The 816,382-nt window shown below is 42.8% G+C and overlaps 12 protein-coding genes and 1 long non-coding RNA gene across 26 annotated transcripts in view; 6 read left to right on the forward strand and 7 right to left on the reverse strand.

The window, feature by feature from the left end:
* Window positions 1–6,459: 6,459 nt before the first annotated feature.
* Window positions 6,460–73,447, forward strand: LOC144596956 (alpha-actinin-2-like). The gene is made up of 21 exons (XM_078405853.1): window positions 6,460–6,669; window positions 32,079–32,193; window positions 33,798–33,917; window positions 35,719–35,805; window positions 36,839–36,926; window positions 39,808–39,886; window positions 43,096–43,177; window positions 46,390–46,475; window positions 48,515–48,607; window positions 49,634–49,864; window positions 51,461–51,608; window positions 55,225–55,375; window positions 59,317–59,425; window positions 60,360–60,500; window positions 61,362–61,544; window positions 64,178–64,312; window positions 65,754–65,933; window positions 67,283–67,429; window positions 69,644–69,709; window positions 70,778–70,936; window positions 72,468–73,447. Exons 1-21 carry the CDS (start codon window positions 6,460–6,462, stop codon window positions 72,624–72,626), a joined length of 2,769 nt encoding a protein of 922 aa, XP_078261979.1. The 3' UTR covers window positions 72,627–73,447.
* A 5,762-nt stretch (window positions 73,448–79,209) lies between these two features.
* On the forward strand, window positions 79,210–161,372 carry mtr (5-methyltetrahydrofolate-homocysteine methyltransferase). 3 transcript variants are annotated; one of them, XR_013547633.1, is made up of 34 exons: window positions 79,210–79,371; window positions 82,122–82,333; window positions 85,376–85,465; window positions 86,984–87,053; window positions 92,935–93,027; window positions 95,656–95,762; window positions 98,126–98,185; window positions 98,285–98,379; window positions 100,541–100,641; window positions 101,900–101,961; window positions 103,274–103,341; window positions 104,988–105,070; window positions 108,174–108,286; window positions 110,411–110,551; window positions 111,658–111,843; window positions 113,038–113,217; window positions 115,149–115,265; window positions 116,595–116,735; window positions 121,684–121,773; window positions 121,861–122,013; window positions 123,185–123,292; window positions 124,137–124,237; window positions 125,663–125,730; window positions 126,652–126,772; window positions 136,972–137,053; window positions 137,894–137,992; window positions 138,757–138,832; window positions 140,113–140,268; window positions 141,024–141,220; window positions 141,633–141,833; window positions 145,872–146,064; window positions 146,529–146,641; window positions 149,830–150,035; window positions 150,133–154,566. XR_013547633.1 is itself a non-coding variant. In XM_078405082.1 (34 exons), exons 1-33 carry the CDS (start codon window positions 79,344–79,346, stop codon window positions 149,917–149,919), a joined length of 3,795 nt encoding a protein of 1,264 aa, XP_078261208.1. In that variant the 5' UTR covers window positions 79,210–79,343; the 3' UTR covers window positions 149,920–149,932; window positions 160,275–161,372. The 3 variants fall into 3 exon arrangements, 2 of the variants coding, with proteins under 2 accessions (XP_078261208.1, XP_078261207.1); XM_078405082.1 differs by lacking the exon at window positions 150,133–154,566 and adding an exon at window positions 160,275–161,372 and having other exon boundaries at window positions 149,830–149,932; XM_078405081.1 differs by having other exon boundaries at window positions 149,830–154,566.
* adpgk2 (ADP-dependent glucokinase 2) lies at window positions 150,751–176,402 on the reverse strand. The gene is made up of 6 exons (XM_078405087.1): window positions 175,880–176,402; window positions 164,104–164,263; window positions 163,163–163,353; window positions 161,336–161,432; window positions 159,882–160,018; window positions 150,751–156,619 (listed from the first exon to the last, which is right to left on the reverse strand). Exons 1-6 carry the CDS (start codon window positions 176,052–176,054, stop codon window positions 155,952–155,954), a joined length of 1,428 nt encoding a protein of 475 aa, XP_078261213.1. The 5' UTR covers window positions 176,055–176,402; the 3' UTR covers window positions 150,751–155,951.
* mocs3 (molybdenum cofactor synthesis 3) lies at window positions 176,271–297,707 on the forward strand. 5 transcript variants are annotated; one of them, XM_078405090.1, is made up of 13 exons: window positions 176,271–176,345; window positions 200,405–200,498; window positions 269,389–269,481; window positions 271,559–271,679; window positions 272,435–272,508; window positions 272,589–272,707; window positions 275,774–275,882; window positions 276,721–276,783; window positions 281,855–282,018; window positions 284,097–284,144; window positions 285,583–285,679; window positions 290,112–290,222; window positions 295,985–297,707. In XM_078405090.1, the coding sequence occupies exons 2-13, from the start codon at window positions 200,471–200,473 to the stop codon at window positions 296,140–296,142; spliced, it is 1,185 nt and encodes a 394-aa protein (XP_078261216.1). In that variant the 5' UTR covers window positions 176,271–176,345; window positions 200,405–200,470; the 3' UTR covers window positions 296,143–297,707. The 5 variants fall into 5 exon arrangements, with proteins under 5 accessions (XP_078261216.1, XP_078261214.1, XP_078261215.1 ...); XM_078405088.1 differs by lacking the exons at window positions 176,271–176,345; window positions 200,405–200,498 and adding exons at window positions 257,141–257,237; window positions 264,903–265,038; XM_078405089.1 differs by lacking the exons at window positions 176,271–176,345; window positions 200,405–200,498 and adding exons at window positions 262,982–263,238; window positions 264,903–265,038.
* On the reverse strand, window positions 186,948–207,961 carry LOC144596589 (glutaminyl-peptide cyclotransferase-like). The gene is made up of 7 exons (XM_078405093.1): window positions 207,845–207,961; window positions 204,164–204,310; window positions 201,946–202,227; window positions 198,447–198,620; window positions 196,047–196,146; window positions 193,790–193,906; window positions 186,948–187,093 (listed from the first exon to the last, which is right to left on the reverse strand). Exons 1-7 carry the CDS (start codon window positions 207,959–207,961, stop codon window positions 186,948–186,950), a joined length of 1,083 nt encoding a protein of 360 aa, XP_078261219.1.
* Window positions 226,096–251,291, reverse strand: qpct (glutaminyl-peptide cyclotransferase). Its single transcript, XM_078405080.1, has 7 exons — window positions 251,038–251,291; window positions 245,114–245,260; window positions 242,252–242,533; window positions 239,760–239,933; window positions 236,681–236,780; window positions 234,315–234,431; window positions 226,096–232,968 (listed from the first exon to the last, which is right to left on the reverse strand). The coding sequence occupies exons 1-7, from the start codon at window positions 251,176–251,178 to the stop codon at window positions 232,823–232,825; spliced, it is 1,107 nt and encodes a 368-aa protein (XP_078261206.1). The 5' UTR covers window positions 251,179–251,291; the 3' UTR covers window positions 226,096–232,822.
* On the reverse strand, window positions 290,382–304,575 carry LOC144596590 (uncharacterized). The gene is made up of 3 exons (XR_013547634.1): window positions 304,336–304,575; window positions 303,871–303,928; window positions 290,382–290,711 (listed from the first exon to the last, which is right to left on the reverse strand). It is a non-coding gene; the product is annotated as an uncharacterized LOC144596590 (long non-coding RNA).
* prkd3 (protein kinase D3) lies at window positions 304,336–559,508 on the forward strand. Of its 3 annotated transcripts, none has more exons than XM_078405083.1 (20): window positions 304,336–304,792; window positions 309,150–309,726; window positions 417,569–417,707; window positions 461,009–461,140; window positions 473,855–474,006; window positions 479,295–479,363; window positions 480,923–481,112; window positions 483,195–483,272; window positions 488,167–488,350; window positions 489,867–489,990; window positions 502,085–502,162; window positions 524,761–525,037; window positions 540,429–540,481; window positions 541,056–541,128; window positions 543,709–543,815; window positions 547,495–547,656; window positions 551,476–551,574; window positions 551,958–552,225; window positions 554,046–554,131; window positions 555,281–559,508. In XM_078405083.1, exons 2-20 carry the CDS (start codon window positions 309,430–309,432, stop codon window positions 555,452–555,454), a joined length of 2,742 nt encoding a protein of 913 aa, XP_078261209.1. In that variant the 5' UTR covers window positions 304,336–304,792; window positions 309,150–309,429; the 3' UTR covers window positions 555,455–559,508. The 3 variants fall into 3 exon arrangements, with proteins under 3 accessions (XP_078261209.1, XP_078261211.1, XP_078261210.1); XM_078405085.1 differs by having other exon boundaries at window positions 540,432–540,481; XM_078405084.1 differs by lacking the exon at window positions 304,336–304,792 and adding an exon at window positions 308,898–308,991.
* A 1,384-nt stretch (window positions 559,509–560,892) lies between these two features.
* Window positions 560,893–581,753, reverse strand: ndufaf7 (NADH:ubiquinone oxidoreductase complex assembly factor 7). Of its 4 annotated transcripts, XM_078405098.1 has the most exons (11): window positions 581,655–581,673; window positions 581,061–581,126; window positions 579,587–579,762; window positions 579,317–579,397; window positions 576,795–576,905; window positions 574,712–574,925; window positions 574,021–574,079; window positions 572,823–572,936; window positions 570,754–570,897; window positions 566,695–566,868; window positions 560,893–565,410 (listed from the first exon to the last, which is right to left on the reverse strand). In XM_078405098.1, exons 3-11 carry the CDS (start codon window positions 579,731–579,733, stop codon window positions 565,204–565,206), a joined length of 1,251 nt encoding a protein of 416 aa, XP_078261224.1. In that variant the 5' UTR covers window positions 579,734–579,762; window positions 581,061–581,126; window positions 581,655–581,673; the 3' UTR covers window positions 560,893–565,203. The 4 variants fall into 4 exon arrangements, with proteins under 4 accessions (XP_078261224.1, XP_078261226.1, XP_078261225.1 ...); XM_078405100.1 differs by lacking the exon at window positions 581,061–581,126 and having other exon boundaries at window positions 581,655–581,753; XM_078405099.1 differs by lacking the exon at window positions 581,655–581,673 and having other exon boundaries at window positions 581,061–581,431.
* On the forward strand, window positions 581,098–605,014 carry cebpz (CCAAT enhancer binding protein zeta). Its single transcript, XM_078405095.1, has 16 exons — window positions 581,098–581,429; window positions 583,133–584,643; window positions 585,668–585,899; window positions 588,435–588,639; window positions 589,698–589,786; window positions 590,850–590,903; window positions 592,221–592,323; window positions 593,247–593,315; window positions 595,888–595,954; window positions 597,422–597,516; window positions 597,853–597,910; window positions 599,764–599,948; window positions 600,427–600,516; window positions 601,039–601,097; window positions 603,017–603,098; window positions 604,709–605,014. Exons 1-16 carry the CDS (start codon window positions 581,277–581,279, stop codon window positions 604,849–604,851), a joined length of 3,195 nt encoding a protein of 1,064 aa, XP_078261221.1. The 5' UTR covers window positions 581,098–581,276; the 3' UTR covers window positions 604,852–605,014.
* LOC144596594 (protein CEBPZOS-like) lies at window positions 604,332–608,903 on the reverse strand. Of its 3 annotated transcripts, none has more exons than XM_078405102.1 (5): window positions 608,616–608,903; window positions 607,703–607,843; window positions 605,956–606,000; window positions 604,895–604,984; window positions 604,332–604,809 (listed from the first exon to the last, which is right to left on the reverse strand). In XM_078405102.1, exons 2-4 carry the CDS (start codon window positions 607,818–607,820, stop codon window positions 604,899–604,901), a joined length of 249 nt encoding a protein of 82 aa, XP_078261228.1. In that variant the 5' UTR covers window positions 607,821–607,843; window positions 608,616–608,903; the 3' UTR covers window positions 604,332–604,809; window positions 604,895–604,898. The 3 variants fall into 3 exon arrangements, with proteins under 3 accessions (XP_078261228.1, XP_078261227.1, XP_078261229.1); XM_078405101.1 differs by lacking the exon at window positions 608,616–608,903 and adding an exon at window positions 608,434–608,601; XM_078405103.1 differs by lacking the exon at window positions 608,616–608,903 and adding an exon at window positions 608,309–608,429.
* slc30a6 (solute carrier family 30 member 6) lies at window positions 608,587–726,029 on the forward strand. The gene is made up of 15 exons (XM_078405096.1): window positions 608,587–609,130; window positions 614,211–614,248; window positions 629,818–629,904; window positions 631,764–631,848; window positions 670,707–670,749; window positions 673,329–673,394; window positions 681,577–681,657; window positions 683,033–683,068; window positions 683,745–683,839; window positions 686,657–686,705; window positions 691,033–691,152; window positions 694,450–694,552; window positions 696,658–696,705; window positions 698,868–698,936; window positions 724,202–726,029. Exons 1-15 carry the CDS (start codon window positions 608,956–608,958, stop codon window positions 724,709–724,711), a joined length of 1,605 nt encoding a protein of 534 aa, XP_078261222.1. The 5' UTR covers window positions 608,587–608,955; the 3' UTR covers window positions 724,712–726,029.
* Window positions 726,030–815,990: 89,961 nt separating this feature from the next.
* Window positions 815,991–816,382, reverse strand: part of LOC144596957 (forkhead box protein G1-like) — a 1,692-nt gene continuing 1,300 nt past the window's right edge. The window contains exon 1 of the mRNA XM_078405855.1: window positions 815,991–816,382. This exon is cut by the window's right edge and continues 1,300 nt beyond it. The gene's annotated coding sequence lies outside the window, so the exon portion shown is untranslated.

Raw genomic sequence — 816,382 nt, forward strand, 5'->3', positions numbered from 1 at the left:
CATCCAGATGGACCCTGATAAGGTCAGTGCGGTGGCCAATTGGTCCACCCCCACTAACAGAAAGAAGGTGCAACAGTTTCTCGGATTTGCAAACTTTTACAGACGTTTTATTAGAGACTTCAGTGCTGTTGCTGCTCCTCTGCACTCTCTCACGTCTTCCAAGACCCAGTTCCAGTGGAATCCTCAGGCCGAAGCCGCCTTCCAGCGCCTCAAAACATTGTTCACCAACGCTCCTGTTCTGACCATCCCAGATCCCCAGACAGTTCATTGTGGAGGTGGATGCCTCCAACGAGGGGATTGGGACGGTACTTTCCCAGAGAGCGGAGAAGGACAACCGGATTCATCCCTGCGCTTACCTGTCACGTAAGTTGACCCCAGCAGAAAAGAATTACGATGTCGGAAACAAAGAACTGCTGGCGGTCAGAGCCGCATTGGGGGAGTGGAGGCACTGGCTGGAGGGGGCCGAGCAGCTTTTTCTGGTATGGACAGATCACAAGAACCTGGAATACATCCGTAAAGCCAAGAGACTCAACTCGCGTCAGGCCAGATGGACTCTGTTTTTTAGTAGGTTCAACTTTTCTCTGTCTTACAGGCCCGGTTCCCAGAACACAAAACCAGACGCCCTGTCCCGACTTTATGACCCTGAACCTGATACCAGAGAACCCGAACCCATCCTGCCACTTAACCGTGTGGTAGGAGCGGTGTCTTGGCAGATCGAAACAGATGTGAAGCAGGCTAATGATGAGACTCCAGCACCGAGTGGCTGTCCTACTAACCGTTTGTTTGTTCCTGTGACATTGCGCCCCCAGGTAATCCACTGGGCTCACACGTCCCTGCTCACATGCCATCCAGGTGCCAAGAGAACTGTTTTTGTGGTTAAACAGCGTTTTTGGTGGCCTTCACTTGAGAAGGATGTAGCTGAATATGTGGCCGCCTGCCCTGTCTGTGCAAGGAGCAAGCCCTCCAGACAAGCCCAAGCGGGCCTGCTGCACCCACTTTCAGTCTCTCAGAGGCCCTGGTCCCACATCTCTATTGACTTTGTTACTGGGTTGCCGGCCTCCAAAGTTAACACAACTGTCCTGACGGTGGTAGACCGATTTTCAAAGATGGTACATTTTATCGCTGTGGCCAAGCTCCCCTCTGCCAAAGAGACGGCAGAGGTGATGATGTCTCACGTTTTCCGTATCCATGGTTTCCCTACAGACATTGTCTCGGACCGAGGCCCTCAGTTTGTGTCCAAGTTTTGGAGTGAGTTTTGTTACCTCATAGGTGCCACCGTCAGCCTGTCTTCTGGTTACCATCCGCAATCCAATGGCCAGACTGAGCGGATGAACCAGGAGCTCGAGACCTGCTTGCGCTGTCTGGTCGCGCAGAACCAGACCACCTGGAGCGACCATCTCATCTGGGTCGAGTACGCACGCAACACGCTTCCTACGGCTGCCACGGGACTCACACCCTTCCAGTGTGCCTACGGCTATCAGCCCCCCTTGTTCTCGGCTTATGAGGGTGAGGTGACGGTGCCTTCTGCCCACGCCATGATCCGACGCTGTCGCCGAATCTGGGACGGAGCTCGGAGGGTTCTACTCCGGGGTCAGTCCCGGATGAAAGCGGCAGCCGACCGCCACCGCAGATCCGCTCCGCATTATCGCCCAGGCCAGAAGGTATGGCTGTCTACAAAGGACTTGCCACTTCACGTCCACGCCAGAAAGCTGGCTCCAAGGTTCGTGGGTCCATTTCCCATTTCGAAAGTCATTAACCCTGTTTCGGTCCGTCTACAACTCCCCAGGTCATTAAGGGTTCACCCTACATTCCACGTCAGCAAAATAAAACCGGTCAAGGAAAGTGCACTCGTGCCCACCTCCAAGCCCCCTCCACCCCCCCGGCTCGTCGACGGTGGTCCGGTCTACACAGTTAAGGCACTTCTTGCAGTCCACAAGAGAGGTCGCGGTCGCCAGTTTCTGGTCGACTGGGAAGGCGACGGTCCTGAGGAGAGGTGCTGGATTCCTGCCAGCTTCATTTTGGACAAGACTTTGATCAAGGACTTTGACAAGACTCATCCTGACCAGCCTGGACCGTCAGGAGTCGGTCCTAAAGGGGGGGGTACTGTAATGTCCCGTCATATCTGTTAGTCTTGTGTCATGTTCTGTGTTTAGATTCCCATGTCACGTCATGTCCACGTCTTGTCCTTAGTGCGGTTCGTCAAGTTAAAATCACTCGTGTCAAGTCTCGTGCTCACTTCCTGTTTTAAGGTGAAACTTACCTCTTATCTCATTTCAGGTCCCTTGACTTCCTGCCATTGTAATTGTCAGCCCCGCCTTGATTGTTTCCACCTGTGTGCCCTTACCTCATGTGTATATATAGTCCACGCCTCCCTTTGTCCTGTGCCAGTTCGTCTTGTGCTCTCGGTCATTGATTCTCGACTTACCCGCATTGGTTCCAAGTTCTTGTCAAGCGTAGTATAGTTAGTGAGTATCCTAGTAAGTATTTTTGTAATCAATGTTTTTGTAGCTAAGTAAGTTTAGGGTTTTGGTTTGTATCGCAGTGTTCTTTAATTTGGAAATTAAAGAACGCCTTTTTTTTTCTCCAAATTGACTTGTGTGTGAGTCGTGCGTTTGAGTCCAGTTCCTGTGTGCCTCAGAACCTAACAGTAACTACAGTACTAGTGCATAAAAAACCCTTAGTTCTTAGCTTAAGTAAATATTGTCCAAAGAAGTTGATAGATAAGGTTTCTGTGCAGTATTTAAGAGCCTAATGGGTTGTTGGAAAGAAGCTATTCTTGAACCTGGTGGTCAGTTTTCCACCTCCTATACCTTATTAGTCATACAGCGTGGAAACAGGCCCTTCAGCCCAATATACCCATGCTGACCAACAGATCCCATCTACATTAGTCCCACCTGCCTGCGTTTGACCCATATCCCATTCCTATCCATGTACCTGCCCAAATGTTTTCTATACATTGCGATAAGTGCTTGCCTCAACTATCTCCTCCAGCAGCTCGTTCCATACACCTATCATCCTTTGTGTAAAAAAGGTTGCCCCTCAGGTTCCTATTAAATCATCCATCCCCCCCCCCCCCCGCCTCACTTAAACCTATGTCCTCTGGTTCTTCCCGATGGTGTGAGTGAAATGAGAATGTGGTCAGGGTGATGTGGATCTCTGATGCAATTAGTTAGGGAGTCCCAGGATTTGGACACGGCCCCACCAAATGATCGGTGACAGATATTTCCAAATCAGGATGGTGTGGGTCTTGAAGGGGATGTGGAAGTGTTCTCATGCACCTGTTGCCCTTGTCCCTCCTGCCAGTAGAGGTCATGGTGTTGTGTGATGCCATCAGTGTCCTCTGGTGGTGGAGGGAATGAATGTTTGAATTAAAGAGTGTGGAAACAGGCCCTTCAGCCCAACAATTAATGGGGCTTAAGGTGGATAAATCCCTGGGCCTGATGGATTACATCCTAGGGTCTTGAGAGAAATAGCAGTGGGGATCGTGGATGCATTGCTGATAATTTTCCAAAGCTCCCTGGAGTCAGGAAGGGTCCCGGTGGATTGGAAAATGGCTAATGTAACACCTATATTTAAAAAGGGAAGTAGACAGAAGGCTGGTAATTATAGACCGGTTAGTCTAACATCTGTGGTGGGTAAAATGTTGGAGACCATTATTAAAGAAATACTGACAGGGTATTTGGATAAACATAACTTAATTGGACAGAGTCAGCATGGTTTTACGAAGGGGAAGTCATGTTTGACTAACTTGCTTGAATTCTTTGAGGAAGTAACATCTCGGGTGGATAAAGGGGAACCGGTGGATGTGGTATACTTGGACTTCCAAAAGGCTTTTGATAAGGTGCCACATAAAAGACTATTACTTAAGATAAAAAATCATGGGATTGGGGGTAATATATTAGCATGGGTAGAAGATTGGCTTTCAAACAGGAAGCAGAGAGTTGGAATAAATGGATCATACTCGGGATGGCAATCGGTGACTAGTGGGGTTCCGCAGGGGTCGGTGCTGGGACCCCAGCTGTTTACAATTTATATAAATGACTTAGAGGAGGGGACCAAGTGTAATATATCCAAGTTCGCAGATGACACAAAAATGGGAGGTAAAGCAGGGAGTGAGGAGGATAGAAAAAGCCTGCAAAAGGATATAGATAAGCTAGGAGAGTGGGCAGCGACTTGGCAGATGAAATTTAATACTGATAAATGTGAAGTTATGCATTTTGGGAAAAAAATCATAAAGTTATTTTCTAAATGGGGAGGAGCTGCGTGGTAATACAACACAAAGGGACCTGGGGGTACTAGTACAGGAATCACAAAAAGTTAGTATGCAGGTGCAGCAAGTGATTAGGAAGGCCAATGGAGTCTTAGCCTTTATTGCCAGGGGGATAGAGTATAAAAGTAGGGAGGTGTTGCTGTAGCTGTATACAGTATTGGTAAGACCGCATTTGGAATACTGTGTGCAGTTTTGGTGTCAATATTTAAGAAAGGATGTACTTGCTCTGGAGGCAGTGCAGAGAAGGTTTACACGGTTAATTCCAGGGATGAGGGGGTTGACATATGAGGAAAGGTTAAGTAGGTTGGGACTTTTCTCATTGGAGTTCAGAAGAATGAGAGGCGATCTTATTGAAACGTATAAGTTCGTGAGGGGCCTTGATCGGGTGGATGCGCTAAAGATGTTTCCGATGATCGGGGAGACCAGAACTAGGGGGCATAGTCTTAGAATAAGAGGGGGCTCTTTTAAAACTGAAATGAGGACAAACTTCTTCACTCAGAGGGCGGTTAGTCTGTGGAATTCGCTGCCTCAGAGAGCTATGGATGCAGCAACGTTAAATAAATTTAAAACAAATAGATTGTTTTTTAATAGACAAGGGAATTAGGGGTTACGGGGAGCGGGCAGGGAAGTGGACAAGAGCTATGGTTAGTATAGTAAGACCTGAGTAATCTCCTGGACAAGTTTTGATCGCCTAGCTTGGGGTCGGAGAGGAATTTCCCAGATTTTTTTCCCAAATTGGCCTGGGTTTTTATCTGGTTTTTCGCCTCTCCCAGGAGATCACACGGTTCTTTTGGGTGGGAAGAAGGGCGATAGTGGGAAGGGGGTTTGGGTAGGATCAGCCATGATCGTATTGAATGGCGGAGCGGGCTCGAGGGGCCGGTTGGCCTACTCCTGCTCCTATTTTCTTGTGTTCTTGTGAAACAGGCCCTTCAGCCCAACTTGCCCACATCATGTCCCAGCTACACTAGTCCCATCTGCCTGCGTTTGGTCCATATCCCTCCACACCTGTCCTATCCGTACCTGTCTAACTGCTTCTTAAACGTTGGGATAGTCCCAACCTCAACTACCTCCTCTGGCAGCTTGTTCCATACACCCATCACCTATAGGTGGAGACCTATTAGGATTATTTTTTTAGGCAGTGTTGTTTCCTTACAAGTGTTTCTCAATCTCATTAAATCTCACCACACTTTATTCCTGCAAATATTTACTCCTATTCTCAACGCTTGTAATAAAAATGCAATGCTGGGTGTAACAGCAGTACCAATAGATAGGTATATGTATTGAAAGGAACTGCAGATGCTGGTTCACACCGAAGATAGACACAAAATGCTGGAGTAACTCAGCGGGTCAGGCAGCATTGGAGATAAAGAGATGCTGCCTGACATGCTTTGTTACTATAGCACTTTGTATCTACCTTCCACATATTGGAATTAACTTTTTAGTCAGTGTTGTTTCAACACCCATCAGCACTCATTAAATCTCGCCACACTTTATTCCTGCAAATATTCCCACCGTTTTGTAATACAAATTAAATGCTGGGCGTAACAGCAGTACCAATGGACGCTACAGCACCTCTACAGTAAGGCAACCCTATGAGATAACTCTATGGGGAGATGCAAATTAACCAAACTCTTGCCACAAGTCCAAATTTGTTTCATGAGATCACAAGAGCAGAATTGGGCCATTCGGCCCATCGAGTCTACTACGCCATTCAATCACGGGTGATCTATATTTCCCCTCTCATCCTATCGAGTCCCTGTAACTTTTAACATATTTGCCTTTCCATCTGCCGGGACAGCTCGGTTTGTATCGCTGCCCTCCCGTGTCCTCTGTGCACTCGATGCAGTAGTGGTCCCCGGGAGCGCGCGTGTCCTTCCCACTTGGCGCCAAGAGCGCGCCCCCCCCCCACCCCCCACCCCCCACACACACGTGCACGCGCTCCGGGGGTGGGGTCGCGCGATGAGGTGGAGTCTGCCCATCCACCCGCCCCGGGTAAGGCGAGTCCAAATAGCAACAGTGTCAACAGCAGCTTGCAACAGTAGCAATAACAGCACAGGGCTACAGCTAGTAACAGTGCAGGGCTGCACCTTACAACAGTAACAATAACAGCGCAGGGTTTAACCGAGCGGGGTTACAGATACCCAGAGGGGTTTTATTATTTGTGCAAGCTGTAAGGAGGTGAAGCCATCATGTTGACCCAGGTAGAAAACCGCAGGGTGACCCAGGTGGAAAACCGCAGGGTGACCCAGGTAGAAAGCCACTCCACGACGCAGATGGAAGAAAGCTTGCAATACAATCACCACAACTACGAGTACGAGCTGCAGGAATACATGCTGCAAGAGGACGATTGGGACAGGGACCTGCTCCTGGACCCTGCCTGGGAACAGCAGCAGAGAAAGGTTGGTCAGCTTTTGTTTGCTTGCAACTCTTGTTACTTGAGGGTAAATGTTACCCGCAGTCTTGCTTCACGTCCCGCTGCAAAAAGACTTGACATCCAGACTGATTGTATCGTGTAGCGCTGAGGGCATTTAGCTCTGTCCAACCTTTGGAATGGATGGAAATAAAAACCGTTGTTCTTTTTTTTTGTGAAGAAGAACAAACGACATATTGTGATGACCAGTTCGATCTCCACCACAAACAGATTATCTGGTCATCATTAGAACGCTGTTAGGGTGAGTTTGTTAGGCTTTTATTGTTTATGATAGTATACACTTCAAAGTAACATTAGTTATATTGTTGCTTTGATAGGGCGTTGTTTTATGTGGTCTTCTATTAAGACATTTACGTAAATACAAATAGAACGCAAACCCAATAAAAATTAATTTTAATAGTCTGCACAAAACAGTTGTACAAAAATGTAAAGTAACCTTCTGGTAAAATATCAATATTATTATCAATAAGAGGGGATCTTATTGAAACATATAAGATTATTAAGGGATTAGACACGATGGAGGCAGGAAACATGTCCCCGATGTTGGGGGAGTCCAGAACCAGGGGCCACAGTTTAAGAATAAGGGGTAGGCCATTTAGAACGGAGATGAGGAAAAACTTTTTCAGTCAGAGAGTTGTAAATCTGTGGAATTCTCTGCCTCAGAAGGCAGTGGAGGCCAATTCTCTGAATACATTCAAGAGTGAGCTAGATAGAGCTCTTAAGGATAGCGGAGTCAGGGGGTATGGGGAGAAGGCAGGAACGGGGTACTGATTGAGAATGATCAGCCATGATCACATTGAATGGCGGCGCTGGCTCGAAGGGCCGAATGGCCTACTCCTGCACCTATTGTCTAATATCTATTAATATATGTATTGTGCAGCACAGTGGTGTAGCTTGTTGAGCCACTGCCAACCAGCGCCAAAGACTCTGATCGATCCTGACCTTGGGTGCTGTCTGTATGGAGTTTGCATGTTCTCCATGACCACATGGGTTTCCTTCGGGTACTTTTGTTTCCTCCCACATTCTAAAGCCGTGCTGATTTGTAGGTTAATTGGCCTTTGTAAAATTGTTCCTAATGTGTAGGGAGTGGATGAGAAACTGGGATAACATGTAACTAGTGTGAACAGGTGATGGATGATCGGCATGGACTCGCTGCGCCGAAGAGTCTGTTTCCATGCTGTTTCAATCAATCAATGTAAAGATCAATATTTGATTGATGTTAGACACAAAAAGCTGGAGTAACTCAGCAGGACAGGCAGCATCTCTCGAGAGAAGGAATGGGTAACGTTTCTCGAGACCCTTCTTGACCTGAAACGTCACCCATTCCTTCTCTCCAAAGATGCTGCCTGTCCTGCTGAGTTACTCCAGCCTTTTGTATCTATCTTTGGTTTAAACCAGCACCTGCAGTTCCTTTCTACACATTTGATTGATGTCGGTCTTGCTCCTCGTTTCTGCCAGGCGTGAGATATGCTGAGAGTTATAACAGCTGATGATGTCTTCTGCCGGAATAGTTGTGGCACCTAATAATAACCAGAGTCTCTACTGTATTATCTCCCCTAATCCATTGTATTAAACCAGAATTACATGCAGCAGTTGCTCCCTAACATGGAGTAACAGAGTCACACATTGTGGAAATGGGCCCTTCCACCCAGCTTGCCCACACTGACCAACATGCCCCATCTACACTAGTCCCACCTGCCTGCTTTTGGCCCATATCCCCCTAAATCTATCGTATCCGTGTATCTGTCCAAATGTTTCTTAAATGTACCAATAGTATCTGCCTCAACCATCTCCTCCAGCAGTTCGTTCCATACACCCACCATTGTGTTTTTTAAAAAAAGTTACCCCTCGGGTTCTTATTGAATCTTTCCTCCCCGCACTTTAAACCCATGTCCTGCGGTTCTCGACCTCTCCTACTCAGGCCAAAAGAGTCTGTGCGCTTACCAGATCTATTCCTCATGAATTTTTAAATCACTCAAAAATAACACCATCATATTTGCTAACCTTTGGAAAGTATTGAATTTAATCCCTACACCCTCCCCTACCGACCCTCCTACTACCCCTCCACTCCACCGCCCCAATCTTCAAATTTCTAAATTCCTCCCTGGCTGGATTTCAATCCACGAGAGAACCGATAAAGGACAGAACAGAGTATTTTCTTGATGGTGAAATAATGCAAGCAATGCAGGTTGAAAGTGCCGTGTGGCATTGGGGAGGTTAAGAGAGGACTAGGTGATCTGTGGTGCACTGGCTCAGTCAGAGCCAGCGGCAAGGGATGTACTCCTGAAGCTTGAATATTTGTAGTACAGTATTACCTGCAGTTCTAGTTGTCCCATTACAGAAAGGTTGCAGAGACTTTGGAGAAGGTGAACAAGAATATTGCCTGGATTAGAGTATATTAGCTATAAGGCGAGGTTGGACAAATTTAAATTGTTTTCTCTGGATTGCCGATGGGCGATGGGAGACCTGACAGCAGTGAATAAAATTGAGGCATAGAGAGGGTAGACAGTCAGAATCTTTTTTCCAGGTGGAAATGTCAAAGACTAGAGGGTACAGCTTTAAAATGAGAGGGGCAAGGTTTAAATGAGATGTATGGAGCACATTTATTTTACACAGAGGGTGGTGAGTGCCTAAAACACACTAGCAGGGGCCAGTGGTGGAGGCAGATAAGATTGTAACATTTAAGAGGCTTTTAGATAGGCACAGATATGTGCAGGAAATGGAGGGGTATGGATCATGTTCAGGCAGATGAGATTAGTTTACCTTGGCATCATGTTCAGCACAGGCATTGTGGGCCAAAATGACTATTCCTGTGCAGTACTTTTCTAGGTTCTAGGTTTTATTTGAAAGGGGTGGATTAGAAGGAAAAGTGGTAGACTTGATTTAGATTAACTACCTGTGTAATATATCTGGGAATGTTTGGTTTAGACAGGTGGATAGACCCAATACACATGACACCTGTACTAATCAAGAATCTGTCAATCTGCACCTTAAAAATACCCAATGACATTGCCTCCACAGCCATCCGTGGCAATGAATTCCACAGATTCACCACCCTTTGACTAAAGAAATTCCTCCTCATCTCCTTTCTAAAGGTACATGCTTTTATTCTGAGGCTGTGACCTCTGGTCCTAGACTCTCCCACTAGTTCAGTTCACCAGTTCTGTTCAGAGATACGGCATGAAAACAGGCCCTTCGGCCCACCGTGTCCATGCCGACCATTAATCACCCATTCACACTAGTTCAATGTTATCCTACTTTTACAATTTACAAAAAGCCAATTAACATACAAAACTGCACATCTTTGATAGACACAAAATGCTGGAGCAACCCAGCAGGTCTAGCAACATCCCCGAAGAAACAGAACAGGCAACATTTTGGGTCAGAACCCTTCTAGTGGAAACATCCTCTTCGCATCCATTCTATCCAGGCCTTTCACTGTTCGGTAAGTTTCAATGAAGTCCCCCCTCATCCTTTTAAACTCCAGCTCCAAGTTATCACTGGAAGTACAATATGTCTGGAATGGAACATTATGTTCTTTTGTCTCCTTTTAAATAAACTGGTGGAACATTTGAGCAGCATCTTTGAAAGGAAAGTACTTTGTCATTTGTCACATTGTTCAGCACCATATCGTAATGTACGGGCATTATAGTGCACCTCTGAAAATCATTTTCATTGAAGTTGCTGAAATCAGATTTCAAAAGTACAATAAATGAATGAATGGTGCTTTATTATCACATGTGACACGTCGCGGTCAAATTCTTTGTTTTGCATACCATACACAAAGTATGCAAAGAGTTGCCATGTAGGGTGCTGACAAAGTTACCATGCAGTCCCCAATGGTCTCTCTTTATTTATGGCACTCCCCTCCCCCATGCCAGGTCCCTCTTTGTTCTCTCAGCAGCGCATCCTCTACAAAATAGAACTGTAAGCATAATCTTTACCTCGGCCTCCAAACTGGTTCTCTTCACTCTGCACTATCTTTTTGTTTTCATCCTTCCCTGATGACCCAAAGTGCAAAAGGCAAAATATGCCTCTAATTATGTGGGTACAGAATCTCTTCAGGGCATAAATGTGTGCTTAGCTCTCAGTCTGAGATGGAGAGTCGTGTTGAAAACTCACATACACCCAATATCTGCTCCCCATTGAACTTCACGCCTGGATTCTGGTGTAAAGCATTAGATAGAGCGGTGGTAGAGTCGGTGCCAGAGACTCTGGTTCGATCCTGATTCAGGGTGCTGTCTGTACGGAATTTCTACGTTCTCCCTGTGACTGCGTGGGTTTTCTCCGGGTGCTCCGGCTTCCTCCCACGCTCCACAGATGTACAGGTTTGTAGGTTAATTGGCTTTGGTAAAATTGTAAATTTTCCCTAGTGTGTCGAATAGTTCTAGTGCATGGGGTGATAGCTTGTTGGCGCGGACTCGGTGAGCTGCTCGGTCTGTTTCCACGCTGTATCTATAAAGTCTAAAGTTGTGTTAAAATCATGCACAGCAATGTCTGTGCTTCATGTCTGGATTCTGGTGAAAAGTCTTCCATGGGCAATGTAACGCAGAGCAAGACCACTTTGCATACGGCAGCTCTTTGAAATATATGTGTAAGAGGGAACTGCAGATGCTGGTTTAAAATGAAGATAGGCACAAAAAGCTGGGGTAACTCAGCGGGACAGGCAGCATCTCTAGAGAGAAGGAATGGGTGATATTTCGAGTCTGAAGAAGGGTCTCGACCCAAAACATCACCCATTCCTTCTCTCAAGAGAGGCTGCCTGTCCTGCTGAGTTACTCCAGCTTTTTGTGTCTATCTTTGAAATATATATAGAAATCCTCCCTGTGACCACGTGGGTTGCTCCGTGTGTTCCAGTTTCCTCCTACACTCCAAAGATGTACAGGTTTGTAGGTTAATTAGCTTCAGTAAGTTGTAAGAAAAATTGTCCCGAGTGTGTGTGTGTAGCTTAGTGTTTGAGGGTGATCGCTGATAAACACTGTGGGCTGAATGGCCTCTTTCTGCACTGTATCTCTAAAGTTATCCAAACAAACCCTTCATTGTTAGTCTTGATTTGTTGCTGCCTGGCTGTGCCCTGCACTTATTAAAACTAACAGATTGCAAATGGTGAAGAGATTCACATCGTAGTGGGACGAAAAGCCAGCTGTAATGATAATTATAGAGTCCCTTTAGTTTGGAAACCATGCACAGGGACCTGAAATGAAAGGATTTGCAAAGTACCATAAATTACTGATGCAGTCATAGGTGCATGCCCATCTCAAGTTCCTGTCGGGCTCAGCGCTGCTCAATAGAGCTAGATGACCTTGCTGCAGTTGTTGTTTGAACACTGATTGGAGAGGAACATGGGAACTAATGAGCCATTAGCAATGAATAACAGGCATTTGCAAAGTATATTGTTTATAATAACATTAAATGGAAGAAGCTTGCAACATTAGAGGAAACTGGGGCACTCGGAGGAAACCCACATGGTCACAGGGAGAACATGCAAGCTCCACAAGGACAGCACACAAGATCAGGATTAAACCCGGGTCTCTGGCATTATGAGGTAGCAGATCTACCAGCTGCATCACTAGATTTCACTGAAGTGTGCACCTTTAACCCCATGAGATATCAAAAGTGTTACCACCATGCAATGTGTAGGAAGGAACTGCAGATGCTGATTTAAACCAAAGATAGACACAAAATGCTGGAGTAACTCAGCATGTTAGGCAGCACCTCTGGATAAAAAGGTTTGGCGACGCTTCGGGTCAGAACCCTTCTTCAGACTCATTGAGTTTTTGTTTATTATCTATTATCTATGGGTTTTGTGTTTACCGGCCTGTTATGCTGTTATGCTCGCCCATTTCGCCCACCAAATGAGGATCTGAAATACCACACTCTGGCCATAAAACTACAAGTTTAGTTTTATTGTTATCAAGTGTACAGAGGCATAGTGAAAAGCTTTTTTGTTGTGTGTATCCAGTCAGCTGAAAGACTTTACATGATTACAATCAAGCCGTTCACAGTGTACAGATAAGGATAAAGGTTATAACATTTAGTGCATGATAAAGTCTGATTAAAGATGGTGTGAAGGTCTCCAATGAGGTAGATGGGAGGACCATTCTCGAGTTGGTGAGAGGACGGTTCAGTTAACTGATAGCTAAGCTGGGAAGAATCTGGAGGTATGTGTTTTCACACTTCTGTCCCTATTGCCAGATGCGAGAGAGGAGAAGAGGGAGTGACCGGGATGAGACTGCACTCTGGTTACTCCCTCTTCTCCCCTCTCCCATCAGGCAAAAGGTACAGAAGTGTGAATACGCACACCTGCAGATTTGGGGACTGTTTCTTCCCAACTGTTATCTGAATCATCCTACCACAACCAGAGCACAGATCACAAAGATCTCTCCAGAGATCTGAACTACTATCTACCTCTTTGATGACCCTCAGACTATCCTTGAATGGACTTGCTGCTTTACCTTGCACTAAACGTTATCCCCTTATCACTGTAAATGGATTGATTGTAATCATGTATTGTTTTTCTGCTGACTGGTTAGCACGCAACAAAATGCTTTTCACTGTACCTTAGTACATGTGACAATAAACTAAACGGAACTGAACTGATCCTTGATTGTGCTGGTGGCCTTGCCAAGACAGCGTGAAATGTAGATGGAGTCAATGGAAGGGAAGTTGGGTTGTGTGATGGTCTGAGCTGCATCCACAACTCTCTGCAATTTCTTGCAGTCTTGGAGGGAGCTGTTCCCAAACCATGCTGTGACGCACCCAGATAAAATAGTTTGTACGGCGCATCAGTAGAAGTTGGTGTGAGTTGTTGGGGACATGCCGAATGGTCTTTCTTTTTTTTGCAGCAGTTTTGTGGGTTACATGGGTCACCAGCCACTTGACTTTGAGCTTTCCCAGTTTGTGTTCACATTTAGCACCACACCCCAGCAAGCACTGAACAGTTAGGTGGCCTATGAGATTTCTTTCAGTATCTAATATGTGGGTAAGTTGTGTGTGGAGAAATGGATCCTTACTGTCCCTTTAAAAAAAAAAAAAAAAAAAAAAAAAAAGTCTGCTTTATACTCCCAAGTCCAGCTGATGTATTTCATCACAGCTGTAGGTTTTGTACGTATCCTGAGCATCCAAAATAGGAACTGATTGTATTTCCCGGGAATGCAGGGATGAAATATTGCAAAAATGCGATCTGCCAGCCGGGGTTTTAGAACTTGTTGCCTGAAAGCTTTGTAAGTATCACAAGCTAAAATACTGATCGTAGATGTCACCACCTGCAAGACTGTAAACTGGATGCTTGCATTCTATAACCACTGTGTTACTTCATGACTGGGTGAAAGAATGTTCTGCTGGTTTTCCTCGAAGTGTAACTGAGCATTGTTTGGCGGAGTGCCTTTTGACTCCATACATATCCTTGACATTTTAATAATCAGAATTGGTTGATAATTTTAGGAACAATGGTCATGCCTTATTTTAAAAAGGTTAGTGTTGACTATGTAGACTCTGCAGACGCTGGGTTTCCAAAAAAAAGGACGACGTGCCGGAATAATTCAGTGGGTCAGGCAGCGTCTCTGCAGAACATCGATAGGTGACGTTTCAGATCGGGACACTTCTTCAAACGGATTGTGGTGGAAGGGTGGGGGGGAGGGGGTAGAGAAAGCTGGAAGAGAGGAGGGGCTGGACAAAGCCCAGTGAGTGATAGGTGGAAATAGGTGAGAGGGAGGTTTTTGATAGGCAGATAGTTGGACAAAGGCTAGAGGTGAAAAGACAAAAGGTGTGCGATAAAGATAGAAGAGGTATGAATTGAGAAACCAGAGGAAGGAATATGGGTGAAAGCAGAGGGGGAAGGAGAGAAATGGGTATGAATCCAGGTCGGGCACAGAAGAGAGGAAGGAGGGTTCCGATCTGAAGCCCCACCTGTCTATGTTCTTCAGAGATGCTGCCTAACCTGCTGAGTTACTTCAGCACTTTGATAGAGGCCTATCTAAAGAGTGTGCATGGATCAATTCACTTTAGTAAAGTGCAAACAGTTCCATTTTCAGGGACAAGAGGTTGAAACAAAGAACTGCAGAAGCTGGTTAATACACAAAAGGACACAAATGCCGGAGTAACTCAGCGGGTCAGGTAGCATCTCTGGACAAGTGGCGTTTCAGGTCGAGACCGTTCTTCAGACTGATTGCACGGGTGGAAAGAAGAAAGTTGGAAAAGTGTAGCGAGACAAATTGTGGCAGGTAGTGGTGAACGCAGGCAAGGGAGGGTTTATGATAGGTAAAGGGTTGGAACGAAGGCCAGAGATAAGAGCAGATGGTGTGAAATAGGTTTGAAGAGTTGCGGATTGAAGCAGGAAAGTAGCAGTGGGGGGGGGGGTTGGTTGAGGGGAGAAATAGGTGGAGGTTCAGGTGGGGCACAGGGGAACAGGTGAGGGAAGGGGGGGGTAAGAAAGGGAGTTGCGAGGGAGAAGAGGAGGTAATTTTAATTTCAAGACGCATCTAGACAGGTAATTGAAAGAGCAGGGCAAAGAGGAATATGGAGTTCATGCAGTTACGTGGATGAGTATAGATAGGCATGATGGTTGGCATAGCCATGAGCCAAGGGTCTATTTTGACACTATCTGATTCTGAGAACCTTTTCATTCAGGGTGCACCTCTGAGAACATTGGTTTAATGGTTGTACATGGCAAATGGTGCCGGGTTATCATGTTAGGGTTTAATTTACCCTAGTGTAGATGGGGCATTGTGGTCAGCATGGGCAGGTTGGACTGAAGGGCCGGTTTCTGTGCTGTATGATTCTATGGTTATAGAACAATAGCATAGAGTCATACAGCACAGAAACAGGCCCTTCGGCCCAACTTGCCCATGCTGACCAAGATGCCCCATCTACACTTGTCCCACCTGCCTGCATTTGGCCCATATCCCTCTAAACCTATCCTATCCATGTACCTAAACAAATGTCTGATAAATATAGCTATCTTTTACATGCACTAAAATGAATGATTGGATGCAGATTGCAACAGGCCTTTACCAGCAAAGTCAAATGAGTAACAGCAAATGAACACTTAATCTTATACCATTTCATACATCTGTGCGAAATCAACCGGGATTATGAAATTGTGTTATGAAAAATAGCTTTCTCTTCTCACTTTGATTATACCAGTTGTGAAATACGTGGTTGTTTTAGCTTTGCAGTTAATTGCACGAGTACATTTCTTTATCTCACCTGCCCTTGACGAATCCATGTGTTCTCCAGGTACTTTCCAATAGGGCCTGTTAATTTTTTTTCTCCATTAGGGGTCTTGGAGATGGAGCGTGAAGGGGGAGCATTGGTGATGATATTGAGAATCACAAGTTGCTGCATCAGAAACCCTGCATAAATGGTTTAAAAAATAGAGGATTAAACCTCCTGCTCTATCTGTTGCCTTTGGATATACAAATCAGATTGGAAACAGAGTCATACATCATGGAAACAGGCCCGGTGGACGAATTTGCCAACACCGACCAACATGTCCCAACTGCACTAGTCCCACCTGCCTGCGTTTGGCCCATATCCCTCTAAGCCTATCCTGTCCATGTGCTTGTCTAAATATGTCTTAAACGTTGCGATCATACCTGCCTCAACTACCTCCTCCAGCAGCTCGTTCTATATACCCACTGCTCTTAGTGTAAAAATGAAAGTTACCCCTCGGGCTCCTGTTAAATCTTCCCCCCCCCCCCCCCCTCACCTTAAACATGTCCTCTGCTTCTCGATTCCCAGCACTCTAGGCAAGAGACTTTGTGTGTTTGTGTCTACCCGATCTATTTCTCTCATGATTTTGTACACTTCTATAAGGTCACTCCTCGTCCTCCTGTGCTCGAAGGAATAGAATCCTAGCCTGCTCGTCCACTTCCTATAGCTCAGGCCCTCAAGTCCTGGCAGGATATTGTTGATTCTGAGGGCAGTGGAAAAGGAGATTGTTAGGATGGGAAATTGCAAATCTTAATCTATTAACAAAGAAGTATGGTGCATGGTTAAGTTAGGATTGCATGTGATTTTTGTTTGTGGTAGTGGAATTTCCTACATGTATGTATGTAGTGGATGTATGCCCACATCCTTTGCATTTCCAAGCAACATGGTGTCCTGGCTTGAAAGGTACTATTAATGAAGCCATGCTACCTGAGAATATGTATCCAATGCTCCAGCCTATATTTGCTTGTCAGGTCCTAGTCCACCACTGATATTCCAGTAAGTGGTGGTCCGGCATCTCCTTTAATCTGGACAAAATTACTCGAGCGCACTTGAAATCTCCACCCCAGATATTTCCCCGCCCCCCCACCCCCAAATCTGGCACTGAGGCGGCCAATCTCAACCTCATCTGGAGTTCCACGGCTGATCGGCGGGTTGAATATGCCCCCCTGAGGCCAGGGTTCTGGAACTCCAGCTGGGCCAGTGCCTGCAGATTTGTTCTCGTAACCAACCTCCGAGGCTGACTTTGCAAGTCCGTATCTTGGTCCCCCGGTGGCCTTGGCGCACTGGTCCCATACCGTTGGACTCCTCTCGGAGGCTGTGACCTCTGGTCCGGCAAAACAGATCATCCAGAAAGGCTCTGGAACCAAGGGTGCCGGAAAATCGATGGTGGACTTGTATTGGTGTAGAGTAAAGTAATGAAGTCTTTAATTTTGGATCATTGAGGCTCGTGACCATCAAACCTGAGGAGTACAATGAGATTTTTCTAATTTTAGTTTAATTTAGGAATGCAGCGCGGAAACAGGCTATTCGGCCCACCGAGTCCAAGCTGACCAGCGATTCCCCGCACAATAATACTGTCACCCTGATCACTCTGTGGTGGGCCTGCCTCGACTGAGGGTGTCTTGTGATAAAAGGCCGAAACACCCAGTGACGTTGAGGTACACAACTGAAGATGTGTCTGAATGGTAGCAACATCACCTAGTGGTCACCCCCAAGAACAACACCAGTCAATTGTAGTGCAAACCTTAGGGATTGTAACATCTAGTCCTACTAATCAATCACACACACACCAGGGGCAATTTACAATTTTACCAAAGCCAATTCACCGACAAACCTGTACGTCTTTGGAGTGTGGGAGGAAACCAGAGAACCAGGTGAAAACCCACATGGTCACAGGACAACATATAAACTCCCTAAAGACAACACCTGTGGTCAGGATGGAACCAGGGTCTCTGGCATTGTAAGGCAGCAACTCTACCACTGCGCCACCATGCCACCCTGATCCTCGCGTATACTTCTGATAATAAATGGAATAAAACAAATTAGGAGATGTGCACTTCCAGGGAATGCGCATGTAAGCAGCAAGGTTTTGGAGGTTTGCAGTTGTTGCACATAGCAGTTGCCCTTAGGATACTGAAGATAGATCACAATGCTGATTGCCGATGGAGGGTCACGCTTGAGTATGCGTATTGGTAATTGTTGCATCAAGTTGACATTGTTAATATGATCTGCATAAACTTCATCTGGTAAGAGGCAGGACTGTCTGTTTCAAAGCCCAAATTCAAGTTGGCTGTAGCTTGCACATTGGCACTGTGGTTGGAATGTGCTGCCCTACTTTGTTAAATTGGTCTTCCCCCTGTTCTTGCACAATTGGGAAGCTCAATGGGTATCCCACATTTCTGGTATACTTCAACAAATCAATCAACAGATTTCATTTCATACGGCTTGGTTTTGGTTTGGTATAGGTTTAGTGATACTGCATGAATACTGGTCCATCAACCCACCAAGTAAGCACCAACCAGCAGTCTATCCTACACACTCGGGACAATTTACAGAAGCTAATTAATCTACAAACCTGCAGGTCTTTGGGATGTCCGAGGTTACCGGAGTACCCGGAGAAAACCAACACGGTCTCAGGTAGAATGTACAAACTCCTGACCGACAACACCAGTAGTCAGGATCGAACCCAGGTCTCTGGCATTGTAAGGCAGCAACTCTACCGCTGCGCCACTCTGCCACCCCAAAACCTCCGCCATACTTCTTGGATACAAATTGGTGACTAGTACCGTGGTGCCACAGTGTTTATTTACTTTGGTGTTCATAGCACTGCATATCTTTCTCATTTCCCCTGGTTCTTTCGGTTATTCTGAACAACTTTGTCTCTTGGCATCTTAGTTTAGGTTAGGTATACGGCGAGGAAACGGGCCCATTGGCTCTCTGAGTCTGCGCTCACCAACGATCACCCTGTACACTAACACTATCCTACACAATAGGGACAATTTACAATCTTTACTGAAGCCAATAAACCTATAAACCTGTACGTCTTTGGAGTGTGGGAGGAAACTGGAGCACCTGGAGAAAACGGTTACGGGGAGAAAGTACAAACTCCGTACAGACAGCACCCGTAGTCAGGATTGAACCCGTGCTTCCCTCCAGAGGTATCTTTAGAGGTAAATCTATCCAAGTGCAGGATGACACTTTTAACCAGACCTTTCTACACTTACCCAACATGTAGATTATCAGGTGCTGCTTAAATCACACATTTAATTGTACTAAATACGTCTGTGGCAGGATTGAACTGAGGATGATTACAGTAAGCAACTAAATGGGCAGCTTGCAAAGCAATGAGAAACATGATGCCAGCTGTCAGTATCTTGAGTTGGAGTCACAACTGTTTGCTCTGGTGTTCTCATTCTCTGAAAAATGTGTTCTCCTTTGTAACAGTGAAGGTGAAACCCAAGGACTTTCCAGTATGCCCATTCCTGAGCCTCGTTAATGTTGCATGTCACCAACTTTGTACTCTTCTCATTCATGGGATTGCTGAGCAGTCTATTCACCGTCCTACATTTATTTATCTGTTCATGTCCTTTGTCTTCTCTTTATAATATTTTATGATGCCAAGAGTTAACATTTGTTGATGAGTCTGGAAATGTAGCAAGCTTACAACATTAAGGCTTATTCTGTGGCCTGGTGTTCCAATGTAAAATTAAATGATTAATTTCAATAAACATTTTAAAGCTAATGAATCATAAAACAGAAATGAACATGAAGCCTTCATCTCATTTTAGTTTAGTTTATTATTATTGTAATGTGAAAAGCTTTTGTTTGCATGCTATCCAGTCAAAGAAAATACTAAACACGATTACAATCAAATCGTCCACATTGCACATAAAAATGGATAAAGGGTAATACATTTTGTGCAAAGATTTTACATTGAAGTCCATTAAAGTTGAATTATAGATAGTTCAAAGGACTCCAATGAAGTAGATGGGTGGTCAGGGTCACACGCTAGCTAATGAGAGGACGGTTCAGCTGCCTGGTAACAGCTGTGAAGAAGCTGTCCCTGAATCTGGAGGTATGTGTAGGAAGGAACTGCAAATGCTGGTTGAAACAGAATCTGGAGGTATGTGTTTTCAAACTTCTGTCCCTCTTGCCTGATGGGAGAGGGGAGAAGATGGAGTGACCGGTATGAGACTGGCCCTTGATTATGCGTTTTGAGGCAGCGTGAAGTGTAGATGGAGTCGATGGATGGTTTGTGTGATGGTCTGGGCTGTGTCGAGTTACCACACCATTCTGCTTTCAAAAAATGATTATATTGTCCCATCCCGTTCATTCTTTCTTCTCATTGCTCCCGCCCGGCAGAAGGCACAGAAGGTTGATGGTCTGAGCTACGTCCGCAACTCTACAACTTCCTGTGACCTTGGATGGATCTGTTCTTGGATGGTCCTGTTCCTGATATGATATTATAGAACTGTCATGGTCCTAGTCTGATCCTCAGTCCCACTCTGCATTCTAAATCCTTACTGTAAGAAGATGGGAGACAAAGAGCAGGTAGCTAATTGACAAGGCAAACATGAATGCAATGGGTTGAGTTCAATCTCCCTACTCCTGGGATATTAGGGTCAGAGTCATACAGCATGGAGCCAGGCCCTTCATTCCAACTTGCTCACACTGACCAACATTCCCCATCTACACACATCCCACCTGCCTGCACTTGGCTCATAACTCTCTAAACCTATCTATCTATGTACTTGTCCAATTGCCTCTTAACCATTGTGATAGTACCTGCTTCAACTACCTCCTCTAAGCTCGTTTCATACACCCTCTACCTTTTGTGTAAAAAAAAATCTGTAAAGAGTGTCTTGAATGTTTAATTTTCATACGCACCGACAATGGATCCATAGATTTTTTTACTTGCAGCAGCGTAACAGGTGAGGGAGGGTGATTGGTAGAAAGTCCAGTGGTCCTTTATTGTCATGTGTTCCTAAATGTAATGAAATCTTTGCATATCGTTAGTTCAATGACATACCTGCTATACATTAGGCATAATCATACTAAGTATAAGAGTGTAAGAGAGTAGACTATATGGAGACCATATACAAGAGTCGCCACATTTTGGAATCCATTGTACTCTTCAAAAGAAGGGTGGAGATAGTAACAAAAGCTAGAGGTGAAAGGAAGGCAAAAGGGTGTCAGATAAGAAAGAGGAGGAGTGAAATGTGAAGCCCTAAGGACATATAGGTGAGGTAAAAGGGAGATGGGGGAAGGAGGGTGCAGAACTGAAGATGGGAAAGGAACAGGGTAACAATGATTGCCTATACAAATAAGTGTGGGGGAAAGTGGTTTTAATCCCCCGAGCCCATCTCCCACCTCTTTGCCACCCATCTACCAATCACCTCCCCCTCACCTGCATCTACCTATTGCTTGCCGAGCTTTGCCCCACCCCTATCTCACTTTGCCGGCTCCTCGCCTTCCACCTCTCCCCCCCCCCCCCGGTCCCTGTACCCCTACTTCTCTCTTCCCTCCCCCAACTCTACAGTTGAACTTTGTTTTTTTGCTAAAGCTTTTAGCAGTCTCTGGTGTCGCCACAGTGGAAGATAAATGTTTGTGTGGACTGATGATGATGAATGAATGGCTTGCTTCTGTTTCTGTGTTGCATGTCATAAGGTCATAAGTGACAGGAGCAGAATTAGGCCATTCGGCCCGTGAAGTCCACTCCGCCATTCAATCGTGGCTGATCTAAAGTGATCATAAAAGTGCAAGAAGAGAACATCTTGTTTTTCATTTAAATCACTTTTTTTCTCCTTGCTTCAAGCTAATGCTTAAGGATGCATTGTCCGTAAAGTTTAACATTAGCTCTTTTGAAGTGTTAAAAGAAGAGAAAGATCATAAATTATAGGTGCTGAATTAAGCCATTCGGCCCATCAATTCTACTCTGCCATTCAATCATGGCTGATCTATCTTGCCCTCTCAACCCCATTCTCCTGCCTTCTCCACAGAACCCCTGACACCCGTACTACCCAAGCATGTTGTAATCTTTTATAAAAGGTTAACTCATCACCACCATCATCACATCAAGGACAACTGGAATTTGCCATAACAGTATAACAGTATAACAGAACTTTATTGTCATTCGGTATAAATACCGAACGAAATTTCAGCAGTCACCTCGACTTACGATGGGGTTACGTTCCGATAAACCCATCTTAAATTGAAAATATCGTAAGTCGAAAATGCATTTAATACACCTGATCACATGGTTGGAAACGAGCTGCGGCTCGCTGCCGTTGCCCAGCTTTTCCACCATCGCAAAGTCAAAATATCTTGTCGAAGCATCGTAAGTCGAGGAGCATCTGTATTGCTTGCCTCATGTGATTAGGATAGATGTATGGCTGCATATTGCATTTTAATAGCAGTATTAGATTGTACGAGGGATATGTCAACAGAGTTTAAGGATTCATCCAATAAAAATAACAAGGCTGTTCCTTTAATTTTCTTTAGATTTTAGAGATACATCGAGTCCGTGCTGACCAGCGATCAACACTAAAACTATCCTTCACTCTCGGGATAATTTTACACTTACTAAAGCCAATTAACCTACAAACCTGCCATCTTTGGAGTATGGGTGGAAACTGGAGCACCAGGAGAAACCCACAGAGTGAACTTGCATTCTCCACATAGATAGCACCCATAGTCAGGCTCGAACACGGGTCTCTGATGCTGTAAGGCAGCAAAGCTACCACTGTGCCACTGTGTCAAACTTTAAGTTTATTAATGGTAGAAAATTCAATGGTACTTTATTGTCATGTGTACCTAAGTGTTGTGATATTTTTGTATATAGTTCAGTGACATGGATTTAAGGTGAAGGGGAAAAGAGTTAATAGGATTCTGAGAGGTAACCTTTTCACACAAAGGATGGTGTGTGTATGGAAGAAGCTGTGGCTATCCCGATGTTTAAGAAGCAGTTAGACAGGTACATGGATAGGACAGGTTTGGAGGAATATGGACCAAACGCAGGCAAGTGGGACTAGTGTAGCTGGGAGATGTTAGCCAGTGTGGGCAAGTTGGGCTGAAGGGCCTGTTTCCACACTGTATCAGTGTGTCACTATGACATCACATTTAATTACAGCCTTTGTAGATTGATGAAAAATAGCATTTTTGCTTAAATCAATTTTAGATTTTTCTTATCTTTGTTCAAGTGAAAAGCTTTCTTTCTCAGCCACTGAATAATTTCTCATATATCCAAAAGCAAGGCAACCCGAGTAATTCTTTTTTTGGGGGTTAATTATGTTAATATTTATGTTAATATTATACCTTGGTCGTGTTTTTTTTAGATTGTTTTTTTAAATTAAAAGGCCACATGTTTAAACGGATTAATCAATTGTGCTTTGTGAAAATGTATATACCTTAATCTTAAAATACATCAACATTTAAACCTTTGGCATTAAATGTCTGTCCTCTCCTTATTGACTTGTAACTAACTCAAATTTCTTAGAAATATCATTTATTCTGCAAGCTTCTTGTTCTGCTTTCAAACGATATTTATGGAGTGAAGTTGACTAATTCCACATCTTGCCTGTGTTGTCTGCATGTGCCCAAGAGTGGATGATTTTGGAAATATTTTATTGGAGATGTGGCGTCAAAACAGGCCCACCAGTCCTCACCGATTAGCGATCATCATGTACACTAACACTATCTTATCTGGATTGAACCTGGGTCGCTGGTGCTGTAAGGCAATGACTACCACTGCACCACAGTGCAGCACTTTGTTGTTTTTGTTTTGTCTGATAGTGAGAAGAGTTGGGCTCTCAACACTGATTCCTTCTGGATGTCACCATTTACATGCATCCAGACCATCAAACATCCAGGAACCATTTTTCTCTGTTGTTTCTATTGACTACTTCATGTGGCAATGTTGCATCAGTTCAATTGGGTATTGCACTATAGTAAAGTAGGACTCCATTGTATTTACTGGTTTTCATCTTCTATTACTGTGGTACATTTCTCATTACTTAAAAGACCCAATACCAAAGTCTGAAGAAGGGTCAGAAAGATCACCCATGCTTTTTCTCCAGAGATGCTGCCTGACCTGCTGAGTTACTCCAGGTAATCTTTCATTTCACTGCACATTTATGTGTATGTGACAAATAAATTGACTATTGACTCTTTGGATCTATCACCAAATACAACATATCTCTTTATTGAGAACTTTAGACTTTGCAGACTTTAGAGATACCACGCGGAAACAGGTCCAGCCCACCGAGTCTGCGCCGACCAGCGATCACCCCATACACTAACATTATCCTACACACTAGGGGCAATTTACAATTTTACTGAAGCCGATTAACTTGCAAACCCGTACATCTCTCGAGTGTGGAAGGAAACCAGAGCACCCACTCGGTCACAGGGAGAACGTATAAGCTCCTTGCAACCAGCACCCGTAGTCAGGTTTGGACTCGGGACTCTGTTGCTGTTAGGCAGCAACTCTACTGCTGCGCTAATTGCTGCTGCAAAGAGTGGCACAGTGACACAGCTGTAGAGTTGCTGCCTCACGTCGCCAGAGACCCAGGTTTGTTTCTCAATACGGATGATGTTTATACGTTCTACTTGTGACCGTGTGCGTTTCATCCGGGTGCTCCGGTTTCCTCCCACATTCCTACGACGTGCAGGTTTGTAGGTTAATTTGCTTCTGTTAATTGTCCCTAGTCTGTAGGATAGAAACAGTGTATGGATAATCACTGGTCAACGCAAACTCGGTCTCCACATATTTCCGCACTATGTCTAAAACTAAAAGTAAGAATTTCATTATTCCATTTTGGTACGTGTACTATTATAGACTCTTGACATTAAGAGATCAGTATCAGTTCAATTGTGACAGGGGAAGATTTTTTTTAATCAAAAACATTTAAAAAAATGTAATTAATTCATAGATAAATTTAGCATGGCAGCCAAGACCCACCGTTTTGGTAATGTGTAATCATAAATGGGAATTTGGAAGCTTTGCCATTGACGTGGGCATTGTGATATTTCAGTCACTAAAACACTTCAGAGAACAGACATTGCTGAACGTTTGAAGTTTGTCAGGCAGAATTCTGACAGTTGACCAATGTTGATGTGAGTTGGGATCAAGTTGCCACCAGTTGTCAGAGCTTGCATTTGACATTTGTCAAACTCGCTGTGTCCTATCGTACAATAATCTGTTTCCATTATAGTACATTGTAATTTAAAAGTAGGGACAGAGTGCTTTATAATGAGATGCCTTGTAACATAATAGATGATGTATGGGACATTTTGAACAAAGCAGTGTAAAATGAGTTAATAAAAAGGAACTGCAGATGCTGGTTTATGCCAAACATAGGCACAAAGTGCTGGAGTAACTCAGCAGGTCAGGCAGCATTTCTGGAGAAAATGGATTGTTGACGTTCTGCACTACTGTTGTCTCACTGAGAGCTTCCCTTCAGATATTGGCTTGGTCATGTAAGCAAGGTTTCCATGAAGTACCTGAAGGAATCAAATATTTTAACAATAGTTTCTTGTGCACTGAAGTTGGCTGTTTTTATAAAATAATAGTTTCTTTTAATTTACCTGAAATTAAAATCCACATCTATCATTGGCAAGATGTGAGCTTGAGTCTCTGAATCCAAAAGCCCAGATATCTGGCTACTGGACTTATTAACCACTATATTTTTTAGTTCATTCCATCCAATTGAATGAAATAAAGGAAAAACGTGGAGTCTTCTGACCTTGAACATGGAGTTTGGATAACCTCCCGTACACAGCAGTTAGCAGCAGGCTGAAATGTCACGGAGATCAGCATCCCGAAATGATCCAGAAGCCAGGAATCTGAGACTGTCCATGACCTTAATTCCACTGGCAGAGTAATCCAGCCTGTGTTAGGGGTCACACATTCCAACAAACACTGTCTTGATGTGGCCAGCCCGTCTATGTTTGTGAACGCTGGGTGGATAAAATCTTGGGTGCTGAGCACTTGTGTGTCATCTCCCACTTGATCTCCACAATTGTCTGTGCTGCCCCTGACACATGGAGTCATGGAATTGGGCCCATTGGCCCAACATTTCCATGTGCTGACCAGGATGCCCCATCTACACTAGTCCCACCTGCCCGAGTTTGGGACAAGTCATGGAATCAGTAATGGAATTCAGCCTTTCGACCCAACTTGCTCATGTTGACCAAGATGCCCTGTCTACACTAGTCTCACCTTCCCTCTAAACCTTTTCTATCTATGCACCTATCCCAATGTCTTTTAAATGTTGTTATGGTACCTGCCTCAATCACCTCCTCAGGCTGCTCATTCCAGATACCCACCGCCCTGTGTGGAAAAAGTTTCCCCTCGGGTTCCTATTAAATCTTTCCCCTCTCACCTTGAACCAATGCCCACTGGTTTTTGATACCCCTACTTTGGGTAAAAGACTCTGCGTTCACCTTATCTATTCCCTTCATGATTTTGTACTCCTCTATAAGATCACCCCTCATCCTCCTGCGCTCCATGGAATAAAGTCCTAGCCTATCCAACATCTCCCTGTAGCTCAAGCTCTCGAGTTCAGGCACAATCCTCATAAATCTTATCTGCGCTCTTTCTAGCCTAACAACATTCGTCCTCTAGCAGCGTGACCAAACCTGAACGCAATATTCCAAATGCGGCCTCACCAATGTTGGATGAGTTTGGGGTCCCCACATTGACCGCATCAGCTATCTCAGAACCCACACATTTGTAATGGAGGAGCCATTCTTCATCATGTGACCCTACCAAAGAAGATAATGTCTATTTGCATCAATTCTCAACCAGTCTATTTCTTCAATTATCCCTTCAATAGTTTTTTTCACATTCTACCATCAATCTTTTCATCATTTAATCACTCCTCCAACCTATCACTGGTTGTGCATATTAAAGGTGATGGATGGGCTGTTAATTGAGCAGCCCAGACCATCACACTAACCAACCTCCCATTGACTCCATCTACACTCTATGCTGCCTCGGCTAAACCACCATTATAATCAACGACAGAGAAACATAGAAAATAGGTACAGGAGTAGGCCATTCGGCCCTTCGAGCCAGCACCACCATTCAATATGATCATGATCATGGCTGATCATCCAAAATCGACACCCCATTCCTGATTTTTTCCCCATATCCCTTGATTCCTTTAGCCCTAAGAGCTTCTCCCTCTTCCATCAGGCAAGAGGCACAGAAGTGTGAAAACACACACCTCGAGATTCGGAGGTATTTATTCACAAAGTGCTGGGGTAACTCAGCAGGTCAGGCAGCATCTCAGGAGAGAAGGAATGGGTGATGTTTCGGGTCGAGACCCTTCTTCAGACTGATGTCAAGGGGGGCGGGACAAAAGAAGGATATAGGTGGAGACAGGAAGACAGTGGGAGATCTGGGAAGGGGGAGGGGAAGAGAGGGACAGAGGAACTATCTAAAGTTGGAGAAGTCAATGTTCATACCACTGGGCTGCAAGCTGCCCAGGCGAAATATGAGGTGCTGTTCCTCCAATTTCCGGTGGGCCTCGCTATGGCACTGGAGGAGGCCCATGACAGAAAGGTCAGACTGGGAATGGGAGGGGGAGTTGAAGTGCTCAGCCACCGGGCGATCAAGTTGGTTAAGGCGGACTGAGCGAAGGTGTTGGGTGAAGCGATCGCCGAGCCTGCGTTTGGTTTCGCCGATGTAAAGAAGTTGACATCTAGAGCAGCGGATGCAATCGATGAGGTTGGAGGAGGTGCAGGTGAACCTCTGTCTCACCTGGAAAGACTGAGCACTTCAACTCCCTTTCTGTACAAAATTACTTTATTGGGCCCTTTGGCCCAACATGCCCACCCCGACCAACATGTCCCAGCTACACAAGTCCCAACTGCCTGTGTTTGACCCATATCCCTCTAAACCTATCTTATCCATGTATCTGTCTAAATCCATCCTCTTTGATCAAAATCTGCAAGGTATGAAGGGCAAGGCATAGTAAGAACCTGAGGGGTTGCTTTTCATTCAGAGTTTGGTGGAGATATGGAATGAGCTGCCAGAGGAGGTAGTTGAAGCATGTACTATAACTGTATTTAAAATACACTTGGACAGGTACATGAATAGGATATTAGAGCAATATGGGCAAAGGCAGGCAAATGGAACTAGTTTAGAAGGGGCATCTTGGTTGGCATGGACAAGTTGGGCCGAAGGTCCTGTTTCCGTGCTGTATGACTCAAAGACGTTTATAATAAAATATAGAATCTAGTTTAGTTTAGTTTAGAGATACAGCACGGAAACTGGCCATTTGGCCCACCAACGATCCCCTTACACTAGCACTAACCTACCTACACACTCGGGACAATTTACAATTGTTATCAAAGGCAAATAACGTACAAACCTGTACGTCTTTGGAGTGTGGGAGGAAACCGGAACTCCCAGAGAAAACCCACGCAGTCATGGGGAGGATGTACAACCCCTGAAAGGACAGCACCCATAGTCAGGATCGAACCTGGCGCTGGAAGGCAGTAACTCTACCACAGTGCCGCCCCACCGACAGGTTTTCTTCCAGCTCAGTTAACTGGTGAAATGCACAGGTTTCCACTGGACATACCAATAATGGGGAGGAGAACGATACCATTTTATCCAAAATTGGTGTTTGTTAAATGTTAAGGTTCGGAGTAGTTGAAACATTGAGGAGTGTGGACAGAGAAGTAAAACTTGATGAGGACGGCTTATATTTAAAACTGGTGAAATGAAACAAACTTTTTAGGAAGCATAACTGCTTTTGAAGATTGTTTTGCTGATGAGTAATTTTTAGTTTGCATCCTGTTTTGAATTAACTTTTCAAGTTTCTGCGCAAAAATCATTCCAGTTCCCAATCGTCCGAGCCCAAAATATTGAACTACCCACAGCACGTTGTAATCACAAAGTCATTCTGGGTCATTCCAATCTCTCCTTTATAAGTTGGTGTCAAGCATAATTAGCATTGATTGTCATACAGTGTGGAAGCAGGCCTTTTGGCCCACGCCGACCAGCATGCCACTTTAACACTAGTCCCATTTGTCCGTGTTTGTCCCATATCCCTCAAACCCATCCTATTCATGCACCTGTACAAATGTTTTTAAGTGTTGTGATAGTACCTGCCTCAACTACCTCCCCTGGCAGTTTGTTCCATATACCCACCACCTTTGTGCAACAAAAGAAAATGCCCCTCCGGTTCCAATAAAATCTTTTTCCCTCACCTTAAACCTATTTCCTCTGGTTCTTAATTCCCCCATTCTGGGTAAAGGGCTCTGTGCATTTACTCTATCTATTCCTCTCATGATCTTGAACACCACTATCTGCTGGCTGGCACATTCATAAAATTCACTTTTCACATGAAAACAAGCTCTATAGATTTCAACTTTGATCTCTTGGGTTTCTAGTCATCATACAACTATAATTCCTGTTTGGACCTTAAACCTGAACATCGATGTCAGTAGCTGCCGCAGATGGCCATGAGCCACCGTTCTATGTCAAGCACTTTCCTAGATTATACAACTCCAGTAACATTCAGATGATGTTAACTAGATGTAATATTGCTCATAATTTTCACTTTATTAATGTTCTTGAAATCATAAAATAATTATGACCACCTTCCTTTTGTGAAGAACTATCCCAATGAGAAAGCTAATCTCATGAAATTTAAAGGGATGCAAATGTTTGAAGAAAAGTGGCAGAATAGAGACCGCTAGAAAGGCTGGAAAGACATTTCAACTTGTTCGAAACTGTTGGAGAAAAAAAAAAGAGGAATTAAGTCACACGAGGAAAAAGAAAAATGATATAAAATTACAGACTTGTGTAGGTTTGAAGCAGAGTCTGCAAATAGCTGATAACTTGCCCTGCAGTCAGCAGTTTTCAAAAGCACGTGAATCGAGATGATGTTCTTTGATGCAGGGTAAGGTTCAAACCAAACTCAAGAACCGTGGAGTGGGGGGGGTTTGCAGCGGTAAAGATGCTGCCTGACAGCATCAGAGACCCTCGTTTGATCCTGACTGTGGGTGCTCTCTGTACGTTCATCCTGTGACCGCATGGTCTTTCTCCTACATGGTGACCGCATGGTGCTCCACCTTTCTCCTAAATTCCAAACACAAGCTGGTTTGTAGGTTCATTGGGTTCTGTAAATCGTCCTAGTGTGTCGGATAGAACAAATGTACAGGCGATCATAGGTTGGCGTGGACTCAGTGGGCCGACGGGCCTGTTTCTGTGTTGTATCTCTAAACTAAACAGAGTAGAAAAATAACTTGCATGAGGCTTTACGGAAGTCAATTAACCTACAAACCTGCATGCCTTTGGAGTGTGGGAGAAAGCATCAGCACCCGGGGGAAACACATGCAGTCACGGGGAGACTCCGTACAGACAGCACCCATTGTCACCCATGTTCTTTCTTTCAAACTCCCTTCCTCAGGATTTCATTGATCTGTATTTACTGGTATCGGTTTCAATGCTGTCCTCACATTCCTGATAGAACTTTCCTGATTGTTTTCTGTTTTGCTGTTTCTTTCTTCTCACTTTCCACAAGCCTTTTTATTCCTTGTTTCTTGCTTTTATTTCAAAATTCCTTGTTCCTATCTTTTTATTTTCTCATGATTTTAAACAATTGGAAACAGCTATTCTAATATCTCTAAATTATAAATTTTGGTCAAAGTGCCTTAAAGGATCAAAGCTATGTTATAATTATTTGAGTATTAAACCTATGTCGTTTTGTCAAAGTTGCCTGATTTTGAAGTAATGATACAGGGCTTTTAACCTGTTTAAAAGCATAATTGAAGTATAAAAGATTAAGATTGAAAAGTTTTTTAGTTGCGTACTGTCTAGTCAGCGGAAAGACTATACATGATTACGATCAAGCCATCCACAGTGTACAGATGCAGGATAATGGGAATAACGTTTAGTGCAAGATTTGGAAATAAAATGTAGAAACAAGGAACTGCGGATGCTGATTTACACAAAAGGACACAGTGTTGGATTAATTCAGCCGGTCAGGAAACATCTCTGAAATCTCAGCATCTTATTTTTTAGAAATAAAATGTTTTGTTGCTCTTGAGTTCTCTGACCCACATGATATAATTTCTATTGTTCAGTCCTGTCCCTGTTGAAGCTGGATCTTTTGACAGCAGATCATCCTTTGCTATCAAATGTCAAGCTCATTTAATCATGCTTGATACTTCCCTGGCAGAAACTGACTGCCGTACATCCACTTGTGTCTCTGAGGTATTGGCTGTGGGCTGCACTCTGTAACTGGATCTGCTGCTGTATTAGCCACAGGCCCCCATTTTGAATGTTGAGGAGTGAGAGAGAGAGAGAGAGAGAGTGTTCTTGGCAATGCTGCTTCGCCAGTCTAGGCGTCTGAATGGATTACTGCCCCAAATAGAAACTAGTCATGTTGCTTGTGCTGGGATATGCTCCAACACAGCAGATATTTTACAATTGGCGCTGCGCTGTTATACCCTCTCCTGCCCTTCATGTGAACTCTTCAGGTCAAGCTTCACTGCTGCATTCCATGATGATGCTCAAAGGAACTACACGAGAACCCAACCTTCCCCCACTCTCTCTCTCTCCCCCCCCCCTTTCTTTCACCCCCCACCCCTCCCTTTCTAGTGCTGCCACTAAAGATGTTTGAATCACTGCAGGTATTGGGCCATTCTTAGTCACGTGTGTGACCAAAAATGTGAAAAATTGTGGAATACATCTCTTCTAATTCTGAAAGCATTACAGGTATATTGTTTTGTACTGTAATATGACTTGTATATGTCGAAGTTTATCAAGTGAAATTTTTGTATGTTTTGTTGACAATGTTTGTTTAGGGTCAGAGGTCAAATATGACTGGTCACGTGTGTGATCATTTTGGTCACACATGTGACCAAGAATGACCCTATTTAGAGTAAAGCAGGACTATGGATCGACACAATTTTGAGCTGGTGTGGGTTATTGCAATTATTATATTCTAATTTCATGGACAATACATCACTATGTTTTCTAACTTATTCTCCTGTTCCTTTCCATTAAAACATTTGACACTGTCGATAAAACCAAACGCTTGAAATAAACCAAACGCTTGAAATTTGTTTTTGGAAGTTCAATCCCAAGAACAAGTTACAGGAACAAAACGGCCTTTGTGTAATAAGAATGTGTTTTTGTTTCAGACCTTCACTGCTTGGTGCAATTCACACTTGCGAAAAGCTGGCACTCAGATCGAAAATATTGAGGACGATTTCAGAAATGGCCTTAAACTTATGTTGCTATTGGAAGTTATTTCAGGTAAGTTAAGTCACGGTTTCATCAGTTTAGTTTAGAGATACAGTGTGGAAACAGGTCCTTCGGCCCACTGAGTCCGCGCCGACCAGTAATCCCCGTATACTAACACTATCCTCCTCACTGGGGATAATGCCACCACAGTTAACCTCAGGGATTTGACGTGATTTTAAAAGTGAACACCTTGGTCTCCTCAACACGACACCCCATCTCCCTGGTGTAATTCTGCACAACTTTCTTCAGGAATGAGAAAGATCTCCTCCTTGGTTTCAAGTAAGTTTCTTGATCTCAGCAGAGTTGTCATTGTCCTGATTAAGGCACTGGTCAGACTGCATTTGGAGTATTGTGAGCAGTTTTGGGCTATATCTGAGGAAGGATGTGCTGGTGTTGGAGATATACGAGGAGGTATACAAGAATAATACCAAGAATGATTGGGTTAACGTATGGTGAGCGTTTGACAGCATTGGGCCTGGACTCACTGGCGTTAAGACGGATGAAGGGGGACTTCATTGAAACTTATCGAATAGTGAAAGGCCTGGAAAGAGTGAATGTGGAAAGGATGTGTCCACTGTTGCAAGAGTCTAGGACCAGAGACCGTAGCCTCAGAATAAAAGGACGTACCTTGAGAAAGGAGATTAAGAGGAATTTCTTTGTCAAAGGGTGATGAATTTCACATGAAATTCATTGCCACAGGTGGCTGTGGAGGCCATTATTTTTAAGACGGAGATTGACAAATTCTTGATTCGTAAGGGTGTCAGGAGTTATGGGGAGAAGGTAGGAGAATGGGGTTGAGAGGGAAAGATAGATTAGCTATGATGAATAGCGAAGTAGATGATGATGATGATACTTTATTGTCACTTGTTCCTAGGAACAGTTAAATTATTTGTTTGTGCATACAAAGTACACAAAACAGTTGCCATAAAGGCGCTGACAAAGTTACCAAGAGCACTCATCCCTTTTTCGTCCCTCCCCTCCGACAGTCCCCCTTTGTTCTTGGCGACTCGGCCCGACGCCGACCTTAGCCGATGGGCCGAATAGCCTATTTCTGCTCCTATAATTTATGGACTTATTTCCCTGTGGTTGGGTGGGAAGTAATTGGCTGAACCAGTTATTTGGAAATGTTCACTCTTCTGTGTATTTTTAAAAAAAAAGATAAAACGAAGCAATGAAATCTGAGAGATCTGATTCTTGAACAGAGGGGAAGAAGTCTTTTGAAGCGTGTGTTGAGGGTGAAGTGACGTTGTGCATTCAAGATTTCTTTGAGATGGACTGGGTCATTGCAATCAGAACTGAGATCGTTCAATGTATGGAAATAAAGAATTGCAGATATTGGTTAACACAAAAGGACGTTTCGGGTCGGGACCCTTCTTCAGACTTCAGACTTTTCAATCCTTCGTCTCACACTTTCTGTCATGACCCGCTGAGTTATCCCAACATTTTGTGTAAATCTGCATTTGCAGTTCCTTCCTATACTTTTCATTTCTGGCCTTCAGGTTTAATTTAGTTTAGAGACAGTGTGGAAACAGGCCGAGGCCATAAGCAGTAGAAACGGAGGGGTTCGTAAGACATGATAAATCATTTTTATTAAACCTATTTCTTTATTTCTACAGGTGAACGACTCTCAAGGCCAGATCAGGGCAAGATGCGATTCCATAAAATTGCAAATGTTAACAAAGCTTTGGAATACATATCCAGCAAAGGAGTAAAACTTGTGTCAATTGGTGCTGAAGGTAATTGGAAATACTTAGCTGTTTTACGAGAACCCCCGGCGACTGGGTGGCCAATAACAGTACTATGAGAGACTGCTCAAAAACTATTTCACCAAATTATCAGCCTATATTCATATCTCCAATAGAAAATAAACTGACTTACTACCGGCATGTTTCAGGCTTCTTCATACGTCTGCCATTTTTTTCTTTAGTTTAGTTTAGAGATACAGCACGGAAACAAGCCCTTCGGCCCACCAAGTCCACACCGACCAATGATCACCTGTACACTACTTCAACGTTATCCAGTTTTGCATCCTACTCACTCGGGGCAATTTACAGAAGCCAATTAACCTACAATCCTGTATGTCGTTGGAATGTGGGAGGAAACTGGAGCACCCGGAGAAAACCCACAAACTCACAGGGAGAACGTGTAAATTTCCCTCAGATAGCACCCGTAGTCAGGATCGAACCCTGATCTCTGGCACTGTATGGCAGCAATTGTACAGCTGCGCCTCTGTGCCGCCCTGTCCCAGATCTAATTTATTGGCTCAATCAAGATAGGAGTTAGCCAATTCCCTACAACTTTCAGGTAGTTTAATCCCGTAGATTTTGCCAATAGGCTCTGAATATCTGAGGCTGGTAATTTGGAATCTGAAGAAGGGTCCTGACCCGAAACGTCACCTATCTATGTTCTCCAGAGATGCTGAGTTACTCCAGCAACTTGTGTCCTTGTCAGAATAGCATGTTTTTATCTTGTATTTGCATCTGGTAGGCTGGGTTATTTCCTAATAGTCAGAACTCACAAGATTCATGCGTTACGATTGTAGGAGCCGTTTATGTTAGCTACTGATGGCATATTATATTATTTTGTCTAGATATATCTTGCCGTATTATTTTGGACACTTGGGGGCGGTCATTAGATGTACAGGGTGGTGCATATATATATATGGGCATATGGGGCAGGAAGTGGCAGGCACAGGGAGGGAGAGCATACAGTTCTCATCAGACCTGGGACCAGACATGGGACCAGAGCAGCCAGCTACTATCTGTATGCGGAATAAGGAAAGCCTGGTATGTTCATCTCCTTGTATTTCAATAAACAGCCAATTAGAATGGAAATAACGACTGGAAGATCTGTTCTATTAGGTCTGCTAACTGACCTGCTGAATCTTTCCAACGTTTTCTGTTTTTATCACATTTTGTTTAGTATGGAACACACATGGAAACAAGCCCATCGGGTCGGTGCCGACCATCAATCACCCATTCACACCAGTTCTACGTTATCCCAACTTCTCATCCACTCCCTGCATGCTGGGGTCAATTTACAGAGGCCAATTCACCTACAAATGTGCACATCTATGGGATGCGGGAGACGTACTGTAGATTTCTTCTTTCAAGAGAGAGTTAGGGCAAAGGGAATCAAGGGATATGGGGAAAAAGCAGGAACGGGGTACTGATTTTGGATGATCAGCCATGATCATATTGAATGGCGGTGCTGGTTCGAAGGGCCAAATGGCCTACTCCTGCACCTTTTTTTCTATGTTTCTATGAAACCGGACACCTGAGGATACCCATGCAGTTATAGGGCGAACGTGAAAACTCAGCACAGACATCAGTTGAGGTCAGGATTGAACCTGGGTCTTTGGCACTGTAAGGCAGTGGCTCTACCAGCTGCACCACCATGGTCATCCTTCCAAGATCAAATCAATTATTAAAGCTTAACTTCGACATGATGCTTTGGTGCTGAATGGCATGAATCTATATGAAGATTGCACATTGCATGGATAGTCTGGTCAATTATTACTTTTTTTTCCTATTACAGAAATAGTAGATGGGAATGCGAAGATGACTCTTGGAATGATTTGGACTATCATCCTCCGTTTTGCTATTCAAGATATTTCTATAGAGGGTGAGACAATGGAGCCTCAGCGTTCAATTCAATGCACTGCATTTAATAAAGCCTTAGATTTACTCGAAGAGCCTATAAAATTGAAGCATCAGCAGATAAAGAAAATAAATTATCTCGGGTATTGAGCCCTAAAATATAACAATAATGGTGATTGTACTTCAGCTGCATTCATTGTTACTCTGTTGCTTGGAATTCCTCGAGTACTGGTATTATTGCTACTGTCTGGGTCTCTGAACAATACTTTTAACTCTCTGAAGAACGGCTCTGACCTGAAACATCACCTATTCCTTTTCTCCAGAGATGCTGCTTGACCCACTGAGTAACCAACATTTTGTATCTATCTTCAGTATAAACCAGCAGGTGCAGTTCCTTCCTACACACTTCAAACCCTCCTGATCCCTTCATTTTGAGAGGATTTTAATGGCAGGCTGAGAGCTTGACCAATGACTGATCTATTGGGAGGAAGTTTTAGTTATTATTGTCACATGTACTGAGGTACAATGCAAAGCTGTACACAAATACAATCAAGCTGTCCACAGTGCGCAGATGAAGGATAAAGCGTACACCATTTAGTGCAAGATAAAATCTGATTGAAGATAGTTTATAGGTCTCCATGAAGGTAGATTTACACTCTACATTATTGCTAGAAATACTGTACAATTAATGAAGGATTTTTAAAAAATCAATGCAGCTGGTATTTGGTAGCATAGACTGTGCAGATTTTGAAAAGGCAATTAGAAACCAGTGTCTCAATGTCCAACATGTCCCATCTACTCTCCTCCCACCTGCCCATATTTGGCCCATCTTCCTCTAAACCTATCCTGTACCTGTCTAAATGTTTCTTAAACAGTGTGAAAGTACCTGCAATCATCCTGGGTATCATTCTCGTAAACCTCCTCTGGACCCTCACCAACGCCAGCACATTCTTCCTCGAATATGGGCCCCAAAAGTGCTCATAAATGAATGTTTGATTGGACTTGTCCTGGTGTCACCTTGCTTTTTAAAAACTTGAAGTACGGATCTTTCTCCACAGAAACATCTGCTAAGGAGGGCCTACTGCTTTGGTGCCAGAGAAAAACTGCTCCGTACAGGAACGTAAATGTACAGAATTTCCATACAAGGCAAGTCGAGAGGCCAATCACAAGAGAAATGCATGTTGTCATTGGTGTTTTAGAACCACACAATTTGCTTTAACTTTAGAGATACAGCGTAGATTCAGGCCCTTCAGCCCATCAAGTCCGCGCCGACCAACAAACACCCCAGTATGGGACCCCCTCCACTTTTACCCCCCAGTATGGGACCCCCTCCACTTTTACCCCCCCCGTATGCACCGAACGGTCGGTCCTCAGCAGAGGCCTTACCTTTGTTCCCCTCCGCCCCCACATCAACGAGTTCCGCGTCCGCCATGACGTGGAGCTCTTCTTCCGCCGCCTCCGCCTCCGAGCCTTTTACCATGGCAAGGAGCCCCGACCCCCCAGTGATGACCCCTTCTCCCGTCTCCAACGGACCCCCTCCACTTTTACCCCCCAGTATGGCCTACTACCCTCACTAGAACTTTTTATCGCAAACTGCCGGCGTGACATCGGCCGCCTCAAATTTTCCACTCCCCTGACTAACTCCAACCTCTCCCCTCCTGAACGTGCAGCCCTCCACTCACTCCGCAACAACCCGGACTTAATAATTAAACCCGCTGACAAGGGAGGGGCTGTGGTAGTCTGGCGTGCTGACCTCTACCGCACCGAGGCCAGACGACAACTATCAGACACCTCTTCCTACCTATCCCTGGACCACGACCCCACCGATAAACACCAGACCTTCATCAGCAGCACCATCACCGACCTCACCAACTCCGGCGATCTACCCCTCAGTGCCTCCAATCTCATAGTTCCCCAGCCCCGCACGGCCCGATTCTACCTCCTACCCAAAATCCACAAACACAACTGTCCCGGCAGACCCATTGTCTCTGCCTGCTCATGCCCCACCGAACTTATCTCTACCTACCTCGACTCCATCCTATCCCCCCTGGTTAAATCCCTCCCCACCTATGTCCAAGACACCTCACACGCTCTCCATCTCCTGGATAACTTCCGGTTCCCAGGCCCCCACTCCCTCATTTTCACCATGGATGTCCAGTCACTCTACACTTCCATCCCCCACAAGGATGGTCTCGAAGCCCTCCGTTTCTTCCTCGACCGTAGAACCAGCCAATCCCCATCGACCAACACTCTCCTCCGCCTAGCAGAGCTGGTTCTTACCCTCAACAACTTCTCCTTTGACTCCTCCCACTTCCTCCAAACCAGAGGCGTAGCTATGGGCACTCGCATGGGCCCTAGCTACGCCTGCCTCTTTGTCGGGTACGTCGAACAATCCCTGTTCCAGACGTACACTGGCCCCATCCCCGAACTCTACCTCCGCTACATCGACGACTGCATTGGTGCTACCTCTTGCACCCATGCAGAACTCACTGACTTCATACACTTCACCTCCAATTTCCATCCTGCCCTTAAATATACCTGGACTATCTCTGACATCTCCCTCCCGTTTCTGGACCTCACCATTTCCATCACAGGAGAAAAACTAGTGACGGACATTTTCTACAAGCCCACCGACTCGCACAGCTATCTGGACTACACTTCTTCCCACCCGGTCCCCTGCAAAAAGTCTATCCCCTACTCCCAATTCCTCCGTCTACGCCGCATCTGCGCCCGGGATGAGGTGTTTCAGACTAGGGCTTCCGAGATGTCCTCGTTTTTCAGAAAACGGGGCTTCCCCTCCTCCATTATAGATGAGGCTCTCACTAGGGTCTCTTCTACATCCCGCAGCTCCGCTCTTGCTCCCCCTCCCCCCACTCGCAACAAGGACAGGATCCCCCTCGTTCTCACCTTCCACCCCACCAGCCAGCGGATCCAACATATCATCCACCAACATTTCCGTCACCTACAACAGGACCCCACCACTGGCCATATCTTCCCATCCCCTCCCCTCTCTGCGTTCCGCAGAGACCGTTCCCTCCGCAACTCCCTGGTCCACTCGTCCCTTCCTACCCAAACCACCCTAACCCCGGGCACTTTCCCTTGCAACCGCACGAGATGCAACACCTGTCCCTTCACCTCCCCCCTCAACTCCATCAAAGGACCCAAACAGTCTTTCCAGGTGAGACAGAGGTTCACCTGCACCTCCTCCAACCTCATCTATTGCATCCGCTGCTCTAGATGTCAACTTATTTATATCGGCGAAACCAAGCGCAGGCTCGGCGATCGCTTCGCTGAACACCTGCGCTCGGTCCGCATTAACGCAACTGATCTCCCGGTGGCCCAGCACTTTAACTCCCCCTCCCATTCCCAGTCTGACCTCTCTGTCATGGGCCTCCTCCAGTGCCATAGTGAGGCCCGCCGGAAATTGGAGGAGCAGCACCTCATATTTCGCCTGGGCAGTTTGCGGCCCGGTGGTATGAACGTCGACTTCTCCAACTTCAGATAGCTCCTCTGTCCCTCCCTTCCCCTCCTCCTTCCCAGATCTCCCTCTATCTTCCTGTCTCCACCTATATCCTTCCTTTGTCCCACCCCCGACATCAGTCTGAAGAAGGGTCTCGACCCGAAACGTCACCCATTCCTTCTCTCCCGAGATGCTGCCTGACCTGCTGAGTTACTCCAGCATTTTGTGAATAAATCCCTGTACAGTAGATCTATCCTGCAGATTAAGGACAATTTACAGAAGCAAATCAACCTGCACAAACCTGCACATCTGCGTGGGTTTCTTCCGGATGCTCCGGTTTCCTTCCGCATCGCAAAGACGTGCAGGTTTGTAGGATAATTGGTCCTCTGGAATTTGTGTTGGGGATTGGATGAGGAAGTGGGATAACACGGAACCGATGTGAACGGAGTTATGGATGGTCAGCGTGGACTCGGAGGGCCAATGGGCCATCATCCAGGCTGTATCTCAAAACTAAAACATGATGCTGTCATTTATGTTTCCAATTCTTGTTTACTCTTGTTTGTAAAGCTGGAAAGATGGCCTTGCTCTCTGTGCTCTCATCCACCGACATCGACCTGATCTTATTGACTACTCCAAGCTCCAAAAGGTCATCTGTCTGATTGACCGCATGTTGATGTGTGGTGATGTGCTGCATGCTTTTCATGCATGTCCCAATGTAGGAGATGGCTTGCGTTAACCAAGTTGAGAGCTTGGAATACTAAGAGGGAATGTCATATAGTCAGTAAAAGGACTCAAGGGACTAGAGGTTGAGCAGGCTTGGGCTTTATTCCTTGGAATGCAGGAGGATGAGGGGTGATCTTATAGAGGTGTAAAAAATCATGAGATTAATAAATCGGGTAAATGCACAGAGTAGGGGAATTGAGAACCAGAGAACATAGATGTAGGGTGAAGGTGGGGAAGATGTAAAGGGAACGTGAGGGGTAACTTTTTTACACAAAGGATGGTGGGTGTATGGAACAGGCTGCCGGAACAGGTAGCTGAGGCAGGTACTATCGCAATGTTTAAGAAACATCTAGACAGGCACATGGATAGGATAGGTTTAGTGGGAAATGGACCAAAAGCAGACGGGTGGGACTAGTGTAGGTGGAGCATGTGCTGAACATAGGCAAGTTGTGCTGAGGGGCATGTTTCCAAGCTGTATGACTCAATGAATCAGTGCATTGTTAATGTCACTGCTTGCACTTTTGAGCAAGTAACTAAACTGACAGATATTTGTTCTTGTTTCATATTCCTTGTTACAATGTCTATGTTTGTTTTGGAAATGTCTATGTCATGTTCCATGATTATTTTCCTTCTCTTTCAAGTTAGCTTGAATTTATTGTCATCTGCACAAAGTACAGCGAGGTTTCGGGGACAATGAAAATCTTGCTTGCAGCACCATCACAAGCATACAGACATAACACGCAAAACATGTTATAAATTAATTATACAAAGCTTTGTTGTAACGTGCTTCCACTGAGAATCACACAAGGTGCTGGAGTATCTCAGCGGGTCAGGCAGCATCTACGGAGGGAAATGGACAACTGATGTTGTGGGTTGGGGCCCTTCTTTGAGCCTGATGAAGGGTCCAACAAACGTCGCCTGCCCAACTCCCCCACAGATGCTGCCTGACCCTCTGAGTTCCTGTCTATTCCCTCCACAGATGATGCCTGATCTGCTGAGTTACTCCAGCACTTTATGTTTTGCTCCAAATTCCAGCATTGACAGTCCCTGTACCTCCGGAGAGAATCTATTGCGTTTGGCTCAGAGTAATGTTTCTGCAGAGATAAGACAATGTTTCAAGTTTACCAGGATGAACAGGGACAAACTGTACTGAAGTTAAAATTATAATAGCAGGAGGCCTCGGCAATGAAAATAGCCCAGCGCACAAACGTGAGATGGGATCTACAGCAAATTGGCCTCCCGTATAGTCACAGTGTGAAAACAGGCCCTTCACCCCAACTTGTCCACACTGGCCAACATGTCCCATCTACACCAGTCCCATTTCACTGCACATCGTGTATGTGTATGTGACAAATAAATTTGACTTGACCTACCTGTGTTTGACCCAGATCCCTCTAAACCTGTCCTGTCCATGTACCTGTCTAAATGTTTCTTAAGTGTTGTGATTGTACCTGCCTCAACTACCTCCTCTGCCAGCTCATTCCATACACCCACCATTGTGTGAAAAATTTACCCCTCGAGTTCCAATTAAATCTTTCCCCCCCTCACCTTAAATCTGTTCCCTGGTTCTCGGTTCCCCTATGGCCAATAGTGTCTACCCGATATCATAATTTTGTATATTATAACTCGCTATAGTTACTTTTTCCATAGGGTTTTCAGAAATAAATGTGTTTTTACTACCAATTAATTTATTTTGTTACTGGAAGCCAAAAATACTACAGTCTACATTTTAAATTGTTTTTAATAGAGTATGGTTGCACAAATGTCAATAGAAATGATTGATTCTCAATTTCCAAAGTATCTCTTAAATGGCCTCCTGCAGTGAAACTGGCAGCCTGGGTTTTTAAGTAACTATGGTATCTTAATTTAGTTTAGAGATACAGCATGGACACAGGCCTTTCGGCCCATCGAGTCCACGTCATCCATCAATCACCCATTCACACTAGCTCTATGTTATCCCACTTACTCATCCACTCCCTACACACCCGAAGCAATTTAGAGAGGCCAATCACCCTGCAAACCCCCATGTCTTTGGGATGTGGGAGGAGACTGGAACACGCAGTGGTTGGATAAACTGTCGACACCAGAATTAAGAAAAAAACAAGTTTCTGTCCAGCTGCTTAAATTGTCTGTTTTCTCATACAATCTTGTTAATTGTTTATCTGAAATGTTGTCATTTATGGTATCAAGTGTTACTTTGCTGTCATTTTTATTGTCTCACTGCATGCTTGCTCCTCTATACCGTTGCCCCATTGTGTTTGGGTTATGCCTTTATGCATGTAGCTGGAAGAATAGGTAAGCACTTTAATGTCTCATTCATGAAGACTAATCTCATTAGATGTGACAAGCTGTGTGAGGTACTTAACATGTTTCTGCCTTAAACTTATTGCAAAGTGTGCTTTAATGTTATTGATGTTGCAAAGCAATTTAGCAAAAATCTGGGTTGATACTGATTTTGTGCAGTAATACAAATTGTGTGACTGCCGAATCGGTGGCCGAGTTCACATCTCTTGCATAAGATCCATTTGCTCCAATCCCTACATATCCATGTGCCTATCGAAATGCCTCTAAAACATCACAGATAGACATAAAGTGCTGGCGTAACTCAGCGGGTCAGGCAGCATCCACAAGGATGGGTGGTGTTTCGGGTCTAGAACCTTTTTCAGACTGCCGGACTTCCCAGAACGTCATCTATCCATTTTCTCCAGAGATGCTGCCTGACCTGCTGAGTTACTCCAGCATTTTGTGTCTATCTTTGGTATATACCAGCATCAGCAGTTCCTTTCTATACACTCTTAAACAGCTGCATCGTTTCTGAGGATGCCAAGTACCCATTAATATCACATGTAATAATGATCCATTGATATCCATTGAAACTGCTTTAGCTACAGATCTACCCATAAGCCAAATTTTCATTTATCACGTATGTAGTGTTTAAATGATAGGAACATCTTTGTTCCCTGTGATGTAATTAACTATCAACCTAATGGCATCATACTTGGGTTAAGCTAAATCGTTTAGTTTCTGCTACTAAAAAAACAGGTAGTATATACTGTAGTGGGAGACGAATGCATTGCAATTTTCTGTCAGTGTTTGTTAGCACTGAATAACAATACTCTTTCCTATATATAGGATGATGCACTTTACAACTTGAACCTTGCTTTTGAGATTGCAGAAAAAGAACTGGATATTCCTAAAATGCTGGATCCTGAAGGTAAAGAGTTTTCTCGAGTTGCAATTCTGACTTTCCTATTGTGACCATTAATCAGAGCTCACATATCAACCCTTTGGAGTAGAAATTGGGAAGCTGAGAAATTGTTTAGCAGTGAGCAGAGCAGATGTCAAGCCTGACCTCCTCTGGATTCTTCAACAGATATTTAAGCCACAATGTCAGTCAACAGAAAGTGCTACTTTAAACGCTTGCCAGTGAGTTGAGGAATGCATTGTCTACAGCATTTGCAACCAACCATGGGGCCACATATTTTCCGCTTTCACCTATGTCGTTTCCTTCCTTCCTAAACACCGCTATCCCATTTAACTTTAAAAACCTCGGGTGGCGCTGCTGGTTGAGCTGCTACCTCACAGCGCCAGAGACCTGAGTCTGATCCTGACTTTGGGTCACTTATCTACCTGCACATAACCCATATTCCTCCATTCCCCACATATCCATATGTCTCTCCAAAAGTCTTTTAAATGCCACTAATGTGTCTGCTTCAACCACGTTCCAGGCACTCGCCATCCTCTGTGTATTAAAAAATAAACTTGCCCCACACATCCCCTTTGAACTTTGCCACTCTCAACTTAAACCTATGCCCTCTAGTATTTGATTTTTCCATCCTGGGAAAAAGTTATGGTTGTCTACCCTATCTATGCTTCTCATAAGTTTATATACTTCTATCAGATCTCCTTGTTACCTTTGGCATTCCAGAGAAAACAATACAAGTCTGTCTCAACTCTGCCTGTATCTAATACCCCCTAATCCAGGCGTCATTCTGGTAAAGTCGAGGAGTATCGGTATTCCTTTTCTCCAGAGATGCTGTCTGACCTGTTCTTTTTCTCCATAGATGCTGCCTGACCTGCTGAATTACTCCATATTTTTGTGTCTGTCATTCTGGTAAACCTCCTCTGCACCCTTTCCAAAGCCTCCATGCCCTTGCTGTAATGGGCCACCTGAACTGCACACAATACTTTCAGGGAATGGCAACACAATGACCTGCTGAGTTACTCCAGCACTTTGTGTCTTTTTTTTTGTAAACCAGCATTATGTCGTACCCTTCAACATCCTCCTCCTTCAGTGGGAAAATGCAGGTCAGAGAGCGGAGTGAGGATTCGCACTGATGTGAATCTTAGAGTCACAGTGTGGAAACAGCCCGTTCGGCCCAACTTGCCCACACCAACCAACATGTCCCATCTGCACTAGTCCCACCTGCCAGTATTTGGTTCAAATCCCTCTAAACCTATCCTATCCATGTTTCTGTTCAAATGTTTCTGAAACGTTGCGTTAGTATCTGCCTCAACTACCTGCTCTGGCAGTTTGTTCCATGCACCCACCACCCTTTGTGTAAAAAGGTTACCCCTTAGGTAACTTTACCCAGAGTAGGGGAAACTCCCAATATCGTTCAGTAGGTACTTTAACGAATGATGGTACCTAATTTATCTGAGCCCTTCTTGTCCAAAATATCAATCTAACTTGACATTTAGTAAAGTTACAATTTTCTTTCTGTACAGATTTTGTAAATACAGCAAGACTTGACGAAAGAGCTGTTATGACTTATGTTTCCTGTTACTACCATGCGTTTGCGGGTGCAAGGAAGGTGAGGTCAAAAGCTGTGGAACATCCAGACATTTAACCTTCAACTTTCTGATTTCTAGCTTTCACATCTCCCATTGTTTTCTCAGCTGGATTTCGGTTTTTTTTCCTTCACTTTTTTGTTCCCTCTTCCAGTAATTTTAGATTTCAGTTTCTGGTATGTTCTTTCTTGCCATTTGATCTGCTTTTAGTTTTCAGCCTACTTCAGCGTTAATTTCTTCACCTGCAAGTAATTCTCGAATTCCCTGTGACCATTAGAGGCCTCTTAATTCACATCAAGAGTAATGGAAGGATTAGAACCCTGATGGAAGGATTACAACCCTATCCCTAATGCAAAGTGCTGGTGTAACTTGGCATGCCAGGCAGCGTCTTTGGAGGACCAGGATAATATTATTAAGGGATTGGACACGCTAGAGGCAGGAAACATGTTCCCGATGTTGGGGGAGTCCCGAACCAGGGGCCACAGTTTAAGAATAAAGGGTAGGCCATTCAGAACGGAGATGAGGAAAAACTTTTTCACTCAAGAGTGTTGTGAAGCTGTGGAACTCTCTGCCTCAGAAGGCAGTGGAGGCCAAAACCCTGGATGCTTTCAAGAGAGAGTTAGATAGAGCTCTTAATGATAGCGGAGTCAAGGGATAGGGGGAGAAGGCAGGAACGGGTTACTGATTGTGGATGATCAGCCATGATCACGGTGAATGGTAGTGCTGGCTCTAAGGGCTGAATGGCCTACTCCTGCACCTATTGTCTAGGATAGGTGGCGATTTTGATCAGTAGAAACAAGGAACTGCAGATGCTGGCTTACAAAAAAGACACAAAGTACTGAAGTAACTCTGAGTCAGAGAGCTTCCCTGGAGAACATGGATAGTGATGTTTGTGTCAGGACCCTACTTCAAGTCAGAAGAAGGATCCCAACCCGGAACATCACCTATCCATGTTCTCCAAAGTTGCTGCCTGGCCCACTGAGTTATTCCAGCACTCTTAAGTTTTGTTTTGGATGAAGAGCCTTCCTCTAGTCCTCCAGAGATGAAGGACCTGAAAATGTGGAGTCTTGAAGAAGGTCACAACCCAAAAAGTCACTCATCATTTTTCTCCAGAGATGCTGTCTGACCCGCTGAGTTAATCCAACACATTATCTCTATCTTTGGTATATACCAGCATCTGCAGTTCCTTCCTACACCTCATAAAATGCTACCTGACTTGCTGTTACTCCAGCACTTTGTGCTCTACACAATGTTCCAGCATCTGCAGTCCCTTGTCTCTACCAAAAGGATTATCTAGTAAATGAGAGCATGACAATGCACACCAGTTAACCCATGAACGTCTCACTGCATTGGTTCTGTGGAACTTTCAGAATGAAAGACAGCCATTGTACAAGAGAGATTTTCTTTTAAGAGGACTCTAAATTTTATTATTTTTGTCGTTAATTTTTAAAATGGGAGTATTAAGATGTGTGGGTAAGTAAATGCCATTTATTAAACTTAGAAAATGGAGCAAGCTATGGCCCTGATGTATTTTATTTACAAAAGGACTACCGAGTTGCACCTTGATTATCCCATCCTTGTTCTCCTGCTATTCCTTCCCTTATCTGTCACTTTATTATTTATCATCTTCATCAGATATTGTGAACACACCTAAACCTGATCAGAGGGCTCTTATGACATATGTTTCCTGTTTCTATCATGCTTTTGCTGGAGCAGAACAGGTATTTTGCAGTGTTGCCTTTGATTTTCTTTTCTTCTGAAATGTACTTTATTTTTGTTATTTGTGCATGTTGTGCTTTGCATTGATTCTCCAGCTCCAATTAATTATTCACGCTCACTCATCATCACTAACATGACAGATAGTGCAGCCACACTTAAATTTGAAGTTATCAGTACAACATTTATTGCATTGCCGCAATGTAAGGAAACCAAATTGGTCTGCATCTTTGTCTTCCAAGGAAAGATTTTTGAAATAACACAATTTAAAACTGAATCTGAAGAAGGGTCGTGACCCAAAATGTCACTCATCCTTTTTCTCCAGAGATGCTGCCTGACCCGCTAAGCTACTCCAGCACTTTGTGTATATCTTCGATATAAACCAGCATCTGCAGTTCCTTCCTACACATACAAGGAAATAATTCACTTCAACAGCAAACACTTCATTATTAAGGGCGTCAAACATTATGGAAGGCAGGAGAATGGGGTTGAGAGGGAAAGATAGATCAGTCATAATTGCATGGCGGAGTAGACTTGATGGGCCAAATGGCCTAAATCTGCTCCTAGAATTTGTGAACTTCAGAGGCACAAACTCAGCAGGTCAGGCAGCATCTCTGAAACATTCCCATGCCGTGGAACCATGTTTCGATAAGAACAGACACTTCTGGGAAAAGAGAGAAGAAATGGGAAGAATATAAGATTGGAGGGAAATGCAAAGTGTTGGAGGATCTCAGCAGGCGAGGCAGCACCTATGGGGGGGAATGGACAGGTAACTATTCGGGTTGGGTCGTTCTTCAGATTGATTGTAGTGGGGGGGGGGTGTGAGGGGACAAAGCCAGGCAAGTGATAGGGGGATGCAGGTAATGGGGGTTTGATTGGAAGATGGGTGGAGTAAGTGACAAAGGCCAGAGATGAAAATTAGACAATAGGATATGAGAAAAGGCCAGAAGAGGAGGAGTGAAATGTAAAACCAGCATCTGCAGTTTCTTCGTGTCTCCATTAGACATAAGGAATTTGTCTTGTTTCAAGAGAAAGATTGCTTTATGACTTTAGAATTTAGAGAAACAGGCCTATCGGCCCAACAAGTCCCCAAAAATCAGATATCACCCCGTACACCAACGTACACACACTACGGACAATTTCACAACTTACTAAAGCCAATAAATCTACAAACCTGTATGTCTTTGTAGTGTGGGTGGAAACTGGAGCATCCTGAGAAAACCCACACCGTCACAGGGTGAATGTACATGCTCCATATAGAGTACCCAGGATCAAACCAGGGTCTCTGGTGCTGTAAAGCAGCAACTCTACCATTGCGCCACTGTGCCGCTTAATTATGTCTCGAACCTTTGTGCCAGATTTTCCAATTGCATCTTCGTTAATCTAGACTTCATACAGTGCAATCTCATAACTGTGCAGTTGGTTTTCTGCCTTGATAATTGTAGTTCATGCTTCAAATTGCCTTCAAGTAATGTTACAGGATTTCAAGGAAATAAATGAGTTAGTCTCCTGTGATGTTGAACATGAGGAGTCCAGAATTACTGCAGTTTCTGCACAAAGCTGAAAGAATGTTGGAATGACCTCTCTTCTCTCCGATTGTTGCTTTACACAGAAAACGACAGAATCATTGAATCAAGAAATGGTCAGCAGAGAAATGGTCCTTTTTAGTTCACTTTGCCCATGCTGAATGTGATACCCATCTTTGCAAATCTCCTTTACCTTTTATTTAGAATTGCCAATCTTTTCTACTTTGATTAAATTTTGTGTGCTTTTAAACTATTTCTCATGTTTTAACAGCATGCCTTACATACTGTAGCATCCGGTCTTGGAAACTTTGGAATAAAGCAATTTTTGAATGATCAATAAATGGCGGGGGTTTGCTTCATGCTTGAACGTTAGTTGAAAATTTCATGTTTCCAAGTGTGAACATCTTAGCTAAATCTAATACTTTGCACTTTTCTGAGCTGAACTCTTCCGTTTCCTGTATGAAGTAGTTGTTTATGCACCTGTTTTGGTCTAAAATATGGTTTATCTTTCATCGCAGGCTGAGATGGCAGCCAACAGGATATGTAAGATACTGGGCGTTAATCAGGAGAATGAAACATCAATGGCAGATTATGAGAAGCTGGCCAGTGAGGTAAACTCTCAGTTATTCCAATTACATTTTAAGCTTCAAAAGGACACCGTGTTGGAGTAACTCAGTGGCTCAGGCAGCATCACTGGAGATCATACATACTGTAGGTGATGTTTTGGGTTGGAATCCTTTTTAAGACAAAGGACAGTCTCGACCTAAAACATCAACTATCCATGTTCTCCAGAGATTGCTGCCTGACCTGCTGAGTTGCTCCAGCAAGTTACATACCATAATTTCATTCAGCGGTCACTCAGTGAAACAACAAACTCAGTCCTTTGTTCCCGATATGATCAGATGCCTCGGTTACAACAGGTTTCGTCTGCTATAACATGACTTGGTTAAGAAGAGGTCCATAATAATGAGGGTAGACTGTATTAATACCAGAGGCTGATGTCTCAAGACATCAGGTTAGAAATTTGACTTGCAATCACTAGTCATAAGCAGGTGATTATAATATACACCGGTCATTACAAACTGCTCCAAATAATTTATTTCAATAACCAAGATTAGGAGGGGATTGCAATGGTATAATGCCCATATTACATTAATGACCAAAGGTATCATGCCAGCAAAACATGAATGACCAATGGTGTCATGCCATATAACATTTTGTAGGTGTCAATGGTTATGGGGAGAAGGCAGAAGAATGGGGTTGAGAAGGAACTAGTGATAGAGTCTAGGAACAGAGGCCACAGTCTCAGAATAAAAGGACGTACCATTAGGAATTAGATGAGGTGGAATTCCTTTAGTCAGGAGGTGATGAATCTGTGGAATTCAAGTAAATTAATATTTTTAAGGTGGGGATTGATAGATTCTTGATCAGTACAGGTGTCAGGGGTTATGGGGAGAAGCCAGGAGAATGGGGTTGAGAGGGAAAGATAGATCAGCCATGATTGAATGGAGGAGTAGACACGATCGGCCGAATGGCCTAATTCTGCTCCAAAACCTATGAGTTACTCCAGCACTTTGCCTCAATCTTAATTCTCCCCGACCTTGGGTAAAAGTGAGTTGAATTCCTGTGCCCGGCAGCTCCTGCAGTGGATTCAGAGGACCATCCCTTGGCTGGAGAATCGGACCTCGGAGAAGACCATGCAGGCCATGCAGCAGAAGTTGGAGGACTTCCGAGACTATCGGCGCCTGCACAAGCCGCCCAAGATCCAAGAGAAATGCCAACTGGAAATCAACTTCAACACGTTGCAGACCAAGCTGAGGATCAGCAACAGACCAGCCTACATGCCATCTGAGGGCAAGATGGTCTCTGTAAGCCATTTAAAAAGCCTTGGATAGGAGATTAGATGTTGAATGGCTTCCCGGGTGTCCATAAGCTAGTTTGCATGATTTTTCATTAAAGTTGATAACAGCATAGTCACAGGTTCATTGTTTGGTGAATATTTTGTGGCCAAAACCATTTACTGTGCACAGAGGCAAAATCATGGTCTTGCTAATCCTAGCCTTGCCCCATCACTGCTGATTGTTGGACAGTTCAGTTTAATTTATTATTGTCATGTGCACGAAGGTACAGAGAAAAGTGTTTTTGTTACGTGCCATCCAGTCAGCGCAAAGGCAATACATGATTACAATCAAGCCGTCCACAGTATACAGACACAGGATAATGGGAATGGTTTAATGCATGGTAAAGTCAGTTAAATGATAGTCTGAGGATCTCCAGAGGTTAGGACCGCTCTCTAGTTGTTGATAGGATGGTTCAAATGCCTAATAACAGGAAAAAACTGTCCCTGAATCTGGAGGTACTTCTGTACCTCTTGCCTGATGGGAGAGCGGACAAGAGGGAGTGACCATCCAGTCTCTGCCAAGCCCTTTTAGAAAGATCTCATCAATATCATACCCATGTTCTTGTTGAAATACCGGATGATGAAATTATTGAGGGTGTACGACATTCCATCCACCTACAGTAACAGCGACTTGTTTGATAGAACCTTTCTCAGAGTTAAAATCATAAATGGAAAATATGAGTGTTCACATATGAAGAAATAAATGGAAGGTTGGAATAAAAGGGGATGAAGGTGTGTTACATTACTTTGCTTTGCAGTACCAAGCAGAGTGTAGCTGCCTTCTGATGTTGAGAAATTGATCTTTTCATTTGGGTTTGCGGGAAGTTCAAATCCTGGATTTCTTCTCGTATTGTTGTGATCAATTCAGAGTTGTCTTCGCAGATCCTTGGGGATGGGATTTACTTGTGATCACAGGTGGATATTCAAGAAATGGCACTGGAACATTGAACATGTAGCAGTGCAGTAGTGCGATAGACCCTTCGGCCCGCTATGTTTGTGCCGAACATGATGCCAAGTTAAATAAATCTTCTCTGCCTGCATGTGATCCATATTCTGCATATGCACATTCCTATCTAAAGGTCTTTAAATACCACTAATTAATGTCTTCCCCACCAATCCTGGCAGCAAGCTCCTGGCACCCACTATCCTCAAAGTAAAAAACGTGCCATGCACATGTCCTTTAAACTTTCCCCTCTCGCCTTCTTAGAGTCTAATATTAGAACATTTCAGATCTTGAGTACCAAACAGGAAGCTTTATAGGGTACTTAACAACTAGATTCCTCTGATGCATACTGAGAGCCTGCCTATAGCACTCTCTTTGTGCATACTATATAATATATAATAAATGAATAAATAAAATCTACAACTTGCCCTGCTCATCTCCTTTAACTTTTGCCCCTCTTACGTTAAAGGTATGTCCTTTAGTATTTGACATTTCCACCTCTCAGGTTAAAATTATATTCTCGAGTATTTCACAATTCTATTCTGGGAGAAAAAAGGTTATGACTATCTATACCCTGATCAAAGATGTAGAAAACAATTCACCTCCCCCTCTTCCATCCAGGACATTGCAAGTGCTTGGCAGCGCCTTGAACAGGTAGAGAAGGGTTATGAGGAATGGCTTCTGAGTGAGATAAGACGGCTGGAACGCATGGAACATCTGGCTGAGAAGTTCAGACAGAAAGCCACGACTCAGGAAATATGGTCACATGGTAAGGAAACACCTGCTAAATTTGCGTGACCAAATACTGTCTGATTGTCTACATGTGCTTGTGTATAACAGGGCGGCACAGTGTTGCAGCAGGTAGAGCATCTGCCTCACAGTGGCAGAGACCCAGGTTCATATGTTCTAGAAGCAGAATTACACCATTCGGCCCATCACGCCTACTCTGCCATTCAATCATAGCTGATCTATCATTCCCCCTCAACCCAATTCTCCTGACTTCTCCCTATAACCCCTGACATCCAAACTAACCTTGATCCTGACCTCGGGTGCTGTCTGTGTGGAGTTTGCACTTTCTCCCTTTGACCACATGGGTTTCCTCCAGGTGCTCCGATTTTCTCACACATCCCAAAGACATGTGAGTTTGTAGGTTAGTTGGCCTCTGTAAAGTGCCCCTAGCGTGTGGGGAATGGATGCGAAAGTGGGATAAGATGGAACTAGTGTGACGTTGAATCAATGGTCAACGTGGACTGTGGGCCGAAGGGCCTGTTCGCATGCTATATCGCTAAATTAAACTAAGCAATAACAAGTGAGATAAGACGACTGGAACGCCTGGAATATCTGGCTGAGAAGTTCAGACTGAAAGAAACGACTCAGGAAATATGGTCACATGGTAAGGAAACACCTGCTAAATTTGCGTGACCAAATACTGTCTGATTGTCTATATATTAACCTAAGTAATAACAATATATCATTATTGCCAAGTTCCTAAAGATACAAAACTTAATTGATTGAAAGACATGGCATTATTTCACTCCCTGCACACGAGGATGCTGCAAGGCAGCAGCACTACCAGCTGCATCACACTCTCGCCCTGACCATATTATCCCTAAATACAATCTTAGTTTGTTGGATTGCATTTTTGTGTTCATCGTAGAGTAATATTGTTATTATTGCTCTGGTTATTTTTATACAACTACTAATTGTATTGTCGTTATTTTGTGAGATTTTGAATGGTCAGTCTCTTCTCATTATAAAGATAGACACAAAATGCTGGAGTAAGTCAGCGGGTCAGGCAGCATCTCTGGAGAAAATGGATAGGTGATGTCCTGACCTGAAACATCACCTATACATATTTCCGGATATACTGCCTGACCTGCTGAATTATTTAGCATTTTGTGTCTATGTTTGGTATAAGTCAGCACCTGCAGTTCCTTTTTATTACGGGTCGACCCATTTTTATTTTTGTTCTGGTTATTGTTTTAGACTTGAGAGAAACAGCATGGAAACAGGTCCTTCAGCCTACCCAGTCCACTCTGAGCAGTGATCATCCCATACAATCGCACTATCCTACACAGTAGGGACAATTTACAATTTTGCAGAAGCCAATTATCCTACAAATCGGTACATCTTTGGAGTGTGGAAGGAAACTGGAGCACCCGGAGAAAACCCACGCGGACACAAGGGGAATGTATAAATTCTGTTACAGACAGCACCCGTAGTCAGGATCGAACCCATGTCTGGCGTTGTAAGGCAGCAACTCTGCTGCTGTACCACTGTGCCGCCCCTTGTTGTATTGGGGGCTTATTTTGTCTAACCAAGAAGGTGCCCTGGAGGATGTTGGGGGAGTCCAGAACCAGGGGCCACAGTTTAAGAATAAGGGGTAGGCCATTTAGAACAGAGATGAGGAAAAACTTTTTCAGTCAGAGAGTTGTGAATCTGGAATTCTCTGCCTCAGAGGGCAGTGGAGGCCAATTCTCTGAATACATTCAAGAGAGAGCTAGATAGAGCTCTTGAGGATAGCGGAGTCAGGGGGTATGGGGAGAAAGCAGGAACGGGGTACTGATTAAGAATGATCAGCCATGATCACATTGAATGGTGGTGCTGGCTCGAGGGGCCGAATGGCCTACTCCTGCACCTATTGTCTAGGACACGTGGAGATTGCATATTGCGTTACCTGCTGCTCTGATTGCCTGTGATTAAAACAAAGAACCCGACTGTAAGCCTGGCATTACTTACCCACAGCCCAGAATAACTGGAGTAAATCGTACCAAACACATAGGGTTACACCGAACATAGATGTGACTTAGAATATAGGTCTGTCCTAAATGTGAGGCCACATTGCGGGTATTCTGTTCAGTTTTTGTCGCCCTGTTATAATGGTGCCAAAACTGGTGACTCTGTATACTGTCTCAGTGTACTACTGTGATACACTTGTACTGTATCTGGGGTACCTAAGATGTGTAAGTGCTTATGTATAGTGAAACTAGTACTGAACTATACGCAAAAATGAATTTCACTGCACTTCACTACATGCGACAAATAAAGTACCATTGTTAAGCTGGAAAGGGTGCAGAGAAGATAGCAAGGACTAGCGAGGATATTGCAAGGACTCGAGGGCCTGAGCTATAGGGAGAGGTTGGGCAGGCGAGGACTTTATTCCTTGGAGCGCAGGAGGATGAGGGGTGAACTTATAGAGGTGTATAAGATCATGAGATGAATAGATAGGGTAAATGCACAATCGTTTACCCAGTATAGGGGAATCAAGAACCAGAAGACATTGGTTTAAGGTGAGGAGGGAAAGATTTAAAAGGAACCTGAGGGGCAACTTTTTTGCACAAAGAATGGTAGATAAATGGAACGAGATGCCGTAAGAGGTAGAGGCAAGTACTATCACAATGCTTAAACATTCTGACAGATTCATGGATAGGACAGGTTAGTGGGATATGGGCCAACGCAGGCAGGCGGGAGTGTGATGGGGTTTTAGAGATACAGTGCAGCAACACACCCTTCGGCCCACCAAGTCTGCACTGACCAGTGATCATCCTGTACACAAGCACTAATCCTACACACTAGGGACAATTTCCAATTTTTACCGAAGTCAATTAATCTACAAACCTGCATGTCTTTGGAGTGTGGGAGTGAAATGGAGCACCCGGTGAAAACCTGCACGGTCATTGGGAGAACGTCCAAACTCCGTACAGACAGCACCCGTAATCAGGATCAAACCCGGGTCTCTGGCGCTGTAAGACAGAAACTCTATCGCTGCGCCACTGTGCTGCCCACAGTGTTGGTCAGCGTGGGCAAGTGGACCAAAGAGCCTGTTTCCACGCTGTATGACTATGACTCTCTTTGACTCTATGACTCAGACCATATTCAGACAATGAATCCCTGAGATCATAGAGTACATTGTTCTCCATTCCCCATCTCGCCCTCTACTCTGTTAATTCCATTGTCTGGAATCCCCAAGTATATCCTTGCACCCTGATTTTCGCTTGCAAGTTCAAAGTAATTGGGGCACAAAGTTCATATTTTATATTTCATATTTCAGATACAGCGCGGAAACAGGCCTTTTCGGCCCACCAAGTCCGCACCGCCCAGCGATCCCCGCACACTAACACTATCTTACACACACTAGGGACAATTTTTACATTTACCCAGTCAATTAACCTACATACCTGTACGTCTTTGGAGTGTGGGAGGAAACCGAAGATCTCGGAGAAAACCCACGCAGGTCACGGGGAGAACGTACAAACTCCGTACAGATGGCGCCCGTAGTCAGGATCGAACCTGAGTCTCCGGCGCTGCATTCGCTATAAGGCAGCAACTCTACCGCTGCGCCACCGTGCCGCCCGGTGGTTAATGTGGACTCTTGTTTTCCACAGGGAAAGATCAAACCTTGGTGCAAAAAGACTACGAATCTGTCACTTTGACCGAAGTGCGGGCTTTGCTGAAAAAGCACGAGGCATTTGAGAGTGATCTGGCAGCACATCAGGACCGCGTGGAGCAAATTGCTGCCATCGCACAGGAGCTGAAGTAAGTTCCATTTGCAGCCTGACAACAAGAAGACACACCATGGGCGTCACAGTGGCGCAGCGGTAAAATTTCTGCCTTACAGTACTTGCAGCGCCAGAGACCCTGGTTCAATCCTGAACACTCTGTATGGAGTTTGTACGTTCTCCCTGTGACTGCGTGGGTTTTCTCCGAGATCTTTGGTTTCCTCCCACACTCCAAAGATGTACAGGTTTGTAGGTTAATTGGCTTGGTATAAGTGTAAATTGTCCATAGTAGGATAGTGCGAGGGTCGGTGCAGACTCGGTGGACCGAAGAGCCTGTTTCCATGCTGCATCTCTAAACTAAACGCTGTTGGAGGAATTCAGCAGGTCTTTGGACTTTAGAGATAGAGCGAAAACAGGCCATTCTGTCTACCAAGTCTGCGCTGAAGAGCGATCCCCCCCCCGTACACTAGCACTATCGTACACTGTAGAGACAATATGTAATTTTACTGAGGCCATTTAACCTACAAACTTGAACATCTTTGGAGTGTAGGAAGAAATCAGAGCACCCGGAGAAAAGCCACATGGTCACAGGAAGAATGTACAAACTCCATACAGACACCACCCATGGTTAGGATGGAACGTGGGTCTCTGGCGTTGTCAGGCAGCAACTCTCCCGCTGCGTCACTGTGCCACCTGGGTTAGTCAGCATCTGTGGACAATATGCATAGGTGGCATTTCGGGTCATTTCGAGCTCCACTATTCCAGCTTTCTTTCTCCCAACCCTTGCTATTAGAAGGGTCCCAACATGAAACGCTATCTATCCACGTTCTCCAGTGATACTCTGATCCTCTGAGTTACACCAGAATTTTGTGCTTAATAATTGGTATAAACCTGCAGTTCCTATATAAATATCTGCAGTTCCTTCCAAAACTGTTAATATTTAAGGTAATTATTTTCACATTATTTTCACAGGAACAGTAAAAAACTTTGTTTTGCATGCTTTCCAACCTGATCAGAAAATACTCTGCATAAACATGATCAAATCAAATTGGAGTCCAACAGGTAGAACAAAGGGGAAGGTATGGAGTGCAGAATATAGTTCTCAACATTGTAGCACTACAGTTCCCTCGACAGTCAAATGTCTGCACTGGGGGAGAGGCAAATTGGACAGCACCTCCGCTAATGGAAGGATAATTGAGAAGACTGGTGTCACCTAGATTAAATGGTTCTATTTTTTGTCTAGGTGTACTCAGCAAAACGTGTTTCTTATAAATCAAAACAAGTGATTTTAAAAATAGTTTGATGCAAGTGCTGAATTTTACGTTTGAGAAGGATGAGTCTCACCCAAACCCAAAGTGCACTTCTCGCCTTGTTTAACAGGAAATAAGGCTCAACTGTTCGGCAATGGCCAAAGAAATGGCGTGATCTGAAAGTGCTGCATCAACACTGACTGGTTGGTGGCATAAACCACGTTACATATCAGGCAAAATGCAAAGTGCTGGAGGAACTCGATAGTACAGGCAGCATCTCAGTTGTTGAATTTCACTCATGGTTCTGATTTCAACCAATTGGTTCTAACCAATTTCTGCAACAGATGATCAAATAACTGTATATCAGCCACCAGTATTGATTTAAAGTGGAATAGCTATAAAACGTGATGAAATCTCCTGGTAATTAGACGGCAGATGACCAACACTAGCTATCTGTTGGAATCGGGATCAAAATAAAAGGACTAAAGTATTTTTGTATGTACAGGGAACTGCAGATGCTGGAATTCTTGCGAATAACACAATGTGCTCAAGTAACTCAATGGGTCAAACAGTACAATGGGTCAACATAGATAAGCAATGTTTTGGGTCGGGTCGGAATCCCTTTCAGAATGGCAGGCAGTGACTAGTGGGGTACCGCAAGGCTCGGTGCTGGGACCGCAGCTATTTACAATATACATTAATGACTTGGATGAAGGGATTAAAAGTACCATTAGCAAATTTGCAGATGATACAAAGCTGGGTGGTAGTGTGAACTGTGAGGAAGATGCTATGAGGTTGCAGGGTGACTTGGACAGGTTGTGTGAGTGGGCAGATGCATGGCAGATGCAGTTTAATGTGGATAAGTGTGAGGAAATCCACTTTGGTGGTAAGAATAGGAAGGCAGATTATTATCTGAATGGTGTCAAGTTAGGAAAAGGGGATGTACAACGAGATCTGGGTGTCCTAGTGCATCAGTCACTGAAAGGAAGCATGCAGGTACAGCAGGCAGTGAAGAAAGCCAATGGAATGTTGGCCTTCATAACAAGAGGTGTTGAGTATAGGAGCAAAGAGGTCCTTCTGCAGTTGTACAGGGCCCTAGGGAGACAGCACCTGGAGTACTGTGTGCAGTTTTGGTCTCCAAATTTGAGGAAGGATATTTTTGCTATTGAGGGCGTGCAGCGTAGGTTTACTAGGTTAATTCCCGGAATGGCGGGACTGTCATATGTTGAAAGACTGGAGCGACTAGGCTTGTATACACTGGAATTTAGAAGAATGAGAAGGGATCATATCGAAACATATAAGATTATTAAGGGGTTGGACACGTTAGAGGCAGGAAACATGTTCCCAATGTTGGGGGAGTCCAGAACCAGGGGCCACAGTTTAGGAATAAGGGGTAGGCCATTTAGAACGGAGATGAGGAAAAACTTTTTCAGTCAGAGAGTTGTAAATCTGTGGAATTCTCTGCCTCAGAAGGCAGTGGAGGCCAGTTCGCTGAATGCATTCAAGAGAGAGCTAGATAGAGCACGTAAGGATAGCGGAGTCAGGGGTATGGGGAGAAGGCAGGAATGGGGTACTGATTGAGAATGATCAGCCATGATCACATTGAATGGTAATGCTGGCTCGAGGGGCCGAATGGCCTACTCCTGCACCTATTGTATATTGTCTATTGTCTCTTCAGCCTGAAGAAGGGTCCCATTTTGAAACATCGCCCATCCATGTTCTTCAGAGATGCTGCCTGAACGGTTGAGTTACTCCAGCACTTTGTGTTCTACCAAACTAATTTTGTTTCTTAAACGTTACAAAATTAATCCCCTTAGAGTCATATAGCGTGGAAACAGGCCCTTCAGCCAAACTTGCCCACACCAACCCAACATGCCCCATCTACACTCATCCCACCTGCCTGTGTTTGCCCATATCCCTCTAAACCTATCCTATACATGTAGCTGTCTAAATATTTCTTAAACGTGCAAAAGTAGCTGCCTCTACTGCCTCCTGTGGCAGCTTATTCCATGCAACCACCACCCTTTGTGTAAAAAAAAAGTTACCCTTCAGGTTCCTATTAAATCGTCCCCCCTTCACTTTAAATCTATGTCTTCATAAATTATCTTATGGAAATATATATATGTTGTTCAGATATATTTCTGGGCTTATTTAATTACCTGGTGTCAATTTTATCACATTTCAATGCATTTGAATGGCGTTTATATCAAGCTCTTTTTGAAAAGATTATTTTAAGACTGAAAAATTGGTTCTCTTTTGTAGTAATTTGAGTCATGTTGCTCTAAATTACTATTTGTGGTATTTTCAGAGCAGAGGATTAGATACACAATAGGCTGTAATTTAAAACAAAAAGAATGCTTTTATTTTAATCGGGTTAGTTGCAGTATTGATAGACTGCCCTCAACAGTTATTTGAACACTCAAAATAGCACGCCATATCTCTGGACTATTTCAGAGATGACAATATTCATTAAAACTTGCATCTCTCTAAAAGTAGCTCTCTTTGCAAGGTGTTCTGAAATCTGCCTTGCTTCTGAACTTGCCACAGTTAGTGGACCAGAGTTAGGGACGGCACATTGGCGCAGCGGTAGAGTTGCTGCCTTACAGCACTAGAGACCCGAGTGTAAGAATAATAGACTACAGTTGTTGTCATTTTCTGCAGTATTTTGCATTTGTACATTGAGAGCCACTTGCTGTTTTACAATTTTCTAATCATTTTTGTTTTAAAGTGAGTTGGACTATTACGATGCTGCTGGAATAAATGAACGATGCCAGAAGATCTGTGATAAATGGGATAGTTTTGGAACTCTGACTCAGAAACGTAGGGAAGCTTTAGAGGTAAGATGTATTTGAATGTTAACTAGTTGTATAACAATGTAGTTTAACTAGCATCTCTGAACTTAAAAATACATATTTACTGGTGGGACCAGTATTTGTACGTGATGCACATTTTTAGTTTTGTTTTAGATTTAGAGATACGGCGCGGAAACAAGCCCTTTGGTCCACCAAGTCCGTGCCGACCACCCTGTGCCGATCACCCCGTACACTAGCACGATCGTATGCAAGGTGTGCACTCGGTCAGCTGAAGGGCATGCTGTATCTTTTTCAATCAAGAGAACAAAATTACATTTTACGTAAATCCACGAGATGGCTTAAAGCACCAATTAATTGGATACTCTCAAATTGTGTTGCCCATGGCACCTCTTCCCTCTGTCATGCACCTACCAGAACTGAAATGCCAGGGGGGTTTGCTTTTCTGAAGAGTTCTTAAACAGAGCAACCAGCTCTCCAGGTGCAACCACAACAGCTTTTTTAGCTCCATGATTAAGGAATGCTAAATTTCACAATCCTTCCATGGGGGGTACAGTGACACAGCAGTAGAGTGGCTGCCTTATGGCACCAGAGACCTGGGTTTGATCCTGACCTTGGGTGCTGTTTGAATGGAGTTTGTACATTCTCCCTATGACTGGGGTTTTTTCTGGGTGTCCCGGTTTCCCCCCACATTCCAAACACATACAGGTTTGTAGGTTGACACAAAAAGCTGGAGTACCTCAGCGGGACAGGCAGCAGAGAAGGAATGGGTGACGTTTCAGGTCGAGACCCTTCTTCAGAGGTTAATTGACCTATGTAAAGTGTCCCTAATGTCTTGGATAAAACTAAAGTACGGGTGATCGATGGTCGGCGCAGACTCGGTGGGCCGAAGAGCATGTTTCCACGCTGTATCACCAAACTAAACAGTGAAGTAAATGTTCCTGGTCTATCCAATTTATAGAGAACCGAAAAGTTACTGGAAACAATCGATCAGCTCTTCCTAGAGTTTGCCAAGAGGGCTTCTCCCTTTATCAACTGGGTGGAAGGAGCAATGGAAGATCTACAGGACATGTTTATTGTTCACAGCATTGAAGAGATCGAGGTACTGTATGTTTATTTAAAACAGTGGATGACAATGATTGCCGGCTTCAATTAAAATTCACTTTGATGAAATTTCAGTGTCAGGTGCGTGGAACATCCTGCCGTGAAAGGTGAAGCAGATACAATAGTCATTTTAAAGTTATCTAGAGAGGTAGATAAAGTTATCATGTGAACAGACAGGTATGCGGGGATAAAGACTATGTGCAGGAAGATTGGCATCATGGTTGGCACAGATATGTGGGCTGAAGGGCCTGTTCCTGTGCTGTGATCTGTGCTGATTCATTCAATTTGTACTCTGTGTAGTGCCATATGACTCACTAGATAAATAGATAAATATAGATAGATAGATAGATAGATAGATAGATAGATAGATAGATAGATAGATAGATAGATAGATAGATAAAATATAGCTTAGCATGCATGTGGCTACAAATAGTCTTTGCATTGGTATTAAACTATCTCATTGTGCTCTGGATTATTGGATTTTTTAAAAATCAATTAAAAAAAAAAAAAGTTTTTCTTAAAAATAATAATTGGGTGAAATGTGGTTGCTGCTTCCATGGGTTCCAGGGGGGTTATTTACACCCCAACATAAACCAGAGACAGGCATGAGGCTGATGTTGATTAGGAAGGGCATCAAGCGCTGCTGGGAGAAGGCAGAAGGATGGGGTTGCGAGAGAAAAATAGATTACCCATGATCGAATGGCAGAGAAGACTTGATGGGCCAAACAGCCGAATTCTGTTCCAATGTCTTATGATTTATGATGTTTGAAAGCTGCAATTGCTATAAATCAGTGCCACCAATATTTGGTCATGATTTTAAAATGATGCTTTGATTTTTCACATTTCTCCCAATGTTTAGAATCTTGTGGCAGCTCACGAACAATTTAAGGCCACCCTTCCTGAAGCAGACAGTGAGAGACAAGCCATTCTGGGAATCCTCAATGAAGTGCAGAAGATCATGCAGACCTATGGCATCTTGACATCGATGGCAAATCCTTACACCACCATAACCTGTGAGGAAATTAATGCCAAATGGGGAAGGGTAAGACCAGGAAAAGTGCTCTCTAAATAAAGCAGTCTATTTTCAGAACATACAGTACGTTTAAGGCGAGAAGCGAAAGATCAAATACAATCATGTATAAAATCATGAGGAATAGATCAGGTAGATGCACAGAATCTCTTGCCCAGAGTAGGGGAATCAAGGACCAGAGGACATAGGCTCAAGGTGAAGGGGAAAAGATTTAATAGGAATCTGAAGGGTAACTTTTTCACACAAAGGGTGGCGGGTGTATGGAACAAGCTGCCAGAGGAGGTAGTTGAGGCTGGGACTATCCCAACCTTTAAGAAACAGTTAGACAAGCCCGTGGATAGGACAAGTTTGGAGGGATTTGGACCAAGCGCAGGCAGGTGGGACTAGTGTAGCTGGGACATGTTGGCTGGTGTGGGCAAGTTGGGCCAAAGGGTCTGTTTCCATGCTGTATCACTCTGATTCTTATGACTCTATAAATAAGAACCTGAGAGGCAACATTTCTCACACACAGGGTGATGGGTATTTGGAACTAGCTGCCAGAGGAGGTAGTTAAGGCACGGACCATAACAACATTTAAATACATTTGGACAGGTACATGGTTCGGGAAGTTTTAAAGGTATGCGGGCCAAACGCGGACAGATGGGACTTGTGTAGATGGGTCATTTTGGTGGGCATGGGCAAGTTGGGCCAATGGGCCCATTTCCATGCTGTATGATTCTATGACTAAAAATGATTTTAAAAAAGAACAAAATGCAGGAAAATGAACAAAATTGTTGAATTCAGAAAAGAGAACCAAAATGATAAAATATTGAAAGCATGGGTTATTTGTTTGCCAGTACTGATTTCTTCAGCACTGATTTACTTCTCTCTTGAGGCTGAAGAATCTGCTCTGTATTTTTATCACCTGTTAGTTTTATTTCTGGTGTATGGCTTTTGCATTCTGAAGGTAGGCGATATTATTTTTAAAATGCACGTAAGTGAGGCAAAAATAAATTTGTCTCCTTTGGGAGAAGCTTTAAGGTGAAAGGGGCACAGTTTAAAGGAGAGGGGTGAGGCTCTATCCCAATACAAGTTACTTTAGGCCAATTCTGCATCTGATTGGGTCAGGATTTTCCAGGCACTGAAAGAATTGCAGTGGTCCAGCACTCATTATTGATTATCAATATTAATGGGTGGCAGGTAGAGTTGAGTTTAGTTCAGAGATACAGCATGGAAACAGGCCCTTCAGTCCATCGAGTCCATGCTGTACACTAGTTCTGTTATCCCACTTTCACATCCTACACATGAGGGGCAATTTACAGAAGCCAATTAACCTATAAACCTGCACGTCTTTGGGATGTGGGAAGAAACCGGAGCACCCGGGAAAAAACACGCCGTCACAGGGAGAATGTGCAAACTCCGTACAGACAGCACCTGTAGCGAGGATCGAACCTGGGTTTCTGGCGCTGTAAGGCAGCAATTATATCGCTGCACCACTGAGCTGTTACCTTACAGGGCCAGAGAGCTGGATTAAAACCTAACTTCAGGTGCTGTCTGTGTGGAGTTTGCACGTTCTCCCTGTGACTGTACGGGTTTCCTCAGGGTGCTGTTTTTCTCCCACATCCCAAAGATGTCCAGGTTTGTAGGTTAATTGGCCTCTGTAAACCGTCCCTCGTGTGCAGGGAGTGGATGTGAAAGTGGGATAACAATGTGATTCAATGGATATTTATTGTCACATATGCAATTAAACATTACATAGTGAAATTCATTTTGCATATAATACCGTCGCCGCCATGTGGATTGCCATTTCATCGAGTTCAAAGTCTGGATTCCCGTGTGTTTGTTCTATCGGAGCGGTTCCCAATCCCCTCCGTCGCCCACGGCTGGCTCGGCCCGCGAACAGTCGACCCTCTCTCTCTCTCTTCTCCTCGCCAGCATCTTGTGCCTCCAGCAGCTACCTAAAGGAGCTGGCATTCTCCCGGTTCACCCCCCTTTGCACTCCATGCCCGATGATTCCAGTGACTTCATCCCAGTATTCAACGTCTGACGAGCTTTCGGGTGGTTCCATGTGAATGGATGATCAATGATCAGCGTGGAATCAGTGGGCCAAAGGGCCAGTTTCCATGCAGTATCATTCATTCAGCTCAATCAAGTTCGGCAGTAGCACCACTTTCCATTCATAAAGACCTTTTAATCTAACAATCAGACCAGCACCCTCTGTATAAACTGTTTGATTTATTTTGGATTTTGATATTGAAATTGCACATGCAATAGGTATTCTGATTTTTCTTCCATGGTCATCTTTAAAAAGTTTGTATTTGAAAATCCAAGCAAATGTGGTTAAAAAAACATTAATGCTTAGGTTAAAGAATAAACATAAAATGCTGCAGTAACTCAGCGGGTCACGCAGCATCTCATGACAACATGGGTAGGTGATGTTTCTGGTTGAGACCCTTCTTCAGACTGATGTCCTTCAGCAGCGATGAAAAGATAGAGGGTGCACGACAAAAGGTTAGAGTCTGAAATCTGAAGTTGGGGTGCGACCTGAAACATCACCTATCCATGTTCTCCAGAGATACTGCCTGACACGCTGAGTTACTGCAGCATTTTGTGTCTTTTCCTTGCTATTAATGGTTGGGTTCATTGGCCCATGTTTTAAATGACAGATAAAGCAGCTGGTTCCTCAGAGAAACTCGTCCCTGCAGGAGGAGGTTGTGCGGCAACATTCCAACGAGCGTCTCCGTCGGCAGTTTGCCAGCCAGGCTAACGTAGTTGGACCTTGGATCCAGCACAAGATGGAGGTAAGTCACCAACCTGCCTTATGACCCAACCCAGAATTATCAAATTGCATTCTTGGTCTATATGCCAGGTGGCACAGTAGCACACCTGGTAGAGCTGAGAGGTTTTATCAGATTTTTAGTTTAGAGATCCTCTGGATGCCCTGGTTTCCCCTCGTCCCAAAGATGTGTGATTCATGGCTTAATTGGCTTCTGTAAAATCACCCTTTAGCGTGTAAATGAGCGGTAGAATCTGGGTGAAATTAATGACAATATGGAGAAAATAAAGTTGGGTTAGATTAGTGTAGGAATAGTGCAAATTGGTTGGTGATCGTCACAGTGGACTCAGTGAGCTAAATGGCCTGTTTCCATTCTGTACATTTGGACTTTAGAGATACAGTGCAGAAACAGGCCCTTCAGCCCACCAAATCCACGCCGACCAGCAATCATCCCATACGCTAGCTCTATCCTATACTCTAGGAATAGTTTACAGAGGCAAATTAACCTGCAAGCCTGTACATCTTTGAAATGTAGGAGATAACAAGAGCACCCGGAGAAAACCGACGCAGTCACAGGAAGAACATACAAACTCTGTACAGATAGTACCCGTGGTCAGGATTGAATCCAGGTGTCTGACACTCCAAGGCAGCAACTCTACTGCTGCTCCACTGTGCTGCCCACAACAGTCTGGATGGAGTTTGCCTAATTCTCCTTGTAACCCCGTGGGTTTCTCCGGGTGCTCCGGTTTCCTGCCACATCTCAAACACGTGTGAGTTTGTAGGTTAATTGGCCTCTGTAAATTGCTGTGTGTGTGAATGTGAAAGTGGGGTAATGTATAATTAGTGTGAACGGTGATCGATGGTCAGCATGGACAGTGGGCTGCAGGGCCTGTTTCCATGCTGTATCTTTAAATCAACTCCATTGTCAGCAGTAGCACAAATTTGCATTCATAAATCCCTTTAAATGTATCCCAATAAGACTATGTCTAACCAGAGAATTAGCTGCCCAAAGGATTAATCAAAAGCCTAATCTTGAAAAGGTCAATAAGTAATTGAAGACCAGGGTGGGAATCAGGACCAGGAAGATACAGAGCGCAGACATTGGTCTCAGCACTGTAGAGCATCTGTTCCATAGACAAAGTCGAATATCCACAGTCGGGTCGAGGTGAATTGGACAGTACCCTAGCTTACCCTGTGTTTCTGCTGACTGGTTAGCACGCAACAAAAGCTTTTCACTGTACCTCGGTACATGTGACAATAAACTAAACTAAACTTATGGAGGGACCATTCAGAAGCCTGATAACGGAGAACAGGTAGTATCTGTTCCCGAGTCTGGTGGTGTGCGTTTTTAAGCTTCAAAACCTTCTGCCGGATGGGAGCAGGGAGGAGGAGAAATGGCCAGGGTGGGGCAATATAATTATTTTTGAAAGTGGAATGGTGTTGTAACTGAATTAATTTAACAACAGGCTATTGCTCAAAGTTCTATTGAGATGAGTGGAACCCTGGAAGATCAAATGAACCAACTGAAACAGTGTGAGGAAGTCATCATTAACTACAAACCTAATGTGGATAAACTTGAAGGAGAACATCAACTTATTCAAGAGGCCCTCGTCTTTGACAACAAGCACACCGGCTACACTATGGAGGTACTGGATGCATGGAGTTTGAGACATATGGCACAGAAGATAATAATGTTATTGTTAGATCTTCCCACCCATTTAATTGAAAATATAAACAATCGTTTATCTTCACTCTTGTTATATTATGCGAGGAAGCCAACTTATTTTATGTTATAATGTGAAACAGGCCCTTTGGCCCAACTTGCCCATGCCGACCAACATGCCCCATCTACACTCGTACCACCGGCCCGCACTTGGCCAATATCCCTCTAAACCTATCCTATCCATGTACTTGTCCAAATCTTAAATATTGTGACAGTACCTACCTCATCTACCACCTCCGGCAGCTCGCTCCATATACCCACTATCCTTTGTGTAAAAAATAAACTGTACCCCTCAAGTACCTATTAAATCTTTCCCTCCTCACCTCAAATGTTGTGGACAAAATATGTATTAACATGAATATTTTTGGACCTGAGGAAGAAGGATTTATGAATAATGTGACACCTTACAGGAGATTTGTAATCCTGCAAAAGTGTAGAATTACAGAATATACAACACAATAAAAAGCCATGCTGCCCATCTAGTCCATTTTAGTATACATTGCTCTGATCAGACCTCTTCCCATCGCACTTCATCTAACCATAAGTTTAACCCATTGTTCAATTTCCCCTCACTGGCTTATCTAGTTTGAGAGGTTGCGTACGCTAGGACATTATTCCTTGCCTGTGGGGTGATCTTATAGAGGTGTGTAAAATCATGACAGGAATAGATAGGATAAATGCACAGAATCTATTACCAAGAGTGGGGGAATCAAGAACCAGAGGATATAGGTTTCAGGTTGGATGGGAAAGATTTAATAGGAACCTGAAGGGCAACTTTTTCACTCGGAGGGTGGTGGATATGTGGAACGAGCTGCCAGAGGAGGCAGGTACGTTAACAGCATTTAAAAGATACTTAGACAGGTACATGATAGGAAAGGTTTAGAAGTAGATGACCCAAACATGGGCAAATGGGACTAGCTTACATGGGGCATCTTGGTTGGCATGGACAAGTTGGGTTGAAGGGCCTGTTTCCATGCTGTATGACTGTAAATACATACAGTATCTATACTATTTATATAATTACCTTTGGTATCAACTTCCTTTTTATAATTTTTTCTCTGCTTTCTACATGTATCAGCAACAACAAAGATGCTGCTGGCCTGTGTGTGCAACCACATTTTCAGCAGCCTTTTTTTCCCCCGTCCGATTGAATCTTTGCTCAGTCAGAAAGTGAAATGCTCTAAAGCAGAAAGATTTGACTCTAGCCGTTTGCATCTTGGTATGATGCTGAGCTGAATTTTTCAGAGCCATCTTTGTTACTAACTTTGACAGCACATCCGAGTCGGCTGGGAAATGCTCCTCACTACAATCGCCAGGACTATCAATGAAATTGAGACGCAGATTCTAACCAGAGATGCTAAAGGAATCACCCAGCAACAAATGAATGAATTCCGGTCTTCATTCAGCCACTTTGACAGGGTACACTGCTCCTTTCATTGTGTGTGATGCTTTTCCGATGAGCATGTTTAAAATATTTATAGCAATTTGCACTTTATGGTGGCTTTTTTTCTCACACATATCCTCCCCGCCCATAAATAATCGCATCTCCAGTCTCCCAGAATGACCATAGAGATGGGTTTAACATGGCATGCTGCAATTAATGAATAATGAAAGACCTATATAGAATGGAGGTAGAGAGGTTAAGGTGGTTCTTATTGCATTTCATGATAGGTTCTTGATTAGGAAGGCACCAAAGGTTATGGGGAGAAGGCAGGAGAATGGAGTTGAGAGGGAAAGATAAATCAGCCGCGATTGAATGGTGGAGTAGACTTAATGGGCTGAATAGCTTCATTGAGTTTAGGTTATTGTCACGTACCGAGGTACAGTGAAAAGCTCCAGTGTCTTGTGATCTGATGGTAGTAGTGGGAGAGTCTAGGACCAGAGGGCACACCCTCAAAATAAAAGGACATGCCTTTAGAATGGAGATGTGGAGACATTTCTTTAGCCAGAGGGTGGTAAATCTGTGGAATTTATAGCAGAGATTGATCGGTTCTTGATCAGTAAGGACGTCAGAGGTTACCGTGAGAAGGCAGGGGAATGGGGCTGAGAAGGAAAAATAGGTCAGCCAGAATTGAGTGGCCAGCATACTTGATGTGCTGAATCGCCTAATTCTGCTCCTATGTCTTAGAGTCTTTCGGTCTTTGCAAAACTAGGATGGTTTTTGCAAGCAAAGGAGTTCAGAGCGTGCATCATCAACCTTGGACATGTTGGAAATTATAATTGGGAGAGCCACAGTGGAACTTCTCCCAGCTGTTTATTTATTTAATTATGTCCACATTGAAGATATTCTAAGCTGATTTGACTTCCAATTTTGCTTGATTTGGATGAAACTCAATTTGTGCCAAAGGATGACGGCGCAGTGGCAGAGTTGCTGCCTTACAGCCCCAGAGATCCGAGTTTGATCCTGACTACGGGTACTGTCTGTACGGAGTTTGTACGTTCTCCCTGTGACCATGTGGGCTTTCTCTGGATGCTCCAATTTCCTCCCACACTCCAAGGACGTAAAGGCTTGTAGGTTAATTGACTTTGGTAAATTGTAAATTGTCCCCAGTGTGTAGGATAGTGCTAGTGTATAGGTCATCGCTGGTCAGTGTGGACTCGGTGAGCAAAAGGAAAATCAAAAAGGATGCGGAGAAAATTATACCAAATATTACTTCCGAGAGATGCAATGGGATGAATGGCTTCTTCCTTTTGAAATTTGGTGGCCACCATGTGTCCAATGGGCTGGGTAATGTGCTGTGAGGTCTGCTCCACTATTTGCATTCAAATCGGGTGCTCCAGTTTCTTCCATGGGCCCACAGCACCCAAAGAAAACCCACGCGGTCAAAGGGAGAACGTGCAAACTCCACACAGACAGCAAGCACCGACAGACAGTATGTTAATTTCATTTTGTGAAATACAGCACATTTTAACTTGGGTACATCAATTCAAACAGCATTTGGGGGGTGGGACAGATAGAATAAAAATTAGTTCATGTGCAACTGCAAGATGTACTATTCATGACATGACATTTTTGGTGAAAGTGACCATTTAATAAATAGTGTTGTTGTTCTAATAAACATTAACTAAGTGAGTTGCAGTTCTGATCCTGTGCATTGCATGCTTATAATTGGCAGTAAACACCATATTTACATTGCATGCTGCAACCGTGTGGGAAACTATGATAATTCTCGCAAGCTGAGACCAAAGCTATCCAGAGCCTGCCTCATCAGCCTTGGACATGTTGGAAATGATAAACAGGTACTAACTGGACTATGTTTTATTATCTTTATCTATACAGGTAAAACTCTGATACATTTTCTTTTATTTTGTCCTTTTTTTACATTTGCAATGTGTCCTAATTGTCCCTTTTCTTTGGTTTGCACCCATGTTGTCCTCTATGTTTCATGTTTGTCCCATGATCGTCTATATCCCGTTTGTCTGATTTATCTTTGTGTTAGTTGCTCTCTTCCACTTTACAACAATGATACAACTTCTGGCCCTAATTGAATCCTTTGGACTTTAAATGAATCATTTGGCTCTTGGTGCCCATCTTCATTGCCGATGCTTCTCTGGATCTGTGGGCTTTGAACTAACCATCTCCTTGTTGGAAACCCCTCGCCTCTTACTTTTACTTGCTGATCTACTCAACAGAAGAAGAATGGAGCGATGGATCCTGATGATCTTAGAGCTTGTCTCATCTCCATGGGCTTTGATCTGGTACGATAGATGCATGTTTACTATATCTGAGGTTAGAAATAAGTGTTGGGATCACCATGAATTTTGAAATCATGTATAGTCTTTCCGCTAACGGGAAAGCACACAACAGAAAGCTTTTAATTGTACCTCAGTATATGTGACAATAAACTAAGCTAACTAACGTCTTCTGAATGTTTATCAAAAGATCTGATATATTCAATAGTATCCAACTGGCCTTGGCCCACAATTAAAAAACAAACAAATAATATTTACGCAGTAAATAGTAGGGAGCTGGAGTATTTAGAGATAGGGAGGCATCGTGGAGCAGCTGTAAAGTTGTAGCATGTAGAATAGAGTTTGTGTAAGGGTGATGGCTGTTTGGAAGGATGAATGAATGAATGAAAGTTTATTGGCCAAGTATGCATATACAAGGAATGTGCCTTGGTGCTCCGCTCACAAATGACAACACAAACATACAGTTAACAATTAAGAATAAAGCATAACCACATCAAAACAATAAGGACACAACATTACGGTCTAAATATGTGGGCGAAAATAAACCAGAGCAAAAAAGAGACTACAGACTTTGGTTATTGAGTAGAACTATCACTCGTGGAAAAAAAGCTGTTTTTATGTCTGGCTGTGGCTGCTTTGACAGTCCGGAGTCGTCTTCCAGAGGGAAATAAGGGGGAAATAATTGAAACTTACCGAATGGTGAAAGCCCTGGGGAGAGTGGATGTGGAAAGGATGATTCCACTAGTGGGAGAGTCTAGGATCAGAGGCCTTAGTCTCAGAATAAAAGGATATAACTGTAGAAAGATTGGGAGGAATTTGTTTAGTCAGAGGGTGGGGAATCTGTAGAATTCATTGCCATAGAAGGCTGTGGAGGCCAAGTTAATGGATATTTCTTTAAGGCAAAGATTGACAGATTCTTGATTAGTAAGAGTGTCAGGAGTTATGGGGAGATGGCAGGAGAATCGGTTGAGAGGGAAAGATAGATCAGCCATGATTGAATGGCAGAATAGACTTGATGGGTTGAATGGCCTAATTCTGTTCCTATAACTAATGAACTAATGATTCTTTTGGCAGGGTGAGGCTGAGTTTGCACGGATCATGAATTTAATTGATCCAAATAATACCGGCAAAGTGACCTTCCAGTCCTTCATCTCTTTCATGACCCGAGAGACTGCTGACACAGACACAGCCGACCAGGTTGTGGCTTCCTTCAGGATTCTGGCAGGAGATAAGGTAAGTTCTGGTTTAAAAAGGAAACGTAGAATAGTGCATCACAGGAACAATGTTCATGTTATATCTTTGTCAGTGCCAAACATGTGGTGACACTTGTGTACTCCCTAAGTGAGGTCTGCTGTATGATTTTACTGTACCTAGATATATGTGACAATAAAGTATCATTAAATCATTGAACATGATACCAAATTAAATGTCTCCTCTGCATATACGTGTTTCGTATCCCTCTACTTACTTCATATCTATATGCATAGCTAAAACCCTCTTCAATACCATCATACTTGCTTCCACCACCACCTCTGGCAATGCGTTCAGACACCCACCACTGTTTAAAAAATACCTTGCCCCACACATCTCTTTAAACTTTGTCCCTCTCATCTTAAAGCTTTGCCTGCTAGTCTTTGACATTTCCACCCTGGGGAAAAGGTTCTGACTATCTACTCTATCTAACCCTCTCACGATTCTATATACTTCTAACAGGTCTCCCCTCAACCTCCATTAAGAATTGTAAAAGTTTTCTTTCTCCATGTTAAAACTGATGTTCCTATAAAGTAAAAAAAATACCTGCAGCTTCTGAAAATCTAAACTAAAAACAGAAACTGCTGAAAACCTTCAGCAGGTCAGTCAGCATCTACAGAAAACCATAACACCTATAATCTTACCTGTTTCTCTTTCTGTAGATTTGGTTTAATTTAGTTTAGAGATCTCGCATGGAAACAGGCCCTTCGGCCCACCGAGTCCGTGCCGACCAGTGATCTCCCGTACGCAGATGCTGCTTGACCTCAGAATTTACATTTTGATGTCCTGTGATGGGATGGCATGGTAGCGTAGTGGTAGAGTTGCTGCCTTACAGCACCAGAGACCCGAGTTTGATCTTGATTATGGGTGTTGTTTGTCCGCTCTCCCTGTGATTTGCGTGGGTTTTCTCTGGGTGTTCCGGTTTCCTCCCACACTCCAAAGAAGTATAAGTTTGTAGGCTAATTGGCTAGGTAAAATTGTAAATTATTCCTAGTGTGTAGGATAGTGGTAGTGTGCGGGCATCGCTGTTCAGCGCAGACACGGTGAACTGAAGGGGCTGTTTCCACACTCTGTCTCTAAACTAAAATAAACCATTAAGTTTGTTGATGTAATTAATAGTTCTGATATCTGATAGGATAGCGGAGTCAGGGGTATGGGGAGAAGGCAGGAACGGGGTACTGATTGAGAATGATCAGCCATGATCACATTGAATGGCGGTGCTGGCTCGAAGGGTCGAATGGCCTCCTCCTGCACCTATTGTCTATTGTCTGATCACGTAAGTTAAATCTCCAGCCTGCACTCTGGTGCCTTATTGCCCTCCTTTGCATCTCTGCTCCCATCTAAAATAGAAAAAAAATTGCCTTTTTCCAAATGAAGTTTCCCACTTTTCAACTACAGTATGTAGAAAAGTGGTTATTTTTAGAAAACAAGAGCAATTCAACTAAGAAATGTAGAAGGCTTTAATCTTAAACTTTTAAACTGAACTGAAAAAATTGCACTTTTTTTTAAACAGCCTTACATTCTGCCTGAGGAATTGAGCCGTGAATTGCCACCCAAACAGGCTGAATACTGCATCTCCAGCATGCCACCCTACAGAGGGACACCTAGTGTGCCAGGAGCCTTGGACTATGCCTCGTTTGCAACTGCGCTATACGGTGAAAGCGATCTGTAATAAAGAATTCTGACACAGCCTTTTCTTTCCTTCCTTCGCCTGAATATTTTAGTGTGAAAGTGTAGATTAGTGAATAACCTTGAATGCAATACTAGAAGTGAATGACTAAAATTGATGTTATGCTAAGCAAAATGAGAAAGTATGTCAGCCTGGAATGAGGTATTAATATTATGTAGGGGAAATCCATTGGTATTTAATGGTACTGTGTGACTACAAAAGCTGATGCATAAATAATTTGACTTTAAAATGTGGACATTTATTCTTCCTGGTATTAAAACTGACTCGTAGATGACTTGCTTGATAGAAATGCTCACCAAACATATAGGAATATTCAAACAAAAAAAGACCCAAAATGCTGCCGTAACTCAACGGGTCATGCAGCATCACTGGAGAACATGGGGAGGTGGCGTTTCTGATTGGGACCCTTCTTCAAACCCAAAACATCACCTATCCATGTTCTCCAGAGATGCTGCCTGACCTGCTGAGTTCTCCAGCACTTTGTCTCTTTTTCAGTAAACCAGCAACTGCAATACCTTGTACCCACATGTAGGAAATTACCACTAATACTTTTAAAAAACAGTTCATATTCCTCCAACACTATGTCCATGGAAAAGCTCAATGGTTCATCACATAAATGCATTTTGTGCCAGCAATGAAGAGACACAATTATAGACCAGCTGTGAGTGCATTTTTCTTTTTGGCAGCTGCTTGCCCAATCACCTCAGTCCTTTGAAAATCAAAGTAAACTGCAGATGCTGAAAATCTGAAATAAAAACAGAAAATAGCAAATACACTCAGCAAGTCAGGAAGTATCTGTGGAATGAGAAGCGCAGCTAATCTGAAGCATTTACCCTGTTCCTCTTTTCGCACCTGCTAAGAGTTTCTGGGGCAAAACACACAGTGCTGAAGGAACTCAGCGGGTCAGGCAGCACTAATGGAAGGGATGGGTACACAATGTTTTGGATCAGGACCCTTCTTCATACTCTAGCATTTCTGTGTTTCGAACATTTTCCTTATTGCCTCAGTGCTATACATTGGTGAATCTATCTGGTTCTTGCTTGAAGTTGCCAAGAATAGTTAGCTCCACAAGATTGGCACCTATCTCCCTGCCCATTGTGCAAATTAAATTCATCAGTTATACAGTAGGAGCAAAATTAGGCCATTCGGCCAATCAAGTCTACTCCGCCATTCAATCATGGTTGATCTGTCTTTCCCTCTCAACCCCATTCTCCTGCCTTCACCCGATATCCCTTACACCCTTAGTAATCAAGAATCTGTCAATGTCCACCTTAAAAATATCTACTGACTCCACAGGTGTCTGGCATTGGATCTGTTCCCCATACCCTCTAGGGATTCTTACCCCTTTTCTTTTGTCATATTTCTGTTTGTCAAATGCATTGACATAAAACCCACAATAAAAGATTATCAACCTGAAATATTTCGCTCTCCTGAAATGTTTAATATATTCAGTGTTTTGTGTCCTATTTCAAATTTACAGCATCTGGTTATTGACTTTAACTCTTAATATATCGAGAACGTCTGTAACTTAAATTGCTGCATTTTGACCGGGATAGAATTTGACATTGTATGAAATGAGATTTGCAATCCAGTTAAACATTTTCATTGGAATGAAAATGAGATCTGAACTCCTGACTAGGCATTATCTGTAACACATTGTACACAAAGATCTGTCATTAATTCTTCAATCATGTTCCCAGTCTGTGTGACTTTTAATATTAAATTTTGCTTTATAGCCTCAATAAAAGCCTGTTTTCTATAAACTGATACATTGCAAATCCAGGCTTTTTGTTGTTCCCTACAGTTTGTGGGAGGAAAAACTGGAAAAAAACTCCCTCGTCTATAGCAGGAACAAAATTTTTCAGGAAAGAAGTAGTATGTTTTCAGTTTTGGTCACCCTGTTATAGGAAATATGTTGTTAAGCTGAGATGGGTGCAGAGAAAATTTACGAGGATGTTGCCAGGACTTGAGTCCTGAGCTACAGGGATAGGTTGTGCAGGCTAGGATTTTATTCCTTGGAGTGAGGAGTGATCTTACAGTGGTGTATAAAATTATGATAGGAATAGAGAGGGTAAATGCACAGTCTTTTACCCAGAGTAGGGGTATCAAGAACCAGAGGACATGAGATTAAGGTGAGGGGGGGATCGATTTAATAGGAACCTGAGGGGCAACTTATTTTTACACAAAGGATGGTATGTACATGGAACAAGCTATCTGCAGATGAAGTTGGGGCAGGTATTATCACATTGTTTAAAAACATTTCGACAGGTGGGACTAGTGTAGATGGGCCATGTTGGTGGGCTTTGGCAATTGGGGTGAAGGGCCTGTTTCCACGCTGTATGACACTATAAGTAGTAAAATGCTGTCCCCAGTCCCTTTTTTCCCCCATATAAAGTTTTTTTGTAAAATAAAACGGTGCATTTTTATCGATACTAATGTTTGAAACTTTATTAAAATGAGTACTTGCTGGTTGACTCTGTAGCCTCATTGCATAAGTCCATTTACTGTCAGGTTATCACTTCATTTATACAGAAGCTGATACCTTACTGCACACACTGGAAAGCTATTTAATTTAGTGTAGAGATGTAGCATGGAAACAGGTTCTTCGGCCCATTGAGTCCATACTGACCATCAATCACCCGTTCACGCTGGTTCTAGTTTATCCCTTTGTTTCATCCACCCCTACACTCAAATGGCAATTTATGGAGGCCAATTACCGAACAAACCTGCACATCTTTAGTGTAAGCTTAAACAGCATTACATATTATTTAATATTATTAACTGGTGAACATGCAACATGGGAGAGAGAAAACAGGAAATTATAGACCAGTTAGTGTGACATCAGTGGTGGGGAAGATGCTGGAGTCAATTATAAAAGAAGAAATTGCAGAGTATTTGGATAGCAGTAATAGGATCGTTCTGAGTCAGCATGGATTTACGAAGGGGAAATCATGCTTGACTAATCTTCTGGAATTTTTTGAGGATGTAACTAGGAAAATGGACTGGGGAGAGCCAGTGGATGTAGTGTACCTGGACTTTCAGAAAGCCTTCAAGATGGTCCCACATAGGAGATTAGTGGGCAAAATTAGAGCACATGGTATTGGGGGTAGGGTACTGACATGGATAGGAAATTGGTTGGCAGACAGGAAACAAAGAGTAGGGATAAATGGGTCCCTTTCAGAATGGCAGGCAGTGACTAGTGGGGTACAGCAAGGCTCGGTGCTGGGACCGCAGCTATTTACAATATACACTAATGACTTGGATGACGGGATTAAAAGTAACATTAGCAAATTTGCAGATGACGCAAGGTTGGGTGGCAGTGTGAACTGTGAGGAAGATTCTATGAGGTTGCAGGGTGACTTGGACAGGTTGTGTGCGTGGGTAGATGCAGTTTAATGGGGATAAATGTGAGGTTATCCACTTTGGTGGTAAGAACAGGAAGGTAGATTATTATCTGAATGGTGTCGTTAGGAAAAGGGGAAGTACAACGAGATCTGGGTGTCCTTGTTCATCAGTTACTGAAAGGAAGCATGCACGTACAACGGGCAGTGAAGAAAGCCAATGGAATGTTGGCTTTCATAACAAGAGGAGTTGAGTATAGGAGCAAAGAGGTCCTCCTGCAGTTGTACAGGGTCCTAGTGAGACTACATCTGGAGTATTGTGTGCAGTTTTGGTCTCCAAACTTGAGGAAGGACATTCTTGCTATTGAGGGAGTGCAGCGTAGGTTCACGAGGTTAATTCCCGGAATGGTGGGACTGTCGTTCGTTGAAAGACTGGAGCGACTGGGCTTGTATTCTCTGGAATTTAGAAGGTTGAGAGGGGATCTTATTGAAACATATAAGATTATTAAGGAATTAGACACGCTAGAGGCAGGAAACACGTTCCCGATGTTGAGGGAATCCTGAACAAAGGGCCACAGTTTAAGAATAAGGGGTAGGCCATTTAGAACGTAGACGAGGAAAAACTTTTTCACTCAGAGTTGCAAAGCCGTGGAATTCTCTGCCTCAGAAGGCAGTGGAGGCCAATTCTCTGGATGCTTTCAAGAGAGAGTTAGATAGAGCTCTTAATGATAGCGGAGTCAAGGGATATGGGGAGAAGGCAGGAACGGGGTACTGATTGTGCATGATCAGCCATGATTACGGTGAATGAAGGTGCTGGCTCGAAGGGCCGAATGGCCTACTCCTGCACCTATGGGTCTATTTAAAAAGCTTTCCCCAGTGCCTCGGTAATTGTAACAATAAACAAAACTAAAACTAAACCACATGAGTTTCGTCCTGGTGCTCCGGTTTCCTCCCACATCCCAAAGATGTGCGGGGGTTTGTAGGTTAATTGGCCCCTGTAAATTATCCCTAGTGTGTAGGGAGTGGATGAGACTGTGGGATAACATCGAGCAAGTGTGAACATATGATTGACAGTCAGCATAGACTCCTTTGGCAAAAGGGCCAATTTCCACACTATCTCTAAATAAAATTTTAAAATATATTGATTTACACTTGCGAAAACAATAGTTTGCACTTCTGAAGAAAATAGGTAATGTTTCAGATTGAAACAGTCTGAAGAAGGGTCCCGACCCAAAATGTCACCTATCCATTTTCACCAGTGACGCTGCCTGACCCGCTGAGTACCTCCAACATTTTGTGTCTCCCTATGGTATAAACCAGCATCTGCAGTTCCTTTTATTATGTTAAAAAAGACTGTACATTTGACTGCTGTATTATTTATTAATTATATAATCGAGGCAATTAAATATAAACACCTTGAATTTCCATGTATCTGTTCAAGTCCCAGGGCCTCCACTTCAAAAAGGGGATGAAGAAAGAAGAAATAAATGGATAGACAGAATCTTTTCCCCAGGATAGAAAAATCAAATATTGAGGACAAATCTTTAAAGTGAGAGGGGCAAGTTTTTGTTTTATACAGAGGGTGGTGCATTGCCCGGAATGTACTGTGGGGGGTGGTAGTTGAAGCAGTTACATCAGTGGCATTTAGAAGACTTTGGGATAGGCATAGAAACAGAGAGATATGGGTTATGTGCAGATAGATATGTGATGGTCTTGGCATCATGTTCAACACCGTCATTGTGGGCCAAAGGGCCTGTTCTTATGCTGTGTTGCTCTATGTACTATGTTGGTTTCGAATCAAACTTCAGAGGGTATCAGCGTTTTTATTTGAGTGTGTCACTAACATTGACATCTGCCTGTTTTTATCTATATTGTAAATGTCTGCATGTGATCAACTTGTCTGATGTTGTGAATGAACAACCTTCATTTATTTCATTAACATTTTTAATTTCCACTTTCATATCATTATCCTGCAATCAATGCTCTGATGTATATTGAAGAACTCAGCGGATCAGACAGCATCTCTGGAGAAAAGGAATATGTGACGTTTCGGGTCGAGACCCTTCTTCAGACTGAGTCAGGGGAAAGGGAAACGAGAGATGTAGAACAAATGAATGAAAGTTCTGCAAAAAAGTAATGATGATAAAGGAAACACCATCCAAGGACCCAGTCTTTCCAGGTCACTTGCACCTCCTCCAACCTCATCTACTGTATCCGCTATTCCAGGTGTCAACCTCTCTACATCGGCGAGACAAAGCGCAGGCTCGGCGATCGTTTCGCTCAACACCTCTGCTCAGTCCGTCTTAACCTACCTGATCTCCCGGTTACTAAGCACTTCAACTCCCCTTCCCAATCTGACCTTTCTGCCCTGGGCCTCCTCCATTGTCAGAGTGAGCCCCAGTGCAAATTGGAGGAACAGCACCTCATATTTTGCTTGGGTATTTCCCCCCCAGTGGTATGAACATTGACTTCTCTAACTTCAAGTCGTCCTTGCTTTCCTTCTCTCTCCATCCCTTCCCCTTTCCCAGTCTCCCACCAGTCCTGCTGTCTCCGACTACATTCTACCTCTGTCCCCACTCCCCTGACATCAGTCTGAAGAAGGGTCTTGACCCAAAACGTCACCCATTCCTTCGCTCCAGAGATGCTGCCTGTCCCGCTGAGTTACTCCAGCATTTTGTGTCTACCTTCGATTTAAACCAGCATCTGCAGTTCTTTCCCACACAGGCCATTGTTAGCTGTGTGTTAAGTGAGAACGAGTTACAGACAATGAGAATCAACAAGGCCACTTTGAAGCTGGTCCGACTGAGGGGGGTGGGGGGTGTTGGAGAGAGGGGGATGCAAAGGTTACTTGAAGTTAGAGGTTGTAAGCTGCCTAAGTGAAATATGAGATGCAACATTCCCCCTCTGTGATTCCTCCTGCTCTCCGACTACTCCAGCTTTTTCTGTCTATCTTCGGTTTAAAATCAGCATCTGCAGTTCCTGCCAACACATCTCTCTGACCTGTGTTATTGTGGGTTGTTGCCGGCCGGCGGGGCGGCGTCTGCGCACCTGGGATTGTTGCCGGCGGCCGGATGAAGCGAATACGCACTTGGGGTTGTTACCGGCGGCCGGATGTGGCGCCTGGGGGTTGTTGCCGGCGGCCGGGTGCAGCGCCTGCGCACTGGGGAAGGCCCGGCCATGCGGCGGTTGTTGCTGGCGGATCTGCGCATGCGCACTGGGGAGGCCCGGCCATGGGGCGGTTGCGAGCGTCCGGCTGTCGGCGAGAAACTTCACCGTGTCGCTGATCGTGCGAGCGGGCAGAGCCCGGGCTCTGAGCCGGCCGTGGCTGCGAGCTGCGAGGCTGGCAAACGAGGGACGCATGGTGCCGGCGTTCATCACGGGAGGCGGTGAGTGGAGATGGGATCGGGGGGCGGGGAGAGGGGTAGGAGAAGGGGGAGAGGGAGAGAGGTAGGAGTAGAGGGAAAGAGGGAGGAGATGGGGAGGAGAGTGAGAGAGGTAGGAGTAGGGAGAGAGAGGTAGGAATAGGGGGAGAGGGAAAGAGGTAGGAGATGGGGAGAGGGGTAGGAGTAGGGGGAGAGGGAGAAAGGTAGGAGTAGGGGGAGAGGGGTAGGAGTAGGGGGAGAGGGGTAGGAGTAGGGGGAGAGGGGTAGGAGTAGGGGGAGAGGGAGAGAGGTAGGAGTAGGGGGAGAGGTGGGAGTAGGGGGAGAGAGGTGGGAGTAGGGGGAGAGAGGTGGGAGTAGGGGGAGAGAGGTGGGAGTAGGGGGAGAGAGGGAGGCAGTAAGGGAGAGGCAGAGGAGTAGGGGGAGAGGGAGAGAGGTGGGAGTAGGGGGAGAGAGGTAGGAGTAAGGGGAGAGGAGTAGGGGGAGAGGGAGAGAAGTCAAGTCAAGTCAATTTTATTTGTATAGCACATTTAAAAACAACCCACGTTGACCAAAGTGCTGTACATCTGATTAGGAGAAAAAAAAAAGAAACATACAGTGGGAGAGAGGTGGGAGTAGGGGGAGAGAGGTAGGGGAGAGGGAGTGGGAGAGAGGTAGGAGGGGAGAGGTAGGAGGGGAGAGGGAGAGAGGTAGTAGGAGGAGAGGGAGAGAGGTGGGAGTAGGGGGAGAGAGGTAGGAGATGGGGTAGGAGTAGGGGGAGAGGGAGAGAAGGAAAGAGAGAGAAGGAAAGAAGGAGAGGATAGGGGTAGAGAAAGAGGTAGCGAGGGAGGGGGAGCAGGTGGAGGGGAGGGAACGGGAGGGGGTAAAGGGGTGGTTGCAGGACCAAGGGGTGCAGTAGTGCAGACCAAGAGAAGGGCTGCAGGTGAGGGTTCCTCTGGACAACAAAGTTTAGGTTTACTCCTCCACACTCACCACATTCAAAACATCGCTGAAGTCTCACCTGTTCAGTACTGCCTTCAACCACTGAAGGTCACCTCACCTTCTGTCTCCTTTCTCTGTTCGTTTATTTATTTACTTATTTATCTATTTATTAATTTCCCTATGTTCTCTAAATCTCTGTAAAGCATCTTTGAGTATATGAAAAGCGCTATATAAATAAAATACATTATTATTATTATTATTATTATTACTATTGTCACATGCACTGAAACACTGAAGTACAGTGGACAACTTTGTTTTGCACACTATACAATCAGATCAGATAATACTATCTATACATTAATACAATACAAACTCAAATGTAATAAATAGGTAGAGCAAAGGGGAAGATACAGAATGCAGATTATAGTTCTCAGCACTGGAGCCACGAGGTTGTGGATTCAATACAGAAGGGATGTGACAGAAAGCAAGGGAGAGCAATGGAGCAAAGAGTCAGATCTCTGACCAGCTAGTTGTTGCTTTCTGCTGCAATCCGGAGGATATTTTCTCATTTGACACCTGCAATTAGGGATGCAACGCTTCAGGAGTGTTGTTATTCAGAACACCTGTTTGCTCTTTCAAGTCGATGGGGAAGATATATTTTGATAAAAGACAGCTGAAGGACTGCCCCGACCTGAATCGTTGTCTGTCCATTTGCTCCACTGATGTTGCCTGACCTGCTGAGTTCCTACAGCACTATGTGTTTTGATTTGATCATGTCAGTTTCGGGTCCTTGCTATTTGTAAATTGATTGTTTTGTTATGTAACATGGCAAGCAACCATAGTTTGTGCTGCCTGTCAAACCTTGACATGGCCTGAGGCCATTAATATTACACAAACAATATTAGAACAAAATATTGTGCACATTTATTGCCTTTGGAAAATCTGTGCTCCAATCTATCTTAATGTGGGCGTTTTATCACCAATTCTAATATGATGATAGTTTCATTAAAAATCAGTTGGAGTGTAATAGTGAGAATGAGTTGTTGAAGTGTAGAATTTAATTTCTGATAAAATCCAAATAATTATTTGTTTTTTTGTTAAGTCATGTAAAAATTCTTAGTGCTGGTTAATGTTTGAACAGGCCCAGCACTGATTTTGCAGCACCCTTTGTTCCAGAGTCTTTCTGGATTATCCATTCTGCCGGGCCAACAGGGATCATGGCCTCTGAGAGGGGCCCAATGGTACCGTAACGGTCCACCTAGACCGTCGAGGGACTGAGATACTGGACTGCAAAGTCATCCTCTGAAATCGGCTATTTTAATGGATCTGCGTTCCAGAGTCCCGGCCGCAGGGGGCAAATTCCATCTGCCATTTGGCCGTGGAAGTTGGCTATGAGAACGGATCTGCTGCCTCTGGCCTGGTCAGAGTTGCAGAACTCCAGCCACATAGGGTAAATACAACCTGCCCATCGATGCGGTAGTCTGAATGAGGTAGAGATTAGCTGATTTACCTGGCCATATTTTTATAGAGTTTAATTAATGTACAAATCCGCAAGTCTTTGGGATGTGGGAGGAAACCGAAACACCCAGTAGAAAGCCATACAGTCACAAGGAGAATGGGCAAACTCCATACAAACAGCACCCAGGTCAGGATCAAACCTGGGCTCTAGAGCTGTGTACCAGCTGCGCAACTGTGCCGCCCAATGTTTGAGTAGCCTTTCCACTGCATCTCAGTATATGTGACAATAATAAACCAAGACGAAGACCTGGAATTAGTTTTTTTTTCATTGTGCATTCTAACTGGCTCGATTTTAAAATAAGCTATCTTAATTCCAGAAATAAGGAATCGTCCTCAAGATGAACTTAAAAGAATTCTGCAAAAGCGCATCATGGTGTTGGATGGAGGGATGGGCACCATGATTCAGCAATATAAACTTGGCGAAGATGAATATCGTGGTGACGAATTCAAAGATCATCCAAAACTTTTAAAGGGGAACAATGATCTTCTCAGCATAACACAATCTGACATTATCTGCAAAATTCATAAGGTAAGGCATAACCTTTCGCCTTGGGGTCAAAGCTACAGGAATAGTAATTATAGAAATAAGGAACTGCAGATGCTGGTTTACCAAAAAAAAAGAAGTGACGGAGTCCCTGTCCCTATATCTCCTTCCTCGACTCTGTCCAGGGACCCCGACAGTCCTTTCAGGTTAGGCAGAGGTTCTCTTAGGTTAGGCAGTTATTCCTCTGCTCCAGCTAGCCTCTCCTGCGGAGTTCCACAAGGCTCCATCCTAGGCCCCATTCTCTTCTCTTTATACATGCTCCCCCTTGGCCAAATCATTCAAAGGCACGGCATTTCTTTCCACTGCTATGCCGATGACACTCAGCTTTACCTCCCCCTGAAACCCAACAACCAGTCAAATTTAAACAGCCTCTTACACTGCCTTGAGGACATAAAATGTTGGATGGCACAGAACTTCCTCCAATTAAATGAGAGCAAGTCTGAGGTCATCCTATTCGCCCCCCCCCCCCCCCCCCCCCCCGACTCCATCAAATTGATAACAGGCAGTCTTGGAAGTCTATCCTGCCTAGTCAAACCGCATGTCAAAAACCTCGGCATGATATTTGACTCTGCATTAAAATTTGATAAGCAAGTCAACGCTGTGGTAAAAGCCAGCTTCTTCCAACTTCGAACCATAGCTAAAATCAAACCTTTCCTCCAATTCGACGACACAGAAAAAATCATTCACGCTTTCATTTCCTCCCGCCTAGACTACTGCAACTCCCTATACACTGGGATCAGCCAATCTTCCCTGTCCCGCCTGCAACTGGTCCAAAACGCCGCAGCGAGACTCCTGACGGGTACTCGTAAAAGGGACCACATCACCCCGATTCTGGCCTCTCTCCACTGGCTCCCTGTACGGTACAGAATCAACTTCAAGCTCCTCCTATTCACGTATAAAGCCCTAAATGGACACTCCCCCCCCTACATCAAAAATCTTCTAACCCCCCCTCTCTAACTACAGGTCCCTCAGGTCGGCCGACTTGGGGCTACTCACTATCCCGCGGTCTAGGCTTAAGCTCAGGGGTGACTGCGCTTTTGCGGTTGCAGCTCCTAGACTGTGGAACAGCATCCCTCTCCCCATCAGAACTGCCCCCTCCATCGACTCCTTTAAGTCCAGGCTCAAAACCTATCTCTACTCCCTAGCCTTTGAGGCTCATTGAGGAGGCGCTGTGAACTGTTTGCGTGCTACTGTATGTTTCATTTTTTTTCCATTGGAACCTAATCAGATGTACAGCACTTTGGTCAACGTGGGTTGTTTTTAAATGTGCTATACAAATAAAATTGACTTGACTTGACTTGACTCTTGCACCTCCTCCAACCTCATCTGTATCCGTTGTTCAAGATGTGGACTCTTGTACATCGGCGAGACTAAACATAAACTGGGCGATCGTTTTGCTGAATAAAAGCCTAGCACCTGAGACAGTAGGTTCTGATTTTTGCAGCTCATCTGATCTGCAGAGAGACGGGAGGGCTAGATGTTTTGTCTTGGAAATGTGAAGTCGAGTGAAAACACGGGGTCAGTACCACTGAGACTGGGGCCACAAAAGCTGGAGGATGTGGGGGAGGGATCACTAATTTTGGTGATTTTTTTCCACACTTAGAAATCAACAATCTTTCCTTCTGTCTTTGTCTTCCATGCAATATTCTTCTTCTCCATTTGCTTGATTTTTTCTTACTTCTCCATCACTATTTTCTCTACTAATACTCTAATTGGGGTGATGGTGGCGGCAGATACAAAAGTGGCAATCAAGAGGCTTTTAGATAGGCACGTGAATGTGTAGGGAATAGAGGGATATGGATCACGAGCAGGCAGAGAAAATCAACATCATGCTCGGCACGGACATTGATTGTGGGCCTATGGGCCTGTTCCAAAAGTTCTGGGGGATAAGTTGAACTAGCTTGGTTAGGCAACTTGCAGCATGGACGGGCTGAGCCGACGAACCTGTTTCTGTGCTATACAGCTCTGACTCTAGTCCCTGATCCAACACCCTCTTTGGAATGTAGACTGATTGTAAGATAGCAAGGACAAAATGATGGCACAGTGGTAGAGTTGCTGCCTTACAGCGCCAAAGTCCTGGGCTCGATCCTGACTACGGGTGCTGTCTGAAAAGAGTTTGTACGTTCTCCCCGTGACCTGCATGGGTTTTCTCCGGGACCTCCAGTTTCCTCCCACACTCCAAAGGCGTGCAGGTTTGGCTTGGTTAAATTGTAAATTGTTCCCAGTGTGGAGGTTAGTGTGTGGGGATCGCTGATCGGCGCTGCCTCAGTGGGCCAAAGGGCCTGTTTCCATGCTGGGTCTCTAAACTAAAATAAACTTAAAAAACTGAGCCACGGGAGTGAGGGGAAGATTCACTATTGAGACCTGATGGCCTGAAGAGACTTGGAGTGATGAAGCAGGCAGAGCTCTGGGTTTGTCATTTTGAAATGGGAACAGACAGGGAAATCAGGTTTAAAACATTCTTGCATACTCAAAAAAAATGTATTATGTGCAAAATACATAAAATGTACTGCATCAACTGAGCAAGGCATTTGCAGCAATATCTCGCCAACGTTTAACTCCAGCAATCTGCAGGAGTGTGAGAGGGAAACGGGTGAATATATACTAAATGCAAATTATTCTCCAAGCAAACCATTCTGAAGTAAATTTCACACTCCTCACACTTGGGTCACTATCCTTGAATTCCTGCGCAAAGGTGCTTTGTACCAGAAGGATTAAAGCAATTCAAGAATGCAGGTCACTGTCATCTTCTCAGGAGGTTGGGTACTATTCAAGTTAACTATGCATTGTGGTGGTATGATGAAGATAAATGAAAGATTTATACCCGACTAATTACACGAAGAAAACATGGTTCCCATTCACTCTTTGTCCAGTTTATCCTCTTGAAACCCCTATCAGAGTTATCCTCCACTCTCCCCGAAGCAAAGCCAAAATAGAAATAGTAATTTCATAAAAGTTGATTTAAAATGTTTAACACCATCATTTATTTTATTTCCTTTTCTCAGCAAAGCGTGTTTTTTATTTTAGGAATATTTGCTGGCTGGAGCGGATATAGTGGAGACAAACACCTTCAGTAGTACAACAGTTGCACAAGCTGACTATGGATTACAACATTTGGTGAGAAATCTTCCTGATAACTGAAATTAGATGCCATGGACAAAAAAAGTGCAAGAAGAGAACATCTTGTTTTTCATTTAAATCACTTTTTTCCTCCTTGCTTCAAGCTATTGCTTGAGGGTGCATTGTCCATATGGTTTAGCATTAGCTCTTTTGGAGTGGTAAAAGAAGAGAAAGTTCATAAATTATAGGTGCTGAATTAATTCTACTCTGCCATTCAATCATGGCTGATCTATCTTGCCCTCTCAACCCCATTCCTGCCTTCTCCACATAACTCCCGACACGCATACTAATTAAGAATCTATCAATCTCTGCCTAACAATCTCAGCCTCCACAGCCTTCTGTGGCAATGAATTCCACAGATTCACAGAAAGGGTTGGATTCTTAACCCTTTTTTAATACTGTGGCGGTCTCAGAATGGGCCTGAATGATTTAGAGGGATATGGACCAAACAAGGGTAAATGGGACTAGTTTAGGTGGTGCATCTTGGTCGACAAGAAGAGTTGACCTGAAGGGCCTGTTTCCATGCTGTATGATTCTGACTCCAGTAGTGTAGCATTTTTCACAGCTAAGATTGTTATTTATAAGTTTAGTGCTATTTGTATAAAATAGCTACAACATATGTCTTGCATGTGACCAATCAAGGAAGCTATTTTCCAGAAGCATGTGAGGATCAGCTCTCAGTTAGAAACTCTCATTAAGAGTATCATAATTATCGTACTTATTTTTTTCTCTGGGAGTTGAACACATGCCCTTTGTGTCTCGCCAGGCACATTTTCCTGCTCTGTATTTCATAACTCTGACAGTTATCTATGTTTTCACTCTATTTGCTCCCATTCACTCATTAACCAGATAACTGTGATCAGTCAAGAAGTCCCGACCGAAATGTCACTGAATGACAAATTGTGGAGTAACTCAGCGGGTCGGGCAGCATCTCTGGAGAACATGGATAGGTGACGTTTCGGGTCGGGACCCTTCTTCACTCTGAAGAGTGGAGGGAGGTGGAGAGAGAGAAAGCAGAAAGAAAGGTGGGGGCAGGACAAAGCCTGACAAGTGATAGCTGGATGAGGGGAGGGGGTTCTGATGTATAAATGGTTGGGCAAAGGTGCCCAATTCTCTTCCAGCTTCCAGCTCTCTTGCAGCTTCCAGCTTTCTTCCCCCCCTATCTCCCCCCCCCCCCCCCCCCCCACCACTACAATCAGTCTGAAGAAAAGTCCTGACCTGAAATGTGACCTAACCATGTTCTCCAGAGATGCTGCATAACCCGTTTAGTTACTCCAGCGCTTTGTGTCTTTCCATGAATAAAAGCTTTTATCTGGCATTGATTAGTTTATGGGATCTAAGAGCATATTATATTCTCCCGCATCACAGTCCCCAAGGCCTTACTTAAACAAATCAATTGGTTATTAAATGTTTTGAGATGTGATAAAAGATGTGTATTAAATGCCCTTTCATCTTGCTGTGATAATGAGTTCTAGGTATTTCATGTTGAACATATGTTGATCTTCTCCATTCCAGGCATATCGACTAAACAGAATCTCAGCAGAGCTGGCCAGACAGGTGGCTGATGATGTGGGAGCACAAACAGGTCATCCTTATATCTTTGTGGTCAAATAGACGTATAAATGTAGGCCAAGGAATCAGAAAGAGAATGCAGAAACACCTTTATCCAAGTAGTGAGGTGAAATTTGTAAGCATAGTGTGTAGTTAAAATAAATAGCGCAGATTTGCTTAAGCAGTACTGAGGAGGTATATGAGGGAGAGGGTATACTAATGGAATGGAATAAAGAAGAATGGGTTATGATGAAATATATTTGCTGTTTTGATTGTTTACGCCAAATTTCTTTTGTGCATGTTCGGTAAAATTCGGTTGGTTCTTAGCCTGGTGAATTTTAATGCATGTAGATAAATAATATGGTCTATTACCTAATGCTTCTATTAGGTTAAACCAAATCAGACTCGCAAAATATTGCTGGCCGTAGAAATGTAGAGAAACATTGCAAGTAACTTTCCCTTGAATATATGTATGATCGTCAATCAGCTTTTCAATTCTAACTCTATTAATGTCTTTTAGGGTAAGTTTGGTATATTAGAAGGTCATTAATTGTGCAGATGATCTGATGAATGAACATGGACACAAATAGGAACAGAGGAAGGTTATCCGGCGACTTACACTTGCCCTGCCATTTAATAATGTCACGGCAAATCTACCCAGGTCTTAACTCTTAGACTGTGTCAGATCCTCAGAGTGCCCAGTTCCCCGAACTTTCAAAAACATATCTGCCTTTACTGTAAATCTGGAATGATCCAGCCTCCACAGCTCCCTGAGGTAGAGGATTCCAGAGATTCACTACCCTCTGCCAGAAGTCCTCAAGAAATTAAATATTTTGTAGGAAGCACCAGGTGAAAATATCTTCAGCATCCCAGTCAGCGGTACCACTTCAACTCCAGACTGTCTGGACTATCTTGTTTCCGATTGTGGCATCAAGAATGTGGGTTAAATGGACCGATAAAAAGGAAGAGAATTTTAACACAGATGAAAAAATTGGAAGTGGATATAGCTTTCTTACAAGAAACACATCTAACGGAAAAAGAACATCAAAAGTTAAAGAGAGATTGGGTAGGAAGTTTGGTAGCATCTTCTTTTAATTCAAAAGCAAGAGGGGTTGCGATCCTATTTAAGAAAACGCTACCAATTAAGATACAAAATATTGTAAGTGACCCAGTAGGTAGATTTATAATCGTACATTGTCAAATTTTCTCAGAATTGTGGACTTTAATGAATATATATGCACCAAATACAGATGATGAGAAGTTTGTGCAGGATACTTTTCTAAATCTAGCGGAAGCACATGAAAATATATTGATAGGGGGAGATTTCAATTTTTGTTTAGATCCAGTAATGGATAGATCATCAAGGACAACGACAAGGACAAGAGCAGCGAAGACAACCTTGAATTTAATGGAAAGTTTAAATTTAATAGATGTTTGGAGGAAAAGCCATCCCAAGGAAAGAGATTACTCTTTTTATTCCAATAGACATGATACATATTCTAGAATAGATCTATTTTTGATTTCAGCTCAATTAAGCGGTAGAATAATACAAATAGATTACAAGGCTAGATTGTTATCGGATCACTCACCATTATTAATGAAAATTACGATGCCAGATAAAGAGCAATCAGTGTATAGATGGAGACTCAACTCTTTACTATTGAAAAGGCAAGACTTTTGTGATTTTATTCGAGGACAAATTGAATTATATTTGGAGACTAATTTAAATTCAGTGGATGATAAATTTATTGTTTGGGATGCAATGAAGGCTTATTTGAGAGGCCAAATTATAAGCTACTCATCTAAGATAAAGAAAGACTATAGGAAGGAATCTGAAAGATTAGAAAAAGAAATCACTGTATTAGAAAAAGAAATCACTATTAGAAAAAGACTTACAGAAAACTTCTTCAGATACAAAAAAAACACAACTTGCAAATAAAAAATTTCAATACAATACATTACACACTCACAGAACTGAAAAACTAATATTACGAACTAACCAAAGATATTATGAATTAGGAGAAAGAGCCCACAAGGTATTGGCATGGCAACTGAAAGAAGAACAAATATCAAGAACAATAAATTCAATTAGAACAGATCAGAACATTATTACTTATAAACCTAGAGAAATCAATGAGGTATTTAAGCAATTCTACACTAATCTCTACCATTCTGAATCTGAAAAGGATGAAATTAAGATAAATAATTTTTTATCCAAGATACGATTACCAACAATCTAATGAGGAGCAGATGGGACTAAATGCCTCCTTTACTTTGAGAGAGGTGGAGGAAGTACTATATTCTTTACCAAGTAATAAATCTCCAGGGGAAGATGGTTTTCCGCCTGAGTTCTATAAAAAATTTAAAGAGTTGTTGTTACCACTATTTATGGAAGTGATACATCAAGCGGAGAAAACATCTACATTACCAGACTCCTTCTCATTGGCAATTATAATTGTAATTTAAAAAAAAGGGAAAGACCCTTTAAATGCATCTTCTTATAGACCAATATCATTGTTGAATGTAGATTATAAAATAGTTGCTAAACTTTTAGCAAGGAGAATGGCAGAATATTTACCGAAGCTGGTTAAAGAGGACCAAACTGGATTTGTCAAAAAAAGGAAAATATCTGATAATGTAGCAAGATTTATAAATATTTTACATTTAGCACAGAAAAGAAAGGAATTGAGCGTAGCTGTTGCTTTAGATGCTGAAAAGGCGTTTGACAGGTTAGAATGGGATTTTTTATTTAAAGTATTAGAGAAGTACCGATTAGGAAACAGTTTTATTAACTGGGTAAAAGCTCTTTATAAACAACATAAAGCCAAAGTGGTGACAAATGGCCAATCTTCTCAATCATTTAATTTGGAAAGATCTAGTAGACAGGGATGTCCCTTGTCACCAGCTTTATTTGTATTGGCCATTGAACCTCTGGCAGAGCTAATAAGATCAGATTTAGATATTAAAGGATTTAAAGTTAACCAGGAAGATCACAAGATTACTTTATTTGCAGATGATGTCTTAATTTGTCTTACTAGACCATTGGAATCCTTAAGAAAACTATATTCTAGACTGGAAGAATATGGGAAAGTATCAGGATATAAAATTAATAAAGATAAAACTGAAATAATGCCTCTTGTTGAAGGCAATTATGATCAATGTAAAAGAGAAAGTCAGTTTAAATGGCAAAAAGAAGGCATTAAGTTTTTAGGAGTTAAAGTAGATAATAAGTTAAATAATTTGTATAAATTAAATTATAAACCACTAATAAAAAAAATAGATGAGGACCTGAAGAAATGGATGAATCTTCCAATTACATTGATAGGGAGAGTTAACTATTAAGATGAATATTTTTCCGAGGATACAGTATTTATTTTCAACACTGCCTATACCTTTGCCAAATAAATTTTTCCAAGAATTGAACAAAATTGTGAGGAATTTTCTTTGGAAAGGTAAAATGCCAAGAGTGTCTTTGGAAAAATTAACATGGAAATTTGAATTAGGTGGATTGCAATTACCAAATTTTAAAAATTACTACCTGGCAGCGCAAATGAGTTTTATTTCATCCTTTTATCAAGAGGGTGGAAAAACAGCATGGGTTAAAATTGAAATGGATAAAATAAAAGAGTCTTGTCCAGAAGAATTTATATATAAATGGGAAGCGAAGATATTAGTTAAGGATAAAGAGTCACCCTTGCTAAAACATTTAATTAATACATTGTTGAAAACAGTTAAAGTTAAGGATAAAATATTTTTTTTTAACAGCTAAAACTCCATTAGTAAAAAATGGATTATTGCCGTTTGCTTGGAATAATCAAATACTACAACTCTGGGAACAGAAGGGTATTAAAAATATAGGAGATTGCTATGAAGGGAATATCTTTTTGACATTTTCTCAATTGAGAAATAAATATCAAATTCCAGGGAATAGTATTTTTTTCTATTATCAATTACAATCTTTTTTAAGGGAAAAGTTAGGAAATTCAATGTCTCTATTTCAGATTAAAGGAATCGAATCCTTGATTCAGGGTAAGGGAATTAAAAAAATTATATCATCAATGTATAAACTACTACAGATAGCTAGTCCAAAGATAGGAATTAATAAAGCAAGACAAAGATGGGAAACAGATCTTAATATTATTATTGATGAACCAAGTTGGGAAAGACTGTGTCTAGATATTATGAAAAATACTATTAATGTGAGGTATAACTTAGTGCAGTATAATTTTTTGCAGCAACTATATTTAACCCCGGAAAAATTAAATAAATTTAAACTAAATTCAACTGAAAGGTGTTTTAGATGCAACCAAGACGTGGGCACTTTTATACACTCTACTTGGGCATGTCAGAAGGTAACTCCTTTTTGGCAAGACCTAAAAAAGTTTTTAGAGCAATTGATGAATAAGATTATACCAATGGATCCAAGGTTGTTTTTGCTAGGAGATACAAAAGGAATAACACCAAAGCTAAGTCTCGATAAACATCAGGAAAGATTTCTCAAAATATCATTAGCAGGAGCCAAAAAATGTGTTGCGGTTACATGGAAAGAACAAAATGAAATAAGATTCGAAAGATGGCATGCAGAAATGCGGATTTGTATCCCATTAGAAAAAGCAACGTATAATCTGAGAAATGGATACGACTTCTTTTTGAAGGTGTGGAACCCATTCATGGCAAATTTAGGATTAAGAATAGGAAGTACTTAAACTCAGGATTGCCTTGTTACCTAGCAAGAATTTAAAAAGAAATTACTCGGAAGTGACCCCTCCTTCTTTCTTCTGCTTTTTCTTTTTCTTTCTTTTTAACTGATGGGTGGGGGGGCGGGGGGGGTGGGGGGAGGGGACAAAATACAGAACAATACGTGTATAATCGAAGTTATAGGTTAGTGACTATTGTTTACTATTGTTTACTATGAAATGTATAATGTATAACGTATGGGTTCTGTTAAAACTTAAATAAAATATTTTTAAAAAAATAAAATTTAAAAAAAAGAATGTCCAGCAGATGTGGAGCATTTGTTCTTCACTTTCAGCGAAGGCAAAACGGCTTGGCAGGTAGCAGAAAAGCAAAATCAGGAGTGGGATAGAGTGTATGAAAGGTGTAGCACCACGCAGATCCACACAGCCTTTGTGATTGGTACGATTTAATGCAATGAATCAGTCGTGTATACCATCTACCAAATGCACTACATTTGTTCGCTAAACCTGTCCCACAGCACCAACCAAACCCGCGACGTCTATCCAACTACAAAGATTACACAAGGAACGCAGTAACTGCACCGCAAGTCAAGTCAAGTTTATTTGTCACATACACATACACGATGTGCAGTGAAATGAAAGTGGCAATGCCTGCGGATTGTGCACAAAAAAGAATTTCAGTTACAGCATATAAATAAAGTTAATAAGTTACCATAGTGTAGACGAAAATGTAGTCTCTGGAGTTATAAAAGTTGACAGTCCTGATGGCCTGTGGGAAGAAACTCCGTCTCATCCTCTCAATTTTCACAGCGTGACAGCGGAGGCGTTTGCCTGACCGTAGCATCTGGAACAGTCTGTTACTGGGGTGGCAGGATCCTCTCCAAGTCAGGTAGCATCGTGATATATATCACTGTTCCTTCATTGCCATTTATCTATCTTTGGTATCTTGATAACACGGGCTGCAGTGCTTACCCCGACCGTCCTGTTGATAGTTATTGAAGAGCCACCACTTTTGCGAGACATTCCAAGAGACACCCACAGTCTAAAGGTAATCTCACTAAATCATAGATCAGGTTTGAGAGACCAACTTGTCTACCTGCGCTTTAATCTAAATTTGGCTTAAAAGGGTAAATGTAATTAAGATTCATCTAATACAGTTTATCATCTACAGGGCTTCCAATATGGCTTGGCTTTCATCTGCAATGTTGCTTGTTACAGGTATCAAAAGATTTGTGGCGGGGGCTATAGGACCAACCAACAAAACGTTGTCAATATCCCCATCAGTGGAGAGACCAGACTACAGAAATATAAGTATGAAAGTCATTTCCATTGTAATAAAGCGGTTAAAAACGAGAAATTATTAGGTGATGGCGCGGGCTGGGTCAGTCATTCGCATTAATGTTTTTTTGTTTTTTTTTGCATTGTCTTTTTAAGGTCTTGCAGAAATGTTATGTAATTTATGTTTTTGTGCGTCTGAGTCTCTGCTTGTGATGCTGCTGCAAGCAAGATTTTCATTGTACCCGTACCTTGCCGTACTTGTGCAGATGACAATAAACTCGACTTGTCTTCAAGACAGAGTTTAAGAACTCTCGGAGAAAATTGCTGTTTGTTGGTTTAAATTAAAGGTAGACACAAATTGGTGGAGTAACTCAGCAGGTCAGGCAGCATCTCAGGAGAGAAGGAATGGGTGACATTTCGGGTTGACCCTTCTTCAGACTGATGTCAGGGGAGGGGGCGGGACAAAGATAGGATGTAGATGGAGACAGGAAAACTAGTAGGAGAACTGGGAAGGGGGATGGGATAGAGAGGGGAAGCAGGGACTACCTGGTGGGAGAAGTCAATGTTCAAACAGCTGGGGTGTAGGAACCGGAGCTGGAAACCACGTGGTAAAAGATGGAGGCGCAGGCAAGTCCGAACCCCAGGCGAATGGGGTTGAGAGGGAAAAATAGATCAGCCATGATTGAATGGCGGAGCAGACTCGATGGACCGAATGGCCTAATTCTACTCCTATTTTGTGCAATTCATGCGCTTAAAGCACTTTTGGCATGGGTGCACAGCATTGACCCAGCCTGATTCTGTGTTATTGTCCGACCAAGTACACCCCAGCGGTTTGAATGTTGACTTCTCCCACTTCAGGTAGTCCCTGCTTTCCCTCTCTATCCCCTCCCCCTTCCCAGTTCTCCTACTAGTCTTCCTGTCTCCATCTACATCCTATCTTTGTCCCGCCCCCTCACCTGACATCAGTCTTTAAAAACTCTAGTTTGTGTTACAAGAGTAGTTGATCCAGTTATCAAACTTTATTCTGGTATAGTCTTATTTTCATAAATATAGCATAGATAGGAAGACAGTGTAGTGAACATGTTAGTAAATGACACTAAGGAATAGCAAATGGAATTTAATTCTGACAAGTGTGAAGTGTTGCGCTTTGAAATGTCAAACCAAGGCAGGACTTGCATCGTAAATGGTAGACCCTTGGAGAGCGTTACAGAACATGGAGATCTGGGAGTACAGGTGCCTGGTTCCCTGAAAGTGGTGGCCAGGTGGACAAGATAGTGAAGATGATGTTTGACACACTTGCCTTCATTGGGAAGGGTATTGATTGGAAAATCTGGGGCATCATGATGCAGCTGTATTAGTCAATAAGATCAGATTTGGAATACTATGTGTCGTCCCAGTCGCCCAGTTATAGGAAGGATGTCATTAAGATTGAAAAGGTGCAGAAGACATGAGGATGTCACCTGGACTTGCAGGCTTGAGTTTTAGGGAGAAGTTCAATAGGCTAGGACTTTTTTTCTTGGAAACGTGGGAGGCTGAGGGGTGACGTTACTAAGGTGTACAAGGTCATGAGGGCATGGCTAAAATGAGCGCTCAGTCTTTTTCCCCAAGGTAGAAACTTCTAAAATTAGACAGCAGTCATATATTGAGAGGGGAGAGATTCAAGAGTGACCTTGGGGGTAACATTTTCACTCGGAGGGTATTTCACATCTGTAACGAACTGCCAGAGGAAGCTATGGATGTGGATATAATCAAGATTTTAAAAGGACATTTGGGCAGATATATGGATAGGAAGGATTCAGAGGGATATGGACCAAATGCAGGCAAATGGAACTTGCCAAGAAATTGTCAAATTGGTCAGCATGGACAAGGTAGGCTGAAGGATCTGTTTCCGTGCTGTATAGCTCTATGACTCCATAAACCGTAAGAAGCTATTATTGGCCTGTGAATAGCAGTGCTGTTTTGTTGGGAGGGCGGAGGCAGACTACAGCACAGAACTCAAAAGAGGGATGTAATGCAAGCATCAAAGATAACTAATTTACAGAAAGTTTGAATTTTTGTGAAAATTGGACAGATGTTTGGCCAGAACTACATTAAGCATTTGGCTTTTGAACTTGGTTGGACAATAGCACTGAATTAGGCATAACATGGGAGTAGAATTAGGCCATTCGGTCCATTGAGTCTGCTCCGCCATTCAATCAGTCCTGTTAGCCCAACACGTCCAGGCCATTCAAGATGCCCCATCTAAGCAAGCCCCATTTGCCCGCTTGTGGCCCATATCCCTCTGAACCTTTCCTATCTATAGACCTATCCAGGTGTCTTTTTAAATGTTATTATTGTATGTGCCTCAAATACCTCCTCTGGCAACTCATTCCACGCACCCACCACCCTTATACCAGTGCATCTAAAGAAAGCCCAACGCGGTCACAGGAAGAACATACAAACTCCATACAGACGGCATCTGTGGTCAGGATCAAACCTGGTCTCTAGTGCTGGAAGGCAGCAACTCCACCACTGCGCCGCCCTTTTAGCTCAAGTCTTTTAAAGAAAGACTAGCAGAAAAACTGAACTGCACGCAGTGTTTTCTTTGGAAGAGCCTAGTTCTGATATTTTTATCCAATGCCTGTCCTTTGAAGTCTCACTATTAATAAATCTATTTTGCAGCATTTGATGAGTTAGTTGAGGCGTATGAGGAACAGGCCAGAGGCTTGCTTGATGGTGGTGTTGACATCCTCCTAGTGGAGACCATTTTTGATACAGCAAATGCAAAGGTAAGAGATGCACCAAGTCCCAGCCAACGCTGAAAGTAATCCTGAAAGTATTTATTAACCTTATCTTCCTTTTCTAAATCCTGTTGCACTTTCAGTCCTCCCAGAAAGTTGTAACCTCAAAAGCCCAGGCTTGCACTTGCACAGGAGCTGTTTTTCTTCCGGGACTGCTTTGTTTGTGGATGTTAATACCATGAGTTTGAATAATTCTAGGGTGTAGCTGCTGATCACTGTGGCTGAATTCACTGGATCACTGAATCCGACCATTCAGCGGTGCTGCTTCTTCCTGCATACATGGTAGCAACTGGAAAGCGCACCCCCAGAGGTGAGGACTGCACAGAGGAAGCGGAATGAATGACTCCGGGATTGCTTGGAGTCAGTAGACTGGGCAATGTTCAAGGACTCGGCAATGAACCTGAATGAATACGCCACAGTCGTTACAGACTTCATAAGGAAATGTGAGGAGGACTGTGTCCCTACAAAAACCATCCGAGGATTTGGATGAACCAGGAGATCTGCATTCTTCTGAGGACCAGATCCTGGGCATTCAGTTCTGGCGACGCAGAAGTATACAAGAAGTCCAGATACAACCTTGACAAAGCCATCAAAAAGGTCAAAAGGGACTCGCTCTAAGTTGGAGGATGAGGTGGATGTTTGGCAACTGTGGCATGGCTTGAATGCCATCACCTCCTACAAGGCAAAATCAGGAGGCAGCTCAAGCGACAGTGAAGCATCACTCCCTGATGAGCTCAATGCGTTCTATGCACGCTTTAATGGGGGGAACATTGATGTGCCTTCCCGAGCCCCAATATGCCCTGATGGTAGTACAGTTACAGTTACAGAGGCCAACGTCACAAGCTACTTCAGGGGGGGTAAACCCTCAGAAAGTGCCTGAACCTGATGGTACACCCGGTCGAGTTCTCAAAACCTGTGCAGACCAACTGGCTGGGGTTTTTGCGGACATTTTCAACCTCTCATTACTGAGGTCTGAGGTTCCCACCTGTTTTAAGAAGGCATCAATAATACCGGTAGAATAAGGTGACATGCCTCAACAACTATCAACCAGTGGCACTAACGTCCGTGGTGATAAAGTGCTTTGAGAGGTTGGTTATGGTGCATATCAACTCCTACCTCAACAAGAACCTCGACCCACTACATTTCGTTCACCGCCACCCAGGTCAACAGAGGATGCAATCTCACTGGCTCTCCACACTGCACTGGACCACTTGGACAATAAAACACATATGTCAGGCTGTTGTTTATAGACTACAGCTCGGCATTCAATGCCATCAGCCCCTCCAAGCTGGTTACCAAGTTCATGGAACTGGGTCTCTGCGCATCCCTCTGCAATTGGATCTTCGACTTCCTCATCCACAGACCACAGTCTGTTCGATTTGGCAGAAATACTTCTTCCTCAATAAGAATCAGTATAGGAGCACCTCAAGATCAAACGATGGACCAAATGGTGCCAGCACAGCAACCTGGCTCTCAATGTCAGTAAGACCAATGAACTGATTGTGGACTTTAGAAGAAGATGCAAACACAGGCAGAAGATTGTTATCATCAGTATGTTCTCGTCAGCAAGCCACAGGGATTTGTAGAAACAAGGAACTGCAGATGCTGGATAATACGCATAAGGATATAAAGTGCTGGAGTAACTCAGCAGATTAGGCAGCACTTCCTGAGAACATGAATAGGTGATGTTTTAGGTTGAGAACCTTCCTATGATTGAATGAGAGTAGACGATATGCCAAATGGCCTAATTCTGCTCCTATCTATCTATATACTAAAACTCTTGTTTGTTTGTTCCTGAACTACAGCCAAAACGATACACAATAAATCTAAATCTATTAGCGCGACAATTTTAGGCCCACCTAACACCGTCATCCCTTTGTTGCTAATGGAAGAAGTTTCATTGAAATCGGTGTTATATTTTTAAAGTTATTCACATTTTAAAGTTTAAATCTATCTCCGAGGGAGGGGGGGAGAGGAGGGAGGATGAGGGGGGTGGAGTGGGGAAAGGGAGGAAAGGGAGGGGAGGGGGAGGGAGTTGAGGGGAGAGAAAGAGAGGGTGCTGCACCAATGCAGGAGAGGTTTGGGCCCAATGGGTCCACTTGGTCTAGTAACTTACAAACTTCAGTCTGAAGTAGTGTCCTGACCTGAAACATCACATATCCATATTCTCCAGAGATGCTGCCTGATCTGCTGATTTACTCCAGCACTTTGTGTCCCACAGGCATTTAGTGTGGGAATATATTATGCAATTTTTCATTCCAATTTTGGGAAATTGTTACATCCTTGGAAAGCTATGTCAACATCTACTGATTTAAGATGATTGTTTTGCTAATGTTATGTTCTCTGCCCAGGCTGCCCTGTTTGCCATACAACAGTTGTTCCTTGAGGAATATGAGCCCAGGCATATTTTTGTAAGTATAAGGTACTTATGTGTTTTGTTTTTTGTTGTTTTCTGTTCATCCCCCAGTGATCTTGTTTTGGCTGAATAGTGTGTTGTTGATTTGCTACAGATTTCTGGAACAATTGTTGATAAGAGTGGCCGCACTCTCTCTGGTCAGACAGCAGAGGCATTTGTCATCAGTGTATCCCACGTAGAGCCGCTTGGGTAAGATAACTGAATGTCAGCAAAGAAAGAAACTTGCATCTAACGGTACCTTTTGTGACTGCACTACTCTTATGTTACATTTTATCACCACCTTGAGGGCAGTCCTGACCTACCATCTACTGCTTTGGAGACCTTCAGACTATCATTAATCTGACTTTATCTTGCACTATATGTCATTCCCTTTATCGTGTATCGGTACACTGTGGACGGGCTTGTTTGCAATCATGTACAGTCTTTTCGCTAACTGGGTAGCACGCGGCAAAAAGCTTTTCACTGTACCTCAGTACATGTGACAATAATAATCTAAATTTAACCTTCTCATAGATCAGGCAGAATCTGTGCTGAAATAAATAATTGTTCAAGTAACTGAGATTCAGTGGAAAGTTTAAAAATCTGACCAGCAGCAGCAGTCCTCTGTAGAGACGCAGTTGGGTGAAACGTGTTCTTGACTATATTTGGTACTAGAGCTCTATTTTAATAGTTTGTGCTCGCCTTTCAAATACTTCGCATATAACATAATCCAAGGCACCTGTCCTGTCACACAATATGAAATGTGTAACAACCGTACAACTTGTGCTACCTGATTTGAATCCAACAGACGCATTTTGTAAATAATACTCATGAACATTATAATTTAATTTTGGATCACTTTTACAGAGTAGTAGGAATCTCTGTGTCAACACCCATTGACTTTTATGCTACAGTAATACAAATGAGACCAGTGGTCAAGTTTAAGCTAAACAATAAGGTTGAAAATAGTAAATTTAACATAATCGTTAAAATGCTGCAACATGGATTTAACTTGTAATTGGGCACAAAATTATCCCACCAAAGTTACATCTATCTTTGCACCATTTTAATGATTGTTAAATTCACTATTTTCAACCGTGTTGTTTGGGTTAACTTTGACAAGTGGTTTTGTCATCAATAAGCCTCTTTTTGTAAACTATCTGGAAGGGTTGAAGGAATGTTACGAAGGTTTGGCTGGAAAGTATTGCCTGAATATGTATCAGTCGATATCCAGCTGTTGAACTCTTCCTTATTTGATGTCTTTTAAAATCTGCAACAGTTAGTACTTTCTGTATTTATGGCCAAGTAGTGTTCCTTCTCATCAATTGTCATCAGCATAAATATCAACAATTTACAACTGACTTCCCATTATTTATGCTCAATCAAAACAATTTTCATTGATTTCCTTTTCCTAGCCCAACCTCCTTTCAGTGAGATAGAATTCAGCATTTGTAGTTAGTTAATTAATTTCCTTAACTTTCCCATCCATTTAAACAGCTTTCTCGATTTGTTTTCTGGTTGGTGATGAGCAATTATTAACAGATTTGAATTTTAGACCTTCCACAAAAATAATGATTTATTATTCTCTGCATTGTCCATAGCAGGCAGCTGTAACTTTGAAATTGTCCAATTATGTGCATGTTGTAGCTATTTGTGAAGCTAAATGACGCATTGATTTGCATCCTGCATCCTGCACGCCTGCTATTTCTAGCTTCTCGAGCAGATGATAATCACATTGTGCCGTCTGAAGAAGTTAACCCTTACTTCTGCCAGTTATAGTGCTGCAGATGAGATGGTTTCATTGGTATTTAGCGTCAAAATAAATGTTCCTGACTCAGGAACAGTTTCTTCCTATTGTTATACTATTGAACAGCCCTCCCATAAATTAACGTTTTTATACCGTCTTCCAACCTACCTCATTGCGAACATTGGACTTTTTCTCTGAAACTGTAACACTACAATGCTGTAAACTACATTGTGCAGTCTGATATTTGTCTTTTTGCACTGCCTGTTGTACTTGTGCGTGACTTGATTGTGCTCATGTATAGTATGACCTGATTTAATGGGATAGGACGCAAACAAAAGCTTTTCAATGTACCTTGGTACACATGATAATAATAAAGAAATACCAATACCCAATTCTTCCAGAATCTTGCCCCACTTTAAAGACGTAGCCCTGATTAATACCATCGATCATCACATTCTTTTTATCTGCAGTCATGTTGATGTTCCAGACTAGCATGCAGAAATGAGATTTATTTATGAATTCCCTTGAGAAAAAGGCAGAGTAAAAATGCAGGGATTGAAGGTTGTATTTTCTGAAGAAATTATAAATGATTTACCTTATGTAAAAGAAGTATTTTCCTCCCAGCATAGGATTAAATTGTGCCTTGGGAGCTGTGGAAATGAGACCATTCATAGAAGCAATTGGAAAATGCACACCCGCCTATGTGTTATGTTACCCTAATGCAGGTTCGTATGGCTTTTAATACAGTCTGAGAAATCAGTATCAAAGAGGCAGGATAACAATTAGCAAATGTTGTAGTGATGTCAGCATAAATACGTATTGTATGTAGCCTCACGCCCTCAATGTTGTGGGGTGCTTTCATTCTGAATCATTAGCTCAAATAGTTTTTCAGTGTTGGGAAATATTCTATCAAAAAAACCCTACCTGTATCCACCTGCTTCATTCATCTGAAGAAGGGTCTCGGCCTGAAACGTCACCTATTCCTTTTCTCTAGAGATGCTGCCTGACCCGCTGAGTTACTCCAGACTTTTGTGTCTGTCTATGTTTTAAACCCACATCTGCAATTCCTCCTTACACATTTTGTCCTGCTTCCAGCTTTCTCCGCCGCCCATCCTCTTTCTCCTTCCCTTTCTAACTATAATCAGTCTGAAGAAGGTTCAGACCCGAAACGTCACCTAACTATTTTCTCCAGTTGCTGCCTGACCCACTGAATTACTCCAGTGCATTGTGTCTTTTAAAAAAAAACAGCATTCACATTTCCTCGTGTCTTTGACAAGTCCCTGTTCGCCATTGGGACTTGAGGTTGATTGGGTCAGTTGGAGAAATGTATGGAAAAATAGAAATCATGCATGTATGTTCTTAAGGCAATCTTGCAACCAATGGATTTCTTTTAAGCTGGGTTTTTTTAGACTGGTATATGTGCCAACCAATATGTGAGAAATTGGGTCCCACGAAGAGAAAATGAATGGTCACAAAGTGCTCAAGTAACTCAGCAGGTCAGGCAACATCTCTGGAGAACATGGATAGGTGACGTTTTGGGTCGGGACCCTTCTTCAGACGGATGTAGGGTCTCTACCTGAAACATCATCTATCCATGTTCTCCAGAAATGCTGCCTGACCTGCCATTACTCTAACACTTTGTGTAGTATTGTGTATTAACCAGTATCTGCAGCTCTTTGTTTGGAAATTAATGGAACTAAGAACAGGAGGAGGTGACTTGGGTCCTCAAGTATGCTGTGCCATTTAATAAGATTGTGGCTTATGTGATTGTAATGTCAGCATCATATTATAGTCTACCCATGGTAATCTACACCCCCTTTTTATCGTACCTGTTTATCTCTGCCTTAAATAATAATCAAACATCTGCTCTCCTAATTGGAGTAGTCATGCAAATGGAGACTATTGGGAAAAATGATGGCTTTTTTCAAAAGCTCAACTGAAAAATTTAGAGTCTATTGTATCTCCATTTTTGTTTAACTCCAGGACTTCCTAATTCATTTGGAGGCTATGACGAAACACCCGGAATCACGTCAAAACACCTGAAGGTATTGCACATCATCTGAAATCTAACCGCTTGTATTCGCATGTGGAAGTCTCTCCCATCATATTTCCTTCTCAGTCTTTGTTCTCCTGCACAGATGTAGCACACGCCTGTCGCAATGTAGATAATTAAAGACATCACTGGTGTTTGAATTGAAACTTGCCTGTTTTCTTGCCAAGTGCTTGCTGAAGAATGATGATGAGAACAAAACATAATCTTTCAATTTTCTTTAGGTATGCAGGCATAGGCTGGAAGGCGGTTGCTGTAGTACTCTCTTCATAAGTTCTAGAGCATAATTAGGCCATTCGGCCCATCAAGTGTACTTGTCCATTCAATCATGACTGATCTTTCCCTCTCAACCCCATTCTCCTGCCTTCCACGACCCCTGACACACTTACTAATCAAGAATCAGTCAATCTCCGCCTTAAGATTATCCATTGACGGCCTCCACAGCCATCCGTGGGAATGAATTCCACAGATTCACTACCCTCTGACCAAAGAAATTCCTCCTCATCTTTCTTTCTCTAAAACTTGTACATCTGAATTAAATCTCCCAATAGTATCCTTTGCTCAAAAGTGAACTCTGATTCTCCAGTCCTACCAACATCATTGTAAACCGCTTCTGCACTCTCTTGTGCTACCATATCTTTTCTGCAGTGTATTTCTGAGTCGTATTTTTTACGCATTTCCAGCATGACCTGCCTGTTCCTGCTTGCTGTGCTTCAGCTAATAAAGGCAGATATCGCAGAAGCCTTCATACACTCCTTAGTTACAGCCCTTTTGAAAGCCCATCTTAGTCCAAGATCTTTCTGATGCTCTATGCTACTACAATAATACACACCATCTATTGTGTATTCTCTGCCTTGTTTGCCCTACCCAAATGCATTACTTCCTCATTGTATGGATTAGAATGTGGGAAAAATCAGGAATAGATCCTTTTGTTCTTTATGCAAGCTCCCATCATTCATCAGGATCAAAGCTGGTTTCCAACATCAGTGTCATTTTCCTGTTCTACACGCATATTCCTTGATTCCCTTAATATCTATAAATAAGTTGATCTCTGGAACAAACTCAGTGATCGAGCCTCCACACCACTCTGGAATTCCCCCAGAAGTTTACCAACTTGTCACTCTCTGGGAATTTATTTTTTTTCTCTCAGTTCTAAATGGCCTGCCCCTTATTCTAAAACAAGGAGCCCTGGTTCAAGACTCGTCAGCCAGAAGAAAAATCCTCCGTGTGTCCAGTTTGAAGTTTTATTTTGAATATAGAATGTGAAATTGGAGGACGAATCTGATTCTTTTGATCGTCTGTTTCAGGAATTTGCCATGGATGGGCTAGTGAACATCGTTGGAGGTTGCTGTGGAACTACTCCAGCTCATATACGGTATTTAAAAAAATTTTGCAAACAGTTTGAAAACTTGCTGAAATTCATGTTCATGTCATAGGAGCAGCAGTAAGCCATTCGGCCCAACGAGTCTACTCCGCCATTCATTCATGGCTGATCTATCTTTCCCTCTCAACCCTGTTCTTCTGCCTTCTCCCCATAACCCTTGACACCCGTACCAAGTATTTGTCAATCAAATTAAAAGAGACAGGTTACTCCTCACGAAATATGTCAAAATTGATGAAAGTCAGTTTTCTTTCTCACTGGTATATCCACAGAAAGATTTTCAGAGTGTGACGTCCTTTTTGCAAGGCATCGTTTTGTGATGCCTGTCATTAGATTAAAAATATGGGACTGGTTCGGCCGCTTTTGGAATACTGCGTGCAGTTCTAGTCACCCCGTTACAGGAAGATGTGGAGGCTTTGGAAAGTGCGCAGAGGAGGTTTACCATAATGGATTAAAGGATATTAGCTACAGGAAGAGGTTGGACATTCTTGGATTGTTCTCTCTGGAATGCTCGGAGGTTGAGCGAAAACCTGATGGAAGTATATAAAATTATGAGAGGCTTACATAGGATAGACAGTCAAAACCTTTTCCCCAGGATGTAAAAATTAAATACTAGAGGACAAAGAATTAAGGTGAGGGGAGCAAAGTTTAAAGGAGATGTGAGAAGCAACTTTTTTACACAGAGGGTGGTGAGTACCTGGAATATGCTGCAGGGGTGGTGATTGAGGCAGATGCGATTGTGGCATTTAAGAAACATTTGGAGAGGCGCACATATATGCAGGGAATGGAGAGATATGGATTATGTGCAGGGAGATAAGAATTGATCTTGGCATCATGTTTGGTGTAGTCATTGTGGGCCAAAAGGCCCTTTCATGTGCTGTACTGTTCCATGTTCCAAATTGCAGAAATAATTAATAATGTAATATTAACAGATACTCAGTAGGTCAGGCAGCATTTCCGTCTGATTCTCTGCAAAGAGAACTAGGTTGTTTCTCTTTAAATTAGTTAGGCTTCCCTTAATTTTACATTTTTCAATTAAATCTGCCTAATCTCCATTCCAAAGAAAATAGTCATCATATTGATAATTTTTTATTGAAACATATAAAATGTTCATCCTGTTTCATTCTCGCATGTAATGTGAATGACTCCAGCATTTTCAGATTTTTAATTCAGATTTGCAAATTCTTTTTTTTTTGCTTTTGGATAGTAAGGAGGACTTACCTCAGTATTTTGTAAGGGGATTAAAATGGTGACCGCATCATTTAAGCAATAGAAGATGATTTGAAGCCTTTTGCAGTAGTAAGACAATAATTAGCTGATAAACCAGCCAAACGAGAGACATTATATAACACAAAGTTCTGGAGAAACTCAGGCTGCATTTCAGGAGCCAATCTGAAACGTTACCTCTCCATTCTCTCCATTCCTCTCCTGCTGAGTGCCTCCAACACTTTGTGTCTTGCTCAAGATTCCAGCATCTGCAGTTCATTGAATCTTCGAAGCGTTACAATTTCTGGTAGAAAGTTTGTGTAAACCATAAACACAAACTTCTTAGTGTTCCAGCTGGTTATATCTGTGCTGTATTAGGTTTGCAATTTGAAATATCCTGATTACTTAATGGTTCCACTTTGTTGTATTTTTAGGGCAATAGCAGAAGCAGTCCAGAAATGTAGGCCAAGGATTCCTCCTCATCCTCGTGTTTTTGAAGACTTCTTGCTGCTCTCCGGTAAGTAGATTAATACATGAAATCTGCCGATAACTCCAATTTGTGTTGCTCTTGGATAGAGCATAGAATGTAGAACTCTACAGGACAAGAACAGGCCCTTCAGCTCACAGTGCCTGCACCGAACATGATGTCAAGACCAACTCCTATCTTCCTGCATAAAATCCTTCCCCCCCCCCCCATTCCCTGCATATTTATATGCCTATCCAAAAGACTCTTAAATATCACTATTGTATCTGCCTGAAGTACCACCCCTGGCTGCACAGTTCAGGCACTCACTACCCACTGTGGAAAAATAAAACTTGCCCTGTATATCTTTTTTAAACTTGGTCCCTTTCACCTTAAAGCTGTGCCCTCTAGATTTCATTTTACATCCTGGGGAAAAAGGTTCTCACAGTCTATCCTATCTGTGCCTCTCATAATTTTATATCACTATCAGATCCTCCTGCAGTCTCTTACAGGTTAAGGATGGACGGATACATCCTAGAATCAACTCTTCCCCATTGCTCCACAATTAGACCAATTCAAATACCTCAAAACAATTGACTAAAAATAATTGAAATGTTTTTAAAAAACAGAGCCGCTGCCTCACAGCGCCAGAGACATGATTTCAATCCTGACCTTGGGTAGACAATAGACAATAGGTGCAGGAGTAGGCCATTCAGCCCTTCGAGCCAGCACCGCCATTCAATGCGATCATGGCTGATCACTCTCAATCAGTACCCCGTTCCTGCCTTCTCCCCATACCCCCTCACTCCGCTATCCTTAAGAGCTCTATCCAGCTCTCTCTTGAAAGCATCCAACGAATTGGCCTCCACTGCCTTCTGAGGCAGAGAATTCCACACCTTCACCACTCTCTGACTGAAAAAGTTCTTCCTCATCTCCGTTCTAAATGGCCTACCCCTTATTCTTAAACTGTGGCCCCTTGTTCTGGACTCCCCCAACATTGGGAACATGTTTCCTGCCTCTAATTATCTTATATGTTTCAATAAGATCCCCCCTCATCCTTCTAAATTCCAGTGTATACAAGCCTAATTGCTCCAGCCTTTCAACTGGGTGTCTGGAGTTTGCACGTTCTCTCTTGGGTTTCCTGTGGGTACTGTAGTTTTCCTCTACATCCCAAAGTTGTGTAATTGATAGGTTAATTGGCTTCTGTAAATTGCCCATAGCGTGTAAATGAGTGGTAGAATCTGGAGAAAATTGATGACAATGTGGAGAAAATAAAGTTGGATTAGATTAGTGTGGGAATAGTGCAAATTGGTGGTTGTCGGTCACAGTCGACTCAGTGAGCCAAACGGCCTGTTTACCTTTAGACTTTGGAGACACGGTGCAGAAAGAGCCCCTTTGGCCCACCGAGTCCATGCTGACTAGCGGTCACCCCATACACTAGCACTATCCTATATACTAGGGACAATATACAATTTACCGAAACCAATTAGTCTATAAACCTGAACATCCTTGGAGTGTGAGAGGCAACGGGAGCACCCAGAGAAAACCCACGCAGTCACAGGGAGAACATTCAAACTCCGCGCAGACACCACCCACAGTCAGGATCAAACCTAGGTCTCTAGCACTGTAAGGCGGCACTGTCCCACTGTACCACCCCAAAATTACCTGTCTAAATATAATTGAAGTTCAAATTTTTGGGATCAGGCCTGCCTTCACATATATCAGGGGAATTTACCTATCAATTTAGGAAATATTAAAATAATGTTCCTGCAGATTGGCTGTTGAAAAACCTATGATTTTTAATAATAATTCATTGGTTCTTCCAAGCTAACCTTCTGAATCCTTCCACTGAGCAAATAACTCTGCTCTCTCTGCCATGCTTTTCCCAGTGCAAATCCTTTTCAAATTTTCCAATTTTCTTCTGGAACTCTGCTGTCAGATGTGTTCCCTCATCCTTGAATCTTGTGTCTAACCGAGCCACTGCCTTGGTCTCTTGACTCTAAAAGTTTCTCAGATGTATTGAAACTTTCAAATGCTCTTTTGAGTTCTTTCTCCTGCCCCTGCCTCCATCTGTTTGATTTGTTCCTATCCATTGAGTGAAGTCTATGTCTATGTTCTCCCACTTTCGCATCCACTCTCTACACACTAGGGGCAATTTACAGAAGCCAATTAACCTACAAACCCACATGCCTTTGGTATGTGGGAGGAAACCGGAGCACCCGGAGGAAACCTACGCGGTCACAGTGAGAATATGCAAATTCCCACGGTCAGGATTGAGCGTCTCTGGGGCTATGAGGCAGCAGTTCCTAGCTGTCCCATTGTGCCGTCTTTGATAAACAGTTTTCTTGCCTTATCTCTCTGAGTTGTGGAACTTCTTAAATTATTTTTTCAGGATCAACTGGCAAGGCTGATACATTTGATTGCTTTTGAGATGTATGATTCTGAGTTGCTAAGTTGCCAAGTTGAATAAACCACATATTGCAAATATTGTAATTTGAGTTTTTAATGCTATTGTTTGAGGAAAATGGGGAAAGTCTGGTTTATTCAGGTGCCTCATGCAATTTTTTTACACCTACTGCTGAGGTGCATGTCACTGTTAAAGTTTAGGATACTACGTTGAAATGTGCACGCAGGATTTTGTGGTGAAATCATAAAGATGCTATGTCCATAATCTATGAATGGCATCAACTGCATCATTCTTACATTAATTGCACACATTCTACATTTACAGTAGATACGCCTTTATAGTACAGAAGCTTGAAAGTGTGCCCCACCAGACTCTGAAACAACTTCTCTGTTTGAGAAGGCTTTTGAATGGTCCTAGCTAGGGTACTGTCCAATTCACCTTTAGCCCATTGAGGATATTGGACTTTGTCGAAAGAACTGATGTGCTACAATGCTGAGAACTTTATTCTTCACTATGTATCTTCCCCTTTATCTATTGCTTGCTCTATCTATTGTACTTGAGTTTGAACTGATTGTATCTATGTATGGTGTATTTGATCTGTTTAGAGAGCATGCACAACAAAGCTTTTCACTGTACCTCGGTTACATGTGACAATAATAAATCTAAACCATTCTATCTTGATCAATATTTGCTTTACATTATGCTGCACAGCAAGTAGCTGTTGTATTTATATTTTGTTGTTTTGTTTAGGTCTTGAACCTTTCAGAATTGGCTCATACACCAACTTTGTCAACATTGGAGAGCGTTGTAACGTGGCAGGATCCCGAATGTTTGCTAGACTTATCATGGCAGGTAATTATGAGGTAAAGTGTCGTTCTATTTTCAAATGTCATTTTTTTGTAAATCCATAAATGCCTCAAAAACTGAGAAAAGTTCTGTACTTGGAATTTGACACCTTTGTGGCAAGAGGAAGGAAATTTGTGCACAAATCCCACTTTAAGGGGTCATATTATTGATAAATACCAGTTTATTAAAATGATATCGTGGTACATACATCGTTGGAGAGGTATATTGAGGAAGGGATATGTTGCCCTTCTTTAATCTGTCCAGTAATTGTGATAAAGGTACTCTCGTGATGCTGTTATCAGAGTTTTAGCATTGTAATCCATTAATGGAGGAGATACGGTGATAATTTTCCAAGTTAGCATAGCGTGTATGAGAGTGTGATTTGTAGGTGGTACTTCCTTGTAAGTTTTATGTTCCTGCCCTTCTAGCCACAAAGGTCATACGTTTTGCAAGTCCATTGCTCCTTGAAAATGGCAACACAAATTGATCGGGTTGTAAAGAAAGCATATGGCATGCTTGTCTTTGGATAGCGTGTTGAGTACAAGGACTGTAAACGCATGTTGATGCTGTACAAGACTTTGGTTCGGAGCATTGCATGCTGTTCTGTTCATTACAGAAAGGATGTGGAGACTTTGGACTGCGGAGAAGAGAATGTTGTGGTTTAGAGAGTACTGGCTACTGGAAAAGGTTGCACAAACTTGGATTGTTTTCCATGGAGAGTTGGAGGCTGAGGGGCAACCTGATAAAAGTATATAAATTACGAGAGATATGAGCAGGCAGGGTATAAATGTCAAGTGCATGTGGGCACATGTTTAAGGTGATAGAGGAAAGGTTTAAAGGAGATTTGAGGCATAAACAGTTGAGTCCGTCTTTTTACCAGGGTATAAATGTCATCTACCAGAGGACACAGCTTTAAGATGAGAAGGATAAAGTTTAAAGGAGATTTAGCGGGAAGTTTTTTTTTACAGAGTGGTGGATGCCTCGGACGTGCTGCGAGGAGAAGTGGTGGAAGCGGATACAATGGTGATGTTTAAGAGATGTTTAGACAGATGCACAAACAAGCAGGGAATTGAAACATGTAGACCACTTGCGGGCAGATATGCAGTTTAAATTGTCTTCATGGTTGGCATCGACATCATGGGCTGAAAGGCTTGTTCCTGTGCTGGTTTAGGAACTGGAGTCCAAGAAGATTTGGCAAGTTCTCCAGTAAATGTTTTTCGATATAGGAGGAAGAGATGTTGTTGCATTCAGAGATGTCGGAGTAAAGGTGCTGACAAAACCTTGTGCTCTGAACATGCTCCTAACATGCTTGATATTGTGACAAGCCGATGTGAAATTGTGATTCTATCAGAAGATGATGGGTTTCATCACCATATTGGTCTGCATCTTTGTTTTTCAAGGAAAGATTTTTGAAAGAACACAATTTAAAACTGAAGATAAACACAAAGTGCTGGAGTAACTCAGCGGGTCAGGCAGCATCTCTGTAGAAAAAGGATGAGTATCCTTTTGGGTCAGACCCCTTCTTCAGTTTAAAGAAGCGCCCGACCCGAAATGTCACCCGTTCTTTTTCTCCAGAGATGCTGCCTGACCCGCTGAGTTACTCCAGCACTTTATGTCTATCTTCGGGTATAAACCAGCATCTGCAGTTCCTTCCTACACAATTTAAAACTGGTACCCGGAAGAATAGTTGCCCTTTACGACAGAGCTAAGTCATCAGCACCTCAGAGTTGGTTGACTGTAAGCTGTGAATTATGTTACTTTCTGACTTTGTGGGCAGCATGGTGGCGCAGCTGTAGAGTTGCTGCCTTACAGCGCTTGCGATGCCAGAGACCCGGGTTCGATCCCGTTTATGGGTGTTGTCTGTACGGAGTTTGTATGTTCGTCCTGTGACCGCATGAGTGTCCTTCGAGATCTTCTGTTTCTTCACACACTCCCAAGACGCACAAGTGTGTTAATTGGCTTGGCTTGGTATAAATGTAAAATTGTCCCTTTAGTGTGTACGATGGTGTTAATGTGTGGGGATCGCTGGTCGGTGCAGACTCAGTGGGCCGAAAGGCCTGTTTGCGCGCTGTATCTCTAAACTAAACTAAACTGAGTGATGTTGAAAGGCCTATTATTCTATTATTTCAATCTGACTGTAGGAAGCCTTGAATATAGCCAAGATCCAAGTCAATAAGGGAGCTCAAATCCTGGATATCAACATGGATGATGGAATGTTAGATGGCGAGAGTGCGATGACCAGATTTTGTAACCTTGTATCAACGGAACCAGATATTGCTAAGGTCAGTACAATAATTGTCTAAAAGCAATGTGCTTATGATAGCGGAAGCAATATCAGAGTGACAGCTGGTTAATCAAGTCTTGCAGAGCAGTTTGCCCACCAAGTCTGTGCTGACCACGACGTCTAACTAAACTTACTCTACGTGACTGCACAGGGTCTGTATCTCTCTATTCTCTACCTGTTCATATGTCTGTTTAACTGCCTCTTCAACATTGCTGTCTTAAAAAGACACACAGTGCTGGAATAACTCAGCGAGTCAGGCAGCATCCCTGGTGGACATGGATACGTGACGTTTCAGGTCGGGACCCTTCTGAGTCTCCTTCATTTCTGCTTCTACTACCTCCCCTGGCATCTACCACGCTGTGGAAAAATACTTGTTTCGAACAACTCCTTTAAATTTTTCATCTCGCATCTGAACCTGTGCCATCTAGCATGACATTTCCATCCTGGGAAAATACTACCCTAACTATGTAATTATATTTCTCTTGTATCCCCTCAGCTTCTGATGCTTGCGAGATAATAATCCTTATCACTATCTTGGTGAACAAAACATGAAGTGCTGGAGTAACTTAGGGGGTCAAGTAGCACTTGTGGAAACGAGGGTCCTGACCTAAAACATTGCTTATCCATTCCTACTGCAGAGGCTGCCTGACCCGCTGAGTTCCTCCAGCACTTTGTGTCTTTTTTTAAGCCACTGTTTGTACTTTTGCTTAAGATTCCAACATCTATAATTCCCTCCGTCTCCAATATCTTGTTGGAACTTCTCCTGCGCCCTCTGCAAAGGCTCCATAAACGTCCTATAGTGTGGCGACGAGAACTGCACATAATACTCCAAATATCTCGTATTAGTACACTTTGGAGACCTCGGACTATTTTTTATCGTACTTTACTGGACTTTATCTTGCACTAAACGGTATTCCCTTTATCCTGTATCTGCACACTGTTGACGGCTTGATTGCAGTCACGTACAGTCTTTCCACTGATTGGGTAGCACGCAAGAAAAACGCTTCTCACTGTTCCTCAGTTCACGTGACACTAAACTAAACTGATCAATGACATTGGTGATCATCTTTGAACCGCAAGCACTTGTTTGTTTTTCTCTTTAAGGTCCCAGTTTGCATAGATTCTTCAAAGTTCAGTGTGATTGAAGCAGGTTTGAGGTGTTGCCAGGGCAAATGCCTTGTTAATAGTATCAGTTTGAAGGAAGGAGAGGAAGACTTTCTGAAGAAAGCACGTATAATTAAACAGTTTGGAGCTGCTGTTGTGATAATGGCATTTGATGAGAAAGGACAGGTAAGTGAGTTGGATAAAACAAAGAACTGGTTATTGTTTTCTTGCTGCATTGTCCAACAACCTTTGCATAGAACTTAATGTTATAGAGTCTGTCAAACAGCACTGAAATATGCCTTTTGTCCCAACACATCCATGACACCCATCTTTTTAGATTAGTTTAGAGATGCAGCGCGGAAACAGGCCCTTCAGCCCACCGAGTCCGCACCGACCAGCAATCCCCGCACATTAACACTATCCTACACACTAGGCGCAATTTACATGTATACCAAGCCAATTAACCTACAAACCTGTACATCTTTGGAGTGTGGGAGGAAACCAAAGATCTCGGTGAAAATCCACGTAGGTCATGGGGAGAATGTACAAACTCCATACAGACAAGCACCCCTAGTCAGGATCGAACCCGGGTCTCTGGCGCTGTAAGGCAATAGCTGTACTGCTACGCCACTGTGCCACCCGTAGCTGGTCTCATTTGCTCACTTTTGACCCTAGTTGGACACAAAGTGCTGGAGTAACTTGTCAGGTCAGGCAGCATCTCTGGACACATGGATAGGTGATGTTTTGGAAACCTTCTTTTGTTGGTTTGTTGTAAGAGTGAGGTTTTGCCACTAGATGTCATCTGGTTATTGAGTATCTCCCAGAAACTGATCCACTGAAACTTTTCATGTGTGAATTGCCATCAAAGCAACTTTGCCTATGTCAGGTCTCATTAGTGTTTATTTTTAGGTCAATCAGCAAATTGACCCGGGCATTTCTCAGTGCAATTCACTTCACACTTTTGACATTTGCCTGACATAAGACATGATTTCTTGATCGGGTTAATCAATCCCATATGCTGCTTCCAGACACACGAGCTTTACATCCTTCCTCCTCGCCCCCATTATCCTAATTCTCCGCAACATCCTCTTAAACTGCGGCTACAATGGAGATGCCTTAGGATCTCGTTTTTCCAAGCAACCAGCACTGCAACCACTCAATGTCTGCAAGTTCTGTGGGCTATTGGGTTGGCAAATGCACAGATAAAAATGGTTGCATGACCATTATTTATTTTAGCTGCATCTTTCATGAATTTCTCAATTCATTTCTTTCTGCAAGCCTCCTGAATGAAGGCTGGAGTTGAGCATTCAGAAGTTGTGTGTGTTTAAGGAACTATTGGAATGTGCTCGCAAATTCTGAACCTTCTGTTATCTTGTTCAGGCGACCGATATTGAATCCAAAGTGGCAGTGTGCACTAGAGCGTATCACTTGCTTGTGAACAAAGTCAAATTTAACCCCAGTGATATCATATTTGATCCAAATATACTCACTATTGGAACTGGAATGGAGGAGCACAATCTCTATGCTGTAAATTTCATGAAAGCTACTTCAATTATGAAGGTAAGTCCATGCATGAAAGCGTAGATCCACCTCAAATCACCATGAGGAACTGAATAGGGCATAAGGAGATGATTGATTACTTCATCTATGGAAACAAGGAATTGCAGATGCTGGTTTACCAAAGAAAGAGACAAAATGCTGGAGTAACTCAACGGGTCATCCAGCATCCCCGGAGAGCATGGATAGGTGATGTTTCAGGTCGGAACACTTCAGACGACTGATTGTAGGGGTGGGGGGGGGGGAAGAAAGCTAGAAGAGTGGAGGGGCAGGACAGAGCATGGCAGGTGACAGGTGAACACAGGTGAGGGTGGGTTTTGGTGGGCAAATGGTTGGACAAATGTCACAGATGTAAAGACAGAGGGCATGATAAGGGTAGAAGAGGTGCGAATTGTGAAGCCAGAGAAAGGAATGTAGCTGGAAGTTAGATGGTAGAAGGGATGAAATGGGTGCAAGTCCAGGTGGGGCACAAAGAGAGGGGGGAGAGAAGGGGAGAGGGGGTTATAATTAGTTACCTAAAATTGGAGAATTCAATGCGAGTCTTTCGGGCTAGCCATAGGTGAACACAGGTGAGGGGGGATTTTGTTAGGCAGATGGGTGGAGAAAGGACAGGGAGGAACACACAAGATGTGAGACAAAGGATTAGAGAGTTTCGAATTGTGTAGCGAAAAGGATTTACATAATTTTCCTTTCATCTGGTGGGGCTAGAAATCATATTTCCAGGAAAGTATGTATAAAACAAAACAATTAAAATGGAAGCACCTACTCTGCACAATGCAGCCTGACACATTTTGAAATAAATTGATATAGATATAATTGAAAAACAGAGTTTTTCAGAATATAGGAGCAAAATGTGTTGATTTTTTAAAATCCTGCTATTTCATATCATGGATTGATTACAAATGAGATTTTACCAAACCACTTGCCACTGCAACTGCAGCAGCGTTACAATACAGATGCACAATATGCTAGACCTTTAGCATAATACTAACTATTTTTAACTGAAACTTCACTGACTGGCCTGGACTTACACACAAATCAGATGAAGGTTGTGTTGGTCTGCATACATTGAGACTATGGGAGAAATTGTGAAGCCTTCAGCTCAAGCATGCAACACCGGTACTGTGCAACACCGGTACCGTGCAACACCGGTACCGTGCAACACCGGTACCGTGCTCCTGGAATTAAGATATTACTTGACGTTTAGGGTGCTCTTCAATTGAATGCTGGTAAATATTTAAATGATAAGAACATTAAAAATCATTAAAAGAACCCTTTTTATTATTTCTTTCTTGAACCCAAATGAGTCCTAGCAAATAGTATTATTTGGAATAATATGTCTTACATGGAGCTGTAAAAATTCAAGTTGGTGCCAGAGGTTTACAATTTCAATAGTATTATACAGATGACTGTGGAGGCCAAGTCAATGTATATTTTTTAAGGCGGAGACTTAGATTCTTGATTAATACGGGTGTCAGGAGTTATGGGGAGAAGGCAGGGGAATGGGTTTGTGAGGGAAAGATAGATCGGTCTTGACTGAATGGCGGAGTAGACTGGATGGGCCGAATGGCCTAATTCTGCTCCTCTAACTTATGAACATTTGCTTTACTTTGACTTTGTCTTTTTCCAGTGTGCAAGTAGTTATTTGTATTTTAGGTTTAATTCTATTTTTTATCTTCCCTTTAAGGAGATGAATGAGCTGTATATATATTCCATTTATTTCCAGTCTTTGAGGCACTTGCAACTACCCATCCTTGATGCTACATTATCCATTCTGTCTTGTCTAAATCTTGTATTTCTCAGTCTATACGTTCATTGTGAGTCGATATGAATTAAAAGTGCTCACAGTATATCATTCTTTCTCTTATAATAAATGCAATCACTTTCTCTTGTATTTTATCTTGATTTGCTCATCGTTTTTTATTTTCATAAAGGGAGCATTGCCTGGAGCCAGAGTAAGTGGAGGTCTTTCAAATCTGTCCTTCGCATTTCGTGGAATGGAGGCAATCCGAGAGGCCATGCACAGCGTATTCCTTTACCATGCAATAAAGGTACAAAGCTAATATTCATGAATACTCTTTCAACGACATCATTTTGGGAGAGAATGGGGTCACCAGAATGTTGCCAGGATTAAAGGAATTTCATTATGGGGAGAGATTGAAAAGGCTAGGGACATAAGAAACTGCAGATGCTGATTTACAGAACAAGGCACAATGTTTCAATGATACTTTATTGTCACATGTACAGTGAAATTATTTGTTTTTGCATACATAAAGTGTTGGAGTAACTCAGCAGGTCAGGCAGGTTCTTTGGAGAACATGGATAGGTGACGTTTTGGGTCAGGTCCCTTCTTCAGACTCGATCAGGTCGTATCCAAAAGGGCACCTATCCGGGTTCACCAGACCTGCACTTGTGTCTTGAATAGGCTGTGTTTGTTTTCACTGGAGCAAAGGAGGCTGAGGGTTGACCAGATGGAGGTGTATCAAATTATAAAAGGCATAGACAGGGTTGATGTACTCTTTTTTCATGTTGTTGGCATTTCAAACACAGAAGGGCAGTTTAAGGTAAAATTAGTCTAGATTCAAGAATGTTTAATTGTCATATGCGCTGAGAACGGAACAATGAAATTTGTGCTGCAGCTTTGCTGTCCAATTATATTTTAAATGTTGTTATTATACCTGCCTCTTCCTCTTCTGGCAGCACCTTCCATGTATACCCTCATGCATCTATACCCTCATGTTTTTATACATTGTCACCCTTCAGCCTCCTATGCCCTAGGGAAAAAATACCGAAGCTATCCTTGCCTCCCTTATAACTCAAACCCCCACAGACCCTGTAACATCCTCGTGAATCCACTTTGCACCCTTTCCAATTTAATGACATCAGTGTAACCAAAGATCAATACACAGTACTTTAGAATGTGGCCTTGCCAATTATCTTGCACAGCAGCAATTTGACATCCCAACTCCTGTACTCAATACCTGACCAATGAAGACAAGCCTCCCAAACACCTTGCAGAAACAAGGAACTGCAGATGCTGGTTTACACAAAAGGGCACAAAGTACTGAAGTAACTCAACACTTCAAGCAACATCTCTGGAGAACATTTATAGGTGACATTTCTGGACGGAACCCTGAAAATTGATTGGAATGAAGGGTCCTGACCCGAAACATCATCTATTCTCGTTCTCCAGAGGTGCTGCTTGACTCGTGGAGTTACTCTAGTACTTTGTATCTTTTTCTGCCAAACACCACTGTCATCACCCTGTCTGCCCGTGACGATATAACAAATGGCTGGTACTCGGTGTACTTGTTGACGTATTTTTATCGCAAATCTTTCACTCATCTACCGCAACATTTTTGTAATATGTCTTTCTTTAGGCAGGGATGGATATGGGAATTGTGAATGCAGGAAACCTCCCTGTTTATGATGATATTGACAAAGAACTTCTGGAGATGTGTGAGAATTTGATCTGGAACAAAGACCCTGAAGCTACTGAGAAATTGCTGCATTATGCACAGGTAAGGACATGTACGGGTAGCTTTGGAATAAAAACCACTGAGTGATGCTGACAAAATCTAAGTGTGCTTTTTCCTAGTTTTATTATGCATATGGACATACAAGGAATGGAGAGATATGGATTATGTGCAAGTAGATAAGAGTTGGTCTTGGCATCATGTTTGGAACAGACATTATGGGCGGAAGGGCCTGTTCTTGTGCTGTATGTTTCAAATCGCAAGTTAATGGTATACTTTTTGAAATTGCATACTTCCCCATAATAAAACTTGTATGCACGTAATCTTTTTTTTAAAATCATTTTGTAGTTTCGGAGGTGTAATCAAACAAACACTGAGAGAAATGGGAGCAGAAGAATGGTTAAAAGCTTGGTTTACAGAAATGTTTTTCTTTTACAGGGGCAGCTCAGTAGGAGTCCCCTGCGGTCATCTCCCTCCTAAACAGATATGCCATTTTGGATACTGTTGGGGGAGATGGCTCATCAGGGGAAGGCAGCAGCAGCCAAGTTCATGGCACCGTGGGTGGCTCTGCGGCAAAAGAGGGGAGGAAAAAGAGTGGAAGGGCTATAGTGATAGGGGATTCAATTGTAAGGGGAATAGATAGGCGTTTCTGCAGCCGCAAACGAGACTCCAGGATGGTATGTTGCCTCCCTGGTGCAAGGGTCAGGGATATCTCTGAGCGGCTGCAGGACATTCTGAAGGGGGAGGGTGAGCAGCCAGTTGTCGTGGTGCACGTTGGCACCAACGATTTAGGTAAAAAACGGGATGAGGTCCTACAAGGTGAATTTAGAGAGCTAGGAGATAAACTAAAAAGTAGGACCTCAAAGGTAATAATCTCTGGATTACTACCAGTGCCACGTGCTAGTCAGAGTAGGAATAGGAGGATGTTTCAGATGAATACGTGGCTTGAAAAATGGTGCAAGGGGGAGGGATTCAAATTTTTAGGACATTGGAACCAGTTCTGGGAGAGGTGGGACCAGTACAAACAGGACGGTCTGCACCTGAGCTGGAATGGAACCAATGTCCTAGGGGCAGTGTTTGCTAATGCTGTCGGGGAGGATTTAAATTAATGTGGCAGGGGGATGGGAGCAGGAGCAGAGAGACAGAGGGGTGTAAAATGAGGGTAGAAGCAACAGGTAGCAAGGTGAAAAGTAAAAGTGGTAGGCAAACAAATCCAGGGCAAAAATCAAAAAGGGACACTTTTCAACATAATCGTACAAGGGGTAAGAGAGTTGTAAAAACAAGCCTGAAGGCTTTGTGTCTCAATGCAAGGAGTATACGTAATAAGGTGGATGAATTAAATGTGGAGATAGTTATTAATGATTATGATATAGTTGGGATTACGGAGACATGGCTCCAGGGTGACCAAGGCTGGGAGCTCAACATCCAGGGATATTCTATATTCAGGCGGGATAGACAGAAAGGAAAAGGAGGTGGGGTAGCGTTACTGGTTAGAGAGGAGATTAAAGCAGTGGAAAGGAAGGACATTAGCTTGGAGGAAGTGGAATCGATATGGGTAGAGCTACGAAACACTAAGGGGCAGAAAACGCTAGTGGGAGTTGTGTACAGGCCACCTAACAGCAGTAGTGAGGTTGGGGATGGCATCAAGCAGGAAATTAGAAATGCATGCATTAAAGGTGCAGCAGTTATAATGGGTGACTTCAATCTACATATAGATTGGGTGAACCAAACTGGCAGGGGTGCTGAGGAAGAGGATTTCTTGGAATGTTTGAGAGATGGTTTTCTAAACCAACATGTCGAGGAACCAACGAGAGAACAGGCCATTCTAGACTGGGTATTGAGTAATGAGGAAGGGTTAGTTAGCAGTCTTGTTGTGCGAGGCCCCTTGGGCAAGAGTGATCATAATATGGTAGAGTTCTTCATTAGGATGGAGAGTGACAAAGTCGATACAGAAACAAGTGTTCTGAACTTAAAGAAAGGTAACTTTGAGGGTATGAGGCGTGAATTGTCCAAGATAGACTGGCGATTGATGCTGAAAGGGTTGACGGTGGACATGCAATGGAAGGCATTTAAAGGTCGCATGGATGAACTACAACAAGTGTTCATCCCAGTTTGGCAAAAGAACAAACCAGGAAAGGTAGTGCATCCGTGGCTAACAAGGGAAATCAAGGATAGTATTAAAACAAAAGATGAAGCATACAGATTAGCCAGAAAAAGTAGCATACCAGAGGACTGGGAGAAATTCAGAGTCCAGCAGAGGAGGACAAAGGGCTTAATTAGGAAAGGGAAAATAGATTATGAGGGAAAACTGGCAAGGAACATAAAAACAGACTGCAAAAGCTTTTATAGATATGTTAAGAGAAAAAGATTAGTTAAGGCAAATGTAGGTCCCTTGCAGTCGGAAACAGGTGAATTGATCATTGGGAACAAGGAGATGGCAGACCAATTGAACAAATACTTTGGTTCTGTCTTCACTAAGGAAGACATAAACCGTCTGCCGGAAATAGCGGGGGACCGGTGGTCTAATGAGATGGAGGAACTTAGGGAAATCCAGGTTAGTCGGGAAGTGGTGTTAGGTAAATTAAATGGATTAAAGGCAGATAAATCCCCAGGGCCAAATAGGCTGCATCCCAGAGTGCTTAAGGAAGTAGCCTCAGAAATAGTGGATGCATTAGTGATAATTTTTCAAAACTCTTTAGATTCTGGAGTAGTTCCTGAGGACTGGAGGGTAGCTAATGTAACCCCACTTTTTAAAAAGGGAGGGAGAGAGAAAACAGGGAATTATAGACCAGTTAGCCTAACATCAGTAGTGGGGAAAATGCTAGAGTCAGTTATTAAAGATGTGATAGCATCACATTTGGAAAGTGGTGAAATCATCGGACAAAGTCAGCATGGATTTACCAAAGGCAAATCATGTCTGACGAATCTTATAGAATTTTTCGAGGATGTAACTAGTAGAGTGGATAAGGGAGAACCAGTTGATGTGTTATATCTGGACTTTCAGAAGGCCTTCGACAAGGTCCCACATAGGAGATTGGTGTACAAACTTAAAGCACACGGTATTGAGGGTTCAGTTTTGAGGTGGATAGAAAATTGGTTGGCGGACAGGAAGCAAAGAGTAGGAATAAACGGGTCCTTTTCGGAATGGCAGGCAGTGACTAGTGGGGTACCACAAGGCTCAGTGCTGGGACCCCAGTTATTTACAGTGTATATTAATGATTTGGACGAGGGAATTGAATGCAACATTTCTAAGTTTGCGGATGACACGAAGCTGGGTGGCAGTGTTAGCTGCGAGGAGGATGCTAGGAGGCTGCAGAGTGACTTGGATAGATTAGGCGAGTGGGCAAATGCATGGCAGATGCAATATAATGTGGATAAATGTGAGGTTATCCACTTTGGCGGCAAGAGCAGGAAAGCAGAGTATTACCTGAATGGTGACCGATTGGGAGAAGGGGAGATGCAACGTGACCTGGGTGTCATGGTGCACCAGTCATTGAAAGCAAGCATGCAGGTGCAGCAGGCAGTGAAGAAAGCGAATGGTATGTTGGCATTCATAGCAAGAGGATTTGAGTTTAGGAGCAGGGAGGTTCTGCTGCAGTTGTACAGGGCCTTCGTGAGACCGCACCTGGAGTATTGTGTGCAGTTTTGGTCTCCTAACCTGAGGAAAGACGTTCTTGCCTTAGAGGGAGTACAGAGAAGGTTCACCAGATTAATCCCTGGGATGGCGGGACTTGCATATGAGGAAAGACTGGATAGACTGGGCTTGTACTCGCTAGAATTTAGAAGACTGAGGGGGGATCTTATAGAAACATATAAAATTCTTAAGGGGTTGGAGAGGCTAGATGCGGGAAGATTGTTCCCGATGTTGGGGGAGTCCAGAACCAGGGGTCACAGCTTAAGGATAAGGGGGAAGTCTTTTAGGACCGAGATGAGAAAACATTTCTTCACACAGAGAGTGGTGAGTCTGTGGAATTCTCTGCCACAGAAGGTAGTTGAGGCCAGTTCATTGGCTATATTTAAGAGGGAGTTAGATGTGGCCCTTTTTGCTAAAGGGATCAGGGGGTATGGAGAGAAGGCAGGTACAGGCTACTGAGCTGGATGATCAGCCATGATCATATTGAATGGCGGTGCAGGCTCGAAGGGCCGAATGGCCTACTCCTGCACCTATTTTCTATGTTTCTATGTAGGGGGTGAAACTTAGGAAGGGAATTCAAATTTGTTGCTTTGGCAGCTGAATGTGTGGCTGATGTTTATGGAGAACAGGAATAAGGATGTCATAGAGTCAGTTGTACAGCGTCGAAACGGGCCCTTTACCCAACTTGCCCACGCTGACCAACATGCCCCATCTACACTAGTCCCACCTGCCTGCATTTAGCCCATATCCCTCAAAAACCTATCCTATCCATATAGCTGCCTAAATGTTTCATAAATTTTGTACGAGACAATGTTTACAGGAATGCTGGTTTCTGCGGGGGATGATAGAGGTAGCGGAGTTACAGTGACAGGGGAAGACAATGCCATGAACACATTTTAATGTGAGGATTAGAAATTCAAATTCAAAGCTGTGATTGGGGAGGTTGAGTTCCCAGTAGCTTCATTTGCTATGTCTCCGTTCAGTCTCAATTAAAGAGCCACTCTGCAATGTAGCAGAAATGTGTGAATTGGGCATTAGAGTTCAGAACTTCCATTAGAGAAATGGATGGGTTCCAGTCTTCCATTGTAGGAAGCATAAAAAAAACCTACGCATACAAACACACTGAAAATACTTTTATTCGTAATTAATCTGGCACCACTGGAACAAATTTGTTTTCTCGTGCTAATCAAGGGACTTACAAGTTTCCCAAATGAAAATCTAATCAAGGTAATTTTCCGCCGACTGACTTAGTGAAAATTATATCATAGTTTCTGCGTGTGGTGCATTTAATTTTGCCCATTACAGTGTAACAAACTAAAGCATATCCAACAAAAGAACATGGTTCTTTAATTCTTGTAGAATCATGCCAAAGGTGGAAAAGTAGTGGTAACTACTGACGAATGGAGGAATGGAACTGTTGAGGAACGTCTCAAATATGCCCTCATTAAGGTAAAGGCTCGAGTGCATCCATCTTCCTCACTGTCCTTTTTGCTTATGTTTGCTGCAAGAGTTAAAAAATCTGTCATCACCCTGTAGGGTATAGACAAATATGTCATAGAAGATACAGCAGAAGCAAAAGCCGATCTGCAAAGTTACCCCAGGCCCTTGCATGTAGTCGAAGGACCTCTGATGAATGGGATGAAAGCTGTGGGGGAATTGTTCGGAGCAGGAAAGATGTTTCTTCCACAGGTAAGTCTGGGATCCATTTTGTTGCTCTATTAAAAGGCAAAATGTATTTGCCAATGCAGATGACAAAGTATTTTGATCATTTTGGGGTACAGGCACACCCCGACTCACGTAAGGGTTATGATCTGTGAACCCTCACATAAGTCCAAATTTAAGTAACTTGGAATCATCACCCCCATCCCCTGCCCGAAATAACACTAATTCTGAAGAAGGGTCTCGACCCAAAACGTTGCCCGTCCATGTTCTCCAGAGATGCTGCCTGGTGCACTGAGGTACTCCAGCACTTTGTATCCATCATTGAGAGTATTAACTTTCTCAGTGGCGTCCTGCTGCATCCGGGGCACTTTCTGCAGCGCATGGACTTCTGGGTAAGCACGCTGCCATTGCCAGCTTGAGATCAGTCTCACCTTTGGAACACTTTCTGCAGCACCTGGTCTTCTGGGTAAGCACTGCCGACATTATCGGTTTGTTTTCGATGTAAACTTGATCGTATAGTGTTGTGGAAATTACAAACTGCCTTGATTGCACTCAGGACTGAGTATAGAATTGTGTACGTAAGTGCGAGTTTACTTAAGTGACGGGGAATATCCATAGAAACATAGAAAATAGGTGCAGGAGGAGAATTCCACAAATTCACAATTCTCTGGGTGAAAAAGTTTTTTCTCACCTCAGTTTTAAATGGCCTCCCCTTCATTCTAAGACTGTGGCCCCTGGTTCTGGACTCGCCCAACATTGGGAACATTTTTCCTGCATCTAGCTTGTCCAGTCCTTTTATAATTTTATATGTTTCTATAAGATCCCCTCTCATCCTTCTAAACTCCAGTGAATACAAGCCTAATCTTTTCAATCTTTCCTCATATGACAGTCCCGCCATCCCAGGGATCAATCTCGTGAACCTACGCAGCACTGCCTCAATTACATGGATTGTCCTTCCTCAAATGAGGAAACCAAAACTGTACACAGTATTCCAGATGTGGTCATACCAGGGCCCTATACAACTGCAGAAGAACCTCTTTACTCCTATACTGAAATCCTCTTGTTATGGCCAACATTCCATTCGCTTTCTTCATTTATTTATCTATCCGTATTTAGTTAATTTTTAAATATTAAACCCCAAATCTGCACTGTTTTGTTTCTCAATGTCTTGTAAATAGAATTTACTTTGTGCCATCAGGTCATTAAATCTGCTCGCGTAATGAAGAAAGCTGTGAAATATCTGACCCCTTTCATGGAGAAAGAGAGAGAGGAAATGCTGATGCAGCCAGGCCAATTCAAAGAAATTGTAAGTCCTTGTTTCTCTAACTGGAGTCAGAACACTTTTTTCTTTCGTTTATACCCTTTTGGGATCTAGGTGTTACTGGCTAAGCCAGTAAGTTTTGTTCATTTAAAATTGCACACAGAAGATGGTGTAATTTAATTATTTTAAAAGGTCTCCAGGGTAGGGCAATGAAAAACAAAAGCACATCTGTTTTAAGGTGAGAGGGGCAAGATTTCATAAAAATCTGAGGGGCAACGTTTGCACTCAGAGGCTGGTGAGCATATGGAATGAACTGCCAGAGGACGTAGTTGAGGTGGATACTACAACGGCATTTAAAATACACTTGGACAGATACATGACGAGGAAAGGATTCGAGGGATATGGGTAAAACTCGGGCAAGTGGGAGTAGCTGAGATGGGGCATCTTGGTCGTAATGGATTAGTTGAGCTAAAGGGTCTGTTACGTGCGGTATGACTATTGACTACAAAATATGATTTTGACTATTTGAGTTCAGCTACCTTTTTATAACAGACATCAGAATGGTAACACATTCTCAGATCTGCAGCACAGGTGGCATTTCAGGTCAGGAGCCTTCTTTAGACTGATGAAGTGTCAGAAGGAGGGTCCTGACCCGAATCCCTGCATTTTGTGTTTTGCTGAAGATTCCAGCATGTACGGCTCCTCGAGTCTTCATGTTGCTCCAATCCTCACAACTTGTGTCCTGTGTGAAGAGTTTGGATTAACGTGTTTGCCTTCTGTCTTTCTTTGAATTAAGATTGCATATATAATTTATAGTAAAAACTAAGGCAATCTTATCCTAGTAATTCATTTCAAATGCAATTAATCAAAGGGTTTTGTTCTTTTGCAGAACCCATACCAAGGGACCATTGTGTTAGCCACTGTCAAGGGTGATGTTCATGACATTGGCAAGAATATTGTTAGGGTGGTGCTGGGCTGCAATAATTTCCGGTAAACTTATATGTTATCTTGCTTCCTCACATTTTTTTGTTTGTTCTCGTTATGGCTACTTGAAAGTCAAAGAAAAATTGTGTTGGAAGTACATCATCTCAACTTCAGGACATTGCTATCGGAATGTACTAGTAAAGGAATGTATAAATCATGCAAACCGACCTCCCTTCCATTGACTCTATCTACACATCACGCTGCCTCGGCAATGCCACCAGCATAATCAAGGACAGGTCTCGCACCCGACACTCCCTCTTTTACCCTCTCTCATCAGGCAAGCGGTACAGAAGTGTGAAAACTCGTATCTCCAGATTCAGGGACAGTTTCTTCCCAGCTGTTATCTGGCAAGTGAACTAGGGAACGGTCCTGACCTACAATCTACCTCATTGGAGACCTTTGAACTATCTTTAATTGGACAATAGACAATAGGTGCAGGAGTAGGCCATTCGGCCCTTCGAGCCAGCACCGCCATTCAATGTGATCATGGCTGATCATTCTCAATCAGTACCCCGTTCCTGCTTTCTCCCCATACCCCCTGACTCTGCTATCCTTAAGAGCTCTATCTAGCTCTCTCTTGAATGTATTCAGAGAATTGGCCTCCACTGCCCTCTGAGGCAGAGAATTCCACAGATTCACAACTCTCTGACTAAAAACGTTTTTCCTCATCTCTGTTCTAAATGGCCTACCCCTTATTCTTAAACTGTGGCCCCTGGTTCTGGACTCCCCCAACATTGGGAACATGTTTCCTGCCTCCAACATGTCCAACCCCTTAATAATCTTATACGTTTCGATAAGATCCCCTCTCATCCTTCTAAATTCCAGTGTATACAAACCTAGTCGCTCCAGTCTTTCAACATATGACAGTCCCGCCATTCCGGGAATTAACCTAGTAAACCTACGCTGCACGCCCTCAATTGCATTAAATGTTGCACCTATATCTGCGCACAGTGGACGGCTTGATTGTATTCATGTATAGTCATCTTTGACTGGATAGCATGCAAAGAAAAGCTTTTCACTGTTCCTCAGTACACATGACAATAATAAACTAGATGGAACTAAAACTAAACATCATTCCCTAAAGTTGAGCACAGATTCTATGGCTCACTGTCAAGAGTCAAGAGCATTTAATTGTCTTATGTACCAACAACAGAAAAATAAAATTCTAACGTGCAGCAACGTAAAAGACATGTAAACACAATGCACATAGATAATACATTAAACAAAAAAAAGAATGAATAACTCCAATACTCATGCAAAACAACCCAAAGTACTGAGTGCAATCAAATACAGCTCACAGTTCATAGCTGAGGTTAGTGTTGTGCAGTGTTCGTGAGATTGTTGATTGTTGGGCAGAAGCTATTCTTAAACTGGTAGTCACTGAATCAGTTATGAATTCATTTAAAATATATATTTTTACTTTAATTTCAGAGTAATTGACCTGGGAGTTATGACTCCATGTGATAAAATACTCCAAGCTGCTATCGAGAATAAAGCAGGTAAATATATTAGCATGTAGACATACTAGATTGCAGATGCTGGAAACCTAGGGCAAAAGACAAACTGCTAGTGGAATTCAGCAAGTCGAGCAACATCGGTGGAGGGAAAGGAATTGTCAACGTTTTGCATCAAAACCTTTCATTGGAACCCCTGCATACAATAGCATCCTGTATCTTGGAGATATTGCTCCAACACTAATACATAAATAGATTTTTTTTTTAAAGAATTCTTTGCGCTGCCCATTTTCCTGTGTTTCCCCCTCCACTCTGAGCACAGGGTACATTGGGCAAGAAAGATAGGAACAAGATTATAAGTTTTACAAGAACATTCAACAGCTAGTTCTTTGGAGGTGTGCAAGAGTAAATTGGCATCTTAACATTTTTAAACGTAAACATCAATTTTATCACTTTTCCATTTCCGTGACCTCACTCAGTCAAAGTAGCTTGAGAACTATTTTTCAGTCATTTCCTGGTCTTCACCTGTCTTTCCACAACTCTGGTTAAGCTTGTGTGATCAAATCACAGCTTTGATCCCAGAACTTGATTTTGCAATTTGCCAAAACAGCTTGATTTAGTTTAGAGATACAGCGCTGAAACAGGCCCTTTGGCCCACCGAGACCACACTGACCAGTGATTCCCGTACACTAGCACTATCCGATACACGAGGGACAATTTACCAGTTTTACCAAGGCCAATTAACCTACAAACCTGTACGTCTTTGGGGTGTGGGAGGAAACCAGAGCCCCCAGAGAAAACGCATGCGGTCACGGAGAGAACATACAAACTCCCTGCAAACAGCTCCCGTTGTCAGGATCGAACCTGGTTCTCTGGCCCTGCAAGGCAGCAAATGAACCGCGGTGCCACCAGTGGTTTAGTTGTTAAAGCAGATTCGTGAATGTGTCCTATACTTTCTTTTGGCAGATATTATTGGGCTGTCTGGTCTTATCACGCCATCTTTGGATGAAATGATACATGTTGCCAAAGAAATGGAACGGATAGGTTTGAAAATGCCTTTACTGATCGGTGGAGCCACAACCTCGAAGTAAGTAACTAGGCAGAAGGACACAAAGTGCTGGAGTAACTCAGTGGGTCAGGCAGCATGACAGGAGAACATGGGTAATTGATGTGTAAGAAAGAACTAGCAGATGCTGGTTTAAATCGAAGGTAGACACAAAGTGCTGGAGTAACTCAGCAGGACAGGCAGCATCTCTGGAGAGAAACGATGAGTTACGTTGTGAATCGAGACCCTTAATCAGACAGGCAGAACAGTAACTAGTAATAGTAACTAGGCAGAACAGTGGTTCATCATTTACCCCTTTAAAGTTATCACAATATAAACTGAACAGCAATAAAATATTGAACTGTTCAGGTACAAAAATCTTTGTGCAAGCAATAGACAGAAATGATCAGATTTCCTTATCAACCAGCATCTTATCTCCTGATTTGAATTTGGCTTCCTAGCTATTTTGTCTGGTTGCAATTTTATCCCTTGCTGAGAATCTTGAAGTCTGCGATTCATGAACATCACCAGTTGCTGGGTGTCTTCTCTGGTGATGCTCTGCCAGGCCTGTATTGCAGCCATCTATAGCTTATGCTTGTTTTGGGGGCTAGTCCCCTTCAGTTTTCGCTTCAGCATATAAAAGGCATGCTCAATTGGGTTCAGATCGGGTGATTGACTTGGCCACTCGAGAATTTACCATTTTTTAGCTTTGAAAAACTCATTTGTTGCTTTTTTGAAAAACTCATTTGTTGCTTTAGCAGTATGTTTGGGATCATTGTCTTGCTGTACAATGAACTGCCGGCCAATGAGTTTTGAGGCATTTGTTTGAACTTGAGCAGATAGGATGTGTCGATGCACTTCAGAATTCATTCTGCTACTACCATCAGCAGTTGTATCATCAATGAAGATAAGTGAGCCAGTAACTTCAGCAGCCATGCATGCCCAGGCCATAACACCCCCACCTTCGTGTTTCACAGATGAGGTGGTTTGCTTTGGATCTTGGGCAGTTCCTTCTCTCCTCCATACTTTTCTCTTGCCATCACTCTGATATAAGTTATCATCTTCTCATTTGTCCACAAGACCTTTTTCCAGAACTGTGGTTGCACTTTTAAGTTCTTCTTGGCAAACTGTAACCTGGCCATCCTATTTTTGCGGCTAACCAGTGGTTTGCATTCTTGCAGTGTAGCCTCTGTATTTCTATTCATGAAGTCTTCTGTGGACAGTGGTCATTGACAAATCCACGCCTGACCCCTGAAGAGTGTTTCTGATCTGACGGACAGGTGTTTGGGGATTTTTCTTTATTATAGAATTCTTCTGTCATCAGTTGTGGAGATTTTCCTTGGCCTGCCAGTCCCTATGTGAATAGTAAGCTCACCAGTGCTCTCTTTCTTCTTAATGATGTTCCAAACAGTTGATTTTGGTAAGCCTAAGGTTTGGCTGATGTCTCTAACAGTTTTATTCTTGTTTCTCAGTCTCATAATGGCTTCTTTGACTTTCATTGGCACAACTTTGGTCCTCATGTTGATAAACATCAATAAAAGCTTCCAAAGGTGATGGAAAGACTCAGTGCTGAGAGCTCTCTTATACCTGCAATTAGGAGGCAATTAAACACACCTGAGCAATTCCAAACACCTGTGAAGCCATGTGTCCCAAACATTATGGTGCCCTGAAATGGGGGGGACTATGTATAAACACAGCTGTAATTTCTACATGGTGAAACTAAAATGTATAAAAATACCCTTTAATAAAATCTGACAATGTGCACTTTAACCATGTGATTTTTTTCTATTACAAATCTCAAATTGTGGTGTACAGAGCCAAATAAATAAATGATGGCCTTTGTCTCAAACATTATGGAGGGCACAGTATATTGCTCAGCAATAATGGGAGGAAAACAGCTTTGAATGAGGACAGTACATCTTGAATCCAGTGATATCTTGCAAAAACTAGAACTGCTGATAAAAGCTTTTGTAAATTGAGATAATTAACCTTTATTCTGTTATTTAGTATTTCATAAAATGTTCCTTAACAGATAGTGACTACGTATTTGAAACATTTTCTGATCCATTAATATGAAGTTGTTGCTTGCGTTGCATTTATGCTCATTTACAAAGTCATTTTTCATTTATTTGACAGATTTAGGTTAATTTTTATGGCAGCATATTAACTTGATTGCCGCATTTGATTTAAGGTCAGCTCGTCGTTTGTAGCCTATTGCTTTTTCTTGAGGAGAACTTGCAGCCTTCCCAAAAATTACACTGGTATTTATTTTTAAATAATGCTTGATTATCTAACAGTGAACTCAGAACTAATAATATTATAATTCAAGAAATAAAGCTGCTTTCAACTTTTACATATAGTAGACAAAAAACCCAATTCATTCTAGTTGCCCTTTTCACACACATCTTTGAGAGAGAGATAAACTGCAAGCATTTGACAGATTGGTTAATGAACTTGCATTCCTCAGAAGAGCAAAGAATAATTGTACTTGCAAGGAACCTGTAGGCAGGTCTTCATAATTGTATCAGCATGACTCGGTCAAAGTCCATAAAGAATAGGTGTGTCGTACTTTTGTATGAGCTAGTTAAATTCAAGAGTGGTCTACAATGCCAATCCGTCAGCTTTCATGAGATGATACCTTTCAATGTGCCTCTGTAATGTCACTGCTTATTTTCACAAATGAGAAACACAGTAATCAGTTATGGCTATCTTTCATCGGCTACCATCAACAACTTGTAGAAGCTGCAGATGCTGGTTTACACCAAAGATAGACACAAAGTGCTACAGTGACTCAGCGGGTCAGGCAGCATCTCTAAAGAAAAGGATGGGTGACATTTTGAATCAGGACCCTTCTTCAGTCATCTGTTTCCATTACTCTGTTACTCCAGCACTTTGTGTCTATCTTTACCATCAGCAACTTGCTCTGTTCATACCAGTTGTTCATCAATAGTCTCATTACCATCTGACTGGACCTTGCTATATTTTATCCAACAGGTCGTTGAACAAAACACCTATTTACATAATGCAAATTGAATATAACACAACTGATGAATTAGCGATCTATATTTGTATTAATGGGCTGAATTAGTTACACGGCAATTTAAATCGGGAACCACTTAAAAATTACTTTAAAACAATCTTGGTGACTTCCGGTGGCGCTATGGAGGCTTGAGTCCAGCGCCAACTAGCTCCGTGCCGAGGGAAAAAAAAATGGGAGAAAATCGGGTTTTACCTGCAGTGATCGCAATCTGAACGGCTGCCTGCGGGATGTCATCAGGCGCACGACTTTAAGGTATGGCGTTACAACGCACCCCCCCCCCGTGGGACACAAAAAAGAGCCGGTAAAAAAACGCAGATGGAAGAGGAAGGCCCTTCAGAGGCCTCGGCCTCAATTACAACGAAGGCCCAGGAAGACCCTCTGAAGAAAATGAAACCGAAAAAGTCCGAAATGGAGGATCTTAAAACTTTTCTTGCTGCCGAAATGGAAACCTTTGGTGAGAAATTTAAAGATGAATTTGACTCTTTTAGGTTGGGTTTTAAAGCAGAAATGATTTCTACCGTTCAGCACATGCTGGAAATCTGGAAGAGGTCGAGGGAGGAAGAGGTCAAAGCTCAAATGGAAGTACTGGAAGCCAGGCTTGTTTCGGTGGAAACGAAGGTTAAAACGGAGGTGGACCCCGTTCATTATGAACTTGATCAACATCGAACAGCGATAACCGAACTGGAGAAATGGGCGACGACAAGTGAGGAAACTGTAAGTCGACTCCTTACTGAAAACCAACGCCTCTCAGATATGGTGACTAAATTAAATGATAAATGTACCGATTTGGAGGGGCGTCAAAGACGTAAGAATTTAAGAATTGTAGGGGTGAAAGAAGGAAGTGAGAAAGAAATGGGTACTCGGGATTTTGTGGCAGACCTTTTACAAAAAGCCTTAAAATTGGATTACAAACCTTCACTCGGTCGAGCTCATAGAGCGCAGCGAAAACGTACACAGGATGATGCCCATCCAAGACAAATTATCGTAAAGGTGCAACTGGATCATGAATTTGATGATATAATGAAGAAAATGGTTCGAGGCGGACAGCTCCTTTTTGAAGGTGCAAGATTCAGTATCTACCGAGATTATTCGGCAGAAGTCTACAAGAAAAGAGGGCAGTTCATTGAGACAAAGAGAATTTTGAAGAAGGTACCTGATTTGAGATACAGTTTGCTTTATCCCGCAAGACTAAGAGTCTCCTACAAGTCCAAGGAGCTTTTTTTTACAGACCACGAAAAAGCACTGGAATATGCTAAAGATGTCGGTAACATGATCATAGACTGAAGAATTTACATTACTCCTTAGGAGTCCCGCCAGATCTAAAAGGACCGTTAAAGTTCTTTTAAGAGCTTTGAGGATATCCGGAAACCGAAATGGATGGAGGACATTGGATAAAACCGTGATCTTTTTTGTTTTCTCTGTTTACTAATCATTGTTATTATCTGGATACTCATATCTAACGATATATGTAACAACCAATACTTATTAAATATCTATATTACCACTAAAAACTATTAACAAAATTATTAACATTAACATTAATCATAAAAATTTAATACTGTATATGATTGATAACAATGATTAATAATTAACAGTCTTCGATTAACATAGAAATGTATTACACAATTATATTATATAGGAAGATATGCAAGAGGTAAATTAGCCTAAGTCAAAATAAAGTTTGACGGTTTTTCTCTTTAATTTTTAATTTAAAATTAAATTTATGATAGATTTAGCGGAAAAAATTAATATGATATGTAGAGAATAAACGTAGTGAATTTTTGCTGTTCTAAAATTTTTCTGCAAGGATACGTGCTTAAGTATGCATACATATGGGGATGTATATATATATATATGTGGATATCGGGTGTGTGTATGTATGGGTAGGTAAATAAGTTTGTTACTCCCAAAGAAGATATATGAATGTTAGAAATAACCCTTTATTTCCTTTGCGCACGGAGCTGGAATTTTTTTTTTTACAAAGGCTACGGAAGTCTTTAGAATTCTAGCCACGTTAGTGTGGCTATCACTAACTACACTAATTGTAGAGGTAGTTTCTTTTCTTTCACCCTATATTAATCAACTCTATCACTTTTCTCTTTTTAAATATTTTTATAACTTAATGTTTGAATGGAAAAATAAGACAAATACAAGGAGATGTGCTCGGAAGAGCGATGTATATGATTTTAAATTCATCTATTCGAGGTTCGGGAGCAGGGTCAGGTTCTGTGTGTTGTACCTTCTGCTCGGTTATAGACCACCTTAGAAACAATATGCAAGATATTAATATGACAAGAGGGGGTCAGGGAATAACATTTTGTAGTTGGAATGTCAAGGGAATCAATGAACCAATTAAGAGAGGCAAAGTTTTGGCACATCTAAATTTAATCAAAACTGATATAATATTTCTTCAAGAAACACACCTTAAGAAGGAATCTCAATATAGACTTAAAGCTAAGTGGATTGCTGAATCATATCATTCCTCCTTTTCCCACAAGTCCAGAGGAGTTGCAATACTAATTCGTAAAGGAATACCTTTTAAGAACTCCTCAACAATAGTGGATATTGATGGTAGATATATTATATTAGTTGGAGAGTTAAATGGAGAAAAAGTGATTCTTCTTAATGTTTACGGGCCTAATTTCGATAACCCTATGTTCTTTAATAAAACATTTAATAAAATTCCTGAATTTACACAATATAAATTAATAATTGGAGGAGACTTCAATTGTACATTAGATTCATACTTAGATAGATCATCAATGCAAAAAAAAGTAAAATCTCAATCAAGTGTATTTCTAAATTCATTTATTAATACCACTAATATTAAGGATGTCTGGAGAATAGAAAACCCAATTGGACGGGAATATTCATTTTACTCACCAGTACACAAAACATACTCAAGAATAGATTATTTTTTAGTTGACTCTACGTTTATTCCATTTATTTATAATTCTAAATATCATAACATTATAATTTCAGATCATGCACCTGTAACATTCATGATTAAATTAAATGGAATGTCCGAGAAACAAGCATATTGGAGATTTAACCCACAAATTGTGAACGAAAAGTCATGCCAGGAATATATTATTAAACAGATTCAAATATTTTTTGAGGTAAATGACAACCCTGACACACCTATTTCTCTTATGTGGGAAACGTTTAAAGCGTATGTTCGAGGTACATTAATTTCTGCTCAAGCTTTTTATAATAAAGAGAACAGGATTAGGCAACAAACATTGGAAAGTGAAATCAAACAACTAGATATAGAAAATGCGAGAATGCCATCTACTCTAAAATATAATAAAATTGCGGTATTGAAATATAAATTAAATAAAATGTATTCAGAACAAGTAATAAAACTCTATCAAAAAACAAAACAATTACATTTTGAATTTGGAGACAAACCACAAAAACTATTAGCACGTCAGTTACGAAAAATGGAAGGGGAAAAAATAATTCATAAAATTAGAACAGAGACAGGAGAATTATTAAAAATGCCCAAGGACATAAATGATAGATTTCTCCAATATTATCAGAGCCTTTATTCAACTAAAACCGTAGCACAATCAGAAGGAATAGCAGACTTTTTAAAAAAATGTAATTTAAAAGGTTTAGATTCAAACGATAGAGAAGTATTAGAAAGGGAGATTACGACAAAGGATATTGAGGAGTCTATTGGTTCTTTAAAAAATGGTAAAGCAGTAGGACCAGATGGTTTAGGCTCCGAATTTTATAAAAAATTTTATGATTTGCTTAGCCCACGTTTACATAGACTGTATGAGTATATATATACTCAACAGAAACTTCCAGACACTCTAAATGAATCTATAATAACACTTATTCCTAAAGCTGATAAAGATCCGGAAGACCCGGGATCATACAGAGCAATTGCACTTTTAAATACAGATCAAAAAATTTTAACTAAAATACTAGCGTATAGATTAAGTACAGTGATGAATAAATTAATACACCCTGACCAAACAGGCTTCATTCAGAAACGATACTCATACTATAATCTAAGAAGATTATTTAATATTATATATTCCAAGAGAATTATTAATGAAGATCTAGCAATAATCTCACTTGATGCTGAAAAAGCATTTGATCAGGTTGAATGGTCTTATTTATTTTCGGTGATGGAAAATATGCAGCTAGGGGAGAAATTCTGTACATGGATAAAACTGTTATATACAAACCCCACGGCCAGAATATTTACAAACCAAAGGTTGTCATCGAAATTTAGCCTATCTAGAGGTTGTAGACAAGGATGCCCGTTATCCCCATTATTATTTGCGCTTGCTATTGAGCCACTGGCAGAAAGAGTTAGGGGGCATCCGGAAATACATGGATATAACACAAAGGACACAGTGAATAAAATTTCTCTATACGCAGATGACGTATTAATTTACATTACAAAACCAGAAATTAGTATTCCAAACTTATTAAAGCTAATAACCCAATTTGGTTCACTTTCAGGATACAGAATAAATTGGAATAAAAGCGAAATTATGCCAATAAGGGAACATAATAAACAGATAATACAACAATTTCCATTTAAAATAGTAAATGAAAAATTTAAATATCTAGGTATCTATGTAACTAAGATATATACATCATTATTTAAAGCAAATTTCCCCCCATTACTGAACAAACTACATAAGAATATTCAATATTGGAAAACACTCCCTATCTCAATGGTTGGCAAAATTAATGCCATAAAAATGATTTTTTTACCGCAAATATTATACCTTTTTCAGACAATTCCGATATATCTGACAAAAAACTTTTTTTTTAAATTGGACTCTATTGTTAATGATTTTATCTGGGATTATAAGAATCATAGGATAAACAAAAGACACTTGTGTAAATCAAAAATAAATGGAGGCCTGGCTTTACCCAATTTTTTGTTTTATTTCTGGGCAGTTAATATTAAAAATATGAATTTCTGGTTGGAAGAAATAGATCATCAACCAGACTGGTTAAAAATGGAAAAGGAAGATTGTTTACCTTTTGATATTGGTCCGATATTATTTGCTACGTCTAAATTAAACAAAAAAATTTATAGGGAAAACCCTATAATATTTAGTGCTATACGAATTTGGAAACAATTAAAAAAGACATTAAAATTAGATAATTTATCACTTTTTCTTCCAATTGTGAATAATCCTTAGTTCAAGCCTTCATGGGTAGACGGGGGTTTTACACAATGGAAGGATTATGGAATTAAAAATATGGGACAACTTTATAAGGAAGGCACCTTTCTGACATTTCAGGAGTTGCAACAGACTTATGGTCTTCGTGGAAATGATTATTTCAGATATCTTCAACTTAGAGATTATGTAAAATCGAACTCCCAAAATTTTCGAATTAGAAATTCAGAAATTCTTGATGAATGTTGGAACAAACATCCTAATACAGAAAAATTAATATCTTATATATATAATATCTTATTAGACAGTGACATTCCCTCCACGGACTTATACAGACAAAAATGGGAAAAAGAATTAAACCAAGTAATAACGAAAGATACTTGGGAAGAAAGTTTGCAACATATACATCAGTGTTCACTAAACGCCAGACATTCTCTAATACAATTTAAAGTAATACATAGGTTACACTATTCAAAAACAAAACTACATAAAATTTTCCAACATATCTCACCTAAATGTGATAAATGTCAACATTTAGAAGCTACATTATTTCATATGTTTGCAAACTGTATAAAAATTAAAAAATTCTGGGTAAATATTTTTAGCATAATATCTAAAGTAACCAGCACACAATTGGACCCAGATCCAAAATTAATTATACTCGGAATATTAGAATTAAATCAAACATTTAGAACAACACAAAGAAACTTTATTGATTATAGTTTAATAACAGGAAAAAAATTAATTCTAAAATTTTGGAAAGGCACTACGGCCCCCACAATCAAAATGTGGATTATAGAAATGACGGAGACCTTAAACGTGGAAAGAATCAGATTTTCCCTGTTGGACAAACAGGAATTATTCATTGGAACATGGTCTCCTTTTATTGATTACTTAAAGGGTCAGAATAGTTCAGCACAGGAACCTGACTAGCACTCGGACTAAAGAATGGATGAAATGCTATACTTTGAAATGTACGAATATATCTCGAATGAAGTTTTTGTTATTTTAATAAATTTTTCCATTCTTCTTTAACTAACTTTTTCCTTATCTTTTTTTTTTTTAATTTGTTTTTGTTTTTATTTTTCTTCTCTCTCTTTTCTTTCTTTACTTCATCTATTTCTTTAGTTCTATCTAGTTTCAAAAAAAAAAAAAGGGGCAAAAGGTATTGGAGACAATATAATAATAATTGACAATATTATCAATTTAAAAATGTATGACTGTAAAGATGTAAACAGGTTATGTACCTATCTCCAATAAAAATTTATCTTAAAAAAAAAAAAAAAAAAACAATCTTGGTGTTCCCATGTATCCTCCACACAGTAATCAGACACCATTATACCTATCAGGTCATCTCTTGGCCTTGTTCACCCCAGGTAAACAAATCCAGCTAATTCAATCTCTCCCTGTAACTAAAGCTCTAATCCAGGTAATATCTTGGTGAATTTCCTCTGCACTCTCTCCAGCATAATGCCTACTGTATAGTGTAGTGACCTGAACTGCACACAGTATCCCCAAGTGCAGCCAAACTAGTACTTTGTAAAATCATAACATGATGTCCCAACTTTTACATTCTATGTACTGACATCCCAATGCTCGTATGCCATATGCCTCGTTCACTTTCCTATGTCCCTGCATTGCCACTTTTAGGGAACTATGGACATGAACCAAGGTCCCTCTATCCATTGATATGCCTTGATGTCCTACCCCTTCTTGACTTTCCTAGATGCATGGCCCAGCATTTATTGAGATGAAATCCCATCTGCCAAGGATCTGCCCAGCTTTCCACCTGATGTGTATGCTACAGTAGCCCTGGGAAACCTTCCCTGCTCTCCACAATGTCACTAGCCGTCATGTTATCAACCATGTGCGCAATCACCCAATTAAGGGGTTAAACATTTATACAGAATCTTCCTGATCTGTACAACAAAGGTTCTCGCTTCCTTATCCAAACGAATAACTGTTTTTCCCGACTATCGTGGTTGTACTTGGTCTTAATCTAATCGACATTTATTTATATGTAAATCACCTTTCGTGTTTTTCAGAACGCACACAGCTGTCAAAATTGCACCAAGATATAATGCACCAGCAATCCATGTTCTAGATGCTTCTAAAAGTGTTGTTGTGGTAAGTCATATCAGATTGTACCTGCGTGCTTTTTGTACCTGATTATTTTGAGGACGTTTTATTCTTTTTGGGTTCTATTGTACATTGCTTATTTCACTTTGTATTGTATTCCTTGCCTTTTCGTAATATGGAGCTACTCTTGCAACCATTTCAACTAATTACCAGTTTTTGTACAAATTCACAAACTTATCTAACCAAAGATGTTATACATTCTCATGACAGATGCACTTATATCTAGATCTTGTCTATTACGTACAACTGACAATCACATCCACCATCATTAAAGTAGTAAACAGACCAATTTTAATCACTCAGATTCTCACAGAAATGTCAGTATGTTAATGTGCTACTTATTACAGTCTCTTTCTGCCACATAACAAGCAAACATCATTGATGGCCTTAAAACGAACTGATCTGACTCAGGCAATATCGTGCTCTGGCCCTGACTATTTTGAAACAGCAACTGTTTGTTAAGGGTATTGGGAATTCTAGATTTCTTAAATTTCAAAAATACAATTTATTCAGAGTAAAAAGTAAATACAAAAAAAACTGCAAAAAAAATCTTCATACATTTTGGAAATTCATGAGCCTGAGCCAACCCTGATGCCCATGAGAAAGTAGAAATTGGTCATCTTGAATCAATGGAGTCCCCTTGATCATGGTTTTCTTAAACTCATTGTTACAGAAACAAGCCTGTTTCTTCTCTGAATGTACGTGGCAGGAATATTTTGAATATTACCTACTCTGTGTGTAATTTAAATGTCTAGTTGTGTAACGTTTGAGTGTGTTTCAATGTGTCTTAGCTTGTGGTTTGTCATTATTCTTATTTTTTAATTTTAGTGCTCTCAACTTTTAGATGATGACCTGAAAGATGACTACTTTGCGGAAATAACTGAAGAATATGAAGAGATTCAACAGAATTACTATAAGTATTTAATGGTCATTATTTTGATTATTTTATTGAATCAATGTGCTCATTAGAGAGTTGAGGGGATGTAGCTCCTGTATCTCTCCTGTCCCTCCTGTAGGACGGAAATAAACTATTTACTGAGAATAAAAAGTGCTAAGAATTTACTAGAATGCTGCCTACATTAGAGGGTTTTGGCTACAGGGAGAGGTTGGATAGATTTTGGGGCGACAAGATTTCGCATTGATAGCTGTTGCCTTACAGCGCCAGAGACTGGTTCAATCCTGACTATGTGCACGGTTTATACAGAGTTTGTACGTTCTCCCCACGTCGATTTCCCCCCAGGTGCCCTGGTTTCCTCCCATATTCCAAGGACGTGCAGGTTTGTAGGTTAATTGGCTTTGGTAAAATGAGTAAATTCTCCCTTGTATGTAGTGTGTGCTAGTGTACGGGGTGATCACTGGTCGGCGCAGCCTCGGTGGGCCGAAGTGCCTGTTTCCGCTCTATATCTCTAAACTAAACTAAACTTAGTGATAGCAGATACGATTAGTGTAGGTGGGTTAGTAATGGGCAGCAAGGACGAAGTGGGCTGCAAGGCCTGTTTCTGTGCTGTATGATTGGAAGAAAATTTCTTTTGAGCTCAAAATAACTGAGGACGAGCAAATAGATTTTTCTCATTCCGTTACTGTATTCTTTTAAGTGATGATTCTGCTCCAAAGGGTGCAATTGGATGCGTGTAGTTAGTGTGGCAGATGGCTTGTCTGTTTATTGATTGGGAAATCTTTACCATTTGCAGGACAGAAAATACTTAACTTTAGAGCAAGCCAGGAGTCAAGGATTTCACATCGACTGGCTCTCCTTTCCGAAACCAGGTCAGTATCAGATTTGGGCATAATGTCCCACAGGACATTCCTGTGGAAACTGAGAACTTTATGTCAATACATCACCTAATCCTCATTCTACTTTATAAATCTTGCTTCCTGCCTTCACACACCCATCTCATGGCCAAAGTTTAGTTTAGTTAACTATTATTGTCATGAGTACCGAGGTACAATGAAAAGGTTTTTGTTGCTTTTCTATTCAGTCAACGTAAAGACTTAACATGATTATAATCAAGCCATCCCCAGTATACAAATACAGTATAAAAGGGTATAATGTTTATTGCAAGATAAAGTCCAGTAAAGTCCAATTAATGATTGTCCATGGGGTTTCCAATGACATGGCTGGGAGTTTGGGACTGCTCTCGTGGTGAGAGGTTGGTTCAATTGCTTGATAACAGCTGGGAGGAAACTGTCCCTGAATCTGGAGGAGTGTGTTTTCAAACTTCTGTACCTCTTGCCTGATGGAAGAGGGGAGAAGAGGGAGGGGAATTTGAAAATGTCTGGATATTTTCTCTCTCTTCACTCCCTTTGCTGCCCATCTGGGAGCTCTTCTCCATGCTGGAGGAACAGCAGGTCAGGCAGCATTGGTGGAGGGAATTAACAAGCAGCGTTTCTGGTCTGAACCCTTCTCCAGTCTGAAATAAGATCCAGACCTTAATCGCCGCCTGTCCAGTCTCTCCACAAAATGCTGCCTGACCCGTTGAGTTCCTCCAGCGCTCAAGATTCCAGCATCTGCAGTTCCTTGTTTCTCCAAGATACGAAGGTGTACATTCTTACTATGGTTACATGCAGATAATAAATCTTTGGCAGCTTTCGATAAATGTGTTTGATGGTGTCAGTTACAGTGACGTGAATGTTCATTAAGAGACTGATTGAGAGTAGATGTTAAAAGATGGAAATAAAATAATGATTGCACTTTAGGGCGGCACGGTGGCACAGCAGTAGAGTTGCTGCCTGACAGTGCCAGAGACCCGGGTTTGATTCTGACTATGGGTGCTGTCTGTACAGAGTTTATACATTCTCCCTGTAACTGCATTAGCTTTCTCCAGGTGCTCCTGTTTCCTCCCATATTCCAAAGACGTGTGGGTTTGTAGGTTATTTGGCTTCTGTAAATTGTGCTAGTGTGTAGGATGGAACTGGTGTATGGGTGATCACTGGTCGGCGTGGACTTGGTGGGATGAAGGGCCTGTTTCCGCGCTGTATCTCTAAACTAAATTAAACTTGAAGCTGTTTCCCCTCAAAGTAATTGTAATCATGTTGTTCTTTTGTAGTGAAGCCGATGTTTATTGGCACCCGGACCTTTAATGATTACAACCTGTGGAGAGTGATGAGCTTTATTGACTGGAAACCTTTCTTTGACGTTTGGCAGCTAAAAGGAAGGTACCCAAATCGAGGATTTCCCAAAATCTTCAAGGACAAAACAGTTGGTTAGTTCTAATTAATTAAGGCTCATTGTTAAAGTCACTCTCTTCATTTATTTCTTAATCATTTGTTGTCTCTTGAGTGATGGCCATTTGTTAGCCATTCCAATTGGTGTGAATAATATAGGAACGAAGAACTGCAGATGCTGGCTTACAAAAAAAAGACACAAATTGCCTGGAGTAACTCAGCTGGTCAGGAAGTATCCCTGGAGAACATGGATCTGTGATATATCGGGTCTGAACACTTCTTCAAACTAATTGTGGGGGAGGGGGGAAAGTTGGGAACGAGGAGAGGCAGGACAAAGCCTGGAAGTCTGAAGAAGAATCCCAAAACGTCGCCTATTCTTTTCCTCCAGAGGTACTGCCTGACCCGTTGTTTTACTCCAGCACTTGTGCCTTCCTTAGGTAATACATTGAGACATGTGAGGAGGGTTTTTTGTGAGGAGGGTAGTTGGATATAGGCTAGGTGATGTGAGACACTTCTTCAGATGGGTCTTGACCCGAAACGTCACCTATCCATGTTCTCCAGGGGTGCTGCCAAACCCGCTGAGTTGCTCCAGGACTTTGTCCCTTTTTGTTGGTGTGAATAATATGAAGGGTGACCTTCGCTGTGATGTTTGTTTTCATTTTGTTGAATTCATTGGCCATAACAAGCACTCAAGATTAGACCAGAGGCTGCCATACACAGGCAAGGATATGTCTGACTCATACCCTCCCTCAAAAAGCAGTACCCTCATGGAATATAACCTGTCAACCTGTAGGTGAAGAAGCCAAGAAGGTTTTTCAAGATGCGCAGAATCTGATGAAAAAACTGATTGAAGAGAAGAAATTGAAGGCCAGAGGAATTATAGGGTTCTGGCCAGCTCAGAGTGTTGGGGATGACGTAGACTTGTATGCAGAGGATAATTTCCCTCACACTGGTGAACCAGTGGCAAAGTTTCATGGTTTACGGCAACAGGTATGACTTTTTTCTTTAAGATTGAGAACAGCTCCTTTAGTTCCTCAATTAGTAAAACATTTCCTACTCTGGTAGTAAGAACAGACTGGGCAAATTTAAATACAATTCTTCATTTGTTCCCTATTAGCCAAATGCAGCTGTGGGTCTTAACTGGGAAAGGGACCAGGTGATGGGGAGTCTAAGGCAGTGTGATGTAAGGCAGCAACTCTGCCACTGTGCCGCCCACAAATCACATTGCTGCGAGTCATTTTGCAATTACAGTGGATGGACACAGAATTTTCAATGTACTGTTAAACTATAGCGTAAATTCTTATTTTGTCTCGTCGACAGTTCTCACCCAGGTGGAGTAATGTAATTCTAATAATTTTTGTTTGCCAATAAACACAGATGTCTTATCTTCCATCTTTTCCAGGCCGAGAAGGACTCCTTCAGTGCAGAAAAATACTGCTGCATTTCCGACTTCATTGCACCCAGGGACTCGGGGGTGCCGGATTACATCGGCATGTTTGCCGTGGCCTGCTTTGGTGCTGAGCAGCTGAGCAAACAGTACGAAACGGAGGGTGATGACTACAGTAGCATCATGGTGAAAGCACTGGCGGACAGACTGGCTGAGGTGAGCCTCAAAATTGAGTAACTATAATATTAACTCATCGTGACCATTCACTTAAGAACCTTAATGAACTTAATGAATCAGATTTTCAAATGGTATCTGATAGTTGGTACAGGTAATTCTATTGTAACGCATGTTTCAATACTGCAAATTGGATATAATGGTTGAATTAGGGAACACTATTTGCATTACGCAGGCCAAATTAATTACCTCGCGTTAAAGCGGAGATTTATAGGTTCTTGATGAGGAAGGGCATCAAAGGCTACGGAGTGAAGGCAGGAGAATGGGTTTGAGGGGGAAAAATAGATCAGCCATGATTGAATGCGGGGGAGATTCTTTACTTTTGAGATATTTTAGAGATACAGCACGGAAACAGGCCCTTTGGCCCACCGAGTCTGCACCGACCCACGATAGTACACTAGCACTTTTCTACACATTAGGGACAATTTACAATTTTGCCAAAGCCAGTTAACCTACAACCCTGTATGTCTTTGGAGAAAACCGGAGCATCCATAGAAAACCCACGCGGTTTTAGGGAGAATGTGCAACTCTATACAGACAGCACCCGTAGTGAGGATCGAACCCAGGCAGCAAGCCATTACAAAAAATTAAATCCCTTCTGGAGCCTTAAAACCCGAGTATGTCCCAAATCATAATATGTCCTTCATCTTAATAAGTCCTATTCATAATCATGAATGGGCATTAATATTAACTGCAAACATAAATCCAAGGGCACAGAAAATAATCTGGTGACATGGAAGACCTGCGTAGTTTGGTGTCTATTAAAGTTAGCAGCAATGTATTTATTGTGCCATGTTGTTGAACCAAAACTTCCTCCAGAAGTTTAGTTTATTGTCACGTGTACTGAGGTACAGTGACAAGCTTTTTGTTCCGTGATATCCAGTCAGCAGAACGACTATACACGATTAAAATCGAGCTGTCCAATGTACAGATAGATGCAGGATAAATGAATGTTAATTGTACTTACATTGGTGAAACATTCTGTCATATGTCTAGTGGAATCAAGGGATATGGGGAGAAGGCAGGCACAGGTTACTGATTGTAGATGATCAGCCATGATCACAATGAATGGCGGTGCTGGCTCGAAAGGCCAAATGGCCTCCTCCTGCACCTATTTTCTATGATGAAAGAATGGAGCGACTGGGCTTGTCTTCACTGGAATTTAGAAAGATGAGAGAGGATCTTATAGAAACATATAAAACTATTAAGGGATTGGACAGGCTAGAAGCAGGAAACATGTTCCCGATGTTGGGGGAGTCCAGAACCAGGGGCCACAGTTTAAGAATAAGGGGTAGACCATTGAGAACTGAGACGAGGAACAACTTTTTCACACAGAGTTGTGAATTTATGGAATTCTCTGCCACAGAAGGCAGTGGCGGCTGATTCACTGGATGCATTCAAAAGAGAGTTAGATAGAGCAATTAAGGCTAGCGTAATCAAGGGATATGGAGAGAAGGGCAGTGATTGTGGATGATCAGCCATGATCACATTGAATGGCAGTGCTGGCTCATAGAAACAGAAAATAGGTGCATGAGGAGGCCATTTGGCCCTTCGAGCGTGCACCGTCATTCATTGTGATCATAGCTGATCATCCACAATCAGTAACCCCGTGCCTATCTTCTCCCCATATCCCTTGATTCCACTAGCCCCTAGAGCTCTATCTAACCCTCTTTTAAATTCATCCAGTGAATTGGTCTCCACTGCCTTCTGTGGCAGAGATTTCCACAAATTCACAACTCTGGGTGAAAAAGTTTTTTCTCACCTCAGTTGTAAATGGCCTCCCCTTTATTCTTAGACTGTGGCCCCTGGTTCTGGACTCCCCCAACATTGGAAACATTTTTTCCTGCATCTAGCTTGTTCAGTCCTTTTATAATTTTATATGTTTCTATTCTATAAGAGATCCTGTCATCCTTCTAAATTCCAGTGAATACAAGCCCAGTCTTTTCCAATCTTTCCTCATTTGGCAGTCCCGCCATCCTCGTGAACCTACGCTGCACTGCCTCAATAGCATGGATGTCCTTCCTCAAATTGCACAAACTGCACACAATACTCCAGATGTGATCTCACCAGGCCCCTATACAACTGCAGAAGGACCTCCTTACTCCTACACTCAAATCCTCTCGTTATGAAGGCCAACATGCCATGAGCTTTCTTAGAAGCTTGAAGGGCCGAATGGCCTACTCCTGCACTTATTGTCTATGTATCTATGTATTAGTGTTAGTAGTGGCTCATATGTTTCAGAGCAAATCACTAATTACCAGGATTGCTGTTGCTTCAAATGTCCTGTTAGTTTTTTCTTTCATTTTATAATTTTGATTTGAAAGTATTTGATGATGAACAACTGAGCCTTTTTTTGCATTTTGTCTCTTGAAAGAAGTTCAAAAGTGGACATGAGTTATGCTTGCAGAGCTTTACAAATTAATGTTGTGAACCAATCAACAAATACTTGAGAGTGGAGTTTAATTCTAATGGTTTGGGCTGGATTCAGGGCATGATGGGGCAGTATGCTGAATGACTGCACTGTTTTATCTGCATCCTGACTGTTTCTCTGCATAATTACAGGTTAACTATTAGGATGCAGGCAGATTTTTGTTTTGCAAATTTACCTGTACCGCATCTGTTTTTCCTAGCAGGGTAGGTCAAGCAGAGACTTTCTTACCTCTTTACTAAGAACTGTAAAATTAAGGTGAAGCCAACTTCCTTGTTTTTTTTATCTTGGAGGTTTAATTTAATGTAAAGATACAGCGTAGAAACAGGCCCTTTGGCCCACCAAGTCCTCGCCGACCAGATATCCCCGCATACTAACACTATTCTACACACACTAGGGACATTTTACAATTTAACCAAACCTGTACTTTGGAGTGTGGGAGAAAACCAGAGCTTCTCAGAGAAAACACACGCAGGTCACGAGGAGAACGTACAAACTCCGTACAGACAAGCACCAGTAGTCAGGATCAAACCCGGGTCTCTGGCGTTGTAAGGCAGCAACTCTACCACTGTGCCACCTGACCAGGTTATGAAGTAGCATTCCCAACATTGCAAAAAATCTCTCACTTATTTCACCCCTCCCTATAATTCCTTCCTCTGGCTTCATAATTCCCAACTCTTCAATTCTTTCCCCTCACCCTTCTGTTTTACTCTCTAGCCTTTTGTCCAACCACCTCACCTGTCTAAATTCACCCTCGCTTGTGTTCACCTATTACCTGACATGCTTTGTGCTTCCTCTCTCTCCCAGCTTTCTTTCCTCCACCCCACCTCTACAACCAGTCTAAAGAAGGGCCCCGACCCAAAACGTCACCTATCTATGTTCCCCACAGATACTGCCTGACCCATTGAGTTACTGTAGCATTTTGTCTCTTTTTTTGTAAACCAGCATCTGGTGTTCCTTGTTTCTACATCGAAACAACAGCTTTGGTCATTGTAATAACTAAAATTACTGGGCCTGTGAATGTAGGTGCCAGTAATAGGAGCACCATTACTAGAGAACACCATTAAATGGGGAGAAAAGTGTTGGTAGTATCTTCCTGAAGTCAGATTTGCCTTGCCACGGTGTGTTGAACATTGAACTTCAGCTTCTCCTCATCCTACCACTGGATAGGAAAGGTTTGGAGGAAGACACTGCAGATGCTGGAATCCCACAGCAGGTCAGGCAGCATCTTTGAATAACATGGATAGATGATGTTTCTTCTGGCAATTCATACCTCTTGTCTCCTTTTCATTTCTGGGCTTTGTCCACCCATTTGCAAATCAACCCCCCTCTCCTGTATCCATCTATCACTCACAAGGCTTTATCCCATCCCCATCTTTCTTCTAGCTTTTACCCCCCTCTACATTCAATCAATCTGAACAAGGACCCCGACCCAAAACATCACCTATTCATGTTCTCCAGAGATGCTGCCTGACCTGCTGAGTTACTCTAGCACTTTGGTTTTTTTTAACTCGAGGTTTATAGGAATACGGTTTATAGGGATATGGGCCAGTTGCAAAATAATTCAGAAACGTTCTTTTCTTAATTCAAAGGCCTTTGCTGAAGAAATGCATGAAAGAGTCCGTAAGGAATTTTGGGGCTATTCCCCTGAAGAAAACCTGACTGTTACCGATCTGCACAGAATAAAATATGTGGGAATCCGCCCAGCTCCAGGGTACCCAACCCAGCCGGATCACACTGAAAAGATAACAATGTGGAAACTAGCTAAAGTCGAGGAGAGCACAGGTAAGACCCTTCCATCGACAAGGTGGACCCTTACATCGGTTTAAGAATTGTTGCGTGCAAGAGCAACTGGAAGCAGTAAGAGAGGAGAGGCAGGATAAAGAGTGGCAGGTGGACACAAGTGAGGTGTTTTTTTATGGTTGGAACAAAGCCAGAAGATATAAAGCAGATGGATTGAAGAGATGCGAATTGTGAAGCCAGAGAATGAAATGTGGGAAGGGGGAGGGAAGAAATGGATGCTAGTCCAGAGGAGGGGGCGAGGAGTAAGGGGAGGGGTCGGGGGGGTTGTTAGCTGGTATCTATAATTGGAGAATTCAATGTTCATACCTTAACTAAATTTTTATCAAGTGAATTATCTAAAAAGGTCTGCATGTTATTTTAATGTTCTATCCAGTTGAAGATTTACTTTTTCTGGATTTTCTCCTTCTGGACACAAGTGAAAGGATTTCTCCTTATTTTCTGCCTAGGAATTGCAATGACAGAATCCTTGGCCATGACTCCGGCAGCTGCAGTCTCAGGGCTTTACTTTTCCAGTCCAGAATCTATGTACTTTGCAGTTGGAAAAGTTACTAAGGAACAGGTAGGTTTCAATTTTGTACAGTAGTGTGTTCCAGAAAATGTTCAATCTATTATTACATCCATGGGAAATGGGGAACATAGTTGAAATGTAGGAATCTTTCTCATTTGATTAGACTTTATCTTGTACTAAATGTTATTCACATTATTCCCTTTATCATGTACAACATGGATAGCTCGATTGCAATCATGTATTGTATTACCGCTGACTGGTTAGCTCGCAACAAAAGCTTTTCACTGTACCTTGACAATAAACTAAACTAATTGTTACAATATAAGAGGTTGATTATTTCAAATAGAGGTGCTTAGAAAAGTGCAGAGGGTGCAGAATCTCTGGAATTCTATACCCTAGGGCAGCGGTCTCCAAACTGTGGCCCGCCACGAGATTTTATCCAGCCTGCAGCAAGCACGTTCCGTGCTGCGGGTTCTGTGGCAGCGTGGAAACCTTTTTTTTAGCGGCCTATATGAATGGTTGTTTATTGTCACATGTGCACTGCACAGTGAATTGTTTTTAGCGCAGATCATAAGTCACCACCATATTTTGGCACCGTTTACAAAAGGCCAAAGTCTGGTCTGCGCGTGGATGTACTGGAGCGGCTCCCTGATCCAGATGAGCCCCAGGCTGCTGCAGGGCCTCCTGCGTCGCCCTCGACTGGCTCGGCCCATCGATCGACGTCCCTCTCCTCGCCCGACCAACCGCTTCTGTGTCCCGGGGGAAACTCCTTCTGCAGCCGACCTTGCAGGCGCTGGAGGAGTTACCCCTCTCCTACTGGCCCACTCATCGTGTCCATCGTCGCCAGCGGCTCCCTCCTCCCCGGTTCTCCGGTCTACAGGGCCGATCTCGGCAGTTTCCAAACTTACGCGTTAGGTAGGCTATCAAGTTGAGGGCTTGTATGCAGCTGCTGACTTAATAATTTTAAATTTTAATGATTTCTTACAGAGTGCCCATCTGTGAGTCGCTGCGATGGTGACACACATGTGGTCACCGCCATTATATATATTTCTATACTGTCTGCATGCCCACTGTATTTTTTTCTGTTTTATAAATAATTGTGTACCTACGGTATATATATATTCCAATATTTCAAGCTCTTTTTAAAAATTGAATATTATTTATTTGTTGCCATATAAACCTCATTAAATTTATAAAACTGACATTTCTTTACTTTTTTCTACGGCCTGGAAAAATGTGGCCCTCATGCTGAAGTTTGGAGGCCCCTGCCCTAGGGTGTGGAGAAGAGATCATGCGATGGATTTAAAAGGGAGTTGGATAATTTTTTTAAATATCCGGCTTGAGGAATTGAGGGCTGTGGGGACACAGGATCAGAAGAAGATTAGAGACCAGCATAGATTAGGCGTTATATAGAATGGCAATGCAGACTTGGTGGCAGTTTCCTGTTACTTTTCATGTATGTTAATGACAGAAAAAGAAATATAAGCTAAATAAATCTGTTCCTCTTTGGGAAAATTTCCCCAAGATTATTTCCAATTGAACTTAAGTTTGATTCTGACGTGTTAAAGTGCTAAGATACTGCTTCTGTTTCCTTGCCATGTGCTTATTGTGTTTAGTTTATTGTCACGTGTACCGAGGTACAATGAAAAGCTTTTGTTGCGGAAAGACTACTACTCATGATTACAATCAAGCCATCCACGGTGCACAAATTCATGATAAAGGGAATAATGTTTAGTGCAAATTGAAGTCTAGTAAAGATAGTCTCCAGCGGATCTCCAGTTAGGAGCTCAGGACTGCTCTTTAGTTGTTGATAGGATGGTTCAGTTGCCTGTAACAGCTGGGAAGAAACTATCCCTGAATCTGGAGGTATGTATTTTCACACTTCTGTACCTCTTGCCTGATGGGAGAGGGGAGAAGAGTGAGTGTTTGGGGTGAGATTGGTCCTTGATTATGCTGCTGGCCTTGTCGAGGCAGCCTGATGTCTAAATGGAGCCAATGGAAGGGCAGTTGGTTTCGATGTTTTTTTTATTGTCACGTGTACTAGGCACAGTGAAAAACAGTTTTTGAATACAGCTCAGCAAGACTTTCCCCGTACATAAGCACAGTCACCCAATTAGTACAATATGCACAGAACAGTCCACCAAGTCCATATGTAAGAGGAGTCATTTTGCAAAGGGCTTTTGCAATCGTTGCCTCCATTCCGGTCGTCCCGCGATTCAGTGTCCCTCTCCACACCTGGCCCTCTTCAGCCCTCGTTCCCTAGAGGGCTCCTCCCACAGCTGACGCAGGACTCAAGGTCGCGGAAGGTAAGACCCCCCTGGTTCTTCTTACTGGGCCTTTTGCCCAGTGTCCCTCACCGTCTCCTTCTACCTCCTCTCCAATTCCCAATCCACAGGGTGAGTAGGGGCTGGGCTCGACGGCCTTCCCTCTCCAGAAGAGCCGAGCCTGCAGTTGGGATACACCTGCACCTCAATGGGCCGAGCTCCACGCTGCTGCAGGGCCTCCAGCAGCCCTCTCCACCGTCAAAGACATGCACTGCTTCCCTCGCCGTTGCACTTACCAGCCCTCTGTCCAATTTCCTCCTCTCCGGTGCACAGGATGAGCAGAGGCCGGACTTGGCAGCAACCTCTTCAGGTTTGGTTGCATTAAGATTTCAGTGTTTTAAAATGGTGAAATAAATAGCTGTGGATTTTCGGGTTTGCAATTTATTGATGGTACTGTGGCTGAATGGTGCAGCAATAGAACAAAATTTGGATACATTCCGAGAAAGGGAAAGAACCAAATGAGTCATCTTTCAAGCTGCTAAGTATAAGACCAGGCAGTCCAAGCCACTCCCTGTTATTTTGGGTTTGATCACTGATGGGAGGGGAAGATAATAAACTGTACAGAATGAGAATTCTTGTACATATTTGGAGAGGTGGTTCAGTTTATGAATATAAAAATGATGGAACTCAAAACCTTGCAAACCAAAGAGAGGTTTGAGCATAAGAATCCCACGTGGTAAGTTTATCATGGCCTACAAAAGTCCATTTTTGGTTCGGTTTAGTAGTCATTTGTCCTGTGGTGAAATAACACTTGCCGGCTCTGGTAGATACAAACGCAGCCTGTCCAACCTATTGCAGATATTAATTAGTCTAGTAAGCATTCAGTTTGTACATTTTGTATTATCCTCTTGGATATCCACTTGTTTTGATGTTCTGTTTTAAATTTTGATATTCATATGTGATGTTGATTTACAGGTTGAAGATTACGCAGTCAGAAAGCAGATGAGAATAGAAGATGTAGAGAAATGGCTTGGACCCATTTTGGGATATGATACTGATTCTTGACACTTCAATTATGGTTTGTCTTAATTGAGCACAATTTGCTACGTTAGTCTTAAACATTGAGTCTTCCTGCATTTCTTGACCACGGTGCTGATAATGTTACAGAAATTCTGGTTCAGGTACTTCTGAACTCAATAGAATTTATGAAACTTCAATGTATTTAAGGATGGAATTAAACAATATAAGAATCTGCTGTTTTTCTCCCCTTTTCTTTAGACGTTTATTCCACATTGTTAAATTTCCTGTTGGGAATATTATGGCCAATCTTCCCTTGACAAAAGTTAAAACCACTCGGCCAATATCACTAGGTGTATATTTTTTCTTTTTGATGGGTAATCTCCTAGGTCCACTTCCAATAACCTAAGACAAGTAAGTGCTGGTGCGTATTCTTTTAACAGATCTAATTTTTTAAAAAGGTGGTTATATAAATATCTTGTTATGGCACTCTAGATTCATAGTCAGCATTAATTCTGGACTGCTTACGTTTCTTATTGCTTTCGATTTTCACTGATCGTATACACTACTGTAGGACTTCATTACTTGGAGTTTAAAATCATACGGGAATTGATAGGATGAATGCAGTCTTTTGCCCACCAAGCTGAGAGGAGAGGAAGAGTTTCAAGATAATACAACCACTAGAGTTCCAACTTTGAAAATAGCTGATGAACAATGTGCAAAATCTATATGGTTAGAATACGTTTTGTTCCATTACAGGAAAGGATTATTTTTGCTATTGATCCGACCTATACATTTCAGAATCATGTAAAACCTCCAGCATAGTAGCATTGTTTATAATAGCAAAGTTTTAATAGTTTAAACTAGTCCTACCATTAAAAGTCTCAACACCCCCTGCCCATCACAACACCAGTCAAATTGATGCATCATTTCTGGACAAGAAGTCAAACATTAAGTATTAAACATCACTTTATTGGAAATAAAATCCAGTACAATAAAAGAACATTTCACCTGAAGTGAGAAAAGGAAAGCAAAACATAAGCACAGAATAATTCTGATAGTTCGTAATTCACAATCTTTATTATCATGCCAACAAAAACAAATTCACATTTTTAAAACAAAATAGCTAATTATTCCAAAGAATGTCACCACTGGGCCTTTATCAACCACAAAAAAAAAAGCACACTCCTTCTGGCTCTGGCATTCCTATTCTATAGATCACATCTTAGAAATGCAAACTTACAAAGGCTCACTGAGTGGTTTCAACTAAGTTCCAAACTCAATTGTCCTTTATTTTAAAAGTGATTACATTTGAATCAGCACAATGTTCTCCAAACCAGATCAGTTATCAAGCTTATGTACACGAATTTAAAAAATGTTGATAAATTTTAAACATTAATTGCTGGCTGTTGATAAACTGGAATTCTTTTATAGTACAAAAAGACAAACTAGCAGAATACAATATACAGTCCCCTCAGAGAAATAAAATATGATTTTCATTCTAGCTATTAAAAGAAAAAGCAAAATATTGCAGATACTAGCAATATGAAAACAGAAACCATTTAGGATGGAAAGCATCAGTGGAGAAGTTTAGGATGAGGGGGGACCTCATTAAAACTTGCAGAATAATGAAATGTCTGGATGGAGTGAATGCGGAAAGGATATTTTCACTAGTGGCCATAGCCTCAGAATAAAAGAATAAGGAGAGATGAGAAATTTCTTTAGTCAGAGGGTGGTGAATCTATGGAATTCATTGCCACGGATGGCTGTGGAGACCGTCAATGGATATTTTTAAGGCTGAGATTGCCATATTCTTAGTAGGAGTGTCAGCGGTTATGGGGAGAAGACAGGAAACTGGGGTTGAGATGGAAGGATAGATCAGCCATGATTAAATGGCGGAGTAGACTTGATATGCCGAATGGCCTAACTCTGCCCCTAGTACATGGAGTGACAAAGTTAGTATTTAAGGTCAATGATCTTACATCAGAATTAGGAAAGGCAAGAAAACAAGACTATTTTAAGTTGCAGAGAAGGGAAAGGGGTCTGTAGGGTGAAGAATAAAAGATAATATTGTAAATAGTGAGATGAAAAAAAATGGAAGGCTTATTAATGGGAAATTATTGTTTAAGATGTAAAAAAGACATGAATAGGACAGGAGAAAATAAACTACTGGAACTGAAATATATATGACAGTTGCTGGAAATACCCAGCAAGGCAGTGGAGATAGGAAGGTGAGTGAATTACGGGTTGATGAGCCAGAGACAACCTGGAAAAGCTGATTATCTGAAATTTTTTGATGGAAAATGAAATCCTATTCTGTGAACTATTTATATTTTGTATGAACTGTATTGGTCTATTTTCAATGTGATAAACAGTAGAATGGCTCATTGTTACTCAATTACTGCAGAATGTAGCAATGAATTAAGTGATAAGATGACCAGAAATAAACAGTTCAGAATAATTTCAGTACTTAAATCAGTAGAAAAAATCCAATTCATAAAATTATTTATCTAAACATTCACATCCACAAGGATAAGTTTTCATTAAAGGCAAAATACATTTTAAACCCAGCAGTTTCTTGGTACTGTATATACTTCAGCAATTGGCTCTCTCATATTCACTGTAGTTAGTGAAAATAGAACCCCTGGAAGATATGTTTGAATTTAAAAAACAGATAAAACACCTGAGCTTTTGTAATTAGCTTGAAGCAGTTTGGTCTTCCGAATTTTTCCAATACATACCCTGTAGAAGAGGATATGAGCCAAAAGCCTCTTCATTGCCTAGTGGCTTAATGAAACCCAAGTCCAGAGTTAATTATACTAATCAAAATTACTTTGCATATGCTTAAGTGACAAGCAGAGTGAGAGGATGGAAATTGTCAAATTACGACATTTGATCACACAAATAAATATTCACAAGGAGAGCCCATTTAGAAGCAAGAGACGGTTGATTACTGGAATAAAGTTTAAAAATATATAAACAGCTGTTGGGACACAGTGGCCCAGGCAGCATCTGTAGAGGGAAAACAGACAGATGACATTTCGGGTTGGGACCCTTCATCAGACTCTTACCAAAAAACTTTTATTTATTTAGCACTTTGAATGCAGTAAAAGATCACATGGTTGTTAACTTACTCAATAGTTCTTAAATGTACTAAGTCCATTGGTACAATGAAATTAAAGTTTCAGTGACATATCGATGCAACCTCAGACTATATTTCTAAACCTGCACAACAAGATATTGGCTGTATGCCATTTTCACAATATGCCATAACACAATTCAGTTTCGCTCATTCTTAAGTCAATCTTTTTTTTCCCATTGTTATTGGTACTGTTAATCTTAGCAAATCTCGGAACAGGGAAGTGTTATGCAGCATAGTTTAATACATAATCTGTAATTATCTGTGCCATAATTATATTATCTGTACCTCTACACCATTGAGGACTTATTCTAAATCTATCACCATCAGTCTTAAATTTTATTAACGTAATATTTACCTCACTTTTGTGGTGGGTGGTGTAATGGAATGGAAAAAAACATACCAATTTCACTTGATTTGAATTCTCCCCATCAGAGAAAGGTTTATTACTATATGAGGAATGAAATTAAATCTTTACTTGCATCACAATTTGGATTGAGAGTTTGAGTATTTTCTTGTTTCATCTCATCAAAACTACTCTGAAATGCAATCATCGTTGCCAGAAAAAAAGCACACTGCTCCCTTTAATTTTCTAACAACTGAAAGTTTTTTTAGGTCACAGCTGAAATTGCATTAAACTTAAAGATCTATTCTATATAGAAATGTGTCTGATGGAATAATAATCCATATAAATAAAACGAAAGATTTTTAATCAACCAGAGATTACAATTACACACAATAATTCTGGCTTATTTTATACTCATTTAACATTGCGTAATAAAGCATGAAATTGTAAGGGCATTTGACAGTATTGATGTGTAGCACACTAAGTTTTCATGAATTCATTAGACTTCCTGCAATCCCAGTGAATAAGGATGTAAAACAACCCTCAGCCCTCGGAAGATTAAATCATTTATAGTTTGTGCTTTGCATATGTGGGGAATCAAAGTGGTCATTACTTTCACCGTGACGGCAGCAAATAAAATCTACACCATTAAACAATGTGGGCCCTTGTGGCTATTTTAGAAAAAAATAATATGTACTCACTTGTTTAAAAACTATTATATTTAAATGTGCATATTTACTAATGAGTTTGTTTTCCATCTTATTAAATAATTGAATGATAAATAGGGTAGGAAGAAGTAACCAATTATTTCATTCCTGACTGGTGTTTGCACCATTCCCCCAAAGCACTGCACACCTATCACTTTATTTTAAATATTTTACCATTTATTTTACCATTTTAACTTTTCCTAATTTTCCACCCAAACCCCTCAATTACTTGTTGGACTAAATTTTTACGCCATTGAAATACAAGTTTCATTAATGCTGCATCTGATGGATTAGCCGATTAATCATTTACCTACTTTCTTCATGTTAATTCGATTCATAAATCAATATTTATAAGTCCTCTTCTGTCAAAGCTAAACCTAAAAATGTCTCTCAACCACAAAGTAAACGGAAAACTAAAGTTCTTTGTATTTTGCTATTGATCCTTTTCTCTACAAATATTTATGTTCTTGGATTAAGAGTTTGAATTTGCTCCTAGATTGTGATGTCAATACCATGTCAAATACTGATTTTTGGACTAATGTAGATACATTTACATGTAATTCAGTACAATTTCCTGTTATTTTGAAGATGTGATATAAGGAATAAGAATATATATATATATTCAAGTTACTTTTCCTGTAATGAGGAAACAACACATCCTTTGGATATTAAAAATACAAAATAGCCCGCAAATTTTTTTTTTCCCCTGGAATTTACACAGAATCTCAGCACGGGAAATGAATTCCCTATTAGAAGGCTTTGTTTAAATCCAATACACTCTCTCATTTTAACTTTTGCCTTTAAAAACATCGGGTTCTGTATGGCTCAGATGAGTGGCAAAATTCAACACGAGGCAAGATACCAAATGATTAACCAGAAAAATACAACCCGTAATCCTTTCTTGTATGAATTAGCTGATCTCCAGCTGGAATAAGGGACAATGATCAGTGTTCCCAGTAGAAATATGGTGATCCATTAGGAACGGGCAGTGTGGAGATAATGCTTCAGTTAGAGCAACATCAGATATATTTTGGGAGCATGCAGTTAGGCAGACCAATGACACCATTTTGGTGAGGTTGCAAACTGGTGCCATTTTCCATAAAAACTGAATTCAGCATGAAATTGCTACAGAAAATAAAAGGAATGAGCTAGGTGAATGATCTGGGTCAAAAGATGAGAGCACCTGGAAGGAACATTTAAACCTTGCCTACTCTTCTCATTGTAGTAAACCATAGCAAGAGCTTGTGACAGATGCATCACTGGGGACCTGCAAAAGGTGCAAGATATAAGTAGAATGTACAAATTTCCTGATAGACGGTTTAAAAGCAAAAAGCAGCACAGGACCATTTTGCACCAGAAAAATTCATAACTTGCAAAATTGACAGCAATGGAGATTTTAAAAATAATACCTGGAGGCGGATTTGTTGCATTATACCAGTCAGCGTAATATTGTGCAGTGCTGGTTGGAGATCAGCATATCCCCCCCTTCCAAAGAAAAAGGTTGAGGTTGACAAAGAGTAAATACTATTACTTAATTACTCAGCCATGACTATTCAAAAAATAAATTGAGGGAGAAAAAAAATCAGAGATTTTGCTCCCAACTATTCAGGAACTGAGACTGAGCGATTTATACAAAAAGTGCCTAAAATTAGTATTTAATTATTTAAGTATTCTTAAACAATTCTCAGAACCCTGATTCATGATTACATGATGCTCATGTAACAATAGGCAGATCATCTAATGAGATTTATTTTTAAGGATGACGGGGTGTATGTAGAAGGGAAGGTGGTTGGTGGAAAGATACAAGCAGTTCTTCGTGAATCATACTCATTGAGGAAGACAGCAATGGTTAAATGCATGCGAGTTCTCTTCAAATCCTGAGAGATCACTAGATCTGAAGAACCAAGCTGGCTGCAGAAATATTGTCACCACCACCGACGGTCTGGTACACCTCAGTACATACCAGCACTGGAGCAACACAGATCTCATAATCATGCTCTTCCCAGCACGAAACAGGTCGGTTTTCTTTGAGTGGAATTTTCTTACTTCCTTGCTCACGACTTACAGAAAAAGAATCATCCATGATCAACTTCGCTTTGCTGGGGTCAATATTTGGTGAGCCGCAAACGTGTCGGTTTGCAGTTAATGAAGCTTTGGCAGTTGCTGACATGGTGTTCCTCCAAAAGGACCCTTTGGCAATAATGATTGCTTGGAAAGCAAGAGTATGAACATGCAGCCGTGTGAGCTTGTGTTGTGCGCCCATTATCTCCTGAGAATTTAAGATGCGATAAACTTCCCGCATTTGATCGAGTATACTTGCCACTCTTGGATACGAATCGGACAGGACAGTGACGTTGGCCCCCTTTAACATGCTGAGCAGATTGGGTAACTCCTGTTCATTCATCCCAAGAGAGTCTACGTTAGTGATGATATATGTGAAAAGATTGTTCAGAAGCATGTCATCTACAAAGGAGGCCATTTCAAAATGGATTCTAGTGGTGCTGTCAACTGATAACATGAGATCCCGGAGCAATTTTAGCCGCTCTTCAAGTTGACCTGTTACCAAAATAATTTTGATAGTTAGCCACAATAGTAAATTATCAGGGAAGTAAATCATGCGATTAGAACTGAAGCAACTGTTTTCAGTTTTTGCAACAAATTTAGTAAGGGTACCCGTTAGATCTTTACCACTCTAAATTAGAATTGTAAGCATCCCTCCAAAACAGAAAAAAAGGCAAGAAAATGATAAAAACAAATTGTACAAAAACTGCATTACACAAGAATTAATTAACTTCCAATTCTTGCTTTGACCAACTCAATGAACCTTTTAATGTTCTATTATTTTGTTTATTTACAACACCAGCACATTTTATGAGAAATGTGACCAAAAACTGAACTCGTCATTATTCATATATAGACCAGTACAGACAACAAAAATATTCAACCTGGGAACAGCTTTGAAATTGATACATTTCATTTATAAGATTGTTTAAATAGACTCCCAAACTATTCAAGAGTTGGGAAAAGAGTAGCTCAGTCACCATTGGAAAACAACTCACCAACAAATATTAACCCCCAAGAAAATATATATTTTTTTTAATTCCCCCCAAACAGAATTAAACCTCAATAGCCTAACTGGCTGTTTGCTCCCAGTTGAACCACTTTCATCCTGTGCCGCACGCCTTTGGGACATGGGAGGAAGCCAGAGCACCTGGAGGAAAGTCACACGGTCACAGGAAGAATGTGCAAACTCTACACAGACAGCACCCAAGGTCAGGGTCGAACCCACGTTCAAACTGGAGCTGTGTAGATGCAGCTCTTCCAGTTACCATTTCCTAAATTACTGTGATTTAACTTTAAAAAATCTTCAGTTAATATTTGATTCAAATTTTAATACTTTCATACTTCTGAAGATGCTTGATAATTTTGATAATCACTCTTTGGTTATGTCTTCAGTCAAAACCTCTCAAGGATGTTCTGGGTATGGCCTCTGCACCACACTGCCTGAAGGTTAGTCACCACAGAGAGGTCACACCAATCCAAGAGTACAGAGGGCCAGGAGGATTTCCCCTCTGCATCCAGCCCAGTAAGTGGATCTCACAATCCATCACCAGGAATTAAATCAGGTTCAGGCCGGGCAAAAGAGATCGGAAAGTCCACAAACGTTGATGGTGGTGAGGAATGTGAGAAAGGGTGTCACAGCCCACAGCAGAATATAGATGAGATGCAAAGTTTGTTCGAGCAATGGGAGATGGAATGTAATCTGGACAAGTGTGAGGCGACTCATTTTGCAAACCGTCAGATTAGGGCAGGATACATGCAGTAAATGGTAGATGCAAAAGAATGTTGATGAACAAAGAGACCTTTATGTTCCCTGAAAGTTGCAACACAGATGTATGATATGCCTGCATTCATAGGTCAAGGCAGAGGATATAAATTAGCATCTTTACAAAACCCTGAGTAGACTGCACTTGGGAGTCGTGTTTGTCAGAAGGATGTGGTTGCAATGGAGGAAGTGCAAAGATGATTTGCCAGGATGTAACCTGGAATGGAGGACTTGAGTTATGGGATAGGTTGGATTTGATTTCGCTGGAATAAAGGAGGTTGAAAGATAACCAGATGGGGGAGATATAAAATTACGAGGCATATTTTCTCTTTCAATCTCAAATCACTCAGAAGCAAAAGTAATGTGACACTAATCAGCAATGAAAGTCAAGAAGGGTTTGAAAGCAACATCTTGAGAGATATTTATCAAAAGTGACTTGCAAAAGAGGAGGGTATCATAAAGTATTTCAGAACAAAACTAAAACATCCCAGAGGTTTTGGTCAAAGGTAGAACAGGGGTGAAAATGACAGTGACACTATGCAGCTAAGAAAGTAAACAGCAAGAATTTAGGGAAGCAGTTTAAGATTTTAGTATGGTCTTTGAAGAAGGAACCCAATCCAAACGTCACCTATTCATGTTTTCCAGGGATGCTGCCATACTCATTATGTTACTCCAGCGCTTTGTGTCATTAAGATTTTAAAATTTGCTTTGGGAGAAGCAGAGCCAGTTAAAGGTAGGGAGGGCAACAGTGAGGGGAGCAGTATGACCATCAAATAATGAATGCAAACGGTCATGGTTTGCTTATGCCTAATTCAAGTACATGCCATGTCTCAGAGGACCAATCTCATCAGTCCCATTACATTTTGTGTCTATCTTTGGTGTAAACCAACATCTGTACTTCCTTCCTATACATTAAGGGCTAGGTTATTGTCCCAACACCATGATACTAGATTCTCAATCTCTGTTATACTTTGTCTCATCATGTTTAGATCTGGCCTACAATAGTGGTATCGTCTGTGGATTTAAAGATCGAGTTGGCATTGTATTTGGCCTCACAGTCATGGATGCATAGTGAGTAGCGCAAGGGACTAAGCATATGAGCTTAAGAAGCACTGAGGGTCGGGCTGGAGGAAATGTTACGAACCAATTCCAACCAATCTTCAATAGGGCCGATGTTAGAGCTATTGGGTGGTGGTCATTGAGACAGCTTAATGGAACATGAGCCCATTTAAATTTCTAATGCCAGAATAATGTATTCCTGAAACTGAATGAGACCAACGAAATCACACTGGTGGTCAAATGGCACAAACGCAAAAACTTAAGAGGTAAAATACTGCAACATATTGTTTGGTATAGCAAGGTAGCATGCATCTAATTCCAATGTTTGTGCTAGCTGTCCTCAGCCCAAAAGAGATTAGTCTTGAATTTGTCATCACCCTACGCTAACAGGGTCAATTTCAAGGGTCTACATACATCGAATCATGAAACTGTCCATTGGTGCTTAAAATGAGTACAGAACAGGAACAGGCCTTTCAGCCCACAAATATCTGTGCCGAACGATGTCAATTTAAATTAATCTCCTCTCCATGCGCGTGATCCATATCCCTCCATTCTCTGCACATTCATCTACTTGAACATCCCAGCAAGTATTAGAGATATGAGCACAAAATACAGTGGGATCTAGATTAGAATCATACGTAGAATGATTGAAGGAATCTTTGATTGAGAAAGTCTTGAAAGAATAAATATTAAAGGAATTTGATAATATGTCTGTAAAGGGAATTATGAATAATGGGGAAAATATTTTAATACTTTGTTTCACAGTGAAATCAACATTTGAATATTAAACATAAAATACAGCAGTAACATAAATATTGAGGTAAGAATCATGACAAACTATATTTTCAGATATGTACCCTGACAAGCTCCATAAACAATTAGCAAAAAAAATATTAAAGCAGCAACAATTAAAGAAATGTATTTTGCACTCACCTGGTCTAAATGGAAAATGATCCATCATTTGAAGTCCACCAACTACCAGAAGGGATGGATTGAACTGTTTAAATTGAGTCTGAAAGTCCTCCAGTGACTCTAAAACTGGATTGGATATGTCGCTATGGACAATGAACCTACAATTTAAAGATTGGCATTTTAGCAGTTAAAGCTGCCAACTTGTCACATTAGATAAAATTAGCATACCTAGAACCCATGAGAGGAAAATTTACAACTACTGCAACATGCACACGCAACCGCACATAAAAATCACCTTACGCGAGAGTAATAATTTCTTGGTCCACATGCAAATTCAAACATGCTTCACATTAAAACACTAAGTTCATCTGAACTTGGGCATCGATGACTAATTTTCTTTACTCATTTTTCCAGAACGTGGTTGCCATTGGAAAGGTAGTGGTGAGCCACCTTCAACTGCTGCAGTTGCCCGAGAAGGTGCACTGAGAAAGGGAGTGTGTTGACAGAGATGGAAGAATGAAATAATGAATCACAGAATGAATTGTCTCTTCAGAATGCTGGGAGAGGAGGTGGGGAGGGGGAGACATTGAAATAGCAGATATTAGAGAGCATGATCTACTGAATAAGGAGCCTAAGATTATTCCAGTAATTATAATCCTAGTTTCTCCAGTCTTTATAGCTTTAGTTTTAGAGATATAGCATGGAATCAGGCACTTTGGCACATCATGTCCAACCATTGATCACCAACTCACACTAATTCTATATTATCACAAACTCACACATCTTTAGGACATGCAGGGAAACCGGAGCACAGAGAGGAAACAAATGAGGTCGCAGGGAGAACATGCAAATTCCACACAAAAGCACCCGTGGTCAAGATCAAACCCGGGTCTCTGTAATGCTCCAATCCAGACAACAACTTGGTGAATCTCTTTTGCATCCTCTCCAGTGCATCCTTGGGCTCCAAGATCTCAGTTCCTCAGTACTTCCTAGGATCTGCCCCTTTATTATGTATATTATACCCTCATTAGTCCTTCTAAAATGCACTACCTCACTTTCTTCAAAATAAAATTTCAGCTGTTAGATTGCTGCCCAGTTTACAAACTCATCAATAGCATTCTCTGGCCGAAGACAACCTTGTTCACAATCAGACTGAAGAATTTGTGACTGGCAATAAATAGTGATCTTGCAAGAGTCACCTAGATCCCAAAAGTAAAAAGAGTATTCCTCAGAAGAAGTATCAGAATATTGCAAAATCAGAAGGGAAAATATTGGGACTTAATGAAAACTACGACTTTCTGATGTAAATGTCTTTGCAGATATTTTCAGACACATTCTCTTTTACTTTGCAAGCATTGGTGTGTAAACAAAATATGGATTACTGGTATTTGCTCTATACAACAATATTTTATAACAGCTATGTGTTCATTTAGTCATTTGTCCTGCATCAATTGACTGTTGATTGTACCACATACCTGTTTGCTCTTCTTGACACTAGTTGTCCCCATTTGGAGCCAGATGAATATTCCAGGATAAGATGAATGTCAGTTTCATCCACTGGCTTGCTTGTCACTAGAAGGGATTAAAAAACTCATTTAAAGTGTGGCATGATCAAGCCATTCAAAACAAAATATATGGAACACCATTATAGGACTAGCACCAGTTGTACCCCAGATTTTCCAGTTTCATCCATTATCAGTAGCTGAACTATACGCTATTGCTTACAAGAATAGATGCGAGTGTTGATCAAAGGAATGGCAAGGTTTTCTGGTCTCAAGTTTCTAGTCTTTGCAAGATCAATTTGATAAACAGCAAAACTTGGAAAAAAAAGACACAAAGTGCATAAACTCGCAGGTCAGGCAGCATCCCTAGAGAATGGACAAGCGATGTTTCAGGTCAGGACTGAGAAGGGTCCCGACCCAAAACATCACCTACCCATGTTCTCCAGGGATGATGCCTGACCTGCTGTCACTCCAGCACTTTGTATCTCTTTTTGTAAACCAGCATCTGCAGTTCCTCATTTCCATAGCAAAACACAGGAATTACTTATTCGTACCACAGGCTTGAAGTGTCTGCACAACTAAATTAACCCTCAGCATCAGATGTCTAATGGACTGTATAATGTATGAGTTGGGAGGAATTATGAGAAAAATGGAGTAAAAAGCACAAGACTACCAACTACTAATGAGCACCTTAAATTTAAACATCACGGTCACAATCCTGGAAGAAGTCACCAAAGAACAGTTCTTCATCAACAGACTGATGCAGGAAAGCTAAGAAAAAGATAAAGCCAAAGTCTTATCCTGTTAAAAAATTAGCATGAGATATGTTTAAAAAGTCCCACCCCCCACCTCCTCCCAAACTAGGTTAGATGACAAGATGAAATAGCAGTTTTGGTTACATTAAAACCAAGCACTGGCCTTTCTGTTATTATCCAAATTGTAATATTTCTACAAATAAAACAATGCCAAGCAGCACAGAATGTCAGTGGAAGATGTGTGATTTAAATTGAACCTATTCCAAGACCAAGTCATTTAGATGATCCATTTTAAGGATTCACAACTTGTTGCAACTCTTATGTTTGTTGTTTTGGTAGAACTTTTTGAATTTACATAGAACATAGAATAGTATAGCACAGCACAAGACAGGCTCTTTGGCCCACAATGTTTGTACCAAACATGATGCCAAGTTAAACTAATCTCCTCTGTTTGCATGTGATCCATACCCCTCCATTCCCTGCACAGCTATTTCTACACACTCGATGGTTATACCTCAAATAAAAGGAAGGCTTTGATCAGTGATATAAGCTCTCAATACCAGCCTGTCTTTTCTTCCAAAATGAAGTACTTCAACAACAATCTCAGCTGTTGATCCACACTGTACTCAAGTGTTTTCGCTCGTCATTGATATTCTCTGGATCTGTCATCGATCCATTTAACTTCAAATTCCAATCCACATGCACAAGCTGTTTCTCCAAAATTCCTTCAACCTTATAAGCCCTCTCTAAACTGTTCCTGAAACTCCTGATGACAAAAAATGTTAGCGACACGGTCCTATCGTTCGGAACGTATCAAAGTCTCTCCATCTATTGCGATCTTAAAAAATTTCAATTCAAATTTTCTATTATTCATCTCATTTCTCAATTCCAAGGTCACAACTTTTTTTTCTTGAATGCAAACTAGACGCAGGTTGGGACTCGCTGATAAGTGAAGGTGTTCTATAGGTTCAAGTTGTTGATGTAAAAATTGTTTTTCCTACATCACGGAAATGAACAACCCAAATACGTGTTTATTGGCACAAACCGGTTACGTGCTCTTCAAGGACTTCAATGAGGTCAGGTGTTAGACGGCTCCCCATGAGCACTTCACATCCTTCCTTTGCGAGACGATTTGCCATGACTGGTGCATTTCCACCTAACGACCATCGTACTCGAGGAAGACCTTGAGTGGCTTTCACCAGTTTACGAAACAGTGTCTCATTGGAAATAAAGCGCCTGAAAATAACACCAGGAATCTATCAATAACAATTACTGTGAATACGATTACAGCATTTTAAAACGAACTAGGAAGCTACAACTTGCCCCAAAGTATTGGTGCTAACTCATAAATATACTCCCCAACCTATTCCCAGATCTTAAAAAGGTTATCTCTTTAAAAATATTATCCACCTCCTGCTTTATAAGGCAATTCTTCCTCTTATCCTGTTTCTGGCAAGGTAAATCATGTTCAATCAAGGTAAGTGCTCTGCCCAATTGTTCTCTGTTATTTACAATTTGTCTCCTTTATTCAGCAACTAATCAACTAAATTTTGTTTTCTTCATTTTAAAAATTCCTAATTTTTAAGAGGACACGAAGGGCAGAAGTTGCTCAGCGGGTCAGGCAACATCGAGTCCATGCAAACCATTCATCATCCGTTCACACAAGTTCGATGTTATCCCACTTTCTCATCTATTTCCAATTCATTAGGGGCAATCTACAGAGGCCAATTAACCTACAAACCCTTCACATCTTTGGGATGTGGGAGGAAACCAGAGCACCCAGAGGAAACCCATGTGGCCACAGGGAGAACATGCAAAGTTTACACAGGCAGCACCCGAGGACAGGATCAAACCCGGGTCACTGGCGATACTGTGTTGCTCTATTCTCCAATCCACTGATGTTTTCACCATCACCAAGATATATATTTGTTACAACAACCAAGTACACATTTAATTTAGTAAGTCTCATTCATGTCATTTCCTTACTCTGATGCAGCTCCTGGAGGAAAGAAGTATGCAAAGCTTTCTGCCAATTGTTCCTCTGATGTGATGTAATTATGGTGCACAGGATTCCTGCTTGGCTTGATGCCCGCTTTGTTAAGGAGAGCAATTCCATCTGCAACAATGTCAAGACAGCCTCCAAAACCTACATCAAGACCATAGGAAAAAATGAGATGATTAGTAAAATTTAGCAAATGCAGCAGCTAATTTGTGCATGTTTAGGTCACATGTTGTGCTACAGGCAAGTAAGAATTTTATTGTTCCATTTCAGGACATATGGCAATAAAACACTCTTGACTATTAAATAATATTCCTCAGGTAGATAGACACAAAGTGCTGGAGTAACTCAGCAGGTCAGGCAGAATATCTGGAGAAAAAGGGTTTGAAGAAGGGTCCTGACCAAAAAGGTTACCCATCCTTTTTCTCCAGAGATGTTGCCTGACCCGCTGAGCTACTCCAACACTTTGTGTCTATCTTTGTTATGAACCAGCATCCTTTCCACACAATATTCCTCAGGTACTCAGGGAAATCCCAAACTCTACTGTGAAACAGTTATTTGAGACACAAGTTTGAGGGACAAGAGAATCTCAGTTTAGTATCTCATCTGAAAGACATCACAACCTTTAGTGCAGCTCTATTATTTATTCATGACAAACTGCAGAGGTGTGTCACCTCAGGATTTTTGTTGTAAAGTGATATTTGAATCAACCAACTTTTGGCTCAAAAGCAAACCATCCAAGGTATGTAGTTATTTGCCTTAATTTTGATATACTGCTGGTCGTGCAAGGTTTAATGCAAGAATCGCAACAGGTACAAAGATCTGGCATCATTCCCATGGCTGAGTTCAAAGACATTGGCCTGAGGGAACAGTGAAACACTCAACAAAGCTAAGATCCTGGAGTAGACATGACAGAAATAGTAAGCCAAGACCAGAGGCCTAAAAGGACTAAAGAAACTGGAAAACTTCAACAATTAAAGGAACAGAAGCAGAAAACCAATCAGAATAGCATTATGGCCTGTAAAAGATAATGGCTGGAACTGCAATCGGGAAAGGGTACTTTCTTTTCTGAACCACCTTCGGCAGTCTTGCTTGGTGAAAGACAGCTTTCATCCACCTCAGTTTTGAGAGTTCCAAGGTGAGGCGAATGTGGGACCCACAGACTATACCACAGGTGGGCAGCAGTGCTTGTCAGGGTAAGTGGGTGAGTAGTTTTGCAGGTGGCACCGGGAGGAGGGGGGTTGGTTCCTTTACTGCCACTTATACAGAGCTTCGATTCACAAGGTTATTATTGGTATCACGATTGCTCCTTGGAGCTGTTATGGGCCAAGAGCAAGTTAGTATTTCACACTCCAACTCCCCAACTAAGGAGAATTTGAGAATATCCTTGAATCAATTTCATATCCACTAGGTGAATTCTTGGAAGAGTGATGGAGCTTGGAACAGTGTGAAATAGTGTATAGCCTGGAGCAATCAGGCTAAGCAACTTGCCCATCAGAGACAACTGAATGTAAATGGGGCCTCGCGTGAAAGATATCCTCACCTCTAATATAGCAAGCTTCAGCAGCAGCCGAGGAGACTAAGGAGCCATTAACGCAAGGCCATGCCAGTTTCAGCAATGAGATACACTGCTGAGAGGAGCAGCAAAGGAGACTGAAAAATCAGCCATTAAATTCTGGCATTGACTGCCACTAGTAGTGCATAAAAGAAAGGCAGGAACCCGTGGATCAGCCATCGTTGGAAGAGATAGACACAAAGTGCTGGAGTAACTCTGGATAAAATGGATAGTTGACGTTTCCGCTTGGGACCCCTCTCCAGACTCGTGACCCAAAACGTCACCAATCCATTTTCTCCAGAGTTGCTTCCTGGCCTGCTGAGGTACTTCAGCATTTTATGTCTAACTATGGTGTAAACCAACATCTGCAGTTCCCTTTGATTCCATCTTACATGGGAGAAGCTGTGTTTGAGGTGCAAGTACTGTGTTTTGAGGTAAATGCTGATGTTTTTGTTCAAGAGGCTGCCGCGAAGAGGCTTAGTGGAAGTGAAAAGTAAGATATGGCAAGATCTCCTTTTTCACCACTTCCTCTTTAGCTTTAGTGCAGTGACATTGGCAGACATCGGGGAGGAGCCAGCGCTGCCGTCGCAGCTGCGGCTTGCCTGCAGTCCGTCTGTCTTTTGTGTTTTTTGTTGTTTTTGTCTGAATTGTAGTTTAATATGATGTAGTGTTGTATGTTATGTTTTGGGGGGGGGGGGGGGGGTGTGGGAGGGAACGGGAACTGTAACATTCTCTCTCCAGAACGGAGACGTGACCCTTGTTCTGTGTCGTGTCTCCGTTCCCGTTGCGGCCTACCACCGGCCATTCACCTGGGAACACCTGGGGCTCTGGTTCGCAGAGCCCGCGGCGCGGACTCACCACCTGTGGCGCTGGCTGCCTGCGGATGTTGCGGGCGCGGCTGCGACTCGTCTCCGGAGGCTCCGGCGCGGGCCGCGTGGACGTCGGAAGCCCGCAGACCCCTGGATGGGGGCCGACATCGGGAGCTCCGGCAGCGGCAGAGGCAGCGTGTTCGCCCGCCCCGAATCGCGGGGCTTGGGTCGGCCCGCCACGGACCTTTCACCGTCCGGCGCGGCCTGAAATAGGCCGTTGACCTTTCACCGCCCAGCGGGGGCTTCAATATCGGGAGCCCCGACCGCCCCGACGTGGCAAATCCAACAGCCTGACCGCGGGAGAAGACGGCAGGGGAAGAGAAAAAGACATTCTGGCCTTCCATCACAGTGAGGAGGGACTGGAGGAGACTCACTGTGATGGATGTTTCTTTTTGTTTGGTGTTAGTTGTGATTGTATGTGTTATTGCATTTTTATTGATTAATCTTATTGGTCTTATTGTTCAACTGCGGGTAATGTTTCATTTTACTACACATTTATGTGTATGTAACAAATAAACGACTATTGACTATTGACTATTGAGTAAGGGGAGTGCTCTGCTACTACTGCAGGATGTGGGAGATCAGGGAAACTTCCAGTATCCCTGAGAACTACACCTATGGGAACTGTGCTCAGCTGGAGCTCCTGACAGACCACATGAAGGCACTGGACCTCAATAACGTGATACAGAAATGGCTTCATGGTTGAAAACAGTGATGCCAGAAGGCTGTTTTTTTCCCCCGAACTGGAAGCTTGTGAAAGAGTATTGTGAGAACAGTGAGCATTTTCAGGTAGTTATGAATAAGGATCAGTCTGGAACTTTGGGGAAGGTTCTAAATCGGGGTTTGTGCAGATTACAGCATTAGGCTGGAGCTAAGGAGAGTAAGGGAAACAATTCTAATTTTAAATTCAGATTTCCAATCTTGTTTAATTTAATTGATATACACCTAACTATGCAATTAAATGTGCCATTTTTCAGACCACACATTTCTATTAAAATTACTGAACTATTAATATGCCAAAAAGCCTTCCTCATTTACAAGTTTCATCATTAACATTATCAAACAAAAGGGAACTTCAGTGGAGAAGCCAAATGGCCTTTATGTGCAGGAATAGTGCTTTGTTAATCACTACCAGAGCAAAACAATGATTTCAGTCTATAAATAGCTCTAATTGTCAGATGAAAGAAAATATTTGTGTTGTTAAATATATGCTATTATATTGATTAAAGATTGTAGATAGATCATATATTTGCAGCCTTAAATTCAGTGTTTCTCTTACAAATTTACTAAAGTTTTTTGTTGCATTATTTTTTTATTCAACACTTCAGTTTTCTTTCTGGATTTTACGTCCATGCATTTTGTTCTTGCAGCCATATGATATTTTAGAAGCTATCTTTCCAAAATTATCATCCTGCACATTACTTCCTCTCAAGGCTGTGTTTTGCTGTTAATGGCTGCTTCCCTTTCCATGGCTATTTAATAATTTTATGTATTCAAGTACAAGAATAAATATAGGTGTCTCAGCCTTTTAAAAAAAGGATTTTTTTTATCAGTGACTGAATGTTAACAGTCATTTTCCATGATAAATGTCAACGGTATGTTCATCGATAACAAAAATAAATATCATCCTGATCACAAGGGCAAACAGTCAGTGTATGAACACCCAGAGAGTTGGGAATTTGTTGAATTCTCTTCCACAGGAGGCAGGAGAGACCAATTCACCGGATGAATTTAAAAGAGAGGTAGATAGAGCTCTAGGGGCTAGCGGAATCAAGGGATATGGGGAGAAGGCAGACGCGGGTTATTGATTGTGGATGATCAGCCATGATCACAATGAATGGTGGTGCTGGCTCTAAGGGCCAAATGGCCTCCTACTGCACCTATTTTCTATGTTTCTATGCTCAACACAGGAAAGGGACACGAGAACCATCCAAAATTTACCTCAGGAAAATCATATGAACTGAATCACATCAAAGCTCAGTTAACCAGCAGGGAGATCTGAAGGATGCAAATAAGTGCAGGAGTATTCTGGGGCCCATATCTTGGAATGTCAATTATGTTGAAACAGTCAACACCATTGCCATCACACAACAAAACTAATCGTAACTTTGGGATTTTCATGCAAGGTGAAAGCTGCCACTGAGAAAGCAAATAATCTGCTCGCTGCAAAGTTAATTTTTAAAGAAATCCTATATTTTATACATAAATGAAGAATTACCACTAGTTTAAAATAAATAAGACATAAAATGCTGGAGTAACTCAGCGGGTCAGGCAGCATCTCTAGAGAACATGGATAGGCGACGTTTCGGGTTGGAACCCTTTTTCAGCCTGATTGCAGTGGGATGGGAAAGAAACCTGGGAGAATAGAGGGGCAGGACAGAGCATGGCTGATAATAAGCAACATTGGTCTTTTCCACTTTTTTTAATACAGTGCTGAATGAGCTACAACAAAAATGTAAGGAATTGACAAGTATATATATTTTTTGTAATTACTTTATCATCAAATTATCACATTTTCTTCCTGGTCTTAATTAGCAATCCGTAACTATAAAGAGCTTGCCACTGAGATCATCAATATAAATGGCCTTTATTCATCATTATAAAAGACAAAAGTCCAGCTCATTTTGGTCAATGTCTTGCATTAAATGTTATTAACTTGTGGTTAGAATTATTCTCCCAATAAATAAATAACTCTAGATGAGTTATAAAATGTATCAAAAACATCCAAGACCCAAGTTTGTAAAGGGCCTGTCCCACTTAGGCGATTTTTTAGGCGACTGCCGGCGACTGTCAAAGTCGTAGCAGATCGCCGAAATGTTCTTTTTCCCTACGACAATGACCAGGACAATGCCGAGTCAGGTCGATACGTTTCTTTTTTTGTGAAACTAGTACCTGGCTAAGAGATTACACCGTCTTCGGAAACATCCCGAAATTCCCACGCTTATCAATGCTTCTTCAGTGTCCTAATTTTCGCTGAAATCACTGACAAGTCTGTAATTACTTGAGAGTTTTGAAATATAACAAATTGCCCAGGTTACTTGAAAACCAAGCTTCACGGTAACAAGGCATAAACTGGATTGACTTCCAGTTTACTAATAGCAGTATTAAGACTTTAATTTTAAACATATTTAAATGGATTTTAGTGCGGAGTGTGGGCATTCTGAAAATGTACGGGAGATGCATATCTGGTTTCTGGGTGAATATCTGGGTTGGGAGCCTACTTTAAAAGTAATCGCTGATGGCCATAAACATCGCAAAATTCCCACGCTTACCTGACCGTCAAACTGTCGCCTCCAATCTACTGTCAAATGTCCTGACGGTAAATAAATTGGTTAAACACAAGTATTTTATGGTATCTTCAAATGACTTTACTTAATTTAATATTACATGCTTCTAAATGCATCTGCAACAACCTAGCAAACCTGGGGACAGCATGCGACAGCGCCCGCAATAAGCAACGATACCCGGCGACAAGCCAGCTGTAGCCGAGCAATTTCTATCCGGAGAATTTCTCAGGGACGTGCCGAGATCCACTACGATTCTTTGAAGACTCCTCACGATCATGCCCGCGACACTCCGGCGAACTGTCGGCGACAACCTAGTCGCCGGCAGTCGCCTTAAAATCGCCTAAGTGGGACAGGCCCTTAAGCTTCACCTTCAACATTCAGTTTACAGCAATACTGGACCCAATATAAACACCTTCAATGTTAATATAGTTGAATGTGGCAGCCCAGGTATCCAATGTTCAACAGAAATTTAATAAACAAGATGCAGATTAATGATCCAAATTAGCCAAAATAATATTTAGGGATCAATCTCAAGAACAACCTATTTAAAACCAGTAATTTAAACAAATTATATTGTCAATCAGCACTTTTTAAAGTAGGTCCAGCAGGCTTCTCAATCTGTTACCATAGCATGTGGAACTGTAAATGAGATAAAACACATTAAAAAATTTGCAATTGCATTTGTAATAAGGCACAGACTATTTTCTAAATGGGGAGAGAATTCAGAAATTGGAGGTGCAAAGGGACTTGGGAGTGCTGGTGCAGGATTCCCAAAAAGTTAATTTGCAAGTCAAATCTGTAGTGAGGAAGGCAAATGCAATTCTAGCATTTATTACAAGAGGACTAGAATATAGAAACAGGGATGTAATCCTGAGGCTATATAATTTACAGTCACACCGCATTTGGAGTATTGTGAGCAATTTTGGGCCCCATATCTGAGGAAGATGGCCTAGATTGGAGAGGATCCAGAGGAGGCTTATGAGAAAGATCCCAGGAATGATTGGGTTAACATATGATAAGTGTTTGATGGCACTGGGCCAGTACTCACTGCAGTTTAGAAGGCTGGGGGAACTTATTGAAACTTACCGAAGAGTGAAAGGCCTGGTTAGAGCAAATGTGGAGAGGATGGTTCCACTATTGGGAGAGTCTAGGACCAGAGGCCACAGCCTCAGAATAAAAGGTCGTGCCTTTAGAAAGATAAGGAATTTCTTTCGTCAGAGGGTGCGGAATCTGTGGAATTTATTGCCACATGTGGCTGTGGAGGGCAAGTCAATGGATATTTTTAAGGCGGAGATTAACAGATTCTTGATTAGTAAAGGTGTCATGGTTTATCGGGAGAAGGCAGGAGAATGGGGTTGAGAGGGAAAGATAGATCAGCCATGATTGAATGGCGGAGTAGACTTGATGGGTCAAATGACCTAATTCTGCTCCTAGAACTTATGAACTTTTACATGATATTATAGTCTCCCAAGCTTGCCTGACCAGCGCCAAGGGCACAAGGATCTTTTCTTCTCTATTTTCGCTGCTGCTTTATTTATCTAGATTGTTCATTATTTTCCTTATCATTAAAAAACATATGTGCAGAGCTTGCACTTTATCCATGTACAAAGTACATTTTTTTTTATTACAAAGCTATTCTCTGATTTACTTTGACACTGGGTGTATGTTTACATAACTTATTAACCATGATTATCAAAGTGCATAAAACTGACAAGCTTGCACAGTGCATTCAGTTGAAATAAAGTGTCTGTAGTCCTGGTCCCCAGCAAGAAATTACGCCATTCAATTAATGATAAAAGTAGACAGATCAACCAACAATATTAAAAAGAGAAAGAATTCAATATGATTAAATACAAAAAGGCATGGTGATGAGGATATACATGCATGAAAATATAGCAGAGGGTAAAAGGCAGTGCAAGTTGGAATCTAACAATTTTAAATAGACTAGACCACTAGAGTCCCTTGCCCCAATACCAAAACAACCCCCATGCTTCCAAACTCTGGCTCTAATATCCTGAAAAACTTTCCTTCAAACGTCTGTCATTCCCCCCTCAATTTCTGGATCTACATCCACTCTTACAGCTTTCTGATGTTAGGCTGGAGACCTAAGTTCATGCACTGAAGTATTTTCTACCCAGACCGAAAGAACTCGTATGTATGTTTATACAAAAAATGCTATTCCTCGGCAATATGACTTGCCAATTTTTATACAACAATGCGCAAAATGATGAAGACAATAATGCCATACACTTTGTTTACCACCATTTTTACATGTGACTGTCAACGAGTTATGGACTTGAAATAGTTAACTGAGAGGAGGCAGAGTATTAGGATCGATCCAGCTCTACACTCATCACTGGAACATTTAGATAGCAAGGACATTTATGTTAGACTCCTATTTTTTGACAGAAGGGTCCTGAATCGAAACATCACCTATTCAATTTCTCCAGAGATGCTCCCTGACCCGCTGAGTTACTCCAGCATTTTGTGTCTATCTTTCCTATTCAACACCATAATCCCGAGAAGCCCAACAAGAAACTACAAAAGCATGTACCAGATGTATCAGCATGATAGCAGGTTCAAGAACATCTGCTTCCATGTTGGTATCAAACTCGTGACTGAGCCTCTCAGATACAAAGGAGGAGTTCCTGATCTCACAATTTACCACATTGCAGCCCTTTTTTTAAAATCTTGAATTTTTCTGTAGCGGTAACACTTTATTTTGCAGTTTCTTTTTTCTCTTACACTCCCTTAATGTACTTTTGTAAGGTATGATTTGCCTGGAAAGCAGAAATGTTTCAGACAGTATCTTGGTAGGTGTGACAACAGTTTGTGCATTTCCTGCATATCCTCGTGCCTAAGCAATAGCCTCTTAAAGGAAACTATTGTATCTGCCTCTACCATCACCACTGGCAGCGCATTTCACCCACCCACCACCCGTGTAAAAAAAAAACCTGCCCTGTACATATCCTTTATATTTTGCGCCTCACACCTTAAAGTTATGCCTTCTAGTCTTTTACATTTCTGTCCCGGAAAAAAAAGTTCTGATCATCTATCCGATCTATGCCTCTCATAACTTTATATACTTCTATCAGTTTCCCGCTCAATCCAGAGAAACAATCCAAATTTGTCCAACCTTTATTGCTAAAACCTCTAATCCAGACAGCATTCTGGTAAACCTCTTCTGCAACCTCTCCAAAACTGTCACATCTTTCCTTGAATGGGTGACTAGAACTGCACATAATACTTCAAATGTGGCCTAAACAAATTCCTATAAAACACCAACATGACTTCCTGACTCTTATATTTAATGTCCTTACCAAGGAAGGCAAACATACCATACACCTTCTTTACCACTATCTGCTTGAGTTGCCACTTTCAGGGAGCTAGGAACATGGACCACAAAATCCCTTTGTATATCAATGCTGTTGGGTCGAATCTTTAACTGTACACTTTCTCCTCCCAATGACCACCTGAAGTACAACACCTCACACTTGCTCAGATTAAGGTTTATCCGCCATTTCGCCACCCATTTCTGTTGCTGATATACTTTGACAGCCTTTCTCACTAACTGCAACTCCAACAATTTAAGTTGTCTGCAAACACTGGTTATCAGCCTCCAGCAAAATTAACACTCTTCTACCACAACCCTGTTTTTGTTTTGAGTAAGCCAGTTCTGAATCCAAATGACCAAATCATGATGAATCCCATCTTAATCTTCCAGATAAGCCTATTATGAAGGACTTTCTCAAATGCCTTATTAAAACTTATGTAGGCAACACCCATTGCCCTATAATCACCTTTAACACCTCCTCAAAAAACTCAATAACCTTTGTAAGATATGACTGCCGCAGGCGCCATGCTGACCATTATCCCTTATTCTCTTCCAAATGCACAATCCTCTCTAATAGCATCCCTACCACTTACGTGAAGCTCATCACCCTATAATTTACTGGATTATCTTTACTTCCCTTCTTAAACTAAGCAACTGCATCGGCTGTTCTCCAATCCACTGGGACGTTGCCAGTGGCTAGAGAAAATCCAAATATCTTCATTAAAGTCACTGCAGTCAATGATCTTGCCTCTCTCAATAACCAAGCAAGATCAAAGAACAGTATCTCTTCCGATAGAATCTATTCATACCTTTTGAATTCAGATTTCAACAATACAAATAATTATTGTTGCCATTTATATTTCTTGGTCCACATTAGGTTTCCTTAATTTCCCTTTTAGTTAATCCTTCCCTCGCCCCTTTCCCTTAATATCACAGTCCTCACTTTATCTCCAATTTCTTAACCATGGAGCCAAAACATTAACTGTTCTTAACTTAATAACATGATCACAGCACAAGAACAGGTTCTTCGTCCCACGATGCCTGTGCTGAATATGATGCCAAGATCAACTTTATCTGCCCGCAGATAATCCATATCACTCCATACCTTGCATATTCAAATGCACCAAGTCTCTTAAATGCCACTTATCATATCTGCATCAACCACTACTCCTGGCAGCGCATTTCAGGCACTCGTTATCTCCATGTAAAAAGTCTTCTTTAATCCTTGCCCCTCTCACCTTAAAACCATGCCCTCTGGTATTTGATTTTTTTCATCCTGGGGAAAAGCCTCTGACCTCTATTTATGCTTCTCATAATTTTATATATTTCTATCAGGTCTCCCCGCAACCTCCCATGTTCCAGAAAAAACAATCTAAGTCTGCCCAACTGCTCCCTGGAGCTATTATCCTCTACGATAGGTGCTGCCCATATTAATATTTTAGATGTGTAGTAAGGAACTGCAGATAGTCATAGATAGTCACAAAATGCTGGAGTAACTCAGCAGGACAGGAAGCATCTCTGGAGAGAAGGAATGGGTGACATTTCTGATCGAGACCCTAATATTTTAGGTGTCACTTTGCAGCTCCAAGCACATGCGTTTTTTTCTTTTTAAAAATCCTATTTTCATTCAGGGTCCTTAGTTTAGCAATATTGTCTGTAAAAACTCTCCAATTCTTCCTTACTATTGCCAAATATTCAAGCAATTCTGTCTCATTGCACAACAGAAGATAGAAAAATGGGCTAATAACAATCAATAATGTTTCCCCTTACTCTCAGTCTGAAGAAGTGTCTTGACCCGAAATGTAACCCATTCCTTCTCTCCAAAGATGCAGCCTGGCCCGCTGAGTTACTCCAGCATTTTGTGTCTATCTTCGGTTTAAACCAGCATCGGTAGTTCCTTCCTACACATGTTTTATTTATTGAACGTTTTGTCTGTTTATTATATTATCTACTGAGTACTGTGTATATACAGTCCTGGGGCTGTTGCTGCAAGTAAGAATTTCATTGTACATATGATAATTAAACACTTGAAATACTGTAAGAATACAAGTCTCAACTAAATCATTTACGACCTAAATAAAACTCTTGACATGCCTTTGCAACTTATTTTTAAAATATTTTTTCAGCTCTCTCGACATACTCGGTATTTCCAGCATTATTTTTTACAACTGAGAGTAGGTGAACGCTTACAGACGACAGTACCTTAAAGAACTCATATATCTTGTAGAAACAAAGCGCTGGGGTAATTCAACGGGTCAGGAAGCATCTCTGGAGAAAATAAATAAGTGACGTTTCGGGTCGGGAGTCTGAAGAAAGAAAGATCCCAGCGGAAACTTTTTCACCAGAGATGTTGCCTGAGCCGCTGAGTTACTCCAACTTTTTGTGTCCATCTTCCCTTTAAACCAGATCTGCAGAGATCTTCCAACACATTTTGTCTTGGAGAAGTTAATTGTTGATACGATATAATTAGGGTGATAGAAAAAAACAACTGTAGATGCTGGAATCCTGAGCAAAACACAATGTGCTGAACACAGCGCGTCAGGCAGCATCTGTGGGGCGAAATGGGCAGACGACGTTTCGGGTCCACAAGCTGTCCATTCTTCCACAGATGCCTCCTGGCCCGCTGCGTTGCTCCATCCCTGCAACACTTGGTGCTTTGCGCACAGAGAAGAGGGCACTTCATCGAACAGTCGACCGATCGCACCTCCGTTTCCTCACCTACTGCCACTCGAGGCCGCCGGTTCAGGTCCACTTTGCTTTCGGCTTTCAGCAGCGACGACAGCACCGTCTCCAGCCGCGAGTCCAGCTCGCGGTCTACCTGCTGCCGGTACCAATAAGCCATGAAAACGGCGCAGAACGAGATGGCCAGCCCGCACTTCATTCCGTGGCCCATGGCGGAGGCTGAAGCTGAAGCTGAGGGGAGCGGTGGCGGCGGCCGCGCAGCAACGGGCAGGTGCACGGACCGGCCCGCAACGGCCGTCCGGCTGGTCACCGGGGCAACAGAACCACCGGGCTGACGGCAGGCGCAGCCTTCACTGGGGGGAGGGGGGAGGGGGGGGCGTTACCACAGCAACGCGCGGACCACGCCGACCCCGGCTCCCAGCTGACAGGATGCACAGGTTGACGAGGAAAGAAAGTCGTCTAACATGGTCATGGAGTCGGCATGATCATCCTGATCGGCCGAGTAAGTAGAAAGTAGGCTTGGCTTGGCTTTGGTTTGCTTTGCCCCTCCCCCTTGATGCCGCCACCTTCAAGTGTGGAATAAGAGCGAGGCAGACAGTTGATGCCGCGATTGACGTCTCGGGGGCGGGAAGTGGCGGTTGGTGGTGGGATTGACGTCCCCGCTGACCAATAGCGAGGGAGGCGGGACTTCCAGTTGCACCAATGGGTGGGTCGCGCTGCAGAAGGGGCGGGACGTGGGCGTTACCATCGCGTGCGTGAATGATCGGCAGCGCGGAAAGCCAATCGGTTGGCCCGCGGAGAGGGGGGGGGACGGGCGGGGGCGGGGAGGAGCTGGATACCCACGTTGTGCAATCTGACGTGTGGCTTCAACGTGGCGACTGGTGGGGGTTTGTTTTGGATCACTGGTTAATACAATACAATATACCAGCAATGTACCAGCATCTGCAGTTATTTTCTTATTCTTACAATACAATATATCTTTATTGTCATTGTACAGGGGTACAACGAGATTGGGAATGCGCCTCCCATACGATGCAATAATTTAATTAGCTAGTCAGTATTAATTTAAACAACCCAATGAAACAAATTGTAACAGTTTTAAAACAGAATAAAGTGCAAGTAGATCTGTGCCGGATCACTGTGCGATGTGACCATCCGGCTCAACAGGACCGGTTCATAGCAGCTATGGCCCTGGGGATGAAGCTGTTCCTGAGTCTGGAGGTGCGGGCATAGAAGGCCTTGTATCGTCTGCCCGATGGAAAGAGTTCAAACAGACTGTTGCAGGGGTGTGAAGAGTCTTTGTGGATGCTGGTGGCTTTTCTGAGGCATTGTGTGTTGTAGATGCCCTCCAAGGCTGGTAGCTGTGTTCCGATGGTCCTCTGAGCTCTATGGACTACCCGCTGAAGAGCTTTCCTCTCTGCCTCCGTGCAGCTGAGGTACCACACAGGGATGCCATGTGTTAGGATGCTCTCTATGGTGCAGCGGTAGAATGTTGTCAGCAGCTGTTGGGGTAGACCAGACTTTTTCAGTGTTCTTAGGTAGAACAGTCATTGCTGTGCCTTCTTGACCAGCGCAGCAGTGTTATTGGACCATGTTAGGTCCTCCGAAACGTGAGTGCCCAGAAACTTGAAGCTGGACACTCTCTCCACACTGTCCCCGTTGATAAAGATCGGGGCGTATTCCCCGTTATGTGACCTACGGAAGTTGATGATCAGCTCCTTGGTCTTGGTGGTATTTAGGAACAGGTTGTTATCGGAGCACCAGTCCGCCAGGTTCTGCACCTCCGCTCTGTATTTTGTTTCATCACCGTTGGTGATCAGCCCGATCACCGTTGTGTCATCTGCAAACTTGACAATGGTGTTGGTGTCGAATGCAGGAACACAGTCGTGTGTGAAGAGGGAGTAGAGCATGGGGCTCAGAACACAGCCCTGTGGTGTGCCGGTACACAGGGTGATAGTGGAGGACAGGTGCGGGTCCATTCTCACTGCCTGCGGTCGCTCCAGCAGGAGTCCAGGATCCAGTCGCATAATGACGAGTTGAGGCCTAGCTGGTGGAGTTTGGTGATGAGCTTGGTGGGGATGACCGTGTTGAAGGCAGAGCTATAGTCAATGAATAGCATCCTCACGTACGTGCCCTGTCTCTCCAGGTGAGTCAGGACAGTGTGAAGAGCCAGAGAGATGGTGTCCTCTGTGGATCTATTTGCCCTGTATGCAAATTGATGTGGGTCCAGTGAGTCAGGGATGCTGGATTTGATGTGTGAGAGGACCAGCCTTTCAAAGCACTTCATGACTATCGGAGTTAGAGCAACCGGACGGTAGTCGTTCAGGTTGGTGATCTTTGCTTTTTTTTCGGCACCGGCACTATGGTAGCCAACTTCAGGCACTTGGGGACCGTAGCCAGAGATAGTGACAGGTTAAAGATCCTGGTGAATACCTCAGCCAACTGTTCAGCACAGTCCTTAAGTACCCTTCCTTGAACTCCATCCGGGCCTGCAGCCTTGCGTGGGTTGACCCTTTGCAGAGCACGTTGTACTTCCTGTGTGCTTAGTTGCAAGACCAGTCCCTCCGCCACGGCTAGGGTTTTTCCACTCAAGGTGTTGTTTCCAGTTTCGAAGCGGGCAAAAAAGGTGTTTAGCTCGTTGGTTAGTGTCATATCGCTGTGGGGGCAGGCAGGGCTGCTCTTGTAGCCAGTGATGTCCCTGACACCCAGCCACATGCTTCTGGTGTCCGTGGTGTTGAAGTGGCCTTCCACCCGTTGCCTGTGGGTGTCTTTGGCCCTTTTAATACCTCTGTTCAGGTTTGTTCTGGCAACACTGTATGCTGAAGTGTCGCCAGATTTAAAGGCATTGTTGCGTGCCCTCAGCAGGTTCTGTACCTCCTTATTCATCCAGGGTTTCCGGTTTGGGAACATCTTTATTTCCTTGTCCTCCGTGACATTCTCTACACAGCAGTTGATGTAGGAGAGCACAGTGGATGTGTATTCCTCCAAGTCTACCTCTGAACCGCAGGTCGCCTGCTGTGCAAACAGGTCCCAGTCGGTGCGTGGACAGCGACTGGTTATGCTGATGTGCATGTGGTGACTCTGGCGGAGTTACATTCTATCCCCAGATAACCAGGTGTCCGTAAACGTGGCGACTCTTTATGTGCTCCTTTGGTGAAGTTAACTACACTGCAGTCGTTGCAATTTATTTTATATATGATTATGCTTGTGTAGAGTGTGATTTTACTGAAAGGCAAATAATTTAACTGCAACTAGCTTAGTGTAACAATAAACACATGAACATGTGTTGAAGCATTGAACCATTTTATAGGAATCCATAAATGCACACGAGCCATTCGATTTGCTCACCATATCTCCACAATATTGAAACAAATGATATCAAAAGCATGCAAGAGTGATGAGAACTAACAATTACTCGAAGGTGGAGAGAGAGAACTAGTTCTGTTGTGCTGGTTTACACTGAAGATAGACAAAATGTTGGAGTAATTCAGCTGGTCAGGCAGCATCTCTGGAGGATGTTATCAGGGCTGAAAATTGGAGCTGTGAGGAAAGGTTGGGGGTTTTCTTGAAGCAGAAAAGCCAAGGGTAGAGTCAATCAAAGTGCATTTAATAAGAGCATCTGCTTAAAAAACACAGAGGTAGAAAAACCAGGTAGCAAAGATTTAAACGAAAAAAATAAGATGGAACTCACTGCCTAAACTTGTAAGAAATCCTCATCACAAAATTTGCTCAATTAGCCACGACCTGCCAGGTTTTGGAATGTAGGAGTCGGCTTTCTTGACAGGGGCTGAATGGATCGGAACCAAACTTGGTTGCGCAAGTGGTGTCTAAGCATATACCTCCTTCAATGTTTTGTATGACTGTTTTAAAAATATATGGTTCATTTGGCAGTGGACTTGAAATGACATCCTCAGCTACAGATTTCACATGATTAATGAAAGGGCTACATTCCAGAAAAATGCCCACATAATTTTTTTTTAAATGTTCTCCATTAATTTCAATGTATGAACAGTGGGGAGCATTCCTATTAAGGCGCATTCCTATTAAAAAGGCATCACACCAAGTATCCAAAGTAATAAGATGTTATTTTATCAAAAATGAAATCAAAATAAGGTAATAAAAACACACATATTGATCTTAATCTACTCTTTCAAGTATTGACCATGCAAAACATACAAAATCTCTTTCTCTCTAACCCTCTGTCACCCCCACCTCCATCCCCAGCTAATCTCTCTCTCTCTCCTCTCTCTCCTCTCTCTTCTCTCTCTCTCTCTCTCTCTCTCTTCTCTCTTTCTCTCTCTCTCTCTCTTCTCTCTCTCTCTCTCTCTCTCCTCTCTCTCTCTCTCTCTCTCTCTCTCTCTCTCTCTCCTCTCTCTCTCTCTCTCTCTCTCTCTCTCTCTCATCATCTCTCCCTCTCCCTTCCTCCCCCCCCCCCCCCCTCTCTCTACTCTCTCTCTCTCTCTCTTCTCTCTCTCTCTCTCTCTCTCTCTCCTCTCTCTCTCTCTCTCTCCTCTCTCTCCCCTCTCTCTCTCCCCCCCCTCTCTCCTCCCTCCCTCTCCCCCCCCCCCCTCTCTACCCCTCTCTCTTCCTCTCCTCTCGTAGATTTTCAAGGGAAATTCACTGCATAATGAAGAGAAAGGTACTTGGTGCTTTATAAATAGTGACTGACCATTTCCTCCATAAATGCTGCCCTTGGCCTGCTGAGTTCCAGCAGATCTCCTTTTTTTGGTATAATTTGAAAGATCCTCCCTTCCACCACTTTGAAGATTTAATATTTTCATTTTGATAATTGGTAGCCAGAGGACCTCAAATTATTTGCGATCAATTTTGAGTAGGAAGGTTTCCCTGCTCTCCAAGGCTGTACTTCGCCTTCAACTAACATTGTTTAAACACGTGTCTTCCATTTTGTAGGGATGTACTAGCGATTTCCATGTCGTATCCAATATTCCCCTGCAAATCTGTTTGTGGCTTTGGCATTTCTTCACAATGAAGTCTTAATGTAGCTGTTAGTGGTTTCTTGTAGGAATATCATCACAAGTACTTTTCTCTTCAATTATGCAGTGAATTTCCCTTGAAAATCTACACTATGTTGGACCTTGCCTTAACAATTATATCACTATTGATTTCAACCAAAGGGAAAGACTGTAAAGTATTTGCTCATTTCGGATGTAAAATTGTTTGAATATTTAACTCCCTTTGTATTTTTAAACATTTTATTTTTGTCATTTAAAACAAAATTATAGTTTTGATTCTTTTTAATAGTTTTTAAAGATCTGAAATATTCAGTCTCTTTGATGACTTTAACAGGTGGGGAGGTGGCTGTTTTTCAGCTGTTTTGTTGGTTGAACTTAGTCTGACTGTGACCCGTATAGCCATACACACACATAATCCCATCATGTCATTGACCAGCCTGCTAAGGCCTCTTCACAATGGATGAACCCAGCTTGTCTCTACAAGTTCTTGACAGGGAAAGTTCAGATTAATCTGTGCTTGTTTTGGAACTCAGTGGCAGGCAAGAACGACTTACTTTTTTGATGTAAAACGCATGCCATAATAACTGATTGATGCAATGCCTCCCTCTCAAATTGGCCCATGCAGCTCCATGAATTTCATCATTTAATTAGTGTAAATTTTGTGAAGTCATGCCACAGAAAGTAAGCAGTTTACTTGGATCAGTTTTATTTGTGTCACACTCCTTTCACAGATAGTTCACTTCCCTGTGGACTGATGAAGGGTCCCAGTCCAAAATGTCACCTATCCATTTTCTCCAGAGATGCTGCCTGACCCTTCAACGTTGTTTTTTTGTAAACCAGCATCTGCAGTTCTTTGTGCTACTACTTGTTCACTTCCCAGTCAGTTTTAAAAGTTTCTTAAAAAGTAAAGTTCTTACAGCTTTTCATGAGAAGCTGGATGGAAATTTCGATCAATTTTCAGCCATTATTCATCAGTAGTTAAAAACATTTTTGGTTCATTGTTGATTACAGAATGTTTTCCACTGAAGGTTTAACATTTTTTTTTTGTCTTTGTGCTTTAAAAAAACAAACTCTGTCTATATTTATCTTTGAACAGTGCCCCAATTCTAGCAATATTTCTCCCATTTATGAGCATTACAGGAAGATTTGCGAACACAAGAGACTGTAGTTACTGGAATCTGGAGCAACAAACAATCTGCTGGAGCAACTCACTGGGTCAGGCAGTAGCTGTGGAGGGAAATGGAAGTTGATTGATTGATTGAAAGATAATGAAAAAAAGAATAGTAAAAGGCTTGGATAGAATGAATGTGGAGAGGATGTTCCCACTAGTGGGAGAGTCTAGGACTGGAGGTCATAGCCTCAGATTTAAAGGACGTTCTTTTAGGAAGGAATTTCTTTAGTCAGAGGATGGTGAATCTGTAGAATTCTGCCAAAGGCAAAGACAATGGATATATTTAAGGCAGAGATAGATAGATTATTGTTTAGTATGGGTGTCAGAAGTTATGGGGAGAAGGCAGGAGAATGGGGTTATGAGGGAGAGATTGATCAGCCATGATTGAATGGTGGAGTAAACTTGATGGGCCGAATGGTCTAGTTCTACTCCTATCACGTGATCTTACGATAAAGTATGGGAGCAGTCCCTTTGGCCCAATAAGTTCTTGCCGACCATCGATCACTTGTTCACACTAGTTCTATGTAATCCCACTTTCTCATCCATCTCTGACACACTGGGGCAATTTCAGAGGCCAATTAACCTATCAACCCGCACAAATTTGGGATGTGGGAGGAAACCAAAGCACCCGATGGAAACCCTCGCTGTCACTGGGAGAACATGTATATTCCACACTGAGGCCAATTAACCTACTAACCTGCACGTATTTGGGATGTGAAGGGAATCGAAGCACCCGGAGGAAACCCTTGTGGTCACAGGGAGAACGTGCAAATTTCACACAGAGTACCCAAGGTCAGGATCAGGGCACCAATTCCATGAGTTGAGCAGTTCATCAGTACAGTACTGAACTAGTGTTTAAATTTTTGGCACAGGAAAAAATAACTTCAGTTTAAGTACCTCAGAAATGTCTCTGCTGTTATCAGTTCCTTGGTTATTTGGTTTGGCTTATTTCCCATCCCCACTTTACTCCCTTCAGTTCATACCATACTGGTTGAATCTTTTCCTGCTCTGCTTCAGGTTACTGGGTGTTTTTTTTGCTGAGCTCTTGCTTGGCATATCTTTGAATAGATGTTGATAGTGATAAATGATATTTCAATGCCTTTGCTGCACTCCAGGGATATCCAATCATGTCCAACCAACCAGAATAAATGTTAGATTTAAGTGAAACCAGAGGTCAAATTGCCAAGGAACATCTCTTAAGCCTAATGTTTGCTTGTCTTCACCATGTAGCTTAGATTGGATCCACATCTAAATATAAATCTAATGAGGAGAATATCTGTCTCTACCCACTTTCAGGCTGTCAAGACCCCCATTCACCTCTTGGTGAAGAAAATTCTCCATAACCTCTCTCTAATCACTTTACCTATTGATAGCTGCTAAAATCATTTTTTTTGTATTTTACAATATTTATTGGCATTTACTGATATTTTATTTCATACTTATTAAATCCCTTCAGACGATACAGTTTTTACTGTAAGTGAATGAGAGCCTACAGGAATAATTTTTCATTTTCTGGTGAAATTCTGGATTGCATTTGTTGTCATGGTAACTGCTATGTCTCTTCATTCTCCAGTGATTTTTGTTTCAGAAGCTGTCATTATTAAATGCATTAGCTATAATTAAGAGAAACTCTAAAGCACAAACCACAGCCAAGTGCAAATTATAAAACAATATCTTTTCAGCAGAAGGGAGAAAAATATATATCTAGTTCTCCATTTGAAGAAAAGAATGGTGTGGCGTTTTATTCTGTAATACATTCATTGTTGGGAAGCTACATCTTTCCTTTGCTTTATCTTTGCCAGATTGGAGTTTTTTTTTAATCAAAGTGAACCACAAAGCCAGCAATCTTTTCCTAAAGGCACTTTTTAATCCAAAGACTGGGAGATGCATGAGAATATTAAACTTGTTCCCTGATTTTCCTTTAAATATATCAGATTTTGTACAAAATTGAGATTATGAACCTTCAAAATCAGTACATCCTAAAATCATTTTGAGTCAAACATGTTTAAATGTCATATGCACCGGGAACAGAACAATGAAATTCTCGCTTGCTGCAGCTTTACAGACACATTAACACAATAGACAATAGACAATAGACAATAGACAATAGGTGCAGGAGTAGGCCATTCAGCCCTTCGAGCCAGCACCGCCATTCAATGCGATCATGGCTGATCACTCTCAATCAGTACCCCGTTCCTGCCTTCTCCCCATACCCCCTCACTCCACTATCCTTAAGAGCTCTATCCAGCTCTCTCTTGAAAGCATCCAACGAACCGGCCTCCACTGCCTTCTGAGGCAGAGAATTCCACACCTTCACCACTCTCTGACTGGAAAAGTTCTTCCTCATCTCCGTTCTAAATGGCCTACCCCTTATTCTTAATAGCACAACAAATATATAATTACCAATAAATTAACAGTTGCCAGGACTCGAGAGCCTGAGCTAATGGGGAAGGTTGGGCAAACAAACTAGGACTTTATTCCTTGGAGCTCAGGAGGAAGAGGGGTGTTCGTATAGATCATGAAAGGAATAGATAAGGCAAATGCACTGTATCTTTTACCCAGAGTAGGGTAATCAAGAACCAGAAGATATAGGTTTAAGATGAGCAGGGAAAGATTAACTGGAACCTGAGGGGAAACTTTATCACAGATGGTGGTGGGTATATGGAACGAGCAGCCAGAGGAGGTAGTTGAGGCAGGTCCTATATTAAGATTTAAAAGATATTTGGATAGGTACATGGATAGGAAAGCGTGAGAGGAAAATGGGCAAACGCAGGCAGGTGGGTCTAGTATAGATGGGGCATCTTGGTTAGCATGGGCAAGTTAGACCGCAGTGCCTGTTTCAATGCTGTATGACTCTGACTCTTGAAGAAATACCGCCCCATGCACACATTTCAGTCGGACATGTCTAGGGTTAGCTTGGGCACTTTGGGCAGAGAAGGTGAATAATCCAAAGGTGATCCTGGCTGAGTCACTGCTTTTGGATCCTACTCCTCTTTCAATCGCTGCCTTCTATTGAGAAAGCATAGCCAGAGAGAAAAACACAATTGGAGTGTTTTGAAATACATGATCCAGCATGTGATTTGTGGTTGTGTTATTTGTTACATATTAAACAAAACAAATAAGAAAAACTGACAGGACTGCTCAAAACAAGAAAAAAACCGAGTCAGATCTTTGAGTTAGTTTTATTAATCGACAGAATATAAGGTTTCCCTCAGCAACAGAAGTGAAACTTAGTTTTAATTCACATATAGTACAGAATCAATGTTATCAGCAAAATAAAGTTGGTTTAATAAGTTACAAAACCGATTTTAAATACAAACAATATTCCTGCCACTCTCAAGTTCACTTGGGGTTACCTTTCTTTGTTTTGTTCTGATATCTCCTATTCAGACTATCTCTCTGGACTGCAACAATGGAATGACGATGCCATTTATTGAAAGGGAATAACATTTTTTTAAGTTGAATTCTTAAAACTATTGAATTCAATAGGTGGCTCAAAGTAATACAAAGTTTCAAAGAAATCAAGATTTGAAATAATACTCAGAATTTGGGTACACTTCGCACTTTCTGAATAGATTTTAAATGTTTACAATTAAAATTATGCAACAGTGGCATAATTAACATCTTATCATATGTGCAGCCAGAGCAAATCTCCTTCTGAACATGTTTCAAAGTGATACCAGTGGCCATAATTTTAAATGGTGAACCAGCAAGGTACCCATGAGTTCCAAATTAAGTGGCACACCCAGACTATGTATGAATGCGAAGACACTGCTATTCTCAATAAAGGGATTTATGGATTTTAATATTTGTTCTTAGGGTCTCCCTTCGAGGCCTATGAGAAAGGTCCGAGTTAGTAAGTAGGGTCAGGGTTAAAATTACTATCACTTCTAAATAAAAGCTACTTTGTTGACATCAACTTTAAATAATTTGCAGGTTAGGAAAAGCTATGTATTAAATATTTGTACATTTCTTACTTTCCAATCTGAGAGAACGTCCATTTGTAGTTAGTTCCACAGTTTCTTGGTCATTTTCATAAACTGGTCCCAGTTCTTCTTGTTAGAGAATCTAAGGGTCCTCTCACAAATGCCATTTCTGGATGATTTAATAAACTATGGACATTTTGCAGTTGCTGTAAGCTGGGAGTTAACTGTCACAGAGGTGTCGGAGTTGCAAAGCTTCAATGTGGATCTTCTTGTGGCAACACTTCTGTTGACAGGTATTTTGAGGCCAGGTTAATCCAAGCACTTCTTGGTGGAAGCTCTGCAATGGCACCCTTCATTATCATCAGCAACTCAAAAGAGTTTATTTCTCGGTTTAAAATACAAAGATAATCCAAAACTTTTAATTCTGAAGTTTTTTTTATAAACTACCATGTAGTTTGGCTTTTCATGTATTTATGCCATGTAGTTATCTTTGTAGCTGTGCTTTTCTTAACCTATGTAGGATCATCTTTTCCACATTTAGAACTTCAAACAACAAACATTGAACTGATGATCTAGTCACATCTTAAAACACTTACACCCATTTTACAATTACACTAGTACATGTTACCAAAATGGTTAAATATAAACAATGATAACAAAAAGATATATTTTCAAGGCATTTAACTTCTACATTTCACCAACAAATATTTTAAACTATACTAAAACAAAGTCACCAAAAAAACTGATACAGTGTGTGCCTTGTGTTCCAAGAATGCATAGCTTGAAGCTTTCATTAGTTAGCATCAATTGATATCCATTTTTACCACAAATAGTCAAGATGAATCTTTTGTTGGTTAGCAACATTGAGTATTGGATCAATGAATTAAATGTGAACTAGTATTAATAGAGAGCAAGTTTTGTTACTTTGTAAATCCTACCTTCATTAAGGCTACTGGGACTACTGCTGCCAACTTCTACTTTGTTTGAAGTACTTAATAATCATAATTACTATTTTTTGTTGTGCTAGGAGCAAATTACAGTCTGAGATACTCATAAACAAATATCTGCAGTATTTTGTTAAGGTTATCAACGGTGATTGAATCTAGATTGATTTCATTATCCTCCAAGCTGTGCCACACTTGAGGAAAGGGGGTAGGGATGATATGCAGAATGGGAACACCTATAAAACAAAAACAGTGATGGTTTGCATTGATTTTTTTTTTTCCGTATAACATATGATCATGAAATGTATGAACTTTAACAAACTACTCAAAGACATTCATTCTTCAGATACTTTTTTGATCTTGCCATGAAACTCTAATCATTCACTGCTGTTGTCACTACGGAATCGACTGTCTCAATCTTTCCTTTTCTGACTTGCATTATTAATCACCATTTCATTCTCCCCCTTACATTTTCAGTGAAATCCTGTACTACTAAGCAGTTGATTCGCTTAGCAAGAAGGAACACATAGACTTTCTGTTTTAATTTTTATCTAATAACGATAACAATATGGTAGTGTACATTTTTTTTTAGAACTGTACATCATGAAACCAACTAGGGAACAAGCTGTCTTAGACTTTTTTTTGTGCAATGGGACAAGATTAATCAGTAATCTTGTGGTTAATATTCCATGCAAAAGAGATTACATACAGTAGAATTGTCTGTACAATTAGAGAGAAATACGGATCAGTTAGAAACTAAAATTTTGAAGTTGAATAAAGCTAATTTCTTGCTTTTAGGAAGAGAATTGAATACAAATGTTGGAACATGATATTAAAGGAATTGGCAGTAGACCAACTATGGCAAGCACTTCAAGAATTCAAGATTCTCAGCAAATGTACATTTCCTCAAGATCTATGCCTTTAAGAGAAAAGAGCATAGTCTGTGTTAACAAAAGAGTCTAATCATCATCTATATACTAAAACTCTCATTTGTTTGTTCCTGAACTACAGCCAAAATGGTACACGATAGCGTGACAATTTTAGGCCCACTTTACTTATTGTCATCCCTTTGGTGTTAATGGAAGAAGTTTCATTGAAATCAGTGTTATATATTTAAAGTTATTCACATTTTAAAGTTTAAATCTATCTCCTAGGGAGGGAGGGAGGGAGGGGGGAGGAGGATAAGGGGGAGTTGAGGGGGAGGGGAAGGGGGAAGGGGAGGAAGGAGGGAGAGGGGTGGAGGAGGGGGGATGGAGGGGGGTGGGGAGAGGGAGGAGGGAGGAGGGGGGGAAGGGGAGGGGTGGAGGAGGGAGGGGAGGGGGGTGAAGGGAGGGAGGGGGAGGAGGGAGGGAGAGGGGTGGATGAGGGAGAGAGAGGGGTGGCGGAGGGAGGGGGTGGGGAGAGGGGGGAGGAGGGAGGTGGAAGGGGAGGGGGGAGGGGGAGGGTAGGGGCGGAGGAGGGAGGGGGAGGGAAGGGGAGGGGAGGGGGAGTGGGGGAGGGGAGGGGGAGTGGGGGAGGGGAGGGTGCTGCATCACTTTTCCATTGAATGAATCCTCTATCTGAGACAGACGGTTTGAAAGAAGGGTTATTTGCAATGGGTAGGAAGAAAGATAAATTACTCCATTTTAAAGTGAGTTTTAATTGTTTCCAAATACGGATAACACTATGTATAATCGGGTTTCCTCCATATGTTTTTTTATTCAAAGTTATTGGGGCGAATAAGGTCGCACCAATGTCAAATGGTAAGCAATCCTCCTTCTCCAACTTTAACCAATCTGGTTGCCGATCAATGTCGTCCAGCCAGAAGGTTATATTTTTAATATTAACTGCCCAGTAATAAAATAGGAAGTTTGGTAAAGCGAATCCTCCATTAATTTTAGGCTTGCATAAATGTATTTTATTTATTCTATGGGTCTTATAATCCCAAATAAAATTAGTAATAATTGAATCAATTTTTTTGAAAAATCTTTTTTGGAAGGTGTATCGGGATTGCTTGAAATAAGTATAGTAGCTGTGGGAGGAAGATCATCTTTATAGCATTAATTCGACCAGCTAGTGAAATGGGGAGTGTTTTCCAAAATTAGATTTTTTTTAGATTTAGAGATACAGAGAAAATTTAGAGAAAATTGGATATTTCTATGTAATTTAGTAACTAAAGAAGGGAAATTTGATTTAAATAAAGAAGTATATTTCCTAGTCACGTAGATTCCAAGGTATTTGAACTTTTCATAGGCAATTTTAAAAGGGAATTGTTGAAGTATAGCCGGATTTTGTTCCGTAATTGGCATAATTTCGCTTTTGTACCAATTAATTCTATCTCCGGAGAATGAGCCAAATTGAGTTATGAGATTTAGTAAATTCGGAATGCTAATTTCAGGGTTTGTGATGTATAATAGTACATCATTCGCATATAAGGAAATTTTGTTAATTGTATGTTTAGTGTTATAGCCGTGAATGTCTGGGTGTGATCTGATACTCTCGGCGAGTGGTTCTATAACGAGGGCAAATAAAAGCGGAGATAGTGGACATCCTTGTCTACAACCTCTGGATAAGTGAAATTTTGGTGACAACATTTGGTTTGTCAGTATTCTAGCTGTTGGAGTTTTATATAAAAGTTTCACCCATGAGCAAAAGTTTTCACCGAGTTGGAATTTTTCCATCACGGAGAAAAGATAGGGCCATTCCACTTGATCAAATGCTTTTTCAGCGTCTAGCGAAATGATTGCTAAGTCTTCGTTTAATATTCTATTTGAGTATATTATATTGAACAAGCGCCTTAGGTTATAGAAAGAATATCGTTTGGATATAAAGCCTGATTGGTCAGGGTGTATTAATTTATCAATAACTAAACTTAATCTATGGGCTAAAACTTTAGCTAATATCTTCTGATCAGTATTTAAAAGAGCTATGGCTCTATACGAACCAGGGTCTTCAGAATCCTTATATTTTTTAGGGATAAGTATTATTGTTGATTCAGTCAAAGTTTGTGGTAATATCTGTTGTTTAAAGGCGTACAGTTTGTAAGCGTGGGGAGATCAAGTCACTAAATTTTTTATAAAATTCATTATTTAAGCCATCAGGACCAGGGGTCTTCCCATTTTTCAAGGACTTAATGACCTCTTCAATGTCATTCGTAGTTATTTCTGCGCCCAGTAAATTTCTCTCATTGTCATTTAAACCAGAGAGGTTACATTTCTGCAGAAAGTTTTGCATATTCGCAGGGCTATCTATTATGTTTGATGAGTATAATGTCTGATAAAATTGCAAAAATCTCTCGTTAATGTTCTTGGGTAATTTAAGCAAGTCTCCGTTGTCTGATCTGATTTTATGAATTGTGGATTCGTCTTCTAATTTACGGAGTTGTCGAGCTAGCAATTTCTGTGGCTTATCTCCAAATTCAAAATATATTTGTTTAGTATGCTGAAAAAGCCTTAAGATTTGAGCTGAAAGTATATGATTTAACCTATATTTAACAGCAGCAATTTCATTATGTATTAAAATAGAAGGAGCGATCGCGTTTGTTGTGTCTAGCTGTTTTATCTGTCTTTCTAGCTCATGTTGTTCAGCTCGGTTCTTCTTGTTTTGGGAAGCCTGAAAGGCAATAATACATCCTCTCACAAACGCTTTGAATGTTTCCCAGAGCAGGGAGGCAGATGTTTCAGGGAGATCATTTGTCTGAAAAAAGGTTTTAATCTGCAAGTTGAGATAGTCGTAACATGCTGTTTCGTTTAAGATTTGTGGGTTGAATCTCCAATTAGTCTGTTTCTCCGTTACTCCTTGTAGTTTTACCCTAAATGTTAGAGGGGAATGATCGGATATAATAATGTTATGATATTTTGAATTATACGTATAAGGAATGAGTTTGGAGTCCACTAAGAAGTAGTCAATTCTTGAATATGTTTTGTGCACTGGTGAATAAAAAGAATACTCACGGCCTGAGGGGTTTTCAATTCTCCAAACGTCTTTTATATTTGCACTGTTTATATATGAATTTAATAATTCACATGACTTGGATTTTATTTTCCTTTGAGTTGACGATCTATCCAAATAAGGATCTAATGTACAATTTAAATCTCCTCCAATTATCAAATTGTATTGTCCAAATTCTGGAATAGTATTAAATATTTTCTTAAAAAATAGCGGGTTGTCAAAGTCTGGTGCATAGATATTCACCAATATCAGTTTTGTAGAATACAGTTCACCCACTAATATGACATATCTACCTTCGGTATCAACAATAGAAGAGGTATAAGAAAATAACTGCAGATGCTGGTACAAATCGATTTATTCACAAAATGCTGGAGTAACTCAGCAGGTCAGGCAGCATCTCGGGAGAGAAGGAATGGGTGACGTTTCGGGTCGAGACCCTTCTTCAGACTGATGTCAGGGGGGCGGGACAAAGGAAGGATATAGGTGGAGACAGGAAGATAGAGGGAGATCTGGGAAGGAGGAGGGGAAGGGAGGGACAGATGAGCTATCTGAAGTTGGAGAAGTCGACGTTCATACCACCGGGCTGCAAACTGTGTTTGAATTGTATACCCTTACGGATTAAAATGGCTACCCCTCTTGATTTAATGGAGAATGATGAATGAAATAATTTGTCAATCCATTTGCCTTTCAGTCTATTATGTGTAATGTTTTTGAGATGGGTTTCCTGAAGAAACATTATATCAGCATTAATTGATTTTAGATGTGAAAGTACTTTACCTCTTTTGATTGGTTCATTAATGCCCTTGACATTCCAGCTACAAAATGTAATACCTTTACCCCCAGATTTCGTAGTAGTATCTTGCATCTTAAAGATTAAATGGTCTATGATAAAGTAAACGGTTTGTCACATGAACCATAGCATTCTTCTTGAGTGGAGGTTGACTTCCGGTGGCGCTATGCTCTGATAAAGCCACGTGTCAATTAGCTCCGAAGAAAATCCGATCTTAAAGGGGAAAGAACGGGACGGGTCCACTGAAATTTGCCGATAACTTTCAACGAAGGGTGAGTGAAGTCATCAGACCGTGACTCCTACCGTTTATATGTCGATAAGTCGCACTCCCCCGTTAAAAACTGCTGCAAAATGAGCTGGCAAGGCCAGGCTGCCAGAAGAAGAATCAGGTCAGATGGAAGCATCAGCCTCAGCCTCAATTCCAGTGCCGACCCAAGAAGAAATTCCCAAACAGCCCCGAAAGCCACAGCCTAAAAAAATTGGATTGGAGGAATTTCGAACCATAGTTGGTGAGGAGCTTTCAAGTATGAAGGATGATTTTCAGGAAATGAAAGATGAATTAATATCGTTGAAAGGATTGAAGGGAGAAATATCAACTATCATCAGTGAGAAGTTATCATCAGTGAAAAAAGGAATATGTGATAGTATGAACGAACATATGGTGGAAGTAAACTCTAAACTACAAAAGCTGGATTCCGACTTTACCAGTAAGTTGGAGCATATTACTACTACGGTACATCAACATGACGGGCTATACGCGAGTTGGAAGTTCTAGCTGAGACAAGCGCTGAAACAACAAAAAGGGTATTAACGGAGACTCAACGCCTATCTGATCTACTACCGAAAGTAACCGAAAAATGCATTGACTTAGAGGGTCGCTCTAAACGTCAGAACCTAAGGATTGTTGGCGTTAAAGAAGGCCAAGAGAAAGATAAAAACCTCTGTGATTTCACTGCTGAACTCCTACGGGATGTTTTGAAACTGGACACAAAACCTTTGCTGGATCGAGCCCACAGAGCACTGAGAGCTCGGCCAGCTGCTGACGCTCCCCCAAGGCATATGATATTAAAGGTACACTACTCTCACGTCTTAGAAGATATTTTGTCGAGAATCGCTACCAACAGAAACTTATCATTCCAAGGCGACAATATCTGTATTTTTAGAGATTATCCTGCTGAGGTGGTAAAGAAAAGAGCACTTTTTAACGAGACAAGATCAATTTTGAGGAAGATCCCATCGCTCAGATTCGGAATGTTGTACCCGGCCAAATTGCGAGTCACCTACAAGCAGACAGAAACCTTTTATACTGATCACAATAAAGCATTCGAATTCGCCCGAGAGATTGAAAACTCGCTGAAGGGATGAATACCACTCCACGGCTGTAATTACTGGCAGAGAACTGATTGGGCTATAAGGCATTATAATTTAAAGTTCCAAGACCAGTGAACAAGCTATATGACTATTAATCTTTACTAACTACTATTAATAAAAAAATATTATTAATCACTACCAATAAGAAGTTCAAGTAACACTTGACTCATGTAAATCTTACTTTTAACATTTAACTAATACACCCTAGGGGGGAAAACTGGCCTATTTTGGATTAAATTCCTTTGGGCCTGTCCTGTTTATTTCCCCTTGCTTCTAAAAATATATATTTTTTAAACCGGAGCTAGTATTAATTTTGTCACAAGCTACGGAAGACCTTGAATTTTTTGCCAATTGACTAATTGTAGTTGTAGTTTTAGATGTTTCTTTTCTTTTCCTGCACTCTTTTAACTCTCTACGTTCTTATCTTACTTCTAATTTTTTTCACTATGTTATTATTGTATTTATATCATTTTGGGAGATACTTTCGGGTGATACTCTGAATACCACAAAAGACCATCGAAGTATATATTCTGAACAGAGTTCTGTCTCTTCAGGCCAGCTTTGCACAGCCACAGGCAGGTGAATGAAAAAGGTATGAAACAAATATGAAGTATCATTGAATCCCACAGCCAGCAAGAGGCCATTTACCCGACTTACCTGAGCCAGTTCTTCAAAAACATTATCCAATTGGTCTTATTCAGTTGCCAATAAATTGGGGTACAATGTACATAATCTAGGAGGTCACACTGAGTATAAATGGATTAACAGTTTTACCACACATTACAGAGGAAATGTTTCCTCCTCCCAGTTTCTTCCCCCCTTGTCCTAATCCACAACGTACCTCTTTGTGAAAATGGATCGTGATCATCATTAATGTACGCAGATGGCATTTTTGTCCAGAAATACTTCACCTCGTCGGGATGTTCTTTCAGTATCCCCAGACGATGCAGCTTTTGCTCTGTTAGACAAAGTTAATTAAGTTGGTATGTTGCAATTTAGAGGTATCTTAGTTTCCTTGCAGTATCAGTACATAATTACTTTGTGGTTACAACATTGAAAAATTCACATCATTAAGATTTTCTAGGGGCAAAAGTAATCTACATGAGTGACATTAAAATCAAATGTATTCTAAATCTCACATTAACGATTGGGAGTGAGCTATCCACTGGTTGATAAATTCATGCTCCTGATTAATGATCTCTTGCGATCTAGTATCATCTTCTCTCCAGTTCTCCCATTTTTTTTAGTTACTCCATCAGAACATAGAAAAATACAGCGCAGAACCTTCAGCCCACAATGTGTGTGCCGAGCATAGTCAAGATCAACTAATTTTATTCTAAAAAAAATTGATTTAATTCTTACATTTTCATTAACAACTGAAATTGTGTTTAGGTTATTTAAAGAACAGACGCGATTTTTCCATGTCATAGTGGGAACCCAACGAGGAATGGGCCAAATGGGTCCACTTGGCCTAGTATATTACTAAAACTCTCATCTTGTTTGTGGATAGATTTATTCTCGAAATACAGCTAAAACGGTACATGATAGAGCAACAATTTTAGGCCCACCTTACTCACCATTCCCCCGCGGTCTCAATAAATCAGTTTTGTTACTTTTTAAAAACAATTAACTTCATAAACTTTAATAAATGTGCTCTCCCCCTTTCCTCCCATGGTGCAGCGCGGCGGCAGTGGGTCAAGCAAGATGACCGTCTCCACTGAGCTGCCGCTGCAGGAGAGGCTTCCACCCAACGGGTTCACGGCTCGCTCTGGCCAATGTGATGAACGTCCGGGGCCGACGCGAGTGGCTCCCTCTCCCCTTCCCTGTCCTCCCTTGCCTGCCCATGGCCCCGGGGGACACTCACCAGCCGGCAACGGGTCCACAGATCGTCAGTTGGGGAGGGTTGCTGGGCCCGCAGGAGAGGTTTGCACCCAACGGGGTTGCCACGCCCACAGGAGTGGTCGCAGGAGAGATTTGGACCCAACAGGTCCACGCCCGTCCAGTCTCCTTTAAACTTTGCCCCTCTCATGTTAAAATAATGCCCACTAGTCATTGACCCATGCACCCTGGGAAAAGGGTTCTGACATTTCATGACTAGAATAATATCGACATTATTTTTACTCTTCGTAACACCACAGGCCAGTCTGAAATTTTGCTGCTTTTCATTACAGTAATGAAAAGTTAATTAAGAGCATAATGGAGAAAGGAAAACCTGCTCAGATTCATTTTTCAACTTTCATGTTTTTTCCATTAAGAACATATTTCAGTTTGCTAAATATTTCCCATTCCTATGTCAATTCCTCCTTCCCTTAGTTCTATTTCCGAAACGCTAAGAATGATAAACCTGCCTATGAACAACACAATTCCCCATTTTTTCATCATTCCTTGACAACACTTACAAAAATTAGAAAGGGCTTTTGGTTTACCTATTATGATCTGAATCAGCTAGTGTAGAATCTATGCAAATATGAAGGGTAGACAGTCAGAACCTTTTTTTCTCAGGATGGAAATATCAAATATTAGAGGGCATATTGAGAGGGGCAATGTTTAATGGAGATGTACAGGTCAAGTTTTTAAAAAATAGAGAGTACCTGATATGCACTGCCAGGGATGGTAGTGGAGGCAGATACGATAGTGGCATTTAAGATACTTTTGTTTAGGCACATGGATATACAGGGAGTGGAGGGATCTGGGTTATATGTAGGTAGATAAGAGTTGGTCTTGGCATCATGTTTGGCACAGACATTGTGAGATGAAGGACCTGTTCCCGTGGAATTTGGTTCTATGTTGTATTTCCCAGTATATTATATTTATGTTAGTAACAAGAGGCTAGCTCAAGTCAAGTCAAATTTTCAAGTCAAATTTATTTGTCACATACACATACACGAAAGAACAGGTCCATCCATTCAAGGACAAAGGAGGGGATTTATGTGTGGAGCCAAATGAGATCATGAGTGTTTTGTAAAGTCTGCTCCAACCATATTGTTCCAATTTCTCTGAGGGAAAGGTTGCTGAAACCTCCCCATGTTATTAATATAATAGTAACATATTAAAGCCACCAATGTATTGATAACTAATATTTTATGAACTTTAATTACCTATTTGTTGCAGTTTTTTATGCCACCGTACTGTATTTGGAAAATAACTTGGGAATCTTGGATTTGCCGCACCAATTAAGTCCAACAAGATGAATAGGTCCTAATGGTAATACAAAGAATTGTTAAATTAGTTTAGTTTACTTTACTTTAGTTTTGAAATACAGCATGAAACCATACCCACAGGCCAGAGTGGCCACACCAACCATTGATCGCCCATTCACACGAGTTCAATGTTTTCCCAGTTTTGCATACACTCCCTACACACTGGGGGCAATTTACAGAAGCCAATTAACCTACAACCCTGTATATCTTTGTGTATGAAATTGGGAGGTAACCAGAGCACACAGAGGAAACCGATTTGGTTACAGGGAGAACATGCGAACTCCACACAGGCAGCATCTCTGGAGAACATAAATAGGCGATGTTTCGGGTCGGGACCTTTCTTCAGACAGATTGTGGTTCCTGGAATTTGAACAAACTCTTCATGGAGCACCGTAAATTCCTTTTAGATAAGATAACCTTAGGATAACCTTTAATTCTAAGTGTGACCAATCCAAAAATCAAATCACGTCATAATGGGAATTAGACATTTGCACCATTGCCAAACCGCAATTTGATCAAGCGTCAGCACAAAAGTCAACACAATTTTAAAAGTGAAACCTGATAAAGTCTGTACAAGGTCAAAATAATCAGGTTTCTTAAACTCAATGACTCATGCACTAGAATGCACAGACAATTATTTTTCCACCTTACTGCCTTTCCTTTCAGTTTGTACAATCGTTAAGTATTTGTATTGCCAGTTTGTGTAATACCACAGTTATCCAGGTTAAATATTCAGCATTTTTTATTCTGAACATTCCTTACAATAAGATCTGCCTGAAGCTAATGACTATGGTCCAGAATACTAATACTGATCTAACATACAGCAGTATCATCTGCAAATTTGTCACGCAAGTCAGGCAACCAAATAGTAAAAGCAGCATCAAATGTAGTTTAATCTCACAGCTATATACTAAAACTCTCGTTTGTTTGTTTATTTGTTCCTGAACTACAGCCAAAACGGTACACGATAGTGCAACAATTTTAGGCCCACCTTACTCACCATCGTCCCATTGGTGCTAATGGAAAAAGTTTCATTGAAATCAGTGTTATATTTTTTAAGTTATTCACATTTTAAAGACAACGGGAGAGAGGGGGAGGGAGGGGGGAAGAGGGAAGATAAGGGGGGTTGACGGAGATGGAGGGGAAGGGAGGGGGGAGGGGAGGGGAAGAGGGGGAGGGAAGGGAGGGGAGGGGGAGGGGGGAAGAGAGGGTGCTGCACCTATGCAGGAGAGGTTTGGCCCCAACGGGTCCACTTGGTCTAGTTGCTATTAAACAGTCACTGCTACTTCATGTTATTGTTAATACAAACATTCTAATCTTACACCAGCATAAATAAAACATCAATCTCACACTAATAGTAATATGAGAAATCCAATGCCGTGCTATTGTTAATTGATTAATTAATCAACTCCAAACATATCTCGCCATTAATCAAACACTCCAAAACGACCTAAATATTAAATTGATATTCTAATCTGGTCTGGTTATAACTAGACCTCTGAACTCACAGCCAATAAGTAGATAGTTTGATCTTACAGTCAGGCTTGCTGACCTCACAGTGGCATGGGTTGCACACATTGACATCATGTGTGTAAAAGTATGTTATGCCGTCTCTGTCTAGACACTTAAAAGAACTTTACAATAATGAATTATTTTGGAAGTGTTCATCACAGTTGAAACAAAAGAAGCAACGGTCATTTTGTGCACAGCTATCGCCAACGACAATAGATAGTAACCAAATTTAGTGATGGTATAAATATTGATCAATATTATCTGGTTGGTTCCTTGTTTTTTAAACAAGAATAATGCTATAGAATTTTGTTTATCAAAGAAAACAGATGGTCTCAGTTCAACATTTCATTGAATTGATAGGATTAATAGGCTTCCTCAATAAACCAGCAGAGTAATACAGCCAGTCTCTGTCCACCACCACCTCTCTTCCAGCTTTCTCCCTCTACAACAATCAATCCAAAGAAGGATCCCAACCCAAAACCTCACCTGTCCAAATGTTCTCCAGAGATGCTGCCTGAACCGCTGAGTTACTTCAGCACTTTGTATCTATTTTTAGAGTAACTTTTTAGTTTTCTGCAATCAGTTTCTGGATACACTGATACATGCAGTCCAACTTCACATAGATAATATGCATTGAAAATAGATTTACTTGTTGTTTAAGAACTCCTCTGTCATCAATGATTGTTAGCATTGATCTTTTGGAACTTTCTATTGAAATATCTTTTGGCTATTGTGTTGACAATTGCTTCTCACACTCTCCCTGCCTCAAATATGGATCATACTTACAATTGCATGCAGTTGATTAGTTTTTGTTGAACCAGGTGGGTGTGCAATCCTCTCCATCTTATTTGCCAAATGTCGAAAACCATAAAGTGAGTCATTCTCAGACCAATATTCCAGTGCCTCTTGTCCATCAAAAAAAATGAGCTGCAAGGTTAGGTCTGGTCTTCCTGGAGTATTCTAATCAAGCAGAATAATTGAAATATAAGTACTGTATAGAACTACCACTGAATGACCAAATTCTGACGTAGTCTAGTAGCCAAAGTCATTATGTAACTGCATAGGATGAGTTTCTGATAACCAGTGCTTCTGCAGAAACAAGGAACTGTAGATGCTGGTTTACAGAAAAAGATACAGTGCTGAAGTAATTCAGCCGAACAGGCAGTATTTCTGGAGAACATGGATAGGTGACGTTTTGGATCATAACCCTTCTTCAGATTGATTGTAGGGGGGTGGAGGTAGGAAGCTGGAAGAGAGAAGGGCCAGGTGAAAGCATGGCAGGGGATAGGTTGATACAGGTGATGGAGGGAGGGGGTGGATTGGTAGGAATATCGTTGGACAGAGGCCAGAGTTAAAATGATAAAAGAAATGAGACAAAAGGATTGAAGAGTTGTGAATCGTGAAGCTAGAGGAAGAAATGTAGGTGGAAGAGGAGGGGGAGAGGAGAAACAGAAGTAATTGAAACAGTACTTCTGAAATAGAAACAGTGATTCTCCCAGATGTAGATAGTGAGACATTGAACACTGCTAATAATGTAAATAATTTATTTGCACATTTGTCAATAAATATCTCCCTGAAAATTAATCAGTACATCATTGTGGTCTTAAATTGGTTTCCTGGATTTGAGTTTATCAGATATTTGTTAATGCTTGGATAGTACCTTTAAAAGATTAATAATTGGTTAAAATAATCACGTAGACTTCTGCAACAACTTGTTTTCAAGAGAGTACTAAATTTGGCTCTTAGGGATAAGGGAATCAAGGGATACGGGGAAAAAAACAGAACCGGGTACTGATTTTGGATGATCAGCCAGAACCATATTGAATGCTCGAAGGGCCTTCTGGCCTACTCCTGCACCTATTTTCTGTTTCTATGTATGTTACTGTAATTATTATCAGAATTGGTATTGACTGTTGGTGCTGGTATTATTTTGTGTGCTCTGATTAAAAGTAAATATTCTTTAAATGTTTAGGTAAAACATATTAATATTTAAGAATGTTGCGACAAGGACAACCACTTTTTAGAAAGCTTACAAGCATTAGGATTTTTATTTATTTGTTGACCATTTTGGGATATGGTTTGGGCTTGCAAGACACTAATTATTGTCTATCTCTAATTCCCCTTCAGGAGGTGGTGGTAAGCCATTGCCTAGAACAGTGGCAGTCCTTCTAGTGAAGATAATGCTACTTTGCTGTTGGAGAGGAATTCCAATGGATAAGGTTCTAAGACAGGGCAAAGGATAAAATTCTAAGTCAGAACACGAACACTTCATAACTTGGAGAGGAATCTGCAGGTGGTGGTGTTCACATATTCCTGCTTTCTCCTTGCAGGAAGGAACTGCAGAAAGTAACTGGAGGTTTATACCATAGATAGACACAAAATGCTGGAGTAACTCAGCGGGTCAGGCAGCATCTCTGGAGGAAAGGAATAAGTGACATTTCAGATCAGAATCCTTCTTCAGACTGGTGTCTGAAGTACCTCTACACCTCACATCTCCATAATGAAGAAGGGTTCTGACCCGAAAAATCACCTAGTTCTTTTCTCCAGAAGTGCAGCCTGACCTGCTGAGTTACTCCAGTATTTTGTGTCCATCTTCCTGCTTTCTTTGTCCTTCTTGAGGATAGAAATTGTGAGTTTGAGAGCAGCTGTCAACATTTTTGGGGGACTAAAATGGCATATAATACAATCGCTGTGTGCCTGTGGTGAGATGAATATGTGATGGATGGTGTCAAATTTCTTGACAGTTGTCGAAGACCACTTATCCGGGCAACAGGAGAAAATCCATCATGCTCCTGACTTGTGCCGTGTAGATGTGGAAAATATATGGAGTGTCAGGAGGTGAGTCACTTGTTGCTGGCTGCCATGCCTCTGAACTGCTGTTGTGGTTATAGTATGTATGTGGCTGGAGAACATGGATAGATGTTGTTTTGGGCTGGGAACCTTCGACAATTCTCTAAATAAGGGTCTCGACCTGAAATGTCACTTATCCACGTTCTCCAGAGGTGCTGTTTGACCCGCTGAGTTACTCCAGCACTTTATGGCCTCTTGTGTATGAACCAGCATTTGCAGTTCCTTGTTTCCACAGGCATAGTTTAGTTTCATCTAGTTCAGTTTATTATTGTCACGTGTACCAAGTTACAGTGAAAAACCTTTATGTTTTAAAGACTATAGACTAATAGACTATACATGATTAGATTCAAACCGTCCACAGTACACAGATATTGGATAGAAGGTATAACAATTAGTGCAAGAGTGCAATAATGTCCAATTAAAGATAGTTTAAAGGTCTCCAATTAGGTAGATGGGAGGTCAGGACCGCTCTTTAGCTGGTGAGAAGACAGTTCAGTTGCCTGATAACAACTGGGAAGCAACTGCAAAAAAAGAACTGCAGATGCTGGTTTATATCAAAGATAGACACAAAGTATTGGAGTAACTCAGCAGGTCTGGCAGCAGCTCTGAAGAAAGGTCCAGACCAGAGACGTCGCTAGTCCTTTTTCTGCAGAGACCTGCTGAGTTACTCCAACAATTTGTATCTATCTTTGGGAAGAAACTGTTCCAGAATCTGGAGGTATGCATTTTCAAACTTCTGTACCTCTTGTCCGATGGGAGAGGGGAGAAGAGGGAGTGTCCAGGGTGAGACTAATCCTTGAGAAAATCCCGCGGCCTATTTCAGGCCGCGGGCCTTTCACCGTCTGGCGCGGCCTGAAATAGGCTGCGGGATTTTCTCCACCCGGCGGGGGCTTCAATGTTGGGAGCCCCGACCGCCCCGACGTGGTAACTTCAACAGCCTGACCGCGGGAGAAGACGGCAGGGGAAGAGAAAAATACATTCTGGCCTTCCATCACAGTGAGGAGGGACTGGAGGAGACTCACTGTGATGGATGTTTCTTTTGTTTGGTGTTAGTTTGTGATTGTATGTGTTATTGCATTTTTATTGATTATTCTTATTGGTCTTATTGTTGAACTGCGAGTAATGTTTCATTTCACTACACATTTATGTGTATGTGACAAATAAATGACTATTGACTATTGATTATGCTGGTGGCTTTGCCGAGGCAGTGTGAAGTGTAGATGGAGTCAATGGGAGGTTAGTTTGTGTGACGGTCTGGGCTACGTCCACAACTCACTACTATTTCTTGAGTTGTGAATGTAGCCCACTGTGTGGCTGGAACCAGTTCTTGAACAAAGATGTGGCTGGTTCAGTTGTTCCTGGGACACAGAATTGCATGTGATATTTAAACAAGTTAATTATCTGGTCCTTTGATTTAGCATCTCTTAAGTCATACCTTCATCTTAAATAGCAAATAGTCCAATGCACGAGCCAGTTCCAGCAACATAGAACAGGGCACGCCAGAGTCTGTGGCACCAATGTAGACTCTGTTATACCACCACTTGTTGAAGTATTTTGAATCGTGGTGACAGGCCAGCACCAACCTTCGCTTGGCTGTAGTATTGAGGGTACTGATAATATTTGAAAATGTAATCGTTCCATAGGGTATTGATTCTTGGAAAGTATCCTCTACAGTTGTCCAGCCAGCTTGGAGTTCATCTAAACAATCTTTGATGTGCTGTGGAGAGAAAATTATTTAATAAAACTTAATTAGTGCTAGATCCAAAAAAAATAGATGAGTCAGGAGGATCCTAAGTTAGCCTTACAGCTACTGAAACTGGTATGAGATTTGCCAGATTACGCAAAGCATTTCAATTAATTCATGTCACCCTTTCCTTTCAGTTCATTTCTTTAATAACCCTTCTATTTTGTTTTTCAAATTACAAACACTGCTGAGGCTGGAAATTGAAATAAAAATAGAAAATGCAAGAAAACAGGTTGAAAGCCTGCAGTCAGAATAATGTTTCAGGTCAATGATTTTTCACCAAAAGTATGGTTATAATTCATCAATCAGTGACATTAACTCATTCACACAAAAGGTGACCAGTATCAGGAACATGTTGTCAGAGGAGGTCGTTGAGGCAGATACGATAACAGCATTTAAAAGAGATTTGGACAAGTACAAGGATAGAAAAGCTTGTGAGGGATATGGGCCTAATGCAGGCAACTGGGACTAACTTAGATGGGGCATTTACACGTTGGACAAGATGGACGCCGTTTGTGACTATGAATCTATTTTTCATGTTCTCACCAAGTCCTCCCGCTATAATTGAGTAAATTACATTAAAGGGATTTATACTTTGGTTACGATGAGTAGATGTTTTGAAATATTCAGTGTTCAAGGGGAACAATTATTTTTAAATTTAGAACATTGCACAGAATAGCAGAGTATTTTCTCTGGGTGCTCTGGTTGCCTCCCACACTCCAAAGATGTATAGTTTTGTAGGTTACTTGGCTTCGGTAAAATTGTAAAATTGTCACTTGTGTGTAGGATAGTGCTAATACACGGGGTGAACTCTGGTCCATGCAAACTCTGTGGACAGAAAGGCCTGTTTCTGCTCTGTATCTCAAGTCTAAAGTCTAAAATCCAGGAACTGTGCCTTCGGCACATGATGTCTGTATCTATTTAAACTGCACATCCGCCTCCACGTGGTCTTCATCTCTCAATTTCCTTCCTGTTCATGTATCTATCTTAGTACTTCTTAAACCTTGCTATCATATCTGTTTCCGCAGCACGTTCCAGGCACCTAGCACTTTATGTAAATGGTCACATAAATCTCCTTCTCTCAATTTTGAGCCAGTGAGTGCGCACATGCCCAAGTAGAAAAGGTTCGAGGGAGGAGAGAGAGGAGGCATAAGGAACTAATAAATGCTGGAAGCTTGAGCAAAACACAAAGTTCTGGATGAACATGGATAGGAAAGGTTTAGAGTGACACAGGTCAAACAAAGGCAGCTGGGATTAGTATAAATGGGGCATCTTGGTCGACATGTTGCTCCGAAGGGCCTGTTTCGATGCTGTATGACTATGCCCATTATTTTTTTAATTACACCCTGGGAAATGGACTCTTGACTATCTGATTCTGACATCTACCATCTTGATTAAATCTTTGACTTGCTGTATGCATCAAAGGAATCTAATTGTAAAGTATAGTTTAAACTTTCCTTGAGTTTGGCACTCAATTTGGAAACGTTCTGATGTTATATATAGCTGCAATTACTCTTGGCAATCTACATGAGCCTAAAAAGCATAGCTTTATTAAAATGCATTGTAATCTTTCACATCGGTATTTCAAAATATGAGGGCTTTCAATTTTTTCTGTTTCTATTTAGTTTGAATATTTTATAAATGACTGCAATCATATTTGTATGTTTTGATCTTTATTCTTTATGCATAACATTGAAGTTTGCGTCTCGCTTGCCTTTTGTCCTTTACAAATTTCACTGTACTAGCGTATTGAATTTTCTTAACATTTTAACTGTCTTGGTTGGCTCACTCTTCCATCTTCCCAATTACGCAAGATTAATTCACAAGGAACTACATATCTGCCCTCACCTCATATCTTTAAGCATGTTATTTAATTTCAACAGCAAAATTCATTGTGTTTTACACTCACCTGACGCACGACAGTAATTCCAGCAGACCCTGGATATCTCTCCCTAAGCATTGGTCTCAGATATTGTTGCCACATCAAAGAAACATTAGTCAGTGCAGCAATGTTTTTGATAGCAGAGGCTTTCATGTCCTTGGCCTGATGGTGCAGCTGATGATTTGAAGTCACACCAAAAAATATAAAGATATGTTTAAAAAATCTACTATTAAAACAGTACGACATATCCATTCTTTTAGTTCATTTATAATAGGATTTATTTTTATGTTCATTAATGATATCCCAAAACCCTGTACCAATCGCAAGAGACATAACAAATTCTCCAATACTTGACAGAGCGTGCGGAATGAAGATAATTGCCTTTGGAGATGTATAGGCATCACAGGCTAACTGTGAGCAAATGCAAGCAATCTTCCTAAAGACTTCAAATAGCCATTGCTTTCCCTCTCTGTCCATCCCCTACCCCTTCCCAGTTCTACCACCAGTCTCACTGTCTCCGACTACATTCTATCTCTGTCCCGCCCACTCCCTTGACATCAGTCTGAAGAAGGGTCTCGACCCGAAACGTCACCCATTCCTTCCCTCCAGAGATGCTGCCCGTCCCGCTGAGTTACTCCAGCATTTTGTGTCTACCTTCCTTAAGGCTACCTTGCATAGTGCTGCTGCCTCACGTTGCCAGCGACCCTTCTCTTCAATATCAACCTTAACTACTGTCAGTGCGGAGTTTACACTTTTAGTTTAGTTTAGTTTAGTTTAGAGATACAGTGCGGAAACTAGCCCTTCGGCCCACCGAGTCCGCACTGACTAGCGATCCTCGTACACTAGCACTATCCTACACACACGTGACATTTTTTACAGAAGTCAAATTAACCTTCAAACCAGCACATTTTTGGAGTGTGGGAAGAAACTGGAACACCCAGGCAAAACCCATGCTGTCACGGGTACAACATGCAAACTCCATACAGACAGCACCTGTAGTCAGGATCGAACCCGGGTGTCTGGCACTGTAAGGCAACAATTCTCCCGCTGTGCCACCGTGCCGCCCTATTTGTGTTCTCTTTTTCTAAATTCTGACAAAAAAAATTTTGACCTGAAACATTAATTGTTTCTTGTTCCATAGAAGCTGCCTGACTTATTAAGCTTTTCCAACATTTTCTGTTTTTTATCAAAGATTCCAAATTCAATTGAGTTTTTTTCCGAATGCAATTCACTTCTACATATTGAATTGGTTGTCAATAGAAAACATGACATGCTACTTGGGCAAACATTCAAAATGGCAAATGAGGCCCATGAGTGCCTTGAAGTAGGTCATGAGGGGAGGGGCGCAGGGGGGTGGCAGAGATATGTCTGAGACCAATTCAAGTTCTCCCATTATGTAATGTGAATTTTGCTGGTGATTCTCTTTGTTAGTTAAAGGACCTGATCCCATCTGGACTATCTCCAGGAAATCTGAAGCCACAATGAATATTTCTCAGAAGTAAATGCTATAGTAACTCAGCGGGTCAGGCAGCATCCCTGGAGAACAGGGATGTGGTGTTTCAGGTCTGGACACTTCTGCAGATGATTGTGATAGGGTGGGGGGAGAATGCTGGGAGAGAGGAGGGGCCGGACAAAGTCTGGCGAGAGATAGTTGGATACAGGTGAGGGAGGATGTTGATAGATAAATGGTTGGACAAATGTCAGAAAGAAAAGACAGAAGCCATGTGATAAGGCCAGAGGAGGTTGGAATTGTGAAGCCGGAGGAAGGAATGTAACTGGAAGGGGGGGGGCGGAATAGGTGCGAGTCCAGATGGGACACAAAGAGTGGAGGAGAAAAAGGAGTGGGGGAAGAGTTAGTTACCTAAAATTGGAGAATTCAATGTGAATCTTTCTCAGGGTTGGGTTTTTTTTCTCAGTTTTTCCAAAATGATTGCAGTCCTGCTGCCTACTCCCAGCCCTCCCTCCTTGTTGATGTATACTGGCACTTTGATATCTCCGAATCAGGCAGATGACAGAGGGAGGGAAGCAGATGGTTGACAGTGGAGGAGTCAGTAGATGGTGGGAGGGTGGCAAAGGCTACATCAGGAATGTTTTTCATTCCTGGATAAATCTGACTTCCTAAACTTTTTATGATAGTAATCATTTAGGGAAATGCTGGGAATCATTCAGGTTCTTGAATCAAGCTTTGTATTTGGTGTGTAGGTATGGGCTGAGCCTTTGTCTCTCACAGTGGCTTAGCGGTAGAGTTGCTGCCTTACAGCGCCAGAGACCCGGGTTCGATTCTGACCTTGAGTGCTATCTGTATGGAGTTTGTACGTTCTCCCTGTCCCACGTGGGTTTTCTTTAGGTGTTTCAGTTTCCTCCCACATTCCAAAGACGTGCAGGTTTGTAGGTTAATTGGCTTCTGTAAAATGTCCCTCGTATGTCGGATAGAACTAGTGTTTGGGTGATTGCTGGTCGGCACAGGGTTGGTGGGACAAAGGGCCTATTTCCACACCGTGCCTCTAAAAAACGAAATTACAAATTGTCCTACTGTTTCTTTTGTATATTGACAGGGCTGTTCAAGTTAATCTTCTAGTGATTATTGATACCCAAAACCTTGATAAATATCAACTGTGGTACTAGAAAGAGAATGGGAGAGGATTAGGTTTGCTGCAGTTCAAGGTGATCATTACCTATCATTTCAGAGGTGTGAAATGTCCCTGTAATATCTTAGCCCAATCCCTTTGCCCCCTTGTTGCACTACCGTTTGTCTGAATCAATACATGTTCAGCATTCCGTGACTGTATTGTGCTCTGCAGAAAGTTTAATAATAGCAAAACTTCTATTCTCTCCGAACTCAACCTGTTACCTGACTTCTTGACCTGCTTTGTTCAGATGGCCAGAAGTTTGCTTCTTCTTCTTCTTCTTTCGTGTCCATCATCCATGTTTCAAATGTTGACATCACTGTCATCGTCCGTCCTGAAAAGGACGCCAGCTTCCGGCGACAATCAGCGGGAGCTATCATCCGGTACAATAGACGATGGTGGTAGCAGAATTAGCTCAAGACACTTCCAGTTTCCAGCCCTGCGATGTGGACGCTACTGCTATGGGGCCCAGAAGTTTGCTGCTACACCCACATTTACTTTCACATTGGGATTTTGCATGAATTTACTTCTGCTTGTATTGACAGACAATCAAAAGGAAAATAAGCCATGTTGAATACTGTAAACCTTCATCCAGCTGATAGAGCTGCTGCCTCAAAGTGCCAGAGACCTGGATTCGATCCCGACCTCGGTTACTATCTGTATGGGTTTTTCACATTCTCCCTGAGACTCAGTGGGTTTCCTTTGGGTGCTCTAGTTTCTTCCCATATACCAAAGACCTGCGGGTTTGTAGGTTAATTGGCATTGGAAATTACCCCGAGTGTATAGGGAGTGGAAGCGAAAGTGGGATGTGTAAAGGGGTGATCGATAGTCGGCATGAACTCGATGGGCCGAAGGACCTGTTTCCATGCTGTATCTTTCAGTAAATCAACCATCTCGGCATAGAAAGGTTCAGTTGAAGGGCCTGCTTCCATGCTGTATGATTCTATTTCCTAACCACTGCATTAGTAATACTGTGATTCATGACCTTCTAATGGCAACACCATTCGAAAGCCAAAGAGATATGCTCTACTTTAAAATCTCTACCAATGTAGTTGTTTCATAGTGAAATCTTTGTCCCTACCTTTTCTTCAGTCCAGGATGCCTTGTATTCTTCCTGTTTAAGAGTTTGACCAGATATCATTGTCAATTGTAACAAACCCACAAGAAAAAAATAAATCAAGTTCTTTCGACAAGCCATCTCCAGCTGTACAGCAACCAAACGACGTTTGTTTGCTCTTTGCTTCCGTTCTCACAAACAAAATTGCTAACTTCCAATTCTAGTCAGAACTCACAGAGCTTTTAAAAAACTTTTTTTTTAGTTACGTCATCCAAGGTTGCCTTTAATTGACAAATAAGGAGTTAGGCGTTAACTGTACCAAGATAAGGACCTGTTTCCTAGCTGTCATAGTCTGTAACTCTTAACCTCTGAGTTCAAAATTGTGAGTTGAAATCTTACCGGAGTTGATAGTACTGAATGAGTGCTGCATTGGTCAAGGGTGGGTCCTGCAGATGAGATGATAAGCTGTGAGAACGTACAAACTCCACACGGATAGCACCCGTAGTCAGGATTGAACCCTGGTATCTGACGCAGTAAGGCAGCAGCTCTACCGCTGTGACAATGCTGCCTGACCTGGACAATACTTAGCCCCCTCGTAGCATTACAGAAACACAGCAATATACTGAAGAAACTCAGTGCATCTGTAAGGAGTGGAGCGGAGGGGTTGGGATTGGGGAGGGGGGGAGGGTATTGGTCGAAAGGAATAGCCCATGTCTCCCACACAAGCCATTGGGACAATGCGAAGTCACCTGGATAATGCGTAGCTCTCAATCAGTATTAGTGAAACAACAAACAATGTACTGAAGGTACATGGGCAGCACGGTTGCACATCAGTAGAGTTGCTGCCTTACAGCATCAGAGGCCTGAATTTAATCCTAACTACGGCTGCTGCCTGTATGGAGTTTGTACATTCTCCCTGTTACCACACGGGCTTTCCCCGGGTGCTCCGATTTCCTCCCAGGTACAGGTTTAGAGGTGAATTGGCTTTGTTAAAAAATTGTAAATTGTCCCTCGTGTATGGGATAGAGCTAGTGTATGGGGTTGTTGGTGGGCCGAAGGGCCTGTTTCTATGCTGTATCTCAAAAACTAAAAGTAAAAACTAAAAACTCAGTGCATCTGTATAGGGTGGTGCGGTTTAGTTTTGTTTAATTTAGCGCCGTCCAACAATCACCCGTACACTAGTTCTATCCTACACCCTAAGGACAATTTACAGAAGCTAATTAACCGCCAAACCCACACGTCTTTGGAAAGTGGGAGGAAACCGGAGCAGCCAGAGAAAACCCACGCAGTCCCAGGGAGAACGTACAAACTTCACACAGACAGCATCCGTAGTCAGGATTGAAGCTGGGTATCTGGCACTGTAAGGCAGCAGCTCTACTGCTGCGACAATGTTGAGTGACCTGGACAATATTTAGCCCTCTATTAGCATTACAGGAACACAGCAATATACTGAAGAAACAGTGCATCTGTGGGGAGTGGATCGGTTGGGATTGGGATTGGGGCGGGGGGGGGAAATGGTCGAAAGGAATAGTCAGGAGTAGTTGGCCTTTTGGATCAAAATCCTCCATCAGCTCCCTTACTGAAACTCAATATCTGATCATTTATCTGTGTCTGTGGGAAGCATTACAAAAATATTACATCGGGTGCAAAGCACGTAGAACATTCTGAGGTCGGAAAAGTTTGCACATCTCTTCCTTCCTTCCTTGAAATTTAATAAAGCCAAATTAAGCTCAAAGCAATCTTAGAGATTTAAATCCATGCTGGCGTAAAAAAATCAGTCAAATTAAACTTTTAAAGGTTTTCTGTTCCTCAGGACATTACAGCAAAACTGGATAATGGGCATTAACGTTTACTGTTTCCATGTGGGAAGCTAGAGAATAAATTGCAGGCACCCTGGCTGAGATACAGTACATGAATCATCATTAAACACGGGTGAGGTACCAGAGGACTGGAGGGTGGCTAATATTGTGCCTCTAGTTCAGAAGGGCTGCAAGGAATAGCCAAGGAATTCTGGACAGTGAGCCTATCATCTGTGGTAGGCGTTTCTGAAGAGTATTCTGAGGGATAAGATATATCAATTTGGATAGACATAGGGCTGATTATTCTGCCAGAGGGGATTTTTGAGGCAGTTTGATAGCATAGGCAGTCAGAACCTTTTTCCTAAGATCAAAATATCAAATACTATCGGAGATGTGCCAAGCAACATTTTTACACAGAAGGTGGTGAGTGCTTGGAATGCACTGCAGGGGGTGGAGGCAGATATGATAGTAGCATTTAAGAGACTTGTGGACAAGCATATGGATATGCAGAGAATGGTGGGATATGGATGTTGTTGAGGCAGATAAGAATTGGTCCTGGCATTATGTTCGGCACAGGCATTGTGGGCCGAAGAGCCTGTATGTGTGCCATACTGTTTTATGTTCCCCCTTACAAGACTCTTAAAATCCTGCAAACAAAAAATCTTCTGCTAGATTAATGTTGACAGAATTTCAAAGCCTTGCTCTTTTGCATAAAATTTTCAATCCGTACAAGGCATTGAAAATTGCTCTCATCTAATTCATGCAAAATAATGCTTCAGAGAAGACTAGTCTGACATTTTAATATGCCGTTAGGCTATTTTATAAAGCAATTCAGTGCAGACCCATTCCTTTGGTAGTGTAATTATTCCAACAAAAAAAACATTTTCCTGAAGCATCAGATTTAACTCCATCTTTCATTATCGTACTTTTTTCATCCCTGTTGTGCACCTCAAAACCCTTTCATAAATGTTGAAAGTACTGGGAAATTATACTTTTGTTGCACACAGATTCAGCAGGAAAAAAAGAGACATTGTTGTTTGTCAAAATATCAAAAATTGAAGGGAAATTTCTGCTGTGAAGGAACGATTGACACTCTGCCTGTGTTTGCCACAGTGTAACAACGTGAAATGCATCACTGAACTTTTGCAGCCAACGTCATTTTTCCAAACAAACTAACTAAGCAAATTGTTTCCTTTTTACATTATTGCTCCTTGAAGGAATGCTTCTCTACTTCCACCAAAGAATGGAAGGAGACAAGAAGTCTGAAAAAGGTTCTCGACTCGAAACATCACCCATTCCTTCTCTCCACAGATGCTATCTGTCCCGCTGAGTTACTCCAGCATTTTGTGTCTACCTTCGATTTAAACCAGCATCTGCAGTTCTTCCTTACACAAAGAATGGAGGGATATGGATCATGTGCAGGATGCAGGAAAATGCAGGAAAAATGTTCCCAATGTTGGGGAGTCCAGAACCAAGGGCCACAGTCAATGTCAATCATGTCTCAATGTTAAGCACATTGCTTTCTGATACATTTTGGATGATTGCTAAAGAATACCAAGAACAAGCAGAAGCCCCCGTCATAATACTGTAGATAATATTCAGAACCTGACATAACTGTGCAAATGGTTGACAAATTATGTAAATTGTTGCAAAGATAATTGCATAAGCTGAGGTGTAATTTCACATCTTCAGTTACGATGTTGCATATTACATTGTGAATGTGCGTGCACCTTTCAACATGATATGTTACTATTTATTTGTGAAATCTGTAAAAGTGGAAATAAACATTTAAAATAATATCATTTTCACATCCTTATGATATAAAACCCTTCACAAAGGCCTTTTGCTGAGCATTATCATGGTAATTATGTCAACAATGTTTCATCAAATTTTCTACAGTAAATCCAGACAAACCTTTCTTTGCCTGAAATATTATTGATGGTATTCTTCCTCTGGTGGCAATGGATCAGCACAATGAGGGCTGCTCATTCACCTCTAAGCCATATTCGTACTCTCCCCTCATGCATTTTGGCACAGGAATAGGCCCTTTGGCCCTCAATGTTCCTTCCGAGCATGTTAACCTGATCTCATCTGCCTGTATATGATCCATATCCCTATTCCCTGCATTTCTACGTGCTTATCTACAATCCACTTCAACGCCACTATTGTATCTGCTTCCATCATCACGCTTGGCAATGGGTCTAGGTTCCCACCACTCTCTGTGTAAAATCTCCACTGCATATCTCCATTAAACTCTCCCCCTCTCAACTTATATCAATGCCCTGTTGTGTTGGACATTTCCATCCTGGGAAAGAGGTTCTGACTGTCTTCCCTATCTCTACCTCTCATAATGTTATGCACTTTCTATCAAGCCTCCCCTCAACCTCCGACGTTCCAGAGAAAACAATCCAATTCTATCCAACCTCTCGCTCTAGTTGCAACCCTCTAACCCAGGCCGTATTCTGGTGAGAGTCTCCACAGCTTTCTGTGATAATGAGTTCCGCAGGTTCTCCACTCTCTTCAGAGAAGAAATTTCTCCAGCTCTTAATATTACATTTCTTACTTTGTAACTGCTCTAGACATATTGTTTTGTTTGCTCTGGAGCATCGGAGACTGTGGGGAGACTTGATAGAAGTATTTATGAGAGGTGTAGATAGGGTAAAAAGTCAGAACCTGTCTCCCAGGGTGGAAATGTCAAAGACTAGAGGGCATAACTTTAAGGTGAGAGGAGCAAAATTTAAAGATGTGTTTGGTAACTTTTTACACAAGGTGGTGGGTGCATGGAACGCGCTCCCAGTGTCATGGTGGAGGCAGATACAGTAGTGGCGTTTAATAGGGTTTTAGATAGGGACATTTATATACGAGGAATGCAGCGATATGGGACACGTGCAGGCAGAGGAGATTACTTTATCGTGGCATCATATTCAGCATGGACATTGTGGACCAATGAGCCTCTTCCTGTGCTGTGCTGTTCTATGTAGATATTGCAACTAAGAAAGACATCCTCTCCATATCCAGTAGTATTAGAATTCCGTAAAATTCAACTAGTTTCTCTCTCATTGTTCTCAGCGTTAATGATGCAAACCTAGTCAATCTTATCTCTCCTCATACCGTACGCCCATCGTCCTAATAATCAATTTGATTCATTGCCTCTTTTGCAAGTATGTTTTTTCTCTGCTCAGGAGATCAAAACTGTACGGAATGCTCCAAATGTTTTTTCAGCAAAATCTCATGTAAAATTATAGCAAGATCTACTTGATTCTGTATTCAAATCCACTTGCTATGAAAGCCAACATAACATTGTTTTCTTAGATGCTTGCTGCATAATTGCCAATAATAACAGTACATAATTGACTGATTGAAAGGCACAGCATGGAAACAGGACCTTCGGCCCACCGAGTCCACCGAGTCCACGGCAACCATTCACCCATTCACACTAGGTCCATGTTATCCCACTTTCATATCTACTACCTACACACTAGGGGTAATTACAGAGGCCAATTAAACCTACACACCTGCAGGTTGTTGGGATGTGGGAGGAAACAGGAGCACTCGGAGGAAACCCGCGTAGTCACAGGGAGCAGGTACAAACTCCATACAGACTGCACCTGAGGTCAGTATCAAACCCAGGACTCTGCTGCTGTGAGGCAGTGGATCTAACAGCAGCACCACTGTGCTGCCCTTATATCTTTCATCAATTTACCGTTGATTGAAAATGGACTAATGGAACATTAATTAGTCAGAGTCAAATGGCACAGAAACAGGCCCTTCAGCCCAACTCGTCCTTGTTGACCAAGATACCCCATCCAAGTGAATTCCATTTGCCTGCATTTGGTCTGTATCAAATTGGATTGATTGATTTTGTTCCTGCTTTTGGTAAGCAGATATATTTGGTCATTTCTAAATTGCCAGGCATCTGACTTTATTGTGGCTCCACTGAAATAGCTTAGCTGCATCAAGTTTGAGAGAACAATCCTTTAGTTCTACAGCCATGAGTTATCAAGATCTCTCGCCCTTGTGATTGCCAATGCTAGTAGCTGTTTCTTGATAGCACAGGAAATATTTGGTTGACATTGTTTTGTGATGGTTGGGAACTCAGGACGTTGCCAACATAAATCAAAGATAATTGCAACTTGCAAATTTTTGCACCTGTGGAAGTCCAATCAAAAATCTTCCTATCTTCATTATGGTCAACAATGCATTGGAGAGGAGGCATGAAATGGGTGAAGAAATAGAGGAGTGCAGAGGATTAAGTGATCTGAGTTTTCACCTGGCTACAGGATGCAAGGGCCTTTGCACAAGACAGTGTATTTATGCAGTGTGGAGAGCATTATCACAAACACTGAGATCTGTTCCAGTCCAGAGCAGATGAGGCTGCAGAATTGTTCTTTCAGTAGACTTCTATTACCTCATTGGATGTGAGTTTGGTTGTAATCTGGAGATCGGGGTTTCATACTGGTGCAGCGGTAGAGTTGCTGCCTTACAGCGCCAGAGACCCGGGTTCGATCCTTACTAAGGGTGCTGTCTACAGAGTTTGTACCTTGTCCCCGTGACCGTGGGTTTTCTCCAGGTGTTCCGGTTTCCTCCCACACTCCAAAGACACACAGGTTTGTAGGTTAGTTGGTTTTGCTAAAAATTGTACATTGTCTCTAGTGCGTAGGATAGTGTTAGTGTACGGGGATTGCTGGTAGGTGCAGACTCGGTGGGCTGAAGGGCCTGTTTCCACTCAGTATCTCTAAAACAAAAACGAAGTATGCTAGAAAATATGGTTGATGGGGAGGTCTTCAGGTAGGACTGGCCATCAGGGCATGTGACATTTAGACTTTGGACTTTAGATATACAGTGCGGAAACAGACCATTCGGCCCACCGAGTCCGCGTCGACCAGTGATCACCACGTACACACTAGGGACAATTTACAATTTTTACCAAAGCCAATTATCCTACAAACCTGTATGTCTTTGCAGTGTGGGAGGAAACCGAAGCACCTGGTGAAAACCCACGCGGTCATGGGGAGAACGAGCAGACTCCATACAGACATTTATGCACCCACAACCAGGATTGAACACGGGTCTCTGGCACTGTAAGGTAGCAACTCTACCGCTGCGCCATTGTGCCGACCTCTCAGCCTCCTCCCTTGCATCCTTCTGGCCAATGTATATTTGCTGGAGACCAAGACAGAAGATCAAGACTGTTGCATGAGGGACATGAGGGTCTCTTGTGTACTCTGTTTCATAGAGATATTGCTCATCCCCAAATCTCCAGACACAACAGTGCAGCCTGAGGGTTTTCCGTCCACCACATGGATTGGATGGTGACATCAGGTAAAGGAAGAGGTGAGCACATCTGGTTCATGATGAACTCATGGTGTTGGAGATAGCAGCCTTCTTCCCTGACCAAGAACATCTGGCGATCAAGTGCCCATTGTTCTATCTGCCGAGAGTTCTCTGCCATCATCCTGACTGGAGTCCATATCCCACCTTAAGTAGATGTCAAGCTAACACTGAAGAATTGAAAACAGCGATCGCCAGGCACAAAATGATGTACCCCAAAATCTTCCTCATCATGACTAGGGATGTCAAACAGAGTTAAAGAATGGTCCTGACCCGAAACATCACCTATCCATGTTGGCCAGAGATGCTGTCCAACCTGCCACGTTACTCCAGCACTTTGTGTCTTTTTTGTTGTAAACCAGCATCTGCAGTTCCTTGTGTCTCTGGCTTGAATAAGTATCTGCCTAATTACCATCCACACAACACCATGAACACCTGAGCACCCAACACACTCACCACTGCTATACCACCATCAGGGATGCCTGTTGTTCCACCCCTTGGCTGCACCTGACCACCTGGCTGTGCTTCTGCTTCCTGCCGTCCGACAGAGACTGTGACGAGGATAATGAAGAGATGATCAGTGTCGGCAGAGGAGTGTTGTTACAGGACTGCTTCGATTTGGTGGATCAGGCCATTAGTTTAGGTTAGTTTAGTGTCGAGGTACAGCATGAAACAGGCCCTTAGTCCACCGGGTGCACGCCAATCATCAATCACACTAGTTCTGTATTATTCACACTAGTTCTGTATTATCGCACTTTCGCATCCACTCCCTAAAAACCAGAGGCCAATTAACCGACAAACCCCTATGTCTTTAGGATGTGGGAGGAAACCGGAGCACCTGGAGGAAACCCACACGGTCACAGGGAAAATGTGCAAACTGCACACAGTCAGCACTCGAGATCAAGATGGAACCCAGGTCTCTGACGTCTATGCCACAGTGCCGCCATGTTCAAGGATCCATCAGTGAACCGGAATAAATATGTCACAAACAAATGTGTGGACGTGTTTGTGCGCCTACAACAATATTCTGAATATTCCCCAACCTGAAGCCCTGGATGAAGCAGGAGATTAGTCATCTGCTGAAGATAAGATTTATGGCATTTAGAACTGGCAATCTAGAGTCACACAGGTTAAAGTACAACTTCCTGAAGATATTATGAATGTGAAGAGACAAATGCAGATTAAGAATGGGTGGCACAGTGGCACGGCTGTAGAGTTGCTGCTTTACAGCGCTAGAGGCCCGGGTTCAATCCTGATTTTGGGTGCAGTCTACACAGAGTTAGCCGTTCTCCCCGTGACCGCGTGGGTTTTCTCCAGGTGCTCCGGTTCCCCCAAATCCTGAAGACATGCTGGTTTGTAGGTCATTTGGCCTCTGTAGCACGTGGGATAGAACTAGTGTGATGGGTTATTGCTGGTTGGCATGGACTCCGTGGGCCGAAGAGCCTGTTTCCATGTTGTATCTCTAAACTAAATTAAACTAAACTGTAAAGTTAACTGCAAAGTTAAATGCCAGTTAAAGGCACCAGCTTAAAAGTTAATGCCATTTTATATTTTTCTCTGTGACATTGAACACAATAGCTTTGCAACCAACCTAGTGACAATTTAAGGGCATATCATGATCTCTGCTGTCCTCTGGCTCCATTTATGCTTTTTGAAATAAAGTTGGTTTTCCACTTTGTTGAAGTAAAAACAGAAGCATCCATCCATGAGTATATAATATGGCGAGTCTGGAGGCTTGTTCTTCGTTAAAGAAGTTTATTGCGGCAGCAATATTCAATTACAAAGTATAACAAACGAGATTGCAGACAACCATTAACTCAAACTGTCCGCTTCGAAGTTCTCTTCCCACTGACTAGTTTTGGGCGCCAAAACCACCACCTGACCTTGCTGGCCAATCCGAGGTTTCGACTCTCAGGACCAATCCCTATGGTCGCTACATGTACCCCCCAGAACCCGAGGTACGGAATCTAGCATGGAGCCGGATTTCGCGACCAGATCGAGTAAGGAGAGGGGCTGCAGGAACCACAGGAGCAGGGAGTCCGGGATCAGGTGGAATTGCAGGAGGACGGCCCCGCCGAGGCGGTTGGCCGACCAGGACAGGGCAGTCCTGATCCAAGTGTGCAGGTTTGAGCCTGGACACAGAGACGAGCTCACTCCTGCCCCCAACATCCAAGGTGAAGGTGACCGTCCCTTTACGAAACACGCGGAACGGTCCTTCATAGACCCTCTGGAACGGGGAACGATGGGCATCTCTACGCAGAAACACAAATTCACAGACCTTCAAGGCAGGCGGTTCATGCACCATGGGACACCCGTGACGTGAAGTAGGAACCGGAGCCAGGGAACCCACTCGCGCCCGGAGGGATGCTAAAACCGACGGAACCGAGGGCTGCTGACCAGAGGACTCCAGAAGGAAATCCCCGGGCACTCTGAGGGCCGCCTTCAGTTGCCTGTGAAACCGCTCCATGAGCCCATTAGCCTGTGGGTGGTACGCCGTGGTCTGCTGCAACCGGGAACCGTACAGCTCCGCTAGCGTAGCCCAAAGGGCAGAGGTGAACTGGGACCCCCGGTCGGTGGTAATGACGGATGGAACACCGAAACGGGCCACCCAATGGAGGGCCAGAGCCCGGGCACAAGAGGCGGCGGAGGTGTCAGACAACGGGAAGGCCTCCGGCCAACGGGTAAATCGGTCAACCACCGTGAGTAGGTGAGTGTAGCCCCTGGAGGAAGGTAAAGGCCCAACTAAATCAACGTGAATATGGAAAAAACGGACCGCAGGGACCGCAAACTCCTGCACCGGAGGTTGGACATGTCGGTGAACTTTAGCGGTCTGGCAGGGAACACAGGATCGGGCCCAAGCGGCTACTTGCTTCCGCAGGCCATGCCACACAAACCGAGCGGCTACTAAGGCAGAGGTGGAGCGAATGGACGGGTGCGCCAGCCCATGAATGGCCTCAAACACCCGGCGCTGGAGGGCGGCCGGCACCACCGGCCTAGGGCGGGGAAGGGAAACATCACACCAGACTTTTGTGCCCTTCGGCCCGCAAGCCACTTGGGCCAGCTTCAACCCCGAAGTGGTGGACTGGTATACTGAGGCAGTGTCTGCCAGGCGCTGTGCCTCCGCAAGCTCCTGGAAATCTACCTCGCATTCCACTACTGAAATTGGGGAAATGGCTGGCCTGGACAGGGCATCAGCAAGGGCATTACGCTTACCCGCGATGTGACGGACGTCGGTGGTAAACTCGGAGATGGCAGTCAGGTGCCGCTACTGGCGGGCCGACCATGGGTCGGCCACTTTCGAAAAAGCAAAAGTCAATGGCTTGTGGTCAGTAAAGGCCACAAATGGGCGGCCTTCCAGAAAATACCTAAAGTGGCGGACAGCTAAATAGAGAGCCAGAAGCTCTCGGTCAAAGGCGCTATATTTCAGCTCAGCCGGAATAAGCTGTCGGCTGAAAAACGCCAAAGGCTGCCAACTGCCATCTACATGCTGTTCCAAAACCCCTCCCACCGCCACGTCCGACGCATCGACCGTCAGGGCCGTGGGGGCGGAGGCGCTTGGGTGGACGAGCATGGTGGCGTCTGCCAGAGCCACTTTAGCTGCCTCAAAGGCCGTCTCAGCGGCCGCAGACCACTCCAACTCGGCAGGTTTGCCTGCGAGACACTGGAAGAGCGGACGCATGATCCGTGCCGCTGCCGGCACGAACCTGTGATAAAAATTCACCATCCCCACGAACTCCTGCAACCCCTTTACTGTGGTGGGATGCGGGAAGGCACGAACAGCCTCCAATTTTTCGGGCAAAGGAGTGGCGCCGGCTGAGGTGATCTGGTGTCCTAAGAAATCAATAGAGGGGAGGCCAAATTGCCACTTGGAGGGGTGGATGATGAGCCCGTGGTCTTGAAGCCGCTGGAACACGATCCGCAAATGGACCAGGTGTTCCTGCTCCGAGCGACTGGCGACCAGGATATCATCTAAATAAATGAAAACAAAAGACAATCCCCGACCAACATGGTCCATAAGCCGCTGGAAAGCCTGTGCCGCGTTATTCAAACCGAAAGGCATACGCAACCATTCGAACAACCCGAACGGAGTGATCATGGCAGTCTTTGGTATGTCTTCCGGATGCACAGGAATCTGGTGGTAGCCCCGCACCAAATCAATTTTGGAGAATACCGTGGTACCTTCCAGCCTAGACGAGAAGTCCTGGATGTGCGGTATGGGGTAGCGGTCTGCCATGGTGACGGCGTTAAGGCGCCGGTAATCTCCACATGGTCTCCACCCCCCAGATGCTTTGGAGAGGCCCACGAGCTGTCGGAACGACGGACAATGCCCATTTGTTCCATCTTCTGAAATTCTTCACGCGCTACCATCAGTTTGTCCGGCGGCAACCTCCGGGCCCGAGTGAAAACGGGGGGCCCCTCGGTGGGAATGTAATGGACAACGCCGTGCTTTGCAGAAGGGGCGTCGAAACGCTGAACGAGCAGCTCCGGAAACTCAGCCAGGACCGCAGCATACGGGTCGGAGGCCGCGACAACGGCCTGAACAGTTGGGCTGGGCGGGGAGGCAGGTGGTGGAGCAGCGGGCTCATCGCTGCTAGCGGAGGATCGAAGGCCTTTACTTCGGACATCGGCTACTAGCGAAAAGGCCCAGAGGAAATCTGCGCCCAGGATCGCCTGACCGACTTCCGCGACGATAAACGAACATTCGTACGTGCGGGTGCCTAAGGACAGAGATATTGTCCGCGTACCATACGTGCGGATGGGGCTACCGTTGACCGCGATGAGGGTAGGTCAATAGACAATAGACAATAGACAATAGACAATAGGTGCAGGAGTAGGCCATTCAGCCCTTCGAGCCAGCACCGCCATTCAATGCGATCATGGCTGATCACTCTCAATCAGTACCCCGTTCCTGCCTTCTCCCCATACCCCCTCACTCCGCTATCCTTAAGAGCTCTATCCAGCTCTCTCTTGAAAGCATCCAACGAACTGGCCTCCACTGCCTTCTGAGGCAGAGAATTCCACACCTTCACCACTCTCTGACTGAAAAAGTTCTTCCTCATCTCCGTTCTAAATGGCCTACCCCTTATTCTTAAACTGTGGCCCCTTGTTCTGGACTCCCCCAACATTGGGAACATGTTTCCTGCCTCTAATGTGTCCAATCCCCTAATTATCTTATATGTTTCAATAAGATCCCCCCTCATCCTTCTAAATTCCAGTGTATACAAGCCCAATCGCTCCAGCCTTTCAACATACGACAGTCCCGCCATTCCGGGAATTAACCTAGTGAACCTACGCTGCACGCCCTCCATAGCAAGAATATCCTTCCTCAAATTTGGAGACCAAAACTGCACACAGTACTCCAGGTGCAGTCTCACCAGGGCCCGGTACAACTGTAGAAGGACCTCTTTGCTCCTATACTCAACTCCTCTTGTTATGAAGGCCAACATTCCATTGGCTGAAGGGCTTCGAGATCGGTCGGCGGTACGATGCTGACTATGGCTCCCGTGTCGATCAAGAACTCTGTGTCCGTGAATCGATCTCTGACGTAGAGGCGTCGGTTCTGGCCAATCGCAACTGCCTCTATGTACGATCGGCCGAGGCATTTCCCGAGAAGGTGCAAGGTGAGCGGCAGTTGCGGGCTTCTCCACCCCATCGCAGATGATAATAACACCAGCCGCGGTTGTGCGGATCTTTTTGGCGGGGTTTCGGAGAAATGGCGGGAGTCGCGGCGCCATCTTGGTGCCGCTGCGGGCTGCCCAATGGTGCCGTGACCCTGTTGATCGAACTGTGTTTTTTCGATTTCGACGCCATGAGCGCATCGGCTTTCTCCGCGTATGCCATGGGGTCCTTAAAAGAACAATCCGTGAGCATAAGCCTAACATCTTCTGGAAGTTGCTCTCGGAATGCTCTCGAACATGAGGCAATCCTTGTGCTCACCTGCCAGCGCCAACATTTCGGCCATGAGGGCGGACGGCAGCCGATCTCCGAGATCCGGTAGGTGCATACGCCTCTCAGCTCGATCATGCCTACTGAATCCGAAGGTTCGAAGCATGAGTACCTTCAGCGCCTCGTACTTGCCCTCTGCCGGAGGGGAAGTGATGAACTGCATCACCCGCGCGGACGTCTCCGGCGGTAGGGCGCTGACCAGGTAATAATACTTTGTCTCGTCCACCGAGATGTTTCTCAGGTGGAACTGCGCTTCAGCATGGGCAAACCAAAGGTGTGGCTGATGTGCCCAAACCGGAGGAAGATGAACGCTGACCGCGTTTAGCTTCGGTACGCCGGGCGTTCGAACCGAAGAAGGGGCGTCTTGTCCCTCCATGGTAGATGATCGGCTAGATCACGTCAAGGTCACCAATATGGCGAGTCTGGAGGCTTGTTCTTTGTTAAAGAAGTTTATTGCGGCAGCAATATTCAATTACAAAGTATAACAAACGAGATTGCAGACAACCATTAACTCAAACTGTTCGCTTCGAAGTTCTCTTCCCACTGACTGGTTTTGGGCGCCAAAACCGCCACCTGACCTTGCTGGCCAATCCGAGGGTTCGACTCTCAGGACCAATCCCTATGGTCGCTACAATAAATTACTTATTTCTTAAATCTCTTTCATGAGAGACAGAGCTGTTGAACAAACCTTTTGATAGCAGCACGGTGGTGCCGCTGGTAGAGCTGCCTTATAGCGCCAGAGACCCGGGTTCAATCCTGACTATGGGTGCTGTCTGAACAGAGTTTGTACACTCTCCCTGTGACCTTGTGAGTTTTCCTTGGCTATTCTGGTTTCCTCCCACATTCCAAAGGTTAATTGGCTTCGGTAAAAATTGTAAATTGTCCCTCGTGTGTAGGATAGTGCTAGTGTATGGGGATCGCTGGTCGGCAAGGACTCGGTGGGCCAAAGGGCCTGTTTAAACTAAGCCAGAGTATTTTATAATGGTGGGTGCTTTTGCAGGATTTAAGCCCACATCCTTCGTTTTCACAGCAATATTGTTGGTGTAAAATAATTATATTTAGGCTTATTCATCATCACATGAACACAGGTACAGTAAAAAGCTTTGTTTCACATGCTATCCAAACAAATCATATAATACTACACATAAATACAATAAAGCCAAACTCATACAAGAGGTAGAGCAAAGGAAAAGAAAAAGAGTGCAGAATATACTTCTCATCATTGTAGCGCAACAGTTCCATAGACAAAGTCCAATGTACGCAATGGGGTAGAGTTGAATTGGACAGTACCCTAGCTTGTGGAAGGACCATTCAGAAGCTTGATAACAGGGGGGAAAGAAACTGTTCCTGAGTCTGGTGGTGTGCGCTTTCAAACCTCTGTATCCACTGCCCGACAGGAGTGGAGAGAAGAAGGAATGACAAGGGTGGGATGACTGATTATGTTAGCTGCTTTTCTGAGGAAACGTGAATGTAGATGGTGTTAATAGACGGTTGGTTGGTCTGTATGATGGACTAGGCTGCATAATAATGTACCGAATGGCTTAAATAATACACCAAATGTTACAATACTGATAGGAATCATCATCTTCTTTAGTCTATTACCCTGGTGGAAACTGGCATTGAAGGTTGCTAGAGCCTTTCTAAATAAAGTCTTACTTGGGATTAGTGGTTAGTATTTCTATCATTCTCTTTCCTGTGACCGCCTGGCTGCTTCAGAATCCACCACATCTCCCATTGCAAGCTATCGCTCCTTTCCTGGGCTCAGTCAATATCTGTGGCACTGCAGTGTTCCTGCACACACAATCAAGCTAGCAGTTAGTCATAGAAAGCCAGTTAAAGTATATTGATCATAACATTTGCAGAAAGTTGAAGGGTCTGTGCATTGCAGTGATTAACCCTAACTAACCCTAATGGGCAGTACATGGGCGGTACAGTGGCGCAGCTGGTAGAACTACTGCCTCACTGCACCAGAGACCCTGCTTCAATTCTGAGCATGGTGCTGTCTCTGTGGAACTTGCTGTTCTTGCTGTGACTGTGTGGATTTCCTCCTGGTTTCTTTGCACATCCCAAAGACTCGCAGATTTGTTGGGTAATTGGCCTCTGTAAATGGCCCCCTAATGTGTAAAGGGAGGATGAGAAAGTGCGATAACGCAGAACTAGTGTGGACAGGTGATTGATAGTCAATGTAGACTCGGTGGGCCAAAGGGCCTGTTTCCATGCTATATCTCTAAACGAAACTAAACTAATTGTTTTGCACAAACTTTCTGCCTTCATGCCCAAGGTCCTTCTTCCTTAGTTCTGTTGAATTAAACTTCAGCTTCCCAGTCTACCACTGGTGCCAAATCTGTTAATCAGTGCATATTTTGTTGCATTTCGACAACAAACAACTGAGTCCTGTTTAGGTTTATGTTTAGGTTTTTTAAATTATTGTCAGGTGAAAAGCTTTGTTTTGCACGCTGTCCAAAGGGATCAGTTATACCACATATATACAATCAATGCACTATTATTGGGGGTTTTTTTGTGTACGTATGTGTGAGTGTATATATATATATATATATATACATACATATTATATAGATATATTGTAGTAAACCAAGAGTTGTAAATCAAACAAGTTTTATTAATAAAACAGTGGTTGAACACACGCGCGCTTAGTTAGGAGAACAGTTAGGTGCTAGTTGCTGTTGAGAGGAGCACCACACGTCTGTTCACTCGAGGGTTCGAGCTAAGCTTCTCATCTCCAACTGTCAACTGTCATCTCCAACTGTCAACTGTTATCTCCCTGTCATGTGATCATTCCATTTCTGGTGAGGAAGGTGCGATCAGTAAGTGGTTTGACCCCTAGGTGGCACCATAATATAACCTGCTGAGTTACTCCAGCATTTTGTGAATAAATAATATATATATGATCTACATATGTTCTATATATATATGTGTGTATATATAATCTATATATATGTGTGTATTTGTATGTATATACTGTATACACACACTGAGCTTTTTTATCTCTTGTTATATTGTTTACATTGTGCGATGTTTACATATTCTGTCGTGCTGCTGCAAGTAAGAATCTCATGTTCTATCTGGGACATATGACAATAAAACACTCTTGACTCATGACTCAATTCAAACTCAAGAACAATAGATAGAGCAATGGATAAGATACAGAGTGCAGAATATAGTTATCAGAATCGTAGTGCATTGTAGCACTTGTTAACAAAACCCACGGCAATGCGTCCATCCACTCCGGGCCCGTGAGCTGCGCCTTCAGCGCAGCCTTGAGATGACAGTGGAACCGCTCCACCAGGCCATTAGCTTGCGGATGATAGGCCGTGGTGTGATGGAGCTGAACCCCCACAGGCGGGCCATTGCCGACCACAGTTCTGAGATGAACTGAAAAAGCAATGGGCTGACCTGCTGTACCATGGTACGATCTAACACTGAAAGATTTGACATAACAGATACCTGACCAGAATCAAACCCAACAGGATTTGTGAGGCTCCGTTGACCTTGGGTTCACTGGCTGTATTGAGGGCTCCCAAGTTAGGAGGAATGTAGACAGAGACAGAGTTCAGTTACACAAGTATTAGTCATAGAGTTATAAATTGTGGAAACAGGCCCTTCGGCCCAACTTGCCCACAACGACCAACATGTTCCATCTGCACTGGTCCCACTTGACTTATTGATTCCCGTACTCTGGAACAAAGATTCTGTGCATTCATCCGATCTATTTCTCTCGTGATTTTGTACACCTCTATAAGATCACCCTTCATCTTCCTGCGCCCAAAGGAAGAGTCCCAGCCTGCTCAACCTCTCCCTAAGGCTCAGGACCTCGAGTCCTGGCAGCATCCTTGTAAATCTTCTCTGCAACCTTTCCAGCTGGACAACATCTTTCCTGTAACATGGTACCCAAAACTGAATCCAATACTCTAAATATAGCCTCATCAACGTCTTATATAAATACAACATTGTCTCCCAACTTCTATACTCAATATCTGTAGGAAGGAACTGCAGATGCTGATTTATACCGAAGATAGACATAATATGCTAGAGTAACTCAGCGGGACAGGCAGCATCTCTGGATAGAAGGAATGGGTGACGTTTAGGGTTGACATGTTTCAACCACAGGAGATGCAACACCTGTCCCTATACCTCCTCCCTCGACTCTGACCAAGGATCCCAACAGTCCTTTCAAGTGAGCCAAAGGTTCACTTGCACCTCCTCCAACATAATGTACTGTATCCGCTGTTCCAAGTGTGGACTCCTTTATGTCAGCGAGACCAAATGCAGGCTGGGTGATCGTTTCGCAGAACATCTCCGCTCAGTCCACCTAAACTTACATGATCTCCCAATTGTTAAACACTTTAACTCCCCCTCCCATTTCCATACTGACCTTTCTGTCCTGGCCTCCTCCACTGTCAGAGTGAGGCCCAATGCAAATTGGAGGAACAGCACCTCATATTTTGCTTGGGCAGCTTACAACCCAGCAGTGTGAATATTGACCTCTAACTTCAAGTAACCATTGCTTTCCCTCTCCATCTATCCCTCCCCCATGCTGGATCTCCGACCAGTCTGACTGTCTTCCTGATTAAATTTTATCTTTGTATGCTTCATTGTCTCTGTTTTCCCTAGCTAACAATGATCTATTCTACATTTTCCTTGACCTTCGTTCCTTTTGATGTCTCATTTTCACACCTTACTCTTCCATATCTCTGTCTCCCTTTCCCCTGACTCTCAGTCTGAAGAAGGGTCTCGATCCGAAATGTCACCCATTCCTTCTATCCAGAGATGCTGCCAGTCCTGCTGAGTTATTCCTGCATTTTGTGTCTAACTACGATTTAAACGAGCATCTGCAATTCCTTCCTACACATCTCAAATATTAATACGGGCAGCACCTGAGATGTGGTGATACCTATAGTAGAGGATAATAGCTACAGGGAGCAGTTGGACAGACTTAGATTGTTCTCTCTGGAACACGTGAGGTTGCGGAGAGACCTATACTCAATACTCTGGCTGAGGAAGGCCAATGTGCCGAAAGCCTTTTTGACCACTCTATCTACCTGTGACACCATTTTCAATTCAGGTGACAAAAAACAAGCAGAAAAAAATTACCAATATGAAATGTTCTTTTTGCAACAATCAAGCCTTTATTTGGAAAGCAAGCATATCACAAATAAATAAAAATACAGAATGCTTTTGTAAACTTACTGAAGTATGATAATGTACATGAATTAATTAGATAGATAACGTACAAAGTACATTCTATTGCATGGAAAGAAAAAACAATATTTGTTGCGATATTGCTGCAAGTAAGAATCCAATTGTTCCGTTGTTAGTACATATGACAATTAAACACTCTTGGCCTCGTTTTTTTTCCTAAAACATTTTAATGGCCTGACTTTGATTCTTGTAATTCCTTTGTTGAAGGGCATAAAGAAATATTAATAGAAAGTGATCTTGCACTATTGATACCATAGAGCACAATTCCAAGCCAAAACCCCTCTACGATTGAATAATTTGAGCCTATATTGGTGACAAATGCTGAAATAGGCTGTTTCCTTTTTACGTTCATTACTAATTCTCTTATCTTGATAACCATGTATTTGATACCTTCCCCCCATTAGTTCCTCAAAGTTAGATTTCTCAATTTTCCTTCCTAAAAGCCCTTTTTGTGTAGTTACGGAACAAGAAGATGGAAATATGAAATGCTAAAATTAAATAAAAAATAAAATAAGAAGATAAAACAAAGGTTGAGAAACAAGGAACTGCTTTACAAAGACAAAACACAAAGTTCTGGAGTAACTCAGTGGATCAGGCAGCATCTCTGGGTGACAGGGATAGGTGACACTTCAGGTCGGACCCTTCTTCAGACTGAGGAATGGTTCCTATCCGTTGCCTAACCCGCTAAGTTACTCCAATATAAAATAAAGGTTAATTGTTTCTATCAGTTCCCTTCAGTATAAGCAATTATTCAATAAACAGACAGTATAAGCAATTATTCAATAAACAGGTGAGAGGGACAAATAATTGATAAAGGATGATGCAGAGCTGGATACTCTCAAAAGAAGTGAACAGAAAGAAATGATCAGTTAGATCCTGACTATGTTCTCAAAGTGATAAAATCTACCCACATGGACCCTGGAACATTGTACATACTGTATGAAATGTTTAGAGATGAAATTAAGGCAAGCTCTGGAGGTGACCCCCAGACACACCAGGAACACGGTGTTCAATTCTGATTACTGTATAATAGAAAGGATATGTAAACTTTGGAGAAATTTAAAAAACAGTCATTGTAAATAATTAGCGTCAAAGAACCATACAGCACAGAAACAGGCCTCTCTGCCGAACTCGCCCATGCCAACCAAGATGCCCCATCTATGTTAGTTCCATTTTGTCAAGTCTGACTTTGTGTCAACATACAGGCAATATTTTCTACATTTTCCTCCACATTGGGTCATAGTCACAGTCATAGAGTTTGGAAACAGGTCATTCGGCCCAACTCGCTCATGCCGACCAGGATACCCCATGTAAGCTAATCCCATTTACCTGTATTTGGCCGATATTCCTCTGAACTTTTTCTATCCATGTACCTGTCCAAGTGTTTTTTAAATGTTGTTATAGCACCTGGCTCAACTACCTCCTCTGGCAGTCTGTTCTGTACACCCACCACCCTCTGAGTGAAAAGGATTCCCCTCATGTTATTATTAAATCTTTCTCCTCTCTTCTTAAACATATGTCTGGTTCTTGATTCCCCATCCTGGGTAAAACACTGTGCATTCACCCAATCAATTATCCTCATGAATTTGTATACCCCTATTACATCACTCCTCAGCCTCCTGCCTCCAAGGAATTAAGTTATAGCTTGCCTAACCTCTCTCTATATTTCAGGCCCTCTCTCTGTACCTCAAGCCCTCAAGTCCTGGCAACATCCTCATAGAGCTTCTCTGCACTCTTTCCAGCATGATGACATCCTTCCTATAGCAGGGTAACCAAAACTGATTATCCAAATGCCGCCTCACTGAGTCTTGTACTACAATAACATATTGTCCCAACCGCTGCACTCAATACCCTGACCGATGAAGGCCAATGTACCAAAAGCCTTATTTTCTATCTACCTGCGCTGCCCTACCTTAGATAATCTTCTTAGTTTAAAATATGCAATTTCTGAAAGATTAAAAAGCTTGCATTTATCCATTCTGAGTGTGGTAATATTATAGTTAAATTACTGCAAAGATTATTTGGTTTTGCAAGTTCAAGTTCTAACATAGCAACTGGGGCAGTTACATTCAATTACTTAAAATGTTATCCCTTGAACGTAGCAGTAAATATGCTATTTGGGCCTGTCAATGCTTTCAACACCCACACTATGTGATTAGCAAGCTCGATGGTATGTTGTTCTTTCATTACGAGAGGATCTGAGTACAGGAGTAAAAATGTCTTACCGCAAATATATAGGGAATTGGTGAGGCCACACCTAGTGTGCTATGTGCTGTTTTTGTCTCTGTACTTAACATGGGATATACTTCCCATAGTGTCATACAGCAAAGATTCCAGGGATGATGGGTCTGTATACGAGGAGAGAATGAGTAGACTTGGCCTGTAATCTGTAGAGTATAAAATAGTGTGAGATCTTCTTAAAACCAACATTTTTTTAAAAGTCTCAGCTGGCTAGATGTGGATGATGTTAAATCTGACCCCAGCCAGCCATTCGAGGGTGAGAGAAGGAGACTTTTTGTAATGCAGGGAATGGTGAATTTTCCATCCAGATGGCATTGGAGATTCAGTCACCAAGCTCGTTCAAGGCAGAAATTAGTAGAATTCAGGACATTAAAGGGAGAGAGGGATAATGCAGGCAAATGGTTTTAAGGTAGAAGATCAGCCATTCTCTGATGAATGGTGAAGCAGGCTGAATGGCCTTCTCCTGCTCCTATTCCTTATGCTCTTAGGAAAGAAACAATCTCAGATAAAGACTAGTTTTTTCACAAAAGAAGATGAATGTGTAGGCAGGAGGGAAAAGGAAAGGAAAATCTATTAGGTGAATGAGAAGTCGTGGGAGTGAGACATTTGAAGATATTAGCATTTTGAAACAATAAAGTATAGGGTACTGATTATTTTCAGTATTATTCTTTACTACTACATTCCACTAAAAATCCTGTGGAGCCCACCTCTCCAAACATACTTTCCTGCTACCTCATGTGACTGCTCAGTCTTCTGCAGTATTGCATTTATTAAGTACCTTCATTACAAATGCTTAAACGTAGATAAAGTTGTATGCAAGAAACTTGTTTCACCAACTATCACATTTAAAGTAGGTTAACAATGACAAGTGGTATCCTTCTGCCCATGTTTAGAATCGAGATTGTGCATTACAAAGCAACCTATTCAAACTTATTCAAACATCAAGTTGCAAATAACTCATTAAGGAGTATATATTCAGTAAAAAGCACATTTTTATTCAAGTCAAGAGCATTTAATTGAGATTTGTATTGAAACTTGCAGCAGCACGTACAAATTTCAATTGTTTGAATACTGAACATTATCTAAAGATTACAAACAATCATAAAATAAAATAAATTAATTAATAATTGTGATCCATTGAAATATACAAGTTTACAGGTTAAACATTGGGCAAAACATTATTTTAGCCAATGCTTTCCTCATAGACAATAGATGCCGGTACGCATATTGTTCCTTGCTGTTGGTGATTATGACAGATCATAATTATATCAGCTGCTGTGTAATGGCCTGACAGCTTCATTTAATTAATACATTTTATTTTGTAATCTTTTGTAATATTAACATTTCTAAAAATTTGAAATCTAGTTTTTAATGTTTTACAGGTATCATCACTAAAAAAAGCACTGATTTTAGCCATGAGCAATATCCATCTGCAAAATACAAAGCACTAAATCATCACAATTTCTTTGCCAGCACTTTACAGATCTACAAACCGTACTACCTCGAATGACCAGAGCAGCAAGCATTTAGGAACACCATCACCTTCCCATTTCCCCACTTGTAAACATATTGCTTTCTTGTCCCTGGGTTTAGATACTGCAATTCCATTCTCAAAGACACTGTGGGAGTGCTCTCACCACACAAACGGCAGCAGTTTGAGCTGATGGCTCATCATCCGCTCCTCAAAGGCATATACTAATGGGTAATAAATGTTGGCTTTGCCGGTGGCTCCAACGTAACACAAATTAATTTAACAACTTGAACAATTTACCAATAAGGAGGTTTGGCTCAGCCTAATTTTTTTAATGCAAAAAATTGAAACAAATAGTGTTTCCACCATGGAACCATAAATACAGATTCTTTAAAACAGAGCCCTTCTGTGATTAAAAAAACCTCACACTAGATCCATTGTGTGTATCTACTGCTAGCTGTGCATTATATCCCTCTTCTTAAATTCAGTTTAGAATCTGTTACTATATAAACATTTGGCATAAGCAACCAAGCATTAAATTCTACACCACGTTCAGTGTAAAGTAACACTACATCCTTTTTGATGCGATTAGATTGTTAAAGAAGAGTATGAACATCAGCAAATAGTTTCACCCCTTTAGGTGACAAACCTGTCAAGGAAGGAGAGCTCCCTACTGAAATGGATATTGTTAGAAAAGTGCTGACTATGCTACTCTATCGTTAGAAACTCAATACATATTTTTAATTATATATCTTCGGCTTGCAAAGGTAGAATCTTTCTATAGTTTTGGGTAGTTCATCTTTGATTATGGACGAAATGGATGTCAAAGTGTTAACTGGCGGTGATACTCAACTCTGCATATTTGGTTCTGTTGAATATAACCAAATGTTTTGAAACAGAAAACAAAATTGTCCCCCACAAAGTATTTTTAAATTGATTTCACACCAAATACTATAGCACTTCAATACCAGTCCTTGTTCCAGATACATAACACAAAACACAAAATAGACGATTCTCTTGTATTGAGAGACACCTTTTACCCACATAAAATGTGTATCATAATTCTACGGCCAAATGCAACCCACATACAAAATTCTCCAAAAAAGGTTTCAAATGTTTACTGAAACACAGATACTTAAAAAACTAATACCAATATGCATTGTCTACCAAAAATGCACAGCATAAAATATTAATTGGTTAGTAACAATTAATATGAATTCATTGAACATATCAAGTACAAACACATATTAATTGGATGAGTAATTTTGTATTATCGTTATAATGGCTTCCGAATTACTTTAAGGCAACGGGGAATGGCTACTGTTTGAATGGGTTGAAATCTGTTTCATTGGAAGTACTTACAGTGCCCTCCATAATGTTTGGGACAAAGACCCATCATTTATTTACTTGCCTCTGTACTCCACAATTTGAGATTTGTAATAGAAAATCACATGTGGTTAAAGTGCACAATGTCAGATTTTAATAAAGGCCACTTTTTATACATTTTGGTTTCACCATGTAGAAATTACAGCTGTGTTTATACATAGTCCCCCCATTTCAGGGACCATAATGTTTGGACACATGGCTTCACATGGCTTTGTAATTGCTCAGGTGTGTTTAATTGCCTCCTAAATGCAGGTGTAAGAGAGCTCTCAGCATCTAGTCTTTCCTCCAGTCTTTCCATCGCCTTTGGAAACTTTTATTGCTGTTTATCAACATGTGGACCAAAGATGTGCCAATGAAAGTCAAAAAAGCCATAATGAGACTGAGAACCAATAGAACTGCTAGAGACATCAACCAAACCTTAGGCTTACCAAAGTCAACAGTTTGGAACATCATTAAGAGGAAAGCACTGGTGAGCTTACTAATTGCAAAGGGACTGGCAGGTCAAGGAAGATCTCCACAGCTGATGACAGAGGAATTCTATAATAAAGAAAAATCCCCAAACACCTGTCCGACAGATCAGAAACACTCTTCAGGAGTCAGGTATGGATTTGTCAATGACCACTGTTCGTAGAAGACTTCATGAACAGAAATACAGAAGCTACACTGCAAGATGCAAACCACTGGTTAGCTGCCAAAATAGGATGGCCAGATTACAGTTTGCCAAGAAGAACTTAAAAGTACAACCACAGTCAGAGTGATGGCAAGAGCAAAGTATAGAGGAGAGAAGGAACTGCCCAAGATCTAAAGCATACCACCTCATGTGTGAAACACAGTGGTGGGGGTGTTATGGCCTGGGCATGTATTGGCTGCTGAAGGTACTGGCTCACTTATCTTCATTGATGATACAACTGCTGATGGTAGTAGCATAATGAATTCTGAAGAGTATAGACACATCCTATCTGCTCAAGTGCAAACAAATGCCTTAAAACTCATTGGCCGGCGGTTCATTCGACAGCAAGACAATGATCCCAAACATACTGCTAGTCAACAAAGGAGTTTTTCAAACCTAATAAATTGTCAATTCTTGAGTGGCCAAGTCAATCACCCGATCTGACCCAATTGAGCATGCCTTTTATATGCTGAAGAGAAAACTGAAGGGGACTAGCCCCCAAAACAAACATGCTAAAGATGCCTGCAATACAGGCCTGGCAGAGCATCACCAGAGAAGACACCCAGCAACTGGTGATGTCCATGAATCACAGACATCAGCAGTCATTGCATGCAAAGGATATGCAACAAAATACTAAACATGACTACTTTCATTTACATGACATTGCTGTGTCCCAAACATTATGATGCCCTGAAATGGGGGACTATGTATAAACACTGCTGTAATTTCTACATAGTGAAACCAAAATGTATAAAAATGGCCTTTATTACAATCTGACATTGTGCACTTTAACCACATGTGATTTTTTTCCATTACAAATCTCAAATTGTGGAGTACAGAGGCAAATAAATAAATGATGGGTCTTTGTCCTAAACATTATGGAGGGCACTGTAACTCTGTCATGACCATTATTACTCTATGTGAACCCGAGAACTAACTTACAATCTCAGATATTCCAAAACAAACAGTTGCAGTATTTTATTGAGGTTTTCAATTGTTGTTGGGTCGAGGTTGATCTCATTGTCCTCCATGCTGTGCCAAACTTGAGGAAAAGGTGTTGGTATGATATGCAGAATAGGAACACCTGTGAAAAACAAAAAAAAGCAGCATTATTTTTAAATGTTTAATTTCTATCAATATCACATTTTAGAGTTGGCTAGAATTTGGTAACAAGGTAATGATGGAGTCAAAGAGTCAGCATGGAAACAGACCCTTCGGCCCAACTTGCCCATGACAACCAAGATGCCCAATCTACGCTAGTTCCACCTGCCTGCGTTTGGCCCATATCCCGCTAAACCTTCCCTATCCATGAATCTGTCCAATTGTCTTTTAAATGTTGTTTTAGTACCTGCCTCAACTACCTTGTCTGGTAGTTCATTCCATATACCCATCACTCACTGTGTGAAAAAGGTGCCCCTCGGGTTCCTGGTAACGATGTGTAACACAGGAACAGGTCCTTAAGCCACAATGTCTGTGCCAAACATGATGCCAAGACCAACTCTTATCTGCCTGCACATAATCCATGTCCCCCCCATTTCCTGCATATCCTTGTGCTTATCCAAAACTCCCTTAAATGCCAATCTCGTATCTGTCCTTGGCAGCACGTTCCAGTCACTCACCTCCCTGTGTAAAAGACTTGCCTCGCACATCTCCTTTAAACTTAGCCCTTCTCACCTCAAAGTACATCCTCTCATATTCAATATTTCCATCCTGGGAAAGAGGTTCTGACTCTTATCCAGGCCTTGAATAATCTTATATATTTCTACCAGGTCTCCCCTCAACCTCCGGCGATCAAGAGAAAACAATCAATCTGTCCAACCTCTTTCCATAGTTTAAACCCCCTTATTCCAGGCATCAGTTTGGTTATAAGCTCTTTGAAAAAGCTTTTAAATTAGACACATTGTATAGCTCTATATTGAGGTGCAAATAAAATAAGTTTAGTTTAGTTTATTGTCGCGTGCACAAAGATACAGTGAAAAGCTTTTTGGTGCATGCTAACCAGACAGCGGAAAGATATACGTAATTACAATCGAGCATTTAACTGTGTACAGATACATGACAAATGGAATAACGTTTAGCATTAAATAAAGTCCAGAAAAGTCTGATTAAAGATAGTCTGAGGGTCTCCAATGAGGTAGATGGTAGGTCAGGGCCACTCTCTAGTTGTTGATAGGATGGTTCAGTTGCCTGATAACAGCTGGGAAGAAACTGTCCCTGAATCTGGAGACATGTATTTTCATACTTCTGTATCTCTTGAGAGAAGAGGGAGTGAGACTAGCCCTTGATTATGCTGGTAGACTCACGGAGGCAGTGTAGATGGAGTCAATGGAAGTGAGGTTACTTTGTGTGATGGACATAAGTAGGTAAATCACACAAAATATAAACACGTTAATTGTCTTGTTGCATTCATGGTTGTTTGCTCCAACATACCTCTTTGCAGAAATGGTATATGATCGTCGTCGATGTGCCCGGCACGCATTTTGGTCCAGAAATATTTCACTTCGGTCGGATGGTCGCTCAGTACACCCAGACGATGCAGGCGCCGTTCTATCGGACAACATCAAAGATGTTAGTTGTTTATAATTTTTATAGATAACTCAGTAACTCGGTATGCTTCATCAAACATTAATGTATTACAATATTGGCCTATCATAACCTAGATAGAGTGGATCTGGACCGGTTGTTTCCACTAGTGGGAGAGTCTAGGACCAGGGGGCACAGTCACAGAATAAAAGGACATACCTTCAAAAAAGGGGAGGAGGAATTTCTTTTGCCAGAGGATGGTGAATCTGAGGGATTCCTTGTCACATACGGCTGTGGAGGTTAAGTCATTTGGTATTTTTAAAGCTGAGATTGATGGGTGTTAACTAATAAGGGTGTCAAAGGTTTCGTGGAGAAGGCAGGAGAATGTGTTTGAAAGGGAAATATAGATCACCCATGATTGAATGGTGGAGCAGCCTTAATGGACCCAATGGCCTAATTCTGCTCCCATGTCGTATAACATTGAAATATTAACACTATTATGGTTTTCTAGAATCTGGAATAATCTCCATAAATTACAGCAAAATCACATTTATGGAAATATTTAGGTCTGCTTGATGTTTTGTTGGTTATTTTTAGAGAGCCAGAAAATCCTGAATAATGAAATATTATTTTCAACTATGCCTTGATGTCTGTATTGTTGCATAAATTAAGTTTTCAATTTATTCATTGTTGTCTATTTATTTATTTTCTTTCTACAAGGATCATAGGAAATCCTCCCTGATTTATCTTCAAAGACTAAAGGGCATTAGCTTTAAAGCAAAAGGGCAAAGTTTAAAGGAGATGTGCAGGGTAGGTTTTTTTTACACAGAGTGTGGTGGGTATCTGGAACGCGCTGCCAGGAATGGTGGTGGAGGCAGATACAATAGTGGTATTTAAGAGGCTTTTTGATAGGCACATGGATATGCAGGGAATGGAGGGATGTGGATCACATGCAGGAAAGGAGATTAGTTTATCTGGGCATCATGTTTAGAATATACATTGTGGGCTGAAGGGCCTGTTCCTATGGTGTACTTCTTTATGTTCTAAATTATGATGCAAGTGTCCCTTGTGGTATTACTGCCAAGTTTATTGACTTATTACAAGTATTTAACTTTATCTTTCTAAATGTGGAAATCCCCATTGGCCTTGAGGACATACTTGAGTATTGAGGAAATACTTGAGGACATTTAGTTAGGCACCAGAAAGTAGAATCATAGATCAACATTTAACTAATGGAAGAAAATTTCGCTCAAAATAAAACTATGCAGCTGGCAAAGTTTTCCACCATAAGTCTTCAACGCCACTGAAACTAACCTGACCATTCCTCACCTGCAAAATAAAAAACCCTTACATCTTATCCTCTAATCTTTCTATAGTTTGTAAGGGGTCTATATCATTTCATCTTTTGAGAAAAGGCTCTGAATAACAATTCCTAAAAATGTAAGATTCTGAAGATCTACATTTTTAATGGTTCTGTATGAAAACTTAGCACAGCAGGATGACAGCAACACTTAAATATTGTAAGTCATGACCTTTAGCCATCTTCCTAGTTTCAATATTTTGCGCTGGTTTTGTTTGTTTCTGACAGCTCATTGCATAGCATGGACTGCAGTAGATTCATAAATTTAATATAGTTTTGTTTAGTTTAGAGATACAGCATGGAAACATGCTCTTTGACCCACCAAGTCCACACCGACCATCGATCACCTGTTTACAGTAGTTCTATGTTAGCCCACTTTCTCATCCACACACTACACACTAGGGGCAATTTACAGAGGCTAATTACCCTCCAAACCCACATGTCTTTGGTATGTGGGAGGGCATCGGAGCACCTGGAGGAAACCCACGTGGTCACAGAGATATCATTCAAACTTCAGAGTCTGAAGAGGTGTCCCAACCCAAAATGTCACCTATCCATGTTTTCCAGAGATGCTTCCTGACCTACCCTAAATTACTCCAGTACGTTGCGTCTTTTTTTTAAACCAGCATCTGCAGTTTCTTGTTTCTCCTTCTTACTGACAGTCTAGGATTTTTTTTTACTCTTTAAAAGCTGACATTTATTATGGCATTTAAAAATTCTTCCTTAATTCTGAGTTTTCCAGTTTCACAGTTGAGGGAGAAAATACAAGACAATGGCTCCTGTGCATCAGCAAATAGAGGGTAAATACAATTGAGAAAAGCAGAGATGGGAAAAATACAACAAAATATCTAAAATTGTTCTGGCACCAACGACATCATTATCTACAGGATCAATACTTGGTAGTTCGAGTTACCTATTAGCTGTAGTCTTTTATGCCAGCGAGCCGTATTTGGAAAATAACTTGGAAATCTCGGATTTGGTGCACCAAGGAGATCCAATAAAATGAATAAATCCTAAAAGGAATGTAAGCAATTCATCAAATGAGAAAATGAGGACATCCCAATTCCCAGTGACTACCCGATAGACCTTGTAAAATCAATAATGGAGTCCCACCTGGCTATAAATTTCATGACTGAAACGTTCGTTGCTTAGTGTCAGTAACACCTGAAGCATATGAAGCTGCATTTCATGGATTCCTGCACAAAGGTTTGGACTGGAATTCCAGTGGAACAAGTTGGGGCATGCAGTCTTTAAGAAGAGATATTCAAGTGGGGTGCTACCTGTTTACTCAGGTAGAGATAGTTTGTAGAAAACCAAGGAAGTAGTCATAGAACATGGAACAGTACAGCACAGGAGTGGGCCTTTCATCCCACAATGTTTGCGCCGCACATGATACCAAGTTAAACTGATCTCATCTGGCGGTACATATTACATTTCCCTTTAATCCCTGCACTTCCATATGCCTATCTAAACGCCTCTTAAACGCCAAAAAAACCCCATCTAATATTACCTGGCATTAACTGGAGACTTGAGAAACTCTAGCCTTGCTAAGCCATGTTTCACAATGCAATTGGCCAGGAATATAGATCTCAATTTGGCATGAACAGAACACTGTTAACCAGGTACTTCGCAGTATCATTAGTAAATACAATCCAGTTTCACATTTCTAGTTACTTCCTCATGGGATGTAGATGCCACTAGCAATGTCACCAATTTTTGTTTAGCTCCATTTGTCCCTGAACTGAGTCTGGGTCAAATAGAGGCTTGACCAGCTCGGTTTGATTGATTTCCATCACCAAATAGCACAACACAAGAAAATAGGAGCAGGAGTAGGGAAGATCAGGCTGTTTGAACCTGTCCCGTCATTCAATATGAGCTTGATTGATCTTTGCTGGGCTCAACCCCTAATGTGTGCCATTTCTCCAGATCTCTTTCCATTCCACTAATTATTTCTCCACCTCTCCTTCAAACACTTCTACTGATTCAGCATACATCGCTTGCCGAGGCAGAGAATTCATTCTCTTCTGCAAGAAAAAAATTACTACCTACCTCAATATTAAATGACCAGCCCATCATTGAATGCAAGATACAGTATAGATACAGGCCCCTTGGCCCACCGAGTCCACGCCGATCATTAATCACCCGTCCACACTAGTTCTATGTTATTCCACTTTCTCATCAACTCCCTACACACCAGGGGCAATTTACAGTGGCCAATTAACCTACAAACCTGCACGTCTTTGGAATGTGGGAGGCACCAGAATACCTGGAGGAAACCCATGCAGGTCACAGGGAGAATGTGCAAATTCAACACAGACGTTATCCGAGGTCAGGATGGAACACGGGTCTCTGCTCGCTGTGAGGCAACAGCTCTACCAGCTGCACCACTCTGCTCCCTTATCTTACTGGGAACTCTCTCATTAATGAAAACATTGCAAATTATCCTCTGTAGGTCATCAATGACGCAATTGGTTTTTAACAACAATCCGGCAGTTTTATAGTTTGTGTAATTACGAAGAATCATAGTCATTGAGTCATAGAGTCATACAGCAAGGAAGCAGGCCCTTCAGCCCAACTTGCCATGCCAACCAATGTGGCTCATCTGAACTAGTCCCATCTGCCCAAGTTTGGCCCATATCCCTCTAAACCTTTCCTAACCATGTACTTATCCAAGTGAATTTTAAATGTTGAAGTAATACCTGACTCAACTACCTTCTCTGGCAGCTCCTTCCATATACCCACCACCCTCTGAGTGAAAAAGTTGCCCCTCAATTTCCTATTTCCCTTCTCACCTTAAACTCATGTCGTCTGTACTTGATTCTCCTACCCTGGGTAAAAGACTCTGTGTGCATTTACCTGATCAATTGTCTTCATGATTTTATACACTTGGACAAGTACCTGGATAGAAAAGGTTTACATAGAAACATAGAAAATAGGTGCAGGAGGAGGCCATTTGGCCCTTCGAGACAGCACCGCCATTCATTGTGATCATGGCTGATCGACTCCAATCAGTAACCTGTGCCTGCCTTCTCTCCATATCCCTTAATTCAACTGGCCCCTAGAGCTCTATCTAACTCTTTTTTAAATTCATCCAGTGAATTGGCCTCCACTGCCTTCTGTAGGAGAGAATTCCACAAATTCACAACTCTCTGGGTGAAAAAGTTTATTCTCACCTCAGTTTTAAATGGCTTCCCCTTTATTCTTAGACTGTCCCCTGGTTCTGGACTCCCCCAACATTGGGAACATTTTTCCTGCATTGAGCTTGTCTAGTCCTTTTATGATTCTATACTTCTCTACAAGATCCCCTCTCATCCATCTAAACTCCTGTGAATACATGCCTAGTCTTTCCAATCTTTCCTCATATGACAGTCCCTCCATCCCAGGGATTAACCTCGTGAACCTACGCTGCACTGCCTCAATAGCAAGGATGTCCTTCCTCAAATTAGGTGACCAAAACTGCACATAATACTCCAGATGTAGTCTCACCAAGGCCCTATACAACTGCAGGACTTCTTTGTTGCTGTGCTCAAATCCTCTCATTATGAAGGTCAACATGCCATTAGCTTTCTTCACTGCCTGCTGTACCTGCACGCTTACTTTCAGTGACTGGTGTACAAGGACACCAAGGTCTTGTTGCACTTCCCCTTTACCTAATCTGACACCATTCAGATAATAATCTGCCTCCTTATTTTTACCGCCAAAGTGGATAACCTCACATTTATCTACATTATACTGCATCTGCCCACTCACTCAACCTGCCCAAGTCACCCTGAAACCTCCTAACACCCTCTTCGCAGTTCACACTGCCACCCAGCTTTGTGTCATCCACAAACTTGCTAGTGTTACTTCTAGGGGGATATGGACCAAAAGCGGGCTAGTGGGACTAGCTTAGATGGGGCATCTTGGGTGGCATGGGTGAGGTGGGCCAAAGGGCCTGTTTCTGTGCTGTTTGGCTCCATGACTCTATTACTTGCAGATCAGGCAGTACCTACAATTGCATGGAGCTGGTTGGTGTCAGTTGAGCCCGGTGGATGGGCAATCCTCTCCATCTGTTGTGCCAAATGTCGAGAACCGTACAGGGAATCATTCTCTGACCAATACTGGAATGCTTCTTCTCCATCAAAGAAAATCATTTGCAGCGTAAGATCTGGCCTGTCGACAATACTCTACATGGAAGAAAAATAATTTAAATGTAAGTACATCTGCACTGAAAATGAAACATATAGTAAGTGATATCATGGTATGATACTTCTGTGGAGACATTTTCAAGCATTAAAACTCAATTAAATTTTGGAACACAGAAACCACAACTTAGAACTTAGGCAAACTAACACCAATCCGGACTTTTTGACCTGAAACATCAAATGCCCATTTCCCAACACAGATGCTGCCCGGCCTGTTGAGTTCCTTCCTTCAGCAGATTGTTTTTTTTCCACTTTTCTCTACCTCCGCACTCCAAATAGTAAAGGTATTATTTATTCACTGCTGTTGAAATCAGAGTTCTTGATTATAACCCACTGACAACAAAGAGACTTTGTGAGATTTATTAACGTAATTGAAAAGTCTTCCTTATTCTGGGTTTTCCAGTAACTTAGTTGAAGCAGAAATTGCATAATGTTGAAGCAGAGAATAGCTTCTGAGAGACAGCAATTGGATGAAAAGACGATATGCCCAAATCAGGTTGATACTTTACTTGGAGATGTCCTTGGAGATAATAGTCCTGACATGTTTGGCTAGCTACAACACTACTCCCCAGGTAGTAGAGATACAACACTACTCCCCATGTTTGTCTAGATACCAGAGATATTCGGCTTTAGATATGGTCCAGAGGCAGTCTTGGTGACGTGGCAGAGCACCTTTTGCACACAATGCAGCCACAGTTTCCTACAGGAAGTGCTAGCTGACATTGGACATCAAGTATTGTTATGGCGGAACTAAAAAGACACAAAGTGCTGAAGTAACACAGCAGGTCAGGCAGCAGGGTAGATGCACAGAGTAGAGGAATCAAGCACCGAAGGACGTAGGTTGAAGGTGAGAGGGTGAAGATTTAATAGGAACCTGACGGGCAACCTTTTCACACAGAGGGTGGTGTGTATATGGTATGAGCTGCGAGAGGAGGTAGTTGAGGCAAGTACTTTAATAACATTTTAAAAACATTTGAACAGGGAAAAGAATACAAAAGGTTCAGACTAATTGTGGGAGGGGGTGGTGGGGGTAGAGAAATCTGGAAGAGAGGAATGGCTGGATAAGCCTGGCGAGCGATAGGTGGATATAGGTGCGAGGGGGGAGACATTTTGATTGGTAGATGGTTGGTCAAAGGCCAGAGATGAAAGGCAAAATAAGGTAAGGATAGAAGAGCCGTGAATTGTGAAGCCAGAGGAAGGAATGTAGGTGGAAGGGGAGGGAGGAGGGAGGAGGGAGGAGGGAGGAGGGAGAAGGGAGAAGGGAGAAGGGAGAGAAATGGTTATGACTCATTGGGTATTTTTAAAGCAGAGATTGACAAATGCTTGATTAGTAATGGTGTCAAAAGTTATGGGGAGAAGGCAGGAGAATGGAGTTGAGAGGAAAAGATAGATCAGCCATGATTGAATGGCAGAGTAGACTCGATAGGCCGAATGGCCTAATTCTGTTCCTATGACTTATGAACTTAAGTCTAGGTGGGGCACAGGGAAGGAGGAGGTGGGGAAGGAAGGAAGGGTTGTTTGTAGGTTAGTTACATAAAATTGGACATTTTAATGTTATGGCTGAATCATCAGGCCAGTATTCCACCCTACTTCTAACTTGCACCTTGTGGATGATGATTACACAACGTTGAGTCAGGAGGTATAACATCACTTGTGGAATACCCATCTTCTAATCTACCAATTATTACTCTCAATTACTTTAGAAGCTGTTACAATTGAGTTTCTGAGCAACAATGGTGATCATGCAAAACCATTGAAAGTCAAGAGGAAGGAGTCTACCTCTGTTGGAGACTTTCATTGCGTGATGTGGCAGGAATGACATGTGCTGGATATCGTCCAAAGCCTAGAGATATCCAGGTATTGCTACGTGCATGTTGTAATGCAAATGTTAATGTCTTTCACAAGGCCCCAGAATTTCAACGGGATTAGTAATCAATTAGTGGTGATGGTTGGTGAATTATTGTTGTTCATGATAACCCAAGAATTTTCCCGCATGTTACCTTGTAAATTCTTTCTGGTAATCTTGAGCAGGCAGTCAGAGCCAGTGTTTGTCATCTGAACTGTCCGCTACCATTACACCTCCAAAATGGCAGTGTACATTATTTGCCTAAGAATGGGGGAGAGTAGGGGGTTCTCGATTCCCCTACTCTGGGCAACAGACTCTGTGTGTTTACCTGATCTATTCCTATTGTAATTTCTACAAGCTTTAATGAAAGCATGAGATACTAAAGTTTTGAATTTTATGCTAAAATGTCCCGTTAATTATTTACACCGGTGGTCTGTGATGCACTCAGGTGTACCTTCATCTGAAGTAGCAGATAGTCTAGAGCACGAGCCAGTTCCAAAATCATAGCGCATGGCACAGCGGAATCAGTGGCACCCACGTAGACTCTGCTGTACCACCATTCATTGTAGTATTTTGAATCGTAATGGCAAGCTAGCACCAGCCTCCGTTTGGCTGAGGGGTTCAGTGTAGCGATGATGTTGGAAAACGTGACGGTTCCATAGGGTATTGCCTCCTGGAACGTATCCTCTTCAATGACCCAGCCGGCCTGCAGATCACTTAACTGACTTATGATGTGCTGTTGAGAAAAAATACAATTTGAGAAAGTTAATCTGTTACCAGCATCTGCAGTTCTTTGTGTCTCCAATTGACAGTTCTGGTGTTGAGATAGAAACTGGTTTCAGCAACGTCACTGAAGTCTCTGTGTTTGTAATGTTAACTGAACGAGTATCTACAGAAATAATGCAGCACTGTAAGACTGGCTAGGCTGCATTTGGAGTTTTTGTGCAGTTCTAGTCGCCCGATCACAGGAAGGATGTGGTGGCTTTGGAGAGTGCAGAGGAGATTTACCAGAATGTTGCCTGGATTAGAAGGTTTCAGCTATTAGGAGAGGTTGGATATACTTGGATAGTTTTCTCTGGAATGCCGGAGGTTGAGAGAAGACTTGATGGAAGTATATAAAATTATGAAAGGTTTTTATATATTTCCATCAAGTACCTTATATCAAGATAAGGTAGACAGTCAGAATCTTTTTCCCTGGGTGGAAATGTCCAGAGGGACATACTAGAGGGCACAGCTATAAGTTGAGAGGGGAAAGATTAATTGAGATGTGTGGGGCAAGTTTATTATGTAGAGTGGTGGGGGCCTGGAACGCATTTCCGGGGTGGTGGTGGAGGCAGGCACGATAGTGGCGTTTAAGAGGCTTATAGATAGGCACATGGAAGTGCAAGGAATAGAGGGATTTGGATCATGTACAGAAAGATGAGATCAGTTTATCTTGGCATCATGTTCAGCACAAACATTGTGGGCCGAATGACCCGTTCCTGTGCTGTACTGTTCTATGTTCTCTTTAACCAAAGAGGATTCAAAAAAACTATTTGGTTGAGTTATAGGATTTATAATGTTTAATCTTGTGAGATTGAGCTCTAAATAACAATCTCTAAAAAATGTATGATTCTAAAGATCTACATTTTAAACGCTTCTCATATAAAAACGTAGCACAACAAGATGACAAAGACAATTAAATATTGTAAGTCATGACCTTTAGTTTCGATATTTTGCAGCTGGTTTTGTTTGTTTTCTACAGAGATCATTCCATATCATGGATTGCTGTAGATTTATAAATTCAATTTAGTTTACTTTCATTTAGTTTAGTTTAGAGATAGAGCATTGAAGCAGACCCTTCACTCCACCGAGTCCATACTGATGAACCATCACCCATTCACACTAGTTCTACGTTATCCCACTTTCTCATCCACTCCCTGCACACTAGGGGCAATTTAGAGAGGGCAATTAACCTACAAACCTACACATCTTTAGGAAGTCGGAGTATCCGGAGGAAACCCACGCGGTCACAGAGAGAATGGGCAAACTCTACACAGACACCCAATGTCAGGATTGACCTCGAGTCTCTGGCGTTGTGAGACAGCAGCTTTACCAGCTGTGACACTGTGCTGCCCTAACCAGTTGGTTAACAGGTATTTTATTCTTGAATTTCCATTGACTTCTTAAATAGAGCTACTCAGTAAAATTCTGGTCGTGATTGTGCAGGGCAAATTAAGTGATTAAGTGAAATTGAAATGGACGATAGCAGGCTGCTTTCAAACTTCAGTTACGAGTCTTTTTAATCTAAGACACATTCTAAGAGAACAAATATCTGAGCTGATAACCAGTGGAGTGCACTGTTTCAGGTGTTGCCTTGTGATGATAAACTAGAGGCTAAGTCACAGAAATTACTATGTTCACTTTTGAGAGGGCATATGTAGCCTGTATTTTATCTCAAACAGTAAGCCACAGCTGGCAAACTGGGAACATTACATCAGATGTTGTTCTGCAGGTTCACTAGAAAAGAGAGTTCAACTGGACAAAAATTAATGTCTATCGTCTATTCATGGTCCTGAAATTGCTACAAGCAGTGTGAAGAAGGGTCCAGACCCAAAACGTCAACAATCCATATTCTCCAGAGGTGCTGCCTGATCCTTTGAGTTACTCCAGCACCCTGTGTCTTTCCTGGAATCAAAATGCCATCCCAAAAAAATAACCTGGAAGGATCATTATTATTTGTGCCGTAGTGGCAATAATTTTACCCAACTATTTTGGTTAAAAATTTTAACAGCACTTTTGAGGACCAGAGGACATAAGTTCAAGGTGAGGGGGAAAAGATTTAAAGGAATCCGAGAGGTAACTTTTTCACACAAAGGGTGGTGGGTGTATGGAACAAGCTGCCAGAGGAGGTAGTTGAGGCTGGGGCTATCCCATCGTTTAAGAAACAGTTAGACAGGTACATGGATAGGACAGGTTTGATATGGATCAAGCGCAGGCAAATGGAACTAGTGTAACTGGGACAGGTTGGCCGGTGTGGGCAAGTTGGGCCAAAGGGCCTGTTTCCGCACTGTATCACTATGACTCTATAAACACAAGGAACTGCAGATGCTGGTTTACCAAAAAAGACACTTAGTGCTGGAGTAACTCAGCCGGTCAGGCAGCATCTCTGGAGAATATGGACACACGACGTTTAAGGTCCGAACCTTCTTCAGATAAGTAGATGTTTTCTCATTTGTCAAATAACATTCAGAGAAATAATTCACTGCTTTCCTCACATTAACCTGAAGAACATGAAACACGATTGACCATTGTTTTATAGAATTCCTTTACCCACCTGGCGTACTGCGACATTCCCGATAGATCCTGGATACCTCTCACGGAGTATTGGTCTCAGATAATTATACCACATCTGGGAAATGTTAGTCAGCGCTGTCATATTACGGACGTCATTGGCGGTCAGGTATTTGGGTTTATGGAATAGCTGGAGATATAAAACCATTTACAATTTGAGAAAACTTCAAATCTACACACCAAATCTGGAGCACCCAGAGAACACTCACACAATCACAGGGAGAATGTACAAACTCCATACGGACAGCACCCGTCATCAGGATCGAACCCAGGTCTGTGGTGCTGCAAGGCAGCAACTCTATTACGGTGCCAGGGTGCCGCCCAGATGTGGGAGATGTTGGAGGAAACCAGAGCACTCGGAGGAAACCCACCGTCATGGGAGAATGTGCAAATTTCACACCCGTCATCAGGATTGAACCCAGGTCTCTGGTGTTGTGAGGCAGCAACTCTACCAGCTCGCCACTGTGCCGCGGATATAAGAAGGCTGTTTTATTTCTCAGTGAGGCAGTACTTGCCGCTTCCAGCGAGCTGCCCATATCCACCTTTAACCTACCTGTTAAGCATGCACCCCCAGTTTTGTAGATCTATTAACAACTTGCAGCCGGAAATGGTCTGGTCCAATTCCACAGCAAGATTTTGAGTCATAGAGTCATGCAGCATGGAAACAGGCCTTTCGGCCCATCTCACGCATGCCAACCAAGACACCCCATCTAAGCTAGTCCCATTTTTGGCCCATATCTCTCTAAACCTTTCCTGTCCATATACTTGTCTAAGGTAGACACAAAATGCTGAAGTAACTCAGCGGGTCAGACAGCATCTCGGGAGAGAAGGAATGGTGGCATTTTGGGTCGAGACCCTTCTTCAGACTGATTCATGCACTTGTCTAAGTCTCTTTTAAATTGTGTTATTGCACCTGCCTCAACAACTTCCTCTGGCAGCTCATTCCATATAACCACCTTCCTCTGTGAAAAAATTGACCTTAAGTTCCTTCTCGCCTTAAATCTATTCGCTCTACTTATTGATTCCCCTACTCTGGGAAAAAGATTCTGTGCATTCACCTTGTCTATTCCCTTAATGATTTTATATGCTTCCATAAGATCGCCCCCACAGCCTCCTGAGCTCCAAGGAATAAAGTTCTAAACTGCCCAACCACTCCCTGGACCTCAAGACCTTGAATCCCTTCAGTATCGCCATAAATCCTCTCTGCATTCTTTCCAGTTCAATTACAGGTATCCTGAAGCAGAGTGACCAAAACTGAACACAATACACCAAATGAAATCTCACTAACATTTTATACAAAATGAACACGACGTTCCAACTTCTATACTAATTTCCTTGAGCAGCCTACCATGTAGAACATTCTCAAAGACCGTGCTGAAGTCCATAAAGACTACGCCCACGGCCCTGCCCTCATCAACCTTCTTGGTTACTTCTTCATAAAATCAAATCAAATTCATGACGTGCGATCTCTCTCACTCAAAACCATGCTGTGACATCCTGGTTCAGGAACAGCTTCTTCCCAACAACCATCGGGCTATTGAACACTGCAGACTCCAACAAAACTTTGAACTAAGAACTGTCATTGTTGCACTGGGGACTTCTGGATTTGTTTTGTTTTGCACTATATTGGCGTTTTAAATTTATTTTGCTTATTTTTTGTTTGTCTATTATGCTATCCATTGAGTACTGTGTTCACAAACCTAAAAGGACACAAAGTCCTGGAGTAACTCAATGGGTCAGGCAACATTTCTGGAGAACATGAATAGGTTATATTTCGGGTCGAGACCCTTCTTCAGGCCCAACCCGAAACACCATGTTCTCCAGGGATGCTACCTGACCCTCTGAATTACTCTGACACTTTGTGCCCTTTTGTGTATTAAGCAGCATCTGCAATTTTTTTAATTTTTTTTAAATTTACAAACCTGTTATGCATTGCAAGTAAGAATTTAATTGTTCTGTTTGACAATTAAACACTCTTGACTGACTACCCCTAATCAATCCCTATCCTTCCAAATGCATATATATCGTATCACATTCTTGCTATTGAGGGCGTGCAGCGTAGGTTTACTAGGTTAATTCCAGGAATGGCGGGACTGTCATATGTTGAAAGACTAGAGCGACTAGGCTTGTATGCACTGGAATTTAGAAGGATGAGAGGGGATCTTATCAAAATGTATAAGATTATTAAGGGGTTGGACACGTTAGAGGCAGGAAACATTGTTCAGTTTGACAATTAAACACTCTTGACTGACTACCCCTAATCAATCCCTATCCTTCCAAATGCATATGTATCGTATCACATTCTTGCTATTGAGGGCGTGCAGCGTAAGTTTACTAGGTTAATTCCAGGAATGGCGGGACTGTCATATGTTGAAAGACTAGAGCGACTAGGCTTGTATGCACTGGAATTTAGAAGGATGAGAGGGGATCTTATCAAAATGTATAAGATTATTAAGGGGTTGGACACGTTAGAGGCAGGAAACATGTTCCCAATGTTGGGGGAGTCCAGAACAAGGGGCCATGGTTTAAGAATAAGGGGTAGGTCATTTAGAACTGAGATGAGGAAAAACTTTTTCAGTCAGAGAGTTGTGAATCTGTGGAATTCTCTGCCTCAGAAGGCAGTGGATGCCAATTCTCTGAATGCATTCAAGAGAGAGCTAGATAGAGCTCTTAAGGATAGCGGAGTCAGGGGGTCTGGGGAGAAGGCAGGAACGGGACACTGATTGAGAATGATCAGCCATGATCACATTGAATGGTGGTGCTGGCTCGAAGGGCCGAATGGCCTCCTCCTGCACCTATTGTCTATTGTCTATTATCCCTCAGAATCCTCTCCGGTAACTTTCCTATCACAGGCATTGGGCTTCCTGGACTTTAGCCCTTCTGCTCCATTCACATGAATGACCCACTGTTCCTGCACAAAGTCTAACCAGGTGAAGGTTCATCTGGCAGGTTTCCCAGTGTAATTGCCTGGCTATTGCCACACGGACACAGGCTGTGGCAGTGCAGTGTGAAAGCAGCAGCAAATGGCCAACGTTGGAGACTTTTGCACAGTTATCCTAAGCATGAAGGCTGTTACATGCAGAAATGCTTTCAGCTCTCTGTACACATTTAGTAATAGTGGCATACCATGTTAATTCAAGTATATGGTAGATACATTCATGGAATCATAGAGTCATACAGCATGGAAACAGGCCCTTCGGCCCAACGTTCCTGCTGACCAACCAAGCAGCCCCATCTAAGCTAGTTCCATTAGCCCTTGTTCAGCCTATATCTCTCTAAACCTTTGGTATGCATGTACCTGTCCTAATGTCTTTTAAATGTTGCAACAAGGAATTGCAGAAGTTGCTTTACAAAAAAGGGACATAAAGTGCTGGAGTAACTCAGCGGGGCAGGCAGCCTCTCTGGAGAAAATAGATAAGTGACGTTTCGGATCGAATCTGAATAAGGCTCCCAACCCGAAATGTCACCTATCCATGTTCTTCAGAGATGCTGCCTGACCCATTGAGTTACTCCAGCATATTCAGTATAAACCAGCATCTGCAGTGCCTTCTTACACAATACTCCATGTATGGCCTCACCATCATATCATAGTAAAGTTTGGATTTTTAAAAATGTTATCCGCATAGCTTTAAAGAGAGATTAAAATGAAGAAATCCCGGATTCATGTCCAAGGGTAAAATTATCTTTGAAAGATGTCACATAATTGCAGCACTGTTTTTGTTACTTGACTTCCTCTATTTGTTGTGAATTTTACAAAAACATTGGAAACATTTGTAAAGTACTGCTGTTTCTCTGGAAGAGAGTAGGTTGAAGAGATGCAATGATGGGCTATTTTGGACGAATGAACTCGGGGAACAATTCAATTCTTACTTGCAGCAGCAGCACCACAGGTTTGTAAACACAGTACTCAATAAATAATGTAATAAAACAAAGAAAAAGATATTCAACAAATAAAAAAATCCTCTGTAGTGCAAAAGCAAAACAAAGCCCAAAGTCAAGAAAACAGAGTGTGTACTTGAAGTACTGCGATTTGCAGGCTACGTGTTTGTTCCTTTGCCATGATTTGTAATTGTAAACACATGATTGTAAGCATCCCTAGTTAGTTGAACCACCAAGGATCCTGGCAGCTCTGACAGCTATTAATTGAACAATTTTGAAAACTTTTTCAACTTGCCCACACTGACCAACATGTCTACACTAGTCCCAGCTGCCTGCTTTTGGCCTATATCCCTCTAAACCTATCCTATCCATGTATCTGTCTAAATGTTTCTTAAACGTTGCCAGAGCATCTACCTCTGACAGCTCGTTCCATACACCCACCGCCCATTGTGTAAAAAAGTTATTCCTCAGGTTCCTATTAAACCTTTCCTCACTCACCTTAAACCTATGTCCTCTGGTTCTTGATTCCCCTACTCTAGGCAAGAAACACTTTGCATTTACCCAAACTATTCCTCTCACGATTTTGTACATTTCTTTCAGATCACCCCACATTCTCAACTGCTCCCTGTAGCTCAGGCCCTTGAGTCCTGGCAACATCTTCTCTGCACCCTTTCCTGCTTGACAGTAAAATTATGTTATTTAGTTCTCCTTTTTTAACAGATTAAGACCAGTAAATCAGGTTTAGAGCTGAACCTGCTTATAAAACCTTGTGTAACCATGGACAGAAGAGGCTAGGATAAGTTGGAATATTTGGGACTTCTTTGCAGACCAGAAACATAGAAAGGGTGAAAATAATCTATAATCAAGAACTAGAATCATAGAGTCATACACCAAAGGAACAGGCCCTTCAGCCCAACCATGCCAACCAAGATGCCCCACCTACGCTAGTCCACATTTTACCTATTTATCTCTCTAAATCTTTCCTATCCATAATACTACAACATTACGTTGACTAGAGTGCATAGATTTAAGGTGAAACAGAAAAGATTTAATAGGAAACTGAGGGGCAACTTTTTTGCACAGAGGATGGTACATATATGGAGCGAGGTGCTAGAGAAAGTGGTTGAGGCAGATACAATAACAACATTTAAATGACATTTGAGCAACTGCATGGATAGGAAAGGTTTGGAGGGATATGGGTCAAACACTGGCAAATGGAACTAACATAAATGTGGCAGGATTTAGAGGGATATGTACCAGGCATAGGCAAATGGAACTTGCTTAAATGTGGCATCTTGGTCAGCATGGACGAGTTGTGCAGAAGGGCCTTTTTCTATGCTGGGTGACTCGATTACTCTAATCAGGAATGCAGCTCCAGCTGACCCAAGAAAGCTTGTTCCAGGACTCTATCCCTCCTACATAGTCTCTCACCACTTGCCATGTTGGAAGGGTAGAAACAAGGAACTACAGATGCTGGTTTACAAAGAAGGACACAACATGCTGGACTACCTCAGTGGGTCAGACAGCTTTTCTGGAGAACATGGACTGCTGATGTTTTGGGTCGGGACCCTTCTTCAGACTGATTGTTTTAGATGGGAGAAAGCTGGAAGGGAGGTGGAACAAAGCCTGGCGGACAAAGATTCTACACAGAATGCATTCTCTATAGTGTGGCAATGAGACCCAAGAGTTAAAATTTCCAGACCTTCATACCAACGCTAGCCATGAACATCCCAACTTAAAATAGTTCTGTATCTGTTTCAGCATTTTATTATTTCAGCATTTTATTATAGATTTATGGCAGAAACACAATGGATTGTAAACTGACTGTATTCTAAATCTTCATAATACTCCTCCCAAAATACAGGGAGTGATTTTATTTTCAGTGATACTATATCTGGTAACCTTTTAACAACAACGCTCTGGGGAAGGAGAAGCTGAAAACCTCTCTTTTCTCCATTTTAAAACATAAAACATAAGCCCTGTCACACATTTGATTCACAGTGAAATCTCAGTCAGTAAAAAACCTACCTTTTCTTCTGTCCACGGTGCTCTGTATTCTCCTTGTTCGGGGGTTTGGCAAAAGACTGCTGGCAAAAAAACTAAAACCGTAAATACAAGAAAAATCTTGCTCTTTTGGTTAGCCATCTCTCGCTGTTGTAACAAGCACATTTACGACTTTTGCTTGCTTGCTTGTTTGCTCTCTCTCTCTCTCTCTCTCGCTCTCTCCCTCTCCTCAGATTAGTGAGCAATCTTATGAGTCTAATCAGAACCTACAGGGTACTTAAAGGTTTGATTTTTCACTTACGTCATTCCAGACTCTATTTGATTGGCAAATGAGGAATGAGACTATCTATACCAAGATCTGCTGTGATCATTGGTTCAGCTTCCGTGCAGGCTTTTTAAAAAATGTATCCAATCCTAACTAAGCAAAAAAGAGCTCTTGGACATTTTAAAACTGCTTCAGTCACTCCTCAGTTAACTCTCGTACAATCAATATGTTTCCCCTGAACTTAAATGGCATTAAAGGAAGGCTTTATAATGGGCAATAATAAACACTACAGGTTTGGTATCTCGAAGATCACTGAAAATTTATGAAAGGGCTTTTGGTGTTTCAGAGCTAAAACAAATAGGGCCGTTGTAAGAACATACAGCATCTAGTCCAGATGCAGATGGAACAGCAACACATACAGGTATATCACATATATTGCTAACTGTGGGGTAATAAGTGATCTTTGTGCCTTTTTAAGGAGTACCCTTGTCCTCTTATATTTAAAAAAAACCCTTATCATGCTGTTTACAACCGCATGGCGATAGTCATAGACATACAGCATGGAAACAGGCCTTTCAGCCCAACCAGTCCATGCTGACCAAGATGCCCATCTTTAGGCTTTAAACTTTACTTTAGAGACACAGTGTGGAAACGAACCCTTCGGCCCACTGAGTCCGTTCCAACCAGCGATCACCCCGTACACTAGCACTATCCTGCACACTAGTGACAATTTACAGAAGCCACTTAACTTCCAGACCTGCACGTCTTTGGAATGTGAGAGGAAACCGGACCACCTGGAGAAAACCCATGCGGTCACAGGGAGAACATACAAATGCCGTACAGACAGCATCCATAGTCAGGATTGAACCTGGGATTCTGGTGCTGTCAGGCAAGCAACTCTACTGCTGCACCACCGTGTCACCCCAACATTAGTCCCATTTCTTAAACTTATGCCATCGAGTTCCTGTGCATTCGCCCTGTCTAAGCACCTCCTGATTTTATGCACCTCCATAACAGGGTAACTGTCCCATCAAGTATGACTCAGTAGATCATGGAAGGATTGACCGCTGAGCCTGATTCTGTAGTCTCCTGCTGCCCACTGTACGCTTCATGAGGACCACTGTTGATGTTAATGTTCCCTTCTTAGCACCAGCACTGCACCAGTTAAAACCACAAAGTGCCGGAGGAACTCAGCAGGTCAGGCAGAATTCTTGGAATGAATGGACTGATGACGTTTCATGTGCGGACCCTTTTTCAGCCACAAAATTTTTGGAGAAACTCAGCAGGTCAGGCAGCATCATTGGAGGGAATGGACAGGCGATGTTTCGTGTTGGGACAATTCTTGATGGGATGGACCCTTCTTCCGATTCCAGTCTGAAGAATTGTCCCAACATTCCAAAGACGTACAGGTTTGGAAGTTAAGTGGCTTCTGTAACATTGTTCAGGCCTCCACATATGTTGCCTGACCTATTGAGTTCCTCCAGCACTTTGTGTTTTGCTCAAGATTCCAACATCTGCAGTTTCTTTTGTTATCATTGTATCAGATTATTGTGTTTAGATTTCACATATACTTGAGAGATATTCATTCTAATACTTTGCTATCTAGATCCCCCAACATGTAGTATCTTATCTGGACAGGTACATTGATGGAAAAGGTTTGGAGGGATGAAAGGACGAACATGAGAGAGAGGAATTTCTGTAGTCAGAGGGTGGTGAGGAAAAGAGATGAGGAATTTCTGTAGTCAGAGGGTGGTGACTTTGTGGAATTCATTGCCAGAGAATGGCAGTGGAGGCCAAGTCATGGGGCATTTTCGCACTCAGCCCACTGAACCACGACAACCGACCAGCGATCACCCTGTACACTAGCACTATCCGACGCACTGGGGACAATTTGCAATTTTACTGAAGCCAATTAACCTACAAACCTGTACATCTTTGGAGTCAGAATTCCAGTCAGAATGATGGAACCGTAGTTGATTGTGCTTCCCAAGATAGGAATAGTTGAAGTATCAGAGTTAAGTGGGAGGGAACGACAAGTGCAGAGGGCAATCACCACCTGAGAATAAGAGCTAATCTCATTCTTTGAAGATCTATAGCTTTACTGTTGTCGTGGTCTCCACAAAAAGGATTCTGCCCACAGCTAGCCGCCTCATGCAGCCACAGAATATATTTAGCACCTCTGCTGTGGCCAAACCTCTCCAAACTTCTTTACAGAAACCAATAGAAACATGGTGCTTGAGTGTGGTGCCTCTTCGTGTGGTCTTCCAACATAAGATTCTACTATCATCCAATACAATCGCCCTACTCTTTTAAATCTCTTTTAAAAGCCTGTAACCCTATATTCATGGATCTTATGCATTCCATATACCCACCGTCATCTCAGGTATATGGAACCAGCTGCCAGAGGAGGTAGTCAAGGTGGCCACTATAAGTATTTAAAAAACACTTGGACAGTTACATGGATAGAAAAGATTTAGAGGGATATGGAACAAACGCGGGTAAATGAGACGAGTTTGGATAGAGCGTTTTGGTCGGCATGGACGATTTGGGCCAAAGGGCATGATTTAATGCTGTATGACTATGATTCTAATGCTGAGAACTATATTCTGTACTCTGTATCTTTCTCTTTGCTCTACCTATTAAACTTCAGTTTGACTTGATTGTATGGTATTATCTGATCTGTTTGGATAGCATTCAAAACAAAGCTTTTTAATGTACCTCAACAGATGACAATAATAAACTTAAACCTCCTGAACATGTTCCAGAATACTTTAAATAAATCCCTCATTAGTTTGATAATTTGTGGATAGATGTTGAAATAGTTTTAATTTTAATAAAGTATTTTTAGGAAGAACTTATTGTTAATGTACTTTGTACTTATTTGCTCGCACACAACGTAACTTGAAGTGCATCATCAACTGAATTGTGTGCAATGTTTTCAGGGACAAAATTATTCTTTATATTCATTCTGCGCAAGGCTGACATTTTAATCCCAGCCACATTCAGAAGGGAAAGGTGAGTCTTTGTAACTTTAAGTGCCTTCCTGAGCTGCTTCAGAGCTTATCGCATTAGGTAGAACTGGAATTACAAAGTAGGTCATGAGGGTAAGTTTTCTTCCCGAAAAGGCATCATTGGATAATTTTGACTCATAAAGAGTCACACAGCACATAAACAGGCACTTTGGCCTAACAAGTCGCATTTGCCTGCATTTGTGCCCTAAACCTTTCCTATCAATGCACCTGTCCAAGTGTCTTTTAAGTGCAGTATATACCTGCCTCAACTATCACCTTGGTCAGCTTGTTCCATGTACTCGCCATCCTCTCAATGAAAACGTTGCCCCCTCATCTTCCTATTAATTCTTTCATCTCTCACCTCAAACCTATGTCCTCTGGTTCTTGATTCCTCTACTCTGATGAAAAGACTGCATTCACCCTATCTATTTCCTATAATTTTATACACCTGAAGATGACCTCTCAGCCAAGAATAACGTTCCAAGGAATAACGTTCCAGCCTGCCCAACCTTTCCCTTTAGTTCAGGCCCTCAGGTCCTGGCAACATCCTTGTAAATTTTCTCTGCAGTCCTTCCAGTTTAATGACATCCTTTCTCTAGCAGGGTGACCAAAACTGAACACAATACTCCAAATGCAGCCTCACCACATCTTGCACAACTGTAACATATAGGAATTTATGAAAGTTTCTCCTTTCAAAGCCACTGTCCCTTTAAAAAATGCTGCTCTGCCCCCACACATTACTGATCATTACAAGATTCTGCCTCAGCTGTTTACTTTTCTAGTTTTACAGATGTTGTGTGATTGAAACCATGTGTGCATTCCAAAGACATTAATACTGAACAAAGCATTTCATATTCAGGGCACAGTAATCATCCAGTTCTGAAGCATCACAAAAGGCTGACAGTTATGGTTTGTCCGAGGGTAAGTTATATGAGTTTGTGTTGTGATGGGTTGCTATGGGCATATTGGGAGTTCATACGAGCAGCTGAGAGGACTTTGCAGATCGCCATCGTAATTTATGGCTCTGATGGAATTGCTGTGGCACTGGTTTTAGAGTCCGTCATGTTGCATGGAAATAGATCTTTTGGCCCTACTTGCCCATGCCAACCAAGATGCCCCATCTGCACCAGTTCCACCTGCCCATATTCCTCTTAACCTTTCCTATCCATAGTTGAATCAGTTATTTCACCAAGCAGTAAACTACTGCACTTGGAATTCCCAAATAGTCTCCGATCCAAGTATTGATCTTCCTCGATACAAACAGGGAGCATAGCCAGCTTAGTGATCCATTGCTCCTGGTGAAGATGATGGAGCTGAGGAGCTGAGTAACATCAGGATTCATATGGAATAAAATGTAGAACAGTACAGCACCGGATCTAACCCTTTCTCCCACGATGATATTATCAAGAGTCAGCAAGTAGAGGGAGGTGAGTGAGGGAGGTGTGGGGTTGAGGAGCTCAGTAATTGCTAGACAAATTCAGGGTGACACATTTGGACAGCTGGTAGAGCTGCTGCCTTAGAACCCCAGACCCGGGTTCGATCCTGACCTCGGGTGCTGACTATGTGGAATTTATACGTTCTCCCAGTGACCAAGTGGGTCTTCTCTGGGTGCTCCAGTTTCCCTCCTACATCCCAAAGATGTGCAAGTTTGAAGGCTAATTGGCCTCAAATTGCCCCAAGTGTGGAGGAAGTGGATGAGAAAGTGGGATAACGTAGAACTAGTGTAAATGGGTGATCAATGGTCAGCATGGACCCTGTGGGCCAAAGTGTCTGTTCCCATTCTGTATCTCTAAACTAAGCTAAACTGATCAAGTTCTAGTTCATAATAAATCTGTGAATGTTTTCAATTATGTCAGAGTTTTATGGATGGTTACTATTTGATAGTTTTAGGAACTTTCTGTAATGACTTAAAAAAACAAATAATTCTGGTTAAAACAGATAACGTTCAGCACCTGTCGAAACTGGGAGAATGCTCGTCATATGTTCTGCACTGCTTACATTACAAAGATAAATGCAAAAGTGGAACACTAACTGCTTAGTTTCAAAGTACCCTTTGTGCCTGATGACTCTGGAAACAAACCAGAGCTTCCTGTGCTGACCCTGAAAGATCCAAATGTAGACAATTTAAAATCTATCAAACACTAGATTCTGTTACTGTTAAATTCTTTCATAAGATGAATGTAAATGTATGTTTTATGTGATGTGCTGCTGTTACCCTTTGAAACGTACAAGAAAGTACTTCAATTTAAAATGTTTTAGTGATGTCCAAGCCACAGCCAAAAGATTATTTCTGAGGTTGTTAAATAAATAATAAATTATTATGCAGACAAATTATACAGGGTGCGCAGAGTTATATACATACACAAGAAACTGTAGCTGCTGGAATTTTGAGCTAAAAAACAAAATGCTAGACGAACTCAGCGGGTCTGTGGAAGAAATGGGAAGATGATGCTTTGGGTTGGGATTCCTCATCAGACATGAGATTGAATTGAATATTGAATTGAATAAATTTTATTAGACAAATATTTACACATACAAGAAATTTGCCTTGGTGCTTTGCTCCCAAGCAACAACACGATATACAGTAGACAATTAAAAAGAAAACATTGTAATTTAAACATTTGAAGAATTAAATAAAATACCAGAGCAAAATGAGCCTACAGACTTTTGGCCGTTGAGTAGAGAGATACTGCTCATGGAAAAAAGCTGTTTTTATGTCTGGCTGTGACGGCTTTGACAGTCTGGAGTCGCCTTCCAGAGGGAAGTGCTTTAGAGTTTGTGGCCAGGGTGAGAGGGTCTTACCCGATCTCTTCTTGGCCCTTGCAGTGTACAGTTCGTCGATGGGGGAAAGGATGCAGCCAACAACTTTCTCAGCTGATCGAACAATGCGCTATAGCCTCCGGATGTCATGCTTGGTGGCTGAGCCAAACCAGACCATGATGGAGAAGGTGAGGACAGACTCTATGATGGCAGTATAAAACTGGACCATCATTGCTTGTGGCAGATTGTGTTTCCTCAGCTGCCGCAGGAAGTACATCCTCTGTTGAGCCTTTTTGACTGTGGAGTCGATGTGGTGGCCTCCCATTTAAGGTCCCTGGAGATGATGGTTCCAAGGAACTTAAGTGACTCCACAGATGTGACTGTGGTGTTGTTGATGGTGAGTAGGGGGAGGGGAGGGGGAGCTCTCCTAAAGTCTACAATCAATTCCACTGTCTTAAGAGCATTGAGCTTCAGGTTGTTGCGATGGCACCAAGACGCCAGTTGTGTCACTTCCTGTCTGTAGGCAGATTCCTCCCCATCCTGGATCAGTCCAATCAGGGTTGTGTTGTCTGCAAACTTGAGAAGCTTGAAAGAGAAGTCTGCGGAGGTGCAGTCGTTGGGGTAGAGAGTAAAGGAGAGGGGAGAGTACACAGCCTTGCGGTGCTCCTATGCTGACGGTCTGCGGGTCCGAGATGTGCTCTCCCAGCCTCACATGCCTCTTTCTGTCTGTCAGGAAGTTGGTGATACACTGACAGAGGGGTTCAGGCACAGTCAACTGGGAGAGTTTGGAGTGTAGTAACTCTGGCACAATGGTGTTGAATGCAGAGCTAAAATCCACAAACAAAATCCTTGCATAGGTCCCCTGGCAGTCTAGGTGCTGGAGGATGAAGTGCAGGCCTAGGTTGACTGCATCATCCACTGATCTATTGGCCCGTTATACAAACTGCAGGGGGTCCAGCAGGGAGATTGTGATATTTTTCAGGTGGGCCAGCACAAGTCTTCATGATTACAGAGATCAGTGCGACAGGCCTGTACTCATTGAGACCAGTAATCCTTGGCTTTTTTGTGTCCAGAGAGAATGTGCAAATGTATAGCAGGATTGTCAGTGAACTGTATGTAGAACAAAGAATTTCACTGTACTTAGGTACATGTGACAATAAAGAACCATTAAACCATAGCTCCCGAGGTCAGGATCAAACCCAAGTCACAGTCTTCTTAGTCTCCCTTGAGAATGCATATCCATTCAATGGTACTTTATTGTCACATGTACCTAGGTACAGTAAAATTCTTATTTTTCATACAGTTCAGTAAAAAATTATACAAAGGTATAATCATACTTAACTACAAGAGTGTAAGATGGCAGATTACACTGAGGCAGTACCCTTCAAATTCAGAGTTGTTAAAAATGCTAGAGCATTAACTTGGCCATAAAGGCCTGTTATCCTGTTGCGCTAACCCATATTCCAGGAAGCAGTCAATCTCAAAAGACCTCACAGAAATAAACAAAAACTTGTGGCACCTTCACGCCCATGTTGGTTTTGCTTACTGCCTGTCACCGCTGGCGACTTGCCAGCAGCCTCACGAGAAGGTCCAGCCACAAGAGCTCAATCTCAACTCCAAGGTCAAATGAACTAATTGGCCTTATCTGCACACAGGTTATGATTGGGGAGAATGTAGGTAAAAGTGGCTTCTGGAATAAACGAGACACAAGGTGTCTGGCTCGGCTAAATGTCGTTTGTTCTTTGCTTTCTGTGGGATTCAGTCGATCCTACAAAGTTAGGGGTAAATAGGAGACACAGCCAAGCCATGAACATGGCAATCCTCATCCCCACACTTATTCTTATCTACCCAGCCTGTCTCCTCCCCACCACTCATATACAACTGGGCACATCTTTCATTCCACTCCCCCTTGCCCTATCACCCAGTACCTTTCCCCTTTTCCATCTGCTCATCACCCACCTCTCCCTACTCTGGATCATCCAACTCCCCCCTACCCATCTACCTACTATTCCTCCAACTGGTTCTACATTTCGCTCTCTACCTTCCTTTCTCATCAGATTTCACCATTTGCACCCCTTTGTCTTCTCCACTTATCATCTCTAGCCTTGATTACTGTCATCACTTTTTTCTCTCTCCCACATGACATATCTGCCAATCAGTCCCTCCTTAAGTGGATCCATCTATCACTTGCTTAGAAGGAACTGCAGTTCTGGTTTAAAACGAAGATAGACACAAAATGCTGGAATAACTCAGTGAGGCCCAGCATAAATTGGAGGAACAACACCTCATATTTCGCTTGGGTGGCTTACACCCCAGCGGTATGAATATTGACTTCTCTAACTTCAAATAACCCTTGCCCTCCATCCCTCCCCCTTCTCAGTTCTCCGACCAGTCTGACTGTCCTCGATTCCATTTTATCTCTGTTTGCTTTGTTGTTACCTTCTCCTAGGTAAGGTAACACCTACCTAGGAGAGGTATGATCTATGATCTATTCTACATTTGATCTATTCAATGATCTATTCTACATTTGATGATCTATTCTACATTGATCAATGATCTATTCTACATTTTCCTTGATTATCCCCTTGGCCTCATTTTCACACCTTCCCCTTCCTTATCTCTGTGGCTTCCTCTCCCCTGACTCAGTCTGAAGAAGGGTCTCAACCTGAAACATCACCTATTCCTTGTATCCGGAGATGCTGCTTGTTCCGCTGAGTTACTCCAGCATTTTGTGTCTATCCATCTGTCACTTGCCACCTCTTGGCTTCCATCTTATCCCCTCACTTTTTTTTATCATCAGTTTGGAGAAGGGTAGACAAAGTCCTGACCCGAAACTTCATCTATCCATTTCTCTCCAAAAACGGCATTCTCATGCCAAAATATCTAGCATCACTAGGGTTGCCAACTGTCCCGTATTAGCCAGGACATCCCGTTTTTTGGGCTATATTGGTTTGTCCCGTACGGGACCGCCCTTGTCCTGTATTTGACTGCTACCAGCAGTTTTCAGGGTTGGACCGCCAGGCACTTGTGGATTTTCATTCTCCAGGTTAGTTTCCCCCCCTCCCTCCCTCTCTCTCTCCTCTGCCTCTGGAATTTCCACGTTTTAATTATTAAATCTCTTTGGTGTCTCTCAACCAAAGATACTAGAGGAGCAAGATAGACCACTCGACTCTGAAACCCGTAGTAAGGCATGGGTAAATTTCAGCGCCATTTTAGTTGGCAAATTCTGTGTGCTAGACTCGGCAGTGTTCATAACTCTCTGCAATTTCTTCGTATATAAAATGGTTGCAAACAATTATTTTTGTTCAACTTCTTGGATAAGTTGATAGTTGATATTTATAACTATTTCTTGAAGAGTTGCAGCTTCAAAATCTTTAAACTTTGGATGTTACTGATTGAATATTTGCACTAGAGATCCACTCTGTCTGTATCTGGCCAATTGATCATATTTAATGAACTGTTCTTCTTTGCTTTCTCTGTTAATTTTAATTTCACCTCCGTGAGCTGTATCTCTTTGTTTTATTTTACAAAGTCATGGAAGCAGAGATTAGGCATTTGCAAACAATAGAACTCTACTGTATCCACAATATAATTGAAAAGACATTTAACTTAACACTTAGAACCAAGAAAATTTGAATTGGTTAAAAACCCTTGATAGCTACTAAAATGACCAATGCTGCCTGACGTGGTACAGAAGCATGAATCCAATTCAAATAGACACAGTGTTGGAGTAAATCACCATGTCAGGCAGCATCTCTGGAGAAAAAGGATGGGTGATGTTTCAGGTTGGGATCCTTCTTCAGACAAGGGGGGGAAGGGGAAATGCTGGTATAAATTAAGACCTGATCTTTTCATTGGTTAGCTGATATGCGAAACAGTGCAATCCTGTATATCTCGCACACAAAATGATGTAAATCTAACCATGAATGACAGAAGTAAAAAGTGTTATCCTTGTTTATGAAGTTCATTTTTGAATGATGTAAAATTGAAGGTGGTTGGTGCAATATACTGCTAACCCACAAATGTGTCGTTATGAGATATTCACATTTGAAACATCCATAAATCACAAAAAAAACAAAAAGGTGCCGATGTTATTTGACCAACTTATCGGTTGAATTTAAATATGAAATTTTTACAGGTTGTAGGGTAGTGGGTAAGAATCGTTAATGCACGTAACTCATTTTTCACAAAAGTGAGGGTTAGCACTATATTGCACCGACCCCCTCAATTATATGTTTAATTCAAAACTAAACTATGTTAGCAATGTACATTATTCATATCTAAAGCTAGCACTTCTGTATCAGTGTAGGTATGTATGCATTACATTTTATTACACCAATATAGAATGAAAAGAATGAAAACATATCTTGACATGTGTTCATAGTTATTTTATTCACAATATTAGGATTTCTGGAAATAGGTTTGATGTCACTGATTGCGAATGTGAATGGGTAGGCCCTAATGAAATGTATGTGAGAGAACAGTGATCATGATAGGGAGAACCATGTGCTGAGAAGTGTGTGCATGACATATATATATATATATATATATTATATATCAGTCATGCACACACTTCTCAGCACATGGTTCTCAGCACATGGCATATATAGAGATAGATAGATAGATAGAGAGATTGAAAGAAAAAGGTTGCAAAACAAATAATTAGAGGAAATCACAAGAAACTAGATATATAGATATATGTGTGTGTGTGTGTGTGTGTGTATATATATATATATATATATATATGCATATACATAAACTATAAAGGTCAAATCGCCTTTATGGTTTATGTACATCATGTGAAAAATAAGATGAAGAGAGAAATAGAGCATTGCTTTAAATCAAAGTTGCTTCTGATCCATGAGGAGCTTTGAGATCTATTTATCTCTATCTTCCCTCTCACACACAAACACACAAACACACATTCATATATATATATATATATATATATAATGTTAAATTTGTGCAGTGTGTGTTGAGCAATACAAGGGAAACTGCAAAAAAGAGGGGGCTGGGGAGGAAGGATGGGAGGGAAATGGGCAGAAACAGTAAGAAATAATAAAATCAGAGAAATTGTGCAGGGGAAAACATTTAAAAATAAAAATAACAAAAAAATGTGAGTTGTAGATGAGATATTTTCTGCATTTTAATGGTATCATCACACATACTGTTTCCCCACAACACTGATTACACTGCGAGAGGCATATCGAACCTGCGGGTTTTGCCTACTAAAATGGCGGACGTACCGCTCCTTTGCGTACTACACTTCAGTATAGGCTATTTGGACGGTGGCCCATCTTGCTCCGCTCTATTATCTTTGGTTGGCAACCCGAAACCTCGCACTGCAGGGATTCTGAATGGCAAATGGAGTAGAACAGATGCCCTCATCATACAATGTTCACTTTTAAATTTAAATTCCAAAAGAAGCAAATTTAAAAAAAATCATGTAATAGTATATTTCATCTAAATTTATCATCTGAATTTTATGCAGCATTTTTCAGGGGATTACTTTTTAAATCTTGGACATTAGGACAAACTGAGAAATTACAAATGTAACTGATGTCCTCTTACTTAGATGAGGAGTTTCGAAGAATTGCTTTCAATACTTTAAAGATTGAAATTTAAGTTCGGTTGCAGTGCTATAATGTTGAAAATTAACGTGCAATGTTCGTAAAGATAAAATAAAATTCTGCTACTTCAGAAAATCGATAATGTGGTTAGGTCCTTTATAGCCCAACGCCGGCTGAGAGCAGCCGTATTAGAAAGGAGCGAAGGCGCCGCGGCGGACACGTTGGTGAAGGGCGGCCATTGCGGTAAAGGAACCGCGGACCGCCACATTGGTAAAGGAACCGCAGGCTACGGAGCGGCCATCGTGGTAAATAAGTGAGAGGGCGGCGGCCCTCCATCTTTGTAAAGGAGCCCTGCCGGCCATCTTGGCAGATGATGGGATAGAGCAACAGGAGCGTGGTTGCTGTGTGCCGACTGCTGGCGGAACCCGCTGCCCGTCGCTTTGCCCTGTTTCCGTGTATCTCAGGCCTTCAGCCGGAGTTGGCAGTGAGTCAAGGCAGCTGCCGATCGGCGCAGAAGCCGCCTATCATGGAGGCGGAGATGGCGAGGCTGAGGGATGAATTGGCCAAGAAGGAGCAGGAGGTGGAGAGGCTGAAGGCAGCGGCCGCCCGTCTGCATCAGGTAGTCGGGAGTGGAGCAGCCTCCCCCTCCCTCTCATGGGCTTTCACCCACCCCACACCTTCCCCTCTCTGCTACACTTCATTCACCCCCCTCTCTTGCCAGCCCAACCATCCAGAGAAGATGCCTGTCGCGCTGAGTTACTCCAATATTTTGTGTCAACCTTCGGTTTTGAACCAGCATCTACAATTCCTTCCCACACAATCATCCCCTTGACTGCCCACTGCCCCTCCTTGCCCACCCCATCCCAACACATCCCTCTTGCCCATCCCACGACCTCCCTCTTGCCCCCCAGCTGCCTCCCCAATCCACACTCCAATTCCCATCCTCCATTCAGTCCTCACCCCCTTCCCCTCTCCTGACGTCCATTCCCATCCTCCCCAGCCCACCAATCTGCCCCTTTGCCTCCACGCCCCTCTGACCTCACTCCCCAATCCCCCACCCTCTCTTTTCACTTTTTCTATGTCTCATTGCATCATCCTTGAAGATAGTCATACAGCCCAACTTGCCCATGCTGACAAAGATGCCTCATCTATTCTAGTCCCACCTATCTGCGTTTGGCCCTGTCCTCGTCGCCCGTGATGAGGCCGACGATGGCAGAGTCGTCAGAGAACTTCTGTAGATAGGAGTCTGCGGAGCTGTGCCTGAAGTCCGCAGTGTACAGGGTGAACAAGAATGGCGCTAGCACTGTTCCCTGCGGAACCCCAGTGCTGCAGACCACCCTGTCCGAGACCAGGTCCTTTGTCCTCACGTACTGTGGTCGGTTGGTGAGGTAGTCCAGAATCTAGGATGTGAGGTGATCCACTCCTGTGCGCTCCAGCTTGCCCCCCAGAAGCCCCGGCTGGATGGTGTTGAATGCACTGGAGAAATCAAAGAACATGATTCTCACAGTGCTATGCCTGCACATAATCCATATCTCTCCATTCCCTGCATATCCATGTGCCTTTTCAAACGCCTTTTAAATGCCAGTATTATATCTGTCTCCACCACCGCCCATGGCAGTGAATTTCAGGAATCCACCACCACCTGTGTAAAAATATACCTTGCCCTGCACATCTCCTTTAAACGCAGCCCCTCTCACCTTAAAGCTATGGTCTCTTGTATTTGATATTTCCATTCTGGGGAAAATAGATTCTAACTATCAGGGTGCACAGTGGTGTAAGTTGCTGTCTTACAGTGCCAGAAACCCAGGTTCGATTACAGGCACTGTCTACGAAGTTTGTACATTCTCCCTGTGACCGTGAGGCTTTTCTCTGGGTGCTCCAGTTTCCTCCCACATTTCAAGACGGACAGGTTTGTAGGTTAATTGGCTTCGGTAAAATTGTAAATTGTCCCTAGTGTGTGGGATAGTGTTCGCATGTGGGGTAATTGCTGGTTGGCACGGACTCAGTCAAAGGGTCTATTTCTGCTCTGTATCTCTAAAGTCTGTCTACCTATCTATAACCTATACCCTATCTATAAATCTCAATTTATATACATCTATCAGGCCTCCCTTCAACCCCAGGCTTTCTAGAGTCTACAGTCAAAGATCACACTGGCTCTTTTTGATCATTTGAATTAGGGTGTTATAAACCCACTATGGAATTTTAAAGACAAATGTGCAAATGAAACCTTTCAGTTTGATAAATGTTCAATCTCAACAGTTTGATAAATGTTTTTTCTTTCAGAATTCTCATTCTGGAAGTGTGTTTACATTAGTTAAGCAAGTTACAGAGATCCCCATTCTGGAAGAAAAGTCTCTCTCAAACGAAGAGATCATGAGATACAGCAGACAGCTTATCATTCCAGAAATTGGAGTCAAAGGTATTGACAGAAAAATATAGAGTTAGTGTAAATTGTATTCACATAGCACATCAGGATTATAATAGTGTGACAGTCAAAGAATTGAGCCAGCAATTGCAGAGACCAGAGGTTCACATTCCACAATGACAGGTTGTAAAACAAAATTCAGTAAATCACGGTTGGGAAGTGAGATTGATATTTGGTTTTGGGAAGATTGGAGGCTGGATCAGGGCGGCACAATGGTGTAGCAGTAGAGTTGCTGCTTTACAGCGCCAGAGACCCCGATTCGATCCTGACCATGGGTGCTGTCTGTGTGGAGTTTACGTTCCCCCTGTGATCATGTGGGTTTTCTCAGTGCTCCGGTTTACTCCCACTCTCCAAAGATGTGCAGGTTCATAGATTAATTGGCTTCGGTAAAAATTGTAAGATTGTTCCTAGTATGTAGGATAGAGCTAGGGTATGGCGTTGTCTCGGTGGGCCGAAGGACTTGTTTCCACGCTGTTTCTCTAAAGTCTAAAGGATCCTTATCCTACAAAACTGGAACAGTACATTGGTATTCTTTTGTGCATTGTTGCCAATTGTTAACTATATATGTTACGTCAAATTTGTTCCCTTAGACTTGGAACAATTGTTTTGTTTTCTCAATTGACAGAGTTGTTTTTAATTGATAATTTTTCTTTTACTGAAAATATGTTTCACTTAATTTTAACAGTGTAGCAAGTCTCGGTGAGGATAGAATTCTATCAAATCTGTCGGGTTCTAATTCTTTAGCATGCTTTCATGCATGCTTAAATAACTTTACAGAAAGTGCTTGTGAGGGAAGACTCCTTGTTTATGTCTTAGCCAGGGAATGTTATACAGCAAAGAGGGCAAATGTAACGTTGCTGCTTCTGTTTGCTGTTTATTTTTATGGTGAATCCTAAAGGTTGAAAATTTTCGAATGTGGATGCAATGACTGATATCTTTCTTCCGGACTGACTATTTTGCCATGTCTGGTGCTGCAGAGGTCAGACTATTGGCCAAATTATGTAGAAATCAGGAAATACAGATGCTGGTTTACACAGAAGGACACAAAGTGCTGGAGTAACTCAGCAGGCCAGACAGCATCTCTGGAGAACGTGGATAGGTGACATTTTGGGTCGGGACCTTTCGAGCCTGGAGACTGATTATCTGAAGAAGGGTCCCTACCCAAAATGTCACCTATCCACGTTCTCCAGAGATGTTGCCTGACCTGCTGAGTTGCTCCAGCACGTTGTGTCCTATTGGCCAAATTATGTAACTATTAGGTAACATATGTTAGAGTAGCACAACAGTTAAGGGCCAAGACCAGTGTGGAGATTTGAGGGTAGGACATACACAATGAATGGAAGGGCCCAAGGGAGGATTGAGAGCCAGATGGACCTTGGTGTACAGCTCCTTAGATCCCTAAAGGTAACAGCACAGTTCCATGAGTTGGTGAAGAGACATTTTCGATTCTTGCCTTCATTGGCCAGGTTGTCGAGCATAAGGGCATGGAGGTCTGAGTGAAATTTCATTAAAAACCTCGTGTGCATTTCTGGCACAAGGACATAAAGTGCTGGAGTAATTCAGCGGGTCAGGCAGCATCTCTGGAGAACATGGACAGGTGATGTTTCGAGTTAGGACCCTTCAGACTGAGGCCCTCAATCCTCCCCTGGGCCTTTCCTTTCATAGATACATAGACAATAGGTGCAGGAGTAGGCCCTTCGAGCCAGCACCGCCATTCAATGTGATCATGGCTGATCATCCACAATCAGTACACTATTCCTGCCTTCTCCCCATATCCCTTGATTCTCCTAGCCCTAAGAGCTCTATCTAACTCTCTTTTGAATGCATCCAGTGAATGGGCCTCTACTGCCTTCTGTGGCAGAGAATTCTGCAAATTCACAACTCTGTGGGTGAAAATGTTTTTCCTCATCTCAGTTCTAAATGGCCTACCCCTTATTCTTAAAATGCGCCCCCTCCTTCTGGACTCCTCCAATATCGGGAACCTGCATCTAGCATGTCCAATCCCTTAACAATTTTATATGTTTCTATAAGATCGCCTATTATCCTTCTAAATTCCAGTGAATACAAGCCCAGTCGCTCCATTCTTTCATCATAGTCTATGTCCTACCCTCAAATGTCTAGAGCACTAGTGTAGCCCTAAACTATTGTGCCACTCTAACGTATGTTGCTTAATAGACACACAACATGGCCAAAACAAGACAGTACTGATTGTACTGGAGCCGACATGAAGGAGATTTGCAGTATGCTGCCTGGGACGGTTTAATGTACGAGGAGACATGAGAATGCATAGGCTGGGTTTGCTTTCCTAGGAATAGAAAAGCACAACAGTGGAATTGAAATTATGATGCTGCAGATTGGGTGGAGACAAAGAAGCTTTTCCCCATAAAGGAGATATCAAAAACCAGAGGCGGCGCAGAGGTAGAGTTGCTGCCTTACAGTGCCAGAGACCCGGGTTCGATCCTGACTATGGGTGCTGTCTGTGCGGAGTTTGTACATTCTCTCTGTGACTGCGTGGGTTTTCTCCAGGTGCTCTAGTTTCCTCCCACTCTCCTATGATGTATAGGTGTTTAGGCTAATTGGCTTTGGTAAAAATTGTAAATTATCCCTAGCCCATAAGATAGTATAAGTGTATGAGGATTACATTGGTCGGTTCTGACCTGCTGAGTTACTCCAGCACTTTTTCAGTCAGAGAGTGGTGAAGGTGTGGAATTCTCTGCCTCAGAAGGCAGTGCAGGCCAGTTCGTTGGATGCTTTCAAGAGAGAGCTGGATAGAGCTCTTAACGATTGCAGAGTGAGGGGGTATGGGGAGAAGGCAGGAACGGGGTAACGATTGAGAGTGATCAGCCATGATCGCATTGAATGGCGGTGCTGGCTCGAAGGGCTGAATGGCCTACTCCTGCACCTATTGTCTATAGCACTCTGTGTCTTTCTCTTCATATTACGTCGTTGGAAAACAAAACAATAACATTTAATTTGTTTGTAGTGCATAATAACTAAATTGTCTATTTGAAAGGTTAAAGGCACGAGCTGTAGGGAGAGGCTAGGAAGCCAGGACTTTATACCTTGGAGTGTAGGAGGCTGGGATGATCTTTTAGAGGTATATAAAACCATGGGGGCAATATATAGGGTAAATGCAGTCTTTTACCCAAAGAAGGGGAATCGGCCTACAGCCACGTACCATCAATAAAAAGCATTGCGTGGGCTTAACAAGAAAGTATATGTGGCAACCTAGTGCAAAGAAAATGTGTTCTCAACGGCTCCACCAAGTGGCCAATCGTTGTATTCGGGCTAAAAGCAGTCTTAGAAAAGTATATAGTGTAACTGTATCCTCACTAAGATTGGAGATGCTGTGTGACATTGTGCATTACACCTTGGGGAAGCCACTTGTATTGGAGATGACTAACGTACTACATAGCTTAGGAATGAGACTTAAGAGTCATACTCATACAGCACAGAAACAGCCCTTTGGCTTAACTCTTCCGTGGCACCCAAATGCCCCATCTAAGCTAGTTTAATTTGCCTAAGTTTGGCCCATATCCTTCTAAACCGTTACTGTCCATGTACCTGTCCAAATGTCTTCCAAATGTTACTCAACTACCTCCTCTGGCAGCTTGTTCCATATACCCACCACCTGCTGAGGGAAAAGATTTCCCCTCGGGTTCCTATTAAATCTTTCCCCTCAAACCTATGATTCTTGATTCCCCTTCTTTGGGTAAAAGACTGCATTTACCCTATATATTGCCCCCATGGTTTTATATACCTCTAAAAGATCATCCCAGCCTCCTACACTCCAAGGTATAAAGTCCTGGCTTCCTAGCCTCTCCCTACAGCTCGTGCCTTTAACCCTTGAAATAGACAATTTAGTTATTATGTAATTTTATATAGACATTGGAACACAACAGAAGGCTATTGGGGTAACCAGCCCCTGGTGTTATTATTTTATCACACATTTGACCTCTACTTAAATTTTTGGTCCAATTGCTATTCTAGTCATCAGTATTAATGGCAAAAATGCTTCAGATTGAAGACTGGTTTCGACCTGAAACGCCACCTATTCCTTTTCTTCAGAGATGCTGCCAGGCGCGCTGAGTTACTCCAACATTTTCTGTCTATCTTTGGTGTAAACTAGCAACTGCAGTTCCTTCCTACACAGTGTTGATGGCATATCACTTGCACAGGTTCCTAGATAAAAAAGCATTTCACTGTACCTTGGTACACGTGATACTAAACATTACGACAGGAAACTTAGTTCGTTGTTCTGCACAGATGTATTGACTCCATATTCTGTGATGTATAATTTTACGTAAATTAATATTTAGAAAGTTTTTATTGTTATGTTAACAGGTCAACGAAACCTGTCCCAGAAAGCTGTTCTGATAGTGGGATGTGGGGGGCTGGGCTGCCCTGCTGCACAGTACTTAGCAGCTGCAGGCATTGGTAAGAGTTTAATTTTACATTTTTGTTTCCTTCAATCTCATTTTCTTTTTCTCCAAAAGACTTTGTGAAGCAGGAAGTTGACCCAACGCTCCACTTCATTTTATAAAACGGGCTTCGGACAAGTTATGTTTGTGTGTGCTCTTACAAATTCATAAGATATTGGAGCAGAATTAGGCCATTCGGCCCATCAAGTCTACTCTGCCATTCAATCATGGCTGATCTATCATTCCCTCTCAACCCCATTCTCCTGCCTTCTCCCCATAACCCCTGACACCCTTGCTGATGAAGAATCAGTCGATCTGCGCCTTAAAAATATCCATTGACTTGGCCTCCACAGCCATCTGTGGCAATGAATTCCACAGATCCACCACTTTCTGACTAAAGAAATTCCTCCTCCTCTTCTTTCTAAAGGTACTTCCTTTTATTCTGAGGCTATGACCTCTGGTCCTGGATTCTCCCACTAGTGGAAACATTCTCTCCACATTCACTCTATCCAGACCTTTCTCTATTCGATAAGTTTCAATGAGGTCATCCCTCATCCTTCTTGATCAGAACCTCAGCTTTTTAACTGCATGCGCTAATGAGTTGGCTATTGCATATCCAAGTTTGGAGCTAACAATCTAGTTTGGTTTAGAGATACAGCAAGGAAACAAGAATCACAGTCCAATGGCATGAATATTGAATTCCACAATTTTCCTTTCCTCATCTACACAGCCTGTCTCACACCTGTATCCACCTTTCTTTCGACTTTCCCTGCCTCCCCTCACCCAGTTCCTTTCCCCTCCTACATCGATTCATCATCTACCCCTCCCTACTCTGGGCCCCCCATTTTTCTCCCCTCCCCCCCCCCCCCCCTTTCTCTTCTATCCACCATCTCTCCAGCTAATTCTACGTTTCACTCCCTACTTTCCATTATTCTGCTTTCTCATCCACTCTGCACACTAGAGGCAATTAATGTGATGAGCATCTTCTGGAATATAGTTCTTTAGATTGCAGGAATGATTATACAGTATCTGCTCCATAGAGAAATGATTTACATTCATGATTTTTCAAAATTGCTAAATTTTATGGTGGAACTTATTAAAAATTGGCAACGTTCTATAAAAGCCAGTGTAAAGCTGATTCTTGCTTTGTGTGTATTGGATCTATTGAAAATAAAGTTGGGGGGGGGGGGTTGTCTTTGCACTATTATTTTATTTTTAAATACTTGCTGGACTTTTTGTTTCAGTTCTTTATTATTGTGTTTACATATCTGCTGTGCTGCTGCAAGTAAGAATTTATTTGCTCCATTTTGGAACGTATGACAATAAAACACTTATGACTTGACATAATTAAAGAAATCTAAAATCAACGCTGACAATAGACAATAGACAATAGGTGCAGGAGTAGGCCATTCAGCCCTTCGAGCCAGCACCGGCGATCATGGCTGATCACTCTCAATCAGTACCCTGTTCCTGCCTTCTCCCCATACCCCCTCACTCCGCTATCCTTAAGAGCTCTATCCAGCTCTCTCTTGAAAGCATCCAACGAACTGGCCTCCACTGCCTTCTGAGGCAGAGAATTCCACACCTTCACCACTCTCTGACTGAAAAAGTTCTTCCTCATCTCCGTTCTAAATGGCCTACCCCTTATTCTTAAACTGTGGCCCCTTGTTCTGGACTCCCCCAACATTGGGAACATGTTTCCTGCCTCTAATGTGTCCAATCCCCTAATTATCTTATATGTTTCAATAAGATCCCCCCTCATCCTTCTAAATTCCAGTGTATACAAGCCTAATTGTTTCAGCCTTTCAACATACGACAGTCCCGCCATTCCGGGAATTAACCTAGTGAACCTACGCTGCACGCCCTCAATAGCAAGAATATCCTTCCTCAAATTTGGAGACCAAAACTGCACACAGTACTCCACGTGCGGTCTCACCAGGGCCCGGTACAACTGTAGAAGGACCTCTTTGCTCCTATACTCAACTCCTCTTGTTATGAAGGCCAACATTCCATTGGCTTTCTTCACTGCCTGCTGTACCTGCCAAAGCCAAAGATCGATGGGAATACATTGTAATATTTGTATGTCAATTTAGGGCGATTGGGACTTCTTGATTATGATGATGTGGAGCTCAGTAACCTACAGAGACAGGTTCTCCATGCAGAGGATAAGGTGGGAATGTCCAAAGCATTGTCTGCGGCAATTGCGATAAATCGGTACGTAAAGTTGTTTAATTCTCTGTTTGCGAGTTCAAATGGAAGAGATTTTCCTTGGGTCCAACATGATCTCGTTTAGGCATCTCACTGCGCTGTAGCATTCCGTGATTCCTGCTGTCGGTAGTGTTGTCCTGAAGTAAATAGTATAAGCTTGAATGCCAATCTTAATAGATGTCAATATTAGAATACTGTGTTACCAAAGGAACAAAACCTCATTGCAAGAGTTCTTTATTATGAACTCTGGTTAATGTAATTAATGCCTTGATTTTACTACTTTAAAAACATTTCAGAACTTAAACATTTATGTGGACTATTTTAACTTTGTCCACCTCTATCATTAGTTTAGCTTAGAGATACAGTGCGGAAACAGGTCCTTTGGCCCACTGAGTCCACGCTGACCAGCAATCCCCACACATTAACACTATCCTACACGCACTAGGAACAATTTACAATTTTACCAAGCCAATTAGCCTACAAACCTGCACGTCTTTGGAGTGTGGGAGGCAACCAGAGCTCTCGGAAAAAACCCATGCAGGTCAAGGGGAGAACATACAGGGGAAACTCCGTTCAGACAGCCCCTTTTGTCAGGATTGAACCTGGGTCTCTGGCGCTGTAAGGCAGCTGCTCTACCACTGCGCCACCGTGCAGCCCCATTATTGTACATCTGCAAAACTGACAATTTAATATTTGTCAAATCAATGATGTTTTTAAAAAAAACTACCATGTTTAAACTTGGAATTCTTTCTGGTCTGCAGATTAAATTCAAATGTTGAATGTCTGCCATACCACTTTCAATTGAACTTCAAGAATGCAATGCAGCTTATTCAGCAATATCCTTTTTGGTTTTTTTGTGATGTAATTGTTAAATTAAAATTTGATCATCTACGTTTTTCTTAACTAATCTCTTCAAATATGACATTGTAGTAGATTGTTCTGACAATGTTCCCACGCGGTATCTTGTCAACGATGCCTGTGTTCTGAATGGAAAGCCACTTGTATCAGCCAGCGCTCTCAGAATGGAGGGACAGGTAAATAAATAATAATCAGCTCAATGCTGGTTTACAAAAGAAGGCACAGTGTGCTGGAGTAGCTCTGCAGGTCAGGCAGCATCTCAGGAGAACATGGATGGGCGATGTTTCATGTTGGGACCCTTCTTTAGACTCATCTGTGCTGTAGGAATAGCTGTTTCATCTGTTGATTTAACTAAGCCTTTTATATTGGTTTCTTATAATAAAATTGAGTTGGTTTTAGTTTGACCCATAGAATATACATCACAGAAGAGTATAGCACAGGAACAGGTCTTGTCTGAAGAAAGGTCCCAACCCAAAACGTCACTTATCCGCGTTCTCCTTAGATGCCGCCTGATCCGCTGAGCTACTCCAGCACTGTTTGTCTTATCATCAATGTATTATTGTTCCCACCTTTACCACTTTGTGGCTCGTATTATCAGTGTGGGGAAAAAAGCATGTACAGTTACATGGAGTGAGTGAATAGATAACGTTGATAGTTTACATTCAAATAATATTCCTCATGTTAAAATAGGAACAGGTAGTTCATATTTAAACATGTGAGAGAACACAATTCAAGGTGAAATGAAATAGCGGGTTTGTGCAGCTCTGGCTTCGTCTGATGAATTATCCAGGAAGACTGATTTTAGTCTTGTTAGAGGTGGGTAGGACACTTTTAACTGTGTTTTAATATATTAAAAGTCAACCAGAATTTTAGAGAATTCATCTGTAACAACCAGTTGCAATGAGAATAGTATGTTCATTAGCTCCTAAGTTCTAGGAGTGGAATTAGACCATTCAGCCGATCAAGTTTACTCTGCCATTCAATCATGGCTGATCTATCTTTCCCCCTCAACTCCATTCTCCCGCCTTCTCCCCATAACCCCTGCCACATATATGTGTAGTGCAGTCCAATCTTTCCCGAAAAATATAATGAATATCAAGATTTCACAACTACTTGAAAGATATAATGTCTCCATGATTTTGTTTAAATCTTTTGAACCTAATACAAAGCTGTTTGGACGATACAGTTACTCTACCAATTGATAACTTTGGCAGGGCTAAGGGAAGGGGGTTGGGGTTGGGTTCGGGGGGGGACGGGGACTGTGACTGCTTCTGCCTTGTTCTGTTCTAAATTTTGCTTCAGGACTTCCAGGATATGCAATGCACTCAGTATGAAGTTCCACATTTCAATAAATCCTAAATTCCAATTTATTGTCACATGTACCGAGGTATAGTGAAAAGCTTTACTGTGGCGTGCTAATCAGTCACCGGAGACTATACATGATTACATTCGGCAGATACATGATAAAGGGAATAACGTTTAGTGCAAGGTAAATTCCGATCAAAGATAGGTCGAGGGTCTCCAATGAGGTAGATAGCTCGTGATTGCTCTCTAGTTGTTGATAGGATGGTTCAGTTGCCTGATAACGTAACTGAACTTGTTAACTACAGGACAGCAGTTCTTCAGTGATTTTGCAAAGATGTCAAACTTAAAGGGTCCATTATTCAGTTACTTGTTTGTTAATAGCTGCAGGATAAGCACTTTAAAAGAGAAGCCAAGATCCCATTAAAAGCAAAACCGGGCAGAAGATTAAAGTGGGAAACTAGTTCAGAATGTCATCTTGAAAGAAGCAGGGGGAAAAATTATGTGGAAATACTGTCCATTGCTTGGGCTATGGGTGTGGCCAGACATTGGTGGATAGCAGTAAAAGGATTGGTTCGAGTCAGCAAGGATTTATGATGGGGAAATCCTGCTTGACTAATCTTCTGGAATTTTTTTGAGGATCTGACAAGTAAAATGGATGAAGGAGAGCCAGTGGATGTAGTGTATCTGGACTTTCAGGAAGCCTTTGATAAGGTCCCACACTGGAGATTAGTGGGCAAAATTAAAGCACATGGTATTGGGGGTAGGGTATTGACATGGATAGAGAATTGGTCGGCAGACAGGAAACGAGGAGTAGGAGTATCCCTGTCAGAATGGCAGGCAGTGGCGAGTGGAGTGCTGCAATGGCTCGGTGCTGGGGCAGCAACTATTTACAATATATAATGATTTTGATGATGGAATTAAACACTAGCAAATTTGCAGATGACACAAAGCTGGGTGGCAGTATGAACTACGAAGAGGGTGCTAGGAGGTTGCAGGGTGACTTGGACAGGTTGAGTGAGTGGGCAGATGCATGGCAGATGCAGTATAATGTAGATAAATGTGAGGTTATCCACTTTGGGGGCAAGAACAAGGAGGCAGATTATTATCTCAATGGGGTCAGATTAGGAAAAAGGGAAGTGCAACGAGACCTGGGTGTCCTTGAACACCAGTCACTGAAAGTAAACATGCAGGTACAGCAGGCAGTGAAGAAAGCTAATGTATGTTGGCCTTCATAACGAGAGGGTTTGAGTATAGGAGTAAAGAGGTCCTTCTGCAGTTATACAGGGCCCTGGTAAGACCACATCTGGAGTATCGTGTGCTGTTTTAGTCTCCTAATTTGAGGAAGGACATCCTTGCTATTGAGGCAGTGCAGCGTATGTTCACGAGGTTAATCCCCGAGATGGCGGGACTGTCATATGAGGGAAAAATTGGAAAGACTGGGCTTGTATTCACTGGAATTTAGAAGGATGAGAGGGGATCTTATAGAAACGTATAAAATTGTAAAAGGACTGGACAAGCTAGATGCAGGAAAAATGTTCCTAATGTTGTAGGAGTCCAGAACCAGGGGCCACCATCTAAGAATAAAGGGGAGGCCATTTAAAACTGAGATGAGAAAAAAAAAACCCCAGAGAGTTGTGAATTTGTGGAATTCTCTGCCACAGAAGGCAGTTGAGGCCAATTCACTGGATGAATTTAAAAGAGAGTTAGATAGAGCTCTAGGGGCTAGGGGAATCAAGGGATATGGGGAGAAGGCAGGCACGGGGTTACTGATTGTGGATGATCAGCCATGATCACAATGAATGGCGGTGCTGGCTTGAAGGACCAAATGGCCTCATGCACCTGTTTTCTATGTTTCTATGGAGAGTGGGATTAAAAATACTCATGACTTTTTTTAATGAAAATGTCTTACAGTATTCTTTCTTTGGTTAACCTCTCAGCTCACTGTATATAATTACAATGGGGGCCCCTGTTACCGATGTCTGTATCCAAAACCACCACCACCAGAGACTGTAACCAACTGTTCAGATGGAGGAGTTTTGGGTGTAGGTGAGTCGTCTATTCACGGTTGATTTTGATTTGAACTACATAAATACAGATTTATGCATTCAACATGAATTCAATACGCTAGTGCTTAGCTAAATTCATAGTATCATCCATGATCTTTTTTCGGACTGCGTGCAAATGAAAAATCCTGCAAACAAATAGGAAATCTGAAAATAAAACCTCTTTAACCCCTCAAATTTTAAGAGCAAGTCCCAGGAGGTGCACTTACGAACATCTTAACTACGTTGGCGGCGAGGTGCAATGGAAGCCTCGGTCCGTATAACCAAAATCCGTTACATAGAAGTCTGTTATTGCGAGGGTTCTCTGTATTATTCATGGGTTGGAGAAGAGTTAGAGCAATAATTCCAAGAAGAGTCACTTGAAAGTCGGAACAAGTATCAGTCTTAATTTTTATAATCTTCGGGTGAAAAATAAATCATTGATTGTGTATGTGGTCTCCCAGGGGTCTTTCAAAATTTAACTATCATAAATCAAGGTCCAACAAAAATAATCTTCAAAATATCAAAGTTATTAGAAAATTGATCAAATGGTTGCAAGATAGAATCACATTTGCCTTTCTTATTGACAAGCTAAGATTTTGAAACAAGATGCCTCCATTATAATCAAATCTTTTTGTAATGGTTCGGTCACACCAGAGAATTATCGCATAGCCTTGCAATAATTGTTTTTCTTTCAAGTATTTTTTTTTTTTGAAGAACTACTTGGCCATGCCACAAAGCAACAGTTTTGCATTGCAGCATTAATGTTGCTAAATTCTGATCCATGTGAGTCTTTCTCTTCTAAGATTAATTAAATGACAGTATATTTTTCTTTGCTGCAGTGCCTGGAATTCTGGGCTGTATACAGGCCCTGGAGGTTCTGAAGATTGCATCAGGAATAGGACGTATCTTTTCATTTTGTTACACGCCTGTTGATTTTATTATTGTGAAACTTTAGCCAAATGGCAACTGTTCCGTTATAAGTACAGCATATGAAACGTTTCAATATTCTTGTGCTTTAGGCGACACCAGTAAATGACAGCAGCCAGTAAACTGAAAATGCTGGTTGTAGTCTTCATGGATTGCAACTGAATTTTCTTTTTTTTGGATTGTATGCTTATTTAACAGCAAGAGGATAAACTATGTCACCATAGGGCAGTTATCAGATTTTGGTTCTGGTTAACGTTTTGAACACTAACACACTGAGAAGGAAGAATTAACCATTTACTTTCATTCCTATTTTTTTTTACCCCCCCCCCCCCATTCTTTTCCCAAATAAAAATCTATCAAAAATTGGTCTTGGGCAGCTGTTCCAAAACAGTCTTTAGATTTGTGATAAAAGCAAAGCATTACAGATAGTTGAATTGGAAATAGAAAGAAAATTACAAATACTCTGTGAGATCAGGTGTGTTTTGGTGGAGATGAGAACATAATAATGATCTTTTAGTTGTGACACTCCACAGGTCATAGGAGCAGAATTAGCCATTTTGCCCATCGACTCTGCTCAGCCATTCAATCATGGCTGATCTATTTTTCCCCAACCGCATTCACCTACCTTCTCCTCGTAACCTTTGACACCCTTACTAAGCAAGGGCCTATCAATCTCCCCATTAAACATACCCAATGACCTGGCCTCTATCACCATCTGTGGCTGTGAATTCCACAGATTCATCACCCTCTGGCTAAATACATTTCTCCTCATCTCCATTCTAATGTCTGCACTCAATTGACCACAAGGGATATTTCAGCCATGTAAGAATTTTCTTTTTACAGCAACCTTTTTTTAAATTTTTTTTTTTTTTTTAATCAAAAAATACTTTATTCAAGTAATAAATATCATTTACAAAACATCTTTTTTAAACAAACCCATCCTACATTTCCGGAGGTTACACATTCAATACAGGCATTTACTTAGACATTTACTTACATTTACATACATTTACCCAGTATCCCTTATTTGGAGGGGCGTCTCTCTCCACCACACCCTGCCCCCCCCCCCCCCCCCCCCCATGTCCAGCAGCGGAAGGACCCTAGACTGTGGTCCTCCCCCACAGGGCCTTGGCGTTGGCTGCACCGAGCTTCAGAGCGTCCCTCAGCACGTACTCCTGCAGTCTGCAGTGGGCCAGTCGGCAACATTCCTTGACGGACAGCTCGCTCTGCTGGGAGGTCAACAAGGATCGGGCAGACCAAAGAGCGTCTTTCACCGAGTTGATGACCTTCCAGCAGCACTCGATGTCAGTCTCGGAATGCGTCCCTGGGAACAGTCCGTAGAGCACAGAGTCCTCTGTGACGGAGCTGCTCGGAATGAATCGTGACAGGGACCCCTGCAGACCTCTCCAGACTCTCCTGGCAAATCCACACTCTTTGAAGAGGTGGGCCACCGTCTCCTCTCCGTAGCAGCCGTCCCAAGGGCAGCGTGCGCTGGTAGTGAGGTTCCGGCGGTGCAGGAAAGATCTGACTGAGAGGGCTCCCCTCACCGCCAGCCAAGCCAGGTCTTGGTGCTTGTTGGTGAGTTCTGGCGATGAGGCATTTTGCCAGACAAGCTGGGCTGTCTGTTCTGGGAACCACGCCACAGGATCCATGGAGTCATTCCCCTGCAGTGCCTGCAGGACGTTCCGTGCTGACCACTGCCCGATGGACTTGTGGTCAAAGGTGTTGGTCCGGAAGAACCTGTCCACAAACGACAGATGGTTCGGCAATGTCCAGCTGACTGGCACATTGCGTGGCATCTGCGCCAGGCCCATCCTTCGCAACACCGGGGACAGGTAGAACCTCAGCAGGTAGTGGCATTTGGTGCCCACGTGCCTTGGCTCTATGCTCCGCCTGATGCAGCCACACACGAAGGTGGCCATCAGAATGAGGGCGACGTTGGGCACGCCTTTACCCCCGTTGTCTGCCGACTTGTGCATTGTGGCTCGTCGCACCCGGTCCATCGCCGACCCCCAGATGAAGCGGAAGACGGCCCCTTGGCGTGGGAGGAGGGACGGGCCACACTTGCGCCAAGTACAGCAGCCCCGAGAGCACCTCACACCTGATGACCAGGTTTTTCCCCGTGATGGAGAGGGAGCGCTGCTTCCACAGCTCCAGCTTCTTCCCCACCCTGGCTATCCGCTCCAGCCAATTTTTGTCACATGCCTCAGCCTTCCTGAACCAGATCCCCAGCACCTTCAGGAAGTCAGGCTTGATGGTGAAGGGGATGGAAGATCGGTCGGGCCAGTTGCCAAAGAGCATGGCCACGCTCTTCCTGCGGTTTACCCTGGCCCCCGTGGCCAACTCAAACTGGTCGCAGACGCTGATCAGTCTGCGGACCGACCCTGGATCCGAGCAGAAGACGGCGACATCGTCCATGTACAGGGAGGCCTTGACCTGAGTGCTCCCACTGCCTGGCAATGTCACTCCTCTTATGCTCGCATCCTTCCTGATGGATTCGGCAAAGGGTTCAATGCAACAGACGAACAAGACAAGGGAAAGAGGGCAACCCTGCCTGACTCCAGACCTGACGGGGAAGCTGTCTGATTCCCACCCATTAATTTGGACTGCACTACAGATATCGGAGTAGAGCAGTTGTATCCACTTCCTGATTCCCTCCCCAAAGCCCATTTTGGAGAGCACGTCCCTCATGTACGTGTGCGATATCCTGTCGAAGGCCTTCTCCTGGTCCAAGCTGACCAGTCAGGCATCCACCCGTCTGTCCTGCACGTAGGCAATGGTATCTCTCAGCAGCACCAGGCTGTCTGAGATTTTCCTGCCAGGTACAGCACAGGTTTGGTCCGGGTGGATCACCTGTCCCAGAGCAGACTTGACCCGGTTGGCGATGGCCTTAGACAGGATCTTGTAGTCTACATTCAACAATGTGATGGGTCTCCAATTCCTTAAGTCATTCATCTCCCCCTTCTGCTTGTAGAGCAGGGTGATGTTGCCCTTCCTCATAGAGTCTGACATGCTGCCGGCTAGAAGTATATCGTTGTACACTTCCAGCAGGTCCGGGCCCACCCAGTCCCACAGAGCCGAGTACAACTCTGCCGGTAAGCCATCGCCTCCGGGAGTTTTACTCGAGTCAAAGGAACGGATGGAGCCAGTCAGCTCCTCCAGGGTCAGTGGTTTGTCCAGACTCTCCCGCTTGCTGTCGTCCAAGACTTCCGTGATGGAGGACAGGAAGTTCTGGGAGGCGGTGCTGTCTGTGGTCTTTACATCATACAGATCCTTATAAAAGGATCTGCAGATCTTGAGCATGTCTGACTGCGAGGATGTTACCGAGCCGTCCTCCCTAAGGCTTTTGATCACAGAGCTCCCCCTGTGAACCTTATGGAAGAAGTAACGTGAGCACGTCTCATCCTGCTCAACATGGCGGACCCTGGACCGGAAGATGATCTTGGAGGATTCAGAGGTAAAGAGCCGAGCTTGCCGACCTTTTCGTGGTAGTTCTTTGTTTCTCCTGAAGGCACTGATTTTGCTGCTATACAGACTGAGTTATCTTCAACTACCTCTCCAATTACCTGTGGTGTGGAGGCTTAATGCAAATTGTCCGCCATTTGCATATCATCTACCAAAGTTTGCTAAATAAATTAAGATAAAATGAAGTAAGGTATGAAGGCTAATAAATATTGTGAATTGCAAATTGTCCTCTATTTGCATATCATCTTTTAAAGTTCTCTAAATAAATTGGGCCAAGATAAAATGAGGTAAGGTATAAAGGCTAATAAATATCATGAATTCTGCCCCTGATATTTGAACCATTATCTCTAAGCGATTTGAGGTTTCCCAGTACGTTCAAGTGGTAAGTACAGAGTCTGGGATTTCCTTAGATTGCAGAAAGTCTTTGGCCAAACACACTTTGAAACCTTTCACTTCCACCCATTGAGGTCTATTTAAGTATATTTCTCAATTGTATTTCACTACTTCTCTTTGTATTTCTCTACTTTTATTTCTCCCTAAGCACAGTCATTTTCTGGCTAAGAGGTTGGGGTGCCAAAGTCTATTTTCTGCAGCTTTTCATTTACAGCAACTGCATAGTAACTGTTCTGCAGAGGTATTGTTTGGATCTACTTAAGATTAAAGATGTTACTGCTAAGGAAGAGAACGCCTTCAGAATCGGTAGGTTGTAGGTTAAGAATAGATTATCTGGAGTTAAGGGCAGTACAGTGGCGCAGCTGTTAGACCTGCTGCCTCACAGCACCAGACACCCAGGTTTGATCTGGACCTTGGGTGCTGTCTGTGTGGAGTCTGCATGTTCTCCCTGTGACCATATACATTTCACCTGGGTGCTCCAGTTTCTTTCCACATTCCTAAGACGTGCAGTTTTGCAGGTTAATTGGCCTCTGTAAATTGCCTCTAGTGTGTAAGGAGTGAATGAGAAAGTGGGATAACATAGAACTGGTGTGAATGGGCAATCGATGGTCAGCATAGACTGTGGGCTGAAGTGTCTGCTTCAATTCTGTACCTCTAATACCTGGGCCTAGTGTGAACAGGTGACGGATGGTTGGCATGGACTGGGTGGGCTGAGGGGCCTGTTTCCATGCTGTACCAGTAAATGGAGTGAAGATGTTATCATACAATCTTGTACCATTCTCTCTGGCAACTACCCCAGAACTGTGTCAGCTGGATGGTCTATTGATGTCAAGTTATGCTAAGTTTTTTGACATGGATGTGCATTCACTAAAAATGCACTCTGATGAGATGGCTCAGCCAAACCAAATCCAGAGTGAAAGGAAATGTTCTAATTCAGTAACTAGTTCCCTATACACTATGACAGAATCCTGTTTGAGAACAAAAGATCCACTCACAGATAAGACCATCCCATAAGTGTATGTGTGCATGTGGCGAAATCGCAAAACTTTCTTGTATAAAAACCTGAGAGATGCATTTGATCAGTTGCTAGCTGCAGGCACAGCTGGAGTCTTTCATGAGCAATGTTAACCCACTTCCTGTGACAGAAATACACTTTCCTGCTATGGTTCTTAACGCATATCTCTTCAGCATCTTACAGCCAACAGATGTTGCTATTTGACGCTGTGGAAGCTCGATTTCGCACCATTAAGCTTCGCCAAAAGCAGCCGACGTGTGCAGTGTGCAGCGAGAATCCGACAGTAAAGGATTTGATCGACTATGAGAGATTCTGTGACTCAGCAGCAACAGATCAGGTCAAGGGCAGGGTCATGTTGGATCATCGTAAACGTTAAGAGGAACCCGGCTAGGAAATGGTGTTAAAGAGAAAGAAAAACTTGACTGAAGAAGCTAGATACAAAAAGCTGGAGTAACTCAATAGACAATAGACAATAGGTGCAGGAGTAGGCCATTCAGCCCTTCGAGCCAGCACCGCCATTCAATGCGATCATGGCTGATCACTCTCAATCAGTACCCCGTTCCTGCCTTCTCCCCATACCCCCTCACTCCGCTATCCTTAAGAGCTCTATCCAGCTCTCTCTTGAAAGCATCCAACGAACTGGCCTCCACTGCCTTCTGAGGCAGAGAATTCCACACCTTCACCACTTTCTGACTGAAAAAGTTCTTCCTCATCTCCGTTCTAAATGGCCTACCCCTTATTCTTAAACTGTGGCCCCTTGTTCTGGACTCCCCCAACATTGGGAACATGTTTCCTGCCTCTAATGTGTCCAATCCCCTAATTATCTTATATGTTTCAATAAGATCCAACTCAGCGGGTCAGGCAGCGTCTGGAGAAAAGGAATAGGTGAAGTTTCAGGTTAAGACCCTTCTGACTGAAGAAGGGCTGTTTGTTGGCATTGTTCTTTATTTCACTATAGGTCTTCCCGAACTGGGCTTGGCCGCATTGACATAGAAGAGATTCTACTGCATCGAGTGAATACGGTGTAGCAAATTAGATTAAATAAACGCAGCACAGTGGTCAAGCTGGTAGATATGCCACATAGCGCCGGAGACCCAGGTTCGATCCTGATCTCCGGTTCTGTCTGTGTGTGGAGTTTGTACGTTCTCCCTGTAACCACCTGGGTTTTCTCTGGGAGCTCTAGTTTCCTCCCACATTCCAAAGACTTGAGGGTTTGTAGGTTAATTGGCCTCTGTAAATTGTCCCTAGTGTGTCGAGAGTGGATGAACAAGTGGGATAACATAGAACTAGCATGAACGGGAGGTCGATGGTCGGTGTGGACTCGATCGGCCAAAGGGCTTGTTCCCATGTTGTATCGCTAAACTAAACTAAGCCTATTTATATTTGTTATCTTCATCCAACCCCAAGTGGCCACAATCCAGAGTATGGTTGACATAAATATTAAATAATTGGATGAATAAATTGCAATATTTGTTGTGGAGACCCTGAGTTTGAATCTTAACTACGGGTCAATTGACCTCTGTAAATTGCCTCAAGTGTGTAAGGAGTGGATGAGAAAGTGGGATAACATAGTAATATGAATGGGTGATTGGTGGTTGGTGTGAATTTGATGGGTCAAAGGACCTGTTTCCATGCTGTATCTAAAAAAAAGTAGTTTGCACTTTTAGAGAATAATTTGGGGCTCTTGGCATGGGTAGCATGGAAGCAAAAGGCAGGGATTCAATTTTCTGCAGTTCCATGTCAAGCCAACTTGGTAGTGGTTGTGGTGATTGGGAAGCAGACCTGGGAGGTTACAAACACTAAAATGCTAAAAACATAAGGCAATGATAGGGTGACATCCATCTGAAGCCACGAGAAATTGGGTGAATGTGGAGGTTGGTGCAATGGAAGTTCCCAGGTTGGTTCTGAGACAGCTGACAGGAGGCTTGGCTGAGGGCTCTTCCAATTACAGGGGAAGGGATTGGGCAGAAGAGAGAGAGGATGATTTTATCTGAAGCACTGATATAACATAAGGTGCTATTGTCACAACGGATATGATAGAGATAGTGGTCCACTTTAGGGACCTTTTTCTAAAGCTCTGGGATATGTACATTGGGTCCTATGCTTTATGGAGAGTCTTTCTGTTGGAGATGATGCACAACCAGAAAGGTTCTGACCCGAAACATCATCTGTCCATTTGCTCCACAGATATTGCCTGACTCATTAATTCCTCCAGCAGTTTGTATTAAGTTTAATTTTAGTTGGTTCTTATAATATGGTTCTAATGATGCAAGGTGATTCGTGATTAAGTTGCATACCCTTTTAGGAAGCTGAGATTAATGGTGATCATTTCATAGTGGACATTTAAGATATCCATTTACTGTTTATTATTCTGACATCTGACCCTTTTCCATTGTTTCTGCATTCTGATTTTAGTGCCGAACCCTTAATTTGTTAACTGGAGAGCAAAGAATAACGGTACAAGTAAGCTGCTTTCTCTTTATTTTCATACCGAGGATACATGTTTTGTGTGTGTTCACCAGTTAAAGTTCGGTAGCTCTATTAATATAACACATTTTATGTGCCTGAAAGTTGAATGCATTTACACTGATGAGCCAAAACATTATGCCCACTGACAGGTGGTGAATAACATTGATTATCTTGTTACATGGCACCTGTCAAAGGGTGGGATATATTAGGCAGCAAGTGAACAGTCAGTTCTTGAAGTTGGTGTTGGATGCAGGAGAAATGAGTAGGAATAAAGACCTGAGTGACTTTGACAAGGGCCAAGTTGTTATGGCCAGACGACTGGGTCAGAGCATTTCTGAAACTGCAAGGCTTGTGGGGTGCTCCTGGCCAGCAGTGGTGAGTACCTACCGACAGTGGTCCGAGGAGGGACAAACCACAAACCGGCGACAGGATGTTGGGCGCCCAAGGCTCATCGATGCGCAAGGGCAATGAAGGCTATCCCTTCTAGTCTGAACCGACAGAAGGTCTACTGTGGCACATGTCACAGAAAAGTTTAATGGTGGTCATGGGAGGAATGTGTCACAATACACAGTGCATCGCACCCTGCTGTGTATGGGGCTGCGTAGCCGCAGACCAGTCAGAGTGCCCATGATGACCCCTGTCCACCGTCGAAAGCGCCTACATTGGGCACGCAGGTGTCGGAACTGGACCTTGGAGCAGTGGAAGAAGGTCGCCTGGTCCGATGAGCCCCGTTTTCTTTCAGATCATGTGGATGGCCGTGTACGTGGGCGCCGTTTACCTGGGGAAGTGATGGCACCAGGATGCACTGTGGGAAGACGACAAGCCGGTGGAGGGAGTGTGATGCTCTGGGCAATTTCTGCTGGGAAACCCTGAGTTCGGCCATTCATGTGGACGTCAATTTGACACGGGTCACCTACCTAAACATCATTGCAGACAAGGTACACCCCTTCATGGCAGTGGCCTCTTTCAGCAGGATAATGCGCCCTGCCACACTGCACACATGGTTTGAGGAACATGTTGAAGTGTTCACGGTGTTGCCCTGCCCTCCAAATTCTCCAGATCTCAATCCGATTGGGCATCTGAGGGATGTGCTGGATCGACAAGTCCGATCCACGGTGGCTCCACCTCGCAACTTACAGGACTTGCAGGATCTTCTCCTAATGTTTTGGTGCCAGATACCACAAGACACCATTAGGGGTCTTGTAGAGTCCATGCCTCGGTGGGTCGGTGCTGTTTTGGCGGCACATGGCGGACCAACAACATATTAGGCAGGTGGTCATAATGTTTTGGCTCATCAGTGTATATTGTTGCACAGAGTATTTTTTTTATTTTGCAGCTTATTTTTAATATTCATAAATCTAAATTATTTGAAGATTCTTAACTTGCTCAGAAATGCTAACACTATTATAATTTTTCTTCTCCATAATTTTAGGAATATAAATGTCTTTTAGATGAAGATATTCCTCATGTCTTGGTGGATGTTCGACCACCGGTGGAGGTTGACATTTGCCACCTACCTAACTCTATTTGTATCCTTCAATTTTAAAAAAAGCTTATTTTTACAGTGAATGGTGGGAGAGTGAGCATGATTTGTAAACATCTACAGTTCCACAGCGTTCATGTGTAAAAGGAACTGCAGATACTGGTTTATACTGAAGATACACACAAGGTGCTGGAGTAACTCAGCAGATCAGGCGGCATGTCTGTAGAAAACGGATGGGTAACGTTTCAAGTTGGGACCCTTCTTCAGACAGACTGAAGACTGAGTCAGGTGGCACGGTGGCGCAGCGGTAGAATTGCTGCCTTACAGCCCCCGAACCGGGTTCAATCCTGACTATGAGTGCTGTCTGCAGAGTTTGCACATTCTCCCCGTGACCAGTGTGGGTTTTCTCCGGGAGCTCCGGTTTCCTCTTGCACTCCAATGACATTCAGGTTTGTAGCCTGGTTGATTTGAAAAAAGTGTAAATTGTTCCAAGTGTGTCGGATAGTGTTACTGGGCAGGGATTGCTGGTTGGCACGGACAGTGGGCAAAGGGCCTGTTTCTGTGCTGTATATCTAAACTAAACTAAAGATACTGCCTGACTTGCTGAGTTATTCCAGAACTTTGTGTCTACCTTCCACAAAATCTATATACTAAAACTCTTGTTTGTTTGTTTGTTCCTGAACTACAGTGACAATTTTAGGCCCACTTTACTCACCGTTGTCCCTTTGGTGCTAATGGAACAAGTTTAATTGAAATCGGTGTTATATTTTTTGTTATTCACATTTTAAAGTTTAAATCTATCTCCTAGGGAGGGGGGAGGGAGGATAAGGGGGGTTGAGGGGGACGGAGTTGGGGGGGAGGGGAAGGAAAGGGGGGAGGGAAGAGGGGGAGGAGGAGACCCAACAGGTCAACTTGGTCTAGTTCATTCTATATTGTAGGAGGCAATCTATATCAGGCAAGTGGTGGTGAGGAAGGAGCTGGGTGCATGTTAGGTAATTGGCCAGGAGGTGAGTGAATATAGAAGGGATGAAGGACATGATATTGAAGGGTAGGGTCTAGATTGGTGAAAATGTGTGGTAGGGATGTCTGAAAGTCAAAAGCTGAGTAAAGGATTTGTCTTCGTGAGGTTTCAATTCCGTGCTTTGATTGATTGATTAATTAATTGACAGGTACAGCATGTAAACAGTCCCTTCAGACCACCGAGTTAACGCTGATCATCGATCACCCGTGCACACTAGTGTTTTACATTACCCCGGGTTCACTGCCACTCCCTACACACTAGAGGCAATTTATGAAGGTCAATGAACTGACAAACCTGCATGTGTTTGGAATATGGGTGGAAACTGGAGCACCCAGATGGGACCCACACATTCACAGGGTGAATGTGCAAACTCCTCACAACTCCACCTTAAGTCAGGATCAAACTGGAATTCTGGTGCTGTGAGGCAGTGATTCTACCAACTGTGTCGCTACACATGCATCAAAGACCTAATTATATTGGGTCACTTGCAGGATAGTCGGATATAACTTTCTTTGTAATGCAAACCAGCAGATGTCTTGTCAAAATTCAAGAGTGATTTGAAAAGATATGGAAATATTTCTTATCATGTTTCACTTCATGGTGAGTACATTTTTAATTTGCAAGTTGTGAAGTCAACATTATTGCAAATCTAATTTATTTGCCAGAGTCTTCTCTCGCACATATTTCTCCTCTTCCCCCATCGACCTCCACCTACATTCTTTCCTCTGGCTTCACAATTTTCAACTCTTGAATCCTTTTGTCTCATGCCTTCAATTTTTAAATCTCTGGCCTTTGTCTAACCATCAGCACAGCAAAAACCTCTCTCGCCTGTGTTCACCTATTATCTGCCATGCATTGTCCTGCCCTGCCCCTCTTCCATCTTTCTCTCTCTTCCCTTCCCCTCTTTTCTCCCCCCCCCCGCAATCAGTCTGAAGAAGAGTCCCAACCCGAAACATCACCTATCCATGTTCTCCAGGGATGCTACCTGACCCGCTGTTACTCCAGCACTTTGTGCCTTTTATTCTCTTTACCTGTCAATAGCTATCTTGTTTCTGTTCAAATTAAATATTTCCATGGGAAAGGAAAACTGGGGGGGGGGAGCAGGGAGCACACAGCCATCCAATTTGGGCTTCATTGCAACATTACCCTTTCAAAACTTTATTCAGTAACAGCACTTTTTGACATTTCTCAGACTGATGATTAAATAAAACATCTTTTCGACTGGTTTAAATTTCTGTTTTCTATTATATTCTGATCGGTTTCTCTTTGTGCAATTTATCATTTCTTCCATTAATCCAATTCCTGACAATTCTATATATTGCAAGTCAGCCCAATTTTGCAAAGTTTACTAAGTCGGGATTCTAAATGTTAGGTAATGTTATATTTTTCCATTCATGATGATTTATAGGGACAGCAATGCTGGTCTGAGAAAGAGAACCATTGCAAGAATTCAATGATTGATACCAGGGCACATCCCTTTCTGAGGTAATTTGTCGCCCCGATTGGTCCTGGTCTTTTCTGACCTCCAGCTTTTCACCCCCCTACATTAATTCTGAAGAAGGGTCCCGATGCAAAATGTCACCTATCCTTTTCCTCTGGAGATGCTGCCTGACCTGCTGAGTTACTTCAGCACTTTGTATCTATCTTTAGTATAAACCAGCATCTGCAGTTCTTTATTTCTACATTTTGGCTTATTTGCATTAGTATCGGGGTTTTGTACTTATTTGATTGTATAGGTTAATGCATTTCAAAATTAGAAATAGTAATGTTGAGCAATATTTGCATTAACAATATTTTCTTGTGTGATATCTGATATATCGAAATATTTTCAGATCTCTCAGTGATTCTTCAGCTAGTTGTTAAGTTTTCTAATTTACCAGAACTGAACATCTTGAACCTGTCATGCATTCTAATATGAGACAAAGTATTTACATGATGATTTTGAAACAGTAATTTAATTCTTGACTTCAAGTGATGTCAAACAAATATCAACTTTCAGAACTAATGTTTCGGGTCGAAGACCTTTTGTCTGAACAGAAACAACTTTTGTTATGACAAAGAGTCTTCGATCTGAAACATTAAAACTGTTTCTCTTCTCACAGATGCAGCTTTGTATGCTGGATATTTCCAACATTTTTTATTTTTACTTTACATTTCCACCACCTACAGGTTTGATTTTCAAAATATGTCCCAGCATTTGTGTTTTATTCCTCTCGTGATGAAACTTAGGATTCCATTTGCTTTAATAAGCATTCTGTCAACTTACTCCAGCACTTTCAAGTATTTATTTACATCATCTTTTAGGTCCAGGAACAAGCCCACCCTGAAATGTCACCTATCCATGGTCTCCAGAGATGCTGCCTGACCCGCTGAGTTAATCTAGCACTTTGTCTCTTTTTATCATTTTGTTCCTTCCGTTTAGAATGGTACCATTTGGACAATATTATCTCGTTCTGTCATAGTGGCTCATTTTGCTCTTTATTATTCTTCATCTTCTAGTCGTTTGCCCGTTCCACCAGCCTATCTACATAGCCTTGCAGACTATTACTGTCCTCTTCAGTTTGCCACACAAGCTTACAAGCTTCGTGGACATCAGCAGATGTGGACATTTTACCTTGCAAAATCCTTTCTAGGTCACTAGTATACATTAATGAGTCAAGAGTATTTACATGTCATATGTCCCGACACAGAACAATGACACTTGCTTGTGGCATAACAGCCCCGTAAACACAATGCTCACAGATAACAAATAAAAGAAATTCAATGAATCAATAACCCTGATACTAATGCAAGAAAGCCTGAAGTCCTTAGTGCAATCAAGACAGTCCGTAGATCATAGCTTAGTTAGCATTTTGTGGTGTTCAAGAGCCTGAGGGTTGTTGGGAAGAAGCGTTCTAGGCTCCTGAACCTGGGTGTTAAAGAAAACAGTGGTCCCAGCATTGATCTCTGAGGGTTCCACTGTTATACTTCTCTGCAAAATTAACCATTTGCCACTACTGTCTTTAAACCAGTTTTGTATCCATTTTATTTCCAACTATTTAATCCCTTGTGTCCCGAACTCATTAGTGCAGGTTCTGGATTATTGGTGCAGTAAATTAACAACTACACCTCCCAGCCAGCCATCAACTATTCTATACATTAACCAACAGCTATGTTGTAATTATTTTGAATTAATATTCCATAATCTTGTTTTTCAAATGAAAGGTCTTCAATATTCAAAAGGATAGAAAGTTCTGGAGTACTCAGCAGGTCAGGCAGCAGCTCTAGAGAACATGGGTTGAGATCCTTCTTCAAACATTAGATCTCCTTCACTGTGAAGGTCTTGACCCAAAATGTCGCCTATCCATGCTGCCTGACTCGCTGTTACTCCAGTACTTTGTGCCCTTTTGTGTATTTACCAGCATCTGCAGCTCTTTGTTTTTAAGTCTTCAGTATTGTTTCCTAAGCACAATGTTAGATATTCCACTGAGTGAGTTGGAGGAAAAGACTGTTGAATACATGAAGCATTTACAGAATAACATCAATGAGAGGCGATGTAAAGCAGGCAGTGATAAGGTCACCTTTCCAGGTACATTTTGTTTTAATTATGTGGCTCATGTGTGTAGGTTGTTGATGGGATAATTCCTCAATTCGTAAAAAAAAAAGGCAGTGAATCAGCATTTAGCACTGCTGTCTCCCAGCTCCAGAGATACAGGTTCAATAATTTAAATTTTTTTGTGCATGAAGTCAGTGAAATCATTTATGTGTTTCCATACAAATGACTATCAAGAGTTTAATAGTGCTTTTATTGTCACAAGTGCAAAGTGCTGACACAGTGAAATTCTTTATCTTACAAACTGTGCAGTAATTGCCATACCCACGATCCCTAATTAGCAAGTGTACAGAAATAGTTTACTGCGTCTGCATGCTTTGGCGCCATTTTGAACTCCATGCTCTAGTTCTTATGAGCAGTGCCTGTTCCAGGCAAGTCCCAGGCTGTTGCGGGCCTCCAGCCATCTCCTTCCTTGGACACCATGCCCTCTCCTCGCCCGTCGCCTTTGTTCCCCAGTGTCGCCTCCTGCAGTCGACCATGAGGGTGCGGTAGGCATTAAACAAAAAGCAAATACGGTGAGTATGAAACTACCAAATCACTCTTGGCTGTTAGAAATTGGCCATTCTCACCGATGAGCCAAAACATAATGACCACTGACAGGTGAAGTGAATAACATTGATTATCTTGTTACAGTGGCACCTGTCAAGGGGTGGGATTTATTTGGCAGCAAGTGAACAGTCAGTTCTTGAAGTTAATGCATTGGATGCAGGAGAAATGAGCAGGAGTAAAGACCTGAGCAACTTTGACAAGGCCCAAATTGTTATGGCCAGACGATTGGGTCAGAGCACCTCTGAAACAGCAAGGCTTGTGGGGTGCTCCCGGTCAGCAGTGGTACCTACCGACAGTGGTCCGAGGAGGGACAAACCACAAACCGGCGACAGGGTGGGCGCCCAAGGCTCATCGATGCGCGAGGGCAATGAAGACATATTAGGCAGGTGGTCATAATGTTTTGGCTCATCGGTGTATGTCTGAATCCAGTCTCCTTGCAATGGAATTGACTCCCTGAAATGTCCTTCCATGCCCTCGTTCACAGCAAATTAAAGACAGCTGATAAATGCGGGTCTTGCCAGGAATAAGTAAAACCAATCATACGTCTTCCCCTTTGCCCAGTATCCCTCTGCTTGCTGTCAATTGTTCCCACACAAGCAATCCTGCAGTTTAAAAAAAATCTCATCCTGGGTTTGAAATTGGGTACCCCTGTAACCTCCTGAACTCATCTGTATTTTATTCCTCTTACTTTGTGTTTTTACTTATCCTAAATTTCCAGTATTGTTGACCAACACATTTTATGTTTGTGTGTAAACTTTGACATTCTATCTCAAAGTCACTCCTTGTTGCATTTGTTCTTTAAAAACTACCTCTCTGACTGAGCTTTTGCCCATATTGTCCTTGCACCTCTATGACCTAACAGAAAATGTTGGCTCATGTTGCTTCACTAAAGTGTTTGAGGGAGTTAAATGCACAATCAAAATGCAATCTGTTTCCAAATACAGTGCATTCAGAAAGTATTCAGACCCTTTCACCTTTTCCACATTTTGTTACGTTACAGCCGTATTTTAAAATGGATTAAATTCATTTTTTTATTATCAATCAACACACAATACCCAATAATAAAAAAGCGAAAACAGGTGTTTAGAAATGTTTGCAAAGTAATTTAAAAATAAACCTCATATCACATTTACGTATGTATTCAGTCCCTTTACCCAGTACTTTGTTGAGGCACCTTTGGCAGCGATTACAGCCTCAAGTCTTCTTGGGTATGACACTACAAGCTTGGCACACCTGTATTTGGGTAATTTCTCCCATTCTTCTCTGCAGATCCTCAAGCTCTGTCAGGTTGGATGGGGAGCGTTGATGCACAGCTATTTTCAGGTCCTTCCAGAGATGTTCGATCGGGTTCAAGTCCGGGCTCTGGCTGGGCCACTCAAGGACATTCACAGATTTGTCACAAAGCCATTCCTGTGTTATCTTGGCTGTGTGCTATGGGTCATTGTCCTGTTGGAAGGTGAACCTCTGACCCAGTCTGAGTTCCAGAACGCTCTGGAGCAGGTTTTCTTCAAGGATCTCTCTGTACTTTGCTCCGTTCATCTTTGCCTCGATCCTGACTAGTCTCCCAGTTCCTGCCAGTGAAAAACATCCCCACAGCATGATGCTGCCACCACCATGCTTCACTGTAGGTATGGTATTGGCCAGGTGATGAGTGGTGCCTGGTTTCCTCTAGACGTGATGCTTGGCATTCAGGCCAAAGAGTTCAATCTTGGTTTCATCAGACCAGAGAATCTTGTTTCTCATGGTCTGAGAATCCTTTAGGTGCCTTTTGGCAAACTCCAAGTGGGCTGTCATGTGCCTTTTACTGAGGAGTGGATTCTGTCTGGCCACTCTACCATAAAGGCCTGATTGGTGGAGTGCTGCAGATATAGTTGTCCTTCTGGAAGGTTCTCCCATCTTCACACTCTGGAGCTCTGTCAGAGTGACCATCAGGTTCTTGGTCACCTCCCTGACCAAGGCCCTTCTCCCCCGATTGCTCAGTTTGGCCGGGCGGCCAGCTCGATGAAGAGTCCTGGTGGTTCCAAAGTTCTTCCATTTAAGAATGACGAAAGGCCACTGTGCTCTTCGGGACCTGCAATGCTGCAGAAATTGTTTTATACCCTTCCCCAGATCTGTGTCTCGACACAATCCTGTCTCGGAGGTCTACGGACAATTCCTTCGTCTTCATGGCTTGGTTTTTGCTCTGACACGCACTGTCATCTGTGGGACCTTATATAGACAGGTGTGTGCCTTTCCAAATCATGTCCAATCAATTTAATTTACCACTGGTGGACTCCAATCAAGTTGTAGAAACATCTCCAGGATAATCAATGGAAAAATGACGAACCTAAGCCCAATTTTGAGTGTCAGAGGAAAGGGTCTGAATACTTATGGAAATGTGATATTTCAGTTATTTTTAATTACTTTGCAAAAAATTCTAAACACCTGTTTTCACTTCTTCATTCTGGGCTATAGTGTGTAGATTGATGATAAAAAAAAAAGAATTTAATCCATTTTAAAATAAGGCTGTAATGTAACAAAATGTGGAAAAAGTGAAGGGGTCTAAATACTTTCTGAATGCACTGTATGTACCGTGCCCCATCACCAGCTCAAACTCATTTACACAACATGGTGAGATATGGTACATATCTGGAAATAGATTGTATTTTGATTGTGTATTTAACACTTTGAGACATTTCAATGAAGTGATATCAGACAAATATTTCTGGGCTTTGTCACCAGGGGGAGCTGTTGATTTATTTTTGTATATGGAATTTCAGCCTACCAGGATCATCATCATAAAAATAAAACAAGATGATTTAATAAATACATCAATAATATAGATATTTTTAGAAAACTGTTGAAACTTGTTGATCCAAAAGATTAGCTGGTTCCTTGCAAATTCTGTGGTATTTGTAACAGAGTTCCTAGTTAGCCCTGTCAGTAACCTAGTGCTTTGTTTCAAATTATGCATCCTAAATCTTAACTAATCAATCATCATGGTGCTCAATGATCATATCATTGTCACACTAATATCTGTGACCTGTAATTGTTGCACCTTTGTACTTATGACTCTGCTTATATAACATAGTAACATAGAAACAGAAAAACAGCAGGAGGAGACCAGTTGGCCCTTCGAGCCAGCACCACCATTCATTGTGATCATGGCTGATCGTCCACAATCAATAACCCGTGCCTGACTTCTCCCCATATCCCTTGATTCCACTAGCCGCTAAAGCTCTATCTAACTCTCCTAAATCCATCCAGTGATTTGGCTTCCACTGCCCTCTGTGGCAGAGAATTCCACAAATTCATAACTTTCTGGGTGAAAACATTCCTTCTCACCTCAGTTTTAAATGGCCTCCCCTTTATTCTAAGACTGTGGCCCCTGGTTCTGGACTCTCCCAACATTGGGAACATTTTTCCTGCATCTAGCTTGTCCAGTCCTTTTATAATTTTATGTTTCTATAAGATCCCTTCTCATCCTTCTAAACTCCAGTGAATACAAGCCTAGTCTTTTCAATCCTTCCTCGTATGACAGTCCCGCCATCCCAGGGATCAATCTCGTAAACCTACGCTGCACTGCCTCAATTACAAGGATGTCCTTCCTCAAATTAGGAGACCAAAACTGTACACAATACTCCTGATGTGGTCTTGCCAGGGCCCTATACAACTGCAGAAGAACCTCTTTACTCCTATACTGAAATCTCTCGTTATGAAGGCCAACGTTAGCTTTCTTTACTGCCTGCTGTACTTGCACGCCAACTATCAGTGACTGGTGTACAAGGACACCTAGGTCTCGCTGAACCTCCCCCTTACCTAACCTAACACCATTGAGATAATAATCTGCCTCCTTGTTTTTGCCACCAAAGTGGATCTCACATTTATCTATATTATACTGCATCTGCCACGCATCTGTCCACTCACTCAACCTGTCCAGGTCACCCTGCAACCTCCTAACATCCTCTTCACAGTTCACAGTGCCACCCAGCTTTGTGTCATCCGCAAACTTGCTAGTGTTGCTTCTAATTCCCTCTTCCAAATCATTAATATATATGGTAAACAGTTGAGGCCCCAACACCGAGCCTTGCGGCAATCCACTCGCCACTGCCTGCCATTCTGAAAAGGACCCGTTTACTCCTACTCTTTGCTTCCTGTCTGCCAACCAATTTTCTATCCATGACAACACCCTACCCCCAATACCATGTGCTCTAATTTTACACCAATCTCCTGTGTGGGACCTTATCAAAGGCTTTCTGAAAGTCTAGATACACTACATCCACTGGCTCCCCTTCATCCATTTTACTTGTCACATCCTAGAAAATTTCCAGACGATTAGTCAAGCATGATTTCCCTTTCATAAATCCATGCTAACTTGGACTTATCCTTTTGCTGCTATCAAAATGCACCGTTATTACCTCTTTAATAATTGACTCCAACATCTTTCCCACCACCGAAGTCAGGCTAACCGGTCTGTAATTCCCCGTTTTCTCTCTCGCTCCTTTCTTGAAAAGTGGGATAACATTAGCTATCCTCCAATCCACAGGAACTGATCCTGAATCTATTGAACATTGGAAAATGTTCACCAATGCGTCCACTATTTCTAGAGCCACCTCCCTGAGGACCCTGGGACACAGACTGTCAGGCCCAGGGGATTCATCATCCTTCAGTCCCATTACTCTACCCAATACTATTTCTCGCCTAATGCAAATTTCTTTCAGTTCCTCTACCCCCCCTAGATCCTCTGTCCTCTAGTACATCTGGGAGATTGTTTGTGTCTTCCTTTGTGAAGACAGATCCGAAGTACCTGTTCAAGTCTTCTGCCATTTCCTTGTTACCCATAATAATTTCACCCGTATATATGATTTTACTGAATTGTTTAGTTTAGAGATGCAGCATGGAAACAGGCTCTTCAGCCCAAGTGCACGCTGACCATCGATCATCCATTCACGCTAGTTCTATGTTATCCCACTTAATCATCCACTCCCTACACACTAGGGGCAATTTACAGAAGCCAATTATCCTACAAACCCACACGCCTTTTGGCACCTGGAGGAAACCCACACGGTTACAGGATGCGCAAACTCTACGTATGCAAAACAAAGAATTTTGACTGTATCTCGGTACATGTGACAATATGTCACCATTAAACACAGATACAATAGGTGGAAAAACTTTTTTTTAATTCTTCTTTTTTTTTCCACTTCCAGTATATGTTATCTGTAAACAAGGCAATGATTCACAGAAGGCAGTCAAGATCCTGCAGGAGATGCTAAACAACGAACTCTGCTCATTATCAGTGAAGGATATTCGGGGTGGATTAATGACCTGGGCTCGTATGATTGACCCAACCTTCCCACAGTACTGATTGCATGTAAACCAATTTTCAAAAGTAGATCCTGAAGTTATCTTTGAATGTAATGCAAATTATTTGTATGTGTGGAATAGTATGTCTAAAGTAGGGTCTCGACCCGAAACGTCACCCATTCCTTCTCTCCTGAGATGCTGCCTGACCTGCTGAGTTACTCCAGCATTTTGTGAAATAAATACCTTCGATTTGTACCAGCATCTGCAGTTATTTTCTTACACTACCTGTGGAATAGTATGTTGGAATTACTCTGTAATTGGAAAGAAAACTTAAAACAGTGTTTAAGTACAAACGCTAACAATTAAGACCAGGTTATGAGATTGCAAAGTTCTGTTACATATATTTGAACTGCTTAATAAGAGAACAATCAATTGGTAACTAAATACCACTACATGGAAATTCTGGTTATTGTGATGATTCATTTTATTAAGTGTCCTTTGTTACAGATACTCTGCTACTAAATTAATGATAGTGGTATATTGTGTAAACTCAAAGGTTCACCGCTAAGTGGAAATTGATATGGTATCACAGACAAATGACCCATGCAAAAATTCTGGCAATACAAAGTTGTTATATACTTAATAATACATTTGTAGAAACAGGGAACTGCAGATGCAGGTTTACAAAAAAAGACACAGTGCTGGAGTAACTCAGCGAGTTTAGTTTATTTAGTTTAGAGATACAGCATGGAAACAGGCCCTTAGGCCCACTGAGTCTGCACCGACCAGCCATCACCAACACACTAGTTCAATGTTATTCCACTTTCACATCCACTCCGACACACTCGGGGGAATTTACAGAAGCCAATTAACCTACAAACCTGTACGTCTTTGGAATGTTGGAGTTACTGCAACACTCTTTTTTTTAAGGATGCATTTGTATCATTGTGCAATCATGAGTTGATTATGGTGTATGGCAGTTCTTCTGATTCAGAGATAGTTAATGTAACAATATTTTTTTGATTTTTAGCAATTGGTCATTTTATTGGCTATGTATATCTGTATAATGTAAATACTGTATTTTAGTAACCTATTAAATCAAAGTAATTGTTTTATTAATGCAGGCAATAACACAATATTCATTTAGTATTTTGCCTCCTATGATACTCCTACGATCCAATCACCCAGTTCCACAAGATGATCATTTTTTTAATTTGCTCACTTTCTGCCTTACTAAATGGTCATATCTTTATATCACACTTCCATGTTATGACATGAGGTGAATCATTTGTAAAACCTGAAAGTTGAAATATTGTACAATATTAAATATTACACAATATTAAATCTCCTGCCAGTTGAAATATTATACAATTTAAAATAATCACTTTTTAATGCTGTCTGTGAACCTCATTACTGTTGCATGTGATTGACGCCAGGTTAATAACATTTGGAGATAAATTGTAGAATCATTTGTCGTATGATTAGTGGTTGCCGGCTGAGCAGTCTGTTGCAACATGACTGTCAGACTTCTGCAATACCTATTGACCTGTCTACGCACCCATCTTGTGTACCTCCAGATGATGCAGATGTTTGAAGTAAATTTTCCATTTATTTTATCTGTATAAAGTGTACTTCGTCTTTTGTAACTCCGATAGTCATAGAGTGATACAATGTGGAAACAGGCCCTTCAGCCCAACTTGCTCACACCGGCCAACATGTCCCAGCTACACTAGTCCTATCTGCCCGCATTTGGTCCATATCCCTCCAAACCTGTCCTATCCACTTATCTGTCTAACTTTTTTTTAACTTTGGGATAGTCCCAGCCTCTCAACCACCTCCTCTGGCAGCTTGTTCCATACATCCACCATCCTTTTTGTGAAAAAGTTACCCCTCAGATTCCTATTCAATCTTTTCACCTGAAACCTATATCCTCTGGTACTCGATTCACCTACTCTGGGCAAGAGACTCTGTGTATTTACTCGATCTATTCCTCTCAAGATCTTTGATTAGTCCTATTGGGAATTAAAAAATATATACTGTAGACTTCTATCTATATAAGATAAAATCAGTCCTTCCATTAACTGTCTAGCTTTCATCAACTTTCTAAAAGAAATAAATAGTCTACTTTAAAATAATTTTAATTGAACAGGGTCAGGCAAGTTAAGACACTGCTTGAAAACGCTTGAAGCCATTCTGAAACATGCAGTAAACAATCTACAGCAAGGACACAAAATGCTGGAGTAACTCAGCGGGTCAGGCAGCATCTCTGGAGAACATGGATAGGTGATAGACAATAGGTGCAGGAGGAGGCCATTTGAGCCAGCACCGCCATTCAATGTGATCATGGCTGATCATTCTCAATCAGTACCCCGTTCCTGCCTTCTCCCCATACCCCCTGACTCCGCTATCCTTAAGAGCTCTATCTAGCTCTCTCTTGAATGCATTCAGAGAATTGGCCTCCACTCCCTTCTGAGGCAGAGAATTCCACAGATTCACAACTCTGACTGAAAAGGTTTTTCTTCATCGCAGTTCTAAATGGCCTACCCCTTATTCTTAAACTGTGGCCCCTTGTTCTGGACTCCCCCAACATTGGGAACATGTTTCCTGCCTCTAACGTGTCCAACCCCTTAATAATCTTATACGTTTCGATAAGATCTCCTCTCATCCTTCTAAATTCCAGTGTATACAAGCCTAGTCGCTTTCAACATATGACAGTCCTGCCATTCCAGGAATTAACCTAGTAAACCTACGCTGCACGCCCTCAATAGCAAGAATATCCTTCCTCAAATTTGGAGACCAAAACTGCACACAGTACTCCAGGTGCGGTCTCACTAGGGCCCTGTACAACTGCAGAAGGACCTCTGCTCCTATACTCAACTCCTCTTGTTATGAAGGCCAACATTCCATTGGCTTTCTTCACTGCCTGCTGTACCTGCATGCTTCCTTTCAGTGACTGGTGCACTAGGACACCCAGATCTCGTTGTACGTCCCCTTTTCCTAACTTGACACCATTCAGATAATATTCTGCCTTCCTATTCTTACCACCAAAGTGGATAACCTCACACTTATCCACATTAAACTGCATCTGCCATGCATCCGCCCACTCACACAACCTGTCCAAGTCACCCTGCAACCTCATAGCATCTTCCTCACTGTTCACACTACCACCCAGCTTTGTATCATCTGCAAATTTGCTAATGGTACTTTTAATCCCTTCATCCAAGTCAGAACCATTCTTCAGTTTGAAACCACCTATCCATGTTCTCCAGAGATGCTGCCTCACTTGCTGTGTTACTCCAGCACTTTGTGTCCTTTTTGTAAACCAGCATCTGCAGTTCTTTGTTTCTACAACCTGTTTAGCAAGGTTGCAGATACGACAAACTTCATGAAAAATAGCTGTTTTAATTGTGGGGTAAATTAAACAAAGACACGTCTCCCTGCTCTTTAAAATGCATTAAGTTGTTGATCTTCAAGTCAAAAGGTATAATGAATCGTTCATTGGAATGTACCTCTTCAGTATAAAACTCATACATGAAACAAATTCAATGAAAACATAGTTCCAATATTTTCTAATTCTGGACAATTTTTCTATTGCACCTGCATCTCTCCTTCCGCATGTCTTGTCCTTTTGTATTGCAGAACAGACCCGGAGATCCAGAGTCTGTTGACATACATTTTCAAAGTTGAAGGGTTTGAACAGACACAGCCAATTTAATTGTGCACAGTTAACGTGATTTTATGGAGGTGAAATTAGAGTTTGATAAGCCTATTGGAGTTTTTTGTTTAAACTAGTGGGGTAGATAAAGGGAACCAGTGGATGTGGTATAGCTGCACTTAATAAGATATCAGGTAAAGATGACATGCAAAACTGATTTGGTAGAAACAAGGAACTGCAATTGCTGATTTACACAAAAAGACACAAAATGTTGGAGTAACTCAGTAGGTCGGGCAGCATCTCTAGAGAGCATAGATAGGTGACATTTCAGGTCGGGACCCTTCAAACAAAACAAAAAAAGACAGAATGCTTGAATAACTCAGTGGGCAAGACAGCATCTATGGAGAACATAGAATGGTATTGTTTTGGGTTGGGACTCTTCTTCAGACTTGGGTGGTTGAAGGTAACATTGGAGGATTGGTTTATCGATTTGTTTAGAGATAATCAGGTCATTTTCAGGTTTGCAAATGTGGAACATCATTAATGATGTTCCACATGGATCAATATTGGTTCCTCAGCTGTTCATGTTTTTATATTAATGGTGTAATGTATCCAGGTTTGTTGTTACTACAACGCTAGTTTAATAAGTAAGGTATGAAGATGCAAAGGGATTTGAAAAGAAAACCTGGGCAAGAACATAGGAGAGTACATTATGTGAAGATGTGTGGTTGGGTAGGACTGCACATTTGGTAGGAGAGAAAAACAAATGAATATATTTGTGTACAAAAGGATCTCGATGTGTTGATTCATGAGATACTGAATGTAACAATGTAGACACTGCAATGAATTAGACAAACAAATAGTATACTTCCAGGGGGTTGGAATGCAAAAGTCATTCAGGGTTTTGATGGAAATGTGTGACCATATGGTTCCTATCCCAAAAGTAAGATATATTTGCTTTGGTGTGGGTATGGCACAGATTGATTTCTTGGCTGAGGTGGTTGTCTTATTGAATGAACTGGGTTTACATTGAGATTAAGAATGAGAGATGATTTTACAATAAGATGAGAGGGAATGACAGTGTTTCCTCTAGCTGGATAGCAGTACACAATATAATTCAGGAATAAAACTTGGCCATTTAGGACTGATGTGTGGAGAATTTTCTCTGAAGAAGGATATAATTCCTAGCAATTCTCTACTTTGAAGGCTATCGATGCTCTGTCATTAAGGCAAAAATGAATATATATTGGGAAACTGCAAATATGGAGATCAATATGTTTTTAAAAACTACTGACCTCTGGGGGACCTCGCCACATAATTTGCTCCAATAAGAAAAACCTGGATTCACCACAGCTCTCTGCTTTCTACCAAATTATTACCATCTCTTCAACAAAGGGAACATGGTGGATGCACTTGGATGTTGGAAGGCATTTGATAGGTGCAAAATCATAGGTTTTCAATGTGGAAAAATATTAGCTCATGGTGAAAGAGGTGACAATTGCTGTAGACAGAGGATTGACTAGATACCAGCCGGCAGATAGCTGGCATAAAAATGTCAATTCTTGGTTGGCAAGGTCCAATGAGTAGTGTGTGTCAGGGGTCAGTGCAAGGACCTCAACTATAGTAAAAGACGATGGATAGGAAAGGTTTAACGGGATATAGGCCAAACATGGGCAGGTGGGATTAGTTTAAATGGGACATCTTGGTCGGCCTGGGCTAGTTGGACTGAAGGGCCTGTGAGTTATTGTCACATGTACAAGGTACAGTGAAAAGCTTTTGTTGCGTGCTAACCAGTCATCGGAGAGACAATAGATGATTACAATCGAGCGACCAACAGTGTACAGATACATGATAAAGGAAATAACATGAATATAGCATGTTTCCATGTTGGATGACTATGACTTGGATAAAGGCACAGAAGATATAGCGGTTGACCTTTCTGATGACACAAAGATATATTAGAAATTAAATTGGGAAGAGGGCACAAGGAGTCCACAGGGAGATATAGATAGGTTAAGTAGGTGGGCAAAGATCAAGCAAATGGAGTAAATTATGGGAAAATTTAATATTAAGCATTTGTCTGGAAAAGTAAGAAAATGTCCAAAAGGTGTGTCAAATGTAGATGCAGGAAGATCTGATATCTTAGTACATGATAAGCCGAGACAGCAAGTACTTCCAAAGCCACCAGAATGTTTTGATTTATTTTGATGGGAATTGAATACAAATATAGGAAGATTATGTTTCAAGTTTATAGGGCATTAGGGAGACATCAGCTGAAGGCAGGATGTCAATGTGTTGGAAGCAGTTCAAAGAAGGTTTACAACTGATACCCAGAATAGACAGCTTGTTCTATGGAGAATCGTTGAACAGGCTGGGCTTGTAACTCTTTGTGTTTAGGAGAGTGATTTGATTGAAATAAGGTCCTGAGGGGTCTAGACAAGGTGGATGTGGAGAGGATGCTGCCTTTTTAGGGTGTATCTAGAATTTATAAAAAGGTGAGGGGAAATTATTTTCTCTTGAAGATCAAGAATTTTAGAACTTCATTAAATATTGACAAAAGTGGAGTCTGAATAATTTAAGTGGATTAGACCAGAAGATATAGGAGCAGAATTAAACCATTCGGCCCATCGAGTCTTCTCCGCTATTCGATCACGGCTGATCGATTTTTCCCTCACAACCCCGTTCCCCTACCTTCTCCCTGTAACCTTTGACACCCTTACTAATCAAGAACCTTAAAGATATAAGGTTTATTAAAGGTTGACCTGCTGAGTTACTCCAGCATTTTGTGAATAAATCGATTTGTACCAGCATCTGCAGTTATTTTCTTATACTATAAGGTTTATTAAAGTGGATTGATGTACCTATTAAATGTGGATTGAAGGTTACTGACACAGGCAGTAATGCAGAGTTGAGAGAAGAGTCAGATAGGATGTGATCTTATGGAACAGTGCACAGGTTGTAGAGATGAATGGTGGACTATTGCTATAAATCATGTTATGCATGCATATGCACACATTTTGTGATTCAGTGTTTTGAGTAAAGTGGAACAGAGTTGCTCATCAAATGCTTATTGTTTTCAAACAAATTACACCAAAGAGCAACAGATCACATTAGATGTGACAGCACAATAATAAAAATACTAACGTTTGGGGTGGCACAGTGGTGCAGTGGTAGTCGCTGCTTTACAGCAGGAGACCCGGGTTCAATCCTATGGGTGCTGTCTGTATGGGGTTCGTATGTTCTCACTGTGACTGTGTGGGCTTTCTATCGGTGTTCTGGTTTCCTCCCACACTCCAAAGATGTTCAGGTTTATTGGCTTCAGTAAAATTGTAAATTGGCCCTAGTTCATAGGATAGTGCTAATGTACGGGGTGATCACTGCTTGGCACAGACCCGATGGGTCAAAGGGCCTGTTTCTGTGCTGTATCTCGAAAGTCTAATAGTTCAGAGAATAGTTTATGTGCTTTTATCATGAACACTATCTTCCTTTGTTGATAGTTGAATGACCCTAGCATTTTATTTTTGTTTGCTTCAATGCCACTGTGAGTGGCAAAAGTGTTTCTTATGGCTCTGGTCTTGTTAAGATGGTTTGTATGTTTTAATGTCAATCCATGTGGTTCGACATTTCATAAAAGCAGAATTTGCTGGAAAATAATGGACAATGCAGGCAGGTTCTGTGGTGAAAAAGATAAGGATTTTCAGGGAATGACGGGATATTGGTCGGGCGCAGGCAGAAGAGAATAGTTTAACTTTGCATCATGTTCGGCATGGACATTGTGGGCTGCAGGGGCCTGTTCCTGTGCTCAAAAAGTATCACTGTTAATTAGATTACTAGATGAGGTGAAAGATGAAATGGAACCGCTTGACAGAACAGTTTTGATATAGCACTGCTAAAGAGAGAGTTAAATTGCAGTCAGAAAATCTCGGAAATATCTGTTATAGTGGGTGGACCAAAATGGGATGGGTGGAATTTCACATGAAATCCATGTGGAATAAGGCAGGGCTTGTGAAATTAAGTTTTAACGGAAAATTATTCAAAGATAAGCAAATCTTTTTGGAGGAGTGAGTAAAGTAAGATAGAGCAGAATAGCATTCCGAAACGTCACCAATTCCTTTTTCGAAGATGCTGTCTCACCTGCTGAGTTACTCCAGCTTTTTGTGTCTATTCACATTAGAAATACTCTGCAGGTCCTCTGTAGAGAGAAATCGTATTAACATTTCAGATATTTCCAACTCTCATCAACTTTTTTTTTTACAAGCATAATATCCAGAAATCAGAGCAGAACATGTTAGAAATATTTTGCAGGACCTCTGTAGGGGGAAATAATGTTAACATTCCAGATCTTTCTGAACGATTTTACAGTATGAAAATGCAGAAACGTCTCATATGAAAGTTGTTGGTATTCCACATGGATTTCATGTGAAATTCCACCCTTCCCATTTTTGGGTCCACCCACAATAACAGATATTTCCATGATTTTGTTTTTGCCTGCTCTTTGCCTCCCTCTTGCTGCATTCCCATGGCGACCCCGCCCCGGTCAGTGATGGACAGCTCGGAGCGGGCCGGAGATGATTGCGGTTGCCATTGAAACAGCCTCACCGTTGGGCTGGGATCCTTCACCCTTCACCTCCTGCCGTCGCCGTTTTCTCCTGCAATTTCCAACGCGGACGGGGCACAGTGGAGTCGGAGCGATGCTAGGCCGGGAGGCCGACCCCGCGCGGGGGTCGCGGGTCCGTCTGCCGCTGAACCGCTAGAGGCCGCGCCTCCGCTTTCCGTCCAACTCCACCGTGGCGGATCTCCGGCTGCGCCCGCCTGCCTGACCGGAAGCAAAGGCTGCCGGGAGGTGTAGTTCTCTCTCCGCCACTTCCTGCTGTGTGGGATCAGCGGTTTTCCCTCCCCCCCCCGGACTACGAATCCCCGCATGCAATGCGAGACCCGACCCCCCCGCCCCCGGGTCTCCAGCAGTCCTGTGGTCACGCAGTTGCAGATGAATTGAACCAGAATTTTAGAGTGCACAAAGTGGTGGGAGGAAAAACTAATGCAACTCGCGTAAAAAGTGAGTATTTGGCAATTAGAAACTAATTGCAACTAATAACATGGATGGGATAAAGTTTTGAAGCTGGGGAAAACTAATTCAGAATGAAGCATTAGTGCTCATTGCCTTGCAGAGGGACAATGTTCTTGTGTAAGAACAATTGATTCAGTTACCCCCTCTGTAGGTAACACAAACGTTGCCTCTGTTCTCTTGTCTTTTTGTTTGCGTAAATAGCACATTCATGAAAGCAACACAAGCTAACGTCAGTACAATTACGTTTATTTCTCACAGAATCAATGCAACTCGGTAATTTTAACTAATAGTGGATGATCTGCGATAACCTTTCTGTCCGCTGTGTCGTTGAATTATAAAAGGTGCAACGTGTGAAATGTTCACCAAACATCATTCGCCAGCTGGACGTTGAGAGGGCGAGATTAATTTAAAATACCATTATTTTCCTTATTGTTTTTCTCGTGTAACTGTTATGGAGGAGTTCACTTTATCCCTTAATTGGAACAAGATAAGTAGAACTTAGATTATATTTTGACTTGTAGAAACAAATAACTGCAGATGCAGGTTTGTATCAAAGATAGACACAAGAAGTCTGAAGAAGAGTCCCGGCACGGAACTTCATCTATCCTTTTCCTCCAGAAATGCTGTCTGACCCGCTGAGATACTCCTGCACTTTGTGCCCATCTCTGTTTTAACTTGTTGCTGTTTTGTTATGTTGCAAGAGTGACCCATCTAGGGATTTCCAGCGGAATAACGGAGTGTCCCATTGGTGAATGGCTGAAAGTGGGCGTCTCTGGATACATTTCGCCCTTAAAAAAACTTTAGGGTGTTTCTCTCGCAGGATTGAAATATTGGTGTTGTGGAATTTTATGGGGCATTCTTCGCCAACTTTTAAAACAATTCGCGCCCATTTGTTTATGACACCAAATAAGCAAATGAGTCATCCACTTACAAATACAACACAGAAAATCCAGCGTGCAACAATGATAACATGTTTTCAAATACACAGGACGAGATGTTAAAATCCAAAGTGCTACCTCTTAACACGCTCCCGGTGGTGATGGAAGACTTAAGCACTCACCTACGCTCCTCCTCCGATGTTGAGAAAGACTGGGCAGACACGTCAGGGTCTCGACCCGAAACGTCACCCATTCCTTCTCTCCTGAGATGCTGCCTGACCTGCTGAGTTACTCCAGCATTTTGTGAATAAATACCTTTGATTTGTACCAGCATCTGCAGTTATTTTCTTACACGTCATTGGGGTTATCAAGTGGGCTCCTTCTTTCATTAACGTTTCGCTGACTGGGCCCACAACGTCTCCAGTTGGCTCAGCGGTGCGTTCTGGCGCCCCAGTACCAGGTTACCATGAATAACACGACTCCTCAATGTTGCAGGCTAGAAATTAAAATATTTAAATCTATATAAATCTTACATCAGAAAAAAAATTGTTCTGGTCTTAGTTATGCCAGAGGTTCTATCCTAAATATCCACATTCATGTAAACTTACCATTTACCTTTTTAGATGTGGTTGATTGCTTCTTGATTATTGAGATCATTATCTGGACAGCTAACTAAATTATGAAAACAAAGAAATGAAAATCCATTAAGATTCCCTGCACCACAACAACTCAACATGAATATACATGCTGATTTATTGACAATAGTTTTTCCAAACTGCAATATAACCATTAAAAATTGGTGGGGTGATTAGTGGAGAATAATTGGAATACCATGACGAGCATTTTAATTTATTTTTGAGATTATTGTAGTTATTTTAAGGCCTAATACAGTGATTAATAACATTGTATGCAAAAAGAGAAATTTGGAGGGGTTTCAGATTAGTGACTGCATCACTGCCCCCCACCTTTATTTCCCTCTGGACGTTAATGTAATTTTATAATGTAGGCAGAAACTGCAGATGCTGGTTTATACTGAAAATAAACACCAAATGCTGGAGTAACACAGTGGGTCAGGCTGCATCTCTGGAGAAAACAAATAGGTGACTTTTCAGGTCAGAACCCTTCTTCAGACTGAAAAAAAAATGTTCTGGTCTTTGTAGACCAGATGTACTTAGTAGACCAAATAAAAAGTAATTTTATTTCCTTGTTTCAGGTTTCCATAATCTGAAACAATTATTTCCTATCAATATTAGCCTGGCACACACTTTCTGGTCAATATATTATCTTTATTGCAAGTATTACGACCATGTAATTAGTTTAGGACATGGTTCGTATTTCTGCAATGTGGTAAACTTATTGAAATGAACAAGCTACATTGTACTGTAGGAAAATAACTGCAGATGCTGGTACAAATCGAAGGTATTTATTCACAAAATGCTGGAGTAACTCAGCAGGTAAGCTACATTGTACTTATCATCCCAATTTAAATGTGTGGTTTGTAGAGGATACAGGGGATTATTGCACAAAACAATGTATTTTTAGTAATCAGAACACAGTTACACCAAAGCACAAAGTGCTGGAAGGACTCAGTGAATCAAGCAGCATATTTGAAGGGTAGAAACAAGGAACTGCAGAAGCTGATTTTACAAAAGAAGGCACAAAGTGCTGGATAAACTCAGCGGATCAGGCAGCAGCTCTGTTCTCCAGAGATGCTGTCTGATCCACTGAGTTACTTCAGCACTTTTGTGCCTTCATCGCCGAAGGGAAATGGACAGACAACATTTTGGGTTGAATCTGTCCCACTTCTCTTCACAGATGCTGCCTGGCCTGCTGAGTTTCTCCATCTTGAGAGGCATCTTGTGTTTTACTCAAGATTCCAGCATCTGCAGTTTCTTGTATCTACAGTTAAACCGCATCAGACCCTGATGTTGTTATAACAACAAAATTGGAGCACTTTAACATTTAATTTCTGTTTCCATGGAATCGTGTAAAGTCTATATCAGGTTTAAAAAATGGGCCCCTGACCAAATTATGCCGATACCAATAATAATCGTTTAATTTGAACTAATCTGATATCCTTGCCCAAATTCCATACTTTCCAAGTAATGACATTACTCTCTCCCAGCTTTCTCCAACAACCCCCTCACCCGCCCGCCCTCTACATTGCCCATCAGTCTGAAGAAGGGGCCCGACCCAAAACAGCACCTATCCTTCTGTTTTGCTCAAGATTCCCCACAGATGCTGCCTCACGCACTGTTACTCCAGAACTTCGTGACACTCATGTACGGCCTTAACGCTTGCCCGTCACTGAGCAATACATTGCTGGGCACTATCCAGTTTATGAACTTTAAAAAGCAGAATGTATTTATGGGATTAGAATCATCTTTAAGGGCAGTTTCAAGTGAGCAAAGGCAGGCGCCCATGTGTACCTTTGGATGCAAATTTTCATTTCCCTTATCTATTAGTATCGCATATCAAACCAGCGATTAGCAAACCTGTTCGATCTGAACAGACACTGCATGTGATAAAGTCCAGTGGATTGTGCAACTATGTGTAGGAAGGAACTGCAGATGCTGGTTTACACCAAAGATAAACACAGAATACTGGAGTAACTCAGTGGGAGAGGCAGCATCTCTGGAGAGAAGGAATGGGTGACGTCCGACTGAGTTGCTGCAGCATTTTGTGTGTATTTTCGGATTGTGTAGCTAACTGTGTCCTCGACCAGTCTCCCGCCACCCCACGGCAGTTTGTCATGGTCAGGATTGCAATTGCAGAAGATGATGCCAGCGGGTCAGGCATCATCTTCTGAAAGAGAGTCCCGACCCGAAACGTCGCCTATTCCTTTCCCTCCACGAATGCTGCCTGATCCGCTGAGTTTCCCCAGCACTTTGTGACTTTTGTTTGTAAACCAGCATCTGCAGTTCCTTGTGTTTGTAACGGAGACCCCTGCGGTTTGCTAAATACTGATTTATTTCACGACTGGTGTCATCAGATCCCAGCTCTGAATATTTTGGCGATAAATGTTTCCGGGCAAACTCTCAGAGAAAAGAGAGAGAGAGAGGAAAAGACAGAGAGCGGTCGGAAACGCACCAATCATGTAAATGGGATGACGGATATTAAGAGATCACCATGTGTTCTCTTCTGGCCAGTTCACGGGGAAATGGGATTACAGGCCGGTCACAATAAGAGGGCAGACCCGCACCGTTTTGTGGGGATCCCCCTCAGTGTGTTGAGTTGAAAGCTTGGACTTCTGCACACTTCACAGGGACATCTACCCCTTGCCTTGGCAACATCACAACCCTTCCTTGGGTGAATATAAGCGCCCTAAAATATATAAATATATATATATATGCGTATGTATATTTGCGCCTTCTCGCTTTCTCTGCTTGATGCACGTTGCAGGAAACGTATTTTTAAAAAATCATCTATTGAACGAGTTGCCCCTTTCTCTTTTCTCTCTCTTGCAGAGTATTTCCGGTGACGGACTGGGCGGATTGAAAGTACTGGGAGAGAAGAGGGAGGGGAGGGGGTGAAACCATGAGAGATGTGGCTCCCGCTGTACAAACTTGAGGGCGAATACCAGGCCGCCACCGTGTAAACCCACCCTGGTGGACCTGCTCCAGTAACCCCGGCTGGGGAAGGGGGAGCCGAGAGCGGACTGCTCGCACTGCTGCATTGTTTCTGGGGGCTGTTTTCTTCTCCGCAAACGCTGGAAGTTTCTTGAGTGGAAAACCCGCCGCCAGCCAGATGTCAAGCAACAGCAACTCGTCTCCTCCCGTGTCCCAGAGATTGCTGCCGACTACTCTGCCACTGCCTGCCTCTTCGCCCACCCCGTCGCTCTCCCCGCCGGCCACCTCTGTGCTGTCGGGCCGGCTTTCCAATGGGAGCCTCAACGCCCCGAGTCCCACCAATTCCCGGGGATCCTTCAACGGAGTCTCCTTCCTTCTGCAGATCGGCCTCACTCGCGAACCGGTGACCATCGAAGCACAAGACATCTCCCTCTCTGCAGTCAAGGACCTCGTCTGCTCTATAGTGGACCAAAAGGTACAATCTTCTCCATTAAAGGTGTAATGTCGATAATTTAACTGGTAAAAACTTTTTCCCCTTTGGTGGGGGAGTAGGGGAAAGGCAGCCCTGCATCAACGTTAGAAGGAAACAGCCGTCAGAAGTTGTTGCCAAAGTTCTGAACTCTGAAACACACTTGTGTTGAGATGTGCCGCCTCGCCTCGCAACATCTAACGGTTCTTTTTGCACAGTTTAAGCAGGATCTGTCAAGGCGTGATGCAATCTTTTTAAGTACTGTAGTTCCGTGATCAATCTCACAAAGTAGTAATTTCTCTGCCCCCTCCCTCCACCCCTCTACCCCCCCCCCCCAAATAAACAGTTTACAACTACACAAGATTAATAGCATCGGTACATTCAGCTATGGATGATGAAACCGTGCACCCTTTAAACAGGCAGAAGGATAATTGGTTTCAGTCAGAACAAGTCTTTGTCCAATTTTGATACAATTTCTATTTCAGAGTTTAGCAAATTTACTAAACTGATACAAGTGACTAATTACTTTGTGGAACATTTGTAATGATGGTGAAATATTTATATTTTGACGAATTGCTTAGGCATTACAATATAATTTAGCACTGAAAGATTGGAACTGCTGTACGTTTCTTAGTAGCTAACTGTGAAAGTTGGCAAGTACACAACAATCTTGTACACTCTTAACTTTTTCTCTCTGGCTGGTTCAACTGCTTCAAGCATGCATAAAATGCTTGTTATTATGTAATTGATTTAACTTGTTACTGAATCAGTGTTCTGCACAAAGATGCCATTGTGCTACATGGACAAAACTGTAGCACAAGCTTGCAATATGCTATTTTCAATCTTTTACTTGAATATTTTTAAAATCGGGGAATTAATTTTGGATGATACTCATGTAGACTTCTGGATCATTCCCATCATGTTTTCAAGTAAATGCATTTGTGTTAATGCCATCTAATTAACATTGCATTACATTTTAGTCAGATTTGTACATTGCACTCTCTTCAGCTCTGAGTTACCAAAATATTTCAGCAACATCTTTATGTATGAAAGAGTCTGAGCTCTTGAAAAATTGAGTTAACAATTTAACTTGCATTGAGTCTGCACTCTGTATCTTCCCCTTTAGTGTCTTATTGTACTTGAGTCCAAACTGATTGTATCTGTGATCAATGTGATCTATTTGGAGAGCATGCAAAACAAAGCTTTTCACTGTACCTCGGTGTGACAATAATAAACCTAAAAAATCACAAGAGGCACGTTTTGGGATTTAAATTTTTTTTAATAATACTTATGATTTAAAGACTTACATTGAGAAAATCTTGAGAGGAATAGATTGGGTAGACGCACAGAGTCTCTTGCCCAGTGTAGGGGAATCGAGAACCAGAGGACTAGTGGGGTACCGCAAGGCTCGGTGCTGGGACCGCAGCTATTTACAATATACATTAATGACTTGGATGAAGGGATTAAAAGTACCATTAGCAAATTTGCAGATGATACAAAGCTGGGTGGCAGTGTGAACTGAGGAAGATGCTATGAGGTTGCAGGGTGACTTGGACAGGTTGTGTGAGTGGGCGGATGCATGGCAGATGCAGTTTAATGTGGATAAGTGTGAGGTTATCCACTTTGGTGGTAAGAATAAGAAGGCAGATTATTATCTGAATAGGAGATAAGGGGATAAGGTGTCAAGTTAGGAAAAGGGGACGTACAACGAGATCTGGGTGTCATAGTGAATCAGTCACTGAAAGGAAGCATGCAGGTACAGCAGGCAGTGAAGAAAGCCAATGGAATGTTGGCCTTCATAACAAGAGGAGTTGAGTATAGGAGCAAAGAGGTCCTTTTGCAGTTGTACAGGGCCCTAGTGAGGCCGCACCTGGAGTACTGTGTACAGTTTTGGACTCCAAATTTGAGGAAGGATTTCTTGCTATTGAGGGCGTGCAGCGTAGGTTTACTGGGTTAATTCTCGGAATGGCAGGACTGTCATATGTTGAAAGACTGGAGCGACTAGGCTTGTATACACTGGAATTTAGAAGGATGAGAGGGGATCTTATCGAAACATATAAGATTATTAAGGAGTTGGACACGTTAGAGGCAGGAAACATGTTCCCAATGTTGGGGGAGTCCAGAACCAAGGGCCACAGTTTAAAAATAAGGGGTAGGCCATTTAGAACGGAGATAAGGAAAAACTTTTTCAGTCAGAGAGTTGTAAATCTGTGGAATTCTCTGCCTCAGAAGGCAGTAGAGGCCAATTCTCTGAATGCATTCAAGAGAGAGCTAGATAGAGCTCTTAAGGATAGCGGAGTCAAGGGGTATGGGGAGAAGGCAGGAACGGGGTACTGATTGAGAATGATCACATTGAATGGTGGTGCTGGCTCGAAGGGCCGAATGGCCTCCTCCTGCACCTATTGTCTATTGATATAGGTTTAAAGAGAGGGAGGAAAGATTTAGTAGAAACCTAAGGGCTAAGTTTTTAATACAGTGGATGGTGGGTGTATGGAGTGAGCTGCCGGAGGAGATAGTTGAGGCAGGTACCATTGCAACTGGTATATGGAAAGGATAGGTTTAGAGGATTATGAATTACTCCAGGATTTTGTGTTTATCTTTGGAAAACTAACCAGATGAGGTGTAGTTCTATAATTTTATAATCCACCCTGCTTAATCTACATATAAATAAATGGAATGTAATTTAGGGTGAGTTGCAGAATCTATCTTCCTCCCAATCCCACCTCTTAGGTTTGGTATAATTACCAATTATTCATTCTGTTTCAATAAGTGCTTGGTAGCATTATAAGGGGCAGGGTGGCAGATTGGCACAGCTGGTACAGCAGCTGCCTATCTTTAGAGACCCAGGCTTGACCCTGACCTTGGGTGTTGTCGATGTGGTGTTTGCATGTTCTCCCTGTGACTGCGTGGGTTTCTTCCGGATGCTCACATTTCCTCCCACATCCCAAAGACGTGTGGGTTTGTAGGCTAATGAGTTTCTATTAAAAAAATTGCTCCAAGGGTGTAGGGAGTGGAAAAACGGGATAACAGAACTAGATTGAATGAGTGATTGAAAGTCAGCATGCTGCCGTGCTGTACCTTTCAATCAATCCATCCTCATCATGTTCCTTTTCAATTTTGTATTTGATCTGTAAGTAGCTATTTTATATTTATCTTGTTCTGGCAATAATGTCTCCACAAACACCCAATTGAATCTCTTCTTAATTTAGTAACGCCTTCATTACATTTTCTCTTTTGCAGGAAAGAGTCCTAGCTCCTGAAACCAGTTGTAGACACAAGGAACTGTTGGTTTATAAAAAAAAATAGACACAAAGTGCTGGAATAACTCAGTTGGTCAGGCAGCATCTACGTTGAACATGGATAGGTGACGTTTCGGGTTGGGACTTTTCCTCAGATTGATGGGTCCTGACCCGAAACGTCACCTATCCATATTCTCCAGAGAAACCGCCTGACCTGTTGAGTTACATAAGCACCTTGTGTATTATTTTGTAAACCCCAGCATCTTGTGTCTTTTTTCCATTAAACTGGTAACAGGCTTTCAATTCTGGTAACATTCTCAAGTCGTTTCTTCATTCACTCTAGTACTTCAATCTTTTTGCTTTTGTATGAAGAGTGAAATTTGAAAAGTAATTTAAGATGGTCCCTGACCAGCTGAGTTACTCCAACACTTTGTGACTTTTCTGTAAACCAGCACCTGCATCCCCTTGTATCTAGTAATTTAATTTAGTCTATCTAAAGTTATGTACAAATTTAAAATTATGTCCTTGGTTTTATAATCATCTAGACTTTTTTCAATAAAACTCTGGAGGTTTGGTTGCACTTCTTGTGTCTTTTTGTTTTGTGTTGTTGATGTAGCATCATTTGCTGCAGTTTTGATGATGTAATGGTGAATTAACGTGGTTAGAAAATTACAGTTAGTGCTAATCTACACTCTCGTTTTACTGTCTTATCATTGTGAAGAAAGAAAACCTACTCTTTTGCCCACATGGACGGGAAGGATAATATTTCTGCCAGATCAGAATCATTCCTTTCCACTTGGCCTTTTTAGCTTTACTCTGTATTTCACGTACAGTTTTCTTGAAATTAGAATTTGTTTTCTTATCAGAAATTGCAAAAAGGCGGTGTTGGGTATATGGAACGAGCTGTCAGTGGAGGTAGATGAGGCATGTACTGCAACAATCTGTAAAAGACATTTGGACAGGTACATAGTACATAAATGATCAGAGCAGAATTAGGCCATTTGGCCCAACGAGTGATCTATCTTTCCCTCTCAACCCCATTTTCCTGCCTTTTCCCTGCAACCTTTGACATCCTTACTAATCAAGAACCTGTCAATCTCCGCTTTAAAAAAACCTTCACAGCCAGCAGTCATCAGACAGCATCTGATGAAGGGTCCCGACCCAAAATGTCACCTATCCATGATCTCCAGAGATGCTGCCTGACTTGCTGAGTTACTCCAACACTTTGTGGTCTTTTGTGAATGGACAAGGGTGATTGGGCATGGTGGAGCAAGAAGCAGTTGGCAGTCAGTGATAGAATGTGTGGGGCTGACCACAATTATAATTGAAGGTAGGCAGATGTAGGTTTGAATATGAGTGCTGGATGTTGTCAGGACTCGAGGGCCTGAGCTATAGGGAGAGGCTAGGACTCTATTCCTTGGAGCGCATGAGGATGAAGGATGATCTTATAGAGGTGTACAAAATCAATAGAGGAATAGATTGGGTAAACGCGCAGTCTCTCTCCTAGAGTAGGGAAATCTAAAATCAGAGGACATAGGTTTAAAGTGAGGTTGAAAAGATTTAATAGAAACATGAGGGGTCACTTTTTTAGACACTAGATGGTGGGTGTATGGAATGAGCTGCTGGAGGAAGTAGTTGAGGCAGGTACTATCGCAATATTTAAGAAACATTTGGACAGGTACATGGATAGGACGGGATTAGAGGGATATGGGCCAAACACACAGGTGCAGATGGGACATGCTGGTCGGTGTGGGCAAGTTGGGCTGAAGGGCCTATTTCCATGCTCTATGACTCTATGCTGAATTCAAGTTGATGCCGGAGTTAGGCGACTCTTTGCATGCTGGTCCCAGAAAGGGATCTGCTATCATACATTACAATCACCCCGTGGTTTGGGAATCGGAGTGGGGATGGAAGGAGATGACGACCGCAGATGCTGGACAAAAGGCGAAATGAGAAGAACCGGGGGGGTCTTGCCTTCCTCGCCCTCGAGGTCGGCTGTTGGAGGCGTACCCTGGGAATGAGGGCTAAAGAGGGCCAGGGGTGGCGAGGGACATCGGATTGCAGGATGACAAAAATGGTGCCTCGTGCATACGGACTCAGTGGGCTGTTCCGTACTGACAGAGCAATGGTACTTGTGTACAGGGATTGTCTTGCTGAGCTGTTTGCAAAAAAATGTATTTCACTGTACCTAGTACACGTGGCATAAAGAAACCATCGCCATACTTGTGCACATGATAATAAACTCAACTCGACTTGGTAACTGCAAAAACAAGGAACTGCAGATGCCAGTTTACTAAGAAATAAACATGAAGTGCTGGAGTAACTCAGTGGGTCTGGCAGCATCTCTGGAGGATGTGGGTAGGTGAGGTTTTGGGTCAGGACCCTTCTTCAATCTGAAGACCAATCCATGTCCTCCAGAGCTGCTGTTTGACCTGCTGAGTTACTCCAGCACTTTGGTTTATTTTACTTGATAACTTGTGCAGCTGTTAATGTTGCTTGCTCACTGTTCGAGGGATCCAGGTTCAATCCTGGTCTTGAGTGTTGCTGGCATATTGTTTCTCTCTGTGACTATGTGGGATTCCTCTGAGTGGAATCGGAGCAAGTCAGTACAAGGGGACAGTCGTTAGAAGAAGTAAGATTGACTTTTACAGCACCTTTCAGAACGTCTGCTTATAAAGCATTTTGGAACATTGATGTACATCCGAATTATTATTACTGTTGTAATACAGGAATTTTTGGAATTCTATCCCCAAAAAGTTCCTTTTGATCTTGGTTTCACTCCAATTTCCCTTCGGGGATGTGAATAAAGTTTTATCGTATCGTATCGCTTGTGAAAGTTTGAGGTCAATATGTTTTGTTGGGTAAGGACAGCAATGGATATGGATCAGTGGTGAGTTAATGAAGTTGATTTGTAGATCATTGATAATGTTGGAACAGGCTGCAGACCACGAATGGGTGACACCTGTCTCTCACTTCCACCAAAGCCAGTCACAGAGTGTGTTTTTATCAGCAGTGGTGCCTCGGTCTTTTAAACCCTCAAGTGAGGTCATGTAAATCACAACGGTTTCCTTTGATATGTTCATTCATCTGAACTCCAGCATGATAAAATGTTATTTATCAATTCATTCATTCATTACTTGCACTGATTTCAATTTTAAGACTCTTCTGCCTCTCCCTGTCTCTCCGTCTCCCCCTCTCTAATATATTGGCAAGTTGCGAACATCAATGGAGTAGTTCAGAGCTAGAAATAATGGAATTGCAGATGCTGGTTTACAAAAAAAAATAGACGCAGAGTGCTGGAGTAACTCAGCGAGTCAGGCAGCATCTTTGGAAAACATGGAAAAATAACGTTTCGAATTGTGTTAGTCCATCACTTTGTTCCTGTTATTGCTCTTTTTGACTACCTGTGCTGCATAATGCTAACTTTTGATGAGGTCGGTGCAAAAGATGAGCATTCTGCACATTGCAATTGGGACTCTTTCCCCTGATTGTGTGAATAAAGGAAACCTATGCTTCTTACGACCCAATGTTGTAAATTTCCTCGGTGAGGGACGAATAAAGGAATATATTATTATGTACAAAGCACCTGAGGTGGAGTGCAGTTGGGATAAACAGTTGAGTGTTCTATTGCTAATGGAGGGTTTATCATGATTCCACATGTTTGGAATCGCTTCAGATGATGGATAATATAATTCATTGAAGGCATCTTTCAGTTACGCTGCCAAATGATTCAACAGATTTTTATTGTGGTTAGTGTTATTTACAACAGGGCGGTAAGTGGGAAGTGCATACAACTTTAAGTGTAGCAATCAGCTGCATGGTGTAAACAAAACCAAGCACAAGAAGTTGCATTTAACCAAAGTAATCTTAGAATTGAAAAATCCTTACAAGCATTAAGTAGTTGCAAAGTAGCACTCTGTTGTAGTGTTTGTGTCAATTCAACTCAAACTCCCAGAAATAAGGAACTGCAGATCAGATGCTGGTTTACAAAAAAAAGACACAAAGTACAGGAGTAATTCAATGATGTACAAAAACAGCTGGAGTAACTCAGCGGGACAGGCAGCATCTCTGGAGAGAAGGAATGGGTAAAGTTTCAGGTTGAGACTCTTCTTCAGACTGAAAGTCAGGGAAAAGGGAAACGAGAGATATAGATGGTGATGTAGAGAGATATTGAACAAATGAATGAAAGGTATGCAAAAAAGTAACGATAATAAAGGAAACGGGCGATTGTTAGCTGTTTGCTCAGTGAGAATGAGAAGCTGGTGCGATGGATGGAGAGAGAGGGAATGCAGGGGTTACTTGAAGTTAGAGAAATCAATATTCATACCACTGGGTTGTAAGCCAGTCAGGCAGTATCTCTGGAAAACATGGATAGGTGTTGTTTCATGTTGGGACCCTTCTTCAGACTCAAACTCCTAATGCGAGACTATTTCAGGTGCCTAACAAGCACACCTTTTTTTCCCCCCTCTTCTCTGTGCCTCATCTGGATGCACATAAATTTCTCCCGCAATCTTTCCACTCCTTCCCATTCCCCCATCCCCCCACTCCCTTCCACCTACATTTTGGTCAATTGGCCTCTGAAAATTGCCCCTGGTGTGCAGGGAGTGGATGGAAAAGTGGGATAACAGAACTAGTGTGAATGGGTAATTGATGGTCAGTGTGGACTCTGCGGACTGAAGGGCTAGTTTCGATACTGTAACTCTAAACCAAACTATTTATTTTCTCTGGCTTCATATTTCGTGCTTTTCTTATATCACAGCTTTTTATCTTTTCTTTTCATCTCTGTCCACCCAGCTGCAAATCACCCCCCCCCCCCCCACCTGTATCCACCTATTAGTTGCCAGGTATTGTTCCATACCCATCTTTTCCAACTATCTTCCCCCACCACCCCCCCCCGTACCCACTAAAAGCGTTCTGAAGAAAGGGCCTGACTCCCGAAACCTCGTCTAAACAGCACTTTGTGTCTTGTTGTGATGAGGCAGGAACTTGCCAAGGGACAATGCTGCTTACACTCCACTGTGAAATCATCCATAAATTCCAGCAAGGGAGGTAAATTTCACATTAGATCCCTTTATGATCACAAGTGTAACTGGGGTGCAGCAACACTTAGGTGGTTTCTCAAACGCAACGTGGAAAATAAATTAAAAAATTACACCCGTAGTGGTAAAATGTAATTTTAAAAACATTCTAAAAAAAGACACAAAGTACTGGAGTAACTCAGTGGGTCAGGCAATATCCCTGGAGGACATGGATAGGTGATGTTTTGGGTCAGGACCCTTCTACAGACTGATTAAGAATGCCTGATTACCGTGGGTGTAATCAACCTGCATGAAGCTAAAACACAGACAAAAAAAACAGTCTGAAGAAGGGTCTCGACCCGAAACGTCACCCATTCCTTCTCTCCTGAAATGCTGCCTGACCTGCTGAGTTACTCCAGCATTTTGTGAATAAATACCTTCGATTTGTACCAGCATCTGCAGTTATTTTCTTACACAAAAAAATTGTGTAGTAAACTTAAGGCCCTGTCCCAGTTCGGCGATTTTTTAGGGGACTACAGGCGACTAGGCTGTCGCTGCACGGTCGCTGGGGTGTCGCGGGCATGGTCGTGAGTAGTCTCCAAGGAGTCACCAGGCTGTCGCCTGGTGAAGTAGGTTGTTGCCAGGTTGTCGCCGGTGCTGACTTCGGCGAATTCCAAGTGTGGACTTGATCTGATCATCCATCAGTGTAATGTGTCCATAAATGATGTTAGGTTTTGTATGTTTTTGCACTTGTATTCTGTTTAAAGTTTGAATTTTGAAGTTTATTGAAGTTTATTACAATATTTATGTATGCACTGTTGTATGTTCTTATCAACCTTTAAAACATTTTTGTTTGTATATCAATAAAGGAAATTCTTGACATTTTGACGGAAAATTGATGTATTATGAAATTGTATTTCAGAGTAGTTTCTCACGGCATCACTTTCAAATAGTCATGATGCAGAATGATTGGAAACCCTACCGTACACCCCCTTTTATAGGGAAAGTGGGTGAAACGTGAATTGTCTTCAGTTGTCTTTAGTCTTCAGGGTCATAGCTTGTCGTAGCTTGTCGCTGGTGGATGTTGGTTGACTTCGGTTGTCGTAGCTTGTCGCCTCTGTGGTGGTAGGTGTTGTCGCAGGTGCGGTCGTAGGTGGACGTTCTAATTGCGACGATTGGGTCGCCGGTTTTCGGTAACTTGCCGTAGCTTGACGTCGACTAGGTGGTAGGTTGTTGTAACTTGTCATAGACATTGTTGTAGGGGGGGGTCCAGTCGCCAGTTTTTCGGCGACCTGCTATGACTATGACAGTCGCCGGTAGTCGCCTTAACAAACGCCTAACTGAGACAGGGCCTTTAGTGTCTGAAGAAAGGTCTCGACCTGAAACGTCACCTATTTGTTTTCTCCAGCGATGCTGCCTGCATATTGTGTCCGTCTTCGACAATAGACTTGTGTTTTAGTTGTGACAACGTGGAAATGTTCTGAATTAACAGCATTTCAGATCAATTTTTAAAGCCAAAACTCCCATCTATCCCCTACAAAAAAGTTTGACAACTACTTATAAAAGCAGACACAAGGAACTGCAAAAGTTGATTTATAAAAAAAAGACACAAAGTGCTGGAGTAACTCAGCAGTTCAGTCAGCATTTCTGGAGGACATGATGGATGACATTTTGTGTCGGGACCTTTCTTCAGAGTGATCAGGAGGGTCCTAAATTGAAACATTGCCTATCCATGTCCTCCAGAAATGCCGCCTGACCAACTGTTAATCCAGTACTGTACCATTTTCTGTACACCAGCATTTGCAATCCCTTGTGTCTATTATTTTAAAAAAATGTTGAGAGAGATGAAAGTTTAAAGGAGATGTGCGGGGTAAGTTTTACACATAGTGATGGGTGCCTGGAACACGATGCCAGGGGTGGTGGTGGAGGCAAATATGATAGTGGTATTAAGAGGCATTTGGATAGGCACATGGATATGTAGTGAATGGTGGAATGCGAATCATGTGCAGGCAGAGGATATTAGTTTAACTTGGAATCATGTTCAGCACAGACATTCTGGGCCAAAGGATGTACTGCTCTATGTTTTATGAAATCTTAATTCTCTGCTCAGTTTTTAAAATACCTACAATATTACTCTGGTGAGGGATGGTTGAGAAATTACTGGAGGCAGTTCATCTCCCCAAACTTTTCTTTAATTACCAGCTTAGAAGTAATCCTCCTTTAAGTTACTCTGAACTTGGTGGTTCAGTGAATTGACTCTTGGCAAAATCCCCAAGCATGAAGTCAGACAGTAAGTCACATAATCCCCAAGCATGAAGTAAGCATGACAGTAAGTCACATAATCCCCAAGCATGAAGTCAGACAGTAAGTCACATAATTCTGTAATGATGTGTCACAGAAAGATGCCACTTGGCTCATTTTACCTCTGCAGTCTCTGGAAAAAATCTGCCCAAGTAGACCCAGCCCCTTGTTCTATGTCTGCTACCCTACAAATACATGCACTTCAAGTTTTATTATGTCTTTTTCTTTTTGAAAGTTTTCATCGAGTCTGCGTCCAATACTCTTTCGGATAGAAGATAGAACAAATAGCACATGAATCGACCCTTCAGCTCACATTGTCAGTCCCAAACATAATGTGAAGTTAAACTAATTTAAATCAGTACTTTAGTTTGGAGATACAGCGAGGAAACATGCACTTCAGCCCACTGAGTCCGCACCGACCATCGCTCACCCATACACAACTTCTATCCTACACGCTAAGGACAATTTACAGAAGCCAATTAACCTACAAACCTGTACCTCTTTGGAGTATGGAAGGAAACTGGAGCACCCAGAGAACACGCACACTGTCACAGGGAAAACGTATAACGTCCATATAGACAGTACCCGAGATTAGGATCAAACCCAGGCCTTCAGCAACCCTACCACTGTGCCATTCTGCTGCCCTGGCTATTCTAGTACTCTAGATCACATTCAGGTACAATAACATAATTTAAAAGACACTTGGACGGGTACATGGATTTAAAAGGTTTAGAGGGTATAGACCAAATGCAGGCAAATGGGACCAGCAGAGATTCGGCATTTTGGTCGGCATAGACGAGTTTGTGCTATTTCCATGCTGTATAACTCTATGACTCTAGTTCTTGTTGGAAAAGCCTTTTCAGGTTTACAAAAGATGCTGGTTTCCAAACTCATCGGGTCAGGCAGCATCTCTGGATAACATAGATAGGTGGATAGAAGAAGAGACATTTAATGGGAAAATCAACCTGAGCATACATATGGGCGGCACAGTGGCACGATGGTAGAATTGCTGCCTGAAAGCACCAGAGACCCGGGTGTGATCCTGACTATGTGCTGTCTGTACGGAGTTTGTACATTCTCCCTGTGACTGTGTGGGTTTTCTCTGAGTGCTCCGGTTTCCTCCCACTTTCCAGAGATGGTAGGTTTGTAGGTTAATTGGCTTCTGTAACTTGTCCCTGGTGTGTAGGATAGAACTTGTATATGGGTGATGGCTTGTTGGCCTGTTTCCACCATGTATCGCTAAATTAAACAGGCACTGAAATTGTATAGGATTCCTTCTCATCTTTACATCTTCTCATAATTTAGAGATACAATGTGGAAACGGGCCCTTCGGCCCACCGACAAACTACATCACGGAGATGAGAAGGAATCCTATACAATTTCAGTGTGTGTTTTGGCCAGCCTTTTTCACTTACAAGTTAAGGGCAGGGAATGATTTCTTCTTTGATTAATGTTATTTGTAAAAAAAATTCTAATTGCTACGTATTGGTAAGTCAAGTTGCCACCACTTTCATTTGAATAATTATTTGTGATTATGAACTCTCCGTGAAAAATGTTAGCAGTTATTTGTTTAAGCTAAAAAATTCTAATTGCAATACGCTGTAAGTCAAGTTTTCACCACTTTTATTATTTGAATAATCATTTGTAATTAAGCACCCACCATGAAAGATGCACAACTTCTCGGATGTACTGTACATTGTGTTCTTTTTCCTGTTTTTGTTAAATATTTGACATATAAGTGATGTTTCAGTTGCTGGTGATGTTGAAGAATAGTAACATTTTTCATGTAGAGCACAGGAACAGGCCCTTCGGCCCACAATGTTTGTGCCGAACATAATGCCAAGTTAAACCGATCTCACTTGCGTGCAAATGATCCATACCCTCTATTCCTTGCACTTCCATGTGCCTGTCTGAAAGCCTCTTAAAAGCCACCATCATATCTGAAGTGTCTTGCTTTTAAGGCTGTTCTAAAGAAGTATTTCTCCATGGCCCGTTCAACAGCCCAATTGTTTGACAATGCTGGGTCATAGTCTGAATATGTGCTTTTGACTGCGCCTGTTGGCTTGAGCTTTACCTTGCACTAAACGTTATTCCCCTTATCCTGTATCTGTAAACTGTGGATGGCTTGATTGTAATCATGTATAGTCTTTCTGCTGACTGGTTAGCATGCAACAAGCTTTTCACTGTACCTCGGTATGTGTGACAATAAACTAAACGAGCAAAACTAATTTGCAAAGGACCTGTTAAGTTGATATATATTTACTCCATTAGGATGGTGGATTTTGAACTCTGATTAAAAATGTGTGAATAATATTTCAGCAATTAGCAATAATACGTATTTTGTTTATCTCAGTGAACACTATCACATTAAATTTGACACACATCCACATAAAGAACAAAGCTCAGTGATCAATAAATAGGTCTGAAAGTAAGCAAGAGACATGAACAAAGAGTGTAGGAAGGAACTGCAGAGCTGCAGAAGATAGACACAAAGTGCTGGAGTAACCCAACGGGTCAGGCCTCTTAAATGCCACTTCTCCGGAGGTGCTGCCTGACGCAGTGAATTGCTCCAGCACTTACTGTCTATCTTCAACATGAACAAAGAAGTGCTGGTGATGAAGTTTAGTATTTTTATTGTCTTAGCGTGCCTGGTGTCATTGAAAAGGGGAAGAAAAATTCCAGATGCAGGAAAGTGACGTCTTGGTGCTGCAACGGTAGAGTTGCTGCCATACAGCACTAGAGACCGGGTTTTGATCCTGACTCCAGGTGCTGTTTGTACATGGTTTGTACAGGCTGGTAGGTTAATTGGCTTCTGTAATTTTAAAAAGTTAAATTGTCCCTGGTGTGTTGCATAGTGATTGCTGGTGATCGCTGGTTGGTGCAGATTCGGTTGGCTGAAGGGCCTGCTTCCACACTGTAGCTGTAAAGTGTAAAGTTTAAATCTGAAATTTAAAAAGAAAATGCAGGGAACCATAGCGATGCAGACACCATTTAAATAAGAGAGGGGGGGGGGGGGTTTGGATGATGTTTTGGATTGGGATCCTTCATGAAACATCCTCTGTTATTTCCCTCATGGATGCTGCCTGTTTTACTGTATTCTTCCAGCAGTTTTTTCGCTCAGGATTCCAACATCTGCAGTTTCTTGTGTCTCCAAGAGAGTTATTGCGGTAATGTTTCAGTCAATAACCTATTTATCAGACTAAGGAAAATCTGAAATTAAAGGGTGAAGGGTGGAGAAAACAAAAGGAATGTTTGTAAAAGGTACCGTATAGGAAACAGTCCCTTAGGCCCACCGTCCATGCTGACCATCAATCACCCTTTCACATAAGTTTCCCACTTTACACATGTTATCCCACTTTCGTATCCACTCCCTGTACATTAGAGGCAAAATAGAGGACAATTAACCTGCAAATCCGCATGTCTTTAGGATGTGGGAGGAAACCAGGGCACCTAGAGTAAACCCACGTGGTCAATGGGAGAACGTGCAAACACCACAGGCAGCACCTGAAGTCGGGATCGAACCAGGTCCCTAGTGCTGTGAGGCAGCAGCTCTATCAGCTGCACCACTGTGCTGCCATCTCCTTTCAAAATGCAGGTTTGTGGGTTAACTGGCCTCTTTAAATTTCCTCTAGTGTGTTGGGGGTAGATGTGAAAGTGTCTAACATAGAACCAACGTGAATAGGTGATCAATGGTCAGTGGGTCAAAGGGCTTGTTGCCATGCTGTAACTTTATATAAAATAAATCTTTTTTAGTCCAGAAATATTGGCTAAATAGAATTTGTTGTGACCCTGAGCTGAATGATCTGTGCTGTGATTCTACAAGAGCATTTATTAATTTCAGTAAAGATAAAGTTTCTGATGTGTCAAAGCTTAAACATGTCCAACCCTTGCTTTCCCTCTCTCTCCACCCCTCTGGTATCCCAGTTATCTGACCAGTCTGACTGTGCTGATTAAATGTTATCTTTGTATGTTTTGTCACCTTCCCCTGGCTAACAACATATTCTCTATTTTCCTTGATCTCCGTCCCCTTTGAGCTCTCGTTTTCACACCTTACCTTTCCATATTTCTGTGTCACCCTCTCCCCTGACTCTTAGTCTGAAGAAGGGTCTTGACCCAAAATGCCACCCATCATTCCAGAGATGCTGCCTGTCCCGCTGAGTTACTCCAACATTTTGTGTCTAACACTTTCCTAATGTTGCTTTACAAAGGCTGGTAAATCAGCAGCACATTACCTGCATTATTCGAAAATGTTTACTTTGCTTTTATTTGCTCTGAAGTGAGTTGACAGAGAGTCATTGAAAGCTTTCAGAATGATCGGTGGAATATTGCAGCACTGAATTTCGTGGAGTGCTGGTGTATTTACATAAATGGAAGTATTTTTCTCTTGTGGCTTGTCAGGTAGATATTTTGTTAACAAGCAGAGTCTTATATAAAACTGTTTCCATTGTGTTTTATCAAAACTGACCAGCGATCACCCCGTACACTAGCACTATCCTACACACAAGGGACAATTTACAATTTTACTGACCAAGTAACCTATAAACCTGTATGTCTATAGAGTGTGGGAGGAAACTGGAGCACCTGGAGAAAACCCACGTGGTCACAGGGAGAACATACAAACTCGGTACCGTCAGCACCGGTAGTCAGGATCAAACCCGGATCTCTCACGCTATAAAGCAGCAACTCAACCGCTGTGCGACAGTGCCACCCTGTATCTACAATGTAGCAATGGAAGTATATGGCGGATATATGAGAGGATTGGATAAGGTGAATGCACAGAATCTTTACCCAGAGAAGGGGAATCAATAACAAGAACATATGTTTAAGATGAGAGGGGCAAGATTTAATACGAACCTGGGGGGGCAACTTTTTCACTTGGAGGGTGGTGGGTATATGGAACGAGCTGCCAGAGGAGGTAGTTGAGGCAGGTACTGTTGTAGTATTCAAAAGACATTTGGACAAGTACATGGACAGGAAAGGTTTAGAGGGATATGGGCAAACGCAGGGAATAGGACTAGCTTAGATAGGACATCCTGTTGGCAGGGACGAGTTGGATCGAATGGCCTGTTTCTGTGCTGTATGGCTCTATGACCATGAAGTTTTTATGCAAGTTTGGATCTCTCCTCTCACACACCAACAGATCAGCAAGGTCAGCTTCTCGTGGTTGTGCCTGATTACCTCGTTTGGGAAGTGAAATCAGTTTATTGTTTCCATATTGTCAGAAGCAGGGAGCCCTGTGGTCATATGAATGCAGAGATAATCCCCTGACCAGCAAATGCTGAAGTCACTCCAAGTCCTCCCGCTGCAGCATTTAGCTTTAAAAAATAAGGCCAAGATCATTAAATTGGTTTGTGGGGTTGCTGCAAAAATATCAATTAGTCAGTTGAGCATCAGTGACCAACAATCAATTGAAACTATTGACTTGGATTTGTTTTTGTTGCTGCTGGAATATCAATTAGGTTAAAAGTTTCTTTCTCCTTGCCTCTTACACAACCTCACCCTCTTTTGTCGCGATCCCATTGGTCCTCTTCCAGTCAAAGATTGATCTCTTTGCCCGATCGCACAGGAATTTGGGAAAGATTTTGCAATTAAGAGCATCGCCTCGGCAAAATTGGCACGATATCCGGAGAGTTTTGGGCAGGTCTTTGATGCAACTCCAGGCAATTCTGTTTAGATTCTGCACCTGTTTCTTTTCCCTAAAATGGATCGGGAACTGAAGGGATCTGGAAAGGTGAAGCCATGTTGCTGTGAATCACAGTTTTGTTGATGGACTGTAAACACCAGCAGTAAGGCTCTGGTAATAGCTGCTACATTTCTCTATGTGACAGCACTCAATTCACACAGTGGGATGGTTTTAGCTTAGTTGTCGCTTCATTTGGAGATATAATATGGAAACAGGCCCTTCGGTCCACCAAGTCCACACCGACTATCGATCATCCTTTCACACTAGTTCTATGTTATCTCACTTTCGCACCCACTCCCGGCACACGAGGGGCAATTTGCAGAGGCCAATTAACCTAAACCCGGGATAGACACAAAATGCTGGCGTAACTCAGCAGGTCAGGCTGCATCTCAGCCCAGCACGTCTTTGGTATGTGGGAGGAAACCAGAGCACCCGGAGGAAACCCACGCGGTCACAGGGAGAACGTGCAAACTCCACACAGACAGTAACTGAGGTCAGGATCGAACTTGGGTCTCTGGTGCTGTGTGGCAGCAGCTCTACCAGCTGCGTCATCACTGTACCGCTGGTGATCTCGGTCATGTAGGCTCCGGGCTGAGTAGCCTATTCCTGCTCCAGTTCTTTGCAGAATAAGATGCTCTTTGACCCATTCTTTAATGAGCACCAAAGAGAATTCTCTTGGCCCTCCATATCCTCTTCATGTAGATTCCTGTTGGGTCATAGTTTGTTGACAGTGAGTTCTATCATCCACTTTGCTGCTTCTACTTTCTCTCAGTTGACTGAGTTGCTTCAAAGCTGCATTCTTTACAGTGCCATCAAGGGGATGCTTGACTAATGTGGCCCGAGGCTCTAGGATTTTCTCCTGAACTTTTCTCCTCTCAGTCTCTCCTCCCTAAAGACAATGCTAATATCGACCTATTACAGATGGGGATATCATGCCTTTAGGGCAGTGCACTGGTGCAACGGCAGAGTTGCTGCCTTACAGGGCCAGAGAGCTGGGTTTGATCCTGACCACGGGTATTGTCTGTGCAGAGTTTGTATGTTCTCCCTGTGACCACGTGGGTTTTCTCCAGGTGCTCCTGTTTCCTCCCACATTCCAAGGGCTTGCAGATTTGTAGGTTAATGGGCTTTGGTAGAGATTGGAAATTGTCCTTAGTGTGTAGGATAGTGTAAGTGTACAGGGTGATCACTGGTCGGTGCGGATTCGGTGAGCTGAAGGGCTCGTTTCAATGCTGTATCTCTAAAGTAAAGCCTAAATCGCACGCTGCTGTCATCATGTCATGTGAAGTCATGGAGCGATACATATCGAGACAGGTCCACCAGTCCAGCTTGTCTATGCCAACCGAGATGCCCCATCTAAGTTAGTTTAGCTTAGCCATTTAGCCCATAACCCTCCAAACCTTTTCTGGACATGTACCTACCATGTCCACGTTCCTTTTAATTGTTCTTGTAACTGCCTCAATTGCCTCCACTGGCAACTCGTTGCCTATACCCACCACCCTTTGCGTGAAGTGACTTTTTATTGTTCTCTGTATGATTCTAATAATTGAGGTTTTGATTACTGCTCAAGATTTAAAAAAGAATAGACATGCTGTGATTACCAATGTGTTAGAAATTCCCTGCACAAAATCCAAGACTTTGGCTCTCCTATTTGCAAAGTAGATAGCCTTGAAAATGTTCTTTTACTAATAACTGTTTAGCACTCGTGTTTATTTTCCACAGTTTCTTGTGAAGGCATTTTGACGAGGCCTCTGTTAACTTTTATAATTTTGATGGAAGCTACCTATTGGTTTTTTTGCTTTCATTTGCTTGAACATGGTGCAAACCTTGTATTTCAATTGCCTTTCCATCACCCTTTCCTATGTAGAATCTGCTCGCAATGCCTGCTCCATGGCTACGGAATGCAGCGCACAATCCGTGTCTGCTTTAAAAAGACTGGAGAATTTCCATGCCTTTAGCTACTGTTTCCTGTGATGTGTCACAATGTGAGTGGCAATTTATTTGACACATACTTGTTCCTTTTGCCTGACTAACAGATGAAATGTATTTGGATCAAACTAAAATGCAAACTATTGGGAAGGCATGTAGTTCAAAAGTCCATCACGCACGAGTGGAAGTAATATTCGTAGATCGGAGTCCTCTGGATAAACTGATCCATATGTGGATCAATATTGGTTAAACATTTGTTGTTCCTCTGTTTTGAAGACCACACAAGTAGGTGTGAATCACATCCACGCTCCAGTGGAGGAGACATGAAGCACAACCAAGGGGGTGGTCTGAAGCAACTTCTGGACACACAGCTTCCAAATCCAGCTTCAACATGAAATCACTTGGGTTTGAGCTTGCAAAAACACATTGCGTGAATAATTGTGACAGAAATGCAGTGTGTTTCTTGATTAGTTGCTGCTATATATAATTGCGATCTCCACGTGAATACCTGACTACTGTGCCAGTATTGCCTCACAGGTGTGATTATTTGTCATGGCTGCAGATTTTATCTCTTACATCGATCCTCTCCAACCGTCCCTCGTGCGGCAACATAATCAAAGACTTGTCCCACTCCGATCATTCCTCCTCCTCCTCCTCCTTGCTCCCGTCTGGCAGAATGTACAGAAGCTTGGAAGCGTGCACTACCGGACTTAGCATCTGAGCGGTACATCCATAAGCCAGGGTACTGTTTGACCCACCTCTACCCCATTGCAGACATTGGACTTTGTCTATGAAACTGATATGCTACAATGCTGAAAACTATGCGTGTTTGGTTTTGCATTTTTGGAATAATATGATTGTTCAATTAATATAAAATCCTAATTTACATGCTGTATTTTTGAAATAATGTGTTCAAATTTCCGTAGTCACGTATATGTTTAATTTATACGTGCTGCTTTCCAGGCTTAAAACACAAAGTGCAGGGTGCCGCAGCGGTGGAATTGCTGCCTCACAGCGCCAGAGACCCGGGTTTGATTCTGACTACAGGTGCTGTCTGTACGGAGTTTGTACTTTCTCCCCGTGAGCACTTGGGTTTTGGTTTCTTTCCACACTCCAAAGACGTACAGGTTTGTAGGTTAATTGGCTTTGGTAAAGATTGTAAATTATCCCTAGTGTGTAGAATAGTGTTAGTCTACGGGATGATCGCTAGTCGGCACGGACTTGGTGGGCCGAAGGGCCTGTTTCTGCGCTGTATCGTACAGGTATGTAGGTTAATTGGCTGGGTAAATGTAAAAATTGTCCCTAGTGGGTGTAGGATAGTGTTAATGTACGGGGATCACTGGGCGGCACGGACATGGAGGGCCGAAAAGGCCTGTTTCCGGCTGTATATATATGATATGATATGATGATATGATAAATCACCTGTATTCTGCACTCTCCACCGATTGTATTTGAGTTTGAGTTGATTGTATTTATGTATGGTGTATCTGATCTGTATAGATAGCATGCAAGACAATGCTTTTCCCTGTATCTCAGCACATGTGACAATAATAAATCCAAATCTTTGTGGTTGGAAGCAGCTTGTTTTTCTGAAGGACAGCTTGTTCTTCACTGATTTACCACATAGACACATGGCCCATCCTCATGGAGCCTGAGGGAGTTGCAAAGTAGCGAATAGTTGCGACTGTCTTAAGTGTAGAATGAATTGAGGTGAACGCGGTTGCGAACAGTTGCACATGTTGTTAGACATGATTCCTCGCCTCCGAGCATATCCCCTCCCCATGCCCTATCCTTGCCATGTGGAGGACAACCCATCAACATCTGCACTGCCTTCTCACACCAGATGGAAAGCAGCGACTCCTTGTTCCCCTTTGTGGTTGATCCTTGGCTGGCAACATCAGCCTTTAGTCCTCATGTCCAGAATTTCTGATGAGGGAAAGTTCTTGCAACCCCCCCACCATCGGTAACACAGGCTGGCTGTTTTTCATCAATATAGTATCCAATTTTTTTGTTGATATTCACCTAAGTGTGAGGTTGGTCAGACATCTCGAGCAGAAACAAAACTTCCAATGGAGCCCTATTACAAAATTGTTCCACAGTGCCAGCCTAAATCTCAGGAAGGAGTCATGACCGATAAATATTTTTGAATTGGTGGAGAATGTTACCATTACACTGTCGTAATGGGTCTGAAGAAGGGTCTCTACCAGAAGCGTCGCCCATTCCTTCTCTCCGGAGATGCTGCCTGTTCCGCTGAGTTACTCCAGCATTTTGTGTCTATATTACATTATGGTAACTGGTTGATTGGTTGGAATTATACAAGATCATAAGTAGATTGGAAAAGATCGGAATTTGTTGTGAAATGACAGCAAATGTTGGTCTTAGAATAGCGGGCTGCAATGCTTTGGATTTCTCATCTACTGCCATTAACTTTATTCTGGAAATCAGCCATGTGATGTCATCAAGCAGGGTCAACAACAAATCTCATTGTGTCCATCATGAAAATTCTTCAATGTACTAGAGTAACTCAGTGAGTCAGGCAGCATCCCTGGAGAACATGGAAAGGTGATGTTTCGGGTTGAGACCCTTCTTTAGACTGGTGGTAGAGCCAGAGAATAGTAGGAATCACGGAGGGGGAGCAGTGAGAGAGAACGTCTCAAAGAACTCCCTTTGGAGAGAGGAGGAGATGTTCTTCAAAGTTGGCATACCCTGAAGAGACTTCGCAGTGGAGCAGTCAAAATGTAATAACAAGGAACTGCAAAGATAGACACAAGAGTAACTCAGTGATTCAGGCAGCATCTCTGGAGAACATGGATAGGTGACGTTTTTGGGTCATAACACTTCTTCAGAGTTCTCACCTTCAACAATCCAGATGATAGCAAACAGATTATATTACTCCTTTTTAAGAAAGAAAATAAAGAATGTGATCAAGACACAGGATTAGGAGAGAAACTGAACTGAAATTGTTCTCAAATGTTTTCATTTTTCAAAAGCTGTGTCAAATTGTATCATTAAAACTGTACAGCACAAGAACAGGTCCTTTAGCCTACAAAATGTGTTGCAAGGAACTGCAGATACTGGTCAAAATGTGTAGAAGAAGGGTCGACACAAAACATCACCCATTCCTTTTCTCCAGAGATGCTGCCTGAACCGCTGAGCTACTCCAGCATTTTGTGTCTATCCTTTGGCCCACAATGTCCATGCCAGTCATGATGCCAAGTTGATGCCAGCTAATCTGTACTGTCTGCATGTGATCCATATCCCTCCATTTCCTGCATATCCATGCACCTAACCAAAGGCCTCTTAAGTGCCACTATCATATCTCCCCATCAGAACTGCCCCCTCCATCGACTCCTTTAAGTCCAGGCTCAAAACCTATTTCTACTCCCTAGCGTTTGAGGCTCATTGAGGAGGCGCTGTGAACTGTTTGCGTGCTACTGTATGTTTCTTTTTTTTTTCCTTCCATTGGAACCTAATCAGATGTACAGCACTTTGGTCAACGTGGGTTGTTTTTAAATGTGCTATACAAATAAAATTGACTTGACTTGACTTGACTTGATATCTGCCTCCACCACCACCCCTGGCTGTGTGTTCCAGGCACCCTTCTGTGTAGTTAAAAACAATTACCCAGCTCATAGGGGTGGTGCTATAGTGCAGTAGAGTTGCTGTCTTACAGTGCCAGAGACCCTGGTTCAATCCTGTCCATGAGTGCTGTCTGTACGAAGTTTGTACGTTCTCCCTGTGAACACGTGGGTTTTCTCTGGGTGCTCCGGTTACCTCCCCACACTCCAAAGATGTACAGGTTTGTAGGTTAATTGTCCTGTAAATTGTAAATTCACCTTAGTGTGTAGGATAGTGCTAGTGCACAGGGTGATCGCTGGTCGGCGCGGATCTGGTGGGCTGATGGGCCTGTTTCCACGCTGTTTCTTTAAAGTAAAGTCTAAATCTCCTTTAAATATTGCTCCTCTCACATTAAAGCTATGCAGCCAGTGATATTGTTCATCAGTAAATAGGACACAGCATTGTTCAAAGACATAGTTATACTCGCTTGTGAATTAACCTTTCCCCAAGTGTTCCAGTCAGAACAGCGAGGATAGAACTGAAGGTCTCAGTAATTCAGCAATGTCATAAAGATTTCCATCCACAAAAGTTTCAACAGTACAAGGCACGACAAGTAATTTCGAGACTTCTACACTCAAATACATTTGTAAATCCAAAGTTGCTGTTTGTTTGGCAGTGTAAAAGTAGTAAATGCTTTTCGTTTCTTTGCAAAAGTAAATACGAGGGCAATCTAAATTAAAAAAAATTCTAACTTTATTCTTGGTGTTCTCACTGAGATACTGAGGAAAAGGTTAATTCTCAATCGCATATAATTAAGTCTTCAAATGGTATCGTGTCAAATTTACTTCTGAACAATATGCTGAACAGTTACTGCTGAACAAAGAACAGTGGTGCAGCTGGTAGAGTGGCTGCCTTACAGCGCCAGAGACCCGAGTTCAATCCTACTCGGATGCTGTCTGTGTAGAGTTTACACGTTTTCTCTCTGTGAATGGGTGGGTTTCCTCCAGCTGCTCTGAGTTCCTCCCATGTCCCAAAGATGTGTGGGTTTTCAGGCCTCTGATTGCCCCCGAAATTGCCCCTGGTGTGTTGGGAGTGGATGAGAAAGTGGGATAACATGGAATTAGTGTGAACAGGTGATCGATGGTTGGCATGGACTTGGTGGGCTGAAGGGCCTGTTTCCATTTAGAAACAAGGAACTGCAGATGCTGGTTAACAAGCAAAAGGACATAAAGTGCTGGAGTAACTCAGCGGGTCAGGCAGCATCTCTGGAGAACATGGATAGGTGATGTGTTAGGTCAGGACCTTTCTTCCTGGTCTAAATAAATACATGAAAGTCCTAGAGTAAGTTACAGAGTGGTTCTTTGAAGACCCGTCTTCAAATGGATAAGTGATGTTTCCATGCTGTATCTCTAAACGAAACTGAATATCTCTGGCCTGGAAAATGAGGTGAGGGGTTAAAATACCAAAGCTCATAAATATTATCTGGTGCAGAACAAAATGTAAGCACACGCCAGAAGATGATGTTGACTGTTGTAGCAACAGGCTTTGGGCCCATTGCGTGTTTCCAAAAATGAACACTGTCAACATCTGTTTGCCTAATATTTAATCTTCCAGATCAGAAAAGATGCTATTTCCATCAGCTCAATATGAATGCTCGAGAACTTTAAAATCCGACTGCAAATATAGGAGTCAAATAGAACTCAAGAGTTACTCCAGCATTTTGTGTTTTGCTACACTGGTTAGCACACAACTAAAGCTTTTCACTGTACCTCAGTGCACGTGACAATAAAATAAAATAAAATAAACTGATCAATGTGTGGTTTTGCACTGATGTTGAATTCCCCTGCTCCCATTTTTGAGTTAAAAAGGATTGCTTTATTGAATTTTAAATGATTCCTCAAATTATACAAAGGGCAAATTGTTCAGTGAGGAGTCATAATGTTAGCTGCAAACTCAAATTATATCAACCATTATCTACTGATCTAATTCATAGTCTGAAGTCTCACAGAGGAAACGTCTCCAAGAGGAACATTGAGGAGATGCATCACAAACTGCATAGTTAGTAAAATTAAATGAATTCTGACAGAGAGACAGTGTTTAAACTGATGATTTAAGCATACCACCGATATCAACACCAAAGTATTCAATTCTTGTGTGCAAATGGGCCTTGCAGCATAATTTTCATGAAAAATGCTTTTTTTTCCTTGATGTACTCTTGAGGGCTTTTACTAAAGTTTTGAACCATTCCACGAGTAAATAGTTATGCTATGTGAAGTTTTCACTCCCAAACACACTTCCTGTATGACGTTAATTTTTAGTGATGACTGTCAAAGTTTCTCTGAGAGTCATAGAGTTATACAGCACTGAAACAGGCTCTTCAGCCCACATGACGACCAAGATGCTCCATCTAGGCTAATCCCATTTGACTCATGTTGGCCCATATCCCTCTAACCCATTCCTATTCATGTACCGATTTCTAATTCTAATCAATTCGGCAATTTACTCAACTATGAATTGAATGTTATGACTGCCTGTATTGAGAATATAACATTGTGGGTTTTTTTCCCCGGCTCAAAATGTGCATAAATCTATTGGCTCCACATTAACACGATTTAATGGGCTAATCCTATTATATAGCTCAAAATCCCAGGTCAAGTGGCAAAGGACTGATATTGGAAGTCTTAGCCGATAAAGTATTTTTCTTGGATAGATACAAAATGCTGGACTAAGTCCCACTTAGGCGATTTTAAGGTGACTGCCGGCGACTAGGCTGTCGCCGACAGTTCGCCGGGGTGTCGCGGGCATGATCGTGAGGAATCTTCCAAAGATCGTAGTGGATCTCAGCGCGTCGCTGAGAAATCAAACGGTTTGAAATTTCTCGGCAACAGCTGGCTTGTCGCCAGGTATCGGAGCTTATTGCGGTCACTGTCGCAAGTTGTCCCCAGGTTTGATAGGTTCTCTTAAGATGCATTTAGAAGCACATAATATTAAAATAAGTAAAGTCATTTCAAAATACCGTAAAATGCTTGTGTTTAACGAATTTATTTACCGTCAGGACATTTGACAGGTAGATTGGAGGCGACAGTTTGACGGTCAGGTAAGTGTGGGAATTTTCGCGATGTTTTTGGCCTCAGCCATTACAGTTCAAGTGGGCTCCAAATCCAGATATTCAACCCAGAAACCAGATATGCATCTCCCTTACATTTTCAAAGAATGCCCACACACTTTTCACAAAAATTCACTGAACCACTTAAATTTTTTTTTTAATACAGCTATTAGTAAACTGGAAGTAAATCCGGTTTACTCCTTGTTACAGTGAAGCTTGGTTTTTAAGTAACCCATACAAGGTGTTATAGTTCAAAACTCAAGTACTTACCGACTTGTCAGTGATTTCAGCGAAAATGTTATAGGTGATAGAAAATGTATTTGTGGGCTGCATATAAAAGTGAAATTTGCCTAAAATTGCCATTGGAGTAAATTTTAGAAACACGGATTTGCAAAAAAAAAGGCACTAAGTGCTGGAATAATTCGGCAGGTCAGCCAACATCACTGGAAAACATGAATAGCTCTGAAGAAGAGTCCCAACCCGAAACATACTGGACGAAAGGTTATTTAGGTTATTCCCTTTATCATGTATCTGTACACTATGGATTGTAATCATGTATTCCTCTGACTGGTTAGCATGCACCAAAAGCTTTTCACTGTACCTCTGTGCACGTGACAATAAACTAAACTAAAAACTCAAACTATGCTCGCCAGAGATGTTTGAGTTGCGCTAAGTTACTCCAGCACTTTGTGATGGAGTAAATGTTATCAGAGGGCTAGGGATGTGCTAGCTTGCCGTCTCCAAGTATGTCATGTGCAATGTGTGTGGTGCCAGCTCTGCGTGCAAATTTATGCTTTTATAATTTAATTTCCTCCTCTATAAAGAGCTATGCATCCCTTGATTAAAAGTACCCAAATAATGTGCGTACCTTAACATAATTTTCATTAAGACGTGAAAAATATTTATAATTAATATCACGAGAATTATGTTATTTTCTGTACAATTGAATGTGTTTTTTAATTCCAAAATGATGGCAGCAAGTTTAACAAGTCTGTCCATGGTGCGGACTGTGCCTTGCAAATATACTTTGCAAAATCTGATGGATCTGCATTAATCTTTGGATAATCTTTTGGCATTTAAGAGACTTTTGGATAGGCCCATGGCTATTCAGGGACTAGAGCGATATGGATTACGCGCAGGTGGATAAGAGTTGGTCTTGCCATCATAACTGGCATGTACATTGTGGGTCAAAGTGTCTGGTCCTGTGCTGTACTGTTCTGTGTAAACACAATGAACTGCAGATGCTGGCTTACATAAAAAGATACAAAGCACTGGAGTAACTCAGCAGGTCAGACAGCATCCCTGGAGAACATGGATGGGTGACGTTCTGGGTCAGGACCCTCCTTCAGACCATACTGTTCTATGTTCCAGTAACATGGTAGCAACATTTCTGTACTTGACAGCTTGCTTTTGCATTTGTTTTTAGCTGCTTTTTTAGTTTGTTTGTTCAAGAGATTTTTGTTTTGGGTAATGTCTTTCACATCCTCTGTAAATCCCAAAGGTTCTCACAGACAGGTAATTATTGTTAAGATGCACTTAAGATTTCTCATTGGCAACTACAGTGCCCTCCATAATGTTTGGGACAAAGACCCATCATTTATTTATTTGCCTCTGTACTTCACAATTTGAGATTTGTAATAGAAAAAAAATCACATGTGGTTAAAGTGCACATTGTCAGATTTTAATAAAGGCCATTTTTATACATTTTGGTTTCACCATGTAGAAATTACAGCAGTGTTTATACATAGTCCCCCCATTTCAGGGCACCATGATGTTTGGGACACAGCAATGTCATGTAAATGAAAGTAGTCATGTTTTGTATTTTGTTGCTTATCCTTTGCATGCAATGACTGCTTGAAGTCTGCGATTCATGGACATCACCAGTTGCTGGGTGTCTTCTCTGGTGATGTTCTGCCAGGCCTGTATTACAATCATCTTTAGCCTATGCTTGTTTTGGGGGCTAGTACCCCTCAGTTTTCATAAAAGGCATGCTCAGTTGAGTTCAGATCAGGTGATTGATTTGGCCACTCCAGAATTGATCATTTTCTAGCTTTGAAAAACTCCTTTGTTGCTTTAGCAGTATGTTGGGATCGTTGTCTTGCTCTAGAATGAACCGTCAGCTAATGAGTTTTGAGGCATTTGTTTGAACTTGAGCAGATAGGATGTGTCCATACACTTCAGAATTCATTTTGCTACTACCATCACCAGTTGTCTCATCAATGAAGATAAGTGAGCCAGTACCTTCAGCAGCCATACATGCCCAGGCCATAACACCCCCACCACCGTGTTTCACAGATGAGGTGGTATGCTTGGACAGTTCCTTCTCTCCTCCGTACTTTGTTCTTGCCATCACACTGATATAAGTTCATCTTCGTCTCATCTGTCCTCCAGACTTTTTTTCCCAGAACTGTGGTTGCTCTTTTGTCTCATGTCTGCAATGAATATCGACTGACAATCAGCATTAAGAAGACTGTTGTCATTAGTCAGGGCATTCCACTCCCCCCTCAAACAGCCTAAACACCACTTTACTGGAATCCGTCAAAAAATTCTCCTACGGGCTCCATGATGACTGATAGCCTCTCTTTGGATGAGGAAATCAACCCGCGCATAGGAAAGGCAGCAACCACCTTTGGGAGACTAACCAAACGGGCATGGAAGAACAGGAAACTCACAACCAAAACCAAGGTCACTGTCTACAAAGCCTGAAGACCTCCACAGCTGATGACAGAAGAATTCTCTTTATAATAAAGAAACATCCCCAAACACCTGTCCGACAGATCAGAAACACTCTTCAGGAGTAAGGTGTGGATTTGTCAATAACCACTGTCCGCAGAAGACTGCATGGACAGAAATACAGACTATACTGCAAGATACAAACCACTGGTTCGCTGCAAAAATAGGATGGCCAGGTTATAGTTTGCCAAGAAGTACTTAAAAGAGCAACCCGATCTATCTCTGGCATCCGTCCATCTGTGGGAGATGATGGTGCGGCTTGGCGTTGTCCTGTTTGGAGTGGGGGATTTTTCATCTGTGGTTACATTTCCTTGTGACGCTGACTCGGCCTATCCGTGACAGGCAGATCCTTTCACAGTTTCCACGGGTGAGGTCGCCTCTGGTCGTTGTTCTGGAGAGTCCGTGGCTGCTATCTTTGACCGTATGGCGGCGTTGGCTCCTGTGATCCATCCACGTGTTGTCGTAATGTTTCATGCCCGCCTGGAGATCCTTCCTCCACCTGCCACTCTTTCTTCTTAATGATATTCCAAACAGTTGATTGGAAACTACACATGGCCTCTCTGAACAAGGCATCCTTCCATTGTTTAGTTTAGTGTAGCCATACATTGTGCAAACAGGCCCTTCGGCCCACCGAGACTATGCCAACCAATGATTAGTTCTATCTAGTTCTATCCCACGATACACTAGTTCTATCCCACGAGGATCATTTTACAGAAGCAAAATAACCTACAAACCTGCACATCTTTGGATTGTGGGAGGAAACCGGAGCACCCATGCAGTTATAAGGAGAACGTACAAAGGCCACACAGACAACACCCGTTGTCAGGATCGAACCCGGATCTCTGGCGCTGTAAGGCAGCAACTCTACCGCTGCACCACTGTGCCACTGTTTGCAGGGGGATTCCCAAGATCCAGCCCCTCAGTGTCAAATGGTGAAGAAAGCATGTAGCTGAAACCACTCTGCACCAAATCTAAATTATTATGTGAATAAACCATTTAAAGGAAGTTCATTGCACAATGACTATTTATAATTAGTCACTATCTCTGTTCCTTCCTAGGTCCTGTTGTAATTTCAACATCTTCAGTTTTCCCTGGTATAGGTCATGGATAGGACTGGTTTGGGGAGATATGGGTCAATTGCAGGCAGGTGGGACAAATATAATGGGACATGTTGATCGGCATGGGCAAGGGGCAGAAGGGCCTGTTTCCACACTGTATGACACTGTGACTCTGTGATCTAAATACTCTTAGCTGACAAGATGGATTTGAAACAAGTTAAAGCAGTCACTTTAATCAATGAGAATCAATTGGATGTTAAAGTCACCAGTGAACTGAGTACAGTACTTCCTATACAGCACCTTTGATGAATGATTATAGTGGAACTTGAATGCAGAGTTTTACTGCGGCAACTTGTTAGACCTCCTGCCCTTTGGTGGTAAGAGCCTCAACATTTGAATGGTTTCCTTTACAAGATTAATGTTGATATCAAATGCCCATGGGTTTGCAATAATACTGCATTTCTAGAGTGTAAATATTGGTGTGAATGCAGTGCATGTGATAATATATATCATGACAGCGTTGGAAATTGTGCACAGTATAGAGTAACTATTTAAAATTAGTTAACTTAGATTTAATCCAATTAATAAATTACTTTAAATGTCTGCTCCACTTCAGTAAACTGCAGATAAATACTCCAATAAACCAACTTACGTGACGTGTCTATAATCGAAAGTCATCCAAAAGTTTGATAGACACCAAAAAACAACTTGGAAAGGCAGAACATATTTTTGTTCCTGGTTGCAGTGTTTTCATCTGAGATAGAGGGAGCGTTAATAGTCAGTCTGAAGAAGTGTCCTGAATGAAAATGTTGCCCGTCCATGCTGCCTGACCTGCTGAGTTAGTTTAGTTTAAAGATACAGCGTGGAAACAGGCCCATCTGCCCACTGAATCCATGCCGACCAGCAGTCCCCGTACACTAACACTATCCTATCTGAAGTTAGGTAGAATGCAATTAATATAAAAGGTACAGAGGGCACCAAGTTTCTGAATTGATTAAGGAGATCTATTTTTCTGACGGTATGCAGCAACCGTGGAAAAAAAAGGGGAAATGAGGGGCAATTTAAGATTTTGTTTAAGGAAGAAGCTGGACAAGTGAAAAGTATTGTCATTGCGAGATTTGCTGCAGTGATCATAATTCAGTGAATGCCCAGTGCAAAAAAGGTTGATTGATTGAATTGATTAAAAGGTACAGCATGGAAACAGGCCCTTTGGCCCACTTGAGCCCTCGCCAACTATCAGTCACCTGGTCACAATAGTTCTATGTTATCCCACTTTTGCAACCTCTCCCTAAAAAACTAGGGGCAGCTTACTAAGTCCAACAAACCCGCACATCTTTTATATGTGGGAGGAAACCAGGGCACCTGGAGAAAACCCACGTGGTCACAGGGAGAATGTGCAAACTCAAAGCTGACAGCACGCTAGGTCAGAATCAAACCCCGGGTCTCTGGCACTGTGAGGCAGTAGTTCTGCCAGCTGAGCCACTGTGCTGCCCAATCTTCGCGGCATAGTCATACAGCACGGAAACAGGATCTTTAGCCAAACTTGCCCATGCCAACCAAGATGGATCTACACCATCCACACTAGCCCCACCTGCCTGCATTTGGCCCATATCCCTCTAAACATTTCCTATCGTGTACCTGTGCAAATGTCTTTTAAGGAATGTCCTTAATCAATCCAGAAACATGGTGCCATCTATACCTTTCATACCAATTGGACGTGATAAATGCGGGTAGGATTCTTAATGAATACGTTGCTGTTGTCTTTACAAATGAGCATGATCAGGAATTGTCATTTAGTGGGAATGAGTGGGAAATATTGGAATATATAGTGTAAAGTGATTTAACATTTGTGAAAATGACTAAATCACCAGCCCAGATTTAAAGACACAAGGGAGGAAATTGCAGAGGCTCTGAATATAATTTTTCAATTCTATTTGGCTACAGAAATGGTGCCAGTGCAAGGAGACTGTTAACCATGTCCTGTTGTTTAAACAGGAAGAGGTAAACTAAGTAGATAGATGCCAGTTTAACTTGACTGGTGAGATTATTGAGATCAAAATTGATGGAAGGTACTAACTTTTCTTTAAAGGGACACAGTGATACATGTGGAAACAGGCCCATCGGCCCAACTTGCCCACACCAGCCAACATGTCCCAGCTATGCTAGTTCCACCTGCCCACGTTTGGCCCATATCCCTCCAAACCTGTCCTGTCCATGTACCTGTCCAACTCTTTCTTAAACATTGGGATAGTCCATGCCTCAACTACCTCCTCTGGCAGCTTATACCCCCACCACCCTTTGTGTGATCAATCAAAGACTGTCAGCGTGGATGCGTTAAGGGAAGGGTGAAAGGGCAATTGAATTTCCTTAAAGAGATAACAATGTTTAGCACAGACAGTGTGGGCTGAAGGGCCTGTTCCTGTGCCGTTCTGTTCTATGCTCTATGTTCAATACAAAGAGGGTTGATGTGGGCAATGCATATGATGTGGTGTTTGTGGATTTTAGTGAAGCTTTTGCAAGGTTTTGACCTGCGTCGTGCATTTTCTATGATTCTAGAAATGAAAACTTGGGACAAAAGTTTACTTAGCAAAATGGTGTGTAGATGTTGAAAAGTTGTTTGTCTTTTAGAAAAGGCCTAAAGCCTTTAGAAAGGAGATGAGGAGGAATTTCTTTAGTGAGGGAGTGGTGAATCTGTGAAATTCATTGCCACAGAGAGTTGTGGAGGCCAAGTCACTGGGCATTTTTATGGTGGAGATTGACAGATTCTTGATTAGTAATGGTGTCAAATGTTATGGGGAGAAAGCGGGAGAATGGGGTTGAGAGGGAAAGATAGATCAGCCATGATTGAATGACGGAGTGGACTCGATGGGCCGAATTGTCCACTACTTCTCTCCTATGACTTATGAACTTTCAGCATTCATGGAGAGACCAGGCATGTTGGCATTGAATGGGTGTGGCCTATTCATTCTGTTTTGATTAGGGTTGAAGATTTTTTGTGGTGATCAGGTAGTCGGAGCAGAACAGAGCCCTGGGACTCTCTGAACAGGATGTATAGAACAATAATACATTGGGTTAGCATGAGTCAGCTGAAATCACTTCACTTGGTTGAAGCAGGAAGTAATACTCATCAGATATTTTTATAACCTGAGATCAGGTTTGCGCTGTTGGGCCGCTTTGCCTCTGTTAAATTTAACCTGCTGCATAGTAACTATTTAGAAAACATTTGACAAGGAAAATCCAGAGGCATAGGGCGTTGAAGCTTAAACCGTGAATTTAATTGACTTCTCAAATTATACGGTAGAGAACAACCGAGATGAACAAAAATCAAATGAAATATTTAACAGGAGGGAATGGAAATGAAATCAAATCTTAATGCCCTCAGCCTTCTGGGAAAATGGATATCAAAGTAACACTGAAGAAAATTGGAAATAATTTACAAGCGATTACCTATATAATGCACCGTTTACTCACTGTTCTATCAAATGCTCTGCTGACATTTCCTTCCTCGTTGATATTCTTTTTTGTTTCATCGCTCGCCATTTGTCATCTTCGCCCACCTTTTTCCACCCCCACCCCGCAAAAAAAAAACATCACTTCTCCCACACCGCCCAGCTCTTGACATTAAGTGCTTGTGCGTCGTCAATGGAGCTTAGCTTTGTCCATGGAAGAAGAGAGCAGATCTTTAACCCTCTCAAGCTTGTTACACCGATGAATTAGTTCATGGCTGATCTCTAGCCTCATGGCATCTCTCCACCTTGGTTGTGCAGTTCTGCCTAACAACAATACATCTATCTCCAACATTGAACCTTTTAATTGGCACTTGCCTACTGGTCCCCTTCACCCCAACTCTTACCACCACCACTCTCACACTGATCCCTGTTTCCTCCCTCCTCACCAAATAATAATTGCCCATCTAAAGGTCGCTCCCCCCCCCCCCCCCCCTCCCGTTACCAGCTTGTAGTCAATTATTTAATCAGAGATGGTTGAGTGCGTCAAATTCCTAAGAGTAAATACCACCAGCAACTTGTCCAGGTCCACCCATATTGAAGCAACGGTCAAGAAAGCACACCAATGCATCTACTTCCTCAGAGGGCTTAGGAAGTTCGGCATGTCCCCAACAATTCTTACCAACTTCTACACATGAGCCATAGAAAGCATTATATCGGGATGTATCACGACATGGTTTGGAAATAGCTCCATCCAAGACCAGAAGAAATTGCAGAGAATTGTGGACGCAGCCCAGACCATCACACAAACCAATCTCCCTTCCATTGACTCCATTTACACGTCACGTTGCCTCAGCAAGGCCACCAGCATGATTAAGGATGAGCCGCACCCCAACCACTCCCTCTTCTCCCCTATCCCATCAGGCAAGAGGTACAGAAGTGTGAAAACACACACCTCCAGATTCAGGGACAGTTTCTTCTCAGCTGTTGTTAGGCAACTGAACCATTCTATCAACAACTAGAGTGCAGTTCTGAGCTAATATTTACCTCATTGGAGACCCTCACTATCTTTGATCGGACTTTATTGGACTTTATCTTGTACTTATCATTATTATTCACATTATTCCTTTCATCATGTGGCTGTACTCTGTGGGTGGCACGATTGTAACCATGTATTTCCGTTGATTGGTTAGCACGCAACAAAAGCTTTTTACACATGACAATAAACTAAACTAAAAAAACTAAACATTGAGGGTAAGAATTCCAAATCTCCACCATCCTTTTCCCACCACCTCTGGAAAGCCTGGCTCTAATTTTAAGATGAGGTTTCTAGCTTTCCAACTTGTCATTTCCTTGGATTATCTTAAGCACAATCACAGCATTAATGAAAATGTGTACCTTGTGTAATGAAACTCCTTCCCAAATCTTCAATGTTTGGTTGTTTCCGACAGGCCATTTTCGTGCTCAATCTCTCACAACCCAACCATATCCCTTTTGCAGACTCCTCTGTGCCCTCCACACAGATTGCAAACCCACCTGTCTGTGTAAAACTCAAATATTAGCTGTAGTACACACAATGTCTTTGTCCAAGCCAATTGCAAATAATTGAGACCCCGGCACTAATCCCTGTGACTCCCCCCACTAGATAATGATTGTCCATCTAAATGAACCCTGTCCCCCCTTGTCCTTTTACCAGCTTTAGGTTTTGTTATTTAGTAAATTTCCTGTCCATGCTGGTATATTACCCAGACCTGTGTGTTCCTATCCTTTTATGTGGCACTTTAACAAATTTCTTCTAGAAATCAAAATGCATCGTATCGCCATGCCACCCAGCTTAACTTAACAGTTGGTTGATGGCAATGTAAAACACATTGGATCTGTTGGACATTGGGTGGTGGGTATGTGGAATGAGCTGCCAGAGGAGGTAGTTGAGGCAAATACAATAACAACATTTAAAAGACATTTGGACAGGTGCATGGACATGAAACGTTTAGAGGGATATCGGTCGAATGCAGGCAGGTGTTGCGTAGATGGGGCAGCTTGTTTCCATGCTGTATGACTCTGACCTGTTCAGAGCTGTCTAGGTGATAGGGTTGTCTAATTGTGTTGATCATTTGTCAAACTTGTAATCCTTCATTAAAGCTTCCCTGTGATTTCATGGTTATGAAAGGGGTGTGTTGTTATTGAAATTCTTTATTTATGGTTTATCAATATCTTTTTTTCCACAAGCTTTCTGGTGACTGTGGAGCTTTTTGAAAAATCACAAAGATTACAGATTTTCTCTTGTAGTACATAAATGGCTTTGAGTTGGCTCTTTGCCGTGTGTGGCAGAGTAGGCATCTTGATGTCAAATAAAAAACAAATGTGATGTGCCAGATGTGAGGGCCTGGAATGCACTGCCAGGGGTGGTGGTGGTGGCAGATATGAAAGTGGCATTTAACACGCTTTCAGATAGGCGCATGGAAATGCAAGGAATGGAGGGATGTGGATCATGTACAGGCAAATGAGATCAGTTTAACTTAGCAGCATATTCTGCACCAACATTGTGCGCCAAAATAAAAATACAAAGTGCTGAAGCAACTCAGTGGGTTAGGCAGCATCTCTGGAGAACGTGGACAGGTAACATTTTGGGTCAGGACACTTGTGAAGGGCCCAAATGCCTTTAGAAGACATTTGAGCCTTTCGAGGTCAGCTGCAGTGACCAGTATATTTGTGAACTGAGTAAACTGCCTCACTGTTATTAAAGCCAGGTCTCTGTAACCTTGGTAATTGTACAGGTCCACCACCGATTTTCTGACATTCTTGGTTCCAGTGCCTTTCTGTCTTATCTGTTTTGTCAGACCAACAGAGGTCACGGCCTCCGAGGGGAGTGGACCGATATCGGAACGGTCCTTCTAGACAGCTTCGGGACCGTGATACCGTTCTGCAAAGTTGGTCTCGGAAGTTGGCTATGGGAATGGATCTGCTGGCTCCAACCGGACCGGAATTACAGATCCGGGGCCGCAGGGGGTGAACTCGACCCGGCGATCGACGTGGAAGTGCCGATGAGGTCTAGATCGGCCGCCTCACCCGGCCGAGGCACCACATTTCCGGGGGGACTTCCGGGGGGGATTTCAAGTGCGCTCTCAGGATTTTGTCTGGATTAAAGGAGGTGCCGGACCACCAGTTGCCAGAAAATCAGTGGTGGACTTGTATTGGTTTCTTTAATGTAACATGTACTGAGAAATGGTGAAAAATCTTGTAGTGTGCTATCCAGGCAAATCATACCATACGTAAGATTCTGTCATTGACCCTCATCTACCTCAAGGAAGATAATGTTCAGGTTAAGAACCGGTGGTTTAATAGGCACTTGCATAGAACATAGAACAGTGCAGTGTGTAGGAAGGAACTACAGATGCTGGTTTACATTGAGGATAGACCCAAACAGCTGGAGTAACTCAGCGGGTCACGCAGCATCTCTGGAGAAAAGGAATAGGTAACGTTTCAGGTCGAAACCCTTCTTGAGTCCGAAGAAGAGTTTTGATCTGAAATGTGACCCATTCCTTTTCTCCAGAGATGCTGCATGACCCGTTGAGTCACTCCAGCATTTTGTGTCTATCTTTGGTCTCGCAGTACAGCACAGGAACAGACCCTCTTTTCGGCCCACATTATCCATGCCGAACATGGTGCCAAATTAGGACACAAAAGTGCTGAAGTAACTCAACGAGTCAGGCAGCATCCCCAGATAGCAAGGATAGGTGATGTTTCGGGCAGAAGAAGGGTTCCGTCCTGAAACGGTCAGTTATCCGTGTTCTCCAGAGATACTGCCTGACTTGCTGAGTTACTCCAGCACTTGGTGTCCTTTTTTGTAAACCAGCATCTCCACATGGTGACAAGCTAAACTAATTTCCTCTGCCTGCATGTGATTCATATCCCTGCATATCTATGTGCCGATCTAAAATGGCACCTTCGTCTCTCCCTCCACCACCAGCCCTGGCGGTACGTTCTAGGCACCCACCACCCTCTGTGGAGAAAAAAACCCTCACCCTGCACGTCTCCGGTAAACTCTGGGCCACTTACCTTAAAGCTTTGTCCTCCAGTCTTAGATATTTACACCCTGGAGGAAAAAGGTTTGGTCTGTCCACCCTTTCTTAATAATTCATTCCTCTATCAGGTCTCCCAGGAGGAAGGGGGAGAGGGTGGGGGAGGGAGAAGAACAAAGGGGGACCTGGCGTTGGGGGACTGCCATGAGGGAGGGGGAAGAACAATGGAGGACCCGGATCAGGGGAGAGGGAAGGGGGGGGAGATGGCGGGGGGGGGGTTACTTCGTAACTTTGTCAGTGCTGTATGTGGCGACTATTTGCATACCTTGGGTATGCAAGCAAAGAATTTCACTGTGCCTCGTCACATGTGACAATGAAGTATTCCATTCCATTCAGCGTCCAACATTCAAGAGAAAGCAGACACAAAGTGCTGGAGTAACTCAGGAGGTCAGACAGCATCTTTGGGAAGATAACGAGATTTGTGGTGGAGCAGTAAAATGGAGAAACAAGGAACCTATAGATGCTTGTTTATAATTTCATACCCGAGTCCACTTTGACCAGAGATTACCCCATATACTAGCACCATCCTACACAATAGGGACAATTTGCAATTTTACCTAAGCTAATTAACCTACCAACCTGTACGTATTTGGAGTGTGGGAGGAAACCAGAGACCTAGAGAAAACCTACACGGTCACAGGAAGAACGTACAAACTCCATATATACAGCACCAGTCGTCAGGATTAAACCTGGGTTTCTGACACTGTAAGGCAACAACTCTACCGCTGCGCCACCGTGATGAGCAGTATTTTGAGTACTTAGCTGATAAAACATCTTGGAGTTGTACATATGTGCAAGACAGATGGAATTAATTTTTTTTGCATATTGAATTTTGTTGACACCTGGACAGCAGAAACAAGCGAAAGGTATTTGTTTGGATAATTCTGGCAGCACAGCGGTGTAGCTGGTAGAGCTGCTACTCCACAGTGCCAGCGACCAGAGATCAGATATTCCATACATAGGAAAAAATCAATTCACACTCAATCCAGTATGTAGAACAAAGAGTAAGATACAGAGTGTAGAATATAGTTCTCAGCATTGTAACATATCAGTTCCATAGACTGTCCAATATCTTCAATAGGGTAGAGGTGAATTGGATAATACTCTAGATTATGGAAGGACCGTTTAGAAGCTTGATAATAGAGGGGGAAAAAGCTCCTGAGTCTGGTGGTGTGTGCTTCCAAGCTTCTGTACCTTCTGCTGGACGGGAGCATGGAGTAGAAGGCGGGGACCAAGTCTTTGATTATGTCGGCTAACGTATTATCTTTTTATATTTTGTGGCCTACCATGAGGGACACCTGTCCAGTAAATTAGATTTAATTGTACTACAAGGGTTCGGGTGTTGCAGAGATCTTCACTAGATGGAGTACTGCATTGCTTGGCAGCTGTTTATTCCAGCCAAAGTCAGAACTGGATTAACAACCATTTACAATTGTTTGGCACCATGGAAAGGCTTTTAGGGTTGTTTTGGATATGTTTATTGACTGCTCCAATTTTCCTCTTTTTCTTGCTTCCCATACATTGTGGGGGTGATGAGATAACAGAGCCAAAGATCACACTGGAGCCCTTGGCTATTTGGAATTTCGCACTGCGGGTAGGTTACATTTAAATTGACTCGGCATGGAAACAGAGCCTTTGGCCCAACTTGCCCAGGCGAACCAACATGCCCCATCTACACTATTATCACCTGCCTGTGTTGGCCCATATTCCTCTAAACCTATCCTATCCATGTACCTGTCTAAATGTTTCTTAAACGTTATGATAGTACCTGCCTCCACTACCTCCACTACCTCCTTTGGCAGCTCGTTCCATACATCCTCCACCTTTCAAAAAAAAGTTACCCCTCGGGTTCCTATTTAATCTTTCCTCCCACACCTTAAAAACCTATGACCTCTGGTTCTTGTTTTCCCCTTCCCTGGGCAAAAGACTGTGCATACTCGGGAGCACATAGATAACTTATTGATCTTATAGAGGTGTATAAAATCATGAGAGGGATAGATCGGGTAGATGCACAGAGTAGGTGATTCGAAGATCAGAGGGCATAAGTTTAAGGTGAAGGGGAAAAGATTTAATAGGAATCTGAGGGATAGTTTTTTCACTCAAAGGGTGGTGGGTGCATGCAACAAGCTTGCTGCCAGAGGAGGTTGTTGAGGCAGGGACTATCCCAACATTTAAGAAACAGCTAGACAGGTACATGAAGAAGGCTCTCGACCCAAATCGTCACCCATTCCTTCTCTCCAGAGATGCGCCTGTCCCGCTGAGTTACTCCAGCTTTTGGTGTCTCATGGATAGGACAGGTTTGGAGGGATATAGACCAAATGCGGGCCAGTGGGACAAGTGTAGATGGGACCTGTTGGCTGGTGTGGGCAAGTTGGACCGAAGGGCCTATTTCCACACTGTATCACTCTATGACTGTAAGCATTTAGAACCATTGAGCTTCCATTTCTATTTTTCAACCATTCTTTTTTTTCTAGCCTCAAACTAGCATGCAGTGCCACAATGGCATGTGGACTGTCTAAAAATGAGATTTTAACATGACTGTAGTCCAAGTGTGTGGGGGAAGGGGGTTGAAGGCAGCAAGTTCTGGATAAAGAAACGATTGTGCTTGCGGCGACTCATAATCAGTAATATTTCGAGCATAATGTCTACCTGGCCTTCAGACAGAAGGGAGTGAACATGTCCTTGCCTTCCGTGGGAATAGTAAATTCCTTTGGTAAAATCTGATTAAACCTTAATATTCACAGTGAATTCAATTACACTTGTACTTTTTTTTATGAAAGGCCTTTTGTTTCGATCATTTATTTTTCAAAGATGTCTTTGAGTGTGAGAGGAACTCCTGATGTATTTGAATTAGACGTTGGGAGGCATTTTTCTGCATGTAAGTAATGGTAGAGCCGCTGCCTCACAGTGCCAGAGATCCGAGTTTGATACAGACTTCGGCTCAATGGTTCAATGCTGCTTTATTTGTCACATATGCAATGGCTGCTGTCTGTGTGGATTTTGCACGTTCTCCCTGTGACTTCATGGGTTTCCTCCGGGTGCTCCGGTTTCCTCCCACATCGCAAAGACGTGCTTGTAGGTTAATTGGCCTCTGTAAATTGCTCTTAGTGTGTATGGAGTGGAATAATATAGAACTATTGTGCCATAGTCATACAGTGTGGAAACAAGCCCTTCACGCCAACTTGCCCACACTGACCAACATGTCCCATCTACCCTAGTTCCACCCTCCTGTTTGGCCCATATCCCTCTAAACCTGGCCTATCCATGCATCTGTCTAATTGCTTCTTAAATGTTGCAATAGTCTCTGTTGTCACTACCTCCACTGGCAGCTCGTTTCCTACACCCACCACCCTTTGTGTGCAAACGTTACCCCTCAAACTCCTATAAAATATTTTCCCCTTCACCTTAAACCTATGTCCTCTGGTTCTCGATTTCCCCCTTTCTGGGCAAGCGGCTCTGTGTGTCTATATGATCTATTCCACTCATGATTTTATAGACCTTGTGAACGGGTGATCGATGGTCGGCTTGGACTTGGTGGGCAAAGAGCCTGTTTCCATGCTGTATCTTTAAACTACTCTGTAAAGGAATAAAACTTTTGCCATTGAAAAAAATACATTTGGTACTTAAAGAAAAATTGTTGGAAACGTTACAGCGACTTTTTGAGTTTTGTGCCAGTGTTGCTGCTGCTGCTTGGAGCAAGAGAGGATGCAAGTAATGGTTAAAGATGTACACCCACACAGGGGGAGTGCGATCAATTGATCTTATTGATCTTTGTGAAGCTATGTAAGAATTTGTTTTTGCAAGTGGGAACTAGCTTGGTATATATTTAAAAATGAGCTGAATTGGCAAGGTGAAGGGGAAATAAAACGTCAGATCTTCTCTGCTAACGTAAGCCTTCACGGTCACGTCAAGATCCCTGCACTTGCAACAACTGGGGTTTGAAAACGGCCCCAAACTGCCGATTGTACACTGTCTCAGTGTACTACTGCTATCCACGTACTGTATCTAAGATGTATCTAAGTGCTTATAGTAATAGTTGCACTGAACTAAATACAAAAATTAATTTTGCTGTACCTCGGTACATGTGACAAATAAAGTACTGTAGAATCATTGATATCTTTGATTATTTTGTGGCCCTCCATGAGGTACATATGTTCAGTAAATGAGATTTAATTGTGGTGCAGAAATTAGAGAGTTGCCGAAAACTTCATTTCATACTTTAGTTTTACTAACTAATGATTCAAATAGTTCAACGTGCTAAAAGTTAAAGTTAACACAAGGTATTGATGTGAATTCCCTTGTTTTTAAATTTATTTTTATCATCTCCCCACTGAACCAATTATAGAAGAAAAGCTAAGTGTGAAAATGGTGTTATCACTGATAATCATTTACCCTTATGTTTGCCAATTGTAGTTTTCTAATTTCTAAATTGGACCAAACTGGATATACATCTTGCATAATATGTCTCCCACTGTCTTTTAAACATGAATTCTTACAGTGACATTAAAGTGGGCTGTTTGGTTAAATGTCCACGGTTAGATTCAATGTCATGCTTGTGATTTGTCGCGAGCTGTTGTTTAGACTTTAGAGATACAGCATGGAAAGAGGCCCTTTGGCCCACCAAGTCCGCGCCGACCAGTGATCACAATGTACACTAGCATTAACCTGCACACTTGGGACAATTTACACTTTGCAGAAGACAATTATCCTACAAATCTGTGTGTCTATGGGAGGAAACCGGAGCACCCGGAGAAAACCCACATGGTCACAGGGATTCAGGGACAGTTTCTTCCCAGCTGTTATCAGGCAACTGAACCATCAGGAGAGCAGTCCTGGGCTACCTCATTGGAGACCCTCAGACTATCTTTGATCAGACTTTACTGGACTTTATCTTGCACTAAACATTATTCCATGTATAATGTATTTCCGCTGACTGGTTAAAGCTTTTCACTGTATCTCGGTACATATGACAATAGTTTAAACTAAACGTACAAACTCCGTACAGGTAGCACTGTAGACAGGATCAAACCCGGGTCCCTGGCCCTGTAAGGCAGCAACTCTACCACTGTGCCACAGTTTCCTCCTGTTACAGATAATATTTACGATGTACACATCCTCAAACATTTAATTTTTTATGTTTAACAAGAAAGCTGGAGTGTTGTTTTGTAGAAAGGAAACTAACCGTTGGTTCTGACAGCTGTTGCTTGTGAAGATGTGTTCATGCGATCCTTTTAATGTGGTCCAATGCCATACAGTGAGGATGCGTACTCTGTCACAACAAGTGGTGTCGGCTACAAAATAGCAAGCACCCTCCTTCATAAAACACACCTGTGCCTCTCGTTTTGCTCCATCTTAATTAGGATGAGACATTGTGAGAAGGCTGGATTCTGTGAAACAATTTGTACACATGAAAGTCTTGTCAGATTTTGTATTCAATGGGAACTGGGACTATTCTTTTGTTGGTTCTACCTTATTTGAGTTCAGAGCTCAGCACAATTTTTAAAAGTTGAATCTCGAGTCAATTGTTGATTTTGAAAAGAAGCTTTATGAACATAGGACATAAAACAGTACAGAAGATAGACACAAAGTGCTGCAGTAACTCAGCAGGTCAGGCAGCATCTCTGGGGACATGGATGGGTGACGTTTTGGGTTGTCACCCATCCTTTCTCTCCAGAGATGCTGCCTGACCTGCTGAGTTACTCCAGCACTTTGTGTCTATCTTTGATATAAGCCAGTATCTGCAGTTCTTTGTTCCTATAACACAGTACAGCAGAGGAACAGGCCATTTGGCCCGCAATGTCTGTGATGAACATGATGCCAAGATCAATTCTTATCTGTCTGCACATAACCCATATCCCTCCATTCCCTGCTTATCCTGATGCCTATCCAAAGGTCTGTATGCCACAACCACCACTCCTGACAGCACTTTCCAGGCACCCACCACTCTCTGTGTGTAAAAAACTTGCATCGTGCATCTCCTTTCAACTCTGCCCCTCCCTCTCACCTTAAAGTTATGCCCTCTGAGGAGACGGAGAGCTTGTTATTTAAAAGGTCAAGATTTTTAAATTTTGGTACAATGAATCCTGTTGCTGCAGAGAAATTCTGTTCATTCAATTGAGATGTTATACTCGAACAACTTCTGTTATTGATGGATATATGATACCATTCATAAAAGAGATACTGTGCATCATACGTAACTGCCACACCATGCACTTAGCAGGCCAGAAACGTTGAAAAATTCCGCAACCTGGCTCCAAGAAGGATGTCATTAAATTGGAAAGGGTGCAAAAAAGGATTTACAAGGATTTTACTGGGGACTGGAAAGATGGAGTACTAAAGACAGACTGGATAGGCTCTCTGTGGATTAGTGCACTGCAATAAGGTATAAAATCTCTTGTTTCCCCTTGAATACTACTGTTGGTGTATATAGTAAAACTTGGTGATAAAATGGCACTACATAGAAACTAGTCGCTGGAAGAAAATGTAGCAAGGGCTTTGGTTCTTGTGACTTCTTCATCATTCAATTAGATCATGGTTGATCATTTTACCTCAACACTTGGACCTTCACTGCCCCCTTATGAAGAGAATTCCAAAGATTCACCTCTATTTGGTTCCATATAAACTGCTCCTTGATTTGAGACTCTGATCCCCAGAAACTCCAACCAGAGGAACATCATGTAGACATAATAAACTGCAGATGTTGGAATCTTGAGCAAAACGCAAAGTGCTGGAGGAACTCAGCAGGTCAGGCAGCATCAGTGGAGGAAAATGGACAGGAGAAGTTTCAGGTCAGCACCCATCTTTAGACAAGAAAGCTCAGTCTAACGAAGGGTTCTGACCCAAAATGGCATCTGTCCATTCCCTCCACAGTGGACACACTCTCCCACTACTGGAAACATCCTCTCCATATTCAACATAAATGGACATAAAAAAGCAAAAAGGGACGAGGGCAAATATAAATACATGAAAAATAAACAAAGGCTAACGTACTGTTGGTTGAAAGTTAGTAAAGCACAAGAGGTCAGAATTGAAAGATCACAGAAATCAGAGGTGGAGGTGATGGCAGAGATAGAAGCAGCAACCATGGAAGGGTTTGAAAATTACACGTTTCTCTTTCTGTAAATCTGCGTTATTTAAATAAACAATATATAACTATTGAGCAAATGGTGAAAGACTGATCCCTCTTATCTTTCAAAAATGAGATTATAGTCATCCAACAATGTGCCAATGGAATATTTGATTAATATTTAATATTCATTTGGTTAATTGATTTGAAGCTTTGCAGTTTTGACAGCGGCTTAATGCAAGGTGAAATCAGGTCATTGTTGATGTTAATGTGGTGGGGTATTGTCCTAGATTTTACTATTGGACTCACGTGAAAGCTACCATTGAAACAACACCTAACATGCAGGCTGCCTTGTGCTCTTTAAACAATGCAGTTCAGCTTGACGGAGTAAGTAGCATGTACAGTAAATAGAGAAGCATGCTTACTGTGCGCTTTGGCTCAAAAAGTAGCCTACAGAAAGACCCTTCCCACCCCCGTCATTCTTCACTCTCCCCGCTCTCATCGGGCAGAGGGGCAGCACAATGGTAGAATTGCTGCCTTACAGCATCAGAGACCCAGTTCAATGGTTCAATGGTCCTTTATTGTCACGTGTACCAAGGTACAGTGAAATTTGATTTGCCATCAGTCATACAAAAAAAGCAACAAGATACATAACTACATAAAGATTAAACAGTTCGATCCTGACTATGGGTACTGTCTGTGTGGAGTTTGTATGTTCTCTCTGTGACCGTATGGATTTGCTCCGGTTTCCTCTATCATTCCAGACATATGGGTTTGTAGGTTAATTGGCTTCTGTAAATTGTCCCTAGTGTGTAGGATAGAACTACTGTGAATGGGTAATTGCTGGTCGGAATGGACTCAGTGGGCCGAAGGGCCTGTTTCCATGGTGCATCTCTAAACTAAATTACAGTTACACAATTGGCTGTCCTTTAATGTATCCTACCACAAATATTCATTTGCAACCTTATATGCATCACCCTGCACTAATTTATTGCATGGATTTAGGACCACTTCAGAACTGGAATACAGCTGCACATATAGGGATTTTGAATAATCCTGTTGGCAGCAGGTGTTTGATCATTATAATCCCCATTAATGATGCCTGAACAGCTTTACAAACCCAGGGGAATGCATTGATCCGATTTGATTAATACCTGTGAGTGCTTGTTGGTAGAAGTGGTTGAGCATTTTCAGTTCAAAGGTGCACAATTGAGTTCTGAAATCTGATGATCCTGGGTGTTTAGTGCTGAGGTAGAAGTTCTACCAGCTACACCACTGCAGTTTGTGAAGAAATGAAGCAGCAAACAGTCGTGCAGATTTGAATGAGAGTTGCACTGCTTCTGTCATGAAGTGGGCAGCTAAATCTAAAGATTCCATACGGTCGATCATGACTTGAAATTGTTTGACCATTTAGTTTGATTGTGAGCATATCTGTTTTTCAGATGCACTTCTTTGCCTGAACTTTCTGCCTTAATACATTTAAGAAAAGATGTTATGTACTCAAAAGACATCTTCAAGTGACTTAGCAGTCAGTCTTTTGGGGAAAGATTCCTGTTAGAATTGTTATGTTACACAAAAGGCCACTTGGCTCTCGAGTGGGGAGGAAGTAGTTGAGGCAGGTGCAATATCAAGGAAAGACACAAATTGCTGGAGTAACTCAGGCAGCATTCCTGGAGAACATGGATAGGTGACATTTTGTGTCTTTCCTTTGAAAACAAGCATCTGCATTTCCTTGTTTCTACATGTACAATAACAACATTTAAAAGACATTTGGACAGATACATGGATAGAGACGGTTAAGAGGGATATGGACCAGACATGTGCATGTGGAACTAGCTTGGATGGGGTATCTTGGTTGGCATGGATGAGTTGGACCTGTTTCTGCGCTGTATGACTCAAAGTGCATGCTAGCCTACTGTAGATTATTTCAGTTCCATTTCTAAGAGTAAAACCCTGGTAAACCCCTTTTGAAAGCCCTGATAGGCTCTTCTTCCACTATATGCAATCATTGATTTCCCGATTGTCACTTTTTATTTAAAACTAGTCTTTCCTCTTGTACCCTTCATCTTCAATCCATCGTTGAATCTTTGTTCACTGTCGTGTGAGCAACCTGCAAATGGAAGGAGCAGCCGAGGAAACGTTAATGTGAAATACTGTACTAAATCATTAATAATCATAGATGGAAACCTCACGTAAGTGAGTGACAAAGCGCTTCCCGATTCTTTCTCATTTTTAACTTTTCTTCCCTTCTTTTGTATTCCACTACAGAGGAAATGGCTTCTGTTTTTATTTTGTTAAATCCCTTGGCGTGCATCAATGAAGAGGATAAAAGCTAACTTTGATTTGTGAGAGCATACTAAAGTATCTACCAAAATGTAATACAAAGGGAAAGCAGTCAGGCCTTTCACCTGTGTGACCCATTGATGTAAATCTGGCTTTCCCTTTGCATGTGAGTAAAACAATCAAAAAACGAATCAAATTGGCAGTAAGGATTCAGCATTCACACGTTTCAATAAGTGCTACTAAGCAATTGTTTTGGAACTGCTGTGAAAATAGCAGCGCAGAACATTGCAAATATTAACACGTGGATTAACAGCTGTTTTTGATCCATGGTAAGTAGAGGGAGCTCACTGCATAGGAAGCGGTGAAGTAATCTCATGCGTATTTAAGGGGAAGGTAAGCATACAAGAAAGAAAGGACTAGGAGACACAAGAAACTCGAGGCAGCACAGTGGCATAGCGGTAGAGTTGCTGTCTTACAGAGCAAGAGACCCGGGTTCGAGTTTAGGTATCTCTGGGAGAACGGATAGGGAACATTGACGAAGGGTCCCTCAGGAAACGTCACCTGTCCATGTTCTCCCCAGATGCTGGCTGACCCGTTGAGTTATCCAGCACTTTGTCTCTCTCCCTCAAGATTCCAGCATCTGCTGTTCCCTGTATCTTCTGTTCCCATTCATGATGGTTTTGTTCCAGACCATTGAACATTGATCTAATTTGAAAAGGGAGGGCTTAATGATAATTTTTAATCTGGTTTCCAGGTTGGAGAAATCCTCATCAGCATTAAAATATTAGACCTTTAATGAAATGGATGACAGATTTAAGCCTGATAATGCAATGGGTTGAAATCATGGCTAATAATTTCATAAAGTGCATTAATCTCATTCAGTCCATCACTTCCCCTTATCGCTGTTCATTCATTTGATAAATGTCTCTTGATCCATACGCCAGTGTTCTTTTCAAAATAAATATTTCAGCCTCTGGTATTAGGCAGAGGAGGTCGTTGAGGCAGATACTTTAACAACATTTAGAAAGCATCTGGATAGGTACATGGATAAGAAAGGTCTAGAAGGGTATGGACCAAATGGGGGCAGATTGTGGTATCTTGGTCAGCATGGGCGAATTGGGCCAAAGGGCCCGTTTCCGTGCTGTATGACTATAGCGTCCAATCTTCATGGGTTTATCATTTGGAAAGGTGGGTTGATACTTCCGAAAGTGGGTGCTACGTCTTTAGCTGTGTTCTAGGACTGGACAAGCTAGATGCAGGAAAAATGTTCCCAATGTTGGGCGAGTCCAGAACCAGGGGCCACAGTCTTAGAATAAAGGGGAGGCCATTTAAAACAGAGGTGTTTCTATTGTTTGATCGTTTTTCACATGGGTTTCATATAATAATAATTATAAATCTCGTTTAAGTTGAGTTAACCAGTGTAATGCTGTTCAGGAGAGGGAATGCATATCTGTAATGTCACTTAGAGATTGTTTAAATAACACCTGCAGGCGCTGGAACCGTACTCAGAACACAAAGTGCTGGAGGAACTCGGCGGGTTAGGCAGCATTCCGAGGAGGGAATAGTGAGGACAGCACTTTGAATCACTGAGGAACCCTTTCTCAGACAGGAGGTCTTGGAGCAGGAAGCGACTGCTACATGGCAATCTTGGGATATGATTTCTAAAATTGACTCGTTCATTAATATAGATGAACAAGACAGCTTTTTAAAACATTCATTTAAATGCAGCTTTGCATTATAGAAAATCACAATGCGGTCGGTTTTCCAGGCATGCAACCTTGCAATTATGCCAATAATGAAACTGGATGTGAGAAATGATTGGCACCGATTTCTTGTTCCAATAAGCGATTGATACAATAGATATGATAGTGGTGGTGAAGTGTCTTTTAAATTTAGCCTTTGCACTGTTTCCTCCCCTTTACCCTATTATTGTACTTGAGTTTGACTTGATTCTATTTATGTGTGGAATATCTGGTCTGTTTGAATTGCATGCAAAACAAAACTTTTCACTATTCCTCAGTGCACGTGACAATAATGAACCTAAACTTAAATATGGATCACATGCAGGCAGATGAGATTATTTAAAGATGATAGACACAAATTGATGAAGTAGCTCAGTGGGTTAGGTAGCATCTCTGGAGAAAAGGAATAGTTGACATTTCAGATGAGAATCCTTCTTCAGATTATTTTAACTTGGCATCATGTTCAGCACAGACATTGTGGGCCGAAGGGCCCGTTCCTGTGCTGTGCTGTTCTACTTTCTAAATGAGGCCCAATTACAGCTGCCACATCTGTGAAATAGTCCGTCATGATCCACCAGAACTAGCTTCATACTTCCTTTGTAAGTGTTATCATGTGTGTCTCATCGCAGATAAACCATCAAAAGGTTGAAATGCTATAAATTATGATGGAAAACGACATTTTCAAATATACACTGAGCTTTTCAACATGTGAGAGAGTTTTCAATTGTTATTGAATTTAGCTCCAAATTGGCAGCACTTAAGTAACTTTGAATGTTACACTCGCAAACAATTAGGCACCATGTCTCTCTTAGTGTAAGGTATGTGCAGAATATTTCTTTGGAAGGAAGCCCACCTCTTGTCAATTATACCCTGTTCCTCACCAATACACTGTCAGAAAATGCCCGGTCACTGAAAACCAGTATCAAGTGAAAACCCTGAGGAGCCGAGGCAATGGAAGCTCAGAAAAAAACTGTTGTTTAATGGCATTGGGTATTGATTTATTGTTATCAAATATTGTTATCAAAGATTGAAAAGACTAGGCTTGTATTCACTGGAGTTTAGAAGGATGAGAGGGGATCTTAAAGAGACATATAAAATTATAAAAGGACTGGACAAGCTAGATGCAGGAAAAATGTTCCCAATGTTGGGGGAGTCCAGAACCAGGATCCACGGTCTTAGAATAAAGGGGAGGCCATTTAAAACTGAGCTGAGAAGGAACTTTTTCACCCAGAGAATTGTGAATTTGTGGAATTCTCCGCCACAGAGGGTAGTGGAGGCCAAATCACTGGATGAATTTAAGAGAGAGTTAGATAGCTAGATGGGCTAATGGATTCAGGGGATATGGGGAGAAGGCAGGCACGGGTGGATGATCAGCCATGATCACAATGAATGGTGGTGCTGGCTCAAAGGGACGAATGGCCTCCTCCTGCACCTATTTTCTATGTTTCTATACTGAGATATACATCCAGATACACAGACAGTCTTGTCCCAGCTGTTATCAAGCAACTGACCATCCTACCAACGACTAGAGATCAGTCTTGAGCTACTATACACCTCATTGAAGACCCTTGGACTATCTTTAATCTGTCTTTCCTAGACTTTATCTTGCACTAAACGTTATTCCCTTTATCATGTATCTGTCTGTGCACAGTACACTCCATTGTAATCATGTATAGTCTTTCTGCTGACTGGTTAGCACTCAAAAAAGCTTTTCACTGTACCTCTATACGCATGGCTATGAACTAAACTAAACTTAAAAAACGTTTTGAGAGCTATCTGGGCAAATCATACCATGTATTAGTACATTAGTAGTGCAAAAGAGAAAATAGGGTACAATAGCTTACAGCGACAGAGAAAGTGCAGATTTTTTTAAAGTGCAATAGCCACAACAAGGTAGATTGGAAAAACGGGAATTCAGCCTTAGTCTATGAGAAGTCTGTTCAGGATAACAGTGGGGAAGAAGCTATTCTTGAATCTGATGGTGTGTGCTTTCACGCTATTGAATCGTCTGCCCGATAGGCGATGGGATTGGACAGATTTACCTGTTTGTGATTCGTCCTTGATTATGTTGGATGCTTTCCCAAGCAGAGTGAAGTACAGATGGAGTTGGTGGGGGGGGGGGGGGGGGAGAGGTTGGATATCCTAACTGAGTTTGCAAAGCATCAGCTGGTGGGCACTCACCATGTTTGAACATAGAACAAACAGTAACAGGAACAGGCCCTTCGGTCCACAATGTCTGTGCTGAAGTAATGCCCAGTTAAACTAATCTCCTCTGCCATTGGGTGCGCCATATCCTTCCATCCCCTGCATTACCATGTGCCCATCTCTTAAATGCACCTATCGTATCTGCCTCCACCCCCATCCAGTCAGCGCGTTCTAAGCACCCACCACTCTGTAATTAAAAACTTGCCCACAATGACTGCGATGCACATGATGCCAAGACCAATCTGATCTGCCAAAGAAAGACGAAAAAATGCTGGAGTAACTCAGCAGGTCAGGCAGCATCCCTGGAGAACATGGATAGGTGACATTTTGGGTCAGAACCCTTCTTCACACCCGACCCAGAATCGCTTATCTAGGTTCTCCAGGGATGCTGCCTCACCTGCATAGTTACTCCAGCATTTTGTTTTTTTTCTTTGGCATAAGACAGCATTTGCAGTTCCTTGATATTACACTATCATCAGCCTGCATGTGACCCATCTCCCTCCATTCCCAGCATATGCATGTGCCTATCCAAAAGCCTCTTGTGCCACTATTGCATCCGCATATAGTGCGCTTATTTTACAGCTGATGTCGGCACCTTTGGGGAATACCGACCATCTCTGTGTGGGGTTTTCTTTTTGTCGGAGTCTTAAAGATTTTTCTGGCTTGGTGCCCGTTCTTGTGATCAAATTCAAAACCTTGCAGCCACTCCAATGACAAATGCAAACCAGATGAGTGACAAAGTGGTGTTGTAGTGGCTCCACAGATGTATCAGGTTGATTTGCTTGTCTAATCTTGAAATAAAATGTGCTGCACATGTGAAGGACTGTACACTGCACGGATCTAATGTGGAACAATAAATACAATGACCAAGTCAGTCTATGGCTTTATGGTTAATGTATGCATATTTACGTTGCTCTTCACTGAACTTCCGTAAGAAAGTTGGCCTTGTTCAGCTGAATGCACACAGTATATTTAAGTGTTCACCACATCAACAACTTGTCTTCCACCTAAACAGGAAATTTAAAAAAAGCTGAGTTTTTGTTGTTTTGAATTCCGTCACATTGGAAGTAGTAGAGACAAGACTAACTGTAACATCACTGACAGATTGGATATCGTAATGTAAATAACTCAACATTTTCCCTCGTAGATAGCGGCCCAATTGTGATCCAAAACATTGGATTGACTTTAAAACTTGAGTTAATAATGTCTGAAGAAGAGTCTCGACCTGAAACATCACCTATTTCTTTTCTCCAGAGATGCTGCCTGACCCGCTGAGTTGCTCCAACTTTTTGTGTATCATCGGTTTAAACCAGCATCTGCAGTTCCTTCCGACACAGTTGACAGTGTCAATTTGTTTAGTTTAGAGATACAACATGAAACAGGCTCGTCAGCCCACCAAGAAAAAAGTGGGGAATTGATGAGCATGTGAGAGAGATTTAGAGTCATAGTTGTGCAGCACAAGGCTGGTCCTTTTAGTTTAGAATTACAGCATGGAAACTGGCCCTTCAGCGCACAAGTCCACCAAGACCACCCATTTACATTAGATTTATGTTACCCCACTTTCTCACCCATTCTCAACACACCAGGGGCACTTTTTACAGACTTTTAAAGAAGGGCCCTGACCTAAAACATCATCTATCCATGTTCTCCAGTGCTACTGCCTCGCCTGCTGAGTTACTCCAGCACTTTGTGTCCATTTACTACATAATGTGAAATCTTTCAGAAGGGGTTTCTGCTTTAAGAATTTGTGTCCATTTTTTCATGTATTTCTTTTTGGTTGAAGTAAAGGTTAACTGCCTGTGCTTATGGAAGAGTGAAGCATTTAACTTTGTAGTTGATGGTTCGTGTAATAAAAGGGCACAGTGCTGGAGTAACTCAGCGGGTAAAATAGCAACTTGTCCCTGTTGTGTAGGGAGTGTAGGGAGAAAGTGTCATTAGTCTATTGTCACGTGTTCCCTGGCACAGTGAAAAGCTTTTGTTGCGTGCTAACCTATTAGCGGAATGACTATACATGATTGCAATCAAACCGTACAGATACATGATAAAGGAAATATTGTGAATAACATTTAGTGCAGGATAAATCCAGTAAACTCCGATCAAAGATAGTCGGAGGGTCTCCAATGAGCTTGATAGTAGTTCAGGACTGCTCTCTAGTTGTTGGTAGGATGATTCAGTTGCCTGATAACAGCTGGGAAGAAACAGCCCCTCAATCTGAAGGTGTGCGCTTTCACACTTCTATACCTTTTGCCTAATGGGAGAGAGGAGAAGATGGTGTGACCGGGGTGAAACTCGTCCTTAATTATGCTGGTGGCCTTGCCGAGACAGCATGAAGTGTAAATGGAGTCAGTGGAAGGGAGGTTGGTTTGTGTGATGGTCTGTGCTGCGTCCACAATTCTCTGCAATCTCTTGCGGTCTTGGATGGAGCTTTTCCCAAACCGTGCTGTGATGCATCCCGATACGATGCTTTCTATGCAGCATCTATAGAAGTTGGCGAGAGTTGTTGGGGATGTACCGAAGTTCCTAAGCCTTCTAAGGAAGTGGGATAACGTGGAACTAGTGTGAATGGGTGATCGACGGTCAGTGTGGACATGGTGGGCCGAAGAGCCAGCTTCCATGCTGCCTTTAAGCTAAACGAATACTGATACAGTAACTGTCTTTAAAAGCTGTTACTTTCAATGCTCAAATGATGAAATCTACTCCCTTCTGAGGCACAAATTCTGATCTCGACCTAAGCACAAGCAGTCTCACCACCAAAAGATGTCTTGTGGTGTTTGCTCAGGGCTTCAGCTAAGTAATAAACACACAAATATATCGCTGTAGGGAATCAAATTGGAGCTCATCCTTTAACTAAATTGTTTCTGCAGACAGTTTGCCAAAGAGGACATTGTTTCTTGGAGTCTTTTCCCTGAGTTATGTACAGTTCAATTGTAGAGGGATTCTGGGATACATGTTATATTTTTGCGGTTTTTTTTACACGTATTAGAAAATAATTTTTAAATGTGTACATATGTTTTACTTTGGGATGTGCTGCCAATTAAAAGCAAAACATCTGTCCATTCCCTGCATGTCCATGTATGTGCCTATCTAAAAGCCTCTTCAATGCTACTATCACATCTGCTTCTACCACCATCCCTGGCAGTAAGTTCCAGGCACCCACCAACTGTAAAAACAAATCGCCCTGTGCATCCTCTTTAACTTTTACCTATCTGACCTTAAAGCTATACCCGTTTGTCTTTGGCATTCCCCCACCGGAGAAAAAAAAAGTTTTGACTGTCTACCCTATCAAAACCTCTCATAATTTTTTATGCTTTCCTTTCTAAGAAGTATTTTTTTCTCTGAGAGTCTGGGAAGGGTCCCAACCTGAAATGTCACCCATTCTTTTTCTCCAGAGTTTGGAGAAGGGTCCCGACCCAAAACATCACATCCTTTTTTTTCCAGAGATTTTTTTTTTAAAGAGATACAGCGCGGAAACAGGCCCTTCGGCCCACCGAGTCCGTGCCGCCCAGCGCATTAACACTATCCTACACACACTAGGGACAATTTTTTTAAACATTTACCCAGTCAATTAACCTACAAACCTGTAAGTCTTTGGAGTGTGGGAGGAAGCCGAAGATCTCAGAGAAAACCCACGCAGGTCACGGGGAGAATGTACAAACTCCGTACAGACGGCGCCCGTAGTCAGGATCGAACCTGAGTCTCCAGCGCTGCATTCGCTGTAAGGCAGCAACTCTACCGCTGCGCCACCTGACCCGTTGAGTTACTCCAGCACTTTGCGTCTATTTTCCTCCTTTCACTTCTGATTCATTGGCTGACCTTTTGCTCACCTGTTCTAATACCTTGTGACTAAAAGTGGAGAATGGATAATCATTCCTGTGAAATGTTCAAGGGGGTTTTACTTCACTGAAGGTGCAATGCAAGTGCATGTTGGTGGTTGTTGGGAGCTTGAAATGGTTGGCAGCGGTGAAATGGTTGTTGTGTCGTGGCACAGCACATGATTTCCCTGGTGTTATCTGAGAACTTAGATTAAACAGGCAATTGTTACTCATTCAAAACACTTATTGTTAAAGAATTGAATAATATTGTTTAGTTTAGTTTTGAGATACAACATGGAAATAGGTCCTTCAGCCCATCAATCAGCCATTGACACTCGTTCTACGATTTCCCATGTTCCCATCCACTCCCTGCACATTTGGGACAATTTACAGAGGCTAATTCACCTACAAGCCCACATGTCTTTAGGAAGTGGGAGACAACTAGAGCACCCGGAGGAAACCCAATGGGTCACAGGGAGAACATGCAAACTCCACACAGACAGCATCTGAGGTCAGGATCGAACAGAAGCGACTCTACCAGCTGTGCCACCATGCCTCATGTTAAGATGTTATGAAATTTCATGAGAAGATAAATGCAACATTGTGAAGTGCTGTGGGGGAATGGGGTGAGTTAAGGAGAAATGCAAATGTATGGTCAAAGGTATGACCGCTTGTATGGTCTGGCTCTGCCTCATCCTCACGTAAATTATATGCAGCTGCACCACACTGATGTGGTTGGCAGTAGAATGATCAATTTAGCATTGAAAAGTCACTTGGACAGTCCATGGACAGGAAAGGTTTAGCGGGGCAGGCAAATGAGACTTGCTTAGATGGTGCATCTTGGTCGGCAAGGGTGAGTTGGACGGACAGGCCTGCTTCCATCCCGTAGGGCTCTGTGACTCTATTAGTGAATTATATCAGGTGATCCCTATCCTCCCACTTCCCCATCCAATCCAGACCTCACAGGTGTTGTTCAATCAGCAGAGTTCCTCCAGCAGTTTGCTTTTTGACTACTAATCCATCTTCACCATTTACCATTTTCACCAGTTTACCATCTTTACCTGTCTGAAGGAGGTTCATAACCCAAAACTTCACCTATCCATTTTCTCCCGAGATGCTGCCTGACACGCTGAGTTACTCCAGCACTTTGTGTCTATTTTTACCAGTTATGTGTTAGATCAAACATTGGAATTGATGAAATCAATTTTATGGTGAAATACCAATTGTAAAAATATGAAGCAACTGAATAATGAAAGGCCTGGATAGAGTGAATGAGGAGAGGATGTTTCCACTCGTGGGAGAGTGTGGAACCACAGGGCAGAGGCTCAGAATAAAAGGACGTACCTTTAGAAAGGAGATGAGGAGGAATTTCTTTAGCCAGAGGATGGTGAATCTGTGGAATTCTTTGGCAGTAGAGGCCAAGTCATTTAGTATCTTTAAAGCGGAGTCTGATAGGTTTTGATTAGTAAGGGCGTCAATGATTATGAGAAGAATGGGGTTGAGAGGGAAAAATAGACCAGCTGTGATCGAATGGGCTGAATGGGCTTGATGGGCTGAATGACCTAATTCTGCTCCTATGTCTTATGGTCTTGTAAAGATCCCAACTTAAGTAAGGATAGAATGAAAAAAATAAAGAGGTCAGCACAATTTTGCCACAAGGCTAAAATCAATGGGAATATTGTTTCTTTCCCAAATCTCGGCACTGAAATGTGAACAAAATAAGCATTAATGGACACACGTGAACTATTGGAGATACTGCTTTCATAAAAATATGAATATTGATCAGTAAGGGTGTCAAAGGTTACGGGGAGAATGCATGAGAATGGGGTTAAAGGGAAAAATAGATCAGTCATGATCGTATGATGGAGAGACTTGATGGGCTGTATGGCCTAATTCTGTTCCAACGTCTTATGGTCTAAACTTGCATATGTGTGATAATATATTGATCATGATGTACTTCACTGCACAGGATTAGGAACTGCTGGGTTAGTCAATTATTCATAAACTAACAAAGCATTGGGAAATTGGAAACGGGCAGTGTTTTGGAAAATTGCTTTAAAATATTGGCTGGGGAATTGGTGCCACATTAGGTTAAATGATTCATAAAAATTGCACATTTGGCAGGTGCTGCTCAAGGATTGTGTTCTTTTCACCAATTAGACATGTACGTTTATGTTCTGACTTTAAGTTACTGGTAGAAATATATGAGGAGCTATTTCCAAGACTGCAGCTTCAAACAGAGCACAGGAGGGGGTGGATTGCAGGAGATTAACGAGTCTCTAACACATCCCATGCAGTTTACATGTTTAATTGTTCATGGCTAAAATCCATATATCATTATTTAAGTTGTTAAAGCAATATTCCAGTCCATTGGCATGACTGAAATTGGAATTTCTCTTGGAGAATTGTGGGAATTAATATGCAATTTAACATAACATAACAACACTTTATTGTCATTCGGCACAACACCGAACGAAATTTCAGCAGTCACAAGACACAGCAAAAAAGAAAAGAACACAGGACACCCGACCCCAACACAAACATCCATCACAGTGACTCCAAACACCCCCTCACTGTGATGGAGGCAACAAAACTTCCCCTCTCTTCCCCCCGCACCCACGGACAGGCAGCTCGACCCCTACCGAGCAACCGACACGCACAGCCCCCGCAAGAGGATGGAAGGCCCCGCGGCCGAGCCGCCCCGGGCACCGAAACGTCCCGCGGCCGCACCGGGCGATGTTAAGTCCAGCGGCCGAGCCGCACCGGGCACCGAAACGTCCCGCGGCCGAGCCGCACCGGGCACCGAAACGTTCCGCGGCCGAGCCGCACCGGGCGATGTTAAGTCCAGCGGCCGAGCCGCACCGGGCACCGAAACGTCCCGCGGCCGAGCCGCACCGGGCACCGTAACGTCCCGCGGCCGAGCCGCGCTGGCGATGTTAAGTCCAGCGGCCAAGCCGCGCCGGGCACTGAAACGTCCCGCGGCCGCACCGGGCGATGTTAAGTCCAGCGGCCGAGCCGCACCGGGCACTGAAACGTCCCGCGGCCGCGCCGGCGATGTTAAGTCCCGCAGCCGAGCCGCGCCGGGCGATGGAAGGCCCCGGGGAAGAGACCTAATAAAAGAAAGGTTTCCCCCCGCCCCACCCCCACACCCCCACACCCCACACCCCCACCACACATACACAGCCAAAAACAGAAACAAAAACCATCCCAACACCGACACAAACAAGAAAAAAAGAAAAAAAGACAACAGACTGCCAGAGAGCCGCAGCCGTTAGGCGCCATGTGCATTTTTGTAAAAAGCATTAGGTGTTCATTGAAGTGTTGATGTTTATTATTCACTTCAATTTAGGTGTATTGGCTGCTGTGCTTCAGTTCAGTTTAGTTTATAGATACAGCATGGAAATAGGCCCTTTGGCCCACCGGGTCCACACCATCGATCACCTGTCAACACTCGTTCTAGAAACAAAGAACTGCAGATGCTGGTTTATACCAAAGATAGACACAAAGTGCTGGAGTAACTTAGCGGGTCAGGCAGCCTCTGGAGAAAAAGGATGGGTGACATTTTGGATTGGGACGTTTCTTCAGACTCTTCAGTCAAAAGATGGGTCCCAACCCAAAACGTCACAGATCCGAAACATAACACTATTTCTATATGTCTCACTTAAGGGTAAATTTTACAGGCCAATAAAACTACGAACCTGCAGGTCTTTGGGATGTGGGAGGAAACTAGAGCACCCGGAGGAAACCCACACGGTTACAGGGAGAATGTGCAAACTCCACACAGGCAGAGTCCACCGGGAGGCACCGCAATGGTTGCCTTGCCAACAGTCTGTCTCGTCCTTTTCCTTCTTTGTTGTTTTTTAGTATGTGTTAAATGTATGTTTTAGTGTTCTTTCGCTTTGTTTTATGTGGGGAGGAGGTGTTGGGGGGAGCTTTTTTTAATCACTTTCCTCGACGGAGATGCGATCTTTTTCCGTATCGTATCTCCATCCGCACTGCGGCCTAATATCAAGGAGCTGGCGGCCTCTTGCTGGAGATCGACTTTGGGAGCGCGGGAGCCTGCAGGACTTAACATCATGGAGCTGGCGGTCTCTGTCGGGGATCGACCTTGAAGGTCCAACCGCAGGATCCTGCGGACTTTAACATTGTGGATTAGGGATCGACTTTGGGAGCTCCAAGCCGCAGGAGCTCCGACCGCCCCGATCACGGGAGCTTCGACCGCCCAGATGTGAGGGCTTCGATCGCCGGCTGTGGGAGCTTCGATCGCCTCGACTGCAGATGGGTCGACTGCCCCGACCGCAGGAGAATAAAGAGTGAAGAAGATTTGACTTTGTTGCCTTCCGTGACAGTGAGGAATGTGGAATCCGCTATGGTGAATGTTAACTTTTATGTAGTTGTGTGTCTTGTTGCTTTTTCTAGTAGGACTGTATGGTAAACCTTAATTGGCACACGTGACAATAAAATACCTTTGAACCTTTGAACCAAGGTCAGGATCGAATCCAGGTCTCTGGCGTGATGAAGCAGCGGTTCTATCAGATGCGCTACCGTGCCAGTCTCACCTTGGATTCGGAGGATAATGTGTTCAAGTTTCACTTTAGAAAGTTGAACTAAACTAAGTTGAACACAAAGACTAGACTGCCACTCAGGATAGCGTTGAGGCCATGCTGACTGTCAGTAGTCTTTTGAATGAGATGTCAAATGAGGCCTCAAGGCCCCAAGAATAAGCTTTCTGGCTCTACAAGTCATTGTGATTACTACTTCAGTTAGGAGGTATTAGCTACAAGGGGAGGTTGCATGGAATGGAGGGATGTGGATTGTTCCCCAAGCCTTGATGCTTCTTAGTTTAGAGATACTGCATGGAAATAGGCACTTCGGCCCACCGAGTCCATGCCAACCATTATTCACCTGTTTACATTAGTTCTATGCTGTGCTACTTTCTCAGCCACTCCCTACACACTAGGGGCAAATTACAGCGGCCAATTAATCTACTAATCCCTACGTCTTTGCGATGTGGGAGGAAACCGGAGCACCCGGTGGAATAGGAACAGGTCTTTCAGCCCATAATAACTGTGTCACACGTGATGCCAAATTAAACTAATCTAATCTGCCGGACGTTAGACGGCTTGTGGCCCAAAACGTCGCTTATCTATGTTCTCCAGAGATGCTGCCTGACCCGCTGAGTTACTCCAGCACATTGTGTGTCTTTCTTCAGATTGACTGGTCCTAATTAAAGCAGCTTTTGCAAGCTGTAACTGGAACATGATGGCTCCATAACAAACTGTTTTCGGATTGAAAACAAATAAATTTCAATGTTTTGTAGGTGGATACTAAACATTAATAAATGGCAGTAAATTTATATTTTTTTAATTGAGAATTTGTACCCTCCTGTCATACATTATTATTCGCATTTAAATGAAACTGAGCTCTGAACTTCTATAAATGAAGAACTGGTATCTCTGCCAAAGTCAACATGTGAAGTCTTTAATGATTTTCTTTCTATTCCTTCATATTGAAGACAATAAAAGGATGAAATGATTTGGCGGAAGCATAAAAGCTGGGATCAAAGGAAGCTTAAGCTCCTCATCTCGAATATATTTTTGTTGTCATTCCAGTAAAGACGGCAATGTCTGAAGTCTGATGTTTCCATTTATCCTCTGTGCCAAATGTTAACTGGTTTCAAATGCAGAATGCAAGATCCGTTGTAGTAAATGGCTCTTCCCAGTAACTTCATATCTGATGGAGGTGAGGCTGATGTGAACTTCCCTGATGTGTAGTACAGTTAAAGGGTGGCACAGGGGTGCAGCAGTAGAAGTACAGCACTGGAGACCCGGGTTCGATCCTGACTACAGGTGCTGTCTGGGCGGAGTTTGTACGTTCTCCCTGTGACTGTGTGGGTTTTCTTCGGATGCTTCAGTTGCCTCCCATGCCCCAAAGATGTGCAGGCTTGTAGTTATTTGGCTTCGGTAAAAAAATCGTAGATTGTCCCTAGTGTGTAGTATAGTGTTAGTGTATGAGTGGGCTTGGTGGACTGAAGGGCCTGTTTCCGCACAGTATCTCTGAAATCTAAAGTGATGGGTTTTTGAGCAGCGGGAATATTTGAGAGAGTTTTCTGTCTGCCTCAAACTTGGATTGTTTTCTCTAGAGTGTCAGAGGCTGAGGGGAGACCTGATTGAAGTGGAGGCACTCCACAACTTACTTAAGGGTTCACAGAACGTGAACCCTTACACAAGTCATATTTTACATGTCAGAATCACTGTCCCCATCCGCTGCCCGAAATAACTCACTGAGTCTGAAGATGGGTCTCAACCTGGAACGCTGCCTGTCCAAATCCTCCAGAGATGCTGCCTAGCCCGCTGAGTTACTCCAGCACTTTGTGCCCATCACTGAGAGTATTAATTGTCTCAGCAGCGTCCGGCTGCATCCGCGGCACTTTCTGCAGCGTGTGGCCTTCTGGGTAAGCGCTGCCGCCATTGCTGGTTTGTTTCTGATGTGAACTTAACCGATCGTACGGTGGTGCTGTGGAAATTACAAACTATCTTAATTACACTGGGGACAGAGTACAGAATTGTTTATGCAAGTGGGAGTTTACTTCAGTCGCATATTGCGTAAGTTGGGACTGTCGGTATATAAAGTTATGAGAGACACGGTGGCACAACGGTAGAGTTGTTGCCTTACAGCATCCCAGGGTACTTAAAGAGGTGGCTCTAGAAATCGTGGATGCATTGGTGATTATTTTCCAATGTTCTATAGCGCAGCGGTAGAGTTGCTGCTTTACAGCGAATGCAGCGCCGGAGACTCAGGTTCGATCCTGACTATGGGTGCTGCACTGTAAGGAGTTTGTACGTTCTCCCCGTGACCTGCGTGGGTTTTCTCCGAGATCTTCGGTTTCCTCCCACACTCCAAAGACGTACAGGTATGTAGGTTAATTGACTGGGTAAATGTAAAAATTGTCCCTAGTGGGTGTAGGATAGTGTTAATGTGCGGGGATCGCTGGGCGGCACGGACTTGGTGGGCCGAAAAGGCCTGTTTCCGGCTGTATATATATGATATGATATGATATGATATGACAGTATCAGTTCCTGTGGATTGAAGGGTAGCTAATGTTATCCCACTTTTTAAGAAAGGAGGGAGAGAGAAAACGGGAAATTATAGACCAGTTAGTCTGACATCGGTGGTGGGAAAGATGCTGGAGTCAATTATAAAAGACAAAATTGCGGAGCATTTGGATAGCAGTAACAGGGTCGTTCCGAGTCAGCGTGGATTTACGAAGGGGAAATCATGCTTGACTAATCTTCTGGAATTTTTTGAGGATGTAACTAGGAAAATTGACAGGGGAGAGCTGGTGGATGTGGTGTACCTTGACTTTCAGAAAGCCTTCGACAAGGTCCCACATAGTAGATTAGTGTGCAAAATTAGAGCACATGGTATTGGGGGTAGGGTACTGACATGATAGAAAATTGGTTGGCAGACAGAAAGCAAAGAGTGGGGATAAATGGGTCCCTTTCAGAATGGCAGGCAGTGACTAGTGGGGTATCGCAAGGCTCGGTGCTGGGACCGCAGCTATTTACAATATACATTAATGACTTGAATGAAGGGATTAAAAGTAACATTAGCAAATTTGCAGTTGACTCAAAGCTGGGTGGTAGTGTGAACTGTGAGGAAGATGCTCTGAGGTTGCAGGGGGACTTGGACAGGTTGTGTGAGTGGGCGGATGCATGACAGATGCAGTTTAATGTGGATAAATGTGAGGTTATCCACTTTGGTGGTAAGAACAGGAAGGCAGATTATTATCTGAATGGTGTCAAGTTAGGAAAAGGGGAAGTACAACGAGATCTGGGTGTTCTAGTGCATCAGTCACTGAAAGGAAGCATGCAGGTACAGCAGACAGTGAAGAAAGCCAATGGAATGTTGGCCTTCACAACAAGGGGAGTTGAGTATAGGAGCAAAGAGTTCCTTCTGCAGTTGTACAGGGCTCTAGTGAGACCACACCTGGAGTATTGTGTGCAGTTTTGGTCTCCAAACTTGAGGAAGGACATTCTTGCTATTGAACGAGTGCAGTGTAGGTTCATGAGGTTAATTCCCGGAATGGCGGGACTGTCGTACGTTGAAAGACTGGAGCGACTGGGTTTGTATACTCTGGAATTTAGAAGGATGAGAGGGGATCTTATTGAAACATAAGATCATTAAGGGATTGGACACACTAGAGGCAGGAAACATGTTCCCGATGTTGGGGGAGTCCCGAACCAGGGGCCACAGTTTAAGAATAAAGGGTAGGCCATTTAGAACAGAGATGAGGAAGAACTTTTTCACTCAGAGAGTTGTGAAGCTGTGGAATTCTCTGCCTCATAAGGCAGTGGAGGCCAATTCTCTGGATGCTTTCAAGAGAGAGCTCTTAATGATAGCGGAGTCAGGGGATATGGGGAGAAGGCAGGAACGGGGTACTGATTGTGCATGATCAACCATGACTGGCGGTGCTGGCTCGAAGGGCCGAATGGCCTACTCCTGCACCTATTGTCTATTGTATGTACACATACAAGGAAGGTGCCTTGGTGCTCCATTCGCAAGTAACAACACGAACATACAGTAAACAATTAAGAATAAAGCAAAAAACATTAAAACATTAAGGATAAAACATTATAGTTTAAACATGTGAATGAAATAAACCAGAGCAAAAAGAGGCTGCAGACTTTTGGTTATTGAGTAGATCCACTACTCGTGGGAGAAAAGCTGTTTTGATGTCTGGCTGTGGTGGTCCTGATCCGAAACATCACCTCCAGGGATGCTGCCAGACCCGCTGAGTTAGTCCAGCACTTTGTGCCTGTACTGTTCTATGTTATGTCTATCTTGGCCTCTTGTCTGTCTCTTGATCATGCTCTCTATTGACTCTGGCACTCTCATGCATTTCCCACCCTCTTTCTTGTCCTAATTCTTATCCCTCTCTTATCCCTTTCACACATCTATGTACATAGATGTACAGATGTATTGTATAGATGTACTATGTATACTGAGGATTGCAGAGAATGGTGGACGCAGCCCAGTCCATCACACAAACCAACCTCCCTTCCATCAACTCCTTTTACATCTCCTGCTGCCCCGGCAAGGCCACCAGCTCGGCCACAAGGCTGAGTCACACCCCAGTCACTCCCTCTTCTCCCCTCTTCCATCAAACAAGAGGTGTTGAACTGTGAAAACGCACACTTTCAGATTTAGGAACTGTTTCTTCCCAGCTGTTATCTGGCAACTGAACTTTCCTATCAACAACTACAGAGCAGTCCTGAGCGACCGTCTACCTCATTGGAAACCCTTGGATTTTACTGGACTTTATCTTGCACTAACCGTTACTTTCTTTATCATGTATCTACACTGTGGATGGCTCAATTGTAATCATATATTGTCTTTCCGCTGACTGGTTAGCTTGCAACAAAAGCTTTTCACTGCACCTTGGTACACGTGACAATAAACTAAACTAACCTACATACACACACATTCAGGCGAAAAGATGTATCTATGTGTCTCATGGAGAGCTCGATTCTTTCTTGTTCATATATCTACAGCAAAAAGGAAGACCCTGTGGGCCGCGGCCTGCAGGGGGGAAGCTTGGAAGGTGTTGAGCTCGGCTATGAAGACTGGAGAGCCAAGGAGGAGGGTGACGATGGACGAGAGGAGTGGGCTGGTAGGAGAGGGACTGGTGATATTGCCTCCAGTGCCCTCAAGCTGGGCTTCAGGAGGCACCCCCGGAACACATAAGGTAGTCTAGTGAGGAGAGGTCCCTCTCTTACCAGCCCACTCCAGGTTCGTGGGCTGAGCTGGTCGGGGGTCAGGGAGGAGGCCCCAGTAAGCCTGGGGCCAACCTGGATTGGGAGCCGCTCCAATACATCAAGTGTGTGAACCGGACTTTGGACTTGTAAATGTCACCAAAATATGACAACTCGTGCATGTGTGGTCTATGCAAAAATAATTTCACTGTGCAGTCTTCTTCTTCTTCTGTCGTATGTCTTTTAGTCACTGTGTCACTGTGCAGTGCACACATGACAATAAAGCACCATTGTGCCTCATTTTTATATGCTCTCTCCATCTGGCATTTTCTCTCACGCCACATCACGATCGCCTCCCTCCCCTCCCCCCATTACAGAATTCTGAACAGTCTTCTTGGATTCATTCATAGAAATATAGAAAATAGGTGCAGGAGGAGGCTATTCGGCCCTTCGAGCCAGTACCACCATTCATTTTGATCATGGCTGATCATCCACAATCAATAACCCGTGCCTGCCTTCTCCCCATATCCCTTGATTCCACTAGGCCCTAGAGCTCTATCTAACTCTCTCTTAAATCCATCCAGTGATAAGGCCTCCACTGCCCTCTGTGGCTGAGAATTCCACAAATTCACAACTCTCTGGGTGAAAAAGTTCCTTCTCACCTCAGTTTTAAATGGCCTCCCCATTAGTCGAAGACTGTGGCCCCTGGTTGTGGACTCGCCCAACATTGGGAACATTTTTCCTGCATCTAGCTTGTCCAGTCCTTTTATAATTTTATATGTTTCTATAAGATCCCCTCTCATCCTTCTAAACTCCAGTGAATAAAAGCCTAGTCTTTTCAATCTTTCCTCACATGATAGTCCCGCCATCCCGGGGATCAATCTCATTTTCTCTCCTTCTTGATCTTGCCTGTTTTTATTTTCTGGGTCAATTGGGGACACAAAGAATGCAGCAAGTCATATGTTGTTCTGAAAACAGCAAAGTTACCCTGTTTGCAAATCTTGCTCGTAATACTCTTAACATATTCAGTGTCCAATTCGTCAATATCAGATGCTGTTAGATGCCAGTTCAACATGACTTCTGGCATCCACATCAGAGATGCAGTCAAGCTGGCTGATCACTGCAGTACTTATGAAATTTTCTCATCAGCAAAGCAGGAAGTTAAAAACACAAGTGCTGTATTTTTGACAAATGTTTTACACGATGAGAAATAAACACTGTGGCATGCATAAGGTCAAAAGTAGTTAAAACAGCAAAACCAAACAAAACATATTTCAAAAATAACAGATTTTAAACATTTGGGTAAATGACAAACTACATACTGAAGTTGTGTCTATAGCAAGAGAATGTGTAGGAAGGAATGACAGATGCTGGTTTATACCGACGATAGACACAAATGCTGGAGCAACTCAGTGGGACAGGCAGCATCTCTGGAGAGAAGGAATGGGTGACTTTTCGGGTCAAGACCCTTCTTCGTGTCTTAGACCCTTCTGAGTTGCTCCAGCATTTTATATCTATCTTCTGAAGCAAGAGAGATTGTAAAGCAATAAAAACGGTTTATTATTCTGTTCATGGAAAGTTTTGGACGCCAGCAAGAAAGGAGAAACTTATTGGGTGTTGCATAATAATACACAATGACATTGATAGGGTAGACAGTCAGAACCTTTTCCCCAGGATGGAAATATCAATGACTAGAGGGCAAGTGTCTGTACGTACATGCAAGTCACTGATTTCTGAAAATCAATCTTAAAAAGGTTGCAATCCAGTGCTGTCTGTTGAGAAGCACTGTTGGCAATTTCTGAACTTCCTTACTCTTGGACTGCCTGTTAGTGAATCTATGAATTATCTGTGAACAGCTCTATTGTTTGGGAGGTGTAAGTACCCTGATATATAAAGACTGTTTCTAAGAGTAAATCTTGATAGTAATGGGATTTCTTCAGTTTGTATTTAATGGTTTTTAAAACCCAACACGTACCCGATCAAGTGGTTCTAAACCTGTACGTTCAGCAGTCAGTGCTGTCAATGTTGAAAACAGCAGTTACTGTAGGGAATTCCTGAGTTACGTATTTTAGCTCAAGGCGTTGTTTAGCTGCACATAGGTGAATGTCATTCACTTGAGCCTTGACCACAAGCAAGCTGACAGTTATTTTGATCAACAGGGAGAGGGGAAATGTGCCCAAAGCCAATTCTATCCTCACCCCACAGAAAAGCACAAAATGCTGGAGTAACTCAGCAGGTCAGGCAGCATCCCTAAAGAACTTGGATAGGTGACGTTTTGGATTGGGACCCTTCTTCAGAAAAGTCTTGTTTCTACCCTATCCTCCACAAGTGAAGCTTGAGGGAGAACAATCAGAAACAATTGTCAGCTCTAAGATGCAAGCTCTTGATCAATCCTGTCTTCAGATACAATTTTGACCCACTAGGGGATTGTTCTACTTTATTTAATGTCACATCCATGCATACTATGCAAACTAATTAGACAATACAGCAGCCATGCCCAATCCAAGTTCAAATACTACATTAAAAAGGATATGCAGACACAAGGGAGTGCAGATGTAGGTTTACAAAAAAGAGATAAAGTGCTGGAGTAACTCAGCGGGTTAGTTAGCATCACTGGACACAGTGAGGCATCTTTTTGGTTGAGACTCTTCTTCAGACTAATTGTGGTGGGGGAGAAAAGCTGGAAAAGAGGTGGAATCAGGACAAATTGTTGTGAGAAGCGGTGGATTTGAAGAAAGGTCCCAACCTGAAACATCACCTATCCATTTCTTGAGATGCTGTTTGACCTGCTAAGGTACTCCAGCACTTTGTGTTCTCTTTAACTTCAGAATCTTTCTCAAAGGGCCACTGGTCCTTGTGCATTCTACAGCATTTCTTGGGAAAAGTCAAAGATTAAATCTGCCATTCAAGCAGGATTTATCAAGTGTTGTGCTGAGAGCTCTTGAGAGATTTTGAGATCTTAATCCATTTTACTTAGGATTTATCCAGATTATCCTCGGATCAAATCAATCAAATTTAGTGAAGTTAATAGGTCTTAACTGTTACAGTAGGTGCACTGTAACGTTGAGGTTTTCAGTAAAAATAGTTTGCCATCTAAAATAAGTAACAAATGAAAATTGATATAAAGATGTCATTTTGCAGAATATGGAACTGATACCATAATAAACCTTTTGGGTTGACATTTCGGGTGGCACAGTGGCGCAGTGGTGGAGTTGCTGCCTTACAGCACCAGAGACCTGGGTTCGATCCTGACTACAGGTGCTGTACGGAGTTTGTACGTTCTCCCCGTGACCACGTGGGTTTTCTTCGGGTGCTTCAGTTTCCTCCCACATACCACGGACAAACAGGTTATTAGGTTAATTGGCTTTGATAAATTGTAAATTGTCCCTTGTGTGTAGGAAAGTGTTAATGTATGGGGTGGTCAGTGCAGACTGGATGGACCAAAGGGCCTGTTTGGTAAAGTCATCTAAAATTGGTAAAGTCATCTAAAATTGGTAAAGTCATCTAAAATTTCACTGGGGAAATTCTGTCTAAAGTATGCTGGTTAGGTTATGCTTCAAATTTCTGCTAAAATTAGTGTTGTCATAAACATAACCTAAACCATTCATATCTTATTTCTTAATCACTTACTGATCTTCCAAACAAAGTTGTTCTGACCAAAGGACCTGTTTGGTAAAGTAATCTAAAATTGGGGAAATTTCACTGGGGAAATTCTGTCTAAAGTATGCTGGTTAGGTTATGCTTCAAATTTCTGCTAAAATTAGTGTTGTCATAAACATAACCTAAACCATTCATATCTTATTTCTTAATCACTTACTGATCTTCCAAACAAAGTTGTTCTGACCCTCGAAGATAGACACCAAATTTTGGAGTAACTCAGCAGGACCTGATCCTCATTGATTATGAATAACCTTTTGCACACAATTTCCATCACATGACTAGGCCAGAATCTTACACCCAGAAAAAGAAATTGAACAAAATTTTACCTGCCGTCTTTTTTTTGTTGTTCGGAATGAATTTGGGAACGAACTGCCTGCAGGTAAGGTGAGAGGAGTAAGGTTTAATAGGAACCTGAGGGACATTTTGTTTTACTCAGGATGGTGTGCAAATCTAATGAGCTGCCAGAGGAAGTAGTTGAGGCAGGGACTGTAACAACATCAGGTCTCTCCTGAACCCTTTCAGTGAGAATGGGCAGACAGTTTTTCCGTTTGGGACTCTTCAGACTGGTGGAGGGTCCTGACCTGAAACGTCGCCTATCCATTCCCTCCACAGATGGTACCTGACCTGCTGAGTACCTCCAGCACTTAAGTTAAGCAAATAACGTTGAGCTCTTAAACTGGTATGGGCAGCATTGTGCGTCTTTCTGAGCATGGTTTTTCTTGATCTTTCTGTTGAATCATTTTTTACCAACTTCAGTGCATAGTCTTGGGATTTATACGCTTAATTTGTATCTGGAAAGAATGATGCTTTGGGACAACCCTGTTAAAGCAAAAACTGTGCTTGTATCTGTGATTTACTTCTTCATTCGTCACCATGGTAGCAGCTCCCAATTTTGTAATACTGTATATGCTTTGTAATTATTTGAGCAATGAAATTCCATTTAATAATTGGCACAGATTGTCCCTAGTGAAAGAAAAGGATAAAATGTAATTACCATACCATACCATACCATACCATACCATACACATATAGCCGGAAACAGGCCTTTTCGGCCCACCAAGTCCGTGCCGCCCAGCGATCCCCGTACATTAACACTATCCTACACACACTAGGGACAATTTTTACATTTACCCAGCCAATTAACCTACATACCTGTACGTCTTTGGAGTGTGGGAGGAAACCGAAGATCTTGGAGAAAACCCACGCAGGTAATGTAATGGACATGTAATGGACACATTTGGACGCGCTCGAGATCAAAAACCTGGAAATCCAAATGCACAGTAGTGTAGCAGCCTTACAACGCCAGGCACCCAGGTTCCATCCTGAGTACGGGTGCTGTTTATATGGAGTTTACATGTTCTCCCTGTGACCGCGTGGGTTTCCTCTGGGTGCTTTGATGTCCTCCCACACTCCAAAGACATACATGTTTGTAGGTTAATTGGCTTCTATAAATTGTCCCTAGTGTGTGGGATGGAACTAGTGGATCGGGTGATCATTGGTCAGTGTGGACTCGGACTGCTGAAAGGCCTGTTTCCACACTGTTTCTCTGAACTAAACTAGACTAAACTAAAAAGCATTGCAAGCATCCAGAATTGGAAGGGGACTCTTGTCCAGAAGGTAGAAAAATGTTAAATTTCATCCCCACCTCAATCCATGTGCAGTAAAGATAATCAAGGCCATGGATTCCAGCCTGACCCTAAGCAGTGCACTAAACTACACTAAACTGAATTCTGAACCTCCTCCTCCATATTTCTGTTCATTAAACACAACCTTCAGTGTGATTTAATGTAGTTATGGGCGAACACATAAAGCAGGAGGGAAGAGGAGGTTCAGAATTGGATTAAGCCCAATGTTATTATCCTGGAAAGTGGTTTGGTGAAACGGGTCTTAAATCTGAGGGTGGCACAGCGGTCCAATAGTAGAGTTGCTGCCCCACAATGCTAAAGAGCTAGGTTCGATCTTGACCACGGGTGCTGTCTGTGTGAAGTTTGCACGTTCTCTCTGCGACAGCGTGGGTTCTCTCTGGGTGCTCCGGTTTCCTCCTATATCCCACAATGTCTGTGCCAAACATGATGCCAAGACCAACTCTTATCTGCCCACACGTAATCCATATCCGTCAATACCCTGCATATCCATGTCCTTGTCCAATAGTCTCTTAAATGCCACTATTGTATCTGCCTCCACTACCACCCATGGCAGCTCATTCCAGGCACTCACCACACTGCGTTTTAAAAAAAAACTTGTCCTGCGCATCTCCTTTAAACTTTGCACCCCTCACCTTAAAGATGTGCCCTCCACTATCACGGAGAGAAAGTGATGAAAACTCCTCTGATCACGTCATAAATTTACTCAAGGAGTTGCCATCTCCGTGAGAACGTTTTGCTCCTGCAGATTTGATTGTTCAGTTTGCAACAGCTTCCTTCCTCTGGCGAAAAGCAGCGAGCTGGTGGTAATTCAGCCGAGGCAGAGCAGTGTGCTGTGTCCAGCACTGTGTGTGTGAGCATTTTTCTTAAATCTTGTAGTGTACCATTTTTACGAGGCCAAGGAACCAGTCCAGAGTAGCTTGCTAATGGCTACCCTAGCTGTCAGTGTGCTGCTATTTCAGATGTTGGCTGAAGATAATTGCCGCTGATCTTTTGAAACAAGAGATGAAGTTGAAGTATTTTTTATAGAGCTTACATAAGTGTTGAAATACGTTTAACTCATTGAGCACTGACAATTATTTGTCAGCATTTATACTTTTCTGCAAATTTCCAGGTTATTTTGTTTCATTGAAGATTCTAGTTGAGTTTAAAATGAGGAGTTTTATTGGGTTTTTTAGGATATAAATGTAGCATGTTGTCCAAGGCGAATGGTTATCAATGATTGTGAAGGCTTGAAAGCACATACCACCAGATTCAGGAATAGCTTCTTCTCCAATGTTATCAGACTCTTGAATGGACCTCTCACATGCTATGGATGAATATACGATCTTCCCATGTACATCATTACAGCCCTTGTTTTAAAAAAAATCTGCACTTTCTCTGTAACTGTAGCACTATATTCTGCATGCTGTTTATTTGGATAGAAATAAACAAAGACATAGCTTTAAGGTGAGAGGGGCAGAGTTTAAAGGAGATGTGTGGAGTGATTTTCTTTTTACATGGACGGTGCTTGCAACACTCAGCCAGGGGTGGTGATGCAAGCAGATATCATAGTGGCATTTTCGAGACTTGGATAGGCATATGGATAAGCAGGGAATGGAGGGTTATGTATTGTGTTCAGCACACACATTGTGGGCCGAAGGGCCTGTTCTTGTGCTGTACTGTTGTTGTATGGTCTCTTTTGCACTATCTGATGCACTTGTGTATGGAATGATCTGCCTGGATAACAAAGCAAAACAAAGTTTGTCACTGTATCTCATTCCATCTGACAATAAACCAGTTACCAATACCAAGCTTCCTTCATCTGGCACCAAGTTCTGTGAAATGTATTCGGATCCTTTCTTGTATTTCATTTGCAGTATAAACCTTCTGTTTATGGAATTCTGGACTGTCTGACTATTTCAAGGATTGGCAAGTGGGATGTTTAGCTCGTTGAAGGTCTATGAACATTTAAAGGGTCTTTTTGTGCAATTCCATGTGGCTCCCATTAAACAGTCTGCAATGTCAAGAGTGTTTAATCGTCATATGTCCTGACACTGGACCAATGAAATTTTTATTTGCAGCAACATAATATGCCTGTAAACATGGTATACATAGATAATACACATTAAAGAAAATCAATCAATTAATAACTCCAATACTAGTGCAAAAAAACCTGAACACCTCAGTGCAACCAAAGACAATGAATAGTTCAGAGTTGATGTGTACTGTGCAGTGTTGATGATTGTTGGGAAGAAGCTACTCTTGAACCTGGTGGTCACAGTTTCAGACTCCTCTACATTCAACTCAATGATACTTTATTGTCACATGTACCTAGGTACAGTGAAATGCTTTGTTTGGCATACAACCTGGTAAAATCGTACAGCAGACCTCACCTAGGCAGCACACAGCAGTCACCACGTTTCTAGCGCCAACAAAGTTACAAGGCCTGTTGCACATGGCACCTGGTGGCCCGCCTGCCGAGCCCCTCTTCATTCTCGGCAGCCCCTTGCCGGGTGGTTTATTTCCGATGGTGGGAGCAAAGTGAGAGCGTGGCCACGATGGTGTGGGTCTTTAATGATACTAGCTTCCCTTTTGAAGCAGAGTCTCGTGTAGATATTATAGGTGAAAGTGGTGCTTCAACAAAGATAAATTGTGATAACCAAAGCAAAGGACATCTTACAAACTGAACAACTAGCTTAAGAAAATAACTGCAGATGCTGGTACAAATCGATTTATTCACAAAATGCTGGAGTAAATCAGCAGGTCAGGCAGCATCTCGGGAGAGAAGGAATGGGTGACGTTTCGGGTCGAGACCCTTCTTCAGACTGATGTCAGGGGGGCGGGACAAAGGAAGGATATAGGTGGAGACAGGAAGATAGAGGGAGATCTGGGAAGGAGGAGGGGAAGGGAGGGACAGAGGAACTATCTAAAGTTGGAGAAGTCGATGTTCATACCACTGGGCTGCAAACTGCCCAGGCGAAATATGAGGTGCTGTTCCTCCAATTTCCAGTGGGCCTCACTATGGCACTGGAGGAGGCCCATGACAGAAAGGTCAGACTGGGAATGGGAGGGGGAGTTGAAGTGCTCGGCCACCGGGAGATCAGTTTGGTTAATGCAGACCGAGCGCAGGTGTTCAGCGAAGCGATCGCCGAGCCTGCGCTTGGTTTCGCCGATGTAAATAATCAGATGTGGCTGTGGTAGCGAGTCTGGGTCAAGATGTGGTTGTAGATGTGGCTGAACAACTAGCTTAGGATATTGCTTGACCCCAGCAATCTAAAACTGACAAACCACCTCCTGGATGGTAAAATTAGTAATACTTTTAATTGATCATTATTGCTGCAGTTTGTATTGGTATTGGTTTATTATGGTCACATGTACTGAGATGCAGTGAAAAACTTTGCATGCAAGCCAATTAAATCAGATCATACTATACATGAGGCACAATCTGAAAAAAGGTCTCAACTCGAAACGTCCCCTATCCATGTTCTCTAGGGATGCTGCCTGCCCCACTGAGTGACTCCAGCACTTTGTGTCCATCCTACATGTGAGTACAATCAAGCCATATGCGTACAAGAGGAAGTGCAAAGAGCAAAAAACAAGTGTAGATTATAGCTAACAGCTTAAAGGGCAAACAGTGATTGGAAAATTGTCGTAATGCTTTGAATAGATGGTTTTGTATTAACATGACTAATCTCTAATTTTTCCTGGAAAAAAAAAGTGCATTAAAATGTGTTCTTTCACTCTATTACTTTGTGAAGTGTACTATCAGGATGGGGTTAGATGTCATTTTCTGGAGAGATTTAAGAAAGATGTATTTATGATTCAGTTTTACCCTCAACGTGCTTATATGGTTCAATGTTAATCTTATAAAGTTGGCACAGTAGCCAGCGCCAGAGACCCGGGTTCGATCCGCATCTTGGAGCTGACTGTGTGGAGTTTACATGTTCTCCCTATGACTGCGTGGGTTTCCCCTGGGTGCTCGGTTTCCTCCCACATCCCAAAGACGTTTGGGTTTGTGGGTTAGTTAGCCTCTGTAAAATTGACCCTAATGTGTACGGTGTAGATGCAAAAGTGGGATAACGTAGAACTAGTGGGAACGTGTGATTGATGGTTGGTGTGGACTCTGTGGGCTGACAGGCCTGTTTCTGTGCTGTATCTCTAAACTATGTGTGTCATCAGAATGAGTTGAGACAGCATTTTCTGGAGAGGTTTGAAGAAGATGATCTATTTGTGATTCAGCTTTCCTTTCAATCTTACTAAACTCAACAGATCAGGCAATATCTCTGGACAACATGTACAGGTGACGTTGCCCATCCATGTTCTCCAGAGATGCTGCCTGACACATTGAGTTAATTGTCATATGTATCGATAACAGAACAATTAAATACTTGCAGCAGCTTAATACGCCTGTAAACACAGTGCTCATAGATAACACAGTGAATAAGAAAAAATATATTAAAAAATTATATTCTAGCCCTTTGTATCTTTTTTTTGTAAACCAGCATCTGCAATTCCTTCTGTCTCCATCTTTCCAGTACAGGTCCACCTCCAATATTCCAGCACCCTTGGTTTATCCATTTTGCCGGACTAAGAGGTCAAGGCCTCTGAGAGGAGTCTAATGGTACTAGAACTAGAACTGAGATACCGGCCCACAAAGTCAGCCTCAGAAGTCGGCAATGGGAACGGATCTGACAGCTCTGGCCGGGCAAGAGTTCCAGATTCCCGGCCGCAGGGGGCTGATACGACCCACCGATCGGCTGCGGAAGTACCGATGAGGTCTAGATTGGCCACCTCACCTGGCCTAGGCGCCACATTCCGTGGGGGCGGGGGGTTACGTGTGCTTTCATGATTTTGTCTGGATTAAAGGAAGTGCCAAATCACCAGTTGCCAGAAAATCGGCGGTGGACCTGTGTTCCATTATTTATGACAGACCCGATTACAGTGGAATAACAATGCAAGCTGCTGGCAAGATGTATTAATGATGGGCCACTATTCTACAATCATTTTTTCTGCAGTGTGCATCTGTTCTTCCTGCACCCTCATGCTTCCTCTTCTGAACCACTAAAACCCATTAGATTCTTCACCTCTGTGCTGGCACGTGACTCAAATGGTGATGGCAATTAGTGTTGTGGTGTAACATTTGCCCACGACAGCTTGGCTTGTTGATTTTGAGGTTGCGGTGCATCTGAATAAGTTACACAAGTGCATAAATATTTAAAAACAACAGGAGAGACAAGGGACTGCAGATGCTGGAATTCTGAGCAAAACAAAGTACTGGAGGAATTCGGCAGATCAGGCAGCATCTGTGCAGAGAAATGGATAGACTGTTTCGGATTGGAACCCTTCTTCAGACTAATGGAGAAGCTGGGGGTCTGAAAAAGAGAGATGGGGGAGTGGGAAAAGCATGGCAAGTGATGGGTGGATGTAGGGGAGGAGGGTGATAGGCAGATGGGTGGAGTAAGTGACAAAGCCTAGAGTTGAAACAGAGCCACCAGGGTATGAGAAGGAAAGAAGAGAGGCAGCAAAATGTAAAGTCAGGGGTGCGATATAAGTGGAAGGGAACAAGGGGAGGAAGGGGAAAGAGAGGGGATGAAGGGAAATGTGGGGCTCAGGGGTGGCAGAGGAAGGGAAAGGATCATGTTTCTGTGCTTTAGAATCAGTCATGCAGCACGGAAACAGCCTTCAGCCTAACTTGTCCTTGCCGGCCAAGATGCCCCACCTATGCTAGTCCAATTTCTCTGTATTTGGCCCAAATCCCTCTAAACCTTTTCGATCCATAAACTTAGCATTTCAGTGTTTATATAACGTCAAGCAGGCTGAAGCCCTTTTTGGCCGATAATATCCGATTATTTAGTAATGTAACACAGCAGCCAATTTTACAAACTCCTGTAGTCATGTGATAGTGAATAGATCACCTGGCTTAGGGATGTTAATTGAAGGATAAATATTGTTCAGGCCATCCAGGGAGAAATTATTTCCATCTTTAAACTGATTCAGTAGGGCCTGTTCCACTAACCAGAGCTTGCAGTTTATGTCCCACCCAAAAGTCGTCATTCCCCTCACTACCCTCATGGTGTAGGCTTTTAGTTTAGAGAAACAGGCTCTTTGGCCGATCAAGTCCACACTGACCATCGATCACCCGTTCACGCCAGTTCTATGTCATCCCCACTTTTGCATCCACCCCCTACACATTAGGGGCAATTTGGGCCAATTAACCTACAAACCGGCACATCTTTGGGATGTGGAACAAAACCGGAGCACCCAGTGGAATCCCAGATGATTGCAGGGAGAAGTTACAAACTCTGCACAGATGGCACCCGAGGTCAGGATCGAACCCGGGTCTCTGGAACCGTGAGCACCACTGTTCTGCCCTGCAGTTGTGCATTAGTCAGAAAAGTGACATGTAATTGGGAAATGCTTGGTTGATGTTTGTCCCATTCTCTAGAAGCCATTAAACTCTTTGAGCAATCTGGTTGTATGTACCAAAGTAAATAGACCTTGGCCAACCCCATATTTAGGCTTTAATTTATCCTTAATGTAACTAAAATATGATTAAAGGCAGCTCCCCAGAAGATGCATTCCTGGGAATATTGTACTTTTCACCGGTGAAAGTATTCACTGGCAATCATTGTCAGGCCTGGTTTTGAGGTTGTGGTGCATCTATAATATAGAACATAGAACAGTACAGCACAGGAAGAGTCTGTGCCGAACATGATGCCAAGACCAACTCTTACCTGCTTGCACATGGTCCATATCCCTCCATTCCCTGCATATCTATATGCCTTTTTAAAGCTGCTGCCTTACAGCACAAAAGATCCAAGTTCGATCCTGACCTTGGGTGCTGTCTGTGTGGTGTTTGTATGTTCTTAGGTTTGTTTCTCTGGGTGCTCTGGTGTCCTCCCACACTTCAAAGACATACAGGTCTGTAAGTTATTGGCTTTGGTAAAATTGAAAAAAAATTGTTACATGTGTGAAGGATCATGTTAGTGTACTGGGTGATCACCGGTCATGTGATAGGAGTAGAATTAGGCCATTCGGCCCATCAAGTCTACTCCGTCATTCAATCATGGCTGATCTATCTCTCTCGCTCCTAACCCCATTCTGCTTCTCCCCATTACCTCTGACACCTGTACTAATCAACAATCTATCTATCTCTGCCTTAAAATATCCACTGACTTGGCTTCCACAGCCTTCTGTGGCAAAGAATTCCACAGATTCACCTCCCTCTGAGTAAAGAAATTTCTCCTCATCTCCTTTCTAAAAGAACATCCTTTAATTCTGGGGCTATGACTTCTAGTCCTAGACTCTCCCACTTGTGAAAACATCCGCTCCATGACAAGTCCAGCGCGGGCTTGGTGGACCAAAGGGCCTGTTTCCGCGCTGTATCTCTGAAGTCTAGAAGTCTAAGTCTAAAGTTTAAAGACAAGGGTTCATGGCACTGAATGTGTCGGATGCATATTCATACAAATCTGGAATCGTGGGGCATTAAACTTGTCATTGTGCTGTCACTCCAGGACATTGTGACAATCACTAGCATTAATACAAGTGCTAAACTGCCAATAACACACTTCTTCATTTTCGATGGTCTATGGGTTCATTTTATTACTCTATGGTTTGATAGTCACCGCAAAGATCCTCTCATGCTTGTTATAAGTCGCCACAGTTTATTATTAGTCATTTTGGAAGGATGATTATGTTTCTGAGGTCACTTTTAGCCGACTGGTTTACTTTCTTTCAAGCTTTCAGTAGATTGGATTCAAAATTGCCTTGGCTGTAGAGGATGTTGGTGGAAGATTGTTATTCTGATTGGAAATCTGAGACCAAGTTGGGCGGCACGGTGGCGCAGCAGTAGAGTTGCTGCCTTACAGCGCTAAAGACGCGTGTTCGATTCTGACTACGGGTGCTGTCTGTACGGAGCTTGCAAATTCTCCCCGCGACCTCGTAGGCTTTCCCTGGGTGCTCCGGTTACCTCCCATGTTCCAAAGACGTAAAAGTTTGTAGGTTAATTGGCTTAGGTAAAGATTGTAAATTGTCCCTATTGTGTAGGATAGTGCTAGTGTACTGGGATCACTGGTCATCGCAGACTCGGTGGGCTGAAGGGCCTGTTTCCAAGCTGTGTATCTATCTACTCCAGTGGTGTTCTGCAGGGAAATGTAGAAACAAGAAACTGCAGATGCTGGTTTACCAAGGAAAGACTGTTCTTTGTGTACCCAGGGTGGAGAGATCTGCAGTTCTGCAGGGATCAGTGCTACGACCTAGAGACATAAGGCACATGAACAGCTTGCCTGTGCCGACCAAGATACCCATCTACACCCATCCGACCTGCCCATGTTTGACCCATTTCCCTCAAAACCTTTCCTATCAATGTACCTGTCTACATTAAACAAAAAAAAATTGTTATAGTAACTGCCTCGACTACCTCCTCTGGCAGCTATTTCATATACCCACCACCCTCTGTGTGAAAAAGTTGTGCCTCAGGTGTAATTGGGCTGATTAGTAAGTTTGCAGATGACACAAAAATTAGCAGATTTGCAGATAATGAGTAAGGTCAAAGTTAAAGCATCTGATTGATATTTAATTCATTGGGAGGCACTGCGGTGCAGCGGTAGAGTTGGTGCCTGAGTGCCAGAGCCCGCGTTCGATCCTGACTGCGGGTGCCGGCTGTACAGAGTTTGTACGTTCTCCCTGTGACTGCATGGATTGTCTCTGGATGCTTCGGTTCCCCCCCCCCCCCCCCCCCCCCCCCCCCCACCCTCCTGGATTATGTAAAAATTGTACATTGTTGCTCGTGTATAGGATAATGGCAGTGCATGGATGATCGCTGGTCGGCGCGGACTCAGTGGGTCGACATTTGCACGCCGTATCTCTAAAGTCTACATGGGGTGCTTTATGATTACATAGATGAACATGCATGGTAAAAATTTAGATTTTTAGCCACACGGATTAAGAATATATTTCACCATACTTTTAGCCGAACTTTATCGTTAATTGAAGGTCAGAATAAAAGGTAAATGAGCTTGAAGCAACTAAAAGGATCTTGGGTTTGGTTCCATTGTGTGCCCTGCTGTTGCGAAAAGTAATTTAATAACTTCAAGTATCTGTCTAAATAATGTATGCACTTTATAAGACTTAATTGGATGGTGAGGTTGTTATATGGGAAGGATTTCTCTCATTACTTTGTCCATAAATATGTTAAAAATAAACCTGTCCATTGACATTACACTTAGCAATAATTCCTGCTCCTTGGATGGCCAGTGTAGAATTTAAGGAAAAAACACCAAGTGCTGGAGTGACCCAGTGGGTCAGGCAGCGTCTCTGAAGGGAATGGACAGGCGGCATTTCGGGTCGGGACTATTCTAGTAGGAGGGGGGAGAAAGCTGGAGAAAAAGTGATGGGGGCAGGTCAAAGTCCGGCAAGAGATCGGTGGATACGGTGGGGGGAATCATTTGCAGATGGGTGGACAAAGACTAGAAATGAAAAGGAGACCAAAGGGCAGTTGAGGAGAAAAGAGGAGTGAAATATAAAGACAGGGGGAGGGATATAGGTGCACGGGTACGGTGGTGGGGGGCGGAGTGGGGGGCAGGGAAAGGTTGTCCAGAATAATGCAATTGGGATAGTGGGTGAAATTGGTGTGTGTGCTTCAGAATGGTTGGGGGGGGGGGGGGGGGGGGGGGGGGGGGGGAGGGAGGGAGGGGCTCTGAAAAGAGAGGGAGGGCTAGGAAGGATGTTTTGTAAAATTAGAGAATTTATTATTCATACCGCTGGGTATTAAGCTACCCAAGTGGAACATGAGGTGCTGTTCCTCCAGTAATTTAATAATTTTGCCACTTAAAAACTAAATGGTTTTGACTTATCTGGTTTGGGTCTTATATATGACTTGTGCATTCTCTGGTATTTAATACAAGATGATCTCACTGATATCCATTGCAGAGTTTATGTACAAATTTAGTTTAGAGATACAGTGTGCAAACAGGCTCTACCGCCCAACAATTCCCTGCCAACCATCGATCGCCTGTACACTAGTTCTGTGTTTCCCCATTTTCGCATCCTGCACACTAGGGGAAATTTACAGAGGCCAATTAATCTACAAACTTACATGTGGGAGGAAACTGCAACACCTGGAGGAAGTCCACGCCGTCACAGGGAGAACATGCAAACTCCGTACAGACAACACATAGTCAGGATCGATCCCGGGTCTCTGGCGCTGTAAGGCAGCGACTCTACCGATGTGCCACCGTGCTGCCCTACTCCAGTCTCAAGGGAAAACAATGGGGAATAAATTGTGCTGCAGGATTATGGTGCTGCTTAAAACTGATTATGGAAGTGGATTCCAGGATAGGAATCTGGAGTGAATTTATCTTTGAACCGTTCCATTATTTCAGTGCATCGTGCATGTTTTATGAAAGAAATGTGTTGATGGCAACTCTTTTATGAAGTTACTTACTTTATACTTGTCTTTTAAATTCATTTTGTCTTATCTCATTTGTTTCAAGTTTTAGTGAGGAGCTAATGTGTTGTGGGTGAAAACATAAACTCCCTGGAAGTTGGCCAGTGCGACATGTTCAGCTTGTTCTGAGTCACTCTTCCTTGCAGGGAACCTCCCCCTGCCAGTCCTACTTTCAGAACAGAAACCTTTTGTTATTGTGAAAGTGAGGCCAAACACAGACTGCTGGAGAAACTCAATGGGTCAGGCAGCATTCATGGGGGGAAATGGACAGACAGTGATTCGGGTCGGGATCCTTCTTCAGACCATCATTTCCTCCACAGACGCTGCCTGACCTGTTGTGTTCCTCCAGCACGTTGTGTTTTACTCCAGATTCCAACATCTGCAATTCTCAGAGATTTGTGATTTGGGGAGAGGTAGTTGTCTTGGGGATGCACGTCTTTGGGATGTGGGCAGGAACCAGAACGCCCAGAGGAAACCCATAGAAAGATAAGGTGAAAAATATTCTCCTCGGGATTAAAGGTCTTCAGAACTCTCTTCCTCAAAGGGCAATTGAATCAGAGCTCTTTGCCTTCAAAAAAATATTAAAACGACATAGATTCTTGAAAATCAAGAATCACTACATTATGTGGCCAGGATTACTGTCAGAGCAGTAAAATGAAGGAGCAGACTTGACTGCTCTATTCCTATTCCTAATTCATATTTTCACATTTGCTCAGGGGAATATCTGGAGAAACTGTCCAAAAATTACAACCTAGAAACACTTAGAGCATAGAACAGGACAGCACAGGAACAGGCCCTTCGGCCCACAATGTCTGTGCCAAACAAAATGCCAAGATAAACTAATCTCACTTGCCTGCACGAGATCCATATCCTTCCGTTCTCTGCACTTGCACTAACTTCACTCCCAACAAGCCAGACTCTTATTTTTGGACAATGCATAGGGTGGTGTACATTTGGAAACTCTCTTGCTGTCGGGTGTTGACTTTGTCTGAAATTATCCTTTTTTTTCTTTGTGGACCAGAGGTGAGAGGGGATATGGAGGAAAGGTGGGAGTTAAAGAATTGGGTCACTGTTCAGCCATTATCTCATAGCTGGGGGTGGGGACGGCCTATTTCTTCTCTTCTCGTATTCCAAAACAGAGCCATTACTTAGGTTACCATACTGAGGATGTGAGGTAGCTATCAGAAACATGATGATTAATGAAGGCTTGTTCCATGAAGAATACATCGAAAACTCCTGCCAATATGGATACCGTTTGATGCCAAATGCTGAATTTATTTTGGCAAAAAAGACACAGCCACCACCTGCAATTCTCTGAGCCAAGGGGACTCATACTGTTCATTGTTGTACCTTAAATTTGCCATCTGGTTAGACCGTTTAAGAACACGAATGGTATGCGTTTTTAAATGTAGTTTAGTTTAGAGATACAGCGTGGAAACAGGCCCTTCGGCGCTCTGAGTCCACGCCGACCATCAATTATCCTGTATACTAGCACTATCCTACACACTAGGGACAATTTACAGAAGCCAATGAACCTACAAACCCACCCGTCTTTGGAATGTGGGAGGAGTGGAGCACCCGGAGGAAGTCCACGTGGTCATGTACAAACTCTGTACAGACAGCACCCGCAGTCTGGATCGAAACCCGGGTCTCTGGCGCTGTAAGGCAGCAATTCTACCGCTGTGCCACTGTGCCGCCCTAAAAGGAAAAGAAAACGATTTTGCATGCTGGATCATTTTAAATCTTTCCAGAAGAGTGCAGTCATTCAAGGCAAGAGATATTAAACTGAAATGGAAGTGGGGGGACGGACTGAATTCAGCTTTTTTTTCCTCTCTCCAATCGATTGTGATGAATGGCGGTAGAAGGGGACTGAGATCCTTCAGAGGCGATGTATACTTAGCTCTTTGTGGGTATGTATTGCCACAGCAGATGCACTTGGGAGGCTCAACCTCAATAGACTAACTTGTACCTGCAAGTGATTACAATACAGCAGTCTGCTCCAGAGATTCAAAGTGATGCCATAAATATTGCAGTAGAGGGGAAACCCAGACCAGTTTAGATGAAAATCAAGGTCAAACCCAGTGCCGTAAATCCTCAGTATCTGGTTCTTGTTTGCGATTGCACCGGTTCAGTTTTGTATTATGGATGGGCTCGGCTGGTTTTCAAAGGTTCTGTTGTTGCCAGATATATCCACGATGCCTTTCATGTGAGGATTTGTGGTCGTTTTGTCGCTTTGTTTAAGATTGATCCCAAAATATTCTTGCAGTCTATTTACACAATTCATCAATTTTCTTAAACAAAGCAACATCCGTGTATTGTTCAAAAATTGATGTTCTTCTTGAATAATGACTAAACCTTTTGGGGGTGAGACAGTTCATGACACTGCAAATATTGTTTCAGCGTAACTTAACTGAATTCAGCTTAGCTGGGTATATGTGGGGCGCGTTTTTTTTACACATAGGGTGGTGAGTCCCTAGAATACACTGCCTGGGGTGGTTGTGGAAGGGTTTAATTTGAGTGTAGTTTATTGTCACGTGTACCAAGGTACAGTGAACAGTTTTTGTCGCGTGCATACCAGTCAGTGGAAAGACAATACATGGTTACAATCGAACCATCCACTGTGTGCAGATACATGATTAAAGTAATAATGTGAATAACGTTTAGTGCAAGATAAAGTCCAGTGAAGTCTGATCAAAGATAGTCTGAAGGGTCTCCAATGAGGTAGATAGAAGTTCAGGACCACTCTGTAGTTGTTGGTAGGATGATTCAATTGCCTGATAACAGCTGGGAAGAAACTGGGAATCTAGAGATGTGCGCTTTCACACTACTAAACCTCTTGCCTGCTGAGAGGGGGGGAAGTGAGACTTTTAGTTAGGCACTTGGATATGTAGGGAATGGAGGGATATGTCAACTCTGCAGACAGGCAAGAGTTGGTCTTGGCATCACGTTCGGCACAGACATTTGGGCCAAAGAGGCTGTTCTTGTGCTGTACTATTCTATCATCTAACTGGTTCCATTTAGCTGAGTGGCCGTGAAGAGTTGAGAACCAAGGAACTGCAGAGGCTGGAATCTTGAGCAAAATTACAAAGTGCTGCAGGAACTCTGTGGGTCAGACGACATCTGTGGTCTGGAGGGAATGGCTGGGTGCCATTTTGGGTCGGGACCTTTCTTCAGAATGTGTTTTGCTGTGAGCAGTTTGCTGATGCCTGGATATTTTTTTGACACTTAAATAAAATGTGTTTCAAGACATGAGTTTGAGTTTAGTTGAGTTCAGTTTATTGTCACATATACCGAGCTACAATGAAAAGCTTTTGTTGCGGGATAACTAGTCAGTGGAAAGACAATACAATAACTTCTGATGTTCTTTTAAACTATGCCATTGAATTGCTTTCAACCATCCACCCTGGAAAAATATTTTCAAATTAAGAAGAGGGTCGATTGTCAACTTCTGCCATTGCTTTCAAACATTAATCCAGAGATTCAAACTTTTTTTTCAAATATGTTTTGCAGTTGAAGCATAAAATCAATTGCAAAATGCATCTGCTGTTGCTCTGCGACATGAAAGCAAATTGCTCTGCATGTGATGACTCTTTGCTTGAAGGTTGCTGGTATATCATAGAACTAAGATTTAGGTTCAGTTTCGGTTTATTAAGGTCACATGTACCAAGGTACACTGAAAAGCTTTGTTTTGCATGCTATTCAAACAGACCAGATGTGCCATAGAAAGATGCAATCAAGTCAGTAACTCTTGCAACCAGCTATCCATGTCCTCCAGAGTTGCTGCCTGACCCACTGAGTTACTCCGAGCACATTGTATTTTTCGCGTGATTCCAACACCTGCAGTTCCTTGTGTCTACTGAATATTTTGAAGCCTGGTGAGAGGGCAGCATGGTGGCGCAGCGGTAGAATTGCTGCCTTAGAGACCCAGGTTTGATACTGACTACGGGTGCTGTCTGTATGGAGTTTGTACCACATGTGTTTTCCTCTGACTCTCCTAAGACATGCAGATTTGTAGGTTAATTGGCTTCTGTAAATTGTAAATTGTCCCTTGTGTATAGGATAGTATAAGTGTATGGAGTGATCGCTGGTGGTCGTGGACTAGGTGGGCCGAAAGGACCGGTTCCAAACTGTATCTCTAAAGTAACGTCTAAAGAAATCCAGCTAGACTGTCCGTTACCTTGACAGCTGATACGGAATACAACAAAGCCAGTAGTGTGGATGAAGAGCCCAACTTGAGAAGGACCTTGACTGCCACCATTTATTTTGGAAACCCCCGGTTAATGCTGGTGTAATGGCAGTGGGAAAGCAGGAGAACCCAGGCTGATGCTTGGAGACAAGTCAGGAGACAGAGTGCACTCCAACCTTCATCCGGATGAACATGTCGCTACAATGCAAATGAAATACTTCAGGCATAACCACAACATAACCATAACTTCAGGAAATGCGCTGGAGTACACTCCCCAATCAGCATCAACGGTGCCAAATTTGGAAATGGTTTAGAGCCTCGATTTCCTTGGCATTAATATTACCAATGATCTGTCGTGGGGAAACCACATTGTCAGCCAAGAAGGCACCACTAATGCCTGAAGAGACTAAGGAAATTTGGCATGTCTCCACTGATTCTTGCAAACTTCTATAGATGCACCATAGCAAGCATTCTGTCGGGATGCATCACAGCTTGATTTTTGAACAACTCTGCCCAAGACCGCAAGAAATTGCAGAGTTGTACATGTCCATCACACAGATGAGGCTTCCCACCATTGACTCCATCTACACTTCACACTGCCTCTGAAAGCAGCCAACATAATCAAAGACGTCTCTCCCCGGTCATTCCATCTTCTCGCTACTCCCATCCGGCAGAAGCTTGAAAGTGCGTACCACGAGACTCGGAAATTGCTTCTTCGCTCCTGTTTCTAGGCTTCTGAATAGTCCTTCCATAACCTAGGGTAATGTCCAATTCACCGCTACCCCTTTGTGGGCGTTGGCCTTTGTCTCTAAGAACTAATACGTGATAATGCTGAGAATTAAATTCTGTGCTCCGTGGCTACCTACCATACTTGAGTTTAACTCGATTGTAATTATGTAAAATATTATTTAATTCTTGCCTTTTCTCACCCCCCATTTCCTCCCCCCCCCCCCCCCCCCCACCTTCCATTTCCAGTCTGAGGAAAGGTTCTGAGCCAAACCATCACCTATTCTTTTTCTCCAGAGCTGCTGCCTGATGTGTTGAGCTACGCCGGCATAACCAGTATCCTACACATATTATCTGTTTTTGGATGGCATGGAAAACAAAGCTTTTCACGTACTTTGGTACTTGTGACAATAATAAACCTAAACATAGAGTCCATGAATGTGTAGCCGGGTAGCCAAGTGTTGAATTTATGTACAATGTTGGCTGGAGTTTCTTCTGTAGTTTGTAACACCTTTTACTCTTTACTGGCTGAAAGAAAGCCATTTGAAGAAGCAGTGAAAAATTACATCTGGAGTGAGAGCTTATATTTATGTAGAAATTCTTGTAAAATTGGGGTTATTTTTAATAGGATTTGACGGTAAAAGAAAGACAAACTGGTTTTTGAAAGATTTTCATTGGGGAAATGGTGAACAATTTTTTTCCATGATTCAGTGTAGCGATGATGAGGATAATCCGGAGTTACGAGGCAAAGTTGTATAAAAGTCACTTGAGAACCATGTGGCACACCTGGAAGAATTGTTGCCTCAGAGAGCCGGGTTCAATCCTGACCTTGGGCACTCCCTGTGACTGCGTGGGTTTCCTCCTGGTGCTACGGTTTCCTTCCACATCCAAAAGACTTGCCTCTGTAAAATTGCCCATAGTACGTAGGGAGTGGATGATTAAATGGGACAACCTAGAACTAGTGTGAACCGGCGATTGACGGTCGACGTGCATTCGGTGGGCCAAATGGCCTGTTTTGATGCTGTACCTCTACACTAAATTAAAGGGCAGAGATGAAAAGGAGACAAAAGGGTGCCAGATAAGGAGAGAGTAGTGAAATGCAAAGCCAGAGGGAGGGATGTAGATGGATGGGCATGGGGAGCGAGGAAGATGGGTCTTTCACACCACTTCGATGTGGAATTAGTAACCATAGTAGTGACTAAGACTTTGTCAGCCACCAGCTCAATAACTAGGGCAAGTTAGAGATGAACTATGAATGAAAGATTGTGTGAGTGCGTGAATAAGTGTGTTAAGGCAGTTTGAAAATGTCTGCTGTTATTTTACAGGCTGCACTTTACTTCAGTTCACTTTCCTCCATCACAGTTAAATACTGACAGCAAAGCAAAAGTCAGTGTCGTGACCTTCCTGTGACCTTTGGAACTCCGCCCAAAAGAAGCCCGCCCTTTGTTAAATACGATTTCCTTTGCCGTCACAAGCTTTTGTGCAGCATTCGTAATTGGAAACCAAGTCACCTGATTTAGTATGCTTTAAAAAAAAATCCTTCAGACTCCGCGCGCTATGTAATGATCAAAAAATATCCTGTCGTAAGGGGGAGGAGCAGGGAGAGAACTGATTTAATGGGTAACTTCCGACCTGCACTTAGCACCCCACATCCATCACACCAACACACTTCTAATTCACTGAATGGCTCACACTGCAAGGCCATGAGTTCTTCAACACATGACCTTACTTTAGTTTAATTTAGTTTATTGTCACTTGTCCTGAGGTACAGTGAAAAGCTTTTGTTGTGTGCTAGCCAGTCAGCGGAAAGACAATTCATGATTATATTCGAGCCATCCACAGTGCACATGATGAAGGGAATAAAGTTGAGTCCAAGGTAAGGTCCGATCAAAGATAGTCTGAGGGTCTCCAATGAGGTAGATAGTAGCTCAGGGCTGCTCTCTTGTTGGTAGGACAGTTCAGTTGCCTGATAACAACTGGGAAGAAACTGTTTCCTGAATTTGGGGGTGTACGTTTTCACACTTCTGTACCTCTTGCCTGATGGCAGAGGGGAGAAGAGGGAGTGGCTTAGTCTAATTTTAAAGCACAATTTTCTTGGCAGCTTTTGTTTTAGTGCTTTTGTTTTAGATATGGCCATTAAGCCAGGTGAGATTGATTCTTGATAAACTGAGTTGCAAGGGATTTGCGACAGATTGGGCTTAGGAACGACTTCTACTTGTCCACTTCAGAGGTTTAAGGTGAGGGGGATAAGATTTAATAGGAATCTGATGGGTAAGTGGGTGTATGGAACGAGCTGCCAGAGAAGGTAGTTGAGGCAACATTGAAGAAACATGTAGACAGGCACATGGATAGGATAGGTTTAGAGGGATATGGGCCAAATGCAGGCAGGTGGGACCAATGTAGATGGGACATGTTGGTCGGTGTGGGCAAGCTGGTGTCAAATTTAGTTCCTCTTAGTATTTTGGGGTTTTCTAGCGAACTTTTAACAAATAAAGTACTGCGTGTCATCTATTGTAACATAAAACATAAAAGATTTTGGGCCGCATGGTGACACAACGGTAGAATTGCTGTCTTAGAGCGACAGAGACCCGCGTTCGATCCTGACCTTGGGTGCTGTTTGTCTGGAGTTTGTACATTCCCCTATGACCAAGTGGGTTTTCTCTGGGTGCTCCGGTTTCCTCCCACATTCGAAAGACATGTAGGTTTGTTGTTTTCTGTGAATTGCCTCTCGTGTGTAGGATGTGAAACTGGGATGACATAGGAATAATGTACTGGTGATTGTTGGTTGACGCGGTCTCGGTGGGCTCTAGGGCCTGTTTCCATGCTGTTTCTCAAAACTAAATACATGGCAAAATCCATGTGCAAATCCTTATGTGCAAATGCTATTTAGTTCAAAGTATTACCATTTTACCTCTCTTCAAATTACTGCTTCTATTCAGGATGATGTACTTAAAAGTGTTACTATGCCATTTGGTGAAAAGTTAAATAGAGGATAGAACATAGAACAGTACCACATAGGAACAAGCCCTTCAGCCCACTATGTCTTTACTGAATTTGGTGCCGTTAAACTAACCTCTGCCTGCCTGCCTGCGCCTATCTAAAAGCCCCAAATGCCACTATTGTATCTGCCACCACCACTACTCGTGACAATGTGTTCCAGGCACCCCCACCCCCTGTGTGAATAAACCTGCACTACACATCTCCTTTAAACCTTTCCCATCTCACCTGAAACCTATTGCCTTCTAGTGTTTGACATTTCCACCCTGGAGTAAAAGGCTCTACCAGAGCCATGTCTCTCACAATTTTACATATTTCTGTCAGATGTCCCCTCGACCTCCGATGTCCCAGAGAATACAATCCAAGTTTGTCCAGCCTCCCTGGCAGCACTGTGTTCAGTTTTGGTCACCCTGCCATAGGAAGGATGTCGTTAAGCTGGAAAGAATGCAGAAAAGATTTACAAGGATCTTGCCAGCACTTGAAGGCCTGAGTTATAAGGACAGGTTGGACAGGCCAGGACTTTATTCCTTGGAGAGCAGGAGGCTGAGGTGTGATTTGATAGAGGTGTACAAAATCATGAGGGGGATAGATAGGGCAAATACTGAGTCTTGTATCTGGAGTTGGGGAATCAAGAGCCAGAAGACGTACGTTTGTGAGAGAGGAACGTTTTAATAGGAACCGTAGGTTCCAGTAGGTTTCAGGAACAAGCTGCCAGTGGCAGGCACTGGTCAGGATCGAACCCGGATCTCTAACAGCTGCCCCATCATAAGTGAACAGGGGGAAAAGAGAAAGATAAAAGGTAAACGGGGGACTTGAAGATGGGAGATGGGAGATTCATGGAACTTTCTAGAAAATCCAGCCATCTGCTTAAACAAAATGGCTTTTTAATTGTTCTGCCTTTGCAGGATTCATTCACATAAGTTCTCACACTCTAAGAACACAAGCTCACACACAAATAACCTTGCACAATTCCACAAGAATTTCAGGAAGTGCATTTTCAGATAGGCTGACTTTAGGTATAAATCACATTTACATGTGAGCAATTTTATGAAAACGTTGGAGTATTTACTGGTCCTTCAAATACCCAGGTATTAAGATTCATCCTGCCTCCATACCCTTCTCTTGCTAGACTATGTCCTGTCCCACTCTTCCAGCTTCTCCCCCACCCCCTACAGCAATCAGTCCGAAGAAGGGTCCCGACCTGAAACGCCACCTATCCATGTTATGCAGAGATGCTGCCTGACCTGCTGAGTTACTCCAGCACTTTGTGTCTTTTTGTGTAAACCAGCATCTGCGGTTCTACATATTTACTGTTCTAACAAATTATGGCACTACAATTAAGACAATTTTAGACCTTGTGCGATATAAAATTGGGTGGATCGACGCGTTGAAGTTGTGCTGTGAAATTGGGTGGGGAAATGTGTAGATGTTGTGGTAGAATTCTTTAATGGTCTATTTATAATGTAGGTGTGTAGCAAGAGTAGTTATTTGCAAGCTGGTGGATATAAGACTGTTGTAGAACTGGCTGAATCTTGAGTCACCAAATCTGTTCCTGTTTCCTGCAGCCCACAGTCTATAAAGATTTGGGGCATAACATTCTTCTGTCCAAGATCTAAACTCGTAGCCAATTTTCAAGCTCTGAAGAAAAAAAGCACAATTCTGCATTCTTGTGCTGTAGCCACTGCCAGCTGTTTCATATTAGTATTTGATAAAGGCACTACTCTTGAATTGTTGTGAATGCTTTCTCTGTATTAATTAATGGGGAGGGGAACGTTTTTTAGTAAGCCCAAACTTAGTTTGCAAGACTGACGACTAAAAGAATGTATTAACAATAGAAAGAAAGAAATGCAGACGCTGGTTTATTCCAAAGATAGACACAAAGTGCTGGATTATCTCAGCAGATCAGGCAGCATATCTGGAGACGTTTCAGGTTGGGACCAAAATTCCAGCACCTGCAGTTTTTAATACAGGTCCACCACCGATTTTCTAGAAACTGGTGGTCAGGCGCCCTTTAATCTGGACAAAATTATGAGAGCACACGTGAAAGCCACCCGGGAAGTCCCCCTGAAAATGTGGCACTTAGTCTGGATGAGGTGGCTGATCTCGACCTCATCGGGACTTCCACGGCCGATCAGTGGATGGTATTTGCCCTCTCTGGCCGGGGCTCTGGAACACTGGCCCGGCCCGGCCGGTGCCAGCAGATCCGATCCCATAGCCAACTTCCGAGGCCGACTTTGTGGGCGGGTATCTCGGCACCACCAAGACCATGACCTCGGTTGGTCTGGCACAAGGACAATAGGGCAAGGCTCTGGAACCAAAGGTGCTGAAAATCGGTGGTGGACCTGTATTTATTAATAAAGATTGGTTGTTACTTTACGAGCCATTCTTCAACCCAGAGTGGCCGAGAATATTATTACCACTAAATATAGCATGTCACAGCATCTGTTGACAACATATGGGAGTTTCTAACCAGAGAAAAAGTGACAGAGAGCCTGACCCAAAACGTCACCCATCCTTTTTCTCTAGAGATGCTGCCTGACCCGATGAGTTACTCCAGCACTTTGTGTCTAAGAAAATGTATTCACTGGGAAAAATGTGTGCTGGAAATGGGCCTGGTTTGGAAAAAAGCCGTTTTTCCGTGCACATTTCTGTGTGTTTTGCATCCTACAAGTGATTCATCTCCCAGCATAATTTTTATTCTCCTCATCACATTTTCTCTGGTTAGAAATTCTCGAATGTTCTCCACAGATGATACGGCACGAAATATTTATCGGTAATAATATTCTTGGCTTCGCTGGTTTAAAGTATGGCCTGTAAAGTAACAAACAAATTTTACCAACAAATGATAAAAACTGCACGGACTGGAATTTTGGTAAAACATCTGATAATTCTGGAACCATTCAGTTAGGCGGGAAGCATCTATGGAAAGAGATGCAGTTATCGTTTCCGGTACGAGTGTCTAGAGTGTTTTATTGTCATATGTCCCAAAATGGATCAATTACATTTTAACTTGTAGCAATACAACGGGCATGTAAACATAATTCTCAACAGATATAAAAAGCAACAAAAAGAAGTTCAATTAAAAAAACCACAATATAGTGCAAAAATAAAACCCAAAGTTCCTAGTGCAATCAAAGCAGTTTGTTTAGTTGGGAGTTTGTACTGTTCAATAGTCTGATGGTTGTAGGGAAGAAGCTGTACCTGAACCTTGAATAACAGGTCCAGTTTTCAGGCTCCTATACCTTCTTCCCCAGGGCAGGAGTAAAATGAAAACATGGGCAGGGTAGTGTAGGTCTCCAATGATCATGCTGTCATTTTGAGGCAGCGTATCCTGTCAGTCCCTTGGATGGTGGGGAGGTCAGTACCCGTAATGGCAGTGTTCACTTTTTGTAGCTTTGTTCCTGGGCGATCGAGCTGCCGAGTCAAGAGGGTTTTCATCAGCGTACTGAATCTCCACAATCTCTCAGGAAGCAGAGAGATTGACAGACTTTCTTTATGATTGAATCAATGTGCTGGGTCCAGGATAGATCTTCGGAGATGTGCATACCCAGGTACTTGAAGTTCCAGACTTGAAGACCATTAGACTTGCCATCCAAACTCCACACTCAAAAAGAAAGAGTCCATCAACTATTCCTTCAGGCCACAGGAGGAGGCAGACTGGTCTACTCCCCCAGGTCCTCCTGCTAATTTAATTCAGCATTGCTTCCCCCGACCCCCATCTCTCCCTCAGCTTTGTATAAACAAACAGATTTCGTATACCTTTGAATTATTGAGAAAAGATTATACAAAATATTAGTTAACATCTTGCCAACCTGGAAATACTCTGTGAACTGACTGACACAAGAAAAAGAGAGGTTAGTGGAAATACAGGCCAATAGGCACAAGCACAGATAAATATCTTGGTTAGCATGGATGTTGGGCCGAAGGGCCTGTTTCCATTCTGTATAACTCCGTGACGATATGTCTCAATAGATGGGGCCAGTAACTGTGAAGGGAGTCATTAGAATCATACAGCATGGAAACTGGCCCCTCGGCCCAACATGCCCCGTCTACACTAGTCCCACCTGCCTGCATTTAGCCCATATCCCTCTAAACCTATCCTATCCATGTACCTGTCTAAATGTTTCTTAAACATTGCAATAGTACCTGCAACAAAAAGAAATAAAAAATACATTTCCAGTCAATGATCTTTAACCAGAACTGTCTGGGAACCTTAAGAACATGCGTGTTCATACCATGCTTGTTGTGATGCAGGTTGGTACAAGTTTAAAATAGCGTTATGGAATTGTACAGCACAAAAACAACCTCTTTGACCCACACACCAAACCAATCTTTTTGCCCTGCCACACTAATCCCATTTGCCCACAATAAATCCATATTGTTCAATGCCTGTGTAAATGTGAAAGTCTCTTTAAAGTAGTGATTGTATCTGACTCCCACATCCTCTGGCAGCATGTTTGCAGATATCAATCTTTTGTTTTTTTTATTTTAAAAATTCTCACTAAATCCCCTTCAAAACCGAAACCTCTCCCTTAAATATATTCCCATTTGTATTTGATTTGCCTAACATCGGGAAAATATTCTGATTCTGTACCCTGTCTCTGCCTTTTATAATTTTATAAACCTCGATCGAGTAACTTGTATTATTGGAAATTTCTAACTGGACATCAGCAGGAAAAAAACAAGTGAGAGATTTGGATTGCATCAGTAAATTAAAAATGTGTGCCTTATGAATTTATCTACACCTGACGTCTCAGGTCATTCTTGTCTCGTGTACCGAAGTACAGAGAAAAGGTTTGTTTTGCGTGCTGTGCAATCAGGTCATATAATACTATGCATACATACAATCAAGTCGAACTCCAGTACAATAGATAGAGCAAAGGGGAAGATACAGAGTGCAGAATATAGTTCTCTGCATTTGCAGCGCACCGGTTCGACAAAGTCCAATGTCCACAGTGGGATAGTGGTGAATCGGACAGCACCCTAGTATATGGGAGGACCGTTCAGAAATGTGATAACTGAGGGGAAGAAGCTGTTGCCTGAGTCTGGTGATGCGCACTTCCAAGCTTCTGTATCTTCAGCTGGATGGGAGCAGGGAATAAGAGGGATGACCGGGCTTTTGTACCTTCCGTGAGTTTATCAATCTCATTGCCTTTGCGCAGGAATAAGTGAACTACCTTCTCTAAGTAAATATAAACAATGCTGGAAGAACTCAGTGGGTCAGGCAGTATCTGCGGAAGGAATGGACAGACTGTGTTTCGGGTCGGGACCTTTCTTAAGGACCAAAGTGACAAATGGTGCTGATTGTCGGTGTACATTTCAATGCACAGCACAATCTGATTTTTAAGAAAGGATTATTCACAGCACAAAACCTGCTCCAGTGATTCGATATCCATCCCACATCCCTGATGTAAGCAGCTGTGAGGCAGCGTAATCTTCCATCAAAGGATTTTCGGATTCTTTTAAAATGTAATTCTTCAGGAAATTAATTGGAACCCTAGTTACCTCCTGGTTTCTTTTAATGCCTTTTGTCTTTTTTCCATAGATAACACAAATGAGAATATCTATTCCACAGGTGTCAATCATTATCATAGAGTCTTCAAAACTGCAACGCAGATAACATACAAGTTTAATGTTGTTTTAATTAAATACACAAACATTTTCTTTCATTCTCATCTGGTCCTGGTCTCCCTGTACCAAAGGGCATCATTGTTGAAAGAACACACATTTTAAATCTTAGCTCAGTGTATCTTTTGAAGAAATTATCTTTTTAGCAATTTGTCAAATGTTTTTGAAAAACGAGAACAGAAATTGCTGGAAGTCCTTGTCAAACAGGCTGCGTTTGATAGCCGAGTCCTGGTAACCAGGGTAAACCCACAGATAGAGACATTTGTCTAATTCAAATCAACAGCTGACAAGATGTTGAAATCCAGTGGCTTCAACTCTCAATTCTCCTCAAGAATGGTGCTTTAGATCAATTCTATATGTGGTCTGCCTTGGAGTTATACAGCACAGAAACAGACCCATCGGTCCATACTGAGCAAGATGTTACATTTGCCTGTGTTTGCCCCACATCCCTCTAAACCTGTCCTATCCACATGCCTGTCCAAGAATCTTTTAAATCTTGCTATAGTACCTGCCTCAACTTCCTCCTCCGACATCTCATTCCATATGCCCACCACCCTCTGAGTGGAAAAAATTGCCCCTCGGGTTCCGATTAACTCTTGCCCCTCTCACCTTAAACCCATGTCCTCTTGTTCTTGATTCCCCTACCCTGGGGAAAAGAATCTGTGCTTTCACAAGACTATTCTTGGTTCCCCACCACAATCATCCCCAATACAGACTGAAGTCAGACTGAAGTTAAAAGTAACAAGCAATTGCTATTATTCCTGCATACACCAGTTAAATAGAATTTAGTGCAAATCACATATTTAGATTCTCTTTGCAGATTGTAAAATTGTTGTAGAAATATTTCTACAAATATTTACAAATATTTGGTTATTTGCTGGTTTACAAAACTAGATACAAAGTGCTGGAGTAACTCAGCGGGTCAGGCAGCATCTCTGGAGAACATGGATAGGTGACATTTTGGATCTGTTTGGCTGGCATACAAAATAAAGGTTTTCACTACCTTGGTACACATAGAAACATAGAAAATAGGTGTAGGAGCAGGCCATTCAGCCCTTCGAGCCAGCACCGCCATTCAATATGATCATGGCTGATCATCCAAAATCAGTACCCCAATCCAGCTTTTTCCCATATCTCTTGATTCCTTTAGCCCTAAGAGCTAAATCTAACTCTCTCTTGAACCAGTGAATTGGCCTCCCCTGCCTTGTGTGGCAGAGAATTCCACAGATTCACAACTCTCTTATTCTTAAACGGTGACCCCTGGTTCTGGACTCCCCCAACATCGGGACCATTTTTCCTGCATCTACCCTGTCCAATCCTCTAAGAGATTTACATGTTTCCATAAGATCCCCTGTCATCCTAAATTCCAGTGAATACAAGTACAGTCGACCTATTCTTTCATCATACGTCAGTCCTGCCATCCCAGGAATTAACCTGGTAAACCTATGCTTCACTCCCTCAATAGCAATAATGTCCTTCCTCAAATTAGGAGACCAAAATTGCACACAATACTCCAGGTGTGGTCTCGCCAGGGTCCTGTACAACTGCAGTAGGACCTCCTTGCTCCTAAACTCAAATCCTCTCGCAATTGCTTTCTTCATTGCCTGCTGTACCTGCATGCTTATTTTCAGTGACTGATGGACACCCAGGTTTCATTGCACCTCCCCTTCTCCTAATCTGACACCATTCAGATAATAAACTGCCTTCCCGTTCTTGCCACCAAAGTGGATAACCTCACATTTATCCACATTATACTGCATCTGCCATGCTTCTGCCCACTCGCCCAACCTATCCAAGTCACCCTGCAGCCTCGTAGCATTCTCCTCACTGCTCACACTGCCACCCAGCTTTGTGTTATCCGCAAACTTAGAGATGTTACATTTAATTCCCTCGTATAAATTGGTAATATAAATTGTAAACAACTGGGGTCCCAGCACCGAGTCTTGCAGCACCCCACTAGTCACTGCCTGCCATTTGGAAAAGGACCCATTAACTCCTACTCTTTGCTTCCTGTCTGCCAACCAGTTCTCTATCCATGTCAATACCCCCCAATACCATATGTTCTAATTTTGCACACTAATCTCTTGTGTGGGACCTTGTCAAAGGCTTTTTGAAAGTCCAGATACACCACATCCACTGGCTCTCCCTTATCCATTCTACTTGTTACATCCTCAAAAAATTCCAAAAGATTAGTCAAGCATAAGTCAAGCACACGTGATTATAATATACGTAAACCTAGCCTGTTATGGTTGAACTTTCAAGCCAGTGGAGGTTCCTCCGTATCATTGTTGGTGGAAGGTCTAATTACCGTGCAATTCATTTACTTTGGTGAGTTCTATTATAAACATAGAAGCTTTACTAAAAGTGCGAGGAAGAGGACTGAAAAAGGAGAAAGTTTAGTGCCTGAAGTACTGTGTATGTCCAGATCTATTAATTCTCCCCACATCTCCACAATAGCTGTACACTGTGGACGGCTTCATTGTAATCATGTACAGTCCTTCCGCTGACTGCATAGCATGAAACAAAAAGCTTTTCGCTGTACCTCATTACATGTGACAGTAAATTAAACTAAACTAAACTGTATCAGAGGACAATGTTTGATTTTGAAGTGCAAATACCACAGGAGATTCATTAATCATAAGTGCAGCTCTGGAATATGTTTAACAGGGTGAAAGATTCTTCTGAAGTCTTTATTTATTCCTGTCTGGTTTACCAGGGATCACTGAGCTGCATTAGGAACTAAATTAGCCTGTCCCTTTATTCATTTGGAGAAATACAAAACTTGATGATCAAAATGATTATTACACTAAAATAGCCCTAAAATGCTGGTGAGGGGAAAGGGAAAATCAGGATTTATTTGCCATGCCAAATGGTGCAAAATGTGATCATGTTTACGCTATTGCACCCTTGCCAATTTTTAGAAAACAGTTTGAAGAAAAATAGTGCGTTTCCACATTGCTGGCCAGATTATCACTTGTAACATGTAGACTGTGGAAGCAATGCGTCTCTCAACTGAACTAACTTTAGTTTAGAGATACAGCATGGAAACAGCCACTTCGGCCCACCAAGTCCACGCCGACCATCAATCATCTGCTCACACTAGTTCTATGTTATCTTGCTTTCTCAACCACTCCTTAGGCCCCAAGGGCGGCACTGTGGTGCTGCAGTAGAATTGCTGCCTTATAGTGCCAGAAACTCGATCTGTATGGTGTTTGTATGTTCTCCATGTGACCGCGTGGGCTTTCTCCGGGTGCTCTGCTTTTCTACCGACATTCCATAAACATGTAGGCTTGTAGGTTAATTGGCTTTGGTAAGTTGTCCCGAGTGTGTAGGATAGAAATAGTCGATGTGGACTTGTTGGGTCGAAGAGCTTCTTTCCATGCAGTATCTCTAAACTAAACTACACTCTAAGGGCATTTTACAGTGGCCAATTAACTTACAAACCCGCATGTCTTAGGGATGTGGGAAGAAACCAGAGCACCCGGAAGGAACTTATGTGGTCTCCACACAGGCAACACTCGAGGTCAGGATTGAACCCGTGTCTCTGGTGCTGTGAGGTCACTCATTCCTTCTCTCCCGAGATGCTGCCTGACCTGCTGAGTTACTCCAGCATTTTGTGAATAAATACCTTCGATTTGTACCAGCATCTGCAGTTATTTTCTTATGATAAATAGGTGAAGGTTCAGTCTTTTAGCCAGAGTATGGGAATCAAGAACCAAAGGACACAGGTTTGAGGTGAGAGGGGGAAGATTTAATAGGAACCTGAGAGGCAACCTTTTCACTCAAAATGGAACAAGCTTCCAGAGAAGGTAGTTGACGCAGGTACAATAATATTGAAAAGACATTTGGAACTCTATTTGAAACTAATTTGGACATGCAAACACAAACAATGGAAGGTAGACACAAAATGCTGGAGTAACTCAGTGGGTCAGGCAGCATCTCGGGAGAGAAGGAATGGGTAACATTTCGGGTCGAGACCCTTCTTCAGATTTAAACCAGGTTCGATTTAAACCAGCATCTGCAGGGTTTTTTTCCTAAGCACAAACAATCACTTGACGTCCTCTGGCTGGCAATAGTGTAATGTAAACACATCGCCGATTTGTGGCTCTGATGCTTCAGACAAAAGTGGGAAACATGAACATGTGGTTATGGCTGATCAGTCTGAAGAAGGGTCCTGACCCGAAACATCACCTGTCCATGTTGTCCAGAGATGCTGCCTGACCTGCTGAGTTACTCCAGCACTTTGTGTCCCTTTATTGTAAACCAGCATCTGCAGTTCCTTGTTTCTAACTTTAAAACAATTTCAAATGTTAGCTAGGAAAGGGGCCTATACTTTCGTAAGAGCAATAATTATAGTAACTTTAAGACTGGTACTAAGTCCAGAAAAAATCCACTCCCTATGGTATGCTGCTTGTTTGTATTATCTCAGTTCACAGTAGAGAGCATTGAATTAATCAATAACATTTTAGTAATAAAACCACTTAAATAATGATACAAAGTTATTATTTTGACTTCCAATTTATTTGCTACTCTCCAACATGGAAAATGGGACTGCAGGCTTTGCAAAAAAAAAGTTTAACTGCATATTTTTATGAATGCATATTCTTTGTAGCACTGGAGGATGAAGAATGATGAAGAAGTGTACAAAATCATGAGAGGAATAAATCTGATAGACGCATAGAGTCTCTTACCCAGAGTAGGGGAATCGAGAACTAGATGACAAAGCTTTAAGGTGGGGTGGGTGGGGGGGGGGGGGGGAGATTTAATCGGAACCATAGCGGTAACTTTTTCACACAAAGGGTGGTTTGTGTATTAAATGCGCTGCCTGAGGAGGTAGTTGAGGGAGATACTATCGCTGCGTTTAAGAAACATTTAGGTGGGTACATGGATAGGATAGGTTTAGAAGGATATGGGCTAAAAGCAGGCAGGTGAGACAATACAATACAATACAATACAATATATCTTTATTGTCATTGTACCCAGGGGTACAACGAGATTGGGAATGCGCCTCCCATACGATGCACTAATTTAGGTAATTTAGACAGCAGCAACCCAACGAAACGAACAGTTGTAACAGTTTTGGACAGGGTAAAGTGCAAGTTGATCTATGCGTTGTGGCCATCCGGCTCAGCAGGACCGGTTCATAGCAGCTATGGCCCTGGGGATGAAGCTGTTCCTGAGTCTGGAGGTGCGGGCATAGAAGGCCTTGTATCGTCTGCCCGATGGAAGGAGTTCGAACAGACTGTTGCAGGGGTGTGAAGAGTCTTTGTGGATGCTGGTGGCTTTTCTGAGGCATCGTGTGTTGTAGATGCCCTCCAAGTCTGGTAGCTGTGTTCCGATGGCCCTCTGAGCTCTATGGACTACCCGCTGTAGAGCTTTCCTTTCTGCCTCCGTGCAGCTGAGGTACCACACAGGGATTCCATGCGTTAGGATGCTCTCTATGGTGCAGCGGTAGAAGGTCTTCAGCAGCTGTTGGGGTAGACCAGACTTTTTCAGTGTTCTTAAGTAGAACAGTCTTTGTTGTGCCTTCTTGACCAGCGCAGCAGTGTTATTGGACCATGTTAGGTCCTCCGAAATGTGAGTGCCCAGAAACTTGAAGCTGGACACTCTCTCCACACTGACCCCATTGATAGAGATCGGGGCATATTCCCCGTTATGTGACCTACGGAAGTTGATGATCAGCTCCTTGGTCTTGGTGGTATTTAGGGACAGGTTGTTATCCGAGCACCAGTCCGCCAGGTTCTGCACCTCCGCTCTATAGTTTGTTTCATCCCCGTTGGTGATCAGCCCGATCACCGTTGTGTCATCTGCAAACTTGACAATGGTGTTGGTGTCGAATGCAGGAACACAGTCGTGTGTGAAGAGGGAGTAGAGCATGGGGCTCAGAACACAGCCCTGTGGTGTGCCGGTACTCAGGGTGATAGTGGAGGACAGGTGCGGGCCCATTCTCACTGCCTGCGGTCGTTCCAGCAGGAAGTCCAGGATCCAGTCACATAATGACGAGCTAAGGCCTAGCTGGTGGAGTTTGGTGATGAGCTTGGTGGGGATGACCGTGTTGAAGGCGGAGCTATAGTCTATGAATAGCATCCTCACGTACGTGCCCTGTCTCTCTAGGTGAGTCAGGACAGTGTGAAGAGCCAGAGAGATGGCGTCCTCTGTAGATCTATTTGCCCTGTATGCAAATTGATGTGGGTCCAGTGAGTCAGGGATGCTGGATTTGATGTGTGAGAGGACTAGCCTCTCAAAGCACTTCATGACAATCGGCGTTAGGGCAACCGGGCGGTAGTCGTTCAGGTTGGAGATCTTTGCTTTTTTCGGCACCGGAACTATGATAGCCGACTTCAGGCACTTGGGGACCATAGCCAGAGATAATGACTAGTGTAGATGGGACATGTTGGCCAGTGTGGGCAAGGTGGGCTGATGGGCCTGTGCACGCTGTAAGACTCTATGAATGCAGCATCTACAACAGTTCTCATCTATCTATAAATGCTTATTTTGTTAAAATTTCAGTGCCATGATTTGGGAAAGAAACAATATTCCCATTGATTTTTTAGCCTTGCAGCAAAATTTTGCAGACCTTGTTTTTATATTTTTAATTCTGTCCTTACTTAATCTGGGAATTTTATGACCATAAAACATAGGAGCAGAATTATCCATTCAGCCCATCGAGTCCACTCTGCCATTCGATCATGGCTAAATAAATTCCTCCTCATCTCCATTCTAAAAGTACATCTGTTTATTCCAAGGCTGTGCCTAGACTCTCCACATCCACTCTATTAAGGCCTTTCATTATTCTGTAGGTTTCAATGAGATCACCACTCGTCCTAAACTCCAGCGAGTACAGGCCCAAAGCCATCAAACGTTCCTCATACGTTAACCTGATCATCCCTGGGATCGCTCTTGGAAAACCTCCTCTGGACCCTCTCCTAAACCATCACATCCTTCCTCTGATAAGGGGCCCAAAACTGCTTACAATATTGCAAAAGTGAAGACTCTGGTGCAAAATGTATACTGTGGTTCTCAAAAGTGAGCAATGAGGATAGAATGTATTTTGATATTTGTTTGACAAGGCATAAACTACCCTGCAATGCTGAATGGCTTGTGTTGGTGAATGAAAATGACATTTTGTTTGAAGGCCTAGTTCATAATCGGCTCTTTCTGAAAATTGATTTGAAGGTTACATTTAGGAGATGTTTTTCATCTCTCCCTTTCATCCGTGACTCTTTATTTTTGGTTCTGTTGCCATCTATTATCATCATCAGTTAGTAGCGTCAAGGATCCACACCACCCTGGCCAGGTACTCGTGTCCCTGCTACCATCGGGAAGAAGGTGCAGGAGCCTGAGAACCGTGACCACTGGGTTCAAGAACAGCTTCTTCCCAACAACCATCAGACTCTTGAATCACTCTGCACAACCATAACTACAACTATGATAGATTTTATATAAGAACGCACTGCACAGTTCGGCTTGCACTATTGTGATCTTGCAATAACCGAGACATGAGTCTGTAGAAGGGACAGAAAATGAAATGTTACCTATCCATGTTCTCCAGAGATGCTGCCTGACCCGCTGAGCTACGCCAGCCCATTGTGTCCTCCTTTGTAAACCAACATCTACAGTTCCTTGTTTCTACATTCTTTATTTATTATTGTTTGCACAAAATGTATTTGTTGTGTTGAATTAATGCGCCAGTAAAACTGCAGCGTAAGAATCTCATTGTTCTGGTCCTAGCAGTATAACAAGTATAACACTCTTAACTCTTGATAATCCATTGGTCATTGTTTAGCCCTCTCTATTGCCATGACTTTTGTGTGCTCCTCCATTTGCAGTCATGAGGAGTGATCTGGACGCTTGGGGTGGAGTGACTGTTGCACAATAATTGTCGCAATCTTGGCAAACCAGGCCTTGCTCCACTGCTAGCAAATCAAAGATAATGGACTGCAAGGACTTGGTGCAAGTGGGAAAGCCGAGACTCTCAATATCTGTCGAGATAAGGAACTGCAGATGTTGGTTTACAAAAAAGAAACAAGGTGCTGGAGTAACTCAGCGGGTCAGGCAGCATCCCTGGAGGTGACATTTCGGGTCAGGCCCTTCTTCTGATAGGTGACGTTTTGGGGAAGGGTCCCAATCTGAAACGTCATCTGTCCATATTCTCCAGAGATGCTGCCTGACCCCCTCAGTTACTTCAGCACTTTGTCTGTTTCCCCAAACTCTATAATGGCAGCATTATATAAAAATCCCGTCACTTTGTGTCATTGAGTTATGGGAACAATGAGCAACGAGGATAGAATGTACTTTGAGCTGTTCAAGATAAACAGTGATAAGGATCCTCACATCCTTCTCCAGATCCTCTTTGGGAATCCACACTCTGTCAAGAGGTGGGTCCTCAAGAATGGTAGCATAAGATTGCTCACAACCAATTTTGGATCCACATTGAGTGAAACTTTTTCCCACTTGTGACAGTCAGTGTGGTCTGGCTGAAGGATATCCCAAACAATGGAATAACAATCATCGAACTTCCCCTCTCACTTCAGTGACAAATATTTTGCTTTGCTTGCGCACATTCCAAAAATGATAATTCTCTTGCATTAGACCAAGGTGATTATGTTTTGGAATTAGTTGAGTTTAGTTTAGAGATACAGCGTGGAAATGGGCCCTTCAGCCCACCGAGTCCACTCCAACTATTAATCCCATTCACACTTGTTCCATGTAATCTTACTTTCTCCCTGCACACCAGAGGCAATTTAGAGTGGCCAATTAACCCACAAACCTGCACGTCTTTGGGACGTGGGAGGAAACTCATGTGGTCTCAAGAGCACATGTGCACTCCACACATACAGCACCCAAGGTCAGAATCGAACCTGGGTCTCTGGCGTATGAGGCAGCAGCTCTACCAGTTGTGCCACCATGCTGTCCTTAATGTGATTTATATGTGAAAACAAATCTTGCTAAATAAAGGCCTGGCAAAAAGAATGCACATTCACTTGCCACAGGAAATGATTGCAGCTTTAAGCTTCATACGGTCTGGTACATTTAGATGGATTTCTATTCATGGAATGGAAACAGGCCCTTCGGCCCAACTTGCCCATGCCTGCCAAGATGTGCTTTCTCACTGGATGCACCACTTCAAGTGTCAAAAGTGTTTAATTGTCATGCTGGCTGCCCTTGCTCCTTTCCCTGATGTGGAATGTGAATATCTGAATTGTTCTTGCTCTCTAAACAGCTGTTGCCCGAGAGAATCAAGAGCTCAGCTGAGGCATGTTTCCGGCAGGAAAAAAAGTCCCCTAAGAGGAAGGAGCTTTGCTGAATTGAAAAATATGACCTGTGTGTTGATAAAAACTTAGGACTTGAAGCAAAGTCAAGCAAATACATATTTCACTCTGCATTCATGACAGCTTAGGATGGGAGAGCAGGAACAGGCTATTTTTAATTTCATTTTCTAAAACAAATTTTATTCAGAATAAAATATATATACAAAACAAAAACTGAGCAAAAACTCTCCAGACATTCTCAGCGTCTATACATGTCCTACTCAGTAATGTTTGCACCTATCTTTACACAAATACCTTGTCACCCTTGTGGCTCCCTGGCCAGTAGAAGGAGTGCACGGGCGGACCTGATTTGGAAAATGGTGCCAAAACATGGCGGCACCTGCATGTGTAATTATGCAAAAAGAATTTCACTGTGCAGTTACACCATTGAACCATTTTGGGTTGCGACCTTTCTTCAGAGTCTGTCTGCACAAAATTCCAGCATCTGTCGTTCCTTGTGTCTTCTTTATCTATATACTAAAACTCTCATTTGTTTGTTTGTTTGTTCCTGAACTACAGCCAAAACGGTACACGATAGCATGACAACTTTAGGCCCACCTTACTCACCGTCGTCCCTTTGGTGCTAATGGAAGAAGTTTCATTGAAATCAGTGTCATATTTTCAAAGTTACTCACATTTTAAAGTTTAAATCTATCTCCGAGGAAGGGAGGGGGTGGGAGGAGGGAGGATAAGGATGGTTGATGGGGTGGGAGCAGGGGGGAGGATGGGGGGGGGGGGGTAAGGAGAGGGTGCTGCACCAATGCAGGAGAGGTTTGGGTCTAATGGGTCCACTCGGTCTAGTATATACTTATTTGTTTGCAGGGTTTTGACTTTACTAGCAACATTGTTGCTTCGTGTTCATTCCTAATTGCTCTGAACCAAAGAGGTTGGTCAGAGTCAACCAAGCGTACAACTAGCCATGCAACTAGCCATGTCAGACTTCTCACCCTCGAGGGCATTGGTGGACCAGCTGAGAGCTTGTGACAATTTTCCAGCATCACAGCTGCCATTTACTGAGACTAGCTTTTGATTCCAAATGTATTTAATTAACTGAATTCTCTCTCGCAGTAGGACCCAAGCTTGTCTCTCTTGATCAATAGTCCCGGCCTCTGGCTGTTAGTCCAGTCGTTTAACTGTTATGCTTTCCCGCATTATTAATGTTTGTTCATGACCTGGTCGACAGCTTTTTATTTATGAGCTGGCAAGAAAGAGATAATTCACTTAATTAACCGCTTACATGGATACGGATGAGATGTTGGAAGGAGAAATGCTCAAATAATTTTAATAGGTTGATGGAAGAGTGCCCTGTGAGCCAGATATAATTTATCAGTAACTCCCAATGATCACCCCCAGAGGATTCTATGTTCAAGAGACAACGTAACGGAATGAAGGATTCCCCCAATGCTAGTTTAGTTTTTACTTTTAGAGATACAGAGCGAAAACAGGGTCTTCGGTCCACCGAGTCCGTGCTGACCAGTGATCCTCGTACACTAGCACCATCCTACACACGAGGAACAATTTTACTATTTTTACTGAAGCCAATTAAACCTACAAACCTATATGTCTTTGGAATGTGTGTGGAAACTGGAGCACCTGGAGAAAACCCAAGCGGTCTCGAGGAAAACGTACAAACTCCGTACAGACAGCACCCCTAGTCAGAATCGAACCTGGGTCTCTGGCATTGTAAAGCAGCAACTCTCCCACTGCACCACCGTGTCACCTCTGGGATTCAAGCCTTTCTTTGATCGATTTTTCGACCATGCCCTTGATGAAGTTTGGGGCTAAACGGCTCTGGTGAAATCCACACCGGGCACGGGTGAACAAGTTGCTGGTGAGTTAGTAATGTGACACCAGTGTTGACTACAGCCTCCCATCACTTTGCTAATGAGAGTGGACCGATTGAGTGGTCACATGCCAGGTTTGATTTGTACATCCTGTTCTCAAAAGGCAGAACATATCTGGCTAATTTCCCACATGCAAATATTGTTTTAAAGTCTAAAGGCACTACTAGTTCTGCAGGAGAGATCTTCAGCACTACATCCTTTGATACCTCCAGTGTTCACTCACCTCTTGATATCGCACTAATTGGCTGGTATGGTGTGAATCTCAGTAGTTTAGAGATACAGCGTGGATCAGGCCCCTCGATCCCACCAAGTCCACGCTGACCATCGATCTCCCGTTCACACAAGTTCTGTGTTATCGTACCTTGTCATTCACTCCCTGTACATGAGGGGAAATTTACAGAGGCCAATTAACCTACAAACCCGCAAGTCTTTGTGATGTGGGCGGAAACCCACACAGTCACAGGGAGAATGTGCAAACTCCACACAGGCAGCACCCGAGGACAGGATTGAACCCGGGTGTCTGGCACTGTGAGGTAGCAGCGCTACCAGCTGAGCCACTGTGGGCTACCCTGTGCTGCACTGAGGAAGCCAAGAGAGAGGATTCGTCAATATTCAGATTGAAGAAGGGTCCGGACCTGCTGAGTTACTCCAGCACTTTGTGCCTTTACTGTAGAGTTCACTGAAATCCACGGAACAGCAATATACATGTGGTTTGGGATTTATCGGCAATGTTGTTTTTAATGATGAGTTATCGAACTCATATATTGCACTACTTTTTGAGGTACAATAGTCTTTCCAACAAAGGTGTGCTTCCTGATCGCTGTGAAGTCATATTCTGCATCGTCAGGGCTTGCCCATGGCATCTGGGATTGTTTTGGTTTTTGTAGGGGTAGTGCAATGAAATAAAGTAAGTTCTTTGTTGCTTATTCAGTTCTGTGTGATGTTTCAAGAACAACTGTAAGCATATGGAACCCATATGGATTCCTGAGGTAGACACAAGGTAAATGCACAGTCTTTTACCCAGAGTAGGGGAATCGAGAACCATAGGTTTAAGGTGAGAGGTGTAAGATTTAATAGGAACCTGAGGGGTAACCTTTTCACAAAAATGGTGATGGGTGTATGGAACAAGCTGTCAGAGGAGGTAGTTGAGGCAGGTACTATCACAACATTTAAAAAACATTTAGACTGTTACATGCATGGGGTAGGTTTAGAGGGATATGGGCCAAACGCAGGCAGGTGGGAGTAATGTAGATGGGACATGTTGGTCGGCATGAGCAAGTTTGGCTGCGGGGCCTGTTTTCACGATGTATGACGATGACTCCGACTGCTGATGTGGTTTACAAAAAAAGACACCAAGTGCTGCAGCTGGAATATTGCTGTGGTAAAGTATTTTAACATAACTAAAGAGCAAAACATGAACAAAAGCAAGACTGATGTTGCCAAGCCCTGTTATTCAGCCACAATGAAATTGAACAAATTGAACTGTTCAGGGATTCTACCAAATCAAAACAGTGGCCCCATATTTTTCTGCTGTCCGGTTAGATGTTTTATTACAGTCATAGAATTAATAGAAATGTGCAGCACAGATATCTGTGCTTATCCATGCTGACTGTGATCTCTATCTCTGTGAAGCCCGCATTAAGCTTGTTTCCTTCCATAACCTTCCTGTCCAAGTAGCTGTCCAAATGCCTTTTAAATATTTGAATACTATCTGCCTCCACTACTTCCTCTGGCAGGTCGTTCAAGATGAACACCACCCAGTGTGTGGAAAACGTACTCCTCAGTAATAGTCATACAGCACAGAAACGGGCCTGAAATGTCACCTTAGCCATATTCTCCAGAGATACTACCTAACCTGCTGAGTTACCCCAGCACTTTGTGCCATTATCTTCAAAGTGCCCTTAGTTTGAGATTTCGCAGTAGAGCAGTAAAATGGAGTCTATAGAAGGGTCCCGACTTGAAATGTCACATATCCATTCTCTCCGCAGAAGCTGCCTGACCCATGGATGTGAAGACGATGTTTCCACTCGTGGGAGAGTCTAGAACCAGAGGCCACGGCCTCAGAATAGAAGGACATACCTTTTGAGGAGATGAGAAGGAACTTCTTTAGTCAGAAGGTGGTGAATCTGTGAAGTTCATTGCCACGGATGGCTGCGGAGGCCAAGTCAATGGATATTCTTTGGGCAGTGATTGGCAGATTCTTGATTAGTACGGGTGTCAGAGGTTATGGGGAGTGGGCAGGAGAATGGGAGTCAGAGGGAAAGATAAATCAGCCATGACAGAATGGCGGAGTAGACTTGATGGGCCAAATGGCCTAATTCTGCTCCTATAATTTATGAATTCCTGACCCGCTGAGTTACTCTAGCACCTTGCATCTGAATTTATAAGGCGCTCCATGAAAACCATCAGTTGTGAACTTGGATGTGGCACGGAAAATATTGCTGCAGCGCTCAAAGGGTTAAGGTCTCAAATTTTTCCACACACAATGTAAACACCAGGGTTGAAGGAGCAGCAGGTTTATAGCATGCCACGTAGAGGAGCTTGGCCGGCGTTGAAACTGAATTCCATGCAGTTGCCATTAGTTTAATTTTACAAACCTCCTCAGCAACAGCCTTTCGGCAGATGAATGATTAATTTGGTGCAGTGGTGAAACTAATTTGAATGTGAAATTAAAAAATGATTGTAATTGCTCCTGGCTTCATCAGACATGGAAGTGCAATGGGCGAAATTGGAAAATATTGAAAAGGACACAAAGTGCTGGAGTAACTCAGCGGTCAGTGGGTCAGGTAGCCCCTCTAGAGAACACAGATAGGTGATGTTTCGGGTCGGGACCCTTCTTTAGAGGGAGGTCAGTGGGGGTGGTGAAAACACAAGGGCTGGTGTCAGAAGGGTGGAGCAAGGCTCGGGGGAGGTACTGTGGTGGGGGGAGGGGTGGGGTATGTGAGGGGGTTAATGGAAGGTTGAGGGTTAGGTAACAGTTGGAATAGGGGAAAGGCAGCAGGTCGCAGTGTTACTCAGGTTCCCTGTTGGAAGGGAGGACACTGTAGGAAAATATTGAAGTTTGTATCAGGAAAATTAAAGGCTGTGTTGAGAGTTGAGGAATAGTTCAGAGCCTTGGAAAGCAGAATTTATTCTTTAATTAATATTAAACATTATGCAAGTAGCAAAATGAGAAAAAATGTTGTTACCAAGAGGTCCATTGGTTTCTTGGCCTTTTCGGCCCATTCTTGGTATTCCTCAGCCTTTTGCTGTGTGTCTAACATTGCCTCTTAGCATGATATCAGTTCATAAGGCATAGGTGCAGAATTAGGCTATTCCTCCCATTGAGTCTGCTTTGCCATTCGATCATGGCTGAGCTATATTTCACTCTCAACCCCATTCTCCTCCTTAGTTTCGTTTAGTTTAATGTTGTTTAGTTTAGAGATGCAGCGTGGAAACAGTCCCTTTGGCTCTCCGAGTCTGTGCCGGCCAACTATCACCCGTGCACTAGTTCTACGTTATCCCAATTCCGCATCCTACACACTAGGAGCAATTTATTGAAGCCAAATTAACCTATAAACCTGCATGTATTTGGAATGTGGGAGGAAACCGAAGCACCCGGTGAAATCTCACATGGTCTCAGAGAGAACGTGCAAACTTTGTACAAACAGCACCCATGGTCAGGATCGAACCCAGGTCTCTGGCGCTTTAAGACCTGACCATGAGTTACTTCAGCACTTTGTGTCCTTTCTCCTAATTAAAATTTCATTTGACACTAGTTTCTCTTGAAGTAGCTTGTAATATTTATTGTGAAGATGGAATATTCAGGAAACAGATACAGAATATTAGTTGAACAGGGAGGAACCTGGAGCTATGGCCAGCACCAGCTATGGGATCTGTTTGTATTCAGAGCTGTTTCATATTTCATGTTCTTATACTCCTTTAGTCTCATACACGCACTTCTATGTTATAGTTAGATACTATTTTAAAAACAAGTTGCTGGAGTTAAATAGAGGGTTAGAAGCTGAGAACCAGCAACTTTTTTATTTGTTCATTATCATGAGGTGCAAAATTAGACACAGATTGCATGTTCTGCGATTGCTTAGATCTGGATTATAATTTGTGGAAAATGCATAAATGATATTTAGTACTAGTAAGCCTAGTATTTGACTTATTATACTTCTAATGGCGTTTTGTTAATACGTTCATGTTAATAGACATGTATCCGTGTGTATATATATGTACTGATATTGACGTAATTAAAAAAAAAATTGAAGTTAATAAGTTATCAAAAGGCCATTGGAGCAATAAAAATTAAGTTATGTCCGGTTTCTTATGGAGAAAATACTTGCATTTTAAGCATTGAGTCATAGTGAGGGCAAGCTGTTTAAATTTGCAGAATTGGTAATTTTCTAATTTGTTTTTCTTTTAGTTCCCAGAATGTGGCTTTTTCGGAATGTATGACAAGATCTTACTCTTTCGCCATGACCTGAACTCTGAGAACATCTTACAGAGGCTGATGTCAGTGGAAGACATTCACGAAGGGGACTTGATTGAGGTTGTTCTCTCTGGTAGGTGCTCTCACTTATTATTCACCCATTATTAATGGACTTAGGCCACGAATTGCCATTTTCTTGCACTTGCACAGTATTTGGTTACTGTGCATGATAAAACTATCCTTGTCCCAAGATATTCCACAGTAGCACAGCTGCTAGAGCTACTGCCTCACAGCGCCAGAGGCCCAGGTTTGATCCCACTATGGGTACTGTCTGTGTCGGGTTTGCATGTTCTTCCTGTGACCGTGCGGGTTTCCTCCGGGTCCACCCACATTCCAAAGACATGCAGGTTTGTAGGCTACATAGCCTCTGTAAAATGCCCCTAGTGTGTAGGATGCAAGAGTGGGATAACATAAAACTAGTGAATGGGTGATCGATGGTCGATATGGACTCTGTGGGCCGAAGGACCTATTTCCATACCGTATCTCTAAACTAAACTAAATTAAACAATATACACTTGACCACTGGGAATAATTCCCAACAAGTCTCTACCTCGCTGTTAGTCAGACCAGTCGCACGCTTGTCTGCAAGGCTTCCTCGTGTTTATCCCCTTGCAGAATGTTGAATATTATGGATGGCAGGAAAATAACTGAATTCAGCAAAAACAACTCTCCCATACTAAACTTTTGCTTGTCCTCATGTTTCATCTGGCCTCCTGTCCCCTGGGACATGCACAGAAACAATAATGATATTAATGATCTGTGTAATGATAATATTGGCTTTAACATGGGAGTTATTCCATATTGGATGCAGAGGGGATTTGGACTCTTGTAACATTTCATTACAATGATAAATGAGAGAACACTTGCATAGTTTAGTGCTTAGAGCGACTTCATTTCTGTTGCAGGCACAGAATCTACACTGGGCTAATTTCAAAATGTGTTTCAATTAAAAAGAATTACTGTTAATAAATTATACAATCAAACCCAATTTTGACTGAAGTATGGCTCAAACACATAAACTAGATGTTATAGACCATAGAAAATAGACATTACTCACTGTTCAGAAATAAAAGGAGTCAAGGGCCTGAGCTATGAGGAGAGGTTGAGCAGGCTAGGTCTAATACTTGGAGCGCAGGATGATGAGGGGTGATCCAATAGAGGTGTATAAGATTATGAGAGGAATAGATAAGGTAAATGCACAGTCTTTTACCCGGTGTAGGGATATCAAGAACCAGAAGACATAGGTTCAAGGTGAGAAAGGAATGATTTAATGGGAAGCTGAGAGGCAACGTCTTTACACAAAGGGTGGTGGGTATATGGAACGAGCTGCCAAAGGAGGTAGTTGAGGCAGGTACTATCACAATGTTTAAGAAATATTTAGACAGGTACATATTTAGGATAGATTTAGAGGGATATGGGCAAAACACAGGTCGATGGAACTAGTGTAGCTGGGACATATTGGTCGGCATGGGCAAGTTGGGCTGAAGGACCTGTATCCACGTTGTATGACTCTGACTGTAAAATATTGGATTTTAAAAGTCAGGCAATTTTATTCTCAATCGAACAGGAGGAATGTAGAGCAAAAAACAAACAGCTGGTGGAACTCGGTGGGACAGACAGCGTCTGTGGAACAGACAGCTGGTGGAACTCGGTGGGACAGACAGCGTCTGTGGAGGGAATGGACAAATGACGTTGTGGGTCAGAACCCTTCTTCGGAAAACGACATCCTCCAAATAGGCTCTGAATTTTTAGACTTGGGGACAATATTTTTTGGTTTTACACTATTGTTGTCTATTTATTTGTCTTATTTTATATATACTGATTTTTTTGTTTTGTTTATTGTGGTGTTTACACAGTACTATGTTTGCATATCTGTTGTGCTGCTGCAAGTAAGAATTTCATTGTTCCGTTTTGGGACAAATGACAAATAAACACCCTTTATCCCGCCCCCTCCCCTGACATCAGTCTGAAGAATGGTCTCGACCCGAAACATCACCCATTCCTTCTCTCCTGAGATGCTGCCTGACTCGCTGAGTTACTCCAGCATTTTGTGATACCCTCGATTTGTACCAGCATCTGCAGTTATTTTCCTATAAAACACCCTTAACTCTTGGTAACTGGCAGAAAGAGGTGAGGGGAAGGGTTTGGGGCAAGAGCTGGCAAATAAGCGTGCAGGTACAGCAGGCAGTGAAGAAAGCTAATGGCATGTTGGCCTTCATAACGAGAAGCTTTAAGTATTGGAGCAAAGAGGTCCTTCTGCAGTTGTGTAGGGCCCTGGTGAGACCATATCTGGTGTCGTTTTGGTCTCCTAATTTGAGGAAGGACATCCTTACTATTGAGGCAGTGCAGTGTAGGTTCACGAGATTGATCCCTAGGATGGCGCGACTGTCATATGAGGAAAGATTGGAAAGACTGGGCTTGTATTCACTGGAATTTAGAAGGACGAGAGGGGATCTTAAAGTGACATATAAAATTATAAAAGGACTGGACAAGCTAGGTGCAGGAAAAATGTTTCCAATGTTGGGGGAAGTCCAGAACCAGGGGCCACAGTCTAAGAATAAAGGGGAGGCCATTTAAAACTGAGATGAGAAGAAACCTTTTTCACCCAGAAAGCTGTGGAGGCCAATTTACTGGATGAATTTAAAAGAGATTTAGATAGAGCTCTAGGGGCTAGTGGAATCAAGGGATATGGGGAGAAGGCAGGCACTGATTGTAGATGATCAGCCATGATCACAATGAATGGCGGTGCTGGCTCAAAGGGCCAAATGGCCTCCTCCTGCACCTATTTTCTATGTTTCTGTAATAGGTGATTCAGGTGCGAGGGATTGAGGCTGTTGGGTCAGGTAGGGGGAGACAAGAATGGAGATAGTGACCAAGAATCGAGGTGAGTAGAGACGGCAAAACGGTACAAATCGTGGAATCTGGGAAGAAAGGAAAGTAGGGAGTGAAATGTGGATCCTGAGAGAGGGATGGTGGGTATATGGAGGAGGTGGAAGAAGGGAAAGAAACTGGGTGACAGTAGCCAGGAATGACTTGAAAGAAAGGTGAATGTGGAGAGGTGGAGGGAGAAGCTGGGTAGATTTAGTGTTAGGTTTATTACTTTTACTATTGTCATGTACAGTGAAAAGCTTTGTTGTGCAGGCTATTCAATCAAACTAGATAAAGGACCACCAATGATTTTACGGCAACTGGTGGTCCCGCACCTTCTTTAATCCGGACAAAACTACGGGAGAGCACTTAAAATCCCTCCCGAAGACCCCTGGAAATGTGGCCCGGTTCAGCCTTCTCAGACAAAATTGTAATAATAACTGCTTAGCATTTGGAAACAAGGGCAGCCCAGTGGCGCAGCAGTAGAATTGATGCCTCCCAGCGCCAGAGATCTGGGTTTGATCCCGAATACAGGTGCTATCTGTATGGTGTTTGCACGTTCTCCTTGTGACTGCGTGGACTTTCTCCAGGTGCCCCAGTTTCCTCCAACACTCCAAAGACGTGCAGGTTTGTAGGTTTAATTGGTTTCTGTAAATTGACCCTCGTGTGTAGGATAGTGCTAGTGTTTGGGGTGGGCGCTGGTCACTGCGGATTCGGTGGGCAGAACAGCCTGTTTCCATGCTGTATCTATAGAGTCCAAAGTAAACTCATTCAGTTTATGAGCAGTATGTGCAGACTCAGAGGTTTAAGGGAGTGGAGGGAGTCACTTTGCTGAAAACCATGGGCTGATGTTTAACACAGCTCCATTGTGTAAGTGATTTCTGTAGTAATGCGTCTGCCTGTTCAAACTGTTGGGCCTTTATGTCCTGTTCTCTGTGAGTGAGCTGAGCACATAATTCACTGCTGCAGGAGACTTGATACTGCAAGCAATTCGCCACTTGTTTGAACACCCTTCTTCTCGAACTGTAGTGGTGCAGAACACCACTTAAAAATAAATAAAAATAAATGATTGAACAGGCAATGCTTCTCTTGTCCTACAGTTAATTATGCTGCCTCTTTACTGTGGGTACCAGTTTGGTCAATACTTGTACTGTTAGTGTATAAACAGCTACCTTGTTAAGTCTATTTAATAATCACTTGTTTCACTGCTGTTAAGAGAAAAATTAAAACAAATACGGGAGGCATTTTGCACATCATATAAAAACCTACAATGAAATAGTACCCTTCGGCACAACCTGTCCATGCTGACCAAGACCTCCCGTCTAAGCTAGTCCCATTTGCCGGCATTTGCCTCTAATCCTTGTAAACCTTTTCTTTCTGTGTACCTGTCCAAATGTCTTTTAAATACTGCTATAGTACCTACCTCAACTACATCCTCTGGCAGCTCATTCCATGTATCCACCGTTTTCTGAGTGAAAAAGTTGCCCCTCAGGTTTGTATTAAATCTTGCCTCTCTCAACTTGAAGATATGTCCTCTTGTTTTTGATTCTTCTGCCCTGCGTAAAATATTCTGTCCATTCACTCTATTTTTCTTCATGATTTTATATACCTCCTGTGATCCAAGAAATAAAGTCCTTGCCTGCCCAACCTCTCCCTATAGTTCAGCCCCTCAAGTCCTGGCAACGTCCTCATAAATCTTCTCTGGACTCCTTCCAGTTTAATGACATCCTTCCTACAGTAGAGAGACCAACCTGATCTCATTACTCCAAGTGTGGCCTCACCGACCTCTTGTACAACTGTAACATAACATCCCAACATCTATACTCCATATCCTGATTGAAGAAGGCAATGTCGCGAAAGCCTTTTTGACCACCCTTTCGAACTGTGACATCACTTTCAGGGAAATGAATGCATAATTGATCTATTTTCAGTGGTCATGAAGTCATGGAAAGAATCAGCACGAAAACAGGCCCTTCAGCCCTGCTGAGTCTGCACAGACCATCCACATCTTTACACTAATCCCATTTTATTCTCCTAACATTCTTGTTAACTTCCTCCAGATTCTATGACTCGCTTACACTAGGGGCAATTTATAAGGACCAATTAACCTACCTACTTGTCCGTTTTGGGATGAGATAGGAAACCAGACATGTCACATGTCACAGGAAGAACGTACAAACTCCACACCGACAGCACCGGATGTCAGGATTGAATGTGGAATGTATATATTGGTCACAAATGTTCTGAGAGATCTTTATACGTTGGAATCTTTATATAGAAGCCCAGGCCAGCAGTTTACCTTCAGGGTAAATCCCCACAATTTCTAGGGTCAAATTTGGTCCTTCAGTTTTTAGCATCCCCCACTCAGGTGCTCATCCATTTCTCCCACTATCCCATCCCTCTTCCCCTCCCTCCACCCCTGATCCCCTTTCACCTATATTCTTCCCTCTGACTTTACATTTCGCTTCTCTTCTCTCCCTACCCAACGCCCCTTTGTCTCCTTTTCAGCTCTAGCCTTTGTCACTTACTCCATCCATCTACCAATTAATCTTCCCCTCCTCATCACCTGCAATAGACCTACTACTTGTCGGGGTTTCTCCCACCCCCACCTCCCCCACTGCAATTAGTCCGAAGAAGGTCCAGACCCGAAATGTCGCCAATCCATTTCTCTCCACAGATGCTGCCTGACCTGCGTAGTTATTCCAGCACAGTGTTTTGCTCAAGATCCCAGTATCTGCAGTTGCTTGTGCCTTCAGTTTTTGGGCGTTTGGGCATCTTTGCCTGCCACTTTCTCCTTGTAGCCATATTGCAGCTGGCAGTGTAATAAGAATTCCTTGTGATGGTCTTAAACTTCTGAATGATTTTGGTGCAAATCTAAGGCAGCTTCGATATTTTGACTCGATGCAATCATTGAAACATTTGGGACTGCACGCCTTCCTCTTTTACCTCTCAGCCCTGCAATTTTTTTTATCCTTTCGAAATATTCACCCAATCCTTGTGAAATTAGTTTAAATTCCTCAGTGAAACTGTCTTTTTCTAAAACATGTTTGGCCTTTTAAGGTAAACTATGTTGAAGTTGTTGGAAAGATAAATCCAAAAGTGAAATTGAACTGGACAAGGCCAAAACTTTCCACCGAATTGCATTTTTTAATGGTCCTTCGGCACAATGTTTCAGCAAAATCTGGCAAATAACCGGGGAACACAGATCATCTGTACTATCCTCTGGCTCCTGGCTCCCCATGTTGTAGGCAGGACTCCCAAATTCCTTGCTGTGATGTTCTTTCAAGAGAAGGCGTTGAGATGTTATGTATCCAGAGTGTCATAGAGTTATACAGCACAGAAACGGGCCCCCTGGCCCAACTTGCCCAGGCTGACCAAGAAACCCCATCTGCATTTGGCCCATATCCCTCTAAACCTTTCCTCTCCGTGTGCCTGTCCAAATGTCTTTTAAATAGTTGTTATAGTACCTGTCGCAACTACCTCCTCTGACAGCTCGTTCTATCTACCTACCTCCTTCTGTATGAAAACGTTGTCCCACAGGTTCCTATTTAATGTTTCTGGAATGTTCCCAGAAAGCCTAAGGGATATATGGTAGCCATTTGCTTATTGTAATTTAGACCATGCAGTAAATGGCCACAGAATAGGCTGAGGGGAGGCCTGATGGAGGTGTACAAATTTATGAGGGGCATAGATAGGATAGGCAATCCCCTTAGGCAGATATGTCTAAAACCTGAAGGCATAACTTTAGGATAAAGGGTTAGAGAGGATCTGAAGACAGAACCTTTTCTGCCTGAGGATGGTTGGAACCTGGAACAGTGCCGAAGTGGGTTATAGTGACAGGTAGTCTGACAACATTGAGGAAGTATCTTGATTGAGCACTTAAATCATCAATGCATTGAAGCTCATGGACTAAGTGCTGGGAAACGGGATGAATGTAGTAAGTATATGATGGCGGACATAGAAGTGGAAGAGGGGACCTCATTGAAACTTACCGACTAGTGAAAGGCCTGGATAGAGTGGATGTGGAGAAGATATTTCCACTAATGGGGGAGTCTAAAACCAGAGGGCACAACCTCAAAATAAAAGGATGTACTTTTCGAAAGGAGATGAGGTGGAATTTCTTTCGTCAAAGGGTGGTGAATGTGTGGAATCCATTGCTGCAGGCGGCTCTGGAAGCCAAGCCATTGGGTAATTTAAAGGTGGAGTTTGACAGATGCTTGATTAGTAAGGGCGTCAAGGGTTATGGGGAGATGGCAGGAGAATAGATTTGAGAGGGAAAGATAGGTCAGCTATGATTGAATGGCATAGTAGACTCGATGGTCCGAATGGCCTACTTCTGCTATGAACCAATGAATCAAATGCTTAGACAGTTAAAAATTGCACAAAATCTTTTAAAGTGAGAATTTGACCACTGTCCAGCTAGTATTTGTATTGGCTGTTCCTTTTTTGTGTACAATGCTTTACATAAGTCTGAGTTAAAGTTAATATCCCATTATATCCCCTTTGGAATAGCTTATTTAGCTTGTCCTGTGCTTTTTCAGGCTGCCTCTTTCAGTTCCACTTCCATTCCTGTCAGTTCTTGATTTCATCTGTAATTTTGACAAATGCGTTGAGTTTCTGAATCAGCATTATTTAACTCTTTAGAGTTTAAACTTTAGAGATAAAGTGCATAAACCGGACCATCAAGTCCGCGCTGGCCAGCGATCCCCGTACACTAACACTATCCTACACACTAAGGACAATTTACAATTTTACCGAAGCCAAGTAACCTACAAACCTGCACGTCTTTGGAATGTGAAAGGAAGCCGGAGCACCCGGAGGAAAGCCATGGTCCAAGGTAGAACGGACAAACTCTGAGCCGACAACACCCGTACTGAGGATCGAACCCGGGTCTCCGGCGCTGCAAGGCTGCAACTCTACCACTGCGCCCCTAAACTTGACATCATCCTGATATTGCGTCTACTACTTCATTTGTTGCTTCTTTTGTTCTGTTCACCCATAAACCATCACGGCTTTAATTTCTAAACTTGCATCTGGAAGATCATTCAGTGCCTTTTGGAAGTGTCTGCGTTTCTCTCTTAAGTGCTAGTTGGCGGGATTAGTAGCACAACCAGCTTGCATTTCCCTCCCAGATGTATTGCACTATTTTGCTGACTGCAACAAGGTTTTCTTGTTAGCGCCTACCCTTCAATATTCCCTCTACAGTTTCAATTGGATGATATATTCCATGAGGGGCTTTTATTCTGCTTTTCCCAAGGGACTGTTAGAGTCAATGCAGAAGGTTCCTCTTGTTTCCCGACAAACATTCTTCCCTTCATCAAAGTTATCAAATGCAGCTTACCAGGTCAAAGTTCATTTGCTGTTGGCGGGATGTGTGTAAATCAGCTGCTGTGGTTTCTTACCCAGAAACCGTGCCCACGCGCAAGACGGCAGATGTTTAACTCTTTGGGGCATCAGGAAATGGTAAGGGGGAGATAAACTTCTCTGCTTTATTCCCTCAAGACGATTGAAGACCACCCTGGATCTCCAGGGAGTTCAGCCCTTTAATTGGCCTTCACTAACTTGGGTAGAACATGAAATGTCACCTATCCATATTCTCCAGGGGTGCTGTCTGACCTGCTGAGTTACTGCCAGGACTTTGTGTCCTTTTCGTACAGGTGACCCGAAACGTCACCTATTACTTTTCTCCAGAGATGTTGTCTGACCTGCTGAGTTAATCCAGATTTTTTGTGTCTACCTTCTGAAGAATTAAAGTGTTGTGTTAAGTCAAAAAGGCTTTACAGCACATTGGCCATCATCAGTCAGAGTATTGAGCATAGACGTTGGGAGGTCATGTTGCAGTTATCTAAGATGTTGCTGAGGCCACATTTAGAGTATTGTGTTCAGTTCTGGGCACCATATTAAGCTGGAAACGGTGCAGAGAAGATTTGCGAGGATGTTGCCAGGACCCGAGGGCCTGAGCTTTAGGGAGAGGTTGAGCAGGCTAAGACTCTATTCCTTGGAGCGCAGGAGGATGAGGGATGATCTTATAGAGGTGTACAAAATCATGAGAGGAATAGATCTGGTAAACGCACAAAGTCTCCTGCTCAAAGTAGGGGAATCGAGAACCAGAGGACATAAGTTTAAGGTGATGGGGGAAAGATTTAATTGGAACCTGAGGAGTATCTTTTTTACACAAAGGGTGGTGGGTGCCGGAGGAAGTAGTTGAGGCAGAAAGTATCGCAATGTTTACGAAACATTTAGACAGGTACATGGTCAGGATAGGTTTAGAGGGATATGGGCCACAAACAGGCAGGTAGGACTAGTTTAGATGGGACGTGTTGGTCGGTGAGGGCAAGTTGGGCTGAAGGGCCTGTTTCCACACTGTACGATAATGACTCCTTGTTATTATCAAACATGGAGAAAGCTTGTTGATGGTAAATGTTGGGAGTTGGTATTTTGTGCTCTGTGAATCAGCACTTATTAAGTACAGGCCATCCTTGGGTGATGAGCGGCCAACTTATGGGCACACCCACATAAAACCGAGCTCCCATAATATTATTAAATTCAAAATCGTGTTTACCTGCACATGATCCATATCCATGTGCCTTTCTGAAAGGCTCTTATACATCACTATCTTATACATCACCACCACTATGTTCCAGGCACCCGCCACACTGTGTGAGTAGAATTTCCCCGCACATTTCCTTTAAACTTTGCCCCTCACACCTTAATGCTATGCCCTCTGGTCTTTGACATTTCTTCTCTTGGAAAAAGAGTTTGGCTGTCTACCCTATCTATGCCAGTCATAATTTTAGATACTTCTATCGGGTCCACCCTCAGTCTCCGTCATTCCAGAGAAAACAATCCAAATTTGTCCAACCTCTCCCTGTAGCTAATATCTATAATCCAGGCATCACTTTGGTAAACCTGCTCTGCACCCTTTTGCTGCATTGTGTTATAAAAATCAAGAGAAAAATAGAGGGGTCCGAAAAATAATTTAGCGAGGTTGCTCTCAAAAGCAAAAACTGTATTGAAACAACTAATCTCGCAGGATGTTAAAGCATCAATTGGCTTAGATTGAAATGATTGATGCAGTTTGATAACAGACCCTTCGGCCCACCTATTGATTATCTGTTCACACTAGTTCTACGTTATCCCACTTTCTCATCCACTCCCTACACACTAGGAGTAATTTACAGAGGGCCAATTAACCTATAAACACGCACGTCTTTGGTATGTGGGAGGAAACCTAAGCACCCATTGGATAGCAACGCGGTCATTGGGAGAATGTGCAAACTCCACACATACAGTACCCGGGTTCAGGATCGAACCCGGGTCTCCGGCGCTGTGAAGCAGCAGCTCTACCAGCTGTTACAAGAGGTAATATTGAGATAATTGAAAGCAGGTGTTACCTGGCCTGCTTTGAGCATTCTATCCTTAACTTAAATCGGCATTAGGGCGGCAAAGTGGAGTAGCGGTAGATTTTCTGCCTTACAGTATTAGAGACCCGGGTTTGATTCTGACTATGGGTGCTATCTGTACAGTGTTTGTATGTTCTCCTTGTCCACGTGTGGGTTTTCTCCGGATGCTCTGGTTTCCTCCCACACTCTGAAGACCTACAGACGTAGATTAATTGGCTAAGGTAAAATTGTAACTTGTCCCAAATGTGCAGGATAGAGCTTGTGTATGGGGTGACCGCTGGTCGGCATGGATTCGGTGGGCCAAAAGGCCTGTTTGTGTCTCTAAAGTCGAAAAATATCTTGGATTGTTTGCGTAGTGGGTCATGAGAGCTGCCAGGAGTATTGGATTGTGTGTGGTGGAACTGGCATGGGATTGGTATATGAAAGAGTCAACAAGGAGCAAATAAAACCCGACCAAAGACCTGGATGCCAATCTCTTTTTGTCGTTCTTTATATTTTTGTTGTTGTTCCTTCGTTGCTTCCACATTGGTGTTGCTGTGAGGAGAGATTTTATGCTGCTTGTCGGTGGTCTTCCAGTCATGGGGGGCAAAATCTTTTGTTCAGACTAATACAACTAGTGTGAATGTAAGTTACAGCAGCAATGTTAATTATAAACAGATCTCTCAGTGTTTCTTCGTTTCCAAGAAACATTCAAACATCTGCTTATTATTAACATATTATCCATAAGTGTCATACAGTTCAACATGAATAAGTATACTGAAAATTCACTTGGGTATTAACAGAACATGGATAATGTTCTGGGTTCTTGGCTTATCAAGGGGTTTCTTCCACGTCTTTTCCCCTGCTGTTTGTCAGGATGAAAGATCATATATATTCTTGTGGTGATTTCGGAACCTTGTTGTAGTGTCACATGGAGGTGAGGATCTGAGTTACAAGTGTAAACCCACTGGAGATTGTCTCAGAGTCATAGAGTCACACAGCACCGAAACTGGCCCTTCGGTCCAACTTGCCCATGCTGACCAAGATAATCCCACCTGCCTACGTTTAGTCCAAAACCTTTCCTGTCCATGCCTTTTGAATGGTCATGTTCATGTCATAGGAGCAGAATGAGGCCATTCAGCCCATCGAGTCTACTTCACCATTCAATCATGACTGATCTATCTTTCCCTCTCAACCCCATTCTCCTGCCTTCTTCCCATAACCCTTGACACACTTACTAATCAAGAACCTGTCAATCTCTGCTTTAAAAATACACAGCCGTCCATATATACTGTAATAATGGTGTTATAGCATCCACCTCCACTGTAACTTTCTTTTTTTTTCCTAATCAGATGTGCAGCACTTTGGTCAACGTGGGTTGTTTTTAAATGTGCTATACAAATAAAATTGACTTGACTTGACTTGACCTCAAATACCTCCTCAGCCAGCTCGATCCATATACCCACCACCGTCTGTGTGAAAAAGGTCTGCAGGTTCCTTATTAAACCTTTCTCATGTTAAACCTATGTCCCCTGGTTCTTGATTCCTCTACTCTGGGTAAAAGACTCTGCACATTCACCCTATCCACCCCCCTCATGTCCTGGCACCAGGATCCTGAACGATCCTTCTGCTCAACTTGCGCACGCCAACCAAGATGTCCAATCTACATTAGTCCCACCTGTTCCAGAGTATTCATCATAAACAGGTTTCCTCCAGTCTCTTTAGACTTTAGAGATGCAATGTGGAAAATGGCCCTTTGGCTCGCTGAGTCCTCGTCGACCAGCGATCACCACGATACTGGGGACAATTTACAATTTCACCAAAGCTAATTAACCTACAAACCTGCACTTCTTTTGATGTGTGGGAGGAAACCGGAGCACCCAGAGAAAACCCATGCGGTCAGAGGGAGAACATGCAAACTCCGTACAGATAGCACCCGTAGTCAAGATCAAACCCAGGTCTCTGGCTCTGTAAGACAGCAACTCTATTGCTGCGCCACTGTCTCTCCTCTGCCAAAGATGCGTAATTCTTTTCCCTATGAGAGCATATTTAATTGTTATTTGGGGTCTTTTATGCTGGTTATTAAATTTTGGATAATCCATATCTGCAGTTCCTTGTGTCTCTTTTAGATGAATAAGATGGAGGAGAGAAGTGTCTTTGAGAACAGAAGAAGACACAAAGTGCAGGAGGAGCTCAGCGGGTCAGGCAACATCTCAGGAGAACATGGATAGGTGATGTTTCTGGTGGGAACCCTTCTTTAGATTGATTGTTGGGGGGGGGGGGCATGTGGGGAGCAGAAAGCTAGAAGAGAGGAGGGGCAGGACAAAGCCGGCAGGTAATAGGTCAGCACAGATGAGGAGGGCTATTTGATAGGCAGATGGTTGGAAATGAAAAGCAAAGGTGTGAAACAAAAGGATTGAAGAGTTGCCAATTGTGAAACTAGAGAAAGAAATGTCGTGGACGGGGAGAAATAAGTATGAGTCCAGTTGGGGCAAAGGGGAGAAGGGGTGGAGGAAGAAGTGGGAAGGGGTATAATATGGGAAAGGAGGGGGAGGGTTATGTAGTTACCTAAAATTGGAGAATTAAACGATCATACCGTTGGGTTGCAAGCTACCCAAGCGGTTTCGAAGGTGTTTCGCCTCTAGTTTGCGAATGGCCTCATTCTGGCAATGGAGGAGGCCCAGGACAGAAAGGTCAGTGGGAATGGGAAGGGAAGTTACATTGGTTAGCAACTGAGAAATCCTGTAGGCCTTGGCAGACCGAGTGTAAGTGTTCGGCCAAAACGGTCGCTGAACCTATGCTTGGTCTTGCCGGTAGGTATGTGAATGGGAAGAGCAGTTAAAATGGATGGCAACAGAGAGATCCTGCTGGTCTTGACAGCAAGACCAAGTGTAGACTTGGTGACCGTTTCACCCATCTTGTTTCTTGATTACTGGCTTGGTTGAAGAGTGCGGTTTGAAAGGTTGTATTTGAGGCAGGAAGGATAGGGAAGCAATGAGGCTTAGGCTTGGTGATGTTAGTGGTCTGGACAGCTGCGACCAATTGTCCATGGAGGAGTGATTAAAATGGGCAGGAGGCCAGAGTTGGTGGGTGTGTAGTGCAGCAGATTACCAGGATGAAGAAGGGTCAAGAATTTAGAAGTGAGTTGTGGAAAACAAGTTGAAAGCAAGAAATGAGAAACTGCAGGCACTGTAATCTTGAGCAAGAAACAAAGTGCTAGAGGAACTTGGAGGGTCAGGCAGCGTTGGTGGAGGGAATGGATAGATTACATTTTCGGTTAGGACCCGTCTTCAGATCAATGAATTCTGTGTGGGGAAAGATGGGCGGGATAGTGAGAGTAATAACAATACAAAAGTAAATCAAAACATTCTTAGCACAACAATTTTTTTTTGTCATTGCCAAATCTTTGTGTTTGGCTGCATTAGTTGTATGGCTTGGCTCTGTTCTGCAGAGCAAGGACGCCCGTTGGCTGAGCAGAAAAGTAAGTGCTAATTACAGTTGAACAGGCAGTTTAAAAAGAGCGCCAAAAGGAAGCTAGTAGTCAATTTGAAAAGTCCGGGAGCAGAACAAGGACACCCGTTGGCTGAGCAGAAAAGTGAGTGCTAATTACAGTTGAACAGGCAGTTTAAAAAGAGCGCCAAAAGGAAGCTAGTAGTCAATTTGAAAAGTCCGGGAGCAGAACAAGGACGCCCGTTGGCTGAGCAGAAAAGTGAGTGCTAATTACAGTTGAACAGGCAGTTTAAAAAGAGCGCCAAAAGGAAGCTAGTAGTCAATTTGAAAAGTCCGGGAGCAGAACAAGGACGCCCGTTGGCTGAGCAGAAAAGTAAGTGCTAATTACAGTTGAACAGGCAGTTTAAAAAGAGCGCCAAAAGGAAGCTAGTAGTCAATTTGAAAAGTCCGGGAGCAGAGCAAGGAGGCTGAGGTGAGGAGGATACAATTGTTTTAAGCCAGAGCTGGTTATAGGCACAAGGTGATGGCGGAAAAGTTGGTGCAGTGTGTTTCCTGCAGGATGTGGGAAGACAGGGACGTCGCTGGAGCTTCTGGGAGCTACACCTGCAAGAACTGTGTCCAGGTGCAGCTCCTGAAGGGACGTGTGGTGGAGTTGGAGAGGCAGTTGGATGACCTCAGGGCCATCCGGGAATGCGAGAGTTTCCTCGACAGGACCTATTGTGAGGCTGTCACGCCAAGGGTCCAGGTCGAGCGAAGGTGGGAGACTGTTTCAGGGGGGAGTGGACGTGGACGTGGACTACAGGAGACCCCAGTGGCTGTGCCTATTGCAAATAGGTATACCCTCTTGGGAACTGTCGGGGCAGAAGACGTTTCCAGTCCGAGTGGCGGACCTGTTGGCAAGGATACTCGACAGGGGAGACCGAAGTCTGGAAGAGCCGTAGTGGTCGGTGACTCCATAGTCCGAGGGACGGACAGAAGATTCTGTGGCAGCAGGAGGGACTTGAGGATGGTCTGTTGCCTCCCTGGTGCCAGGGTTCAACACATCACGGACCGGCTTCAGAAAATCCTAGTGAGGGAAGGCGATCAACCTGAAGTCGTTGTGCACGTGGGCACGAATGACGTCGGGCGGAAGAGGAAGGAGGTGCTACAGCGGGAGTTTAGAGAGTTGGGAAAAACACTGAGAAGTAGGACGTCGAAGGTGGTTATCTCTGGACTGCTACCGGTACCTCGTGCTGGTGAGGCCAGGAACAGAGAGATAGAGGGTATGAATTTATGGCTGAGGGGCTGGTGCAGAGAGCAGGGATTTTGATTTCTGGACCACTGGGATCTCTTCTGGGCTAGGGGTGACTTGTACAAAAGGGACGGGTTGCATCTTAACAGCAGGGGGACAAACATTCTGGCAGGCAGGTTTGCTAGTGTGACACCTGTGGCTTTAAACTAAGTAGTGGGGGGGAGGGGTTAACAAATTGTGAATATGAAGATGAGGTAAAAGGGAATACAGGAGATATTGCAAAAGACTCTCGGAAGAATGGGAACAGAAGTTCTAGAGGGGAAAAGAAATTAAGGGCAGGGCCAATTGTGAACGATGTGAGAGGGGAGGTAAATACAGAAGTTAAAGTGTTGTACTTAAATGCGCGTAGTATAAAAAATAAAGTGGATGAGCTTGAGGCTCAGTTAGTCATGGGCAAGTATGATGTTGTAGGGATCACTGAGACATGGCTACAAGAGGACCAGGGCTGGGAACTGAATATTCAGGGGTACACAACGTATAGAAAAGACAGACAGGTGGGCAGAGGGGGTGGGGTTGCTCTGATGGTAAGGAATGATATTCATTCCGTTGCAAGGGGTGACATAGAATCAGGAGATGTTGAATCAGTATGGATAGAAATGAGAAATTGTAAGGGTAAAAAGACCCTAATGGGAGTTATCTATAGGCCCCCAAACAGTAGCCTCGACATAGGGTGCAAGTTTAATCAGGAGATAAAATTGGCGTGTCAAAAATGTAATGCTACGGTGGTTATGGGAGATTTCAACATGCAGGTAGACTGGGAAAATCAGGTTGGAAATGGACCCCAGGAAAGAGAGTTTGTAGAGTGCCTTCGAGATGGATTCTTAGAACAGCTTGTACTGGAGCCTACCAGGGAGAAGGCAATTCTGGATTTAGTGTTGTGTAATGATCCTGATCTGATAAGGGGACTAGAGGTAAAAGAGCCATTAGGAGGCAGTGATCACAACATGATAAGTTTTACTCTGCAAATGGAAAGGCAGAAGGGAAAATCGGAAGTGTCGGTATTACAGTATAGCAAAGGGGATTACAGAGGCATGAGGCGGGAGCTGGCCAAAATTGACTGGAAGGAGGCCCTAGCAGGGAAGACGGTAGAACAGCAATGGCAGGTATTCCTGGGAATAATGCAGAGGTTGCAGGATCAATTTATTCCAAAGAGGTGGAAAGACTCTAAGGGGAGTAAGAGACACCTGTGGCTGACAAGGGAAGTCAGGGACAGCATAAAAATTAAGGAGAGGAAGTATAACATAGCAAAGAAGAGTGGGAAGACAGAGGATTGGGACTCTTTTAAAGAGCAACAAAAGTTAACTAAAAAGGCAATACGGGGAGAAAAGATGAGGTACGAGGGTAAACTAGCCAATAATATAAAGAAGGATAGCAAAAGTTTTTTTAGGTACGTGAAGAGGAAAAAAATAGTCAAGGCAAATGTGGGTCCCTTGAAGACAGAAGCAGGGGAATTTATTATGGGGAACAAAGAAATGGCAGACGAGTTAAACCGTTACTTTGGATCTGTCTTCACTGAGGAAGATACACACAATCTCCCAAATGTTCTAGGGGCCGGAGAACCTAGGGTGATGGAGGAACTGAAGGAAATCCACATTAGGCAGGAAATGGTTTTGGGTAGACTGATGGGACTGAAGGCTGATAAATCCCCAGGGCCTGATGGTCTGCATCCCAGAGTACTTAAGGAGGTGGCTCTAGAAATAGTGGAAGCATTGGAGATCATTTTTCAATGTTCTATAGATTCAGGATCAGTTCCTGTGGATTGGAGGATAGCAAATGTTATCCCACTTTTTAAGAAAGGAGGGAGAGAGAAAACGGGTAATTATAGACCAGTTAGTCTGACATCAATGGTGGGGAAGATGCTGGAGTCAATTATAAAAGACGAAATTGCTGAGCATTTGGATAGCAGTAACGGGATCATTCCGAGTCAGCATGGATTTACGAAGGGGAAATCATGCTTGACAAATCTACTGGAATTTTTTGAGGATGTAACTAGGAAAATTGACAAGGGAGAGTCAGTGGATGTGGTGTACCTCGACTTTCAGAAAGCCTTCGACAAGGTCCCACATAGGAGATTAGTGGGCAAAATTAGGGCACATGGTATTGGGGGTAGGGTACTGACATGGATAGAAAATTGGTTGACAGACAGAAAGCAAAGAGTGGGGATAAATGGGTCCCTTTCGGAATGGCAGGCAGTGACCAGTGGGGTACCGCAAGGTTCGGTGCTGGGACCCCAGCTATTTACGATATACATTAATGACTTAGACGAAGGGATTAAAAGTACCATTAGCAAATTTGCAGATGATACTAAGTTGGGGGGTAGTGTGAATTGTGAGGAAGATGCAATAAGGCTGCAGGGTGACTTGGACAGGTTGTGTGAGTGGGCGGATACATGGCAGATGCAGTTTAATGTAGATAAGTGTGAGGTTATTCACTTTGGAAGTAAGAATAGAAAGGCAGATTATTATCTGAATGGTGTCAAGTTAGGAGGAGGGGGAGTTCAACGAGATCTGGGTGTCCTAGTGCATCAGTCAATGAAAGGAAGCATGCAGGTACAGCAGGCAGTGAAGAAAGCCAATGGAATGTTGGCCTTCGTAACAAGAGGAGTTGAGTATAGGAGCAAAGAGGTCCTTCTACAGTTGTACTGGGCCCTGGTGAGACCGCACCTGGAGTACTGTGTGCAGTTTTGGTCTCCAAATTTGAGGAAGGATATTCTTGCTATGGAGGGCGTGCAGCGTAGGTTCACTAGGTTAATTACCGGAATGGCGGGACTGTCGTATGTTGAAAGGCTGGAGCGATTGGGCTTGTATACATTGGAATTTAGAAGGATGAGGGGGGATCTTATTGAAACATATAAGATAATTAGGGGATTGGACACATTAGAGGCAGATAACATGTTCCCAATGTTGGGGGAGTCCAGAACAAGGGGCCACAGTTTAAGAATAAGGGGTAGGCCATTTAGAACGGAGATGAGGAAGAACTTTTTCAGTCAGAGGGTGGTGAAGGTGTGGAATTCTCTGCCTCAGAAGGCAGTGGAGGCCAGTTCGTTGGATGCTTTCAAGAGAGAGCTGGATAGAGCTCTTAAGGATATGGGAGTGAGGGGGTATGGGGAGAAGGCAGGAACGGAGTACTGATTGAGAGTGGTCAGCCATGATCGCATTGAATGGCGGTGCTGGCTCGAAGGGCTGAATGGCCTACTCCTGCACCTATTGTCTATTGTCTATTGTCTATTGTGTGCCACACCTGCAGGTGATGTGCAGTTACTGCACAGCAGAGCGAAGTTTGGCATTCTTTGCAGAATTGTCTGGCAGGCGTGGTCTTAGACTACAGTTCTGCACGCTGGTTGCGTTATAATGTTACATCACATGATAAGCTCACAATCTTACATCCATTCCCTCAGCAATGAAATAATCTTGACTTGGTCTGAGTCCCTTCCTCTCCTTGTCGATACTGTACCAAAATGGTACCCACATCCCAAAGACATGCCGGTTTGTAGGTTAACGGGCCCCTGTAAATTGCCCCTATTGTTTTGGGAGTGAATGAGAAAATGGGATAACATAGAACTAGTGAAACATAGAAAACATAGAAAATAGGGCCATTCGGCCCTTTGAGCCAGCACCGCCATTCATTGCGATCATGGCTGATCATTCACAATCAGTAACCTGTGCCCAACTTCTCCCCATATCCCTTGATTCCACTAGCCCCCAGAGCTCTATCTAACTCTCTCTTAAATTCATCCAGTGATTTGGCCTCCACTGCCCCCTGTGGCAGAATTCCACAAATTCACAACTCTCTGGGTGAAAAAGTTCCTTCTCACCTCAGTTTTAAATGGCCTCCCCTTTATTCTAAGACTGTGGCCCCTGGTTCTGGACTCCCCCAACATTGGGAACATTTTTCCTGCATCTAGCTTGTCCAGTCCTTTTATAATTTTATATGTCTCTATAAGATCCCCTCTCATCCTTTTAAACTCCAGTGAATACAAGCCTAGTCTTTTCAATCTTTCCTCATATGACAGTCCCGCCATCCCAGGGATCAATCTCGTGAACCTACGCTGCGCTGCCTCAATTACAAGGAATTCCTTCCTCAAATTAGGAGACTAAAACTGTACACAATACTCCAGATGTCTTACCAGGTCCCCAGTGTGAACGGATGATCTTAGGTCGGCATGAACTTGGTAGGCCAAGACACCTGTTTCTCTAAACAAGCATAAATGGTACTTTATTTATCACATGTTGAAGTACAGTGAAATTCATTGTTGTACACAGTTTGGTACAAGTATCACTATATATAAGCACTTACTTACATCTTAGACAAGCATTTAGGATACAATTCAAGTGTATATCAGTAGTACATTGAAACAGTATACAGAGTTGCCAGTTTTGGCGCCATTTTAAGTTGAGATTTATGTAACTACTCGATTCTCAAGAATCTAAACAATGAACCTTAGCAGTAGAAATAAAAAAGTGTGGGTGCTTGTTTACAAAGAATGACACAAAGTGCTGGAGCAACTCAGCAGGTCAGGTAGCATTTCTGGAGAACAATTAGGTGACATTTCAGATCGGGACACTTCTTCAGACTGTGTGGTTCCATGACTTGCTTCCTGTAGGTGTGAATCTAAACAATGAACCAGCTCCAGCAGCTTCCTGTTACTAGCTCTCAGTGAATCTGATGTCCACGAGGAAAATATCCTCTTCAAAGAACAACACTGGCTGACAGCCTTGGGCAAAGAGCTTGTAATCCCATCCCACCCATGTGGTTGAAATGTAGCAGTCACACTGGAACAGATTGCAAACTCTACCAAACTAATGGGAGCCATCATCCCTCAATGCGGCATCTCATGACTGACTGCAAACATGGTCATCTGTAATCTGGTAAAGAAGTTGTGCAGTGAAGTCCTAGACCTTGGTGAGGCCAAATTTGGAGTATTGTGTTCAGTTTTGGGCATCTTGTTAGAGGAAAGATGTTGTCAAGCTGGAAAGGGTGTGGAGACGATTTTCGAGGATGTTGCCAGGACTCGAGGGCCTGAGCTATAGGAAGAGGTTGGCAGTCTTGGACTCAATTCCTTGGAACGTAAGAGGATGTAGGGTGATCTTATAGAGGTGTACAAAATCATGAGAGGAATTGATCGGGTAAACACACAGAGTCTCTTGCCCGGAGTAGGGGAATTGAGAACCAGAGGACATAGGTTTAAAGTAAGGGGGAAAAGCTTTAATAGGAACCTGAGGAGTAACTCTTTTACACTCAGGGTGATGGGTGTATGTAACGAGCTGCCGGAGGAGGTAGTTGAAGCAGGTACTATCGCAACATTTAAACAGGTACGTGGATAGGATAGGTTTGGAGGGATATGGGCCAAATGCTGGCAGGTGGGACTACTTTAGATGGGACATGTTGTTCGGTGTGGGCAAGTTGGGCCGAAGGGTCTGTTTCCATGCTGTATGACTCTATGACCTTAACCTTCCAAGCAATACCTTAGGATCACAAACTCAGCTGTTCCTCACATCTTCCCTAGCCCATACACTTACCTCTTCACATTCCCATATGGACCCTTCTGTCCTGAACCTCCTCCATCACAAGACTTGAGGCCACACACAAACTGGAGGAACAGCACCTCATATTTGGGTAGCTTACAATCCAGCAGTACGAACATTAATTTCTCCAATTTTAGGTAAACCCTCTTCCTCTCCCTCTCTCCCTCCTTTGCCCCCCCTTTTTTTTCCACCTCCCTCCCTCTCCCCTGTGCCCCATCTGGACTCAGAACTATTTCTTCTCTGCGCCTCCTCTTCCATCTACATTCTTTTCACTAGCTTCACAATTTTCAACTCTTCAACCCTTTTGTCTCATTCTGACTTTGTAACTCAGGATTTTGTCCAACCATCTGCCTATCAAAGACCCCCTTTACCTGTATCAACCTATGGCCTGCCATGCTTTGTCATGCCCCTCCCCTCTTCCAGCATTCCTTCCCCCAACCCCTCCATAATCAGTCTGAAGATGGGTCCCGACTCCAAACGTCACCTATCTGTGTTCTCCAGAGATGCTGCCTTAACCGCTGAGTTACTCCAGCACTTTGTAAACCAGCATCTGCAGTTCCTTGTATCCAGATCAGCTTGAGACTGAGCATCCAGGTTTAGGTTTAGGTTTATTATTGTCACAAGTACCGAGGTACAGTGAAAAGCTTTGTTTTGCATGTTATCCAATCAGATCAGATAATGCTATACATAAGTACAATCTACTCAAACTCAAGTACAGTGGCGCAGGTGGTAGAGCTGCTGCCTCACAGCGCCAGAGACCCGGGTTCAATTCTGACCTCGGGTACTGGCTGCGTAGAATTTGTAAGTTCTCCCTGTGACTGCGTGGGTTTTCCTCCAGGTGTTCCGTGTTTCTTCACATGTCCCAAAGACGTACAGGTTTGTAGGCAAATTGGCTGCTGTAAATTGCCCCTAGTTTGTGGATAGTGGATGCGAAAGTGGGATGACAGAGAACTAGTTTGAACAGGTGATCGTTGATTGCCATTGCTCGGTGGGATTAAGGGCCCGTTTCCATGCTGTATCTCGAAGTACAATAGATGGAGCAAAAAGGAAGATACAGAGTGCAGAATATAGTTCTCAGCATTATTGTGCATCAGTTCCATCAACAAAGTCCACTGTCCTTAATGGGGGTAGTCGTGAATCAGACAGTACCTTCGTACCCAAGTCAGACCATCAATTGTATCCCTACCCTGCAAAGACCATTTTGAGTGGCATCATGAGGGTTGTCGCAACCTTACCTGACGCCATTGGATGGAGTGCTAACCTTGCCGTTAAACTGGCAGCTTCACTGAACATCAAAGGTTACGGGGAGAAGGCAGGAGAATGTATTTGAGAGGGAAAAATAGATCAGCCTTGATCGAATGGCGAAGTAGAATTGATGAGCCAAATAGCCTAAATCTGCTCCGATGTCAGTCTAATGGAGTGTATAGGACCAGAGGGCACAACTTCAGAGTAGGTCACACCTTTAGAATGGAGATAAGGAGGGATTTCTTTAGCCAGAGTGTGGTGAATTTGCAGAGATCATTGCCACAGATGGTTGTGGAGGCCAAGTCATTGAGTATTTCCAAAGCGGAGATTGATAGGTTCTTGATTAGTAAGAGCCTCAAAGATTACGGGGAGAAGGCACGAGAATGGGGTTGAGAGGGAAAAATAGATCAGCCATGATCTAGTGCGGAGCAAATTCGATGGGGTGAATGACCTAATTCTGTTCCTATGTCTTATGTTTAGTTTAGTCTTTAGTTTAGAGATACAGCGCGGAAGCAGGTCCTTCGGCCCACCAAGTCCGCGCCGACCAACGATCCATGAAGCCGATTTAGAGTATTGTATTCAGTTCTGGGCACCATGTTATAGGAAAGATGTTGCCAAGCTGGAAAAGATACAGAAAAGATTTACAAGGATGTTGCCAGGGCTAGAGGGTGTGAGCTATAGGCAGAGGTTGAGTATGCTGGGACTCTGTTTCTTCGAGTGCAGGAGGATGAGGAGTGATCTTATAGAGGTGTATAAAATCATGAGAGGAATATATTGGGTGGATGCATATTGTCTTTTGCCCAGAGTAGGTGAATCGAGAACCAGAGGACAAAGGTTTAAGGTGAAGGGGAAAATATTTAACATAAATCTGAGGGATAACTTTTTTACACAAAGGGTGTAGGTGTATGGAACAAGCTGCCAGATGAGGTAGTTGAGGCAGAGACCATACCAACGTTTAAGAAACTGTTAGACAGGTACATGGATAAGAAAGGTTTGGAGGGATATGGACCAAACGCGGGCAGATGGGGCTAGTGTAGCTGGGACATGTTGAACGGTGTGGGCAAGTTGGGCCAAAGGGCCTGTTTCCACACTGTATCACTCTATAACTCTAAAAGGACACAAACATAGAAACATAGACATAGAAAGTAGGTGCCATTCGGCCCTTCGAGCCAGCACCGCCATTCATTGTGATCATGGCTGATCATCCACAATCAGCAACCTGTGCCCAACTTCTCCCCATATCCCCTGATTCCACTAGCCCCCAGAGCTCTATCTAACTCTCTTAAATTCATCCAGTGATTTGGCCTCCACTGCCCTCTGTGGCAAAGTGATGGAGTAACTCAGCAGGTCAGGGAGCATCTCTGCAGAACAGGGGTAGGTGACGTTTCGGGTCAAGACCCTTGTCTAGACTAACATATTTATGTAAAAATTGTTATAATACACACATTTCCCTTCAGTCTTTTACTCAGCATGAACTTTGTGCTGGCAAGATTTGGGACATATATTTCAGAAGACAGGGAAATAATAATCATGTTATTTTCTGCATGTTTTGCTTGCACATGTTTCCAAATGATTTTTTTAACGAAACAATGAATAAAATATATTGAGTTTTCCATGCCAAAATGTATTTCCTCTCAAAAGAATGAACTTCTGCCTTTGTCATTTGGTATTCAATTGAAGGATCTTGACCAGCCACTATATTTTAAAATTGATACAAAATGAATGTCTTAAACAAGAGTCAAAATCTGCTGTAAATATGAACCATCTCGAAAACCTGACAAACATATAATTTCCCATTCAAAACATCTGGCTGTATTTACTGGATCTCAGTGGGAACTAAAAAAAAGTATTGTTGGGTGAATATTATTTTGTGCTCACATTTAAAATTATTTCACGATTCTTTCCAAAAAAAAACGGTTTTGAAGAGAACATAGTTTGGAAAATGTTAATAAAATGTTTATTAACATGTGCCTCACAGCTTCAGACATGGGTGTCCATCCGGACCTGTGTGGAATTTGCACGTTCTCTCTGTGACTGCTTAGATTGCCTCTGGGCGCTCTGGTTTCCACCCACATCCCAAAGACATGCTGGATTGTAGGATGATTGGCCTCTGTAAATTGCCCCAAATATTTCGGGAGTGGACGATAAAGTGGGATAATATAGAACTAGTATGAATGAGTGATTGATGGCCGACATGGACTTGGTGGGCCGAAGGGCCTGTTTTCATGCTGCATCTCAAAACTAATGTCTGATTTCCTGTACTGCAGAATGTACTAGATTTTTGTTTGTTCGGTGAACTGCGTTTTCATAAAGATGGTGGTAGGAAAATGGAATGAGCTGCCAGAGGGGATAGTTGAGGCAGGTACTACAATGTTTAAAATACATTTGGACAGATACATGCATGGGAAAGGTTCAGAGAGAGATGGGCCAAAGCCAGGCAGATGGGACAAGTGCAGATTAGGCATGCTGGTCACCTTGGGGTTGTTGGGTCGAAGGGCCTGTTCCACACTGTATGACTGACTCCAGGTCTGCTCTAGGTCTCGAGGTCTTTAACTGAATTCATTCTACAGTTGCAGTATTACAATTTTTTTCTGCCTACCTGACAGAATATTTTGTGCATATAGTTTCATTGATATCTTGCCAGTAGAATCCATATCTTGATAATTTTTTGGGCCCAAGATACTTTTGCTTAGAGCCTCCCTTAGCACTGGGAGGCCCTTTGATCTATTGTGTCTCTTTTTGAATTTTGAAAAAGCTTTTATGCTTTCAATCAGAACCACTAATTTCAAAGAGTCAGCCGAGTTATTTTACTCTCTGTACAAGTATTTATCCAATTCCCTTTTGAAAGCAACAATCATATCTGTTTCCAATAGCCGTTCAGGAAATCCATCCAAGATCACGGATAGAGTGGATGTGGAGAGGATGTTTCCACTAGTGGGAGAGTCCAGGACCAGAGGGCACAGCCTCAGAATAAAAAGATATATAACTTCAGAAAGCAGATGAGGAGGAATTTCTTTAGTCAGTAGGTGGTGAATCTGTGTAATTCATTGCCACAGATGGCCATGGACGCCTTCTTTGTGTATTTTTATGGCGGAGATTGACAGGTTCTTGATTAGTAAGGGTGTCAAAGGTTATGGGGAGGAGGCAGAAGAATGGGATTGAGAGGGAAAGATAGATCAGCCATGATTGAAGATGGAGTAGACTTGATGGGCTGAATGGCTGAATTCTGCTCCAATGACATGGTCTTATGAACTATTCATAGTAACTGACACATGGTTTTTGGATAGGACGATGATGAAACTGGATTTTTGATTCAAAAGCAGTGAACGGGAATGTAAAAGTATTGGATTGAGCAGGGCAGGTGTTGGTAATGTTTTTCATATTACATGCTCCGATAGTTGGCTGAGATGCACTGTGGTTTATTACGGTGATATATCATGTGCCGAACCGTGCACTGGTACTCCAACAGAAATGCATTGTTCACTATCTTCTTGCTCAAACGTTTCCTGTATCAGACCACAGCTCTGGGCTTTTTTAACCCACTTCCGTAGGCTGCAGCTGATTCTGTATCTTTTCTGTAAAGTTTATTTGACTAAGGAAGCCGTGCAAATATGTAAATAATCAGTTGTGTCCAGTAAGAGTTTTAAAGTGTGTTTTTCCCCAAATAGGTGTTTGCGGATGACCTAATATTTGTATTTACTTACTCTACTTAAAACTTCTATTTGACGTACCTTCGTGAAAGTGCAGATTTTTTTTCAAATGCCTTCCTACCTCATCTCATGCTCAACAAACAGCTTATTTCTTAGGGTCATAGAGTCATACAGCACAGAAATGGGCCCATGCTGACCAAGACCTATCAACAACTAGTTTTACCTGCTGGCATTTGGCCCAAATCCCTCTGAAGCTTTCCTGTCCATCACCTGTCTTTTAAATGTTGTTATAGTACATGCCTCAACTACTTCGTCCTGCAGCTCATTCCATATACTCACCACCCTCTGTGTGAAAATTGTGGCCTCACCAACGGCTTGTACAAGTGTAACATCAACTTGTGTGTATTTGTAGATGTAAAGCCCACTGGAGTAGCATGCAATGAATGTTGTGGTAATCAGGTGAGTATCCTTCATCAGTTACACTTGGGATTCAGGTACAGTAACTGACCAAAAGTCTCTGAATCTCTAAATTATACTCCAACACATCAGTAACAACAGAACTATGATGATGTGGTAGTCATTTTCTTGCATTGAATTTATACAAAAGACTTCAAATATTCAAAGAAAAGTATTCGATTGACATATGTACTGACAACGTAACAATGAAATTCGTACTTGCAGCAGCTTAACAGGCTTGTAAACATAATACTCATAATAGATAATGGAAAAAAAAATTATTAACCCCAATACAGGCCCATCACCGAATTAACTGGCAAATGGTGGATCCCCCCCCCCGCCTCACCCACCCTTTAATCTGGAAAAATACCATCCCAGAAGTCCCCTCAAAATTGTGGTGCCTAGGCCGGGCTCATCGTGGCTTTCGTACCAATTGGCGGGTCGAATTTGCACCTTGTGACCAAGGCTCTGGAACTCTGGCCCGGCCGGAGCTAGCAGAGCTGTTCCATTACCAATTTCCACTGCCAATCGGCTGGTTGAATTTGCCACCTGAGGCCGGGGCTCTGGAATTCCAGCCCGGTTGGAGCCAGCAGATTCATTCCCATAGCCGACTTCCGCTGTCAACGTTGCCACTATCTTGGCCCCCTCAAGACTGTAACCTCTGTTGGTCCGGCCAAACGGCTAGTCCAGAAAGGTTCTGGAACCAAGGGTGGACCTGTACTGAAGACTTTAGTGCAACCGAAACTGTTTATATGTAGAAACAAGAAACTGCAAATGCTGGTGATGGAGTAATGCAGCGGGTCATGCAGTGCCTCGTAGAGGGTGTTCCGACCCGAACCGTCGCCTGACAATGTTCCCCAGGGATGTTGCCTGACCCACTGCGTTACTCCAGCACTCTTTTCAAGATAGCTCGTTGTTTAGTAAAGGGCCTGTCCCACAGGAGGTATTTTAGGTGATTGCCGGCGACAGTCATAGTCCTAGCAGGTCGCCGAAAAACCAGCGACTTGATTCCCCCCCCCCTACGACAATGTCTACGACAAGCTACAACAACCTACCACATAGTCGACGTCAAGCTACAGCAAGTTACTGACAACCGGCGATCCAATCGTCGCGACTAGGATGTCCACCTACGACCGCACCTACGACAACCACTGATGATACCTACGACAACCTAGAATGGGGAAGAAGAAGCCCAAGGAAGAGGTCTGTGTGGTTGAAGCCCTTGTCCCTGAAGAGACCTGGGTTGGGCCATTATGAGAACCTGATGACTGAGCTCCAGCAAGAAGATGAGGCTGCCTTCATAAACCTCACTAGGCTCCCCCCTGAGCTGTTTCACGAGCTGAAGACACGGGTGGGCCCTCTCCTGGAGAAAAAGACCTTCATGAGGAAGCCACTGGAACCAGTCCTGCGCCTGGCCATCACCCTCCGCTACCTGGCATCAGGAGGTTCCTACAAGAGCCTCTCCCACAGCTTTCTTGTGGCCCATAACACCATCAGCAAGGTAGTCCGAGAGACCTGTGAGGCCATCATCGATGCTTATGAAGATGAAGTCATGGACTGCCCGAGTCACCAGATGAGTGGAAGAGAGTGGTGCAGGGCTTTGATACCAGATGGAACTTCCAGAACACATGTGGGGCAGTGAACGGCAAGCATGTGGCCATCAGGTGTCCACCCAAAGGAGGTTCGATGTACTTCAACTACAAGTTCCATTCCATCTTACTCATGGCTGTGGTGGATGCAAACTACAACTTCCTCTTTGTGGATGTGGGCACACCTGGCAGTGTCGCTGATGGTGGGATCTGGAGAGAGACCTCCCTTGGGGAAACACTGGAAGAAGGAAGAGCAGGCTTTCCTGATCCAGAACCTCTGCCAGGAGAAGACAACCCTGACATCCCATACACACTGGTTGGTGATGACACCTTCCCACTGAGGTCATGGATGATGAAGCCATACCCTCACAGGCAGATGTCAAGTAAGCAGAGGATCTTCAACTACAGGCTGTACAGGGCTAGGAGGATCGTGGAAAACGCCTTCGGCATCCTGGCCAGCAGATTCAGATGCTTGCTGACTACGATGGAGCAGGAGCCCAAGAATGTGGAGACCATTGTCTACGCAGCATGTGTCCTCCACAACCTGATCCGTACCATAGGTGCAGCAGCAGCGGCCATGGTGGAGGGTGACTGAGTGGACAACCAGACAGGCAACATCACACCAGGCTCATGGAGAACTGGAGGACAGGCTGCACCGATGGTGGGACTGGAGATATTGCCAGGAAACACCAACAAGAGAGCCAAGAACCAGAGACACCATCTCTGCACTTACTACAACGCCGAACTAGGCAGTGTACCGTGGCAGAACGACATGATCTGAAGACCAGCAGCAAACAGCCCACACCACAAACAGAAGTCCACCGCTCCAGGAAGAGAGCCCACAACAGACCACAAGAAAAGCCCCTTTTCAGCACCACCCACATCCTCCTAAAAGAGTTTGCTTTTCAATGCACTGCGATGCTTGTGTTTGTGTTTATTGATCAAAATACATGGAATTAAAGTATCTGAAAGTGATGCCATGAGAAGGGATTAAAAGTAACATTAGCAAATTTGCGGATGACACAAAGCTGGGTGGCAATGTGAATAGTGAGGAGGATGCTATGAGGATGCAGGGTGATTTGGACAGGTTGTATGAGTGGAGGATGCATGGCAGATGCAGTTTAATGTAGATAAATGTGAGGTTATCCACTTTGGTGTTAAGAACAGGAAGGCAGATTATTATCTGAATGGTGTCAAGCTAGGAAATGGGGAAGTACAAAGAGGCGTGGGTGTCTTTGTACATCAGTCACTGAAAGTAAGCATGCAGTTACAGCAGGCAGTGAAGAAAGCTAATGGCATGTTGTCCTTCTTAATGTGAGGAGTTGAGTATAGGAGCAAAGAGGTCCTGCAGTTGTATAGGGTCCTGATGAGACCGCACCTGGAGTACTGTGTGCAGTTTTGGTCTCCAAATTTGAGGAAAGACATTCTTGCTATTGAGGGCGTGCAGCGTAGGTTCATGAGGTTAATTCCCGGAATGGCGGGACTGTCGTATGTTGAAAGACTGGAGCGACTAGGCTTGTATATGCAGGAATTTAGAAGGATGAGAGGGGATCTTATTGAAACATATAAGGTTATTAAGGGATTGGACATGTTAGAGGCAGGAAACATGTTCCCAATGTTGGGGGAGTCCAGAACCGGGGGCCACAGTTTACGAATAAGGGTAGGCCATTTAGAACGGAGATGAGGAAAAACTTTTTCAGTCAGAGAGTTGTAAATCTGTGGAATTCTCTGCCTCAGAAGGCAGTGGAGGTCAATTCTCTGGATGCTTTCGGGAAAGAACTAGATAGAGCTCTTAAAGATAGCAGAGTCAGGGGGTATGGGGAGAAGGCAGGAATGGGGTACTGATTGTGAATGATCAGCCATGATCACATTGAGTGGCGGTGCTGGCTCGAAGGGCCGAATGACCTACTCCTGCACTTATTGTCTATTGTCTATTATTGTCTATTGTCTATTGAATTCACCGAAGTCAGCACCGGTGACAACCTACGTGACCTGGTGACTACCTACGTCAGGAAATATCAACCAACATTCATTGGCATCAAACCCACTGTTGCCGAAAATTTTTCAACATTCTGAAAATCCAGCGGCGACTCTTTGGGTGACTGAGGAGACTACTCACAACCATACAGGCGACCATGTGGCAACAGTCTAGTCGCATGTAGTCGCCTAAAACATCGCCCAAGTGGGAGAGGGGTTTTGGTGTTTTGTAGTGTTCAAGAGCCTGATGCTTGTTGGGAAATAATGGTTCTAGAAACTGGAGGTCATAGTTCAAGAACAGCTTCTTCCCAGTGGTAGGTCTGCAATAAGAGCGTAGTAAGGGTGGTGTGCCTCTTTAATGATGCTGGCTGCCTTTTTGAGGCAGTGATGCTTATGGATCCCTTTCCCAGGTGGGGAGATCAGTACCCATGATGGACCAGGCATTAACGTTAGGGCATTGTCCATCAATTTTTTGAATCTCCTTCGTTACCTGTTCTTGCCAAACCAGGCTGTACTGTACGCCTGTCAAAGTTCAAGACATACTGAATCTCTTCAATCGTCAAAGGAAGTGGAGGCGTTAATGGGCTTTCTTTACGATTGGAACAGTGTGTTGGGCCTGGGACAAATCTTGAGAAATGCACGCCCAGGAACTTGAACACAAACTCAACATAAAGAATAGTGTCAAGGGCTTTGATAAGGGCAAAACTAAAAGCATAAAGATGGGTTTCAAACACTTAAAGGTATAATTTTACATTGAGAATAGATTGGCAGAAGTGCTTAAATATCTTGGCTAAGATTTTGGAGGCAGGTGTTCGTGGCATTCTAAGTGGCTGAAATGGAAAATATACAGTGAAAATAAATATAGATCAGTTTTCTTTCCAAGGTAATGATGTTAAAATTAGAAAACCTAACAGATCCAAATGGTACATGTCCCAGAATGTTGACAGAGGTTGAGGAGGTGATTGTGAAGGCAAGCTATAATTTTCAATGTGAATCTTTGGAACGTGGGACTGTGCCAATGTATTAGAGGCTGCCAAATACTGAAACCCCGTTCAAGAAAGGAGGCAGAGCAGAGGCTGGAAAACAGGCCAATAATATGAAGGAAACTATCATATTAAATTCAAACATCAGATTGAAATTGTTTTGTTTTGTTTAGTTTAGAGATACAGCACAGAATCAGGCCTTTCGGCCCACCGTTTCTGGGCTGACCAGCGATCCCTGTATACTATCCTACACACTAGGGACAATATATAATCATTACCAAAGCCAATAAACCTACAAATCCGCATGTCTTTGGAGTGTGGGAGGAAACGGGAGCACCAGGGAAAACCCACGCGGTTACAGGAAGAAGGTACAAACTCCATGCAGTCAGGATTAAACTTAGGTCTCTGGGAGTTGCTGCAAGGCTGCAACTCTCTCACTGTGCCACCATGCCGCCCGCCCCTGTCGAAAACGTGAAATTGTAGAGGAACATATTACATGGAACATAGAACAGTATAGCACAGGAACAGATCCTTCGGCCCACAATGTCCGTGCCGAACATGATGCCATGACCAACTCTTATCTAGAAAGAAGGAACTGCATATGCTGGTTTACCAAAAAAGATACATAGTGCTGGAGTACCTTAGTGGGCCAGGCGGCATGGCTGGTGAACATGGATAGATGACATTTCGGGTCAGGACCCTTCTTCAGACTGACCCCCCCTCTGACAACTCCTATTTGCCTGCACATGATCCATGTCCTTCCATTCCCTACATATCCATATGCCTTTCCAAAAGCCCCTTAAATGCCTCCACCATCACCCCTGACAGTGTGTTCCAAGCACCCCACATCTCCTTTAATCTTTGCCTCTCATTAAAGCTATGCCCTTAAGTCTTTGATATTTCCTTCTTGGGGGAAAAAAATGTTCTGACTGTCTACCCTATCTATGAAATTGGTGAACAAATTATGAATTTAAAAATATATACGTAGGAGTTAATTTAGTAAATTTAAGAATCAATTGTATTGAGTTTCACGTATTTAAACAAAAATCAAACATCACCCATCAAGAAACTCTACACACATTATCCATAAGACTTCAGACCATTTAATAGAGAAAAACCTAGAGAACAGAAATTGAGCAGTTATGAATGAATATTTCTTGGATTAATGAGTGTAGGAGACAATGTTCCAGGGGGATTGGGCTGGGATTTGTTTTGTGTTAGTATTTGAAAATTGAAGAATAATGGTGAATTTTCCCTTTGAAGAACAAATTAGATGATGTGCATCACCAGGAGAATGTTTGCAGAAAGAGAGCAGATATCGTCTGTATACAGTTTATACAAATAAGGGCGGCACAGTAGTGCAGCTGGCAGAGCTGCTGCCACACAGTGCCTGAGACACAGGTTCGATCCTGACTACAGGTGCAGTCTGTACAGAGTTTGCACATTCTCCGTGTGACTGCGTGGGTGTTCTCTGGATGCTCCGGTCTCTTCCTGCATTCCAAAGACATGCTTCTTAATTGGCTTCTGTAAATTCCCCCTCATGTGTAGGGAGTGGATGTGAAAATGAGATAACTTGGAACTAGTGTATGGGTGATAGGAGGTTGACATGGACTCGGTGGGCTGAAGGACATGTTTCCACGCTGCATCTAAACTAAATAGTGAAAGGATGTCACTCCCTTGCAGGCAGAGGACATTCGTTTAACTTGGACAAGTGTAGAAGCAGGGAACTGCAGATGCGAGTTTACAAAAAAGAAGGTGGCGTAACTCAGCGGGTCAGGCAGCATCTCTGGAGATCATGGTTAGGCGACGTTTCAGATCGGGACCCTTCTTCAAACTGAAGAAGGGTGCCAACATGAAGCATCAACTATCCATGTTCTCCAGAGATGCTGCCTGACCTGCTGAGTTACTCCAGCTCTTTGTATCTTTCTTAATTTAACTTGGAATCATGTTCGGCATGGACTTTGGGGGCAAAAGGACTTGTTCCGGTGTGGTGCTGTTCAATGCTCTGTTTTCAATGTCTTATATTTATAATTCTGAATAGCAGGGGAGTCTCTTCTGACCTTCAGATTGATCATATTTTATGTTAAGTCTTATGACATAGGTCTCACAGGCAAAGACTAGCATTTTTCATGTTACCGAGTTTCTTTGAGATAGTGATTTCAAACTTTAGACTTTAGAGCTACAGCGCGGAAATAGGCCTTTCGGCCCACTGAGTCCGAAGCCAATTTTACCAAAGCCAATTAACCTACGAACCTGTGCATCTTTGGTGTGTGGGAAGAAACCGGACGACCGAGAAAAAATCCACACGGTCACAGGGAGAACATACACCCTCCGTACAGACAGCACCCAGGATCGAACCTGGGTCTCGGCACTGTGAGGCAGCAACTCTACTGCTGCACCATTGTGCTGCCGCCCTGTGATGTTGGGAAGCCGTCTTGTAAAACTACAGTCGGTGTGGTGAAGGTGCCCTCACAGTGGTTAGTTGGGGAATTCCATGACTTTATCCACTGATGAAGGACTGGCAATAAATATCCAAGTCGGCATGTTCTGTGACTGTGACTGTGGCTGATCTAGAGGTCTTGAGGATCGCTGACTTGCTGCCGGTATTTCATGCGACTTTGTACTGTGATCAGGCAAGCAGGCTCTACCACAACCATAGTTATAGGGCACGAAAACAGGCTCTACGGCCCAACTCGCCCCTACCGATCAATATGTCCCATCTGCACTAGTCCCACCTGCCCATGTTTGGCCCATATCACTCTAAACCTCTCCGTAGCCGAGTCTGGTTGTTGTCAGTTGATGTGTGGCTGGCTTAATTGACTATTGATCAGGGAACGAGAGCCGGATACAGTTTTCCCTCGTTTTCCCAATGGGGATGAATTCAACTCTCGCATCTGATATTGACTCACACCCATAACCAATAGTCAAACATGCCATATCCCCAGTGAGTTTGGCTCAGCTTTTTGATGGTTTTAAGCTGTTGATAAAAGCCTCCTGCATGAAGATCATATATCGAGAAATTAGTGTTTTATTAGTCTGCATATGTCTGTAGAGAGGGATTATAAATGAGAATGTAATTTGGCGATCCTATGAGAAGGTAGAGGTGGAACTAACTGTGGGAAAAGTTTATAGTGTAAAGGCTAAGCAGAAGGAATTTGCTGTTTATCCTTTGTGTGTCAGGCCTGTTCACCAATGAATTAATTTTAAATGATCTTGAGATGCCACTAAGAGAGAAGGTGCGGGATGTATCCAAAAAGTGGTTCATACATCTATTCTTAAACACAAAGTGCTGGAGGAACTCAACAGGCCAGGCAGCTTCTGTGGAGGAATTGGACAGGCGGTGTTTTGGGTCAGGACTGTTGAAAGGTCCCCCTCACCTGTATCTGGCCTATCACGTGGTCAGGCAGCATCCTTGGAGAACATGAATAGGAGACATTTTGAACCGGGACACTTACATAGAAACATAGAAACATAGAAAATAGGTGCAGGAGTAGGCCGTTCGGCCCTTCGAGCCTGCACCGTGATTCAATATGATCATGGCTGATGATCCAGCTCAGTAACCTGTACCTGCCTTCTCTCCATACCCCCTGATCCCTTTAGCCACAAAGGCCACATCTAACTCCCTCTTAAATATAGCCAATGAACTGGCCTCAACTACCTTCTGTGGCAGAGAATTCCACAGACTCACCACTCTCTGTGTGAAGAAATGTTTTCTCATCTCAGTCCTAAAAGACTTCCCCCTTATCCTTAAGCTGTGACCCCTGGTTCTGGGCTCCCCAAACATCGGGAACAATCTTCCCGCATCTAGCCTCTCCAACCCCTTAAGAATTTTATATGTTTCTATAAGATCCCTCCTCAGTCTTCTAAATTCCAGCGAGTACAAGCCTAGTCTATCCAGTCTTTCTTCATATGAAAGTCCCGCCATCCCAGGGATCAATCTGGTGAACCTTCTCCAAGGATGCTGCCTGACTTGCTGAGTTACTCCAACTCTCTGTCTCTTTGTTTTGTAAAGCACCATCTGCAGTTGTTTGTTTCTCCATCCATGACTTGCTAGGCTTTCTCCCCCCCTACTAGATCAAACTGAAGAAAGGTCCCGACCCAAAACATCGCCTGTCCATACTTCCATGGATGCTGCCTAGCCCACTGAGTTCTTCCAGCACTTTGTGTTTTGCTCAAGATTCTAGCATCTGCAGTTCCTTTTGTCTCTAATTCATACTTCTGGTGTTGAGATAGAAACTGGCTTCAGCAAAGTCACTGAAGTCTCTGTGTTTGTGATGTCACCCTCCTGACTTGTGTGTTATAAATACTGAAAAGGCCAGAAGGTGACTCACTTGTGGGCACAGTGTAAAGCCTTTTCTCAATCACCATATTTTCATCGACACGCTTAGTTAACTATCTCCGTGAAACATTTATATAAACTAGTCTCTAGTCTCTAATGAGACGGAATCTTTTCGTAGCAAAGCCAGGCTGACTATCTTTAATTAATCCATGCCTCCCTAAGTGCAGATTAATCCTGCCCCGCAGAACCTTTTCCAAATATTTCACGCCCACTGATACTGGACTCAGTACCTGGTAATTACCTGGTCTATCCCCGTTGTACCTCTTGAATAAAGGTAGCATATTTCCCCATGATACCTCATGCAAGGGACGGAGGGATGTGGAACATGCACATGCGCATGCAGTGGAGATCAATCAGTTCAATTCGGCACAGACATTGTGGGTTGAAGGGCCGGTTCCTTGAACTTTACTGGACTTTATCGTGCACTAAACATTATTGACTTTATTCCCTTTATCATGTATCCGTACACTGTGGATGGCTTGATTGAATGAATGGAAACGCGTGGCCCGGCGGGAATACATGATTGTAATCACGTATTGAATTATCTTTCCACTAACTCGTTAGCATGCAGCAAAAGCTTTTCACTGTACCTTGGTGCTCGTGAAATTAAACAAAACTCAAACTCAACTCAATTCAACTTCTGTGCTGTACCTTCTTTGTGCTATGTTATCTGTCTCCTCTTCTGTGGCCAGAGAAGATTGGAACATTTCTGCCAGAGTTCCAGCATTCCCTTTCGAAGCAGACCATAAGACATTGGAACAGAATTAGTCCATTCGGCCCTTCAACTCTGCCCTGCCATTCGATCATGGCTGATCTATCTTTCTCTCTCAACCGCATTCTCCTGCCTTCTCCCCGTGACCTTTGACGTCCTTACTAATCAAAAAACTATCAATCTCCGCTTTAAAAATATGCAATGGCGTAGCCGTCTGTGGCAATGAATTCCGCAGATTCACCATCCTCTGGCTAAAAAAATTCCTCATCTCCATTCTGTGATGTTTGGTGGACTGTGTGGGGTGGGAGGACCCGTTGATCCTCCCGTGCAGCAGGTGGCACTGCACACAAAGGGAGATGTTTTGTACATAGTTATCTTGGCTGTACACAGTGTGGAGTGTGCAGTCAGATTGTGTGGTTGCAGCCATTTTAGTTGTCTTGCTGCCAGCATTGAGTTACTGTAATAAAGACTTCTGTTGTACCTTGAAGACTCGCAAGTTTCATACCGGCATAGAACAAGAACATGAAACATTCTAAAGGTATACCTTTTACTCTGAGGCTGTGCCCTCTGGTCCTAGATTCTCCCACTACTGGAAACATTCTCTCCATACCTAGACAGGCCCTACAGTTATATCCATCTTCAATCCCACTGGGACACATAATACTTCCTCTTTGATAGAACAAAAGCACCCTTTATTCTGAAAATGTGACCAATCTTTCAAAGCTCAAGGGAGAAAAATAAACTCTTATGTTTAAAATACACTATGTATGTGCTCATAGATACCACTATAAACATACACCTAATACATAAACACTGCATGATATGTGCAAACTTCCACATCAGTGCAGTTGGAGTTTTGTATTGTAAGTCGCCTTGAATTTTGGGATGAATAGATGTGCGAACTCCATTTGGATGCTTCGGTTAGGGCTTGAGCATGTGATATCAATGACTAGAAAAGACACAAAGTGCTGAAGTGACTTGATGGATCAGACAGCATCTCTGGAGAACATGGATACGTGACATTTTGGGTCACGACCCTTGTTCAGACTGAAGAAAAAGAAAAGGAGTTACTACCGTTCTCCCTGTGACCATGTGGGTTTCTCCAGGTGCTCCGGTTTCCTCGCACATTCCAAAGAAGTACAGGTTTGTCAGTTAATTGGTTTCGGTAAATTGTCCCTAGTGTGTAGGATAGAACTAGTGTACAGGTGACACAATACAATATCTTTATTGTCATTGTACAAGTGCAACATAATTAAAGGGCCTGTCCCACCTAGGCGATTTTAAGGCGACTGCCGGCGACTAGGCAGTTGCCGACAGTTCGCCGGGTGTCGCGGGCATGATCGTGAGGAGTCTTCCAAGAATCGTAGTGGATCTCAGCGCATTGCTGAGAAATCATCCGGAGTGAAATTTCTCGGCGACAGCTGGCTTGTCGCCAGGTATCGTTGCTTATTGCGGGCGCTGTCGCATGCTGTCCCCAGGTTTGCTACGTTCTCTTAGATGCATTTAGAAGCCCATAATATTCAAATAAGTAAAGTCATTTAAAATACCATAAAATGCTTGTGTTTAACCAATTTATTTACCGTCAGGACATTTGACAGGTAGATTGGAGGCAACAGTTTGACGGTCAGGTAAGCGCGGGAATTTCGCGATGTTTATGGCATTAGCCATTACATTTAAAGTAGGCTCCCAACCCAGATATGCAACCCAGAAACCAGATATGCATCTCCCGTACATTTTCAAAGAATGCCCACACACTTTTCACAAAAATCCACTTAACCACTTAATTTTTTTTTTTTTTAATCCAGCTATTAGTAAACTGGAAATAAATCCAGTTTATGCCTTGTGACAGTGATGCTTGGTTTTTAAATAACCCATACAAGATGTTATAGTTCAAGACTCTTAAGTGCTTACCGACTTGTCAGTGATATCAGTGAAAATTAGGACGCCGGAGAAGCATTGACAGCGTGGGAATTTTGCGATGTTTCCGAAGACGCTGTAATCTCGACCTAACTCGGCATTGTCGTGGTCATTGTCATCGGGTAAAAGAAAATTTTGGCGATCTGCTACGACTTTGACAGTCGCTGGCAGTCACCTTAAAATCGCCTAAAGTGGGACAGGCCCTTAAGAATGCCACTTCCATATCGATGCTATAAAATAAAATAAATAAAACACGGCGAAAACAAAAACAACAACGGGAGGGGGAAAAAAAGGAAACAAGATAAAGTGCAAAAACGGTTCATGCGGGGTCAGTTGTGCCAGATGACCCTGGGGGCAGAAACAGATCACGGGGGGCTCTCAGCAGGTCTGATTCACAGCTATAGCTCGAGGAATAAAGCTGTTTCTTAGTCTGGAGGTGCGGGTGTAGAAGGCCCTGCAATGTCTGCCAGATGGAAGTAGTTCAAACAGACGGTGGCATGGGTGTGTGGAGTCCTTGTAGATGCTGGTGGCTTTCCTGAGGCAGCGTGCATTGTAGATGTCCTCCGGGGCTGGCAGCTGTATCCCAATGATCCTCTGCGCTCCGCAGACGACCCGCTGAAGAGCTCTCCTATCCGCTGCCGTGCAGCTGAGATACCACACAGAGTTAGTATGTCAGTATGCTCTCTGTGGTGCAGCGGTAGAAGGTCATCAGTAACTGTTGGGGCAGACCAACCTTTTTCAGGGTTCTCAGGAAAAACAGCCGTTGCTGTGCTTTCTTGACCAGCGCAGCGGTGTTAGTGGACCATATGAGGTCCTCTGAAATATGTGTGTCCAGAAACCTGAAGCTGGACACTCTCATCACTCTGTCCCCGTTGATGAAGACTGGAGCGTATTCCGCATTCTGTGACCTTCTAAAGTTGATAATTAGCTCCTTGGTCTTAGTTGTGTTTAGGAACAGGTTGTTCTCTGAGCACCAGCTCGCCAGGTTCTGCACCTCCGCTCCGTAGGCTGATTCATCGCCGTTGGAAATCAGCCCGATCACCATCGTGTCATCCGCAAATTTGATGATGGTGTTGGTGGCGAATGCAGGAACACAGTCGTGTGTGAAGAGGGAGTAGAGGATGGGGCTCAATACACAACCCTGTGGTGTGTCAGTACTCAGGGTGGTAGTGGAGGACAGGTGGAGGCCCATTTTCACTGCTTGAAGGCGCTCTGTCAGGAAATTCAGGATCCAGTTGCATAGTGACGAGCTGAGGCCTAGCTGGTGGAGTTTGGAGGTGAGCTTGGTGGGGATGACAGTGTTGAAGACAGAGCTATAGTCTATAAATAGCATCCTCACATAGGTGCCCTGTCTCTCCAGGTGAGTCAGGATGGTATGAAGAGCCAGAGAGATGGCGTCCTCTGTGGATCTATTTGCTCTTTAAGCGAACTGATGTGGGTCTAGTGAGGCAGGCATGATGGCTTTGGTGTGGGAGAGGACCAACCTTTCAAATCACTTCATTACTATTGGTGTGGGGGCAACCGGGCGGTAGTCGTTCAGATTGCTGATGTTTGCTTTTTTCGGCACCGGCACTATGGTGGCTGACTTCAGGCACTTCGGGACCGTTGCCAGAGATAGAGACAGATTGAAGATCCTTGTAAATACCTCAGCAAGCTGGTCAGCACAGTCCTTAAGTACCCATCCTGGGACTCTGTCCGGGCCTGCAGCCTTGCGTGGATTGATCCTCTGCAGCGCGTGCTGTACATCATGTGTGCTCAGCGTGAGAACCTGTTCATCCTCTGAGGCCGGAATTTTTCCACTCATGGTGTTGTTGCCAGTTTCAAAGAGAGCAAAGAAGGTGTTGAGCTCGTTGGCCAGTGTGACATCACCTGTGGGGGCAGGCAGGGTTGCTCTTGTAATCAGTGATATCCCTGATGCCTTGCCACATGTTTCTGGTGTCAGTGCTGTTGAAGTGGTCTTCCACACGTTGCCTGTGGAGGTCTTTGACCCTTTTATATGCCTTTTTTCAGGTTTGACCTGGCAACACTGTATGCTGAAGTGTCCCCGGATTTAAAGGCCTTATTGCGTGCTCTTAAAAGATTTTGTACCTCTTTGTTCATCCACGGTTTCCAGTTAGGAAACATCTTTATTTTCTTGTCCTCTGTGACATTCTCCACACAGCTGTTGATGTAGGAGAGCATAGTGGATGTGTACTCCTCCAAGTCTACCTCTGCGCCATGGGTCGCCTGTTGTGCAAACAGGTCCCAGTTCAAAGCAGTCCTGGAGTTGCGTGGCTTCCTCAGGCCATATTTTGACTGTATTACAGGTTTGGTCTTGTGGATGAGAGGTGTGTATGCTGGCATCAGGAACAGTGAAAGGTGGTCAGATTGTCCCAGGGATGGGCAGGGGAGAGCTTTGTATGGGTCCTTGACGTTTGTATATACTTTATCCAGCGTGTTTGAGCCCCTGATAGGGCACTGCACATGCTGGTGGAATTTGTGGAGCACAGCTCGTAGGTCGGCCTGGTTAAAGTCCCCTGCAACAATGAAGGCGCCATTGGGGTGAGCATCCTGCTGTTTACTGATGGCCGAGTGCAGCTGTGCTAGCGCTAGATTAGCATTCGCTTGTTGGCTTGTTAGTCGGCATGGACTTGGGGGGGGAATTACCTGTTTCCTCCCTGTATCTTTAAAGCTAAAACTATAGAAGGGTCCCCGACCTGAAACTTCACCTATCAGTCTAATGAAGGATTCCAATCTGAAACGTTGCGTATCCATGTTGCCCTGAAATGTCGCCTGATCTGCTGAGTTACTCCAGCACCTTGTGTCCTTTTTTGTAAAGACACCTGGCGGAAGGGTCACTGAGAACAAAGAGGGACCCTACAAAAAGTATGCCTGGCAAGCCACGACCTGACCCACCAGCAGGCCCAGCTCACCCACCACAGACTGAGTACTTGCCTGCTGTGGACAGAGGGCCTGGCCAGTAGGCCCGGCTCACCCGCTGTACACCGAAGACCAGCGTCGTGGACGGGAAGCCTGCCCAGAGGGCCGGCCCACACGTCCAGAGCAGAAGGAATCGGACGGAGGGCCAGAAAGCAGACCAGCAGTTGGAGGGAGTGCACTGCCTCGATGGTGGAGTGGGCCGCTGGAGGCCCTGAAACTGCCCGGGCCTGGCTGGACCGGGTGCCTTTCCAGGAGGCCATGTGCGTGAACCAGATGCGGCCTACAGCGGTGGAGCAGCGACGGAGGTCACCACTGCTTTGCTTGGCCAGGGCGAACCTGCAACATCGCCAGGACTACAGGCCTTCATGGTCAGGTCAAGAACCCTGCACTTACAAACGGGGACTTGAAAATGGTGCCAAAACTGGTGACTCTGTATACTGTCTCAGTGTACAACTGCTATACACTTGTACTGTATCTGAGACGCTTATCTAAGATGTATCTAAGTGCTTAAGTGTAGTGATACTTGTACTGAACTGTATACAAAAATGAATTTCACATTTGACAAGTACGGTGCCATTGCACCAACATAACCATCGTACTTTGAAGTGGGAGTTTCAGTGAGACGCACACTCACCACATTACAGCTGATCTGTAAGTTGCATTTCATAGAAACATAGAAAAATAGAAACATAGAAAATAGTTGCAGGATGAGGCCATTTGGCCCTTCGAGCCAGCAACGCCATTCATTGTGATCATGGCTGATCATCCACAATCAGTAACCTGTGCCTGCCTTTTCCCCATATCCCTTGATTCTACTTGCCCCTAGAGCTCTATCTAACTCTCTTTTAAATTCATCCAGTGAATTGGCCTCCACTGCCTTCTGTGGCAGAGAATTCCACAAATTCACAACTCTCTGGGTGAAAAGGTTTCTTCTCACCTCAGTTTTAAATGGCCTCCCCTTTATTCTTAGACTGTGGCCCCTGGTTCTGGACACCCCCAACATTGGGACCATTTTTCCTGCATCTAGCTTGTCCAGTCCTTTTATAATTTTATATGTTTCATTAAGATCCCCTCTCATCCTTCTAAACAATACAAGCCCAGTCTTTCCAATCTTTCCACGTTCAACAGTCCCTCCATCCCAGGGATTAACTTCGTGAACCTACGCTGCACTGCCTCAATAGCAAGAATGTCCTTCCTCAAATTAGGAGACCAAAACTGCACACAGTGTACATCTGAGCTCCATAGTCATTGCCAGATTCCCTCCTCTCCTTGAGCTGCAGATTAAGGAAAAACAATCAGTTGTCTGCTTTGCGGCATAATTAATTTAATTAGTAGTCTCCTGTGCCCTCATTCAAGGTTGTATTCAAATGGAACACAGTGTTCTGTTTATGTTATTTGTACCGATGCCACTGATTTGCTTTTAAACGGGGCCTTGAAGTCGTTTCTGGAATAGTGAATCTGTCATCGGGCCAGGGGTAAGGGCTGGATTATTTGAGATTGGCAGGTGTGAGGCAAGGGTTTGAAACAGGAGAAGGGTGTCGCTGAGTCCAGGAGTAACGGAATAAAAATCGTTGGATTGATCACTCTACCCACAGAAGGGGTTGGTTTCATGTGAAGTCCTTCTCTTTTTTTTTAGAGACACAGCATGAAAACAAGCCCTTGGGCCCACCCCAACACAAATCAGTTAGTTTATGTCTTGTCTTGCTTTCTATCTTGTTCCTCGGTGGTTGGTGAAGCATACTGCAGTTGAGAAACGTCAATTGATAATGATATCCTTCACTCTTGCATCTATTTGAAAAGATCTTTAGTATGAAGGTAATTGTTCACTTCATGGCTCCCACCACATTGAATGGGTGGCACAATGGTGTAGCAGTTAATACTGCTGCCACAATGATCCTGACCTTGAGGACTGTGTGGGTCTCCCTGTGGCCATGTTGGTTTTATCCCGATGCTCTGGTTTCCTCCCGTGTCCCATTGATGTACTGTTAAGTTCACTGGTTATCAAAGACTTGTCCCACCTTAGTCTCCTCCTTCGCCCTGCTCCCGTCAGGTAGAAGATAGAGAAGCTTGAAAGTGCGCACCACGAGACACGTGAACAACTTTCGTTATCAGGCTTTTGAATGTTCATAAGTTCTTGGAGCACAATTAGGCCAAATCTCCTTTAAACCTCTCTCACCTTCAAGCTATATCCTCGTCTTTTACGTTTTCACCCTGAGAAATGGTTTTAGAAGTTCTAGCAGCAGAATTAGGCCAATCGGCTCATCAAGTCTACCCTGCCATTCAAACATGGACGATCTATCTTTCCCTTTCAACTCTATTCTCCTGCCTTCTCCCCTTAGTCTCCGCCTTAAAAATATCCATTGACGGCCTACACAGCCGTCTGTGTTACTGAATTCCACAGATTCACCACTCTCTGAGTAAAGAAAGTCCACCTCTTCTTACTAAAGGTACGTCCTTTTATTCTGAGATTATGGCCTCTAGTCTTAGCTTCTCCTTTGCTCTGTCTATTGTACTTGAGTTTGACTTGACCGTATTTATGTATAATATTATTTGATGTTTGTAAAGCTTTATTTTGCAATGTTATTCAATGTACTTCAGTACATGGGACAATACTAAATCTAACCCTAAACCCACTATGAAATTGCTCTTAATAATAGGTGGATGACCAGAGGATTTGGGGAATTGATAGGCATATGAGAGAGAACAGGTTACAGGAAAATATCACAAAATGCTGGTGTAACTTAACAGATCAGGCAGCATCTTTGGAGAAAAGCAGTAGGTGACATTTCGGGACTGAAACCTTCTTCAGACAAGAAAATAAGTTGGGGAAGTGGAATTGATGGGATAGATTCAATGGGCTGAATAGTCTCCTATGTCATAGGTAAATGAGAACATTTAGAAGTGACCTGATATGATGTGGGGAATAGACGATTACAAACAGGTACGAGACCAGATGTTATTAATTTATTGTAACAAAACTACCTCTCTCTCGAGTGCAAATGAAATTAAAATGGATTTTTGTCTTAAAGGGCATTTTCCACGAGGATTAATTTTCTTTTACTTTTTACCAGCACTAGCTACCGTTGAAGATTTCCAGATCCGACCACATACTCTTTATGTACACTCCTACAAAGCTCCAACGTTCTGTGACTACTGCGGAGAAATGTTATGGGGATTAGTGCGCCAAGGATTAAAGTGCGAAGGTGAGTTGCTATTTGTAAACTACTTTTTGAAAAGTTCATGTTCCCAAGTTATAGGAGCAGAATTAGGCTATTTGGCCTATTTAGTCTACGGCATTCAATCATGGCAAATCTATCTTTCTCTCTCAACCCCATTCCCCATAACCCCTGACAGCCTTGCTAATCAAGAATCTGTCAAACTCCACCTTAAAAATATCCATTGACTTGGCCTCCACAGCCTTCTGTGGCAATGAGTTCCACAGATTCACCATCCTCTGACTAAAGAAATTCCTCATCTTGTTTCTAACGATACATCCTTTTACTCTGAGACCTCTGGTCCGAGACTCTCCCCCTAGTGGAAACATCCTCTCCTCATCCACGCTATCCAGGCATTTCACTATTGCTAGGTTTCACTGAGGTCCCCCCTCAACCGTCAACTCAGCAAGTGCAGGCCCAGTGTCATCAAATGCTCATCATATGTTAACCCACTCATTCCTGGGATTATTTTCGTAAACCTCCTCTAGACCCTCTCCAGGCCCGCACCCTCTCCACGCCTATCTTTAGATATGGGGCCCAAAACTGCTCACAATACTCCAAATGTGGTCTGACCAGTGCCTTATAGAGCCTCAGTGCACGTAAGTTTGTAATATTCCTCCTTGTACATGCAAAGATCTAAATTTGACCTGCGATCGAAAAGATGAGAGCATCTACCCAACGATAAAGGGATTGTCCATTGAGAAAGGTTTGTTCACATTCTCCATTCGTTTTTCCTGAGGTGATAGAGAGTCATGCTAATAGCGTCTTACAGCGTGTAACCAGGCTCTTTGACACAACTTACCCATGCCGACCAACATGCCCCATGTACACCTGCCCACGCTTGGCCCATAACCCTCTAAGCCCATCCTTTCCCTTTATACAAATGTCTTACAAAAAAAATCTTAAAAATTCAAATAAATACTCTGATTCTCTGATCCTTGTGTCCATAAGGAATTACCAAGAATTGATTAAGAACTTGGTGTAAGGATTTAAAAAAATCAGAAGATCCACAGGTTGTAGTATGGTGAGCAGACAAAGAGCTTTCAGAACATAGAACAATACAGCACAAGAACAGGCTCTTCAGCCCACAAAGTCTAATTATAATGCCAAGATAAATGAGTCTCCTCTGCCTCCACATGATCCATATCCCTCCATTCTCTGCATATCTATGTGCCTATTTTAAAAGTCTCTTCAATGCTGCTATCAAATCTGCCTCCACCACCATCGCTGGCAGCATGTTCCAGGCACTCACCACTCTCAATGTAAAACAAAATGTGGATTTCCTATGGGCACTCCAATTTCCTCCCACATTCCACAGGTTTGTTGGTTAATTGGCCTCTGTAAATTTCCCCTAGTGTGCATGGAGTGTTTGCGAAAGTGGCATAACAGAACTAGTGTGAACGGGTGATTGATGGTCGGCGTGGACTCGGTGGGTGGAAGGACCTGTTTCCATGCTATATCTCTCAAGTAAACTAAACTACGCTAGAGGTGATTGGGGAGCCTGGATTTACTTTGTTGCTCTACTTCTTTATACCAGTGACAAACCTAAGGCTCGAATGCTTCCAAAAAGATCTATGCTACACAGAACTACAGTTGACCTCCCAAAGTGCAATACCTCACACTCGCTCGGATTAAACTCCATCTGCCATTTCTCCACCCATTTCCATCGTTGATCTATAATCCCGCTGAACAAACAAACAAGTTTTTAAATGGTAGTCGAGCTCCCTTCACCAAATCTGTCTTCAGGGCTGACTGAGTAATGCAAATATTGTGGTCAAGAATCATTATGTGCGTTGTAGGGGTGTGTGGAGTGCTCCAACCATGGAACCACACAGCAGCAGTGCTGTTGAACTGCAGCTGATATCCCCTTGTTGTGCCCCGATATCTACATTTCAATCAGCTCTTCCTTCCCCCCCGCCCCCGGCCCCCATTTCCCACTCCATTTTGGGAGTGTCTGCCCTGGTGATTAAAGATATTTGTCACATTTCTCCTTGGCTCAGTTGGTAGAGTGGTCTGAGATTTTCTTTAAAAGAATTGCTCCTCTCAAGTGCGTATAAAAAACCTTGCAGCTCAAAGTTATCGTTGTGTTCAGACCAACGTTTGATGCCCCCCAACACAACTAGGCACAGTGGCGGAGATGGCACAGTGGTGCAGCAGTAAAGTCGCTGCCTCACAGTGCCAGAGTCCAGGGTTCCTGTACGGAGTTTCTATGTTCTCCCTATGACCACGTGGGTTTTCACCGGCTGCTCTGGTTTCCTCCCACAATCCAAAGACATATAGGTACAGTTCCTTCCTACGCAGGTTTGTAGATTAATTGGCTTCGGTAAAAATTGTTAATTGTCGCTAGTGTATAGGATAGTGCTAGTGTACAGGGTGAACGCTGGTCGGCGTGGCCTCATCGGGCTGAAGGTCCTGTTTCCATGCTGTATCTTTAAAGTCCAAAAACTAAACTTGCTTTGCATTTGGTCATCTGTCCTGTTTATAAGATTTTGCATGTAGATTAACTGGTTAATGTCCCAACTTATTCGCACATTGCACAATGTTGGATTACCCCATACCCATTCACAGTGGTTACCACTGTGAATGGGTAGAGGGCAATCTAACATTGTGCAAAATGTGAAATTATTCTAAAGTAATCTAAAAATAAGGGTGAGTATATATGACCTGCTAATTATTGAGGAAATGCACGTCAAGAAACAAGGTGCTAAATGATGAGTGGACAGAAGCGACTGCAGATGCTGGTTTACAAAAACAAAAAGACAAGATAGAAAGCAAGATAAGACACAAAGCGCTGGAGTACCTCAGCGGGACAGGCAGCATCTCTGGAGAACATGGATAGGTGACGTTTCAGGTCAGGGCCTTTCTTCAGTCTGACCTGCGAAGATACTCCAGCACTTTGTATCTTTTAGGATAAAGCAGCATCTGCAATTTCCTCGTGTCAGCATCGCTGGAGGACAACGTTTCGACTCTGGGCCCTTCTTCAGTGATTATAGTAGGGGGGAGAAAGCCGCGGCTTACCTGCAGTCCGTTTGTCTTTGTGTTTTGTTGGGTTTTTTTTGTCTTAATTGTAGTTGTGATGTGGTGTTTTTGTGTTTGTGTACTATGTGTGTATGTGGGGGGGAGGGGGGAACTGTAACATTGTAAATAGGTGTCCCTTCCGAACGGAGACCCGACCTTTGTTTTCTGGGCCGTGTCTCCGTTCCTGCTGCGGCCTACCATCTGCCAAACTCCTGGAGCTGGCGGCCTCCAGGGCTCTGGTTCGCAGAGCCCGCGGATCGGACTGACCACCACCGGAGCCGGCCGTCCTCGGAGGCTGCTGGAGGAGCTGCGACTCGCCTTAGGCTCGGGCCGCGTGGATGCCGACATCGGGAGCTCCGGCAGCGGCAGCGTGTTCGCCCGCCCCGGATTGCGGGGCTTGGGTCGGCCCGCCGCGGATATTTCACCGTCCGGCGCGGCCTGAAATAGGCCACGGAATTTTCTCTGCTCGGCGGGGGCTTCAATGTCGGGAGCCCCGACCGCCCCGACTTGCAGCGGGGCTTGGGTCGGCCCGTTGCAGACATTTCACCGTCCGGCGCAGCCTGGAACATGGCAACGACAACAGCCTGACCGCAGGAGAAGACGGCAGGGGAAGAGAAAAGACATTCTGGCCTTCCATCACAGTGAGGAGGGGACTGGAGGAGACTCACTGTGATGGATGTTTCTTTTTGGGGGGTTTAGTGTTGGTTGGGGTTGTGTAATTTGCTTATTTTATTGCTCTTATTGTTGGACTGTGGGTGACGAAATTTCGTCCAAAAAACCTGTTTTTTGGATGACAAATAAAGATATCTTGAATCTTGAATCTTGAGAGGGACAATGCAGGCAAGGGATAGGTAGATACAGGTGAGGGGGGCTCCTACGCAAACCCTTTCTTTAAAATAAATGAGAATTCTTGCTGAACAGATTTAAAATATGAGTCTCAAGTTAATCAAACAGGCTCAAGCCTTTTGATGGCCCTGGGCCTGTACTCACTGGAGTTTGGAAGGATGAAGGAGAGCCTCATTGAAACTTACCAAATAATGAAAGGTCAGGATAGAGTGGATGTGGGAAGGATGTTTCCACTAGGAGGAGAGTCTTAGACCAGAGGGCATAGCCTCAGAATAGAAGGATGTACCTTTAGAATGGAGGTGAGGAGGACATTTTTTTTAGCCAGAGGGTGGTGAGTCTGTGGAATTCATTGCCACGGGCAGCTGTGGAGACTGTCTTCAGGTATTTTGAAAGTGGAGATTGATTAGTAAGGGTGTCAAAGGTTACGAGGCAGGTGATTGGGTTGAGAGGGAAAGATTGATCAGCCATGATTGAATGGCAATGTAGATGCGATGAGCCCAATGTCCTAATTTTGCTCTTAAGCCTTATAAACTTATCAGAATTTTCTGAAGGCATTATTTCTCTCTTGTGCGATCACCACTGTATTTGTTTTTATTGGCTGATTGTCCAAACTACAGGGAGCGAAATATTAAACGACTCTTCACTGTCAAGGTAGGAAAGGTTCACCAGTAAAGATATCAGGCAGTCGAGTGCTCATCGGATCCATAGTCTGATTAGCCAGAAATCCTTCCACTGATGCACTGAATCTGTGGTACAGGGAAAATAATCATGATGATGACATTGCATAATTTGCCGTGACACATGTGCCTAACCAGAACACTAGACTAAGTTAAACAGCTTCCTAACAAACGGAGTATATTGCAAGCGGCACAACGGAGTATCTTGGGGCGGCACAGTGATGCAGCGGTAGCGTCCCTGCTCCCTAACAACGCCAACGACCTGGGTGTGATCCTGACTACGGGTGCTGTCTGTACAGAATTTGTATGTTCTCCCTGTGACGGTGTACGTTTTCTCCTCGTGCTCCGGTTTCCTCCCACACTCCAAAGACAAACAGGTTTGAAGGTTAATTGGCTTCTGTATATTGTAAATTGTCCCTAGTGTGTAGGATAGAGCTAGTGTACAGAGTGATCACTGGTAAGCATGGGCACGGTGGGCCGAAGGGCCTGTTTCCATGCTGTATCTCTAAAGTCTAAAGTAAAGTCTAAAGACTTGGCAAATGAAAACAGAGCAGAACAGCACAGGAACAGGTCCTTTGGCCCACAATGTCTGTGCCGAACATGTTGCCAAGACCAAACCAATGAGAGGGGTAGATAGGGTAGACAGTCAGAACCTTTTCCCCAGGATGGAAAAATCGAATGCTGCAGGACAAGTCTTTAAGGTGAGAGGAGCAATGTTTAAAAGAGATGTGCAGGGCAGATTTTCTTACTCACTGAGTGGTGAGTGCCTGGAAAGCGCTGCTGGGGATGGTGATTGAGGTAGATACGATAGTGGCATTGAAGAGTCTCTTTGATAGGCATATGGATATGCAGAGAATGAAGGGATATGGATTTTGTGCTGTTCTGTGTTCTAACTCTCATCTGTCTGCACACACAATAGTCAGCATGCAGGTGTTTTGAAATCACTTTTTAATGGTCTGGGGTCATTTTAACCTGTTCAATGCCAAGATTCTTTTTCACTTGCATACTCTGACCCGAGTATACTCAGGGGTGGCACTGAACAAGTTAATGGCCTGTGGAATCCAAGTGTTGTTCTAGCCCAGATTTAGGCGATTAGGCTCTCGTCTCTGACATTAAGAGTTCTTATTCGAAAAGAATTTGGTCCAGCCACAGCCCAATGAACATCCATCACTCTCCACAACTGAGACGACTCCAACAGCCTCCTTCAGAGGGAATATAAGGACGAGCTGGCATGGACATGTAAAACTTTGCATTGCTGTTCCAGGCATGCATGGCATCCAAGAAATAGGACTAAGCTTGGCAAGCATTTCACAATAGTGAACAATCCTTTAAAAAAAAATGAGAGCTAAAGGGCGACACAGTGGATCAGTGGTAGAGTTGCTGCCTTGCAGCACATGATCCTGACCACGGGTGCTTTCTGTACAGAGTTTGCACGTTCTCCCTCAGACTGTGTGGGTTTTCTCCAGGTGCACTGGTTTCCTTCCACACTCCAAAGACGTACAGGTTTTTACGTTTATTGGCTTCGGTAAGTTGTAAAAATTATCCCTAGAGCATAGGATAGTGCTAGTGTACGGGATGATCGCTGGTCAGCGTGGACTCGGTGGGCCGAAGGGCCTGTTTCCACGCTGCATCTCTAAAGTCTAAGGTTTAAAAGGTCTACGCTTGGCCATAGCCATAAAACTCCATAGTGGCTTTGTCACAACTGATTTCCCTACTCTGGATAACATAATAGATTAATGTTATTTAATATTTATATTCAAAAAAGAACTAAAACAATACCCAAGTTAGATATGTCTCGCAATCAAGCAGCTGCACTATCCCTTAAGAGAAGGCACTTGAAATGGTGATTTCAGATCTTTATTTAGAAATCCTGTTGTCTTTTCTCAACGATGTAATTTATTTATTCATGAAAGTAGTCATTTGGAATCTGTTTTTTTCCCCACTGTAACTGAGGTGACCTTATTTCTGTCTGTTTGAATAGTAGTTATACATTTTGCAGCCACCAAAATGGTTTCAGTAGAGACACGAGAAGATCCTGTCTGTCCATTTCCCTCCACAGATGTTGCCTGACTCCCTGGATTCCTCCAGCACTTTGCGTTTTGTTGAAAATGTTTCACTCGAGCACTCGAGAATCAAATAAAATCAATGCAACTTGTAACTTGAGGCAAAGAAGATTTGCTGTAGACAATTGTGGTTATTGAAGTGGATGAAACATCCCCCAGCGTTACATTTAAATGTCGTTTAGTTAAGAGATACTGCAAGGAAACAGACCCTTAGGCCCACTGTGTCAATGCTGACAATTGATCACCTGTTCACACTAGTTCTGTTATCCCAGCGAGAAAATGTCCTATGTGAGAAAAATGAACTCGTGATCTCCGGTTCTTGAGACCCATACTTTGGGTAAAAGACAATGTATACCCTTCACGATTTTATATATCTCGATAAGATTGCTCCTCAGCGATCCAAAGAATAAAGTACTAGTCTGCCCAACCTCTCCCTATAGCCGAGTCCTTGCAATATCCTCATACAATGTGAAAATAAGCTCTGCCCACCAAGCCGGCCATCGACCACCGACCACCCGTTCCACTAGTTCTATGTTATCCCACTTTCTCATTCACTCCCTACATAGTAGGGGAAATTTACTGAGGCCAGTTAACCTACAAACCCGCAAAATCTTCAGGATTTGGGAGGAAAACGGAGCACCCAGAAGAAATTCACGTGGTATTAGGGAGAGAATGCAAACTCCACACAGACAGCACCCGAGGTCAGGTTCCAACCCAGGTCTGTGGCGCGGTGAGAGAGCAGCTTTTGCAGCTGCATCTGTTTCGGTCTCTTGGCTTTGAAAGCATGGGATCCATTTCCATTATTAATTTGCACAGTGAAATCTGAAATGCACTCAGTAATAAAAAAATATGCCCATCCAAACAAAGAATTCATATTAGCTTTTAAAATTATAATGAATGGGCTAAAATACCTAACTTAAATCATTGATTGGAGTGACAATTTTATGAATAAATTGAATGCAATTCTTCCTTTCAAATTCTTGCTGGGCAGATGGTTGGTTAGAGTTTGTATGAGAACACAAGCTTTCTATTCTGTCTCCAGGCAACAGAAACAAAGCACTAATCATGGAAATCAGTCACTCTATCTCTATCTACCCCTGTATCTTAGCAATTAAAATATAGTGTACTGGTGGTAGCTTTGTATGATTGACCCAGTCATAATCATATAAGAACGTAATTTCAATTTGATCCTTCATTCTTATAGACACTCGTGAGTACGGATTGTGTTCAGTTCTGGGCACCATGTTACAGGAAAGATGTTGTCAAGTTGGAAAGGGTACTGAGAAGATGTTGCCAGGATTCGAAGGTCTAGGATATAGGGAGAGGTTAAGAGGTGTACAAAATCATGAGAGGAATAGATCGAGTAAACGCAGAGTCTCTTGCCCAGAGTAGAGGAATCAAGAACCAGTGGACATAGGTTTAAGGTGAAGGGTAACTTTGTCACACAAAGGGTGTATGGAAGGAGCTGCCAGAGGAGGTAGTTGAGGCAGGGACTATCACAACATTTAAGAAACAATTAGATAGGTACATAAATAGGCAGGTTTAAAGGAAAATAGGCCAAACACAGGCAGGTGATACTAATGTAGATGGGACAAGTTGGTCGGTGTAGGCAAGTTAGGCTGTAGGCAAGTTAGGCCACATTGGTCTCTTCGGCCACAAGCGACACTGCTCTAGCTGGGGTTTGGAGCAAGCAGCCAGCAACTAAGATGCATCACCTATGGTCAGCCATGACCGAGGGGGGCCTAAGAAGATGCTCTCTCTCCAAAGCCTCCACATCCTTCCTGTAATGGGGCACCAGAACTGCACGCAGTACTCGAAATGTGACCGAACCAAACCAGCTATAAAGCTGTATCATGACTTCCTGACTCTTATACTCAAATTTATGACCAAAAATCACATTGATTTCTGCACAGCCACCAAATCAGTAAACCCCAGAGTGGGTGAAGAAGTTGTCTTGTTACCATGACAGTGGATTGCTATTTGCATTATATTCAAACAAATTTTGCACCGAAGGAGAGGCTGGCAGCATCTGCTTTTATGCCAGGCATAGAAACAAAAAAATATTAACTGTTCAGCCAAAACAAATGGATTCTTGCAACTTGACTCGCCATGTACAACAGCGAAAGGTAATTGGCAGTAAGTTGCATTGCTTTAAACACCTCATAATGTCAAGATGCAGCCTCCCACAAATCCTTTCAGGTGACAGGTTGATGTTCCATGGTCTGCAGGATTATCTGTTCAACTCGCTGTGTCCCTCTGTCCTTCCATCTCCCCTCTGCCTCTCTCTGTCTCTCCCACCCTCCCTCCCTCTTCATCTGCTCTCTCTGTCTCTGTCTCTTTCTCTCTGTCTCTTTCTCTCTGTCTCTTTCCCTCTGTCTTTCTCTCTGTCTCTCTCTCTGTCTCTCTGTGTCTCTCTCTGTCTGTCCCTCTGTCTGTCCCTCTGTCTGTCCCTCTGTCTGTCCCTCTGTCTGCCTCTCTCTCTCTCTCTCTCTCTCTCTCTCTCTCTCTCTCTCTCTCTCTCTCTCTCTCTCTCTCTCTCTCTCTCTCTCTCTCTCTCTCTCTCTCTCTCTCTCTCTCTCTCTCTCTCTCTCTCTGTCTTTCTCTCTCTGTCTCTCTGTCTTTCTTGCTCTGTCTCTCTCTGTCTATCTGTCTCTCTGTCTCTCTCGCTCTCTGTCTGTCTGTCTGTCTCTCTCTCTCTGTCTGTCTGTCTGTCTCTCTCTCTCTCTCTCTCTCTCTCTCTCTCTCTCTCTCTCTCTCTCTCTCTCTCTCTCTCTCTCTCTCTCTCTCTCTCTCTCTGTCTGTCTGTCTGTCTGTCTGTCTGTCTCTCTCTCTCTCTCTCTCCCCCTCCCTCCCTCTCTGTTTCTCTGTCTCTCTCCCTCTCCCTGCTAACTTGTGCCTATTTAAAGTCAAATATATTGGCACATTTGTTATTGTTCGAGGGAATGACAAAGAGAATTAGCATATAAAAAGCATTTTCTTTCCACTGTCAACGCATGCGAGCATTTCATCAGCAATGCTTCTAACAATCAAAAGGGGAAATACCTTAGGAGTTATGTTTTTCAATGCAGCCACTTTTGCATTTTTTAACCCAACATGCTGTGATCTTGTGCCAAACTTGTTGTTAGGTGCCCTCCAGTGGCCAAAGGCTGTGGGAAGAAGCAATGCACATACTGGCGTTCAGTCGTGTTTTCAATCTGAAGAAAAGCTCTTGCATTTTACTTTGGTGCAAATATAATTGAGTTTCTGTGGTGTTGTTCACCCAGTCCGTTTCATTTGGCTTCTGCTGCCGCACATTTGAGGTTTAGAGCCACTTAAGATGGCACAGTGGCGCAGCGGTAGAGCTACTGCCTTACAGCGCCAGAAACCCAGGTTTGATCCTGACTATGGATGCTGTCTGAACGAAGTTTGTACATTTTCCCTGAGACCGCAAAGGTTTTCTCCGTGTGTTCCGGTTTCTTCCCACACTCCAAAGACGTGTGGGTTTATATGTTAATTAGCTTCAGTAAAATAGTAAATTGTCCCTAGTGTGTAGAATAATGTTAGTGTACGGGGCTATCACTGGTCGGCACTGACTCGGTGGGCCGAAGGGCCTGTTTCCACACTGTACCTCCAATGTCTAAAGGTTGCAGCTATATAGAATTAGCTCTGTGAGGTGCAATGTTGCTTAAAAATTACAAACAAACGTCAAATCAAAGTCATTGGCACTGGCCCAGCTTCTGCAATGTAGGTGCCAGCCTGGTGCTGCCCATTTCTTAGTTCACAGAAGTTTTCACCTCTTTGTGATCTATAGATTGTGCCACGTGTATGCAGGAACAGTTACTGGATCGAATTGCATACAACGCAGGGAGAAGTTATTCATGTGGATCAGTGTTTAGTTTCAGTGGCCAAGCTATTGATGCTGAGCTGTTAACCCTGGAAATATATGAAATCTTCAGTTTTATGCTTATATCTATATCAAATCACCCATCTACAAGAAATCGCCAATCTACAAGAAATCGCCATGCTTACATTTATAATAAATGCTGTTAATGCAAACTTGTCACAATATTACCCTTCTCTTAGTGCCAGGAGAGTTTCCCTGGCTCCAAAGTTGATGGAAGGGTGTAATTATAATATGAAAAGTAATCTGCATCCATGGTTAATTTTCTTAAACTAAACGCTGATAGAATTAGTTGATTTAAAACACTCTGGTACAATCTGAATCTTTGCAAAAACATAGGGAAAAGAGTGAGTGATATTAAAAGTCAAATTAAGTGACATCCAGATCATTATTTTGTTATCTAAGGAGCTGCTCTTGGTTCATCTTGCACAAAGCCAAGAAGCTGACTATTTTGTTAGTAATTGATGGATTGAAAGATACTGCACGGAAACAGGCCCTTCGGCCCACCGAGTCCACGATGACCATCGAACACTCGTTCACACAAGTTCTATGTTATTCCACTTTTGCATCCACTCCCTACCCTCTGTAATTCACCTACAAACCCACACGCATTAGGGGAAGTGAGAAGAAACCGGAGCACTGGTCACAGGGACAATGTGCAAACTCCACCCATGGTCAGGATCAAACCCGGATCCCTGGTGCTGTGAGGCAGCAGCTGAGCCACTGTGCCACCCTTTTGGTTGTACAATTTTGAAATCAATATATTAACTTCCATTTCCCCCCCCTAACTTTAAGGATGTGATGGTAGTATGGATGGGATTTGCTGGTTTGAATGGTATTGTGCCAGTTTACAAGATTCAAAAGGGGGCAATGAGGTAGATTGGAAGAAGGGACTGCTTGCGAGAGTCTGTTCACAGGCTGATAACGGCAGGATGAAGCTGTTACTGAATCTGGTGGCCTCCTTCCATGCCATAAAGAAATGTTATTTATTATTAAAAAGCAAAAAGCTGAACAGTTTAAAAATAAAAGAAAATGCTAGAAATATTCCGAGTCAGGCAGCATCGGTATAGAGGGAGGGTAGCAATATTTCAGGGCATCGTCCCATACAGATTCTGTTATTGATGTTCTCTCTCCATTCTTACCATCCTGATAAAACACTCTGACTTCTGCTCAAGTGCATTACAGCAGCAAGTTGTGGATGCAAAGAACTGTACAAAAAAAAACAAAGTTCTGGAGTAACTCAGCAGGTCAGGCAACATCTCTGAAGAATATGGATAGAACATGGTTAGATGAAGTTTTGGGTCAGGACTGAGTTTGAAGAAAAGTTGAGTCTCAAGAAGGTTCCCGTCCCGAAACATCACCTCTCCATGTTCTCCAGAGATACTGCCTGACCCGCTTTAGTTACTCTTTTTATAACCACAGCAATATTATGTACAATATATAAGGCATCAATTAAAGAATGGGCCAAGATAAAATCTGGTTCTGGGGAGTTCTGAGCATTCATTGTTTTCTGTGCCATTCTAAGTGCGACATAATTGAGCAAAAAAGCAAACTGCTGGAGGAACTCAGCGGGTCAGGCAGGTGAAACGGACAGACAATGTTTCGGTTTGGGACCCTCCTAGAATAGAGCTTCTGACTGTGGACTGTGAGGTGCAGTTGGCACACTGCGTGGTGGGTAGCAATGATTACAGTGAAGTTAGCCCTAAAGGATCACTGCTCATCTGTTGGGTTGATCCTGACAGCTCACTGTTAATACATTCTATGCAATGGTTGAAGATTTTCCAAACAATCTGTTGAACCATCTGTGCACCTTTAAAATACATCTGAGTTTGGAGAGCAATTGGCTCCGATTCAAAAACCAGGTGAGACTGCTTCCAAGATGATTGCAGATCCAATGCTTTTATTGTGCTTCCAATCAAACTGGGAAACAGATCAAAAGACCTAGGAACAGAACTAGGTCATTTGGCACATCGGATTTGCTCTGCCAATCAGTCACGGCTGATCGATGTTTCCCTCTCAACCCCATTCTCCTGTCTTCTCCCAGTAACTTTTTACATCCTTACCAATTAAGGGTGCTTACCACTGCTTTGAAAATATCCAATGACAGCCTCCACCACCATCCGTGGCAATTAATTCCACAGATTCACAGAAAATCCATGAATTTCGTCATGGATGAAGTAACCAGTTTTCTTTTGTTCCCCATTGTAATCCTGAACAGGTTGTGGTCTGAATTATCACAAACGATGTGCCTTCAAAATTCCAAACAACTGCAGCGGTGTGAGAAAAAGACGTCTGTCCAACGTTTCCCTGCCTGGCCTCTCACTCCCAAGACCCGCACTATTAGACTACTCAGGAACAGTCTCGGAGGAGGTGAGTAAGATCGAGTGGTGCAGAGAATGGGTGATCAACATCTTCAAATGTGGAAGTGAAATATGTGAGACAAGAATTGCTTGGAGACACAAGAAACAATGCTCTTATAGAGGTTACTAAATCATACATTTAGAGGTACAGCGTGGAAACGGGCCCTTTGGCTTTGGTATACGCCGACCAACAATCACCCTTTCACACTAGTTTCATGTTATCCCAGTTTTGCATCCACTCCCCCACACACAAAACTGCATGTCTTTTGAATGTGGGATGAAACCGGAGCACCCGGAGGAAACCCATGTGATCACAGGGAGAACGTGCAAACTCAGTACAGACAACACCCGTGGACAGGGTTGAGCCAGAACAATAAAGCAACAACTCTACTGCTTTGCCACTGTGACTGTATCACTAAACTAAACTAATATCTTCTCGTTCACAATTGCAGCATAATTGCCATCAATCAGTCTAGCACTACCTCTAAATATTTCTTCCTACTCAGGAGACAAATACTTGCATTACGCAGGTTTGAAAGCAATATAAAGACTGGCCCCATTGATCAATTAAACATGCATCTTCCTCAGACTTTATGCAATCTATCCCTCTGGAGATTCTGCCCTGATTCCTTCAAAATACGAGGAAAATTTTACTTGTGATATTTCATTGCCTAATTAGACTGACTGCCCATTCCAAATTTACTTGTAGTGAAGGCAACGTCTTTATAGCAGTTGATATGATCCTACTTTAACTTCTGCTGGGTGCACTGGTTGAGCTGCTGCCTCACAGCGCCAGAGGCCCAGGTTTGATCCTGACCCCAGGTGCTGTCTGTTTGGAGTTTGCACATTCTCCCAGTCACCATGTGGGTTTCCTCCAGGTGCTCCGGTTTCCTCCCACATCCCCAAAACATGCGGGTTTGTAGATTAATTGACCTCTGTAAATTTCCCCCAGTGTGTAGGGAGTCAATGTGAAAGTGGGATAACATAGAACCAGTGTGAACGGTGGTCAGCTTGGAATCGGTGGGCTGAAGAGCCTGTTTCTATGCGGTATCTTTCAATCAATTCAATCAGTCTGGTGCACTGTGAACATTGTGTGCCATGGATTGTTTTCACTGGAATGCCGGAGGTTGAGAGGAGTCCTGATGGAAGTATATAAAATGATGAGAGGCATAGATAGGGTAGACAGAGCTTTTTCCCAAGATGAAAATACTTTAAGGTGAGAGGGGCAAAGTTTAGAGGAGATGTGTAGGGCATGTTTTTACACAGAGGGTAACAAGGGCCTGGAACATAATGCCGAGGGTGGAGGAGGCAGATACGATAGTGGCGTTTAAGATGTTTGGGATAGGCACATGGAGGGATATAGATGATGTGCAGGTTGATAAGAGTTGGTCTTGGCATTATGTTCAGCACAGATATTGTGGGCTAAGGGGCCTGTTCCTGTGTTGTACTGTTCGATGTTCTATATACTGTTCTCCATGCTCATGTCTTATTTAATCTGCTTCGCCAATCTTTACCCTTTGGTCACAGTTCAGCTTGATTCATTTAATTATATCTGCATTATGCAAAACTTGCAGTATTTCAAATGCATATATTGAATTTTATATGTCCTTTTTTCATAAAAATATATAGTTTGGATTTCTTAGTCTATTAGAGCCCTTGATCTTAAAACCGTGTTTTATGACTCATTGAAATTATATCGAATTAGTTTATCATTTTTAAATCTGTTCAAGGACTGCGTGTCGCTAAACTTGATGCAATAATTCCAGGAAAAAAAACCCTCTGAAGATTAGTGCAGCTTGCTTGAACCTGTAATCAAATAAACTTGAGAGATTTTGCAGTACTGGGTTAGTTTTCCTGACAAAAATTAATGTTGAAGATTGGTTTCCTGAACTAAAATATCATTATCATGATCTAACTCTTTAATTTATGCATTTTCTAGGAAGAAATGTTTACCATCTGATCTTTTTATTATGGAGATTGGAATGTTTACCAAGATCAGCATCATTTTTAGCTCATTCCAAATTCCCATATCATTGTGGTTGGATTGGATCCAGAAATCTGTTTTAAGATGCAACTGGAGATGATGAGCTTCTCAATCTTCATTGCAGTTTGAGTTTTCTAAGCATTTCATGGACTGATCATATGGATAAAAGTCAGCAAGTGAACTTAATGATGTATAGAAGTTGGGCGGTCATGTTGCAATTATAATAAGATGTTGATGAGGCCATATTTAGAGTATTGCATTCTGTTCTGGGCACCATGTTCTAGGAAAGATTTTGTCAAGCTCGAAAGGGTGCAGAGAAGATTTACGAGGATGTTGCCAGGACTTGAGGACCTGAACTATAGGGAGAGCTTGCGCAGGCAATGATTATTTTCATTGGAGCGCAGGAAGATGAAGAGTAATCTTATAGAGATGTACAAAATCATGAGAGGAATAGATCGGGCTTTTTGCCCAGAGTAGAGGAATCGAGAACCAGAGGGCATCGGTTTAAGGTGAGCAGGGAAAGATTTAATAGAAACCTGAGGGGTAACTTTTTCAATCAAAGGGTGGTGGGTGCATGGAACAAGCTGCCAGAGGAAGTCGTTGAGACAGGTACTAGCACAACGTTTAAGAAACAATTGGACAATTACATGGATAGGACAGGTTTAGAGGGATATATGCCAAACATAGGCAGGTGGGACTAGATAGGACATGTTGGTCACTGTGGGCATTTTGGGCCGAAGGGCCTGTTTCCACACTGACTCTATGAGGAAGTATTGAAAATCACCTTATTGTCAAGTGGGAGGTTGAAGTTGTACACTTGTGGATATCGTCTTTCTAAAAATAAAAGGTAGGTTGGAAGGTGAAATCAATGCAAGTTATTCAAGTTACCATGTGGTTGACTTTATTCTTGGTGGTTTTGATTCATAGATTCATACAGCATGGGAAAGGGTCCTTCAGCCCAACTTGCCCATGCCGACCAAGACATCCCATCCACACTAAAATCTCTTATGCACCCTCTCCAAAGCCTCCACATCCGTTCTATAAATGAACAAACCGAGCTCATTGATGTTTGAAAAATAAAGGATTAGGCAGCTTTTTTGTTAATGTGAGCTGGGACACTTAAGATGCCTTACAAAGAGCGCAGCAATGTTGATCTATATTCAGTGATGGAATGGAGAGAAAGGAGGTGTCATACTGAATGGAGGTTTTTGGTGTATGTGATAGAACTGCTTCTGATGTTCAAGAGTGTCAGGGTTTTGAGTATAGAAGTTGGGATGTTATGTTACAATTGTGCAAGATGTTGGCGAGGCTGCATTTGGAATTTTGTGTTCAGTTTTGTGTTGTTGCTGGAAAAAGTACAGCGAAGATTTATGAAGATGTTGCCAGGACTTGTGGACCTAAGATATAGGGAGGCAGGCTGGAACTATATTCTTTGGAGCATAGAAGAATGAGGGATGATCTTATGGAGTTGTATAAGGCCATGAAGGAAATAGATTGGGTGAATGCACAGGGTTTTTTACCCTAAACCAGAGGATATAGGTTTTAGGTGAGAGGGGAAAAATTTAATAGGAACCTGAGGGCCAACTTTTTCACACAGTGAGTGGTTATATGGAGCGAACTGCCAGAGAAGGTAGTTGAGGCAGGTACAATAACAACATTTAAAAGACATTTGGACAAGGATAATAGATAGGAAAAGACTCCTCAATGATTTTGGAAGCTTGTTGTGAGGGGGTGGAGTCTGATACCAATGCCGCTTGAAGGGAGAAATCATTCAGATTTAGATGCATCAAAGCAGCCACGTTCCCGAGATCGTCAGAGATGGACCAGCGGACGATGCTTTGAAAAGTTGCAAGTGCGGTGAGATGGGGGACTGTGCTTGAAGTATAGGGGTGGCCATCAAAATCAAATGATAATGAAAGGCAACAAAATCATCTCGTCTCTACGGTGGAGACAAGATGATTGGAAGTGGCTTTACCAACTGGAATTCCCTGTGAAAGCAAAGGAAACTCACAACTGTTTCAAATTTGTTCATTTCCATTTTGACTTTAGACTTTGCTCCTTTCACCTAAAAGCTCTGCCTCTTGTCTTTGACATTTTCACCCTGTGGAAAAGGGTTCTGGCTGTCCACCAGGGTTATTATTTCATTCAATCAACTCTCGTGGAATCCCAGTGATATGACAGGCAAACATTATGTCCATGGAGATTTATCTCCTGATTGAAAACTTGTGCTTTTGAGGAGATCGATCTTGGTGATCCCTCCCCATGTGGTGACGTGGACTTGCTGCCTTGATTTGCTTTGCGGCTAGTCCTTGGTTATACTTCTTTTTAGCGGAGACAGTGAGAGAGAGAGGGAGGGAGAGACAGAGGGAGATAGAGAGAAGGGGTAAAGAAAGGAAAAGGAAACTCTTGAGTAGATTTGTGAATGGAATCATGAGGAACTGCAAAAGCTGTAATCTTGAACAAAACACAACGTGCTGAAGGAACTCAGCGGATCAGGAAGCAGCTGTAGGGAGAATGAATATGCAATGTTTCGGGTTGGAACTTTTCTTCAGACCAATTGAAGTAGGGGGTAGAAACTGAAAAAGAGAAGCAGGATGGGACAAAGCCCGGCAAGTGGAAAACACAAGGTGCTGGAGTAACAGCGAGCCAGGCAGCATCTGTGGAAATAGACAGATGGTGTTTTGTGTCGGGACCACCCATCAACAGAGTCATCAGCCTTTCCCTCCACAGGGGGCACGGTGGCACAGCGGTAGAGTGCCTGTCTTACAGCACCAGAGACCCGGGTTCGATCCTGACCATGGGTGCTGTCATTACGGAGTGTGTATGTTCTCCACTTGACCTGCGTGGGTTTTCTCTGGATGCTCCAGTTTTCTCCCACACTCCAAAGACATACTGGTTTGTAGTTTAATTGACTTGATAAAATTGTAAATTGTCCCAAGTGTGTAGGATAGTGCTAGTGTGCGGGGATTGCTGGCCGGCGTGGATTCGGTGGGCCGAAGGGCCTGTTTCCATGCTGTATCACTAAACTGAATTAAACTAAATAAACTAAGATGCTGCCTGACCCACTGAGTTCCTCCGACACTTTGTGTTTTGTTCAAGATTACAGCACCTGCAGTTCCTTGTGTCTCCAAGTGATAGGTGGACACAGGTGAGGTGGAGTTTGATTGGAAGATGGGCGGACAAAGTAAGTGACCAAATCTGGAGGTAAAAGGCAGGCAAAAGAGTGTTGGATAAGGAGAGGAGAGGAGGAGTGGAATGTAAAGCTGGATTTGTGAATTAAGTTTATTTCTTAATTTCTTTTTCTTCTGATTTAGGTCTCTTCATCCTCACTGGGACTCCATTCCGGGAGCCAGCCAAAGAGTGATGAAGTACGCTTAATCAAGGTAAGTGCGTTGGAGTGATTAGTTTAGTTTGGAGAAACAACATGGAAACAGTCTCTTTGGCCAATAGCATTCACATTGACCCTCCATCACCCTTTCACACTAGTTCTACGTTATCCCACTTTTGTATCCAGGAGGGAACAACCTGAAATAGGGTCCCAACCCCAAATGTCACCTGTCCATTCTCTTCCCAGATGCTGCCTGTCCTACTGAGTTCCACCAACACTTTATGTTTTGCTCAGAGATTCCAGCATCTGCAGTTCCTTGTGTCTCTCTTGTAATCAATGGCCCGGCCTAAAAAGGAAAACATACCTAATGCCTTATCACACTTCCTATCCACCTGCCTCTTTCAGGAAGCTATGTTCTGGCTGTGGACTCGGTATCGCAAATTTAGATTATCCACTTAATAGTACAAGTCTACCACTGATTTATCATCAACTGGTGGTCTGCGTCCCCCCATCCCCTTTTAAATCCCTCCCCCCTCCCAGACGTTCCCCGGAAAATGTGGCACCAGGCCGAATGAGGCGGCTGATCTTGACCTCATTGGGGCTTCCACACCGATCGACAGGTCGAATTTGCCGAATGCGGTGGGGGTCTCTGGAACTCTGTCCCAGCTGGAGCCGGCAGATCCGTTCCCACAACCGACTTCCACGGCCCAATTTGCGGGTCGGTATCTCTGCCCCCCAAAGTCGTGACCTCTGTTGGTCCGGCAATACGGATAATACGGCAAGGCTCTGGAACCGGAAAATTTGTGGTGGGCTTGAATCGAAAAAGAAAATAGTTAGCTTTCACAGCTCTGGTGTTCCAAGATAGCTAATTAATCTAGAGGTACAAGGAAGTGCAGATGCTGGTTTACAAAATAAGATACAAAGTGCTAGAGTAACTTAGTGGTTCAGGCAGCATCTCAGGAGAACATGGATAGGTTAGGTTTCAGGACCTTCTTCAGACTAAGTATGTGTGGGGGTGGGGAAGAAAGCTGGAAGAGGGGCGGGGCAAGACAAAGCCTGGCAAGAGATAGGTGGAACCAAAGATAGACACAAAATGTTGGAGTAACTCAGCGGGTCAGGCAGCATCTCTGGAGAAAAGGAATGGGTGATGTTTCAGGTTGGAGCCCTTCTTCAGACTGGCAGCATCTGCTCTTCCTTCCTACACAAATGACAGGTGGATACAGGTGAGGAGGGTTTTAGATAGCCAGATCAGTAGTCAAAGGTCAGAGATGCAAAGACAAAAGGGATGATAAAATAAGTGAAAATCGTGAAACCTGAGTAAGGAATATAGCAGGATAGGGGAGAGGGAAATGGGAACAAAAGGTGCCAGTCCAGGTGGGACACAGGGAAGAGGGAATAAAAAGATGAGACGGGACTGAAGAAGGGTCCTGACCCAAAATGTCACCTATTCAACTTCTCTATGGATACTGCCTGACTTGCTGAGTTACCTCAGCACTTTGTGTCTCTTTTTAGCTAATTAACCTCTTCTGCTTGGAGTTTAAAATGCATTGCGCTTCCTGGAAATGACTGCTGGGCGTCAGAGTGTGAAGCTGTTGCTTGTGATTGGCATTGCAGCGTTGCCACCAGGAGACCAGCAAGAGAATCCCATCATGGAGTGGGCGCCCAATATGGATGGAGAAGATGGTGCTGGGAAGGGTAAAAGTACCGCACACCTTTGTCATACACTCCTACACACGCCCCACCGTTTGTCAGTATTGCAAGCGGCTACTGAAAGGCCTATTTCGACAAGGAATGCAATGTAGAGGTAAGGGCCATCATTACTTGTATAAGCAACATCACTTCTGGCTAACCTTTTTTCGTGCCAAGTAATTCAGTGCAATATTTAATCATTATGCATTCAGTCTTAGTCATAGAGTCATACAGCGTGGAAACAGCCCCATCGGCCCAACTTGCCCACACCGACCAACATGTCCAATCTATCCTAGTCCCACCTGCCTGCGTTTTACCCATATCCCTCTAAACCTATCCTATACATGTACCTGTCTAAATGTTTCTTAAATATTACGTTAGTATCTGCCTCAAATACCCGATCTACCCTCTCATGCACAGTGTGCTTCATGTTAATTCTGAACTTTTTTACCCAAGTATTTTACCCTGTAAAATATAGAAGTAAAGTAACCACGTGAAAGTATGGAAAATGCAAAATTGACCATTTTTGGACAATAATACAGCATTTGCTCTGACCAATAGACTCTGAAATTGGGATTTGTCTGGTCTGGTGAATTATTTGGAAAAGATTATGCACGTACAAAAAATAGGGATTCCTCGGGATATTATTGATTATTGCTAGGGGAACTGAGTACAAAATGTGGTGAGTTTATATTCCATTTGTAATGTGCATAAGTCAGACCCCATTAATGGATCCAGTCTGAATGAAGGTCATGTCAAAAGGCCTGCATCATTGCATCAATGTTTTTTTAATCAATTAGTCGCTCTGCAAAGCTGCACTTTGACTCAATAAACAGAATACGGAACTAATCTTCAGGATGAATGGGAAACCATTTAACCAAGGCAATACATTTCAGAACTAAGGTCACTCCAACTTTAACAGTGAGCTGCAGAATACAGATGACCTTGTGTTTGCACATGCTCTCTGAGGCCAATTTCCTTGCAAAGGGAACTCCAATACTAACTGTTTGCGGTGAAACCCTGGTAACCGTGAACCACTTCCCAAACCTCTGAAGAAACCTTAAGGCGGCACAATGGCATAGCTGGTAGAGCTGAAGCCTCACAATGCCGGAGGCCCGAGTTAGACCCTGACCTTGAATGCTGCCTGTGTGGAGTTTGTACATTCTCCCTGTGACCGCGCGGGTTTCCTCCGAGTGCTCCGGTTTCCTCCCACAACCCAAAGATGTGCAGGTTTGTAGATTAATTGGTCCTCTGTAAATTGACCCTGCTGTGCAGGGAGTGCATAGAACTAGTGTATGAACAGGTGGTCAGTGGCCTTGGTGTGCCAAAGTGCCTGATTCCATGCTGTATCTCAGAACTAAAGATACATCTCATCGTGGTAGATGTCAATGATGGCATTGCCTTGTTAATTTGAGTAGTAGGGTGTTTGAAGATCAGCACCTCAGACTGGCATTAAATGAAGAGCTCTCTGTCCCATAAACCTAAACCTGGACTACCTATAGTAGGCCTTCTAAAGCTCTTGAAAGATCCACCTACCTTTAGACTTTAGAGATACAGCATGGAATCAGGCCCTTCAGCCCACCGAGTCCATGTCGGCCAGTGATTACCCTGCATACTAGCACTTTCCTACACACTAGGGACAATTTACAATTATACAGAAGCCAATTAATCTACAAACCTGGACGTCTTTGGAATGTGGGAGGAAACCAGAGCACCCAGAAAAACCCGCATGGTCACTGGGAGAACCTGCAAACTCTATGCAGACAGCACTCGTAGTCACGATCGAACCCGGGTCTCTGTACACATGACAATAATAAACCTAAACTGTAAACGTTATTTGAGGAACGCTGTAAATGTGTTGAAAACAATTCAGCGATTGTGTTAAAAGGAAAAGTTGGACATGCTAGACTCATATTCACACAAGTTTATATAAGCAGTATTATGATTGAAACATAATATCCTGATGGGAGGCAGAGTCTTCAAATGTTTTTGAAGTAGATAGATTCTTGCAAAGCAAGGAAATTAAAGTTGACCAGTGGAAGGTGAAAATGTGAAGTTAAGGTCACAATCAGATCAACCATGATCCTATTGAATGGCAGAGACTCAAGGAGTCAAGTGGTCTACTCCCGCTTCTAATTGTATATGTTGGTACGGCTGAAGTACTTCTGCAATTTGAAACTTTCACTTGACTTTACAGATTGCAAGTTTAATTGCCACAAGCGATGTGCATCCAAAGTACCCAGGGACTGTCTTGGTGAAGTTGTTTTTAATGGAGGTAAGAAGTGCTCAAAAATCAATCATGAGTTATTCTGTGTAGGTATTCAATGTAACAATAATAGCCAACTGTGCAGGAATTACTCAGCAGAGCAGCCTGGATCTGTGGAGAGCTCTCCACCTTACCGAGCTAATAAAGGGTCTACCAGGGCACCTCCTGTCTGAAGAAGGGTCTCAACACGAAACGTCAAATTTGAGTGGCAGTGTGAACTGTGAAGAGGATGCTATGAAGATGCAGGATTTAGATTTTAGATTTAGAGATACAGCGCAGAAACAGGCCCTTCGGCCCACCGGGTCCGCGCCGCCCAGCGATCCCCGCATATTAACACTATGCAACACTCACTAGGAACAATTTTTACATTTGCCCAGCCAATTAACCTACAAACCTGTACGTCTTTGGAGTGTGGGAGGAAACCGAAGATCTCGGAGAAAACCCACGCAGGTCACGGGGAGAACGTACAAACTCCGTACAGTACAGCACCCGTACTCAGGATCGAACCTGAGTCTCCGGCGCTGCATTCGCTGTAAGGCAGCAACTCTACTGCTGCGCCACCGTGCCGCATGGATGACTTGGATAGGTTGGGTGAGTGGGCGGATGCATAGCAGATGCAGTATAATGTGGATAAATGTGAGGTTATCCACTTTGGTGGCAAGAACGGGAAAGCAGATTATTATCTGAATGGTGTCAGGTTTGGAAAAGGGAAAGTACAACGAGACCTGGGTGTCCTTGTACATCAGTCACTGAAAGGAAGCATGCAGGTACAGCAGGCAGTGAAGAAAGCCAATGGAATGTTGGCCTTCATAACGCGAGGAGTTGAGTATAGGAACAAAGAGGTCCTTTTGCAGTTGTACAGGGCCCTGATGAGACCCTACCTGGAGTATTGTGTGCAATTTGGGTCTCCTAATTTGAAGAAGGACAATCTTGCTATTGAGAGAGTGCAGCATAGATTCACGAGGTTAATTCCCGGGATGGCGAGACTGTCACATGATGAAAGAATGGAGCGACTGGGCTTCACTGGAATTTAGAAGGATGAGAGGGGATCTTATAGAAACATGTAAAATTATTAAGGGATTGGACGCGCTAGATGGAGGAAACGTGGTCCCAATGTTGGGGGAGTCCAGAACCAAGGGCCACAGTTTAAGAATAAGGGGTAGGCTATTAAGAACTGAGATAAGGAAAACCTTTTTCACACAGTGTTGTGAATTTGTGGAATTCTCTGCCACAGAAGGCAGTGGAGGCCGATTCACTGGATGCATTCAAAAGAGAGTTAGATAGAGCTCTTCGGGTTGCAGAATCAAGGGATCTGGGGAAAAGGCAGGAACGGGTACTGATTGTGGATGTTCAGCCATGATCACATTGAATGGCGGTGCTGGCTCGAAGGGCTGAATGGCCTACTCCTGCACCTATTATCTATGTCACCCATTCCTTCTCTCCAGAGAACCTGCCAGTCCCGCTGAGTTAATCCAGAATTTTGTGTCTACCTGCATCCCTTGTGTAAGGCAGTTGTGACCAGCCTGATGTGATCCTGGTCTTTTCTGACCTCCAGCTCTTCAGCCCCCACCCAACCCACTGCCTACCTTCAGCCTGAAGAAAAGTCCTGATGCAAAACATCATCCATCCTTTTTCTCCAGCGATGCTGCCTGACCCGCTGAGTTACTCCAAGATGGAGTATCTGTAGAGAGTTAACAGATTTGATGATTTTTAGAGAAACTGCATGAAGGCTGGCCCTTTGGCCCACTGAGTCCATGCTGACCATGGATTACCCGTTCACACAAGTTCTATGTTATTCCACTTTCAAACTCCCTACACACTAGGAGCAATTTACAGAGGCCAATTAACCTACAAACCCGCACTTGTTTATGATGTAGGAAGAAACTCACGAGTACCCAGAGGAAACCCACTAAGTTACAGAGAGAACATTACATTTTAGAGATACAGCGCGGGAAATAGGCCCTTCGGCCCATCGGGTCCGCGCCGACCTGAGATCAACCTGTACACTACCACTATCCAACACATGAGGGACAATTTACAGTGGCCAATTAACCTACAAACCCGCACCTCTTTGGGATGTGTGAGGAAACCCGAGCAGCCAGAGAAAACCCACGCAGTCAACATATTGCCCTTCTGTTCTCATCTTCAGCTCGTCCAGAGACCCAGCTTGCACGACCGCTTGCCCACTCCACATCTATTCTTCTCAAATTAAGGGGACAAATAGTAACAATACATTTCTCAAATTAGGAGTAGGTCAGTAGTAGCAACAAAGCCAAAAACCACATTCAAAGCAAAACCAGAGGGGTTATTTTGCACTTAATTGGAACTTTACTGCATTTAAAATTACTGTGCAAGACATGCTTAATACAGAAATATTTGGCAGGAAGTATAAAAGTTATGATGCAGCTGCCTCACAGTGCCAGAAACCCGGATTTGATCCTGACTACGGATGCAGTCTATATGGAGTTTACATGTTCTCCCTGGACCGCGTGGGTTTTCTCCAGGTGTTTCAGTTTCCTCCCACACTCCAAAGATGTGCAGGTTTGTAGGTTAATTGTCTTCTGTAAATTGTCCCTAGTGTGTAGGCTAGTGCTAATGTACAGGGTGATCGCTAGTCAGCACGGACTCGGTCAGCCGAAGGACCTGTTTCCACGCTGTATCTCTAAAGTTTAAAGTTCACCCTGTGGCCACGTAGGTTTCCTCTGGGTGCTCCGGTTTCCTTCTACATCCCAAATAAGTGCAGGTTTGTAAGTTAATTGGCCTCTGTAAATGGGGAAAGTGGTTTTCACTTAGTATCTAATCTAAAATAAACTAAACTAAACTATACTTGATCCTAAGAATGTGTAAGAAGGAACTGCAGATGCTGGTTTAAACCGAAGATAGACACAAAAAGCTGGAGTAACTCAGCGGGACAGGCAGCATCTCTGGAGAGGAGGAATGGGTGACGTTTCAGGTTGAGACCCTTTTTCAGACTTCTTCCTAAGAATAATAAACTGCAAGAACAACTATCTGTAAAGGTAGACTAGTTGGGTTAGAATGAAGATAAGAAGGAATGTCTTTAGTCAGAGGGGGGTGAATTTGTGGAATTCATTGTCACAGACGGCTGTCGAGGACAAGACATTGGATATTATTATAGTGGAGATTGATAGGTTTGTGATTAGTAAGGGTGTCAAATATTATGGAGAGAAGGCAGCAGTAGTGAGGCAGAGAAGGAAAAATAGATCAGCCATGATTGAATGGTGGAGCAGACTTGATGGACAGAATGGCCTAATTCTGCTGCTCTGTTTTATGGTCTGAAGGGTTGGTTCCCTTGGGAAAGCAAAGACTGAGAGACAGTCTAATCAATGTTTTTAAACCATGGAGGAGTTTGATTATGATTGACACAATTTGTGTGGAGGTCAAAAACAAAGCAACAAAACACCTTGAAAATGGTCTTAAAAATTACAGTAATGAATTCTGGAGAAGTACCTTTCCTCAAAAATTGGCTTGGATGTGGAGCTTACGGAGTGATTAAGGTGATACCATGAATGTAATCAAGGGAAAGCAGGGTACATAAATGAAGGAGCAAGGACTGAAGGAGATATAGTTAGACACAAAGAGCCGCAGATGCAGGTTACAAAGCAAAAACACAAAGTGCTGGAGTGGGTGGGTCAGGCAACATCTCTGGAGAACATGGATAGGCGATGGCTCGGATTGGGACCCTTCTTCAGACTCGGGGGGGGGGGGGGGGGGGAGGGCAGTGAGAGTGGGTCTTACAGAACTTTGCAAGGGTGGGACAAGGCCTGAAAAATGATAGGTGGATACAGGTGAGGTGGGTTTTTATTGGCAGCTGGGTGGACAAAAGCCAGAGATGAAAAGAAGACAAAGGGGAGTAAGATACAGAGAAGAGGTGTAAATAGTGAAGCCAGAGGAATGGATTCAAATGATTAATTTATAGCATGAGATGAAGTAAGATTGGAGGAGTCTTGAGTGTTGCATAAATCCAACATAGAACAATGTAAAATAGACACAAAGTGCTGGAGTACCTCATCGGTTCAGGCAGCATTACTGGAGAACATGGATAGGTGACGTTTCGGTTCGGGACCCTTCTTCATCTGCACCTGCAGTTCCTTGTGTCTTCGTGAAACCATGAAATCCCGAGATAAACACTGAAAATGCTGTAAATACTCAGTAGGTCGGGCAGTATCAGTGAAGAAAAAAACAAGTGTCTCATGTTGATAACCTCTGTTCATGAATTCACTGAATTAAATTGTTATGCCTTTGGGAGAATTCAAATGAATCGGGCAAGTTAACTGTTCTGTCCGATATCCCAACTCAGGACCTAAGTGGTGACATTTGAAGCATTGCTTGCAGTATTTGGAGTATTGCGTGCAGTTCCGGTCACCCCATTACAGGAAAGATGTGGAGGTTTTGGAGAGGGTGCAGAGGAGGTTTACCAGAATGCTGCCTGGATTAGAGGGTATTAGCTACAGGGAGAGATCGGATAAACTTAGATTGTTTTCTTTGGAACATCAGAGATTGTGGGGACACTTGATAGAAGTATATAAAATTATGAGAGGCGTAGGTAGGATAGACCGTCAGAACCTCTTACCCAGGGTGGAATTATCTAACACTAGAGGGCGTAGCTTGAAGGTGTGAAGGGGAAAATATAATGGAGATGTGCGGGGCAAGTTGTTTACACTGAGGGTAGTGGGGGCCTGGAACATATTGTCAGGGTTGAGGGTGGGATGGTGGAGGCAGAGACGATGGTGGTGTTTAAGAGGCTTTTAGTTAGGCACTTGGAAGTGCAGGGAATAGAGGGATATGGATCACTTACAGGCAGATGAGTTCAGTTCAGCTAGGCACCGTGTCTGGCCCGTTCGAGCTGCTGTGTTCTACGTATTGATTTGATTATTGTTCGCAGAACCAGCCAGTCCAGGACCTGATTCGGATCTGCCCATGGAGGTGGATAGCAGTGACATGAACAGTGAAGGCAGCAGGTTGTTGGACGACACAGAGGAGCCTTCAACGTCAGAAGAAAAGTTGTATTTCATGGACTCCTCAGATCTGGATGGAGAAAAAGATGAAGAGCCAGTCCGAACAATCAGGTAGTCTTTCCATAACCTGCTTTGATAACCATCTATGTGAGAGAGATATCTGACCCATATGGCGATGGTCAGCATTTGTTTTTAACATGATTCTTCCTGTGCTTTTGCTGTGCATTTGGATCATAGGATCGGATATTTCCATTATATTAGACCATAAGACATAGAAGATTTAGGCATTTCATTCAGCCCATCGAATCTACTCAGCCATTCAATCATGGTTGATGTATTTTTCCCTCTAAACCCCATTCTCTTGCCTTCTCTCTTTTGACGCCCTTACACATCAAGAACCTATCAATCTCCGCTGTTTACAGTGTAATCTCCATGAGGCTCGAACAGTTCAACGATTTACACAGTCTGAAGAAGGGTCCCGACCCGAAAGGTCACTTCTCCATATTCACCAGAGATGCCGCTTGGCCCACTGAATAACTGAGTTACTCAAGCACTTTGTGTCTTTCTTCATATGAACATATTGAATTATCCAATGTTAGTTAAATAACTTGCAAACAACCCATCAGACCATGAGACATCGCAGCAGAATTAGACCATTCAGCCAATCGAGTCTGCTCCACCGTTTGATCATGACCAATCTATCTTTCCCTCTCAACCCCATTCTCGAGCCTTCTCCCCGTAACCTTTCACGCCCTTACTAATCAAGAAACTACCAACCTCCGCTTTAAAAATACACAATGATGACCTCCACAGAAGTCTGTGGCACTGAATCCCATAGATTTTCCTCCCTGGCTAAATCAACTCCTCACCCCAATTCTAAAGGTAGGTCCTTTTATTCTGAGGCCGTGCACTCTGGTTCTAGAATATCCCACCAGCGGAATCATCCTTTCCATGTCCACTCTATCCAAAGCCTGGCAAGTGATCTGTGCACTGAAGATAAACACAAAATGCTGGAGTCACTCAGCTGGACAGGCAGCATCTCTGGAGAGAAGGAAACAGTGACGTTTCGGGTCGAGACTCTTCTTCCGACTGAGAGTCAGGGTAGAGGGAGACAAGAGATATGGAAGGGTAAGGTGTGAAAACGACAGATCGGAACAGATGGTAATGAAGGAAATGCTTATTGTTGTCTGAGGGGAAGGTGACAACAAAGGGCCTGATTTCCATGCTGTGTGACGCTATGACTTTAACCTTTACTTCTGGAGACCCCAAATTTAAATTACCTATTAATCTAAATCAGCATGCTGTTCATGACTTTAAAGATTAAACTCTTTCTCGAGTTATAATCCTGATCATTGCTGACTTTTATGAAGTTGAAATGAAATACTTTATTACAAGCTCATTGCTGGTTATTTCTTTTCCATTGTGTTTGATGGCTAACCAAAGCAGTTCTTATTTATAAATACTATCTTTAGGTGCTCTTCTGTTTTGTTACTGTATTTGGTCAAAATGATGTGCATTCGGCAACTTTGGAAAGCAAAAAATACATTTTGATAGGCTTGTATTCGCAATTCACAATGTGGAGTCTGTATAGTTTTTTTGTTCAGTAACTTAGAACATTTTGTTCTAGTCCTTCAACAAGCAACAATATTCCTCTCATGAGAGTTGTACAGTCTATTAAGCACACGAAAAGGAAGAGCAGCACGATGATGAGGGAAGGTTGGATGGTCCACTACTCCAGCAAAGACAATCTAGTAAGTATATTTATTTTTAACTGATTTGTGGTTCCAGAACCAATTTGTAATTGAATCCTGACATAAGGAACTGTAGACGTTGGAATCTTGCTTGGAACACAAAGTGCTGGAGTAACTCAGTGAGTCAGGCGGCATCTCTGGAGGACATGGATAGGCAACGTTTTGGGTCGAGACTCTTCTTCAGATTCAACAAGGCTGAGGAAAGGTCGCAACCCAAGACGTCATCTATCCATGTCCTCTGGAGATGCTGCCTGCCCGCTGAGTTACTCCAGCACTCTGTGTGCTAATTGAAATGTGATATCTCTGGGGATCAGCTTCTTAACTGTAATAGCAAACAAATATTTCTTGAGACCTTTTTCTTGAGATCCAAAGTGTATTATGTGCTTTGGTTTGTCAAGAGCAAAAATGTTGGAAAAAATGCAATGAACTGCATGTTGCAAGTAAAAATACTGTTTGTTCATTAAAGTAATGGAACTCTAGTTGGCAAAAGAATCCTCATAAAAACTACATGAAACTTAGTATGGAAAAGTTTATTTTGGCATCATGTTTGGCACAGACATTGTGGGCCGTAGGGCCTGTTCCATTGCTGTACTGTTCTATGTTCTAAAAGAGATGTGTTTTAGTTGGTCTGTTTTCTGTTAGTCTTTCACTTCTGTTTTCCAAATTGTAGAGTGAATACTACCTATCTTGCAACAAATTTCAGATTAGTTTACTTTAGTTTATTGTCATGTGGTACAGTGAAAAGCTTTTGTTGCGTGCTATCCAGTCAGCAGAAAGTCTATACATGATAACAGTTGAGCCATCCACAGTGTACAAATATACGATAAAGGGAGTAACGTTTAGTGCAAGGTAAAGTCTGATTAAAGATAGACCGAGGGCCTCCAATGAGGTAGATAGTAGCTCAGGACCACTCTCTAGTTGTTGATAATATGGCTCAGTTGCCTGATAACAGCTGGGAAGAAACTGTCCCTGAATCTGGGGGGTATGCATTTTCATTCTTCTGTACCTCTTGCCTGATGTGGAAGGGTGAAGAGAGAGTAACTGGGGTGAGACTAGTCCTTGATTATGTTGGTGTCCTTGCCGAGGCAGCGTGAAGTGTAAATGGAGACAATGGAAAGGAGGATGGTTTGAGCTATGGTCTGGACTACAACTCACATGATAAGGGGAATAACGTTTAATGCAAGATAAAGTCCAGTGACGTCCAATTAATAATAATAATAATATAATAATATTCATAATAATAATATTCATTTATTGTCATTGCAACGAGTACAACGAAATTAAAAAACAGCCAATCCTGACGGTGCGTACAAACATATATGCAATAAATGCAAAAACAAATAAATACATAAATACAATTAAATTAAGTACAAGATTTTTTAACGGTGTTGCCTAGTGCACAGGTAGTGTTCAGTTCTCGTATGGCCCTGGGGTAAAAACTGTTCTTAAGTCTGTTTGTTCGGGATTTGATTGACCTGAAACGTCGACCAGAGGGCAGATGAACAAACAGACGGTGGCCGGGGTGGGATGGATCTTTTATTATTTTGCCTGCTCTACTGAGGCAGCGCAGGCTGAACAGGTGCTCCAGGGAGGGCAGTGAGCAGCCGATGATTTTCTGGGCCGTCGTGATGACCCTCTGAAGGGCCTTCCTGTCCTTTTCTGAGCAGCTGGCATACCATGTGGTTATACAGTATGCCAGCACACTCTCGATGGAGCAGCGATAGAAGGACAACATGAGCTTCTCCTGCAGGTTGGTTTTCCTGAGGATCCTCAGGAAGTGGAGTCTCTGCTGTGCCTTCTTTACTGTGGTGATGGTGTTGGTAGACCAGGTGAGATCCTCTGCGATGTGCGTACCCAGGAACCTGAAAGCTGGTACCCTTTCCACGCAGACCCCATTGATGTAGAGTGGGTCGTAATCTCCACTGGTTTTTCTAAAGTCAATTATAAGTTCCTTTGTTTTGGAGGAGTTCAGGACCAGATTGTTCACTGAACACCATGCTGCCAGCCTTTGGATTTCATCCCTATAGGCTGTCTCATCTCCTTCTGAGATAAGTCCAACCACAGTCGTGTCATCCGCGAACTTGATGATGGTGTTGGTGGGATGGGTGGGGGCGCAGTCGTGAGTGTAGAGGGAGTAAAGGATGGGGCTCAACACACAGCCCTGTGGTGAGCCGGTGCTCAGTGTAATGGTGGAGGAGAGGTGAGGGCCTATTTTGACTGTCTGGGGGCGGTTGGTCAGGAAGTCCTTGATCCATTTGCAGATGGTTTGGGAAAATCCAAGGTCGGAAAGTTTGGTGACCAGTCTGCTCGGGATGACCGTGTTAAAGGCAGAGCTGAAGTCGAGAAAGAGCATCCTCACATAGCTCCCCTGGTGTTCAAGGTGGGTCAGTGCAGTGTGAAGAGCAGTGTCGATGGCATCCCCTGTAGACCTATTTGCTCTGTAGGCAAACTGGTATGGGTCGAAGGTGGGTGGGAGGCTGGCTTTGATGTGCTGCAGGACCAGTCTCTCGAAGCACTTTGTGATGACCGGTGTGAGTGCTACCGGACGGTAGTCGTTAAGACCGCTGATGACAGGCTTTTTCGGCAGTGGGATGATTATGGCGGACTTCAGGCAGGGAGGGATGGTGGATTTTAAAAGGGACAGGTTGAAGATTTTTGTGAAGACCTCAGATAATTGGTCTGCACATCCCCTCAGCACTCTGCCCGTCACACCATCGGGGCCTGCAGCTTTCCTGGGATTCACTGCTCTGAGCACTCGCTTAACGTCATACTCCTGCACAGTGAAGGTGTTGCTCTCAGGTGCTGGAGAGGGTGTAATGTCTGCCACTGTAGCTTTCACCTCGAAACGAGCAAAGAAACAGTTAAGTTCCTCAGCCAACGAGGCGTCGCCGTCGGCAGTCGTGCGGTTGCTGGTCTTGTAATTGGTGATGTGCTGGATGCCTTGCCATACCCGCCGTGGGTCATTGTTGGAAAAGTGGTCCTCAATCTTCCTCTTGTAGGACGCTTTGGCATCCTTGATGCCTCTCTTCAGGTTGGTTCTAGCAGCACTGTATAGAGCTCTGTCACTAGACCTGAAGGCGGTGTTACGGTCCTTGAGGAGAGACCTGACATCCTTTGTCATCCAGGGTTTTTGATTGGGGTACAACCGGATGCGTTTGTCGACGGTGACATTGTCAACGCAGTTTTTGATGTAGCAAAGTACAGTTGATGTGTACTCCTCCAAGTCCTGATCCTCAAAAATATCCCAGTTGGTCCTTTCGAAGCAATCCTGCAGCTGCGAGGAAGCTCCTTCAGGCCATGTCTTCACAGTCTTTATGGTGACTGGAGCTTTCCTCCTGAGTGGGGTGTATGCTGGGGTTAGGAATATGGACAGGTGATCTGACTGCCCCAGGTGTGGTAGTGGTGCTGACCTGAACCCCTTCTTAATATTTGAGTAAACCTTGTCTAGTGTGTTTTTCCCCCTGGTAGCACATCTTATGTGTTGTTCAAGTTTCGGGAGAACTGACTTTAGGTCTGCATGGTTGAAGTCCCCGGCTATGATGTGGGCTGCTTCTGGATATGTGCTCTGTTGTGAGTTTATTGCACCTAGCAGGTAGCCTAAAGCTGTGCTAGCGTTAGCATTCGGTGGGATGTAGACTGCTGTTACTATAACCCCTGTAAATTCGCGAGGAAGGTAAAAAGGCCTGCATTTAACTGTTAGGGACTCCAGATCAGGAGAACAGTGGCTATCTATGGTTTGGATATTAGTGCACCAGCTGTTGTGCACATAAATGCATAACCCCCCCCCCTTGCTCTTACCGGAGTCGATGTTTCTGTCCCAACGAAACGCTGTGCGCCCGGCTAGCTCAATGGCTCCGTCTGGGATAAGTGGATGAAGCCATGTCTCTGTTACTAAGAGAATGCAACAGTCCTCCACGAGTTTGTTTGCTGCTATCTGTAGTTTAAGTTCGTCCATTTTGTTGATGATGGATCTGGCGTTGGTGAGGAACATGCTGGGTAGCGGTGGTTTGTGTGGCTGTCTCTTTAGCTTGGCAAGTATACCGGACCGGCATCCTCGCTTTTGCTTCCTGTTTCTCCTCCGTCTGCGACGCCTGTTCGCGCCGACAACTATCCACGGAGCGCCCGGTGTCCTGGCAATCTCTTCCGGTATATTTCGCGGGTGTGGAAATTCGCGCACAAGGTCCCGATTGCACTGGAATCCGATGATCAGAAGGTCCTTTCGGTTGTAGGTAGGATTTGCCTGATTTTCCTGGTTTGAATGACTAAATTTGACTAACAGACATAACACAGATAACACACATAAAACGCACCGAAAGGGAGAGCTGTGAGCCGCTGCGTCCGTGCGCGCCGCCATCTTGCCGCCGCCATAGTGCAAGGGTCTCCAATGAGTTAGATGGTATCATTGATGGTATAAAGTATTATTGGTAATCAGGACCATTCTCTAGTTGTTGATCTGATGGTACAATTGGGGCAATCAGAATCCCATTCCTGACTTCGGAAAGAAAAATCTATTTCTTTTAGTAATATTAGAGAATGGCAAGATAGAAGAATTGGAGAAGAGATCATGCTACTACAGGAGGTTAGGAATTAAAGTCTCTTGCTGGGGCAAATTAGATAAATACTTTAATTTTTGGTGAGAGATAGTGAAATGCTCACTTGGTTTTGAAGAGAATGTATTGAATTCCATTCTCCACCACAAGTATCTCCAATAAATATAAAATAAGACTTCTCGTATAAGAAAATAACTGCAGATGCTGGTACAAATCGATTTATTCACAAAATGCTGGAGTAACTCAGCAGGTCAGGCAGCATCTCGGGAGAGAAGGAATGGGTGACGTTTCGGGTCGAGACCCTTCTTCAGACTGATGTCGGGGGTGGGACAAAGGAAGGATATAGGTGGAGACAGGAAGATAGAGGGAGATCTGGGAAGGAGGAGGGGAAGGGAGGGACAGAGGAGCTATCTGAAGTTGCTTCTCTGTTCTTTGCATGTTGTCTATCTGTCATATATTCGTGTTCAGGAAAAAAAAAGTCATTTAACAAAAACTAAAAGAATTCCAAATCTCCCTCTAGGATTTCCAGCAATTCTGTTATTGTTGAAGACTTGACTTATCAAATCTTTGCTTTGAACACTCACTGCTCCAATGGACAAATCAAAACTAGTGGCTCAGAAATTTCTAGCGAACATTTTATAAACTAGAACAGAACAGGAGGATACATAGAGTGCTGGAATAACTCAGCGGGTCAGACAGCATCTCTGGAGAAAATGGATAGGTGACGTTTCAGGTCAGGACCCTTCTTTAGACTAACAAAGTGTTGGGGCAACTCAACTGATCAGGAAATACCGTGGGAGGAAATGTAGGAATGGACAGGAGACATTTTAGGTCGGGAACCTTCTTCGGTTTGAACAAGAATTTCATCCCGAAACCTCACCTGGCATCAGTTTGAAGAAAGGTCACGACCCAAACCGTTGCCTGTCCATTCCCGCCACTGATGCTGCCTGACCTACTGAGTTCCTTTAGCACTTTGTGTTTTGCTCAAGATTCCAACATCTGCAGTTCCTTGTCTATTCATTTTATAAACTTGCATTATTTTGTACTGTCTACTTATTTTAATACACTATTAAAGAGGATGGCATAATGGTCTATGAATGCATCAAGTATTTAACTATGAGAATAACCAATGTCATTTGTCCAGCATGATTCATTTTACATTAGGCTTTCGACTTACTGTGTGGAAACAGGCCTTTCGTCCCACCCCATCCTTGCCGACTAGCGATCACCCCGTACACTAGCACTCCTACACACCAGGGACAATTTACAATTTACAGAAGCCAATTAACCTACAAACCTGTATATCTTTGGAATGTGGGAGGAAACTGGAACACCTGGAGAAAATCCACGGGGTCACAGGGAGAACGTATAAACTCCGTGCAGACAGTACCCATAGTCAGGATCAAACCAGGCTCTCTGGTGCTGAACGGCAGCATCTCTACCACTGTGCCGCCCATTGATAACACTTCTGAACTGTGGGACTGATGGGTTAATGAACACAGCTGGTAGAGCTGCTGCTTCACACTGCCAGAGACAGACCCCGGTTCCATCCTGACCTTGGGTCCTTGGTCCATGGTATTTGCATGTTCTCCCTGTGACCGCGTGGTTTCCTCCCACATCCCAAAGATGTGCAGGTTTGTAGGTTAATTGGCCTCTGTAAATTGCCCCTGGTTTGTAGGGAGCGGATGCAAAAGTGGGAAAGGGCCTAGTGTGGACAGGTGACTCAGTGGTACCTTTCAGTCAACAATCAATTAATCAATCAAACAGTCCTCCAAGGAGTGGAAATTCCTAACTTTGATGATTCTGTTGGAGTAGAATGAGTAATTAACACATTTTATTATTTGAGTGTATTTTTCGTCCCAATATTAGCGAAGAAAATTTTAAGATTTTTATTATTGCCATTGAGGTACAGAAAGGTTTCTCATGTGTCTGATCTGTAACTATGTCCTCCAGACTTTTATTTTCCATGGCTTAACTCTGACATCCTTCACCTTGATAAAATATTTCATCTGAAAAAAATAGCAAATTTGAAATGAGTTTCACTTTGGTCACTTGATCAATGTGCAGTGTTAACTTTTTCACCTCTTTTATTCGATGCATTTTCTTTTCAGGATGAAGAAAGTATGTGCGTCCTGAACTTATGCAAAACCCCATCTCTTATAATTTGTGGAAGCCTTTCCAGTCTTTCTCAAAGGCATTAACTGTGATATTCAAATAAACCCCTTACACTTCTCATAGTCGGCACAGTGATGCAGAGACCTGGGTTTCATGGAGTTTGTCAAGGAGTTTGTAGTTTTCCCTGTGACCGTGTGGGTTTTCCCCAGGTGCTCCGGTTTCCTCCCACACTCCAAAGACGTACAGGTTTGTAGATTAATTGGCTTCGGTAAAAATTGTAAATTGTCCCTGGTGTGTAGGATAGTGTGGTTTGCGTGGACTCGGTGGGCCGAAGGGCGTGTTTCTGCGCTGTATCTCTAAACTGAACTGAACTAAACTTATAATTTGTAGAGGGCTTTTCAGTCTTCCTGAAAGACATTAACTGCGTTATTTAAATAGACACCTTACATTTGTCACAGGCACAGAGTCATACAGCATGGATGCAGGCCCTTCTGCCCAACTCGTTCATACTGACCAAGGTGCTTGCCGGGGCTAGATTCATTTCCCTGTGGTTGGCCCAGATCCCTCTAAATCTAGAATATCTATGTACCTATCCAAGTGTCTTTCAAATGTCATAATTGTACCTGCCTCTATCACTTCCTCTGGCAGCTTGTTCCACACACACGCCTTCTCTGTGTGAAAATATCCCTTTCAGGATCCGTTTAAATCTTACCTTAAACCTCGCTTTAGATCTCCCTACCCTGGCAAAAAGACTAACCATTCACCATCTTTGTCCCTCATGATTTTACATATGTCTGTAAGGTTACCCTCAGCCTCCTTTGCTCCAGGGAAGATGCTCCCAGCCTAACCAGTCTCTCCTTATAACTTAAGCATTCCTCTCCTGGCAACATCCGTCCCAATCTTTTCTGCACGCTGTCTAGCTTACTCACATCTTTCTTTTAATTTGCTGACCAGAACTGTACACAATCCTCTAAGTGTGCCATCATTTTGCAGTTCTAACGAGCCCCAACAGATGAAGGCAGGCACACCAAATGCCCTCGTCACCACCATGTCTAACTGCCATAAATATCGACTACACTCACTAAAAGATAAAAAGCCATGGCCAGCAGCACTGACAAATCCCACAAGGAGTTTTGTATGGGATGGTCAGTACAGGAGTCAGGGGTATCGAGAGAAGGCAGGAGAATGGGGTTGGGAGGGAAAGACAGATCAGCCATCATTAAATGGCAGAGTAGACCTGATGGCCGAATGACCTAATTCTCCTCCTATAACCTATGATATGTAATTGATAGAGAAGAAAAATATCAGCCAAAAAAGAAAGACATATTTTCACTGTTTTCTTTGTTCATTTGTGTCACCGTAGAAAGGAAAGGCAGTGGTATTCTGTACTAAATTTTACACACTTAAACCCATGTAATTTGGGTAACAGCATCTCTGATTTCCTGTTTACCTTTTTGATTGCAAACATAAATAAAAGAATAGACCATGGAATATGGAACATAGAACAGCATAAGAACAGGCCCTTTGGCCTACAATGTCCGTGCCGAACAAGAGGCCAAGAACAACTCTTATCTACCTGTGCATAATCCATATCCATCCATTGCCTGCATATCCACGTGCTTATCCAAATCTTGTTCATTTCCCCATCTGTAACCCCCAATCCTTCCCTTCCCATGTTACCTGGAGTCATCATACTCCCCTACCTGATCGAATCTGCCCACCATCACCTCCTTTATCTGGTTCCACCCATCACCCACCAGCCTTGGTGTCAACGCTCCCTCCTTCCCCACCATAGAGTCATACAACGTGGAACCAGGCCCTTCAGCCCTACTTGCCCATGTTGATCAACATGCCCCATCCACACTAATCCCACCTGTCAGCGTTTGGCCCATATCCCTCTAAAACCGTCCTATCCATGTACTTGTCTAAATGTTTCTTAAACCGTGAGAGTACCTGCCTCAACTACCTCCTCTGGCAGCTCGATCCATACACTCACCACTCTTTGTGTAATAAAAAAGGTTGCCCCTCAGGTTCCTGTTAAATCCCCCCCCAACCAACCAGGCACTATTTATCCATGACATCATTCCTCTGCGATCTTCCCGTCCCACAGATCACCTGACAGCCTCTATCTCACCCCTCCCTCCCTCCCTCCCACTCTCACTATACACTGGCCATCCTTCCTCTACATTCAGTCCTTATGCAAGGTATTGACTTAAAACTCCACCATCTATTTGCTTCCACAGATGCTGCTCAACCCGTTGACCACTTCCAGCAGTTTGATTTTTTTTAAAACAAATTTTCAATTTCTGTGTTCTGAATCCCTGTGGCAACCTCAACTCATTTTTGATCAGCACACCACTTTGGTGCTTGCCATCAGCTTACATTGTCTACTGCGCGTCTTTCCATTATTATTCCTTGTTATTCTTATGAATCTCGATCGAGTTCCTCACCAAATATTTATCTAGATCTTTTGTTACGAGTTGTTAATCAAGACAGCACAGTGACACATATTTATAGTTTGGTTGAAGGAAAAGATTAAAAAAAACAATTGGGACCTGATTAGCCCAAGATTAATTGTTTGTGTACTTGTTCTTGTTCCTTGTTCATAATCTCACTCAAATAACATTGTTGTCTCTACATTACAAATTACACCCTTATCTTTTAAAGCCTCTGATACTCTGTGAGCTTTTATCACCTTGGTATTGTGTTTAGTCATATTTTCCAACTTCTGTCATCTGCCGTACCAAGGCTTCACTTGCTACTCAGCTCCTAACCTTGCCTTTTTTTTACTAACAAATCTCCATTTCAGGTCATAGGAGAAGAATGACATTCGGTCCATCGTGTCTACTCCGCCATTCAATCATAGCTAATATATATTTCCCTCTCAACCCCATTCTCCTGCCTTTTCCCCGCAACCTTTGACACCCTTACTAATTTCAAGTCTGGCTCCAGATTCCAGTTCATCAGAACAGCTTCCACCCTACTCCCCAATGTGAACTTCCAGCTTGTCGAAAGCTATCTAATGCTTCGCTGAATCCTACATATTATCCATGTTCTGGCTGATGCATCTTCCCTTTTGCACTCTTGTATCTATCTATTATACTTGGGTTGATTTGACTGTATCTATGCGTTGTATATCTGATTTGTTTGGATGGCATGTAAAACAAAGCTTTTCACTTTACCTTGATACACGTAACAGTAATAAACTTAAACCTTAAATTTAAACTAAAATGGACACAAAGTGCTAGAGAGGGTCAGGCAGCATCTCTGGAGAACATGGATAGGTGGTGATTCAGTTTGGGACCCTTCAACAGGCTGATGGTGGAGTGGGAGGGGGGTGAGAGAAGAGAGGCAGGACAAAGCATGGCAGGTGATAGGTAGACACAGGCGAGGGGGGTTTGGATAGACAGATGGTTGTAACAAAGGCCAGAGATTAAAACAGAAGGTGTGAGACAAGAGGAATGAAGAGTTGGGAACCGTGAAGGAATGTGGGTGGGGGGAAATAGGTGCAAGTTCAGGTGGGGTACGGGGAGGGAGGGGGAAGGAAGGGGGCATGTGGGGGGGAGGGGGGGAAGGTTTGTAAGGGTCACTTAAAATTGGAGAATGCGTTGTTCATTAATTAAATCTAAATTTAAACTTAAATTTAAATTAAAGCCGAACGTTCCTCTGTTTAGCTTAGTTTAGCGATATAGAGGAATCAGGATCGAACCCGGGTCAGTGGCACTGTGAGACCATTGGTGGTCATGTCTTCCGTCAATCTCTTTAAAATGCATCTCTTTTTTTCAAGTAATCTTTGCGACCTTGAATTAATATCTGCTTCTATGGCGTGGTTGCGAGTCTCTCGGGACATATTCTAGGTAAAAGGACATATATAAATTAGTCGACATTCCAAGTTCTCTTCATACCTTATATGCATTAACTTGCATTCTATTCGGTGAACTATTTCGGTGTTTGGTGAACGTTTGTAACTGTGTCAGCGCCAAATCATGGTGACATTTGTGTACTGCCGAGGTGAGGTCTGCTACATGATTTTACCAGGTTGTATGCAAAATAAAGCATTTCACTATACCTAGGAACATGTGACAATAAAGTATAATTGAATCTTGCTTCTCCCCATGCAATTTGACTGCGGTGCAATTTGACAATGGTGTCAAAGGTTGCAAAGGTGCCCCATCAGTGTTCGCATTGATTTAACTGTCGCAAACATTGGATTAGAATTACTTGTTTTCTCATTGTGAAATTGCCTTTGAGATGCATTCTAGAGCAAAGTTGGATATCCTAACGACTGCTTTGCCTTTAATGGTAGCTAGCTTACAATCTGTTGTGCAGCTGCTGCAAGTCAAAATGTCATTGTCCCATTTCTTTAGACTTTAGGGATACAGGCCCCGTCGGCCCAATGAGTTCGTGCCGACCCGCGATCCTCGTACACTAGCACTATCCTACACACTAGGGATAAATTTACAATTTTACTGAAGCCAATTAACCTACAAACATGTACATCTTTGGAGTGTGGGAAGAAATCGGAGCACCTGGAGAAAATCCACGCAATTACAGGGGGAATGAACAAACTCCATACAGACAGCATCCATAGTCAAGATCGAACCCGAGTCTCTGGCGCTGTAAGGTAGCAACTGTATCGTTGCGCCACTTTGGAACCTATGACAATAAAACGCTCTTGACTCTTAAGATTGTTCAGGTCTCTCAAGGGTTGCCGCAGCTTTCACTTTTGCCGCTGTATATTTCCGGTGCCTATTTGCTATTGGTATGGATGCCGTTTAACTTGCCCAGTCCTCCTGTTCTCAGGTACAGCTGTTGTATTTATGGAACCCCGTATAAATGAAACATGTTGATGCACTTGAGGTTACACAGCTAATCGAGAGCCTTGCTCTACAAAGTTGGTGTTGGTCATTTTCCCTTCACACATCGCAGGTTTGCAAGAAATGGTGGGAGGTTCCAAGGATCCCTTTCAAAATTACATATTAATGCGGTCTGTCCTATTTCTTGCCAATTCAGAAACCTGTGATTTTTCACAATGTTCAAAATTGTTCTGTCTGGGACAGATGACAATAAAACACCCTTGTCTTGAATCTGGTGATGGAAAAAGGATTCATTTTGAAAGCTTTAATCTTTGGGAAGTTCATAAGTTCTAGGAGCAGAATTAGGTTATTCGGCCCATTCAATCATGGCTGATCTATCTTTCCTTCTCATTCTCCTGCCTTCGTCCCATAACCCCTGACATCCATACTAATCTGTCTTGTTCTATTAAGGTACATTGTTGCAGGTATCAATGTGGAATATTTGTGTTGGCGAATATCTGGATGTAATCCGGAATGATGCCTAAAACAGGCTTGCCTTTTAAAATAAACCTGACACGTTCTTGAAATTGAATAATAGATTAATTCACAATGATTATCTGTCTCTTCTAACAGAGGAAGAGACACTACTGGAGACTGGACAGCAAGTGCCTTACACTCTTTCACAATGACACTGGAGCCAAGTATTATAAGGTGAGAGCGCACATTTACCACCAAACAGTAATGCAAATAATATTTCAGTTGATGTGAAGAATATTTTCAGCATGTCACTTGTACAAAATATGATTTTTCTTTGTCACTCGGTATTAAAGTTTGGTTGTTCTGAATTTATGTAACTGATTTGAGTCGCACATTGTCATACATGCTGAAGTGAAAATCAAAAGTGAGTAAACATCACTCAGCCGATTGGGAAGCATTTTAATAATATTGCACAGAGAAGGTTTAATGCCCAGTTGTCCTAGATTTGCTGTCTTGGTAGTTAGGGAGCTATAGTTGCCACTGGTTAGAGGTTGCCACCTGCTGCTGGGGGGGGGGGGGGGGGGGGGGGAGGGTGTGTGTGTGTGTGTGTGTGTGTGATACTTTATTATTACATTTGGCATGTTACGGTGAAATTCTTTGTGTGTGCCAGTGTGTGTGTGTGCACTTTGAGTGTAAGTGTGAATGCAGTGGAAGTAGATTGGGTTTGTCTGTGGAGCTTTGACTCACATTTCCTGGTAGAAAGCATACTGTCAGGTTACATCACAGCTTGGGCTCTGCCCAAGACCACAAGAAATTGCAGAGTTGTGAATGTAACTCAGTCCATCATACAGATCAGACTCCCCGCCATTGATTCCATCTACACTGCACATTGCCTTGAGAAAAGCAGCCAACATACTGAAAGATGTCCCACCCCAGTCATTTCTCCTTTTTCCTGCTCCTATCGGGCAGAAGATACAGAAGCTTGAAAGCAAGTACCATCACACTCGGGAACAGCTTTTTCCATTCTGTTATCAGACTTCTGCACAGTCCTTCCATCAGCTAGGGTACTGTCTGATCCATCTCTACCACATTGTGGGCATTAGACTTTGTCTAAGGAACTATTATGCTGCAATGCTGAGAACTGTATTCTGCACTCTGAATCTTCCCCTTGGCTCTACCTATTGTACTTGAGATTGGCTTGATAGTATTTATGTATATATATGATTTATGTATTTATGTATACTATATGTATTTGATTTGATTGGATAGCATACAAAACAAAGCTTTTTACTGTACCTCGGTACTCACGACAAAAATAAACCTAAGCCTAAACCTGTGGGACATATGAATTGGAAACGGCATGAAGTGAATGCGGTTGGTGAGTCAAACCTCAAGATGAGTCAAGAAATTCGGGAATGGGGGCAGGGGGGGATTGGACCTTTTTGTGGGGGCTGATGAAGAAATGGGCAAATAAATGTAATCTACTTGATAGCTTGTAATGTAATTGCTTTTCGGAACACAGTTATGACAGGCCACCGAGAAACATTGAAATGTGAATGATCTTATCAAGAAACTCAGTGGGTTTAGCTGAGATGGCTCAACTGAACTTTAAGTTGAGTGATTTTGATCTCGAATTGTCCTTGAGTGGGCTGCGTTATATACAGTAGGTGCATGTTGAGACAACCGTTTTGTAGGTTGAGTGACTGTGACTTTTTCACGTGGGTGCAGTTTATCTTTGGTCAGGCTGTTAGTCACCATTTGCCTCATCGGAATTTTATTTGTCTCTTCCTCTCATTGGTTTCTACTAGTTTTAATCATAGAACATAGAACAGTACAGCACATGGACAGGCCCTTCGGCCCACAATGTCTGTGCCGAGCATGATGCCACGATCAACTAATCTTCTCTGCCTGCATGTGATCCATAACCCTCCATTCCCTGCACATCCATGTGAAAGTATTTTAAATACAACTATCGTATCTGCCTTCATCACCACACTCTGGCAGTGTTGCAAGCACCCAGCACTCTGTTTGAAAAATACTTGCCTGGGACATCTCCTTTAAATTTTGCTCCACTAACCTTAAAGCCATGCCTTCTAGTCTTTGATATTTCTACATTGGGGGAAAAGACATTCTGACTGTCTACCCTATCTATGCCTCTCGAAATTTTATCGAAATTTTATCGTCCTTTGAAGTTGGTAAAAATCTGTGAAATAAAGCACTTTTCCATCAATGTGGCTGGAATTCTTGTCAAATCCACTCTGCAGGTTGGATCATCCGTGTGCCTTGTACATCCTGGTAACCGCCCATCCAAACGCTGGCCAGGCCTGGGCCTGCTTAGCTAGTTAATCACGGGGATTGTCCTAACAGTGCTGACCCATTGATTTCCTGTAATGAATGGCTTCTAACACAGTTTGAAGCATCAGAAAGTTGTAAGTGGGATAACAGCACAAGTGTGAATGGGTGATCAATGGTCGAGTGGACTTGGTGGGCTGAAGGGCCCATTTCCATGCTGTATCTCTAAACTAAACATCCAATTGGATTGGACCACTGGGTCGATGCTTTGAACTGATCCCTGGCCCAGTCTCCACTGCAGCCTACTGCAGTTAAGGGTGGTCCTCCAAATCGCGTTTAGCCTCACTCTGACAATGGAGGAGACATAGGACAGAGATGTCAGTGTGGGAATGGGAAGGAGAAATAAAATGTTTAGCAACCGGGAGATCAGGTAGGTCCAGGCGGACTGAGCGAAGGTGTTCAGCTAAACGATCGCCCAGTCTACTTTTGGTCTCACAGATGTATGTCCACATCTTGAACAATGGATACAGTAGATAATGTTGGAGGAGGTGCAAGTGAACCTCTGCCAAACCTGTAAGGACTGTCGGGGTCCCTGGACAGAGTTGAGGGGGGAGATATAGGGACAGATGTTGCATTTCCTGCAGTCGCTGGGGAAGGTACCTGGGAGGGGGTGGTTCGGGTGGGAAGAGATGAGTTAACCAGGAAGTTGCGGATGGAACATTCTCTGCGGAAGGGGGAAAGGGGTGGTTCTGCAGAAGGCGGAATGGAGTGGCTACACTGAGATGGAGGTTTTCCACAAAAGTATCAACCAACCTGCAATCAGTGGCCCCAGTGTGAAGGAGACCACAATGAGATCAACAACTGCAATGCACTAAATTGGACCAAGTAGGAAATCACAGCTTCACTGTGTTTTCCAACATTGTTTATTTTTATTTCAGGTTCCCGTCATCTGCCGTTTTTGATTTTCACCTATATGTGGATAAAAATAATTAAATCGGGGGTTACCACAAATGTAACACCTTTACTAAACTAAAATGGTTTTTCCACTTGATTTTATTGTAGCTCTGTTGCAAATTGTAAGATGGCACGTGGGCCAATGTACTCTCTAATCATTTACATTGCAGCATTTACGGGTTGCAGTATTGAGTGAGCCAGATCAGGCCAGTAATGTTCCTGGTTCAATCCATGGAGTAGCCAGACATTTCTGGGACATTTGCAGGCAGAATCTATGGTCAAGGATGAGCAGTTGTCTGGGACTCCTGCTCCCGATAGCTCTTTTACTCCTCTGCTTAATGTTGTGCATGGATGGACACAGAATGAGAGAGTGTTAGCTTTGCCTCCAACTGCTGCTATGGCTGAGGAGTCTTTGCAAAATAGAGAAGGGGAGCATTTAGCTCACTGAACCTGTGGAGCTCTGTTGAAGGAATACTCTGGTCATCCCATGCTCTGCGACATCCTCTGTATCTCTGCATTTGTTTTTTCTTCAACTGTGTTTCTAATTCTTTTTTTGAAAACCTTAATTGACTCTTTGAAATTAACTTAATGGAATAGATGGGGCATTCCTAATTTGAGGAAGAACATTCTTGCTATTGAGGGAGTGCAGCGTAGGTTCACGAGGAAAATTCCCGGGATGGCGGGACTGTCATATGATGAAAGAATGGAGTGACTGGGCATGTATTCACTGGAATTTAGGATCAGAGGGGATCTTATAGAAACATATTAAATTATTTAGGGATTGGACACGCTAGATGCAGGAAACATGTTCCTGGTGTTGGGGGAGTCCAGAACCAGGGGCCACAGTTTAAGAATAAGGGGTATTTAGAACTGAGATGACACAGAGAGTTTTCACACAGAGTTGTGAATTTTTGGAATTCTCTGCAGCAGAAGGCAGTGGAGGTCGATTCACTGGATGCATTCAAAAGAGAGTTAGATTGAGCTCTTAGGACTAGTGGAGTCAAGGGATATGGGGAGAAGGGAGGAACGGGGTACTGATTGTAGATGTTCAGCCATGATCACATTGAATGGCGGTGCTGGCTCGAAGGGCCGAATGGCCTACTCCTGCACCTATTGTCTATGTATCTATGTCACCCATTCCTTCTCTCCAGAGAACCTGCCAGTCCCGCTGAGTTAATCCAGAATTTTGTGTCTACCTGCATCCCTTGTGTAAGGCAGTTGTGACCAGCCTGATGTGATCCTGGTCTTTTCTGACCTCCAGCTCTTCAGCCCCCCCCCACCCCACCCAACCCATTGCCTACCTTCAGTCTGAAGTAAAGTCCTGATGCAAAACATCATCCATCCTTTTTCTCCAGCGATGCTGCCTGACCCGCTGAGTTACTCCAAGATGGAGTATCTGTAGAGAGTTAACAGATTTAATGATTTTTAGAGAAACTGCATGAAGGCTGGCCCTTTGACCCACTGAGTCCATGTTAGTTGGTTAGTTTAGTTTATTGTCACATGTACCGAGGTACAGTGAAAAGCTTTAGTTGCGTACTATCCAGTCAGCAAAAAAAGACAATACCTGGATACAATTGAGCCATCCACAGTATACAGATACACGATAAAGGGAATAATGTCTGATGCAAGATAAAGTCCAGTAAAGTGCAATCAAAGGTTATCCAAGGGTCTCCAATGAAGTCCGAGGGTCTCCAATAAATGGGAGGAAATTTTTAACTCTTTTGTGTTTGTATACATAAACTCGGACTACCTGTTCCTGCACTTTATTTAGATTGGACAGCTTTTTACGATCACAATGCATCACATTGCTAACACCTATCTGTTGAAGAGATAAGGAACTGCAGATGTTGGAATCTTGAGTAAAACACAAAGCGCTGGAGGAATCCAATGGGTCAGGCAGCATCTCTGGAGGGGATGGACAGGAGACGTTTAATGTCAGGACCCCACTTCAAACCTTCAGGCCTTAAATGAATAGTCATAGACATCATACAGCACAGAAACTGCCCCTTTGGCCCAACTTGCCCACACCGACCAAGATGCCTCATCAATGCCTCTGCCTGCTTTTTCCAGCTATTTCCCTCCCACTCCACAATCAGTCTGAAGAAGGGTCCCAACCTGAAACGCCACCTGTTCATTCCCCTCCACAGATGCTCCCCTTGAGTTACTCCAGCACTTTGAGCTTTACTTACCTGTTGTGTATCTGACCAGTCCACCAACCTGTGTGAATTATTTTGAAACCCCCTAACTGTTTACTACAGCTTCATGTTTTAAGGTATCAGAACATCTTGAAATTGTGCATTGTACACTCTAGATTAAGTCATTTGCACTTATTATAGAAAGTAGTCATCCCCGTTCCAACTGCTGGGGAACCCCGCAGTGAATCTAACTCCGACTTAAGAAGCAGCCAGGTTTTTTCTGAGCCTTGGCCAATTGCTTAAGAAATTTCCCTTTTTATTCAAGAGTTTCCACTTTGCTGACAGGATTGTTATTTGCCTTTTGAAAGTCCATGTACGTCCAGTCTGACCAGTCTGGAGAAGGGTCCCGACCTGAAACATCGCTTATTCATGTTCTCCGAAGATGTTGCCTGGTCAGTTGAGTTACTCCAGCACTTTGTGTCATTTTGTGTATTAACCAGCGAATGCAGTTCCTTGTGTCTCCCATCAACTTCTCTGGCTTCATTGGTTGTGCAGTGCCGCTGCCTCGCAGGTCCAGACTCCTGGGTTCAATCCTGACCTCCGGGGCGGTCTGCGTGTAGTTTTCACCTTCTTCTATGTGCTCCGGTTTCTTCCTGCATCCCAAAGATGATGGGCGAATTGGCCTGTGTAAATTGCCACCAGTGTGTAGGTGAGGGGCAGGATCTGGGGGTGGTTGATAAGAATGTGGGAAGAATAATGTAAAAAGGGATTGAAAGAACAATACAGCACAGGATCAAGTCCCTCGGTCCACAATGTCCATGCTGAACATGATGCCAAGATAAACTAATCTCCTCTGCCGACCTCTGGGTCTCTGGGTCTGCATCCCAGGGTACTTAAGGAGGTGGCTCTAGAAATAGTGGAAGCATTGGAGATCATTTTTCAATGTTCTATAGATTCAGGATCAGTTCCTGTGGATTGGAGGATAGCAAATGTTATCCCACTTTTTAAGAAAGGAGGGAGAGAGAAAACGGGTAATTATAGACCAGTTAGTCTGACATCAGTGGTGGGGAAGATGCTGGAGTCAATTATAAAAGACGAAATTGCTGAGCATTTGGATAGCAGTAACAGGATCATTCCGAGTCAGCATGGATTTATGAAGGGGAAATCATGCTTGACAAATCTACTGGAATTTTTTGAGGGTGTAACTAGGAAAATTGACGGGGAGAGTCAGTGGATGTGGTGTACCTCGACTTTCAGAAAGCCTTCGACAAGGTCCCACATAGGAGATTAGTGGGCAAAATTAGAGCACATGGTATTGGGGGTAGGGTACTGACATGGATAGAAAATTGGTTGACAGACAGAAAGCAAAGAGTGGGGATAAATGGGTCCCTTTCGGAATGGCAGGCAGTGACCAGTGGGGTACCGCAAGGTTCGGTGCTGGGACCCCAGCTATTTACGATATACATTAATGACTTGGATGAAGGGATTAAAAGTACCATTAGCAAATTTGCAGATGATACTAAGCTGGGGGGTAGTGTGAATTGTGAGGAAGATGCAATAAGGCTGCAGGGTGACTTGGACAGGTTGTGTGAGTGGGCGGATACATGGCAGATGCAGTTTAATGTAGATAAGTGTGAGGTTATTCACTTTAGAAGTAAGAATAGAAAGACAGAATATTATCTGAATGGTGTCAAGTTAGGAAGAGGGGATGTTCAACGAGATCTGGGTGTCCTAGTGCATCAGTCACTGAAAGGAAGCATGCAGGTACAGCAGGCAGTGAAGAAAGCCAATGGAATGTTGGCCTTCATAACAAGAGGAGTTGAGTATAGGAGCAAAGAGCAAAGAGGTCCTTCTACAGTTGCCTCTACCGGGCCCTAGTGAGACCGCACCTGGAGTACTGTGTGCAGTTTTGGTCTCCAAATTTGAGGAAGGATATTCTTGCTATTGAGGGCGTGCAGCGTAGGTTCACTAGGTTAATTCCCGGAATGGCGGGACTGTCGTATGTTGAAAGGCTGGAGCAATTAGGCTTGTATACACTGGAATTTAGAAGGATGAGGGGGGATCTTATTGAAACATATAAGATAATTAGGGGATTGGACACATTAGAGGCAGGAAACATGTTCCCAATGTTGGGGGAGTCCAGAACAAGGGGCCACAGTTTAAGAATAAGGGGTAGGCCATTTAGAACGGAGATGAGGAAGAACTTTTTCAGTCAGAGAGTGGTGAAGGTGTGGAATTCTCTGCCTCAGAAGGCAGTGGAGGCCAGTTCGTTGGATGCTTTCAAGAGAGAGCTGGATAGAGCTCTTAAGGATAGCGGAGTGAGGGGGTATGGGGAGAAGGCAGGAACGGGGTACTGATTTAGAGTGATCAGCCATGATCGCATTGAATGGCGGTGCTGGCTGGTAGGGCTGAATGGCCTACTCCTGCACCTATTGTCTATTGTCTATTGACACATGGCCCATATCTCTCCCTTCTCTGTATGTCCTTGTGCCTTTCTCAAAGCCTCTTCAGGTCACTTTCATTTCTGTTTCCATCACCACACCTGGCAACATGTTCCAGGCACCCAACACTCTCTGTGTTAAAAAAAAATACTTGCCCCTTACATCTCCTTTAAACTTCGGCATTCTCATCTTAAAGCTATGCCCTCTAGTATTTGAAATTTCCACTGAGAGGGAAAAAAAACATCTACCCTAACTATCCCTGTCATAAATGTATATACTTCTATCTGGTCTCTCTTCAACCACTGATGTTCTGGACAAAACAATACAGGTTTGCCCAACCTTTCCTTGTAGATATTACCCCACCTAATTCAGTCAGCATTCTGGTAGACCTCATCTGCACCCTCTCCAAAGCCTCCACATCCTTCCTGATATGGGGCGACCAGAACTGCACACAATACTCCAAATGTGGCCTGGCCAAGGTCTGCTGCTTCATGACTTCCTGATGTATGGTTCGTGTAAATGGTCAGCGTGGACCCATTGGGCCGAAGGGCCTGTTTCTGTGCCATACCCCTATGACTCCATGACTCTATAAACCCTCCACCTCATCCATAAAACATGACTTGCACCATCATTTTCTAAATTTACATGTGAAGATGGACCCTGAGGCTTTGAAGTAGTGTCCCAATTTGTGTTGCTGTTGTCAGGGTGATTATGAATGGATTTGAGAGATGTTTGACAGGGAGACAAGAGTTATCATCTGAGTCATTACGATACAAAAAAACATAACCCTGTTGCCACTACTAATGGAAGTGAACTATGATTTTAAAATCGCAACTTCTCGTCAAAGTGGAGCATGTTGCCAGCACATTAATTGTTCAAAGGTTTCAAAGGTTTTTAATTGTCACATGTACCAATTAAGGTACAAGTGATATGCAAATTACCATATAGCCATACTAAAAAAAAAGCAACAAGACCCACAACTACATAAAAGTTAACATAAAGATCCACCACAGCGGACTCCCCACGTTTCTCACTGTGATGGAAGGCAATAAAGTCCAATCCTCTTCCTCTTGTTCATTGATTTACAGTAAAGAAGTGCTTTTCTGCTGATGTGTAGTTTGCCCAGGGTTCAGATGGCACTCAGCCACACCAGGGCTGAGGTTGGAACAGATTGATAAAAAGGGAAGTATTAAGAAAAACAATATCATGTTCCAGTAATGCCAACGAATGTGCTGACAAATCCTTCAGAGTTTTTCTTAATTTAATTCCTGCTTTAAAAATGGCTATCCCACCTATGCCTAATTATGATTAAAAGCGATGGGAATAACGCTACTTTCATCATCTCAAACAAACTGGGTATCTTTAGCGGCATTCCTAGAGCCATGGATATTGATTTCTCTAACTTCAAGTAACCCTTGCATTCTCTCTCTCACCCTCCCCCACCCTAGCCGGCTTGTTAATTTCACCATTTGTATCCTTTCGTTATCACCTTATCCCCAGCCAAAAATGGCCCATTATGGGCTCCACCTTTCTTGAGTCAGCGATGCAGGCTGTGCTTTGTTCTGTACCTTGTCTGCACATCAGTCTGAAGTCTTAAACATTGGGATAGTTCCAGCCTCAACTACCTCCTCTGGCAGCTTGTTCCATACATCCACAACACTTTGTGTGAAAAAGTTATCCCTCAGATACCTATTAAATCCTTTCCCCTTTACCTTGAACCTATGTCCTCTGATCCCCGATTCCCCTACTCTGGGCAAGAGATTCTGTGCATCTGCCCGATCTATTCCTCTCATGATTTTGTACACCTCTATAAGATCACCCCATATCCTCCTGCGATCCAAGGAATAGAGACCCAGCCTACTCAACCTCTCCCGAAAGCTCACACCCTCTAGTCCCGGTAACATGCTCATAAATCTTCTCTGAACCCTTTCAAACTTGACAATATCTTTCCTATAATATGGTGCCCAGAACTGAACACAATACTCTAAATGTGGTCTAACCAACTGCAACATGACCTCCCAACTTCTATAGTCAATAATCTGACTGATGGCCAATGTGCCAAAAGCCTTTTTGACCACCTTATCTACCTACGACTTGACCTTCAAGGAACCATGCACCTGCACTCCTAGATCCCTCTGCTCTACAACACTCTGCAGATGCCTACCATTCACAGTGTACGTCCTGCTCCTGTTAGACTTCCCAAAATGTAACACCTCACATTTCTTTGTATTAAATTCCATCAATCATTCCTCAGCCCACCTAGCCAATCGAACCAGATCCTGCTGCAATCTTTCACAACCATCTTCACTATCTGCAAAACCATCCACTTTTGTATCATCAGCAAACTTGCTAATCTTGCCCTGGATTTTCTCATCCAAATCATTGATGTAGATGACAAACAGTAACAGGCCCAGCACCGAACCGTGAGGCACACCACTGGTCACAGGCTTCCAGTCAGAGGAGCAATCTTCCACCATCACCCTCTGCTTCCTTCCATGAAGCCAATTTGCTATCCCATGGATAACTGAATGGATAAGCTATCTCTTGGATTCCATGTGATTTAACCTTCCAGAGCAGCCTACCATGCTGAACCTTGTCGAATGCCTTACTGAAATCTATGTATCCATATATCTACAGCTCTGCCCTCATCAACCTTTTTGGTCACGTCTTCAAAAAACTCCATCAGATTTGTGAGACACGACCTCCCACGTAAAAAGCCATGCTGACTATCGCTAATCAGCCCTTGCCCATCCAAATGCCTGTATAACCTAACCCTCAGAATACTCTATCGTAACTCCAACTACAGATGTTAAGCTCACCGGCCTATAGTTCCCAGCATTTTCCCTGCAGCCCTTCTTGAATAGAGGCACAACATTGGCCATCCTCCACTCTTCCGGCACCTCTCCTGTATTTAAGAACAACTCGTAAATTTCAACCAGGGCTCCCGCAATTTCCTCTCTGGTTTCCCACAATGTCCTCGGATATATCTGATCAGGCCCTGGAGATTTGTCTCCCTTCATACACGATAGTACCTTCAGTACTTCTTCAACGGTAACACTGACTGCTCTCAAGACACTTCCATTGACTGCCCCGTTCCTCTGCCCTACTATCTTTCTCCTCAGTAAATACAGAGGAGAAATACTCATTGAGGACCTTGCCCATCTCCTGTGGCTCCGCACAGAGGTGATCACTCCCGAGAGGTCCCACTCTCTCTCTAGTTACCCTTTTCCCCCTTATGTATTTATAAAATCTTTTGGGATCGTCCTTAATGCTACCCGCCAGAGCTATCTCCTGGCCCCTTTTTGCCCTTCTGATTTCCTTTTTCAGTTTACTCCTCAGTTCCCGAAACTCCTCCAGGGATGCACTTGATCCCAGCTGCCTCTACCTGCCCCATGTATCCTTCTTATTTTTGACCAACGCCTCAATTTCCCATGTCAGCCAAGCTTCCTTATGTTTGCCTGCTTTGCTCTTCACTCTAACAGGGGCGTGCATATCCTGAACTTTTGTCAGCACACTTTTAAAAACATTCTGTGCAACGGGTAGAATTGAGCTATGGACTTCACGCCTTTGAGGCATACAGCCTTGTCAAATAGTAGGTATTTGTACATGCGAGTTAGATTTGGTGGTGAAGGGGTGTGTGGGTACAGGATGTGGACGCGCCAGAAATATAAGCATGTATCTCATAACTTCCAATTGAATGTGCAACATGGCCTGAACTCTGTGTTCATTATCTGTGGAGACTTCTGAGTCTCAGTTTTACTGCTGGTTTTACATAAGCACTGTAATAAGCAGATGTGAAGCATGCAAAATTGTGATAATTGTACTTGCAGAATGTATTTGGAATGGTGAAAGAATGCTGTGGGGGTATTGATTACCAGTTGCAAACCTTCAGTGGGGTCATGTGTCAATTGCTGCTCATGCCTGTTACCATGGTGATAGGTAGGCAGTTGTCATGACTATTTACACTTTGACACTTGACCAGTTCAACGATTTGCACACTGAAGAAAGGTCCTGACCCAAAACGTCACCTATCCGTGTTCTCCAGAAATGCTACCTGACCCGCTGAGTTACTCCAGCACTTTGTGCCTGTCATATGAATATTGAATTCGCCAATGTTAGATAAATAACCTGCCAACAACCTCTAAAACCATAAGACGTAGGAGCAGAATTAGGCCATTGGGCTCATCAGGTCTCTTGCGCCATTCAATCATGGCTGATCTATTTTTCCCTATCCATTCTCCTGCCCTCTCCCCATAACTTTTGATGCCCTTACCAATAAAGAATCTGTTAATCTCCGCAATGACTTGGCTTCCACTTGCTGTCTGTGACAATGAATTTCACAGTTTTACAACCCTCTGGCTAAACAAACTCCTCTGCATTGTAAAGGTACATCCTTTTATTCTGAGACTGTGCCCTATGGTTCTAGACTCTCCCACTACTGGAAACATCTTCTCCACATCCACTCTTTTCATTATTCGGTAGGTTTCAATGAGATCCCCCTCATCCTTCTAAACTCCAGCGAGTACAGGCCCAGAGCCGTCAAGCCCCTTTTTCCCCCTCTTGCCTGTGCACCACCTGGACTGACCGCATTTTAGAGTCATACAGCATTGAAACAGGCCCTTCGGTCCAACTTACCCATGCCAACCAACATTCCCTTGCTACATTAGTTGCGCCTACCTGCGGTTGGCCCATATCCCTCCAAACCTATCCTATCCATGTACCTATCCAAATGTACTTCTACTTTTATAAAAGCCTCTGCTTCTACCCTATCTATTCCCCTCGTGATTGTATACACCTCTATAAGGTCACCCTTCATGCTCCTGCACTCCAAGGAATTTTTGCACCTTCCCTCTCCAATTCAACCTATATTCCTTCCTCTGGCTTTACAGTTCGAACCTCTTCTATCCTTATCTCACACCTTTTGTCTCCCCCCCTCATCTATATCCACCTATCCAAGATGGCGCCTAAGTCAGACGACTCTTTGTGTGCTAATCATAGAAGTGGATCTGCACTCATGCATTACAATTGCTCCACTCTTTTAAATCTCTACTCCAACGGCAGCATTTCTTACATTATTCCCTGTATCATGTATCCGTACACGGTGGATGGCTCGATTGTAATCATGTATTGTCTTCCTGCTGTCTGGTTGCACGCAACAAAAGCTTCTCACTGTAACTCAGTACACAGGACACTAAACTAAACTAAACAAAACACTCACCAGGCTTTGTCCAGACCCACCCTCTGCCATTTTTCACCCGCCCCTCCTCCTTGCTTCTTCAGATGAATGGGGTCATGTCCTAGATGCCAAGTGCACCAGACCTCAGCTCAGCCCTGGAGTCCAGTGGGATTTGACTCTAACTTGGTTCACTGGGCATGAACTAATTCCCATGTTGCAGCTGTTTGGTAGTTCTTTATAGAACAACTGTCGAGCAAACAGTGTGATCCAGTTCATCGCTTGTGAGAGTCACAGCTAAATTCAGTCTGAGACAAAGATAACCAAAGAAGCTCAACATCATAACTCCAACTCCTACTATTACTGTAGAGCTGCATGGTAGCGCAGTAGTAGAGTTGCTGTCTTACAGCGCCCGAGACCTGGGTTCGATCCTGACTCTGACCGCGTGGACTTCCTCCAGGTTCCTTGCCCTTTGTTAATTGTCCTTTGTAAAATGTCCCTTAGGTCAGGATCAAACCCGGGGGTAGTGTAAATGGAAAGGAAAGGCCAGCAAAAAGTAACTGCATGCAGCAAACATTCAAACCTCCCAAAATATCTAAATTCCAGGAAGATAATGATGCAACACAGTTTAGGAACTTCCTTTAAACAACTAAATTGGACACTTTGTGGTCAGTGGTGTATTGGACATTCTGTGATTGGCGACTGAGAATGTTATCATTGTCTTCTTGTCCCATTCAATCTTTGTACGTTCTGCTGTGATGATGAGGTCACTGTGGGATCTACAAAGATGGCCACAGGTGGACCAGACAGCGCTTGGCGGGGCAAGTCGGTGGGTAGTTCACAAGGTGGTCGTTTGCACTCCTCCCACCGTTCACACAGGTCTCGGCATGCTCCCAGCAGAACCAAGGTTCTCAATGCCATCTGCAAACCTCCTCCTCCGCTTTGAGCCTTTGTGGGACAAGGATGCCCACTGACGGTACAGAGACAGGCCTGAAACACATTGCCAGGGGTGGGGGTGGGGGCGGATACGCAAGTGCCATTTAAGAGGCTTTTAGACAGGCACGTGGAAGTGCAGGGAATATAGGGATATAGATCATGCGCAGGCAGATTAGAACAGTTTAACTACGCATCATGTTCGGCACAAACATTGTGGGCCGAAGTTCCTGTGCTGTATTGTTCTATGTTCTCTTTCTTATAGTGTCATTAGATGTCATCTAATGAGATGACATTTAGTTTTAGTTTATTCACAAAATGCTGGAGTAACTCAGCAGGTCAGGCAGCATCTCAGGAGAGAAGGAATGGGTGACATTTCGGGTCGAGACCCTTCTTCAGTTTTAGTTTCGTTTAGAGATGCAGCACAGAAACAGGCCCTTTGGCCCACCTAGTCCATGCCAACCAACGATCCCCACACACTAACACAATCATACACACGCTAAGGACAATTTTACCAAGCCAATTTACAAAATCCAATTGACAATTGGAAACTTCACACAGACAGCACCTGGGGTCAGGATCGACCTAGCTATCCGGCGCTGTGAGGCAGTGGCTGAACAGGTCCACTGTTGCATTTCCGGTACCCTTGGTTCCAGAGCCTTGCTGGATTATCTGTTTATTCGGACCAACAAAGGTCCCGGCCTTGGGGGCCTGAGATACCAGCCCACTAAGTCGGCCTCACAAGTCAGATATGGCAATGGATCTGCTGGCTCCGTCCGCGCTGGAGTTTCAGAGCCCTGGCCACGGGGGGGCAAACTCAACCCACCGATTGGTGCGGAAATTCCGATGAGGTCAAGGTCAGTCGCCTCACCCGGCCAAGGCGCCACATTTTCGGGGGGGGGGGGGGCAGGGGGGGATTTCAAGTGCACTCTTGTAATTTAGTCCAGATTAAAGGTGGTGGATCTATGCCAGGTACCTACACCAGCTGCACCACTATGCTACGACATTGCTGGTGTTTTGGTTCAGGAGAAGGAAATTCCAAGGGAATTGTTCTCCCCCTTTCTCCTGTCATAATTTGCTGACATTAGCAGCTTTCCCTTGCTCTCAATGACAGTCTTGCTTTCAGTTGATAAAGCACAACATTTTTTGGAATTCCCTTCATCTATTCTCTCATCTCTTCAGACTCTCAGTTTTAGTCACTTCTCCAAATATCTCACGTTTGGCACGTTTGTACTGTTTCTGCCCTTGTGCTGCATTTTGCTGATGTTAGATACATTTTATAAATGAAAGTCACTGTCGTGTGTGAGGACATATTTGATATGTTTAAGCAAGAATTAAACTGTTAAATATTGGGCTGTGAAGAAGGGTCTCGACCCAAAATTTCACTATCCATGTTCTCCAAAGATGCTGCCTGACCCGCTGAGTTACTCCAGCACTTTGTGTCTTTTTTGTAAACCAGCATCACCAGTTCCTTGTGGAACTGTAAATCAGCATCACCAGTTCCATCACCATCACCAGTTCCATGTTTGTCACCAATTCAGTTTTTCCCTGGGTGAATAGGCTCTGAATGATGCAGATGCTATTCCAAGATGGCGCCCAAGCCAGGCCATTCTGTGTGCTGATCCCAGAAGTGGATCTGCAATCACGCATTAGAATCACTCCACGCTTTTAAATCTCTACCCTAACAGCAGCATTTGCTACTTTAACTATGCTCTTCTTAATCTCCTCTCAAATCTGTCGATCTGTACACTGTGGATTGTGATCATGTATAGTCTTTCCACTGACTGGTTAGCATGCAACAAAAGCAATGAACTGAACTAAGCTTTTGTAGTATATAAACATTTTGTCAGGAGGAAGTCTGTTCTTTAGAGGTTTAATAAGGCAGTAATAAGGAAGCACATGGTAGCACATGGATATACAGGGAATGGAGGGATATTGATCATGTCAGGCAGAGATTAGTTTAACTTGATATCATGTTTGGTACAGACATTGTGAGCCACAGGCCTTGTTCCTGGGAACAGCAAGGGAAATTGTGTAGTCTGATATCCTGTGTTGAGGCTGATTTTTGCCCGAGTATAGGTTAAAAATTTGTTGATTTCTCTGTGAATACAAGAGATGCTAAATGCCTGAGAGCAACAGACCAGCGGCACCTTAGCTGAATCTCTTGACTCTTGACTCTTTGAATCTATTGCAAAAAGAAAATTTTAAAAGTCTTTGATGTAATTTTCAGGGGTTGATTTGAATTCAGTGTTTAGAATCAAGTTGACTACTAATCTCAGTATGGTAACCTTATCCAACTCTCTCAGTCGTTTAACTATTGCTTACAGGAGGTTCAAGCTGTTGGAGATACAAGGAACCGCAGATGCTGGTTTACAAAAAACGCATAAAGTGCTGGAGTAATTCAGTGAGTCCGGCAGCATCCCAGGGGAACATGGATAGGTGATGTTTCTGGTTGGGACCCTTCAGCCTGACGCGAAGCATCACCTGTCCATGTTTTCCAGCATTGCTGCCTGACCACTGAGTTACTCCAGCACTTTGTGTCTTTTGTTAATTTTTCTTGTTGAAACTAAGTGCAGATCTGCCCTGCTGTCTGGGAGGGGGAGGGAATTATTGATACAAAGCCACTATAGTAACTGCCTCCACCACCACCACTGGCAGCGCATTCCAGGCACCCACTACACTATGTGTAAAACAACTTGCCCTGCACATCTCCTTCATCCTTTGAAACTATGTTTTCATACATTTTTTTGGCATCAGGAATGTATTGGAATACGTAAGGAATTATTTTGTGAACAAGTCCATTTCTGTTTGAGTTTAGTGTTACAATACAAGTTTTAGAGATACAACGTAGAAACGGGTCCTTCGGCCGAACGAGTCCATGATGACCATCAATCAGTACATTAGTTCAATGATATCACACTTTTGCATCGTACGCAATTTACAGAAGCCAATTAACCTACAAACACATCTTTGGAATGTGGGAGGAAACCAGAGCACCCAGAGAAAACCCACATGGTCACAGGGAGAACATACAAACTCCACAGAGACAGCACCTGTAGTCAGGATTGAACCCGGGTCTCTGGCGCTACAAGGCAGCAGCACTACCAGCTGCGCACCCAACTGAGCAAACTAAAATTGGGTTTATAAATTAAACCCAGAAAAAAACATACTATCTCTGCAGAAATGTGGCCAGTTACGAGCATTTACAGTGACCATATATTTCGCAATGACAAGAATACAATTTCCAAGCATTTAAACTGCCTGACTTGTTTTATTTGCTGCATTATATTACTTTAAACAATATTGTGTCATAATTCAGAATGAAAGTTATGCTGCTGCATTCTGCAACTTAATATTGCTCTGTGTCTTATCAGGAGAGAATTAGATTCAAGCTGAAATACAACTTTAAAAATGAGAGGAAAAGTAAGTAACCTAAAAGATCAGAAAGGTGTGAGGAAATGTACTGGGAGATGGACAATCTGTATATCTCATTGAGTGGAGAGGGAAAGTCAGGGACTGTGAAGGGGAAAAAGCAGAGAGTTTTTGAATGAGCTTTCTTAATTTTTTTCCCAGTTCCTCTTTCAAGCTTTTCCCAGTCACATATGTAATGTGGTTGAGAGAGAAACTTGCTCTCATTTCACCACTAATGTCATTCTTACCCATTTGTTCAGCGACATATTTAAGCAGCCACTTTGCCCACAGATCATGCAGATTGGACTTGCTTGTAGTCTGTGCAGTTCATTCCCACAGCTGCTTCTTGGTGTATTGGACATGAGGGTCTGATCTACCCTTAGACTCCCTTGAGGTATCCTGCAGTGATCCCACACAAAGCATTTCAGGTGAGTCTTTTTAACCGCGTTTAGAGTTTGAATTTAGTTTATTGTAAATGTGTACCAAGGTACAGTGAAAAGCTTTTGTTGCGTGCTAAACAGTCAGTGGAAAGACAGTACATGGATACAATCAATCCACCTACAGTGTGCAGATACATGATAAAGGGAATAACATGAATAACATTTAGTGCACAATAACGTCCAGTAAAGTCTGATCAAAGATAATTCAAGGTTCTCCGGCGAGGTAGGTAGTAGCTCAGAACTTCTCTCTGGTTATGTTAGGATGGTTCAGTTACTTGATAACAGCTGGGAAGAAACTTTCCCTGAATCTGGAGGTGTGCATTTTCACACTTCTATACCTTTTACCCGATGGGAGAGGGGAGAAGAGGGAGTGGCCAGGGTGCGACCTGTCCTAGATTATGCTGGTGGCCTTGCAGCGGCAGCGTGGTGTAATTGGAGTTTTGCAGTAGATGTTGCTTTTACAAGTGATAAAAATGATGAATGATTGTGGGTTCATTTAGTGTGACTAAAGACGTGTTTGCCCCATCATCCCAAATAAGAAAGATGATTTCAAGTTAAGATTCTGAGAGAATAGACCAAGTACTCAATGATGTATTCAAGAGAGAGCTAGATTTAGCTCTTAGGGCTAACGGAAACAAGGGATATGGGGAGAAAGCAGGAACTGATTCTGGACGATCAGCCATGATCATATTGAATGGCGGTGCTGGCTCGAAGGGCCGAATGGTGTACTCCTGCACCGATTTTCTATGTACAGTACAGCACAGGAACAGACACCATCACCCACAACATCTTTTGTTTTGCACAGAGTGGCGGGTGCCTGGAACGCACTGCCAGGGGTGTTAGTGGAGGCAGATAATATAATGGCAGTTAAGAGACTTTTGGATAGGTACATCTTTGGTTCAGAAATACAGCACGGAAACAGGCATTTTGGCCCACCAAGCCCACACTGACCAACGATCACCTTACACTGGTTGTACCCTACAATTTACAGAAGCTAATTAAGCTACAAACGTACACGTCTTTGGAGTGTGGGAGGTAACCGGAGCGCCTGGAGGAAACCCACGAGGTCACAGGGAGAATGTGCTAACTCCGTACAGACAGCGCCTTTAGTCAGGATCAAACCCAGGTCTCCCCCCTCTCTCTCCCCCTCCCCCTCTCCCCCCCCCCCTCTCCCCCCTTTCCCCCCTCTCCCCCCCTCTCTCCCTCTCCCAGTCCCACCCACCCTCTCCCTCTCCCAGTCCCACCCACCCACCCTCTCCCAGTCCCACCCACCCTCTCCCTCTCCCAGTCCCACCCACCCTCTCCCAGTCCCACCCACCCTCTCCCCCTCCCTCTCCCAGTCCCACCCACCCTCTCCCAGTCCCACCCACCCTCTCCGTCTCCCTCTCCCAGTCCGACCCACCCTCCCCCAGTCCCACCCACCCTCTCCCAGTCCCACCCACCCTCTCCCTCTCCCAGTCCCACCCACCCTCTCCCCCTCCCTCTCCCAGTCCCACCACCCTCTCTAACGCTGCTCTCTTGAATCCTTGGTCATGGCTGTTTGCTCTCTGACCTGGCATCCTAATCTCCTCCAAGCTCCTCTCAATCTGCACCCTACCTTGACCTCTCTTTCCTCTCTTACATCTTCATTTAGAAGTCCTATTAAAATGAAACTAAAAGCAAGTCAAAGATTTTTCAAGCTAATTTATGAATTTTAAATTACGGTAAACTTGTGTGTTGGCGAAACTCTTAAATTCTCACACAATTTACTTAGTCATGAATTTTACTCATATTTTTGCATTATCACTTTCTTATCTCTTAGTGTACACTTCAGAACTGAATCACCACCTTAAGAAACAGCTTCTTTGATTTTTTTAAATGTTGCCCACATAAAGATAAATGCTCATGGAAAGATCAAAAGTTGTTAAGGCTGAGATGATTCTTGTAAACCGCAAAAAGAGTTTACCTTTAAAGTACTTCTGCAGCGCCGCGTGTTTATTGGTACAGTGGTTATGCTGCTGTCTCACAGTTACAGGGGCCCAGGTTTGATCCTTCCTTGGGTTCAGTCTCTATGGAGTTTGGGCATTCCCTCTATTCCACCATAGTTTGCCTTCCACATCCTAGGAACAAGTTTGTAGGTTTATTATTAGCAACTTCGTATTGCCCCCTATTTTAGGTTGCTGGTAAAAATAAATAGAAGGGGAATTGATGAGCATGTGAACAACTTTGTTTTGCATGTGATCCAATCAGATCAGATAATATTATATATAAATGCAAATAAACAAACTTAAGTACAATTGATAAATCAGAGGGGAAGATGCAGAATGCAGAATATAGTTTCAGCATTGCAGTGCACCAGTTCTAGAGACAAAGTCCAATGTTCGCTAAGGGGTAGAGATGAATCAGACAAGCTTATGGAAGGACCATTCAGAAGCCTGATAACAGTGGGAAATAATCTGTTTTCTTGAGTCTGGTGGTGCGCATTTTCAAGCTTCTGTACCTTCTGCTGGATGGGAGCAGGGGGAAGAAGGAATGATCGGGATGGGACGTCTTTGATTAAGGTAGCTGCCATTCCAAGGCAGCGTGAAGTATAGATGGAGTCAATGGTGGGGTGTCTGGTCTGTACAACACTTTATTTTGTCTTGCCACTTGTCATTCCTGCAAGCAGACCAAAATATACCAGCTCATATTTCTCTTTGTTAAACTTAATCTGTCACGCCTCTGCCCATTTCACAATCTTGTTTGTATCCCACTGGAGTTTATCTCTTCGTTGCGGTGCTGCCAGTCTCACAATTATTGCAGAGATGCTGCCTGACCCACTGAGTTGCTCCAGCAATTTATGTTTTTTTGTAAACCAGCATCTGAAGCAGGGTCTCGACCCGAAACCCCTTCCTTCTCTCCAGAGATGCTGCCTGTCTCGCTGTAACTCAAGCTGTGATGCAACCCAACAGTCTGCTTTCTATCCATGGGGTCTCAGTCTATAACAACTTTTGTAAATGACATGGATAAAGTCACCAAAGATTTTGCTGCTAAACTTGATGAAGACACATAACAATGAGTGGGAGAGTAAGTTGTGAAGTGGACATAGAAAGTAAAACAGTACAGCATAGGAACAGGCCCTTCATCCCACAGTAGATTGCCGAACATTATGTCAATTTAATTCTGTCTGCCTGCACATGCTCTGTAGCCCTCTGTTCCCTGCCTGGTCATATGTCTCTTAAATACTCCTCCTGTACCTGTTTCAAGGCACGTTCCAGGCACCTAACATTCTCTGTGTGTAAGTAAAAACACCTTGTCTCGTGAAGACACAAAGAACACAAAGAAAAAACTATACATGAATACAATCAAGCCTTCCAGCGTAAGCAGATATAGGGTACAACATTTAGTGCAAGATTTAACATTGAAGACTTTTGAACTATTTTTAATGACTTCAATGAGGTAGATGGGAGTTCAGGACCACTATCTTGCTGGTGAGAGGACAATTCAGTTGCCAGATAACAGCTGGGAAGAAACTGTGAATCTAGAGGTATGTCTTTTCAAACTTCTGTACCTCATGCCTGATGGGAGAGGGTAGAAGAGTGAGTGTTTGGGGTGAGACTGGTCCTTGATTATGCTGGCAGCCTTGCCAAGGCAGCATGAAATGTACAGTAGATGGAGTCAATGGAAGGGAAGTTGGTTTGTGTGATGGTCTGGGCTACGTCCACAACTCGGCACAGGGCAGCACAATGGCGGAGCGGTAGAGCGGTACGATGCTGACTAAAGGTGCTGTCTGTGTGGAGTTTGTACATTCTCCTTGTGTGGGTTTTCTCTGCGCTGGTTTCCTCCCACATTGGTTCGAGTCTGCAGTAACATAAATGATTTTATTCTCTCAGCGATCAGGTGCGTTTTAAAACAATCTGGGTAGTTTATAGTTATGGTACAATAGTTAATAGTTCAAAGGTTCTAGGAACAGAATTAGGCTATTTGGCCCATCAAGTCTACTCCGCCATTCAATCATGGCTGTTCTATCTTTCCCTCTCAACCTCATTCTCCTGCCTTCTCCCATAACCCCAGACACCCTTAATAATCATCCATATCCATTGACTTGACAGTCGTTTGTGGCAATGAACTCCACAGATTCGCCACCCTCTGATTGAAGAAATTCCTCCTAATCTCTTTTCTAACGATTTGTCCTTTTATTCTGAGGCTGTGGCCTCTGTTCCTAAACTCTCCCAATAGTGGAAACATCTTCTCCACATTCACTCTATTCCAGTTATGGCATGATAGTTATGGTAAGAAACTTAGTATTCCAGGTTAATTAACTGAATTCAGTTTCAGATTCATTGGCTACTTTCATGAGATTTGAACTGATTTTTCCCATTATAATTCCAGGCTTCTGGATTTGTGAATTGTAACCTAACTGTGAGACAACACATGCATTAAATGGAAATGATTGTTACAGCAGCAGTTTTGTATGGCACAGTCAGATTTTCTTTTTAATAGACTGCTGCGTACGATTTGGCAACAAGCACTTGAGAAAGTAGCAGAAATTATTATTCTCGTGTTTTGGCATTTCCTTTCAGTTTGTTACAGTTGCTATAATCTTGAAATGCTATCCCCTTTGCATGGGTTTTTACCATTCTTATCACTGTGAGTGAGGGGACTGCCCCTTACTTAATTTTGGAATCTGCACATTCAACGTTAGTTCATAGATCCCGCTGCTGAGCTGAAGACATTTTGCCTGACCTGGCATATGATGTTTGTGCATTGTGTCAGCTCTTGAAACGGTAAAGACACTGCCTCTAATTATAGCAAAGTGCAAGTATCTTTGATGCATCTGTCTCCAGTTTAACCACCACAGCCTTCATTAAAAGTTGTAAACCCAGAGACAGTTCAGGAAGTTGAGAAATGATTCATTCTTATTGGCTCAAGGTTTTGGGGTTGGCTATGCATAGTTGGCAGATTCTCAAAGGACAGAATACACTTCTGGTCTTATTTATGTCGCCCTTCGAACTAGCATGCGGCAGGTTCTGAAAACAGCCTCCTAATGGTTGCAGCCTCTTTCTAAGGCATGTATCTGCTCTCTCCCTCTCAGGAAATTCCACTGTCAGAAATCTTGCAGTTGGATGCACCTCGGGATTTTACAAATCTGGCTCAAGGCAGCAACCCTCACTGTTTTGAGATAATAACTGACACCATGGTGTACTACGTTGGAGAGAATCTCGGAGGCAACTACCAGAATCACGCCTTGGCTGCCACAGGAGTAGGTTTAGACGTCGCTCAGAGCTGGGAGAAGGCCATTCGACAAGCCCTAATGCCGGTAACGCCACAAGCCAGTGTCTGCACCGCAGTAGGTCAAGGCAAAGAACACAGTAAGTAATTCTCAACCTTGAAACATGTTGGGCCTATATTAGTAAAACTAAAGCGGCATATGATGGAGTGATGATTGGGCAAGGAACACCACGGTTTGTAGATATCAAACCTTTGGAGATATCAAACCCTTTTTTTTTTCTAACGCGCTTTGATCAAGCTTAAGACACCCGGGTTTGATCTGACCTCAGATGCTATGTGCAGGGGAGCTTGCAGGTTCTCAGTTTGACTGCATGGGTTTCCCCTGGGTGTTCCTGTTTCCACCGATATCTCGAAGATGTGCGGGTTTGTCGTATAGCCATACAGCGTGGAAACATGGCCTTCGTCCCAACTTGCCCATGACGTCCAATATCTCCCATCGACATTCGTCCCACCTGCATGCGTCAGGCCTATATTCCTCTAAGCCTATCCTATCCATGTACCTGTCTAAATGTTTCTTAAATGTTGCAATAGTACCTGCCTCAACTACATCCTCCGGCAGCTTGTTCCATACACCCAAAACCCTTTGTAAAAAGAGTTATCCTTCAGGTTCCTATTAATTCTTTCCCCCCTCACCTTAAACCAACATTCTCTAGTTCTCAAGATTAATTGGTTTTGGTAAATTGTCCCTTGTGGTACAATGTGGGGATAATTGTTGACAATATGGAGGGAATAAAAGGTTGGGTTAGATTATTGTATGAATAGTGTAAATGAGTGGTTGATGGTCAGCGTGGGGGTCAAAGACAAAATATATTTTAGTTTAGTTTATTGTCCCGTGTACTGAGGTATAATGAAAAGATGCCTGCTACCCAGTCAGCGAAAAGGTTCACACATAATTTCAATCAATCCTTTCACAGTCCACAATAACGGGTACAACAGTTTGTGCAAGATAGAGCCCGTTAGCCTCCAATGAGGTAGATGGGAGGTCAGGACCACTCTCTAGTTGCTGAGTGACCAGGGTGAGACTGGTGTGTAGGAAGGAACTGCAGATGCTGGTTTATATCGAAGATAGACACAAAGTGCTGGAGTAACTCAGTGGGTCAAGCAGAATTTCTAGAGAAAAAGAGTAAGTGACGTTTCAGATCAGAACCCTTCTTCAAACTGGTCCTTGATTATGCTGGTGGCTTTGCCGAGATCCGTGCTACATCGAAACAAAGTCTGGGATTGATCTGTGAACATGGTGACTTGATACATGAGCAAACAATGGCAGCTGAAATAAGCCTGACCTGCGTTGTTGCTCTGTCTGTTTATTACTGGGGTAAACATCTTGGCACTGGACTTTGGCTTAAATGTAAATTTGGTATAATGCATCAATGTATTTCAGTCTGAAGAAGGGTCTCAACCCGAAATGTCACCTGTTCTTCTATCCAGAGATGCTGCCTGTCCTGCCGAGTTACTCCAGAATTTTGTGTCTGTCTAAATGTATTTCAATAATGCCTCCTGAACTCTGCAATGTTTCATTTTCTTACTGCTTGCACAGCATGGTGTTCAAGATGAATATTATTTAGCTATAAACTGCCATTATTAGAGTTACTTTTGCTGAAATTTGCGGCATCAAGGTGTGAAAATTGGTGTAGAAATATAAATTCAATCTTCTTTTCTGAAGAAGAGTCCCAACCTGTTCATTTCCCTCTTTGGATGCTGCCTGACCTGCTGAGTTCCACTAACACTTTGTTTTTTTTTTGCTGAGGATTCAGCATCTGCAGATTTTAGTCCCATCAACCTTTCTTTCCCTGTTGGTTCATCCTATTAAACAGATCTACAACAGTTACTAGGACAGTTCAGACATTTTGTTTTAGTTTAGTTTTAATTTAGCTTAGTTTAGAGATGTAGCATGGAAACAGGCCCTTCGGCCCACTGAGTCCACACTGACCATCCATCACCTGTTCTCAATAGTTCTATGTTATCCCACTTTCCCATCCACTCCCTGCACACTGGGGGCAATTTACAGAGGCCAATCAACCTACATACCCATCTTTGGGATGTGGGCGGAAACCGAAGCACCCGGAGGAGTCCCACACGGTCACAAGGAAAAGGTGCAAACACCACACAGAGAGAACCCGAGGTCAGGATCGAACCTGGGTCTCCAGCGCAGTGAGGCAGCAACTCTACAGCTGCTCCACCGTACTGCCCTTGATTCATAGTGACGTTTAATGACATCAGACTTTTACAATGGTGAGAAAGTTGAGATACACTTCAATCTTCCCTTTGCCTCCTGATTTCTATTTGAGTGAGTATCTGGAGAGGGCCCTCGAGCTGGGACACTAGCTGAATTCCCAGACCACTTTCTGGGTAGCAAGGTGAATTACTGTACACAAAACATCTCCAGTGTAAGATAAATTAACCTTTCACTAGTTTTATCTTTACCTCTGTCCCTCATACATATCTGTCCCTCATGCTGTTTGGGTGAGAATTCTTTCTAACAAATCAGCAGTTGCATTACTGATTCGATCGTCAAAATATTAGTGATTAGGATGTCATTAGTTGTGGGCAGCATATTGACACAGCAGCAGAGTTGCTGCCTCACAGTGCCAAGGACCCGTGTTTAATCCTGACTTCAGGTGCTGTCTGTGTGGAGTTTGCATGTTCTCCCTGGTGACCGCGTGGGTTTGCTCTGGGTGCTCCGATTTCCTCCCACAACCCAAAGACGTGTGGGTTTGTAGGTTAATTGTCCCCTGTGAAATTGACTATAGTGTGTGGGGAGTGGATGAGAAAGTGGAATAATGTAGAACTAGTGTGTCATAAAGTCATGGATTCATAGAGTTATACAGGGTGGAAACAAACCCTTCGGCCCAACTTGCCCACGCCAAACAATATGCCCCATCTACAGCACTTCCACCTGCCTGCATTTGGCCCATCTCCCCCTAAACCTATCCTATCCATGTGCCTATCTAAATGCTTCTTAAACATTGGGATAGTACCGTTCTCAAACACCTCCGGCGGCTCATTCCGTACACCCACCCCCCTTTGTGTAAAAAAAAGTTACCCCTCAGGTTCCTATTAAATCGTTCCCCCCTCACCTTAAACATATGTCCTCTGGTTCTCTAGTCTGTGGGTTTCCCTATCTATTCCTTTTATGATTTGTCAATCATAGTGTGAATGATGGACACCATGGACCTGGTGGGCTGAAGGGCCTTTTTCATGCTGTATCTCTTTAAAAAATAAACAGATCAGGATGGGGGATTGGTTAGTATTCTGTATTACTGAAAATGCAATTTCTGTAAATTCCCAGCAAAGGAATGGGCAAAAATAGACAATAGGTGCAGGAGTAGGCCATTCGGCCCTTCGAGCTAGCACCACCATTCAATGTGATCATGGCTGATCATTCTCAATCAATACCCCATTCCTGCCTTCTCCCCATACCCCCTGATATATCTCGTAACAGAGTTTGGTGTGCTGAACTGTAATTACTGAAGAATCTTCATTGTGCATCTTACAAGTGGTCAGCTTGTCCTATTGAATGATTACAATTGGTGGTCAGTTCGTTGTGGAATTGATGGATAAATTTAGAATTGAAGTCAAGATGGTGATTACAAATTTGCCATCCGCACCCTGTCTGGCCTGTGCTCGAAACCAGATCTATAACAATGCCCTGGACTCCAAACTCTTCTTTTGAAATTAGGGAAGTTAATCATGTGAATGAGTACTTAATTACAGATTAGTTTCTGGCCAGCATGACTCATTCTCTCAAGATGGGCAAGGAAATTTACATTATTGGGAGTTAAAGGGGTTTATTAGAAAAATTATAATTTTTTTTTGAAATTAGTAATCTTCTTTGAGGTAGAGACACAAGGAACTGCAGATGCTGATTTACCAAAAAAGACACAAAGTGCTGGAGTAACTCAGCAAGGGCAGCATCTCTAGAGAATTTGGATAGGTGACGTTTTGGGTCGGCAATTCAAGAAAGGTTCCAACCCGAAACGTCGCCTATCCATGTCCTCCACAGGTACTGCATGACTCTCTGAGTATCGGCAGCACTTTGTGTCCTTTTGTCATGCTTTGAGGTATATTTTCTATAACTGGCGGCAGTAATGTCCTTGGTCCCCATAATTGCTAACAATTATGATCCCACATGAGTACCTCAAGAGTGAATTGGAGGGCATTAGCTAGAAGGAAAGGTTGAACAGACTTGGATTGTTTTCTCTGGAACATCGAAGCTGAGGGTCGACCTGATAGTAGTATATAAAATTATGAGAGGCATAGATAGGGTAGACAGTCAGAACCTTTGCCTCAGGATGAATATGTCAAAGACTAGTGGGCATAACTTTAAATCAAGAAGGAAAAACTTTAAAGGAGGTGTGCGGGGCAGGTTTCTGTTATACAGAGAGTGGTGAGTGCCAGGAACGTGCTGCCAGGGTTGGTGGTGGAGGCAGATACAATAGTGGGTTTCAAGAAGCTTTTGGATAGGCATGTGGATACACAGGGAATGGAGGGATATGGATCACATGCAGATCAGGGAGTTTAGTTTATCTTGGCATCATGTTCAGCACACACACAGTGTGGGTCGGAGGGCCTGTTCCTGTGCTGTACCGTTCTATATTCTAAGTGAATAAGGAAGCTACTTTCCACCAGTCCTTACACCAAGCAGAGGATCCTGAGGCAAATTACAAGCTTACAAAACGCATCCTCAGAATTAATCTTCAAAGACCTAGGATTGTGCCGAGATTTTGGACTCGACATGAGGAGCAAGATGCAGTGCATTTAATCAGATTATCAATGATCTCCTGCTTTAAATGCTGGTATTTTGAATGAAAGCCAAATCATTGCACCTTTACTATTGTTTAAACTTCCTTTGTTTGTCTGCCATTTACTAAAATTTTGTTCCACAATTTCCGAAGTCCACGGATAATGGTTGTGCAGTTATATTTCACTGCTAACTTGGTGTAAATTTAAAGTGGAGTAAAAGATAGGCCTACTATGTAAACAAAACCAATGTCTCAATCATTGTATGCTATGTAAGTAGTTAAAGGCAGTGAAATAAAAAAGCTGCTGGAAATTCTCTTGAGGTCAGGCAACACGTGGAGAGAGAATGATGTTTCAGATCAATGATTGTTCTATCAGAACTAGGTCTTTATTTATTAGTTCTGAGGAAAGGTTATTGAACTGAAATCTTTCTCTCACCACAGATGATGTCCAAGTTGCGAAGTGTTTCAACCTTTTTCTGAATTTACTTTGCTCCCATATCTTCCCACAATCCCTGTCAGGATGCGGTTTGATGGGATGCAGAAACAAAGAACAGCAGATGCTGGTTCGCAATAAAAGACACAAGGTGCAGGAGCAACTTAGTGGGTCAGGCAGCATCCCTGGAGAACATGGATAGGTGATGTAAGAAAATAACTGCAGATGCTGGTACAAATCGATTTATTCACAAAATGCTGGAGTAACTCAGCAGGTCAGGCAGCATAATAGGTGATGGTTTGGGTCGGGACCCTTCTTTAGGCAATGATAAAGGTGTTTTAAAGGAGATCCTTTTTAGTGCATCGAGCTGATAGAACTGCCGCCTCATAACACCAGAGACCCAGGTTCAATCCTGACCTCGGGTGCTGCCTGTGTGGAGTTTGCACATTCTCTCTGTGTCCATGTGGGTTTTTTTCCCAAGTCCTCCTGTTTCCTCCCACATCCCAATGACGTGCAGCTTTGTTGGTTAATTGTCCTCTATAAATTGTCCCCTAGTGTGTTGGGAGTGGAGGAGAAAGTGGGATAACATGGAACTAATGGGAATGGGTGATGGATGGTCGGCTATCTTTTTCAGCAGAAGAATTTCAGAAGCAGAACACAGCATTTAAAATACAAATGACAGGTACAAGGATGGGAAAGGCTTGGATAAGCGACTTGCTTAGATAAGGTGTCTTGATCAGCATGGATGAGTTGGGCTGATGGGCCTGTTTCTGTGCTGTATGATTCTGCAACTCCATGACAAAATGTATCTGTGTTACGTGCTTAACTCTTGCAACAGGGAACAAGTATCTGCCTATGTATTTCTCCCCTGACAATGTAAATGATCATTTTTCAAATGAAAATAGTCATACAGTCATACAGCATGGAAACAGGCCCTTCGGCCCAACTTGACCGAGATGCCCCATCTACGTTAGTCTCAACTGCCAGCACCTGCCCACTAAACCTTTCCTTTCCATGTACCTGTCCAAATGCCTTTTAAATATTGTCATAGTATCTGCCCCAACTACCTCCTCTGGCAGAAAAGAAAAGCAAGTTGACCTTATTTTAAGTAATTTATGTTCTTAACTAGGTTGGCAGGGAAGCTGCAGACTATCATGCAGTGAATGCAGATGGAACCCAGTTAGGGTGGCATCAAAGAGAGAACAGGTTAAGCAGCTGAACAGTCTGGAAGGCAAAGATCTAGGAGATGTCAAAATTCTCGTTTTAATTGAGCTGGATGCTTGGAGTTTAATCAGACATTGAGGAACTGTAATGACATTCTCGCCAAACTGAATCACATGGTGGATTTAGGTTTTTCCAAAGATGCTGTTGGAGAAGATGCAAGAAACTGCAGATGCTAGAAACTGGAGGCCTCCGGGCCTATACAGTCCATAGGTAGACACGAAATGCTGGAGTAACTCAGTGGGTCAGGCAGCATCTAGGGAGAGAAGGAATGGTTGACGTTTCGGGTCGAGACCCTTCCTCAGTCTTCTGCTGGACCTGCATGAGGCGGGCGGCGAGGACTTCGCCATGGACGACGAGGGCGACGAAAGTATCTACAAACTGAAGGAGAAGGCGAAGAAGAGAAAAGGGCGAGGATTTGGCTCTGAGGAAGGCGCTCGATCTAGGCTGCGAGAAGACTACGACTCCGTGGAGCAAGATGTCGACGAGCCAGGCCCTCAACGCTCGGTGGAGGGGTGGATACTGTTTGTGACCGGGGTCCATGAGGAAGCACCGAGGAGGACATCCACGCCACGTTTGCCGAGTTCGGTGAGATCAAGAGTCTGCACCTCAACCTGGACCGGCACACCGGCTACCTCAAGGGCTACGCTCTGGTGGAGTAAGAGACCTATAAGGAGGCGCAGGCGGCCATGGAGGGTTTGAACGGGTCGGAGCCGGCCGGGCAGCCCATCAGCGTGGACTGGGGCTTCGTCAGGGGGCCCCCTAGGAGCAAGAGGCAGAGTGGCCGCAGGAGATGCCGGAGCCTGGACCGGGAGCGTCACTGAACCGGACGGAGTGTGGAGCGACCAGTGGGACGGAGCGGCACACACAGCGCCGGGGACCGAAACACGCCCGGAGATTGCCGTGCCCAAACTGAGCCATGCATTGCAGGGGCCGTTTAATCTCAGTCGGGACTGTCGTTAGGCTGGGAAGGTGGGGAGAGAAGGGTAAGGTTGGCTTATGCAAAACAACATTCAGAAATAAAGTATTTTCATTCAAAAAAAATCTTCAGTCTGAAGAAGGATTTCGACCCGAAACATCGCCCATTCCTTCTCTCCCGAGATGCTGCCCATCCCGCTGAATAACTCCAGCATTTTGTGTCTACCTCCGATTTTAACCAGCATCTGCAGTTTTTTTCCTACAGTGTCCAGGCCCACAGCACCCCCCGGGCCTAATACGGGACAAGGGCGGTCCCGTCCCAATAAACCAATTTAGCCCAAAATACGGGATATCCCGGCTAATACGGGACAGTTGGCAATCCTAGATTGGAGGGATATGGACTATGTGCAGGCAGATAAGAGTTGGTCTTGGCATCATGTTCGTCAGACATTGTGGGCCAGTGCTTGTGCTAAACTGTTTGATGTTCTAGGAATGAATGGTAGCTATGCTCACTTTTGCCACTTAATATTTTGTTTTTTTAGAAATTGTTTTTCACTCTTCCATCTTCTGCTGCCTCCAACTTTTATTATTTTCTTTTCTTGCTTGGTGAGCACACACACCACTTCCTCCACCTCAGAAAATGAACATTCAATATATTTTCTTCCAGAGCTCTGTCAAAGCCACAGAAAGAAACATCTATAGGAAGGAAGCAAGAATAAACAAATGTGGCCTTTATTTGCATAGTGCAGTGGAGCCGAGCAATGTGAATATTGTCTCACCCCAGAGCAAGTTAATGACGGGTGCAGCACTCTTGCTAATCGAGATGCTCGTGCGGTTAAAGTAAAGGGGCAAACCACCTAATTACAAGCCAAAGAGTTTAATGTCAGTGGCAGGGAATTTGCTTGAATCTATTACAAGGCGGAATAATTGGAATGTTGTTAATTAGAGAGAACCAGAATTTTTGTGGAAGAACTTTTATGTCTGCCTATAACCTAGCAAAGTTCTTTGATGGTTGAAGGAAGGATGGAGGTGGTGAACCTTTCATGTCCCACAGCTTGAATTTTCAGAGTTAATTCAGTTAGAATTTCTTGGAAATTTTTGAAATTATTAAATTGGAATGGGAACAAAAATAATTGGATGTTTAAATTTAGGAGATAGAAATTTTACAAGTGCCAATTGGTGGAAGGTTAGTTGTTAATTTTAAATTATAGTGACTGAAGGTCTTCCATTAACAGAATATGGTGATGGGTATGGGAAAGAAAGGACAGATTGAGTTATGTCAGCTAAACTGATTGAATAGGTAGGATAGGTCTGAGCGGCTATTCCTGTCACTAAATTCACATTTCCGAAGAATAAAGAGTGATTTTTCAGTCATTAATATGGATACAATAGGTTTAGAGGGACATGGGCCAAACGCAGGCAGGTGGGACTCGTGTAGATGGGGCATGTTGGTCGGCATGTGCAAGTTGGGCTGTAGGGCCTGTTTCAACACTGTATGATTCGAAGCCATCCCCCATATGGATCATTAAGGCTTTGGTTTTCCTTTTTTTACATGTGTGATTTGAATCAGAAAGATGGTGCGCTTTGAGGAGAGGACCAATTGGAGAAAGGATGTTGAATGTACGAGTAATGGACACAAAGTGCTGGAGTAGCTCAGTCGGTCAGGCAGCATCTCTGGAGAAAATGGATAGGTGTCGGGTCGGTTACCTTCTTCAGTCCCAACCTGAAATGTCAACTATCCATGTTTTCCAGAGATGCTGTCTGACCCACTGAGTTAGTACAGCATTTTGGGACTCTGTTTGGTATAAACCAGCATCTGCATTTCCTTGTTATTACAGTTGAATGTTCGAGTGACTAATTTCATCCAATTTCATCTCCCTCGATTAATCCTTGCTGACCTTATCACTCCTTCACTTACACACTTCGTCAGGCAACTCCAGACCAGCCTGGTCTCCTTATCTCTAGCTCTTGTCACTTACTCCATGCATCTGCCCATCAACCCACACCTCACCTGTATCCACCTATCACTTGTCAACTTCATAGTGCCCCCACCTCTCTTTTCCACCATTCTCTCCCCCACCCCCAACCCCCCGGCCACAATCAGTCTGATGGGTCACAACTTGAAACTTTGCCTGTCCATTCCTTCCACATATGCTGCCTGACTTGCTGAGTTACTCCAGCACTGTGTTTTGCTCTAGATTCCAGCATCTGCAGTTCCTTATGTCCTCTGGTCTGTTCTGCCATTCACAGAGATTATGTGATAAATCAGGGATATGATTGAATATGCCATTCCTCCATCCATTACTACCTTCAGTCACAAAAATGACTGTCTTATTAACAACCATTTGGTATTCACAGAATCTTTACCATCCTGAACAGATAACAAGCGAAATATTTTTTTAAAAGACACCGTGCTGGAGTAACACAGGAAATCAGGCAGCATCTCTGAAGAATGTGGATAGGCGATGTTTTGAGTCGGGACCCTTCTTCACCTATCCATGTCCTCCAAAGATGCTGCCTGACCTGCTGAATTACTCCAGCACTTTGTGTTTCTTCAGCTAAACTAGCATCTGCAGTTCCTTGTAGATCTAAATAATTTACTTACTTGAACTCCATTGTGTACTCCTATAAATGCTTCCTGTGTGCCTGGGTCCTGGACTTTCTCACAGCCAGGCCCCAAGTGGTCAAGATGGGGAGACATACTTCTAACCCCCTCACCCTGAATGCAGGATCCCCCAGGGTTGCTTCCTTAGCCCCCTACTGTACTTCCTGTGCAAACATGACTGTGTGGCCAGGTTCAGCTCCAACTCCATCATCAAGTTTGCTGATGACACTGTGGTGGTGGTCCTGATCTCCGATAATGATGAGAAGGCCTACCGGGATGAGGTGGCTGATCTGGCACTCTGGTGTCAGGACAACGGCCTCCTCTTGAATGTCACAAAAACTAAGGAGCTGATTGTAGACTTTAGAAGGGCTCAACATCCGAGGACGTACATGCCACTGGAGTTAAATGGGATTACTGTGGATAGGGTGAGCAGCTTTAAATACCTGGGAGTTCACATCACAGAGGATCTGACATGGACAACACACATTTACCACCTCAGACAGTTGAGGAAATTTAGAGTCTCTGAGGATCCTTCATTGCTTCTACTCTGGGGCTGTAGAAAGCATCTTGTCCGGGAACATCACAATCTGGTTTGGGAACAGCTCTGCCCAGGACAGGATGGCCCTGCAGAGAGTAGTGCGTTTGGCTGAACGCACTATGGGAACTACACTCGCCCCCCTGCAGGACCTATACATCAGGAGGTGCAGATCCAGAGCCAGCAACATTATGGGGGACCCCTGCCACCCCAGCAACGGACTGTTCCAGCTGCTAGGTCAGGCAAACGCCTCCGCTGTCACGCTGTGAAAACAGAGAGGATGAGACGGAGTTTCTTCCCACAGGCCATCAGGACTGTTAACTCTCATATCACCAGGGACTAATTTAATTTACTGTATTAATTTATTTTTGTGTTAAAAATCTTTTTTCTATTCTGTTTTGTAGTTTAGCACAATCTGCAGGCGTTGCCACTTTCATTTCACTGCACATCTTGTATATGTATGTGACAAATAGACTTGACTTGTCTTGACTTGATTCTGCTTGTCTGTGGATCAATGCCCAAAACTCCTTTTCCATCCCATAGTCTTGAAGTTGATCATCTTGTAATTTCTTCTAACCTCTCTAATCACTTGTAAATGGGAACTTTACTTCAATTCCTAACGGGTTTGAACTTGCTTTCGATGCAACTAAACCACACTAACCAACCCATGCCGAATGGAGCTTTACTCACCAAAGCCAAACATACTTATTCTGACCAGATGTGTTGGCTTTTAAATTTTCCTCTGCTTTTAAGCCCTTCTGTAGTCTTGCTGTACCTTCTTGACTTTATGTCCTCCCAAATGCATGCACTGAAAATTGTTCTAAAATTATAGGCAAAACTATCATTGATTGTCCATCCCCGAATTAAATAGCATGCTAAACCATTTTACAAAGCAGCTAACAATCAAACACATACATGCCTTCTAGTATTTGATATTTACATTCTGGAAAAAGAGGTTCTGACGGTCTACCCTATCTATGCCTCTCATTATTTTATATACTTCTATCAGCTCTCCCCTCAACATCCAGCGTTCCAGAGAAAACAATCCAAGTTTGTCCAACCTCTCCCTGCAGTCAATACCACCTAATCCAGGCATAATTCTGGTAAATCTCCCCTCCAACCTTTCCAAAACTCCACATCCTTCCTGTAATGAGGCAACCAAAGCTGCACGCTGATGTGGCCTAAACAAAGTCCTATAAAGCCACATTATAACTTCCTGACTCGCATTCAATGCCCCGACCTATGAATGCCTTCATTGCCATTCTGTCTACATGTGTTGCTGCTTTGTTGAGTTGAGTTTGAGTTGAGTTTGCCGGTCAGCAGGAAGACAATACATGATTACAATCGAGCCATCCACAGTGCATAGATATATGATAAAGGGAATAATGTGAATAACATTTAGTGCGAGGTAAAGTCCAGTAAAGCCCGATCATAGATAGTCCGAGGGTCTCCAATGAGATAAATAGTAGCTCAGGACTGTTCTCTAGTTGCTGATAGGATGGTTCAATTGTATGATAACTGCTGGGAAGAGACTGTCCCTTAATCTGGAGGTGTGCATTTTCACACTTCCATACCTTATGCCTGATGGGAGAGGAGAGAAGAGGAACATTATATATACGCAGATTAAATACAGCGTAGCAAAGTGTGCAGCCATGCATTTTGGTAGTAGGAATGAAGGCGTAGACTATTTTCTAAATGGGGATAGATTTCTGAAATTGGAGGTGCAGAGGGACTTGGGAGCGCTAGTGCAGGATTCCCAAAACGTTAATTTGCAAGTTGAATCGGTAGTAAGGAAGGCGAATGCAATGCTAACATTAATTTCCAGAGGCTACAATAGAAAAACAGGGATGTAATGCTGAGGCTTTATAAAGAAGTGGCCAGACTGCATTTGGAGAATTGTGAGCAGTTAAAGGACCCATATCTGAGGAAGGATGTGTTAGCATTGGAGAGGGTCCAGAGGAGGATTACAAGAATGATTTCAGGGATGATACGGGATTTCAGGGATGATGAGCGTTTGACAGCACTAGGCCTGTACTTGTTGGAGTTTAGAAGGATGGGGGGACCTTATTGAAATTTACAGGATAGTGAAAGTCCTGGAGAGAGTGAATGTGGAGAGGATGTTTCCAATATTGGGAGAGTCTTGGACCAGAGGCCATCGCCTCAGAATAAAAGGATGTACCATGAGAACGGAGATGAGAAGGAATTTCTTTAGTCAGAGAGTGGGTGAATCTGAGGAATTCATTGCCACAGACAGCTGTGGAGGCCATCAATGCTTATTTTTAAGGCGGAAATTGACGGATTCTTGATAGTAAGGGTGTTAGGGGCTATGGGATGAAGGCAGGAGAATGGTGTTGAGATGGAAGGATAGATCAGCCATGATTGAATGGCGGAGTAGACTTGATAGGCCAAATGGCCTTATTGTGCTCCTAGAACTCATGTTATAACGTTGTGGGTAATAATAGAAGGCTACCTTCCCTGAAGGACAGTAGTGAACCAGATATGTTTTTATAGACTAGCTTTCCTTGTTGACTATTACAGATATCAGCCATTTCATTATTTGAATCTGAGTTTTCCAGCCATCTTGGACACTTCCAGATCTTTGTAGTCATAGAAAATAGGTGCAGGAGGAGGCCATTCGCACCTTCGAGCTAACACCACCATTCATTGTGATCATGGCTGATCGTCCACAATCAATAACCCGTGCCTGCCTTCTCCCCATATCCCTTGATTCCACTAGACCCTAGAGCTCTATCTAACTCTTTTAAAAATTCATCCAGTGAATTGGCCTCCACTGCCTTCTGTGGCAGAGAATTCCACAAATTCACAACTCTCTGGGTGAAAAAGTTCCTTCTCACCTCAGTTTTAAATGGCCTCCCCTTTATTCTAAGACTGTGGCCCCTGGTTCTGGACTCCCCCAACATTGGGAACATTTTTCCTGCATCTAGCTTGTCCAGTCCTTTTATAATTTTATATGTTTCATTAAGATCCCCTCTCATCCTTCTAAACTCCAGTGAATACAAGCCTAGTCTTTTCAATCTTTCCTTATATGACAGTCCCGCCATCCTAGGGATCAATCTCGTAGTCTCGTAGTCCTGGTCTACGGACAGTAAACAAACCTCTTTCTACTTTTGCTGATAAGTCTGTTATCCCTTAAAATTTGTTGTTCCCCCAGCATCTTCTCTCAGACAGTCAGAACCTTCATCCCAATATGGAAAAAAACCAAATATGGATTATGTGCAAGTAGATAAGAGTTGGTCTTGGTTACATGCTCAGCACAGACATGTTCTCCCACTCATTGATTGTGGCTCAACAGCACCCTGTTTATAAGTTCATAAGTTAGAGGAGCAGAAATAAGCCATCAAGTCTACTGTGGCATTCAAACATGGCTGATCTATCTTTCCCTCTCAACCCCATTCTCCTGTCTTCTTTCAGTGACCCCCAACACTAGTTAAGAATCTGTTAATCTCTGCAAATTTCCCTCTTGCCCTCACGTTTTAGGAACTAATTTTACTCTTTTATATTAATTTGCATCTCCAAGCTGATCTCCTTCCTCTCCCGCTTTGTTGGTTTGTCCTTTATTGTTTCGGGGAGTTGTGCATTGCTGGTGAGGACAGGTTTTGTTTCCCGTCTCTCGCTGTCCTGTGAACGAGGCTATAAGACTCTGCCTTGAATCATTGCCATCATTGTGGTGATTGCGCTCCAAGCGTGCCCTGTGCCTTTTGGGATTCTCACCCCACAACAACGAAAGAATGGTTCAAGCTTAAAGTCATCTGCATTCTGAAAGGCTTGGATGTTTCAATACATTAAAGATGCTTTGTAAATATGTTAGTATATTGGATGCCACTTTCTAATGTCAGAAACTTGAGGAGATATCACCTATCATCTCCCAAGGAGTAATTGGATTGGGGGGATAAAATAATTAATTTGCCAGGAGTACAATTATAGGTTCCACTTTAAGGCAAATCACAAGTTGTAATTTTGAAATCATTGTTCCAATGGCAGCCAGGAAATACTCAATTGTTAATAAAAGCAGCAAATGCTGGAAACACTCATCACATCTAGAGAAAGGCTGGAGAGTTAAATGTTTCAGGTTTATGAGTCTTTGCCAGAACCAAGGGTCTTCGATGTGAAAAATTAGTTCTTTTGTTTTAGAGTCTTCGTTTTGTTTTAGAGATACAGCATGGAAACAGGCACTTTGGCGCACCAAGTCCACGCCGACCACCGATCACCCATTCACACTAGTTATGCTATCACTTTCACATCCGCTTCTTTACACGTAAGAGAGGCATTTTAGAAAAGACAATTAACCTACAAACCCCCACATCTTCGGGATGTGGGAGGAAACCGGAGCATCTGGAGGATACCCATGCAGTCACAGGGAGAACGTGCAAATTCCACACAGACAGCACCCGAGGTCAGGATCAAATCCGGGTCTCTGGCGCTGTGAGGCAGCAGCTCTACCAGCTAAGCTACAGTGCCGCCATTAACTATTTCTCATTCAACTGATGCTGCCTGATAGTTAAAAACTTGTGTGGTCATTTGGCACGGAAACACGGCCTTTGGCCCAACTCGTCCAAGATGCCCATCTACACTCGTCTCATTTGGCCCAAATCCCTCTTAATCTTTCATATCCATGTACCTGTCCAAATGTCTTTTAAATGGTGATATAGTACCAAATCTGCTGAGTATTAACAGCATGTCCACTTCGATCTCAAACATCGACAGTTTTTATTTTCAAGCTGAATTATTCAGAAAGCTCGTTCCTACATTTCAGAGGAAGTTAGATTAATGCGATCAAAAGGATCGGAACTCGATGATGGAGTTAGATTGTTGGGTGGGAGGAGGTTTGTGTGAAATATAATAAAAAACAGCATAACCAATTTGTGATGAGTGGCCCATATGTGTGTGCATCGGAGAAATGTATTTTGAATAATACAGATGATATTTCTGCTGTTGAATTATAACCTCAATTCCAACACTCCATTAATTATGTCCCTCCTTTTCATTCATTCCGCAGAAGACCTGTCTCTCAGCATTTCTGTATCTAACTGTCAAGTCCAGGAGAATGTGGTAAGTTGACCTTTATTCTTCCTTGAGTGTGCCAGTAATTTATAATGAATAAAACTTTAGACTTTTAGAGTTCAAAAGTTTTAGGAGCGGAATTGGCCCATTCTGCCCATCAAGTCTACTCCGCCATTCAATCATGGCTGATCTATCTTTAACTCTCAACCCCATTCTCCTGCCTACTCCCCATAACCCCTGACACCCTTACTAATCATCCATATCCATTGACGGCCTCCACAGCAATCTGTGGCAATGAACTCCACAGATTCACCACCCACTGACGAAAGAAATTTATAAGTGATAGGAGCAGAATTCCTCCACATCTCCTTTCTAAAGGGATTTCAGGATCCCTTAGTCAGGATCAAACCTGAGTCTCTGGTGCAGTAAGGCTGCAAATCTACCGTTGTGCCACCATGCCGCCCTAAATGTTTAGTCTGAGCATTCCTGCCCTTCACATTGACTGCCGGCAGAAGCCCATAATTTGCACGTCAACAGGCACATGTGGTTAAGGGCACAGTACAGAACAAACAGATGATCTTCACTACATCTGGCATTAACCTTGTCCAATTTTTTATTGCAGGATATCAGTTCGGTGTACCAAATCTTTGCTGACGAGGTTCTGGGTTCAGGACAGTTTGGAATAGTTTACGGGGGTAAGTCAATTCTGTGTATGTTTAAAGATGCAGCATGCAAACAGGTCCATCAGTCCCCCCGGTCCATGCTGACCAGCGATCACCCATTCACACTCGTTGTATGTTATCCCACTTTTCCCCTACACAATAGGGGGCAATTTACAGAGGCAATTAACCTACAAACAAGCATGACTTTGGGATGTGAGAGGAAATCCACTCTGTCAAAGGGAGAACAAGCAAATTCCACACGGACAGCACTCGAGAACAGGCTGGAACCCAAATTCTCTGGCGCTGTTAGGTAGCAGCTCTACCAGCTGCGCACTGTGCTAACAGTGATATATTGCTGTCATTTTCCAAGCGGTGTTTTTACTAGGAACCACCCAAGCTGCAGTAATTTAATATACCTCAGTACACAATGAACATAAATAGAGAAGCAAAATGCTGACGTAACTCAGCAGGTCAGGCAGCATCTCAGGAGAGAAGGAATGGGTGACGTTTCGGGTCGAGACCCTTCTTCAGACTGAACACTGAACATGTTCTCCCTTCTTCAGACTGAAGAAGGGTCTTGACCCGAAACGTCACCCATTCCTTCTCTCCCGAGACGCTGCCTGACCTGCTGAGTTACTCCAGCATTTTGTGAATAAATACCTTCGATTTGTACCAGCATCTGCAGTTATTTTCTTATAAATAAAGAAGCATATCTTTAAGTAAATCTTTAAATCCTCAGAACTTCCAGTTACTATCTCCCTATTTGAGCATTTATCAACAAAACAGAAAGTCACACATATTTGTCTCTTTACTGAAAGTTAATTATACACGGCATTATTTGGGATATCTGCAAATTTGTGCTAGATGTCGGTGAGGCCAGACTTGGAGTATACAGTGTTCAGTTTTGGTCACTTTGCTATAGGAAGGATGCCAGTAAGCTGAAAAGAGTGCAGAGAACATTTACAATGATGTCACCAGGATTTGAAGGCCTGAAGGGTAGGTTAGGACTTTATTCCTTGGAGCGCAAGAGGCTGAGGGGTGATCTCATTCAGGTGAATAAAATCATGAGGGGAATAGATAGGGTGAATGCACAGTCTTTTCCCCAGGATAGAGGAAACAAAAACAAGAGGACAAGGTGAGAGGGACAGGATTTAATCCGAACCTTAGGGGCAACTTTTTCGCTCACAGGGTGGTGGATATTTAGAAAGAGCTGTCGGAAGAGATAGTTGAAGCAGATACTACAACAACACTTAAAAGGCTTGGATAGGGAAGGCTTAGAGGGATAGGGGCCAAACGCGGGCAAATAGGATGAGAGATGGGGCAGCTTGGTCAGCATGGATGAGTTGGGTTGAAGGTCCTGTTTCCATGCTATATGACTTTATGACTATGAAATATGAAAGGCCAACTTAACTTTGATGGGTTTTAATAGCATGGCATTTAATAGCTCCAGATGGACTGTTAAGAACTTCTCCAGATGCTATGATTTTTGTCGTTAATGAACTTTCAGAGAGAATGCACAGTGAAGTTAATCAGAGGAACAGAAAGTCTGGATGAGAGTGAACTGATCATAGCTAAACATGTAAGAAATGCTGCAACAGAATGTTACATTTGCCTGTTAATTTTGTTTATTCAATGTACAGAAGGTAGAAGTGGCATTTGGACAAATGCCATGTGATCAACTAAGTCGATTGTTTAATCTTCCTTCCAAGCAGCCTGTATTAAAAGTTCAGATTTTGGTTTTGTTTTTAGTTTGGAGATACAGTGTGGAAACAGGCCCTTCAGCCCACTGAGTCTAGAGCAACCAGTGATTACCCCATACACTCGGGACAAATTATAGAGGCCAATTAACCCAAAAACCTGCATGTTTTTGGGATGTGAGAGGAAACCAGAGCACCCGGAGAAAACCCACACAATCACAGGGAGAACGTGCAAACTCCGTACAGAGATCACAACACTGTACAAACAATAGTAGTCAGGATCGAACTCAGGTCTCTGGCACTGTAAGATAGCAACTCTGCCACTGTGCCACCCTGAGCATTTAGTTTGAAATAATATGACCAGCACGTAATCAGAATTGTAATACCTATCCCAGAATTTTTGAGACACATTAAATGGTTCCTCTGAAATATTTAAAATTGTTTCTATTGAATTTATTCATAAGCAATTATTCTGATTGATCAATATAGAGCATGGAAATAGGCCTTTTGGCCCGAATTGTCCATGCTATACAAGGTGCCCCCTCTGTTATGAATAGAATTCTTAGTACTTGGATGGCATCTAAAATTATTTTGAGCAATATAGGCAAATCTCTAGATTGGATGTGAAACTGGATTTTTGACTTGGCTAGGGTGGTTTTCTCCAAGTAGTGAGTTCCTTGGTCTTGACTTTCTTGTATGGAGAACCAGGAATCCTAAAACCAAAAGGACACGAAGTGCTGGAGTAACTCATCGGGTCAGGCAGCATCTCTGAAGAACCTGTAGAAGTGACGTTTCTGATCGAGGTATCCGTATGAAAGTCGATCCCAGCCACGATTTTTAATTACTTGTGGTTTATGGGGGTTATCAGTAAATATTCCCTGAATAATACATTGTAAATCTTCTTTTGTATTTGCAGGGAAGCACAGGAAGACTGGAAGGGATATGGCAATTAAAGTGATTGATAAAATGAGGTTCCCCACAAAGCAAGAAAGCCAACTTCGTAATGAGGTCGCTATCCTTCAGGTAAGGAACGCAAAACTTCATGCAACACTTCTAACAACACACAACATGAATCCAGCGAAACCCACAAAGTGTTTGCCATGTAAGATAAGTGCTTTCATAGATCTCTGTTACGTATATTATTATCTTAGCCTGGATGGTTTAATAATTTGCCATTTTCTGCCCACATTGATGGACTCCAAATCAATTGTGGATTGCTTAGAAAAAAATACAATTGAATTGGGAAAAAAAGGACACAAAGTGCTGGAGTAACTCAGCGGGTCAGGCAGCATCTCCGGAGTAACATGTATAGGTGACGTTTCTGGTCGGGACCTTTCTTCAGACTGCTGAAGAAGGGCCTCCACCTTAAACGTCACCTATCTATGTTCACCAGAGATACTGCCTTACCCCGCTGAGTTGCTCCAGCACTTTGTGTCTTTTGTGTAAACCAGCATCTGCAGTTCCTTGTTTCTACAATTGAATTGAATTTTGTGTGGACTTATTCTAATTGTTAAGTAAAAAGCTGAAACCTGGTTTAATATGGCTTAGCATTGAACATAGGTTGTCAACCTCTCACAAAACATGGAAACAGGCCCTTCGGCACACCGAGTCCACTCAGCCATCCATCATCCGTCCACACTAGTTGTGTTATCCCACAATAATGTATTTAAGTAATTTGATAATTTTGGATTCAAAAATTTTTTTAAAATATTTTCCCGTTGTATTTCTAAATGTCTCCTGATCATGTCTCCACAAACCAGCCTCCCTTCCATTAACTCCATCTACAATTCACGCTCCCTCGGCAAGGCCATCAGCATAATCAAAGACCAGTCATTCCCTCTTTTCCCCACTCCCATCAAGCAAGAGGTACAGAAGTCTGAAAATGCATCCCTCCAGGTTCAGGGACAGTTTCATCCCAGCTGGTATCAGGCAACTGAACCGTCCTTTCACCAACTAGAGAGCAGTCCTGGCCTGCCATTTACCCCTTTGGAGACCTTTGGACTATCTTTAATTGAACTTTACAGGACTTTATCTTGCACTAAATGTATCTTTAATTGTATTAAACTACTAATTGATTGTAGTAATGTACAGTCTTTCCGGTGACAGAATAGCACACAACAAAAAAGCATTTCACTCCCATCTTGGTAGACATGACAATAACAAACTAAACTAAACTAATCATCAGAGACCTTCAGAAAGGGTGGAAAGGGCATTTGATGGCTTGACTATTCAGATGGCCATCAAGGTAATCTCATTTCTAAAGCAGCAAATACCAAGGTGCTGTAATGGTGCTGATTGCTCCAATGACAGTAGACTCTGCTCCATCACTTTCCCTCCAACTTTCCCCTCCTACAACACATATACCCACATGACCACTGAAAGATCACACCACCTGCATCATCCAAGGGGTCACTGAGGTCTTAGCTGCAAACTCACACCCGGCCTGGTGGTGGGATGTTTTACGAAACCACTGCTCTGTTACATCAGCCCACGCCTGCATGAGCATTCATCTCCACTTCCCTCCCCCACTGGGCTGTGAGTGTGGTGACTCGCAGCTGAGGTGCCCATTGGTGCTGACCACACACTGGAGGAGGTGGGCAGAGGAGAACAGCAGGGCAGAATATTACTTTCTTAGAGACGCAAGCTGCTGAAGGAGAATCCCTGACTTGTTCCATTTAGAAAGCTTACAACCCGACGGTATGAACATTGAATGCTCCAATTCTAAGTAATACGCTCCTTCCTTCTCTCTCTTTTCTATGCCACAAAACCCTTCCCAGTGGTGTGCACCCATTTCTCCTGCTATCCCGTCCCTCCCCCATTTTCCCACTAATCCCCCTTCCCCCACTTCTCCCACCTTCTCCCACTATCCCCCTTTTCTCTTACTATTTCCCCTCTCCCCTCCCCCATTTCTCCCACTATCCCGCCGCTCTTTCCCCCCTCCCCTCTTCTCTCCCACTACCCCCTCTTTCTCCCCACCCCCACATTCCACTATCCCTCCCTTTCTCCTTCCCCTTTCTCCCACTTTCCCCCCTCTCCCCCTTCCACACTTGTCCCACTATTCCACCCCTCTTTCACCCTCTCCCATTTCTCCCACTATTCCACCCATCTTTCCCTCTCCCTCCCCTATCCCCTTCTGCCTTTCTTGCTCCCTCCAGCTTTACCTCACTCCTCTTTTCTTCTTATCTGCCACCCTTTTGTCTTCTTTTCATTTCTTACTCATTTTCACTTACTCCACCCATCTGCCAATCCAAACATCTTTACCTGCACCCATCGGTCACTTGCCTTGCTTTATCTTGCTCCCACCTCTCTCTCTTCCAGCTTTCTTCCCCCCAGTCAGTGAAGAAGGATCCCAACCCAAAACGTTGCTAGTCCAATCCCTCCACAGGTGCTGCTTGAACCATTGCATTGCACAGGATAGTGGGAGGACAGTGCAGTGGGGCAGCGGTGGAGTTGCTGCCTTGAAGTGGCAGAGTGCTGGGTTCGATCCTGACTACAGGTGCTGTCTCTACGGAGCTTGTACGGACTTCCTGTGACCGTGGGTTTTCTCCGTGTGCTCTGGTTTCCTCCCACATTCCAAAGACGTGCAGATCTGTAGGTTAATTGGCTTCTAGTTTAAATGGGCTCTGGTGTGTAGATTAAAACTAGAGTATGGGTAATCATTGGTCGGCATGAACTCGGTGGGCCAAAGGCCCTGTTTCCACGCTGTATTTGTAAAACTAAAAGAACTAAAACTAAAACTAAAAAAGTACAATAAATATAGAAAAATCTAAACCCGACATTAGTGCAAAAAAAGTCTTGTGCAACCAGAACAGTTCATAGTTTAGTTGGTATCTATAGTTTAGTTTAGTTTATTATTGTCATGTGTACCGAGGTACAGTGAAAGGCTTTCTGCTGTGTGTTATTCAATCAGAATAAAGACTATACATGATTACAATCAAGCTGTCAATAGTGTACAGATACAGGATGAAGGGAATAACATTTAATGCAAGGTAAAGTCCGATTATAGTTCAGTAATGTGAGGTAGATAGTAGCTCAGGACCATTCTCTAGTTGGTGAGAGGATGGTTCAGTTGCCTGTTGACAGCTGTGAAGAAACTGTCCTTCAATCTGGAGGTGTGCATTTTCACACTTCTGTACCTCTTGCCTGATGGAAGAGGGGAGAAGAGGGAGTGACTAGGGTGAGACTGGTCACTCCATCTTCTCCCCTGTAGTGTTCATGAGCCTGATGGTTTTTGGGAACACATAGAAATATGAGGCTGCTATAACTGGAATTTCCATGTACAAGTCCACCACCAGTTTTCCAGCACCCTTGGTTCTAGAGCCTTGCCATATTATCCATTTTGCCGGACCAACACAGGTCACAGCATCGGGGGACGAGATACCGGCCCACAAAGGCGGCCGGGTAATCGGCTATGGGAACGGATCGGCTGGCAGTAAAGGGCCGGCCGCAGGGGGCAAATTTAACCTGCCGGTCGGCCGCTGACTTCCCGATGAGATTGAGATTGACTACCTCACCCGGCCTAGGCAGCCATTTTGGGGGGGGGGGGGGGTGGGGGTTGATATCCGGAGGGGTCGAGGGTAGGATTTCAAATGCGCTTTTGTAATTTTGTCCAGATTGAAGGAGGTGCCAGGCCATCAGTTGCCAGAAAATCAGTGGTGGACCTGTATTAGTTGTAAATTAATTAATTAATTTTCATTTTTAGAACCTTCATCATCCAGGAATTGTAAACCTTGAATGCATGTTTGAAACTCCTGAAAGAGTCTTTGTTGTGATGGAGAAACTCCACGGAGACATGCTGGAGATGATTCTGTCCAGTGAGAAAAGCCGCTTGCCGGAACGCGTCACCAAATTTTTAGTCACGCAGGTAATTTTTATTTGATTTTCTTCCTCCGCCTAACCTCTTCTTTGTCCTGATGCTGACAAGCTATAAGCTGGGCGACGCAGCTGGTAGAGTTGCTGTCTCACGGCACCAGGATTCAATCCTGACCTCGGGTGCTGCCTCTCCGGGTGCTTCGGTTTCCTCCCACTTCCCAAAGACGTTGAGGTTTGTAGGTTAATTAGCCTCTGGGTAATGGTGGAGGCAGATCTGATAGTGATGTTTAAGTTTTGGATAGGCACATGGATTCGCAGTAAATGGAGGAGTATGGCGGACAAGAGTTGGTCTTTGCATCATGTTCAGCATGGACATTGTGGGCCAAAAGGCTTGTTCCTCTGCTGTACTGTTCTATGTTCTACTGTCAACCTCTAGAATGTGTTAATAGAGCAGACTTTAGGAGAATTTTTATAGTTTTTTGTGATCTGCTAAAAGATATTTCAAAGAGATAGCATGGGAATGATGGACTGAATAATCACCGTACCTGCAGTATTTTGAGATTCTAGCTTTGGTAGAAAAACCTTATAGATTACCATTTGTGGCACTGCTGCAGGAGGTCAAGAGTCATTGAGTCACAGTTACAGTCATAGTGTCATAGAGTGACAGTCATAGAGTGACAGTCATAGTCGTGGAGTCGTAGAGTCGTAAAATGTGGCAACAGGCCCTTTGGCCCATCCTGCCCACCCTGGCCAACATGTCCCAGCTACACTGGTCCCACCTGCCTGCATTTGGTCCATATCCCTCCCAACCTGTCCTTTCCATGTATTTGTCTAATTGCTTCTCAAACGTGAGGATAGACCCAGCCTTAACTACCTCCTCTGGCAGCTTGTTTCATACACCCACCACCCTTTGTGTGAAAAGGTTACCCCTCAGATTCCTATTAAATCTTTTCCCCTTCACCTTAAACTTACGTCCTCTGGTCCTCAATTCACCTACTCTGGGCAAGAGATTGTGCGTTACCCGATCTATCCCTCTCATGATTTTATACGATTCGATAAGATCAGAGAGTGTTTAAATGAAAAATGTACAATTGTCATATGTACACGAATGTCAGTGTTCAACAGAACAATGAAATTCTTACTTGCAGCAGCATAACAGGCCTGTAAAAATAGTACTCATAACATAACGGGGTACTGATTGAGAATGATCAGCCTTGGTCACATTGAATGGTGGTGCTGGCTCGAAGGGCCGAATGGCAGATTCCTGCACCTATTGTCTATTCTCTATTATAATAAACAAAACAAAAATCACAAATTAAAATCCCAATATTAGTGCCAAAAGCCCTTTCGTGCAACCAAGGCAGTTCATGGTGCACAGCTTATTTGGTGTTTGTCGTGTTCTTGAACCACTGGGTGGCGCCAGCAATGTCTGCCTCACCAACAGTCTGTCTCCCTTCCTTCTCTGTTGTTTGATAGTATGTGTTAAATGTATATTTTTAGTGTTCTTTAGCTTGTTTTATGTGGGGGGTTGAGAGAAATCTGAAAAAAAATTCTTACCTCGAAGAAGATGCGATTTTTTTCTGTATTGTATCTCCATCCGCACTGCGGCCTAACATTGAGGAGCTGGCGGCCTCTGCTGGACATCGACTTCGGGAGCTCCAAGCGCAGGAGCTTGCAGGACTTAGCATCGTGGAGCTGGCGATCCCTTTGCCAGGGATCGACCTTGGAGCTCCAACCGCGGGAGCCTGCGGACTTTAACATCGTGGAGCTCGCGGTCCCTGGTTAGAGACCGACTTCGGAAGCTCCAAGCCGCAGGAGCTTTATACGCCCGGACGCAGGAGCTTCAACAGCCCCGATGTGGGAGCTTCGATTGCCGGCTGCGGGAGCTTCAATTGCCGCGACTGCGGATGGTTCGACTGCCCCGACCGCAGGATAAAATGAGGGGAGATTAGACTTTATTGCCTTCCATCATAGTGAAGAACGTGGGGAATCCGCTGTGGTGTATGTTTATGTTAACTTTTACGTAGTTGTGTGTCTTTTTTTAGTATGGCTTTATGGTAATATGAATATCACTGCACCTTAATTGGCACACGCGACAATAAACAGACCTTTGAAACCTTTGAGATTATGAGATCTAACTTGAAGTTATGTGTAGAAAGGAACTGCAGATGCTGGGGAAATACCAGGTTGTGGGAAAAACTGATGAGTTTCATTGCTTGTGCTTACAATCCCCATTGATTTCTTAAGGAATAGTTAAAACAACTATAATTGGAAAGTTGTGATATCATGACTTATCTGCACAAATAATTATTTGTGACTTGTTGATGTTTATTTCTCTCTCTCTTTCCTCTCTGTCACTGAGCAGGTCGGCCAGTTATCTGAATTGTTTGTGGAAGGTTCAGACCTTTCACCAAGAGGGTGGCACAATGGCGCAGCTGGTAGAGCTGCTACCTCACAGCGCCGGAGAATTAGGTTCGATCCTGACCCCGGATGCTGTCTATGTGCAGTTTGCAGCTTCTCCCTGTGACCACGTGGGTTTCCTCCAGGTGCTCCGGTTTCCTCCCACGTTGCAAAGATGTGCGGGTTTGTAGGTTAATCGGGTCTGTAAATTGCCCGTGTATGTGGGAAGTGGATGTGAAAGTGAGATAACATAGAACTAGTGAGAACTGGTTGAAGGGCCTGTTTCCATGTTGTATCTTGAAACTAAACTTAGGTCCACAGAAGTCCAAATTCACACTTTTAATTCCTTGTAGGTGTACATACCAACTTAATTTAAGGAAATATAATGCTGGATATTTGTTGTTAATGCAAGGAAAAAATAACTATGGAAGTAAATTTTTATGTATTGCACCAATATAGTTGACAAGAATTTAAGAACATTCAATTCTTCAAATTTTGGTACTAACCAACAAACAACAACCACACCCATCCTCACGACTCTTTTTTCTCTTCCCTCCCTTCCCTGTATCCCACCTGAATGCGCACCAATTTCTCCCACTATCCTGCCCCCCTTCTCCCTCCCTCCCACCCCCTTGCATCTACATCCTTTCCTCTGGTTTCACAATTCACACCGTTTCTTTCCTTAACTCACACCCTTTTCTCTCTTTTATCTCTGGCTTTTGCCCTCCAATCTGCTAATTAAACCCTCCCCTCATTTGTATCCACCTATCACTTGCCTGCCTTTCTCCCGCCCCCACCTCTTTTCCAGTTTCTTTCCCCTCTACTACAATCAGTCTGAAGATGGGTCTTGACCCGAAACATCACCTATCCATGTTCTCCACAGATGCTGCCTGACCGGCTGAGTTAATCCAGCATTTTATGTTTTTTGCTCAAGATTCTGGCATCTTTTATTTTGGACTTTAGAGACACAGCGCAGGAAACAGGCATTTCAGCCCACCGAGTCTACACTGACCAGCGATTGCCCTGTACACTAATACTATCCTACACACTAGAGACAATTTACAATTATTTTTTACCAAAGCCAATTAACCTACAAACCTGCACATCTTTGGAGTATGGGAAACCCGAGCACCTGGTGAAACCCACGCGGTCACAGAGAGAACATACAAACTCCGTACAGACAGCACCTGATGTCAGGATCGAACCCCAGTCTCTGGCGCTGTGAGTCAGCAACTCTACAGCTGCGACACTGTGTCGCCCATCTGTAATTCCTCGAGTTTATTCTAACCAGAATTGTGCTTGCTCTTACTTAATAACACAGTACAACAATGTGCAGTCTCATTCATCTTAATGTTATGGTCTCTAAAATGAACTCTCTCTGCATAAATTGTGGAATGGAAATATGTCATGAAGATTACAGATAAATTAATATATCACTTTTACTGAAATTTATCGATCTTTCTTTTTTAAGATTCTGGTGGCTTTGAGACATTTACACTTCAAGAACATTGTACACTGTGACCTGAAGCCTGAAAATGTGCTACTTGCTTCAGCCGATCCCTTTCCACAGGTACGTTCTAGATTGCCAACTCATCCATTTTATCATAATGGCAATGAATTCCTCAGCTCCTATGGCTAAAGAAATTCCTCTTCATCTCCATTTTGATGATACGTCCTTTTATTCTGAGGATGTGCCTTTTGGTCTTGGACTCTCCCAGTATTGGAACATCCTTTCCACGTCCACTCTAAGCCTTTCATTATCCGGTAGATTTCAATGAGACCCCTCCATCCTTCCAAACTCCAATGAGTACAGGCCCAGAGCCGTCAAACGCTCCTCATAAGTTAACCCAATCATCCCTAGGATCATTCTCGTGTCCCTCTATATAAATATCTGTGAAAACTGTCTTAGAACAAAGGCTGAAGTTTGGCTTCTTTCTAATCATCTCCATCCAGGTAAAGCTCTGCGACTTTGGCTTTGCTCGTATTATCGGTGAGAAATCATTCAGACGGTCTGTCGTGGGAACCCCGGCCTACCTGGCTCCAGAAGTACTCCGAAGCAAAGGCTACAACCGGTCACTTGATATGTGGTCGGTGGGCGTTATAATCTACGTCAGCCTCAGTGGCACTTTCCCATTCAATGAAGATGAAGACATTAATGACCAGATCCAAAACGCAGCATTCATGTACCCACCAAATCCGTGGAAAGAAACCTCCAGCGAAGGTAGATATCAACCATATACTCAGACTTTTATAACTCTAACTTCAAATGTTACACATCCATGTTACGGGCCCTTTCACAGTTTACAGCCTTCAGGCACTGTGGGCGCTGCAGTCTATTTGGCTGAACTAACTCCATACAGACAAGCACCTGTAGTCAGGATTGAACCCGGCTCTCTGGCACTGTGGCAGCAACTCTACCGCTGTGCCACGATGCCACCCTTGGTTCAATGGTTTTTATTATCACATGTACAGACACACACAGTGATTTTTTTTGCATACAGTTCAGCAAAGTACTGCCATAACTAAGCACTATACCCGATTAGTATAAGTGCATAGAAATAGTCCACTGAAACCGTCTGCAAGAGCAGCTAGGTTTTGGCGTCACTTTCAAAGTTTATTCTGGTCCACGGGCTTGGTCTTCTTGAGCGACGCCGCATCCAGGCGAGCCCCAGGCTACTGCAGGGCCTCCAGCCGTCATCCAAAGCTTCTTGCACATCACTAGCAAAACTGTCTCCGCCATCACCCCGGCATCATGTTCCAGCACCCACCATCCTGTGTACATACAAACTTGCCCCACACATCGCCTTTAAACTTTGCCCCTTTCACTTTAAAGCTATAAACTGAATTACAAGTAAAATCTTAATGGTATATACAGATTTTAAAAGAAGCTGTAATTAAACAATAAAACTTTGATAAGACGGTATCAATATATTCCCGGATCCTTTCTACGTAATTACCGTGCCTACCTCTTGCCCCTGGATAAATTAAATTTGCTACCTTACACATGTTGAAGACAACCATGTTGATGAAACCCATGTACCACTCCCATCACCTCTGTGGACCTGTTTGCTATCAGGTTGCTTGGCTGAGATCTGGTCTTGGATGTCATACAGCATGGAAACAGGCCCGTCAGCCCAACTTGCCCATGCTGACCTAGATGCTCCATCTATGCTAGTTCCATCTGTCTGTTTTACCCATATCCCTCTAAACCTTTCCTGTCCATGTACCTGTCCAAATGTTTTAAAAATATCATTATAGTTCCTACCTCTCCTACCTTCTCTGGCAGCTCGTGTGCATATACCCCGCACCCTCGGGTTTTCTCCAGCTAAGTTCTGGGAAGACCATACATTGTCGTTAGCTGTTACAAACTTCATTTCCTTATCACTGATTTAATTCCCTTTCCTGGTAAGAACCAAATGATGAACCAGACTGCTCGCAACCTTGCTCCCCAACTTCACGTCAAGTTATAGAACATAGAACAGTACAGCACAAGAACAGGCCCTTTGGCCCATAATGTCCATGCCAAATATTATACCAAGACCAACTCTTATCTGCCTGTACATAATCCATATCCCTCCATGCACGGCATATCTTAAACACCACAGTTGTGCCTGCCTCAAGCATTATCCCGACAGCACTTCCAGGCACTCACCACTCTGTAAAAGAAACCTTGTCCCACACATCTTTAAACTTTGCCCCTCACATCTTTAAACTTTGCCCCTCTCACCTTAAATCTGCGCCCTCTAGACTTTTTCCGTTTCTTCTCTACTGTTGATCTTCTCTACCTTCTTTAACTCCTCTAGGGTTATGAAGACATCACCTCCTTCCTCCTGAGTAATTGACTCTACCCTCCTAGCTTTTGCCGTTAACCATTTCATGTCAAAAATGGAAAGTGCAATCAGCCTGAAGAGGGTCCTGACCCAAAACCTCACCAATCCATGTTGTCCAGATGCTGCCTGACCTTTCATTTTTATATACTGCTTGGTTGTTCTTATCGTCACACACCACTAACTCTGTGGAATATTTTGCCTCTTTTACTAGCCATTGATCTAATTAACAACCTGTTGCAAGTAAAGATGAGAAAGCGTTACAGTGTGGACAAGTCACTCAGTCATCCCTGGCTACAGGTAAGTTTGTATGGTTTACAATAACTTGTTAAGTGGAGCACTAGTATGACTTGCAGATTTTATGGTGCAGGTTTTGAATTTTGCATCTGCCTGCTTTCTGTTTGATTACCCTTTTAAACAACAAAAGCAAGATTTGAAAAATTATTATCCTGTGAGAACATCTATTTTTACAGGTGCAAACGTACCCAGCGCCAGAGACCAGTTGGGTGCATGCTCTCCTTGTGACCGCCTTGGTTTCCTTCAGGTGCTCCAATTTCCTCCCACATCCCAAGACGTATAGGTTTGTAGGTTAATTGGCATCTGTAAAATTGCCTCTGCAGTGTGTAGGGAGTGGATGAGAAAGTGGGATAACATAGCCCTAATGTGAACGGGTGCTCACAATGTAGACTCAGTGGGCTGAAGGGCCTATTTCCATGCTGTAGCTCAAAACTAAATTTAATTAATCTTTCAATAAAGCGAATAACGTGTTCACCTGCTGTGTTTTACAATGATCTTTGCTTCACCTAGATGGTTAATTGCAAAATATCTAATTTTATTTTGGAGCACTTAAGTATTCTTATGTTCATCCTGAAATATTCTTGTGTTAGTCTGAAGAAGGGTCATGAACCGAAACGTCACCTATTCCTTTTCTCCAGAGATGCTGCCTGACCCACTGAATTACTTCAACACTTGCATGCGGGTTCAATGGACTATTTCTGAAAACGTCCTAATCGAGGGTAGACACAAAATGCTGGAGTAACTCAGAAGGAATGGGTAACGTTTTGGGTCGAGACCCTTCTTCAGACTGATGTCGGGGAGGGGGCGGGACAAATATAGGATGTAGTAGGAGACAGGAAGACTAGTGGGAGAACTGGGAAGGAGGAGGGGAAAGAGAGGGACAGAGGAACTATCTGGTTAACCCGAAACATCACCCATTCCTTCTCTCCAGAGATGCTGCCTGACCCGCTGTTACTCCAGCATTTTGTGTCTACCTTCGATTTAAACCAGCATCTGCGGTTTTCTTCCTTACACTTCCCAATCAAGGATGTGCTTGGGTATGGGAATAATGTACTGGACTGTATGTAAGGAAAGAATTTCACTGCGTTTGCACATGTGACAATAAAAGCTCCATCAAACCATTGAACTGTATGCTGTTTTGTGTTTAAACAGGATTATCAGACGTGGCTGGATCTGCGGGAGTTTGAAACCAGGAAAGGGGAGCGTTACATCACACATGAAAGTGACGATGCACGTTGGGAAAAATATTCCCAAGAACACAACCTTCAGTATCCCAAACACTTCATCATGGCACCTAATCTGGACGATATGGAGGAAGATCCTTAATGTATCTAACTGGGCGCACTGCCAGGAATGAATAATATCACAGCAGTGATGTGGAAAACACTGCCACTGGGGTACAAGGAAGCCGAGACTTGTTTCTGTTTGTTGAACAGCAGAGGCAAAGTGGATTGGATGCCACCCAGCTCTTGACATCAGCCCGTGTGACAATGAAGGGAAACGGTGTAAATGGAGACTGCAAGCCTATAGTACAGCTGGAGACTTAACGACTGACATATGCGGAGAAAGAGGACATGTAAATGCTGTGAGCTATAGACTTTAAACCAAACATTCCTTTTTGTAGTATTTAGCTGGTTTAATACTATCCACCCAAGTACCTCTTTGGTACCAAGCCATAAATTTTCTTGTTTACTAAATGAAAAGCAAGATCAGACAATCTCTTTTTCACAAGTGTTTTGAATTTTTTTCAGCGATGGTAGTTATTGAGAATAAATTTTTGTCCATTGTAGGACAAGGGCTATTGCTTGGACCAAATTCTGTTTAAATAGGGATCTCTGGTTATATGGGAGTTGGCAGGTTTGGGAAGCGAGTAAATAATCAATTTGTTCACACAGCTATTTGATTATTCTTGTACATCCTGTTCTCTCCACCTTGCGGCAGGCAGGCAGCTCTTGGTTGTCGCAACAGTATTACACTATTATAAATGAAGGGCTCTCAGAAACTGACAGTATTGTTTTTGTTGACTGAAGTATGAAGCTGGGCTAATCCAGCCACCTCAACACTCCTGCCGATAACTGTAAAAAGTAAAGTTGCAGCATCTTTTACTTAAGAGCTGAGGCAAATTCGTTTCCACAATAAAGTAAAATAAGCTGGTGTAGAAAGAAGAAAAGGTGCAGAAAGATTCCATTTTCCATTTATATTGAGGCCAGATTAAGTTCCAGACTCCAAGCAGGAGGGGGGATGTTACCTGGGTTCCATCCTATTATTCTAGACTACTCACTGGAGAGCAGTGCAGCGAGGTTCTGATCTGTCAATGCAGCACCAGAGTCCCGGGATCGACCCTGACCTTGGGTGCTGTGTGGAGTTTGCACGTTCTCCCCGTGACCGCGTGGGGGTTTCCTCCACACCACAACCAAGGCCCTGCGGGTCTGTAGGTTAATTAGTCCTCTGTAAATTGCCCCTAGTGTGTAGGGGGTGGAATAACATAGAAGTAGTGTGATCGGGTGATCGATGGTCAACATGGACTCAGTGGGCCAAAGGGCCTGATTCCATGCTGTATCCTTCAGTCAACACCCATGGTCAGCTTTTACTGGTGGCTAGAGTTAGCACACCACTTCTTACTACTTAGCAGAGGCAAACATTTCAGTTGCATGCAACTCATTGTTTAAACTTTTAACCATTTAAATCTATTTTTCTGTGCTGCCAGCCAACATTCCTGCTGCGCGAATCTGTACTGACTGATGTTGTCATTTGAATTATTGGCAGTGGGAAGATGGTTATTGTACGTGCAGTCTCCAGTTACTCCACTCACTGTAGTGAGCGTTGGAGTGATGGAAGTTGAGAGTGTGCCAACATGATTGACCTCCTTCTCTATTCTATATATTAGGACCTCAACTCTCCAACCAGTACCGAAATCCTGACAGGATCAGTAAAACGCAAAATGCTGGAGTAACTCAGCGGGTCCCGATCCGAGACATCACCTATCCAAGACCTCCACAGATGCTACCTAACCCACTGAGTTATTCCAGCACTTTGTCTTCCATGCAAGATTCCAGCATCTGCAGTTTATTGTGTCTACAGTTTACTGCTCCACTGTGAAATCTCCTCAAGGTATGCCGATGTGCAGGCTGACCCGCTGAGTTACTTGGCACTATGTTCTATGCAAGATTCCAGCATCTGCAGATCCTGTGTTTGCACTTTGATCAGTATTCCCATTACAATCATTCAACCTTCAATTATTTATTTCCTCATATTAATAAAGTCTCTTGCCTTAAACACTTGCAGCTGATTAAGCAATAAACCTCTGAGCTGGTGGGTAGGCGAAGGGCTGCTATTTCCATACTCCTTAGTTATTTGAACAGGAATTAGAAAGGATAAGTAAAACAAGGAACTGCAGGTGCTGGTTTACCAAGGAAAGCCACATAATGCTGGAGTAACTCAGCGGGTCAGTCAGCATCCCATGGATAAGTAACATTTCAGGTCTAAACTGCATTCAGTTTACTTACCCATTCATTTATTCATTGGACCTGGAGAGCATTCTGCCACGACACCATTCCTCTCCATTCCTTTACTCATTAGATTGCTGATCCTTGCTGTGTTCACGACAGACATAAAGACTATGTCGTTTTTAATCATGGCTATGTTGCTTGTCTGGGAGTCAAGAGTTTGCACCTAATCAACACGAGGGGCTTGGAATGGGAAGAAAATCCTTGGCCCTAAATGACAAAGATTAATTTACTCAAATGATGTTTGCATTCCAATTGTGCAGTTGATTGGACTGAATTCTCCATCCACATGCAGCCAAAGGACAAAAAGCCCACCCAACTGTGTTTAGCAGGCACTGTGGCGCAGCGGTAGAGTTGCTGCCTCACAGCGCCAGAGACTTGAGTTCGATCCTGACTACGAGCGTTGTCTGTACAGAGTTTGTACATTCTCCCTGTGCACGTTTGTATGTTCTCCGGGCTCTTGAGTTTCCTTCATCTTTCCAAAGAAGTACATGTTTGTAGGTTAATTGACCTCTGTAAACGTGTCCCTAGTGTGGAGGATAGATCTACTGTATGGGTGGTCGCTGATCGGCATGGACTCAATGTGCCGAAGGGCCTGTTTCCACGCTGTATCTCTAAAGTCTAAACCTGAAATGGTGTACAGCGATTAATTGCTTTGGCATATAAATCTTCATTCATTCTTCACTTCCCATTTGCAGCCTTCCTTTCTTTACCTCAGTTACAACCTCTGGATCTACTAGATAACTGAGTTACCAGAGATGGAATTTTTTGCTGCAGTCACTCTTGGCATTCATCTTTCTCCATGGCTTAAGACCCCAAATAGATATTAAGCAGGAAATACTAAAGCTGTCGGTTTGGAATGATGAAACAAAACAGCTCGGAGCTGTTTCTCTGTCCCAAATATGCATTTCCCAAGTATTTCTTACTTGATGTCCACCTCTCCTTCTGCTCGTTAACTTGTGGGATTAAAGTATCATTTTATTAGACTCCATTCTTTAGACTTAATTGGAATCTGAGGGGACAATTTGTTTACACAGAGAGTGAAGGGTATATGGAACAAGTTCAGAGGCAGGTACTATAACACCATTTAAAAGACATTTGGACAGGAACATGGTTAGGAACGGTTTAGAGGGATATGGGCCAAACGGGCAGATGGGACTAATGTAGATGGGGAAACTTGGTCGCTATAGGTAAGTTGGGCCGATGGGCCTGTTTCTGTGCTGCATGATTAGATTTTTTTACACCATTTTTAAAGGAAATGAATTGTCACTTTTTTTGTAATAAATGACATTATGATTTATTTAACAATATTGTTATCAGAAACTTCAAGTTAATTTGAAAAACCTAGCTGTTAAGATGCTGTTACTTTACTTTTAATTAAATAAATTTAACCAATCTGATTTGCAGTTTAAGGAGAGGCTGTTTCAACCTGATGTCAAAAAATATTTCACAAGAGATGATCGTCTAGTATTGTCAATTAAAAATGTCTGTTCGATGCAGTGACAAAGTGTGAGGCAGACGGGCATATTTCAATGATAAAATTTATTGTTTTTAATGCATTCTAGAAGCAGTTTGAGTTGGATGGTGGTGGAGATGGATAAATAAGCTATGATCCTTATGCAATGCTGTAAAGATTTTCTAACATTCAATGTTTTGGTTTTCTGTCAGTGTAAAAGGATTGGTAATTTTTATAATCCAGCTTTCTATGGTGATTTTGTTGCTACTGGGACAGTTGGAAGAGGGTCATCCATGAGATGTAGAATCAGCAGCAATTGAAGCTAGACTTCATCTGAAACAACCTTTGTTTTTTCTTTGTAGTTGGGAAGTTGCTGCTTATCCACTTGAACAAATGTATAACTGTATTTTGTTTTTATTCTGGGGTCGGGTGGGCGGGAGGGAGGGTACTGGTGTTGAGGGGGAATTTTCATTTTATTGCTTTAGTGTTAGCCTTTTGTTTATGCTTGTATATTTAAGTGTGCTTTTATAGTTTGTTTTGCATTAGTTATAACTGAATGTTACTCGAAGAATTTGTGCACTCCAATACTGGAAGATAATCTAAGGAGTGAAGTAACTTGGTTATAGTCATAAACATTCCCAAAAGTAATTTTAGTCAGTGCTTTCCCTCTGGTTTGAGATATATATAATTTTTATATATTGCAACTGTGCTGTCTGTTAACTTTGCTCTAACCATTTGATATTAAGTGCAATTTTGGCAAAGGAAGCAAGTTCAATTTAGAGTCTATTTTAAAGATTTAATGTTTGTCAAAAAAAAGTTTACCTTCATGCTTTCCTGACCTGTTCTGATAGGGGATGTAGAAATACACCCGATCTAGTAGACAAATGATATAAAATATTAATAAATTAAACAAATAAATTGCATCACATTAATTATTTTGCTAAACCCCCAGTGGGTTCTACTTGGAGATTTGCAAATATCTGTGTACATTTATCAACAAGGTCCAAACTGACTCCTCGAATTGGTGCTGTACAAAATTAACAAATTTGGGCGGCACAGTGGTGCAACAGTAGAGTTACTGCCTTACAGCACCAGAGACCCAGACCCAGACCCGGCTAAGGGGGCTGTCTGTACAGTTTATATGTTCTCCCCATGACCGCGTGGATTTTCTCCGGGTGCGCCGGTTTCCTCCCACAATCCAGACATGCAGGTTTGTAGGTTGATTGGCTTCTATAAAAATCGTAAATGATCCCAGGTGTGTAGGATAGTGTTAGTGTACGGGGTGCTCGCTGGTCAGAGTGGACGGTGGGTCGGAGGGCCCGTTTCTGCGCTGTCTCTCTAAAGTCTAAAAAAGCCTAAAAGTAAAGAAGTAACACAAAATTCAAATTCCCATTTTCCTAGATTTGTTGGTTTAGGAATATTGACGTATAAAATTGGACCATTGCTTAATATTGCTTATGCATTCTTTATTTTGATAGGGATCTTTGTCTTGTATTTCTTGTTGCTATTTTCCTTAAGACATGGTGAATGTTCTGGAGTTGGCTTGTAAAGGCAGATAAATACTATTGTGTATTTGATGGCTGTATTTGGATTAGTAAATTAAAGTGTTTTGTAGTTTGATTATTACATAATCAAACAAATATTCCCAACTATGTAATCCACCATCACTAATGTCCCAAGACCGCTGCCTCTGTGATCTCATCCCGTTATCTTGAAGTGTAGACAGTAAATAAAATAATGCCGTTGCATTAACTCCATACAGTGAAATAAACCTTTAAAGACCCAGATTTTATAAATGTCTTTCAAGATTTTTATTTTATTTAAATATTAAAACAATGGATTTAATGCTTTAATGTTGCAAGTGGTTCCTGTTAATTCCATTCTGGTCTTATAATTGCATTACAGAGCAAAGATTAACAGAGTCCTTGGCTCAATAGTTAAAGCATGCGAAACAAGCAGATAAAGATACAAAGTGCTGGAATAATTCAGCGGGTCAGGCAGCATCTCTGATGTTTCGGTGATTCAGTCTGAAGAAAAGTCCCGATCTGCAATGTCGCCTTTCCATGTTCTCCAGAGATGTTAGTCAGCATCTGCCGTTCCTTGTTTCGACAGAATTAGCAGATGTTTGGCAAGTTATTCACAAGACACGTTTTTATTTGTAGAGTTAGCGAGATGTAGTGTAAAGGATTTCAGAAAACCGAATTTCAAAACTTTCAACTTGAGTTGAATTAAAAAGATGGTACAACATAGTTATTAATAAATAGAACATGCAGTCAAGGGCCAGATGATGGAAGCAAAACCAATGCTTTTGTTTATTTAACTTAGAATTTGTTTCGGCCTAGAGTAATAGATGCTTTGCGTATTTGTTTGTGAGATTTTAAAAATAAATCCCAGTTTTGCTTACTTTTTGCTTTATTCAACATGGTGTGCTGAATAACCATGATATTTGGTGGTGGTATAATAAGGGCTTTCCAGCATCTTTACACCACACCAACTATTCAGTTTTGTTGCCATGGTCGATACATACTATTAAGTGAGATAGAAATAAGGAACCAGACTTGAGACAACAGCACAAAAGACCACAGTTTAATGAGAACTGTTGGGAAATATTTACAGGCTGTTCCTGAGAATCTTTACATCATCAGTTTTGCCACTGGCTTGGCAGGTGTCTTATAAAAAAGTGTTTTGTATATTTTAGTACTTACAGTTTAATAAAACTGATTGGAATTTCAAACTGTTACTTTTACTGTCGTTATTGAAACTTACAGTTCAAGGCCTGATAACAACTCACTATTTTGCATCACAGCTTGATTTGGGAATAGCTCTGCCCAAGACGGCAAGAAATTGCAGAGCTTTAGATGTAGTCCAGTGTATTACGCAGGCCATGCTCCCCACCATCGACACCATCTACACTTCACACTGTCTCAAAAAAGCAGCCAATGTAATTACAGACTTCTCCTACCCGTCATTCCTCCTTCTCATCTGCCAGGAGCTACAGAAGCTTGAAAGCGCGCACCAACAGGCTCAGAAACAGCTTTTCCCCCTGTTATCAGGGTTCTGAACACTTCTTCCATAAACTAGGGTAGTGTCCGATTCACCTCTCTCCCATTGTAGACATTGGACTTTGTCTCAGGAACTGATGCACTACAATGCTGAGAACTATATTCTGCACTCTGTATATTCCCTATTGCTCTATTGTACTTGAGTTTGACTTGATTGTATTCATGTTTGGTATATCTGATATGATTGGATAGCACACAAAACAAAGCTTTTCAACGTATCTTGGTACACGTGACCATACTAAACCTAAACACATTTAATCTAAAGGTTCTATGCCTGACTCATGTGGTGTGTAAAAGAAATGGAGGGCTTACCATGGTGGCAGCATTGGAGGTGGTGAAGACACTACCAAGTTGGGACTTGGGGATATGTTAAGTGAGTCTCAAAGCTTCAGGGAGGAAAGATAGATAGTAAGGCTGGACAGCGACAGCTGTTGGCAAACTTTGGGAAGGAGTTTGCTATCACAGACGGGAATAGAGAATCTGTAATGGGGCAGGATAGCGAGATTGGCAAAGTTGTGTGAGATAACTGCAACTTAAACTCGCAGCGTTTAAGAAACAATTCGACAGGTGCATGGATAGGATAGGGGCCAAACGCAGACACGTGGGACTAGTGTAGATTGGACATGTTGGTCAGTGTTGGCCAGATGGACTGAAGAGCCTGTTTCCACACTCTGACAGAATGGGGGAAGTTAGAATGGGATGGAAAAAGGGAGATCCATGGGACTACAGATGCTGGTTTGAAAAAAAGACAGTGCTGGAGTAACTCAGCAGGTCAGGCAGTACCTCTGGTGATATTTTGGGTTGGGACTCTTCTTCAGACGGATTGTAGGGGAGAGGGTGGAGTCTGATTGCTAGAAAGGGTGTTTTCCTGTAAAATTAATTGCATTATACCACTTTGTTCACTGTTATGCAATTGAAAATTGTTTGCTTCCCCCAAGTGAGGCATAATTATCACCATTTCCAGATGATTTCTCATCGCTTTAAACTCTGCCCCGTGTCATTAGGCACCCAGTGTAATTTCCACATCAGGATGAGGTCATTCGTCATACAAGACTTCCCCTGGAGCATTGCACACAAATGATGTCAGTCCCTGTGGAATGGTCCTTTACAAGTGAACAGATTACCTTGTTCCACTGAGGAGGGGGAGGGGTGGGGTGTTGGTCATGAGGTCTAGGAACAGATTTAGGTCATTTGGCCCATCAAATTTACTCCGTCATTCAATCGTGGCTGATCTATCCTTCTCCACCCCATTCTCCTGCCTTCTCCCCATAATGCCTGACACCCTTACTAATCTAGAATCTGTCATTCTCCGTCTAAAAAATATCTATTGACGGCCTCCATGGCAATGAATTCCACAGATTCACCACCCTCTGACTATATAGAAATTAATTTTCATATTTCGGAAGGTACGTCCTTTTATTCTGAGGCTCTGGCCTCTGGTCCGAGACTCTCCCTCTAGTGGAAACATTCACTCTATCCAGGCCTTTTACTATTCGGTAAGTTTCAATGAGGTCCCCCCACATCCTTTTAAACTCCATTGAGTACAGGTCCTGTTGTTGGACACACCTGGAGCAATATGATTGTCCTATCACAGTGCCTAAACCTGGAAGGATTGTGGGCTAAGTATATTACATCTCTATCATTTGAACTTCCTCACCCACCCACCGAGAAGGACTTCCCTCCCTCACTCCTTTGCAAAACGTTCTTCCATTGTTCGCATCCTTGTATCCCTTCGTTATCACCTCTTCCCCAGCCAACAAGGGCCATTATGCTGGCTGGATTCCTTGGTCATCTGTTGTCAGCCCTGATTTGTTCTGGCCTTTCCCTACCTCCAGTACCCTTCCCTCTACTTTCAGTCTGAAGAAGGGTTCCAATCCAAAACATCAACCATCCTTTTTCTCCAGATGCTGCCTGACCTGCTGAGTTACTCCAGCAGTTTGTGTCCATCTCAGAAGTCATGGGTTTAAGGTAAGGGGAGGAAGGATTTCATAGGAACCTGAGGGGCAACTTTTCCTTTTACACAAAGAGTGGTTGGTGAATGGAACGAGCTGACAGAGGAGGTTGTTGAGACAGGTACTCTCTCAAAATGTTTAAAAGGCATTTGGATGGGTACATGGATAGTATAGGTTTAGAGGGATATGGGCCAAATGCAGGCAGGTGGGACTAGTGTAGATGAGGCATGTTGGTCTGCATGGGTAAGTTGGGCTGAAGGGCCTGTTTCCATGCTGTATGACTCTATCATGTTGACCATGAGCCCAGCCTGACCCGCTGAGTTTCTCCATTCACACATATTTAGCTGAGGATTCCACCATCAGCAGTTTCTTGCTTCTCCTCTGTCAGCAAAGACTCAACCATTTTTCCCTAATAATCACTGTTTGAATCAAAGAACATCAATAATAATCTTTATAAAAAGTATAGTCGGGAGCTGTAATGACATAGTGGCAATCATTTTTAAGTCTGAGACAAGCACTGGAATGGATTTCTTACCACTTGCCCAGACAGGTACAGTCACAACACACAGTTTCATCACAGCCAAAAAACAGCAGTGGGCTTGGTTGCCTGTCCATCAATTTAACACTGTACCTGTTCTTTCCATGGTGCCTAAATAATGTACTATCCAAGGGATGAGTAACATCAAGATAACATAGAAACATGGAACAGCAGATGCTGGTTTACAAAATAAAGACAAAGTGTTGGAGGAACTCAGTGGATCAGACAGCATCTCTGGAGAACATGGATGAATGATGTTTTGGGTCAGTCTGAAAAGTGGTCCTAACCCAGAACATCACCTATCCATGTTCTCATGTGATACTGCCCGACCTGCTGAGTTACTCCAGAACTTTGTGTCTGTTTTACAGCAAGATAAAGTTGGTTGAATGATGAACATTGCTTCCAACAATAAAAACTGAAATATTGTTAGATAGATTTGTTTATGAATTGTTCCTCAGACCAGACTTGCATAACCAAAATGGTCTGACATTTGACTCAGTGCTGTAGATTTCATTTAGAGGACAGAAAATCATTTTGGGCTTAGTTGTTCCTGATCCTCCTTTATAGCTGCAGTTCACTGAATCCTGCAATAGGTGACGCTGTGGAGCTACTTTTCTCAAGCTTGGCCTCTTGGCTTATTACTCGACTATGAGGCAGTAAAGCAAAAAACTTAAACCGTTTCCCCATTTTCTCAGGGTTCATTATCATATCATAGGCTTCGATTAGGTTTTTGTGTGTAGTTGGGTCCGATGCATTTTGCATTAGTACCTAAAAAGAGAATAAAGATCAAAACAAGAGAAAAATAAATCAGTTATCAGTGGTCAATGGGTTTATTTATATAATGTATAAGATAATGGTTTCTTTAGTTATTTTATTTATGAAAGAGGATGGATTTAATTTAATCAAATACAAACTTCAAAGACCCCAAGGTGGTAACAGGGAAAATTGATGAGGATAGAGCAGTCATTTATGTGGACTTCATTAAAGCATTCAACATGGTCCCTCATGCTAAACTAATCCAGAAGATTAAGATGTATGAGATGATTGGGATCCACAGAGGGCTGATAGATTGGATTTAAACGTTTCTTGGCCATAGAAGACAGAGGGGAGTGACAGAGGGGTGTTATTCTGACTGGTGGTCTATGATCTGTGGTATTCTTGGGGTACAAGTTCATAACTCTCTGAAAGTGACAGCACAAGTACACAGGATGGTAATGGCAGCATACAGCAAAATTGCTTGTATTGGTGGTGGGGGCATTGAATATAAAAGTTGGGAGGTTGTGTTGCAGGTGCACGAAACATTAATTTGATCACATTTGTTACTAGTTGCTACATTACAGGAAGGACGGGGGGGGGGGGGGGGGAGGGCTCTGGAGAGAGTGAAAAAGAGGTTTACAAGGATGCTGACTGGATTAGAGAGTAGGCTTCCATTATTAGCTTCTGTTCATCTTGACGGTTCCCCAGACAAAACTGTGCATTGCAAAATATATGTTTTATATACGACAATAGAAATATTGAGCAAGTAATCTAGCAAATACAAAAAGATGCAGAAATTGGGATATGTGAAGAACACTAAATCTATTAGGAGTTTCTTGGATGAATCAACAGAGTCTTTCCCCCAGGGTAGGGGAATCAAGAAATAGGTTTAAGTTGAAAGGAGCAAGATTTACCAGGAACCCGAGGAGCATCTTCTTCTCTCAGAGAGTACTGGCATATACTCTGCCAGTATATGGAATGAGCTGCCAGAGGAAGTAATTGTTGTTGGTACTATAAAAACATTTAAAAGATATTTGGACAAGTATATGGATAGGAAAAGTGTTGAGGGATATGGGCCAAAAGTGGGCAAATGGGACTAACTCAGATGAGGCATCTTGGTTGCATAGACAAGTTTTGCCGAAGGGCCTGTTTTCCTTGTTGTATAACTCCAAGGCTCTATGAATCTCACCTTGCACATTGAAATCCAGCTAATTGCTAAATAATATTGACAATACAATAGCTCAGGAAAAGTGTTAAACAAGAAACAACACAAGGAAAGAGCTATCAACAACTTACCTGAAGTCTTACATCAATGCCCATATTCTTGAGGAATTCCCGCTGTGAAATTGGTCCCAAGGTGGTCACTTTTCCGCTTGTCATTTGACGAAGGTATCTGAAATCTACATCCGCCGTCAAGTCTGCTGTTCCAGGTGCCGTGAGCACATCATGCAGCTGATGTCCACGAAAACCCTTGCAAAATCATCATTTTAAAAGGTTGACCAGCACTTTCTACTGTAAAATGTTCCCCCTTCAAACCTCTTATGGCAGTGATTGAGAGAGCAGCCAAAAGTCCCTGTTAGAATGTTCTATAATCAGGTTGAGGAGAAAAGCTGATGGTTCATCAAGATTATCTACAGAGGCAGCCACTGTAGAAATGCTCCAGTTTCTTTTAGGATATTGAAAATTTATCAATTTGGAAATGTACACAATTAAAATGGCAAGATAAACTTAAATCACAAATAGTTTTAAATAAACCTCAGTTAATTCAGTTCCGATGAAAGATTATTGACGTGAAATATTAATTCTGTTTCGTTCTCCACAGATGCTGTCTGACCTGTTGAGCATTTCCAGCAAACTGAACACACAAGGAACTGCAGAAGCTGGATTATAATACTAAACGACACAATGAGTAACTCATTGATAGGCAGCATTCCATGTTAGGACTTTTCTTTAGTGCCTGACCTGGTGAGTTAACTCAGCAGTTTGTGTTTTGTACAAGATTTCAGCATCTGCAGTTCCTTGTGTCTCCAATTTCCTTTCTGACTGTTTCGGGACGATGCAGCCATCGTTCTGACTCATTTTCTCCCTCAACACTAGATCAGCATTAGAGCAAAAGAAATTGTGACGTATACAATGCTGAGGCTCTATAAGGTGCTGGTAAGGCCGCATTTGGAATATTGTGAGCAATTTTGGGCACCATATCTGAGGAAGGATGTGTTTGGCTCTGGAGAGGGTCCAGGGGAGGTTTACAAGAATGATCCCAGGAATGAGTAGGTTAACCTATGATGAGCGTTTGGCGGCACTGGGCCTGTACTCACTGGAGTTTAGAAGAATGAGGGAGGACCTTATTAAAACTTAGTGAAAGGCTTGGATAGAGTGGATGTGGAGAGGATGTTTCCACTAGTGGAAGAGTCTTGGACTAATGGTCATGGCCTCAGAATTAAAGGATGCTCTTTTAGGAAGGAGATGAGGAGACATTTATTTAGTCAGAGGGTGGTGAATCTGTGGAATTCTTTGCCACAGAAGGCTGTGGAGGCCATCAGTGGATATTTTTAAGGCAGAGATAGATAGATTCTTGATTAGTACAGGTGAGAGAGGCTATGGGGAGAAGGCAGGAGAATGGGGTTAAGAGGGAGAGACAGATTAGCCATGAGTGAATGGCGGAGTAGACTTGATGGGTCAAATGGCCTAATTCTACTCCTATCACCTATCTCCTACATGACCTAACGGGATTTCTTCAGATTGGTGCTTCAAATCCATATTTTGAAAATTTATATCAATTCAATTCTAAAAGCTCAAACTGAAGAAAAAAAATTGCGCAATCACAAAATGACTCCAATCTATCTTACAAATTTGAGAAATTAAATGTTATGTATTTGTGTTTAAAATTATTCAAAATTCAAAGAATTTTTAAAAAGATTTGAAAACAGGGACAAAAAAAAAACATGCTCTCAATAATTATTGGAATCTCCTTGGAGGGAAAAGTAGGTTAAGTCTATTTTTTTTAATAAAGAGACAAACAAAGCTATTGCCAAGAATAGGTTTCATTCATGAGCGAAATGCCTAGTGAAACCGCTGGAGTTAACCTGAGGGAGTATTGCATTTTGCAAAACATTTTAATTACTAAATGGGACCAGTCAATATCTTAAATTAGCCTAACAACAATGGCATTTAACTATAAATGAAGATTAACATTTTTATTTTTAAATAATTATTCAGGACATTATTACAAGCCAGTTATGTTGGTATCAATATTAATCCTCCACAAGCTGAATGAGAAAGGAAATTAAAGAAATAACCAGGAAATGTTTCCTTTAGTTTAGTTTAGAGACAGTATCATACTGTATCGATACTTCGGCCCACCAAGTCCTCGCCGACCATCAATCACCCATTTACACACTATTGCTGTGTATCCCAATTTCTCATCCATTCCCCAGAAATATGGGGCAATTTATTTTTACAGAAGCCAATTAACGTACATACCCACTTGTCTTTGGGATGTGGGAGGAAACCGGATCACCCGGAGGAAACCCAGTTACAGAAGAACATTCAATCTCCACACAGACAGGGTCAAACCAGGGTCTCTGGCGCTGTGAGGCAGCAACTCTACCAAGTTGCTGCCCCAAGCATCAAAACATAACAAGAAGACACTTGCAATTTTCTGTAGTCTGAGAATTCAAATTTGTATTATTTTGTTAAGAGACAAATTTCTGAAGTAATTCAGTGGTTCAGAACATGGATAGGTAATGTTTTGGGTCAGGACCCTTCTTCAGACTGATAGTGGTTACGGGGTGAAAGCCGTAAGAGAGGTGGGGGCGGGACAAAGTCTAGCAAGTGATAGGTGGATACAGGCAACGGGGATTTTTGATTGACAGATGGTTGGACAAAGGCCAGAGATGCAAAGAGAAAAGGAATGAGATAAAGAGTTCCATAAAGAAGAGGTGCGCATTGTGAAGCCAGAAAAAGGAACATAGATGCAAGGGGAATGGGCAAAGGGAAAGGAAGAAATGGGTGTGCGTCTAGGTGGTGCACAGGGAAGGGAGGAGTGGGGAAAGAGGTAGGGGTGGTGTTTGTAGGTTAGTTACCTAAAATGTGAGAATTCAATGTTCATATCGTTGGGTTGTAAGTTACCCATACAGAATACGAGGAGCTGTTCCTCCAATTTGCATATGGCTTCACTCATGCAATAGAGTGGTCAAGGACAGAAAGGTCAGCATGGGAATGGGGAGTTAAAATAGTTAGCAACTGGGAGATCCAGTCGGCCTTGGAAGACCGAGCGCAAGTGTCCGGTGAAATGGTCGCCTAGTCTGTACATAGCCTCGCTGATGTGCAGGATGCCACACCAGGAACAGCGAATGCAGTAGAAGAGGTTAGCGGAGGTGCATGTGAACCTCTGTCTCACCTGGAAGGACTTCTGGGGTCCCTGGATTTGAAGAGACACAACTCTCAGATGAAAGGGGAACAGGAATACATGGCCTCACACACAAGCACACACCACCGGCTACAGTCCACCTTGGAATGATGGAGTGTACCGCCATTCAAATGAAACATTGAAGACCTATTCTGTTCGCCTTCTTCGAAGCACCTGGTCCCATAAAACTATTTGAGGAAAGATGGGGAGATTCTCACCAGTCCTAGACAATATTTATCCCTCAAAATAAATTGTACGTTTTTTTGGTGCTATTTGTGAGATCTTCTGTGTTTCCGAGAAACCATAACTTCAAAGAGAATTTCATACATCCTTGATAAACACAAAATGTTGGAGTAACTCAGTGGGACAGGCAGCATCTCTGGAGAGAAGGAATGGGTGATGTTTCGGGTCCCTTCGCAACGGTTCATACACCCTAGCACATTTAAGGTATAAACATCTTAATTGACCCAATTAGTTTAAAGTTTTTAATATGTTGTGACTTGGCTAAATGTGATCATTCAAATCATCTTGGAACAATTTATTTTGGAAGTAATACTGTAATCCATGACAGAGTAATTATTATAATTGATAAAAAGATTTGAATGATCTGAAGATTTGTTTCTGAGTTACGAACAGAATATTGAACAAACATCCATTAGGAATTGTGTTATCTATGGACGTAGAACAATCTTCAAAACAAATAATTTGGCTATTATCACTGGCTTTTCTCAAAAAAATATGCAGCTAATTCGTAGTATTGAACCTAAAACAAATGTATTTCTGTTTTTGTTTGATTTCTCCAGTAATATGTAATACAACACAAATTCTCACAGTAACATCAACTCAGACCAGCAAGGCAATAAATGGTGAGACACGTGGGGATAATTATGTGGGAGATCCGTGAATATTAAAGGCCCAGTAAGAACATGCTTCATTGAACTTACTCTGAATGTGTCGGTCTTTGTTCCGTTATGTCCATAGTCAGCTATTAGTGCTGCTCCTCCATCTTCAATGATTCTACTGGCTAGTCGTTGGATGATAACTCCAGCCTCAGGACAGATCTCCACATGGTCCCTCTTATCATCTCTCTGTTTGCAAAGGTAAAGAAATACTTTGTACTATAAAGAGTTATAGCAGAACATACCAAGTAGTAAAGCCACATGTAACTTTTCAGGCACAATTACAACCAAAATGATAAATCCTTACTTTTTTAAACATCCATTTTTAGTGTACAAAACTGTACATTTTAGTGTGCAAAATCGTGAGAGGAATAGATCAGGTAAACACACCGAGTCTTTTGCCCATAGTACGGGAATCGATAACAAGGACAAAGGTTTATGGTGAGAAGGGAAAGATTTAATGGGAACCCGAGGGGTAACTTTTTTTTTACACAAACGGTGATGGGTATATGAAACAAGCTGCCGGAAGAGGTAGTTGAGGCAGATACTATCGTAACGTTTAAGGAACGTTTGGACAGGTACATGGAAAGGGTAGGTTTAGATTTTTAGATTTCAGATACAGCGCGGATACAGGCCCTACGGCCCACCGAGTCCGCGCCGCCCAGCGATCCCCGCACATTAACACTGTCCTACACACACTAGGGACAATTTTTACATTTACCCAGTCAATTAACCTACATACCTGTACGTCTTTGGAGTGTGGGAGGAAACAGAAGATCTCGGAGAAAACCCACGCAGGTCACGGGGAGAACGTACAAACTCCGTACAGACGGCGCCCGTAGTCAGGATCGAACCTGAGTCTCCGGCGCTGCATTCGCCGTAAGGCAGCAACTCTACCGCTGCGCCACCGTGCCGCACCTTAGAGGAATATGGGCCAAAAGCATGCAGAAGGCACTAGTGTAGATGGGGCATGTTGGTTGGCATGGGCAAGTTGAGCAAAGGCCCATGTTTCCATGCTGTATGACCCTATGATTCTATCTATTAATAACCCTGTTAATAACCCTGTGTAGAAACAAGTCACTGTAGATGTTGCTTTACAAAAAAAAGACACAAAGTGCTGATGTCACTCAGTGGATCAGGCAGCATCTCTGGAGAACATGGATAGGTGGCGTTTCAGGGCAGGACCCTTCAGAACTTGTTTAGATCCTCTGAATCCAAGTATGAAATCCCTCCCTTATCCTCTCTCTAGTTACCCTCTTGTTTTCAATGCCTGCATAAAAATCCTTGGGGATCCTTCTTTAGACTTTACTTGAGAGATGCAGTGTAAAAACAGGCCCTTCTGATTACCCCATACACTAGCATTATCCTTCACACTAAGGACAATTTACAAGTAACAGGAGCCAATTAACCTACAAACCTGGAGTCTTTGGAGTGTGGGAGGAAACCAGAGCAGCCGGAGAAAACCCACACGTCACTGGGAGAACGTACCAACTGTGTACAGACAGCACCCTTCTTCAGGATTGAACCCGGGTCTCTGACGCTGTAAGGCAGCAGCTCTACCACTGCACCACAGTAGCACCCCTGTACCATTCTCTTTGATCCTACTTACTAAGAACATTTCATGGTCTCTTTCAGCCTTCCTAATTTTCTGCTTTGAGTTTTTTCTGCTTTCATAATGTTCTTCAAAGGCCCTGCCTTCTTTAATCTTCCTAAACCTTACTTATAGTTTTATTCACAAAATGCTGGAGTAACTCAGCAGGTCAGGCAGCATCTCAGTTTGTTTCTTTTTGACCATATTTATGACTGTCACCATCTAAAGTTCCCTTACCTAGCCATCCTTGTCCCTTCTCCTTACTGGAACAAACCAGTTCTGAACTAAGTTTAGCTGGCCTTTATACGAGTCCCACATCAGATGTAAATTCCATAGATTCACAAAATTCCACCACATCTCCTTTCTAAAGGTACGTCCTTTTATTCTGAGGCTGTGGCCTCTGGTCCTAGACTCTCCCACTAGTGGAAACATCCTCTCCACATTCACTCTATACAGGCCTTTCACTATTCTCACACTTTTACAAAAAAGTATATTCACTGCCGCAACACGATTTCAGATTCACCTGAATTAATGTTTTTGAAGCAAAAGTGGCGGAAGGTGCCAGAACAAAACAAAGCTTTTCCGATGATTGTGGCTCAATGTCAATCAGTATTTCACGCCATCCCTGCTTGGTTTTCTGTAAATTTAGCAACACAGAATCAAAATTATGATTTGAAAAGCAAAAGCACACACATTTTCACATCAATCGATAAAGTTGTACTTTCACCAGAAATGAATCTTATTCAATTTCTTTGAACAAGCTCTTATGAAAGGACAAAGAAAAAGCTGCTGCGAAATACATCACCTTCATTATTAACTTACTTCATATTTTATAAGCAAACTCAATTATAGCCCAAACAGTAATGGTACTTGTTAGCAGTGGGAGCTTTAGTTATTCTTGCAGTCACTATCTATACTCATCTCCAACAGGAGTTGATACTACAAAACTCAGCATTAATGAAATGATTAGAAATGACAGCCTTCTTCAAATCGGTAAGTTCAATTGTTGACAAAGCAACTATTTTGCCTAACACTTGCACTCTGTCCACCAAGGCTTGCTGGGTCCCCCAGTTGCTCACCATTTTAATGTCTCCCCTTCCCTTTCCCACACTGACCTCTCTGTTCTTGGTCTCCTCTATTGCCAGAGTGAGGGAACAAAAAAATGGAGGAACAGCACCTCATATTCCGCTTGGGTAGTTTACGGCCCAACGGTATGAGCGTTGAATTCTCCAATTTCAAGTAACCACCTGGATGTGCACCCATTTCTCACCCCCAGTCACCCTCTTTCCCCTCCTTCAGACACCCATCTCCCATGCCCGCATCTCCCATTTTCCTTTTTACCCTTCTTTCACCTCCGTCCTTTTCCACCCATATCCTTCCCTCCATCTCTCTCCATCACTCTTCTACATATCTGACACTCTTTTGTCTCCTTTTCATCTCTTGCCTTTGTCACTTACTCCCATTTGTCAATAACCCCCTCACCTTTATCCACCTATTACTTGCCAGACCTTCCCCCCCCCACTTCTTTTCCAGCTTTTTACCCTTCCCCCCTCCTATCAGTCTGAAGAAGGGTTTACAACCCGAAATGTCATTTGTCCACTCCCTCCAAAGATGCTGCCTGACCCGCTGAGTTCCTCCAGCAATTTGTGTTTTGTGATGAAATGAGAAACCGAAGCTGCCAAGCTAAAGTGATTTAATATTGTCAACACTTGCGGTTTTACCTGAAACTTGTGGATTGGAAGCACATCAAAAAACTCATGCGCAAGATAAAAGCCAAAACCTGAAGAAAAAAAAGTGAAATCTCCGTTGTAAAAGTTATTGCAAAGAAGTGCATGAAAGGTTCATTCCAAGTTTCTAATTATAGCTAAACATACATTTGCACACCTTCCATTTGAGCTCATGATACATGACGTTCAACGAAATATGTACGCAATTCTGCTGCAAAATTGCAGGTAAAGATCAACGAGCACAGTGGTGCAGCAGACAGAGCTGCTGCCTCACAGCGCCAAAGACCCGGGTTCGATGCTGACCTCGGGTGCTGTCTGTGTGGAGTGGTCGGCATGGATTAGGTGGGCCGAAGTGTCTGTTTCCATGCTGTATCTCTAAGCTAAAATCAACCGCACAGGGTTGTAGTAAATAGAATAACCTCATAACCAACCGTTGAAGACTGAACATATAACTTTCAGAAAAATAGCGTTGGCATGTACTTAACACCAAAAACCGAAACTAATAAAAGCAAAAACAACATTTATTTAAGAAATGCATCACTGCTGAAGTTATTTTTATGTTACACCTCCTGCATATCATGCCTCCCCCTTTGGGTAACACTTTGGTATCAGGAATACCACACAGTGCAATTTTCTATTTCACTTTTCTTAAATGTCCCATGAGATAATAGAGAGATAATCTCACCTTTTGGTACATCCTGTAAATCCTTGTACCAGAAAATTGGAAGCCCTGTTTTGGTAACGCCAGTTTTATAAACTGCAGCAGTGGGATCGTGCATTAAGCAGTTCTCCCCTTCAGTTAGAAGCCGTGCTTGAGTTTCACTGAGCTTTGGACTCACTTCAACCAAATGCACTGAAATCTCACATGCCCTCAACACCGAACTGAGTTGGTTGAAGACCTAATGTTTTCACAAAAAGGAAAAATACAAACAAGTATTAATTGTTATAATTAATACATATTAGGATGCATGTTGATAGAAAAACACAGTTAAAATATTTGACAAGTAAGCATTGCTGTTGCTTCACTTGTCAGTTCTTAATTAGTACGGGAATCAGGGGTTATGGGGAGAAGGCAGGAGAATGGGGTTGAGAGGGAAAGATAGATCAGCCATGTCTGAATGGTGATGTAGACTCAATGGGCCGAATGGCCAACTTCTACTCCTCTGACTTATGAACTTATGGAGCAGAAAAATGGCATTGTGAGCCCAAGGTTGTTTAATTGGTAATTCCTCTCGTATAAATTGTTCTGTTTTTTCTTCCTTTCACTTCGCTGTTTAACTTTTTAATATTGTTTCCTGTTTCCAAGGTAGTCTCTTGAAAGTGGGAACACAAGTAGGTGGTGAAGAGGCAGGCAGCATGCTTGTCTTTGTAGGTCGGGTCATACAATGTACAAGTTGGGACAGAATGTTGAATGTTACAAAACAACACAGAATTGACTTCTGTAAATTGCCACTGATATGTGGAGAGTGGATGTGAAAATGGGATCACATAGTAGTGTGAATGGGTGAGCGATGATCGACAGGGACTCGGTAGGCCGAAAAGGGCCCATTTCCATGCTGTACCTCCAAACTAAAACTGGTCAGACTGTACTAGTGTGCAGTTCTGGTCACCACACCACCCGCACTTTAGGATGTGGTTGTGCTGGAATGCAGCGGAGATTCACCAAAATGTTGCCTGGACAGAAGTTCTTTGGTTATGGGAAGAGATTGGATAGGCTGCGTTTGTTTAACTTGGAGTGAAGGAGGCATATGACAAGTTCCACTTGGAGTGAAGGAGGCATATGACAGAGGTGTATAAGATTATGAGGGGCATAGAGCGTGTTCATAGTTAGAATATTTTTCCCATAATGTGGATATCAAAAGCATGGCATAGATTTAAGACAAGGACTTTTAAAAGGATTTGACGGGCTGCGCGCGCAACCCCCCCCCCCCCCCCTGCCACAGGAATAAGTGCAATAAATGTATTTAAGTTACTCCAGCAGTTTGTGTCTTTTTTCCTAGTCAGGCTGACTTTTGTTTTGCACTATAATGCTTTGCTTACCTATTATTACGGATTGTTAATTTATAATATTGCTGATTATTGCAAATTTTTTGCATGTTATTTTGTTATTGGGTCTGTAAGGCTGTAGCTAGTAAGAATTTAATTGTTCTCTTCCCATATATATGACACTTAAACACTCTCGATACGTCTGGGGTTGGAGTTTACAGCTGACGATATGAGCCCGGGCACGCACTGCTGCCAGCACTGAAATGAATGGAAGTTTACGATGGTCTAGATCAAGGTGATCCTTGTGCAATCTAAAATGGAAATTGGTAAAAGTGGGGAAAAGGGAAAAGTTACCCTTAAGATTTAATAGGAACCTGAGAGGTAACTTTTTTTTTTACACAAAGAGTGGTGGGTATATGGAATGAGCTGCCGGAGATGGTAGTTGAGGCAGTATCATAACATTTAAGACATTTGGACAGGTAGGTGGACAAACGTAGGTAGGTGGACAAACGTAGGCAGGTGGGACTAGTGTCGGTGGGGCATGTTGGTCGGCAAGGGTAATTTGGGGTAAGGGCTTCTTTCCACACTGTGTGACTATGCTGAGCAGGAGATTAGGTGCCACTCGATTGTTCAGTCAGCAACTTCTTCCATCTTTGCTGATGACAGAGGGTGGACTGAGCTGTAGTTTGTCGAATGGTCTTGAAGGTGGACAATTTTCCAAACTTTCAGCTGGATACTCGTGTTGTGCATTCATTAATAAAAAGAAATGATCAATAACTCACCCTTAGAACGTCACTTGCTAAAGTACCCGTGCCAGGCCCAAGTTCTACCAGATGAAATGCCTTTGGTTTCCCGGCAGCCATCCACTCACTTACACACCAAATGCCAAGGAGCTTGGAGAAGCAGAGGGAAGGGTGGAAAAAAAGATCGGTTATTCTGAAATTCAAATAATAAAATCCATATTCAGAAATTACAAAGTGGGTAGTTTATAAAAACTTCATTTACATGGCTACTCTCTGGATATCCTCAAGCATGTTAGGGCCAATAACATGTGCATTAACTGTTATAAGGTACAACAGCCTTCCTGTAGTGTGGTGACCAGAATTGTACACTAAATCATAAATGTGGCCTGACCAATATTTAGTATGACTGTAATACAACGCCCCAATTCAAACTCAATGCCTCAGCCTATAAAGGCAAGTATACCAAATGTTTTTTCACAGTCCTGTCCATTGTGTGACCCCTTTCAGGGAGCAAAAGACTTGCACCTAAGGTTTCTCTATACATCAATGCTCCAAAAGTCCCTGTCTCTGAATGTCCCAACAGAATTTAACTTCTCAAACTACCTTACCCTACCTGGATATGCCTTTGCTCCAGCTATCTTTTCAGTTGATCTATGTCGCACTGTATCCTTACAAAGACCTGTCCGCTCTCTATGACCACCAATTTTCATGTCATCTGCGGAAAACAACGGTCCCAGCACAATCCTTGTGGTAGACCACTTTTCAGAGACTTCCAGTCAGGGAAACAACCTTCCACCATTGCCTGCTGCCTATTAACACCTAGTCAATTTTAAATCCAATTTGCCTACATGCCTTGGATCCCTTGTTCCATAAACATCTGGGCCTGCGTATCTTGTGAGACCTTGGTCAAAAGTCTTACTGAAGTTCATATACATCACATCTTCACGGTGGCTGCATCAGTTTTTTGAGTTACCTCGTTGAAAAAAAATCAATCATATTTAAGAAATAATCTCCCCTTCAAAAAAGCATGCTGTCTCATCTCAGTCAGTCCCTGTCTTTCCAAGTGGGAATACATCCTGTCCCTGTCCCTTAGGATCTTCTCCAACAACTTCTTTACCACTGATGCAAGGCTCATTTGCCTGTGGTCCCCAATGGGTCAATTATCCCCATTGCGTTTATTGGCATTTAGATATGTACATGGAAGGGATTAAAACGGATATGGGCCAAATGCTGGCAAATGGGACTAGCTAAAGTAAGCAATTTGGTCGGTGCAGATGAATTTGGCTGAAGGGCCTGTTTATATAACTGTAAAGTTATACAATATAACTCTACAAGGATGCAACACTAACTATCCTTCTTCTTCTGGTGCCTCATCCATAGCTAAGAAAGAGACCAACATCTCAGTCAGAGGGCCAGCAATCTCCTCATTTGCTTCCCTTTTCATCCTGGGATAAATCCCAACAAATCCTGGGGGTGCTCCAATGTTTCTAGCATTTCCTCCTTACTGATACAGACATACTTCAGAAAATCACCATACCACCCCACCCCTAACCTCAGCCTCCAAATCTCCCTGGTGAATAATTTATGATCGCCCTTTCAAGCTTCCATGCAACTCATTGTTTTTGTTTGTGTACATTCTAGATATGATCTAACATGAACAAGATTACAGAAAGCAGTGGAGTTTGCCCTGGTATTTTGGTCAATACATATCTATCAGGTAACCTGACTATTAATAAACAGATTATACATCTGTTACATATGATATTGTCCTTAAAATATGGTTATACACAAATTCACTGTCATGAGATGCTCCATGAGGTGGCTGTCAGCTTGACCATTCCTTATTGAAGCTTCCAGTGCGCGATGGCCTGTTGACAGGAAGCCGCCAAACCAGCCCCCTTATTTCCCCTGCAGATGGACGCACTAAAACTAAAACTAGGTAGGCCGTGATGGGTACGGGGTTAAGCTACTGAGCAGGCCCTGCTCTTCCCCGAAGACCAAAAGGATGGAGCCGGCGATGAAGACAGATATGAAGGGTGAGGAGCAAGGCTGGTAGGAGAGGAGAGGGAATGAGATCTGGCCTACCAGGTCTTCCAGGTTGGCGGCGGGAGACGCCCCCAGGGCACATAGGTGGACGGGCAGGGAGAGGGACGTTGGTTCGCAGGTTTCCATATGTCCAAGGAAGGCGATGGCTGGAGGCCCGCAACAGCCTGGGGCTTCCGGGGATCGGATACGTTCGTAAGAACTAGAGCACGGACTGAACCATGAAAATGGTGCCAAAAGCTGGAACCTCTTGCTTGCAGGCTCGGTGGATTATTTCTGTACACTGTGCTAATCGGGGATGTGCTAAGGTATGGCAATGCTCCCCTGGATTGTTTATAACAAAATAATTTCACTGTGCATTTGCACGTGACAATAACGCACCATTGATTGAACATTGTTTACATTATTACAGAGTACATGAAAAGTACTTCACCAGCTGTAAGTATTTTGGGACACAATGACAGCATGTGATAAATTACATAAACACAAGATTTAAAAAAAAATGTTATTAGACTTACTTCTCCAAAAATCTGACTAATCTCAGGTGATGTGATGAAGTCTCCTTGTGCTCCCAGAGCATCTCTGTGGTAATAATAACCCTGGAAGAGATTACACCAAAAACTCTGATTAAACCCTGAACTCTGATACTTCCGCAGATAATAAAATATGCAGGTCAGAAATTATAATTTCTGCCATTCCCCAGGATCGTATCAAAAGATGACAGACTAAAGACACAGAATTTCATCTTAAAGTAGCAATTTTGAAACAGTCAAGAATTAATTACGTACTGTAACAGGGTTGGTTAAAACTTCTCTCATGTATTCTGCTACAGAGATTGGACCTGTTGACTTTATTTTCGCAATTAGATGCTTATGCATCAGACTACTATTGTCATGTTCTTTTGTGGTATTTGACGTTCTGGAGCACCATCTCATCAACTGACCAGCACACAACTTTACAGAACCTGAAAGAAATGCAAAAAAGATTGAAGCAATATTCCACTTACACACAATGTCCATTTGACAACTCAATCCCACAAATTGCAATTAAGAAAGGTCAACTTTCTGAACCTCAGGCAACAAAAATCCCAGAAAATCCTCAATTTTATTTTATTTCAAATTTAACAAAATTCATCATCCTGTTTTTTGTTTGTAAGACCCAATGACTGATACTTGATAATTTTGAAAGCAAGCAGTGCATTAGGCAAACAAAATACAAAGTGCTGGAGGAACTCAGCGGGTCAAGCAGCATCTGTGGAGGGACTGGACAGGTGATGTTTTCGGTCGGGTCCCTTCAGACTTTTCTACTCCCCTGACCTACTCCAATCTCACCCCCTTCTGAATGCACAATCCTCCACTCACAAGTGCCTTTGTGGACTGGCAGGCTGAGCTCTACTGTGCCGAAGCCAGGCGCCAGCTTTTGGACACCTCCTTATATCTATTCCTCCTCTCCCTCCACCTATATTCCTTACTCTGGCTTCCAAATTTGCAACTCATCAATCTTTTTTGAGCAGTTTCTTTGCTTTTGACACACCTTTTCTTGTCATCTCTGGTCTTTATCTTACCATTTGCCTCTCAAACTCCTCGCCTCTAACCTGTGTTCACCTATTAGCTGCCACACCTTGTCCTGCCTCTCCTCTTTTCCAGCATTTTTCCTCCCCCCCGCCCCGCCCCGCCCATCAGTCTGAAGAAATGTCCCAACGTGAAACATTCATGTTCTCCAGAGATGCCGCCTGACCCGCTGAGTTACTCCAGTACTTTGTCTCTCTTTTTGTTTTGTAAAAACACCATCTGTGGTTTGTTTCTACTGTGGGAATGAACTGCAGATGCTGATTTACACTGTAGACACAAAGTGCTGGAGTAACTCAGCGGGTCAGGCAGCATCTCTGGAGAAAAGGAATAGGTGACGTTTCGGGTCGAGACCCTTCTTCAGACTCAGACTTCAGAAGGGTCTCGACCCAAAACATCACCTATTCCTTTTCTCCAGAGATGCTGCCTGACCCGCCGAGTTACTCCAGCACTTTATGTCTATCTTCCTTATTTCCACTGCCTGTTTCTATCTCCTTCCCAAAATCCACAAGCAGGACTGCCCTGGCAGACTCATAGCCTCTGTCTGCTCCAGCCCAGGTTGAAATTAAAACCTCTCCAGGTTTATTTTACAATACCTGATAGGTGTCTTCTGGAACTATCGTTAGAAATGCATTTGGAGAAGCATCTGAGCCCCAGTAAGAAGCTGGTGCTGTTGAGTGGAATCATGTCTCACCCAAGGCTGAGGCTCGACGTGACGCCTTGACCTCTGACTCCGCCGACCGACCACCGCCTCCATCCGCTGGTAAATGAAAGTGGGCCCCACCGAGAGAGGAGAGGTTCAATCCATTTATTGCAGAGTTAAAAATAGAAATAACGTTTCTTTTTTCAAAAAGCTTTAACGTGTACGGCAGATTTATTTGGAGGATCGCGTGCAGTTTCTCCGCCTGTCATGGCGGCGGCGGCGATTGACATGGCGGCCGGGCCGCGGGCTGAGGACGATCTCGAAGCGGAGCCGGGTTGCGAGGACGATGCGGAGGAAGACGAAGGGAGCGCGGACAATGAGTTCGCGCTGGACGAGGTGCTGCGGCTCGGGGGGACCAAGGTAAGAGATCGGGGAGGGGGAAAGGCGGCGGCGGCGGCGGCGTCCACACGTGGGCCGTGTGTGGCCGGGCACACAACACCAGGGGCACTGGAGCAGAAGTAGTCCGTTCGCCCCATCGCATCGGGTCTACTTTGCCATTCGATCAGGGCTGATCTATATTCCCCTCTCGACCCCATTCCCTCCTGTTTTCTCCCCGTGTTAAATTCCACAATTAAACATTCATACCCTAGCAGCTGGCAGTCTGTTGACGAAGTACAAATTGTAGGTGTAGGAAGGAACTGCAGATGCTGGTTTAAAAAGCTGGAGTAACGCAGCGGGACAGGCGGCATCTCTGGAGAGAAGGAATGGGTGACGTTTCGGGTCTGAAGAAGGGTCTCGAGAAACGTTAACCATTACTTCTCTCCAGAGATGCTGCCTGTCCCGCTGAATTACCAGCTTTTTGTGTATCTACAAATTGTAGGTGATACACTTGACCAACTAGAGAGGGGTCCTGAGCTACCATCTACCTCATTGGAGACCCTCAGACTATCTTTAATCCGACTTTACTGGACTTTATCTTACACTAAATGTTATTCCCTTTATCCTGTATCATCTGTACACTGGACGGCGCGATTGTAATCATGTATAGTTTTTCTGCTGACTGGATTGCACGCAACATAATAGCTTTTCACTGTACCTCGGTACACATGACAATGAACTAAACTAAATTTTCTCCCGTATTGACAAACCGGTGTGTCACAGAGAAAAAGTTATATGGACCACACAGTACAAAAAGATCCTGGTCTAGCTGCCGTGGTTTGCAAGCTTCCCGGTCAAGATTCATAAGTTTATAAGACATAGGAGCAGGATTGGGCTATTCGGCCCATTCGATCAAAACTGATACTGTTCAGAACAGGTAACACTATACATAGGCACGTGTCGGAAGGAAGGATGCTGGTTATACTGAAGATAGATACAAAGTGCTGGAGCAACTCAGCGGATCAGGCAACATATCTGGCGAAAAGGGACAGGTGAAGTTACAGGTCGGAACCCTTCAGACTTTCTTCCTGTCCGATGTCATTGTACAGAGTCGCCAGTTTGGCACCATTTTCAAGTCCCAGTTTGTAAGTGCAGGGTTCTTGACCTGACCATGAAGGCCCGTTGACCTGTTGCCATTGGGGTCCTCTGCCGCTCAAGGCCGCCTGCGGTCCATATGCTCGGCCTCTTGGAGTGGCGCCCAAAGTTTTCCCCCATTTTAACAAGCCAGTTTGTCACAGAGTAAAGGTTGCATGGACCAGACAGTATAGAAAGATATCGTAGTCCAGCTACAGTTGTTTGTAAATTTCCTGATCAAGATTCATAAGATCATAAGACATAGGAGCAGAATTGGGCTATTCGACCAATCAAGTCCACTCATTCTGCCATTTGATCATGGTTGATCCACTTTTCCCTCTCAATACCATTCTCCTGCCTTCTCCCTGTAACCTTTGATCAAGAACCTCTTACTAATGACGAACCTATCAATCTCCACTTTAAAAATATGCAATGACGTCCTCCATGGCGTTCTGTGGCAATTAATTCCACTGATTTACCATGCCCAACTCAATCAATTGCAAAGTGATGCATTGTGGCAAGTTTTAATTCCACTGATTTACCATGCCTAACTCAATCAATTGCAAAGTGATGCATTGTGGCAAGTTTTAATTGTATATTTTTCTTTGCAGGCTGATTATCTCATGTTGTATCACTTAAATGAGAATGAAGACCTAATTGATGGTGGAAAAAAGTCAGCAATTGATGATCTGGAAGAAGGCGAATTAGAAGCCTTCATCAAGAAAATAGACATAAGGAAATACTCCAACATTTTGCTAGAGGAAAACAAAGAAAGCACTAAAGATGAAAAGCAAACAAAAAAGGAGGGTGAAAAGATTGACAAAAAGAGCAAGAAGAAGAAAAATAAAGAACTGAAAGAGATAATTCAAGATGGAAAAAGTGGCAAGATTGGAAAACAAAAACTCATTCAAGATAATAAAGTATCAAGTACATCTGAATTATCAGGCAGAAAAACTAAACATCAGGATATCTTTGAATTTCGCCCCAAACAATACTTATTGATAAAGCCAGGTGGAAAGTGGTATGAGGCAGACTACGCCAGTGAGCACACTTCTGAGCCACAGGACGAATCGCTTGTGTCGCAGTATAAAAATCTCGCTAAACAACTATATGAACATGAAACCAATCTTTACACAAATAAGAAAAGTATCCAAAAAGGTGCAAATTCGGCGTGGATGAAAACAGTTGTCACCACAGGCACATTGGCAGACAGGATGGCAGCCATGACAATTCTGATTCAAGATGCTCCAGTGCACGGTTTACACTTTGTGGAGGTATTGATCAACCAAATGAAGAAGAAGGCAAGTCGGCGGCAGAGCGTAATGGCTTTGAATACCCTGAAAGAACTTTTAATCTCTGACTTGCTTCCAGACAATCGAAAATTACAAACCTTCTCGCAGCATCCGTTTAAACAGCTGGAAGAGCTTGCCAGTGGGAACAAAGATGCCAGGGACAGGCGCCTCATAATGTGGTACTTTGAACACCTCTTCAAGCACCATTTTGCAGAGTTTGTGCAGGCATTGGAGATTTTGACTCATGACAATGTGCAGGCAACAAAGACAATCGCCTTGGCTGCTGCCCACGAGATACTCTGCATTAAGCCAGAGCAAGAGAAAGCCCTGCTGATTATGTTGGTAAATAAGTTGGGTGATCCACAATATAAAATGGCCACAAAGGCCTCCTACCTTTTGGAAACATTACTTCATAAACATCCCAACATGAAAACTGTTGTGTGCTGTGAAGTTGAGCGACTTCTATACAGGCCTAATATTAGTTTGAAAGCCCAGTATTATGCTGTCTGCTTTCTCAACCAAATGGTCTTGAGCCACGAGGAGAGTGATCTTGCTGGAAAATTAATAGCTATTTACTTTTCATTTTTCCATGCCTATGTTAAAAAGGCAGAAATAGACTCTAAGATGCTGAGTGCTTTGCTATCTGGTGTCAACAGAGCTTTTCCTTATTCCAAGATGGACGATGGAAAGATAATGGAGCAAATGGATACTTTGTTCAAGGTTGTACATGTGGTGAATTTCACCACCAGTGTCCATGCACTCATGTTGCTATTTCAGGTGATGGACTCTAAACAAGCTATATCCAATCGATACTACGTCGCTCTCTACCGGTAAGATTTACTTGGTATGAAAAGTTTTGACACGCAACTTATAGAGTGACTATAACGGGAGGAACAGCACTTCATATTTCACTAATTGTATTTCAATGGTATGAACATTGAATTCTCCAATTTCGAATTTCAAGTAATGCCCCCCCCCCCCCCCCCCATCACCCTGAATCTATTTCAACCACCCTCCCCCAATCACTACCCCCCCCCCAGTCACCCTATTCTTCCCCTCCTTCCTACACACACATCCCCGCATCTCCCATTTTCCATTTTATCCCCCTCTTTCCCCTCCCCATCTCTTTCCATCCATATCTCTCGGTAATCTCTAACAACCCCCTCCCCCACACCCCTGCTTTCCCTCAACCCCCTCCCTCCCCACCACTCCCATGTGCCCCATCTCTCAACAACCTCCCCTCCCCACCACTCCCATGTGCCCCACCTAGACTTGCACCTATTTCTCCCCTCCATCTCCACCCACGTTCCTTCCTCTGGCTTCACAATATGCAACTCTTCAATCCTTTTGTCTCACACTTTCTGTTTTTCCATCTCTGTTTATCAAAACCAACCCATGCCTGTGTTCACCTATTACCTGCCAGTCGTTGTCCTGCCCTTCCTCTCTTCCAGCTTTCTTCACCCTCCCCCTTACAATTAGTCTGAGGAATGGTCCCAACCCAAAATATCACCTATCCATGTTCTCCAGGGCTACTGCCTGACCTGCTGAGTTACTCCAACACTTTGTGCCTTTATTTGAGAATTCCAAATGGATTTCGGGAAAGTATAAGATTTTCCAGCATTTTGTCACAAGGAACTGCAAATGCTGGAATCTTGAGTAAAACTCGGTGCTTGAGTAGGAAGAAAGGTCCCAATCTGAAAAATGTCGCCTCTCCATATCCTCCAGAAATACTGCCTGATCCACTGAATTACTTCAGCACTTTGTGTTTTTCTAGAATGTTTTCTGATACGTTAATAAATTCAAGATGTTGAAGACGGATATTATGTTTCTAACTTTTTAAATGTGTTTTTATAGAAAACTGTTGGATCCTGGACTGGCACAAAGTTCCAAACAAGCTATGTTTCTAAATTTGCTGTACAAATCTTTGAAGTCTGACATTGTGCTTCGACGCATCAGAGCATTTCTGAAAAGGATTTTACAGATCACTTGTGGCCAGACGCCAGGATTTATTTGTGGGGCCCTCTATCTTATTTCTGAGATTTTGAAACAGAAGCCAGGAGTTCAAGTCCTGTTACAAGAACAATGGGTACAGCTCCTACTCTTTCACCAATACATTATGTTCCTTTTTATGGTTTCCTATTTGATCTGAAAGGCATAATCCTGTACCTTTATAGAAATCCAACAAATGATTCTTAAGGCAAATAACCTAAGAGTGCAAAAAGAATTTATAAGACCATTGTAGGTTTAAGTACATTGAATGCAACTGAGAATATATTACAGGTCCACCACTGATTTTCCAGCAACTGATGGTCCGGCACCTCCTTTAACCTAGTCAGAATTATCAGAGCGCACTTGAAGTCCCCCCGAAAATGTGGCACCTAGGCTGAGTGAGGCGGTCAATCTCGATCTCATCGAGACCTCCGCGGCTGATCGGTGGGTCGAAATCGCCCCCTGCGGCCGAAGCACTGGAACTCTGGCCTGGCCGGAGCCAGCAGATCGTTCCTGTAGCCAACTTCCAAGGTCGACTTTGCGTCCTGATATCTCAACTCCTCGGCAGAGTACCGTTGAATCCTCTCGAGGCCGTGACCTCTGTTGGACAAAACAGATAATCCAGAAAGGCTTTGGAAACAAGGATGCTGGAAAATCTGTGGTGGACCTCTAATTGTTTGTGATGACCATGTAGTAATACAAGTGAAGTTCATATGTTCACAAGTTGTAGGAGTACAATTTGGCTTAATCCCATTTTCTTACCTTTTCCCCATAACCCTTAACACCCGTTCTAATCAAGAATTTGTCTAACTCTGCCCTAAAAATATCCACTGGCTTGGCCTCCACAGCCCTGTTTTACATTGAGTTCCACAGATTCACCACCCTCTGTATAAAGAAGTTCCTCCTCACTTTTCTAAAAGAACGCCCTTTAATTCTGAGGTTATGACCTCTGGTCCTAGACTCTCCCACCAGTGGAAACATCCTTTCCACATCCACTCTATCTATGCCTTTCATTATTCTGTAAGTTTCAATGAGGTTCCCCCTCAACCTTCTAAATTCCAGCGAGTAGAGGCCCAGTGCTGTCGAACGCTCATCATATGCTAACCCACTCATTCCTGGAATCATTCTAGTAAACATCCTTTAGACCCTCTCCAGAGCCAGCACATCCTTCCTCAGATATACGGCCCAAATTTGCTCACAGTACTCCAAATGCTGCCTCAGCATTACATCTCTGTTTTTGTTTTCCATTCATCTTGATATAAATGCTAGCATTGAATTTGCCTTCTTTTCTACCGATTCGACTTGCAAATTAACTTTTTGGGAGTTCTGCACCAGCACTTCCAAGTCCTTTTGCACCTCCGATTTCTGGATTCTCTCTCCATTTAGAAAATAATCTACGCCTTTATTCTTATTACAAAAATGCATGACTCTGCACTTTGCTATACTGAATTTCATCTACCACTTCTTTGACCACTCTCCTAACTTGTCCAAGTCCTTCTGCAGAGTCCTTGCTTCCTCTACACTGCCTGCCCTTCCACCTATCTTAGCATTATCTGCAAACTTGGCCACAAAGCCTTCAATCCCCTTATCCAAATCATTAAAATCCAAGATGAAGAGAAGCGGCCCCAGCACCGACCCTTGCGGAACTCCACTAGTCACTGGCAGCCAACCTAAAAAAGTGCCTTTTATTGCAACTCTTTGCCTTCTATCATCCAGCCAACTCACTATCAATGCTAGTATTTTCCCTTTAATACCATGGGCTCCCATCTTCCCTAGCAACCTGACATGCGGCACCTTATCGAAGGCCTGAAAATCTAGGTAAACATCTACCGCCTCCCCTCTGTCGGTCCTGCTATTAACTTCCTCAAAGAACTCCAGCAGATTCATCAGGCAAGATCTTCCCTTCACAAAACCACGCTGACTTCGGCCTATTTTAACGAACTTCTAAGTACTGCTTAACCTCATCCTTTATAATTGATTCTAAAATCTTACCAACCCCCAAAGTCAGGCTAACAGGCCAATAGTTTCCGCTCTTCTGCTTTACTCCCTTCTTGTAGAGCGGGATGATACTCGCAATTTTCCAATCTTCAGGAACCACTCCTAACTAGTTATTCTTGAAATATCGCAACTAATGCCTCCACAATCTCTGAGGCCACCTCCTTCAGAACCCTGTGACTTATCCACCCTCAGACTTTTCAGTTTTCCTAGCACCTAGTTCAAATAGAATTTGTAAATATCAGGTTTTCCAAGTATAAATCTAGCAAGTAACTCCTAAACTAAATACTGCAAAAAAAAAAGTTTGCTTCAGTATGTAGATTTTTTAGTACATTTTTAGTACATTCTACAATTAACTAAATAAGAAAGGTCCTCTTTGTGATTCCCTATGTTGAATTAATTGATCAATGTAGAGACTTATATTGGTTCCATTCTTGCGTGTGGAAAGAGCAGGACAGTGAAACTGATGGAGATGTAACTGCAGCATGAATTAGCATCTTGAAAGAAAGAATATCTTTGATATTTTGTAGTAGCAATATTTTATTTTTCAGATATTACGTTTCATGTGACATTACTAGAATTATGACTGAGCCAGTAATGGGAGTGGACATTTACATGCCAAATGTTTTCTGCTAAGGAATCTGATGAAGAGGAACATTTTAGAGATGTTGATGACAGCGATGAAGATAAATGTGAAGAGAAAATGGTGAACAAATCGCAAGAAGGGATAAAATATGGAGATGCTGGCAAAGAAGAGGAAATGGTTGTTAAGAATAAAACTGCAGCTATAAAACCTCAGTCACCAGTCTCTGGATCATGGTTGCACCATAAGAATCAAGAAGGTAAACAATGTGGATCGGCAAAATATTCTGTATTGTAGGCTTTTCATTATTTCCATATTATTCTGTTTTTATCTATTAAGATTTTTCATTATTTTAGTTTACATGGTGCAAGAAAAAATCTCATCCGCATGTCACTCGACCAGGACCCAAGGAACTGCTGATGTTCATGTCATAGAAGCAGAATTAGGCGATTTGAGTCCTCAAGTCTATTCCGCCATTCAATCATGGCTGATCTATCTTTCCCTTTCAACCCCTTTCTCCTGCCTTCTCCCCGTAACCTTTGACACCCTGATGCTGGAATCTTACATAGAACATAAAGTGCTGGAGTAACTCAGTGGGTCAGGCAGCATCTCTAGAGGTCATGGATAGGTGACATTTTAGATCGGGACCTTTATTCTTATCCTCCAGAAGTGCTGCCTGACCCGCTGAGTTACTCTAGCACTTTATAATCTATCACAACTAGGATTTGCATTGTTGACCAGCGAACCTCCAGTCCCTCTATTCAACAATGCTATATATGAACTTGATTGAACAACTACAGTTTAGTTTAATTTATTGTCACATGCACAGCTTTTGTAGTGTGCAGTCAGTAGAAAGACTATACATGATTACAATCGAGCAATATAAAGTGTAAAGGTAAATGATAAAGGGAATAATGTTTAGTGCAAGGTAAATGTTGATTAAAGATGGTCCAAGAGCCTCCAGTGAGGTCGATAGCAGCTCAGCACTGCTCGCAAGTTGGTGATAGGAGGTTCCATTGCAGTATAATATCCTGCAGAATTCCAGTCATTTGCCAGCACTTGTACAAAAGTGCCTCTTGGTTGAGTTGTTATATCACGATTATCTCTACCTTTGATAAGGAAAAATTCAGCTGAGGCTTACTTCATGATAGAGCATGATTGTTAATACATTTCTGGATCCTAAGTTTGGAGGTGGCCATCTAAATTTCAGTATAATTTGCTTGCAGTTATTGGTGCTGGTGAAAAATATAGCTTCATTAATCGACTGCTCTAGAGCAAAATGCTGCCAGTAATATTAACCACTGTTCCCTGTTTTAGGTGGAAAATGTCTGCAAACCTATGATCCACTCTATAGGAATCCTCTCTCTTGTGGAGCAGACCATGTCGGTCTCTGGGAATTGAAAAAGGTAAAATAACTTCATACCCAATTTAGTGTGACATGATCACATTCGAGGAGTAATATTTTCTTTTTGAAACACAGTGGTGCAGTGAGCCAGTAGAAGGCAGTAGAGTTGCTGCTTTACAGCGCCAGAGACAGGAGTTTGATTCTGACTACTGGTGCCGTCTGTGCAGAGTTTGTACGTTCTCCCTGTGACCGCGTAGGTTTCCTCCAGGTGCTCCTGTTTCCACCCACACTCGCAAAAACGTACACGTTTGTAGGTTAATTGACTTTGGTAACATTGTAAATGGTCTCTAATGTGTGGGATAGAACTAGTGTACGGGGTGATCATTAGTCGGTGTGGGCTCGGTGGGCCAAAAGGCCTGTTTCCATGTTGTGTATCCAAAAATAAAATAAAATAAAATCTAAGCATCGGAGACTGCTCGAAAAGATGAAGGTCCACGGGAACCAGGCAAGTTGTTAAATTGGGTTTTGGGTAGAAGGAAAAACCATTAAACTTGACAAAACCATACTAACTGACAGTTCTGATGTGATTCTTGCCTCTTAAACATCCTCGGAGCGGAGGAGGATGAGGAGAGATCTTCTAGGGGTGTATAAGTTCATGAGGGGGAATAGATAGGGCAGATGCACAGTCTTTTACCCATTGGGGGATCAAGAACCAGGGGACATAGGTTTAAGATGAGAGGGGAAAGATTTAACAGGAACCCGAGGAACAACTTTTTCACACAGTGGGTAGTGGGTATATGGAACGAGCTGCCAGAGGAGGTAGTTGAGGCAGGTACTATCACAACATTTAACAAACATTTGGACAGGTACATGTATAGAAAAGGTTTAGAGGGATATGGGCCAAATGCAGGCAGGTGGGACTAGTATAGATGGGCAAATTGGGCCGAAGGGCCTGTTTTCATGCTGTGTCCTTACTCAATGACTATCTTAATCATTTAGGGAACTCATTAAATTCCTCTTAAAGTATTTTGGTTTTGGATGGGAAAATTGTAAATAAGTACGGCAAAGGGAAGTTTATTTTTTAATCGTAATATTTTGGATTTATTACATTTTCTTTCACACAGTTGAGTGAACATTTTCATCCATCTGTGGCACTCTTTGCAACAACTATCCTGCAGGTAAGGTACTTCTGGTTTGCGTGATTGCTGTTTCTCTGTCTCTTTCCTGTATGTTCTGTCAACAAAATAGTTAATCAGTGACTTTTTAAGAAGTCTGTATTTCCTTTTTAAAGTTGCTAAGATTGCTAAAATATTCCATCAGTATGTTCTCTCCTTTTCAATGTTATTTCCCCCCCGAGAACTGGAGCTCCACAGGCTACAGAAGCACCTTTATTCTTGCATCATTGAATTATTAGACTCCACATAATGTTATAACTCAAGTCCAATCCAAGGGCAAAAAACGTGGCAAGTAGAATTTAATGTAAGGAAATTTGGGCCATACACTTTTTTGAAAGAAATAAAAAGGCAAATTATTATCTAAATGGAGAGTATTTGCAAGTGAATGTTATACAGAGGGATCTACATGCTGTTGTGCATGAGGTAAGAAAGGTTAGAAATGGTTAGAAAGCAAATATCTCCATTGATCTACATTGCACGAGGTAGGGGGCTTAAAAACAGAAGTGTTGTTGGTATGGGCCACACCTGCAATACCGTACACAGTTTTGATGCTCTTTAAAAAAGGATATACTAGCAGTGGAAGCAATCTGCAATAGATGTACTTGGCTAAGAGGGATGAAAGGTTGCTCTGACATGAACAGCTTAAAAAACATTTTGATCTATATTCTTTGTAGTTAACTAAAATGAGAGATGTTATAGAAACAAACAACATCCTAAGTGACAAGGTGGAGTGTTTCCACTCGTGAGAATCTCAACTGAGAGATAATTATACCTATTAACTTTTCTATATAGGGAAGAGTTAGATCAATTTATGAAAGATTGGGAATTGAGAGCTCTATGTAGTTGGTACAGAAAGGAGTAAAGGCTTAGCGTAGACTAGCTATAGGTTAGACCAGGAATAAATAGGATGAATGTACAATATTTTACCCTGAATAGGAATCAAGAACCAGAGTTTAAGGCGCGAGAAGAAAGACTTCATAGGAAAATTAGGCGCAACATTTTCACACAAAGGGTGGTGAGTATATGGAATGAACTGCTAGAGGAGGTAGTTGAGGCAGGTACCTTAACAACATTTAAAAGGCATTTGAACAGGTACATGGATAGGAAAGGTGGAGAGGAATATGGGCAGGTAGGACTAGTGTAGACGAGGCATCTTGGTGAGCCTGAGCAAGTTGTGCCGAAGGGCCTGTTACCATGCTGAATGACGACCAGCTGCTTTTATGTTGAATCAGAGGAGACTTGATATGACCTCCTCTCCTATTTTTGTGGTATTCGCTGTATGAAGTGCAAATAAACACTGCTTGTATGATCTTCCTGTAGGGTAATCACATCCAATATTCTGGAGACCCCCTGCAGGATTTCACATTAATGAGGTTTCTTGATCGCTTTGTGTACAGAAATCCCAAACAGAACAAAGGCAAAGGTAAACAGCATCAGTAACTCAAACCTATTAGCGTTTACATGGAAGTTACTGTTTCATCTTACTGCAATCATGTTTGCATATTATTCTATAATTTAGTTGAGTAATAAGCTTGTGATTATTGTTCTTTGTTATTTTAATTGCAATTTGTGCATTTCCTGTGCATGTGCACCTTGTCTTATTTCACAATTTATATCCTTGGAACAAATGTTTTAGTTTTTATATTTCAGCTGTTTGGTTCCTGGAATCTTCTGTCAGTACACTTTAAGGGTTGGGGTAGGGGATAAGGAAACCCAGTTTGTGGAATTGTATAAAGAATCCTTGTTAATAAGTAAGACTTATTATTCCGTTGGAGCTGGAGACGAGAAATGACCAGGACCAATCAGGGTCGGCCACAAATGATCTCAGGCAGGGCAGTGCCGGGTAGGCCCATTGTTGGTTAAGGAAGGTGTAATCTCAAGAGGGATACAATGTGGTGAACTGTGGAGGAAGGGAAGGGAGTTTTCGTAGAAGTGGTGAGTATTTCGCCACTGGCAAGATGTTATAGGCGATCCGTATACAATAATGCCTTCAAATTAGTGTACTATGGTATTTTGGTGTAGAATGCTTTTTGACCCAAAGTAATTTTTAATGGTGTTCAAAAATGTGCAAAGTATTTGTCCAATTGGTTTATTTCGAACCCCAATAAATATCCCCTTCATTTATACCGTAATTGTGCTCTAATCTGCTAATGTCAACAAGGATTTTCTGAGATTTTGTAAAATTGCCCAATGTTTTCCACATCTTCCCCAGTGATTATTGGAATGCTGGGTGGTTGGAAAACGGCTCATTGTTTGTTAGTCTGGGTGCACTCATTACTTCCATCCTTACATGTTTATTTTTCAGATTATAGTGTTCTCACTACAGTGCATGTTATGTCTTTGCAGGCAACACTGACAGCATTGTGATGCAACCCAAACAGAGACTTCTGTTAAATGATCCACATAAATTGCCAGGTAAATAAATGATAAGTGAATAGTCTTGCTTTGGATATATTCGTTTTAATGCATTATCTTCCTTTTGCATCAGCTTCCATTCAAAGTCTTGAAACACTGCATCTCCTTAAGAATCTTAGGTGTACCAATGAGCACCAAAGTTTTTTGTTAATTAAATTCAATTTGCCAAGCTTATGCTCATCCGACTAGATTTTAACTCCCATTCTCATACTGATCTCTGTCCTGGGCCACCTCCAAGCCTTTTAGAGTGAGGCCACTTGCAAATTGGAGGAACAGCACCTCATATTTCGCTTGGGCAGCATTACAACCCAGTGGTATGAACGTTAATTTCTCTAATTTCAACTAACTCTTGCGTTCCTTTTCACCCTCCCTCACCCTAGTCGTTGTACTGTTCACATCCTTGTATCCCTGTTGATAGCACATCTTGCCCTGCCTCCACTCTTCCTAAGGTCATCTGTTGTAGCCCTATTTTGTGCTGGCCTTCTCTATCTTTCAGTCTGAGGAAGGGTTCCAACCCGAAACGTCACCCATTCCTTTTCTCCAGAGATGCTGCCTGACCAGCTGAGTTACTCCAGTGTTTTGTGTCTATCGTAGATTAATGACCTGAGCTGGGCAAGTGTTAAGTTTAAAAATATTAAATCTAGAACGTAAAGATGGTAGGCATCACCAATGGTGACCGTGAACACTGAATTGTCATTTTTAAAAACAAGTCCACCAAGGAAGAAATCTGTCATCCTTACTTAGTCTGGCCTTTGCCTCCAGGCTTACCCATGAGGTTGGAAAATAATCCCTGCCTTGGCAGGAATATAAATATCATACATAATCAATACATAAAAAGTACATTCGTAAGCATGTGCTTTGTGCTGTGGTGTTGAATTGTGCTGATCAGGAGGTTAAAGTTTTAATGAGTGATCTGTATTAAATTAACTGATTTTTAACTGGAGAATATGAAGAATGACTAAAGAAGACCAGTGTTGGAGTAACTCAGCAGATCAGGCAGCATCTATGGAAAACATGGACGTGATGTTTTTAGTTGGTAACCTTCAGACAGATGAACGTGGGGGTGGGGAAGAAAGCTGGAAGAGAGGTCTGAAGAAGAATCCCGACCCAAAATGTCAATTGTTCAGGTTCTCCTGAAATGCTGCCTCACTCTCTGAGTTACTCCAGTACTTTGCGCCTTCTTTTGTAAACCAGCATCTGCAGTTCCTTGTTTCTGTAAAGAATGACTATTTGGAGATGGTATTAGACAGCAATGAAACTATTTCCTACTGTTCGCGAAGACAAGAAAGACCACATTATTGACCATGGAAGTAGTGTGGAAAAATATTTATAGAAAGTCACAATTTTTTTTTAAAGATCTGGAACATTTTTTTGTAAATTTGTGCTCTGGATAACTCATAGCCACAGACAGCAGTGAAGGCCAAGTCATTGGGTATTTTTAAGGCATAGATTAACAGATTCTTAATTAGTAAGGTTGTCAGGGGTTATGTGGAGAAGACAAGAGAATGGGGTTGAGAGGAAAAGATAGATTAGCCATGATTGAATGGCAGAGTCGACTTGATGGGCCGAATGGCCTAATTCTGCTCCATAAACTTATGAATTGTTTGTGAGAAGGGATGGGATGTATGGAAAAATGTTGTGATGTAGCAGAATCATGTAGAAAATATTTTTTCAGCTAATCATTAAGGCAGATATCTGATGTTTCGGAAACCATTTCCATTAATATATCAGTTAGCAAAAATGATCAATATGATTTTTAAAAAGCTGTTTTGAGTATCACTATCCAGAAATGTTAGGGTACTTTTGCTCAGCATATGAAGACTTTGCACAAGACAACTACAAAATGAACCTCTTAAATATAAATAATAAGAATAAAGGCACAATTGGCTTGACATAGAGATTAGGGATAAAGTAGAGAAGAAATGAAAATTGAAGACTTTGATTTAATAATTAAAGAAAGATTTACCATTTGAACAGCCGATATTTAAAATAACTGCCAAATAAATCTGGAGGGTGGGATGGAATCAAGAGATGATTATGCATTTAGTGGGATAATAAGATCCTTGATTCAGTTCCTAAAAGGTTGGAGGCGCAGATTCAGTACTCGCTTTCAAAAGGTAATTGGATTGATCTTTCAAACGGTCAAATTAAATGATTATTTAGTAAGCCAAGCCAGAAATCATATGATGTGATGTATGAGTTCCTGTGATCTGCTTTAATGATTCTTCCTGGTGTGTTGTGTTTTTCATGTTCTAAAAGCATAGAAGATCTGATCAAACATAGAAAAACAACAGCAACAGGCCTTTCAGCCCACCATGTTTGTGCTGAACATGATGCCAAATTAAACCAATCCTAACTGCTTACCTACTCTGTATTACAGTACAAATGCATTCGCAGTTTGATGCGTTGTATTTATTATTTCATTTCTCTTCAAAATAATTTGCCATAGCATCTAATTTATACTTTATTTAAACTGTGCAAATGAGTTGAATTTTGGATTTAAAATTATGACTTTGTCTAAAGTAGGATTTGAGATTGTTATTAATGTCCATATGGTTTGTAATATCCGCAGTAAATAGTCAGAAATTTATCGAACGGGAGGAGAGCCAGATCCCAGTGGATGAAATATTTTTCCATAGGTAAGTTTGGATTATTTAATGACATTTAGACTTTGGTTAAATGTTATATTATTACATGTAACTAAAAATAATTATGATCAGGCTACATATACAGAGGAACATATAGAGGCAAATAAGGAAAAAAATACTTAAGAACCTTTAGATTATTTGTACTGGGAAAATTTGTATTAGTCCGTAATGCTTAAAAATAGAAACATGAGTTTATATAGCACCTTTCATGACTTCAGGGTGTCAGTGGATGTATTGCATCCATTGAGTAGCTCATGATGTCTAGCTTTTTGTAACGTAGGAAAAGTAGGCAATTTATGAAATTCATTTATTTGATAATGTCCTGCCAATCAGTGTTGGAGCTTTTGGGTGACAGATTGGCTGGGACCATTTTTAATATAAATTTTTTTAACCTTGTACCTGAAAGAATGATCCCAATATAACATTCCCTTGGTGCAGCCCTGGAGTGCCAGCCTAAATCTTCGTGCACAAGTCTCTGGAGTTTGAAAGTGAACTGTCAGCTTGATGACTCAAACATTGTAATGCTACGAAGTTACAAATTGACACAGTGGCGTCCTCGTCTGAATTTCATAGCACCACGAGCAACAAATCTTTGCATTTCTTCAATGGTCTTCTGTTAGGTTCTCATGACAATTCTGTTCCTGCGTTTCATTGTCTAATTATGGTAAACCACTCCTCATAGATACATTGCGGCTTGTTGGTCTGCATGGCAATTAGGCTGAAGGGCCTGTTTCCATACTGTATGACTATGATTCTATTGAAATGCGTATTGAACATGTATAAAATCATGAGGTGAATAAATGGGGTGAATGCAGTCTTTTAACCAGAGTAGAAGAATCGAGAACCAGAGGACATTGGTTTAAAGTAAGAGGGGAATGATTTAATTAGGAACTTAGGTAGCAATGTTTTCACAAAGGGAGTGGTGGGGATAGGGAACACGCTGCTAGAGGAGGTAGTTGAAGCAGGTACTATAACAACATTATAGTGTTGTATCATTGTAAAACAGTGGTACAACTGTACCATTTGGACTGGTACATAGAGATAGGAAGGTTTAGAGAGATATGCGCCAAATGCAGGCAGGTGGAACTAGCTTTGATGGGGCATCTTGGCGGCGTGGACAAGCTGGGCCGAGGGGCCTGTTTCCATGTCCTATTATTGTATGCTTAATTTAGAAATAATTGAATGGATTTTTTACTTTAATTGCATGCAACTAATTGTGCATAGCTTTTAAACCCATATAATTAAAAGCAATGACCCACTATGTTCAACTAGTAGCAATTTGTCAACGCATTCTATTCATTTAATCTGGTCGATATGGGGTAGGTTGAATGTAGTGAATAGATTATGGGTTGCACTTAAGTGGAATTATTGCTGATTCTAGTGGCAGAATTAACAGATCATTTTACGAAACAATGTAAGATCTGAAATACCTAATTATTACATATGAATCTTATTCAGATATTACAAAAAACTTGACGCGACGCAAAAATCACAAAAACTTCGAAGTGAAGCTGTGGAAGATGTGGACGATGATGAGTTTGAGCAAATGCTTGGTAACTTTTATTCATCTATATATTTAAATATTGTGAAGGCGCACAGGGCAGCACAGTGGTAGAATCGCTGCCTTACAGCACCAGAGGCCTGGGTTCAATCCTGGTTAGGATAGTGCTATGTATGCTGATTGGCGTAGACTCGGTGGGCCAAAGGATTTGTTTCCACGCTGTATCTCTAAAGTTTCTAAAATTTTTTTTTTTTTTTGTGTTGTAATTAATAGACTTTCACTTATGTTAAATATGTTTGTAATCCATAGTTCACCTCAAAATGATTAACCGACTATATTGTCTGAAGTACAAGTCAAATATTTAACTTATGCCATTTACCATTTGCAGATTCCGTTGAAGGGGAAAAATATTATAAAAAAATCGAAGACAGTTTAGATTTTGCAAGGTAATGTACAATAAAACTCACTAACACATTTTTACTTTGAGAATATCTATCCTATTCGTTCATCATAACTTCTGGTCCAGATTTTTGTACTGATTAATCTGAACATTAAAGGAAAAAACTGCAGATGCTGGATATCCAAAACAAAAACAGCAAATTCTAAAAGAATCACTCTAAGGATTGCATCACTCTGACAACACATCTATGGAGGGGGAATAAAAATTATATGCTTACCTGAAATAGTTAAATTTGATACTCCGTTCTAAAGGCTTCAATGTACCCAATGGAACTTAGGTAGACCATGGTGTCGGATGTCAAAACCATCCTATCACCAACTAGAGAGCAGTCCTGACCTCCCAGCTACCTCATTGGAGACCCTTAGATTATCTTTAATCGGACTTTATCGTGCACTAAACATTATTCCCTTTATCGTGTATCTGTACACTGTGGACAACTTGACTGTAATCGTGTATAGTCTTTTTGCTGACTGGAAAGGGTTAGCTAAGCAAAAAAGCTTTTCACTATCTTGCAATACACATGACAATAATAAACTAAACGAAACAGAGACCAGAGTGGGTGTGAGGAAGTTATAATAAAGTGACAAAGAATTGGTAGTTCAGAGCCGCCCTTGCTTTCTAAGTGTTCTGCACAGAAGCATGAATTTATATAGAACCTTTCATGACTGCGCTGTACTGATCTATGTTCTCTTATCCCACATATTCAAAGAATCTTCCTCCACGATTGCCACTATTTCAACAGGATTCCACCACTAAACACACACATTCTTCCCCCTCTCCCACCTTCCTTAACTGTGGGGGCCAGCACAGTGCACTACTGGTAGAGCTGTTGCCTCACAGCACCAGAGACTCTAGTTCGATCCTGACCTCGGGTTGCCTGTGTGGAATTTGCCCAAAATGTCTGTGCCAAACATGAGGCCAAAGTAAACAAATTCCACCTACCTGCACAAGATCCATTTCCCTCCATTCCCTGCAGGTCTATATGCATGTTAGAGTACGATGAGTAATATTTCCCAATATTTTTCTCTACATTATTAATTAACTAATATCTGATTGTTGTAATGATAATACATGTAATGGCAACTTCAGTCTTTTCCAATAAAGTCCTTTCCGGTTGCCATTACTTCTCAGGGAGTGGGAGTGAACTTGACGCAAATCAACGGAGAGATATTCCAAACGTATTTTCAGTTTAATTAGTTGTTTATTGAAGTAGTAGTACAAACGGGTCTGTTGCAGGTCTGTATCTCCCCAAGCTTTCAGCTCTTGTCGCAGGTCTGTTGTAGGTCTGGTAAGAATTGTATCTCTCCAAGCTCCCCGTGTCTGACCCCTCCCGTCTCTGCATCTCCAGATATACCACCTAGTTCTGGCTCCTCCCAGTCCATTATGTCCATATATGTATTCATCTCACGACAGCCCCCAAGTGTCCAAAATAATACAGCAAGATATGTAGACAAAATAATATATGCTAAAGCAGTCAGCACAAACACAAATGGCTCCTACAATACAAACTAAAGGGAAAGTAGAATATTAATTGTCAGAGATTAGCAGTATCCAGTACACCAAAGATTTCTCCAGAGATGCTGCCTGACCCGCTGCGTTACTCCAGCACTTTGTGCCTATCCTGTACACCCTTGTCTGGCATTAGCAGAAGACAAAGGGGTACTGTAATGTGTTTTATGCATATCATAAAAGTATAGAAGGAAGGCAAATGACATATTACTTACTGCTTACGCAATTTCACGATACCTATTTCAGAATCTTGTGGTTGTCATCATTGAATGAGGCATTTGAATTTTTTTAAATCACTAACTGTAAAAAAATTGTCTATAATTTTCACAGTAATATGAAACAGAAATCATCAAAAGAAGCAAAAGTAATTGAAAAGGAAGTTGATTCAGACAGTGATAATGATATGAGTAACTTGGAAGATGAAGAAGTATCATTAGGAAGCTTGGATGAGGAAGATTTTGGTGAAATGGTGGGAGAAGACGGTGGTGTATTCATGGACGATCTAGATGATGAAGGTACTATCTGTGTATTCTGCACTGTTGAATGATACCACTTTCCAGTATGGATATACATTTACTCAAGGATTTATTCAACATTTATTCAAGGAAACTAAAGAATGTTAAATCAACTATATTTCTCATATTTGATGGTACTTAATTTCATGCCCACTCTTAACTAGTAAAGTAGGTGTGCAGGCAGCATCCTAATCATGTATACTATTTCCGCTGACTGGTTAGCACACACCAAAAGCTTTTCACTGTACCTATGTACACGTGACAATAAACTAAACTCAAGTATTGCACTAAATATGTTCTACTTTCAAGGTCAGAAAATTGTAAAATGGTGCATTTGCAGTTAACCTTTCTATAAATTCAAACTTCCTCTTATTTGGCCTTGATACTTATGGAATACATGTTGTACAATCAGAACATATATCTTTTAATGGAAAAAACAACCAGAAACAAGATATATAATGCTTTTGTTAATATACAGAGGTTGACAGTGCAGCAACAATGAAGAAAAGTAATAAGCCTGGTAAAAGGAAAAAAAGTGAAGATTTGGATATCTCGAAACACATTACAGGTAAAAAAAAATTACATTACACTGGAATAAAATTGAGGTTGCAAGAATTTTTCTGGAGTTTATACTTTTTTACTAATTTCATTACTCAAATACTGTGTCATCATGCCATAATGGTTATGTATGAATACGCTGTGAGGGTGGATCATGATGTGTGATTTGACTGTGGTGTACCAAGCTTCACCCTGCCCTCGCCAGCTGCTGGATGAAAGTCTGTGCCTGAATCTTGAACTATTTAGTACTGCTATTAGTCCTTCGGCTAAGATGAGCAATCAATCAATGTAGACACAAGAGACTAGAGACTATTGATGAAGAAACTAATGCTGGAGTAACTGTCAGGCAAGATCTGTGGAGGGAAATGGACAGACTTTTCAGGTCAGAACCTTTATTCAAACTACAGACGTTTCAGGTCGGGACCCTTGTACGTCTATTTCCCTCTGCTGCTGACCGGTTGAGTTCCTACAGTAATTTTTTTGCCCTATTTCAACTTTTCTAAAGAATTTCATAATGACCTGTCTGTTACAGGAAAGAAACAGAAAAGGGGTTTTAAGAATGACGCCGATATGTTTGCTGCAGCTGAAGAGGTAAGTACTACAGTGTCCTTTTAAAATTGTTTACATAAGGTGACAATTATCACTGCAACAGTCCTCGACCTTGCTTTAGTTTAGGCAGCTTTTCTGTGCACGTGTAATTCTGGTCCACGTTGCATAAGGATTTGGAACACTTAAGTGTAGTTTAGAGATACAGTTTGGAAATAGGCCCTTTGGCTCATCTTGGATCATCGAGTCCGCACCAGCCATCAATCAAACGTGGACATTAGTTCTGTTATTTTGTTTATGCATCCACTCCGTACAGACAATTATCCATTTCACATAGGCTAATTAACCTACAAACTACATCTTTTTTAGGATGTGGAAGGAAACCCATGTGGTCATAGAGAACATGCGAACTCCACACAGACGGCACCCGTGTCAGGATCAAACCCTGGTCTCTAGTGCTGTGAGACAGCAGCTCAACCAAATGCACCACCGTGCATCTAACCAAGTTAGACTTGGTTCTTATTTCTGTTTTCTACTGCACAACCGCCATCAGCTGGGCTATCACGTGCAGGTTTCACTCACATGGGTACTGGTTGCAAAAAGGTTATTTAGATTTTTATGTGGGCAAGTTTGGTGAGATGATCCATGTCCAAGTTGTCGAGCTGTGACTTGAAGAGTGACAAGGTTGGTGCACATCTGGTGGTGTCTGGGATAGTCCATGGATATAGTGACTACAGGTAGCTATTTTTGTTTGCTCTAATTCTAGTATAAATGAAGTGACTTGAGGACTGTTTTGTAGATTTCTGGGTATTGGATTGAATAAAGTGAGATATGTTACTGAGAATGATGATGAGATGAGTTTCTTTGTAGACAGTACATAAGCGGGCTTTAGTGCATCTTGACTCCAGCGACTCTCAGCCCAGGCGATTTAACATATCGGAGACACTTGACTGTCTTGAGTAGTCGTCACAAACAAACCGTGCTGCATGCCTCTGAACCTTGTCAAGGGTATCAATGGTACTTTTCTGGTGAGGGTCCCATATTGTCTGGCAATATTCCAACAGTGTGCAGACAAGTGTTTTGTACGTTACCTCCTTTGTTAGTTTGTCACAACCGGATAAATTTCTCCGGAGAAGGCCCAAAGTTCTGTTTGCTTTTGTGGCAATCTAGTTTATGTGTCTGTTCCAGGCTAGGCCAGATGTGTCTTTTACAGGCTAGGCCAGATGTGAGTTCAACTCCCAGGTATGGGTGGTGATCAACTTCTTTAAGCAGGTTATCTCCCATCTTGTACTGGTTTATGATCGGCTTTACTTTATGAGTAACTCTCATGGAAAAGCATTTGGTGTAATTGAAACCCATTTGCCAAATGGTTTCCCAATTGTATAGTTAGACTTGGACTAGGTTCAATTAAGAAAGATGCTGAATAAACCTTAGTCAAACAACATGGAAACAGGCTGCTCAGCCCAACTTGCCAGCACCAACAACCAATATGTCCCATCTACTCTAGTGCCACCTGCCTGTATTTGGCCCATATCCCTCTAAACTTGTCCTATCAATGTGCCTGTCTAATTGTTTAAGCGTTGCAATAGACCCTGCCTCTGGCAGCTCATTCCATACACCCACCATCCTTTATGTGAAAATGTTACTCCCTCGGATTTCTATTAAATCTAACCCCCTTCACCTTAAACATATATCGTTTGGTCCTCGTTTCACTTAGTCTGGGCAAGAGACTCTGTGCGTTTACCTGATCTATTCCTCTCATGATTTTATGCACCTCCATAAGATCATCCCTCATGCTCCTGCCTCTAAGGTTTAGAGTCCTAGCCTGCTCAACCTCCCCCTATAGCTCAGATCCTTGAGTCCTGGCAACATCCTCGTAAAGTATCCACTTGTAGTAAGTACATTATTTTGTAGCAATAATTTTATTTGAAGTGGCTTTAATCATTTTTTTTCTCTTTCTAAAGTTTGGTTGCCTACTTGATGAAAATGCAGGATCAAAATTTGACAACATTGGAATCAATGCAATGGCAAACAAAGATAAAGCGAGTAAGTAACTGACAGTAACTTTAGTTGAAAGTCTCAGCATGTAAGATGTAGTAAACACAATATGCATGGATCAACATCCTCATCCTACTTGACCTCAGCGCCGCCTTTGACACCATAAATCACTCCATTCTCCTCACCCGACTTGAAACCTCCCTTAACATCACCGGCACAGCCCTATCCTGGTTTAAATCTTACCTCTCTGACAGACACCAGTTCATCTCCATTAACAACTGTAAATCCCCCACCGCTCCCCTCCCCCAAGGTGTCCCCCAAGGCTCAGTCCTTGGCCCCCTCCTCTTCATCCTCTACCTGTTCCCCCTTGGTCAATTAATCCGCCGTCATGGTCTCAACTTCCACTGCTTCGCCGATGATATCCAGCTCCTCATCTCCACCAAATCAATCTCCTCCACCACACACTCTACACTGACAAACTGCATTACTGAAATAAAATCTTGGCTTCAATCAAACTTCCTCAAACTCAATTGCAACAAATCTGAAATCATCATCATTGGTCCAAAAATGCTCACCAAATCCACCCAAAACTTCATCCTCAACATTGATGGTCTCCCAGTATCCACCTCACCTCACATCCGGAATCTTGGAATCATCCTTGATCAAACCCTCTCCTTCGACAAACACATCAAACACATCACAAAGACAGCCTTCTTCCACCTCAAAAACATTGCCCGTCTCCGTCCATCCCTCTCCTCCACAGCTGCAGAAACCCTCATCCACGCCTTCATCACCTCCCGTCTGGACTACTGCAACAGCCTCCTCTATGGCGCACCCTCAAAAATCATCAATAAACTTCAATACATTCAAAACTCCGCTGCCCGTCTACTCACACACACCTCGATCCGTGACCATATCACCCCCGTCCTTTATAAACTCCACTGGCTCCCCATCCCCCAGAGAATCCAGTACAAAATCCTCCTCATAACCTACAAAGCCCTCCATAACCTGGCCCCATCCTACCTGACCGACCTCCTCCACAGGCACACTCCCACCTGCACCCTCCGCTCTGCCGCTGCCAATCTCCTATCCCCCCACATCCGGACTAAACTCAGATCCTGGGGGGACAGGGCTTTCTCCATCGCTGCTCCCACCCTATGGAACTCACTACCCCAAACCGTTAGAGACTCCCCCACACTCACCACATTCAAAACATCGCTGAAGTCTCACCTGTTCAGCACTGCCTTCAACCACTGAAGGTCACCTCACCTACTGTCTCCTTTCTCTGTTCATTTATTTATTTACTTATTTATCTATTTATTAATTTCCCTATGTTCTCAAAATCTCTGTAAAGCGTCTTTGAGTATATGAAAAGCGCTATATAATTAAAATGTATTATTATTATGGATCACAATATGCACGAGGACTGCATGATGTTTAAACAAAAATTTATTACATTATATCCGTTTCCTTTTTTAAATCTGTTTGTTTTTGAACAATGTATTTACATTTGTGAAAATCAGATCATTTATTTTATTTTATCAAGAGAAGACATCCTGCCACTTTGATAAATTTTAGTCATGTTGGGCAAACTTACCCATGCAGAAAATTGTGGTTCACTACTAAGTCTAAAAACATGTATTGCTTGCCGCTCCCAGGTGTAAAGCAGCTACAGTGGGAATCTGACCGTGACGCCTGGATCAGAGGCAGAGATACACGTACACTCCGAAGGCAGAAGAACAAGTTCAGGGCCAGGGGGCTGAAAAATAAGCAGACAAGATTTTTAAAGAAGAAGAAATGAACAATTTTTTTACGAGATCAGACGTAGTAGACTTTATACTTACATAATTATTGATTATGCTTGCTGGACCAGGTTTCCTGATCAATTTCTCTAGCTCCATAAATTCCTGCCCATTCATTGGATTTATAATAAACTGAAAAGTGTAAACAATTTATTTTGAATTAATAAATTAAATGATGGATTTATCTGCATATTTTCTATCTTTTAAGCTGCCCACGGTTAATAAAGAAAAGGCACAATACTGCGGATAGATTTTTCAGTTTTGCATGAATGATTGAGGGTTGAGATAAAATGCTATAGATTTAAAGTACATAAATAATTGAGGAATAAGTATTATGGAACAAGTTGCCAGAGGAGGTAGTTGATGCAGTTACTATAGGCAAAGACATTGTGGGCTGAAAGGCCTATTCTGGTGGTGTTCTGTACCATGTTCAAAATTTCTGGGCTGTTTGACTTATATTGAGCGATAACAGCATTTAAAGGACACTTGGCAGGTACGTGAATAGGAAATGTTTAGAGGGAATATGGCCAAAATGTAGGCAAATGGAACTAGCTTAGATGGGGCATATTGGTCAGCATGGACAATTTGGCAGAAGGGCTTGTTTCCATGCAATATGACTCTGTCACCCAGAGGAAACCTCAGTGGGGGGGCCATAGGGAGTGTTGTAGGGCAGAGAGATCGAGTAGTGTCACAAGTAGATAGGGTGGTCACAGGAAGAGCTTGCAAACTCAACACACATAGCACCCCAGGTCAGGATCGAACCCAGGTCTCTAATGCTGTGAGGCAGCAGCTCCACCAGCTGCGTCACCATGCTATATTTTCAGCTCATTTCAGGAAAACATGGAAGCAGTCATTGAATGATAAGGAGGTTAGAATCATAACTGTTCGTACATTGTGTGCTAGTGTAGAACACAGATGAGAAAGTCTATTTTATATTTTCTATATATTAACAAAAATTACAAGCACGTACACTTTAATTTTGGATCTTTCCTTACAATCTTGATTTTTTAAAAATTCTGTGTAAACTTATGATGGATGCAGTCCCAAATTAAAATGCTACTTGGAGACTTCCAAACAAGGCATAAACGTGTAATAGTTCTCACCTTCTAAAATGGAGGGAAACCTTCTGTTTACTTTATATCTGAACTCTGGAAGATAAATGCATGTTCACAGTACATTGCTTTAAACTGCAATTAAAATACTGTATAAAATCTCCCAAGAATAGTTAATGGAGAAGAATGGCTAATGGAGTTCAATGCAGGTAAGTGTGAGGTGTTGCATTTTGGGAAGTCAAACCAGGGCAGGATGTTCAGTCAGTGGGAGGGCTGCAGGGAGTGTTGTAGGGCAGAGGGATCGAGTAGTGTCACAGGTAGATAGGGTGGTCAAGGGGGCTTTTGGTATATTGGCCTTCATCAGTCAGTTTAGTGTAGAAGTTTAGATGTCATGTTACAGTTTTACAATATGTTGGTACGGCCACATTTAAGGTATTGTGTTCAAGTTTATCACCCTGTTATAAGAAGGATGCCATTAAGCTGGAAAGAATGCAGAAAGGATTTACGAGGATGCTGCCAGGACTCGAGGGTGTGAACTATAGGGAGAGATTGGGCAAGCTAGGACTTTACTCCTTTGAGCACCGGAGGATAAAGGGTGATCTTATGGAGGTGTATTAAATCATGAGGGGAATACATAGGAGAATGTATTTTACCCAGGGTAGGGAAATCAAGAACCAGAGGACATAGGTTTAAGATGAGGAGGGGGAAACATAATAGGAACCTGAGGTGCAACTTTTTCACACATAGGTATATAGAACAAGCTGCTCGTGAAGGTAGTTGAGGCAAGTACCATTAAAAAAAATAAAAAAATTAAGACAATTCCACGCTACTAGGGATAGGAAAGGTTTAGAGGGATATCAATCAGATGAGACATTTTGACTGACATGGACAAGTTGGGTTGAAGGGCCTATTTTCCTGTTATATCCCTCTTTAAAAACATGTTCCGATAAGTCCCTTTTATTTTGAAAATCTATTAAAACATCAGAATTGCATTTTCTAAATTTGGATTTATAGCTGGGAAGTAACAGGTCCGGTTAAATCTGGCATGAACTGTAATCAATTTTTTCTCTGAGTAATTCTGCTACCTATCTGATGTGGCAGGGTGTCTCCATGTCATAGTGGAGAAGCCAGCTTGTGCTTAAGATCCTGAGAGGTAAACTGGAGCTATACTCCTGGAAGGGTCACCCATAGCGGGCAGGTTGGTCCCAGCGAGCCACGGCCATACCCCGACAGCAGGCCTGGTTCACCCGCCACAAAACCGGGAACCCGCCTGGAACACGAGCCTCTACAAGTTTAATTAACAGAACAATAGTAATTCCAATTTAATGGGTTTTTGGCATGTAAATAAAGGAAGGCTGTGGAGGCCAAGTCAGTGGATATTTTTAAGGCAGAGATTGATAGATTCTTGAATAGTATGGGTTTCAGGGGAGAAGGCAGGAGGAGAATGGGGTGGAGAGGGAAAGACAAATCAGCCATGATTGAATAGGAAAAAAAACTGCAGATGCTGGTTTAAATCGAAGGTAGACACAAAATGCTGGAGTAACTCAGCGGGTCAGGCAGCATCTCGGGAGAGAAGGAATGGGTGATGTTTCAGGTCGAGACCCTTCTTCAGACATCAGTCTGAAGAAGGGTCTCGACCCGAAACATCACCCATTCCTTCTCTCCCGAGATGCTGCCTGACCCGCTGAGTTACTCCAGCATTTTGTCTAGCCACGATTGAATGGCGGAGTAGACTTGATGGGCCAAATAACCTAATTCTGCTCCTCTCACTTATGATTCATAAAGCAGTCTTTCTTACCTTGACTTGCATTCATCCTATGAAACAACCAGTAGGCTCCTGCTACACCGACAAGTTCCAAGAATAGAACTCCCTTAAAAAGTCGCCTTGCTACTGGTTCCATAGTTTTAGGTCCCATTTTTCAAAAAATGATGCGAGTGTCTGTAAATAAATTGTACAGGTTTATTAGACTTTGGAGAATGATGTGTTAAGAATGCATTAGGTGCTTAATTGTATGCATCTAAATGGCTGGCCAAAGTTTACCAAAATGATGTCTGGATTAGATGATATTATCTATAGGGTGAGGTTGGACAGACTTTGATTGTTTTCTCTGGAACACCAGAGATTGCAGGGAAACCTGATAGAAGTGTATAAAATTATGAGGCAAATATAGGGTTGGCAGTCTGAACGTTGTTCCCAGGATAGAAAAATCAAATACTTGAGGGCATAACTTTAAGGTGAGAAGGTCAAACTTGAAATGAGATGTGCAGGGCAATTTCTTTTACACACAGAGGGTGGATGAAGCAGACACGTTAATAGCATTTCAAAGACTTTTGAAATGGGCATATGGTTACACCCTTTTGATATTTTTTTGTCTCCAAAGAGACTGCTCGACCCGCTGAGTACCTCCAGCTTGAGACTCATGACAACTGATTTCGCAGGCCATGGCCTGCGACACTGGCCACTTGGCCCCCCTCGACAACAGGCCCGAGACACGGACATTTCAATACCCGCTCTACATTCCCTAATACCCAGAGTGAAGAGTTCGCGGCTTCTTTCTACAGGCCGGTAATTTTAATGATGCACGGCGGCGGCAACAGCAGCAGGAGGAGGACCCACTTCCCGGGACACCCTGCGCTGACGATACCGCGTCCGCCACCCGTGCCGGATACCGTACAACGCGCATGCATTCGCATATTTCAACAAGATTTACCCCCACAAGAATCTTATTTCAAACACTAAGGGATCCAAACATTGCTAAATGCATATTGAACTGAATTGTTCCACGAAAATGTTCAGTAGCACTGTATAAATGCAAGACTTTGTGTTATGTTTATTCTGTCATAATACTGAGAGACAGGTGCAGAAAGTAACAGCTCTGCTCTCCCACGAGTGCTGAGCGCAGTCAGTGTTGTCCGGCCGACTGGGTTCAGGCCAAAGCCCTGCCAGCGTTGCCAGGCCAACCAGGTCCGGCCAGCGTTGCCCGGCCGACCGGGCCCGGTCGCGACGCAGCTTTAAGAGGCCCCGGAGGCGGGGCTGAAACCACGGCGAAGATGGCGGAAGACACGTCGCGGTACCTGAGCGGGGACTATTATCCCCGCAAATTCGGGCCCAAGCCCGACGTGGTGCCTTCGGGGGTGACCGAGAGGAAGGTATCTCCGTTCGGCATCGGGCTGGACAAGCCGGACATGGTGGCGGTGGATGTGGTGAACGTGCAGGAGGAGGAAGGTGAGAATGAGGAGGAACGGAATGCAGGGAGGGCCCGATCCCTTCTAGTTCCCTCATCCCATTAAACCAGCGACTTAATATTACTACCCCACATCTATCCTGTTCCAGACCCACTAAACCCAGCCCCAGTATCTTCACAGTCTCAACAACTTCCTCCTCCAAATAGTCCTAGCCCACTCCCAGCACTCTGCCCCCAACTTGTCCTAGTGCATCCTCCTGTCCCAATAGCCCCTGACATGCTAGCACCTACCTAGCCCCATCAACGACTTGCTTCCCCAACCAATACAAGCCCATTCTCCAGCCCCAACAATCTCCCAGCGCAACGTCCAGTCCCCGTGACCCCTCTAACCTCACCAATTTCTTCTCCCATCAATGCTAGCCCATCCGCTGGTCTCGTATTCCTTCCAACCTCTACCACTGCAATATGCCTTCCAGCCTCAACTTCCTCCCCCAACCAATCCTATCCCATTACCACTAATCCCACCATAGCCATTCCAATTACCTTCCCAGCCCCACAACCTATACCCAACCAATCCTAATCCATCTTTCCACCAGACATGACTGTGAATACAGTGACTGATCTACAGTTACCAAGGACACAGAGTGCTTGAGTAACTCAGCAGGTCAGGCATCATCTTTAAAGAACATGGATAGGTGATGTTTTGGGTCAAGACCCTTCTTCAAACCCAGTCTGAGTTACTCCAACACTGTGTCCTTTTTGTGTATTAACCAGCATCTGAAGTTCCTGATTTCCACCTAGTAACCCTCCAAACACTGACATCCATCACCCTACCCCATCCATTCCTAGTCCACCTCCAGTAACCCACACCTAGCCCCAGCAATCTCCACCCAACCCAACCTATCCTTTCACCACAGTAACTTTTCCTTCCCGTCACCAGCAAACGAAATCAATTATTTTCTTCTCTTCTGACATCCATTCTTACCCACTCATCACCCAGATTCCCTTACACCTCCGTCTTCCAATAGCCCCAGCCAGCATTATTGACCCTGGGCTAATTTTTATTTTTACATAAACCCATATTGTTCAACGAATACCCTTAAAAACAGGAGAGACACCTGATCACAACCACGTAGTTGACTTATGTTCTGAAATGGCCCAACAAACCCATTAAGGGCCAGTTAGTGAGGAGCAGTGGTTGGTTGATGAGTTAATGAGGGCTGGATCTTATGAGCATGCCTTTATTTTGTAAAGGAAAGGCAAAATACTGTTGATACATTTTTTTAAATTTTGCATGAATGATTGACAGTTAAAAGTTAAAGTATACTTGATATGAGTTATAGATGTAAAATAAGTAGGTGATCGAGGAATAAGTGGTGACCACCTAACTGGGATGTCATCCCTGCTGTTTTCCATATATACAATGGGATACTTTCTTTGCACAATATCTTTGTATGATTCTTTCTTTAAAAAATGTATTAAAGCATGGAATGCCACAGCCAAGATCAAAAGATCACTTAATTATTACAGTACAGACAGAGGTTAGTTAGCTTTGGGTAGAACACAAAGTGTTGGAGTAACTCAGCAGGTCAGACAGCATCTCAGACAGGTCAGAGAGCATCTCTGGAGGGATGCTTCTCAGCTTTAAATTCAGAAGGCAGATGCTCTTTGCCAGAAGTAACAAAGGCTCTCTAAACTTGATGTTCTCTTGTTATAATTGGAGAGTTTGAATTTCTGTGTTATTTGTCATTTATGACTTTTTAATGTTGACATGGGAAAAACGTTCAGACTGTCGACCATATCATTGCTTCATGAACTTTTTTTTAAATTGACTGTTTTGTTTAAAAATAATAATATACAGCTCAGATTAAGCAATATTATTTATTTGGTTAAAATGTTGAGAATTAGATTTAGCAGATTAAAGGCAATTAGCACAAGAATCAAGGTAAAGTGAGGAAAAACTTCAAACCCAGCGGTTGTGATCTGAGGGTTGCCCAAAATGGGAAAATCAATTTATTTTTGGCTTTCCAAAAGGAATCGCACATGTATTTAGGAAAAAGAAGTGCAAGGGTACTAAATAAGAGCTAAGGATAGAATTAACTGCAGACGCAAGGAACTGCAGATGCTGGAATCTTGAACAAAACACAAAGTGCTGCAGTAGCTCATCGGGTCAGGCGGCATCTGTGGAGGGAAAAAGGTAGATGGCATTTTGGATCTGGACCCTTCCTTCAGACAAAGAATGAACTGAATTGCTATTTTAAGAAGCTTCCATTGCACAAGAGTACTAAATGACCATTTCTGGTGCTGTACCAGCTCCATTATAGAAGGAAGGGGCTGATGATGGGTGGATATAAGAAATCCAACTAGGGTGAAAAGTTATTTAAATTCCAGTGTTCACATTCCTGGGTCCAGATGAGCAATCCTGAGCGACATCATGCATTTTTTTAAAAAGTAGAACTAGCTGGTATACTTTCTAGAACGGAGGGTGGTGGGTATTGGAAATTAGCTGCCAGAGGAGGTAGTTGAGGCAGGTAGTATAGCAGCATCTAAGACACTTGGACACTTGGACAGATACAGGGATAGGAAAGAATTAGGATATGGGCCAAATGCAGACAAATGGTACTAGCTTAGATGGGGCATTTTGGTCGGCATGAATGAGTTGAGCTGAAGGACCTGTTTCTGTGCTCTATCACAATATTCCCTGAAAATGATTTTGATTTCCTTTGAATTTTAATCGATTGATGGTAAAGGATTTGACTAATTTTCGGCTGGAAGGATTTGTACTTCTGATCCTTAAACTCATCTAGAACGGAGATGAGGAAAAACTTTTTCAGTCAGAGAGTTGTGAATCTGTGGAATTCTCTGCCCCAGAGGGCAGTGGAGGCCAATTTTCTGAATGCATTCAAGAGAGAGCTAGATAGAGCTCTTAAGGATAGCGGAGTCAGGGGGTATGGGGAGAAGGCAGGAACGGGGTACTGATCGAGAATGATCAGCCATGATCACATTGAATGGTGGTGCTGGCTCGAAGGGCCAAATGGCCTACTCCTGCACCTATTGTCTTAGTTATTCCCTTGAAAGTAATTTGGTTCCTTTCAGGAACATAATTGGCCTCCAGATCAATGTGGCCGAGAAATTGCTTAAATATGTTGAGAACTTTGAGAAGAGGCCACTCCCTCTTCTCCCCTCTTCCATCGAGCAAAAGATATAGAAATGTGAAAACGCACACTTCCAGATTCAGAGACAGTCTGAGGATGGGTCCCGACCCGAAACGTCACCCATTCCTTCTATCCAGAGATACTGCCTGTCCCGTTGAGTTACTTTTGCATTTTGTGTGTATCTACAGTTTTTTCCCAGCTGTTATCAGGCAACTGAACCATCCTACCAACAACAAAAGTGCAGTCCCAGACTACCATCTACCTCATTGGAGACCCTCAGATTATCTTCAATCGGACTTTACTGGCTTTATCTTGCTCTAAATGTTATTTACGATATTCCCTTTATCATGTATCTTTACACTATGGATGACTCAATTGTAATCGTGTATTGTCTTTCCACTGACTGGTTAGCACGCAAGAATAGCGTTTCACTGTATCTCGGTGTACGTGACAATACACTAATGACTAATGACAGGAGCCTGTCAGTCAGCCCATCAGGACGCAGGATTTCAAGCAAAAATGTCATCAATTCCTTTGCCCCCACCCCCAGATGTTGTTCAATCTGCTGAGTTTCTCCAGCAGGTTGTCTGTTGCTCCAGATTCCAACATTTGCTGGGGGTTTTTGTGACGCCATTCAGCCCATCTTGTTTGTACTAGCTTTTTGTAAGAGTATCGTATTGGTCCTAGTATTTTAAAAAAGAGAGAGAGAGAGAGAGAGAGAGAGAGAGAGAGAGAGAGAGAGAGAGAGAGAGAGAGAGAGAGAGAGAGAGAGAGAGAGATTGAGAGATTTGACTACAGTAAAATAAGAATGGAAAGGATATATAAGAATACGGGCAGCAGGGAGCTCCTGTCTCACAGCACTGGAGACCCGGGTTCAATCCTGACCTCGAGTGCTGTTTGTGCAGAGTTTGCACGTTCTCCCTGTGACTGCGTGGGTTTTGTCTGCTTTCCTCCCGCGTTCCAAAGACGTGCAGGTTTGTAGGTGAATTGGCAATTCTGTAAATTGCCCCTGGTGTGTGGGGAGTGGATACCAAAGTGGGATAACATAAAACTATTGTACAGGTGATCAATGGTCGGTGTGCACTCGGTGAGTCGAAGGGTCTGTTTCTATGCTGTATCTCTAAACGAAACTAAACTAATATTCGCCTACCGCAGCCCAGTCGTATGATTGTGTCTGGGCACTGCTACTCTGCAGCAGTTTAAATAGTGGATGAACTATAGTAGTTTCCAAGGATTAAAAAAAAATATTAGGCATAGATTATTATACCAAATTCTTTGTGTTTGGGATTCTCCATGAGATATGTGCAGTAACAAAATATGCTGCACACATTGTTAATGCTTTTACCTTTTAAAAAAATGCTTGATAAATGTTTATAATCCTGGTGCTCTCATTCAGTAGTTTCCCCCTTGGCTGTCGCTCCAAAAATGGCAAGTGAAGTGGATTGATATTTTGAATATACTGTACAAAGTCAGAATGTGCTCAGAATAAAAGGACGTACCTTTAGAAAGGTAATGAGGAGAAATTTCTTTGAATCTGTGGAATTCATTGCCACAGACGGCTGTGGAGGCCAAGTCATTGGATATTTTTAAAGTGGAGATTAACAAATTCTTGATTAGTAATGGTGTCGAAGGTTATGAGGAGAAGGCATGAGGATGGGGTTGAGAGGGAAAGATAGATTGGCCATGATTGAATGCCGGAGTAGACTCGATGGGCCAAATGACCTAATTCGGCTCCTGTGACTTACTAACATGAATTTATGAAAAATGCTGAGCGCCCAAAGAGTTGGAACATTCCAAGAACTCTCCCAACAATGTACCCTTTTGGACATTCTATGGGGAGGGGAACTGGGTAGTTTTCTTTAAAAATAAATCTACTTTTCTGTTTGGTTTAAAAGGATAGTTGTTTAAGGTGTCTTAAGCAAACACTCTTATAACAAGCCATTCCACGCCTTCCTTGTTGTTCCAGTGCACAGAAGAGGACTGGACACAAGTACGTATCTTTTGGTAAGTACAATATTAACAATGGCCATCATTTCACCTGTTCTTTATCGATGTAAGTCTTGTGCGAGTTTAAGTCTCCCTTGCCTAGCCTGCAGCTGTCCTGTTCCAGTGAGTGTATTTGGAAAGTATGATGAAATTTGAAATGCTGCTGATCTGGCAGTGCTTTCTGAGTGTTCGTTAACTGAACTTCCAAGTTAATAATAATTATGTGGATGCCATTTTGAAATGTATCCAGTTGCGTGGAATGTGTAGGGGATGATGGGGAGGGGGGTGGGGAGAAGGAGGTAGGAATATAGTAATATGTTATCAACATATTAATGTTTTAAAAAAGGAACTTTGCATTTCTTGGAAGTTAAACCTGGGCAGGATCTTCACAGTGAATGTTTGGGCCCTAAAGGGTATTGTAGAGCAGAGGGATCTAGGAGTACATGTACATACAGTGCTCTCCATAATGTTTGGGACAAAAACCCATCATTTATTTATTTGCCTCCGTAATCCACAATTTGAGATTTGTAATAGAAAAAATTACGTAGTTAAAGTGCACATTGTCATATTTTATTAAACGGTATTTTTAGACATTTTAGTTTCACCATGTAGAAATTACAGCTGTGTTTATACATTTAAGGGCACCATAATGTTTGGGACACATGGCTTCGCAGGTGTTTGTAATTGCTCAGGTGTGTTTAAATACCTCCTTAATGCAGATAGAAGAGAGCTCTCAGCACTGTCTTTCCTCCAGTCTTTCCATCACCTTTGGAAACTTTTATTGCTGTTTATCAAAATGAGGACCAAAGTTGTGCCAATGAAAGTCAAAGAATCCATTATGAGACTGAGAAACAAGAATACAACTGTTAGAGACATCAGCCAAACCTTAGGCTTACCAAAATGAACTGTTTGGAACATCATTAAGAAGAAAGAGAGCACTGGTGAACTCACTAATCGCAAAGGGACTGGCAAGCCAAGGAAGACCTCCACAGATGATGACAGAAGAATTCTCTCTATAATAAAGAAAAATCCCCAAACACCTGTCCGACAGATCAGAAACACTCTTCAGGAGTCAGGTATGGATTGTCAATGATCACTGTCTGCAGAAGACTTCATGAACAGAAATAAAGAGACTACACTGCAAGATGCAAACCACTGGTTAGCTGCAAAAATAGGATGGCCAGGTTACAGTTTGCCAAGAAGTACTTAAAAGAGCAACCACAGTTCTGGAAAAAGGTCTTGTGGACAAATGAGATGAAGATTAACTTATATCAGAGTGATGGCAAGAGCAAGGTATGGAGGAGAGAAGGAACTGCCCAAGATCCAATGCATACCACCTCATGTGCAACACTGGTGGGGGTGTTATGGCCTGGGCATGTATGGCTGCTGAAGGTATTGGCTCACTTATCTTCGTTGATGATACAACTGCTGATGGTAGTAGCATAATGAATTCTGAAGTGTATAGACACATCCTATCTGCTCAAGTGCAAACAAATGCCTCAAAACTCATTGGCTGGCAGTTCATTCTACAGCAAGACAATGATCCCAAACATACTGCTAAAGCAACAAAGGAGTTTTTCAAAGCTAAATATTGGTCAATTCTTGGGTGGCCAAGTCAATCACCTGATCTGAACCCAATTGAGCACGCTTTTTATATACTGAAGAGAAAACTGAAGTGGACTAGCCCCCAAAACAAGCATGCTAAAGATTGCTGCAATACAGGCCTGGCAGAGCATCACCAGAGAAGACACCTAGCAACTGGTGATGTCCATGAATCGCAGACTTCTAGCAGTCATTGCATGCAAAGGATACGCAACAAAATACTAAACATGACTACGTTCATTTACATGACATTGCTGTGTCCCAAACATTATGGTGTCCTGAAATACGGGGACTATGCTGTAATTTCACTGCTGTAATTTCTACATGGTGAGACCAAAATGTATAAAAATCGCCTTTATTAAAATCTGATAATGTGTACTTTAACCACGTGTGATTTTTTTTTTTCTATTACAAATCTCAAATTGCAGAGTACAGAGGCAAATAAATAAATGATGGGTCTTTGTCCCAAACATAATGGAGGGCACTGTAGTTCCCTGAAAGTGCCATCACAGGTAGATAGGGTGGTAAAGAAGGCTTTCAACACATTGTGCTTTATCAGTCAGTGTATTGAGTATAGGAGTTGGGATGTTCTATTACAGTTGTACAAGATTTTGGTGATGCCACACTAGGAATATTGTGTTCAATTTTGGTCACCCTGCTATAAAAAGGATGTCATTAAGCTGGAAAGAATGCAGAGACGATTTGCAAGGATGTTGCTAGGACTCAAGGGTCTGAGCTATCGGGAGATGTTGGCAGGCTTGGACTTTCCTCCTTGGAGCACAGTAAGATGAGGGTTGATCTTATGGAGGTGTTTAAAATCATGGGGGGTTTGATAAGGTGACAGCGCAGAGTCTTTTACCCAGGGTAGGGGAATCAAGAACCAGAGGTTTAAGGTGAACGGGGAAGGACTTAATAGGAACCTGAGGGGCAATTTTTTCACTCAGAGGGTGGTGGGTATTTGTAATGAACTGTCAGATGAGGTAGTTGAGATAAGTACAATAGCAGCATTTAAAAGACATTTGAATAGACAGGTTCGGAGGAATCTGGACAAAATGCAGGCAAATGGGACCAGCTCAGATGGGGTAATGTAGTCGGCATTAGCAAGTTGGGTCAAAAGCCCACCTATCATAGTGCATTCGTTTGTTTAATTGCACATTGGTCATGCGAGGCTTTGAGATAGGCATGTGTAAGGGGGCGTGGCTGTGTTCTGCAGCTGCGGCTCACCGGCAGTCTCTCTGTCTTTTTTTTTGTTTTTTGTCTGTCATCGTTTAATTGTACGTTTTGTTTTATTTTTAACTCTGTGTATGTGGGGGGTGGTGGGGGGGTTGGGGGAAACCTTTTTTCAAATCTCCTCCTCAACGGAGATGCGACCTTTACCGTGTCGTATCTCCGTTCGCGCTACGGCCTAACATCGTGGAGTCGGCGGCCTCCAGCTGGGATCGACCTTGAAAACTCCGGTCGCAGGGCCTGGACTTACCATCTCGGAGGCCGTGGGCCCTGCAGACCGCAACATCGGGAGTTCGCAGGTCCCTGGCTGGCGACCGACTTTCGGGAGCTCCAGCCGTAGCAGCTTCAACCGCCCCGAAGTGCGAGGTATGATCAACCCGCTCGCAGGCCCTTCATCGCCCTGCGTGGCTCGGCCGCAGCACTTTCCATCGCCCGGTGGGGGCTCAAGACTTTCATCGGCCTGCTTGGCTCGGCCCTGGGACTTTCCATCGCCCGGTGGGGGCTCAGGACCTTCATCGGCCTGCTCGGCTCGGCCCTGGGACTTACCATCGCCCGGTGGGGGCTCAGGACCTTCATCGGCCTGCTTAGCTCGGCCCTGGGACTTACCATCGCCCGGTGGGGGCTCAAGACTTTCATCGGCCTGCTTGGCCCGGCCCTGGGACTTTCCATCGCCCGGTGGGGGCTCAGGACCTTCATCGGCCTGCTTGGCTCGGCCCTGGGACTTACCATCGCCCGGTGGGGGCTCAAGACTTTCATCGGCCTGCTCGGCTCGGCCCTGCGACTTACCATCGCCCGGTGGGGGCTCAGGACCTTCATCGGCCTGCTTGGTTCGGCCCTGGGACTTTCCATCGCCCGGTGGGGGCTCAGGACCTTCATCGGCCTGCTCGGCTCGGCCCTGGGACTTTCCATCGCCCAGTGGGGGCTTCAAGAAGTTGGGAGCCTCGATCACCTCGTGGCACCACGGGAGAAGAAATCAGGAGGAGATAAGACTTTGCCTTCCATCACAGTGAGGGTGTGCTTAGAGCAATCACTGTGATGGCTGTTTGTGTAAAAATTGTGTAAAAATTGTATCTGTGTGTCCTGTGCTTTTTGTTCTCTACTGCCGGACCCTGACGTGAGAGGACGCTGGCGTTGTTTATTCGCCGCTTCTCCGTTAGGATAGTTTGTCTGTTTGTTTTTATGTTTGATTGTTTATGTAAAGCGCTTTGAGCACCTGATAAGGCGCTATATAAAATAAATGCTTATTATTATTATTATTATATATGCAGGGGATGGTGGGATATGGACCATATACAGGTAGATGAGTTGGTCTTGGCATCATGTTCGGCACATACTTTGTGGGCCAATGGGGTAGTTCTTGTGCTGTACTGTTCTATCTACTGTTCGATTTTTCATACCTAATTGCTCATAAATGGCATGTAGGGCCATATCAAAGTGGGGTTAAGAGTCAATTGAATTGATGTGGGTCTCTAGTCACGTACACGCCTGACCAGGTAAAGATGGAAAATTTCCGTAATATATTAATCAATCAAATGGATTTTTTGAAGAATTAGAAGTTTCACAAATATCATTACTGATACTAGCTTTAATTCCAGATTATGCTGGAGTGACTCAGCGGGACAGGCAGCATCTCTGGAAAGAAGAAATGGGTGACGTTTCGGGTCGACCCGAAACATCACCCATTCCTTCTCTCCAGAGATGCTGCCTGTCCCGCTGAGTCACTCCACCATTTTGTGTCTACCTTTGATTTAAACCAGCATCTGCTGTTCTTTCCTACACATTAATTCCAGATTAGTTTAGTTAACAGATACAGCGTGGAAACTGGCCTATCGGCCCACCATGTTCCCGCCGACCAGCAATCCCCACACATTAACACTAATCCACACACTATGGACAATTTGCAATTTTACCAAGCCTACAAAACCTGTATGTCTTTGGAGTGTGGAGGAAACCAAAGATCCCAGGGAAAACTCACACAGGTCTCGGGGAGAACGTACAAACTCCATATAGACAGCACCCGTAGTCAGGATGGAACCTGGGTCTCTGGCGTCGAGCCACTGTGCCGTCCCATTTCTATTTAATTAATCTCAATTTAAGTTCCACACCTGCCATTGTAGAATTTAAATAGTCTGGACTTCTGATGTTAGCTCTACGTTAACCATTGTCCTCCCCGAACTCGTAGTTCTTGCCTGTTTTCCAGCTTGATATCTATCTTAAACTGTCTTGGCATCGAATCTGTGTAGGATAGTGTTAGTGTGTATATGGGGCGATCGCTGGTCAGCTCAGGCTTGGTGGGCCGAAGTGCCGGTTTCTGTGCTGTATCTCTAAAGTCTAAAATACCCCATCAGTACATTATGCAACACAGTGCAAAATAATGTTCTAAATTGAAATGTTAAGCCACAAGGAGTTTTGAGAAAACAAGTTAATTATTTTATTATTGCTAACTTGAATACAAACTCATAGCCATTTTATCTCTGGAGAAAATAAGTAAAATAAGTAAAATGACTCAATCCAGTTTATGCTACTGCTTCCTTGGTTCAGCTGGGTGAGAGGGAATAAATTATCTAGGGTTTTTGTTCCTAATGTATATCCATTTCCATCTGCTAGAAAATGTGTGTGTGTAGATATTGGGCAAGAGCTGGTTGGCTCAGCTGCAATTTTCTCCAGAGCCAGGCTGATAGCGCTCATGGGGGTATGCATATTAAGAATAGGAACTTTGGTAAGGCACTGGAGGCCATCTGCTGTAAGACTGAAGAATTTACCCCCCCCCCCCCCCCCCCGAAATAGTGGAAAGGCAGAAGGAAAACATAAGTTCTCAAAAACAGCTTACTTTATTGAAACACTTAAGCTGCACACACACACAGCAAGAAGGAACAGCACGGTGGCTAACTCACAGCTGTAGGTTGGCTACCACACGGCTCCAGTGACCCAGGTTTAATTCAGACCAATGCTTGACTGTGTGGGTGATTGCACGTTCTACCTGTGACAGCATGGGTGTCCTCCGTTGCTCTGATTTCTTCCCATTTCCCAAAGATATTTGATTTTATTCCTTGTGAGTGGTAGAACACGTGAGGAATTGGGGAGAATGTGAAGAAAATATAATGTGACTTTCGTTAAGTGAAGGGCCAAAGTGCCTGATTCCATGTAGGTGGACTGTAGTTAAATATTTCATTTAAATTGTTTTAAAGGTATCCAGTATAATCTACTTTACTAAAGATAAATATTCCTTGGAAAATTTTATATTGCCAAAAAATATATATGTTGCCATTCTGCAGAAGGCCTAATCCCTGGTTATATCTGCAATACATATTTAGCATTGGGCCTAAATTCTATGGAATATTGCAGGTTATACTATTCCATTCATTTTTTGAATATCATGCCGAGTTCTTCCCTTGTAAAATTGGTCATTACGCACAAGACATTTCCAGTCTTGGATTAATTGATGCATAGTTTGTTTAATGTGGTGAATCTGTACCCCATTTATTTTTGCACCGTCAATTTGCTCTGCTCTCAAGTTCAACGTTAACTTTGCAATAGCTTGAACTTATGTAGCACCCTTAACATTGAATGGTGTTTTTAATTTTGAAAAGCCAATTCAAGTGAATTTGTGAGCTGAGTGGGTGGTTTTTCTGCCTCAGCAGTGCTGCTTCACGTAGAAACAAAGAATTGCAGATGCTAGTTTACAAAAAAAGACACAAAGTTTTGGAGTAACTCAGCAGGTCAGCAGTATCTTTGGAGAAAAAGGATAGGTATCGTTTCTGGTCGGGACATTCTTTGGATGGGACTTTAACCAGTGCTACTTGTTAGCTTAATGTGAGACAGAGAATCTAATGACTTTACAGCTAATCCAACTGCACTAAGTGTTGCAGGGTAAAAGGCTTGTTCACTGGTATCTTTCCAACATATAAATACTTAAGAGTATAACTCAGCATTTTGTGCTCTAGATATGTTGCCTGACCTGCTGAGTTACTCCAATACTTTGTCCTTTTCTAAACATATAGTTTGAAAAAGGGGACTTATCCACCAGGTGGAGCCATTGTAAAACGAATCTCCTCCTCCAATCTGGTTAGATTAATACCTTAGACACAAAATGCTGGAGAAAGTCAGCATGGCAGACAGCATCTCTGGATAGGAATGGGTGATGTTTCAAGTTGAGACCCTTCTTCAGAGTCTGAAGATCTGCTTCATCCAGAGGTGCTGCCTCTCCCGCTGAGTTTCTCCAGCATTTTGTGTCTATCTTTGGTGTAAAACCAGCATCTGCAGTTCCCTTCTATACACTAGATTAGGACCTTAATTTAGTTCAAAAGAGAAACTATTGAAGGAACTCAACAGGTCAGGCAGCATCCGTGGAGGGAATGGACAGGCGATGTTTCGGGTTGGGACCCTTCTTCAGATAGATGGAGTTGGGCGAGAAAGCTAGAAAAGAATGGTGGGTATGGGCTTTTTTTCCCAGCTCCCCCCACTCCATCAGTCTGAAGAAGGGGACCAACCTTTAGTCTGTCCATTCCCTCCAGAAATGCTGCCTGACCCACTGTGTTCCTCCAGCAGTTTGTCTTCTGCTCAAGATATCAGCTTCTGCAGTTAATGTTCCCCAATGTAGTTATTTTAGTTCTAAGGGTGGGGGAAGGGGGAAATTCAACATCAAAGATAATGTTTAAAGATTTATCAAGTGCAATGGTGACATGAAACATGGGTGTATGTACAAAATAGAAGTGAAATACCGTCGCAAAAGATTTCCTGAAGTAAGTGTAAGAGCTAAAACCAAACTGCTGGGAAAAGTCAGTGATTAAGCAGCATTTATGGAGGCAAAGGAATGATCAATATTTCCCTGCAACCAGACTGAAAATGTAGAGGGAAGATATGAGTAATTATATGCAAGAGGGGTGGAACCAGGTGAAGGGGAGGGGATTATGGGCAGATGGAGCCAGGTGGGGGAGCAGGAGAAGGTAGGAAAGATAAACCAAGGGAGAAGTCGTCCAGGTGGGTAGGTATGTGAGTGCTGGGCATCTGACAGGTGGGGGAGGGTAATGGACTTGGTAACTAAAGGGAGAAGGGATGGAAACAGTGAACAAAGGGTGGGAGAGCTCAGATGAACTGGTGGGAGTGGGAAAATAACACAGTTGCATGTTACACAAAATTGGAAAATGCAATGTTCATGCCATTGCATTGTAGGCTACCCAACATGATAGTGTGCACTCTACCATACACCTGTAGAAGTTAAATAGAGTATCCATTGATATACTGAATCTCCTCAAAATTGTACGGAAGTGGAAAATGAACTTTCTTTGTGATTGCATCAATGTGTCAGGCCCAGGATAGATCTTCAGAGATATGTACGCCCAGGATCTTGAAGCTGTTGCCTTTTTCCATGGAGTGGAAGCCTTCAACCCACCGAGTCCACGCCGACTATTGATCACCCGCACGCACTAGTTCTATGTTATCCCACTTTCTGTGGTGATGGTTGAATTAAGGCTCTGAGACAGACACAAAAAGCTGGAGTAACTTAGCAGGACAGGCAGCATCTCTGGAGAGAAGGAATGGGTGGTGTTTTGGGTCGAGACCCTTCTTCAGACTGAAGTCACGGGAAAGGGAATAAGAGGTATAAAAGATGACGGAGAGAGATAAAGAACAATGAATGAAAGATATGCTAAAAAGTAATGATGATAAAGGAAACAGGCCATTGTTAGCTGTTTGTAGGGTGAAAATGAGAAGCTGGTGCGACTTGGGTGGGGAAGGGATAGAGAGAGAGGGAATGCCGGGATTACAGAATTAGAGAAATCAATATTCATACCACTGGGCTGTAAGCTGCCCAAGCTAAATATGAGATGACTTAGGACAGAAAGGTTAGTGTGGGAATGGGAAGGAGAATTAAAGTGTTTAGCAGCCGGGAGATCAGGTAAATTCAGGCGGAAGGTGTTCAGTGAAACGATCGCCCAGTCTACGTTTGGTCTCGCCGATGTATTTGTGACATTTTTACTAGATAATGGAAGGAAATGGCTCAAAGATGGGTAAACAAAGCTGAGCTAGAGATGACATTATATAATGGTAGGCCTGGATCTAGCATTTGAATGTAGCAATCATAAGGAACATATGACATGAGCTTAACTGTGAAAAGGGGTGAAGGATATTTTGACAGACCTAAACAGACTGGAATCTGGAGATGTATTTCATATATATTACAATAGTAAACAGTCCAACTCGCTCCAGCAGACCAGGAACTAATAACAGTTTAAAGCACACGCATACACAATAATGTTTTGTTTTAACTTTTGAAACTCTTTAAAGCATTTGGGAATTTTCAGTCTTTCCCTTCATGCTTGAACTTAAAGAAAATACATTTATTAACATTCTAATCTGAATTATCTTTAAAGTATTTGTGTTTTTAGTGATATGAGTAATGGTCACGAATAACAGAAAACAGGACGAATAACGAGGCAGGAACTATATTTAAACAAAAGTAATAACATGGTTATTGGATAAGTTTATAAACTGCCATTCTGTTGGGAAGATGATGTGTGTGGCTTTTCTGCACTTGAGATTGAGGTAATTAGATAGAAAAATCCACGAGGTTTCAATCTTTTGTATATACACAATAGTGGTAAGTTATCTTAACAGTTTGAGGAAGAGTGCACAATATAAGGAACTCTAAAGAGGAGAAATCGGTGCTGAGATGGATTTACAAAGGGAATAAATGAAAGCAAATTTATCTCAGGGCACACATGTATAACTGAATACTTAGAAGTCCTATTGTAATTCCAGAGCCATGTTTAAGAACAGAATGAAATTATGATATGATCTCTTGGTTTGTGCTCATCTCTCTAAATGAATTCTTGGCTTGTACCCAGTCCCATGACCGACGAGTCGAGTATGCGTATGCCACCTTTACCACCCTTTCTGCTTGTGTTGCCATGTTGAGGGAGCTATGGACTCGCCCCAAGATCTCACTGAACAACAGTGTTTCTTAAGGGTCCAGCATTTTACTTTGCACTTAACTCTTGCATTAGGTTAAACGCTGCCACATCTCCGCCCATATAACCTGCAGTATCCTTTGACAATCTTCTTCACTGTCAACAATTCTATCATTTTTTGTGTTGTCTGCCACCTATATTTTAAGCTAAATCATTTGTGTATATTACCAATAAACGGTCCCAGCACTTAACCCTGCAGAACACAATTGGTCACAGACCTCCCCACTGAATAATACCCCACCTAAGCAAATTTTGAATCCAATCTACCACTTCTTCATAAATTCCAGTGCTGCCATAACTCAGCGGGTTAGGGAGCATCTATGGAAGGAATGGATAAGCAACGCTTTGGGTTGAGACCCTTCTTCTTGAGTATGATGGTGTGGTATGTGATGGATATGTGATATCCATCAGATATCACAATGGATGTGATATATGAAAATGCCACATATCCATGCCTCCCACAGATGCTACCTAACCCGCTGAGTTCCTCCAGCACTTTGCTTCACCCAAGATTCCAGCATCCGCAGTTCCATAAATCCCATTTCCCTTAATCTTTTCGATCAGTGTACCATTACCATGAGGCATGAAGTCAAATGCTTCACCAAAGGCCAAGTGGACAGCATCCACTAGCCTACCCCCATCACACATCTTTGTCAGCTCCTCCTAAAACTCCATTGTTTGTAAAATATGACCTCCTCTGCATAAAACTATGCTGATTCTCCCTCATAAGTCCATAATTTTCCAGATGTGAGTAAATCCTGTCCCTATGAATTCTCGATCACCACTGCAAAACTCACTGGGCTATAATTTCCTGATTTGTTCCTCTAACCCTTCTTCAGCAAAGGAACAACATCGGTTGTTCTCCAATCCTCTGGGACCTCGCCTTTGGTTAAAAAGGGATTCTCAAAACTCTGTTAAGACCATAGCAATTTCCTCTCTTGCCTCAATTTAGCTAGGTCTCATAAGGCTTTGGGTATTAATCCACGCTAATATTCTTCAAAAGATGCAACACCACCTCCTTCTTGATATGAACTTGCCCTAGAATATCAGCACATCCCTCATTGAACTCTAATGCTCCACGTTCTTCTTGATAAGTAGCAACGCAAGGTACTCATTGACTACATCACCCATTTCCTTTGGCTCCTGGCATAAGTTCTGTCCCTTGTCATCGAGTAATCCTACCCTCTCCCTAGCAACCCTCTAGCTTTTAATGTATAAAATGCCTTGGGTTTCTATTTAATACCACTTTCAAAGGACATTTTCACAGCTTCTTTTAGCCCTGCTGATTCCCCGTTTAAGTTCTTTTCTACTTCCTTTGTATTCCTCAAGGGTCTTGTCCAACGTCAGCTTCCAATTTGTCTCCATGACTATTGTATCTGCCTTCTTCCACAGCAGTGTCTTTGTGATGTTATTATTTCTTTTGAAGTGTAGTTTTTCCTTTCACAATAGTTGATGGCGATCTCAACCATGTTCACTCCGTTTCCACACATCTGCTCTCCATCCACTTCCCAATTAGAACAAGAAGATTCCTCCTGTTCTCGCTTTTCCACCAAATCTAACATACCAGACGCTTCTTCCCCACTGAAGATGGACACAAAATCCTGGAATAACACAGCGGGTCAGGCAGCATCTATGGAGAAAGGGAAGAGATCTCGTTTCATGTCAGTACCCTTCGGGTCACCTATTCCGTTTGTCCATAGATGCTGCAAGACCTGCAGAGTTACTCCAGCATTTTATGTCGATCTTTGATATAAACCAGCATCTGTAGTTCCTTCCTACACACTTTTTCCTCACCCTTCCCTTTTCAATATTCTGAAGGGACTTTTACCAGTCGTGTTCCGGATTATTATTCCATCTCCAGCAAAGCCCACACACCTTTATGATGCATCTTGCCATGTTTATTTGAAATTGTTCAATTCAATGTTAAATCCTATTGGCCGCAAGGTGTCAAGTCAGAAGATGAAATCCCACTCCTCAATATACAGTGCATTCAGAAAGTATTCAGACCCCTTCGCTTTTTCCACATTTTGTTACAGCCTTGTTTTAAAATGGAGTACATTTTTTTTATCATCAATCTACACACAATACCCCATTTAAAAAAAAGCAAACAGATGTTTAGCAATTTTTGCAAAGTAATTAAAAAGAAATAACTGAAATATCACATTTACATAAGTGTTCAGACCCTTTACCCAGTACTTTGTTGAGACACCTTTGGCAGCGATTACAACCTCAAGTCTTCTTGGGTATGACGCTACAAGCTTGGCACACCTGTATTTGGGTAATTTCACCCATTCTTCTCTGCAGATCCTCTCAAGCTCTGTCAGGTTGGATGGGGAGTGTCGATGCACAGCTATTTTCAGGTCCCTCCAGAGATGTTCGATCGAGTTCAAGTCTGGGCTCTGGCTGGGCCACTCAAGGACATTCACAGACTTGTCACAAAGCCACTCCTGCGTTGTCTTGGCTGTGTCCTTTGGGTCGTTGTCCTGTTGGAAGGTGAACCTCCACCCCAGTCTGAGGTCCAGAACGCTCTGGAGCAGGTTTCCATCAAGGATCTCTCTGTACTTTGCTTCGTTCATCTTTCCCTTGATCCCAACTAGTCTCCCAGTTCCTGCCGCTGAAAAACATCCCCACAGCATGATGCTGCCACCACCATGCCTCACCGTAGGCATGGTGTTGGCCAGGTGATGAGCGGTGCCTGGTTTCCTCCTTCATCTTCATGGCTTGGCATTCAGGCCAAAGAGTTCAATCTTGGTTTCATCAGACCAGAGAATCTTGTTTCTCTTGGTCTGAGAATCCTTTAGGTGCCTTTTGGCAAACTCCAAGCGGGCTGACATGTGCCTTTTCACTGAGGAGTGGCTTCCGTCTGGCCACTCTACCATAAAGGCCTGATGGGTGGAGTGCAGCAGATATGGTTGTCCTTCTGGAAGGTTCTCCCATCTTCACAGAGGAACTCTGAAGATCTGTCAGAGTGACCAACAGGTTCTTGGTCAACTCCTTGACCAAGGCCCTTCTCCCCCAATTGCTGAGTTTGGCCAGGCGGCCAGCTCTATGAAGAGCCCTGTTGGTTCCAAAGTTCTTCCATTTAAGAATGACAGAGGCCACTGTGCTCTTCGGGACCTGCAATGCTGCAGAAATTGTTTTATACCCTTACCCAGATCTGTGTCTCGACAAAATCCTGTCTCGGAGGTCTATGGACAATTCCTTCATCTTCATGGCTTGGTTTTTGCTCTGATGTGCACTGTCATATCATATCATATCATATATATACAGCCGGAAACAGGCCTTTTCGGCCCTCCAAGTCCGTGCCGCCCAGCGATCCCCATACATTAACACTATCCTACACCCACTAGGGACAATTTTTACATTTACCCAGCCAATTAACCTACATACCTGTACGTCTTTGGAGTGTGGGAGGAAACCGAAGATCTCGGAGAAAACCCACGCAGGTCACGGGGAGAACGTACAAACTCCTTACAGTGCAGCACCCGTAGTCAGGATCGAACCTGAGTCTCCGGCGCTGCATTCGCTGTAAAGCAGCAACTCTACCGCTGCGCTACCGTGCCGTACCGTACCGTACCTGTCAACTATGGGACCTTATATAGACAGGTGTGTGCCTTTCCAAATCATGTCCAATCAGTTTAATTTACCATTGGTGGATTCCAATTAAGTTGTAATAACATCTCAAGGATAATCAATGGAAACAGGATGAACCTAAGCTCAATTTTGAGTGTCAGAACAAAGGGTCTGAATAGTTATATAAGTGTGATATTTCAGTTATTTCTTTTTAATTACTTTGCAAAAATTTCTAAACACCTGTTTTTGCTTCTTCATTCTGGGGTATTGTGTGTAGATTAATGATAAAAATAAAAGAATTTAATCCATTTTAAAATAAGGCTGTAATGTAACAAAATGAGGAAAATGTGAAGGGGTCTGAATACTTTCTGAATGCACTGTAACTTTGGACTTTGTTGAAGAAGGGGCGAGAAGTTTGAGTGAGAGTAGAAAGAGAAGTAACGTTACAATAACTGGAAGCTAAGTGTCTCCTTTGAGAATGGAATGGAGATAGAACATAGAAATGTACGGTACCAGAACATGCCCTTTGGCCTGCAGTGTCTGTGCTGAACATGATGCCAAGCTAAACGATCTTTCTCCTACTAATTAGCCCGTTGTCTTGTCATGGTTTACAGTATTAATGACAAGTGGCATCTAATCAACTTTTATTCACTAAGTACTGTTAAATAAGAACACTTTTGCTGTTTCCACTTTTATAGTTCAGGGCAATGTGGATTTCAAGTTAGTATTTTCATAATTACCCTTCTCCAATGCTTAGATAATCCAGTGATCGTCTATTTATAATCCTTGGACATCATTTTCCTATACATCCTATGGATTTATACCAGTTGCTATGCTTTGTAATTAAAAACAACATGTAAATAGGTCATTTAAAATATTTTTAAATCTTTGAACAGTACAAAGATCTTTGTGTACTTGAAGGGTTATTAAGGGTCTTGACGAGAAACAATGTGTAAACAATACTCCCAGACAATAGCAGTCAAAATAATGCATCTCCTGTTTGCTGTAAAACCCAATAATTAGTGTCAGCCACTGCTCGAGTGAAAGGACATGTAAACTGACAAAAAAAATAGCTACTCTAATTGTAGCAAACTAAAATGTCACTGAAAAATCTCCATTACCGGTATTGAGTGCAAGGAATCTTGCTTGCACATGTTGGAGGATGGACTTCATAACTGTTTGACTTTAATGGATACAGTGTTCTGTTTTAGCAGGATAATGTTTCAGTTAATGACCATGATTTATCATGCCTTCTAGTAATCTGTCCGGTTGGTGTAGGTTTTCAGTAATAAGTTTAATTTCTCTGGATTAGCAGATGGTAAAATATATTGCTTTTTCTTCCATGCCACATTAGTTTAAGATAAGGTTATTACTTTTTTCATGTACGGAATCGATAAATTGTTTGTATTTGAGTAAATAATGCTAGTTCGAGCTCCCTAATGATGAGATCTTTAACTAATGAGACCATTTAATACGGCTGAAAATGTAGAACCGCAGTATAACACCAGCCTAGATTATAGGGTGAAATTAGTTGTTTTCTTTTTTTAAGGAAATTATGGATGAAAAATAATTATGCAGCATGGAAACAGGCCAGGCAGCCTACCACGTCCAGGCCAACTGGTGGAAACCCACCTGTATTAATCCTATTTTGCAGCGTGACCTGTAGTCTTCTATGCCAAGACAATTTAAGTGCTCATCCTGACACTTTCTAAACACTGTCAGTGACTCTGTTTCCAGCACTCCCTCTGACAGTGCATTCCAGATACGTGCATACTCTGGGTGGTGGGCATATGGAACGAGCTATCAGAGAGGGTAGTTGAGGCAGGTACTATAACAACATTTGGACAAGTTCATGGATAGAAAAGGTTTAGAGAATATGGGCCAAACGCGGGCAGGTAGTCTAGATGGGCCATCTTGGTCGGCATGGGCAAGTTCAGCTGAAGGGCCTGTTTTAATGCTGCATGACTCATGACGGGTGTCGGGTGTTATGAGAAGAAGGCAGTAGAATGGGGTTGAGAAAGAAGGATAGATCAGCCATGATTGAATGGCAAAGTAGACTTGATGGGCCAAATGGCCTAATTCTGCTCATAACTTATGAACATAAATAGGATATTCCTCAAATCTGTTCCATCTTACACTAAATCTATACCCTACATGAAGCATTTGAATACCTAATGTTTAATGTTAACCTGTCTTCCTATAATTTCTCTTTTCCAGGGAACTATTCATCCATTCCGCAAAACTCACCGGTCATTAGGTGGAAGATTTACTCAGGAGTTTCTGCTGGTTGCAGCTGACAGGAGGGTAAGTACACCCAGAGTCTTTGCATCATGGGCAAATTAGGTTTAGATTTATTATTACCACATGCACCGAGGTACAGTGAAAAGCTTTCTTTTGTATGCTATCCAAACATTAGATATACCATATACAAACACAATCAGTTAAAACTCAAGTAAAATAGATAGAGCAAAGAGGAAAATACCAAGTACAGAATATCATTCTCAGCAATGAAGCACACCAGTTCCTTAGACTAAGTCCAATGCCCTCAATGAGGTACATTAAATGTACAGTACCCACCTTATGAAAGGACCATTCAGAAGCCTAATAACAGGGGGAAACTGTTCCTGTGTCCGGCAGTGCCCCCCCCCCCCCCCCCCCCTCTGCCATACAGGAGCACAGAAAAGAAGTAATAAACAGAGGGGGACACAATTTACACTACCAGGCAACAACCATTGAGAACCTGGGCTCCGTGATTCCATCTGATCAATAGGGACCTCGATGAAATTAAAATTGCACATTATTAGCTGCGTTAATTTGGACATGCTGATCTCTTATTTAACTCTAGAAATTGTAGAATTGTTGCTGTGCTAATCAAATGTCACTCTTAAAGGGTAATTTGAGATGCTTCTGGTTAACTGGTCATTTTGAAGAAGTTGCTAAGTTCTAATCAATTGGATAACTAAAGTCACACTTAAGTGATTTAAATATTGTATAGTTATAATGTTAGATTTTTAATAATATCTTTAATAGCTTCATACTCTAGATGTAATATTTAAAAATAATGGTTTCATAGTTTATATCAATCCAAATATTCCTTCTGTTTTTATGCACACAGTTAATGAAAATTTTAAATTCTTGAATGATTATATGACAGGAGCAGAATTAGGTTATTCGGCCCATCGAGTGTGCTCTGCCGTTCGATCATGGGTGATTTATTTTTCGCTTTCAATCCTATTCTCCTGCCCTCCCCATAACTTTGATGCCCTGACTAACTTATAACTTATGAACAAATAGGATATTCCTGACTAATCAAGAATCAATCGATCTCTGCCTTAAAAATGCCCAATGACGGCCTCCACAGCTGTCTGTGGCAATGAATTCCACAAATTCACCACCCTCTGGTTAAGGAAATTCCTCTTCCTCTATATACTAAAACTAATTTGTTTGTTTGTTTGTACCTGAACTACAGCCAAAACGGTACACGATAGCGCAACAATTTTAGGCCCACCTTACTCACCATCGTCCCTTTTGTGCTATTGGACGAGGTTTCATTGAAATCGGTGTTATATTTTAAAAGTTATTCACATTTTAAAGTTTAAATCTATCTCCTTGTGAGGTAAGGGGGGAGGAGGGAGGATAAGGGGGGTTGAGGGGGATGGAATGGGAGGGGGAGGGGTGTGGAAGGAGGGGAAGGGGGGGAGAGGGAGGAGGAGGGGAGGAGGGGGAGAGGGAGGGGAGGAGGAAGGGAGGGGAAGGGGGGGAGGGGGGGAGGAGAGGGTGCTGCACCAATGCAGATTTGACCCAATGGGTCCACTTGGTCTAGTCTTATTCTAAATGTCCGTCCTTTTATTCCGAGGCTGTGCCCTCTGGTAGTAGACGCCCAATAGTGGAAACAGCCTCTCCACATCCAATCCATCTAGGCCTTTCATAACGAATTTGTATATATTTCTGATGTAACATTAAAGCTTCATTGGAAGAAGAATTTACCTGATATAACACACTATTCTCATGCTGTTTGAATGGCATGTGAAGTCTTTCACTGTATCACTCCTTATTGATAATAGATTGCACAAGTAGAATTACTTATGTCATTAAAAATGACCCCCAAAGCAAAAGTAACATTGAAGTTACAATGCTGTCAATTCAATGTTTTTACTTCACAGTCCTGGAAAATCTTGCTGTTTGGATTATTGAACTTGATTTGCACTGGCCTTCTGCTGATGTGGTGCAGTTCCACAAATAGTATGGGTAAGTACGAAATTCCTTCTTTATTGATTTTTACACTTGATTTGGAGAACCAAATGTCAATATCAGTCTCCATGTGCCAACTTGATTTTTAACTAATGTTAAAAAGACTCTCATTGTAGCCACTGAAACACATATTGTGAGAAAGGTGTTTTTTTTTTTTGCTTCCTCCACTGGCATGGTGAGACTAGCCTTCTCATAACCCATTGCTGTTTTTACAACAGCTGAAAGCAGACGAAGAAATGAATACTGATTTTTTTTTTTTGTCTTAAAATCTTTCATTTTTGTACCCAAGATCATTCTCGTGCCTTTGTGCGGGGGAGGGGGGTGTGGTGGTGGTGGAGAAATCTCACAGCTTTTGCGATAATCTTCAGATTTGTAAGATATGGCTTTACATTGCGACACTGGTTGAAGTTTAAGATCTTGCCAACAGGATCTAGGGGGTGCAAATGTGAAACAGTAGTAATTGAAGTGTTTCTTATGTTTCATTGACCATTGATTAGAACAGGTCTGGTGTCTGTGTGTAGCCAATTGTGCATTTAAAATCTTGCAGCTTTTTTAGAGGGAAGAATATATAAACACAATAGATAAGTTTTCTCAGTTTTTTACATACATTCATTTAATCTATTAACTAAGTTAATAGCCTATTAAATCTCATCACACCACACATTTTCTTTTGCAAATATTACCCAGGTATGCCAGTTCAAAGGCTGTCATTGGATTTTCAGGTGAAGCAAGAATTTTTCTGGCCTTTTAAGTAGAATTTTTGTTTGTGTTGTACACATCTTTTTCATTATTACACTATTATTAGTTCCTTACTTTTTAATGGTAATCCAAGCTACATTTAACACTGAGCAAACAAAGTGCTTCGAAGGGTCAGGCAACATCTGGAGAACATAGATGAGTGACATTTCAGGTTGGGACACTTCAGAAGAATGTTCCTGACCCAAAATGTCACCCACCCATATCTTCCAGATGTGCAGGTTTGTAGGTTAATTGTCAATTAACCTACACACCTGCACGTCTTTGGAATGTGGAAGGAAACCGGAGTACCCAGAGAAAACACAAGCAGTCACAGGAAGAACTTACAAAGTCCATACAGAGAGCACCCAAGGTCAGGATCGAACCAGCTTCTCTAAAGCTGTGAGGCAACAGATCTCCCACTCTTCGTGCCACCCTCTGGGCTATATAAATGTTACGTGAAATAGAAACTTCTCAGGGAAAAAAATAACTGCAATATTATATTTGACAAGGAAGGAGTTAATGAAGGTATTGTCTGTTTTTTTAAAAATACTGAAGTATGGAACTACGAGATGATGAATGTGACTTATGAAGTAGATAGTAATTGAATGATTATTTTTTTTAATTGGCTGTTTTATTTTCTGCCTGTATGAATGAGGAAAACTAAAACCACTCCAATAAACAAGTAGATGAGCTGTTGTTATACAATTATGTTAGTGGAAGATGCATTAAAAATATGAATAGAAAACTCTAGGGATAAAAACATTAAGTGCTGAACTCCCCAGAGACGTTGCAGGTGTGCTAGACTTAATGAGATTTCACCTAATAATCCTTTATAGGTGATTTTTAAAATAATTTAAATGGCAAGTCAAAAAAAAAAATTTGATGTGCCTAATTTATACAATATTTATCTTTGGGTGTACTCAGTATAATTAGTGACCTTTATCGAAGCCCTGCAAAAATGTTTGCTTAAAAAATGGGTTTTCGCATCACCTCACGTTTGATTGAATTTATGGTATAATTAGTTAAAATATGAGCATATTTTCATTTTCAGCAATGTTTATAACTGGAAGGTTGTAAAGTCTCTAAATTAAAATGTTTTGAGGTACTTAAATGATCAGATTTCATATTCATAATTAATTTGACTAGTAGGTTGGTTTCTAGCTTGCTTTCAGACAAGCTATGTAGCTTAGCAGTATAGGTGGAGAAGGAAATTTAGAAGAGTTGTGTACATTTAAAAATGTTGTCCTTTTAGCATGGACCCTGTAAGATGTTCCGTTGAAATTAGTGGTCTATTGAAAGTAAGGACTTGCATAGAGTCAGAGAATCACGAGTTATCAGCACCTTTAACAGAACAATCAAATTCTTACTTGCTGCAGCTTTACAGGCCCTTTAATGCAGTAATGTTTTACGTTAATGATGGATGTTTATTCTGTGTATATTCTAATGGAAAGCTGCTGGTTTAAAAAGGAAAGATGGTGCTTTTTTAGAAACACTTCAACTACTGCAGGATCAACAGATGTACCTACTTCAGACAAAAGTAATATGTTTAATTAGGTAATTAACTAAACACAGTGTGAATGATGATTAGGTGTTCCATGAACAAAACAAATGATTGATTTGGCATGGCTTCATACTGTTGCCATACAATGGATAGTCCTAAGAGGCATCATTCTAACTTCACACAATTTCAGATCAGAGGTTGTTTTCTACTGCCGCAATTTCTAGAAATTACTAAACCCCACTTCTCATTGCTGAGTGTAATTGAAGGCATGCAATTATTGCACATTCCAACTTGGGAGGAAAACAACATTTCCATGCTCTTGTTAGTGAATGGACTTTTATTGACATTTCTTTAAATTAAAAGTCTTCAAACCAATTGTTCTCGAGTAACTGAAAACTCATACCTTGACTAGTCAATTATTGAAAGACCAAATGATGACAATTCCTTTGGGTTACCATTGGGAGATAGGGTGATAGGACAAGGAAATTAGAATTCTACCTTATGGCTTACTGATTGAAATTTGGAGATAAGTGAACATGTAAATTTAGGTTTGTGAATTTAAGTTCTTTGTTGATAATTACCCAGTTGCTTATGATCACTAATGGAGTCTGGAAGAGTAGATCCATCATTAGGGTCTGAGATCTTCTTATTTGCACCCACCTGTGTCCAGATAATCTTACCGGTGCACAATCTGATATATAAAGTGCGGTGTGGCTTCAGGGAAAGTATTTATACCCTTTTTTTGGATTGAATTAATGGTTCCAGGGGTGGAATATTTAACTATAATTTTAGATTGGGGAAGCTGGTATTCTACTTGGAGCAAAAAGAAAATTGAGGATAGATTTGATAGATGCACAACATTGAGACTAAGTTAGTTTAATGATACATCGTGAAAACCGGCTCTTCGGCCAACTCAGTCCATATCAACCAACGATCACCCGGAAACTAATTCTACGTTATCCTACACACATGGGGCAATTTAGAGAAGCCAAATTGACCTACAATTCTGCACATCATTGGAATGTGGGAGAAAGCCAAGCACTCGGAGAAAACTTACGGAGGTCATGGGGAGAACCTACAAACTCCCTACAGACAGCACTCGTAGTCAGGATCCTACCTGTGTCTCTGGCACTGTAAGGCAGTAGCTCTACCGCTATGCCACTGTGCTGCCCTCCAGAGATGCTACCTGACCAGCACTTTGTATCATTTTTGTATAAACCAGCAACTGCAGTTCCTTGTGTCTCCTGCGTTATTTGAGAGTTTACTCATAGTGTAAAATGTCTGCTGAAATTGAAATAAATGCGATCAATGGAACATAGTTAGCAAAATTGAATGATTCTGTTGGCTGTGCTGTCAGCAGAGAAGATTGATGGGCAATGTGATTCTTGCTGTTGGAATGCAGTTAAGCATGAATAATAATAATAATATGCCTTTATTGTCATTGTATGAACAGTACAACGAAATTAGAAGTGCTACATCTGAAACAGTGCGACAGTGCAAATCTTTCAAAAACAATCGCACAAACATAGGAACCAACACAACAAGTACCAATATCAATAAAAACCAATAAAAACGAATACATAATAAATGAGTTTTGCACCTAAGATGTTGTATATATTTAAAAAAGTGCAACGAAAGTGAGAGTCACTTTCCATTCACAGTTCTTATGGCCCAGGGAAAGAAACTGTTTTTACTGCCTTGTTATCTAACTTCAGTTGCGATTGTAAGATTCGGGACAGTAATACCAATTATACCAATACCAATACCAAACTTGGAAAAGTTTTTTTAAGGCCTGAATTGGAGGCCTTTACCCATATTTGATCTCATTTTAAGAATTTATTTCTTCGTTGCTTTCAACTTAATATGTAATTCTGCCATGAAATAGTACGACCAGCTGTGCTGCAGAATGTATTTTGGTTCCATTTGTTTTTAGGAAATAATTTTTGACGTAGTAAAGGTGACAACTCATTAAGGGCCTGTCGCAGTTCGGCGATTTTTAAGGCGACTGCCGGCAACAAGGCTGTCGCCGTACATTCACCGGGGGTGTCGCGGGCATGGTCGTGAGTCGCGGGGTGTCGCGGGCATGGTCGTGTGTCGCGGTGAGTCGCGGGGTGTCGCGGGCATGGTCATGAGTCGCGGGGTGTCGCGGTGTGTTGCGGGGGTGTAGCGGGCATGGTCGTGAGTCGCGGTGTGTCGCGGGATTGTCGCGGGGATGGTCGTGAGTCGCGGGGGTGTCGCGGGCATGGTCGTGAGTCGCGGTGTGTCGCGGGCATGGTCGTGAGTCGTCTCCAATGAGTCGTAACAGATCTCAGGACGTCGCAGAAATTTTATTCTGTTCTACATTTTTCGGCGACAGCTAGCTTGGCGCCAATGATCGTAGCTTGTCCTGGGCGCTGTCGTAGGTTGTCGCTAGGTGAATTTGGTTGTCGCCGGTGCTGATCGACCTTTTATAAGAATTTTGTTTGTTTGAATAAAGTAAATTTTGGACATTTTGACCAAAGGTTGATGTTTGAAGTTATTGTATTTCAGAGTAGTTTCTCATGGCTTCTCTTTTTCAAATATTTTAATTTCATTTATTTTGACCAATAAAACAAAATAAAACAAAATCAAATAATTTAATTTCAGATGCTGGTTAAACCGAAGACAGGCACAAAAAGCTGTATTCAGGCAGCATCTCTGGAGAAAAGGAATAGGTGACTTTTGAAAATGGTCTCGACCCGAAACGTCACCGATTCCTTTTTTCCAGAGATGCTGCCTGGCGCTTTGAATCACTCCAGCTTTTGTGTCTGTCTCAGGTGTATAGGTTAATTGGCTTCAGTAAAATTGTAAATTGTCCCTAGTATGTAGGATAGTGCTAGTGTATGGGATGATCGCTGGTCGGCGTGGACTACGTGAGCCGAAGGGTCTGTTTCCATGCTGTATCTCTGAAGTCTACTTGTCCCAAAATGACCACTTTGCGTAAAGCGGGAAATCTCCATTCTTTCATGGGTCAGGTAAGTATCGCGAATGAGCACCTTGTGTGGATCGACGTTGCTGTCGAATAGTTTTTTCTCATGCGAGGTTTGTCATGCAAAGCAGCCGAGCAGAGCACGGCAGTCACGTGTAGTTGTGTAATGGTTGATCCTAGATGATCTTGGCATATATTTGCCCTTGGGAAATGAAACAAAGACATGCTGCATCCGAGTGATAATTCTATCCGCCCACAATTGTCAAATGGATGAATATTGTGTGAAATAGGAATTGTGTTTTCTCCTACAATCCTCGTGCCTTTTTTGTGAGATAGATATACTGACTGGTACCATTTTCTTATCGTGGGTTGCCGGTTGTCGTAGCTTGCCGTCACCTTGGTGGTAGCTTGTCGTAGCTTGTCGTAGGCATTGTCGTAGGGTTAAAAAAATCAAAGGTTTTTCGGCGATCTGCTACGACTTTGACAGTCACCGGCAGTCACCTTAAAAATCGCCAAACTGGGACAGGCCCTTTAGGGTTCAAATTCATGTGGTGAAAATGGCTATTGCACACATAGAGGCATTCAGAATTACTGTCTAATCCACCACGCTAACTAAACACTTCATATTAATACACAGTTGTCATTTTCTTAATAAATTAAAATAATTGTATATTCCATAGTTTTATAAAATGTATAGAAACATCCTCGTGCTCAGAAAAAAACCTATTTGTTTCTCTCAAAATTCTGCAAAGAGGTGTAAAACGCAAAACACGGATTCATTTTATCCCGAGGTGCAAAAAAATAGCAGTGAGGAGTGCAAACTGGATTTTTTTTTAAATTACAGAATTATAACATGGAAACTCAGTTTACATTCCACATAATTTGTGATATTTTACTATTGTATAACATGGAAGAATTTGTGGGGAAATGTTGTGAACTCTAGTAAATGGTGTAGACTGGGAATTCCTGCTATATTTTAAATCTCTTTAGTTGTAAAGATGTTTTCAAAATAATTAGCACCATGTAATTGAAGTACAGATAAATTGAAGTTGGACATAAGATAAATAAATGCAACAGAATGTTATATTTCCAGGACTTCCCTTTCAAGAACAGTATTTGTGGAGTGCAGTTAGTTGAATTGAATAAACCTAGACTAATGTCTCGGGGTGTGGTTTCTTTTGTAGAGGTAAAAGCATTTTAATCTGCACTAATTCATCCACCTAGAGGACTTTTTTTTATAAAGGAAGAAGTTTGTATGACTGTACAAATTGAACTGGCTTGTTGGAACAAAAGCTCTGGTTCATGTTTTTATCAATACTCTCATTCTTGCAGCAAACATTCTTGCACAGAATGTCAATTCCAGAGACATTAAACAATGTAAATTTAACACTATAATGACTGACTGTGGAGATGGAGATGAAATGCAATGATTGACGGACTAACCAATAAATTAATGACAAAAGGTGCCTCTACTTGATTTTGCTACCTATACATCTAATCTTGTAATTGGTATTGTGAACAAAATTATTAACAATAAACAATATACTAATGTATTCTGGATCTTCCTGAGATCATTTAGAAACATAGAAAATAGGTGCAGGAGTAGGCCATTCGGCCCTTCGAGCCTGCATCGCCATTCATATTATCATGGCTGATCATCCAACTCAGTATCCCGTACCTGCCTTCTCTCCATACCCCCTGATCCCTTTAGCCACAAGGGCCACATCTAACTCCATCTTAAATATAGCCAATGAACTGGCCTCAACTACCTTCTGTGGCAGAGAATTCCACAGATTCACCACTCTCTGTGTGAAAAAAAACGTTCTCATCTCGGTCCTAAAAGACTTCCCCCTTATCCTTAAACTGTGACCCCTTGTTCTGGACTTCCCCAACATCGGGAACAATCTTACTGCATCTAGCCTGTCCAACCCCTTAAGAATTTTGTAAGCTTCTATGAGATCCACCCTCAATCTTCTAAATTCCAGCGAGTACAAGCCGAGTCTATCCAGTCTTTCTTCATATGAAAGTCCTGCCATCCCAGGAATCAATTTGTTGCCGGCCCAGATTTGTTCTGGCCTTTTCTTGCATCCAGTTTTTCCTCTTCCCGCCCACCTTTATCTTTTAGTCTAAGGAAGGGTTCCGACCTAAAACACCACCTATTCCTTGACTTCAGAGATGCTGCCTGAGTTACTTCAACATTTTGTGTCTACCTATGGAAAATATTGGCTGCAGACTTCCACATTCCAAATCTAATAATTTGAGAAGAATAGTACTAATGGCAGACCATCTATATGTTGAATAAATTTGGAAACTCCATGTACGAGCTGCTTTAGTTATTTGCCCTATTTGTGGAAGTGCTTCTGATGATGTAGTCGTGGTTCCAGAATAAAGGTACAGAGTTATGTCCAAGTAGAGGAAAGTGATATTTTTACTGCTGGTGGAGTCAGAGAAGGAAAGATTAGTCGATGGAGAGTCAGAGCAAAGACAGATGGCAACTTTCTACATTTTAGGAGCCCCTTTCAGCGACGGCAGATGTGCAGTGCTCTCCATAATGTTTGGGACAAAGACCCATCATGTATTTATTTGCCTTTGTACTCCACAGTTTGAGATTTGTAATAGAAAAAAATACGTGGTTGAAGTCCACATTGTCAGATTTTATTAAAGGCCATTTTTATACATTTTGTTTTCACCATGTAGAAATTACAGCTGTGTTTATACATAGTCCCCCCCATTTCAGGGCACCATAATGTTTGGGACACATGGCTTCACAGGTGTTTGTAATTGCTCAGGTGTGTTTAATTACCTCCTTAATGCAGGTATAAGAGAGCTCTCAGCACCAACAGCTCTCTTTCCTCCAGTCTTTCCATCACCTTTGGAAACTTTTATTGCTGTTTATCAACACGTGGACCAAAGTTGTGCCAATGAAAGTCAAAGGAGCCATTATGAGACTGAGAAACAAGAATAAAACTGTTAGAGACATCAGCCAAACCTTAGGCTTACCAAAATCAACTGTTTGAAACATCATTAAGAAGAAAAAGAGCACTGGTGAGCTTACTAATCACAAAGGGACTGGCAGGCCAAGGAGGACCTCCACAGCTGATGACAGAAGAATTCTCTCTATAATAAAGAAAAATCCCCAAACACCTGTCCGACAGATCAGAAACACTCTTCAGGAGTCAGGTGCGGATTTGTCAATGACCACTGTCCGCAGAAGACTTCATGAACAGAAATACAGAGGCTACACTGCAAGATGCAAACTACTGGTTAGCTGCAAAAATAGGATGGCCAGGTTACAGTTTGCCAAGAAGTACATAAAAGAGCAACCACAGTTCTGGAAAAAGGTCATGTGGACAGATGAGACGAAAATTAACTTTATTCAGAGTGATGGCAAGAGCAAAGTATGGAGGAGAGAAGGAACTGCCCAAGATCCAAAGCATACCACCTCATCTGTGAAACATGGTGGTGGGGGTGTTATGGCCTGGGCATGTATGGCTGCTGAAGGTACTGGCTCACTTATCTTCATTGATGATACAACTGCTGATGGTAGTAGCATAATGAATTCTGAAGAGTATAGACACATCCTATCTGCTCAGGTTCAAACAAATGCCTCAATCACATTGGTCGGCGGTTCATTCTACATCAAGACAATGATCCCAAACATACTGCTAGTCAACAAAGGAGTTTTTGAAAGCTAAAAAATGGTCAATTCTTGAGTGACCAAGTCAATCACCCGATCTGAACCCAATTGAGCATGCCTTTTATATGCTGAAGAGAAAACTGAAGAGGACTAGCCCCCAAAACAAGCGTAAGCTGCAATACAGGCCTGGCAGAGCTTCACCAGAGAAGACACCCAGTAACTGGTGATGTCCATGAATCACAGACTTCAAGCAGTCATTGCATGCAAAGGATATGCAACAAAATACTAAACATGACTACTTTCATTTACATGACATTGCTGTGTCCAAAACATTATGGTGCCCTAAAATAGGGAGACTATGTATAAACACTGCTGTAATTTCTACATGGTGAAACCAAAATGTATAAAAATGGCCTTATTAAAATTTGATAATGTGCACTTTAATTACATGTCATCTTTTCCTATTACAAATCTCAAATTGTGGAGCACAGAGGCAAATAAATAAATGATGGGTTTTTGTCCCAAACATTATGGAGTGCACTGTAGATGGTGAAATTCACCATCACCTTCATTGCACCAGTGCAGTCTTTGGCTATCTGAAGAAAAAAACAGATGGTTTACTCGATGACACAGCCCATTGTACTCCAATGCTTACTTAGACCTGACCCTGGAGAGGGTCAATATGTTAAATTCATTGGCAAACAAATCAACGTCAGCTTCCTCTCCGAGGCCAACATCTGCAACATTGAGGTTTCAGTCAGGCCCTGGAGCAGGCACCTTCTGAAATAGGCAAATTATTCCATGCTCAGTTACACGAGGGATTACCAATTGGATGGAGGAAAAGATTCACGGATATTCACGAAACTTACATTTTAAAAAAATGCAACATCCCTTCTAATCTCTGCTCAGTGGAAAAGGAGATCCGATATGGCACCGGTGATCATGTGTCCAAAGCTTACAGAGGCTCAATAAATCTGCTACCTTTCTGAGGTCAATATGATACCTTGGTTATTTAACAGCTTATTGATGGAATAGGGGAGATGAGTCAGCAGTAACAGGAGTTTGCATAAATATGAGTCTCTAAAATTGTACATACTCATCTAATTTAATGTGGTTGGATAAATCTTTCATAGAAACATAGAAAGTAGGTACAGGAGGAGGCCTTTTGGCCCTTCGAGCCAGCACCACCATTCATTGTGATCATGGCTGATCATCCACAATCAGTAACCTGTGCCTGCCTTCTCCCCATATCCCTTGATTCCATTAACCCCAAGAGTTCTATCTAACTTAACCCTCTTTTAAATTCATCGAGTGAATTGGCCTCCACTGCCTTCCGTGGCAGAGAATTCCACAAATTCACAACTCTCTGGGTGAAAAAGTTCCTTCTCACTTCAGTTTTAAATGGCCTCCCTTTTATTCTTAGACTGTGGCCCCTGGTTCTGGACTCCCCCAACATTGGGAAAATTTTTCGTGCATCTAGCTTGTCCAGTCCTTTTATAATTTTATACGTTTCTATAAGATCCCCTCTCATCCTTCTAAACTCAGTGAATACAAGCCCAGTTTTTCCAATCTTTCTTCATATGACAACCCCTCCATCCCAGGGATTAACCTCGTGAACCTACGCTGCACAGCCTCAAAAGCAAGGACGCCCTTCCTCAAATTAGGAGACCAAAACTGCACACAATACTCCAGATGTGGTCTCACCAGGTCCCTATACAACTGCAGAAGGACCTCTTTGCTCCTATATTCAAATCCTCTCGTTATGAAGGCCAGCGTGCCATTAGTTTTCTTCACTGCCTGCTGTACCTGCACGCTTACTGTCAGTGACTGGTGTACAAGGACACCAAGGTCTCGTTGCACTTCTCCTTTACCTAATCTGACACCATTGAGATAATAATCTGCCTCCTTGTTTTTTGCTGCCAAAGTGGATAACCTCACATTTATCTACATCTGCCATGCATCTGCCCACTCACTCAACCTGTCCAAGTCACCCTGCACCCTCCTAACATTCACTTCGCAGTTCACACTGCCACCCACCTTTGTGTCATCTGCAAACTTGCTAGTGTTACTTCTAATTCCACCATGCAAATCATTAATATATATTGTAAATAGCTGCGGCCCCAGCACCGAGCTTTGGGGCACTCCACTCGCCTCTGCCTGCCATTCTGAAAAGGACCCGTTTATTCCTACTCTTTGCTTCCTGTCTGCCAACCAATTCTCTATCCATGTCAATACCCTACCCCCAATACCATGTGCTCTAATTTTGCTCACCAACCTCCTGCGTGGGGCCTTATTAAAGGCTTTCTGAAAGTCTAGAAACACTACATCCACTGGCTCTCTTTCATCCATTTTACTTGTCACATCCTCAAAAAATTCCAGAAGATTAATCAAGCAGGATTTCCCCTTCATAAATCCATGCTGACTTGGACCAATCCTTTTACTGCTATCCAAATGCGCCGTTATTACCTCTTTCATATGAATAAACAAATGTAATTTTCATCAACCTGTAGATTGGAGGGTAGCTAATCTTATCCCACTTTTCAGGAAAGGGGGGAGAGAGAAAGCAGGGAATATAGACCAGTTAGCCTGACATCGGTGGTGGGGAAGATGCTGGAGTTGATTATCAATTTACTAATTACTAATCATTAATTATTAATAGCGGCGCATTTGGATAGCAGTAACAGGATCGGTCCAAGTCAGCATGGATTTATGAAGGAGAAATCATGCTTGACAAATCTTCTGAAATTTTTTGAGGATGCAACAAGTAAAATGGACAAGGGAGAGCCAGTGGATGTAGTGTACCTGGACTTAAGAAAGCCTTTGATAAAGTCCCACATGAGATTAGTGGTATTGGGGGTAGGGTATTGACATGGATAGAAAATTGGTTGGCAGACAGGAAACAAAGAGTAGGGATTAACGGGTCACTTTCAGAATGACAGGCAATGGAATGCCGCATGGCTCGGTGCTGGGACCGCAGCTATTTACAATATACGTTAATGATTTAGATGAAGGAATTAAAAGTAACATTAGCAAATTTGCAGATGACACAAAGCTGGGTGGCAGTGTAAACTGTGAAGAGGAGGCTCTGAGGATGCAGAGTGACTTGGACAGGTTGGGTGAGTGGGCAGATGCATGACAGATGCAGTATAATGTGGATAAATGTGAGGTTATCTACTTTGGAGGCAAGAACGGGAAAGCAGATTATTATCTGAATGGTGTCAGGTTAGGAAAAGGGGAAGTACAACAAGACCTGGGTGTTCTAGTACATCAGCCACTGAAACTAAGCATACAGGTACAAGCAGTTAAGAAAGCCTTCATAACGAGAGGAGTTGAGTATAGGAGCAAAGAGGTCCTTCTGCAGTTGTACAGGGCTCTGATGAGACCACACCTGGAGTATTGTGTGGAGTTTTGATTTAATTTGAGGAATGACATTCTTGTTATCAAGGGAATGCAGCGTAGGTTCACGAGGTTAATTCCCAGGATGGCGAGACTGTCATATGATGAAAGAATGGAGCTACAAGGCTTGTATTCACTGGAATTTAGGATGAGAGGGAATCTTATGGAAACATATAAAATTATTAAGGGATTGGACACGCTAGATGCAGGAAACATGTTCCCGATGTTGGGGGAGTCCAGAACCAGGGGCCACAGTTTAAGAATAAGGCATAGGCCATTTAGAACTGAGATGAGGAAAAACTTTTTCACACACAGAATTGTGAATTTGTAGAATTCTCTGCCTCAGAAGGCAGTGGAGGCCGATTCACTGGATCCATTCAAAAAAGAGTTAGATAGAGCTCTTAGAGCTAGTGGAATCAAGGGATATGGGGAGAAGGCAGGACTGGGGTACTGGTTGTATTGAATGGCGGTGCTGGCTCGAAGGGCCAAATGGCCTACTCCTGCACCTATTGTCTTTGTATCTATGTAACTTAGAAACATGGAACTGCAGATGCTGGCTTACATAAAATACACAAAGTGCGGAAGTAACTCAGCGATTCAGGCAGCATCTTTGGAGAATACGGTTAGGCGACATTTCAGGTCACCCAAAAATTCGCCTATCCATGTGTCGGAAGGAACTGCAGATGCTGGTTTATGCTGCCAAACCCGCCTAACCATGTTCTCCAGAGTTGCTGTCTGACCCGCTGAGTTGCTCCACCGCTTTGTGTTTTTTTATATAGTAATTGAAAGAACATGCAAAGTTTTTTAATATTGTAATAATAGAACATACAAAGTCAATGCGTTACTCATGGTTACAAGGACAATGGATATGGAAAATGGAAATAAATGTAAAGCAGAAGTAGAATTGATGCAATAAATTTGATTTTGAAATACACACCCAAATTTTGAACACCCCAAGGACCAACAATGCAATTAACCACAATCTGATTGTTTGAAGAGGTTGTTTTCAAAAGAACAATTGGCACCCAATTCAAAACCATTAACCAGTAAAACCACAGTCATTGATCCCGAGAGATCTCATACAAAAGAGCATCTACTACACAATCCGGTAATGGTTACCTGCAGTATGCACACGTGATCCTTTTGACTTCTGATTTCAATCAGCTATTGACACTTCATCACTCAGGAATGTTGCTGTGTATGGGGGAGATTATAAAATAGCTTGAAACCCAGTAAGACTGTTCAAGATTTGAGCAGTGAGACGATATTCTAGGAAGAACATCTATGCAACCCTGAAGAGGATGAGATTACACAAAAATAACAAGTAATTTTCACCTTAAAAGATAGATTTACTTGCTTTGCTTCCTTGGGCTTGAGCATTGATCAAAATTATTTATTTAATTTCCCAGAATTGCTGATTGTTACAACTAGTAATGCCTTTTGGGAAATAATATTTTTACCATGCAATTTACACTGTTTATACACTATTATTTACTCCTATCACTCCTTGTATTGTGTGTTTTCAGAGCAATTTGATTCAAGTGCTCTCTGTTCATCTTGCTGTTTTGCATTTAAGGACAGACTGCTGTACCTACGCAGGTGTAGGAAGGAACTATAGATGCTGGTTTAAATCGAAGATAGACACAAAAAGCTGCAGTAACTCAGCGGGACAGGCAGCATCTCTGGAGAGAAGGAATGGGTGACATTTCGGGTCGAGACCATAAAGAAACATTACCTATTTCTTCTCTCCAGGGATGCTGCCTGTCCCGCTGAGTTACTCCAGCTTTTTGTGTCTATCTTCGGTACCTACACAGGTTTTCTCTGGATGTTCATCCGTATTTCTCGTCTGAGTTTCCATCGCATTCTGTTGCCACCTTACCTCTCGTATAAAGAAACATTTCCATCTTCCACTTCAAATGGGATTACTGTACACTAAAATATGAGCCTTCCTGCCTTCTCCCCATACCTTTGTGTATTTGCTTTCATTTTGTTTGTCTGTGCTGGCTGCCTTTTCTTGATGTAATCGGTAAAATTTATGTTACGTTTTTAATTTCATACTTTTTGTCTCACCATTACTAGCACAACTTGCTCACAATTTTGTCTTTCACTGTTGGAGGACTTTATTCCCCTTACCTTATATAGTTCCTCTCTTGCATTTTAATTGTTTCTCTCTCGTAATCCCATATTTTTCCATGATTCGTTCCCCATTATTCTGTCTTGTATCCTTGAGTTTTATTTAATGCCATTCTATTTTCTTCCATCTATGAATAGTTCACTTTCAGTATTTTCTTTTCTTTCCTATGTATTTGCTTTTATCTCTCACCTTCTACATTTTTTCTTGGTATATTTTTATTGGCAGATTGCCACTTATATGTTCTCTTATTTGCTACACACCTCATTGTCTCTTGTATTTTATTTTCACCTTCCCTCTTGCATCCCTCCCAACCCTTCTGAAATTTGGCAGAAAGTTTCCACTTTCTTATTTCATTTCCACCATTCCGATTTCGCCTCGCAGATTTCCGCAAAACAGTCGGTAATTACAATTTATCAATTCGGCCGCTAGAGGTCACTAGGGGTTCCGCGAGAAATCCCCCGTGCCGTGGAAGTCTCCCCGAAAATGTGGCACCTAGGCTGGGCAAGGCAGCCAATCTCAACCTCATCGGGACTTCCATGGCCGTTCGGTGGGTTGAATTTGCAACCTGCGGCCAGGGCTCTGGAACTCCAGCCCAGCTGGAGCCAGCACATCCATCCCCATAGCCGACTTCCTTGGCCGGCTGGATAAACCAGCAAAGCTCTGGAACCAAGAGTGCCAGAAAATCAGTGGTGGAACTGTAATGAGTAAATATTAAATTTAAGTGTAAGATTATATAACTATTATTAATTAATTAAGACGGGGTTAAAATATAAAACACAGCAGAAAAGCCAATTACCACCTATTTGGGCTGATTATCGATTAATGTGCGAATTTACTTCAACAAGTACTTCCGTATGCTTAATCGAGTCGCATATATCAACCCTTTCTTCATAACTTAGTCTATACATTTTATGACCATTGTTCTTTTATTCAATACCAAGAGAATCGGGTTGTGTAAGGAAAAACCAAAAAAAAATTTTAAACGATTTTTTCTTTGTGTCGCAAAAAGTATCTCTGTTCAATAACCTTTCTATAAATAGCAGAATGTACTCATGATAAGCCTGACATTGTACATGTAGTCCAAAAACTACAGACTGTTGGAAATAATAGTCGTTTTTCACACATGAATGTATCGCAACGCGTACGCGCATTTGGCGTGCATACCTTTTTTTGCTGAAAAGATGCATTACGCGCCATATTATGAATTTTGATGTAAATTTCTGAATTTTGGACATAAAAATTATGAATTTGTAAAATCAAATGTTGGTAGGTCTGCTCTTCCACTTCAAATTGAGTTATTGCCCATTAAAATATGAGTCTTATGAATCAGGAGTGATCCCTCAAGCTTTCTCCTCCACCATTTTTTAAGGTTACTAGATCATTATTGGGCCCAAACCTCTCCTGCATTGGTGCAGCACCCTCTCCTCCCTCCCCTCCACCCTCCTCCCCCTCCACCCTCCTCCCCCTCCCCCTCCTCCCCCTCCCCCCTCCCTCCACCGCCCTTCCCCTCCCCTTCCCCTTCCCCCCACTCCAACCCCCCGTATCCCCTTCCTTCCCTCCCCCCTCTTTCCCTATGAGATAGATTTAAGCTTCAAAATGTGAATAACTTTTAAAATATAACACCGATTTCAATGAAACTTCTTCCATTAGCACCAAAGGGACAACGGTGAGTAAGGTGGGCCTAAAATTGTTGTGCTATTGTGTACCGTTTTAGCAGTAGTTCAGGAACAAACAAACGAGTTTTACTATATAGATGACTGGTCCAATTGTATCCTCAATTCCACTTTCAGCCCTTTGCCTATCAAATATCTGCTATATGCCTTCTAAATATTCAAAGACTGTGCTCACACCACCTGTTAGAGGTTCCAAAGACTCACAAACTTCTAAGAGAAAAATAAAATCTCTTCCGGCAATTTAGGTTTTTCCACAAGAGGATGTATCTTCATCCACAGGACCTTCAATGTTACAATCAAGTCCCTTCTCATTCTTCTAACCTCTGCAGGTTCAAGCCTGACACATGCAATCTTTCCCCATACAAAAACCTACCTCTTCAAGGCAATAGTCACGTAAACTATCTCTGAATGAATTCCAATGCATTTATATCCTCCCCAAAAGATGGAAACAAATGCTGTACACAATTTTTCAATATGGAATCAAAAATGTCCTCCATAACTGAAGCATACCATCCCCCTGGTTTAGTATTCAATGCCCCTACCGATAAACTATGGCATCCTTTTAGCTTTTCTAAGTAACTTACAGTTGTCATTTGAAAATCATATATTCAGATAACTAGGTCCCTTTGCACCTTGGAACTCTGAAACTTTCACTGTTTTGATTGTATTTTTAATTATTTCTATTGAAATGAACAGTTTTACATTTTTCCACGTTATACTCCATTTGCCAGTACTTTTGCCCACTCACTTAGCCTCTGTGCATCCCTTTGATACCTCTCTCTTTCGCCTGTTCAAGTGTGCTGTACTATTTTATGTTTCCTGAACATGGACTCCACAAACAGATGAAATTGTATTGTCCAAACCAAATATTTTTTGAGAAAAACAAAGTTTTTTAAAAATCTCATTCTTTTACGTATGAAATGCATTTCTTTCTTGCTTCCACTCATATTTTAATGGAATTAAGTGTTTGAGCCCCTAGGTGTCTCTCTTCACTTATGCCCCATATTGTCTTTTCTTACATTTAATTTGAAAGTCCTCCACATTAAATTTAGACTTGACAATTCTAGCCTCTTCCTCCACCCCCCCCCCCCCCCCCACCATCTCCTCTCTCCTCCCCCCCCCCCTCACCTCTCCCCTCATGATCTGATATACAATTCCAATGCACAGAACAGGAGGCTGCAGAGTGGTAAACTCAAATCGGTCTATTGAATGCACAGCCCTCCCCTACATCAAAAGAATCTACATGGTGGCAGCACAGTGGCGCAGCAGTAGCGTTGCTGCCTTACAGTACCAGAGTCCTGGGTTCAATCCTGACTACGGATACTGTCTGGTGGAGTTTGCACATTCTCCCTGTGACCACATGGGTTTTCTCCTGGAGCTCCAGTTTCCTCCTACATTCCAAAGAGGTACAGGTTTGTAGGTGAATTGGCTTCTGTAAATTGTCCCTAGTATGTAGGATAGAACTAGTGCATGGGTGATCGCTGTTCGGCGTGGACTCGGTGGCCCAAAGGGCCTGTTTCTGCGCTGCATCTCTAAAGTCTAAAGTCATGGAGCGCTGCTTCTAGTAAGGAGGTACAACAGCCCGAAATTCCACACCACCAGTTTCAGGAACAGTTACTTTCCTGTAATATCAGATTCTTGAACTAACTTACACAACCCTTGACACTGTGGCCCACATCTTGCACCGCCATGGATTTGATTTTTTCTTTTGCTAATTATATATTTGCACTCATGTAGAAACCAAGAACTGCAGATGCTGATTAATGCACAAAAGTGCACAAAGTGCTGGAATAACTCGGGTCGGACAGCATCTCTGGAGAACATCAATATGTGACCGTTTCAGATTGAGATCCTTTGTACACTCATATCTTTTTTGCAGTCTCCTTTAAAAAATTAAATATAATTAATTTCTGTATAATTTGTGCCTCCTATGCTGCTCCAAGCTGCATGGTTCTTGTGTGAATGGCAATAAACATGACTTGCAATAATGGGAACAAATGTGGCTCAGCACTGACCTCACCAGCTCTAATCCATTTACAATCCAATTGTTAACTCTAGCTCCTTTACAGTTCATTCAATCTTTTTTGGCACAGATAAATATCTTGTACCACAGACTTTCAGTTTCTTTTTTTGAGTTTCAAGTACTTTATCATCATAAATTTAATTTACACTATCCGATGCTTTCAATTTGTGCTTCCAGTTCATCTATCCAGTTCTTAATGCAATGTTGAATTTGAAATACATGGTGTATTTTTATTGTATCTTTACTAGCTCATGTTGATTAAGCAGTGCATTTCTAAATTGTTTCTAATTGTATCTCAAGCTTTGGTTGTGGGTAAATTCAATGACACAAGGACCATCCTTCACAACTACTCTGAACTTTTTTATTACCGTGAAGTGAATTGAAAACTTGTGGCCAAATGTCTGGTATCTCCTCTCATGAGTTCTTTCAACAAATTACAGGGTGTGCCATCAAATACAGTTGATTTGTCACCTTGTATTGTACCATTGTTTTCTCACTCTCTCTTCTCTCACATCACTCTCTTGCTCTCCGTTACCCCCCTCAATCCATCACTCTCTCTTACTCCCCTCACTTTGTCACTCTTTCTTTCCCCCACCTCTTTCTCTCTCACTCTCTCCTTCCCCTATCTCTCACTTGTTCTCTTCCCCCACCACTCCCCTTTCATCTCTCCTCCCTCCCCAATCTTGCTCCCCCTCTCTCTCGCTTTCTCTCCCCCATCTCTTTTTCGTGCTCTCATCCCATACCCTTCTTTTTCTCCCCCTCCCCCGCCTCTCTCTCCATCTCTCTCTCCCCCATTTCTCTCTCCCGTTCTCTTGCTCTTCCCTCCAGCTCGCTCTCTTGCCCTTCCCCTCGCCTCTTTCGTGCTCCATCTCCCTCCATGGAGAGCACTCTATTTTTCTACAAGCCTGATCAATCATTTTGTCCTCTAGAACACCTGTGTCATTGCTTTCATGATCATTTGAAAATTCTGATTCAAAAGTACCTACTTGACAATTCTGTTTCTACCTCCAGCTCCCTCTGTCACGTTAGGAGGAAGGGGAGAAGGTAATTTTTCAACAAAGCCTTCGAAAAGAACATAAATGTTTATCCTCCTTCAGAAGCCAGTAATGCCCAGTAGTGGTTGTATCATGTATGTGAGGGATTAATCCTCCTGGGAAAGTGACCTCAGCTATAGACTGTAATATGAGTTTGAGTTCTGACAGCTTCTCATTCCCATTCATTAATTGCCATTTAGTTACTCTAATGTCTTTAGTCTACCCTGACATCTGTGGTACTGAATTACAGTAAATGCGGCAAGATTCTTATTAATCATACAGGTTTTTGGCAGATGTGATTTTAAAGATAAAGAGAAAATAATTGCATTAAACTACTACATGAATTATATCCATTACATTTTATCTGAACATCCTGTGGTGGAGAATGCATTCTGCAGGCTGGGATGCTGTTGCTGCTAATACAATTTCATCTGGCTACACTTTTAATTTTACGTCCCATTCCACAAATATTAACTTAGTTAATGGCCATCTTTAATCTGTGAAAATTAGAATAATTCCCTACTGTTTTTTAGTCTTGATTCTCTTTAGTTTAGATACACAGCATGGAAACAGGCCTTTGGCCCACCAAGTCTGCACTGACCAGCGATCACCCCGTCCAGTTCTGCTATTCCGCAACTAGGGACAATGAAAACATTTTTAAAACAATTTTACTGAAGCAAATTAACCTACAAAACTATACGTCTTTGGATTGTGGAAGGAAACTGGAGCACTTGGAGAAAACCCACATAGTCACATGGGGAACGTACAAAACAGTACCGACAGCACTCATAGACAGGATCAAACCCAGGTCTCTGACGCTGTAAGGCAGCAACAATACCGCTGTCCACTTCTCCTTGATTTAGTTAGTGAGCAGTGACTTACGAGCAAACTAAAGTCGGGGCCGAGACATTGCAAGTTAAGTTGAGTTTATGGTCAAATGCACAAGTTTGGTGAAGTTTGGGTACAATGAAAACCTTATTAGCAGCAGTATCACAGGTACATGGACTTGAATAACACACCTAAAAATATAGATCACACTTGATTTACACACAAAATCTACAAGTTTGTGCAAAACATATGAAATTGGTGCAAAATTACACCAGTGGCACAGTGGTAGAGTTGCTACCTTACAGCGCCAGAGATCCAAATTTGATCCTGACTTTGGGTGCTGTCTGTATGGAGTTTTTACGTTCCCCTGTGACTGTCGGTTTTCTCCGGCTGCTCTGGTTTCCTCCCACAATCCAAAGATGTACACGTTTGTAGGTTAATTTGGCTTTTGTAAATTGTCCCCAGTGTGTCAGATAGTGCTAGCGGACGGGGATCTTATAGAAACTTACAAAATTCTAGTGCTAGCGGACGGGGTAATTGCGTGTTGGCACAGACTCGTTGGGCCTGTTTCCACAATGTATCTCTAAAATAAAGTCTAAAGTGTAAAAATTAGAAAAGAAGTCCAAGATAGTGCAAGAAGTAGACTGTGGTGTTCCATTGCTGTGGCAGGATTAGGGTTTGCAGGTAAATTCAAGACGTAATTTTATTATCTGAATGGTGGCCGATTAGGAGAAGGGGAGATGCAACGGGACCTGGGTGTCGTGGTACACCAGTCATTGAAAGTAGGCATGCAGGTGCAGCAGGCAGTGAAGAAAGTGAATGGTATGTTGGCATTCTAAGCGAGGGGATTTGAGTATAGGAGCAGGGAGGTTCTGCTGCAGTTGTACAGGGCATTGGTGAGACCACACCTGGAGTATTGCGTACAGTTTTGGTCTCCTAATCTGAGGAAAGACATTCTTGCCATAGAGGGAGTACAGAGAAGGTTCACCAGATTGATTCCTGGGATGACGGGACTATCATATGAAGAAAGACTGGATAGACTCGGCTTGTACTCGCTGGAATTTAGAAGATTGAGGGGGGATCTTATAGAAACTTACAAAATTCTTAAGGGGTTGGACAGGCTAGATGCAGGAAGATTGTTCCTGATGTTGGGGAAGTCCAGAACAAGGGGTCACAGTTTAAGGATAAGGGGGAAGTCTTTTAGGACCGAGATGAGAAAGTTTTTTTTCACACAGAGAGTGGTGAATCTGTGGAATTCTCTGCCACAGAAGGTAGTTGAGGCCAGTTCATTGGCTATATTTAAGAGGGAGTTAGATGTGGCCCTTGTGGCTAAAGGGATCAGGGGGTATGGAGAGAAGGCAGGTACGGGATACTGAGTTGGATGATCAGCCATGATCATATTGAATGGCGGTGCAGGCTCGAAGGGCCGAATGGCCTACTCCTGCACCTATTTTCTATGTTTCTATGTAATATTTGCAAGAAAGCAGCTCTTCCTGAATCTGGTGTTGTGGGACTTTAGACTCTTGCATCTCCTGCCTAACTGTAGCAACAAAAAGGTTTCATGGCCTGGATGACGGGGATCCTTCTTGGGGCAGCGCCTCGTGTAGATGCTTTTGATGGTGGGAAGGACTGTGCCCATAATGGACAGGGCTGAGTCCACTGCTTTCAGCAGCCTCTTGCGGTTTCTGCGTGTTTGAATTGCCTTACCAGGCCATGGGGCAACCAGTCAGAATATTTACTACAGTACATCTGTACATTAAAAATTAAGGGTATTTGGAGACATACCAAATCTCGTTAAACTGAGAAAGTCAAGAAGCTGTGTGCCTTTTTGTGATTACATCCTTGTGCTGGGCCCAGGACAGGTCATCTGAGGTTTTAGTGCTCAGGGATCTGAAGCTGCTCTTTCTTTCCACTGCCAATCACCAATCAAAACTGGCTCCACTTTAACACCACCAACTACCTGTTAGTTATACCACCAATTAAATATAAAATCTTATTGTATTTGTTAGGTGTGCCTGTTTAGTGTTCCTCGCTGACAACAAAACCTGTTTAAATAATAGAAATTATTTTAAATTTACAAAATCTATCCTAAACATAGCAATTTTGAATTTCATCTCAGAGTGGTATGGTTATTTTGTGATCAGAATTCTTGCATTGTGCATGAGACTTGAGCAATTTCCAACTTGAACGACTGGTTTATACCGAAGAGACACAAAATGCTAGGGTAATTCAGTGGGTCAGGCCGCATCTCTGGAGAAAAATAATTGGTGACGTTTCGATTTGGAACCCTTCTTCAGAGTGAAAGATAGAGGGGGGGGGGGGGACGACTGGAGAAGTGAAAAGGCCAGAACAAAGACCAGAGCAATATCCCAACTAAATCTAAAGATGATATTCTTGCAAAGTAACTTGCAATTAAAGATTTTTCTGCAATGTTAAAGCTTACGACAAAAACGAATGTTTAAAAAAACATTAATACAGCGGCATCTCACTTAGCGCAAAGTTTGCTCCCAGAAATTAGATCGCGAATAGAATTAGTGCTAAAATGGATCATTGTAGCATAACGTGTAGAGAGATGTGTTAATGATAGTCTTCTATGCTAGGAACACGGCACACTCTCCTGCCCCTTCTGCATTTGCCTGTGGCTGTGCTGGGAAACTGGTGTGAGCTTCTGCCCTTCTTGGTGCTGTGCACCCCAGTTGGGAACCTGGCATAAACCCTCCCCCCCTCCTCCCCATGCAGGCACTCCTGGGGCAACAAATCACTTGTGGCTGAGTATGGAGAAGCTGTGAGGACTAGTGTTCGACCAGCTGGATGAGTGATGCACCTTCCATAATCCTTCCAAAATGAAAATCATGTTTTATTAGTCACCGGAGCAGAATTAGGCCATTCAGCCCATTGAGTGTACTCCGCTATTCAATCATGGCTCATCTATCTTTCCCTTTCCACTCCATTCTCCTGCCTTCTCTCCAAAACTCTTGACACCCTTACTAATCAAGAGTCTATCAATCTCCACTTTAAAAATACCTGATGACTTGGTCTCCACAGCCACCTGTGGCATTGAATTCCACAGATTCAAGATTAATATGCGCCATCTAAGTGAAAGCTTAAAACTTTGTGCTTTCTACGAGTCTTTTGTCAGTAATCTTGGGCAATCCTTTCCCATTACAGTCCTCTGCATATATTGGCCCTGAATCCAGACATTCTACACTTGGAAATAAAAGCAAACATTTCCAGCATGTTGGACAATATCTAAGAGAGAAATAAAGTTCAGAAAAACAAGACACAAAGTGCTGGAGTAACTCCAGGTCAGGCAGCATCTCTGGAGAACATGGATGGGTGACATTTTGGGTCGGGACCGTTCTTCAGACAGATAAAGTTAATTGTCAACTCTTGCGTGAATCATAACATGCTAATGAAACATCCCTACATGTACACATTCACCACCAGGTTTACGAGATTGAGCCATGGATTGTGAATTGCCAGAGCTAATTAATCAATGTTCCTTTTCCATTTATTTTGTGTAGATTGCAGTTAATTGATAAATAGACTCTTGGATTTAAATTGTTTGCAAGCAAGTTGCAACGTCTGTTAAGAAGTTTATAGTATTTTTGCCAGTTTTCCTTGTCTATTTCTCTTCTCTCATCCAATTCAATCTCTACTCTTCTATTTCTCATTTTGTAGCTAATTTGACTTTGTTCATCATTCCTGTTTTTTTCTTAATCATCAGCTCTCATTGATTAAGGAGGTGCTCTGATGACTCTATTGTAAACTAAGAGTGGAGATTCACCTTTGCCTTGTTGTTATCAGTTTACACTTCCAGCAGGCCATGTCATGAGCTCATTTTAGAGAAAATACTCTAAACAACACCATCAGCCTCAATGTATGTCACTGTGGCACGATATAGCTCAGCATTTTGGGTTGATGATCTTTTTCCATGATCAGAAGATGATGATACAAGGTCATCGATCTGCAGGTTGTTCCGGAGATGCTATCTGATCTGCTTGCTTCTAGAATTCTCTGTTCCCCTTTCAGATTTCCTGCATTGACTATATTTTACTTCTAACTCGTAAAAAGGGATCAACAGATCAATGTTTGTTTTGTTTTCAACAAACTTCAATGTTGAAGAAACCTGATTCAAGGTTGCTGATCGTTTCAGAACACCATATCTGGCTTTTGTGAAGATCAGATTAAGGGTTTAGCAATAGTCATACAAGCATGGAAACAGACCCTTCGGCCCAAATTGCCCACACTGACCAAGATGTCCCAAGTACACTTGTCCCACCTGCCCACATTTGACCTATATCCATCTAAACTTTTCCTATTCACCTACCTGTCCAAATGTTTTTAAAATGTTGTTACAGTACCTTCCTGAACAACCACTCATTTCATATACCCACCACCCTCTGTGTGAAAAGTTGCCCCTCAGGTTCCTCTTAAATCTTTCTCCTCCCATTTTAAGCCCATGTCTTCTGGTTCTTGATTTCCCTACCCTGTGCATCTGCCCTATCTATTCCCCTCATGATCTTATAGATTCAAGATTCAAGATAGCTTTATTTGTCATCCAAAAAAACAATTTTTTTGGACGAAATTCAGTCACCCACAGTCCAACAATAAAACATTAAATTAAGCAGATTACACAATAAAGCATTAAAATAGGCAAGTTACACAACCCCAAAAACACACAAAAAAAAGAAACATCCATCACAGTGAGTCTCCTCCAGTCCTCTCCTCACTGTGATGGAAGGTCACAATGTCTTTTCCCTTCCCCTGCCGTCTTCTCCCGCGGTCAGGTTGTTGTGGCTGCAGGCCGCACCGAACGGTGAAAGGTCCGCAGCGGGCCAACCTAAGCCCCGCGATCCGGGGCGGGCGAACACGCTGTCGCTGCCGCTGCTGCTGCACGTCGGGGCGGTCGTGCCCTCTATACACCTCTATAAGATCATCCCTCATCCTCCTGTGCTCTGTCCTCCTGTCCTAGCCTGCCTCACCTCTCCTTATAGCTTAGGCCCTCAAATCCTCCTATATCTTTTCTGCACTCTTTCCTGCTAAACAACATAATTCCTATCGCAGGGCAACCAAAACTGAACGCAATACTTCAAATGTGGCCTCACATATGCTGAAAAGCATATGTACTCTTTGAATCAATTCTGAGCTTCCCAACATTACGGTTTGCCATAAAGCCTTTTCTCAGAAGGTTCCAATTTGTGCTATATTGTACTTGGTTTTCCATTGTGTCCAACATACTTTGTATTATTGTGCCAATTGGAGAATGGGGCAGGAGGGCGTTGTTCCATCAGTCTGTTTTGAATTCAGATTGGAAGTGTGAGTTGATAATGACATGGCAAAGATGCATCTGCACTCTTAGTTAACAGATATGAAATTTTGGCATACTGTGCACATCCATCTGGATGTTACTAGATGTTTTGAAGATATAGACGTTATATATAGGGAAGAAAACTAAGCTGTCCTCCTTGTCTTTGCTGAAACTTGGTGTCTCTTTGCCTGGTTTCAAATAACACCTTTTTGTGAGAGATTCAGAAAATGCTAGTTATTGATTGTTCCCATCGACGTGAGTGTTGAAGCTCAGGCGCTCTCCTTGTTTTTGCGCATCCTTGTTTTGCACTCTGCATATTTATGCAATTTCAGTTGATCTGTAAATTCAAATGTCTTTCTTGCCTTGCATTAGGGTTAGGGTAAGCAGTAAGCATTCCGAGTAAGCATTGCATCTTCTTAGCATGGCCGTAGATTCAGGCTCCCTTTCACCATGAATAGTTCACCAGCTGCTGCTAATGCGTGTTTTCCTGTCTTCGCCGTGTCAGCTGTAGACTCCGCAATTTGTCCATTGTAAAAATACAACGAAAATGAGATATTCAGGTCATTTGGAGTCACAAGGAACCACAGGTGTTGAAATCTTAAGCAAAACACAAAGTGCTGGAGTAACTCAGTGGGTCAGGCTGCATCTCTGAGGGGAATGGCTAGACAATGTTTCGGGTCAGGACTCTTCTTCAGACTGGAGAAGGATTCTGATCTGAAACATTATCCATTCCCTCCACAGATAAACACCTTGTCTATCCATTCTCTCCACAGATAAACACCTTGTCTATCCATTCTCTCCACAGATAGACACCTTGTCTATCCATTCCCTCCACAGAGCGCTAGAATACCTCAGCGGGTCAGGCAATATCTGTGGAGAGAATGAATAGTCCGTGTTTTGGATCAGGACCCTTCTTCAGTCTGAAATGTCACATCCATTCCCTTCACAGATGCTTCCTGACGCGCTGTGTTTAATTCAGGTTGTTTTCTGAGTGTAATACCTCTTACATTGTTTTACCAAAAGCGGAAGAAAAGGTTACAATGGTTAATATAAAAAGATAATAACAGTAGAAAGCGAGTCAGACAGTGTGCTCAATAAAGACTGCAAATAAACAGTTGTGGAATGAACACCACCAAAGAGATGACTACAAGAGACATATGTAAAATAAACTTTATGTATGAGCGGTATCTTGGGAGATCAAGTAATACATTTTAAAATATTTTTGTACAGATGTACTACATTTTCTGCATTAACCTTCAAACCCAGTCTGGCAGAACGGAGTAAACAAACTTAACTTGCTGGCTGTGCCACGAAGCAGCAAAATGGAAATCTCAGATGAGGTATGAAATCTGTGCAGCCTCGCTGACAGTATCTGCTGTAATGTTATGACAGCTCAATCCATCTGGATGTCTGGAGTTGGCTAAAGTGGGAACATTGTCTTAGTGACTGGTAGGAGACGGCTGCCTTTATCAACCTGAATCCACAGCCACTAATGGCCGTTTTGCAGGGACGAATTGACGCAAAGCTTCCTTTTAAAGTCTTAAATTTCATTTCAGAATGTACCGAGTGGATTCTTGTTTTCAGTCAATAAAGCTTTTAGTTTACTTATTGAAGAATTCGCTTTTAATGCACAGCATTTTGCGACATCCGACACTGAGTGGTCGATATGTGTTTCATGAAGCAATGACAGCAGAATGCTGTAGTTTGCAAATCTCTTCTCCAAGTCTGAAAACTGGCTAAGATTTCGGTATCGGAAATCGAACGTTTCTACACCATTCTATTGGCTCAGTTGCTGCTGCGCCAGGGGGAATGGGCTAAATGTAGCATAGATGGATGGGAAAGGGCAGCGCCTTTAACTTTGCTGATCCCTAGGTAGCAGGCCTGCAATTATTTAGGAAATGGATCTGTCCCCAGAGCAAGAAATAGAATGGCTCAAATAAAATGAGAGAGTGGAGTATATGAATGTTTGTCTTGTGTTCTGCAGTTTGCATTAAAAATTAAAACACAAAGATGGATTAATTTACCTTTATTGTTCTTGTTTCTTTTATCTTGATTGGCCACTTTTGTAAACATACACAGCTGACCTTATCCTGCAGATGCGATGCTGTTCTCAGACAACAGTGTGGGGTATCAGAGTGCTTTAATGGAGTCAGAAAGTTGTGGAATCTTATCAGGTTTTCTCAATAGTGGTGGCTGCACATGATTTTTCCCTTTGCATCAGATCTGCTAACATTAGCTCTTCTTGTGCTAGATATTTCAGATATGGAATTCATGTATTGTGCTGTTAACATGGTGGATGCAAAATTATCCAAATGTTATTTTCAGGCTTATTCCTGCTGCCTTTTCTGAACAAGGGTACAGCTTTAGCTATCTTCCAGTCTTTTGGTACCATATCTGTGGCTAACAAAGATGTAAAATTCTCCATTAGACCCCCAGCATTCCACTGCCTCGTTTCCTGTAGCATCCAAGGATAGAGCCCATTAGATTCTCAATGATTCAACATTACTTTATTTGTCACATGTACCAAGGTACAGCGAAAATCGTTTTTATACATTTCAGTACAGGTATCACTATACAAAAGCACTTTAGATACATCTTAAATAAGCGAAACAGATACAAGTGTATAGCAGTAGTACACTTAAACAGTATACAGAGTCACCCGATTCAGCGCCAATTTCAAGTCCCAGTTGTTGTTAAGTGCTCCACCGCTCAGTGTAGCTGCAGGTTGTGTCCGGTCCACGTGCTCGACTTTCTGGATCGCCACCTGATCCAGCTGAGCCCCAGGCTGCGGCAGGACCTCCAGCGGCCCACTCTGCCGTTCCCGCAACCGGTCTGCATAGAGACCCGCTGTTCCGACGACCTCGGGGTGGGCTTGCTTCTCTGGGTGAGTTGTCGGTTCCACGGCAGTGAGTCAGGCCTGCCATTGGGTATGGCTGTGGCACCTCGCGCTCCAATATTTTTAGGTCTTACTTTTTCCTGGTGTAGATGTGCTGCAGAATATCAGAGTACTCTCCCTTAACTCAGATTTTTCACCACAATCTTGTACCATGTAGCTGTGTTGCACTTGTATTTTGTATACAAGTGATAACGGTTTTGTATAACGGTTGACAATTGTATGTCAGGTTGGAGGCCAGTGTCTAGTGGAGTACCCCAAGGATCTGTGTTGGGTCCACTGTTGTTTGTCATTTACATTAATGATCTGGATGATGGTGTGGCAAATTGGATTAGTAAATATGCAGATGATACTAAGATAGGTGGAGTAGTTGATAGTGAGGTAAATTTTCAAAGTCTACAGAGAGACTTGGGCCTTTTGGAAGGGTGGGCTGAAAGATGGCAGATGGAGTTTAATGCTGATAAGTGTGAGGTGCTGCATTTTGGTAGGACAAATCAAAATAGGACGTACAGGGTAAATGGTAGGGAATTGAGGAATGCAGTGGAACAGAGGGATCTGGGAATAACTGTGCATTGTTCCCTGAAGGTGGAATCTCATGTGGATAGGGTGGTGAAGAAGGCGTTTGGTATGCTTGCCTTTATAAATCAGAGCATCGAGTATAGAAGTTGGGATGTAATGTTAAAATTGTACAGGGCATTGATGAGGCCGAATCTGGAGTATGGTGTGCAGTTCTGGTCGCCAAATTATAGGAAGGATGTCGACAAAATGGAGAGGGTACAGAGGAGATTTACTAGAATGTTGCCTGGGTTTCAGCACTTAGGCTACAGAGAGAGGTTGAACAGGTTGGGTCTTTATTCTTTGGAGCGTAGAAGGTTGAGGGGGGACTTGATAGAGGTTTTTAAAATTTTGAGAGGGACGGACAGAGTTGACGTGGGTAGGCTTTTCCCTTTGAGAGTGGGGAAGATTCCAACAAGGGGACATAGCTTCAGAATTGAGGGACAAAGGTTTAGGGGTAACATGAGGGGGAACTTCTTTACTCAGAGGGTGGTGGCTGTATGGAATGGGCTTCCAGTGGAAGTGGTGGAGGCTGGCTCGATTTTATTATTTAAGAGTAAATTGGATAGGTATATGGATAGGAGGGGATTAGAGGGTTATGGTCTGAGTGCAGGTAGATGAGACTAGGTCAGGGAGAATGGTCGGCGTGGACTGGTAGGGCCGGACAGGCCTGTTTCCATGCTGTAGTTGTTATATGTTATATATGTTATATGTTATATGTATAAACTGTTTATTCTGTGAGCTACCTGTGAACTAAAAATTTAATTTCATCCTGGTATATAATCTGATCTCATCTAATTAATCAAGGTTCCTTAAATTTACCATCTTTGCCTCTAATCTTGCAGAGATGCGCTGATTCTGAATTCTTACTGCGTCACTTTTAAATGCCTCTCCTTCGCAGTTATTTCCCCTTCCAACATCTGCTCCAAATTATGCCTAAAATCCACCTTCCACCCTCAGTGTAGGGCCCAAATCTGAGGGCAAATGTTATCTTTTTCCACGATTACCTTGAAGCTTTCCAAACTATGATCACTATTCCCAAAATATTCCTCTGCAGACACTTCAATCACTTCCTTGTCCTTATTCCTTAAATTATGTTCAAGTACAGCTCCCTGCTCAGTCAGACACACAACATACTGCTTCAGAAAACCCTCTTGAATGATTTTAAAGAATTCCTCCCCATCTGAAAGTATTGTCATCTCAAAAGCAAATCCAGTTCATCTTCAAAATACCCCTGACAGGAAGATATTCTAGGAATACACTTCTTCAATCCTTCCATCTTTTAAATTTAGTGAAAGGCCTAGATAAAGTGAATGTGGAGAGGATGTTTCCACTAGTGGGAGAGTCTAGGACCAGAGGCCACAGCCTCAGAATAAAAGGATGAGGATGAATTTCGTTAGTCAGAGGGTAGAATTCTGATCTGTGGAATTCTTTACCACAGACAGTTGTGGAGGCCAGGTCAGTAGATATTTTAAAGGCAGAGATTCCTTTTAAGACAGATTCTTGATTAGTAAGAGTTATGGGGTGAAGGCAGGAGAGTGGGGTTGAAATAGAAAGATAGATCAGTCATGATTGAACGGTGGAGTAGTCTTGATGGGCTGAATGACCTAAATCTGCTCCTAGAACTTATGAATATGATTTTTTTGGATGTAATTCCCATTAGAAGTAGACTAACAGTAAGTTTGAAACATAGTATATTCTTTTGGAAGAGGATGGGTTAATTGGGGATAGTCAACATGACTACATAGACACAAAATGCCTGAGTAACTCAGCGGGACAGGCAGCATCTCTGGAAAGATGGAATGACTTTGTACACGGCAGGTTGTGTGATCGAGTTTTTTGAGGAGCTGACGAAGTTGTACTCGGATCTTCGGACTTTGATTTTGTTTTTGCACTATATTTTATTTCATTTATTGAATTTTTTCTTGTATATTATGGTATCTATGAAGTACTATGTTTACATCCCTGTTCTGTACTGTGAGTAAGAATTTCAGTGTTCAATTTTGGGACATAAGACAATAAAATATTATTGACTCTGGACTCCTATAAAATGTTCTTCACAGATAGTTGATTACCAAAGTATTTAAAAATTATTGCACTTCATAATTGTAAGAACGTGATAACTTGGAAAGTTGGACTGTGGGTGACGAAATCTCGTCCAAAAAACTTGTTTTTTTTGGATGACAATAAAGGTAATTCTGATTCTGTAATGTGGTACTAAAGAATGGGCATTGGCGGATGCAATCAGTTGTTTAATAGTTTTTAATGGTGACAAAATGGATTTGAGGTGAGATGCTTTCTGTGAGCATGTGAAGCTTCCACTGTTTATCTTAAAATCAGTGGTACAAGTAACACAAAACAAGGGATGATCTTATTAAACCCTTACTGTACTAAACCGCGATTCATGTGACTCGATCGTCCAGCATTGGGCTTTTAAACCATTTTTGTTCTTTAAATCTCATGAGCCCTGTTTGTATTTTTTTTCATTTTAACAAGACATTGGTGTACATAAGCATGATAACTATACTCTGGAAAGGTCTGTACTATTCATATGTTCCAAAAGCTAACCACACAGAGAAAATCTATTTAGTTTATATGTAGGATCAAAAGTAGTTTTGATGGCAAGGCAACAAATGCAATCATAGGCATACAGAGCCGTTTCTATAATAATCACGGTCTGAATAAGGGTCTCGCCCCAAAAGTCTCCTATCCTTGTTCTCCAGGAATGCTGCCTGACCTGCTGAGTTACTCCAGTATTTTGTGTCTTTCCTCTAATATTCAAACTATATTGTGAAGTCATGGAAAATCAACTATTCTTGGTCTTGTTGCATCCTTGGCAAATAAATTCAAAATCAGAGCACTTGCATTAACATTTTGTTTTGTAAAAAAATAATGTAAACACAGATTTCAAGTTTTATGAGTGTCTAAACCTCGACGGTACACTTCTATGTCACCCTAGATAAGGCAAGCTTGGATGCTCTTATCAAAGCCACTTTCACTTTTCTGTCATAATATATGCTATTTGACTCCCTGCAGTGCATATCACTTCCATCCATTTGAATACCTCATGCCTGTTTTACAGTGGTTATTCTATATTGTCACCTGAGCATATTGAATTAAATCTAGCTCTTTCAGTGTAGCATTTATTTTCAATATTCCTCAGCTTTAACTCATTGAGTGAATCCTGGTCATTTATAATAACATGTTATGTTACACGGCTCGTAATCTGCTCCATGGCTTATGTATACCACACATAGCAACAGGCCATTTCTGCATGGCTGTCAGCATGTTTAAATATTAGTTCCATATTTCAGGATGATCTCTGTTACTGTATTATGTTTGTTGTACTGACTGAAGGATTAGCTGTGCACATCAGGGATCCTCTTACTGCAGCTATGTGTCTTACACCTGCTTGTATTCATGACTTGGTTTTCCAAGGCTTGATTTAATGTATTTAACTTGGAGAATAGCCATCAGGATTATTATTGCAATTACTAATACTGCAAAGATGCAGTCATTAATTTAGAAATTACTCTGATACCTTCTGCTTAACTCTATCCGGAAAGGTGTGAAAGTAATAAGAATATCTTATCCTTACACAAAAAGGCACAAAGTGCTGGAGTAACGCTGTCTGACCTGCTGTACGAAATGTGTAGGAAGGAACTGCAGATGCTGGTTTACACCGAAGATAGACACAAAAAGCTGGAGTAACTCAGCGGGTCAGGCAACATTTCTGGAGAACATGGATAAATGACGTTTCGGGCCGGGACCCTTCTAAATGTCACCTCTCCATGTTCTCCAGAGATGCTGCCTAACCTGCTGAGTTACTCCAGTACTTTGCACCTTTTTTTGTAAACACGCATCTGCAGTTCCTTGTTTCCTTAATGTGAAGCATTTCTAAAAGTTGGAATTTTGTTTTATTTGGGTGAGTGCTTATAACTAGTTGTCCTTTTGAACAGTGTAGAAAGTTGCCTATCTTCTGTCTTCTCATTTAACCTAGTTCTGATCATAGTTTAAACCTGAGCTGCAAACTAGGTGCCCATATTTTAAATTTAAAAGAAGGACTGAAAGAAGTGATTAAAACAATGAATGGTTTAGATCGAGAAACTGGCTTCTCAGTCAGTAACTGGAGAATAAAGTGACTAGCAAAAGAACAGCGCCGGAGACTCAGGTTCGATCCTGACTACGGGCGCCGTCTGTACAGAGTTTGTATGTTCTCCCCGTGACCTGCGTGGGTTTTCTCCGAGATCTTCGGGTTCCTCCCACGCTCCAAAGACGTACAGGTATGTAGGTTAATTGGCTGGGTTAATTAAAAATGTAAAAATTGTCCCTAGTGTGTGTAGGATAGTGTGGGGATCGCTGGGCGGCGCGGACCCGGTGGGCGAAGGGCCTGTTTCCACGCTGTATCTCTAAATCTACATCTAAATTATGAAGTACCCTTTGCTGCTACAAGTACCACTGGTATTCCACTGTCAATATGATGATGGAGAGTGATGTTGCGGTATCCTTCAGGTGGAGTTAGAGAAAATGTTTAGATAAGAACATAAAGCAAGAACAGGAGTAGGTCATTTGACCATCAAGCTTGCTCCATCAGACATTTGGAGTATTGTGAGCAATTTTGGACGCATGTCTGAGGAAAGATGTGCTGGCGCTGGAGATGCAGACCTCCCAACCCTTCCGAATTTGGCGGAAAGCTTCTGCTTTCCGATTTTGCCTCACATTGTTCCACAAAACACATGCCTCGCCGCTCGCCCTGCCCCGCCCTGCCCCGCCTCGCCGCTGTACTCGCCGCTAGCCTGGCCTCGCCACGCCACTGGTTTTACCTCGCCGCTGGTCTCGCCTCGCCGCTCGCCCGGCCTCGCCTTGTCGCTGGCCTCGCCTCGAGCTGCCCTGACCTCGCCTCACCTCACCGCTGGCCTGGCCGCTAGCCTCGCCTCACCTTGCCGCTCGCCCGGCCTCGCCTTGTCGCTGGCCTCGTCTCGAGCTGCCCTGACTTCGCCGCTGACCTCGCCTCACCGCTGGCCTGGCCTGGCCTCGCCGCTGGTCTCGCCTTGCCGCTAGCCTCGCCTCACCTTGCCGCTCGCCCGGCCTCGCCTTGTCGCTGGCCGGGCCTTGCCTCGCCACTGGCTCGGCCTCACCTCGCCGCTGGCCTCGTCTCGCCTCTCGCTGTTGGCCCAGCCTCACCTCGCCTCTCGCCGCTGGCCTCACCTCGCCGCTGGCCCGGCCTCGCCTCGCTGCTGGCCCGGCCTCGCCGCTGACCTAGCCTTGCTGCGGAGCGTGAGGCCCGTTGATGTTGAGAGGGGATGAGGGGGGGGTTGCGGTGCGGGGGAGGGGGGGCAGTGGAGTGGGAGGAGTGGGGGTCGGGGAGGTGGAGGAAGGGAGGGGGAGAGTGGGGATGGGAGGGGAAGCGTGGGGATGGGGGATGAGGGGTGGAGGAGTGGATTTAGGGGAGGAGGGGTAGGGGGGAGTAGGGGGGTGGGGGAAGTAGGGGGGAGGGGGAAGTAGGGGGGAGGGGGAAGTAGGGGGGAGGGGGAAGGGGGGAGAGGGGGGGTGGGGAGGAGTAGGGTTGGGGGGACATGGACTGTTGTGATTTGCTGTTGAAGACCACTGGAGCAAGTATGTCTTCAATTAAATTAGGTATGTGCAAATAAGGAAAAAGCAAAAAAGAAAAAACAAAACAAAACAATTTTTTCTTTGTGTAATAAGTATTTCTGTTCAATAACCTTTCTATAAGGGGATGGACATGTTAGAGGCAGGAAACATGTTCCCAATGTTGGGGGAGTCCAGAACCAGGGGCCACAGTTTAAGAATAAGGGTAGGCCATTTAGAACGGTGATGAGGAAAAACTTTTTCAGTCAGAGAGTTGTAAATCTGTGGAATTCACTGCCTCAGAAGGCAGTGGAGGCCAAGTCTCTGAATGCATTCAAGAGAGATAAAGATAGAGCTCGTAAGGATAGCGGAGTCAAGGGGTATGGGGAGAAGGTAGGAACGGGGTACTGATTGGGAATGATCAGCCATGATCACATTGAATGGTGGTGCTGGCTTGAAGGGCCGAATGGCCTACTCATGCACCGTGCTCATGCACTCATTACAGTCTGTTGTCTATAATAGTAGAATATAATCATGATTGGCCTGACATTGTACATGTAGTCCAAGAACTACAGACTGTTGGAAATAATAGTCGTTTTTCACACGTGAATGTAGTGCAACGCATACGCGCATTTGGCGTACATACTTTTTTTTGCTGAGAAGTTGCATTACTCGCCATATTATGAATTTTGTTGTAAAATTCTGAATTTTGGACATCAAAATTCTGAATTTGTAAAATCAAATGTTGGGAGGTCTGGAGATGGTCCAGAGAAGGTTTATGAGAATGATTCCAAGAATAAGTTTGTTAACGTATGATGAATGTTTGATGGCACTGGGCCTGTATGCGCTGGAGTTTAGAAGGATGAGGGGGGAACCTCATTGAAACTTACCGAATAATGAAAGGCTTGGATAGAGTGGATGGGGAGAGTCTAGGACCAGAGGCCATAGTCTCAGAATAAACGGGCGTACCTTTAGGAAGGAGATGGTCGTGAATCTGTGGAATTCATTGCCACAGAAAACTGTGGAGGCTGTCAATGGATATTTTTAAGGCAGAGATTGATAGATTCTTGATTAGTAAGGGTGTCTGGGGTTATGGGGAGAAGACAGGAGAATGGGGTTGTGAGGGAAAGATAGATCAGCCATGATTAAATGGCGGAGTAAACTTGATGGGCCGAATGGTCTAATTCTGCTCCTATCAGTTATGAACATCATTCAGTATATCGTGGTGGATATGCCCAAGGTCTCAACTCCTCTGCTGTGTTAGTTCTCTACAGTTCTGAATTCTTCACTTTCAAAAATGTATCTACCTCCTTTTCAAAAGCCTCCAATAATCTGTCCTTCACAAACATTCAGGGTAAAGAATCCTCGGTGACATTTGCCATTCTCGGAGAAGTTCTGACATCCCTTGGTGTCAAATGACTGCCTCTCTCCACCCGCCCTCATCTTGCAACTATCTCCCCTTATTCGAGAGTCTCTCACTGGTGGATAGACCTTGGCATATATCTAAATTCCAACAAATGCAGATCTAATTTATTTAGCTGCTTGTGATGAGCCAACACTCTCATCCCAGGAATTGGCCGACTGAATCTTTTTAGGATTATCTCCAATGCTAGTATATCCCTTCAGTCCCTCAGGGGACTAATGCTGTGCACGGTGCTCCAAGTGTGGTCTCACAAATACAATTGTAACAATATTTTCCTATTTCTAATCTCAGTAATCTTGTAATAAAGGTTGTTATGCCATTTGTCTTCCCAAGCACTTGCGGCTCTTGCCTGTTAACATTTAAATATTTACTAGACCAAGTGGACCCGTTGGGCCCAAACCTCTACTGCATTCGTGCAGCACCCTCTCCTCCCCCCTTCACCCCCTCCCTCCCTTCCGTCCCCCTCCCTCCCTTCCATCCTTTCTTCCTCCCTTCCCCCGTCACCTCCTCCCTCCCCCTCCCCCTCCACCCTACCTTCCTCCCCCTTCCCCTCCCCCCCACTCCATCCCTCTCAACCCCTCCTTATCCTCCCTCCCCCTCCTCCCTCCACCCCCTCCCTCCCTCCCACCCCCCTCCCTCCCAAGGAGATAGATTGAAACTTTAAAATGTGAATGGAGTGGTCTGCTGGAGCAGCAGCATCTCAGCAGCGGAAGGGAAGAGACTTGACAAGCTGGTCAGGAAGGCCAGCTCTGTCCTGGGTTGCCCCCTCGACTCATTGCAGATGGTGGAAGAGAGGAGGATGATGGCAAAGCTAACATCGCTGCTGGACAACGTCTCCCGCCCCACTGAGTAACTCCTTCAGTGACAGACTCCTTCACCCCAAGTGCGTGAAGGAGAGATATAGGAGGTCCTTCCTTCCCGCTGCTGTGAGACTGCACAACCAGCACTGCTCCCAGCAGACGAGTCAACAATAACAGCTAAGAACACGCAGAAAACCGGTGACAATTTATGTGTCTTTTATTTATAATGAATGATCTCTTGCTCTCTTGTTATCCACTTTGCTGCTGTAACACTGTAAATTTCCCTGGTGTGGGACGAATAAAGGAATATATTATTATTATTAATAACTTAAAAATTTCACCTATATCAGTGAAACTTCTTCCATTAGTACCAAAGGGACGACGGTGAGTAAGGTGGACTTAAAATTGTCGCGCTATCGTGTACCGTTTTGGCTGTAGTTCAGGAACAAACAAACAAACAAACAAACAAGAGTTTTAGTATATAGATGCACACACCTACCTGGATCTCCTTGTACTTTGCTCATCTCTGCAATCTTTCCCCATTTGGATAATTGTCTGCATTTACATTCCTCTTACCTCATACTTTTCACATTAAACTCCATTTGTTAAGTTTTGCAGCTTTCTATAGTTTGTTGAAGAATCCCTAATAGCCTCAACACAACATGGCCTCCCACTTAATCTGTAAAATTGGGTTATCCTACACCATGTCCTCTCCTCCATGACATCAATGTAAATAGTAAATTATTGAGGTCCAAGCATCGAACCTTGGGGCACACCACTGCATACATTCCTTCCAGCCTGATAAAGATCTCTATCTAACTCTTCGTATGTGATAACCAATCTTAAATCCATTTTAACATACTTCCCCCAATACCATGGGGGAATTATCTCTTATCTTGTGCACCAGTCTTTTACGTGGCACTTGTGTCAAGTGCCTTCTGGAACTTAAAACAGAATATGGTGGTCAGACGCTGTTTCCAAATGTTCTAATTTACTATTTTCTGTTTTGATTCCCACCCCTACCGTATCCTTTTGACTGACAGTCCTTTTGGGGGGGGGGAAGTACTAAAATTAGTTTGCTAAAATCCCCTTTTGTTTTTTAAAATTCATTACATTGGTGCTCCATTCAAAAACGTGTTGGATGAATCTAGATCCTCTTTGTAACTAGTTAGCATAATCTTGAGCAAAGCGGAAAGTACTGACTGCTTCAGGCATGATATTTAGAAGAGGTTAACAGAACTCTCAGGAAATTTCATTGAAAGACAGTGTACAAATTTTTGGATTAGCCAACCTTGCAGACTATGTCAAAAAGCGAGTAATCACGATCAGTCTGAAACCTGATACATGGGTTCATGTCCGTTTCGTTGTACAAAGGACAGTCACAGGACTTCCTATGCTGTTCATGATGAGATCACAAGGTTTTCCAGTTTAATAATACTTTAACCTTTAATTTCCCTTTGCAAACTGTGGTAACGTGCACCTGGTTCATTATTTCTGAAGTAAGATTAATATGGGCAATGATTAAGAACTGCAGTACCAGTAACACTGATGCCATCCATCATGATAAAGAGAGCACATTCTCATCAATATGGAACATAGTCTAACTGAATCGTCCAAATGTAAAAAAGAGCCACATTACTGACTCTGTGAACAAGTTTAACAGAAAGATTTAATGCAGCAATATAGTATGTCAATGATATTTCGGACTGAGGAGCCATTTTGACTTTTAGAAAATGGTAAAGGGCCTTAGGCTGCTAGATGGTTTGATGAAGTATCATTTGATTAAATGATACAGCATGGAAATAGGCCCTTTGGCCCACCGAATCCACATTGACAATCAATCAGCCATTCACATTAGTTCTATATTATCTCACTTTCACATCTACACTAGGGGCAATTCACAGAGGCCAATTAAACTACAAACTGCACGCCTTTGGGATATGGTTGGAAACTGGAGCATCCGGAGGAAACCCATGTGGGCAAAGGGAGAACGTACAAACTCCACACAGCCCCTGAGGTCAGGATCGAACTCGGGTCTCCGGCGCCATGAGACAGCAGATCTACCAAATGCAGCATTATTTGTATCTCAGACAAACTTTTTTTTTTTAAGTGCTTAAGAAGTTGAGGGAGAATTGACATTTTTAGTGGTAAATCTACGTTCACACAGCACAGTAAATCAGCAAACTACAGCATATTTTGAAATTGTTCTTGAATTAAAAATTAACGAAGCATTCATTAGGTTGAAGGGGTTCTGGAAAGCGAGTGTTTATATTAACCTGACAAATATCATTTATTTCTAATGGATAGGGAGAGAAATGTGCCAGATAAAATGAGGATGCTACTTTAATTTTTTTCTCCTTTTGTTCTCCACAGCTTTGACTGCCTATACGTACCTTACTATCTTTGATCTTTTCAGGTAAATCATTTAATTATAATTTTCTAAATGCATGTGCTTGATGGGACTAAAGATTAATTAATATGTGAAATTTTAGTTTTGCTATATAAAATGTTCATTTAGTGCAGCACAGTGGCGCAGCGGTAGAGTTGCTGCCTTACAGCACTAGAGAATCAGGTTCAATTCTGTCTACGGGTGCTGTCTGTATGGAGTTTGCACGTTCTCCCTGTGACCACGTGGGTTTTCTCCGAGTCCTCTGGTTTCCTCTCGCACTCCTAAGACGTGTAGGTTTGTAGGTTATTTGGCTTCTGCAAATTGTCCTTTTGTGTGTGTAGGGTAGAGCTTGTGTACGGGTGGTTGCTGGTCGGCGTGGACTCGGTGGGCCAAACTGTATGTTTCCACGTTGTATCTCTAAACTAAACTAAACAATGCAGATCCTTGAAATTAAAAATATATATAAGAACAGTGGAATATTCAGCATTTTGAACAACATCGGTGGGGAGAGAAACAAGAATCAAAGTTTCATCAGGCTAGGGTTATTAAGCTAAAACATTATTTCTGATAACTTCTCTGATGCTATCTGACCTACAGGACATTTTCCACAATTTCTCCAATTTGTTCAAATATCTGCAGCAAAGTATATTTGGAACTATTTGACACCTTATATCAGATTTCTGTCAGGTGATCAGTTAAATGTGAGTTACAAGGCATCTGTTTCACGTTTTTGTGCCTGGGCGCCCTTTCTCAGCAATGTCCTCCTAGATAATAACTTCAAATATCCCTTGCTTTCCCTCTCTCTCCATTCCCTCCCCCTTCCCAGTTCTCCCACCAGTATTACTGTCTCCGACTACATTCTATCTCTGTCCTGCCCACTCCCCTGATATCAGTCTGAAGAAGGGTCTTGACCCGAAATGTCACCCATTCCTTCTCTCCAGAGATGCTGCCTGAGTTACTCCAGCATTTGTGTCTACCTTTGATGTACTTCTAGTACTTGGCTCTATTTTTTTTAAGTAGCTTGAGTGAACCTGAGCACCATTTTGGGACCTCTTTTTGGTCTGGGGTTATATTGGCCTCAATTTGCACCTCGCCTACTGCACCTTGGCAACTTGTGTGGTGGATTCTGCAGTTCTGCCTGGTAACACTGAATTTATTTTTACGGAATGTGCATTTTGTTTCTGGGAAAATTGACATAAATCAAGGTTTGTTCTATACAGTCCACCCACCGATTTTCCAGCACCCTTAGTTCCAGAGCCTTTCTGGATTATCCGTTTTTCCAGACCAACAGAGGTCTCAGCCGACGAGATGAGTCCAACGATACTGGAACCGTCTGCCGAGGAGCCGAGATACCGACCCGCAAAGTCGATCTTGGAAGTCGTCTATGGGAACGGATCTGTCGACTCCGGCCAGGCCGGAGTTCCATAGCCCCAGCCGCAGGGAGCAAATATGACCCATCGATTGGCACGGAAATCCCGATGAGGTTGAGATCAGCCTTCTCACCCTAGTCGCATCATTTTCGGGGCGATTTCAAGTGCTCTCTCGTAATTATGTCCGGATTAAAGGAGGTGCTGGACCACCAGTTGCAGGAACATAGGTGGAGGGCCTTCATCTATAATTCATGAAAGAGAATTCAGTGTGAGAATTCCCATAAAAATCTGTTTAAAATATCCCTTTGATGATTCCATTTATTGGAGTTAGATGAGTGAATATTTACATAACCCCATCCACTAAACAAAATAGAGTAGAAAAGTTAAAATATGACACAAGTGCACTGAAGGTCAGTAAGTATTTGGAAGAGAAATATAGATTGATATTTCAGAAGGGACATTTTCTGATTTCCAGGCCTTTGCTGTTTTTTAACCAGGCACTTTCTGCCCTTTTGTGAAAGAGAATAGATCAAATGATGTGATGACATCAATTGAATCAAAATTGAGAGTGGCATATTTTTAGCAAAATAGATTTTTTTCTACCTTCTGGATTTTGTTACTTTCAAATCAAAAATATGATTGAGTTTTTTTGCAATGCACAATTCTCTGGTTAGTTTGCTTTTAAAAAGTGGTTCACTGATCTGCAAAACGCTTATGATGAACAGGGGGAAATTGTGTTCTTGTTGTGTACTGATTAACCAAGAGTACCAGATGAATGGACCGCACTGTATTAATGGTGCCATTGAGTTTATTGTTTCCAGCATTACAAAAATATATCAAACCAACTTCCAAGTTCAAAACAAGGAACTGCAGATGCTGGTTTTCAAATAAAGATACAAAGTGCTGCAGTAACAGTGGGTCAGGCAGCATCTCTGGAGAATGTGGATAGGTGATGTTCAGGTAGGGAACCATCAGTCTGCATAAGGGTCCTGGCCCGAAATGTCACCTATCCATGTCTCCAGAGATGCTGCTTCACCCACTGAGTTACTCCAGCACATAGTGGGGGTTTTGACAAAACCCCTAACTGATGAGCGGCCTTTATAAAACATATGGTAGACATGTACCTGTAAAACCCCAGTATGTAATCATCTTTAAACTGAGGGACATGAATATAGTTGGCTTTGCTTGGTTCCATTTTTAATTCATCTTTTTTACTTTTATCTGTTTATTTCCCAGTTTAGTGACTTGTTTGATAAGTTTCTGGGTGACTTTGAAGAAACCTAGTTCAGGATATTCCTTTGGGTAAGTGTATGTTCAGTGTATAATTAATACCTTTAAATTTTATAGTAATGATGAATATGGAATGTGTATTTTGTTCTGTATATGAAGGGAGTTCTAAATACGGTATTTAACTATTCATTTTAATAAAAGCAGAGCACTTAACCTTTTTATAGCAGCACTTTACAGACATCCACAAATGTGAATTTTACAGACCAGGCACTTGTATTTCACAGCCCAAGGTTTGTCGAGTCTCTATCAGTTGTGCTGCACCCCTAGACAGAAAGATGTGCTCTGGAAAGATGTTCCGTTTTACAAAGAAAAAGAGTGAAGATAGAAGAGGTTTAGAGGGAGACAAGCAAAATGTGGGCAAATCGGATGGGCATTTTGGTCGGCATGGACAAATTGTGCTGAATGGTCTGTTTTCGTGCTTTATGATAACATATTGGCTCTGGTCCCACAGACTCTTGCACTGCCATTATATTAGTCACTCAACTGTATACCAGACTTACCAATGTAATAGTTCATCTAGGCATGGATACAAATCAGCTTAATATTGATAAATGAATGGCAGCCTAGCTCGTTAATGGGACCTATCATGGGTGTAAGGATTTCATCTCTCTGGCTCTTGATTACCTGACACTTTACATTTTTTATTGGGTAGTGTGGTTCACTGTTGACAAGGAATGGAGAAATCAAACAACTTCAATATGCAGTCGACAAATCTGGATAGGAAGCATCCCAGGTGGTTCAGAGACATGGGGTTGCAAAACAGTTTACCATAATCTTCTAATCCTCCCAAGATAAAGAGGAAGCCCTAGAGCACTGATAAAATGGCAACATTAATATTGATGTTTAAAAAGGTATGTAAGGACATGCCAGGCAACTACAGAGGGGTTAGTTTAATAGCAATTTCAAGGAAATGTTCTGTAGAAATTAGGTAAATAATAAGTTCTAGTCATAGTCACACAACATGGAAACAGGCCCTTCAGCTCAACTTGCCCATGCTCACCAAGATGCCCCATCTACCCCCTGCCCACATCCTTCTAAACATTTCTTATCTATGTGCCTGTCCAAATGTTTTAAAAATATTGTTATAGTACCTGACTCGACTACTTCCTCTGGCAGCTCATTCCATATACCCACCACCCTCTGTGTGGAAAAGGTTGCCCCTTGGGTTCCTATTAAATCTTTCCCCTCTCATCTTAAACCTATTCCCTCTGGTTCTCAATTCCCCAACTTTGTTTAAAAGAAAGTAAGTACTTAGGAAAATATAAGTTGATAAAGTGGAGCCAGAACAGATTTGTCGAAGACAAATTGATTTTGATTGACTTAATTAAATTTTTCGATGAGGTAAAAAAAGAGATTGAGGAAGGGACTGAATAAACATCATCCATGTGGAATTTTAGAAGCTGGTTGATGTTCCCTTTCAGAAGCCAAGTTAGAAAAATTGGGGCCTATGGAATTAAAGGTTCGCTGGCAGCATGGAAAGAAAATTGGTTAATTATAGAAAAGAGTGCAGTAGCAATGGTTATTATTTGGACTACTGAGAAGTCATAGACTGGCTGAATGGGCAGATAGATGGTAGATAAAATTCAACATGCAGAAGTGTGACCTTGTACACTTTGGCAGAACGATTAAAAAGAGATAGTATCAGGTAAATGCCTCAGTTCTAAAGGGTGTAGAGGAGCTGATGCATCTGGTGTACAGTGCATTCAGAAAGTATTCAGACCCCTTCACGTTTTGTTACATTGTAGCCTTATTTTAAAATGGATTAAATTCATTTTTGTTATCATCAATCTACACACAATACCCCATAATAAAAAAGTGAAAACAGGTGTTTGGAAATTTTGCAAAGTAATAAAAAAGAAATAACTGAAATATCACATTTACATAAGTATTCAGACCCTTTACTCAGTACTTTGCTGAGGCACCTTTGGCAGCAATTACAGCCTCAAGCCTTCTTGGATATGACGCTACAAGCTTGGCACACCTGTATTTGGGTAATTTCTCCCATTCTTCTCTGCAGATCCTCTCAAGCTCTGTCAGGTTGGATGGGGAGCGTTGATGCACAGCTATTTTCAGGTTCCTCTGGAGATGTTCAATTGGGTTCAAGTCTGGGCTCTGGCTGGGCCACTCAAGGACATTCACAGACTTGTCACGAAGCCACTCCTGCATTGTCTTGGCTGTGTGCTTAAGGTCGTTGTCCTGTTGGGTGAACCTCCACCCCAGTCTGAGGTCCAGAACGCTCTGGAGCAGGTTTTCGTCAAGGATCTCTCTGTACTTCCTTCCGTTCATCTTTCCCTCGATCCTGACTAGTCTCCCAGTTCCTGCCACTGAAAAACATTCCCATAGCATGATGCTGCCACCACCATGCTTCACCGTAGGTATGGTATTGGCCAGGTGATGAGCGGTCCCTGGTTTCCTCCGCTTGGCATTCAGGCCAAAGAGTTCAATCTTGGTTTCATCAGACCAGAGAATCTTGTTTCACATGGTCTGGGTCCTTTAAGTGCCTTTTGGCAAACTCCAAGCGGGCTGTCATGTGCCTTTTACTGAGGAGTGGCTTCCGTCTGGCCACTCTACCATAATGGCCTGATTGGTGGAGTGCTGCAGATATAGTTGTCCTTCTGGAAGATTCTCCCATCTTCACAGAGGAACTCTGGAGCTCGGTCAGAGTGACCATCTCCCTGACCAAGGCCCCCTTCTCCCCCGATTGCTCAGTTTGGCCGGGCTGCCAGCTCTATGAAGAGTCCTGGTGGTTCCAAAGTTCTTCCATTTAAGAATGACGGAGGCCACTGTGCTGCAGAAATTGTTTTATACCCTTCCCCAGATCTGTGTCTCAACACAATCCTGTCTCGGAGGTCTCCAGACAATATCTTCATGGCTTGGTTTTTGCTCTTACGTGCACTGTCAACTGTGGAACGTTATATAGACAGGTGTGTGCCTTTCCAAATCATGTCCAATCAATTTAATTTACCACTGGTGGACTCCAATCAAGTTGTAGAAACATCTCAAGGATAATCAATGGAAACAGGATGAACCTAAGCTCAATTTTGAGTGTCATAGCAAAGGGTCTGAATACTTGCGTAAATGTGATATTTCAGTTATTTCTTTTTAATTACTTTGCAAAAATTTCTAAACACCTGTTTTTGCTTGTTCATTCTGGGGTATTGTGTGTACATTGATGATTTTTTAAATTTTTTAATCCATTTTAAAATAAAGCTCTAACGTAACAAAATGTGGAAAAATGAAGGGGTCTGTATACTTTATGAATGCACTGTACATGTGTGTGAGCTCAGAGTGGAAGGGCACTTAGAAAGTCATGAAGCAAATGGAATACTGGAGAAGGGTCTGAAGAAGGGTCTCGACCCGAAACGTCACCCATTCCTTCTCTCCCGAGATGCTGCCTGACCTGCTGAGTTACTCCAGCATTTTGTGAATAAATACCTTCGATTTGTACCAGCATCTGCAGTTATTTTCTTATACAAATGGAATACTGGGGTGCATAAAAAGAGGCATTGAATACAAAACCAAACAACTATGCAAACAATGTTTGGAAAAACCATAACATGGTGTCCCTGTACTCAATAAATTAACCGAAGAGGGCAAACATGCCAAATGCCTTCTTCACCACCCTACCAAACAAAATACAAACTTGATCAAATAGTTAGGTCACAACTTTGCATCAATGTATGTCTATTAGAAAGAATGTGAGAGTTCAGGTTTGGGTACCGGAAAGATTTATTAGAAGAGTCCCAAGGAAGATGGAGAAACAAAGTACTACAGTTGCTGGTTAATACATAAAATGACACAAAGGAGACAGTCTGAAGAATAGTCTCGACCAGAAACGTCATCTATCCATGTTCTGACCTGCTGCAGCACTACTCCAGCACGTTGTGGCCTTCCCAAGGAAGATGAACCGGTTAAAAAAAAAGAATGGTCAGGATTTATAAATCACTGCCCAAGAGTAGAGGCAACAGGATCTGCGTCATAGAGCTATACCACACCGGATGAGACCCTTCAACCCCCAACTCATCCATGCCGAGCAAGTTGCCTAAAGAAGCTAGTCCCATTTGCCTTTGCTTGGCTCATATCCTCCAAACCTTTCATATCCATGTCCGTGTTTAAGTATCTTTTCAGTTGTAATTTTACCCACAACGGCCACTTCCTGTGGCAGCTCATTCCAAATACATTCCACTCTCTGTATGAAAACGTTGATCCTCTTAAAGTTTTCCCCTCTCATCTTAAACATAGACCTCTACTTTTAGACTCCCCTACTCTAGGAAAAAGATTGTGTCTACTCACCTTATTTATTCGCTCATGATTTTTATATGTATCTGTAATGTCTCCCCTCTGCCTCCTACACTCCAGGGAAAAAAAGACTCAGTCAATCCAGCCTCTGCTTTTAACCAAACTTTCCAGATCCGAACATACAAACTCTACACAGGTAGTTTCTGAGGTCAGGACTGAACCCAGGTCTCTAACTCTACCAACCACACCTCTGTATCACCCACACAGAGCAGAATTCAGTTGACTACCATGAGAAAGAAATGCAGCAGCTTAATTTCAATCTGCAGTTTACCAAGCAATTTAAAAATATATTCTTAAACAATGTATGCCCATATTAGCAGCTCCCTGGTTAAATGCAAGAACCAACTTGCTTCAGTGCTCTACTAGATAATCCCAAAATCTTATTGTTAACAAAAGCAAATTATGTCAAAAAAGATCAATGCTTATCACATTCCTGTACTTGAACTTCTGTTATCCAGACAAAATGGAGACAACATTGTATAAACTAAAAATATTTTTGTTCTAGTGAGTATTAACTGAAAGCCAAGCCTGTAATGGGAAGAAAATGTTTTTAAAAATTGGCATGCTTTTTGAGATTGATAGCTTGTTTTACATGACCATCCCTTTCGCTTGCATAAGGAATCCCTTTGTACAGGAGCTGTAATTTGCGTTCTCATTAACTATTGGTTTTATGTCATTTTACTTTGTTTTCAGTATATAAAGTGGGAGAGCCAAAAGCTTTTCTCCCCATTTAAAATGAATCGCTTAAAACATTCTATTCATTTTGCTGGTGGTTCAGTGGTAAACACATTAGCCAGAGGGTGGCAAATGTGTGGAATTAATTGCCACAGACAGGGGTGGTGGCCAAAACATTGGGTATTTTTGAACCGGAGATTGATAGGCTCTTGATCAGTAAGGGGTCAAAGGTTATGGGGAGAAGGCCGGAAGATGGGTAGAGAGGGAAAAATAGATCAGCCATGACTGAATGGGGGAGTTGCATTGAAGGGCCAAATGGCTTAATTCTGTTCTTATATCTGTGGTCTTGTGGTCTAAACTGCCAATGGCTTGAGTAAAAGACACAGTGCTGGAGTAACTAAACAGGTCAGATGCTGCCTGACCCACAGATACTCCAACACTGTGGTTTATTACTCAAAATTCCTGCATCTGCAGTTCCTTACGTCTATCCTATTTTACTTTCCTGCTTTTCCTCCCTGCACATTGCAGAATGGAATTCGGCAATACACTTGAAGGGTTGAGATTAGCACACCTGACCTCACTCTCTACAGCTGCTCGGCACTGAGGATCCAGATAAGAAGTGTACCCGGCCCCTCAGCTCACTGTAACTGAGGCCTTCCCGAGGTGATGCGCGGCAGAAGCGTTCCCTAAGGCACCGTGGGCGCGGTGCCCACTTGGATGTCCCGAAGTCTTAGCAGACCATGGAGCCAGGAACCTGCCCAAAAGCTCGGTGGACCGCGGAACCATGAACCCGTCCAGAAGACCAGACGGTTTGGTCCTCTGGATATCCCATAGTACTGGGAGGGAGCTGCTGGACACATTGGACAAGAGGAGAAAGGGCAGGTGGGAGGGTGAACCAGGGTATTGCGTCGAGCACCTTCAAAGTTAGTTGCAGGAGGTGCCCCCAGGACACAAACATGACCGAGTGAGGAGAGGGATGTCGGTTTTCAGGCCAATCCGGTCAAAAGAGACAAAGGAAGGCCCTGCAGGAGCCTGAGGCTTACCTGGATTGGGAGCCGCGCCAGTAGACCGAGCGCATGGGCAGACCGGACTTTGAAAGTGACGCCAAAACATGGCAGCGCCCACATGTACAATTTCATTGTGCAGTTGCACATGTGACAAATAAAGCACCATGGCACCATTCCGCTTCTGCATTTGGTGCTCAGTGGTGAGGAGCTGAAGAACCAGATACACTGCATATCGGCAGCCTTGGCTTAACCAACTTTGGCTGCATCATATATTACAGCCCCATTCAAACAAATGGGGTCATTGATCAGGATTGAAAAAGGAAGTGGGGATTTTTCTTTATTTCACTCAATTAAAACAGTAACATATCAGTTAAATGGGTTTTAAATGCATTTAGACACAAGAAACTGCAGATACTGGTTTATAAAATTACACAAATTGCTGGAGTAACTCGGCGGACCAGGCAGTATCAATGGAGAACTTGGATAGGTGAAACTTCTTGGATCGGGTCCCTTCTTCAAACTGGTTGTCAGGATGTGAGAAAACGGGAAGGGAGTGGGAGGATGGAACAAAGCTTGCCAAGTGCAAGATAGGTGGATGCAGAAGAGGAGGGGGAGGGCTGAGTGGACAAAGGCCAAAGATGGAAGAAGATAAAAGGCTGTGCGATCAGGAGAGAAGATGTGCAAAATGTGAAGAGGAAGGGATATAGGTGGAAGGAGAATAAGAGGGATGCGCCAGGATTGTGGGAGAAATGGGCGTGCATCCTAGTGACATAGGGGGGAAAGGGAGGGGGTGTAGTTGTTTAGTTCCCTAAAATTGGAGAACACAATCTTCATAGTGTTGGGGTGTAAGCTACCCAAACAGAATATGAGGTGCTGGTCCTCCAGATTGTATGTGGTCTCACTCTGGCCATGGAGGAGACCCAGGACGGAAAGGTCCTTTACCTTTTTATCAATTTAAATATATTTTGATTGTTTTAAATGTTTCTGTCTCTGATAAGAGTCAAATAAAAAGGGAGGAAGTTGTTTTGTGAATCTGATGGTAGTGCTTTGAAGCTTTTGCATCTTCTGCCTGGTTGAAACAGGGAATGACCATACTGTGAACGGCCCTTGGTTGTGTTGGCTGCTTTTCTGAGACTGAAATGCAGATGGAATTGATGGGGAGGTGACTGGTCTGTGTAAGGGGACTGGCTGCGTTCACAACTCTGCAATTTTCTTGTTGTCTTGGCAGAGCAATTGCTAAACTAAGCTGTATTGCATCCACATAGGTTGCTTTCTATGGTGCATCTGTGGAAATTGGGAAGAATTATTGGAGATATGCTGGATTTCCTTATCTTCTGACAAAGTAGAGGCATTATTGTGTTATCTTGGTTGTAGAATCAATGTGTTTCGACCAGTACAAATTATTAGTGATATTTACATCAAGGAACTTGAAGATGTCATCGCAACAGCAGTAATACAGATTGGTGCATTTTCATTATATTTTCTTGGTCACCTTAAAACATCTAGATTTAACAATGTATAATGTGCGATTTTGAATGTTTCAACAATTTATTTTCGGGCTAATTTATTGAAAATTACAGTGGTGCAGCAGGTACAGCTCAGAAACCCTGGTTCGATCCTGGACTTAGGGTGCTATTTGTGTGGAATTTGCCCGTTTTCCCTATGAGGTTGTGGGTTTTCTCCCCGATTCCAAGGTGTGCAGGATTGTAGATGAATTCCCCTCTGTAAATTGTCCCTCATGTAGGGAGTGGATGCGAAAGTGGGATACATAAAACTAGTGTCAAAGGTTTACATTCGGTAGTTGAAATCTGGAAACATTAGTTTTCTTTTTAGAGATACAGCATGGAAACAGGCTCTTCGGTCCCCCAAGTTCATGCCAAAAATTGATCACCCGTTCACACTAGCTCTGTAAGACAGCAGCTCTACCAGCTGTGCCAATGTGCTGCCCATAATAGTCTGGTTTGCTGAAATTCTGAAGATTTATCATTGGGAGGTGACATTTTTTTTTGGACTGATTTTACGAACAACAATATTGGAGATGATAGCAGACTGAAGTATTGGAGATGCCTAGCAGGATGGGCACTTGGGCAATTTTAATTCTGTCCCGCACTCCTCTCCACTCTGTGCAGAGTAGATGCTACATTACTGAGAATCATGCATGGATTGTTTTACAATTGTGACACTTGTTTTCCTGCCTGATGCTTAAATTTCAGGTTTGAGAGGTTTGAAGTATTAGCAGTGTTTGCTGCCACCGTCCTGGCACAGCTCGGGGCTCTCTTTATACTCAAAGAAAGGTAGGAATGTGGGTCTTTTTCATTTGATTGACACGTAACATTTTACCATGAAAATTTATCCTTCTCTGACACGCATTAGGCTAATCAATATTTTACAATGCAATAAACACAATTGTTCCTTTCAGCCTTGAAGCAATAATTAGGGAATTTGAGTATTTTAGAATTGAGCCAATAAATGGGCATTGGTGATGTAGTGCATTTTGATTATGCATTATTGCTTCTTTAACCTCTGTTCAGATTAATATAATTGATAAGTCTAACCCAAACCAAATATTTAGTAAAATGTAAAACACAGAAATTCAATTTATCGTCCATTATTGACATTGCAGTTTTCTAAAGTTAATTTTCTGAATTATTTTCTGTTATTTCTTGAAGATTTTTCATTGTGAAGAATTGAAATGTGAGATGTTGTGGTTTTTAAATCTATAAATAATCAAGTATGTCAAATCTTACTGACCATGAGATTCAAGTACCATGATTCTTCCTCAATCAGTCAGAATGAGATGAGGATAAAATATGTATATCCAAATATCGTAAACATATCTTATCTGAAAATACAAGGTGACCGTGACAATTTAAACAAATGTCTTGAAGTCCAATCGTCCAATGGATTGCATACCTTTTTCTTCCTGCTCCTCAAATTTTCACCTTGCATTTAGATTTCTTTCTCCAAAACATACTCACGAGCAATGCAGGTAACTTCGCCGAATGTCCTAGTGTAGTGGGAGAACAATTTTAATATTTTTAGTTAAAAGTTTTCTTTCCTTCTCTTCATCCCTTCAAAATATTCCAATCTAATTCCTCTTTCTTGACCCAAAATAATTAGAATTGCCATTTTTTATGTAGAAACAAGGGACTGCAGATGCTGGATTTGTGTTTTTTTTTTGAAGAATGGACCCAACCAGAAACATCACCTATCCACGTTTTCCAGAGATGCTGCCTGACTCGCTGTGTTACTCGCTGTGTTACTCCAGCCCTTCCACCTACCTGTCATCTCCCTCCTCACCTGTTTCTATCTATTGCCGGCCAATCCCTGCCTAACCCATCCCTCGTACCTCATTGTACTGGCTTTCACTCCTTTGAACTCTCACTCATAATACAGAGTCCCAATCTGAAAAGACTATCTCTTTGCCTCCACAGATGCTGTTTGACCCTTTGAGTTCCCCCCAAAAGTTTTTTCTTTGCTGAAAGTTAGGATTTTGAATTTTAAATATATACATTATTACTGTTGATAAAAATAACAAATTAATATTGGTAGTAAATATTCTTCTAAAATTCAATTTTCTTTCTCATATCTTTACCAATTGAAAAAACTATTGCCTTTACAATTTTTAGCAGTGGAGTGATTTCATTTCTTGGGTTTCTTTTTGTACAGTGTGGAACGATTTATGGAACAGCCTGAGATTCATACGTAAGCTTATTTTTAGTTCTACAAGTATAAAATTGTTCTTTTGACCTTAAAATTATTTTTTTAGTAAGTCCAATTGTTAATTTGGGAACAGTATGCGTCAGTCTCATCGTAAGGAAAATTAATACGTTTTGAATCTTGACAAGATTAGTATGATTCTTTTCAAATAACTCGTTATTTAGTAACAAAGGATAAAGTGGAAAGCTTTCTGTTCCATGTTCTGTTGAGTTTTATATGGAACAGGACACCATGCCCACAGCTTGGTCGTATTTGTTAGCAGATATGTTTTTGTCTATGAATGATAAAATGTTTCTATGACATCAGTATTGTGATATTGAATAGCAAAATACAACACGTACTGGAAATACTCATCAGGTCAACCAGCATCTTTGGGGAGAATGAACGGTGAAAGGCATTGACCAAAACATTAATTTTGTTTCTCTCTCCACAGTTGTTGCCTGACCTAGTGAGTACTTCCAGCATTTTCTATTTTGTTTTTAAAAACATTCCAAATGCACTTATTTGTATAGGGTTGCTGTTAATTTAATGTATTGAACTGTTTAATAGTTACATGTTTAGTAAACCCAAAGATGAACCATTTTTTAGAAATGATTACTCAGTATGTCATTATTAAAATTCATTTACTTTCCATAATTTGCCTAAAAACTCTATTCTACAGGGGACGTCTCCTTGTTGGCACCTTTGTGGCCCTGTTCTTCAATTTACTTACCATGCTGTCTTTGAAGAACAGGTCTTTAACTTACGTTTCTGAAGGTATGTTGAGGGACTGTAAGGTGGCCACAGTATGAAAGCAGTTCCTATGCTGGCCTCAATATTGTAGAAATTTCCAAGTGACCTAGACATTACTGTCTACAATATGATATAGTGGTGTTATATTTCTTTGCAGACTGTTATCACATTTACTTCATAGCTAAAATATTTGGTGCTTTCTTGTCTTGATTGCACAATGTTCACTAAAGATGTTCTGCATTCTATCATAAAAGCAGAAAAATACTAGCAATACTTAGCAGGTCAGGTGTTATTAATGGATAGATCAACAAAGTTTATGCTTCAGACTGTTTTTTCATCAGAACTTTCCTGTAGAGCACATTTTCTAGTATGTATTTTTTGTGCTCTGATGAAAGGACATCAAATTGAAAAGTTACCTCCTATTTCCCTCTCCAGAATTGCCTCCTCTCCATCATGTTCTATTTATATTTCAATCAGATATTTTTTAATATGTTAAGGATCCCCGACAGAATGATCTGCTTGTCAGAATATGTTACCCCAACAGCCCGCTGCATCACCTCTCCCCTTAACCCCACCCGCACCATGCACCATTTCTCCCCTCCCCCAACAATCTTTTCACTTCTTAACTTGCTGCCAGATACGGAAATTGGTTAAAACAGAATCTTGGCCTCGGTAACCAAGTGAACTACAAGAGACTGCAGATGTTGGAATCCTGAGCTAAACACAACACAGGGTTTCTGGTGAGCGCCCCTCTTCAGACTGAAGAAGGGCCCTGATCTGAAACAATGTCAGTCCATGCCCTTCACAAATGCTACCTGATCTGCTGAGCACTTTGTGTTTAACTAAGGGAGCTAAATCAGCAAATGTTTGCATTTTCCAATTAATCAAAATTTCCAATTCATCTATAGAGTATTAATTAAATTCCCTGTCATTCCTTGTCAGTATGTATTCGTTGAACCAATAGCACTTGCTGTTTAAATTCAATTCATATCTTTAAAGGAGCTTGATGGTAAAAAAAATTTCATACCATTGTTTTTGTTGTTTATATACACAAACTTTCTCCCAGATGACACATTAAATATAATGCCATCTTTTGAAAATTCAAAGCATTTTCAGCATTTATTTGAATGGATAGCTTAATTACTCATTTAAAGGATGGAAATTTGCAGGATACACAAGCAGTCTATGTATCATCCACATTGTAAATGCACTTATTTTTGTATGGTTGCTGTTATGCTAATGTAAACTGTTTAATAGCTGCATGTTTAGTAAATCCAAAGATGAATCAATTTTTAGAAATGATTACAAGGTGTATAATTATTAAAATTAATATTCTTTTCTGTAATTGCATAACTTTTTATAATAGCAATATAACTTTTTAATAATTTGTTCCTCTCCCGACTATATTTTGTGGCAATTTTCAAAAGAAAAAGGAGCACAGAATAACAGAACAAACACTTGTCATATTCGAAAAGCTCTGCAGTAACTGTAAAGGACGGACGTTGCTTTACAATTCTGCTGAGATTGTTGTGGGAAGAATAATGAGTGAATGACGGATGCAGCCCCATTGTGAAAGTCATCGTGGGGCTCCTCTGGCAAACCTCCTGGAGAACAGCTGAAGATTGATATTTGATGAAAGTTGGCAAAGGGAATCGAAACAGTGTAATAATCTTAAAAATAAGCAGGCTGATCAGTGCTTTGAATTATAGTTGCTCCTTATTTTTTGCCAATAACAGTTATAAAATATGCACAGCCAAAACAACACTGCAAGCAATTTTCAAATGAACATATTGAAAGATGAGCTTTTTTAAACTTGTTGTTAATGATTGACACATAGCAACTGATTCTCATTCATTCTTTATGAATGCACAAAAGAGTACCTTGGCCTGAAGAATAGCTGGTTTCTGGAACAAGCTGCCAGAAGTGCTGGTGGATGCAGGAACAGTAAGAACATTTAAAAGGCATCTTGACAGGTACTTGAAAGAGCAGGGGATTAGTATAGATGGGCATGGTGGTCAGCACAGACGTGGTTAGCCAAAGGGGCTGTTTCTATGATGTAGAACTCTATAAAGTTTAAACGTTAATATTTTTCATGAAAAACAAGGCACAAGTTTACATTAAAGGCATATCATTGGAAGTATTTACTTTCCACAGCTCAGTACACAGTTGAGGAACTAGCATATTCTTTTTATTTAAACCTGCAGATGCTGGACATCTAAAATATTTTTTAAACTTTAGTTGCGTGCTAACCAGTCAACGGAAAGACAACACATGATCACAATCGAGCCATTCACAATGTACAAATACATAATAAGGGAATAATGTTTGGAGCAAGATAAAACCAGTAAAGTCCGATCAAAGATGGTCCGAGGGTTCCCAATGAGGTAGATAGTAGTTCAGGATTGCTCTCTAGTTGTGGTAGGATGGTTCAGTTGCCTGATAACAGCTGGGAAGAAACTGTCCCTGAATCTGGAGTTGTGCTTTTTCACATTTCTATACCTTTTGCCCGATGGCAGAGGGGAGAAGATGGAGTGGCCAGGGTGCAACTCGTCCTTGATAATGCTGCTGGCTTTACAGAGGCAGCGTGAGTAAATGAAAGAAAGGTTGCGTTGTGTGGTGGTCTGGGCTGCGTCCACAATTCGCTGTAATTTCATGGTAACAGAGGAACAGTGTTAACAGAGGAATATTCCTCCATAGTACTGGGAGACAATGCAAAGGTGTTGTCAATGAAAGCTAGAGCACAGTTTTATGGATACAATCTACCAGTGCTTGGAAGAGTTTTATTGTGGACATTAATAGAAGAAAGAAAAGAATCTAATGGGCTACCTGCTTATGTTGCAGCTGCCAGTACAAGTTGGCTCCAGGAACATGTTGCGGATCTAAGCCGAAGGTAAGAGTGAATCAGAAATATTGCTTATGGCAATGTGTTATTGACCCTATATTAAAAAACATATTGATCACCTGTACAGCTTGATTTGAGTTTATCTAACACTATTGAGTATAGACATTTGGGGGGGGGGGTCATGTTGCAGTTAAGACGTTGGTGAGGGTATATTTAGAGTATTATGTTCAGTTTAGGGTGCAAATTTATAGAAAATATGTTGTCAAGCACAGGAGGATGAGGGGTGATCTTATAGAAGCTTACGAAATCGTGAGAGCAATAGATCGGGTAAACACACAGAGTCTCTTGCCCAGAGTAGGGGACTAGAGGACATAGGTTTAAAGTGAGGGTAGAAAGATTTAATAGGAACCTGAGGGGTAACATTTTTTACACAAAGGGTGGAGGGTATTTGGAATAAACTGCCAGAGGTGGTAGTTAAGGCAGGTACTATCGTAATGTTTAAGAAACATTCAGACAGGTGGACAGGATAGGGCTAGAGGGATAAGGGCTAAACACAGGCAGGTGGGACTAGTGCAGATGGGACATGTTGGTTGGTGTGGGCAGGTTGGACAGCTGGGCCTGTTTCCATCGTGTATGACTCTTTGATTCTATGCACTTCAACTATATTTGAGAGTTGATGACCATAGTTGATGGATAGAATCAAAGATTTGCAACACTGACGGAGCAAATCTAAACGGAGCAACCCAGCCTAATGTACGTTGTAGCATTAGGTCACGGCTCCTCTCGTGCACATCCAAGTTATTTTTAAAATGTAGACACAGGAGACTACAGTTGCTGAAATCTGGAGCAACAAACTGCTGGAAGATCTCAGCAGGTCGAGCAGCATCTGTGAATGGAAACGAACACGCAACCCAAAACATCACTGTTCATTTCCCTCCACAGTTACTGCTTGACTCGCTGAGTTCCTACAGGAGTTTATTTTTTGCTATTTTTAAATTTCAGACGCCATACCAAGCCCTGAGAGAAAACTTGTTTTCTTACCTCCCTCCTATCAATTACTTAAAATCGATGTCCTCCACCATTTAAGTCGCCAATCTATCTTATTTGTTTCAAATAAATCATTTAATCTTTCTTCATAGCTACATTTTTTTTCCAGTCCAGTAAATCTCCTCTCCAACTTCTCCATTGAAAATGCACCTTTCTGTAATGTGGTGATCTAAGCTATGTACAGTACTCGGCCCATTGTATACCTATCATAAACAGTTATAACAGGACCCCCAGAAGGAACTGCAGATGCTGGTTTAAACCTTCTTGGGTCTTGACCCAAAACGTCACCCATTCCTTCTCTCCAGAGATGCTGCATGTCCTGCTGAGTTACTCCAGCTTTTTGTGTCTATCCTCCAAATGTTATGTTCCATGCCTTGGTCAATAAAGGAATGCACTCTAAAAGGATGTCATTGTATCATCATGTCCCGCTGCCTCTGAAAATTTGTGGACATGCACACCAAAGTTTCTCTGTTCCTCAGAACCTAGTTATCTTCCCAGATTATCCACATCAGTTGTATGTCCCCACATCTCCCCAGATTGTATTCTATTTGCCACATTTCTGCTCTGCTGAGCAGACCACCAAATCTTCCCACAGTCTAAAGTTTTCTTCCTCACCTACAAAGCCACTTTTCACACTCACTGCAAGCTTGTTTATTATGCCTCCTACTTTTAAATCCACCCTCAACATTTACTGCAAAAACAAGGTTCAGAGTACTTCATATTATGATGGACTTCATTCAAAAGAAGGCCCATGAAATATTACCATTTGTCTCCATTGTTGGGTTCAGTTTTTCTCACTATTGAATCCGCATTGAATAGTTTTTTGACCACCCTCTCATGACAAACGTTATCAAAAACCTATTTTAAAATCTATATAGATCACATCCAAACCACCATCCGCATCGGCCTCCTTGCAAGCTCCTCAGAAAACACGATCAATGTGTGAGATCCGACTTTCCATTATCAAATGCACGATGACTATCTTTGATTAATCTCTATCTTTCGAATGAAGATTTATATGGTCCATCAGAATTGATTTAAATAATTTACCCACTTTACATTAAACCAACTGGCTTGCATTTACACAATTTATCCCTTTCACCCATTTTAAACAATGATAGAACACAAGCAGTTTTCCAGTCCTCTGTTATCAAGATAGGTAGGTTTTGCTAATGCAGGTAATTTGAACAGAGTTTCTTCAGCCATTAGAAGCCTTATGTAAAGTCTCCATTACCACAAAAGAAATCATTGTGTGGAAGAGTGTAATTTAAGCCATCTTCAAAACCTAAATTAAATACCTTGATCTCACTACAAGATGCCAAATTAGAAGTTTTTGAAGTAGCTGAAGGGTAATTGTTGCTCTAATTTGTTCTTTCCTCACAATCGGACAGATTGATGTGATTTAGATAAAGATTAACCTTGTTGAGTAGGGGCATAGCACTGATCACACAGCGTCCCAGTGGACTGCACTTTCACAAAACCACCTGCAAAAGATCAAACATTTGAGAAGTTTGTGTTGCAATCACAAACTCGCCTTGTGGGCAAGAAAATAATCCTGTAGTCAGGGGAACTGTGTCTTTCACACCAGCTTCGTTTAATGTACGTTAACTGCAAGTATACATACAGGTAACTGTAAATACAGTTACACTGTATGCTGAACCATCCTATCATCAACTAAAGAACAGTCCTGACCTACCATCCATACTCTGGAGCCCCTCTGACTATCTGGAATTGGACTTTACTGGAATTTGTCTTGCGCTAACCATGATTCTCTCCTGTACCTCAATGGTTCAATGGTCCTTTATTGTCGCGTGTACCATTTAAGGTACAGTGAAATTTGATTTACCATACAGTCTTACCAGAAAAAAGCAACAAGTCACACAACTACATAAAAGTTAACATTAACATCTACCACAGAGGCCCCTCCACAATCAAATGTACACTGGACAGCTTGATTGTAATCATGTAGAGTCTTTCCACTGACTGAATAGCACACAATAAAAACCGCATGTACCTCGGTTGTGACAATAAACTAAACTAAACTAAATATTTACACTGTAGCTCCAAATTTAAAATTGTTTTGCCGTTATTAATGTTTATGTCATGCTTTAAAAACAAGGATACATTGGCACCTGCATTTTATGGGAAAGGGCAAACTTGAACATATGAATAGTATAATATACAGTATAGCATATTGTTTAATACATAAAATAAATACCCTGGAGTAACATCAGGGCTGTAATTTCATCGTTGAACTCTGATAATTATAAAGCACTAAAGCTTCACTCTTGAAGATGATTACATCATCTTCAACCTTGGATCAGGTTACAGCTTCTCAATCACACCCAGGGATTCACTATTTTATTATGTGAGTGGATTTGAGAGAGTTGTTTTGCAAATGGACATTTTTTTTTGCCAGCTGCACAAATGTTAGTTATTTCCATCCATTTATTCTTTACTGTTTGTGGTTTGAAAACCTTAAAAAGTCATTGCAAATAAAAATTACAATTAGTGTAGACAATATTGGCAGACAAAATAGAGCTGCAAACCATTTTTAAAATGGTTCTTACTTTTACCAAGTCTTGTCGTGATATACAAAACAATTTGTCTGCCTGTGGATTCTTCAATTTATTCATGCTGAAAGTGAGAAATTTTTCTAAACAGCATACAAAAAATTCTCAGTGTGGCAAAATTGATATAACAAGCCTTAATCTGGAATCAGGCAAAAAAACAAAATGCTGGAGGAACTCAGCAGGTCAGGCAGCAGCATCTGTGGTGGGAAAAGGACAGTAGACACTTCAGTTCAGGTCCCTTCTTCAGTCTCAAGAAGGGTCCTGACCAAAACATCATCAGAACATTTTCTTCCACAGATCCTGCCTGACCCATTGAGTTTCTCCAGCACTTTGTTTTTTGCTTGTGTCTGTGCTCACTTTGACCATTCCACTACATTAATAGAGTTGCCAAGTTATCTCCTTGCAGGCTATGTTTCCACAACTCCTGATGAAAACTGCCAGGACAGCAGTTCTTAGTATTAATTGATGGGATAACAAGGATAACTTCTAAAGTTTTGAAGTTTTCGATCATGTACAGGCAGATGAGATCAGTTTAACTTGGCATCATGTTCAGGACAAACATTGTGGGCCGAAGGGCCCTTCTTATGCTGTACTGTTCTATGTTCTAAAAAGTGTTGTTATAATGATAACATCAAATTTTGTATCCATAATGTTGTTAGTCAATAAATTAAATGATGGTATTATACTTATGAAGACTATGAAATAGTTTCAGAAAATAACTATTTCTGAAAATCTTATTTATATTTCACTTTCAGCTTATGTGGAATAATTCCAAGTCTAAGCAGCATTTTGCTTCCTCGTATGAACCCATTTGTCCTAATTGACCTTGCAGGAGCATTGGCACTTTGCATCACCTACATGTTGATTGAAATAAAGTAAGTGGTGTACATTACATGTTCTGCATTACCATTAAACTATGACACATTTGAAAACCAGACAGAAAATGCGGTTAACAAATCTAAATTTTTTGAAATTGCTCATGGAAACAACAAACCTCACCTGTGATTTCCCTTCTCTGCAGAATTAATTAAGTTATTCTTAGTGTGTCTCTTTCAATGTCTCACCACACACCCCTGCTTTTGTCTTTTCCTACACCATGTGGACACAGCCCAGACCATCACGCAAACCAAACTCCTTTCCATTTACCCCATTTACACTTCACATTGCCTCATCAAAGCCACCAGCATAATCAAGGACCAGTCTCACCCCCCCCCCCCCCCGCCCCCGCCATTCCCTCTTCTCCCCTCTCCCATCAGGCAACAGGTACAGAAACTTGAAAAGGCATATCTCCAGATTCAGGGACAATTTCTTCCCAGTCATTATCCGGCAACTGAACAGTCCTCTCACCAGCTAGAATGCAGTCCTGACCTCCCATCTACTTCATTGGAGACCTTTGAACTATCTTCAATGGACTTTACTGGACTTTATCTTGCACTAAATGTTATACCCTTTATCCTGTATCTGTACACTTTTAAGGGCTTGATTGTAATCATGTATAGTCTTTTCATTGACTGGATAGCATGCAATCAGTCAGCAGAAAGACAATACATGATTACAATCGAGCCATTTACAGAGTATAAATAAATGATAAGGGAATAACGTTTAGTACAAGGTAAAGCCAGCAAAGTCCGATCAAAGGTAGCCCGAGGGTCACCAAAGAGGTCGATAGTAGTTCAGCAGTGCTCTCTAGTTGTGGTAGGATGGTTCAGTTGCCTGATAACAGCTGGGAAGAAACTGTACCTCGGTACATGCAACAATAATAAACTAAACCTAAACGTCCATTTGAGCATAAATTTCTTTTCTGCCAACCTTTTTGACTGCAACGTTTCCCTTGCCTATTTCCTAGTTTTTATACAACCTCTGGTCATATTTCAAAGAAGGAATCTGTAAGCATGAAGTAATTGCCTTATTTTTTATTCGAAGGATGTGGACTTCACAGGTTGAATTAGTGTTTAATTGCTCGTCAATAATTGCCCTTGAGAAGTTGCCTTCTTGAACCGTTGCATTTCTGTCAGGGAGAAAGTTCTGGGATTTTAACCCAGCAATGGTGACCCAACAGTTGCCTGTTTTTTTTGTTTTTGTTGACAGCATCCAGTTCTAACTCCATTCTTCTCAATCTCACAGATGTGTTGTGAATCTGCTCAACTGGCATTATAATTAAATCAGATTTTCTTAACTAAACTGCATCCTTTTGCATAACAGAAAATCAATCAGTATAAAACTACAATATCTTGAGCTCAACAGATTCTCAAACCCAGTCATTCACAGTAACTGTTCAGTCTGCTGTTCTCCACCACCTTTCCAACGTCAATCTCTCCAAAACCAGGACTATTTGTTGCCAATTTCTCCAAGGTTTTCATGTTCCCCACTCTCCATCGACTTATTCAAACTATGCTGCTGCTTTCATAGATCTTAAATCCTGAATCTTAAATCTTCGATCCTCCCTGACCTATATTAACACTGTAATCTTAGATCATAAATCTTTGGTCCATTTTATAATTTTCTTTGTATCTTTACTCATCCTCAGTATGTCCTTTTGTTCTACAGCGCTTTGAATGTAAAATACAGAAATTGGGCTTTGAAAATAATGAGTGTGATGGAGTTTAATCGTGTGTCTTCATCCAATCCTTGTACTCCATCTCAGCCTTTCAGCATTATCTTTCCATTCTATTTTCTGTTTAACTAATCTAGTTTCCTTTAAAAGGATCTTATCTACCAAGGGAAGTAAATTCCACTTTCTAAAGACTCTTCTTATTTTCTTTATGGATTTATAAGTAGCTTGTATGCGCAACTCCTAGTTTTGTTTTACACATGGGAGGAAACCTCTGCTTTTCCATTGGTCATATTTTAAAGATCTCTTATCATGACACCTCTGGCCTTTTCTTTTCTTCAAAAAAAATCCCCCACCTCTTCGCTTTCTTGTTTGTAGTAGTTTCTGAGTTATGGTACTATCCATGTTTTGGTAGTTTCCCCAATTCCACTTTTGATTGTCAGGTGGTGAGAATTGTGCATGGTCCTGTTTATGTAAGTTTAACATTACTTCAATGTTTTTACATTCATTACTTTTAAAAATATGTTCAGATATCTTGTTGAAATAAATTCCAATGCCCTGTTGAAATTTCACTAATATTCTTAATCTTAACCTCTTAATCTTAATCTTAAAATTTTGTTCACCTATATCCTAGCTCTATTTTGCTGTTCAGCCCCATTCATGTTTGAAGGTGACCATTCTACTTTTTTTGTATCAAACTGCATCAACTCTTCTTTAGATGCGATAATGGCCATTTGGCACTTTACCGTTCAATCTGCATACTTCTTAATTTTACCTTTATCTAAGTTATTAATATTGTTATTTGTTCCAAAATTGAAATAATTTATATAATGGTATATATAAATAATATTTTTCTAATGTTACTTTCATCTAAGTTACTGATATTAAGTTAATTGTGCCCAAATTGATTTCACATATAACGGTTTATATAAATTTTGAATTTCTATGGAGCCAGACCTGGTCATGCTAAACCATTTTCTAAATTCCTGAAATCAGAATAACTAGCTTTTACCTGCTTTAATTTTATCTAATAGCCATGACCTCCGGCATGTGACCTTGTGTGCTGTCAGCTATCTTTATCTTACATAAAGAAATTCCTTTCTTAAACCTCTTTGCCTCTTCATTTCTGTGTCCACATTTAAAACACTCTTGTCACCCATCATTCAGACAAACTTTCAATTGTATCCTTTGTGGTCTGTATCTGCTTTCTCCTTACCTGAAGAATCATGTTAAATGTGCTATATAGATGCAAATAGTTAACTCCTTTTAACAAGAAATAGGAAGTGTAGCACAGTGGCTGCTTCACAGCACCAGAGGCCCGGGCTCGATCCAGACTACGGGTGCAGTCTGTGCGGAGTTTGTCTGTTTTCCCTGTGCCGCACGTTTCCTCCCAGATTCCAAAGATGTACATGTTTGTAGGTTGATTGGCCTCTGTAAATTGCCCGTAGTGTGTGGGATGCAAATGTGGGATAACATGGAACTAGTGTACGGGGGATTGATGGACTCATCATGGACTCGGTGAACTGATAGGCCTGTTTCCACGCTGTATCTTTAAACTAAAAAAAATAAAGTCTATATCATTAACCTTAACTCACCAACTATTTTTCTCCTCCATTCCCAGTAATTATTTTGCTGTGGATACAGCTTCAGCTATAGCTATCGCAGTTATGACATTTGGCACCATGTATCCAATGAGTGTCTACAGTGGAAAGGTGCTACTTCAGGTAGGCGATCTCATATCAAATGTCCAACCAAATAAAAGAAAATATATCTGATTAGCAATAAATTAAGTTCTTGCTAGAATTGTGTAGAATAAAACATAATTTATTTTCAAAAGAATCATATGATTGACACATGATTGAGTGTGTCAAATTTTAATATTGTATGATTTGTATACTTTGGTCCTCTTGCATCATGGGAGAATATTTGGCATTTTATAACATGCATAAACAATTCCTCTTGGGTGGCTTACAATCCAACTGTATGAACATCAAATTCTCCAATTTTAAATATAGCCTACCCCCCCTTTTTTTTGCACCCCTCTCTCCCCGATGCCCCAACTGGACTCGCACCTGTTGGGCCCCTCCCCTTCCACCTACATTCTTTCCTTTAGCTTCACCATTCATAACTCCTCAATCCTTTTGTCTCAAACATTCATGCATTTAGATGGACATGGGCTGGGGATAGTCAGTGGGAGGTCGTGTCTCACGAATCTAATTGAGTTTTTTGAAGACGTGAGCAAAAAGGTTGATGCGGGCAGAGCTGTAGGTATATAAGGACTTCAGCAAAGCATTCGACAAGGTTCCACATGGTAGGCTGCTCTGGAAAGTTAGATCGCAAGGGATCTAAGGAGAGATAGCTGAATGGATAGAACACTGGCTTCATGGAAGGAAGCAGAGGGTGATGGTGGAAGGTTGCTTCTCGGACTGGAGGACTGTGACTAGCGGTGTGTCTCAGGGTTCATCTATATCAATGATTTGGATGAGAACATACATGGCAAGATTAGCAAGTTTGCTGATGATACAAAAGTGGGTGATTTTGCAGGTAGTGAAGATGGTTGTGAAAAATTGCAGCAGGATCTTGATCGATTGGCCAACTGGGTTGAGGAATGGTTGATGGAATTTAATACAGAGGAATGCGAGGTGTTGCATTTTGGGAAGTCTAATATGGGCAGGACCTACAGAATGAATGGTAGGGCTCTGGGAAGTATTGTAAAGTAGAGGGATCTAAGATGGCAGGTGCATGGTTCCTTGAAGGTGGAGTCACAGGTAGATCAGGTGATAAATAAGCTTTTGGCACATTGGCCTTCATCCGTCAGAGTATTGAGTATAAAAGTTGGGAGGATGCTACTGCAGAAGTTGCAGTTATAAGGACGTTGGTGAGTATTGTGTTAAATTCTGGGCACCATGTTATAAGATGTCAAGCTGGAATGGGTACAGAGAAGATTTACGAGGATGTTGCCAGAGCTAGAGGGTCTGAGCTATACGGAAGGGTTGAGTAGGATGGGACTCTATTCCTTGGAGTGCAGGAGATGAGGGGTGATCTTATAGAGGTGTATAAAATCATGAGAGGAGTAGGTTGGGTAGATCTCTTGCCCAGTGTAGATAAATCGAGGACCAGAGGACATAGGTTTAAAGTGATGGGGAAAAGATTTAATAGGAATCTGAGGGGTAACTTTTTCACACAAAGGGTGGAGGGTGTATGGTGTATGGAACAGGATGCCATAGGAGGTAGTTGAGGCAGGGACTATCCCAATATTTAAGAAACAGTTAGACAGGTACATGGATGGGACAGGTTTGGAGGGATGTGGACCAAACACAGACAGGTGGGACTAGTGTAGATGGGATATGTTGGTCGATGTGGGCAAGTTGGGCCGAAGGGCCTGTTTCCGCACTGTACCCCTTTATGACTCACACATTCCTTTCTCCTCTCTCCCCTTTGTCCAACCATCTGTCTATCAAAAACCTCCTCACCTGTATCCATCTATTACTTGCTCCACTTTCTCTACCCCCCTTCCCCTACACCACAATCAGTCTGAAGAAGGGTCCCGACTCAATACACCACCTATCCGTGTTCTCCAGAGATGTTGCCTGATCTGCTGAGTTATCCAGCATGTTGTGTCTTTATGACACTAAGTTGTTGATGGAATCAGTTTTTAGATTATCAATGAAGAGTACAGTATAAAAATCACTCTGTTACAGGAAGTGAGGTCCCGTTAGCAAGGAAAGGGGTTGAAAATGATGAAAGGCAGATGTTAATTTCATGAAAAGGTTTGTTCTTTGCATAAAGATGGTGCAATTTGTGACCCGTCTGGTATTTATTTTTGCAGACAACACCTTCGCATGTGATTGGGCAGTTGGACAAGCTTCTCAGAGAGGTATGCATTGGAATAAAGGTTCTTGAGAATAACAATAATATATTAGCTTCCTTTGTTTGATTCACTGTTTGAATCCTTTCTGTCTTGTATGTCACAAGTCATTTACCTAGATACATTCAGATACTGAAGAAGGGTCTCGACCCAAAACGTCACCCATTCCTTCTCTCTCGAGATGCTGCCTGACCTGCTGAGTTACTCCAGCATTTTGTGAATAAATCGATTTGTACCAGCATCTGCAGTTATTTTCTTATACCCAGATACATTAAACTGGAAGGCATTCATAGTGGCTAAATTTTCATTTTAACTAAATCACAGATCCATCTGTTTTTATTGCAACATTAAAGAATTTGGGATGTTCCCAATCACTCAGATATGAATAACTCAGCGGGTCAGGCAGCATCTCTGCAGAAAGGGAATATGTGGCGTTTCGGGTTGGACGCCTTCTTCAGACCTAAATGGTGTTCTGACCCGAAAAGTCATCTATCCTTTTCTCCAAGATGCTTTCTAACCTATTGAGTTACTCCAGCATTTTGTGTCTATCATTGGTATAAACAAGCATCTGCAGTTCCTTCCTACACCCAGATTGGAATATACTTGCATCTAACTTGACTTCCCACGAGTGCAAGTTGAGAAAACAAATTTGATTATTTGTGCACTCATAGGAGGCAGGGCCAGATGACTGAAAGTTTTTGAATATGAATGTAAAAAGATGAAGACGTTAATGGCTGCATCCAGAGTTAGAGTCATAGAGAGTAATGGAGTCATAACCACACCGACCAACATGTTCCATCTACACTAGAACCTGCTTTTGGCCCATATGCCTCCATAGCTCTCTTATCCATGTACCTATCTAAATGTTTCTTAAACATTTCTTTCTCAGGTTACTGTATTCCCTAAGCTGTTGAATTTCAGCTGGTTTAAGTGTTTTCATTGCTATATAATCCATTTAACATATTGTAGACTGACATTTTATTGCTATGTTGCTTGTGATATTGTCTTTCACTTGAGACATTAATTTGCAATGGATTTAGTGCACTTTTCAAGGAAGACTAGAGTGTCCTGGCCATCGCTGGTCGTTCAACGAACATTGCAAGTGGATAAACATATTGCAGGAGCATGCACTTGAATGTTATCTTATGCACTTAGTAAAATATCCCTATTAGTGATGAATTCCTGCAAATAAATATCTTCTAAGTTCTCTGTATTAGAAAAATGGCAAGGTATTTCATCTTTTTTAGTTTACTTTATTATTGTCATGTGTATCGACGTACAGTGAAAAGCTTTTGTTTGCATGCTTGCTATCCAGTCAAAGAAAAGACTATGCATGATTACAATCAAGCCGTCCGCAGTGTATAGGTAAAGGATAAAGGGTACTGCTGTTTCAGGATAGATGCAATAACAGAAGCATTAAGTTCCATGTAAGATTCCAGCATCTGCAGTTCCTTGTGTCGAGCAAAAGTACAAGTTGGATCTGAATAATAAAGGGAGAAACTGCTGGAAGCACTCAGCAGATCAGGTAGTATTAGTCAGGAAAGAAACTGTGTTGATGTTTTGGGTCAACTCTTCCTCAAAACTGGGGGAAGAGTGGAGGGTGTAGGTCTTCAGCCCTGATTCCCTTGTGTTCATCGCCCAGTTGTGAAGATGGGTCCCTAACCCAACATTAACTGATTTCTCTTTTCACAGCTGCTGTTTAACTGGTTCTTCCAGCATTTCTACTGTTGTTTCAGATTCTGCAGTTTTAATTGTTTTCGAAATTGATTTATTAGTCTTTTTCAAGATTACTGAACGCCATGTCCTTTGGCAACATAACTGCCTTGTGAGGAGTTAAATTGAGTGGCTGACATGTAGGACAATAGATTGTGCAGCTAACGGCTGGAAGAAACATGGCAGCATAAAGCAGCAGCAAAAAGTTGGTTGGCGTGGACACAGTGGGCCGAAGGGCCTGTTTCCATGCTCTATCCATCTGTATCTAAAAAGATAGTTTGACAGCATCATAATAATGCTCTTTCAAAACCAAAGCGTTCTGCTATGTAATTTTTCTGTGCTTCCACGGTTAAGTAACTTGACAAGTCCTAATGAAAGCAGTTAAAAAAAGTAGAAGCTGCCTATAAGTAAGTCTTAAAATGTCACTGCAAGTTAATAGTTTGGTGTTTCTGTGGCAGGTCTCCACTTTGGATGGTGTTCTTGAAGTGCGGAATGAACATTTTTGGACCCTAGGATTTGGAACTTTGGTATGATCCTTAAATGTGAATTTAATAGTGACAAACTTAAGTGCTCTGAGTCATTAATGACTATCACCTCTTCATCCTTGTGTAACCAATTCCCTGATGTCGCTACCTCATATTGTAATAAATATCAATTACCTCTTATTGTAATAAACTCCTATAGATAGATGCCTCATAGAAACATAGAAAATAGGTGCAGGAGGAGGCCGTTCGGCCCTTCAAGCCAGCACCGCCATTCATTGTGATCATGGCTGATCTTCCACAATCAACCCGTGCCTGCCTTCTCCCCATATCTCTTGATTCCACTAGCCCCTAGAGCTCTATCTAACTCTCTCTTAAATCCATCCAGTGATTTGGCTTCCACTGCCCTCTGTGGCAGAGAATTCCACAAATTCACAACTCTCTGGGTGAAAAAGTTGCTTCTCACCTCAGTTTTAAATGGCCTCCCCTTTATTCTAAGACTGTGGCCCCTGGTTCTGGACTCGCCCAACATTGGGAACATTTTTCCTGCATCCAGCTTGTCCAGTCCTTTTATAATTTTATATGTTTCTAAGATCCCCTCTCATCCTTCTAAACTCCAGTGAATACAAGCCTAGTCTTTTCAATCTTTCCTTAAAGCGCTAGAGTCCCGAGTTCGATCTTGATCTCGGGTGCTTTCCATGTGGAGTTTGCACATTCTCCCTGTGACCACGGATTTCCTCTGGGTGCTCCGGTTTCCTCCCACTTCACAAAGATGTGCGGGTTTGTAGGTTATTTGGTCTCTGTAAAATTGCCCCTAGTGTGCAGGAAAAGGATGAGAAATATGTCCGATATGTTCACATTACAATAGTTTTTTTCAATGTCTGAAAATGTTTATTTTTCTCTTTTGAGGTTTAGCTTTCATTTTGGAAGTGGGAGCAAATCATTTTAAAGAGGAATCAATAATGAGGAAAGCAGCCAAAAAGCTTAAATTCGTCAGCGTTGTGAAGAAGTGATTGGGAGATGGGGTTAGAAAGATCTGAAACTTAACTTGACTCCTGTTCCTCCCATCATGTCAGAGTAGGCTGAAGCACAACATAGCCTGAGACTAGATTTTAAAATTCGGCAAAAACAGTAAGGAAACAAAGCATTTATTAAAATAAATCGCTGTGACATCAGGGAATCGGTTACACAAGGTACGAGTACTGTGTGAAATGGGCTTTTGGATTGGATAATAGAATCTACTAGACCAAGCGGACCCTTTGGGCCCAAACCTCTCCTGCATTGGTGCAGCACCCTTTCCTCCCCCACTCCCCTCTCCCCCCACCTACTCCCCCCTCCCCTCACCCCCCACCCACTCCCCTCTCCCTCCCTCTCCCTCCACTCCCCCCTCCCTCCACTCCCCACTCCCTCGACTCCCCCCTCCCTCACCGACCAAGGATTCAGTTCCTCCCTCCCACTAGATCCTTGGTCCCCTAGTATTTCCGGGAGATTGTTTGTTTCTTCCTTAGTGAAGACAGAATCAAAGTACTCGTTTAACTGTTCTGCCATTTCCTTGTTTTCCAATATAAATTCACCTGTCTCTGACTGTAAGGGACCTACATTTGTCTCCACCTGTCTCTGACTTTAAGGGACCTACATAAATCTTCTTTGCCTCTTATCCAGCTTGACAACATCTTTCCTATAACATGGTGCCCAAAACTGAACACAATACTCTAAATATTGCCTATTATTGGAACAAAACCGATTGCAAATTTGTTTTCAAAACCTCACCATCAAATATTTGACTGTTGGAGTCATTCTGCAAGATTCAGACTGCTGTGAGAGCAGATAAGGCACATTTAAAATATTTTTTTCCCTGTTGTGTATTTTCCCATGTAATTCTATCACCTTTGTTTATGTTCCAGCTTCGTGTCAATAAACCATTAAATGTCACTGTTTCTCCTCATAGACACATATTGAGCTATTGCTTCTGTGTAAAAATAGATCTTGCAACATTTCATTTAAATTCACTTGGGAAATATTTCTAAACAAACAGACTGGTTCACAAAACATATTATCATTCTGTATTCGCAAACATAGATACACATGATTTCTTTTGGGTGGCAGTTAATAAATGTGATCACAAATTTATTCTTTTAATTACTTTCGTAAGTACATGAATCAGGCTTTCATGCTTTTATTAGGTGTGTGCGACGCATATGATACGGAACTGGCTGCAAACAAATAGTTGTGTTTAGGCCATATTGGAACATGTTTCTGGAGAGCAAAATGTTTAATTACTTGTTGCAAACAATTAGACCCAAGAGAGCAAATCAGCATCTGAGAGACTGGTCTCAAGCCACATCAAGTGCGAACATGCCACACACTCAGACACAGTAGAAAATCTGAAGTAACAGGTGTGAAAATAGATTCTAGATCCATTCAGTTGTTATATTTGTAACACACATACTTTCCATTCAAATCCCTCTGCACCTTATCATATGAACTTTGCTTTATGCGTACCCTAAATGCACTTTGTGCTGCTGTTTGTTGATGCGGAATATTTTAATTTTTTTTAACTCTTCCTCTTCTGAATTCCAATTTTAATTTTCAAGTTGCAATTTTATATTTGCTCAAATAGCTGCAACGTCCATAGGTCATAGGAGCAGAAATAGGCCATTTGGTCCATCGAGTCTACTATGCCATTCAATCATAGCTGATCTATCTTTCTCTCTAAACCTCATTCTCCTGCCTTCTCCCCATAACCCTTGACACCCTTACTAATTTAGAATCTGTAGATCTCCACCTTAAAAATACCCCAATGACTTGGTCTCCACAGCTGTCTGTGACAATAAATTCCACAGATTCACGACCCTCTGACTAAAGAAATTCTTCCTCATCTCCTTTCTAAAGGTACATCCTTTCTAAAGGTATGTACGTTTAATACGTGATGCTGGGTGGAAAAGTTTCATTTTCCATGTCTCGCAGCACCTGTTTTAATGAACCAAGATTTGCATCACAATTTTCCCTGATTGAAGTCCAGAAGGACCAGGTGACATGGTGATGAATGGCTGGAATTTACCAATTAACATTGCAGCTCTTACCGTGGCACCTTGGTGTAAATAGAAACCACCACAGTGATATCACTTACACTAAGATCACCATGTCAAACCTGCGGCATTCTGATACCTGCTGCACTTGTACATTGTTGTCTAGTACCCACTAGTTATCTTGTTTATAAAAAATAAGATAACTAGTCTTATCCTTTATAGGGCGGCACAGTGGTACGCCGGTAGAGTTAGTGCCTTACAGCGCCAAAGACCCAGGTTCGATCCTGACTACGGGTGATGTCTCTATGGAGTTTGTACGTTCTCCTTGTGTCCGTGTGAGTTTTGCCCAGGTGCTCTGGTTTCCTCCCACATTCCAAGGACGTGCAGGTTTGTAGGTTAATTGGCTTCAGTAAAAAAATTGTAATTTTATCCCTAGTGTGTAGGATAGTGTTAGTGTGCGGGGTGATCGCTGGTCCACACAGGATCATAGAAACATAGAAAATAGGTGCAGGAGGAGGCCATTCGGCCATTCGGCCCTTCGAGCCAGCACCGCTATTGATTGTGATCATGGCTGATCATCCCCAATCAATAACCCGTGCCTGCCTTCTCCCCATATCCCTTGATTCCACTAGCCCCTAGAGCTCTATCTAACTCTCTCTTAAATCCATCCAGTGATTTGGCTTCCACTGCCCTCTGTGGCAGAGAATTCCACAAATTCACAACTCTCTGGGTGAAAAGGTTTCTTCTCACCTCAGTTTTAAATGGCGTCCCCTTTATTCTAAGACTGGCCACTGGTTCTGGACTCGTCCAACATTGGGAACATTTTTCCTGCATCTAGCTTGTCCGGTCCTTTTATAATTTTCTATGTTTCTATAAGATCCCCAAGGTGGGCTGAAGGTCTGTTTCGGCACTGTATTTTTGACGTCTAAAGTCTTGCATCTCCTCCTTTGTCTTTGTTGTTAGCTTCACTCATTTAAAGCTGCATTTGCTTCTCTGTCACAAATGGCACTATTTGAAGTGCAATTGAACTACATGATTGCGTAACTTGGCCTGACCACCAACTGCAGCACAGTGGAATTTTAGTGTCGTTGAAAGGTGAACAAATTCAGCAGCCACTTTACATGCAGCAAGATCTCACGAGCAGCATTACAGCTAAGGTCACGATAATCTACTCTGCTGTTGACAGTCGAGAAGCGAATATCAGCCTTGACTTTCAGAACTCTCCCATTCAAAGAGTGTTATAAGATCTTCTACTTCCACCTGGCAGTGCAGACAATGTTACACTGAAACGCTTGACCAGAAATGTTACTCCTCTTCATGACTTTGCATAGTTTTTTAGTTATTCATGCAGGCAGGGCATGTGGTCCATGGGTAACTGTCTTTTTGCATCTTGTATTTGCAAAACAAGTTTTAAAAAACTGTTTGCTGAGCTTTTTGCTTTTTTATTGATGATGGTTGCAGTTTAAATTGTTAATTTCCTTCTCCTGGTAAGATTAATTAGATGCCGAGCCGTTTGTTCCTATTGGGGATATTTCCGTTGGAGCACAAATTCTAAACAATCGTGGAGTCATTCCATTGCTTTTATCATTTGCACACAGAAGGTGGTATCCCTGGCAACATTCTGGAGGATACTCCAGGCCTTCAGTCCGTCCTCTAGATTATTAATAACATAATCACCATGCTACCATGCTCTTTTAATCTGTCAGTCCTCACCGCTATTGCCCAGATGAAGTGATACATTGAGTACAAATGATAGGATTCATAGTATCTCTTCCACCATATGTCCGTTAATTATACATAAGCACTTACAGGCATAGGTTATAGTTTATTATTGCCACATGTACTGAGGTACAGTGAAAAGCTTAAGTTGAAAAGCAGATAATATATTCCTTTATTTGTCCCACACCGGGGAGATTTACAGTGTTACAGCAGCAAAGTGGATAGCAAGAGATCATCCATTATAAATAAAAGTAAAGACAAGGATAATCAGTTTTCTGTGTATTCTTAACTGTTACTGTTGACTCGTCTGCTGGGAGCAGTGCTGGTTGTGCAGTCTCACAGCAGCGGGAAGGAAGGACCTCCTATATCTCTCCTTCACGCACTTGGGGTGAAGGAGTCTGTCACTGAAGGAGCTACTCAGTGCAGTGACAGTGTCCTGCATGGGGTGGGAGTCTTTGTCCAGCAGCGATGTTAACTTTGCCATCATCCTCCTCTCTCCCACCACCTGAACTGAGTCGAGGGGGCAACCCAGGAAAGAGCTGGCCTTCCTGACCAGCTTGTCGAGTCTCTTCCCTTCCGCCGCTGAGATGCTGCTGCTCCAGCAGACCACTCCATAGAAAACTAGATACTACGTAATACAATCAAGTCAAACTCAAGTACAATAGGTAGAGCAAAGTGCAAGATACAGAGTGCAGAATAGAATTCTCAGCATTGTAGTGCATCAGTTCCATAGGTAAAGTCGAATGTCCACAATGGGGTAGAGGTGAATCGGATAATACCTCAGCTTATCAAAGGACCTCAGCCTCATTCACTCCTGGGGAAAACAAACCTAACCAGTCCATATGTATAAGAAAATAACTGCAGATGCTGGTACAAATCGATTTATTCACAAAATGCTGGAGTAACTCAGCAGGTCAGGCAGCATCTCGGGAGAGAAGGAATGGGTGACGTTTCGGGTCGAGACCCTTCTCCAGTCCATTCTCTCTCCACAACTGAAGTCTTCCAATCCAGGCAACATCCTGCTGAATCTCCTCTGCACTCTCTCCAGTGCAAACACATCCTTAATGTAGTGTGGCAACTGCACAAGGTACTTCGTGTGGACCAAGCTGTATTTCGTAAAGTTGCAACTCAACAGCCCAACTTTTACATTCTATGCCCCATCCAATAAAAACAAACATGCCATATGCCTTCTTCGCCACCCGACAATTCTATGTTGCCACTTTCAGGGAACCATAAACTTGAACCCCAAGTTTAGATTAGTTTATTGTCACGTGTACCGAGGTACAGTGAAAAGTTTTTTGGTTGAGTACTATCCAGTCAGCGGAAAGACTATACATGGTCACAATCGAGCCGTCCACAGTGTCCCTCTATCATCAGCATTCCTTATCACCCTACTATTTACTATAGGTGTAACTGCAGATGCTGGTACAAATCGAAGGTATCACAAAATGCTGGAGTAACTCAGCGGATCAGATAGTCTGAAGAAGGGTCTCGACCCGAAACGTCACTCATTCCTTCTCTCCTGAGATGCTGCCTGACCCGCTGAGTTACTCCAGCATTTTGTGATACCTTCGATTTGTACCAGCATCTGCAGTTATTTTCCTACACTACTATACTAATTACTATAAATGCCCTACTTCTATTTGACTTACCAAAATACATCACCTCATACTTGTCAAGATTATAATTCTATCTGCCAAAGCTCTGCCCAATGTTGCATCTTATTTACATCCTGTTGTAGCTGTAGACAGCCAAGCTCATTATTCATAACACTGCTAATTTTTGTGTCATCTACAAATTTATTACTCCTTCTGTACCTTCTGTATTTACATTGAAATTGTTAAACTAGGATCTCAGCACAAACCTCTGGTGCTCCACTGGTCATAGATTTCCAATCAAAAAACTATCCTTCTACCACTACCCTCTGTTTCCTATCACCGAGGCAATCTAAGATCCAGTCAACCATCTCGCCTTGGATCTTGTGTGTCTTAACCTTCTGGAACAGCGTATCATTCAAGACCTTGTCAAATGCTGAAATCCATGTAGACAACATCTATTGCCTTGCCTTGTCCTTAGTTACCATCTCAAAATACCTCAATCAAATTAGTGAGATGGGATTTCCCCCGCACAAAGCCATACTGACAATGTGTAGGAAAAAAAGGAATGAGTTACTCCAGCATTTTGTGTCTACCTGCCATACTGACAATCCCTGATATGCCCATACCATTTTAAATGTACATAAGTCCTATCCTTTTAGAATTTCTCCCAATAATATTCCTTCCACTGAAGTAAGCCTTATTAGTCTGTCGTTTCCTTGTTTTATCTCTCTTGTCCTTCTTAAGTAAACGGACAGCATTAATTATCCTTCAGTCTTCTGGCACTCCACCTGTGGATAGCAAATATGATAAAATCTCAGATGGACACAAAATGCTGGAGTAACTCAGCGGGACAAGCAGCATCTCTGGAGAGAAGGAATGGGTGACGTTTTGGGTCGAGATCTTTCTTCAGTCTGAAGAGTCACGACCTGAAACGTCACCCATTCCTTACTCCAGCATTTTGTGTCTATCTGAGATTTAAATCAGCATCTGCAGTTCCTTCCTACACATGGTAAAATCTCAGTCAGGACCCCAGCTATCTCCTCTCATGGTTCACTTTGGCTATCTGGAATGGGTGTCATGTCCAGAGGATTTATCAATCCTTATGAATCCATGACATTCCAACGCCTCCACTTGCTGATACTGACCTGCTCCAGATTATCCATGTATTCCTCCCTGAGCGCACTATCTTCCTTTCCTTCCCTTTGGTAAAAACCGATGTATTCATTTAGGACTTCAGCAACACCTCCGCACATAGATTAGCCCTTTAAATCCTGTCCATTTCTAAATATAGTTGCAGAATTCAGCATTTTTAACATCATTTTGCATTGAAATCTCACCATTTCTTAATGTTTTGTTTTCAGTAAGATAACTAACTCAATGCTATTACCTTTTACTTTCTTTCAGCTTGTTTTTTTTTTAACTTGAAGCAACAATTTTGAGATTTTAGAAAATACACGTGTTCACGTTACTTTGTGTACACAGAGTATAGCTCCCTGCAAACTGAAGAACGGTCCTGACCCAAACCTTTGCATATCCAGGTCTTCCAGAGATGCTCAAAAGAACACCAAGTGCAGGAGTAACTCAGCAGGTCTGACACATTTCCGGAGAACAAGGCTAGCTGACATTTCCGGTTGAGACCCTTCTTCAAACCGACACATGCCATCTACCTTCTTCGCCACCCTACTTATGTATATTGCCACTTTCAGTGAACTTAAAGGGCAGAGAAGGGTCCCAACCTGAAATGTCACCTATCTATGTTCTCTTGAGATGCTGCCCGACCTGCTGTGTTCCTCCAGCACTTTGTGTCTTTTAAACCAGCATCTGCAGTTCCTTGTGACTATACTTTCCTGCATTCTAGGGGTTCCTGTTTATAGAGTGCTCCAGTGTAGCTGTTGTATCAGCTGTGTTCACTGGATTTGTTTACTGTTTGTGACTCTTAATTTTGCTATTTAACTGTTTTGTACACATGTATATGCCATATCCTGGAAATTTGTCCCTGTGGGTTATAAAACAAAGCACAATAACATGTTATGGTGATTAAAAGAATGAAAAATATTATGAGTCCTTTACCACAGTGACGCAGGAATAGCGAAAAAAAACCATCAAGCCCATTCAGTTCTCACAGTTAACACGCTGTTATTGATTAATACATGGAGACTGTGTTCAGAAGGACCTGCGGCTTGGTTTTGGATGACCCGTAGAGTCTTACAGCAGGGAAATAGGCCCTTCAGCCAAACACGGCCATGCCGACCATGATGGTCCATCAAAACTGTCCGTCCTTGGTCATAAGGTGGCAAAATTGTGAAGTGAGATTGGAAAAGAAACAATGTAGTGAATATTGTAAGTATATTTGCAGATGACACCAAAATTGGTGGTATAATGGATAGTATAGAAGAATATGTAAGTCAGAGAATATCAAATATCAGCAGGGTCTAGCTCTTTCTGGAAGGTGGGCCAAGGGAAGCCAACCAAATTTAGGCATTATACTTTAGATATCAAACCATGGCAGGAGTTGAACAGTAAATGGTATAGCCCTGGAGAGTGTTGTGGAACAGAAAGATCAAGGAGAACACGTGCATGGTTCCCTGAAAGTGGCGATTCAGGTGGGCAGGGTGGTGAAGAAGGCATTTGGCATGCTTGCCCTCATTGGGAAGGGTATTGACTACAAAGATTGGAACCTCATGATGCAGCTGCACAAGTTGATGGTGAGACCACACATGGATTACTGTCTGCAGTGCTGGTCATTCACCTATAGGAAGAAAGGTATTGTTGGAAAGATGCAGAAAAGATTCACCAGAATATTGCCTGTAATTGCAAACTTGAGAATTTGAGATAAATTGAATAGGCTGAGACTTTTGTTGTAGCAACAGGAGGATGCTTATCGAAATGCATAAAATCATGAAGTACTTGGATAAAGTCAATACTCAAAGTCATCTTCCCAGAGCAGAAGATTCTAAAACTGGAAGGCATAGACTTAAGGTGAGAAGAGATAGATTTTAGAGGGATCTCAGGGGAAACCTTTCCCACCGAGGATAGATAATATATGGAATGCGCTGCCAGAAGAAGCTATAGAAGCAGATACAATTATGACTTTCAAAAGACATTTGACAGGTATATGAAGAGGAAGGATTTGGAGGGCTGTGGGTCAAATGCAGGCATGTGAGGACTAGCACAGAATGCTAACCAGGTTGGGCCATAGGGACAGTTTCCATGCTGAATAGCTCCATAACTCTGGCTGAACTTCTTAAATTGATGTGCTGAATATTTGTATTGTTACATTTTCATAAAGAGTTCAAGTAAGGTATGATTGGAGATGTTTTAGAAACATAGAAAAATAGGTGCAGGAGTAAGCCACTCGACCCTTCGAGCCAGCACCGCCATTCAATATGATCATGGCTGATCATCTAAAATAAGTACCCTGTTCCTGCTTTTTCCCCATATCCCTTGATTCCTTTAGCCCTAAGAACTAAATCTATCTCTCTCTTGAAAACATTTTTTTTAAACTGATTTACAAGCACACCCAGGTCTTGTTGCACCTCCCCTTTTCCTAATCCCCTTTTATGTTCATGTTGGTCACTTTGGGGCTGAAACACAGTATCTCAAGTACAATACTTGTAGATTTCCCATATTAGTTATCTTACTGTAATTGTATGTCACAAACTCATGTAAAACTGCACTTTATAAAAATTGTTCAATTTACCATGCCACATGTGAACACCTTTACACAGAGGGTGGTGGGAGCATGGGATCAGCTGCCAGAGGATGTAGTTGAGGCAGCTACTACAACAATATTTAAAAGACGGTAGACACAGAATGCTGCAATCTTTCTTTCCGACACAATATTTAAAAGACATTTGGACAGCTACATTGTTTAGAGGGATATGGGCCAAATGTGAGAAGGGGGACTAGTATAGACGCGACACCTTAGTTGGCATAGCCAAGTTGGGGCCAAAGGGCCTGATTCCATGCTGTTTGATTCAATGACTGACTCTAATCAGCATGCTGAAATGCAATAAATAGAGTCATAGAGTCATACAGCAGCAAAACAGGCCCTTCAGCCCAACTTTCCCACACCAACCAACAAGCATCTACACTAGTCCCACCTGCCTGCGTTTGGCCTACATCCCTCTAAACCAATCCTATCCATGTACCTATCTAAATGCTTCTTAAAAGTTGGGATAGTACCTGCCTCAACCACCTCCTCCAGCGCCTCATTCCATACACCCACCACCTTTTATGTTAAGTTACCCCTTAGGTTTCTGTTAAATCTTACCCCCAACCCCCCCCCCCCCCCCCCCCTCATCTTAAACCTATGTCCTCTGGTTCTCAATTTCCTTACTCTGGGCAAAAGACTCTGCCAATCTTTCCTTTCAAAATCTTTGTACCCAATCTATTCCTTTCAAAAATATTGTGCTTTTCAGAAAAGCTCCAGACATTTTTCTTCAAAAAGTATTATTGAAAACAGGGGCGTAATTAATTGAGAAGATTAACATGACAAAAAAAGCTCAAACCGCTTAGAAAGTTAACACAAGCACAGCTTGAACGAAAGTAAACAAATAATTGTTGCTCCGGGGAATTTTAGAGATTTACTTGGATCTGTCTGGTCATGTTCTGTCATTTGGATACAGTCACAGCCACTGAAAATAGTCTGTGCAGCGCCATTTAATACTGTCCCAAATGGACTGCCATCGCTTGCTTCAGATGGGGAAGTAAATGTGCCATCCTCAGGTGTGTTTAGCATCAGCAAACACTCGGGATAATGCATGTTGAGGCACTCCAGGGATGTCGTACACAAACATATATTTTGTTTCCAGCCTTTAAGCAATGCAGCGTTCTAACAAAATGACAGTCTTAAGGGGGCAGGGATCCCCGGGGTGGCTGTGAGGTAAGCGTTTTGTTTCATTTTGTTGGATTTCTATTCTATTGGAGAACATTTCTATTCTCGGCAACATTATTGCATTAAAGTAGCAAAGATGTTTTTCAATACGTTATATTGCCAGTGACCTTGTATTGCTCAATTAGAGCCAGATAAGAAATTTATAAAATCCACTTGTTTAGGCTTCTTGCATCCCTTAGTGATGGTGCCATTGCATAAATTACCCCTGTTGTGTGTCAATCGCAGGTAGTCTGGGACAACCCATTTCACACTAATTGATCTTTTTTTTTGGCATCTAGTGCAGATGCATGCCAGATACTAATCGTTCAATTGTGTAGTTTGTTGAGAGCCTGGGAGTGACCTTAAAATGGAAACACTCAGAGGTGGTTTAAGAATGAGGCTCATCACCATCTCAAGGGCAATTGGATATGGACACTAGATAATGACCTTGCCATCGACAGCCACATCCCATGGAAAACAAACAACAGAAAAGTGATCTGCCAGTATTCATAACTTTCTCATGCTATGATATTACATTATTATGAGCTGGTATCTCTTGTAGGGCCTGAGCTGCAATGTCTTGCTGACAAGTATGCAATTCCTCAAACACAATAGGGAATAGATAGGGTGAATGCACAGTCTATTACCCGGGGTAGGCGAATCAAAAACAAATGGACATATGTTCAAGGTGAACGGGCAAAGATTTAAAATGAACCTGAGGGGCAACATTTTCACTCAAAGGTTAGTCGGTTTATGGAGCAAACTGCCAGAAGAAGTAGTGGAGGCAGATGCTATAACAGCATTTGAAATTCACTTGGACAGATACATGGATGGGAAAGGTTCAGAAGGATATGGGCCAAGCACAGGCAAATGGGACTAGCTTAGATGGGGCATCTTGGTCAGCATGGTTGAGTTGGGCCAAAGGGCCTGTTTCCGTGTTGTACCACTCTATGACAATGTGCATCACTGTGCACTGTGGAAAAATATAGTGGATGAAGCTGGACAAAGCTTTATCACCTCTACCTCCACTTCTACAGACCATGACACTTTCTGTGGATTACTGTTCAATGACGAGCGGTGTGCCTTTAAACCAAGTGGCTGCTCTAAATTTAACAAAGCCAATTTGTGAATTGATGAGCCTGTGGTCGGGAATTGTCTCTGTGAAACGTTGCTTACAGTCTGTTAAATAAACATGCTAAAAAATATGCACAATCATTCACATGAACTTACTTGGTGCAATTTGAATTGGCAATCCATCTATTTATCCCCTCCCAATGGGGTGGCTTTATTTTAGCCAAGTTTCTTCTGTGCATTTCTGGTTGTCCCATTACAGGAAGGATGTAGATGCTTTACAGATGGTGCTGAAGAGGTTTACCAGAAAGCTGCCTGGATTAGAGGGAGGGGTTGGGGAAACTTGGATTGTTTTCTGTGGAACGTCAGCGGTTGAGGGGACATTTGATAGAAGCATGGAAAATTATAAGAGACAGAGATGTGGTAGACAGCCAAAACCTTTTTCCCAGGGCGTAAATGTCAAAGTCTCGAGGGCATAGCTTTATAAGGTGAAAGGGGCAAAGTGTAAAGGAGATGTACGGAGCAAGATTTTTTACTCGGAGAGTGGTGAGTTCTCAAACTTGGTGCCAGGGGTGGTGGTAGAGGCAGATGCAACAGTGACATTTATGAGGCTTTTAGATGGGCTAGTGGACATGCAGGGACTGGAGGGGTAGGCATCACATGTAGGCAGAGGAGTTTAATTTAACTTGGCATCATGTCTTGCATGAATATAGTGGACCAAAGGGCCTGTTCTTGCGCTGTGCTGTCCTATGTTCTATGTAACTTTAAAGATAAGAGATTAAGTTGGGGATTTATATAGAATTTATTGTACAGAAACAACCCAGTCAACCAAAGTGATCGATGCTGGTATTTATGCTCCATGCTTTCTCTCAATCAATTTAATCTTATCCTATCAATTTTCTTATTTTTTATCTCGTTCTATTAATCCTACATCCTCGTCGTATAATATTAGTCAGTGGAAACAAAATTAAACAAAAAGAAGTCATGCTTATATCTCGCATCATCCTTGTGTCCTCCGGATAGCTCACTGCTTCATAACCAATTAATTGGCTTTAAATGTAGTCATTGCTGAAATCTGGACCAATATTGCAACCACTCGCATATTGCAGAGCCCTCCATAAGCAGCAAATAAAAGGATGGTTTATTTTTTTAATGGAATATTTTCCAGGTTACAGAGGAACTAGAAGCTACATTTTGGAGCAGAACCACCTCATCAGAACGAGGAAAGTTGAACTTCATCATGGGATATCAAACAGAACAGTACAGCACAAGAACAAGCCATTCAGCCCACAATGTCTGTGCTGAACATGATGCCAAGACCACTTATTTACCTGCACATAACCCATATCCCTCCATTCCCTGCATATCCATATGCCCGTCCAAAAGCCTTTTAAATGCCACTAATGTATCTGCTTTAACCACCACTCCATGCACTTACCACCAGTTGTGACAAAAAATCTTCATCTTGAAATGTTAACACATAGAGTGATACAGTGTGGAAACAGGCCCTTCGGCCCAACTCGCCCACACCGGCCAACAATATCCCAGTCACACCAGACCCACTTGCCTGCGCTTGGTCCATATTCCTTCAACCTGTCCTATCCATGTACCTGTTTCTTAAACGATGGGATAGTCCCAGCCTCAACTACCTCCTCTGGCAGTTTGTTCCATAAACCCACCGCCCTTTGTGTGAAAAAGTTACCCCTCGGATTCCTATTAAATCTTTTCCCTTCACCTTGAACCTATGTCCTCTGGTCCTCGATTCCCCTACTCTGGGCAAAAGACTGCATTTACCCGATCTGTTCCTCTCATGATTTTGTATACCTCTATAAGATCTCCCCTCACCCTCCTGCGCTCCATGGAATAGAGACCCAGCCTACTCAAGCTCTCCCTATAGTTCACACCCTCTAGTCCTGGCAACATCGTCGTAAATCATTTCTGAATCCTTTCAAGCTTGACAATATCTTTCCTATAACGTGGTGCCCAGAACTGAACACAATATTCTAAATGCGGTCTCACCAACGTCTTATACAACTGCAACATGACCTCCCAACTTCTTACTCAATACTCTGACTGATGAAGGCCGAAGTGCCAAAAGCCTTTTTGATCACCTTATCCACCTGCGACTCGATCTTCAAGGAACCATGTACTCCCAGATCTCTCTGCTGTACAACAGTACCCAGAGGACCACCATTTACTGTGCAGATCCTGCCCTTGTTCGACGTTCCAAAATGCAACATCTCACACTTCTCTGCATTAAATTCCATAATACTCTGTTTCTCATTCTACAGATACTGCCTGATCTGAGTATTCCAGGATTTTCTGGGGGGTTTTCAGATTTCCAAAATCTGCAGTTTTTTGCTATTTAGAATTCATTCTTGGTTGACAATAGACAATAGACAATAGGTGCAGGAGTAGGCCATTCAGCCCTTCGAGCCAGCACCGCCATTCAATGCGATCATGGCTGATCACTATCAATCAGTACCCCGTTCCTGCCTTCTCCCCATACCCCCTCACTCCGCTATCCTTAAGAGCTCTATCCAGCTCTCTCTTGAAAGCATCCAACGAACTGGCCTCCACTGCCTTCTGAGGCAGAGAATTCCACACCTTCACCACCCTCTGACTGAAAAAGTTCTTCCTCATCTCCGTTCTAAATGGCCTACCCCTTATTCTCAAACTGTGGCCCCTTGTTCTGGACTCCCCCAACATTGGGAACATGTTATCTGCCTCTAATGTGTCCAATCCCCTAATTATCTTATATGTTTCAATAAGATCCCCCCTCATCCTTCTAAATTCCAGTGTATACAAGCCCAATCGCTCCAGCCTTTCAACATACGACAGTCCCGCCATTCCGGGAATTAATCTAGTGAACCTACGCTGCACGCCCTCCATAGCAAGAATATCCTTCCTCAAATTTGGAGACCAAAACTGCACACAGTACTCCAGGTGCGGTCTCACCAGGGCCCGGTACAACTGTAGAAGGACCTCTTTGCTCCTATACTCAACTCCTCTTGTTACGAAGGCCAACATTCCATTGGCTTTCTTCACTGCCTGCTGAACCTGCATGCTTCCTTTCATTGACTGATGCACTAGGACACCCAGATCTCGTTGAACTCCCCCTCCTCCTAACTTGACACCATTCAGATAATAATCTGCCTTTCTATTCTTACTTCCAAAGTGAATAACCTCACACTTATCTACATTAAACTGCATCTGCCATGTATCCGCCCACTCACACAACCTGTCCAGGTCACCCTGCAGCCTTATTGCATCTTCCTCACAATTCACACTACCCCCCAACTTAGTATCATCTGCAAATTTGCTAATGGTACTTTTAATCCCTTCGTCTAAGTCATTAATGTATATCGTAAATAGCTGGGGTCCCAGCACCGAACCTTGCGGTACCCCACTGGTCACTGCCTGCCATTCCGAAAGGGACCCATTTATCCCCACTCTTTGCTTTCTGTCTGTTAACCAATTTTCTATCCATGTCAGTACCCTACCCCCAATACCATGTGCCCTAATTTTGCCCACTAATCTCCTATGTGGGACCTTGTCGAAGGCTTTCTGAAAGTCGAGGTACACCACATCCACTGACTCTCCCTTGTCAATTTTCCTAGTTACATCCTCAAAAAATTCCAGTAGATTTGTCAAGCATGATTTCCCCTTCGTAAATCCATGCTGACTCGGAACGATCCCGTTACTGCTATCCAAATGCTCAGCAATTTCGTCTTTTATAATTGACTCCAGCATTTTCCCCACCACTGATGTCAGACTAACTGGTCTATAATTACCCGTTTTCTCTCTCCCTCCTTTCTTAAAAAGTGGGATAACATTTGCTATTCTCCAATCCACAGGAACTGATCCTGAATCTATAGAACATTGAAAAATGATCTCCAATGCTTCCACTATTTCTAGAGCCACCTCCTTAAGTACTCTGGGATGCAGACCATCAGGCCCTGGGGATTTATCAGCCTTCAGTCCCATCAGTCTACCCAAAACCATTTCCTGCCTAATGTGGATTTCCTTCAGTTCCTCCATCACCCTAGGTTCTCCAGCCCCTAGAACATTTGGGAGATTGTGTGTATCTTCCTCAGTGAAGACAGATCCAAAGTAACGGTTTAACTCGTCTGCCATTTCTTTGTTCCCCATAATAAATTCCCCTGCTTCTGTCTTCAAGGGACCCACATTTGCCTTGACTATTTTTTTCCTCTTCACGTACCACCTTTAGTTTAGTTTAATATTGTCACGTGTACCGAGATACAGTGAAAAGCATTTATGTTGCATGCTATCCAGTCAGCAAAAAGACTATACATGATTACCATCAAGCCATCCACAGTGTGCAGTTACAGGATAAAGGGAATAACGTTTAGTGCAAGGTAAAGTCTGATTAAAGATAGTTCAAAGGTCTCCAATGAGGTAGATGGTAGCTAATGACCACTCTCTAGTTGCTGGTGTGATGTCTGTGGATTTCCATAAAGCCTAGTTGTTGATAGGATGGTTCAGTTGCCTGATGACAGCTGTGAAGAAACTGTTCCTGAATCTGGAAGTGTGCGTTTTCACACTTCTGTATCCCTTGCGTGATGGGAGAGAGGAGAAGAGGGAGTGACCGGGGTGCGGCTGGCCCTTGATTATGCTGGTGGCCTTGCAGAGGCAGCGTGAAGTCTAGATGGTCAATGGAAGGGAGGTCGGTTTGCGTGATGGAGGGGGAGGGGGAGTGGAGGTAGGGGGGGAGGGGAGCAGGGGTGGGGGTAGAGGTGGGGGGCAACATGGGCCATTGTGATTTGCTGTTAAAGACCACTGGAGCGAGTATGTCATCAATGAAATTAGGTATGTGCAGTTTTAAATGAAACTCTTTATGCATAACTTAATCGTACATTTTATGACCATTGTTCTTTTATTCAATACCAGGAGAATTGGGATGTGTAAGGAAAAAGCAAAATAGAAAAAACAAAACAAAACAATTTTTTCTTTGTGTTGTAAAAAGTGTTTCTGTTCAATAACCTTTCTTTTAATAACAGAATATACTCATGTTAGGCCTGACATTGTACATGTAGTCCAAGAACTACAGACTGTTGGAAATAATAGTCGTTTTTCACACATGAATGTAGCGCAACGCGTACGCACATTTGGCGTGCATACTTTTTTTTGCTGAGAAGTTGCATTACGCGCCATATTATGAATTTTGATGTAAAATTCTGAATTTTGGACATCAAAATTATGAATTTGTAAAATGAAATGTTGGGCTGTCTGTGGAGTTGTTTCCAAAACGTACTGTGATGCATCCCGATAAAAGGCTTTCTACGGCGCATCTGTAGATGTTGGTGAGGGTTGTTGTGGACATGCCGAACATCCTAAGTCTTCCAAAGAAGTAGAGGCATTAGTGCGCTTTCATGGCCATTGTTTCTGTATGCCTTGTCCTGGACTAATTACTGGTGTTATTTATTCCTAAGGACTTGAAGCTTTCAGCCATCTCTACTTTGGCGCCATCAATATATGTACCGCTTCCTGAAGTCGATCACAATGTCCTGAATGGTCACTCCTGATGGGTTTGGTGGGCATTTTTCTGGAATTGTTAAAATCTTTGCGGTGAAGATGTATGCAGCAATGCTGTTGTATCAGAGGTGGCAATGAAGGAAATAGTGTTTAAGTCCCAAGATTTGCGGACTTTCACAGATTCTATGATTTGTTATACAAGAACCGGTTGATCTTCTGTCATGTCTAAAGGCTCCATTACATAAGAAGACAGTTTTGCATAGGCAGTGCATCATTCCAGTTTTTTTTAATGTGATTTCCTAATTTTTCTTAATGAGGAAATGAAAATATCTTGCATCCAAATGAAAATGAAAATATGTCAGCTACAATAACTTGGAGGTTAAAAATGCTTAAATTCATGAGTCTTGAATACACTTTTTAATTCTGTGCATTATTGACACTTGGGTAAATGTATTATTTTCTTCAATAGGTATCTCGAACCCCATTGTGCTCTCAATCACATCTTTGATGTTTGCTCCTATTTCTTAAAAGTAGACCAATAGCAGCATACATCTGGTGATGAAAGCCGACTTGTTTTTGAAGGATTTAAAATAAAAAAAATCTTTAAATGGGCAATGTGTAGGATCCTCTGTGAAAGTGGAGAGAATAACAGATTGGATTAAGCTTCACACTGGATAAGAATAGACCTGGGAGAACCAGCAATTTTAAGGCAAAATAAGCTGTGTGTTAGATCATTACAAGGCCACTGCATTGTAAAGGGAGGACATCTGAGAAGCAGCACCTTGTCTCCAAACATTTGTTGCTTGTGTAGTGTGAAATGCTTTGTGCTGTCAGTGGAAGGCATGTGATCCCTGTGGAGAATTTAATTCAATGTGCATAGAATGTAGTTTAAGATTGTGGTTTACATTAATATATATCATAAACAATTATTTTGTGGCTTTCACAGCCAGTTAACCCCTACCTCCCACCCCATTGCTTTTCTTTTCAGTCTAGTGGTTTGAGCCCTCAACCTCATTTCATTTAATACCCGACGGCACAAGAGACTGCAGATACTGAAATCTGTAGCAAGGTGTGGTGCAGAGGTAGAGTTGCTGCCTCACAGCGCCAGAGACCCGGGTTCCATCCTGACTGCAGGTGCTGTCTGTACAGAGGTTGTACATTCTCCCTGTGACCCCGTGGGTTTACCCCGGGTGCTCTGGTTTCCTCCCACACTCCAAAGACGTACAGATTTGTAGGTTTATTGGTTTTGGTAAAATTATAAATTTTATCTAATGTGTAGGATGGTATTAGGATTGTTGGTCGGCACGGACTCGGTGGGCTGAAGGGCCTGCTTCTACACTGTATTTCTAAAGTCTAAAAAGAACAGCTGGAGGAACTCAGCAGGTCAGGAACGAATAGAGACCCCTTCAAGATGGTCTCAGCCCGAAACATCAACTGCTCATTTCCCTCCAAAGATGCTGCCTGACTCGTTGAGATCCTCTAGCTGCTCTCCTTTTATATTTGCTTGACTTAATGCTTGTTCCTCATGGTCAGGGCATTAATTATTGATTGACACCCCTCAACATTGTGGTTTATTTAAAGGGTAATGACACTGGGAATGATTGCAAGGCAGTAATCTGAGCCGATATCATAAATCATGAGAGCGAAACTCAATCAGGTATCTAAACTCTTTAGATTAAATTACAGCACAAAATCATTCCACAAAAATCACTTGTCCTATTAATAACTGCGCAACGGTTTTATTTTGTTTTAAGTAGCTTTGGGTAATTATCAATGTATAGAACTTTGGCTTGCACTTCCTATAATTAATATGTAGAAACAAGGAACTGCAGATGCAGGTTAATACACAAAAGAACACAAAGTGCTTGAGTATCTCAGCTGAGATGATGAAGAAGGGTCTCGACCCGAAACATCACCTATCCATGTTCTCAATAGACAATAGGTGCAGGAGTAGGCCATTCAGCCCTTCGAGCCAGCACCACCATTCAATGTGATCATGGCTGATCATCCACAATCAGTACCCCGTTCCTGCCCTCTCCTCATACCCCCTGACTCAGCTATCATTAAGAGCTCTATCTAACTCTCTCTTGAAAGCATCCAGAGAATTGGCCTCCACTGCCTTCTGAGGCAGAGAATTCCACAGATTTACAACTCTCTGAGTGAAAAAGTTTTTCCTCATCTCCGTTGTAAATGGCCTAGCCCTTATTCTTAAACTGTGGCCTCTGGTTCTGGACTCCCCCAACAGTGTCTCCACCTATATCCTTCCTTTGTCCCGCCCCCCTGACATCAGTCTAAAGAAGGGTCTCGACCCGAAACGTCACCCATTCCTTCTCCCCTGAGATGCTGCCTGACCTGCTGAGTTACTCCAGCATTTTGTGAATAAATACCTTCAATTTGTACCAGCATCTGCAGTTATTTTCCTACACGAGTAGTCCCTTGAGTAATCTGATTTAAAATCAGACTATTTTTAACCAAACTATGAACTACATTCCTTGGTGTACAATAATTGGTTTCTTGATAAATGAATTATATCCTTCTCTAAAAGCAATTTTAAAAATGTGCCAAAAAAATCCTGTTTTCCAAAAAATTAGCAATTTAGAGAAGCTTATCTAATTAACAGAATTGACAAAATTCTTTAATTTCAAGGAAAGATGAGTTGGCTGGTGTGGGGCATATGAACCAGATTTGTGAGGAGAATCCGAACAGGTATGCTCATGAACGATTTTTGAAAAGAACAAATGATTTTAGGACTAGTGTGACATTTAAAGTTTTGTACCGGCTGAGCTCTTTCTGCTTGGTTTGCTTTAATGTTACTGCATAAAGGAGCAGGAAACAGACCATTTTTAATGCTCTAGAACATGGGGGGACGGCATGGTGGCGCAACCGTAGAGTTGCTGCCTTACAATATCGGAGACCTGGGTTCAATCCTGATTATGGGTGCTGTCTGTACCGAGTTTGTACATTCTCCCTTTGACCGCTGGGTTTTCCCTGGGTGTTTCGGTTTCCTCCCACACTTCGAAAATGTTCAGTGTTTTGGGCTGATTGGCTTTGGTAAAATTGTTCCTAGTGTGTAGGATAGAACTAGTGCACAAGGTGATCACTGATCGGCACAGACTGGGTGGGCCGATGGACCTGTTTCTGCACTGTATCTCTAAACTAAATTAATCTTATAATATTCATCTTTCCAATGTTATTGCCTATAAATCATAAAATATGCCATCCAGTGCGCTCTTCCAGTTGGTGTGGTCACCACATTGTTGATTAATTACTTTAGTCATTTGTTTTACTCTTGATATCCTGAACTGTTAGACTCAGTCTTGACCCATCAGCATCAAAAATAAAAGCAAACCAGTCAGGAAGTGACATGCTGATACCAGCAATGCCCAACAAGCACACATCGATAATCATATAATTTCTTTTTGGCCATGTCACATCTAATTCATTTTTGTTTGATAGTTGAAAAGCCTGAAACTTGATTGCAGCAGCCATCCCTGTCGGATTTTTATTCAATCGAGTAATGTGTGAGTGCTCCAGATTAATTTATAGTACTTAATGTGCTTCACTAAGATCTGGATTTAAGGATTACAACAGTATAAACAATGGTCATTACTAATGATTTCTATGCTGAACAGCTGGAGCTTTATTCCGAGGACTGTCATGGATCAGCTGGAGGCTTCAGGATTGTTGATCGGGATGATTTCATCTGTGGACTAAAATATGGAAAGACTCCAATTTTGAAAGGCTGTCGTCAGTTCCTATTAACATCCGGGTCACTGACTACAATAGTGATTAACACCTAAACATTGTTTTAAAGCAGAGTTTGATAGATTCTTGATGAGTAAGGGTCTCAAATGCTATGGGGAGAGGTAGGAGAACGAGGTTAAGGGGGAAAAAAAGATCAGCCAAGATCAAATAACGGGACAAACTTGATGGGCCGAATGACCTTATTTTGCTACTATGCCTATGATGATCTTATAAACATCACCTGCTAAGGTGCTTTCACGTGTAGAAGTATATCTCCTGTTTGAAAGCAATTTGTCAAGATAGAAATTCTGAAAATAATAATTCTCATTAAAATCTATCAATATAGAGTCATACAGTGCGGAAATAGGCCCTTCAGCCCAACTCCTCCATGCTGACCAAGATCCCCCATCTAAGCTAGTCCCCTTTGCCCACATTTGGCCCATATCCCTCTAAATCTTTCCAATCCATGTACATGTCCAAGTGTCTTTTAATCTAGCTACAGTATGTATCCCTGCATCGGTTGTGTCTCCATAATGGGTTACGCTGCTCATTTTTTGTGCCCATAGTTTAGGTGCACCTGAGTTATATGAGCAAAATCTAGGGCTTTTACTCTGGTCAACTTTGGAACAAAGAAAGTGCAGTATTATCAGAAGTGCCTCCTTTTGATTCGATGCCAAGTGCACTTTTCCAGCAAGTAAAAAATGTCTCAACAACATATGCAGAAAACCGATTCTGGCCACTATATAATCCTCATCATCATTTGCTGTTTGTGAGAATTTGCTGTGTTTTATTCATTACATGTAGAAGTATTTAATTGGCTGTAAAGTAATTTGAGAGGTTGCGAGGCCATAAAAGATACAATTGCAACTATTTACAGGCACCTCTCGTTTTACGAGTGTTTGATTTATACATTTATGAAATAACACACTTGTTCCTTTAATACCAAAGTTTGATTTATGCTCAAGTATTTTCAGAACAATGCGCTCAAATTTAATGCTGACAGTGTAGTCAAATTTATATTTAATGTATGCGTTTTTGAATCACGCAATGCTTTTCAAGCATGTAATCTCCGTGTAAAATGCGGGATGCCTACATTTGTAAATGGAAAGCAATTTGGTCAGTGGAGTAGATTCTACATTAATTCACAAAATGCTGGAGTATCTCAGCAGGTCAGGCAGCATCTCAGGAAAGAAGGAATGGGTGACGTTTCGGGTCTCGACCGAAACGTCACCCATTCCTTCTCTCCTGAGATGCTGCCTGACCTGCTGAGTTACTCCAGCATTTTGTGAATAAATACCTTCGATTTGTACCAGCATCTGCAGTTATTTTCTTATAGATTCTACATTAAGAATGGTATCAGTAAATAGCTCAAGTAAAACCTGAAACTGTTTGTGCAGTCTGGGAAAAATGGCATGAGAGTGGAGTCTTCTCTTTTTTATCTTCACTATCTTGTTTACTTTTTATATGATTTACATTTTCCTCTGAAATAGGTTTCTGTAATATTCAGGGACTATTAAAGTTGCCATTGGTGTCCAGAATAAAGAATTCCAAAGTTTCCGGGGAATTTTAGCAGATAAGAACCAATGCATCTGCTAATTCTGCAGCCTCTTCCTTTGAGACTGATAAATGAACTCAGCGGGTCAAGCAGCATCTGGAGGGAAAGAATAGGCAATGTTTCGGGTTGGACCCTTTCCTCAGACACTAGTGATAGGTGTTTACAGATGGTGGGGGTGGGAGGGGGAAGGAGGTTTGATTCGAAGTTGGGCAGAGGAAATGGCAAAGGTTGGAGGTGACAAATGCCAGGGGAGACAAAAGGGTGTCAGGTAATGAAAGGAGGAGTCAAATGTAAAGCCTGAGGGAGGGATAAGTGGAAGAGGACGAGGATAGGGGAATGAGAGGGTATAAATGGGAAATGTGGGACTCGTGCTTGGGAGATGAACGTACAGAAGAGGAGAAAGGAGCAGGGTGACTGAAGGGGTGAGCGGCAGTATGGGACGTCAACCTATAGTCCCTCCTAATTGCCTCATATTTACAGATTGTTTTAAGTTCCTCCATGAAGCTCGTTGAGTATCTATTATTGTTGGAAAGTTTCTGGTATGAGGATTGATCCAACATAATTATTTAGTCTGTCCAATTCTCTGTTTTTCATTATTAATTCTCCAATCATGTCCACGACATGTACTTTAGATTCCCTTGCTTTTTATACTGTTGTAGCTCTTAGTGTCTGTTTTTGTTTTATTTCCTACTTCATAGGTCCTTGTGGCTAAAGGGATCAGGGGGTATGGAGAGAAGGCAGGTACAGGATACTGAGTTGGATGATCAGCCATGATCATATTGAATGGCGGTGCAGGCTTGAAGGGCCGAATAGCCTACTCCTGCACCTACTTTCTATGTTTCTATGTTTCATACTGCACACTACCTCCTCTTTAGAATTATTTTAGTTATCCTTTGATGGTTTCCAAACATTTTCCAATTGACTGACATGCCTCTGATCTTTGTATGACTTTTTTTCAATCTAACGCTATTCGTAACTTCCATAGCCACAGACCTTGTACTGTTTGATTCTCACTATAATATATTTTGCACATTTTAGCAACCCAACCATCACACAAACCAACCTCTCTTCCATTGTCTCAGCAAGACCATCAACATAATCAATGACGAGTCTCAACCCGGTCACTCCCTCTTCTGCCCTCTCCCATCAGGCAAGAGGTACAGAAGTTTGAAAACGCACACCTCCAGATTCATAGACAGTTTCTTCCCAACTATCATCAAGCAATTGAACCATCCTATCAACAACTAGAGAGCGGTCCGGAGCTACTATCTACCTCATTGAAGACCCTCGGACTATCTTTAATTGGACTTTACTGGACTTTATCTTCCACTATATATTATTCCCTTTATCCTGTAACTGTACACTGTGGATGGCTGGATTGTAATCATCTATAGTCTTTCTACTGACTGGCTTGTATACACTGGAATTTAGAAGGACGAGAGGGGATCAAATCGAAACGTATAAGATTATTAAGGGGTTGGACACGTTAGAGGCAGGAAACATGTTCCCAATGTTGGGGGAGTCCAGAACCAGGGGCCACGGTTTAAGAATAAGGGACAGGCCATTTAGAACGGAGATGAGGAAAAACCTTTTCAGTCAGAGAGTTGAGAATCTGTGGAATTCTCTGCCTCAGGAGGCAGTGGAGGCCAATTCTCTGAATGCATTCAAGAGAGAGCTAGATAAAGCTCTTAATGATAGTGGAGTCAGGGGGTATGGGGAGAAGGCAGGAATGGGGTACTGATTGAGAATGATCAGCCATGATCACATTGAATGGAGGTGCTGGCTCGAAGGGCCGAATGGCCTACTCCTGCACCTATTGTCTATTGTCTATTGACTGGATGGCACGCAACAAAAAAGCTTTTCAATATAACTTGGTACATGTGACAATAGACTAAACTAAAAGAAAAATGTTATCAGACTCTTGAATGGACCTCTCATGAACTGAGGATGAACATCTCCAAATCTACTTTGTTTCAGCATTTGCATTATTTTTTACCTGCTCTGTAGCTGTAAAGCTATGTTGTGCCTCCTGGTTCTTTATTTCTCTTGCAGTATCTTGATCTGTATGCGTGTAGTATGATTATCCTGGGCAGCACGCAAAACAAAGTTTTACCCTATTTCTCGGTGCATGTGACAATAATAAATCATTGCCAATATTATCTGTTGTAATATCTTTTCTGGTGTAATGTCTGTGTAAAAAGCTCTTGTTTCTCTCTGCTCAGGTTGGCTCGGTGCACGTACGGATCAGGAGAGATGCAAACGAACAATTGGTGCTGGCTCACGTGACCAACCGTCTATCCACTCTTGTCAAAACATTAACTGTTCAGATCTTTAAAGATGATTGGGTTCGGCCATCGTTAGTGACAGCATTAATCCCAAGCAACATACTGAACCCACTGGACAGTGTCAATCTTACGCCAGTGTCAGCTGCCAAGCCCCCGGATGGCATCAATCCCGTCACCTCCACACCAGCAAAGCCAGCCAGCCCTCCACCCGAGTTCTCCTTCAACACACCAGGTAAGAACATCAACCCGGTGATCCTTCCCACTGCTCCCTCAACTCACCCTTATGGCTTAGGACTCAATCATGGACCTGCTCCGTATGGGAGTGCGTTTAGCCAGGGGGTCGGAAGACCCGGAACTGGATCAACTCAAGGATTCAGATCTGGATTGATTAACATTCCAAACAAATACACAACAGGTACTCAAGGACATGTCAGCCAGTTCAGATAATCGGTGCAGTGCAACATTCCATGATTTGAAGACAACAGACTTCTTTAAGTTGATTCCTCTTAAAAAGAGCAGCTGGATAAAATATTTTAACTGCAGAGCTTATATTTGGCATTATTACCTCAATATTTTAAAAACATTTTATGTATCTGCCCTTCAAATCATATGTCCTTCTCAAATCGGTTGGTAAAAAATAGATAAACCATTTGCCTACATTTATAATTTTGGCTTGGAAGGTCAAAAGACTTGCTTATTATATGCTTTATAGCTGACCATCATGCTGTGTAAGATGTCACCATAGTGACAAATCACCAGACTTGCTCTTTTGCTTTTGCCCCAATACCTATCTGACGGTCTGACTGAGATCGGAGATCCTGCCACATTGTGGAATGATGGAGCACAACCAGACATCTTTGGGATGGTTTCATCTTTCAGGTGACTGCAGCAAATTACGCCAATGCCTTTTGTTTCCAAACACTACAGTTGTTTCATTCATAAGAACATAAGACACAGGAGCAGGATTAGGCCATTCGGCCCATCGACACTGCTCCACCGTTCGATCATGGCTGATCTATTTTTCCCTCCATTCTCCTGCCTTCTTCTCATGCCATGTAGCATCAGTTTTCCTTCTTGCAACAGGGTGCTGCAAGATCAACATGGATGTCACTAATAAAGACTTCAGCTTGGCCTTGGCGATGATCAATTAGTTATGGCAATTCATTTCCGCAAATTATTTTTTATTCCCTGAATCTATTTTTTTTAAAGCAAAGGGTATGATTATTGACATCAGTGTTACGAAGCTTCAAAATTATGTTACTTTGGAGATAGCGCAGTTTTTCACAAAGTTAAATGGACAGACTATCTATGGGAAGCACGGTCTATATTGGCTGTTTCTGAACCCAGGGTCTTCATGCATTTGGTACAATAATCCTTCAGGTATTCCATTGTAATTAGTTATGTGCGATTATGCTCTAAGCTTGAATTCATTGCGAACTGGATTGTCAGTGTAAATATCATCTTAATAAAAGTGTTGACTTTTATGTTCAGAGACATGAACTGTACAGCTGATACTTTTGATCTGAGGTTTTCAAGAAAAATATGTGGATATACTTTATTTAAAATACTAAAAATATGTATAAATGTGTGCTGTAGTTTGTACTATAGGTATAAGTTTGTTATATTTGGCATCAATGTACATAAACAACTTTTTGAAAAAACTGGATCAATTATGGCAGAAGTAAATGCAGCCTGGTGTGAATATGTTAAAGATAACGTGTTTTGTTTTACATAACTGTTCTATTGACCAATAAAGTGAGTACCAAAATGGCTAACTGTTGTGGTATCATTGAATCAGTGCAGTTTTGCACTTTGCACTGCAACACAATAACTTACAGTTTAACAACACATTTAATTTTTAATGCGTTTAGAGTCATACAGCACAGAAACAGGCCCTTCAGCGCAACTTGGCCATGCCGACCAACATGTCCCATCTATACTAGTCCCACCTGCCAGCTTTTGGCTCATATCCTTCTTAACCTATCCTATCCATGTACCTGTCCAATTGTCTTCTAACTGCCTCAATTACCTCTTCTGGCAGCTGGTTCCATATACCCGCTTTGTGCAAAAAATAAGTTGTCCCTCGGGTTCCTACTAAAACATTCCTCTTCACCTTCAACCTATGTCCTCTGGTTCTTGATTCCCCTACTCTGGATAAGACTGTGCATTCACCCTATCTATTCCCCTCATGATCTTATACACCTCCATAAGATCACCCCTCAGTCTGTGCTATAAAGTACCAGCCAGCTCAACCTCTCTGTATAGCTCGGCCCCTTGAGCCCTGCCAACATCCTCACAAATCTCTGCCCCCTTTCCAGCTTAACAACACCTTTCCTATAACAGGCTGACCAAAACTGTACACAATACTCCAATGATCGACAATACTCTAAATTTGACTTCACCAATGTTTGTGGATTAAATGCACTAAAATGCCACGTTGAAAATGTTAGCGGTGGCCAGTGCTGAGTCAGGATCTATTCCACAAGAATACAAGAAAATAGGAGCAAAAACAAGTCATCAGGACCTTCAAAACTGCCTCACCTTACAATATGATCATGGCTGATCTTAAACATTTCACATTTAGTTCAGTGTTTTCAATATATTTTAATCAAAGTCCATGATTAACATGTAATCAACCACAGAAAGCTAGAAAATATGAGGAATTGTAGATATTCAAATTGGGTAGCTTACCATCCGAGAGTCAAGGGTGTTTTATTGTCATAGAGTGTGGAAGCAGGCCCTTCGGCTCAACTTGCCCACACCGACCAACATGTCCCATCTACACTAGTCCACTTGTCTGCGTTTGGCCCATATCCCTGTAAACTTATCCTATCCATGTACCTGTCTAATTGCTTCTTAAACATTGCAATAGTACCTGCCTCAACTACCTCCTCCTACAGCTTGTTCCATACACCCACCACACTTTGTGTAAAAAAGCTGCTACTCAGATTCCTATAAAATCTGTCCACCTTCATCATAAACCTATGCCCTCCGGTTCTCAATTCCCCTACTCCGGGCAAGAGACTCAGTGCGTCTACCCGATCTATTCCTCTCATGATTTTATACACCTCCATAAGATCACCCTCATCTTCTTGCACTCCAGGGAATAGAGTCCCAGTCTGCTCAACTTTTCCCTATAATTCAGACCTTCGAGTCCTGTCATATGTCCCAAAATGGAACAATGAAATTCTTGCTTGCAGCAGCCCAAGATATGCAAACATTGTACTCTGTAAAACTCACAATTAACAACAACAAAAAGAAGTTCATATATATATATTTTTTAAAACAACAAATAATAGTGCAAAGTCAAAAATAATGCCCACTATATAGTTCGGAACCTACTTGGAGGGTGTAGTGTTAATAGCCTGATAGTGCAGGGAAGAAGCTGCTCTTGAACATGGACATTACAGTTTTCAGGCTCCAATACTTTCTTCCCGATGGCAGGAGTGAAATGAGTATGTAGCCTGTCCAGTGTGGGTCTCTGATGAGGCTGGCTGCCTTTTTGAGGCAATGACACTTGTAGATCCCTCCGTTGGTGGGGAGGTCAGTACTCATGATGGACAGGGCAGTGTTCACCAATTTTTGCAGTCTTCTTTGTTCCTGGGCGTTCTAGTTGCCGAACCAAGGCCTGGTGCAACCAATCAATATGCTCTCTATTGTACACCTGTAGACGTTCAAGAGAATATTTGTTGAGTATAGAAATTGGGAAGTTATGTTGCAGTTGTATAAGATGTTGGTGAGGCAGCATTTAGTATTGTGTTCAGTTCTGGGCACCATGCTATAGGAAAGATGTCATACATTGATAGGATAGGTTTGGAGGGATATGGACCAAACATGAGCAGGTGGGACTAGTGTAACTGGGGCATGTTGGCTGGTGTGGGCAAGTTGGGCCGAAGGGCCTGTTTCCACACTGTATCACTCTGTGACTATGACAAACCAAATCTCCTCAATCTTCTAAGGAAGTAGAGGCATTGATGGGCTTTTTTAGTTATTCCATCAATGTGCTGAGTCCAGGACAGATCTTCAGAAATGTACATGCCCAGTTTGAAGAAAGGTCTCAACCCAAAACGTCACCCATTCCTTCTCTCCAGAAATGCTGCCTGCCCCGCTGAGATACTCCAGCATTTTGTCCCAGAATTTGGAAGCTTTAGACTCGACTAGCACCCCGTCGATGAAGACAGGTTTGTGGATCCTTGTCCTTCCCCTTCTAACGTCCACACTCAGTTCCTTGGCCTTACTGACGTTGAGAGCAAGGTTGCTGTTCTGGCAACATTTGATCAGTTGATCGATCTCCCTCCTATACTTTGGCTCATCATTATCTGTAATTTGACCAACAATGGTTGTGTCATCAGCGAACCAACGTCTAACGGTATGAATATGGAATTCTCCAATTTTAAATAACTAGCCTACCCCCCCCCCCCCCCCTCCGTGCCCCACCAGTATCGCACCCATTTCTCCCCTTCTACCTACATTTCTTCCCCTGACAAACTTCCCCTTACAAAAAAAGACGCAAAGTGCTGGAGTAACAACGGTTCAGGCAGCATCTCTAGAGAACATAGATAGGTGACGTTTCAGGTACGGACCCTTCTTCAGACCAGATATGTAACCTATCCATGTTCTTCAGAGATGCAGCCTGAACCACTGAGTTACTCCAGAACTTTGAGTCTTTTCATTGTCCTGCCCCTCCTCTCTTCCAGTTTTCTTCCCATCTTCCCCCTTCCCCAACCACAATCAGTCTGAAGAAGGGTCCCGATCCAAAACGTCATCACTCCATGTCCTCCAGATCTGTTGCCTGACCCATTGCATTACTCCAGCACCTTGTGTCTTTCTTTCTAGAAAATACGAGTTTGGTTTTTGACCTGAGCTGAGCACAACAATAACTAATCAGACACAAAATGCTGGAGTAACTTAGCAGGTCAGGCAGCATCTCAAGAGAAAAGTAATAGGTGACATTTCTGGAAGAGAGAACGGGCAGGATAAAGAAAAGACATGAAAGGTCACCTATTCCTTTGCTCCAGAGATGCTGCCAGACCCACTGAGTTACTCCAACATTTTGTGTCTATCTTCAGTGTAAACCAGCATCTGCAGTTCCTTCCTACACAACTAATCAGACATGTTTGGTAGATTGTGTAAACACAAAAAATCCAGGTCAGTGCTTTTTAATAATCACCAGTCTTGTTTAACTCTGCCCCAGCCACAGAAATGACATCAGCCGAGGGAGTTAAGAAAGGTTTCCCACCGATGTTGAAGGGTTAATAGGTTCACTGCATTCAGATAATAACTAGCATTGTTTAATGGCAAAGCTGACTTGCACACAAGCAAGACAACAGCTGCAAATTTCAGTGTTCCTCGTGGTTATGTGCCAGCGGCCCCCCATTGTTATTATGTTAGCACATTGTCGCTCATTAATCCATCTGACATCGCACAAGACTGATTTCATATGTGTGTTCACATCATGTTAACCAGAATCCTAAATTGATTGGGATTTTGTTTACAAAAGGACACAAAGTGCTGGAGTAACTCGGTGGGTCAGGCAGCATCTCTGGTGATTCCACTGAGTCCATGCTGCCCAGCGATCCTCGTGCACCAGCACCATCCTACACACTAGGGACAAGTTACAATCTTTACCGATGCCAATTAACCTACAAACCTGCACACCTTTGGAGAGTGGGAGGAAACCGGAGCACCCGGAGAAAACCCACGTGGGCACAGGAAAAACGTACTAACTGTACGTGCAGCACCAATAGTCAGGGTCAAACCTGGGTCTCTGGCACTGTAAGGCAGCAACTCTACCATTGCGCCACTGTTTTGCTCATTGTAGGGGGCGGGGAAGAAGGCTGGAAGAGAAGAGAGACAAGACAAGGCAAGACAAAGTGTGGCAGGTAATAGGTGGATGCAGGCATGGGGGATTTTAGTATAGAGATGCAGTATGGAAACAGGCCCTATGGACCAACAAATCCATCACCCATTGAGATTCGTTCTATGTTTTTTGGGGGGTGTCAGATAAGTTCTAATCAGGACGAGACACTATTGTCGATTAAAACCCTAAAAGAGTTGTCAAAAATAACTGGATCATGTGGTAGGAAATGTTTAAAGATGTGGCTCATTCACTTCTGACCAAATTGTTCTTTTTTCATTGTTTAATTTTTTAGGTTAGTTTAGAGATACAGCACGGAATCAGGCCCTTCGGCCCACTGAGTCTGCTCCGACCAGCGATCCAAGCACACTAACACTATCCTACACACACACACACTTTACCAAAGCCAATTAACCTACAAACCTGTACGTCTTTGGTTTTACAGGTCGATTGAAAGATACAGCATGGAAACAGGCCCTTCAGCTCATCGAGCCCACGCAGACCACCGATTACCCATTCACACTAGTTCAATGTTATCTCGCTTTCTTATCCACTCCCTACACATTAGGGGCAATTTACAGCAGCCAATGAACCCACATACCCGCATGCATGTGGGGGTGTGGGAGGAAACGAGCACATGGAGGAAACCCACGTGGACACAGGGAGAACGTGCAAACTCCACTCAGACAGCAGCCGAGATAGGGATCGAACCCGGGTCTCTGGCACGATGGAAAATGCTTTACCAGCAGCACCACCGTGCTGCCCAAATTTCTGTTGCTAAATTTTCAGCCAACCTTTCAATTATTCATTGACATGATGTAAGTATTGGTTTTTATTGAGAATCCCCAGATTGCTCCTGAATTGAGGCGTTTTAGGCATCCATCGGGAGTCAAACATGTTATTGTAGATCATGAATCACATAGGTCACACCAAGTAACGTCAGCAATGCGGCACAATGTGCTGGAGTAACTCTGCAGATCAGGCCGCATCTCTGGAGAACATGGATAGGTGACGTTTTGGGTCGAAACCCTTCAGACTGATGAATGGTTTTTGTGTATTAACCAGCATCTACGATTCTTTGTTTTTAAGTAAGGACAGCATTTTTTGTCCATGAAGGATATTAGCAAGTGAGAATTTGTTTTTTATAGTCCAGCAGTTTCATAATTTCACTATTATTTACACTAGCATTTTATCATTCTAGATTTTTTTAATCACATGTTTAAATTCGTCAGCTGCCATAGTTAGATTTGAACCGAGATCATAAGTTATCACTTATCACCACAATGCTCCATTCATAAAACATGCAAATACTAGCTGCATAGAAAATCAGGTTGCTTTTGTGGATTCAAGGAACTGCAGATGCTGGTTTACACAAAAAGACACAAAGTGCTGGAGTTGCTCAACGGGGCAGGCAACATCTGTGGAGAACATGGAAAGGTGACATTTCGGGTCAGGAACCTTCTTCAGGCTGATAGTAGTGGAGGGGAAAAGAAAACTGGAAGAGAGGAGGGGCAGAACAAAGCCTGACTGGTAATAGGTTGACACAGGTGAGGGTGGGGGAGGGGAGGAGTGTTTGATAGTCAGATGATTCGACAAAGGTCAGAGATGAAAAGACAAAAGCCGTGAGGCAAAAAGAATTGAAGAGTTGCAAATTGTGAAGCTAGAGGCAGAAATGTAGGTTTGAAGAGGAGGGGAGGGGAGAAATAGGTGCGAGTCCAGTTGGGGCACAGGGGGTGGGGAAGAAGGGAGGGAGGGAGGGTTTTTGTTCCCAGCTGACTTTATTCAACATCTGTATCTGCATTTCCTGCAAATAAGAATTACACATAATTAATATGTCAACTGTTAAATTTCCATAGAGATCTCTCTCTGCTATTCAATCTTGGTGGTCAATTAATCCGTCTTCAAAGATTAAATTTGAATAATCTACATTTAGTTATCTATCTTCCCTTCAGAGGCCAATTAACCTACAAATCCGCACGTCTTCGGGCTGTGGGAAGAAACTGGAGAACTCAGGGTAAACCCAGTCACCGGGAAAACGTTCAAACACCACACAGACAGCACCTGAGGTCGGGATCGAACCAGGTCTCTGGCGCTGTGAGGTAGCGGCTCTACCAGCTGCGCCACTGTCCTGGTCCTACTCGAGAATGAGTTATGAACAACAACAACAAAAATTGCTCCAATTAGTTTACTTTAGTTCAGAGATACAGTGCGGAGACAGGCCCTTCAGCTCACTGAGTCCACCAGCGATCCCCGTACACTAGCAAGGTTACGAATGGGGGGAGCTGAGGCTCTCACTAGGGTCTCTTCTACATCCCGCAGCTCCGCTCTTGTTCCCCCTCCCCCCGTAACAAGGACAGAATCCCCCTCGTTCTCACCTTCCACCACATCAGCCAGCATATCTAACAAATCATCCTCCAACATTTCCGTCACCTACAACGGGACCCCACTACTGGCCACATCTTCCCATCCCCTCCCCTTTCTGCGTTCCGCAGAGACCGTTCCCTCCGTAACTCCCTGGTCCACTAGTCCCTTCCTACCCAAACCACCCCCTCCCCAGGCACTTTCCCCTGCAACCGCACGAGATGCAACACCTGTCCCTTTACCTCCCCCCTCAACTCCATCCAAGGATCCAAACAGTCTTTCCAGGTGAGACAGAGGTTCACCTGCACCACCTCCAACCTCATCTATTGCATCCGCTGCTCTAGATGTCAACTTCTTTACATCGGCGAAACCAAACGCAGGCTCGGCGATCGTTTCGCTCAACACCTTCGCTCAGTCCGCCTTAACCAATCTGATCTCCTGGTGGCTAAACACTTCAACTCCCCCTCCCACTCCCAGTCTGACCTTTCTGTCATGGGCCTCCTCCAGTGCCATAGTGAGGCCCACCGGAAATTGGAGGAACAGCACCTCATATTTCGCTTGGGCAGCTTGCAGCCCAGCGGAATGAACATTGACTTCTCCAACTTTAGATAGTTCCTCTGTCCCTCTCTTCTCCCCCCCCCCCCCCCCCCCCCATCCTCCTCCTTCCCAGTTCTCCCTCTAACTTCCTGTCTCCATCTATATCCTTCCTTTGTCCCACCCCCCTGACATCAGTCTGATGAAGGTTCTTAACCCGAAACGTCACCCATTCCTTCTCTCCTGAGATGCTGCCTGACCTGCTGAGTTACTCCAGCATTTTGTGAATAAATACCAGGTTTGTAGGTTAATTGGCTTGGGTGTGCATACTTGGTATGTGTAAATTGTTCCTAGTGTGTGTTGGCTTGTGTTAATGTGCGGGGATTGGTGGTCGGTGTGGACTCGGAGTGCCAAAGGGCCTGTTTCCGTGCTGTATCTCTAAACTAAATTAAACTTCATTGTCTACCTTTCTTGAGTGAAAGGCCTGGATAGAGTGGATGTAGATAGAATGTTTCCACTAGGTCGAGGCCATAGCAGAATAAAAGGACGTACCTTTAGAAAGGAGATGAAGGGGAATTTCTTTCGTCAGAGGGTGGTGAATCTGTGCAAATCATACGCACAGATGGCTGTGGAGGCCATCAATAGATATTTTTACGGCAGAGATTGAAAGATTCTTGATTCGTGTGGGTGTCAGAGGTTATGGGGAGAAGGCAGGTGAATAGTTAGGAGGGAAAGATAGATCTGCCATGATTGAATGGTGGAGTAGACATGATGGGCCGAATGGCCTAATTCTGCTCCTATAACATGAACATGAGCAGAAAATACATTTGTGTTAAAAATGTTTGGAATCACATAATTGGTAGAATCCAGTACGGAAAGTTTGTCAGAGATTTATGTGGCATTACAAGTTTCTTTCCAAATTATTGAAAAGATTTCTGAAAGTTTGTTAGAATTAATAACGCCGATAATCTTATTTCAAGCTGTACCATTAAACTCTGTACCCAGTTTGCTTTGTGTTTGAAGGGAGCACTCTACAAGGTGCATGAAAGGAGGACCTCAAATCCTTTACGAAGGTGGACAAAGTATTTTAATCCCTTGAGGAATGCAATAACTTCAATATTAACATTCTTTAGGTCATGGAATCAGTGTTTATATACAGTGAATTCAATAGTATTGAGAAAACAGAACCTCTGCACTTGGACTATTGTGCTCAGTATTGTGCTCAGTATTGTGTTCAGTTTCGGGTATCCTGCTGGAGGAATGATGCCTTATGCTGAAAAGATGCAGAGAAGATTTACAAGGTCTCGAGGGCCTGAGCTATAGTCCTAAGTTGGGCACACTAGGACTTTATCACTTGGAGCGCAGGAGGCTAAAGGATGTGCTTTGTGCTCATGTGGTGATAGGGAACCACAGACAAAGCCTGAAAGTAGAGACATGGATGCAACAGTGAAGAAACCCAAATTTCAGGAACTTCAATGATTATGTTATAATGTGCACCTATCATTGTAACAGAAAATTGGATCTACTGTCAACTAAGTTAGCCGTGTGGATAATGATTTGATTCTGTAATAAAAACCAAGTTTGTTATCTAATTAAGTCTTTCTGCAACCTCCATTCTGCAATCAAGTTTTACTGTTAATCAAGTGTCTGCAAAATTTTGTCAGCTGAGAATATAAAAGCTGTACCAGAGTTGTGCTCCGGAGATCAGCTTTGATTGATCTCCTGCTGCACACCGGTTTTAATAAATCGCCCATTACTTTGAACACCAACTCCGCGTGGAACCCTAATGCAGCAATTACTTCATTGGATGCCACTTGAATGAGAATAGAACTGTCTTTTTGAATCAGAAAGATTCTTTCATTTCCTAGAATTAAAAAGTGTTGAATTTAGTTGAGTTTAGTTTATTGTCATGTGTACAGGTACAGTGAAAAGTTTTTGTTATGTGCTGACCAATCAGTGGAAAGACTATACATGATTACAATCGAGCCGTCCACAGTGTGCAGATACAGGATAAAGGGAATAACATTTAGTGAATCGACAGGTCTGAGAGGATATTAAGAGCATAGTTGAAGTACGAAATGCTGCTGTTGGAGTAGAGGTTTAAAAGAATGGAGCGAATGTAATGCGTGATTGTAGATCCATTCTGGGACCAGCACGCAGGGAGTTGCTTGGCTTAGGCATCATCTTGGAGTACAATTATCAACTAGTGTGGTTTACGCCCATTCTCCAGTTTTTGTCCACATGCCAAAGGCTTGCTGGCTGGGGCATTCGTTGGCTACCAAGTTACCCCTCGGGCAGGTGGAAGGCAGGAGAACTGGAGGGAGTTGATGAGTTTGTGAGATTAAAAAATGGGATTAATATACGGTCAGTTTAAATTTGTGCTTGAAGGTCAATGTGGATTTGATGGATCAAACGACCTGTTTCCGTGCTAGGGGGAATCCATGCTATGATTCGAATGAGTATAGTTTCATTTAGGGGAAATCTGGTTCAACACACAGAAAAGTGGAGAATGGAATTAAAGGACTCTACAAAGAGTAACTGGAGTTGGTTTGCGTGGAGCATAAACACCAGTTGGATAAGAGACCTGTTTCTGTGCTGAGATGCTCTATGATTTTCTATAGTATAATGGCATTTAGGGGAAAGCTGGGTTAACACCAGAAAATCTAAAGAATGTACCACCTATCATTTACTATGCAATATATCCACCTATCACTTGTTAGGTTTTGTCCTAACCCCCCCTTCCCCTCCCTCACTTCCAGCACCCCATGACCCCCCCTCCCCCCCATTACATTACAATCAGTCTGAAGAAGGGTCCTGATCCCAAACGTCACCTGTCCATGTTCTCCATTAATGCTGCCTGACCCGTTGAGTTAGTCCAGCACTTTGTGTCTATTTTTTAAAGATTGGAAAAGTTTGCTTAAAGAACTCTGCAAAACGCGGACACAAAGCGCTGGAATGATTCAGCGGGTCAGGCAGCATCACTGGCGAACATGAATAGGTGACGTTTCAGGTCGGGAACCTTCTTCAGACTGATTGTGGCAGTGAGGATAGACCTGGAAGAGAGGTGGGGGTGGGACAAAGCCTGGCAAGTGACAAGTGGAGTGATAATTGATAAGTATTCAGTGTGAAGAACGGTCCCGACCCGAAACATCATCTATGCATGTTTTCCAGGAATGCTGCCTGACCCACTGAGTTACTACAGCACCTTGTGTCCTGTTTTGGAAACCAGCATCTGCAGTTCCTTGTTTCTACTATCTATAAAGAGTGAGTTTGGAGCATAAACACCAGTTGGCCAAGTGACCTGTTTCTGTAGACTTTATACAACACATATAAAAGATGGGAGTCCCTCAAAGACCAATTGTTGCAGCAAGAAAGGTTGTGAGCAGTGATACTATCATGGAGACATATGCTTGTGAAAGTTATATTCATAATAGAGACCTGAGCTGTGCTTAAAGAATGTGTCATGGTGGACTGAGATTGTTTGCCACTAAGTTTGATACAATATCACCCAACTGGTTTTCTCAGGAGGATCATTAGTTTGAAGACAATATGCATGGGATGTGGGTGATATAAAAGGTAGTTTGGACAAACTTCTTTAAAAATCTCCAGGGCTTTTCAGTGGTTGTGCTATTCTTCTGAACAGAAGAAGGAAGTCTTCTTAAACACTGAACGAGCTGTCACCCTGATCAGAACATTGCCTTGTTTCTTCGGTTTCAGTTGCCATGGGAACAAGGTCTTGGATAAGCTGCACAACAGGATCAAAAGGTAGATTATGATTTGTTCTAATGGAGTTCATTAATAGGACACTTGTGCAGATGTGTGACGGCTTGAAGCTCCCGATGAGTTAACGAAGGTGTGATCCAGTGCACGGACTTATGTAAAATAAGCTCTCTTTCATGAATAGAATAACTCACAAGAAATAGTTTTCAAACCTCAAAAGTTATAGAGAACAACTGCGATGGGATATCGAACCATTGATTCTGGGCCAAAGTCAGGCCTCATTTGAGCGGGATCCAAAAGAGTAAATGTATAACTCCCTCCGCTGCTGAAATGGTAAACTGAAGATTTGGCTCCAATCCAATATTCCATTTTGCCATTAGTGAAAGGAAAGAAAATCTGCATTTATTCCGAGTTGGAATTACCAAAGCTCAGATTTCCTTGACTGCCTAAGTTTGAGCCCACTCTGATTTCAAGCACAGATTTGCACTCTCTCCTAAGTATTAACAATTCAGATAATGCTCGCCAATTGTTTTTCAATCCTGCTTCACATCCTTGACCAGAAGGACATGGGCAATATAACAAATTTGATCGATTTTTGCCTTTGAATTTACACTCCTGAAAGTAAAAATATTATCAGCTCAATTTTCTTCTTCATGAGAGAGTGCGAAGGAAGGAAGCTGATTGTATGTGCCTTGTATAGTTATCATAGTTATAGTTTATAGATTATCATTGATATAGCAAATCATTTTTGTGGGTCAACTGATTGAAAGATGGAAGCATGGAAACAGGCCCTTCAGCCCACCACATCCATGCCTTCCATCGATCACCCATTCACACTAGTTTTAAGTTTTTAGGGTGGTGTCAGATGCTCAAATCAGGACTTGAGACACTATTGTTGATCAAATCCCTGAAAGAGTTTCTGAGAAACTGTGGGGGCAGCACAGTGGTGCAGCAGTAGAGTTGCTGCCCTACAGCGCCAGATCCTGACGACGGATTGTATGTTCTCCCTGTGACCACATGGGTTTTCTCCAGGTGCTCTGGTTTCCCCCCATATTCCAAAGATGTACAGGTTTGCAGGTTAATTGGCTTTGGTAAAATTGTAAATTGTCCCTAGTGTGTAGGATAATGCCTGTGTACGTGGTGATCACTGGTCGGTGCGGACTCGGTGGATCGAAGGGCCTGTTTCCACATTGTATCTCTAAAGTAGGAAGTCTAGTAACTGGGCATTGTGATAGGAAATCTTCAACGATGTGGCTCATTCACTTCTGAACAAACTGATCTTTTTTAATTGATTGAAGAATAAGCATGGTAACTGGCCCATCGGCCCACTGAGTCCACACTGACCATCGATCACGCGTTCACATTAGTTCTGCGTTATCCCACTTTCACATCCACTTCCTACACACTGAGGACAATTTTCAGAGGCCAATTAACCTACAACCCACACGTCTTTGAGATGTGGGTGGAAACTGGTGCACCCGGATGAAACCTACGCATTGCAGGACGAACATGCAAACTCCATACAGACAGCACCCGAGGTCAGGATCTAACCCAGGTCTCTGGCGCTGTGAGACAGCAGCTCTATCTGCTGCGTTACTGTGCCGCCCGATGCTTTAGGAACATATCAAAAAGGAGGGTTGGTTTAAGATGAAAATAAGTTACTTTAAAAGGGGATAACGGGTGAAAACCTTTTACGAAAAGAGTGTGATTGATACCTAGAACTAGCTGTCAGAGGAGGTGAAAGAGTCAGTTACAAACACTATGTTTTAGAAGCATTTAGATAGCCACAAATAAGCAAAGTGTAAAAAGATGCATGCCTGGTAGAGATGCAATTAGCGTAGGTCAGCATGGATGTGATGGACCGAATGGCTCATTTCTGTGCTGTACAACTCTTTGAATCTATAACTGAATGTGAACAGAGCTAAAAAAGTGGGAAAAAAAGAAAAAAGTAAGGAGAGATCATTGTCAAAATGTTAGGCATTGCTAATATTTCCCAAGCTATTGAGGAACAATATATTTGGAAAGAAGCATCAAAGTATAGATTGAATGTCACAGTAGCGCCAGAGACCCGGGTTCGATCTTGACTATGGGTGCTTCTGTTTGTTGTTTGCACGTTCTCCCCGTGGCCGAGTGGGTTTCCTCCGGGTGCTCCGGTTTCCTCCTACATTCCAAAGATATGCAGGTTTGTAGGATAATTGGATTCTGCAAGTTGCCCCTAGTGTGTGGTATACAACTAGTGTGTGGTATACAACTAGTGTGTGGTATACAACTAGTGTGTGGTATACAACTAGTGTGTGGTATACAACTAGTGTGTGGTATACAACTAGTGTGTGGTATACAACTAGTGTGGCATACAACTAGTGTGTGGTATACAACTAGTGTGTGGTATACAACTAGTGTGTGGTATACAACTAGTGTGTGGTATACAACTAGTGTGTGGTATACAACTAGTGTGCGCGTGATTGTTTGTCAGTGCAGACTCGATGGGCTGGAGTGCCTGGTTCTACACTGTATTTCTAAAACTAAAACCTGAATCACCCAGCAGACTTTGTCCAGCCCCCACCTCTCTTTCAGCTTTCTCCCCCCTTCTACAATCAATCTGAAGACGGGTCCTGACCCAAAGCGTTATCTATCCGTGATCTCCATAGATGTTGTCTGACCCGCTGAGTCACTCCAGTAATTTACGTCTTTTTTTCTGAACCAGCATCTGCGGTTCCATGTGTCTACTACCTTATATGATTGGATGTTTGCCTTTGATGTGGCCTTAGATTAATTTTGTCGAGGCTGATTTGAACGGGATTCTCTTGGGGATAATTGTTGGCAACAAGTAATTAAGCATTTCACTTTGCAGAAACATGTTGTAAACATGGCCATGTGTTTACAGCCAAATCTGACTTATTGGGGATTCAGCTGAGAATTGGCAGATGACTCTGGATTACTCTCACACCTTTCCCAATGCCTGATACCAAAATCTAATGATACAATCTGGGTCTACCTGTCCAAATTCCATCCCCACCCCTGGGACTGATGTTGAAGACATCTATAGACTATACTTTAGATATTAAGAATACAGTGTGGAAAGAGGCCCTTCGGCCCACCATGTCCATGCCTACCCAGCAATCACCCCTACACTAGCACTAGCTTACACACTAGGGACAATTTACAATTTTTACCGAAGCCAATTAACCTACAAAATTGCACGTCTTTGGGATGTGGAGGAAACCGGAGCACCCGGAGAAAAACCAAGTGGTTACAGGGAGAACGTACAAACTCCCGTACAAACAGCTCCCATAGTCAGGATTGAGCCAGAGCACCTGGCCCTGTAAGGGAGTAATTCTACCATTGCGCCCTGTGCCATCCTAATATATTGAAAAGACATCTGCAAAGTATGACACAAAGAATAACTACCCCATGGTCAATTATTGAAAAATGTAGACAAGAAGAGCAGGTCAAATTTTGTCAGGTTGCTGCCTGCATTAGGGTATTAGCTACAAGGAGAGGTTGGATAAACTTGGATTGTTTTTTCTGGATTGCCGGAGGTTGAGGAGAGACCTGATAGAAGTGTATAAAATTACAGAGGCATAGATAGGGTTTTAGTTTTAGTTTCAGAGATTCAGCGTGGAAACAGGCCCACAAAGTCCGCACTGATCAACAATCACCCATACACTAGCTCTATCCAACAGACTAGGTAAAATTTACAGAAACCAATTAACCTACAAACCTACACATCTTTGGAATGTGGGAGGAAACCAGAGCACCCAAGAAAACCCACGCGGTCACAGGGAGAACGAACAAACTCCAGACAGACAGGCTCCTTTGTCAGGATCAAACCCGGTTCTCTAGCTCTGTTAGGCAGCAATGATGCACCACTGTGCCGCTGCAGGATAGACAGTCTGAACTATTTTCCCAAGGTAAAAATATGAAAGACTAGAGGGCATAGGTTTAGTGTAAGAGGGGCAAAGTTTAAAGGAGATATGCGCAGCAATTATGAGTGACTGGAATGGGCTGCCAGAGGTGGAGACAGATATGAGAGAGGCATTTAATAGGCTTGTAGATAGGCACATGGATAGGCAGTGTATGGAGGAAAATTGATCACGTGCAGGTAGTCACACAGCGTGGAAACAGGCCCGTCGACCAACTTTCCCACACCGACCAACATGTCCCATCTACACTAGTCTCAACCCGTCTGTCTATTCTCTCCACAGATGCTGCCTGACCAGCTGAGTTATAGAGTCATAGAATCACAGAGTGTGGAAAGAGACCCTTCGGCCAAACTTGCCCACATCAACCAACACGTTCCACCTATACTAGTCCCACTTGCCTGCGTTGGCCAATATCCCTCTAAACGTCTCCTATCCATGTACCTGTCTAAATGTTTCTTAAACGTTGCAATAGTCCCTGCCTCAACTACCTCCTCTGGCAGTTTGTAACGTACACCCTCCACACTCTGTGTGTGAAAAATATTACCCTTCAGATGCCTATTAAATCGTTTCCCTTTCTCCTTAAACATCCCCTTGGGGTCCTGTTCAGCACAGACAGGGTGGGCTGAAGACAGTACTGTCCTATGTTCTATGTTTACATGTTATGGAACAATTGAGCGCTGCAGATGCTGGGGATCTGAAATAAAGCCCACCAATGCTCAGCAGGTTAGGCAGCATCTGTGGCGAGAGACACAGAGTTAATGTTTCAGGTTAATGACCTATCATTGTTCCAATAAAAGGTCATTGACCTGCAAATCTAACTCTATTCCTCTCTCCACAGTTGCTAACTGATACGGAAATGAGTTCAGCACTTTCCATTTTGACTTTTGAGTAATCATGATTCGATGATGGATATTTTAAAGAAAAATATGTTAATAAATATAGATAATATTAAATATCATAATGTTAGTAACTATAATAAATACCTGTTAATAATAATAGGGTGGTACAGCTGGTAGAGCTGCTGCCTCACAGCGTCAGAGACTTGGGTTTGATCCTGACCTTGGGTGTTGTCTGTGTGTAATTTGCATGTTCTCCCTGTGGCAGCGTGGGTTTTATCCGGGTGCTCCGGTTTCCTCCCACATTGCAAAGTCGTGCTGGGTTGTAGGCAAAATTCACCTCTGTAAGTTGGCCGTAGTGTGTAGGGAGTGGATGTGAAAACTGGGATAACTAGTGTGAACGGGTGATTGTTGGTCAGCGTCGACATGGTGGGCCCAAGGGCCTGTTTCCACGCTATATCTTCCGATCAATGTGCTGTTATAAAGCAGGTGTGACAAATATTCAGACAGCATATGACAGGATCACTTGTCACGCTTTATCCTGCCCCTCCACTCTTCTATCATTCCCCCCACCCATCACATATCTGAAGAAGAGTCCCAACCTGAAACATCACCGATCCATGTTCTCCAGAGATGCTGCCTGACCTACCAGATGTGCCAAACAGACATGTTTGGGACCCTGCTTCTCAGATGAAGCTTCTAAAGGAAGGGCCATCAATTGAAGAGTGAATGGAATTCTCTCCTTTCACCATCTTGGGTCGGCACAGTGGCACAGCGGTAGAGTTGCTGCCTTACAGCAGCAGAGACCCATGTTTGATCCTGACTGCAGGTGCAGCCTGTATGGAGTTTGTACATTCTCCCTTTGGAAAAGAATGGCAGACACAAGGAACTGCAGTAGCTGTGGAATTCATTGCCACAGAAGGCTGTGGAGGCTAGGTCAATGGATATTTTTAAGGTGGAGATTGATAGATTCTTGATTAATACGGGTGTCAGGGGTTATGGGGAGAAGGCAGGAGAATGGGGTTGAGAGGGGAAGATAGATCAGCCATGATTCAATGGCGGAGTAGACTTGATGGGTAGAATTACCTAATTCTGCTCCTACAACTTATGAACTTATGCTGGTATATATCAAATATAGACGCAAAGTGCTGGAGTAACTCAGTGGGTGAGGCAGCACCTCGGGAGATAAAGGATGGGTGACATTTCAGGACTTGACCCTTCTTCAGTGGCAATGGCAAACTACCTGGCATTCTGCCACGGTAGGGAGAAATTCAGACCAAAACCAATCAGGGACTGAATCAGTAGATGTTGGTCATTCAGGCCATCGTGCTGGTGCCAACCTCTGGAACGAAATACCAATTAGCCGCATTCTCCTGCTCTATTCCCATGGCCCAATGATCTTTTCCATTCATTTATCCAATTAGCTGTTCAATCTGCTTCCAGCGCACTTTAAGTCAATACAACAACCACAAGTGTTTAATGTTGTGCCTTTATCACCATAAACCCTCCCAAGGCACTTCACAGCACCGTTCGCAAACAAGATTGGAACTACAGCAGGAGACTTCAAGGCACATGATGGAAACTTCGGTCAAAGAGATAGATTTTAAGGAGATAAATACAAAATGCTGGAGTAACTCAGCGGGTCAGGCATCATCTTTGGAGATGATGGATAGGTGACATTTCGTGTCGGGTCCCTTCTTCAGGGTGATTGTGATGGGGGTGGATGGGAGGGGGTGAGGAAGCTGGAAGGGATGTGGGGGCAGGATAAAGCCTGTCTAGTGATAGGTGGATACAGGTGAGGGGAGGGGGAGTTGACAGGCAGATGGTTGGACAAAGGCTAGAGATGAAAAGACAAAACGTGGAAGATAAGGATAGAAGAGGTATGAATTGTGAAGCCAGATGAAGGAATTTGGGTGGAAGGGGAGGGAGGGGAGGTGAAGAAATGCGTACAAATCTAGATGGGGCGCAGGGAAGAGAGTGGGAATGAAGAGAGGAGAGAACTGGAGGGGTTGATAGGTTAGTTATCTAAAATTGGTGAATTCAATGTTCAATTAGTTAATAATGAGTTACTTTTGCAGCCCTGTTAATGACAGGAGAAAAGATCACTATGCCAATCAACAAGAGATCAATTTAAAAACCAAGTCTCGTTTCTATGCGACTTAATTATTGTACGAGCTGTTTAGAGATACAGTGCGGAAACAGGCCCTTCGGCCCACCGAGTCTGCGCCGACCAGCGATCACCCCGTACACTAACCTACACACGCTAGGGACAATTTTACAACTTACCACAGGCAATTAACCTACAAACCTGTAAGTCTTTGGAGTGTGGGAGGAAACCGAAGCATCTGGAGAAAACCCTTGTGGTCACAAGAAGAACGTAGAAACTCCGTACAAGCAGGATCAAACCCAGGTCACTGGTGCTGTGATGCAGCAGCTCTATCACTGCACCACTGTGCCGCCCAGCTGATAAACAATGGATTTATACAACTCTCTCTAGATTTTGTCATTTTTTTCCTCACAGTACTCCTCAGTGAACACCTGTTCAGTATGAAGAAGTTGTCCCAACCCAAAACGTCGCCAATCCATGTTCTCCACAGATGCTGCCTGACCCGCTGAGCTACCCCTGCACAGTGTCTTTTTTTAAACTAATTGTTAACTTGTTTGCCAGATGTGCCAAATAGACATGTTTGGGCTTCCAGTGCATTGTGTTCTATGCAGAATTCCAGCATCTGCAATTCCCTTGCGTCTACATTTATCTCTTGTTCTTCCTTATTTCTCATCTATAAAGGTTATAAATTCGTGTTCATAAATTCTAGGAGCAGAATTAGGCCATTCGGCCCATCAAGTCTACTTCACCATTCAATCATGGCTGACCTCTCAAATCCATTCTCCTGCCTTCTCCCCATAACCCCTGACACCCTTACCAATCAAGAATCAGTCAATCTCCACCTTAAAAATATCCAAAAACAGCCTCCACAGCCGTCTGTGGCAATGAATTCCACAGGTTCACCACCTTCTGACTAAAGAAATTTCTCCTTATCTCCTTTCTAAAGGTACGTCCTTTTATTCTGGGGCTATGACCTCTGGTCCTAGACTCTCCCCCTTGTGGAAACATCCTCTCCACATTCACTCTAACCAGGCCTTTCAGTTTTCGGTAAGTTAAGTAAAATTATTGACCCAGTCATAGGCTAAGGTTCCAGATAACCCTTCCTCTTACCTTTGCCAATACCAACTTGTACTTCCATCCCCAGTATAGATGCTGCCTAATGTGCTGAGTTCCTCCAGTGCTTTGCTTTTTATACTTCCAGCAAGTTAGATACAAGAGATCTTTAAGCTGAATAGTGGTGTGAAAAGTTTAACGGCTACAGATGCCACTAGATGCCCCATGGACTGATAAGGTCCACTCTCAAAGGTCAGATGTGGGCACTCTGTGTTGACTTTTATTGTTTAGGTGGCACAGTGGCACAGTGGCACAGTGGCACAGCGCTAGAGTTACTGCCTTATAGCGCCAGAGACCAGTGTTCGATCCTAACTGCGGGTGCTGTCCGTATGGAGTTTGTATGTTCTTCCCGTGACCACATGGGTTTTCTCCGGGTGCTCCGGTTTCCTGTCACACTCCAAAGACGTACATGTTTGTAGGTTAATTGACTTCAGTAAAAATTGTAAATTGTCCCTCTTGTGTAGTGTACAGGTTGATCGCTGGTCGGCGCAGACTTGGTGGGCCGAAGAGCCTGTTTCCACGCTGTATCCCAAAGTCTTAAGTCTAGTTTTATTTAGTTTATTATTGTCACGAGGTATAGTTAAAAGCTTTCTGTTTAGTGCAAGGTAAAGTCCAGTAAAGATAATTCAAAGGTCTCCAATGGGGTTGATGGCATGTCAGGACCGCTCTCTAGTTGGTGAGAGGACGGTTCATTTGCCTGATAACAACTGGAAAGAAGCTGTCCCTGAATCTGGAGGCGTGCATTTTCACACTTCTGTACCTCTTGCCTGATGGGGGAGCGAGGTGACCAGGGTGAGTCTCGTCCTTGATAAATCATGTGTAACCCTTACAGGTGAATCATGGATAACCAATATTCTGGAAGGTCAGTGTCCTGCACAGGAAAAGGTGTTGAATAACAGTCCCATCATCCCAGCTCCAACTGAGCGGGTGCCCAGAAAACACCTATAATGTTGAAACTCATGCTGGTGAACAGAATGAACTAGGTTATCCGACTGGTGGAGCGGGGGTGTAGTTTGAGAATAGACTTGCAGCGTGGAGTTGGGGAAGTAAAGGAGGTTTCTATCCTGCATCAAGTGCGTGCTGTAATTGACCTGGGACCTTGTCATGTTGACAGTGGGTGGAAAAATCAGGGAAAATGTTCCATTCCCCTGTACAAATTTCTATGCGATAAACAGTAAACAGTCACACACACACACACACACACACACACACACACACACACACACACACACACACACACACACACACACACACACACACACACACACACACACACACACACACACACTCACTCACAACTCTTGATAAGCCAGAGCCTTTGCCCCATCAGCAAGGCACAAGTCAAGGAGTAGAGGGAAATACTCTCCATTTGCCCGTTGAGTGTAACAAGAAACCACACCTTGGAGAGAGTGCAGGGTAGATTTATGAGGATATTGCCAGGATTCGAGGGCCTGAGCTATAGGGAGAGGATGGTCATGCTAGGACTTAATTCCTTGAAGCGCAGGAGGATCAGGGTTGATCTTATAATACCACGAGGAGGATAGGATAAATGCATAGTCTTTTACCCAGAGTAAGGGAATCAAAAACTGGGCGACATAGGTTTATGTTGAGAGGGGAAAGACTTAATAGGAACCTGAGGGGTAACTTCTCCAAACAGAGGATGGTGGGTGTATGGAACGAGCTGCCAGTGGAGCTAGTTGAGGGAGGTACTGTAACAACATTTAAAAGACATTTGGTCAGGTACATGGAAAGTACCTGTTTCTGTACTGTATGACTCCATGACCCTATGACCTTCTTGCAAAGAGAGAAGCCCATTTGTTTGGCACCCCTTCTGATGTGCTGAATATTCGATCCCCTCACCCCTGCTGCGGCAGTGTACACCATGTAGGGTGGCCTACAGTTGCTCACCTAGGACATTCCAACAGTGCTCACAAACACAAGCCCCCCTGGAAGTCTAGGCAGCAGGTTCATGAGAACAGGATGCTGTCTGGATTTGAGAGTATTAGATATAAAGTTGGATGGACAGACTTGGATTGTTATCTCTGGAATGTTGAGAGGAGACCTGATAGAAGTGTATACAATTATGAGAAGCATAGTTAGGGTAGACATTCAGAACCTTTCCCCTTTTTTGAGAGGAGTAAAGTTTAAAGTAAATCTAAAGGAGATCAGTGGGGCAATTTTTTATACAGAGGGCGGTGATGGAGGCAGATACGATAGTGGCATTTTAGAGGTTTTTAGATCAGCACATGGATATGCTGGGACATGGATCACGTGCAGGCAGAGGTGATTAGTTTATCTTGGCATCATGTTCGGCATGTTCGGTCTGTTCGTCGAAGAGCCTGTTTCTGTGCTGTTCTATGTTCCAACATCGTCCCCTGTATTTTCCTGACTTTGCCAGATATTAATTTCTTCATTTAAGGAATGGATTTAAATCCTCCGCTCCATCCCACGAGCATTCCAGGAGCATCTTCTCCAGGAGGACTGTGGTGGTTGCAGTGACTCAAGAATCAAGAGACATTTATTGTCATACTAGACCGTGGACCTGTTGGGCCCAAACCTCTCCTGCATTGGTGCAGCACCCTCTCCTCCCCCCCTTCCCCCTTCTCCCCCTTCCCCCCCTCCTCCCCTCCCCTCCCCCTCTCCCTTCCCCCCTCTCCCTTCCCCCCCTCCTCCATCCCCCTCCCCTCCTTCCCCTCCCCCCCACCATCCCCCTCAACCCCTCTTATCCTCCCTCCCTCCCCCTCTCTCCCTCGGAGATAGATTTAAACTTTAAAATGTGAATAAATTAAAAATATATAACACCGATTTCAATGAAACTTCTTCCATTGGCACCAAAGGGACAACGGTGAGTAAGTTGGGCCTAAAATTGTCGCGCTATCGTGTACCGTTTTGGCTGTAGTTCAGGAACAAACAAACAAACAAAAGAGAGTTTTAGTATATAGATGTACCGACAAGTTTGCAAACCTTACTTGCAGCAGCATAACGAGGCCTGTCAAGACAATACAAACAGATGACATATTATATATTTTTTTAAATAATTAATGAATAATTCCAAAACTAATGCAAAAAAGCCTGAGGTCCAAAGTGCAACCAAAGGCAGTCCATAGTTCTTAATATAGTATAGTTTAGTTTAGTTCAGTTTAGTTTATTGTTACGTGTACACATGTACGTCGTGTACAGTGAAAAACGTTTTTGTTAGTGTCCTCGTTGTCTTCAAGAGTCTGATGGTTATTGGGAAGAAGTTATTCTTGAACCTGGCTCCCGTACCTTCTTCCCGATGGCAGGAGTGAAGTGAATGTGTGGCCAGGGTGTTGTGGGTCCTTGATGATGGTGGCGGTCTTTTTGAGGTAGTGCCTCCTGTAGATCCCTTTGATGGTGGCAAACTGTCTCAAGGCCAATAAGGGATGGGCAGTAAATGCCAACCTTACAAGCTAAGCTTGCATTCTTGGAAATAAATCCAGTCTGCTTATTTATTTTACAGTGCCCTAAACAGTTTTTTCCTTCTTCAACCTTTGTCAGTAAGTGTTTCTAAACCCTTTATGGGCTCAAATTAAAATGCAGCTATGTGCCTTCTTGGCTCAACCCGGGAACAAGATACTTCCATTGTAAGAGTTCAGAAAAAGGTCTTTTTAAATTCTTCTGCCTGATTATCATTAAGATTATAAATCTGGACTCCAATTTCTAAAATTGGAATTTTGGCTTCTCAAAGTGAGCTAATGGATTTCCATTTTGTTTGATCTCCTTCCAGCTTCTGACATCAATCTCTGCGCTCTCCACAAGCTGATCTCTCAAGGTATTCGCTCTATCCCTCTAATCCATCTGCGCTCATTTATCCTGATTTAATTCAGCTTTATAATCCATCTGTGTTTATTTTGGGTTGCTTGTTAAAGCAAGCATAATTTGCACCTTTACAGGTGATTATTTGTGATCTGCGTTGAAGGTGTTTGGTTTATTTATTTGTTTGGTATACCCTGCAAATGCTTTCAAATCTCTTTTGTGTGTCGTTTTGGTGCCAGAAGCCACCGTTTGACCTGCTTTAACAGTGAAATGGAAGCCCTAGTAGTGCTCATTGTTAATGTTAAAGATCGAGCAATCTCTGCTGGGCTTTTTGAGTGTTGATAGCTGTTGGAGATCAGTTCAAAGGAATCCCCGCTATTCAGCCACACTGATGATCAGCTAGTTTCATTTTAGTCTAGACTTTAGAGATACAGCATGGAAACAGGCCCTTCTGTCCATGAGTCTGCGCCAACCAGCGATCGCCCCGTACACTCGCACTATCCTACGTGCCAGGGACAATTTACAATTTTTTTTACCAAAGCCAATGAACCCTCAAACCTGTACATCTTTGGAGTGTGGGAGGAAACCAGAGCACCCAGAGAAAACTCATGCGGTCACAAGGAGAACGTGCAAACTCCGTACAGACAGCACCCGTAGCAATTTACAGAGGCCAATTAACATGTAAACATGTATGTCTTTGGGATTGATTGATTGAAAGAAAGAAAGAAAGAAACAGCATGGAAACAAGCCCTTTTGCCCACCGAGTCCGCAGCGACCATTTATCACCTGTTCACACTCACTGTCACATCCATTCCCTACACATTGGGTGCATTTACAGAGGGCCCATTAACCTACAAACCTGCATGTCCTATCTATCCATGTGCCTGACCAAGTGCTTAAGAACACAAAGTGCAAGAGTAATTCAGCCGGTCAGGCAGCATCCCGGGAGGACACGGTCGGGTCCCTTCTTCAGACTGTTCCATGTTCTCCACAGATGCTGCCTGACCCGCTGAGTTACTCCAGCATTTTGTGTTCCATGCAAGGTTCCAGCGTCTGCAGGTCCTTGCGCCTCCAGAGATTCAAGTTCATTTCAAGTGGATTGATGAAGCTGAACCGAGGGGTGGTTCACTGAAGCTCTGTGTGTTTTCGTGTAAAACTACCTGATTTTGCCGTTCCCTTGGGCGCACAGTGGCGCAGCGGTAGAACTGCTGCCTTACAGTGCCAGAGAGGGAGGGGTTCAAACATGACTATGGGGGGCTGACTGTACGGAGTTTGCACGTTTTCCCTGTGACCGTGTGGGTTTTATCCGGGTGGTCCGGTTTCCTCTCACACTCCAAGGACGGGCAGGTTTGTAGGTTAATTGGCTTTCATAACATTGTAAATTGTCCCTGGTGTGATCGCTGGTCGGCATGGACTCGGCAGGTCAAAGGGCCTGTTTCCCCAATGTAGCTTTAAAGTCCAAACTCCAAAGATGTACAGGTTTGCAGGTTAATTGGTTTGGTATAATTGTAAATTTTCCCTAGTGTGCGTAGGATAGTGTATGTGTGCGGGATCACTGGTCGGCACAGACTTGGTGAGCCGAAGGTCCTGTTTCCATGTTGTATCTCTAAATTAAACTAAACTAAACTAAAGTCTAAAGTTTTCACATTCCCTACTGCCTTCTTACTGGTGATGTTACCGCGCCTTAGCTGTGTTCTCTACAGGGTTATAATTTTAGCACTGTTTACCTGCAGTAATTGTGCTGACTTGACAGTTTCAACAACCTTGTGAAAGCTTCATTGATTTTGTGCTCCTCCATTATGCTACCACGTCTGTTTTTAAGCTGATATTATCAATTACATTGCTCATGCTATTTATGTTTTGCATCCTCTCAGATATGTTTATAGATACAGCATGGAAGCATGCACACCGAGTCCACACCGATCAGTTGATCACACTAGTTCTATGGTATCCCATTCTCTCATCCTCTCCCTACATATTGGGGACAATTTTACAGTAGCCAAATAACCTGCAACCGGCAGATTGTTGGGATGTGGGAGGAAACTGGAGCACCTGGAAGGAAGTCACAGGGGAGAACGTGCAAGCTCCACACAGACAGCAGCTGAGGTCAGGATCGAACGTGGGTCCCTCGCTCAGTGAACTAGCAGCTCCACCAGCTGCACCTTGTTCTGCCAATACTTTGGGCGGCACACTGGCACGGCGTTAGAGTCACTGCCTTACTGCGCTAGGGACCCGGGTTCAATCCTGACTATGGGTGCTATCTGTACGGAGTTTGCACGTTCTCCCTGTAACCGTGCGGGGTTTCTGCGGTTTCCTTCCACGCTTCAAAGACGTGCAGGGTTATAGGTTATAGGTTATAGGTTAATTGGTTTCTGTAAATTGTCCCTAGTGTGCGGTCTAGAATTTTATTCCTTGGAGTGCAGGAGGCTGAGGGATGATCTTATAGAGGTGTATAAAATCATGAGGGGGAATAGAGAGGATAAACACGCAGAGTCTTTTTTCCACAGGGCAGGGAAAATTAAGAATGAGAGAGCATAGGTTTAAGGTAAGAGAGAAAAGATTTAATAGTGATCTGAGGGGCAACGTTTTCACAACTTTTTGAGATGGTGGGTATGTGGGTCAAGCTGCCGGGGGAGGTAGTTGTGGAAGGTGCAATGACAACATTTAAGAGGTAGTTGGACCAATACATGGATAGGAAAGGTGGAGAGGGATATGGGCCAAACATGAGCAAATGGGACATGTAGATAGGCCATCTTGATCGGCATGGACGAGTCAGACTGAAGGGCCAGTTTCCGTGCTCTATGTCTATGACTCTAAAAGCAAACTGGTTGCTGGATCTAACAGGAGTCATCAACCTCACAGGTTGACAGTTGTAGAAACAAGGAACTGCAGATGCTGGTTTACAAAAAACGGAGACAAAGTGCTGGAGTAACTCAGCAGGTCAGGCAGCTTACCTGGAGAACATGGATAGGTGATGTTGCAGACTGAAGAAGAGTCTCAACCCGAAACATCACCTATCCATATTCTCCAGAGATGCTGCCTCACGCATTGGGTTACTCCAGCACTTTGTGTCCTTTTATGTTGAGACTGTTGGTGCCTCTCCTGAGGGTAACCTGAACCAACATGTTTCCCTCCTTTCATGTCCTTGCTTCTTGCTCCACTGCTCTTTCCTGCTTCAGGGCATAACCATGTCTCACCAAAAATCAGCTCACCCTCCTCAATATGCCTGACATACCATGTCTTCTCAAGTCCCAGTATATCAAGCACAAGCAACATAAGCCAGACTGTAAATTACTAGGGTGGCACAGTGGCACAGCGGTAGAGTTGCTGCCTTACAGCGCCAGAGACTGGGGTTCGATCCTCACTACGGGCCCTGTTTGCATGGAGTTTGTACATTCTCCCTATGACTGCATGGATTATTTCCGGGTGCTCCAGTTTCCTCCCACACTCCAACATGCAGGTTTGTAGGTTCATTGGCCGCAGTAAAAAATGTTCCTAGTGTGTAGGATAGAATGAGGAGGTAGTTGCGGCAGGTACCATAACAACATTTAAAAGACATTTGGACAGGTACATGATTTAAAGGGAGATAGGTTAAACGTGGGCAGGTGGGACTAGCAAAGATGGGACATCTTGGTCGGCATGGGCAGGTTGGGCTGAATGGCCTGTTTCTGTGCTGTGTGACTCTATGACTCTAATACAAGGTATTGGCTTGTCTTATCTGCCATTTGTGTATTTCTTGATATTAATTCCCCGTCTGACTGCGCAGGGCTCCAAACCTCACCTTACCACTCCCTTCCTTTTTATCTACCTTTGGATGCTCAGTATTTTGAGAATAGTCATAGAGTCATACAGCATGGAAACAGGCCCATCGGCCCAACTTGCCCACAACATGTCCCATCTACATTAGTCCCACCTGCCTGCATTTTGCCCTTAACCTTCTAAACCTATCCTATCCATGTACCTGTCTAAATGTTTCTTAAACTTTGCGATACTACCTGCCTCAACTATCTCCTCCGACAGCTCCTTCCATACACCCACCCCCTTTGTGTAAAAAAGTTACTCTTCAGGTTCCTATTAAATTTTTCCCCCGTCACCTTAAACCTATGTCCTCTGGTTGTCAATTCCCCAACTCTGGGGAAGAGACCCTTTGCATTTACCTGATCTATTCCTCTCATAATTTTATACACCTCTCTAAGATCACCCCTCATCCTTCTGCATGCCAAGGAATATTTGTAGTCTGCTCACCTCTCCCTATAGCTCAGACCCACATGCCCTGGCAACATCTTTGTACATCTTCTCTGTACCTTTCCAACTTGACAACATCTTTCCTATAACATGGTGCCCAGAAACTGATCACAATACTCTAACAGCAGCCTCGCCTACACCCTATATAACTGCAACATGACCTCCCAACTCCTATACTCAATACTCTGACTGATGAAGGCTATTTTGTCCACCCTATCTACCTGTGATGCCACCGTCAAGGAACTATGTACCTGCATTCCTAGATCCCTCTGCTCAACAAAACTCCCAAATCCCTACCATTCACTGTGTAGGTCCTACCCATGTTAGACTTTCAAAATGCAACACCTCACATTCTCTGTTCTATTCTCTGTTCCTGGAAGCACTGTTCCCACCTCACTTCCCAACAGGAATCTCACTTCTCTTTAAACATTTTTCCCTCATAATTGGTCCGTCTGCATCAAAACTAATTAAATCCTTCCTACTGTTGATTGACAATGACTGTCAGCTGATTCGCAGTTATGCTCATTATGTTTTAAGTTTAAATTAGTGTTTATATGTAGCCTACGTTTGGCTTCAACTTATCTGCCATTCGCACCAGGTTCCAGGTTCCCAGTCCCATCAAATGCCTGCTGTCAGACATTCTCACACCCACTCTGATCTCACCTTATTCCATCAACAAACTTGCTCACAGTCTGACCCTGAGCTTATGTCGCCAGCACTTTTTTATTTAAAAGCACAATTTAATCATTTTGTACCTTCCCTCTTTGCAAAAATCACGAGAAATAAATTATCAAAGGTTATTCCTGAAATAATCAATCCATTTATAGAGTTATATAGCAGAGGTACAGGCCCTTTGGCCCACATCATCCATGCTGACTAAGATACCCCATCTAAGCTAGTCCCATCTTCCTGCGTTTGGTCCATATCCCTCCAGACCTTTCCTATCTATGTACCTGTCCAAGTGTCTTTTATAGTACCTGCTTCCACTACCTCCTCTGGCAGCTCGTTCCATGTACCCACTGCCAAATGAGTGAAAAAAAACTTTCCACTGTACCTCAGTACATGTTACAATAATAAACTGAGCTAAACTAAACAGTTGCCCCTCAGGTTCCTATTAAATCTTTCCCCTCTCACATTAAACCTACGTCCTCTGGTTCTTACCTTTGGGTTGTGCGTGTGATTCGTGATTCCTCTACTCTGGGTATAAGTTTCTGCGCCATTCGTCTGGTCTATTCAATACACCTCAATAAGATTCTAACCAGGAGAGGAGTTGCTTTATAAGTTCCACTCTAAACGATTTACTGAGTTATTATAGTTATGAATGCAAAACAAAATAGTCCAGTCATGGCTTTAAACCCTTATTATACGGATTATAAATGGAAGGCTGACATCTGTAGGTATAACGATTATGAGCCACTGATCTTTTCAGTTAAGCAACTCAGACGAATTCAGTTATTTTTTAATTGGCACTTAATTTGCAAACACTGATGCTGATGCAGGTTTTAACTTGAAACATCGACAATTCAATCCCTCCTTCCACAGATGCTGTTTGTATTTTCCTATGTACCAGCATCTGCAGTTATTTTCCTGCACAACTTGCCGCTCCACTGCGATTTCTCCTCAAGGTATGTCTACTTTGAAGAAGTTCTCCTGTCTTCGACGAGAGTTTAGCACTCCAACTATATCCTTTCTTTGTCCCGCCCCCCCGACATCAGTCTTAAGAAGGGTCTTGACCCAAAACGTCACCCATTCCTTCTCTCCTGAGATGCTGCCTAACCCGCTGAGTTACTCCAGCAATTTGTGATACCTGTTTGACCTGTTGAGTTCGTCCAGCAGATTCTTTGCTGCTCTAGACTCCTGCATTGGCAGTCCCTTGTTAAGTTTACTTTAGTTTAGTTTAGAAATGGGTTTCTCTGGGTGCTTCGGTTTCCTCCCACACTCCAAAGACATATAGATTTGTATCTAATTGGCGTGGTAACATTGTCAAAATTTGTCACTGGCGTGTGTAGGATAGTGCTAGTGTGTGTGGATTGCTGGTAAGCGTGGACTCGGTGGGCCGAAGGGCCTGTTTCCGCACTGTCTCTCTAAACTAAACTAAACAAAAAAAGAGACAGTGTGAGAACAGGCCAATGAAAGCAAGCATACCAAATGCCTTCTTTAACATTCAATCCAGACTTTAAACTTTATAGATGTAGCACGGAAACAGGCCCTTCGGCTCATCGGGTCCACACCGACCAGTGATCACCCCGTAAGCTAGCACTATACTACACACTAGGGATAATTTACAGAAGCCAATCAACCTACAAAGCTGCAGGATGCGGGAGGAAGCCGGAGCACCCGGAGAAAACCCACGTGCGTCACAGAGAGAGCGTACAACCTCCATGCAGACAGCAACTGTAATCAGGATCGAACCTGGGCCTCTGGCGCTGGATGGCAGCAACTTCCCCACTACACCACTGTGCCAACTCTGTTTTTTATGGAACTAGTCCATTTGCAACAATCCCTACACTGATCAAACACACAGGATAAGGCAGAATTGCTGATAACAAGGTATTGATTTGAGAAGAATGTCAGTTGTTGAGGCAGCACTATGTCAGCCCAAGGTTATATTCACCTGGCTTCATGCCATGCTGCACTCAGTGTAAATGGGTCTAATGTAGGCAGGCAGTCACTAACATCTGTCCCAGGGAGAGCGCTATCAACTGAATTTTCCTACCAACAATGGATCATTGTGGGCTCCACCTTTCCTTGATTATCATTGCTTTTTGCAAATCTTCCATTCATTTGTCCTGTTTATATCTCTCCTTCCCCTTTCCACTGCCTCTCAGTCTGAAGGAGAGTCTAGATCTGAAATGTCACCTATTCCTTTTCACCAGAGATGCTGCCTGACCCGCTGAGTTACTCCAGCTTTTTGTGTCTGCCTTTGATTTAAACCAGCATCAGCAGTTCCTCTCTACACAAATGTTCTCTCTGCTACTAGCAGGCAGTAGTCTATTTATTTTGGAAAGGTTGGATAGAGTGGACATGGAGGGGATGTTTCCACTAGTGGGAGAGTCTAGGACCAGCAGGCGTAGCTCAGAATAAAAGGACGCACCTTTAGAAAGGATATAGGGAGGAATTTCTTTCAGCAAAGTTTGGTGAGTCTGTGGAATTCATTGCCACAGACGGTTGTGGAGGCCAAGTCTTTGGGTATTGACAGGTTCTTAATCAGTACAGGGGTCAAGAGAGTCAAGAGTGGTTTATTGTCATATGTCCCAGACAGAACATCCCTACTTGCAGCAGCACAATAGGATACGTAAACATAGTATATCAAATAGCAGGGGTTATGAGAAGACAGGAGAATAGGTTTGAGAGAGAAAGATAGATCAGCCACGAGTGAATGGCGGAGTAGATGCGACAGACCGAATGGCCTAATTCTGCTCCTATGATTTATGAATTTATGAGGTTAATACCTTTGCTAGATTATAGAAGAGAAGAAGTTTGGAGAAACCTTTCTCCCAGAGTGGAAACGTTAAGGGCGAGAGGGACAGAGCTTTAAGGTGAGAAGAACAAAGTTTAAAGGAGATGTGCGGGGCAAGTTTGTTTACACAGAGAGCGTTGAGTGCCTGGAACATGCTGCTAGTGGTGGAGGCTTCTATGGTATTGGTGTTTAAGTAGTTTAACTCTACAAACTCCAATTAAACTGAACTACAAACTGTCTTGATTGAACTAGGGACTTAGGGCTTTGTTTTGGTTTCTGCAATATATATATATTTTTTATTTATTGAACTTCTTTTTTATGTTTATTTATATAATCTATCGAGTATTGTGTTCATTCCTATTCCTTCTCTCCAGAGATGCTGGCTGACCTGCTGATTTACTCCAGCATTTTGTGTCTATCTTCGATGTTTACTAACCTGGTGTGCTGCTGCATGGAAGAATTTCATTGCTCCTTTTCAGTAGATGAGACAATAAAACACTCTTGACTAGATAGGCACATGGATATGCAGGGAATGGAGAGTTGTGGATGGCGTGCTGTTAGAAGCAGAGCCGTATTTACAGCATTATGGGCCCCCGGGCAAAGCAGTGTACTGGGGCCCCTACCGTTACTCTCCCCCACCCCCCTTTCCCTACCAGCCCCCCCCTGTCGTGCCGGCGAAAAGCACTTACCGAAAAGCACTTAGCGATGGACTTAGGGTGCTACATTGTTGCGAAAAGCACTTACAGATCGCTGTGAGAAGCACTTAGTGACCGAAAATGTTGCGGAAAAAGCACTTATTGAACCTACATTTTTAAAGTAGTATTTATTTATTGCAAGTCACTTAACATACACAGATCAGTATAGGGGCCCTATGCTCGTGGGCCCCCGGGCAAGTGCCCATCAGGCCCATGCGTTAAGACGGCCCTGGTTAGAAGAGATTAGTTTAACTTGGCACCATATTCGGCATTGACATTGTGGACACTGCAGATGCTGGTTAATACGCAAAAGGTCACAAAGTGCAGGGGTAACAGCGGAGAACATGGATAGGTGAAGTTTTGGGTCGAGACCCTTCTTCAGACCATTATGTGTTCTAAATACATTGAGTTTACACACTATATTGCAAAGCCTTACCTTATGGTTTCTGTGTTAAGTTTTATTCTGTGCAGCTTGCAGTTATGTGGGAAAGGGGGAATCCGGGTGGTTGCTCGGCATACAGCTTTCCAAGGTGTTCTGACAGTGGAGGAGGCCCAGAACAGAAAGGTCAGTATGGGAATGGGAAGGGAAGTTAAAATGTTTGGTAACCAGGAGATCCCGTCGGCCAAGGTGGACTGAAGGTAGGTATTCAGTGAAAAGATCTCCAGTCAGTGCTTGGTCTCGCCGATATATACAGGAGCCCACACCAAGAGCGATGGATACAGTATATGAGGTTGGAGGAGGTGCAAGTGAACCTCTGCCTCACCTATTAGTTGGACATATGTACAAAGCTGGGAGCTTGGTGGCTGAATGTTGCTTCAGCTGAAATCCCTCTCCAGTGTCTCTCAGCCATATGCTTATGTTGCATTGTGTTACCAAGAGTGTCTCAAGGTATTACATGATGGAAGTGTCTTGACGAATACTTCTGACAGCAAGCTGTCAACTTGAACACTTCAGTATCTAACCACATCAGATCATAACATGATCATTCCCTATAATTGACACAACAGCAAGCACAGGAAGATGTGGTTTACTCTTTCTCAGCCAGCAGTCCATCAGAAACTGTCTCAATGCAGGGAAGCTCAAACCTTCAAAAGGGAAAAACGCTCCACTTAGACTTTCCACAAACTCCATTCTTCAGAAAGGGCATTTCTGTATGAAACCCTATGAAATTCTGTATGAAATTGGATTTCTTTATGAGCTGAGGAAGATGCTTTTTTTTTTCTGGGCCTGGGCTAATGGGAATGACGTAAATTCAAATTTCTTTCAAGAGACTTAAGGGCCTGTCCCAGTTCGGCGATTTTTAAGGCGACTGCCAGTGACTAGGCTTACGCCGCACGTTCGCCGGGGTGTCGCGGGCATGATCATGAGTGGTCTCCAATGAGTCGTAGCAGATTTCGGGTCTTAGCGGAAAATTGATTCTGTTAGAATTTCTTTTGTGGCAGCTGGCTTGACGCCAATGATCGTAGCTTGTCGCGGGCGCTGTCGCAGGTTGTCACAAGTGTAGTAGGTTGTCGCCGATACTGAGGACGGATGAACTACATTGGCGACTACCAACGTCAACCGGCGACAGGTACCGGGATCAGGAGAAGACAACCTGTCCACAGACGTTCAGCTGCAACAGCCAGGTGTGGAATGGGGGCGGAAACCATGATGCTGCTAAAGGGGGGCGGACACCTGACCATACCGATTATAATAATAATAATATATTCCTTTATTTGTCCCACACCGGGGAAATTTACAGTGTTACAGCAGCAAAGTGGATAGCAAGAGATCATTCATTATAAATAAAAGTAAAGGCAAGTATAAATTGTCATCAGTTTACTGTGTATTCCTTAACTGCTACTGTTGACTCGTCTGCTGGGAGCAGTGCTGGTTGTGCAGTCTTACAGTAGCGGAAAGGAAGGACCTCCTATATCTCTCCTTCACACACATGGGGTGAAGGAGTCTGTCACTGAAGGAGCTACTCAGTGCAGTGACAGTGTCCTGCATGGGGTGGGAGTCGTTGTCCAGCAGCGATGTTATCTTTGCCATCATCCTCCTCTCTCCCACCGCCTGTACTGAGTCGAGGGGGCAACCCAGGACAGAGCTGGCCTTCCTGACCAGCTTGTCAAGGCTCTTCCCCTCCGCCGCTGAGATGCTGCTGCTCCAGCAGACCACTCCATAGAAAATGCTGATGCAACCACCGTGTTGTAGAAGGTCCTTAGGATTAAGTATCTGTCTAATGTTAAAAATCTCTTTTTAGGTATATTTTGTAATTGTTTGAAGTTTATATTTTTTTAAAGATTTTTGCATGTAGTTATCCACCTTTCATAGGAATGTAGTTTGTTTGAATAAAGTAGATTTTGGACATTTAAAAAAAAAATTGGAGTCTGAATTTATTGCATTTCTAAGTACTTTCTCATGGCATCTCTTTCAAATATTCTAGTTTCATTTATTTTGACCAATGAAATAAACACAGACACAGGCATTGCACTGCATTTATAAGATAACTCTTTTCATTTATTTAGATCAATGAAGCAAACACAAAGACAAGCAATTCACGGCATTGAAAGGCAAACTCTTTTCATTTATTTCGATCATTGAAACAAAACCAGCACAACCAATGCACTGCATCACAAAATAAACTCATTTGGGAGGGTGTGGGGGGCACTGAAAAGGGGCTTGGGTTGTGGTCTTTTGGGGGCTCTCTTCCTGGAGTGGTGGATCTCTGCTTGTGGAGTGGGCTGTTTGCTGCTTGTCTTCAGATCATGTCATTCTGCCATGGTACGCTGCCTAGTTCGGAGTTGTAGTAAGTGCAGGCTGACGTCGGTTGTCATAGCTTGTCGTAGTCCCTCTCGTAGTGGACGTCCTAGGTCGCGAAGACTGGATCGCTGGTGGTCGGCAGCTTGCCGTTGCCTAGGTGGTATGTTGTCGTAGCTCGTCGTGGGCATTGTCGTGGTCATTGTCGTAGACTTAGTCGTAGGGTTAAAAAAATGTACGTTTTTCGGCGATCTGCTACAACTTTGACAGTCGCCGGCAGTCGCCTTAAAAAGGCCCTTTAAAGAGAGCACAATAGGCCAGCGGTAGAGTTGCTGCCTTATAGCATCAGAGACCCGGGTTCCATCCTGACTATGGGTGCTGTGTGGAGTGGAGTTTGCACTTTTTCCCCGCCTCAGTTTTCTCCTGGAGTTCCGGTTTCCTCCCACACTCCAAAGGCCTACAGGTTTGTAGGTTAATTGGCTTTGGTAAAAATTGTAAATTGTCCCTAGTGTGCAGGATAGTGCTGGTGCACAGGGCGCCATCTTGTATCCTTCAAGTTTCAAAGTTCTATATGTGGAATTGTTGTGGATGGACATCGGCTACAAAAAGACTTGGTGAACTTGTCTGTTGACTCAGTTTCTAATGAAAAGTGGCACGTGAGAACAACTACATTTGTCTTTCAAATGCTAACCAACTTAGTTTTGCTTAGTTTATAGATACAGAATGGAAACATTCCCTTCAGGACACCGAGTGCAATCCGACCAGCAATCCCCACACACCTACACTATCCTACAAACACTAGGGACAATTTACAATCACACCAAGCCAATTAGCCTACAAACAAGTACATCTTTGGAATGCGGGAGGAAACCGGAGCTCCCGGAGAAAACCCGTGCAGGCCACAGGGAGAATGTACAAACTCCGTATAGACGGCACCCGTAGTCAGGATCGAACCAGGGTCTCTGGCGCTGTGAGGCGCCACTGAGTGTACAGTGTGATTCTGACAGACAATCTAATTATCTGTCAGATTGATGGTGCTGGATTGACTCAACGGGTCAAGCAGCATCTCTGGAGAAAAGGAATGGGTGACATTTCAGGTCAGAACCCCTTTTCAGACTAATCTAACCATCTTGTCCCTTTCTGTTTCATTTTGAGCTTGGTTCTGATTCCGTCCCTGATATGTCTGAATTTTAAGGCTCCATTAATCCACTTTATTATATTGCTTGTTCCATCATTGCTCTGTGATGTAAAGCAGTTATCCAGAAATGTTTAATGTAGGGATACATTCCTAACAATGGTATGATTTACCTCTTGACCACTCCTCATGAGTGAGAACAAGCTTATCCATCTTCGGAGCAGCTTTGACATAAGGTCGCTTCTGTGCAAGTGAGCAGTAGCATTCTTTGTTCTCTGGTTCGAACAGGCTGCATGTAACACAGTATTTCTTTGGGATAAGCATCAGGGACCAGAGTGCTTTGGAACCTTTCTGAGCCATTGATAAGATCGAGCTTTGAACAGTTGTTAGGTGAGATTGAATTTCTAATTATGTGGCAGAATCCACTTTGCTTTCATCTGAACACTTTAGAATTATAATTAGCCAAGATTGCCTGAGGAATTAATATATACATTTAAATCAGTCCGTATGCTTGCTCAACTTCCTGCTGCCTTATTTTCTACTTGATTGACATTTTCTCCCGGTTGTCAAACATTTTAACTCCCCCTCCCATCCCCACACTGACCTTTCTGTCCTGGTCTCCTCCACTGTCAGAGTGAGGCCACACACAAATTGGAGGAACAGTATCGCTTCAGCAGCCTTTAACCCAGCGGTATGAATATTGATTTCTCTCATTTCAAGTAACCCTTGCAGTCCCTCTCTCTCCATCCCTTCTTCACCTTTAGTCATTCTGCTAGATTTACTGTTCATATCCCTTCATTATAACCTCATCCACAGCCAACAATGGACCATTGTGGGCTCCTTGGCCATAGGTACCGGCTCTGATGTGTTCTGAACCTTTTCATACCTGTAGTTTCCCTCTCCCCTGACTCTCAGTCTGAAGAGGGGTCTCGACCCGAAACATTACCTATTCCCTTTCTCCAGAGATGCTGCCTGACCCGCTGAGTTACTCCAGCATTTTGTGTCTATCTTTAGTTTTGGGTAAAATTGTCTTCCCTTTCCGACGTTCTGACCACAATTGCTTTATCTAGAATGTCGGAGGCTGAGGAGAGACCTGATAGAAGCATATGATGTCATGAGAGGCATAGATAGGGTAGCTAGTCAAAGCTTTTTTCCCAGGGTGCAAATGTCAAAGAATAGAGGGCATTGCTTTAAGGCTGGGGGGAGGGGGGGGATTAAAGGAGATGTGAGGGGAAGGTTTTTTTAAACTTTAGAGAACGGAAGGTCCCTGGAAAACAATGCCGTTGGGCGGTCACAGTGGCGCTGCGGTAGAGTTGCTGCCTTACTGCGAATGCAGCGCCGGAGCCCCAGGTTCAATCCCGACTATGGGTGCTGTTTCTATGGAGTTTGTACGTTCTCCCCGTGACCTGCGTGGGTTTTCACCGAGATCTTCGGTTTCCTCCCACACTCCAAATACGTACAGGTTTGTAGGTTAGTTTAGTTTAGAGATACAGTGCGGAAACAGGCCACCTGTGACCGCCCAACAGGCTTGGAAAATGTAAAAATTTACGCTAGTAAACATAGGATAGTGTTAATGTGCGGGGATTGCTGGTCAGCGTGGACCCGGTGGGCCGAAGGGCCTGTTTCCGCACTGTATCTCTAAACTAAACTAAACGCCAGGGTTGGTGGTTGAAGCAGATATGACACTGGTGTTTAAGGGGCATTTAGGTAGGCAAGTGACTATGCAGGGAATGGAGGGCTGTGGCTTACGTGAAAGCAGATGAGATTAGTTTAAATTAGCATTGTGTTTGGCAACGACATTGTTGGCTGAAGGACCCATTCCTGTGTTGTACTGTTCTATGTTCTATGATTTCAATGACTACAAACTGAATATTTGCATTTATATAGAGCCTGGCTGATCTCATTGATACCTCCTAAGGTGTTTCATTTTTTAATTGTTCATTTTTTTCAATGTGATCATTGCTCGCAAAGTCAATGTTGGTTGCCCAAACCTTGTTATTGCTTGAAATGGTGGGGGATCCTCATTGATACTTACTGAATAGTAAAAGGGCTGGATAGAGTGGATGTAGAGAGGATGGTTCCACTAGTGGGAGAGTCTAGGATCAGAGGCCATAGCCTCAGAATAAAAGGACGTACCTTTAGAAAGGATATGAGGAAGTACTTCTTTAGTCACAGGGTGGTAAATTTGTGGAATTCATTGCCACTGATGGCTGTGGAGGCCAAGTCAATGGATATTTTAAAGTTGGAGATTGACAGATTCTTGATTAGTAAGAGTGTCTAGGGTTATGGGGAGAAGGCAGGAGAATGGGGTTGAGAGGGAAAGATAGACCATCCATGATTGAATGGTGGAGTGGACTCGATGGGCTGAATCTCCTAATTCTGCTCCTAGATATGAACTTATCAAAGGATTAGGTTTACGTTTAGCCTTGTTATTGCCAGGAGCACTGAGGTACAAGGAAAGCTTTGATTTATGTGCTATCCATACAGATGTGCCACTGGGCTCTATGAAGGCAGGAAACTTTACAAAGTAAGACACAAAATACACGAGTAACAGCAGGTCAGGCAGCACCACTGGAGAACATGGATAGGTGACATTTTGTGTCGGGACCCTTCTTCAGACTGATTGTGGAAGGGGGGGAAGAAAGCTGGAAGAGATGAGGGGTAGGACAAAGCCTGGCGAGTGATAGGTGGATACAGGTGAAGGAGAGGTTGACAGGTAGATGCTTGGACAAAGGCCAGAGATGAAAAGACTAAAAGTTAGAAGAGGTGCACATTGTGAAGCCAAAGGAAGAAATATAGGTGGAAAGGGTGAAATTGTGTGCAAGTCCAGGTGGGGCATGGTGACAAGATTAGATGGGGGTTGTTTGTAGGTTAGTCACCTAAAATTGGAGAATTCAATGTTCATACCATTAGATTGTGAGCTACCCAAGCGGAAATGGGCTGCACAGTGCCACTGGTCATCAGGGGACTGACTTCAATTATTTAATTTGTGTCATTTGGCCTGCTTTTCCACAAATCAGTGTTCTGCCACAGTACCAGTTGCTACCTTCCGGAGCCAGAGACCCGGGTTCAATCCTGATTACGCTGTATGTACGGAGTTTGGACATTCTCCCTGTAACCATGTGGGTTTCCTCCGGGTGCTCCGGTTTCCTCCCACACTCCAAAGACGTGGAGGTTTGTAGGTCAAGATAGACACAAAGTGCTGGAGGAGTAAGTCAGTGGGTCAGGCAGCATCTCTGTGGAGAACGTGGACAGGTACAAAGTGCTGGAGGAGTAAGTCAGTGGGTCAGGCAGCATCTCTGGAGAACGTGGACAGGTACAAAGTGCTGGAGGAGTAAGTCAGTGGGTCAGGCAGCATCTCTGTGGAGAACGTGGACAGGTACAAAGTGCTGGAGGAGTAACTCAGTGGGTCAGGCAGCATCTCTGGAGAAAAGGGTCAGGACCCTTCCTCAACCTGACCCAAAACGTTAACCATCCTTTTTCCCCACAGATGCTGCCTGACCCGCTGACTTACTACTCCGGCACTTTGTGTCTATCTTAATAGACAATAGACAATAGACAATAGGTGCAGGAGTAGGCCATTCGGCCCTTCGAGCCAGCACCGCCATTCAATGTGATCATGGCTGATCATTCTCAATCAGTACCCCGTTCCTGCTTTCTCCCCATACCCCCTGACTCCGCTATCCTTAAGAGCTCTATCTAGCTCTCTCTTGAATGCATTCAGAGAATTGGCCTCCACTGCCCTCCGAGGCAGAGAATTCCACAGATTCACAACTCTCTGACTGAAAAAGTTTTTCCTCATCTCTGTTCTAAATGGCCTACCCCTTATTCTTAAACTGTGGCCCCTGGTTCTGGACTCCCCCAACATTGGGAACATGTTTCCTGCCTCTAATGTGTCCAACCCCTTAATAATCATATACGTTTCGATAAGATCCCCTCTCATCCTTCTAAACTCCAGTGTATACAAGCCTAGTCGCTCCAGTCTTTCAACATATGACAGTCCCACCATTCCGGGAATTAACCTAGTAAACCTACGCTGCACGCCCTCCACACCTCCACGTGTAACCTACAAACCTCCACGTCTTTGGAGTGTGGGAGGAAACCGGAGCACCCGGAGGAAACCCACATGGTTGCAGGGTATAAACCAGCATCTGCAGCTCCTTTTTACACAGGTTAATTGGCTTCTGTAAATGATTCCTAGTGTGTAGGATAGAACTAGTGCAGGGGTGATCGCTGGTCGGCGCGGGTTCGGTGGGCTGAAGGGTCTGTTTATGCACAGTATCTCTAAACTCAATAAAATTCAGAGAACAAGTTTTTCTTGCCCTGCCATGCCTTTGCGTTTTGCGTGCAGTGGATCGGGTCACTGAAGCAGCAGAGAGAGTGGTTGCTCTGCTTCGCTGATAAGCAACACTTAATCAGATGTATCTATCTGCTGCCACCCCACAACCTTGTTCCCCTGCTCAAAAGCAGTGCTGCATCATTGCAGAACAAAGAGACACAATGTGCCTCAGATCACAGATAAGTCAGCCCTTGTTTGCACAGGGGAAACCTTGTTCGGCAGGCAAACAAGATGGGGTTTTTCAGGTGTAAGCAGAGGGAGGTCTCCTGCTCCCTGACCCAGCTAAGACGCAGATCGTTTTACGTGGCACAGACTGCCCGCCGCCACAGCTGAGATAAGAACACAATGCCCCATCTGCAGCTCCTTTCTCCCCGAGCACTGCATATGGTGAACCAATTGCGGAACACAATACCAGGGCAGCTCCTGTTACCGCGAGGGGAGATAGGCCAGAGCCCTGCCTAATGAACTTCTTTTTAAAGGCAGGTATAGCCTTTTGTTCGATCTTCCCCCCTGCCTGCACATTGAGGGATCCAACACAGATATACGGGCGCTAGCTAACATATAGCTATCTCTGTGAACGGATACCTTGATACTGAGTATTGTGGCCACGCACCGTTCAAAGAATGGCTCTATTCTCCTCAAGCGAGTCTTCATGCTGCCCTTTGTTGTAATGTGTTTTGCCAAGTACAACACTGGGGTTAACATGCAGCCTCTCCAAGCCGAACAATGGAACAGTGGCTGAAGAAAGTGGCCTCCAAAGAACACTGTGATTTGCTTCCCATTATCCCGTTTACAGTGTACTATGTTTACATATTCTGTTGTGCTGCTGCAAGTAAGGATTTCATTGTTCTATCTGGGACATATGACAATAAAACACTCTTGACTCATCAGGTCATAAGGAATAGGAGTAGAATTAGGCCATTTGGCCCATAAAGTCTACTCTGCCATTCAATCATGGCTGATCTATCTCTCCCTCCTAACCCCATTCTCCTGCCTTCTCCCCATAGCCTCTGACACCTGTGCTAATCAAGAATCTATCTACCTCTGCCTTAAAAATATCCACCGACTTGGACAAAGAATTCCACAGATTCACCACCCTCTGACTAAAGAGATTTCTCCTCATCTCCTTCCTAAAAGAACTTAATTCTGAGGCTATGACCTCTAGTCCTAGACTTTCCTAGTGGAAACATCTCTTGATGTTATAATTAAGTTTAAGTGACGGATCTGCTGTTTCACAGCGAAGGAGACCCCGGTTCGATCCTGACCTCGGGTGCTGTCTGTGTGAAGTTTACACGTTCTCCCTGTGACCTCGCGGGTTTCTTCCGGTTGCTTTAGTTTCCTCCCACATCCCGAAGACATACAGGGCTTTTAGGTTTATTGGTTTGTGTAAATCGCCCATAGTGTGTAGGGAGTGGATGAGAAAATGGGATAACATAGAACTGGTTTCAACAGGTGATCGACACAAAGTGCTGGAGTAACTCATTTGTTAGAAGAATCAATTCTTCAGGTCTGAGGAAGGGTCCTGACCCAAAACATTAGGGATCTTTTATCTCCAAGATGCTGACTGACCCACAGAGTTACTCCATCACTTTGTGTCTATCTTTGGTATAACTCAGCATCCGCAGTTCGTTGTTTCTATTGTTTGAACGGGGTGATCGATGGTCAGTTTAGACGCTGTAGGTCAAAGGGCCTTTCTCTACATTATCTTTTTATCAATCTTTCAATCAATCAACCAGTAAAATTGCTGTCAAGAAAATGCATAAAGTGCTGGAGTAGCTCAATAGGTCAGGCAACATCTCTGGAGAACATGGAAGGAACTTCCATCAAGAGGTGGCTGTTGAGATATGATATGTGGCACATTTTCCAGGGTCTTGCTGTGGACCTTGTGGTGTTGGGTGTGCTGCAGTGCGGTGGAATGGATGCCAACTAAAGGCTTTGCCCATAATCAGACTTCACTGCGAGAAATTGAATGGGAGATGGACATCCCATTACAACTCTCCAAATGGATGAAACATCCTATCTGATGTAGCCGAGATAACTGCCTAAATCATTGCTCACCAAATTCTGGGGAAACCCTTCTATGGATGTTGTCACCTAGTTTTTATTTATTTAACTCCTCTAACATGAGAAGAATAATCCCAAATCATTTGAAAAGAATATAAAATGACAAAATGAGACATAGGGCTTTGCAGGTGCAATTAAATTAAGATCTTATAGAGGTGTACAAAATCATGAGAGAAACAGATTAGGTAAACCCATAGTCTCTTGCCCAGAGTAGGGGAATCGAGAAACAGAGGGCATGTTTAAAATGAGGGGAGAAAGATTTAATAGGAATTTGAGGAGTAACTTTTTTACACAAAGGGTGTTGGGTGTATGGAACAAGCTGCTGGAAGAGGTAATTGTACTATCCGAATGTTTAAGAAGCATTTAGACAGGTACATGGATAGGACAGGTTTAGAGGGATATGCGCCAAATGCAGACGTGGGATTAGTGTAGCTGGGACATTTTGGTCGGTGTGGGCAAGTTGGGCCAAAGGGTCTGCTCCACACTGTATGAGTCAAAGTGGTATAATCAGAGGTGCCAGCTTTCAGGTGAAGTGTGAAACTGAGGCTTCACCTCACCATTCACCTCTACCCCATTGTGGACATTGGACTTTATCACTGTGCTACAATGATGAGAACTATATTCAGCACTCTGTATCTTCCCTTTTGCTCTACCTGTTATTGTATTTATGTGTAGTATTACCTGATCTGATTGGATAGCATGCAAAACAAAGCTTTTCATGGTACCTCTGTACATGAGCCAATAATAAACCTAAACCTAAATGATCTACTCAAATCAGATAGAAACAAGGAACATGTGGGAAGGAACTGCAGATGCTGGTTTACACCGAAGATAGACACAAAATGCTGGAGTAACTCGGCAGGACAGGTAGCATCTCTGAATAGAAGAAATGGGTGACATTTCAAGTCGAGACCTTTTTTCAGAACTGCAGATGTTAGTTTACAAAAGAAAATACAAAGTGCTCGAGTAACTCAGTAGGTCAGGCGGCGTCTCTGGTGAACATGGAAAGGTGACGTTTTGGCTCGAGACCAAGGTGACGTTTCTTCAGTCTGATCCTAAATGTTACCTATCCATGTTCTCCAGAGATGCTGCTGACCTGCTGAGTTACTCCAGCACCTAGTGTTTTCTACTCAAATCTGGTGGTGTTCTTCACTAATATTTATATGGTGCTGCTGTAGAGCAGCTGCCTTACAGTGCCAGAGACCCTAGTTTGTTCCTGATCTCGGGTGCTGTCTGTGCGGAGTTTGCATGTTCTCCCTGTGACCAATGGTTTTTTTCCAGGTGTTCCGGATTCCTCCCACATCCGGAAGACGGTGCGGTTTATAGGTTAATTGGCCTCTGTAAATTGTCCCTAGTGTGTAGGGAGTGGATAAAAAAGTGGGATAACATAGAACTAGTGTGCAGGTGATCGATAGTTGGCGTGAACTCAGTGGGCCGAAGGGCCTGTTTCCATGCTGTATCTCTAAACTCTTGCACTTCAGTCAATGTCACAAAGAACAGGTTATGCGGCCACGGAGTCCTGTAAATGAGATCCTACTGCATGTAAATTGGCTGCCATGTTTCTCCACATTACAAGAGTAACAACACTTCAAACAAATTTGCTGCAAAGTGCCCTGGCATGTCCTGAGATTGTAAAGAGCATCAAATGAATGGAAGCCCTTTCTATAGCTGCATTGAAGGATGATTGTTCACTGAGTGTTGCTCACTAATCATCACTTCCACTGCTCCTTCCTTGCTGAATGAATTCTAGTGGGTTTTATGTTCAATGCCTAAAGGTGCAATTCTTTTCAGTGCTACAGATCAAGATTCATTTTTCAACTGATTTTGTCAGCCCTTTATTGTTGCCCTTCTATCCTTTTATTAGTTTAACAATGTGATTTACATCCACAATAGTGCTGGAAAGATTGTACTGGTATACACATTATCATGTTCTGTTTCAATGAGTTAACAAGACATTACTCAGAATCTATTAAATATGAAACCGCTGATCTGTGGCACCTTATCTAGGCATGATGTCTCGACATGGTTTAGTAACGAGACAAGGCTTGATTTCCCAGTGAAAGATACAAAGTGCTGGAGTAACTCAGTGCGTTCGGCAGCATCTCTGGAGAACATGGATAGGTGACCCTTCTTCAGACTTACACAAAAGGACATGAGCCTCTCATCCACTCCCTACACACTGGGGACAATTTACAGAGGACAATTACCCTACAAACCCGCACGTCTTTGGGATATGGTAGAAAACCAGAACACCTGGAGGAAACCCATGCAGTCACAGGGAGAATGTGCAAACTTATTTCTTTAGTGTTTGTTTATTATGTCATTTATTGACTCTCAGTCTGATAGATGAAGGGTCTCGATCCAAAATGTCACCTATTCCTTTTCTCCAGAGAAGCTGCTTGAGCCGCTGAGTTACTCCAGCATTTTGTGTCCATTGTGTTTCCAGACCTATAGTGCTGCTGTAAGTAAGAATTTCATTATTCTGTTTCAGTACATATGACAATTAAACTCTCTTGGTTCTCTCTCTTGCAGAGAAGAGGATTCGAAATGGCACCCTCTGCGACTTTCCCTTTAAGCAATTAGGTGTCTGGACCCTTTAGCGGATTGGGAAAATCTTCCCAAAAGTAAGAATTTGACCACAGCAAGTATGAACACGAGATGAATGAATGAAATTCTTTGCGACAATTTGCATGTGTGAACCACAAGCAGGGCATTGCAACAGGATGAATCAAATTAATGAGTTGTTTGAGACTCATTTCTTGAAATTGCACCCAACACAATGACAGGGAGCCATACACAGGCGGTAGTGTGACAGACCAATACTGCTCACACTTACCTGCCACACATACGCAGGGCAGTGCTGGTAAACTCAATTGATGGATTAATTGATTTGTTGGAAGCTTCAGGGCAGCACAATGGTGTAGCGGTAGACTCGCTGTCTTACAGTGCCAGAGCCCCGGGTTCAATCCTGACTACAGGTGCAGTCTGTATGGAGTTTGTACATTATCCCTGTGACCGCATGGGTTTTCTCCGGGTGCTCCAGTATTCTCCAGATTAATGTTACTCTTGTTCTCCAGAGGTGCTGCCTGACCTGCTGAGTTACTCCAGCACTTTGCGTCCTTTTTTGTAAACCAGCATCTGCAATTCCTGTGTCTACTGTTATCTCATATAGACGGTTTTGATGACTTTGTGAGTTATCTTGCGAATGTCTGAGCCAAAAAAGAAAACATTTTGGGGTCACCATTGAAGAACATCAGCTAGTCATGACTGATACTGCGACCAGCTAAAGCCAAATCTAATACTAGTAACAAGTTAATAGATTATAGAACAGTACAGCACAGGAACACACTCTTGCCCATGCTGAACATAGTGCTGAGATGAACCTATCTCCCCTGCCTGCATGTGATTCATATCCCCCGATTTCTTGCAAATTCACGTGCCTGTGTAGAAGTGCTCGATGGGCTGAAGGTTTTGATTCAAGATTGTTTTATTCTCCTGAAACAAACCAATGAAATTCTTACTTACAGCAGCGCAATAGATATGTAAATGTAGTACTCTAGAAACACCATAAGCAACAAAAAAAGTTCAGAAAATATATATTTAAAAAACAAACAACCAATAATAGCGCAAAGACAAAAATAATGCCTCCGGGTCTATGTAGTTTAGAGCTTAATTGGAGGTTGTGTTCAATCGCCTGATGATTGTCGGGAAGAAGCTGAAGAAGGATCTCGACCGGAAACGTCACCCATTCCTTCTCTCCAGGGATGCTATCTGTCCTGCTGAATTACTCCAGCTTTTGTTGTGTCTATTTTCGGTTTAAAGCAGCATCTGCAGTTCCTTCTTACACAAGCGGTTCCTGAACCTGGACATTACAGTTTTCAGACTCCTACACCTTCTTCTAGATGGCAGGAGTGAAATGAGAGTGTGGCCAGGATGGTGTGGGTCTCTGGGAGTGTGGCCAGGGTGGTGTGGGTCTCTGGGAGTGTGGCCAGGGTGGTGTGGGTCTCTGGGAGTGTGGCCAGGGTGGTGTGGGTCTCTGATGATCAACTAAACCAAGATATTTGTTAAACCACATTTTAAAGGTGGTGTTCTGTAGAGTCACAGAATGTCTGCCCAGAATTTGTTGCATTAATTGAGTCTCTTCAGAGCCGAGTCCCTCGTGTCACATGTGTTTTTTCTTCTCTTGGTGGAGCCAGAGATCATGATCATGGGATAAAAGACTGTTAGTCTTTCACCTCAGCAAGCTTGTAAGCGGTCGCCTTGTGATGAGGGACACCGCGGTGTGTGCTGACACAGCGCGACGTAGGAGGCATGACAATGAGCGCCAGTTGTTTGTTTAACCTCTCCACCGCCACCCCCCTCCCCCCCCTCCCCTCCCCTCCCCTCCCAGTGGTTACGGAGCACAGCCTGCCTGCCCCTCATTAACTCAATTCCTTCACAGGCTGTCAAGGCTTCCTTCACAATTCCTTCATAGGCTGTGGAGAGAGAGGAATGGGGAGGCAGGGGGAGAGAAAGAGAGAGGGGGGGAGATAGAGGGGGAGAGAGAGAGGAAAGGATAAGGAGGGAGGGAGCGTGCAAGAGGAAAAGTGAGAAGAAGGCACGGTGGCCGGAAAAAAAGGCCTGTTTCCACGCTGTATCTGAAATATGAAATATGAAAATAAAATAAATAAGGGAGAGAAGGAGAGGGAGGGAGGGAGAGGGAGATAGAGAGAGAGAGAGATAGAGAGAGAGAGAGAGAGAGAGAGAGAGAGAGAGAGAGACACATATTTTTTCTGCCAGGGCCATTGCCTAAGGGGGGGCTTTGCAGCTCCTGGTGGCGGGCATCAGTCGACCCGCCACATGGGACATGCCAAGGTTTTACGCAATGTGTTAAGAGTGAGGAATTTGGTCATCTTCAGTCAGCGCGTTGCTCCTCAGGGGGAGGGGGGTGTTGTGGCTGCGAGGGGGGCCGGTCCTCACCCTATCGCGGTGGGTGTCGGGGAGCGGCGTATGCTTAGAGTGATTCCGGCCGTGCTTACCCCCGCTCCACCGGAACTGCTCATCGGGCCCAGGCTCCGGAATATTTCCCAGGAGTCGGCCCTACACAACTTGAGCCGCCTTTCCCAGATGCCCAGCATGAGCAGTTCCATGATGAGCAGTTCCATGATGCAGGCAGACATTTACTGTATAGGATGCTCCTACACACTCTGCACCTCCTCGCCTTTGTCTTTCGTCCGGATAAGCCTTGGTGGTCCGTGTTGCCACCTGACGGCAGGGGTGGTCCCCAGTGGAGGTCTCTCTACAAGGGAGTCCTCCCCCTTTACATCGGGGACCTGGGGTGGAGAGTGTTGCACAGAGCCGTGGTTTGTAATACATTTTTGAGCCGGTTCACGGACTCGCCAGCCGCTTGTATTTTCTGTGGCGAGGAAGAGTCCGTGTTCCACATGTACATGGAGTGTGTGAGGTTGCTGCCCCTGTATGAGTATCTGAAGGGGTTGCTCCTCAAGTTTTGGCTGCATTTCAGTCCTACGATCCTGGTGTTTGGGCACAGGACTGGGAGTGGGGAGGGCCGATCGGGAGAGTGGGATTTCCCTGTCGGTTTGCTCCTGGGCCTGGCCAAGATGGCCAAAAAACGCAAATCCCTCACTAAACTATTTCCCCCACCCCCAGGGCATTAACGGATGGGGCAAGAGTGAGGATCTTTTGTTCTCAGCAGCAGAAAAGGAGACAGCAATGGGCTGCAGACCTTTCTTCTCATTGGGCAAGATTATCAAGTAAAATAACTTGTTGAAACAAAGAACTGCAGATGCTGGTTAATACTCAAAAGGACACAAAGCCGGAGTAATCAGGACAGGCAGCATCTCTGGAGAATGTGGAGGGGCAATGTTTCCGGTCTTGACCCTGCCCCAAAACGTCACCTATCAGAAGAAGGGTCCCAATCCGAAAAGTCACCTATCCATGTTCTCCAGAGATGCTGCCTGACCCGCTGAGTTACTCCAGGACTTTGAGTCTTTTTTTCTAAACCATCATCTGTAGATCCTTGTGTTTACTCCATTGCATGATTGGCCCTTTGCGTTTGATGTGACCTTAGATTAATTTTGTCGAGGCTGATTTGAACAGAATTCTCTTGGATTCTCCCCTCACTCACCATATGTGGCCTCTTTACCCATAGTTTGCAATAAAAATGTAAGTGCACGATAGGACAATGTTAAGAGCTATTGTGGCAATTGACAAAGACTTATTTTCTCTGAAGTGTCGGAGGTTGAGGGGATACTTGATAAAAGTGTATAAAGTTATGATATAGGGTATACAGTCAGAACCTTATTCCCAGGGTGGGAATGTCAAATACGAGAGGGCATAACCTTAAGATGAAAGTTTAAATGTGTGGGGCAAGTGTTTTTAACACAGAGATTTTTTATTCCCCTAAATAAGGAGCTTTTATTCAATCGCAAATACAAGTACTAGAAAGATCAAAACTGCCCAGCAGTTTGCAAATATCAATCAAACATTTATCAAATTATAATGTTGTCACCCTTAACCACAGTTTCCCCTCCTCCTCCAACCCCCCCCCCCCCCCCCCCCCCTCCATACTAAGCCACCAAATATCAGGAACGTGGAACACACAGAGGACGGTGAGTGCCTGGAACTTGCTGCCAGGGATGGTGGTGGTGGAGGCAGATTTGCTGGTGGTGTTGAAGAGGCTTTTAAATAGCCACATGGATGTGCAGGGATTCGAAGGATATGGATCTTGTGCAGGCAGAGGGAATTACTTTAGCATCATGCTGGGCACAGACGTTGTGAACCGAAGGGCCTGTTTCTGTGCTGTACTGTTCCATGTTCTATGGCACAAATCCCAGCACTGTGTCCTCACCAGTCTCAAGCCTACCTGTAGGTGGAGCTCCAGGGCACAGCATTGAGCTCACTGCCCTTCACCAGGACCAAAGACAGACACAAAAAGCTGGAGTAACTCCGGGACAGGCAGCATCTCTGGAGAGAAGGAATGGGGGATGTTTCGGGTCGAGACCCTTCACCACGGCCGTATGTGAGAGAGTGGTGGGTGCCTGGAACATGTTGGGGTGGTGTTAGAGGCAGATACAATAGTGGCATTTTAGAGGCTTTCAGATAGGCACATGCATAAGCAGGGAATGGAGGGATAAGGATCACTTGCAGGCAGATGGGATTAGTTTAATTTGGCATCATGTTCAGCACAGTCATTGTGGGCCGAAGGGCCTGTTCCTGTGCTGTGCTATGTATGCAAGTCAGAATTGTTGTCAGGGAGCCAGATACGATCTTGACCTCGGCAGATTGCATTCAGCCTGGCTCCATTATTTCCAGCAGCTTCCATGATTCAATAGTGCTTTATTGTCACATATGTGAAGGGCAAACACACAGTGAAATATTTTTCTTTTAGCAGTCCAGTAGAGTTTCGCCATACCATCCCCGATTAGCAGTTGTACAGAAAGTGTCTAATGATCCCGCATGCAAGAGGCCCCATGTTTTGCCGCCATTTTCCAAGTCCAGTCCGTGCTCCAGTTGTTAAGAGCGGTCGATGCCCGATTCAGGCAACCACCAGACTTCCTTGGTCGACCAGCAACCGGCGTCCTCTCCCTGCCCATCCACTTTTGTTTCCCGGGGGAGGCTCCCGCAGCCGACCTCGAGTTCGGGGAAGGCCAGACCCCGGTTCCTTCTCCTCTCGTACCGGCCTCGCTCCTCTCCCATCGTGTCCGTCCTCATCGCCGGCTCCATCCTCCTGGTCTCTGGTTTAATTTAGTTTAGAGATACCGCTCGGAAACAGGCCCTTTGGCCCACTGAGTCCGCACCAACCAACGATCCCCCCACATTAACACAGTGCCTGCACACTCTAGGGACAATTTACACTTATATCAAGTATACAAACCCAGATACCTGTACGTCTTTGGAGTGTGGGAAGAAACCGAAGATCTCCGAGAAAACCCATGCGGTCACGGGGGAAACTTACAAACTCTGTACAGACAGCCCCCGTAGTTGGGATCGAACCCGGGTCCCTGACACTGCAAGTGCTGTAAGGCGGCAACTCTACCGCAACGCCACCGTGCTGCCTCCACCACCGTGCCGACCATGAGATGGTCTTGGGGGACGAGCAGAGGCGGCTCAGAGGCCTCCACTTCCAGGCTGTGGTCTGCCAGGTCCTCCCAGCACGGGTCTCACTTCAGTGCATTTAGACATTTACAAAGCCCTACAGTCCAGCTCAGCCTCCCCCTGCTTCGTAATTGAATCCCTCAAGGCTGAGTCGATGTAGTCGTACAGAACTGAAGCAGGCCCTTTGGCCCATCGAGTCAACCATGTTGACCATCAATACCCATTCAATGGTGAATCCTATTGTATTCTCCCTCCATCTCCATCAATTCCTCCCCGAGGCTGGTGAATCTGTGGAATTCATTGCCACAAACAACAGTGTAAGGACCAATTACAATTCTAATACAATTTCCATGGTTACAGAGAAAACAAAATCATTAATACAGGTCACATGCTCAGAAACCAAACTATTAATATAAGTCACATGCTTTCGGGGAAACGCTTCAATTTACCTAGAGTGGATTCAACTTTTCCTACTTTCACACGCACCCTTATAGTTACCAGCTAATAGCATAGATTCTCAATGGAGGATATTTAAAGCAGAGATTGATGGGTTCCTGATTAGTACGGGCATCAAAGATTACGGGGAGAAAGCAGGAGAACAGGGTCAAGAGAGAAAGATAGATCAGCCATGATTGAATGATGGAGCAGACTTGACGGGCCGAATTGTATAATTCTGCTCCTATGTCTTATGGTCTTATGGTCTTAGAGTCATAGAGTGATACAGTGTGGAAACAGGCCCTTCAGCCCAACTTGCCCACACCGGCCAACATGTCCCAGCTACACTAATCCCACCTGCCTGCGCTTGGTCCTATCCTGTCCAAACCTGTCCTATCCATGTACCTGTCTAACTGTTTCTTAAACGCTGGGATAGTCCCAGCCTCAACGACCTCCTCTGGCAGCTTGTTCCATGCACTCACCGCCCTTTGTGTGAAAATGTTACCCCTTAGATTCCTATTAAATCTTTTCCCATTCACCTTGAACCTATGTCCTCTGGTCTTCAATTCCCCGACTCTGGGCAAGTGACTCTGTGCATCTATCCCTCGCATGATTTTGTGCACCCCTATAAGATCACCCCTCATCCTCCTGCATTCCAGAGAATGGAGTCCCAGCCTACTCAGCCTCTCCCTATAGCTCACACCCTCTAGTCCTGGCAACATCCTCGCAAATCTTCTTTGAACCCTTTCAAGTTTACAATATCTTTCCGATAACATGGTGCCCAGAACTGAACACAATATTCTAAATGCGGTCTCACCAAAGTCTTTTACAACTGCAACATGACCTCCCAACATCTAATCAGACTTCCATCTGAAGAAGGGTCTCGACCTGAAACATCCTTCTCTCCAGAGATGTTGCCTGTCCCACTGAGTTACTCCAGCATTTTGTGTCTACCTCCCAACTTCTATACTCTATACTCTGACTGATGAAGGCCAATGTGCCAAAAGCCTTTTCGACCACCTTATCTACCTGCGACTCGACCTTCAAGGAACCATGCACCTGCACTCCTAGATCCCTCTGCTCTACAACACTCCCCAGAGACCCACCATTCACTAAGTCCTGCTCTTATGTCTTATAGACAATAGACAATAGACAATAGGTGCAGGAGGAGGCCATTCAGCCCTTCGAGCTAGCACCACCATTCAATGTGATCATGGCTGATCATTCTCAATCAGTACCCCGTTCCTGCCTTCTCCCCATACCCCCTGACTCCGCTATCCTTAAGAGCTCTATCTAGCTCTCTCTTGAATGCATTCAGAGACTTGGCCTCCACTGCCTTCTGAGGCAGAGAATTCCACAGATTTACAACTCTCTGACTGAAAAGGTTTTTCCTCATCTCCGTTCTAAATGGCCTACCCCTTATTCTTAAACTGTGGCCCCTGGTTCTGGACTCCCCCAACATTGGGAACATGTTTCCTGTGTCTATTTTATGATCCTATGGCTCACCGTAGGGGCAATTTACAGTGGTCAATTAACCTACTAACCTGCATACCTTTGCGGTGTGGGAGGAAACCGGAGCACCCAGAGGAAACCCACAGGACAACACGAAAAAACGTGCAAACTCCACACTCAGGATTGCTGGAGCTGTAAGGCAGCAGCCCCGATACTTGAGCCACTGAACCAAGACACATCTGGAGATAGACACAAAGTGCTGGAGTAACTCAGCGGGTCGGGCAGCATCTCTGGAGAAAAAGGATGGGAGTTGTTTTAGGTCGGGAACGTTCTTCAGACTGAAAGTAGCGGGAGAGAATTGGAGGTGAAAAACGGCCAGAACAAAGCAGAGCTGGCAAAAGATGATCAAGGAAGAGTGGCGCACATAATGGCCCATTGTTGGTTGGGGAAGTGATAACGAGAGGGATATAAAGATGCGAACAGTGGAACTAGTAGGACAACTATGGTGGAGAAGGCGGGGAGGGGGGGGGGGAGGAGAGAGAGAGAGAATGCAGGCGTTACTTGAAATTATAGAATTCATCATTCCTACCACTGGGTTGTAAGCTGTTCAAGCGAAATATGAAGTTAAATATAAGATACATCTGAGCTTGTACAAGGAGCTGTATTGGGGTACATAAGCCTCATGAAATGCTTCACAAGAGAACAATGTTCAATATATTTCACACTATCTTGCCTAGAGTGGGGGAATCAAGAACAAAGAGGACATAGGTTTAAGGTGAGGGGGGAAAGATTTATTAAGAACCTGAAGGGTAACTTTATGACACAGAGGGTGGTGGGTGTATGGAATGAGCTGCCAGAGGAGATACTTGAAGCAGGGACTATCACAATGTTTAAGAAACAATTACACAGGTACATGGATAGGATAGGTTTGGAGAGATATGGGCCAAACGCAGGCAGGTGGGACTAGAGCAGATGGAATGTTGGTTGGTGGGGGAAAGTTGGGCTGAAGGGCCTGCTTCCATGCTGTACGACTTGATGACTCCATTTCATGTGTAGAGACCCATCAATAAAATTTAGGCTGAGCAAGAACTGCACTGACAGCAAAACATGAGATGAAATATAAGATACATCTGAGCTTGTACAAGGAGCTGTACCTGGGTACACAAAGCCTCAAGTAACGCTTCACAAAAGAACATTGGTGAACATATTTCTAGCTGTGTCATTGTTTTCATGACACCTTTGCCCTTCGATCAAGATACTTTGCAAGCTGGAAGGATCCGCCACTTCCTGTAATCGAATATTTTTTAACATTGTACAAGAGCTGCACTAAGCATTTTTACTGTTTATAGCAACTGCAGCTCCATTCCTATTGCTTGTGAGTAAATCCAGGATGTATAATATTTGGACAGCAATAAAGCATCATCATTTAATTTGAGAACATCGTTGAACAAATTGGCGATGCAATTCAAACTGGCTCTGGCCAAGGACAAAATAACAACAAGCACTCTATCTCCCTGCAATGATACTCACAATATTTATGCATTGACATCCCATCAATAGGGGTGGATGGGTTGAGTAGTTTTGAGTTTGTGTCCTCTCAATATTGCTAAACAAAGGGTTGAACGATTAGACTTGTGTTCATATATTTATATAAGCTTCCACTTATCCACCTGAACAAAATGATTTTAAAAAACCAAACAAGGTGAAAATGTGAAGCAAAATTTCCACTTCAATCCCTAGTTACATCTGATCCACACTGGCAGTGATGATCTCTATTTATGTGGAGGAAGGAATTGCAGATGCTGGTTTATACCAAAGATAGACACAAAATGCTGGAGTAACTCAGCAGGTCAGGCAGCATCTCTGGAGAAAAGGAATAGGTTACATTTCGGGTTGAGACCCTTCATCAGACCCATTGAAGAAGGGTCTCAACCCGAAACGTCATCTATTCCTTTTCTCCAGAGTGCTGCCTGACCCGCTGAATTACTCCAGCTTTTTGGGACAATCTCTATTTACTCTAGTTCAATGGACTATATTGGATTTTGAAATGAGTGATTTTCAGGTAATAGTTATGTAACACATAGAAAAAAAACCACAAGGAATAACTCAGCGGGACAGTCAGCATCTCTGGAGAACATGGATAGGTGACACTTTAGGTTGGAACAAAATGTGTAGGAAAGAACTGAAGATGCTGGTTTAAATCGAAGATAGACACAAAATGTTGGAGTAATTTAGCGGGACAGGCAGCATCTCTGGAGAGAAGGAATGGGTGACGTTTCGGGTCGAGACCCTTCCTTAGACTTTTTGGTTGGAACCCTTCTTTAGAATGTTATGGGTGATGTTTAGGGTTGGTATCCTTGTCAGATTGGTAGGCAAGGTCAGGACTCTTCTTCCTATCCAAGTCCTCAGGAGATGCTGCCTGACCCACTGAGTTACTCCAGTACTTTGTGTTTTCTTTTTGTAAACCAGCATCCGCAGATCCTTGTGTCCACATGGAACATAGAACGGTACAATCACAAGGCCCTGCAGCCCATGAAGTCCATGCAGAACATGATGCCAAGCTAATCTCACCTGCCTGCACATGATCCATATCCCTTCATTCCCTGTATAACTTGGTGCCTATCCATGATAGAAGATGATATTCCAAGCATCAAACATAACATGCTTTAAATGCAGTGTTAGGTTTTGAGAAATAAAAGAATTAATCCAAAACCAAAGTTTTAATGATAGGTAAGGTGGACTTTGAGAAACTTAGGATGAGAAAGACCTCTCTCTCGGGCAAAAATTTCAATGGATAAAATTAATGAATGAGATCACAGAGTCATAGAGTCAAACAGTGTGGAAACAAGTCCTTCGGCCCAACTTGCCCACACCAACCAAAATGCCCCATCTGTGCTAGCCCACTGGCCCACAAATGGCCTATATCCTGCTAAACCTTTCCTATCCATGTACCTGTCCAAGTGCCTTTTAAATGTTGTTATAGTACCTGCCTCAACTACTTCCCCAGGCAGCTTGTTCCATACACCCACCACCCTCTAAATGAAAAGGAGAGGGGAAAGATTCCTCAGGTTCCTATTAAATCTTTCCCCTCTCATTTTAGCCTCTGTCCTCTGGTTCTTGATTCCCTTACTCTGGGTAAAAACTGTTCAAATAATATTTGAGTAAGATTATTCAGACTGCTAATTGATTTGTGAATGGGCGTAAATGTTGAAATTGGTGATTTCTGAGCATGTGATTTTTGGGGGGGGGGGCATTGGTTACAGGGATCACTATTAATGGAGGAACTGCAACTTCCTTTTACTTTCTACTCCTTCCCCCTCCACTCCTTTTGTTAACATATTTTTCCCCTCCCCAACGAATTGTTCTCTATTCTCACCTATCAAAGATTATTTGCAAGATCAGCCTTTTCATCTTCTTATGTTAGATATACTAAACCTTGTACAGTGGCAGTGCAGTAGAACTCCTGCCTCACAGCGCCAGAGTCCAGGGTTCGATCCTGACCTTGGGTGCTGTCTGTGTGGAGTTTGTATGCTCTCCCTATACAGGGCCCTAGTGAGACCGCACCTGGAGTACTGTGTGCAGTTTTGGTCTCCAAATTTGAGGAAGGATATTCTTGCTATTGAGGGCGTGCAGCGTAGGTTTACTAGGTTAATTCCCGGAGTGGCGGGACTGTCATATGTTGAAAGACTGGAGCGACTAGGTTTGTATACACTGGAATTTAGAAGGATGAGAGGGGATCTTATCGAAACGTATAAGATTATTAAGGGGTTGGACATGTTAGAGGCAGGAAACATGTTCCCAATGTTGGGGGAGTCCAGAACCAGGGGCCACAGTTTAAGAATAAGGGGTAGGCCATTTAGAACAGAGATGAGGAAAAACTTTTTGAGTCTGTGGAATTCTCTGCCTCAGAGGGCAGTGGAGGCCAATTCTCTGAATACATTCAAGAGAGAGCTAGATAGAGCTCTTAAGGATAGCGGAGTCAGGGGGTATGGGGAGAAAGCAGGAACGGGGTACTGATTGAGAATGATCAGCCATGATCACATTGAATGGCGGTGCTGGCTCGAAGGGCCAAATGGCCTACTCCTGCACCTATTGTCTATTGTCCATTGTCCCTGTGACTGCGTGGGTTTCTTCCGGGTGCTCCAGTTTCCTCCCACCGAGTCCTCACCAACCTGTACACTAGTCTTATACTACACACACTAGGACATAGGTTTAAGGTGAGGGGGGGAAAGATTTAATAGGAATCTGAGGGGTAATCTTTTTACACAAAGGGTGGTTGATATATGGAATGAGCTGCCAGAGGAGGTAGTTGAGGCAGGTACTATCACAACATTTATGAAACATTTAGACAGGTACATGGAGAGGTTAAGTTTAGAGGGAAATGGGCCAAATGCAGGCAGGTGGGACGTGTAGATGGGACATGTTGGATGGTGTGGGTAAGTTGGGCCAAAGGGCCTGTTTCCACGCTGTACGAATCTATGACTCTAGGACACATGGGACAATTTACAGAAGTCCCATTAACCTACAGACCCACATGACTTTGGGATGTGGAAGAAAACTGGAGCACCCAGAGAAAACCTACATGGTCACAGGGAGAATGTACAAAATCCGTACAGACGCACTTGTAGTCCAGGTCTCTGGCGCTGTGTGTCAGCAGCTACCGTTACCCCTTGGAGGACATTATTCCCCTTTCTCCAGCAGCTCTGCTTTCAACTCTGTTCTGCCTCATTTCTTACTTCATCGATGTTTTTATTTTGTGTTCGCCAGCCTTCCATTTTGACCTCTATTTGGTCTCTTCTGTAAGAAGAAACTGTTCGTTATGCATTGGATCTGCAATCTCCAGTGTACAAAGATTGTGCCTCTAATCTATCTAAATGGACTTAGTTTACACCAAGAAATCATTGGGATTACACAGAAATCTCTGGTTGGCAACTTCTTTTTCTTGCTATTAAACAAGAAGGAGATAACATCTGATTGGTGAGGCTGAGGTACTGACGTGTGTTATGGATTGATAAACATCAGGTTGATAAGTACCGCTGGTTACACAGATCCATGGTAGGCTTTCACATCAATCTCCTGTACTCAGCTCTGAAACCCAGTGGTATGAATATTGAAGGTAGACACAAAATGCTGAAGTAACTCAGGCAGCATCTCTGGAGAGAAGGAATAGGTGACATTTCGGGTCAAGACCCTTCTTCAGGCTGATGTCGGGGGAGAATATTAGGGGAAATATCAGGGGAGGGTATGAATATTGATTTCTCTTATTTCAAGTAACCCCTGCATTCCCTCTCTCTCCACCCCTCCCCCACCCTTGTCATCCTTCCCATTCCACTGTTTGCATTCATACATTGTGGGAGGCACAACATATCCTGATCATACAAGCTGAAAAAGAGTATGGAGAAGATCCTTGAGGCTTGCCAGGACTCAAGGGCCTGAACTGTAGAGAGAAGTTGGGCAGGCTAGGAACCTTATTCCTTGGAACACAGGAAGCTGAGGAGTGATCTTACAGAGGTGTATAAGATCTTCAGGGGAATAAACAGGGTGAATGCACATAATCTTCTACCCAGAGTAAGGGTACCCAGAATCAAGAACCAGAGGACGTAGGTTTAAGGTGAGAGGAGAAAGATTTAATAGGAACCTGAGGGGCAATTTTTTCACACAGAGTGTGTTGGGTTTCTGGAACGAGCTGCCAGAGGCAGTAGTTGAGGCAAAATTTAAAAGACATTTGGACAGGTATATGGATAGGAAAGGTTTATGGAATTAATAAGGTGGCAGGGGTTATTATGAGGAGAAGGCAGGAGAATGGGGTTGAGTGGGAAATATAGATCAGCCATGATTGAATGGCGGAGTAGACTTGATGGGCCAAATGGTTTAATTCTGCTCCTAGAAATTATGAATGTATGTTTAGAGGAATATGGACCAAACGCTTAGATGTAGATTGGACACCTTGTTTGGCATTGACAAATTGGACGAAAGGGCGTGCTTCCATGCTTAATGACTCTATGACTCTATATTTTATGGAACCATCTCCAAATTAGAATTTACTTTACAGTGTCAGGTGAGTGGGGTCTTTGACTTCTTCCACATTTCAGTTGTTTCAAATATTTCATGTTAAAGCACCTATGTAAAAGAAATGACTTATTTTTCAAAAGAGATGAAATGCTATACCCACAGATTGATGTCAGGAAACTGTTTTAATGGAATGGAGTCATTGACCTAGATGATATTTGTATTTTAAAATTGTAAATCATTTTCTAATGGAAACAGTAGGTGACAGATGGTCAAAATATTTATAGAACCAGTCATTTTATGCTCCGATTTGGGGTGTGTTTAGATGGGGCTCCATATCATTAACAAACTCACATTAACCATTGCAAGCATTGTACGTCCTTCCATTGCAGAGGATGATAATATTTTGAGTATTTTTATCAGATTGTCAAAAATAGATTTTTAGCCGCAATATCCTCTTATAATATTGGAAAGGTAATTATAATGGCTTTAGAAGCATGGACAAATGTTGACTTTGTAGCTTATCCTGATCAAGTGAGCGTTCTGGAAGAATGGGGGTGGCACAGTGGTACAATGGTAGTGCTGTTCCCTCACAGTGCCAGAGACCCGGGTTCGATCTTGACCTCAGGTGTTGTCTGTATGGAGTTTTGCACACTCTCCCTGTGACCGTGTGGATTTTCCCCAGGTGCTCCGGTTTCCTCCCACATCCCAAAGATGTGCAGGTTTGTATGTCAATTGGCTTCTGTAAATTGTCCCTAGTGTGTAGGATAGAGCTCATGTATGGGTGATCGCTGATCGGCATGGTCTTGGTGGGCTGAAGGGTCTGTTTCCATGCTGTATCTCTCAAACTAAAACGAAACAACACTGGGCGGTACTGCATGAACCGTGATAGGTTTCAAAGGCAGACTGACTACGTAAGTAAGGATTTGCCCTGAGATTGAAATATTTGCCACGGATGAAGAAATGAAGGTCTGAATGTCATTTATTAGTATATAATATATGCTAATATAATATCATCATGTTTCAAGGTAGAATTGCAACTTGGTTCATAGTACATGTAAAGCACTTGGCAAAATAAATTATTTACTGAAGAGCAGTAAATCTTTCTTTCTGCCAAGCTCTGCAGCCTGTCTTCCTAGAAATAACGAGATTTGTGACCAGTTAATGTATTTTATGTTGATGTTTGAAGGAGATGGTGATTTTGAAGGAAGATTGTGAGTTAAGTTATTTAGAGAGAGCAGTGGGGACCTGGAACACACTGCCTGGGGAGGTGGTGGAGGTAAATACAATAATGGTGCGTCAGAGGCTTTTAGATAGGCACGGACATGCAGGGAATGGAGGGATATGGATCACGTGCAGGCAGAGGAGATTAGTTTAACCTGACTTCATGTTCGGCATTATGGGCTGAAGGGCCTGTTCCTGTGTTGTACTGTAAGACGTTTTGCTTTCTAAGTTAAGAGTGCTTTCTGTGCAGAGTTTGTACGTTCACCCTGCAACCACATGGGTTTCCTCCGGGTGCTCCGGTTTCAAAGGTTCAAAGGTTTCAAAGGTCTTTTATTGTCATGTGAACCAATCAAGGTACAATGATATGCGAATTACCATACAGCCATTCTAAAAAAGCAACAAGACGCACAACTACATAAAAGTTAACATAAACAGCCACCACAGTGGATTCCCCACATTCCTCATTGTGATGGAAGGCAATAAAGTCTAATCTTCTTCCCTCATTTTTCTCCCGCGGTCGGAGCAGTCGAACCTTCCGCAGTCGGGGCGATCAAAGCTCCCGCAACCAGTGGTCGAAGCCCCCGCATCAGGGCGATCGAAGCTCCCACGTCGGGGCGATTGAAACCCCTGTGTTGGGGCGGTCGAAGCCCCCGCGGCTTGGAGTTCCCGAAGCCGGTTTCTGACCAGAGACCGCAAGCTCCATGATGTCAAAGTCCGCAGGCTCCCGTGGTGGAGCTCAGAGGTCGATCCCTGGCAAAGGGATTGCAAGCTCCGTGATGTTAAAGTCCCCAGGTTCCCTCGGTGGAGCTCTCGAAGTCGGTCTCCAGCAAAGCCCGCCAACTGCTTGAGATTAGGCTGTAGTGCGGATGGAGATACGGAGATGCGGATGGAGATACGATACGTTTTAAAAAATGCATCTTCGTCGAGGTAAGAGATTGGAAAAAGTTTCCCCCGACCCCCTCCCCACCCCTCACATAAAACAAGCTAATATTCCTATATTCCAAAAACGTGTGGGTTTGTAGGTTAATTGGCCTCTGTAAATTGCCCCTGGTGTGTAGGATACGAAAGTGGGATGATATAGAGCTCGTGTACGAGTGATTGATGTTTGGCGAGGACCCAGTGAGCTGAAGGGCCTGTTCCCACTCTGTATCTCTAAAGTGAGTAATAGAGGATCTAATGGTGCCATTGTACCTCCAATAATTGTCCATCAGCCCTGCACATGAACGTCCGTGTTACTTGAATCCACAATCCAATAATAGGAAGTAGGTATTTGTACCTGAAGGTATTCAGCTCCAATGTTTTTCGTGTAATTATTGTATTTGTTGGCAAAATAATGATGCAGGCCAAGTGTTTGGTCACAAAGTTATTGACAATGGGAATGTCAATAGTTTGTATTTTAGCCCCAACCTTAGCCTCCACACCTATCCACGAATGTCAAGTCAAGTCAAGTCAAGTCAATTTTATTTGTATAGCACATTTAAAAACAACCCACGTTGACCAATGTTACCACCCTAACTCCATTCCTATCCCTAATTCCTAATTTTACAGATACTGGACACTGGAGGAACGGCACACATCATATTCCGTTTGGGTAGCTTACAACCTAACAGTATGAACATTGAATCCTCCAATTTTAGGTAATCAACCATCTCCCTCCCTCCTCCCCCCGCACACACACACTTCTTCCCTCAGGAATGCTGGAGTAACTCAGTGGGTCAGGCAGCAACTCTGGAGAACATGGATAGGTGACGTTTCGGATCAAAGGGCACCATTTTTACCTTTTGCAGTTGTCAGTGCCATGATAATGGAGACAAATACTCAGGAAATGCATAGAAAACCTTTGGAGATGATCCGATGTTTTGTAAGCTTCTGTCAGCTTTGCCCAGCCCTTTACCTCAATGCTTTTTGGTCCCAAAGCAGTACATGATAATCAAATGAAGTCCTAGTGGGAGGAGTATTCCAAGTGTGCCAACAATGAACAGGTCATTCCCTTAACGGACGTCAGACTGAATGTTAACAGTTCCATGGTGCCGAGCGAACACTAACTGGAGTATCTCAGCGGGTCAGGCAATGCCTTAGTTTAGTGATACAGCATGGAAACAGGCCCTTCGGCCCACCGAGTCCACACCAGCAATCGCCCGTATAGCAGTTATAGGGTAGCACAGTGGCGCAGCGGTAGAGTCTTTGCGAAGGGGGAGGGAACTGGAGCACGCGGAGGAATCCCTCGCGGTCACAGGGAGAAAGGATAAATTCCGTACAGACAGCACCCATAGTCAGGAATGAACCTGGGTCTCTGACCCTGTAAGGCAGCAACTCTACCACTGCACCACCATGCCCCACTTAGGAGGGAATATGGACAGACGATGTTCCTTCTCAAAGCTGAACCCCACTAGATGTTTTCACAGACTTCAATATTTTACCCCAGGAGTGGATGCGAAAGTGGGATAACATATCCCTAGATAACATAGCTAATATGAATGGGTCGACGAGGATTCAGTGGGCCAAAGGGCCTGTTTCCATGCTGTATCTTTAGTCATAGAGTCATACAGTATAGCATGGAAACTGGTCCTTCAGCCCACCTTGCCCACGCCAACCAACATGTCCCACCTCTTCGTCTCTTCAATGACTTCCGTTTTCCAGGCCTCCACTCCCTCAACTTCACCATGGATGTCCAGTCACTCTACACCTCCATTCCCCACCAGGAAGATCTTATAGCCCTCCGTTTCTTCCTCGACCGCATGACCAGCCACTTTCCATGTACATACTCTCCTCAGCCTAGCAGAGCTGGTCCTTACCCTCAACAACTTTTCCTTCGACTCCTCCCATTTCCTCCAAATCCAAGGCGTAGCTATGGGCACTCGCATGGGCCCCTGTTATGCCTGCCTCTTTGTAGGGTACGTCGAACAATCACTGTTCCAGGCAAGGATTGGCCCGATCCCCAAACTCTACCTTCGCAACATTGATGACTGCATTGGTGCTACCTCCTACACCCATGCAGAACTCACTGACTTCATCAACTTCACCACTAATTTCCATCCTGCACTCAAATTTATTTGGACCATCTCTGACATCTCCCTACCGTTTCTGGATCTCACCATCTCCATCACAGGAGACAGACTATTGACCGATATCTACTACAAACCTACTGACTCCCATAGCTATCTAGACTACACTTCTTCACAACTTGCTTCCTGTAACGACTCTATCCCATACTCCCAATTCCTCTGCCTACGCCACATCTGCGCTCAGGATAAGGTTTTCCATACTAGTTCAATCACTAGTCCTCTTTCTTTAGGAAACGGAGGTTCCTCACTTCCATTATAGATGAGGCTCTCACCAGGGTCTCCTTGATATCCCGCAGCTCCACTCTTGCTCCCCCTCCCCCCATTCGCAACAAGGACAGAGTTTTCCTTGCCCTCACCTTCCACCCCATCAGCTGTTGCATACAGCATATAGCATATAATCCTCCAACATTTTCACCACCTCCAATAGGATCCCACTACTGGCCACATCTTCCCATCTCCACCCCTTTCTGCTTTCCACGGAGACCATTCCTTCCGCAACTCCCTGGTTAACTCGTCCCTTCCTACCCAAACCACACCCTCCCCAGGTACTTTGCAACACCTGTTCCTTTACCTCCCCCCTCTACTCCATCCAAGGACCCCAACAGTCTTTTCAGGTGAGGCAGAGGTTCACTTGCACCTCCTCCAACCTCATCTATTGTATCCGCTGTTCCAGGTAACAACTTCTGTACATCGGCGAGACCAAGCGCAGGCTCGGCAATCACTTCACTGAACACCTTCGCTCAGTCCGTCTTAACCAACCTGATCTCCCGGTGACTCAGCACTTCAACTCCCCCTCCCATTCCCAATCTGACCTTTTTGGCCTAGGCCTCCTCCATTGTCAGAGTGAGGCCAAGTGCAAATTGGAGGAACAGCACCTCATATTTCGCTCGGGTAGCTTACACCCCAGCGGTATGAACATTGACTTATCTAACTTCAAATAGCCCTTGCTTTCCCTCTCTCTCCATCCCCTCCGCCTTCCCAGTTCTCCCACCAGTCTTACTGTCTCTGACTACATTCTATCTCTGTCCACCCCACTCCCCTGACATCAGTCTGAAGAAGGGTCTCGACCCGAAACGTCACCCATTCCAGAGATGCTGCCTGACCTGCACTAGTCCCACCTATCCTTCTCAGCCTGTCCTATCCATGTACCTGTCATAATGTTTCTTAAACGTTGTGATAATACCTGCCTCACCTACCTCCTCCAGCAGCTCGTTCCATTTCTTTAAATCAATTCAATTAATCTTTCCTAGATTTGAAACTAGAAATTAGAAATTAATTCTTGCAGTTAAAAGAATATTGTACTTATTATTGTCACTAAAGGGAAGACTGAAAAACGTAAACCATCTTGCTGTGATTTATTTTCGATTTTTAAAATTGAAGCCAAATACCTGATAAAACATTCCAGGTAGCCAGGTGGATGCAAGTCTGTACTTTAGTATAAATTCCGATTATTATTTGTAATGATGAATACAAAGGTTAATGTAACTGTAAATGTACAAGGCCCCAATAGCCATCGTCAACCGAGTGCGATGATAACAGTCTAAACTAGAGACATAGCGAGGAAACAGGCCCTTCAGCCCACCGTGTCCACGCCGACCAGCGATCAACGCAAACTAACACTATCCTACACACACTAAGGACAATTTACAATTTTACCAAGCCAATTAACCTACAAACCTGTACTCTTTGGAATGTGTGAGGAGACCCGGAGAAAGCTCATGCGGTCACAGGGAAAACGTACAAACTCCGCACAGACAGCACCTGTACTCAGGAGTGAACCGGTCTCTGGCTCTGTAAGGCAGTAACTACCGCTGTGCCACCGTGCCGCCTGTTGAAGTACAGTATTGTCACAGGCATTCATTAAATATTAAATCTGCACATTTCTGCGTACGAATACACAAATGCGCAAAAGAGAGCCCATTGTTATTGGCACAAGGAATTGCAGATGCTCATTTTTTTAAATAGAACATGAAGTGCTGAAGTAACTCAGAATCTCTGGAGAACAGTAACATCTCTGGAGAACATGGATACACGAGGTTCCAGGTCAGACCCTTCTTCAGAAATCACGTTGCTGCCTCTAGAGTAGTGGCTGTCGACTCCCGCCACTCGTTGAGTGTGCTTTGAAAACAAAACGCAATCATTTTATATTTATTTTCATTACTTGCTTTTAAGTCATCCTACAGCAAAAAATCGGGGTAAACGCCGTGCGTGCTAAGCAAAATAACAAATGAGGAAAACCCTGAAACCTTGAAAAAAAAGACAACATTCAAATAGGGATGAAATTGTTTGTTCAGCTCTATTGAGGACTGATTTTGATGAGAGTCACACAATGCGTCAATATTTACCTCAAAGGTTGGCATCATCAGGTAGAGATGGGATATTGAGCTCCATTTCTATCTTTATTCTTTCTATAAATGCTAACAGCAAATTCTGTGGCTGAATGTTAGCTCTGTTTGATTTGAATCAACAAAAGATTCTTGATTAGTAAGTGTCAGGGGTTACGGGGAGAAGGCAGGAGAATGGGGTTGAGAGGGACAATAGATCAGCGATAATTGAATGGCGGAGTAGACTTGAAGGGCCGAATGGTCTAATTCTCCTTTATCACATGAAATTATGAACTACAGCAGTCATGAACGGCATCACCCTTGGAGTTGAGAGCAAGCTTTTACTCAGAAGGTGCAGGATATATGGAACGAGATGCCAGAGGTGCCAGTTGAGGCAGATTTTATAACAGCATTTACAAGACACTTGGACAAATGGTCAGGGTTTAGAGGGATATGAGTCAAACGCAGATAAATGGAACTACTTTAGATGGGGCATCTTCGTCGGCATTGACGAGTTATGGCCAAAGGGCCTGTTTCCATGCTGAATAACTGTATGACTCTAAGACCCGGGTTCCATCCTGACCTCAGGTGCTGTCTGTGTGGAGTTTGAACGTTCTCCCTGTGACTGCGTGTGCTTCCTCCGGGCACTCCGGTTTCCTCCTGCATCCCAAAGTCTCCAAATATTTCTTGATTATTGACTCTCAAAGAAACTGTAGATGCAGGAATCTTGAGTAAAACACAAAGTGCTGGAGGAACTCAGAATATAAGGACGTACCTTTAGAAAAGAGATGAGGAGGAATTTCGTTAGTCAGAGGACGGTGAATCTGTGTGATTCATTGCCACAAGCAGCTGTGGAGGCCAAGTCAATGGATATTTTTATGGCGGAGATTGACAGATTCTTGATTAGTAATGGTGTCTGGGGTTATGGGGATAAGGCAGGAGAATGGGGCTGAGTGGGAAAGATAGATCAGCCATGATGGAATGGCCTACTTCTGCTCCTATAATGTATGAACTTATGAACTCTGTGAGGTCAGATAGCATCAGTGGAGGGAAATAGACAGGCGATGTTTGGGGTCAGGACCTTTCTTCAGAAGAGGGATCCCGGCCCGAAATGTCAGCTATTCCTTTCCTTCCACAGATGCTGCCTGATCTGCTGAGTTCCACCAGCACTTTGTGTTTTGCTTCAAGAATATTTGTTCCACTGTGATAGTTAGTATGCGTCTTTAAACGCCCAATTTTCTGCTGCCGTCATTCTGTTTCCCGCTTTTGTGTTAACATTTCACACTAAAGATGGCCCATTGTCATTTCAGCAAGGAGGCCATTCAGCCCATTTGTAGCAAGTTCCTTGAAGAGCAGCCCAGTCTATCTCAATCCCCTACACCACCCTCAGAACCATAGTCATAGAGTCATACAGTGCGGAAACACACCCTTTGACCCAACTTGCCCACGCAGAACAGCATGTCCCATTTACACTTGTCCCACTTGCCTGCATTTGGCCCATATCCCTCTAAATGTCCCATCCATGTAGCTTTCTTAAATGTTCTTGAACGTTAAAGCCTCTTAAATTTGTTTCCATCAAGTGTCTTTCCATTTTCATTAATAGTGTCAACTTCCTCCTCACCACCTTTTACAGGAACTATATTCCAGGTCATTACCACTTGCTACATTCAATAATTCTTCTTAACTTTCCATATATCATATCTTATGCCAATATCTTAATCCTGCATTCCCCAATTTTTATCCCATGAGCTAATGGGAAGAATTTATCTCAGTCTGATCTGAACGTCAGCCATCCATGTTCTCCAGAGATGTTGCCTGACCTGCTGAGTTACTCCAGCACATTGTGTCCTTTTTCTTATTTTTGTTTACCTTATCTAAACCTGTACACCTCCTAGTCTTCCTTCGACCTCCTTTGCTCCAAAAAGAACAAAATCTCATGTAGTTTGCTAACCATTCTCTCAGTACATTCATGTCTCTCTGTTAATCAAACATAGAAACAACAACACAGAAACACACCCTTCAGCACATAATGTCCATGCCAAACATGATGTTAAACTAGTCTCTATCTGCACGTGATCCACATCCCTCCATTCCCTCCATATCCATGAGCCCATCTAAAACATCTTTAAAAATACACTCTCATATCTGACTCCATCGCTGGTCCTGGCAGAGATTCAGGAGACAGTTTCTTCCCAGCTGTTATCAGGTAACTGAAACATCCTATCAACTAGGCAGCTGTCCTGAGCGACTATCTACCTAACTGGAGACCCTCGGACAATCTTTAATTGGACTTTACTGAAGTTTACCTTGCACTAAACGTTATACTCTATATCATGTACCTATACACTGTGGGCGGCTCAATTGCAATCTTGTATAGTCTTTCCACTGACTGGTTAGCATGTAGCAAAAGCTTTTCACCATACCTCAGTACACAGTAAACTAAACTAAACTAAACACATCACTCTCCATGTAAAAGCTTGCCCTGCACATCTCCTTAAAACATTGCTCCTTTCACCATAAAGTAGCATGCACTCTTTAGCAATGTCCCCTCTGCCTTTCCCCATCCCTTCTGCAGAAACGCGCCACCTCACATTTCCCTGTGCTACATTTAATCTACCGGTTGTGTACCCAATCTTCGAACCTGCTGATATCCTGTTCCATTCAATTGGTATCAATCTCCCAGTTCTCACACTGAGTTTGGTATCGTTAACAAATTTGATATTTTATTCTTTATTCCAATGTTCCAGACATTTATATATCAAAAAAGAAGTTGCCCTAGCAATGACTCTGATAAACAATTGACTGTAACAATATATCTCGATACACTTGTAATCTTTGTGGATCCAGTTTCCAAAGTTCCTCTCCCATCTCAGTTGCCATCCCCTAACATTAATTAACAATATTTGATGGGCTGAATGGCCTCATGCTGTGCCATTCCTTAATGGTGGGGCTAGTCCATCTATGACATTGCATTTTAGTTTAGCTTAGTATAGAGATACAACGCGGAAACAGGCCCCTCGGCCCACCGAATCCGCGCTGACCAGCAATCACCCCGTACACTAGCACTATCCTCCACACTAGGGACAACTTACAATTACCCAAGCCAATTATCCTACAAGCCTGTACATCTTTGGAGTGTGGGAGGAAACCGGAGTACCTGGAGAAAACCCACGCGGTCACAGGGATAATGTACAAACTCCGTACAGACGGTCAGGATCAAACCCAGGTTGATCAAGTTGGAGGATCAAGGCATATTATAGTCTTCAGGCAAGGGGCTTGGTTGTTAAGACATAATTGTGTTTAATTATGTAATATGTACTTCAATCATATTAGAGACAATGCATTCTACTTGGTAGTGTGCAATATTTTAATATTAATTATAGTTTGTGTCAATAATGGAGCAATTTATTGAGGAAACTGCCTTCCGCATTGGCCTTCCGCAGTCAAGGATTATCATCTGGAAGAGAAAACAGAGCTGTGGATGTATCAGTGTTGGCTTTGGTCAAGGTTTACATTAGAAATGTAAAGACAATTTCTTACCAAGGTTGACACAAAGTGTAACAACAAGCATAACAACTGAAGGCCATTTGACGGTGAAGGCTTAGAGTCATAGTCATAAAGTACGGAAACAGGACCTTCGGCTCAACTAGCCTATGTCGACCAAGATACCCCATCTATACTGGTCCCACCTGCCTGCATTTTACCCATATCATTCTAAACTTTTCCTATCCATGTACCTGTCTAAATGCATTTTAAATATCGTTATAGTACCTGCCTCAACTACCTCCTCTGGCAGCTCATTCAATATACCCAATGCCCTCTGTGTGAAAAAGTTACCTCCCAACTTCCTATTAATTCTTTCCCCTCTCACCTTAAACCTATATCTTCTGGTTCTTGATTCCCCTACTCTGGGTAACATAATAACCTCTGTGCATTTGCCCTATCTATTATTCCCTTGTGCACAGGCTTAGTCCCCTTGCCAAAGATCCATGCCCTAACCGCCATTTCCATTGCTCTCTCTGCCATCTGTTTGAAAGTGAGTTAGCTTGTTCACAATATTATGCTATATTTGACCCCTGGACAACATTTTTGTAACATCACCCGGGACTTTTTGCAAATGGTCCCAAAATATGGCGACTCGTGCGTGTGTAATCTGGGCAAAAGAATTTCACTGTGCAATGCACACGTGGCAATCAAGCTCCATTGATCACAGTGACTGCCTATTTCTATCTCAGAAACATAGCCTGACTGCTTTACCTCTGCCCATTTGTTGGTTAAATTGTCAAGTTCTAGGCCTGAATATTCCAATATATTTCCTTGGGGCTTTAATTGTGTTATCCTTTCCAAACTTTTTTTTACCCAGGCCCATGCACAGGCTCTTTTCGACTATCACGGTGCACATACTGACCTACATTGATTCTCCCTGCAGCAGTACCTCTATATTTTAAATTCTCACCTTTGTATGATACATCTACATTCCCTTCCTCCTCCCTATCACTTTTATTTGCTCCAGTTCTGAAATCTCCACTCTATTCTAATTTTGTTTCTATTTCTATTTCTAATTCTATGACTCTCTACGTGAATAGGAAAGGTTTAGAGCAATTTGGGCCAAATGTGGGCAAATGGGAAATGGGACTAGTGTAGGAAGGAACTGTAGATGCTGGTTTAAACCGAACGTTACTCCAGCATTTTGGGACCAGCATATATCGGGCATCTTGGTCAGTATGGACGAGTTGGGCCAAAGGGCCTGCTTCCACACTGAGTGACTCGATGATTCTACAACCCCTGACTATGACTCTATTCCTTTCGTCAATTCCTACATTTAATTCATCCGTCATTACCAGGGGGGCCTTTAGTTGCCAAGACTTTAAGTGCCAGAATTTCATTCCAAAACGACTTTGCTGCTTTTTTCCCCTATTATTTTGCACTTTTATGGTAACACCCACCTCATTTGCTCTTTCTCCTTGAGACTCTGTCAAACTTTGTTTGGGAAAATTCTTGTGAAGAGGTTTGCAATGTTTTGCTATATTCAAATCACTGATATATGTGTTGTTGGTCCATCTAATTATTTACAGTAGCTATTAACAAATACTCATTGGTTAGGATTTAACACCAACCATAAATAAACACAGCTTTTGGCATAAAAAGTGTGATTATTTTGAAAACTGAACTTTGCATTAACTTTAAGCAAAGCCCATTATTTCTTAATCTACCTTCCCCCCCCCCCCCACCCTCTCTCCCCCTTCCCTTCCCCCTCTCTCCCTCTCCCCTCTCCCTCTCTCCGGCTCTACCTCTCCCCCTCATCCCCTCTCTGTCTCCATCCCTTCCTCTCTCTTACTCTCCCCTCCACCCTCTTTCCCTTCCTCCCTCTCTCCCCCTCTCCCTCTCTCCCTCCATCCCTCCCTCATTTACTTTCTCTTTGTCTCCCTCCCTTCCTCCCTCTCTCTCTCTCCTTCCTTAAAATTCCGAAGGTTGAGGGCACGTTGATAGCTATATCTTGCATGCAGTGTTGTCATTTTCTCTTTCTTATAGTATGAACATCAGCTCATTTAAAAAAATTATCAGGTGAACCCGTTGGAAATGAAACATTAAAAATCTTGGAATACTTGGAAATTATGTGTAGACATTTCCAGAAACTGAAAATTTAAAAAACCCTATTAATGCAAGTAAATTGAACTGGAATATTGTGGGGAAATCTTCTTTGGCTCTTTCTGTGAGGGAGCAGAAAAATACTCGGGGATTGTACAGCACAGATTCAATGTCACGAAATCATACTTCATGGAAATCGGCCCTTTGGCCGGTGAGTCCGCCTGTCAATTATGCATACATTAATATTAATCCTACGCTAATCTCCTTTTGTTTTTAGTTCACTTTGCCATAGTTTTGAGCAAAGCCATAAATGAACCCAATATTTAGTCGAGGCTGTGAACTTCGATGTAAAAAAAAAATAAGGAAGACACAAAAATGGCGCAAAAAGGGTTAAATTTATCTCTTTTTAAATGGTCGAGACCCGTACTTTCTCCCTTTGGAGGTGTCAATGATTGAAAAATATCAAACGTAAATGTTCAAAATTTCAGGGAAGTGTGCGATTTGTTGAGCTTCACATATTCAGACAGTAATTCGGAGGGACGCTCGTTCAGACCGGTGCTTTCTGCTGTGAAACTCTTCGGGTCTGAAGAAGGGTCTCGACCCGAAACGTCACCCATTCCTTCTCTCCAGAGATGCTGCCTGTCCCGCTGAGTTACTCCAGCTTTATTTTGTCTATCTTCGGCTTTCCATTGTAAAATAGATCTGGGAGTTTACACGGGTAAGTTGGGGCGAGAAAGTCAAGAAGTTATGGAGAATGGAATTCTGATTTTTTATTTTAAAACTGTGTGCCAAAGAGAAAACATACACCGCTGGCATGAACGACTCGGGTTTCTATTTAATCCATCAATTATATTCAGAAACAGTTACAGAGAGAGTAATTGTCTCTCTCGCCGTCTACGCTGTTTAAAACCCTCTCTCGCTTTCTACCTGTGCCCCCAAGGTCTGTTTACTCGTCTATCTGCCCGACTATCTGGCTGCAATCACAAGGAACATCTTACAATGTTATCTCCATTGCTAAATGTTCCGAGCCATAAAAATGTCCCAACTTTGAAACAGACTCTATCTGGTCAGTTGTTCACGCCAACCCACACAATCATAAGCGAGGCTGCATCGCAATGCCGACAACTTCACGCGGAATTATCAAGTTAGATTTGTAAAAAATATATCAAACTTGGTCGGTTTAGATCCGTGAAGAGTGTTTGTTTATTATTATGGGATGTGTATTTGGGGGGTGATAGTTCGCTCGATACAGATCATAGACGACTGGCTTCGTTGACGATTCTCCCCACCCCTCTCCCTTGATATCAATACTATTTCCAAATAAATTGTCCCGTTTCCACCTGGAATAAACCCAGGCATTTCCCTCCAGGGAAAACGGCAATTTGCATTACGACAAGAACTATCATTGTGTATTGTTACCAGAGAAACAAGTTTGCAAATGAATATAATTTATCTGAATTATTAAGAAACCATACGACCCGGGAATCTCGCGTACTCTCGCAGCGGCTGTTTCCCGATTCAGTATAAGTGTCCTTGCAACAATCAAGCTTTCATCTTCTGCGTCTGCAGTCTGAAGAAAGGTCCCGACCCGAAACTTCGCTGTCCATTCGCTCCACAGATGGTGCCTGACCCGCTGAGTTCCTCCAGTACTTTGTGCTTTGCTCAAAACTCCAGTATCTGCAGTTCTTTGTGTCTCCATTTCATTGCTCTCTTGCAATATTTCGATTAGTTAGAAAGCGGTCCTGACCTCCCATCTACCTCATTGGAGACCTTTGAACTATTTTTAATCGGACTTTATCCGACTTGAATGTTATATCTTGCACTGAATGTCATATCCTTTATCTGTGTACTGTGGGCGGGTTGATTGTATTAGTGTGTAGTGTTTTCTTTGGATAGCAACCAAAGAAAAGCTTTTCACTGTACCTCGGGTACACTGGGCAATAATGAACTAAACCACATTTTTAGTTTACGACTTATTTCCAAATGAAGCAAAAATCTTCAACAAATAGTGAAAAATAATTTCTGCTAAAACATTATTAAATAGAAGAGATAATCAACTGAAGATTCGTATCTTTAAGAACAGATATTATATTTGGCGATATTTCGTGGCCTAAACACTGAGAAACTGGGACCCACACCTTCCTACTTTTGTCTCTAAATCCCAATATCAGCGATACTTTAGGATTGCTAACAGTTATACGCAAATCAGAAATAAATTGTATCTCGCCGACCGTTTCTTCCTTGTTGCATTTGGAAATGCAGTTATATCCCAAAGAATCTTCCCAAAGGCAAATTACATTGACAGAATCACAAATAGTTGATAGTTTAGTATATTGTCACGTGTGTGATTATGTACAGTGAAACTTTTTTTGTTGCGTGCTAACCAGTCAGCGGAAATACTATATATGATTCCAATCAAGTCACCCACATGTGCAGATAAAGGATATAACGTTTAATGCAAGATAAAATCCAGTAAAGTCTGATAAAAGATAGAACGAGAGTCTCCAATGAGGTAGAAGGGAGGTCACGACTGCTCTATAGTTGGCGATAGGATGGTTCAGTTGCTCGATAACAGTTGGGAAGAATCTGTCCATGAATCTGGAGGTTTTCGTTTTCAGTCACAAAGTGGTTGCGGGGAGGAAGGAAATCCCGTGGGGATTGAACAAGGGGGTTATGGAGTGGAAGTTTCCTTGGGGGAGAATTTTAAACCAGGGGTCCATGATTACAAATAAGGGGTAATCTATTTAGGAAGGATGAGGCGATTTGGTGAAAATACAGAGTTGACGTTAACATCGGATTCGCCTTAATTTTTGTCGAATGGAAGAATTAAACTCGAGGGGCCGAATGACCTGGAGCTATTCCTGATTCATACCTACACCTGTTCATATAGTTTCTCTGGCGAAGCAGAAACATCATTCTTTCACAGGAAACTTTATCAAACAAAGAAGTAAGACTTGACGCCACGAGATGTTAGGGGAAGTGATCGGGATTTGTCGAAGTAGTGGGATTTTTTAATTGTCTTAAAGTTAGCAAGAGAGGTCGCTTCAGTGTTTTTTTTTATTGCTTTCATTTGATTTTTGGATGTACTAAACCCAATGGATTTCAAACACACACAAAGAAAGATGAAGACACACGGTAAACTGCACTTGCAGATGAAGATGGGTCCCGAACCGTAACATTCTTGCCCTCCAGAGATACTGCCTGCCTCGCTGAGTTACTCCGGCACTTTGTGCCTTTTTTTGAAAACCAGCATCTGCGGTTCCTTGTGTCTGCAGTTGCTGAAATTTATGTGGAAAGAACATAAAGTGCTGGAGCAACTTAGCGGGTCAGGCAGCATCTCTGGAGAACATGGACAGGTGACGTTTCTGATCAGGATCTTTAACTCCTCAGGCTGGAGTATGGTCTGAAGAAGGGTCCCGACCCGGAACGTCGCCATCCATGTCCCCCAGAGATGCTGCATGACCCGCTGACTTACTCCAGCACTTTGTTTTCTACACACAAAGAAAGGTGTGTTATGAACTATTGATTCCTGGGAATTTTATAACACATAAATCGGTAGCCTGTCTGTAAGGTTCAATTTCAATTATGTGAAATCCGGAATGGAAAATCTCGCTTCGGCTGTATTAGATGGGAAGGTAGAATTATGTCCCCATTCCAACCCTCCTGCCAAGCGCTTGTCCGTACATTAATAGTAATCCCACTTGTATATTGAACAAACGCGTTGCTGAGGCGTAATAAATATCATAATAAACACACATTACGCGCAGTTTATTGCCGTAGATACGTCCTTATATCATGAACACCATAGGGAAACAATCCAGCCCACGCAAGGCCAGGGTTTGAGATGATTCATGCGCCAAACAACATCGTATTTCAAATTATAGACAGTGTGTGTGTGTGTGTGTGTGTGTGGGGGGGGGGGGGGGGGGTGCATTTAAAGCTGCAACCTCATAGTGCTTGTTGCAACTATATCATATCCCCAACCGTATTTTAAATTATATATTAGGCGCGACGCAATCAGCTCGTTCAAACACTTGCATATTTCTCTGGGACTGCGTTGCGATTTTAAATAGGGAAATGGATTTGGCGATTCTGCCCCTTCTACTTTGTTCTGCTAGAAAAAAACTAAGATCAATAATCATCGCGATACCGTTTATACGATTATGATTTAAAATGAAGTGACGGGAGAACTATCGGTAGCACTCCAATTTAAGTGAAATCTCATTTAATTAAGTACATTTTAAGAAGTCGATAAGTGTGCGATATAAATAGAACAGTGTGTATCCTTTGATTTGATCCATGTCCCATCGTTGTTTCCATTGTAACTCGATAATTTCTGAGTTGATTACCTTGTTGAAGATCGGTGGTGGTACTGGTTTTGTGCGGGGTTATTATTGTCACGGGATACAGTGAAAACCATTTGCTTTGCATGCTGCCCCGTCAGATCGTACCATAACCATACATGAACACAATTATGACATACATGAGTCTAACAGGTAGTGTCAAATAGGTTTTTTTAAAAATTAAACAGAGTGCAGAATATAGTGTTATCCTCAAACTCTCGATTCCACGTCCTGTGTTCTCCCCGTAGCTCAGTAGAAAATATGTTTGGATTTAAATATTTTTAAACTATAAAGTTGTACGATACCTGAATATCGCCCACTCACTATTTGGAATCCGAGGAACGACTCGCAGTTAATGTGTCCACAACACCTAGCGTTGAAGTGCCTTCCACAAAAGGTAAAGACCAGTTGGACTGATCAATCTTCCCAATAAACTCGACAGTAGCTTTGTCACCCCGAGTATTGTATATGAGCCACAACGGATTATTAAAGGAAACCGATGAAAAGTTAGTAAATGAACTGTAATTTAGTGTTACAAATATAACAATGCGTATTGTGACTATACGCCAAAGCATTTGACGAAACATTTGGATATAGTAATTGTAAATATAGAAATAATAGTAGATATGTCAGACATTAATGTTAGACTAATGCTGGAACGTTAGACTATCTTTAATCGTACTTTACTAGATTTTATCTTACACTAAGCGTCATTCCCTTTATCGTGTATCTATCTGTACACTGTGATTGTAATCATATATAGTCTGTCCGCTGACTGCCTAGCACGAAACAAAAAAAGGATTGTCACTATACCTCGGTACACGTGACAATAAACTAAACTAAACTAAACTAAAGATATTGAATAACACCTAGCATTTATATGCAGTATTGTGGGATAAACAAGAACGGTTCTGAAAATTATAGTTCCAATGGTTATTTTTTAACTATTAAATGTAAAAAGCTGTAATTTAGTCCGAGTCTCCCCATCGCGGTAATTTGGTGAGTTATTTGAGCATGTTTGAAGTGTACGGAAGAGTTAACACGATGTAGTTCTCCTGTGAAGGAACCCATTGATGAAAGATAAGGAACTAAATAAGGACAATGCATTGTACTAACATTTCCTTACATACTCGACGTAGACAAGAACAAGGGCAGTGGTAGAGCTGCTGCCTCACAGGTTCGATCCTGTCCTCGGGTGTCGTCTGTGTGGAGTTTGCATGTTCTCCCTGTGACCACATCCAAAAGACGTGCAGGTTTATAAGTTAATTGGCCTTTGTAAACTGTCCCTAGTGTGGAGGGAGTGGATGAGAAAGTGGGATAACATAGCACCAATGTGAGTGGGTGATCAATGGTCGGCGTGGACTCGGTGTGCCTGTTTCCACGCTGTATCTCAGAAAAAGAACACAACACGACGGTCGAATACATTGCAAATCAGCGGCTCAATCGAATGCTACACCCGCTACAAGTAATTCCAAGACGGAACATGTTATGGTTTATAACTATTAACAAGAACCACAATATTACATTTCTGAATGAAGCCCACTACTGAATATTCATTGTGTAGGAAGGAACTGTAGGTTTACACCGAAGATAGACATAAAATGCTGGAGTAACTCAGCTGGTCAGGCAGCATCTCTAGAGAAAAGGAATAGGTGAAATTTCAGTTCGAGAAGTCCGAATAAGGGACTCGACCCGAAACGTTACCTATTCCTTTTCTCCAGAGGTGTTGCCTGACCCGCTAATTCAGCTTTCCCATGAATCAATTCTAACTTGATCAAAGGGAATACAATATTAGATATGTTAGTCATTCATATTAGACTGATATTAGAACATTAGACTATCTTTAATCGGACTTTATTAAACTTTATCTTGCACTAAACGTTATTCCCTTTATTCTGTTTCTGTACCGTGTAGACGACTTGATTGCAATCGTGTGTGGTCTTTCCGCTGTGGATAACACGCAACATATAAAAAGCTTTCACTGTACCTCGGTACAAATGACAATAAATTAAACTAAACGACACAAAAGTAATAATGGAACATGCGTCTTTATTCGGAACTGGTTGTCAGGTCAGTTGGGTCGGTGCTTGAGCCGATAATCGGCCAAGTGGCGCCGGAGAAACAACACGCAAAATAATATGTTTACGTAATCCCAGCACTTTATAAGCAGTGAGCGATGATGCATGAGAGAATGTAACCATAAAATAAAAGCGATGTCAAGTTTTATGGCTGTGACTACAATCAGGTTGCTTCTAGTACTAATATAAGATAGTAGGATAAGATTTGGGGGTGGCAAGGTGGCGCAGCGGTAGAATTGCTGCTTAACAGCGTCAGAGACCCGGATCGATCGATCCTCATGTCTGTCCGGAGTTTGCACGTTCTCCCCGTGACCGCGTGGGGTTTCTTCCATATCACAAAGACGCGTGGGTTTGTAGGTTAATGTGGTCGCTGTAAATTGCCCCTGGTTTAGAGGGAGTGGACGAGAAAGTGGGATAAAGTTGAACAAGTGTGAACGGGATATCGGTGGTCAGCGCGGACTCGGTGGGCCGAAGAGCATGTTTCCATGTTGTATTTCTAAACTAAACTTCAGCCGCCGTTCATCTCGCTTTTACTGATCCCGAGATAACAGGAAAAAAATCTGCAAAAACACACCAGGCCAGGCGGCAGATGTGGAGAAATAGAATTGACCCTTCAGGTCAATTAGCTTTCATCAGGACCAAAGGCCACAGCCTCAGATTAAAAGGACGTACCTTTAGAAAGCAAATGAAGAGGAATTTCTTTAGTCAGAGGATGGTGAATCTGTAGAATTCATTGCCACAGACGGCTGTGGAGGCCAAGTCAATGGAGTTTTAGGCGGAGATTGACAGATTCTTGATTTGTACGCGTTTCAGGGGTTACAGGGAGAAGGCAGGAGAATGGGGTTGAGAGAGAAAGTTCAGCCATGATTGAATGGCGGAGTAGACTTGATGGGCCGAATGGCCTAATTCTGCTCCGTGAACTTATGCGTTTATGAAGGGTTATTCTGAGTTGGGAGTCATCGATTTGAAACGTCAGCCCCGTGTCTTTCTTCACAGATGCTGCCTGGCCTGCGGAGTGCCCCAGTGCTCTTTTTTCGTTTTGCTTTTAATTCAGATTTCTAACATTTTGTCGCTTCTATTTTTTGTTCTACTGGTAGTTCGGTGGATTCGATGGGCCGAATGATCAAATTCTTTGCCATGAGAGTTCAAAGCAAAAAACAAAACAAAAAATCGGTTAGAGTCACAAGAGGGGGAAAGGGGCCCATTCGGCCAATTCGCCCATGCCTTCCTGACCGAGTCCCATTTACCTGCGTTTGCCCCATATCCCTCTAAATCTTTCCGACCTATGAGCCTGCCCAAATGTATTTTAAATGTTGTCCTTTCACCCTCCTCTACCACTTCCCCTGGAAGCTTGTTCCAAATACCCACAACAAAAACTTGCCTTTCAGGTCCTCTCTAAATCTTTCCCCTCTCACCATAATCTATGCCCTCTAGTTTTGACTAGATTACCCTGGGAATAAGACTGACAACCAACCGTAGTTACACCGCTCATGTTTTTTTAATAAACCTTTACAAGGTCACCCTGTTTTCTTCACGTCCAGCCTAACCACTCTCCCCTGATAAGTGCAAGCCCACTAGTCCCGGCAACATCCTTGTTCCTGCTCTATCTCAATTACGTCCATCCAACAGAATGGCGATTAGAACTCAGCACACAATGTTCCAGGTGCGTTCTCACCAAAGTCCCGCACACTGTAACTCAAGGTGCCAACCCTTGTACGCATGCCTTAAGCTGCTCCTCGGTTCTACATTTGCAAGTATAGTGAAGCTTGGCAGAAATCAATGAGTTATTTATACCACTTGCTCTGGCAGCATTAACCTCAAAATATTTTCAGAAACGAATCCTTCTTGTTAAAAGAAGGTCGGCCTACCCACGATGTTCCTTGTGTGGAGATTGAGTGTAGAATGCTTTAGATGATCTCATTGTCTCCCTGAATCTTAGCCACTTGGACTGCAACACCACAGTCATAATTGTTATTATTTTATTGATATGAAATGTCCCTGCGCTATTTTATATACTTTCAGGGGCCGTTTGAAAAATCTCCAGCTCCGTGCATGAGCAACCCGGTTATTTCGTCGCCGTCAGTTTAATTTACTCGTAGAAATGCAGATGTTGGTTTACAAAAATGGGCACAAAGTGCTCGGGTAATTCAGCGGGTCAGGCAACATCTCTGGAGGACATGCGTAGGTCAGTGACGTTTCGGGTCTGAACAAGGGTCTCGATCCGAAATGTCGCCTATCTGTGTTCTCATGAGATGCTGCCTGACTCGCTGGGTTACACTAGCATTGTGTGTCATTTCTTTTCAATGACTAGTATCTTCGCTTTGCATTGATGGTTGAGATCTGATGCCAATTAAGCTATTTATGAGAAGTGAAGTCTTTTATATTAGAGTCAGAAGGGTCTCGATCCGAAACGTCACCCATTCCATCTATCCAGAGATGCTGCCTGTCCCGCTGAGTTATTCCAGTATTTTGTGTCTATCTGCAATGTAAACCAGCATCTGCAGTTCCTTCTTACACATTTTATATTATACTGTTCATGCACTTGACGATTATTAAAACATGCGGCGAGAGTGGGATTGTCAATATTGCTAGTGGAGGACAAGGGATTCGTGTTTTAATTGTTAAGAGAAGAGATAACAGCCATTTAGCCACAAGGCACTGTTGATCTGAAGATAGGAATCAAGCAACGCAGCTTTGAATCAGTCAAAACACACAGCAATACGTATTTGTAACATACAGTCACGCATTGACGCGCGGATTTATATATTTGTAACATACAGTCACGCATTGACGCGCGGATTTCCCGGAGCTGGTTTTTAGTTTAATTTGGAGGTACAGCGTGGAAACAGCCGCTTCGGCCCACCGAGTCCGCGCTGACCAGCGACCACCCGTTCACATTAGTTCTATCCTACACACTAGGGTCAATTTGCAGAAGCCATTTAACCGATAACCCTGCACGTCTTTGGGATGTGAGATGAAACCAGAGCACCCGGAGAAAACCCTCGCGGTCACAGGGAGAACGTGCAAACTCCACACGGGCAGCATCCGAGGTCAGGGTCGAACCCTTTCACCGGCGCTGTGAGGCCGCAGCTCTCCCACTGCGCCACTGTGCCACTCATTTGTTTGGGCACCATGAATATCCGCATTCCCACGGCGAACGTTGCTCTGGAAGACTGTTGCAATGGCGAGCAGTAAAAGTAGACTTGCTGCCGGGAGCCCTTTGCTTTTGAAGCAAGTCTTTGCAGCTACTTGAAGATTGACATGAAGAGGGAGTAAAATGCAAACGGACACTAACCCGCGGACAGGTTAGGTAGCTGTTGCTTCAACTGCAAAAGTTCCATAAGACTTAAACGCTGCCTCACCCGTTGAGTTACTCCAACATTTTGTGTCTTTCCATAGGAACAAGCTCTGTACGCCACAATGTCCGTGCTGAACATTATGCTAAGATAAACTAATTTCTGCTTGCACATAATCCATTCCCTGCATATTCGTGTGCCTATCCAAAAGCATCTTAAACGCCGCTGTCCTATCTGCCTCATCCGCCACCCCTGCCTCGCCCCAATCTGTGTAAAGAACTTGCCCCGCACATCTCCTTTCAACGTTGACCCTCTCACCTTGAAGCTATGCCCTCTGCGGTTTGACATTTCCACCCTGGAATGGCTACTTCCACCTGGGCTTTGCTGAGGCTCCCGTGTCTTTAATGTTCTGGAAATCGAAAGACATATCTCAAGCAAGTTATTTCAGTGTTTTTCAACAGTTGGTTAAATCCTTCCATATCATTGGGGTTAGGGACGGATCGCTCAGTCTGCCCAACTGTCCCACTATAAACAACTGGGACACCTTCAGAGCCGTTCCATTCTGAGATGACGAGGTTTAAAAAATATTAATCCTCGATATATCAAGAGTTAAGAGTGTTTAATTGTCATATGTATCAACAGCGGGACAATGAAATTCTTACGCAACAGCTTAACAGGCCCTTAAAAAATAAAATGGAGGTATTTGAAGGCGTAGGTTGACAGATTATTGATTTGTACGGGTGTCAGGAGCTATGTGGAGAAGGCGGAGGAACGGGGTTGAGAGGGAAAGATAGGTCGCCATGATTGAATGGCAGAGTAGACATGATGGGCAGAATAGCCCAATTCTGCCCCTAGAACCTTTGGACTTATGAACTTATAACTTATTATTTAAATTATTATGAAATTATGAACGCAATAGCACACACATAATATATAAGAATTTCTAAATATTCAATAAATTAATAATCATAATCCTAGTGCAAAAAAAAGAAGTCCTTAGTGCAACCATAGACACAGTGCATCGAAGTTCATAATTGCTATGGTTAGTGTTGCGTAGGAAGGAATGGCAGATGCTGGTTTATACCGAAGAGTGACAGCGCGCCGGAGTAACTCAGCGGGTCAGGCAGCATCTCTGAAGAAAAGGAATAGGTGACCTTTCGAGTCGGAATCCCTCTTCTCGGTTCGTGTTGTGCAGCGTTCAAGAGCTTGATGGTTGTTGGGAAGAAGTTGTTCTTGGACTTGCTGGTCTCTGTCTCTCTCCAGCCCAAGTATGAAGGTGTTGTCAACAGTTAAGAGTCAATGGTGTTTTATTGTCAGAAGTCTCGAAACAGGACAATGAAATTCTTACTTGCAGCAGCACAATAGGTTTGTAAACACAGTGCTCAATAGATAATATCATAAACAATCAAAAAACAAGAAGTGCGGGGTCAGCGGGTTATGGTTCAATATCTTCACTTCACTGGGGATTCACAGCCCTTGATTCCAACGCACGGAGCCACATGGCCCACAGAGTTGCTCAGTCTGTAAACCTACAGCACCCTTCAGCATGCACCAATGACTTCTGTTTTATTATACTAGCACTGTGTTACCGAGTCATAAAGCCATACAGCATGAAAACAGGCATTTCGGCCCAACTTGCCCACGCCGACCATTGCACCACATCTACACCAGACCCACCTGCCTGCGTTTGGCCCCGTATCCCTCTGTCCAATTGCCTTTTAAATGTTGTTGTTGCACCTGCCTCAACTGCCCTCTCTGGCAGCTGGTTCCATAGACCCTCTACCGTTTATGTGAAAAAGCTGCCCCTCATGAACTTATTAACCCCCCCCACTCCCCACCCCCAACCACCCCCTCACCTTAAACCTATGTCCTCTGGTTCTTGATTCCCCAACTATGTGCATTTTCCTTATCTACTCCATGAGTAATGGTTATTAATTTATTCTTTTGTTTTGTTTATTATATATTATCTATGTGCTTTAGTGTTTACAGGCCTGTTAAGTTTGCTGCAAGTAAAAAAATCATTGTTCCGTTGTCGGTACATCTGACATTGAAGCACATTTGACTCTCTTGTAACCTGAGAGGCTTTAACGAATATGTGAGTCCACAGCTCACACAGGTCTGTTTTCAGTGTGCGGATAAGCAGCTTCAACGCGCACCCCCCTCGCCCGTATCTCTTCCTGGCCCGTTTGCCCAAACTACCCCCGAACTGTTTGAACAACAGCAAACCTTACATTTGCCTCTGACGATCCATATTTATCCCTATGTTGTGGACTCTCAGGTGAATTCGAGACCTGATTTCACGTTGTTTTACCTCATTAATCCTCGACTTACGTTGAAAAATTAACGTCGTTAACAGGTTCTTCAATCTGAAGAACGGCCCCGACCCCAAACGTAATTGAAAGTCAAGAGTGTTTTGTCATATTTCCCCGATAGGACAATGAAATTCTTACTTGCAGCAGCACAACAAAATATGTAAACATAGTACACTGTAAACAATATAATAAACGAGAGAGAGAAAAAAAATCGGTGTGTAGAGTAGACGGACAGGGCCTTTTTACCCCAGGATGGAAAAATCAAATACTTGAGGGCGTAGCTTTAAGGCGAGAGTAGCAAAGTTTAAGGGAGATGAGCGGGGCAAAGTTTAAGGGAGATGAGCGGGGCAAAGTTTAAGGGGGATGCGCGGGGCAAGTTTTTTTTTACACAGAGGGTGGCAAGTGCCTGGAAGCGCTGCTGGGTGTGATGGTGGAGGCAAATACGATTGTGGCATTTAAAAGACTTCTGGATCGGCATGTGGATATGCACGAAATGGAGGGATATGGATTAAGTGCACAAAACGACACGGGGTGCTGGAGTAACTCAGCGGGACGGGGAGATACGTGTTGGTCTTGGCATCATATTCAGTACAGGCATTGTGGGCCGAAGGGAATATTCTGCACTGTTCTATGTTCTCTGTTCCATTTCATCGTTGTGTTCTAGGTTCCATGTTCCATGTTCGACGTTCTATGTTCTATGTTCTATGTTCCACGTTCGATGATCTATGATGTATGTTCTACGTTCTACATTCTACGTTCTATATTCTACGTTCCAAGTTCTATGTTATGTGTTCTATATTCTACGTTCTACGTCCTATGTTATATGTTCTATACTCTGCGTTCTATGTTCTACTATGTTCTACGTTCCACGTTCTATGTTGTCCGTTCTATATTCCACGTTCACCATTCTATATTCTATGTTCTATGTTCCATATTCTATGTTCTATGTCGCCTGCCCATTCCCTCCACCGACGCTGCTGACTACAGCACGTTGAGTTTTGAGCAGACCATTCGACTTCACCGTTCAATCAGGTCAGGGCTGGTCGACATGGCTCCAGGCTGCGGCCTGGTCTCCCTCATACCCACCCACACAAGAATTCTGTCACCAAGCTCAGTCTCGATAGCTTTGATTGCCCCCGGATTTAGAGGCGATTTCTCCTTCCCGATAACTTCCTGACTCCGCTCCTGAAAGACCAAGTTCTATTTATAGGAAGGAACTGCAGATGCTGGTTTACACCGAAGAGTGACATAAAATGCTGGAGTAAAGACGGGTCTCGACCCGAAACGTCACTTATTCATTTCCCCCAGAGATGGTGCCAGTGCCGCTGAGTTACTCCAGCATTTTGTGTCTATCTTCTATTTATAGGATTTCGTTCACCACCCCTCCCCTCCCCAACGCATTATCCATCTTCTCCGCGGTTCTTGATGCTCCCTCAACTCTGGGGATAATTCCCCACTCCCTCTATCCAATCCTTTAGCATTACAAACAGATCCAACCAACGCCGCCTCCACTCCCTTGCTCAACGATATATAAAGCTGCAATCTTTCCCTCTGAATTTAGCGCCCTCGTTTTCTTATTCACGTAAATGGCTTAATATCAAATATTTGCAATATTTTTAAGGGCACTCAAACGAGTCAATCTAGATAGAAGAGGGTGGAGAAGGAGGTAATAATTTTAGGGATTTTGTTTATATTACGACAAAAAGTATGTACTGAGAGTTATTTAATAGGAGATGAATGGAGACGGGATTATATTATCTGAAGCAGGGTTCCGACCCGTTGCCTGTCCATTTCCCTCCACAGATGCTGCCTGCCACGCTGAGTTCCTCCAGCGCTTTATGTTTTGCACAGTATTCCAGCATCTGCAGTTGTCTCCCATATTATTTATCACCCTGGCTTTTCTTACAGTGTAACATTCCCCGGCAGTCTGGGTTCACTTTTAACCATATCTGTTGGCGTGAATGAGCGCGATGTGTTCCTTGGCATTTGTGGGGACTACACTCACCAGACTCGGCCGAGTCAATATCTTGGCTCTTCACGCTGCTTAAAATATTCACAGCGTGCACATTCTAATAAAGAATTGTAAACCAAACCGATATGCCAACTACAAATGTTAAATTAATGGGGTTGGTCCAATATTATCTTAAATTACTCTAGCTTTAAAACACGTCAAGATTTATTTCCAAATCGTTTCTTCTAGTTTATCTCCGTTAGATTTATAAATCTAATGAGAAAATTTGGGGATCGATTAGACTGCAGCGCGGGGTTAGTGGGGTTAGTGTTAATAAGCGCGAATATATAAATTATAAAAGTCTGCTTATTTTAGGAACACGCTCTTAGTACATAACTTTTATTCTATGACCACTGGGTAAACATTGAGCGCTGGAAAACCTAGTTGCCGCTTGCTGCGTAAATGTTTAATCGTTTAACTCATGAATTTACCAACCGGTCCTCATTGCTCTGTGGAAGGCAAATGACGGAAACAAACTCATTGGATCTTTAAAAGTACTACGTTCTGGGGCACCTCCAAAGATGCTCACAAATGTGGGCACTGCAGGACAGTGGCACACAGAGATACCAACGGCATGGGGCCGCGGGGATGGAGACAGTGGCGTGGACACCAATAGCCGGGACACACACACGCTCACACACACACACAAACACACACACACGCTCACACACACACGCTCACACACACACGCTCACACACGCACACGCTCACACACAAGCTTAAACACACGCTCACACACACGCTCACACACACACACACACACACACACAGATATACATAGATACACAACACACGCACGTTCGTGCGCGCACACACACATCCAAATACATATATGCACACACACCATACACGCACACACCCGGACAGATGTATGTAGACACAAAGACGGATACTGATGTAAAGACGCAAAGAGCCCGATCCGAAACATCTGTCCATTCCTTCCACAGATGTTGCCTGGCCTATTCAGTTACTCCAGCACTTTGTGCCTTGCTAGTGATCTAGGCCTTTTGATATATATACAGAAAGGTAAATCTATCAATGTAGGTTCAGACAAAGATGCAGCCAGATATGCAGGGATTTAAGCACGCGGATATATTCACACACACACACACACACACACACACACACACACACACACACACACACACACACACACTGACACACACACACACACACACACACTCACACAGTGCCAGAGGGCTGAATATATGCATGGGTGCACCGACAGATACAGGCCCGCAGACAGATGCAGCTGCGTACAGCTACGTTCACAGTTCGTGGCGTTTGGACATGGGCATGCATGCACACGTGTGTAGGTAGATATGAGCATCAACTCTTCCACAGACACACACAGACACACACACAGACACACACAGAGAGACACACACACAGACACACACAGATACACACACAGACACACACAGAGACACACGCAGAGACACACACAGACACACACACACAATAAGAAATACACGAGCAAACACAAAGAGAGAGAGAGACGTAGTGAGGAAACCTCCATGAGTTTCCTATTTGAAAACCCGGAGCAATGCAAACATTGCAGTTCCCCTCTCCACACCTCTCCTTGACATGTGAAACATTCATTTGGCCAATCCCTTAACGATTAGTCAAAACGTTAATTTCCCGCTCATTAATGCACAAGCGCGGGCCCTTGTACACCTTTCACCTGCTCCTTTATCGAGCCAGATACAATCTCATACAGTATATGGTGACTGGTTCCTGCCAAAGGGATTCCATTCGCACTGATGTGAACGATTTGCTGTTTACTAAAAAGAGCCATTGCGTTATCAAATGGTTTATTTTTTAAATCCTCAATCCGCGTGTGCTCTCTCGGTAATTTCAGCTAAAGATTTTAAAGGAATGTTGTAGATTTTGATTGGTTATATGTGCTCTCTGTCCCGCGGAGTTACTCCAGCACTGTGTTTTGCTCAGGATTCCAGCATCTGTTTAGTTTAATTTAGTTTTTGGTCACGTGTACCGAGGTGCTATGAAAAGCTTTCTTGTTGCGTGGTATGCAGTCAGTGGAAAGACTGCAGTTCCTTATGTCTACATTGTATTGCAACACTGTGAAATCTCTCAAAGTTCTCCTCCCCTATTCTGCCTGCCGAGCTAAGTTCCTCCTGCACTTTGTGTTTTGTTCATGATTCCAGCATCTGCAGTTCCTTGTGTCTCCACTCTGGTTTAATCTAATCGAGTATAGCCGAAAGCTCATGTTAAAAAAAAAACGTTTTAATTGCAAGGGGCAACATAACATAGCTATTCGATCGTGAAATCACTTCGTGTGATCGGCATCTCTGCGATTCTATGATAGCATTCTGGCTAGAAGTTCCATTTCAATTCAGAGTCATTGGGTCATGCAGCACGGAAACAGGCCCTTCGGCCAAACTCGTGTATACTAGTCCAATTATCCATTTAAGATCAAAGCCAATATGAATAATGAGTGGCGGTAAAAGGAATATGTTTTAATTTAGAAAGTTACGTTCATGTCTGTTTTGCTTGAAAATTGTTAGAAGCAGGTACATTAGTAGATGAAGATTGGAAAGCGATTTGAAGGAGGAGATGTGAGGTACCATTTGGGGAACGTACATTGTGGGCCACATGGCGTCCGAAGTATTCGAAGCATGGCCAGAGCTTTAAGGGGAGAGGGGCGAAGTTTAAAGGAGAAGTGCGGGGCGACCTTTTTTACACAGAGGGCGACGCGTGTCTGGAACGTGCGGCCGGGGGTGGTGGTGGAGGCAGATACGACACATGGATATGCTGGGAATGGAGAGTTTTGGATTGTGCGCAGGTAGATAATAAATGGTCTTTGCATCATGTTCGGCACAGACACTGTGGGCCGAAGGGCCCGTTCTTGTGCTGTACTGTTCTATGTTCACGCAATTCCAGGTACTGACAACTGTCCGTTTGAGGATAATTATTGCGACAGGAAAGAGTAAGAGTAATAAGAGATTAGCTTGAAGTCCATTCAGCAGCGGGGCTTGCTCCACCTTTTCCTTATTTCTGGTATCCAGTGATACATTCCCTTCTCAGGAAGCACCAGAAGCCAGCGCTCGACTCCCTGTCTTATCTACTGATTAGGAAATCATTACAATATCGTGATTTGTGGATGTTCAATCGACGCATTCACCGCTGTTAAATGGAATAATTCAACACCATTAAAAATATGACAGATTACAAAGGGATGATTCATAGGAAGCAATGCGAACATATTAAAGATTATTTCGGCGTGTTTGGGAAGTATTGGATCGATGATAAATAGCCGCTGACATACAAAGCTGTGTCGGAATGAATCTGGATCAAAATGGAAGATGGCAGGAAATGGGGCCAGAATAATATCTCTCTGTGTGGCGAGTTATTTAGCCAGGGCCTGTTCGACTTTCGATAACCGGTGGAAAGTTTATGTTCAACAAAAGAAGAGTATCTTCAGCAAGAAATTAGCTCGACTTATTTAAAGAAATACCACATTTTTCCTGTTGGAGCCATTTAATATAGATTATGAACATGTATATAATTCACGTCAGCGACGCAAACTGACTTTAATTATAGCCAGATAAGTGGAAAATTAGGTTAAAAAATCCTTTAAAAGTCTGAAGAAGGGTCTCGACCCGAATCGTCACCCATTCCTTCTCTCCAGAGATGCTGCCTGACCGGCTGAGTTACTCCAGCATTTTGTGATACCTTAAAAAATGCTATCTCAGTAGAAAATTGAACTGAGTGTGGAAGTTGACCACCGGCAGTATTTAATTTGAACACAATCAGAAGATAAAATATCGTAAAACGGGTAATACCTCCAGGGTTTGCGGTTTCAAGAATTCCTTAATATAGGCGTTAATACACAGAATATATAGGCGCTGACATTAAATGTTTGTTCCATTTCTGCTACATTGCAAGCAGGCAGACCAGAAGGGCTATTTATTCTGTAAAGGAAGGAACTGCAGATGCTGCTTTAAACCGAAGATAGACACAAAAAGCTGGAGTTACTCAGCGGGCCAGGCAGCATCTCTGGAGAAAAGAAGGTGACGTTCCGTGTCGAGGCCCTGCTTCAGACTCAGGCTATTTATTCTGCTGTGTGTTTGGATTTCACAATTATTAATGGGTGGAGGAAGGAGTTTTATGAGACTGTATTATGTATAGTTCAATGATCAGAATGATCAGAAATTATCCAATTGGACATGTTCCGAATTTATCTGTGGAGGGCGAACAGAATAAAATAAAAGAATGCTCCAATTTCTGTTATTTAACAACAACAAAAAACTTCTCCAGTGAGTGCATTAGAATGAATAGAATGTGCAGGGAAGATATCCTGAACATATTTGGGAAGAAGTGAATTACAGCCCATATCCCACCCCAATAGAGGGGCATGTGCAGGGAGCGGAACTCGGTTGCATTTAATATAACAGGATTTTTAAATATGGTTTTTAAACAGTCGTCCGCCTAATATTGCGGCCCGTGCTCTATGCAAAGCTACAATGAGGCGCGTTATTGTATCCAATGGCCTACAGCAAGGATTCATCCCAAATCACAGACACAAAAAGCAAATGCATTTCCACGGTCTTTTTTAAAAAGGAATTCTTCCTATTGGGTATTGAACATGTCAATTTATATTTCAATATTTCAGAGCTGCAAAATTACTGCAAATCTGTACGAGGCCTAGATTTTGTTATTACACAAAACCCCTTACGTTTTAATTGATCACCTAATTCTACCAATATCCCCAATGCGTTGTTCTAAGTGCTGCATCTTTATAAAATAGACTCAAAATAAAGCCAAAAAAAGTAAAAATCTATCTAGTGTAGTTAGTATGCAAGGTAAATTGGTACGGGTGCAGACAAAAGAACACGATAGTCCCTTAAAATAGCCCGGCAGTCAGGCATGTGTGTGTTGCGTTAAACCTGTCAGAGTGGTGTAGGAAAAGTCCAAAGAGGGATTAATGTTTTGGTTTGGACTAGGCACATCGAGACTTGGATTGAAGACTGAAAGAAAACGATTAAAAATATTTCTGGGGGAAAATAATCTTGATTAAAAAAATATCAGATAAATTGTTCTCCGTTTAGAGTTGACACTGACTCGGTTAGTTTAAGGACATGACTCAAAATAACACAGAATTGAACCTCGGGCTTTCAGTCATATTTTTATAAATACGTAAACACTTTCAGTTGCTCAAATTATGGCGGAAAACCCCAATTCAAGTCTATTCCCTTTCCCTCTCGTGTACAGACCACAAAAAAAAGTTTTGGAAGCTGATTGTGAATCTGCGTTTTAATTATATGTTCCTTGACTGTGCGTGATACAATCTCGCCACTGACATTGCAGGGCGTCTGAAAGCGGGAATGCTCTCCCTCTGATTGCCCTGTCAACAACGTTTTCCATCACATCCCATGTTTACGAGGCTCAATGCAGCGTGGAGGGAAATGTGGGTTAGCGGGTGCGGCGAGGCGCCCTACATGGTAGCCCGCTCGGACCCGCAAAGCAAACCGCTCTGCCTGTGACCTCCAGCGTCATGAACAAAACATACAACGAGCGGCAGTAAGCGGAGGTCGCGACTGCGGTGGGGTCATTTCCAGCTCATGCATTTTCCAACATTCGGTATGTGGGGAACTCGATCACAATTCCCAAAGTTTACCTCCAAATATTCCCAGGCTCGCAGGAATAGGAGATGATCTTTACATATTTACGTTAGCCAGAGCTCCGATTTCAATTATGACTGAAGGAAAAACCACAAACCTCGCTAAAATAATTTTCCTTTGGCATGAAGATTGGGCCAACACCGTAGTCATGGCGACACGTGATCCTTTGGACAAAATATGCGGAATATTATTGGCCATTTGACCGGGGCTTCCGCCATTCCCCTGTTGGGACTAATTTTAATTCCTTGCATTTTCACACTTTATACAAGATCATCACAAACGCCGCCGCTGGAAAGCATGCTAACCCGGATCAAGGAACAAGCTCCATCGCAACAGAACTATTATGTTTTAAGCCATGCGTTATAAACCAACAGATTTTGACCTTTCCAGAGTCCGTGCAAGGCTCTGCGCCTCCACGAAAATATTTTGTATTTGCAATTCTGTTTCTTGCATCAAATCCAAAGCACTTTTGTGTGTTGGAGACTTTACAAAACCCCACACACAACACACACACACGCACACAAAAAAAAGGATGTACAAATAACGTGAAATGTATATTATTTATCTGGTTTTTTTTCAGTTGCAATAAACCCGCGGCAAAACCCTGAGCAATGCAAACAAGGTTTCGGCAATTTCAGATTGTACCAAAGCAAAGAAGAAATAAATATTTGCACAGCGGCCCAAGTTGTAAAGAAACCCTGTTTGACTGTGTTTATTAAGGCGCTTTTATAGAGAGTAACGAAGCAAATGATGCAACCATTTTAGGTAGGAACACAAAAAAAGTCACCATATATTTTGCTTACTACTTCCAAGATAATTAATTAGCACAAAAGAATTAAATAACCTAAAATGGTCGGGAGAGATATTGTGTACCATATTAAATTATGAATACATATATGTACATATTTTTATAAATAATAAATATTGTGGAACACTCAAAAAAGAAAAAAAACAACAAACTTACTCCAACCGTTTCGGATAATCTTGGATTATGCAATAGTGTTACCTTTGGTTAAAGAGAAATCCAGATTTCAGACTAAAGATAACGGTTTTCCCTTTTTTGCTGCGTTAATATTACAAAGCAAACCGGTTGCAATGTTTCTTTTGCTCTCCATTTAAATGAGAAAAAGGCAGACTTTTTTTGTCGTTCGCAGTAGAAGCTGTGCAAGGTATCTTCGACTTTAATATTGTTACGTTTACAGGATGAGACTACAGCCTCGAGTTTATTTCTTTCAATCTTTGTTTTTTTCCCCCCCAGAACACGAATTTAAAGTCAATTTTCGACTATCCCCAAAAATAATAATCTAGCAAATATATCAGCCCGGGCTTCTT

The sequence above is a fragment of the Rhinoraja longicauda genome, chromosome 9 (assembly GCF_053455715.1).
Source record: "Rhinoraja longicauda isolate Sanriku21f chromosome 9, sRhiLon1.1, whole genome shotgun sequence".
In the NCBI taxonomy this organism is placed as follows: domain Eukaryota; kingdom Metazoa; phylum Chordata; class Chondrichthyes; order Rajiformes; family Arhynchobatidae; genus Rhinoraja; species Rhinoraja longicauda.

What these genes read in the sequence shown, in the direction of transcription:
- LOC144596956 (XM_078405853.1), top strand. Translation starts at nt 6,460, where the DNA reads ATGTTGACCCAGGTAGAAAACCGCAGGGTGACCCAGGTGGAAAACCGC. An exon ending in GGGAACAGCAGCAGAGAAAG is followed by an intron (nt 6,670 to 32,078) that starts GTTGGTCAGCTT and finishes TTTTTGTTTCAG; the next exon opens with ACCTTCACTGCTTGGTGCAA. An exon ending in GCCATCGCACAGGAGCTGAA is followed by an intron (nt 55,376 to 59,316) that starts GTAAGTTCCATT and finishes TTTGTTTTAAAG; the next exon opens with TGAGTTGGACTATTACGATG.
- mtr (XM_078405082.1), top strand. Translation starts at nt 79,344, where the DNA reads ATGGTGCCGGCGTTCATCACGGGAGGCG. An exon ending in GGTGGAGCCACAACCTCGAA is followed by an intron (nt 126,773 to 136,971) that starts GTAAGTAACTAG and finishes CGTGTTTTTCAG; the next exon opens with AACGCACACAGCTGTCAAAA. An exon ending in CTTCTAAAAGTGTTGTTGTG is followed by an intron (nt 137,054 to 137,893) that starts GTAAGTCATATC and finishes TTTTAATTTTAG; the next exon opens with TGCTCTCAACTTTTAGATGA.
- adpgk2 (XM_078405087.1), bottom strand. Translation starts at nt 176,054, where the DNA reads ATGGGCCACGGAATGAAGTGCGGGCTGGCCATCTCGTTCTGCGCCGTT. An exon ending in GCGGCCTCGAGTGGCAGTAG is followed by an intron (nt 164,264 to 175,879) that starts GTGAGGAAACGG and finishes GTCTTGATGTAG; the next exon opens with GTTTTGGAGGCTGTCTTGAC. An exon ending in TCATTTTCCATTTAGACCAG is followed by an intron (nt 156,620 to 159,881) that starts GTGAGTGCAAAA and finishes TTTTGGTAACAG; the next exon opens with GTCAACTTGAAGAGCGGCTA.
- LOC144596589 (XM_078405093.1), bottom strand. Translation starts at nt 207,961, where the DNA reads ATGGCTTGTCGAAAGAACTTGATTTATTTTTTTCTTGTGGGTTTGTTA. An exon ending in ATTTGCTATTTAAGATGAAG is followed by an intron (nt 198,621 to 201,945) that starts GTATGACTTAAG and finishes CTGCTTGATTAG; the next exon opens with AATACTCCAGGAAGACCAGA. An exon ending in CGATCCATTTTCACAAAGAG is followed by an intron (nt 187,094 to 193,789) that starts GTACGTTGTGGA and finishes TTTGTTTTATAG; the next exon opens with GTGTTCCCATTCTGCATATC.
- qpct (XM_078405080.1), bottom strand. Translation starts at nt 251,178, where the DNA reads ATGTGCTTGTTACAACAGCGAGAGATGGCTAACCAAAAGAGCAAGATT. An exon ending in CACCGTGGACAGAAGAAAAG is followed by an intron (nt 245,261 to 251,037) that starts GTAGGTTTTTTA and finishes TTATATCTCCAG; the next exon opens with CTATTCCATAAACCCAAATA. An exon ending in GGAATGTCGCAGTACGCCAG is followed by an intron (nt 242,534 to 245,113) that starts GTGGGTAAAGGA and finishes TTTTCTCAACAG; the next exon opens with CACATCATAAGTCAGTTAAG.
- mocs3 (XM_078405088.1), top strand. Translation starts at nt 257,142, where the DNA reads ATGCAGCCAACAACTTTCTCAGCTGATCGAACAATGCGCTATAGCCTC. An exon ending in TGGAGGAGTTTTGGGTGTAG is followed by an intron (nt 275,883 to 276,720) that starts GTGAGTCGTCTA and finishes TCTTTGCTGCAG; the next exon opens with TGCCTGGAATTCTGGGCTGT. An exon ending in AGCAAAGAATAACGGTACAA is followed by an intron (nt 284,145 to 285,582) that starts GTAAGCTGCTTT and finishes CCATAATTTTAG; the next exon opens with GAATATAAATGTCTTTTAGA.
- prkd3 (XM_078405083.1), top strand. Translation starts at nt 309,430, where the DNA reads ATGTCAAGCAACAGCAACTCGTCTCCTCCCGTGTCCCAGAGATTGCTG. An exon ending in GTCAAGTCCAGGAGAATGTG is followed by an intron (nt 540,482 to 541,055) that starts GTAAGTTGACCT and finishes TTTTTATTGCAG; the next exon opens with GATATCAGTTCGGTGTACCA. An exon ending in CAGCCGATCCCTTTCCACAG is followed by an intron (nt 551,575 to 551,957) that starts GTACGTTCTAGA and finishes ATCTCCATCCAG; the next exon opens with GTAAAGCTCTGCGACTTTGG.
- ndufaf7 (XM_078405097.1), bottom strand. Translation starts at nt 581,053, where the DNA reads ATGATTCCACTCAACAGCACCAGCTTCTTACTGGGGCTCAGATGCTTC. An exon ending in TTTACAGGATGTACCAAAAG is followed by an intron (nt 574,080 to 574,711) that starts GTGAGATTATCT and finishes TTTTTTCTTCAG; the next exon opens with GTTTTGGCTTTTATCTTGCG. An exon ending in CTTCAAAAACATTAATTCAG is followed by an intron (nt 570,898 to 572,822) that starts GTGAATCTGAAA and finishes CTTTGCAAACAG; the next exon opens with AGAGATGATAAGAGGGACCA.
- cebpz (XM_078405095.1), top strand. Translation starts at nt 581,277, where the DNA reads ATGGCGGCGGCGGCGATTGACATGGCGGCCGGGCCGCGGGCTGAGGAC. An exon ending in TGTTTGCTGCAGCTGAAGAG is followed by an intron (nt 601,098 to 603,016) that starts GTAAGTACTACA and finishes CTCTTTCTAAAG; the next exon opens with TTTGGTTGCCTACTTGATGA. An exon ending in GGCAAACAAAGATAAAGCGA is followed by an intron (nt 603,099 to 604,708) that starts GTAAGTAACTGA and finishes TGCCGCTCCCAG; the next exon opens with GTGTAAAGCAGCTACAGTGG.
- LOC144596594 (XM_078405102.1), bottom strand. Translation starts at nt 607,820, where the DNA reads ATGGGACCTAAAACTATGGAACCAGTAGCAAGGCGACTTTTTAAGGGA. An exon ending in TAGGATGAATGCAAGTCAAG is followed by an intron (nt 606,001 to 607,702) that starts GTAAGAAAGACT and finishes TTTATCTTCCAG; the next exon opens with AGTTCAGATATAAAGTAAAC. An exon ending in GTTTCCCTCCATTTTAGAAG is followed by an intron (nt 604,985 to 605,955) that starts GTGAGAACTATT and finishes TACACTTTTCAG; the next exon opens with TTTATTATAAATCCAATGAA.
- slc30a6 (XM_078405096.1), top strand. Translation starts at nt 608,956, where the DNA reads ATGGCGGAAGACACGTCGCGGTACCTGAGCGGGGACTATTATCCCCGC. An exon ending in AGTTCAGGATATTCCTTTGG is followed by an intron (nt 673,395 to 681,576) that starts GTAAGTGTATGT and finishes CTTAAATTTCAG; the next exon opens with GTTTGAGAGGTTTGAAGTAT. An exon ending in GAACAGCCTGAGATTCATAC is followed by an intron (nt 683,069 to 683,744) that starts GTAAGCTTATTT and finishes TCTATTCTACAG; the next exon opens with GGGACGTCTCCTTGTTGGCA.